This window comes from Lissotriton helveticus, chromosome 2_1, assembly GCF_964261635.1.
Source record: "Lissotriton helveticus chromosome 2_1, aLisHel1.1, whole genome shotgun sequence".
Lineage (NCBI taxonomy): Eukaryota > Metazoa > Chordata > Amphibia > Caudata > Salamandridae > Lissotriton > Lissotriton helveticus.
The window spans coordinates 1,518,387,089-1,519,540,521 of record NC_136059.1 but is presented as its reverse complement, the minus strand read 5'-3'; the positions used below and the strand labels follow the sequence as shown (position 1 = coordinate 1,519,540,521).

The 1,153,433-nt window shown below is 45.2% G+C and overlaps 4 protein-coding genes across 9 annotated transcripts; 2 read left to right on the top strand and 2 right to left on the bottom strand.

Annotated features, from left to right (window-relative positions):
* Window positions 1-94,572: 94,572 nt before the first annotated feature.
* On the bottom strand, window positions 94,573-384,483 carry LOC144818747 (uncharacterized). Of its 5 annotated transcripts, none has more exons than XM_078676453.1 (9): window positions 384,398-384,483; window positions 307,036-307,192; window positions 246,943-247,069; window positions 212,295-212,405; window positions 196,046-196,159; window positions 195,444-195,545; window positions 189,855-189,968; window positions 181,250-181,360; window positions 94,573-96,476 (listed from the first exon to the last, which is right to left on the bottom strand). In XM_078676453.1, the coding sequence occupies exons 3-9, from the start codon at window positions 246,974-246,976 to the stop codon at window positions 95,806-95,808; spliced, it is 1,257 nt and encodes a 418-aa protein (XP_078532579.1). In that variant the 5' UTR covers window positions 246,977-247,069; window positions 307,036-307,192; window positions 384,398-384,483; the 3' UTR covers window positions 94,573-95,805. The 5 variants fall into 5 exon arrangements, with proteins under 5 accessions (XP_078532579.1, XP_078532578.1, XP_078532581.1 ...); XM_078676452.1 differs by lacking the exon at window positions 384,398-384,483 and adding an exon at window positions 384,068-384,223; XM_078676455.1 differs by lacking the exon at window positions 384,398-384,483 and adding an exon at window positions 384,068-384,082 and having other exon boundaries at window positions 307,036-307,185.
* A 105,460-nt stretch (window positions 384,484-489,943) lies between these two features.
* LOC144818745 (uncharacterized) lies at window positions 489,944-710,056 on the top strand. The gene is made up of 11 exons (XM_078676449.1): window positions 489,944-490,148; window positions 511,328-511,454; window positions 520,599-520,709; window positions 571,306-571,416; window positions 621,989-622,102; window positions 623,784-623,897; window positions 633,480-633,587; window positions 662,759-662,857; window positions 687,963-688,055; window positions 702,763-703,395; window positions 709,151-710,056. Exons 1-11 carry the CDS (start codon window positions 490,125-490,127, stop codon window positions 709,207-709,209), a joined length of 1,593 nt encoding a protein of 530 aa, XP_078532575.1. The 5' UTR covers window positions 489,944-490,124; the 3' UTR covers window positions 709,210-710,056.
* Window positions 588,296-985,716, bottom strand: LOC144818744 (uncharacterized). Of its 2 annotated transcripts, XM_078676448.1 has the most exons (8): window positions 985,446-985,716; window positions 973,112-973,238; window positions 958,015-958,125; window positions 955,256-955,369; window positions 921,463-921,579; window positions 876,682-876,792; window positions 804,157-804,314; window positions 588,296-588,411 (listed from the first exon to the last, which is right to left on the bottom strand). In XM_078676448.1, the coding sequence occupies exons 1-7, from the start codon at window positions 985,467-985,469 to the stop codon at window positions 804,157-804,159; spliced, it is 762 nt and encodes a 253-aa protein (XP_078532574.1). In that variant the 5' UTR covers window positions 985,470-985,716; the 3' UTR covers window positions 588,296-588,411. The 2 variants fall into 2 exon arrangements, with proteins under 2 accessions (XP_078532574.1, XP_078532573.1); XM_078676447.1 differs by lacking the exons at window positions 588,296-588,411; window positions 804,157-804,314 and adding an exon at window positions 815,453-816,790.
* Window positions 985,717-1,032,833: 47,117 nt separating this feature from the next.
* LOC144818743 (uncharacterized) lies at window positions 1,032,834-1,140,647 on the top strand. The gene is made up of 8 exons (XM_078676446.1): window positions 1,032,834-1,033,303; window positions 1,033,723-1,033,849; window positions 1,037,954-1,038,064; window positions 1,051,838-1,051,933; window positions 1,053,892-1,054,002; window positions 1,079,014-1,079,124; window positions 1,103,291-1,103,404; window positions 1,139,246-1,140,647. Exons 1-8 carry the CDS (start codon window positions 1,033,262-1,033,264, stop codon window positions 1,140,106-1,140,108), a joined length of 1,575 nt encoding a protein of 524 aa, XP_078532572.1. The 5' UTR covers window positions 1,032,834-1,033,261; the 3' UTR covers window positions 1,140,109-1,140,647.
* The last annotated feature ends 12,786 nt before the right edge of the window (window positions 1,140,648-1,153,433 follow it).

Here is a 1,153,433-nt window from a genome sequence, read left to right as displayed (position 1 = left end):
ACGGACCTGCCTACATTAACCACCACCTGAACTTCCGCCAACCGTCAACAAGACTACGCTCTGCCCCCCTTTCACTTGCCCGTACTCTCTACATCTACCGAAGTAGAGAACGCTACTTCTCCCACATCGCAGCACAGAGCTGGAATAGCCTCCCCACGTCCCTTCGGACAATCACCTCACTTTCAGAATTTCAAATGGCTCTCAAGACCTGGCTGTTCGAATAAGCCTGTGGGGCCTGTCAGCCCATGAATACCCTATCAGGTGATTAGCCATGCTTTATAAATTGATTGAGTGACCATTTCCCTGAGCAAGCCTTGGTCTGCTCAATTTCTCTACCCTGAGGGCCTAGTGTTAAAAGGGTATACTTGCTGCTCAGTGTTTGGTTAATCAGTAATCTTAGCCCCAGGACGCCAATGGTGAAAGGCTCTCATTGTTATTAATGAAGACCAGTAACCATTTTCTGTCTTGGGCCTCCTAAAATTGATTCAACATGTCTTAATGTCTACCTAAGAGAAATCTAATTTTGCCCTGTAACAATTATAGTCAGTGGATTAATCGGGGTAGGAGTAACAAGTGAAGTGGGCCTGCTGCAGTCTCAGTTCATGTAATACATATTGTCTCGGCTGTCAGTAAACTTGTATAATCTCTTGTAGAATGCTTTTGCCATCCACTAATTACTGTTGGCCTCTTGGTAGGTGAGAGGTGTATTCCACTAATGCTGGCAATTGCTGACAGGTAACATTAATGGACTCGCACACCCTGCCTCCATGACGTGTGGTAACCCTCCTTGATATCACTTCATATGCTCTGAATATGGTAAGAGGAGCTCTTTGCATTGGTAATGATCATTTTGGGCTGGTATAATAGCAAGTAGTTTTTTTCATCATGTTTTACCATTGGCTGCACCTACAGGTACCCATTAATAATAGATTTAACGAGTGAACATGTCCCTGTAATGAATGCGAGTACTTCTTCCTCTCTATTACCTGCCAAGTAGGCTGTAACCACAGGATGCACTTTCTGTGGAGTATTTACTTCATCAGCCACAATTTAGTAACATTGAGGTTTCTTTTGTATCTGTTACACTTAACAAGCCATGATGGATAGGGGGCTTGTTTCCTGATTCTATTGAAGAATTATAGATACATATGTGTCTCCTAAACAATATCAGTATGTCACTCAAATGTGAAATTTGGAGCAACCAGGGAAATGGCCCAACTTTGGGAACCACTTTATCATATCACTTCTTTCTAAAAGCACTCCTGGTTAGGTTTTGCTAGCTTCCAGATCTGTAGGAATATGTGTGTGTTTCTGCAGGTAAAGGGAAAATACACAGATATCTCACACCCCTCCCTATGGGCCATATACAGTGGAAGAAAGACCATTTGTGACCAAACCTACCAGATAAATTGAGGGACTATGATGTTCCTACCATAATTGTGTCTGTTCAATTCATTATGCAGGCAATAGGTCATTAATATACTGGGGTTTAAAAAGCCCCATCCTCTAGTATCATCCAAAGATTAGAACAGTCATCCCAACAAAGCAGTACTAACAAAAGCACAATAAATTAGGGCTAAAAGTATGAAAAGCAAAATAGTATTTTTTATTAGTGGAATCCAAGCCTGCCATTGCTGTCAGATCTGATAAGCTATGTAACACCACCTGCACACCATTTTACGACCAACATGACTGGCCTCTACTTTATCAGCTGGAATGTCTTTTGGACAAGTAGTGCTCCCAGTTCTGTAGATAGTCTTTCCTCCTCTCCTTAGGAGAGACAGGGTTATATTGTATTTTAGCCTGGTTGTAGATGTTTCCTATTTAGAATTGCATGAAATCCCATTGTTTGGTAGTGTGCCTGTCAACCTGTTGTTGGGTGAAGCACTTTCCTTCCAGTTTGATATAGCGTGAGCTCCCCCATAAGGTATCAGAGCCCTGTACATGAGCATCTGTTGCATTATGGATGGACACCTTCATTTTTTTAGTTTTTTAGGCGGGGGAGATTAAGTGATTTACCCAGAATCACAGGATGTTTGAGCTTCCCCAACTCGAACATGGTTCCCCAGTTTCAAAGTCAGCCGTCCTAGCTGTTAAGCCACACCCTAGTGATCCATTACTAGGTCCAGTCTTTTAGCGATCTTTTGCTGGGCAAGACGGCATTACAACCATCATACTGGAGTGAGCTTATATGGAAACACAATGCAAAAGTCTTCAGTGAATAATTACCACTATTTGAGAACAGACCACAGGTTGTGTATAGAGTTTTCTGTAAAAAAAAATAATTAACACTATCATATTGTTATGACAATTTGCAAACAATCAAACCTCCTTAGGCCTTAAAGACTTGTACCCCAAAAGGCAGTTTGTATGGGACTTTAGTGAGGCACTATACCCAATAATATGAGTTTCCATACATCAAGTAAAGAAGAAGTAACACAGTGCATCACAAGAAAAGAAATCCGTCCAGAGAGTGCTGAATTAAGCCTGCCATAAAAAGCACCAAACACTCATCCTGCTCATTTGATTCCATCCCTCCCACTTTTACAAAACAACAAGCAAATTCTCTTTCACTAAGGACATTTTGAGACAGCCAGCCACTGGGGGTTGTTTACTAATTACCTTGCCTCTGACCAATGCCAGAGAAGCCATATGACCCTCAGTTACATCTCTACCTTCTTAGAATGAGTCAAGAGTAGAAAAAGTCATTTGAGGTCACTTTTAAAAAAAATGTCCTTTATTTATTTCCCCAAGAAAGATGTATGTGCCCATTACCCTGCTCAAGGACACTGCATAACAATTCAAAGAGTGAGATTCTTTTTGTCCCTTGAAACACCCCTAATTGTGATGAGGGTTGAAAATAGTTGGGAGACCATTCATAAAGGTGATCAACATTGATTGTTTTTATGGTAATTTGTGTAAATGTGATTTCCTAGGTTCTTCATGGCTTTTTAATTGCTGGCATAAGTGTTTACATAAACAAGGGACAAATTAGTAGGCCTGGGCGGAGTTCATGAAGTCACAAAATACTCCACCGTGCTCTACTGAGCTCCGCATGCGGCGGAGTGAGTTAAGTCATGCTGCAGATTTTTTGTACTGGGATTATTACAGCACAAACAGCACCACCTGCAGCACAAGAGGGTACAGCTTCCTTCTGCCCATTGAGCTGATGTTCTACTCGAGTGGCAGCTTCCTCAACGCAAGTGGCAGGTTTCTCAATGTGAGCGGTAATCATCTGTTGTGACCGCCTGTGTTGAGAAATCTCCCCGGGAGATATTCTAGCAGTGGATTTTGCTAGCTTGCGCTTGCCAAATTAACGTTGGCGACCCGTCAGAGAGGAAAAACTCAGCAGAATGGGGAAAACTCTGCAAGCTCCACGAGTGGAGCAGTTTTCTGCCCAGGCTAATGAAAGGAATTCTTTTTTTCATATTGTTTCCGTTGCACAGGACTGACTCAAGCGAATTAATAGACAAAGATCAGTGGGTCCCTGTGTTTCAAACTTTTGAATGTGATTGAAGAAACATGTTCCATCCAAAGCTTAAATTCTGCATAGAAAAACCTTGCTGAGAATGATTTTTCATGAGTGACGCATGGTGATGCAATGGGCCCCACACCTACTTAGTTTTGAAACTCGATCTTGAAGGATTACTGTGTAGCCAAGAATGTATGAGAGTTCTCATTAAAGGCAAGAGTGATTTATTATCTTTAAAAAAAAAAAACTGCCAAGGGCCCTAAAAATAGAATACATACAAAAAATGTACAATGTTCATATTCAGTGGGTCTGGGAAACAGCATTCACAATACAAATATTTTAAAGAGTAAGATCTACATTACAAATAGTAGGCAATTTAAAATTCACCATGGCTGTACAATAACTATTTACAACTGCTTAATATTGCTCAGGTTCTGATGAACCAACGTGTCATAGCCGATATCGGTTAATTATTTGATGTAGGAGTCCCAGACCAGAGGAAGCAATCCTTTGTTGTCTTTCAAGGTGATCCACAGCCGTACTCCTGAGATAGGGTCATCATCCTTCACCAAATCACAAAAGTTGAATCTTCGTGTTTCTCTAAAGCTGGTGAAGCATTGCTGTTCAATGATTTCTAATGGTTCTCTGCATGTCCTCTGGTGGGATATGGTGTTTCAGCACTGAATGCTTCTCAGAAAGGGAGATGGTGAGGGATCCTCAATAAATGCTGTCAGTCATATCAGCCACAGTGGTCCGAATCAAAGGCCAAAGAGAGGGCACTTAGACAGGAACCTGAAAATTGAAACGTACATGGTCAGATAGGTCAAGTAGGCAATTGTCCATCCTTACAGTGCAGCAAGCAATTGAGGCATCATGAGCTCATAAAATATATTTTGCCTTGTTTCCAACGTTGACTTGCAAAGAATTTGAATACATTTAACCAAGGTGATGGGGTAGTCAGCACTGAAGAGATTGTGCCTCTTCAAATATGACAAGAGGTAAGTTAGTTCACTGTGAGTAGCCCTGCTGGCGCAACAATTCTGGAGCAATTTTTAAAAATTGTGTATATTTTAATCTGTGTCAGTTTTAACCCACCTGCTGCTTTGCTCTTGTCTTGGGACCGACCCCGGTCCGCCGCGGCTGCTGTGCCTTTTGTGCGGAGGGCGGTTCCCACCATTCCCACACAATCCCTACTTCCGGCAGGACGCGGTCTAGTCGTCTGCCGGAAGGAAGGTATTTAGGCTGACATTCGGCGGACGCGCAGCGGACTGTGAGTAGCCCTGCTGGCGCTGCAATTCTGGAGCGATTCTAAAAATGGTGTATATTTTAATCTGTGTCAGTTTTAACCTACCTGCTGCTTTGCTCTTGTCTTGGGACCGACCCCAGTCCGCCGCGGCTGCTGTGCCGTTTGTGCGGAGAGCGGTTCCCACCATTGCCACACAATCCCTACTTCCGGCAGGACGCGGTCTAGTCGTCCGCAGCGGGCGCGCCTAAGGCAAGCCCGTCTGCGCCCGTCTGCGCCTGGCCTGCGCCGAGCGCACGGAATGCTGCCAGTTTTCACAAAAACAGGTTAACATATTCTAAGGAGGAACTCTACGCTCTCAATCAATTGATCGAGGGATGTGGTGTATGTCCTCTAAATGACAATGGTGGATGCCTTAGCTGCGGTTTTGCCTTCTCGACTACGAACACAATTAACGCAGCTACTTTGCCTACTGAAGTGCGCAACCTGCGGTCCGAGACTACACTGCAGGGAGGGCTTGTTAATGCCCGATCATTGGGGAAACACAGGTATGAAATAGCCCAAATAATAGAAAATATGAGGCTAGACATGCTTGTTATAACAGAAACATGGGCAGATGCTGCTTCGGACCCGGACTTTATCACTGCCACTCTAGATGGGTACAGTTTTGTAAAGATGGATAGGCCTATGTGTAAGAGAGGAGGAGGAGTAGCAATTATTTTCAGAGATAGCTTTGCTGTTACGGTCCATCCTTTTCCGTTCTCTGGCTGCAAAGCATTACATTTTACTGCCAAACTTAGCGCCAACCTTTCATTTAAGGGTATCCTTGTGTACCGTCCACCTGGGACCAAAACCATGTTTTTAAATAATATTGACGAAATGCTTGAAACAGTGTTAGCTAATAAGGAATTCACCATTCTGGGTGATTTTAACTTTTATCTAGAGGACCCTGCAAATAAAGTGACTGCTATGCTTCTGGACACCTTGGGTGCAGCAGGGCTATCTCAACTGGTTGGTGTTCCCACTCATGAAGCGGGGCACACGCTGGATGGGATCTTCTCTTCTTTTTACGGGCTTAAATTTAAAGAAGGGATTCCACTTCCCTGGTCGGATCACTCTCTCATTAGTTTTATCTTTCCAAAGAGTTTTTTCCGCCAGGATAGTAAGCTTATGATTCAGGCAGCCTCCTGCAGAGCCTGGAGTAAAGTGGACAAAACAGTTCTTCGAACTAGACTGGAGTGTTCCGTTCCTCTGGGCTGCGCTAATGTGGACAAAGCAGTCAATAATTACAATAGTTGGTTATCTGATGCCATTAGTGTAGCGGTTCCTACTAAAAACTTTTTGGGTAACAGGACGGCGCCATCAGCACCCTGGTTCTCTGATCTCCTTCGTAAGGAAAAACAGAAATGTCATTGTATGGAACGCCGTTGGCGTTTGAACTATCATGATTCCGACAAACAGGTTTTCAGGACAGCTTTCAGGTCCTATAAAGCTCTTGTGATTACAGAGAAAAGCAAATACTTTAAAGCTCAGATTGACTCTGCGAAATATTCTTCAAAAGAGCTGTTTGCAGTTATAAATAAACTTACGGTTCCCAAGGCACTGAATAAATTGGGAAGTCAACAGTTTGTTGATGATATGACTTCTAATTTTAAAAGCAAAGTGTTGGATATTGTCTGCAATTTTAAAGATGGCCCAGGTGCTCAGTCAGTACCTAAAACGCAGGCTCTAGATATCGGCATGAGCAAGTTTCTCGAGTTTTCCCCTGTGTCGGCTGATACGGTGAGCCACTATATTCTGGCCTCTAAAACAGGCTCTCCATTGGACCCGTGTTCGTCAGCCTTTTTGATAGAACTAGTGGACCTGGTGAGTCCTGTGTTGGCAGACATTTTCAACAGGATGTTTACTTCAGGCAGTTTCCCTATCAGTAGGAAGGACATCTCTGTTCTCCTGTTACTTAAGAAACCAACATTAGATACGTTCATTACATCGAATTATTGCCCCATTGCCCGCCTTCCTCTACCAGCCAAAATTGTGGACAAAATTATGAACGTCCAATTGACTCAGTTTATTGATGATAATGGGTTGTTGGACCATTCTCAGTTTGGTTTCCGTAAGGAACACAGCACCGAGACAGTACTCATTAAGGCAACCGAAGAAATTAGAGTGGTAATGGACGGTGGAGGTACTGCTGTACTAATCCTACTCGACCTCTCCGCCGCATTCAACACTGTTTATCATACTCTCCTGATTCACCGATTAAAAACCTTGGGTGTGGATGGCATGGCATTGGCCCTGCTAGCCTCCTTTTTGCAGGAGAGGAGATCAACAGTGTCGCTTGACGGGTTTAATTCGGAGCCTTACGTGCTGCCTTGTGGAGTTCCGCAGGGAAGCTCGTTGAGTCCACTGTTGTTTAATGTCTACATTACTGAACTCGCTCTGTTGGTCAGAGACTATGGCTTTTCATTAACATAGTATGCAGACGACTCTCAGATTGTGATTGCAGCTCATAAAAAACAGAGCTCACTTGCTGTGCAATTCCATAACTACATGGCCACAATTAACATCTGGATGAGCAGTCATTGCCTCAAATTAAACTCCGATAAGACGGAAGTGTTGATTTTTGGCAATCTACAACCTTCCTGGAGTAATCTCTGGTGGCCAGCAGAAATGGGCTTGCCGCCCATTCCAACAGCAAAGACTAGAAATGTAGGCATTCTGATTGACAACAGACTGACGTTCATTCAACAAACCAATGCCATCGTGTCTGCTTCCTATTTCCTGATAAAAAAAATCAGGACGGTACTTCCTTATATTCCTGTGGAAACTAAGAAAGTGGTCATCACTTCCCTCATACAGGCCAAGTTGGATTACTGCAACAGGCTTTATTTGAATACCGAGAAGCAGTGCCTGAGGAAACTTCAGGCAGTTCAGAACTAGGCGGCACGCCTTTTGCTGAGACTACCCCGGCATAAATCCATCTCAGAGGAAATTCGGAAGCTGCATTGGCTTCCAGTGGTGCAACGGATCAAATTTAAGGCGCTTTGCGTGGCCTTTAAAGCCTTGACACAGAAGGGTCCATTGTTTCTGCAGGAGCTCTTCGTGTGCTACCAGCCAGCCAGACCGCTCTGCTCTACAGGTGCAAAACTACTGACAGTGCTGAAAATCCGGACCTTGCATTGGGGAGGACGGAGTTTTCAGTATGGTACTTCGAAGCTGTGGAACCTGTTGCCACCTGAGATTAGGAAGGCCAGCTCTCTTCTGAGCTTTAGAAAAAACTTGAAAACTTGCTTGTTTCAGTGAGGGGTGTTAGGCGAGGTTTGCTCATGGTTCTAGTGCCGAGAAACCATCTTTGGTATTTGCGTGCTTTATAAATATCATTATCATTATCATCATTATCATTATCATAAAAATGTGCTGCCTTCAAATATTGTACTCCAGCAGCTGCCTCTTGTACCCTTCAGTGTCACACCCTCTACTACACAGGAGCTACTCCACAGAATTCAAGGCTCTGTGAAGTTCCTAAACAGGCAGTAGGTGTTTTGTAATCAGATGGATTATTTTTAACAATGTGATACCGACCTGATAAATGCCAGTCTTAGACTCTTGGGGGCAGATATGAATGCTTGTCATGGGCCCCCCTTGCATCTGAACCAGATTTTCAGAAATATTATGCTCTTCTTTGGAAATCACAAAGCATCCATAGTGGGATTACAGCCAAGCTCTTGGTGGCTGTATTCTCAGATGATGCATCTGTGAAATCATAAAAACAAAGGGCCTGATTCACAAAGGTAAAGTGAGATGAAACGCTAACTTTATGACTTTCGGTAGTCACAAAGGGCATTTACTACTCGTCAATGCCCTTTGTGAATACCGAAAGTTGTAAAGTTAGCCTTTCATCTAACTTTACCATTGTGAATCGAGTCCACTGTCTTTCTCTTCTAAAAGGTTTTGCACCCAATCTTTCCCAACATAGAGGTATTTTTTTGATGATAACTGCTTTGACAACCCTACTCCAGAATCGCTCCTTCTCCAGCACCAATGGGATGTGATCCCTCAGTCTCTCCATGTCCATTGTTGGTTACATATTTCTCTAGACTCTTGATAACCTATGTATTTCGTTCCTTTTCAACACATCCAACTGTAATGTAATTTAAAACATTAATCAAAGGCTTTCAGTCAGAAGTGCTTCTGGAATTATGAGACTATGAAGGGCCAATTGTACTCTTGAACGTCTGGTACAAGAATATTGTGGCGCACTAATGCCATGGACAAAATATCGAGGGACAAAATATTGAATGGTAAATGCAAAGAGGGGCAGATATGTGTACCATTCTTAACTCCACATAAATGAAGATATATGTATATATATTTTTGATACACATATGTGGAATTAGGTTTAGAAAATCTGTTCATATTTACCTTTTGATATTTTTTGCTCTCTTTTTTGTCAATTATATTAGTGTCAGACAATATCAATATTCAGGAGGCACATTTGGATGGCCAAACTATGGGACACAGTGAAAATTATGCAGCATACATTATTATAGTCTGTGAGAATACTGAGGCATATTACCAAGGGCCTTATCGCCGCTTTAGCGGGAATTTTTCCCGCTAAAGCGGCGATAATTGTATCGCCCTATTACCGAGCTGCCCCTAACACCAGTTAGCGACAGCTAGTAGGAGATAGCGGGCATTTAGGTGCCCACTTTGCATGTCAGCGATAATTATCGCTAATGACATGCAAAGTGGGCGTGCCAAGATGTTAGCGACTGGAAACAGTCGCTAACATCTCTATCTCCTATTACCAACTTTTGGAAATAATCGCGCTAAGCACGATTATCTCCAAAAGCTAACGCCTGCCCAGAGCTGTTCTTAGCCATGTTATCCAATGGTAGGTGGATAACATGGCTAAGAGCATTTGCTCGGTAATGCATGAATATTGCTGACTTTACAGCAATATTCATGCATTTCGGCCGATTTTTATCGCTTAGGAGATAAACCTTGATAATAGCAAGGCTCCTGAGCGATAAAAATCGGCGGAGCTCGGCGATATTAATATTGCCGGTAAACCAACATAGAGATAATCATCGCTAGTTGTTGGTAATATGCCTCTCTATTCTGCTATTTTATCACACATTAATGCTGTTCTCCCAAAAAGCTTTGCCTCTCTAATACCAGTATAGCACGTGGGTGAGGTAATCTGGTGAGTAGCTAATGTTTGCCATGGCGCAGCACCATGTGTTATTTTTGATTATTCTAAACTAGCAAAACATTTATTTGTGGAAATCTGCAATCTATGTAGCATAGGGTGGATTATATGATAAGTACAGCAAACCCAAAATTGTATGGAAGAAGCGCATGGCTACCCTCACGGGTGACAAGCAGCACTGTACAAATCCACCTTACATTTACATTCCATTCCAGTGACCCCATTGATTAGTGATGGTTTGTTGTGTAATACTTTTATTCTGATCGTACTCAGACTCTCACTCACATTGACAGAAAACAAAAGCATCAAAATCTTACCTCACCCTACTTAGAAAGTATGTAGTCGCACAACTTGAGTGTTTTTCATAATTTTAATCATGTCCTCGAGCTGGTAGATAGAGAGAATGGAAACGAGAAGGCTATTTAGATGTGACAACATGCATAACAGATTACTAATTTTTCTCAAAAATGGTAAACTGTGGGCATTGCCAGTAACTGGTTGATCCCAGGGAATAGGAGATTGTTTTCTCTGTTGCTTAATGCCAATGCCAGCTGAATCCTTTGCCTGGTTTAGAAGTCAGAATAGAAAAATCAAAATGTGCTCCTAAGGTGAAAGGGAATTTTTGATTCCATAGTTCCTTGCTCATCCACAAATATGATCAACCCCTGTGTGCTTTGTTCTCTTCTCTCACAGAAGAGGTTAGTCTTGTAGTCAGAAGGGTGATTGTTTTAATTAATTCCTGTTTCCAGAAAGAGATAGCTTCCACCTCTGTCCATTTACACTGTGCACTAAAACCAGCGTTGAAGTTACGAAATCGGTTTTAGCTCTCTAAGGGTACCACTGGATGAGAGACAGAGTGACTAACTATACCATTGACTCCTTGGTAATATTATAATAAATTCCTATTGTTTCTGAGAATGAAGGGCAGTTTCAATGGGCAGATATTTCTGTGATATCTTGTGGATTTTTTTGATTTGTGTAGATGGAATGGAAGCCACAAAGTTTGAGAAGGGGGCACATGAACTTGATGGTATAGAATTTTAAACAAGACTCACATATTTCTCAGCTGCAATCGTGGGCATGTCGAAAGCATCCCAGTGTTCCGGTGGTTATACTTCTTCAAGCAGAATAATTGGATCCTAAAAATATAATTAAAATATCAGCATTACCAAGACCGTTGTCAACCCATCTATACTCTCATGAGTCGCACAGAGACGGAAGTTACGAAAGGCTGCACACCTCAAGAAACTAACAATCTAAGAAAAACATTTGTATGAGAAATAGCATACTATGTTCACTTCCTATTTGGGCATTTCACGGCCTTAACACCTTGTGTTCATCACCTTTAAAAGCAGAATTATTACTTTTGTGAGTAATGGATCAAAGATGCGGAAACAGTGAATAATGATAAGCTGACAGTGTACATTGTGCTGCTACCAGAAGTAGTCAAGACTGGCCTGCTGCCAACGCACCCAACCTGGAGCTACAATCCCACAGCGGCGATAGATCTTTACCTCCGCATTGACTCTTGGGGCACAGAGGAAACAGCCACATGGGAGGGGAGTGGTAGGGACCGCATTTCACTTTTAGGTAACCACATTGGATTGTGACAGTTGAGCCAAATTGGTGGGTCAGAGTAGAAGAGATTGGATTGGCAGCATGAGCTTCCAGGACTAAGATTACAGCCCAGGTGGGCCGGGGCCCACACAAGATGTCTCGCCCCAAAGTTAGCGGACTGGACACAAGGCTTCAACCTCAGGAGGTGATCCCCCTCTGGGAGCCCAGAAGTCCTGGGAGACTGCTATGGCCAATGGGAGGCAGTGACGGTCACAGAAGCCCAGCCTTACTCCACCCCTGATCACCGTGGTGTCGCAAGAGGACATCTGGAGAGAAGAGGGGAGAGAGAGGGGGCCCCAACACTGAGCCAGTAAGACATGGCCTCATAGAGACATGCATGGGTAGATGTCCCCTGCATTGTGTGAAGGGAAGACCCTTCTGTCCCCTCCCAGTTGGTAGACCTGCCAGATGGCGTGGGGGACCAGCACCCAGGGAAATTCCTCACAGAATATTTCAGAACCAGAGTCCCAGATTGTGAGCTATTCCCCTACTTCGCTCTGGAAAGGGCACACAGAGCGCTGGCCCCATGCCCTCCGCCGGTCGCACAGCTAGAGCCATTATCATTAGGGTACTGAACATTGTAGGTAGAGACTCTATCCCGCGGCAGGCACGCCAACATCTAAACATCCTTTACACCGACTCCAAGTTTATGCTCTTCCCCGATTACACAGTTAAGTGCTGCTCCTTCATAAATATGTCTTAGAGGTTAAGTGGAAAGTCAGGGCTCTGTACATTGAATGTGCTGATGTACCCTGCCAAACTAAAAGTTATTGATCAGTAGGGAACCATTTTTATTTTAAAGCTCTTAAGAGGCCTGAATCTGAGTGGCGGAGATGAAACAACTGCCCATATCAACAAAGGAGCCAATGCCATCTCGGGAGACTGAAGGGGGTCAAGCATCCCACTCTAGGCTGAAATGCAGCAGTCTGATAGGAGGCCAAATCTGGTTATAACAGGAGGATAAACATAGGGCATCCTCCTCATAGAGCTCTGGTGATTACCGGGGAGGGGACCCTACTAGTGGATGATGAGACATTATTCAGCGGTATAGAGGAGGGGTTTGGTCCCCTTCTTTTCTATCCTCCATGTAGAGCCTCAAGTGTTTTCTCATTTGCTGAGAGAGAAGAGACACATTGCCTCTGGAGAGAGGGGCTGGTTAGAGGCAAAGCACTCCCAACTGCACAAGATCATTGTGGTTACTTTATTTTGATTTAGTATTACATTGTATTATATGTTGTTTCTATTTGGGTTGCTTGTTTTAGAGACTACAAATGCTTCCACTTTAGAGGTGTTGAGTAGAGGGTTGTTGGGGGAACAGTTGGGTACTTTAGGGTTGATTCTGGTCACAATACTACGTCTCATGCAAGACAGATTGCGGACCCCAGTCAAATGGGCGCAATGACCTGCCATGACCTCTGACAACAACACCATCCACTACAAGCAATTGTCTTGGAATTTCAGTGGGTTGCTGGATAAAATAAAATACATAACAATCCTTCGAGAGGCCCACAATCTGGTCCTAGTGGTTCCATTGTTGCAAAAGACACATTTTCTTGGGAATAGGGGTGCCTTTTTGGAACAGTATGTCTTTAATCATGCAGGATTCACTAGGGGTTCCAGAGGAGTTACTTTTCCCCTGAAGGTCGTGGACAATATCTGATATGCCATAGATATACATGTTGTGATTATGGGCTTCCTGTTTGGCATTCCATTGGCAATAGTGTCTGTGTATATTCCACCGACCCTGCAGGTGACTACGATGAAAAATCTGATGACAGTTATCACCTCAGGCCCGGATGAGGAGTTTATTGTAGGGGGGATTTCAATGATGTCATGTACCTACAACTTGATGTGAAAAGAGGGGCTAAACCATTGCACCATGGGCAGAGCCCCAGCGGCTTTGCAATCCGTGGAGAGCAAAGAACAAGTTGGAATGTGAGTTCACATATTATTCCCACTCCCATAGGTCACATACTAGACTACTTCTTCATCCCAGCTGCTGGACTCTGATAGTCGTCAGGAGCTACAATGCACGCAGGGGTACTGCTGCGCCAGCGGGGTCTGCTCTGCTCTTCGCTTCGGCAAGTATGGCTGCTCCGTCTCGTCACCACGCGTGTGTTTGCATAGGGCAATATCGGTAATATTTATACCTTTAAGGTGCCGAGATTGACGTAAGGATGGACATAGATACGTCAATAAGGATGTCATACGACTTGCTCGTTAGCACATTCTTTTACTGAAGTTTTCGGTGAAATCAAAACAATGGCCGCAGGGTTTTGCCCAGGTTGTCATAGGTTTGATTTGTTATGAGAACTCCGTATGCCTTATCAGGGGCTGGAGGAATATCGCTTGTCTAATTAGATCGCAAGCGTTATGACCTAATCAGATAACACGTTCCTGTGCCGTAGTGTGACTGCGTCAGATAACGGTATCTGCATCATGGGGATTTTCTGCCTCATGGGCTGATTACTAGTTAACTTGTTAGTTTACTAACCAGAATAGGGTCAGGAATAGGGGGATCGATTCAGGACCTATAGGAATACATCACACCCACTCCACGCTAACTATGGTCATATTTACTAATCTAGGCATAGTATAACATAGTACAACATACTACAGAGTATAGTGTATACCTTACCACCCCAAAATACATAAATGCATTTCGAAATTTTTCAAATATACGGAAAAAATTGCAGTCATATGTATTGTATGCACTCAAGCTGTATAATTATGCCAAAGTAATCGCATTTGTATACATTATTGCTATTTGGTATATGAGAATTACACATGAAATGGCTCTTAATACAGAAAAAAAGTTCGAGACCATTCCATCACATAATAAAGTATTTGTGAACATACCTGCGGGCAGCTAATGTCTATAAGCTATGTCTATAAGCTATCTAAAATTTAGAAACCTTAGTTCTCTAAGAATAGTTCTTACTTTAAGCAGAAGATAGTGTCCCGAAAAATATGAAAAAATATTTTGGGGCTGCTGAAAAATTGCTGTCCGTGAACTAGAGGAAAGATTGTTCATGTGACTTTATTTTTAAAGTTGAAGGCCGAATTCAGGGAACGCCGTGTGCGAGCTTGTTCAAAAGTCTCTATTTCTGCTCTGGTGAGAACATCATATCATTTAGGCTTTCGAAAAAACAGTCAACAGCTTCCTGGGAAAGTTCCACTAACTCGGAAATAGGTGTAATCATGCATTCGTGCGCATGATTGTCTCCATTGACATTCTGATTCGCATTGCTGACAGAAGGTCGTACCTGATCGATGCTGCTTTCATCTTGAACTTCACTACCCATCAATCGTAGTGGTTAAGCTTCCACGAATGCCGTCATCAGGATTGGTAGCCTTTGAGGGCAGCACAAAGCATGAACCTTGATCGGGCTCAACAATGTTTCTGCATCCATTGGCGCATCCGATTGTAGCGTCAGACAGGTGTCTAACACGCATTCTTCTCCGCATAGCAGACACCTTAATACAGGTAAAACACATCTTTGCCACATTGGTCGAAATAATAGAAACCAAGTCATATTTAGGTCTCTAAGCCGGGAGAGTCCCAGGATTTTTGATATCCGTTCCCGGTATCCAATGGCTAGGATTGTTTCTTCCCTTGTCGCAAGAGTTTTGTCTGTGACATGGGTTGCCATAACGAAAAATAAGGACTAAGAATAGGATTCCTGCAATTAGTCCCAGGATCAGGGGAAGTCCGCCAAAAATCGAATGGACGAAATCTGGAAAAATACCCAGTATGGCTTTGAATGGTGTTAATGCCATCGAAAATACTGTCTTAAATACCTTTGAGATCCCATTGGTATCAGAAATATTTAAGATTTCATTTAGAATTTCCGCGAAATGTATGGATAAGGAGTCCCGGGCATAAGACTACAACATCTGCGGTCTACAATTAGAATGTAACTCCCATTATAGAGTCTTTGAAAGAATGGTTCTATTTCTGTTGCAGGTGCGCCTTGCTGGTGACATGAAAGGTTGTATGAATTCCCTTCACAGGCTCCATGCAAACTAATTCCGTTACACAGAAGTGTGCCACTTAGTGACATCGCACAATTGTTGCCACTAAGAAACACTTTCTGTCCTTTATTACTGACACATGCATGTGAATAGGGCAGGTTCCATATTGTTTTAAGGTACCCCTTTCCCAATTTCTCGTACATGCCAGCCTGTATATATTTTTGGATGTATTGAAACCTGAAGGTTGAAATTGGAATATTAATTATCCCATGTATTATCCATTCACTGACAGGTCGTTCTGACATTGTCATTGGTAATCTCTCAAGTTTCTCAATGCTCAGGATTGTATAATCAGCACCCCTTTGCGCCATACTGATTTGTCTATCAGTAAGGTTAAAGATTTGGAATAGTGACGTTGTGTTGATTAAACGCCAAGGCAACATGTATAATGGGACCCCCTCAATTGAGCGAATTGTGGCCAAGGAACAGAGGGGAACAGAGACAAGCAAATGTGAACGGGGTTCCTTCAGTGGCCAAATACATCAATAATGTGTATACATCTATAAATGATTAAACGCCAAGGCACATAGCCTGAACGCAGATTTTGTAACGTCCAGCCAAGCTGTACAATAGAACGCAATTGTGACTGACCGTGTTGTAATAACAGTAAGTCCTGCGATAATATGTCGATTGCTGAAGACACAATGCTGTCCAAAGAAAAAATTCTGGAGGACAGAGTCATTAACCCATTGTCCACTACAGAAAGTGATTTTTCCAAATTAATACGGTCAATTTCCCATATTTTTTCTGCTGTTTCAATTTGAGTAACCTTCCAGGCCTCATTGTATGCTGCATATACAGAGGCTGCTATGAAACGTTTTTGACGCTGTTTGCGTGGTCCCATTATGAAATCACGCAAGTCAGCACCATCAGTAAGTAAAGTTAGGTGTTGTTTAATTTCTGCCAGTGTGGAAGTTTGCAGCCATTGAAGGCATAATTTGCCCACACTGTAGGTGGTTATTATCCCTGGGTGATGTCTTTGGGGATATCTAGGGTCTGGCCTGGTCATTTTGAACCCCTGTGTTTTATTCAGGAATCTGTCTTGACAGTTATTAGTATCTGTGGGCCAGATCAACCACTGTTTCCAATCAGGATGTGTTCTGTTTTGGTTTAATATATGGTTTACGTCTATCTCTTCATCTGTAGAAGTGTTGCTAAACATTGTTGGTTTTGGAATAGACGGTTTAATTAAATCTTTGATTTTGGCTAGGCCAAGACAGGTGGTTTGTTGAACAGTGTCATTTAAAAATATCATTTGTTCTGGGATCATGCAGGCTCTAAACAAAGCTTCTATACCCTGTACTTGCCAATCTTTTGTACCCCAAACACTTTTCAATTCAACATTTTTGTCCCAATGATCAAAACCAAAGGTATTCAATTTTTCAAAAAATGAGTCTGAATAAATCAATATTGTGTTGGTTATCATGGTCTTGGTTCCTGTCTTGTTAGACAATTTAAAATAGAATGCTTCAGCATTACTTGTGTTAAAACCTGAAAAGTATGAATATTTGTCATAGAAGGTTCTTGAGCTTCCTTTTGGAGGGGTTGCACAATGTTCCCATTGATTATAATTTAAAACATTTCTAGGCTGTGCAGATTTATGTAGAAAATGGTTACCATAATGGTTATAACAGTACATACTATCATAATTTGTAGAACCCTGCAAATAATCATGTTTGGTAAATTTAGCAGACATTACTAAGTCAGACATCATATTATTAATGCTTTCGAAGTCCCAATCATCAGCAAATGAGCTTGGTTTTGCAAAGTCACTCAATGAGATCTTAATTTGGTGTGGATATTTCAGGATTTCGACCGGACCATAAATTTCATAGTCAGTGTTGTCCCAGGCTACCCCACCAGGTATCGGATTGGCTGTGAAGTTGGCTGAAGAAAGTTCTCTTTTCTCGACGTGTGAAGATGTATGTGGTTTGAGGATCAAGTTGATTTTCTGACTTGCTGTGTCCATTTTAGCATATTTTCCCTCAATGAAGCGTCCCAAAGTTAGTACCATGATGAGCCAAAGTATGAGGATAAATGCACCAAAACCCACCCAAAATTCAATCCATGGAGAAATCAGATATGTTTCTTTCAGTTGTTTCAAAAGTTCTTTAGCTTTATCTTTAAAGGTTTTTGATGATGGCTGTGTTTTTGATTCACTGAAGCCTTCAGAGGAATCATCGAAGTTTATGAAGTAGCCGGATGCAGTTCTGTCAATTGTTCCAATTGGTTCAGGATTTCTTTTTCTTGCATTTTCACTTGGTACTTCATTATAGATTGGTGTGTCCCTGCTAAATGTTTTTATTTGGGTTTTCAGAGGTCTGAGTTCTATTGCATTGTTGCATAGTCCTTGTTGTTCTTCTGTAGGCGTTTCGAATGTGATGAGCCTTTTCGTTAGGACCTCTGTACTGGTAGCAAACCTAGGTGTTCTGCTACTTATTGGGAGTCCACTTGGCCTACTGTTTGTTATCGGCCACATGTTGTGGTTTTACCAGGTCGATTGATAAAACTCGGTTCTCCTTTTTTCCAGCAAGTGGCGGTAGTACAACTGATCTTGTCCCGTTGACAGACAAGACAGGAACTGCTTTTCTGTAAGAAGGCCCAAATTCCTTCTTTACCGCGATCTTCTCCCTGACTAGATCCCCGACTTTTGGAATCCAGACAGGTCTTGCTGGGACAGGTGGTGGTTCTTCAGTGGTTGTTGGCTGTTGTTTCAACTTTATGTTGCTCAGGTCTTTTCTTGTTTTTTTTAAGTCCTGCAAAATAGCCAAACGGTCTTTGATATCAAAGCTTTTTTCTTTCACCACTGAAGTCTGACTATCAATGTCAGAGATCATCATCCTAGTTCCAAATAATAATTCGTACGCACTGAATCCCTTCAGAGAATTTCTTGGCAAGTTATTTAGACTACGTTGGACACTTATTAGATGTTTGACCCACCCAGCTCCCGAACCTAATACCTTTGCCGTTATAGATTGCTTTATGTCACGGTTTTTTCTTTCAACAATTCCGTTCCCCTCAGGGTGAAATGGACAAGAGTACCGCAATGCCACGCCCATGCTGACCATGGCCTCCTTATAAGCTCTAGAGCTAAAAGCAGGACCATGGTCCGAATGTAGCATGCCAATTGCGTATGTGCCGATAAAGACTCGCAAATCTTTTATAACAGTTCTGGCGTCAGCCGTTCGCTGGGGCCACATCCATATGAATCTCGTGCATGAATCCACTGCGACCAAGATATATTTATAGTTACCGTCCCTTTGTAAGGGACCGCAGTGATCTAGATAAACACAGGCTAATGGTTTATCCGAGATTAGAAGGGGCGTCTGCGCTGGACGTCTCACCGTTGATACTTTAATTTTTTGACATATTTCACATTCTAGAACATAGTTCCTTGTTTGTCTTCTCATTTGTGGCCACCAGTATCTCTGTTTTAATAATGATACTGTGGCTGAGACGCCAGCATGAATAGAAGCAAGCCCTTCATGTGCCGCTATTATTAGTCCTAACCTATGTTCCATGTTTGGAATTGCCCTATCCCCCACTCCAGGGATTCGAGCAAAAGGAACATTGTTTGCATCAGTTATGTATGAGTATTTTACTGGAAAGCCTTTCGGGAGTGTTTCTATCGGATCCTTTTCTGAAGCGCTGACAGCTTGTAATATTTCGCTGTCTATTTTTGTTTTTGACCGGGTGATGGCAGCTACGGAAGCCGTTTGCACAGCTGCCTTCGCGGCCTCATCAGCCAATGAATTCCCTGCAACGTGAACGCCATCACGTTGATGACTCAGCGTATGTATCACGTGAGTCTTTGGTAGTTCTTTTTGTAAAAGAACTACTTGTTCCCAGAGCATTTTATGCTTGATTGTGCCACCTTTCGCATCCTTGAAACCATTTTGAAGCCAGATCTGCAAGTATTCATTGTAAGACTGAACGCAATAATACGAATCGCACACTATGAGTGTGGGGAATTCTCGATCGGTATTTTCAAGCGCCATCTTGAACGCCAGTAGTTCAGCTCGCTGAGCTGTACAATCTCCTAAAGATTGTGTTTTAGTGATTGCTTGTTTAAATTTTCCTTCGTGCCAGCGACCTTTAACGATCGCGCACGCAGCACTGTAAGCTTGCTTACCCCCCCTTGCGGGTTGTGCTGATCCGTCTGTATATATTATACAGCCGTAGTGGTCTAGAGGCAGAATTTCGGTCGGCGGAGGACATTCAAATTCATATTGGAGAAATTCTTGTGTTTTTAAGTAAGGATCAAATTCGTACGCCACGTCTATGGCAGCAAGAGAATTAGCCCATTGTATCCATCTCGGATGGAGTGCTTTAGCATTTGGAATGCTTGCCTTTGTTACCGCCTCTAGGGCTGGTATTGGGGTCACGATTATTATTCGTTTACCTTGTGCCAGGGCTCGTTCTTTTGCTATAGCTGTCTGTGTTGCTGTAAGAATTTTTTCCGTCGGGCTGAATTTCATTTCAGCCTTAGTGTACAAGTGTGATTTGAATGCAATTGGTACCTTTTCTCCCTCATTAGAGGTCAGGTATGTGAATCCGCATCTCCCTGGGATGACTCGAATCACAAGATTGCGTGTGTTATCACGTGTTTCTAATTTTGTTTTAATTAGCATGTCTGTTTGTAGAGATCTCAAAATTTCTGTGTGTATTTGAGTCCAATTGGTTCTTTTAAAATCTGGTTTTATCAGATCATAAAGGGGTTTCACCCTTTCTGCGTAATTTGCAATGTATGTTCTTCCGAAATTTAGGAAGCCTAGAATCGACTGTAGGTTTTTTAGTGTTCTAGGTGCTTGGATTACGGCACATTTCTCTAGGAAATTGTCAGCCAGGCTTTTGCCTTCACTTGATAACTCATATCCTAAGAACAGGACTGTCAGATGGGCAATTCTGGATTTTTTAAAGTTGAATTTGTAACCCTCTGCAGCGAACCCAAGTATTATGGTGTTCACTCTCTTCAAGTGAGTCTCCAAGTCATCATCTGTTAAGTAAATGTCATCGACATAAGATAATGCTTCATCGTCATATAGTTGTAGTAATTCTGTTACTCTCGCTGAGAATACTCCCGGGCTGTTCTTGTACCCCTGGGCTAACCGACAGAATTGTTTTTGAGTGCCATTTATTGAGAATGCAGTTAAATATCTGCTCTCTGGTGCTATGTTTTGACAAAAGAATCCATTAGAGATGTCCAAGGTTGTTTTGTATTTTTTGCGCACTATGTTATTCATTAGTGCAGCACTGTGTGAGTTTTGTACTGCAAAAGTTTTGCAACATGTGTTAAGGTGTCGGTAATCCAAAACTAGACGATATGAATTGTCTGGTTTGGAGACCGGAAACAAAGGGTTGTTCATTTGTGAGGTGCAAGTTTCAATCACCCCCTGGTATTCTAGCTGATCTAGTATTTCATTTACCTGTTTTTTAGCTTCTTGCTTAATTGGGTACTGCCTTTGTGCAGTTGGTTGTGATTTTAACTGGATTTTGTGAGGAGGAGAGTCCTCATCCCATCCCACGTGATTTTTATATAAAGCAGGAGCTAGAGCCACTGCCCATTTCCTGGCAAGTGTGTACTTTTTATGAATTGGAATATGATTTGAGAAGGCAGGCATAATTACTTCTTCGCCATGAGGGCACTCCCTTACAAACTCTGGTGGCCAGTCTTTTTCAGCTAGAAGGATATCATAGCCCTTAGAGAGATTATCCCAAAATAGTCCCCTTATTTTCCTAGTCTTATCTCCCTCTATATGCAATGTTATTTTGTATATTTTGTGAGGTTTGCTAACTCTGGTGTCCGCAGTTTCCACTTGAAGATATTCATTCGTGTCCACTGTCTCCAGATGATTCATAAGGACTTTGCGAGCTATGCTCACTTCTGCTGCGCTGTCTAGCATTGTCTGAGCCCATTCCCCGTTTTTCAGTTGTGTCCTCAGTATTCTCGGCATTGTTAACTACCTTGATACTGGCTACCTTCTTTTTTGGAAATTGTAATTTCTTTTTTAGCTGAGCAGGTTCCTTGTCTTTGGACTTGGTGTGCTCTTCTCTTTGTTCTGATCGTCCTCTTCTTTCCGATTTCTGCGAGGAAGTCTGAAAAGATTGAGAGGGACGTGTATCAATGTCTTGATATCTATCAGGCTTTTTTATATTATCCCTATTTCTAAGGTTATATCTATTCCCAGAGGGGTCACTTTGCGGTGACCTGTGTCTCTGGTTCGGAGATTTTTCTCTTCGCCTAGGAGACCTTCCTCTGGACTGGAATTTCTTTTCTTTAGTATTGGATTGTTTGTTTCCATCCCAGTTCTTTTTTGGTGATGTAGATTTATTGTTATAAAATATTTTTTCAGGACGTTCAATCAGTTGTGGTTTTACTGGTATCCCACCTAAACTATCTCTGCCTAGTTCCTCATAGGATTTTTCTATGATTCTGGCTATTTCAGCTGGTTGGTCTGCTATATCTGTCTCTTTTAACCTCTGGCGGATCGCCACGTTTGCTGCTTCTCCTTTTATGTTGGCTAATAGTATAGCCGAGACCTGCTTGAAGTCTTTCAGTAATTTCATACCAAGAGTTAAGGCGGGTTCTGGACCATATTCATCTTGAATTTGTTTTAGCACATCTGGTATTACCGAAATGGATGGAACACCGTGCGTTTTTGTGTAGATGGAAGCAAAGACTGTACCCCAAGTGTCACAGTCCTCTATGTGTGGTGCGATTCCCATTGGGAGACAGATAGTCAGAATCCTGTGTTTTTCTAATGGAGTGGTGTCAGGAAACACCGCCTCTATTTGGGTGATTTTCTGTGCCAACCAGAATGGTATTTGTTCCCGTTTAGCCGGTACCTTCCCTAGACAGGACTGGATGTTCTGTGGTGTAATTTTATTTGTGTTCCCCTGGTGAGGGGTCAGCTGTGGAAGTTTAATCGCTGGCTGAATTGTTGAAGTCCGCATCACATATTGGACTAATTGTCTATGTATTTTTATTAATTGTTTTAGCTGTGTTAACAGCTCTGCTGCAGACATCCCTTCGATGTCTGGATGTGGTGTGTATCCGGCTAGGACCGGCCACGTTGCTCCTGGTCTACCTAAAGGACCGAGCCTGGTGATGTGATTATTGTGTTTTAGGGCGCCATCAAATAAGAGCAAATGCTCTTGAAATTTGAGTGGTACTTCCACCTCCTCGAAAGGAGTGTACGTTTCAGGAGGTTCCTCTATTTTGTAATAGTGGAAGTACTTTGTTACAGCATTTGCTGCTGGAAAATGTATCCATGAATAGTATACCTCTGTCTGTCGATATTCGTGTGCCTCAATTACGAATATGACTGTGCCACCTCTAGGTGTCAGTCCATTTTCTATAAGTTTTAAAGTTATAGATCTCCTTTTGATGACCGGGATGAGTATTATATCCTCGTCTGCTGCCTGCATGGTAGCGTCAGCTGCTGCGAGTTCAGTTGCTAATCTAACTGCCTCTCTTTCATCCTCATTGTCTGACATTTTACTGTCCAAAAGGTTATTTTGTTTGTTTGCAGATCAGGTTTCTTGTGGAAACAAAGATTAGATGCACAATATTTTGGAACTGTGTATCCTTCAACGTTGACTATACCAAGAACCATACATAGGAGTTCCCTCCTGCGAGGTCTGGCGGATATTACCTTTCACCCACTCCAGACGTCTTTGGAGTATTTGGGAAAAGGGGTCTGAGTGAGAAAGCACGACTGAGTTACTCTAAATGTCTTACGTTAGTTTTATCGCCCTTTCCAAACGCGTTGGGCGCCATGTAGTGTACTTCCTATCATCCCAATAGGCTCTGCGCATTGGAATAATACCTACAATAGTAAAGGCCTAGACCAGACGTTAACTAGGTCTACTACTGTTGATACTAGACTTAAAGTTTTGGGTTTGCCAGCTTAGCTCAGAGTTCACTAGAAACTTTCTCGAATGTTCAGGAAAGAATTAACTCCCCTGATTAGACAAGAAGGGATTTAGTTTCTGACAACCATAAAACATGACAACTTTGCTCTCCCCTAATCAAGAGTATATCTCGAGAGTCGTGTGAACAAAAGGCAATTTATTTTACTCAGTCAGTACGTGCATTCTTAGTCTCATCAGAATGTAGAGAAAAGGAAGAGACGGGCGTGTTCAATAAAAAGGTGTTATTTATTGATCAGTCTCTTTTCTCATACAAGAGAAATGGATCGATAGTATTGCAATACTTATAGTTAAGTAAAGTGCATACATTAAAAGCAATAGTATAAAATAATACTGTAAAAACATTGATATGGTTTCTAAGCCATATGATGTTTTAAAATGAATAAAATATATTACATACACATATACATTTGACTAAACGTACTCAACTGGTGTTTCTAAATACGCCTACCCCGTGTACCTGACCTAAGCCTAATACGTGGGCGGGAATAGAAAGTTACAGTTTAAGTGAAGTTTGTTTTTGCCAAGTGAATAACTAAAGAATTCTCTGTGAGGGGTTATTCAGTTCTATACCTGGAAGTTAGGATGAATGAGGGATGGTATCTCGATCTCTGGTCTCGATATTCCAGGCTGCCTGCGAGGGCTGCCCAGAAACGCCGGGGCTGGAATTCTCGGCAGGAGAAAGCAGCTTCTCTCAGCGCGTCAGGAAGGCGGGGCTGCGCCAGCGGGGTCTGCTCTGCTCTTCGCTTCGGCAAGTATGGCTGCTCCGTCTCGTCACCACGCGTGTGTTTGCATAGGGCAATATCGGTAATATTTATACCTTTAAGGTGCCGAGATTGACGTAAGGATGGACATAGATACGTCAATAAGGATGTCATACGACTTGCTCGTTAGCACATTCTTTTACTGAAGTTCTCGGTGAAATCAAAACAATGGCCGCAGGGTTTTGCCCAGGTTGTCATAGGTTTGATTTGTTATGAGAACTCCGTATGCCTTATCAGGGGCTGGAGGAATATCGCTTGTCTAATTAGATCGCAAGCGTTATGACCTAATCAGATAACACGTTCCTGTGCCGTAGTGTGACTGCGTCAGATAACGGTATCTGCATCATGGGGATTTTCTGCCTCATGGGCTGATTACTAGTTAACTTGTTAGTTTACTAACCAGAATAGGGTCAGGAATAGGGGGATCGATTCAGGACCTATAGGAATACATCACAGCTGGGCCAATCACCGATTTAATTAACGATGGGGCTGGGGAGGTGTAGGTCTAACATGCACTGGAGCCTTTAGGTTGGGTGGCTGAAGAATGTTAGGTTTTAAGAACGCATGAAGAAAAAGATAGAACTCTACTTAAGAGCAAACTCCACAATAGAAGTCTCCCTAATCACATTGTGGGAGGCAATGAAAGCAGTTCTTTGGGGGTTAATAATAGCATACCCTGTGGGAGGAGAAAGAAAAGTACAGCACTGGAAAGGCAGATTGGGGAATTATTATATCGCCTTAACCAAATGCGAGATCATCAAACACTTTGTAGTCTAGAGGCTACTAAGGAGGCCCTTAAACAGAAACTGATGACTCATGCCAGGGCACCATTGTCTGATTTTTAAAAACCGAGAGTACGAATTTGAGGCAAGACAGGAAAATTGCTAAACAGGCTTGCAACCAACTCTGGAAGACAGTTTGTCCCATAGACATGGGCCCAACAGTGGGGTGACCCATTACAAATCACATATTACTATGAGGCACTTTACCAATCGAAGCCGCCGGGCAGGTTGGAGCAACAAAACCCCTTAGCTGCAACCCTGGTCATGCCGAGGCTCTCCAGCAGTGGAAGGGTGAATTTGGATGCTCACCTGTCAAAGGAGGAGTTATTTGCAGCCTTGTAGGAGATGCAATCTGAGAAGGTGTCTGGTTGAAATGGATTCCATGTGCAATTCTTGGAAAGGTTTGCATCAACACTACTCTCTCACTTACTCACGATGGTTGAAGCTGCAGAGACAGCTTTACTGCTTCCCTATGATATCTGGAGTGCCTCAGTGGTAGTCCTCCCCAAACCATATAGGCCACCTACAGACTGCGCATCTTAAAGTCTGATCACCCTAATACATATTTAAGTCAAAATTGTTGCAAAGGCCTCAACAACCAGGCTACTGAAACAGGTGAGACCCCTAGTGCATTGCGATCAAAATGGCTTTATGCCAGTCAGAGGCACAAAGCCTTGTCTGAGGAGGGTAAATATGTACTTGGACCACATACATTCTGTATCTGACCACAGAGCCATGATGCAACTTGACTTTGAGATAGTCTTTCTTCTACAATATCTTGCGAAATATTAATTTTGGTCCTAGATTCCTTTAGTATGTGAGGCTGTTATACATGATGCTATGGGCTGGGGTCAGAGTGAACAGGATTTACTCACAGCAGTTCCAGATAGGCAGAGGCCTGCTGTCTCCTCTCCTGCTCACTCTTGCTACTGAACCACAGGCCAAATAGATTGGCGGGATGTGCAGGTGTAGAGCTTGAGGTATTTCAGAAAATTAGAGAGCCGCATTTCTTTGTATGCAGACAATGTCCTCCTTTATATCCAGTACCTATACCAATCCATCCTAAAGCTAATTTATATTCTAAAAATCTACAAAGAAGTGTCAGGCCTGAGGGTGAACTGGGGGAAATCAGCCATAAACCCTATGGTGGGTTCTCCTCCAGATTTATTCCAAACTCCCCGGCGATCTGGAGCATTTAAATACTTGGTGTTAGACTTGTCAGTCTTATGGTGGTCTTACCCCAATCTTTTTGGCTGCACATTTTGCTGAATCTTTTGTTGACCGTAGGATTTTGAGCACATTACCCCTGCTAATCAGTGCTAAAGGGCAAGTGCTTCTTCCCTGAGCATTCGTGCAATTGGTGCATACTTAATTGGCCTATTTAATTTATTTGTAAGTCCCTTGTAAGGTGGTGTACCATATACATTGCCTCTGTAAATTTACTGCCGTTAGTGTGCTGCAGCCATGATTGTCCCACCAACAGAAGAAGCCTGTCAAACCCATCTCGGCCTGCCACTGCAGTGCCTTTGTGGGCAGTTTACTGCCACTTCAACTTGGCATTTTAAAATACTTTCCAAGCCTTAAACTCCAATTCTATTACATATAAATCACCCCTAAGGTATGCCTTAGGTAGGCCTTAGGGCAGGGTGGTATGTAAGTAAAAGGCAGGACATTTACTTTAAAGTTAGCACGTCCTGGTAGTGACAAACAACATATTTCATTTTCACTACTGTGAGGCCCACTCCTCTCATAGATTAGCCTCAGGAATCCCTTAATTCACTTTTTTAGCTATAATTCCTGATCAGAGAGGAGTAGCTGTTTGCTGTTTCATATGTTTGGAATGGTAGTGCTAACCCCTACTTACTGGTGACGTTGAATTTAACATTACTATTTTAGAAATGCCACTTTTAGAAAGTGGACCTTTCTCTGCACTTACTGCTTTGTGTGCCTGACAGCCCGTCTCCAATGCACGTCTGAGGTGGCGGACAACTATGCTTTGTGCATTTCCTCTAGACAGCCACAACACAGGAAGGATGAGTGTGTTTGAGTACCCAGCTATATACATCTGAATTATGATGGCCTTGCCTGGGCTGGATGGAATGGAGAGGTTAAGGGGGAACATGGCGGCCGGAAGATAACGGCCGCGGCGGAGCTCCCCCGATGTGCAGCGTTTGATCCTCCACCATAGCGGCTAGCGGTTTGCAAAGTACTTTTCTTCCTCTAATAATGCTCCCCTAAATACGTTTTTCTTGAAAAATATTTTTAAAATGCTCACCTCTGCTCTGTGAATATGCGTGGAGCAAAGTGGTGTTTTTTTGTTGCCCTCTGGAGCGTCCTGGTGAGGCGCTGATTCGATCGTGTGTGACGCGGAGGGAGGAGCGGTTTTGGAGCCTTCGTGGTTCCGTATTCTGGGGGCGGCAAGGGAATGGAGGCGGAGAACCTCCGGTTTGCAGTTCCGGCAGCCCTCCCTCGGGGGGTCTGTTTTCTATTACTTTGAAGGTAGTGCTGGGCCGGCACTTAGTCGAGAGAGCAGCGTGGAAAGAGCCCGGGAAGAGGATGAAGCACGGCGATTGGATAACGGTAAAGTTGGTGCTGCTGGAGTCTTTTGTTATAGAGGTCAAGGTGAGGTTTTGAAGCTTCCTGTGTGGGTCTTGCGGGGCTCGGCTGCCGCCCTGTTTCCTTCTCCCTTGGAGATCTGTGGTGGGGGTGCAGTGGCTCAGAAACAGGTTAAAATTGTAGAGGACGGAGTCTTTCCAGAGCTGCATGTTGATATAGCTGAGACTGTATACTCACGGCAAGAGCAAAAGAACTGCATGGAGAAGCGAGTGTGTTGTGTTTCCAGCAGTGATTCAAACTGTGCTACTGCAATACTGTAATCTGAACCTGTTGTCTACAGATATACCCTACGCAATAGGGTCCCTAATACTATCTCAGTCGTGCCTAAACCTCTGGTAATTTTGCCCCCTATTATAGAAGTTAAGGCTGTTACCAGACGGGGGAAGGGAAGCCATATTGTGGAAGGTACACCTCCTGGCAAGGGAAGAGGCAGGAAAAAAGTGAGAGGGAGGCCTTTTACTAATCCTAAAATTACACCATTATTGAAATCTTACTATAAGGTTCTTTCTACTACCACCTCCGACCGGGGGCAAGATAAAAACACCATTATGGCCACCATCTCTACCGCTTCTACTGCTGATTTAGTCGGCCCCGCTGTTGGGGTAAAAATTCCTCAGCCCTCCTCTAGTTTTTTTTCTAATATAACAGGGGAGGGGAGTGCGCTACAAGACCAGATGGTAATAGTGCATCCGTCAGTGGAACTATCAAACAGCTTTTCAGCATTAGATAATCAGAGTACTGACCAGGGAAATGACTGTAGAACTGCACTGGAGGAGGGGAAAGAGGTTCCATCTACTGTATCTGGGCCTCAATTGGCTGGGCCCTCCACCCCCCTTTTGCCCGTGACATCGACCGCGCCTGGAACATTGGCAGACATCTTGTTAAGTCTGAAAGAGGATATCAGTAGGAGATTCACAATCTCGGGGGCCAATCAAGTTGCTATTCAGGCCTCTTGTGAACTACTGGCACAGAAAGTTGAAGAGGTCTCACAGAGAACGGATGCCCTTGAGACAGAGATCTCCAAGATTAAGAAGACTTTATGATCTTCTTCTGCCACGATGGACAAGCTGGTTCAACAAAACATGGAATTGAAGGACGACATTGAGCGCTTTGAAAATCACTCCAGGAAAAATAATGTGAACATTTTAAATGTACCCGAAGATCTAGAAAGGAGGGGACATCAATAACTTAGTGGTTTCTCTCTTGAAAGTAACTATATTAAAAGATTCTCCAGATGTGGATTTGGATTTGATGGCCGATATTCAAAGGGTCCATTGCGATTCGTATAGGAGAAATCCTGTAAAAGAGCGCCCAAGGAAAATCCTGGTGAACTTTCTCACTTATGCTATTAAGGAGAGAATCTTGTCTTTGGCCTTGAAAGCTGGTTATCTTAAGTGCACTTCCTTCTCCAGCCCGTTTTAATTTTCTATTCATTACAATGTTTCCCACATCACTGCAACAAAGCAGTGGAAATTGCGCAAAAGGATGGCAATTTTGAATTCATTAGGGGCTAAGACCCAGTTAAGATTTCATGCATCCCTTTGGATCATGTGGAATAACCACATGTATAATCTGCGCCAAATAGAGGAAGTTGATACTCTAATAGATAAGATCAGAAATGGAAGTGAAAGTGGAAGCGGAGGTGTTAGTGAAGTATAACTATTAAGGGTGTGTATGGTATCTAAATGAACTAATAAGCTAAAAAATAAGGAAATAAAAAACAGAGGGAAAATGTACAGTATAGTGAAATGCAGCTGCAGTCCTGGTGGGATCAGTTTATATTTCCCTTTAATTGTGTGATTATTTTTCAGCCGCACATGGGGGGGCTCCTGACCAAAGGGCGTATGCTCAGAGGAGAAGGGAGGGTTCCCCAGGGTCGTGAGAGATTGATGGGGTCACTCGGGGGGGAGGGGGAGCACAGGTGGGGTTGCAGTGGGAGAATATATAAAAAACTAGCTTACCCGTCGCGCGTTGCTGCGATCTCAGAAGAAAGGAAATTCAAGGAAACTTGTTATGATAACATTCAATTTACATTGTGTAATTTTTATTGAAACGTATTCATTTTAATATGGAAAACATTTCAAAGTGTCATTTTAATTCTATTTATTTATTCGAGTGCTTGTGGATACACGATTTTTTGTTTTTCCATCTGGTGCGTACATCAGTATTCGAAAAAATATGAGGGCCCTGGGGGGCCGATATTTAAAAAACATTTTATGCCAGAAACCTTCGCGGGAGTGTACTCAACAACTTCCCAAAGTTTCCTGGCGATCGGATGAATGCTGTTCGAATTCTATTTATTTATTCGAGTGCTTGTGAATACACGATTTTTTGTTTTTCCGTCTTGTGCGTGCATCAGTATTCGAAAGATTATGGGGGCCCTGGGGGGCCGATATTTAAAAAATATTTATGCCAGAAACCTTTGCAAGAGTGTACTCAACAACTTCCCAAAGTTTCCTGGCGATCGAATGAATGCTGTTTTAATTCTATTTATTTATTCGAGTGCTTGTGGATACACGATTTGCTGTTTTTCCGTCTGGTGCGTAAATCAGTATTCAAAAGATTATGAGGGCCCTGGGGGACCGATAGTTAAAAAACTTTTATGCCAGAAACCTTCGCGGGAGTGTACTCAACAACTTCCCAAAGTTTCATGGCGATCGGATGAATGGTGTAGTATTGCATAAAGGACAAACAGACAGACAGACAGACAGACATACATTCGTTATTATATATATAGAAGATGTCCTCTTTTTCTACTTTTTTTTTATGAGTAAGTCGTCTTCAGGGTGTCTAGTTAAGGGGAGGGAGGTAGGAAGAACTTGAAAAGCATGACGACCACTAGGATAAGGTTTATCTCGTGGAATGTCAATGGGCTCCGATGCCCGTGAAGACAAAGGCTGATTATGAAATTTTTAAAACAATCTTCAGCCCAGGTGTGCCTCTTACAAGAAACTCACTTAAGTTATCTTGAGTGTAAGACTGTCTTCGGAAAATATAGATTGGTTGAACATTTTTGCTGCTCCGAACAGACAGTACATAATAAGGGGTTTGCGGTCCTATTAGATCTGGCGTTGGTGGTACCATTAAGTCCACGTTAACCGACCACGCTGGCAGATGGATTTTGGTACAGGTGGCCATTGAGGTGTCCTACTATGGTCCCAATGTCGATGACCCTGCCTGTCTACTCAAAGTACAGACCAAATTAGTAGATGTCACTATCCCGGTAGTAATCAGTGGGGATTTTAATGTTCTTCTCAATCCCCTTCAAGACAGGCCAAATTATAGTCAGTATGCTGCTGCCCTTCCGCACACGTCGGGCAATGATCAATATGACCCATGAGCTCGGACTGGTAGACGCTTGAAGGGCTAAGAAGGGCGTAAAACCAGGTTTCACGTTTTACAGGAAAAAGCACGGCCACTCCTTTAGAATTGATTATATTCCTACGGATAGATTGGGCCTAGAGAACCTAGAAGATATGTCTATTCTCCCAAGTATTCTATCTGACCACGCTCCTATCACCTTTTCATATTTAAGGAATACGTCTAAGTCTAACTCCACCCCTAGACTATGTCTGGGACGCATTTAAGGCCCATATTCGCGGCCTGATATGTTCATAGAATAAGGAAGAGGTGCTAGAATGCCAAAAACTGGAAAGAGAAATATCTAGGCTGGAAGGAGTTAGGCTGAGTTGTCAACCTGACAACTTGACACAAATTCTTAGCGACTTGGAGCTCCTGCGATTAGAGTACAGGGGGAAGCTAGACCAAAAAGTAAAAGCACAATGGTTAGCCCATAATATGGAAAACTATGAATATGGTGAAAAAGCAGGAGCCATTCTGGCATGTAAGGTAAAGGCGGACCGAGTAAAGAATAACATCAACAAATTGATCATAGACGAGACTGGTGCGACCTCTTGTAATCAAGAGGATATGTAAAGGTGCCTCCTTTCTATGTTTTCTAAGCTGTATAAAGAGGAGATAACTTCAAGCCCCGATAGTATTCAGAAGTGGCTGAAAAATTAAGCTTTACCAACATTGACATGAGATGGTCGGAACATGCTAGATGGCCCCATCACGGAAGAGGAAATTAAGCTCCACATAAAGAAGATCAAGAACAACAAAGCCGCAGGGATGGATGCTCTTGCGGGCAAAGTTTATGAGGCCCTTCAGGATATGATAGTTCCAAGATTATGTGAACTTTTTAATTACATTTACAGTTCTGAAGGTAGGGTCCCCCGTCATGGAAGGAGGCAACAATAGCGCTTATCTTGAAGCCGGGAAAGGACCCTCTTAAAGTGGACTCTTATAGACCAATCTCCCTGTTAAACGCGGATTATAATATCTTTACCAGCATTTTGGCAGGGAGGTTGGTCAAGATAGTTCCACAGTTGATCAGTGTTGATCAAAAGGGTTTCATCCCGGGAAGGTTCATACAGGAACAAACTTTACAGCTAATAGGCAGCATCGATTTGGCGTTGGCACGGTCGGAACCCTTGGCGGTGGCTGCATATGACGCAGCCAAGGCGTTTGATCGCGTCAATTGGGTCTTCCTTGGGAGACTCTAAAAATGAAGGGGTTTGGCTTAACATTCATACAAACCCTCATTAGATTCTACGAGGGCACCTCTGCAGTTATCCTTTTGAATGGCTCACCGACATCGAGCTTTAGTATAAAAAGGGGAACACGACAGGGGTGCCCTATCTTGCCCCTATTGTTCAACATTTATATCGAACTTCTTGCCCAAGCTCTGAGACTAGATGAACAAATTACTCCTTTACAAGTCTCAGAATACAGGTGCAAGTTAGGCCTATATGCGGACGATTTTCTGGTATATACTAACAACCCAGCGGAGTTGCTCCCTAAGGTAGAAACTACCCTGAAGGAATTTGGTCTGTATTCTGGGTACTTAGTTAACTCCTCCAAGACTGAGGTAATGTGCTGGGGCGTTGATAGCTGGTCTGGAAGCTGCAGCAAGGTGCTCAGGTACTTGGTGATAACTATAGTACAGGATTTAATTAATATTACCGTGATTAATTTGAGGAAAGTGGCTAAGGAAATTGACCATCTTTTTTCTAGATGGCAGAATTTACCCCTTACCATCTATGGCCGAGTAAATCTTTTCAAGATGGTTATTCTGCCTAAATTGACGTATTCATTTAGCACTATTCCCCTTGACTTCCCATAAGCTCGTGAGTAAAATCCAAAGTAAAATAAGCAGCTTCATATGGTCTAATAAAAACTCCAGGCTATCTTGGAAGAAGCTAAAACAAAGACTTTTAAAGGGCGGTTTAGCCCTTCCAGATGTACTCTGCTACTCTCTTGCCTTCCAGTTAAAAAAATACGCTGTTTACTTTCTAGTGCCGGTGAAACTAACTGGGGGAGGATTCTGAGGGTCATGGCCAGTTTCGAAGGAGGGGTATCGGATTTCTTTATAAGTTCGGGGCGCCAAGGTTTTTCAAGAAGGTTTGCCTAAAGGTATTAAAATCAGCACTTAATGTGCGGCATAAAGTTATGGTGAGATGGAGCATAGGATACTATTCAGACTTTGCTCCAATCTGGGATTCCCCGGTACTGCCTGTGTGTCTAGAAGACAATTTAGCCTCCCCTATTAAGAAGGCAGGAATCACGATCTGCTCTGACCTAATATCATCTGACGGAGTTCCTCCCTTGGAAGGTTTTAATATCTAAAATTGGTGACTCCTTCTCTAGATTTAAATATTTGCAATTATGCTCCTGGTTTTCAGCAGAGAAGGAACTTATAGGCGGAAATTGGGAGATCGAGTATAGACTTAAGAATGCAGATTTAAAAAAAAAAGGAGGTTGGATTCTGGTACAGGAGCCTATTAGACGCTGAGAATGTAGAGCTTCACCCCTCTCACTTAGTATGGAATTCATCTGTTTTGGGAGATACATCTGTTAATCTTTATGCTCTATCTCTTCAAACCTTATATAAGTTTGTTAAAACGTCTTCTCTTAAAAAGAATCATTTTTATTTTGATAATAGGCTGTATTATACGCCTATGAAAATTGCAAGGTTCGCCTCCTGCCCACCTCCCAAGTGTCCTAGATGTGATTTGGTTGAGGCGGACGATATACATATATTTTTTTAATGTGTTCATTTAAGAGACTTTTGGTATAATGTGGAGAGTGCCCTGGAAGGCATTTTTAAATTCAAGCTGAAGTTAAACCTAGCCCAAGTCATGTTTGGTCTGGACGATGACCCTACAAGCCAGCTTTCTGCCGTGCAAGTGGGCTTATTTCTTTGCTTTATTCTGATTGCCCTCAGGGAGATCTGTAAATTGTGGAAAGACCCTAGACCTCCGCTGTACGAGAATTGGTTGGGTGCGGCATTGGGCATGACGCGATTGGACCAGGGCCTGGTAGATAATAGTAATAAAAACATCTGGCCACCACTAATATCTTGGAGTACAGAAATGAGGCTGGTCTAAGGTCTCAATGGTCCAATGATTACACCAAGCCTCACACAAAAGAAGCTGGCCTGGTTGGCCTAAAGCAAATGCAATGACATAGGCCCTGGGCGCCCAGGTCGGAATGGGCTTTTATTGTTAATCTTGCAGACGCTTTTTTTTTTCTTTTTTCAAAAAAAGAAAAAAAAAGGAATGGAAAGGTTAACACATTACTTGAATAAGTAGTATCCTGTCCACACACAAAGGACTGATTACCCCCCACAGATGGCCTGGCAGACAGGTCTGGCCTGTAAGGGGAACATATGCATTTCAGATAGCTGCCTTGAAGTCACCCCACGCCACAACAAAGGCACTTTTGGGAATAAGTACTGGGTTTCTGGAAAAAAAAAATAGACACTTCTGGATCTTGAACTTGAATCTCTGTTACAAGGACTGCTGTACTGCTTAAATAACTAATCTTCAGACTGCATGCTTGAAAGTTTTGCTTTTCTCTTTTGTTACCCTGCTGTCTGATGCTCTTTGACTCTGCTGAAGGAGAGCTGGAATCTACCTTCCCTCCAAGTGATCTCCAAGGGCTTGTTGGCTTGCCTCCTCTTGCTTGAGGCTCAGGGAAATCAAAGTTTCTTTCCCTACTCCTGCGCCTGAACTCACAGGATGTGGCCCAGATACTTGGAATTTGACGCATCTTCTGTCTGTGTATAGCAGAACGAGTGCATCGATCCGGTTGCACAAGTAAAATGAGCACATCACATTGGAAGCAGCACTTTGCCTTCAGAGATCGATGCATCAGACAGCGTACAGCGCCACTGCTGCTTGGTGAGATTGATGCATCCCCTCGACTGCGTGGTAGAATCCGATACGACAAATTGTTCGACACCTCTTGACTCCAGCACCCGTCTTCGAAACAGACGCATCGCCTTCACTACATGGCACAGATCGACACATCTCACTGTTTGTGACCAGGAAAGATGCTTTGTTCACTGGGTCCTGCGTGGATCCTTTATCTGGCCTGCTTTTCCATGTGTTCAGCCTGATATTTGACTTTGACCTGGTCCAGCATGACTTAAAGTAACCTTTTTAGCAATACTAGCTTCTAAGCACTTTACTGCATTTATGCCTTTAAAATTCAATTTCTGAAAGTCTGTACATTTGATTTTTTCATTTTGGTCTTTTTTTGTTTAAAATATAATAACCTGCTTTTTCTCAACCTGTTTGGAAACTTTTTGTGGTGTATTCATTTTGTTACTGTGTGTGTGTTGCACAAATACTTTACACATTGCCTCTTTAGATAAGCCTCGCCCGAGGGTGAGCACAGGTTATCTTTAAGTGTGGATCTAGCTTAGCCTGACCAGGATTATGGCTTCTGCTTGGACTGGGTGCATATTTTTGCTAATCAGAAAACAAATGTCTAACATTAGAGCATGCGCATATCAAGAGACCCACAGGAAAGCTGGGAGAGGAAAATCACCCCTTTGACTCGCAAATTGAAGTGATATATGGCAACATGGAGCTCCCTCCCCGATCATTATGGGGCGTATAGCCCTCTTCAAAACGGTGGCCTTGCCATAGCTGTTACGAATTTTGCAATACTAGCCACAAAAAATCTGTACAAATTAATTTACAATCCTACTGGCCAACATCAATAGCTACAAGTAGGGAGGATCTGCGCTGTGAATCTCCAATAAGAACTGCATACAATCCCCTTATGATGGCAGACTAGGGGCAGTAGACATCAGACTGTATTACTAGTTAACGTTATCCTGTTCACTCATAAGAATTAAAGCAAGTAAATACACACACGTTAGAACGGGTGCCAACAGGATGCGTGATCGTTTATTTCTCTCTCAAAAAGACGTGGGGAACACACACACACACACACGTGTTCTGTCCATTTGTTTACTTCGCGCCGACCGTAGATTTCACTGCATTCCGGTGTGATATTGACCCCTTAGAACTTTAATGTATAACCATTTGGACTCTTACTTATCCCCTACTCGCGGCACCATTACTTTATGATATTATAAACCAAGCCAACCAATTCAGACCCCATCTTATCATTGATGAGATGTGCTGACTGCCAGTTTGGAATTATCACTGGTTTCCCGAATATCTCACACAAACAAGACTTCTTACAGACTTAATTTGCTGTCTTGCAAATATCTACGATCCAATTGTCCACCCAGCCGGGTTGGAATTATCACCGGCTTTGGGCTTTACTACGTTCACGCAACTTTCAACAGCCCTGAAGAGTGGGATTACTTTTCCCTGATGAAACACGTGTTGGCTGGTTGCTTTTCTCCAAAGAATAAAGAATATCCAGTATCACTGAAGAATTCTGCACATATTGCTTGCGTCGAATGTTGTATTTACTTGCTTTAATTTGTATGAGTGCACAGGATAACGTTGTACTGTTTTGCTGTTGGGTCTTCCCTACACACATTGAGGGGTTAAAAGGGCCTCCCCTTCCTGTTTAGCACCATACTCACTCGTTCATCCAAACACCCTATACGTATATTTGCTGAGCGCCATCACTTCCTATACACTAAAACCCTTAACACAGTTTGTTTACCCTGTATTACTAGTCAGGCCACCTGCTTTCAGTTAATGACTAGATCTCTGGGGATCAGGGGGACCCACCTACGAGATTCGAGCGGACCCTCTTAACCGGGCAGGACCCAGGGTTTTGGCTGTATGGGGAGTCCCCCCTGCCCACTCTTCCGGCTATTTCAGCCATTCCTGTGATTAGCTGGAAAGAGGCACTGCAGTGGTTTAGATATTGAAGGGTGCCCACTAGGAATAAGCCACTGTGGATGAGTACATGGATTTTAGAAACGGTAGGGATCCAGGGCACTGAGGTAAGTTGGGGATCCCTAAATTGGGAGATGTCTGGCAGACACACAATATGATGTTCTATGACCCAATCAAAGCTGAATACGATTTACACATATCCCAGTTCTTTCTTTTCTAACAGCGCTGACATGCAGCAGTTAGGCTTCTAGGCACACACCGACTAGAATCAGCAAAGGAATACAAATACTTGGGTGTTCTACTAGATAACAAAGGGTCCTTCAACCCTCATATGGAAACACTGAAACAAAAAGGTAATACATTATCATTCGCCAGGAAAACTTTTTAAAAAGTGATTGCCGGGCCATCTCAGAGCCCTCTATTAGAGGTTATCCAAGCCAAACTCCTTCCAACAATAACATACGGGAGCGAGGCAATGAGAGCAAGAGACACCACTACTGTGGAAAAATAATTACCAGGTTATTTAGAACAATCTTCAGCCTCCCAAAATACACCTCCCCTGCCCAAATAAGGATAGAGTTTGGGTTACAGAAGCATTTACTGGCCAGAAGAGGTGCATTTATAAAATGCTGGCACAAGATCACAGGGGCAGAGCAAGATACACTGAACTGGCAACTTTGGGTTGAACTATCACTAAGAAAGAACTTACCAGTGGGGACGTATCTTAGAGACTCCCTAATTCAACTTGGCCTGGAGAACCTATGGGCAAAGTCAGCGTCCCACACTAGCATCAAGAAAGTGGTTAACAAGACCATCAAAGCACTGTCATTGTAAGAAGATAAGCCTGCACTTGTGAAGAGAGTACATGTCTGGTACGTACTTAACAACTATGTAGCAGCCAAACTACCAAAATATTTAAGTTAGGGATTCAATATCCATATGAAAGAGAAACTTTTACAATACAGAAGAGACTGAAGTTAGAACCATTCTAGCCTGGCACATCGCACAACTCCAATAAGCATTACAATCAAACCAACACATAACAAAGGACTGCTTAGCAGAAAGACCATCATAGGAGACACTTGGTCCCACGAATCTCATAAGTCTAGTCTGCATAGCGGCACTTCGCACAAGACTTATTTATATGCAAATCTATGCAAGATTTCCTTTCAGGCAAAACAACATCGGCACCGGAAAGGACAAATGGAGCACAGAGCAGCATTCTTTCGATTTTAACCCAAATAATCACTAAATGGACATAATTGGACAAATAAAGCTCTTTTAACTTTCATTTTTACCTTGCTTTTTAACACAATCAATCCTATTTAATCACTTATGCTATGTGTATGCAACGGTTTTAATTAATTATTCATAATCGAAATTACCAATTGGCAGTCAGGCACAAGGCACACATATCAGCTCTCACAGAGTACAGCCCATAAGAAATCTGACTCATGATGTCAGCTATTGGTATGAAGGACAGATCTTGCTTATACAGAACTCTGGTGATAAACGTTCCAGCCCTGCTAAACAAATTGCAGGAAAGAAAGGAATCAGACCTCCGGCCCTTGGATGATAACAAATGGATTAAGGCAAGCAATGGCAACTGGAGAATTGGAAATATTGCCTCGCTTTAGATTAGACCAGGTTAAATACTTTCATAGAATGCATTACACCCCTGACAGGCTGTGGAGGATGGGGAGCGACAGCGGCCCTGAATGTCTCAGTTGCGGACAGGCCAGAGGTTCTCTTATGCATGTGGTATAGGAATGCCGGGTTATTCAGGTGTATTGGAACCTAATTTTCTCCAACCAAGAAATGGTATGACGATTTCTGATAGAACGCAACCCCATATTAGGAATCATGGAAGTATTCCATGGATGGGATGGGTAAGGGGACAAAACTTGATGGCTGGGATAGGTTGTGTTTTGGCTGAACGTCACGTAGTGGGCCATTGGAGATCCGTGGGGCCCCCCAATCTCAAAACGGCTAAGAGGGATGGGTTACTGGTCTTAAATTAAGGAAGCAGTGTATAGGTCCAGAGGATGCTCACAAAAGTATGATAGAGTCTGGGGACAGTGGCAAGAGCAGCAACAAATACCCATAGGAAGATCTTAGGGGAAAGCACACAGTTGTCTGGAGCACAGATCTATCCATAGTTTACCAGACTCAGACTGGTCGCAGTTGACTTAAGTGGGGTCTACTTCATGGTATTCTGGAACTCAATGGGTTGTTGTGCAAGGGGAGCATTGGGTGGATGACGATGCAGTGTTACAGTATTGTGATCTTAAAGCTGTTAAAAATGCAATCAAAAGATTTTTTTAAAGAAAGAACTTACTATCCAGCTACAGGACAAATCAACAAGAACTGCCTCTTGTGCAATAGCTGCACTCGAATCAGGGAGAAATGCATCAATGAAATACCACTAATCTGTTCACTTCACAGTCAAAGCCGACCCTGCAGTTGTGCAAGCTGGATTTTCCCACAACTTTTCATGTATTGACTCAAGTCCTACAAACTAGCATGGAATTTTCAGGCTGGCAGAAATCCCTCAGTATGGTGGGCTGTATGTCTGCCAGGTCAGTGGAGTACATGCCTCCACTGCCCTGTCCAAATGGAGTACATTATTTGATAGGCTGGCCCATCCATCAACACTCCAATATTTCTGATGTTCAGATTATAGAAATATCTATGCATACATACATGCAATACCAGTGCAGAGTGTTAGGGTACCTAGAAAGAGCTGGGACTGCTGTTGTGACTGACATATTCTTAGAGAATCGTATTACATGTTTCTGGATTGACAGCTATTGGTTAAGGTAGGCACCGCCTTTTTTGGTGCTGGTGCATTTTTCTAAACTATTCATCTGGTCTGAACATTTCATTGCCTTGCTTTTGTTAGCCACTGAGCATCTTCATCACCCGTAATACCCCTCAGTCAATAAGCAGAGACCTGCGTAGTTATTGGCTTGGATAATTTAACAAACATTTGAAATACAATAGGTCTTCATTTTGCAAGAGTTAGAGCTATTGACGTTGTAAATGACAAAGTCTTTAACCTGTGTGTCTTGGTTTTGAGTGTAGTGGATGTATGTGGTGTTGAGATGAATTATGTGCTTTGTATTGGAACTGTTAGTTGTAGAATTGTGTGGGATGGAATTGCATGGTGTATTTCTGTGGTGGAATTATGTGGCATGGTGAATAGAAAGGGGTGAGAGCTGCACAGAATAGATAGAAAGGAGGATACACAGGAATAGGTAGTTTGTGCACGAAGTGATCATTGTATTTGAGATAGAGGAGCAGAAAGAGTGTGTGAGAAAGAAGCGTAGAGCAAGCCACAGATGCAGAAAGAGGGAGCACATGTGTGGCAGAATACACCTGAAGAAGAGGAGGAGGGTGTGGGTTTGAGGAACGGAAATTTTTGAAAATGCCAGGAAAGGAACTGTGCTTGAAGACTTGAATGGAACCATATTAGAGAGGTGGGATCAGAGTGTGGGAGACCAAGAGAGAAAGGTGAGAGAAAGTCAGAGACAGAGAGAGATAGAGGTACGAGTAGAAGGGGCCCATATGGGGGCGGCGAGAGTTGGACCAGTGCAGAGCGTGAGGTGGTACAGGAAGGTAGCCTTTGTGAGCAGGCAGTATAGAGATGAGACAGGGAGTTTGAGGGAGAGATAAGAGGGGCAGTGGTATTGCGAGATGAGAGGGGTAGTGTGAGTGTGAGGGAGAGATGAGGGGCGCTGTTAGTGTGTAGGGGAGAGATGACAGGATTGGTGATAGTGCAAGTGAGAGTTGTGGTAGATTGGAATTCTTTGTTGTGGAATTGTGTGGCGTGGTGTGAAGCTGTGTAGTGGAAATATGTGGCATGGTGTGCTGTGGAATGAAGTGGATAAAATTGAAGAGTGACGATGGTGGCAGCAAATGGGAAGCTTATGGGCAGGCGAAGCCCATATACTAGATGCAGTATGTCTCAATTTGAGACAGCCAGAGACTTAAACAAGCATTGAAAATGCAATAGGTCTCGTCTTTCATTAAGTTAAAGCCATTTGCTTTGCTATACAACACAATTAGCAAAGTAAATGGCTTTAACTTAATGTAAGGCAAGATCTATTGCATTTTCAATGGTTGTTTTGCCTATCTGCTCCTCTCAAAAGTCCAGTGTGTCTGTGAGACAAGCGGTCATCTACAGGGGGGTGGGATTTGTTGTGTTTAGGTTTTTGTCCCTCGTTGGGCTCATCTTGTTCATTGAAACACGCCCCTTTACAGCACACCCACCCCAGTATTTTCTTTTCCTTCATCTGTGCCTTTTTCCTGAAATTCCTTTACGGAAGTGGATTTACTCATGTGTGTTGGCTGGGCTCGGAGTAAAGTGTGACTTATTGTTTACATATTTAGATACTCTTTGGAGAGGTCTAATCAAACAGACTCTTTAGAAGCATTTTAATCCAGAAAACGTCATAAGATGGAAGCACTGTTGGCCATTGAAGGGAAAATGGCAATCTCAAGTCTAGAGGTCTTCAAACTGGGGAGCCTTAATTGATTCTGTGGGGGGGGGGGGCAAGAAAGGCATCATTTGATCACAGTGTTTGTTTTAAGTGAAAAAAATGAGTGCCAGTAAGCCGCTATGTAATGGGCCATCACTAAAATATTTTGTCATTTATATAATAGCTGGGAATAGGTGTCAAATAGGAAGGGACTCCAAATACTCCTCAGACCACCCCCGCTTTTTTCTGATAATCCCACTGTGTGTACTTTTACACTTTAGTAAGACATGGTTACCAGAATAGTATGTTTGGCAATCATGTATTTGATTGCATTTTTAAAAGGGATAACAGAACTTAGGTGCAATGTTTAAATATGCTTAGACATTTTCAAGCATTGCCAAATTAACAGATAGATTGTGTGTGGCGGGTGATGATTTATTATTTTTTATTAGATGGGACGGGGGATGCAGCATAAAAAAGTTTGAAGACCACTGCTCTAGAGATACCGAGAGGTCACTGAGCAGGTCCACACATTGGACATGTAATTAGAGCATGGCAGCATCATTGGGTTACTTTTTATTGCACCAGATAAGTAATACCATGGGATACATTGTTTATTGGGCATGATAAATAGCACCTATTCTGAGTTTCCTAGAAGTAACATTCAGTTCTTGGTGCAAATCTGCATGGTTATGTACATACCATAGTTTTTTTTCCCCTGTTAAATTCTGACAGCTTTGACCTGCCAATATTTATTTAAAGAATAGAGATATATTTACTGTACCCGTAAGTACGGGATGCTGAAACTACCAGCTGACATGCAATTCCCAACCCTTTGCAAACTGGTGTTCACGTGGATGTCAGAAAATACCAACACACAGGTATTTGGGGACCAAGGTGTTTAGTGGCCATGCATGGGAAACCCTTCTGGAGATCTGCAACTCCAAGACAGTAAAAATAAACCCTTTCATACTGGCAGGAGAAAGTGTTCATCACCACTTTGTTTCACTGAGTATTTCAATGCATTAATATCAAGATGCTCCGTGTGAGCTTGCCGCAGTCATCTTGGATGAGCCGCTCACCATCATAATACAAAGCAAGGAAGCATCAATATATGTGGCTCCTAACCACTTGGGTTCTTTGTCGTGAAGATTATAGACATTTAGTTGGTGTCCATACTCTTAAGTACTCAAATCTGTTAGATGAAGTGCGAAGAAAAAATGTACAATTATATTTTGACAGAACCTTTGGACTTTTGCAGCAAATGTATTCTAGCTTCACTTTTAAATCCGTTTAAAAGTACAAATGTTGCAAATACGAAACTAGTAAGGATGTTCACCTATTTATTTTAAGGTATTACAAAATGAAGGATATTTGATTTTTTTATTCATTACCCTAATGTAAAAACGCACAACGTGGCTTTTTCAAAACTGTCATAAGTAAATTCCCTCAAAAAAAAGGAAAGCAGCATCAATATGAATAAAAACATATTCCGTTATCAGACAGAAGAACATGGAACAAATCCAGATATATTTTAGAGCACAGCCCAAACAGTCCTCGGAGAAGTGTGGGCTACGATGCAAATGGGGGATTTTTTTGCTGCGACACATGCCAGAGATGCTGTTCACCTGCAGGGGCTGGTAAGCATCGCAGGCAGCAGCAAACCATAGTTTCCAGCCCATCCTGGGGAGGCATTGACTGTCCCAGCAACGTCCTGAATCGCTGCCAGCGCGTTGCTTTGTTAGAGGGAACTGTTCTCCATATTCTTCCCAAAAATCTCTTTTACTTTAACAGCTTTTATTTATTTGTGTCTCCATTGACAGCCTAGAAAGCATTCATTTTCGCTAAACGCACTCTCAAAATGCTTTGAAGGCAGTACGAAATAGTTGTGTCTGCGCCCACTATATACAGTGACTGTAGGTAAGGTTACACATCCCTAAAGGAGCATGTCAGGCTTTCCGCTTAAAGAGGTGGACGCACGAGTAGCATGGGTTTGGCTCGATAATAATACTATAATGGCAAAGTGGGTAATCGTGATCCTTCTTTACGTGCTGAACATCCAAAATGCAGTTTATTTTAAGGGCCGAGTAATTTAGTAGTTTTAACCCACTCAACTGCACTGAGTTTTCACCGCATTCTCTTCCCTCGCGCTATCCCCAATGAAGGACCCGGAGGATGCAAACGAAAATGTCCCATTTTCAACTGTGCATAACAAATGATGTGCAAACTGTTCCGTCAAAGAAGAACAAGCTCTCGGCTTTGGCAAAGGCAGCCGCTTGTTTATAATTGCATCGCAATTCACTTTAAGTGAAAGTGCGATGCAAAAATAAAAACCTGCTGCCTTTCCCAAAGCCGAGGTATGTTATGTTATGTTACTGTAGTTTTATATAGCGCAAATCACCACTGGTCTCTAAGCGCTTATAAAGAAAGGAACACAACAAATAGCCACTGATTGTCCAACCGCGACCCAGCTGACAATTTAGTTTAGGGATGTTGTCTTTTTAAACAAATGGGTCTTTAACGCCTTTCTGAAGGGGAGCAACACTGGTTCCCCTTGCAGGGTTGCAGGTAGCTCGTTCCCGATTTGAGGGAGAAGGACCGACAGGGCTCTGCCACCCTTCGATTTAAGGTTGAATCTCAGTGGGGTTAGCTTACAAGCTTTAGAAGAGCGCAAGGTTCTGCCTGGGATGTACTTCCTCAGACGATCTTTAATATATTTGCGAGTGATAACAAAAAAGTGCGTGGCTGCTAATTAGGAGCCACTGTCTCACGCCGCCAGTAAAAGATGCAATCCTGGTGGGCGGGGCCAAAAGGAGAGAGAGGGTGGTAACCTGGTAACCAGGAGGGACTAAAACCCCTCCTGGGCAATCAGAACACCCGGTTTTGCATAATTGGTGACACAAAATGACATGCACCAATGCAAAACATGGGCAAAGCAGAAAGCAAGCTTCTGAATCGTATCGATTCCAAGAAGCCCTCGTATGACGAGGACAGCGCATGCGCTGCTTTCGTCAGGCCGAGATCTAAAAACATGACATCATCTAGCTGTGTAGTTTATCATCAGGGAGATACCTGAATAACTCTGCAATGCTTTCCCTGTGCCAGCGCACATGTGTTCTCTTCCGCATTCTCAGAGTGAGGCAGAGAGCAGGATAGAGTGACCAAGCAGATATTGTGGTTCATGAATCGGTGGTAGCAGTATGCCCGACAAAGAAAATGGCTGCGTGTGATTTGGCCACGATATATGGGCAGTTGACAAAATTGTAGATGCAGAAATTATGAGTGCTAATAAATATGCAACATGTCATCCTGCCCTAGGGAGAATGCCCACAAAAGCAGCACATGTGTACAAATGTAATCCTAGGAAAATCACCTGTACATGCAATTACAGTATAATCATATTTAAGAAAAGAAACATATGTAACTGGTTTCTTCAGATCAGAAAACGATTGCAAAACGACTTCCACTGTTGCTAAAATTTGTATAGTGTGGTACCGTACAGTTTGCCACTCATTTCCATACACATAAATGTAAATGTGGGATAATGGTAAAGCGCACTGTTACTCTACCCGAGTGTCCTGGCGCTGTAGACCGCTGGGGAACCCGTCCTGGTTTTCCCTGTGAGATAGTCCCTTTCTGGGTATCTCCAGGGTGAAACCAGGCATCCCCGGCGTCTGTGGGGGGCCATTGTAGAGATGAGGCAAGCTTAATGCCCAGAGTTAACGAGTGTGTTCCCTGGTTAGAGTAGGCACTGAGGTGAGAATTATCAAGTCCGTTGACCCTGGTCCAAGACTCTGCCGCGTTGGGAATTGAACCCTGGCTCCGGGCCGTTCTCTGCTTACAGGTCTGCTGCCTCTAACCAGTGAGCCACACCTCTCCACATGCCAACCTTTTCACCCACATTTACTTTCTAAGAAAAGTAGCCGATGTTCACATTTTATTGAACAGGCGGCACATGGAGTGAGAGGCTCTTTCGGTGTGCGCCACGCTATACACTGAAAGGCCCTACCTGCAGATAGCCCAGGTGGGCGGTGGCAAGGGACAATTAATCACCCGCACTTTCAGTTACACTGCAGTGTGGGGGGAGCAAGGCAACAGAAGTTAGCATCAGAGAACAATTAACAAGATTAGCCACAAAATCATTGAAACAAAGCCCCCAGCAATTTGCAACAACCCCAGCTGCCAGTGTACATTATGCAAATATCCAACACGATATCACTATGCTTCACCCAGCTGTGAATAATGCTGAATTACCGCGTGCATAAACGTTTATCACAGTTGCCAGTTCATCACGCTCAGAAAGAAAAAAAATGGAATGCAGCAAGTTACTGATTGGAGCGTGCTTTTTGAAATAAACCCTGGCCTGCAATGAAGGGTTTATGTGGGATGAAAACACTGGTGGGTCTCTCAAAGGGGCGAGGCAGATATAAATAAGCACGTGTCTTAAAAATACGTAAGCTAAAAATATGTTCTTTTGCATTGTGATCCACCCCTCTAATATTTTCATGCTTCTGTTACTGCATCCAGATATATAATGCAGCAAGTAGTATTACATATACAACAAGCCAGGGCTGTCTGCTTTGTCAATGGTATGTATTTCTGTTGGCTATATCTGAAGGTAATCATGCTCGGTGCTTTTCAAATAAATTGTTTCCTTTTAAGTCTTTTCTCTCTCAAAGGGTGGATTTGCAAAGGTTAGTTTAAATAGGCCCTCTTCTTTTTTTCCTGTGTTTAAAGAAGGATATTCAGGTAAAGCCCTTTCCTTTCTCTCTTAACAATTTTTTCAACAAAATACATGTTACTCTCTCCCCGCAGTCTGCCGGGGAGAGAGTCCAGAGTGATAGCACTCACACAAACTCCTCAGTCTGCATCCTGGACACTACATCATTTTCGCATAGACCCCTTCAAAATAGAAAGAAAATTGTGCACTATCACTCAAGTAGTATACTTGACTCATTCTTAATTCGGGGAAAAGAAGGCAATCTGGGGTTACCCCGGCATAATCTATGAAGCATTTGACTCGACTTGTCCCCTCATTAGTAGATACAGCTTTGGGATGCCTGCCAGGCCAGTCATGCTTTGCACACCAGGGCCTGGTGGTACTGCTACTGCACCAGGCCAAGCTACCTACGCGCATGCTGCCCATTGAGTTGGCTACCCTGCCTGTCCAGTTTTGCCATCATGGGCTCAAGGTCTATCAAATCTCGTAATTTGCATTGGTGCTTCCCTGTGCAGTAGCTGATGTCTGCCCCTCAGAGAGTGGGCTTCAGAGCCTCCCATAGTGCCTGAGGAGATGTCACTGTTCCTAAATTGGCCCAAAATAACGATCTATGGAGCACTCCATATATTTCGATAATCGGGGTTCTGAAGGTGCCAAGCTGATAGGTGCCAACAGAGAGCCTAGCGCTGGTGAACTACCTGCAGACCCAATGCACTGAGAGTGATCTGACAGTCTCCTGGGTAGCACTATGATATTTGTCACTCTGTGTAAGTAATTGTGGGGAACTAGGAAATAATCTAGTCAATAGGACGAGCCTCTGTCTGCCGAGAAGAAGGTGCAACCCCCAGGTGTAGGACGGTGTGCCTGCAATACATCTGCAAGACCTAAGGCTAAGATAAAGGAGAATAGGAGCTTTAAGCCCGTCCCAGGTGGTGATCCCTGTGGGCACCATCTATCCGATGTCATGGTGACAACTCCATCCCAATCCCCCCTAACACTACGAGTCCACCCAGCAAATACCCCTAGAGCTCCGTCAGTAACTCAACAAAGGAGTGTCCAAAGGGGATAGGGCATATGCACTCAACAGTGTGAGAGATTCTCCATAAAGCATCCCTTCTAACACGGTGTATCTACCATATTTTTATGTCCATGTTTTAATGTGTTGGAAGGGGACTATCTGCCTAATTAGTACACCTGTACCTGCCTAATTAGTACACCTGTACCCCTGCAACCCTGTGTGAACCTGAGTGATAAACCTGCGTGTTTTTCCATCTGGCTAGGCAGGGGACCTTGTTTCTGATGACATAGGTCTCTTACAGGAATAGGACCACTGTCCCTACCCATTTGGTCTACTTCAGGACCGCCCCTTTCTTCACCTTATAGAGCAGGCCACTTACATTCCATGACGCTATCCAATATGGACAGTGGGACTTTTCTGCAAAAGGACACTCATGTTTGGGTCATGCTACAGTGCATATGTGCCTCGGACTGTGAGGGAGCGAGCATCGGACAGGCATGGAAAAGTAATAACAATCAAAAATAATTCTACAAAACCCATACAACCATCCTGATGCAATAACCGCTATAGTTAAAACAAGCATTAATCACCCCCCTCTTCATACTTCGAGAACAGGAAGTATCTGTTTTGGGGCCAGCTGTCTAATAGACCTCAATGGTGAGCCAAAGCCAGCCTCAACAATCTACTTGGCGGAAGGAGAACACCCACTCCCTATCCTGCACGGCCACCTATAGAAATATACACTTTTTAGCTTGAACAAGGCCCAAATAGGGTTTAAGTACCCCAATATCATTTAGGAGAGGGTGTGCCAGATGTCTGAGAAGTCGAGGATCCTCCTCGCCTGCCAGAGTGTCAGCCACTCGCATAAAGCTCATCCAGGACGAACGGGACCTGTGGCGGAAATTAGCAGGAGAGTTTGCGGTCTTGTTCTGTTTGTCGTCCTGAGAGGAGTCTGAGTCCTTACATGGAAGAACTTGAGTCTTAAGATGGATCCTTTTGTCTGTCCACTGGAACACTTCCTCAGGGGAATAAAAGAAGTGTCTGCCATTGATAGATCAGTTTGAGTTTTGTGGGATACTGAAGCATATATCAGATGTATAACTCATAGAGGCACTGTTTGGTGGATTGGAAAGACTGATACTGTTGTTGCACCAGCCTGGTTTCATTCAGAAACATCAAAATAGTATGTGATTGGTACAACATTTTCTCCTGGAGCCGGGCATGTTTAAAGATGGTATCCCAGTCCATATATTTGAGGAGCTTAGCAATAGTCTAGACCTAGCATCCGGGGGGGGGGGGACAGCAAACCAGAGTCCAATGAACACACTCGCCTACAAATCAGGGGAAGAGGGCTCCTGACAGCAGCAACTCTCTGAGCCAGTGATCTAGAAACTGCTCCATCAAGGCACCTTTGCACCCCTGGAGAATCCGATGAAGCATAGGTTGTTACAGCGTGCCCTTCCCTTTGCGTCTTCCACTTGTGCCGCTGGTTCCCTGGTCATGGAAGTGAGCTTGGACACTGATTGCTGCAGGAATGTGACTGAATCCTCAAGCCCCGAGACCCAGGCCTCCACCTCAATGACCCCCTCCACTGCATTGCGTCGATCCTGACAGAGCACTGTGACTTCTGGGCCCACAGCAGCTATCTTAGCATCAAGGACATTTCAAAACTGTGTGATGGCGCCAACAAGGCAGAATTGTCCAGTATGAAAACCTTCATGGTTGCCTGCCCCAGCCAGTACTGAGGGCCCACCTGATAAAGTATATTTTTCATGGGTACTTTGTTTGGCATTGGGCAGCCCCTTGTCTTTAGTCATATTGTACAGTTGGCCCTGGGTGCGGTCTTAAGATCCCAGCAAGTCTGGCTCTACCACTGACCGATCCGACCCCCACTGCGTCCCCATGGGTGGCACGTGCAGTCAGATCCTCAGTTTGCTGGATTTTCATTACTGCATTGGCTTACAACCAAGGAGGCGAGAACAGGGTAAACCATGGGTATGGTAGGATGAAAGGGGTCCCACGCTGCTGCAAACTCACCGGAACTCGGTTCAGCCATCTAATGGGGTCTGATATTGAAGTGTTCTTGCTCTGAGGGGGAGGTTACAGCTTCCCCTTACTTCATGGAATGATGGCTCCCAGACTTATTTTGTCCGCTACAACTATGATTGGTGTGCCCCATGGGAACCCAGTCCCACTCGTGTGCCCCTCCACTGCTGTTGATGGGGATGCCGGGCTGTCCACATTGGCCACCAAGGACAAAGCCGGGAACACGGGGTAGATATTTGCATGTGGTGCACAAATAGTGCTATCTCAGATGCCACCCGTCTGAGTCTGGCCTTACTAGGGAATCTTGCCACCCTTTGAATGGGGCCAATGAATCTGGTGGGACTCCTTGGACTCATCCTAGCCTTGGGTCAGGCGCCTCCCATCAAAGTGCAGAGCTCCACTGCTAACGTCCCCTCCCACTCTGCTGTGAGCAACTTCCTCCACTGTAGGGCCTCACACAGCAGGGTCGAGGGTGGCTTCTCACACTAGCTGTCTCTGTGGGCGTCCGTGACTTTGAAGTTCTCCTGTAGTGCTGCTGGTACTTGTTGGACACTAGTTTTTAGGATGGCGACACTTCCTCAGTAGTGTAGCTGCAGGATGATGTTGGATGTTAGGTGGCAGCTCAGAGCTGTCCTAAATCGCTGACGCCATGATCGGTGCACAGGCCACGTCCCCCCAGTTCGACCTCAATCACCGGCTTCAGTGCTTCATTTCCACCAACCCACCAGAAAACCTCTCTCTGCACACACATCCAGCATCCACAGAAGCAAAACGGGATGTCAATCATTCTCCTACCAAGCTGCAAAATCGTGGAATGACCTCCTTCAACACATCAGGGCCTCCTCCTCACTTCTTAAATTCTGCAAGAAGCTGAAGACCTTGCTATTTAATTAATCTTCTTGCGGGGCATCAGACGGCCTGTATTTAGGCCCAGCTTTGCCACATGCCTACAGTCATCTACTCAGTGCCTGGAAACCTCACGGGTAACAAGAAGCGCTCTACAAATCCACATTACATTACAAAGTGTGGCTAGCCTTAAATCTGCTCCTTTCCATGTCGGTTGCCTTCCCAGTATTTGACGCCTGAAGATCCTAATCCAGGATGATGCTAACCCATTTACCTGTGATTTCATTTCCTGCTTGGACCATTTATAAGGAGGCTTTGCCTTGAGGTGTATGCCGCATGACACATTAATTCCACTATTTTTTGTCACATTCATCACTCACTTTGAATCCTTTTTGTCCCTGATATTTGCTTTATTTTTCTTCATCAGCGATGCTTCTTTGGATTCTCTAGTTCTGAAGATCCTACACTGGACTCCTTCTTCCTGGCTGAGGGTGGTCATTTATCATCTACAATCAAAAGTCTACAAGATTGGCAAGAAATAGGTCTTCCTTGGTGTTTTTTCCTCTTAACTGGGATCCTCTTAAGGAGACACTTGACTTCTTTAAGGTGAATACTTTAGCTTATTAGAAAGTGGGTGCTGGTATGAATGTATGGATTGATAAAAATTGGTAAATACATTTCAGAATAGATATAGTGTGAAGACTTATGTTAAGGCAGTCACCCCACCCCCCTTTGTCTTTTATCTGTTTAAGACTCGACCGGTACAGCAGGAAATTGGTTTTCAGAAATCTGTGTTATCTGATTTAGAGATCCAATTGGTTGTGTGTAGGTTCTAATATTTGCACTGGAGGGTGTTTTTTTATTTCCTTTATAAGTATTATTTGGTATTGAGGGGGAAAACATGGTGGCCGCTAGTTAGAGCGGCACGCTCGTCCCGACATACTTTCCCGGACCTAATGCCCTGACATGCTGAAGCTTCTACCTGGTCAGCCCATGGGGAAGAGGTGAAGGGAAGTGCCGCAGCGGGCGACGAGGTTTCTCTGGAGCTTTCTGTGCTGTATGTGGCGCGACGCGTCTCGGTTGAAGCAGCGTTCGAGATGACCGCGGTATCTCGGAGTCTCTGGGCCGGGCTTGTTGCTCCTGGAGCGGCTCATGTGTCTGGCGTTGGTTCCGCCCCCCGTGCTTTCTGCTGGCTGGAAGCAGCCGTGGAGCTGCGGAAGAGTCGAAGGGCGGCGGTCCCAGAGGAGGAGGCAGCGGAGGAGCAGCGGACACGCGGTGCGGTAAGGGGGCTGCATGGGGGTCTGATATCTTGAGGGTATCTGGAGTTGGGCAATCCATTGGCAGCAACGATAGGGCCGCAGAGCCTAACGCTGCAGATTTCGCTCAAATCACATCAGCAGAATCCAGACCCAGATCCAATCTAAGCCCTGATTTTACCCCAAAATTGAAAGTAATTAAGGACAAAATACGTGCCATTAATACTACTGTGAAAACACAGAGGAACACTAAGGTACAGAAGACGGGGGAACCCCGAGGGAAAAAAGAGCTTTCCAGAGGAACTCTGGGGAAGCAAAGGAGTAAAAACAGAAAGAGGGGGAAAAACCTGTTGGCAAACAAGGACCCCACAAAAAGCTCTGAGTCTGAATACGAGCCCGGGGGGGGGGGGGGCTGGAATCCGAATCTGAGCCGGGGGTGGACCCAGTATTGGCACAAGGAGATACTTGCAAGGCGGCGGTGGAAGCAATAAATCCCTTACCTCAGGCTGTTAGAGTAATAGCGGAGGAGACCGGGCAGAACATTACTACAAACGAGCTGCCACAGAAGCAGTCTTAAAAAAAAAGTAAACCGAAAAATATAGGCTCCAAAGCTACTCTAATCACCCCCTCTTTAAAGTCATATTTCAAGGTCCTGCCTCAGGTTTTGAATATTACCCAAGAACTGCAGGGATCAGTGGAGGTATATGATAAGGCTATAAGCACCCTTGCCACTGCTCCCACCGCTTCTTGTACCAGCGAAATGTGCGCAGCAGTAGAAATACTGGGTCAGACAAACATGGGGACTGCAGAAGGAATAGAACAAACAACAATTGCAGTGGGGTTAATGGACTCAGTGTCGGCAAATTTGGTGGGGCCGGAACCTGCAGACAATACCTGCGTGTCAGAGGAACCTTCCGGGAGTAACATTGAGGGGTCTCTCCAGGACATGCTAATCGCTATGAGGAGCGAAATTAAAAATGGCTTTGCGGAATCGAAAAAGAGTTTCGCAGAGTCAAGGCAAAACCAATCCGAGATTCGAGCTATGTGTGAGACCCTAGAGACAAAAGTAGATGGCCTCTTTGAGAGGACAGGGAGTCTTGAAGGAACCGTAAGTGAGCTCAAACTAAATTAGAGCATGCAGAAGTTAAAATTCAGTCACTACGGAGAGAAGGAGATGCCGTAAAAGACAGAGGTGAGTCCTTGGAGAACTATTCTAGGAGGAACAACCTTAGGCTTCTGAAAATTCCAGAAGGGAAAGAGGGGAGTGAATTTAAAAAATATGTTGTTACCCTTTTCAGAGATGCTCTTAACTTAGATGAGTCAGCAGCTGAGTTAGAGTTGGATATTCAGAGGATTCATCGGGATCCTTTCCGGCTTAATCCAGGGAGAACAAAGCCCAGGAAAATCCTTGTACATTTTCTAACTTATGCAATAAAGGAGAAGATCCTGAACCTAGCACTTAAAGCTAAGACCCTGAAGGCCCCAGACTTCACCTTTGAAGTTAGATCAGATCTGTCAAAAACCACATTGGAGAGGCAGTGGGAGCTTGGGCAGAGAATGGAGAGGTTTAGGGCCCTGGGGGCCACAGTGCAGATGAGGTTCCCCGCCTTTCTGAAGATAATGTTTAACAACAAGATGTACAACATCAGGACCCCTCTTGAGGCTGATGAATTGCTGGTCTCCATTAGTGAGTCTACACAAATAGGCTTTTAATATTCTGCTTTATGTAAGAGATGGGTCTCAGCTTCACACCTTGTTCCGGACTGTTTTCTCGTATAGCTTATATCAAAATGTCAGTATATATAATAGACAATAGCAGAGTTAAGAGATACGAGAATTGGATATACTGGATACAAGGTTAAGGAAAATAAATATGGTATAAAAAAAAAGGGGGCGATACACCGAAAAAAAAAAGTAGAAAATACATAAATAGGGGAGAAAGGGGAAAAAAAGTATTAATTAAACAGCTAGTGGGGAATAGAAGTGGTAAGAAAGGAACAGTGACCATAGAAGAATAAAAGAGAATATAATAGGAAAATATGAGCTAAAATCTCGAATCTATGTAGAAAATAAGTATCTAAAATATTTTTATAAGAATACACATCTCTGTACCACTACACAGTTAGATCAAAGGTTTTTTGCACTGCTCTCCACTCTGTTTTCTCTTTTTTTTCTCCGACCCTCGGCATATCGCTTATACAAATTTGATCTACACCCACTAGCTGGCCAAATCTGCCTTTCTAATGGATGGGGGTAAGGTTGGGGGTATGTCGGCGACGGAAAACTGGCAAGTCACCTAGCCAGAGTAAGCAAGGGGGGGGTTTCCAGGGGGAGGGGGGTGAGGGTGGGGGGGGAGAAAGCACTAAAAAGTCCTCATATGCAGCCTTTAGTTTTTTTAAACTTCGCAGATTCCAAGAACGATCCCAGACACCAATTGGATAATATAATCAAGATTAGACAGGGAATGGTAGGAAAAATGGCAGGAAAAAATATAAGATCCCCAGTAGAAGACACACTAGTGGGTGAGAGGACGGGTGATAAAGATAGATGAGGGAGATCAAGTTTCTATCCTGGAATGTTAATGGCCTGCGCGTGAGGGGAAGGAGACATAAAATCATGCAATACATCAGAGATTCCCCCGCGCAGGTCATAATACTCCAGGAAACGCATCTATTAAAACAAGAGATCACTGACATAATTAAGAAATTGAAATGGGTGGATAAATTTCTTAGTACGTACCACAATGCTAATATTCGCGGGATTGCCATTATTTTTAAAAAGGAAGCTAAGGCTCAGATTGCGGATTGTAGGGCGGATCCGAGTGGGAGATGGTTGATAGCCAACATCCAGCTGGATGGGAGGGGGTACACTCTGGTTGGGTACTATGGCCCCAACCAGGATGACCCTCACTATCTGGATACAATACAGAACCATTTGATCACAACTCAGAATCCCGTAATATGGATGGGAGATTTCAATCTGGTTCTAGATCCGAAACTGGATAAATCCCCTAGCTCTAGAGCTGCACCGCACAGCAAAGCGAGGGCAACTCTTTTGACGTGTATGTCAAATTTGGGGTTGGTGGATTTTTGGCGGGAGAGAGCAGGAAATAGCCTGGGGGTTTCATTTCATAACTACAAATATAAACATAAATCTCGCATTGACTATGCCTTATTCAGCTTCACCCTTAAAGACTCCATAAAAAACTTGGTCTACCTCCCCCCTCATTTGTCCGACCACTCGGCTATTCTTTTCTCCATAATAATAGGCCAGAATATCACTCATGCCTCGTGGTCCTTCGACCGCAGTATTCTTCTAGATGAAGAAGAGAGAGAAATTCTTAGATCTGAGTCCGCTGCCTTCCTGCAGTGCAACTTAAATTCTGCACCTCTGGCCTCTGTGTGGGACACTTGGAAGGCATATTTGAGAGGGTGCATTACCATTCGTGCCTCTTTTAGAAAAAAAAAATATAGAGAGGAGTTGTCAAAAATAGAACGAGACCTGGCGCTCATAGACTCGGACGATCCAATGTCTACGGCTAATTCGGAAAAAAGGTCAGAGTTAAAAAGCAAATTAGAGGGTATACTGCAGGAGAGAGTGAACAAAAGGTGGCAGGCTAGCAAGCTCTCCCACTTCGAATATGGCGAGGCGGCGGGAAAGCTGCTCGCCTGGAAAATTAAGACAGATCAAACTAGAAACTATATTAAAGAAGTAAGGGTAGAGGGCGAAACCAATAAGAGAAACTCAGACTTGGAAATAGGGGAAGCCTTTCGGACCTTTTTTCAAAATATATATACTGAAGGAATCAGAGCAGATGCGGAGGAGAGAGACACATGGTTGGAGAAGGTGAGACTCCCAAAATTGACTAAGTAACAGAGTGAACAACTAGACAAAGAAATAACAGAGGCAGAAATTATAAGAGCTATCAAACAACTGAAACAGGGGAAGGCTGCAGGGCCGGATGGCATACCCGGTGAACTGTATCGGGTATTAGACTCTACAATCACCCCAATTTTAACAGACCTGTTTAATAACATCTTAATTAGGGGCGAGACACCGCCTAGCTCATGGGGTGAGGCAAATATAGCCCTAGTCCCAAAACCAGGAAAAGATCCAGTGGAGTGCGGATCCTATCGGCCGATCTCGCTCCTGAACAATGATTATAAGATCTTTGCAGCAATTTTGGCCGCACGTTTGGGAAGCGAGATCGGCACGATTATCCATCAGGACCAAAAGGGTTTCATCAGAGGTCGCCAGTTGGCCGATCTAACTTATGACTTGGTCGGAGCAATAGATATTGCCTCAACTTTTGCTCTGCCTCTTGCGATTATGACACTAGACGCAACGAAGGCTTTTGATAAGGTTGACTGGCCTTATCTATGTGCGGTAATGAATAAATTTCAGTTTGGTCCTAAATTCTGTTGAGCAATTAGCTTGCTTTATAAAGATCCGAGAGCTAGCGTTTTGATTAATGGCACTCGCACAGAACCTTTACTAATCCGAAGGGGGACAAGGCAGGGATGTCCACTTTCCCCCCTCTTGTTTAACATTTATGTTGAACCCTTTGTCCAGACCCTCAGGGAGGATAGCAGCATTCTGCCCTTCTCTTTTTCTGGCTGGGAGAAAAAGGTTGGGTTGTATGCAGATGATATTCTCATATACACAACCGATCCCAACCAGGCTTTTCCTAGAGTCATAAAAAGGGCCGAGGAATTTGGAAAATTTTCGGGGTATGAGGTCAATGCTGGGAAAACCGATCTTATGACATGGAATATCGCAAACCTTCACCTCCCGGTGACATCTTCAATCCGATATCTGGGGCTTAGAATCACAAATGATATAAATATATTGGCCCAGACTAATTTAGATCGGATTTCCCGCGAATCTAAGGCATTGATGAAAGCATGGTCCTTTCTCCCTCTTACTATCTACGGGAGAACGAGTCTAGTGAAAATGTCTATTCTCCCTAAATATACATTTATATTCAACACCATTCCGCTAGCCTTTGATTCTAAGCAGCTGTTTAAATGCCAGCAAAATATTAACTCTTTCATTTGGAGCTTTAAAACTACCAGGTTGGCATGGAAGAAGTTAAGAAGAAGGAGAGAGAAGGGGGGACTTGCACTGCCAGACCTGGAATATTATGCTTGGGCTTTTCATCTGTCCCACTCTAGGATGCTATTAAAATCTTCTGAAGACAACTCAAACGGACGTATGTTCAAGGCAATGCTATCTGGCTCTAATCTCCCACTGGATGGCTTCTTGTTTAAATTTGGACATCAGAGATTTTCAAGAAAGTGAGACTAAAGATCCTACACTTGCTTATAAAAGAATGGACTCGAATTAAGACTAAGGTTGGGCTGACATACTTTTCTAATTTCTCCCCTATCTGGGATCTCCCAGGGCTCTCCCCGCACAATGGCGAAAGCGTTTTATCTCTGCTATTGGAGGCAGGAATATCAAGATGCGGAGAGTTGGTGGCAGGAGGGTCTTTACTAGAATGGGATGCTTTTTCCGAGAGGGTTAACTCACCTCTAGCTTGGTTCGCATATATACAACTATCAAGCTGGTTTCGAGAACAGACAAGGAAAAAGGTTAAATTCGGGGGATACAGTTCCTTAGAGAAGAATATAGTAGAGAAAGTTAGGGGGGGTAAGGAAGTTGCATATTTCTACTGGAATATCATGGAGGAAGCAGATGGAGACTTCAGCCTCCCGGCAGAGCTGTGGGGAGGCAATGGTGATCTCCAGGCGGAGGAATTATGGACGAGATATTTTAGTCTTTTGTATAAAATCATTAAACCTGCCTGGTTGAGGCGCAATCAATTATTTACTCTACATCACGCATATTATTCTCCCCAAAGATTGGCTAAGTTTCAACCAGGGAAGTGCTGTAACAAGTGCTTCCTTTCAGCAGCCTCAGATGTCCATATGTTTTGGGAATGCCCCAATATTTGTAGTTTTTGGCAGGAAGTTAAGGACACCCTGGAATCAATCCTAAAAATCTCGATTTCCTTTTCTTGGTCCCTAGTCATCTTTGGGATATGTGATAACATTGGGGGATTACGGAGGTAATTTTTGTTCTATGCCATATTGTTAGCAAGAAGGCAAATATGTAAAAACTGGGTCAGTGTCAATCCGCCGACTCATGCAGAGTGGCTGACAGCACTTTATGAAACTTCTAAAGTAGATATGGCAAGAGCCTGTAGTCCCCGTAGCTTGAGCTTCTGGAATTTCCTATTGGAGTGGAGATACATATGTTTGAGAACCCGGGGTTTTTTTTTGTTGTTTTTTTTTTTCTTTCCCCGGGTCCGATGATTAGGCCCAGCACTCCAGGTCCAACGGGAGGCTCCCCATGCCACTAAGAAAGTGGGCCGATAGCCTATTTTAGGCTTTGATGGAGTACGATCGTCCGGAAGTTTTCCCCTACCAGGATAACTGTCGGTCCCAGGGAAGAATGGAGCTATTTCCTGGCCACCTATCTTTCAGGGACTTTTTCTTGGAGGATGGTTAATTCTTGGAACGATAAAGTGGCTAATGAGGACAAAAAAAAAAAAAGAAGTATTTGGTATGTGTTAGAAATGGGGGTCTCTAGTTGGCAATGTTTGCACATTTGTCCAAGTAGGGACCCTCCTTCCTAGTCAGGATAAGGGGGATACAATACTAAAATAACCCCTGCTCACCCCCTTGGTAGCTTGGCGCGAGCACAGAGGGCTTATCTAAGAGGCAGTGTGTAAAGCATTTGCACATAACCAACAGTATTACAGGGAAAACACTACAAAAGAACACCACACCAGTTTAGAAAAATATCCAATACTTTATATAGTAACAACAATACCAAAATGATAAAAAAAAATCAACATACAGTACTTAAAAATATACGCTTTGCAAGACTGACCTTAAAATGTAGTTCCTTGAAGTTGGTAGCTCCGTCCGGTGCTTCTGTGGTGCTGAAAACAACAGAAACCAACAGTTCCATCCGACCGTGTCAGTCGGGTGTCGGCAGTCTCTTAAACAGTACCTTTTCGTTGCGGCCGATCACGTTGGTGCGGGCTGGTTGTGGCAACCGTCGCGGTTGCAATGTGAAGCATAGCCGTGCGGCTTGCGGTGCCCTTACGTCGTGGTACAGGTATTGGCTCAGTGACGGTTGTCCAACAGTGTCGGTGAGACCAGGGCTGTGGTTTGGAGTGAGGCGGTGCTCATAGCACTGCTGACAGATCACGGTGCAAGCGACAGTGCCAGTTGGTGGGAACTGGCATCGGTCGGCTCAGACGGCAGTGTGGGATGGGACGAAGCGCCATGTAACTTGCAAGTGGTGCCCCCAAACCATGGTGCAGTCACGGGTGTAACGGTCAGTGGGCAGCGACGTCGTCGTTGAGACCAGGGCGGCAGAGTGAAGCGAGGCAGTGCGCAGTGCGGTGCCCACAGGCCGTGTGCAAGCAGCAGCTCAGTGGCGGCAGCGGTTATCGTCGTATGTGAGACCACGATTGCGGTGCACAGTGCAGCGGTTCTCCCTGCAGTGCCTTCAGGACACCAAGTCTGTTGCTTTCTACTTCTGTGGCAACTGAAACAGCGGTTTCAGAGGCGGTACCCAGAGGTAAGTGAAGTCTTTGTTGTCCCTGAGACTTCGTGAACAGGAAGCAAGTTCAGTTTGAAGCCCTTGGAGATACTCAGCACAAGTTTTAGAAAGTTCAGTCCAGTCCTTTCACTGCCAAAGGCAGAAGCAGCAACTGAAGGCCAACCCAACAAAGCAACAAGATAGCAAAGGGGCAGTACTCCTCCTGGCTGTTCTTCCAGCTCTTCTTCTTGGCAGTTTCCTTCATTCCAGTGAGTTCTAAAATTCTGGGGTTTGGGCCTCAATATTTATACTGCATTTCTTGTTGTCCTCTGGGGCAGAGAGTGCCAGTGCCTCCCCCAAACCAGTTCTGTCCTCTCTGGCCCGGCTTCCAGGCAGGAGGTGGAGACAGCATTGTTCAAGGCTGACCAGGCCCATTGAGGTGCAAGGAAGTCTCCTCCCAATACTGGAAAGGCAGCTCAATTCTATTCAGCCCAGCCCTGATCCATCAGGAAAGGCAGGACACACGTCAACCCCCGCAGTGGCTGTCTGAAAAGAATGTACATCCCCAGCCCCTGTCACTCCAAAGCCAGACAGTCCCTCCACACTCTCAGCAGAGGCACACGGGATGGCTTAGCAAGAAAATAGTATAAACAAAAATGAGGGGAGATGGAGGTAGACGTTAGGTTCATCCTCCAGACTGTGTATAGTTATTAATGAATCTGTAAATGACAAATCAGAGAACTTAAATAAAGGGAAGGGCTTCAGCTAAATGCGCGAAACAGCGCCCCCAAAACGAAGAAGAGAAAATTCTCTTCTTGAGTCCCCTCACTCACCAAGGGTTGCCCCTAGTTGACATGCTTCATCATTGGGGCCATCACAGACAGCTACTGTCTGGGGCGTGCCGTAACTTGCGGAACTATGTAATAGCACTTTTTGTGAAAAATGTGTAGTGCAGTGTTTGGGGGAGTGGCGATGCTAAAAATACCTAGCTAGTGAGCGATTAATTTATTCCTGCTCCAAGTTGGTATGGATAAAAAGGGGTTAATAGTAGGGAGGATGTGTAACTGTTATGTGTATACTTTCCCTAGTATTTGGTTGACATGTTTCGAGGTGTCCTCTAAACCTCTTCTTCAGGACCACATGTGCTCTCAACCCCCTTTCTGTTTAAAAGGCTCCCTTGAGCCAGCAAGCTGATGAGCTTTGGAGATGCACCTGTGTGCCTGTGAGTGGTACTGAGACCTGAGAGGAACTTGGCAGCATTTCCAGCAACCCCAGATGATTTTTCCTTGATCTCTAATACTGCTGCTCTGTACTGGAGATGGGCTCAACCCAGAAACACGTGTCTAGAGATATACAGCAATGTCCGCACCAACTTTGGGGAAAAACTCCAGCTAATTTTGAAGTAAGTTTGAACTGTGTACTGTATTTACCAGGATGCAAAGGGGTGAACTGTGCTGGGACTGTGAGGCAGTGTGCTCCCAACCCCCTTTATGGTGCAATAGGTGCTCTGAAATAAATGTATTGTAAAAGGATTTGGAGTACATTGAAGAGATTAGGCCAATGTAACCTTGAGTTGTAGTGAACCTATGATATAACATAGAGTAACAGGTGCTTTATTTAGAAAAAATGTACTATGAAAAGGTTTTGAGTACATTTAGGTTTATTACTACAAAGTAGGGAATATAAGAGGAATGAAATTGTCCCTATAGCACCAGAGAAAGAGTTTATGTAGCACAAATAGAAACCCTCTTGTGGGTAGATATACTGGAATTGTTTGTGAATTACAAACTATCTGGATGGGAATTGCTGTTTCCTAAAGATAGTTTTGTTTTGTTTCTTAAATTTCAGCCCTGAAGAAGAGCTAAACACAGCGAAACACGTTTTTGCTTGAAATATTCTATATTAAAGAATTACACTTTTAAAATTAGGTTCCAGTTACAATTGTATTAATTCACACTGTTGTTCAAGAATAACTTGCCTACTATTTGATACTTTGTAACTGCATAACCACATGCTATTGAATAATCCTTATGAGATTTTGTATTGTACTGTTTGGGGTGACAATAAGTTGTGTGATACAGAATGTTTGAAATATCTATGATAATTCAGTGGTTAACATCTGGTACTAGTATCTCCATGTGAATAACATATATAACTTAATACATGATGAGATAGTGGCTTCTAGGAGAAGTCACCCTTTCCTTCAGACAATTCAGGAAAAAACAGACAAGAGACCTTTGGTGCATCCAGCCCTTGGCACCAGATTATCCATGCTTGTGTGGCATCAAAGAGTCAGATCCTGCTACAGTGCATCTCTCATTATTCCAGTTGCCAACAACCAATCATTGGTGCCAGCAGAGCCAATTCCAAAGCCCAGCCAACCACAGTAATCCTGTGATCCATGAGACCAAGACAGCCCTGAAGGATCAGGAATCTCTTACTCTACCACCAAAGCTGTGCACCCACAACATATTCAAGTGAGTTGGGAGTGAAAGAAAGAAAAGAGAGGGTCTTTAGATCCATGCAGATGCAAAGATAGTGACAGGCACCAGAGAGGCAGAAAACATATCAGTACTCTGCAATACATAGTATGCTCTTTGTTTCGCATGTGCTTTGTAGAGATTGATGTGTTATTGTTTTTGCTGCCTGGGAACTCTGCGCTTAACTTCCATTGTGCTTAGACTTTTTAACTCTAAGAAAAATGGAAGTTAAGCTAGAGCTCCCATGAAGAGCTTGAGTCGCAAGTGCGCAACTCCCCCGATCCATAAATGTTAGAATGTGATGGGATGTCAGTTGGATGACACTGTTTACAGGTCAGTGCATAAACAGTGTACTCTCTGAAGTAAAGCGTGCATGCAGAGGGTTTCTGTGACATAGAATGAGACCCATAGAGGCTCTTTGGTCTAGAGTGGATGCTTCTCCCTTCATTGAGTGTAACTACCTTAAATTCACAGGACTGTAGAAACTAACATTGGTGGCAGTAAAAGATTGTAGAGGCCTTTTTACAAGTTCTGTGCCAGAAAGAGTTTCCTGCTGGACTGTGGTCTGCATTTTTTCAGTTGGTCTGCCAGTCATTTGTTCCATCAATGTGGGACACGGATGATCCATGTGTGTGAGTGTGTGTGATTCATCTATGTGCAATAGGCTGTGCGTGGAGAGATGGATAGAGCTGTAAGCGGCAATGTGAATGGCAGGGCTATCTTCCAGCATTTCTTAGTTCCTTTGTAGTGAACCAGACTCCATAGTGTGGAGGATAGGACATAGAAGGACCCTTTATTGAAAGGGAAACCCGTTAACTTCTTGCTGCCTAATTCTTCGCTAGAAGTGTTACCCACAATAAGTTAAGAGGTGGTTAAGTGGCACTTCTGTGCCCTTGTTTTGGGTTTGCCTTAGTGAGAGGCTTCCAACCCTTACCCTCCTTTCTACTGACACAGTGCAACAAAGGGCCTGATTACAATATTGGCGGATGGGATACTCTATCACAAACGTGACGGATATCCCTTCCGCTGTATTGCAAGTTCCATAAGATGTAATGGAACTTGTAATGTGGTGTGCGGGATATCAGCCATTTTTGCGATGGAGTATTCCATCCGCCAAGATCATAATCAACCCCCCAGTCTGGGAGGAATACATGTAAGTCAGGAAATGCCTGAAACAAATACCCAAGTTAGACTCTGGAGTATGCACACTCTATCTGGAAACATGGTATACATGAGAGGCAGATACTACCAGGCAGTTTGTCTTGTTTTTTATTTATTTTTTATTTCTTTATTGCGGTTTCAAGGTACACTTCACATGTATAGACAATTACATCCCATAGACAACTCTTAGCAATGAGCATTACAGTTTCTTTTAAACAGCAAATTATCCAATCTAGGCTGCCCCGTAAAGGTGTTTACCGAACCGACAATCAGTGTGGTCATTTGCATTACCAATAAGATAAACTTGTAACTAAAACACCCCCCTCCCAACCCCTCCTCCCACCGGGCCCACCCACCTAGAGGTCCGTCTAACAGCAGCTCAATCAGGGGTACCTTCTTGTATCTCCCCATTGTCTGGGGGACTCATTTCCCAAATGACTACCATCATTCGACAATACCTGTGTAGAATTGGGGACCATTAGCCCCCATGCCTGCAATGCTTCTGGGAGTTTGACATCTCTTCTAGTACTACACATGTGCCCCTCCTCCGCCAGCGCCCATTCCCTCATGTCCGTTTTCCAGTTCTCTATCAGCAGTCCTTGTTGTGTCAGCCAGTGGATCGCTATTCTCCGCCTAGCAATTACAAGCCCCAAGACCAGGAACTTACTACTGGTTTTGCGTTTAGGGTCTATGGGAATTAAACCAAGGAGACAAGTCCGCACCTTTATGGCAACCCTCCATCCTGTTATTTGATGCAGGTCCTCCAAGACCCAAGACAGCCGTCCAGTATACCTGAATCATTGTACACAACCAAACCATATGTGGGAAATCTGCCTGTGCATAGTGACATCTGGGGCACCTTGGATCTCTCGAACCATCAATAGTAGGTGCTTGGGCGAGAGGTAGGTCATGTGGACCATGTTGTATTGTATCTGTTTAAACCTATTGCAGACCGCCACCTTGCGTGCACCATCATGGATTTTTTCCCTATCTCGTGCTGTAATCTCCTATGGGCTCACCTCCTGCCATCTTCCTTCCACTTTGAGAGGTGCACATTTTTTGTCGTACGTGAGCTCCCTGTACAGGTGAATGACAAGTTTCCACCCTACCGTCATGGCAATCATCGTGCCCAGGGTAAGCGTGTGTTCTGGGGCTTCCGGGAATGTAGACCATAGTTGTCATGCTGTTGCTACTATTTTGGCGTATTGCAGAAATTGCCCTGAGTTTACCGCTTCCTGATAGGTTATGAATCGTTCCTCCGGATAGAGATCCAACAGCATAAGACAACCTCCCGCCTTCCATTTTTCGATAGACATGACCCGCTCAATGAACGCGAAAGGTTGCATTGCATCAGCCAGAGGTCTGCCTCCGGGGCAAACGGTCGCCCCTGAATAAGTCTTCTAACCACCCTCACCCAGATGGCAGCTAGCAATTTGCCCAGTGCAGGACACTGGTTCTATTGCCCTTTTGGTTGCCAGAGGAGCGCGCCCAACTGTTGGTCCCCATATGTGTCCGCCAGAAGCGTTCTTTTCCAGGAAGGGTCTGTATCGAGCCAGGCCACCGCGTGCTGTAATTGGGAAGCAAAATACTAAAGTTCTAGGTCAGGGATTTCTAAACCGCCCCTACCCCAAGTGCGTTTCATGACTTCTAGGCTCACCCGACAGCGTTTTCCATTCCATAGCAATTGTATAAGCATTGTGTCAAGATCTTTGAATACCTGGTGTGGGAGTTCAAAGAAGGAACCCTGCATTGTGAAGAGACATTGCAGAAGCACCACCATTTTTATCAAGGCGATCTTCCCCATCAGAGAGAGTTTGAGCGTATTCCAGAAGGCATTACTGCCTCAGAGACCCCTAAGTATCCTCCCCATATTATGTTAATGAAAGACTTCCCTGTCCCTACTTATCCAGATCCCGAGATATCGCAACGTATCTGGCACCCACGGAAGTCCCTTCTCTGGGAGCTGGACTCCGCCCCTCTCAACCGCCGACCACACCGGATATAGTTGTGATTTAGTATTATTGACGCAGAGTCCAGAGACTACGGAAAACTGATCCAAAAAGCCGTCAGCAATATCGGAAGCGAGTGGGTCGGCTCTTGTAGATACACCAGCGCATCATCCGCCTACAAAGATACAATATGTTTCATGGCCCTGACTCGAACGCCCTGCCCCTGGAGGACCCTACCGAGATGACACACTAATGGCTCCATCGCCTGGGCGAACAACAAGGGGGAAAGTGTACACCCCTGTCGCATCCCCTTGGCTATTGACATTGCATCCGAGACATAGCAACCCTTGCCACCGGCTGAGTATAAAGGAGTCTCACCCAACTCACAAAGCCTTCGCCTATTCCCATTTTTAATAGCACCTGTCATAAATATTACCATCTGAGCGAGTCAAATGCCTTTTCGATAGCCAGGAATGCCAAGGTACTCTGTTGGGCCTTTCCCTCTAGTGATTGCATGACATGGGCAAGACGGCGGATATTCCGCAGCGCATTCCTTCCTGGTATAAAACTAATCTGGTCCTCATGCACCAGTTGCCTGAGATTCGGAAGTTTGCCAGTACCTGACTAATGATCTTAAGGTCGACATTCAACATAGAGATCGGCCTGTAGGAGGCGGGAAGTAAAGAGTCCTGCCCCGGTTTGGGGATCATCACAATCAGCGCTTCACACATGGAGGCTGGAAGTATGCCTGTCTCACCGGCAATGTTCAGGAGCTTAGGAACCAGGACTCCCCTAAATTCTGTATATACCTCTGCCGCCAGGCCATCCATCCCAGGGGATTTAGCTGTTTTCAGGTGAGCGATCGCCGCTCTTACCTCCTCCCCTCTAAAGGGCGCCCCCTCAAGACAAGGTAGGTCCTTCTCAGCAAGATAGGCTTCCAAAGCCTGGGGGGAAATATTGGGTTTAGATTCGGAATATATTTTTGGGAGGTGCGTGGTAAATACTGTATTAATCTCATGTTGCGTATAAACCAGCTGACCCTGATCGGATTTAAGAGCCAGTATCAGGAGAGGCTGAGTCTTCAACCTGATCAAATGCGCCAGTAGGCATCCGGCCTTATCACCCTCGGTATACCAACGACGTCTACTAGTGGTCCTATTATACTTGCCCAATGACTCCCATATGTCCCCTATCTTTCGTCGTTGCTCTGCCCATTTGGCCGGTCCCTCTGGGTCTGTGGGAAGTTCTGCTTTCAAGGCCGCTAAGCGTTCCTCCTGATGTTTTATGTCCCGCTCTAGCACTCTCCTTACCCCCACCTTAGTGGACATACATACCCCCCTCATCAATACTTTCATCGCCTCCCATTCGAGCACCCTTGAGTTGGCTGTGTTCCAGTTCACCTCAAAATAGCCTTCCAACCCTGCTGTGATCGTCTCTTTGTAGACCGAGTCTGTCAAAGCCTTGGTGTTAAGTCTCCACAGCGGTGTTTTGGAACGCGGGCGGCCCAAAGTGTAGGCCACCAGTAGGGGGGAATGATCAGACAGATATCGGGCCAGGTACTGTGTCTCTAGTATCCGACTGGCTGCTGTCACCTGTATAAAGCAATAGTCCAGCCTGCTGTATGTGTTAGCTGCCGGAGTATGACAAGAGTATACAAGACCCTCAGGGTAATGTGCCACCATATATCTAGTAAGTGATAGTTTCTAAGCATCTGGCTCATGGCTTCCCGTGTCTTGGGTTTGGCATCCACTTTCGGGGGGGTGCCTATCTCACTCGCCATCAAAGGCTCAGTTAAAGTCTCCTGCAATAATCAGTTCCACGTCCGGTGCCAAGTCTAATGTCCCCAGGACCTTACCCAAGAAGTCACCATCATTAGTACTCGGAGCATAAGCGTTCACTAGACACATGTGGCTCCCATCCAATGTCCCCTCCACTACCACATATCACCCATCTGGATCAGGACTACATTTTAAAACCTTAAAGGGGACTACAGGTGCCACCCATATAAGCGCCCCTCTGGCAAACCCCGAATAGGAAGTCGTGAAAAACTGGCCCCTTCACTGCCGTTGGACATATTTCAGGCAGTCCCCCCAGAGATGTGTCTCTTGTAAAAAGGCCATGCTTATCTTATACCGCCTAAGATAAGTAGCTACCCGAATCCGTTTTACCATGTTATTGAGCCCCCTAGCATTCCATGTTATAGGTTTATAGGTTTGTTGGTCACCTGCCATAAGTCAAAAATCCTACGTGACCACGATACCTGTTGTAGAAGTTGTATGGACCTCAAAGTGTAGTGTTGGGATCCACCGAAAGCTTTCAAGACCTCTAGCAAACCGGCATAAAACTTTCCCATCATAGAACAATAAAACAGAACAGTGGAACACCCCCCACCCCCCGCCCCCCACCCTCAGGCAGTAGAGCCTCATTCTCACAACCCAACCCTGGTCTGAGGACTCAGGACTCCGCCCCACAGCCGCCACCCTCCCCTCAAATCCCCCCGCAACATTGTAAGCATCAACAACAGTCAGCAAGAACCCTCAGTCCTCGTTATACAAGCAATCTGCCTCACACTGCGCAACCCCGCCTGACCAACGACCTAGCCAGGCTGCCACAGCGCACTACAGTTGGAGAGTCTAAACTGCAGTGTGGTGGAATAGCACCCCGCCCCAACAGCTGCGCTCCCACCCCCCCATAGTCCCTCAAGTTGAAGACTCCCCACAAGTGCTCCGCAACAGAGTCAAGTTTCATCATCGTTGAGGTCTGAGTTTACAGTGCCGCGTGCAGGTCCTCAGACCAGTACCCCCAGTATGGCAGTCCCCTTACTTGTTCACAGGTAGGTCAAGAGCCGTCAGCGACTGTGCCAACAGTGCCTTCCGGTTCCAATTAAGTTTCATGTACAAGGCACAGTGGGGAAAATTGGTTTTGCGTCAGTATGCCCCCAAACTCTTCTCTTAGGGTGCCGTCTGGCCCCACCATGATGCGACCTCCATCTGGTATCCCCTGTGGGCTGGACGGTTGTTCTCCAGTGCGGCGATACTGGTGTCGTCGACCACTCTGTCTTCTCTGTTCCTGCCATCCGTGATGTTGGTCCTGCCCCTCTAGGCCCATTGAATCCATCCAGTCCACAGCTTCTTGCGGAACATTGAAGAAGTGGACTATGTCAGCATATGGTACTAGGAGCCGTACCGGAAACATTAAGCTGCATTTTACATTAAGATCTCTCAGTCTCTGCTTGACCCTCAGGAAGTCGTTCCGCAAGTCTTGTACCTTTTTTGTGTAGTTTGCATAAATATGGAACTCTTGATTCTCAAACCTGGGGGGAACCATTCTTACGGACAAACTGCAGGATATTGTCGCAGTCCCTAAAATTAAACAAGCGAGCAGTCAGAGCTCTAGGTGGTGACCCCGGTTTTGGGGGGACCGAGGGAGCGGTGGGTCCTTTACACCGCAAACATCTTGGAGAGCCGAAGACCCGGAAGGGCGGAACCGATCCATTCCTCCAAAAATAAGTCCGCCGCTGGACCCTCCGCCATTTTCGGAAAGCCCAAAAAACAGAGGTTGTTCTTCCTCGACCGCCCCTCAGCATCCTCCGCCCTGTCTTCGAGATGAGAGGAGTGCTCTTTGAGTGCAGACACCGTCGCCTGCAAGTGCTGGACTTCTGTCCGCAGGGAGGCCCGGTGTCCCTCTGTGGTAGTAACTCGGTCCGCCACCTTTCGTAGGTCGAGGCGCAAATGATTTATATCCATGGCCATACCGTCCATTATTTATTCCAGTGCCGCTCGTGAGTCTCTAATGACCTCCAGAATGTCAGCCTTATCCTGGGCTGCTGATCCCTGCAGCGGTCCTTGCTCCGCATCCGGTCTAATACGCTTCTCCGACCTTGGGCCCGGCACCATGTACTGCATATTCTTGTTGGTTTGTGCTCCTCTAAGGGGCCTGTCTTTCCCCATCTCCAGTGTGGGCTTATCAAGGTTGTCTCTGTGACCCTTCGTTCCGTAACTCCAGGCGCAAGAATCTATCTCGGGCCTATCCGGGGCCAGGGTGTATAGGCAGGTCCCCCACAGCACTCTACTTCCAGAACCGCAGAACACCACTGGAATATGTGTCCCCTACTGCTCCTTGCGCCGGGCTCTAGGGCATCCGATGGCCGTCTCAGGAGTTATTGTCCAGCAAGGATACACTTGCGGCACTCCAGGTCTCCTCTCACAGGGAATACCGGGTGAAACCTCCACCAATCCGCGGATCACCCCCTCCGCTGATGACTGTCTCGGGAGGTATAGACTAAGTGCCTATGGTGGTGCACCCCCAAGTAGAAGTCCAGGCCCCACTATCCAGCAGTCCGCCCACATGGACTGCGCAGCATTGTCAGGGAGGAACACAGCCGGACCAGGCCCTCCTGGTGCCCCGGGCACATGTGAAGCACGCTCCTGGATGATGCCTGATGCAGCCGGCTAGCGAGTCCTCACGGCTTCACCCCTCCGGGTTTAATCACCCTGGGTCCCCCTCACAATGCTGCAGGAGTCCGGGCTCCAATCATCTCCCCTGTGCAGGCCTCCACCGCACGGCCATGCCCCTGCCGCCCACAGCCTTCTTTAAAGTTAAATCCCAGGGGTCTTCATTAATGGGCCCCCAGCAAGTGTCCAGGCCCCACTGGCCCACTGCCCGCATCCGTGGACCGTGCAGCGTCGTCCACCGCCCCTGCAGGAAGAATCACAGACCAGGCGGGCCTACCACGGCCTGCCAGAAGCCCCGGGGTCACACAGCTCACGTCCCCGGGTACAGCGCCCGGCAACAGCGGGCAAGATTTCACGGCTCCTCACCTCTAGGTCGGCACTCCCCCAGGATCCCTCTCAAAGCAGCAAGGATTTTGGGCTGCAATCAGCCCCTCAGCACAGGTCCCTGCACCAGGCAGTCAGACCCAGAGCAGACGCCAGGAGGCCGCCTAGCAGGTCGTCTGGGTCCGCCCCGCCATTTCGCGCGGAGGGGAACCGCAGCAGCTCTAGGGCTGAAAAGTTATTTTCCCGGTCCGCAGGCACGTAATACAGCACCCGGCTGGGATCCTCAGGACCAGGGGGGGTTCCGACCCCGGATTCAGCACAATGGGCACAATTCTGCCAGGATTACGAAATACAGGGCAGGAGCTACACTATTCTGCAGCTAGCCCTCCATGCTGCCAGTCCACGCACCCCCGTTGTGTCATGGTTTGTCTTGCAGAATCCAGGGTCCCACAGCAATGGGGACTCAGAAATTCTTTTTCGCTTGCGGGGTGGGGCTTCTGAATGCCAGCTACCCTCTGTCATGTGTGAGAATATGAACAATGACACACTGCAGTCTGCCAGGAAAAGATGCCTGCCTGGAGTCATGGTGCCCCAGTCATCCTCCCCCCTGTGGAAAATCCCCCCTCCTCTAAGGGGCATGTTGCACCAGATTCTCTTCCTCCCTCCTTGGATAACATGACGCAACGCCTCTTCCTACTGGAAACTCAGCTTGAAATCCTGACCCGAGGCCTGAACGAAACCCTATCCAATCTGGCCATGACTCGAAATCCCATCCAGACACCCACTGCCCCACCTATTCCCACCCAACCCAAACATGACAAGATACCACCCCTCAATGAGCCCAATGCCCCCCCCCAGATCCCAACCCTGGCCCAACAGAAAGGGTATTGATAATCAATACGAAAGACCGAGAAGAGCCACTACCTCACTTTCCTCTCAGGAAGTGGCACACCTAGCCTCATCCTACAATCCCCCTACGAATTCTTCCCCCAAATCTACGATCCATGTAATTACGTGATTTAGAAGAGAACATCTCCCTGTGCGGGATCCTAGACCCCCAGCCCACCTATCCGTCCCTACCTAGAGCCCAATCCTCAGAGAACAGGAGCAAAGTGGGAACCCCCATAAGCTGCATGCTCCTTAACTGCAGATCGGCCCATAAACATGCAACGAACTAGCAGAAACCATCCTCTCACAGGAGATACATAGCATTCATCCCGAAGACCTGGCTCAACAATCTCTCCTACCCCAGTATAGAGATGCTGGTGCCTCCCGGATTCTCAATGATAAACAAAGACAGACAAAGGAAAAGGGGCGGGGGTATAGCAATCATCCACAGGAACAACATCTGTATCACGGAAATTCCCTCCTGCTTGTACAGCTCCTTTGAATGTCTCTCAGTCAACATTAAAACCGATGACACCAGGCCTACACGTTGCCATCTTCTGTATCACCCCCCAGGCCACTCCACCGAATTCGGGGTTCACCTTTACGATTTAATTGCCCACTGTGTACTCGGTAACACCAACAATATAATCCTGGGCGACCTCAATCTAAGAAGGAACTAACCAAACAACCCTCTCATCCAAACCTTAAACAACCTACTACGAGAAAACAATCTGACACAACACTGCTCAGAAGAAACCCATCACAGAGGAGCAACCCTTGACGCTTTTAATTGTTTGTTCTCCTGAGGCACAGCCGGGAGCAGGGACACTCTGTATTTTAACTTGTGTATAACGTGTTTTTAGAACTAAACTTAAGGACTGATTCCCCGCACAGCGGTAGAACGCTGACGCGGGCGGGTGGTTCCTGAAGCCCGGACGTCATTGGCCGGTTCCGAAGGCACGCCCTCTGACACAAGACACGCCCCCTTCTGCTTAAAACGCGCGCTGACTGCGAGCGCGGCGCTTTTAATTGTTTGTTCTCCTGAGGCACAGCCGGGAGCAGGGACACTCTGTATTTTAACTTGTGTATAACGTGTTTTTAGAACTAAACTTAAGGACTGATTCCCCGCACAGCGGTAGAACGCTGACGCGGGCGGGTGGTTCCTGAAGCCCGGACGTCATTGGCCGGTTCCGAAGGCACGCCCTCTGACACAAGACACGCCCCCTTCAGCTTAAAACGCGCGCTGACTGCGAGCGCGGCGCTTTTAATTGTTTGTTCTCCTGAGGCACAGCCGGGAGCAGGGACACTCTGTATTTTAACTTGTGTATAACGTGTTTTTAGAACTAAACTTAAGGACTGATTCCCCGCACAGCGGTAGAACGCTGACGCGGGCGGGTGGTTCCTGAAGCCCGGACGTCATTGGCCGGTTCCGAAGGCACGCCCTCTGACACAAGACACGCCCCCTTCTGCTTAAAACGCGCGCTGACTGCGAGCGCGGCGCTTTTAATTGTTTGTTCTCCTGAGGCACAGCCGGGAGCAGGGACACTCTGTATTTTAACTTGTGTATAACGTGTTTTTAGAACTAAACTTAAGGACTGATTCCCCGCACAGCGGTAGAACGCTGACGCAGGCGGGTGGTTCCTGAAGCCCGGACGTCATTGGCCGGTTCCGAAGGCACGCCCTCTGACACAAGACACGCCCCCTTCTGCTTAAAACGCGCGCTGACTGCGAGCGCGGTGCTTTTAATTGTTTGTTCTCCTGAGGCACAGCCGGGAGCAGGGACACTCTGTATTTTAACTTGTGTATAACGTGTTTTTAGAACTAAACTTAAGGACTGATTCCCCGCACAGCGGTAGAACGCTGACGCAGGCGGGTGGTTCCTGAAGCCCGGACGTCATTGGCCGGTTCCAAAGGCACGCCCTCTGACACAAGACACGCCCCCTTTCATCACCTAAATCCTCACCCATAAAGGATATGTCAATACCGGAAGCGCAGCGGACGAGCGCAGCGGGCGCGACGATTGCGCGCCGAAGGCGCGCATAAGGCAAGCTCGTCTGCGCTCGTCCTCGCCGAGGTAGTGCCATGGGCCACCTACGCTGTCGGGCACGATCTCTCACATCAGGAGCTACGCCCTGCCGGGCCACCATACTCTAGAGAGATGCTCATTCGAATAGGTATGCAGCATTTGGATAAAGGAATTCTTTCCTTAGCACCTACGTCACATCCTCAAGCTGATGTATTATGTGATTCTTTTCTGAATTGCGGGCTGCTAAACGTCAGGTCCCTATCTAAACATTGTACTGAGATCCAACTGCTAATGGATTTTCACGAGTTAGATATTCTGTTTATGACAGAAACCTGGACTCGACCTGACTGCTTGGTCGACCCTGGTTTTGCCTGCCCAACCGGGTTCAAATTTCTCCACTCCCCTAGGCCCACTGGGAAAGGCGGAGGTGTGGGAGTGATCTTCAGAGCATCTTGCAGCATTACGGTCCTCACATTAGACCCTACTTTGGGCACTGAGATGCTGGGACTTTCAATCCAGACCCATTCTGGGACTACTGTCACAGGACTAGTTTGCTATCGCCCACCAGGACCGTTTAGCCTTCTACAGCAAGAAGGACTAACTACTACCCTGACCAATATCGCTTTATCTCACCAGAAGTTACTTATACTCGGTGATTTTAATCTTTGGCGTAATGGTACACTTAATTTAGCATTGGATAACCTTCTCTCAGCCTGTGATAGCTTTGGTCTCTCCCAACTGGTCTCTAAGGCCACTCACAAAGCTGGCCACCTTTTGGATCTGGTCTTCGCGATACCAGACCTGGTTGTAATGGGGATACCCTGCCAATGGACTGGACAGATCATTCATTAGTCAAATGTTTCCTTCTCAAAAATAAGGGTTCCAACAAACCCCCTGTCCGGACTAGAGAATTTGAGTGTAGGGACTGGAAGGCTCTCTCACGCTCACACTCTTCTGGTGATTTATTCCATCTGGATTCACTCTTTGAAGCGAATAACAGTACTGATGACAACTATAACTCCCTTTTCACCAGTATCTCCTCTGTTATTGATGCCCTAGCGCCTCTAAAAACTCGGACCTGTAGGGGTAAAGACTCTGCCCCATGGTTTAACGACGATTTAAAAACGTTAAAACTGGGATGCAAACAAGCAGAGAGAAGGTGGAGACGCGATTACAATGTAATCTCTAAAGAACTGTGGAAAACTAAGATCCTTGCCTATAAGAACCTCATCAAAAAATCCAAAGCTGACTATTACTCCTCCTTAATCTGTAACAACACTAATAACTCCAGGAGTATTTTCAACATCTTAAATAGCGTCAGCAACCCGGAGTCTTGCAAAACCGCGATTGTCCCGTCCCAAGATCTGTGCGACAATCTGGCCACTTTTTTTAAGGAGAAAATAGACTTGATCCTTAGAGACCTGGACACCCTTCCTGACATTGACACCCCTTCTATTCCAATCCCTGCCTCTTCTGGGTCCCAATTACCGGTTTCAGTTCTCTCTCCTGAAAATTCACTATGCAGGTTTCTGCCGCTCACTTTTGAAACCTTCTCCAAGCTAGCCAGGGGGATTGTCTCCGGGTCTCCTCTGGACCCGATGCCTCCTAAAATCTGGAAGGAATTTGAGGACGAACTTTTCCCCCCTCTCTTTTTAGTTTGTAACCAATCCCTAGTAACTGGCACCGTCCCAGCTCACTGGAAACGGATGTTAGTCTCCCCTTTGTTAAAAAAACCCTCCTTAGATCCTGACTGCTCCAAAAACTATCGGACCATCTCACTGCTGCCGTTCCCCGCCAAGATAGTTGAAAAGGTGGTTAGTAACATTCTTTCCACCCACCTGGAACATCATCTACTACTTGACGCGGTTCAATTTGGTTTTCGGCCTGCCCATGGGACTGAAACAGCCCTCATCACCGCCATGGACGAACTTCAAAGGCGTGCAGACAGAAGACAGGCTTCGTTTTTGATCCTGCTCGATATGTCTGTCGCCTTTGATACGGTGAACCATAAGATCTTGTTGAAGCGGCTGTCTGAGGCAGGAGTGAGAGACACGGCACTGCTCTGGTTCCATTCTTTTTTGCAGGGCAGGCAGCAGGCAGTATCTATGCCCCCCTTTCAATCATCTTTCTCCCTGGTACTGCACGGAGTCCCTCAGGGCTCCGCTATTAGCCCAATACTTTTTAATGTCTACCTCAGGCTGCTAATTTCACTTATTAAAGGCTTTGGTATTAGAATTGTCAATTACGCAGATGACACACAGCTGATCCTCTCCTTAGAAGGAGAGGATTCTATCTCTGTGGAGGTCCTACATAACTGTTTACGAAGCACGGCAAGGTGGCTGAAGGACAATTCGCTTCAGTTTAATGTCGGGAAAACCGAGGTGCTCTTTAGTGCCGGCTCGAGGACCCCTCGTCCTTTCCCTAATAACTTCTGGCCCCCGGAAACTGGCTCCAACGTACGACCTGCGGACGCGGTCCGCAACCTTGGGGTCATGCTGAACCATAAGCTCAGCATGGAGACCCATGTGCAAAAAACATCGGCCTGCTGCCTTGCCATCCTTCGCTCACTCAGGAAGGTTCTGACCCTCTTACCCACCTTTGCGCGGGCCCAAGTGGTCAGATGCACCATCCTGAGCAGGTTGGACTACTGCAATGCCCTCCTGCTTGGGTCCCCTGAGTTCCTGCTGGATAAGCTCCAAAGGGTCCAATCGGCGGCTGCGAAACTGGCACTGGGGTGGCCGAGAAGATCTCATGGACCATCGGCGCTGGCAAAATTACACTGGCTTCCTCTTAGACAGAGGATTCAATTCAAGGCCCTCTGCACAGTTTTTAGGGCCCTCCATGGTTGCGGCCCAGTCCCTCTAAAATCTAAATTCGTATGGTATGTCCCCACCAGACATCTTCGTTCCTCTGACGCTAAACTGGTAGTGGTTCCCAGATTTAAGAAGGTCAGAGCCGGAGGTAGATCTTTCGAGGTGGCGGCCGCCAGACTGTGGAACACTCTCCCCACTGAGATTAGGCACATTAATGAACTTCTGCAGTTTAGAAAAAAGTTGAAAACGTGGCTTTACCCTAGTTAGTATACTTCAACTGTCCCTACTTCTCGCCCTCCTCTGTTTTTGCTAGCGCCAGGATGCCTGCAATGGTGACAGTCTGCGCTTTACAAATTCCTAAATAATAATAATATATAATAATAATAATTGTTGCCGAAAGCAATGCTGTCTCCAACGACTACATCCTGCCGATAGACTGGTCCGATCACCACTTAGTTCTTTTTCACATCAACCATGCGGGCCTTGCTAAACACCCCAAGCAAGACCCCCCCCCAAATGGGTCAGGAACACAGCCCAGATCCCTCGAGCTGACCTAGAAGAAGGAATAAGCTTGCTACTTCCCAACATCTCTGATCATCTCTCAACCACCGATCTCATCTCTCTTTATACCTCAAATATGACGCTCACCCTGGACCACCTTGCCCCTTTGAAACGAAAGAAATCCAGGACCATTCCCTCCAGATCATGGTTCACCACCAACATCAATGAAGAAAGAAGACACCTTAGAGACACTAAAAGAATTTGGAGGAACAATCCCTCCGCCCTCCACCGAGATCAACTCCAAGCAGCTTGCAAGTCTTACAAGAAGCACATTAAGGACAAAAAGTCTGCTTTCTTCTGCGCTGCCCTAGACACTGCAAAAAACCGACCCGAGGAGCTTTTCAATATCATCAGGAATCAAACCTCCAAGCCCATGACATCATCAATACATGCATCCAAAGAACGATGTGACAACTTCGCCAGCTTTTTCGATGACAAAATCGCTAAGATAGATCTCTCCCTTGGTTCAAATCTCATCTCTGCTATCGAGAACAATCCACCTGAAACGCAGGATAACACTTCCTTAATCCCACCTAAACACTGGTCCTCCTTCATTCCCATCCAGGAGACAGAGATAATCAAATTAATCTCCATTGCCAAACCCTCATCACACGCCCTGGATCAGCTACCCCCGCACCCAACCAAAGACCTGAAGCTGGTCCTGGCCCCGCTATGGTGCAAGATCATTAATAGCTCACTGAGCTCTGGAATGGTACCGGACTGCCTCAAAGTAGGCCAAGCCACGCCTCTGCTAAAAAAGCCAGGGCTAGACACCAAGGATCTAAACAACTTCAGACCTGTATCAAACCTACCTTTTTTGTCCAAAATCCTGGAAAGATGTGTATTCCTTCAGCTGACCCAACACCTGGATAACATCAATCTCCAAGATCCCTATCAATCAGGTTTCAGAAAAGGCTGCAGTACCGAATCCGCAATCCTCAATGTCATTGATGACCTACTCAAGTCACTGGACTCGGATCAATGCTGCCTCCTCATCCTCCTAGACTTATTGGCTGCATTCGATACAGTTGACCGCAAATTGCTCATCAAGGTGCTACAAGAAAGGGCTGGTCTTCAAGAGACGGTGCCTCACTGGTTCCCCTCCTTTCTCCACAACCGCTCACAAAAAATTAAAATTAAAAACTTAGAGTCTGACCTTCACCCTATCATCAGGGGTGTTCCACAAGGATCAGTGCTTTCCCCTCAGCTTTTCAACATCTATATGGAACCCCTTACCTCTCTTCTCAGGAAATCCAACATCCCCTTTCACTTATATGCTGACGACACGCAGCTTTATCTAGAAACCACCTCCATTGATGACATCCAGAGACTTAACGCCACGCTCAAGGAGGTTCAACACTGGCTCGCAAGTAATCACCTGAAACAACCAAGAGAAAACGGAAATTCTCCTCATCTCCAACAAAACCGAAAACCCCCAAATTGAACAATGGCTTAAAGCCATTGATGCCCTCAACTGTAACCTCATCCTGGCAGATTCGGTAAAATCCCTAGGGTTCACCCTAGGCCCGAAATTGGATATGAAAAAACGCATCTCCTTATCCGCTACAAGCGTCTTTCTCAACCTGAAATTACTTTACAAAATAAAACCCTTCCTCCCAGTGAAAGACCTTCAACAAGCCACCCAGGCACTAGTGCTCTCCAGGATTGACTATGGGATTGCAGCCCTGGCTGGAAAAGCAAAATCACACCTCGCCCCCCTGAAGACAACCCTCAACGCAGCTGCCAGGATGGTCACTGGTACCAGGAAATTTGACCACATCTCTCCCGTGCTCAGAGAGCTTAAATGGCTCCCAGTCGAGCTGCGAGCCAGCTTCAGAACAGCCTGCCTCACACACATAGCCCTGCACACAGGTAAACCTGAATACTTGGCCAACAAACTCAAAAGGGCCGGCCAGGCCAGAAACCTCAGAAGCTCCAACACTCTGCTACTCATCCCGCTGAAAACTCATAAACAAAAAACAGCAGCCAAATTATTTGCTGGAAACGCCCCCAAAATCTGGAACACCATACCCCCCCACATAAGAATGACCCCCTCGTTTCCAAAATTCAAGAAGCTACTCAAAGCCCTCTTCTTCGACCGCTCGCGACTAATCCGATAAGAGATAAGGAAGTTCCGCAGCCAGTGCTCCCCTTACCTCTAACCGGGAGTCTGATGACATTAACTCGGAACTAGTTGGATCATCTCCTAGCCAGAATCCCCTTGTTTACCCCCCCTTGATTATTTGTTCATCCCCTAGCCAGAATCCCCTTGTTTTACCAACTACCTGAATCGCCTATCTGCACAGTATTATATATGTTATGAAGCTTGTTCTACCAACTACCTGTTTTGCCTACCTGCACATTATTGTATATGTTGTGAAGTGCTCTGATACCCTCAGGTCCAGCCTGCGCTATATAAAACTCCAAAAATAAATAAATAAAAAAGTATAACTCTATAGGTCAGTAAATGGAAGTGTGATTCATTCTTTGCATGACTGACTAGGTGTGTGAGAAACTTCATGAATGATTGGCGCTTTGTGAATGTCTGTGTAGGTGTATGAATGCATATGATAGTGTTGTATTGATGAGTGACTGTATGTATGAGTGATTGTATGAGTGGATGTGTGTGTAGACTTAGGAATCAGTGAGTGCGTAGGTAGTAACTGGTATTGGTGTGCCAATGGTTTCGAAAATGGTAGTCTGTATTTTACAGTGGGTGTGTCAGGTTATATTAGACTATGCGGCGGTGCATCAGAATTTCACGTGGATGATGTCATCAGGGATGTCATCAGTGATGTCTTTTGAGATGTCATCAGTGAGGTAACTGACCATGTCATGAATGATGTAATAGGTGATGTCATCAGCAGTGCATTGCGGGGGTACGAGTTATAGTTAGCTCAACTAACTTTAACAGCAGAATTTCTATGGTTTTGTACGAGTGAAATGTCCAACTAACTATAGCGTCCCTGAAACCTATGTTTTTTTTCAGTGAATTTCAAAGGTTTTTTAAATGCTAATTTATAACTATAAAGTCCTTAAAACCTATGTTTTTTTCAGTGAATTTCAAAGGTTTTTTTAAATGCTAATTTGTAACTATAACGTCCTTGAAACCTATGTTTTTTTCAGTAAATTTTAAAGGTTTTTTAAATGCTAATTTCTAACTATAATGTACCTGAAACCTATGGTTTTTTCAGTGAATTTCAATGGTTTTTTAAATGCTAATTTCTAACTATGCCTACAAAGGTAGGACATGTGAAGAAAGAGGAAGAAAAGCGCAGAAAGAAGCAAGACAAATGTTGAAAGAGTAAACAGAAGTCCAGAAAGATGAACAAAAGTGCAGGAAGAAGCAAGAGATGTGCAGAAAGAAGCAAGAGAGGAGCAAAAAGTCCTCCTGTGCCCCCAACTTTTCACTGATGGGTACTGGTGGTAACTGACTCTGACTAACTAGGACCGGAGCCAGTGCTATGCTAAAAGACACTTACAATACAGTGAAAACACCTACATATACTTGGGAACACTATGCGTTGGGGTAACCCTGTGATTAGCATACCCTCCTCTGTATTTGCCATGAGTTAGTGCCTGGGTCATTGCATGAGTACATGGGTAGTGACTGGATGATTAGAGTGCTGCAAGGACAGTGCATTGTGATTTTATAACTGCTTGAGTTTTGGCGGAGTGATTGGATAAGTACATGATGCTCGATGGCTGATTTGATAAGTGCATGGTTAGTGACAGAGGGATTTCTGGAGTGCATGGGTACAATCTGGATAATTGGAGGAGTGAATCACTACTGTGTAGGTGGTTAGGGGTCTGCATGGGTAGTGCACAGGGATTGTAGCAGTGCATGTGTTAGTGCCTAGGTCATTGCATAAGTACATGGGTACTGGATGATTAGAGTACTGCAAGGACAGTGCATGGTGAATTTATAAGTGCCTCGGTTTTGGCGGAGTGATTTGGATAAGTACATGGTGCTCGCTGGGTGATTGGAGGAGTGCATGGGTAGTGACAGGGCGATTGCTGGACTGCATGGGTACTGCTCAGGGTATTGCAGCAGTGCATGTGTTAGTGCCTAGGTCACTGCAAAAGTACATGGGTACTGATTGGATGATTAGAGTACTGCAAGGACAGTGCATGGTGAATTTATAAGTGCCTGGGTTTTGGCGGAGTGATTTGGAGAAGTACATGGTGCTCGCTGGGTGATTGGAGGAGTGCATGGGTAGTGACAGGGCGATTGCTGGACTGCATGGGTACTGCTCAGGGTATTCTAGCAGTGCATGAGTTAGTGCATGAGTCATTGCATGAGTGCATGGGTAGTGACTTGATGATTAGAGTGCTGCAAGGAGAGCGCATGGTGAATTTATAAGTGTTTAGGTTTTGGCGGAGTGATTACATAAGTACACACATGTCATATCAGGCCCGCCACTCCCTTCACCACTGTGTAAACGTGCCCCCTGGTGGGTTTTAATTTGGGGGAATAATTCCCTTTGAATCCTGAAGGTTCCTGGGGGCCAACTAGCCCACCAGGTACCTCCAGTAAGCGCCACAGAGCTGCGTTGCAGAGAGGTGGCCCAAGGCCATGCCTCTTTTTACACCTCTCTGCAACGCAACTCTGTGGTGCTTACTGGACGTACCTGGTGGGCTAGTTGGCCCCCAGGGACCCTCAGGATTCAAGGGGACTTAATCCCCCAACTTAAAATGCGTCACATGTTTGCATACTTGTCACATCAAGCCACGCGCCCTCCCTGCACCACTGTGCAAACACGCCCCCTGGAGCATTGTAAATTGGGGGATTAAATCCCCTTGAGTCCTGAGGGTCCCTGGGGGCCAACTAGCCCACCAGCTACCTCAAGTAAGTGCCATGTAATAATGAAGATGCAGGCGGTAGTAGAGAAAACAAGAAGTATTTATTTCAGGTTTCCATATAAGTAGACCTCATGCACAGGAGCACTCCACGAAGCAGCTGCTGAGATCACCGTCTTCAATTCAGTCTGCCTCAACCGCCCCAATCTCCAAGGTTACAGAACCACAGGAAGAGATGGTTCTATAACCTAGGATACCACATCACCTCCTTACTTATAATAAACAAACAACTAAAAACAGAAACTTATAAAACATTTAAGAAATAAAAAAATTAAAAAAAAATGCAAAAAGTATTAAACATAATCTTTAAAGCGAATAGGTTTACATTTTTCACTTTCAGGTCTGACCAGCACTCTATCAGACCCACCTTTCTCAGTCTTCTATGGAGCTGGACCAGAAGCTGGTCTAACATTGAAAGACAAAGAAACAGATTCCGGCTCATAAGAACATTTAGAAATTCTGTTCAAATTCCAAATCCTATTGTCATCAGTTTTGACAGCATTTTAAAATAATTTCTTAACCTGATAAGGCGTGCTAAATTTTGAACACTTTACACCCTTTCTTGGAGATTTGATTCTCACCCAATCCCCTATTTCAACCTTAGGTTCGTTAACAGCCTTTCTCTTGTCATACACTTTCTTGGACTTTAACTTTTTCTCTTCCTCTTTGGCTTCCCAACCTGCAGGAACACACATTTCCTTATCAATTTTTAACCTTTTCTCAATGAGCCAACCAGGACTGGCCTCGCAACAAGGTAGCCTCCCCTTAAACAAACAGAAAGGTGAGACCCCTGTACTAGAATAAGGAGTCAACCTGTACTCTCTCACAAACTAAAGACAACTGCAGACTTTCCTTTAAAACCTCGATAAAGCGTTCAACACCATTAGACTCTGGATGAATGAGTGAAGCCCTCTTATGCTTTACACCTCTCTCCTTAAGAAACACTTCGACTTGCCTAGAGTTAAATTGCACCCCATTGTCTGTAAGAAGACTGGACGGAAAACCTTCTCTCTCAAACAATTACTTTAAAAATGTTATCACATCACCAGACTCAATTAAATTCACAACATTTATTTCTGACCACCGCAAAAATATGTCCAAAAAAACAATCACATATCTGTCCTGTGAACTGACCCTCACATGCCCAAGAATATCCATTGAAATGTCAACCCACGGACCAGCCGCTCTCTCTCTAACAACCATGGGCTGCGTTCTACACTTTAACACCTTGTCACTCTTTGTACAATCCAAACACTCTCTAACCTCTCTTTCAATCATTAAATCCATCAATGCCCACCAGAAACTTTCTCTGACCCTCTATTTGGTTTTAGAAATCCCCATGACTGGAATGAGCCTGCTTTACCAAAACTAATCTCAAATCTCCAGAAGGAACAAGTTTACTCCCTCTCATAAGTAAACCATCGATAGAGAGTCATTCCGAACTTCCCAAAAACTAATTAAAACAACCTCACGCTTATTCCAACCCTCCAAAATCATTTTCATGACCTACTGCAAACAAGTATCCTTCTCCAAAGAAGCTTTCCACTCTGTCTCCTGTATTATCCCTATAGTAACAAAACACACCTTAAAATCCTCGTCAAAGTCTTCACCAGCAAACTTTCCTCCAAGGAGTCTAGGTCACATACAGATTTATTAACTAACCTTGAAAGACAATTTGCCTGTAAATTACTAGCACCAAGGATGTAGTTTATCTGAAAATCAAACTCTTGCAAAGCAATAACCCACCTACGTATGCGACCTGAGATCTGATCAACGCCTTTCTTTGAAAAAACCTCCTTAAGAGGTTTGTGAAACGTTTTTATTACAAATCTGCGCCCCAAAGACATTTTATTTAGTTTTCTCACTGCCCAGAAAACAGCTAGGACTTCTTTTTCGATAACTGAATAATTAATTTCAGCACCACGTAAACCTCTTAAATTAAAAACAATTGTTCTATACACACCTCCTGATCTTTGCAACAATACACCACCTAAACCTCTAGAACTAGCATCAGTCATCACAATCACATCATAACTAACATTGAAACTCCCAAGGTCAGACGCAGTCTTCACGCTGGATTTGATATCCAGGAATTCTTTTTCACGTGGATTGGACCGAACAAATTCTGTGTTTTTCTTTAACAAAGATCTGAAAGAGAACGACCTCTCAGCAAATTTGGGAATAAATTTGTTGTAAAATTCGGCCATTCCTAAGAATGTAACCAATTCCTCTCTATTCTTCTGAGAAGGCAAATTCTCTATTGTATCAACCAACAATTCTTTAGGTTCGATTCTTTGCTTGTGACAAGATGCCCCAAGTACTTAATCTCTTGAACTCAAAACTTGCACTTAGCCCTTTTCAGAGTCAAATCAGACTTCAATAAGGTATCTAAGATCTCACAAAGCCTTGAGTTGTGTTCTAATCCAGTTGAACCAGACACCAAGATGTCATCCTGATAGATTTCCACCCCCATCACACACTTTAATATTCTTTCCATGGCTCGCTGAAAAACTGAATCTGCCGAAATAACACCAAATGGCATCCTTAGAAATTTAGTGGTAACAAAGGGTGTGGTGAAAGTCGTCAATTCTTAGGACTTTTCAGTAAGTTTAATTTGGTGGTAGGCTGAACTGAGATCAAGGGAGGAAAAATATTTGGCACCATTTAGCATAGTCAGCATCTCACTAATATTGGGTGGGGGATAGTGTTCAACAACCACTGCTTTATTTAATTCCCTCAAATCTACACAAAGACGAGCCTCCCCATTGGCCTTACGAGCCATCACGACTGGGGAGACCCATAGAGAAGCTTCAACTTCTTCAATTATCCCACTGGCAACAAGCTTGTCTAATTCAACTTTCATGTTATCCCTAACAGCCATGGGAACATTTCTAACTTTGGCATCTTTTGGAATAGCATGCTCTTTCAATCTAATCTCATGAACATAATTCTTTAAGCACTCAAGTTCATTCTTAAAGACATCAGAAAACGTGTCTAGTAAGTTGTTACAATCAATTTCAACTGAATTGACAGAGGGTCAATCTCTTAAACAGACCATAGGTTTAGCATTAGGATCCAGAAAAAGAAAAAGATCACGTTGATGTATCCAGCTTATCAACAAGTCCCCTTTGATTGAAACATACATTTTTCCAGAGATGATCATGTCCTTAAATTCTGTAGACCCAAAAAATATTCAGCTAATTTTACTGGTTCACCACCATACCCTCTAGGCTTTATATCTGGCTTTAACAACTTCACATTATTCTTAAGTTTTGTTTCATAAAATGTAAATGGTATCAACGTGATCTTTGCCCCAGTCAAAAAGCATAAAACTTCTTTATCATTCACCAATACTTTTTCAAGTGGTCCATCAAGTTTCTCAACACAGTTTTCTAAAATAACTATTTCTTCCACATACTCTTCATCATTCCATTCGACCGCTCTAACTTTGCTCTTGCTTGATGTGCTTGATCTACAACACTTAAAAGCGTGTCCTTTCCTGCCACAAACCTTACACGTAGCTTTCCATCTGGGACATAATTTGTTATTGCCAAGTGTCCAGCATCTCCACACCGAAAACACTTTGCTACAAAGTTTTTATTTGTAAACCTGCTTTGTGTACTATACTTTGTGTTGGATGAATTAGATTTTTGAAACTTGTCCTTGTCTACAACTTTTACTCTAGCATCAGCAATTTTATTTGTGGCTAAGGCATCTTTCTTTATCACCTCCATACAAGCCTTTGAATGTTCAGAAGTTTTTGCCATAGTTAACACCTCATGTAAAGATGGATTATTCTTCTCCCACATAGACTCTTTGGCTTTTTCCTAACATGAACTAATCTCTAAGACGTTCATCAGAGGAAGATCCAAAACTGCATGTAGAATCCAATTTACGAAGAATAGTAATATATTGTTCAACAGTCTCACCTTCATGTTGCATCCTTCTTCCAAAGTGATACCTTTCCAAAACCATACTTAATTTTGGCAGATAATGAATATCAAGTTTTTTATAGCAATTTCATACTCATTTAAATATGCCACAATATCTTCTGTAAGTTCTGGGAGATGCTCATACACCTCTTGACCCTAGAACCCAAGGCAATGTAACAAAAGAGATGTTTTCCTCTCTGCACTTAAATTGGCACCACACACTTTCGCATAATGAGTAAACACTTTCTTCCATTTAGACCACTTTAACGGTGGATCCCCTGGTGAATTTAAGAAAAGAAAAATGGAAGGTGTAGGAAATTATTGCATAGCCATAGTGGTAAACACAACTAACGAAAATGAGAGAACACTAAATTAATAATAGAAGATAAGTCTTAAAAGCTGTGTGCACGTCACCGTGCTATAAACTAGATACAGGTTGCACTTTAAATGGTGTACGCAACAAAAAAAAGACATGAAATTGTTGTAGGCTGAATTAAAAAAAACAGGTGTGCGTATCACCGAAGACTTGAAACTGGATGACTCTTACTTGGTGTGTGCCAAGACATGAAATTGGTGCACGCTGAATATAAAACAGGTGTGCGTATTACCGAAAACTTGAAATTGGATGACTTTTACTTGGTGTGCGCATCACCGTGCTGTTACCTTGTCATGTCAAATGAAAGTGAATAGACGTGTGAGTACAAAGGGTTTAATTGGTGTGCGCGTCACCGCGCTGTCCTTTAAGTGATTTGCATGTCACTGCACTCTTTGTTAAGAGATGTGCGAGTCACAGCTCTGTAATCGTTCTTTGCAGATGAATTAATTGGTGTGTGCGTCACAGCGCTATCCTTTAATTTATCTGCACGTCAATGCACTCTCTGTTAATTGGTGTGTGCCTCACCGCGCTGTAAACGTTTGTTGCAATGAAGATGGAAAATAGAAGGAATTCCTTTCCTTCCTTTGGCAAAAGCGTGTAGATTTCCTCAACCAAGATGGCCGCAAACGTGATCACGCACGTTTCACTGACCATAAACCCGGAACCAAACACAGTGAGGCAAACGTGACCACGACGTCTCAGGGGGAATCACTTGAGTCGGAGTGAGGCTGTGCACGAGCAACCGGAGCGCGAGCTTAACAAAACGAGCAACCGGAGCGCAAGCTTAATAAAACGGAAGTATAGGTTTGACTGACGGAAATAATAATAATTTTTAAATAAATAAATAAAGTACTTGCTGTAAGAGTAACTGAGGCATCCGTGTTGAGGTCCTGTGTCCTTTTGTTGTGGAAACTCCGTCTTGATCCTCTCCTCGCTTTGACTGTCAAATTAGTTAAAACGTGGGTTGTTCCAAGTCGCCAGTGTAACAATGAAGATGCAGGCGGTAGTAGAGAAAACAAGAAGTATTTATTTCAGGTTTCCATATAAGTAGACCTCATCCACAGGAGCACTCCAAGAAGCAGCTGCTGAGATCACCATCTTCAGTTCAGTCTGCTTTAACCACCCCAATCTGCTAGGTTACAGAACCACAGGAAGAGATGATTCTATAACCTAGGCCACCACACGCCACAGAGCTACATTGCAGAAAGTTGTAAAAAGGGGCGTGGCCTCTCAACACCTCTCTGCAACGCAGCTCCCTGGCGCATACTGGAAGTACCTGGTGGGCTAGTTTGCCGCCATGTACCCTCAGGATTGAAGGGGCTTTAATCCCCCAATTTACAATGTGCCAGGGGGTGCGTTTGCACACTTGTAATGTCAGGCCCGGCCCCTCCCTTCACCACTGTGCATTAAATTGGGGGATTAATTCCTCTTGATTCCAGATGGTCCCTGGGGGCCAACTAGCCCACCAGGTACCTCCAGTAAGTGAAAAGAGGTGTCAAAAGGGGCATGGCCTCTGAACACCTCTCTGCAAATCAGCTCCCTGGCGCATACTGGAGGTACCTAGTGGGGTAGTTGGCACCCAGGAACCCTCAGGAGTCAAGGGGACTTAATCCCCCAACTTGAAACGCGCCATAGGGCGCGTTTGCACTTATCACATCAGGCCACGCCCCCTCCCTGCACCACTGTGCAAACGCACCCCCTGATGCGTTGTAAATTGGGGGATTAAGTCCCCTTGAGTCCTGAGGGTCCCTGAGGGCCAACTAGCCCACCAGCTACCTCCAGTAAATGCCACAGAGCTGCGTTGCAGAGTGGTGTAAAAAGGGGACATGGCCTTGGACCACCTCTGTGCAACGCAGCTCCCTGGCGCTTACTGGAGGTACCTGATGGTCTAGTTGGCCCCCAGGGACCCTCAGGATTCAAGGGGACTTAATCCCCCAACTTAAAATGCACCACAGGGCGCAATTGCACACTTGTCATGTCAGGCCACACCCCCTCCCTGCACCACTGTGCAAACGCACCCACTGGTGCGTTGTAAATTGGGGGATTAAGTCCCCTTGAGTCCTGAGGGTTCCTGGGGGCCAACTAGCCCACCAGCTACCTCCAGTAAGCGCCACAGAGCTGCATTGCGGAGATGTGTAAAAAGGGGCGTGGCCTCTCAACACCTCTCTGCAATGTAGCTCCCTGGCGTATACTGGAGGTACCTGGTGGGGTAGTTTGCCCTCAGGGACCCTCAGGATTGAAGGGGACTTAATCCCCTAATTTACAATGTGCCAGGGGGTGTATTTACACACTTGCTATGTCAGGCCCCGCCCCCTCCCTGCACCACTGTGCAAACGTGCCAAAATGCAAAAATTCAAAGAAATCTTGGTTTTGGCCCTGGGGGTCCTTCTTGGACCCCCTGAGCGGGCCTAGGGGGTCAGGGTGTTTCTACCCCTCCCTCTTCTCTTGATTTATACCTTTGTTTCTCTGTTTTATGGTGAATCAGGGAGGGGACGTGGTCTGATGTGAGAAGTGTGCAAACGCACGCTGTGGCACATTTTAAGTTGGGGGATTAATTCCTCTTGAGTCCTGATGGTCCCTGGGGGCCAACTAGCCCACCAGGTATCTCCAGTAAGCGCCACAGAGCTGTGTCGCAGAGCGGTGTAAAAAGGGGTGTGGCCTCTCAACACCTCTCCGCAAAGCAGCTCCCTGACGTATACTGGAGGTACCTGGTGGGGTAGTTCGCCCCCAGGGACCCTCAGGATTGAAGGGGAATGAATCCCTCTATGTACAATGTGGTAGGGGGTGCATTTGCACACCTGCTATGTCAGGCCCCGCCCCCTCCCTGCACCACTGTGCAAACGTGCCAAAATGTAAAAAATCTAAAAAATCTTGGTTTTGGCAGGCCTAGGAGGTCAGGGTGTTTCTACCACCCCCTCTTCTCTTGATTTATACCTTTGTTTCTCTGTTTTATGGTGACTCAGGGAGGGGACGTGGTCTGATGTGAAAAGTGTGCAAACGTGCCCTGTGGCACGTTTTAAGTTGGGGGATTAATTCCTCTTGAGTCCTGATGGTCCATGGGGGCCAACTAGCCCACCAGGTATCTCCAGTAAGCGCCACAGAGCTGTGTCACAGAGCGTTGTAAAAAGGGGTGTGGCCTCTCAACACCTCTCCGCAAAGCAGCTCCCTGACGTATACTGGAGGTACCTGGTGGGGTAGTTCACCCCAGGGACCCTCAGGATTGTAGGGGAATGAATCCCTCTATGTACAATGTGCCAGGGGGTGCATTTGCACACCTGCTATGTCAGGCCCCGCCCCCTCCCTGACCACTGTGCAAACGTGCCAATATGTAAAAAATCAAGAAAATCTTGGTTTTGGCCCTGGGGGTCCTTCTGGGACCCCCTGAGCGGGCCTAGGGGGTCAGGGTGTTTCTACCCCTCCCTCTTCTCTTGATTTATACCTTTGTTTCTCTGTTTTATGGTGACTCAGGGAGGGGACGTGGTCTGATGTGAGAAGTGTGCAAACGCGCCCTGTGGCACGTTTTAAGTTGGGGGATTAATTCCTCTTGAGTCCTGATGGTCCCTGGGGGCCAACTAGCCCACCAGGTATCTCCAGTAAGCGCCACAGAGCTGTGTCACAGAGCGTTGTAAAAAGGGGTGTGGCCTCTCAACACTTGTAAAAAGGGGTGTGGCCTCTCAACACCTCTCCGCAAAGCAGCTCCCTGACGTATACTGGAGGTACCTGGTGGGGTAGTTCGCCCCCAGGGACCCTCAGGATTGAAGGGGAATGAATCCCTCTATGTACAATGTGGTAGGGGGTGCATTTGCACACCTGCTATGTCAGGCCCCGCCCCCTCCCTGCACCACTGTGCAAACGTGCTAAAATGTAAAAAATCAAAAAAATCTTGGTTTTGGCCCTGGGGGTCCTTCTGGGACCCCCTGAGCAGGCCTAGGAGGTCAGGGTGTTTCTACCACCCCCTCTTCTCTTGATTTATACCTTTGTTTCTCTGTTTTATGGTGACTCAGGGAGGGGACGTGGTCTGATGTGAGAAGTGTGCAAACGCGCCCTGTGGCACGTTTTAAGTTGGGGGATTAATTCCTCTTGAGTCCTGATGGTCCCTGGGGGCCAACTAGCCCACCAGGTATCTCCAGTAAGCGCCACAGAGCTGTGTCACAGAGCGTTGTAAAAAGGGGTGTGGCCTCTCAACACTTGTAAAAAGGGGTGTGGCCTCTCAACACCTCTCCGCAAAGCAGCTCCCTGACGTATACTGGAGGTACCTGGTGGGGTAGTTCGCCCCCAGGGACCCTCAGGATTGAAGGGGAATGAATCCCTCTATGTACAATGTGCCAGGGGGTGCATTTGCACACCTGCTATGTCAGGGCCCACCCCCTCCCTGCACCACTGTGCAAACGTGCCGAAATAAAAAAAAAACGTATTTGGCCCTGGTGGGCCTTCTGGGACCCCCCTGAGCAGGCCTAGGGGGTCAGGATGTTTCTACCCTGTCCCCATCTCTTGTTTTATAGCTTTGTTTCTCTGTTTTCTGGCGACTCGCTTCTACCAAGCCACAAGATGGCTGCCAACACTTCTGGTTTGGAGTGTTGACAGCCAATCACAGTGAAGCTCGTACACGGGACTTAGGCTCCGCCCAGATATCAAACTTTTATTTTTCTAATTTCTCAGCAACTGCTGAACGGATTTACACCTTTTGCCTTTGTGCCAAATTTGGGGTAATTATGTTCAGTAGTTTCGGCTGTAGCCTTGCACAAAGTTTCCTATCGGAAAATTATTTTTTGACTCTTATTTTTTTAATTTCTCAAAAACTACTGAACGGATTTACACCATTTAAAAAATAGGTTGCTTTAAGAACCAAGCTCCACCTTTCTGCCAAATCTGAGGTAATTCAGTTCAGCATGTCGGGCTGTAGCTTGTCGCAAAATTTCATATGGAAATTAACATGGGGAAAACGCGTTTTGGGACTCCCCTTTTTTCTCAGCCCCCACTTGACGAATCACCCCCAAACTGTCAGGATAGAAGCTGACCTTTTTTTGGGGAGGAATTCAGAAAGATTCGTCAAACGACACCAAAGTTATTAGCAAATCAAAAAATGCTTTTCTTATGGAAACTAGGTTGTAACGATAACTACCTACTGGCGACCGCCAGTAGGTAATATATATGAAGATTCCAAGTATCCGCCAGAGGACGCCGTGCGCCTGCCTTTACGTGTTGGTGCCAGTACAGAAAAGGAAATTACAAAACAGTTATGGCTAGAATGAGGCAAGCACAAGCATTTTGGACTACCCGCTGTTCAATGAGCTCATATCTATAGCAGATATTAAAATTTAGGAAAAATCTGCTGGTGGAAGTTTTTCAACCAAATTGCACCTTTGCATGACTATATGTCATATTGTTTATAAATTTATAATTTGACATTTTTTAACGAGTATGGGCCCCACTAGTGGTGTTGGGACCGGCCAGCAGTGCAGTGGTCCCACACTGCAAATTAGGATGCGACTGCCACCGCGGCGATGGCAGTCCGTATCTTTGACATTGCGGTGATTGCTGCTGTAAGCAGCACCCGCCACACTGCCAAAGAGGCACATCGTGCATTACCATGCACAACATGGTAGGCACTGCGAGGTGCCTGCAACCTTGAGCTAGGCAATGTAGGGGGGTACCATAGATACCCCCAAGTGCAGCCCTCACCCCCCAGGAGGCTGCAACGGGCCCCCAAAGCAATTCCCGCCAGCCTTTCCACGGCGGCTTCGGTCCAGAAAAGCCGCCCATTTCCGACCGGCCGGCAATCGTAACGATTGCTGACCGGCTTAAAAGCGGCGGATGAACTTTCCGTCTGCCGCGGTACCCCCGCCATGGTAATTTGGCGGGGGGGGGGTAAATGATGTTGTGATGGCGGGCATATCGCCATCGCCGGCCGGGCGGTGGCGATCTGCCTGCCATCATAATGGGGCCCTCTGTATTTATGCCAGCATTGCAGTAATTAAATAGTGTATTGGTTTGGTACATTTTATATTCCCATTCAAGGAAGATTCCAATAATAAGGGAGATCGGGGTGGACATTTTCTCCTTAATTGGTACGTACACTTGCATGATAGTTATGTTTTTTTTTACAGATATGGAATTTGATAGTGTATGCAGATTTTTACCACCTGAAATATATATTTGCATGATTTTTATTGTTTGTGAATTTTAACGTGAAAGTTTTAAGATGCTAGCATTTGTATACACTTTTATGTTACTGAAGAGTAACAAATAAAGTTTTATTGATTGACCTCCAGAACTCTTTTAAAAGAAATTAAATTAATGGCCAGACAAAGGGCATTATACTAGTCCAGTCGAGATAAAATTAGTGCTGATACAACAGTTTTCCGAGAAGCCAAACATATGTAAGGAAACATTTTCCTGGGAATTTTCAGGATATGTGAACAAGATGACATAACAGAATTTACTTGTTTTGTAAAAGTAACAGAGTAGTCAAAGACTACACCCAGGTTTCTAGTGGATTTAACTGGAGCAGAAAGAGTACCTAATATCCAAGGACACCAAAAAGCATACCGGATTTTAGCTTTACCTCGGTCTTCTCAACATTCAGCTGCAGACAATTGTCAGCCATCCAAACACTGACTTTCCGCATACAGTTTTGCAGGGCAAAGAGAAGGGTTTGGAGCAATATGATTGCCAATCACTGTTGTTACCTACCTAATAAAAAAGATTGTAACAGCTGCAGAGCTTTCCTTTTGATCTCTAACTGGGCAATACTGGTCACTAACACTGAGTGACTCACAGTGTCAAACGCAGCAGAGAGATCTAATAATATAAGCACTGCTGAGCTGCCCTTATCCACAGTGCTTCTGTTATCATCGGTTACCGCTACAAGAGCGGACTCATGCTGTGACCACTTCTGAACCCAGTTTGTGACAGACCCAATAAACCATAACATTGCAGTTGACATTTCCACATTCAATGCCCTCTCTAAACGTGTTGCCAATAAAGGCAGTATAGAAATAGAGCAATACTTTTTTTTTAGCTCAATGGGATTGGCAGATGGTTTCTTAATAAGAGTAATTATCCTAGACTCCTGCCAAATACAAGGAAACAAGACAGACTCAAAAATCCATTAAATATCAGTGTAAAATTCTAAGTAATAATCTCAGAAAGTAGCAGTAGAATATGCAGCAGACAAGGGTCAGAAGACGAACAACATTTAGTCATCAGGCTGAACTGAATCATTTGTTGTTCTGTAAAGAGAGAACATTGTTCTAGCAATAAATTGCATTGATATCATGAGCATCTTTTACCTACCTGGGTGAATTCTTCATAGATTGTGCTGATCTTAGTTTGGCGGAAGCTTGCTAGTTCATCACAAAAAACCTGAGTGAATGTTTAGTAAAAGGAATTAGCCTGTCTCCAAAGAAACCTGACCACCGAATACAGCTCTTTAGCAGGATTTTTTTGCGTTACCTATTTTTAGCGTAAAGTATTTAGTTTTTTCTTCTATGATGGTATATGCATATTATGAAATCATTGGCGTATATTTCTCTTTCTGCCAAACTGTAAACTTTTCTTCAAATTTTTTCTTGTCGACGATATTTCAGTTTCAAGAGTCTGAGCGTGTCAGAAAACCAGGGACCCGCAAGAAACGTCTCCTAGTTCTAATCTCTCTAATTTGCGAGACAGAATTTAGTGCCTCAGTGACCCAACTCTTATAAGCCCTGCTTCCTCTACATCCAAATGCCAGTAAATAGGAACATTGACCAGCGCTGTACTAACAATTAAATTATTGAATTGATTCCATGCACGCATATGGCTGCCAGATGTGGTGGCTGTGAGAACATTACCTAATCTCAGAGTTTTGAGATAGATTAAAAGCAATAGTCATATGATCTGACCAAGTCAAAGGAAAAAATTCTTTAGGGCAAAGGTTTGAGAAATTTGTAAAAATGTCATCAAGTTGGTGCTCTGCTGAATGAGTCGAGGCATTTACCAATTGAGTAAAACCAAAACCTGACATGGTATCTATGACTGTAGCTGTATTTTTACTGTTAAAAAGTTCAAAACTGAAATTAAACTCTTCCAAATCAGTAAAATATAATTTGTCCAGTAATGTTCTAAAAGATGTCCTACATTAAATGCTAAGTCTGCTCGCCTCCCAGGAGGGCGACAAACTAAACCTTGTGACCTAGTAAAATCTGCATAGATAACAATTTTTGTTTTTTAACGGGCCTCAAAGCACCCTCAAGTAAGGGCCTCAACAGTGCAGCAAAATGTGTCACGAAAGCCCATGACAAGTCAGCCCTCTACTCTATTGATTTGGTCAAGTCTTTATATGATATGGCTTTTAGGAATCGATATGGCTGTTTCTGGACCAATTTTCAGTTACAAACATGATACCCAGACTGTGGGACAGAACACGCGTGAAATTCGAACATATTTCTTACTTCTCATCTGGCATTGATCAGACTAACTGACTGGCTTCCACTAACTTAGTATAAACCACAGAGGATACATCTAAAGAGGCAGAACTGATTAAATGTTCGAGCGACTTAAATCATCGTAGGAAAGAAGGGCCTAAAGAAATTACACTGAGGACAAGATTGCGAAAAGTGCAAAATGTAAAAGCATAAACTCAAAATTCATAAAATGATGACCTCATTAAGGGGTGACCACTTCAATATGGCCTCCAAAGTGGTATAAAGCAAGGCACCTCCAGAAATCGGCATTAAGTGCTTTACAAGGATACAAATAGCACAGCTGTACCCAGGAGCAGGTAACGGGAATAGACAATCACAATACAATGAGCCCTCTGAAGGACTTATGACTCAGCAAATACCCAGCACAGGGGGTGGCCTATGGCCATTATCTTAATCCCATTAAACTCTGGCAGATTATTTCCCTGAGCCTAGCTGGTATTGGATGCTGGGTGTAGCCTTTTACCTTGTCCTCAGTGCAGTCTACCCACTTGACATGGCCTCTGCCCATAACTTGTGGGGTTTAGGTAGAGGACATAGCCTTTGGCAATGCCCTGTACGTAGTATTCATGCTCTCAATGGAGGTATGATGCAGGCAATGGCTGGGCATTGGGAACAGAAGTAATCTTTGGCAAAATATCTTGCTCTGCCAGCTAATAACGGTTTGACTATCAGTGTGAAATTTGTTGTCAAGCTGACGAAAGCTTGAACATCCAAAGGTCTGTTCGCCTTGACAACATGGCTGCTTACCACTTGGGGTGCATGTACACATACTATACACATGCATGCACACTTACTATCTTCCTATGTATGATGGCAAGTGGCAATTTCCTTAGGAAATAATAGAAAAATGCATTTCCATAGTCCGCCAAAGATAGGTCCACCGTTTCTTTTGGAAAACGGCCTTATGTGTGGGTAACCCATACCTGATATAGTCATAATGATTCACTGTATCCAAATGAGCTCCTGCATTTGTATTGGTTTCTACACTGCTGCATGATTTGCAACACAGACTGCTTTGTAGTCCCATTTGTAGGGTGACCAATTTCTCCAGAGCAAATTTGTATTCAGTGGCAGAATGCACTCTGGTAGTTCTAATGTAGATGTTTCCATGTGCTCTACTGTAGTTGGGGAGAAAAGTACTGTTTATCTTTTTCACTTACGCAAAGGTCCTTGGACATACAATTCCACTTGTTCCTTCAAAAAACCTACACACACAATGAACAATGCACTTATTGCAATCCTGCAATGACCACACAACATCCATTTCTCCACCAACACGTTAAGCCATGCTTCCACAAGCAGACCCCTTTCAGCACCAATCTCAGAACAGTGCGACAAACCATAGTCCACAAAACGCACAACTCTAAACAGCTATGCCAATGACAGGTCAGGCTGTACTAATGCAGAGGTAAATGTGCTACTTTTAAATGTACGCATAACAATATGATGCACAATTGCTCTTTGACTTGCACTCTGCACATTTTGCCTTAATTATGAACACAAAATGAAATGTCATTGTACCTCTGGACTGCATTTATTAATGTATTCAATGTGAAAGCAGTAGATCAACCCACCATGTGTATTTAGCGTTTATTAGGGGATTGAAGGTAGTATGAAAGTTCTAGGTGGAGGAAGTTATTCCATTTAACAACTAAGTTAAATTGAATTTTGACACTGTACACGTGTTCACGTTTATAATGTCTTCATGGAGACATTTCAACTGGTTTAACCAGAAATTTGTGACAAGTTGGCTATTAAACTGCCAACTAGAGATATTTTGAAATTATCCTCCAATTTCCTTAGCAACAGCCATTTCTATACAATCGGATATGGACTGCTGCCCTGGTAACCTCAGAAGCGAGTTTACATCTTTGCAACATTCTGTTAAGTCTCATCTTTGTAACATTCTGTTAAGTCTCAACAGATCGTTCTCCAAAATGTTCCTACATATTGTCCTTTATTTTGGTAATTCAACATGATCACAGTGCATTTTTAAGAGGATATCCAATGTTTTAAGGCTGTCACATGATGCTACGCACTGTAGAAACGTTTGCAGTATTGCCCCTTTGGTATCGGATGGTCCGACTAATTTGAAATTCATTTTATTCATGGTGGAAGGATGCCTTCTTTCTGTGTCATCCTCCGACTCTGGGGTTAGCATTATGTGCCTGATATCCTTAACTACAACATATGTTCTATTATTTCCTTCTGGTTGTCAACTGAGCTTATTTTCACAATCTTAATACACACCTATGCATGTACATAAGCAATGAGTCCACAGAGTGTTCTTTCATATCTTCTGTCCTTGGTAATTTGTTGGCTGGTAAAGTAGCTTGCATAATGGATCTCGCTTTTTTTTAGCACTGCTACATCATTTGAAATGTTTAGTAGTTCATCTACTGAAGATGTAGATAATAGGGTCACATTATTTTTGACAGACTTTTTCTCCTCATCTTTTCAATGTTGAAATAGGACTTGCTTTTCATAAGAAAGCCCTTCATTGAGGTTGTTGTCAACCAGTTGGTACTTCTATCTTTAAATAGATAAGATCTGTGATACAAATGTTTCACATTCTTTTGCTGATCTGAACTCTTATTGTTAACTTCTCTAGTGCTATCTCCTACATGCTGTTATTCTAGCTCCTCAAGTTACAATTCATGTTTCGTAGTGCTGCTTGTAGTGTGATAACCATTATATTACTATTGTTTGATTGGTCATGTACTTTTCATGTAAAACTGTCCTCTCAAGTATGTTTTCTTCGATGTTGATTAAGGTCTCCTTTCCAAGTAAAGCTTCTTCCACATTCAGTGCATTTATATGGTCGTTCTCCAGTATGTATTCTTATATGTCCATTCAGATTATCTTTGCGACTGAATCTTTTGTTGCAGATATGACATGCATAAGGCTTTTCACCTGTATGTGTCCTAGAATGTGTCATAAGATTGGTCTTCCGAAAGAAGGTTTTATCACAGTCAGGACAAGCATATATCCTTTCACGTGAATGTGTTTCCATGTGTCGAAGAAGCTCTCTTTTCAACCGGCAGCTTTTATTACATTCAGGACATGTGTATTGTGACTGATTTTGCTGTGCGTTTGGCAGGAAACCAAGAAAACGTGTATTTCTCATATTACTTTCACATTCATTATATTTCTGAAATATCCCTATTTTAGGCCTTCGTTGCTGTAACCTGAAATGTTCAGACTTGCTGAAGTCACCCTTATATTGGGCAGCTTTTTCTTGTTTTAGTTGCACATAACTTTCTGACCATGGGTGGTTTTTAGTGTTGTTTCCCTTGTGGTAGTTCTGCAGAGTCTGAATGTTTGTCTTCCCAGATGAAGCTTTGCAGGGTTGGTTCTTGTTAGTAAACTGTACAGATGCAATACTTTTCCTTTGTCTGTTCATAACTTCATGGCCTGTTGGGTTGAAATAAAACGTGTTAATATTCAATTTATGAAAAATGCCTCTTGAAACAACAGTTTATTTCAAATTATTATTCTCAGGATTATTCACAGGGGTTGTATGAAAAACAACACCTTTGGTAAAACTGCTCAGTATGTCAATGCATATACGCATATATTGCAGAGATCTTTGTGCAACAAACATTTCTCTATTTTAGATTGTGGCAAGGATGACTTAGCTGTTCATCCCACAGTTAATACAATGTTTAACAATCAGCGGTTGCAATATCAAATCTCTTCTAAAATCTTTGAAACCTTGGTGATTTTGTAGCACTAAATATTAGGAACATGGAACGCCTAGTATGGGCAAACATCTGTTGTGCCAGATGACCTAGCCAGATGAGCCAATTACGTGGTAGTTATCAATTTCACAATGTTAGTAGCAACAATGCAACATTTGTGCTTCTACTGAATAGGCAAGGATGATTAAATAATTATAATAATGTACATTTGTGTACTTATTTTAGTATGAACATATTTGTACTTATAATTGTACTTAGGGTTTTAATTTGAATAAGCTAAATTTAATACCCATGGTAAAATGGCCTTTTGTTAAAGATGGTTTATGTAAATGTTCAATCTTGAGTTTGCTGATGTTTACATACTAGACAGTAAACAAACACAGAACACAGAAAAGGAGATAACAGAAGTGTGTTTGGCATGGAGTGTGGCATCGTGTTTTAAATAATCCTATTTGCCTGTTAAATAATTTCAAAATCCAGATTCCAGCAGCTCTGCACTTAGATAATAAGTAAAACGTTGAGGGTAATTGAGCTCAGTCTGTAGAGATCTTGTTAGCAGCTAATCCCTCGACAATGGTACTAAATAGCATATTTCTGTGCAATGGCCTACAAACTTTATACCATGGCTTTTCATGGGTATTTCTTTGAACAAAACACATTTCACTCAAAAGAGGATACAAGTAAATAATTTCTTGCTGGGAGGTAAAATCACATGCAAGGTGTCTCATGATTATTCAGGATTTGTCTTACCATGTAAATACATTGCAACATGAGATTTGAGGGGCAGCAAACTGTGTTTTTCTTGTCAATGTTGCTGCACTGTTGTTATAAATGGATAAAGGTGCATTTCTTTGAGCATTTACAGTTACTCAATACAGTGTGTTACTCTGCCCCATTTACTTTTACTGGTTGATCTATCTATCGATAGACATATATAGTTTATATGGGGATGTACAGAGCGATATGTAGTAATTACTACCATTGCTCAGTGTGAAAAAGGCCTCTTGTGAGTCATAATGCCCCTCCCTCAACATTTGTAATAAATAGCATATTATACTCTGCACATATGGTTTATGCCATGGTATCTTTTCCCAAACCAGCATTAAAAGGATTACATATGTGCAGTGTAGTAAACTCACATTGAAGAGGCCGTGTGACTATTAAGGGAGCTATTTTAGGCACTCTGGGAGGCAAAAAGTCAAAGTTGACTTCTAAACTACAGCAATATATGTGTAAATGTGCATTTATTAATGCAATTGCTCTAATTAATGTGTTATTTGGCCACGTCTATTTCCACTGCAATGATTATCTATATATTCACACACATACACATTCACTGAAAAAAACAAAAGGTTACAGGGGCGTTATAGTTAGAAAATATAATTTAAAAAACCTTAGAAATTCACTGAAAAAAAAGATTACAGGGATGTATAGTTATGCTCAGATTTCACTCATACAAAACCAGTGAAATTCAAACTCTACAGCTATAGAAATTACGCCCCACAATGCACTGCTTATGAACTCACATATTACATCATTAATGACATGGTCGGTGACATCACTGATTACATCTCAAATGCCATCACTGATGACATCATCCAGTGAGTGTAAGTCTTTTCTAAGAATTTATGATTGTTAAACATATAAACTTAAACTACTACAAAAGTTAAATTTGTATAGTAGGTGTGCTACTACTTTTAAGATCTATTATGTGAGTGGCTGAATCACTGTGTGTGTCGTTTGTGACTGGCTGTATGGGTTTGTAAGTGGGGGTGTGATTGGTTGTATGGGTGCAAGAGTGGTTGTGTGGGTGTGCGAGTAGTTGTACAGGTTTGTAAGTGGATGTGCAATTGGCTTTATGGGTGTGTGAGGGTCGTATGGATGTGTAACAGGGAATATGGGTGGTTGTGGGGGTGTGGGTGGCTGTGGGGGTGTGAGTCGTTGTAGGGGTGTGAGTGGTTGTAGGGGTGGGGGTGGTTGTAGGGGTGTGTGAGTAGTTGTATGGGTTTGTAAGTGGGTGTTTGAGTGGTTTAATTGGTGTGAGACTGGGTGTGTGAGTATCTGTGTAGGTGAGTGAGTGGGTGCCTGAGTTCCTGAATGGACGAGCGAGTGGGTAAATCAGTGTGTATGTGAGTGAGTGTGTGTGTGTGTAAGTGCCTGTATGGATGAGTGTCTGCATGTTGGGCAGTGAAAGAGATGAAACCTCTTTAACAGCTCCCACCTGCTGGAACCGGAGTGTATGTTTTTGCTTGATGGGAGCTGTCAGATCCTTCCAAGCAAAGCAAACAGCTATGTCCCAGGGGTGGGCATCCCGGGACATAAGAGAAGACAGCCCTGTGGGGTGGTGGTCCCCAGGGCAATATATGGCTCCAGGAGGGGGTAACGCAGCCCTCCGCCTTTTTTTTCACCGGCGGGCCCCAGGGAGGTTGTGGTCCCTAGGGCCATATATGGCCTAGGAGATGGAGACGCGCGGACGCTCTCCCACTTCAAAACCCTTTCTGGTTGAAGGGTTGGCAGCCAACCAGAGCTCTGCAAATCTATGCACGAGCACACCGTTATTTATGAAGTTGTGGCAATCAGATATACAGATTTGGATTTCCTTCAATATGTAGTAAACTACTAAACGGATTTACATCAAATTACTAAAAGCACAATCAGCGGACCAAAAGATAGCTTTCTTCCAAATTTGGTGTAATTTCGTCCATTGTTTGGGCTACAGTCGTGTCTAAAGATTCTACGGGAATTAACATGTGAAACACACTTTTTCTGACACCCCCCCTTTTATCTCAGCCCATGCTTGACAGATCACCCCGAAACTTTTCGTATGCAACGAGAATTACCGGAAGGCTTTTAAAACAAATTCATGGAGATTCATCAAATGGGGCCAAAGATATAGGCAAGTCAGAAACGATTTTCTTACGAAAACATGGTCCTAACTAGAAGTATCTACTGGCACCCGCCAGTAGGATGGAGATATATACCGTCTTAGCTCGCTCTGAAGCGGTCGCTCCCCACGCTCCCTGACCTCCAGAATTTACAGCGCTACACTCCTCCCTGCAGCTTGGTATCGTAGCGCTTGGTGCTAATTACTAGCTGAGCTTGCATTGCCTGAATTCATTCTCGTAGCGCCTGGCATCGTAGCGCTTGCTGCTTACTGTTAATTGTTGGTTATTGCTTATTGTACTTTGCTCAATAGCTTGTAATATTCATTGCTAGACTGCTCGCATCGCCTGCATTTGTGCCTGATTGTGCCGCTTCCACTGCCCAGATCATAGCGCTATCCCGGCTGTGCCCCTGTTTCGCTTTCTATTTGTGCTGCCATTTTGTTGTGGTGATTCCTGGCCAGTCTCTCCTCCCCGCTCCCACCTGACCCTCCCTCGCTCCGCCCCCCCTCCACTATCCACTTATGACAGATGCTTTTGCGCGCAGCGTTCACGAGCAGCGGACGCGCCCCATGCACGCCGAAGGTGCGCCAAAGGTAAGCCCGTCTACGCCCGTCCACGCCTGGACCGCGCCCAGTGCCAGACCCCCTGTTCCCTGCAATTCCCTTTCCACCCACATTACCTACGACTCCGCAACCCTCTCAGCACTCAACCCCGGCCGACTCCCAAACTGCTACCAAGCCGCCCCAGGACACACCCATGGACCCTTCACCTGCCACTCCTGCAAGTTCGACTGCATCAGAACCCACGCCAAACCCACAATCTCCAAACAGAGCTCCGACACTAACCACCTAAAGTGCATCCTGCTCAACACACGCTCAGTCCACAGACACTCCATCGAACTCTGGAACCTACTCGACACTACATCGCCCGACGTCGCCTTCCTTACAGAAACATGGATGAACGCCTCATTAGCCCCTGATATCGCCATAGCCATCCCGGACACCTACAAGATCATCCGAAAAGATCGCACCAACCAAACAGGAGGAGGCATCGCCATTGTCCATAAGAACACCATCCACATCACAACCAGTTCCGACGATAACCTCGCTACCGCCGAACACCTTCACTTCCAGATTCACACCGACCCCAAAACCACACTCAGAGGCACCCTCATCTACAGACCCCCAGGACCCCGCACACAATTCAGCGAAGACATCGCTGACTTCATCAGCCCTCTTGCCCTCCCATTCGAGAACTACATTCCACTGGGAGACCTCAACTTTCTCCTGGAAAAGAAAAACGACAACAACACCACCACCCTCCTGGTCAACCTGGCCAATCTCGGACTCAAACAACTTGTTGACACCCCCACCCACCTTGCCGGACACACGCTCGACCCTATCTTCACCTCCAGCAAGCACATCTCCTTCGATCACACCACAGCTCTCCATTGGACGGACCACAGGTGCGTTCACTTCAACTACATAAAGTCCATGACCCACAACCCCCCACAACCTATTCCCCGAAGAAATTGGAACAAAATCACCACCGACCAACTCTTCACATCGCTTCACCAAAACCCCCCTGCCATTTCAGCGGACCCTAACCAAGCAGCCACAAACCTCACTCAGTGGATCATCCAGAGCGCTGACGAACTAGCACCCTTGAAAAACCATCTAATCAAGCATGGTAGCAAAAAAGCCCCCTGGTTCAACGATGACCTTAAAAAATCCAAAAAGTTCTGTCGTACTCTCGAGAAAACCTGGAGAAAAAACCCAACCACTGACAACCTAGCCACCTTCAAGAACGCCACCCGCAAACACCATCAACTGATCCGATCCACCAAGAAATCAGCTTTCAAGGATCGACTTGACAACAATGCCCAAAATAGCAAGGAACTATTCAACATCGTCAAAGAATTCACTAACCCCTCCACCGGAACTAACGACATCACTCCCTCCCAAGACCTCTGCGACTCTCTAGCCTCGTTCTTCCACAACAAAATCGCCGAAATACATAACAGCTTTGAAAACCAGTCCGAACACCAGTCCACTCCACCCACCTCCGAACCAAAACCACACTCCAACAACCTCTGCGCCTGGAACCCTATCACCACCCAAGACACCATCCACCTGATGAACTCCATCCACTCAGGATCACCAATCGACCCATGTCCCCACCACATTTTCAACAAAGCAGACTCCATCATCGCACCCCATCTCCGCGATGTCATTAACTGCTCCCTCAACTCCGCCACCTTCCCGGAAAACTGGAAACATGCCGAACTCAGCGCCCTTCTGAAGAAACCCACGGCAGACCCAACCGAACTTAAGAACTACCGCCCCATCTCGCTCCTCCCATTCCCTGCCAAAGTCATCGAGAAAGCCGTCAACAGTCAGCTCGCCACCTTCCTCGAATCCAACAAATCCCTCGACCCTTCACAGTCCGGCTTCCGAGCCAAACACAGCACTGAGATCGCCATCATCGCAGCAACAGACGACATTCAAACTCTACTGGACAACGGAGAAACAGCTGCCCTCATCCTACTTGACCTCTCCGCAGCCTTCGACACAGTCTGTCATAGCACCCTCATTCAACGCCTCAGCAACGTCGGAATACAAGGAAAAGCACTGGACTGGATCATCTCGTTTCTCACCGGAAGAACACAGAGAGTCCGCCTCCCCCCTTTCAAATCTGAGGCCACCGAAGTCATCTGCGGCGTACCACAAGGATCATCACTCAGTCCCACCCTCTTCAACGTATACATGAGTCCCCTCGCCTCCATCGCACGCCAACACAACCTCTACATCATCTCATACGCAAACGACACTCAGCTGATCCTCTCCCTCACCAAAGACCCAAACACCGTCAAAACCAACTTACACGAAGGAATGAAAGAAGTAGCCGAGTGGATGAAGATCAGCCGTTTAAAACTAAATTAGGACAAAACAGAAGTCCTCATCCTAGGGCCATCCCCCTCTGCCTGGGACGACTCATGGTGGCCTCCAGCCCTCGGAACCGCACCCATACCTACTGACCATGCACGTAACCTGGGCTTCATCCTGGACTCCTCCCTCTCGATGACCAGACAAGTCAACGCCGTCTCATCATCCTGCTTCAACATCCTACGAATGCTCAAAAAAATCTTCTGTTGGATCCCCACCGAAACAAGAAAGACGATCACCCACGCACTGGTCACAAGCCGACTGGATTACGGAAACACCCTCTACGCCGGAACCACAGCCAAGTTACAGAAAAAACTCCAACGCATCCAAAACGCCTCAGCCAGACTCATTCTGGATATCCCTCGGCAAGCTCACATTTCCGGCCACCTGAAAGACCTCCATTGGCTCCCTGTCAACAAGAGAATAACGTTCCGTCTCCTCACCCACGCACACAAAGCCCTCTACGACCTAGGACCCGAATGCCTCAACACGCGTCTATCCTTCTACACCCCCTCCCGACAACTACGATCGTCCAATCAAGCCCTCGCCGCAATTCCGCGCATCCACAGATCCACCATGGGGGGAAGATCCTTCTCCTACTTAGCGGCCAAAACCTGGAACTCTCTCCCTACCCACCTCCGCCTTACACAGAACCACCTCTCCTTCAGAAAACAACTGAAAACTTGGTTATTCGACAAGTAAAAACACCTCCCTCCCCCAAGCGCCTTGAGACCCTCTGGGTGAGTAGTGCGCTATATAAATATTGGAACTTGAACTATATATATATATATATATATATATATATATATATATATATATATATATATATATATATATATATATATATATATATATATATATATATATATATATATATATATATTCACTGAAAAAACCATAGGTTATAGACCATATATAGTTAGGAATTAGCATTTACAAAACCTTGAAAATTCACTGAAAAAACCATAGGTTATAGACCATATATAGTTAGGAATTAGCATTTAAAAAACCTTATTTTACTCACACAAAACCATTGAAATTCCATATATAGTTAGTTGTACTAACTATATATCGCGCACCCGCAATCCACTGCTGATCATGTCACATATTACATCATTCATGACATGGTCAGTGACATCACTGATGACATCACTGATGACATCTCAAATGACATCACTGATGACATCACTGATGACTACATCCAGTGACTGTATAATTCTGTAAAGTTAAAATATGTCTTACATATTGAAGAATGAGTGGATGTATAAGTGTCTTGATGAAGGATTTAGTAGGGGCATGACTGACTGTATGAGTGACTGATTAAATGTGTCTCACTGAGTGCATGGGTTAGTGACTAAACTGTCTTAATTTGTGCATCATTATGTCTGTTGTTCTGTAAACTGCTGCATGTGTTGATCAGTAGCTATATGATTAACTATATGGGTTATTGATTGGTTGCCCAAGCATTTGTATGGGAGACTGAGTGTGTGTGTGGGTGGCTGGGAGGTGTATGACTCTCTGCATAGATGTGTGAGCAGTTGATTGACTAGATGTATGGGTTCAAAAGTGCATGTGGAAACAGCTGTATGGGCGGTTGACTGTGTGCATGAGTGTATTGGTGAGTGAATGGATATCTCAGTGCTATATGTCAAAGTAAGTACATATGTAAAATACAGTACATGTGAGCGTTGACATATATAAATAACTGTGCATAAGAGCCAGTGAATGTGTGAGTGGCTGTATGGATCATTGTGAACTTGTATCCAGGATTGTATAAGTGAGTAAATATGTTTTAGTATATGTTTGAATAAGTAAGGTGTGTATAACTGTATAGTTGAGGAAATGGAGGTGTGATTGATTCTTTGCATGACTGACTAAGTGTCTGAGTAACTCCATGGATGAGTGACAGTCTATGAGTGTCTGTTTACACTGAGTGTATCTAAGGTTATATTAGAGTCTGAAGAGGTTCATCGTATTATCACATGAATGATGTCATCAGTGATGTGATCAGTAATGTCAAATGAGATGTCATCAGTGATGTCATCAGTGATGTCATTTGAGATGTCATCAGTGATGTCATTTGAGATGTCATAAGTGATGTCATCAGTGATGTCATTTGAGATGTCATCAGTGATGTCATTTGAGATGTCATCAGTGATGTCATCAGTGATGTCACTGACCATGTCATGAATGATGTAATATGTGACATGATCAGCAGTGGATTTCGGGTGCGCGATATATAGTTAGTACAACTAACTATATATGGAATTTCAATGGTTTTGTGTGAGTAAAATAAGGTTTTTTAAATGCTAATTCCTAACTATATATGGTCTATAACCTATGGTTTTTTCAGTGAATTTTCAAGGTTTTGTAAATGCTAATTCCTAACTATATATGGTCTATAACCTATGGTTTTTTCAGTGAATTTCATTGGTTTTTTAAAAGCTAATATCTGTAGCTGTAAAATGTATTCTTCTTTAAATCCAAAAATTTATTTTATATGTTTATTAATAATTTTTTTTTTAAATATTTTTTTTGTTCGCTCCCGGTTCGCGAACCGGGAAGCTTCCCGTTAGCTCATCTTGATGCCGCGACCCAGTCCGCGAACCGGTAAACGTTCCGTTTGCGCAACTGCCGTGTTAGAAATCAACATCGTGACGCGTCGCGGAAGCGCGACGTATCACGTTGTCGCGTAATGCGTCTTATGACGCGCCGCGTTAATGCACCCGGAAGTGCTCCGGTACGCGAACTGAGACGCGAAGCGCAGCTCCCCGGAAGCGATCCGCGGCACGTCGCGAAAGCGCGACGTATCGCGTTGCCGCATAATGCATCTTATGATGCGCCGCGTTAGCGCACCCGGAAGTGCTCCGGAGCGCGAACCGAGGCGCGAAGCGCAGCGACCCGGAAGCGATCTGGGGCACGTTCCGCAGCGCGTAACTTAAGCGTAAGAGGTCATGTGACTTGTTAATAAAACTTTTCATTGGTTCATTTCACTTTTGGTTTCATAATGATGTAAGGTTAGGTCAGGTGACCTAAAAATAACACTTTTCATTGGTTTAGAACTATTGTTTTTCCCAAATGATGAAAACCCCTCCTTCTTTCCTCACTCTGACTTTCATCTTTGTGAGAGGAAGACCTTTTTTGAGAGTTGAGCAATGGCTTCATTAGTTGCTTCAGCTGGTGCACCCCCACCACCACCTCCACCTCCTCATGGGAAGAGAGGACCACCTCCCCAGTTCATCAGCAACACAGAGGAGGAAGAGGATGAACTAGAGGAAGAGGAGACAGAAGGACCACAGTTCTTACAAGAGGTGCCCCGGGTTTCCCATCGGAAAGCCAGTTTTATTTGGCAGTTTTTTTCACTCCCTCGAGGGCAGAAGAAAGTAAATGCTAGGTATGTCACCTGCCTCATTTGTAAAGACCGGTTATCTAGAGGCTTCAATAACTATACAATGCATCGTCACATGAACAGGTGGCATCCATTGAACTACAGCCAGGCAGAGATACGTGACATGCAGGATAACCCAACAACAACTCCTGTGGCCAGGTCAACATCACAGATATCGTTGACAGGAGCAGAGGCACGGGAAACCGTGCCAAACATTCAGGAGAACTTTGCTCATATCAAATTTACCTGTATGTATTGCGGTGCATTGCTGTCATGTGGTAACATGAGCATTACGTTAATCAACCTAGCTTATGTAAATCACAATTGCCCTAACCGCCCCAGACAGTAATTTTTTTTTTTGCTCCTGTTGAGCCCTTTTCAATGCCTGTTTTTTGTTGTTTCCTCTCCATCAAAAACAAAAAAAAACATAAAACTGTTCAAAAAATACAAAAAAAACAAAAAAAATAAAAAAAATAAAAAAATATATAAAACAACAAAAACATTTAAAAAAAAGTTCTTTTCAGAACTACCTCCCCTTTCAAAAAAAAATTGCTAGAATGTTTAGCACTCTGGCAAGCTCTATTTCTTTTAGTTCGCTTCCCCGTTCGCTTCCCGGTTCGCGAACCGGGAGCGAACCAAAAAAAATGTTTTTAAAAAAAAAAAGAAGAGTAAGTATAAGGGAAGTAAACAGAGAGTAATGTTAAAAGAAAGACAGCTATAGGGAGTAAACCAGAGATACTGTTTAATAGATCTATTTACCAAAGAAAAGATGGAAGAGGGTATAATTGTGAAAAACAAAATAGATAAGGAAGTGAAAGAAAAAAAAGAGAGTAGAACAATAACAAAGAAGAGTTTCTTGGAGAATGTGAGTGAATGTTCAAAATCAGATTAAAACATGTGGAATAACAGAGAGAAAAAACAGAAAACAGAAAAGAAAAAATAACAGAAAAAGATTAATTGAAACAGCAAAGAAATGTAAATAACATAGAGCCATATCATCAACATAGGCAATAAAAGTTTTGCAGCTTTTATCGGCAGAAATGTGTCGCTAAAGCCGCTTTTGCGGCGGAAAACTGCCTCTAAAACCACTTTTGCAACAGTTTTCTGCCAATAAAAACAGCAATAATTTTATTGGCTGTGTTCATAATATGCCCCTTAGTGTGCTTCAACTACACAGAAAAAGCATAATGAACAAGTAGTGAAAGAGTGATCAGTCAAAGACACTAAGAGTAATAGAGACGGAGTGAGTGAACAAGAGTGAGGAACTATGAGAAGAGAGGGACTGAGAAAAGGAGTGGAAGGAGTAGAGTAAGTAGGTAATAGAGAAAGGAATGAGGGAAGTAGCAAAGGCAGGAAACTGAGGGTTAAAGAAATGAAGCTGTCGAACTACTAGTAGGTGAATGTGATAGAAATGTAACGAAAAGAGTACAAAACATTTACCTTATAATTGTCGTTAACTTACTCACTTTTTGTTTTTATACTTTCAATCTGTGAAAGAGAGAACAAACATTTGAAAAATATTAAAACATGTATTTAAAAATTAGAAAAGACAAGGGAAAAGATTGAAGGACAAACAGTTTTTCAACAACTTTGACACTTACAGAAGCTTCTGCTTCTCCAGGCCCCCTACACAGTCCTAAAGATATACATTTTAAACTAACAGTATCTTGATGCAGATGAAGTGAGGCCTATCTTAAAACATGGTGCATCTTTTGCACTGCTGTTGTCTCACAAAAGTGTCGCAAGACACTAACATTTTAAATGATTGTTTCAGGATGCCAATAAGATGTGTCCTATCCAGAGGTTTGTTTGAGGTGAGGCCTACTCAGGGTTCCAAATGAAATTTCGAGTTGTTGAAGAGAACAGAGGACATAATACATGTGAAGGCCTACCAATGAAGTAAGTCATGTCCACTTCACTCTTGAACAAAGGCCAGACCTCTTCTGTGTCCGTGGACAGACCTAAACTTCATCTGCACAATGTCATTCGTAAACTTAGGAAACACAGGTGATGTAATTGAAAAATGTGGAGTTTCTTTTCCTCATTTCACAATCACATCACCTGTGTTGCCTTTGGTTAGGTATCTCATAGTGCAGATGGAGTCTAGCATATCAAAGAGTACATAGAAGTTGAGCAGTATATACAACAATTTTGACATTTACAGAAGACTTAGCTTCTTATCTTGTTGGAGATGAAATGAGGCCTGTCTTGCAACATGGTGCATCTTTTGCATCACTGCTGCATCGGTTTCATGTGGCACGGGTTTTTTACAGCATGACACATCTGCCTAGATGCATCAATTTGTAATTTTGTCGCCTCATAGCAAATCTTTTGCACCGCCGCTGCATCACAAAAGTGACGCACAGTGGCGCAAAAGAGACATACACCTATCATAAATCTGTCCCTAACATTTGAAATGATTGATTCAGGATGACGATAAGGTGTGGCCTCTCCAGAGGTTTGTTTAAGGTGAGGCCTACTCAGGATTGCATATCAAATTTATGCTTGTTGAAGAATACAGAGGAGATAATACATGTGAAGGCCTACCAATGAAGTAAGTCATGTCCACTTCACTCTTGAACAAAGGCCAGACCTCTTCTGTGTCCGTGGACAGACCTAAACTTCATCTGCACAATGTCATTCGTAAACTTAGGAAACACAGGTGATGTAATTGAAAAATGTGGAGTTTCTTTTCCTCATTTCACAATCACATCACCTGTGTTGCCTAGGCTTAGGTATCTCATAGTGCAGATGTAGTGCAGCATATTAAACAGTACCCAGAAGTGCAGCACTGCATGCAACAACTTTGACACTTACAAAAGCTTCAGCTTCTGCATGCCCCCTACACAGTGCTAATTATATACATTTTAAACTGATGGTATCTTGCTGGAGATGAACTGAAACCTATCTTGCAACATGGTGCATCTTTTACACAAAAGTGACCCACAATGGAGCAAAAGAGGCGCACGGCCACCATAAATCTGACCCTAACATTTTAAATGATTGTTTCAAGATGCCAATAAGGTGTAACCTATCCACAGATTTGTTTCAGGTAAGTCCTACTCAGGGTTGCAGATGGAATTTAGGTTTGTTGAAGAATACAGAGGAGATAATACATGTGGAGGCCTACCAACGAAGTGAGTCATGTCCACTGCACTCTTGAACAAATGTCAGACCTCCTCTGTCTCCAGGAACAGGCCTAAACCTCATCTACACAATGTGATGTGTAATGTTAGGAAACACAGGTAATATAATTGAAAAACGTGCAATTTTTTTTGCTCATTCCACAATCATATCACCTGTGTTTCCTTTGCTTAGGTATCTCATTGTGGAAATGTAGTCTATCATATGAAAGACTACGTAGAATATGAGCACTGTATGCAACAACTTTGACACTTACAGAAGCCTCTCCTTCTCCATGCCTCCTACACAGTTCTAAATGTACATCATAAATGCAAACAGTACAGAAATAATTATACATGTTAAATGGTTTATTTTTGCTGTTCTCAGAATGTATCAAATTTCACTAAAAACAGTGACTTGAAGGTATTCATCATATAACAGCGGGGAAAAAAAAACACAATCAAAATGATTGTGTTTAAAAAACCCATACAACATAACAAATCAGAATTCCGAACTCCTTAAAGTTAACTTACTTTCCATGACGTCGAAGGATGTCCTATGAACAGCTTACACTCTGTTGTGCTGTTATTACTTTCAGACCGCCACTTTCTGAAAGAAAACCTCCATCGTTTTGAAAAACATGTTACATACAATAAATGACTTCTTGCTCTCTACCACACGTTTCCACAAGGCCAAATCATGTCAGAGCCATTTATAACTCTTAGAATTCTTGTAAGCCAATCCCGTCATGTTGTATTTCCGCAACTTTCACAATTAAAATGTTGAAGATCATTTTCACAATCCTGGACTAGTAAGATCTTCCCCTTCTTGCTCAGTCATGTTCTACATTTCCTATGACACTGATACTGCTTACTATGAAGCAGACTTACACTATCTCTATGACTACTACAATTATTTAATTCTCTACATCACTTTTAATCACAAAGCAATATGAAACAGTAGACAGCATTGCAGACTTACATTCCCTCTACTCCATGTTTTGATTGGCTGCTTCAATTTGCTTATAAAAAGAAACAGTTTTTCTGAATTCATTCAAAGTGCAGTTATTTCTCCATGACGTCCAGTGTTATGGTAAGAAGTTATGTCTCTGTACTACACTTATCCTCAAGGCCAAATCGTGTAGGAGCCATTAGAACTTCTTGAAATTCCTCAGAGCACATCCCGAGATTCTTTCCCTAAAATTTTGGTTTTAAAAACACCAGGTAAGAGTTTTTAAGGTCATACGGCAATTTTTTTTTGAAAATTAAAACAGAATCATTGCAGAATGACCAGCGATTTCTAGACTTTAAATAAGCTGTGTAATGTCCTGATGTTATTGAAGGACCGTCATGATATATAATTGCTGCAGTTACAAAAGTCCTTCCTGATATTGACAACTGTGAAGCCACAAAATTTTTAATTAAAGTTGTCAATTTTGTTCCATCAGGCCTACATCGTTGGAACATTAAAATAACATACTGGCCATATGTTCGTATAAATAATGTGGACATCATTTCAGATTTACATTGGCTACACTCCATGTTGTGATCAGCTGCTTTTACTAGTTTATTAAAAGAGACTGATTTACTGTCTGGCAAAGTTAAATATATAAATCTTTCTGAGTCTACACTAGTAGTACTTGATACCCTACAGTTCTCACAGTCATGCTGCCATTGATAAGAAAGCCCAAACAGGTGATCTACATCTACACCTTCAGCATGCAATACATCAAGCATATACATTAAAAACTCCTGACAATCTTGCTGAATATTTTGAGAGAATTGTGTTTGGCCTGAACATCTGTCTAACAGATTTCGAATTTCAGACACACTTTCTATTTTTGTTCTATCAGTGCTACATTTCTCTAACACAGAATTTAACAAACTGCAAAATCTTTGATCAGAATTGACCACAATCTCTTCTTTTACATTTTCTAGAGAAAACAAAACATTAACCACTACATTAGCATAGCAGTTGACACCAGAACTGTTTTCAAATTGAAAACCAACAACATCTTCAACAGAATCCTTTTTGTTTCTGCTTATAATTTCAGGTTCATCGACTTTTCGTCTTTTTGCTACAACCTCCCCAGTATTGGTCCCATTTCTTCGTTTCCGGCCTACCACACGTTTCTCAAACAAAGGATATTGAGGCAAATGTGGCGCATACTCTCTTCTTAACCTATTGTATTCCTTAACACAATCTAGACCCGCACAAATGTTTGTGACATCACACTCAATCAAGTACAATCCCGATAAAGTTCTAACTCGTGACAATGCCACATATGCCATACCCTCCTTGAACACAGAACTGCCAATATTCACCAATGCACTGTCTACACTTAAACCTTGCGATTTATGGATTGTCATCGCATATGCTAAGCAAACAGGAAACTGCTTACGGCGAACATATAAGTCTTTTACAAGCAAAAATCTAGCAGAACAACGACCAATTAGCTGTACTTCCTCAATGCCATCAAATTTAATTTTTAAAAATTCAATTCCATCTCTATTTCTGTATTTTACAAAATCAACAACATTACCCATTGATCCATTTACCAGACCTCTTTCAACATGTAAATTCCTTCTTAAAATTATACGGCAGTTCAAGCACACATTCAGAGTCTTTTCAAAACCTGCAGTTTTAGATATAGTCTTCTCTAATTAATCCAATTTTGTTTTCAAATTCTCAGACAAAATAATTGTTGATCCCATATGCTCTACTCTGTCAATAGCTTCCAGTTTCACAATCTCTTGCTTTTCTAAATGCAACATTTTGTTGTTGAATTTGGCACATTCTGCAAGAGTTGGCATCAAACATATTCCAGATTTCTTCTCAGTAATTTTCTGAAAAATATTCTCAGGCACAACATCTTGTTCTGGATATAAATTTGACAGTAATCGTGTAAAGCTTCTTTCCCATGCTCGGTCACTTTTCCAATTCTAACATCTTGTAGAATAGTCTTGTAAACTTCATCCTTCGCCTGACGCATATTTTCATGCAGTTCAGCATAATTGAAGTTTAACCATATATTGACGTTGCCAATGCTCCCTAGGCACTTCCTGGTATCTTCATGCGTGAGCATTTTGAACACAGGTTGCCCTTTCACTGGTGTCAGCTGCAGAAGATCTCCGAAAACAATGATGTGTTTGCCACCAAATAACACATCATACTCTGTTTTGAGAACTTCTTGCATTCTCAAATGCACAAAGGCAAGCATGACATTGGAAACCATGCTTACTTCGTCAATGATAAGAAGTTTCATTTTCCTCAAGATTCTTGAAACTTCACAACAAGCATCTCCAGATAGCTTGTGATATTGTAATTTGTTGTCATGCTCCACTGGCAGCATCAGTAAAGGATGTAAAGTAATCCCTTTAATGTTATGTGCTGCCAGTCCAGTTGGAGCGGTGACAACACAAGACAGCGATGACTCTGTCCTTTCCTGCAAATAACATGAAATTGCTTTAATAAGGAAACTTTTTCCAGTTCCCGCTTCTCCACTCACGTACAGTCGGACAGGCTTCAACGACGTACATGAGCACTCTTTCTTCTCATGACTTAATCCATGATCAATTTGCATGGTAACTTCGTCATATATTTTCCTCTGCTCAACGTTGAGTTGTCTTTCCAACTCTTCTAAGTTAACCGCATCCTCCTGAGCATGTGCCATGGCTCTTTCCACTTCATTCATAGCAGTGGCAGCTTCATTTTCGATAACAGGTCCTCCTAGTGGATCCTGACTCAATGAAGCAGAACTCTGACTGTCCTGAGAACTGTCTCTGGCAATCTCGGCTGCAATCGTTGCTTCCTGCTCAATTTCCGCATTCAACATTTCTACATATTTGGGAAAAGCAGGACATTCTATGGTCTCCTTGGCAGCATTGAAAGAGTCTTCGTAACAGAGGAAATCTCCAAGCAGTTCCTCTTCTGCACGCCAAGGCTTGAAAAGTTGCAAAAGTGCTAAATAGAAAAACTCTTTTTTTTCAGGAGATTCGCCACTCAATTTTCGATGGTTTACCAAGTGGCATTTTCTTTGCTTGACCAGATATCCCTCACTTCCTATTACAGCATACACTCCTTTCTCAGTATCTTCTTTGATGTTCCTCTTGAATATGTAATTTTGAAGAACCTCATACAGACAAACATTCTCGAGGTGACTGCTTCGATTTGGATAATATGTATCCAACATGTTGGTCTTCAAAATGTCGGTACTGTTTGGCTCCTTTTCCGCCAAATACTCAATTTCCCGCACAGGTTTCAGAACTCGATTACGCGTTGCAGCAAGACCAAGACTCGCCCAAACGATACTCCTGGACTTGGCATAGAGACTTGCTGAAGACAACCGGTCAGAACATTCGTAAGCTCCGATTTCTCGATGCGACAACATCTTCAGACTGAAACTGTACAACTTCTTACTGAGGCTCTTTTCATGGGAAATGTCCTCCCACATATCCTTCAATTCTGTCTTCTCTTTTTTGGTGATGTAAGATGTCACATACCGAGCCACAGCCATACAGTTATCAGCCACAAACTGTATATCCATGTTAGCATTCCACATGGACAAAATCACCGGGTTGTAGTCGTTGATGTACTTGGACTCTTCGTTCCTCTTCAAATTGTATGTGTTTTTAGGTGATTTCTTCATCACATTATGTCGCAGCGAAGACATCAAACTGTTTACTCTTCCTTTAGAAATCACCGGTCGTGGAAAGCCGAAACGACATTTGGTGTAGAACTTGTCCTTGTTTCGGAATTTACGGCGACAGTACTTTCCACATCGATGGCTTTGGAAACGTAGAACTTTTTCTCTTAGGCTTTTCTTCTCCTTTGCGTTTGGAACAGCACACGTAGAATACTGTTGTATGAAACTCATCACTAAGTCTTCTGGACCCGTTCCAAATTTAGGTGCATCCTTGATCCACAGCAGCATATGTATATGAGGAGCACCTCTTGCTTGGTACTCCTTTCTCCAGAAGAAATCCAACACCTCTCCAAGAGGTGGATTCTTCTTATTCATGATGAAAGACATCATAGCTTCAAATCTATGATTGAAGTACCTGCATACATTGACTGGATCCAAAGAGCACAGTTCTCCGGGTGTCTTGAATTCGATGTTTTCGATGTTTCCATTTGCCTCTCGTAGAAATTCAAGTAAGTCTTCCCAGCCATACTCGGCACAGCTCAGAGTGAGGAACCATGTGGGAGTTCCTAAGTTCCTCAGCATACATTTTAAATCACCATGACGATGGTACCAGTACTCATTAGTACCACGCTGACACGCCATGAGATTAATCAGGTGAGAATCCAAAATACTGTCTTGGACATTGACTTTATCCATAAAGTCACTTGCAGAGATGTTTTGCATGTGTATACCACTTTTCAAGATGTGGTTCACTGCATATGACAGTCCAGACAGATCGCTTTCAAACAGGAGATGAAACAAATAGGGAATGCATTGTCGAAACTTAGCATCTCCTGCATACAATCGCAAAGTCCGGTATTCAGAAGCAGGAATTTGATGAGGTCGCTCATCATATCTTCCTCCCTGACCTGTTGGAAAAAGCTGTGGGAAACACCGAGCTTCCAAACTTTCCTCCCAAACACTAATGGGACTCCCTTTGGCTTGTTTCATTTGAAACAACTCAATAGCATTCCCCATGACTTCCTTGGAATGCAAAGGATGAACACTATAATGTTCATATATTTCTTCACTAGTACAGGGTTCTACTTTCTCAATTTGACCAGCACACAAATCGCTATCCTCTTCCTCACTTACTTCCTCTTCTGCAACATATACATTCTTATAGTATTTATTATTTTTTTTCAAATACAATGTTGCCTTTTTAACTTTCCTAACATCCACTAAATCTTGCCATATTTTCTTATTCTTTGTCGGAACCCCATTAACTAAGATAACCAGAGGTTCCTCTTCCACTTTTTCTACTCCAATTGTGTTAATGTTTTTCTTCAAATCTAGAGGCAAATAAACAACTCTTCCCTTTAATCCTCTCTGTAAATCTGATGGAGGCAATTTCCCTGTCTTTGGCTCCATTCTTACAATAGCCTGAAAGGGATGGATACTTTGAATCAAAATAGATTCATAAGTATTTAAATCCTTCAATTCAGAAGGAATCTCAACCAATTCCAGATTATTATGAACTGCTCTAGCAGGCATCTGGTTTTGATTTAATTTGTTACAACAATAAGTACACACACGTTGATCCAATCCCAAATCAAAACAATTTTCTACCATCAAGTATGTTGTGAAATCCTTCCATTCACTATTATTTTCCCTTTCACTTTTTGCATATAAATCCACTAACTTAGTCTGATTCTTATAATAAGTGCGTCGACAACACACACAAGTGAAATTTGGCCTCTCACTTGATTTCACCTCAAACGTCGCAATTTCCCTCTGGAAATTATCTGTACTGGAAACCTGTACACTATCTTCCACATTACCCTCTTCTTCTTGGTCAATTTCAACATTCTCCTCTTTACTTCCAAAGTAACAAAACTCAATTTCTTCACATATATTCTTCACATCTATTTCAGAACCATGCAAAAGAGCAGCGCATAATTGTTTAAGCATAATTGCTGGACTCTTAGCATAATACAACATTCTAACTAATTTCCTCACTTTATTATGATGCACTGCTAGCATCCTGAAATGATGAAAAACACTCTGGCATACTCTCCTGGAAAGACAAGCCAGTGAATGACCATGCAAACCTGTCACTTCTCTCACTCTGCAAGGATCTAATTCTTGCAACAACTTCATTTTCTGCTTCAAACTTTTCTTATTAAATGACCGTACAAAATCACAAAGCAAATTGATGGAATCCTGTCGCACACTGCAAATACTACTACACTTCCAGGTGTACACAGGACCCTTAGGACGTCTTCCTAAAACCTCATTACCTAACACCTCTTCTATCTCTGTTGTCACAAGTTTTTCTTTTTCAACTGGACAACCATCTTTCACTTCATAAGCTCGACCACTGGTGTCAACTGCATGCACCAAATCATTATCCTGGAAATAACTCTCCTCATTAAAAAATGCCTCACAGCTTGAACTATGCATCCATTCTCCAGAAAAAACTTCACAAAAATTACTACGATTAACTATTCTCTTCCATCTACTATTTCTTTTGAAATCATAAATTGCCTTGTTTAGCTTCCTAATTCTATTGATTATCAAAATAAATAACTTACGTTTAATTTCAAATGCCTGATCAATAACTTTCTCAACTATTTTTTTTCTCTTATAAAAAACCACTTTCTGTTGACCTTTCTTAATATTTTTTAACAAATTGCCAATTATCCTGTTGCGGAACATTCGTTTACGAATGTCCCTAAACTGTTGTTTCCTTCTACTATCATGCACAGAGTTATCTCTTGCTCTAGCAGTAACATTTTTCATTGGCCTTTCCTTTCCGTTTGAATTGCTTCTCTTTTTCTGGACTGAAACATTTTCTGTAGTAATATTTTTTTTACTACAGATATTTCTTATGAATGTTTTTGTACTCTTACCCGGTGCTTTCTTGGTGACTTGACAAATCTTTTTGTTAGAGGACTGCTGCTTTTTTTCATTGACCTGCTGTCTTTGACGTTTTGCAGCCTTTCTCAGTCTTTCTTTGGTTGGCATGCTGAAATCTTGAAATGATCTGCTGTTGAATCTGTGGTAAAATATAATAAAAAATGTTATTAACCACTATTACCCAACAGTAAATCAATAACAGTCATCAAAAACTTAACACACTACTTGACATTTTTACATAGAAGATTTTTTAGTGCTTGGCAAATTTAGAATACAGAAATAGCAGAAAAGAAATGGAATTTATATTCATTTGACCTGTGCTGTTTTATATGTGAATCTGATCTAATTTTATGAGCATATTTTAATATTTTATTGAAGACACTACACATAACCTGTTTTTGAAGGTGTCTTTATTTTTAAATGAAACGGTTTACATTTTTACTTTTCATTTATTATAAATTTTTAAAATAAATGTTTATAGTTCCATAGGCTCAAGCATGTCAGCTTCCCATCCTATGTCATACAATTCTGACAAATCTGCATCCTCATCACGTTCTTCTTCATCCTCAGGATTTAAATCATCCAAGGGATCAACATCCACTGATGTTTCAATTACGAGTTCAATGATGAGGTCGAAATCAACTGATTGCTGATTGTCGCTCATGTTGATATTGTCTTTATCTTTAAAGAAAGATAACAACAATGAGATGTTGCAGAGTACGAGACAAATCTCAGAGATTATAATAGTAAAATTGTTTAACAAGAGTAACATTTTGCAGCTATTATTTAGCCATGTCCAGCGATGCTGAGGAGGTGAAGCCTATGTCCAATTTTTCAGTGAACAGGACTCATCTCTTCTTAACCTTGGATAAGCCTCACCGACTCTGTGTCCCCTGCACATACTTAAATGTAAAGGGGCAGATTTATGTTAACTGGCACATCCCCAGGGATGCACCAGTTAACGTGCACCGCTGCTCTGCCACCCATGGTGTGCCGCATTTACAATCAGATAGGACAAAGCTGCGTCAAAACCCTGCGCCTGCTTGAAGCAGGCATAGGTCTTGACGCAGCATTGTGGAGATGGGGCACCCCTGAGCCTTGCTGGAGCTGCATCGCACTTGCGATACAACTCCAGCAATGCGCCACCTTTACGGCACAGATGCGTCACGCATCTGTGCCGTTTTTGCCCCATGGTGCGCCGCATTGTAAATGCAGCACACCATGGGTGGCGGAACAGCGGCGCAGGATGACTGGCACATCCCTGGTGATGCGCCAGTCATCATAAATCTATCCCTAAGCTTCTTATCTTGTTAGAGATGAACCACCATATGTATCATCAAACTATTTTGCATTTCCTAAATAGCGAATTTTAAGGAATAAATAGCGATTCTTTACCATTCCTAATTTGCGATGAGCAAATTGCTAATTGCAAATTACCCATTCATTTCCATGGGCCAGGAGGCCCATAGGAATGAAGGTGCAATTTGCGATTAGCAATTAGCTCATCGCAAATTAGGAATTTTTCCAAGGGTGCAGGGGTGTCTCAAGAACGCCCTGCTGCACTCCTGAAAAAGAAATTTGGGGGCATATGGCGCACATACATGCCCTAAGGGCATGTATGGGCGTCATATGGCACCTTTTGTTTTTTGGAAAAAAAGCTTTTTGAAAAGAATTTGCAAATTACCACCAACTAGAAGTTGGTGGTAATTTGCAAATCCTTAATGGCATTTTTTGCATATTTTTTGTTTGATACATTGCATTTAAGGAATCGCAAAATTTGCAAATCCTTAAGTGCAATCGCAAAATAAGGAATAGCAAATTTTGCTATTCCTTATTTTGCATCAAACTTGTTTGATACATACCATTTGTCTAATTAGCATTCGCAAAGGCCAAAATTCGCAGAATTTCGGCCTTTGCGAATGCTAATTAGCTTGATACATATGGCCCCAAGTGAGGCCTGTCTTGCAACATGGTGCATCTTTTGCATCACTGCTGCATCGGTTTCATGTGGCACGGTTTTTTTACAGCATGGCACATCTGCCTAAATGCATCAATTTGTAATTTTGTCGCCTCATAGCAAATCTTTTGCACCGCCGCTGCATCACAAAAGTGACGCACAGTGGCGCAAAAGAGGCATACACCTATCATAAATCTGTCCCTAGCATTTTAAATGATTAATTCAGGATAACGATAAGGTGTGGCCTATCCAGAGGTTTGTTTAAGGTGAGGCCTACTCAGGGTTGCAGATCAAAGTTACGCTTGTTGAAGAATACAGAGGAGATAATACATGTAAAGGCCTACCAATGAAGTAAGTGATGTCCACCTCAATGCGCCACCTTTACGGCACAGATGCGTCACGCATCTGTGCCGTTTTTGCCCCATGGTGCGCCGCATTGTAAATGCAGCACACCATGGGTGGCGGAACAGCGGCGCAGGATGACTGGCACATCCCTGGTGATGCGCCAGTCATCATAAATCTATCCCTAAGCTTCTTATCTTGTTAGAGATGAACCGCCATATGTATCATCAAACTATTTTGCATTTCCTAAATAGCGAATTTTAAGGAATAAATAGCGATTCTTTACCATTCCTAATTTGCGATGAGCAAATTGCTAATTGCAAATTACCCATTCATTTCCATGGGCCAAGAGGCCCATAGGAATGAAGGTGCAATTTGCGATTAGCAATTAGCTCATCGCAAATTAGGAATTTTTCCAAGGGTGCAGGGGTGTCTCAAGAACACCCTGCTGCACCCCTGAAAAAGAAATTTGGGGGCATATGGCGCACATACATGCCCTAAGGGCATGTATGGGCGTCATATGGCACCTTTTGTTTTTTGGAAAAAAAGCTTTTTGAAAAGAATTTGCAAATTACCACCAACTAGAAGTTGGTGGTAATTTGCAAATCCTTAATGGCATTTTTTGCATATTTTTTTTTGATACATTGCATTTAAGGAATCGCAAAATTTGCAAATCCTTAAGTGCAATCGCAAAATAAGGAATAGCAAATTTTGCTATTCCTTATTTTGCATCAAACTTGTTTGATACATACCATTTGTCTAATTTGCGAATGCTAATTAGACAAATGGTATGTATCAAACAAGTTTGATACAGTTTGATCGGCCTTTGCGAATGCTAATTAGCTTGATACATATTGCCCCAAGTGAGGCCTGTCTTACAACATGGTGCATCTTTTGCATCACTGCTGCATCGGTTTCATGTGGCACGGTTTATTTACAGCATGACACATCTGCCTAAATGCATCAATTTGTAATTTTGTCGCCTCATAGCAAATCTTTTGCACCGCCGCTGCATCACAAAAGTGACGCACAGTGGCGCAAAAGAGGCATACACCTATCATAAATCTGTCCCTAGCATTTTAAATGATTAATTCAGGATGACGATAAGGTGTGGCCTATCCAGAGGTTTGTTTAAGGTGAGGCCTACTCAGGGTTGCAGATCAAAGTTACGCTTGTTGAAGAATACAGAGGAGATAATACATGTAAAGGCCTACCAATGAAGTAAGTGATGTCCACCTCATTGCGCCAGTCATCATAAATCTATCCCTAAGCTTCTTATCTTGTTAGAGATGAACCGCCATATGTATCATCAAACTATTTTGCATTTCCTAAATAGCGAATTTTAAGGAATAAATAGCGATTCTTTACCATTCCTAATTTGCGATGAGCAAATTGCTAATTGCAAATTACCCATTCATTTCCATGGGCCAGGAGGCCCATAGGAATGAAGGTGCAATTTGCGATTAGCAATTAGCTCATCGCAAATTAGGAATTTTTCCAAGGGTGCAGGGGTGTCTCAAGAACACCCTGCTGCACCCCTGAAAAAGAAATTTGGGGGCATATGGCGCACATAAATTTTAAAAACATTCCTTTACCTCAAAAACGATTTTCAAGTCATAATTTGAAAACACTGCCCACGGGGAAATGACTTAAAATGTCCTTAAGACACATGAAAGTGTTTTTTTAAAGCCTTTGCAACTTTTTTGGGTCACTTTTAACATGGCTATGTAACTCAAACATTCAAAATCTAAATTTGCCATGCACAGGTGAGAGCATATTTACAAGGAATTTGCTCCACGGGGAAAGGTCTTTTAATTTAATATGGGAAAAATAACATCAGAGACACTGAAATGCCTTATAAAGAAGCATACACCATTATGTCCTTGTCATAAATTTTAAAACCATTCCTTTTCCCCAAAAACGATTTTCAAGTCATAATTTGAAAACACTGCACATGGGGAAATGACTTAAAATGTCCTTAAGACACATGAAAGCGTTTTTTGATTGCCTTTGCAGCATGTTTGGTCACTTTTAACATGGCTATGTAACGCAAACATTCAAAATCTAAATTTGCCATGCACAGGTGGGAGCATATTTACAAGCAATTTGCTCCACAGGGAAAGGTCTTACATTAAAATGGGAAAAATAACATCAGCGACACTCAAATGCCTTATAAAGAAGCATACACCATTATGTCCTTGTCATAAATTTTAAAACCATTCCTTTTCCTCAAAAACGATTTTCAAGTCATAATTTGAAAACACTCCACAGCTCCTATGCAAAAAAACACCCTGTCAGTACTAATACTTCACATTTTCTCCAATTACAATTTCTCAAAGAAACAAAATCTATTTGTAAAACACTTGAGACAAAGCAACATTTGAAAAACACAACTTTCTTCATAATTTTCTCCTTAAAGCACACTATTCTCTATCTAAATTAAATAAATCTTTTCTCACCTTAGCAAATACTTTATGAGTTTCAAAACAGTCTCAGAAACACACCAATTTGTCTTCAGCAGAGCAAAAGGTATGCACTCCAGAGTCTGCAGCTATCAAAAGCACAGAAATGCTGTAATTCTTCACACATATCTCTCATGTCACCCAATCAAAACTCTTCCCTCACTTTTTTCAAATCAAAACCCTTCCCCCCTCTGCCCTCTCTGCCTTTTTTGCATAGCAACCACCTCTTGGAAGACCTCTGGTGTTTGCAAGTTCACACAACAATGTTTCAATTGAACTCTGAACTCTCAGTGCACCTGCATATCCAGTGCAATCTTTCATTTAATGATTTTTTCTTGACCACTCAAAATACATCTTTCAAAGAACTCATCCATGCACCCTAACTTTCTGTTTTCAGCAATCAAAATCCACCAATCACTGTTACTGCTTCATTAACACAGAAACTCCACAGTTTTTTTCATTTTAAACTCTTATTTTTTCAACTGCCATTTCATTGCCACACTTCATCTGACTGCAGCAGAACCTTCTCTCACCATGTTTTCTGTCTGGATTGTTGGACATAGTTACATCTATTGGGCTCAGAGGTATGCTGAGAACAGAAATTTACCTAACCTCAATTTACAAGATGTGGAAATTAAGTGGTTTGGCCACAGAGGATTAAAATGTCACCAATTGATACCATTGGTGAAAACCTTTATGCATTTGCCAAAACCTGACCTGTTAATTGTGCACTGTGGAGGTAATGATTTGGGCACTTTGACTGGGGTAGGTCTGGAAATGCTTTTAAAGGACACCTTTGAGCAATTGATGGCACTTTTTCCTCAAACTGCCTTGGTATATTCAAATATATGCCAAAGACAGAAATGGAGGTGGTCAAACCAATTTTGTCCACAAATTGAGAAGTCGAGGAAGCATGTAAACAAATCTGTTTCAGCTTACATGAGAGACCATGGAATGGGCTCCATGTACAACAATAACTTGCGTTACTACATGCAAGATATCTACAGAGGAGATGGAGTTCACTTCTCAGATGAGGGCAACAGAATTTTCATTCTGAATTTAAGACTGTGCATTGGTACCTACTTATAAGTACCTAAATGTACCATAAACCCAAAAGCTCTTCTCAGAGCTACCCTACATCTGATCACTCACAATTATTATTTTTCTCTAACTTTTTTCACTAATTTTCAACAAAGTACGCTCCCCGGGGCGCTACCCGGTACGCGAACCGGAAGCTAACCTCGCGAAATTTTTTAAAAAAATGTTTTTTTTCGCACATATAAGCCTCCTCAGCCACCCTCAGAAAACCTAGGGGGTCAAGATAAGTCTACCATGCCCCCTTCTACCCATTCTGATCATTATTTGCCCTCCATCTTGTATCTTAAGTCGACCGAAACACAAAATGGTGGACTCCCGTAACGCTTCAGGTTCGCGTACCGGGGCGCTCGCCAGTTCGCGTACCGGGTCGCTCTCTGGGAAGCGCACCATCAAAAAAGGTGGGAAAGTAATTTACAGAAAAACGACTGGAGACACTCTCACCAAATATAGATTAGCTCATACTACATACCAATCCCTATCATTTTCACAAATTTGATTGAAATTCCATTTAGCCATTTAGCCTGTAGACCTCTCTAAATACCGTGAGGTAAATTACTTCTCAAAACACATCTGAAGTGTTGGAATTGACAACCAATGAAAATGTTACTTTCATTTTCTACTTTTATTACCTGACATTTGATTGGTTATATACCTGAATATATATAAAGGAAGAGAAGGAAACACAGCCATTTTGACTACTACTTCTTGTTGTACATTTCAATTGGATTTTCACTAATCACTTCAACTTCTTTGTAAAGGTAAGTTGTTATTTTTAAAACTGTAGTATATTGTGCACTATAAGTTAATATGGTAAACTTTTTCTGATAGTTATATACTATCCCTCTGTAGTAGTTATAGATTTAGATAGACTTCTCTGTTATAGTTATGGATGGAGTTAGGTTTCTCTTGTATAATTATGAAATTACTTACGTTAAATCACATACACTTTTTTATATTCCTACTTCCACTCTGATACTATACACTGCCCAAAGATAAATTCACTGATAAAAACTGCCTATCTAAAATTAATCCCAACAGTGCCCTATCTCTACTAATATATATTTTTTTTATCCAAATTTCAGGCAAAATGGAAGGCGAACACAAAGTTTCATTTCAAATTGTCCTGCAAGAGAGCAGCCAAGAAATAATTGATCCAAATTATATAGAATTTATGGATGAAACTTGGGACCAAGAACTACTGCAATGTGTGCAAGCAGTAGATGACCTCCTTCAAAATGAGGACATTTTACACCCTCAGAGATTACAAACTATGTTCAATGAAAATAATGACATTTCAGACAGTGAAATGTTAGAAAGTTTATTAAATTTTGAAACACAATCACAATAATAAATAATTGCTTAAAAAATAAAGAAATTAAAAAATAATCAACAAAACCAACAATCAATTAACATACAGTATTTGAAAAGTCTATCATTCTTTTTTCCTTATAGTACGCTCCCCAGAACGCTTCCCGGTTCGCGAACCGGGCGCTCCCCACGCAAAAAAAAAAAAAAAAATGGTTTTTTTTTTTGCCCTGCGGGGCCCTTTTAAAGCCTCCACATCAAACCTAGGGGGTCAGGGAGGATCTACTATGCCCCTTATGGTCATTTCCCCCTTTGTTTTGGCCTCCTCTTGTCTCTCGATCCTACCGAGAGACAAGATGGCGGCCGCTCCGGACTGTTTAGAATGTTGACAGACACCGGAGAGCCAATCAGCTTCGCTTCGCGAAGTTCTGTTACGCGTCAAGTACGCGAACCGGAGCGCTGCCCAGAGCGCGCTTACAGATATATATCTTTTTTTGAACGTTAATTTCTCAAAATCCACTGGAGCACATATATTGAGACCTAGCAAAGGCACATCGGGCTAACAGTCCCTACAATTTTGCCAAGTTTCGTGCAAATCCATTCAGCCGTTCGGGCTAAAAGTGAGGCCAACCGCCCTATGGAAATTAACATTGGAAAAACACGTTTTGGGACCCCCCTTTTTTCTCGGCCTCCCCTTGACGAACCCCCCCCAAATTTTCAGGGGCTGCTCAGAAACAAAATGTTCCATTTTCCTGAAAATTTCAGCCAATTCCGTCCACAAACGCCAAAGTTATTAGACATAGAATTTTCAAAAATCCCATAGGGAAAAAATCCTAACTATATATACCTACTGGCGACCGCCAGTAGGTAATATATATATATATATATATATATATATATCAATGCTCGAAGGTGTCCACCTTTGAGTAGCACGCGAACAGCAGCTTGGTTTGTGTATAGGTGAGGACGGGGATCCACTCGTAGACGCCGCTCCGTACGGGATCTGTCCGACGTGTTTCGAAGCTCCATATGCTTCTCTTCAGGGGCTTTAACGGAAGCGGTGTGCGCAACCGTCGACCCACTTCCCCATTTTATATATAACACACCCACCGATGGGAGGCTCAAATGAGACTGTGCATTCTGGGAAGTGTGGTCCGGGAAGCACACAATCAAGTCCTGTATGGACTCCACAAGTGGGCCCGTCCTCGATTCCAAGTACGACTGCTGCTTCACTTTCGTGACCCCCAGGGTACCGGGGTGGTGCATACTCCGCGGCTGGACGGCCGCGTATAAATCAATGCTCGAAGGTGTCCACCTTTGAGTAGCACGCGAACAGCAGCTTGGTTTGTGTATAGGTGAGGACGGGGATCCACTCGTAGACGCCGCTCCGTACGGGATCTGCCCGACGCGTTTCGAAGCTCCATATGATTCTCTTCAGGGGCTTTAACGGAAGCGGTGTGCGCAACCGTCGACCCACTTCCCCATTTTATATATAACACACCCACCGATGGGAGGCTCAAATGAGACTGTGCATTCTGGGAAGTGTGGTCCGGGAAGCACACAATCAAGTCCTGTATGGACTCCACAAGTGGGCCCGTCCTCGATTCCAAGTACGACTGCTGCTTCACTTTCGTGACCCCCAGGGTACCGGGGTGGTGCATACTCCGCGGCTGGACGGCCGCGTATAAATCAATGCTCGAAGGTGTCCACCTTTGAGTAGCACGCGAACAGCAGCTTGGTTTGTGTATAGGTGAGGACGGGGATCCACTCGTAGACGCCGCTCCGTACGGGATCTGCCCGACGCGTTTCGAAGCTCCATATGCTTCTCTTCAGGGGCTTTAACGGAACCTATGAGCATTGATATATATATATATATTTTATAAATTCTACTTTTTGTGACCCGCAAAACTTCCCTTTCACTACAGTGCATTTCAATGGGGTGAGATCAAGTATATTGGTCCCAAGATGGCTGCCAACACTTCCTGGTTGAAGCATTGGCAGCCAATCAAATTTCAGTAGCATTTCAGTAAGTTTTTGTGCTACCAAATGTCTATATTTTTTTTTACTTAAATGACTCTGAAACTACTGACCTGAATTACACCAAATCACAAAAAGCTAGCTTTCCTGACCAACATCTAGCTTTCTGCCAAATTTGGTGTAATTCTATTCAGCAGTTCCAGCTGTAATCATGTTAAAAATATAAAAAATTCCAATTGACCTAATATGGGGTAAAAGCATTTCGAGACCCCCCCTTTTTTCTCGGCACCCTCTTGACGGATCACCTTGAAACTTTCCACATAGCAGCTGAACGGAAAAGGGGCCGTTTTTTGAAAATTGGGTGAAGATTCATCAAGTGACGCCAAAGTTATTGGCAAAACAAAAAAAACTCTTAACATGGAAACTATGGTCCTAACTTTAACAATACTTAAATGACATGTCAGTGATTGCTTCTTTAGGTCTCGGCCTAGGGAAGCGCGAAGCGCGTTCTCGGCAGAGAACTATTGTAATCGTTTCAGTCTCCAAAGCCAACAAAAGGAGACACGAGCTGGGCACGCGCCCAGCATTCTCAATGGGAGAGGTGCGGCAAGTGCTGGCCACGCGCGGATTCAGTCGCGCGCACGCTCACGCCGCGCCCAGCAATCCTAATGGGAGAGGGAGTGGCAAGTGCTGGCCACGCGCGGATTCAGTCGCGTGCACGCTAACGGCGCCAGCGTCCCCGCCGCGCGCCGATCACTGCTCTCTTCCTGGCCGGCATCGGGAAGTTTCGCAACGCAGTGAGGGCACTGAGAGGTAGGTGCTTGTTCAGAATGTTATGTCCTCTAATTGCATGGACTTGCGGGAGTGTTACAGTGTAAAGTACCGGAATGGCGGGAGCAAAGAATGATGTCAGATGTGCTTTGAAGGATTCTGCTAATGTACACAGAACATTCAGTACAGTCTGCTCTCTGAGCGTGCATGTTACTGATCGCCTATTCTTTATTGGACACCAGGGTGCGCCATGTGTTTTTTTAAATTCAACCCACCAAGATAAACGTGTCTATTCTCTTCTAGAAAAGAGTGTTAACCGTGACCAGTGTAAAATTAATCAGTAGCCTTGCCTGCTTTCAGAGTAGTGAGTAGTGAGTGCAGAGTAGTGAGTGCAGAGTAGTGAGTAGTGAGTGCAGAGTAGTGAGTGCAGAGTAGTGAATGGTGAGTGCAGAGTGGCGAGTGCAGAGTAGTGAGTGCAGAGTAGTGAGTGCAGAGTGGTGAGTGCAGAGTGGTGAGTACAGAGTATTGAGTGCAGAGTGGTGAGTGCAGAGTGGTGAGTGCAGAGTAGTGAGTAGTGAGTGCAGAGTAGTGAGTGCAGAGTGGTGAGTAGTGAGTGCAGAGTAGTGAGTGCAGAGTGGTGAGTGCAGAGTGGTGAGTGCAGAGTGGTGAGTGCAGAGTGGTGAGTGCAGAGTGGTGAGTGCAGAGTGGTGAGTGCAGAGTAGTGAGTAGTGAGTGCAGAGTAGTGAGTGCAGAGTGGTGAGTGCAGATTGGTGAGTGCAGAGTAGTGAGTGCAGAGTAGTGAGTGCAGAGTAGTGAGTGCAGAGTAGTGAGTGCAGAGTAGTGAGTGCAGAGTAGTGAGTAGTGAGTGCAGAGTAGTGAGTAATGAGTGCAGAGTAGCGAGTAGTGAGTGCAGAGTAGTGAGTGCAGAGTAGTGAGTGCAGAGTGCAGAGTGGTGAGTGCAGAGTAGTGAGTGCAGAGTGCAGAGTGGTGAGTGCAGAGTAGTGAGTGCAGAGTAGTGAGTGCAGAGTAGTGAGTAGTGAGTGCAGAGTAGTGAGTAGTGAGTACAGAGTAGTGAGTGCAGAGTAGTGAGTGCAGAGTAGTGAGTGCAGAGTAGTGAGTGCAGAGTAGTGAGTAGTGAGTAGTGAGTGCAGAGTAGTGAGTGCAGAGTAGTGAGTGCAGAGTAGTGAGTGCAGAGTAGTGAGTGCAGAGTAGTGAGTGCAGAGCAGTGAGTGCAGAGTAGTGAGTGCAGAGTAGTGAGTGCAAAGTAGTGAGTGCAAAGTAGTGAGTGCAGAGTAGTGAGTAGTGCGTGCAGAGTAGTGAGTAGTGAGTGCGTGCAGAGTAGTGAGTGCAGAGTAGGGAGTGGTGAGTGCGAGTGGTGAGTGCAGAGTGGTGAGTGCAGAGTGGTGAGTCAGAGTGGTGAGTGCAGAGTGGTGAGTGCAGAGTAGTGAGTGCAGAGTAGTGAGTGCAGAGTAGTGAGTGCAGAGTAGTGAGTGCAGAGTAGTGAGTGCAGAGTAGTGAGTGCAGAGTGGTGAGTGCAGAGTGGTGAGTGCAGAGTGGTGAGTGCAGAGTGGTGAGTGCAGTGGTGAGTGCAGAGTAGTGAGTGCAAAGTAGTGAGTGCAAAGTAGTGAGTGCAGAGTAGTGAGTAGTGCGTGCAGAGTAGTGAGTGCGTGCAGAGTAGTGAGTGCAGAGTAGTGAGTGCAGAGTAGGGAGTGGTGAGTGCGAGTGGTGAAAGCAGAGTGGTGAGTCAGAGTGGTGAGTGCAGAGTGGTGAGTGCAGAGTGGTGAGTGCAGAGTAGTGAGTGCAGAGTAGTGAGTGCAGAGTAGTGAGTGCAGAGTGGTGAGTGCAGAGTGGTGAGTGCAGAGTGGTGAGTGCAGAGTGGTGAGTGCAGAGTGGTGAGTGCAGTGGTGAGTGCAGAGTAGTGAGTGCAGAGTAGTGAGTAGTGAGTGCAGAGTAGTGAGTGCAGAGTGGTGAGTGCAGAGTGGTGAGTGCAGAGTAGTGAGTAGTGAGTGCAGAGTAGTGAGTGCAGAGTAGTGAGTGCAGAGTAGTGAGTGCAGAGTAGTGAGTGCAGAGTAGTGAGTGGTGAGTGCAGAGTAGTGAGTGGTGAGTGCAGATTAGTGAGTGCAGAGTAGTGAGTGCAGAGTAGTGAGTGATGAGTGCAGAGTAGTGAGTGCAGAGTGGTGAGTGCAGAGTGGTGAGTGCAGAGTGGTGAGTGCAGAGTGGTGAGTGCAGAGTGGTGAGTGCAGAGTGAAATGAAATTAAATGAAAAATTATATTTATATAGCGCTGGACTACCCGGAGGCCTCGCAGCGCTTACATTGATTGCTAAGGCGGGCTACCAGGGAAGTTAGCGGATTTTTGTGTACAAATGTGTTTTCAGCGCTTTCCTGAAAGCCATCCTGTTTGGGTTCCCTCTCAGGGCAAGGGGAAGGGAGTTCCAGAGCCTAGCAGCCGTGTGCGAAAAAGAGCGACCGCCCCACCTTGCTTTGTTGATTTTTGTTGTGGTCGCGAGATGCAGTGATCCGGAGCGAAGGGCTCTGGAGGGGACATAAGGGACAACTAAGGGGAACAGGATGGCAGGGCCAGTTCGATGGAAGGATTTGTGCACAATGCACATGGCCTTGAACTGAACTCTGGCGGCAACCGGAAGCCAATGAAGATCTCTTAGAGCATGCTTAGCTGACTGCCAACAAGGAATGTTGTACAGTAGGCAAGCAGCACAATTTTGTGTGACCTGGAGCCTATGGGTCACTGCTACCGAAGCTCCCAGATATAGCGCGTTTCCATAATCCAGGCGAGAGAGGATCAGGGCCTGGACCATGATTCGCCTCGCCTGGAGAGGAAGCAAAGGGAGCACTTTGCGGAGCATCTTCATAAGCCCTACAGCTGTTTTGGTGGCTTGGACCGAGAAGTCGAGCACTTTGTCGAGCCAAATGCCCAGGCTCTTTATCTGGGGTTTAGGGGGGGTAGGGACACCGAGGCAGGTGGGCCAGATAGAGGCCAAAGGGGTCGGCGGAGAATTGCCCAACAGCATAATCTCCGTCTTCTCTCCGTTGAGTTTGAGACAGGAGAGTTGCATCCACTTAGCAACAGCCTCCAGACAGGGACCTAAGGTGTTGGATGATCCTTCTGTGTGGTCAAGAGAGACCACCAGTTGGGTATCATCTGCGTAGGTGACAATACGCACACCAAAGGGTTGGACTATCCCTGCTAGAGGTTGCATGTAAACGTTAAAAAGCGTGGGGCTCAGGGAGGAGCCCTGAGGCACCCCGCAGCTAAGAGGATGTTTAGGGGAGACTACCTCATCCTCAAACACCTGGAAGAAGCGCTCGTCCAGAAATGAGGACAGCCATTCCAGTGCCGCGCCCGACACACCCAAGCCCATTAAACGATGTAATAAGGTGGCATGGTTGACTGTGTCGAACGCGGCACTGAGGTCGAGTAGAATGATGGCTGCCTTTCCTCCCCGGTCCAGCACAGCTCGGGTTTCCTCCGTCACTGCAATAAGAGCAGTTTCGGTCCCGTGCTGGGGGCGAAACCCTGTCTGAGAGGTGCATAGCAGACCCGCTGATTCCAGGTAGTCTACTAGGATGGTATTAACGTGCCTCTCAAGCAGTTTACTCATCCAGGGGAGTAAGGAGATTGGGCGAAAGTTGGCCAAGTTGTTCTGATCCAGACAGGGTTTTTTTAATAGGGCCTTAACCATCGCACACTTCCAAGGGGCAGGGACAGAGTTAGTGATGATAGAGGCATTAAGAACGTCCAGGATAACCGGACGGATGACATCCAAGGCCTTGGTGAGAATCCGCGGAGGTGCTGGATCGTTAGGGGATCCCGAGATGACTTTGGGGATGATTTTATCAAGTGTAGTAGAGTCTCAAAGAGGAAATTTGTCCAGCGTGCACTGAGCTGTGGGAACGGTCTCAGTGGAGGTGGTAGGTGCCCCAACATCATTACTACAGATGAATGAAGAGTAAATGGTCTGGATCTTCTGAAAGAAGTAGGTGGCCAAATTATCACAGCGGGATTGGGCGCCCGCTGATGACAACCGCTCAGGGGCAGGAGAGATTAACGACTTGGCTATTTTGAAAATTTCTTTGGGAGAATTAACGGCCAGATTAATTTTAGAGTCGTAGAATGAGGCTTGTGCAGATTTCATTTCAAGTTTGTAGAGTTTTATTGCAGCTCTGTAGTCGGCTTTGTTTGAGGGTGAGCGATCACTTCTCCAGGCTCTCTCCAGTTTGCGGCAGGATTGCTTCATGAGCCTGAGAGCAGGGGAATACCAGGGAGCGACTTTAGATCTTTTTATCAGGTCGAGGGATTTCTTTGGGAGGACTTGGTCAAGGGTGCAGGTAATCCAGTTGTCAAAATTAGCAGTAGCCGTTTTAGGATTAGTCACCATTACAGGGGGATGTTCGTTAAGAGCCTGTATCCACTCAGGAGACGGGAGCAAAGCCCATTTCCTTCCCCACCGTTTGTTATGGCTCTGTAGGACGGGGCGAGTGCTTGGGGACCAAACAAAGGGTATTAGGAAATGATCGGTCCAGGGTAAGGGTATGGGTATCTCGACCGCAAGGTTATCTAGGTTACTGAAAATATGATCAAGAAGATGTCCCTTGATATGCGTCGAGTGGAACCCTTGCTGCCGTAGGCCAATAGCCAAGAGGTTTGAGCGAAGACTGTTGGCTACTGAATCAGATGGATCGTCCAAATGTAAATTTAGATCGCCCAGCACGGTGAAATTTGCCGAAGTAAGCACTAAACTGGCGGCTCTGTCTGTAATGTTGGTGATGAAATTACCAAGCGGCCCAGGTGGTCGGTAAGCTAAAATCCCCGAGAAGGTGGTAGTGGGGGAGAGTTCGAGAGTGAAGTGTAAACTCTCGCAACCCGATGTTGTGGAGGGGGTGATGCGACATCCATAGTTATCTCTATAAATGATAGCCAGCCCTCCACCTCTCCCTGTCTGGCAGTCCAGTCGCTTGATGGTGTAACCTGGAGGGGAGGCCCATACTGATGCAGGGTCAGTCTCAAGCTGGAGCCATGTCTCCGTTAAGAAGAGGGCCTCAGGTCTATGCTCCTCTATGAGCAGAGCCAACTCAGTGAAGTGCTTCGGCAAAGACCGGCAGTTGAGAAGTAACATCCTCCATTTATGCACGGAAGGAGATTTACCTGGCTCCAAGGGGCATATATCCCAGTTGCAATTGTCACATCGAGCTACTTTATTTGTGGGTACCATCGAATGTAAACATCGCAAATTGGAGGTGGGGCGCAGGGCATGCAAAAAGGAGGCACTGTAGGTCAGGCGGTTTCCTGCCATAGCGCCAGCACAGTCTGGGAGCGTCTGGACGCGGACTGGCGCAGACTGGCTTCTCTTTGGCGCCTCTTTGGCGCGTCTATGGCGCTCCCGCTGCGCGTCACCGCTGCGCGAAGCAACAGGAATTAAGTAGCTTGGGAGGGGGTGGGAGACTAGACCGTCACCCTGACAAGATGGCCGCCCGTTATGGAACGCCCAGGAAGTGCCAGCGCTAATCCTCTCTCCACATCAAACAGCATGGATAGCTGCGGTGGACCGGGGAGTCAGCGCGCCAAGTGGTGAGTTGCAAACAATTATAAAATTACACGTTTTAAAACTGACAGGTTAAAACCCCTTTCAGTGAAGCAATAGCACACAACACGCTCACGCCACGATATTTTCAATCAATATGAGGGTGCGCGAGGAAACGAAGCTCTTTAGTAGTCAGGGAGGGGTGGGAGACTAGACCATCACCCTGACAAGATGGCCGCCCGTTATGGAACGACCAGGAAGTGCCAGCGCTATTCCTCCCTCCACATCAAACAGCATGGATAGCTGCGGTGGACCGGAGAGTCAGCGCGCCAAGTGGTGAGTTGCAAACAATTATAAAATTACACGTTTTAAAACTGACAGGTTAAAAACCCCTTTCAGTGAAGCAATAGCACACAACACGCTCACGCCACGATATTTTCAATCAATATGAGGGTGCGTGAGGAAAGGAAGCTCTTTAGTAGTCAGGGAGGGGTGGGAGACTAGACTGTCACCCTGACAAGATGGCCGCCCGTTATGGAACGACCAGGAAGTGCCAGCGCTATTCCTCCCTCCACATCAAACAGCATGGATAGCTGCGGTGGACTGGGGAGTCAGCGCGCCAAGTGGTGAGTTGCAAACAATTATAAAATTACACGTTTTAAAACTGACAGGTTAAAAACCCCTTTCAGTGAAGCAATAGCACACAACACGCTCACGCCACGATATTTTCAATGAATATGAGGGTGCGCGAGGAAACGAAGCTCTTTAGTAGTCAGGGAGGGGTGGGAGACTAGACCATCACCCTGACAAGATGGCCGCCCGTTATTGAACGACCAGGAAGTGCCAGCGCTATTCCTCCCTCCACATCAAACAGCATGGATAGCTGCGGTGGACCGGGGAGTCAGCGCGCCAAGTGGTGAGTTGCAAACAATTATAAAATTACACGTTTTAAAACTGACAGGTTAAAAACCCCTTTCAGTGAAGCAATAGCACACAACACGCTCACGCCACGATATTTTCAATCAATATGAGGGTGCGCGAGGAAACAAAGCTCTTTAGCAGTCAGGGAGGGGTGGGAGACTAGACCGTCACGCTGACAAGATGGCCGCCCGTTATGGAACGACCAGGAAGTGCCAGCGCTATTCCTCCCTCCACATCAAACAGCATGGATAGCTGCGGTGGACCGGGGAGTCAGCGCGCCAAGTGGTGAGTTGCAAACAATTATAAAATTACACGTTTTAAAACTGACAGGTTAAAAACCCCTTTCAGTGAAGCAATAGCACACAACACGCTCACGCCACGATATTTTCAATCAATAGTGGTGAGTGCAGAGTGGTGAGTGTGTGAGCGTGCAGGGTGAACAGTGTGAGAGCGTGCAGGGTGAACAGTGTGTGAGCGTGCAGGGTGAACAGTGTGTGAGCGTGCAGGGCGAACAATTCCAATCCAAACCACATAATTCCATTACACACCACATGCATACACTCCATAATACATGGCTAAAAGACATTGCCATTTACAATGCCATTAGCTCTAACTCAAATAAATCCGAGACCTATTGTATTTCCAATGCTTGTTTTACATAGTTTTTATTATTACATTTTGGCGGTGAATAATGTTGAAATAAACAGCTACATATATTTTTTTCTGCAAGAAAAAAAAAAAAAACATTTCTCTAAGCCAACATTTAACCATTTTACACCCCAAAAAACGCAATCATCAAAACAACTGGAATAAAGCTTTGCATTTTATGTGATACTTCTTCCAGCCATATAAAATGATACTATTGTCCCTAAGTGGCACTGCAATTGCAGCTGTAGAACAAAAGCTCCAGCCTGGGAAATGCTTTTAAAGAATATGTTAAGTTCTCCTGGGGACATGATTTCATGACCCAGGAGACTTACATTTGTTTTGGCCAGTGTTGCTGGGGGGGATGCAGAACTCCCTCACCCCACAATATTAAAAAAAGAGTTTTGGTGATGTCCGTGCCTCTCTTTGAGGGTCATCACCAAAAACCAAATATAAGCAAATAGCCCTCTCAGGGCATTATGGGGTGCTCCTTGAAGGAGCAGTCAATAATAAATGAGCAGCTGTGGCCGTTCATTTAGCCTTCACTTTTTTTCCCCTTGGTGTCCCTGTCCCACCTTGGACACCCACTATTATTTTTGTACAGGGGGCTGTTGGGGAGCTCCTGGGCCCTGTGACCCCACTGGCTCCATGCAAGTGATGCAGGAGCCAGTGTTATGTTTTAGTTCAAGAGAAACACTGGTGCTCATCCAGGGCACTTCAGGGCATAATTATTTTTAGGGGCCGTGATGGGAGCTCCAGGGCCCACCTAGCATCGTTTTTTGTTTTCTTTTTAATAAAAAGTTGGCTCAACTAGTTCTGGAATGTTTTTTTTTAGTGGGTTGCCCTGGTGACCACTCTAGGCACCCACAGCTAGTCTCTCATTGGGGGTTGTCGAGGGGAGGCCCAGGGTCCCACAGCCATGCCGGATCATCTGCATGTACCCATCACGGGTGCAGCGGGAGCCGGCATTGTACCAACCCTGCAGGAGCAGTTCCGTGGGAGCAATTCACATAATTTCCCTGCACAAGAGCGCAGGCAGGCAGAGCTGCTCCCGCCCAGTGGGAGAACTTAGCATTGTCCCAACCCGTGCCGCAGCTGGGGACACCGGGACACAGTCACTGAGCGGGCCCCAGGGGATGCCCCCTTATGTCTTTTTTAAACTTTGTTTCTAAAGAATCGGGACAAAGTCCTGAGTCTGAAGATGGCTACCACCACTTCCTGGTAAGGTGGTGGCAGTAAATCAGATCTCAGGATGAGATCTGTCAGCTTCGCTGATCCTCTGCAGCGATATATAAAAACATATTTTAACCTTCATTTTTCATCAAAACACAAAAAGTACTTTTTCTGGACCAAGATCAAGCATTCTGCCAAATTTGGGGTAAATCCTTCCAGCAGTTTGGTTTGTAGCTATGTCTATATTTGCTGTGCAAAAATGAATGGGGAAAATGTGTTTTGAGACCCACCTTTTTCTCGGCCCCAGGAGGGTTCAAAGATCCAAAATCCCCTTGCATTTTCCATAGATTTTTCAGACACGCTACCGGATAAACTGCTAAACGGAATTATGCTAAATTTTTTAGGAATCTAGATCTTGGTCCAGAAATCATGATTTTTGAGATTTTATATAAATCCGTTCAGAAGTTTTGGAGATATTAAGCTCCAAAAATATTTGTATATTTGGATGGTTGGATTTGAAGGACTCTCGCAAGCCTTAGAAGACCATGGAGCCCCATCCCTGGGGCCAACTGGTGCAAACAAAAGGAAGTGGCCGTGTGCCCCCCCACTCCGTTAGCCTTAAAAGGCACCGGGGACCGCATCCTCCACGGCCGGAGTAAATACTCTGTCGTTGAGATTCCACCCCCTGGGACAGAGTAGTTTCTCTGCCCACACGAGCAGGGAAAGGAATATGCTACTTACCAGCATGCATCTGTTCTTGGCATGTAGGGCTGCTGACATTCATATCTGTGCATAGATCGCCGCCTAGTGTTGGGTCCGGATGATTGCACTTTGTTGTCCTGGAAGAGTCTTCGAAGTATCATGAGGTAGGTGACTCCTCCCCTGGACTACAGTGCGCATGGGCATCTTTTCCATGCTCAGATTGTTTTTCGCCATTGTGGCAGAGGTGGAGGTAGGAAAGTAAGAGATGTCCATGCTAGAGATAATGCTGCAGCTGCGACAGGCACCGGGGAGGAGGGCCGGCGATATGAATGTCAGCAGCCCTACATGCCAAGAACAGATGCATACTGGTAAGTAGCATATTCCGTTTGAGGCATGTGGGCTGCTGAATTCATATCTGTGCATAGACTGAATAGCAGTATCTCTTCTAGCGGTGGCCACCTGTGCCAGCTGCAGCAGTTTGGAAAAGAGTTTTGAGGACAGCCTGGCCTACAGCAGTTTGCTTATTTTGCTTGCACGTGTACACAGTAGTGTTTAGTAAAAGTGTGTATGGTGGACCATGTGGCTGCCTTACAGATGTCTTCGAGGGGAATATTTCCTAGGAAAACCATGGATGCCCCATTTTCCGTGTAGAGTGTTCTCTAGGGGGGACTGTTAAAGTGATTTTAGCTTTTAGATAACATATTTGAATGCACTTAACTATCCATCTGCCTATTCCTGACTTTGAAATAGGATTTCCCTTGTGTTGTGGTGCAAAAGCAACAAACAGTTGTTTTGTCTTCCTAAATGATTTAGTTCTGTCCACATAATATAGTAGAGCTCTCCGGACGTCTAGCGTGTGCAGGGCTCTTTCAGCTACTGATTGTGGATTGTGAAAGAATACTGGCAGTTCAATTGCTTGATTAATATGGAAGTTGGATACGATTTTAGGCATGAATTTAGGGTTTGTTCGAAGAACTACCCTGTTAGCATGTACCTGCATGAATGGCTCTTCGATTGTCAGTGCTTGCAATTCTTCTGAGTGAGGTGATGGCAACTAAGAATGCGACTTTCCACGTTAGGAATTGCAATTCGCATGAGTGTAGAGGTTCGAAAGGGGGTCCCATGAGTCTGGTAAGCACTATATTTAGGTTCCAGACTGGGGAAGGAGGGTGTGGTGCTCCGCTACGTCTGGCACTTTTGGAACCGTTTTACTTTGAACTCGGGGGGCGCATTTACCACGCCTTATATAGATTTACCTTGCATGCAGGGTTTTACTTTACCGCGCCTCCCGCACCCATCCCGCATCCCGGCCCCTGTCCCACCCACATTACTTCCATGACCCCAGAGCTTAAGCTAGAGCAGCAACGATACTCTCGCTAAGAGACAGGCGGCAGATTGCGTGGCATACTGACCATAGCCCCCTGGCAATGTATGCATAACTAAACACAACCCCGGACGAGGTTTGATCAGCTTATATAAATACATTTTCTGCGGCAGCGCCACTGACTGACCGCGGATATAATCAACGCACGCCACAAGTTTTTCAACTTGACATACGCTGAGCAGCACTTACCTGCTATCTACACCTACCTCAGCCAGGGTTTACAACGGAGGCGGTGTATTTCCTTAAGTACAATGGGCAATGGCTATTAGTTCGTTCGAGCAACGGGCAATGGGTCGTTGCTTGCCATCAATTAACTATACAATACCAGAGGCCGATTGTAATCAGGGGTACTTTACATCCTGGTATATGACCCTACATCTCACTCAGTGTCTACTATGCCAACCCAGGATTCACAACCCTTAGGAGCAAATATTCACACTCATAGTTACTACTCACATTTGAGCTAAACCTATATCCATGTATTGGACATCATCAAGTCCATTTTGATATAATGGGGCACACACATATCAATCCACCATATGAACCGCTCCTTTTATGTCATTGATCCTCATTGACTTTCCTCCCCAGCCCTAATACATTGGCTTCATGCCCGATGCCAGGTCCGCCGGGTACTGTTGACACCCCTTTATCCTAACCCCTAGGTGAGTGTTATATACATCATTTTAAGCCTATTGTGATGTTTATATGGTTATTGCTGCATTGCGTGTTTTTAATCTGGTTTTAATCACATACTAGTCACCTTTTCACTAGTATGTCACTTAAGCACAGTGTGTTCACAACCACGCACAGTGTTTTCACGGTCACGACAGCATCACTTGTTGTAACTTACCTGCCATAATACTTTATTTTTGTCTCCCACTACTTTAGGTAGGAACAGTGTCAGACAGGTAGTACAACAAATGTGTCTTGTTTAAACTGATACTTATGATTAGATCATGTTTAAGTAGATTGTAGGTTTTATATAGGTCCTGAAGAATCGCAGTTATTAAACTAGATGCGAGAAACATGTCGACCACATTTTTTGCACCTTTAGCCCTGGTTCACCCTGGGAAACTTTAGTTCCCATGAGTACCGGCTATCCTTGATTTTACTTGTGGCAGGGGACCACCAGAATAAAATTGTCTCCGGTACCTTGAGCCACATTTTACCCTCACCCACACGTTCTACTCTTTTCTGGCCCCTCACCCGCACTTCACCATAAGGCAGTTGGATAAAAGATCTCCGATAAAGAGCCCCTCTTTGAGGTGAGCCCGTTGGGCATTGCACCGCCTGCCCAACGAGGAGCATTGCCGATGATGAAGCATGACACTCGCAAGGGTGTGTGAGGCCATTACATCCAACAAATTGGATACCCTGGGGTGGTTGTCCACTTGAGCACCAGCCCCTCCCTCGTGACCGTCACTTCCCTTCCTTTTCTTCCCTTAATTTTTCTGCCCTTAATTCTTTTAGGAACAGCCCAGTCACCTCCTTGTTGTCTCCACATTTGGGGCTGAGACTGTGGCTGGACCTTCCATTCCTTTCCTTGTGAATGGTAATATCAGCCCGACTGGATCGCAACTGGTCCCATCCTCTCCCCTACTTGTTGCTACACTGGGGAAGGAGGGTGTCTTGGAGGGATCACTCTTTTCAAGCCCTCCATAAATGCTTTAATAGCTGGTACCCTGAAGAGTGAAAGGTGTTGCCTGTTCTGAAGGTACGCTGCTATAGCAGCGAGGTGTAGTCGTATGGAAGAGTATGCTAAGTTACATCTTTGTAAATGCAACAGGTAGCATATAATGTTTTGTATGGAAGCGTCTAATGGGTTGATTTGGTTATTGTTGCAGTAAATAACAAATCTTTTCCATTTGGCTGCATAGCACGCGCGCGTGGTAGGTTTCCTTGCCTCCCGAATGATGTTCATGCAGTCTGGGGGCAAGTTAAGGTATCCGAACTCTAGGACCTCAGGAGCCAGATCGCTAGGTTCATCTGATTGGGATCTGGGTGTCTTATTTCTCCATGGTTCGGAGTCAGAAGATGGGGTGCTAGGCACAGTCTTTGATGAGGAACTACTGAAAGTTCTAGTAACGTTGTGTACCATGGTTGTCTCGCCCATGTGGGAGCAACTAGGATTAGGGTGAGCGAGTGTTGCCGCAGTTTGCGTGCCACCAGCGGAATCAGCGGTGCTGGGGGAAAAGCGTACGCAAATCTGCCTGACCAGTTCATCCATATCGCATTGCCCAGTGACTGCGGATGTGGGAACCTGGCGGCAAAGTACTGGCATTTCGAGTTTTCTTTTGTGGCAAACAGGTCTACCTCTGGGTGACCCCATTCCTCGAAGAATGGCTGGAGAACCTGGGGGTGAATCTCCCATTCGTGTATTTGTTGGCTGTGCCTGCTGAGCAGGTCAGCAATCTGATTATCCTTCCCTGGAAGGTGTTCTGCTAGGAGAAAGATGTTCTTTGGGATCGCCCACTTCCATATGCTCTGCGCCAGCTGGGACAGCTGTGGAGAGTGCGTCCCCCCCTGTTTTTGGATATAGTACATTGCGGTCATGTTGTCCGTCCGGATCAACACCATCTTGTTGTACACATATTTTTGAAAGGCTTTTAGGGCTAGGAATATCGCTAGAAACTCTAGTTGGTTGATATGCCATTTTTTCTGTTTGGTTGTCCAGAGCCCTTGTACCGTGTATTGGAGGAGATGGGCTCCCCAGCCTGTCAGTGATGCGTCCGCTGTTAGTACTAGTTGTGGAACTGGCTCTTGGAACAGTCGGCCTTTGGAAAGGTTTTTTGGGTTCCACCACTGCAGAGAGTTGTGAGCTCGACTGTCCACCAACACTAGGGGCCCGATGTAGGTAATTCTTATTTACCACTTCTTAAATACCAATTTTTACCGATTCGGTATTTAAGAAGTGGTAAATATGAAGGGGGGAGATGTAGGTATTTCCAGATGTGTAAATATCGAATCTTTAAGATTCGGTATTTACCGAATCTGGAAATACCGAATCGGTATTTCCTATTGATTCCTATGGGCTGTGAAGCCCATAGGAATTAATGGGCAATACCGATTCTGTAATTACAGAATCGGTAAATACCGATTTTAGCAAGGGTGCAGGGGGTGTCACTTTGACACCCTCTGGCACCCCAAAAATAGGCATGTGCGCCATGTGGCACACAGACATGCCCTAAGGGCATGTCTGTCTGTCACATGGCTAGGTGTGCATGCACACATGTGCATGCACACCTGAATTCGGTATTTTAACACCCAATTGGATTGGGTGTTAAAATACCGAATTTGTAGGGCCTTTGGGACTCTGAAGAGTCCCACCTACATCTGAGATTTACCGAATTGGTAAAAATACCGATTCGGTATTTTACAGAATCGGTAAATTTACCGATTCTGTAAAATTGTGCTCCTACATGCCAAATCTGTAATACCGGTCGGTAACGGGCGAAAATACCGATTTTCGGCCGTTACCGACCGACCTACATCTGGCCCTAGGTCTTTTAGTTGTCCACGAGCCTGGTTCCATTGCCTTGCTAGGCATTCCTGTAATGGGCGTATCTGAAGTCTGGCATGGGGGACAATGAATATGCAGGAGGCCATCTTGCCTATGAGCTGCATGAAGACTTGAGCTGGCAGGGAGTGTTCTGGCTGGAATTTGCGAATGAGTGTATGCATGCTGGCTATCCTTGCTGTGTTTGGATATGCCTTTGCCACTGAGGTATTTATAGTGGCTCCCAGGTATTGCTGTACATGGGAAGGTTGCAGATGCAATTTTGTGTAGTTGACTGAAAAGCCTAGGCTGTGCAGCAACTGGATAGTTTGGGACGTGTGTGTTGCACACTCTTGGTACGACTTTGCTTGTATTAGCCAATCGTCCAGATAAGGGTACACATGGACGTGTTGCCTTCTGGGATGCGCTGCTACTGTGGCTAAGCATTTCGTAAAGACTCTTGGAGCCGTGGTAACCCCGAAGGGCAAAACCCTGAATTGGTAGCGTTACCCTTCTATTGTGAACCTGAGGTATTTTCTGTGGGCTGGATGGATGGGTATGTGGAAGTACGCATCCTTGAGGTCCAGTGTTGCTAGGAAGTCTTCTTGTTGTAGCAACGGGAGCACTTGTTGTAGTGTGATCATATGGAAGTGCTCCGACAGTATGTATTGATTTAGGGGTCTGAGGTCCAGTATTGGTCTGAGGGAACCGTCCTTCTTGGGAATAAGGAAGTATAGGGAGTATACTCCTGTCCCTTGCTGGTGGAAAGGGACTGGCTCTATGGCCCCCTTCTCCAGCATGCTTTTGACCTCCTGTTGAAGTAGGGTGATGTGTTCTATGGACATAGGACGATGTCTGGGTGGTATGTTTGGTGGCGTAGAAGTCACTTCTAGGCAATAGCCAGACTGGATAATTTCTCTCACCCACCTGTCTGTGGTGATAGTGTGCCAGACAGGTAGGAACTGTTGTAGTCTGCCTCCGACTGGTGTTAAGTGTTCCGGAGGCAGCGTAATGAAGTCACTGTTTTGTGGAGGCGGAGGCTCTGGTGTTATTGCCTCCCCGCCACTTCCCTTAGGATTGTTACCTCTGTAACCACCCCTGTTAGTGTTCTTTGTGAAGGAACCTTGTGTGTTATTTTTGTAGGAGGTAGATGTTTGTGAGGCATTTCCTCGTGTATTTGCTCTGTATGAGGAGTGCCGAAAGGAGCCCCTATGTTGCAGAAATTGCAGTGCACCCATGGATTTTGCTGTTTCTATGTCCTTTTTCATTTTGTCCAAGATGGTGTCTACCGCAGGACCAAATAAAAAGTCTGGGTTAACTGGTTGGTTTAGAATGGTGGACTGGACTTCATTTTTGAAGCCGGAAACCCTCAGCCATGCATGTCTGCGGAGGAGGACACTAGTATTAATGGACCTAGCTGCGGTGTCTGCAGCATCCAGTGCACATTTAATGGAGGCGTTGGAGATGAACTTTCCCTCCTGGATGAGATCATTTGCTTGTGCTTTAAACGGCTCGGGCAAATGTTGCATAAGGCTTTCGAGCTGATCGTAATGTGCTCTATCATAATGAGCCAGTAGTGCCTGTGTGTTAGCGATTCTCCAAGAATTGGATGCCTGTGCTGCTACCCTTTTGCCCGAAGCCTCTAGGATTTTGGACTCCTTATCAGGGGGAGGTGCTTCCCCTGTAATCTGGGAGTTGGCTCCTTTTCGTGCATTAGCAACCACTAGGGAGTCTAGTGGCAGCTGACCCTTGATATAGGTGGGGTCTGTAGAAACCGGTCTATACTTTTTTTCTATTCTGGGATTGATTACCCGTGCCCTGGCTGTGTCCTTAAATATGTCAGGTGCATGTTTTAGAACGCCCTTTAGCATTAGAAGTGTTTTTACACTCTTCTCTGCAGTTGTGAAGGTGTCAAAGAGGAAGTCCTCTTCTACAGGGTCACTGTGCATGTCCACGTTGTGGAACTGTGCTGCCCTGTCTATGAGTTGGTTAAATACTACTGTGTCATCAGTGGGTGATGGTTTCGTAGGGTAAGTGGGCACATAAGGGATAGGATGTGTATCATAAGGGTCTGTTGGCTCCTCCCAGGGTTCCTCTTGATCTGGATCTTGAGGAAAGTCATATAGGGGCTGTGGTTCATACCCTGTGTCCCCCTCATCGTCATCGTGGTTAGAAGGTGAGGTAGATGCAAGTGGTGTGGAGGGCATGATAGGTTGAAAAGGGAGTGAGGGCCTAGTGGGGGAAGTGCCAAAGTCCTTTTTCTTGAGTGGGATAGGTGATTCAGGTGCAAAGTCCAAAGGTCTCTTTTTTCTATGCAGGATGGTAACTTTACCAGTGTCTGGGTTAATGTAAATCTTTGCTTGGTCCTCGGATGGATCTGGGTGGAATAGTTCTTCCTCTACAGTCCTAGGCTTAGGCTTGGGCCTTTTCCGGTCGACAGACGCAGGTTTGTCGACGACCTTTGGTGTTTTGCTTGATTTTTTTGGCTTGGGCCCTGATTTGGGCTCGATTCATTGTTTCGGGTCGACAGGAACTTTCGGGTCGACACGTCGTTTGTGCTCCATAGGCTTTTTTGGGTGCGAGTCTTTCACCGGATCGACGGTCTTTTTCGGATCGACCGGTGTCTTCGGAGCTGTTACTTTTGGGTCGACAGGTTTGTCCGGCTTCGATGGCTTCGGTACGGCACCTGATGCCGGGTCGACAGTTTTTGGAACCGCAGGCTTGGTCGGGTCGGCGACCTTCCTCGGTTCGACGCCCTTTGGTTGCGTGCCCTTGTACTGGTCGACCGATCTTCTGGGGTCGACGGCTTTTGGCTGAGCGGCCTTTGCAGGGTCGACAGTCTTTTTTGGCTCGACAGTCTTTGCCTGTGCGGCCTTTTTTTGATCGACGCCCTTTGGGTCGGTAACCTTCTTTGGCTCTGGAACCTTCTTCGGGGTTATGGTACTGGGCCCTGGGGGTTCTGAAGGTTTCGGTTTTGGTTTCGTTTTCGGAGCCGAGCCGGAAGGCGGGGCTGTCGAAAGTCTTTTTTGATCTTGGCTAAGGCCTGTTGGCGATGCCTCGACCGGAGCCTTTGGCGAGGGGTCAATTGGTGTCGGGGGCAGTGTACTCACGATTTGGCCCGATGGTATTTCGTCTTCGGAGTCGGAGTAGTCCTCGACTGTGACGATCTCTAGGTCCGAGTCTTGAGCGTCCGGTAGATCCTGGTCATCATCGAAGATGTTGTCGGGTTCGGGTGCCTGTCGCTGCATTTCTTGCCTAGCGTCCCTTCGGATCCGTATAGTGTTTTTCGATCGGAACTGGGCGCAGGCCGGGCAGATTTCTTCCCTATGGTCTGGGGAAAGGCACTTGTTGCATACTGAGTGTCTGTCAGTATGGGGGAACTTTGAATTGCATTGTGGGCACCTTTTGAAGGGGCTTCTTTCCATCGACGGTCGGCTCACGTGGCGTCGAAAAGGCCTAACGGCCAGCGTCGACGACCGATTCGAGATGGAAGGTTGTATAGAGTAGAGAGGTACCGAATGGAACAATACCGACGAAGTCGAAGGCCTTTAGAAAAGTTTTGTTTCGATTCCGAGTTGGAGTATATGAGTTTGCATCCGAACCCAATGGCGGAAAAAACAATCTGAGCATGGAAAAGATGCCCATGCGCACTGTAGTCCAGGGGAGGAGTCACCTACCTCGTGATACTTCGAAGACTCTTCCAGGACAACAAAGTGCAATCATCCGGACCCAACACTAGCCGGCGATCTATGCACAGATATGAATTCAGCAGCCCACATGCCTCAAACCTTATGTTTGCTCCTACCTGGAGGGAGCATTTTTAATTCTCCCACCAAGCAGAAGCAAACATGTCTATCCTGACTGCAGCAGCAGGGGAAGTCTGCTCCCAGGCAGCAGGAGATTTAAAACTGCATCCATGCGTGATAGCAGACTTCTGTTTCCCCGCCTGCACTCTTGCAAGCAGTTAAACAGATCTTGGTCCCGCTAGTAGGAGAGTGCAAAGACAGCTGCACCCTCCTGGTTGCAGCAATGCCGGCTCCCATACCATGCAGGGAGCTGGCAGGCCACAGAGTCATGGGGTTCCCCCAGTGGCTCCCAACTAGTGGTTTGTCTAGGTGAGCACCGGAACACCCACCTTTGGTGGCAGGGGATGTGGTCCCCTAGCCAAGAAGGCACAGAGAAGGGGGACCCCCCTCCTCTTTTTTATTGCATTTGGCCATGGGGGATGGGGATTTTACTTTGCTGTTGCGCTCTCGGGCAGGGAGTTGGGGACTGCAGGACACTGTACCTGAGCTGGCTCGGGGGATGGTGTCCCCGGGGTCATTGTATGGCTCTGATAACATGTGCGCCACCCCCCTGGGCCCTGGCCCATCCCAGCGGTGGTATTTCTTAAAAACGTGCAGGAGCCCAAACATTGTTTTAAACAATTTTTGCACAACTGTGCGCATGATGTTTTTAATTCAAATTATGTTGTACTTATTCAGTTTTGGGGTTTTCAACTTTTTTATGGCAGTAGTTCCTTTATCCATTCCCATCTTTTTCTAAAATATTTTTGTCAATTTACTCCTGAAAATTTCAGGTCCACTCTGACTCTTTTTTCTTTGCCATCTCTAGAACAATATCCTCTTATACCCAGCACCCTCTATCATAGTTTAGTCAACAAAACATGTTTTTGCCTTGTTTTAACCTACTGGGTCAAAGTTTGTACAGTGTATCACTTGGAGGAGACAATTCCATCCAATACGGTCAAACACTTTCTCCATGTCCAATGAAATCTTGCCAAGTTCTTCATCGTTGCCCTCTATTTCCATCATTACATAAGATAGCTGTTGTAAGGTAAGAGTAATTCTTCTGTTTTGGCACGAGTCCATACTGATTCACATGGGCCACTTCTGTATCTTGGTGTATCGGTTTGTTTGCAAGTATCTTCCAGAGTACCTTATAGTCCATTGGACCACAGACGATATGCTTTGTAATCCGGTGGAGAGTCTTGCCTCCCATGTAGATTCCGGAAGTAGTTAATTGGCAAATACCTCCTCAAACAGCAACCACAGGCATGTTTTACCAGCAGAATCTCTTCAAGATGTCTTGATAATTCAACCAGTATGTCTTTGCTTCCCTGTGACTTCTCATTGTCTCTGGCCTGGACTACACTGAGTATTCCCTCCCTACACTCTTCAGCACCTCCTTCTGCTTATTTTACATGTTCTTTATAAAAAAACGTTCTTCATACCTTTTTGCATATGAAGTTATGTTAATCGATACCAGACTCCTTTATGAAGTAGCCTGCCCAAACTGGAGATGGGATGTCAATATTCCCCATCACATCTATACAGGAAGAGTGTATTTCCCATCATCCATCTGCACAGAAAGTGACATCGAAGGATTCCCCCTACAACCATCTTTAAAAGAAGAAGCCAAGCAGAGAACTTATTTTCCAATCATCTATCTGCACATAAAATCACACCACTGTATATTCCATCATCCATCTGCACAGGAAGTGACACCACTGCATTTCGTGACATCACTTTCTGCCTTCTCCCAACTTTAGTGAACTCTCCAGGGCGTCCTATCGCCCAGGTATTCCCAGAAAAAGGGCAGACACAGTCAATAGTTTAGCCTGTTCCACAAAAACTTACAAGGTAGGATAACATCATGCGCTTTACCCAGTACCCCATTCGACTTCTTCTCACAATCACACCCAGAGGTAGACGACCCAGACACTTACAATCAATTCGCACACAAAAAAGCCTAACCTTGTGCACATTCAACTAACTCCCACATACCCTCAAACTACAAAACACACATTCCCACTCATGCTCATCAACGCTTGATTATGCAATACTATTACTCACAGCACCAGACATAACAGATCTCATAACTTATCACAAGCTTGACAACCCTCTTCAGCACAGAAACATAGTTCACACTATATCTACGCACATCCTAGACATCCTTCTTCCCGCAAGCTACAACATCCATTGTGTGGACTGTGCACATAAGAAGGTAGGAGCCCTCTCTGTTATTCCTACCTACTCCTGGTCCGCCACCCAAGGCAAGCAAGTAACACTCAACTCCATGGATTGTCTGACATGCCATTTCTCACTCTTTGCTATGCAGACCTCCAACATCAATCTCATCTATAGGCCTCACGTACTAAACAATCACTCTCTGATGAATACTCAGTTTTTCTCCACCTCATTTATCTAACATGTATACACCACCCTCTTGGATTATTTCATCCCACAGGGAACACAAGCTAAAAAAACACACAAAAGACACCCTTCAACCTCATCTATACACTCACCTTGGTACAGCATGCCACACACCTACCAGACTCCACAGGACACATCTTCCACCTTTTCTTCTAAACATCCCCAACAAACCAATGCAAACCATTCATACCCCTGGAATGGACTGAGCACTTTGACGTCATACCAGAAAACCAAGCTCAACATAAAAGAGAAGACCAAACCCTGAAATCCTTCAAAGACTTCTCTATAGACAACCTAATCCTTGAACTCATCTCTCACCCTATCAACTTCGTGTCTGAGACCAACTTCTAAACAACTTTAACGTTGGTTTTGGAAAGCTATGCGAACATCCAAGGCTAGATCACAACAGTAAGTGCAAGCCAAAGCTGACCGTACCCTGATATTCTAAAGACCTTACTGACAATAAACAATCCATCTGCAGACCTGATAGAAAATAGAAGAATAACAGAACTCCAGACAACCTCTTGATAATGAAGTCCCTCCACTCAACACAGACAGCTCATCACATCAGCCAAAGCAAAGTACAATAGCAACATCATCAATTAAGCCATCAATTGAAGCTCAAGGCTGTCAAAGACAATCAAGCGCTGCATCAACACCCTGGTGGGCCCACCTAATCCTCTCTCCACAGAGAAGTGCAATGCAATAGACCACTTCTTCTATGAAAGAATGTAGAAGACCCGACAGCACATACCACTACTATGATCCACAAAATAGCCCTTTCTAGACTCCCCCCTACTCTGCCCCTCCTTGCACAATCTTACACCTCTTTTACTATACTGATCCTCCAAAACAAGCCTTTCTAAACTCTTCCCTTGGACTCTTTTCCTCCACATCCCTTTTTACTCATCCCAAGCCTCCCACTACTGCTATGACCTCCCAAACAAAAATAAGGGCTAGATGTAGGTAAACTACATTTACCGATTCTAAAATTAGAATCGGTAAATGCTATGTAGGTAATTACTCTGTAAGTATTACCGAATCGGTGCGATTCGGTATTTACCGAATCGGTAAATACCGATTCAGTAATTCCCATTCATTCGTATGGGCCTGTAGGCCCATAGGAATGAATGGGAATTACCAAATCGATATTTACCGATTCGGTAAAAGGGAGGAAACATTCAAGGGTGGCATGGGTGTCACTTTGACACCCTGTTGTACCCCTGAATTGTGCATGGGTGCACATGTGGCACACATACATGCCCTAAGGGCATGTATGTCTGCCACATGGCACTGTTATTAAATGCAAAAAATTGCTTTTTTTAGGGTTTTCCTAATTTACCACCAACTTGTAGTTGGTGGTAAATAACTAATCCTTACAGGTGAAAAGCACTCACTTGAGTGCTTCCTACATGGTATTTAAGAATTCAGTAATTTACTGAATTCTTAAATACCGATTCGGTAAATTACCGAATCTGAAATGTAGCCACCTACATCCCAAATGCCTAATACCGGTCGGTAACGGCCGAAATTCAGTAATTTCAGCCGTTACCGACCGGTATTAGGGTTCCTACATCTGTCCCTAAATCCTTCACTCTTCTATCCCTCCACTATCCTTTTCAATCAAAATAACAGACTAACATGTCCACTTTTCAAATATCATATTTCACTATACTAATTCACCACTAATCCTTATGGGTTACGGAGTAATGTGCTACTCGTCAAGAAAGTGCTTCAACACCCCGTGAGAGGTAAGAAGAGCTATATAAATCCAAACTTTTTTGGTGGGGTAGCAGATGAGGACAAGTAAGGAGGTGAAAACGTCCAAGACCCAGACCTTGATGCTGACCATGAGGATCAGAATGATTCTAACCTGGACATTCAAATTCTCCCTGTGGATGAAGAAGAGAACCCCAGTGGCCCTCTCTTCACCCCTCCAGGAAGAGTTAGCAGTGTACCTACAAGGTCTAGATCTCCTTCTCAGGAGTCTACTCATTCTGGTACATCTGTAGGGACATCTGTCTCTCATAGGTTTTCAGCCTCCTACAGGAGAGAGTCCTTCTATGATAAGAAGTGCAGACTGCTCAAGTTTGAAGAAGCTAAGCTTTGGGTCAAGAGAGAGCAGCTGGGTTTAGACAGGGAATCCCTGGAGCTCCAGAGAGCTTCTAGAAAAGAGGGGCTAGAGCCCTATAGTGGCAGCTATAGTGTCCCTAGATGTAGAGAACATACTCATGACCATAGGAACCTCAACAAGATTGTCCCTCCCTAGAGAGGGGATGACATCCACAGATGGATAACTGCACTTGAGAGGGCCTGTAAAGTACATATGGTCCCTCAGGAGCAGTGGGCAGCAATCTTGTGGCTTTCCTTTGCAGACAAAGGCAGAGACAAGCTCCTCATTGTAAGAGAAGAGGATGCTGATAATTACAGTGTCTTGAAGAGTGCTGTGATTGATGGGGTTGGCTTAACCACTGAACAATACATAATTAAGTTTAGAGACACTCAAAAGGCACAGACTCAAGACTGGGTTGACTTTGTAGATTGTGCTACTAAAGCTCTGGAGGGCTGGTTACTTGGCAGTAAGGTGTGTGATTTTAAAGGATTGTACAACTTAATTATGAGGGAGCAGGTCCTTAATATTTGTCAAAATCAGCTGTGGAACCACTCTAAAAACTCTGATAAAGGTGGGGGAAAGGGTAAATACCAGAAGTCTTCTCAAGGGCCCCAAAAATCTGCATCTGGTGAGGACTCACAATCCAACAAAGGAAAAGGCCAAAAGAAACCATGGTGTAAAATCTGTAAACAGAAAACCCATTGGACAAGTGATTGTACTAAGTTCAAGGACTCAACTCAAGCCACCATTGCCACTAAGGCAACTGTTCCCCCTAGTTCAGCTCCAAGTGGTGGTACTCAGAATAATGGTGTAGTAGGGTTAACCCTGGGTTCTGAGATGGACTCTGGACTAGTCAGACTTCCAACTCAGGCTGTACTGATCTGTGATGGAGGCATGGATATGTCCTCCTTTGGTCGTCCCAGTAATCTGGGCCAATACAGACAGAAGCCTTTGATAAATGGAAAAGAAGCTATGGCATTCAGGGACACAGGAGCAAGTGTCACAATGGTGACAAAAGATCTTGTGGCTCCTGAGCAAATCATACTTCGGAAGATGTACTAAGTGACCAATACTAGCAATGTCAGGACAGACCATTCCTTGGCAGTTGTTAATTTCACCTGGGGAGGGGTAACAGGCCCTAAGAAGGTTGTGGTAAGTGCAGACCTCCCTGTTGGATGCTTGTTGAGCAATGATTTAGAAACTTCAGCTTGGGCTGAAGTGGACCTCAGGACTAATGCATAATTGCTCGGCACCCCTGCAGATGTGTTAGCTATGACTAGGTCACAGGCAAAAATGTCATCCACTGAAAAGGTCCTGGATCCTGGAAAAATGGACCAGGCACCTTCCAAGAAAAGGAGCAGTTGGGGTAAGGCAGTGTCTTCCCCCCTGACTCAGAGTACAGATCAGTCTCTTGAAGGAGATGACACAGTCCCGAAGAAGGAACTATCCCAGAGGAGCTTGAGCCTGATCAGGCTGAGTTCTTGGGGACAGGGGGCCCTTCCAGGGCAGATCTGAGCCAGGAGCAGCTGAGCTGCCCTTTTCTTGAACCCCTCAGACAACAAGCTGTTGCGGAGTGCTTGTGGGTCCCATAGGATCTACTGAGATGATGGACTCCTTTACTCAGAGAGTAGAGACCCCACGTCTGGTGCAGTCAGGAGGTTGGTTATACCTCTGAAGTTTAGGGGCTTCCTATTGGCACTAGCACATGATATCCCTTTAGCAGGTCACTTAGGCCAAAACAAGACTTGGGACAGAATTATCCCTTACTTTCATTGAAGACACAAAGGAATTTTGTTGCTCCTGTGTGACCTGTCAAGCCAGAGATAAGGAAGATGGTACAACAAAGGCCCCCCTGATACCACTACCTGTGGTGGGGGTTCCCTTTGAAAGGGTAGGGATTGACATTGTTGGTCCCATGGATCCCCAAACTGCATTTGGGCACAGATTTATACTGGTGGTGGTGGACCATTACACTAGGTATCCAGAGGCAATCCCAATTAGGACCACCATAGCTCCTGTGGTGGCAAGGGCCCTTCAGGGAATCTTTTCCTGGGTGGGGTTTCCTAAGGAGGAAATATCAGACAGAGATACAAACTTCATGTCTAGTTACTTAACTGCTATGTGGAAGGAGTGTGGAGTAAATTATACATTTATCACCCCTTATCACCCACAATTCAATGATTTAGTTGAGAGATTCAACAAAACCCTAAAGGGCATGATTAAAGGTCTCCCAGAAAAGCTTAGGCGCAGATGGGACATACTTTTGCCCTGCCTTCTATTTGCCTACAGAGAGGTTCCACAGAAGGGGGTTGGGTACAGCCCATTTGAACTTCTGTTTGGACATCCAGTTTAGGACCCCCTATGCCTAGTGAAGGAGGGATGGGAGTTACCTCTCCAACCACCTAAACAGGATATTGTGGACTATGTACTTGTTCTCCGCTCCAGGATGGCTGAGTACATGAAGAAGGCAACTAAAAACTTGGAGGCTAGCCAGGAATTGCAAAAGGCCTGGCATTACCAAAAGGCCGTACTGACTGTTTACCAGCCAGGGCAGAAAGTATGGGAGTTGGAGCATGTGGCCCCAACAGCCCTCCAAGACAAGTGGAGTGGCCCTCATACCATAATTGAGCAGAAGGGAGAGGTTACCTATCTGGTGGACTTTGAAACTCCCAGGAGCCCCCATAGGGGACTCCATGTCAACAGGCTCAAACCATATGTTGACAGGGCAGACATGGCTTGCTCATGGCTACTGATGAGGTACAGGAGAAAGAGAGTGATCCACTCCCCGGCCTGCTCTCACAAAACCCTGATGATGGTTCAGTAGATGGTGTAACCTTGGCAGGCAGCCTCACTGACCAGCACCAAACTGATTGCAGAAAAGTTCTACAACAGTTTAAACATATGTTCTCACTGACTACAAGTCAGACTACCTGGTGCACTACCTGGTGCACACATGAAGTGGACACTGGGGACAGTCTGCCTGTTAAAAATAAGATTTACAGGCAACCTGATCGTGTCGGGGACTGTATCAGGACTGAAGTCCAGAAGATGTTAGAATTGGGAGTTAGTGAACCTTCAGATAGCCCTTGGGTTAGTCCAGTAGTCTTAGTCCCCAAACCTCACACCCTTGGTGGCAAGAGAGAAATTAGGTTTTGTGTTGACTACAGGGGTCTCAATGCGGTCACTAGGACAGATGCTCATCCAATTCCAAGGGCAGATGAGCTTATAGATACTTTGGCCTCAGCCAAGTTTCTGAGCACTTTTGACTTGACAACTGGCTACTGGCAGATCAGATTAGCTGATGATGCAAAGCCAAAAACAGCATTTACTACCCTTAGTGGGCACTATCAGTTTGTGGTGATGCCCTTTGGTTTGAAGAATTCACCAGCCACTTTTCAAAGGTTGGTGAACAAAGTTCTTTCAGACCTGGAAGAATATAGTGCAGCGTATCTAGATGATATTGCTGTCTTTAGCTCCACCTGGGAGGATCACCTGAGAAACGTTTTGGAAGCCCTGCAGAAAGCAGGCCTAACTATCAAGGCCACCAAGTGCCAGATAGGGCAGTCAGGTTGTGTACCTGGGCCACCTTGTGGGTGGAGGCCAGGTTCAACCACTGCAGAGCAAAATCCAGACAATCATGGACTGGGTTGCTCCAACCACCCAGACTCAGGTCAGAGCTTTCTTGGGCCCGACTGGGTACTATAGAAGATTTGTCAAAGGTTATGGATCCATAGTGAACCCTTTGAACGACTTAACTTCTAAAAGGATGCAAAAGAAAGTTCAGTGGACAGTTAGCTGTCGAAAGGCATTTGATGACATGAAGCAGGCCATGTGCACTGCTCCCTTTCTGCAAAGTATTAACTACTCCAAAGAATTCATTGTCCAAACAGAGGCATCTGAGTAGGAGCTGTGTTATCACAACTGAATGATGAAGGTCAGGATCAGCCAGTAGCTTTTATTAGCAAAAGGCTGCCCCCCAGAGAGAAACGTTCGTCAGCTATTGAGAGGGAGGCCTTTGCTGTGGTTTGGGCTCTGAAGAAGCTGAGGCCATACTTGTTTGCGACTCACTTCACTGTTCAGACAGACCATAAGCCCCTCTTATGGCTAAAACAGATGAAGGGTGAAAACCCCAAACTTTTAAGGTGGTCCATTTCCCTACAGGGGATGGACTATACAGTGGAGCATAGACCTGGGAGTAACCATGCCAATGCAGATGGACTCTCCACATATTTCCACTTAGAACATGAAGACTCAATTGGTCACGGTTAGTTTAATGTCCTTACGTTTAGGGGGTGGGGGGGTGTAGGAGAGTAGGATGGATAAGTTACTTACCTGTAATCCTAGTTCTCTTCCAGGGGTATCCTCATCAAAGTCATAAGCACTGAATATTCCCGCCCACGTGCGGGGACCCTGGAAATATTATAAAAATATATATGTATATTACATATAAATAGCTCCACAAATATGTATACACATATATCATTTTTTCTCACACCAATGCAGGCCCAAAAATGAGGCTAAACAATGTAAATAATCATACGTATATTGAAATAGCAATGAAACAAAAAACACATTAGGTCAAATAACCCGTGAACTCTGTGTTTTAATGAGCAAACGACTCATAAATCTTGTAAATTCCCAATAGACATACATTGTTAGCCATAGGCTGCATTGAACAGCATAGTATAGAAAATTAAACCATTTACAACAAAAACTGGCACCGTGCCTTTAAGGCAGCCATGTCCCCTGGCTTCCCATCATGCCTCAGGGGTGACAGTTAGGTCAGTTGTTCTTTGCATAACCCTGAAGTCAGGGCTCAACCACAAGTCATAGAACAGACCACTCACATTTACCTGGGGAGGTGGGTGGGTGTGCTTATGACTTTGATGAGGATACCCCTGGAAGAGAACTAGGATTACAGGTAAGTAACATCCTTGTCTTCCAGGGGATCCTCATCAATAGTCATTAGCACTGAATAGAATAGCAAGCCCAAACACCACCTGCAGGTAAATGAGGTAAACATGACCCGACCAAAAAAACATTTATAACAGCCGAGAAATTCAACTGCTAAATAGATTCCGCAAGGAAGCCTGGCCTACCTGGGTATCTGCTCTAGTGTCAGAATCAAGACAGTAATGTCTGGTAAATGTATGGACTGACCTCCAAGTCGCCGCCTTACAGATCTCAGACATGGGCACATTCTGGAGAAAAGCCGCAGTCGCAGCTCTACCCCTGGTGGAATGCGCCTTGGGAGAAAACTAGAGTGTTCTGCGCCAACTGGTAAGCAAGCATGATACACAAAATGATCCATCTCGAAATAGACCGTTGCGAGGCTGCATGACCTGTTCTGATCGATCCATAGTTAACAAACAGTTGATCAGAATGACGTATAGCCTTGGACCTATCCAGATAGAATTTTGAAACCCTTTTCAGGTCCAACGAGTGCAAAGCCCTCTCAGCTGGAGAAGAGGGATTGGGAAAGAAAGTGGGCAGAGAATTGGTCTGATTGACATGAAAATCTGACATCACTTTAGGAAGAAAGGACAGATGTGTGCTTAGTACCACTCTATTAAAATGAAACACAGTATAGGGTTCCTTGGAACAGAGAGCTTGGATCTCGCTCACCCTACGAGCTGACGTGATTGCTACCAAAAAAGCCGCCTTCCAGAAAAGGTGCTGCAAAGTAGCTTTATGAATGAGTTCAAAGGGTGGACCCATTAACTTCAATAGCACCAGGTTCAGCTCCCAGGGAGGAGAAGGCTGACGCACCGGAGGGTACACTTTTTTCAACCCTTGCAGGAAGTCCTTTACAGCCTGTAACTGGAAAAAAAAAGGTTGTGACGGTGACCGCCTATACGCTGTTATAGCGGCTAGATGCACCTTAATAGAATTAAACTTTAAACATGCTTTTGCCAGATATAACGAATAAGGAAGAACAACCTCTTCCTGACCCTTGATAGGATGATGACCATTTTGCATGCACCAGAGATAGAAGCGAATCCATTTACAGGCATAAGAATGTCTCGTGGAAGGTCGTCTCGCTTCCTTCAGGATGGACATGCAGTCCTGTGGCAATCTTAGATGGCAGTATTGTATGACCTCAGGAGCCATGCTGTCAAGCTCAGTGACGGAAGGTTGGGACGATGAATCCTCCCATTCATTTTGGATAACAGGTCCGGCCTGCATGGCAGTCTCTTGTGAGGAGTCACTGACAGATGAAGCAGGTCCGTGTACCACCATTGTCTCGGCCAGTCGGGGGCAATGAGGATCATTGTTGTGCACGAGTGTGTCAGCTTGCTCACCCCCTTCGGGATCAGCGGAAGTGGTGGAAAGGCGTACACAAATTCCCCTGACCAGTCTATCAAAAGGGCATTCCCTCTTGTTCCTTGACGCAAAAACCACGAGGTGAAGTCTTGGCATTTGATGTTTTCGTCGTCCGCAAACAGATCTAAGGCGGGACGACCCCAAGACTGGAAGAGTCCTTCGAGCACCTCGTCGTTTAGAACCCAGTCCTCTCTGCCTTCGAAATGCCGACTCAGCGCGTCCGCCCTCACATTCTGTTCTCCTGGGAGGTGGACCGCCGTGACCGACAATTTTCAAGGTAGAAGCCAATGCCAGATGCGCTGGGCTTCCAGTGACAGAGTTCGTGAGCGCGTTCCCCCCTGCTTGTTTAAGTAGTACATTGTGGTGGAGACCACAAACCTTGCACTTGGAGGTGACCCATGTGTGCCCCCCCAGCCTTGAAGAGAAGCATCGGTGATCAAGGTCTGTGCAGGAGGAGGCTGATGGAACAGAATTCCCACCTGCATGTTCCGTTTCTTTGTCCACCATGGAGTGGAAGCTCGAGCTGTTTCTGACAGAGTAATCCGATCGTCCCAGCGAGCTGACTGTTGGTCCCACTTGTCCTCCAGATCCTGCTGAAGAGGGCGCATCCGAAGCCTGGCATTCGGGACTAGAAAGATGCATGAAGCCATTGAACCTAGCAGGGGGGCAATCTTTCGCACTTTCTGAACCTTGTGGCGAAGTACCAGCTGACACTTTTGGGTTATAGAACACTGTCTCTCCTCCGAAGGAAACACTTTTCCTACCTCGGAGTCTAGAAGAGCTCCTAGGAAGTGAATCTTCTGGGTGGGTTGAGAGACTGACTTGCTGAAGTTGACATGCAAACCCAACCGGTGACAGAGCTGGATGCAAGTTTGGAATTGATTCCTTACAGCGTCTGGGGAAGGACCTTTCAGTAGCCAGTCGTCCAGATATGGGTACACGAAGACTCCCCTTCGGCGTAGAGCGGCCGCTACTACTGCAACACACTTTGTGAATACCCGGGGAGCTGACTTTAGCCCGAAGGGCAGGACCGTGAATTGGTAGTGCGAGGTCCCCACCTGGAACCGCAGGAATCTTCTGTGTTTGAGGGGCACCGGTACATGGAAGTAGGCATCTTGGAGGTCCATCGAACACATCCAATCTCCCTTCCTGAGATTCGGATATATTTGGTGAAGTGCCAACATGCGGAACTTCTGTTTTTTGATGTGCAGGTTGAGCGCTCTCAAGTCCAGAATGGGCCTGAATTCTGCCTTTTGTCCCTTTTTTCTGACCAAGAAATATCGGGAGTACACTCCCTTCCCCCTCTGAGCGATAGGAACCCTCTCTATAGCTGATTTTGCGAGAAGTATCGCTATTTCTTTTTTCAAAAGGATGAGTTGATGACTCAAGGTTGGCCTTGGGGGGACGAGTGGTGGCAGGCGTTTGAAACGAAGACAGTACCCATTCCGAAGTGTAGTCAACACCCATCTGTCCTGAGTAATGCTTTCCCACTCTGACATATGATGCGCAATGCTTCCCCCCACTGGAGTGGTCAACGGCGCTGGGGGAAGAAAGAACTCATTGCTTCTGCTGGAACTTGTTGGAATTATTGCCCTGGCGTTGATTTCCACCTCCTCTGGAATTTCGCTTGCCTATGAACTGGGAATTCTGTTGTCCCTGTTGGTCCTGATCCTTCTGCCATTGAGGGGTTTAAACCCTCTGTTTGGAAGGGCCCTTGTTGTAGGAGTGGTACTTTTTCCGAAATTCCTTCTTCTTTTCAAGCCCTACGGCCTTAAGAGTGTCCAACTCTGACTTCATGCGTTGCATTTCCTCATCCGTGCTTGCCCCAAACAATGATGTACCTGAAAAGGGCAAGTTCACTATCCTAGCCTTAGCCTCAGGTTTCAAGGCTGTCAGGCGCAACCATGAAGACTTCCTCGCTGTCACTCCATGCGCATAGCCATGCGCTGCAAGGGTAGCTCCATCCGCCGCGGTGCTTATGATCTGATTGGAGACCTGGCTGCCCTCCAACAGAATCTCCTCAAAATCTTTACGGTCCTCTTGAGGGAGCTTCTCAGTGAACCTTTGGAGAGAATCCCACAAGGATCTATCATACCTCCCCAGAAGGGCTTCCACATTAGAGACTTTGAGAAAAGAGGCTGAGGTGTTGCAGACTCTTCTCCCCCACGAATCCTGTATTTTGCTTTCCTTATCCGGAGGCACTGTAGATGAGGAAGCTACAGCACTGGATTTCTTCACCGCCGCAATGATCACAGAGTCTGGTGGTGGGTCAGACCTGAGGCAGAGTGGATCCTCCTCTGGCGAGTGATACTTTTTAAGAATCCTTGCTGGGGCGGCCTTTATAGTCGCTGGAGTAAGGAAGACCTCATTGACGGGATCTATGATTCCAGGTACCAACGGCAGCAGAGGCTTGGGTGCCGTTCTGTGATGCAAGGTTTCAAAGATCACAGAAGTCTTGACCTGTGGAGTAGTCATGGGCACTCCCAGTTTCAAAGCACCCCTGCCCACAATGTCTTGAAACGTGAAAATGTTGTCTGTAGGGGATACTCTCGATGGAGGACTGTCTGTCAGAGTCGGAGAATAATCACTGTGAGAACGGGTCGGAGATGAAGAAGTAGTCGGAGATCTGCGAGCCCGTCTCCTAGACCTCGTCTTCGCCTACTGGAGTGCCCTCGGGAGCGCGATCTCTCCCTGGGTCGGGAGACTTGATGGTCCCGATGAGCTTGCAACCTGGCCGCTGTCTCTTTGTCTGGAGCCCAGTGATGCAGAGGCCTACACCATCTTGGAGATAGCCTGATGGAAGGAGACTTCTGGGTGCGCTCTCTCACTGGTGAGCGTGCCGGAGGAGGCAAATCCGTTTGCCCATGCTGCGAACGAGCAGGATAATGTTTGGACCTCTCACTATCTGAGGAGTAGAGGACCACATCTGAAGATCGTCCACGGTGAGACCGGGAGCCCCCTCTGCGTCTGGAGGTAGACCGTGTGCGACTTCTGGAAGCACGTTAGTCCGATATTCTTTTCCTCTTGGCCGGAGGACTCCTATGCACTGAGGAATGTTCAACCTCTGCAGCTGAAGCCGATGTTGGGGACCTCTGCTGTGGTGTTAAGGCATGAGCCTGATCCGAGGACTGACTAGCTGTTCCCTGAGCAGTCTGCCCTGAAGGTGACCTCCCCTGAGATCTTGGAGGAGAGACTTGCCTCGAAGATATACCTTTTGACGTCGACCCACGCTGCTGCGACAACGACGGGGACCCTCTCGACGTCGAACACCGTTGACCAGGCGTGGACGGAGGCTGCTTCGACGTCAAACGTCGATGCTGCGACGTCAACGGGGATCTCCTCGACGTCGACCGCTGATGGTGTGACGGCGACGGAGGATGCCTCGACGTCCAGCGTCGCTGGCCAGACGCCGACGGAGGGTGCCTCGACGTCGTACGCCGATGACCGGGCGTCGACGTAGAATGCCTCGACGTCGAACGCCGATCACTAGGCGTCGACGGAGGATGCCTCGACGTTGAAGGCCGATGACTAGGCGTCGACAGAGAGTGCCTCGACGTCGAACGCCAATGACCTGGCGTCGACGGAGGAAGCCGCGACGTCGAAGATTGGTGATGATGCTTTGACGCCGGCTGTCTCGACGTCGAGCTCCTATTCTCCAACGGAGACATTTCTCTCGACGCTGCACGCCCCGTCGATGGCAGTGGAGGAACTTACTTCTCAACGATGAAGTCTTCATTGTCTTCGCCGTCGTCGACGGTCTCGTCGACGCCGATCCTGACGCCGAAAGAGAGCAAGTCGGGACTTCTCTCGACGTCGCTTGCGTCCTGCGCTTCTTCTGTTTCTTAGGAGACCTACCTCTCTCAGAGAGACCATAAATACGAATTCTCTCCCTATCCTTGAGAGTTCTATTTGATAACTTCTTGCAGTGTTCACAAGAACTCGCAGAATGAGAATCAGGGAGGCAGAGGATACACACAGGATGTGTGTCAGTCTTGGCCTTCTTCTTCCCACAGGAAGGGCAGTTGTCAAAGAGAGAAGGCATTTTTGACAGAAAAAATCCCTTTTTCAGATGTAAAAAAGGTAGCACTAACACTCTATGCTTAAAAGACGTCGAGTGAAAGTAAAAATTGTAGAAATTCTCTAGTATTTTTTGACAGAAAGTCAAAAAGAAAGGGAGCTGTTAAACCAGGGTCCTGACTGAAGGAGCCGGAAAGAACAACTGACCTAACTGTCACCCCTGATGCATGATGGGAAGCCAGGGGTCATGGCTGCCTTAAAGGCACGGTGCCAGTTTTTGTTGAAAATGGTTTCATTTTCTATGCTATTGCTGTTCAATGCAGCCTATGGCTAACAATGTATGTCTATTGGCAATTTACAAGATGTATGAGTCTTTTGCTCATTAAAACACAGAGTTCAAGGGTTATTTGACCTAATGTGTTTTTTGTTTCATTGCTATTTCAGTATATGTATGATTATTTACATTGTTTAGCCTCATTTTTGGGGCTGCATTGGTGGGCAGGAATATTCAGTGCTTATGACTATTGATGAGGATCCCCTGGAAGAGAACTGCATCTTATAGTTACCCCCACTTTTAGCTGATGTTGCCCTGTTTTTTTACTTTAGTCTGGCTGGGGCCCTGCTATCCAGGACCCCAGCCTAGCTGCTTCCCCTCTAAAATGATTACAGGTACTTTAGGTACACCACAGATTGGATTCTGGGGTACCATTATGAAGTCCCTAGTATATGGTGTCCCATATACCCAGGGCATAGGTACCCAGAGGCCTCTCAGGGGCTGCAGCATGTATTATGCCACCCCTGAAAGACCACTCAAAATGACACTACAGGTCTGCTACAGCAGCCTGTGTAAGGTGGTGTATGCACCCCTTACTTAGATATACGTTCCCTATATCTACCTTATATCAGTACACATATAAACCTATCAGTCACCCCTATGGCAGGCCTTATCAATCCTGAAGGCATGGTGCTGGGTTTTGTGTGAGAGTGTGCCGATGCATGAGCAGGGCCCCTCGGCAGTCTTCGGAATCTATTATCCGGGATTGTTCTGTGATGCAGCCAGATACTCTTAAGTGCATTATAACCTTGTGGTAAATGCTAACTTTGGAATGGCGGCAAGGAAACATGTTGAGTTTGCTGTCAAAGACCTTGGAATCATACCTCCCCGCCAGTCCTGGAGGCTGAGGTATAATTCCACCCTCCTAGAGGGAAAAACATGACTACACTGGAACACCCGGTACCAGCTTAACATAACCCTGGCATCACAAAATGGATGTTGCAGCCACAGACACGAGTCTGGCCTTCAGCTGCTCGACGAAACTCCGGCAGGGGAGAATGGACAATAGGTTTCCTGTCACAGGGAGGTGTAACCACCTCCCAGGCAGGCTTTAGTGTATTGGGGCTGGGTGGGTGCACTCCAAGAGTGCTTTGAATGTTTAAATATTGGACGGATTTGTTAGTATGAGCTGAAAGCCATTTTGTATTTCTGGCAGACATTTTGTTTGCCATGTGCTGCCACGTGCTCACCATGTGCTCTGTCCTCCCTCAGTGTTGACTGCTCTTGTAATCTGCCTAGAAACTAACTATATTTAGCATCTTCCACCTTCGCACATGCCCAGAAGGGCCTAGCTAGTAGAATGCACCTGCTTCGCTAGTATAACTGTCAGGCTATTTTTGCTGCTGTATGGAGAAGTAACTCTCCTCCCACTTTGTTGAGCAAGCAGATCTTGTATGCCCATCTTAGTCATTTTTGCATGCTTACATGTGCCAGGACTGCCCCTTGGTCTTATGACGACTATGTAACCCTAAGCATATATAAGGCCTCTGTTTTCCGTACTCCTCAGACTGCCTCATTCAGTTGCTAAGGCTTCTGTGTGACGTAGTCTCACTCATTTGAGGTTAATAAATATGTATTTTATACTTCAGCTTCTGTGCCAATCTCTTCTTTGTTGGTTTAAAAGGACCAAGTATCAGTGGGACCCCTAGGAAGGTTTCTTGATTTCATCATGAAGTCTGCACTGGGGGCACATTTGGTGTCCCTGTGCATAGCCCATAGCCCAGTTCAGACCGGTTGCAGGGGCTACCAGCCCCTGCTCTGGCGCGAAACTGGACAAAGGAAATGGGTGTAGCCACCCCTCTTTCCTGACCCTCCCATAGGTGGGTCCTTAGTTTGTCCCACCCCGTCCTTGGGTATAAAGTAGGAACCCCTGACTACAGGACTTTAGATTTACCTGGACGAAACTCTGCTACAGAATCCCAGAACTTCAACTATCTACACTTCGTTGGATGACCGAAGAATCTCCCTTGGAGTAAAGGAGTTACTCCCCTGCAAGGCAGGCACCAAAAACGCATCTGTCCGGTTTGCACCTATGCAGCTCCTGAAGGACTCTGAAGACTTTGCAACACAGGAGGTGGGTTTCCAAGCTTCCCCGAGGCCAATCCGTGCTCTCAGCAAACCTGAGATCCAAAGCCCTTTTGGGAACTGTGCAACCCCTGGACACCGCAACCCTTTGCAGCTGCATATTCTTCTTGGGGATCCCTGAGGCTGTGCATTGGGCTGCTTGTAGTCCAGACCCCGAGCAGTGATTCCACCGAAGATTACTGGCCTACACTCCACGAGTGACCCGTGGGCTGGTATTTAGTGATTCCTCTCGAGGTCCCTTCGCGATCCCTTGTCCGTCGACTTGTGGGTCCCAGAGAAGGGTACTGTAACTCTGAACGGGCTTACCTGGTTGCTCCAGACGTGCCCTGACTCTCCATCACTTGGGGAGTCACCTGGACCTTGCTGGTCCATCCCGAAGCCTTTTTATTCTCACCACGTGGGTTGCTGTTGTCAAGGCTTGTTGGTCTCCGATCTGGACACCAACCCCCCAGCACTCGACATCCTTCATGGGACAGCTTGCCTGTGGACTCTGGTCGTCGTCGACTTATCCTGGTCCCCATGGCAGCGGAGTCAAGCTTCACCTCTTTGCACCTGAGACACCCGACATCGGTGGGCATTCGTCTACCGAGCCCCTGGTCACTGGCAAGATCTGCAGAATAGGCCCAGAAAAGGCCTGGCCCACTACAGATTGTTGCTGTTCCACCATTGCAGAGAGCAATGAGTCCTGACCAATACAAACACTAGAGCCTCCATATCACCCTGCACTTATGATCATTGTGCTGGTAGACACTGTTTAAGTGGAAGCATGTGAAGCAGAGCATGGGGAACAAATGTGATACATGAAGCCTTCATGCCTTAAAAGATGCATTAAAGTTTTTACAGTAAAGTGGCGTTGTGGTTGACAACATGTAACGTTGCCAAAGGTTGCAACCCTTTGTGGCCTGGGATAAGCTCTGCTGGTGATTGAGTTTAGAACCTCTCCGAGAAAATGTTGGATCTGGAGTGGTTGTAAATGGGATTTGACTACATAAATGGTAAAGCCCAATCTGTGGAGAAGTGGTTGCCAGTGTGTCAGTGGCTAATTTGTAAACAAATATGTGCCAGGGCTCTAGTCAGGAGGCCACTGCAACTTGTGCCACACATTGACCCTGGCAGCGCTGCCAATGACAGTAGCAACACAACTACTAACCACCACACTGCTACAAGTGTGACAAATTAGGCTATTTCAGGCCCCCAAAGCTATAAGAATGGCTTGGGCGGCAGGCAATTTTCATGTTTAATGTATATTGAATTAATAATTACCTGTTGTGGTCATCTATAAATTAGCCAGACAGTGTCACTTTGTTGCAGAGTGTCACAAGCGTCAGTGTTGACAATTAAGTGCCGGTGGTGAACACCGGTAACCACCGTCTCAAATTAGACACTGCTGTGTGTGCTGTAGGTACAGTTGATAGCTTGAGTTATTGATCAGCCAGGCATCGAGGTAGGAAAAAAACACGAATCCTCCTACTCCTTAGGTGGGCTGCAACCACCATCAGGCAATTGGAGAAGACCCTTCGGACATTGGTGACACCGAAACGAAGTAGCTTGAATTGGTAATGCCTGCCACTTACCCCGCACCGCAGTTAGTGTTGGTGGGTGGGATGAATCAGGATATGGAAGTAGGTCCTTTAGATCTAACACTGCCATGCAGTCTCCTTGCTGGAGCAGCGGTATTACATCATGTAGCGTTACCATGTGAAAAAGTATTGAGAGGCTGTATCTGTTGAATGGCCAGAGTTTCATGATGGGTCTGAGTGAACAGTCCTTATTGGGGATGAGGATTTAAAGTGAGTAAACTGCCTTGTCTCACTGATCGTGGGGAAGGGGTGGGGGGGGTCAATTGTTCCCTTTCGTAGAAGCACTCAGAAATCTTGAAACCTGCCCCCAACAGGTGTTAGATGATTGGGGGAAGGCGAGGGGAGTCACTGTTTGTTAGTGGAGGCTCTTTTCACACAAGGCCTCCTTTGCCTCTGCCCCTGTTGCTGGTGTTTCTATAGGCCCGCTAGAGTATTACCGTGGAGACTGCTGATGGTAACTCTGTTGTTGCTTTTGGTATAATGATGGGGTGTCTGGGAAGGATTAGTTACTTACCTGTAATCCTAGTTCTCATCCAGGGGTAAACTCATCAAAGTCATAATCTATGAATAATCCCCGCCCATGTGCGGGATCCCGGAGTATACAGAAAATACATATATATATATACATATATATGCATATGTGAAAACATATAGCTGCAGCTTAAAATGTTTCCAACATGGCAAAAATGCTGAAATTACATAGGTTTGCATTGTAGTACCTATACCCTCCTTACACAAAAGGAAAATAGGAAGCAGTAAATAATTGTCTTACAACAATGCTTTATTGCCATAAAGAAAGCTTGTAATTGCAGGCAGTTGCCTGTAGGCTGCAGCAGAGTAACAAGAAACAAAGAAAACTGGCACCTTGCCTTTAAGGCATTAGTGTTAGGGTACCGTGCCTTTATGACCTGCAGGAGACCCCCTTCTCCCATGATCCGCCACAGGTGGCCATTAGATCAGTTCTTTTTGATGGTGTATAGACACCTGAGTAGACATGCAATCAATATACAATAATTACAAGAATGCTCGTCCGTGGAGGAGGGTGGGTCGCCTATGACTTTGATGAGTATACCCGTGGATGAGAACTAGGATTACAGGTAAGTAACTAATCCTTCTCATGCAGGGGATAATCATCAATAGTCATAATCTATGAATGGAGTAGCAAGCCCATACCCAAAGTCTCGCAAACGAGCAATAGAGTATATAGAACATGAAACGACATCACATTCAAAATGCAATTATGCAAACAAATTCCCTAAAGAAGCCTGCCCAACTTGGGCATCGGCTTGAGCATCAGAATCTAGACAGTAATGGCGTGTGAAAGTATGCACTGACCGCCATGTGGCTGCCTTGCATATTTCAGATTTTGAAACGTTGTCAAGGAGAGCTGTGGTAGAAGCTTTCCCTCTGGTAGAGTGTGCTTTTGGTCTGCCTTGTAAGGTCTTGTTAGCGAACTGATAGGATGAAGCTATACAAGAGACGATTCATCTAGAAATAGATCTTTTGGAAACAGCTAGACCGGTATTCGTGGGACATACTTAACAAAGAGCCTGTCAGACTTCTTAAGTGGAAGGGTTTTTGCTAGGTAAAACTTCAATACCCTCCGGAGATCTAAAGAATGTAAAGACCTCTCCGGGGAAGTGATTGGCTGAGGAAAGAAAGTGGGCAGTGTAATAACTTGATTGATGTGAAAATCCGAGACCACTTTAGGGAGGAAGCTCGGATGTGTACGTAGCACCACTCTATTGGCATGGAACACAGTGCAAGGCTCCTTGCAGCACAGCGCCTGAATCTCACTCACCCTGCGGGCTGAAGTGACTGCTACTAGGAAAGAAGCCTTCCAGGTTAAATGCTGCAAAGACGCCTTATGAATAGGCTCGGAAGGAGCACCCATCAGCTTGGTGAGTACAATATTAAGCTCCCAAGAAGAAGGAGATCTAACTGGTGGATAAACTTTCCTGAGCCCCTCTAGAAAATCCTTGACCACAGGCATTTGGAAGTATGAGCTCTGAGTAGGAGACTTTCTATAAGCTGTAATAGCAGCTAGATGGACCCTGATAGAGGGGTAATTCAGGCCTGACTTAGCTAAGTACAGTAAGTAGGGGAGAATCACATGCTCTTGATCTTTGATCGGATCAAAAGCGCTGTCCTTACACTACAGGTAGAATCTCTTCCACTTGAAAGCATAAGACTTTCTGGTGGAGGGTCTCTTTGCTTCCCTGAGAATGTGCATACAGTAGGCAGAGAGGTCTAGATGTCCGTACTGAATGACCTCAGGAGCCATGCAGTCAGTTGCAGAGATGGGAGATTGAGATGGAATACTCTCCCCTCGTCCTTGATCAGCAAGTCCGGCGGCAGGGCAGCCTCCGGTGTGGGTCTTCTGACAGCTGTAGGAGATCAGGGTATCACCACTGGCGTGGCCACTCCGGTGCTATCAGGATCATTCAGGTGTTGGTCCTGTAAAATTTCTGTATGACCGCCGGGATCAGAGGGAGTGGCGGAAAACCGTACAGCAATGTCTGCGACCGGTTGATCAAAAGTGCATTCCCCCGTGATCCTTGCTGGGGGAATCTGGACGCAAAGACGGGGCATTTCGTATTTGCTGCGTCTGCGAACAGGTCGATGTCTGGCACTCCCCTGTGCTGAAAAACGTCCTGAGCGACTTCGTCGTTCAGCACCCAGTCGTGCGCTTCTACGAAGTCTCTGCTGAGGCCATCTGCCTGCACGTTCAAGGTCCCTGGAAGATTAACGGCTACGATCGTGAGACCACTCGCCAGAAGCCACTTCCATATGGCCTGGGCCTCCAGAGATAGGACCTGTGACCTGGTGCCTCCCTGTTTGTTCAAATAGAACATTGTTGTTGTGTTGTCCGTCTGAATCTGAATGGAGCTGGACAGCAGGGACGGGTACAGAGACTTGAGAGCAAGATGGACCGCCCTTAGTTCCAAGAAGTTGATGTGATAACTTCTCTCTGTCTCGGACCAGAGACCTTGTACCTGAAGCTGGTCCATATGAGCTCCCCAACCCTGCAGTGAGGTATCTGATGTAAAGGGACCCCTCGCAGAAGGTGAGAGTGTTTCATCCACCATTTGATGGAGTCCCTGGCAGCTTGAGGGAGAGAGACAAGATCTTCCCAACGGCCTGACCTCTGTGTCCATTGATCTTCGAGAGATTGTTGCAGAGGCCGCATGTGAAGTCTGGCATTGGGCACAATGTATATACAAGAGGCCATCGACCCCAGCAGGGAAGACACTTGCCTGGCTGTGGGATGTGTAGAGCTGAGGAGTGTGTGGCACTTGAGCAGCATGGATGACAACCTCTCCTCCGAAGGACACACGCTTGCCTTTGCGGAGTCCAGAAAGGAGCCCAGATAATGTATCTGTTGTGTGGGGTTGAGGACTTCTTTGTACTTGACTTGCAACCCCAAGGAATGCATCAGAAGAGAGATGGCTCTGGAGCAGTGCAGGAGTGGAACTTTTTAGGAGCCAGTCGTCTAGGTAGGGATAGACGAAGGTCTTCTGCCTGCGGAGGAAGGCAGCCACCACCGCCATGCACTTGGACAATGTCCGAGTGGTGGATTTGAGCCCGAACGGAAGCACTCAGTACTGATAGTGCCGGCGAGAAACCTGAAACCTGAGACATTTTCGATGCTTCACCGACACGGGAATGTGAAAGTAGGCATCCTGCAGGTTGATGGCACACATCCAGTCTCCCTGGTAAAGATGTGGGAAGATTTGGTGCAAGGTTAGCATTCAAAATTTCTCTTTTCTGATTAACCTGTTCAGCAGGCGCAGGTCGAGGATAGGTCTGTACTCTTTGGCTACTCCTCGTTTTTGGACCAGAAAGTACCATGAGTATACCCCCTGGTTTCTCTGGAAAGGTGGAACCTCTTCTATCGCCCTCTTGGAGAGGAGGCCAGATACTTCGTACTGTAAAAGCCGATTTGGTGTTTGAGGCAGGAGCTTCAATTGTGGGGGCACTTGCAGGGGAAGACTTGAACCTCAGCAAGTAACCATGCTGCACAATATTCAGCACACATCTGTCTCTTGTTATGGTTTTCCACTCTTCCAGGTGAAAAACGATACGCCCTCCTACCGGATTGGCGAACGGGTGCGGAGGAAGCAATGGGTCACTGTTTGGGAGGCTGCTTGGAGGTGGACTGTTGCTGCTTGTTGTTCCCCCTTCCACTGCCAGGGCGCCTTTGCTGGAATTGGGACCTCTGCTGGTTCTGGGAGGACCATTGAGGGGTTTGAACCCTCTGTTGGAAGGAATGTTTGTTGCTCTGTTGAAAGCGTTTGCGGAACTCCTTCCGCTTCTCCAGACCAACAGCTTTGACCGCATCCAGCTCGGCCTTCATCTTATTCATCTCCTCATCGGCATGAGCCCCGAATAAGGAGGCGCCGTTAAACGGAAGGTTCAGGATTTTCTTCTGTGCATCGGGTTTGAGACCCGTGAGGGGCAACCATGCTGAGCGCCGCGAACAGATGCCATGGGAGTAGCCATGAGCGGCGAGATCTGAGGCGTCGGCTGCCGCGCTTATGACTTGATTGGCTACCAGACCACCCTCCTGTAGGATCTCGTGGAAGTCCTGCCGATCTTCCTTGGGGGAGCTTGTCGGTGACCTTGACAGGGAGTCCCAAAGAGATATATCATAATGCCCCAGGAGGGCTGAGGCACTTGCAATCTTCATTGATGACGCAGAAGTATTGCACATTTTCTGCCACAGGAGTGCATCTGTGTGCTGTCCTTTTCTGGAGGAACAGAAGATGAAGAGTATGCTGAGTGTGGGGAAACATCCTTTACAAAGCAACTTTTACCACGCAGTGCCTTTACGACGCAACTTTTACAACGCAAACCATTACAACGCATTGCGCTGGGGGGCGCTCTAGGATAGGGAATAGGTTTAATTTACTATCCAACACCTTCCCTACTATCCACGGGGACTGGAGTTGGAATAGTAAATTAAACTATTTACTATCCAGCGCCCCAAAGCACTATGCGTTGTAATGGTATGCGATGTAAAAACCGCGTTGTAAAAGCATGCGATGTAAAAGTATGCGTTGTAATGTCATACATCCCTGAGTGTGCCCTCATGGCGGCTGCCACAATGATGGAGTCCGCTGTGGAATCAGCTCTAAGTAACAAGGGGTCCTCGGCTGGAGCCTTATACTTCTTAGCAATCCTCGAGGGGACAGACCCCACGGTTGCAGGAGTAAGGAACGTGGCCATAGCTGGTTCCAAGAAACCTGGCACCAGAGGAAGCAGCGGTCTAGGAGCTGTACCATGGTGAAAAGTGTCAAAGATGATTGACGTGGGAACCACAGAAGTATGCAAAGTGATATTTAACTTCTGCGCTCCTCTACCAAGAGCCTCTGAGAAAGCTGCGATGTCATCGATGGAAGAGACCCTAGATGGAGGAGTCGATGAAAACGTCGGAGAATAGTCCCGGACAGAGGACCTCGTAAAAGAAAACCAGGTTGATGATCGTCTGCGTCTTCTCTTATGTGGACGTTCGTGAAGAGAGCTTTGACGACCCCTTGACCGTGATCGGTGTGAGGAAGGCGATCTTGGTCTTTTGGGGGGAAATCTGGAAGGTCTGGCAGGAGAACTTTTATCAGGAGATCCTGGATTGCGAGTATGTGCGGGAGTAGTCCGAGCCCAGACTTCTGCGGTCAGCTGTCCCGACACCCTGCAGCCATTGAGGTGAAAGACCGAAGGCCCTCTTCTCTGCAGGTCTAGGAGATTTCTCTGGTGAAATCTGCACGATATGAAGCCCTGGGGATGATGACTGGGCTCTAAAAGTCGATCTGGATCTAGACATTGACTTACGCAGGACCTCCTCCGAAACCTCTACAATTTTCTCCCTCAATGTCGAGTGCCTCGACGTCAATGAGGTCTGAGTCACAATCGGCGTTGATGTTCGTGGTGATCTGCTAGGGGATCGCCTTCCTGCCCTTGATGTTGGTCTCGACATTGACCTTCGACAGCGACATGGGGACCTCGACGTCGACTTCTCATGACGTCGGTGAGGGGTCGACCTTCTTGACGTCGTATCATGGGACCTTGGAGACGCTCTCGACGTCGACATGCCCACTTGCTGCGTGAATGTTCGCCATTGTGCCTCTCGACGCCGACCCCTTCGAGGGTGGCGGAGAGTGCCTCGACGTCAACGGAGTTTTCTCAGGTCTCTCAGGACCCACAGCCTTCGAGCCCGAGATGTTGTGCCTCAACGCCGACTTACTGGCATGCGGCGTAGGATCTTGACGTCGAGATGAGGATCTGTCCCTCGACGCTGAAGAGGGTCTCCGCCTCTTCGACGGCGACCTCGACGGCGAATCTCCTGTCACCTTCTTCTTTCTGGATTCAGGAGAGGTGGAACGTCGCAGTTTTCGGTGTTGCTTACTTGGAGAAGGTGCTCTGAAGTCTCCTGGGTCACCTCAATAGTGGCTTCTGTCCTTCTCCAGCTGGGCATGAAGCTTGATACGTTCCCTGTCACGCAGAGTCCGCCTGGAAAACTTCTGGCAATGATAGCAGTGGTCAGAATTGTGTGAAGATGGAAGACACACAATACACACTGAGTGTGGGTCTGCCAGTGCCATTTTCTTGCCAGAGGAAGGGCATTTCCTAAATAAAGCCGGCATTCTGACTGGAAATTTTTTGGGTAAAACCAAAAAACAGTAGAATATGCCTTTAGGAATAAGATAATGTCGTATTTTGTGAGAAAATTCTCAAGTAAAACACTTTCAGTCACAAAACTGAAGAGCTCAACCTCCAGGATCTTCACAGAAGGAGCCGGAAAAAAGAACTGACCTAACTGCCACCTGTGGTGCATCATGGGAGCAGGGGGTCTCCTACAGGTCTTAAAGGCACGGTACCCTAACTCTAATGCCTTAAAGGCAAGGTGTCAGTTTTCTTTGTTTCTTGTTACTCTGCTGCAGCCTACAGGCAACTGCCTGCAATTACAAGCTTTCTTTAGGGCAATAAAGCATTGTTGTATGACAATTATTTACTGCTTCCTCTTTTCCTTTTGGGTAAGGAGGGTATAGGTACTACAATGCAAACCTATGTAATTTTGGCATTTTTGCCATGTTGGAAACATTTTAGGCTGCAGCTATATGTTTTCACATATGCATATATATGTATATATATGTATTTTCTATATACACATGGGTATTATTCATAGATTATGACTATTAATGAGTATCCCCTGGATGAGAACTTTACTGCTTGCCCTGGTTTGATGTTTCTGAAAGGAGCCCACTGGAGTAGCTGTTTGCAGACCACATATGACCTTCGCAAGTCTGTATCTTTTTTACATCAACTTGGGGTCCAAAGAGATGTTCCCCATGAAACAGCAGGTTGACTAAATGTTGTTGAACGTCTGGGTTAAAGCCGGCACCACAATTCCAAGTTTGACTTCCAATTAGGACACTGGCATTAATACCCATTGGCATAGTGTCAGCAGCATCCAGGAAACAGCGGATAGTGGTGTTGGAAATTATTTTACCCTTTCTACAGTGTGTAGCTGCTTGTACAGTCATCCTCTTCCCGGTTTCATCTATCTTTTTGCTCTCTTTGTCTGGGGGGGGGGGGGATGCCTCCTGTACACCGGGCATTTGCATGCTTGTGCGGCTGGGCAACTAATGTGCCAAGTGGTAACTGTCCCTGAATGTACGTGGATAATTTGGGGAGTTAATATTTTTTGTCAAACTGTGATCTCTGCTGATTGTTTTTAGCATTTGCTTTAACATAACAAGGAACTGGACCGTGCTGTTTCCTACATAGAATCTCAACAAGGAAGTCTCTTCTTCCTCGATTACGTGCATGCCCGCCTTGGTCAGGTAGCTGCCCTCTGGATGACCTCATGGTTGGAAGCTGTGTCATAGCCAAGGGCCCTCTTCAAAGCCAGGATGAAGAGTCTAAAAGGTAACTCAGGACTCCTTCCCCATGTGAAGATCGAGGTGATCCCTCTAGAGAGCATGAAGAGGAGGTATCAAAAGATATGATGATGATGATGATGGAGGCAGAGAAGCAGGCAGAGGAGGTGGTGGAGGAGAAAGGAAACGTGGAGGAGAACATGAGGAGGAGATGGATTATGTGGGGGGGGGGGGCTGGTGCACCTGTCCTTGTACTTTTACTGCTTTTGGGTGTGGTGCAGAATCGAAATCAACCTCCTCTTCAAATGGCAGCCTTCTTTTCCTAAGCAGAGTGTGAGTTGACTTTGCTGGAGCCTTTGTTCCGGTTTTCCCTGTTTGGGGGATGAATAAACAAACGCTTTTACCCAGCATCAAGCTCATCCTGCAGGTGTTGAAGAATAGGTTGTTCGGAGTCATCCGATGCAGTGGACAAGCCTCTTTTTGGTGTTGATTGGGCTTTTGGAGTTGTTAGAGCGTTGATCTTGCTTTCGGCTTCAAGATCATTTTCAATGCTGGAATAGGTTTTGGCACTGCTGCGGAGTATGGTGTCTTAGCCGCCACTGGAAGGTCTTTAAGCCACGAAGGCCTGTGTGGAGTTTCAGACTAGAAGGCTGGCTCGGTTCCATGCCCGAAGGCAGAGACAGTCTCAGCTCTGACGTTTTTGCTCAGCGCCACCAATGGCCCAAAGACACTGGTGGTCCAGCTGAGTGTCACTGAGGCCCAAGGCTAGAGGCCTGGTCTTTACAATAGAGGTGGTCGCCCTCGAATCGAGGCTGCTGTGTGTGTTGAGGTGGTCCTCAGAGGAGACGGTGCTCAGTGTAACCTTTTGATTGCTGTGTAGCGTCTCAAGGGTCTTCCCTGCTATTCTTACTCAGACTCCGAGGCAAATTCCACCTCAAAATTCGAAGACAAATGGAGGAGCTCTGGCTCCGATGGCCCTGACTGTTCCTCCTCAACGTCCTACTTCCCAAAGATATCAGTAGTGTCTTAAGCCTGGTGCTGCATTCTCTGATGGCCCCACTTGTGCTCATGTTGGTGCCGAGGATCTTTTTGGACCTGAGAGTAAGGTAGGCCAAATACTTGATGTAGTCGTGCTCGGGGGAGACACACCGATTACAGACTTGGTGGTCATTAGTCCATTTGGAATGTCACAGTGGACAATACTAAAAAAGCCTCCTTTCAAACACTCTAGGTGTATTTTCATCTAGAAAGTTGGAGAGACAAGGCCAAATGCCCTAAAAAGGGCCTGAGGCACTAACTGGCGACCACCAAGGGCTTTAGATGCCTGATACGGAGAAGTGAGGTGAACTGGGTAATTCGTCATCTATGTGTTTTCTGATGCTACCGGGGTCGAAGAGATGAAAAGAAAAAGTCCAAAGAACTGTGCTGTCCGTGCTGAACACAGAGCCATGTCAATTCACATCCAGACCAGATGGCGGAAAAAAACAATCCAACAAAAGAGTTGATACCCAATGGCCAATTAAGGGAAGAGCCAGCATCAGTATACCTTATGATTCAAAAGACTTCTTTGAAGAAAAACAAGTTGCAGACGTCTGGGTCAACACTAGATGGCAGGAGTATGCAGAGCAGGTGTATCTACAGCAACACATGCTATGAGACGGTTGTTTCTCCTTCTTCCATCTCATAGCTGAATTCTGACTGACTGAAATCTGGATTTTTAAACTGGCTAAACAATTCTGATAAAGAATATTTGTCTTGCCCTATTATGAGGTATCAAAAGCTCAGCAAGTGATGAGAGTTCTTCAGGGAATTACTTTGAAGCATTAGAGAAGCTAAAACTTGAGTAGGTGATACGTATAACTATCAAACAACGGCCACCTCACATTGGGTGGGTGTATATCCGGATGTCATTGGAATACACCTTCTTTGTTAAAATACCCCTCACACACCAAAAGGGCCCTTGGTGTCGTGCTTCATCATCGGGGTCTTCCCGTCCCGCTGCGGGGCGGGGCAGTGCTGCGACAGGCGGATACGCCGGAGCACCTTCAGGTGGAAGTGCTATGTGTTGGGAGTGAGTGTCAGTGGGGTCAGGAGTGATATAATAGTGAGTTGTTAAAAAATACCTGGCCTAGTGGAAAAAGAAATTTTAATAAACACTGGCTGGTATTGTTAAAAGAAAAAGTGAAGCGGAGAGATGGAGCTAGTTAATGGGCTCTCTCTCTTTTTTCAAGACTCCACCAATGAAGGCACCGAGCAGTCAGATACAGGTTTGAAAAAACACTTTCACCCCGTTAGACTCCACCATTCCTGTAGAACTGCTGACCTTCGAGAAAGCAGTAATGGATGATCTTGAGAAGTTACCCACCGGTGATAAGATCGCCTTTCGGAACACTTCTAGGCAAGAACAAGCTGCACCGCAGGAACTTGCGAATAACCAAACTATAGTGATCAAGCCAGCCGACAAGGGTGGGGCCACGGTTGTACAATCCTACAGTAACTATGACAGGGAATGCAGGAAACTGCTGGATGATGAACGTAATTATCAGGAACTAAGAGACGATCCATCTGAGGAAGTGAGGATATCGACCAAGATCATGATCGAGGAAGCCAGAGCTAATGATTGGCTAACTAGAAAAGAGAGTGAGTTTCTAGTCCAAGATAAACCAAAAGTACCATACTTTTACACGATACCCAAGATTCACAAGGACGCCCCCTATCCACCTGGGCGTCCTATAGTGTCCGGTATCAACTCAATCTTAATAATAATATAATAATAAAAGAGCTTATAGAGCGCTCAGTAACGCCATCGCGGCGTGTCCCCGCGCTGAAGCTATCAGTGAAACAGCATGACATAAGAGCCTATGATCTACGCAGTGTATAGTAGTGTTTTAAGCATGGCCCTAAACCTCGCTTCACTGCTCTCTAGTCTCAGAGCAGGGGGAAGTTTATTCCATTGTTGAGCTGCTAGGAGCGCAAAGGATCGTCCACCTAATCTAGCCTTCCTTATCCTGGGGACTGTCAGCAGTCCGGCACCCTCCGAACGGAGGGTCCTAGTTGGTTCATATCGGCTGACTAAATCCTTTAGGTATGCGGGCGGCCTGTCCCAGACAATTCGGTGACAGAAGAGGAGGCACTTAAACAACACACGTTTCTTAACAGGCAGCCAATGAAGCGCATCCAGCGCCTTTTGCGAGTTAGCTCTCCTAGGTCTTCTTAACACCAGTCTGGCGGCGGAGTTCTGTATGACTTGTAGGCGGCCTAGGCTGCCCTCGGTTGCCCCTAGGAACAAAATGTTTCCATAGTCCAACCGCGAGGTCACCAGTGCCTGTGTTAGTGTCCTTCTGGCCGCTAAAGGTAGGAGGTCTAAGGTTTTATTTAGGGTCTTTAGTATTCCAAAACATTTGCCCACAAGACACCTTATGTGGCCATCATATGAGAGAGAGGGGTTCATCCAGATTCCTAAATTCTTAGCCTCCTCACACGGTATAGGAGTAGGGCCCAGGCATGAAGGCCACCACTCAGCTGACCAGTTTTCGCTTTTTCCCCCCACCACCAACACCTCTGTTTTAGAGCCATTGAGCTTTAAGCAATGGGAGTCCATCCACTCAGCTAATGCCTGCATACAGGATTTAAAGTTGGTGGGGGTGTTAGAGGTGTTCTGCGATAAGGAGATCAGCAGCTGGGTGTCGTCGGCGTACGACACCAATTCCACCCCAAATGATTGTACAACTTTCGCCAGGGAGGCCATATAAAGATTAAAAAGAGTGGGGCTCAGAGCTGAGCCCTGAGGCACTCCCTGATCTAATGGCATCTCAACTGAGCGACATGTCCCTTGCTGTACCTGGAAACATCTTTCCGTGAGGAATGACTGTAACCAGCACAGCGCAGGACCAACGACCCCGGCTTCGCTCAGACACCGTAGCAGGATGGAGTGCGCTACGGTGTCAAAAGCCGCGCTTAGGTCGAGCATGATCAGGGCCATTGTATGACCTGCATCTGCCCCTGCTCTTAAGGTCTCAGTGGCTCGAAGGAGAGCCGTCTCCGTAGAGTAGCCCGCCCTAAATCCTGATTGTGAGGGATGAAATAGATTCCATCTCTCCAGGTGCTCCGTAAGCTGAGCGTTGACCACCTTCTCAGCCACCTTCGCCACGTACGGCAATAAGGAAATAGGTCTGAGGTTTTCCAGCACCTCCACGCTTACATTCGGTTTTTTCCTTATTGGCAGTACTATGGCCTTCTTCCACTCCATAGGGACTTGTTGAGTGAAAAAGGAGGTTTGTAAGACGTGTCTGATGTGGGGTTCCAGGGCTGTCAGGCCTTCTGAGATGACCCAGGCCGGAGCCGGATCGTTGGGGGAACCGGACTTCACGCTTCGACAGATCTTTATTAGCTTGTCAGCTGCGGGAACCTCGAAGGTTAGTAATGAGGAATCAGGGGCTGCAGGTGAGCTACCTGCTATAAAATCTATGCCCTTATCTGGTTGTTGGGAGAAGGAGGCATAAATCGCTTTAACTTTGTTAGAGAAAAAGTCAGCGACTCTATTACATCCCTCCTTAGAGGCCTTTGTGGGGGTGTTAAAGCTAGAGACTGAAGATATTTCTTTGTATATTTTGAACAGTTCACGCGAGGAGCTCTCGGCAGCCTCAATGCGTGTGTGGAAGTATTTGGCTTTAGCTCTGCGCACCGCATACTGATAGCTTCGGTGAGCTGAGCTATAACTGTTTTTTGCTTGTTCACTCGGGTTCTTTCTCCAGCTCCTTTCAAGTTTTTTACAATTAGACTTGATTTGCTGGAGTTCAGGGGTGAACCAAGGGGCAGTACGTTGTCTGCCTTCTCTAGCTTTACCCTTGCTCATGGGAGCTATCTCATCCAAGGTGGCAGTCACAAGTAGATTAAATTCCTTGTTCGCCTGATCACTGTCCGTGGCACACAATGGTTGTGCTTTCTGGATGGCACCTATGAAGTTTTCCTGGGAGTACTGTCTCCATTTACGTCTCATAATATTTCCCATCCCATTCTCAATAGCCCTAACAGGCTGGTAAAAACATTGGAAAGGGACCAGGAAGTGGTCGGTCCAGGGGAGCTGACAAGGAGTAAGTACTTTTATCATGTCCCAACTAGCGAAAATAGGGTCCAAGCAGTGCCCCCTCTGATGTGTAGCTGCAACACTTAGCAGGTTAAGCTGTATTTCTTGTAGGACAAGACGAACATCCTCTGCCTCCTTCTGTGAGGGATCCTCTAGGTGTAGATTCAGGTCACCCAACACCAATACTTTATTGTGTTTAATCGCAGTCTGAGCAACCCCTTCTAGTAAACTACTACGGAAGTTGCCCAGAGAGCCAGGAGGTCTGTATATTAGGATGCCCGATATTGCCTGGTTTTGAGTCAATTTAATACTAAATTCACCTGCTTCGCTGTCATCAATTTTTACTGGTTTTAAAACACACTCAAAAGGGTATTTGACAATGATGGCGATGCCACCTCCCCTTCCTTTTTCTCTATCAAGTCTGTGGAGGGTGTAGCCTGGCGGATTAGTATCCCCTATATCTGGATCAGAGTGTTCTCCTAACCAGGTTTCAGTTAAAAATAATATATGCATGTCCTCATCCAATAAGAGATCCCACAGCTGGAGGGCATGTTTGCTGACGGATCTACAGTTTAAAAGACCCCCTTTTGCAATAATCGCTTCAGGGTCAGGGACATCGGGCGCTAAACATCTTCCTCTGAATGAACAGTGAGGACAAGGACCCAGGTCCAGTGGCTCCATCGCGTGGCGACATAGGGTAGATAAAACGGGGCAGAGGTCTCTCAGCCTCTTACTTGTGTAGGACTGACTGCGACACGCGCGAGATGTAGGGGTTTGGGCCCCTGGCCCCGGTCGGTCACGGACGGGCGCAGACGGGCTTGGCTTAGGCGCGGCTTCGGCGCGCGTCCGGCGCGCCCGCTGCGCCAGCCCGCTGCGCCGTCTGAACCCTACGCACATTTTATAGGTGATGAGGAGGGTGGGAGGCCGGCGCGACTAGAGCGCAGCCCCTGCCCACACCCAAGATGGCGCCCGCCGCCGCCTCAACCGGGAGTAAAAAACGGCTGGGCGAGGCTGTCAGCGACAAGAGTAGCGTGTGTAGGGGTGTCAGAGTGCCTCAAAAACAATTCCCACTTTATTCTAGGAATAAAAGCCCCCCTCAGATTAAAATTTGTAGCAGTCACAAAACACGATCTAAAATCACAATGCTATCGCTGGTACAGCAGAGGCTCGATGCTGCTCGTCTGATAGCTCGCAGCCCTAGTCCTCCCTCTAGGGAGAGCTCTAACAGGCTTGGAACCACTATCGAAGTTTGCTGACGCATTCCTCCGGCCAATTGTCCAAAACACTGATACCTATCTCAGGGACACCAAGGCAATCCTCCAATTGATAAAAGAAGTTCCTTTTGACCCAGATCATGATCTCCTGGTGGGTCTCGACGTGGAGAGCCTATATACAAGCCTCCCACATAACGTTGGAGATAATAGAGGAAGTACTTTTCTCCACACCATGGGATTACCACACCCTCAGACAAGTGGTCCTTGAGTGCATCTCTCTGTCCCTCACGAAAAATTTCTTCCAATATGAGGACACTTTCTACCTCCAAAGACATGGAACCAGCATGGGGAGCACCTGTGCTCCTAGTCTGGCGGGTCTATACGTGCACCACCTGGAATCCACAAAAATTCTGGAACAGAGCAATCCCTACAGACATCATGTACTTACATGGAAAAGGTACATAGATGACATTTTTGTCATCTGGAGGGGCGACCAAGACTCCGTTACCCGGTTCATGAGTTGGCTGAACCAACAGGATCAGTTCCTGAAATTTACACATACGGCTTCCAACAAAAATCTGGTGTTTCTAGACTTAAACATCTACCCCAAAGAAGGTAAACTTGCAACAAGTACTCACTTCAAACCAACAGCTAAGAACAGTCTACTCCTGTACAGTAGCTTCCATCCACGCCATTTACGGGAGAACCTCCCGTATGGACAGTTCCTCCGCCTACGGCGTAACTGTAGCAGTATTGATGACTTTAAAACACAAGCGGCGGATTTGGAGTGTAAACTCTTGAACAGGCAGTACCCCACAAACATTGTTCGTAAAGGCCTCAAACGTGCACGTAACAACAACAGGGAAGCACTTTTGGAGGATACCGAAGGGAAGGAACCAGATCCTCGCCCCATCTGCGTAACAACTTATAACACAAACTCCAACCAGATCACTAAGATCGTGAACAAACATTGGAGAGTGTTATCCTGTGGTAAATTGAATTTTCCCAAACCTATGTTTTCACATAGGAGGGGAATGAACCTGAAGGATCTTCTGGTTCATACCAGACCTAAAGCAACTGGTGCAATTGAACCCTCCAGAATAGCAGGTGTCAGTGGACACCACCCTTGTGGCACTTGTGTATCTTGCCAATACACGCAAAAGAGCAGAAGTATCACTTTTTCTAACAAATCTACATGGGAACAGCGAGTCTTCACTAATTGCAATAGCCGCAATGTGGTGTACCTAATCACATGTCCCTGCAACAAGGAGTACGTGGGCATGACCAGCAGACCCGTGAAGATTCGTATGGGTGAACATCGCAGCAATGTGCGCTGCAACAGGACTACCACGAAAATGTCAGCACACTTTGCTACTGTTGGACACAGTGTCCACGACCTGAAATGGACAGTCATCGAGGCCTTTCCCAATGATAGAGACCTTCTATCGAAAGAACAACGCTGGGTGTACCGTTTGGGGACACACCGCACAGGCCTGAATGACGACATTCCGTGGGCCCAACTGAATACCTAGGGTCTGCTGTGTGAGATACAGCCTCTGACACCAGAGCCCACATAAAAGTGTCCTGGATAACATTTTTGTCGCTATATTGCTTCCCCCCCCCCCCCCCCCCCCAGGTTCTACCTCTTCCAGTCTGTCCTATATTGGATTGCATTTGCAAATAATAACAACCACAAGCAATTAGCTTTTGACTACAAAACTCTCCATGGTTCTGCCTCTCCCTAGTCTTTAACTAACTGACAGTGTACATGTTTATAAGCTACCAAAGTATGGTTGTAACCCAACAAAACTGAAATCTATCCCTAACATTGTTACTCTATCCATGCCTGAATATGCCCCCGTTTTTTAGCCAGTTCCAATGCACGGAGTCGCGTGACTTCCATGAACACCATCATGGGGGTAGTTGTGCGCATGCGTTGGGCCACAGTGTTACCACGACGCGCATGCGCGCGGCGCCAGTGATCCGACGCATGCGCAGTGCACAATGCATTCGCGCCGTGTATCAATACGCGGCGCCGAGCTAGTCTTCACCTTTCCCGAGTATCCCAGGTTAGAAGCGGCAACGAACTTTAGTATAAAGTAAGGACCGGAGCTCTACATTTTAACGATCCTTAGATCTGAATTGCATACAAAGGGGCGGGGGGTGGACCTACCTACCAACCATTCAAGTATGGCCGCCCGCCTCACTGCCCTTCTGGACCTTTGCAAATTCGGCGGGCTTTTCCTAGCTAATTGACCAATTATCCAATTACTGGAGTATATAAAAACTCGCCGCTTCCATCCTCCCTCATAACCACGGAAGCAGCAGACGAAGGAGGAAGCACAAGCGTGCGAGGGGCACAGTAAGTACGGCATAGCCGTTCTCAATAGGACGAACTTTTGTATCCCAGCAATACACTTACCTGGTGATACAACTAATGGGACAGAATTACATTGTACCCTCTCTCTCATCCCCTTTGCAGTTGGGACCCCACTATACCCTTCTGTCTAAAGCTGGCTCATGAGGCATTGATTCCTCCATTGATAAGTATGTATTTGAATTCCTCCACCCCTGGCTATTCACATCCCTCATGTATTACTTACTCTGTGTGTGTGACTGTGTGTGTCTGAAGAAATGCTTCAAATTCCTTCACTATTCATGCTTGATCCCTTACTGCATACCGGTATATCTGTGTGTGTGTCTCTTTCCCCTTACAGGTGACCTAGAGTCAAGCGCATTCTGGGATCGGCGCAATTTTTAATCAGTTTTTCTTATCTTGCAGGCATACTACATTATTAGTGTGGTAGCATAAAAGTGTTGTAATTATTAATTGTAGTTACACACATAGTCTTTTTGCACTTTTTTGTATATACACCTTTTCTACCTCTGTGGAGAAAACACTAGTGAGTGACAGGGGGATCTCCCCAAGGTCCTGACGAAGAGGCCTTGCGCCTCAAAACATGTTGACCCACATAGGAGAGAGAGCCCATTAACTAGCTCCATCTCTCCGCTTCACTTTTTCTTTTAACAATACCAGCCAGTGTTTATTAAAATTTATTTTTCCACTAGGCCAGGTATTTTTTAACAACTCACTATTATATCACTCCTGACCCCACTGACACTCACTCCCAACACATAGCACTTCCACCTGAAGGTGCTCCGGCGTATCCGCCTGTCGCAGCACTGCCCCGCCCCGCAGCGGGACGGGAAGACCCCGATGATGAAGCACGACACCAAGGGCCCTTTTGGTGTGTGAGGGGTATTTTAACAAAGAAGGTGTATTCCAATGACATCCGGATATACACCCACCCAATGTGAGGTGGCCCTTGTTTGATTGACCTGAATCCCTGTTAAGAGGAGGACGTGCCCACCTCGGTGCCCATTGGCACCACCTCTTCACTCCCCCCTTTTGATTTCTTTGTTGTTTGATACGTATAACTAGTCTGTTAAAGTATTAATCAGAAAACCCACACTCCTTTAGCAAAGATCTTACACTGAGATGGTCACTGCCAATAGCGAACAACACTGTTACAGACATCAAGGTTTATCAAGTGCCCAGTACCAACATGACATGGTGGTTTAATTTGGAGGTGAGAACTTTATATGAGATAACCAAACAGTGTTACAGCATGTGCCCAAGTGGGTTACATATTGAAGTCCACAACAGAAAGAGAATTGCTGAGCCATGCTTTGTGTGTATGTATAAATGTGTGTGTGTGTGTGTGTGTGTGTGTGTGTGTGTGTGTGTGTGTGTGTGTGTGTGTGTGTGTGTGTGTGTGTGTGTGTGTGTGTGTGTGTGTGTGTGTGTGTGTATATATATATATATATATATATATATATATATATATATATATATATATATATATATATATATAGATACATACACACATATGTATATACACACATATATATATATACACACACACCCAACTGAAGCATAGCACTTTTTTAGATTTGATGGAGGTAAGCTCTATTAACTCACCTGCTGGCCTACTAGTGGACTCTATTATCTCTACATCGGGGGGACCTGAGGAACTGGTCTCTTCATCCTCGTCTATGCACACTACGACGGTTGCTGGACTAACGGCACGTCCTGTTAATTAGAATAAAAAACAAGTTAACCAAAAAAGTAAAGAAATGTAGTGATCAGGGGTTCTTAGCGGTATATTCACTATGACATTTTTGAGTATGAAAAGCAATACTCCTGTAGTACTATTTTATGTACTCTTACATACCTTTGTAAATTGGCCTCAAAAATATTAACTTGGAATAGAGAAGGAATAGTCATAAACAGCACAAACAGAAAGGACTGCGCCCTCAGCATTTATAGTAATAGAAAGTTGGACATTCCAGGGCCAACTCAGAAAGGCATATAATAGTACCTAAAATAGTATTCCGATAGTACTACTTGCCATACTCATCAATGTTTTTGTGAATAAACCCCATAATATAATAAGCCATCATTCTTACCAATTCCCTGGAGCCTACATTACCTAGTGTCTGGTCTAAAGTCTCCCTTTTATGGTACCAACTCTTACGGGCAGATTATCTAGATATCTCTCAAGGATCAGACCTAAGGTAAAAAGGCCATAAAGCCTCTATTAAATAACGTTACAAAAAAAGAGAACATGGTTATGAAATGCCTTTGCTCCTGTGGAGTGGCACCAATAAAATCGAGACTATAGGCACCCTAATGTCATACCAATAACTGATGTACGGCACAGCCCAATGGGAAATGGAGACTGGCAAAGCTTTTGCTAGAGGCAAATTTCTAAGAAAATTCACAGCCTAGAAATGTAGCTATGCTGATCAGTGTGGCCAGTGTAACTTCTCAAACCACATCCCACTTCGGTTGCCTTGCTGTTGCGATGGCGGTCTGAGCCCAACACTAATCTCAAATATCTCTAGTTTTGAAGAATGGAAGATTCCAGCCCATTAATGGATCTAGCAGAGTTCACTAACAGTACGAGCCAAGGAGGTGACTATCAAGATGAACATAGCTAAGGCAATAAATCTTCATCTTTTAAGGGAGCCATGGGTATCACTACCATCAGTAGGATAATGACCAGGTGCCATTCAAAATGATGCTGTTTTAAGAGACGACAGATGTTTAACTCACTTGAATTTAACTCTCAACAGTGTTGAAAATCAAAAACATATGGCTCTTTAGTAGAATTTCTATATTTCACTACAACTGACTCTCTTACTAGTTGTAATGTGAATGAGGTGAAAAGTCAATCTACCTGATCCTACACTCTCTTCCTAACCACTGTTAACCGTATCGCTTTGGAAATGTGTTTCTTCCCTGGGGTTTCTTGGGTATGTAAATCCTGTTATATATAAACTGGACATTAAACTTACCAAAGATAATGTGAAGAAGTAAGCCAGTGTCAAAACTAAAAGCAAGATTCTGCATTCCCTGAGCAAGTGGACAAGAATGAAACACAATGACAGACAAGGGTGGACAACTTAGCACATGTGTGTGTGGCAGCCCTCTGTTCTTGTAAATTGAAACAATTTAATACTCCTGAATACACTGCCTAAACAGAGTTCGGCTCCAGGTTATTTTCCCTTCTAACACTGTGCTCTACAACCAGATGTCTGTCACATTTTATTCTGTTAGATTAGACAACTTGGCCTGACAATCTCACCTCTCTCATTTCCTTCTTATCTGTACAAGGCAAAGCGTAAACAATTCTCAATCTATTGGAGGATTTACACCAAGTCAGCCTGGCTGTTAGGAAAAAATTTGGCTAGAACAGCAGATCACATCCATCCCCAGCTATAGTGCCAGGACTCTACTCAGAAGTTTATGCGCCACAGGAGGGGAAATTGGAGACAGAGAAAGAGGGAAGGCACATGGAAGCCTAAATCGATGGTATGGGGCAATCAATTTAACCCTTGCCTATCTAATACATAGAGACCACACATGCACACTGAATGGGAGGTGAAATATTCTAACCATCCTAGCAGGGGAACTAAGTCAACCATCATTTCACAACGGTTGCCTAGTAACTCTCATGAGGAAGCAGTGTAGCCACACCTCTGAATGTTATGTTATGTATATTTGTACAGCACACAACACGCTAGGGAGGGTATCCTGGCGTTGAAGGAGGAGCTGTATGGGCCGTGCTGGGTAAAGAGCCAGGTATTCAGTATCTTACAGATTTCAAGAACTGAGGATGCTGCTCTGATGTTCAGGGGAGGTACATTCCAGGGTTTAGGAGCGAGGTTGAGGAAGGCACGACAGCTGGATCTGGTGTTACATACCCGGGACGCGGAATATCTGTTTGCCATGGAACTTATTACTTTTGCAATACTGACCAGTGCAGAGAGTGTTGCCACACAGTGCAACTGGGCAATACAACTCGGAGAAGGTACGTTTTTAACAAGGGACCCTTCTTCATTTCCATTTCCATGCAAGTAAAGTTCAGAGCTAATTGTATGATTGAATCCAGAGTTCTCGTAAACACATTTATATTATTTTCAAGATCTCGGTGGAACATTTGGAGCCTTTTAATTAAGTACTATAATCTGGTGGAATCTTTCCTGCTAACATCAAGATTCACAGGGTTTTGGTGGTACTGGTTAAGGCAATTGAGAGCATGTTTTTCTTTCATGCTCTGAAATGAATAGGAGGAAGTGGCCTTTCCTGGTATCTCAACTTTAAAGTTGGTCTATTATGGAATTCCAGGATTCTGCTTTTTGCCATCTACAAGTACATCTAAATTAAATCTAACAGGTCCAATTGGCTGCTATTGTGACCAAATTTTAGATGACTTATTAAAGTATTCGATGAATGGGGAATGGGCGCAAGAACATTCCTGACCAGTGATAGTGGGATGAATAACCAAGGAACCCAACACTTGCCTATTCAGAGCTCACACTGCCAACATGTCTAAGAGGAAAACATTAAAAAGAACCCGAGTGCACATCTTCCACTGGTACACTACAGGGTTTGGTGCCAGTAATGTTGAGTTTATACTTTTTATTTATACAAGATAGAATGTGAAGAGGAAGTTGCTGCAATTTACAGCATGCTCCTAGAGCTCCACTGGCAGCAACCTGGTCTCAGCAGAGTCCACCATAACCGCCTTCCATCTGAGAGGCCTCCAACCCTTTGGGAAGGTTTCCTTTTTCTGCACATCAAGAAAGATGCAAGGGAAGAGCTATAGCTATTATTAGGTCCCCGGAATAAAGCTATTCTTCATCAAACCAAAGCTAGAGTGTCCTATCAATGTGCCCCATGCTAAAGTAAATAATCTCCGGATGGTTTGGAATGACCAGCCAGATACAGGTTTGCAAATATGGAGGCAAGACACTGTTTTCGAGAGGAATAAGAACATCTTGTGGGGAGGTAAAAAGCAGACCTAGGGCTCACTTCACTATGGTTAAAGGATAAAATGGTCTCAAGACAGTAATTAGTAAGGTTTGTGGAGAACTAAAGTCAAAGATTGGCTAGCTGAGCCTGTAACAGGACATGGACAGGGGAGCAAACACCCAAATCAGGCAGGAATTTACACAGACTTTCTGGGTGCACAATTGGTGATAAGGGTGTGTGAATAATGGTTAAGAAAATTGGTTGAGTCATTAACTGCTGCAGTTTTTGGAATAAGGGGGTAGGAATAATGAAATCCTTAAGATCTATTTTCTTTTTAACTACATATACAGGAAAAGTTATATTGTGATATTCCACTCAGAGTGCTGAAAAGTGCCACTTGCCACAGTTATGAGCAACAGAACAGGTGTATACTGAAGCTATGGTAAACTCAACAGTCCAAGGAATACTTAGTAATCAGGCTCCAGTCGCAAAAAACAGAGAGCACACTTCAAAACAGCAGCAACATGCTTAGTGATGAAATATGCATATGCATTCAACTCAATCAGGCAAGACTGACAGTGGTAATTGGCTTTCAAAGACCGATTTTGAATCAGGAGTAAGTCTTGTTATCCAGGGTAAAAAGGAAAACAATGCTGTGCACAAAAAGTGATTTGATCCACCTGTTTAATTGAAGTACATGTCGACCTAGACTGAGTGGTTTGCAACAATTTTGGGGCTGATTCTGTCACAAAAGTTCACTACATGAAGTCCACTTCCTCTGGACTGCTTAAAACAATGAATCAAAGGGGCCTTTGGGTGCATCCATTTTGGAGATCACATGTAGCATGTGATTGGATGTAGATGCCACGTTACCAAAGAAAAGTCTGTTCTCTCTTGCAGGGACACATTAAGGAAGCAAAACACACAGCTGCCCTCAATTCAGCTTGTGCCTTACTTACCTAAGGTAATTTATTTACACATGAGGACCACTTTGGGGGTATGAGATTTAAGAAAATAAATGCATGTTAAGCTGAAACTTTGTTTTGTCCTACACAGACCTGCATGTTTATTATGGCTGCATTTGAAATCTCGAAAAGTGGTTTGCTTTTGTGAGCTCATTTTACTATGGAATGCCATAGGATGCCCCAAGTCTTGTTTTAAAACTAACTATTAAAAGTCCCTTCTGTCAGGGGTGCGTCTACCTGGTCATTAGAGGATATTGTATCTACTTAAAACCTTTTATGATGGTAAAAAGTCGATCAACTTCCCACTAAAAAGTGTTGAAGAAGAAAGATTGCTAGCAAAGACAAGATACAAAATAGAAAGTAAAAGTCAATTCTAGGTCTCAGAGCTGAGAAGTTGGGAGTGTATGTTGCACAGAAACATAAATATGATGTGCTAGGTTGTGGTAGGAATTCCATTTAAGAAACTCAGATTATAAATTGCGCAAGCTTATTCCTTCAACGGCATAGCTGTCCTTTAGGGTTACTTATATCTTAAAGGTTGATATTTCTTAGGTCACAGCAGAGCTTACCCTTTGTTTACCTGACTTTCTCTGGCACACCAGACCTATCTCTCGAATTACACAGATATGAAATGTTCGGGACGCAGAGTGTAGAGCTAATCCTAACATAGGGAGCGCTTGGCAGCTCAGCCTTAAAACAGAAAAACTATCCTCCCTACTACATATTATTGGTTTAGCTCAGAGGAGGACTGGTGTATGGGAATAAAACAAGAGTGGCTGGTGTTTCGAAAATGTAGGTAAGGCAGAAGCAGATTTAGTCACATACCTGTCTTCATATGCCACGACTTTTCGGAGGTCAGTAATGCTATGTAAGTCAGTCACTTGGTAAAGTACTTGTTTCACAAATGATGACAGAATGACATGTATTTCCAAGAGATGTCAGTATTCTGACAACTATTCCCTCCAATCCAATTTTGTAGGTCTCGGCTTGAGATAGCACCGCACATGCGCTGCTTTCGGCATCCAAGAGCTTCTTGGAATCAATACAGATTCCGAAGCTCTCGAAGGTGGAGTTGAAGCCCTGCCCAGCTTTTATAATTGGTTTGCGTCATCTTGTATTTAAAACGCTGACTTCCGATTCTAAAGGAGGCTTATTAGTCCCTCCTTGCTGCCGCCTTGTCTCCTTTTAGTTATGCCCACCGGGATTTGATCTTTTACCGGCAGTTTGACACTCTTCCCTTCATTACTCCCAACGCAGTTTTTTCTTCACATTCGGCTTTCAGCTTTAGCAAAGTCAGCTGCGTGTTTATTTTCGCATCACGCTTTCACTTAAAGTGAAAGCGCGATGCGAAAATAAACACACAGCTGACTTTGCGGTACCGCGCTTGTTTTCATATCCTCTACCCTTTGCAGGACAAGACACCTATTGAGAATGAGAACCCATGCGTTCACGTCGTTCGCTGAATGCTAATCAGGAAGGCCCCGCCGTGGCTGGTGTTTAAAATGCTTTTGATACAAACTTGTTTGCCGCATCTTCTTTCCCCCATGCACGATGTTGCGATGGCAGAGCAGTGCAGAGGAGTGCTCGTCACAAGCCTGTCACATCTAGGTACAACGGTTCGATCGTGGCTTGAGTCTGTTACTCCACCGAGTGTTTGCAATTGTGTGTGTAGCGCTGCGTTTGGAGGTGCCTAGCTGCGCAGCAGGCCCAGAGGGTAGACTGGCAACTGCGGGTCGGCTGGAGCTGCCATGCGTTCAGCTAACGTGGCATTGCAGTGAAACGTGGGTCCCTGCTCCGCGTTGTGTGCGGTTGGCCCAGCGCCGGCTTCCTAGTCCGGGCACAATGGTTGTGGGGAGAGGGTGCATCCTCTCGGCCTCAGCTGCCGACTTGTTTATGGAGCCATCTTAATCGCATAAAGGAAAGAGCTGGGGCTTAATGTCTGCGCCTTAGGTATATACGCCCTGATATTTTCAAATCTACTGTGCTCCTCGTCTGGGCGTGCATCGCCGCAGGGTCCCTTCCCTCACAGAACTCCTCAGGATTGTGGGGCAACAATTGTGTTGACCAGGTCGGGTGAGGGATGTCCCACGCCGGGCACGAGCCCCCACTTGACACGCTGGCTGTCCTGCTGGGCAGTGGTCCTCACCGCCGTCGTAGTGGTAAGTCTGATTAGCACTGAGGAACCGGGTTCGTCAGACCGGTGATGATTAACAACCCAAAAGGACGGAGCCCCGCTTTACCCTCCCCACAGCCTTCCTTCCCACATCCCTGCCCAGGGTCTGCTTGTGGGTTGGGCAGAGAGGTTTTGCACTGCTGCTCACGGATGGCGTGGGTGCACTGGCTGGGGCCCACCCCCCCTTTTTTTGTCCTGCTAAGGGGGGGGGGGGGTGCTTGCCTTGCCCCCAGCGGTGGGAAGGGCATCGGCGGTTCCAGGGGGAGAGGGGGACAACGTTCGATGCGCCCTCCCCTGGCTCCTTGAGTTTACCGGGCCTTCCAGGGCACCCACCTCCATGCTGGCCCTGCATTCTAGTTGTCGTTGCGGTTTCGCCCGCGAAGGCCTGCTGCTGCAGGGGGGGAGGGGGAGACAGCGTGCGAAGCGCCCTACCCAATGTGTGGTGCGTTGCCCCCCCCCCCCGCCTTTTTTTTTTATGGTGGAACCGGAGTCCTAGGTGGAGATTGGTCCCCGCCGGAAAATATTTGAATTTGCCCGGCCCAGGGAGCTGATAGGTCGCTACGGGATATATGGCAAAGGCGTTACGTTTTGCTTTGTCATTTGGGGGTACCATGTGGATGAGTTCGTTCAGGGAATTCCTCGTGTTTTTTGTTTAAAGATGTCATGAGAAATGGAGGGGCCGTGCCTGTAGCTCAGTGCCAGAACTAAAGGCCCCCTAGTTTGCAGGCCAGCTGCGGTCACACAGCGTGTAGCGCGAGGGCAGCTGGCTGCACGTCATGGGATGTGCTTGAGCAAGGAATTCTGAGCGTGTGAAGAGAATACTTCCACAATCCCAAGGGGGGCTACGGGCAATGCTAATCAGGTAGGCCCCGCCGCGGCTGGTGTTTAAAATGCTCTTAATACAGACTTGTTCGCCACATCTTCTTCCGCATTCAGTGTAAAGTGAAGCAAGGGCATGAAGAGGTTTGCCGATGATCACACTCTGGTAAAGGTGGGGATGACAGGATAAGAATACAATACCCTGTGGTTCCTCAGCTGAACTGCTACGGCAGCTAGCTTTCCGCTGGACAACCTTCGTTTCCTGCTATGTAAGATTCAAACAAGTGTGTTCATCTCTATAATCGCAAAATTACTTAAGCGTAGTTTTGGTTTGAGCGTTTCAGCTGCCTTGAATGCTATTTGGGGACTTTAACTTTAAAACCGTTTGTTTTCCGTGTTTTTAGACTCACTTCCTCTGTATGTTTACACACTGTACCCCTAGAAGTCTGATTGAGTTTTTAGACGACTGTCTATTTTGTGTTCAATTCCTTCTCTCAGTACTTCCGTGTGTCTCCCATTGCCCGTGGGCAGATTGTCCTATTTTCCCAGATTGTGATTTGTGTCCTCAGAAACACTTTGTATTTTGCTGTTGGGTCTCGTGCATAGGACCGCCTCCGCTAGAGAGACCTGCAGAGAAGCTGGCTAAGGGTTGGTCTTTCAGTTAAAACCTCTTGGTAACGCGCAAGTTAACGAGGCTGCTGGCATCTCCTCTCGGGGGTCAGTTACACACTTATGTTAATTCGTGCTCCGCGAGCCGGCCACGCGCGGTACAGTATTTTTACCTGCATCCGCCAGACGAAGAAGCTTGATTTCCACAGAGGATATGAGTCTGACATAACCAGTTGTAAATATTAGCCTTTTTTTGATGTTAAGTCAAACCTAACTCGTTCAGGGATGATGGACGCACATTAGTGTGTCTGTTATATTAATTGCTGCTGATCCTTTGTCTCGCTCTTAATGGGGTCATTAAGTTAAAGCCATTTGCTTTGCTATACAATGCAAATGGCTTTAACTTAATCAAAGGCAAGACCTATTGCATTTTCAATGCTTGTTTATATGGTCTTATCCTACACTCATTTCAAAATGCATTATTTCAAAATGTGTCTGTGGGGAAATAGTTAATCCTACTCCCTACCCTGGATTCTGCATGGGTAAATCGGTCAAGAAGATGTGTTATTTCTACTACTCATTAAGTCTACATGTTCTGATTGTTGGGTGCCAAGTAGTGTCTGCGACTAGTGTCACAAAAACCCTTAAGATGTCCCAGGTCTATCATCGACCTAAGATGAATCAAGCAAGAATCACTTGCCTGAGCTGGAGGCAGCGACGCGGTCTCCTCCTCTAGGACCTGAATGATTTATCAAACGCATAGATGGCTCATCTTCATCTCTTGAGCAGAAGTTCGCCGGGAACAATGGAATTCCTGTGTAAAGACATAGAAGAATACCATACATCAACAATGGGTATCACAGTTGGATCCAACAATTTTCTACAGAAAAGATGTAAAAATGTGTAAATCTCACCCATTGTGCTATGATTTTTGTGTTCTCTGATCAGAGGGGGGAGGTGAAAAACTGATCCATTCAGTTTCCTGAGTAAATATACTAATCAAAAGGGGAAGGATCACTAGATGCACGTGATGGGTATACCGCTAAGTTACCACCATACCCATCACGTGCATGAGGGTCTTTTTAATTGGGACACCCCACGTTTCTCCTACATACCTAAGGTTGTGCAGGACTAGTGATCCTTCCCCTTTTAATTAGTATACTATGATTTTTGTGAACATGAAGTGATCCCAGTTTTTGACTTCTAAATCCTTTCTCTGTTAAGCTGAAGTGAAAGTGTATTGTTTTTTGCCCAGGTACTTACTTTTATGCTATTGTGCACTTAGGATGTCACTTTCCAAATTCCTACCTTGATGCAAGGTAAAACAAAGCAACATCAAAACTGGGCAAGATGATGTGTACACACCTCATCTTCCTCATGCCAAACCAAGGCAAAAACATTCCTGTCCATCCTTCAAGGTTTTGAGTTGTCATATAAAGCTATTCAACCCGACAAAAGAAGTTTGGAGCAGTGCTGGAATTAGAAAAACACTCCAAGAACCCATATATTGTGGGTCAGAGTGTGGCAGAGGAAAGGGCGTGAAATCACGACGGGTGAATAATGAAAAGCAGAGCCCAACACTCATTTTAAACATTTTAAAAAAATATATGCTGCAAAGAAATTGGCAACAAGGACAAATGATACAGTAAATATGATCTACCTTGACTGACTGACTGGTTCTACCTTACTCAACAGGTCACAAAAAGGCTGAATTTTACATATCTTAAAGACATTTTTCTCAAGCTGTAGGTCATCAGCCACATTTCAGGGGGTAGCAAAAAGAAATAAATAGAGAGGCCTTTACATTTTGTCACATTTGCTGTGCTTCAAAGACAGAGGTTAAATGTCAGGCTATATCTTTTAACATAAGGACTGTAGTTTATTGTTCTTATTCTGACTGCAAAGTAAAAGTACTTTGTGAAGTGAACTATGTGACAATCTTGCTGTGGTACAATGAGTGTCAAAAGAAAGTAGGATGTAATTTATTTGAAAGACTCAAACAAAACTAAATGAACTGTACCCGTATTTCAGAATATTTCAGTAGTTAGGAAAGCAAAAAGAAGCAGTGTGATGGAAACAAAGATTTTAAAAGCATCAAGACACTACTTGGTGAAGCGCAAATTGAAAATATTCATTAAAACCCGATTTGCACACATTTGTGTGCTGTATAGTTTTATCAGTCAAATTGTATGTCTGTGCAAAAAAATGTGCTGTCTGTCAATGACAATGTGCTAACATACAATGTTTTTTTAGTAATATATTTGCAACTGAGTGCTCCACAATGTACCACCGCCTACATACTACACCCATATCTCTTTCCAGTTGAATACATTTGTAACACTTAGGGGTCTATTAGGATGACGGGCGGATGTCCGCCACCGCTCCGGTGGTGGCATCGCCGGAGCCGCGGCACCCACCTGCCCGCGATCGCAACCCGGAAAACCGCCGGTCCGATTAGCATCGCAGTCGTGACAGTGGCAGTGTGATTTTCCGCCCGTCACTTTTCTGCCAGTTGCAGTCCGCCCGCTTGCCTGGCGGGCGGAGCTGGACCGCTACAATTGTGGTGGATCAGGGCCAAGCACGGCTAAGCATCGCCAGCACAATTATGATGCCGGCGGTAGCCAGCCTTTCTGCTGCGGTGGAACTGCTATGGAAAGGCATGCGGAGAATGTCTCCAGGGGCCCATTGCGGGCCCCTAATGTGTTGGGGGAGTGTGTGGGTGCACTGGGTACCCCCCTACATGTCCGTGTACGAGGCGGCAGGAACTGTGCAGTGCCTGTCACGCAGTGCAGGGAGATGCAGGACATGCTCCTTTTAACATCGCGGCTGTGCTGCTGACAGCAGCGACCGCCGCAATTTTAATCAGCAGAATTCGACCGCCGCAGTCCGATTTCGACTGCGGAGCATCCTAATTGGACCGGCGGTCATGCTGCGGTCCTTGCGGGCGGTCTTTTCCCGCTATCATGGCGGTCGGGTAGGTTTTCCGATCGCCATCCTAATAGACCCCTTAGTGTGAAAATAGGATTTTCCACAATCCCTATAACTTCAGTTAGTGTATAACATTGATGTCAGCGAAACTGGTCTTAAAAAGATGCTGAACTATGTCATAAACTCCAGTTTTATAATAAACCCTTAGAAGTATTCTGAAGTAAAACTACGTGTGAAACTCCCAGTATGCAGAAGGGGTATACACTAAAATTACTGGTGTCAACACCAAGATTTTTCAGAAGCTTTGTGATTTTAGTGAACAGATGCCGGCACCTTACTCTGAAAAGGGTCCCGACTCAGTGCAATTCATTATCGACACATCACTATCTTGGCCATAGTTCAATAGACATTTCGAAGGGTGTGGTTAAGATTGTGACATTTACATACAATTGCTGTTAGTGAAAAGTGCAAACAAATGTATAAAGTATGTTATTTTGGTAATTCACAGCATTTTGAAAGCATGTCCACTATTACATTAAAAATTGCCACAACCTTTTTGCTTGTAAAGCTAGGTGGGTACCAAATGTTTGTTGTTTAAACAACTGGGTCGTTATTCTAAAAGGTTTGGGAAGCAATGTCTTAAAGGGTGTAAACACCTGCTGCAGAGATCTTTGTGTGCTCAGCAATTCTCAAGAGTTTTATATAACTGTAAAATAACTCTAGTGGTTAGTACAGTTACGGGAGAGTACTGTGTATTGTCCATTCACAGTTTTGACTCCTACAGTAGCACAGAATTTTAATGTGCCTGCTCCAAAGCACATTGTGTAACATGCATATCACAGGTTTAATTTCTATGTAGATAAGTGGGTTTCTGCTTTGGACAAAGAGATGATTTTGTTATTTCCAGTTCGTAAGTTGCAATCCAACTAATATAGCACAATGAGCTATGAGCTAGAAACAAGGAGCTGCTTGCATACAGTAAGTAATATGTTTAGATCCTTAATGTTTTCTTCTCAATCTGTTCTTATTTCTAGGAACTTAAAATGAGAGCAGATTATAGAGACTTTATTAACCCCTACGGCGCTACCGCGTTTTCCCGCTGTGCGCTGAAAAAAAAATGGCTTGTTTATGACAAAGCCAGCTCGTCATCCGCGTAGCGCAGGTAACGCCCAAGACGAGCTGGCTTTGTCATCAGCACTGAAGGGGTTAATAGCCAACGGTACCCTTCTTCGTTATGTTATGTTATACTGCGTCATGCTACGTTATGTTATGTGCATTGTACAGTGCACAACTCACCTGGGATTGCTGCTTCCTCTTTTTTACTTCGTTTTTGTTGGCTTCAGGACTCTGAGCACTTTGCCACTGCTAACCACTGCTAAAGTAGTGTATGTGCTCTCCTCCCTAAACATGTTTGTGATTGGTGAATACCTGATTGGTATATTTAATTTACTTTTAAGTCACTGGTAAAGTGGTACCCCCTGTACACGGGGACTGAAAGTTAAATGCTACTAGTGGGCTGCAGCCGATTGTGCCACCCACAGAGGTAGCCTTTCAAATCTGTCTCAGGCCTGTCACTGCAGTGCCTGTGTGCGCATTTTACTTCCACTTCTACTTAGCATTTAAAACTACTTGCCAAGCTCTAAACTCTCTTTTTATTACATGTAGGTCAACCCTAAGGTAGGCCCTAGGTAGCCCTACGGGCAGGGTGCTATGTAAGTAAAAGGTAGAACATGTACCTTTATGTTTTGCATGTCCTGGTAGTGACAAAATGACTATTTTGTTTGTCACTACTGTGAGGCCTAGTCTTCTCCTAGGTTAGCATTGGGAATTCCTTAGTACAGTAGCATTTATCTATACTATTTTCTGAAATGCCACTTATAGAAAGTGGACATTTCTATGAACTTATTGCTCTGTGTGCCTGGCAGACTGTCTCTAATACATGTCCAGGCTGGGCTGGGTGACAGTTACATTTGTGCATTCTCTCTAGACAGCCACTACACAGGACACTCAGCCGCATCAGCATACTGATGGGTCTGCCTCAATCTAAGCACAAAGACCAGCACTTCCCACTTGCTGAGGATTCAGCGCTCTGCTTTTCTACAACCGGCGTTGTCCACGAGTCTCAAGTTGTTCCGGATGTGCTTTTGCCAATACGAGTCACCACCGTACTCCCAGCAGCTGCAGCGCGTTCCATCGCAGCTCTACTGCGACGCATAGCCCGGGTGACATGGGGCATGTGGAAGGACGCAAGTTTTGTCTACGCGCATGCTGTTGTGACCAATACCAGCCGACAACGCGGGCCCCGCTCTTGAGGCCCGCCAATAACTCGATTGAAGGGTACTGCCCTGAGGAGTCGGACTTCCTAAGTCCCAGTTACCGAACCACTAGCTCTCGTGCAGTTCGCCTTTTGTTGAATTTCCCCGGTTTCAAGGGACCCGTATAACAAGGAACCTCTTGTACCATTTTGCGCACCGCTTTGCCCTGCCATGGTGAGGAAGTAATACTTTTCAGTAACCACACGATTGTATGTGCTACTAGAATGGGGTTTATGTTAATGACTGCTGTTTTCTTAAGCACCGTCATTACCATGGGCATTAAATGTGATAACGTGAAAAGTATTCATTGTATGTTTGTTGTTGAAAACCCTAAATTCTTACCTCTGGGAAGACCCTGGATTTCCCTACCAGTGAGTATTTGAGAGGTTGTTAAACTGCACAGGGTAGTAAATGAAGACCAACAGCTCACTGGTTACCTAGATAAACTTAACTGAAGAGACACATTCTAATGTCTGCCCACAAATTGCTTTTTATGCTTTCTAATTTCAATAAACCGGTTATATTGTCTTTTTGTGGACCATATTTCGCCTTCATTTTATATCATCATCTTTCAAGTCTGCCTTCCCTTCTTTGATTGTCCCCACATGTACTTGCCCAATTTCCTGTCCTCCTAATGTAAACCTATCACCTCTCTAAGACTGCTTCTCCCCACGACTTCGTACCCCTTATTAAATGTAGACTGCCTCAAACATACTGAACACCCTCTGCAGTCCCCCCCCCCCAAAGCCTGGTCACCTAGCAGCCCTTGAGCATTCTCAGCATGCCCGTCCTTTACTATTTTACTCTCCCGTTTGTCTTCCTGTGCAACTGGCCAGAAGCCATGGTCAAGCTACAATGCCAAGGCCTGTCTGTAGAATCCATGGAGCCTCCAAGAAGGTGGTTCCTCCAGTTGCATGCCTCATGTGCAATATGGGAAACTGGTCCTTATCTCTCTGTACTCCACAAACGAAAGGCTTCCAGGGAAGATAACCCAAAATATATCTTGATCATAAGTGATCTCCTACCCATGCAACCTTCTCACTTACTTGAGGAATGATTAATACTCTCTCTTTTCCTCTGCAAGTTCATGTGACGCAGCTTTTTTTCTTCGGATGCTAGGGAGAAGACTGAACTCACAACAGGAAAACCTGTTTCAAAAAGTGAATAAATAGGATTTAAAAGATCCATAGTAAATATTTTGGATAATACTAATTATACATTCTAGAACAATTGCAAGCTCTGTGATACCATGTCAAGTAAAAACTGGACAACTCCCCAATTCTCACACACTATCCTCACCCTCCATGTCTAACCTCATGATTGAGGAGGATGAGATGTGGCCTAATGGCTAAAGATGCCAACTCTCAACATCCTGTGATTCGGAGCTGGGCAAATCACCTAAGCCTAAAAAAGCAGCCTGTAGTCTGACACTCTTATAAAATGTCTGGTTCTCATGTGAAGCATGCTTGTGAACCCTGGGTAATCTTTACACTTCAGGAAACTGCAAAAATGAATAATAATAAATAAAACTAAAGTTAACACAGCAGATTGTAGCTCTGAGTTTAATAGAGGGGAGTAGCTCATACAACTAATACACTTCTGCCATTCACCGTTCAATTTGTGGGTATTGCCCAATCATTAAACTCACATGCACTGGAACTTTTGAGGATTTCAGTTTCCACTGAGCTGCGCTCATCTCTGCAAAAAGAATCCTCTTGCGTGATCCTGAATAATACGTCAGGAAAGACTACTGGATGAGAAGCTGCACAAAGAAATAGAAAATAATATAAATTATTGAGTGTGCTAGAAATTACACATATGTGAGATCAGAAATAGAGAAGACATAAACTTGACTTTCAAGAAGGATCCTGATAAAACAATCTGATCATTTTTCTCCCTTTCTAGAAAGAGGCATGAAAAATGATCTGCAAATGTCACTATCAGATGTCCTGAGTTTCTTTATCAGAATCTGTAAGCGGTTCGGACATTCTCACAATCCTCCCTCAATCCTCCCTCTGCACCACTTCTCTTCCCACCCAAAGGCTTTTAGGCTAAGGTGGACAGTCAGATGGCTGTTCTGCCATCGGATTGGAGGGATATCTGTGAGGGTGGGATTAGTGGAAATCTTTCTTAGTAACGATCAGGTAGGCTTCCTCTTTCTGTTTTTTCTTGAACACCAATCAGTTAATCATGGAGCAGTAGTGTGTGTGCAGTAAGTCTTTATGTTATTTGAATTTCACTTAGTAGATCTGGTGTAGAGTGGTATAAATGTATGAGAAGCAAGCTAGTGTGTTTTGGAACAGGGTGAAATCTCAATCGAAGTACTAAGGGCCCTTCATGTGCTCCCGAGGCTTGTGCATGACAACCAGATAGCCCTAGAGTGGGGGGAGATGGGTTAGAGTACACATTTATCAGCTGACCAGGACGGTGGCCTCAGCGGGGGTGGTGACAGCAGTACTGACATGCTCTCCACCTTGCCACCCAGTAACAACCAGCTGGCAGAAATGCGAGTAAGGCTACTCCAGAGAAAAGAGTTAGCCTCAGGGGAGACTGGTGGCATCTCTCCGTCGCCCAAGAGGAAAAATGGAGGGAAAGGGGTTGACATGGACTAAACAAAATCAGACACACCGGGTCTTGTGGCTTAGTGGACTAATGCCACTGTAGGGGCATGTGTTCGACCTCATGGTCACAGGCTCAAATCCCGGCGGGTCCACTCAGCCTTTCATCCATATGAGGTCGATAAAATGAGTACCATTGAGTTGGTAACAATAAATATCCATTATTCCGCGCCAAGATGCCCTTGGGTGACTATACACTTTACAAATACATATGTTATGGAGAAGTCTCAAGTGCGCAGATGAAGGTGGTTCACGACACGAGTGCAGTGCCTACAATGCCAACAGAGGAGGTGATGCAGGCGCAGTGCAAAAACAAGGGAGAAGCAGATGCTGCATGAAGTGAAAGGGATACTATCCTTAAATGATTTGGTGGGAAGAAAATAAGGCCTGAGCAATAAAAGGAGATAGTAGACAGGAAGGGGGTCAAGCACAAGCAGGTAAGGACATAAGAAAGGTAGAGGGTGGTTGATACATGGAGAGCGTTATATATTTTGCCTTCCAGGTGCCTTAGGAGCTACCCTATATAGTGTATTTGTTCATTTGCTTATTGAGATCTTGGAGCCTACAAGTATTCATTTGTGTGCAATGACTGATGCATTTATGGTCATCAATGTGTGCTACATTTATCATACAGTTTGATAGTTCACATATTCATGTATTATTTTAAATGATTGAAAGTTATAATAGCTTTAGGCTATAACATGAATGTGTAAGTGAATTTGCATGTTATTTCTCCCACCTGACTTGGACTGTACAAATTAGATGCTCACAGCACTGCAGGCACAGAGGGAGAATTCATTTCCAGGATCAATAAAGAGCAGTGCAGTTTGTCATGTAACTGCACCAACGTTACTGTCAAATTCATTTAATAGATATATAACTCATGTTTGTCTTCATTACTGGGAGGCTGTGGATTGTGGAAAATAAATGGATTTCATGTGTGATGACTATATTTCAATACTGAATCATCACAATGACAAACGTCTGATGCTGCAATTAAACATTTAGCGATCTTCACAATGTACTATGTAATATGTTGTCCATTTTCATAATTTTCACATTATGTGGTGTTGCATTTGTTACAATTGTAGCAATTTCTGCAACAACACTTTTGCCTTGATTCTGCAGTAAAGTTGTTGAGAATAAAGCCTTAAAAATAACTGTGTAGATTTACCGTCTGTGTGCATTTGTGACGAAAGGTTGAAAATCTTGCAATAATAAATCAAAATGCCTGACACTCCCTGGCAAGTTCTGTTACATGCATAACACCCCCCCCCCTCTCTCTCTCTCTAGGTAATTTTAGAGAGATGCATGATCTATACTATTCCGTACACTCAAGTTGGCAAGTTGGTACATATGTTTGTTTGCCTAAAAGTCAAGGTGGATCTACTAGGTCATGCTCATCAAAGGTTCTCAATAACATAACAAAGGTATCTGCTTGGTGAAGTGAGAGGGCTAGATTCTGGTGCAGTAATGGTAAGATAGGTTGTAGTGTAGTTCCTATGTTCCCAATAGGCTCTGCGCATTGGAATAATATATCCTATAGATTTGACGTAGGACTTATGTCAATAGGTCTCTATCGAATATACTAAACTTAATTGTGAGTGCCAGCTAGCTCAGAGGTCACTAGAAACTTTCTCGAATTTACAAGAAGGGATTAGTTTCTGACAACTGCATAAACATGATAACTTTGTTTCCCTAGGACTGGAAAATATCTTCAGAGTCGTAGAAACAATAGATAACTATTTTACTCGGTCAATCGTGCATGCTTTGTTTCTACAGAGTTGCAGAGAAATGGTGAGACGGCCGTTTTCAATAAAAGGTTTATTGAACAGTCTTATTACTCATGCAAGAAAGGTGAACTGCTACAATCGTTAGACAGAATGCAAAGTATAATGCGTACAGAGAGAATAGTATTATAAAATAATACTGTAATAGCATAGTATGGTTTCTACGCCATATAAAATTACATACATAAATAGCATAGACTAAAATACTCAACTGGTGCTTCTAAAATATGCCTACCCCAATGTACCTAACCTAGGTCTAGTACGAGGGAAAAAGTAAGTATGGTCTTTAGCATAGGTTTAGCTTTTTGCCAAGAATCTACCAAAGGTTTCTCTAGGTTCTAATCAGCTCCATACCTGTAATGAAGGAGGTCTGGTATCTCTGTCTCAGGACTTGATTTCCCAACACCCCGCAAGGGGAATCAGAAACACTGGAGCTGGATTTCTCAGCAGAGGAGGGCAGCTTCCTGATCAGTGCGTCAGTTGGAGAATCGGCTTCCTTCGGCACTTGCTGTAGCGAGCTGAGTCGGCATGTAGGTCATCGAACTGCTCTGAACCACCGTGCTTTGCCATAGCAAGTGAAGGTATATTTATACCTTGAAGGTGTTTAGGAATGCCTTGTTTGATGTAAAGTTGGGCATATGAACATCATGAATGAACCCCTAAGGAATAGATGTTCATTGTAAAACTAACTGAGTTCTTGGAGAAATCAATATTCAAGCAAGGGGAAGTCCCTAACGGCTTAAGCTGGTTTTCCAAGAAATCGTTGTGACCTTTGGTGAACGGATGGAAGTAACCATGTCTGTATTTGGGTGGCATGGGCTATGCCTAAATAAGGGCTTGATTTCTAGCCTATATAAGGGCAACGTGAATTGTACCTATATAAGGACATGAATCGGGAAAATCCATTCAGAATCTAAAACGCCATACAACACCCACTCCACTTTCTTATGTGTGGCATTACTAAGTTCTAAACACATTAAACATATCTAAAACCCACCCAAAAACATAAATGCAGTGGTACTGGTTGTACACAAAAGCGCATTGGTGCTGTACGCATTCAAAGCAATGGTTCATTCTAAGCATATGGTTGTAATTTGTAAATGCTGACTGAATGAATCATTAAAATAAACATTTATGAAATGGCTCGTAAATACAGAAGAAAAAAGCCCGAAACCATTTCATGTCAGAATACATAAAACTGTTTGTGTATGTGGACAATGTCAGATATTGTCTCTGGAAGTTTTTCAAAGAATTCTAGTTCTCTATGAATAGTTCTACTTTAAGCAGATTACTTTGCGCCAAAAAAAATTAAAAATACAAATTTGGAAAAAGAAAAAAGGTTCATCATAGAAAAAAAAGAGTTCCAAAGTTAGAACTTTGTTTTGCAAAAATGAAGGTCGAATTCAGAGAACACTGTGTGCCAAATCAAAAGACAGTGTTATTGTTTGGAGAAAACATCAAATCTTCTAAATCTGTAAAAAAAGTAATCTACCATTGCAGGTGAAAGTTGGATTACCTCGTTAAGAAGATGAACCGCACATAGATGTGAAGCATCGCCGTCAGCATTGGTCGCATTAGCAATGTTCGAAGTGGATGATACCTCACCGTCAGCATTTTACATCTGTGAGATCTCAATGAATGCTGTCATCAGAATTGGTAGCCGCTGGGGACAACACAGTGCATTGGCCGTTACTGGTTCAAGCAAAGTATCAACATACGTTGGCATGACTGATGGGAGTGTGAGACATAAGTCTAACACGCATTCTTCTCCACATAGCAGGCAGCGTGGAACAGGTAAGATGCAATCAAATTGGTCTGAATGACAGAAACCATGTGGTATTTATTTATCTTAAACAAGTTAATCCCAAAATTTGGACGATGCCCTCACAACACTTCATCGCCAGTAGAGTGGTCTCCACGGTGAACTGGGTGTCGCTTGTGGATTGACTTGCCATATCGAAACAGTAGGAGCAAAAATAGTATCCCTGCAGCGAGTACCAAAATGAGAGGCAATCCGCCAAACACAGAGTGCACGAAGTTTGGAAATATTCCTATGCCTACTTCAAACGGTGCTAACAGGCCCGAAAAAACTGTTTAAATACATGTGCAATACCACTCGTATCAGACATGTTTAAGATGCGACTCTAGGGCAATTTGTAGTTAAGAGGGCATGTATATCTGCAGAAGTCCTTGCAACTTGCAGATCATAGGTCTCTTTGACCGAGGTCAGTGGCACAGTTTTCATACCGCTTTTGGCCGCCATAAGTGTGGCAGGGTATGCTCAGACATGAGTCCCTTGCTCACTTTGCCACTGGATTCAAGCAAGCCAGGCTGAAGACGGCTGGAATGCCAGAAACCGGTCCTCGGAAGCTTGTTTTCGGTCCAGGGAAGGCATGGCTTGGCAGTTCGGGCTGGACTGTTCCCATGAGGCACAGGGTCAGACTGATTTGCATATAGCCATGTCTGAACTGGGGTGGCAGAGTGGGCTAAAGAACGGTGATGGATTAAACCCAGATCTTTTGACTGGGTGTGAGTGTTTGATTGATTCAGATGCTCCGTCCATCACCACCCCCTTTTGTACCGCTTTTGGCCGCCATAAGTGTGGCAGGGTATGCTCAGACGCGAGTCCCTTGCTCACTTTGCCACTGGATTCAAGCAAGCCGGGCTGAAGACGGCTGTAATGCCAGAAACCAGTCCTCTGAAGCTTGTTTCCGGTCCAGGGAAGGCATGGCTTGGCAGTTCGGGCTGGACTGTTCCCATGAGGCACAGGGTCAGACTGATTTGCATATAGCCATGTCTGAACTGGGGTGGCAGAGTGGGCTAAAGAACGGTGATGGATCAAACCCAGATCTTTTGAATGGGTGTGAGTGTTTGATTGGTTCAGATGCTCCGTCCATCACCATCCCCTTTTGTACCGCTTTCATTCTGCTTAAAGCATCAGTTCGTATAGAAGAGATGTTCAGTGAAGTCCATAATGGCGACTCCCGGTCTGTCTTGGTTTTTGGAAACAATACTTGCATACAGCAAGTGACCCTGGCTGACACCGTTACTAGATAGGGTAAACCTGGCAACATGCCACAGCAGCTGTGATAGTTCAAGATGAGGTAACTTCCATTAGAAGGTTGTCCAAAAATTGGACCTTGCAGGTGGCAGGATAAGTTGTTAGAGGAACCATCGCAGGCCCCGTGTAAATTAATACCCTGACAAAGGAGAGAACCGCTTAGTGCGTTTTCAAAAATGTTATCACTAAGAAACACTTCTCTTCCCCCACTCCAACATCTGTGTGTGTACGGTAATTCCCAAGATGTCTTGATGTATTCTTTACCCAACCTTTCATATGTGCCTGTTGGTATGTGTTTTAGGCAATACTGAAAATGGAAAATTGTAACAGGCAGAGTGATTGTTTCATGTATAATCCATTCAGTGGCTGGCTTTTCAGCGACTGTAAATGGCAACCTTTCCAGTTTTTCAATGCTCAGCATCGTATAGTCTGCTCCCCTCTGTGCCAGTTTCATCAGTTTATCAGTGAGATTAAATTCTGAAAACAGTGATGTAGTATTGATTAAATGCCAAGGCACATAGCCTGACCGTAGATTTTGTAACGTCCAGCCTAATAGCATGATAGAACGTAATTGCGACTAACCATGTTGCAACATGACCAAGTCTTGTTCCATGATGTCTATGGCAGAGGATACTATGCTGTCCAAAGAATATATCATGGACAACAGAGTTGTTAACCCATTGTCAACTACAGAGAGAGTTTTCTCTAAATTAATTTGATCAATTTCTCGTATTCTTTCTGCAGTCTCTGCTTGCGTAATCTTCCATGCTTCATTATAAGCAGCATGGATACCGGCATATATAAAACGTTTATGACGCTGTGTTCTTGGTCCTACCAAGAATTCCCTAACATCAGCGCCATCCTTAAGTAAAGATAAGTGTTGTTTTACATCTTTAAGTGTAGATCTATGTAGCCATTCAAGGCACAGTTTCCATACACTGTATGTTGTTACTATTCCTGGATGCTGTCTCTGAACATATCTTGGATCTGGGCAAGTGAATGTGAACCCCCGTGTTTTATTCAGGAATCTATCTGACAGTTGTTTGTGTCTGTGGGCCAGATTAACCATTTTTTCCAATCTGGATCAGTTGTGTTGTGATGCAAAATAGTATGTACGTCGATCTCCCCCTCTGAAGTGTTATCACTAACAGGTGTAGGTGTAGGTATGGACGGATTGTTTAGGTATTTTGTCTTGGCTAACCCAAGACAAGATGTCTGTTGGACAGTGTCATTCAAAAACATAATTTACTCTTGGATGATGCAGACTCTAACTAAAGCTTCTATCCCCTGCACTTGCCAATCTTTTGGGCCCCAGACAGTTTTTGTCTCAATGTTGTCTTTCCAAAAGTCGAAACCTAGTGAAGACAGCTGAGCATAAAAGGCTACAGAATAAATTTGCTTGGTATTCATCAACATACTTTTCATTCCTGTCTTATTAACATTTTTAAAGTAAAATGATTCTGGATTGGATACATTAAAACCTGAAAAGTATGGAAATGTTCCCAAAAATGTTTTTGAGCTACCCTTTGGTGGTGTGTGACAATGCTCACATTGGTTATACATCAATACATTTCTAGGGTTTGCAGATTTGTGCAAGAAATTATGACCATAGTGATTATAACAATACATTTGTTCATAATCTGATGAACCTTCTAAGTATTAATGATTTGTAAATACAGCAGACATTTCTAAGTCTGACATCATATTAGTAACAGTCTCGAAGTCCCAATCATCAGAAAAGGTACTAGATGAAACAAAGTCATTCAAGGAAATCTTGAACTGGTGTAGAATCTTCAACAGCTCCGACGGGCCAAAAATGTCATAGTCAGTTCTGTCCCAAGCTATACCACCAGGTATAGGAACGGCTGTGATGTTCACTGATGACAAGTCTCTTTGTTCACGATGAGATGATTTGTGTGGCTTGAGTATTAAGTTGATGTTTTTACTTGCTGTGTCCTTTTTAACATATCTTTTATTTATCAGCATTCCCAAAGTTATTACCAGAGTTAACCAAAGTAGAAGAAAAAGCACACCCAACACAAACCAAAGTTCAATCCATGGTGAAAAAGGTCTGTTTGTTCTTTGAAAGTTCTTTTAGCTGGCGTAGTTTCAGGCTCGCTGGGATTCTCAGAAAACGTATCAAAGTTAATGAAATAGCCAGAGGCAGTTCTGTCAATTGTAGGGATTGCATCAGGATTCGTTGAAATCGCTGGAACCACTTGAGCATTTGATACACGTGTCTAGTCTGATGCTACTTCTTTGTAGACAGGTGTTTCTTGACGAACTGTTATTTGGGTTTCAAGAGGTACAAGTTCCATAGCTTTGTTGCATAGTCCTTCTTTTCACACTGCAGATTTGTCAAAGGTGCTGAGTTGCTCAGTTTGAACCTCTTGGATAGTAGCCAGATTAGGGCGTCTGCTACTTGATCGGAGTCCACTTGGCCTACTGCTTATGATCGGTCACATGATGTGGTTTGACCAGGTCGATGGACACAAACCTATTCTCCTTTTTATCAGCAAGTGGCGGCAGTAATAATGTTCTTGATCCGTGGATTGCTAGGACAGGTACTGGTTGTCTGTAAGAAGGCCCAAATTCCTTCTTGTCCACGATCTTTTCTCTGACTAGATCCCCAAGCTTAGGAATCCAGACAGGCCTTGCTGGGACGGTCGGTTTTTCTTCAGTGGTGGTTGGCTTCAGGAACACGTTACTTTGTTTCGTTCTTATTTCATTTAAGTCCTGTAAAACAGCCAAACGGTCTTTCATATCAAAGGGTTTTTGGTCTACCACTGAAGTCTGACAATTGAGGTCCGATACTAACACTCTGGTCCCAAAAAGGACTTCATATGTAGTGATACCCCCTAGAGAACTTCTTTGCAGATTGTTAAGACTACGTTGCACACTTATTAGATGTTTGACCCACCCGTCACCCGAGCCTAATACCCTACCTGTTATAGATTGCTTTATGTCCAGGTTTTTTCTCTCCACAACCGAATTTCCCTCAGGATGGAATGGACTAGAATACCGCAATGCAACGCCCAATTTGGCCATGGCCTCCTTGTAAGCTCGAAAGCTAAATGCAGGACCCTGGTCAGAATGTAGCGTGCCGACTGCATATGTGCCGATAAAGACTTGCAAATCTTTTATAACAGTTCGAGCGCTGAGGCCACATCCAAATGAACCTTAAACACGAATCCACTGCGAGCATGATATATTTATAGTTACCATCCCTCTGTAAGGCACTGCAGTGGTTCAGGTAAACGCAAGCTAATGGTTTATCTGAAATTAATAGGGACGTCTGCGCAGGACGTTTTATTGTAGAGACTTTCATCTTTTGGCATATTTCACATTCCAAAACATAGTTTCAAGTTGGTTTCCTCATGCGTGGCCACCAGTTTCGCTGTTTTACTAATGACACTGTGGCGTAAACACCTGCATGTGCAGAGACAAGCCCTTCATGTGCTGCTAAGATTAGTCCTAATCTATGTTCCATGTTTGGTATTACTCTATCCCCACTCCTAGGATTTGAGCAAACGGAGCATTATTTGCATCAGTTATTTATGAGTATTTGAGGGGAAAGCCTTTCGGTAATGTTTTACCACTGTCTTTGCTTGAAGCATTGACAGCTTGCATTATTTCGCAGTCTATTTTCGTTTTTGAACGAGTGATTGCAGCTACGGAAGCCGTTTGCAGTGCCTTTGCGGTTTCATCAGGCAGTGAATACCCTGCAACGTGAACGCCATCACGTTGATGACTCAGCGTATGTATCACGTGAGTGTTTTGTAGTCCTTGTCGTAACTGAACTACTTGTTCACAAAGCAATTTATGCTTGATTGTGCCACCTTTTGCATCTTTGTAACCGTTTTGAATCCAGTTCTGCAAGTATTCATTGAAAGATTGAATACAATAATACAAATCGCACACTATGAGTGTGGGGAATTCGCAGTCCGTCTTCTCAAGCGCCATCTTGAATGCTTGTAGTTCAGTTTGCTGAGCTGTACAATCTCCTAGAGATTGCGTTTTAGTGACCATTGGTCGGAATTTGCCATCGCGCCAACGACCTTTAACGATCGCGCATGCCACACTATAGGCTTGTTTACCCCCCCGTAGCAGGTTGAGCCGATCCGTCAGTATAAATTATACATTCATACTGCTCTAGAGGCAGAATTTCAGTAGGCAGAGGACATTCTTGTTCGTATTGTAGAAATGCTTGTTTGTTTTCAAATATGGGTCAAAAACGCATTCAACATCTTTTGCAGCAAGAGAATTAACCCATTACATCCATCTTGGATGTAAAGTTTTAGCATTTGGAATGCTCGCTTTTGTCACTGCCTCTAAGGCAGGTACAGGTACAGGTGTAACAACCATAATGAGTTTACCCTGTGCGAGGGCTCTTTCTTTTGCTACTGCAATTTGAACAGCTGTCAGATTTTTTTCTGTTGAAGTGAATTTCATTTCTGCTTGTGTGTACAAGTGTGATTTGTAAGCTATTGGTACTTTTTCACCTTCGTTCGTTAAAAGTTAAGTCTGTGAATCCGCATAGTCCTGGAATGATTCGGATCACTAAGTTGCGTATGTTTACGCGTGTTTGCAAATGTTTAGTTGCTAATATGTCTGTTCGTAGAGAGGTTTAACCCTTTCTGCATAGTTTAGAATGTAAGTTCTTCCAAAATTCAGGTAACCTAGAATTGACTAAGTTTTACAGCGTTTTTGGAGGTTGGAGCAGCCCACATTTCTCTAGAAAGTTGGCTGCCAGGCTTTTGCCTTCACTTGGAAGTTCATAACCTAGAAAGAGGACGTTTAAATGTGCAATTCTATATTTTTTTTAATTGAATTTGTACCCTTCTGATGCGAATCCAAGTATAATGGTGTTCACCCTGTTTAAGTGCCTATCCAAGTCATCGTCTGTTAGATAGATGTCATCCACATATGATAATGCTGCATCATCATAAGTTTGTAGTAACTTTGTTAGTCTCATTGAGAATAACCCAGGAATATTCTTTAATCCCTGAGGGAGACGACAGAAGTGACGCTGTGTCCCCATAATTTCTGGTGCAATGTTTTGACAGAAGAAACCATTCGAAATATCTAATGTGGTTTTATATTTTTTACGCACAAAGTTATTTCATTAACCGCATGCGTGCGGGCGGAATTCTGCCCGTACGCTGAGATTTGCGAAAGCGCACTATACGTGACGAGCTGGGCTCGTCATCAGCGTAGCAGGAGGCTACCTCATGACGAGCCCAGCTCGTCATCAGCGTCGAAGGGGTTAATGCTGCACTGTGTGCATTTTGTACTGCAAATGTTTTGCAACAAGAGTTTAAATGTCTGTAATCCAATACTAGACAATATGTATTGTCTGGTTTGGAGACAGGAAACAAAGGATTGTTCATTGACGAGCTGTTTCAATCACCCCTTGGTATTCAAGTTGATCTAATATCTCCCTGACCTGTTTTTCATTCACTTCTTGCTTAACTGGGTACTGCCTTTGTGCAGTTGGTTGATTTTTCAACTGGATTTTATGTTGAGGAGAATCCTCATTCTATCCTACATGATTTTTATATAATACAGCAAGAGCCTGGGCTACTGCCAATTTCCTGGCATAGGTATATTTTAAATGAATTGGAATGTGGTTGGAGAAGGCTGGCATAATGATGTATTCGCCATGTGGGCACTCCCTGACAAATTGTGGTGGCCAGTCTTGTTCAGCAAGAAGAATGTCATAACCCTTAGAGAGTCGCTCCCAAAACAGTGCTCTTATCTTTCTAGGTATGTCTCCCTCCATCAGGAGTGTTATTTCACATAACTTATGTGGAGAACTAACCCTGGTATTTGCAGTTTTAACGTGAATGAATTCATTCAAGCCCACTGTCTCCAGATGATCCTTGAAGTTCTTGCGAGCTATGGTGACTTCCGCTGCGCTGTCCAACATTGCCTGAGCCCATTCCCCGTTCTTGAGTTGTGTCCTCAAGATCCTCGGCATGTCTTATTTTTAGAACTACTACTTTCTTTTTGGTGAATTGAGGTTTCTTGTTTGTCTGAACGTGTTGATCATCTTTGGACTTCACTCGTTCTTCCTTGTGTTCTGGCTGTCCTCTTCTTTCGGATTTCTGTGACGAAGTCTGAAAGGTACGAGAGGAACGTGTATCAGTATCTTGATATCTATCAGGTTTTTTCAAATTATCCCTATTCCTGAGGATATACCTCTTTTCAGAGGGCTCCTTTTGAGGAGACCTACCTCGGGATTGAGAACGCCTCTCTTTAGAAGTTTGTTTGCTATTTTCCTAATTCTTTTTAATAGGAGTAGGAGTGTTTTTAGTAAAGACCTTTTCAGGACTTTCTGACAGTTGGGGTTTAACTGGTTTCCTTCCGAAGCTGTCTCTGCCTAATTCTTCATAGGATTTTTCAATTATTCTGGCCAGTTCTTGTGGTTGCTCAGTTACATCAAATTCCCTTAACTTTTGGAGGATCGCCACGGATGCTGCTTCACCTTTAATATTAGCTAATATTATTGTTGAGACTTGTTTGAAATCTTTCAGTAATTTCAAACCTAGATTTAAAGCAGGCTCTGCCCCGTATTTATTTAGAATTTGTTTCAGGACATCTGGTATTACCGCCATAGACGGAACACCATGTGTTTTAGTGTAAATTGCAGCAAAGACTGTACCCCAAGTGTCACAGTCCTCCAGATGTGGTGCGATCCCCATGGGTAAACAGATTGTTAACAAAACACTGTTTTTCATGAGGGGTAGTATTAGGAAATACTGCCTCGATTTGAGTAATTTTTTGAGCTATCCAGAATGGAATTTGTTTCCGTTTTGCGGGTAATTTACCGACGACCGAATGTAGAGTCTGTGGTGTAATCTTAATTGAGTTCCCCTGGTGGGGGGGATGTTGTGGAATCATTATTGCTGGTTGGACTGTAAGAGTCTGCATGACATATTGTACCAATTGTCTATAGATTTTGATTAGCTCTTTGAGTTGAGCTCGTAGTTCCACATCTGTCATTTCATTCATTTCAGGATGTGGAGTATAGCTGGCTAAAACCGGCCATATTGCTCCAGGTCTACCTAGTGGACCGAGCCTGGTAATGTGATTTATATGTTTTATGGCGCCTTTAAACCAGAGCGCATGCTCCTGGTAAGTTTGTGGAACTTCTATATCCTCTAAAGGAATGTATTTCGTTGGTGGTTCATCTTCTTTGTAGAAGTGAAACACATGTGTTACTGGATTTGCTTCAGGGAAGACTATCCATGAATAGAATACCTCTGTCTAATGATATTCATGTGCCTCTATCACAAAAACTACCCTACCACCTCTCGATGTTAGGCCATTTTTTATAAGTTTTATAGTGATGGTTTTCCCTAAATTTGTAGGAATGCTTATAGCATCATTGTCGATTTCTTGGAAACCTGTTGTGTCAAAAGCTGCTGGATCAGCCACAGCTCCACCGTTCTCAGTGTTGTTGCCGTTATCCGGCATTTTGTTGACTGAAAGTTTGCACAGCAAGTTTCAAGGAAACAAAGATAAGGTGCACAATATTTTGGAACACTGTGTCCTTCAACGCTGAACAAACCAAAAAGCTAATACATAGGATTTTCGTCCTACTCAGCTATGGCGGATATTATCCTTTTACCCACTCCAGACGTCTATTGGAGTATTACGGAAAAAGGAGTCTCTGAGAAAAGCACTACTGAGTTACTTTAGTATCTAGCGTTAAATTAGTGCCTTACCAAACGTTAGGCGCCATGTAGTGTAGTTCTTATATTCCCAATAGGCTCTACGCATTGGAATAATATATCCTATAGATTTGACGTGGGACTTATGTCAGTAGGTCTCTATGAAAAATATACTAAACCTAATTGTGAGTGCCAGCTAGCTCAGAGGTCACTTAAAACGTTCTCGAATTCACGAGAAGGGATTAGTGTCTGACAACCGCATAAACATGGCAACTTTGTTTCCCTAGGACTGGAAAATATCTTCACAGTCGTAAAAACAATAGATAACTATTTTACTCAGTCAATCGTGCATGCTTTGTTTCTACAGAGTTGCAGAGAAATGGTGAGACAGGCGTTTTCAATAAAAGGTTTATTGAACAGTCTTCTTTCTCATGCAAGAGAGGTGAACTGCTACAATCGCTAGACAGAATGCAAAGTATAATGCGTACAGCGAGAATAGTATTATAAAATAATACTGTAATAGCATTGTATGGTTTCTAAGCCATATAAAAATACATACATAAATAACAGACTAAAATACTCAACTGGTGCTTCTAAAATACGCCTACCCCAATGTACCGAACCTAGGTCTAGTACGAGGGAAGGAGTAAGTATGGTCTTTAGATAGGTTTAGTTTTTTGCCAAGAATCTACCAAAGGTTTCTCTAGGTTCTAATCAACTCCATACCCTAGAATGAAGGAGGTCTAGGAGGTCTGGTATCTCTGTCTCTGGACTGGATTTCCCAACACCCCGCAAGGGGAGTCAGAAACACTGGAGCTGGATTTCTAAGCAGAGGAGGGCAGCTTCCTGATCAGTGCGTCAGCTGGAGAGTCGGCTTCCTTCGGCACTTGCTGTAGCGAGCTGCGTCGGGCAAGTAGGTCATCGAACTGCTCCGAACCACTGTGCTTTGCCATAGCAAGTGAAGGAATGCCATGTTTGACGTAAAGTCGGGCATATGAACGTCATGAATGAACCCCATAGGAATCGATGTTCATTGTAAAACTAACTGAGTTCTTGGAGAAATCAATATTCAAGCAAGGGGAAGTCCCTAACGGCTTACGCTGGTTTTCCAAGAAATCGTTGTGACGTTTGGTGAAGGGATGGAAGTAGCCATGCCTGTATTTGGGTGGCAGGGCTATGCCTAAATAAGGGCTTGATTTCTATGCCTAAATAAGGGCAACGTGAATTGTACCTATATAAGGACGTGAATTGGGAAAATCCATTTGGGATCTTAATAGCACATTCAGATCAAGCTATTCTCACACATTACCCTACAATAACAGTAGTTAGTTAACAACCGGCCCCATCATTTGTACAACATAAACATAACAGGTAGGCCTCTGCCATCCCAATGGTGTATCAAAATCAAATTATTCACCCACCTCACCCTACACTAAAAGTAAACAATGAACACCAAAGCTGGCACCATCATGTGGTTAACACAGCACCAAGCTACACATGTACACTAAATATTTGCCAACTCAATAGCAGTTCAGGTTATACTAGCACATCTCGCTAAACCAATGGGACCAATCTAATCTTACCATGCTCACATACACCTAGAATGGCAACAAAGCCACTTTTTAGGATAAGATGCCACAATACACAAGTAATCTCAAACTGTGTATTGGACAATGCACACCCAAAAAGAACAAAACAAACAGCAATGTGCTGCTGTGCATGCATCCCTACACAATGCTCCACACCAATCAATAAAAAGAACTAGGTGGCAACTCTCTGATATATTTCATCACTGAACAATACATTAGTCTTCCTCAAACCAGTGCGAAAATCACAGGAAGACTTTGTTTCTGAACAAATTTAAAGTCTACCTCAGTCAAATTATCAGTACCCCAAGGCACTTCTCACTCACTCTCCATTATGTGAAAAGTAATATACAAAACCCCAACTGGAAACTGAATGCTTAAAGGCCCAAAGCTGTGGCTGACATCATGTATTTTAAATCAAGAAAGTCTAAATGAAGTACTTATAAAAGACACACTGCACCTCAAACCTTAAACTCATGGCATAACTTCTGGCAGGCACAATATAAAAATATCCTCTGTTTAGGGATAATGGTTACCAGAAGGAAAATTACCACACAATGTGGCATCTTTTTACATTCTATGCCTGACGAAGATTTTCTGGATGAAGACAGACCACACATAGAATCAATAACTTTTAAGAAAAAAGCTTTTCCAGGATACCAAATTATGGAAGGGACAAGAATCCTACGGGAGACTGAGTTTACATATTTTTTAAAGACTAACACATAAATTAGAGGAAATTATATTGGGGGGAAAAATCAATGCTGGCTTAGGTACAATTAATGATGGGAATGGAATAACCTGATTTGTAAGATGGATATAAAACTGTTCAACAGTTGGTGAAATATAGAAAAATGCTTTCTGCAAAGTTTCAAAGCACAGGGCATGTGGTGTTTCAAGGCGGCTATTGTAGGCACCAGCCTTGCAGCTTCACCCCAAATAACCACAATAGGAGGTTATATTAGGACAATGTCCTAAAAATGGTCATACTGCTAGGGAAAAGAGAGTGCACAAACTGTAAATTATCCTTTGCTGAAAGATCCAAAAATTGTTTGAATGCAAATGTGAAAGTTAGTTGCACTTAATTAAATAAAGAATAACAATCTAGTTCTATTATTGAGTAGCAAGCTTACAGGCATGCAAACAATTTTAAAAGTCCTACTTACACAGGATGGCATCGTTAATGTCTGTTCTCTCTGGATCAAGGGAATCTTCAACGCATGCCTCTTTCCCTTTATAAATCTTGAGCAAAGTATCCGGATTGACAATCTGATAACCTGTTATTTTAAAAGAGAGAACAGATGAGTATTAGACTTTTCATTCTCAAAGTCTCTGTATGAAAATGCGCCCTAGGTCCTGCAAACAGAAGGGCGGGGGAACTATCTGAGATAGGGGTAGGGTTCTGTCAAGGTGGAGGGCACCTGGTTTGTATTGTCATTGTAGAAGTAATGGCATGGACCGTTCTTAGGGGGCAGTGGGTTACCGTAGTCCCTTTTCCTGTTCTCATATGCAGAGATGCATTTATATGCCATTCATGGGCCATTTCACACGGGAACTATGGCCAAGGGTAAGTAGCCCAGCTGCCTTCGGGGAAGTGACAGAGCAGTTCAATAGTATTCTAACTTCTTCTGCAGAGACTGGTCAGGACCAACAAGAATCCACACGTTTGTGGGACCAAAGAGACATTAACTAAAAGAAGTGAAATGTGAAGTGAAAAGGCACTTATAGAGCGCACTACCACTCCAAGGAGTATCTTGGCGCTTAGATTCCTGGTAGTTAATTGGCAGCAGTGTATTTTGGCTAAACTACCTGTCTGCAGAGAGAATTAGAGAAGCGCCATGCATCCAGAGTCTGATTGGGAGTAGATCCATGTTTTTAATAAATTTCTGAATTTATGCTCTGTAACAGATTGACGCAGGGATGGAGGTAAGTTATTCCATGCTCTCGCGCCAATCACGGCTATGGATTTGCCACCTCTTATCGTCCTTTTAAACCTGGGGACATGGAGCAAGTTTGCAGTGGCAGATCTAAGAGCCCATGACGGATGATATTGTCTGAAGTACTTGCGCAAGTACAGTGGGCCTTGATGGTGGAAGGCTCTGTGTGTGATGGTGAGAACCTTAAACAGGATGCGCTTATGTACTGGAAGCCAATGCAGGGCATCCAGAGCTGCGGAAGCCGAGGATTTTCTAGGCAGTCCAAGGACCAGCCTAGCGGCTGCATGTTGGACCACTTGAAGTCTGTGCTGGGCTGCTTTATTTAGCCCTGCGTACAGACTGTTGCAATAATCCAACCTGGATGTTATTAAAGCTACCGCAACGGTACGTCTGGCACTCAGGGGGAGAAGATAAAAAAAAATTCTAAGACTCCTGATAATACCAAAGCATATCCCTGCTACTTCTTTGGCTTGCTGGTTGAATGACAAAGTATTGTCAAACTTAATGCCCAGGTTACGAGCTACATTGATAGTCTTAGGGGGAGCCTCTACCTTTTCAGGCCACCAGTCTTGTGGGGAAAAATCGTTGTTCGGACCAAACGGCACAATCTCTGTTTTTGCCGAATTACATTTCAGATGATTTTGTGTCATCCATTTAAAAGTTGCTGATAGGGATTCTTTCAGTGTCAGTTCTGCATTAGATTGATTCTTATCAAGGGTCAGAACAAGCTGAGTGTCATCAGCATAGGCGATAGTATTGATGTTAAAGGAAGAAATTAATTTTAGTAGGGGGACCATGTAAAGATTAAATAAAGTGGGGCTCAGACTGGAGCCCTGCGGCACCCCTGATTTTATAATTGTTTCTTCCGAACAAAAATCGCCCATCATAACGATCTGGCGCCTGTGCGCTAGATCGTTTTTAAACCATTCGAGCACGGTTCCTGCTATGCCTGCATTGGCAAGGCGATGTAAAAGGATAGCATGGGATACCGTGTCGAAAGCTGCAGAAAGATCTAATAGGATCAGGACAGCCAGCTTGCCCTGATCCAGTGCAGCACGAATGGTTTCAGCAGATGACAAGAGTGCAGTTTCGGTGGAATGATGGGTTCTGAAACCTGCTTGACAGGGATGCAGAATTTCGTTTTCTTCAAGGAATGTCATCAGTTGTGTGTTGACACAGGATTCTGTAATCTTGCAAATGGCAGGAAGAAGAGAGATAGGGCGTAAGTTGGACAAAGTTGTAAGGTCCTGTAGCATCTTTTTCTGTAATGGTCTAACTGCCGCCACCTTCTATTTTGGGGGAATCTCCCCTGATTGAAGGGACGAATTGATGATGGAATTAATGCACGGATTGACCTCCTGTATTATAGATTTAAGCAATGTAGGGGGACAGGGGTCAAAAGGGGATCCTGACTTAAGAGCAGCAATACCCTGCAAAGAATCTTCTAGACTGATATGACCAAAGCTTTCCCATCTGGGATGGAGAAGATTCATAACAGTTCCTTTCAGGACACTTCTTCCTCGACTTGGGGAAAATCTTTTGTAAGTGTATCTATTTTCTGGGTAAAATAGTTGGCAATGTCGTTACATAAGGTCTGAGACGGGGGAATCTCTTGGTTTAGGATTTTAGGCTTAGTGAAGCTGTTAACAATTTTAAAAACGTATTTTTGTTTGTTGTTGGATGCTTCGATGCGGGAAGTAAAATACTTGATGTGTGCCTCTTTAATGGAGGCATGGTATGATCTCCTAGCATTCTTAAATGTTTCCTTGGCATCATTCTCATAGCTTCGTCGCCATTTACGCTCTAAGAGTTTGACTTCAGTCAATTGTTCTTTTAATTTGTCCTGGAACCAAGGGGCGGAGGATCGCCTTTTTCTTATACAACCTCTAGCTCTATCCGGGTTTCTGATTTTATTGCCAATGTTTGTCATCCAACTTTCAAACCTCTGGTAGTCTAAGGTGGTGTTCCCTGAGAGAGCCAGTACGCTCTCCTTGGCCCAACTACGAAGATCTAGATGTTCCATAATTTTTCCCCAACTAGGGAGGGTTTTCCCTTTATTCGCTACTTCCTTTGCCATCATCTTGTTCCCTTTAATTTCAATGTTAAATTCAATGAAATAGTGGTCCGTCCAAGTCTATGGTAAAGGATCGTTTACCATCATCAACTTTAAATTGGAGCCAATACAATCCAGGGAATGCCCCGCCTTGTGAGTTGCTCCTGACGTCCTGAGCAATAGTCCCAGAACCTGCAGAGTTTCTTTGAAATTGGAAGCATAATAATCATTGGGGTCATCCAAATGAAGATTCAGATCTCCAATAATAGTAAAATTGGTGTATCTGAGAATCAAGTCACTTAGCACTTCCCCAACGCTGGCAAGAAACTGTGTAGGTTGGCCGGGAGGGCGATACAACAGTGCTCCTGGAAAAGTAAAGGTGTCATGTACTTGTATACAGAAGTTCAAGCTCTCAGCTCCTTTAATATCAGGGAGCTCCCTAATTGAACATTTAAAAATGTCCCTATAAATGATGGCTAAACCACCCCCCCCCCCCTGGCAGGAAAATGCTGCTTGCTTGGCATTTTTGCCCCCGAATAGATTTTCATGTGGTTTCTCACTGCTTTTTAAGACTTAACTTAGGATCAGCTGATTTCCAACTAGGGATGCACTAAACCTTCAAATATGGAACTTGGACATGCACCTGGAGAGGAGACAATGCAATAGAGATCCAGTCAGGTGCACACATGGATTCTCTCAAATCAAATTTCCCACCCTGACCTGAAAGTGGGGAACTTGAATGAGGGAAATGTGGAAAGTCTATTGTTATTGTGGCCCAAAATGGAGACACTGAAACTGAATTCCTTTTACAGTCCCGCCCAGCCACAGCGAAAAAGGGTCTGGAAAGAGAAGATGAAACTACGGCCAGTAGAGATACATAGAAAATGTATCCAACAAACAAACAAAGCTCCTAGACACAATTAAAGGGAATTCCAAAATTAAAGTGCTGTTAAGGGAATTCTATAAATTATGTGTACGAATACCACACTTCAGGCAGCAGTCAAGTCCCCTATGGCCACCAGCAGACAAAGGTGTGGGCACTGGCACCTTTATCTACATGAAAAAAATGTACTGATTTTATGGAGTACTGGCAAAATAAAATGAAATGATTTAGACAGGTGTGGAGGGACAGAGGGAGTTCTTACACTCTTCACTTCCTGCACAGGCACTTGTAACAGGCTGAACCTACTCGAAGTGAAACCTCCCCAACAATGAGCCTCAGAAAGTCCAAAAACATTGACTGCACCTTTGAACTACAGGCATGGACAGACTTCCCGTGATGTGCACTCTCTCTATCTCCTCATGTACATTAACCCCTTCAACCTAAGTATACAGTCAAGAAGTTAAAATGGTGACCACAAATATGTGGCACAAACTTGCCAAAGCCCTCAGCATTATAAAACATTCTGCTCTATTTTGTAGATATTCTCCATCTGAAATACAAATTTTTGCTGAAAGACTGGATGGCTGTGTACTTTGTAATTAATTTATAAAACAACTGCTTGCACTCTAGGTTCCGATTAGCAGCCTTCCTCGTGGCCCAGTAAGTTATAGTGGCTTATACTGGGCGCGGCTGGTGACTGCAGGTGCTGCTGTCGCTGTGGGTGTTGTGAGGCGTTGTGAGGCTGGGTCTCTCGGAGGGCCCGTGGAGCCTGTGAAGAGGGCGGTGGCAGTCCTGTAGAGTTCCAGTTTCCGTGTCTTTGTTTTTGCCATAGCAGCAGGGAGAAGACGTGAGGCGCTGCAGGAGCCTGTTGATCCTCTGCGCCTGCGGTAAGTGGCAGTAGCAAAAGGCGAGTGTGCCAGCAACAGGTGCAGCCAGCACAAAAACAGTCACACAGCTATTGCACTGTACTTTGGAGCCGCGACAGGCCCTGCGACCCGCTTCTCCGGTGATGCGATGGCGACTCGATGGCGTCACGCTTCTCTGGTGATGCGACAGCAGGCAGCTTTCACGAAGACACAGTTTCTGGGAGATGCGGTGGCGGCACGCTTCTCGGGCGGTGCGACGATTTCAGCTGCGGCAGCGACACGCTTCCTCTCGATGCGTCTCGCTTCCAGCTCCCAGCGACACGCAAATGTCTGTAGATGGAATTCCCAGCAAGGAAATTCAGAGGGGAGCTGGAGATGAAGTATTTTGTCCCTGAGACTTCAGCAGGAGGCAAGCACAGTTCAAGCCCTTGGAGAATATTCTGTAGATGATGAAAGTCCCTAAAAAGTTCCTTCTCCTTTCCTTGGCAATGAAGCAACCACTGCAGGCCAACCCAGCAAACAGCACACTGGCAGAGGGGCAGTAAGACTCCTGCAGCTTCCTTGGTTCTTCTCCTTGGCAAAAGGTTTCTTGTTCCAGAAGTGATCTAAAGTGCTTGGGACTGGGTCCCAATATGTATACCCCAAACTCCTTTGTTCTCTGAAGGCAGAGAGGCCTCTGCCTAGTACAAACCAGTTCCTGAGTATTTTGTTTACATGACTCCTTCCTTCCTTTCACTGTGTAGGGCAGAGACATCAGACAAGCCACAGGAGGTGGATCCAGCATTGTAGTGGGATGGCCCAGCCCTATTCGGGTCCCAGGTGCAACTCCTCCCTCCCACCTAGATGCAGATCTCTCTATTCACCACTGGGCTGCCCCAGCCTGTCTCTTGGAGTCCCCCAGCCCTGACACTCACAAACCCAGACAAGGAATACACAACCTAGCAGAGGCAGGTCTGGACAGTTAGGCAAGAAAATACCTACTTTCTAAAAGTGGTATTTTTAAACACAGAATATTAAAACCAACTTTACTAAAATATGTATTGTATCATTCTGAGTTCAGGCATATTAAATTCGAATTTCTACCATGTTCCCTGAGTCAGTTAGGATTATAAGAATGTAATAATCTGACTGCCCATTCTATCATATGGAGAACAGGTAGCCTTGCAATAGTGAAAAACGAAAATGGCAGTAATTCACTATTAGGACATGCTACACACATCAGCGTATGTCCTACCTTATACTTACAATGTACCTTGCCAATGGGCCTACCATAGGGGTGTCTAATATGAAGCAAAGGGAAGGTTTAGGGACTGACAACTGGGCGCCCTTGCCAAGTCGACATGGCAGTCACAGTCTGCACACAGGCCTTGCAATAGCAGGCCTGAGACACACTTTACAAGCTGCTTCTGTGGGTGGCACAACCAGTGCTGCAAGTCCACCAGCAGCATTTGATTTACAAGCCCTGGGCACACATGGTGCACTGTACTAGGGGCTGACAGGTAAATCAAATAACCCAATCATGGAATCACTAATTAGTACATTAATTTAACATAGGGAGCACTTGCACTGTGGCACCGAATAGCAGAATAGCAGTGGCACAGTGCCCAAAGCATATAACCAGCAAAAACATATCAAAACAGAGGAGGCAATCAGAAAAAATGGAAGGGAGACTCACACCAATGATGCCAGGTCTAACAGGCGCACCTCGCGGCTCGCTAGTGTGCCCTGCTCTTCCTCTCTTGGAGGTATAATCCTGGTTGAATCTACAGGGTAGCAGTTTCATCGCTATACAGTCCTACAGCTCCCAGTCGTAGAAGTCTCACCACTATACATCTCTACAGCCAACAGCTGTTACAAGTCGTTGCCATAGTGCCCTTAGACACTCGAAGCTGAAGTTTGTTGAAGCTTTACCCTTTTCCTAAGATTTAATTTGAGTTCTATCTAGAATTATGACCACAAAAAAACTACGATCAGGGAAATTGGTATTTATAAGAGCTTGTAAAAAAACAAAGCCAACCCTCTGAGGAATAAATCAGTTCAGATAAATACTCTAAAAGGATTTAATGCCATTTCCACCAATTTCTCAAAAAAAAGAGATAAACCAAAATAAGGAGGCAAATATGGAGTCTAAGTCTGAATCTCTACCCCAAAAGGTTGAAGGAACAGTGGAATCTACATCTCTATCTACAGTTTCTTCTCCTGGAAATAGAATGGTTGGGGTAAGAGATGCAGTAAGTCCTGAAATCAGAATGGAAGGCCCTTTGCGTGAAATCTTTACTATTCACTGTACTAAAAATAGCGTGTCTCCGTCCATTATTGATTTATGTTCTGAGTCTAGAGTGGATGACCTTATATTGGAGGATTTTACACTTCCTGACTTAAATATTAATTTAAATCACTCCTTGGGGGCTTCACAATTATCTAAGCCATGTACTTTTGATATCGCCCATCTTCCAAAAGCTCAAGTTCATCTTCCTGGTTCTCCCATTAAAATGCGACTTTTCAGTAGCACGCCTAGCGGAGCGGATTCAATAGACTCAATAGCTTCAAACACTCATGATTTGCATTTGGTTTCTGACCCCACAATTAAGGAGTTTGATGATAAAATATTGATGTCGTAATCCTTGTTTTGTCTGGATAGAGTTTTATCTTCTATCTTAGCTCTTATGGAAAGATCCGTGAACAATTCTGACTATATCTTGGACTCACTTTTGTCATTGACTAAATCCATATTTTCAGACCACATACAGCCAATCAGTAAGGCTTCCCTTCCTTCATCTGCTAAATCAACATTTTGTTCAAAGACCCCTTCTCTATATCCACAGGTATCTAATTTGAACCTAATGAAATCTACTCAAACAAGCTCTCCGAACTATTGAGACTTTGGTACTCAGGTGGACATGTCCCTTGGTTATTCAAAACAGAACGTTGAGGAAAGTGTGGACTTGTTTGATGATTCCCAGTTCTTTTCGCTACAACAATTTTTTTAGCCTGTGTCTTTTATGTCACCCCCTGTTAACGCACCTCTCCCGATTACAGGAAAGGACAAAGTTAACATAGAACGTAAAGTCTATCCAATTTTTTTTTTAAAACAGGGATAAATGAAAGTGATCAACTCACCACGAAGGAAACAAAATCTGATCATATTTCACCACAAGAGAAGACCTTAAAAAATTAAGGAAAATCCGCTAGTAGAAAAGGGCCAAACCAATCCGTTTGTACCTTAATATAAAGCTATCCTTGCCTCCGATCGCTGTTGTAAAAGATCAGAAGAGTGTAGAAGTTCAAGTGGAAATCTCACCAATGGACTATAACCCACTTCAGCAGAACTTCAGTACTGCAAAATTGGTCACAAGAAGCTACTTCCACAGATCAAAGTACTGCAGTGCAAAATGTAGTTTGAATCCTGACGATGTATTATTTTAATCCGCTATTGGCAGTGATGTGATTTATAATCCTAAAAAACTCTCTAAGGGAGATTATTATGTTAGCACTCAGCCTTCTGCCCCCTTTCGTTGGATTTTGTATTTATTTTTTACCATGAGCTATATATGAACAGGTCTTATTTATTGAGTTGTTTTGCTGAAATATTTGATTTAAAAATTATCCAGAGTAGTGATTTGGCTTTGGTTCAAGTTTTAAAATATGGCAATCTTGGGGGTGCCAGAGTGACATTTGAGTCTAAGGTGACGTCCCATTTAATTATCTCAAATTCTGATAAACTACGGTGCTGTGGTATCGATGTCCTGGTCCCCAATGAGGAGAAAGCCCTTGAAAAAGAGTCCATTATTAGACAGCTTCCCACCATAAAAGACCTCGTCTCTAGATGCTCACCATTTGGAAAGAGAAATGATATTGCAGATCTCACTGTAAGGATGGAAGGAGAGTTTCACTCCAACCAGAGGAAGAGATTGGTAGAGTACTATCTGTAGACGAAGAAAACAAGAAATGGAGTTGGGTGACTGGGGCCCTGAATACAAATAGTTCAGTAGGCCTAAGGTTTGGGAACTCTTCCTAGCAAGGGCCCTAAATTTGTCTCCTGGAACGCAGCCGGCTTAAGCATAAGTAAAAACAAATGGATGTTCTTGAAGGAACAGAACGCCGATATAATATGTATTCAAGAGTCCTGGATTATTATGTATTGGTACATGGAAGACTATCATCTGCTGAGCCGCCCTGCGTCTCTGGTGAGCAGGGAACATGCGAAAGGAGGCATCGCCATTTTGCTTAGATCAAGCCATAAATGGTCTTATAAAACAATCCCACACTCCTCTAATCTATTTCAGGCAATTATGCTTGAGACCATGGAATATTTTGTTAATTCTGAGTCCCTTTTAATCGTGAATGCATACATTCCACCAGGCTCATCTAATACACATTTATTAAAAGATTTCCTTGCCTTCGTCTCGTCTATCTTCGAAAACACAGAATGCAAGAACCTAACGTTGGTTGGAGACCTGAATACTAAAGTTTCTACCCAAATTCTGGGGCTTTTTGCTAATTCTGATAAGGATGAAGCATTAAATAAACCGCCTGCACAATTCCCAAATCATAGTCGAACTGATAAAGGAGGAACAATTTTATTAAAAGGCTTAAGAAATTTGGCAGTATTAGTAGTCAATGGGAGACTAGGAAAAGATATCCCAGCGAAAAATACACACACGGGTCCGAAGGGCGGCTCTATTACTGATTCTGTAATTTCCTCGGCTGATTTTTTTTATAGATTATCAAATATGGAAATTACAGAAAATCAATTTAGAGACCATACGGTGATTAGTTTAAAAACTGAGTTGTCCCGTGCTGGGATGAGCTCTTGGAATTTTAAGGATAAAGCGGTAGCTTCCAACAAATTAAAAGAGTCTTTAACCATTATAATAGGTGATAAGCAGCTTAGAGTAACAGAATATTTAGATCACCCCCAAAATAATTTGCTAGAATCTTATAGTCATAGTATAAACAGTATGGTTATGTCTTTTTAAATCTTTCTACCCAATAATTAAACAGAGATCAGGTCTTAACCCATTACTTCAAATACATAAGGATTTAAACAATTTAGTGAGTGCTCAATTTTTGAATTATTCCCCTGAACGAAATAGACTAATACGTTTATTAAAGAGGAAAAGACAACGGAAAAAACGCTCCTTAAAACAAAAAAGGAAGATTTTGAATGGTTTCAACTAAAAGAAGCTGCTTCCAAAAATAATTCAAAATGCTACTGGGAAATAATTGCGGAAAGTTGTGGTACTAGAATTAAATCTCTTCCCATTTCAATAAATGAAGAAGAATGGAAATCCCACTTAGTAGAACTTTATTCAGCGAATTCAAATTCCCTTTAGCCCGACCTCTTTCGAATAAACTCCCCAAAAATGCCAGTTTACAATAAGGTTCCTACTAAGGAGGAAGTTGTTAGTCTGATTAAGAAAATGAGAGCTTCAGGGGCCCAGATGAAATCCCCATGTCAATTATAAAAAAGAGCCAATATTATGGGCAACATATCTTACCCCTCTATTTGAATATTGCTATCGTTATGGGTGGACCCCCTTGTCATGGTCCAGTAGCATCTTAATTCCGCTATATACAAAGGGCGAAAGACATCTTCCAAGTAACTACCGACAAATAGCCTTATTGGACGCAGTTGGGAACATTTTTGCCCGCTGTACTCTTGAGAATCTCACTGATTGGGTAGTAGAGGAGAAAATCCTCCCCATTGAGCAAGCAGGGTTTAGCAAAAAACATTCTACCTTAGACAATATCTGTTTTTTTAAACAAATTGAAGAGAAATATACGGTCTTTCGCAGGACAAATATCTATGTAACATTTATAGACTTTTCTACTGCTTTCGATAAGGTAAAAAGTTATATAAAATGGGGGTGCCTTCAACTCTGTTATCCTTAGTTAATGTTCTATACTCACAAACATGGTGCCAAGTATTAATGGGGGGAACTCAGGGCCTATCTTCTGTAATCACTCCGGAAAACGGTTTGAAGCAAATTTGTCTATTAGCACCTCTACTGTTTTCTTTATATGTTAGAGATCTACCGGATTGTATTTCCTTACCGGAAAGGGACGCGCCACAGATAGGTGGCCGCTCTTTTCCTAGGCTTATGTACGCAGACGATATCGTAATTATGCACCTGACCCCTATCGGATTAAATATAAAATTGTTACGATTACAGCAGTATACATCTGCACAATTTTTGAAAATAAATGTTTCTAAAAGTAAGGTTTTGGTTATGAAACGAGGAAAAAATAGAACAGTTTGTAATTTTAATTGGAGTTTGGTCCCAAAAAATTGGAGATTGCAGATTCTTACCTTTATCTGGGGAAAGTTATTTGAAGTAGTACATGGATCAGTCCCCATATTGAACATAGCTCTTCTAAAGCAACAAGGCACGCAAAGGGCCCATGCCTATTTTATAGTGCTTTGGGTCGAAGACATTTCTTGCATTTGCTTTTAGTTTTTAAAACTAAAATTCCTCCTACCTTGTTATACGCAATTAAATCCATACCCGTAAGTGAATGGAGCTTCTTGGATAAGAACAAAAGCCAAATCTTTTGTAAACTATGTAACTTTAATACACTTGTCCCAATAGACCCCAGTAGGCTAGAATTTGGCTTGGTAATCTCTTTTTTATAAGGTTTAGCAAGGGTAATACCTTGGTGTTATCACCTAAAGAACAGTGAGACTTCTTTTTTGAGGAGTTTTATGCGACAGGAAATTTTTGCAGGACAAATGTATAAATACTCTTTTTTTAGCGATTTCTTCTTGGCACTGCAACATTTTAATGAGCAAGAGGATTTTGTGCTATCCTTATCTACCATGGAATTAAAACCTTTTTTAAAGATTTCAAGTGGCTTAATTAGCTATCAGAGAGATGTTAGCATTTGCAGAAAAAGGGCCAGACTGGAAACAATAGTCAAGAATGCTTCCCCGAGAGTTCCTCAGAAGTACCTCTCCTGGAACTTAAGCCACGGTATTCGCAGATGGACTACTCTTTGCCGTATGAACCTTTCACCATTAAATGATCGAACTGTAAATTGGTCACCTAATGGGGAAGGTGGAAAAAAACTGAAATTTTTGTAATCAGGATATTCAGAACCTCGATCATATCTTGTTTGTATGTCCGGCTTTGACTGCATCTCGATTTAAATGGCTTCGTCCCGACTGGCATCAAAAATGTTTCGTCTGCTAGAGAATTTTTGTTCTGTCCAAAAAATGAAACAGTATGCGCAAAACTTTTTTAATTTTTTAGGAATTTTATGAATATATTTAACATTTTCTTAATTAGACCCCTAGTATGGTTTGCTAAGCATTAAATTCGTTTTCTTATACTTTTTTTAAAGCTCCAAGTTCTTATGTCTTTTCTATCTTTGTATTTTTTTCACTTGCAGAAAATATATATGTACAATTGTTGTCAACTTTTCGCTGTTTGCACTAAACTAGTTTTTTTCCATTTTAAATAAGGTATAAGGGAAATATTTGTTGCTGCTCTATGATGCACTTTACATAAAATATATGGAGCTGCTATGATATGATATATTTGCAAATTTCATATTTAACAGGATCAGCAAGGATCAAATTCTCAAGGATTGGATCCTTTACTGTTTAGTATAGGAGGTATCTGTGAGAAGTTGGCCTGATATATGATGTTCACTAATTCTAGTGATCACCCTGTATCAGTCCAAACAACCCCTTATGGTGATTGGTTGTAAGTCAACCTTATAGACCAGCTATCCTAGTAGCGTGGACAAAAGCAGTCTTAGGCTAAACTCTTTTGGCATGTGAAGCCAGCTGTTTTACCACAATATAACCCCTTGAATACCAGATGAAAGGACACCACACAGGTTGTTATGAAAATAAAAGGATATTTATTAACTAACATACACCTCTGAACTCTTTATGAGGTCAGAGGGCTAAGCACATGACAATACTACAAAAGAAATACGAGTTCGCACAATATTTACACGAGTGCCTTAGGGGCACGACAAACCATATACTCAAAACAATGGAATGCGAGGAAGGAAAGTACTGTAAGGAGATCCAGAGGCTGGAGGATCGGTGGGACTACACTACGAACTAGGTAAGTACGGAGCAGGAGGCCCACAGGACTCACGTGCAGAGTGGGAACTCTCACGCGGGATGCGTACCAACGTCTATGGATCTTACAATTTAGAAAGTTACGGATTCCGGACGAACCCGGCTGGATGAAGGGAAAACAACAGTGGACCTGGACACTAGGATAGTGAACACTGACTTCAGCACCCAGAAGCTTTAGTTACCTAACCCACAGGCTGCGGGTGCATAGGGCTGAAGTGGTGTCAGGTTTGCTGCGTTGATCCCGGTGATGCCTGAAACAAAGAGTTGCTGGCAGGCAGCCAGATGGAGGAGTCTGGTGGTTCCAAGGATGGAACTGGGAAGAAGTAAGTCCTGAAAGGGAAGGGGACAGAGTCTTGGTCACTAGCCAGTGCCGGTGCTGGAACCAGGAGGGAACCAGATGCTGTCGCCGCGTTCAGGTGGAGGAAGGGTCGCTTCTCTCTGCAGCTGCGCGGACCAGGAGCTGTTCTTCACGACCAGGCTGGAGGCACGAGCTGTCCCACGTAGCCTGCTGCTGTTGGCGGTGTCGGATCGTCGATCTGGACAACAGGCCTTGGCTAATGCAAGCCACGCGGTGGAACAAAGATGGCGTCTGGTGTGGACCAGGAGGGTCCGGGGTGCTTCTCTTTTGCAAGGAAGCAAGGGCCAGTCTGGGGGACCCGACTAGCAGTGTTGAAATCTTCGGGTCGTCGTCTCAGAGGTCACGAGCCAGCCGGCAAGTGACCAGACAACAGGAAAGCAGCAACCAAGCAAAAGGGGCCCCACGCAGATCACGGGGATGCTGGGGGGCTGGTCTTTGGAGCAGGAGCTGCGTCGGTGTGGGGCTTCTCAGTCCCAAATGCACTCACTCGAGGAACTCTCTGGGTCGTGCTGGAAGCGCTGTGCAGGTTTCTTCAAGATGGCCGTCTCCACGTTGCTCGTTGCACCCACGGGTCCCAGCTGTGCTGTGGATGTGGGTAGAGGTCAGAGGGGTCTGGAGGTCCGGGTCTTGTCGAGCTGGATGGTCGGATTCCGGGCTGGAAGGACTTTACAGCAAACCGCACAGGAGCTTGATGGTGCCTGCGAAGCAGGATGGTCACTCCCTGACCATAGGGGAGATTCTTCAGTCTTCTGATGTTCAGGAGGTCGAAGGTCAAGAGTTTCTTCGTGGAAGTTGTCAAGATTAATCTAACTGAGGATGGGACCAGCTCCTACCGTTATTCAGCTAAAGGGGGCTGCACTACGACTAGGTCCCTCCCCTGGGTGGGACCAGGAAGGGGGGTGGCTACACCCCCTATCCTTTGTCCGGTTTCCCGCCAGAGCTGGGGCTGGAGTGCCCCAGCAACTGGTTGGAACCGGTGTATGCACAGGGCACCTTGTGTGCCCCAGGCATGTCTCATTCCTTTCAGCCTTGGCCTACCTAATACACAAAATCCTGTCTGGGGTGGTGCTAGCACCTCCCAAGGCAGGAAACCCTTTGTCTGAGCCTCTCTTGCTGGAAGGACTCCCAGCAGCAGGAGGTCAGACTTGTGTCTGTGGTGGCAGCATCCATTTTGTGATGCTGAGGCTCGAGTTAACTTTAACCGGGGTTCACAGTTACATACATGTCGTGCCCCTCTAGAAGGGTGGAATGCTAACCCCGTCGCCAGAATTGGCGAGGGGTTAGTATTCCAATTCGTATGACACCTTACTCGACATGTTTTGATAATGCTATGCCAAAGTTAGCATTTGACCGCGAGGTTCATAATGCACTTAAGAGTATATGGTATAGCTTTATCATGGAACAGCTATAAGGACTTGGTTCCGCAAGCTGCAAACGGGCTCAGCTCATGCTAGAGCACCATCTCACATAATTCCAAGCACTCTGCCTTCAGGATTGATAAGGCCTGCCATAGGAGTGACTGATAGGAATATATGTGTCCATTTTAGGGTTAGATATAGGAATACTATATCTACAGCAAAGGGTGATTACACCACCTTGCCCCAGCTGTCTTGCAGCCAGTTGTGTCAGATTTGGGTGGCCAGCCAGGGGTGGCATAATACATGCTGCAGCCCCTGGTAGGCCCTGGGTACACCTATGCCCTGGATACCTAAGGTATACTGTACAGGGACTGATAAGGTGGCCCAGTACCAATTGGTAAATGCACCTAAGGTACATGCTTGTCAATTTAGAGAGAGAACAGCTAGGCTGTGGGTCTGATTAGCAGGCCCACAGCCAGGGAAAGTCGTAAATCAGTGAAGCAAAAAGCAAAAATCTGGGGTGGCCATGGGATTGCAGACCCCACTCTCCTACATAACCCCCCCCCCCCCAAACTTAGGGACATTAAACTAACCTTGACCAGGTGAGTCTTCTTGTTCTAAGTGGAAGTACCTGGAGAGACCATCTGCATTACCATGGTCAGTTCCTGGGCGGTGCTCCACTGTAAAGTCCATCCCCTGTAGGGAAATGGACCACCTAAGAAGTTTGGGGCTTTCACCCTTCATTTGATTTAGCCATAAGAGGGGCTTATGGTCGGTCTGAATCTTGAAGTGAGTACCAAACAAGTATGGCCTCAACTTCTTCAGGGCCCAAACCACAGCAAAGGCCTCCCTCTCAATAGCTGACCAACGTTTCTCTCTAGGGGTCAGCCTTCTACTTATAAAAGCAATGGGCTGGTCATGACCATCAATATTCAGCTGAGATAGAACAGCTCCCACACCCAACTCAGAAGCATCTGTTTGGACAATGAAAGGCTTGGAGTAGTCTGGACTCTTGAGAATAGGTGCAGTGCACATGGCCTGCTGTAGGTCATCGAATGCCTTCTGACAGCTAACTGTCCACTGAACTTTCTTTGGCATTTTCTTACTTGTCAGGTCATTAAGTGGAGTGACAATGGTTCCATAATTTCTGACAAATATCCTATAATAACCAGACAGGCCCAAGAAAGCTCTGACCTGTGTCTGGGTGTTTGGAGGAGCCCAGTCCTTTATGGTCTGTATCTTGCTCTCCAGAGGTTGAACTTCACCTACAAGGTGGCCCTAGTATACAACTTGACTCTGCCCTATCTGGCACTTAGTAGCCTTGATAGTGAGGCCTGCCTTTTGCAGGGCCTCTAAAACTTTCCTTAGGTGGATCAGGTGATCCTCCCAGGTGGAGCTAAAGACAGCAATATCATCTAGATATGCTGCACAAAAGTCATCCAACCCAGTGAGAACTTGGTTCACCAACCTTTGAAAAGTGGCAGGGGCATTTTTCAAACCAAAGGGCATCACCGCAAATTGGTAATGACCTCCTGGGGTAGAAATTGCTGTCTTGCCTTGGCATCCTCAGCTAACCTGGTTTGTCAATAACCAGCTGTTAGGTCAAATGTACTTAAGAAAGTTGCAGAAGCCAACTTATCAATCAGTTCATCTGCCCTGGGTATTGGATGGGCATCTGTCTTAGTGACAGCATTGAGACCCCTGTAGTATACACAAAACCTCATCTCTCTCTTACCATCCTGGGTGTGAGGTTTAGGCACTAGAACTACAGGACTAGCCCAAGGGCTCTCTGAGGGTTCAATGACTCCCAATTCCAACATCTTTTGTACTTCAGTTTTTATGCAGTCCCTGACGTGGTCAGGTTGCCTGTAGATTTTACTCTTTATAGGCAGACTGTCTCCAGTGTCCACCTCATGTGTGCACCAGTTTGTCTGACTGGGGGTCAGAGAAAACATTTGTCTGAAGGATTGAAGGACTTGCTTACAATCCTTTTGTTGATGCTCAGAGAGGCTGTCAGAAAAGACTACACCATCTACTGACCCATCATCAGGGTTCTGAGTGAGCAGGTCTGGGAGAGGGTCACTCTCTTCCTCCTGTCCCTAATCTGTGGCCATGAGCAAGCCCATGTCCTCCCTGTCAACAAATGCTTTGAGCCTATTCACATGAAGTACTCTGTGAGGGCTCCTGGGAGTTCCCATGTCCACCAAGTAGGTGACTTCTCCCTTTTGCTCAATGATGATGTAGGGTCCAGGCCATTTGTCTTGGAGAGCTGTTGGGGCCACTGGCTCCAACACCCACACCTTCTGTCCTGCATGTTAAACAGTTAGGACAGCCTTTTGGTCATGCCAAGCTTTTTGAAGTTCATGGCTGGCCTCCAGGTTTTTAGATGCCTTCTCCATGTACTCTGCCATCCTGGAGCGGAGACCAAGTACATAGTCCACTATGTCAAGTTTAGGCTTTTTGAGAGGTAACTCCCATCCTTCCTTCACAAGACATAGGGGTCCTCTTACAGGATGTCCAAACAAAAGCTCAAAAGGGCTGTAACCAACCCCCTTCTGTGGGACCTCTCTGTAAGCAAACAGAAGGCAGGGTAAAAGGATGTCCCATCTTCGCCTAAGCTTCTCAGGTAACCCTTTTATCATCCCTTTGAGGGTCTTGTTGAATCTTTCAACAAGCCCATTGCATTGTGGGTGATAGGGTGTGGTGAATTTGTAATTTACACCACACTCCTTCCACATAGCAGTCAAGTATCCTGACATGAAGTTTGCACCTCTGTCAGAGACAACCTCCTTAGGAAACCCCACTCTGGAGAAAACTCCAACCAGGGCCCTAGCCACCACAGGAGCTGTAGTGGTCCTAAGGGGAATAGCTTCAGGATACCTGGTGGCATGATACACTACCACAAGTATAAATCTGTGCCCAGATGCTGTTGGGGGGTCCATTGGTCCAACAATGTCAATCCCCACTCTTTCAAAGGGAACGCCCACCACAGGTAGTGGTATAAGGGGGGCCTTTGTGGTGCCACCTGATTTGCCACTGGCTTGGCAGGTGACACATGAGCGACAAAACTCTTTAGTGTCCTCAGACATATGAGGCCAGTGAAAGTGTGGGGCAAGCCTGTCCCAAGTCTTGTTCTGGCCTAAGTGACCTGCAAGGGGAATTTCATGGGCTAAGGTGAGAAGGAAACCTCTCAGAGACAAGGGGATGACCAGCCTCCTGGTAGCACCAGGCTTTGGGTCTCTTGCCTTAGAGTATAGGAGTCCATCGTCCCAATATACCTTATGGGCACCTGTAGCATTCCCTGCAGCCTCAGCAGCAGCCTGCTGTCTGAGGGATTCAAGAGAGGAACAGTCTAACTGTGCCTGCCTCAAGTCTGCCCTGGAAGGTCCCCCTGTCCCAAGAAACTCAACCTGTTCAGGCTCAAGCTCTTCTAGGACAGTTCCTTCTGGGGTCTTGGGGTCAGTCTCCTGAGAGAGCTGATCCTCCACCTGAGGCAGGGGGGAAGGGTCAACCTTACCCCTACTGCTTTTTCTCTTGGGTAGTGTCTGGTCCATTCTTCCAGGATCCAGCACTAGTTCAGCTGGGCATTTCTTGGCCTGTGACCTAGTCACAGCAAGGACATGTGCTGATAAACCTAACATTTCCACATGAGTCCTATACTCCACATCTGACCATAAGGAGGATTCCAAATCATTGCCCAAAAGACAGTCCACTGGGAGGTCTGAACTAACAACAACCCTTTTGAGGCCATTTACCCCTCCCCAGGAGAAATTAACAAGTGCCATACTATGGGAGGTAGTGGCATTGCTAGCATTGGTCACCAGGTAGTCTGAACCTAGTATTACCTGGTCAGGGTCCACAAATATTGGTGTCACTATGGTGACACTGGCATAAGTGTCCCTGTAGGCCTGAGCCATTTTCCCATTGATTAAAGGCGTCTGCCTGTACTTGCCCAGAGTACTGGGACTTATTGTAGGGGTCATATCCATGTCCCCAGTACAAACAAGAACAGCCTGAGTAGGTATCCTGACTAAGTCAGAACCCGCCTCAGTTCCCAGGGTTAACCCCACTATAGCCTTGGGAGGATTACTACCACTACTAACTGTACTAGGGGGTGCAGATGCCTTAGGGGCAGTAGTGGTAGGAGTTGGGCCTTTCTTGGTGCACTCACTAAACCAGTGAGTATTACTTTTACAGTATTGGCACCATGGTTTCCTCTGACCATTCTTCTTCTTCTTTTGGGAATTCTGGGAATTCTGGGACCCACCCTCTTTAGATTGTTGGGGCCCTGTTGAAGACTTCTGGTCAGTCTGTTTGTTCTCATTACCCTTGGGGTCTGCTTTCTTTTGGCCACCACCCTGGTTCTGGTTCTGCTGCTTGACCCTTGTCCTGACCCATCTGTCTGCCTTCTTTCCCAATTCTTGGGGAGAGGTCAGATCTGAGTCAACAAGGTGCTGATGCAACAACTGATTTTGACAATTATTTAAGATTTGTTCCCTAATAATTAGATTATACAATCCTGTGTAATCAGTAACTTTACTTCCCAGTAACCAGCCTTCAAAAGCCTTAGTGGCACAATCAACAAAGTCAGCCCAATCCTGAGACTGAATTTTCTGGGTGTCTCTGAACAGCAACCTGTACTGTTCAGTTGTTAAGCCAAACCCATCAATCAGTGTATTCTTCAGGACTTGGTAATTGTTAGCATCCTCAGCTCTAGTAGTGAGGAGCTTATCTCTACCTTTACCTTCAAAGGAGAGCCACAATATAGCTGCCCACTGACTCTGGGGGATGCACTGGACAGTGCAGGCCCTCTCCAAAGCAGTCATCCATTTGTGGATGTCATCCCCTTGTTTAAAGGGGGGCACTATTTTACTCAGGTGTCTAGTATCAAAACTCCTGTCTTTATCCTTGGGGATATTGCTGCCACCAGTGGGGACTACCCCACTCAACTGTTGCTCTCTAGCAAAGGCAAGCTTCTCCTTGGCAAGGGCAAGTTCTTCCCTCTGGATCCTTAGATTAGCTTGTTTCATCCTTGCTTCATGTTCTCTCCTCTGAGGGGAAGTCATTCTCCTCTGGGGAGAGGCATGAGAGTGCACAGATCTATTGGAGTCCCTAGAATGAGACCTATCTCTTCTAATTCCAAAGTTAGGCCTGCTTAGGGTCAGTACTAGGGGTCCCCCAGATCCTTCCCTATGTAGGTCTACGTTGGCCCTAATAAGTCTGCTGACTAGCTCAGGATCATTGTCTGCCTCATCCTCAGAAAGAACCTCTTCATCCTCCTCTTCCTCTACTTCCTCAGTTTCAGAGAGGTCAGGATCACCAAGGGTACCTTCTAAGGCGGGCATGCTCCCATCTGTATGAGTAGCTTTTCTAGCATCATATGTCTCTAAGAGACCTAACAGAAAAGGAGTGGTAGGGTTAGAACCCTGTTTCAATTTCCTGGAGGTACACAATTGTCTCATCTCCTGGAAACTGAGAGCTGCATATCTGGAAAGGACCTGTGGAGGGTCACTAGCCACTAGGGGAGTCTCTGCAGACTCTCCATGGGTAGACATGCTTCTAGTGTGGTGTAAGTGATGCACCTACCTACACTATGGGTTTACCTACTGATCCCTTGCTAGAGTTGTAGTCAGGGTGTGCTAAGCCCTGTTACACTACAACAGCTGGTTCAGTAGAACTCAGAGTATTTCTAAGCGTGTTATATGTACCTAGGTACCTTATGTGATCTTTCAAATGATATTACAAGATTATATTTGGTAAAAGAACAGCAAGCTCAAATCCCAACCGCTGCACACCAATGTGAGAAGTTGGCCTGATATGTGATGTTCACTAATTCTAGTGATCACCCTGTATCAGTCCAAACAACCCCTTATGGTGATTGGTTGTAAGTCAACCTTATAGAACAGCTATCCTAGTAGCGTGGACAAAAGCAGTCTTAGGCTAAACTCTTTTGGCATGTGAAGCCAGCTGTTTTACCACAATATAACCCCTTGAATACCATATTGCTATCGTTATGGGTGGACCCCCTTGTCATGGTCCAGTAGCATCTTAATTCCGCTATATACAAAGGGCGAAAGACATCTTCCAAGTAACTACCGACAAATAGCCTTATTGGACGCAGTTGGGAACATTTTTGCCCGCTGTACTCTTGAGAATCTCACTGATTGGGTAGTAGAGGAGAAAATCCTCCCCATTGAGCAAGCAGGGTTTAGCAAAAAACATTCTACCTTAGACAATATCTGTTTTTTGAAACAAATTGAAGAGAAATATACGGTCTTTCGCAGGACAAATATCTATGTAGCATTTATAGACTTTTCTACTGCTTTCGATAAGGTAAAAAGTTATATAAAATGGGGGTACCTTCTACTCTGTTATCCTTAGTTATTGTTCTATACTCACAAACATGGTGCCAAGTATTAATGGGGGGAACTCAGGGCCTATCTTCTGTAATCACTACGGAAAACGGTTTGAAGCAAGGTTGTCTATTAGCACTCTACTGTTTTCTTTATATGTTAGAGATCTACCGGATTGTATTTCCTTACCGGAAGGGGACGCGCCACAGATAGATGGCCGCTCTTTTCCTTGGCTTATGTACGCAGACGATATCGTAATTATGGACCTGACCCCTATCGGATTAAATATAAAATTGTTACGATTACAGCAGTATACATCTGCACAATTTTTGAAAATAAATGTTTCTAAAAGTAAGGTTTTGGTTATGAAACGAGGAAAAAATAGAACAGTTTGTAATTTTAATTGGAGTTTGGTCCCAAAAAATTGGAGATTGTAGATTCTTACCTTTCTCTGGGGAAAGTTATTTCAAGTAGTACATGGATCAGTCCCCATATTGAACATAGCTCTTCTAAAGCAACATTGCACGCAAATGGCCCATGCCTATTTTATAGTGCTTTGGGTCGAAGACATTTCTCGCATTTGCTTTTAGTTTTTAAAACTAAAATTCCTCCTACCTTGTTATACGCAATTAAATCCATACCCGAGGTGAATGGAGCTTCTTGGATAAGAACAAAAGCCAAATCTTTTGTAAACTATGTAACTTTAATACACTTGTCCCAATAGACCCCAGTAGGCTAGAATTTGGCTTGGTAATCTCTTTTTTACAAGGTTTAGCAAGGGTAATATCTTGGTGTTATCACCTAAAGAACAGTGAGACTTCTTCTTTGAGGAGTTTTATGCGACAGGAAATTTTTGCAGGACAAATGTATAAATACTCTTTTTTTAGCGATTTCTTCTTGGCACTGCAACATTTTAATGAGCAAGAGGATTTTGTGCTATCCTTATCTACCATGGAATTAAAACCTTTTTTAAAGATTTCAAGTGGCTTAATTAGCTATCAGAGAGATGTTAGCATTTGCAGAAAAAGGGCCAGGCTGGAAACAATAGTCAAGAATGCTTCCCCGAGAGTTCCTCAGAAGTACCTCTCCTGGAACTTAAGCCACGGTATTCGCAGATGGACTACTCTTTGCCGTATGAACCTTTCACCATTAAATGATCTAACTGTAAATTGGTCACCTAATGGGGAAGGTGGAAAAAAACTGAAATTTTTGTAATCAGGATATTCAGAACCTCGATCATATCTTGTTTGTATGTCCGGCTTTGACTGCATCTCGATTTAAATGGCTTCGTCCCGACTGGCATCAAAAATGTTTCGTCTGCTAGAGAATTTTTGTTCTGTCCAAAAAATGAAACAGTATGCGCAAAACTTTTTTAATTTTTTAGGGATTTTATGAATATATTTAAAATGTTCTTAATTAGACCCCTAGTATGGTTGGCTAAGCATTAAATTAGTTTTCTTATACTTTCTTTAAAGCTCCAAATTCTTATGTCTTTTCTATCTTTGTATTTTTTTCACTTGCAGAAAATATATATATACAATTGTTGTCAACTTTTCGCTGTTTGCACTAAACTAGTTTTTTTCCATTTTAAATAAGTTATAAGGGAAATATTTGTTGCTGCTCTATGATGCACTTTACATAAAATATATGGAGCTGCTATATGATATATTTCCAAATTTCATATTTAACAGGATCAGCAAGGATCAAATTCTCAAGGATTGGATCCTTTACTGTTTAGTATAGGAGGTATCTGTGAGAAGTTGGCCTGATATATGATGTTCACTAATTCTAGTGATCACCCTGTATCAGTCCAAACAACCCCTTATGGTGATTGGTTGTAAGTCAACCTTATAGACCAGCTATCCTAGTAGCGTGGACAAAAGCAGTCTTAGGCTAAACTCTTTTGGCATGTGAAGCCAGCTGTTTTACCACAATATAACCCCTTGAATACCAGATGAAAGGACACCACACAGGTTGTTATGAAAATAAAAGGATATTTATTAACTAACATACACCTCTGAACTCTTTATGAGGTCAGAGGGCTAAGCACATGACAATACTACAAAAGAAATACGAGTTCGCACAATATTTACACGAGTGCCTTAGGGGCACGACAAACCATATACTCAAAACAATGGAATGCGAGGAAGGAAAGTACTGTAAGGAGATCCAGAGGCTGGAGGATCGGTGGGACTACACTACGAACTAGGTAAGTACGGAGCAGGAGGCCCACAGGACTCACGTGCAGAGTGGGAACTCTCACGCGGGATGCGTACCAACGTCTATGGATCTTACAATTTAGAAAGTTACGGATTCCGGACGAACCCGGCTGGATGGAGGGAAAACAACAGTGGACCTGGACACTAGGATAGTGAACACTGACTTCAGCACCCAGAAGCTTTAGTTACCTAACCCACAGACTGCGGGTGCATAGGGCTGAAGTGGTGTCGGGTTTGCTGCGTTGATCCCGGTGATGCCTGAAACAAAGAGTTGCTGGCAGGCAGCCAGATGGAGGAGTCCGGTGGTTCCAAGGATGGAACTGGGAAGAAGTAAGTCCTGAAAGGGAAGGGGACAGAGTCTTGGTCACTAGCCAGTGACGGTGCTGGAACCAGGAGGGAACCAGATGCTGTTGCCGCGTTCAGGTGGAGGAAGGGTCGCTTCTCTCTGTAGCTGCGCGGACCAGGAGCTGTTCTTCACGACCAGGCTGGAGGCACGAGCTGTCCCACGTAGTCTGCTGCTGTTGGCGGTGTCGGATCGTCGATCTGGACAACAGGCCTTGGCTAATGCAAGCCACGCGGTGGAACAAAGATGGCGTTTGGTGTGGACCAGGAGGGTCCGGGGTGCTTCTCTTTTGCAAGGAAGCAAGGGCCAGTCTGGGGGACCCGACTAGCAGTGTTGAAATCTTCGGGTCGTCGTCTCAGAGGTCACGAGCCAGCCGGCAAGTGACCAGACAACAGGAAAGCAGCAACCAAGCAAAAGGGGCCCCACGCAGATCACGGGGATGCTGGGGGGCTGGTCTTTGGAGCAGGAGCTGCGTCGGTGTGGGGCTTCTCAGTCCCCAATGCACTCACTCGAGGAACTCTCTGGGTCGTGCTGGAAGCGCTGTGCAGGTTTCTTCAAGATGGCCGTCTCCACGTTGCTCGTCGCACCCACGGGTCCCAGCTGTGCTGTGGATGTGGGTAGAGGTCAGAGGGGTCTGGAGGTCCGGGTCTTGTCGAGCTGGATGGTCGGATTCCGGGCTGGAAGGACTTTACAGCAAACCGCACAGGAGCTTGATGGTGCCTGCGAAGCAGGATGGTCACTCCCTGACCATAGGGAAGATTCTTCAGTCTTCTGATGTTCAGGAGGTCGAAGGTCAAGAGTTTCTTCGTGGAAGTTGTCAAGATTAATCTAACTGGGAATGGGACCAGCTCCTACCTTTATTCAGCTAAAGGGGGCTGCAGTACGACTAGGTCCCTCCCCTGGGTGGGACCAGGAAGGGGGTGGCTACACCCCCTATCCTTTGTCCGGTTTCCCGCCAGAGCTGGGGCTGGAGTGCCCCAGCAACTGGTTGGAACCGGTGTATGCACAGGGCACGTTGTGTGCCCCAGACATGTCTCATTCCTTTCAGCCTTGGCCTACCTAATACACAAAATCCTGTCTGGGGTGGTGCTAGCACCACCCAAGGCAGGAAACCCTTTGTCTGAGCCTCCCTTGCTGGAAGGACTCCCAGCAGCAAGAGGTCAGACTTGTGTCTGTGGTGGCAGCATCCATTTTGTGATGCTGAGGCTCGAGTTAACTTTAACCGGGGTTCACAGTTACATACATGTCGTGCCCCTCTAGAAGGGTGGACTGCTAACCCCGTCGCCAGAATTGGCGAGGGGTTAGTATTCCAATTCGTATGACACCTTACTCGACATGTTTTGATAATGCTATGCCAAAGTTAGCATTTGACCGCGAGGTTCATAATGCACTTAAGAGTATATGGTATAGCGTTATCATGGAACAGCTATAAGGACTTGGTTCCGCAAGCTGCAAACGGGCTCAGCTCATGCCAGAGCACTATCTCACATAATTCCAAGCACTCTGCCTTCAGGATTGATAAGGCCTGCCATAGGAGTGACTGATAGGAATATATGTGTCCATTTTAGGGTTAGATATAGGAATACTATATCTACAGCAAAGGGTGATTACACCACCTTGCCCCAGCTGTCGTGCAGCCAGTTGTGTCAGATTTGGGTGGCCAGCCAGGGGTGGCATAATACATGCTGCAGCCCCTGGTAGGCCCTGGGTACACCTATGCCCTGGATACCTAAGGTATACTGTACAGGGACTGATAAGGTGGCCCAGTACCAATTGGTAAATGCACCTAAGGTACATGCTTGTCAATTTAGAGAGAGAACAGCTAGGCTGTGGGTCTGATTAGCAGGCCCACAGCCAGGGAAAGTCGTAAATCAGTGAAGCAAAAAGCAAAAATCTGGGGTGGCCATGGGATTGCATACCCCACTCTCCTACAGTATCTTTTCGATTGCTGCTATGCCGTAGCTGGTGTATGATGTACTTTATTTAATGATTTGTCATTACTGTTGCTACATGATGCACTTTATTTAATAATCTGCCATTAGATGAAACTGCTTTCTTATGCTATTCTATTCAATTGCACATGTTCTAAAAATCTATATGGAGACATTATTTCGCTTTCTACAACTGGAGAGCCATATTGCTGCCTAAAATAATACAGCAGAGTCGATTTTGGAAACCTTTTATGGCTTTTTCTGATCTAACTTTGTATAAATTGATGTAGTCATGTAAATAGAATAGTTTTATTGAAGTGCTTTTATAATTATTGTTGGGTTTCTAACATGACTATTTATGTACGTTTTAAGTAAATGTAATGTAAATGTAGTATACTTGTAAAGCGCACAGCTGCCCCAGCAACGGGGCGTCCCGGCGCTGTATAACTCTGGGGAACCCGTCCTGGCTTTCCCTGTGGGATGGTCCCTTGCTGGGAGTCCCCAAGGTGGAGCCAGGCATCCCCGGAATTGGTGGGGCCGTTGTGGAGATTAGGCAAGCTAATGCCCAGAGTTGCCGAGTGGAACCCCTGATTAGAGTAAGCACCGAAGCAAGAATTATCGAGTCCGCTGACCAAGGTCCACGACCCTGCCGCGTCGGGAATTGAACCCTGGTCCCAGGCTGACTTCTGCTCTCAGGCCTGCCGCCTCTAACCAGTGAGCCACACTACTCCACAGTGGACCTCTTTGAGATCCAAATTCTTAATAAACGTATTGAATTGATGCAGTCTTTCCTGAGGTCAGGGGCTTTTCAAACATGAGTTGTGCAGAAGACATTTGTCAACTCCTGGAAAGCTTTCTGAGGTCTGAACCATAACGCTGGGTTGCTTCTTACACATTACCTAGAATTCTGGGTCATGAGTGGTTCGATAGCCCTTCACAAGATACACACAGAACCCTGTGACTCTTGAGGAGTGGAGAAGGGCGAAAATGAGGTGGACTTACTGGGTACTGATGCATCACATCACGGTGGTTGTGCTTTTCCTACTTCTAATACAAAGTAGGGTTGGAGACCAGGTCTAAAAGGAGACTGGCTCCAGCTCGTGGTGAGAACAACTGAATGATGGTGAAGGTGGATAAGTATCTGTCTTGCAATCCATAAGCAAGAGGTACTGTGAGGAGCAGCTGGGAACTGGAGAACGACATGATGGGGGCAGGGGGAAATGGATTCGAAGGGAGTGGGCGAATGAGCTACAGGGAAAAGTGCAGAGGCAAAGTGAGGGAGAGAATGAGGAAGGGGGAGGAGAAAGACAGCAGAAACTGAGATAAAGAGTGACAGGGAAGACAGGTCGGAGAGAAATGGAGAAGATAGAAAGAGGAGAGATGGACCGCTAGAAGAGAGAAGAAAGTAGAAAGGCAAATGATGCAAAGCTGAGGATGCAGGTTTTGTGGAGGGTAAGATAGGTTAGCAAAGAAGGAATAAAAGGAGAAATAAAAATGGAAGGTTAAAGCCGCGGGAGTAGGGAAGAGGCTGAAATATTTAGCACAACTGGGACAAAAGGGTAAGAAATGAAAGTAGGGTGTGGAGGGTGGCTAGGCAATTCGATGTAAAAGGAGAAGTAGAGAATAGGGTGGAGAATGGAGAGGTGAGCTGAGACGGGAGTGAAAAGCTCTGCTTGGAGGCAGGGTGTGGTTGCCTTGCTGGAGATAACACTGAGACAGCGACCAGACCTAAAGGCCCTTGCGATTGCAGAGTGTAGTGCAATTTCCCTTCGTATGACCCCTATGGGGGACCTCTTCCTATTTTCAGATAGGAATAACACCACCCCCCTTCAATGTTAGTTTGTTCCAAAAGTATTTGCTGTGCAAAAAGCATTCTATATTACATCTAATACCTATGAGACAAAAGTGATAACACACGAAGAGTATACTTATTTCAAATAAAGAGAGATAATAAAACAGTATTAAAAAAAATCCTTAAATACAACGGAAAAAATAAACATCATAAAATGTTTCTTTCAATAATAAACCTTTTTCTTTTTTTAACATTTTATTTATAAACTTGCATTGAGTTAGCACGGTACATCAGTGTCATAACAATCAGGCAGATTATATTATGGCAATAACATGAAAGCATATATAAACACCTTCCCGTAGCAGTCGAGCCGGATGTCCATTTTTGTGCAGTTTAACAAAATATAGAGAGAAAAAAAAAAGGCGAAAGAACATCTCTCAAATACAGCACTATGTATATGAACATTTGAAGGTGGTCAAGTTGCTTTAGCAGACATCGATATGCACTACATACATTAAAGTCCAAACTGGTATGCATAAGATGTAGGTGGCGTTCGGAATTTACAATGTGCAGGCGTATTCCTAAGGCATTCATGAATCAAAAGAGAGAGAACACATGATAAGAAAGGACGGGGGGCGAATGAGACCCATCAAGATCCATCATCGTGGAGAGGTTGCTGAACATGTCATTACAGATCTGGAGGTGCCTTACTATGGGTGTGTGGTGGCCCATCACGGTGTGTTGTTTACGTGTGTCCCTTGCTCCCCGTCTATCAGTGGTGGGTTAGAGTGCTCAGCCTCCTCCGCCGAGGCCGCTTCTAAGGCAAGGAGATAGGTTGTGAGTGGTCCCCATATGTCTTTCGGACGAGACGTGATAGGCATCATTTCTGCATAAAAGTGTGAGTATTCTTGCCATGTAGTCATGGTGTGCACCCAGTCTTTAAATTTAGGCGCCTTTCCACGTCCCCACCTGCATGCCACCTGACGCTTTGCTAGTAGCAGACCCATCGCTAAGAATTTCTTGTGTACAGTAGGTATGTCTTGAATCAAACCAAGTAAACCCACAAGTGGGCATGGTGTAATTTGGACCCCTATCATGTCAGACGCTCCCTTGAAAACTTGTGTCCAATAATCGGCCACTTGGGGGCAGTTCCACGCAAGGTGGTCAAAATCTGCTCCCTCTCTACCACATCTCTCACATCTGTCCGTGTCTCTAAGGTGAAATGTATGCAGTCGAACGGGTGTATGGTATAGGCGGTGTAGGAATTTATAGTGACTAAGCCATAATCTACTATTGCCGGTTATTGTGCCTGTTAGTGAGCAGCTGAGCTCCCACTGATCATCCGTGAGGGGCTCTGGAAGGTCCCTGTCCCAATTAGCACGAGATCGAGGGGCTAGAGGTGGTGTCGCAGCGTGAGCATGTTTGTACAATAGGGATACCACATGTCGAGGTGTTTCCTGGGAAAGCAATGCATGGAGTGGCGCTAGGATTTCGGGCTCATCAGGGAAGGCGGGCATGAGGGCTTTCAAATTTTGCCTGAGGCGGGTGTATAAGAAGATGTCCATCGTTGTGGGGGATTGCGCACCAAAAAACTGTTCTCTGGTCCGGAAACTACCTCCCAGGTAGAGGTCCCCCCAGGTATAATAACACAGGGTTCCCAACATTTTGCGGCCTATGCCTTTGCAGGCCACAGGTACGAGGGGATTGTGCCATAAAGGCATCTTGGGTGAGTACATCAGTTGGGTTCCCAGCTTACGGGCTATGTGTCGCCAGGCAATTATGGTGCAGTCAACGGTGGAAGGATCTCTCCCTTTTTCCTTCACCGCAGAAAAGAGGTAAGCATTCGGCGGTAAGGGTGCCATTTATCCGTCCTCCACCGTGAGTTGTGGCATGAAAGGCGGGGTGTGAAACCAGTAGGCGGCAAAGTGTGCTTGTGCGCAATGGTAATATATCTCAAAGTTGGGGACATCAAAGCCGCCCTGACTATAAGGAAGCATCATTGTGGATAATCCAAGTCGGGCCTGCCCGCCGTCCCATATCAGTCTGGTTAGTTGAGATCGAAGGGTGTCGGAAAAAAAAGCGCCCCGGGTTATAAGGAATATTAATGAAGAGGGAAAGGAGCTTGGGGAGTATGACCATCTTAATGAGCGAGATCCGCCCTGCCATAGACAGCGGAAGTCTCAGCCATTTGGTTATGTTATCAGATATTTTGTCGATGGCGGTGCCATAATTTATTCTCATGAGCGCGTCTTTATCACGAGTGATATGTATGTATGCCCAGGTATTTGAAGTCTTCCGTCTCCCATACCAGTGGATAGTCTAGGGGATGTTGTGTTGTGTGGTCTGTGAGTGGGAATGTGGCAGACTTCGACCAATTTATCTGTACTCCCGATATAGCCCCATACTTAGTTATTTCCCATAGCACTGGGTTAAGATTCTCGTCCGGTTTCTTAATATAAGCGTGATGTCATCCGCGTATAGAGATATGAGCAATTGCCTGGCGAGATATACCAAGGCTCTGTGGTTATGGTGCTGCCGGAGTTTGGCAGCGAGGGGTTCAATAGCGAGTGCAAATAATATAGGGGAAAGCAGGCAACCCTGCCGCGTGCCCCTTGAGATGGAGAAGGGGACTTGGCTCCGTTTAGCAGAACCGAGGCCGTCGGGCGACTGTACAAAAGACTCACCCAGCTGAGGAAGACAGGTGGTGTGCCCATGCGTTCCAGGGTGCCAAGCAGGATGTCCCATTCTAGGGAATCGAACGCCTTTGTGGCGTCTAGGAAGACGGCAACGGCCGAACAGTTGGGATCGATATCTTGTATCACCGCCGCCAACGTCCTAAGGTTGTGAGCCACGGCGCGATTCGGGATGAAGCCCGCCTAATCTGTTCATTATTAAGTTAAGGCGGGTCGCCAGGACTTTCGCCAGAATTTTAGTGTTGCAATTTAGGAGGGACAAGGGCCTATATGAGTCGCAATAAGCGGGAGGTTTCCCAGGTTTCAATAGAGATGTTATTAGAGCCTCTCGCATTGTTGCTGGAAGGCTGCCCTCCTCTAGAGCTGTGTAATATACTTCCTTTAGGATGGGAGCTAGTATTTTAGCGTACGTTTTATAAAATTCAATGGGCAGCCCGTCTGCTCCTGGGGCTTTGCCAGATTTGGTATGCATTATGGCGTCAGTGATTTCATCGAGCTCTAGATCGTGGCTTAGGAATTTACGTTGGACGTCTCCCATCCATGCTAGAGCAAAGTCTTCAAAATAGTGCGGCAGATCCAGCGGGATTCCCCTCTGAGAGGTGTAAAGCATGATATAATGGTCTTGAAACACCTTTAGTTGGTCGGGCAATGCCCTACAAACAGTACCCAGTGTGTCTTGTATTTCTGCCACATAATTTGAGAATCGGGGATTTCGGGTCGCACGTGCAAGGGCCTTCCCTGGTCGATCCCCTTTACCATACACTCTAGCCCTATAGGGCTTGCCGCTAAGCTTGCACTTCCGTTCTGCTAAGTCTTCATACTCTGTCATTTTGTCTCTAAAGTGAGCTCTTGTCGCATTTGAACCCGAGCCGGAGGAGAGGGTACCCTCTAGGGTCTTCAATTCTCCTTCCAATCTATTCAGGTCATCGCGTAGTGTTCTAAGTACCCCACCCTTGGAGATGCACCATTCATGCACGGTGACCTTAAAGGCCTCCCAGACTGTGGTGATACTAGACAAGGACCTTAGATTACGCTCGAAGAAGTCTTGTATGCCCTGTTCAAGCTGAGACTTGAATGCAGTGTCCTGTAGGTGTAATGGGTTGAGACGCCATCTGTTATATGGGGGCTGAGACAGGGGTGGGCATAGCTCAACCACAACTGGGGTGTGGTCAGAGTATGTACGGGGCAGGTGAGCAGCGTGGTGCAGCCAATGCGCCATACCCAAGGATATAAATATGTAATCTAGTTGCGCCCAAGTCGAGTGAACAGCAGAGTAATGTGTGCCTTCCCTCAATGCAGGGTTTGTGTGTCTCCAGGTGTCTAGTATATAGTTTGAGTCCACAATATCCTTCAGGGCCTTATGTGCATTCGTAAAGTGGATTGGGGAGCTATGAGATCGGTCCAGAGTGGGTTGTAGCGTTGTGTTTAAGTCTCCTCCCCAGATGATGTAGGTAGTGTCTATTTCTTGAATGCGGGACCACAGGGCAAGGAGCGGACGCGGTTCGTCGATATTAGGGCCATAGTGGTTGGCTATTGTGATATCATATGTGTGGTACCGTCCCCATACCAGGCAGTATCTTCCCTCTGCGTCTACCTCCTCTCCTAGCGGAATAAATTGAGTTCCCCTTATAAATAAGATGGCTGATCCTCGGGAATAGCTCGAATATGAAGAAAAGTAACTATGTGAGCCCAGCGAGAAGCGAATTGTGTTGTGTTACCTGGGCTAAGGTGTGTCTCTTGTAATACGTTTATGTGGTGTCTATCCATATATCCCAAGACCTGTCTCTTTTTCCTAGGGTTGTTAAGGCCCCGCACATTCGAAGAAGCCACCCTGAGACCGTTAAAATCCCTGGAGTTGCCTGCCATGTTGACCATCAGCAAAGTCTATACCTGACCATCTATCAAGAACCATTGCAACTTGTGTAAACAATCCCACAGTGCCTTTCAAACCCCCACCCCCCTCCCACACCGGCTGCCCCAACTCGCCGGGCATAAGACCCCCACGCACCTTGCCCCAACCTTCATTCAAACTAACATATCCCGTTCCCAATAACCACTTGGGGGTACGCCCGCGTGGGGTCATCACGAGGGGCTGACTACCTACCCACTCTCCTCCCTACTTGCGCCCGCCTGTCGCCCCATCGAGGGGCAGACAGCTCACGGGACAGAGGAGAGAAGCCGAGCGGGATATGGTAAACAGTATAAGTACGTTCAATACATCACCATCTGAGCGCCCACAGTTGCATCAATAAGTCCAGAGTGTTCAGTTCGCTGTGGTTCCACTGCTGGTATTTAGCCCACATCTGATAGGGGCGACATTGACCTGGAGCGCTCACGTGCCACCGCCTCTCTGGACGCCGCTCGACGTTGCCTCTTAAGGTAGTCCTCGGCTTGTTGTGGGTTTTGAAAGAAATGTTGTTTTCCCTGATGAGTGATTTTCAGCCTCGCTCGGTACAGCATCGCGTAGGGAATATTCTGAGTCTGGAACTTCTTTTTGACGGCAACGAATTTCCGTCTGACATCTTGTACAGCTGGCGTAAAGTCCGGGAAGAAGGAAAGTGGTATTTTCATAGCTGACCTGGCCTTTATCTCGAGCTAGTCGGAGGACCGTATCCCTGTCCCGATAGTTCAGGAAATGGGCTATAACTGGCCTCTGGGGCGCACCCGGGGGTGGGCGGGCCGCATGGGATCGGTGGGCTCATTCCACGGTCAAGTGGGGCGAGAATGATTCCCTTCCAAACAGATCCGACACCAACTTCTCAAAGAAGTCTTCCATGCGCCCCGTGTTGGTGGTTTCCGCCAGGCCAACGATACGAACATTGTTCCGAAGTGAGCGGGCTTCTAAGTCTTCATTTTTGTCGGCGATTACCTTTAGTAGCTTTTCCATCTGTGATAGTTGACCGCCACTCGCCGCGGCACCATCCTCAAGATCCGAGATCCTGTTTTCTGCTTCCTGGATGCGATGATCATGTTTCTCCAGTTTCGTAACTATAGAGTCCATCCTGGAGTTCATGCTGTCTATTTTGGCGTCAATGGAGGAGAGGCAAGTTTTCATGCTTAGTAGGAGTGTTTCCCAGTCTTCATCAGGTACGTCTGCGGTGTCTGGGTCCACCTGTACCGCCGGGCCCGTCTTGGACGACTTTCGCGCTTCGAAAGGGATCTTGGTTTGCTTAGCGTCTGATCGCCCCATGGTGCAGGCGGGTGGACACAGAGGAGTAGCATCACTGAGTGTGGATTCGTGTTGCCCCTCCGAGGCTGGTTGCTTCGCAGTATAACTGCCCTTTACAGGCCTTCCGACAGGTGGGTTCTGGCAGTAGCGTTGATCGTCTCGCCAGGCTTCTCTGCGCAAGGTGTGTCGTAAAAGGGCGCTATGAGCATCCACGTGGAGGCAGAGAAACAGGGGGAACTGAAGAGCAGCCGCTCCTATCAAGGTAGAGTCTCCCAGGGGCCCGGGCGTATGAAGTTTATTATGCAGCTGTATCTCCCACAGCTTCGTAGCAGGTGAGTGGCTTTATCTGGGGCCATCGATAATGCAGGCGCGTCAGGCCACGTTTCCCCCGTCACGCTCTCCAGCCATCCAAAATGGCGGCTCGCCGCAGTGCCATCAGGGAGCAAATGTTCTGCTTGTCGGTGCTAAGGAGGGTACACACTGGTGCATTTCTGCCTCATCAATAGCCCCCCGTGTTGTAATTGCTGTGTCGGTCGCTGCCCCATAGGAGTCTCGCCGCTGTCTTGGGAGGGGCGGGGGGTGGTCAGCAAACCCCACAGCACCAAGTCGTAATCCACCTCAATTGTTTTCCCCCCCGTGGTGCCTCTGATAGTGTTGGTGGCCCTGTAGTCTGTCGACCCCGCAGCCCCACAGCCTGAGCCACGTTATTTAGAGTTTGGGGCGCACTGCACACACCGGGTGGTAGACGCATGTGGTACTCACTGTGTCTTCCGAACTTGCAGCGAGCGTGTCTCCGTGGTGTCAGCTATCGTCGCGCCCAGCGTCCGGGCCGGGGGGGGGTGTCCGGTAAGCAGGCTTCAGCTACGCAGCGTGTAGTGAGATGGGGCCTAGTATGCCGCAGTGTTTCCCAAGCGCGGGCCAGGAGCTGTATGAAGGTCACAAATGAAGCAGTGGTGTCGTGAGCCTCCCGTGATGGGTTTCATGGCGCGATACTGGGCAGAAGGATAATATTAAGGATAATTCCCCGCTCAGCAGGGTCGGAGCCTCAACGGTGTGCGGCCATCTTGGTCGCACGCCACTAGGCGCCCCCCAATAATAAACCATAAGATGGATATCTATGTACTGATGTTATGAAGATCATAACAAATACATATGAAAGACAAATAGAACACAAGAGAGAACTAGCGATAAAGGACAATAAATGCTGTCCATTAATCCTACTCATATTTGTTCTGATAGCTATCGGGAAGGGCAACTTCAATACACGGATAATGTTTGGTACAGGTGGTGCAGTTCTTATCATGGTAGATGCATCTAATAGCACAGTGTCTCCATCTGAATGTGATTCCCGAGAAAAGTTCAGTTGTGCAACCTTGCTGTCTGCTACTGGCTCATCCAGGTCTCTGTGAGGGGGCTCTCGGATCTCACCCTCATAGAGAGTGAATTATGGAAAATTATTTTCCCCCTGAGGGTTTAGGTTAGATGTGCTAAAGCAAATACAGACTGTGTGGCCTCAGGACTTTTATCAGTCTCTGAACCTGGTATCCTTGGCCTGCCAATGACAGTGGGTAACTCTCACTCTGTGTTTTTTCAGAGACAGGAGATAAACTGTAGACCAAGTAAAATATGGCATGCAGCATGTGCTTCACCAAAGAGCAGAGGATGCTCCTATGTGTTTCTATGCACTAAGAGGTACCTGCCACTAAAGCCAATAAATAATACCACTCAGTGCAATGTAAAAGCAAGCGCCCATGAACTTACCCAAAGAAATTAGGGCTTGATGAATTTCTTTCATCACATTCTTGTAAAACTCCTTCTGCCACCTGTGCAAAAGCTTCCATTCCTCTTCAGTGAAAAATGCAGCAACATCACGGAATTTGACTTGTGCCTAGAACAACAGATCATGGTAAAGTCAGTCACTTCCCTCAGCTATAAACATAAATGAGACTACAAGGATTAGTAACATGGCATTTACTCCCATCTCGTCCCTCTTCTCTTAATGCATAGAAAACACAATACTGTTAAGTGCCCTCCAGCAGGAATTCAATAAAATTAGCTTCTTAATAGTTACATATCACAGATTGGTTAGCAGTACAGCCACAGTTTCCAACAGCTAACAAATGGAGGGGAAATAGAACATCCGATCACACAATAATTTACAGCCTGACAGCTTTCAATATCACTAACATCACTCAGACAAAAAATAAAGCAATAACAACTAGTTGGTGAGCTCACAGAAGATCTGTCACTAGAGCACCCAGTGCTTAGGAGTAGGAAGAGTAGAAAAATCATGTAACAACTGAAATGCAGCCTTAAAAAGTGTCCACCTCCCTGATTTCTGGGTTTGTATGCAACATGCTGAAATTTTACATGGGTAACTGATGGATTGAGGGATAGCTCTCATCTCCGAATGAGTTTCCACATTTCAATATGTAATGATAGTCAATATGGTAGACATGTGCAAACTGCAGTATTCTAACTGTGGGTCCTCTTTTACCCACGTAGGAAGAGAGGGTATGGTCAGAAAACTCACAATTAAAGGGTCGGCATGATCAACGTTTAGAAGAACGCTGGGCGTGTTGATACTAGCAATTTGTCTAAAAGAATATATGACTGACATTCCTCAGTGTAATTGTCATGATTACATCTGAGCCACCCTCCGAGTACATGCGGTCACCTCTTTCAAATGACTTGGGAGGTCAAAGGTCTGCCTGCTCAACATCCTCTGTGGGCTGGTCAAAAGCCAGGCAACATATTTGGGGGCGGAGCGGGAGAGACAAAGAGCAAGGGGTCATACCTTTAATGTTGAAGTCATCTCTTACCCTCCTTTCGTCAGTTATAGTCACTTTAAATGCTATGCCAAACTATGTGGGACCAGTGCAAATGAGGCAGGAAAAAACCCACTTCAGTATCATGAAGACCATCAGTAAGAGAACAAAAAAGTAAGTCTGACATGAGAAGGGCCGAGGGCTCTTCAAAGGGCACCGCTTCAGTCATGATGAAAGAAACACCAGTTAAAATCTAGAACTCACTAGTTTTTTATTTTCCCCCTTTCATCTGTATCGAATTGTATTCACTTTTTTACTCCCCCATTCCATTCACAGTAGATAATTTGTTTATCAGTGCTTCACCATTGTATTGAATTTTAGGATGAAATTATCCCATTGGCCTGTTTATTCTGCCATAAGGCCATTTGACATACTGTTCACCACTTGCCTATTACTTCAGTCTTTCATGCCAACATAAAAGTTTTCCAAGATGAGAAATATATTCTTGCCCACCTGCTTTGGCCAAGAGACTATTTACAATATTTAAGGGCATCCTCTATCCTGGGCATTAGGGCGCACTGATCAGAACCTTGGTCCTCGCCTCTAATGCAAGAATACAACAGACATACCTCCATAAACATCATGGAATATGGTAGATGAAAACCCCATAACATGACAAAACTCTGTAGAAACAATTAAGTACAATATCTTATTCATATTTAGGAAAAGAGTAAAATTACTTTAAAAAAGCAGTGCATTTGCTTAAAATACATCATTCACCTAATGTCATCAGTATAGTTAATCAGTTTCTGGGACAAACAAACTATGTTCATACAACAAGACCATAAGCAATACAAGTAATTATATTTCTTTAGTATGTCGACCATAACCAATCACGTCCCTGCGTGTATCCTTGGGAGTGTACAAACACACACCAAATAAATTGTTAAATACCAGTTAGCTACAAGTTGTAAATGAAGCTTAGCATCTCTGTTAATAGATATGAAAGGTAGAGTTTGAAACATAGTACCAAAATTAGCTAGGCGATGCAGAAGGCACATTTTTACACTAGGGGAGGGGTTGATTTGCAGTATCCCACTGTTTCCGCCCCCTGGCTAACTTTTCCAAAGACATTTTCCAGTTGTCTCAGAGCTCAAGAGCATGTGACATTGTCGTTATGTTTATCTCAGAATGAGTATATGCATCATCTTGCTCTGCCCTATGAATCACACTGTCTGCCGGGACCCGTGCGGGTCCTTCCTCGTGTATTGTTACTTACTTTTGAACATGCTAAGCAGAACAAAGGTTTGTATTCCTATTGGGCCTGCTCTGGTTGGTGATGCCACATTTCTAGTAAGCAAGTGATGAGGAATGAAGGAAAGACATGATGTGTAATAAATCTTTGACAGAAGTAAAATAAATATGTAGTAGTGGGCTTACCAATACCCGATTTACAAGTCTTTTGGTAAGTTCAGTAAGACATGTCTTCCCTAAAAATCACTTATCCTTCAAATGACATATGATCTCCAGTGAATTTAAGAAGCAAAATAGTTCAAGGAGAGTATTAAGTATATATCAAAGAAACCGCTTCTGCGAAATTGGGATGGATTACTGATTTGTGGCCGCATATGAACACCACAGATAAAATGCATTTAACTCATGGAGTGCTGTGCACTCCCATTACAACTTGTGCAGTTTCTAATGGTCCATAATACCATTTATCTACGAATTACTTGGGTCTCTTCAAAATGATCAATAGTAGCATGAAATACATTTTAGTGATTAATGATTATGTTTCAAAGTGGGTGGTCCTGAGGCTTGCGCTCCAGATTATGAGAGAAGTGTTTTACAGAGAAGGGTTGCTAGTATCTGTAACCATAGATAAGGGTATATAGATACAAGAATTTCTGAATAAAAGTGGAGTTATTTAAAAAAAGAACACAGCTGTATTTACTACAGCATAACAGCTTAATGGTGTGATTTTACAGAGTGGGATGTGAAGCAGTGCAAACGGCTCTAGTCAGTGGAAAGACTGCCAAGGACCATCTGGTGGAATTGCTGTGGGTTTATCCTAGAAACTAGTACCAGTTGCTTATTATTTGGAATTAATAAAAAACACATACCTAATGCTAACATTAATCTCACATGGTTGAGGAAATTTGATGAGAGAAATGAATGAAAATAGGAAAAATGCTAAAACTATGTTTAGAAGACAGCTTAAAACTAAGACACACTCAAGAAACCATCTGCAAGGACCTCCTGAGGTGGGACAGCAAACTTACCATTCAAACTCTCCACCGACTCCCAGTAGAGGCCAGAATCAAATGTAAAGTCTTATGTAGCATACATTTTTAGAAGTACCACGACAGGTACCTCTGCTTCCACTGGTGCTTCCACTTTTCACCAATATGTTTTTCACCAAGCCCACTAGGTGGAAGAGGGCTCAGACCTCCCTCACACACATACCTCTTCATTGGCTGAGTTGTGCATGTTGGCACGTAAACCTGGTTAGTGATTACAGACCTACATGCTAGCAACAACTATTGATCCTTCTTGCATCAGAAATGAGTCAAGCAGTGAATTGACCCCAATGGATGTCAATCGAAGATGGACTAAACATGGCTGTGCCCGCATGCTGAAAGAGAGGACAAGGCAGAGGGACCTGTAGAAGTGTGACACACATTCTAGTATGTCATTTGAAAGAGTTATTCTGTGGGTTTCATATCCACTGTGCTTTATTCACCATGTGCTCACTGACTAGAGTCCAAACTAGGCTGAGTTTTGATACACTTAATGTCAGTGTTTACTCAAGTTTGATCCTACTGACTAGTTTGGCACGTCAGAAAATACCAGCAAAAGGCTGGATTATTTGGATTACGCGCCCCCATTCCCAAGTACAGCTGGTATGATGGGGGGTGGAGACTCATTCCAGGATAGCATGGATACGTTGTGTGTGGCATTATTCCTACAAGGCTTTCAGAGCTGACATATTTACTTCATCTACAGTAAAGGTTAGTATAGGCTATACATGACCTTCAGTGTTCTCTTATATACTCTTACAGGATCATTATCTATTTTCTGGATGTTGATTGTGCAAGGCTGGAGAAGGTGGACAATGGATAGGGTGAGTTGTTCTTAGATATCATTTATTATAGATGGATGGTGCTTCCCTGCAAGGGTCACACAAGTAGAGAATGGCACAACTTTTATAACTTGCTTTTCAAATATCTACCACACTGTCACGGAGCCTCTTGTATCAGCGTGGAACGGGGCGGGGCCCTTAACTGTTGTTCCTTTCCACCCCGTCCTCAGGAACCCTACGGTCCCTTTAACGCAGCTTGGATCTCACCGGTGGAGGCGGACTCCGCTCCTCTGACGTCGGGCGATTCCGACCTATCAACACCCGGGGGGGCGGATAAAGAAGAGTTCCCGGAACAGCACAGCGCGAAAGCCGGAGAAGGGAGTCGGGAGCTGATCGCCGCTCAAGACGCGTTGCCAGGACGAGAAGCCGACGACTTGCGAGGACGAGAAGCAGACGTGTTGCCAGGACGAGAAGCAGACACATTGCCAGGACGAGAAGCAGACGCGTTGCCAGAACGAGAAGCCGACGACTTGCGAGGACGAGAAGCAGACGTGTTGCCAGGACGAGAAGCAGACGCATTGCCAGGACGAGAAGCAGACGCGTTGCCAGGACGAGAAGCCGACGACTTGCCAGGTCGAGAAGTAGACAAAGGGAATACGCCTGGAGGCCACCGTCACCACGAGCCGCCCTGCCGCACTTCTGGGGAAGTGTGGCTGGACAAGGTACGGGGCCGTTTGAGGGGATTGTTTGTCTCACACGGTGGGAACCGATAAGGGAGGACTGAGGGAGGACCCGGTACCCCCACTGTGGGTCTCACTCCCGGTAATGCTGTTTTCCTTGGGACAAAACGCAGTGAAAAACATTAATTACGTTTGGTGTCGGGCCCCGGTGACTCATCACTCCCCCTTTCCCACCCTCCATATCAACGAAGCACTCGGATGTGACAGTAATGGTCGGTTTGTGTTTTCCTTGTTTTTCATGACGCCGAGATGCAGACCCAAGTCAAGAAGTCCCGGACCAAGTGAAAAGAAACTTGAGGACCTCGCTTCTTGCTCTTCGTTGTGTAGTCAGAGACTGACCGAACTAGCTGTTTCTTTTGTTGATCGTGAAATAAATAACGATCCACTAACTACGAACGACTATTGGCCATTATTATCCTCATAAGACCCCCTCCCTTACACACACTTATTAACCGCATGCGTGCGGCGGTTATTTTTGCGCTGTGCGGATTTTTACTAAAAGCCGCGTTACATGACGAGCTGAGCTCGTCATGAGCATGCGAGTGGCGCAACTCATGACGAGCTCAGCTTGTCATGAGCACGGAAGTGGTTAATATAACCTTGCCCATAGCCTTCAGTTAATCATTGCAAAATAGGGCACAATATGAACTTCAATCTTGTGGGACCATGGATCTTAAAACAATGTGCAAGTTATTGGAGGGCAGAGATTTGAGATAGGTATGAAGATGGCACTCCTCCTACACTGCTAGAGTCTCAATGGTCAGCACTTTGATCACCTTCGAACTAAGCCATGTGTGATGCCAAAAGATCAAGGCAATGTCTATAAAGAACACGAAGGATCAATCCACGAACAAAACTACCATCTTGGTAAAGCAGCAAATACTATATTGAAAATGTTGAGTTCTATTGCAGACTGAAAATAGAAGGGGAACTCTAGAATGATACTTTAGTAATCTGAGGTTTCTAGAAGTCATGTACAGCTTCAATAGTATTACTAACGAACACTGTAAAACACAAAACAACCTACTACAAAGTACGCTTTGAAATAGAGAGATACTTTTTAGTCAAACCAAAAAAATGATGGAAGGCACTATATATGTCCTCTTATGTAGGCTTGCCAACAAAGACATTTTGATGTGTTGGGTTGATTGTTAAAACAAAGGAAGGGTGACATTAGCCAAACTATATATCTTAGATTTGGTAAAACCCATCTTAGGTTGAATGAAACAAAAAAAAGCACCAAAATGATGCTACACCTCTATGAAAACCAGCAGCTTATGCAGGTGGAGTCTGGAGTGGTTGAGTTATAAAGAAGAGAAAGGCTTCGGAATTTCACACAGAGAAATTGGGCAATTTAAAAGGGGTGGGCCCCTAGGTTATTACATCAATATCCCAATTAGGGCAAGAAATGGAAACTTTGTGCGCCGCTACCATCATAGATTGCAGTGGTGAATAAGAATGTTTGGCCTCTTTAGTAACTACAAAGAAATCATCTGTCTATCTTGACCATGCAATAAATACCAAAGGAGGGAGTGGAGAGAGGGTGTCCTACACGAACACCTAGGGTGGATTCGACCTCCCCAAACAATTATTTATAAACAAAAGGATCCACCCAAGGGAGATTGCGATGGATGATGATTGATCATGGGTCAGGTGTGTTTCCTACATTGGTGGGAAGCACATCATGTTTCTTAAATACCCCTCACACACCAAAAGGGCCCTTGGTCATGCATCATCATAGGGGTCTTCGCGTCCCTCTACGGAACGCGGCGTGCTACTACCAGCCTCGGTGCCGGTATTATTAAAAATGTGTGAGGCAGAGTCGTGAGGGGGACGATCATGCGAGGTAGTATCCTGGTATATAGTGCAATTAGCACGGGTCCCTATTGTTTTAAAGGCTCATGATGCCACTGGCGCCAGCACTGCAAATTGAAATTAAGGAATTACCTTTTTCACAAATCAGATTGAGACTATTGTGTCGCACTTTGTAGCTTTTATCAACTGTCTACACATGATAATTTTTTGTTGACATTGTCACACAATTCATGTGAGTGGGTAGGGATCTGTGTACCCGTCCTGAAGAAGCAGCAGCACGCTTCGAAACATGTTGACACACACAGGAGGTCTTGTACATTAATAGAACACACCTCTGCCTCACACATTTTTTATATTACCAGCACCGAGGCATATTAAAATGTTTCTACTCCACAAGTGCTAGGTATTTTTTAACATTCACTGATCATTCACTCCTGACCCTACCACTCACCCTCTCTCACACTACACATAGTGGCAACACCAGTGCTCCTGCGTATCCGATGGTAGTAGCACACTGCGTTCCATAGAGGGACGCGAAGACCGCTATGATGCAGCATGACACCAAAGGACCTTTCCCACCAATGTAGGAAACACACCTGACCCATGAACAATCATCATCTATCGCAATCTCCCTTGTGTACCTTGAGCATGCAGCCCAGGGAATCAATCCGAAGGCTCACGTATGAAATCTTGACCACATTAATAATTAAATAAATTCCATAAATTCATATTTCTCTTCCACCCATTACACTTGATGATGCTAATGAAGTTGAAAGAGGCAATCTGGCTTCAACTGGATTTCAGAGAGCAACGGCCAGAGGTGTTTGTGGAGGAGGGAAATTGAGTTGCTTTGCTTACTTGCTTATCATCATATATTTGAGGCAAAAAATTGAAGACTAGAACATGTGCTCAAGATTATGTGTCCGAAAGGATTAATGGTTAAAGTAAGCAAATTCAAGATGTGGGTAAACTCTAGGTGTTACATGGGCCATCTAATCAGAAGACGACGTTAGGTCAAAGTCAGGTTCTGTGAAAACAGATGTGTTTCTTCACCAGCAGAAAAGAAAACTGAAGACTGAAGTCTTTCAATCACTTGCGTTCTTTCCAAATTTATGTCAGCAAAATAGCATTTTAATCTGCTTCTTAATAAAGAATGTCTGGTATGAGTGACAAACATTCCAAAAATGATGACACAACATTGACAAACTGCCATGTCATGGGTGTCTGTGTTCAATATTTCCATAGGTTTTATAAGTATGCCTTATCATGATCCCTCACGTAAGGGTATGTGAACTTAAAAGGAACATCGTAATCGACACTGGATACACTGTGAATGCCCTAGCAGGGTGGTCAAGTCAAACTGTAGGGGCAGGCGAGTACAAAAGAATTTACATTGTGTTCCATGCATGAATCAGAGCACAATGAACTCTTTGCTAAGAAAATAAGCCTGCAGAAAGCTCACAGGCTGACAAACTGTTTTTTTCTGGACATTTTGTAGTATTGTTTACACATTAATAATGGAGAACAAACTTTTAAAAAGCCTGATGTACAGTAGAATCATAGTTCGCACCACTCCCTACCTGACTAGGTGAGCATGTCTACCAGGTCCCAGCGGCATGTCGGTCCACTGCCTGTCACACATTTCATTGTCAAATGAAGTACAGAAGGTGGAGGAAGAGATCAATGATGTGTACACCAACCCTTCTCGGAGTAGCTTGCCCAAAGTAGGACAGTGGGCAGGGCTCTGTTAGCATAACAGCAAAGGTGCCAAAACCCGCAAAGGAGCAGCCAATCATTATGCAAAGCAATAAAAATGCATGCATGACAGAAAAATACTATTCACACAGACCACATTACAAAGCCATACCCGTCCAACGATACCCAGCCCATGCCATATATCACTACCAGACTCATAAACTGCATTGGCACTTACCAGGGGCATGAAGCACTATGCAAATGCAACCATAACACTGTAGGGACACTGGGTAATGAACAGAGAAACATTAGTAGATGTTTATGTATCAAGACTTGGAGGCTGTAGATGAGGGATGTACTTATCAGGACAAGTTACTTCACATCTCACAGTAAATTCACAATCCCAGTGGATTAAGTGGGCCGTAGACCATTGATATCATATTGGGACAAGGAACAGAAAATGATATGGTGCTATCAGTCATCTCTACACAGAATAGCCAGAAGAGCAAAATGTCTGGTGTGGATCAAAATACCTTTGAAAGGGGCAAAGAGGGGGTACCCCACTGGTTTCAGCAAGATCACAAATGGCCTGAAAGAAGATACAGCACAAAAGAAATGGCTAGCTACATCTCCTCTACTTTCAACTGTAACAACAGGTTGTGTTCCCTACCCATTCATGCATCCTGCGTACAGCTCTCTCAAGAGAAGTGCAGCCCTTGCAATAGCTGCAGATCACTCTCTGCTAGCATTATGGGTTGTCTATCCTTATCAAAGAATCTGGAACCCTGCTAGAATGATGGGGAAATCGGTTACCGTGAGACTGCACTGGTCTTGTGAACCTGGTTCTCGGTTTACCTTTTTTTACCTGAAGTTGAAGCTCAAGCCAAACCTGGAGAGTAAAGACACGTCCGGGACAGGGTCCGGTTGGTGGCCTTCTTTAGGAGTCAGGCACACGGGATGCATGAGAAAGAAAGCCTACTGTTGCTCTGACCACAGAATGATTCAGACTGTTTAGTGGGTCGAGTTCCTCCCCTAAATAACCTCAAGAACGATCAGCAGCAGCTGCCCCGGCATTTAAACATACTGGGAGGGGATAGGCACAACATTGGAAGGGTTCAGCTGGAACTAAACATACTGGGAGGGGATAAGCACAACATTGGAAGGGTTCAGCTGGAACTGACGCCAAAGTTTGTAATCTTTGGGGTGTGGGCCCAACAGATCACACGAGATACCAAAAATTACTGATAAATATGGGATGCATGGGTGCAAAATGTGATATAGCACAAAGGTGGGGTTCTGGGACTCACAGACACAGGGTAATTAGGAAACAGTAATGGATTGTGTAAGGTTATGGGAAAAAATCTGTAAAGCACGAGGGTGTATGAAGCGGGAGGGAACTGAGGGGTGAGGGTGGCGGAATAGGTAGAGGGGGGCTTGAAGACGGCCGCTCCAGCCATCCTTGATATCAGACTAGGAGGCCATGCACATTGCTGATTGGCATGCGGACAAATAACGCATCCGGAACAGAGGAAACTATAGCGGAGATTGTATCTAATACTGTAGACCAAGCGCATAAAGGCTGTCATATTATGTATGTTTATTGCTGGTTGCTAGAGCATTTGAAACCAATAAAAATATTATTGGAAATAAAAGAAGGATCAGCATCTTGGAACCCTGCCATTAGTGCTGCTGACACCCAGTCGGACCTAAGAACCATCGCTGTGAGACAGAGGTCGTTTTTTATTGCCTCTTGCAATGTTTACTTTTAGAGAGAACCCCAGGGCTACTGCACCTGAGACAGTTACGAATTAAGACTAGAGCTCATGATGCTCTTGAATGAACATGTGTATGTCAATGGGCTGAACAGGTGCTCGGCCTTCCATTTGGCCTACTGGTCCCTTTTTTCCTCCAATACTCATGTGTTTGTGGGCCTTCTTGTGCTTTTCCCATTGCAGACTACTACCAACAACAGGACTGAGTGGTCACTTCACCTGCAGACCTTCTACAAAGACATTTTCCGTTTGTTGAGACCCAGACTAGCACCATACACTTCCACCACAGAAAGTATTGATTCCTTGAGACCGGGCATCTCTGCTTAAACCATCAAACATGTATGGGACACCCCCAACCGCTGCAGCAACCCCTTATTACCCAGAACTCTGCTCACCAGAGACTAACCTTGGAGTATCAAAAAACGGATGGTACTATTGTGCACCCACCAAATTCAAAGTACAACTAAACAGATAAACTCACAAAACATTCTGCAGTGAGTGTGCAGGCTAGCAAGGAGTGAACAAACGGCATTTCAAGATACTGAGCATGCAGAATTTCCTGTGTCCTCTTAGGCCCAGATGTAGGTGGCCTATTACCGGTCGGTAACGGCCGATTTCGGCCGTTACCAACCGGTATTTGTGATTTGGCATGTAGGGGGCATTTTATTTACAGAATCGGTATATTTCCCGATTCGGTAAATTTACCGAATCGGTAAAATTCGGTATTTACCATTCGGTAATTTGCTAATACCTACATCTGGGCCTTAGTGCCGACTCCGAGATGGAGCAGCAACTACTGCAGTTTATCCACAGTGTGTAGAAATGTATTTAACTAGCAAATTATCACATTTCACTTAGCTACTAAACCTTACTTGAATACAACTCCAACTCTTTTATATAGATGTAGCATCGACTAGATAACCAATTAATTGCATTTGTTCAGTGTTATTTGTACATGAGCTTTCAAACGTACATCATGGCAATCCAATAGTAAGTTTTGAATGTTTGGCCTTGTCACACCTTGAAATACAAAGCCTAAAAATGAGGCACCTGGGATTTTAGTAAGCTTACAAAAGTACCTAGTACAAGAGGATTCCGAATCAATAGACAGTACTTGTCACAACTACTGCCCACTTACCCGTGCCAAGAGGTCTATATGACCTTCAGACATGGCCTAACAGTCGTTTGCCAAAATGCTTGTACAAATCAAACTGATGTTTGCATGCCATGTTAAAATATATGTCAAGCGAAAATTATTTTCAGTCAATTCTTAAAGCCGTGAAAGTATGAGTGGATTACTCAAAACAAAAGAAATGAAGTTCGTCATAATTCCTTCCTAATATTTACTCTAGGAATATCTTTATGCAGCCAGAAAAACACGAGATCAGAAGTAAACCCAGTATCTATCTGAGATGGAATTTTACTTATCCCAAAATTATGTTTAAATAGAGGAGCCAAGGCTCTGTTAAAAAAGTGTCTTGCGGATGTATTTCACAGAGGTCATCTCAGGGTATATGCATTCACTGACCACACTCAAAATACTATCTTGTCAACATAAGATGGTGTTGAGACCAGGTTTTTAAACTACCTAAGAGACTCAATCAGCAGATGTAGCACTGAACATACATTAATTTTTAATGGAATCGCCCCAAAGATACGATGAAAGAGATAAAGTAATCACCTGTCCCATGCTCAAGTACTTAATAACTCAAGAGGGGGGCTTGACACCAAGCATTGGGGGGCTTGACACCAAGCATTAGCGAAACTCCACAATACCTTTCAGGCTGCCAGGCGTGGTGCTGCTGGAGGCGGAGCCCCTGTGGGTGTACCGCGCCGGTCTCCCTCCGCCGTTGTTCTCGGAGCAGCCGCTGAGAGGGGGGGACCGAGAGGGTTGAAAAAACTACCCTTCCCAGCTGCCCCGTGACCAGGAAGACACCGCGGGACCAGAGAGCGCGCCTGCCTGCCGGCGCATAAATCTGATCAGCCCTACCCGCGTCGCGGGAGCGCCGGGCGAAGCCCGGGCAAAGGGCGGGCCCTCTACGGCCCTCCGAGGCCAAACGAGGCCGGGCTGGGCCATACCATCAATCTCTGTCCTCCTGCCAGGATTCGTAACACTGAAGGTACTGTTTGGTTTACCATTAAGGCACGTGGGGAGACGGAAGTGGCATTTTCCCTCGCACCCGAACTTAACTGATATAAACCTATTGGTCATTACTAGGTTCACTTAGGAGAGGGGTGCGACCCGTGTGTATTGTCGTATTGTTGTAGTGCTGACCAACCGACTGTGAAAGCATGAGGAAGGGGACCAAAATAAACAGAATGCCTACCTTGAGATCCAACACTAGACAGAAAGTCGATCCACCACGACCAACTTTAACTGCGATATAGATAAAATGCTGCAACAGACTATCGGGGTCGTGGCAACCGCTATCCAAAACACCGAAAGGCGACTGTCGATAGCATCTACAGTGGCTATTCAGGACACAGAGGATGGTCCGGTGATAACTTTAATAGATGAACCGGATACAAGTTTTTCGTTAACATCCTCATTTGCAGACCTCCCATGTGCACAGCCAAACAAAGACACGCCCATAAACACAGCTAGAGAGGCAGATTCTGTAACTCGAGAGCAGACACCTCGAGCTGCCCCACAAACTAGAAACCCAGGTAAAACTGCCCAGAGGTCTAGGAAGAACAGTGCTGGCAAGCAGATTAGCAAAAAGGGGGGGATCGATCATTCAAAGCCCAATCACAATCTTAAACCCCAATGGCCAACACCTCACTTGGCATACCCTGTTGGGTAGCCAGTATGGTGTCAGATCTCAAGACGGAATTGGAGGAGACAATTAGCGCGCAGCTTAAGCCCCTAATGTAGAAATTGGACAGACTAACATCGGTAATAAACAACAGAGTGTTAGGTCCCACTAGACCGGTGACACAAGCATCAACTGTAATACCAGACAATCAGGATAAGGCTGGACGAGGGGCTGAAAAGTGTGACAATAACGGCAAGACAGCGCCTGATAAAAACTCTACTAAACAAAATAAAAGCGATGCCCTACTAAATAAAACGCCGGCAAAAACTCATGATCATCCACCCCCTAGCGCAAATGGCACAGCCCCGAAGGCAAGTAACAAGCAAGGTAAGAGCTCCCCATCACTAGGCAAGGATACCGAAAGTAACGCAAAAATAGGGAACTCCACTAAAGCGAAGACCCCTATACCGATACCTGCAGCAAGGGATAAAATGGGAGTGCGGTTCCTCTCGATTAATCTACCGCCGGAAGCACTACCATATGTAGTTGTGTTAACGGGTGTACCGCCCCTAAAGGAAGGAAAAAGAGAGAATGAAGTAGAGCTGAGGAACAAGTGCGTACAATGGTTAAGATCTAACCAGCCACTACCTTTGCATATGTCTGGGGAAATACTGTCCGTCAGAAGGGGGCAATGGATAGGAAATGGCGCGAAAACTATCACGGGGGATGTTATCACAATTAACTTCAGAGATACCTCTGTAGTCACCCATATTTGTAACTCTCCCTCGGTGGGATCACATACCAACATACACCCCTTACCTTTATCTTATTTCTATCCCTTGCCATCTTTACATAGACCTATTCAACCAAACAGGGCTCGAGCAAACATAACCCCACATTCCTCGGGGCCATATAGAGCAGACAACTGGCAGACTCCATGGCAGGCTTTCCCCCTTTACAATCCTCTAGCAGCAATGCATGCACACTGGAATAGGTACTCTGCCTTAGATAATCTCGATTGACTTGAATGGAATAGTAACTGCCAACTTCATTCGATCAAGGGTAGTTTAGTGGAAAGAACCCAAGATATAGAGCGCTCGCCACTTACTACCCCAGTAGAGATAGGCAGTGCCTTGAGGGTACCCACCGGTGAATCAAGAGTACTTGATACAAAGGACACATTAAGGTTTGGGCAGATAAGCGAGCCAAGGAATGGACTCTTGCCAGATAAGATGGACACCTCAGTGGCAGGGGGGAGGCACTAGCCAGCAGTAATAGGGTGGCTGGCTCAAACAAGGTTGAGTCCGACTCTGGCATAAGAGTTATATCCTGGAATATTGCAGGGGTGGCAGCCAAATATAATGTGAAGGAGTGGAGAGCTTTCATAACCAGTTTCAACATCATCTGCCTCCAGGAGACCTGGGCTGTTGAACCCAATCAGTTTTTATTGGAAGGGTTCAAAAGTTTTGAGGTCCCCGCAGTAAGGGCGCCTTCCGGAAGAGCTATTGGCGGCCTCATCACATATGTAGATCTTCGGATCCAGGGGGATTGGACGAATCTGAGCTGGGACTCCACAAACATGCAAGCGATTGGCTTCTCCCACAAGGGCCTAAAAATCACCCTGATAAATTGGTACAATGCAGTGGGACCAGGTGGCAGAAATAATACTATGAAAGAACTAGATGACCACCTCAAAAACATGCCCTCAACCAATTATGCTAAGGGGTCACCATATACCATTCTAGCAGGAGATTTTAACTGCCACCTTTGTGAAAAACTAAGACCAATAAACAAGGATTGGTCACGATGTATGAACTTAAAGGGGCCACATTTTGCTCACACCATTGAAGGCAAGGAGATGGAGAAATTTATAAAGAGGCATAACCTATCATTTATAATTAGGGCTCCCGGTTTTCCGTTTTTACGGATTTTTACATATAAATACAGACGGAAAACAAGTTTTCCTTTATCTGTATTTATATATAAAAAATGGGAAAATACTAGTATATTTTGCTGTGCTGCCGTCTGGTGTCTCCCCTACCTTAGAGGGTTAAGATGTGACAGCTTCCCATGCGCACACAGAGCTGCCAGCCGCACCCGAGTACTTCACAGGTCTTTGAAAGACCATTTATTTGTTAATGAGGCTGCTTTGTTATTTCACCCCTTTTACAGCCCCTGCCAGAGTCAGATTAGGACGGACTCCGCTCCCTGATGGAATTAGCAGGTCTGGAAAGCAGCTACCTCTGGGGATGCAGAGCCGGTGCTTGACACGTGGAAATAAAAAGTGCGCCCCCTCCCCCCTTTCTAGACGGCAAGCTACAACTGTTCTTCCCATCTTGTGGTCCCTCTACAGCTGATCACTTTCCCACTCGTGTGGGTACATCAGCTACCCTGTTCTGTGGTGTGCTATCCGTGAGAGCAGCAGTCACTGGCTTGTGTGTAATGCGACTGCAATCAATATGTGACTAGCTCTACTAGGACTCGTTTTGTGAGGTGCACGGATTAGCAATGTAAATATGACGGCCCGGTACTACACTACACACCTTGTGGAAAGCAGAAACCCTTTGTATAAGTAGGTGTGTGATTTGGGGGTGATGGCCTAGCTGGAAAGTGATCCACTGGGGAATCGACATCATAGACATTCCACAGGTTATGATGGGCACTGGGGAAAATGCTTTGTCGGCTGGTTCAACAGGATTGCCCAGTCAATATGATATGTGAGGGGAACCCCCGAGGGAGAATGGAAGTGGTGAAGCAAGGGGTGGTGGTTGAGGGAGCGTTGGAGGAGGTAGAAGAGGAGAGAGAAGTCGAGGCTCAATGTTTCTTGAGCTTGAGAACTGGGAGACACGATTTTGTTCTTAATGTTACATGACGTTCTGTATGTGGAAAATCACTTTTAAAAAGTGTGTATTTTACAATTAACTATGTACATCACACACCGTGCCATTTTATTTTTTAAACGCTTTCATAATATCTTAAAATGTTTGTTGCATTCCAACAGGCAGGCTGCATGAAGCGAAATTAAATGTTTCATTAAACAACACAGAGTGCATGTGCATTAAATAATTAAAAATTATTCTAAAGCGTGTCACACTTGACGTGCACTGTGTGCGCCAACCTGCAGTGCCAGGAGTGTATTAAACAAAAAACGAATTATCACACTGAACACAGCTCTGCACGTTTGTATCATGGGAATTCAAGCCAATAGGCTTAAATCTTTTAAACAGGAACAAAGAGTGGGGGTTAAGTTCTACCCAACAGCAATCATCTTCCTTTCTCCCCAAGCAGGAATCTAATGACCCAGCATGACCTGTGTCCTGCCTGCCTCTAGGCCTTCAACAGAGATCACAGATTGGGGCTTATTTACAAGCTCCTTGCTTTGCAGTGTCAATTTAAATAAATGTGGAAAAATACTAGCTGTAGCGTCATCTTTTGCTTGTGGCAAAAATAAATGTGGATAAATACAGAAAAAATGTTCGAAAAATAAATATGGATAAATACAGACGGAAATGGCAAAAAAATAAATACCATAAAACCGGGAGCCCTATTTATAATGGATTTAATAACGATAGGCATTACAAAGCAACCTAACCCAACTTATAAAGGTTGGGGTTGCCACTCCTACATAGATTTTGTCATGATGTCCCCAACACTCAAAAAATGGATTATAAATTTTGAAATCGTAACTAGCCCTTTTAGCGATCATAATCCACTGGTATTGGATCTCAAAGGTATGAACCTCAGAACGGCAGAGGGTGTACCCGAGGCCATAGAACAGACGACAGCTCAAGGAAGAAGGCTGAAGTGGGCTAAGATCAATGGAGAAACGTTTTATTTTAACCTTGTAACGAAGGGCCAAAAACAAATACAAGTATGCCTGGATGAAAATGTGGGTGGATTAACTGTGGTTAGGGCCTTTGAAGAAATCGCCCAACTCGTAGATACTTTACTGAAATCCTCCCCTCGAAAAGGAACTACAGGGTCCTTGACCCCACGTTGGTTTGATCACGACTGCACCAAGGCACTGAAAGATCTTAAGAAATGCCTCACTGACAAACCAAAGGACAAGGCCAAAATAGCAGGGAGCAGATCCAATTACAAAAAAGCCCTGAAAATGTGCAAAAAAAACCTACAAAACCAAGCATGGGAGGATTTAAGGGAAGCAGCAGAGAGGGGCGACATGACGGCTTTTTGGAGAGTTATAAATGACCCATGTTTTAAAGATCCAAGGGGGCCAGACATAGTGAATGCCATTCTCCCTAATCAATGGTATAATCACTATTGTGATCTTTATAACCACATTGGAATAGCATCACAAGAAGAAGGTGTAAAACCAGCAGTATCCATAAGTTTAGAATTCTCGCTGGGTGAAATAAAATCAGCTATCCAAGGACTCTCAAAAACCAAAGCACCAGGCCCCGACGGTATCCCCCCTGATCTCTACCTGAGCAACACTGACTTATGGGCACCTATACTTACTAGAGTTTTGAACAAGGCAGTAGTGGCAGGACTGCCCCGTTCTTGGTCCTCGGCAACCATCGTCCCAATTCACAAAAAGGGCAGCCGTGGCGACCCTCAATGTTACCGCCCCATCTCATTGATAGACGTCACGGCCAAAGTTCTGGGACGAGTGATTTTAAATCGTTTACAAGTCTGGGCAGAGGACAATCACATTTTAACAGATGTACAGTATGGGTTCAGAGAAGGGAGATCCACAACAGACCAATGTCTAAACCTGTATCTCCTCACCACCAAATACACCATTGCCGCCAAGGGGACCATTCACATGGGGTTTATGGATCTCTCGGCGGCCTTTGATCGTGTCAACAGACAGAAGTTATGGGTCCTGATGACCTCCCTGGGGGTGGATCATGGATTAGTGGACACCTTGAAGGCATTACACTGGGAGACCAGAGCTGCAGTTTGTTACAATAAAGAAGGAATGAAGACTGAGCCATTCCCCTGCACAAGTGGCGTGCGACAGGGCTGCATTTTAGCCCCTTTTTTATTTTCTTTATATATTAACAATTTGGATCAAGATCTTATAAAGTTGGGAGTGGATTCCCCCAAGATTGGCGAGCGCTCGGTGCCCGTCCTTTTGTACGCGGACGACGCGGTGCTGCTAGCCCGCACTCCATTGGGTCTGCAAAAGTTAATAGATGGTTTTGTTAATTTTATGAACTCATTGGACCTTTCAGCAAATCTGGACAAATCTTTTGTTATGTCTATAGGCCTAAACTCAAAAAAGCCCTTTTCGCATAGCATAGGGTCACACAGGTTAGGAAGAGTCAAGTCCTTCTCTTACCTAGGTGTTCTCTTTGACGAGAAATTGGAATTCAAGAACCTGGCGGAAAAACACGCAACCAAACTGGTGGCCTCAACGGGCGCCATAATGGCCTATGGAAGGAGGCTAGGAAGATGGTCACCAGAACAGATACTGAACGTCTATAGGGCGGTCTCCTGCGCTAAGGTGTCATATGGAGCAGAAGTCTGGGGTTGCAAAACTAATCAAGTTTACCAGATACAAGCTGAGGAAAATACATTTTTCAAAAAATTACTAAAGGTTCCTCAAAGCACCCCCTCACACATAACACATATGGAATTGGGCGAGCCATATATTGAGGACAAAATTATGGTTCGACCCATCCTGGCCTGGATTAAGATTTGGACAAACCCCGAGGCCAGCCTCAGCAGACAGATCATCCAGGATTGCTTGAGCCGGGATAGAGGGGGGCAGATTCCATGGCTCAAATATGTAAAGGACACCATGGAATGTATTGGCTGTAAGAACCTGTTCTTTGAGCCGGAGTTGATGACCGCCCAGAATAAAACTCTGGCCAAAAACTTATTCAGTACATGGGTAACAGCCAGAAGGGCCCACGCTGAAAATAGGAAAACATCCGTGGTGGCTCACGGCTTATTAACAAGCACAATATACAGAATGGAACCATACCTAGCGGTAATGTACAATGCGCAGGAAAGATTTTATATGACTAGGTTCCATCTGAATCTTCTTCACCATTTATTGGCCGTGCCTGCAGGATTTACACGTACGGTAGAGCTGAAGGGTACCTGCGGCTGCGACACTAGGTCTCCGCAGGATACCCTTCACTTTGTTTTATTATGGCCTTTTTATTCAGACCCTAGAAGAAAGTTTTTAGTTAGGATTCTGAAAAACCAAAGACTGAAACATGCTAAAGTAGCCCTTCTTTTTTTACAAAAAGCCCCAGATCCATATACTTTGTTATGTGTTATAAGCTTCATTAAGGTTGCCATAAGACTTAGGAATACCAGGGAAACAACTGTCCACTCCACCATTTCATAGACTGAACCAATGCCAGTATAAGACCTCTATTGATGAATGTTGAATGATGTATTGTTCTCCTTTTTTAAATCTATTTTTTAATCGGATTTTTTAAAACTGTTATTTAAAACGCTTTTAAACATTGTATGTATGTATTTTCATGCTCTTTAATGGTACTTTTTAAGTACCGAATAAAGAAATTTGATTTGATTTGAACTCAAGAGAGCTTAGCAGCCACGAGATGGTAACGTCTGATTGAACTGATAACTACTTTGTCCAATGTTTGGAAGTTTGTATTTATTTTCGAATAGTGAAAACTGAAAATTAAAATTGTATATTGCAGAATCAGTACTTTGGTTTATTATTGCTTTGTGGTAATGGATCACACTTTCACTGCTGATTTTTGGATGCTCAACTGTTTACACTTGTTCTACTTTTTATAGAATATCGCATGCTGATTACACAGTGCTTGAATGTCTATAAACGAATAAAGGATTGTTATCAAATGAAACAGAGCTTAAGGGAAATGCTCTTCTTTAAAAGAGGGCCACTGATTGTGGCTCAAGTTCCAGCACATCAACACACAGAGTTGTCGGCCAGACTCTCAAAAAACGTATTGACCCACAAGTAAACAATGTTTGCTGTCAAGAGTTGTGTTCCAGTGTGAAGTATTTCTTTTAATAATTATCTGCGATGTTTTTGTTGTGCATAGACCAGGAGGAGCAGGCGTCTTAGCCCTGACTATGAGTAGCTCTTCATCATCATCATCAACTAAAGCAATATATGGCAGCATCACCCCATCACTAAGTGGTGAAGGTGACATTGCACATATTAGGTCAACTGATTATGGTACATTAGCAGCACAAGTACTGCAACCGAAGCATGACTACATAGCTGTCCATCAACACTAAAGAGCGCAGCAAGATGTTAAAATGTGAGCTATAGAGCTCACCAAAGTGTGCACCTATTCTGTTTAACAGACAAAGCCAAAATATTCTGAATTTCTTGTCCTTGATTATCAGAAAGTAACCAAACTACGTTCTCCTTGGTAGATTAAACTTTATTTTGATTTAAATGGCTTCCAAATGTGTCTCTAGGACGTTGCAGCGATGTAAAGACGAGGCATGTTTATTCAAATTAGAACATATTACATTGCTACCAAGGTTTGAAGTGCGGCTGGTCCTGCCGGGTCCGGGTACTGGCCCTTCAAAAAACAGGTGCTGTAGCCTAAATACCTATTTTGAGACCTCCAATCAAAATAAAATTCGACTGACAGCTAGAAACCAAAGGTACGCGACCAGTGGAAAGCACGCTACAATCATATATATATATATGTGATGCACTGCCGAGGTTGTAACACAACGAGATGGGGCCATACGTATAAAAGTCTTTTTTTTTTTTTAAAGAGACGAAAATAGTTACATTTAGGATCGTTTTTTTCTGCTTTACAGCATTTTCGGCAGTAGTCTGGAAGGGGTTTTATTTGCTTGTTTTACGTTACAAAAATATCGACTCACTAGCCCATCGCCTGCCCCGGTGTTTTAAGAGTACACAGGACAGCGCTTGGCACGTCGTTTCTGAAGTTATTATGTTAAAGCTTCTACGCACATCAATCACACTTACCTCATCTGAATCTTGGCCGTTCATTTCTCTCTTGTTTATTGGAATTTTCAAGATGAATTTCAGAGCGTCCCCTGAACCGTATAACGGATTAGGAGGAGCACTCACCTAGTACGAACACGGAGAAAGTAAACAACTAGGCTAGGCAGACAAACTCGAAAAACTCCGCCTCTATAATTATCCGGAAAGTAACGGGCTCTTCCACCTGCCAGCTCCGACCTATTGTGCATCTCCTGCATCTCATTCAGTCAGGAATTAACCGGGCACTTTCGGAGCAGAGATGATGCTCTAGCGCGCATGCTCAGTGTAACACTTTCAACCTGAACATGCGTAGTGGCAATATGGTGCATCATTGCACTTATCGGCGAGAAGTTCGGTGTTCTCGTTTATTACAGCGACAGCACGCAATATTTAGCGTTGGTTGGCCTTAACTCCGTAGGAGACATCTGGATAGGGTCTTTTTCCCTGCATTAGTTAACTTAGTAGAGGCGATGCCGATGCAAGATTTCTGAAACTTTGAGCCAGAGTGACCAGGTTTTCCGAACAAAGAACCGTGACGGCCATTGCATTGAGATAGAGCTAAATGTTGATACTGCACTGACCAGTGCCAAAATTTAGCCCTATTTCTAGTTCAGTGACTTCTCCGATATATTATGTACTGTGTGTGGACAGCTTATGGAACTCCCACAGAATGCGGCCAAGGAACTCTCTATTTTCATGCAACTGAAGCATGAAATTAAAGATTTCCTTAGCCATGCTGCAGTGTGTTGTAAGGGGAGCTTTGTGATTCTGGACTCAAGTGTTAAGCTCTGCAGGGGGGGGGTTCACCCCCATTAAATCATGGTGTGTTGCCTGAAGTCACAGCAGGAGAGTCTTTTAAACAAAACTCTGTACACGGTGTCATAAGATGGCCGGTGTGAACGTGAGCCTACTGAGCAGTGATAAATGTGCACGCAGCACGCTCACTCGACCCTCTCTCAAACCCAGGAAATGTATCTGTTTTTGTAACAAATGTCGGGACATGGGGCAGTATTCGAAACACCGGGACTGTCTAGACAAATCCCGGACCTCTGGCCACCCTACCCCTAGGGCAGGCCCTGGACAGCATACAATGCATGTAGAAAGTAGGAATGTACTTTTAAGTTTGACTTATCCATAGCTGCCAAGGTTCCAGATTACTACGTGTGACATTTTCGTCATTTCAGTGTATTTATGAGTGCCATTCAACGACTATGAGTGACACATTCTCGCAAGCAAAATCAAGTAATGAAGACGAGGGGAACATATATGGAAGGATATATGGAAGGGCACTCATCTAGTATCCGTGTGAGCTGATCGTACAGTAAAATAATTGTGTAACAGAGCAGTATATTTTGTTTGATCTGGAGGGGCACAAACTGAGGATTGAAAACGTACTACAGCAGTTGGGGTTGGGTTTGCTAATAAGAATACATTTCTAACCAAATTAATCCCTTTTAGCAACATTAGGTTCTGTGATGTGCATGAAGCACGTTCTTTGCAGCAGGCACATTAACCCTTTACTCTACTGGTGAGTCAGTTTGCACTGGGCAAATCTCTGATCCCTCCCAGGAGGAACATTAAACCCCACGTTCTTTTTTGACTTACTGGAGTCGGTGCTGGGAAAATAATTTCTGCTGCTCGGCCTGTACACTGTAGCTGCAGCCTGTGGGGTCACTCTCACAGCAGACAGCTGCTTAGACTGTGGGCAGTGCTGTGATGTGCTAGAGACAGTAGCCAGTCCGAAGAGAGCAGGCCAGCACAGTGACCTAGATGATTCTGACGCTCTTCTCAGCATACCATAGAGTTCTGCGTTGCATCTAATCTGCAGCAGTAGTTTGTGATTTTTTTAAGGCAGGAACAGCATGCCTTTTTTCAGAGAAGGGTCTAAATTTTCTACATCCGTTTAAATGCGTAGTTCATTCATGGTTAAGCATTACTCTGCCTCTTCGGAACGGATTAATTAGGGAGAATGGTATCCTGCCTCAAAGCCTATTTTGCCCATGTCAGCTGTGTGTGTCTCTTCTACTGTTCAACATTTTTTTATATCTGCGTAACAGAACTACCTCGAATCCCAGTCAACCCGATTTCCTTTTGTAATAACTATAGTAGCTGATCCCAGCACCTTTAGGCTTCTGCAACAGTGGGAAAGAAAGTGTGAACAATGTACGTTATGATCCTTTACAAGAATCTCTTATTGATTGTTCTATGTTCCCCCTCCCCTCTTCCAGCAGGGGAAGGGGCACGTGTCAAGGAGGACTCCCTTGTCCTTCAATTTAATTCTGGTTGCAGAAATTCCTGGTGGCCCAGCTGGTTGCAATAAGATTTTGAAATTGAAAATATTCCGTCTGCGCCGACTGGAGCCTTTCAGTCCCTGACACAAGCAAAACGTCTTCCTTTAGCAGCACTACCACTATATGGACTGCCTGGCTCTAGCAAACTATGCTGTGTTCAGCAGGCCATACGGCGGCACGCACGTGCGTGCTATAAGGACCAATTAGTGCCGGGGGAGGTTGGCAGGTAAGCCTACCTACGAAGTAATACAAGCAAAACACCGTCCAATCAGGATGAACCATCCAAACATAGCAGAACTCGCATAGGGTTCTGTGCCCCGTCTGCTTTGTGTTTCTGAAACCTAACGAAATATCAGACTCTACGAACCTCAAATAACGGTCATACACTCAGTTTTTAAGTACGCTGATTTGCGTGACAATCATTTCACATGTGGTAATGCAGTAATTTATTTATTTATTTATTTTGAAAGTTTAATATAGCGCAAACATGACCACCGAGGGTATCAGAGCGCTTTACAGATTATGCATCACAATGGATATAATCAAACATACAGAATCAGCAAGGTAACAAAATCAGAGTCTAATTGAGAAACATTATCCTAAGGAAAAATAAACACAAAACAATTGTCAGCTCAACAAGGACCAAATCTAGAAAGGTCCAAGAAGAATTGTGAACCAAGTGGTTGGGCCGTAGTCAGCAGGTATGGACCAAAAACAAATAAAGGAGCCATGTTAAAGAAGAAATTTCTTCAACAGGAGTCCTTTAACTTCTTTTTTGAAGAAGACAGTGGAGGGGTTCACCCTGACTTCGGGTGGAAGGGAGTTCCAAATCCTCGGCGCCATCCCTGAGAAGGTTCAGTTGTAGGTCTTTTTTTTCTTGAATTTTTGTGGTTTTAGCAAAAGGGTGCTGGCACTTCTGGAGGCTCTGGAACCGCAGGAGAGCTCCAGTGTCCGAGCGAGGTACAGCGGGGTCATGAATGATACCCAGAGAAGATGCTGAGTCCACAAGGTGTGGTCTACAGTTAAGAGCAGTCAGCTGGTTCAGCCATTACTCCATGACAGGAGATTGTTTGTGGGGTGAGATCAATAAGAATTCCGTTTTAAGAGCATTTAACTTTAGGTGATTACTTGTCAACTAGCATTGTGTTTCCAGCACGACTGAGTTGAGGGTCTGAATGTCTTCGGGAGAGGCGATCTTCAGGTATAGTTGGGTATCATCCGCATACATATGATAATGAATGCTGGATGATTTTAGAATTTCGGTCAGAGGCTCCATGAACAGGTTAAAGAGGGTGGGGGACAGTGCTGAACCTTGGGGAACCCCCAAGGTGACCGGTGCAGGATGAGACACGGAGTGGTTCACCTTGAAGCTTCGGGTTCTGTTGTGAAGGAATAAAGAGAACCAGTTTAAAACCTGCCAAGAGGGGGCGTGGCCAAGTTGGCGGCGTGAGAGGATGCATTCTTCTGAGCTCCCGCCGTCGACCTTCCTCAGCACGGGCTCCGGCCTCACGGAGCCCCTTATCAGCGACCCCATCAGCCTGCCGGGTGTCCCCTGTGATACGGGTGACCGGCGGGGGCATTTCTTGAGTGCAGGGAGCGCCTATATTGCCAGTCGCCGACGTGCCTGTGGCGCGGCCTACGTTCGCGGCCGGCCCTGGGGGAGGAGCGGACGTTTGGAGAGGCAGCGGCCGAGCCGGAGGCTCGAGGTCTGGAGCAGCCCTCCACTGGGTCCGGTGAGTCCTCGGCGGGTCTGACCCGCGCCTATCTCAGCGCGAGGCATAGGCGGCCCCACCGCCCAATTGCTGCTGCGGACCCGCCACCCGGACGAGAGAGTGGTGGCTGGTTGTGGAGCCCGCCGGGCCAGAGAGGTGAGGAGGCAGGGACGGCGGCCGCATGCGGAGGCCCGCGCTGAACACAGAGGCCCACACGGAGGACAGTGAGATCCCCGGCGGGGTCCGGGAGTTGTCCGGGGGAGTCTTTCCAGGAGCACCGGGGCTGGGAGCCCGAGGCTTGAGACCTTTAAGAGCAGTCTGGGTCGGCTACGGCGGGCCCGGCCCACGCACGCCCATAATATCTACCACCGATTTGGCTGTGGACCCCGGACTGGGCCGCGCCTGAGGTGAAAGAGGGCCTGTGGTGGAGGCAGCAGAGTTGAGTAGCGAGCGGCGAAAGCACCTATGGGCGCCGTGGTCGGTACGACCCCAGGAGTGGAGTGAGGACTGGGCCGTGGTGGATGGTGGATGAGACACGGACCATACCCGGAGCGGACAGAGCCTTTTTGAACCTGGGGGAGTCTGGCTGACGGGGCTCACGGCCAAAGGAGGTGTAGATCTAGCGCGATCCTCTGGGACGAGGGTCCGGTTTGGCGCCATTTTCCTGAGCGGTGGGTGTCGGCTGTTGGTACGCGGCTTAGCAGCTGGTGCAGCCTACTCATAGAGCTTTCGGGTTGTCCACATGCCCGAAATCGGACTTGGTGACTTTCACGAAGGAGAGCCTGTTGCCACGTGGCGGCCATGTTGACGGGATCAAGGGTCTGTAAGGACAAGACGGTGAAAGAGATGTTCGCCAAGGCCCAATCGCCCTCAACGGCTAAGGACGCTTCGAGCACTGGCCCGCGACGGGGCGCGCCGGAGATGGAAGGCTCAGAACCCATCACGAAGGCCTTCCTTGAGTCCCTCTTTACGTCTTTAAGGGAGGACATCCACACCCTCAAAAAAGAATTCACAGATGAGATTCGAGCAGTGCGGTCGGATTTGGACGGCGTTGGGGAACGAGTGGCAGAGCTCGAGATGAAACAGGACAATCGCGATGTCGAATAGGAGGCGCTCCAGCTGGAAATTATACGATTGCACGACCAACTGGTGAATCTTCAGGCACACCTGGAAGTTTTAGAAAATCGCTCCAGGCGGCACAACATACGTATTCGGGGAGTGGCTCGCTCGGACGCAGACAAAGACCTTTTCAAATTCACCAGGGAGCTCTTCAACCATGTCATGGGCCGGCCGGAGGAAACAGCACTCCCGATCGACAGGGCGCACAGGGTTGGACCCCAGCGAACTGGGGCGGCCTTTCCCGCAGACATTCTGGTGTGCGTCCAGGACTTCCGCACTAAGGAGGATATCCTTCAGAAGGCGAGGCAGATGCACCCCATCTCCTTTCATGGCCACTCCCCAACACTATTCCAGGTTCTTTCGGCACTTACTTTGCAGAAACGCCGCTGCTTCAAACTGGTCACGAGCTATCTCCAGCAGCAAGCTATACCTTACAGTTGGGGGCACCCGTTCAGGATCGTGTTCAAACTGAACTACAAACCTTACCAACTCCGCTCTCTAAAAGAAGCCTGCCAGGTGCTGGGCATAGATCTGCCGAAAGAGGAGGATGAGCAGCCGCCATGCCAGGGAGGAGCGGGAGAATCCTTGTCTCAATGGCGCCAACAACGGAGTAGGCGCCGAGGCAAGAAACCCCCGAAGACGGAGATCGTAAATGGCCGCAGGGCGGCGGTGGAAGCAGTAGCTACAGACTTAACTTTGCAGCAGCCGGGCTGACTTTCCGTTCAGGACTTGCATTGCTGGGGGTCTACTGTGTTCTTTTGGAGGTCGACGGAGGGGGGGACGGGAGAGAGACTTGACTTCATATTCCCCGTAATACTTTGTGACCAGTCATCTGTGAGAGATGATGGACAATTGTGTTGTTCTATTTTTTTTTGTCCTCAAGTTGGTAGTTCAGGGGCATTGACGAGGGGGTGGGGATGGGAGGGAGGGGTGTTGGGGCCAGAAGGGGGGTAGAGACAGGTATGCATGACTTTGCAGGGGGAAGGGAGGGGTTCTAGGTCCTAGGGGGTCCACTGCGGAAGGACGACAAGAGTTTCCAGAGTATTAGGGCAGGTCGCACCAGGTTACGACTCGGGCCGATGGGTGAGCCATTCATGAGAGGCGGTACAGTTTCAATGGTTGGCCTCGGGAGTGTGGAGCGGTCAAGGGTGAGAATGAATCATGGCCCCTACTGAATTACGCATCCTCTCCCTGAATGTGAGAGGACTCAACAACCCGATCAAGCGGAGAGCTGTCCTCTCATGCCTCGAACACGCGCAGGCTGATATTTGTCTCCTACAAGAGACGCATTTACTACATAAGGACTGCTCGAGGATGAGGGTGCGTAGTTTCCCACAGCAATTTTTTTAGTCCGCTTCGAATAAAAAAGCCGGGGTCGCGATCTTAGTTGCGTAGCGGTTTAGAGGGCAAGTGCTACGGAAGGGAGCGGAGATAAAGGGGAGGTTGCTATCTTACCATTTTTCTTTGGGAGGGTCCGAATTCACGATCTGCTCGGTTTATGCCCCTAATGAGGGTCAGGAAAGGTTCTTTCACGAGGCGCTCAGCGTAGTTGCAGCTTCCGAAGATAGACACATCCTCATTGGCGGGGACCTCAACCTGGTACTAGACAACACTTTGGATAGATCAGCGCAGCACACCACACAGGATGGGACTCTCTCCGAAGGGGGACTGACGAGACTTGGGGAACTAGGTATGATAGACCTCTGGCGCAGCTTCCACCCAGGTACTAGAGCATACTCATATTTCTCGAGCGCACACCGCACATACGCAAGGTAGGATTACTTTTTAGCTTCTACCTCTTTCCAGGCTCTGACATCCACTGTGGATATAAGGGTTGCGTCCCTCTCTGATCATGCCCCTGTTTCCGCGACATTCCTTTTTCCCCCGGTGCTGCGACCTTCTCGCTGCTGGCGACTCCGCGACATGCTATTACACCGCAAAGACGTAATTGAGAAGATAATAGGCGCGATAAAAGACTACTTGCTCCATAACACCACCTCTGATACTTCCCCGGCGACACACTGGGCGGCTTTGAAGGCAGTGCTTAGGGGAGAGTTTATAGCTTTATCTGCGGCAGAGAACAGAGCGAGGGCAGAGAAAAGAGACAAGCTTACACAAAAGGTTAAGGAACTAGAATGCATGCACCAAAGGACATGTGCCCCTAGGATTTGGAGGCAACTGACAACGGTTAGGAAACAGCTGCGTGCGCTGGACCAAGATAGGGCGGAATTCGCTGCTTTGAGGGTGCGTCACATGTACTACACTGGGGGGGACAGATGCGGATGCTTACTGGGACGAGCGCTTCGAGAGACGCGGCAGCGTCACACGGTGAAGGAAATCAGGAAATCGGACGGACGTCTGGCAACAGGGGATGGTGAGATTGCAGCCGCTTTCAGTGACTTCTATACTTCCCTGTATGCGGGGTCCACGCTAGACCTGGCAGCGAGCGAGGCCTTCCTGGATTCTTCCCAACTCCCGGTGCTTACACCAGATCAAGCTGCGGCCTTGGAACGCAACATCAGGCCCGAGGAAGTTATCTCAGCCATCTCCAAGCTCAAGCTGGGAAAGGCCCCGGGGCCTGACGGCTTCACGGCCATTTTTTATAAAACATTTTGCGCACAGGTAGCGCCGTTGCTTACTACTCTCTTTAACTCCCTTTCGGAACCGGGCGCGATCTCGGAGGATCTTTTGGATGCCACCATTTCTGTGATCCCCAAACCCGGGAAGGATCACTCGACGTGCACAGCATATCGGCCCATTTCGCTGCTTAACATTGATCTGAAATTATATACGGGCATCCTTGCGGCGAGACTGGCCCCGCTTATGCCGAGACTGATTGTTCCGGACCAAGACGGATTCATCTCGGAGCGGCAAACCGTAGACAACACCAAGAGGGCACTACACTTAATTGAGAAAGCCACACGTACAAAAGGGGAATATATGATGCTCGCAATTGACGTGGAGAAGGCGTTCGATCGAGTCCACTGGCCGTATCTGGAGCAGGTCCTGGTGAGGGCCGGATTGGGAGACAGATTCCGCACTTGGATCTTGAATTGCTACTCGAGGCCATCGGCGACAGTCCGTGTAAACGGCAGCTCCTCGCCCCGCTTCCCCATCGAGCGGGGCACGAGACAGGGGTGCCCATTGTCGCCCTTGCTCTTTGCCCTCTATATGGAGCCGCTAGCACAAGCCGTGAGACTCGCCCCCGCGGTCCACGGGATCAAAATGGGAGCATTCGAAATACCATAAGTTTGTATGCTGACGATGTTCTGCTGTCGCTATCCTCCCCCAGAGAGTCGCTGCCGGCTTGTGTGGACATCTTTGACGCCTTCGCTGGGGTAGCAGGCTTTAAGGTCTATCCGAGCAAATCAGTGGCACTTGACCTCTCCCTGGAGGCGCCCACGCGGGCTTACTTGCAGGGGCTCTTTCCCTTTCCGTGGGCCTCGGAGGCTATCCCCTATTTAGGTATTCAGCTGGCGGCCACCCTATATGGCACGGTTTGCCTCAACTATGCCCGGCTCCGGCAGACGATCCGTTCAGAACTGGGTAGATGGAGACACCTTCCGCTATCCTGGCTGGGCAAAGTGGCGGCTATTAAAATGACGATCCTGCCCCAGGTCCTTTACTTGTTCCGAGCCATCCCTATGTGGCCCCCAGAGGGCTGGATCCGTCAGACCCAATCCGAATTAGCACAATTTATCTGGAACGGGCAACGGCCGCGGATGAAGCTTCGCTTGGCGATGCTGCCTCCTGAGAGTGGGGGACTGGGCCTGCCGGATTTGTTGTTATACTATCAAGCGGCGCAATTGCGAACATTGGTGGAATGGAGCAAATGGGAGTCTGAGAAGCACTGGCTCTTTCAGGACCAGGCGGTGGCGGGCCGCACACTACAGGAGGTTCCTTTCCTGAGGCGGCAACATCGGCCCCCTAACCTCTATGCCTCGTATATTACGAGGACACCTCTGGAGGTGTGGGACCTTTGTGGGTGTCGCGCATGAGCTGACATCCTTCCCATCCCCGCTGACACCCTTATTGAACAATCCAGACTTTGGCCCTGGTCAGGATACAGCGGCCTTCGCGCGATGGGGCCCGGCGGGATGCAGGGTGCTCTCGCACATGTACGCAGCGGAGGGGGTTATCCCCTTTGATGCCTTCCGGCGAGAGTATGATATGCCCGAGGAGGAGCGCCTCCGCTATCTCCAGGTGCGACACTGGGCACTCCATGCACGGATCTGGGGCGGAGCAAACCGCAGACTCAGTGAGTACGAGTACTGGCTGATCTCGAGGAAGTTTGATCGAAAGCTCATATCAGACCTATACCGCATGTTGTTAGGCAGATACACACACATCCACAACTCGGGGAGGGCGAGGTGGGAAAGGGACCTGGGACGCACACTCAGTAATAAGGAATGGGAAGGCATCTGTTACCGGGCCCGTCACTCCGCCTATCACATGGGCTTGACCGACACCCTCACTAAAATCGCTACGTATTGGTACTATACCCCAGAGAAGCTCAATGAGATGGATTGTACGCGCGATGCGTGCTGCTGGCGTGGCTGTGGCGAGAGAGGTACTTTGGTGCACCTATTGTGGGACTGTACTCACCTGCAGGGATATTGGAAACAGGTATTAGATGAGGTGGACTCACACTTTGACACGACAATCCAGAGATTTCCTGCTTATGTGCTGCTGGGCTTACCTAATCCCATTACCTATCCACTGCGCGCCCGTCGAGGTAGACTAATGGCCGTAGCCCTGGGCTCCGCGCTGCAGAATGTTCTCGCTTACTGGCGTACCACACCTTTCAGGGCTGGTTGCACCGTCTCTGGAATGTCTTGGGAATGGAGAAGCTGTCCCTGATTGCGAAGGGGGAGGGGGACAAGTACCCATATTTGTGGCAACCCTTCTTGACTCTTTTAGCCACGGAATTTAGGGAAGTGACCTGTCCCAGATATTTGCGACTTCTGCGACTATCGCAAGGAGAAGTATCGGAGTCATCCAGTTAGACGATAGGGCCCAAGTGGACGGAATTTGAACCTGGAACAGGGGTGGTGGGTGGGCGGCTCTGAGGGTTTTGGGGTTTTGGGTAAGGGGTTTGGTTGTTGTTTTCATTTATAGACACTGCTATGGTGCTTCAAGTGGATCTGGCATGCACGACAGCTGGCTCGCAATGATATTGTGTCCTTTCTGCATCACTGTCAGCTGTTTTCTTGAGTTCTTTTTTTCTCACATGGTATTATTGTCATGGTCCCGTAATGTACGAATAATTGCTTGTGTCTGTTCTTTAATGTGAATAAACAGATTTAATACTAAAACCTGCCCAGACAGCCCCATCCTATGTTCCAGTAGGTCAATTAAATGATCGTGTTTGGCAGTATCGAATGCTGATGAGAGGTCAAGAAGTATCAATAGACACGCTTCATTGTGATCCAGCATTCTAAGTGCATCATCCACAATGTGTGTTAGCGCCGACTCTGTACTATGACCTGGGCGGAAACCAGATTGGCATTGATACAGGAGCTGGAAGTGGTTGATATGATGACATAATTGGGCAAGCACACATTTCTCCAGGAGTTTTGCTGAGGTAGGGATGTTAGTGATTGAGCGAAAGTTAAGGAGGTCCGAGGGATCAGCATTTGGTTTCTTTATGATCGTGGTAACTTGACCTGATTTAAGGCATTCCGGAATAGCACCTTGCATAAGAGAAGCATTGACTATCGTCGTCCAGAGTTTTAGTAAGGAGGATCTCACTTCCGGGAACAGGTTCGATGGCAAAGGGTCGTTGTAGTGATTGGAAGATTTCAACATCAGCATTTTGCGTACAGTTGGTTCATCCAAGGTTTGGAACATACTTCCAAGATGCATTGTTTTTGGGTAGGAAGGGCTGTGAAGGGTCAGTGCTAGTTGACTCTGAAGGGCAATCGGTGTTCAAAGGACCACTCAGGAGGAGATCACGGGTCAAGCTTAATTCCATCTCAATCTTGTAATGTAACTTAAAATGTGTTATTGTCACACAAGATGTGTGACACTTGGCAGGGCTGCTTATCCATGTAGTAAAGAACTCTTAAATTCATTCTTCACTACTGGAAGGCCTATCGCTCCCATACAATAACATTATAGTTGCCTTGTTACATTTTATAAGAGTGATTTCCAAATAGGAACAGATGACCAGTTCATGTTTGATGTCTCTGTAACCATAATTTAAAATCCTTATTTAAAGTAAAGTCGGATTTTAAATTTCAATTCTGAAAATGCCCCTTTTAGAAAGCTGGCCTCTTCCTGCCTTATCCATTTAGTGCCTGTCGCCTATCTCTGGTAGCATGACTGTGTGGAGCTGACGTTTGAGCTTTGTGTATTCCTTCTAGAAAGCCACATACAATGGGGAACTTACGTCCCCCCTATCTCCCCTATTATTTGTCCTTGCTATGGAACTCCTGGCGGCATCGGTAAATCTGGATGATACTACAGAGGTTTGAGTGTTGGTGGACATAACCATCGTATAGCACTCTATGCAGATGACTTGCTCATCTTCCTGCACAATACATGAGAAGACCTGAAAAGGTGCTAGAACCGGAAAGAATCCCTGCTGGTGGGCAGCACTGTTCCTGTGGCAAATAATGCCAAAAGTATTCTAACAAATATGCAATTCAATCAAAAAAAACTTTATAAGAAAATTTTGACAAACAAATGTTTTTACTTTTGTCTGTGTTCACCTCACAGCATTTGTAATTATATTTATACATAGAATTATAATGCAAACCATATATAACCATATACTTTGGTGGATCATAGCTCCACCCGTTTTTTCAGAACACCATTTACGATTTGCAACATCTGTTGTAAACAAGAAAAATACAGAATATCATTTGCAGATTTTAGCAGACATGTAGAAAATTGGCCCAAAGCATTTCGGGACATAGGTGGTCCCTTCGTTAGGGGCACATCTGTGAACAAACAAATAAATATACTTTCGTTATATACAATTAAACAGAGGAAACAACTTCAACAACCGCAAATTTGGGCAGAAAATTATGATGGTGCCACATCCAACGTGTGACTAGGTCTTGTTCATACGTTCATGCGGCGTGAGAAACCATAAGTAAAGACCTTAATGCCAACACTTCACACGGAAAAAAAACGTTGTGTATAGTGAATATTGGAAGCCGTGAAACGGTGTACCAATCAGTGATGTTACAAAAATAAGATGCCGAAAGCTCTATTAGTGTAGAGCAATCTCGTTGTTCACCTGCTGTTGAATAAAATACTCCGTCCTAATCTGATCCACTGTTAAATGGCGGAAGTGATTGTTCTACGAGTGAAAACGTTACCTATTGTTTAAAATTCACGTGCAGCTTGGCTTACGTCGGGAAAACTGAATGCAAGTTCAAGATAAGAATGACAGAGCATAAAAGCACTATCCGTACTCATAATAAAACTTCCAGTATAGCTACACACTGGCACGATGCTAAGCACAGTATTTCCCAAATACGGAGTCAGATAGTTGAGGTAGTAAAACTTCTAGATGGGGTTGACAACCACAAGAGATTACCACAGAGGGAGGTTTATTGGCTAGAATTTCTTGGTACATCATTCCCCAAAGGGTTAAATGATCAAGTTGATTACAGTTTTTCAGTAATGTAACCGTTTGGGTATTCTAGAAGTCTGCATCTGTTCCATATGATATTCATCATGTAATTGTCATGCACGCACCTTATTGTCTCAGGAGTGTCGTGGAATCTCGATGCTAAACACTCTGCTTCACCCCTATGACCCCCGGGAGTCAGGATATAACACCAACACCCATGAGGTAACCAGAGGGAAAACAGGGGAAAAAAAACAAGGGTAGAAGGGAAAGTAAACAGTACTCTGCAATCTTCACCAGGGGTGGATTCAGGTCAGGCTTTTCTAGTCTGGAACTGTATGAAGACAAAGTAGAAATTAGTATAAAACCCCTCCCCACACTATTCGCAAATGACTTGTCTATGACCCAATGGTGTACCTTCCGATTGTAGGGTGTAATCAGGTTTCTGGGAGGTATATGTGCTGGAAGGATAAGCCGGGTTCCTGTAAGTAGGAAGAAACTATAAGAAAACAGCAAGCCTTCTATGTGAATGAACGACAAACTATCTGTCAAGAGCTCACCTATAACTACCAGGCTTGGAGACATAAAATAACGAAGGCCATACCAGAACTTGCCGATGCAAATACCTTGTTAATAGCCACAAGGTCGTGATATCGAAACACACAAAAATAGCAATGTGCAAACACTTTCACAGAAGGACTAAAGAGAAAAGCGGTGTGCACACCATGCAAGCGATAGACTTCTCACTTGCTATAAATGAGAAACAACGGAAAGCTAAGAAAACATAGATATGAAGCAAACGGCTTCTTTACTCACTAAGCGAATGCTTTTGGAAACGCCGGAAACAACGAGAACGGAGGGCTCACCACTAGCTCCTCGGACGAACCCCACACCGTGACCCGGAACGAATGCTCGGACACTAGCTAAACGCGAAGCGTTTCCGGGAGCTTGAGGTGGGTCTAAATGTCCTGATTCGTATGACTGCGCATGCGCGGCTCTCCGCGCATGCGTCCTAAGGTTGTTCTCCTGATTTGCCAACCGTTATGGATTGCCGACCCCGTACTTTGGACCGGCTGCTGTTTACCATACACCGGATCGGCGGAGGAGCATAGGCAGGCATGACAGAACACCCCCCCCCCACAACACCCCCCACTGGTTTGGGCTTGTGAGGGTATCTTCTGTGGAATGCTCAGACGAGGAGCATGTACCTGGCTCGCAGGCTCCCAAGAACGTTCTTCAATGCCATAACCTTTCCAATGTATGAGATATTGGAGTCGACGTCTTACACGTCTGGAATCAATAATAGCCCCAACCTCGTATTATTCACTATTATCAATCTGTGTAGGAACGGGGACTGTTGGAAGGCGAGTACCGGGTGCAACAAGTTTTAAAAGGGATACATGAAATACAGGGTGAATTTTCATGGATGGAGGTAAGTCCAATTTCATAGCCACAGGATTGATTACTTGTGCAATAAGAAAGGGACCAACAGACTTGGGCTTGAACTTGCAAGATCCTTTCAAGGCCAAATACTTGGTGGAAAGCCATACTTTGTCACCCCTTTTTGTGGTCTGAGGAAGCCGATAAAGCATTCAACATCCTGAAAACAGCATTCACTCAAGCCCCCATTCTGAAACATCCTGATCCTGGGAGTCCTTTTGTTGTGGAGGTAGATGCCTCACAAGTGGCAGTGGGGGGGTATCCTTTCTCAAGCTGATTTGGTTACAGGGGAGCTACATCCCGTTGCTTATTACTCACATAAACTCACACCTGCTGAAGTCAATTACGCAGTGGGGGAAAAGGAACTACTAGCGATCAAAAAAGTCTTTGAAGAATGGCTACAGTTAGGGAGACTAGAGTAATTGCTCTCTGCCTAGGAGACTTAGAAGTAGAACCAGAGTTGACTTGGTTGTCTGTATTTGTCTCCTTCTTGTGGGTTTTACATTCTTCTCTGAACTCAATATGGGTCTGTTGCCAATCAATTAGGGGATTATGTAGCCGCAACCACGGAAGTCCTAACACCACAGGGAACTGAGGAGAATCTATTAAATCAAACGCAAGTGTTTCCCAGTGTGTGATGGCGACATACAGCTCCAAAAAGATAGTAGAATGTGTAATCGGTCCCGATGTCAGAATATTCATATCGTCCCCTGTCTCTTCGCCTTTCTCCTAACCTATGTTCCAACTTTACGACCAGGTCTATTAATTCAGGGCATGTGGCAGGGTGATCTACTACGTCAGCCAAAGCGTCTTTTAGTTCATCAGGCAGGCCTTTGTAAAAAAGGGCACTGCGTTTTTCTGTAGGCCAATTGGCTTCCACCACTAGTCTATTGAATGCAGAAATGTATGTAATAAGGTCTTTTGACCCTTGCTTAAGATTCAATAACTCCGTGTCTGCCGCATGAGTGAATGTGTGTTTATCAAACATCTTTCGTAATTCACGCCTGAAAGCGTTATTATACAGCAAAAGAGGATCATCTTTATCAATCAAAGGGATGGTCCAATTGGCAGCGGAACCCCCCAAATAGGAAAGGACAAAAGCTACTTTAGCTTGGTCATTCGGAAAACAAGAGGCCTTACACAGGAAATGCAACTGACATTGTGTCAGAAAGGCGGCACATTTAGTGGGATCACCATAAAAACGCTCAGGGGGTGCTAAGGGAATGGTATGTGGTGTCACTACCTGCACTACTTGTGCATTGGTACTAGAGCCAGCTCCCTCTTCTCTTTGGATGCGCAAGGCCTCCACTCTATCTGAGAGAGCTTGGGTTTCTCTCTGGATGTTCCCCACCATATTAGCCACATCCTGTAATGAGAGATCCATGGCACTCGGAAGACAAATCTATTAGGCTTCGCGTTCTGTCATGCACCACCTTATTGTCTCAGGAGTGTCGTGGAATCTCGATGCTAAACACCCTGCTTCACCCCTATCACCCCCGGGAGTCAGGATATAACACCAACACCCATGAGGTAACCAGAGGGAAAACAGGGGAACAAAAACAAGGGTAGAAGGGAAAGTAAACAGCACTCTGCAATCTTCACCAGGGGTGGATTCAGGTCAGGCTTTTCTAGTCTGGAACTGTATGAAGACAAAGTAGAAATTAGTATAAAACCCCTCCCCACACTATTCGCAGATGACTTGTCTATGACCCAATGGTGTACCTTCAGATTGTATGGTGTAATCAGGTTTCTGGGAGGTATATGTGCTGGAAGGATAAGCCTGGTTCCTGTAAGTAGGAAGAAACTATAAGAAAACAGCAAGCCTTCTATGTGAATGAACGACAAACTATCTGTCAAGAGCTTACCTATAACTACCAGGCTTGAAGACATAAAATAACAAAGGCCATACCAGAACTTGCCGATGCAAATACCTTGTTAATAGCCACAAGGTCATGATATCGAAACACACGAAAATAGCAATGTGCAAACACTTTCACGGAAGGACTAAAGAGAAAAGCGGTGTGCACACCATGCAAGCGATAGACTTCTCACTTGCTATAAATGAGAAACAACGGAAAGCTAAGAAAACATAGATATGAAGCAAACGGCTTCTTTACTCACGAAGCGAATGCTTTTGGAAACGCTGGAAACAACGAGAACGGAGGGCTCACCACTAGCTCCTCGGACGAACCCCACACCGTGACCCGGAACGAATACTCGTACGCTAGCTTAACGTGAAGCGTTTCCTGGAGCGTGAGGTGGGTCTAAATGTCCTGATTCGTATTACTGCGCATGCGCGGCTCTCCGCGCATGCGTCCTAAGGTTGTTCTCCTGATTTGCCAACCGTTATGGATTGCCAACCCCGTACTTTGGATCGGCTGCTGTTTACCATACACCGGATCGGCGGAGGAGCATAGGCAGGCATGACAGTAATGAGACATAAGCTATGATGGTGCATTATTATAGTTCAATGCTATGTACTCCAATGGACATTGTACAGTACGGGAAAAACAACTGATGTATGAACTTGATGATTTAATTTAATGAGTCATTGTTGAATATGTTTTTTCTTTCCCTTTTTGAATTTTTTGTGGTCCACATTTCCGATGATTAGTACTATTATGGTACAGTGTGACACGTCTGCGGTTTTTAACAATTGCACATTATTGAAGTATTATTTGAGTGCAATCTATTACATACGCTCTTAGAATATTGATGAACGTTGGATATATTAATACCCTTCTCCATTACACTTTTTCATCAAATGTTTACACCCCACTAGGACGTTGTCATGGGTTCTCTTTTCTTGAACGGAATCACTAGTCCTATTTTTATTACTAACTTGCGCCGAGTACACACCTTAAGCTTCTAGTCCTTTTTTTGCATCGAGCATTACCAGTCCTATTTTTATTCCTAATTTACGTCGTGCTTTCACCCTAAACTCCTTAGCAGTATCACATCAAGTGCCACGATCCCATCGCGGAATTTCGGGTAAGCACAATATTCGATACACAGGTCGATTTAGACCCAATTACCGTTACGTGTAAATTGTTTTATAACTGTGTGCATTATTGCTTTCAAAGTTCATGGCCATATATCTACAAAGCAATATACTCGATATTTTCACAACATTAGTTAAGCAACGGTTTGGTCACAAGCACATACCACTTTGATGACACGCCGCATGTATTAAATAAGGTCGTTGCTCCTTTCACAGGAGTTCAGAAGAATCACTGGTCGATAAGAGAGGGGGACATCTCCCCTGGTAAGAGCTTTTTTTGATCTCTTCACTACGGGTTTCACTATTTCATCAATACACGCACAGGCTAAAAAAATAAAAAAGAATTCACTCATAGAACAATCACTTCCGCCATTTAACAGTGGATCCTATTAGGACGGAGTATTTTATTCAACAGCAGGTGAACAACGAGATTGCTCTACACTAATAGAACTTTTGGCATCTTATTTTTGTAAAATCACTGCATTTGTCACTCGATATTCATATGATTGGTACACCACGTGAACGCATGAACAAGACCAAGTCACACGTTGGATTTGGCACCATCATAATTTTCTGCTCAAATTTGCTGTTGTTGAAGTTGTTTCCTCCGTTTAATTGTATATAACGAAAGTATATTTATTTGTTTGTTCACAGATGTGCCCCTGACGAAGGGACCACCTATGTCCCGAAATGGACTCGGCCAAATTTCTACATGTCTGCTAAAATCTGCAAAGGATATTCTGTATTTTTCTTGTTTACAACAGATGTTGCAAATCGTAAATGGTGTTCTGAAAAAACGGGTGGAGCTGTGATCCACCAAAGTATATGGTTATATATGGTTTGCATTATAATTCTATGTATAAATATAATTACAAAGGCTGTGAGGTGAACACAGACAAAAGTAAAAACATTTGTTTGTAAACATTTTTCTTATAAAGGTTTTTTTGATTGAATTGCATATTTGTTAGAATACTTTTGGCATTATTTGCCACAGGAACAGTGCTGCCCACCAGCAGGGATTCTTTCCTGTTCTAGCACTATTGATTATAGCCTGCAGGGTCGTGACAGGCAGTGGGCACGCACCCCATGTCATATAATTTGACTAATAGATTAGAGAGAATAACCAGATTAACAAGCAGTGCATCCCCCACCCCTACACTTGACAAGACCTGAGAAGGGCCAGATCCATGTTGGAGGAGTTTGGGGCATTATCTAGCTTGAAAGTCAACCGGCAAAAGTCCAGGCTCATTCCTGGGTTGCAGGGTATTGATTCCCCACAGGAGCTGGCCCAGCTACAGTGGGAATCCTACTGTCTACTTTACCTTGGGGCAAGGATATATCCCGATCGAGCTGACCAGCTAGAGGGGAACGTGGGCGAGCTGTTCGAGACCTGAAGACTTCCGTTGATTTCTGGAAGACTCTACCACTTTCAGTGGCAGGCCAAATAGCGCTCCTAAAGATGGTGGCCTTACCCCGCATGTTATATTTCTTTGTCACTCTACCACTATGGAGCCTGAGGGCGCTCTTTAAGGAACTGAACTCATTAGTCATTGGATTCGTCTAGAGACAGGGCAGATGACGTATTGCATTGGTAACGATGCATCGAGCGGTGACCACTGGAGGATTGGTGGTTCCAGACTTTGAGACATACTATATTGTGGCCCAATTACAATGGTGACTCAGGAACTGGCACATCATTGAAATCCCGACTGAACCCCGGGTGGTGGTGGCTGGTGACAGCAAGACAACGGCAACCAGCAGACCAGGCAAGTGTAACTCTCTGGAGCTGTGGGAAGGCAGTGCGAGTCTTCAACCGCTGAGCGCCACTGTTGCAACAGAGAAATGAGGGGAGCACGGAGAGCGAGAGCAAATGCCGCAGAGAGCCGCCCCCACCCTGCCAGCTTGCCTTGCCGTGCCCTGTTGTCCTGCTGGCGGTTGGGCCACACGGGGGTGCCACCGCTACGGTTGCTGGAGGTGTTCCTGCTGGGAGCCAGCCCCTGCGCCTGCCGCCGCTGGAGGAGCCCTGCTCGGAGCCTGCCTCACCGCAAGGATCCCCACGGATTGAAGCCAGCGCTGTGTCCACGGCCCGCGCTCTACGGTGAGCTACCTCCGGTGAGCCGCAGGACAGTGCAGCTGGGCGTGGACGCGAGGGGGGAGAGTGGGAGAGCAGCGAGAGGCTCAAAGCAGATTAAAATACCGCCGCTACGTGGCCCCCGTTGCCTACAGTTACCAGAGACACTGCCTCAGTAAAGGGGCATTTTTATAGCAATTTTTGTCTCGGCACTTTTAGCAATCTCTAGTGAACTGCAGCACTGCGGTCTTTAAAGTACCCCCACCCTCCCCACCACCATTTGCCATTTTTTCACCATTACTTCACCATTAATTCACTATTATCTATCATCTTCTACTGCAGCACGGCAAAGCCACACAGATTGCCTGGCGAAGCAAGGCACAGCCACAGGTCGCCTGGGAGGCAACTCACAGCGCTAAAGCCTTGGTGGCCTATTGACCAGCCCTGCAGTGAACTTACAAAAGGCAATCACTAATGGTGGACGGATACAAGTACATGTTAACAGTTATAAGTACGAAGCAGCACCTGTAACAGCTTCAATAACGGTGCACAGATCAACAGACCAGCAGACTGGCATAAACCACGCTTCATTCCCCTATAAATTAGGATGCAGCTCCAGCCCCGCTTATCAGATTTAACCTGCACTACTGAGTTAATGCACCAGGTAGCACATGCTCACCAAGAGCAAGCGCAAACTGTGACTCGACACAGCCTTCTGAGGCAGCAGAAGACGAGAGAGTGGTTAAGAGCGTGGGAACGTGGGGTAAGGCTACAGCCCTCTTCTTTTCACGCTAACTGGAAGTATTCGCATAAAGTATTTGTGGCCCGAAGAAATAGTATTGCCGCAAGGAAAATGAGCAGCACCAATAAAAACCAAGTGGCCCGCAAACTTGTGGTAAATAAATAAATAATACCCTATTTTTGACTAGACATATATCATAACAGATAGCTCAATAAATAAGAGTCAAGATTCGAGGTAGTAGGAGTTTTTGCAGGTTTAATACAGCATAAGGACAGGAACAGGACAACCTGCATAGGAATAGGATGACAGGGCCCAGCAGCTGCTGGGGCTGGGTCTGGGATGAGCGCGCTCGCATTTAATAACAATACACGAGCATATATACATAGCGCAAACACATAGCATTACATTGCAGTAGGCGTAGCAGTGGGTGGAACAGAAGGCGTGACGCGTAGCAGTCGCGAAAGATAAGAGTAAAAAGAAGGTGTAACTCAGACATGTGATGCAAACGTAACAGAATATGTCATGAATGGGCGGAAACATAGGAGGGGGCTACCTAAGGAGCCGGGACCTCTAACCTGGTGGAGCGCGCAAACTGGCAATGACGTGTTACTAGGAGAAGCTGGGGGCTATGAACTCTGTGCTAGGAGCAGAGACTAAAGTCTGGAGGGTCGGAGCGACATGTACCTAAACCCTATCTAGTATCTGATGTTTAGGGAACATGTTGATATAAACTAGAAGTCATGAGGGGAAAAGCTAACTGACTCTAAGACTGGACCATGCATTTATTCTACATGTACTGCGTGATGAAGAATATTAAATGACCATTAAATACAGTATTTCTCTTAACATGGAGCCGCATAGGCTAGACAATGACGGAAACTATTGATGCAGTTCAGTAGCTTAGGAATGCAGAGAAGGAGGACTGAACTGATAACTGGAATCATAACATAGTCTTGGCAGATTCAGAGGCAGAGCCAAGCTGCACCGGGCACTGCGAGGCAGGAAGTAAGTGAAAGGTCGAAGATACAGGTGGGGGCTGGATCACTCCTCAGCGAGGCTTCAGGAGACAGGAGCTGAATCTGATGTCCAGGCCCTGTTGAGGCCTGGAAACGGGGACTTTATAATAGAATAACGTGCACACTGAGAAACGTGGCAACATTACTTCACATAGGCCTGATACTCATATTACTCATGGGGACTGGGAAATGACATACCAGAGGTGGACACAACTATAATTGCGTCTTTAATCGGACATGGGGAATACATATACATATTGATCATGCACACATAACATATGATGGATGGCACGTAGTGACACAGAACATGACAAAATTTACTTTTCCACATTCCCTCCTTGTCACTACGTTTCCATCAGGAAACATCAATATTCATGATACCATCTATCATTTCATACAGTACCATTTGTTCATCTCGAATTGTCTTGGAACGGGATTTAGAACGGGGCTTGGGACTAGGAATACAAGAGGTAGCACACATGCCGCAAATCGCAGGGCCACATTGTATACAGAGGCAGCAGCTGAATATGATCGCTACTGCGATACCTAGAAAGGACAGGACTTTCCATCCCCAGGCGGAAATTATATTCCAGAACCAACCGGACCATGTCCAGGTGCCTGGATCTTGGTGTAATAGATGGGCAATTTTATGAAGTCTGGTTATAGCTGAATAAACAGACGGCGCGTTATTTGGAATAAAAATGCAACAACTGGATCCGAGGACTCTACAGGCCCCGCCCCTATCGGCCAGTATGACGTCAAGGACGAGACGATTCTGGAGCACAACAATTCTCATAAAGGATTGCTCTTCGGTTAAGTTACCTAGAGCGGAGGCAGTCTCATCTACTACAGCTTCAAGGGTTCTTGTTAACCTACGAATTAGCTTACTATTTACAACTGTACCTAAATAAGGGAAAACACCTTTATCAATATCAATGAATTGTTCTGCAGCAGTTTCAGTATAATCGACAATCGGGAGGTTTCTCTTGTGTCTAGTATGTACTAGGTAGGAATTCCTATGGTAGTCAGGTGGGGCTAGGAAAACAGGTGGCAGTAGGAAGGCAATGTAACAGGTTCCCTCCCAATCGAGGGGCAGACGAACATATGCGGTCTGACCACAAACAAAATAAGAATGACGTGAAGCTTTAAAAATAGATTTCCCACTGTCACTATACTGGATAATAGTAGTACAATCACTATGTCCTACATGTACAGAACCATAATTACGAACACATAATTCGCCTTTGACTGGTAATACTGAAATAGCAGGTGAGTCTGGAGTAGTATCAGACTGAACATTCAGGACCATGAAATTCGACGAATAGTTACCTAAATTATACACTTCATTTTCTAGATCTAAACCTGTTCTGTGGGGGGAACCTTGCTTGTCTGGGAAACATGTGCTGTTAAGAAAAGACATATCTGTTGAGGATGACGTTAACGTGGACCATGCTCCACACGAACCATTATGTGAAAAAGGATAAGGAAAGAGTGGCAGAACTCCCTTCGGTGTCTGGAAAGGGGGGAGTCGACCACACACCCAACAATTAGTGGCATTGCTGGTCTGGTGTGAATAATATAACATGCGGATAAATGAGTTATTGCGCATAGCGAGGCGGTAAGACAGTTCATGAGGAGGCAGATCACTAAACGTGTGCTCTACTGTAACATTAGAAGGCTTATTTACATGAGGAACTGGAAAACACAGGAAAAATGCGTAACTGGTGCAGGAAATCATTATGCTGATGAATAATATGAAACTTAGAAAAACGATACATCGAATTGAGTTTTGACTAACTCTCTCACTATGGGGGTCTATTTTATACATGTCAGAAACAGTCTAACCGTTTCACCTAGGGGAGGACTTATACAATCAAACTGACTGACTTATTTTACTAGACCGTAGTTTTTGTTTATACTCCTGTTGCGGAGTTTTCTCTAACAGGGGAGGGGTTGTGTCAATGTCATTTGCGGGACAGTCCTTAGGAACAATGTTTTGACAAGTCTTGATATCCTGGGAAATGTTTTTAAAGACCGGCTTTAATCCGTAGAATTTCTTGACGTGCGAAAGGTGCACCCAGCCGCGGCGTCCTTCCAATTTCACAGCTGTACGGGTGGTGAGGAGGACCTGACGGGGCTCCTTCCAACGTGGCTCCAGTGGACTTGATCTGTCAAAGTTCCGGACGAGCACCATCGAACCTGGAACGATCTCATGCGGTGCCACCTCGGTATTGTCTGGAAATGCGGCGGCAACCTGTGAACGACAGGAGTTGAGGGCAGACATCAAGGAAGCTAGGTAATCTGTCAGCATATTACATGAAACATCAGTAATACTTCGGGGTCTAGGAGTACCCCACATGTTAGGGGGGCGGCCGAAAACGACCTCATACGGGGACAGACCTGATCTGGAATGTGCGACCATGCGCATATAAAATAAAGCGACTGGCAGAGCTACTAGCCAGTCCACACCTTTCTCTTTACACACTTTTGCAATACGGATTTTCAGAGTCTGGTTATGTCTCTCGACTAGACCGGCTGCTTCAGGATGGCGTACACAATGAAACTTCCACTGGTACCCTAACAACAGGGAAACGTGCTTCATCAGTTCAGATGAGAATGGCTGACCGTTATCAGAATATACGACTCTAGGGAGTCCATATCGAGGGAAGAATTCACGAACCAACTGCTTGGCAGTGGTCGCGGCTGTGTAATCTGGGACTGGATATGCTTCTGTCCATCTGGACAAAGCGCATACAACTACAAGAACATACTTGAAACCTCGACATCGCTCCATCTGAATATAATCCATCTGGAGGACCTCAAAAGGGTGGTCAGGAGGCTGGAAACCACCTTGTTCCACCGGGACACTTTTACCTGGATTAAACTGACAACATATCATACAGGTACGGACTTTCTGCTTTGCTGCAGCTCGTAAATGCTTGTTGAACCAAATGTTCTGGATACTGTCTAACATTGCTTTTTCTCCTAAATGTGCTGGACTATGTGCAGTATTAATGATGACTTGAACCATAGAGTCGGGGAGAAACCATGTGGTTCTACCCTTTGTTAACCATCCTTGATCTGTCTGGACCCCTCCTTGTTCAGACCACTTCTTGGTTTCATCGGGAGTAGCATGTAACTGGATATCTATGACATCTTGTGTAGGGTCCTTAACTGTCATGCATGTAGTCAGATCTGGAGTGTGTGTCATGTTAACTGGAATGTCTAGAGTCTGTGCTGTAAGCTTGGCTGTGCGATCTGCTAGATCATTACCTTGGGAAATAATGTCAGTGACTTTCGTATGTGCTTTGCATTTCATGATAGCAATAGATGTCGGTAAGTGTATGGCATCTAACAGAGCTTGAATAAGGAGACCATGCTGAATCTTGGTTCCATGAGAAGTCATGAAACCTCTCTCCTGCCAGAGCACTCCAAAGTCGTGTACAACTCCAAATGCGTAACGTGAATCTGTGTAAACATTAACTTTCAGGTTCTTGGCGTGTATACAGGCTTGTGTCAGAGCAACTAGCTCTGCTGCTTGAGCGGACAGGGTATCAATGCGGTGTGTCTCAATAACCTCAGTGTCAGTAGTCACTGCATACGCGGCGACTAGTTCTCCTGTACTAGTTCTCATACATGAACCATCCACATAAAGTGTCAGGTCAGGGTCTGGTAACGGAATATCTGTCAGATCTTGTCTTGGCTTTGTCGTAATGTTAACTACTTCCACGCAATCATGTGTGGCAGAATTTGAACTAGCTGATGGTAACAGTGTAGCAGGATTCAGGATGTTGCAGCGTCTAATATCTATGTGTGGCTGGAACAGTGTCAATTCATAACCTGTTAAACGTGCAATTGTCAAGTGCTGTGTTTGTGTTCGGTTTAAAAGAACTTCCACGGAGTGTGGGACTTGTACTGTCAAGGAGTGTCCTAAAACTATGGAATCACTTTGTCTGATAGCTAGGGCTGCGGCTGCAACTGACTTGAGGCACGCAGGCAGAGCCTGGGCTACAGGATCTAGTGTGCTCGAAAAATAAGCACAAGGCTTGTTTTGTCCTGCTTGATCTTGTGTGAGAACAGATAATGCTGTACCTTCGCGTTCAGTAACGAAAAGTGTAAAAGGCTTACTGTAGTTCGGTGTCGCTAGAACTGGAGCTTGACATAAAGCTTTCTTCAACTCGTTGAAACTAAGTGTATGTTCAGATGTCCAAGGGAGAACAGTCGATACGGCTGCCTCCTGTGTCGTTAACTGTATCAGTGGCTTGGCTAGAAATGCATACTGGGGAATCCATTGTCTGCAATAAGAAGTAAGGCCAACAAAGGCACGTACCTCCTTCTGGGTTCTGGGCTGGGGAAGACTCGCTATCAACTGGATACGGTCTGGTGTCAACTGCCTACCCCTCTTGGACAGTAAGTGTCCTAAGTAGACCACTTGCTGGACACAGAATTGAAGCTTCGAAGGGGACACCTTGTGCCCCATCTCGGCTAGGAAATACAGAACCGTCAGTGACGCTCGCTCGCAGTCACGTTCAGAACGGGCTGTGATCAGTAGGTCATCGACATACTGGAGCAGGGCAGTGTCAGTTGGCATGTGAATGTTGTCTAGTTGTCTCTTGAGTGCCTGACTGTAAATACTAGGACTTTCTGTGAAACCTTGAGGAGCGCGTGTGAACATATAGCTCCTTCCATTTAAACAGAATCCGAAAAGAAACTGGCTGTCTGGATGAATAGGAACACTAAAAAATGCGTTCTTGAGGTCTATGACAGTGAAGAACGTGGCTTCGGAATCAATAGCAGTTAACAGGGAAGAGATATCTGGGACAACTGGGTACTGCGGAATAATACATTTATTAAGCTCTCGTAGGTCGATCACTAATCGATATACTGGGGGTGCATTTGGATCAGTACGTTTCATGACTGGAATGATCGGAGAGTTACATACGTTGGAGTCAGTTTCTACAACTACTCCTTGAGCCATGAGCTCGTCAATAATTTTGGATAAGGCTGCTACAGCCTCGGGTGGCAATCTATACTGCCTGATTCGTGGTAACACTACACCTGGTTTGAGAGTCACACGATGGGGTGTGATTTGCATGTAACCTACATCAGTTGGACCTTGCGCCCATAAATGCTGCGGAACTTTAGACAGTCTGGAATCAAAATCTCGTAATACATAGTGACCCTTAAAGTCACGTAGGAACAATCGTATTCCCTCTGGGGAACAACATATAACTGCACCTAACTCTTTCAGTGTTTTAATGCCTAATAGATTTTCTGGACATGACTTAGTAAGTAACAGATCAGTAGTGCGGGACAATGGACCTACTTCTAGAGTGACTGGCTTTGAAATCTCATTAACGATAGGCTTTCCTGAAAATCCAAGGGAAACATTTCTTGAGCCTGAGAGCGGAGCCCCTGGAACTTCGGCATGACTAATTGTGGTCCTACTTGCCCCTGTATCAATCAAAAACTTTCTGTCTTTCCCTAATACTTGACTGTGAACATAGGGACCTTCTTGATCTACAGGTATCTCGATGAGAGGCAAGCCTACCTCCCTCTCTAGGCTGTTTCATGAATATGGCTGGTACTCTGGATACTCAGACTGTGCATACTGGTACATCTGCGATGTAACATGCTGTGTTGCCGCAATAGGCTGCGGTGCTGTAACTGTCTGTTGTGCATTCTGTGGCTGAGGAATCTGTGAAACTTGCTCCTGTCTAGGCGGACGTGGTCTTTCTTTAGTCTTACCAGTAGCTATGTTATGTTTCAGAACTGCACACTCATTTATGAAATGACCTGGCTGTTTACAATAATTGCAGTTCCCTTTAACGGGTGTTGCAGGATGACTGGCTTGATTCGGACCCCTCTTCCGACTGTCTTGAGGAACAGATTGTGCAACTAGTACTTTCATTTTCGTGTCTTTCATACGTTTTCTCTCGTGTTCTTGTTCTTCTCTGATTCTATTCTGGTGATACTGGAGCATCTGGAGCATCTGGGACGGAGTATTTGCTTGCCAGGTGCTTTCGACTTTCAAAACTCGGTTTCTAACTTGTGGGCTTGAATTCTCGACTAATTTAGTAACGAAAAGGTGAGGGTATGACTCACTACTTGTCTTGAGGCCACTGTTGATACTAAAGCACTTTTCAAACCTAGAATAAAAATCACTAATATCTTCATCTTGTTTCTGTTTACAGGCTGAGATTGCATCCCAGTCTTCTTTTCTCGTTGTTAATAATCTGGGTAAAACTTGAATTAATAATTCTGGTAATTCTTTACATTTCTCTCCAAGACCAGTACCTGGTACACGTATCTTATCTTCTGCTTCTAGGACTGCCCAATCTATCTTTTTCTCTCCCACCTCCCATTCTTTTTCCTTTAGCTTTTCATACACCACGGGCAGCAGAACCTTTAACATTTTAATGATATCTGGGTAAGTGTATTCTCCCATACGGAGCATGTCTTTTAATTCTCTATGGAACCCTGCTGGATCTTTATCATGACAGGGAATTAATTTCTTCATTTCGAGGAGTTCCATCTTTGTGATCGGAGTGTATACAAACACTCGCTGCATTTCGCCACCCGTTCCTCTGACTGGGTGGACTTCTCGTAACGGATTCTGTCTGTCTATGTGGAATGATTTACTTTCTGGGGGTGAGGCATGAACAAAATGCGGGTTCAAGAATGTTCTATATTTGTGACGCTGTTCTAGAATGACACTAATTAAATCGGTACCTAGACCTCTCCATCTATACTGGAGTAACTCGTTCAAGATATCATGTAACGGGCCTGGATCAGAATGTTGACCCTCATACAGAGTAATGAGGTGCTGAATCATATACATACCCACCAGTCGCTGCTCGGCTGGGGGCATTTTCAGGAACATTTGTGCCACTATTTCGTCTGGAAAAGTGGTAGAATCAGTAATCCATCTGACTGCTGATCGGACTAGTTCCTGTTCATGCATAGTACTTAACTCACTGTAACCGATTCGTGATTTCAGAATGTGATCGGTAGCTTGAAATACTTGTTCTAGGGAACCTTGTTCTGGTGCTGGATGATGGAAAATAGACTTGGGTTCTAGACGTAAATGGCGATCCGGAAATCTAGGTTTTCCTACATACGCTATTCTGGCGGTATTCTCGTCGTCTTCCTCTTCAGGATCAGAGGTACTTTCTTTCTCGCTTACTTGTGCTGCTTTACGCTGTTCGTGTATCTTTATTATCTCTCTACGGATTTTCTTGTACATACTTTCCATGGCACCAATGGTATTGTGCTTTCCTTCGGCTATATTATCACTCCACTTTGTTAGAGTTTTCATTTCTTCCGGGTCTTTAGACGGATAATCTTGTTCTCTTATTAGACAGTTAATTAAGAACTTTAATATCATGCGCTGAATCTCGGCTTTCCTTTGAGACATGGCATCACTAATACTTTGTGGGTCATCCCCTGTACGGATGAAACGATATATCCTGTCTAGATCTTCTTTCATATTCGGCAGGGTGACTAGATACTCGGTCACTCTCCTTACGCGTACGGAATATAAAACCATATTAAACTCGCCTGGAACTGGGTCATAAACACATTCACCAAGGGTTTGCCTGATTTCTGCAACAGACTTATTACTCTTGGGAGTACGCTGTGATGCTTGAGCATGTAATTCGAGTGCTGATAAACGCTTGTATGGCGGCGGAGTTTGAGGAAGACCTCCTCCTGCGGCCCCTAAACTAGAATCATCAACTGATGCTTTCCGTCCTGGCAGGGTCGGTAATTGTAACGTGGGCTGGACTTGTATGGCGGGCTGACCCGGGGGAGCTGTTAAGGGCACCCCGGTGTCTGGAGGAGCAGGAATTACCTGATTTACAGGGACTGGCGGAGTGCGAACAGGATTTGCATATTCGGGGACTGTGTCGTCCAAATAGGACGAGATGAAAATATCAGCTGCGGTCGGTTTGTGACGTAGCTTGGTCGGAACTAATGGTGGCGGGAAATTACTGGATGCCTCTGGGGTCGCTTTTGGCAAGCCCTCAGCAAGAAGAGGATACATACCCTTAATGAGGGCATTCCTCTGTCTGTCTGATTGCTCAGTTTTGACTCGTTCACCTATCTCGATTAATTCTCTTTCTTGGGCTCGTTCTTGGGATTCTCTACTTAGTTCTGTCTTTCTGATTTCTTTTTCGGTTCTTTTATGAGCTTCTTTGCGCCATAACTCGATGGCATCTTTCTGTGATTGTCTGGCTTTCTTTTTCCATAATGCCTCCTCTACTCGCATGATGCATTCGGCATCCCATGTACCCGATACGGGCCATCTATACTTTTCTTCTAACTGTTTGGTATATTCTACCCATAAATCTAGATACAATATGGCGCTTATGCCATGCTTCTGATACATAAAGTGACCTGGACTGTCCCTGGGCGGGACGGGAACTGCTGCTTCCAGCAGACCCTTTCTAGTTTTTAACTGACGTAATTTTGAGAAGAGCGGCATGACTGAACTGTAATCTAGACACAATACAATACACAATAAACACGATACTTATTTCCCATTCATACCACGACATTGGAATACATAAAAAAACATTTAAAACAACAGTTCAAACAGAATACTACCTGGAAATACTTGAAATTACTCGAGAACAGAACTGACTAGAACAGAAACTAGATGCACTGCTGAAACAGTACGAAACTTACCGGTCTCTTAAAGAGACACGTCAGGACCCGCATCCACCGAAGTGGACACTTCGTTTGTGGGACTGTGTACCACCAACCCACAGACCAGAGTCAATTAAATTGACCCTGTCTAGATACCACCCCAGTAACGGTACTCACCGGGCAGCAAGAACGGAAGGCCTCAGACTGGACTGGACTGCTACGACGACGAACTTCGGACTTCAGTTACGGGTGGACCTCCGGATACCTCGGACCTTGGACTCTTGGCTTGGGCTCTGGTCGGGACTCGCCGCGTTCCTCCACCGTCTCGTCTGGATGCTGGACCGCCTCCTCCGTCTCCTCCGTGGGCCTGAGGGATACTTGAGCAGAAATATCTGCCACTGCGCAGAAGAGTTCCGTCACGACTGCAGAGGGTCAGGGGGTCGGCGTGGCTTCACCGACGCGTGGGGAAAGGGCAAGTCCCTGTTCGGGCGCCATTATGTGGTAAATAAATAAATAATACCCTATTTTTGACTAGACATATATCATAACAGATAGCTCAATAAATAAGAGTCAAGATTCGAGGTAGTAGGAGTTTTTGCAGGTTTAATACAGCATAAGGACAGGAACAGGACAACCTGCATAGGAATAGGATGACAGGGCCCAGCAGCTGCTGGGGCTGGGTCTGGGATGAGCGCGCTCGCATTTAATAACAATACACGAGCATATATACATAGCGCAAACACATAGCATTACATTGCAGTAGGCGTAGCAGTGGGTGGAACAGAAGGCGTGACGCGTAGCAGTCGCGAAAGATAAGAGTAAAAAGAAGGTGTAACTCAGACATGTGATGCAAACGTAACAGAATATGTCATGAATGGGCGGAAACATAGGAGGGGGCTACCTAAGGAGCCGGGACCTCTAACCTGGTGGAGCGCGCAAACTGGCAATGACGTGTTACTAGGAGAAGCTGGGGGCTATGAACTCTGTGCTAGGAGCAGAGACTAAAGTCTGGAGGGTCGGAGCGACATGTACCTAAACCCTATCTAGTATCTGATGTTTAGGGAACATGTTGATATAAACTAGAAGTCATGAGGGGAAAAGCTAACTGACTCTAAGACTGGACCATGCATTTATTCTACATGTACTGCGTGATGAAGAATATTAAATGACCATTAAATACAGTATTTCTCTTAACATGGAGCCGCATAGGCTAGACAATGACGGAAACTATTGATGCAGTTCAGTAGCTTAGGAATGCAGAGAAGGAGGACTGAACTGATAACTGGAATCATAACATAGTCTTGGCAGATTCAGAGGCAGAGCCAAGCTGCACCGGGCACTGCGAGGCAGGAAGTAAGTGAAAGGTCGAAGATACAGGTGGGGGCTGGATCACTCCTCAGCGAGGCTTCAGGAGACAGGAGCTGAATCTGATGTCCAGGCCCTGTTGAGGCCTGGAAACGGGGACTTTATAATAGAATAACGTGCACACTGAGAAACGTGGCAACATTACTTCACATAGGCCTGATACTCATATTACTCATGGGGACTGGGAAATGACATACCAGAGGTGGACACAACTATAATTGCGTCTTTAATCGGACATGGGGAATACATATACATATTGATCATGCACACATAACATATGATGGATGGCACGTAGTGACACAGAACATGACAAAATTTACTTTTCCACAAACTAACAAAAGGGGGTCCTCAGATCCATCAATATTTCACAAGACAGAAAATGGAACCTCACTGCAATCACAAGACTTGCAAGATGAAAGAAGGGGGAACAATAGACAACAGCCCCAGCATGAGTTTATACAGCCAGGAGCTGGGAAGACTGGGCGAGGAAAACCCCCTCAACAACTTAAAAAGCACAGCCCATGACAGTCTGGAGGAGACATACATTTTAGAGATGGCGAGGCTCGCAGAAACGGTGGAGCAAGAAGACATGACTAACAATGACATCAAGGACACCACCGCTAAAGCTATTAACCATGAACTGGAGGAACAGGGGCTAGAGCATATTATTGAGATATCATCAACATTAAACGATGCTGAAACATCAAATATACCTCAGGGTCTTCAAATTAGCGAGTCAACTCGCAATAACAACATCTTTCGCATAGAGGCCTTCGTCCACCACCAATCAAACAGTCAGCCACAGGATCATTTGGAGGCTCTTATCAACCCCGGTGGACAGGGAAGCTCCCAGAGCTGCTCCACACCCAGCAATCAAGGCAGGGCACAAAGACAACATCAATAAGATACCACTAGCATTTTAGCTTTGGCATCCCCCGAATTAACAAAAATAACACATATAGCAGCCTCTAAACTGCAGCTAGTGGGCGAGGGCTCTGCAGGTGCCACCACTCTTAGACACCGCAGAACCCAGAGTGATGAACAAGAGTCAAACAAAAAGCATGGCCCTGAACACATCTTGAATACAATAAACTCGTCTCTACTTGAAGTCGTAAAGGCACCTTCCTGGCAATCACATAAAGCAGAGATCCAGGTGGATTTAACACATATGCTGGCTCAAACGGTCTTGATAATTAACGAAAAAGTGGACAAGATCAGTCACAATGTCGAACAGTTGGTCGCCAGTGTAAAGAGTGCGGGGAGCGCAACAAGCCCCACAAAAAACTTCAGTGACGCAATAGTGGAGAAAGTAACCACACTTCCAGACCTGTTGGCCATGTTAATTAAACAATGCAATGAGGCACGGACAATTCCCACATTTAGGGGCCGATTAGGATCGCGGTTTTTCCGCATCCTCGGGGCCGGCGGAAGGCACCGCCGGCCCAGAGGATGCGGAAAACCGCAGCGGACTGACCAAAGACCCACCGCCACATTAGGATGGCTGGTGGGTCCTGGTTTCCGTCCGCAGCTTTTCCGCCGCGGCTGGCTTACAACCGCGGCGGAAAAGCTCTAATATGGTGATGGTGTCTGTCAGACACCGTCCACCATATTAGGATGGCCCGTAAAGTATGCCTTTCCGCGGCGGGTTTTCCGCCGTGGAAAAACATACGGAACTTCACTGCGGGGGCCCGTTGCGGGCCCCCTAGGTGAAGGGGGGGTGGGGGGTGCACATGGGGGGTACCTATGGTACCCCCCTGCATTTGCATGCAGAAAGCGGCAGGCACCGCGCGGTGCCTGCCTCTTACTGCATGCAAATGCAATGCGTGCATTTTTAACATTGCGGCGGGTGCAGCTTGAAGCTCCACCCGCCGCAATGTTATAAATAGAGGATGTGACCGCAACCCTTGCGGTCACATCCTAATTGCACTGGAGGGAACTCCGCATGCCATGCGGAGGTTCCCTCCTGCTCTGGGGTCGCGGACGGACTCAAGTCCGTCCGCGATCCTAATGACCCCCTAAGTATGAAACATTGTAGCCCAGGAGCCATAAATACTCTTACAGCTACGGACTCAGAGGCTATAAAAGATAACATAGCCACAAATATCTGCAAATCCCCGGTAAAACGGGCCAACCCAGTACCCACTGTAGGGGAGGTTAATCAAACAGAGGACACAGGCCATAAGTCAACTGATGGACAGCTATCTAGACGACAAAAGAAAAAACTTTGGAAAGCGCTAAAAGCAAACAAACGGAAAGGTGGCATGCTAATGATGCAAAAAAAGCCTGAAACAACACACTCTTTAACTCAACCTGGCAATCAGCCTATTATTGGAAATGTCAGCATCAAAGACGGTCCAATGATCTGTCCAATATTCCAAATGAGAAACAGCGCCTCTTCCAAAGCTCCCAATGAGCACAATCGCCAGGATATCCTTAGGAAAACACATCTGACAATGCAGCATTCGGAAGATCTCCACAAGGAAAGTCCATTACCTTGCAATGAAGACACCCTTTTAAATCCACAAGTAAAAACATATGCGGAGATGTTGACCACAAATTTTGGCAACTCACCTAATGGATCAGAAATCAGTGAGCTTAGAGCAGAGACATTGAGAGGGAAAGAATATCAGGAACCAAGGCTGAGACTAGACACCAGAAACTATACGATTCTTCAATCAACAGGCCAGATGCTCAGAGAAAAGCCACCAGGAGAGAAAACTGAGCTAATGACATTTGCAATTAAGAAGGAAGCCGGTGTAGTAAAAACCCACCAATTTCATACGGAATGCCAGTGCAATGCTCAAAAAACAACAAGCCCTATCCACATGCAAACAGCAGATATAATACAGGCAAGAAAAACCTCTGTATCTGGACCAAAGTGTCAGATGCATGAGCAGCCATGCCTTCCTAATATTAACTTAGAAAAGGAAGCTAACGCTTCCCTCGGTCTGTATAATGGCCAAACAATGCCCATAGAACAAACGTCTCACAGGCCAAGACACGAGGGCAAGGAAAACATTGCAGCTTCAGACCCACGGGCAGAAATAGAGTCTATGCTGATATTTACCTCGGAATTTGAAACAAGGGGCCCAGGTGATATTCTAAATTGTTCCAATATCTTGTACCTTCTGACAAGCATACCCTCATTGGCTTACCTAACTTCTGCCCAACTCGCGGTCTACTTTAAAAAATACACCTGGGCTGGGAATAAGGAATCGACCCTAACAAAATGGCTCAATAAACAAGATATCCAAAATATAATGGCAGAAACTGACACACTTAAGGATTGGGGTATCCGAATAGATATTTGTCCAACGGAAAAGTACCCACAAGTGCTACTTCAGAGATAAAAAAATCAAGCAGTGCTCTGTGCACAATGTAGTACACTAAGGGGCACCAAGACAAAAACAAGTCCATCATTTAACAATGACCTTAAGATTGAGATACGCAAAGGTACCTGCATTAGACATTGTAAGGAAGTGCCCATCTCCCAGGTCGACAAACAGGAAGATTGGGCTTGGCTTAGCTCCGCATTGCAATCCAAGGATAGGGGTGATTCCTAATATAGGGAAAACACCAAACTTGCATGGAATACAACAACGTGGACCGGCAGGGAGACCTAAAACACACAATCACAGAGGCACTAACATGGAGATATTAAATCCCATGTTTAGGCTAATTAGCTGGAACGTGGCAGGGTTCAAGTTAATCACGACCAATAATGAAGCAATGAAATCATTGATGATTGGCGAAATCTTATGCCTGCAGGAAACTTGGATGGAATCAGCAAACTACATCAAAGGCTACCAGGTGATTCACACGATTGCGAATAGAAAATACATCTTCGGAAGACCAAGTGGTGGGATCATGATATTTGCAAAATTAAACTGGCAACTACATATGGAGGAGTGGCCCACGCATGCATCTGATGTCCAGATCATAACAATAAATGGGTTTAGAGCAGAGGGCACTCCGTTCAAACTTGGAATAATCAACCTATATGTCAATCCAAATAAAAAGATCAAAAATACAAACATCAGAAGGATCATAAGGATAATTAGAGATTACCTCCACGAGAACCCCGAACATGAATGTATCATAGTTGGGGACTTTAACATAATAGATTTATGTGGCCTGGAACAAAATCACGAGGCCGCAGTCGCACACTCATGGAAGCCTGTATTAACGAATTACATCTGGGGAATGCGAATCACGCATGCCAGCTGAAAATGACTCCACAACCTACATTTAAAAACATCTCCACGCTGGACTATATTTTCATGAGTAAGAACCTGCTGAGGAGATGTGTAGAGTACAAGGTACTGCCCACACCCGGCAGCGATCATCAACCAATCTCTGTTTTGATCAACACTAGTAGCATGATGCATGAGGAACATCGAACTGTAGGTAGCATGCTCAGCGTAGACAACAAACTAGCCTCAATTAAACACATCAAATGGGGGCCTACAAGGCGGGCCAAGTATATTAAATGAAAGCAGAACACAGGCATAAACGGCCCTCAGAGCAGCTGAGCTGAAATTATGACCTCGCTATTCAATGCTTTGATTCCAGGAAAGCAACCTAATTGTAACAACAAATACAGGCAAATGGGGCAACTTAATCATACGGACAACCAAATCCTTATTCAGAGTAAAAAGAGATGCCATTTGGCAGAATCAAAGCATAGGAAGGAAAAGTCCATTCAAACAGGAAAATATTTGAAGACAGCTAAGAAAACGCACAAAAAAATTGTGTGGCAACTGAAACAAACTAACATAGAGGAAAAATGGAGACACATCTATACATTGCTAGCTCCCAACAAATGCAAGGAATTCTGGAGCTATGTTAATGATCTAAATAGTGTCCATCATATCCACAATGCTGTCCCCGCCAACAAATGGGCTGCTCAGGTCACCAACCTATACTTCGATCATAAAGCACCCATGGCAAGCACTGCCAAAGACCTCCAACATGAAGAGAATGATGTGGACAATTTCAATCTAACAGAAAAGGAAACACTAACCATCCTCCAGGGCATCAGGAAGGATGGGGCCCAGGGTCCAATGGGTTGCCTGGTTATATCTTTAAGGAAGACTCTGAATACTGGGCACCCCACATTCAAACTTTATTTAGCCATTCCTATAACATTTCTACGGTTCCGGACTCTTGGAAAGGCTCCATCCTATATCCCATTCATAAAAAGGGGGATGCCACTGATCCAGGGAAGTATAGACTAATTGCATTACTGGACAGGGAAGGAAAGGCCTTTGCAAAAATCATCCTGAAAGAGCTAGAGTCCTGGATCTCGAAAAAGCAAGTAATCCCACATCATCAGACTGGCTTTCGGCCTAATTCTTCTACTATGGACAAAGCCATTGCACTTTCATACCTGGCAACGAAGGCAACTGGGCCCACCACCCCTCCATTATATGCTTGTTTTGTGGACTACAGCGCCGCTTTTTGATCGAAACATCCTGTGGGCAAAATTGGCCAAGTGGGGAATACCAGGGAAACTGCTGGCGGCGATTCTAGCACTCTACACTGGCACGTGGGTGCGAGTAAAGCTTACTAGCACACGCGCAACTCCCAAGATCCTCACAAACAGGGGGCTAAAACAGGGCTACGTGATTGCCCCTACCCTGTTTAATTTATATACTGCAAACTTGGGAGAAGCATTGCTAAAAACCAACATCTTCCCTCCAAAATTGGGTCACCTCAGACTGCCAATTATGCAGTACGCGGACAATCTCGTTTTGCTGGACCATACAAGAATTGGCATGAAAAGGGCTTTAGAGGTGCTACAAAAATACAACACTGAAAACAAGCTTGTAGCTAACGCATCAAAGACTAAAGTACTGATCTTTGGCCACAAGTCAAAAAAACATACTTTGGCATGGCAGCTGGGTCCTCTAAGGATAAACACGACCAATAAGTACACTTACTGCAATTTACAGATTCCTGCAGACCAGCACTGCAGGTCAAAGCACTGGAGACAAAAGCAGCTAAGCTAACATATGGCTTGTGCAAACTACACCACAAGCTTGTAAGCCACTCGACGGAGGGGATCCGACAAATTATCAAAGCCAAGCTAATGCCCACACTGAGCTGTGGCCACCTTGCCTTCCCTGGTTTGTTGACTAAAAAAATGGAAGGTCTATGTATAATGGCGTACAGAAATTCTTTTAAGCTTCCTCACACGACTAGGCGTTCACTGATACGTTTGGAGTTTAACATCACAGCAATGGATATCGAATGCAAAAAATATATGGTCAAACTCCAACATAATGTGAACAACGCTTGCCCGGGCACTATCAGGGCGGCACGACAGGTGATCTTCTCAGATAACAGTCGCTGGGCGAGGTATCTCTTGATCGCAAAACAAACAATGGGACTAAAATTCGAACTTTCCCCAGACACACCACTTACAAAGTACAGCGCAAAGATCCTGCTAAAAAAGTGTGGTAAGAGCATCTCGAGGCAACAAGATCTTGAACGGATCAGATAAGTCTTAGGTGCAGAAGGCCTAAGTACTTCACATGAAAGCACTACATGTCAGCCCTATTTAAAAGCAGGTCTCGGAAGGCAAGCCCTTCAAAATGTTATGAGAGATTTAGGCTCCTAACCTTGCCCATACAAGACTATGGAGCCCACTGGAACAACTGGTCACCTAGTGGCAACGGCTGTTGTCTGTGTCAACACCCCACAGAATCTGCGGAACCCGTTATTTGCTGTTGTCCAGCTTTGTTGACCCAAAGGCGCCTGTAGCTAAGAACTATTTTCAAACGCCATGGTGTTAGATCATGCAAGGAGGCTCTAAGGTACATCTATACCACCACTGTCCCAATGGAGCTGGCATTAATTGGGAAGTTTTACGCTGCTGCTTATATGCTCATACGTTTAGCCAGAGAAGTGACAGTAGTATGAATTAGGCTTCATGCACTATTGACAGTTGGTTCCATTTACACCTGTATTTTCAATCATACATATGTTAACACTCATTTTTGAAAAGAATATGATGCCTCAGAGCAGTTTTAGCACTTTCCTCGTTTGACAACCATTGCCTGTCCTGTGTTTTTTACCTTATCTCTGTATTTTAAACATGTCGTTTTATTTAGATTTTATGTATTTTATTATCATCTTTTCTAAACATGCACTTTCTGCTATTTTTGTAAAGATTTTAATTAATCATACAACATCGTCTGGGAATGACTTACCAGAACTGAGAGTGTTGGCAAAATGTTGGGGTAGAGGTCTTAAAAAAAAAGAACTAAAGCCCCTTATTGCCGTGACCTACCCTTAGATTTCCTGAGAGTATTACCACATGGTATTAACATGTGGATAGAGGCGGGTGAGACAAAGGTAGGAGACCTCTTTACAGATACAGACTGCACCCGTTTGAGGAGCACTGCTCAGAATTAGACTTACAGCAGGGGCATTTCTTATTGAACAGAGCACTCACGGCAGCAATGCACGTACATTGGAAAACAGGTAATACTGAACCTTCCACATCTCAAAGCAGCCAATATATAGTCCTCTCAGCGGGCAACATATATCAAGCAATATGGACAGAGCTGCAGCACCCATTAGAAAGACTGCACTCCAGATGGGAAAATGACTTGAGTATTCCTATCCCACTAAGGATTGGGTCTTCATCCTTGATAGAATACCCAAGGTTTCACGCAATTCACATTTCAAACTCATCAATTACTATGTTCTACACAGGTCATATCTAACCCCTGAACAAGTGAGCAGATACTTTCACTTAACAGATGCTGCATGCACTAGATGTGGGGAGGGCGGAGTTCATATCCTACACATGTTCTGGTCATGTCCCCTACTGGATACATACTAGGATGAGGTTATACACCGGGGCAAATGGCGAAGACAACTGATTAAATGGGCGGGCTGTGAGGGAAGGATACTGTTACGAGATGCCGAAAGAGGCTTAGGAAACATCAAAGTGGCCAGAGCTTGGGATGTCTTGGTGGATAGCATATCACCTCCTAGATCGCCCTGATTTATGCTACTTAATGACATGCCGTCCTTCCTACTGCACACAGAGTGCCCTTCTCATTAGATCTTTATTTATTATGTTTAGTTGTATATAATCTCCATATTATAACAGAAGCAATGGAAACTCTGTAGCACATGCCAGGCATCTTCTTTCTAAAAAGCTGTAATGTCAGGGGAGTTGAATGTTGAACTGTATGCATACAAAATCTAACTGAACTGTTCCTGATACTTGATGTATGAAAACTAATCATATTTGTTGACAAACAAATAAGGAGCTTACCTGTGCCTGGATGGGTCATCACTTGCAGGATGGGAGGGAGGAGGTGGGCACAGCCCCTCTTACAGCTTAACAGGCAGTGTCCTGCCTCCAAACAAAAAGCTGCGTACCGCCTATAGTTAGTCCGAAGCCAGAACAGGAAAGTCAGGATGCCTGCGAACTTTAAAAGGAAACACTTAGAAGCTTCTCCCCCACTTCAAAGACACAACTGGGTATAAATACTGGACCTCAGACACCACAACTTCAGTACACTTCTGGACAGTCACCAAGATAATTTAATTCAAGGCCCGCACGTCCGCATTTCATGCCTTGTTAGGACTCCTAACTTTAGGACTCCTAAACTGAGAAAAATCCTAACTTTAAGACATTCGGTATTCACAGAAGGCATTTAGGAGTCCTAAAGTTAGGACTCCAAACTTCTGTGAATACCGAAATGAGTAAGTGCCTTCTGTGAATACCAAATGGTAGTAAGTTTAGGATTTTGTCTTAAGTTAGTTCTGTGAATTGGGCCCGATAGGCTTGGACTTTCTAAAGAAGCTGCACGCTACCATTTATTGTTCGCCAGATGATGTTTATATTACCATGGGGCCTGACATGAGTAGTTGACAATGCCTTTCTAAAGATGTTCCCCTTCCACCTGAATTTGACCAAGTACCACCCACATTATGGGCCACTGGTGACACTGATGTAGGCTTATTGCATATACCCCCAGTTTCCATTAGAGTGAAGGACAATGCCATACTACCACACATTTCCCAGTATAAAATACCAAAGGCCGGAGTACAAGCCTTCCTTGATATTGTTCAGGACCTCATACATAAGGGAGTTGTCGAGGAGACCACCAGTAACGTTTGCAATAGTCCTATTCTTACGGTCCTAAAAAGGGCGCCTCTACACTCTCCCAACAGTGCTGGTGATGTATATCGTTTTGTGATTGATTTGCGCAAGGTCAATAAAATAGTGGTCCTGCAATTCCCAGTGGGTCCTGATATCACCACACTTTTAACAATGATTCCATCTACTCCTATGATTTTCTCTGTCATTGATTTTAAAAAAGCATTCTTTAGCATTCCCCTACACCCAGACAGCAGGTATTTGTTCGTCTTTTTTCTGGCTGGCAAATGTTTCCTATTCTGTAGAGCTCCTCAAGGCTATACTGAAAGTCTTAGCATTTATAGTAAAACATTGAAAGGTCACTCTAACTTTCTCCAGGTAATGCATTGATACAGTATTTTGATGATTCGTTAATTGCTTCTGATACTAAACAAGGTTGCAAAGATAGTACAGTGAAATTATTGTGACACCGGGCACACCATTATCACAAGGTTTCTCTTTCGAAGTTTCAGTATTGTCGATAGGAGGCCACCTACTTAGGTCAACTTCTATCGAAGGAGGGTAGAAGGTCAACCCCAGAACGTATCAGTACCATTAATAAAATGCCTTGTCCACAAACTCAAAAAGACGTGCGTGCTTTTATAGGCATCGCTTCCTACTGTCGACAGTGGATCCCTAACGATTCCTTACTAATCAAACCCCTGCTTGCATTAACAACAAAAGACGTCCTTAAGCTTTTACCTTGAAAGCCAGATTGTCAGCAATCCTTTGAAGAATTAAAAACTGTGCTTTGCTCAGCTCCTGTACTAGGTACGCCTGACTACAACAAGCCTTTTGTGCTATACTTCCACGGGATGGCTGGTTGTGCTCTCTCGGTCTTGACTAAAATAATGGGCGATAGACAGAGACCTTGCGCTTATTTCTCTACTTTGCTTGATCCTGTCGCAAGAGCCCTCCTGAGTTGTCTGCGAGCGGTCGCAACCGTGGCCACTTCCATCAGACAATCGGCTGAACTCGTACTCGATGCTGACCTCACAGTCATGGTACCTCATGCTGTCGGCATACTTTTGAATAAAACAAGGACACAGCACCTCACCAGTGCACGTCTTACCGGCTATGAATTGACATTGTTTGCCAAACATATTACGATCAAAAGATGTGCCAATCTGAATCCAGCCACGTTACTACCCTCCCTTCTGATAATGATGCAGTTGACAAACATGATTGCATTTTCCGAACAGAGGAAGAAACAAAAGGACAGGTAGACTTGACTGGTGTTCCCTTATCTTATCCCCAAGGAGAACTATATGTTGATGTCTCTTGTTTTAAATTATCAGATGTCATCACCACTGCAACCTACACTATCACTACATTGCTCACAGTCGTAGAGACATCACAAGTCCCCCATCAATCTGCCCAGGCAGAAGCCCTTGTTGCCCTTATACAAGCTTGTGAATTGAGTGATGGATTAATTGTCAATATTTGCACAGATAGCCAGTATGCATTTGGGGTTGCACACAATTTTGGGCCGACTGTGGACAGAGTGAGGGTTCCTTACTTTGCATAGGACTAAGATACAACATGGACAATTGATATTACGATTACTATCTGGACTAGCACTTCCTAGGAAGATGGCTATTGTGAAGAGTAGAGCCCACAAGAAAGTGGCAGATAACGTAGGCAGAGGGAATGCGTTCGCTGATCAGACAGCCAAAGAGACGGCTCAGAGTAGGATTACGAGAATGTTTGTTGCAGGTCCAGCTAGATGGGTTCCCGAGAACACTATGTTTGAAAACATAGTTGAGAGTGTGTAAGTGATACAAAGCGAGGCCACGATAGAAGAATCAGCTGTGTGGCAAGAGAGTACAGCACGTTTAGATGAAGAAGGGTGTTGGATTGATTTTTCAGCAAAGCAGAAATGGATGTTACCTGATGCATATGTACTCCCTGTGGTTACTATGGCTCCTGGCCCAGAACATATCAGTGCAAAGGTGTTTGTAAATTATTTGCCCCAGTCCCAGTTTGGTTTAATGACAATATTTCCAAAATAGCTGCACACTTGGTAACAAACTGTATGATTTATTTGATGCACAATCCTGGGAAAGGTACCCATACACCATCCGGTAAATTTGCACTACCTACATTCCCCTTTGAAGACCTTCAAATGGATTTCATTGAATTAGAACGTTGTAATAATCTCAAGTATGTTATAGTGGTAATATGTGCATTCAGTAAATGGGTGGAGGCTTACCCTACTAAAGACAATTTGGCTATCACAACATCAAAGGTACTTATTAAAGAGTATTTCTCTCGATTTGGAATGCCCAGAGTTATCTGGAGTGACAATGGCTCTCATTTTAATTGGAAAGTGATTAAGCTAATATGTGAAGGCTTGCATATTAAACAGAAATTCCATGCCGCCAGTCACCCGCAGTCAGTGAACCTTGTTGAGAAGTATAATGGGACACTGAAACTGAAATTGGCAAACATTCAGGAGACAACAGGGTTGCAATGGCCAGAGGCTCTTCCTTTGGCCCTATTGTCCAATAGGACTACTGCATATTCTAGAGTAGGCTTATCTCCCTACGAGATCATTTTCGGCTGCCCAGCAAATGTCTGGGGGGGCCCTAGGCCGAGAAAATTCTCTGATATTGAATATCCTGTATTTCTTGATTACCTTGAGCAATTGACAGAAAGTTTGCGTTCTATTCACCAAAAGGGTGCAAGATTCCTTACCTCCTAACCCAGTGGGTCCCGGCCATAGTATCCAGGCCGGAGATTACGTGCCTATTCGTAACTTTCAGAGGAAGAAGAATTTGGAGCCCTGAGCAAGTCCTTGGAGTCCAGAGCAAGTCCTTCTGGCTACACAGACAGCTGTAAAGGTTGCTGGTCTAAAGAATTGGGTTCACGGGACCCACTGCAAAAGAATACCTTTGCTGTTGCCTTACGACCAGTGGGTCAAGGAGGAAATAGGAGACGCTGAATGTGAGCATGCCCAGATTTGTGCTTTTCAGTTATGCAAAGTTGGTTTGGACCCAAACAGACAAAGAGAACAACAACGTTTTGAATGAGGCTGTCCCACCAGAAATACGAGCTATCCCGGAGCCTCTGTTCATTGATCATACAGTGCTTGGAGCTACCAGGTATGACTTATGTCCTCGGCTCACTGAGTCAAAGCAATAGAAAGACTAGGGATGGGCTGCACAAGGTAGGAAAGTGCTGAGCAGCAATACCAACGAGGGAGTGGATAAATGAAAGAATAACCTCTGTTTTGCTCTTGTTGTTTGAACATTAGTTAGGAAAGTATACTTTGAAAAGTATACCACCTTTATCAACGTGGGATAGATTAGGAAAGAGCTTAGGACGGAGCAAGCTTCACCGCCGGTGCTCAAGAGTGCCAACTGATGGACGATAGGAGCCTGCACCAGTGAGGCTCTGACGGACACTGGGTCCACTAGTATTTCTTATTATTTTTGTGCGTTTTCCTTCGTTCTATTATGCATCTTTTTTGTAGGCAGATTAATGAGGAGGATCAGCCAATAGCCCCTAGACAACGCAGTGTGATTTGGTCTATGAAAAGTAAGATTGTGTGTGTCACTGTTTTGGTAACTTTGGTAATAAGTGTATGTGGGGTAACATGGTTCCTGTAAGATACACATAATGTTCGTACACTCAACATAGGTGAACATTTTTCCCCGAGACGCGATAGGAGGGCTGCCACGAATAATGTGTTTGTGAAGAATCATAGGAGATTCTTTGGGAAAGGGACTGCCTGCTACCCTATTCAATCTGTCACTAGTATATGGACTGCATACCCATTGTCACTTGTTAACTACACATACACTCAGCCACCACAGTTTGTGGAGGTAAAGAGAGTGTTCCGATTTGGTTACCCTTGACCATGTCTATACCACCAAAAGCGAAAGGGTGAGAGTTACCCTGGCTGGGATAACAACACATTTTTTGATGATTTTTATATGGAAGAACAGAATATAACACTCGTGGGTTGGCATTATGAAGAATAAACAGTACCTCGAGAGGCTGGCTATTATGCTGCCTGTTGCCCCATAGTGAATTTTACAGATACTTCTTAGTACATTAATTGTTCAGGGACAATACTGTTCAGAAACACCCTTTCCTTAGTAAATAAATCAGATCCAAGTACTTCTGGAATGAATACTAGATATGCTGCCGTGAACTATAAGGGGCTGATATATGACCACCCAGGGTTTTTCTTTCTCTCCAATGGGACTTATTCAAATGTCTACAATGGTACTGATGATGTGGCTCTCAGGATGGTACTGCCTTTAGGTGTAACATGTAAAAATGTCTGACCTAAAATAAGATGGGTAAAAAGGACATTAACAAAGGAATTTTTTGAAGGGGTAACAGAATTGGAAGTGATTCGCTATAGCAGCGGTATTACATTTGGATACATCCTGTCCTCCATATTTACCATGGGTGTCACTGCTATAGCCAGTGGTGAGAAAGCTAGAGAGTATTTCGGGTGTAAATTGCAGATTCTATCCAACTCTACAGTGGAAGCCTTGATAGATATTACTACCCAGTTAAAAAGTATGCAGGTGTACTCAGAACAGACTAGATAGACGGTGGATTTTATGTTGGACAAGAGCGGAGGTGTTTGCGCGACAATTGACGACCAGTGTGTTATGGGTATAGAGAACTTGGAAAAGAACATTACACAGCACATTAAGGCTATAATTGATAATATCAAAGGCTTGGAAAGCAACATTGGAGCTTGTCTTTTTTAGGTAATTGGGGTTGGATCATGAAGGACATAGTTTATTTCCAAGCAGGTATAGATGGGGGGATATTCGAAGAGACAGCCCTACTCGCTGTCCCACTATCAGATGACAGCAGTAAACAGTGCCCATAGCTCCACCTTGATCACATATCTACCTATGATGCTGTATCAAGTCATGATGATGTCACAGTTAACCCCTGCATATGGGCCAGTCCTATCTACTTTTGGAAAAGGGGGGTGGTGATGGACAGAGTTTCTGAATGATGCAGAATACTCTTACCAAGTCAAGAGATCATGGTTTTAATCCATCACCGTTTTTTAGCTCAATGCACCATCCCAGCTCAGAACCTGGCTATATGCAAATTAGTCTGTTCCTGTCCCAGTGCATGATGGGAACAGGGCAAACCAAACTACCAAGCCAATTCTTATACTGGGAAGGAAACAAGCTTCCGGGGACCGGTTTCTGGCATCACAGCCTTCTTCGGCCCGGCTTGCTTGAATCCTGATGGTGCAATGAGCAAGGGACTTGTGGTAAATAAATAAATAATACCCTATTTTTGACTAGGCATATAGCATAACAGATAGCTCAATAAATAAGAGTCAAGATTCGAGGTAGTAGGAGTTTCTGCAGGTTTATTACAGCATAAGGACAGGATCAGGACAACCTGCATAGGAACAGGGGCCCAGCAGCTGCTGGGGCTAGGTCTGGGATGAGCGCGCTAACTTTTAATAACAATACACGGGCATATATACATAGCGCGAACACATAGCATTACATTGCAGTAGGCGTAGCAGTGGGTGGAGCAGAAGGCGTGACGCGTAGCAGTCACGAGAGATAAGAGTAAAAGTAGGTGTAACTGGGCGTATACATAGACATGTGATGCAAACGTAACAGAATATGTCATGAATGGGGCGGAAACATAGGAGGGGGCTACCTAAGGAGCCGGGACCTCTAACCTGGTGGTGCGCGAAAACTGGCAATGACGTATCACTAGGAGAAGCTGGGGGCTATGAACTCTGTGCTAGGAGCAGAGACTAAAGTCTGGAGGGTCGGAGCGACATGTACCTAAACCCTATCTGGTATCTGATGTTTTAGGGAACATGTTGATATAAACTAGAAGTCATGAGGGGAAAAGCTAACTTGATTCTAAGACTGGACCATGCATTATTCTACATGAAATGCGTGATGAGGAATATTAAATGACCAGTAAATGCAGTATTTCTCTAACATGGAGACGAGAAGGCTAGACAATGACGGAAACTATTGATACAGTTCAGTAGCTTAGGAATGCAGAGAAGGAGGACTGAACTGATAGCTGGAACTATAACATACTTTTGGCAGACTCAGAGGCAGAGCCAAGCTGCACCGGGCACTGCGAGGCAGGAAGTAAGTGAAGGGTCGAGGATACAGGTGGGGGCTGTATCGCTCCTTAGCGAGGCTTTTCAGGAGACAGGAGCTGAATCTGATGTCCGGGCCCTTTTGAGGCCTAGAAACGGGGACTTTATAATGGAATAACGTGCACACTGAGAAACGTGGCAACATAACTTACATAGGCCTGATATTCGTAGTATTCACGAGGACTGGAAACTGGCATACTAGAGGTGGACACAACTGTAATTGCGTCATTAATCGGACATGGGGAATAACATATGCATATTGGTCATGCACACATAACATATGATGGATGAGGCGTAGGGACACAGAACATGGCAAAATTTACTTTTCCACATTCCCTCCTTGTCACTACGTTTCCATCAGGAAACATCAATTTTCATGATACCATCTATCATTTCATACAGTACCATTTGCTCGTCTCGAATTGTCTTGGAACGGGATTTAGAACGGGGCTTAGGACTAGGAATACAAGAGGTAGCACAAATGCCGCAAATCGCAGGGCCACATTGTATACAGAGGCAGCAGCTAAATATGATCGCTACTGCAATACCTAGAAAGGACAGGACTTTCCATCCCCATGCGGAAATTATATTCCAGAACCAACCGGACCATGTCCAGGTGCCTGGATCTTGGTGTAACAGATGGGCAATTTTATGGAGTCTGGTTATAGCTGAATAAACAGACGGCGCGTTATTTGGAATGAAAATGCAGCAACTAGATCCGATGACTCTACAGGCCCCGCCCCTATCGGCCAGTATGACGTCAAGGACGAGACGATTTTGCAAAACGACAAATCTCATAGCAGATTGTTCTTCGGTTAAGTTACCTAGAGCAGAGGCAGTCTCATTTACTACAGCTTCTAGGGTTCTTGTTAACCTACGGATCAGTTTACTATTCTGGACAGGTCCTACGAAGAAGAAGAAACCTTTATTGAAGTCTGTATACTGTTCTAGAGTAGTTTCAGTATAATCGACAATTGGGGACTCCCTTCTATGTCTAATGTGTACTAGATGTGTGTTTCTGTGATAATCAGATGGGGCTAGAAAAACAGGTGGCAGTAGGAAGGCAATGTAACAGGTTCCCTCCCAATCGAGGGGCAGACGAACATAGGCAGTTTGACCACAAATAAAATAAGAATGACGTGAAGCTTTGAAAATAGATTTCCCACTGTCACTATACTTGACAATAGTAGTACATTCACTATGTCCTACGTGTACAGAACCATAATTACGGACACATAATTCACCTTTGACTGGTAGTACTGAAATAGCAGGTAAGTCTGGAGTAGTATCAGACTGAACATTCAGGACCATGAAATTCGAAGAATAGTTACCTAAATTATAAACTTCATTTTCTAGATCTAAACCTGTTCTGTGGGGGAGACCTTGCTTGTCTGGGAAACATGTACTGTTAAGAAAAGACATATCTGTTGAGGATGACGTTAACGTGGACCATGCTCCACACGAACCATTATGTGAAAATGGATAAGGAAAAAGTGGCAGAACTCCCTTCGGTGTCTGGAAAGGGGGGAGTCGACCACACACCCAACAATTAGTGGCATTGCTGGTCTGGTGTGAGTAATGTAACATACGGATGAAAGAATTGTTGCGCATAGCGAGGCGGTAAGAATATTCGTGAGGAGGCAGATCACTAAACGTGTGCTCTATTGTAGCATTAGCAGACTTATTTACATGAGGAACTGGAAAATACAGATAGAATGCATAGCTGGTGCAAGAAATCATTATGCTGATGAATAATATGAAACTCAGAAAAACGATACATCGGTTTGCGTTTAGACTGACTCTCTCACTATGGGGGTCTATTTTATACATGTCAGAAACAATCTAACCGTTTCACCTAGGGGAGGACTTATACAATCAAACTGACTGACTTATTTTACTAGACCTGAGCTTTAACTTATACTCCTGTTGCGGAGTTTTCTCTAACAGGGAAGGGGTTGTAACAATGTCTTTTGCGGGACAGTCCTTTAAAACAATGTCTTGGCAGTCTTTAAAATCCTGGGAATCCTTGGAAATGTTTTTAGAAACCGGTTTCAATCCATTGAAAAGTTTTACATGAGAAAGGTGGACCCACCCCTTCCTGCCTTCCAGCTTGACGGCAGTACGGGTGGTCAAGAGGACCTGACGTGGCTCTTTCCAACGAGGCTCCAGCGGACTTGATCTGTCAAAATTTCGGACCATCACAAGGGAACCTGGAACGATTTCATGCGGTGCCACCTCGGTGTTGTCTGGAAAGGCGGCAGCAACCTGTGAACGACATGAGTTGAGGGCAGACATCAAGGAAGCTAGGTAATCTGTCAGCATATTACATGAAACATCGGTAATACTTCGGGGTCTAGGAGTACCCCACATGTTAGGGGGGCGGCCGAATACGACCTCATACGGGGACAGACCTGATCTGGAATGTGCAACCATGCGCATATAAAACAAAGCGACTGGCAGAGCTACTAGCCAGTCCACACCTTTTTCTTTACAGACTTTTGCAATACGGATTTTCAGGGTCTGATTATGTCTCTCGACTAGACCGGCTGCTTCAGGATGGCGTACACAATGGAACTTCCACTGGTACCCTAACAACAGGGAAACGTGCTTCATTAACTCTGAGGAGAATGGCTGACCGTTATCAGAATATACGACTCTAGGGAGTCCATACCTAGGGAAAAATTCACGAACCAACTGCTTGGCAGTGGTCGCGGCTGTGTAATCTGGGACTGGATATGCTTCTGTCCATCTGGACAAAGCGCATACAACTACAAGGACATACTTGAAACCTCGACATCGCTCCATTTGAATATAATCCATCTGGAGGACCTCAAAAGGGTGGTCAGGGGGCTGGAAACCACCTTGTTCCACCGGGACACTTTTACCTGGATTAAACTGACAACATATCATACAGGTACGGACTTTCTGCTTGGCTGCAGCTCGTAAATGCTTGTTGAACCAAATGTTCTGGATACTGTCTAACATAGCTTTTTCTCCTAAATGTGCTGGACTATGTGCGGTATTGATAATGACTTGAACCATAGAGTCGGGGAGAAACCATGTGGCTCTACCCTTCGTTAACCATCCTTGATCTGTCTGGACCCCTCCTTGTTCAGACCATTTCTTGATTTCTTCGGAAGTAGCATGTAACTGTATATCTATGACGTCTTGTGTAGGGTCCTTAACTGTCATGCATGTAGTCGGATCTGGAGTATGTGTCAGGTTAACTGGACTGTCTGGAGTCTGTGCTGTAAGCTTGGCTGTGCGGTCTGCTAGATCATTACCTTGGGAAATAATGTCAGTAACTTTCGTATGTGCTTTACATTTCATGATAGCAACGGATGTCGGTAAATGTATGGCATCTAACAAAGCTTGAATAAGGAGACCATGCTGAATCTTGGTTCCATGAGAAGTCATGAAACCTCTCTCCTGCCAGAGCACTCCGAAGTCGTGTACAACTCCGAATGCGTAACGTGAATCTGTGTAAACATTAACTTTCAGGTTCTTGGCGTGTATACAGGCTTGTGTCAGAGCGACTAGCTCTGCTGCTTGAGCGGACAGGGTATCAATACGGTGTGTTTCAATAACTTCGGTGTCAGTAGTCACGGCATACGCGGCGACTAGTTCTCCTGTACTAGTTCTCATACATGAACCATCCACATAAAGTGTTAGGTCAGGATCTGGTAACGGAATGTCTGTCAGGTCTTGTCTTGGCTTTGTCGTAATGTTAACTACTTCCACACAGTCATGTGGGTCAGAATTTGAACTAACTGATGGTAACAGTGTAGCAGGATTTAAAACGTTGCAGCGTCTAATTTCTATGTGTGGCTGGAACAGTGTCAATTCATAACCTGTTAAACGTGCAATTGTCAAGTGCTGAGTTTGTGTTCGGTTTAAAAGAACTTCCACGGAATGTGGGACTTGTACTGTCAGGGAGTGTCCTAAAACTATGGAATCACTTTGTCTGATAGCTAGTGCTGTGGCTGCAACTGACTTGAGGCACGCAGGCAACGCCTGGGCGACTGGATCTAGTGTGCTCGAAAAATAAGCACAGGGCTTGTATTGTCCTGCTTGATCTTGTGTGAGAACAGATAATGCTGTACCTTCACGTTCAGTAACGAAAAGTGTAAAAGGCTTACTGTAGTTCGGTGTAGCTAGAACTGGAGCTTGGCATAGGGCTTTCTTTAACTCGTTGAAACTAAGTGTATGTTCAGATGTCCAAGGGAGGACAGTCGATACGGCTGCCTCCTGTGTCGTTAACTGTATCAGTGGCTTGGCTAGAAATGCATACTGGGGAATCCATTGCCTACAATAAGAAGTAAGGCCGATAAAGGCACGTACCTCCTTCTGGGTTCTGGGCTGGGGAAGACTCGCTATTAACTGGATACGGTCGGGTGTCAACTGCCTACCCCTCTTGGACAGCAAGTGTCCTAAGTATACCACTTGCTGGACACAGAATTGAAGCTTCGAAGGTGACACCTTGTGCCCCATCTCGGCTAGGAAATACAGAACTGTAAGGGATGCTCGCTCGCAGTCACGTTCAGAACGGGCTGTGATCAGTAGATCATCGACATACTGGAGCAGGGCAGTGTCAGTTGGCATGTGAATATTGTCTAGTTGTCTCTTAAGTGCTTGACTGTAAATACTAGGACTTTCTGTGAAACCTTGAGGAGCGCGTGTGAACATATAGCTCCTTCCATTTAAACAAAATCCGAAAAGAAACTGGCTATCTGGATGAATTGGAACACTAAAAAATGCATTCTTGAGGTCAATAACAGTGAAGAACATGGCTTCGGAATCAATGGCTGTTAATAGGGAAGAGATGTCTGGGACAACTGGGTACTGCGGAATAATACATTTATTAAGCTCTCGTAAATCAATCACTAATCGATATACTGGGGGTGCATTTGGATCAGTACGTTTCATGACTGGAATGATCGGAGAATTACATACATTGGAGTCAGTTTCTACAACTACTCCTTGAGCCATGAGCTCGTCAATAATTTTGGATAAGGCTGCTACAGCCTCAGGTGGCAATCTGTACTGTCTGATTCGTGGTAACACTACACCTGGCTTGAGAGTCACACGATAGGGTGTGATTTGCATATAACCTACATCAGTTGGACCTTGCGCCCATAAATGCTGCGGAACATTAGACAATCTGGAATCAAAATCTCGTAATACATAGTGACCCTTAAAGTCACGTAGGAACAGACGTATTCCCTCTGGGGAACAGCAAATAACTGCACCTAACTCTTTCAGTGTCTTAATGCCTAACAGATTTTCTGGACATGACTTAGTAAGTAACAGATCAGTAGTGCGGGACAATGGACCTACTTCTAGAGTAACTGGCTTTGATATCTCGTTAACTATTGGCTTTCCTGAAAATCCAAGGGAAACATTTCTTGAGCCTGAGAGCGGAGCCCCTGGAACTTCGGCGTGACTAATTGTGGTCCTACTTGCCCCTGTATCGATCAAAAACTTTCTGTCTTTCCCTAATACTTGACTGTGAACATAGGGACCTTCTTGATCTACAGGTATCTCGATGAGAGGCAAGCCTACCTCCCTCTCTAGGCTGTTTCATGAATATGGCTGATACTCTGGATACTCGGACTGTGCATACTGGTACATCTGTGATGTGACATGCTGTGTTGCAGCAATAGGCTGCGGTACTGTAACTGTCTGTTGTGCATTCTGTGACTGAGGAATCTGTGAAACTTGTTCTTGTCTAGGCGGACGTGGTCTTTCTTTAGTCTTACCAGTAGCTATGTTGTGTTTCAGAACTGCACACTCATTTATAAAATGACCTGGCTGTTTACAATAATTGCAGTTCCCTCTAACGGGAGCTGCAGGATGACTGGCTTGATTGGCTTGATTTGGACCCCTCTTCTGACTGTCTTGAGGAACAGATTGTGCAACTAGCACTTTCATTTTCGTGTCTTTCATACGTTTTCTCTCGTGTTCTTGCTCTTCCCTGATTCTATTCTGGTGGTACTGGAGCATCTGGAGCATCTGGGACGGAGTATTTGCTTGCCAGGTGCTTTCAACTTTTAAAACTCGATTTTTAATTTGTGGACTTGAATTCTCGACTAATTTAGTAACAAAAAGATGAGGGTATGACTCACTACTTGTCTTGAGACCACTGTTGATACTGAAACATTTTTCAAATCTAGAATAAAAATCACTAATATCTTCATCTTGTTTCTGTTTACAGGCTGAGATTGCATCCCAGTCTTCTTTTCTCGTTGTCAATAATCGGGGTAAAACTTGAATCAATAATTCTGGTAATTCTCTACATTTATCTCCAAGACCGGTACCTGGTACTCGTGCCTTGTCTTCAGCTTCTAGAGCTGCCCAATCGATCTTTTTCTCTCCCACCTCCCATTCTTTTTCCTTTAACTTTTCATACACCCCTGCGGGTAACAGGACCTTTAACATTTTAATGATATCTGGGTAAGTGTATTCTCCCATACGGAGCATGTCTTTTAATTCTCTATGGAACCCCGCTGGATCTTTGTCATGACAGGGAATTAATTTCTTCATTTCAAGGAGTTCCATCTTTGAAATCGGAGTGTATACAAACACTCGTTGCATTTCGCCACCCGCCCCTTGGACTGGGTGAACTTCTCGTAACGGGTTCTGTCTGTCTATGTAAAATAATTTACTTTCTGGGGGTGAGACATGAACAAAATGCGGGTTCAAGAACGTTCTATATTTGTGACGCTGTTCTAAAATGACACTAATTAAATCGGTACCTAGACCTCTCCATTTGTACTGGAGTAACTCGTTCAGGATATCATGTAACGGACCTGGATCAGAGTGTTGACCCTCATACAGAGTAATGAGGTGCTGGATCATATACATACCCACCAGTCGCTGCTCGGCTGGGGGCAATTTCAGAAACATTGGTGCCACTATTTCGTCTGGAAAAGTGGTAGAATCAGTAGTCCATCGGACTGCTGATCGGGCTAGTTCTTGTTCATGCATGGTACTTAATTCACTATAACCGATTCGTGATTTCAGAATGTGATCGGTAGCTTGAAATACTTGTTCTAGGGAACCTTGTTCTGGTGCTTGATGATGGAAAATAGACTTGCGTTCTAGGCGTAAATGGCGATCTGGAAATCTAGATTTTCCTACATACGCTATTCTGACGGGATTCTCGTCTTCCTCTTCAGGATCAGAGATACTTTCTTTCTCGCTTACTTGTGCTGCTTTACGCTGTTCGTGTATCTTTATTATCTCTTTACGGATTTTCTTGTACATACTTTCCATGGCACTAATGGTATTGTGCTTTCCTTCGGCTATATTATCACTCCATTTGGTTAGAGTTTCCATTTCTACTGGATCTGTAGACGGGGTATCTTGTTCTCTTATTAGACAATTAATTAAGAACTTTAATATCATACGCTGAATCTCAGCTTTCCTTTGAGACATGGCATCACTAATACTTCCTGGATCATCCCCTGTACGGATGAAACGATATATTCTGTCTAGATCTTCTTTCATATTCGGCAAGGTGACTAGATACTCGGTCACTCTCCTTACACGTAAGGAATATAAAACCATATTGTATTCGCCTGGAACTGGATCATAGACACATTCGGTAAGGGTTTGCCTGATTTCTGTAACAGACTGATGTTTGGGCGTACGCTGTAACGCTTGAGCATGTAATTCGAGTAATGTTAAACGCTTGTGTGGCGGCGGGGTTTGAGGAAGACCTCCTCCCGCGGCCCCTAAACCAGAATCATCAACTGATGCTTTTCGTGCTGGCAGGGTCGGTAATTGTAACGTGGGCTGGACTTGTATGGCGGGCTGACCCGGGGGAGCTGTTAAGGGCACCCCGGTGACTGGAGGAGCAGGAACTACCTGATTTACAGGCACTGGCGGAGCGCGAACAGGATTTGCTTATTCGGGGACTGTGTCGTCCAGATAGGACGAAATAAAAATATCAGCTGCGGTCGGTTTGTGACGTAGCTTGGTCGGAACTAATGGTGGCGGGAAATTACTGGATGCCTCTGGGGTCGCTTTTGGCAAGCCCTCGGCAAGAAGAGGATACATACCCCTAATAAGGGCATGCCTCTGCCTGTCTGACTGTTCGGCTTTGACTTGTTCACCTATCTCGATTAATTCTCTTTCTTGGGCTCGTTCTTGGGATTCTCTACTTAACTCTGACTTTCTGACTTCCTTTTCCGTTCTTCTATGAGCTTCCTTACGCCATAACTCGATGGCATCTTTCTGTGACTGTCTGGCTTTCTTTTTCCATAATGCTTCTTCTACTCGCATGATACATTCGGCATCCCATGTACCCGATACGGGCCATCTATACTTTTCTTCTAACTCTTTGGTATACTCTACCCATAAATCTAGATATAATATGGCGCTTATGCCATGTTTCTGATACATAAAGTGACCTGGACTGTCCCTAGGCGGAACAGGAACTGCTGCTTCCAGCAGACCCTTTCTAGTTTTTAACTGACGTAACTTGGAAAATATAGGCATGACTGAACTGTATTCTAGACATAATACAATACACAATGAAAACACGAATTCACGTCGCACTCATACCACAACATTAAAATACATGAAAAACATCATAAATAACAGTTCGAACAGAATATTACCTGGAATACTGAGAACAGAAACAGAACAGAATTTCTCGAGAACGGAACAGACTAGAATTACTGGATGCACTGCTGTAACAGTACGACATTTACCGGTCTCATAAAGAGACACGTCAGAACCCGCATCCACCGAAGTGGACACTTCGTTTGTGGGACTGTGTACCACCAACCCACAGACCAGAGTCAATTAAAGTGACCCTGTCTAGATACTACCCCAGCAACGGTACTCACCGGGCAGCAAGAGCGGAAGGCCTCGGACTGGACTGGACTGCTACGACGACGGACGACGAACTTCGGACTTCAGTTACGGGTGGGCCTCCGGATACCTCGGACCTTGGACTCTTGGCTTGGGCTCTGGTCGGGACTCGCCGCGTTCCTCCACCGTCTCGTTCGGATGCTGGACCGCCTCCTCCGTCTCCTCCGTGGGCCTGAGGGATACTTGAAGCAGAAATATCTGCACGTGGCCGGTATGGTTCCGTCACGGCTGCAGAGGGTCAGGGGGTCGGCGTGGCTTCACCGACGCGTGGGGAAAGGGCAAGTCCCTGTTCGGGCGCCATTATGTGGTAAATAAATAAATAATACCCTATTTTTGACTAGGCATATAGCATAACAGATAGCTCAATAAATAAGAGTCAAGATTCGAGGTAGTAGGAGTTTCTGCAGGTTTATTACAGCATAAGGACAGGATCAGGACAACCTGCATAGGAACAGGGGCCCAGCAGCTGCTGGGGCTAGGTCTGGGATGAGCGCGCTAACTTTTAATAACAATACACGGGCATATATACATAGCGCGAACACATAGCATTACATTGCAGTAGGCGTAGCAGTGGGTGGAGCAGAAGGCGTGACGCGTAGCAGTCACGAGAGATAAGAGTAAAAGTAGGTGTAACTGGGCGTATACATAGACATGTGATGCAAACGTAACAGAATATGTCATGAATGGGGCGGAAACATAGGAGGGGGCTACCTAAGGAGCCGGGACCTCTAACCTGGTGGTGCGCGAAAACTGGCAATGACGTATCACTAGGAGAAGCTGGGGGCTAAGAACTCTGTGCTAGGAGCAGAGACTAAAGTCTGGAGGGTCGGAGCGACATGTACCTAAACCCTATCTGGTATCTGATGTTTTAGGGAACATGTTGATATAAACTAGAAGTCATGAGGGGAAAAGCTAACTTGATTCTAAGACTGGACCATGCATTATTCTACATGAAATGCGTGATGAGGAATATTAAATGACCAGTAAATGCAGTATTTCTCTAACATGGAGACGAGAAGGCTAGACAATGACGGAAACTATTGATACAGTTCAGTAGCTTAGGAATGCAGAGAAGGAGGACTGAACTGATAGCTGGAACTATAACATACTTTTGGCAGACTCAGAGGCAGAGCCAAGCTGCACCGGGCACTGCGAGGCAGGAAGTAAGTGAAGGGTCGAGGATACAGGTGGGGGCTGTATCGCTCCTTAGCGAGGCTTTTCAGGAGACAGGAGCTGAATCTGATGTCCGGGCCCTTTTGAGGCCTAGAAACGGGGACTTTATAATGGAATAACGTGCACACTGAGAAACGTGGCAACATAACTTACATAGGCCTGATATTCGTAGTATTCACGAGGACTGGAAACTGGCATACTAGAGGTGGACACAACTGTAATTGCGTCATTAATCGGACATGGGGAATAACATATGCATATTGGTCATGCACACATAACATATGATGGATGAGGCGTAGGGACACAGAACATGGCAAAATTTACTTTTCCACATTCCCTCCTTGTCACTACGTTTCCATCAGGAAACATCAATTTTCATGATACCATCTATCATTTCATACAGTACCATTTGCTCGTCTCGAATTGTCTTGGAACGGGATTTAGAACGGGGCTTAGGACTAGGAATACAAGAGGTAGCACAAATGCCGCAAATCGCAGGGCCACATTGTATACAGAGGCAGCAGCTAAATATGATCGCTACTGCAATACCTAGAAAGGACAGGACTTTCCATCCCCATGCGGAAATTATATTCCAGAACCAACCGGACCATGTCCAGGTGCCTGGATCTTGGTGTAACAGATGGGCAATTTTATGGAGTCTGGTTATAGCTGAATAAACAGACGGCGCGTTATTTGGAATGAAAATGCAGCAACTAGATCCGATGACTCTACAGGCCCCGCCCCTATCGGCCAGTATGACGTCAAGGACGAGACGATTTTGCAAAACGACAAATCTCATAGCAGATTGTTCTTCGGTTAAGTTACCTAGAGCAGAGGCAGTCTCATTTACTACAGCTTCTAGGGTTCTTGTTAACCTACGGATCAGTTTACTATTCTGGACAGGTCCTACGAAGAAGAAGAAACCTTTATTGAAGTCTGTATACTGTTCTAGAGTAGTTTCAGTATAATCGACAATTGGGGACTCCCTTCTATGTCTAATGTGTACTAGATGTGTGTTTCTGTGATAATCAGATGGGGCTAGAAAAACAGGTGGCAGTAGGAAGGCAATGTAACAGGTTCCCTCCCAATCGAGGGGCAGACGAACATAGGCAGTTTGACCACAAATAAAATAAGAATGACGTGAAGCTTTGAAAATAGATTTCCCACTGTCACTATACTTGACAATAGTAGTACATTCACTATGTCCTACGTGTACAGAACCATAATTACGGACACATAATTCACCTTTGACTGGTAGTACTGAAATAGCAGGTAAGTCTGGAGTAGTATCAGACTGAACATTCAGGACCATGAAATTCGAAGAATAGTTACCTAAATTATAAACTTCATTTTCTAGATCTAAACCTGTTCTGTGGGGGAGACCTTGCTTGTCTGGGAAACATGTACTGTTAAGAAAAGACATATCTGTTGAGGATGACGTTAACGTGGACCATGCTCCACACGAACCATTATGTGAAAATGGATAAGGAAAAAGTGGCAGAACTCCCTTCGGTGTCTGGAAAGGGGGGAGTCGACCACACACCCAACAATTAGTGGCATTGCTGGTCTGGTGTGAGTAATGTAACATACGGATGAAAGAATTGTTGCGCATAGCGAGGCGGTAAGAATATTCGTGAGGAGGCAGATCACTAAACGTGTGCTCTATTGTAGCATTAGCAGACTTATTTACATGAGGAACTGGAAAATACAGATAGAATGCATAGCTGGTGCAAGAAATCATTATGCTGATGAATAATATGAAACTCAGAAAAACGATACATCGGTTTGCGTTTAGACTGACTCTCTCACTATGGGGGTCTATTTTATACATGTCAGAAACAATCTAACCGTTTCACCTAGGGGAGGACTTATACAATCAAACTGACTGACTTATTTTACTAGACCTGAGCTTTAACTTATACTCCTGTTGCGGAGTTTTCTCTAACAGGGAAGGGGTTGTAACAATGTCTTTTGCGGGACAGTCCTTTAAAACAATGTCTTGGCAGTCTTTAAAATCCTGGGAATCCTTGGAAATGTTTTTAGAAACCGGTTTCAATCCATTGAAAAGTTTTACATGAGAAAGGTGGACCCACCCCTTCCTGCCTTCCAGCTTGACGGCAGTACGGGTGGTCAAGAGGACCTGACGTGGCTCTTTCCAACGAGGCTCCAGCGGACTTGATCTGTCAAAATTTCGGACCATCACAAGGGAACCTGGAACGATTTCATGCGGTGCCACCTCGGTGTTGTCTGGAAAGGCGGCAGCAACCTGTGAACGACATGAGTTGAGGGCAGACATCAAGGAAGCTAGGTAATCTGTCAGCATATTACATGAAACATCGGTAATACTTCGGGGTCTAGGAGTACCCCACATGTTAGGGGGGCGGCCGAATACGACCTCATACGGGGACAGACCTGATCTGGAATGTGCAACCATGCGCATATAAAACAAAGCGACTGGCAGAGCTACTAGCCAGTCCACACCTTTTTCTTTACAGACTTTTGCAATACGGATTTTCAGGGTCTGATTATGTCTCTCGACTAGACCGGCTGCTTCAGGATGGCGTACACAATGGAACTTCCACTGGTACCCTAACAACAGGGAAACGTGCTTCATTAACTCTGAGGAGAATGGCTGACCGTTATCAGAATATACGACTCTAGGGAGTCCATACCTAGGGAAAAATTCACGAACCAACTGCTTGGCAGTGGTCGCGGCTGTGTAATCTGGGACTGGATATGCTTCTGTCCATCTGGACAAAGCGCATACAACTACAAGGACATACTTGAAACCTCGACATCGCTCCATTTGAATATAATCCATCTGGAGGACCTCAAAAGGGTGGTCAGGGGGCTGGAAACCACCTTGTTCCACCGGGACACTTTTACCTGGATTAAACTGACAACATATCATACAGGTACGGACTTTCTGCTTGGCTGCAGCTCGTAAATGCTTGTTGAACCAAATGTTCTGGATACTGTCTAACATAGCTTTTTCTCCTAAATGTGCTGGACTATGTGCGGTATTGATAATGACTTGAACCATAGAGTCGGGGAGAAACCATGTGGCTCTACCCTTCGTTAACCATCCTTGATCTGTCTGGACCCCTCCTTGTTCAGACCATTTCTTGATTTCTTCGGAAGTAGCATGTAACTGTATATCTATGACGTCTTGTGTAGGGTCCTTAACTGTCATGCATGTAGTCGGATCTGGAGTATGTGTCAGGTTAACTGGACTGTCTGGAGTCTGTGCTGTAAGCTTGGCTGTGCGGTCTGCTAGATCATTACCTTGGGAAATAATGTCAGTAACTTTCGTATGTGCTTTACATTTCATGATAGCAACGGATGTCGGTAAATGTATGGCATCTAACAAAGCTTGAATAAGGAGACCATGCTGAATCTTGGTTCCATGAGAAGTCATGAAACCTCTCTCCTGCCAGAGCACTCCGAAGTCGTGTACAACTCCGAATGCGTAACGTGAATCTGTGTAAACATTAACTTTCAGGTTCTTGGCGTGTATACAGGCTTGTGTCAGAGCGACTAGCTCTGCTGCTTGAGCGGACAGGGTATCAATACGGTGTGTTTCAATAACTTCGGTGTCAGTAGTCACGGCATACGCGGCGACTAGTTCTCCTGTACTAGTTCTCATACATGAACCATCCACATAAAGTGTTAGGTCAGGATCTGGTAACGGAATGTCTGTCAGGTCTTGTCTTGGCTTTGTCGTAATGTTAACTACTTCCACACAGTCATGTGGGTCAGAATTTGAACTAACTGATGGTAACAGTGTAGCAGGATTTAAAACGTTGCAGCGTCTAATTTCTATGTGTGGCTGGAACAGTGTCAATTCATAACCTGTTAAACGTGCAATTGTCAAGTGCTGAGTTTGTGTTCGGTTTAAAAGAACTTCCACGGAATGTGGGACTTGTACTGTCAGGGAGTGTCCTAAAACTATGGAATCACTTTGTCTGATAGCTAGTGCTGTGGCTGCAACTGACTTGAGGCACGCAGGCAACGCCTGGGCGACTGGATCTAGTGTGCTCGAAAAATAAGCACAGGGCTTGTATTGTCCTGCTTGATCTTGTGTGAGAACAGATAATGCTGTACCTTCACGTTCAGTAACGAAAAGTGTAAAAGGCTTACTGTAGTTCGGTGTAGCTAGAACTGGAGCTTGGCATAGGGCTTTCTTTAACTCGTTGAAACTAAGTGTATGTTCAGATGTCCAAGGGAGGACAGTCGATACGGCTGCCTCCTGTGTCGTTAACTGTATCAGTGGCTTGGCTAGAAATGCATACTGGGGAATCCATTGCCTACAATAAGAAGTAAGGCCGATAAAGGCACGTACCTCCTTCTGGGTTCTGGGCTGGGGAAGACTCGCTATTAACTGGATACGGTCGGGTGTCAACTGCCTACCCCTCTTGGACAGCAAGTGTCCTAAGTATACCACTTGCTGGACACAGAATTGAAGCTTCGAAGGTGACACCTTGTGCCCCATCTCGGCTAGGAAATACAGAACTGTAAGGGATGCTCGCTCGCAGTCACGTTCAGAACGGGCTGTGATCAGTAGATCATCGACATACTGGAGCAGGGCAGTGTCAGTTGGCATGTGAATATTGTCTAGTTGTCTCTTAAGTGCTTGACTGTAAATACTAGGACTTTCTGTGAAACCTTGAGGAGCGCGTGTGAACATATAGCTCCTTCCATTTAAACAAAATCCGAAAAGAAACTGGCTATCTGGATGAATTGGAACACTAAAAAATGCATTCTTGAGGTCAATAACAGTGAAGAACATGGCTTCGGAATCAATGGCTGTTAATAGGGAAGAGATGTCTGGGACAACTGGGTACTGCGGAATAATACATTTATTAAGCTCTCGTAAATCAATCACTAATCGATATACTGGGGGTGCATTTGGATCAGTACGTTTCATGACTGGAATGATCGGAGAATTACATACATTGGAGTCAGTTTCTACAACTACTCCTTGAGCCATGAGCTCGTCAATAATTTTGGATAAGGCTGCTACAGCCTCAGGTGGCAATCTGTACTGTCTGATTCGTGGTAACACTACACCTGGCTTGAGAGTCACACGATAGGGTGTGATTTGCATATAACCTACATCAGTTGGACCTTGCGCCCATAAATGCTGCGGAACATTAGACAATCTGGAATCAAAATCTCGTAATACATAGTGACCCTTAAAGTCACGTAGGAACAGACGTATTCCCTCTGGGGAACAGCAAATAACTGCACCTAACTCTTTCAGTGTCTTAATGCCTAACAGATTTTCTGGACATGACTTAGTAAGTAACAGATCAGTAGTGCGGGACAATGGACCTACTTCTAGAGTAACTGGCTTTGATATCTCGTTAACTATTGGCTTTCCTGAAAATCCAAGGGAAACATTTCTTGAGCCTGAGAGCGGAGCCCCTGGAACTTCGGCGTGACTAATTGTGGTCCTACTTGCCCCTGTATCGATCAAAAACTTTCTGTCTTTCCCTAATACTTGACTGTGAACATAGGGACCTTCTTGATCTACAGGTATCTCGATGAGAGGCAAGCCTACCTCCCTCTCTAGGCTGTTTCATGAATATGGCTGATACTCTGGATACTCGGACTGTGCATACTGGTACATCTGTGATGTGACATGCTGTGTTGCAGCAATAGGCTGCGGTACTGTAACTGTCTGTTGTGCATTCTGTGACTGAGGAATCTGTGAAACTTGTTCTTGTCTAGGCGGACGTGGTCTTTCTTTAGTCTTACCAGTAGCTATGTTGTGTTTCAGAACTGCACACTCATTTATAAAATGACCTGGCTGTTTACAATAATTGCAGTTCCCTCTAACGGGAGCTGCAGGATGACTGGCTTGATTGGCTTGATTTGGACCCCTCTTCTGACTGTCTTGAGGAACAGATTGTGCAACTAGCACTTTCATTTTCGTGTCTTTCATACGTTTTCTCTCGTGTTCTTGCTCTTCCCTGATTCTATTCTGGTGGTACTGGAGCATCTGGAGCATCTGGGACGGAGTATTTGCTTGCCAGGTGCTTTCAACTTTTAAAACTCGATTTTTAATTTGTGGACTTGAATTCTCGACTAATTTAGTAACAAAAAGATGAGGGTATGACTCACTACTTGTCTTGAGACCACTGTTGATACTGAAACATTTTTCAAATCTAGAATAAAAATCACTAATATCTTCATCTTGTTTCTGTTTACAGGCTGAGATTGCATCCCAGTCTTCTTTTCTCGTTGTCAATAATCGGGGTAAAACTTGAATCAATAATTCTGGTAATTCTCTACATTTATCTCCAAGACCGGTACCTGGTACTCGTGCCTTGTCTTCAGCTTCTAGAGCTGCCCAATCGATCTTTTTCTCTCCCACCTCCCATTCTTTTTCCTTTAACTTTTCATACACCCCTGCGGGTAACAGGACCTTTAACATTTTAATGATATCTGGGTAAGTGTATTCTCCCATACGGAGCATGTCTTTTAATTCTCTATGGAACCCCGCTGGATCTTTGTCATGACAGGGAATTAATTTCTTCATTTCAAGGAGTTCCATCTTTGAAATCGGAGTGTATACAAACACTCGTTGCATTTCGCCACCCGCCCCTTGGACTGGGTGAACTTCTCGTAACGGGTTCTGTCTGTCTATGTAAAATAATTTACTTTCTGGGGGTGAGACATGAACAAAATGCGGGTTCAAGAACGTTCTATATTTGTGACGCTGTTCTAAAATGACACTAATTAAATCGGTACCTAGACCTCTCCATTTGTACTGGAGTAACTCGTTCAGGATATCATGTAACGGACCTGGATCAGAGTGTTGACCCTCATACAGAGTAATGAGGTGCTGGATCATATACATACCCACCAGTCGCTGCTCGGCTGGGGGCAATTTCAGAAACATTGGTGCCACTATTTCGTCTGGAAAAGTGGTAGAATCAGTAGTCCATCGGACTGCTGATCGGGCTAGTTCTTGTTCATGCATGGTACTTAATTCACTATAACCGATTCGTGATTTCAGAATGTGATCGGTAGCTTGAAATACTTGTTCTAGGGAACCTTGTTCTGGTGCTTGATGATGGAAAATAGACTTGCGTTCTAGGCGTAAATGGCGATCTGGAAATCTAGATTTTCCTACATACGCTATTCTGACGGGATTCTCGTCTTCCTCTTCAGGATCAGAGATACTTTCTTTCTCGCTTACTTGTGCTGCTTTACGCTGTTCGTGTATCTTTATTATCTCTTTACGGATTTTCTTGTACATACTTTCCATGGCACTAATGGTATTGTGCTTTCCTTCGGCTATATTATCACTCCATTTGGTTAGAGTTTCCATTTCTACTGGATCTGTAGACGGGGTATCTTGTTCTCTTATTAGACAATTAATTAAGAACTTTAATATCATACGCTGAATCTCAGCTTTCCTTTGAGACATGGCATCACTAATACTTCCTGGATCATCCCCTGTACGGATGAAACGATATATTCTGTCTAGATCTTCTTTCATATTCGGCAAGGTGACTAGATACTCGGTCACTCTCCTTACACGTAAGGAATATAAAACCATATTGTATTCGCCTGGAACTGGATCATAGACACATTCGGTAAGGGTTTGCCTGATTTCTGTAACAGACTGATGTTTGGGCGTACGCTGTAACGCTTGAGCATGTAATTCGAGTAATGTTAAACGCTTGTGTGGCGGCGGGGTTTGAGGAAGACCTCCTCCCGCGGCCCCTAAACCAGAATCATCAACTGATGCTTTTCGTGCTGGCAGGGTCGGTAATTGTAACGTGGGCTGGACTTGTATGGCGGGCTGACCCGGGGGAGCTGTTAAGGGCACCCCGGTGACTGGAGGAGCAGGAACTACCTGATTTACAGGCACTGGCGGAGCGCGAACAGGATTTGCTTATTCGGGGACTGTGTCGTCCAGATAGGACGAAATAAAAATATCAGCTGCGGTCGGTTTGTGACGTAGCTTGGTCGGAACTAATGGTGGCGGGAAATTACTGGATGCCTCTGGGGTCGCTTTTGGCAAGCCCTCGGCAAGAAGAGGATACATACCCCTAATAAGGGCATGCCTCTGCCTGTCTGACTGTTCGGCTTTGACTTGTTCACCTATCTCGATTAATTCTCTTTCTTGGGCTCGTTCTTGGGATTCTCTACTTAACTCTGACTTTCTGACTTCCTTTTCCGTTCTTCTATGAGCTTCCTTACGCCATAACTCGATGGCATCTTTCTGTGACTGTCTGGCTTTCTTTTTCCATAATGCTTCTTCTACTCGCATGATACATTCGGCATCCCATGTACCCGATACGGGCCATCTATACTTTTCTTCTAACTCTTTGGTATACTCTACCCATAAATCTAGATATAATATGGCGCTTATGCCATGTTTCTGATACATAAAGTGACCTGGACTGTCCCTAGGCGGAACAGGAACTGCTGCTTCCAGCAGACCCTTTCTAGTTTTTAACTGACGTAACTTGGAAAATATAGGCATGACTGAACTGTATTCTAGACATAATACAATACACAATGAAAACACGAATTCACGTCGCACTCATACCACAACATTAAAATACATGAAAAACATCATAAATAACAGTTCGAACAGAATATTACCTGGAATACTGAGAACAGAAACAGAACAGAATTTCTCGAGAACGGAACAGACTAGAATTACTGGATGCACTGCTGTAACAGTACGACATTTACCGGTCTCATAAAGAGACACGTCAGAACCCGCATCCACCGAAGTGGACACTTCGTTTGTGGGACTGTGTACCACCAACCCACAGACCAGAGTCAATTAAAGTGACCCTGTCTAGATACTACCCCAGCAACGGTACTCACCGGGCAGCAAGAGCGGAAGGCCTCGGACTGGACTGGACTGCTACGACGACGGACGACGAACTTCGGACTTCAGTTACGGGTGGGCCTCCGGATACCTCGGACCTTGGACTCTTGGCTTGGGCTCTGGTCGGGACTCGCCGCGTTCCTCCACCGTCTCGTTCGGATGCTGGACCGCCTCCTCCGTCTCCTCCGTGGGCCTGAGGGATACTTGAAGCAGAAATATCTGCACGTGGCCGGTATGGTTCCGTCACGGCTGCAGAGGGTCAGGGGGTCGGCGTGGCTTCACCGACGCGTGGGGAAAGGGCAAGTCCCTGTTCGGGCGCCATTATGTGGTAAATAAATAAATAATACCCTATTTTTGACTAGGCATATAGCATAACAGATAGCTCAATAAATAAGAGTCAAGATTCGAGGTAGTAGGAGTTTCTGCAGGTTTATTACAGCATAAGGACAGGATCAGGACAACCTGCATAGGAACAGGGGCCCAGCAGCTGCTGGGGCTAGGTCTGGGATGAGCGCGCTAACTTTTAATAACAATACACGGGCATATATACATAGCGCGAACACATAGCATTACATTGCAGTAGGCGTAGCAGTGGGTGGAGCAGAAGGCGTGACGCGTAGCAGTCACGAGAGATAAGAGTAAAAGTAGGTGTAACTGGGCGTATACATAGACATGTGATGCAAACGTAACAGAATATGTCATGAATGGGGCGGAAACATAGGAGGGGGCTACCTAAGGAGCCGGGACCTCTAACCTGGTGGTGCGCGAAAACTGGCAATGACGTATCACTAGGAGAAGCTGGGGGCTATGAACTCTGTGCTAGGAGCAGAGACTAAAGTCTGGAGGGTCGGAGCGACATGTACCTAAACCCTATCTGGTATCTGATGTTTTAGGGAACATGTTGATATAAACTAGAAGTCATGAGGGGAAAAGCTAACTTGATTCTAAGACTGGACCATGCATTATTCTACATGAAATGCGTGATGAGGAATATTAAATGACCAGTAAATGCAGTATTTCTCTAACATGGAGACGAGAAGGCTAGACAATGACGGAAACTATTGATACAGTTCAGTAGCTTAGGAATGCAGAGAAGGAGGACTGAACTGATAGCTGGAACTATAACATACTTTTGGCAGACTCAGAGGCAGAGCCAAGCTGCACCGGGCACTGCGAGGCAGGAAGTAAGTGAAGGGTCGAGGATACAGGTGGGGGCTGTATCGCTCCTTAGCGAGGCTTTTCAGGAGACAGGAGCTGAATCTGATGTCCGGGCCCTTTTGAGGCCTAGAAACGGGGACTTTATAATGGAATAACGTGCACACTGAGAAACGTGGCAACATAACTTACATAGGCCTGATATTCGTAGTATTCACGAGGACTGGAAACTGGCATACTAGAGGTGGACACAACTGTAATTGCGTCATTAATCGGACATGGGGAATAACATATGCATATTGGTCATGCACACATAACATATGATGGATGAGGCGTAGGGACACAGAACATGGCAAAATTTACTTTTCCACAGACTCACGTCTGAGTATACCCTCCCACACATAGTCCTATCTACTTTCCCAATAGAAAATGTTTTTAGCTCATGTTAAAAGGAGGGTTTGTTAGATTATGCTCGCTGATGCTTTTTAATGCCATGTGTAAGTTAGCATTCGCTACACCATTTTCCTTTAGATGACATTTTCCTGCTGTCCAGAACTGATCCTACTGGATTCCGAGAAATGCTTCTTGCTAAGTTTTGATCCTGCAACAAAGAACTGTTAGTGCCAGTGCATAGCTTTCCCTCTGGGTAAAGGCCCTCTCCCACTGGTCTGGTAGTTTACTCGCAGCGCAGGGTGGAACGGCCTCGAAAATGTTCTGAGTTGTGCAACATACGAGACTAAAAGTAGTTTCGTCTTTACGCTGTCCGTCCACATCTGTTGGGAAAATTCCACTGCAGGCGTGTTATTAGTTTATCATGAAATGTATGTAATGTACCTTTATGCTTACAGTTTATCAGTGCCCTCTGTAACACTTTCTCGAGACTGTGCAGACGGGCCCCGCTCTGAGTGTGTACAATAAATGATAATTGGTGTATATTCTCCACTGTTTTCTCTCACTCTTCGTTTGGCATGGAAGGCTGAGAGGTGGTCAGTGGCGACCCGGGGATCACTGACAGAATATCGACAGTCAAAATATCGACTTGCCAAAATATCGAGGTAAAAATATAGAATGCCAGAATATCGACTTACTATCTACAAACAGGTAAGTTCAAAAATATTGACTCCAAAATATCGATAAGAAAAATATAGACAGTCAAAATATTGAATTTTTAAAATATCTTAAAAGTAATTTTAAAGTAATATAATAATACATATAATTAATTTAAACATACTTAAAATACTTAAATAAACTTAAAATTAATAAATAATTATTGTAACTTTAAAAAAAAAGAAAAATTTAATACACACATTTATTATATATATATATATATATATAAGAAAGGCGAGTTCAAGTTTCTCCCCGCGAGTGTGGTCGTGTCTTTACACGCGAGCGCATATATATATATATATATATATATATATATATATATATGCTTACTTCTCACGGCTCTTTCGCGGCGGAACCTCCCACAGTCCGGTGGCGCGTTCACGGCTGGCAGAGCCCCGCCAGTCACTTATTTACCATAAACTTCCAAGTTAGACGCGCACTCAGAGGTAAAGTGTACACAGTGTCGCTTTATTTGCTGTTACGCGTTTCGGAAGCCAAAACTCCCTTGCTCACACAGCAAGCCATTAGCTTTCCACCAGTTACATACACACAGCGTGATAGCCATAGAAACAGGACTGTACACATTTCAATTTGGCTGACATCTTTGAGTGTACTTGTTTTGCAATGTTCTTGTACACACAATGTCTCTTTTTACACAACCACTTATTCCTAAAAGTGATTAAGTACATTTCATCCTTACTTCTTATCTCACATTTTATTCGCCACAGTGGCTGATTGTGCAGTGACTGTTTCTAAACCCCTCTTCTTTCGCCTAGTGGCTTAATAAGGGTTCAATGTCTCTGGTTAAAGCTTTATCTTTAAAAACAAAGAAAAAAGTGCAAAAAACGTGAACTATAAGTGAAGAAATTTCTACTTAGTGAAGAAGTCTTCTACTCTATTTTCGTGAATCTTCTGGGTGACAGGCTCAATTCCTCGTGAAGTGCACGTGATCCCTAATATATCATCTTGATTCCGCCTGTTAGAATAAAACAAAAATTAAAATTACAATCTTATTCTCATTAAAACATATTACCAGCTTAGACATTTCAACCAACACTCCTTCATTGTGACAAACATGTATGGATTTACGTTTCATAGGTACAGGATTCTTACTTATTATCATGAGTCATATAGATGAACTACCAATTCCTCATGGTCATTGTGCCCATTCGGTTGTCTTGTTTCTAGTTCTAAAATCCATTTAGACTCTCTTTTCCTTAACTGCATCTCTCTGTTACCCCCCCTCTGATTTTGCCTCACCTGTTCGATTGCAAAGTATGTTAACAGATTGCAATTCGATTTGTGAAATTGCGCAAAGTGTCTTGCGACTGGGTATTGAGGGTCCTGATTTCTGATCGCTCTAAGATGTTGCATCACCCTATTTTTAGCCATTACTGTTGTGCTGCCCACATATCTTTTTTTACACGGACATTCAAGCACGTATACTACATGTGTGGAGCTGCACGTAAGGAATTGTGTTATCTTTCTTTTGATCTTACCATGAGGGAGATCGAAATCTTTTCTCATAGGGCTGTGCTTGCAGGCTTTACAATGCCCACACGGAAAGAAACCTGCCAGATTATATTGGTTCCTATCCCTGTAGTCTGTGATGTCTCCCTTCGTAAGTATGTCCCTCAGGCTGTGGCTTTTCCTGTAGGTGATGGCTGGTCTGGTACTTAATTCAGGGCCAATAACAGGATCACTTTTAAGGATGTTCCAATTTTTTGCAATTATTTTTCTTACTTTGTGAGACCCTCTGTTGAATGTTAAGATTACCCTGGTGGTGTCATTTCCTTGGGCTTCCCTCTCTTTTGTTATTAAAGTGCTTTCCCTTGTCACATTTTCCATCTTTGCCAGGGCTCTATCTAGAACCCATTTGGGGTAACCCCTCTCTTTAAATCTCTGTATCATTATTCCGCTTTCTCGTTTGTACTCCTCTGTGCTAGAACAATTTCTCCTTGCTCTCAGCAGTTCCCCATAGGGAATGCTCCATTTTAAGGTGTCAGGGTGACTGCTACGAGCATGGAGGACACTATTGCCTGCTGTCTCCTTCCTGAACAACTTAGTTTTTAAACGGTCACCTTCTGCTCTTACTTCTACGTCTAAATATTCAACCTTGTGTCTATCCTTTTGATGAGTAAGTTTTATGTTATACTCATTGGTATTCAAAAGTTTCACAAATTCATCAGCCTCTGCATCATTCCCACTCCACACTACAAAAAGGTCATCTATGTACCTAAGCCATACTATGACTCTTCCGAATGCCTGTCTGTACTGGGGGTCCTTCTGTATCTCTTCTTCCCATTTGCCCAAGAACAAATTCGCAAAGCTCGGCGCAAAGCTCGTACCCATGCAAGTACCAGTTGTTTGCTTGTACAGTTCACCATTAAACATAAATACATTATTTTCCAAACATATTCTTATCATTTCCTTTAGCATCCTTGTGTGCTCTAGGTACATTATATTCCGTTTTCTCAGATAATGCATGCATGCCTCTATACCATGTCCATGTTCAATGATTGTGTATAATGAGTTTACATCCATTGTTATTAGCATGTACTCAGCTTTCCAATTTATGGTGTCAATCTTTTTCAGAAAGTCTTGGGTATCCTTCACATAGGAAGGTAGCTCTTTCACATGTTCCTGGAGGAAGAATTCCACATATTTTGACACATTTTCATACACACTACCTATAGATGACACTATGGGTCTCCCTGGTGGTATAAGTGGGTTCTTGTGTATTTTGGGAAGAAAGTAGATTATTGGCAATTTGGGATAATCTTTTTTCAAGAAAGTAAACTCCTCCCAAGACAGGAGACCTTCCTCCTGCCACTTGCTTAGGTTAGACCACATAGTTAGGATGTTATTTTTGTATGTGCTGCCATTACTTTTACAGTAATAGTTTTCATTGTTTAGTTGTCTTACTGCCTCTGCTATGTATGCCTCCCGATCTTGTATCACCACATTACCCCCTTTATCTGCTGGGCGTATTATAATGGAGGAATCATTCGCTAGGGATTCAAGGGCTTTCTTTTGTTTAACATTTAGGTTGAAACCTCCTCCCTTTCCCCTTGGGCAGTGCTTGTATTCTATTAGCGCCTTGGTAGTTACATCATGAAAGGTGTCTACATTGTCGTGTGGGAGATTGGGGAAGAACACAGATTTGGGTTTAAAACTAGTCATGGCAGCTCTATCTGTAGTTAGGTTCAATGATTCTGCGCCCACCTCCCGGGTATATGTTCCTGTATTGTCTCCTTCATATAGTAGGTCCTGCGCTATTTGGATGGCATTAGCGTCTCCCACCTCTAATAAGGGCTGACTCGGGGGTATGGTTTCTTGTGTGTTCCAGTTACTAGTGTTGTTCTTGAGAGCATGCCATTTTTTTAGTTTTAATTTTCTTATGAATCGGAAAATATCAATTCTGGTCTCACTATAGTTGAAAATTTCTGTTGGACAAAATGAAAGACCCAAACTCAAAGTTTTCTTTTCCACATCCGTTAACTCCCTACTCGATAAATTTACTATAGTTTTGTTTACCATTTCATTGTTCTCCATTATTGGTTGCGTTTCTTGTAGCCCCCACGTCTGGTTCCCACTGGCTCGCGTTCCACTTCTTTTCCTCTTCCTTTGTTTCCTTCTTTTCCTGCGTTGTTTGCTTCGTCCGACCCTCTTCCGGCTCCTCTTGCTTTCCCCCGGGGCCTCCCTCTCATGCCTCTTCCTCTTTGTACTGGAGGGGGTGAGAATAATCCCGACTGCCGCCCCCTCTTCAGCGCTCGGAATTCGTCTAAATACGTCGGTTTAGATGTAATTATGTCCATCTCAGCGATAGTACTTGTACTGAGTATGGAGCCCTCAGTGTCTGATCCATCTGCGGTGCCTATGTCTGGTCCCGCTCCTTGGCTTTGGGGAGACTTGTTGGACGATGTAGGTTGTTGCATGTCATACAAATGGTCATACTTTTTGCTGTATGTTAAAATGCGCCCGGAGTCATAATCATTGCAATCTCTATGCAGTTTTCTTTGTTTTCTCAGTTTTATATCTTCTTCATACTGGACCAGTCTGGCTTTCATTTCCTCCTTGTATTTCTTTACACTTGTTTGGTCACTTTCATTACTGAGTTCTTCCTCTAGTTCCAGTATTTCTTTAAGAATTCGCTCTCTATCCTCCCAGGCGTATTTCACCAGTATACACAACATTGTTTTGGAACTGCTTGTAGAGTTTTCAAACCACTCTTCCAGCATGCGTGGGTTGGGAGACTCATGAGAGGGTGTTATGTATATTCTTAGTCCTCTTGGGATCATGTTTTTATCTACATAATCTTGTAGAGACACTGCCTCCCACCATTTGGATGTTTCATTCTTTTTAAGTTTTTCATATTTTCTTAATTTCCCTATTAATGAGGTTTCCACTTGCTTTTGGGCTCCCACTTGTTGTCCTTTTCCCGGTGCTCTAGCCAGTAGTGTCTGGGCCACGCGTCTGCGTTGCGCGTCTTCGTCCATTCTTTGTTCTGTCACGAGTGTTTTTAAAGTTTGTCACAACTTCGGTTTGTTGGGCTGGAAATTAACGTGATCAGACGCTAGGGTTGCTATCTCCTAGCTTCTTGATCGTGTGCTCACGTTTTACAGTCTTTATAGATCTTTTTCTTAAAGCGTTTCTGTGCCACTTAGCCTCCCTCCGTAATCCGGAGTTCCGGATGCCCTTTTTAAAGTTCTGTAGAGACTTTCGCAATTAATATTTCTTAACTGCGCGTTGCAAGCGTTTCTTTATTCTTTCGATCTTTGTGCCGTTTTTAGCCCTCCGGTACCCTTTCGCTCATCCCGTGCCTTTAACACCCGTCGGCTCCCCCGTCTTCTCGGCTTTTCCTTCAAAGAGCTTCGCGTCTCCACGCTAAGTCTTTCAAGTTCCAGCTTCGAAATCTGGGCTTACCTTCGGGATGTTCAATCAGGCTTCCAAGGGCTTCTCCGCTTGCTGTCTCCTACAGGCGTCGCTCACGCTTCTTTCCCGGCGACTCGATTCCCTCAATACGGGCCGGCAGTTCCACCAAGTTCAGCTGCTTACTTCTCACGGCTCTTTCGCGGCGGAACCTCCCACAGTCCGGTGGCGCGTTCACGGCTGGCAGAGCCCCGCCAGTCACTTATTTACCATAAACTTCCAAGTTAGACGCGCACTCAGAGGTAAAGTGTACACAGTGTCGCTTTATTTGCTGTTACGCGTTTCGGAAGCCAAAACTCCCTTGCTCACACAGCAAGCCATTAGCTTTCCACCAGTTACATACACACAGCGTGATAGCCATAGAAACAGGACTGTACACATTTCAATTTGGCTGACATCTTTGAGTGTACTTGTTTTGCAATGTTCTTGTACACACAATGTCTCTTTTTACACAACCACTTATTCCTAAAAGTGATTAAGTACATTTCATCCTTACTTCTTATCTCACATTTTATTCGCCACAGTGGCTGATTGTGAAGAGGGGTTTAGAAACAGTCACTGCACAATCAGCCACTGTGGCGAATAAAATGTGAGATAAGAAGTAAGGATGAAATGTACTTAATCACTTTTAGGAATAAGTGGTTGTGTAAAAAGAGACATTGTGTGTACAAGAACATTGCAAAACAAGTACACTCAAAGATGTCAGCCAAATTGAAATGTGTACAGTCCTGTTTCTATGGCTATCACGCTGTGTGTATGTAACTGGTGGAAAGCTAATGGCTTGCTGTGTGAGCAAGGGAGTTTTGGCTTCCGAAACGCGTAACAGCAAATAAAGCGACACTGTGTACACTTTACCTCTGAGTGCGCGTCTAACTTGGAAGTTTATGGTAAATAAGTGACTGGCGGGGCTCTGCCAGCCGTGAACGCGCCACCGGACTGTGGGAGGTTCCGCCGCGAAAGAGCCGTGAGAAGTAAGCAGCTGAACTTGGTGGAACTGCCGGCCCGTATTGAGGGAATCGAGTCGCCGGGAAAGAAGCGTGAGCGACGCCTGTAGGAGACAGCAAGCGGAGAAGCCCTTGGAAGCCTGATTGAACATCCCGAAGGTAAGCCCAGATTTCGAAGCTGGAACTTGAAAGACTTAGCGTGGAGACGCGAAGCTCTTTGAAGGAAAAGCCGAGAAGACGGGGGAGCCGACGGGTGTTAAAGGCACGGGATGAGCGAAAGGGTACCGGAGGGCTAAAAACGGCACAAAGATCGAAAGAATAAAGAAACGCTTGCAACGCGCAGTTAAGAAATATTAATTGCGAAAGTCTCTACAGAACTTTAAAAAGGGCATCCGGAACTCCGGATTACGGAGGGAGGCTAAGTGGCACAGAAACGCTTTAAGAAAAAGATCTATAAAGACTGTAAAACGTGAGCACACGATCAAGAAGCTAGGAGATAGCAACCCTAGCGTCTGATCACGTTAATTTCCAGCCCAACAAACCGAAGTTGTGACAAACTTTAAAAACACTCGTGACAGAACAAAGAATGGACGAAGACGCGCAACGCAGACGCGTGGCCCAGACACTACTGGCTAGAGCACCGGGAAAAGGACAACAAGTGGGAGCCCAAAAGCAAGTGGAAACCTCATTAATAGGGAAATTAAGAAAATATGAAAAACTTAAAAAGAATGAAACATCCAAATGGTGGGAGGCAGTGTCTCTACAAGATTATGTAGATAAAAACATGATCCCAAGAGGACTAAGAATATACATAACACCCTCTCATGAGTCTCCCAACCCACGCATGCTGGAAGAGTGGTTTGAAAACTCTACAAGCAGTTCCAAAACAATGTTGTGTATACTGGTGAAATACGCCTGGGAGGATAGAGAGCGAATTCTTAAAGAAATACTGGAACTAGAGGAAGAACTCAGTAATGAAAGTGACCAAACAAGTGTAAAGAAATACAAGGAGGAAATGAAAGCCAGACTGGTCCAGTATGAAGAAGATATAAAACTGAGAAAACAAAGAAAACTGCATAGAGATTGCAATGATTATGACTCCGGGCGCATTTTAACATACAGCAAAAAGTATGACCATTTGTATGACATGCAACAACCTACATCGTCCAACAAGTCTCCCCAAAGCCAAGGAGCGGGACCAGACATAGGCACCGCAGATGGATCAGACACTGAGGGCTCCATACTCAGTACAAGTACTATCGCTGAGATGGACATAATTACATCTAAACCGACGTATTTAGACGAATTCCGAGCGCTGAAGAGGGGGCGGCAGTCGGGATTATTCTCACCCCCTCCAGTACAAAGAGGAAGAGGCATGAGAGGGAGGCCCCGGGGGAAAGCAAGAGGAGCCGGAAGAGGGTCGGACGAAGCAAACAACGCAGGAAAAGAAGGAAACAAAGGAAGAGGAAAAGAAGTGGAACGCGAGCCAGTGGGAACCAGACGTGGGGGCTACAAGAAACGCAACCAATAATGGAGAACAATGAAATGGTAAACAAAACTATAGTAAATTTATCGAGTAGGGAGTTAACGGATGTGGAAAAGAAAACTTTGAGTTTGGGTCTTTCATTTTGTCCAACAGAAATTTTCAACTATAGTGAGACCAGAATTGATATTTTCCGATTCATAAGAAAATTAAAACTAAAAAAATGGCATGCTCTCAAGAACAACACTAGTAACTGGAACACACAAGAAACCATACCCCCGAGTCAGCCCTTATTAGAGGTGGGAGACGCTAATGCCATCCAAATAGCGCAGGACCTACTATATGAAGGAGACAATACAGGAACATATACCCGGGAGGTGGGCGCAGAATCATTGAACCTAACTACAGATAGAGCTGCCATGACTAGTTTTAAACCCAAATCTGTGTTCTTCCCCAATCTCCCACACGACAATGTAGACACCTTTCATGATGTAACTACCAAGGCGCTAATAGAATACAAGCACTGCCCAAGGGGAAAGGGAGGAGGTTTCAACCTAAATGTTAAACAAAAGAAAGCCCTTGAATCCCTAGCGAATGATTCCTCCATTATAATACGCCCAGCAGATAAAGGGGGCAATGTGGTGATACAAGATCGGGAGGCATACATAGCAGAGGCAGTAAGACAACTAAACAATGAAAACTATTACTGTAAAAGTAATGGCAGCACATACAAAAATAACATCCTAACTATGTGGTCTAACCTAAGCAAGTGGCAGGAGGAAGGTCTCCTGTCTTGGGAGGAGTTTACTTTCTTGAAAAAAGATTATCCCAAATTGCCAATAATCTACTTTCTTCCCAAAATACACAAGAACCCACTTATACCACCAGGGAGACCCATAGTGTCATCTATAGGTAGTGTGTATGAAAATGTGTCAAAATATGTGGAATTCTTCCTCCAGGAACATGTGAAAGAGCTACCTTCCTATGTGAAGGATACCCAAGACTTTCTGAAAAAGATTGACACCATAAATTGGAAAGCTGAGTACATGCTAATAACAATGGATGTAAACTCATTATACACAATCATTGAACATGGACATGGTATAGAGGCATGCATGCATTATCTGAGAAAACGGAATATAATGTACCTAGAGCACACAAGGATGCTAAAGGAAATGATAAGAATATGTTTGGAAAATAATGTATTTATGTTTAATGGTGAACTGTACAAGCAAACAACTGGTACTTGCATGGGTACGAGCTTTGCGCCGAGCTTTGCGAATTTGTTCTTGGGCAAATGGGAAGAAGAGATACAGAAGGACCCCCAGTACAGACAGGCATTCGGAAGAGTCATAGTATGGCTTAGGTACATAGATGACCTTTTTGTAGTGTGGAGTGGGAATGATGCAGAGGCTGATGAATTTGTGAAACTTTTGAATACCAATGAGTATAACATAAAACTTACTCATCAAAAGGATAGACACAAGGTTGAATATTTAGACGTAGAAGTAAGAGCAGAAGGTGACCGTTTAAAAACTAAGTTGTTCAGGAAGGAGACAGCAGGCAATAGTGTCCTCCATGCTCGTAGCAGTCACCCTGACACCTTAAAATGGAGCATTCCCTATGGGGAACTGCTGAGAGCAAGGAGAAATTGTTCTAGCACAGAGGAGTACAAACGAGAAAGCGGAATAATGATACAGAGATTTATAGAGAGGGGTTACCCCAAATGGGTTCTAGATAGAGCCCTGGCAAAGATGGAAAATGTGACAAGGGAAAGCACTTTAATAACAAAAGAGAGGGAAGCCCAAGGAAATGACACCACCAGGGTAATCTTAACATTCAACAGAGGGTCTCACAAAGTAAGAAAAATAATTGCAAAAAATTGGAACATCCTTAAAAGTGATCCTGTTATTGGCCCTGAATTAAGTACCAGACCAGCCATCACCTACAGGAAAAGCCACAGCCTGAGGGACATACTTACGAAGGGAGACATCACAGACTACAGGGATAGGAACCAATATAATCTGGCAGGTTTCTTTCCGTGTGGGCATTGTAAAGCCTGCAAGCACAGCCCTATGAGAAAAGATTTCGATCTCCCTCATGGTAAGATCAAAAGAAAGATAACACAATTCCTTACGTGCAGCTCCACACATGTAGTATACGTGCTTGAATGTCCGTGTAAAAAAAGATATGTGGGCAGCACAACAGTAATGGCTAAAAATAGGGTGATGCAACATCTTAGAGCGATCAGAAATCAGGACCCTCAATACCCAGTCGCAAGACACTTTGCGCAATTTCACAAATCGAATTGCAATCTGTTAACATACTTTGCAATCGAACAGGTGAGGCAAAATCAGAGGGGGGGTAACAGAGAGATGCAGTTAAGGAAAAGAGAGTCTAAATGGATTTTAGAACTAGAAACAAGACAACCGAATGGGCACAATGACCATGAGGAATTGGTAGTTCATCTATATGACTCATGATAATAAGTAAGAATCCTGTACCTATGAAACGTAAATCCATACATGTTTGTCACAATGAAGGAGTGTTGGTTGAAATGTCTAAGCTGGTAATATGTTTTAATGAGAATAAGATTGTAATTTTAATTTTTGTTTTATTCTAACAGGCGGAATCAAGATGATATATTAGGGATCACGTGCACTTCACGAGGAATTGAGCCTGTCACCCAGAAGATTCACGAAAATAGAGTAGAAGACTTCTTCACTAAGTAGAAATTTCTTCACTTATAGTTCACGTTTTTTGCACTTTTTTCTTTGTTTTTAAAGATAAAGCTTTAACCAGAGACATTGAACCCTTATTAAGCCACTAGGCGAAAGAAGAGGGGTTTAGAAACAGTCACTGCACAATCAGCCACTGTGGCGAATAAAATGTGAGATAAGAAGTAAGGATGAAATGTACTTAATCACTTTTAGGAATAAGTGGTTGTGTAAAAAGAGACATTGTGTGTACAAGAACATTGCAAAACAAGTACACTCAAAGATGTCAGCCAAATTGAAATGTGTACAGTCCTGTTTCTATGGCTATCACGCTGTGTGTATGTAACTGGTGGAAAGCTAATGGCTTGCTGTGTGAGCAAGGGAGTTTTGGCTTCCGAAACGCGTAACAGCAAATAAAGCGACACTGTGTACACTTTACCTCTGAGTGCGCGTCTAACTTGGAAGTTTATGGTATATATATATATATATATATATATATATATATATATATATATATATATATATATATATATATATATATATATATATATATATATATATATATATATATCAAGGCTCACTGGTCCGTCTGCTCTCCCTCACTCACGGCCGGGTGCTCTTGATGGCGGGTGACGGCACCACTCCGGTCACAATCAGACAAAGGCTCTGATGCAAAAAAGCTTGCAGCACTCTCGGGGACAATTCCAATATATATTTATTGGACAAACACTCTCACAAGACGCGTTTCGGCCACCGCCTTTCTCAATTAGAGACCGGCGCCCCCTTCAGGCAGAGTTTAAATATAGCCAATCAACAAAATAAAGAAAGGACTTATATTGTGCACTATCAGCCACCATTTCTAAGTGGTGTAGGTTCAGTTTCAATCACTGACATAATTGTGCCCTGGATGGGCATAACAAAGTACAAAACACACAAATGATATAATTATTATTCAAATTCAGCCCTGAATGGGCATATCCACAGAAATATATAAGTACATTATTATGAACATCTTACAGTTTTAAGTTTAAGAAAAAATCATCATCAATGCAGAAGAAAATAAATGTAAAACAGAATCATAAATGGACTGCTAGCTCCTCCCCAGCGTTCAGGCCACCTGGTTTCTTAGTCTGGTTCTCAATAATGTAACGAGACTCTAGCCTGCGTAGCTGAAGCAGCCTATTCCCTCCCCTTATGTCTGCTGGCACCTGATCCATGCAGTAAAAGCTGAGGAGTTCTTGGTTGCTTTGGTGAGACACTTCAAAGTGCCTCGCCACTGGGTATGTGGGATCCTTATTTTGTATAGCCCTCAGGTGTTCTAAGATCCTGTTCTTCGTTGGGTGAGTAGTGCTCCCGATGTAACGCAGGCCACACGGACATACAAGACAGTACACCGTATGGCTTGTGTTGCAATTCATTAAGCCAGTGATCTTTTTTGGCTCCTTCATCCCTGGTACTTGGTAACTAGCCACCTTTTTACTGTTCTTGCACGCCTTACATTTAAGGCAAGGATAGAATCCTGTCAGTTTCCCAAATGGTGGAGGTTTCTCCTCTTTCCTACAGTGGCTTTGTACAATGTTCGAAGCCAATGACCTTGCTCTCCTGAACGATATTAATGGGGACTTAGGTAAATCTTTACCGATGACCGGATTAGATTTCAGTATGTGTCAATTCTTCACACACTTTTTTCTGATATCCTGGGCATCAGTGGAATAGTTCATAATCCTCCTCATACTGTTCTGATTAATCTCCTGTCTCTTGGGTGCCTTTGTACTTTTCTTTGAGATTAAATCAGATCTCAATCTCTTGTCAGCTTTCAATTTTGCCTCCTGTAATACCTCCTTACTGTATCCTCTCACTCTGAACCTCAACATACTTTCACTGGCCGCCTCCTCAAAATCACCTTGTCGTGTACAATTTCTTTTGATTCTCAGTAGTTCGCCATAGGGTATACTAGATATGGTTTTCCCCGAATGGCAACTCTTCGCGTGGAGCACAGAATTACCAGCTGTCTGTTTCCTATGCAATGCTGTACAGATTTTCCTTTCAGCTATGAACAATTTAAGGTCCAAAAAATTAACGGTTTATGTGCTAATTTCCCCAGTGAATCTGAGATTTAAATCGTTCTTATTTAGTACCTCGACATATTCCTTAGCACATTCTATCGTACCTCTGAAGACGATGAACAGATCGTCTATGTATCTGTTCCAAGATACTACTCTATCTGTCCATGCGGCGTTATCAGCCGCCCAGGCCACCTGCTTCTCCCACCTGCCAACGAAGAGATTCGCATAGCTGGGGGCGAAGCAGGTGCCCATCGCGGTGCCACAGATCTGTTTATAACATTGATCCTGGAACAGAAAAATATTGTTACTTAAGCAAAATTATATAAACTCCAGTAACATTTCATTGTGTGCCGTCAAATTTATGGGCCGTGTCTCCAAGTACCATTTTACAGCTTCTGCCCCTTGGAGATGATTTATACTGGTGTAGAGGCTCGAGATATCAAGTGTCATCATTACCAAATCATTAGTCCAGTTCAAATTGTCAATTTTAAGGAGAAAGGCAGTTGTGTCCTTCAAATATGATCTTAACATTGTCACAAAATCGTAAAGAAAATAGTCCCTGAACCTCGACAAATGCTTCGTCAGGCTCCCCACAGACGAAACAATCAGACGTCCTGGTGGATATGTTGCATGCTTATGCAGCTTGGGCAGATGGTAAAAAGTCGGTACCTTCGGTTGCTTACATTCCAGGAAAGCAAATTCCTCTTTACTTAGCATCCCCTTATGATACCACTTATTGAGTAGGGAACGATAGGCGAGGACGCTCTCATCAAATGTCTTTTTTGTTACTTTGATGTAGTTTTATTGGTCCTCCAATTGGGATAGGGCTTCCTTGACATAGAAATCCCTGGTCATCAGAACGACATTTCCGCCTTTGTCGGACAGTTTGCACACAATTTTGTCATCCTTTCTCAAATCAATTATTGCTTTCCTTTGTTGTTGTGTTATATTCCCATTGCCAGATTTCTTCTTTCTTGTTTCGTTGCAATGGCTCCAAAGGTCTTTGATCATCACCTCTGAGAAAGTATCGATCGCATCAGCCGGCATCATAGGACAGAATATATATATATATATATATATATATATATATATATATATATATATATATATATATATATATATATATATACATATTATTAACAAAACATATACAATATTTTTTCCGTAGCATAGCGAGAGGTTTAAATTTACTATTCACACTCCAGAGAGTGCAACAGTAGGGAAAGCGTTGGATAGCATAGGGATAAAAATTACTATTCCCACTCCAGAGAGCGCAACAGTAGGGAAAGCGTTGGATAGCGTAAGGTTAAAAATTACTATTCCCACTCCAGTGAGTGCAATAGTAGGGGAAGCGTTGGATAGCGTAGGGGTAAAAAATAACTATTACCACTCCAGAGTGAGCAACAGTTGGGAAAGCATTGGATAGCGTAGGGGTAAAAATTACTATTCCCACTCCAGAGAGCACAACAGTAGGGAAAGCATTGGATAGCGTAGGGGTAAAAATAACTATTCCCACTCCAGAGAGTGCAACAGTAGGGAAAGTGTTGGATAGCGTAGGAGTAAAAATTACTATTCCCACTCCTGTGAGTGCAACAGTAGAGAAAGCGTTGGATAGCGTAGGGGTAAAAATTACTATTCCAACTCCAGAGAGTGCATCAGTAGGGAAAGCGTTGGGTAGCGTAGGGGTAAAAATTACTATTCCACTCCAGTGAGTGAAACAGCAGGGAAAGTGTTGGGTAGCGTAGGAGTAAAAATTACTATTCCCACTCCAGTGAGTGCAACAGTAGGGAAAACATTGGGTAGCGTAGGGATAAAAATTACTATTCCTACTCCAAAGAGTGCAACAGTAGGGAAAGCGTTGGATAGCGTAGAGATAAAAATTACTATTCCCACTCCAGTGTGTGCAACAGTAGGGAAAGCGTTGGATAGTGTAGGGGTAAAAATTACTATTCCAACTCCAGAGAGTGCAACAGTAGGGAAAGCATTGGATAGCGTAGGGGTGAAAATTACTATTCCCACTCCAGTGAGTGCAACAGTAGGGAAAGCGTTGGATACCGTAGGGGTAAAAATTGCTATTCCTACTCCAGAGAGTGCAACAGTAGGGAAAGCGTTGGATAGCGTAGGGGTAAAAATTACTATTCCAACTCCAGAGAGTGCAACAGTAGGGAAAACGTTGGATAGCGTAGGGGTAAAAATAACTATTCCCACTCCAGTGAGTGCAACAGTAGGGAAAACGTTGGATAGCGTAGGGGTAAAAATAACTATTCCCACTCCAGTGAGTGCAACAGTAGGGAAAGCGTTGGATAGCGTAGGGGTGAAAATTACTATTCCCACTCCAGTGAGTGCAACAGTAGGGAAAGCGTTGGATACCGTAGGGGTAAAAATTGCTATTCCTACTCCAGAGAGTGCAACAGTAGGGAAAACGTTGGATAGCGTAGGGGTAAAAATAACTATTCCCACTCCAGTGAGTGCAACAGTAGGGAAAACGTTGGATAGCGTAGGGGTAAAAATAACTATTCCCACTCCAGTGAGTGCAACAGTAGGGAAAGCGTTGGATAGCGTAGGGGTAAAAATTACTATTCCCACTCCAGAGAGCGCAACAGTAGGGAAAGCATTGGATAGCGTAGAGGTAAAAATAACTATTCCCACTCCAGAGAGCGCTACAGTAGGGAAAGCATTGGATAGCGTAGGGGTAAAAATTACTATTCCCATTCCAGAGAGTGCAACAGTAGGGAAAGTGTTGGATAGCGTAGGAGTAAAAATTACTATTCCCACTCCTGCACGATTATTTTGCACATGGTGTGTAAATAAATATACTTTTTTCAAAACTACTTGTTGCTGTGCCGTGACTTCAATTGCCGAGAAAAGAGGTGAGAAGAATCTAAGAAATATATATATATATATACATATTATTAACAAAACATATACAATATTTTTTCCGTAGCATAGCGAGAGGTTTAAATTTACTATTCACACTCCAGAGAGTGCAACAGTAGGGAAAGTGTTGGATAGCATAAGGATAAAAATTACTATTCCCACTCCAGAGAGCGCAACAGTAGGGAAAGCGTTGGATAGCGTAAGGTTAAAAATTACTATTCCCACTCCAGTGAGTGCAATAGTAGGGAAAGCGTTGGATAGCGTAGGGGTAAAAATAACTATTACCACTCCAGAGAGAGCAACAGTAGGGAAAGCATTGGATAGCGTAGGGGTAAAAATTACTATTCCCAATCCAGAGAGCGCAACAGTAGGGAAAGCATTGGATAGCGTAGGGGTGAAAATACCTATTCCCACTCCAGAGAGTGCAACAGTAGGGAAAGTGTTGGATAGCGTAGGAGTAAAAATGACTATTCCCACTCCTGTGAGTGCAACAGTAGAGAAAGCGTTGGATAGCGTAGGGATACAAATGACTATTCCTACTCCAGAGAGTGCAACAGTAGGGAAAGTGTTGGATAGTGTAAGGATAAAAATTACTATTCCCACTCCAGTGAGTGCAACAGTAGAGAAAGCGTTGGATAGCGTAGGGGTAAAAATTATTATTCCAACTCCAGAGAGTGCATCAGTAGGGAAAGCGTTGGGTAGCGTAGGGGTAAAAATTACTATTCCACTCCAGTGAGTGAAACAGTAGGGAAAGTGTTGGATAGCGTAGGAGTAAAAATTACTATTCCCACTCCAGTGAGTGCAACAGTAGGGAAAACGTTGGATAGCGTAGGGATAAAAAATACTATTCCTACTCCAAAGAGTGCAACAGTAGGGAAAGCGTTGGATAACGTAGGGGTAAAAATTGCTATTCCTACTCCAGAAAGTGCAACAGTAGGGAAAGCGTTGGATAGCTTAGGGGTAAAAATTACTATTCTAACTCCAGAGAGTGCAATAGTAGGGAAAACGTTGGATAGCGTAGGGGTAAAAATTACTATTCCCACTCCAGTGAGCCGCAACAGTAGGGAAAGCGTTGGATAGCGTAGGGGTAAAAATTACTATTCCCACTCCAGAGAGTGCAATAGTAGGGAAAGTAAATACTTCATATATAAATATAAATAACATAAATATTAATACCAATTACAAAATAATTAAAATATTTTAAAATTTTATAAAATATATTAATGAATCAATTAAAATTACAAATAAAAATTAACTAATAATAAAAATTACCTACTAATACTAATTATTTACCAATTACCAATAAATTAATTTACAATATAAAAATAAATAAAAAGTGGACACAAAAAAATATTTAAAAAATATAATTACTTACAATTAAATTACTTCCCAAGGTATTCCCCTATAAACACACAACCCACTACAGAAAATAATGTAATAAAAGTAACATATTTATCAATTAATCAATTACAATAAATTACAAATTATATTTTAATTCATTACCAATTAATAATTAATTAACAATTAATTCTAAATAAATAACAATAAATAAAATAACATATTTAATTAATTATAATTAAATTACTTCCCACCCTATTCCCCTATAAACCCACAACCCGCTCCAGAAAATAAATTACTAAAATTAACATATTTATCAATTAATCAATTAAAATTAATTACCAATTATATTTTAATTAATTAACAATTAATTCTAAATAAATACCAATAAATAAAATAACATATTTAATTAATTATAATTAAATTACTTCCCACCCTATTCCCCTATAAACCCACAAACAGCTACAGAAAATAAATTACAAAAATTAACATATTTATCAATTAATCAATTAAAATTAATTACCAATTATATTTTAATTAATTACCAATTAATACTTAATTAACAATTAATTCTAAATAAATAACAATAAATAAAATAACATATTTATTTAATTATAATTAAATTACTTCCCACCCTATTCCCCTATAACCCCACAACCCGCTACAGAAAATAAATTACTAAAATCAAAATATTTATCAATTAATCAATTACAATAAATTACAAATTATATTTTAATTCATTACCAATTAATAATTAATTAACAATTAATTCTAAATAAATAACAATAAATAAAATAACATATTTAATTAATTATAATTAAATTACTTCCCACCCTATTCCCCTATAAACTCACAACCCGCTCCAGAAAATAAATTACTAAAATTAACATATTTATCAATTAATCGATTAAAATTAATTACCAATTATATTTTAATTAATTAACAATTAATTCTAAATAAATACCAATAAATAAAATAACATATTTAATTAATTATAATTAAATTACTTCCCACCCTATTCCCCTATAAACCCACAAACAGCTACAGAAAATAAATTACAAAAATTAACATATTTATCAATTAATCAATTAAAATTAATTACCAATTATATTTTAATTAATTACCAATTAATACTTAATTAACAATTAATTCTAAATAAATAACAATAAATAAAATAACATATTTATTTAATTATAATTAAATTACTTCCCACCCTATTCCCCTATAACCCCACAACCCGCTACAGAAAATAAATTACTAAAATCAAAATATTTATCAATTAATCAATTAAAATTAATTACCAATTATATTTTAATTAATTACCGATTAATAATTAATTAACAATTAATTCTAAATAAATAACAATACATAAAATAACATATTTAATTAATTATAATTAAATTACTTCCCACCCTATTCCCCTATAAACCCACAACCCGCTACAGAATTATATTACACAAATAATATAAATTAATATTAACTTACCTTAAATTCGATATTTTTGTTGTCTATATTATGTCTAGTCGATATTATGTCAATTCTATATTTTTGATTTGATATTATGTCCATTCTATTCGATATTAAAAATTTTTAGTCGATATTTTGGTAGTCTATATTATGTCTAGTCGATATTATGTCCATTCTATATTTTATACTCGATATTATGTCTAGTCGATATTAAAAACTCGATATTTTGACTCTATACCGCGACCCGGGTGGCGCTAATTGGGTCGCTTCCTTCAGGCATACCCGATGCACTTAGGGCGAGAAGGCAAAAGACAAACAAATGATGGATGGAATGAGGAACAAATCAAACATCTGGGCATACCCGGCTCACCTAGTCTGAATTCCTGGCATGAGCAATCAAGGTAGAGAACAAACAATAGCTCTTGTGCATGTCATTTGATTTTTACTCTTTTTGAAAAAAAACTTCTGCTTTGAGAATTTATTTCAGAAAAACAATGAAAGGAATTTTGGGCACGCCAATCTAACAAGGTGGCAGGTTAGCACTCATCCGTACATCCAGTGCATATGCTACACGGGTAGAATCACTGAAAACACAGACATCCCCACTAGTAAGAAGGGATTCTCTACGTATGGCAAGTGATTCCTCTCCAGGAGAGAAAATGCCAGAGCCACTGCTGATTTTGTGGGCCAGTAGCAGTAGCATGATGAACGTATTATTGGTTCACTTATTTCTTCCAATTTTTCTTTAATTCATTGGTGCAGGTGGATACTTTTGGTGCCATTTGCCTTTGTAGCTGTCAGCTTTTTTCGAAAACCAGGGCTCACCATTGCAAATATGGTTTAGTAACATATGTGTTCTTACGTTTACTCTTAATTTATTTTTTGTTTTTAAAAAAAAATCAAATATTCCATCTCTGTTATCCATTTCCAAAGATGGTTGCTTGTAACACACATCAAGCAGTAATCAGCTCTTTAAACAACTTGCACCCCTTTTAAACATGGCTATTTGTTTCAGGTTACTGAAGTGATTGGCATGTGATTTATCAGAAATAAATTATCTGGGATTATGAGAGCGTGTTTAGTACAAACTTGAAGATGGATGAAAAATTTCAATCCAGGATAAATTAATTAATTACCAAAGGCTGCCAGCGGTTTAGCCATAAGTTATAGCACAAAGAAAAACAGTTGTGCGAGCTTTGAAATGGGGCGTGCACATTGTGAATACAAAGTAGAGCAAAAGAAACACATGGTGCACCCCGACATGGTTTTAGCTGTGACCAAGAAATATCCATAAGGCATTTTACTGGGTATTGTACTTACAAGGATAATGACTTTTATCCTTTCTGTCCCTGTAGATGTCTATGCCCTATTGCAGAGACTAAGAGCCTTGTTATGAGTCCAGTTTTAATCCTACTTGTATTCCCAATACCATGGACATATGATAACCCTGGTGTGAGTACTCTCAAGGCGGAGGGACTCAGGGAGGCCATAACCTTGTAGGAACTGAGGGAAGAGCTTTGTGTCATGGCAAGGGGGAAATGTCTGGGCCCGATGGACTTCCAGTTGAGTAGTACCAGGCCCATTCCGCCACCTTGCTCCCAGCACTTCTGGAAACTCTTTTGGAGGCACATGAGCTTGGCGAACTCCAGGTGCATATAAAGGAGGCAGTTCAACTTATGCTTCCAGGACCAGGCATGGACCCTGTGGAACCGGGTTCATACAGACCATTATCTATGCTGAATATAGATGTTAAATTGCTCGTAAAGGTTTTAGCTCTACGGCTGGGTCGGGCCATTACGCACTTAGTGCAGGAGGATCAGTGTGGCTTTGTGCTGGGGTGGGTCTCCCACATGAATCTGTGGCGACTGTCCCACATGATGCATGAAACCCAGGTGTCCACCTTTGGGGCAGATTTAGTAGCATTGCACATGTAGTAGGCTTTCGACACAGTGTCTTAGCCATACCTATGGGAAGTCCTACGTCGTATGAGGCTGGGGACTGGGTTCCTATCATGGGTACAACTTCTTGTATTGCTTCGCACTCCCAGATAATAGAGAATACCACCCTCCTACACGGAGGCTCAAACACGATGAAGCAATAAAAACAACACAACACCACCTGGAAAGGGATTTCACAATATAAAATGAAACACATCAAAGAATAAGGCATGGGGTTTTATTTATGCAAGGCTCTCTAACAGAAAGGCTTTCCCAGATGTCAAATGAACAACATTCAATGTATATATAGATATATATGTATATATGTAATGTATGGAATAAAATGCAAGCAGGTAACAATAATTAAATGAAACACAAGCAGATAATAATATGGAATGCAACACAAGCAGATTATGCTGGACGTCCTGCAAGAAATCAGAAAGATATGTATACTAAATACATCAGATGATTAACTTGGATGGGCACACAGACACTCACACATCACAAAGTCAATCACGGCTCGACAAATGTACTTGACCGCTCGCAAATGCGAGTGAATTTCTTCAAGGACGAGCCAGTTTTCAGGCCTACTAGACCGGCCTGGCGAGTGATATCTGCCGCTGCAGTGCCAGGTGCCAATTTGTGGATCGAGTGCAATTGATGTTAGGTCCAGTAGAAAAGTTTACTTACTCAACCTGCAGGTCAAGTAAGATTTTTTAGATTTGTCGAGCCTCAAAGAAAACACCTCAGATGATTATAGCCACTGGAAACTAGAAAGTGCACACAGACACTCATACATCACAATGGCAATAATCAAAAATAAAACACATCACCTGGTGCAAACTTCATCTTGGCCCACTCCAGACTGGGGGATTCACAGCTGGGGTCAAGAGACTCAGCTACCAGATTCCTGCACTGAAGACACATTGCCGTTCAGGCCCAAAATCCCAGTTTCTAAGTCAATAAATGCCAGCTTTATAGTCTCAAAACACTTACTGGAATCGGCCACTTTTGATGCAAGCATTCCAAAAGCAAAGGCGCATTCATGTTCCTTCTGCATTCTCACATGTTCCTGCCTTTATCTTAATGAAGCTTATGAAAGTCTCCAGCAGTACATTCAACAATCTCCAAAATCACAGAAAACAAGAAAATCTTGAACGTGAATAACCTGAACAACTTAAGTAATCTGGGGGCCTGCTTGTGGGCACAAAAAAGCTCAAGCAAGACAGTCAGAATTCAAGACGACATGAGGGCATGTCAAAGTCAACAGTAAGAACTACATAATACTTCCCAATGTACAACACAATGCACATTTGGGCACCACTGACTATAGCATCACACACTTCATCTCCTAATGTACAACCTGATGCACATTTGAGCAGCACTGCGTATAACGCTGCACTTTGAGACAAAGAAGTACATTCCACATCTCTCTCTCTCGAATGCTTTCAATTGGACATCCCACACGGTCTGTTCTTGGTAAGGCTCTTCTACTCTATGAAAGCTCTCTCACTTTAAAACTACGAGATCACACGAGAGACATCTGTAAGGAAAAAAGCACATGCAGGGAAAAATGATGTCGTACATTCAGGCTAGAGTAAAATAAAACACCAAAAGTCAATTAAAATAATGGTAGTCAAAGGTCATCACATGGTCCTAATACATGGGAGTGCCTCTGGCATTACATTACTGTATAGATGACCCACTGTGAGAGTGCGATTAGGTGCAGAAGTGTCCGATGCCTTTAGTGTCAAGTAGGTACCAGCAAGGCTTATGCATAAGGGTTTTGCTGGAGTAACATTTATGATAGAAAACTGTGCGCTACTGAGATGAAGTTTATAATGTTGAACTGGACTGCCCCTACTGGGAGAGATATGCTGGGTTGCTCTAGGAAGTCAATTAGATTTATGTATTACATGTCCTTTTCTGGTTGCTGGTGAGTCGTAACAGTAACTGTACATCTGGTGGCGGCCCCCTCCCTATTGCCAGGGAGAGAGATGCGAGTCACTACGATCCCCCTCTATGGGAATACCCCATCATGCCTTGGTTGTACGAGTTTTTTTGTTGGGTGGGGTAGTTAACAAAGGGAATGTCTTTGGTGTATTGGAGTTGCCAAAGTGGGTGGGGGGAGGGTTATTGCAAGATGTTGGGCATTTTAAGGTATTGAACAGATCGGAAACGGACACAGACCGAGATATGCTTGTTAGACTTGAGTGAATTACCACCTCACTATAGAATCACACATTGCAGCAGTAGGGATGGGTGAGCGGTACAACTGTATAACGTGGAACGTTTGTGGCCGCAATACACCTAAAAAAGTCAGGCAAATTTTAGCGTATTTGGATAGGCACAAAATCCAAATTGCTTTACTGCAGGAAACGCATTTATGCAAGCAAAGAGAGAACAATATTGCACACAAATGGTCGGGTTATAAGATAGCGTCCTCGTTCTCCACATACGCTAGAGGTGTTCTTATTTTAATAAAAAATGGTATAACGTTCCTCCCCATGTTATCACATGTGGACGACGAGGGTCGCTGGGCTCTAGTGCAGGGCAAGTTGGGCAACAAGTGGATCATACTCATTAATGTATGTGGCCCAGTAGTGGATGAGCCGCACACTTTTATACAATTGCTGGGAATACTACAATCAGAATTGCGCAGTGTGTGCATGATGCTATGTCGGAATTATGCCTGGTCGATGCCTGGCGACTGCGCAATGCCTCTTACAGGGTGGGAACGCATGTGGCTCCAGCGTATAATAGCTGGTCAAGATTAGACTATTGGCTATTAAATGAAGAAGCTAATGGATGGGTAACAAATGTGCATAATGTGCTGCGCACACTTTCCGATCATAATCCAATACTGCTGGAAATCCAACTACCAACTAACATGCACTTCCCTTTCACCTGGAGATTTAGAGCTGAGTCCCTACTTGATCCTGTGTATGAAGACACTATTAGACAGGCCATAACGCAATATTTCGAATTAAATGTGGGAACAGTAGACAGCCCGGCTGTCCTGTGGGAGGCATTTAAGGTCACGATCCGTGGGGTTTGTATTTGCACGACTTCAGGTATCTTGAGAGATCTCAGAGGTCAACTAACAAAACTTGAAAAACATTTGAGTGAGCTAGAAACACAATATATCACAGACCCGGCAGAAACTCCCCTCGACAGACTTCAAATTTTATTAAAGGAGTATGATGAGCTAGCGGACTCGGAGATACGATATAAGTCACGCTGTCACGTTGCCAAAGCTTATGGAGAGGCTGAACGCCCCGGTAAGAGGCTAGCTGAGACACTACGATTCAGAGCTGAACACCATCATATTAGTAAGATAGTAGACCGGGGAGGGGTGGAACACTATCGGCCTCACGACATAGTGGAGCAGTTCAGGGTCTTTTACAGTGAATGTACGCCACGCATGGCACATGCGACTAAGCTGCCCTGTCTGACTATCTTGGTGATGTCGCTTGTGTGTGGCTTGCGGACGGGCATCCTGAGAACCTTAGTCAGCCTATAGCGGAGTCTGTTATCAAGGAGGCAATTATGTTGTTACCTAATAATAAGGCCCCTGGCCCTGACGGGCTCACTTCTGAATTTTATAAACAATATGCAGACCTCATTGCCCCATACTTATTAGAGGTTTATGCGGAGGCTCATGACTCTGGGACCCTACCACCATCTCTTAGACATGCTCTCATCATCACTCTCCTCAAGTAGGATAAGGATCCAACATTGTGTGAATCATATCGCCCTTTGTCATTACTAAACCTGGATGCAAAAATATTGGCAAAGATATTGGCCACCAGACTGCAACCGTTGCTTCCCGTTATGGTTTTGCCTGACCAGCCCGGCTTTGTGCCAGGGCGCTTTACATCTAACAGCCTCCGCACAATATTTGCCATGCACCATATTTTAAATCGTGATCTCCAAGCGGCGGCGGTCATGCTTGATGCCGCAAAGGCATTTGACACCATTGAATGGGGCTATATGTTCATATCCTGAGGAGAATAGGATTTCCCAATGTTTTACTACGCTGGTTGCAAATACTCTACACTGATACATCGGCGAGAGTCAGAGTGGGTGGTCTCACTTCCGAACCACTCCGAGTAGACCGGGGCACTAGGCAGGGATGCCCGTTATCGCCTCTTTTGTTCGCCATTATGCTGGAACCGCTAGCCTGTATAATACGCCAACGCCACAGACAGACATCGCTTAGCTTCAATCATAGACCGGTCGGAATTTCTATGTACGCAGACGATATGGTTCTTTTCATAAGGGATCCGCGGATCCACCTTTCGTTAGTGCTGCGAGAATACATTAGATTTGGCCGTTTTTACGGCCTTACGATCAACTGGGAAAAGTCTGTGGTAATTCCATTAACGTTATGCACTCGACCTCCCCCATAGAATATCCTTTAGTTTGGACAACTGAGCCTGTTACATATTTGGGTGTTTGGTTGCACCGGGATCCAGAGATAGTTATAAAGGAAAACTACGGTAGAGCATTCAATCATTTGGAAATGCAGGTAGAAAGGTGGATACATCTTCCTTTATCTCTTGCAGACAGGGTTGCAGTGGTCAAAATGGTAGTTTTACCCCATTTTTTGTACCTCTTCTGTAACATTCCGATTTGGCTAACCAGACACTTCTTTGCCATGATTAAAACACAACTTTTAAAACTATTGTGGGGTGGAAAACAGGTGAGAATCAGCTGGGCCACGTTGACGCTCTAATATGCCATAGGGGGATTTGGGGTGCCAGATTTGTATCTTTATTATTTATGTGCACAGGCTCAATACGCCTATTATTGGTTCAAACCACATGACTTCACCCCGCACATAGCAGTGGAAGACGGTGATGCGCTTCCTATACCATTGTCAGGTATAATCACACATGTCAACAGAGGAACGCCTAAACAAGAGATTAATCCAATAGATGTAACGGTGGAGGCGTGGCAGGCCATTGGATAGATGGCCGGCAAGCTTCCTCTTTATGTGCCGGCGTTGCCGCTGTCTGGGCATGCAGCACTATCTGTAGCGCAGGAGGTTGGCCCAGTCAAGGCTTTGGAAGATGTAGGACTCACACACATGCAAGATCTATACCCAGTTAGTAAATACATGACAGACACTGATTTAGATTTTATCACGAATCCTACGCAGCTCTTTTTGTACACTATATATCACCTAAACCGTGCCTTGAGATGTCATTATCCAACATACCCCGTAGAACCGCCAACTCTCCTTTCTTTGCAGCTCCTTTCTTGGCAGCTATTGATTGTAGCTCCCACTAAAAAGAAGCTAATCACCAGGCACTGACGGGGGTGGATAAGATTCTTGAGCGCTGGAATTCCTCGTTAGAAGTCCCACTAACAGTGAATGAATGGGTACGAATATGCACTCTAACTGGGACACTTTCGCCCAACCAAAACTTACGCATTATTCATTTGAAGTTTCTTCATCAAGTGTATCATACTCCCCTCAAACTGCACAAGATGGGACTTCGCGATTCGGCGCAGTGTAGGAGGTCTGGGCAAGATGAAGCAGACTTTTGTTTTGTATGACTGAACTTCAGAGTCAATTTTCGAACGGCATGATTGTAGGTGGAGATGTACGACGTGCATTAGAGCGATTATTAGCCTTGCGGTGCACAGTGTTTTCTCGAGTGTCGTTTGATGACGATTCCGATACTCAGAGAACGAACTCTGGTCAGTATCCTATGAGAGAGGTTCCGCCAGTATACATGCCAGGTGACCCGCAAGCTAATCCTGTGATTCTGCCATACTTTCAGAGAGTTTGGATACACCTCCCATGGAAGCGATCAGAAGTTTTGCAGGTGAAACAATCTTTACCTGATCCACACAAGAATCCGGCAGGTTATTATAAGGAGTTGTCTCAACTGGTAGACGCTACTATTATGAATCTTGCGGACATCGACATGCTGTTTGGCAATGTCGTACCACAACCGATTTGGGCGAAAATTCGCCAAGAGATTCATTTAGTTGAGTTAGGTGGTGACTGGGCTACACTAGTAGCGGCAGATGGACGACAAGTTGGTGGGGCTAAGCCTGAGCAGTTAATTACGGATCTGCCTCAGAAAATTATTACACTTATGAAAACGCTCATGCCAGCGATGAAGGTAAATTGGGATAAATTAGCAGCTTGTAAGCAAAAGAAGGACGAGAGTGTCTCAGATTTCTTTACCAGATTCGAAGAGGCATTTGTCGATCATAGTGGTCAGGATATGGGCACCGAGGGAGGCCAACGGTTATTTGTTGATAAATTTGTATTGAATTTGTTGCCTGAACTATGCAACAAATTGAAAAATTCAGAAAGTGCTTGGGCGGTTTCAACTACTGCTCAAATATTAGCGACAGCTCAATACTATGAGAATAGGGAAAAGGAAGAAAGTGATCGTTCAGACAAGAAAACGAAGGAGCTTAAAACGAAGGTTTTGTTACAGCAAGCGACCACAATTACAATCTTCCAGGATGCAGTCACGATCTGACTTCTCCGACTTTAGATCTACGCTTGGGTATAATCAGTGTGCATATTGTAGAAGAGAGGGCCATATAAAATATGATTGTCCAGCTTTGCGTGACCGGCTTAACGGTGTGTCGTCACGAGGGGGTCGTGGTGGTCCTCAACAAGCACCCCGAGGTAGAGGCCTCGGTGCCCCTCAAAATCAAAATCATGAGCGCCCTCATACCCCATCAGACGCGAATAATTATTTTGACCAACGAAATGTGAGGTCCGATAAATCAGCACAGTATCATGTGGACGATTATTACGTCGAACATGAGATTGATGCAGGTAACCACTACTAGGACAGCCACCGACAGAGAGAGGGAGTAGTATCAGTTCCGGTTGATCAGAGTGGGCCTTACGTCGCAGTTGCTACATCTGGCGTAGTTGAGCCTTTTCTGTTAGACACTGGTGCGACGAAAAGTTCCATCATGCACTCGAAACTCCCTGGCGCACCTTTGTCCGGCTTAACAAATGTTTCCATTGGATTCTCTGGCGCCCCTGTTAGCAATCCTGTCTCTAGCCCTTTGTCCCTTACGATTGGTCCTCATGAGCTAGAGGCCCCATTGATTTTATCTACTGGTTGTGGTGAGAATCTTTTGGGCTTGGATGTGTTAAAACGGTTATATGCGACTTTGTACTGCTCTCCTGCGGGAGTGGAGCTTACATTAGGTCAGAGAGCGATCTCTCCTATGTACTTATCAATTGATAAGTTCCCACCGGAATTGAGTTCCCTTCCTGCGTCGTTATGGGCTACGGGTCCCAATGATGTAGGCTTATTGAACATCCCACCTTATGTGGTTCAGTTGAAATCGAACGTGCGTTTCCCACGTATACCACAGTATCGTATCTCTTTTGATGGTGAGCGAGCACTATTAGCGATCATTTATGACCTGATCGAAAAGGATGTCATTGAAGAAACTCGAGGCAATGTGTGTAATAGTCCTGTGTTACTGATTTTGAAACGCACAGATCCAACTAAACCTCCTGTGTACCGCTTTGTAATTGATTTACGAGAAGTAAATAAAATCGTGATTCCCCAGTTTCCTGTGGTGCCTGACATCACGGCTCTGTTGACCCTGATTCCGGCTTCTGCCTCCTGGTTCACGGTAATCGATCTAAAGAATGCTTTCTTTAGTATTCCGATCGCTGAGGAAAGCAGAGACCTATTCGGATTTTCACTGGGTGGTCGCAGTTTTAGATTTAAACGCGCACCACAGGGCTACTGTGAGAGTCCATCGATCTATAGCCAAGCACTTAAAAGTCAGCTTGATGCATTTGTGTTGCCGACAGGCGCAGCCTTAGTTCAATACGTTGACGACCTATTAGTGGCAGCTGATACAGAGGCTATTTGCCAAACCGCTACAGTATCATTGTTGCAGCACCTATGTGACTTACATCACAAGGTGTCACCTTCTAAGCTACAATATTGTTGTCAAGAAGTAACCTACTTAGGTCACTTACTGTCAAAGGATGGGAGAAGGTTGACCCCAGAGAGAATTGCAGCGATTGCTCGAATGACTGTGCCAAACGTGCCTTTCTAGGTATTACGTCATACTGCAGACAATGGATTCCAAATTTTTCATTGTCGGCGAAACCATTGATAGCCCTTACGTGCAAGGATGTTTCATCTCCTTTGCCATGGACTGAAGAGTGTCAGAAAAGTTTTTCTGAATTGCGTGATGCGTTGTGTTCGGCTCCTGTGTTTGGTACTCATGATTACAATAAGCCGTTCACACTTTATGTTCACGAGAGGGACGGTTGTGCGTTGAGTGTTCTGACAGAACAATTTGGTGACAAACAGCGTCCATGCGCATATTTTTCTTCGACCTTAGACCCAGTAGCTAGAGCCTTGCCGAGTTGTTTGAGAGCAACAGCGGCAGCTGCGGCGTCCATTCGACAGTCCGCAGGTCTGGTCATGGATAATATGCTCACGGTGATGGTCCCGCATGCAGTCGACACTCTCTTGAACCGAACGAAAACTCAACATTTGACGAGCGCAAGGTTGTCTGGATATGAGTTGACGTTATTGGCAAGTCACATACGGATAAAACGGTGTAATGTGTTGAATCCAGCAACGTTGTTGCCGATCGAAATGGAATTAAGTGATGTAACACCACATGATTGCTATTTGAGAACTGAAGAGGAGACGAAGGGTCGTATTGACCTGAAAAACACTCCATTGGTAGATCCCGATGGTACCTTGTATGTGGATGGTTCATGTTTTAAGTTACCAAATGGTGATGTGACGACTGCGTATGCTGTAGTAACATTGAGTACGGTTGTGGAATCTGCGAGATTGAGTCAGAATTCGGCCCAATCGGCTGAGTTGATCGCCTTGACGAGAGCGTGTGTGTTATCCAGAGGGAAGCGGGTGAATGTGTTTACAGACAGCCAGTATGCTTTTGGTGTGGCGCATAGTTTTGGTCGATTGTGGAGAGAAAGAGGATTTTTGACGTCGCATGGTACGAAGATTCAGCACGGACAGCTTGTGAATGACCTTTTGGACGCACTTACATTGCCTAAAGAGGTGGCAATAATCAAATGTAGTGCGCATCGGAAGGTGACAGATGATGTTGGTCGCGGTAATGCGTTTGCGGATGAGATTGCGAAGGAGACGGCTAGAGATCTGACAAATCGAATGTACGTTGCGAATTCAGTAAGATGGCCAGCGGAGACTAGTATGTGTGAGGACACAGTTGAGAGTGTGAAGAAGATACAGGATGAAGCTACTGAGATGGAAAAGACTCAGTGGAAAGAAAGTACGGGAAAGTTAGACGAGAATGGATGTTGGGTTGATTTGTCGGAAAAGCAGAGATGGATGTTACCAGATGCATACGTGCTTGCTGTTGTTACTATGGCTCATGGTACATCACACATTAATACGAAAGGCATATGTAAGTTGCTGTCGCCCGTATGGAAGAATGATGGAATTATTAAATGTGCGGAGAGAGTGGTTAAGAATTGCATGGTATGTTTGATGTATAATCCTGGCAAGGGCACCCCCACTCCACGTGGTCATTTTGCTTCTCCCACATGTCCCTTTGAAATTATTCAGTTAGACTTTATCCACATGGAGAGATGCAATAATTTAAAGTTCGTCTTGGTTGTAGTTTGTGCGTTCTCCAGATGGATTGAGGCTTACCCCCTAAAGGATAATACTGCCCTGTCCACAGCAAAGGTTCTACTCAAAGAGTATTTCCCCAGGTATGGAATGCCGCGGATTGTATGGTCAGATAACGGAAGTGAGTTTGTGGGAAGTGTAATGAAGAGTGTATGTCGTGGTCTTGGCCTAAATCAGAAGTTTCATAGTGCTAACCACCCTCAGTCTGCGGGTTTAGTGGAAAGATATAATGGCACTCTGAAACTGAAACTTGCCAAAATCCAGGCAACGACTGGTCTATCATGGCCCGACGCTTTACCTTTAGCTCTCTTATCGACCAGAGCGACTGTGCACTCTCGAGTAGGGCTCAGCCCATATGAGATTGTGTTCGGCCGTCCTGCGAACATTTGGGGAGTTCCGAGGCCTAAAGAATTTGACAGACTTGAATATCCAATGTTAATTGACTATCTCTATGATCTGACTGCTAAATTGAGTTTGATTCATCAACAGGTCTTTGAGGCTCTACCGACACAAACAGAGGGTCCTGGTCATCGGCTCCAACCAGGTGATTGGGTTCTTACCCGCAACTTTGGACGAAAACGAAATCTTGAGCCAAGGTTCGTGGGACCTTACCAGGTGTTGCTGGCAACGAGGACTGCGGTTCGGCTGGAAGGGAGAAAACACTGGGTGCATGCCACCCACACCAAGAAAATTCCGCTCCCATTGCCAGCAGATAGTTGGATCAGAAAAGGATTCGGCTCGTCTGAAACTTACGTCCCTCTAAATTACGTGCCGTTTAGTGACGCGCAGCTTGTAGGAGATAACACAGTAAGACCCGACACCCCTGTTGAACCATCCGAAGTTAACCCTCTTTCAGCAACATTGGAGAATTCAAGTTCTGAACAATTGCGTGGACAATCGAACACTCCTTTGCCGTCTGATCCACTGTTTGAAGAGCAGACTCGCCCCGGAAGAAGTCGATACTTTCTTCGACCGCGCTAACAGACTAATAATTTTTTTTATTTTTTTTTCCGAATCTACATCACCTCTATTGTTGCCATAAAAATTGTGGACATTACATATATATATATATATATATATATATATATATATATATATTGTGTACCTTTTTCCTTACAGCTAGGAGGCGTATATTGAATTCAATGAACTCTTGATTAAAAACCTTTTCATCTGGGTTAACCGTAGGGCCGTGCGGGTACTTCCTCCTGTTTAGCAGGTATCTGACACTAGGTCGATTACTTTTGTCGATTTCTGGGAACTCCTGGGGATTGATAATCGCTACTCAGAACGAAGTGCTTCAAGAACGTCACGGACGGTTTTTAGAAGATGGAGTCTTCTAAGCTGTTGGAAATTGAGAAAATGGTGGCGCAAAGATCCAAACTGCACAAGACATTTCGAAAAAAATGTTTTTTGTTACAGGTTTTTATGTTGTTCCTAACTGTTTCTATGCTGCTGGTGGGTGGAGTATATTTTGGTTTTCAATCATTGCTGCCTTCCACTTTACCTACTCCTCCTTCTCTTGATTTAAATTCTGTTTCCACTATGTCCCCACATTCCTTTCATCTTCTGCCCCAACATGAACAGGTCAGACGTGCGGAATTTATGAACAATTCTTTTGTTCAACTTCTACATCAGCATCAGTTGGTGATGAACACTACCAATTGTTGGGTATGTGGGTTAATGCCACATACCATGGATAAGGGTATCCCGTATTTTGTTCTTCCTTATAGCCCCCAGGGGTCAGCTCGAGCATTCCAGACCATGTTCCGTAGTGCACTAGATTCCTACCCCCATCGAGAGCCTCGCTCTGCAGACCATGGTCCTGGCCCGTACCACAAGTCTTTGGCAATAGCAATTGCAGATTTAAATAGAGATATTTTTGACGCAACACTTATCCCAGAGGAAGAGGTGCGAGCTTATAAGGATCTGAGTGAGGTCGAGTATAGTACATCAGTGAATGATAGGCAGTTTAAAAGCTCATCTCCAATCTGGATCGTACCTCATCTCGGTCATTTCTGTCTGCAAGGTCTTGGTCGAAATCTGAGAGCTCAGCTTGGGAAGAGTGCTTGTGTTGATACTTACGTTTTACCAATGCTCTCGTCCCCTGTCTTTCTGACTGCCAAGGGTACCTATTTTGTATGTTATGATCGCGCATTTACGTGGTTACCTCATGACTTCTCGGGTACCTGCTATATCGCGAATCTTTTGCCTCCAACTTTCACTGTTGCCTCAGATTATCACAAAACCAGAGTTGTGAGAGGTGTCATTAGTAAAGAAGATACTGCCGGTCAAGAAGCAGGAGATTTCTTTAAGGGTTTCCTACCGTTTTGGGGCCCTATGGTCAATAGCAGGAATCTGAGACAGTTAACTCGTGTAGTGGAAGCAACTGCTAACATAACTGCAAGCGCCCTTGGTAATCTGACAGCAGAGCTTCAAGCGGATAGGCTTATGACGCTACAGAACCGTATGGTTCTAGACGTAGTACTAGCAGACAGAGGTGGTGTGTGCAAGGTCATCCATTCGAGCTGCTGCATTTTCATACCTGATAACGCTCCAACGGTTTACCAAGCCATCTCGAAGTTGCATAAAATCTCAGAGTCCATACACGTGGATGAGGGAGATTGGACGCTTCTAGGATGGTTTTGGGGTCTGATGTCAACTTGGGGTTGGAAAATTCTGATGATTATAGGGGTTGTTGTGACGTTTCTGTTCATGTGTTGTCTTTGTGTGCAGTGTGGTCTTGCCTTATGTGGCCTTTGTGCTACAACGTGTATAAGAAGGCCATCTGTTACCGGCGAGACATTGATGAATACGATGATGTTCCAGCAACACTTGAATGATCTGATGAATATCGAAATTGATTATGATTCCGACTAGTGCTTGCCTACATGAGGGCAAAAGGAGCGTCTGAGGAGCAATGAGAACCGTTACGATGCTAGCGAGGGTGATATCTATGAACCGTAAATGACGAGATTAATAGGTGTACGCATTTTCGATACGCTACTTAGAAGGGTTCGTCTTATTTACAGGTTTCTTCATTTTTACCCTCGGGTTCCATTTTAGATACGGCATCCATTTTGTTTCTTGCCCTCACGTAGTCAGCGAACAGGCAAATGTCCGCCTCATGACCCTGTGATTCCCAAGACTGGGGGATGACACGGCAGAGACAGATGGCTCAGCAGCTGGGTAATCTTCCCACGTTGGCCTATTGTTTCAGCCTTGCATGCGCTCGGCTCGAATCCTTTGATCCTGGGATTGCGCTTCCGATATTACCTCCACACTCCTTCTTCTTCTGTTGTCTGACTTCCTTGCACCTGTTCCTGTCTCTTACTCTCGTCCTTTTACAACTAGAGTGGAATGTGCATAGCAGCAGGATAATGTGCTTTTACAGTTGGGAACCGACAAATGTTACTGTGATTATGTTCCGGGTTTCCGACACCATGAATGAAGCCCTTTTAAGTTTATTGTGGGAACTGAGTTGTAACCTTTTGTTCGTTACGTTATTGAATGCTGAAAATGTGTATAAAAGGAGCGATCCACATTTACAATTTGAAGCAGGCTCTTGGAACCTACACTCTGTTGTACTTCCCATGACTTTTGCATCCCTGCAGTAATAAACGATGATCTTTGACGCCGAAGGAAGTGTCCCGTGTCTCTGTCACTTGTGCGCCGAACAGGTATCCTACGAAGGTTTCAGGTGTTGTTCCCTGGCACCGCTGGTACTTAAAAGTCCAGTCCTTCACCCCGGCTCTCATCAAGTGGAAGACAGACCTTGTGGAGTGAACGGTGGTGGAGGAATGCAGGCTCCAGAGGGTGCGCACGAACATGCAGAAAGGTAACTTGAAATGTTGTCCGGCATGCTGAATGTACTGGGGTAACACAGCGGGGGCTGGGAGATGAAGAGGATTCAGTCATGGAGGGGGGGGAGGGTGACGCAGCTTCAGCAGTGGAACATGAATTTGGGGCTGCGCCAGATGCACACGAATCACTAGATAGTGAACATTCATTGGTCCTGTACGGCTCAACAATTCAACCTCTGAGTAGACAGTGTGCCGGTTTTTGCTCATAATGTTGAGGACCCACTCTGTTGGCAATATTTGAGATTCTGTATATTAGTAGCATGTATGATTGATGGCTCTGTCTCTTCCTCTTCCTATGCCTTATCTTGAGAACCTCCTGCTCTACCTTGACACGTATTGCACATTGACAAAACGAGTATGTATGTACATAAATGTGATAAGCTGAAATATTAACTGTTTTTTTCCTGACATAAAACAGAATAAACAAATTTACAACAAAATAACCTAGGGGGGGGATTTTTCTTGGGATAACAACTGGGTCACCAAGGTCCCCTCGGAAATTAGACTTTTCTGAAGAAATCTGGAGTACAACAACTGATTCTTTTGGTAGTTCCCAAATTCTCAGTAGAACTGATTTTCAAGAGGCCATTACCTGTACCCTTGGAATAAGAGGGCCATTTGTATTCAAGCCCCGAATAGTTATTGATATGATAAAGGATATGTTTCTTAGTCTATCCATGAACGTATTCACATTTGAATTCAGAGCGACTGTTTTACTAATAGCCCACTCCCTCTTGTATGTGGAATAGTAAGAATACTGTAAACTTATGTTTTGATCTGTCTCTGTTACACAGGATTTCAAATGGGTGCTGATTTCACTTGCAAAATGTTGAAAATTGAACCAACTGTTATGTGTGGCATAAACACTATTGCTATTGAAACAAAACAGCGATCAGTAATAAGGTTATACACTCTACCTGTTACTGGATACAGTGAAATGTTTATTGAAAATTATTTCCATTCGTGACAGGGAAATGCAATTCACATTCCATTGTTTCACAGCTTTGATCTTATCTCAGTAAAAATTCATATTGTCAAAATAATTCTACACATTTTTCACAAGTATTCATTGCCTTTTGAAAAACTCCGAACATTTTTATTTAGCTAAAATGTTTGCCTATGCACATTATTCAAGGTCCTAATTATGAACAAAAAGTGACTATTACACATAGCTTGTACTGCTGCATAATTCAGAATGCCAACTATATGCTATTAACCCCTTCGCTGCGGCGGCAATTCCGCCGCAGCGCTAGGGGGGAGGGGGGGCCGCGCGGCGCTCACATGCTCGTGACGGAACCGCTCCGTCACGAGCCTCGGCTGGGCTGTGCTTATGACGGAGCGGTTCCGTCACGGCCCCGCCCGCTCAATAGAATGCGCCGCGCAGGCGTGTAATCAGCGCCGGGCCGACACGCCGAGCGGGCCGTGATGGAACTGCTCCGTCACCAGCACTGCCCACCCGAGGTTTGTGACGGAGCGGTTCCGTCACGAGCATCGGAGGGGTTAAAAAAATGTTCAATACAGCACCCCTCTACACGCTCATACTTTGAGATTGCTCTAAGTGATTTCTTGTCTACACTTCGACATCCGCCCCTTACAATATCCACTTTCTGGATGTGGTTCAGTTTCCCCACACCACTATCTGATCAAGAAAATGCTCCATCTATTGTATTTCAATGTCTAGACATAATGTTTTCAGTAGTGCTTGTGAGAATTGTTGCAGGATTCTGCATGGATTATATACTGGGGTCATATTACAGCTTGTTAATACTGGGCACTGGTGTGGTTATCGAAAAACAGAAGCAAAGTCTGCAACCAGCACAACCTGTGAGGTTACTTCATCAAAGTTTAGTCTCTGACACATGAGTGTGTAGTGCCCTGAATTGTTGTTTAGGAAATATTTTTTGCTGGTGTGAAGTTGGACTTTATACTTGCAGACATCTCCAATAAAATGTCATAGTTTAAGGTTTTATACAGTTTGACAGATTTTTTAGATAGGGGTAGAACTTAACCAGAAGCTTGGGGTTGTCACATCAGCTGCCAGGCAAGATTCTGTGCTGTCATAATATAATCTTCAATGCTGGCTGGCAGTCCATGTGAGAAAATGGCAGTTACATTTTTTCAGTTACAATTTAGGTATATTTGAACAATTGTCCATAAAACAAATAAAAATCAGTGCCATATTTCCAATCAACTATAATAGAAAAACCCTATTACCTTTTGATAAATTATTCTACAATTGTCCATATGACATAAAACATTGTAAAACCCCCACGTCAACAGCACAGCATAAGGCTAATATTAAAATCACAAATCATGACAATCCAATTTTCTTCAAAGACAGTAAAAAAAACAAGCATTTACAATGCAACGGTTTCGCCTTTGGAGAAGTTAGAGCTATTGGCATTGTAAATGACAAAATGTGTATTTATGTGTTGGGTTTGAAAACAGATAAAAAATGGCATTCACACACGCACACACTCGGGATCCCTCATGTGTAGACAGCGGGTGAGATCGTTGGTGTTTTCAAATATAGAAGAAATGGGCAAAATGGAAGACTTTACTAAATGTGAATCTTTCCTAGTACTGATAAGATCCGTGAAATGTGTTTCCCTTTTGCGATACATAATATCCTCAAACAACGGAGCCTTCAAGGAAGCCTTAATTAATTTCATCCCAGAACCAACATAATATCCTCAAACAACGGAGCCTTCAAGGAAGCCTTAATTAATTTCATCCCAGAACCAACATAATATCCTCAAACAACGGAGCCTTCAAGGAAGCCTTAATTAATTTCATCCCAGAACCAACAATAAGCAACATCTGTCTCTGTCTTAGGCAACGAACATTTGGTATGACCATACTGACGTGGCAAGAAAATTTCTATGTGGCTTGACCCACACGTAATCTTTGGCATGCCGGGATTAATCACAACAAGAAGAAACATGAACTTAATCTGGTGTGACCATCACATCTTCTCTTTGCATAACAACTTTGCAACTTGAAAAGCCCCAGCAGAAGTGACACGAAACTATGTCACCTACAGGCACCTTAAGAAATTAAACCTTTCAGCCCTTGAACATATCTCACTGAGACCTCATCTAACAAGCAATTAACACAGATAGCTAATGTCTACAACTAGCCTTCTAATGGCTCCAGCAAATACCAAAGAGGGCGTTCACTGACACAAAACACAGAATAAGGACTCCTAAGATAAATGAAATGATAAAGAAGCAAAATAAACAAGAATGCCCCAATTGGTTCTTCACTGGTAGCTAGCTCCGCTTATGACTATTATGCTAGTCTGTAATATTCTATTATCTAGCAGGATGACTCAATGCGTTGAACATTCGACACAGACAAATGTAGCAATCTGAAGGTCATAAATTTGAATCCAAGGAAGACAGACTCGGTTTACCTACTATCTGGGGTTACTAAACAGGCAACAGTTAAATATGTTATTCACAACACTTACAAATGGCAAAAGTATGACAGTAAACACTATATAAACAAATTATTTTCTGAGCTGGAAAAAAATGTGATTGTGTCTTTCTGAAACCGGAGTTGGGACCATATAATAGAATCGCTCCCACTCTGCTTGCTCAATGTTGTTTGTTTGCAGAACATCCTGCATAACACTGCGCTGCTTGTTTAGCAAACACACCCAGCTTACCTGCAAACAGGTGCTAGATAGCTTTGCGTAGACAAAGCGTAAAGCTTTTTCAGAGTCTGGGCTGAGAACGCCAAACAAATTTACCACACACTTGATATCTGCTTCATCAGATGCACTGGTGTGTAAAATCCCTGTGCTTGTTTTCCATAACACCAATTCTGTACCTGACTACACCTACCCATAATGATATATCAGAGTGCATCAGTTACCTACGGATTCTATGACATGAAACAAGACAAGGTCTACAGCTTCATTTGTCAGAGAGCTCCTGGATGGCTTAATGCAACATAATACATCACCCAATATGCCATCATAGTAGTCATCAACAAAAAAACCTTAGTCGGCAGCAGGAAGAGATGGGAGCCAAAACGTGTGCTATATAAAAACCTCATAACATAACCTGAGCCTAACCACAAAGTTAACGAAGTAAAAGATTTCTTTCAATTGCACATACGACGGGGGACGAGATTTCTTCCCAGAACAGGCATGACCTAGCTAAATGGCCACACACCTCATACTCTCCCCATTGTAAAGGTGACAGCCACACTACCTAAAACGTGATTATATCTGACCAAGGGGCAATTACTTCACCACAAATGGACGTACCCCATTCTAAACAGAGATTCACGGGTTAAAGATGAACAAACCATCTATCACGCCTGGCGTGCAACTTATTGGGCAATCTATGACAACACCCCTGAACTACTTGTTGACAAAACAATCCTTTGACAGTTATGGATTTCAATGTAACACAAGCATTTACAATGCAATGGTTTTGCCTTTGTTAAAGTTAGAGCTATTGGCATTGCTCTTGACATTATTTTTATTTATGTTTTTTTTAACATAAATGGTATTGTCATTTACAATAGCAAATTCAACCACTCATCTAACCCATCTGAACACCCAGCCACTGATCCACCCGCTCATCTATCTACGCATGCGCTTGCCAATCTCTTCATTCACCCACCCAGCTGCCCACTTGACCATTCCGGTACCCACTCATCTATCAAAGCAGGCGCCCGCCGACCTCATCATACATCCACTCCCTCGTCCCTCCCTCCAGCTGCCCACCTACTCATCCATCCACTCATCCTTCCACCTATTCATCCATCCGCTCACACATCCATCCGCCCACTCATCAATCTGCACATCCTTCCACCCGCTCATCCATCCTCTCACTCATCCATCTGCTCATCCTTCCACCCGTTCATCCATCCTCTCACTCATCCATCTGCTCATCCTTCCACCTACTCATCCATCCACTCATCCTTCCACCTACTCATCCATCCATCCACCCACTCATCCATCCGCTCATCCTTCCACCTACTCATCCATCCGCCCACTCATCCATCCGCCCACTCATCCATCCGCCCACTCATCCATCCGCCCACTTCTAGGATGGTCAAACAGTTTGGAAAATGTTTGCAAAAACTCACACACTCCTGAGCTTGTATTTTCTCACTGCATGTTGCACGGACGGCCCTCGCAATGCTCCTTTCCTGCGGTGGTAAATGCGCCATTCTGGCAGATTTTCCACTATTGTAAGAGCAATTTATGATCGAGTTTTCTATTGCAATGGCATTTTTTGAGTGCCCACGGTCTGCTTGTTTGACTCTGGCCTTCTAGGTGCCTTCATAACCTGGTCACAACAGCATCTCTGGGTCTCAGCAGCCCTTTAATACTCTAGTGTGCAATGTATCGATGCAGCGCCTGCTCACGCCCTGTGCACTGACGATGATTCAATGCAGTGCCTGCCCACGTTGCTGTGCACATGCAGGGCCTGTCTAGCCCCTGACCTTACATGCCATTGTGTACAGCTTTACAATGTATCAATGCATTGCCTGCCCACACCCCTGTGCACTACCTTCGCATGCTATTGTGCTCTGCCTGACAATGTATCATTGCAGTGCCTCCTCACGGCCCTGTGCACTGCCAATGCAGTGCCTGACATGTATCAATGCAGTGCCTGTCTATCCCCCTGTACCCTGCCTTTACATGCCACTGTGCACTGCCTGATAATGAATCCATCCAGCGCCTGCCTACGCCCCTGTGCACTGTCTTTCTATGCCCCATGCTCTGCCAGTCCGTGCCTCCGTGCCGTACCTGGCCATGCCCCATGCTGTGCCAGTCTGTGCCCCCATGCTGTGCGTGTCCCGTGTTGTGCCAGTGCGTGGCCGAATCAGTGTCAGTCCGTGCCCCGCGCAGTATCCGGCCATGCCCCCATGCTGTGCCTGTCTGTGCTCCCATGCTGTACCGGTCTGTGCCCCGTGCAGTATCCGGTCATGCCCCTTGCTGTGCCTGTCCGTGCCCCCTGCGTGCCCCCATGCTGTACCGGTCCGTGCCCCCATGCTGTACCGGTCCGTGCCCCCTGCGGTGCCAGTCCGTGCCCCGTGTTGTGCCAGTCCGTGCCCCCATGCTGACAGTTCGTGCCCCGTGCAGTATCCGGTCATGCCCCCATGCCGTGCCTGTCTGTGCCCCCTGCGGTGCTCGGGCAGCAGGGCACAGTGTGAGGGGCAGGAACCGAGAACTAGGAAGAGAGTGAGGGACAGTGAGAAGGAGGTCGGTTGGGGCGAAGGAGGGGAGAGTGTGCAGAGCGCCAGGACTGACAGTGAGGAAGGGGCAGACAGGCGGCAGCGAGCAAGAAGGGAGAGCGAGCAACAAGAAGAGAAGGAAAACGACAGCGCAAGGGTGAGAGGGGCGGGCAGAGAGGGAGTGGCGGAGGGCGGGGAAAGAGAGAGAGGGGCACCGAGGGGAGAAAGAGACAGATAAGAAAAGCATTAAAAAAGAGGAGCGGGAGGGCCTTGGCGAAGGAGAGGAGCGGAGAGGGGCGGCCACAGAGAGACAGGGTGAGGGAAGGGTTAAGACTAAGAGAGTGCGAGGGGACGAGTGAGCCACGGAGAAACACCGAGGCAGACAGAGAAGACAGAGCACGGCGTGTGTATGAGAGAGACAGAGAGACTCGGAGAGCTGCTCTCAGACGGGGGAGTGCGGGGGTCCCACAGCCCCCATCCCTGCGGCCCGGGGCGGAGCTGAAGCCAGCGCCGGAGGAGGAGGACAGAGGGAGTAGTATTCCGAAATGTGCTGTTGATTTAAAGACTTCTCTGTTCCTATTCTCCGGCGAGCCCTGCCAATTACAGAAATCTAACTGGGCCAGAGCTCAACTCCAAAACAGTGCCCCGGAGGCACGGGCCAGGAATGCGCTTGGAGGAATGTGATGTCAGCACCACATCTGAGGCGCCGTGGCGGGGGTGAAGATCGGAGGTTGCGTGTAACTAAACAGCACTCATGTAAACAACTCTCAGTCACACCTCAATCCCGTTCCTCCGAACCACTGCCCATCTAACCCAAACCGCACTCATCGAAGCCACTCTCGGCCAAGTCACACTCATGTAAAGCACTCTCAGCTGAACCACAATCGCATTTATCCTTCTCCTGTAACCAGCACTTAATTAAATTACAAACATCTCCTTTGAATCGCTGCTACATTCTTAGCCATACCCCTGTCATCCATACCCCTCTCATTTGAGATACTTTCAATTCAGCCGCAGACCAGGCACTCGTCTAATCCAAACTGCACCAATCTAAATTACTGCCCATAAGGCCCCCTTGGATAGTCCTCAGCCAAGCCCCCTATTTACATTGCTGGAATCAAAGTGCGACCACGAGGGGGGAGAGCGGGAGGGGGGACGGCGGGAGGAGGGACACGGAGAACTTTAAAACTCACCGGACTGCTTAGGCTTTCATTACCAGGCTCCGGGAGGAAGACAAGACCACACGGAGAGCGGGAGGGGGGAGAGCGGGAGGGGGGACGGCGGGAGGAGGGACACGGAGAACTTTAAAACTCACCGGACTCATTTGAGATACTTTCAATTCAGCCGCAGACCAGGCACTGGTCTAATCCAAACTGCACCAATCTAAATTACTGCCCATAAGGCCCCCTTGGATAGTCCTCAGCCAAGCCCCCTATTTACATTGCTGGAATCAAAGTGCGACCACGAGGGGGGAGAGCGGGAGGGGGGACGGCGGGAGGAGGGACACGGGGAACTTTAAAACTCACCGGACTGCTCCCAGGAGGCGGACTTTACCCGAAGGCATCGAACACGGACAGTGGGCGGGCGGGGGAGAGACGGCTAAAAAAAATAAGTCAGGCCCCGGGCCGCGCTGTGATTGGCTGATGTCACGGGGGTGTCCCGGACCGGCAGCCAATCACAGCGCGGCCCGGGAATGACGTCACGGGGGTGTCCCGGGCCGGCAGCCAATCGCAGCGTGGCCCGGGACAAAGGGGCGGGGCTTAAAAAAAGCACCAGAAACGCCCGAATCGCGTTTTCAAGAGAAAGCGCGATTGACAGCCTCTGTCTCCCAATGGCTAGCCTCCATTTATGGAGCTAGCCAATGAGAGGCAGAGGCGGTGCCGACATCCATACTGAAGACAAAAGTTTTCGATCTGGGAGGGGCACTTCGTGCCCTCACCAGGTCGAAACCTAAAAACACAGCAATAGCTACATCAAGAACGTGCATACTCATTAGAACATCAATTGCAAAAAGAGTGAAACAATGTACCATATTAAAAAAAAATTAAGAACTTAAAAATTGCTGATGTTTAAATAAAAAATGAGGGCAAACAATTAAAACATGAATAATTGTGCATTTCTTTAGTAAAGTACATAAACAGTATCCCTTATTTTCCCTTATTTGTACAGCCAGAAAGGGAATAGCCATGAGAGGATTGTAATTTTTAAAGGGGATTCATCCTGTGGTTTATTAAGGATAGGATAAAGGGGTCACCGAACAGCATATTGGACCTGTAAATGACGCTATCTTCTCTCTCTTTTATTTCCTTCATTTCTTTATTTTTCATTTCTAATGCTTACGCATGAATACTTTTTCGTTGTTTCTTATCGATCAAGGCTTGCTCTCATTTCATTCTTTCACGCACTTCTCTCTCCCATATTCGTACACAGTCAAACATATCTTGCCTAGTCTTTCGCTTAAACATACATTGTTCTACATACTGAATCTTTCGTAAATCAAATGACCCATGCATAGGCCAACGCAACTCAGGATCCTTGCTAGTATATTTATTCCATAACGTGCTGTACATTATAGAAGAAATACCATGTTTAATATACATATCCCTATTAGGCGTCCCCTCCGGGGGGGCCGGTTGTGTCTCGTCTAGTCTCAAACTGGTACCACCACAAAAGCAACACATTCTACGAAGTGAGCTAGAAACAGGCATACCAAAAATAGTGCAATATATACAGTATTATACGCAAAGTAGCACTTAAATCATGTTGTGCCGTTCAAATCTTATACAAAGTAGATAAACTTCTCCTCATTACCTGCCTATATAAATTGCAATTTATATATGTCCAAATCCCAAATTCCAAATCATTGGCCAATGCAAATACAAATCCAAAAGCATAGCATCAAACGACCTTACCAATCCTAAGTCTCCAGATTCCAACTGCCAAGTTCTCAGCACTGAATACACCTTGCCTCTGAAGAGATGGGAGCCATCAAAGGGAATGTCCATAAGTGAAGCTTGGACAACCCCAGAAAAGCCAACCATCTCATGTAAGGGTGGCACTGTAAGGCTAGTTTTGATGAAACTGCTCGGCTCAGTGAGTCGGTCTCCCACCTACAGACTACTGTGGACTTCCTGCATTCGCTGGGCTTCACTATCAATGAGCCCAAATCACACCTGATTCTCTCTCAGACGCTCCCTTTCATTGGAGCTGTTCAGGACACAATGCGATTTCTAGCCTGTTCTCCCTAACAGCAAGTCTAGGATATTTGGCTATGATACCGATGTTTCAGACTCTATCCTGGATTTCAGAGAGACTGACTGAGTCTGCTGTGCCTCCTGGCCTCCTGCTTGCATATGTGGGCTTTGTTGTGGTACCCGAAGTTCCAGTGAGCGCAGCATCAGGAGAATCTCTCGGACATGGTCCAGATCTTGGACGGAACTGCAAAAGATCTGCAGTGGTGGTTAACGAACTACGATTTGGTCAGCAGCAACTCATCTCCCTTCCCCAACCAGATCTGACAGTAGTGACAGTTGTGTCATGCTTGGGATGGGGCAGCCATCTGGGAGAGGTGAGAATCAGAGGCCTCGTGTCTCCTGTGGAATCTAGACTCCACATCAACCTGTTGGAGCTCCGAGCAATCCGGATGGAATTGAAACCCTTTCTACACTCCATCAAGGAAAGGCTAGTACAGGTGTTCACAGACAACACTACCGCCATGTAATACTGCAACAAACAGGGAGAGGTGGGGTCATGTACCCTTTGTTAGGAGGCTGGGCATCCCTGTGCATGGCTGGAACATCAGTGCATATCCCTGGTGGTTCCACACCTGATGTTGAACGCCAGGGCGAACAAACTCATCTGAAGATACTTAGCAAATCATGAATGGTGTCTCCATCCGGAGTTGGTGCATGGTCTCTCAACATTGGGGAGAGCCTTGGCTAGATTTATTGCCACCGACAAGGAAGCACAATGTCATCAGTTCTGCGTGCCTTATTTTCCAAGGCGGCTCTCGCTCAGAGACACTTTTTGTCTCAAGTGGAACTCAGGCCTCCAGCACTCTTGTCCAGAGTTCTCAAGAAGATCAGGAACGACCGGCCTCAAGTCATCCTTGTGGCTCTGGAATGGGGGTGGAGAATCTGGTAACCCGAGTTATAGAACATGGCCTTCGGTCCTCTGATCAGTCTGCCCCGTCGGGGGAATCTTTTGTTGTAGCAGCAAGGAAGGGTCCTCTACCCAACACTGTCCACTCTCCGCCTTCTTGCCTGGAGATTGAGCAATGACAGTTGCCAGCTTTTGAAGCAAACACAAGGAGATGAAGGAGGGTACGCTGTAACTTTTCAGACTCTCACCCCCAGTCACAGACCTGGGTTGAATCCCTCATCGTTCTTTAGCTCACTTCGCCACCTCAGTCAGACCCTGCTATATGCAAATCAGTCTTGACACTGTGCCTAATGAGTATAGTCCGGCCCGAACTGCCAAGCCAGGGCTTTCCTGAACCAGAAACAAGAATCCTGGGACCGGTTTCAGGATAACACCCCTCATCAGCCAGGCTAGCTTGAATCCACTGCCAAAGTGAGCAAGGGACCCACGTCTGGGCATACCCTGCCAACTTAGGGCAAACAAAAGCAAACACAAGGAGATGATAGACGGAGCGCTGAAACTTTTCAGACGCTCACCCCGTCACAGATCTAGGGTTGAATCCATCATCGTTCTTTTGCTCACTTCGCCACCTCAGTTCAGACCCTGCTATATGCAAATCCGTCTTGACCCTGTGCCTCATGGGAACAGTCCAGCCCGAACTGCCAAGCCAGGTCTTCCCTGAACCAGAAACAAGCATCCTGGGACCGGGTTTGGAGTAACACTAAGTGCTGAAGCTTTTCGACCTTCCTTCTAAAGTCTGCAACGTTATCTTGCCAGCTAGGCATCCCTCTACCAAGACAATATACTCCTGCCATTGGGGGAAATGTAATTCAGGGTGTACAGAAAGACAGATCTATCCAAAATTGTAAATAGATTTTTGAAAGGTTTACATTTGTTCCCACTTTCCCCTTTCATTATGCTTCAGTTGGACCTCAATTTTGTCCTCACTTTTCTTATGTGTACTCCTTTTGAGCCTTTGCACAATTGTCCTCCCCTGGCTCCTTACCATCAAGACAGCCTTTCTTGTGGCTATCAGATCTGTCCAGAGGGTCAGCAAGCTTCAGGTTTTGTAATCCAAGTCTGCATACCTGAAAATCCACCCTGATAAACTGGTGCTTTGTAAGAGAGCTTCCTTTCTAGCGAAAGCGGTCACTCCCTTTCACGTAGGCCGGTCCTGCACTCTACCTTCTTTCTATGCCCTTCCAAATCCCTCCAAGGAAGAGGAACCACTTCACCGTCCGGAACTAAAAAGAGCATTCTCGTTCTACCTTGAACGCACACGAGAATTCCAGGGGGATGACCAATTCTGCTAGGGATATGTCGGAGCAAAGAAAGGACGGGTCAGGAAGAAGTGGACCAGCTCCCAATGGATCGGGCTATGTATTAATATCTGATACGCATTGGCTAAAAAGCAATGTCCTGAGGACTTGTGTGCTCATTCCACCAGAGTTAAAGCTATCACTACTGCATTAGCACATGGAGTTCAGGTCCTGGATATCTGCCTGGTTGCAACGTTGGCTACCTTACACACGTTAACAAATTACTACTGCTTGGCTAGTCAGGTCCATGGGGACAAGCACTTTATCTGTTCAGTCCTGCAGGACTTTCTTGCATTATATTGGTCCACAGACCCACTTCCGGGGAGGTATTGCTTGGGTATCTATTCAAAAGGTCAGCAATCTGTGGCTGGAAGTCTCTACCAGATACACAAGTTACTTACCTTTGGTAACACCTTATCTGGTAGTGATTCTATCTAGCCATAGAGTCCTTACTGACCCACCTATCCTCCATTCTCTGTAAACGGCTTTCTAGGGACAGGGCGCTAGTTTTCCACATCGGTGGTGAGTGTTCTACGTGGAACCGCACTCCTGGTGTGGAAAAAGAAACTGACGTCAGTGCGCTGGGGTGGCATCTATATAGGCACCACAAATGTGACTACCGGAATGGGTGACACCGATGACACCATGCAGAGCCAAGCAACGCCACCTGTCTGCTTGAGAAAAGTTTCTGGATCCAGTCTGATGCCTAGAGATAATTCAAAATGTAAGGAATCTGCGGCTAGACAGAGTCTCTACCAGATAAGGCGTTATCGAAAGTAAGTAAATTGATCTTTACTGCCGCCCCATCAAGCAGGCAAATCCCAGTACATGATTGCTCCACTGATAATCTGTATCCTATATTGTTCTAGTTATTACATCACATGACAGGATAACAGTTTTTTCCTTTCATTTTCTTCTCTTCCTTTGCTGTAATCCCATACGTTTTTCCTGCACTGACCTTCTAGGATAAATCAAACAATTTTGATGTATTCGTCTAATCACCATAGGCTGGTAAGGAATATATACAGAACCTTTCTCCTCTCCAGTAGAATCAGAAATTCCCTTTTGGGCTGTGTTAGCTTCTTCACTAACAGATAAACGACACTTCCACCTGTTTAGCCTCCGGTGATTCATTGACCAGCCTTATGAGAGTAGACAGACAAACATTCACTTTTATTTAATGCTCAGTTTATATTTTGCTATAAAGAGGCGTGGGATTGCTGATTTTTTTTTTATATATATTTTTTTATTTTAACAATAAGACAAGAGTAGGCAGTACAAATATCGGGTGTCAAACAATAAAATGCAGAGCAAGGACAGGCGGGGGGATACACATACAAAGAACCATCGTGAGAAACATACGGTAAATCGCTAGTACGCATATCAGGGAAAGAAGAATAAACAATCTAGTAGACGATCCAAAAACAATCCCACCCGCCAGGCCCCGCCATCAATAACACAGGATAATTAACGACAGTGTAGACACCCGGACAATAAAGGATCATTGGAGAATAAACAGCCCATCTCTCGTGGAAAGGAAAAAGGAAAGAAAAAAGGGGCCATAGAACAAAACAAAGGCAAAATAAAAAAAACTCCCCTAACCCCCCACCCTGCACCCCTGCAAGGGCTACGGCCTAACCCCACTAGCAGCGTGTCTGTCGCCCGAGAACTACCCTAAAAGAAGGGAAAAAGAGAGAAAGTGGAGGAGGAGAAAGCAAACACACTACCGGTCTCCCGTGCCCCCCGCCAGTAGCGACCACCCCAAAACGTAGTAAAACTAGTATGCAGCAAAATATAAAAACCAGTCGGGGGAGTATAATCAATTACCACCCAACTCCCGTCACATTGTAGGTACAACCCCGGCATTGCATAAAGTCATTGAAACAAACCCCAGCGATCAAATTCAGCCCTGGCCAGTACGGTCTTTCAGAAGAGTCTTTTTCACTCGAGCCGCCATCTTGAAGGAAAAGGCAAAGCGTTCATAAAAGTTCACGTCAGAGCAGCAGGATCGAAAACAGGATAAAAGTTCACAATGTTCACCAATCGAACCAGGAAAGATGTCCGAGAGCAGCAAGTATCTCCAACAGTCACAAAGGAACTTGTTACCACAAAGAAAGCCGACTATAGATGCAATAGGCGGCAGCAGAATCGAACAGGAGAAGATGGCGATATTCACGGGCTGGCTTGATGTTAATTGGGAATCGCCGAGGCTCATCAAATCCGGGATCAACACGGGGACCTCGATCTCAGATGTGCAGTGCACCGCCGGTACCACAGCTAGCTGGAAACTCAAAAAGGAATCGTCCTCCGGTCCCAGGATACCGTCCACTTTCACGATCAGTGTCCGGAACACAGCGATGGTATGCGAATGGAGCGCCCCGATGGCGGCCATGACGGCCTGCAGCGATGGCGTGCCTTCCGTCCGCACCATCCCCTCTCAATAGGCGACAGAGCAGGACTTGAACCCCGGAGGCCGGCCACTCCGGGGTAAGAGGCTACGCAAATCCGATGTCAAACAGTGGGCAGAACGTCTAGCAGAACACACCTTCGCCGTCAGCGAGGGCCCGGCCCGTCGACCCCGGAGGTTAGCAAGGTCTCCGGGCTCCAGACCCCGACCACGGCAGCCGGTGCGGCACGTTGGAGTGTCCTCGGTGTAGACCACTCACAGGATCGTACTAAAAATCAACAATTGCACGGCACACTTCGGAAGACCGGGCTCAGTCCAGGTCTCACGGCCGATGTTGATCACTTCCGACCCGGATAGGCTAGAAATCGAGGACCCGGCTTCCGCACGTTGTTAGGCCGAGAGTAGAAACACGGCGTATCATCGTCAATTGATGAGGTAGAAAACTCGGGATTGTACCATCAGAAGCAGAAAAACTTAATGAACACGGAAATCTGGCATGAGTTCAGGATTAGAAGCAGGATATTCGAGCTGCTGGCGAAGGTCGGCGGAGCCGGGAGCTTACGCGGCCATCTTGATTCCTAGCGTAGCTCCTCCGGGATTGCACATTTTTATCTAACACATCCCAGGGCTTCCAATATTCCTTTTAGGGTCCCTACATGAGCAGGATTACAGCCAAGAGGAAGTAGTTGGCTTTGTATTTTCACCTAGGGTCAGTAAAGATGGTACAGTGACTTCAGCATTGCTCCTCTTGTCCTGACGTAGCTCCATATCTAATACATTTTCTGGCAGCCCCATCCCTACCGAGGTTGTGCTCTCTGTATCAGAATTTGAATTTAGCAAGGACTGCATAACTATCTCTTGTAGATAAGGCAAAGAGAAAAGTCTCTGGTCCGGGGAGCCTTCGTATACACCAAATTATCCTGCTAGGTCCACGCTTTTATGGGCTCCCAGATCACTTCTTATATTAGACTGAGTTGTTTGTTGTCTTACATTACCTTCTTTTGTTGCAAAAAAGTGATTTGTTACAAACGTCTTTATTGATTCCGATAACAGAGATCTGGGCTCCTTGTCTTTTTGGGGTGAACCAGTCATACCTGTTTCTGTACTCTCCTTATTTTGTTGGCTTACATCAGAATCAGTCTTAGTTTAGAGTGGTTGCTTTTTCCCTTCACTTTGTAGTTTGGACGGATTTCATTAGACCTTAATATGGGTGGTAATTTCGAAATCCTCCATATTTTCCCCTCTGTTATGATTAAGGTCACTGTAGCCGGACACTTTACACAGGTGGCACTTGTACACCACATTGACATATGTCGTACCACTGTCTGTACAGTATATTCAATCTTCAGGACTTTGAAACTTACTGAATGATGAACACTTGACCAGAAATTCAGTCCGCAATTATCAATAAGGGTGTGAAAACAATATAAGAATGCAAACAATATGGGCCTTTGTGGGAGAATTCGGATGGGAACAGGGCAGCTTAAGAGCCAAATGCCAAAAGACCTAGAACCACAGCACTCACCTGGCTTCTACAGAATGGACGAAAATAGAGGCAATAACTGCTCTGATGGAAACCTGAAATATTAGCCTGCCACATGCTCCTCAGTCACTCCGCCCTCTAGTCCTCTGTTCCGTGCGCCATATTTCGACCTCCTTGCTCCTAGGCAATAACCGCAGAGATTTAACCCCCCGCCCCCACCCCCTCCGCCGCTTCCGTGCACTACGAGGCCTGCAGGTGCTTAGTGCCCGTTGCCAATTACTGGACGCACTCCTTCAGCAGGCCGCTTAGTCAGTAGGCCTGCGACCGTATTCTAACCACCCCTCAGGCCGCCAAGTACTCCGACCCCCAAACCTGCGCAGCCGCGGGACTCTTTTCTCGCTGCGTTTTTTTCTCCTCAAGCTGTGCGGCTCCCCAGGCGCGGACCTTCGACGTGCCAGTCTCCGTCGCTTGGCACGTGCACAGCTCCACGTAGCTCCTCCCACACTGTAGCAAATACCATATTTGACTCAGAAAGAGCAGGTAATGCAGGGCTGACACCTGAAATGGTCGAGGGATTTTACTTTTTTAGTGAAATAACACATTGAGAGACCGTCTGTGTAACAATAGACTTGCAGATTAACTGAATTCTTTTAGGAAGTACTAAAAATGCTAACAGACTGCTGACAGACTGAATGACAGGGTGAGTTGGGTGTTTGTGTGAGCCGAAAAAGACAATGAATGCCTTCAGAGGATCTGGCAGATTGGCATTCCCCCTAGGTGTAATTCTTGTTTCAATCCTAAAGGCCAATAGGCATCAGTATCCAAGTGGTGCATTTTATTGAAAAAGGAATAGGTTCCACTAAGCAAAGCCCCACGGGCTTCTGGAACTTCAGCCCAAACTGCTTATTCAAATATTGCTGTTATAACTTAGATGAGAAAGGGCTTGCCATTGAAGCAGTATAAATAAGATAAAGTGGCAGAGATTAATTAAGTATTCCATCCATCACTGTGTTGTTTGTGCAGTTGACGCCTTAAGTGCACCTGTTATTCCCAGACTTGGGTCCCGGGAACACTGAGTCACTGGAACCAAGCTGTACCTGATTGATGAGCCCATAACCAGAGCGAAACCGGTCCTGAGTTGCTTGTGTTCCAGTTCAGAGAGGACTTGGCTTAGCAGTTCGGACTGGACTGTTCCCATAAGGAGCAGGGTCAAGACTGATTTGCATATGAAGTGCCACCTTGGGCTATTTGCAGTGGTTAGAATTACTGCCGGCAGCCTCCTATCACCTTTTGTGTGTTTCACTGGTACTAACCAAGACATAACAGTAAAGTTGCATAGACGGCAGAGCTCTGGAATAATTATCACATTTCCCTTTATTTCGTCCCCAGGCATGTTTTGAGTGTTTAAAAGCATTGATTTGTTGTTTTCTTCATAACTTAAAAGGACAATTAAACGCAAATAAAAAAGGTAACCATCACAAAACCTCTGTGGTGAGCCAACACTATATGTACTTGGTCAATGCTCTCGGCTTTCCTGCATTTCTTTGATTATCGAAAGATTGGAAATTCTGAGTTTAGGAGGATCTTTCTCAGTGCTTGATTTGAGCCGGTGGTTTCTGGTACTTAATTGGTTTCCAGTGCTCCGCACCAGCACTTAATTTCCATCAGCATTCTTATGACACTCTGCCATATGATTGCACTGCTTATTTAATTTAGAGATTAGCAGAACAACAGTTCTTTATGAATACAATATACATGAAAAATACTAATACCAGCCATTCCTTTAGCTTTAGGGACATAGCATAATCAGAGCTGTTGCCCTTGCAGGCGACAGAGATGGTTAGTAGTTGTTTTGTACCACCATTGGCAGCGATGACGGGGCAATGAGTCATGCAAGCTGCCGTGACCTCCTGGTCAGGGACCTGGCACTTATTCATTTACAAACTAAGCACTGGTCCTCCTACGACCCAAAGGTATACCATATGCTGCGGTCCCTTATTCACCGCTATCAAATACCACTTGCCTATATAATATGTCCCTGAAAAACTTTTTTGTTGTGAATATTCAAACATCTAAATCATTTTAAGGACTTCTATATCATACATCACATCTCACCAATGATCTCAGCAGGAGGAATTGTGCCTGTCCAGTGGCGAATCAATGAAGCGCACCCACATCAAACTGTACGTTTTTTGGAGAAGGTCATCCATTCTCCTGACCTTCAAACAGCGCACATGTGGGAATGCATGGGCTGCTTTTAGTATGTCTCTGCTTTTGGAGTTAATAGATTCTTTGCTGTGTTTCTGATATTCTATCAAATCTAGGAAGCATGTAAGTGTGATCTATATGGCGGTCTGGTGGCCTGTATATGTAACCACTAGGACCTATATTCAAGGTCTTGGGCCAAGGCTTAGTTTGTAACGACATAAGTTAGGAGATCACTGCAGCTTGCACCACCCCATTGCGCTAGTAATGACATTACAGGCTCGTTGTACACAAAAAATTACTACTACCTGCCACCCAAGCTATTTTTATAGCTATCGGTGTGTCAGAAGTGTACCTGAATTTCCAAGTATTTCCGTAGAAGCAGACGACTTGAAGGAAGGCTCTCGAGGATAATTTCCAAATTCCCCCACTCCCCTGGACCCAGATCTCTCTAAGGCCAGGAGTGAAAGGGAAAGGGGAAGTGGAAGACAAGAGAGACTGCCACACAGGTGTCTTCTGAATCTTCAATTCAGGAAAGTTGCACCTAGAACATTAAGAACAAGATTAATACAGTTCCCCCCTGAATTCCTGGCTTCTCTTATTACTCTTTTTCTCTGACTCTTGTTATACCTTTTACTTGTGTGGATTTTGCTTCTCTCCAATGTAAATATCCAAGAATATAGACAGCTTCGCAAAATTATTGATATGCACCAAAGAAGTTGCTCCAGAAACCTTTAGATGATTGTTGGTAAACAGTTGTATTAATCATATGCATATAATCAAATACCCCCATCTACTATTTGTTGCTGAAGACAGTTTATGGTGCTAGCTGAAGCTCTTTGTTGCTAATACTGATAGTATTCCAGAAGTTGCGTCACTCCTTGTAAATACCGCTTGCTTGTACTGGTCAACACCAGGAACTGGCGTAGGGAATTGTAACTCGCTGAATGCCCAACAATAGTCTTTGAAATATTGTCTTTCAAGCTTCTTAACATTGACCAGATTACTGATAAGATAGGGCTACAGAATATAACTATAATACATTCACAGAGTCTTTTCTCATTACTAATATTCAGAAGCAGAGTTTTTTCAAAGAAATAACGTTTCAGAAATATCACAGAGACTCCAGAAAAGAAGTTGGTACAATCCTACTTGAAAGCCGCTGAAGGGATACAGGAACACCAGCCGGTAACTTTCTGCGTAGGACGTCATTCAGGAAAACATGACTGGACTCTGAGTGACAGGAACCAGACCTCGACGAAAAAATAAACGACCAGCCGATATTCCTTTTACCAAAATGAGGCTGCTGAATTCGAGCCCTACTGAACTAATTCTGAGGTTTTAATAACGAAAAAATGCGGTGTCACAGATGCGCACATCAAAAGCGCGTCTGCCCGCCGAAAATAATCAGTTGAAGTGCGCGATGCAAGACACACGCGCACATGAAATGGCCGCTGCCTGCTGGCCACTAGAACGAGAACTGACTCGCGGAATGGCGCAACCAGGAACCAACCTGGTCTGAGCCATACGCTGCCGTGCCACCAATTGACTCCAGTTCTGAACAGAATGACTCAATGCAGCTATTTTTACGGAAGTGCTTTTGACCCCAGGAGGCTGTATCTTGTAGTATGCAGATCGGAATCTGACAGTACCCCCCACCAAAGCCCCCTCTCTGGGATTTTGTGGATAAGTCTTGTGAAATTCTGCCACTAATCTTGGAGCATGCACGTTAGAACTAGGCTCCCAAGAACGATCCTCTGGACCAAAACCCTTCCAGTCTACCAGGTAGAACAGTCTATTCTTTCTCAATTTGGAGTCCAAAATTCTTTTCACCTCGAACTCTTCAGCCGATTCCACTTGCACTGCTGGAGGAGGGAACTGCCGTCTAAGATTTGGTGGATTAGACTTAATCAAAGAGACATGGAAGGTTGGATGAATTTTCATTGACTTTGGAAGGATTACCTTAACACTAACTGGATTGATCATGCGCTCCACTGGGAATGGACCTACAAATCTTGGCTGAAACTTACGATTTCCCACTAATCTCATATGACGAGTTGATATCCAAACCAAATCCCCAGCCTTGAAAACTGGACTCTCTCTTCTTTTCTTATCTGCTTGTTTCTTGTATCCCAATTTTGCTTTAGAAAGATTAAGAGCTGCTGACTGAAAAGTCTTCTGCAAGCTCCGAATCACCTCTTCAGCAGCGGGGACCTCCATCTCCTCCCTTCCCACTGACATGTTAGGATGTCGACCAGAATTTAAGAAAAAGGGGGAGAAACCTGTTGCAGAATGCCTAGAGTTGTTATAAGCAAACTCCGCTGTACTGAGTAAAGATGGCCATTCCCCTTCCTGATCCATCAAATACAAACGAAGGTACTGCTCTAAATCTTGGTTTACTCTCTCAGTCTGACCATCAGTCTCGGGATGAAAGCTGGTAGACAGAGGAGAATCCACTCCCAGACCCTTCAGGAAAGACCTCCAAAATCTAGAAACAAACTGTGATCCCCGGTCTGAAATTACCACCCTCGGGATTCCATGAAGCTCGACAATGTGCTGAATAAACAAGGTGGCCAATTATGGAGCTGTGGGTAATGATTTTAAAGGAATAAAGTGACTCATCTTTGAGAATTGATCAACTACTACCCAGATCACAGAAAACCCTTGACTGGATGGGAGATCTACAATAAAATCCATATAAATAGTGTGCCAAGGGGATGGGGCTGTGGGCAATGGCATGAGTAATCCCTGTGGAGTCTGTCTAGAGATTTTTCCCTTGATACACAGCTCACAAGTGGCTACGTGCTGTCTCACCTGAGTTTCCATTCCAGGCCAAAAATAAGTCCTCTTCACCAGTTCCAGGGTTTTGACTCCTCCCTTGTGTCCTGCCAAAGGATGATCATGAAACAGTCGTATGACCTCCTTCTGCAAATCCTCACTGGGAACAAACATCTTCCCTTGAACATATGGTGTTCCATCCTTGACTTCTCGATCCTGACCCTCAGTTAACCAATTTCGGAATTCTTCTCCTTGAAATTCTTCTTTGATTCGGTTTCCTAAATCATCCTCTGCCACAACTGCTGCGACTTTCTCTGGAGGAATGATAAAGCCTTCAGAGTCTTTTTCTTCGCCACCTTCAAAACTGAGACGAGATAAGGCATCAGCTTTACCATTAGCAGAACCTGGTTTGTAGGTCAAAACAAAATCATAATCTGCAAAAAACAGAGACCACCGCAATTGGCGAGGAGTAAGGGTCCGTGCTGATTTTAAGAATTGCAGATTGCGATAGTCAGTGAAAACCGTAATCACATGTCTAGCTCCGAGTAAATAATGTCTCCAGACCTGAAAGGCATCCTTTACCGCCAATAATTCCTTATCGGCAATGGAATAATTGATTTCTGCAGGAGACAATTTTCGTGTATGATAAGCGACTGGGTGCAACTGTCCTGTCTGCTTATGACGTTGGGAAAGGATTCCCCCGATGGCCAGATAGGATGCATCAGCTTCAATGTAGAAAGGCTCCTTTAAATCTGGATGTCGCAACACCGGAGCTGAAAGGAAGGCTTCTTTTAACGATTGAAAAGCTTCTTCCGAATCTTGGGCCCAGCCAAAACGCTCATTCTTCTTTAGCAATCGTGTGATAGGACTGACTTTCTCAGAGAAATTCTGGATGAACCTTCGATAAAAATTGGCAAATCCCAGAAAACTTTGTATTTCCTTCACGGATCTTGGAGCAGGCCAGGACCTAATTGCTTGCAACTTAGAATCATCCATATAAACTCCCCTTGGAGACAGAATAAATCCCAAGAATTCCACTTTTGAAGAATGAAAAACGCACTTTTCTAATTTCACAAACAGATGATTTTCCAACAGACGCTCCAATATGACTCGAACATGATCGATATGCTCCTCCAGGCTGTTGGAAAAGATCAGGATATCATCTATATACACAACAGCAAATCGATCCAAAAATTCTCGAAGTACATCGTTTACAAAATGTTGGAAGGCGGCTGGGGCATTGCATAATCCAAATGGCATTACTTGATATTCAAACAATCCCAGCCGCGTCCGAAAAGCTGTCTTCCATTCCTCCCCCTCAGCCATTCGCACCAGATGATATGCTCCTCTCAAATCCAGCTTGGGATAGATACGAGCATCTTTCACCTAATCTAGAAGTTCTGAAATGAGAGGTAAAGGGTAGCGATTCTTCTTGGTCACCAGATTCAAAGCCCTATAGTCAATACAGGTTCTCAAGGAGCCATCCTTCTTCGGAATTAAGAAAAGGGGAGAGGAAACAGGTGACTGTGAGGGTCGAATGAATCCGCAGGCTAGACTTTGCTCGATGTATTCTTTCAAATGCAAATTCTCTGGTTCGGACAGTGCATATATACGACTGCAAGGTAAAGTTGCCCCAGGTTCCAGTTCAATTCGACAGTCATAATCCCGATGAAGCGGTAATTTTCTAGCTTCTTGTTCATTGAACACCTCGGAAATATCCCGATATTCTTGTGGAATCTCCGGAACCTCAATGGCACAAATCATCTGTACATGATCTGCCAGACTGGATGACAAAGTAGTCTGAACTCTTTCTGTCCGATCATGAAAGCAATGCTCCTTACAGAAGGTTGAGTTCATCTCCACGGTGCGCATTGCCCAGTCAATATGCGGGTTGTGTTCTGTAAGCCAAGGTAATCCTAGAATCATCTGAAATTGAGGGGCATCTATTAGATTGAAACTTATTTCACTTTGATGTTCTCCTGGACCTTGTACCAGAATGGCCTCAGTATCAAAGGTAATGGGACCGGAGGATAAACTGGTACCATCCACTGCTCGAACTGGTTCCGGCCAGGGTTTCTTTTCGAATTGAATTTCCAAAGATTTAGCAAACTGGATATCGCAGAAATTCCCTGTAGCACCTGAATCCAACATGATGGCAAACTCTTCCTCTCGGTTTTTTCCGAAACAAATTTTACAAGATAGAATCAGATGGGGAGCGGCTAACTGGAGAGTGTTAGCAAGAGATTGAGGTTTGGGAGTTGACTTGAATGGAGCTCCCACCAGAGCAACTCCGTCTACTGGTGGAGCCTGTCTTTTACCCACTGCTTGCACTTTGGTTTCTTAGTACATTCTCGGACAAAATGACCAGGCTGTCCACAATACATACAAAGTCTTCCTACTTGATGCTTCTCTCTCTCTTCCTTAGAGAGGGGACCTCTGACAGTGCCTATCTGCATTGGTTCTTCTACCACACTTCCTTCCGAAGTCTTTACTGGTTCTGTTCTTACACGGTCTAAGCGAGGCGGGAAAGGCTTGAAATCTCTTCTCTTCTCACAACGACGTTCCGTTTGGCGTTGATCAATTTGCAGCACAAGATCAATGAGTTCTGACACATCTGTAGGTCTCTTTGGAATTTGTGATAACCCATCCTTTAACTCATCCTTAAGGCCCCTATAAAACATTGCGGCTCTTTTCTCCGATGGCCAGTTGGTTTCCACTATTAGTTTATTAAACTGCGCCAGATAGGCCACCAACTCCCTATTGCCCTGCTTCAGATCCAGCAACTCATTGTCGGTGGCTTGCGAAATTGTTCTGCGATCAAAAATCCGTAAGAATTCGGCCTTGAAATCTTCAAACTTATACAAAACCGGATCATTAGAGGATACCAATGGCATGGACCAAGCTGCGGCGTCTCCACTCAGGTAAGAGAGCACGAAAGCCACCTTAGACTGATCCTCCTTAAACAGTATGGGCTTACAAAGGAAATGCAAAGAGCACTGGGTCATAAAAATTTGGGCTTTATTGGGGTCACCTTGGAATCTTTCTGGGGCTGCTAAAGGAATAGTAGGGGACATGGCATGCACAACCTGAGTGGTAAGGGCTGAGGACGAAGTTGGAGAGGGATCAAAGACTGGCGCCCTTAGACCCCCAAAATTAGGACTAGGACTTACAGATATCTGGTCTAACCTCTGACGCAGGTAACTAGCTTCCTGATTTGATTTCCTAACCTCTTCCCTAGTTTCACTAAGTTGTTTCTGCAACCCTTCCAAGACAGAAGCTAACGCCTTAACATCGAAACCTTCAGCCATCTTGCTCGGACGGAAGACATTTTAGGGCACTTCAATCTGTCAGAAGTGTACCTGAATTTCCAAGTATTTCCATAGAAGCAGACGACTTGAAGGAAGGCTCTCGAGGATAATTTCCAAATTCCCCCACTCCCCTGGACCCAGATCTCTCTAAGGCCAGGAGTGAAAGGGAAAGGGGAAGTGGAAGACAAGAGAGACTGCCACACAGGTGTCTTCTGAATCTTCAATTCAGGAAAGTTGCACCTAGAACATTAAGAACAAGATTAATACAGTTCCCCCCTGAATTCCTGGCTTCTCTTATTACTCTTTTTTCCTGACTCTTGTTATACCTTTTACTTGTGTGGATTTTGCTTCTCTCCAATGTAAATATCCAAGAATATAGACAGCTTCGCAAAATTATTTCTATGCACCAAAGAAGTTGCTCCAGAAACCTTTAGATGATTGTTGGTAAACAGTTGTATTAATCATATGCATATAATCAAATACCCCCATCTACTATTTGCTGCTGAAGACAGTTTATGGTGCTAGCTGAAGCTCTTTGTTGCTAATACTGATAGTATTCCAGAAGTTGCGTCACTCCTTGTAAATACCGCTTGCTTGTACTGGTCAACACCAGGAACTGGCGTAGGGAATTGTAACTCGCTGAATGCCCAACAATAGTCTTTGAAATATTGTCTTTCAAGCTTCTTATCATTGACCAGATTACTGATAAGATAGGGCTACAGAATATAACTATAATACATTCACAGAGTCTTTTCTCATTACTAATATTCAGAAGCAGAGTTTTTTCAAAGAAATAACGTTTCAGAAATATCACAGAGACTCCAGAAAAGAAGTTGGTACAATCCTACTTGAAAGCCGCTGAAGGGATACAGGAACACCAGCCGGTAACTTTCTGCGTAGGACGTCATTCAGGAAAACATGACTGGACTCTGAGTGACAGGAACCAGACCTCGACGAAAAAATAAACGACCAGCCGATATTCCTTTTACCAAAATGAGGCTGCTGAATTCGAGCCCTACTGAACTAATTCTGAGGTTTTAATAACGAAAAAATGCGGTGTCACAGATGCGCACATCAAAAGCGCGTCTGCCCGCCGAAAATAATCAGTTGAAGTGCGCGGTGCAAGGCACACGCGCACATGAAATGGCCGCTGCCTGCTGGCCACTAGAACGAGAACTGACTCGCGGAATGGCGCAACCAGGAACCAACCTGGTCTGAGCCATACGCTGACGTGCCACCAATTGACTCCAGTTCTGAACAGAATGACTCAATGCAGCTATTCTCACGGAAGTGCTTTTGACCCCAGGAGGCTGTATCTTGTAGTATGCAGATCGGAATCTGACACGGTGGCAGGTATTATTCATTTTTAATGTATATAGAATTTTTATACAACTGTTGTGTTCATCACAAATTGAGACAAACAGTGCCACCATGTGGCAGGCTGTCATAAGTCCCGGTGTTAACAATAAAGTGCCGGTGCCAAGCACCAGAAACCACTGGGTCAAATTAAGCACTGGGGTGTAAGAAGAAAAGTAATAACTTTTTCATTGAGTCAATCCTGGTTGTACATACATTTCACCTCAATATAGACAGTTTAAACTAGTTTTGAGCAGTGTATTTTATAGCTCACACTCAGTGCTTAATTTGAGCAGGTGCTTTCAGGTGCTCAGCAACTGCCCTTCATTCACAGGACCTGGGTTACAATTTCTGAACCTGCAGATGGTGGTCTCAATATCAATTGTTCAATTCAAAATAAAAAGAATAACATACATTGCATGGTGACTGGCTGTTAAATGTTCATAGGCAGGCCGGCATACGCCTGATCAGGCAGGCATGATTGTGTATCACCACATTAGTGGTGATGTCATCACGCTGATCACATATCCAAGAAGTCATCAACAAACTATGGCTTGCATTCTATTCCCCTAGTCTGCTGCACCCTGCCACTGCCTGAGCCTAAACCTCTCATTGAATAATTGTAGCTGGGAGCTGGCTCATGACAGAGTTGAGGCAAGGAAGCTGCAAGAGCGCATTTGGAACTTGGGAGTGAGGGGTCTTGAAGAAGAATAAATTAAAGTAAGTGTGGACTTTCCACTTGTTCTGTAGCCAGAGTAACATATCCGGCAGCCCTGCAGTGCTGCTATCCTCAATGTGCTCGATGAGGCTGTGGCCCACCACAACTTTTGTGCGCCATGACATCACCAGTAGAATCGGTGCGCTGCTCCCCAGCATGGTAATTGCTGAGCGTGAGTGAGTCCAGTAGGCATCACAGCCATACTTACCGACATTGGTAGCATTACTGCTGGGGACAATGCCTGTGCTGTAGCAGGCAGGATCACAGCATGCTCAGCAGTGGATGCCGATGTTGTCGCCATCCCTGGACCTACTAATTGCAGGCAGCACTAGCAGTGACATGACCTGCTGTGCTCAAGCAGCCGCCTGTTCCGCAATAAACCGAGTCATACCACACTGATTGATATATGCAAAAAAGCATTTTCATTTGGTGTATATTTGGTTTTGCACTCAGTGTAGGTAAGAAAGTAAAACCCCTTCCGCTTCTTTAGGAATGACAACAGAAAAACGCAGAGTACGAAATAGCAGGGACATGTACAGGCTGACGACAGGGGTCACAGGCAGTAGCAGTGTTAGAGATGAGAAACAGCAAGAGTAAAGAGGAGAAGAAACAAAAAGAGAGGAGAGAGATAAAACGGAGCAAAGTAGAAGAAAAGGAGGAGAGCAAATCAGATACAAAGACAAAGCAGCCATGATGTGAAGAAGAGAGCATTAAGAAGAGAGAAGATAGAATGAAAGAATCTGGAGGACAGGACAGAGGAAAAAAGCAGACAAATTATAAAATAGAGACACAGCTAATCACTGCTAGAGAGTGATAGTAAAGAGCCAAGATCGAGGGGAGAGAGAGCAGAGCATGGATAAAAGTGCAGAGAAAATAGGGCAGGGCTAAAATGAATAGAGGGCAAATCAGAAATACAGGGTGTGACAAAGGTGATAGAAAACAATTGGAGAGGTGAAAGGATAGACTCTTAGAGCAATGACTTAGGGGACAGACAACAGATCAAGGTTAGAAGATAGAGACTGAGTCAGTGAGAGTGTTTAAAGTGGGGCTCACGAGAGGAAGACATGTGCGGTGGCCTCCTTGGCAACATTTTCAGCACCTGCACTTCTTTTTTTTACAAATTAAGCACTGCTCACACTCCTGTCTCATAGAGAAACCCACAAGGCGTTCACAAACTATAAAAGCACACCACACCTTGGTCCTCCCACTTCCCAAGCCTTGCATGGGTTTTACTGCTACACATGGTTTATTATACAAGTATGCCTAGTTACGCCTCCTACTGTAAATAGAGCCCTTTTTAGGTCTCGCCGAGCCAGCTCAGGTGCTGCTCTGCGAGAAATTAAGTTTGTGGGTTTTCAAAGTGGCCTAGTGCTTGCGTTCACGCGAGCGTGCTAGCGTGTAGCCCCCATCTCTCTTTGATCACGATCACTTTCGCGGGTCGCGCGGCCGTGTCACTTTCACAGCCGTGCGGCCAATGTTTTTTTACCTTTTGGGCCTGATATTCCCTCCAAAACGGGAGATTTTCGCAGCATATGGTTTCAGCAAGCCGTAAAGGTAAATTAGTCTGACCATGATAAATAACGTGCAGAGAATGGAATGTGTAATCAGGTCAAAGTTCAGGTGTCAGATGGTTTTCTAGCTGGTCCCTTGATCATTGTTCCAATTAGTGATAAAACATTAAAGGGCTCAGCCTCCGACACACAGATAAGTCTGTTTTGTGGCTTCTTTCCAACATGCAGCCATGCCCCCGCCTCTCCTGCACCCCCGACCGCCTGCCCGCGCCCCCTCCTCTGATTTGAGTCTTGCTCACAAAGGCTCCCATAACCACCACTCACTCTCCGACAAACCCACGCAGACTCTCACAAAGACAAAAGGCAGGCGTTTGTTTAACGCCAGATCAGCTTTCGCATTTACATTTGTTATCGATTTTTAATCAACATTCTATGCACATTTGAGGATTGCTCCTATTTACATAACATCAACAACATGTTAAAAAATTCCCCACGTCACTTATATTAAGGAAGCTAAAGTCACCCCTGTGAAAGTCCTTAGTTCACATATTTTTAGGTTTCATTTTAAAGTTTTTTTTCAGTATGAGTCAGCCTTTCATTGCATATTCCTCCTGTGAGGTAAAGACTTCCCAATATTTTTCACCGAATGTGTGATACTCTTGAACAACAGAAAAGTAAAAGCATGATCCTACTTCTAGCTTTCTAAGGCACCATGGCCTTCTTGTTTATTATGCGTGAATCAGTGGGTGAATGAATAAATGAAGGAATGCATGAATGAAAAAGACAAACTAACTCAAAGGTGGCGCTGAAAGTGCTCCAACCACCTTAACATGCAGCCAGCACCTCAAAATTGAAGGGAGGCTGGAGGTCTTACAAGCAAATAAAAATCAGATCATGGGATCTGGAAGGACCATTCAAAGCCTCAAAAGTGAGCACCTGAAGTAGAACATTGCTGACAACTGTCCCCATGTTATAAAGGTCACGGTATGAGTGCCAACCACACATCGGGTTCTGGGACTTGCAGTTTTGCTTCTCCTCTTGTAACAGAAGCACAGCATAAGACCCTGCAGTCCCTGTATTTCAGCTGTGTAGTTTAGTCACCCTTCAGAGGACCCCCTTCAGTATATAACCTACGTGTAGATGCAGGATGCTGGAATTTGATAGGCCCTCATGATATTTCACAAGGAGGGTGGAGGCCCATTATTTAGTGTTGCCATACTACTTTTCCAGTACAAGTCACTGTGCACGGACATAATTGGCAGCTAGGGAAAGAACAATTCAGATATTTGGTCACCATTCTTCCATCTCACAGTTTCACAAGTGATACAATAGTAACAATTGGCGCATGCATCCCTTTAGGGTATTCTTTTTTACAATTTCAAATTAATGAGGGTCCACAAGAGATTCTTCATCGTCTGCATGTAAATTTGGAAGAAGTAATCACAAGAACTTAATAAGAATGAAAGCCACGTGATGGAAGAAGTGATGTTCTTTCTGGGACATATGTTAACCACATCTGCCTGGTCAGCTCTTTTAAAAATATTGATCAATGCCATTCACTCAGTTGCCTCTTGAAGATAGCTGAGAAGGCAGTTCTCTCTCTGTGATTGGCTCGGCCATTTGGAACCCCTCCCAAAAAGTAGAAACGCATGGGAGAAATCCTAACACAGATTTTCTGAGCAGCAAATGGACTGGGAATGTCAAAATGGCCGTTGCACAGTCAGTTACTTGTCAGGAAACACAAGACTGTCTCCATTTCACCTGCTGCTGTGTCTACTCTGATTGGAGGCCAAAGGATACTAGATTGTGAATACAGAATTGACAATCTAGGGCCCGATGTAGGTAGCCCTTTACCGATCGGAATCGGCCGAAAATACCGATTTTCGGCCGTTTCCGATCGGTAAAGGGCTATGGAGATGTAGGGGCACATTTTCGGTAATTTTACCGATTCGTTATCATTACCGAATCGGTAAATTTACCGAGTCGGTAATATTTACCGATTCGGTAATGATAACGATTCGGTAAAATTACCGAAAATGCAATGTAGGTAGCCTATGTTCCATCAGCACATGGCTTACAGAATCGGTATTTTACCATGGAATACAAATCCATGGTAAAAAACCGATTCCTGTGTACATGCACATCTGTGCATGTACACATGTGCCATGTGACAGACAGACGTGCCCTTAGGGCATGTCTGTGTGCCACATTGCACACATGCCCGTTTTGGGGGTGCTAGAGGGTGTCAAAGTGACACCCCCTGCACCCTTGTGAATTCTTTAATTACCGATTCGGTAAATACCGAATCGGTAATGCCTAATCATTCCTATGGGCTTCAAAGCCCATAGGAAAGAATGGGCATTACCGATTCGGTATTTACCGAATCGGTAATTAAAGAATTGTTAAGGATTCGGTAACGAATCCAGATGTTGGGACCTACATCCCATTTACCGATTTTAAAATACCGAATCGGTAAGATTCGGTATTTCAAAATCGGTAAATGGGATTTACCTACATCGGGCCCCTGGTATCCTTTGGCCTCCAATCAGAGTCCCAAGAAAATCTACCTCAAATTCACCCTACAGTTCTTTGGGAATCATTGGGTGGATTATCCCCAAGCTAATAACACTGCTTTCAGGCGCGGTTCGTCCATTGGGGCGTGGTGGCGTAGCCCCCCCTGCCCGACGCCGCCCGCAGCTCCCTCATGACAATCATGTCAATGAATCAACATGACGTCACACCACCGGGCGGGCGTCATGTTGATTCATTGACATGATTGTACAGGCGGCAACACAAGTACGCATGCGTGGGGACGGAGGGTGAATTTTTACCCGTGCCCACGCATGCGCACTTGTGTTTTTGCGGCGTTGCGCATGCCCATCAGGAGCCCTAATGGGCGTGCTGCGGGCGAGAGGGTACCTGTGCCCCTGGCGCTAGGATTGGCCAGGGGCGCTGTGAGCCTGTGACGTGTGTGGAGCAGAGCCCAGAGGTGGCGCGGACCGGGACCGGCAGCAAGGTAAGAGTGTGTGTTTTTCGGTGTTCCAGTAAACTAGCTTGCACAAATGACTTGAGATAGTTCAGTGTGTTAAAGCATCAGCTGCAGAAATGTGTGCGTCTATTCCAGGTCACCCGTTTATTTCACGGCATGGGGTTTTGGAAATGTAAAAATTCTCAGAATTTCTATTTTGATAGTTGCAACAACAGCCTTCAACAGATTTCATTTTATAAACATTTTCCAGAAAATGAGTTAACAACTTTGTCACCACAAATATAATGTACTCTTTGAACTAAGGTTATAAAATTTCAAAATGTTAACAAACGGTAGAGGCGGAATAGCATGATATATGCATTTATTATTGCATGCATGTTGGTGTATGTTTGTATGTGAATTTGTATAGTACATACCTAGGGCTTACAGGATGGCAAATACATGGGCGGTAGAAGGTTTCCAGCATAAAAAGGTAGGGGTGATGTAATATGTAAACTGGCACATCCTTCAACATCGATCCTAAAGGCTTGTTAGAGTCCATAATTTATTTTTATCTGGTCATAAAAATACATGAATGATGGATGGATGCAGGGTGGGTGCATTAATGATTGTTCGGTGGATGGGTGGGTGGATGGGTGCATGGATGGATGCATGCATGATGGGTGGATGGATGCATGAATGATGGATGCAGGATGGATGGGTGGGTGGATGGGTGGGTGCATGAATTAATGATGTATGGATGCAGGATGGGTAGATGGAAGGGTGTATGCATGAATGTTGTATGGATGTATGGATGGATGCATGGATGCATGCATGATGGGTGGATGCATGATGGATGGATGGGTGCATGGATGGATGGATGCATGAATGATGTATGGATGGATGCATGCATGGATGCATGCATGATGGGTGGATGCATGATGGATGGATGGGTGGATGGATGGATTGGTGGGTGCATGAATGAATGATGTATGGATGCAGGATGGGTGGGTGGATGGATGGGTGGATGTATGAATGATGTATGGATGGATGCATGCATGATGGGTGGATGCATGATGGCTGGATGGGTGGATGCATGAATGAATGATGTATGGATGCAGGGTGGGTGGGTGGATAGATGGGTGGATGCATGAATGATGTATGGATGGATGCAAGGTGGTTCGGGCTCGCTCGCTGCGCTCGATCGCTGCGGTGCAATATGCAAATTAGTTTACGCCTCACCACTTTCAAATGTCACCAGCCGCCCCTGACTGCTTCTATGTACCACTGTGTACTAGCCTAAGATACCAAATTGTGCGTGTGTCTGAGGATGTTCTCCCTGCTTTTCATTTCCTCCTTCTTTTGTAAAGGTTATTCTAGCAATAAGATCTTTGCACGAGGGTACTGTAGGTGAAGCAAAAGAACAGCACAGCGTTAGAGGGTGCATTCCAAACAACTCGGTGCAAATTCCAGGCAGGGTAGGTCAAATTTTTAGCCTCCTTAATTTTCTTTTATTGTTGCATCACGATTAAAGGACAGTAGGTAGATGGGTCAGAGTTGAAATGGGTGAGTTTCAATTTTGAAACAAAAATAATGGAATTTTCTTTTCAAAACCCAACCCATGGATGTGAGTCCATTTTGTGTCATCCGATCTTGATTTGTAAAAACAAATTCTAACTTAAGTGGATTTTGTAACGATTGGTGGACGCAAAGCATCCTTCAACACGCATTGGCATAGCAATAGGTCTCGCCTTTGAGATCTTATAAGTGTTTAGCCATGCAACAGTTGATGTTGTTGCACCAAGGATATTGTGCTGCATAACTAAATACTTATAAGGTCCCAAAAGCGAGACCTATTGGCTATGCCAATGCTTGTTGACCTTAGACATAGGTTTAGGCCCCAAATGGCTTTGTGAATCTTTACAGTTTTGACTGACTGACACTTTAAGTTTTAATCGTAATCTAGTACAAATGTTTGTAAATGTCACTTAACTTAAGTTGTTTTTATAGGGATGCTATTGGATTTCCTAAACGGAGAACAAAATAAAACCACGTTACAAAAATGTCCACAGCACCAAAGTGCCGTTTGTATTTGCTTTTTACCCTCAGGCACATTGGTTTTACAAAAAGGGCTACAGCTATGGGGCTAATTTTCCTTTGGGACTGGCCCAAAGCATATAACAAAATCCATGTGCCCATGTATCTGTCCTATACCTACACTCACGAAAAGAAAATAGTCGAATGGTCAAAATTGTAGATTTATATCGTGCTCTAATCATGCAGATTCAGGAGCAAGTGAAAAACACTCTTTAGTCACTAAAAAATTAATGCTGGAAGTGACGTCAACTCAAATTATTCACAAACTCCCGGTCATAAGGTATATCATAGATGTCTGAAACTGTTTATTATAAAAAAAAATCCAATAACTCCAATTAGGGACTAGGTTGGGGGGACTTGGTGTACCGGACTTTAGGGGCTACTATTATGCCAGCCAACTTCAATGGCTTTCATATTGGACCGCAGGCAGGAACCTACATGAGATTGATTTTACGAAAGAACGTCTTGACCGCGGGGAACTCCATTCTTTATTAATACCGAAGGCCCGGATTCCCCTGAACTGCTCTCCCCTCCTGCACACAACATTAATATGCTGGAAGAAAGCCCTGTCGTATACGTCAGCAGTACCGCCATACATGGCGAATATTCCATTGATGGGCATTCTGACACCGGAGGGTAGATTTACACGACATGCGTTATGGCTCTGGACGGAAAACGGGACTGAAGAGGTAGGTGCTTTTTTTGGCGACGAGACGATGTTGGATCACGACTCCTTCATGCAGATCACGGGGGCTCCTCCAAGATTACACCTATTACACGCCACTGTGTCACACTACATTGGGAACACATGGGCACCATTACGACTCAAGCTTACACAACACGAATTGGTTTACTTGTTGTATTATATGGGGCAGGGGAGCACCTTGTACGCTGGTTATACACCGGGATTAGGGAACATGCAGCGATTCTGCTCACGACCCTTAGGATGACCTGGGCTCAGGATTCCGACTCGGAATTAACAGATAAGGCGTGGCAGCTTATACTAGAGCACCCAAAAAGAGTATCGCGTAATGCTAAATTTAGATTTATTCAGGCGATGGTGCTCCACAGGGCATACTTAACCCCCAAGCGGATACATCGTATGTTTCCAAACTCCCCACATTGCTGCCCCCGTTGTCAGGGAGATGAAGCTGATTTCATTCACATGCTGTGGTCCTGCCCACGTGCTCCATACTGTTACACAATTACCGGTTCCGGTGGAAGGCTTGTATTGTTTGATGGGGGTACGTAAAAGATCTAAGACATTGAAGGTTAAGTTAAAATTCCTAGACCTGGCCCTCATTCTGGCGATTAGGAACATAACGATGAGATGGATTCCCCCAGGCCCCCTAGGTTAACTGCATGGCAATCGGATCTAGGACAATGGGGTTGTGGGGAAGGAGCGGCCTTAAGGCGGGAGGAGGAAAGAGGTCATAGGAAACAACCCATAGCGATGGAGTGGGATGCGATGATACTGAAATTGGAGGGGCTTGACTTGATCACTCCTCAGGTGGCAGGGTCACAATAGTTAGCCCGAGGTGGAGGAATTCGGCTGGGAGGGTGCCCGTCCACAAGAAGGTGCACATGATAAGTACACCTTGACGCTGCAAATTGACAGTCTTTATTGCTAGGCCCGAGGGAGTCACCTAGATGATTCCGAAGCGACCGGGAGAGGGTTGGAATGGGGAGGGGGTGTGTGTTGGGGGAAGGATGTTCATTTGTTTTGATAATGATAATGATGTACATAAGTAAAACTTATGACACGTAGTCTGTATGAAACAGGCGTCTGATGATGGCGAAAATTACTCTGCTCTTCCTTGTTCAAGGAGTTTCTTCAAGAGACTGATACTTACCATATGTGATATAGGGGCGAAAATTGAAAAAACTGACTGTGATGTACACATTTCCTTGTGTAAGTGTAAGTGTTCACAGCAGTCACTAATGAAGAGTTAAACAAATAAAATAAACAATTTCCAATGAAGCACCAGGCAAGAATACAAGGCACAGACCCGCGGTACTCCCTTAGTACTGGTGCTCAAGCTTTACCTCCATAGTACTGCGGCACCATGCAAGCTTCCCTCGGAGGAGCTTGCTCTGTACTGCAGTACCATGGGGCCAGAGCTTGAGCGATGGCTTCCATGGACTATTATGGTACCTCATGGGAGAGTAGAGCAGCACGAAAAAAATATTTTTCTAGTTTTGAGCCTCTCTGGTGTCTCTCTGGTTTCCTCCTAAATTTGCCAGGAGGTCAGGTTGTTACAACCCCGCCCCATTATACTACTTTTTTGAAACACCTTCAAGACACATGGACCAAATACCAGTTCTTTAATCCTTTTTTCTGGATTGCAGCCAGCCAATCAGATCAGTTGGTACTGTGAGACTGGTAGTGATTCCACAATATCGAAAAGGCTGAGAGGAGAAAAAACTCCCACAGCCAATCAGAGTGTCCTATTTGTTTTATTTTCGATACTGTGGGACCAAAGGTCTAGACATGCCTAATTTTGTAACCATGTAACCAAAAGAGAGGCAGAGGGAAGTGTCCTGTCATAGACAGTCATCTCATCTTCCCATAGAAACAATTGACCACAAACAAAAGACAATAACCACTTTAGTACTAAAGTTAAAAACCTTTACTCAGAAAGCAATAATGGAATACCTTGGAACATATAAAGTCCCAAGAGGATCTTCTTCTTCCTCTAAGACGATGTCACTTTAAAAAAAGAATGGGCCCTGATCACATGCAGATGCACACACAACTGATTAGTTTTTATAACCAAACGGCCAAAAGTATGTCAGATGCAATGCCAATCAAAATACAAACCCGGAAGAGTAATTTGAAAACAAATGTACAAATCCCACTATATACAAAGAGATTAGATGAAATAAGTAAGGATTCATTAGATATGTTAAGAAGTTTGCCCACGAGAATGTATAAACTTATTCAGTAAATGTCTACACAATGAAGGCCGTAGGTGAGACGGGCAACAAAACCGATAAATCATCCATGGACAGTTGGTCTTCGGACTCAGAAGGTTGGAGTACTGGGAAGGATCAGAGGGGGAACGGAATAACCGATATAGGCACGCAAGATGAATACCCCTATCCCTCATTGGTCACATTCTATACTCCCTTTTTGAACTGGCAACTTTATCCATCATATTGTAACTCAGGCTTCCCGCAATCACAAACTAGATTTACTTTTTAGGGAGAGGCCAAGGAAAGGTAATAGTCTGATAGAAACTAGAGCAGAAGGCACAGTGGGAGGACACAACAGCCTGGATAAACAGCCGAAGTATGACGAGGCACATGACACCAGGGACAAGTTTTATGACCTAGAGGTCAACCTTTCTAAGAAGGAAGTAACAGAAGCCAAAACTCAGGTACTAAATAAGAAGTTACAATTTGTACTCACGAAAGATAAGTTCAGACTGAGGTGTGAACTCTCTGAGTTCTTCAGCAGGATAAAGCTGTAGGCATTTTTGTGGGATAAAACACAGCACGCTGATGAGAATAATACTGGAGTCTGGAAAAAATCAACTTTTACACCACCCGCAAGAATGGTCCCCATTGAAATCCAGACATTTGAACAGGCCGTGGTAAAGGAAATTGAGGCAACTGATATATCAAATATACAAACATTCCATAACATGAGCTGAGTGTAGTGGAGAGACTGGCTCTAGAATCTCTTTGCGCTGATGATCAAACCAATGGATAAGGGTGGTACTGTAGTGATGTAAGATATTCAGGAATTCTTTTGAATATTAGGGTTCCTTATTCTTTCAGATGCATGGGACATCAATGGGGAGTACTTTCACTCCAAGCATTGCATGTCTGTATGTACACCACTTTGAGGAGACTATAATACTTACAACAGAACATCTGTACAGGATTTGGAAATGACATATTGATGACGTCTTGGTAATCTGGAACGGAGATGCAGAGATCATGTCACAATTTATGGAATGGCAGAATTGAAGAAATGACTATCTGAAGTTCATACACTCAATGAACAGCGTAATGTTGGCGTTCTTGGACAATAGAATCTTCCAGGGAAATGGAAGCCTAATAGAAAAACTCACTACTAAATGACTGACTTTAAAATCTGTTACAGTTCAACAGCTTACACTCACCATCTATGAGAGAATCTATCACATGGGCAATTCTTGAGGCTTCACAGAAGTTGCAGCAATCTGACAGATTTCAGAGAATACTCAGAGTTACTGAGTGAGAGGTTGCGATGTTGCAGTTGACCGGAGAACGTTATAAAGAGTACCATGAAGAGAGCTCCTCATTTTAACTGGGAGGCACTCTTCGAACCTACAAACTCAAATTGAATATCAGATATTATGGTCTGTGAGACTATACATAATATAATATCAAATAGGGTAAAGCAACAATTGGAAGATCGTGATCACAGGAAAAGTCCAGCTGGAAAAAACTTCTTCTGGACACAGGAGGGAAAGGATTTTGAAATATACCCTGGTGCATAAGAGACCATGGTGAGGGGTCACATCAAGTTAGACAAGCATGCCAATGGATACTGAGGAAGAAAATGATGTAGCATGTCTAACACCTTCTCCTGCAACTACTGATTCAGCATTAACCCTAGCTGCTACTGTGAGAGTGAGAAGACACCTACATACACAGAAGATGCTTCTTTTTCTCTGGCACAACGTTGCATAATGCTGAAAGATGCAATGATTGCTGTACAAAAAAACAACGTAAAAGCAATATGTGATTTAATCCATAAAATGGGTGACTTGCAAAAAACTGCACTAAATGGATTTGAAAGCATTTCCTGTAGTATGATGGATATCTAGGAGTCTGCTGATTCACTTTACAAGGGAACATGGGAGACAGTAAAGGCACAGAGAGAACAACAGCACCGCGCAGACACTCACTTTTCGCCTTTGGTCACTCTCTAGAGCATTCAGCCAATGCCCACCAACTTGGTGGTAATGCTCTTTACATTATCAAACCGAGTTGACAAGGCAACATGTGGACATTCTTGGAAGAACAGACAGCTACAGTTGTACTTAGGCCTGCCTTATCTGTACCCGAGAAAGAGGAAGGCTCAAGTGTGGGTAGTGCATCAATCCAAGAAAGTAGTAGTGCTTTACATAACTGAAGCAAGAAAGGGAAAAGTACTACAAGGCATGTGCACATAGCCAAGATAAGTGGTGCTCGACAGAAAAATAAATAAGCTTTTTTCAACTGTAGGAAAAGTTTTGGTTTAAACAATGTGACATGTAATTAATATTTTATTTATAAATCTTATAACAAAACTAATTACTAGCGACATATAGAGGTTGTAAAGTGCATGTGAAGAAACAGAAGAACTTTTTGAAAATTAAAATAGTATTTAATTTTTTAGTGTTAAGCCTCAAACAAAATGTTGTACGTCAAACGTAAGCGTTTTGTGATTTTGTTTTGCATGCTCTTAACTCAGCAGATCATCCATTATCTAGTCCATATGTTTGATGACTTAATTGTGGTTCCTCATCGTCATCAGAATAATTTTCCATTGTTTGCTACGTTACGCACTATAGTGCATACACCTATAATTTTACAAGAAGACTCAGGGGAGTATTCTAATACTCCACCACTTTTGTGTAAACAACGAAATATTCCCTTTAAAAGGGAGATTTAGAATTTCCGTTTACAATTCCAAAAGTCCTTTTAATAGCTTCTCCAGTCTGCTTGTGTGCTGCATTGTAGCAGCAATATCTCTGAGCCTGAAGGTTAAGGTATTATGTGAGAGCCGTAAAAGTGAGTGAAAAGAGTAAAATAATGTACCTATCCCACTGGCTGCCCCCAAGCAATCACTGCGTCTCAAGCCTTGTGTAGAACTCTATCCATGTTCTTCCATGATACAAGCAGAAACATCTTAGCTGATTTTGCTATCTAATACCCTCTTAACTCTCTCCCTCACCTCCATAGGTCTCCCAATGCAAATTGTTCCCTGGCTAGGTTGCAGCAGTTTAGGATATTCCAATGTATGTGATAAGCTCATGATCCCCGACTACCCCTGCTCTCCACGTATAATTTCTGCTAAAAGCAGTGTGTTCAGTGCACCTCCGAAAGGTCTGTTTAATATGTCCCTTTCTGATGCAAACACGCTGCCAGCTTGTAAACAGGTTAAGGTTCTCCCCTTCCAGAAAAAAAACTGATGAGACTTCCATTCATTTTAACTACCAGCCCACATCACTCCTTTCCTATCTGGTTAAGTCATGGAAATCCAGTTGGCATCCTATCTAGAGTGTCCTAACCTTTTAGATCCCTCTCAGTCTGGCTTCGGAGCTTGCCACAGCACTGAAACTGCCTTGTCGGCAGCCACTGATGATGTCGAGCAAACCTTGGATGAGGGCAGACTGGTGGCTCTCATCATCCTAGACCTTTCCGCACCATTCGACACTGTGTCACACGTCATACTTATCCATCGCATGCATGAGATAGTTATCCGATCTAAGGCCCTGCAGTGATTCCAGGCTTCTCTTAAAGATATAATTAAATCCATCCACCTTACACCATTCAAATCAAAAGGGCTTTACATAAATCATGGAGTGGCCCAAGGACCATCCCTTAGTTCAACCCTCTTCAACGTCTACATGAAACCACTGGCTGCCTTTATAAGAAAACGTGACTTTGAAATTGGTGGCCAAGAGAGTGCAGCTCATTTCCTTCGCCCACTCACATGATTAGGAAACGGGGGATTATTGACAATTCCCTTTCCTTGAAAGAGCACAGTATCCGCAATGGCATCCTGTTCATATTGCACAAAATCCTTCAGTGGTTTTTAATGGCCTGTCACAAAGCTTTCATCCAAGCACTAACAACTATTCGGCTAAATTATGACAATGCACTTTACGTGGGCATTGCTGAATCCCTACTGAAAAGACTTCAAACCATTCACACTACCACAGCCCGTCTGGTACTTAACTTGCCCACACGCTGTAGGCTGGCCCTGACTCTCAATCCTTTACACTGGTTACCCACGTGTAAGCAATCAACATTTAATGTCCTATGCCACTCTACAGAGCTATCCGTGCTGCAGGTCCTTCGCATCTTCTTACTAGAATACCTTTTCATAAACCAGTTAGAGTCCTCAGATCCTCTATTTTGGCTCTGAACCACACCCCCTGTGTCTGTCTTTTCAAATCCGGTGGCTGTTGGTTTTCATATTTTGAAGCCCGCCACTGGAGCACCTTTCCTACGGACATACATTCTACAACGAACTTACTAAAGTTTTGGTAACTACTCAAAACATGCCTCTTTTGATCTCACCTCTTTCCTTTTTGTTCTAGGCTTTGGGCTACTAGTGTCTGTATCTGCTTTTTAGAAGCAATTAACACCTGGATTCCAACCTTTGAGGGTGAGTTTGGCGCTAGATAAAAACCTTTAACGTAACATAACAAAACATAACATGGGTGAAAAACATTAGGACTATCACCTATAACATACAAACGTACATATAAATAGGTTGTATGACGTTACAACGCATACTTTTACAACATATACCTTTACAACTCATTTTTTACAACGCAACATCCATTACAACGCATTCCATTACAACGCATGCCATTACAACGAATTTTTAAAAACTACCTTTAGAACGCATTCCATTACAACGCATACTACCTTTACAACGCATACCATTACAACGCATAACATTACATTGCATGTATGGTAAGTATTGGATAGTGAAGGGGTAACAATTACTATTCTAACTCCAGGGGGTGCAACAGTAGGGTAAGTGTAGGATAGTGTAGAGGTAAAACATTCTAATGAGTTGTATATATACAATATAACACAAATTTTGAGACACTCCCAAATTAATACTATGTCACCTACGTTTTCTCCTGTTTCCATAAGGAACAGGGTCAATAGTCATTTAAATAGGGCAGTCCGCTAGTGCTTAATTTGAGCTGGTGCTTGCCAGTGGGGGCCGTCGTCACTTGTTTTTGGGGACTAGAACTTATTCTTCCCATCAGATATTTACTGAGAACAGAAGAGGGGAAAAAACATAAATCAGAAAGAGAGGGAGGAAGAGAAATATGAAAAAACGTCACAAAAGGAGAATGCAGGAACCTGCAGGAGTCAGATAAAGGGGCAGGGAGTGTCTTGTATTGTATTAAACAGGGATGAGAAGAATGTAAGGCTTCTAGTCGCAATTTGGCACATCCACCTCTAATTGCACAGGCTGCGGGCTTCTGAGCACAGCTTCGGGAACTGGCACTCTTTCATTTACAAATTAAGCACTGCAGGCATCTTCTTGCTTAATCAGAATTTTGTCCAGAATGTATGAATATAACTATTGTGCTGCTTACATTCCAGGGTCTTGAAATGCCATTGCGGATTTTTTATTCAGATTACCTAATTTTGCAGTGGAAACTTATTCTGAAGTTATTGAAGAATGTCTGTGTGAGAAGGTGGGTTGGTATATGCTGTCTACTAATTAAAGTGGGCCCCTTGTACCAGGCCGCGCGACCCTTTTGATATATGAGGTCAAAGATAACCTTATTGAAAGCTATTCTAGTGGTAGCTATGGAGAGCAGCCTTCAGGCTTAATCTTGAAGGAATGTAAAGCAGCATGTTTTACCTGAAATCTTCGGAGTCCTCAGGAGCTCGGGAGAAGCAAACCGGGTAGATGCGTTTAGGTACCTGCTCTTGCAGGGGAGTAACTCCTTTACTCCAAGGGAGATTCTTCAGTCGTCCAACATCGTGCAGGCAGTCGAAGTACTTGGTTTTTTCTTAGCAAAATCTTGTCCAGGTAAAAATCTAAAGTCCTGTAGCCAGGTAACCCCCTTTATACCCATGGGAAGGGGTTGGATAGATTCTGTGGACCCTCCTAGGGGAGGACAGGACAGAAGGGTAGCTACACCCATGTCCTTTGTCCAGTTTCATGCCAGAGCAGGAGCAAATGGCTCCTGGAACTGGTTTGAGCTGGACTATGCACAGGGACACCAAATGTGCCCCCAGTGCAGACTTTCTGGCACTCTGAGAGTGCATTATGAATCAATGGGAGAGCGAGGTATAATTGGGGAATGTCCCTATCCCCAGTACTAGTACATCTGAAACAAAAGTAGAGGAACCCACTCACGAAGGAATGTGACTCACTATATTATAGTTAACAGCTATAAATACCCCTCACATACCAACCTGTTTGGTGTCATGCTTCATCATTAGGGTCCCAACCGGGTGGCCGAATGCCGCCCGGTTGTGCTACGACACCTGATTACAGCGGAGTTGGTGTGGTGAACTAGTGTGAGTTGGTGTTAACATTTTTAAGTATCTTTGGGAATCCTTGCCTAATGTATTTAATATTGGCGCTCCCAGGATACAGTTAAAAATAGATAGTGCAACTACTGGAGTCAATTGTACTCATGGTTGTCTAGAATGTGGTCTACATGTTTCAGCCCTAGGAAAATAGTGAGAGGGCTTTCGTCAGGACCTAGTGAAAAAGTCAGTGAGAGGCAAAAATCGTGCCACTTGACAAGTGAAATATACAACACACACTCTAAGGCGTGTTGTGGTGCTCAATGGTGTCAATATACTTACGGACGCACTGTACAAAATCTGTAAAGAATAAAAAGACAAGACAAGACACATAAAGAACAAGATAATGCAACATAAAATTCAACCGTTAGCATATATCTCAGTGCCTAGGTATCGCTTTCAGTTGAGTAGGCACGTAAAATAAGTCTATCTTGAGTCAGTGACATGAGGGAAGAGTGTGCTGATTTTCTACCAATCTCTCTCTGCTGATTAGCGGCTGTGACCCTGTTTTAGCATGCTCTTAATAATGCGTAGTGTGTCTCTCTCGCCAAATGCAAAATCGACTGACATGCAGCATACGTATATGGTGCTTAGAGTGTCCCTAGGTACTCCAGGGAGTTCTAAGGTGCCTGATGATCTGCATTTGCGTGGTCATGTGTGCCGGCGAATAACTGGGGCACGCATTGTGTGATTAAAAATAGGTTGCAAGCAGGTGTGGTATTTGGACAAAATCATTACACTCATGTAAAGTGTTAGGCAGCTAATCAGGGATCCGGGGGGTACTGTCTAATGTCAAACTTTGGAATGGGGGAAAAACAAGAGAGAAAGACGTAGTTAGCAGAAGGAGTCAAATCTATCCTCCGCTATGTTGGAATACCGTTATGGAGTAGAGAAGCCTGAGGGGCGTGGCTTGATCGCCGATGGCGGAGGTCGCCTAGCATCTCGGCTCCGCGGCCGAGCTCACATTAATCCTGTTCGGAGAGGGGTACTGAGGACACCTGCGCCCCACAACTGATCGCCCGGTGCCCTGGGCTCTCCCTCCTGCAAATCGAGATCGAAGGCGGCCTCGGGACTGTTGAAACCGGCAGAGAAGCGAGGTCCCGGGGGAAGAATCCAAGATGGCGCCTGCTCCTCCTCTAGGGCCCCGGAACTGAGGAGAACCGAGACCCAGGAGAGGCGGACGACCTAGAGCCCCCGGAGAACCAGGCGATTCCTCCCCTGCTGGGGCGGCTTCCGGCGACCCGACCCCTGTTGATCCCCGAGAGGGCCGCCGGCGGCCGGTGCCCGGGAGACCCTGATCGGTCCAGAGTGGGGGAGGGGCGGAGGAGCCTGCTCGCGGCCGTGAGAACAGCGAAGCGGAGGCCGCGACGGGGACCCTGACGCCCGGACTGGAGGTGAGCGTGCTGCACAGAGGGTGCGACCCCCCCCGCCGTGATTGTGATGAGGGGACTGGCGCCGGGATGAGGGAGTGAGGAGCACCCAAGAGGGAACCTGAGGCCCGACGGAGCCCCCTGCACTAAGACTCTCCATTACAAGAGGAGACTTGCTAGAGGAGGGGGGGCGGACAACGCGACCACTGCGGAGGGGTGCCTGGAGGAGGGACCCGCCGCTCCAACATTGATGAGATCTGGGGACTGACACCATCGTCACGTGGCTGTGGGGACTCTCGGGTGAGTCGGGTGGAGGAGGACGGACCCAGAGCGGAGTGGGGTCCCGCTGCCCTCGATACTTTCACCACGCTCAGCTGAGGAGGTGCTGTCAGTACTGCGGAGCCTGCGGAGCCTGGGAACACGCCTGTACACAGAGGTTTCTGGGTGTGGGGACCCTCTGGCCGCCATCTTGGCCCCGAGCGGGCCCTCGCTCGGACGGCCGACCTGGTCGACACTTAGAGGCCTGCTGGTCTTGGGGGGTGCCGGAGAGACACGGAGAAACGGATAACTGAGCAGCGTTGACTTTGACCGAGGGTGACCCCGACTCGACCGTCCCCGCCTGCTGAGGCGGTGCTGAGGCTGTGCAGCAAACCTTGCTCATCATGGGGAAAACGAGAGGGCCCAAGGGAGGCACACAGGCTACGTCTGACGCAGAACCGCCGGACAATGAGGAGCGACTTCACGCGGAGGGGCCGGGGAGCCCCCTTATCCAGGAACAACTCAATAAAATCCTACTGGCCATCACGGAGACCAGATCGGCCCTTCGGGAGGACATTGCTCAGGTGGCGACGGGCTTAGGCCTTCTCAGGGCGGATCATGGCAAGCTCTCCGACAGAGTGAAGGAGGTCGAAGGATCGGTGCGGCACCTGGAACCGGCGCAAAAGGCTTTGGACGCAACGATGAAAGACGCTCTGTCCCGTATAGAGGCGCTGGAGAAGCGGGCGGAGGATGCAGAAGGGCGCAACAGGAGAAATAACATTCGGATAGTTGGCCTTCCGGAAAAAATTGAAGGGGGGGACATGGTGACGTTCCTTGAAAACTGGCTACGGACAGCTGTGGCACAGGAGGGGTTGTCCCCCTTCTACACATTGGAACGGGCGCACAGAGTGCCGGCCAGGCCGCCACAACAGGGCCGCCCACCACGTCCAGTGGTGGCCCGACTGCTCCATTTTCGCGACAGAGACCTCGTCTTGCAGGCTGCCAGACAGAAGGGTCCTTATCAGGTGGACAACAGCCGCGTGAACATTTTCCCGGACTACACCTATGAGACGCAGAGGCGTCGCTCATCCTTCCTGGCCGTCAAGCGAGAACTGCGCGCCGAGGGCATCCAATACTCCCTACTATTCCCGGCACGACTCCGTGTCATTGTGGACGACTCCACCAAGTTCTTTGAAACCCCGGATGAGGTGTGCAGTTGGCTGGAATTATACAGGGCGGGCAAAGATGGCTTTGGTACTTCCTCTCAATCCACAATGGAGGGTATACCACAGAGGAAACCCAAGCGGTTCAGGCACCGAAGGGGCAGGACTGCTCGCCCCTCCACAATAGAAACTGCGGCGGAGCGGCGAGGAGCGCTGGAGATGGTCTCTAACATGTCTGGCCCTCAGAACGACCATGGAGCTGGGCTTTCGGAGCCCGGAGAGAGTGGAGGCCGCTCGGACACCGAGGGATCTGAATCGGACAGTGTGAAGCTCCCAGAGGCCACCCCTGGGACAGCTGAAGGTCTGCTAGACGAACAATGATGCCTTAGGGTGAGCCGGTTCTGATTGGGTTGATGGGAGGGGGGTCGGGCACATGTGGCTGATGGGACTTATGGGAGAGAATTGGTTACTGGCTGACGATGGGAGGGGTTGCAGGAATTCCTCTTGTAGACCCTGATGCCATCGAGCTCGGCCGCGTTGCGGCTAGCAGCGAGACCCCGTGTCGACGCTAGGCCCCCTAATTGCCCTTAAGGCACACCTACGGTGACCACCGGTAGGTTAGTAGAGTGGGAGGTTTTGGAGAGATTAGTTTGGATGGGGACTAGATGGCACTATTTGGTACCTGTTCTGGGGGGGATGGAAGGGGGTTCTTGTTTACAAGTTGATTTACTGTTGTTAAGGGGGGGACTCGTCATCGGTGTGGGTTTCAATGGGTACTTCTTCGTAGCTGCAATGTGTTCAGTATGGCGGGTGGACGTGACATGGGACTATGGCTGACTTGTCGAATCTGAAATGTATCACCTGGAATGTGAGGGGTCTGCACACTATGACTAGACGACACAAGGTCCACGCTTACCTAGTGCGTAGGGGAGTACAGATCGCGCTGCTACAGGAAACACATCTCAACAAAACTGAGAGACTTGCCCTGCAGCTAGATGGCGTGGGCAGGTATACTGCACTACCTATTCAGCTTACGCGAGAGGCGCGCTCATATGGATAAAGGCGGGGTTACCTCTGCAGGTTGATAGCCATACTGTAGATCCAGAGGGGAGGTACGTCGCGTTGGCAGGGAAATTAGGAGGAAGGGAGTTGAATATTTGCTGCATTTACGCGCCAAACACGGACCAGCTCGCCTTTCTAAATGGGCTGTCGGGCTCTTTGGCCCGGTACCTTTCGGGACCCATCCTATTAGGGGGTGACTTCAATGCGGTGCTCGACGTGGACTTAGATAGATCTCATCCGCCCCTCCCGGACTCCCCGGCGAACCGGGTTGCTACAGGTAGGGTAAACTGGCAGGCGAAATGGGGACTGTCGGACATTTGGCGAGCGCACCACCCACACACTCGAGATTACTCCCACTTTTCTGGCATGCACGAACTACATGTGAGACTGGACGGTTTATTGGGATCGGTAGAGGTAGCTTCCTCGGCTATGCGGTCGGAATATCTAGCAAGAACAATTTCCGACCACAATCCATTGTTGGTCACCATGTGCTGGCTTCGAGGCGTCCCTTGTGTGCCCACCTGGAAATTGAAGCCCGAGCTGCTAGAAGACCAAGTGTTTCGCGGGGACCTAGAGGACAAGATCTCGGGATACTTCGGGATAAATGAGGGCACGACTGCAGAGAGGGCCACGGAATGGGACGCCTTCAATGTAGTGGTTAGAGGCTATTGTATAACGCAAAAAGTTGGAGTACGCCGCATGCTTTTGGATGACTTGACCAGAGCTGACCGAGACCTCCGCGACTTGGAGATCGCCCGTCCTGGCCATCCAGAACTCCAACAGCGGGTCCTGGCGGCAAAAGAGGCGGTGGCTGTGGAGGTTGAACGATTGCGCAGTTATGACCACAAGATATACTTGACTAGATCGCTGGCGGAGGGTGACAAGTCGAGTGCATTACTGGCTTGGCTTGCTAACCCCACGAGACGTACCTCGCCCATTGTGGCGATGAAGAGTGGTGGGAATGAGGAAGTTTACACTCAACCTGAGATCCTTACATGCTTCTGGAGTTATTACAGGAAGTTGTATCGCAGTCGGCTACCGCCGGACACTTCCCCGACGGACTCCTTCTTGAAGGATCTGCCGATTCCCACCCTGGACTCGGAACAGGCGAAAGAACTAGGACGGGATGTGGAACTGGTTGAGATAAGATGCGCGATTAAGACCATGGCACGCAATAAAACGCCGGGCCTTGACGGCCTACCCGTGGAGTTTTATTCCACATACATAGATACTCTAGCCCCCAAACTCCTGCGGGTTTATAATGAGGCAAAGTCTATAGGACAGCTACCGGGTTTGATGCGAGAGGCCCTGGTGATACCTCTCCTTAAACCGGACCGGGAGGGATCGGAACCTGCATCTTACAGGCCGCTCTCAATGCTCACAGTCGATTATAAGATTTTGAGCAGCATACTGGCCGCCCGGCTGCTGGGTCACATGGAGTCCCTAATTCATTCTGACCAGGCGGGCTTTATCCCCAAGCGCAACACCACGATGAACATCCGTCGACTCTTCAGACTGTTGGAGGGAGATCATACGGACGCTTCCGATCCCATGATCCTCTCAGTTGACCTGGAGAAAGCCTTCGACAGTCTAGAGTGGATTTATCTCCATAGGGTCCTTGAACGATTCGGTCTAGGGGAGGGATTCCTGCAATGGACCGCAGTGTTGTACGCCTCGGCGGTGGCTAGGGTGAAATCGGGCCCGCTGATATCCCAACAATATCCGGTGGAACGGGGAACAAGACAGGGCTGTTCATTATCCCCGTTGCTATTTGCCCTTGCGGTGGAGCCGCTGGCTATCTCGATACGTACGGGATCCCACTACAGGGGGTTGCACTCTCCGATGGGCCACCAGTATATCTCCCTGTATGCTGATGACCTGCTGCTTTTTCTCGAGGACGCTGGAACAGCCCTGACTGGGGCAGATTCAGTGCTCACGACCTTTGGGGAGATATCGGGGCTCCGGGTGAATTGGGCTAAGACATGCTTGTTTCCGGTCCGCAGAAGTAGCCCTCAGCCGGACATACACAGAGAGATCAGATGGGAGCCGGCTTGTTTTAGATACCTGGGGGTGCATGTTTACCATCGCCCTGTGGACGTATTGGAAGGTAACATCTCCAGGGGCATCCGGGCGCTCAAGGGAAACATGGCCTTCTGGTCCACCCTGCCTCTCTCAGTGGCGGGGCGAATAGCACTGTTGAAGATGGTGGCGCTGCCCCGACTGTTGTACTACTTCAGGACACTACCGGTATGGATCCCCAGATCCATCTTTCGAGGCCTGGACTCCACAATAGTGACGTTCCTATGGGGCTCGGGCTGCCGCAGAGTGGCGCTTAGGACCTTGATGAGGCCGAGAGCAGAGGGAGGGTTGGCAGCACCTGATTTCGAGGCGTACTATTTGGCTGCCCAGCTGCAATGTTACACTCAGGAGGTGGCGCGTGAATTTCGCGGTCCGGAGGAAACAAGAGGCAGCGGCATACCCAGGCACGTCCTCTCGTATATTGCACTGCAACAGAAGCTAGAGCTGAAGGACCTCACGCAAGAGGAGCGCACCATAAGGTTATGCTGGAACCGACTGCACCGCAGTCCGGGCAGACCGCGTCCTTATGCCCCGGAAATCCCGCTGGGGATGCTTACAGCGTTGCCCCATGGCGGTGACTGGTCTCGACTGGGTGTTTGGGAGGAAGCGGGTGTGCAGGTTGTAGGCAACCTTTACGAAGATGGAGCATTGCTGCCCTTTCAGGCGCTTCTGGACCGTTATGACGTCCCCCGAGGCGACTTCTTACTTCATGCGGTGATCACTAGAGCACTCCAGGCACACTGGAGAACCGGACACGAAGAACCACAGCTGTCGATGGCATGTCAATATGTCATGATGTCCGCAGGGACAATTAAAGCGGTGTCCTGTTTATACTCCAGGATGGTGGATGAGAGGTTGACCCCCTTGGCGGTCCTCAAGGCCCGGTGGGAGGTTGGTATAGGGAAGGAGATCCCTGATTCCACGTGGTCCCAGCTACTGCAGCGGACCTGGAAGGGAACGCGGAGCGCCCGATTCCAATTGGTCCACTTCTATATCATACATAAAGCTTATCTAACCCCGGAGAAACTACAGAAATATTTCGGCCTGGAGACGGCAGCCTGTCCTAGATGTAGAACGGACGGAGCGGACCTTCTCCACATGCTGTGGTCCTGCCCTGTGCTGACGTCCTACTGGCTGATGGTAGGAGAAACGCTGACCGCAGTGTCGGGGAGAGCGTTGCAGATGGATGTGGCTGTGGGGATCCTGCATTGGTTTCCACACACCTCTAAAAATAAAATCACCAGTAATTTTATAGATTTAGGATTGCTTCTGGCCAAACGGGAACTGACTAGACATTGGAAGGCGCGGGCTGGCCCATCGGGCACTAAATGGCGCAATGAGCTTCTCAAGTGGGCAGGGAGTGAGAGCACATTAAGATTCCAGCAGGCGAGGCGGCGGCGGGATGAGCGGGCGCTAGAGGCGGCGCAGGCTTGGGAGACGATAGTGCAGGCTCTGCACGACCATACTACACATACTGACTCAGACAGTGCAGATGAGGAACAGCCTGGTCCCCACTGACAGATTATTCCTGGATTGTACCCAAGTTGGAGAATTGCAGCTTACGTTTCATGATAATTGACCACAAGACGACTTACCGATGACGAGAGGGGTGGAGGGGGGCTAGGGGAAGAGGGAGGGCAGTCGTTTCCACCAGCCGTTGGGATCATACAATGTGCTGAATGACACTTTAATCCTCTGGGGAGGGGAATTGACTGCAGGGAGGGTGGGGAACTTGTTGGGGGTGTTTAATAAAGCAGACGGAATGTCCTATTACCACCTATGTTACATGGCGAAAATGTAGAAACGAACACTGCAAAAATAATTGGGCACACGCCGCCCGACCCCTGGGTTGTGGGCTGAATGGCCGTGTATAGCACTCTGTTCAAAACTATTAATACTGCTTTATTTTCGTATCAGGTGCCAAAGATGTGATTATATTTGATTCCTTCAATAAAAACATATTTACAAAAAAAAAAAAAATGGAGTAGAGAAGCCTTACTTCGTCAAGATGTGTAGCCCGCCGTTAACCTACTGCAGTCTCCCTTGATCCTGGATGCTGGCGTGTCACGGCCGACGATTCAAAAAGGGGGGTGGTGATGGACAGAGCATCTGAATTAAGCAGAACACTCCTACCCAGTCAAAAATCAGGGCTTGATCCATCACCGTTTTTTAGCTCACTACACCATCCCAGTTCAGAACCTGGCTAAATGCAAATTAGTCTGGCCCTGGCCCAGTGCATCATGGGAACAGGGCAGGCCAAACTACCAAGCCAATTCTTTACTGGAAAGGAAACAAGCTTCCGGGGACCGGTTTCTGGCATTTCAGCCGTCTTCGGCCCGGCTTGAATCCTGATGGTTCAGTGAGCAAAGGAACTCATGTCTGAGCATACCCTTCCACACTTGTGGTGGCTAAAACGATTCAAAAAGGGGGGTGGTGATGGACAGAGCATCTGAATTAAGCAGAACACTCCTACCCAGTCAAAAGATCAGGGCTTGATCCATCACTGTTTTTTAGCTCACTACACCATCCCAGTTCAGAACTTGGCTAAATGCAAATTAGTCTGGCCCTGGCCCAGTGCATTATGGGAACAGGGCAGACCAAACTACCAAGCCAATTCTATACTGGAAAGGAAGCAAGCTTCCGGGGACCGGTTTCTGGCATTTCAGCCGTCTTCGGCCCGGCTTGCTTGAATCCTGATGGTGCAGTGAGCAAGGGACTCATGTCTGAGCATACCCTTCCACACTTGTGGTGGCTAAAACGATTCAAAAAGGGGGGTGGTGATGGACAGAGCATCTGAATTAAGCAGAACACTCCTACCCAGTCAAAAGATCAGGGCTTGATCCATCACCGTTTTTTAGCTCACTACACCATCCCAGTTCAGAACCTGGCTAAATGCAAATTAGTCTGGCCCTGGCCCAGTGCATCATGGGAACAGGGCAGACCAAACTACCAAGCCAATTCTTTACTGGAAAGGAAACAAGCGTCACGGCCGACAGCCGGTATTTATGGGAAGCAGGAAGCGGCTGTGGCGGGAGGACATGTGCGATTGCACGGAGCCTAGCGGGAGCAGATTAGGAGATACTAGACCCGGTGCTGCTACCGCGCATGCTAGTGCGCATGCGTGGCAGACATATTGGGTGTGAAAAAGTATCGTAAGGGCAGAGCTAATGCGTAGGCCTGGCGGCCATGTTAGGTGTGGGGAGAATTAGTTCTGAGGCAGAGCTGAGCCGATGGTATAGGAGTAGCGCTGTGTGGGCACCGTTTTGAAATGGAAGGTGCTTGTGTTGTATACATAGGTGGTAAGAGGGTCCATGATGGTATGTGGATCTCTGTGTATCAGTCACAATGTGAATAGATATTAAGTTGCTAAATGGAAGCAGAGTACTCAGTAATAAGCCAAAAAAGCATATGGGTCTGCCACAAGGGGGCTGCTCACCCAGGTGTCCTATTGTGTCAAGAATGCCAAGGTTAATGGATTTGTACACATTGGCGTGAGGGTTTTTAAGTGAGATACCAGTAGTCACAGGGGTGGCAAAAGTACGGAGTACAGTTAGGAGTGAGGTTCCGTGGTTCGGGCCTCAGAGTGATTTACTAAGGGCATTCCATGGGATATTATCATTGAGGCCCACCAGATGGGTAGACAGTCAATAAATCCACCTCTGTTCTTTTTCCAGGAGGTGGTTCTGGATGTTTTGGATCTTGGGGTCAATAGTTTCTATCACCACCCACCACATATCATTTGTGGTGTGACCTGCCCGAGGAAATGGTTGGTTTGTCGTGTGGTGTTTTTCTTGCTTCTGATGGTGCTGCAGTGCTCACATATCCTGGTTTTTACTTTGCGTCTAGTCATACCAATGTATGTGAGCCCCATGGGCATACAATGCGGTAAATGACATTCGCAGTGTTGCAATTTGTGTGTTGTCTAATGTGCCATGTTTTGCCTTGTTCAAGTTGTAGGCTTTTTGTGGTTTCTATAATGTGGCACACACTGCAATTCCTGTAAGGGAAGTGGCCTACTATGCTCGGGAGCCCCCAGGCATTGTGGATTGTGTTCGGAGGTTTGGATGGTTGGGTCGGGCGCGTAGATACCAGTGCATCTTTGATGAATCTGGCCCTTCGATATGACAGTAAGGGATTTTTCCATTTAACTTTCCCAGTATGTAGTATTTTCCAGGTTTTTTTTATGATGTGGGAAACCTCATTGGAGACCGAGGTAAAGGTAACTATGCAGGTTAGAGGGATGAGCGTGTCCCTGTGTTGTCTGGTTTCTAACAGGCCCTTCCAGTTCTGGTTGCGCGCACGTTTTCTCGCTTTTTTGGTTAGGTTTTTGGGGGTAGCCCCATTGTTGTAATTTGGTGCTTGGTGCACTTGCCTGGTCCTTGAAGTCTTGAACTACGCTGCAGTTTCCTCGCAGCCGGAGGAATTGTCTGAAGGAGAGGTTTTTGCGTAGTGTTCTCTGATGGAAACTTGTGTAGTGCAGTAGGGAGTAGCGGGATGTTGACTTGAAGTGAACTGAGAGTGCCCCCACCCCAATACACTAAATCTTGTCTGGGAGGTGGTTACACCTCCCTGTGACAGGATGCCTAATGTCATGCCTTCCTCTGCGCGAGCTTGGCTCAGCAGCAGGAGGGCAGACCTGTGTCTGTGGCTGGCAGCATCCATTTTGTGCTACCCAGGTTGAGAAAGCTGGTACCGGGTTGACCGGTGACCCACATATGTCCCTTCAGAAGGGTGGAATCATACCTCCCACGCCAGTTAGTGGCATGGAGGTATGATACCAAGGTGTTTGACACCAAACACGACATGTTTCTAAGCAGCCGTTTTAAAGTTAGCATTTACCGTTAGGTTATAATGCACCTAAACATATATGTCTGGCTGCATCACAGACAACCCCGGAGAATGGTCTCCGAAGGCTGCAGAGGAGCTCTGCCTTCAGGACTGATACAGCTTTCCATAAGGGTGACTGATAGGTATTTAAGTGTAGTGATTTAGATAGATATAGTGAACCTATATCTCAGTAAGTGGTGCAAGAACCATGTTACACAGTCTGTAGTAGCAGGCCTGTCGTTTCAATTTGGATGGCCTCTCATGGGGGGTATAATACATGCTTCAGCCCATGGGAGACCTCTGGGGTACCTATGCCCTGGGAACATGGGGTACCATATACTAAGAGCTGATAAGGGCACCCCAGAATCCAATCTGGAGTGTACCTAAAGTACATGTATTGTACTTAAAGGGAGAAAGCAGATAGACTGTGGTCGTGGATAGCAGGATCGCAGTCAGACTAGTCAAAAACCAGCAGAACAACAGGAAAAAAGTGGAGTTATCTATGTAGTCAGATCCTACTTTCCTACAGTGTGGTTCCATCTTTAGCTTTGAATGGGGGAAGTTTTCAAAAGAATGCTGGATGAAAGCTTCACGGCTAGTGAAGATTTGAAAAAAGTCGTAGAGTTCACTAATAAGGGGTGGCATTGTGAGACACTCCTGACACCACACATGCAAATTCTGTGGAAGATCAGAGATTCCATTTCTGCAACAGGAGATGTTGTCTTGAAAGAGGAGTGTGGCATTCCTCTAAAGGATATTCACCATACCATTATTAAGTTGGCCCATACAGGACATAAGGGTGAGACCCTTACCTAGAAGCAAATTAGAGAAGTATTTTGGTGGCCTTGTAGGGATTCTAAAAATTTCTGGAATTGCTAAGCAATGTTCCATCTGACTTAATTCTGACAAATCATTGGTTATCAAAGTGAGTCCATTCGATCTGATTTCCCTGGCAGGCCCTAGGATAAGTTATCTTTTGACATTTAGTGGCATTATTATAGGTTTTTACAGTCTTAGGTGTATGCTTTTGTTCTTATTGATTATTTCTCCAGACGGGCTGAGATCAAGTGGGTATCTAAGCCCACCACTGATACCACTATCCAGTTTCTAAAAGGATGCTTCTTCAGAGAAGCTCTGCCTTCTAGTATTGTTACTGATAAGAGTAAACCGATCACCTCCTTGAAGTTTCAGAAGTTTCTTAAGGACAGAGGGATTTTTCATTTGAAGATGATGCCTCTTTATTTGCCCAACATGAATAGTCTTGTTGAAATGTTTCATGAGTTATCGCTGAGGCCATGCCGGCGGCTTTTGATAATAAGGTTGAGGTCAAGGAAACTGTTTCTGAAAAAAATAGGCTCATCACTCCTCTTCCAATTTTATCAAAGGGTTTTTCCCTTTTTCCATGCAATAGGATAGGGTTCCCGCTCAAATCTTAATCCCTCATGGATTAAGCAAGAATTACCAGTACTGGATATTCAAGATATGTATCACAAAGCCAAAGATAGTTTTGGTATTAAATTGGTTGAGAACTTGTAAAGACCACTAATTTGCGGTTTGAGGTCCTCTAATTCCAATTTGCGGGTGGGTGATTGTGTCACAATTAAAAAAGGTGCCATGCTATAGGGGAGAGGGTTACCGGTCATTTCTTAATCCTTCATGGATTAAGCAAGAATTACCTGTACTGGATATTCAAGACATGTATCACAAAGCCAAAGATAATTTTGATATTAAATGGGTTCAGAACTTGTAAAGACCACTAATTTGAGTTTGAGGTCCTCTAATTCTAGCTTGCGGGTGGGGGATTGTGTCAACATTAAAATGGGTGAATCTAAGTTTTCAGGAGCATTTAAAATTGTTAGGTTGGGAAAGTCCTTTGTCAAATTTAACAGTGGCTCATGGTGGATTATGAGCAGATTAGCCAAAGTTGATTAATGTTCAACGGATAAAGAGTTGTATAACAATGATGATATAAGAGAATGTTAGAGATTATCTGATTTTGGTTCACAATTTCCTTCTTTTGCAGATACAATGCCAAATTATCCCCTGAAAGTTTATCTTCCGGTGCATGTTCTGGTGCATGTGAGCTCTCTCAACCTTTGGGTGATGAAGTGCCTAAACTGGAAGGCAATTAAAAAAGATTGGGGAGGCTGAACCAACTACATTGTCTGGCCAATGAGATGACTTCCATCAGGTTAACTGTTACGGATAGCCGTCCCAAGAGAGAGATCGAGGCAACCCAATAAATTGGCAGATTTTATCTTAGGTTATTATTATTTTGGAATTTTATAAAGCGCTTAGTTACGCTCTCCGGCGTGTCCCTGCGCTGAGAGTGAGCATGTGGGAGGGTGGAGAGTTTAAGGCAGTGCTAGGCGAAAAAGGTGTGTTTTGAGGGCTCTGCGGAATTTGGCCTCAGAGGTTTCAAGGCGTAGTTCAGCAGGTAGCAGGTTCCAACTCTTGGCTGCGAGGAGTCTGAACGATATGCCCCCCATACGAGCTCTACGGATTTTGGGGACAGCGGCCAGACCAGTGCCAGAGGATCTAAGCATCCTCTCTGATCTGTAGGGGATGATGAGACAGTTTAGGGGGGCGGGTGCTCTACCTCCCAAGATGCGATGGCATATGCAAAGAGCTTTGAATTTAATCCTTTCACGGATCGGCAGCCAGTGAAGGGACTTTAGAGCAGCTTTAGAGGACGTTCGCCTAGGGAGCCTTAGCACCAGCCGGGCTGTAGCATTCTGCAATACTTGGAGACGGTTGAGACTGCTGGCCGTAATGCCCAGGTAAAGGAGATTGGCATAATCGAGTCTCGATGTGACCAAGGCATGCACAAGGGTCTGTCTGTCTCCAACAGGGAGCTACTCAAGGACCTTACGTAAGGTCTTGAGTATCCCGAAGCACATTCCCACTACCCGATAAACCTGGGGAGCAAATGACAGATCGGAGTCAAATAGTACCCGAGGTTTTTGGCCTGTTGACATGACGCAGGAGTAGGGCCCAGACAGTCCGGCCACCATGCTGAGGACCACACAGACGGCCCCCCCCACCACGAGCACTTCAGTCTTGGAGCCATTCAACTTCAGGCAGTTGTTAGACATCCAGGAGGCCAGCTCTTGCATGCAAGCACTGAAGTTGGTGGCCGCAATTCCGGGTGCCCGTGACAGAGAGATGGCCAGCTGTGTGTCGTCAGCGTAAGATACAAGTTGGATATCATATCTTTCCACAATAGTGGCTACAGGGCAGGCGTAAAGGTTGAACAGGGTGGGACTTAGGGCAGAGCCCTGGGGACCCCCTTGATCGAGATTGAACATCCTGGAGTAGTGTTCACCCTGTCTAACCTGAAAGCCTCTCTCTGTCAAAAAGGACTGTATCCATCTGAGTGCCATCCCATTGATTCCACCCTTGTTGAGACACTGTAGCAAGATGGAATGTGCTACAGTGTCAAAGGCGGCACTTAGGTCGAGCAAGATGAGTGCCATAGTTTGTCCCTCATCTACTCCTTGCCTGATGGTCTCAGTGGCCAGGAGCAACGCAGACTCCGTGGAGTGGCGTGAGCGAAATCCAAACTGAGTGGGATGAAGAAGATTGGATTCATCCACAAAGGTCATAAGTTGAAGATTGACCACCTTTTCTGCCACTTTGGCCATGTAAGGGAGAAGGGAAATAGGTCTCAAGTTGTCCATCCTGTCCCAGCAGAGGTTCGATTTTTTTTGAAGCGGGAGCACAATTGCTTGCTTCCACTTTTTAGGTACAGTGCAGGTCTTAAAAGAGAGATCGAGAACATCTCTGATGTAAGGTATTAGGGTTTCAATACTTCCTCCAAGAAGTTTCGGTGATGCCGGATCACAGAGGGACCCAGATTTAATAGATCGACAAATCCGCTGAAGCTCATAAGAGGATGGAATGATAAAATTGCCTAACCTATTTGTGCCTTCGTCTAACTGAAGGTTTTCCCTGAACTCTGTTGCCTTTTCCTTACCCCCTGTAAAAGCGGAATAAATATTAGCCACTTTATCAGAGAAGTAGGTGGCAATGCGATTACAGGACTCAACTGAGATCGAGGAAGGGTCGACAGAGGAGCTGCAAATGAAGATTTCTTTATAGATTTTAAATAGCTCCTTGGTGGAGTTATGATGTGGAAAAGTAAATTTTGCCATGTTCTGTGTCCCTACGTGTTCCCCATCCTATGCTATATGTGCATGATTAATATGCATATGTATTCCCCATGATCGATTAAAGACGCAATTACAGTTGTGTCCACCTCTAGTATGCCAGTTTCCAGTTCTCGTGAAAGCTACGAGTATTAGGCCTATGTAAAGTTACGTTGCCACGTTTCTCAGTGTGCACGTTATTTCATTGTAAAGTCCCCGTTTCTAGGCCTCAAAAGGGCCCGGACTCAGATTCAGCTCCTGTCTCCTGAACCCTCTCCGAGGAGCGATACAGCCCCCACCTGTATCCCTGACCCTTCACTTACTTCCTGCCTCACAGTGCCCGGCTCGGCCTGGCTCTGCCTGCCAGTCTGCCAAGAGTATGTTATGATTCTAGTTATCAGTCCAGCTCTCCTTCTCTGCATTCCTAAGCTACTGAATCGCATCAATAGTTTCCGTCATGGTCTAGCCTTTACGTCTCCATGTAAGAGAAATACTGTATTAATGGTCATTTAATATTCCTCAACACGCACTACATGTAGAATAATGCATGCACCAGTCTTAGAGTCTGTTAGCCTTTACCCTGATAACTTTTGGATTCTATCAACATGTTCTCTAAACATCAGATACTAGATAGTGTTTAGGTACATGTCGCTCTGACTCTCCAGACTTCAGTCTCTTCTTCTAGCACAGAAGTCATAGCCCCCAGTTCCTCCTAGTAACACGTCATTGTCAGCTTGCGCGCACCACTAGGTTAGAGGTCCCGGCTCCTTGGGTAGCCCCCTCCATGTTTCCGCCCCATTTATGACATATTCTGTTACGTTTACATCACATGTCTATGTATACGCCCTGTTCACGCCTCTTGTTACACCCATTTCAGCCTTATCTTTCGCGACTGCTACAAGCCCCGCCCACTGCTACGCCTACTGTACTGAACGCTATGTATTTTGTTTAAGTATATATACTTGTGCACTGTTATTAAAAGTTAGCGCGCTCATCCCAGATCCTGCCCCGGCAGCTGCCGGGGCCTGCCATCCTATTCCCGTGCAGGTTGTCCTGTTCCTGTCCTTTATCCTGTATTAAACCCTGCAAACTCCAGCTACCTCGAATCTTGACTCTTATTTATTGAGCTATCTGTTATTGTATGTCTAGTCAAAAATAGAGGTATTATTTATTTATTTACCACATAATGGCGCCCGAATAGGGACATGCCCTTTCCCCACGCGCCCGTGAAGCCACGCAAGCCCCCTGATCCTCTGCAGCCGTGACGGAACCATACCGTGCACGTGCAGATATTTCTGCTTCAAGTATCCCTCAGGCCCACGGAGGAGACGGAGGTTGCGGTCCAGCATCCAGACGAGGCGGTGGAGGAACGCGGCGAGTCCCGACCAGAGCCCAAGCCGAGAGTCCAAGGTCCGAGGTATCCGGAGGCCCACCCGTAACAGAAGTCCGAAGTTCGTCCGTCCGTCGTCGTAGCAGTCCAGTCCAGTCCGAGGCCTTCCGTTCTTGCTGCCCGGTGAGTACCGTTGCTGGGGTAGTATCTAGACAGGGTCAATTGCATTGTCTCTGGTCCGTGGGTTTGGGTACACAGATCCAACACGAAGTATCCACTTAGGTGGATGCGGGTCCTGACGTGTCTCTTTATGAGACCGGTAAGTTTCGTACTGTTTTAGCAGTGCATCTAGTTTCTGTTCTAGTCTGTTCTATTCTCGAGAGATTCATGTATTCTGTTTTCAGTATTCCAGGTAGTATTTTGTCCGAACTATTATCTTAAATGTCATTCATGTATTTCAATGTCGTGGTATGAATGTGTTGTTCTTCAGTAATTATCGTGTTCATTGTGTATTGTATTGTGTCTAGACTCCAGCCCAGTCATGCCTCTATTCTCCAAATTACGTCAGTTAAAAACTAGAAAAGGTCTGTTAGAAGAAGCAGTTCCTGTCCCGCCTAGGGACAGTCCAGGTCATTTTATGTATCAAAAGCATGGCATAAGTGCCATATTATATCTAGATTTATGGGTGGAGTACACCAAACAGTTAGAAGAAAAGTATAGATGGCCCGTATCGGGTACATGGGATGCCGAGTGCATCATGCGAGTAGAGGAAGCATTATGGAAAAAGAAAGCCAGACAGTCACAGAAAGATGCCATCGAGTTATGGCGCAAAGAATCTCATAAAAGAACCGAAAAAGAAATCAGAAAGTCAGAATTAAGTAGAGAATCCTCAGAAAGAGCCCAAGAAAGGGAATTGATCGAAATAGGTGAACGAGTTAAAACCGAACAATCAGACAGACAGAGGAATGCCCTTATTAAGGGTATGTATCCTCTTCTTGCCGAGGGCTTGCCAAAAGCAACCCCGGAGGCATCCAGTAATTTTCCGCCACCCTTAGTTCCGACCAAGCTACGTCACAAACCGACCGCAGCTGATATTTTTCTCTCGTCCTATTTGGACGACACAGTCCCAGAATATGCAAATCCTGTTCCACCAGCTCCTGTAAATAATGTAATTCATGGTCCTCCAGCCACCGGGGCACCCGTTACAGCACCTGTTACGGTACCCCCGGTCCAGCCCGTAGTACAAATTCCCGCCACATCAGTCACTTTGCCAGCACGAAGAGTATCAGTCGACGATTCCAGTTTAGGGGCCGCGGGAGGAGGTCCTCCTGGTACCCCGCCGCCAAATAAACGTCTAGGGGTAGTCGAGTTACATGAACGTGCGTTACAGCGTACGCCCAAATATCAGTCCATTGCAGATATCAGGCGAGCTCTTACTGAATGCTGTTATGATCCAGTCCCAGGCGAGGATAGTATGGTTATATATTCCGTACGTATAAGGCAGGTGTCCGAGTATTTGGTCACCCTACCGAATATGAAAGAAGATCTAGACAGAATGTATCGTTTCATTCGTACAGGACAAGATCCAGAAAGTATTGGTGAAGTCATGTCTCTCAGGAAAGCTGAGATCCAGTTCATGTTATTAAAGTTTCTGATCAATTGTTTAATTAGGGAACAAGATTCCCCGACTAAAGATCCGAACGAAATGAAAATTCTGACAAGGTGGAGTGATAATATAGCCGAGGGTAAGCACAAGACACTCAATAGTATAGAGAGTATGTACAAGAAAATTCGTAAAGAAATAATAAGGTTATACGAACAACGCAAAGAAGCTCTAGGAAGCGAGAAAGAAAATGACTCTTCTACTGAAGAGGTAGACGACGAGAATCCCGCCAGAATAGCGTATGTAGGTAAATCCAGATTTCCAGACCGACATTTACGCCTAGAACACAAGAAAGTCTTTCATCTTCCAGCACCAGAACAAGGCTCTCTAGAACAAGTATTTCAAGCTACCGATCACATTCTGAAATCACGAATCGGTTATAGTGAGTTAAGTACCATGCATGAACAAGAACTAGCCCGATCAGCAGTCCGATGGATTACTGATTCTACCACTTTTCCAGACGAAATAGTGGCACAAATGTTTCTGAAACTGCCCCCAGCCGAGCAGCGACTGGTGGGTATGTATATGATCCAGCACCTCATTACACTGTATGAGGGTCAACATTCTGATCCAGGCCCGTTACATGATATCCTGAACGAGTTACTCCAGTATAGATGGAAAGGTTTAGGTACCGATTTAATTAGTGTCATTCTAGAACAGCGCCATAAATATAGAACGTTTCTGAATCCGCATTTTGTTCATGTCTCACCTCCAGAAAGTAAACCGTTTTACATAGACAGACAGCATCCGTTACGAGAAGTACACCCAGTTAGGACAGCGGGTGGTGAAATGCAACGAGTATTTGTTTACACCCCAGTTACCAAGATGGAACTCTTAGAAATGAAGAAGTTAATTCCCTGTCACGACAAAGATCCAGCAGGGTTCCACCGAGAATTAAAAGACATGCTCCGTATGGGAGAATACACGTATCCAGATATTATTAAAATGCTAAAAGTCCTGTTGCCTGCGGGCATATACGAAGAACTCAAGGAAAAAGATTGGGAGGTGGGAGAGAAAAAGATCGATTGGACAGCTCTAGAAGCTGAAGATAAGATACGAGTACCAGGTACCGGTCTTGGAGATAAATGTAAAGAATTACCAGAATTGTTGATACAGGTTTTGCCTAGGTTATTAGCCACTAAAAAGGAAGACTGGGATGCAATCTCAGCATGTAAACAGAAACAAGACGAAGACACTAGTGATTTTTATTCTAGATTTGAGAAATGTTTTATCATAAACAGTGGTTTAAAGACGAGTAGCGAGTCATACCCTCATCTTTTTGTTACTAAATTAGTCGAGAATTCAAGTCCACAAGTTAAGAATCGAGTTTTGAAAGTCGAAAGTACATGGCAAGCTAGTACTCCGTCCCAGATGTTGCAGATGCTCCAGTACCACCAGAATAGAATCAGAGAAGAGCAAGATCACGAGAGAAGACGTATGAAAGACACGAAAATGAAAGTATTAGTTGCACAATCTGTTCCTCAAGACAGTCAGAAGAGGGGTCCGAATCAAGCCAGTCATCCTGCAGTTCCCGTTAAAGGGACATGCAATTATTGTAAACAGCCAGGTCATTTTATAAACGAATGTGCAGTTCTGAAACACAATATAGCCACTGGTAAGACTAAAGAAAGACCACGTCCGCCTAGACAAGAACAAGTTTCACAGACTTCTCAGCCACAGAATGCACAACAGACAGTTACAGCACCGCAGCCTATTGCTGCAACACAGCATGTTACACAGCAGATGTACCAGTATGCACAGACAGAGTATCCAGAGTATCAAGCGTATTCATGAAACAGCCTAGAGAGGGAGGTAGGCTTGCCTCTCATCGAGATTCCTGTAGATCAAGAGGGTCCCTATGTTCACAGTCAAGTATTAGGGAAAGACAGAAAGTTTTTGATTGATACAGGGGCAAGTAGGACTACTATCAGTCATGACGAGGTTCCAGGGGCTCCGCTCTCAGGCTCTAGAAATGTTTCCCTTGGATTTTCAGGAAAGCCTATTGTAAACGAGATATCAAAGCCAGTTACTCTAGAAGTTGGTCCATTGTCCCGAACTACTGATCTATTGCTTACGAAGTCATGTCCAGAAAATTTGTTAGGTATTAAGACATTGAAAGAATTAGGTGCAGTCATATGTTGTTCCCCAGAGGGAATACGTTTGTTTTTGCGTGACTTTAAGGGTCACTATGTTTTACGAGATTTTGATCCGAGATTGTCTAATGTTCCGCAGCATCTATGGGCACACGGTCCAACTGATGTTGGTTTTATGCAGATCACACCCCATCGTGTGACTCTCAAACAAGGTATAGTCCTACCACGAATCAGACAGTACAGATTGCCACCTGAGGCTGTAGCAGCCTTATCCAAAATTATTGACGAGCTCATTGTTCAAGGAGTGGTTGTAGAAACTGACTCCAATGTATGTAATTCTCCTATCATTCCAGTCATGAAACGTACTGATCCAAATGCACCTCCAGTATATCGATTAGTGATTGACCTTCGAGAACTCAATAAATGTATCATTCCCCAGTATCCAGTTGTTCCAGATATCTCATCCCTATTGACAGCCATTGATTCTGAAGCCACGTTTTTCACTGTAATCGACCTCAAGAATGCATTTTTTAGTGTCCCCATTCATCCAGACAGCAAGTACCTTTTCGGATTCTGTTTAAATGGAAGGAGCTATAAATTCACACGAGCTCCTCAAGGTTTCACAGAGAGTCCTAGTATTTACAGTCAAGCACTTAAGAGACAACTAGACAACATTCACATGCCAACTGACACTGCCCTGCTCCAATATGTCGATGATCTACTGATCACAGCCCGTTCTGAACGTGACTGCGAGCGAGCATCACTTACAGTTCTGTATTTCCTAGCCGAGATGGGGCACAAGGTGTCCCCTTCAAATCTTCAATTCTGTGTCCAGCAAGTGATCTATTTAGGCCACTTACTGTCCAAGAGGGGTAGGCAGTTGACACCTGACCGTATCCAATTAATAGCGAGTCTTCCTCAGCCCAAGACCCAGAAGGAGGTACGTGCTTTTATCGGCCTCACTTCTTATTGCAGACAATGGATTCCTCAGTATGCATTCCTGGCCAAGCCACTGATACAGTTAACGACACAGGAGGCAGCCGTATCGACTGTTCTCCCTTGGACATCTGAACATACACTTAGTTTTAATGAGTTGAAGAAAGCTTTATGCCAAGCACCTGTTCTAGCAACACCGAACTACAGTAAGCCTTTTACACTTTTTGTCACGGAACGTGATGGTACTGCATTATCTGTTCTCACACAAGATCAAGCCGGACAATACAAGCCCTGTGCTTATTTTTCGAGCACATTAGATCCAGTAGCCCAGGCTTTGCCTGCGTGCCTCAAGTCAGTTGCAGCCACAGCACTAGCTATCAGACAAAGTGATTCCATAGTATTAGGACATTCCCTGACAGTACAAGTTCCACACTCCGTGGAAGTTCTTTTAAACCGAACACAGACTCAGCACTTGACAATTGCACGTTTAACAGGTTATGAACTGACACTGTTCCAGCCACACATAGAAATCAGACGCTGCAATGTTCTAAATCCTGCTACACTGTTACCGTCAGTTGCTTCAAATCCTGCCACACATGACTGTGTGGAAGTTGTTAACACTATGACTAAGCCAAGACAAGATCTGACAGATATTCCATTACCAGATCCAGACCTGACACTTTATGTGGATGGTTCATGTATGAGAACTAGTACAGGAGAACTAGTAGCCGCGTATGCAGTGACTACTGACACTGAAGTTATTGAAACACACCGTATTGACACCCTGTCTGCTCAAGCAGCAGAGCTAGTTGCTCTGACCCAAGCCTGCATACACGCCAAGAACCTGAAAGTTAACATTTACACAGATTCACGTTACGCATTCGGAGTTATACACGACTTTGGAGTGCTCTGGCAAGAAAGAGGTTTTATGACTTCTCATGGAACCAAGATTCAGCATGGTTTCCTCATTCAAGCCCTGTTAGATGCAATACATTTACCGACAGCTATCGCTATCATGAAGTGCAAAGCACATACGAAAGTCACAGACATTATTTCTCAAGGAAATGATCTAGCAGATCGAACAGCCAAGCTCACAGCTCAGACACCAGACATACCAGTTAACAAGACACCGACATCCACTCTAGAACAGACTACTTGTATGACAGTTAAGGACCCAACACAAGATGTCATAGATATCCAGTCACATGCTACTCCTGAAGAAATCAAGAAATGGTCCGAACAAGGAGGGGTCCAGACAGATCAGGGATGGTTGACGAAGGGAAAAGCCATATGGTTTCTCCCCGACTCTATGGTTCAAGTCATTATCAATACCGCACATAGTCCAGCACACTTAGGAGAAAAAGCCATGATAGACAGTATCCAGAACCTTTGGTTCAACAAGCATTTACGAGCTGCAGCCAAGCAGAAAGTCCGTACCTGTATGATATGTTGCCAGTTCAATCCAGGTAAAAGTGTCCCGGTGGAACAAGGTGGATTCCAGCCTCCTGACCACCCTTTTGAAGTCCTCCAGATGGATTATATTCAGATGGAGCGATGTCGAGGTTTCAAGTATGTCCTTGTAGTTGTATGCGCTTTGTCCAGGTGGACAGAAGCATATCCAGTCCCAGATTATACAGCCGCGACCACTGCCAAGCAGTTGGTTCGTGAATTTTTCCCCCGCTATGGACTCCCTAGGGTCGTGTATTCTGATAACGGCCAGCCATTCTCATCCGAACTTATGAAGCACGTTTCCCTTTTGTTAGGGTACCAGTGGAAGTTCCATTGTGTACGCCATCCAGAAGCAGCCGGTCTCGTAGAGAGACATAATCAAACCCTGAAAACCCGTATTGCCAAGATCTGTCAAGAAAAAGGTGTAGACTGGTTAGTTGCCCTGCCAGTTGCTTTGTTTTATATGCGCATGGTCGCACACTCCAGATCAGGTCTGTCCCCTTATGAGGTCGTATTCGGCCGCCCCCCGAACATGTGGGGTACACCTAGACCCCGAAGTATTACAGATGTTTCCAGTAATATGCTGACAGATTACCTAGCTTCCTTGATGTCTGCCCTACACTCATGTCGTTCACAGGTTGCCGCTGCATTTCCCGACAATACTGAAGTCAAGCCACACGAGGTCCTTCCTGGCACTTTGGTTTTAATCAGGAACTTTGATCGTTCAAGTCCGCTGGAGCCTCGCTGGAAGGAGCCGAAGCTAGTCCTTCTGACCACCCGCACGGCCGTGAAGTTGGAAGGCAGAAAAGGCTGGGTGCACCTGTCTCACGTCAAGAAATTTCATGGACTAAGAACTAAAACGTCCAATGATACTTCTACAGACACTTCCGAGTCTAAAAATTGCCCTATTCTCAAGGACTGTCCCGCTATTGACTTTGACTCAAAGCCCTCCCTGTTAGAGAAAACTCCGCAGCAGGAGTATAAAAGTAAGCTCCGGTCTAGTAAAATAAGTCAGCCAGTTTAATTGTCTAAGTCCCCCTCGGGTGAAACGGTTAGACAGGTATCTGACATGTATGAGATAGACCCCCATAGTGAGAGAGTTAGTCAAAGCTCTATCCGATGTATCGTTTTTCTAAGTTTTATATTGTTTCTGAGTTTGATGGTTACCTGCACAAGTTATGCATTTCATTTATGTTTTCCAATTTCTCATGTAAATATGTTTTCTAATGCTACAGTAGAGCACACGTTTAGTGATCTGCCTCCTCACGAACTATCCTATCGTCTTGCTATGCGCAACAATACATTTATCCGTATGTTACATTATTCACACCAGACCAGCAATGCCACTAATTGTTGGGTGTGTGGTCGACTCCCCCCTTTTCAGACACCGAAGGGAGTTCTGCCACTGTTTCCTTATCCGTTTTCACATAATGGTTCGTGTGGAGCCTGGTCCATGTTAACGTCATCCTCAACAGATATGTCCCTTCTGAATAGTACATGTTTTCCAGACAAGCAAGGTCTTCCCCACAGAACAGGGTTAGATCTAGAAAATGAAGTTTATAATTTGGGTAATTATTCTTCGAATTTTATGGTCCTGAATGTTCAGTCTGATCCTACTCCAGACTTACCTGCTATTTCAGTACTACCAGTCAAAGGCGAATTATGTGTCAGAAATAATGGTTCCGTACATGTAGGACATAGTGATTGTACTACTATTGTCGAGTATAGTGACAGTAGGAAATCTATTTTCAAAGCTTCACGTCATTCTTATTTTGTTTGTGGTCAGACCGCATATGTTCGTCTGCCCCTCGATTGGGATGGAACCTGTTATATTGCCTTCCTACTGCCACCAGTTTTCCTAGCTCCATCCGATTATCATAGAAACACACATCTAGTACACATCAGACATAGAAGGGAGATCGAGTCCCCGATTGTCGATCAATCTGAAACTGCTCTAGAACAGTATACAGATTTCAATAAAGGTTTCTTCTTCTTTATAGGCCCTATCCAGAATAGTAAGTTAATACGTAGATTGACTAGAACCCTTGAAGCAGTAGTGAATGAGACTGCCTCTGCTCTAGGTAACTTAACCGAAGAGCAATCTGCTATGAGATTTGTCGTGCTCCAAAATCGTCTCGTTCTTGACGTCATACTGGCCGATAGAGGAGGAGCATGTAGAGTCATCGGATCTAGTTGCTGCATTTTCATTCCTAATAACGCGCCGTCTGTTTATTCAGCTATAACCAGACTTCATAAAATTGCCCATCAGTTACACCAGAATCCAGGCACCTGGACATGGTCCGGTTGGTTTTGGAGTATAATTTCTGCCTGGGGATGGAAAGTATTGTCCTTTCTAGGTATTGCAGTAGCGATCATATTCAGTTGCTGCCTCTGTATACAATGTGGCCCTGCGATTTGCGGCATTTGTGCTACCTCTTGTATTCCTAGTCCTAAGTCCCGTTCCAGGAAAATTCGAGATGAGCAAATGATACTGTATGAAATGATAGATGGTATCATGAATATTGATGTTTCCTGATGGAAACGTAGTGACAAGGAGGGAATGTGGAAAAGTAAATTTTGCCATGTTCTGTGTCCCTACGTGTTCCCCATCCTATGCTATATGTGCATGATTAATATGCATATGTATTCCCCATGATCGATTAAAGACGCAATTACAGTTGTGTCCACCTCTAGTATGCCAGTTTCCAGTTCTCGTGAAAGCTACGAGTATTAGGCCTATGTAAAGTTACGTTGCCACGTTTCTCAGTGTGCACGTTATTTCATTGTAAAGTCCCCGTTTCTAGGCCTCAAAAGGGCCCGGACTCAGATTCAGCTCCTGTCTCCTGAACCCTCTCCGAGGAGCGATACAGCCCCCACCTGTATCCCTGACCCTTCACTTACTTCCTGCCTCACAGTGCCCGGCTCGGCCTGGCTCTGCCTGCCAGTCTGCCAAGAGTATGTTATGATTCTAGTTATCAGTCCAGCTCTCCTTCTCTGCATTCCTAAGCTACTGAATCGCATCAATAGTTTCCGTCATGGTCTAGCCTTTACGTCTCCATGTAAGAGAAATACTGTATTAATGGTCATTTAATATTCCTCAACACGCACTACATGTAGAATAATGCATGCACCAGTCTTAGAGTCTGTTAGCCTTTACCCTGATAACTTTTGGATTCTATCAACATGTTCTCTAAACATCAGATACTAGATAGTGTTTAGGTACATGTCGCTCTGACTCTCCAGACTTCAGTCTCTTCTTCTAGCACAGAAGTCATAGCCCCCAGTTCCTCCTAGTAACACGTCATTGTCAGCTTGCGCGCACCACTAGGTTAGAGGTCCCGGCTCCTTGGGTAGCCCCCTCCATGTTTCCGCCCCATTTATGACATATTCTGTTACGTTTACATCACATGTCTATGTATACGCCCTGTTCACGCCTCTTGTTACACCCATTTCAGCCTTATCTTTCGCGACTGCTACAAGCCCCGCCCACTGCTACGCCTACTGTACTGAACGCTATGTATTTTGTTTAAGTATATATACTTGTGCACTGTTATTAAAAGTTAGCGCGCTCATCCCAGATCCTGCCCCGGCAGCTGCCGGGGCCTGCCATCCTATTCCCGTGCAGGTTGTCCTGTTCCTGTCCTTTATCCTGTATTAAACCCTGCAAACTCCAGCTACCTCGAATCTTGACTCTTATTTATTGAGCTATCTGTTATTGTATGTCTAGTCAAAAATAGAGGTATTATTTATTTATTTACCACAATGAGCTTCTCCAATCCTACCTGAGAAGTAGTTAGTTTTAGCGCGCCTGATTAGGTTGTGATATTCCCTGCGTCTGCCTATATATCTCAGTTTGGCTTGATCTAGATACGCCACCCTCCATTGCCTTTCTAGTTTCTTACATTCCGCTTTGACTAGGCGAAGTTCTTCGCTAAACCAAGGGGCCGATTTATGAGGCCTACTATAGGGTTTTTTTGGCAGAGGGGGGCTGTGTCGTCCAGGGCAGTGGTAATGCGCTCATCAAGTCTGTCGGACGCTGTGACAGCATCTTCCCCACCTGGTCTACCACCTCTGGTGAGGGCAGAATCGAATTTGGCTTTAGAAAACGTAGTCCATTTACGACTCAGGTATTTAGCGTTATAAGGCTTTTGGGCATTTCTTGCAGGGACAGTTATTGTAAAAGGAACTACAAAGTGGTCGGACCATGGAACAGGAACTGGAGACTGGACTTTTACACCATCCCAGTTGGCAAATATAGGATCCAACAAATGGCCCTTTAGGTGGGTGGGGGCTTTAGATTCAATGGATAATTGGAGGGATAGAAGTTGCTGGTAGAAGTCAGTAACTGCTTTGTCTGCTAGATTATCTAAATGGATGTTAAGATCGCCTAGAAGCAGAAACTTATCCCTACGGAGGGCAGTCTCCGTGATGCCATCAGTCAAGCAGGTAATAAACTGGGTAGAGGGGCCCGGAGGACGATAAATCAATAGGCCATTCACCATATTCCCCGTGTTAACCTTGATGGAGAAGGTTCCTATCTCGCCGTCGGCGATGGAAAAAAGTTCAAGTTGGCAAGTCAATGGCTGTTTGAAAATTATCGCTATCCCCCCACCTCTGCCTCCAACCCTATCCAAATGAACCATAGTGTATTCCGCAGGAAGAGAAGCAACTATGTCCGGCCCAGAATTGGAATCAAGTCAGGTTTCTGTGAGAAACAATAGATCGAGTTTCATGTCTGATAGTAGATCATAAATATCAAGGCTATGTTTCCTCATGGATCTGGTGTTAAGTAACCCGCACGTAATCCTAGTGTGCTCCACCCTGGGAGGGGGTCTGGTCAGCCACGTATATTGACAGACTTTGCAGCTATTGGTATCCTCTGCATTAAGATTGTGGAGACAGTCTTTAGCGAGGTCGGGACACAGGTTCCGGAGTTGTTGTGCATTCCAACATATCCTAGACCCATTTTGGCCAGGGGTCATGGCCCCTGTCCCTGGACGGGCGCAGACGGGCTTGCCATTGGCGCGCCTTCGGCGCCCCGCCGGCGCCCCCGCTGCGCCCGTCCGCTGCGCTTCCTGTATAAGGGTGCCATTTTATCCACTCGAGGGCGGGAGTGCAGGCGGGGCTTAGCGCTATAATGCTAGCCCACAAACCTTCTCCTCACCCAAAATGGCGGCCCGAGTAGCCCCTACTCGGCTACAATCGGGTGAGTGACCAAGTGCAGATGCCTTAAAACCCTAATATCGGTTTTTAAAATTATCTCCCAAAGTTGAGGGCAGGTCCCGGCTTTCCGCCTCAGGACGCTGTGAAATTATGAAAACGGACAGTTTTTTAAAGTGAACCGGATTTCTGTGCAAATAACAAATTGGCAATACAAATGACAAAGTTTAAAAGCAGTTTAAAAAACAATGAAACGCCTTCAAGCGCTCGAAATCGCCATCCACTCACACTCGCAATCAGTGGGGAATGGTACTAGATTGTTTTTATCCACTCGAGGGCGGGAGTGCGGGCGGGGCTTAGCGCTAGAATGCTAGCCCACCAACCTTCTCCTCACCCAAAATGGCGGCCCTGCGTAGCCCTTACTCGGCTACAATCGGGTGAGTGACCAAGTGCAGATGCCTTAAAACCCTAATATCGGTTTTTAAAATTATCTCCCAAAGTTGAGGGCAGGTCCCGGCTTTCCGCCTCAGGACGCTGTGAAATTATGAAAACGGACAGTTTTTTAAAGTGCACCGGATTTCTGTGCAAATAACAATTTGGCAATACAAATGACAAAGTTTAAAAGCAGCTTAAAAAACAATGAAACGCCTTCAAGCGCTCAAAATCGCCATCCACTCACACTCACAATCAGTGGGGAATGGTACTAGATTGTTTTTATCCACTCGAGGGCGGGAGTGCGGGCGGGGCTTAGCGCTAGAATGCTAGCCCACAAACCTTCTCCTCACCCAAAATGGCGGCCCGAGTAGCCATTACTCGGCTACAATCGGGTGAGTGACCAAGTGCAGATGCCTTAAAACCCTAATATCGGTTTTTAAAATTATCTCCCAAAGTTGAGGGCAGGTCCCGGCTTTCCGCCTCAGAACGCTGTGAAATTATGAAAACGGACAGTTTTTTAAAGTGCACCGGATTTCTGTGCAAATAACAATTTGGCAATACAAATGACAAAGTTTAAAAGCAGTTTAAAAAACAATGAAACGCCTTCAAGCGCTCGAAATCGCCATCCACTCACACTCGCACTCACATTATAAGGAGAGGAAATGTCTTGTATTTGCATACCTTTGTTGTGTACTGTTTTTGATTTCCCTGTTATCAGCATGTTCCGCATGGTAATAAGTTGTTTCTAATTTCTAGCACTGCAGTGTTATTGTCCAAATCTCACTTTCCATTCTCCTGTTATCTCTCATGCTTGGTCATGAGATTAGTTTCTAGAATTGTTTTACCTGCTTACCAGCAGTTGGAAGTTACCCGCTCTGCTGAGTGGTCCTCCTTTTCTGCTGCAGGGACATTTTCTTCCCTTTCCTTTCCTTACTCCGCAACCCTTCCTTGCCCTACTTCAAGAGGTAGCTGGCCTTCTGAGCTGCTTTAAATAAATCTTTTATTCTAGACTACTGTAGTGTTATGTGATCATGTGCACAAGGACCCTTGTGGTCCACGGTGGACTCCTTACAAAATTACGTAATCAGTTGGGAGGTATCTGGGTGTGGTCAATAAAGTTTATTACATAGTGTGTTCGGTTAACAGTTGCATGCCGAAGAATCAAGACCTGTGTTACAGAGCTCTGTGTGTGGTGTGGTCATTTGCATGCTCCACAACTGGGTAGGACTCGACAACAGGCAATGAGGGTGTGATACATATGGGGGTGGGGTCGCACACTACTCACACACCGGCGGTGTCGCCCCTAAGGTCTCTGGTCAATGTAATAAAGTGTTCGCGATGCATCATCTTTCGATCTTCTGCTATCTTCGCTGTCTTTGCCATCCCTGGACACGTGTTTCGGGGTATCACCCCTCGTCAGCAGGGATAGGCCGTGTACTGGGGTTGCCGATGGCTGCCAATATCTGCCAGGTATAGTACCACTCAGGCGCGTAGGTGCGGGATCCCAGGCTCGTCAGCCCACTGCTCACGGGAGCTTTAAAGTTACAAATGGGGGTGGGGTCGCACACTACTCACACACCGGCGGTGTCGCCCCTAAGGACTCTGGTCAATGTAGTAAAGTGTTCGCGATGCATCATCTTTCGATCTTCTGCTATCTTCGCTGTCTTCGCCATCCCTGGACACGTGTTTCGGGGTATCACCCCTCGTCAGCAGGGATAGGCCGTGTGCTGGGGTTGCCGATGGCTGCCAATATCTGCCAGGTATAGTACCACTGAGGCGCGTAGGTGCGGGATCCCAGGCTCGTCAGCCCACTGCTCACGGGAGCTTTAAAGTTACAAATGGGGGTGGGGTCGCACACTACTCACACACCGGCGGTGTCGCCCCTAAGGACTCTGGTCAATGTAGTAAAGTGTTCGCGATGCATCATCTTTCGATCTTCTGCTATCTTCGCTGTCTTCGCCATCCCTGGACACGTGTTTCGGGGTATCACCCCTCGTCAGCAGGGATAGGCCGTGTACTGGGGTTGCCGATGGCTGCCAATATCTGCCAGGTATAGTACCACTCAGGCGCGTAGGTGCGGGATCCCAGGCTCGTCAGCCCACTGCTCACGGGAGCTTTAAAGTTACAAATGGGGGTGGGGTCGCACACTACTCACACACCGGCGGTGTCGCCCCTAAGGACTCTGGTCAATGTAGTAAAGTGTTCGCGATGCATCATCTTTCGATCTTCTGCTATCTTCGCTGTCTTCGCCATCCCTGGACACGTGTTTCGGGGTATCACCCCTCGTCAGCAGGGATAGGCCGTGTGCTGGGGTTGCCGATGGCTGCCAATATCTGCCAGGTATAGTACCACTCAGGCGCGTAGGTGCGGGATCCCAGGCTCGTCAGCCCACTGCTCACGGGAGCTTTAAAGTTACAAATGGGAGTGGGGTCGCACACTACTCACACACCGGCGGTGTCGCCCCTAAGGACTCTGGTCAATGTAGTAAAGTGTCCGCGATGCATCATCTTTCGATCTTCTGCTATCTTCGCTGTCTTCGCCATCCCTGGACACGTGTTTCGGGGTATCACCCCTCATCAGCAGGGATAGGCCGTGTACTGGGGTTGCCGATGGCTGCCAATATCTGCCAGGTATAGTACCACTGAGGCGCGTAGGTGCGGGATCCCAGGCTCGTCAGCCCACTGCTCACGGGAGCTTTAAAGTTACAAATGGGGGTGGGGTCGCACACTACTCACACACCGGCGGTGTCGCCCCTAAGGACTCTGGTCAATGTAGTAAAGTGTTCGCGATGCATCATCTTTCGATCTTCTGCTATCTTCGCTGTCTTCGCCATCCCTGGACACGTGTTTCGGGGTATCACCCCTCGTCAGCAGGGATAGGCCGTGTACTGGGGTTGCCGATGGCTGCCAATATCTGCCAGGTATAGTACCACTCAGGCGCGTAGGTGCGGGATCCCAGGCTCGTCAGCCCACTGCTCACGGGAGCTTTAAAGTTACAAATGGGGGTGGGGTCGCACACTACTCACACACCGGCGGTGTCGCCCCTAAGGACTCTGGTCAATGTAGTAAAGTGTTCGCGATGCATCATCTTTCGATCTTCTGCTATCTTCGCTGTCTTCGCCATCCCTGGACACGTGTTTCGGGGTATCACCCCTCGTCAGCAGGGATAGGCCGTGTGCTGGGGTTGCCGATGGCTGCCAATATCTGCCAGGTATAGTACCACTCAGGCGCGTAGGTGCGGGATCCCAGGCTCGTCAGCCCACTGCTCACGGGAGCTTTAAAGTTACAAATGGGAGTGGGGTCGCACACTACTCACACACCGGCGGTGTCGCCCCTAAGGACTCTGGTCAATGTAGTAAAGTGTCCGCGATGCATCATCTTTCGATCTTCTGCTATCTTCGCTGTCTTCGCCATCCCTGGACACGTGTTTCGGGGTATCACCCCTCATCAGCAGGGATAGGCCGTGTACTGGGGTTGCCGATGGCTGCCAATATCTGCCAGGTATAGTACCACTCAGGCGCGTAGGTGCGGGATCCCAGGCTCGTCAGCCCACTGCTCACGGGAGCTTTAAAGTTACAAATGGGGGTGGGGTCGCACACTACTCACACACCGGCGGTGTCGCCCCTAAGGACTCTGGTCAATGTAGTAAAGTGTTCGCGATGCATCATCTTTCGATCTTCTGCTATCTTCGCTGTCTTCGCCATCCCTGGACAAGTGTTTCGGGGTATCACCCCTCGTCAGCAGGGATAGGCCGTGTACTGGGGTTGCCGATGGCTGCCAATATCTGCCAGGTATAGTACCACTCAGGCGCGTAGGTGCGGGATCCCAGGCTTGTCATCCCACTGCTCACGGGAGCTTTAAAGTTACAAATTGGGGTGGAGTCGCACACTACTCACACACCGGCGGTGTCGCCCCTAAGGACTCTGGTCAATGTAGTAAAGTGTTCGCGATGCATCATCTTTCGATCTTCTGCTATCTTCGCTGTCTTCGCCATCCCTGGACACGTGTTTCGGGGTATCACCCCTCGTCAGCAGGGATAGGCCGTGTACTGGGGTTGCCGATGGCTGCCAATATCTGCCAGGTATAGTACCACTCAGGCGCATAGGTGCGGGATCCCAGGCTCGTCAGCCCACTGCTCACGGGAGCTTTAAAGTTACAAATGGGGGTGGGGTCGCACACTACTCACACACCGGCGGTGTCGCCCCTAAGGACTCTGGTCAATGTAGTAAAGTGTTCGCGATGCATCATCTTTCGATCTTCTGCTATCTTCGCTGTCTTCGCCATCCCTGGACACGTGTTTCGGGGTATCACCCCTCGTCAGCAGGGATAGGCCGTGTACTGGGGTTGCCGATGGCTGCCAATATCTGCCAGGTATAGTACCACTCAGGCGCGTAGGTGCGGTATCCCAGGCTCGTCAGCCCACTGCTCACGGGAGCTTTAAAGTTACAAATGGGGGTGGGGTCGCACACTACTTACTTACACCGGCGGTGTCGCCCCTAAGGACTCTGGTCAATGTAGTAAAGTGTTCGCGATGCATCATCTTTCGATCTTCTGCTATCTTCGCTGTCTTCGCCATCCCTGGACACGTGTTTCGGGGTATCACCCCTCGTCAGCAGGGATAGGCCGTGTACTGGGGTTGCCGATGGCTGCCAATATCTGCCAGGTATAGTACCACTCAGGCGCGTAGGTGCGGGATCCCAGGCTCGTCAGCCCACTGCTCACGGGAGCTTTAAAGTTACAAATGGGGGTGGGGTCGCACACTACTCACACACCGGCGGTGTCGCCCCTAAGGACTCTGGTCAATGTAGTAAAGTGTTCGCGATGCATCATCTTTCGATCTTCTGCTATCTTCGCTGTCTTCGCCATCCCTGGACACGTGTTTCGGGGTATCACCCCTCGTCAGCAGGGATAGGCCGTGTGCTGGGGTTGCCGATGGCTGCCAATATCTGCCAGGTATAGTACCACTCAGGCGCGTAGGTGCGGGATCCCAGGCTCGTCAGCCCACTGCTCACGGGAGCTTTAAAGTTACAAATGGGAGTGGGGTCGCACACTACTCACACACCGGCGGTGTCGCCCCTAAGGACTCTGGTCAATGTAGTAAAGTGTCCGCGATGCATCATCTTTCGATCTTCTGCTATCTTCGCTGTCTTCGCCATCCCTGGACACGTGTTTCGGGGTATCACCCCTCATCAGCAGGGATAGGCCGTGTACTGGGGTTGCCGATGGCTGCCAATATCTGCCAGGTATAGTACCACTCAGGCGCGTAGGTGCGGGATCCCAGGCTCGTCAGCCCACTGCTCACGGGAGCTTTAAAGTTACAAATGGGGGTGGGGTCGCACACTACTCACACACCGGCGGTGTCGCCCCTAAGGACTCTGGTCAATGTAGTAAAGTGTTCGCGATGCATCATCTTTCGATCTTCTGCTATCTTCGCTGTCTTCGCCATCCCTGGACAAGTGTTTCGGGGTATCACCCCTCGTCAGCAGGGATAGGCCGTGTACTGGGGTTGCCGATGGCTGCCAATATCTGCCAGGTATAGTACCACTCAGGCGCGTAGGTGCGGGATCCCAGGCTTGTCATCCCACTGCTCACGGGAGCTTTAAAGTTACAAATTGGGGTGGAGTCGCACACTACTCACACACCGGCGGTGTCGCCCCTAAGGACTCTGGTCAATGTAGTAAAGTGTTCGCGATGCATCATCTTTCGATCTTCTGCTATCTTCGCTGTCTTCGCCATCCCTGGACACGTGTTTCGGGGTATCACCCCTCGTCAGCAGGGATAGGCCGTGTACTGGGGTTGCCGATGGCTGCCAATATCTGCCAGGTATAGTACCACTCAGGCGCATAGGTGCGGGATCCCAGGCTCGTCAGCCCACTGCTCACGGGAGCTTTAAAGTTACAAATGGGGGTGGGGTCGCACACTACTCACACACCGGCGGTGTCGCCCCTAAGGACTCTGGTCAATGTAGTAAAGTGTTCGCGATGCATCATCTTTCGATCTTCTGCTATCTTCGCTGTCTTCGCCATCCCTGGACACGTGTTTCGGGGTATCACCCCTCGTCAGCAGGGATAGGCCGTGTACTGGGGTTGCCGATGGCTGCCAATATCTGCCAGGTATAGTACCACTCAGGCGCGTAGGTGCGGGATCCCAGGCTCGTCAGCCCACTGCTCACGGGAGCTTTAAAGTTACAAATGGGGGTGGGGTCGCACACTACTTACTTACACCGGCGGTGTCGCCCCTAAGGACTCTGGTCAATGTAGTAAAGTGTTCGCGATGCATCATCTTTCGATCTTCTGCTATCTTCGCTGTCTTCGCCATCCCTGGACACGTTTTTCGGGGTATCACCCCTCGTCAGCAGGGATAGGCCGTGTACTGGGGTTGCCGATGGCTGCCAATATCTGCCAGGTATAGTACCACTCAGGCGCGTAGGTGCGGGATCCCAGGCTCGTCAGCCCACTGCTCACAGGAGCTTTAAAGTTACAAATTTTGGTGGGGTCGCACACTACTCACACACCGGCGGTGTCGCCCCTAAGGACTCTGGTCAATGTAGTAAAGTGTTCGCGATGCATCATCTTTTGATCTTCTGCTATCTTCGCTGTCTTCGCCATCCCTGGACACGTGTTTCGGGGTATCACCCCTCGTCAGCAGGGATAGGCCGTGTACTGGGGTTGCCGATGGCTGCCAATATCTGCCAGGTATAGTACCACTCAGGCGCGTAGGTGCGGGATCCCAGGCTCGTCAGCCCACTGCTCACGGGAGCTTTAAAGTTACAAATGGGGGTGGGGTCGCACACTACTCACACACCGGCGGTGTCGCCCCTAAGGACTCTGGTCAATGTAGTAAAGTGTTCGCGATGCATCATCTTTCGATCTTCTGCTATCTTCGCTGTCTTCGCCATCCCTGGACACGCGTTATCCTTAGGGGCGACACCGCCGGTGTGTGAGTAGTGTGCGACCCCACTCCCATTTGTAAGGGTGTATTACATGCCCCGAAGAAACAATACTGCTCTCCCTGAGAGTTTGCCGAAGTCCACCAAACTGCTTGTGCGGGCCATGTGCACCCTAAGAAGCAGTCTATGTTTGGAGTGTATGGAGTCAAAGCGCTGCTCTAGCTCTTGCAAGGTCCTCGAAAAAAGTGAAGGCACAGAGGAGCACAGTCAGAAAGCCCACCAGAAGACCACTGGTAAGGCCAAAAGAAGAGCTACTGCTCCACATCGTAAAACAGAGCCATCATCCACACAAAGCAGAAGTGCTAAAGGCAACAATAACCAAGTACAATGCATAAAGTTGAGAGAAGTAACGAACATGTACGAGAGGCAAAACTGTTACTCACCGTTAAGAAAGAAGATGGCGCCATACAACATCAGCCTGGGAGCAACGTCCCAGATGTAAGGACACGGCTGATGCTTACAGAATGTGCAGGTCCAAGTGAGCAGCGACCGACTCGGGACAGCATATGCTCTCATTAAGTCCCAACACAAGTTATGATGCTGCTGTATTTCTCAATCCAGCACCACCATTCGACATCCCCAAGAAGCAGAATATTGGCACCAGATAGACTGCATGGATTGAAACATTCAATGATTTCCTAGATGCTCTAGAAGAAATCGATGACAAAAAGATCATTAAACTCTTAAAGAACCTTGCAGGTGATGGACTAAAAGAAGTGATAAAGAAAATACCACAAACGGATTAAGTATTGTATCATCAAATCAAAGTAATGTTGGAAGCCAAGTCTAATCCAATGCTGAATGTCAACTGTTAGACCTGGCACCATTGGCGTGAGTCTCCCTTCCATTTTTCGCTGTTGCCTCATGTGTTTTTCTGGTAATAGATGCTTTGGGCACTGTGCCACTGCTGTCCAGTGCACAGTGCGAGTGCTCCCTACTGTAAATTGATGTATTAATTAGTGGTTCCCTGATTGGATATTTGGTTTACTTGTCAGACCCTAGTACAGTGCACTAAGTGTGCCCAGGGCGTGTAAATCCAAATGCTGCTAGTGGGCTAGCAGCACTGGTTGTGCCACCCACAGAAGCAGCCTTGTAAAACGTGTCTAAGGTCTGCCATTGCAGAGCCTGCGTGCAGTCTGGTACTGTCATGCTGACTGGGCAAGGGCACCCACTTACCAGTCCCTAAACCTTCCCTTTTCTTCATATTAGTCACCCCTATGGTAGGCCCAAAGGCCGGATGCATTGTAAGTATAAGGTAGGACAAGCCCTGATGTGTGTGGCATGTCCTAATAGTGAATTACAGCCATTTTAGTTTTTCACTATTGCAATGCTACCTGTTCTCCATAGGCTAGAACGGGCTGCTGGATTGTTACATGTTTATAATCCTAGCAGACTTAGAGAACATGGTAGAAACTTGAGTTTAGTATGCCTGGACTCAGAGTAATAAAATACATATTTTAGTCAAGTTTATTTTAATATTCTGTGTTTGCAAATACCACTTTTAGTAGGTATTTGCTTGCCTAACCATTTAAGCCCGCTTCTGCTGGGTTGTGTATTCCTTGTCTGGGTTTGTGTGTGACAGGACTGGGGAATTCCAGGAGACAGGCTGGGGCAGCCCGGTGGTGATCTACAACCAGATGGGAGGGAGGAGTTGCACCTGGGACCGGAATAGGACTGTGCCCGCCCCCACAGTGCTGGCTCCACCCCCTGTGGTGCGTCTGATGTCTCTGCCCTGCACACTGAAAGAAGAGAATGAAGACTGTCAACAAAGTGCTCCTGGACTGTACTTGCCTTCCACAATGCTGGCTCCACCTCCTGTGAGGCCTCTGATGTGCTTGCCCTTTGCTGTGAAAGGAAAGGAGAAGTCTGGTAAACAGAGTGCTTCAGAACTGGCTTGAACTGGGCACAGGCCCCTCTCCCCTCAGAGAACAAAGGATTGTGGGGTATAAGTAGTGGGACCCTGAGCCCATGAAATTAGATTACTCCTGGAACTGACCAGACGAAACCTCTGCTGAGGAGAACGAACCTGAGGAAACTGAGGAGAGACTATTCCCAAGCTGAAGTGCTGCTTGGGGGATTGGCCTGCAGTGGTTGCCTGACTGCGAAAGAGAGGTCTCCAAGCCGCTGCCTGCACCGCAACCTGAGGACCCTGCATGTTACACGGCTCTGCTTCACACCACACCCTAGATGTCTGCAGAAGCCGACGCTCCTAACTTCAAACTCAAGGAGCTCAACCTACAAAGCGTGTGACTTCAAGGGCCTGAAGACTCCTGAACCAACTTCCAGAACTGACGCCTGCCGATGTCACTCCTTCGGAGCTCACCGCATAGTCCGACGCCCTGCATCTCCAAAGGTAATGTTCTACTGGTCTCTCTGGCACATTAGCTGGCCTGCAACGCCCGACCGGCCGGAACTGTTGGATTTGTTTGTTCACAACACCATGATAGCCCAGACTGTGCTATTGACTTCAAAGAACTGTATATAACATGTATTTTTCCATTATTTGCATGTTAATAACTATATATTGATTTTTTTCCATTTTGCTCTTGTTTTACACAGATAATTATTGGATATTTTTCGAAAACTGGTGTGGTGTCCTTTTGAAATGTCTGCACTGTATTACTGCTTGTTATGTACAAATGCTTCACAGATTGCCTCTGAGATAAGCCTGACTGCTTGTGCTAAGCTACCAAGAGGGTAAGCAGGGGTTATTTTAGAGGTGTAATCCCCTTATCATGACTCGAGTGGTGGATTCTGCCTGGCTTAGGTGCATACCCTAGCCAACCAGGGAACCCATTTCCAACAGTCATTCATAGTGACAATGAGGCATAAGAAAACAACAGTGCAAGAACCAAATCATGTCCTCCAAGGTACCTCGTCGAGTGCGTGTCTACTACGTTTCAGTACTGCTGCTGAATGGGATGGATATCCATAAACTACAACCTTAATGCACATTCTGACACAGTAAGTCAATTCCCGTAGTTGTTTTATGGACTAGGGAAACGTAAGACAATAAAAGTGCAACTTCCTTCACATTAATGAGGACATTCGCCCTGTATCTCAGAGACACCGGTGGATTGCTTTTCATTTACAGGAGGCTGTTAGGAAAGAACTAGAGACATTATTAAAGCACAACATCATCGATCGCTCCACTGGTTCAACGCCATGTGTTTCACCCATAGTGGTAGTGCCAAAAAAGGACAGTGGAGGTACAGTGTGCATTTGTGTTGATATTAGCCAGGCCAACAAAGCAATTGAGAGAGAAACAAATCCAGGTCCCCACATAACAGACATGATTACACAGCTGAATGGTGCCAAAGTCTTTTCCCGTCTTGATTTGAACAAAGGGTACCATCAACTCGAGCTGGAAGAGAACTGTAGGTACATTACTACTTTTTTAACTTGTGTTGGTTTGTTCAGATACAAAATAATCAGCTTTGATGTGTTGCTAACTGCAGAAATCTTTCAGGATGTTATTCGCTGAGTAATTTAATCTGTTATACATGCTTTTAACTACAGTGATGATATAATAGTGTTTGGGGACACACGAAAGGAGCATGACAGAGTTCCTACACAAGTATACCGTTTGGTCTCTGATGCAGGTCTCATTTTAAATGCAGAAAAGTGTGAGTTTCACAAAACCAAACTCACATTTTTTGGGTACTTTTTCTCTAAAAAGGGGTATGACTCCTGATCCTGAAAAGGTACAAGCATTGTCATCCACTTGTCCACCTCAAGATGTAACAAGGCTGCAATCCTTCTAAGGCATGGCCAGCTATTGCTCCAGATACATTTGTGATTTTGCCAGGATGCATGCCCCATTAAGAGAGTTGACAAAAAAGAACATTCCCTTCCAGTGGTCCTCTGAATGTGACCAAAGTTTCAAGAAAACCAAACACACAATTGAAAATGCAACTGCAATGGCCTATTTTGATAAAAAGTTACATTCTGGGAGCATAGCAGAAGCAAGCCTGGTGAGGTTGGGCATGCAGAAATCTGTCTCAGACTGAACGTGCCTATTCTCAGCCAGAAAAAAGAGCCTGGCTTTAGTGAGGGCTTGTGAACATTTTCATGTATTTCCCTCTTGTCACTGACCACCAGGTGAATCTCACATTTTTGGAAAATCTGAAAGCCAAGATGCCCCCTCGCATCGAGAGGTGGGGGTTGAGATTGCAAGTGTATGATTACACTATTGTGCATAAGCGGGGGAATGATCAAATCCTCACAGATTGTTTCTCACTAGTGCTCTTACAGTGTCACCAGGGGTGGCTCCTCTGTAATGGCGGAGGAGCTTTGCCCCCACTGCTGAAAGTCAGTAGAGGCAACTGACAAAAATAAAATGATAATAAAACATTTTTATTACCATTTTATTTTTAGCCCTTTAGGCTGCGAGCCGAGGGAGGGGCATGGCCTACCATACTCACACTGCAGCACCAGGGAGGAGGGGATAGTGGTGAGCACTGCCAAGTGGGCATGGCGGTTCGGCTGGCCCACTGGTCTCGGCCAAACCATCATGCGCACTCAACCTTTTCCTCCTAGCTGTGTTATACAACTGGGTGGGAAAAAACCCAACAAAGGCTCCCAGTCCATGTCTGAGCGCCAAACGGAGGCGCTCAGACCAATCCCAGTGCTGCTTACATGCTAGGAATAGTATTCCCAGCACGTGAGCAGCTGGGAGCCTGCGCATTGTGCAGCAGTTCTTGGACATCAGGGCGGCGAGGATAGGAAGAAGGCGGCAGCCGTCAAGCAGGCAAGTGCAATTTATATATGTTGATTAATTTTTTTTAAATTCCCCTCCCCCTCCTCACCACTTCCTAATTTGAGCGACCGCTACTGTCACAGTGCAAAGTCTAAAACAGCTGAAGAGTATATAAATTTCATAGTGAAGTCTAGTATCCTTGCAGCTCTATCCATTGAGCAGGTCATTGCTGCTACTAACACAGACAATGATATCATTGCAGTGCAATCATGGAGAAAACATACTTGACCTCTAACAGATGAAGTTGAGTATCAAAAATAAAAAAATGGGCAGGAAGAACTTTCCATCACTCAAGAAGGAATTGTACTGAAAGGTTTGAGAATTGTCATAGTTGAGAGCTTGAGGCAAAAATTCATTAAACTGGCACACGAAGGACATTGTGGCATTGTAGCCACTAATCGAGCCCTCAGAGACAGAGTGTGGTTTCCTCACCTTGATGAAGGAGTCGAGAAGGAACTGAAATCATGTCACCTGTGTGACAGCTTATCTCCCAAGACAACACAGCATCCACTAAATATGTCTGACTTTCCTAAACAAGCGTGGGATTAAAATTGCAGTTGATTTCTTTGGACCCTTAAATAATGGCCATCATCTCATGGTAGTTATTGATGAGTACTCATGTTTTCCCTTAGTGGAAGATTAATCATCAACCACCCATGACAAAGTCAGAGTCAGAGTCAAAAACACTTTATTCGATTAAGTTAAAATCACAAAAGTATGCTATACATTCATAGTTGATCATTGGAGTGTTTAAAAAACAAGATACATTATGTACAAATACAAATTCCATATTTACAAATTTCATATTTACAAAAGTTTTAGAAAAATTAAAATACTTATCGTCATACTTGCACTGTCTGTGTTTTCCTACCAAATTACATTTCATTTTTACTGTTTGTGATATGGGTTTGTTCAGTGATCTAATTACAATAATATTTACAAACCTATAATACAATCATTTAACAGTGATACCCCGACTGGGTGTACAATTTTTGACAAAGGCTAGGTCAATTAATCAGTGTCTAAGGTATATTTCGACGAGACCTAATGGACATTGTGAGAAAATTTGCTACCCCATACATAGTTAGAGGTGTTTCCATTAACTGTAAAAACAGAAAGGCCGGTTTGACTTGGGTAAACTTTAGATCTTTTAATATTGGCTTAATATATTTCTCTCTTGCAATTCTGAAAAAAGGACAAAAAAAGAAAAAGTGGGTAGAATCCTGGTCTGAGAAATCGTCACACTTGCAGGGGGCGTTCTCATGGGGTTTACACCATTTATTATATTCACCCAACAAGAAGTGAGACTGATTAAAGCGAAATTTAGTGAGAAGCCACCGATGGAAAGGTTTGTTTACTACCGCCAAGTATGGTTCAATGGCTAAAGATGTTATTGTCAAGAAATGTGACCTCACGGTCGGCTTCATGATTTCGCGTGTTTCTCTTTCGGCTTCTCTTTTCTTTATATATTCCCGTTTTGCCCAACTAATGTCATCTTTTTGTAGGCCTTCAGGGTTAGTATATAAATTAGGGCGGCCCAGGTATTGTGCTATTTTCTTGATGTATGAAAGCCACTCAATCTCTGCCACACGATCCCGCCCCATACAATCTTTAATAATCGTGTGATTTAATGTTAAATTGGGATTAAGCCAAGTTTTAATCCAAGCCCTTAGTGGTGCAAAAGACAACATGTCTTCAATATAACCTACCCCTAGTTCCATATGTACTGAGTGAGCAGGTGTAGATTTTGGTAAGCCCAGAACAGATCGCAGAAAAATATTCTCTGCCCTTTGGATATGGGTTGTGTTCTTATATCCCCAAATAGAGGCTCCATATCTGGCTATTGCCATGGTTTTGGCTTTGTATATGGATAATATAGCCTCTGGTGGTTTGCCGCCAAGACGTTTGGCGAACCCCAATATAGCAGCAGATGATCGTTTTACAGCAGCGGTCTTGTTCTGGATTTGTGGTGCCCATGTCCCTTTCTCGTCGAACACCACTCCTAGATATGTAAAGGTTTTAACCTTAGTAAGTACGGCATCATTACAGGTCAGGGTTCTAATGTTACTTTTAGAGTTACCCACAGCCATGACATGCGACTTTCCTACATTAATCACCAAATCCAGATCTTGCATAAAAGTCCCAAAAGTATTAAGTAAATGTTGAAGACCCCTCGGGGTCCTTGACATCAGTACCGTGTCGTCGGCATATAAAAGTACCGGCGTCACGGAACCACCCATGCAGGGCACATCTGCAGAGGCAGTTTTTAGGGACTCACCAAGGGAGTTAATATAAAGGGAGAAGAGCATAGGTGCCAAAATGCACCCTTGGCGCACTCCCCTTCCCGATTTAAAAAAAGAGGTACAGTTCCCTTCTTGGGTAATGCGGATAGTTGCCCTTAAATCACTGTGGAGTCGCGCCAAAAAATCCACAAGAGCACGATCCAGTCCCTTTTCGAGGAGTATTGTCCACAGCTTTGACCTGTTAACTAGGTCAAAAGCTGTGGACAAGTCCATGAAGGCCAAGTACATCTTCCCCCCTGAAGCTACAGTGTATTTGCTCAGTATAAGGTGCAAATTAAGGCATTGATCTTCTGTACCTCTGGCAGATCTAAACCCATACTGGGCTTCACACAAGATGTTTTTATCGGTGGTCCAAGCTGAGATTCTCTCTAGTATTATTTTGCCCAAGATTTTAAATGAGGAATCTAGCAGAGATATTGGTCTGTAGCATCTAGGGTCCCCCCTTTGACCCTTCTTAAATATGGGGATGATGACAGCCTGTGACCAGGTAGTTGGAGGTCTTATCTTGTCTATACCAACTACATTAAAAACATTAGTAAGTACAACTGACCACATTGCTGAGTTTGTTTTGTACATATCTGCGGGTACGCCATCTGGCCCAGGGGCCTTCTGTGATGACATGCCCTCGATAGCACTCAGTACCTCTTTAATAGTAAAACTTAGAAGGGGGGCTTGAATGTCGATCGGTGTTAAATTAGGAGGTCCTAGGTCGATGTTGCTGCCATAAATTTTTTGGAAGTGGTCCAACCAATCCTTCTCAGGAATATTTAACTCCAGTGGCGCATTTTCTTTCCCATTGAACAGAGGTGTATTGACAATGGCCCAGAACTTTGCGCTATCCCTTAGGGTAGCTTTTTCATACAAATTGTCCCACGCCTGTTTCTTAATTTCCTTTTTCCTTACTTGGATATCCTGATTGTACTGCTTCCTAAGCCTTGCCACCTCCACTCTATCACGAGGTACCTTTTTCAGTGCTTTATGGAGTACTCGATGTGATTTGGAGCATGCATTATTAAACCACCCCTCAACCTTTCTCTCTCTGTTTGTGGATTTACATTTTAGGTCATCTGCCACCTGGCGGCAGATGGCTTCAAAGGACCCAATTATATTCCCTTTGTGTCTCAATGGCTCCCTACAAACATTAATGTCGCTGCCCACTTTCTCGTTTAGGGAGTAAAGGAATTCCTCAGGTATAACTTTACTCCATTTCACCCGTCTCCCTTGATCCTTTGCAGTGATATCAACAGCGATATCTAATTCAGAGTTTTTATTAAACAAAAATAAAATATTATCCTCCATGTTCAACACAACCGGGTTGTGGTCACTATATGTGGAATGTATAGCATTATAAAAGATAACATTCTGCAACATAACTGGTGAAATAAATATATAATCAATGATAGTGTTGCAATCCCTAGCACTATAGGTTGAGACCCTTTCTTTACTATCAAAGAACTCTGGTTCGTAAAGTTCATTTTCAAGAAGCAGATCTTCTAGGGTCGACCCTTTAACAGAATGTTCAAAGTGTGGGGGTTGGAACATGTCTACATTCAGACTATCTATTAAATGACAGCTTTGTTGGCATAAATGTACATTAAAATCTCCCAACAATATAAAATATGTCGGGCGGTTTGACTCTCTTTAAAATTACACAAAAACATATTCAGAGAAATGAGATTTTCGATATCGCCAGAGCCTTGGGTAGCGTTATAAAAGTTAATGTAAACGCATTTAGAATTATTAGTCAATGTGACTTCCAAAGCTAGAAAATTGTGGGATAACGTGTTTATTGCTTTCGCAGTTCCATTCATTTTAACTGACAATAAAAATTGTAAACCTCCTTTATTGCGACCAGAGTTTGAGGGTTGTGCAGCAAGGAAGTAGGATGTATACCCATCTATCCAAAAATCACAGTCCATATCCCATGTCTCCTGCAGCGCTATCACATCATACTTTTTCAATATATTCAACCAATTTATATCTTCCCTTTTAGAGCGGAGTCCTGCAATATTCCAGCTCATTAGGTTAACAATAGAACCCCTCACGTTACTATTGATTATAGGCAATGGGTCAGTAATACTATCATAAGAAACTAGTCAATCAATTTCCTCCAGATTTGAAAGTGCTGAACACATATTTGATAACTCCAGACCATTACTTGATTCATAACCCTGGTTTCCATGGATTTTAGGTAACATACCAGTTGCTTGTGTTGCCCAAGGGCTAATACGGTGAGTTTTAGTTGGGAGAACATTGCAACTTGCCCTTTCAGGGGGATTTTTTGGTGATGCTGGTGGTGGGTAGAAGAATCCTAGGGGGACTGCTCTTATTCTATCCTCTCTAATCTCGGTTGCATCCCAAAATAAGCGGGATGCCTCATGGGGTCTGTTAAAGTTGACAATTAGACAATCCCCAGAGAATTTCTTCTTTGTATATCCCACCCAATCCACACGTCTACCTGTCTGGATGTATTCAGAGATATTGTTAGGGCCAGTACAGTTAGCATTGCACCATGTTTTTATATTGTCCAGCACTGAGGCATTTGACTCAAATTCCCCTGTTTTTAATACTGGAATATTCACCAAAATTGCAACAAACGGTGTAGCTTCTGGTGGGAGGTGAACTGGTGGTCTCGGGCGAGATCTTCTAGGCCCTGCTGGGTTAAACCCATCTTGGGTAGATGCCAGAGGCATTGTCTGTGGTAGGCAGGGTTTGGGTGCAGAGGGCTGTTTAGGGATAATTGTGCTGACCCCTTCCCCCGTTCCATGACCAGTTAACCCTAGTAGTGATGCAGGTGGAAGCTGGGGATTGGCTAGTACGGTACTTCCCTGTTCCATAGGGGATTGGGATTGCCTCTGAGGTTTAGAAGGGGATTGTAGGGTGATTTTGGGTGGTGGACACCGAGGATCTTTCTCGAGAGAAATTACAAATTTATTTATCCTATCACATTTCTTTAGAATATCGGAAACACAATCCCTTAAAGTATCAATAATGTCTGTGGAGATTTGTATGAGTACCCCTTCAAGTTTGTCAACCAGGACCTTCTCCACCATGTCCTTGATGGAGGATTCTAGGGCACTCAATGGGGAATTTTGTAGCTTACAACGCTGTGCACCATGTGTCCTTTGTGTATAAGTGCGCTTGCTAACCTGGGGTTCAGGCTCAGGTTCCTGGGTACAGTCATGAGAAGAGTGTTCACCTTGGCTATCGATCACTCTTCCATCCGCACCTTCTTGTACCAATATATTGTCTGTATCTGTATCTGGTAACCTAGTAATAGGTACCTTTTCAACCAGAATTACCGGGTCCAAAGGGATTGGTTGTCTAGACAATGTAAGCAAAGTTTGACTATCCGATGATATGGGGTCCAAGCCTAGTTCGCGTTCTTTATCAGCAATTTCCTGGTTTAGTTTACCGACAGCTGAGGTCAGGAACGACATAATGTTTGAAGATGCAGGGGTTTTTCGCGCAATTTTAGCCTTAGTTGTACCCCCATTAACAGAAGTTTGTAGTTTGCGCTTACCCATTGTCCGGTGTGCAAATCGAGGGGGGGATGCCCGTCCCGTCCCCTGTCGTCCCCGGACGGCCACAGACGGCCCGCCCTCTGCCCGGGCTCCGCCCGGCGCCGCCCACGCGCGTCCGCGAGGCGGAGGGGGCTGTTGCCTTTTGTTGCGCCTCCTGGCGCTTGAGCAGGAAGTGGGCGGTGGAAAACTGCTAGGCACACTGGGAGTTGTGGTCCGCTCCGCTCCGCGGCCGTGCGATGGCGCTGCACAGCGGCGGGGGCGGCCACAACGTCAGGAACCCAGTGGTGCTGTGCTGGTACAGAGTAACGACCCCTCCTGGAGCCGGTATGCCTCAAAATGATCCCCGCACCTCACCGGGTGCTGCTGCCTTTTGTTGCGCCTCCTGGCGCTTGAGCAGGAAGTGGGCGGTGGAAAACTGCTAGGCACGCTGGGAGTTGTGGTCCGCTCCGCTCCGCGGCCGTGCGATGGCGCTGCACAGCGGCGGGGGCGGCCACAACGTCAGGAACCCAGTGGTGCTGTGCTGGTACAGAGTAACGACCCCTCCTGGAGCCGGTATGCCTCAAAATGATCCCCCAAACAAAAGTCATTGAGAGGCTGGATAATATTTCTGCAGCATGGGGTGTTCCCTCCATTCTTAAATCTGACAACAGTCCACATTTGCAGAGTTTAAGGACGTTCTTAGTCATATCAGACTTCAAGCATCAGAAAAACACACCTCTCTGGCCACAGGCAAATGGCGCTCTTGAATGATTTATGAGCACCCTGAAGAAAGTGGTACAGCGCGCTGCACTTGAAGGAATCAGTCTCAGGTAAGCCTTATGTCCAGCCCTTGGTGCCTATCAGTCAACTCCCCATTCTACAACAGGTGAAAGCCCTGCCACCTAGCTGGTTGGTAGAGCCATTGGGACAAAGCTACCACAGTGGACCACGAGCCGAGTAATAGACACTGATGAGAGTCGTGTAACGGACACATCTTGCAAAAAGCAAGATCAAAGCCTATGTAGGTAAGTGCTGAGGCGCTTGAGACACAGTTTTCGAAGAAAGAGACTGGGTCCTAGTCAAACAAAAACGGAAAACCAAGACTGATGCTCCATTTCATGCTGATCCATTGAGAGTTTTGACAAGTAAAGGACATATGTTGACCGGTCAATGTCCCGGAAAGTCCATTACGAGAGACTTGCCAATTTCAAGCATCTGCCTTCATGTTTCTTTGGCTCCAGACATCACAAGTGAGACAAGTCCACTTCAGTGCCCAAGTGAAGCATCTGAGTCTACAGTCTACGGTTGCCAGATGGCATTGCAACTCCTGCACCTCTTACGAATTGATCTGGAAGATTGGTACGAGCACCTCAACAACTCTTTGTGGACCTTTAATGTATGTGTGCTGTCTGTATCTTTTATTTAAAAAGGAGAGGATGTAGTATCGTGTGACCATATGCAGAAGGACCTTTGTGGTCCTAGGCGGACTCCTTACAAAATTAAGTACTCAATTGGGAAGTGTGGTCAATAAATTTTAAGACATTTTGTGTTCAGTAAAAAGAAATCTAGCTAATGCGTCAAGAATTTTCAATTTTATTAAGGACAGGGAGGTGAGGATTATGCTTCTCTCTCTTTATTGAAGAAAATACAGCAGCCAATAAACTTTAAACAGCATAACCTGGAAGGACTGCCCCTTCCCTGTATACACCCATCACATTTTCCCATATGGGTATAAATGCTGTGAAACCAAAAGTCTGTCCTCTTTCCTTGCGAACCATTAATCACAGTCCATAAACTTGAACCATCGAACCAGAACTCAATTGATCTACTCAATCGACCTGAACCATAACTCCAACGAAGATAACTGCCTCGCTGAAGCTAATCAGTGATTCCTCAAGACCCTTCAAGTTCTCTTGTTCTGATCTCCTGAAAAGAAACATATGTCAATTTATTCCAATATCTGGACATACTTCAACCCCAACCGGCGGGAACCCATAGACAATTCTCTTAACATGTACTAATACAATATTTCAATCTTTTGTCAGAAAATATAACCATTAATCGCATGTTTTACATGCTTATCCAGGGTGGGATGATCCTCGGCTCTGTGTCCTTAATAGAATTGAAAATTCTTGACACGTCAGCTAGAATCCTTTTTATTCTATGTCAATACACAGAGGCTTCGTATTATATTAGTTTAAAGTTGAGCAACCACAGTAGATGCCTCATCCACAATTGGTTTATTATCAAATGTTTTAAATGTTGAATCAGAAACCAATCTGCCGCAGTCATGATGTCCTCCAAATGAGAACCTGTTAAAAGGGCTTTAAAAGCCATAGCTCCCCTTACAGAGTGAGCTCCAAATACAGAAGTATCGATACCAGCTTGAGTTAAGAACCAAATAACCCACCTGGCTAAGGTCGCTGAAGAGACTGGGCGAAAAGGTTTCTGCAATGAGATTAACAACTGTCTTGCTACATCATGTCTAAACTCACGAGTACACTTCAAGCATTGAACAACACATAACTTGCTGTGGTGTGGAAAGGCAGGATATGTCACACATCTGGAATTAGTCTTTGTTCTTTTTGAAATTGTAAATGAGACCCCCGAAGGAGTAAATACTCTATCTGCCAAATCCACTGCACGTACATCTGAGACTCGCTTGCATGCGATTAGACATAATAATAGCGTAAGTTTAGCTGACAGCTGTTTGCGAGATAGACCCTCATTCGCTGCCTAATTCCTAGGAAAACGAAGTACCACATCCATGTTCCACAAAGTGAAATATTTAGGTTTAGGTGATTTTGATAGAGCGCGCGAGGCCACCCGACCAATAAGTTTCGCCGTTTCCGGCTTCAGGGCCCATATATTTTCAAATCACCATATACATTGACCAGGTGACTTCACGAGCTCTACCAATTTGTGTGTGTTCCCTATTATGTTTTCTCAGTGCACCCGACTTACCATCCACCGATGCGGGTACCTAATGACCACAATGAATCAGGGAGCTAGCTGTAAAAGGAAAGGCAGCAAAATACAAACCCAACCAATAACATTCAAATACTGTTGAAATGACCACGGACAACTGGAAGTTTTAAAATGTTTATATAAAGTTCATTGCTTTCTTGCATCAAATACACGAGAATGAGACATTCAATGACTAGTAAAATGTAAATGATATAACTATAGAGAAATAAGGACAAGGCAATCATTGAAATATTGTTATGGAATATAAATGAAAAATACTACACAATCTCAAAATGTTCAAGCATGGACCGACTATGCATGGGTAACTATAGGAGGGCCTATAAAGAGTAACACGCTAAGCTTAAAGTGAATGGGCCTTTGAATAGTCTAGGTAAGGAGGTTCTAGACCATATCAAGAAATGACAAACTGCAATGCAAAATATAATTTCTAACAAGTGAGAAGACATAGGAACAAACTTATGGAAAAATGCAAATGACTTTCAATAGTTTGCGGAAAGACATGGAAAAATAACATATGCAAATGGGAAACTTTATTGAAGCAAAAGTTAGAAATTCAGAAGGTGCAAGATTTAAGAGTTTCAGGACAGTATTTACCTAGAATGGTGTGGAAACCAAACCCTGGCCACGGGTCAGTTAAGGACAGGAAACCCTCAAGGAAGGATATCCCTCAAAGGACAGCAGGTGCAGAATGGACACCCAAGACAGGACAGGATACCCTCGGAATAGGAATCAGGACAGGACCTCAGGACAGGACAGCAAACCCTCAGGACAGGACCGCTCAGGACAGGACCGGAACCCACAGTTCGGAAGCAACGCCTGCGCTCCACCCGCTCTGCAGCTATCGATCAAGACCCCGATTGGGTCAGCGAACTCCCAGCAAAGTGCTTCGCCAGCACTTTAAGGTTCAGTAGAACCTTAGTCTATGGTCAATTTCGGACAGAGTGCTCCGCAGCTCTCTGTATCTTCAGTCACCTATTGAGTGCGATGGGTCAGTGACAGGTCAGCTAAACCAGACAAGTCGGACGATTCCCTAGGTGAACCCAGGGTAGATATACGTTTTGGGGCAGTGTACCACCCCCCAATGTTGCAAAGTGTCAGAATCCTTCAATTCGGATTGGTCCTAAGGTAGGATTTGGGTAACACACCAATCACAATACAATATTTCAAGCCTGTATTTGCATACTTGGGTACCGCCTAGTAGGATTGGGGTTCCCATGAGAAGCTACACGGCAAACAGTAGCGCAACATTACATTGTATCATATAAGGAGCCACATTCGCTGTTCTCGCGGGGCAGAGGTGACTTTCTCAGGAGCATCTTGCCCATCACTGCCAACTGGCTGTTTTCCATCAGTCAAGGTCCACTGTGCCGCAGAGAGTTGCGCAGGCGCAGAAGGGACCTCCAATATGGCTCTCCTCTCTCTCAGACCCCCATTCCCCGCGGTACATGAAAAGTAAGCGAAAACAAATTAATACATAATAATGTCATCATGAAACCACATCACAGGGTTTGTACTTTCAACTTATCATCATAAAATATACTTATGCAGTTTAAATGTTAGCTACATGGATACAGGCACAAGAGCAGTGGCACGAGCAGTACCACATGATGGGCACAGCTATGTATTACGCATGCGCATAAATTTCCCTCCACTTCTGCAGACGCGTCAGGACACGTGAGTGTGGCTGACGCATGCGCAGTAACCAAAATACAAGCGGCGGCCATATTAAAGGACACGGATTAAATGCATTAGAAATACACATAGGCAAGCTTCGTAAACTTTGCCCAAACAAAAATAAACGTTAGTAAAACATACATTTGTTACCTTATTACACATACACGAGGTTCATGACTTCAGCAAGTCCGCAAAATATGCGAAGCTTTGCTTCATCAATCCCCTCTTTGATGATATTTACTATCATCACAAACTGAATGGAACCAGATGCCAACTTTCTTTCACACTTTATACAGCTCTATCTCTTCCAACAATCGTTCCAACTTCTCTCTTTCAGTTCTGGTAGGGTGAGAAGTCTTCACCTTCTTGTATATCTGATCATTCACTTCTTCTAATTCAATCTCATCCACACTCCGTTTCAACCCTCTTGCATTTACCTCGTGCTTTTTGGTGCGCTTGCGGCATTTACAACAGATAAAAATGAGAAATATGATAAGACCTATAATTCCAATTGGCATCAGTATCTTGAACAATAAGCTTTTACCTACGCTAGCAAGCCAATGACCTACATTTGAGAGACCATCTACCAGTCTCTTCCAGGCACTATCAACCTCGAGTGGTTTGAGTTCCTTTGTCAAATTAGTAATGTTTTTCACATATCTTTTGATCTGTACACTTTTGTCCGGAATATAAGTGCAACAATGTTGCGCCTTCAACATCCGGCAGACTCCGCCCTCTTTTGCTAATAAGGTGTCAAGAGCAAGTCGATTCTGCAAAACCATTGATCTGATCGCAACCATTTCGGTATTGACCAGCAGAAATCCATGAGCTGTTTCAGTAGACAGGACATCCACTATAGTAGATAATTTGCAAATTCTGTGAGTGTTCAGAACCACTCCCACTCCAGGTATCAGTGCACTGAAAATACTACCCATAATTTCACCTATACTTTCTCTTTTACTACGCACTAAGCCATTAGTATTTTCATTGCTTCCAGCTTTCCCATTCACATGGTATATTTTCGTGAAGACAATGCCAAAATAGCAGCTTCCATACCAGTGATCCGGCAATTTGAAATAAGCCTTGTCCCCACAAATATAATAAATTCCAGGAAACACAGGCTCTGACCCATTTTTGAAACCCCAACCTCCAATTACCTTGTAATTATGTTCGCATTCACTGGAACCAATGAAAACATTATTATAATAGCTAGTCTTCTCGCGGTGAAGACATAGCTTGCCTTTCTTTTCAAAATCCAGCAACAGAGCAGGTCCCGCCCCACCATTTGAGGTGCCTTCCATGTTCTCAGCCCACTTTGGCTTTTTCTGACTTTCGTCATTAGCCTTCTTTTGTATTTTAATTCTTCTTTTCTCTGCCATGTTCAGGAACATCTTTTCCTGCTCACGCAAAGAACAAGTCAAGTTATCTCTGTGTGCATCAGCTATGTCAATGTTACCTATAGTCAAGAAGTAGTCTCCCATATATCTTATGGTGTCGCTTTTGGTATGTACAGGATTCAAGTTCCCACGTATAGGAAGTTCAGAAAAGATCACGTAATTATTAGAGTAATAGTACTGTAACGGTCCTCTTTTGTAAAATAAACTAGCTAAAATGCTACAGGAGATTCCATATGTCAATGGCAAGTGATGGTATGTCACGCCTTCAGCTACAGAGGTAGGTAGCTTCATGCAGACATAACAATCTTCAATTTCCATAGTCTCTACATAGTGTATTAACAAGTTTGCAAAAACATTTAAGTGTGTCCTGTTCTTAATCCCATGATAATGTAGTCCTCCCTCATCTGATGCTTCTAAGTCTTGTTTTGTTTGTCTCAGTGCTCTCTCATGTCTCGCTACACTCTGTGTTGTCAACTCCTCACTGTCAGTATTTACAATTTCAGTAGGAACAATGTTAGTATCTTTACTTACAGTGAAGGGTATAAAGATTGTTAGTCCTATCCAAATTACTATCAGTACTACTATACTACATATACGCACCTTGCAGCACGTCTTGCAACGACTGCAACTAGGTCTACCATTCACAGTTGAATCAGACATTTCGGCTCAGAAGAAGTTTCTCGACCCCTCTTTGTGTCTTTACACAGCTAGCTTACTTTGTGCAAATTCACGGTGGTTCGTCTTCTTCTTCAGCAGAGTACTCAGGGACGGGCTCTCCGTCGCTTACGTCAGTTATATCAAGATCTTCAAGTTCTTCCAAAACGAGTGTCCATTCAGGAGACTTGTACTTTTTGTTTTGTCTTTTTATTCGTTCACTCCTTCTTTTGGAAGAGTTTTCTTCTTGCTCTGCTATCCGTGCACTTCTCCTTGCTTCTGCACGTTTTTCTTCCACCGTCTTTATCCTTAGCCTCAATTTCTTTACGAACCTAGGCTCAAGGTTGTTTCTTTTCTTTAGTCTCTTAGTTGGTACTTGGACTTCGCTTTCTTCTCTTATCCTCTTGTTCTCTTTAGCTTGTGGCAATTCTGCTTCACTTTCTTCTTCTTCTTCCCCTATCTGGCTAGTTCCAGGGCTAGCATCTAGTTCTTCTGCCTGGTTACTAATCTGGCCTTGTTCAGGAATATTTTGTTTTTGGCTTTCGATTGTCTCTGTTTCTGTTTCTGTTTCTGTTTCCTGAACCCGTTCTTCTAACTCTATCTGATCCTGTTCAAGCACTTCAATCTCTTGATTTTCTTCTGCTCGAACTATCACTCTATGTCTAAGCTGTCCCTTATCCACATCAGGAGTTAGTGGAGGTGTATCGAACACCTGTTCTGTCCCTGTCTGACCTTCTCCTTCCTCAGTTTTGATGTGAATCTCAAGAGGCTGAGGTTCTTCGCCTGTGCCTTGCTTTTCCTGACTAGTCCACTCTCTACCTTCACAAAGTCGCTCTCTTGTTCGGATGGGATCTTCGGTCAGATCAATCAATGGTATCCATTCTTCTGGCCATATGCTTGGCAGCTCGTCATCAGCTACTCCTGGCTCAGTTTCCTGGACCTCTTCAGCAGGCTGGATTCTTGGCAGTTCGTAGTCAACTACTCCTGGGCCAACGTCTGCTGTTCCTGCAGCTTGACTGGTGCTGGGCTGTTCGTTGTCAGCTGCTTCTGGTCTGGCTCCTGCAGAATCCTCTGCTGGATGCCCTTCTTCTTCAAGTTCCTTGTCTGGTAATACCTTCTGGGTGTGGCCAGCGTGGATCCACTGGGGAATACCTGCGACCTTCACTGCAGTGGTTGTTACCAGGATTACTTGGCGTTTCTTTCCCCACCTTGGTGCCAGACAGCTTGATCGAGTGTGCTTCTTTATTTTGACCCAGTCTCCTGGAACCAAGTTGTGGAGAGGAGTCGTTGGATTGAGGATGCCGTTGTCTCCAATCTGGCGAGAGATAGAACGCACTTGGTCACCCAATCTTCTGCAGTATTCAAGCACCAAATCATCAGTAATACTCAACAGTTTGCTTCCTGGCACCCATGCTTGTCTCATCACTCTTCCCATAATGATTTCATGGGGACTTAGGCCTGTCTTGCGGTCAGGAACACTTCTCAGTCCCATCAGGACCAGGGGCAGGGCCTTCACCCAGGTCATGCCAGTTGCATCAGTCAGCTTTGCTAGTCTGTTTTTGATAGTTCCATTTACTTGTTCCACTACTCCAGAAGCCTCTGGATGATATGCACAGTGAAGTTTCTGCCTTATTCCAAAGGCCTTACAGAGTTCAGCCAGTATTTCATTCTGGAAATGTCCACCCTTATCTGATTCAATAATGAATGGCACCCCGAATCTAGGTATCAGTTCTTTTAGTAAACACTTCGCTACTGTCAGTGCGTCACTTTGGGGAGTAGGGTAAGCTTCTACCCATTTTGAAAATACGCAAACAATGACAAGGACATATCGCTTCCCTTCACAACGGGGCATGGTGATGAAATCAATCTGTATCCTTACAAAGGGACCCCCTGATCTCCCAATTTTGCTCAGTTCAACCACTGTCCTCTTGCCTGGGTTCATCTGTTGACATGACAGGCACCTCTGGCAGAGGGACTCTGCTACTTTCCTGAACTTCTTACTGTACCAAGTCTGTTGAAATACCAGAATCATGGCATCCCTACCAATGTGTGATCCCTCGTGTATTAATCTTGCCATTGTGCCAAGCAAGTGTCGGGGTAACACAGGCATACCAGTTGGGCCCAAAATCACACCATCCACACGTCTCGGTCTACACCCATCCTCCTTCCATTTCTCTCTTTCTTGCTAAGGGGCCGACTCCTGCCACTCTCTCACTTCATCCCAAGTAGGCACTTCTTCAAACACTTGAAGTTGGCAGCTGGCTCCGATCCCCCCTCGTTTAGGATTAACGATATAGTGATCTCTGGCGCACCATTGGGCCACTCGATCAGCATAATCGTTTCCCAGTGATACTTTGTCCATGCTCTTCTTATGAGCAACGCATTTTACCACTGCCAGTTCCTTGGGTAACTGGATGGCCTCTAAAAGGTCATGAACAACTTTTCCATTTCGAATGGGAGTACCTGAGGAAGTCAGGAATTCCCTCTGTAGCCACAATTGGCCAAAGTCATGCACAACTCCATAACAGTACTGACTGTCAGTATACACTGTTATACGTAGGTTCTTCCCAATTTTGCAAGCTTTTATCATAGCAATCAATTCAGCTACTTGTGCAGACTTGATGTTATATAGGTAACCTGCTTCTTCAATTTTTGTTAAAGACACTACTGCATAGGCAGCACTCAGGCCTCCTAGTTCATGTCTTAGACAGGAACCATCTACAAACAATTCTTTATCATGCTCAGGCAATGGTGTTTCTTTTATGTCTGGGCGTGGTTTGGTGCTGAACTCTGTCAGGTCAATGCAGTCATGTTCATCATCATCCCCACCTTCCATTTCCAGGGGGTCGGGGAGTAAAGTGGCAGGGTTCAGAATACCGCACCTAACAATGCTTACGTTTGCTGCACCCACAAGAATCCTCTCGTATTTAGTCAGCCGACTAGGGGTGAGATACTGCGTTTTAGTTCTAGTCAATAAAATTACCACTCCATGTGAAACATACACAGTCACAGGATGTCCCATGACAATGGACTCACTCTGTTCCAAACTTGCGCAGGTAGCAGCTACTGCTTTCAGACAGCCTGGTAACCCAGCAGCTACTGGGTCCAAGGTGGCAGAGAAATAGGCCACAGGCCTTCTGGTCGTGCCATGTTCTTGAGTCAGGACTGACAAGGCGCAATTATCGCGAGTGTCACAGAATAGGGCAAACTCTTTGGAATAATCTGGCATTCCCAACGCAGGGGCTGTACACAGACAATTTTTCAGTCTGGTAAAGGCCATTAGGCTTTCATCGTCCCATTCTACAATATCTGGCATTCCTCTCGTGGTCATTTTTATCAAAGGCCTGGCTAAGACTGCAAATCCCAGAATCCATTGCCTGCAGTACCCTAGTACACCCAGGAACATTCTGATTTCTTTTTGAGTACGGGGCAACTGCATCTTTTGAATTATTCTCACTCTTTCTGATGTGACTTTTCTGACACCCTTTTCTATCTGGTGTCCTAGATATTTCACTAATTTGGCACAGAACTGTAGTTTGTCAGGGGCCACTTTATGCCCTTTCTCACACAGATGATTTAGTAGGGCAATGGTGTCAACTACACAGTCCCTATGACTTTTAGACGCCAGTAGAAGGTCGTCTATGTACTGTACTAAGACAGAGTTCCCAGGTAAGGTCAAAGTCTCTAGACATTTTTTCAAGATCTGATTAAAGATAGAGGGGCTCTCTGTATACCCCTGAGGGACCCGGTTCCAGCAATACACGTGACCCTCGAAGGCAAATGAGAAAAGAAATTTGCTGTCGGGGTGCAGGGGTATCGAGAAGAATGCATGACACAAATCAATCACAGTGAACCACTCAGCATCCCAAGGAATCTGGTACAATATTACTGCTGGGTTCGGGACAATAGGGCAGCAAGGAACTACAATTTTGTTTACCTTTCTCAGGTCTTGCACTACCCTGTACTTGCCACTAGGCTTCTTGATACCCATAATCGGTGAGTTGCATGGGCTACTCATCACTTCCTGTATGATGTTTCCTTCTAATAATTTTTGTATTTCCAGAGTGACACCGGCTTTCACTTCAGCATTCATTCGGTAGGGCTTAGTGTTAGGATATACTGCATTGTCCTTGATGGCTATCTGTATGGGGTCCACATCTTTCATTAATCCCACATCTTTTCCAGTGAAATCCCACACCTCTGGCTTTACTGCTTCCTGGAGTTCTTGGGGCAAGTCCTGCAGGGTCAATCTTTTAATTTCTGAGTCAGGTCTGAGTAACAATAATTTATAAATGCCATCTTCATCTGGGGTCTGAATTTCAACACCCTTTGGTGTGCAAAAGATGGTACAGTTCATTTTGCACAGCAAATCACGACCCAGTAGATTCACTGGACTGGTGTCACAGACAACAAACCTATGCATTTGTTTAAAATTTCCAATTGAAATCTCCATTGGTTCGGTAACAGGAGTACTAATCAATTGATTAGATACACCCACTACTTGGATATTTTCTCCCGAGAGGGGTAGGTTTGGAACGTCCACTGTTCTTACAGTAGAACGGGTAGCGCCAGTGTCCAACAGAAAGGTGACATCATTTCCGTCAACCTTTCCTTCAATGTATGGTCCAGACTGGTCTATCAGCAAGGAAGCGCCAAGTACGCACTCCTCGTCCTCCCCTCTCAGGCCCCGTCAGTACTGATCATTACAAAGGAAGGTATCATTCAGCAGATACTGCGAAGTTGCTGTATTTCTGTTCTCACCGCTTTCCCAAACTTCTATCTCCTCACCCTCTGCCTGTTTTCCCCTGTATACCTGCTTTGGCGCTCGAGGCACCTGAACTGTTTTTACCTGTGGTTGCGTTTTTCTTGGTCTTTCTTTCTGCGTCTGTGGAGTTAAATCAGGTGTTTTGGGGTTATCATCTGTCAAATAGGGACACTCGTTTCGCCAGTGTCCAATTTCGCCGCACTGATGGCAGGGAAATTTCTTCATAGCCTCTTCCCTGCTAAATTTGGGCCGGGGCTTTCCTCCACCCCCTCCCCCAGGACTTTTGTTTTCAGCATTTTTAACCATGTTACTCAACTGTTTTTCCTGCTGTTCTGCGAGCTTTACTTGAGCCCACATCACCTTTTCCTTAAGGGCCTTTTTCTTTTCTGCCTTCTCGTCCTCGCAGTACTTAGCGTACCGCAGGACCTCATCCATTTTTTTGTGTGCCAACAGATTTTATTATCTTTTATCCACTGACAAATTTCGGGTCTTAAACCATTTACAAACCTGTAAATAAAATGCGTCATGTCTTTCATCTCGATGTTATCAATACCACTGTATGTTTTGAACACCTGCAATAACCTCTCATAGAAGGAATGCACTGTCTCATCCCTTTCCTGTGTTGTCCTATCTATTTTGGTCCAATCAGTTTCCTTAGCTGGCACCTTTTCTTTCAAATGCTGAATTACCTGCTCATATTTTCGCATGACATCCTTCGATGGCTCCCCTGTTTCTTTATTCCTTGGGTACTCTTCACTAGGCCAGTCTATGGCTATTTTACACTGGGTCCATAAATCTACCGGAACCACAATGTCGAAAAACCCATCCAGGTCTTTCCACAGACACTTCTGTACTTTCACAAACCTTTCCACCTGCCTGTACCAGTCTACTGGTTTCTCTCGTAATTTTGGAAAATCGTTCGTAAAGGACACAATATCCTGTCTGGACCAGGGGACATGCACATATTTCCCTCCAGGTACTTCGCGCATGGGGCATAACTGCTCAGGTTTTTCTACCTCCCTTAAAGCAAACTCAGGAGTCACTTGTCGGGAGCGAGCCTCTTCTTTCTTTCTCGCCCACCTGCTTCTCCATCTTTCCACATCTCCCCATTTTTGCAGTACCCCTAATAATTCTTTAATCTGCAACTTTTTTCCCGCCACATTCAGATGCTCTATATCTTTGTCTGAGAAGTCTGCTCTGTACGGTTTCTGCAAGGGCTTGGATTTTGAAATATCTACCCCCATACTAGCTGCGGTGTCTGTCAGTTTTTCGTGGAGCACTCTGGTGTTCCTTGTAAGGCTTTTACACATAAACGACAATTCTTCTTCAGAGTAGGTATTCAATCGATCCAATCCCACATTTCCTGCCATTAATTATTCTATTTCTACCCTCAGCTTGTAGAGGTCTAAAGGTTTCGTTTGCGGAGTCTGTTTCTCTAGTTCGCGACTCCAACTTTCAATTTCATCCGGAGTTACCAAAGACACACTCCTAGTACCGGTTGCTGATTCTAATTTAATTTCTTTCGCATTAAAAGGGTTATGCCTCTGCTGCATTCCCTTCCCGGTCTGTTTATTTGGCAAGTCCAAGAACGCAACTTCAGACTCGCACTCACTGGACTGATCATCTATGATTATCGGTTCCTGTCTCGGGGGTGCCATGACTGGGGTCATAACTGGAGTAATCGGATTTCCCTGACCATTTCCGTATAACGGAACTTATTATTAAACACCAGTCGGATGCCTCTCACTATCTTGCATACTAAAGGGTGTTCCCCACTGGTTTACCATCCACTTGGGGATGACCAGCCAAAATCACAGAACGGAAATTATTAACCGTCTGGTAATCCATATCTTGATTAGCCATTTCAGATAAGAAATTAACAATCATATGTAGTCCGTATCCTACGGGATCACCATGTCAATCAGAACACCAACCAACCCATCTACCCCAAGCTGACTCATATCACTTGTGCGTAGAGGGGGCCCAAGACTGATACAGGAAAAAAATAGCCTCCTGCAAAACTCCTGGCATTTGCCATCGTCTCCTGAAAGTCTCCATGCCACGAGGGATAATTGATCCTGTATCACCAGTGGATGAGGAAGACCCAGCGGGTCCAGAGGTATCTCTTGGAATTAGAGCAAACATACTGGAGGAGCACACGTCAAAGACAATGCCACCAGAAACCATACTTGTGCTTTTCAACAAGGGGAGATCATTATTTTTTTTTTGATTTTTTTTTTTTACGAAATCTATTAGCTTGTATTGTTTACATTGATTAACTTATTCATTTCAAACAAATTACAGAATCAATTACTTTGGAAATATAATATGACACATATCAAGAGAAAAAATAATATCACAGCAAGTCAAATATTAACAGGCCAAAGTTGTTATACGTAGCTGATGAAGATGTCAACACGTGTTTCACTGTTACATTCCACTTCTTCAGGGCTGCAGGGAATTTAATAATACAACTTAATACTCTTGCTTGACAGATATTAGTAGCAACATATCACTGTATGCGCAACCTGAATTACAATACACAAAACGTGTTATCAAGAACTTAGCAAGAGAGGTGGAAAACAGAACCCGCTCAATGACCATCAGAAAACCTAAATAAAAGTGAAAAGAATAAAAGAAAAAGAATGCACTTGAAAGGAAAACAATACGTCTGAAAAGGAAAAGCAGCAAAGAGACAAAGAATAGTAGAATTAGGAAATGAAAATGAAAACTTTGTGGGTAAGTACACAGGGCCCTTTCCTTAGGTTGTCCATCGTTTCTTGTATATTGCTGCATAGCACCAGAACCACAAGTATAGGAAATAAAAACAGCAGCACCACAAACGTGGAATGAACACAGGGCACTGTCTAAAAGCATACAAAAAGAGGTTACAGAAAGCTGCATTGAAAATAAGCTTTGTGCATGGCTGTGTTTGTAGGTATTAGCAGATTAAAAGCAGATGTATTGGCTTCACCAGGCAATTCAGAGACTTCTCATTCCCCCCAAAATTATAATACATTTATACATATGTATTAATACTTAAATTAGGTTTCAGCCATTCCTCTTCATCCATTGCTCTTGTTGTGTCATTCAAATATGGCTTCCACCCACCACAACATGAGGCAATGAGTCAGCCCTGTTCAGCTTTTGGCTCGTCTTACTGGGAATTATAGCAATTTGCTTGCGGACAATGTACATATGTTTAAAAAACTAGTCTGCTCCAGGGATTGGTATGCCAAAATATCCGGTAAAAAATAAAAATAAAAAATATTCATGTCAGCTCCCCAACACCTTCAATGGGATGCATCCAATACAGACGCCTATGCTCACACACTGATGGCCCTGTTTTATTGGTTTTGTTTCGTTTTATTTAAAACCAATCAAAGCTGGCCACCCATACCTTGTGCTTGCATGAACGGGCAGCCCTCTTTGACTGTTTTTTGTAATACATTTCCAAAAATCAATTTATGCACGTCTGCGTACCTATCCTTTAAAGAATATTGTAATAGTTTAGCCAAACAACATTTAAGGAGAGCAACCTGTATTCATCCATGAACAAATGACCAGCCACCTTAAAATAATTTTTGAAAAAGTATAACAAATACCATTTCAAGATGTCTCTCTGTGTAACCACACATATGCATTGGTTGCCATCTATGACTGGCCTTTAATTTATTTAAATGAAAACCGTTCTAAGGAAATCAAAGCAATGAAGTCACAAGCTCATCACACAAAGCCGTTTTGGTGTTTAATGTGCACACATTTTCTGAGGGGCTGTACTTAGGGCCATATGTATCAAGCCCTTCGCGACTCGCAAAGGCCGAAACTCGCAGAATCTCGGCCCTTGCGAACCGCAAACGGCCTTTTTGCATGTTTTGGGATGTATGAAACATTCCCAAAATAAGGAATTGCAAAGTTGTTCGATTCCTCATTTTGCCATAGCATCCAGGGAACCGCAATTTTGCGATTCCCCAAATGCCATGTATGTAGCAATTTTGGCTAGCGAATTCTGGTTAAGAACTCGCAAATCACCACCAACTTGTAGTTGATGGCAACTCGCGAAATCCTCCAAAAATGCACAATTTGGCATTCTTGAAAGTGGCACGTGATGCACACACACGCCCATAGGGCATGTATGTGCGCCACACGCACACACATGTGCATTTCAGGGGTGCAGCAGGGTGTCTTTGAGACACCCCTGCACCCCTGGAAGAATTCTCAAATTGCGACTAGCAAATTGCGAATTCGCAACTTGAGAATTATTTTGCAATCACCCCTATGGGCCTCCTGGCCCATAGGAATGCATTGGAAATGATTCCTTAAATAAGGAAGAGTAAGGAATCGCTAAAAAAAAACGATTTTTTTCATACATACCACTCTGCAACTCCCAAACAGCGATTCCTTAAAAATTGCCACTTAGGAATCGCAAAATAGTTTCTTGACACATACAAGGGGAGATCATTATTAATCCCACACTCTGTCTGCGAACCTGTGCCAACACTCTCTGGATCATGACGAATGGGGGAAAGGCGTAATGTGTGCCCGTCGTCCATGATTGAAGGAATGTGCCCAAGTTGAGCACCTGAGGATCCAGTCGCCAACTGTAAAACTGGGAAAGCTGAGTGTTCAGCCTGGACGCAAAAGATCTATTGTGCATGGGCCCCACTTCTTGTTCATTTGCTGGAATACTCTGAGATGCAGTCTCTAATCGCTGGAGTCCCGTAGGAATCGCAGGTTTCAGTCTGCCACCACATTGGAGCTGCCCGGAATATATTCTGCTGTCACTGAGATGTGGTCTAGCAGGCCATAGTGCCAGGAATCTTTGGCTATTTCCACCAATAGCTGAGACTCGCCTTTTGTGGAGAAAGTGTTTGAATCGCAAAGGAGCCTTCCAACAGTTCCAGGCAATTTATGTGTAATTATAATTCCTCCGGGGACCATCTGCACTTCGTTTCCATTGAACCACACTGCCCTACCTAGCCCCATCGGCTGGCATCGGACTCTATTACCACCTCTGGGACTGACACGAAAATGGTCTTGCCATTCCACGCATCCATATGTTCCAACCACCAGGATATTTCTGTCCTGGCTTCAATGGATAGGAGAGTCTGTTCTGCATAGCTCAGACCCATGCACAAGTGCATGATCTTTAGTCTTTGAAGTGCCCAGTAATGGAGAGGACCCGTGAAAATTGCCTAAATAGAGAAAGCCAATAGGCCTACCAAGCGTGCCAGAATCCTCAAGGATATAGTCGGAGAGGCAAGCGCTCTTCTCTGCACTTTCTTGATCGAAATCCTCTTTTTCAGTAGGAGTAGCAATTGTAAACAAAAAAGATCATCACCCACTTTTTTTTGATTATCTCCAATAATACATCATAATTGCGGCAGATTATTTCAATATTGATTTGGAAGATTAGATTATGTCTCAAAAGGATTGAAGTTCCCATTAGGAAGATCCCAATCAAATATATGGAGCCGCATTTGCTGATTGTGAAATCCTTTATTTTTAATATTACAAAACATTGCTCATCCAAAAGTAGCCACACGTTTCGTCCCGTCTTGGCACTTCTTCAGGGCTACAAGACACAGATAATATATATACATTTAAAAAACATTATATTTACAAAGCACCATCAAAATACACAAACAAATATCCAAACATCCAAGTGCATGAATGAGCGTGCGCTAAACATCAGAATGTCAGGGATATGTCCTTTAATCAAACCCGCTGCAAACTGTTATGCTGTCTCAATCTCTTCAAGTGACGATTGATTGATCCTATGATCATTTACTGAAGAGAGAGAAATCATGTAGATTTGTTTTCATATACACACATAAGACTTACTGAATAGAGAAATCATGTCAGTTTTTTCTATACATAAATAGAGTAACAGTTTAAAATTAGGCCCCTTACCTCTTCCTACATTGTCTAATCAGGAAGTTTGTGAAGGAAGTAAAATGGGATAAGAGGGGACAACAAATGGATTTCCATAAGGCATCATGTTAACCGAGATAATGTCATCTCTAACACTGTTCACCACTTTCTATCTAGAGAGAGGGACAAGCGAAAGTGCACCACATTGTCCAAGTAATTTTATTACTATGGGGAGACTGAGAGTATGTCATATCATAGGTATCAGAAAATTGTTTACCTTAATTTCAGTTTACTAATTTCCTCATTTCAGACACATATTTCTAAGGTTCCAAAAATAGAAGTTGGCCTGTAATGAAAGGGCCATATTATTACTCTGTTTTTAATCTATTTATTGAAGCTGTTCCAAGGATACCCATAAATAACAATCTAAGTCCATTCAAACATACCTTTATAATTTAAGTGTTATTCACCGGTCCTGGGCTGCAGTCAAGTTCATCAAAGATGAGTTCTGGCCCATGTCAGTCACGGCACCTAGTTGACCATAATCAATCAATGAATATATCTTATTTGACAATTGTACATGATTAAATAATGCATATATGTATGTCTGATTATGTCACTGCTTATACTTAAGTTGTGTGTGGAATTAATATATTGTTTCAAAAGCAAACCTTTTAAAGGCACAATAATTATGTCTGAGACATGATGGAAGCAACCTTGTTCGAAAACAAAACAAGGTTTATATTTCAGAGGAAAGCCTATGTGGGGACATGAACAAAAACTTTATGACAGTCCGAAGACGGAACTGTACACTGTAACAGAGTCCTGTGCCTAGTGATGTATCATCACGATACATCTGCAGCTAATTGAATAGCAGCCAATCTGTGTTAGGCAAAATAAATAAAGTACGGCAAAACACAAAATGTGTCCTCCAATTTTTTAATATTTCAGCCGCCATATTTGCGTGAATTAGAAATGTGTTCAATGGCACAATTTCCAAGCTAATTCTTGGCTCCATGTAAATCCACCAAACTATAAAGTCATATTGATTATTTAACTTTTCTTTCTAAGTTCCGACCATAAGTGTGAATAACACAAGTCAGATATTGTTTCCCGCATAAAGTAACCAAACTCAGGAACCAATACTAGTACAATATTTATGTATTTTGGCCAGCATGTTTGTGTGCCTTAAATGGTATATTCGGCTACACGATTTATGAGATAATCATTGACTCAGTACAAATCACCCATGTTACAAAATCATAATTACAGTTGTATTTCTCTATGAGTTCCGACCATGAATTTGGATTATACAAGCCAGATTTTATTCCCCATATAGGGTGACCAAAATAGGGGACTGATATTAATCCCTTTTGTATTGTAACTATTGATTAAGGGAAAAATAGTAAACAAAGTTAATCCAGTCCATCCTTTTACCTGGTGGTTGATTAGCAAATGCACATAGTCAGTCTCCCAGCGCAATCTCCAGGTTCGGAATCAAACTCGACTCCATTTTTTAGCATGCCTTTATACAGGCTGAAATCGTATGTGTATGCACAAGTGTGCACGGATGTCCTTTCAACCTTGGTGGCCATCTTTGAATGGACTTTACATGTATGATAAATGTCATTCATTTTAACTTACATGACCAAGTTTATAGGTAGCTTTCTTCATCAGTGTTCTATTGGTTATGGACTTTTAACGTATTATGTTAATTATTCCTTTTGTCATTTATGAACATATTGCAAAGCAAAGATCTCTCCGGACATTATTCCAAGCACACTTTAGTTATACGCATGAACAGATGTTCACTGGCTGGCTGTTGTCTTTGGCAGCCATCTTGTATTAGGATTTACGTTTATAGCAATAATTGTTCATTACGATTTAAACAAATGGGTATATGGAGGGCCTACTCCAATGACAGTCATCTTAAAGTGTTCATAGGGGCTGCTTTAATCTTAGCCATCTTGCTTTAGGCTTATGTGCAAAACAACCATCGTTCATTTCGATTTAAACAAAAGGGTATATGTACGTCCTACTCCAATAAAAATCATCTTATAATGGACTTTAAGTGAACCAGTCATTGGAGTGAAGCATCTCCATACATCATTTACAATATGATATTTAATTTCTAATGTACCTACATATAATGTCAGACAGAATATACATAATGATCATGTTTCACATCAGCATCATAAACAACTTCCTATAGTAACAAAATTATGGACCAATATGCTATATGTTAGGCAACCAGGTGAGAAAGCAGAGTGGTGATAGCTATATTCAATTAAACACTAATCGGTCATATTGGCAATATAGTTGTTTATGTGCAGTAGCCATATTCATTTAGTGGATTGATAACAAACAAATGTAAAGTCAATTGAAATGAAAAGAACCTGGTACAGAGTGATAGCCTCATTTGGTATCCCATGTCTTTGTAGGGTATATGGAAGAACTTCTATTACACAAAACTGCCTATAGGGATGATATTAAACATGTTCTATATTTACCAAAAAATTATGAAGCTCCAAATTACTGTTAAGGCCCTGATGAACAGTTTTTAATTGTCATATCCATCTTGCCTCTGCTTGGCGTAAAGAAAGTTCGCTATTGCCACCTCTTTCGCATGTAGCAATCTGTTCAATTGCATTGAACCAAATATTTGTTTTGTACGGATGATCTTGTTGGATGTGTGTCGCAATGGGGTACCTCTTATCGTGGTGTTTAATCCCCCTTACATGTTCTTGTATTCTTATTTTTAGACACCATGTACTGTGCCCTACCTATATTTTATTGCAGGCAGATACAATCACATACACCGTGTGGGTGGTGTTATAGTTCATGAAGGACAAAACCTGGTAGTTAACATCAGTGCTATTTTTGAATTCCGCGACTTTGTTCTTACCTATCTGACAAATAGAGCAGTTTCCACACACATGAAAACCTTTAGGTTTTTCAGGTAACCAGCTTCTTAATCGATGTTCATCATCTTTTCCTTTCACATAACTTGGACATAGTTTCTGTTTGATGGTATTTCCCTTGCGATATAGTACTTTGAGTTTATGTGATATTGTACCCTCAGGTATTGTGCCTGATTCTAGAATATGCCATTACTTGCACAGTATATTGAAAATATGACTGCTATACAAATTGTATTGTGTAATGAATAGAACTTCTCCCTTTATTTTGGATTTATTCTTCTTCCTATTTTGCCCAGAAATTCCACCTCCTACCAGGGTTTGTTTTCTATCTAAGCATTTGGCTCTCATCTCAGCTTTCTCAAGGCAGTGGTTGTTATATCCGCATTCCTTGAAGTTCTCTTTAATGCCTTTTAGATTGCTGTAAAAGCATTAATCCTCACCACAGTTCCTACGTGCTCTTACCATCTCACCAAATGGCATTTATTCTTGATTGTGGATGCGCACTTGAAGCATGTAAGACACTGTTACAGGCTGTTTTTTTCTGAAGATGTCGCTGTGAATTACCCCCTGTTTGACGTATAGTTTAAGATCAAGAACCTCCACTTCTTTTTTGTCATATTTCATGGTAAGATTGACATTAAATTTGTTGGTGTTCAGATAAGCATAATATGCCTTTAGATCTTCCACAGTCCCATGCCAGGTCATCAAAATGTCGTCAATGTAACAACCGTAGAAAATAATCTTGTCAATCCAATTTTTGGACCCTGGTCCACAGTCATCCTCCACCTTATACAAACCCATGAACAGGTTTGCATAATATGGAGCAAACCTCTAGCCCATGGCTGTCCCTTGTTTTTGTAGGTACCATGTCCCATTGTGTAGTAAAACATTCCTTGTCAGCACAATTTCAGCCATCTTGAGTAACATAAATGTATGTTCCAAATGACTGGCACCTCGTTTGTAAAGAAAAAACTTAAGGGCTTCCAATCCATATTTCATGTGTATATATATATACAGGCTTTCTACATACCTCGTGAAGTCCTCCAACGTACACAGCACGTCCTTGCTTTCTTTCAAGTATGATGGCAGATTATTGACATGAGGATGCAAGAACCTGTCTATGTATTCAGATATGTGTCTTTACCTGAAATTATAGGTCTACCAGGGGGATTTGGTAGGGTCTTATGAATTTTCATTAGGACATAATACACGAGTATCTGGAGTGTTGTGCCTATAGATATCGATACTCTTGGTCTGAAATTAGACAGATTTCATGCTATTTTCTTAGGTGGGCATTGATACATTTTTCATTGTCAGGTATTGGGTTGCTTTTTAGTTTCTCATAACACGTCATGTCATTTCACTGTCCATTGATTTCGTCCAGGTAATCTTTTTTGTCCAGTATGAAGACATTACCTCCCTTGTCGGCCTCTCGTATTACTACGCTGTCATCCATCTTTAAATTTAGAATAACCTCTATGTCTGCTTTAGTGAGATTCTGATGATGTTTACAAAATCTGATGCTGGTATGGGTGTCCTCTAATTTATGTAACTCCAAAGTTACTTTTTTGTAAGACTTATCATTCAATGTGTCCTTCTGATTAAGTGGTATAAATGTGGATGACAATTTTAAGGCGCTATCAAGTGTGAGGTCTTCCTGAATGTTTAATTCACCAACAATTTCCCTAATGAAACCTCACTGTTCTTCATCATCTAGGGATGCAATGATGTATACGAGGTCTATGTCAGTAATAGAAAAGTTGATCTAGATACTCTATTAGGTAAGCCACTGGGAACAAGCGGGTGTTCATTGAAAAATTGTTTTAATTTCAATTTGCAAATGAATTTGAACACATCTACATGTACAGCAATGAAAATTACCTTTTTACAGATGGACAGTCATTTAAACCTTTGCATAGTACTTTAATTTCATTATCCATCAATTGCCTTGATGACAGGTTCACAATGGTTCACAATTTTCAATTCACTTTCCCCACCCATTGCTTGATCTACTTTCTGATCTGAGTGGTCTTGGCCTGTTGCCTGGTCTGGACCCCTGTTTTGGTGTTTTCGTCCCCCCCCCATCCTGATTCTGTACTTTTGATGTCAGCTTCTTTTTCTTGTTGCCCAGCCTGAATCTTTGAACTTCCCTTAAAAAAAGGTATGGAGACTTGTCCAATGATTAAATACTAGATGCCTCACCAGGTTCACATTTAGCAAAGGACAGAGAGACACTTCTAGATGATACACTAGTGTCTCTAGTTCTCTTTGTTCTGGTAGGTACGGGCCTAACAGTCACATGCCTAACAGTCACATCATCGTCCTTACTTGCAAAGGTGAATATTCTTCCCTTTTTATAATCACCTTCATCTCTCAAGATTTTCTTTTGCTTTTTGTCCGTCAAGGAAACTTGATAGTTGGCTAACTCGTCTTTCAAGATCTCATCGTTCTTTTTTATGCCATCATGCAAATTGATTTCTTTCATTTCTTTTTCCAATTTATCAATTTCTTCTCTTAATTTAGCCACCTTCCTTTTGGAGTTCCTCACTAGAATCCCCATCATTCTATAGGATGGATCATAGAGCCCTTCCTTCCATTCCTTGAGAAAATCCATATCTAAATCCTCAAAGTTAGGGAAGATCAGTATAAGTAGGTGTGGAGATATGGTAAGCTGACATCATGGAATGTCATGATGTCAGACTTGAAGGAATGTGGCAGTTGAATTGGAGAAGCTGTTGAGCATGGAGCTCAGCTGGGATGTCGCTAAGCAATAAAGTATCATGAAGAATATTGCTGTCTTTCAATCTTTACAGTAGGCCTCTGGGAATTCATTTGTTTTGAATGTATTTTCTCATTGTATTCCCATCCCACAATTTACTTAGCTCCTGTTTCTTCAATATTTCAAGTCTGATGAATTTATTCCTCAGACCATCATTTCTCACTACTTGCGACTCAAGATTATTTGAGCCCGTGATTTTTTATTGAACAGGTCACCGAGCATGGCCTTGAGATTATCCTCAAAATCCATAGTGTCCAATAGTTATCCCTGTAACAGTGCAGATCAGTCCAACCACAGCAAGCGATTTACAAAGAAGACCAAGACCTTAACTACTGCACCTGTCACACTGTGGGAATAGTATCAAAGGGGTGCTCTGATCAGGGGGGAAAAAGCCTCCTAATCCCCCCATCAGTGGAGAACGTCCACACATTTGGAAACAAAAATGATCAGCACCCACTATTTTTTGATTATCTCGAATAATACATCATGAGTGAGCCAGATTATTTTAATATTGATTTGGAAGAGTAGATTATTTGATGATATTTCCACAGTGTGACAGGTGCAGTATTTAAGTTATGGGTCTTCTTTGTAAATCGCTTGGAGTAGCAACTGTGCCAGAACCAAATCTACCTGAAACCCCAGAAACTCCATTGACTGTGCAGGGATCAGTTTGGACTTACCTGGATTGATGACGATGTCTAAGCCTTGCAGGAGTTGGGTCGTCCAAGTTAAGTGTAGTAAGACTATTTCCACATTCTGAGCAATAATGAGGATGTCGTCCAGATAAATTATAAGTCTCACCCCTCTCCCCCTCAGGTACTGCACCACCGGTTTGGGGAGCTTGGTGAAGCACCAAGGGCAGACGATAGCCCGAAGGGCTTGACAATAAATTCGAACCATCGGAGTCCCCATTGGAATTTCAGGAATCTCCGATGTGGAGGGAAAATTGGCACTGCCAAATAAGCGTCTTTCAGGTCGAGACACACGAGCCAATCCTTTTCTAACAACAGGTCCCTCAGTAGGTGTAAGCCCTCCATTTTAAAAAGGCGATACACCACCCAGGAATTGAATTCCTTGAGGTTTGAAATGAGTCAAAATCGGTGATCCTGATCTCTGGAGCCTCTGAAGGTGCCCCCATGGGCGATGCGCCCTCCGGTATTCATTAAGGGCTGCAGCAGTGGTTTCTGAGTTGCAGAACCCTGCCTCCATAGTGTGCTATCGTTACGGAGCCCTACGCCATAGATGTACATGTTTAAGATGATCATATCTGATGGGTGACGCTCGATTGCAGTAGAATTGACCGGGGGAGATACCTAAACATGCTATAGACGATGTCAGGGAGCGATGGATCCTCCTAATGCAAGATACAGTGTATTATGTTGGTGCTGGGGTTGGGGGGGTGGGGAGGGGGGGTGGTTGGGATTAGTTTATCTACTGTGAAGAAGATGATGATGTTACGTACCAATGTTGCGGCAGCCGCGAGATGGACACGATATGTATGTGGCCAGGGTGCCCCACAGGTGATATTGGAGGGTCCCATCCTAGTTTGGCGCTATGTATCTATGTGTGGGGACAGGAGCCGCCAGGCAATGTAAACTATGGCGCAACGCATCATGTTGTAATGTGACTTTTCTTTCCTTAATAAAATGTGTTTAAAAAAAAAATCCCTGATCCTTTTTTGGTACCAAAAATATAGTACTGGCGAAACTGTGAAGGTCGGGACTCATCTCTATGACCGCCCCTTTTTTCATTAATGACTTCACTTCCTCTTCTATGAAAGACTTCTCTGTTAGGGAAAAACGTAGAGGTTGAGGTCTGTGATTTTGTTGTGGTGAGGAATAGAACTCTATCCAAAAACCCTGTACTGTCAGCCTCTCCCACATGTGAAGGAATAACCCAATACGGCCTGCCACCTACACCTCCCCAGCTTGAATAAGGTTTGTCTGTATAGGAGGTGTATTCCGGGATTGTTTTGTCTGCGGTATTTAGCCAGGACGTGACCCTTGAGCACAAAAGGAACTGTCCACCAGAAGCACCATTGGGATGGGGCGGATGGGGAAAGCGTGGCAGAGGATAATTAGGACGGGCACCAAATTTAGTTTGACCAGGGGTGCCGTACGAGAAAAGGCAGCCCTCGTTAATCTTCTATCTCATTTCTCTATCCATTGAACATATAATCTGCGGTCTTTGAATTTCAGTATTCTCCTTTTGAATGTCAAATCGCTCTGCTTTTATGAATTTAGCCTGGGCATTTCTTTCAAGTTGGCATTTAACATCTGTAAATCTGGGGCCTTATCCGTATTTTTGTTAACTCTTTTTATTGAATATACGACTTGGAAACATCATCCAGCATACATTTAGGTACATGTGTACAATAATTCGACCTTTTGTGCCACTACCGTTTTATTTAGCATAGGTGAACATCTTCGAGGAAACTGCAATTGTTAATGTATTCCTTATTCAGTACAATGCATCATTCAGCTATCTTCCGGCAAGAATCCCCTTGGAGGTAATGTACAAATATTCCCCCTGAAGTTGTTTCACCCTCCCCACACCCCTTCCCACTTCTTGGGGCATCCTCTGTTCACACATACTGCTTTTTCAGCCACCTTGACCCAATCCAAGTCACTGCACCATTCTGAATATATTGGTGCATTTTGCACTCTCCAGCAATATGTGATATCGTCTATGCCCAGTGTTGCCCAATCTTGGGCTGTACAATTGAGATCTGTGGCTTCCCATATGTTTAGGAGGCATCGTTTGGGTTCTAGTGGTACTGGAACCCCACTGACCCATGTTATGTTCATGATTGCGTCCCAGTAATATTGGATGCTAGGGCACTCCCATATAGTATAGAAACATTTACCTGCGGCTCCACAGTGTCGCAAGCCAAGCTGGGGGTTTAGCTCTCTCCATTTTGGCTAATGTTGCCCTAGATACGTTTTTCCTGTGGAGCACCTTGAGCTGCACCAGTCGCAGTCTAGAGGGTATTGCCACTTACCGTGGGGACTCCAGCGCTTCTTGCCAGTCAGTGTCGTCTAATTCCCCAATGTTGGCCTGCCATTTCTCAAGGAGACTTAATGTGGGGTCTGTTTGATTGTTAGTTAATTTCTGGTAAGTTAGGGAGATGACCCTCCGATCGATACGTTCCATAAGCAACCTATCTTCCAGTGGCAAAGCCTCTGGGAGGGTAGTGTCTGGTTGAATGGTGGCCACGAGTGCATGTCTAATTTCGAGATAGCGGAACAGTTCCGTGGGTGCCATGTCATACTTTTCTTGAAGTTGCATAAAGCCTTATCCGTAATTAGCAGTTTTTTTTAATATAGCGTGAACTCGACCCAAAGGTATTGGAGCGCTTTACACGAGCACCCTGTTACCTTACACAAGTACACATTAATTTCTGGGAGGTACTGTGTTTTAGCCAGTGCTTTAAATGGACCGGTACTCACCGGTACTGAGTACCGGCACTTCTTATTTTTATACCTTCAAGTACCGGCACTTTTCCCCCGCCAAGCAGAGTACCAGTACTATTTTATGATATATAGTTCACTGCTGCCGCTATAATACTCAGACAGCCAAAATCCCCCTGTCTCCGCAGAATTAGAATCCCAGTGCTGAGCCCCTGTGGAACCGCAACCCTTCAACAGCAGCTCAGTTGCATTATGTCTTTGATGTGTAGGTGTTGAGAATTTTACCTTCACGCTGAGCTTGACAGAGTAGTGCCCATATCATTCAGACACTGCTCTGTCAATCACATTTACACTATGGTGTGCATTGTGCACACCCTTGAATCCAGGCGACTCAGTGAGTCTTTCAATTAAGGAAGCCGCAGGAGGTAAAAATGTCCTTTATCCTGCTTGAGTCTTTTGTGCGAGCGTTTGACTGCTTGTGAGTGTTTAACGGCTTGTGTGTACGTTGATGTGTAAGGGAAAGAGGAAGCTATAGAATCTGGATAGTCTAAGAAGGTGTTTTAAAGAACACGTGTGGACTGCTTTGTATGTGCATGTATGCTAGGGCCTGTGTGAGTGTGTGCACACAGGAGAATTTGAGTACTAAGCCCAATGCAAATAAATAATAATATTCAGAGCCACTGTAATTATGCGTCAGGATGGATAAAATTATTGCAGCAAGAAAAGGTAACTGATGCTGCGTAATGCAGAATAGTTCCTGATTGTATTACTTCATTATTTCGTCATTTGTATACTTGTTAACACTGTCTGGGCATAGGTTGTACTTCGGTTTAAACATGGCAATAAGCCTCAGGAAGATGAGAAGTCAACCTTTGGAAAGGGCCTTCCACTGCGCAGCAGCACGTGTTGGTACGATTTTACTAACTTTTGACCTGTTTGAGGTAGAAATATTTTTTTTTTGTTAAAAGCTGAAGATTATTTATCAGATGATGTAGCAAATGCGGCAGATCCATAATTTATGTGAAAAAGGAATCGCATAATTCCACTTTCATGACAATAACAGCGTGGCATCAAGAACCTGCACTAGATAAACAAGTTTTGGCAAAGTCATTAGGTGTGGCCTTGGTAAAGCTGGTGCAATTGTTAATTAAAAAAAGATTATTGCACTAATATGCCACAAAAAAAGAAAACATGCCTCCTATATGTGGTGAGCTTAAGCATCTAAAAATTAATTTAAATAAAAAAGGATTTACCATTGCATATAATTTATCAGTATCAGTGCGCACTATCAGGCATGTGACTTAGAATTTTTTTCGGTTGGAAGGGGTTTATACAGCACAAACTAGACTCCAAGGTATTAGAGCACTTTACATGAGCAACAGTTGCATTACAGATGGATACATTAATATTTTTGCGTGTCACAGGGAGATTCATATATTTGCCCAGAATCGCAGGATGTTGAGCATCCCTGTCGAGGCTCGAACCCGGTTCTCCAGCTTAAAGGTCAACTGCTCTAGTTGTTCTGCAACATCCTCTCCTCAACTGGTTTAGAACCCCATTTTAGTTTTAATACACATTACATGGAAGTATGATTCTTATTCGTGCAAGGAAAAGCTACATTGGCCCTTAATTACTGTAACCTGGAGACCTATTTTAAACAAACACAATGACTAAACAAGCATTTACAATGCAACGGTTTCGCCTTTGCAAAAGTTAGAGCTATTGGCATTGTAAATGACAACATTTTTATTTATGTGTTGGTTTTGAAAACAGATAAATAAATGGCATTGTCATTTACATTGCCAATAGCTTAATCTCTCGCAAATGTGAGACCTATTGTACCCTACTGGACGAGCTCAGCAGACAGCAATTACTACCACACACACACACCCAGAGCCACAGACACCCAAAGCCACACACACAGCCAGCCACACACACCCAGAGCCACACACACACACACCAGAGCCACACACACCCAGAGCCACACACACACGCACAGAGCCACACACACACACACCCAGAGCACACACACACACCCAGAGCCACACACACACACACACACACACCCAGAGCCACGGACACACACACCCAGAGCCACGGACACCCAGAGCCACGGACACCCAGAGCCACGGACACCCAGAGCCACAGTCTATGGGATTTTCAATTTTTTTTTTAAATGGACTTTTGATAAGTATTACTCAATTTGATGTTAACTGAATATGACTTGATTTATGGATTTCGATTCATCTGCTTGAAATTTCTGTTTTTTATAGTGTTGCCCCGACGAAGGGACATTGTCTACGTCCCGAAATGCATTGAGCCATCAACATCCACAGTTAAAAATGCTGTTGTATTTTATTTTGTTGCCATATATTGTACTAGAAATTTGATTTAGACCACATTACTGTGTAAACATGTGTTGGAATCAGAAAATTTGACTGATGAAACTTTTTTTGAGAATAAATTGCACGATAAAAAAGTGTTGAAAATATTGTTTAAAGTGTTGAAAAATATAAACGTATTAAAGTAGTGCGCAACTGAGTCTAGAAGGCAATCCTGCAAGCTAGCATTCCCTTACCTAATAGTCAGGAGTGTTTGGGTACGCTCTATCAGGCGCAGCACACAGATCGAAATAAAGGATTAAACCAGGTTAAAAATTAATTAAAAGGAGTGCTTGAATCACCCCACCTATCAGCAATACAACCAAGGGCATAGGAACTGGGGATGGGTATTTATGGCCCCCAGACTTTAGAGTGGGGGGTTCAGGGGACAAATCCTCCCACCCTGACTGACGTGGAAAATTAACATTAAACAGCACAAATCCCTTTTAAGTCATGATACACACAGCTAAAGTTTCCTTGAAGGGTTAAAACAGGAAGAACAAACCCTGTGAGGGTGGGGTTCTAAGGCCAGTTTGTTTTGTCAATTAGTTAATATCATGCATAGAGATACAAACAGGCATGGTCTGTCACTCAGTTTGATCTTCAATGTCTGTGGAAACATTCCAAATAGAAAAGAACACCTTTAAATCTTATGACTACACACATAGATATATATGTGTGTATAGATTCAGTTTAATTTAATATGTAGTAAGAATATTTATAGGTCTCCATACCCTAACACTAAGTGGATAACTAAACTCAAAGCACTGATCTTTGATGTTAAACGGAAGAGTAGAAGAATGTGACCCCCCACCCCCACCTCCCAGTCTTTGACCTGCTCAGCTTGTAACCAGGAATCCTGGGTTCAAAATTCGACTTCCCCTCTTAACCAAATTGTGTGTCTCACGATCCATCACTTCATAATAAATCATTTCCATTAGCCAGCTAGTCTGCGAACACATTTAAGTAATTCAGTACAGGACTTCCACTGTACAATAACCTTACGAAAGTATTATAAGTGCTACCTATGTACATTTACAATATGATTACTAATATTAAATACTCCTTCAAATGTATTAACAATATAGGCTACATAAATAGTGAACATTACAGACAATCACATTCTGGGTAACTTCTAGCAACGTCGGAAGGTATCGGGAGTATTTTAAAAGCTTTGTGTTAAACAAAATACTCTCAACAGCAAGAAAACACTACCCTTTCCCCGGAAATTCTGTGTCGCCCACGCTCTTGAATAAGTGCATGCCCAGTAGTGCTATATAACTCTGGCCTCTGCGGCATCGATATCTTTTTCCGTGTTTTGCGGCTCGAGCTCATCAAGCTCCCCATGATAACATTGTGGAGAAAACCTTTGACATGAACTCCCTGCTCAGGTGGAACACTCCCTTGACCAGCATTGAGAACAGTTCTCCCCACCCTGAGTACTTACCTCTCGCGCCCCACCTCCTCCGGCCCCCGTCGCACCCGCAGTACTGAACTTAGTGCAGAAACACAAGTCATGGGGGAGCCGCAGCTCACCGAAACTGTAACCGGCATCCCGGACTCCATCAGCAGTCAATGCGGAATCCGGAACTAGTAGCAGCGGCAACGGGTTTCGGGACGGACAAAACTCTTAGTGACACAGACCAGAAACACAACCCTGGTAGCGCAGAGCAGACGTCTAGGTCATTAATCCGTTTCGGAATAATTTCAGCGCCATCTTGTGCATGTACTGTTCTATTTAGATTGACGAGCAAAATTACTGAAAAATCCAAACTAATCCAATAAAAATTTTTAATTTTTCAAACTATGTCAAATTTGACTATCTTTCAGTTGTGGTTTCCTTTTTTTTGACATGGTGAAACTTTACATATAATAAGGAAATGTTGGGACAGACTGATACATTAGATATAAAGGTTCACTGCGAGAGATTTTCGTATCCGCCCCAAAAAACGACGGGTTCTGTGCGCTCCTGCTATATAAACAAGTCAGGTCCCGGGCCGTGCTGTGATTGGCTGACGTCACGGGGGTGTCCCGGGCCGGCAGACAATCACAGCGCGGCCCGGGAAATGACGTCACTGGGGTGTCCCGGGCAATGTGCGCTCATAAAATAAAGGAATCGGCCTAAATAACACCTAAAACATTGTACAGATAATACCTTATCAATGCCCATATATGTTGAGTCCGTCAGGTGCCCCCCTGTTCGTCTTAGCAGATAAACAAGGATCCAGCAAATCCTAATGAAACTGCGACTGAGGCAATGCATGTTTGACACTGTTTTGGTGAATCGCCCCCTCCCTTCCAAGCACAGGGGAACATTATGCAGTAACAGGGCCGACAATCCAGTGGCGCCTTCGGCCTCGTCGAAAAGGCAGCGAAGGCTTCCTTGCCGAGGCCGGGCTAACACGAACACACCCTGTCTGCAGCGACGCGGTAACTGGAAGCTCCTTACCCTTGAGATTCCGCCATGCACACAAAAGGCCCGACGCTGCCAAGTTTATTTCACAGTTTCAAGGGAGCTCAGATGGAAATAAAAAAATAAAAACAAACTCCGCAGGGGTCCGACAGAGGAGTAGGGGGGAGCGGAAGAGGAGGGAGGGCGAGTAGCTAGGGGACAGCCAGAGAGTCAGCCATATTGTGAACGGCTCCACCAGTATTTACAACAAGTCAGGTCCCGGGCCATGCTGTGATTGGCTGACGTCATGGGGGTGTCCCGGGCCGGCAGCCAATCACAGCGCGGCCCGGGAAATGACGTCACTGGGGTGTCCCGGGCCTGCAGCCAATCACAGCGTGGCCCGGGACACACGGCAACAAGGGGCGGGGCTTAAAAAAAGCCTCAGAAACGCCCCCCGAATCGCGTTTTCCCCGAGAAAGCGTGATTGACAGCCTCTGTCTCCCAATGGCTAGCCTCCATTTATGGAGCTAGCCAATGAGAGACAGAGGCGGGTCATCGATCACATATACAACTCAAGAGGTTTTTTAGCGCATGCGCACTACGTGCGCACTTGCAGGCAAAATCTAAAAATGGATAACAACTGGAAAGAAAAAAATAATTGCCAAAGTAAAGTACTGGCCCACCAGCCTGGCAGTGAAGTGCACTTTTTAAGGCAAATTTGCCCATGTGATTAGGAAAAATGTCGTTGCTCACAGTGCAAGGTGGTTAGTTGACTTCATGGGCTGCTGCTTTACCCCATGCTATTTTATGTGGTGAGTGGAAGCAGAATGTGAATGATAGCGGAACAGACCCAGGGATGAAGAAGGTTGAGTTAAATTCCCCTCTACATGTGTATTGTTTATTTATGGAAATTAATTTCATAAGGCTAATGAAAACCTTGCCAAACCTTAAAATGAAAAGGGGGTTAGCTGGGATTCATTTTCCTGCAGGATCTGAAGAAGGACAGATCTCTGGTGTTCTTTTGCTGTATTTATTGTTTCTACCGTCCCATGTTAAGATGAGAGAGATCTAGGGGCATGTGTGTGTGTGTGCGGGATGGTGGGGAAGGGACGGCAATTAATAGAATCTGCTATGGCTGCATAAAATGCATTAAAAGGGTTCAGTAGGTTGTAAGACAAGGATCCTCTGTTCTATATAATCATTGTACAAATCTTTAAAATGGGGAATGGATGAATTCCAAGACACCAGCAAGCAGAGAGACTTGCAGTTTATGTACGTTGTACTTAGTGAGTTCTTTTAGGCTGTCCTTTCACTGTAGGCAACAACATACCCCTGTTAAATAACGAAGCTGAAAAGGAAATATGGGTTGTGAGCTGAGATTCCTTCTGTGCTAGAAGACACCACAAGCCAGTAAGTCTTGTTTATTTGAGGCCTCAAACATATTGCCATGTGTTACGTAGGGTCCCGGGCTCACCGTGCCACTGGATTCAAGCTATCCTGCCTGAAGGGGGGTGAACCCCGAAACCGGTCCTAGGATGCTTGTTTCCGGTCCTTGGAGGACCTGGCTTAGCAGTTCAAGCTGGACTGTTCCAAAGTGACACAGGGTCAAGACTGATTTGCATATGGCCAGGTCTAAACTGGGGTGGCATGGTGAGCAAAGAATGATTGATTTAACCCAGATCTCTTGACTGTGGGTGAATGTTTTGATTTGTTCTGCATTCGGTCCATCAATTGTGTGTCTTTTGCTAAATCACAGCAACGGTTCATGATTAGACAAGGTAGGTTTAAAAATCACATAGTGTTGAGCAGTGTGAAAACATTTCTGGCCTAAGACCACACAGAATATGTCAAGATCACTTTAAGTGCAATTAAATTTGAGATTACTAACAAGGATATTGCGAGTACAAAATGAATACACATTAGATGGAAGAAGTGCCATTGTATCATACCCCACCCCTAGCCCCGCCCACAGGCCACACCCATAACTCAATTTGATGAGTACCTGCACTTATTTTTTTCAATTTAAAGCACTGGTTTTAGCAAGTAAAAGAGGGGCATCAGTGTCAGACCCAAAACATGCCGCTCTCTTGTTCTTGTGGTTTGAGTGGTGTTGAGTGGTCTGCCATTTATTGAAGTATTATCCTTCTACCTGTGTTTGGTACTCTTTTGTAACATGCACACGTCACTTTTCTCTTGTAACACACTGTTTGCTATCTCCTACATTTTGTTAGCTTTAGATATTTGCACAAGTGCCACCATTGCCTACGTAACGTTTGTTCTTGTGCGTGTCTGCCATTTATTGCAGTACTATACCTCTACTTATACTTTGTACGCTTTTGTAACTTGCACACGTCACTTTTTTTCCTCCTGTAATGCACCGTTTGATACCTCTTGTATTTTGTTTGCTCACAATTGTCACTTTTACCTCATGTAACTTAACGTTTGCTTTTGTAATTTGTTCACTTTTAATGTTCTCATGTATCAGTTCTGTTCCTATTATGAAGCGCTCTGACGTCCGCGCTATATAAAAACGCATACATTAATAAATAAAAGTGAAAGAAGAAACCAGACGTCAAAACACTTTTGTTGATGTTTGTTACTGGAACTGGTATCGTAATCACGCGTGTGTGAATTCCACTAAACCACTCCATGCCCTCGTAAGAGTATGTTCAATCTCAGCCGTCAGCCCTGTGTCCCGGGCTCAGCGGCAGCGCAAGAGTGGGAGCAGTGTTCATCCTTCGAGCGTGCTTCAACAAGAATAACAAATACACCCTTTGACCCTGTGCGGGAATTGAACGCTTCTTTTATGCGCATACAGTTCCAGAACATCTGTGCAGCATAGCTTTTGTGCTGTGTGACCTCTGTAGGGTTCTCTTAGACTCGGCGCAGGCGCGGAAGTAGTGTTCATCCTCCGAGCTTGCTTAACAAGAATACGAAATACACACTTTGACCCTGCGCTCCTGTTGGATACTTCCTTTTTGCGCATGCGTGTTCAGCTTCCGAGCATCTGTACAGCATAGCTTCTGAGCCGTATGACTTAAAGAGTTCTCTTAGTAACGGAAAGCTGGATTGACTCTCCCAAGACTATTGTCGAGCAGGGACACGTTGATAGGTGTTTGGTACTTTTCATTCCAGTTGGCAGCCTGAAATCGATTAAAGAAATGACCCAACAGGATTCAGAAAAGGTGAGTTGTGCCTTGTTAGAAAGTGACTCCAGTGAAACAATTGTAGTTAAATTGTTAGTATCACATACTGTAAATTGCAAGTCACTGAGGAATTCCATGTCCATATATAGAAGAAGAAAGCTAAGTTCCTTTGTAAAGTCATGGAACTCTGAGCTGACTTGCAGTATTCTTTTAATATACAATAGAGTATTCTGTTCCTTATGATATATGAGCACACTGTCACCCTTCCCATAAACTTCTTAGATCCTTGGTGTCTTGCTCTTTCATATCAAAAAGATAGAATGGTTGGAAACAAGAAAAACAGATTCTGTAGTAAAAAATTAAACACATCAAAAAGCAGCTGGTATTTTGTTGCAAAAAGATATTAGAATCAGTTTATAAGGAAAAGATGTTGTAGCTTAGAAGATAGAGAAACATGTAGATTTTCTATACTTTCTTAACTGACTTATAGCACGGCAGAAAATAAACCAGTTGCCATGAATGTCTCATTTCTGCTCAGCAGTGTTCATTTTAGATAAACAGACCAAAATAATAAAAGCCAGTCCTGCTTCTGCTTGCTCTGGCAGCAGGCCTTATAATGTCACAACTCTACTATAATAACTTATAACAGTTAGACAGCTCCAGTGGTTTCTTATTACAGGTGACTATAGATGTCATAACTTGACATTAAAGAAATAAGGGAGTTGCTTTTATGCAAGAATTACAGGCTCCCATGTATTCTGGTTATTGCTGTATCTTTTTGGAAGAGTGCGAGTTGTAAATGTGAGTGATGGGTAGACGATTGTTCCTACAATTGCTTAGCTGAGCGTAAGCTTTGGAGTGGAATGAAGAAGAGCGACAGATAGTTATGCATATGATCATGCTTACCATCATTGTGGAGAGAAGAGGTTTTGATTTTTGGGTCGGAGTTGTTAGGACCCACATTATAAATCAGGACCACTGTCCCTGTTTTCACCACTGTGCCCTTTAAATGGCTGTGCCGAGTGATGACTAGGACGACGTGCTCTGTGACAGTCCGCTGTCTAAAGTGCAGCTGCAAACTCGTGCCTGTCCTGGGGGAAGCGCATCAGTTAGAAGGCAGACCAGCTGCTTCAAGCCCTTTGCCCACTTTCACTGTGCAGGCAGCAAACCAGCCTCCACTTTAAAGGCACACAAACATTTCCCTTGCAAGCAGGCACAGTGAGTGACAGTAACCAGTGCTATAGTGGCACCCACATTACAAATGAGCCGGAAATAGTATGAAATTGACTGCAAAAGATCCAACATTTAATTGACAACATTGTTGTTGAATTGCTTAATCAGAACTGCATGAACAACTGACCATGATTGACAAGATGACTCCAACTATATGGGTAAGGAGCTGTACAGGTATCCCCTACCACTATATCTCACTTTGCCAATGGCAAATTGGGAAAGAAGCCTTTTAGTTCGATTAAGGTCGGGAACCGTAAGATGCCTATTGAGGTTCCCCTTGGGATATTGGCCAAACTTAGAATATGTACCATGCCCTTGTGATGGAGTGAGCGCTCAGAACGATTTGCACTTTCTCTTTTTCTGTAAATATTATTTAAAATATGTAAAATGGTTTTTAACTTTGTTTTTTAAAAAATATTGACCCCTTTCTTTGGGGGAATCTTATCAGATGCTGCTTTCCTTGGAGACTAAAGAAATAGTTTTCCGCACCAGCACTTTTTTGAGACTTGCTGTTCGAGCCCGTAAAATGATGGATAATCCTTGATTTTTCTGCTGTATATTGATTCTTATAACTGTCTGACGCCTATTTTGTAAAGTATTTATACGGATTTTAGATTGTATAAATGTGACATGCTTTTATGAATTCTTGGAATTCGAATAACGTTTTTGAAATGAAATGAATGACAAGATGACTCATGATGAAGTCCCAGCCCGCCTTGGTTCAAACATTTCAAACCATGTGCCGGAGGGTGTTTCTGAGAGGGAAGATTAGTTTTTATATGCGCCTAAGCCGCTGCTCGGTTATGCATAATTCTGAAGCTCAATGAAGAGAAGAGCTTCTAACTATACAACTGCTGCCTGAATTTGGAGCATTGAATCCTTAAGGAATTGCAGTTTGAAGTTGCTGTTCCTATCCAGCTGGGAGTGGTGCTGCAGAGCTGCTAGAGGTGATGAGCGGCTAGGCGAAGTTAGGTTTCTGCGGGTCCCATTGCAGCACTGTGGAGAAGATCAGCAGAAGGGAGTTCTGTTGACACAGATGGATAGGTTAGTGCTATCAGCTTAGCTTTCCCCTGATGAGAGGGTACCATTAGCGTGCCCCACTCTGATCCAAGAACTGTACATGCAGTGGGATTGAATGAGATTGGCATTGATGATTGCGACGAGTTCTAGGGCTAAGTGGTCCAAAGATGTAATGTTTTTGTGGGCGAGTCTGGTAAAAGAAAAATGCAGAATCTAGACAGCAATTCATAAACTTGAGACAGATTCATCATCTTATCACACCAAGCAAATGTAGCTGATATCTATCTTTGAATTGTGTGGTGGCATTGGTTTTGCTATATGTAGTTTGGTCAGTTAGACCAAACTACATATATAGCAAAACCAATGCAGGGCAATTTTACACAGAAGATCGACAGAGGTGTAAAACACAGTGCGCTCACTGATCTACCACAATAGCTTTGTTAGTGGGATAATAAAATTGCGGTGCAACACCAGTTTTCCACTTTGTTATATACACCACGGAGGAACTAATGGCAGTTTCCTCAGCTTAATAGAGAAATTATTGTCAGTCACACAAAAGGTGATTGGAGGAATGCTTGCAAATTGCATTACCACTGACAATTGCTTGGGGGAGCATTGCAACCTATTGTTTTCCATCGACAGACCTACTCTAGATAAAGACCCCTCCTTATGCTAATCAGTACTGTGCCTGCTTCTCCTAGACCCCATCCCTCCCGAACTGTTAGGTGAGGCCCCTTCAAGAAGTTAACATTAGCCGTCCCAGACCGGTTTCTGCCTTGCTAGGCCTCCTCAGTGAAGCATCGTTTGGCTCCTACTGCACTGTGAGGAAGGGATCCTTGCCTAGGCATACCCTCTACCACTTAGGGCATTACATCAGTCACATAAAATGTGATGGGAGGTTTGCGTGCAAAGTGTCTAACAGCTGGCAATCGCTCGGTTACCATTCTATCTCATTGTTTTTCACCCACTGTGTCAATCTAGACAAAGGTCCGCCTTATACAAATCAGTAATAACCCTGATCCTCTTGGGAACCACTCACCCTGAACTGCTAGATGACAACCCCTCCAGAAGGGAGCACTAGCTACCCGGACCAGTTCAGGTCTGGTTAGGCCTAGTGAGTGAGTTATAGCTTGGATGAGCAGGGAACCCATGGCCATTCAGGGCATTACATCAATGAAATAAAAATTAAAAGGAGGAATGCTTGTAATAGTCTAACCATTGACAATTGTTCGGGATAGTATTCAACCACTGTTCTCCTCCCACTGAGTCACTCTATATAAAGGTCTGCCTTATGCAAAGCAGTACTGACCCTGATACTCATGGGAACAGCTAATCAAAAAACGCCAGGCGAGGGCCCTTCCAGAAGGGAGCACAAGCAACCATAGACCGGTTTGACCTTGCTAGGCCTTGTTTGTGAGTTGTGTCACTTGGACCCTGTGATACAGTGAAGAGGGGATCCACATCTGACATACCCTTGCCCATTTCGGGTGTTACATCAATCACACAAAAGATGATGGGAGGAATGTTTGCAGTTAGCTTAAGCACTGGCAATACAAACCATCATTTTGATAGGCTGAAGAGTGAAGTAATCAAGAAGCTTTGTTTTTACTTTTCATTTGCACCAAAATGTAATTTTGCTCTTACGTGTGCTTGTGCTCCTATCTGTGACTTTGTCCCAGAACATGCATTTGTTCATACCTGTGTTTTGTCTGTTACTGGTGATAGAAGATACATCCAATCTGTAAGCCTGCTATTACTAAGTACTGTGTTTCAGTCCTTGTCTCATCCATAAGTATTCAGCTGCTATTCTCAAAACCCTCTTCTACAGAACCTGCACAAAGCTTTATGAAGTCATGTATGCCATTCTCCGTTTATCACTACAACTGTCAAGATTCACAAATCTGTAGAACTGTACACATTTGTGATTTCCTCCAGCATACATTTATATACACTCACACACCTCTTTCACATTAATGTTATATTCTTTCCCACTCACCAAATTGGCGATCATGCAAACCATCTTCTTTTCTCCATAATCATCTTCTCAAGTCTCAGTCTCCTTGTCTAAATTGTTCATAAACACTTGATTTACAGAGTACCACATCTCCTTTTGCTTATTAAATGCCCTTTCACAATGCCATAAACGACCAATGTCCCTGATGATGTTGAGGCGCTCATGCCACTATTACACTTGATAGCTATTGCTTGGATATGAATTGATTCAAAAGACTAAGACACACCATCAGCTCTCCACACAATACATCACTTTCTCTCATGCATGTCACAAAACTTACATATAGGTGGTAGTGATGTTGGCCTCCTCATCAGCAAATCTCTCATAACTATCCCTGCTTGAGCCTGCGCCATCTACTATTGAATCCAGATCCATCAAGGCCTACATGATGGAAATCTTTCACCCTACTAGCACTGTTGATTAATTTTCAATCATTTTAGACAGTCTATTAACAAAAACTGCCACCATAACTGTAGTTGATTTTCAATCTTTATTTCAACAATCTAACTTCTTTGACACGCTTTACTCAGTTTCTCTCCAACCATTTACATGTACTCACTCTCACCCCAGCCACACTCTTGGTAAACACTTGAAATTATCCTCATCCCAAATCCTAAGCGTGTGAGGTTGGGCACCCAAAATATCACGTAAGAGTGTGGGAAGTCTGCCGCTACTTCCATTGTTGTGAGTGTGGTTGGCCGTATTTTTGCGTAAGAATTTAGAATGGCACAATTCCACCCTCTTGAAACAGGTCTACCAAGTATTGTATTCAATTGTATCTCTACAGGGACCATTCTATTTCTACCCCTCCAATTTTGTGTGACTATATTTTTAGGTCTCGCGCAGCGAAGACCTTATGTCGCCCGTTTTCGGGAATGTGGACAGGAGAGGGTGCACGAGCGCAGAGCTGCTCAGTTTTGACCTCGTGAGCGCGCACGGCGCCGTGCCCCTCTCCTGCCTCATTCCCTTGCGCAAACACTCACTCACGCATGCGCACATACACACACTGCATACACACACACACGCGCACACGCGCACACGCACTTACACTTACACAGACACGCAGGCACCCAGACAGGCAACCCCCTCCTCCTCCCCCACAGTCACACACGCATACACACAGACTCCAAGACACACGCACGCTCACACACATACACAGCCCGCCGCCACGCGCGCGCCCACACATGCCCCCGCCCTCGCAGGCCAGCCACAAAGCGAAGCCCCACTCACCGGCAGCAGGACTCTTCCTCCATTCTTCGGCACCGGGGCGCAGGGTAGGCTCCTGCCTGCTCCGGTGCTGCAACCAATCGCGGCTCTTCCGTGGGAGGCGGGGTAGGCTCCCGCCCTCCTACTGCCTGTTTCCGGTTGTCGCGCCGGCCTGCCTGACTTCCTGGTCGCAGGCCGGCAGAGTGACGGCGGTGATTTGCGGTATTTATTTATTTAGTTATTTATGCATTTTTATATAGCGCGGACTTTACCCGAAGGCGGTATTTATTTATTTATGTATTTATGCATTTTTTTTGTTGGTGTAATTTTATATAGTGCAAACTTGACTCGCTGGTGCACTGCTTTTATTGGGGCAATTTTATATAGTACAAACTTGTTTGATCTTCCCGCCGGTAGGCTACAAAAATTACGGAGGCTAGGGAGAGGCAATAATTGCTAATATCCTGGGATTTAAGGACATTAACTGGTAGCCTCACCCTTCCAACATGGCGCCATCTGCAGCGTCTCACCGCGCCTCTACGACAGGCAGGAGGAGGTTGCTGGTAACTTGAGCATTTTAAACGTTAGTCTCCCCTCCAGTCTGCCTGTGTTATTGGGAGCAAATGCGTGTGGAGTGCCCCTTCTCTGCCACTCCTTGCGTCTCATGCCAGGAGCAGGGAGTCAGCGGCGCGTGCTGCAGGTGGTGCACTGTACACCCCAAGTCCTCTTCGGCTGCAGCATGGCTTGGTTTAGCTCCCCGCCTCTGCGGGCATCGCTCGTGCTGGCAGCCCTGATGGTGTTCATTCAAGTGCTGCAATCGCGACTCTGCCTAAAGACCAGAAGGATATCACAGAGCTGGCCCAGGAGCATGCATATGAGACCCCGGGACACTGCATAAACAAACAATGCTATCCGCTCTCTGTTTATTCACTTTTCAGGTATGGGAGATTAAGGGATTAGTCCTGGAATCCCGTCTCTCCATTCATATTCCTTTTTCTTTCCTCCTCAACAGCCATTGCTCAGTATTTCTTCCCTCCCACGCCCCACCCTCCCCTCTGGTTTCTCCCCTCTGGTTTCTCTCTTCTTGTTGCTCCTCTGAACCGCAGCACATTTGGCGAACTTTAACCCTTTCCCTCGGAGTGTCATGCTGAAGACCCTTGATGATAATATCTGGGTTGCTCAAGATGTTTACTTAAAAGTGAAAATGTGGCTCTTTTACTAAAGCTAAAAACACACAAAAACTCAGGTCAACGATGAGCAGCAGACGTTGACCGTTCCCGAGCAGGATGGAGAGCAGTGTGCCACTCCCCTGATTTCCATGGGACGAGATTTTATTTTTTAGGTGTGTTACCTACCCCCTAACTCCATGAAGTCAGGGCACCATGTTTCCAGGCCAGCCCATTCTCTTCAAATCATCGTCATTAGGTGAGTCAGCCCAATTGGTTTAGTCGAAGCAACTGGTGACTACAATTCCCATAATGCACCTTGACCAGCACATGAAATGAATGCCAAATTCTAGAAACCTGGTATCCTGATGATGATGATGTAGGGAGGCACCCTAGTTCCCTCCCAGTTACTCTACAGGCAATTTATTTGTTCAAGAGTGCTTGTTACCAGTCCTGGAATAATCCTGTGAAAGGAAAATTGGAATGCCCATGGTGGAATGTGTTCCTTATGTTCGCTAGTCGCTCTGTTTGCAATGCATTTAATTTTTGGCTCGCCTACCTAGACCAATGCTTAGAGAAATGAACTCGAAGAACGCGTGTGACTTTGACGACTGTATGTTGCCTGTTGTATCGATTCTTAAGCGAGCACATGATGCCCAAATGATTGCTAAGCGAGAAAATAAGGTGATAAAAATTATATTGATTATAATGAAGCTGGCGTGTGATAATGACTGTAAGATAATGGTCTTTTATGATGTACAGGGCCGAGGCGCAGCGAGCTGTTGCAGGAAACTAGTAAACGGGAGCTTATATGGAAACACAAAGACCCAGTCAGAGATTACTTCCGGTGTCCCAAAGATACTTGTGTCAGGATGAGGAGGAAGATTGTAATACCACTATATTTGATGCCTAATAAGACCATGGTGTTTGGGACAGTTAATACCCAACCTAACATAGCAGGCATAGTGTACACCCGGAGGGGCTCTCTTGGCGCTATTGACAAATAACAAATCTTTATTGGTACCCAACTCAGTCATGCTCAATTAACTCACCTCAGAAGGATGAATGACTCCGCCACCATTTGAACTTGTGACTTTTTTTGGACCCATCTTCATTAGTGTTACATCATAGGGGTGTTCGAAGTACAGTCATGTATTTGACATTATCTGGTACTGACAGTATTTGGTAAGGAGCAGTCGGTTCAGTATAAGATATTTAGAACATTAACAACCATCATATCACATCAGGGAGTTCCATACGTTGTCTGCACCAGTCAGCTGGTCTCTTATCTACATAATAATATCAGTAGTCATACCTCCACATTATTTCCCCTATGTGGAGCAGCAGGCAGTGTGCAGACCCACAGCCCCTCTCACCTTGCAGCACAACTCACAGTTACATTCTGACAGTAAGGTAGACTGACCCCCCTCCATCCCTTTGAGCAGAGAGTCTCAGGAGCACTATGTGAAGGACACCAGACACACCTTGTGTACCAGACACCAGTAGTATCATTGATCAGTAGCGGGAGGCTTCCCAACTAGGCCGCTAGGGAGTCTTTGAACAACTAGAGTTCATGCAATACTCTCTCCCAGAGTGCTGCAATGGGAGTACACCTCAATCCTCGCACTTCCTCATGCCGCAAAGTCGTTGCCTCGGCCCTGCTCAAATTGATGGTTGCCGCGCACCAATGTTTCATGTTTTAGAGAGTGTGCGTCTTCCAATGCATTGCTATGGACCTCCGGTTATCAGAAGGGCCAAATCTATGAATCTGTTGGTTACCATATGTACCTTTTTAGGTCAAGCCTGGGCAGTGCATGCACTGCTCTGCGAGGCATATTGTATTGAGGTAGGGACTTGACGCTCCGCCCACTCTCCGCACTCATTTTTCATTGGCTTGTGTCATTGTCCACTGTAAACTGTGGCTGTTCATTGGTCAAAAGGCTTAGTAGTCCCTCCTTAGTATCGCCTTGTCTCATTTTGCAACCTCGGTAGGCTTTAATTACAGCCTCGAGCACTATTTACTCCTATAGCGTTGTCATGCCTGCTGTTTCAGGCAGAACACACGCTCTTCTAACAGCTTTTTTTGAATTGTTATAGCACACATTTGCAATGCAATATGTCTTGTATTCGCTGAAGTTTACGCTATTGGTATTGTAAATGACAATGCCATTTATTTATCTGCTTTAAAAACAGCACATAAATAAAAGGCATTGTAATTTACAATGTCAAGAGCTCAAACTCTCATAAATGCGAGGCCTATTGCATTGCAAATGCTTGTTCTGTATGGGGTCCAGTAAATGGATGGTATCAGAGGACACTATTAGTTTGTGTTCTATCTTGCATGCAAAACGTGAGGCATGAATCATCAGATTATGAGTTAGTTGTGTTTGGAAGTGATTGGTGTAGAATAAGGTCAACTCGCCTGCAGCCCCAAGTACATTTTTTACACAGCGGTGTTTCTATGTGTGTCGTTAACATGTATACATCTTGGGCCAGCTGGGAAGCCCACCAGTATGACCCAGAACGTGGAATATGCAACCCTTCTACAGTCATTGCAGCATTCAGTTTGGATACTTTGAATATTTGCCTACTTCTGCCCCAAATAAACCTAACCCCCTAATAGTATTATCTATTTCCCGCAACCTGAGTAGTAGTATTCTCATACCTATTACCCCAACGATATGGTTAAAGCTTGGCGTCACTTTTTTTTTTTTGCAGAGTTTTACATATCGCGAACTTGACCCGCAACCAAATCGGGTATCAGAGCTCTTTACATAGAACCATTTACGTTACATGAGGGCACACGTTCATTTTTGTTAGGCACTGGGAGATTAAGGGATTTGCCCAGAATCACAGGATGTTCAGCGTCGTTACTGAGTCTCGAACCGAGTTCTCCAGGTCTGAGGTCGAATGCCCTAGCCGTTAGGCCAACTCCTCTTCTCATTGATTTTCACAATCTCAATTCTGCCTCACATGGACAATTGAAGTTAATAACAGTTGCCAAATTCAAGTTTAACCATATCTAGATTAGAAGTACATTATCTTTCACTATGTCATTAAGACCTCTATTTAAGTGAACACCAAAAACATTAAGGATTTCCTGCAGCAACTTAAATGTTGAGTCACCTGTAGATGCTTTAGTCATTCTTGAGGTCATTGATACTACCTCAGTTTGGACCAGTTCATCTTCTAGCCTAAGAATTCAGAGAAGGAATCAATCACTGACCATATGGAAAAATATGGGTTTGAGAGAGTTACTGGGATGTCATCTGCATACAAAATTGATTTATGTTTCCCTACCACTGTTCTCACATCTTGGATTCTTAGTCCTTATGAATGGTGATAGCCAAGGGTTCAGTTGTATTCAGGAGTAGCAAATGAGAGAGCTGGCAACCATGCCTAGTGAACCTTCTTATGTCAAAGTAGGGTAGTTCACTGAGACAATAGGGTTGGTATATAACCAACAGACATAGTCAATCAAAGAGTTTTCCTGACCCATTTTCACCATTACCCGAAACAGGTATGCCCATTCCACTCAGTTAAATGTCTTTTCGGCATCTAGCAATATAAATACTCTGTCATCCTTATTATCTTTTGTATGTCATGTTAAGTGGGAGAGTGTCCTTAAGTGATTCGCAATGTTCGTCTTGGAAAAAACCCTACTTGGGAAAGGTGAACCAATGACAGAATTACGTTTTTGACACTATTATGTAGACTCTTTGGCACTATCTTTATGTCTGTGTTGATGAGAGATATTGGCCTATAATTTGTACATTGCAACAAGTCTTTGCCGGGCTTTGGTATTAAAAAAATTCTGGCCCAATTGAATTCTTCTGGATGGCCTTGATTGCTAGAAGCTTACGGAAGCGTTTCCTAACAGTGTTACTAGCAGCAGTTTAGGTATTGTATAAACTCTTCTGGTATCCTATTGTACCTTGGTGCCTTGCAACTTGCCATATTATGCATTGGTTTTGATATCTCCTTATTCATGATATCACCCCTATTGAAGCAGCTTGGTCAGCTGAAAGATGTGGTATAACCAAGTTTCCTCTAAACTTGCTTTCCTCAAAGTGCCCATCTGCCTTATCCACTGTTCATAAACAATGATAGAATATAGTGAAATCCTTCAGGATATCTTGTGAGTCTGTTAATAGTAGGTTCTGTGTGTTCCTAAGAGCAGGGATGAATCTATGGGAGTCAGCCTGCTTCAGTTAGGCTGCACGTTTCCTTTCTCGCCTCTTTCATAATGGCGTTGTTTCAGCCGAAAAAGGGCTGATTTTGCCTTAGAGGTGTACAAAGAAATCAACTGATGTTTGGCCTTGACCAGTTCCCTCAGCAACTAATGTGTAATCCGTGAATTATAGCCTTCCCTTGGTAAGTTGTAGAGTAAGAACATCTAATCTGTGTTTTTTGTTTTTGTTCTTGGCATCTTTTAAAACTCAGAGTCTCTCATTAGGTCGTCTGTAGACATGCTTTCTCAGCAGCCCATAGGACTTAAACGGAGACTACCTTTCCTTTGTTTTCTTCTAAATAAATCTGCAAATAGGAATGTAGTCATGCTTTGTCTTTGGGGAGTCTGTATCGGGCAATATTCATGAAGCAGGAGAAAAAACGTTGTACGCTGTTCCCAGTTTGTGTTTAGTGAAACATTTGATCTGTGGAAATACTAAGTGCATGTGCCACAGGCCATAGACTCTAATTCCTGTGTCTAGAGAGTATTGTGCTAACCGGGTGACAAGTTGGTACAAAAGCTTGTTTCCGGTCTAGGGAAGAAATGGCTTGGCAGTTCTGGCTGGACTGTTCCTATGAGACACAGGGTCAGACTGATTTGCATATGGCCATGTCAGAACTGGGGTGGCAGAGTGGGCTAAAGAAAGGTGATGGATTAAACCCAGATCTGTTGACTGGGTGTGAGTGTTTGATTGGTTCAGATGCTCCGTCCATCACCACCCCCTTTTGTACCGCTTTGTTCGCCATAAGTTGGCAGGGTATGCTCAGACGTGAGTCCCTTGCTCACTTTGCCAGTGGATTCAAGCAAGCCTGGCTGAAGACGGCTGAAATGCCAGAAACCGGTCCTAGGAAGCTTGTTCCCGGTCCAGGGAAGGCATGGCTTGGCAGTTTGGGCTGTACTGTTCCCATGAGGCACAGGGTCAGACTGATTTGCATATGGCCATGTCTGAACTGGGGTGGCAGAGTGGGCTAAAGAACGGTGATGGATTAAACTCAGATCTGTTGACTGGGTGTGAGTGTTTGATTGGTTCAGATGCTCCGTCCATCACCACCCCCTTTTGTACCTCTTTGTTTGCCATAACTTGGGAGGGAATGCTCAGACGTGAGTCCCTTGCTCACTTTGCCACTGGATTCAAGCAAGCCTGGCTGAAGACTGCTGAAATGCCAGAAACCGGTCCTAGGAAGCTTGTTTCCGGTCCAGGGAAGGCATGGCTTGGCAGTTAGGGCTGGACTGTTTCCATGAGGCACAGGGTCAGACTGATTTGCATATGGCCATGTCAGAACTGGGGTGGCAGAGTGGGCTAAAGAACGGTTATGGATTAAACCCAGATCTGTTGACTGGGTGTGAGTGTTTGATTGGTTCAGGTGCTCCGTCCATCACCACCCCCTTTTGTACAACCGGGTGACAAGTGGCATACACTATTATTCATTTGTCTCTTGGCCAGTCGTATGATGACTCACAATCAGGAATCCAGTATAGAATATATGCTGGGGCTCAGCCCGGCCCGCTGAATATCGCACTTAAAGACACTTAAGAATAGTAAACAGCAATCTGGATGCTTTAAACTAGAAAACTAGTCAACAACTCTCTCTTCCCTCCCCACCAGTAGGTGGGATTGCCTTAACCTTTTAACACAGAAAGTAATATTAAGCAGGACCTTATAATGCAAATATGTAGCTATTTTAACATATTGTCTCACAAATATCGGTGGACCACTTCAACATTTCACAGTCAGATATTTGACAGAAAATAGTTCTCTGAGCCATGTGTGGCTTGGTGCGATGTATCAGTTTTTAAGCATTGACCTGGTTTTTCACCCTCATTTCTTGACCAGCTGAAGATTATCCTTGAAGCTCTGCTTCACTTAACCAAATCTGATGATAACATAGAACAGACTTTAGCAACCATTATCCTCCAAGAACCTTCACCCCCAACCCACTCCATCTTCTCAACCTTAGATGGATATTTTCTTCTATTTGCGCTGTGACAATAATTTGGGCACTCCTTCACAAAAGATGAAAATCAAAAGCGAATGAACATTTACGGACATCTCAGCTCATGCTGAGACACGGGCGTGCAGCTGACCTCAGCGGGTGGCTTTTCGAATCGTGCTTGCTCCTCGGCTCCTGCTGAGCTGTAGCTGATGTCCTGCCTACTCTGGCGGTCATTGAGCAGCAGACAAGGCTGTTGTCTGATATCTCCTTCGACACTTTGGGTGCTGCCGCCACGGCTGGAGGTGCGGCTATTCTGTCTCGTCACCAGGTGTGGCTGCGTCACTGGAAGGCGGATGTTGCACTGAAGGCCCTTCTTATGAAGATCCCTTTTTCGGGGACAAAACTGTTTGGTTCTTCTATGGAGGATATGGTAAAGAAATCAGCGGAGGGCAAGGAGCCGTTGGCACCGGTCCGTCCATCTTGTGGCCGTTTCTTTGGACCAAAGAGGGCCTTTGCTCCTACTTCTACTCCTGGAGGGGGCATGCCCTTTCGAGGTCGGGGTCGCGGCCGGGGCACCCTGTTCTTCATCAAATCCCTGTCTCAGCAGGCTACTTCTACCTCCCATCTAAATCCTGACTATCCTCTGGGCCCGGCTGTCGGGGCTCCGGTGGGGGGTGGGGGTGGGGGGGGCGGGGTTAGCGGGAGACGGGGGTGTGCTGTTGACTTTCGCCGCATCCTGGGAATGCTCATTGTTGGACCAATGAGCTCTGTGGATTGTGTGGGAAGGCTACTCGATTCTTTTCAACTTCCTGCCTCAGGACGCTTTCCTTCTTACTCCCCTGCCTTCGGCCACGCGAAAAAGGGAGGCACTGTTTGCAGGCGTTCAAGATCTTCTCACGAAACGGGCCATTCATCCAGTTCCGGCTTGTCAAAGGGGTCTTGGTGTTTATTCCATCCTGTTTCTGGTGAGAAAGGTTTCTGGGGACTGCCGTCCAGTGTTGGATTTGAAGAGGGTGAATTCTTTAATTAAATTTGAGATGCTCTCTTTGCAGGAAATCCTTCCATTACTGGTTCAGGGGGAAGTGGCAGCTTCCTTGGATATCCTGGATGCCCACCTCCATGTGCCCATCAACCCGTCTTCTCAGCGTTTCCTCCTATTTTGCATGGGGGGGTAAGCACTTCCAGTTCCAGGTACTCCCCTTTGGTTTGTCTTCTGCCCCAAGCGTTTTCACTAAGATTTTGGCCCCTTTGGTTGGGATCCTCCACAAGGAAGGGATTAGGGTATTCCCTGGCTGATCTTTGCCACTTCCTTTTCTAAGAGGGTCTGCTAGGTCCTGGCAGTTCGTGGGTTCCTGATCAACCACAAGAAGTCCCATCTGGACCCTACCCAGTACTTGGTGTTCATCAGGGGTCACCTGGACATGGTCAGGGGGATGGTTTTCTTGCCTGCGGAGTGGAAGGCTACCTTATGGAGGGACCTGGGTTGTCTCCTGGCTTTGGATTACACCCCTGTCCATCAGTGGTAGAGGATGCAGGGGTTGATTCTGGAGACTTATCAATGTGCTTACCTGGGCGTGCCTCCATCTGTACCCGTTGGTGAACCATCTTTTGTCCGGGTGGGCGCCCTGTTCGGCAGATTAAGATCTCCTGCTGGTTGTGTCCCTGCAGATTTGTTTCGATCTGGGTTGGTGGAGTTCCATCTCTCTAAGGGTTCTCTGTTTCTTGTGTCCCCTTCCCGGGTGGTTACGACTGATGGGAGGCTCCTGGGCTGGGGGGCGACATTAGAGTCCCAATCTGTGCAGGGTCAGTGGGATCCCCTCCTGGTGGGATGCTCGTCCAACTTCCGGAAAATGAAGGCCATCCATCTGGCTTGTCTGGAGTTTGTCTCAGTCCTCCAGGGACATCCTGTTCTGATCCGTACAGACAATCTGGTGGTGATAGGCTACCATAATCATCAGGGAGGTTGCAGGGTCCGCTCCCTTTGGCTCTTGGCTCAGGAGATCCTCTCTTGGGCGGAGACGAGGATCTTGTTCCTCAGGGCAGTTTATCTCCCCAGGAAAGGAGAATTGCGGGGCGGATCGCCTGAGCAGGATCTTTCCTCAGATGGCTTCCATCTCCCTGAGGGTGGCTGTGTTCGGTCTGCTGCAGGACCGGTTTGGGTGCCCGATGGTGGATTTGTGAGCGGACAAGTTTAATACTCACCTGCTTCGCTTCTGCTCACTCCCCCCGTGCTCAAGGGCGTGGCAGCTGTATCCATTGTCGTTCCGTTGGCCGGACTCCCTGCTTTATGCCTTACCCCTGATTCCCATGATTGCGTGGGTTCTGTGCAAAATTCGCCAGGGCGGGGCTTTTGTTCTGTTGGTGGTGCCCAGCTGGGTTCGCCACCCTTAGTTTCCTCGTCTGAGGGAGATGGTCACCCAGGAGTGCTGGCCGATTCTGACTCTTCCATACCCATTGAGGGCCCTCCACCTCCGGGAGGGGTGTTGCTTCTGCTTCATCTTCAGGCCTGGCTCTTGGAAGGATGAGCCTGTTGTCTCAGGGTTCCTCCCTGGAGGTGGTGGAGTTGCTTTAGGGCTCCTGCTGCCCGGCTACTCTTCTTTCTTTTTCACGCTAATGGGGGTATTTTTCTCGGTGGTGTGTTTCAGAGGGTTTTTACCCTGTGCCTGTGGACCCCTTGAGGGTGCTCAATTTCCTTTCCGATTTCTTTGCCTTGGGCCTGGCCCCTTCTTCTCTGTCGACTCAGTGGATGGCCTTGTGGGCATTTTGCAGTCCTCTGTTGGACCGGTTGGATCCTTTGGTGGCCCGTTTGCTTCGGAGTTGCTTTTGCAGCACCCTAGGGATAATTGCTTGGTGCCTTCCTGAGAGCTTCCATTGGTGTTACGGGCCCTTCAGAATGGTCCTTTTGAGCCCCTGGCACCCTTGGATGTGAAGTTCCTCATCATGAAAAATTAATTTTTGGTGGCTGATCTCTGCCACTTCCTTTTCTAAGAGGGTCTGCTAGGTCCTGGCAGTTCATGGGTTCCTGATCAACACCAGGACTTGGTGTTCATCGGGGGGTCACCTGGACATGGTCAGGGGGATGGTATTCTTATCTGCGGAGTGGAAGGCTACCTTATGGAGGGACCTGGGTTGTCTCCTGGCTTTGGAATACACCCCTGTCCATCAGTGGTTGAGGGTGCAGGGGTTGATTCTGGCGACTATCAATGTGCTTACCTGGGCAAGCCTCCATCTGTACCTGTTGGTGAACCATCTTTTGTCCGGGTGGGTGCCCTGTTCGCCAGATTAAGATCTCCCGCTGGTTGTGTCCCTGCAGATTCGTTCTGATCTGGGTTGGTGGTTGGTGTAGTCTCATCTCTCCAAGGGTTTTCTGTTTCTTGTGTCCTCTTCCCGGGTGGTTATGACTGATGGCAGACTCCTGGGCTGGGGGGTGACATTAGAGTCCCGATCTGTGCAGGGTCAGTGGGATACCCTGCAGGTGAACGCTCGTCCAACTTCCTGGAAATGAAGGCCGTCCATCTGGCTTGTCTGGAGTTTGTCCCAGTCCTCCGGGGACATCATGTTCTAAACCGTACAGACAATCAGGTGGTGATGGACTACCTCAATCATCAGGGAGGTTGCAGGGCCCGCTCCCTTTGGCTCCTGGCTCAGGAAATTCTGTCTTGGGGGGAGACAACGGTCTTGTCCCTCAGGGCAGTTTATCTCCACAGGGAAGGAGAATTGCGGGGCGGATCGCCTGAGCAGGATCTTTCCTCAGATGGCTTCCATCTCCCTGTGGGTGGCTGTGTTCTGTCTGCTGCAGGACCGGTTTGGGTGCCCGATGGTGGATTTGTTAACGGTCAAGTGTAATGCTTGCCTGATCGCTTCTGCTCACTCCCCCCGTACTCAAGGGTGTGGCAGCTGGATCCATTGTAGTTCCGTTGGCCGGACTCCCTGCTTTATGACTTACCCCTGATTCCCATGATTGCGTGGGTTCTGTGCAGAATTCGCCAGGGCGGGGCTTTTGTTCTGTTGGTGGTGCCCAGCTGGGTTCGCCACCCTTAGTTTCCTCGTCTGAGGGAGAGGGTCACCCAGGAGTGCAGTGCGATTCTGACTCTTCCATACCCATTGAGGGCCCTCCACCTCCGGTAGGGGTGTTGCTTCTGCTTCTTCTTCAGGCCTTGCTCTTGGAAGGATGAGCCTGCTGTCTCAGGGTTCCTCCCTGGAGGTGGTGGAGTTGCTTTAGGGCTCCTGCTGCCCGTCTACTCTTCTTTCTTATTCACGCTAATGGGGGTATTTTTCTCGGTGGTGTGTTTCAGAGGGTTTTTACCCTGTGCCTGTGGACCCGTTGAGGGTGCTCAATTTCCTTTCCGATTTCTTTGTCTTGGGCCTGGCCCCTTCTTCTCTGTCGACTCAGTGGATGTCCTTTTGGGCATTTTGCAGTCCTCTGTTGGACGGGTTGGATCCTTTGGTGGCCCGTTGGCTTCGGAGTTGCTTTTGCAGCACCTTAGGGATAATTGCTTGGTGCCTTCCTGAGAGCTTCCATTGGTGCTACGGGCCCTTCAGGATGGTCCTTTTGAGCCCCTGGGATCCCTGGATGTGAAGTTCCTCATCATGAAAAATTAATTTTTGGTGGCTGATCTCTACCACTTCCTTTTCTAAGAGGGTCTGCTAGGTCCTGGCAGTTCATGGGTTCCTGATCAACCACAAGAAGTCCCATCTGGACCCTACCCAGGACTTGGTGTTCATCGGTGGGTCACCTGGACATGGTCAGGGGGATGGTTTTCTTGCTTGCGGAGTGGAAGGCTACCTTATGGAGGGACCTGGGTTGTCTCCTGGCTTTGGATTACGCCCCTGTCCATCAGTGGTTGAGGGTGTAGGGGTTGATTCTGGCGACTATCAATGTGCTTACCTGGGCGTGCCTCCATCTGTACCCGTTGGTGAACCATCTTTTGTCCGGGTGGGTGCCCTGTTCAGCAGATTAAGATCTCCCGCTGGCTGTGACCCTGCAGATTCGTTCTGATCTGGGTTGGTGGTTGATGTAGTTCCATCTCTCCCAGGGTTTTCTGTTTCCTGTGTCCTCTTCGCGGGTGGTTATGACTGATGGCAGGCTTCTGGGCTGGGGGTGACATTAGAGTCCCGATCTGTGCAGGGTCAGTGGGATACCCTGCATGTGGGACGCTCGTCCAACTTCCTGGAAATGAAGGCCGTCCATCTGGCTTGTCAGGAGTTTGTCCCAGTCCTCCGGGGACATCATGTTCTAAACCGTACAGACAATCAGGTGGTGATGGACTACCTCAATCATCAGGGAGGTTGCAGGGTCCGCTCCCTTTGGCTCCTGGCTCAGGAGATTCTGTCTTGGGGGGAGACAACGGTCTTGTCCCTCAGGGCAGTTTATCTCCACAGGGAAGGAGAATTGCGGGGCGGATCGCCTGAGCAGGATCTTTCCTCAGATGGCTTCCATCTCCCTGAGGGTGGCTGTGTTCTGTCTGCTGCAGGACCGGTTTGGGTGCCCGATGGTGGATTTGTTAACGGTCAAGTGTAATGTTTACCTGATCGCTTCTGCTCACTCCCCCGTACTCAAGGGCGTGGCAGCTGGATGCATTATCGTTCCGTTGGCCAGACTCCCTGCTTTATGCCTTTCCACTGATTCCCTTGATTGCGTGGGTTCTGTGCAAAATTCGCCAGGACAGGGCTTTTGTTCTGTTGGTGGTGCCCGGCTGGGTTCGCCGTCCTTGGTATCCTCTTCTGAGGGAGATGGTCATCCAGGAGTGCTGGGCAATTCCGGCTCTTCCATACCCGTTGAGGGGCCCTCCACCTCCGGAGGGGGTGTTGCTTCTGCTTCATCTTCAGGCCTGGCTGTTGGAAGGATGAGCCTGCTGTCTCAGGGTTCCTCCCTGGAGATGGTGGAGTTGCTTTAGGGCTCCCGCTGCCCGGCTACTCTTCTTTCTTATTCTCGCTAATGGGGGTATTTTTCTCGGTGGTGTGTTTCAGAGGGCTTTGACCCTGTTAATGGGACCCCTTGAGGGTGCTCAATTTCCTTTCTGATGGCTTTGCCTTGGGCCTGGCCCCTTCTACTCTGCCGGCTCAGTGGAAGACCTTGCGGGCATTTCGCAGTCCTCTGTTGGACGGGTTGGATCCTTTGGTGGGCCATTTTCTTCGGAGTTGCTTTTTGCAGCGCCCTAGGGATAAGTGCCTAGCGCCTTCCTGGGATCTTCCATTGGTGTTACGGGCCCTTCATGACGGTCCTTTTGAGCCCCTGGGATCTGTGGATGTGAAGTTCCTCACCATGAAAAATTAATTTTTAGTGGCCATCGCCTCTGCTGGTCGGATAGGGGAGCTGGATTCCTTTCTGCGTTCTCCTCCATTCTTGCTGTTCCGCCAGACGTAATTGTGTTGCACCCAGATCCTCAATTCCTGCCCAAGGTCCCTTCGTTTGTCAACGCTCCCATGAGGTGGTGTTAACTTCTTTCCCTCCGGTCACGGGGTCTGAAGTGGATTCTGCCCTCTCGCTTTTCGATGTCCGTTGTGCTGTGTTGTAATTAGAGCGGACTGCGCCTTTATGCTGCTTTGACAGCTTGTTTGTCACTTTTGGTTCGGTTCGGTCCGGTCATAAGCCTTCTCTCTCCACCCTGAGTAGATGGATCAAGCAGGCTATCTTGCTGTCCTACGGTACTCAGGCATCTGAGGTGTTGGCCCGGGTGCAGGGTCGGTCTACCAGAAGTCTGTCTTTCTCCTGGGCCTCATTCAAGGGGGTGTCTACTGAGAATATCTGTTGGGCCGCAACCTGGTCCTCCCTACACATGTTCAAGGATCACTACCGGGTGGGGGTTTTGCTGAGGTGGTTCTCGGGGCTGGTTCTTCCGGCTCTTGATGTTTCCGTCTTCTGTGTTTCTACTTGGTTGTTTTCCAATTGTTTTTATATTTTTTGGATTAAACCTGTTCTTTTGCATCTTCTACTTGTAAGCGGTTTCTTGTGTGTTCCATGAAGCCGCTTTGCTTGGGTACGTGATCACTCTGTAACTCTGGTGGCGAGGAAGAATCCAAATCCAAGCTGATGGACAATTGAAAAAGCCAGCGTGAGGTAGAAATTACTGTCCTGGACCAACTCAATTGAATTTTGATCTCCATTCTTGGATTTTCTATTACAGTTGAAGATCTTATTGGGAGCCTCTTCCACCAGATTAATCTCATAAAGGGGAAGCGCTTGATAATCCAGTCCAATTCTTACATTAATCCCTCTTATATTATGTAAGTTGTTTTATCAAATGTCCATAATGTTGAGGCATAGTTATCCACCATGAAACGTCCAGTAGGGAGACTTAGATGCTGTTGATTAAAGAGACGTGATCAATCTTTAGTCTTCATTTCTTCCTATAAAAACAGACAATAGCAGCCCAGCCAACAGGTTTCATTCCCACATTGGGATTTATCTATAATAATAATACTTCTGTTAGTTCATAATAACTGTAAAAAATGGTTTCTTCTCAAATATTTCTTAAAACCAGAGAACATCCCTGCATTTCATTCGCATTCATAGGTCCAATGGCCTTCTATCTGGCAGCAAAGCCTTAATAAGAAGAAATAAAGTTTAAAGATTAAGCATGTATCAACGGCACCTAAGTCTCCTTATTGGACGTTTCATGGTGGATAACAAAGCCATTGGACATTTGAGAATGCGATTGATATATAGGTGATTGATTAATGTAAGAATTAGACTGGATTTTTGAGTCCGTCTCCTTTGTGAGATTATTCTTATGTGTGATTTAGGGGGTCGTTGCGCAGTTAGACCTTGGGGTCTAAACACCAAGTAGATTGACATTCCTTACTTTATACTTGTGCGATGGAGAGGAACTATTTCTACTATAAACATAGGGTTGTGAAACTTCCACCAGATGTTCATTTCCATATTGTTCTTGGCCTTAGGAAACCTAAGGAACCCAACTTCAGTATCATAAGTCATGTCTGCAAAAGCCTTGCCTCCACGGCAAGTTCCAGTTGCTGCAAATAAACACCACCAATGAGAAATACTCTTGCAACCTTTATCCCATCCCTCTTCTCTCTGACTAATCCCAAACCTTTCGGACTATTATGAACTCCCAAACATCCTTCCCAAAAGTCCCCCTTCTTTTTAGCTATTTCACCCAAATAACAGGCTCACACGACCACTGCTTACAAAAACAAGTTACTACTTCCCCTTTTCGAATCCATTCCAATGATTGTATACCTACTCAAACCACTTACACACACTTAAGAATCCAGAGTGTAAACCTAACACAACTTAGGCACAAGGAAATAAAACGAAATATTAATCTATTAACTATGATACTCTACTGTTGGGTTCCGGGGTAATGTGCTTCAACTCCTCATTAGAGGTAGTTAGTTCAATATATAACTACAATTTAGAATTGTAATTACAATTACATTTTTGCTTCCAGGATCCAGTTGCAATTTTTGATATTGCTGCCTATTTTTCTGAAGAGGAGTGGAAAATGTTACACGAATGGCAGAAGGAACTTTACAAGAATGTGATGAATGAAATACATAGAGCATTGATCTCGCTGGGTAAGTTCACACAACCTGCCTTGAAAGTGATGGTATACATTCTGGCTAGCACCTTACCTGCTCCTGAGAGTTCCAGTTTTAAAGTTCTCTGCTGATTTATAGTCTTTGTACCTTAAAGAATCTCCAAGGTAAGGTAATACCTATTCTCTCATAGTATGGGAAATCTTACTGTGGATGTGCACAAATTCAAATTAGGAAATTAAAAATAATAAAGATTGCAGGGTGGAATGCTCGCTCATGAGGCCACTCATCTCAAGACTTCTCCTTACTTCGGAGCAAGAATTATCTCATCTTGTAAACTGGCTTTGAACTCTTTCTCTAGTACTGTTGACCGCAACTCAACCTAATTTTTCCACATTTGGGAAATTTCTAAAAACTCCTTTCATCCAATGTTCACCTCAACTAACTCTTTCCCAAACTCCAGATGATCTCTTTTTGCCTCCTACTTGTTTCTATGTTATGATCCTCTTCTTCCTTCTGACATGGTATCTACTTGGTTACTTTAAAAGTGTAAGTTTACACCTTTCTGATATATCTGTGCTGTTAGAAGACCGTGAATTAATAAATAATATAACATATTTATTTGTAAAGCAGACCTTCAATCCCAAGTATCTTAGTGCTGATTAACAGATATTTATTGTTTCCTAACATAGCTGTATTCATATTATTGACCTCAAGTGAATGAAAGACCGAGTGGACCTAGATTTGAAACTTGTTGCCATTTGTTGAACACTGATCTCTGCAGTGGATGCTTTAGTCCACTGAGCCAGCTGACCGAGAAAGTCAAATGTTTATCAGTGACTAAAGGTGCAAATACAATGTTACAATTGTTTCAGTTGGGGTCTAACACACCTTTAATCCACAGTATTTCCAGAGGCCTACGTCAGAGACTGGTAGTTCAAACTGCTCAGGTAGTAGCCTGACCTTTCTTAGTCAACAAGATACCTCACTATGAAGCTAAGAAAAAAGGGAAATCCTTGTGTCCCCACAGAAATGGATATGTTGTCTCTCTAAATCCATGAGTGAGTAAGGAGCAGTGCAGGCTCACCACCAAGCACAGTCTTTCGATGGTCAAAGAGTTCTCATGAAACTATGAAGCTGCTCATAATGAATGTGTTTTGGGCTCAGTTCATTCAGGCCTTCAGGCATGCTTTTTCTATATTTTCCAAAAATTAGTGTTAAAGACATAGTCAGTTGCTTGAATTTGTATTTATAATGTGAAATTCGGAACTTCGTAGAGATCCACATACATTTAAAATATTTGATCCACTCAGAAATATACATACATAAGTAACATCACTTCAATGCAAACTTAAAAAAGCTGTGAAAAAATTAAAATATTTTATAACAAGACATTTCCTTTTCTAGGAACATTAAAAGCTGCTGAACGTCCTCTGCAGATCGTATTCCAAATCTAAGAAAAAGTAGTAACACAAATTGACAGCTTCTAAAGTGTACTGCAGGACAAATAAAAATAACATAATCAGAGTCTTGGACGCCATTATTAGACATATCACATATTCTATCTTCAGCAGCCAATTGTTGCCAAGCACCATTAACAATCCTTAATAGCAAAATAATAATTCATAACATTGAAAAGAAGTGTCAACTACTATGTTTCATATTGTAGGTCAGCTGAACTGTGGTTTTCCTTCATTACAAGAAGCGATAATAGTACTAAATGTATCCCTATGCAAACAGCACTCAATATCTAATTTTATACTTACTCTGTGAGTTTACGATTTCCGCTTGGAATTTCAGTTGATTCAGTGTCATAGGCTTCAAGTCATCCTGCCTGAGCTCGTACAGCTTTAATGCCTAGAGAAAAGTTTAGCGGAATATACTATTTGTAACTTTTGGTGAAGTATTCCAAGGCACAATAAATTGTGGAAAGAGTATTCTTCACAATGAAGTATCAGATACCACCATTGTAAAACTGATGATAGCCTTAGAACAAAGGTGCTTTTTGAACCAACCTCTAAACAAATTGCATCATGTATGGATGCCAAAGCATTCAAATGAAAAAGCTTACACTATTACTTGTCCGCCAAAGTATCCATACTTATAGAGCACATTAAACATGGGGGAATTTTTATACAAATTATGGCAACAACAAATAAGTAAAATGTCTATCCCCAAGATCATTATAAAAAGTTCTACGATTTTTTGCATAGGATGTTACTTTGCGAGTCAAGTATACATCTAGGGCCATATGTATGAAATTTACATTTTGCGATTCTCAATTCGCAATTAAGGAATACCTCTCCATTCATTCCTATGGGCCAAGAGGCCCATGGGAATGAACGGGCAGACATTCTCAATTTGGGATTCTCAATTAGAGAATCGCAAATTGAGAACACAATTTCAAGGGTGCCAGGGTGTCAAAAGGACACCCTGTTGCACCCCTGAAATGGGCATGTGTGCCCATGTGGTACACATACATGCCCTAAGGGCATGTATGTATGCCACATGGCACTTTGAAAAATGCAAAAAAGTGCATTTTTCAAAGAAATCGCAAATTACCGCCAACTTGAAGTTGGTGGTAATTTGCGATTCCTTATGGCCAAATTGCACTTTTTCTGGGCCTCATACATTGCATTTAAGGAATCGCAATTTGCGATTCCTTAAAACGCAATCGCAAAATATGGAATCCCAAATTTGTGATTCCTTATATTGCGAGGCTGTTTTGCTTACATACATACCACTTAGCTATTTTGCGATAGCATTGCAAAATTGCCTTCATACATATGGCTAAGGCGCTCGACTTAGGACCTGGGGATCTGGGTTCGAGTCTTGGTAACGACGCCAAACATCCTGTGATTCTGGGTAAGTCACTTAATCTCCCCGTGCCTAACAAAAATGAATGTGTGTCCTCATGTAACGTAACCGGTGCTATGTAAAGTGCTCTGATACCTGATTCAGTTTGGGTCAAGTTCGCTCTATATGAAACTCTGCAAAAAAAATAAAAAATTATAAGAACGGATTTTCCCTAAACAGTGGTACATTTTTACTGGTTTTATGTTTACTTTTCCAAGCACCATTTATACTGAATGATCTATGGTGTTTCGGTAAAGACTATATACGCATTTTTATAAGCCCTTAGGAGTTAGATCTAATATACCAGTATCATCTGCATAAAGCAGACAAGATAGATTTCGATCTCCTACCCTGTGGGCATCGACATTTAGTATAGATAAAACAGATGGTAAATCATACATATAAAGTGAAAATAAAGGTGTGAGTGAGCAACCTTTTTCTAAGCCATTTTCCGTTCTAATTCTTGAAGAAAGGTCTTGATTGCTGCCATTAAAACATGACACCAGGTTGTAGCATGCAAAGTTATTATTAAACATGATTTATGACATGAAATTCCTAATCTTTGTGACTTGTCTACTTGGTCAAAGCACTAGAAAAGTCTGTAAAGTCCACATAGACTAACTGCCCCCTGTTAAATACTTATTATTTCTGTAATTAATTGAAATTTGCAACATTATCTAAAGGGGAACTATTGACTCTGAAACCTACCTCTTCCTCTAGTAATATAGCATTATCTGTTACACAATTTTAGTTTTAAAATGTGTTTACCTAATGCATCTTATAGGGTTATCTGCCTGTAATAACTAGGGAGACTACAGGATCCCTTTTTAAATGGGGAACTGCAATTCTTCCAGTCCACAAGCTTGGGAATTTCCCCTGTTGATAGCAATAGTTAAATTTAGTGAGTAAAAAAGTAAATGGACCTTAGAGTTGCTTATCTTTTTATCTGTAATAGGGGTTTGATCTGGTCCCATAGCTCCTCAGGGTCTGGCTGTTAGAATATAATCTTTAAACTGTTCTAATGTAGGATATACGTATTCCCCAATGTAGATAGCGGAAGGACCTAAAAGCTCCAGGGTATCCACCTAATCCTTAGAATAAGATGCATATAATTCAGTGAAGTATTTGACACACTTAGTATCACTAATAAGGACTGGGTTTGACTCAGAAATGTTGCTGCTAGAATCAGCGATTAACTTCCCAAATTTCTTAATTTTGTTTACATTTACAGCCTCTTACAAGTTAATCCAGAGGCGGTCTGCACAGAGTTTGTTAATGAGGATTTGATGTCTAGTTCTCCTCCCTTTCATTAGGCTAAATATTTTACTCCACACTGGGGAGAAATTATAAGCTGATGTCTAATCTAAATGTATTTTCCTAGTGAAATTGTGCTTAAGCAACTATTGTCTCACAGTTAGTGTTACCTTAGATTCCTGTACTACCTGAGATCTCTTCCCCAAATCAGATTTCATATAAATATTATACTCTACAATCAGATTAGATTCTGGCTTTTTAGAAACATACCATATCCCCATGCATGTTTCAGGACTCTGTTTCCTCAAGTGGGAGGTAAAAGCGCAAATATATTATTTTATGGTCTGTCTAGATATTTCCATTGACTGTAATATTATGCAATAAATGAAAACTATTATCAAAGGTGACTATATAATCTGAAAGCAAATGACCCAGTGCTACAACAATGGTATAGTTAGCGGAAATATTCCTTCCCACCCTTCAATTTACAGTGAGACAATCATGTTCCCCTAGGAAATCTTAAGGTAGCAGTCCTCGTTTATCAAACTTAATACTTTCATAAAATATAGATAAAGAAATATCAAAAGCTTCCTCACTTTCTATATCAGCATAGATTTCTATTGCATGATTAGAGACTTTAGCATTAAAGTCGCTCGATGAAATTATTTGGCGACAATTGTTCTCTTTGATTATTTGAGATATGAACTACAATATAGATTCAGCCAAGGGGGCATTCCTTGTTCCCAATGGTATGTATCCATTGAAAATCAGTAAAGGAAGACTTGCAGGGTTTCTAGATATATTCCCATTATTTTTCATACAGATGTTACCTCATATGATAGAACCACCTATAATTCATATTTAGCAAGGTACTATACCCCCAATGGCATGTCCTCCCTTGGATTTCGTTACAAGATACCTAAGGACAAAGTAATTTTCAATCTCAATATCATTTACAGACTGCATTGAATGCAAATAATATCTGCTTTTAGACTATTTGAATATGCCAGCTTCTGATTGTCCGTACAACATCTTGACTTATTCCAGGAGAGGACCTTTATCCCATTGTTAAATTTGATGATGGATCATTTGTCCTTATGGATTTAATCCAGATCTCTTGACTGGGGGTGAATGTATGATTTACCCAGCATTCCATCCATCATTTGTTTGCGTAGCACTTTTCACCCTAAGTGGGATGGGTATGCCCAGACTTGGGTCTCTTCCTCACTGTGCCACTAGATTCAAGCTAGCCTGGCTGATGATGGGTAATACCCAGAAACAGGCCCCAAGATGCTTATTTCCAGTCCAGGGAGGACCTGGCCTGGCAGTTCGGGCTGGACTGTTCCCAGTGGGTGCAGGGTCAAGACTGATTTGCATATGGCTGGGTCCAAACTGGAATGGCATGGTGAGCTAAAAAAACAATGGATTTAGGCCCAGATCTCTGTACTGGGATGAATGTATGACATTGTTCTGCATTCTGTCCATCAATTGTTCTTTTTGCATTTGTCATCCCGGGTGGGACGGGTATGCCCAGACGTGGGTCTTGTGCTCTCCATGCCACTGGAATCAACCTATCCTGGCTGATGAGGACTTAAAGTCTGAAACCGGACCTAGGATGCTTGTTTCCAGTCCAGGGAGGACCTGGCCTGGCAGTTCGAGATGAACTGTTCCCATTGGGCTCAGGGTCAAGCCTGATTTGCATATGGCTGGGTCCAAACTGGAATGGCATGGTGAGCTAAAAAGCGAGGGTTTTAGGCCCAGATCTCTGTACTGGGGTGAATGTATGACATTGTGCTGCATTCGGTTCATCAATTGTTCTTTTTGCACATATCCTGATTAAAGCATATCTCGAAGAGACAGCACAAGCTCTGCCTAGGTGAGACCTAAAAAAGGAACAGAAATTCCAGTTTCTGTGGTATTCTATACTTGATCAAATAAATCTGCTCCAGAACTGCAATGAAAATGTAAGCCTTTGCTTAAAGGCGGGGACCTAGGGACCTATGGTGATGATGAGCTCAATCTGAGCAGCCGATTGTGTGGGCCCTCGAAGACTAAACGTGACTAAGAAAATTGCCTGCCGTGTTGATGATTGTAATAAAACAAACACTGGTGGTGGGGGCTGATTGCTGCAAGCTGCACTAACACGCCTGCTGCCAACCCCACCAGGATTACAAGGGGCGCTGGCTCCGCCTTACCGCTTGATTCCTGGCGGCCAATGGAGGAACAGGCGCCGAGTTTGTTGTGTCGCTCAATTCAGGGCAGAGCTGGAACTTCCTAGAACCTGGCCATGCCAGTGTTTTCTGGCTCCTGTCAAATTGACCCTGATACAGGTCAAAGCTCTTACAGCAGCTCTCTGTCTCACACTCAATAGAGAGAAGTTTGACAATGGCACAACACAGAACACTAATAAACAAGCACTTGAGAGGATCAACTCTCAAAGGTCGGCTGGGGGAGAATCATATAAGTCCTTTGTAAAAGCTGCCAGTGGTACCAAGGGTCTTGTGACCAGAGAGGGTCCCTTAGGGCTGCAGCATTTATTATGCCCCCCTAAAGGACCCTTACACCAAACACATATACTCTGCCATTGCAGGCTATGTTTTGTGGTGTAGCTTAAATAAAAGAGTCAACATTGCACACATTCCCTAGTGCCATCCCTACACACCACTGCCTGTGGCATAGGGATGCCACTCCTCTGGCAAGCCTTACAGCCCCAAGGCAGGGTGCACTATACCAGAGGTGAGGGCATAGCTGCATGAGGAATATGCTCAGACAGTGTCTGAGTCCATTCTTGGACACTCTTAGTGCAGCAAAGTTATTTTGAGTAAATGGGCTGGGAGTTTGTCAACACAAACTCCACAGCTCCATGATGGCATTACTGAAGATTGAGAAGTTTGGTGTCAAATGTCTCAGCATAATAAACCCACACTGATGCCAGTGTTGGATTTATTATAAAATACAGTCAGAGGGCATCTTAGTGATGCCCCCTGAAAAACTATCAGCTTCTCGTGTATTGGCTGACTGGTCTCTGCCAGCCAGCCAACACCAGACAGATTTCTGACCTCATGGAATGAGAGCCTTTGTGTTCTCAGAAGTCAGAAACAAAGCCTGTTCTGACTTCACACCTCCCCCTTGCAGTAACAGCAGCACTTAGCGGTGAGCCTCAAAGGCTCTCAACTTATGTTATGCTGACTTGGGCAGCTCCAACTAGTGGAGATACCTGTCTCCCTGTCCTAGCCCCACTTTTTGGCGACAGGACAGGCAGGAAAATTAGTAAACAGAGTAGGAGGGTCCACCTTGGCTTGGCACACCTGTAGGGTGGCCAGGAGCTGAGGTGAACCCCTCTCTCTTCAGAATTCTCTATCTTGGTTTGGAGAATTAGGACCAATAGGAATAGGGATGTGCCCCTCTCCCCAAAGAGAGGGCGCACCTAAAGGGTGTAATCACCTTAGGGTACAGTAGCCAGTGGCTATTGCCGTCCAACCTCAGTAGCACCTTTAAATTTAGTATTTAAGGGCTCCCCTGAACCATGTTCCTCAGATTCAATGACCTGAGAAGACGAAGGACCGAAGAGTCGTGCAGCAGTGGACAAGAAGATGACAGCTGACTTGGCCCCACCCCTATCTGCCTGTCTCCTCCTCCAGGGACCCTGCTCCAAGAAACCAGTGTGGCCCGCAGCCAGCTACCTCCAAGAAACCTGGGGACCTGTGCTGTCTTCAACAAAGACTTTTATCTCCTGTGGACACAGGATTTGTCCAGCCAAGACCTAACTTCAGAACTTCGGATCCAGGCGGATCCGCAAGCTTTGTACCACTCTGCACCCGACTCCCACGGCCAGAATTCAGGTGGCCCACAGTTCCAGTAAAGACCCCCCAGCGATCCTGACCTGGGATCCAGCATTGGACGACCTCTCCTGAATTTCCCCACAACACCTGCAGCCTCATCCTATAGGGGCCCCCGACCGTAGCCAGTGAGAAATCCTGGACACCTGAAGGCACCCCAGCACCCGGAGCCCCCAGGCATTAGTGTGCCCAACTGACGGTGTCCCGGCATCCCCCCACTATTCAACTTACGTCTCCAGTCATTGGGTTCCTTCAAGTAGTCCTCTAGTGGTGCAGTCTCAGTCCTCCTTTAGTGCTGATTTCAACCCCCAGGGCCTGTGCCCTTGAACTGCAGATTCTTACCTGTAACCGGTGCCTTTTCTCTATAGGATAACATTGGGCACAGTGACCTCTGCACCCAGCCGCCCCAGTGCGGCTGGTAGTGCTGTACATATCTTAGTCCGAGTCTTGCCCAGTGTTGACGAAGACCCCCAAAGACTGAATCTCAAAACCGTGTACTTACCTGTAAGTTACTCACCTGTCTTTTCTCCCATAGGATTGCCTTAGTTTCTCAACTGTTTTGTACTAAGTGTATACTTGTATACAAAGTATCTTCTTTGATATTGAAAAGTATTTCATGTACATTAAAAGTACTGCTTGATGCTCTATAAACCTTTTGCCAATAACATTGAAAGTATTCCATAATGGAAAAGTCTATTTACCTGAAACTGAGTTCAACTTGGTTCCAAAAATAAAAGTAACTAAAGTAAACTTTTTACAAATCATTGGCCTGGAGTTAGTCATTGAGTGTGTGTTCCTGCCTTGTACGAGTATGTACAACAAATGCAGTCACACTACCCTCTGAAAAGCCTAACTGCTAAGTCCAACTACCATGAAATTGAGAGTAAGGTATTATCTACTTGATCCCCTCCTATACCTTTGGGGACTCACTGGTCTCTGCACACTATACCTCTTTTTGGTATATACAGAGACAGCTTCCTAAACTAATAACTTTAAGTTACTTGACCTTACTTGTAGTCCAGTGATAATTTGCTGATTTTTCAAGCCAATATAGGAAAGACTTTCCATAACCTATCAGATACTGAACATGGTGGCAAAGGCTTGCCGTATAAATGATACCATACAATTGTTTCTCTAAATAAACCCAACTTGCAATGTTAACACTACTGCCTTATATTTTAATGAACCTCGGATATGTACATTATTAATACATTTCTTTATATTTGCAAAACAGGCCCTCTTATTGCTAATAGTTTGTGCTCAGTGAAAGACAAAGAAAAGGATGATTTGTGCCTTGGGGATCATCTGGACTTGAAGAAAAAGCAAAAAGATGGTCATTCTGCAGGTTAGTGATAAGTGCTTTAATACTTATCTAACATTTATGTTTGTTATCATTTTGCATTATTGGATATACCACTATCCATCTATTGGATTTAAATTTATTTTAACATTGGTTTACATTCGGTCACAGGGTTACTAGCAAATGGACTTGTTCAAGCATTAGCCCACATCAAAGACACATCACCTTCACAGAACTGAACAAAAAGAACAAGTTACTTACCTTTGGTAACACCTTATCTGGTAGAAACTATCTAGCTGCAGATTCCTTTCCTTAGAATTATCCCCCGGTGGGAGGAAAGCATTCTCCCTAGAAATCCGTTAGCAGAGCGGAGAGCATGGGTAGGTCGGTAAGGAATCTGCGGCTAGATAGGGTCGCTACTAGAGAAGGCATTACCGAAGTAAAGTAACTTGGACCTGGTGGAATGAGCCAGGAAGTCCTCAGGAGGTTGCTTCTTGACCAATGCATAGCAGATTTGAATGCAGAGCATCCTACACCTGGAGATGGTCCACTTCAGCATGGCCTTTCTTTTCTTCGCTCTGACATACCCCACAAAGAGTTGGTCATCCACTCAGAACTGTCCTGTGCGGTCAAGGTAGAACAACAGCACTCTTTTTAGTTCCAGTCGATAAAGTTGTTCCTCTTTTTTTAGAGGGATGTGGCAGAGTGTAAAAAGTAGGGAGGGTGATGAACTGGCCTACATGAAAGGCAGTAATGAGATTCGGCAGAAAGAAAGCTCTCGTTTGTAGAACCGATTCAGAAAAGGGGGTGGTGATGAACAGAGTGTCTGAATTAAGCAGACCACTCTTACCCAGTCCAAAGATCAGGGCTTGATCCATCACCGTTATTTAGCTCACTGCCCCATCCCAGCTCAGAACCTGGCTATATGCAAATTAGTCTGTCCCTGGCCCAGTGCATCATGGGAACAGGGCAGACCAAACTACCAAGCCAATTCTTCACCAGAAAGGAGACCAGCTATCGGGGACCGGTTTCTGGCATTTCAGCCTCGTCGGCCCGGCTTGCTTGAATCCTGATGGAGCAGTGAGCAAGGGGCATTATGTCTGAGTATACCCTGCCACACCTATAGTGGCCAAAAGCGATTCAGAAAAGGGGGTGGTGATGAACAGAGTGTCTGAATTAAGCAGACCACTCTTACCCAGTCCAAAGATCAGGGCTTGATCCATCACCGTTATTTAGCTCACTGCCCCATCCCAGCTCAGAACCTGGCTATATGCAAATTAGTCTGTCCCTGGCCCAGTGCATCATGGGAACAGGGCAGACCAAACTACCAAGCCAATTCTTCACCAGAAAGAAGACAAGCTACCGGGGACCGGTTTCTGGCATTTCAGCCTCGTCGGCCCGGCTTGCTTGAATCCTGATGGAGCAGTGAGCAAGGGACTCATGTCTGAGTATACCCTGCCACACCTATAGTGGCCAAAAGCGATTCAGAAAAGGGGGTGGTGATGAACAGAGTGTCTGAATTAAGCAGACCACTCTTACCCAGTCCAAAGATCAGGACTTGATCCATCACCGTTATTTAGCTCACTGCCCCATCCCAGCTCAGAACCTGGCTATATGCAAATTAGTCTGTCCCTGGCCCAGTGCATCATGGGAACAGGGCAGACCAAACTACCAAGCCAATTCTTCACCAGAAAGGAGACTAGGTACCAGGGACTGGTTTCTGGCATTTCAGCCTTGTCGGCCCGGCTTGCTTGAATCCTGATGGAGCAGTGAGCAAGGGACTCATGTCTGAGTATACCCTGCCACACCTATAGTGGCCAAAAGCGATTCAGAAAAGGGGGTGGTGATGAACAGAGTGTCTGAATTAAGCAGACCACTCTTACCCAGTCCAAAGATCAGGGCTTGATCCATCACCGTTATTTAGCTCACTGCCCCATCCCAGCTCAGAACCTGGCTATATACAAATTAGTCTGTCCCTGGCCCAGTGCATCATGGGAACAGGGCAGACCAAACTACCAAGCCAATTCTTCACCAGAAAGGAGACAAGCTACCGGGGACCGTTTTCTGGCATTTCAGCCTCGTCGGCCCGGCTTGCTTGAATCCTGATGGAGCAGTGAGCAAGGGACTCATGTCTGAGTATACCCTGCCACACCTATAGTGGCCAAAAGCGATTCAGAAAAGGGGGTGGTGATGAACAGAGTGTCTGAATTAAGCAGACCACTCTTACCCAGTCCAAAGATCAGGGCTTGATCCATCACCGTTATTTAGCTCACTGCCCCATCCCAGCTCAGAACCTGGCTATATGCAAATTAGTCTGTCCCTGTGCATCATGGGAACAGGGCAGACCAAACTACCAAGCCAATTCTTCACCAGAAAGGAGACAAGCTACCGGGGACCGGTTTCTGGCATTTCAGCCTCGTCGGCCCGGCTTGCTTGAATCCTGATGGAGCAGTGAGCAAGGGACTCATGTCTGAGTATACCCTGCCACACCTATAGTGGCCAAAAGCGATTCAGAAAAGGGGGTGGTGATGAACAGAGTGTCTGAATTAAGCAGACCACTCTTACCCAGTCCAAAGATCAGGGCTTGATCCATCACCGTTATTTAGCTCACTGCCCCATCCCAGCTCAGAACCTGGCTATATGCAAAATAGTCTGTCCCTGGCCCAGTGCATCATGGGAACAGGGCAGACCAAACTACCAAGCCAATTCTTCACCAGAAAGGAGACAAGCTACCGGGGACCGGTTTCTGGCATTTCAGCCTCGTCGGCCCGGCTTGCTTGAATCCTGATGGAGCAGTGAGCAAGGGACTCATGTCTGAGTATACCCTGCCACACCTATAGTGGCCAAAAGCGATTCAGAAAAGGGGGTGGTGATGAACAGAGTGTCTGAATTAAGCAGACCACTCTTACCCAGTCCAAAGATCAGGGCTTGATCCGTCACCGTTATTTAGCTCACTGCCCCATCCTAGCTCAGAACCTGGCTATATGCAAATTAGTCTGTCCCTGGCCCAGTGCATCATGGGAACAGGGCAGACCAAACTACCAAGCCAATTCTTCACCAGAAAGGAGACAAGCTACCGGGGACCGGTTTCTGGCATTTCAGCCTCGTCGGCCCTTGCTCATTGCACCATCAGGATTCAAGCAAGCCGGGCCGACGACGCCTGAAATGGCAGAAACCGGTCCCCGGAAGCTTGTTTCCTTCCCAGTATAAGAATTGGCTTGGTAGTTTGGTTTGCCCTGTTCCCATCATGCACTGGGACAGGAACAGACTAATTTGCATATAGCCAAGTTCTGAGCTGGGATGGTGCAGTGAGCTAAAAAACGGTGATGGATCAAGCCCTGATCTTTGGACTGGGTAAGAGTGGTCTGCTTAATTCAGGCACTCTGTTCATCACCACCCCCTTTTCTGAATCATTTTGTCCACCACAAGCGTGGAAGGGTATACTCAGATGTGAGTCCCTTGCTTATTGCACCATCAGGATTCAAGCAAGCCGGGCCGACGACGCCTGATATGGCAGAAACCGGTCCCCGGAAGCTTGTTTCCTTCCCAGTATAAGAATTGGCTTGGTAGTTTGGTTTGCCCTGTTCCCATCATGCACTGGGACAGGAACAGACTAATTTGCATATAGCCAAGTTCTGAGCTGGGATGGTGCAGTGAGCTAAAAAACGGTGATGGATCAAGCCCTGATCCTTGGACTGGGTAAGAGTGGTCTACTCAATTCAGGCACTCTGTTCATCACCACCCCCTTTTCTGAATCATTTTGTCCACCATAAGCGTGGAAGGGTATACTCAGATGTGAGTCCCTTGCTCATTGCACCATCAGGATTCAAGCAAGCCGGGCCGACGACGCCTGAAATGGCAGAAACCGGTCCCCCGAAGCTTGTTTCCTTCCCAGTATAAGAATTGGCTTGGTAGTTTGGTTTGCCCTGTTCCCATCATGCACTGGGACAGGAACAGACTAATTTGCATATAGCCAAGTTCTGAGCTGGGATGGTGCAGTGAGCTAAAAAACGGTGATGGATCAAGCCCTGATCTTTGGACTGGGTAAGAGTGGTCTGCTTAATTCAGGCACTCTGTTCATCACCACCCCCTTTTCTGGATCATTTTGTCCACCATAAGCGTGGAAGGGTATACTCAGATGTGAGTCCCTTGCTCATTGCACCATCAGGATTCAAGCAAGCCGGGCCGACGACGCCTGAAATGGCAGAAACCGGTCCCCGGAAGCTTGTTTCCTTCCCAGTATAAGAATTGGCTTGGTAGTTTGGTTTGCCCTGTTCCCATCATGCACTGGGACAGGAACAGACTAATTTGCATATAGCCAAGTTCTGAGCTGGGATGGTGCAGTGAGCTAAAAAACGGTGATGGATCAAGCCCTGATCTTTGGACTGGGTAAGAGTGGTCTGCTTAATTCAGGCACTCTGTTCATCACCACCCCCTTTTCTGACTCGTTTGTAGAACCAGCTTGTCTGGATAGAAGTTCAAGTATGGAGGCTTGGATGACAACGCCTGAAGCTCACTGACCCTCCGGGCAGATGTGATTGTCATCAGGAAGGCAGTGTTGATGATAAGGAGCCTGAGAGGACAGTTGTGTAAGGGCTCAAAGTGAGCACACATCAGGACCCTCTCGACCAGATTAAGGTCCCACTAAGACATAATGAAGGGAGAATGGGGGAAACATATGTTGCAGATATTTAAAGAACCTATTTACAATAGGGAATTGGAAGAAGGACAGTTGGTCAGGCAACCACAGAAAAGCTTATATAGCAGAAAGGTAACCCTTAACAATGCCCAGCGATACCAAAGGGGATGATGGACGGAGCGTTTGAGCAAATCAAACGCTCACCCCCAGTCAACTGATCTGGGTTTAATCCATCATCATTCTTTTTTTTAATATTTGTTTATTAAAAAAAGAAAACAGCAAAGGTATCAATAAATTACACAAAGCAAATAGACTGTACAAGGGCGGACCATCAGTACATAAACAACAGTATAAAAAGGATATGATGGGGGGAGGGGGAGAGGAAGAAGGAAAAGGAGGCCTCAAATATAATATTTAGTCAAGATTAGGGGGAAAGCGGGAGAGCAAGTACAACTGTTTCAGGTGGCAAACATATATCTCCTCTATAGCGATTCCAGGGGGCCCACATTTTATGCCACTTTCGGGGACGACCTCGAGCCACATATACAGTCTTTCCCCTGAACATACACCAAAACATGTCATCCATCCAACCCTCGATAGTAGGAGGCCGCTGGGATCCCAACAATTGTGCAATATTGCGTTTAGCAATCATTGTTCCCAAGGTCACCCATTGCGTTTGGGCTACATTATGATCAGTGGGCTCCCAAACATTCAACAGGAAACTCCTGGCTTCAGGCAAAAGTGCCACACCCGTAACTTCCGGAAGCACCTTGTGGACCCTGCACCAATAGTCAGCTACTTTCCCACACTCCCAGATGATGTGCATAAACGTGGCCAACTGGCCACAACCCCGCCTACACAAGCCCTCCTCCGAAAAACCCATCTGAACCAAGCGGGGACCCGTGACATACACTCTATGTAGTATTTTGAGTTGGACCAATCTCAGGCGAGCTAGAATCGCGACCTCCTTTGGGGAGGAGATCGCGGACTGCCAATCTTCATCATCAAGTTCAAGACCGTCACGGGTCCACTGATCTCGCAATTGCAACAGAAGGTCTGCTCTATGGTTAATCAGTTTTTTATACACTAGGGAGATGGTACTATCCGGTATATAACCATCCAGAACACGGTCCTCCAGCGGGGCAGATTCAGGCATCTCCACCCCCGAGGGAAGATCGAATCCAGCGCATGACGGATCTGTGCATAGCGGAAGTACTCCGTTCCTCCCAGCTTGAACTCGGCCTGCAGGGCCACAAAGGACTTCACTTGCCCCTTAACCCAGAGATCACCCACCCTGGAGATACCAATGAGGTCCCACTTGTCAAATCCTTTCGTGTTCCACAGTTTACCAAGCCGATCTGATCCAAAAAGCGGGGTCGCTAAGGTCAAATGATCTTTTCACCCCAACGCGCTGGTGGCGTCCTGCCAATCCCGCACAGCTGTCCGCGTCGGCCCCGTCAGAGACCTCACTACCGATTTGGAATATAATGCCCTATAGTAATTACTTCCAGGGAGCAACCACCTATCCATAGCAAAACCTGGGTTTGGCCCGGGGCAATACGTACCGTGGTTGATGGCCCCCAACTGCGACGCCCAATAGTGCCTTTTAATATCAGGAAGAGCAATACCCCCGTCATAACAGGGGAGCGTCAATTTGGCGAGTGCAATCCGGGGCCTACCATCCCACAGCAATTTTCTCTGTAGACCCTCAACTATACGGAAGTAGCTACCAGGAACAAAATCAAGGGTATTCTGCAGGGCGTACAAAAAACGAGGAAGGGACATCATCTTAAAAAGGGCCGCACGTCCGAGTAACGAAAGTGGAAGTTTCCGCCAATACACCACGTCTCTCCTCAACCGCGCCAAGGGGGGAAGGGGATTTTTCTCATATCGGATCGAGGGGTCCATTGAAATAAAAATACCAAGATATTTAAACCCCTGCTGTGCTATCTGGATAGGACAGCCACTTGGCAAAACCGGTACATCACCACTGAGTACATAAAGAGAATAGTTCGCCCAGTTTATAATCAGACCAGAATTCTTACCAAAGGGAATCAAAACATCGCATAACACTATCAGGGACTTCCTGGGGGAGGTCAGGTACAAAAGGATGTCATCCGCATACAAGGAGATACGATCTTCATGTTCCGGAGACCAATAAATACCCTTTATAGAGGGTTCCCAACGGAACCACGCAGCTAGGGGTTCAAGCGCCAGCGCAAACAGGAGGGGAGACAGCGGGCAACCCTGACGGGTACCTCGTCTAAGACTAAACGTTGCAGAAACGCGGCCATTTACCACTACCTGAGCGAGGGGATCCACGTAAAGAAGCCGCACCCAGCCAATAAACTCCGAGCCGAAACCAAATTTATTCAGCACTGCCCATAAATACGGCCATTCCACAGTATCAAACGCCATAGTGGCATCTAAAGACGCCAAAATGGCCGATTCGCGCAGCGTCGCCGACCTAGCAATAATACCATGCAGCCGCCGAAGATTCAATGCCGTATTCCGGTGCGGGATAAAACCAGATTGATCCGGATGAACTAGATCGCCGATGACCGTGATTAGTCTATTAGCTAACAACTTAGCAAGAATTTTTGGCTCGGCGTTTAACAATGAAATCGGCCCGTATGAAACACATTTATTCCGCGGCTTCCCCTCTTTATGTATAGCAACTATGGTAGCCAAACGCTGATCCCGGGGGAGAAACCCACCATTGCGGGACTCCATGAACATGTCCCTTAAATACGGGGCAATCCTGTCGGGCTGAAGCTTGTATAACTCAATTGGCAAACCATTGGGGCCCATTGCCTTACCCGAACGTAAGGAACGCATAGCTGACGCTATTTCATCCGCCGTGATCGCCGAGTCCATTAGATCCCTATCTTCCTCAGAAAGGGCTATATCCCGAAGTAGTAAACAAGAATCCTCCTCTGGTCTATCGGACACAGAGGAGTGAAACGGTGTGAAAATGATTGGCGAAGCACGTCACTATTTCCTGCGGGTCGGTAACTAGGGCCCCATCCTCCGTCTCAATCTCTGGCACCACACGGCTTGCTCTGTCTTTCCTATCCAACCAAGCTATCAATTTGCCAGCCTTATCTCCAACATCATAGATACGCCCCTGTTGATCCCGGCTAAGAGCCTTCGCCGCATCCGACACCAATGACTTATATTCAAGCTGCTTCAACTGCAGAACATGCAGTTTCGAGTGGGTCCACCTCCTGCTCCAAAGCCAATTCCAAATCTGTTATTTCCGTCTCTATCTTAACCACTTCCTCCTCTCTCTGCTTCTTAACTCCAGCGATCAATGACAGGGCCTGACCCCTCAGGATGGTCCTAAAAGCCTCCCATAGAGAGACCGCGGAAGAAACCGAGCCTTCTTTCTCTTGGAAATAATGATCCAGAGCCTTCATAAGCTCACTACGAATTTTAGGGTTACGAAGATACCAAGGGTTAATCGGGGCTACCCGACCCTCGGCACCCGGGACTAAGTCCAATCAGAGCCACAGTGGGGAGTGATCAGAAATCCCCCGAGCCATATGACGGACCTCTGCAACACCTAACGCCTCTACAGCCGGTACTAACACATAATCAATCCTGGAGAGACTACCATGGGCGCCCGAGTGAAAAGTATACTGCCGCTGAGTGGAATGAAGCAATCGCCAACAATCCACCAGACCCAGCGCATCAATAAAATCAGGCAGCCAGCTATGCGTCCCCTTGACGTCCCTGGGTGGATGTCTATCAAGCCTACCTGAAACCACCGCATTAAAGTCCCCACCTAAGATCAGGGACCCAGCCGGGAGATCAAGCAACACCCGCCCCAGATCAGCAAACGTAGTCGACTGTAAGCCTGGAGGAACATAAATAGAAACCATGGTAATAGTACGACCCTCCCAATGCCCCGAAATCGCCACATAGCGTCCCCTATCATCAATGACAGTGGATTCCACCTCAAGCGGGAGAGCAGTTTTAACAAGGATCCCAACTCCACGAGATCCAGAGGAGAACCCAGCATGGGCAACCAGACGATACCTCTTCCTGTTCATGGTGTGACACGTATGCCCCACCAAGTGAGTTTCCTGAAGGAGAACAATATCAGGGGATTGGCGTTTCAGGAGCTGTAGTACCACCCCACGCTTAATCTTGTCCCCCAATCCATTGACATTCCAGCTCATCAACCTCAATCCCCTACCCCCCATCATAAAAGAAAAAGACGATCCAGCCACGAGCTGGGTCCAATGCTTCGATGAAAATGTCCTGCAGTATAGCACCTTGCAAAAACAACAAACAAAACATCCACACACCCCATCCGCCCACCCCCAAACAACCCATTACAACACCCCCCACCCTGCACCCCTGCATACGACTAAAAAGCCACCCCAACTTGCAGTGTGCCTGTCGCCCCACACCCAACTAAACGACGAGAAGTAAGGCTGAGGAGGAATAAACCCCAACGATATCCCCGCAACCCCCCATGCAAAAGAAAACTGGCAGTAATAAGTCAAATCCAGAACCACCGTATTAAAAGTCCTTTCGTAGTCCCCGGAGACCTGGAAAATGGTGCTCATTCCTGCTCTTCACGTCCTCCCTCCGCTCCACCAGGCTGACTCTCAGGATCCTGTCGGGCCGGCAGGGTGTCCAACCAATCAGCCACCACTTCAGGCTTATCAAAAAAGTACACCCTGTCGTTATATTCAATCCTCAATTTGGCAGGAAAGAGCATGGCATACTTAAGGTCCATCTCGCAAAGTCTTCTTTTCACACCCAGAAAACTGGGCCGCTGTTTCTGGACCATCTGTGTGAAGTCCGGGTAAAAATTGATGGAGGAGTTTTCAAACTTCAGGGGACCACGCGCACGCGAGGCCTGAAGGGTAGCGTCTCTGTCCCGAAAGTTGAAAATCCGTGCTATCAGAGGCCGCGGCGGGGCTCCCACTTTCAGTTTTCCACCCGGGATTCTATGGGCCCGTTCCACCATGAAAAACTTGCTCAGTCCCTTGAGTGCTAAATGATTGATGACAAGGTCCTCAACAAAAAGGTCAGTAGCTTGCTCCTCTGCCTTTTCCGGAACGCCAATAATACAGATGTTGTTCCGCTGGGCCCGTCCTTCAAAATCCTCCAGGCGACGAACAACCATGTCATTAGAGGCCCCAAGAGTACGGACTTTGGTTTGTAACTCAACAACGTCATCCGTAAGGCTCAATGTTTTAATATCCAGGGATTTAACCCTTTCATTTGTTTTTGTGAGGTCCGTCTGGATCAAATTCACATCAATCGCCACCGTATCCAACTTATGTGCAAGAGTCTCCATTTGCTTCCCGAGGGAGGACTGGATACCATCTATGGCGGCCATCACATCCTGCAGCGTCGGCTCCACCACCGGGGTCGACAAACTCTTCACCTCCTCCAGCAACCTACCGGTTCTGCTGGGCGACCCCTGAACCTGAGCATAACGATCCATGATGTTGGTTTGGGTATAGCTGCCCCTTCTGGTATTCTTCACCCTCTGTTTGTCTCCCTCAGGTTTGCCCACCATGTCGGGACAGTGTCGAACAATGTCCCAGGTAAAGGCGAGAGGAGGGGAGACACAGCAGACCGAACAGGGAGAAAAGAACAAATTCCACACAGAGGGACTGCCAACCAGGGCGATAGAGCGGCAGGGGGGCCGAGAGAACAAAAGTCAGTGAGGCGTCGCATGTCCGGAGACCACAGCGATAACCAAAAACGAAAGTGAAACTGAGCTGGACCGGGGCTCTTCGCTGCCCCAAGCCGTTGTTGTTCAATTATGCCTCGGGCACCATATCTTCTCGGGCGCCGGGCATCCAGGAGACGAAGGCCTCAAACTTCTCAGTCCCACAACTCCGGCCCCCGGGGTCCGATCGGGACGGCGGAAACGATTTCAGGATCACCGGTGGTTCATCCGCACAAAGATGTCAACTGCAAACAGGATAAGTGACAGGATATATTCGGGAGGTTACGAGGGTCTCGGGAGCCACTTGCTCACGCGGCCATCTTGGTTGCGCGTGAAGCTCCTCCCATCATCATTCTTTAGGTCAATCCACCACCCCAGTTCAGACATGGCCATATGCAAATCAGTCTGACCCTGTGGCTCATGGGAACAGTCCGGCCCGAACAGCCAAGCCATGTCTTCTCTGGACCGGAAACAAGCATCCTGGGACCGGTTTCGGGTTCATAACCCTCATCAGCCAGGCTATCTTGAATCCAGTGGCAAAGTGAGCAAGCGACCCACGTCTGGGCATACCCTGCCAACTTAGGGCGAACAAAGCGATACCAAAGGGGATGATGGACGGAGCGTTTGAGCAAATAAAACACTCACCCCCAGTCAACTGATCTGGGTTTAATGCATCATAATTTTGAGCTCACTCCACCACCCCAGTTCAGACATGACCATATGCAGATCAGTCTGACCCTAAGCCTCATGGGAACAGTCCAGCCCGAACTGCCAAGCCATGTCTTCCCTGGACCGGAAACAAGCATCCTGGGACCGGTTTCGGGTTCATAACCCTCATCAGCCAGGCTATCTTGAATCCAGCTGCAAAGTGAGCAAGGGACCCACGTCTGGGCATGCCCTGCCAACTTAGGGCGAACAAAGCGATACCAAAGAGGATGATGGACGGAGCGTTTGAGCAAATCAAACACTCACCTCCAGTCAACTGATCTGGGTTTATTGCATCATCATTTATAGCTCACTCCACCACCCCAGTTCAGACATGGCCATATGCAGATCAGTCTGACCCTATGCCTCATGGGAACAGTCCAGCCCGAACTGCCAAGCCATGTCTTCCCTGGACCGGAAACAAGCATCCTGGGACCGGTTTCGGGTTCATAACCCTCATCAGCCAGGCTATCTTGAATCCAGTGCAAAGTGAGAAAGGGACCGACGTCTGGGCATACCCTGCCAACCTAGGGAGAACAAAGCGATACCAAAAGGGATGATGGACGGAGCGTTTGAGCAAATCAAACACTCACCCCATGTCAACTGATCTGGGTTTAATCCATCATCATTCTTTAGCTCACTCCACCACCCCAGTTCAGACATGGCCATATGCAAATCAGTCTGACCCTGTGCCTCATGGGAATAGTCCAGCCCGAACTGCCAAGCCATGTCTTCCCTGGACCGGAAACAAGCATCCTGAGACCGGTTTCGGGTTCATAACACTCATCAGCCAGGATATCTTGAATCCAGTGGCAAAGTGAGCAAGGGACCCACGTCTGCGCATACCGTGCCAACTTAGAGGGAAGAAAGCGATACCAAAGGGGATAATGGACAGAGCGTTTGAGCAAATCAAACACTCACCCCTAGTCAAGTGATCTGGGTTTAATCCATCATCATTCTTTAGCTCACTCCACCACCCCAGTTCAGACATGGCCATATGCAAATCAGTCTGACCCTATGCCTCATGGGAACAGTCCAGCCCGAACTGCTAAGCCATGTCTTCCCTGGACCGGAAACAAGCATCCTGGGACCAGTTTCGGGTTCATAACCCTCATCAGCCAGGCTATCTTGAATCCAGTGGCAAAGTGAGCAAGGGAACCACGTCTGGGCATACCCTGCCAACTTAGGGAGAACAAAGCTATTCCAAAGGGGATGATGGACGGAGCGTTTGAGCAAATAAAACACTCACCCCCAGTCAACTGATCTGGGTTTAATGCATCATCATTTTTAGCTCACTCCACCACCCCAGTTCAGACATGGCCATATGCAGATCAGTCTGACCCTATGCCTCAGTCGGACCCCAACGAAGCAGCCCGCAACTTCACGCAGTGGCTGACAGCCTGCACTGACGACCTCGCACCACTGAAGAACCCCCCCAGCAAACCCAGAAGCAAGAAGGCCCCCTGGTTCACCGACGAACTCAAGGACTCCAAGAAGACCTGCCGCACCCTCGAGAAAGCCTGGCTCCTCGACCAGACCACTGACAACATGACCGCCCTCAAACACGCGACCCGCAAGCACCACCAGCTCATCCGCACCACCAAGAAGAAATCACTGAAAGATCGACTGGACAACAACGCCCACGACAGCAAGGAACTCTTCAGCATCGTCAAGGAGTTCTCCAAACCCAGCACCGGCAACAACGACATCACCCCTTCACAAGATCTCTGCGACTCCCTCGCCTCGTTCTTCCACCGCAAGATTGCCGACATCCACAACAGCTTCGGCACACCATCCTCGCACCCTACCGTCGAACCAACGCACCCCGCCACGACCCTATACACCTGGACCGCAGTGACCACCGAAGACACAGCCCGCACGATGAACACCATCCACTCCGGATCTCTGACTGACCCCTGCCCCCACCACGTCTTCAACAAGGCCGACTCCACCATCGCAGCCCAACTCCGAGACGTCATCAACACCTCCTTCGATACCGCCACCTTCCCGGAGAGCTGGAAGCACGCCGAGCTCAGCGCCCTACTGAAGAAACCAACAGCGGACCCCACCGATCTCAAAAACTTCCGCCCCATCTCGCTCCTCCCTTTTCCTGCCAAAGTCATTGAGAAGATCGCCAACAGACAGCTTGCCGCCTTCCTCGAGACAAATGGATCCCTCGACCCCTCGCAGTCCGGCTTCAGAGCCAACCACAGCACCGAGACCACCCTCATCGCTGCCACCGACGACATCCGAGCCCTTCTCGACAACAGGGAAACAGCGGCACTCATTCTCCTGGACCTCTCCACCGCGTTCGACACTGTCTGCCACCGCACCCTAGTCCAACGCCTCAGCAACACCGGCATCCAAGAGAAGGCATTGAAGTGGATCATCTCGTTCCTCGCTGGAAGAACACAGAGAGTCCGCCTCCCCCCGTTTCGTTCCGAGGCCACCGAAGTCATCTGCGGCGTCCCGCAAGGATCATCACTCAGCCCCACCCTCTTCAACGACTACATGAGACCTCTCGCAGTCATCGCACGCCAACACAACCTCAACATCATCTCCTACGCCGACGACACCCAGCTGATCCTCTCCCTCACCAGAGACCCCGACACCGCCAGAACCAGCCTCCACGAAGGGATGAAAGACGTCGCCGAGTGGATGAAGAACAGCCGCCTGAAACTGAACTCAGACAAGACGGAAGTCCTCATCCTTGGACCTTCACCCTCCGCCTGGGACGACTCCTGGTGGCCCCCAGCCCTGGGCACCGCCCCCAAGCCGACAGACCACGCACGCAACCTGGGCTTCATCCTGGACTCCTCCCTCACGATGATCAGACAAGTCAACGCCGTCTCCTCTCCTTGCTTTCACACCCTCCGCATGCTCCGCAAGATCTTCCGATGGATCCCGACCAAAACCAGGAAGACGGTCACCCAGGCCCTCGTCACCAGCCGGCTGGACTACGGAAACACCCCCTACGCCGGAACCACAGCCAAACTACAGAAAAGACTACAACGCATCTAGAACGCCTCAGCCCGACTGATCCTGGACATCCCTCAACACAGCCACATCTCCAGCCACCTGAGGAACCTGCACTGGCTCCCAGTCAACAAGAGGATCACCTTCAGGCTCCTCACCCACGCACACAAGTCTCTCCACAACCTAGGCCCCAAGTACCTCAACGACCGCCTGACCTTCCACACGCCCACCCGCCAGCTAAGGTCCACCATCCTCGCCCTCGCCGCCGTACCACGCATCCGAAGAGCCACTGCCGGAGGCAGATCCTTCTCCTACCTGGCAGCCAAGACATGGAACTCCCTCCCCATCCACCTTCGGCTGACCCAGGACCACCTCGCCTTCAGGAGACAACTCAAGACCTGGCTGTTCGAGCAGTAGCGGCCCCCTTCCCCCTAGCGCCTTGACACCCTTCCGGGTGATTAGCGCGCTATACAAGTGTTGTGATTGATTGATTGATGGGAACAGTCCAGCCCGAACTGCCAAGCCATGTCTTCCCTGGACCGGAAACAAGCACCCTGGGACCGGTTTCGGGTTCATAACCCTCATCAGCCAGGCTATCTTGAATCCAGTGCAAAGTGAGAAAGGGACCGACGTCTGGGCATACCCTGCCAACTTAGGGAGAACAAAGCGATACCAAAAGGGATGATGGACAGAGCGTTTGAGCAAATCAAACACTCACCCCATGTCAACTGATCCGGGTTTAATCCATCATCATTCTTTAACTCACTCTACCACCCCAGTTCAGACATGCCCATATGCAAATCAGTCTGACCCTGTGCCTCATGGGAATAGTCCAGCCCGAACTGCCAAGCCATGTCTTCCCTCGACCGGAAACAAGCATCCTGGGACAGGTTTCGGGTTCATAACCCTCATCAGCCAGGATATCTTGAATCCAGTGGCAAAGTGAGCAAGGAACCCACGTCTGGGCATACCCTGCCAACTTAGGGAGAACAAAGCGATACCAAAGGGGATGATGGACGGAGCGTTTGAGCAAATCAAACACTCACCTCATGTCAATTGATCTGGGTTTATTCCATCATCATTCTTTAGCTCACTCCACCACCCCAGTTCAGACATGGCCATGTGTAAATCAGTCTGACCCTGTGCCTCATGAGAACAGTCCAGCCCGAACTGCCAAGCCATGTCTTCCCTAGACCGGAAACAAGTATACTGGAACCGGTTTCGGGTTCATCACCCTCATCAGCCAGGCTATCTTGGACCCAGTGGCAAAGTGAGCAAGGGACCCAGGTCTTGGCATACCCTGCCAACTTAGGGCGAACAAAGCGATACCAAAAGGGATGATGGACGGAGCGTTTGAGCAAATCAAACACTCACCCCCAGTGAACTGATCCGGGTTTAATCCATCATCATTCTTTAGCTCACTCCACCACCCCAGTTCAGACATGGCCATATGCAAATCAGTCTGACACTGTGCCTCATGGGAATAGTCCAGCCCGAACTGCCAAGCAATGTCTTCCCTGGACCGGAAACAAGCATCCTGGGACCGGTTTCGGGTTTATATCCCTCATCAGCCAGGCTATCTTGAATCCAGTGGCAAAGTGAGCAAGGGACCCACGTCTGGGCATACCGTGCCAACTTAGAGCGAAGAAAGCGATACCAAAGGGGATAATGGACGGAGCGTTTGAGCAAATCAAACACTCACCCCTAGTCAAGTGATCTGGGTTTAATCCATCATCATTCTTTAGCTCACTCCACCACCCCAGTTCAGACATGGCCATATGCAAATCAGTCTGACCCTGTGCCTCATGGGAACAGTCCAGACCGAACTGCCAAGCCATGTCTTCCCTGTACCAGAAACAAGCATCCTGGGACCGGTTTTGGGTTCATAACCCTCATCAGCCAGGCTATCTTTAATCCAGTGGCAAAGTGAGCAAGGGACCCATGTCTGGGCATACCGTGCCAACTTAAGGCGAACAAAGCAATACCAAAAGGGATGATGGACGGAGCGTTTGAGCAAATCAAACACTCACCCTCAGTCAACTGATCTGGGTTTAATCCATCATCATTCTTTAGCTCACTCCACCACCCCAGTTCAGACATGGCCATATGCAAATCAGTCTGACCCTACGTCTCTTGGGAACAATCCAGCCCGAACTGCCAAGCCATGTCTTCCCTGGACTGGAAACAAGCATCCTGGGACCGGTTTCGGGTTCATAACCCTCATCAGCCAGGCTACCTTGAATCCAATGGTAAAGTGAGCAAGGGACCCACATCTGGGCATACCCTGCCAACTTAGGGCGAACAAAGCGATACCAAAGGGGATGATGGACGGAGTGTTTCAGCAAATCAAACACTCACCCCTAGTCCACTGATCTGGGTTTAATCCATCATCATTCTTTATCTCACTCCACCAACCCAGTTCAGACATGGCCATATGCTTATCAGTCTGACCCTGTGCCTCATGGGAACAGTCCAGCCCAAACTGCTAAGCCATGTCTTCCCTGGACCGGAAACAAGCATTCTGGGACCGGTTTCGGGTTCATCACCCTCATCAGCCAGGCTATCTTGAATCCAGTGGCAAAGTGAGCAAGGGACCCACGTCTGGGCATACCCTGCCAACTTAGAGCGAAGAAAGCGATACCAAAGGGGATAATGGACGGAGCGTTTGAGCAAATCAAACACTCACCCCATGTCAAGTGATCTGGGTTTAATCCATCATCATTCTTTAGCTCACTCCACCACCCCAGTTCAGACATGGCCATATGCAAATCAGTCTGACCCTGTGCCTCATGGGAACAGTCCAGACCGAACTGCCAAGCCATGTCTTCCCTGTACCAGAAACAAGCATCCTGGGACCGATTTTGGGTTCATATCCCTCATCAGCCAGGCTATCTTGGATCCAGTGGCAAAGTGAACAAGGGACCCACGTCTGGTCATACCCTGCCAACTTAGGACGAACAAAGCGATACCAAAGGGGATGATGGACGGAGCGTTTGAGCAAATCAAACACTCACCCCAAGTCAACTGATATGGGTTTAAACCATCATCATTCTTTAGCTCACTCCACCACCCCAGTTCAGACATGGCCATATGCAAATCAGTCTGACCCTGTACCTCATGGGAACAGTCCAGCCCAAACTGCTAAGCCATGTCTTCCCTGGACAGGAAACAAGCAGCCTGGAACCGGTTTCGGGTTCATCACCCTCATCAGCCAGGCTATCTTGAATCCAGTAGCAAAGTGCGCAAGGGACCCACGTCTGGGCATACCCTGCCAATTTAGGGCGAACAAAGCGATACCAAAAGGGATCATGGACAGAGCGTTTGAGCAAATCAAACACTCACCCCCAGTCAACTGATCCGGGTTTAATCCATCATCATTCTTTAGCTCACTCCACCACCCCAGTTCAGACATGGCCATATGCAAATCAGTCTGGCCCTGTGCCTCATGGGAACAGTCCAGCCCGAACTGCCAAGCCATGTCTTCTCTGGACCGGAAACAAGCATCCTGGGACCGGTTTCGGGTTTATAACCCTCATCAGCCAGGCTATCTTGAATTCAGTGGCAACGTGAGCAAGGGACCCACGTCTGGGCATACCGTGCCAACTTAGGGCGAACAAAGCGATACCAAAGGGGATAATGGACGGACCGTTAGAGCAAATCAAACACTCACCCCTAGTCAAGTGATCTGGGTTTAATCCATCATCATTCTTTAGCTCACTCCACCACCCCAGTTCAGACATGGCCATATGCAAATCAGTCTGACCCTACGTCTCTTGGGAACAATCCAGCCCGAACTGCCAAGCCATGTCTTCCCTGGACCGGAAACAAGCATCCTGGGACCGGTTTTGGGTTCATAACCCTCATCAACCAGGCTATCTTGAATCTAGTGGCAAAGTGAGCAAGGGACCCATGTCTGGGCATACCGTGCCAACTTAAGGCGAACAAAGCAATACCAAAAGGGATGATGGACGGAGCGTTTGAGCAAATCAAACACTCACCCTCAGTCAACTGATCTGGGTTTAATCCATCATCATTCTTTAGCTCACTCCACCACCCCAGTTCAGACATGGCCATATGCAAATCAGTCTGACCCTACGTCTCTTGGGAACAATCCAGCCCGATCTGCCAAGCCATGTCTTCCCTGGACTGGAAACAAGCATCCTGGGACCGGTTTCGGGTTCATAACCCTCATCAGCCAGGCTACCTTGAATCCAATGGTAAAGTGAGCAAGGGACCCACATCTGGGCATACCCTGCCAACTTAGGGCGAACAAAGCGATACCAAAGGGGATGATGGACAGAGTGTTTGAGCAAATCAAACACTCACCCCTAGTCCACTGATCTGGGTTTAATCCATCATCATTCTTTAGCTCACTCCACCAACCCAGTTCAGACATGGCCATATGCTTATCAGTCTGACCCTGTGCCTCATGGGAACAGTCCAGCCCAAACTGCTAAGCCATGTCTTCCCTTGACCGGAAACAAGCATTCTGGGACCGGTTTCGGGTTCATCACCCTCATCAGCCAGGTTATCTTGAATCCAGTAGCAAAGTGAGCAAGTGTCCCACGGATGGGCATACCCTGCCAACTTAGGGCGAACAAAGTGATACCAAAAGGGATCATGGACGGACCGTTTGAGCAATTCAAACACTCACCCCTAGTCAAGTGATCTGGGTTTAATCCATCATCATTCTTTAGCTCACTCCACCACCCCAGTTCAGACATGGCCATATGCAAATCAGTCTGACCCTATGACTCATGGGAACAGTCCAGCCCGAACTGCCAAGCCATGTCTTCCCTGGATCGGAAACGAGCATCCTGGGACCGGTTTCGGGTTCATAACCGTCATCAGCCAGGCTGTCTTGAATCCAGTGGCAAAGTGAGCAAGGGACCCACGTCTGGGCATACCCTGCCAACTTAGGGCGAACAAAGCGATACCAAAGGGGATGATGGGCGGAGTGTTTGAGCAAATTAAACACTCACCCCTAGTCAACTGATCTGGGTTTAATCCATCATCATTCTTTAGCTCACTCCACCACCCCAGTTCAGACATGGCCATATGCAAATCAATCTGACCCTGTGCCTCATGGGAACAGTCCATGTTGATGAAACAGATCTGCCCAGCGAGTCGGTGGTATCCAGTCTACAACGCATGGTGAACTTGGCTGCATCTCTTATCAGCAATGACCTGGAAGAGAACGAGCCGGGCTTCCTCCGGGAACGTCACAACCACCTATGCAACCATGTCCCACAGAGCATGTGAGTAGTGGCCCAAAGGCATGCAGTGTTTACCGCCCGCAGTGCCAGGCTGGTCAAAGGAAACATCTTCCCTAAGAATTCCCAAGCGGGGTGCGGAAGGGAAGGCAAGATGACGAGGTGGAGGCTTGGACCCTCCAAGCTCTCCGGGGTAGGCTGTTGTGTGAGGAATAGAAGGGGGATGGGAGCACACTGATTCCCCTCCTAGCACAGTTCGACACGTGTTTCTGGATTATATTCTTCATCCGTAGAGATAAAATGAAATTCTTCTGGGGTTTGCTGAGAAAGTTGCCACAATCCTCTCAGGACTCTGTACCTCTCCCTGGCGCACAGGTGCATCTCCAAGAGCTCGTCAGCCCAGTGGCTCAAGGGAGTGATTTTAAACAGATGGGGGATGGGAGCACACTGCTTCACCTCCCAGCACAGTTCGCCCCTTTGCATCCTGGTAAATGCAGTTCAATTTAAATGCTTACTTGAAATTTTGCAGAGTGTGTCACCAAAGTTGGTGCAAGTTAGTGCTGTTAAACTCTAGACACATGTGTTTCTGGATTATATCCTTCATCAGTAGAGATAAAACAAACTTCTTCTGGGGTTTGCTGAAAAAGCTGCCAAAATCTTCTCAGGTCTCTGTACCTCTCCCTGGCGCACAAGTGCATCTCCAAGAGCTCATCAGCCCAGTGGCTCAAGGGAGCCTTTTTAAACAGAAGGGGGATGGGAGCACATTGCTTCACCTCCCAGCACAGTTCACCCCTTTGCATTCTGTAAATGCAGTTCAATTTACATGCTGCCTGGAGATGCACCTGTGCGCCTGTGAGAGGTACTGAGACCTGTAAGAATTGTGGCAGCCTGCTCAGCCACCCCAGATGAAAATCATTTTTTGTTTATCTCTACTGATGAAGGATAAAATCCAGAAACACATTGGTCTAGAGATGTACTGCACTAACCTGCACCAACTTTGGTGGAACACTCCAGCAAAATACCAAGTAAGTATGCACTACAAACTGCATTTACCATAATGCTAAGGGGCGAACTGTGCTGGGAGGTCAGCAGTGTGGTCCCACCCCTTCCTGTTTGAAAAGGCTCCCTTGAGCCATTGAGCTGACGTGCTTGTGGAGATGCACCTGTGCGCCTGTAAGAGGTACTGAGACCTCTAACAATTGTGGCAGCCTGCTCAGCCACCCCCGATGAAAATCGTTTTTTTTTGTTTATCTCTACTGATGAAGGATAAAATCCAGAAACACATGTTTCTAGAGTTGTACAGCACTAACCTGCACCAACTTTGGTGGAACACTCCAGCAAAATACCAAGTAAGCATGCACTACGAACTGCATTTGCCAAAATGCTAAGGGGCGAACTGTGCTGGGAGGTCAGCAGTGTGCTCCACCCCTTCCTGTTGTGTGAGGAAGTTGGGATGTCCTGGAGCAGGGTGGTGGCGGTGGACCGCCGTCCTGTTCATAGAAGCCCCTGTGCTTGGGACCTTCCACCAGGTGCCAAGCAAGATGTCAGCAAGCTCTTCATTAAACTGGAGAAGTGATCTAAGTGTAACACTCCTGGCTAAAGCACCTCCTTCTTGACGTTAGTCTAGTCTGCCTCGGAGGTCAGACTGAGGTCCAGGACTTCGGCTGCCCTCCTCACCACCATTGCAAAGGACGTTCCCACCTTTGTAGCCATGGTAGAGGGAGAAAGCATGCTAGTATCTGGAGAAGTGTCCAGTACGCTGGCTTCCGCAAAATCCTCATACCAGTCCACATTGTATTGTATTGTATTTATATTTGTAAAGCGCTCTGTAACCCTACGGGCATCCTGGCGCTAAGCCACAGTAGACTGAGAAAAGAATGCACTGCAGGAAATAACTGAACGGCTATTAAACTCTGGGAAAGAGCCAGGTCTTTACTTTCTTACAAAACAGCAGCAGATCCTGTATCTGCCGCAGCTCCGGGGGAAGGCTATTCCATAAGCGAGCGGCAGCTACGCCAAAAGCTCATCACCCCATTGTGGATCTTTTAATCCTTGGAACAATTGCCAAATTGGCTGCTGAGGAACGCAGACTGCATGCCGGTATATACCATCCAAACCTAGCCTGTAGGGGTTTGGGTGCAAGTCCGTAAAGCGCTCTAAAGGCAATACACAAGGACTTGAACAGTATCCTCTGTCTCACTGGAAGCCAGTGCAGGTCAGCCAAGACTTGAGAAGTAGAAGACCTGCACGTTCTCATCAGGACCAGTTTTGCTGCTGCCGCCTGGATACTCTGGAGCCGCGAGATCAAATAACACGGAGACTCCGGTAGCAGAGTGTTAGACCTGTCAGGCTTTTGGTAGTCCCTCCTATTAATTATTTATTTTGTCCCCTTTTTGCCCCTCATAACCTTTTAATCTTTTTGTGTCCACTGGATTTTTGTGGTGTTGACTAGGGGTTAGATGCTCTTTGGCCCTTATAGTCCTTTTTCCTGAGGCCTAGGTGCCTTTTCTGATTAGAAAGTGCGAAATGCACAAAATGGTGGCAATTAACTGCCACCTTAGGAGAAAGACGCATAGGGTAGAATAGGGACCTCCCAGAACCTTCTGGACCCTGCTGGACCCCTTGAGGTCAGCCTATATAAGGCGGAATGCAGGGCAGCCATTTTAGAGGTGACCAGTGAGTGCACAGGGTGGAACTGGTGAGGAGGGAGGCAACTCTGAGGAGGAGGATAGCGCTTACTAGGAGTGGAATTGACCTGTGGGCCGGCCGATCTCCAGTACTGACCTGTCCCCACCGGTGTTGACTAAACCCTGCCATGGTAGTCCACACACCAAATTTCCTAAACAACCCCCGAGATATTCCAAAGGCCCTGGGGACTCTGTGTCGAGTCGCTAATGAAAGGGTGAAGAAACCTAACTTTGAAGGATCACTACTAGAAACTGCGAAGCTTGACTCACCTCCTACGTTGCTTGTGAGAAGCTAGCCGATCCCTACATCAAGGTCTCACTGCGCGTGGATCTGGTGAGGCCAGCTGACATCCCTGTGGGGTGAAGGCGCCCTATCCGGCGCAGATACCCTCTGTGTGTTGACAGAGGGCGGAGCAGCGTCAGAGGAAGCTGGACGTGGAAGGCGGAACCGCCGGCGTGAGGAGACAGCGAGGAAGGAGCAGCCGGGGTGAGAACGCCGGGAGAAGTGCATCGGCGTCGATTACTGCGCAGGCCCAGCAGCCTGTTTGAGAGCGCCGGGAGCAGTGCAGCGGCGTCGATTACTGCGCAGGCCCAGTGGTGCGGGTCTCCGAGGAGTGCACTGGGCGGCAGTGTCGGCCTTCAACTCGGAAGGAGGAAGTGCGGGGTGATTCCGTCATCGACAGCCACTCAGAGCTGACAGCGCCAGGTCAGAGGGCTCCTCAGAACGACGTTGCTGGGGTGAGTGGAAAAAGCGGAGCTGTGGGACCGGACTGAGGCGAAACTCCCGGTAAGGCTGTGGGGAGGAAGCGCCGAGTCTGAGCGGGTGCCGCGAGTGCCTGACAGAGCTTCATAAAGGAGAGCCTGAGTCACCACCGGCTACCGGCGTGGAACAGAGAAAAGAGAAGAGCGCTGAGGTCGACTGTGAGCAAGTCTGGGGGTAAACTTTAGACAGTATTTTAACGAAGAGAGGAAGTGAAGTAGGGGTAAAAATTGCTAATTCCCCATCAGAATATGTGAACACCATCGAGACACTTACCTAGGCATCTTACTGAAGTTATTAGGAGTGTCATATGTAAAACTGATCAGGCATCTTACTGAAGTTATTAGGAGTGTCATGTGTAGAACTGAGCAGGCAGTTTACTGAAGCTATTTAAATGTAAGGACTGAACTACCTCATGCTGGATCACTACCAACAAAAGTGAATGTATAGCCCAATCTGGATGTAGGAGATATCTATGCTTGCTAACTTCCAAAATTTATGAGGCATATTTTATCTGTTTAAGGTGCAGGAGTTGATAGAGAACTCTTTTTTCAGGGTGAAGGAACACTAGGAAATGCCAGTAATGATTTTTCATTTATAAAACTTTCTAGTTGCTAATTTCTTCGATGCAAAACTAATTTATGTGCTGTAACTAAAAAGTGCTAAGTAACCACAGAGAAATAGAGAATTCTTTTCATAAAGCGAACCGTATTTTTCTAACTTTGGTGTAGCGTCCTTATTTTTGGAGTGGAGGGACGTTTTGTTACTGAAGGGTGTGACGCAGATTTAACACATGTACCCTGGAGTTAGGCCTTCCCACTTAGTGCCAAGCTACCCTAGGTGGCTTGGAGATCCCAGGTCCAACACAGAGCATTACAGTAATCCAGGCGGCTAAGGATAACACTCCTGACCACTAAGCCTCTGACCAGAGGCGGCAATAGTGGTAGTACCTTACGTAACCCTCTGATGAGCACATAGCAATGTCTAGCTACTTTGTTTACATGTGATTCCAAGTTAAGCTTCTCATTGGAGCTAACCCCCAGGTTACGCACCATGCTCACAGGAACCGGAGGTATATCTGTAGGAATGGGCCAGAAGTCAGAGGGCAAGACTGATGGCACTCTACCCACCTCGCAGTGCAAGATCTCCGTCTTCTCACTGTTGAATTGCAGAGCGTTGTTTCTCAACCAAGACGCCATTTCGTTCATACACTTATGGAAAGTGTCTTGGGAGTCTGCATAAACACCATCCAAGGACACAATCAGTTAAGTGTCGTCGGCATAGTTAACTACACTTATATTATTGGCTTTTATAACATCCAGTAATGGCCGCATGTAAACATTAAATAAAATGGGGCTGATTTAGGACCCCTGAGGGACCCCATGTTTACTGACACAGAAATCCGATTGGAAGGGGGGTAAAGCGACAGCCTGCCTTCTACCTATCAGATAAGACTGAAACCACCGCAGAGCCACGCCTGTCACCCCCACCTCCTCCAGTCTTGCCAGTAAGACAGCATGGTTCACAGTATCGAATGCGGCGGACAGGTCCAGCAGAATCAAAGTCGCCGATTTCCCCCTGTCCGCATGCATTCGAAGATTGTCCAACACCGTGACCGACGCTGTCTCAGTCCCATGCCCTGGCCGAAAATCAAATTGATCTTCCCCCAATTTGTTATTACCTTCCAAAAAGACAGAGAGAGTGCTCCAGCGCGGCTCCAGAAATCATTTCTAATCAATACTCACCATTTCCCTGAAACCTTAAACTCACAAATCATGCATCAGTGGGGCCCATAACACTGCGCATTTACCCTGTTCACTTACACTTGGCTTCAAGGCTCTGGTGAATCGCAATGGAGAAGTGCTGTAACATTTGGTGGAGCGTCTAAACCTATTAACTATTCATTATTTACACCTGCAGATTTAACATTTTTTACCATGGATTTTAATTATTCAGACACACCACCATAGTGGCAATGGATCTACTAGAATGAAAATTAGGCGTAGGAAGAATCAAAGACCAGCTTTCACTTCTTCATGTATCTAATTTTTATTCAAAGTAAAATTTTATCATGTCTGACATTTATGCATTAGTAAATCTTTATTCAGTAAAATCTTTACTTTATTTCAAAATGATCATTTTATTTAGAGCTCAAGAAAATCGCTTTATTTTAGAAGACAGTTAAAGATTAGCAAAGAACAGATAGTTCCAAATCATTCTCTCCTAACATCCCTACCTAACACCCTCATCTCATCCTTCTATTCTGCAAAGCAAACAAGGAGAAAAATCATAAGTATCTTACATCCAGGAATCGGTCAGCAATCGGGCAGCATCTCCGATGGAAATGGAAAAAGCGACCCCAACTAGACAAATCCAAGGTGTTTTATACCCTGATTTCCTAACTTAATCTATCTAAAAAGTATCTAACCTCTCTTATTCAAAATTTCATTGGACAATTTCGGGGTGGGTGAGCATCATCTCACCCTTACGACATCATTTTCTCGATGGTTATAAAGAGTCTTTGTTTAGGACAGTCTTTGGCCTAGCCATTTCCTTGAGTGGCAACATCAAGCAAAATTCTCATGATCTCAACGTTCATTCTTCCAGGTTTGGCACCCATCCTAGGTTCCGGGCCACATCAGCCTTGAACTTCCTTGAACACAAACAGTTCACTCTGACTTGCAGGTTTTGGCGCGCCTGCGCATTTCAGCTCTCGCTCACAGTTTACCCGAGAGGCCATCTTTGCACAGGCCTCAGAGGCCACTTTTGGAACTATCGTGAAAACAAACACAGGTTTATGTTATTTATTGAAATTCAAACCCATTCTGTTTACCTCCCACCTAACTAATGTTTCCCAGTTAGTTGTTACCTAGCAAAAAAGCCACATAAATGCATTTTATACTTACATTTCGACCTCTCCATCACATAAATGAATACAATAAGCACATTTAATTGCGTTTTGATTATTGTTTTCAAGGTGTGCATTAATTTACAACACAATAACAATACATAGTAGCTGGGCTTAATGCAACATGCAAGCTAAGTTAGTTTTCCCCGTGTATAATAATAAAAGTAATGTGTGCATTTTACTCTATGGTTGGTTATTTTTCGAAAAACATGCAATCAGTACTTATTACGTTATGGGACATTAACTTTGCAAGGGGTACACAAAATTTTGCGTTTGCCACCTCGCTCCATCAATTCCCTCATCTGGTGATTCTATCACCAAATAACCCTCAATATTTTGAAAAATTTAGCAGACCATGTTTCAATTCCCTTTCGTTAACATCATCTATACTTTTGTCTCCTTCTCTTTTGAATTTTTGAAAACCTTTTCTTTAATTTCTTCCATTTCTATCTCATTCTTTTCTCTCATTCTTGCCAATCGTTCTTCATTCCTTTTCTTCATTAAGTTTCTGAAATCTCTTCTACCTTTGTATATACAGCATAACCTTATAAAGAAGATCACTATCACTATAACTGTAACTGGAATTAGTATCTTACCTATAATTGAACTACCTATTTCTTGAAACCAATGTTTAATTGCTGAGTACTTTTATCCAGCCTTACAAGGACACCTTCAACCTCCAGTGGTTCAATTTCTTTATGCAAATCTGTAATATTTATAATATACCTTTCAATGTTTTGACTTTTATCTGGAATATAAGTACAACAATGTTGAACTTTCAATATTCCACAGACTCCTCCCTCTTTTGCTAAAATTATATCAAGGGCAAGTCGGTTTGCATAACCATAGCTCTCATGGCAACCATTTCAGTATCTACCATTAGGAATCCTCCTGCTGTATCTGTTGATAATTTATCAACAATTTTGGACAATTTTCTGATTCTATTTGCATTGAACGAAATTCCCACTGCTGGTATCAGTGCTCCAAATACATCACCTATTATTTCTAACACCGTTTCTCTTCTCTTTCGACTTAGAACTTTACCTATCTCATGCTTTCCATTAGTACCTCTATCTACATGGAAAATTTTAGGAAAGGCCAAACCCACATAGCATGTCCCATACCAATGGTCCGGCTTTCTATAATAAGCTTTATTCCCACATATGAAATAAATTCCAGGGAAAACAGGATCATTTCCTCCTTTAAATCCCCAACCCCCTATAATTCTATAGGTGTCTTCACATTGACTTGCACCCACAAAATAATTGTCATACATTGAATTATCTCTTCTGATACAAAATTTCCCCATCATTGGTGCATCTATATTTATTGCTACATTCACATTCTTGTCTTCAATATTCTCATCATCAAATGTATAATATTTAGATTTTGCATGTTTCATCTTTTCTTTTCTTTTATACGCAATTCTCCTTTCCTCAACCATGTTTAAGAATGCCTTTTCTTCAACTCTCATTTTACAGGTCAAATTATTATTAAATGCATACTCGTGTGTTAACTCATCTACTTCTAGAAAATATTCTCCCATCACCTCTGCATGTTTCCTTTTGTTTAGTGTGGCATCGATCTTCAACTTTGCAAATATCTCATCCACATTAGAATATTGATATTCCAGTTTCCCAGTTTTACAAAACAAACTTGAGATTACACTACAAGTAACTCCATAAGTAAGTGGAAGGTGATGATAGGTCACCCCTTCTGACACTGATGCTGGCAATTTTACACAAACATAACAGTCATCAACATTCATAGTTTTGATATACTCAAGCAATAATTTTGAAAAAGTATTTTGGGTGTAGTCACTAATAGACCTATCTTGATGCAACTCTGGCTTATACACATGAACCTCATGCACTTTTTCTTTATCAGTTCTCTTACTTGAACTCACATTTGGTTTTAATTTTGCTAAATTAGTTTGGAAAGGAATCACAATAGCTAAAATTATCCATAGTACAGTCAACAACCCCATACATATTGTACAACACCTGCACCATTTTCTAAAAATAGAACATTTCGTTTTATGGTTATTCATTGCCATTTTCTCTAACACTGTTTCTTCGACCTTATGTCACCTATGATTTTTCACACCACACAGTACTCTAACAAGTTTTCTTCGACCTTGTGTCAATTTCTATTCTAAATAATGCTATAATTAGATTTTCTAACAAGTTTTCTTCGACCTTGTGTCAACTCCGACCTCTTATATATTTACAAAAAACGTCTCACAGGACTTCGGACTTTTTACTTTGATATCATATACATTGAACACTTATCTTTTCTCTTAGATGACCTTTTTATCCACTTTTCCCAGTTGATTTTGGGTCATGCAGTTGTTCATGACTGCTATTTACTTCAACAATTGGTGGAAAAACAATATATGTCCACTCAGGTGACTTGTACCTTTGATTTGGACGTCTTACTCTTTTTGGCCTTTGAATAGTCTCTATTTTCTTTCCCAGTGTTTCTTTCTGACTGGTAATTTCGTTTACTTGCTCTTCTTGTTCTTCTGTCGTATTTACTATTTTGAATCTCAATCCTCCAGCCCCTTTAGGCCAATTGCCTCCTTTGCAGACTTTCTTAGTCTTTGGCTCTACAGTGTTACGCTCCACTCTCCAAGCTCTTTTTCTTGTGCTTTTTCTTAATGGAGTCTCATCTGTACTGTCATCAGTTTCACTTTCAGTATCTTCTACTGTATCATTGATTATGATTTTCACAATGTCTTTGTCTTCATCGGTCTTAGTTTTCTCTACTGTCACTCTGTCAGTAACTCTTTCATAACTGGTACTTGGAATCTCATCCTTATCGTGAGTTACTTTCTCTTCCCCAGTTTCAGGATTTCCGTTCCTATTTCCAGAGTTTTCAGTTTGCGTTTCAGTTTTCTCCTTTTCAACAGCTCTCTCTTCACTTTCTTTTGCGACTTTACTGGTGCTTATCTTTACTGATTTTCGATCTTCAGATTGATCTTCTGAATCTGGTATTTCAATAATCTCCCTTTCACCTTCACCTTCAGACGCAGAACTGGCTTCTGATACTTCCAGATATCGACGTTCTTGTCGATCTTCAGTATCTGGATCCTTCTCTGATTCACCCTCAGAATCAGAGTCAGTTGTACTTTCATCGCCGTATGGATATTCAGGTTCAGGCACACGGATGGTGTGACTAGCATGAACCCACCTCTTCAATCCAGCACACTTAACTGCAGTATTGCTGATCAAGATCACTTGACGTGGTCTTTGCCACCTTGGTACCAAACAATTCCTTCTGCGATAAACTTTCACTCTTACCCAGTCCCCAGGGACTAGATCATGAGCTGGAGTTTTCTCTTTGGTATTTGATTCAGTTCCCACCTGGTGGCGCACAGAAGTTACTACATCAGATACATTTTTGCAGTAATCCAGTAGGATGTCATCATTTATATTTAGCAACTTATTAACTGGTACATAGGCCTGTCCCATTACCCTGCCCATTAAAATTTCATGTGGGCTTAATCCAGTTTTTCTGTCAGGTATGCTTCTCGGAGTCATCAAAACAAGTGGCAAAGCATCAGGCCACTTCATTCCTGTTGCCAAACACATCTTTGCAATTCTGTTTTTAATTGTACCATTTACCTGTTCAACTACTCCTGAAGCCTCAGGTCTATATGCACAATGTAGCTTCTGGCGAATGTCCAGAGCTTCACAAATCATCTGCATTAACTCATTTTGAAAATGCGGGCCTCTGTCCGATTCAATCGTGACTGGAAACCCGAAACGCTGTATTATCTCACGCAAGAACAGTTTAGCAACAGTTATTCCATCATTCCTTCTCGTGGGGAAAGCTTCTACCCATCGAGAGAACAAGCAGATTATTACAAGAACGTATCTGAGCCTGTTGCATGGAGGTAATTCAACAAAATCCATCTGTACTCTTGTAAATGGCCACCCTCCCGTCCTATGGTTCCCAAACTTACAACAGTTTTTCTGTTTGGATTAAATTGTTGGCAGACTAAACATCTTTGACACAAACTTTCAGCAATCATTCTGAATTTAGGATTATACCAAGTCTGTCTAAAGAGACGAATCATAGCGTCTCTGCCAATATGTGCTTGACCATGGTACATTCGGGCCATGTCTGAAATCATGCTATCGAGCATTACTGGTCTTTCGTCTTTGTAAACCCAAATTTCATCTTCCTCCCTTTGTCTACAACCTGATTTTAGCCAAATATCTGTTTCCTCTGTTCCTGCCTCTTCCTGCATCTGCTTTACTTCCTGCCAAGTTTCCACTACAGTGGTTAGCATTAAAGGACTTGGAACATGTTCTTCAGTTTTCTCCCGATTTATTGAAATTTGATTCTTGGCGCAATGCTTTGCAATTGCATCAGCATAACTGTTTCCTCTGGTGATATAATCCTCACCTTTCTTGTGGGCAGAACATTTTACCACAGCCAATTTTTCAGGCAACTGTATCACATCAATCAATGTCTTTACAAACTCTGCATTCCGAATGGGTGTTCCTGCAGAGGTTAAATAACCTCTTTGGGACCAAAGTTGTCCATAATCATGAACAACCCCATAACCATATTGACTATTGGTCACTATGGTTACTTTCACCTCTTTTCCCAACTCCCATGCTCGTATCAAAGCAATCAATTCCGCTATCTGAGCAGAATGAATTCCTTTCAGACAAGATGCTCCCAATACCTCCGCCACTGTACAAACAGCATATGCAGCACTTAGAACTCCTCTCTGTGTTCTCAAACACGATCTATCCACAAACATTACAAATTCTGATTCGAGTAAAGGTTCATCTTTAATGTCTGGAGGAGGTTTTGTACAATACTCCAAAACATCCAAACACTGATGATCAAGCTCACCTTTCACTTCTGCTTCAACTGTATCAGGTAACAGTGTTGATGGGTTGACATTTACACATCTTGCAATTGTCACATTCTCAGCTCCTAAAATTATTTTCTCATAACGAGTCATTCTGCTGTTAGTTAGGTACTGAGTTTTTGCTCTTGTGAGAAGAATCTCCTCCAAATGAGGTACATAAACTCTCACAGGAAATCCCATCACAATTCCTTCACTTTGCTCCAAACTTACACTGGTTGCTGCTACTGCTTTAAGACAACCTGGCAAAGCCTTTGCAACGGGGTCCAAAACAGCTGAGAAATACGCAATTGGTTTTCTCATTCTTTTTCTGATGGTCCCATGGGTGTCTGTGTTAAATCTATTTTATCTGTACTTTTCTCTGGAGTAGCAGAGTCAGATTCTGCTCCTGTTGGGTATCCGCATGACAAATTTTGATTAAAAGTTAACTCTGGTGGATATACACTTATATTCTGCCTTATTTCTGATAGATCAGGACAAGTATTCTATTTTGTTTTTTGTAAACTTTGTTGTAATGGAATGGTTAATCTTGGCTCTTTTATTTCCTGGTCTTCAAATACCGGTATCACAGGTCCTATGGTTACTGGTACAGTTACAGCTTCCATATTCCTAGTAAGGTTTTGAATCAATTCATGTGTAGAACGCTCATAATCAGACATGATTGGCTGTTCATTACTTTGTCTTTCTGCACTTAACACAATTCTATGTGAATCATTACTTTGTACAGGAGTTCCTGTAATCCTAGCTTCTCCTATCGGTGTACTCGGGATATATCTTGTTTCTACTCTTTCAGGAAAATCTCTAAAATTTGATGGTTGTCTTGGCGATTCATTAACCCTTTCTTCTGTCATCGGGGCATTTGGGGTAGTCCATAAAGAACTTGGTTAATATGGAGGCGGTCTTCTATTTAATATTTCTTCTAAAACAGCATCTTCTGATTCGCTTTCACCATAGCTTTGATTTCCCAATTCTGTATTCTTTTTCTTTTCTGTTCTCTTTCGCCCCTCATATTCTTCTACCAATCTGACAGGATGCATGCCATTGCACATACTTCCATCCCTCCATCTTCGCATTCTACTCTCATATGTTTCTCCCCACAAATCTCTGCCTCTACCTCTCGGTATAAGATGCCTACTCAACCTCCCGCTCTCCATTTGATGCATCTCATCTTCCCATTCCACCAATGCTTCAAACTGAGTTGGTCTGGGTCTCGGGTCAAGTTTCATCATTTTATCTCTCAAATTTCTCAGAATAGCCACATCAAACGATCCTCCTTCTGGAAAAGCTAACACACCATCATCCTTGGTATAATGTACCCAATTTTCCAACCAAACACACGTATGGTAACCATATTTGCTCAACATATAAGAAGCAGGCGTTTTCGGTGAAGGAAGTATTTTTCCCTCTCTCGTAACTACCTCTTTGTCTTTTACGAACATGTTTTTCAGCTTTTTGAACCATGAAGATTTCTTCCTGTCATCATCATAATAGTAGTATGACATTTTCGGTAAACTTTCCTGCTTTCAAAAGATTGCGTACTATTCTGTTGTTGATTCCGTAACACCAACCTATCACAGCGTGGTTCGCACTAATGCACCAGTTAGAACACGATACGTCACTATAGTGCTTAACCAATAGCCTTTGCTGCATTCTGTGATGAACCAATCAACTCCTACTCTGTCTCGGTCACATGGACCAATCCCAGCGCGACACTTTTGACATCACCAGCGCTCCGGCTTCTGCAGCGCCAACTGACCAATCCTTTACAAGGTTTTTTCAAGAAGCCGTATTTACAAGATATTTTACAAAATCAGTTAGTCACTTTACACAAAACAAATCCACTAATCTGTTTCGCTAATAAAGTGACAGAATTTTAATCACACAAGTTTTCTGTAACTGGAGTAGACGACGCTTATCTCCTCAGAATTTTTAGACTCGCCGATAAAGCAACACTGCTGGCTTTACCCTTCTATCAGGCAATAACGATCTCGCTTCTTTAGGAAAGCACATACAGAGATCCTTTTCACCTCCTTAGAGACAGTCCCAGAGTTTCGCTTGAACGCGTATTGCAATATCATTCACACACGTTCATACGGAAAACCCTATTCATTTATACATGAACTCTGTGTTATCAATAGGCAGCGCGTCCACTAACCCACCACAGAATGCCTCTATTGTTAGCAAACGAGAGACGCCACTCTCTTTACCCTTCAATCTAGCTCGGGTTAAGACCTATTACTCTCCCAGCAGTAAGTTTTAGTCGGGAAGCACGGAATGATCCCTATACTTGAAGGCTGAAATTTCATAGACTGTCCTCACTATACATTTATCCTTTCACACTTAAGGTCCCTAAACAGTGATATACGACGATACCACCGCAGTATTCGGCGATGCTCCTTTTCTTTTTTTGAAACAGACTAATTCACTGTGCGACTACCTTGCCACACTTCCTCCACCTGCAGACGGAGGCACTGGCTTTACCCTACTCTATGAAGCCTTTCCAGGACTATATGTAAAGTAATACAAACTCAACAGATGTTAGTCATAATTCTTTACATCAAACTCTATATAGTACTTTACCATAACCCTAGCTAATTTCCTTAGTAACCACTACTCTGCTACCAAGTTATTACTGCTACAGCGCGGCTCCAGAAATCATTTCTAATCACCATTTCCCTGAAACCTTAAACTCACAAATCATGCATCAGTGGGGCCCATAACACTGCGCATTTACCCTGTTCACTTACACTTGGCTTCAAGGCTCTGGTGAATCGCAATGGAGAAGTGCTGTAACATTTGATGGAGCGTCTACACCTATTAAATATTCATTATTTACACCTGCAGATGTAACATTTTTTACCATGGATTTTAATTATTCAGACACACCACCATAGTGGCAATGGATCTACTAGAATGAAAATTAGGCGTAGGAAGAATCAAAGACCAGCTTTTACTTCTTCATTTATCTAATTTTTATTCAAAGTAAAATTTTATCATGTCTGACATTTATGCATTAGTAAATCTTTATTCAGTAAAATCTTTACTTTATTTCAAAATGATCATTTTATTTAGAGCTCAAGAAAATCGCTTTATTTTAGAAGACAGTTAAAGATTAGCAAAGAACAGATGGTTCCAAATCATTCTCTCCTAACATCCCTACCTAACACCCTCATCTTATCCTTCTATTCTGCAAAGCAAACAAGGAGAAAAATCATAAGTATCTTACATCCAGGAATCGGTCAGCAATCGGGCAGGATCTCCAATGGAAATGGAAAAAGCGACCCCAACTAGACAAATCCAGGGTTTTTTATACCCTACTTTCCTAACTTAATCTATCTAAAAAGTATCTAACCTCTCTTATTCAAAATTTCATTGGACAATTTCGGGGTGGGTGAGCATCATCTCACCCTTACGACATCATTTTCTCGATGGTTCAGTCAGAAATAAGGAGTCTTTGTTTAGGACAGTCTTTGGCCTAGCCATTTCCTTGAGTGGCAACATCAAGCAAAATTCTCATGATCTCAACGTTCATTCGTCCAGGTTTGGCACCCATCCTAGGTTCTGGGCCACATCAGCCTTGAACTTCCTTGAACACAAACAGTTCACTCTGGCTTGCAGGTTTTGCCGCGCCTGCGCATTTCAGCTCTTGCTCACAGTTTACCCGAGAGGCCATCTTTGCACAGGCCTCAGAGGCCACTTTTGGAACTATCGTGAAAACAAACACAGGTTTATGTTATTTATTGAAATTCAAACCCATTCTTTTTAACTCCCACCTAACTAATGTTTCCCAGTTAGTTGTACCTAGCAAAAAAGCCACATAAATGCATTTCGTACTTACATTTCGACCTCTCCATCACATAAATGAATACAATAAGCACATTTATGTTTATGTTTATGTTTATGCGATTTTTATAGCGCGCAAATACCCGGGGGGGTGTCAGCGCTCAGAGTACAGACCCATCGCTGTGGCAGAAAAAAAATTTATACTGAAAAAAAACATGTTTTTAGTTTTTTCTGAAACTGATGAGTGGGGGCGGTTTTGATGTAAAGGGGTAATGTGTTCCAAAGTTTGGCTGTGGAGATAGTGAAACATCTGTCACCCCAATTGACCCTTTTTGTACGTGGGACTTTCAGCAGATGAGCTGAAGATGAGCGTAGTGTTCTAGAATGTAGAAGCGGAGAAAGGGCATTTCTGAGAAACTGTGGGCCTGAGTTATTGATGGCTTTGTATGCAATGCACAATGCCTTAAATTTTGTCCGGCTCCTGATTGGGAGCCAGTGCAGCTGTCGAATGTAAGGGGAGATGGAAGTAAACTTGGGAATGCCCAGCAGAATTGTAGCTGAGGCATTCTGGACTAGCTGCAGTCTGTTAAGGACTTTTTCCTGGGCATTCAGAAGAAGGGCATTGCAATAATCTGTTTTGGAAAAGACCAAAGTACTGATTAGGGTTTTGCCAGCCGACGAGGGGAGGTATGGCATCAGTTTCTTGATTTTTCTCAGGATGTAGAAGGATGAGGAGACCACGGAGTTGACATGTTGATGGAAAGTCATTTTGTTGTCAAATATGACTCCCAGGTTGTGAACCCTGGTGACTGGTTGAGGTGGGGCACCCATCTCAGGTGGCCACCATTGGGGGGACCAGATTGGTTCCAGTTTCCCGAATGTCATCGCCTCTGTTTTGTCAGAGTTTAATTTAAGACAATTTGATGACATCCAGGAACTGATTGCCCGCATTCCCTCTTGGAAATTTGCCGCAACTGATGTACCATCGTTGTGTATCGACAACACCAACTGAGTGTCGTCAGCGTATGTTGTTAGGGCAATTCCGTATGATTTTATTACCCTCGCTAAGTCCGAAACATAAATATTGAATAGTGTCGGACTCAGCGAGGAGCCCTGTGGTACTCCGCAGGGAAGGGTAAAAGTGTGGGAGGTGAACTGGTCCATTTTTTTCAGCCAGGAATGAGGCGAGAAGTTCTTTAGCCTTATTCTGAATTCCTATCGATGAGACACGGTCGATCAAGGTGACATGATCGACCGTGTCGAAGGCTGCAGAAAGATCTAACAGTATTAGTACTGCCGCTCCTCCCTTATCCATTGTCTTTTTTTTTGTAAAATAATTTTTATTGGAGAGGTAATTCGGGTCACATCACACACATACCAGTTTGGTCTCAGGGTTGCAATCCACTTTCGTTTCTCCACCCACTATTTACACTGCCTTACAACCCACATCCCGGAGGCTGGGCGGCGTAGAGACATGTATCATGGTGTCCAACCTCTCGTCACAGATGTCACAGTGATCTAACCCCCTCCGCTTTTGTCCGGTGTTTGTGCGGTGTCCAACCCTGTCTCTTCTGGGGGCTCCCCGCGCCGCACCCTTATCCATTGTCATTCTTATTTCGTCAGCTGCTTTAAGTAATGCTGTCTCGGTCCCATGACCCTGTCTGAACCCAAATTGGGTATCATCCAGTAAGTTGTTATTAGCTATGAATGTAGATAGCTGTATGTTCATTATCTTTTCAAAGGTTTTTGCTGGGAATGGAAGACATGCGATGGGTCGATAACTGGCGGGAAGGAGGGGGTCGAGAGTAGTTTTTTTTAGGAGAGGTTTAATGATGGCTTCCTTCCAGACTGAAGGATATATGCCTGTTGCGAACATGGCATTGCATATGGTGGTGAGAGCAGGGGAAATAGCTTCTGGAATGAGATTGAGGATGGCGGGAGGACAGGGGTCTAGAGGTGATCCTGATTTTGTGCTGAAAGCAAGTCGTTGGATTTGTTCCTCCGTAGCAGCTTCGAAGATTAAGAAGCTCGGTGCGTTACTAGGAGGTGGAAAAAAGGTGGTGGTAGTGGGGGGAGGGTGGGTGAAGGCTGAGAAGATAGCAGTAACTTTGTCTTCGAAGAACTTGGCAAGAGAATTGCAGAGATCTTGTGATCCGTCAGAGCGAGGGACGGGAGGGTTAGAAAGGTGAGTAACCACCTGAAACAGTTCTCTTGCGGAATTCTTTGCCTGATTAATTTGATCGGTGTAGTAACGTGTCTTTTCCGAGGTAATGAGTATTTTATACTTAGAAAGGGCACTTTTGTAGGCAATTTTGTCCGTGGGATTGTAGTAGCGGCGCCAGTGTCTCTCCAAATTTCTGCAGTGTTGTCTCTGCAGTCGTAGGGATTCTGTGAACCACGGGGCCGCGGGGAGTTTTCTGCTGCGGTGGGAAATTTTAAGAGGAGCTAGGTTGTGACAAGCTTTGTTTAGGCTATTGAGATAATTAGTGGATGCTAGAGAGGGATCCTGTTCGTTGGTGATCAAGCTGTCAAGCAGCGTAGCCGCTAGCTGAGAGGGGTCGATGTTTTTCCAGTCTCTAAAAGAGATAGGAGACGATGATGTGGAAAAAGATGGAAGGGAGTTACGTTTTATTGCGAAACAAACGGCTGAGTGATCAGTCCAGATAAGAGGGATAACAGTCGTAATCACGATATGTGGATTACTGGTAAATAGACCATCTAATGTGTGTCCTGCTTTGTGTGTAGACTGTTTGACAATTTGCTGGAGACCGGCAGCTGCTAAGTCTTTTATAAGCGCCGAGGTGTCGGGGTCGTGAGTTGCTTCGAGGTGAAAATTAAAGTCTCCTAGAATGGTGTAGTGTGGCGTTCCTGCTGATAACTCGATTAGATTGTTAAGGAATTTCAATCTGGACCCGGGGGGGCGATAAAGTAACATGCCTGTAACTGATTGATTATCGGAGAGGCTGATGGTAAAGGAGAAAGCCTCACATTCATTGTATTTAGAGTTCGTGATTTTAACTTTGAGATGGTCCTTATATATGATGGCTAACCCTCCTCCCTTTCTTTTTATTCTGTCGAGTCTGCAGACGCAATAGTTAGGTGGAGTTGCTGCTTTAACATCTGGGCCAGAGGAGTCATCACCCCAGGTTTCTGTGATGAATAGTAGGTCTAGGTTATGTCATTCTATGAATTCTGAGATTTAAATTTTATGTTTGGGGACAGAGCGCACATTGATAAGTGCTGCTAGGACCTGGTGATTGGAAATCTTGGGGAGGGTAGGGGTCGTGCACATAGCACATTTGTGAGGACCTATGGTGGGATTGGTATAAAGCAGATGAGGTAAGGAATGTGGCAAGTCAGCTGAGGTCATGATTTCTCGTAGTTGCTCAGAAGTGTATATAAATGTGCTCGCTGTAGGCGAGGTGTGAGGCGGTACAGGGTCAGAGGGGGTAGCCCTAGGCCCGGCCTCGGCGCGGACGAGCGCAGACGAGCTTGCCTTAAGCGCGCCTTCGGCGCGCAATCGTCGCGCCCGCTGCGCTCGTCCGCTGCGCGTCCGATGAATGAACATGTTTTTATAGAGGTCGCGAGTGTGAGGAGAGGGGGCGTGGCCAGCGCGAGTGGGCGTGTTTGCTGGGCCAGGAATGGCGGCAAGCTTGAACTAACACTCACCTGCGGCAGCGCTCAATCGGCTGTGCAGGGTGTCTGTTTGACAAAGTGAAGAGTGCCCAGGGGGGTAAGTGAAGTTAAAAACACACAATTTCTGCTGTAATAATTCCTAGCAAGTATTAAAATCGTTAAAGTAGCTCAGGCTTTTCGCCTCAGGAGGGGTTTCTGCAATGGGACGCTATCGTCTCAGCGCGTATTAAGTATCAGGGAGAGGGGGCGTGGCCAGCGCAAGTGGGCATATTTGTTGGGCCAGGAATGGCGGCAAGCTTGAACTAACACTCACCTGCGGCAGCGCTCAATCGGCTGTGCAGGGTGTCAGTTTGACAAAGTGAAGAGTGCCCAGGGGGGTAAGTGAAGTTAAAAACACAAAATTTCTGCTGTAATAATTTCTAACAAGTATTAAAATCGTTAAAGTAGCTCCCGGCTTTTCGCCTCAGGAGGGGTTTCTGCAATGCGACGCTATCGTCTCAGCGCGCTTTAAGTATCAGGGAGAGGGGGCGTGGCCAGCGCGAGTGGCCGTGTTTGCTGGGCCAGGAATGGCGGCAAGCTTGAACTAACACTCACCTGCGGCAGCGCTCAATCGGCTGTGCAGGGTGTCGGTTTGACAAAGTGAAGAGTGCCCAGGGGGGTAAGTGAAGTTAAAAACACACAATTTCTGCTGTAATAATTCCTAGCAAGTATTAAAATCGTTAAAGTAGCTCCCGGCTTTTCGCCTCAGGAGGGGTTTCTGCAATGCGACGCTATCGTCTCAGCGCGCTTTAAGTATCAGGGAGAGGGAGCGTGGCCAGCGCAAGTGGGCTTGTTTGCTGGGCCAGGAATGGCGGCAAGCTTGAACTAACACTCACCTGCGGCAGCGCTCAATCAGCTGTGCAGGGTGTCGGTTTGACAAAGTGAAGAGTGCCCAGGGGGGTAAGTGAAGTTAAAAACACACAATTTCTGCTGTAATAATTTCTAACAAGTATTAACATCGTTAAAGTAGCTCCCGGCTTTTCGCCTCAGGAGGGGTTTCTGCAAATTGCGTTTTGATTATTTTTTTCAAGCTGTGCATTAATTCACAACACAATAACAATACATATTAGCTGGGCTTAATGCAACATGCAAGCAAAGTTAGTTTTCCCCGTGTATAATAATAAAAGTAATGTGCGCATTTTACTCTATGGTTGGTTATTTTTCGAAAAACATGCAATCAGTACTTATTACGTTATGGGACATTAACTTTGCAAGGGGTACACGAAATTTTGCGTTTGCCACCTCGATCCATCAAGAGCACGGCTAACCATGCGCTCCACAATCTTTACGGGGAACGGTAGAAGGGAGATAGGTCTGTAATTCCATTGGCAGCCAGGATCCAGTGAGGGTTTTTTTAGCAGGGGAGTTATTTTTGCCTCCTTCCAACACAATGGAACCACCCCGCTACTGAGTGATTGGTTACACAGCTGGTGAAGCAGTGGGAAAATCTCGAGGCCCAGCTCTTTCCACATTTTTTGGGGGATGGGATCCAGCAGAGATCCAGAAGAGATTCCCATTGCCACCCAGACAAACTCGTCCACTGTAGGCAGATCCCAATGGTCAAGGGCAGCCCCTTGCCTCCCTGGCTCTGGCCCCCCATACCCAGCAGCCAATTGGGTATCTATTCCAATTTCCCCCCCTTTCCAAGTGCCTAGTGGATTATCTGGTCTCAAACCCTCAATGATCCTGTTAATCTTATCCTGAAAGAAAGTTGCCAGGCCATTACAGAGCTCTTGTGACGGGGTGATCTTATTACTCGTACAGTCAGGATTTGTCATATCTCGCAATATAGTAAAAACACATTTGGCACTATTTGGAGATTTTAAAATGAGACCTGCAAAGTATGCTGCCTTAGTAGATACTATCTCTTTTTTATACTTTGTTAGGCATTCCTTCCAGATTACCTTATCACCGTCAGTATAGTACAATCTCCACTGTCTTTCGGCCCGTTTACAGAGTAGCTTATAGGCTCTCAATTCCTCCGTGTACCACGGGGCAGAGTGTTTCCCCGTTTCCTGATCTTCTTCTGGGGGCCCGGCTGATCAATTGTCCTAGTTATTTTCCCGCAGAGAGCTATATAATTCTCATCCACCCCCTTCCCCGGGTCAAACAGAGACTCCATATGTAAAAGCGGGGCCATTTTAGCTTTCCTCGCTAGGGCCTTCCAATCCCTACCCAGAGCACACCTTTCCTCCATAAGGGTAAGCCTGTTCCTGCTACCGGAATTCACTTGGAATTGGACCAGGCAATGATCAGACCAGCTGACTGGTAAAATATTACCCATCGTGACCAAGTCATCCTCAGAGAATACCAGATCCAAGACACGTCCTGCTTCGTGGGTAGCTTCTTTGACCCGTTGTACCAAGTTCAAATTAGCACAGGACTGGATAAAGTTGTTATAGATGAAATCCATCTTCCCATTAGGCCAAAGATTAAAGTCACCCAGTAGCAGCAGTCTACGATGGGTAAGCGTCAAGTTGCTAATCACCTCCATTAACTGTTGCTGCTGTTGAGCGTTCACTGCCCCCGGGGGTCTATAACAGACCATGCCCGTCAGGATAAGTCCAGTCCTATCCTTCAGCAAGAACCCTAAAATTTCCACATGTGCAACCTTGTCGATATCCAGAGGAGCGAAGTCCCAGGAATCTTTAAATAGGATCACGCCCCCCCCACCCCCCGGCCATTGGGTCTTGCTTATTGAAATGCTTTATACCCTGCAGGGCATGCTAACCCCACCTCAAGTTCTGACCCTACGTCCGTCCACGTCTCGGTCATGAACAGGACGTCCAACTTATGCAGTTCAATCAGGAGTTGAATTTCTGTGGGGTGTTTAGGGAGATACTTCACATTCAGAAGGCCACAATTCAGATTACCCGTTTGTAGCGAGTCCAAAACACTCCCCTCTAAATGATCCAGAGCAGAAACTCTGTGAACATTGCCCCGCTCACCTATATCATACAGCTGCTTTCTAGTGTAACGATAGCTGGGGATTGTTGTGGTCATTTGATTTATACCAGCATGGAGGCTTGCGCTGGGCGCTGCCGGTGCGCGGACAGGCGCAGATGGGCTTGACTTTGGCGCGCCGTCGGCGCTTCCGCTGCGCACGTCGGCTGCACGGTCGCTCCAGTGTGACGCTATATAGGCGCCGCTGGACTGTGACTGGAGCGCTAACCCCCCTCTGCACGGCGAAGCACTCCCAGGTGAGCGCATAAACGGTTTATTAAAAGGATTCAGAACATTTTCAGAGATTATTTAATACAATACAGTTGCCCCTGATACATGTGCAAAAACGCAGCAGTAAAGTGCACCACAAATTTTATAAAAAGTTCTACGATTTTAAAAGTCTTTCGTTTCCCGTTTTTCCGTTTTCTACGATTCCTAATCACAAGGTGCCACTAAACATATACAATATATGCCAATTATAGAAGCGCCACGAGCCAGTTTCTGCCGATACAACCCTCATTTGCACATTAGGGTCAAAGGGTGGTATTCTTTAGGGTCCAGCGATAGGGCATGGCTCTAGTTGGCGCCGAAGTTGGCGTCGGGCAACGCCCATTCACCTCCATGTCGTAGTGGGGTATTAGAATAGGGATGGTGCTGGCGGTGGACGCTGGGAGTGTCAGCATCGGGACCGGTATGGGGGAAGGTCGAGGTGGCATGACCGGCACTGGTCCCGGTCCAAGAGGTCCAGCTGTCACCAGCGCGGCATGGATCCAGCAGCGGCCCCTCCTGAACCCATGGGGCCCAAAGGCATACTGCGGGAGCAGGACACTTAAATATGAGGTGCACTGAACGACTGGTGCAGTGTACTTTGGCAAAGTATGACCTGTCTAAAATGGGAGATGTCTATCCGGGCGGACATATTTTCTCCACGTCTGAAGATGCACGCTTTAGCGCAGCGGACTTTATGGATAAATTCGTATTGTGCCGCGTCTTCTCCGCACTAAGCTCCATCTACCCAGCATTCCCATTAGAACCGGTCCCGTTCCTCCCTTTAACGATACTCATAGAGAAGGAGGATAACTCACATCCGATATCTAAGATCTACAGAGCTGTTTCCGCTCTGAAACCGGTACATGATAGTAAAATTTGCAAAGACTGGGGACAGGATCTGGGTATTACTATCCTAGATGACAAGTGGGCCCATTGCTGCTCGGTCACAAAAGACTTGTCACTAAACAGCAGACACAAACTCCTCCATTTCAAATTCTTGCGTCGCATCTATTTTACTCCGGCGCTTGTACGCAAAATAGATCCCACTAAACCTCACACATGTCGTAAATGTTCCGCACCTTACACTGATTTCGCACGCCTCACTTAGACATGCCCGAATTTGCACGAATTCTGGGAAGGAGTTCACAACACGCTGGGTTTGATATTGCATATTCCATGTTCCTGCCACACCAGGAGAAGATCTCAAAAAATACTTTGACAAAATTTGAAAAAGGTTTAGTCAAAAAATGACTATGGGGTAACTCTCTTCAGATCTGCGGTGATTGGCACGGAAAGAAAATAACGGAAGTCAGCTCGCTGTGGTGGTACCTATATAGGCACCATGCACGTCATATGCAGCTCAGAGGACGACCCAACGCGGACCCGATCAAAGTCAACAACCTGCTGTATTGCTCATGAAAATTTACCAGATCCAGTCTGATGCCTGGCTATAATTCCAAGGTTAGGAATATGCGGCTAGAAGGCTCTGTAAGGAAATGTTTACTTAAGTAGATCTTCCTCAGGCTCCTAATTCCAAGCAGCTGGAAACTGTTGACCAAGCATAAGAATGTTTTGGAATTATGGTTGTGGTACTGTGTTTGAAAGCCCCTGCGCACCCTCTCAGCAAATAGGTTGACAATAGGAGCAAGGATAAATTGAAGAGTCACTTTAGTGCATACATCCATAGAATACTGTTTGCAGAAGCAGGTGTATGCAAAGCTAAATTCCTGCCGATTTAAGAAAGAAAACAACTTTAATGTCAATCAAGGTTAGATTAAGACATTATTCACTTGTTGATGGAAATTATAAACAATCACAAGTGGAAAATAACAACCGAGTTTATCGGTACTTCATTTGGTGGTGACAGTACATATGCTCTGAAGTATACGTAAACATAATGGATGGAATGCTTTAATTAATATCAGCCACTGGTGCATCCCTTTCCATCATTATTTTTCACACTGTGCCAGCTTACTTTGGACCCAGCCATATGCAAATTAGTCTTGAACCTCCTCCAATGGGAGCAGTCCAGCTCGAAGTGCCAGGCCAGGTCCTTCCAGAACCGGATGACAGGCAACACAGGACAGCTTTTGCCCTCGTTAGGTCTCATCAGCCAGGTATAGCTTGGTTCCACTGACAGTGTGCACGGGACCCACGTCTTAGCATACCCATCTTACTTGGAGTAACACACTAATGTATACAAAAAAGTGATGGATGGAATACTAGAATTAATCCCAGTCACTAGCAATCACTCGAGCCACATCCCAGTCCATTATCAATTTGCACAAACATATATGGATAGGAGCAATATTTCAATAGAAGATGGGACAGCTTTCTTAGGACCTTGTTCGGCAATTTCATATCCCTAAGACACTTCATTTTGCAGAGAGGCATGAGCAGCACATTTGACAACAGCAATTTTTGGAAGACAACACATAGGGGGGCCAATAGATTTTGAACATATATGCCCCTTTTTATGGGATTTCCAGAAGAAGTGAGGAACCCTTCACTAAAGCCATATCAAGGTCATGGGTCACTCCAAATGCTTATGTGTATTCTGTAGACACAGCAACACGCGTTGGAGCAACATGCCACCTGGGTCGAGTACACTTGTGATAAATGTTGACTTACAACTTCATGTTGGCTACGTGTAACATTTCCAGCTACAAGAGTTCCAACATCATTTCGGAGACGCAAATCATCTACCAGATTAACAAGTTCACTGTCTGGTATTGCCACATCATACAGGTCCATGCAAAGTTTGGTCAGGTATTTGGTGGTAACAGGCAATCATGTAGTTCCCTCTCCTGAGAGCTGGGCATCAAAGAGGCTGGGTTCAAAGCTGGACACAAGCTGAAAACAAAAATTCTTGTATTGGTTCTGTCGGGCAGTTGAACAGTGTTGTGTTTTTGCGTTGAGCAGGAGGACAATTAAAGAATGGGGGTGCAGCCACAATGAGAAGGGAACCCAAGCCAGTGTTTTTTGATGTTTCTACAAGATGCGCTGGTGAAGCACAGAATGCCGGCAAGGCAGGAGTTCTACCTCCACTGGGTCAGGAGCAGAGGAATAATAAGTAAATGGCTTCTTCTGATCCACATGATCCTGCTCCAATACTCAAGAGTGAGCCCTCTTATCATTCATCACAGTATAATGTGAAGAGTTGAATGTCATCATGCAGCCTCAGTGCAGGTGTAGAAGTCAGTGTTTGCTTTGCCTTGTGACACTAAGCACCTCATTGCGATGGCAGTCCAACCACCATCGTATAGGGCAGGTGTCTGACCAACTACGGTAGTATTCCACCTGCTTGATTACAATGTGACCGCCATGCAGGCGGTCAGAAAACTGCTTTTTGCATTGTGGCTTGTGCTGCGGCCATAGAAAAGGTCCTCCGCACAAGCCACAATGCAAAAGAGCTGTTTTCAAACATCCATGCACATGGTGCCTGCCACATGGTTCATGGGTGTTTGGGGGGCACCGCATATGCCCCCTGAGCCCATTGTGGAGGCCCACAGGGAACGTGGCCCTGCTAGAGGCCCCCAAAGTCCAATTGCGTCTGCTTTACATGGTATTAGGAGGCAGTGGCGGTCTCTCCGTCCGCTGCAGTTGACCAACTGCATCGTAATGCGGCGGTCGGACCGCTATGCTGAATGTCGGTGTGCCAGCCACCAACGGGCTGTCAGTGGCGGGCCCCTCAACATCGTAATAAGACCCTAGGTTCTAGAGTCCATCCAGACACAGACTTTGTTGAAATGTAAAGCCAATGATGGAGTATGCCACATTATGAGTGAGGTCTATTTTGTTTTATAAAGTAACGAATCTCCTTTTTTCAAGGAATCTCACAAAAAACACACTGAAGGTAAATAATAGCTTACTATAATTGTTTTGTGTGATGCCTATTTCGTAGGGAGGATGTAATAGATTGAAATCCCTCTCTCCTTGCTTTTGTGTGTATATAGGTTTTCGATTGAACATCTTGGGATCTCTTCACTTACCCCTGCTCTTATTACTGAGTTGCTTTTGGCTCTGCAGACCTAGTCTCCCCTAACCAACATGTGGCGTACACAGGCCATAGATGTAAGTGATTTTAGAAGATAAGGTTGAGAAGGTTAACCTACGCTGATGATAATTAATCACTGCCATGCCTACCTTCAAAAACTGAAGTTATCCTATAATCACATTCCCCATCTCAAACTTAGGAAATCTTTGAACTTCTACTTACCTAGTCTTTTATAGGGTCTTGTCTCTTCTGATACATTTCCTAGGCTACTTATTTATTTAAATAGCACAAAGTAACAGCATTAATGTCTTGAGTTGCAGGAATGTACATGTGCTGACAGTTGAAAAAAATGCATATATTTTGCTCACATTCTAAAAAAACAATTGTAAGTGCAAATGTTTACCAAATACACCCCCTCTGCCCAGTTGGATTTCTCCCCTGCCTTCCGCGGGAGCTATATTAGAAGCCTGAATCTTTTTAAATATTTGCTTTGAAACAGCGCTCGCCAAGCGCTTTTTATCTTAACTCACCCTGCATTCAGGGACCTCTCCCTTACCTGACAGTTCCCGCGCAGTCCAGGCAGACGCTGCAGCGGCCCCAGGATCCCTCGCTCGCCGCCTTCTGCGAGCCGATCCCCCAGCCACGCCCACTTTTCCTGGCCACGCCCACTCTGGGCTTAAAAGAGGAGCTGACTACGAGCTCATTAGTTGGATTTCTCCCCTGCCTTCCGCGGGAGCTATATTAGAAGCCTGAATCTTTTTAAATATTTGCTTTGAAACAGCGCTCGCCTCGTGCTTTTTATCTTAACTCACCCTGCATTCAGGGACCTCTCCCTTACCTGACAGTTCCCGCGCAGCCCAGGCAGACGCTGCAGCGGCCCCAGGATCCCTCGCTCGCCGCCTTCTGCGAGCCGATCCCCCAGCCACGCCCACTTTTCCTGGCCACGCCCACTCTGGGCTTAAAAGAGGAGCTGACTACGAGCTCATTAGTTGGATTTCTCCCCTGCCTTCCGCGGGAGCTATATTAGAAGCCTGAATCTTTTTAAATATTTGCTTTGAAACAGCGCTCGCCTCGTGCTTTTTATCTTAACTCACCCTGCATTCAGGGACCTCTCCCTTACCTGACAGTTCCCGCGCAGCCCAGGCAGACGCTGCAGCGGCCCCAGGATCCCTCGCTCGCCGCCTTCTGCGAGCCGATCCCCCAGCCCCGCCCACTTTTCCTGGCCACGCCCACTCTGGGCTTAAAAGAGGAGCTGACTTCGAGCTCATTAGTTGGATTTCTCCCCTGCCTTCCGCGGGAGCTATATTAGAAGCCTGAATCTTCTTAAATATTTGCTTTGAAACAGCGCTCGCCTCGCGCTTTTTATCTTAACTCACCCTGCATTCAGGGACCTCTCCCTTACCTGACAGTTCCCGCGCAGCCCAGGCAGACGCTGCAGCGGCCCCAGGATCCCTCGCTCGCCGCCTTCTGCGAGCCGATCCCCCAGCCCCGCCCACTTTTCCTGGCCACGCCCACTCTGGGCTTAAAAGAGGAGCTGACTACGAGCTCATTAGTTGGATTTCTCCCCTGCCTTCCGCGGGAGCTATATTAGAAGCCTGAATCTTCTTAAATATTTGCTTTGAAACAGCGCTCGCCTCGCGCTTTTTATCTTAACTCACCCTGCATTCAGGGACCTCTCCCTTACCTGACAGTTCCCGCGCAGCCCAGGCAGACGCTGCAGCGGCCCCAGGATCCCTCGCTCGCCGCCTTCTGCGAGCCGATCCCCCAGCCACGCCCACTTTTCCTGGCCACGCCCACTCTGGGCTTAAAAGAGGAGCTGACTACGAGCTCATTAGTTGGATTTCTCCCCTGCCTTCCGCGGGAGCTATATTAGAAGCCTGAATCTTTTTAAATATTTGCTTTGAAACAGCGCTCGCCTCGCGCTTTTTATCTTAACTCACCCTGCATTCAGGGACCTCTCCCTTACCTGACAGTTCCCGCGCAGCCCAGGCAGACGCTGCAGCGGCCCCAGGATCCCTCGCTCGCCGCCTTCTGTGAGCCGATCCCCCAGCCACGCCCACTTTTCCTGGCTACGCCCTTAACGGCCCTTTAAATCATGTGCTTCCCCCGTACGCGCAGCGGACGGGCGCAGCGGGCGCGCCGTTTGCGCGCCGAAGGCGCGCCTAGGGCAAGCCCGTCTGCGCCCGTCCGCGACCTGCCGGGACCAGGGGCCACAGACCCTGCTCAAACTTGACTTATTCCCCTGCTCAATTATATGCACTTAAGACCCCCAGCCCTCTCTCCCCTTCACTGACACTTCGCTTCGACTCACTTGGTGTCCTCGCTGCTCATTGCCGTTCCTTACCTCCCTTCTTCCCCCCCTCCACCTCCTTGCCTCCTGCCCAACCGACTACACTCCCCCCGTCCCCCCCCCCCCCCCATCCGTTGCTTCTGCTCTTCTGCTCAATACTCGGTCGGCAGTCAAGCACCAAATCGAACTCTTTAATCTTCTATCCTCAGATTCCCCCGATTATCTTTTTCTTACTGAAACTTGGTTCACGACAGATTCACTCCCTGACCTTTTAGCTATTCTCCCAGACACCTACTATGCTCTCCGCATGGATCGCCCGGCGAGCAAAACCGGTGGCGGTGTGGCAATGATCATTCGCTCAACGCTCAGATTTCAGCTCCTTGACCACCCTTCCATACCTCACGTGGACTTTCTGGTTGCCCGGTCCACCAATCTCACTGACCCCCTCACTTTTGTGCTTGTTTATCGGCCTCCCCAGTCTATGCCTCAGTTTGTTCCCCTACAACAGGATCTACTGGCCACCCTGGCAGTAAACAATTCGTCTGTAATTCTGCTTGGGGAGTTCAATTACTGGCCCGACGATCCTAGAGAATGCTCAGCCTCCAAAGACTTCACTGCCACTCTTCAGTCACTGAACTTCTCTCCTCACATTAATCTCCCTACCCATGATAAGGGCCATATATTGGACCAAATCTGGTCATTGCGCCGCCAAATCTCCCTTCCCTCTATCCTTCCCTGTATCTGGTCGGATCACTTTATGATTTCTTTTAGTATTTTTTCCGTCTCCCCTGTTAAAACTCCTTTCACCAAGAATGTGTCAGTTCGTTGCTGGAGCAAGACGGACCTTGCTCTTCTTTCCTCTTCCCTGGCCTCCACAGCACCCGATTTGACGGATCTCCCTCTTGAATCCCAAGCGGATATTATCAGCTCTTGGCTTTCTTCTTCCTGTGACATCGCCGCTCCCCTAAAGAAAGTCAAATCTGTTCGGCCTCACGACGCTAACAGATGGTTCACGAGCGAACTTAAAGCCCTCAAACTCAGTCTCAGGCGCTCGGAGCGCCATTGGAGACGCAAATATTGTCCCTTGCTCTGCACCAAGTACAAACTTTTACTGAATAGCTACAAGAAAGCTATTGTGTCGGCCAAAATCAGCTTACTTTACAGAGAAGGTTGCTCTTTCCATCAACAAACCCCGTGAGATCTTCTCCTTGGTCAAGCAGCTTGCCACTTCTGACCGCACAAATATCAGTTCTGCCCCATCTCAGTCTTTTTGTCTCACTCTTAATAACTATTTTATTGACAAGATTACTGCTATCAAAAACAACATTTCCACAGTCTCTCAAATTTAAGTTATCTTTTCTCCCCCTCCGCCGCCTGTGCTGTTGGATTATTTTCCCCCTATCACCTTTGAACAATTTTTTCTTTTACTTGCTAAAGTTAAGTCCGGCTCCCCAGCTGACTGTGCCCCGGCTCGGATCCTTCAAACTCTCTTCACTTCCTGTCCCGGTCCTCCCCTCGCCTTGCTTAACTCTTCCCTGGCTCTTGGTTCCGTCCCTTCCCCCTTCAAAACTGCTATAGTTCTCCCTATCATAAAAAAACCGGGCTTGGATCCCTCCTCACCCCCTAATTTTAGGCCCATCTCCCTTCTCCCTTACTTGGGAAAGATCTTGGAAAGACATGTTACCTCTTGTCTGTACTCTCACATTGAGGAACACTGCCTCTTAGCTTCCCATCAGGCGGGTTTCCGCCCTGGCCATTCCACAGAGACTGTTGTCACCGCCGTTTTGGATGAGCTCAAGGGCAAGGCTGACCTTGGCCTCCCCCAGGCGTTGGTGCTCCTCGACCTGTCGGCTGCGTTTGATACGGTCGACCATGCCATTCTTCTCGACCGTGTCAGCGCAGCCGGCATTAGAGGTGTTGCACTCTCTTGGATATCATCCTTTCTCCAGGGCAGAACCCAGGCAGTCCACCTTGCTGGTTTCTCCGCTCCTCCCCGCCCTCTTGTATGTGGAGTTCCTCAAGGTTCCTCTCTTTCCCCTCTTCTCTTTAATCTTTATATCTACCCTCTTATTCTTTCTCTTCTGGAGCTGGGGGTCTCCGTGTATAATTACGCGGATGACCTTCAGCTCATCTTCGATCTGTCCACTCCTGACTCTCCCTCTTTTCTCAGTTCTACCCTAATATTCATCTCGGATTGGATGATCACGAATCATCTCAAATTGAATCCGGACAAGACGGAGCTTGTCCTCACGGGTGGTCCTTCTAATCCTTGGTCCCCCTCTCATAGGCCCTCATAGGCCCCCTTCCTTCGGCCCCCCTCCCTCACCTGCTCCCTCCGTTCGCACCCTGGGCATTAAGGTTACTAATGACCTTTCCATGCACGCCCAAGTCAGCTCCGTTGTTTCCTCTTGTTTCTTGTCCCTTCGTCTCATCCGAAAAATCTCCCTTTTCTTTTCTACCACTGCCCTTAAATCGATCATTATGGCTCTCATTACCTCCCGTCTTGATTACGGGAATTGCCTTTATGTTGGCATCCCGGGCCTTGAATCACGACGGCTACAGGCAATTCAAAATCAAGCAGCTCGCCTCATTTTCCATCTCCCCAAATTCTCCCACATTACGCCTGTCCTCAAGTCCCTTCACTGGCTCCCGGTGTATTTCTGCTCCTTTTTCAAACTAGCCTGTTTAGCCTTTCTAGCCTACACCCACTCTGCTCCTCTCTTTATTGTTTCTTTAGTTACTCCCTATACCCCGACTCGCACCCTTCGTTCCTCATCTCTTCTTCTCCTCCAAGTACCCCGTTTCCGCAAATCTCGAACTGGTGGCACCCGCTTTTCGGTTTTGGCCCCCCAGTTCTGGAACAGCCTTCCGTTGCCCATTCGGTCCATTCCCATCTATTCCTCTTTCCGTAAAGCCTTAAAAACCTTTCTTTTTTCCCAGGCCTTCCCAGCTTAGTTTCCTGGAAGCTCTGTAGTATCTGACTCCCCCCCAGCGCCAGGAAGCCGCATGGCCACAGTGCGCTTTAGCAAGCATCTTTTTCATTCATTCATTCTTTCATACATGGTCAATATTCACAATTCCACTGAGATTGTTCTAAACATTGTCTTTTGTTGAGATGAATGATGTTTTTTAATAATATTAATTTCCAATGTTTTAAATTTATTAAGGCTTTCTGTACTTTATAACAGTTTTTTTCTCTTGTTACAAAGGTTTGCCATTTCACACATCTGAGTTGGTTTCGAGAAAAGAAAAAACAGGAGCAATACTGCTTGATCAGTTTGGTGCACAAGTTGTTGAAAGCGGCCTTGACCCCCACTCAGGTACGTTTAAAGACCGATGGTACTATTACAGTGTTAGACTTGAATGACTGCTCCATGTTTCCTTCACACCACATTGCAGATATTTATTTGTTAGTGTTTTTTATATAGCGCAAACGAGACACAGGGGGTTGCTGAGCACTTCACAAATATGCAGTTTTTGTAAGTTCCAAGTGACAACAATCAGGCAAATATTCAATGTATCGAATGTTAATACATATTGGGCCATATGCATGAATACATTTTCCCATAGACACAGAATGGGCAAAACCCTTTGATGCATCTTGCCCATTGTCTGTTAAAGTGGTTGTTGGCAGTGATTAAAAAAGGGAGAGGAAAATATAACAAGAGAACATAAAATCAGGTTTCCGCAACGGTGAGAAGGAACATTCTTTTAAATGGTAAGCATAGACATTGGTGAAATTTGAAGGGGGTGGCCGTTGCTCATATGTAGTTGTATTTCTCGTATTGAGACTATGATGTTATTTTCATCTCAGGTAAATTGTACATCTTATCATCAGGTAGTCGCATGGTTGGGAATTTACTTTGTTCTATAAAGCAGTATCTTCTGCAGTGTCTCGCCATTATTTGTTTTGCCTATGCCAGGGAGCCAGGCTGCTTGTGCTCAGCTATAAGAATAGCAATCTGGTTTTGGGAACATGATTTCCCGTTGTAACAAACCTCTATGCAGTATTGCTATTGATTGTAATCGCTGGAAGGGTTGAAAGATGTGCTGTGATTTTGTCCTTCATTGAATATTATCCTAGCAGGAGGATATTCGATTTCGCTGGTCTATGGTGATCACTCAGTGGGTCCAATATCAAATATGGCCGACATTCAGTTTTACCATTTAAATCCGAAGAAATAAAAAGATGATGGCTCTACGTCCATGAACTATGAATCACTGCTAATATTACATTTCTTCCCAGTTATGTCTGATCCAGGCTACATTTCATGCAAAACACATATCATTGAGGATTGTAATATAAATCAGGAAGTTTGAAAGATGTCAAATGGTTGGTTTTCTTTATCCAAGGCACTATTAAAAGCCACTAGTGAGCTATGTCAATGTAAGATCTATTGCACCCTTTTAGGAAGTTCCATCCCTATTTCTAATACCTAAGGCAGCGTTTCTTAAACTGTGAGTCGCGATCACTAGTGGGTCACCAGTCGATTTCTGATGGGTCGTGAAAGAGCAATGAATAAAGATGACTTTACATTTTGTATTTATCTTGTCACATTCTCTGTGCTTCAAAGACAAAGGTCCGATGTCAAGCAGTGTCTGCTTATTCTTTTAATGTGCAGATTAGTGTTTACTTTTATTTCTTTGACTGCAAAGTGAGAGCAGTTTTTGTAGTGAACTATGTGACAATCTTTTAGGGGTACATGGAGTATCAAACTAAAGGCTTTAGTGAGTAGGTGTGTGAGTGGCTCTATGGGTGAGTTAGTGGTTGTGTTAGTACTTCTATGGGTCTGAGAATGTGTGTGCGAGTGTTTGTGCGGAAGTGTAAATGGTTGTATGAGAGGTTGTATAGGAGTGTGAGTGAGTGCCTGAGATACTCTGTTGATGATGTCATCAGTGATGTCACTGACCATGTGTGAGACGGCATCCCGACAAACCCAACCAGTACTCCGCCCTTTTCCGAACTTACCTCCTTCACCGCCCCCGGGCCTGTCTCCCCGGTCTCATTCTACCACCATACGGACTCGACCTGAGACGCCAGCAAACCGCCAGAGAGTCACTCGCTTCTTTTCCCCACAGGGACCAACCAGAACAACGGGCCAGAGCGCCTCAAATATCGCGGACTCCGGAAACCCCGCCCCTTTGGCAGCGACAGCACCGGATAAAAAGGAGAACCCGGAAATGCAAGCCGTCGGAGATTTGTGGCAGAAACCTCGGACTGGTGGACGCGAAGGAGAAGACGAAGGTGACGGAGAGCAGTCGGCTGAAGCAGACGTGTGGACCGAAGAGTGGTGGAGTCCACAGGAGGTGGCTGTAGAGCGGCCGTAACTCACCTGGAGAGTTACGGCGGACCGCGTGAGTGCCCTTAACCTCAGTTATTCTACTCACTAGGAGTCCCCTGTATAGTCCTTGTAAATTCCCCTTCTCTTTAGAAATTCACGTCCCCTGCACTGTAAAATAATTGTATAGCACTGCACTGTATTGAAATCCCCTTTTTTTTCACCTCCCGACCAAGCACCCTTTTCTTCCTCCAGCCCCGTATCCCTTCCTCCCGGGCCCTTCCTTTCCTCACTGACTCCGTTTTCCGATCCTTCCTCACACACCCGGGTGACGGTGGAGATAGCTGTGATCCTACAACTAGGATAGGACTAACGGTCCCTTTTGTTTCTCTTTTGCTCCCTGCCCTCCGTGGATCCTCCCCATCGCCGGACCCTCCGTTGGACCCGCCGAAGACCAAAAGCAGCAACATCGACCCGGAGTGGATCCAGCCCCGGACTTCCTCTTATTTTCCTTGTGTTCTACCTCTGTGACATTGCCAATAAAACCCCTACTATAGCACACTACATACGGCCTCCTCGCTTGCTTTTCCGGCCCGCTGTACACCCACCCTCACACCATGTCATGAGTGATTTAATATATGAAGTAATAAGCAGTGCATTGCAGGGGCGTAAGTTATAGTTAGCTCAGGTAACTCTAACTGCTGAATTTCTATGGCTTTGTACGTGTGAAATCTGAACCTAACTATCAAGTCCCCGTAACCTTTTTTTTTTTTAGTGAATTTTTAAGGTTTTTTTAAATTCTATTTCCTGACTATAATGTTCCTGTATCCTATGTTTTTTTCAGTGAATTTCTAAGTTTAAAAAAAAAATCTATTTCCAATCGATACCATCCCTGTAATCTTTGTTATTTTCTGTGAATTTCGAAGGTTTCTTTATAATTGTATTTTCTAAGTTTAGCATCTCTGTGAAGTTTAGTTTAAAAAAAAAATTCTCTGGTTTATTAGTGCGTTTGAGGTTTCTTCAATAATGTGTTACTTACTAAATATATATAAATATATATTTTTAATTTTGTGGACTTGCAGACCGATCGCAACTGTATCCGTGGAGGGGTTGTGATTCCTGCATGATTTTGTTGTAGCCTTATTGAAAGAGATATATAGAGTGTTTTAATGTTTTGTTTAAAGTAAGTGATCTGCTAATAAAGTAATAAAATTAGTATAAATATGGAGTTTTTTTTTTAAACATTTGGCGGAGTCACAATGCCTTTGCGACCAGTCCCTACATTTATTTCCGGAACCGCGATGTGGACGTAACTCTGGCATATTTTGGGCTGTAGTAAAGTCATAGTTACACACTTTTTAGGTTTTGTTCAAAGTAAGAGATTTACTAATAAAGTCACAAAAGTAGTATAATTATTGAGAAAAAACACATCTTAACTCATTTTGCGGAATCGTGATCTTTGTCAGCACGTATTCCTGGAGCCAGAGTGGGGACGTGACTCCAGCATATTTTTAGCTGTAGTAAAGACATCCTTACACACTTTAAAGATTTTGTCCAAAGTATGAGGTTTATTCAAAACAAAAAAGTAGTGTAGTTATTGAGGAAAGACATTTTAAGGGTGGTTTTAAAACATTTTGTGGATCTCCGACGTCATCGCGACATGAGCACGACGCCATCGCGACTCTGATGTGACACAGAAACAAATGGATTTGATTGGCTGAACACCCTTTTATCATTAATCGAGAAAGGCCCCACCAATTTTACGCTATCTTTTTGGTGTGTCTTTTTTGGTGTGGTGACATTGAGCTGTTCAAACTGAGTGCTGACCCAAGTGGAGCTGTTGGAACTGACTGTCTTCGGTGTGCGGATCCAGGTGAGCGCTGTTGAGGTGGTCTCCGATCTATAGAGACTTTCCAGTGTTTTGCTGTGGAGCGAAGCTCTGGCCTGGGTAGCCGTTGAGCTCTGTGTGGTCTATGCTATCAACCAAATGGCTGCGCAGTTGCCCTTGGCGGCTGAAATCAGTTGCGTACTGTCATCTTAGCCGGAGCTCAGAGGAACGTCGTGTCACCCTCTAGCTCCGGTTGCTTATTCCATTAGCCGTCCAACGAGAGAGCGCAGAGGAACGTCTTTTCACCTCTAGCTCCATTGGTTTTCCCGAGGGCCCTGTGCATGCGTCAGACATGGCGGGAGGCTGGTTTGCAATGCACCACTTTCAGGAAAGCTAGAGCCCGTTTCTCCGCCTAATCGCTTTGCCAGTTTCACAGATGTATGATTACAGGTGAAGGGAGCAGGGAGGAACGTCTTTTCGCCCTTCAGCTCTATTTTAGCTTCTAAAATTAAAGTGGCATGGCACAATATTGGAGTTGCTTCAAATAAACCAGCAGTTACTGTTTTGTCAAAACTGATTTGTCGAATTGAAGTATTGAATTGAGCATTGATGATTTGACTTTCACTTCTCACCAATACTTATTTTGTTTTGTTTTAATTTTACTTCCTAGAAACTGTATTTTGTAAACGTACTTATTCTTTTTCGCTGACCCACTCCGCTCCATTTGATCCCATGCAGCTTCCTTGTAAACTTAGACCAATCTGAACACCCTTTAGGTGCTCTAACTTTCACAAAATCACCCACACCAACATCCACATTCCTCACACTCTTACTAGTGTCAAAGTTTTCCTTCCTTTTATTTTGAGCAGTATTCTCTCTCTGCCTCAGATCTCTCTCTGTATTGTCAACACAGCCTTTGTTCCAGAACATTCAACCAGGAAACATGCTTGTTGAAGGAGATCTTCCCTTGAACAATTCAAAAGGGCATTTGCCTCTGGAGCCATGCAGGGAGAAACGATAGACAGCCAACCTTTTCGACAACTCTTTCTTCCAATCCAAACCATTCACTCTTGCCAGTTGCAAGACACATGATGGGCGCATATGGAACAAGAGCAGGGATGCTGTTCTTAGGCAGCCACATGATCTTCCCTTCTCCACATCCTCTACACCACAGCAGGTTGGAAGTGGGGTGGAGGATTTTGGCTTACAGGATTCTTACAGTTGTGCTCCAACATCTAACAGGAGTGTTAGGGAGACCAGGAGACCTGCTTATCTCAAGGATTTTGTCGTGTAAGATTTGTGGTAGGTTCATGTTTTATTTTTGTTTACCATGCAATTATTTTTATTGTCAAGGGTGAAAATACGATCACTTATCTTTTTTGTAATGTATCTGTTTGGGGTGTTTTTAGAGTGTTCAGGGGTGGGCATTGGGATATCGTTCATTTTGTATCATTGTACAATTTATATGAGAGGGAGAAGTGAGGCGTAGAACCTCATGTATGATGCGGTCAGTTATAGAATGTGGGCAGAGAACCCTGCCAACTGGAAGAACTCTGTGGTGTGGCAGTTGGTGGCCATCGCTGTTGGATTTGGTGATAAGTAATAAAGCTCTGCTTACCTCTGAACTTATGCTTTCTTCTGTTGTTGCAAAAGACACACAATTGATGGACGGAATGCAGAACAAATCAAAACACTCACCCCCAGTCAATAGATCTGGGTTAAATCCATCATTCTTTTGCTCACCATGCCACCCCAGTTTACACCTGGTCATATGCAAATCAGTCTTGACCCTGTGCCTCATGGAAACAGTCCGCCCGAACTGTCAAGCCAAGTCCACCCTGGACAGTAAAAAAGCATCCTAGGACTGGTTTTGGGGTTTCACCCCTCTTCAGCCAGGATAGCTTGATTCCATGACACACAATTGATGGATGGAATGCAGACCAAATCAAAACATTCACCCCCAGTCAAGAGATCTGGGTTACATCCATCATTCTTTTGCTCATCATGCCACCCCAGTTTAGACCTGGCCATATGCAAATCAGTCTTGACCCTGCGCCTCATGGGAACAGTCCATCCCGAACTGCCAAGCCAGGTCCACCCTGGACCGGAAACCAACATCCTAAGATCGGTTTCGGGGTTTCACCACTCTTCAGCCAGGATAGCTTGATTCCAGTGGCACAGTGAGCCCAGGACCCACGTCTGGGCATACCTGGCTGCATATTTCCCTTCCTCTATGTTTTCCCTTTTCTTTACTTTTATATCTGTAGTGTTGAAGTACTTCATAAAGGCATATGTCTTCTGAATGTGGACTCCTTCTTCAATAGTACATATCCAACAGAACATAATCTACAATGTATTTGTGCTGCAGCGTGATATGAAGGCAGGCTGGCAGTTGTGCAAGAAATGATCAGCATTCATGTGCATTTGGAGTTGAACAGGGTCTTTGTAGTAGGGCAGGGTGGATGTCGCAAAGCTGGTGTAATCTTCAGCAGGTGTCATGATATTGCCTCAAGAAAGTGTCCTTGAGCTTAGCTTGGAACGTTTTGCATAGGTAGTTTGAATGCAGGGGTTTGGCAGTAAAAGGTTTTTTGCAGAGCAGCAGGGTATAAAGATTTAATTCCAAGGGATCTGATTAAGTGTGCTTGGTTTGCCAGTGGATTGTCGTATTTGTTGTCCTGTCTGGAATGGTGTTGCACAGTTTAGGAGAGGGTCATCTGGGGCTGAGGTAAACTTTTGCTTTATGGGATACATGGGATGTATTCCCACAGTACCTTGAACTGGTGGTTAGAGGTGCCAATCATTGCATTTATTTACAGTTCCAGTGACTGGTCTCTGGTTCGTAGATACCCAAACCTTCACCATTATTTTGACACAGTGTCTCAATAATATTCTTAAAGCTAGGGTAGCTGTGGTGCACGGTGGGATGACAAGCTACGGTGTTTTATTGACCATTTAATTTTACATCATCAACGATAAGAGCTCTGAAATGTCTTTGTTTGATGTTGTATTGTGTTCTAAACCTACTGTGACCTAATTCTCCAGATGTCAACTTTAAGTTTTGAGGCTCCTTGTCTGCGATCATTGTATATCATCCAATTTTTGTGTTTACCTGACCTAAAAATAAATATGTAACGTGGAGGCCGTTTGTGCCCCATATCTTTTCTAAAGTCTTTCACTGCGTGGACAATCAAGGCACCGTGTTGAGGTTGAAGATTTTACAGTGGTCTCCGAATGTTCTTTTTAATTTGGAGGTACTGAGCCGGCTATGGTATGTCGGTCTAAGGCTGCAGTTTGTCCACTGTATGAAACAGAAGGACTGATATGTTGGTCATGAAGTGTGCCCATCCTTTGTTATGCATAGTCTGTGGGGGTCTCCCGGGATACTTTGGGTATCCTTGGTAGAAGACTGGAATCCCAGTTACGAGGTGCTTACCTTTTCCAGCATGGAACGCCTCCTCTACTTTGCTCTTTGATCCAGACCTGTCCTATCAACAAGGAAAGCTAGAAACAGAGGCTGTGCTTTGCTCTGTGCCTAGCTGCATTTTGCCGAACTACTTGTTCTAGTTTGAGCAAATGTCTCACATACTGAAGACATAGTCTTTTTGTACGCTTTATGAAACCAGCATTGGAAAAGTAAGTAGTTTGCACCCTTTTGAACTACTGGCTTTTCCAATACTATTTGTCAGTGTTGCACAGCATCAGCAAAAAAAAGTATGATGATGTGATTGCACACCTGCTGGAGTAAGTCAAGACACTGATGGTGGTGGCATCATTCAGTCTCGGTGTGCGTGTGTGATGATCTATGCGAATGAATGAGTAACCATTTGCGGATCTAAGGACTGAAGTGCGCGCTATTTTATTTATGATATTATGTAGAATTCCAAGATGGCTGACTGCACTGGCAATTTACTGTCCAAAACTGCTTTATGAAAAAAAGAGCAGCCCAGCAGTAAATGGTGGAAGGAAAATGTCTTCAGGATGGGAGGGCAGCAATAGCAGAGCCAGTGGGAAGTGACGGGGTGCAATGGGAAGTGGGCTGGGGTAGCATGGGAGGAACTTGATGTGAGGGCAGGGGGTAGAAAAAACAGAGCATGGAGGGAGACCAAAATCGGAAAGCCGGTCTACGCTGAGGAGGGAGCAACATAAATGTGCTGGAGGGAGCAGTACCTGATGGGAGGAAGCAGTATACAAAGAAAGAGCTAAAAGACAAATGAACTGTTATGGAGTGCTTGAAGGAAAAAAGTAATCCCATGAAAGAGAAGCGAAAGGATACAAGTCCTCCAATGAAAATTATGGGCAGGTGGGAGGTTTGAGTGGCTGGCGTTTGAGATGATTGAGGAGTGCACAAGCAAAGAAGGGACTGCTAATGGGGAGATACAAGAAAGTGGTGTGTGAAGGGAGAAAAGAGTGGATGCTGGAAGGAGAGAGGGGCAAGAGGAAACAAATATAGCAAGGCAAATGGGTGCCAAGGGGGTAGCCATTGTAATGGACCGAATCAGCACTAGTTCTACAGAACGCCGTCATACAGTTTAGTGCAAGCATGCGGATAGAGGTAGAAGGATACATCCAAACAGGCAGTAGGTGTCAGATGAGTCTTCCATTAGATTGAGCCTGAAAAAAGTCTCAAACCAATGGCTGAAAGATTTTGTTCGGTGAAATCCTATGGTTGAAAGTGACCACCTCAAATCCATCTCTGTATTGTAAGCAGTATGTTTGTTTGACAGCTGCGCTGTCAAAACCCAGGCATTGGAACAGGCTGAAAAATACCCTTGTATGTATTCTTGCATTTGTGCCTTGATCTAAATGGCCCCTGCTATTGACAAACTAAAGTGTGCATAATATGCAAGTGGCATTAAAATCCTTCTGTGGCATCAAGTCCATCTGCATGCAGACTTCCAAACTCCTCTTTCGGTACCTAGGGCAACATGAGGGTCTTTTTGTTTTGGGTTTCTTGCTGTAGTTCCTGCTAAGTGGTCAGGGATTGCTGCAAGGTACCTGAATATTTGATCACTGGTAGTCATTCTGGCCATGCAAACTGCGGCCAGTTAATGGCTTTTTCAACCGCACATAAAATAAAGGTCAAGCCATTTCTCTTGCTTGTAGTTCCCAGGGCACCCTTGCTGCAATACTTGGTTATGGATTTGAGGAGTAAATGTGGAGAGTCAGGAAATGCAAATCATGAACCACTTGTCATTTATTACCTCTAAACAGTGGGAACATACTCCATTCACCCTTATCAAGGAGATCCTGATAGAGGATCTTCACCCATTTTGTGTATTCAGAACCAAAATACATCCTTTCCACTACTTATAATAAACAGGGCCAATCAAGGTAGTCAAAGGCATTTGAAACATCAAGAGACACCACCATCGACTGATGTTTCAGAGTGTGGCATACAACTGTACAGACTTCATAAATTTAGTTGTGTACTCCTTCCTGGAACAAATCCAGATTGGTCTAGATGTACCAGGTTGGCCACCACTCGCATCAGTCTATTTGCCAAGACCACTGCAAGATTCTTAGTCTCAGCATTTAAGAGCGATATTGGCCTATATGATGCACAGGACTCAGCCGGCTTGCCGGGTTGGTGTATAACTTTATTTAATATTGAGTGGAGCTCTCTCGACTTGGAACCTTCATATGTCGGTACATTGTACCTGCACCTTTTTAGGATGATAACCTGCCGGCTAAATTTTTTCATACGTCTATTGGGAGACCATTAGGCCATTGGCCTCCAACATTTTAATTGCTTCTTCTATTTCTTCAATTATTATCTGCAAGTCTATAGCCACCTTGTCCACATCATCAATAAGCGATATTGATATGTTTACCAAGAAATCACCCACCTTCTCTTTTGAACACTCCAAGGCAGAAACATATAGACTCCATTAATGATCTGCAAATGCCCCAGCAATAGGTGGTAAATATGTCTTTCTTTACTATTCATTATAGAGTTAGAATGTGTGATGTCATTTTAGTATTGTCTCATCATTTTAGAATTGTTTGGTGTAATGTGGAACTTGCTGAGGTATGAGCTTGGATTTGAATGTCAGAGAAGCGGTTGAAGCTGACCTGACAGGACGCTTGAGCTTGTGCACCAGTGGGTCTATCTCTGGCACTAAAATAAATAAGTATTTTATTTATCTACGACTCCCTCGCTTCTTTACAATGGCGACGAGGTTCCTTTGAAGTTGTGCCGACCCACTGTGCCGAGTTTTGATATTTTTCTGCTGGTTGATGAAGGTCTAATTCCGTACTTGGATACTGCTGCGTGATTATCTTCAGTGTATCCATGTTTCTCCTGCAACAGTACTTTGATCCTGAGAAATTTGAGGTACTGTTATTTAAATTTTTTTGTACGGAGAGCTGTTCTCGCTCGTGAGTCTGCTTGCGCTTGATGTTGACTAAGCGCTTTGAGCTCCTTACGCGAGAGACCTTGTGACGTCTGCCTGACTACAGCTGTTAAGCGAGCGCTTGGTCTTTGTCGCTCTAGCTACTGCGACACGTCATTAGCGGCCATATTTGGAGGACGTTTTGACGCGCACATGCAATGTAGCGGCCATATTGGATCTGCCTTTCACCGAGTTAAACTATACGGAACATCTGCTGATTTACAAGCTGTTTTAATACTGCATATTTTTACAAGCTTCGTTTCTTTTTTAGCTTATTGGCAATTTTGCAGGTTCAGTGATTCACACACTTCTAATGATTTTTTTAAAAATGATTGAGAAGATTATTTAGCTGCAACAGATTACATCGATTTTACTACAATTTTGTACATTTTTTTTTTTTTTTTCAAAACCAATTTTATTGAGCAAGCAGGCAAGAAGGGGGTGGCACCCCACCAATCGGAGGTCACCACCAACATCACAGGTACAAGATATCAGATAAGAAGCAGGTATTCAAATATGCATTGAAAGTAAGCTCGACATTAATAAACTCCCAAGCCCACCCAATCCCACAACCCCCGGCCCTCCCCAACTCCCCGCAACCCCCCCCATGTACATTTTATTTTTAATTGTGCATACCTTCTCTGTATGGATTTCTACAACAGTGATATGCACACTTTTCTATTTTAAAGTGCATATTCATATAGGAATTATACAACAATGATATGCACACTATTCTACTTTTCAAGTGCATATTTATATAAGATCTCTACAACAGTGATATTTACACTTTTCTACTTGCCAAGTACATGTCTCTACCGTTATTTTTACTCTTTTATTATTTTATTGTATTCATTTATTTACATTTTCTCTTTCCAAATTTGATATGGCTTCTTCTAAAATTTGTAACCAACCCACAATAATTTTGCAAAAACCAAGAAAACCCAAATTGCGATGGAAGAAGTGGTTTGAAACTTTTGAAAACTGGCCATTGATGGTACAACATTTTCAGCTGAAAGAAAGAAAACCATTCTCCTTAGGTATCTTGGCCCAGCAGCCTTTGAGATTTTCAAAAACCTTGTACCCAGGTGACGAAGGAGATGGTTGGAATGTATTTAAGGAGGCAGAAGCAAGGCTTGAAAAACAATTTGAAGATGAACCTAATGTAATGATTGAGAGACATGCGTTTCATAAGAGGAAACAGCTATCTGATGAAACTGTTGAAGAATATGTGACAGCTTTGAGGGTTTTAGCTACAAACTGTGAATTTGGATCGAATGTTGATCTTTCCATTAGAGATCAATTTTTATTTAATTGTGAGTCAAAACAAACACAAGAAAGACTTCTTGCGTGTCATAATTCTACATTAGCTGAAGTCAAAGATTTAGCCAAAGGCATTGAAAGATCTATTGAATCTTCAAAAATTATTTCTGCTGAAGAAATGAAAAGCACTAATTCTTCTTCTGTTTGCACTGTTCAGCCTTATAATAAGGGTAATGTCAAAACAACTAGAGATTACAAACTGAGTTGTTACAGGTGTGGATCCAAATTACACTTGGCAAACTCTCCAAATTGCCCTGCTCTAAAAAAGAAATGTACTAAATGTGGTAAAATTGGACATTTTTCGTCTGTATGCAAAGCACCTAAGAGAAGTTCTAGTACTAGTGTGACTAATATTTCAAATGTCGAGCAGGATATGCAAAAGTTACTTCTTACTCTTTATGATGATTTATTCAATGATTCTATCAATAATCTTACTTTTCCTTTTAAGGCTCCTTTGGGAACTTTTTTGGTTGGCAACGTGGCTTTTGAGGCCATGGCCGATTCAGGGTCACCTGTGACCATTTTGTCTGATGTTTTCTTTAAAGAAAATTGGGTGGATGTCAAAGTCACTGTTTCTGATATTAATCCCAAAGCTTTTGGCAATTTTGATATTAAGATGTTAGGCTTCTTTGAAGATACTTTAGAATTTGAAAGTCGCAAGATATTCACTAAGATTTATGTAGCTATTTATGGTAAAATCATTGTTGGATGGTATGATTTAGGTAAGTTGGGGGTTAATTTATGTCCAGGGTCTGATCGTCCAATCCAGCTGAGAGCTATCTCCATCAATGATATCTCTTTAGAGAAACCTTCTTTGGATATAATTCTTAAGAAGTACAAAAATGTTTTTTTGAATGTGGTTGGTCAAGTAAAAGGTTACACACACAAAATAAAACTAAAAAAAGGAGCTGTACCCATACAACATAAAGTGCGCATGGTTCCTTTCGGTGTAAGGGATAAACTAAAATCACATTTAGACTATTTGTGTTCTGAGGGTATCATTGAATCCACTGACAGCTCTGAGTGGGTTTCTGAAGTTGTCATTGCTCTAAAAAAAAAAATCAAGTTCTGAGGTTATGTGTGGACCTTAGGTCACTTAATAAAAACATTGTAGTTGATACATATCCATTACCAAGAATTCAAGAAATGCTAGCTGCTGTAAATGATGCCATTTTTTCCGATCATTGATTTAAAATATGCTTATCACCAAGTGGCTCTTGACGAATCTTCAAAAGATCTCACGGCTTATATTACTCCATTTGGTCTTAATAGATTTTTGAGAATGCCATTTGGGCTGGCCTCAGCGGCCAGCGTTTTCCAGAAACTAATAGAACGTTTATTTCAAGGTTTGAAGGGGTTGCAGTCTTTCCAAGACAATATTTTAATTTTTGCTAAGACTAGTGAGCAGCACAATACCATATTAGAGAAAGTTTTACAAATTTTAGACAGCAAAGGTATGACTGTGAGCAGAGACAAATGTACATTTCTGGTTGATTAAATCAATTATTTGGCCCATAGAATCACTCCTTATGGTATATTTCCTAAAGATGATCTTATCAATACCTTGGAGAAAGCAAGTAAACCACAAGATAAAGATTCTTTATGTTCTTTTATTGGGTTGAGCGAGTATTATGCCAAGTTTGTTAAGGGATACGCTCTTGTTGTTGAGCCTCTTAGACAACTTCTCAAAAAAGGTTCTCAGTTCATTTGGACAGATGTCCATGATGAAGCTTTTAATAATGTGATAAAGCGTATTGCCAAAGCACCAGGTCTTAACACTTTTGATCCTCAAGGTAAATCTTATATTACTGTTGACGCTAGTGCTATAGGATTAGGTGCTGTTTTCACACAGATTGTTGATGGTAAGGAAAAAGTCATTTCATTCATTTCAAGAGGCATTAGAGGTGCAGAAGTACATTATAGCATAATTGAAAAGGAGGCTCTAGCCTGTGTGTTGGCTGTAGAGACATTTAAAAAAATTCTATGGGGAAGACCTTTTGTTCTTGTCACGGACCACAAACCACTTGCCTATATGATGGACGGGGTCAGGAGTGGAAAAGCTTCATCCAGGGTGGTTAGGCTGATTGCTAAATTACAGGAATTAATTTTGGTAGTCAACATGTTCCTGGTGGAAAAATCTTTACAGCTGACTGTCCATCTAGACTTCCACCTGTTATTGAATCAGGAGATGAGATTATTGATTAGCATGAATGTGTTGTTGCCTTAGTAGATGCCATTGATTCATGTAACCTGGCTGTTTCTGAAAAGGAGTGGAATGACTGTGCAACTATGGATACCATTTTGTCTAAAGTTAAGCATTTTGTGACGAATGGTTGGCCGTCATGCAAGAACTTAGTGATTCCTCTCCGGAGTTTTGCACAGGTTGCTAATGAACTTAGCATTGAAAATGATATATTATTGAGGCAGAATTTGTTTGTACCACCGGTTGGTGTTAGGAATAAACTCATCCAATTAGCCCATTCTGGACATCCTGGAATGTCTGGAACAAAAAAATTGCTAAAAATTCATTACTGGTGGCCTGGTATGGATGCATCTGTTGAAAGATTTGTGGACAACTGTTCGATTTGTGTTAAATCAGATAAACACTGGAAGGTTTCAACAGAACCTTTATCAATTCAAGATGCCCCTTTTGACCCTTGGGAAAACTCTCTATTGAATTTTCAGGGCCGTACAAATGTTTAGGCAAAGAAAAGAGATTTTTAATTGTACTTATTGATGATTTTTCTAAGTGGTTATATTACACCTTTGTGGAACATCCTGTAACTGATGACGTTATCTCATTTCTGAAATATGTTTTCAGGATTGAGGGTGCACCTGTTTCTATTATGTCAGATAATGGTGTGCAATTCATTTTGAGTAAAATGCAAATATTTTTGAGGAAGTTTGGGGTACGTGCTGAAAGGGCACCACTTTATAGTCCTCGTTCAAATGGCCAAATTGAGAGGGCTAACAGATTTATAAAAGAAGGAATTCAGACTGCTTTGGAAAGCAATCTTGATGTATTTGAGTTCCTTAAAGAGAACATTTTGAGTTATCATATAACTCCTAACACATGCACAGGAGTATCTCCATATTTTTTAATGAGAGGCGGACAAGCCAAATCTTTGATAATGCCTTTCTTTAAAAGGAATGTTGAGAGAGATACTTTTGAGTCTTCTATCATTAAAGCTAGAAAAAACATAACTGATTCTCACATCTAAGGGAAATCTTACCATGACAATTATCACAATTCTAGGAGCAAAAGTTTGGTGATTGTGTGCGGATCATTAAACCTACTTTGACATGCAAAGGGTCATCTAAATTTACTGTTCCTTTCAAGGTTGAAAGAGTCACTGACTCATTTGTTGAAGGACAAAGGGTGGTGGAGTAAAAGTTCCATTATTTCATTATTGTTCTCAAACCAGGTCAAGAATGTTTTTATGGAAAAATGGGGGATGGTGATGGTGGTAATGTCTGGTTTGATAAATCTTGCTCTGAAGAATCTTTTCATCAATCAATCAATCAGTCATTTGTTAAGCGCACTACATACCCGCGAGGGTCTCAAGGCGCTGGGGGGGCGCTACTGATCGAACAGCCAGGTCTTTAGTATCCTCCTGAAGGTCAGCAGGTCTTGGGTCTGTCGTAGGCTCAGTGGGAGGGTGTTCCATGTCTTGGCGGCGAGGTGGGAGAAGGATCTCCCGCCTGTGGTTGTTCTTCAGATGCGCGGGACAGTGGCGAGTGAGAGGTCGGCGGAGCGTAGCTGGCGGTTGGGTGTGTAGAAGGAGAGCCGTCTGTTGAGGTAGGCTGGGCTGGTCTTGTGGAGTGTCTTGTGTGCGTGGATGAGGAGCTTGAAGTATATCCTCTTGTTGACGGGGAACCAGTGTAGGTTTCTCAGGTGGGGGGTGATGTGGCCGTGTCGTGGTACATCGAGGATCAGTCACGCTGAGGCGTTTTGGATGCGTTGTAGTCGATTGATGAGCTTGGTCGGGGCTCTCGCATAGAGGGCGTTTCCGTAGTCGAGTCTGCTGCTGACGAGGGCCTAGGTGAATGTCTTTTTTGTATCTGTCGGGATCCATCTATAGATCTTGCGGAGCATGCAGAGGGTGTTGAAGTAGGAGGAGGAGACGGCGTTGACTTGCTTGGTCATTGAGAGCGTTGAGTCGAGGATGATTCCCAGGTTGCGTGCGTGGTCGGTGGGGGTCGGGGCTGCCCCAAGTGCCGTTGGCCACCAGGAGTCGTTCCAGGCTGACGGGTTGGAGCCGAGGATGAGGACCTCCGTCTTGTCCGAGTTCAGCTTCAGACGGCTGATCTTCATCCAGTCGGCAACGGCCTTCATTCCTTGGTCTCTTTTTGGATGTATTCAATTTTCCTCCTTAGAGCTCATTTGCTATGTGTTTGTGTAGCTTTCTCAACAATTGTTCTGGTGCTCGACTTGTTAGCTAAGCATTCCATATCAGGTAGCACCTGAAATCTATTATAGCAAACAACATTATTAAGTGCACATGGTCTAAACTAACCCCATCATCCTTTGTTGTGGTAACTTCATCTCTCACTCTATCTCTGGCAGTCTCAATCGATTATTGATATAGCCAGTTCATAGTGGGTCTTGACCCTGACAGCACATTGATACTTACAGTGCAGTCTTTTAGTCGTAAAAGATTTTTTTACACTGGTCGTATGGACCTTTGTTGGTTGACTTGAAGCGCTGTAAGGGAGAAGACATCAACTGTACATTTTAGGCTTGTAAAGCCAATTTGACTCAACAGTAAGGCTGAGGAATCACCAAATATGGTTAAATGGATTTTATTTTAGGATACTAATAAATCCAGTATATAAGCAGAATATAAATAAGTTCAAGAGATACAACAATGCAGTAGTTACACTGAAATATCTCAGTAAATTGAGCCGTAATAAAATGAGATACAGTATAGTGATAGCCACAACAATGATGAAACAAATCAAAGTAAATAGGTGTTCCATAAAGATACTTCCCTTTTCTGTTCTAAACATAGTACAACAATGGGGTTGGCTATTGAGGATTTCAATTTAGGGAGCATAGAAGGTGTCAACATACTGTATACTTCAGAAGAAGTCTTGGAAAAAGAGAATAATTGTTCAGCTCAAAGCGTCTCACTTGTAAGAATAAGGTAAGCAGAGAGTCTAAAGGGAATCTGCCTCACTAACTGTGGGAACACCAATTAACATAACAGGAATACCAAAAACACCCTTATCTCCTTTCACACCACCAGGACCCAACCAAATTGTTACTCTGGAGGAGCATTTGTAACCTCCCTTAAGTTTCCCATCGCATCTAAACTTGTACTGTAAATCGCAACCCTGATTATCCTGCCGCCCTGGTACATGATGAACAGAAAGCCTCTTCTGAACATTAATTCTCCACGTTCACTGCCAAGTTCCTATTTTCAAGCCTCCCTGCTGACTGTCTAATACAAACAATAAGTATTTCTCTAATTAACCAGAAGCATGATAATGTACCTGCAAAAAGAAAGAAAGAAGAATATACTGCCAAGGCTAAATACATTTCAATTGAGGACTAGAATCAGGCCAAGATAACACAGCAGTTAATATGAACTTCGAATGCAAGAGTATACATACAAAGGTATAACTTACAGAATAAATGCAAAACATAAGTAATAGAGTACATGATTACATGTTTTAACTTACATAAGTAATCTCATATATAAAGTTCTAATCCCAACGAGAATTACATTTTATTAATAAATACTAACACTTCACACACGTTAAGGAAGTTAAGGCATACAGTGAATATAATGTAGTACATAATTATAAAATTGTGACAAAGATGAAGCCTAAATTGCGCTGCTCCAGCCCTGAAAGGTAGAAGGTTTTGCACAGAAATTCCTTGATGTTTCTAGCTTTAGGCTTTCGATCTCCTCCATGAGGTTGTCTGGTTGAATTGACGTGCAGTTTTCAGCAGCAGCTTTCGCTGTTTATTTTTTGCTTTTCATTCCCCGGCCAGTTTATCAGTTGCCTTACATTTCCCCATAACTATTTCTGCAGCTTTAGCAACTTACAAATTACTGCCAAAATGTCTGCTCAACACAGAATATCAATAATACATATATTTCCGACTTCTGGCTCCAAAGCTAAAAGATCGAGATCAGGATAACACACTAAAAATGGAAAAAACTGGCTCAAAAGCACCCTCCCAGAAGTAACAAGCATTTACAATGCAATGGTTTTGCCTTTGTTAAAGTTAGAGCTATTGGCATTGCTCTTGACATTATTTTTATTTATGTTTTTTTTTAACATAAATAAATGGCATTCTCATTTACAATCCCACTAGCTTTATCTCTCGCAAATGACACACACAAACACACACAGAGCCCCCCACACACACAGCCACACAAAGCCCCCCACACACACAGCCACACAGAGCCCTCCACACACCCACACAGAGCCTTCCACACACACCCACACAGCACAAGCAGGCAACAGGGGCACACGGAGGCACCCTGCATAAAAATGTAAACTTGGCTGAAAACCTTCAACCACCCCCTTTTGGGGACTATATCCTGCACTCTTACAGTGCATAATCATCTCCATCCTATCTACTCATCCCACCAACCATATTCATGACCTTACACAACCCCCACTATTGATCACACCCAACGCCTATTAATCTAATCTACCACTAGGAAACAGGACCAAATGCATAAAAGTAATTCCTTGGGAGCACAATACTAATGCCAGTAACCAAAAATAAACACACCAAAGATGATGGGAGGAATGCTTGCATCCCAATCTATCGTTCCTTCTTTGCTCATCATGCCATTTCATTTTGGACTCAGCTATATGTAAATCAGTAAGAACAGTCCAGCCTGAACTGCCAGGACGGGTACTCCCCGAACTGGAAAAGAAGCAACGCAAGACCAGCTGTGCCCTGATTCGATCTGAAAAGGGACTCACTTCTTGTACAACAATGGTGGTGCAGCATCTCCTGTCTTTATACAATTAAATTCTCAATAGCCGCCTACGTGTTTACTAGTTGAAAGAGACTATGGCTCATGGTGGCAAACAAGCAGTGAAGGAGTACTAGGTGTTGTAAGACACCCTTGGTTGATCGGGTCTTGCGATTTGGGTATAACTTGGAGGATGCTGCAAATTGCTAATGAGACAAGTTGCTATTTTATGGCTCATCATCAAACATTGACCATCTTGTAAAAATATAATCATGAGAAGTTATTTCATGTTCTCTGCTCTGAATGGCCCACTCTGTCGAAGCAACATGATTGTACCTGGTACCCACTGGGATTGATTCCAGTTCGTGAAACTGAGGGTTCTGGGGTGGCTTTCAAGTATGAAAACTAGATGAGTAGGTTGTGTGACAGGAGATAGAATATGTACAATTTATTCTTTTTAGATGCCCAACGATCAAAGTTAATGTGACCAATCAGGAGAGAGGGATTTGCAGACACAGGAGAAAATACATAGTGTGATTACGAGGGTTGTTGACGACTAGATCTGTTATCGATTGATTATTTTAAATTTTAAATATTATTGTAGGTTTTCAAGTGTATATTTATGAAGAAATGTACAGTATGTTAACTAAAATAAAGAAGTAAATAAAGCACTCCCTGTACAAGAAACCTAAATCTTGAACTATGAGTCAACTTGATTCTGTTTCATCCATATATAGATCAAATCCCTTAAGCAGACCGACCGATTTCTCCACGCTCTTCTCATCTTGGTACATTTACCAGCAGAGCATTGATGCATCGGTGAAGAGTGCTGCAGGCTGGAGTGCAGAATGTCATTAAAACCTACCACAGAACCAAGCAGCCTTCAGCAAAATACAAATGCTTGTTGGGAGATTTCCAACTTCCTTCTTGCTCCTTTTCCTTGTCTTGTTCTCTGTGTCTATCTCGGTCTATTTTGCTCTCACTCTTTCTCTCTGAATTTTCCGCATTATCTATCTATCTATCTATCTATCTATCTATCTATCTATCTATCTATCTATCTATCTATCTATCTATCTTCCTATCTATCTTCCTATCTATCTTCCTATCTATCTATCGACCTATCTATTGATCGATCTAGCTACCTGACATTCATTCTTTCTCTTTTTCAGTCCGTCTCAGTCTGTCTCTCTTCCCCCTCCTTCTACCTGTCCCACCCATTCGCGTTTTCTTTTTGTTCCTTATACCTCTCTCTCTCTCTCTCCTTCTCATTCTTCTTCTCCCTTTCTCTCTCCTCCCTCTTTCTACCTCTCTCTGTGTTTCTCTTTAACAGGACCCTCTCTTGATCTGTATCTATCATTCTTCCTTTCTTTTTTCTATCTGACATTCTTTCTTTAACCCTGCTCTTACACTCCCTCACTCACCTACTCACCTCTTTGTCCCCTTCTCTCTTTTTTTGTTGCAGTTTTATATAGTGCGAACTCGACCAGAAGGTATTGGAGAGCTTTACATGAGCACCAGTTACCTTACACAAGGACGCATTCATTTTAGGTAGGCAAGTTGAGATTAAGTGATGTGCCCAGAATCACTGGAGGTTGAGCCGAAGCCGAGACACGAATCTGGTTTTCCGGCGCCAAAATCGCCAGGTCTGGCCATTAGGCCACATCCTCTCGATATTTATTTTCCCTTTCTGTCTCGTTTCTCTCCGCTCTCTTTCTTTCCCTCATTATTTCTCTCACATGCACCACTTATCTTGATCCCTCCTCTTGCTTCTTTTCTGTCCTCTCACTTACACACCCCTCCCTTTCACTTTATGTCTCGCCATCTTTGTCTTTCTTGTCTCTCACTCAATCTCTATCTCTCTCTGCCTTTCTCCTGCTGTCCCTCTTTTTTCTCTCTCCCTCCCTCGCCCTCACGCACACTCTCTCTCGTTGTGACGTGTCAGATACACTGCTCCCCAGGCGGGACCTCAGACACCCGTCTAAGGCTGTCAGATGCCACAGCTGTTATTCCTGACAGTGGCTTTTAGCAAACACAGCCAGGGACCTCAGCCCAGTCAGCGGAAAACAAGACAAACATTGTAAAGAAAACAATAATGACAACAATAGGGAATGCCCTGTCACATTGTCATGGTAACTGTTTGCATTCATTCTGCTGCTTAGCTCCTCGTGCACAGCCGGTGCATTGCTAATTGTGAGGAACGAGCCTAGGTCATTTGAGAGGAAATATGGCATTCCTTCGCCTTATCCCACTAATAGATTGTGCTAGATACACCAGGTGCTCTAATTCATGACAGACCACCAGGCCCTCTCACGTGTATGCTTATAAAGAGCCTAGTTTATAATAGGACGCCTCGCAGCGCTGTACATTGTATGCCTGGATCTAACTTGGCCTTCTTCACTGGATACAGAATGATTTAGGGGTTCTTTCTGTTATGCACTATGTAAAGCGTTTAGGATGACACCCGTGATTTACACCTGCCTCTCCCCTATCAGGCGTAGGCCCTACTAAGAGCCTCGTTAGATCTGCCTCGGTATTTTGGTGCGGTAATACCGCACCTGGTAAATACAGATATTATGGGTGTCCTATTACCCAGGGGTGGGTTTAACGTATTCTGGTTTCTGCGCCTCCTATTTAGGAATACTGCGGGAATACACTGTACTTTCGCTCTTACCAGGTGTGCTATCTCGGAATGTGAGTATTGTGCCCATACAAATGCTGTCAGTTTTTCCTGACGAAAAGTGTGAGAGCAAAAACACAGCGGTCTAGTAATTACCGTAAAACCCAGAGTCCTAACTCGGGTGCAAACTCTTGTGAAGCTGCTTACAACATCCGCGTGCCACTGTGCACAGCGTTTTATCTGAGGAGCAGCGCTGAGGTTAGAGCACGTATTAATCCCGCTTTTTACAGCACCGGAAGGCTCCTTGCAACGGGTTACTGCGTCCTTTCCTCACATAAAACTTCTTCTACGCTCTGCTTTGACCCACCGACCCCAACATTCGTCATGGGGCCAGAGTGCGAGAGACGGACCCTGTTTTTCGTTGCTTGACAGACAGTTCAAATATTCTTTTTGTTCACTTTCTTTGTCCAATAGCATAAATAGTTTAAAAAGAAAAGATTACAATATCATTTTCATTAATTGTCCCTCGTCGGTTTCCCCTTTTCTTTCTCCCTGAATGTCAAAGTGCCCTCTTCCTCTTTATCATTCACTCATGACTTGGCATAGACATTGTCCCAATAAAAACCCGTCTTCTATGACCAGTATGTCCATCTCAGCATTAACAGATGGTTTCACCCATGGAACCAGAGATTATATTTAGCCCTCAATTTTTACAAGAAGTTGGTAATTTGCATGTTATGATTTACCATTTTATCTATGTTCTTTAACATGGCTACTCTATGGTGTGGCCTATAGCGTAACGTCCTAATAAAGGGAAAAAGAAACAGGAAGCTCTGCAAATGCTGTCCGAGACTCAGAAAACTGTGCAAGCCATTTCTTCACTGGGTTACATAGTATTTATTTTCCCATGCTAATACTCTTTCAACACTTCAACCGCATGAAAGAAGCCATGCAAAGGAAAGGAATGTAAAAACATTCTAGAAAGAAAGAGAGCCGCGGAGGGCAAGGACCACAGCAAACCACTCTGCGAGAAGGAATTCCATGTTTACTATAAACTTTAGGGGTTTTCAGCCTTGCAAGCGACCCTTTCATTGCTGTGCTTGGATTCATGATGGTCCCCAAAGCATCTCTAATTGTGAGGCAAGTGATGACATAATCAGGAGCGTGAGCTCTTCTCCAGCGGCCTATGCTGATGGACCGGTCAAGAGGGATTCAGACGTGGGAAGGGGTGAAATGAGGAGGGGAAAGGTGCCAAACCTGCCCATGTCGCGGGTGCTCTCACGGGCGGCGGCGGGGCTCCTCTTCGACCATGGAGTCCTGCCGGTGGGCGCAGCTGCTTCTCCTTGTCCGCGCTGGGGGGGCGGGACCTACGCAACACAGGGCGGCCAGGGGCTGGAGGACTCCCGCTCCTCCATCGAGACTGGCCAGAACTCCGGGGCTCCCCCTTCACTTGGGAGCCCAGGGAAGGACACGGCAGGCTGCTTCTTCTCCTTGCGCTGGAGCTCTTCTTCTCCGGCACTTCCGCTTGTCCCGCCCCCGGCCTGCCTGACTTCCGGGTCGCGGCCAATCGCAGCGCGGCCCTGGGGTCGGGAGGCCGGACAGCGGCGGTGTAAACACGGGGCAATGCCGGGTGGGCACCGGCTTCAATTAAAATATAAATATAAAGCGAGATGGCACTCGCTCAGAGGCGGCAATGTCGCTGGCAGGGTGGGCACCTGCCAGGGGGCTCCAAAAAATCGGCAAGGGACGGTATTGAGGGCGGGTGCCGTCAATGCCGGACCAGATTCGGGGGCGTTCCCGGCTTTTGGCTGACGTCGCGTGACGTAGCCAAAAGGGAAATATTCTCGGGAACGCCCCCGAATCTGGTCTGGGATTGACAGACAGAGCCCTCTACCAATGGCTAGCCTCCATTTATGGAGCTAGCCAATGGGAGGAGGGGGCGGATACCCGACCCGACATAGAGATATCATTAGATTTTGCTAGCGCATGCGTACTTCGTACGCATTGCGTAGGCAAAACCTAAAAACGAGTGCTATTGGTGATATCCTGCAGGCTAATAACCTAGCACTATAACAGAGTTTAAGGGCATAGCCTTGTCCAGACCTGCCTTTTTCTGATGGGTACAGGTGGCCCATCCCTTGGCACAGGCATTGCCCGTTGCGTCTTGCGCAGCAGTGATGAGATGGCACGTTATAGCTCTTCACGTCGGTCAAAGAGGGCCCACCTCTTCCTGTAGTCGGCAAAGCGTCCCGGTACTCCTAGTTCCTAAAGGTCTACAAGGCGCGTCCCCAGCAAGTATGTTCGTCACCACCTCTGGTGGAAAGGAGGAGTAATCCCAACTATGGCATCAGAGTAAGTCTGGTTCTGTCTTCGCAGTGAGAAGTATGCCACTACGTCTCCTGCCGACTTCACTGTCTGGGCCCCGATTAATGGTGCTCTCCATTTGGAAGAGAGGCATCACTCTCCCCTTCCCAAGACTCAGCATCTAATAGTCTACTGTACCTGCACAAGTTAGGCTTCAGGGCAGTGGTCGAAGTGCATTAAAATATAATGATAACTGAAACACTGTGCGCGATGGGGACGAGGCGAGTGAGCATCAGGACAAGGTCAAACGCATGGCTAAAAAACTAAATATTCTGTAACTTTTTCAGTTTTTCACCCTCCGGTAACTACATATAAAATACCATGGGCCATTAGTAGGTAGCCCAATTGCGATCGCAAAAGTTTGCGATCGCAATTTGGGCAGTGTGCTATGTAGCACACAAAAAGCCATACGCAAAATAAGGAATCGCAAAATTTGCGATTCCTTATTTTGCGATTGCATTTAAGGAATTGCAAATTGCGATTCCTTAAATGCAATGTAGGAAGCACCCAAGTTGTGCGAATTGTGGCTTAAGGAATCGCAAAATACCACCAACTTCAGGTTTGTGGTAAATTGCGATTTCTTTGAGAAAGGCACTTTTTGGCATTTTTCAAAGTGCCATGTGGGTCACATGCATGCCCTTAGGGCATGTATGTGGGCCACATGTGCACACATGTTAATTTCAGGGGTGCAACAGGGTGTCCTATTAACACCTTTGAAACCCTGAAATTGCATTCTCAATTTGCGATTCTCTAATTGAGAATCACAAATTGAGAATGTCGTCCAATTCATTCCTATGGGCCTTCTAGCCCATACGAATGAATGAGAAGGTATTCCTTATTTGCGAATCTCAATTTGCAATTAGCAAACAAGGAATAATTTGGATTCGCCAAAAATGTGCTAATCCTACCTACATTTCGTTTTGCGATTCTCTAATTGCGATTCCCAAAAAATCACAATTTGAGAATCGCAAAACAAAAATTACCTACATATGCCTTAAATGAAAAATGCATGTTAAGTTAATCAGTGGGAAATGCACTATCGTACTTTATTAAACCTCTATTAGTTAATGCACTGCAGAGGTCTCACAGTGCCATAGAACCATAGAATTGAATCGTGTTTGGAGCAGTGGAGAATAGTAACTTGTGTATGTTTATTGCTAAGAGGTCCCAATCTGTGACAGAAAGCACTGTGAATATTTAAGTCATTGTTCTAAACTTGTATTACACAGTATAAGATAGGGTGCTACAAAATGTGCAAAAAGGTTTAAATTAACAAAGTGCTTCTTTTATAGCTGTCCTTTAAAAGCACAAACTTCACAACTCAGCTGGCGGTAACTCCCTTGCAGTACCACTGAAAAAGAATAAATCTGTATCATAAGGATGCTTCGGATGCTTAAAGTGAGTCCATCCATTAAAGTCAATACTGCCTTCTGAGCTGCTCTTATATCTGCAGATTGACTAGTTGTACATATTTCTTTCAGGCAAGCAGGCCTTCTAGAAGAAGGCTTGTTTAGTTGTCTGCCCCTCCTCCGGTTTCATAGCACAGGCGACTCCCTGCCTTACACTGCACCTGAAGCATTTCAACTGTCCAAATGTACTGTCCTGGAAGGGTTATCTTTTCGCAACAAGTAGGGAAACCGTTTTTATTGGAATACAAAAGTATGGGCATGTTGTGCCCCTCCGATCCTGCCCACTTAAAACATTGGTTCATGGGCACCGCTCTTCCCCTCTCTGGAGGATTAATCCAAGATTAGTCATATGTTTGGGTACCTAACATCAGATGGGTGGCAGGCGTGAGCCACTGGTTTAGGTAGGTGGATGTAATGGGTATTAAGTAGTGCCAGGTATTAGGATTTGGATGGGTTTTCAGTAGTGTATGGTGAAGGTGTCAGAGTTGTAGGGCAGAGTCAGCATTTGTTAAGATAGCACCCATGGGCGCCAATTCACCAAAATGCCAGGGGTACCATAAGTAATATCACACACCATTTGATCTTTACTCTGACTCACACACACATACTTAATCATACACACACATTCACTCGCTCTCTCTCAGGTAAATCTACTCTTCTACACGCATGCATTCAACATGCATTTAAAAACATTTTGTACTTACCGTAACTGTCGGATAGGGTCTTATTCTGGCTAATTATACTCCATTTTTTACACTAATAGTGAATAACATTACTTAAACAGAAAAGCAAGAAAATGGAGCACTAGACGACGTCCATTAGGTTGATCTGTCTACCAGGACTGATTTTGACACCTCTGAGGCCAGGGGTTAGCAATGTGCAAGCCAGGGGCTGGACCTGTGACCTCTGGTGACCCCTAAATGATGTCCATGATAGCACCCTGGGCGGAGAGAAATTTGGTGTCCTTGCTGATGCTAGCAAATTACATGAGGCAACAGGCAGAGTTCTCTGGTTAGTCCCTGGCTGAGCAGTGACTGGGCCCTGAACACAAAGGTCTGCTGACCTCCCCAGCTCACCCAAATCACCGAGTTGGTGTGTGGCAGCAGGGTTGAGATGGTGACTAGAGGGCAGAGAATGGGGTAATGGAGTGTTAAAAACACTGCCCTCGGTATGATAATGAAGGATAAGAATCACTTACTGACAAATCAGACAGAAACGTGCATGCAGGGACACGAACAAGGCTGGAGCAAGACGACAGGGATGCTGTTGTTGGCATTACCTTAATGCACACAGGTTCGTACGGTGCGCCCCTCAGAATATTGGTGGCCTGGGCCCAGCTCGCTCATGCTAAAGGCCAGCCATATAAAGCATAGTACGAGTTGGAAGATGGCTGGAAAGGGAGATGGGCATTATCTATTAATATAATTGATAGTAGTATGCTGGGCTTGTTGTATCGGGATATTTGATGAGTCGGAGTGAATAGAGCTTTTGTTGTTGGTACACCTTCACTGTGATAAAATTCACTGTTCACTAACATTTTGTAAATGTGCTTCATTATGAAATATTAAAGTGGTGTACAAGTGATCTCTAATTAATTGCATGTAGCAATCTCTATTTCAAACAGCACTGGTATCCTGCTGCTGTTTTCCTGGTTTACAAAAAATCCCCAAAATGATTTTTTTTCTTTCAGTAGTTGTGATTGGCTTTACCTTTGACTGCATCTTGGCTAGGGTATTGCATTTTGTACTGAAAGTTTGAAATTACTTTAGTGCTGATTTTGGTATGTCAAAATCAATCTGAACATACATTTGAAACAAAACATTGCTTACAAAAAAATGAAGAAGAGCTGTAAAACAACCCCATTAACTAGCAGAGGTAACTATGCTGCCTTTGTTTATAATGAGAAATACAATCCTGCTTATTCCCTGCAGCGAAGGAAATCTAATTTTCAACAAAACATTATTCAAAGCAAACTTCACAAGCATTGTGCTCTCGCGATAACACAACCTGTCCTGGTAACCTAGGCGCCTATTCTGTGTGTGTTTCTCGTAATGAAATAAAAAAAGGTAGAAACATAATTGAGGAGCAGTAGGAATCACTTAAAATATAAACAAATACAATGCAGGATGTTTCCAAGCTTTAGTAAAGATACACAAGCTTGTGTAAAGGAATGTGGCCAAGCTGCATTCACAAACAGATGCAGAAACAAAAGGAAGCCAGACAAACAAGCAGAGCCAGAGCATGCATGTCATGATTCCGAGGCGCTACTGGCGAAAGGAAGCATGCATGCGCACAGGTACATCTTAAGAACTTTCGGGGCCCTGCACCTAAAGTATTTTGGGGGCCCTTCGTTCTCACCCTCCCTGCCTCTCTCTCTCTTGCTCTTCTTTCTCCTGTGGTTTCTGCACCCTCTCCTTGAAGCCTGGAAGGTTGATCAAGGAATGCCTGACCTTCATACAGAAAACGCTGCTCTTGGAATGATGCTGGAACAGTCAGTATTGGACGTCAGTCATCATCTGTGGGCAGGAGGTAAACTACCGGGATCATTAAAGAAGAAAAGCAAAGACCGGTGAAGACTGAACGAGTTTAGCAAATGGGTATAGTGTTGAACGCAGCTCACTGCGGAAATCAGGAACCGGGACCCCAGCTGCGAATATTGACAGGAGCTGAGTCCAGTCAGCAGAGGGCTTGGGTGCTGTTGACCTCTTTTACTTCTGGAAGGATGCTGAGAGAAAAGAACATGGGACAGAAGCTGCTGGCAGATATCAGAGGCAGGTTGATCTGAAAGGGCTGGCAGCAGAAACCATTACCGTGGGTGGGTATGTAAGAGGAGATCTCTCTGCACAAAGAGCCACAGAAGCAGGAGTGATGGGAAATGGAATCTCACCCCGCCAGAAGTGGGGTGGAATAATGAAGGAGGGGATGGCATGGCGAAAAACGCATCAGTTAAAGTGCGTATTTCCCCCACCCCTAAAAATCAACAACAAGCCAAAGTAAGAAAATAGTCCTGCTACATTAACCTAAATTGCAGAGATAAGATGTAAGAGGGCTAGTCACCATGGGTGTGAACCAAATCAGGAAAGCAGGGACTAATGTGATTAGCCACACAAAAGAACCGTATTTAGAGAGGCACTCTAAAGAGCCAATGAATAGCCAGGGGCATGCAAGGGGTGGGATCAATGCCCCTAGAGGTGATACTGCATGCCTCACAGAGCAGCGCATGCGTCCTGCTAGGCTAGACCTAAAAAAGAGCCAGAGGGCTTTTTAGACATAAGAAACTAATATCGGGCATGCCGACAAGTTGCAAAAAATTGTGGTTTTGAGTATTAAAACTTTTGACACAAAAGGCGGTGGACTAGAAAGGAACTCTTGTGAGGAACTTTTGACGTAATTGCTGTGTGATACCTTTGACACGCTGGCATAAATATTTTAAGAGGGCTGGGGTTTGTTCCCTATTAGCTTTGTCAAGATATTTCTCAACATTGATTGTATCTATTCTGACAAAAGGACCAATTGAATCTCAAAGTACAATGCATGAAATAATAAATTGTGGATAAAATTGAGAATAATTTCATGCCTTTCCAATACAACAAGCTGTATTCGTCAATTCAGTCATAAAAGCATGGTACAAAATATTTCATTACAAACCATGCCAGGCTTGAATATAAAACTTGCTTGTGGAAATTACATCAAATCATTATGAAAAAACTGGGTTTCAATAAAAACTTTAAGAACATTACTTTATACTTAGTAACAAGGACATTTATGAGACACTCATCAAAAGGAACATAAAACTTTAGCCCTAAATCTAATAGCAGCTAAAAACAGAGTATGACTATAAAGCCCCTGGTACATGTGCAAAACGTGCAATGGCGGATACCCCCTTATTGTATGGATAGAAAATTCGTTCTTATGGCTCATGACCACCCTAGGAATTTTGCTACTGCTACAGTGATGGAAGTTGACGTATTAGTACATAAAATTCTTTCAGCTTCTTCACTCCTTCTAGTGCCCAACCTTTTGCAAATGGGCACCAGCCATGCGTGTCGTGGGGCAGTATGTGCTGGACAAGTAAACAGTAGATGTGCCACCGACTCCACATGTACCTGGCATATTGGACACTTATTATCGCCTGGATTAACCCATCTGGCAGTGAAAGATGTTAGAGGTAATCAGCCCACCTAAGCTAGAAATATAGCTTTCGATCATATGGTTTAGTTATTGTGTCCCAGTATCTATTTTAGTCTCAGGATGTATTATATTCCCAGAAAAATTCCTGTAAGCGATGATGAATCGTGAGTTATCAGGTTTTGTGCATTACCATCTCCCAATATTTTTCTTTTAAGAATTTTATGGGGGGGAAGCGAGCAGTGCCTGGATCATCCCATAGTGTTGTCAGGCCAATACTTATTAGGGTGTCTCGAACCTCTCGTAGCCGCTTTATTTGATGGAAGTTATCAGCCTTTATTATATCCATAAAACCTGCAGCATATGATATCAATTCAGGTGTTGTCCATAATCTGCGCCAGTATAGTAATGGACGTAATTTTGCAATGTCAGCCAGGGGCTTTCTCTCGAGATCGTAACTTAGGGGACACACTGGGGTACTTTGAGGGAGGTTTGTAATCTTATGTAGGAACTTATTTTCTACTATAGTAGGTTTTGTCAGGTTCTCACACCCCCATAGTTCTGCTCCATAGAGTGTTGAGCTAACCACTTTCACATTCAATACCTGGAGCACCGGGCTAATTGGTTTTGTGAGCCAGTTGTCGATGCTTTAGTGTTGCCAGGTCAATTTGTTGGTTCCACTTTAAATCACTCTGTATATTAACCCCCAGATAAGTAAACTCTTTAACTTGCTCCAAAGGACGATTGTTCACTAAAATAATACCTTTAAAAGTTCTGTGTGGCTTAAAAGACATACATTTCGTTTTTAACTCATTAACTTCCAGACCCCGCTCATACAATATTTCTCAAAATTAACAGGGCCCGCTAGAGGCCACTAAGTGGTCTTTGCAATAATCAATGTGTTGTCCACGAACATTAAAATAGGGATTTTTTCACCTGCTAGTGTCGGAGCATCAGTAGTAGTATATTCCATGCAGTTCACTATTCCATTGATAAATAAGGAGAATAGCGTGGGTGCCATTACGCAACCCTGGCGCACACCTCTCTCTACTGGGAAATTTCATGCTCTTATGAATGGACCATTAAACAATATATTCATCTAACTTTGAAAAAGCCAGGTGAGCAATCTCACTTCACCTTTCTACCAGAGAACGGAAACGTGCTAGGTTGTACCCAATATATCCCAACTATCTGCAGGTTCCTGGGATTAGGAAAAAACTTAAATTGACTACAACACATTACTTTAGTGAGAACACGGGCTCGGTCTCTTCACCCTCGGTGCTGTGGGAGGCGTATAAAACGGTCCTCCGAGGGGCATCCATATCGGCCATTACAGGGCATAAACGGGACTCTAGAGCTGAACTGGCTAATTTAGAGCTGGCACTGCACACGGCGAATAATGCTCACATGGCCGACCCCACCCCTACCACCGCACATGAGTTGCAACTACGACAGCAGCAGCACCTGGCACATCTCACTACAATCACTAAAGGGCACCTCGCGAACACCGCACACCGCATATATGATGTGGGTGATAAGGCAGGGAAGCTGTTAGCATGGCTAGACAAACGGGGCGGCAGCAACAGGGGGATACAACGATTATATGATGCTGGGGGCCAGCTGCAGACCCACCCGGAGCGGATAGTACAAGCCCTAGCGCACCACTTCAGGGAGATATACACGCCGACACGAACGGTCACAGAACAAGAGGCCTTGGCGTCACTCGACCACATTTCTGTCCCTGTGCTTGCTCCTGAAGCGCGGGAAGAGCTTGATACAGATTTGACGGAGGGGGAGATCCAGTTAGCAATACAGGCGTTGCAATCCGGTAAGGCTTTGGGCCCCAACGGTATTCCTGTGGAGTGGTATAAGGCGGTGGACTCGATACTGGCCAAGCCTCTCTTGGACATGTACATGGAAAGCGTGGAGGCGGCACTGCTTCCGCTCGATCAACGCACAGCCACTATTGTGGCCATTCCCAAACCCACCAAACCACCAACGGATTGCGCCTCGTACCGTCCCATTTCCTTGCTCAATACGGAAGCAAAGATCCTGGCGAAACTTCTGGCCGTTCGTCTGACCAAGCATTTGAGTGCCCTGATCCACCCCGACCAATCAGGCTTCATGCCTCACAGGAGCACAGCACTGAACTTAAGAAGGGTACACGGGGTGTTGGCGAGGGCACATCTTCTCACGGACCAGGCTGTGATACTCTCCCTAGACGCAAAAATGGCGTTTGACCTGGTGGAGTGGGAATACCTCTTTGCTGTTCTGACCCGAATGGGGTTTGGCCCCAAGTATCTTGCATGGGTCCGATTACTCTACGCCTTACCGATGGCGCAGGTGGCTGCAAACGGTCACATATCGTCGACCTTTCCACTGGGGCGGGGAACCAGACAAGGGTGCCCGCTATCGCCCCTTCTGTTTGCATTGGTACTGGAACCGTTGGCAATCCTGCTTAGAGCAACGCCGCTGTTCCGGGGAATCGCTTGGGAGGAGGGGTGGGAGGACAAAGTCTCCCTGTATGCGGACGACATGCTGATCTACATGACCAGACCGAATGAAGGGGTCCCTGCCCTGTTGACTCTTTGCGATGACCACGGTAAGGCATCGGGCTATACCCTGAACTGGTCTAAGTCCGTGCTCTATGTACTCAAGGGCCCGGATCCAGTGCTGCCGGCGACCTGTCCCCTTAGGATAACCACCACCTCCTTTAAATACCTGGGTATTTTTGTGTCTGCCGATGCTGCGCGGTTCTACACCGAAAATTTGCAGCCGCCTTTGCAACGCCTGCGAGCAGATGTCCGATACTGGGCTGCATTGCCGTTGACCCTCATAGGCCGAGCGGCACTGTATAAAATGATGGCTCTCCCAAGGTTTCTGTATGTGCTCGAGAACTCCCCTTATGTGGTAAACCCACGTTACTTCCGGCAGGTCGCGGCATTAGTTTCCAGTTTGCTGTGGAGTGGTGGCCCGGCACGGATAGCACAGAGTAAATTGGTAAGGAGCTGGTACGAGGGGGGAATCGCGCTGCCTGATCTACAATTGTATTACTGGGCGTCCCAGCTTAAGGTTATTAATTATTGGATACACGTCTCGCGGGAAGACCCCGCGTATAAGGCGGACTGGTCGCAACTGGGGACTGAAGGTATGCTTTCAGTGCTATACAACTACCCGCAAGTGAAGGCCCTGCTTGGCCCAACGCTTCACACGGCGACAATATGGCATGCGGCGCAGTCACGTCTGGGGTGGAAGGGTAAAATCACCAGGTTAACTCCGTTATGGGACACTAAAACACTGGGCGCCCTGCGGACATGTAAAGGGTTCGAGAGATGGGATGCCATAGGGATCTCGGTGGTGGGGGACCTCTGGGACAAAGGCACGGTGGTTCCTTTCCCACAGCTTCAACAGATGTACGGCATGGGTCCCTCTGAGACGTATCGCTATGTGCAGATCAGGCATGCTCTCTTGCAAGCAATCCCACCAGACACCACACTCCCAGAATCTTCACCACTGGAGGACAGGCTACTGACCGAATTTATGGAACAGAAAGCGACCTCACTACAAAAAACTGATTAATAACCTGCCAGATCCCACACAGAGACTTAAAGAAAAATGGGTGGATGAATTGGGTGAATTGGATGAAACGGAGTGGAACGAGGCACTTGCCTCGCCGCGAGAGGTGGGCATTTCGGCCAGATTCCGCCTAGTGCAACTCAAAATTTTACATCGCACCTACTATACCCGAACTCTACTACATAGAATACAAAGGGCACCACACCCATACTGCCTCAGGGGATGCGGGGAGGAGGGAACTCTCCTCCACACGATATGGGAATGTCCACAAATAAGGGAACTTTGGAGACAGGTTATGCGCACAGTCTCACAGGCCATCAATGTATCTGTCCTACCGAAACCCCGTAAGTGCCTGCTGAATGTCTGGGACCCTACGGACCTAAATAGGTATGGACGACTGTGGGTCACACTGGCGGTGACAGTGGCCAAGCGGGACATTGCGCAGAGATGGGGGACCCCAGAGTTGCCGACGGTAGCGGGATGGATACGAAACATGGACCTCCTCATGGTGAAGGAAAGAGCAGTATATGTGTTGAGGGCGTGCCCTCGCAAATGGAATGGGGTGTGGATGCCATGGAACAAATACAGGGGGGAACCATGCGAGGCCCTGCCAGAGGGTGAGGACTCGGAATCTGAGGAGGACGAGGACTAGTGGCAAAGGGTGTGCCAACATGATACTGGGGGGGGGCCGGGAGGAGGCGAGACCGCAGCGCTGCCTTGGGCGAAATGCTGAGTAACTGGACCTGTGAACAATTGTATGTGGCTAATCGCAATATTGTGCTCAATGATGACCTTAGTTGGATTTTTAAGTCTTAAAGTTTTATGGTTTATTTACAGTTACGTATTGTTGACCTCAAAAGGATATGTCAGCAGTGCGTTTTCAGGGAGTTACTTATGGTAAGATGCAACCTTGGGCCATGCTTTCAGTATGTTAGTCTTTCCTACATGTTCCAGTGCATGGCGATTTTAGTACATGTTAGGTGCTGACGCTCGATCTGTTAAGTTCCTTTCATTAGTTGACAATTGCTAAGGATGTATAATTGTGCTTAACGAATGCAAATGTCAATGTCTCCTTTTGTTTTCGTGCAAAATAAAGTTAAAAAAAAAAAAAAAGCCAGGTGAGCAGATTTATAAAATATTTTCACAAAAAAATATACCATTACCAGAAAGTGAATGACTTTTCACCAGATTGAGATAATTCCAGACCCCTTGCCATTGATGAACACCAGACATTCCACTGATATTATGTTTATGCAGGTGCCATTGTGGCAAGGGCTGACAGTCAGAGGAGGGCGGAGATGCTAGATATTTTGCTGTGCAAGTGCCTGAGGCTAAGAACATCTGTTTTTATGCTCATCTGTACATTAAATCAGGTGTACATGACACTATTAAAGATGTTGAACGTGGAGAGCGTGCATAGGGTTTTGACTGTGATGCCACCTGAGGGCCTTGCCTAGGGTATTCATAGCACAGATCTTCAAAAACAAAGATCGAGACTGCATTCTGAGTGCTGCTAGAGAGGATGGCACTGTACAGTTTAAAAATCATAGAATCGCCATATACCCAGACTATACCTGAAAATTTCAGTCTCTAAGAAAGTCATTGTTGGATGTGAAGCAAAAGCCCAGAGCGATGATCCTGACTTATGTGCCAATGTGCCTCCCACGGCTTAGGGTAATTGGCAATGGAAAAAACAACTACTTTGAAAAACATGAGAAAATCTGAACATCGTTGGAACAATGGGACAAGGGAGACAGGGGAATCTTAAACTCATCCGAGCAGGAGTGGTAACAGAGGGTGGCTGGACAGGCGACACAGGGCCCCAGAGAAATGTGGTCTGCTTGGGCAACAGACCCTGCGAGTGATGGTCCAGAGGATTGTACACTGAGGGGTGAGGAGGAGGTATCATTGATTGGGTCACAGACACCTATAGCCTCCACTGAGCGACTGGGGGAGTCGATGGAGATGCTTTCAGTGGCCACAACATGACCATTGTCCTAACGCATGTGCCTGCCACTTCATACACTGCAATTGCTCCCCCTGCATCAAGACTTGACTACAGTCACCCTTTTCCGCCTCCCTTTAGGAGCTGAGTTTCCTTTCCCTCCCCTTCTTCTTTACTCACGCCAACACCTGGCAAACCTTACCCTACACTGACTACGCTTTCACTGACAAACACCATGATAGTGCGCTACCCTACTCTCCTACCATCTCTGAATACCAGACTGGTTCAGTTAGAATTTTTTTAGGCACAGATCCACACTATCATATACCTGTGCTAATGAAGAGGCATGTCTACACTGTCAGCACTGCAAAATACATGCAAGAAACCGCTTCACGCTGAAGATGTGTATACTGCCTGTATTGTTTCAATGGAAAATGCTTAATAAAAATATTTGGAAAAAAACATGACCTATAGCTAACGAACTGGAACACATCTGCTGTAGGAGAGTGAGCGGAGAGCATGGGGTGTGCATATCTAGGAGATTTGTTCGGTCTGCAGGGTGAAGGAGGGTGCTGATTTGTCTGATGCGCTCCAAAGGCACAGGACACCGGGAGTTTTGTTGCCTTCAGAAAGTGTGCAGACATTTTGTGGTGTTAACACCTTGACTGTTTATATGTAATGGTAGGGCATTTATTAAAGGTTAGAGTAGGGCAACTAGAGGGGGATTTTCTGCTGTGCCATGACCTTTTTGGTTTGGAGGCCTGTGGATGTCTGTCTCTTCCCATGTATTGTAGATGCTAGTTAGTATTTAAGGTTCTCCAGGAAGGAGAATGAGTAGTTTGCAGTATATCTTGAGGTGGTCTTGTTTTTGGGGAACTGTTCTGAACACAATTTCTGTGCAGGTTTGTTGAGCAGGCGCGTTCTTACAATGATGAAATGTGGTTTCCAGGTTGGGGTGGGTGGGAGTTGGGATGCAATTTGTTGTTATATGATCATGACCTGACAGGGGAGCAGCTGGATGCTGGGAGGGTGTTCCCCAAGGAGACAGCCCATGGGGTGCTCGGTACCCTGGTGGGCAGCACATAAACACAACAGTGTCTGTGCAATATAAATTAATCCTATGGAATGTTATGTTAACAGATATGTAAAGCACACGTCTACCCTGGGGCGTCTTCTCACTGAATGCCCATGGACTTGGTGGCTTTGTAAAGCATTACAGGGTTTGTCCCTCAGGGGACACAAGGTGACCATTGCTTGCCGGCAGGAGACTCAAATGATAGATTTCAAAGAAGCGAAGCTGAAAAAAGTAGAGGGGCCAATTGTACTCGTCCATGTATTCAGCTTATACTTGGGCTGTGCCCATATGGGTTGCCCCAAGTTGCCTTTATGGCTCACGTGCTTTGAGGCAGACCTGGAGGAATGGTACTTCTCTTGCAGGGAACACTAGATGGGATGATCTCTGCATCCTTAATATCTATGCACCGAATAAGGATGATAAGAGTCCCTTTTACAAGATGCAGGACCTGCTAGCTGAGTGTGTTTTCATTCCAGTAGTGTGGGCAGGAGATTTTAATTGTGTAATAGATATGGAGTTGAATATTCATCCCCTCAAGCATCACACCAAAGCCCATATGGTCTCTGCGCTGATGCAGGTGATGCAAAACACAGGTAGTAATAATGTAGAGCGGGAAATGCACCCAACCAGTAAGGAATATTCTTGCAATTAACTAACACAGAACAACTTTAATCGGTTTGACTGAGTTTTGGGGACTTAGGCATTGGACTGGGTTGTCTCTCTCTCTGATCCTTGAAGCGAGATATCGCGGCAGGTTTTTATCAGATCACTTCCTGCTGTTGGTGAAATTTGAAGGAGGTAGAAAGAGTAATGAGACCTTCCCCTGGAGTTTACCTGCTAGAGTATTGTTGGACCTGGAATGTCAAGAGAGGATTTACAGGAACAGTTGTCTACTTACTTGGAGAACAGCTGGGGTTTCACAGCCACCAGAGTGAATGAATGGGAGGCACTGAAAGCGGTATTAAGGGGTGCATGCCTTTGTGAAGGTATATGGGGTCAAAAGACACCTTCAGGGGAACCCGTGCTAAAGGAGGAAAAACTGGCAGACATGCAGAGGAGGGAAAATTAACTGCAGGGAGTACAGTCAGACTTAGAGGAAGGTAGAAGAGCCCTGGAAAAACCATGAGACAGGGAGGACAACCTGACTCTAAGGGTGTACTGAGAGCATCTGCAATGGGAGGTAGACAGCCCAATAAATAATTAGCCTGGATATTGAAAAGAGAGATGGACGTACCTCCTGTCTTGCTTTTTCAGCACCTTGAGGCTGCAGTAGCAATCACGCAGGCAATGATCAGTCGCACATTCTAGGATAATTTACCGGACATGTATCAGAGTGCGGGCTGAGGCTGACTCAATAGAGTCATCTTTGGTTGGAGATAGAACTCCGGCAGGTCCCTGAAATGTTTACAGAGGTACTTCATGCAGAGATTACTCCAGAGGAATTCAGAGATGCTTTGGGAGTGATGGCAAGAGGTAAAATGCCAGGAAGCAATCAATCAATCAGCAAATTTGTATAGTGCGCTACTCACCCGCTAGGGTCTCAAGGCGCTGGGGGGAGGGGAGTTGCTACTGCTCGAACAGCCAGGTCTGGAGTTGTTTCCTGAAGGAGAGATGGTCCTGGGTCAGCCGTAGGTGGGTGGGGAGGGAGTTTCATGTCTTGGCCGCAAGGTAGGAGAAGGATCTTCCTCCGGCGGTGGTTCTGCGAATTCGTGGGACGGTGGTGAGGGCAAGGCTGGCGGATCGGAGCTGGCGGGTGGGTGTGTAGAATGTGAGGCGGCTGTTGAGGTATTTGGGACCCATGTCGTGGAGAGCCTTGTGTGCATGGGTGAGGAGTCTGAACGTGATCCTCTTGCTGACGGAGAGCCAGTGCAGGTCTCTCAGATGGGCAGAGATATGGCCGTGAAGGGGGATGTCCAGGATGAGTTGTGCAGAAGCGTTCTGTATGCGCTGGAGTCTTTTCTGGAGTTTGGCTGTGGTTCCAGCATAGAGGGTGTTCCCGTAGTCCAGTCGGCTGGTGACGAGGGCCTGGGTGACCGTCTTCCTGGTTTCGGTGGGGAAGCATGGTTTCCTGTTGGAATTGTATGAAACCTTGGCACACCAGCTGTCTGAAAAGCTATTCAAAGTTTTTATGAAGGCTAGACAGATGGGTACCCCTCCTCCAACGATTCAGGAGGGCGTTTTTTGTATGATGTCAGGTCGGGCAGGGACTTCTCAGATCCCTCCTCATATAGACCCAAAACCATGACCAACTCAGACACCAAGGTTCAAATCCCATCCGAGGGACTATGTTCAGTGGTGGGGTTGATGGCGCATAAAAACCAATGCAGCTTTATGCCTGCCCATAGCTCATCCATGAATATATGCAGAGTGTCCCTTATCCTGCACTCAGTGGACGATAAGGGGCGAAGGGATTAGCTTGGTGTTGGCATTTGATACTCTGGATTAGGCTTACTTGCTGAAGGTCCTGAGATGGATGGGGGTTTTCCCTGTCTCTTGTAGTTGGATAAACTTGCTAAATCCAGTTCCCAGGGTAAGAGTCAGGAGTGGGAAGCCCAAATATGGGGACTAGGGTGCGGAGTGGGACACCAGGCAAGGTTCCGCTTTCGTGCTGAAACAATTAACAATTAAGATTGGAGGGAGCTCAGAGGCATGGGCATTGGAGTGGGAGACTCCACTCATGTTATCTCCTTATACGCAAATGATGCTTTATTTTATCAGACGCAGCTGAGGTAGTCTGTACCGAGGCTGTTGGCCCACCTAGGTGAATTTGGTTACAAAGAAGGGCTTGTTGTTTCCTCTGGGGATGCTGGTGAGATGTCTTGAACACCGGCTCTCTGACCATGGCTTAAAATCATAGTTGGATATATTCAGGTTGACGCACAGAAATAGTGCTAGTACAGGAGTGAGGAGGATGAAGGAGGGGTTGCAGTCATTCATGTGGTTCTGGAATATGTTGCCCCTTTCTGTTATGGGTAGAGTTGCCATCGCAACGATGATTTCTTCTCCAAATGTCTCTACACTGTGAAAAATCTCTCTGTCCTCTGTCGTAGGAAACATTCAAAACATTGAATAGCCTCTTGATCTCATTGATTTGGGCTAGAAAGCAGAACACATTTGTTCTGGATAAATTTAAATTGTATCAGGAGGATGGGGGGGCCTGGGACTACCTGACAAAGAGCTATATTACTATGCAGCACGTATACAGCATGTGACTTTGACGGAACTGCTAATGAAGGGATCCGTGTGGTAAGGATTCCTCACAAATCCTCAATTTTCGAGAGAATTGGATATGTGGGTACTGCAGCCTTTCAAAAGCATAAGTATAGACTTGTTGATTGCACTGTGGCGGGAGGGAGGATGTCAACCATTGTTGAGTGACTGGTACCCAGGGGAAAGGTTTATCTCATGTCAGGAGGCACTGGAGACTTATGGTGGGGGTGGGCCAATTTCTGCAGTATTCAAAGATTATTTGGACAGCCAGGGACATTTGGACTGAGTTCCGCAAGGTACTTTCATGGACCAAGATCATTTAGGCGCTCCTTGGTATGGGTACAGCCAGACGTCTAGTGACTTTGTTGTATAAGGACTTAAAGGCAGACAGACATAAGGGGTGCTGAAAGCAAGGTTGGCGTGGGGAAAGTATCCAGGCGAGCAACTCATACTTAGAGATTGGAAGATGCTTGTGCATTGATAAAGGGAGTCTCTGGTAACATGAGATTTTAACTAAATCATTTTAACAATGTAAATCGTACCTAACCTTATCCCGATTAAGCTGAGTTGAATTTATTTAGGACGTTCGACGAACTGCCCACGTTCAGGATCAGGAGAACCTCTTTTATGCACCTTACATGGTCTTGTAACTGGCTGTCAGCCCACTGGTTGAAAGTGTTAACACGATTATGAGGAGCAAACTGAATCTTGCTGGTCTCTCACCTCAGCAATGCCTGTTGGGCATGACAGTGAAAAATGAAAGGAAAATGCAGCATAAGTTTCCGCACCTGCCACTGGTCCTGGCGATGAGGCGTAAAGCCATAGACGTGCTGGGGACTAGAGGTCCTGTTGCTTTGCTTTGGGCCAGGAATACAACTAAATGGGTACTGGTGGGAGATACACATGTTAGGATGTCCCAGAGGGATGACAGGGTAATGGAGGATTTAGCTATTAGGGCAGACACACTAAGACCATTTGAGGTGTCCAATATAACTTTGTACACCAGACATACCTCACCCCCAAAACACTTAGTAGAATGTTCCCGACCAGACCTGATAGCTGCCCTAGATGCGGGCTGCTGCCTCAGGCGTCCGCAGAAATGTTTCCAGGGGGGGGCAACATTTTTACTTCATCACCATCCTCCGACATGGTTGAACACAAGTATTAAATACATTTAAAAAATCTAATAAGACAAAGAGCTTAAATAAACAAAGAAACCCATAAGGGAAGGGGAAAATCGTGTGAGGCGCCACAGCAGACGACCTGGCAACTACAATAAAACAGAGGGAAAAACTATAAATGGCCGGAAAAAAACAAAAACATTCTAAATCAGGTTGATGTGGTTCTAGAGCATGGGTACTAACAAACTTTCTCTCAGGGGCCAAATTTACAGTGAGGTTTGTGGCCGAACGTCGCACCAGTGGGGGCGGGGTCAGTGGGGGAGGGGGGTGGGGCTAGCAACAAAAAAAACGATGACCATGAGGTTGAACACATACCCGGCAGCGGCCGTCTTCATCAACTGAGCCACCAGACCAGTCATACACACATCTATCTTTCTCTTTCTCTCTCTCTCTCTCTCTCTCTCTCTCTCTCTCTCTCTCTCTCTCTCTCTCTCTCTCTCTCTCCTCCTTCTCTCGCTGTCTCCCTCCCTCTCTCTATCTGTCTCCCTCCCTCTCTCTCTGTCCATCTCTCCCTCTCCATCTCTGTCTCCCTCTGTCTCACTCACTCTGTCTATCTCTCTCTCCCTCCATCTCCCTCCCTGTCTCCCTCCATCTCTCTCCCTGTCTCCCTCCCTCTCTCCTCCTTTGTCTACCTCTCCCTCTGTCTCCCTCCCTCTGTCTCCCTCCCTCTGTCTACCTCCCTCTGTCTACCTCCCTCTGTCTAGCTCCCTCTGTCTAGCTCCCTCTGTCTACCTCCCTCTGTTGCCCTCTTCCCTCTGTCTGTCTCCCTCTGTCTATATGTCTCCCTCTGTCTGTCGCCCTCTGTCTGTCACCCTCTGTCTGTCTCCCTCCCTCTGTCTCTCTCTCTTTGTCTCTGTCTCCCTCTCTCTCTCCCTCTCTCTCTCTCTGTCTCCCTCCCTCTGTCTCTCTCACTCTTTGTCTCCCTCTCTCCATTTGTCTCCCTCCCTTTGTCTCCCTCCCTCTGTCTGTCTCCCTCTGTCTGTCTCCCTGTCTGTTGCCCTCTCTCTGTCTCCCTCCCTCTGTCTCCCTCCCTCTGTCTCCCTCCCTATGTCTCCCTCCCTCTGTCTCCCTCCCTCTTGTCTCCCTTTCTCTCTCTGTCTCCCTCCCTTTCTCTCCCTCCCCCTGTCTGTCTCCCTCTGTTGCCCTCCCTCTGTCTGTCCCCCTCTGTCTGTCCCCCTCTGTCTGTCCCCATCTCTCTGTCTCCCTCTCGCTCTGTCTCCCTCTTTCTCTGTCTCCCTCTGTCTCCCTCTCTCGCTCTCTCTGTCTCCCACCCTCTGTCACCCTCTGTCTCCCTCCCTCTCTCTCTCTCGCTCCCTCTGTCTCCCTCTCTGTCTCTCTGCCAGTCTTAGTCTCTGCCTCTATTTGTCTGTCCCTGTTTCCCTCCCTCTGTCTCCCTCTCCGTCTCTCTGTCTGTCTTCCCCTGTCTTCCCCTGTCCCTGCCTCCATCTGTCTCTGTCTGTCTCTATCTCTTTCTGTCTCTGTCTCCCTCCCCCTCTCTCTGTCTCCCTCCCTGTCTCTCCCCCCTCTCTCTCCCCCCCCTCTCTCTCTCTCTCTCTCTCTCTCTCTCTCTCTCTCTCTCTCTGTCTCATTCACTCTGTTCGTCTCTCTCTCTCTCTCTCCCTCTCTCTGTCTCCCTCTCTCTGTCTCCCTCTCTCTGTCTCCCTCTCTCTGTCTCCCTCTCTCTGTCTCCCTCTCTCTGTGTCCCTCTCTCTGTCTCCCTCTCTCTGTCTCTCTGTCTCCCTCTCTCTGTCTCCCTCTCTCCGTCTCCCTCCCTCTGTCACCCTCCCTTTGTCACCCTCTCTCTGTCACCCTCTGTCTGTTACCCCCTGTCACTTCACCACAGCTTCCCAGGCACACACACAGCCGCACCCGAGTACTTCACAGGTCTTTAAAAGACCATTTACTTGTTAATGAGGCTTTGTTGTGAATCACCCAGCCCCCATAGAGCAGAGTGTCTCGGGGTCCGCGCTGCTGTGGTGGTGTTTGCTGACACTCTTTAATAAAAAATAAAAAACACAGGTAAGATGTCTGCAAGGCACGTTAAAGGAAGCTGGCCCATTGTCATTCTTTATGTGATGATCAGCAGCAGACAGAATGACAATGGGCCTAACCACAGTCTGCTCGAGGTCGGGAAGGGGCTGCTGCAGCCTCTAGAGTTCATAGAGAAGTGCGAGAGGCCCCATGTGAGAGAACGTTTAAACTCCTGGGGCTTCTCGCAGGGGAACAGCACAGCCGGCTGTAATTGTGAAAATTAAGGGGACCAAAGGCGTCCGTAAAAGGAATGTTGACGGCCTCCCTGCTCAGAACACATGGGCGTCTGCTACAGCAACGTGCGCTGCCTGAGTGTTAATACCACACTGTCACTGGGCCAGCACCGGACGGACCGGCGATCCAGGCAGACCCGGTTCTACGATTCTTGCTCAGGGAGGGCCACGAGCATCGATGGGTGGGCCACAAACATCGATGGGTGGCCCACAAACATGAACTGGGAATGGACAGGGTACAAAATATTGCAAAGATCTGATATTTTAGGTATTTACATTGTCAACTTTAGACATTTTAAACACCATAAGTACCAAACAACGAGGGACCTCCTTTATTTTCCCTGCTTTGCTTCTGGCTTTATGTTTCGGTTGCCACACATCTCTTTGCAGCTTTTCATATTTAAAAAAAAAATAAAAAATACTTTCCACTTTGCACTTGGCAAAGCATTGAAGTTTAAAAGTGTGGTGCTGTAAGCCCTCTGACAACTTTGCACAACCCTGCCTAATAAAATAATTCAGACTTTACAAATATTTATCCTCCCTTTCTATGTACATAGGCAATAAAAACACAGTTAAAAACTGAGCTATGGTTTTGCCAAATGTGCAAAACCAATGCAACTCACCAGTTGTGCTAACCAATGCACACATAATTCATGTTCCCCATCATGCTCAAACCCCTATCTTAACTGGGCCTGGGTCTTTCTCCCATCTCTTTTCAGGCCATCAAAGTTTTTACTGAGATATTGCTTTTTTCTCCCTTCCAGCCTCTGGCTGTCATCCCTGTAGAGGTGATACTCTCAGCATTCACCTCTCCCCCTTAATGGAAGAAGCAACAACGTGCTTGAAGTGCTAGTAGTGAGTTGTCTGCTTATTTAGGTAGGAGCGACCCTTTCTGGTAACCACAGTGCTGCTAACAAGTCAACGTCAGGGCAGACAGTGTCTTCTCAAAGGAGGCTCCGAGACTAAAAAAAAACACCCTGAAGGGAAAAACCTCTGATGGAAGAGGTGACTCCAGAATCCAGGCAAAAGGACACGAAAAGGAGGATAGTCAGCAAGGGGATGACAGACCTGCGAAGAAGAGGAGAGTTGCAGAAGAAGGAACCCACAGGACCAAAATACCAAACTGGAGAAAAGTGTCACCAACAGAAGGGAATAGACATCAACAGGAGAAAAGAGACACCAACAGGAGTGAAGAGTGTTGCAACACAAGAAAAATGAGAATTCCAGTCCCTTATATATACAAAAGGACAGCAAGGAAGTGACGCAACAGGAAAAGGAGAACCACCGTCTTGGTTTAGGAAGAAAAAGGAAGAAGGTTATAAAACCTCCATCTTGGAATGGTGAAGAAAAAACAGTACTCAAGGCACTCTGGGAACCAGACAGAGGAATTTTGGAAGGAAGGAACACGAAAAAATAGCCCCTAACCATGACTGCAGGCAACTCATATTAAGGTCACTCTAAGATTCAGATAAGTATACAGCACCTGGTTTTCCCAGGCAGTCTCCCATCCAGGTAGTAACCAGGCCCGACCCTGCTTAACTTCAGATGAGTTCAGGTGCTTTTAGGGTTGTATGGCCACTGCCCACAGTGGCGGCGTACCCCAAGAGAAAAGAGAAGTGCTTCATGGCGCGTCTTTGCACCCAGAAAAGAAACTGCAGGGCGCCACACTGAGCTGCGGCATGCCCAGCGTACAGAAATAGGTGCCACGGACCGAGTTACAGCCTGCAGCTGTGAGGCGGGAGGTGCGCAGGTCATGACCCAGTCCACCGCGTATCACCACATCTATTAGATTTTCAAAGATTCTGAATGTCTGACCATATATCATACCAACTTTTCATTCTGTCTCCCTCCCTCTGTCTTTCTCTCATTCTACCAACCCCACCTTTATCATACTCTATCCCATTATCCATCTCTTTCATTATCCATCCCACTTTTCCTCTCTCTTCCTGTTGTTACCCTGATTTTCCCATTTCAATTGCCCCTGCACTATTTCCCTCCCTCTCTCTTAGTCTATAATTTACCCCTCTTTCTCACTTGTCTCCCATATATACTCTATACTTCGTTCTATTTCTACCTCCTATGTCCTTAGTCCCCACTCTCCAAATTCCTATTGCTTCTTTGAGATTTACCTCAGTTCTTTTTCATGTATTAAAAATTCTCCTGTTCTTCAGTTATGTCTTCTTATGCCAACTACCTGCTTTATCAAACCTTGTCATTTGAAGAAGACGCTTCTCTGTAGACATTAAATAGATTCCTGTCCCTGTGAGTGCTTTCAGTTCTGCAGCTTCTAAAGGTTAGGAAAGTGGAAAGACCTTGTTCAACCTTCATTAGGCATTCGATCAAAAGAAAGTTTATTGTTGAGTGGTATTGTTAGCGCTGGGATGCTCTTCGAGTTACTACGCGCTTTATAAAACCATTAAATAATAATTAAATAATAAAGGAAAATCCACCTATTTCTGGAGGAGTTGTTGGATTCCGTGGAGACTCCACATGTGGCATTTCTTTTACCAATCTATCCTTTTCCTGAAGTGATAGTGCCATATTTCTTTGATTCTACTCCTGATTTGGCACTTCCTCAAGGTATCACCAAACTCTAAATCAAGCTGTAGGCTGCTGAAAGTTAGAACTAAGAAGTGTGTGTGAGGCCTTGATTAATCCTTTCCTTATTAATACTGACCAGAAAACTTCTAATATTCCTCTTCTGCATCCATCCTTTGCGTTGTCATTCACTATTCTTTTTACTCCCCTTGCCATCGCCCTTCTCCACTTTCGTTTCCTACCCTATCTTTACCAATCTCTTGCTCTATCCTTCTCTCCACTTAGTCTGTTCTCACTTCATCTTTTACTTGGCTGTTTCCCTCTTTCATTTCCCCCTCTCTCCTTGTACTTATCTATAATTATGTCCCTCCCCTCTTGCCTCTTTTCCTATCTTCTCTCGTCAATCATTTCTCCCTCTTCCTCTCCCCATCTCCGTTTGTCTCTACTCCCCACCCCGTCTCTTATTTTTCCTTTTGCTCTTAAGTCTCCCTTGGTCTCAACATGGAGGGTTAATAAGATTTTTCACTACAACATTGTCAAAATCGAGTTTTCATTTTTTTTCTTAATTTTTAGTCATATTGTTCTTTAAATGTAGTTATTTCAGTATTCAGTGTTTTTTTCCGGATTTTTTTCACTCTCAGCTGTGTACAGCACTCTCCCCATTGCTCAAACGGATTAAGTGCAACCTGTGTGGTCACGTTATTCCAATATCTTCATAACACTGAGACTTTCCAATACCTCCAAAAAGGAGCCAGAGATGAGTTACCAGAGATGAGCTGCACAAGTTGCCTCTCCTTCTAATGATCAAACGTAGCTGCTGCTTTGACTGGAGTAGAGTTTTCTTTTAAACTGGTAGACATTTCCAACATAGGTTTCATAGAGGAGGGGGGTAGTTATGGTTCAAGCAGTTATGTCTGTAACATATTTCATCTTATTATGCGAACAATAGAAATACTGGCACAGTTACTATACATTTTTATGTTAACTATGTCATTATCAGCGTCCTGCTTTGCATGTACTATATTCACCTCAAAAACTATAAAATAGATGCTGTGGTAGTTTCCTTTACTCCCACATAAGTATTTGTTGACATGAGAGTCAGTCTTGCGATCCTGGTATTTGAATTGTGACTTTCAAATAAAATTGATCTCCTTTCCCTTGGAAGGATTGGTTCCCTTTAAATCCGACTATTAGTAGTAATGTGCATTCCGTGATCTAACTCAAAGTGATGGGGCTCACTGCAGAATACAAAGTGGGCAGTGCTTAATATGAAAATAAATAAGAAATGCTAGGGATACACATTGCTCCTGCCAGCACTGCCAATGACAACCCCTATCTATCACACTGTTACCAATGTGACAATTCTGAATATTCCAGGCCCCGGCTCAAATCTGTAAGAATGGCTTGGGTTGCAGGTATGAGTCTTTCTAATGTAGGTAGAATTAATAAACAACTATTGTGCTCATATATTAGGCAGACAGCGCTACCCTGCAGCAGCCTTCCATAAGTTGCGGTGTTAACAATTGTGTGCAGTGTCGAGCACAGGAAACAATCGGCTCAAATTAAATACTAAAAGAGGGCCCACTGAATTTAAACATATTTCACAGATATTCATTAGACTTGGGGTGGTGGAAGGAACTAACGGGCTGTGGCCTACGAAGGGTAAGGGGCTCTACTGCACTGCATGACCGGCAGACTCCTACCTCCCTGTCCACACTGATCCTCCAGCTATAGCAATCACGAGCCACGTCAACAAAAAGAGTGTTGGAATTTCATAAGAATTACACTTTCAATTTCAATCTAGTCTGTCACTTCACAGTTTTTAAACTAATAATGTTGGCACTAGCCCCGCTCCCCAAACGCCCCCACCCGCTCCCCATACCTTTTTATCTGATCGTTGTTGCCTGCTGTGAGGGACTAAAGATCATGTCCCCTGTCTAAGACTTGTTAATTGTGCTGCTCGAAAGCATCAGTAAATCCACATTTGTAAAGCGCACAATCACCCGTAAGGGTCTCTAGGCGCTGGGGGCCGTCAGGAAGATTAGGCAAGCTATTGCCCAGAGTCACATGGTGCTGGGCTAATCTGCCGCCGGTGCTGGGGATCGAACCGTGATTCCCAGATTCCGGAGTCAGTCGCCCTGGCCGCGGCGCCACACCTCTTCCTATCAGCAGCACCCCAAGGACTCAACCTCTTCTCCTGAGGCGTGGGATGGGAGGAGATGCGCCATGCTGTGTCTCCTCTGCCGGCCCATTATCATTCTGACCATGACAATGCAATTGCTGACTCTGTGACCAGCTGAGAGTCACACTCGGGCTGTAGCAGCCTTTCAGGTGTTGCCCCAGCAGGAAAGTCGGCCCAGGTATGTAGGCCTGCTTTTCCACTTCTGAATCGCCTTGGGAATCAAGCCTAGATCCAGGGGGGGGCAAGCGCCCCCTCTTGCCCCCCCCTGCGGACGCCCATTCTGCCTCTGACTTTAATCACATGGTGTGGACATCCCCGATGTTGTCTCAGTACTGGACCTCGTTTCTGGAGAAAATACAGGAGGCGACAAGATGGTCTGTGCCCAAAGGTATATGGGAGGTGCTGCTGCTGGGTCCTTTGACCGCTCCAAAGCAAAAGAAAGTAAGCAGGAGGTTTGTGATGCTGGGGTTGGCATTGGCCAAGCAACGGATTGCTATATTTTGGATGGGTACTGCTCCTCCAAAGTTTGAACTGTGGTTGAAAGATGTGGGTGAGTGTGCGGCGGCAGAAGCAGTCAGAATGAAGAGAGTGCGACAAGATGAGAAATTGGAGGATGATCTGCGGGCATGGGAGACCATGCTTGCGGATATAAAAGACTTACAAGACCGACGTTAGCATCCCCTATACGCAATCCCCCACAAGACAGACATTGACACATTATACCTCACTAGACGCTGCGGTAGCCATATAGTGAGTGTCAAGACCTAAAGAACTTTGGGCAATGTATGCGGGAAAGCGACGCTGACAATTTGCTGACAGCTTGAGATTGGGTGGGGGTGGGTTTTGGGTAGTTGGGTTCTTATATAGTTATCCTTGCTGTAAAATACAAGGTGGCATAGTGGAACTGATATATGCCTACTGTACTGTTGTGTAACAAGTGCTTGTGATTTGTTCGAGAAAATTGCAATAATTGCATACAGATATAAGTTGTGTCTATATTACTGGACGTAAGTTCCATAAATGCCAATAAAGAAAAAAAAAAATTTTAAATTGAGGAGGCAGGGGCACGGGTGGATCGGACAGAGTCTCCGTCACAGGACTGGATGACAGTACATAAAGGTGGCAGATTGATTGGATGCAAACAGTAGGTCATGTGGGGAACTGGTACTGGAAAGAATTGTTCTATGTGTACAACGTAATATTTGAAAAAAGGAGGGACCGTTACCTGGCAGAGATAATCAGGAAATGTGAAGCATGGATCGTGTATAGGTGGGGAACATGTAACACTGCTGCTATTATTATGTTTCTTGTTTATGGACGTGCAACAAAGCAACAAAAAATATATATATATTATAAAGAAGAAGTGCAATATGTTTTACTGTTTCTCAGTGACTTGCCATGAGTTTCAAAGAAAACCATGTTAACCATTTTTCTTATTCGCTACCACTGAAAGCTTTAAGTCCCGTCTATATATATAAACATATCCTTTATCATACAAACAATGTCGCTGGAAAATTATGTAAACTTAAATCTGGGATGCCATGCCCCATTTTAATTTAGAAATATCTTAGTTTTTAACTTTTGTATCAATGGCTCATTTTTAATCTCTTTTTTACATCTGAAGCGTTTCCTAATTGTAAAGATTTTAAATAATCAAACAATACAGTTTAATACTATACTATATTTTCCTTTTGTTGTCTTCTTTGAATGTATTGTGGTGTTTGGCCTCGACCATACATTCTCCTTAAACTGCGTTGGATGTTTATTTGTTTATCCTTTAATCCCAGTCACCTTCACTCAGAGTAAGTTTTGGCCCACGCTAATATGGCTAAGATAAGGATACTTTTAAGGAGCTGCTGTTGTCACCCTGTAGGGATTACCTGACCAGGCTTTAGTTTGAACGTATCTCTCGCACCTATGAAGTTGTTTATCAACTCTTTGCCCCAACGGCCTGCTCTGCTGGCTGTGCTGTGCTTGTTAAGATAATTTATCACAGTAGTATACTCTAGAGCACTCTGGCCCTTAGATTTATGGGTGAGCTCCAGTCCAGTGTCGAATTATGTATTCGAAAACACCACTTTACTTATTTCCAGCTTCTGTCAGCAGTGGCATGGACACAGACACAGGGCACCAAGACATAGACTCGGACTCTAGGGCATCGATTCTCTGTCATGGCAATAAAAGAGGTGAGTGGGGCAAGGAAACGCAGACAATGGGGCTGGATGACATTGATATGCACTATGGACCAGGAAGAGACCAATAGAGCGGAATGTCAACACTGTGCTATCGAGTCATGACACAGAGCCCAAGACTCAAAGACTATAGAGGCCTTTGTCCTTGTGACGATAAATCAGTGCAGACCACCATACGTACTGTACTGTTTTGCAAATTTCATCATGATCATCGCAAAGTTTGGCTGCAATCATTGTTAAAATCGTGGGGTCTCAGACAGAGCCGTCCTGCCATGTTGCGCCTTCAGTTTTTAGAGTCTGAAACCATTTGTTATCACGTTGTTAACTTTTTGAAATTTATTTTTAAACACAGAAAAAACTTGTAAGTAACACGTCCAAAAACAAAGAACAATCAATTTAATGAAATGTGAAGTGATATTTTTTCTTTTTTATAACTGATCTTCTGCTTATTACTGTAATAATATGTACAATATTGCTTTTATGGATTTCTATTATGAACTACCGAATAAAGAAATGTAATAATAATATAGAGGCAGCACTACAAAGTACAGGCACTCAAATGGGACACTGGGTCAAGGACACACAGACCCTGGGGCAGAGAAAAACTGACATGAGTGTAAACCCATTTCGTAGCTTGAGAACAAGATCTGGGCATACTCCACTGTTGAAGGAAGACTCACCCAACCAGTGGTAATTTGGCATTTGGAGTCACTTGAATCAAGCTTACCTACTAGGAGCTCCTCTGGGCAACATTCCATAACTGCTTTAGCTTATCTGTGCCGCTAAAGAATGCAACCACGTTGGGTTCCGGGAATGCAGATATAGGTTGCACTACACTGTGTCACCCTACTGGGCATCTCAGTGTCACTCCCCCGAATCGAAGAGGAAACAATACTATTGGTATCATTTAGAAACCTCTGCACCACCGGTACTTCTGAGCAATATCTTTTTGTTACTGGCTGACTAGATGCCCAGTGCTGAGCTCCCACAACCTACATTTGACTCATCCGATTATGTACAAAAGGTTCAGCACAACATCCCTCTGTCTACAAAGGGATGCCTTTGACCCATCTACCTACTTCTGCCTAATGCCTCTCACCTACCTGACTGAAGCACTTCGTAGTGGTGGTGCACTGATACAAAACAAAACTTAAAAAATAGGATTGACACCCACCCCAAATACACTGAAGTGATTTGCCAGGGAAGATGGGGATGCCTTCATGACTTCTCACTACACAACCAATATATCTCCAGCGCTCACATTTAGAATGTTCTTAGTTTGCTTTATACTCACGTGTCCACCCCAAAAACTACTTCAAAGAATATATACATTTTGGTAAATGACTGCATAGATGCTCGTAATTTTGGTGAAATACATCTCTACCTAAAAAAGTAATTTTCCCGTCTTTAATACGTACATTACTTTTAACCTATTCCTTATTCCACAGAATTGTCATTTCACAACACTAGATTTGTTTTGAAGAAGGAAAAGACCTCTGAAAGTCTACATGATCTGTCGCCGGGTGTAGAAGAGGAAGATGGCAGAGCCCACCCCAACTTTGGTAAGTTTCACATGTTTTTGAAGGATTGCTGTGCTGCCATTGATGATGCGGTAACCCGTTTCAGCTACCTCAGCAGCAATGCATTTGTGGCACCGGGCGTAAACTCTGATGACCTTTTCTCTGTACTTTACAAAACCCTATAGGTTGTTGCTTTTTCCGTTTGGGCGATGACCCCTTTATCTTCTCTTAGATGTTAATCATGTGATCCTGGGCTGTCACGTGGTGAGATCCAAGAAGTGTGACCACACTTTTAAATGGTAAAGTGCAGATACAGTTTTTTGGCAAAAACATAACCCGTTCTTATCTATAAAATATTTGATATTCCTCAAATCAACACTTCTTCGCATGTATCTATGTATAATACTTTTGGAAATATGTTTTACTCAGATTCACCTCCGTTTTGTGAAGTTCTTTCAAGAATTGAAGTTGGAAGTGGCACGAGAGGCAGACGGGAAGTTCAGTGTTTAGAACTAATAAACCATCAACCAACAATGGAATTAAACTTTTACGTGTTTCCATTGCTCTTGCAATGAATTTATTGGCTGCGCACATACCCCTCCTCGGCAGTTTAAGACATTTCACAAAATGAAGCTCAGTCCAGGAAAGGCAAAAGGGTATACAGAGTGTCAACATAGCTAGATAAAAATACTTCTCGATTTGAAAGTGCTGCTGAAGCCATAGCGTGAGCATATGTACCCTTTAAGTACCTATATCAAGAGACTCTTCTCTTTTTATAATTCTCCTTTTTTTGTGTTTGTTGGCTGTGTTAGGTATCCTTAAACATGATCTATCACTACACAGTTAAACCTTTTCATTGATTTGACCGGGTGTTCATTAGACATGGAATTAATCTATTTTGCCATCTCATTCCAGTCTCTTGCCTTTTCATTAAATGTTAGGAATGACTCTGTCATGGGGAAGACTAAATGTAACCCATCACACTCCTCTCGACGTCTTTGGCTATTCCTCTGTCATTTCCCCTCCAAATCCTTTGTCTAGTCGCCATCTCGACGATCCCTCTTGTCCACTCGCCTTTCTCTTGTCACTGTACTGTGATAGTTGTATGACCTCTCCTTAGGGATTCCTTGATTTGTTGTCTTCTGCCTTCCATGTCTTTATGTCTCTTCTCTCTGGTTCTGGAAACCTCATTTCTTCCGCTTCCTGTCACATTCATCTGCTAATGTCCCCAGCTCTGTCTCTGCGGCCCTTCTCATCTCACAGCCCCTTCTCTCTGATCCTCACTATCCTGTCACTATCCGGCCTCCGCAAACATTTAAGGAACTTGATTGTCTCCTGTTAGATGCAGTGCATATATGCAAGAGATATGCCTTTCATCTTGAAATAATCGCCACATCTGTCGGTGAATGATATTTTTAAGATAGCAATTTAATCTTCTTACTATCATGAGCAACTTTTTGTTATCCCCTTTAATAAGCATGTTTTATGTGATCACATCTGCCATTTGCGCCTGTTGCCTGCTCGCTACCTTTGACCTATCAGTACAATGTGTGTGGATCTGTCCATACCTTCCCTCTCCACCCCTAACAGAATGCATTCAAGGATTTATGAATTTAAAAGGTGTGAGACAACACTTTACATTGACTCCTTCCCCCATATCTCATTGTTTCTACGTGTAATTCGTGGATATTATCAGCTTACGCATGTTATATTATTTTAATAGGGCATGTAGATCCTAAATCAATTGCGCCATTCTACATAAAAGACGAGGAAGGAACGCAGATGGAGGGCAGTCAACAGAGGATGAGGATGGACAGCAGACAAAGCAGTACAAAAGGTCAGCAACTAATGTGTGCTTAAGATTGAAGATATCAGACATCTGTATTTTTTTTAGAACACCTAGTAAAGCACACGATTTAGGTCCATTCTAAGATCGAAATGCTCTCTGATAAATCTAATTTGCCTAGACTGTATTGTATGCACCTTTCAAGTCTCGTTAGGCTTTCAGGTGTTTCCTTGGCCTTCTCCCCATATCCACCGGCACTGTTCTCAACATTGCTCCTTATTGGTCTAAATAGATTTCTAGATGAAACTTCAGCTCTTTCAACTCATATGCTTTGACCAGCACAAAGATGGAGGTTCTAGTAGCTTAGGATTCAGAGTTGACTACGTCAGGAAACAGCTGTTGCATAAGTTGCTGAACGAGTGACTAGTCTAGTCTATTGCAGAAAGTATCTCTGATATTAATTACATAACACATTTATCAATTTTCACGTGCACTTCACCCACTCAAATCCCAACGCTACAGGAGGCAAGTCCAATTATTTGTGCATCCACCTGAACAGATTCCTCTCACTGCTGTTACTGCCCATTAGGCTTACCAGGGGCACTCGTGATGAGGCCCTCAGTCCTCCCACTCCAATCAAAAAACGAAGGCAACGTAATATTTGCATAAAGCTCGAATAAGTGCCTTGTTCTCATTAGATTGCTTGTGGTGGCATTCAAATTATGGATGTCTTCTGGAGGAATGTTGACCAGAGAAAGAGGATTGCCCTAAAAAGGTGAAGGGTGGTACTTATTTGTATGCTATCTATTTAGGGAGGCCTTACCATGATTCTCTGAAATTAGATCCTCTTGCCCCCCTACTTTGCAGTTATAGCCATAATATTTGCCCCATGTGGAAAAACATTAGAATATGCAAGCTCTGCTTTCCAGAAAAATCAGTGGGGCCCCATATATTCAGAAGGCACAGTTTGATATTGTAATCAATGTCACAACCCATCACTTCTGCCATACATTTCGTAATCTCGGACCAATACACCTGTATATATGTACATTCCCAGAGTGTGTGTATAAATGTTCCCTCCTGTCCACAGTTCATCATTCATCCCGGTTCCATTCTGTAGCCCAGCTTCACCATTGCTGAGCCCACGAGATAGATTCTATCAAGCACTTTCAATTGTATCAGTCTCAACCTAGATTAGATAGCTACCTCTTTGGGGGAAGGAAGTGCCTCAAACCATTCTTCGTCTTCCAGCCCCGCCACGTCATGTTCCCATTTAGAGTGGAGCCGGAGAAGGAGATCAGACATATTATTAAGTAGTTTCTTATATGTTAGAGTAATGGCTTTCTCTGGCATGTATTCATTTAAGAGGTCTATCTTCTAGTGGAGATGATTCAGGTGGCGTCTCTCCCCGACTATTGTCGTCTGCATGTTTAATCTGCATGCACCTGAAATATTCGGTGTTGGCCAGGTCGTATTCCCTCTGTAATTGAGACAAGGTCACCACTTCTCCCGCCTTACAAAAATCCCCAACCTTAGAAATGCAGATTAGATCCAGCGGTCAAATCCCTTGGTTTTTCTGAGAGTGCCAAAAACCTCTGCGTCCCAGAGAGGAGTGGCGCATGTTATCTTACCCTCCCAGGCCAAGCTTTTCAATGCTGCCCGCAATATCTGTACCACATGTAGTGTGGGGCCAGTACGTTTCAATTTGGTGGGTTTGGTATATAAAACCCTCGTGAAATCCCCTCCTGGAAGCAGCCATCTGTCCATTTGACATCCGGGATCCCCCGGGGGCCTATAAGTGCACTGGTTGATTGCTGCTAGCTGAGCAGCCCAGTAGTATCGCTTTATATCGAGGAGTGCAATCCCTCCATTGTACCACTTACGAGTGAGTTTTTGAATGGATTTCATGGACGGTTTACCTCCCCACAGAAGCTTTCTCTGGGTGCTTTCTATGGATCTGAAATAGTCTGCCCCAACCTGGCAAGGCGAGTTTTGTAGTACATATAAGAAACGCGGCAGGGCCATCATCTTAAACAGTGCCGCACACCCCAGCAGGGACAACGGCGTTTCCCAGAGTTTAACATCAGATCTTAATCTTTGTAGCGGGGCAGGAGATATTGTTCACAGAAGAGGGTAAGAGCCTTCGAAACGTGGATCCCCACGTACTTAAAACTTGACTTGGCTTCAGTGATATTGACACCCTGTGGCAGTATAGGTGTTTTGCCACACAAAACATAAATGACCGATTTGCACCAATTTATCCTATAGCCAAAGCACTTCCCAAAAGCTATAAAGATATGCATTGCTCTATTCAGGGAGGCACTGGATGGCGCCAGATATAGCAGTATATCGTCTGCACACAACGAAATACGATCCTCCGACTCCTCAGCCCATTTGAGCCCTCATAACCGTATCCTTCCTTATCCACATTGCTAGCAGCTCCAAAATAAGGGCAAAAAGCAGTGGAGAAAGGAGGCAACCCTGTCTGGTTCTTCTCACGAGTGTGAACATTGGGGATCTTCGATTATTGACCACCTGAGCCATTAGGTTTTTGTACAGTAGATATATCCAGCTCAGAAAACTTGGTCCAAATCCCAATTTCTTTGGGACTGAAAACATATAGGGCCATTCAATCGTGTTGAATGACATGGCGGCATCCAAGGAAACCACAACCACGTCTTCTCGTATTTTATTAACTCGAGCTAGCACCTCATAAAGTTGTCGTAAATTAAGAGTAGTGTTTCTGGCTGGCATAAAGCCGGACTGATCCAGATTAACCAGTTTGGTGATAACTGGTAGCAATCGAGTGGCCAGTATTTTCGCTAGGATTTTGGCTTCCGTGTTGAGCAGTGATATCGGTATGTATGATGAGCTTTTGTTTTTAGGCGTACCATTTTTTTGAATAACTACTATGTTTGCTAGTCTCTGATCTAGAGGGAGAGTTCCCACATAGCTGCAGGGCAAGGTGCAAGTCTGCTGGGAGCAAGTTTGTATAGTTCAATGGTTAAACCATTTGGGCCCGTTGCTTTGCCCGAGTTCAAATCTTGTATTGCTCTTTCTACCGCTGTAGCGACCAGTTCCTGTTCTAATTTGTTTCGATCATCGTCAGAGAGTACTGGTAGGGAGATATCTTTCAGGAGGTATACTGCCTTTACAACAAAACTTTTACAACGAACTACCATTACAACGCAACTTTTACAACGCAAACCATTACAACGCATAGCGCTGGGGGGCGCTCTAGGATAGGGAATAGGTTTAATGTACTATCCAACACCTTCCCTACTATCCACGGGGACTGGAGTTGGAATAGTAAATTAAACTATTCACTATCCAGTGCCCAAAAGCATTATGCGTTGTAATGGTATGCGTTGTAAAACTTGCGATGTAAAGGTAGGCGTTGTAAAAGTATGCTTTGTATCGTCATACATCCCTTTCAGGAATGTGTCCGCATCTACCTCTGTATAAGCTGTTTGGGAACTATAAATTTGGGCATGGTAACTGCCAAATGTGTTTGCAATATCTTGCGACTCAGTGTATATATTGGTAAGTTAATCACTGAGTTCCACCACAACTCTACTGGCTTACTCTCTGCGGTCCAGCCATGCTAATAATTTACCGGCCTTATCCCCCACTTCGTAACTTCTACTAAGAGTTTCCCTGTATTGTACTTTAGCAGCATCTGTGGCGTGGGCCACATATTCTTTTGTTTTTAATTTCAAGGAGTGTCTGACTTCCTCTGCATTAGTTTATCTTAACTGACTTTTCCAATAACAGTATATCTGCTTCAAGCCATTACTGCCTGTTTTTCTTTCTTGGTGCCTGCAATCAAGGAGACAGCATAGCCTCTGATAACTGTTTTATAGGCGTCTGCGAGGACTCTACCGAATTTTCATTTCCACTGAAATAAAGATCAATTTCTTTTGCTAGCTTTTCTTTTATCAAGGGAACCTTGAGATACCATGGATTTATTGGGGCCACCCTTCCAATCTGCAGCTCCCCCACCTCTATCAGGGCCCAGATAGGCGAACGGTCTGAGATTCCCCTAGCTAGGTGGCTCATCTCTGTATCCTGTTCTAGTTGATCCGCTGTTGTGATAATATAGTCTATTCTGGACATTCTGCAGTGGGCACCTGAGTAAAATGTATATTGCTGCTCCATGGGATGGCGCGCCCTCCAAATATTGATGAGTCCCATTGCCTTCATGAAATTATGTATCTGTGTACGGGAAGGCGGCAGGTTTTTAGGGGGCCAACGATCGAGACTATCTGACACAATTGAATTAAAAGCTCTCCCCACAAGGAGACTCCCCTCCGGCAGATCGAGCAGTAAATCTCCCAGTTCACCAAAATCTGAGGCATGGAGGCCGGTAGGAATATACACGGACACTAGGTTAAATATGCGTCCTTCCCATCTCCCTGAGATCGCAACAAATCTCCCCAGGTTATCCGTCCAAGTGTGGTCAGTCGCCAACTGGAGGCTTTTACGCATCATTAAACCCACTCCCCGAGATCCAGTTCCAAACGCAGAATGCGCCACAAGCCGGAAGCCCCATCTGGTCAATGCCTTGCACGCATTTCCCAACATGTGTGTCTCCTGGAGTAAAACGACATCAGGCGAATGTCGCTTTATGTATTGCAACACAATGCCTCTCTTTATCTTATCACCAAGGCCGTTGACGTTCCAGGATAACAATTTAAGTCCCTGCTTTAATATTGGACCACTTCTAACTACAATAATAGTATGTGTCGTGCCCCAAGTCCGTTCAGGCCATTCACCATCAGAATATGGCGCAAGCAGATAACGAGCATTACTTTTCTTTTGTCTCTCAGTGCAAGGAGTGCGAGTCCCAAGTGGACCGAGTCTGTCATACCATGTCATCAGTATTTAAACTAAATAACAAACTTAACAACCTGCTCGTCTCCCCATTTCTGTCAGAGCTTATAGCTGAGTACGTCGTCCTATGTTTTCTGTCAACAGTGCCGGAGTTGCTAGCTGACAGTATTCCCACCTGCCCAATGACTTCCCTTACCCCTAACCCCCTCCTTGCATCCCTGCATGGCGGTATTTGAGCCTCCCGCCTCCCCCAATCTGCAGAGCGCCTATCGCCCACCCTGGAAACTAGTGGTGCGTGGATCAGCCACCCACCCGTTCGGCAACAACTGTCATAGAGAAAACCTTGCTTAATTAGAACTATGTTGGAGACCCGATCCGTCCCTCATTATTCCATTCCCCAGTCTCTACTAGGAATTAAATCATACATTATTCAAGACCTTACTTACATTACCATAAGGGAAGGCGAAGTCCACTTAGGCAGAGAGGGGCAGAGGAGGCTGCTTCTCAATTTGAATGAACAGCGGCCCAGAGTGTCGAGGAGTTCTCTTGGATTGTCGTCGACCAGTGGTGAGCAACCGGATTGCCTTCTTGCAGCATGCTCAGTGCGGGATTACTCCAGTCTGTCCCATTGACTTTGAGGATTCCTTTTCCCCCCACAGTTCGCCATCCAAAGAACCAGTCCCAAGCTTCATCAGGGGTAGCGAAGAACCATGTATTTCCTTCCACTTCCACATGCAATTTGGCTGGGAAGAGCATTGCGTATTTAAGTCCCCTTTTGCGCATGGCCTTCTTTATCTTGAGAAAACTACGATGTTGGCGCTGGACCTTGAGCAACAGGAGGCACAATCTGGGCCGTCTGTAAAATAATATCCCTGTCTCTGTAGTTGAAAATCCTTCCCACAATTGGTCTTGGAGGTGCTCCCGGTTTGAGTCTACCTCCCGTTCAACCGTGAAGAACTTTGATGGCTTGGCAGGCTGCAAGAGGGTAGTAAACAGTCCTTCAACAAACAGGTCCATCGCCGGCCCCTCTGCACTCTCTGGCACTCCGAGAATTCGTATGTTATTTCGTCTTGCCCTTCCTTCATAATCATCCAGTTGTTCGGCCATTTTCTCATTACAAGCTTACAAGTCAGCCATTTGCCTTTTTAGCGTCGTAGTGTCTTTGGCTAGGGAGCTGGGGGCAGATTCCACTTCTTTAATTCTAGTGTTCATGTTTCGCATATCGGCCTGAATTAGAGAAACCTCACTGGAAACTGCATCAATTTTACTTTCAATCGACGTTGTTACAATTGTGATGGCGGTCATTATATCTTGCAGGGTCAGGTCTGGCGAGCCCTCAGTCGCCTACGATTTATCTGGTAGGTCTTCCCAGGGTTTCTCTTTCAGGCCCGATTCCTTTTGCCAGGCATATTTCTCCAGCTTCTCCTGCAGGGCCGCTTTACCACTTCTCCCTCCAGCCATGTCGGGCCCTGGAATGGGTTTCGCGTCTGTAGTAGGGGAAACACACTGCACACTACCCTTGCAGTTCATCCAAAATATGTCAATTGTCTCTGCTACTGGGTTACTTCAGGTTTTTCGGTTGACCCACGGCCAGGCCGTTTTCACAGCTCCTATGTGGTGTTGTGGTTAGCACAGTTAATTTACAGCGTGTGCAGACCTCCGTTGACCCACCACCACCACTGGGCTTTGGTCGATTGCCCAGTACATCAGCCGTCTATCTCAGGATACTTTGCAGTATAGAGTGCGCCTACACAGCACCAAAATCCTACCCCCTCAATCCCCTGTGGTGATGTGCCAAGATAAAGTGTTGCAGAGATTTGGAAAATGAAGTCAGTCCCAACTGGCAATATGCTCCTGGGAGATATTAGGGGCAGTATGCCAGTGGTTGGTCGGTGGTCGCTTTGAGGATCAGGCTGGCATCCAAGTTGCGCTGGGCCACTGCTCTCCCCAGTCTTCACCCCGCACCGCTACCTTCATATGTAGGGACCACCAATGCACCCTCGCGGCTCAAGGTTCCTTCAGGGGGGTAGCTGCGCCCAACTATGGCTGCGGAGGACTCGGTCGCACAGGGCTCGTTACATGCAGATGTTCCAGGGAAGCGGTCGTTGAAGTATTTTTCACCTGCCGCAGCCGCGCCCTGGGGTCTCTGCACCACGCTGCGGTCACCTTTAGGACTTGTGTCCCCCTGCTGAATCTGAGCACGGTAGTCAGGTTACTACCTGGCTGTCCGGATCGCTCCAAGTCAGGTCGCAGCCGGGGCCGTCTCCAGGATGCAGGCCACGTCAATTGCAGCCGTCCGACACTGAACGTCGGCTCAATTAGCACGGCACCCCTCCTGGATCTGCGTACGGGTCAGGTTACTACCCGGTTGTCCGGATCGCTCCGAGACAGGTCGCAGCCGGGGCCGACTCCAGGATGCAGGCAACGTCAGTCGCTGCCATCCGGAACTCCACGCCGCCTCGATTACCACGATGCCCCTCCTCCTCTTGCAGGCAACGCAGCGAGGCCCGGGTTGTGTGAAGTCAGGCCGATCTCCGCTTCTCCTCCCCGTTACCTATGATTTTTAACATGGGTTACTCCTTTCATGTTCCGGTCTGGTTATTCAGCCATTTTCCGGTTCTCCATGCGGATTACTGTACGGATTTTAAGTTGAACGGGCGCTTCTGGCCGGAGCCGCTCTGCTACACAGGCATTTTGCTCGGCGGTTGGCCACGCCCCCCCATAAAATGGCACTGTTAATACCTCCCAATAATGTACACTTGAAGAATTCTCAAAGTTGACTAGTGCATTATGCTTTTGTGCATATGTTACATTGCACACAAGAACCTAGGTTGATATTGTTTACAAGTTATGTTTCATATCGTTGCATAGAAAAATTTAACTGTTTATTGGATATTAACTATACACTGATGTGAATCGGGCACTAAACACAGATATGCAGTCATGTTAGTACTGTTGTGCAAGGTTAGTGATTGATTGGATTTATATTTAACTGTCTTGAAAAATTTTAACTAAAGATTTATTTTTTTAAGTACTGGCCAAATTCAGATCTACTTCTGGAAGGCCAGATGTGGAATTCTCTTACAGAACAACTTGAAAAACTGAAACTCATCTTCTTCCCAGAAGGCTCATTCAATATTATTCACCTGAAATGGTGGGAAAGAATGATTTGTTATTTTCCTGAAGTTATTGAGTCGTGAGCTGGATTAAGCCTGAACTGTGAGCATGAATTATATCAAATCCACTCTATTTAATTTAAAAAATAGATACTTGCTGCTAGTTCTGGATGCCTATATTTGCTGGAATTATCTGTGCTCTGTGAACTTAATGAGTGCTGACTTTGATGTACCAAAGAATGGGTCCCCAGGTCTGAGTTTCCACATATAGTATTCTAATTAGCCAGAGCTATTCAGCAAAGTAAATGCAGCTATAGCAGCACATTTAATTGTGCACTGTACTATGTCATTTTCTATATTTAAGTTTAGTTATTCAAGTTTTAGTAAATGATTCTTCATCTTATTGTTCCTACAGTGGATTCTGATGGTGTTCTTTGAGCTTTGCTGCCCTGTCAAGCAGCAGTAATCATATAGTTGGCAGTCAGTGCTTCTACTGCATAGATGGCAACCTTTGGATGTTGTAGTCTTAATAAAGAACTCATTCTGCTGAATATCCATACCTACAATGCCTTGGAGCATGGAATGAGGACCAAATAGGTAATCCTGCTGCACTTTTCCCTTGAAGAACATGTGACAACAGGGAAGTGTCTCCTCTTCAAAACCAGGAAGAGATCCTAAAGCCAAGTTAGGTTGTATCAATTTTTACCAGTAAAAGAGGTACAAAAGCCAATGCCTCTGTGCCATATGTATGCACGACTTTGAGTGCATTGTAGGTAGGGACTTTTCCAGTCTTGGCAAAGGCCACTGCCCTAACTGGGTACCGAAAAAGGCTGAAACATGTAGGCAAAATAACAGTGGATGTTCGGCATTCTTTTTGAACGGCATCCCTTAACTATTTCTTAAAGATAACTAGGGTACCCACCAAATCAAAGAGATAACCTTTGGGTTCACCCTGAGGTATTTTTTGTGTATCTTGATCCCTGCAGTTATTCAGACAAGATTTATATTGAACTCCCATGAAAGGTTAAGTCCATCATCACAGTATTTACCAACTAAGATCAGAAAAGGATGTAGCCTTACGGCTAGAGCGGTCGACCTCGAAGCTGGGGAACCGGGTTCGAGTCTCGGCAACAACGCTCAACATCCTCTGATTCTGGGCAATCACTTAATCTCCCGGTGCCTACCAAAAGAAAATAATGTGTCCATCTGTAATGGAACTAGTGCTCATGTAAAGCGCTCTGATATCCGATGTGTTTTAGGTCGAGTTCATGCTATAAAATCTAAAAAAAAATAATAATAATAATAATTTTGTGGATTATGTATTTTTTCCAATATTTTTTAAAACCTTTGACTTTCTAGGGGGCCAGTAACTTTGTTCCCTAATAACTTTCACACTCAATGTGAGATAGGGTATAAATACGGAGGCTGTGCAACGGTTATCATATCCTCTCACTCTCTCATGTGCGAAACTTTGGATGAAAGGACACAGTGACAGCAACTGTTTTAACTGTTTGAGTGAGAACAGTGTGCTGGAGGGTGTATGTGCCACAATCTGTCCTCTTCCCTATGTTCATATGTCTATCCATGTAAACGAAGCGGGAAGCACTCGCAATCAAGCATGAGGATTTGAAATGTAATATGTGAGTGTACTATAAATATATAGATATGTGTCTCTATCTAACAGGTGATAACAGTGGAAGGCAGACTTTGGCATTTAGGATGAATACTAATGAAAACCAAAGACCAAAGAATCCTCATGCATATCCGAGAAGGGAAAGAAATGATTGCACAGGTGAGCACCTTTCTGATTCAGAGCAACTTACTAGCATTGCATGCATCCTTCCCTGCGGTTGTTTACCAAACCTTTCCTAAAGGGATTTGTGATTTGTATTAGCTAATCAAGGCATGGCCAATTCTGGTCTATCTCAGTAACTGAAATCAGCAACTTTGTGTTCGAGGCATATGAGCTGCAGATCTCACACTGAGCATTAGATCGCCACCTGGTGTTGGGCTCGGATGATTGCATGTTGTTGTCTTCTTTGAAGAAGTCTTTGTAGTCACGAGATAGGTGACTCCTCCCTTGAACAATAGTGCGCATGGGTATCGACTCCATCCTAAGATTGTTTTTTTCCGCCACTGCGTTCAGATTTAACTTTTCCGCTCCGGTTCGAACTCTACCTTAATAGTAGTTTTTTTTTAAAAACAGATTTTATTGACAGATTGCACACATGGCGCAGCACTCCGCATTCCGGAGAAAACTGCAGATCAAGTACACAGCATCAGATGATTGGCAATCTTAGACATCATTTTGAATCAACTAATAACATCACAACCTACCAGTCCTACACCCCCCACCCCTTATCCCACCCCATCCCCCAACTCCCTCCACCCGGATCCCACCCTTCCCAGCCGCACGATAACGTCTCATACTTCTCATAAGCCATTCTCTAGACTGACAGTGTACATACACTTTCCCTCCTGGCCCCTTTACGGCGTCACCGGGCACTCCTCCTGTTCCACCGGTGGTTCCAACCACACGCCCCGATAGTCCGCCCAGCGCCACCATATCGTATAATGTTTCCTTGGGCAGCCTCTGGCCTCAAAGATTGACCGCTCCAGCCCCATACAGAAGTCTAGCCCTTTCTTCCACACCAGCACCGAGGGAGCCCGGGGATCTTTCCTTGCTTTGGCCACATCTCTCTTGGCTATGGTTAGGCCTAGCAACAGTAGGTGCCTTTTATATGCGTTGCCCCCTACCCCTTCTAGCACATGTAATAGACCCAGTTGTGGAGTACGAGGAAGTTCCCATCCCAGGACCTCAGACATACAGTCCCACACCCCTTTCCAGGACCTAACCAAGGAACTACAACTCCATACTGTGTGGATCAATGTCCCCACCTCCCGGCCACAGCGGAGACAATCTGGGGACGCAATCAGGCCTGCCCACCACAGTCTCTCCCTTGTAAAGTAGACCCTATGTAGATATTTGAATTGAATGAGTCTCAAGCACATCGCTATGGCCGCACCTCTAGGGGCCTCAAGTGCCTCCCGCCAATCATCTTCCTCCAGTGTCCAAACATCCTTTTCCCAGGACTCCCTAAGTTTCTGCAATGATGTGGAGCAGTGTGTAACTAAGGTCTGATATATGCGAGATATCTTTTTATCCCCTAGGTCACCCATAAATACCTTGGCCTCTAGTGGGCTAAATTCGGGTAGGGAGTCAAGGCCCTCCAGGCTCGGTGTAATGGCGTGGCGGAATTGTAAGTTCTTAAAGAATTGAGACCAGGGCATGCCATATTCCTCGCTTATATCTTGGAAGGATTTAAGGGCCGTCCCTGATATCACGTCTCCCAGCGTGGAGATTCCTATATTGTCCCTGCCTCGAAAGCCCTGAAGGGACGCTAGTGCGGGCAGACGTCCATTGTGCCACAAGGGAGTCTCTTCAGTTAACGTGCCAAACCACCCCATACGACGTAGGGCCTGCCTCCAAATTTGGAACACTACCTGGGTGGCTGGTGGCAGCCTCTTCCGCAGTCGTGCCGAGTACAGGACTGTATGTAGAGTATCGGACCCCATAAGATGTCGCTCCAAGGCATACGCCCGGTCCCCCCTGTCTCCATACCACCATTCGTTCAAGACCAGAAGATGGGAAGCTTGATAATACGATTGGATGTCAGAGGTCGCAAACCTCCGCAGTATGTGGACAAAAAACAAGTGCGCAGCGCAACCCGCACCGCTCCTCCCGCCCAAAGAAAGTGCCCCAACGCCGAGTCAACCTGTCAGAACCAGTGAGGCGGAATCAGATAAGGGTGGTCCTTAATAGTAGTTTTGACGCGTAAAAAATTACTCAAACTTTTATAAACAACTTTCGATATCGAAAAACATCGACTCGGCATCACCAGCTCGATTCCGGTTGTCGACGCGGGCCGTTGAGGCCTATCGACTCCGTGAGGCCTACAACTCACGGAAAGGACGCCATTCAAAAGATGCACCAAGTGTGGAGCAAAATTTCCACACAGTGACCATCACGAGATCTGTAACCTGTGCTTATCGCCAGAACACGATGAGTCCAGTTGTACAACCTGCGCATCATTTTGATCCAAGAAGACCATTCGAGATCGGAGGGCCCTTCGACACGATTTGCAGAGATCGGCTCCGGAACCAGTGGATATCTTAGATGAAGAACCATGCGTCCCAGAGGAAGATTCAGACAATCTCCAAATCGTATCTGAGGCAGACGACTCCGATGACTCCATACCTTCGGGTCAATGTGTGAGTACCACTGCCCCTACCTCAGACCCAAATAGATCGAAGGCAAAGGTCAACACTCCGCCACCAGGGCCCAGTCGCGACCGAAAAAAATACTTTGAAAGCCCCACCATCGAGCCCGGCTCCGAAGAAAATCCTCAAGCGTTCCGGTAGCTCCATACCGAGCAAACCGCATGTGCCGACACCACCACCTCCCTCTGCACTGAAACCGAAAGAAGTCCTGGTTCCAAAACACAATCCGAAACCGTCGACTTCTAAAGACCATACGGCTCCGAAAGCAATTAAGCCTGCTTCCAACGCTTCGAAGCCGACGAAAACAGCTTTGACTCCAAAGCCGATATCTTCGGTACCGAAACCAACAAAACCTGATTCTGATGCTCACAAGCCCTCAGAACAGGTTTGGACCTCAAAAACAATACCTTCGGTGCCAAAAGCTATGCCAAAGGACCCTACAACAGCTCCTAAGGCTAAAGACAAGCAACAACCATGTCCGGAACCGCAAAAATCGGCGCCTAAAGTGGTTCCTCAAGGAGAGGAGCTTTTTCAACCAGATCTTCTACAAAAAAGGATCTACATTGATCCACAAACAGGCACGTTTCCACTACACCATACAGGAAGAGGAAAGCAGATTCAGCACCTGCACCTGCAGTGCCTGTCAAGAAGAAGGACTCTGCCAGATCTCCTCCTATGCACCCTTCTTCTCCTGTACCTTCTCCTTCACCTCCTCCTCTGTCAGACATTTCACCTCAAATTTCTCCTCTTCATTCTTCACCACATACACCTCCTCAGAATGATGATGAGTTTAGCAAAGGGGGAGGGGGAGACCCAGATGAGCCTTTTCCCTATGTACCGGACTGGGAGTATCCAAACCCACAGGATGTGCCAGATATTCCTCACCCACATACATATCCATCCAAACCTTCTCCTCCAGAAGACAAGATTGGTTTTGGATATCTAATCAATAGGGCTGCCATAAAATTAAAAATCATAAAGTCACAATGCACTCAGATGAGGCAGAAAAAAATGTTGTATTAGATACTTGTGAACAATCCCAAAAATCTGTTCAAATAATCCCCATGATTAAAGGGGTCATTAAGCATGCCCCAGAAGTGTTTAACGATCCAGTAGGAGCTAGAATCATAAATTCAAGGATAGAGGAAAAAGTACAGGCCTTCTCCAGCAGATCCTGCCTACATTAAGGGACAGCTATCCTTAGATTCCTTAGTCATTTCAAATGCTAGAAACAGGGCAAACTCCCAAACATCAGGTGAAGCACCACCCCCTGATAAGGAATCAAAAATAATAGATGCTTCAGGCAAAAGAATAGCTGCCCAAGCTAGCAATACATGGCGCATAGCTAATAGAACATCTTGGACCCATCCCAGTCCGGATTCAGAAGAAACCACAGCACCGAGACAGCCCTCATCGCCGCCACAGACGACATCAGGCGCCTACTAAACAACGGCGAAACATCAGCCCACCTCCTCCTGGACCTGTCAGCCGCCTTCGACACGGTCTTCCATCGCACTCTAAAGACACGCCTCCTAGAAGCTGGAATCCAAGAGAAGGCTCTTGACTAGACCACGTCCTCTCTCTCCGGCAGAACCCAGAGCGTCCGCCTCCCACCCTTCCGATCCGAAGCCAACGACATCATCTGCTGCGTCCCCCAGGGCTCATCCCTCAGCCCGACGCTGTTCAACGTCTACATGGCCCCCCTCGCACAAGTGGCCCGCCATCACGACCTCAACATCATCTCCTAAGCCGACGACACCCAGCTCAACCTCTCCCTCACCAAGAAGCCAAGCACCGCTAAAAACCAACCTCAACGAGGGAATGAAGGCCGTCGCCGACTGGATGAGGAGCAGCCGTCTGAAGCTGAACTTGGACAAGACGGAGGTCCTCATCCTCGGACCCACCCCCTCAGCCTGGGACAACTCCTGGTGGCCGACCACACTGGGAACAGCACCAAAACCCACCGACCATGCACGCAATCTAGTATTCATCCTCGACTCCTCCCTCTCCATGTCGAAGCAGGTCAGCGCCGTCTCCTCCTCCTGCTACAACACCCTCCGCATGCTCTGCAGGATCTACAAGTGGATCCCCACCGAAACAAGAAGAAATGTGACACAGGCCTTCGTCAGCAGCAGACTGGACTACGGCAACGCACTCTATGCAGGAATCCCAGCCAAACACCTACGACGACTACAACGCATCCAAAACGCCTCCGCCCGACTGATTGTCAACGTCCACCGCCGCAGCCACATCACCCCCCACCTGCAAGACATACACTGGCTCCCCGTCGACAAGAGGATCACCTTCAAGCTCCTCACCCACGCACACAAAGCACTCCACAACGCCGGGCCAGCCTACCTGAACAGCAGACTCAGATTCCACACCGCCAGCTCTGCTCCGCCAGCCTCGCCCTCGCAGCTGTCCCCCGCATCCAACGAACAACTTCCAGCAGCAGATCCTTCTCCTACCTCGCCGCCAAGACCTGGAACACCCTCCCTACCCACATACGGCAGACCCAAGACCTTCTCGCCTTCAGAAGGCTCCTCAAGACCTGGCTCTTCGAGCAGTAGCAGCATCTCTCCCCCCCCCCCCCCCCCCCCCCAGCACGTTGGGACCCCTACGGGTAAGTAGCGCGCTTTACAAGTACTCTGATTGATTTATTGAATACACAAGCCCTCCTTGCAAGATACGACAGGGCTCACTATGATCAGTTAGAGAAACTCTTACAACACCTCCTGACCAATATAAAGCACAGGCAGATGACCTTATTCAGGAAGGTAAACTAATTTCAAATGCCTCAATAAAATGTGCATTTGATGTTGCAAACACTGCATCTAGAGCAATAAACACTAGTGTCCTGCCTAGACGTCATGCGTGGCTACGCATTTCAGGATTTAAGCAACAAGTGCAAACTACTATCTTAAATCAGCCATTCAACCAACAACAACTGTTCGGACTAGAGGTAGATACAGCACTTGGAAAAATGAAAAAGGACACTGATTCAACCAAATCTATGGGAGCTCTGCAATCCACCCAAGCTAGAGGCTCTTTTTGTCGCTCCTCTTATAGAGGAGGCTCCAAACAAGCTGGAGCAGACAATTCAGCTTCCTTTAAAACTAACACACAAACATCTTCCAATAGAGGATATTTTCGAGGAGGCTATAGAGGCAACAACAATAAGGGGAGAGGTCGAGGAAATAACAATAGTCAAACCTCTCCCACCACAAACAGTGACTTTCTTCAGCTTCCCCAACAGCATTCCACTCCTGTAGGGGGAAGACTAACATAGTTCCTACCTGTCTGGAACTCCATCATGACAGACAAGTGGGTAAGACAAATTATCCAGTATGGCTACTGCCTAGAACTTTTAGCTACTCCTCCACACATACCACCCAGACAGCGTCCAATGTCTACAGAGCATCTTACGCTGCTCAAACAAGAAGTTCAATCATTACTTCAAAAAGACGCAATAGAACTAGTCCCTTTACAACAACAAGGTACAGAGGTTTACTCGCTGTATTTCCTAATACCCAAGAAGGACGGGACACTAAGACCGATTCTCGACCTCAGGCCTCCCAATCTGTATATACACTCAGATCATTTTCATATGATCACGTTACAACAAGTGCTCCCTTTTTTGCAATAAGGCGACTTCCTTACTACGCTAGATCTAAAGGACGTCCACTTCCACATTCCCAAACATCCTTCTCACAGGAAGTATCTAAGGTTTGTGCTACAAGGACAACACTATCAGTTCAAAGTCCTTCCATTCGGAGTCACAGCTGCACCAAGAGTGTTTACAAAGTGCCTAGCAGTAGTAGCGGCACATCTCAGGAGGCAACACGTCCATGTCTTTCCATATCTTGACGATTGGCTCATAAAAGCCAAGTCCTTCAATCAATGTGTCCAACACACATCACAAACAATTCAAATATTACATGACTTAGGGTTCACAATCAACTACACCAAGTCACATCTTCAGCCCTCTCATTACATCAATACCTAGGGGCTACAATAAACACGTCTACAGCTCTAGCGTATCCCAGTCCAAACAGGATACACAGCATTCAGGCGTTACTCACAAAGTTTCTGAACCAACACTCTCCCAGCCAGAGTGTTCATGCAACTAATAGGCATGATGCCATCTTGCATTTTTATTGTACCATATGCAAGACTGCAAATGCGCCCATTGCAGGAATGCCTAGCAAGTCAGTGGAACAGGCTCTAGGACAACTTACAGACCTGGTGTTGGTGGACAGCCGCACACATCGCTCTCTGCAGTGGTGGAACACCAAAAACGTTTCCATAGGGCAGCAGTTCCTCGAGCCTGTCCCACAAATAGTACTTACAACAGATGCATCCCTCACAGGATGGAGAGCCCATCTATTACACCATACAACTCAGGGAAAAGGGACCACTTAATAAAAACTGCTCCACATCAATCACCTAGAGCTGCTAGCAATATTCTTAGCGCTCAAGTCCTTCCAAATACATGTACAAAACAAGGCTGTCTTGATCCAGACGGACAACATGACAGCCATGTACTACATACCAAAACAGGGGGCAACACACAGAAGTGGGGTCATCCAGATATAGATCTGCTCGCCACACACGAAAACGCAAAATGCCCAACCTTCGCCGCCAGATTTCCACACCCATTGTCCAAGGGCAATGCGATATGGATGAACTGGTCAGGCAAATTTGCGTACGCTTTTCCGCCATTCCCACTGATACCACTAGTAGTGCGCAAGCTAAGACAACAGTCTCTCAAAATGATCTTGGTAGCTCCCACTTGGGCACGCCAACCGTGGTTCACAACACTGTTCGAACTCTCTCTAGTTCCACACCAAAGACTGTGTCTGGCGCCATCCATGTTAACGCAGAACCATGGAGAGATCAGACATCCAGATCCAAGTCAACTGAATCTAGCAATCTGGCTCCTGAAGTCTTGGTTACCTTAACCTACCACCAGACTGCATGAATATTATTAAGGAGACCTACTACTAGAGCGTGCTATGCAGCAAAATGGAAATGATTTGCCATTTACTGCACCAATAACCAAATTGATCCCCTGGATGCTTCCATCCAAAATATCATTTGCTATCTTCTACACTTACAAAGATGTAATCTAGCATATTCATCCATACGGCTTCATCTTGCCGCCATTGATGTGTACCTACAAAATAGACAGCATCTGTCCTTATTTAGAGTACCTGCAGTTAAAGCATTTATGGAAGGATTAAAAAGAATCATTCCTCCTAGGCTACCACCCTCTCCAGTGTGGAACCTAAACATTGTTCTTACAAGGCTCATGGGACGCCCTTTTGAACTTTTACACAAATGTGAACTGCAATTCCTCACATGGAAAACAGCCTTCCTTACTGCTATTACCTCTCTCAGGAGAGTTAGCGAAATTCAAGCATTCACTATATAAGAACCATTTTTACAATTACACCGTAACAAAGTGGTCCTAATAACAAATCCAAAATTCCTTCCTAAAGTCATCACACCTTTTCATCTAATCCAATCAGTAAAGTTGCCAGTGTTTTTTCAAAACCCAGACTCTGTTGCAGAAAGAGCTCTACACACCCTAGATGTAAAAAGAGCACTTCTCTATTACATTGACAGGACCAAAACCTTTCGTAAAACAAAACAATTGTTTGTAGCTTTTGCACCACCACATAAAGGCAACCCCATCTCCAAAGCTGGTATTGCTAGGTGGATTGTAAAATGCATACAAATATGCTATCAAAAAGCAAAACGCACATTAACAATTCCTCCTAGAGCGCACTCCACACGCAAACTAGGAGCCTCTATGTTTTTTTTTTAGGGAACATTCCCCTAGAAGACATAGGCAAAGCAGAAACATGGTCTACACCACATACCTTCACCAAACAATATTGTGTTGATGTGCAAGCAAAGCAGCAAGCTGCTCTAGGCCAAGCTGTCCTCAAAACTCTCTTTCAAACTACTGCAACAGATACAGACGACCACCGCTAGGGGAAATACTGCTGCATAGGCAATGCTCAGTGTGAGATCTGCAGCTCATATGCCTCGAACGGAAAATGCTACTTACCAGTATGCAGCTGTTCTTGGCATGTAGAGCTGCAGAGTCTCACATGCCCACCCGCCTCCCCGGGACCTGTATCTGTTCCAGTTCTATCTTAATTAGATAAACACACATGGACATCACTTTTTTCCTTTTCTACTAACTCCATCATTTCCCAGCATGGCGAAAAACAATCTGAAGATGGAGTTGATGCCCATGGAACTATTGTCCAAGGGAGGAGTCACCTATCTCGTGACTACAAAGACTTCTTCCAAAAAGACTACAACGTGCAATCATCCGAGCCCAACACCAGGTGGCGATCTAATGCTCAGTGTTAGACTCTGCAGCTCTACATGCCAAAAACAGATGCATACTGGTAAGTAGCATTTTCCTTTTGTTATTTGTTAGTTTCTTCAATATACTATTGTGATGATCGCAATGCCCGCTTGTCCCCGCGATCTGTTTAGTCCCAATCTCTCATCACCAGCCAGCTCCTGACTTGTAGAGTTGTGAAACTCTACCACAACTCTTTATTTTTTTGTTTAAATGTGTTTATTGATTATTTTGTTTTTGTAATTCACATCAGGGTATACAGTTGTATCACAGTTCAATTTTGACTCAATCATTTTCCCTGAGCAGGTTTGCAACGCAACGTGTCTCAATTAAACATCAGAATCTTATTTGATATTGCGATAATGGCTACGCTGACTTAACGAGTATATGATGAGAACATTTACAACATAACATTGGTATAACAAGGGAAATAACACATTGACCCCCATTCTCAAAGTTGAGACATTAAAACAGTGCAACACGGTGTACATCATATATCACCCTACTATAGGGCCTATCTAGTTGCCTACATGCAGCGCTTGGTTGTATGTTGACACCCTCTAGGCTCCTATTCCTCCATTAGTGCCTGCTGCTAGCTGTTTTGGTTGGCTTGGATAAATGTCAGTAAGGAACATTACACCCGTCACCCTCTACCACAACTCTTTATAATGATGGACATAAGAATCAAACACTCACACCCAGTCAACAGATCTGGGTTTAATCCATCACCGTTCTTTAGCCAGAAACCGGTCCTCGGAAGCTTGTTTCCGGTCCAGGGAAGGCATGGTTTGGCAGTTCGGGCTGGACTGTTCCCATGAGGCACTGGGTCAGACTGATTTGCATATGGCCATGTCTGAACTGGGGTGGCAGAGTGGGCTAAAGAACGGTGATGGATTAAACCCAGATCTGTTGACTGGGTGTGAGTGTTTGATTGGTTCAGATGCTCCGTCCATCACCACCCCCTTTTGTACCACTTTGTTCGCCATTAGTTGGCAGGGTATTCTCAGACGTGAGTCCCTTGCTCACTTTGCCACTGGATTCAAGCAAGCCGGGCTGAAGACGGCTGAAATGCCAGAAACCAGTCCTCGGAAGCTTGTTTCCGGTCCAGGGAAGGCATGGTTTGGCAGTTCGGGCTGGACTGTTCCCATGAGGCACAGGGTCGGACTGATTTGCATATGGCCATGTCTGAACTGGGGTGGCAGAGTGGGCTAAAGAACGGTGATGGATTAAACCCAGATCTGTTGACTGGGTGTGAGTGTTTGATTGGTTAAGATGCTCCGTCCATCACCACCCCCTTTTGTACCACTATGGTAAACTCTGCATCTCTGGGGTTCACAATTAGTCGACCACAGTCACACCAGACTCCTCCACAGAGACTACTCTTTTATATAAGCCATCTTCGATATGGTGCTGCTCTGGGCCTTCCCTTTGTTGCATTAAGTCCAAGACATACAGGCTTTGATCCCATTGTTTCAACCTTGGTCCTGGATCTCAGTGGGAGTGGCTCTGAGTCTTCTTGGCCTATTGGCCTCCTGAATCCTACTTGTCGTCAGTGCCAGGTGGCACATGTGGGCTCCACAGTGGGATCTGAAGTCTAAGTGGGCCCAGTACCTGAGGAACTGTTAGATTCCATCCAGGTTTAGGAGGAGACTGCAAAAGATCTGCAGTGGTGGCTGCTCGACCGCATTTCCAGCAACAGACCACTCTCCCTTTACCACCCAGAGTTGACGGTGGTAAGGGATTTGTGTCACTACTGGATTGAAAAGGTCACCTGGGAGAGGTGGCGATCAGAGGACTCTGGTCTCTAGTGGAATCCCGACTCCACATAAACCTGTTGTAGTTGCGAGTAATCCACCAGGTTTTGAAGGCCTTCCTGCCCTTCATAAAGGAAAGGCTGATGCAGGATTTCATGGGCAACACCACCGCTATGTGGAACGGCAACAAGCAGGGCAGGGTGGAGATCTGGGTCTGTGTCAAGAACCTTTTCACCTTTGGTGTGGGCTGGACCATCATTGCATAACCCTGGTCATGCACCACCAGGCTCGATCTTCGAATGCCAGAGTGGATGAACTTGGCAGATGGCGATTGGCAGATCACAAATGGCGACTACATTCCAATTTGCCACTGGGAATCTCCCAACAATGGGTAGAACCCTGTCTAGATCTTTTCGCCAAAGTCAAGAATGAGCAGCGTCAAAAAGTTTGCACCCTGGAGTTCCAGATAAGACTCTTACTAGAATATGCGTTCAGACTACTGTGGAGCATGGGATTCTCCTGCCCCGAGTCTTGAAGAAGATCAGGAAAAACTGGGTCCAAGTCATCCTACAGGAGCCAGATTGTGCCAGGAGAGTATGGTACCTGGAACCTTTGGGCATTAACATCTGTGCCCCAGTCAGGATTTTCTGTTGCAGCAGAAGGGCAGAGTTCTACACTGGGTGCCTGCGCAATCTACATCCCTGTGCATGGAGATTGAGCTGCTGCAGTTGTTTGCGTTTGATGTAGCTCCTGAGGTTGTTGATGTTATTTTTGCAGCACGGAGTCCTTCCACAAAACCCATTTATACAGGGTGCCTGGACAAGTTTCTGGGCTGGTGCAGAGCCCGCAACACGGCCTTGTTGCTGACTAAAGTTTCTGATGTTTTATTGTTTGGTTTGTCTTTGGCACAGCAAGGACTTACAATGGGCACCATTAAAAGTTATCTGTCAGGCCTTTTTTACGTTTTCCGGACCATCCCTTTTGTGATGCCACAGTGGATTTAAGTTTAACCTTTGTTCCTCGTGTGCTCTCTCTTTGAGCTGTTTGTTTAATTTTCTGACTCTGGAATATTTACTTCAGCCCACCTCATAAATGAGCTTCAGGCCCTGTCAGTGCATTCACCTTACACCACCTTTTTTCCAGACATACCTGTTACAGATCGAGGTGGGGTGGGGGCCTTTTGACTAAGATTGTGACTCTTTTTCATGTTGGGCTATCCATCACCTGCCCGACGTTCTTTGCTCCGCCTCACAACCCTAGAAAGAGGAAGAGAGACTTCATCTGTTGCACCCCAAGAGAGCTTTGAGCTTTTACACCGATTGCACTAAAGACCAACAGGTGTGCGATCTGCTGTATGTTGGGCTCCCTTAGCCAAAGAAAGGCAAGGCGGTGCAGAAAAGGACATTCTCCAAGAGAATAGCCCTCTGCATGGATAGTTCTCTACACCAAGACTTGCAATGCCTTAATTATCATGTAACCATTCTGTACGTCCTTCCCTGCCACACGGACTGAGACACAAGAAACCAGCTGGTGACTGTGGGGCCCACAAACATTTGTTAGGGGACGTACGGGGCTGGGTGCCTGTTCGGGTAGACACCCTTTCCCTCTGCCCCACAAGAATTACTGGGTGACAACCAAGCAGGGATCAGAGCACCCCGAGACCAGAAATGCTCTCCTCCCTCACCCCACACCACCCAGCGGGAAGGGGGCCTAACAATAATGAAAAAACTGCACAGTTCATGTCTCAGTGGCGGACCGACTGCCGTGCCCCTCCCACCCCCATAGGAACTGATCACTGAGTGCCAGTGCCCTAGGGATAGCAGAGAAAATAGGAGGTGGCTGTCTGCACTGAGTGGTGCCTGGGGATTAAGCCATATGAAGGGTCTCAGCGATGTCAAAACAGGGCAAGACGACACTTAATTTAACTGAATGCCTCAGCTGGTTAAAGACCCCTATCTTCTTGTGCTCATTAACTTAGTAAGAGGACTATGAGCTGGTATCCCTCCACAGTAACCCGACTGGTGGATGTGTGGCTCAGCCCCAGGAGGTAAAGTGACAGAGAAAATGCTGTTGCCTTGCTATATTGATTGATCATCGTAGGCCGTGCTGAGGACCTGCCGAAGACCACAGCGGCTCACATAGACATGAGGGCTACGAATATGGTGAAACCAAAGGGCTCCAAGGCAGAAAAAGGGTCGTAGCAGGCTGCTGTATTCATGACTGAGTGTAGCAGAGGTGATGTCGACTGTGGTGGAGAGGAACCTGCAGGAACACCTGCACTTATGACAGTTGCCACATGTTGGTGCTGTCTGTCTAATTTAGAGATGAGCAGAACAACTGATTATTAATAATATTATAAAAATGACTAATAGCTGCCTCCCAAACCCTTCCTATAGCTTTGGGGGCCTGGAATAGTCTGAATTGTTATTAGCAGCACTGGCAGGGGCAATGGGTGGAGCATGCTGCAGTAGCTCCTGACACGGGCTTTGGCACTTAACTTTTTACAAATTAAGCACTGCATAAAATCATCCATAGGCCCCAAGATTGATACGCTCATCATCAGCAGGGCTTCCTGCTCGAAGACCGCAAGTTGCGAGAAAGAGTAGACACTGCAGTCACCACTGACTGCATTGAGGCACATCCTCACTGAATCTCAGACACAGATTAAAGACCTGCAAAAAGAAGTCCAGCTGCTGAGACAAAAGGCGAATGACATGGAGGGCTGTACATACCGCAATAACATAAGGGTGGTTGGCCTACCAGAACATATTAAAGACCCAAGCATGGAACTTTACATATAAATTGGCTAGCCACAATGGTGCTGAGAGGCAAAACATCTACATTCTTTTCTGTGGAAAGGACACACAGAGTCCTGGGCACCCTTCACTCCCTCCGCCTCCGGTTCCCCTGCCGTGCTCAGTGGTCACACGCATGTCCAACTAGAGAACAAGGTATAATATATTTCATTTTGCTTGTGCTAAAGGTTCTGGCAGGTGGAGCACAGCAAAGTGACAATCTTCCCCAACTATGCAATTACAACTGACATCCAAAGGAAAGAGGAATCATTCACTGAGGTTAAACGGTGATTGAGACAGTTGAGGGTCAAATGCACACTGCTGTGCCCGGCCCAGCTCAAACTTTAAGATGGAAAGAAGACTGTGTTCTTGATGATGCCTTGGGAGGCCTGCGGCTACTTGGAAGCAAAGGGAGAGGTGCGGCCAGCAGGCGTTCGCTCCAATGATGTGGATGGATACCCGTGAAGAATAATCAGCGCACATCCAGGAAGCTGCTCATCAGACCCTTTAAAGAGCAAGAGAAAGGGCACAAGTAGTGGCAGAATTAGAGAGGGGCTGACCACCGATGACAGATGAGCTGGTATCAAGCTCTGAAGTGAACACGACTTCTGAGTGGGACTTGGTTGACGCAGGCCTGCGCACCAGGCCTGCTATCACCCCAGTGACTGCTGATATTACCATATGAATTTGACAATAATACTGATACCCCTTTAAACACTCCATGCAGAGCACTAGAAGCCTCCATAGGGTTAAGCATGCTTGTTGCTGATGATAAGGCACAGTTCCAGGTAAGGGAAATAGTACCGGAGCGAGGGAACACACATGACGCACGCACTGGCGACTGCCACAGTCCCCCACACTGAGAAGAGGAGAAGTTCACTCTCATGAGTTCCATGTGCAATACATTTGACTGAAAGAGTTTGGACACAGCCTGGGGAGGGGAGTTTAAGAAGTTAGATAAGAAACCAGTCATTTCATATAGGACAAATACACAAGGTCTCAGAAGTGACATAAGGGGGAGATGGCGGGACAATGATGGAGGCTACACAGGGACAAAGGAAGACCCACTGTGACTCCAGCATTTTATGGTTACATGGAACTTGACAAATATAATATCTTGGTGTGGAATGTGCAGGGCATGTCCGTGCACATGAAGCTCTACAAGATACACGGGTACTGGAGGTCTTGCAAGGGTATTTTGCATGTCTGCAAGAGACCCATCCATTAACTGGGAAGCTATAGAAACTGGCTAAAAGATGGAGGGGTAGAATACATGGAACCACTTACTAAGGATTTTCCAGGGGGATAATTATTTGGGGTGCACTGGAGTGCCGTGTGCCTCACGACACACTAGACTAGACCTGGAGGGCCGTTATGTGGTGGTAAAGAGTGAACAAGCTGGGGAGCCCCTAGCCCTGGTGGTGATTTATTTCCCGAATGCCAACAAGTTTTCATTTTATTCTGTACTCACACATGCACTCGTGCAAACTGTGCAGATACCAACTGTGTGTTGCGGAGACTTGCAATTCCATCCAAGCCTTGGACTTGGACCTACAAACCTACAAACGCTCCTTCTCAGGAATGGCACCCAGGATCTGGAATGCACTCCCTCCTGAAACGAGGATTATCTCCTCCACTGTACTCTTCAAGAAAGAAGTGAAAGCCATCCTTATGGCCAAGTTCACTTGATCCTTACTGTTGCTGCTCAGAGACTTTGCACCGATCTTGTAACGTTGGATACTTAATGATCCAATAACTGTTTATTCATGACCTCTTGACCTCTTTTGCAGTTGGATCAAAGACTCTGCACCGTCCTATAGTATTGTCTTTTTAGGGTTTACTGGTATCCACTGATCCCTATGGCAGCTGGATCAGAGTCTCTGCACCGCCTTATCCTAATGTCTATTTGAATGTTTATTGTTATCTCTAGACCTGTATTGTAGCTAGCTCAGACTCAGCACATTCTTATATTATTGTCTATTTGAGTGCTCTCTGCTATTTCATGATCTCTATTTTAGTTAGATCAAAGACGCTGCACCGCCTTATTTTACTGTCTATCTGAGTGTTTACCTGTATCTTATTAGCACATGACTGTTATCCTATTATGCTACCGTTCACTATACTGTACCCAATTATTATGTCTACTCACCCTCCTTTTGCCCACTCCCCCCCCTGTGAAGCGCTCTGATATCTGTTAAGATCTTGTTCGCGCTATATAAAACTTTGAATAAATAAATAAATAAATAAATACACCCACCAGTACCAGGCACCCACACATTTGCAAGTACCGGAATGCTATGATAATGGACACCACACACACAAATAATGGATGTGTGGAGAGCACTACATCCTGAGTCCAAGGAATACTCATACTACTCTGGTGTCCATGCGTTGCACACCAGAATTGATATGGCTTTTGGCACAGCAGAGTTGCATGCTTAAGTGGCAGCACAATATTTGATCACAACCCACTAAGGATCACATTAGAGGGGTATAGGACACCCCCTGCAACTATTTCACAGATATTACTGGGACGGCATCAGATGGCGTAGTAAAATGGGATGCATTTAAAGTGGTTCTGAGAGGAATATGCATGAAAGAGGTTGTTTGGAGCCAGGAGGGTGCTTCGTTGGGAGCTAGAGCTAGTACATAAGGGAAAACGCTATAGAGAACTAGAAACATGAAGTGTAATGGACAGCAAAGCACTGCTGACACTGGGAGAGATGAGGAAGGACTACAAAGAGATTTTCAAAAGGCTATGCACCTGGATTACAAAGAGTATATGACGTGTCAACGTGCTTCAAGTGACAAGGCAGGGGCCTTGCTTGCTTGGCTGCTTAGATAAGAGACGCCCAGAGTTCATGTAAGTGCTGTACACACCCGTAATAGGACACTGTCAACACGAAATGTATCAGTTGTTTCATGCTTATTTTAGAATTCTATATGAGGCCCACCCGGGAGTTTCTCGGAACACATTGAAAGAGTACCTGATGGGTTAGCTTTGCCAGACCTCACCATTGAACAGAGACAGGAACTGGAAGCCCCGATTACAATACAAGAGATCAGGTTGTGAATTAAACAGATGGCGAGAGGCAAAACAGCTTGTATGGATGGCCTTCCAGTTGAATTCTAAACCACACGCACCACGGGGTTGGCACAACGTCTGCTACATGTCTCCACAGCAGCCACAAACAAGTGTAGTCTCCTGAACTCAATGAGCAAAGCATTGAAAGTGTTCCTCCCAAAATCAGACAGCGATCCTTTGAATGTTGGATCATACTGAAGACTATTGCTCCTGAACCTAGACTACAAGATCTTAGATTAAGTATTGTCGACCCAACCAACCCACGTAGCACAAACGTTAATACACACTGACCAAATATACCAGGCAGGAACACATTTCTTAACTTGTGAAGCCTGTTTAGGATAATGGACTGGACCAAGTAAAACAATGGCCAATATTGGATAGCAGTGCTTGACATCAGAAAAGCATTTGATGTCCTGAGATGGCCATTTCTGTTTGCGATACTTGATAGACTGGAAGCGGGTCCAGAGTTCCAAAAGTGGGTTTCCTTATTGTATTCTGACCCAACGGCACATGTTTATACAGACACAGTGATTTCCAATCTAATAAAAATAATGGGAGGCACCATACAGGGGTGTCCACTGTCACCCATAGTCTTTGAATTGGCTATTGAGGCCCTGGCATGCTTACTGAAGTCTAAGGGCCCTGAATGGGGGAACACTATTGAACATAAAACTCACAACACATTGTTATATGCACACAATGCCCTAGTATATTAAGGTGCTGACAGCACTCATGTCAACCTGATGACAGATCTTTTGAATGACTTTAGTTGTCTTTCAGGTCTAAAGATTAATTGGGATAAATCCTCTTTATTCCCATTGCTTAAAATCCCAGATAATCAGATAATTACTCTGCCGATCACTCAACTTCCCTGGCGACTGGCCACAATAAAATATCTAAGAGTATATGTGCACCTTTTCAAGACTGACCTTGTTGAGGGGTACCTGTGGAGGGTTCTAGCCTTGACATGGCAGTCTCTACCAATTTGGACTCAACTACCTTTGTCTCTGCTGAGGAAGATTTTGATTTCTAAGATGCTCATTGCGCCCAGGTTATCTTATGTTCAAGGTATGTGAGCTGTAGATTACAAGCTTTGCATACTCCTGCCATCTAGTGTTGGGTCCGGATGTTTGCAAGTTGGTTTTCTTCGAAGAAGTCTTTCCAGTCACAAGGTAGGTGACTCCTCCTTTCTGTGATAGTGCGCATGGGCATCAACGCCATTGTTAGATTGTTTTTTTCTGCCATTGGCCTCGGACGTGTATTGCTGCGCTCCGGTTTAAAACCTTTCCTCGGGTTCCCCTCGGTGCGCAATCCACTTACCCTCAACAGTATGGTTTTCGATCGCGTATCCCATTTCTTCTCGTATTGTTTTGTATACATAAAAACTCTATTTCGATCGGGAAATTTGTGGAAGGCCGTCGGGCCTAACAGTATCGTCCACCTCGCATTCGATGGAACGGATTCCATTTAAACTCTGCTTCTGGTGCCACGCGAAGTTCCCGCCCACCGACTCACACGAAGTATGCAACTTGTGCTTATCTCCGGAGCAAAACGAACAGGACTGCGACACATGCAGATTTTTCCGGTTGAGGAAAACACTCCGCGACCGTCAGGCTCGACGTCACGAAATGCAGAGCCAAAACATCAGATCCATTCTGGACCTCTTTGGAGAAGATCCCGAGCAAGAGACCTACGATGCACTAGGAGCCGAAGAAGGATAACAGGAAGATCCTGTATTCGTCTCAGGATCCAGCTCTGAGATAGACGAAGATGTTCCACAAGATCAGTGTATCGTGAGTACTGAACCAGCCCTTTCCCCATATGTCCTACTCAGCCCAAGAAAAAGGCTCCGGTCCCACCTACGCCTTCGGGCCATGGCCTACACCAGGAAAATGTTTCCAACGCCCGCCTTCTGGCTCAGCTCAAACAAACACTAAAGCCTTCCGGCACGGGATCGAGTCGAGCACACTCTGGTATCGAGCTGAAACCTTCGCCCCCTAAACCGAAACAACTCTCGGAGCAGCGTCCTTCGACGCGAAACAAAAACCAACTTCAGATCTGAAATCTTCGGCACAGAAACACTTGCCACCTGAACACAAAAAAGTTCCGGTACCACAACAAGAGCCCCATTTCGACGTTCCGCCTTCAAAACCTGAACCGAAACAGAAAGAACTCTATATTAACCCTAAAACTGGACTTATTTGTACTAAATTGCCACATGAATGTAAACCTGAGTCAGATGACACTTATCACATTCCTTTAAAAAGAAAGCATGTTGGTACTAACCCTTCTCCTCCTCCTCCATCTCTTCTTTCCCCACAAAACCAGCATTTACTAATTACACCTACTAATTCGCAACAACCATAAACACCTGATGATCAGGATGATGGGGACGGGGGAGATGATCCTTTACCTGCAGACCCCTAGAAGAATTATAATACTGACTCACCCACAGATAATGATCCTGGCCTTTATCCTACAAAGCCTTCCCCTCAAGATGACAATGTAGTTTATATAGAGCTGTTAAGCAAAGCATCTGAATATCATGGGGTGCAATTACATAAGGAATCCCTAGAAGAGGATTTTCCCTTTGAGACCCGTAGTAGTTCACAAAGATCAACCTACACAGTCCCTATGCTCAACGGCATGTTGAGACATGTGGACGGCATATTTAAAGACCCTGTTCATGCACGCATTCTCACCCCAAGAATAGATAATAAATATAAGCCTGCACCATCAGATCCAGCTTTCATTAAAGGGCAGTTACCTTTAGACACTTTAGTAGTCTCTAATGCCCGTAAACGAGTCAATTCACAAACGTCAGGGGATGCACCCCTCCAGACAAAGAGTCAAAACTTATAAACTCCTCCTGGAAGAGAGTAGCCTCACAAGCAGCAAATCACTGGCGTTTTTCTAACACCCAGGCCCGTCTAGCCGGGTACGACAGAGCGCACTGAGATGAAATGGAGCAATTGCTCCAATTTCTGCCAGATGAGCATAAATCCAAAGCTCAAGACTTGATACAAGAAGGGAAGCTCATCTCTATTTCTTCAATGAGGTGTGCTTTAGATGTCGCCGACACTGCAGGGCAATCAATACCAGTGTTTTATTAAGATGACATGCATGGTTCAAGGATTTCCAGGTTTAAACCCGAAGTCCAGGCTTCCATTCTGAACACATCGTTCGACAAACAACATCTCTTTGGTCCTGTGGTAGACACGTCCTTAGAGAAAATGAAAAAAGACACAGACGCAGCAAAGTCTATGGGAGCCCTACAGTCCCCTTCCAACTGTGATTCCTTTTGCCGCTCCTTCTGTCCTGGGGGGTCCAAGAATATCTGTTCAGGCACTGCCTCTACACCATATAAAGGCAACAGTCCTCTTCCTCAGGGGGTTTCTTTAGAGGAGGGTACAGAGGCAACAACTGTAAAGGTAGAGGTAAAGGTTCCACAACACGCACCCCCCTCACCTAAAAAAGTGACTTGCCTACACTTCCCCCGATCATTCAACACCTGTCAGGGGACGTCTTTCTCAATTCCTCCCTGCCTGGCAATCAATAACTACAGACAAATGGGTGCTAGGAATTATCCAATCTGGTCATTGCCTGGAGCTTACCACCAATACTCCAATCATTCCCCCATGTTCACACAAAATGTCACCAGAGCATCTACACCTCCTCAAACAAGAGGTTCAGTCTCTCCTTTTAAAGGGAACCGTAGAGCCCGTACCAGTACAATATCAAGGGTCAGATGTATAATCCCTGTACTTTCTGATACCCAAAAAGGACGGCTCTCTCAGACCCATTCTAGCCCTCAGAGAGCTGAATCATTACATACATGGTGACACTTCAACAAGTGCTCCCAGTTCTACAGCAAGGCAACTTATGTCTACTCTAGACTTAAAGGACGCACATTTTCACATTCCAATACATCCCGCTTATTCCAAATATTTCAGATTTGTGATAGCGGGGCAACATAACCAGTTGAAAGTGCTTCCATTTGGAGTCACCACTGCTCCCAGAGTACTCACCAAATGCCTAGCAGTATTGCTGCTCACCTGCGAAGACAACACGTTCATGTCTTCCCATGCTTGGGGAACTGGTTCATCAAAGCCAGCACTCACCCAAAGTGTCTCCAGCACACTCACATCACACTACAATTACTTCACCAACTGGGGTTTAAAGTGAATGTGTTCAAGTCTCATCTCGAATCTTCCAACACACAAACCTATCCAGGAGCAACTTGGACTAGGAGCCACTTTAGATACTCAAGTAGCTCTAGCTTTTCCCTTAGCAGCCAGAATTTGCAATATTCAGGCTCTAATCGCTTTGTTTCAGCCCAACCACTCACTACCAGCTCAAGTATATATGCACCTGTTGGGAATGATGGCTTCTTGCATCATGATTGTTCCTCATGCAAGGCTTCACATACGTCCCCTTCAGGAATGCTTAACGAGTCAGTGGATCCAGTCGCAGGGTCATTTAACCGATCTAGTGTTGGTAAACAGCCACACTCCTCCCTCTCTGCAATGGTGGAACCCACAAAATCTATCCAAAGTGCAGCTCTTCATGGACCCTGTTCCACAGACTGTGCTAACAGCAGACGTGTCGCTCACTGGTTGGGGAGCTCATCACCGAAATCACACAATTCAAGGCTTGTGAAGTCAAAAGCAAAAGGATCTCCACATAAATCATATACAGCTGCTAGCATTGTTTCTAGCACTCAAAGCCTTTCAAATTCACCTCGTAGGCAAAGCTGTCCTAGTCTGCACCGACAACATGACAGCTATGTACTATATACAAAAACAAGGGGAGACACACTCTATCCAACTGTCACACCTAGCACAAGCCATTTGGAATGGGCCATACACCACAAAATGTATATCCTAGCAGAACACCTTCTAGGAGTAAACACTCAGATTGCCGACGTTCTCAGCAGATAAAGGGAGCAAATCCACAAGTAGGAACTTCACCCTCAAGTTCTCCTCCCATACTTTCAAAATTGGGGTTTTCCTCAAATAGATCTGTTCGCTACACATGAAAACGCAAAATGCCCAAGCTTTGCCTTCAGGTATCCACACAAGCTCTCCAAAGGCAATGCACTATGGATGAACTGGTCAGGGATATATGCCTACGCTTTTCCGTTTCTCCCATTCATTCCACTAGTGGTTCAGAAGCTCAGGCAAACATCCCTCAGATTAATCCTAATAGCTCCCACATGGGCTAGGCAACCTTGGTTCACAACCCTGCTGGAGCTGTCAGTAGTTCCAGATCAAAAGCTGCATCTCACATCCAGTCTCCTCACCCAGAACCGTGGAGAAATCAGACACCCAGATCCCAAGGAACTCAACCTAGCGATCTGGCTCATGAAGTCATAGAGTTTGGTTATCTGAATCTTCCACCAGACTGCATGAACATCATACAAGATGCCAGAAGGACTACTACAGGAGCTTGTTATACAGCTAAATGGAAACAATTTGTTATATATTGTAATAATAACAATATCAATCCTTTGGATGCTTCCATACAAAATATCATCTGTTATTTATTACTCTTGCAGCAGTCAGAATTAGCTTATACATCCATCCGCTTACATCTCGCTGCAATAGCTGCGTACCTACAAAATAGACAGCACTTGTCTCTGTTTAGAGTACCAGTTATCAAAGCCTTTGTGGAAGGATTAAAAAAAGGGTTATATCACCAAGACTTCCACCTGCCCCAGTTTGGAATCTTAACATAGTCCTTACATGATTAACAGGTCCACCTTTTGAACCAATGCACAAATGTGAACTGCAATTTCTTTCATGGAAAGTCGCTTTCCTCATTGCAATTACTTCACTGAGGAGAGTAGGTGAGGTTCAGGCACTAACTATAGAAGAACCTTTTTTCCAGCTTCACAAAGGCAAAGTAGTTCTTCGTACTAACCCTAAATTTCTACCTAAAGTAGTATCTGCCTTTTACATCAATAAATCGGTTGATTTACCCGTGGTTTTTCCTCAACCAGATTCAGTGGCAGAACGAGCTCTTCTCACCGTAGATGTTAAAAGAGCTTTGTTATGTTACATAGAAAGAACAAAACCAATTCGCAAGATAAAACAACTTTTTGTTTCTTTTACTCCACCTCACAAAGGCAATCCTATATCCAAATCAGGTATTGCTAGATGGATTGGTAATTGTATTGAAGCATGTTATGCGAAAGCAAAGAAAACTTTAACAATACCCCCTAGAGCGCATTCCACTCGCAAAACAGGGACTACGATGGCTTTCTTAGGAAACATTCCCATAGCTGACATCTGTAAAGCTGCAACATGGTCTACACCGCACACATTCACCAAGCACTATTGTGTAGATGTTTTAGCGAGGCAGCAAGATAATGTAGGCCTGGAAGTACTTAGAACACTCCTTCAGAAAACTGCAACAGCTACAGGTTAGCCACCGCTTTGGAAGAAAACTGCTGTATAGTCAATGCAAAGCATGTGATCTACAGCTCACATGCCTTGAACGGAAAATTTTACTTACCCAGTAAGCATCTGTTCTTGGCATGTAGAGCTGTAGATTCACATGTACCCACCCGCCTCACCGGGTACCTATAACTGTTGCAGTTCTTTCTTATCTTATATACATACACATGGACATCTCTATTCTACCTTTACTAACTCCATTCTCACCCTCTGCGGGAAAACAATCGAACAATTGTTTTTACTTTTATTTATTTTGAAGGTTTTATATAGCGCGAACAAGACCCTTGGGGTATTAGAGTGCTTTACAGGGTAAATATAAGAAACAAAACAGGCATAGAGTAATAAAATTATGTCCAAAGCAAATCAAGAATCGTATAACAAGTTATATATATGGATCATGTGAATTTAGACATGAGAAGATATTTCACTTCTTTTTTGAAAGATGCAGTAGAGGGATTCATTCTAGTTTCTGGGAGCAGTGCATTCCAAATCCTGGGCGCCATCCCTGAGAAGGCCCTGCTGTATGTTTTCTTCTTGACATATCGTGGTTTCAGTAGAAGGTTACTGGAGTTCCTGGAGAATCTGTTGCCACATGAAGACACCGGTTTCTGTGCCAGATAACTCGGAGTGTTGTGATGTATGGCTTTGTGCGCCATACATGCGATTTTTAGTTGAATTCTGGCTTCGAGAGGTAGCCAGTTAAGGCATCTGAGGTCAGGGGAGATGTGACAATTTCTTTTGGAGCCTGTGATGAGTCTAGTTGCTGCGTTGATTGAAGTTCTTAGAGGGTCCGCCAATGATCTCTGAAGACCACAAAGAGAGACACTCCCATATTCCACTCTTGGGATTACTAGTGCTTGAACTGCCAATTTGAAATGATTTGCGGGCAGGAAGGGTTTTAGTTTTCTCAGGGTGTTCATCTGAAAGTTTGCTCATTTTGATGTGGAGCTAATGTGTTTCTGCATATTTAGATTTTGGTCGAGAGTTACTCCCAGCGATTTTGCTGACTCGATAATAAGAGGTTGGCAGTTGAGTGCTATTAGGTGTTTCAGCCAATCTTGAATGATGGTTACTTGGATGGGAGGAGCGATTAGTAGGAATTCGGCTTTGAGGGTATTTAGTTTCAGATGGTTTGTGGCCAGCCAGGTCTGAGTTTTGTGTAGCGTTAAGTTGAGAGATTTGATGTCCTCTAGTGAGTGGATCTTTAAATATAGTTGTGTATCATCTGCGTACATGTGATAGTGTACAAAGTAGAGCTGTGAGTTTCGGTGAGCAGTTCCATGAATAAATTGAAATGTGTAGGAGAGAGGGATGATCCCTGCGGGACTCCTAAAGTGACTGGGACGGGCTTGGACAGGGATTAATTAACCTTGAATCTTTGCCATCTATTTTGAAGGAAAGAGGTGAACCAATTTAGAACTGATCCAGATAATCCCAATGTGTGTTTCAGGAGGCCTAGCAAGTTGTCTTGTTTAACGGTGTCAAAAGCCGAAGAAAGGTCAAGCAAGATTATCAAACAGGCTTCGTTTTGGTCAAGGATTTTTAGCATCTATTATGTGGGTCATGGCTGATTCACCACTGTGCCCTGCACGGAAGCCGGATTGGTATTGGTTGAGAAGGTTGAAATAGTCTATGTGGTTGCCAAGCTGAATCTGAACACATTTTTCTAAGAGTTTGTCCAGAGTAGGGATGTTGGATATTGGGCGGTAATTATTTAAGTCTGAGGGGCCAACTGTTGGCTTCTTTAGGATGGAGATACCTGCCCAGATTTAAGGATGGAGTAGATTTAACAATGGAGTTAAGGCCCACGTGCCGAAAGAAGGAGTCACCTACCTTGTGACTGAAGAGACATCTCCGAAGAAAAACAACTTGCAAACATCCGGACCCAACACTAGATGGCAGAAGTTTGCAAAGCATGTGAATCTACAGCCCTACATGCCAAGAACAGGTGCTTACTGGGTAAGTAACATTTTCCTTTTTTGCCTCCCTGCCCGTTGTGTGGGGGCCCTGCTTCTACCGGAAAGTACAGGGGATACTTGCATTCTTAATGTGGCAGAAGTAAACACGCTAGAGCGAGAAGATGTGATGACGCATCTAGATGGATGCAAAGTGCTTGATTACCTAATGGGCGTAACACCATGTATTAAAACAGACAACATGTTCATGAGAGTAGCTAGGTATTGCAGGAGGAAATATGTCTCTGTCAGTCATGGGTCAATACCATACGCTACGGACCTGCCTATCTGGTTCCTTCACCAAACCAAGAATCCGAAAACCTCTTTTCAGATCAATAGCTGGACGGAAGCAGGAGTGAAAGTGTGGGGAGACCTGGTAGAGAATGGACCGTTGTACACATTTGAGATCGGCTGGGCCCAGGACACTTCATGCTGCATGGGGCCTTGCCCAAAGTGACGTGACAGCTTTGGAGAGTGCTGCACGAAATGCCAACCCCTGCAATCACAGTATTATTGACCAATGGGCATACGAGGAAGGCTGTAATGTGTATCTACAGGGCTCTAATGAAGCAGAGGAAACACCCTATAGGGCAGCTCAATGAATGGTGGCAGTTACAAATGGGAGAGGAGCTTGTAGTTGCCACAAGGGGGAGATGTTTGGGATCAGTGAGCGGGTTGTTGATGAATGCCAGGTTTTGCTATACCCAGTTTAAATTAGACCACCATACTTACCTCACACCGAAGCGGGTGGGATGTATGTACCCTGGCGCATCAATCTCTTGCCCCTGCTGCCTTGAATCAGTAGCAGTCTCTTACCACTTGGTGTGCCAATGCCCAATGATATGGTAGTACTTGAAGAAGTACTTAGACACATGGGGAACCTAGTAAAGTACATCTTTTTTTCTCTGGCCCTGTTCACTGTATCTTAGATGTGTGACCCATATAAAAACACAACAAACACACATATAGATTTGTTAGTCTGGCCCTGGTATTGGTGAAACAGCAAACTGCAGTGGCTTGGAAAACTGAGCCTGACACTATTGTCAGTCTGGACCTGTGATTTATTGAAATGGTGAAAAGAGGAGGTTGCTCCAGATCAGGCAGCTAGGGGAACTGGGTAGAGGGTGAGGTGTACGTCAGATTGGCTGGGTGCATTGAAAAAATGGAAACTAGATTGAACAAAGGCCCACCTTAAAAAGGCAACTGATATAGCCAGACACCTTTGAGGTAACACATATACAGAGTAGGTGGATATTTATACTTGAGGGAGCACTGAAGGTGTCACACTTATGCTTAAGCAGGGACACCTGGGAATTGAGAAACATACCCCACCCACACCCTACCTTATTGGACTCACCACGGATATCTGCTTTACATATGCATTTTTCCTGTCACACTGAGTGAAACATTTATGGAACTCAGAAGTACTTGTTTGTTACTTATAGTTTGATTATGTTAATGTTTAACATGCTGTTGAGGGCACTGTAACATCCCACCCAGTGTTGAAGAAAATTTCGGATGAAAACACACTGTGCTACAAATACTCAAGACCAGCTTACAACCGGAATAGTATATTGAAACCCTATGCTGTAGGCAGAGCGATGTGTACACGTGTGATAAACTAACAATTGGATGAAGGATCCGAACACATCAACAAATTGTCTGTTATGTAAAATAATATTAAAAAATAAAAAAGATCTGCTCCTACTTACCCAAAAAGCAGTCCCCAGATAGATTGAGGGTTAGTTTCACCAGGGCTGAGGCGGCTACTTCTGCGTTGATACACATGTCTGTACTGGACATTTGTTATGTTGTGATGTTGACGTCAGTGCACTTGTCCACGAAGTACTACTGCCTTGACAGCATGGTCCAAGGGAAAGGGCATTTTGTATGTTGGGTCCTGCAGGACTTTTTGGTATGAACCCATTCCAGCTACCCTCCACCTTCGGGCGGTACAGATTTGTTATCTATTCTGAAGGTGAGAAATCCTTGGTTAAAAGTATCCATCAGAAGAATAAGTTACTTACCTTTGGTAACACTCTTTCCGGTGGCTTTCTTTCCCATGTCCTCATCATGCAGAAGGGTCTCTTTTCTCATCTAAAAAGGCACCAATATAAAGATCTACACACTGCTACCTCTGATTAAGCTTTGGACTGTACGTCTTAGGGCATTGACAGAGTTAAGAAAGAAACCGATTTCAACGTGCAGCGGTGGCATATATACGGCTCTGCTTCATCACTCCCAGGATGAAACTAAGTCAGCGTGGAGCCACACAACGCCACCTACTGCGATGCTGGAGTATTGCAGTGAAAAGCATCTGGATCCAGTTTTTTTACCGGAGGTTTGTTTTAAAGGTGAGGAATCTGCAGTTAGATCTCCCAGAAAGAATGTTACTGATGTTAAGTAACTTGTTTACCAGGCATGCATATGATAAACAAGGACGTGATTTGTGGGCTGAAGTCCATGTTGGCAAGAACAGCAACGACGTAACCCCATTCGACACAATCAAATGCCTTTCCAGAGTCCACAATATTGAAGGCCCCAAGAAATCTACAACAGAAGCAGAATTTATGGAGTACTCCAGTGCATAATAGTTCCCTTTGTGGGTTTTCTTTCCCTCATAGGTTTTCCCACCTGTAAATGTTTTTCTCCACATGTAAATATGTTTACAGGTAGAGAAAAAACTTTTCCTGAATCTCCATCTCCTTCTCCTTATTAAATATGTGTGTTTCCTCCATGTTCACACCATGGACAGTGACTTGCTGCTGCCTGTACCAGGAGCACATTTGCTGGGTTTTTGAATGTGAGATTCTATACAAGAGGAAAAGATATGGTTTAGTGGCTAAATTGCTGAATTTTAGCATTTGGGGTCATGGGTTTGAATCCTAGCCTCAGCATTTGGCTGAAAATTGTGTTATCCTGGGCAAAACCCCTAATCTTTATGTTCCTAAAATGTAAATATGTAAAATAGAATTTAAGCCATGTGGAATATAACGCAGTTCTGTAGTTCAAAGATGTAAATCCAACTTGATGTACACAATATTTTCTTGTCTTCCAAAACCCTCACTCCTTATGATGCACCCCATTGCAATGCAGCAAGATCTGCATCATATGAAAATCTATATACACACAGTCATTTGAATGTGCACACATTTCTGAGTTTATGCATTTGTATGTTGCCCCTATCAGAAGTGCCCAGAATCCCACCTCTAACCCTAAACTTGCAAATGCATTCCAATATTGCTGTGGACTTTTCACAGTAGTAAATGCTCATTATCAACATGAAACTCAAACCATCCTGGTTCTGCAGCCCAGAAGGGGCGTTGAGCATTAGTAATGTACTCATTTTGTGCTCCTAAACTGAACTTCGTAGAGAAAATACCTTGTGAATCAGTCCGGTCTCTATTTAACTTTCAGAGGGTACCAGTCTATAAAGGTTTTGTGCCCCTGTATTCAACTGGGGTGTGCTAAAACATTGCAAGGGTAAAGTCACATTTCTGGTTCCCATAGTCCGAAGGAAAGGCAGCATTTATCATCACAAATATAATTTACCAATAGAGGATTTTGCAAGGAAGTGGATTTTCTTTTTTCTCCAGTTCTGGATTAGATAAGTGTTTTGAATATTCCTATGGAGTTCCAGCTGGAAAAGTTAGTAAATAACCTTAAACACATAGTTTTGTGGGTAATGACCAATGACTTGAAGGTAGTTTCTCTCCTTTGAAATACACTCAGACTTACTACTGGCAAGGGCAGGAGTATGTGGTTTCCAGTGGCAAACAGGGCGTAAACACTTCCAAAATTGATAGTGATATAAGGAAAGTGGGGTTCTATAAAGGGGAATATACTTTCTCCATGAACAAAAAAAAAATGTATTCTGTGTAAATTACACATTTGTATTCCTTTTCCACATGCATAGTAGTGCAACTGTGACAATTCTGCTTGCAGAAATGTTTTTGCATTGGAGTACTTAAGGACATCTGAGACTGTCGTAGATTTCTTTACGTACTCCTGGAATTCTTTGACAATACCCAAAAGTTCAGAAATTGTTCCAAATGTGGGAGTAACCCCACATAAGCAAATTTCAAACTTTTGGGGGGAATACAGGTTTTGTGGATTAAACCTCAAGATTGTGTCACATTCTGGCATTTATTACAGAGAAGGATTGGTCCTAAAATAGGATTTTACCATGTTTAATACTTGTGATTATTTCTTTTAATTAAATGTGTAACAGTTTCTTCGCTTGATCTCAGGATTGCCATTTCACACTGATGACGTTGTTTTGAGAAAAGACAAGCAAGGCGTAATCCAGCTTGATCAGTATTGTGAAAGCAGCACCAACCTCAACTCAGGTAAATCTGAACAGTTTTCAAAGCAATACAGTCCTTCGAAGTATGATGAAAGTCCACTACACAGTAAACCCAAGTTTCTCCAGAGTACATACATTGACAGTGCTGTACAGCAAGTGGCCCTTTCTTGGCAAGAAACAAATGCAATGCATGGATTTGAACAGTGACCTACTTGACATATAAGATAAGATATCAATCTTATCTCAAATTATCACAATGAGTATTATTGATTCTTTTCAAGTAAGTTTTTATTCGAGGCTAGATTTATGAAATATTCTTTGGATTTAATTGGTGCAATTCCCAAGTCTTGAATTACAGAATCAGGATTTCCATGCCTTTTTTACCCTAAATCCCACTTTTGACCTTAATCCTACTTTTTGACCCCTGGCAATCCATCCATATGCAAGATTTTTCTCTGTTGAAAGTATATGGTTTAGGGGCGTGGTCTGGCCACGCAGGAAAATGGCCGCCTGAAGTGCGAGCTCCGCCGCGGGATGGACCCCGGACAACGACAACGTCTGAAGGGCTTCTTTTTCTCCCCCAAATGCAATTTGAAGACACACAGAGAACGTTGACAGGCTTTTCTGGAGGACAGCGGTGAAGAATTGACAGAGTTCAGCGTTAGCGAGGAGTCAGTGCTTGCCTCGATCTGCCTCCCACTCCTCGCATACTGCGTCTGCCAAGGCCGTGCCTCTTCTCACCACTAAGGCCTCACCCCTTGCACTACTGAGGCCGTGCCTCCTGTCATCGCCTGAGCTGCGCCTCTTCTTGCTGTCGAGGCCGCACCTCCTCCTAACTTCAAAGATGCAACTCTTGCCATTGCTGAGGCCGCGCCTCCCATTACCACCAAGGCCGCACCTCTTCTCTCTGCCGAGGCCGCACCTCCTGTCATCATTAAGACAGGACTTCTTGCAACTGCAGAGGCTGCGTCTCCTGTTACCTCTGAAGCTGAGCCTCTTGTTGACATGCAGCTGGGGAAGTGGAGTCCCAAGCTACCGCTTTCTCCACAGCATTGTTTTAAAAGCAGGAAATCTTCAACATATGCCAATTTTAAACTTGCCTCACTTCTTTGAAAGTCCCACACTTTTTCTCATACAGTGCACATGACGTAATATAACGTTTGGGACTGCAGGAGGAGGCAAGCAACGATGAATGTAATTAATAATCTTCCTTTTCCACTCTCACGCTCCCTCTGGAAATTGAAGCTTTGTATTGTCACCATTTCCACAGCACTCTCCCAGCGGCGATTAATTTACCACATGTGAGCACCTGATAGGAATATCTCCGACCTCTCATTCAGTTTCCTTACTTTGAACTTACCTCCTTCCCCTTAGTCAGTCCTACGTTTTTATTTAATTGATACCATGATTTAATCCAGCGCTTGGGACTTCAGGAAGAGGTAAGCAAAGCTTTACTTATTCATTTATTCATTCGCTCCTCAGCATATATACAATTCTTCTGACATGACTTATTTCTGAGGTGGGCAAACTTTAAAAGCCTGGCAGTTTCCCTCATGAAACCTTTTCTTCGTTTATACACCTGACTGTCAGGATGAATTGAGACTAGGCTATCAATGATAGTGGTGAACTACTAATCCACGCATACAATGGTTGTGTAGATACTTGCTGCACTGTCCTTACCAGGGCCTTCTTCACCTGCTCAGCTATCTTTTATAAACAGGACTTCCTAATTCTCTTCACATTTGTCTGCTACCAACAATCTTTACAGTGATTTGCGTCAGCCTTTTACAAACGTAAACTAAATCACTTTAATTAATTCAGTTAGAGAATCATTAGCAAATCCCTACAGTAAAGCCTTGCCTCGCTTTGGGCATCTATTTTATCACATCAACGTTAACATCAAGTCTACCAAATCTATCACAAGGGCATAAAAACAACTGTTTATAACCACTTTAAACCACGGAACATCACCTTTGCATTACCTCAGAGTGGAAATAAGCCCCTAAACAACTTCTCTTTACAGAAGTTCTCAAACACTCCAACACCATGCCCATGAAAGGCGGTACCTCCTCTGCAACTAGCTCGCCTCAGGTTTCACCTCCTACCACTGAACAGATACCAGTGAATGACCATGGAACGCACACTACATAAAATTTCTGGGGTTAGCCATCGATTGGAAGGTATGGATGCCACCATAACATCTTTGGCTGCAGAGATCAAGTCAATTAGGGCAGACATTGCAGGTTTTCTTACCAGAGTTGAAGGACTTGACTCTTGAATTCTGATGATGGAGAATCGCTTTGATTCATTCCAAAGTAGAGACCAAGATCTCCTATTTTTCATAGTAATATCGTTGATTTAGAAGACCGTAGCAGAAGAGACAACATCCGCTTCTTTGGGTTTCCGGAAAATATCAAAGGCCAAAATGCCAGACCATTACTTTGCGACATTCTCCAAAATTGACTGGCATTTCTTTTACTCCACCTTTAGAAATCCAACAAGCTCACTGAATCGGTCCCCCACATAAAGTCCCTGCAGCACGTCCGAGACCGCTTATTGCCTGTTTCTTCCAACACGAACAAACAAGACCATTACTGGCTGCAGCTCGTTCGCAAGGCTCCTTTTCATTTGATGGTCATCTCATCCACATGGCAGCTGATTTCTCTAAGGAAACAAATGAATGTCGAAAAGCATTTCTCTCCATGCACCTCAACTCCGACAACTAGATATCAAATATGGACTATTTGAACCTGCACGTTTTCGTATTATCACTAGAAACAGAGACTCTAAAGAATTCTATGACCCAAAGACCTACAGAAATTCCTAGACTGTATGAAACTCCGAGACAGGGAAGTACAGCACCCGCAACAAGATCAACTTCAATCAACCTCTCCCTTCTCTCAACAGTTACCGAATACCAGAAGACGAAATCCTAGCAACTCCAGACACCGTGGCAGAGACTTGGAAAGAACTAATCGTTCTCAAGAAGACAAAAGCTCAACTCTGCAGTCAGTTTCTACTTTTACAAAAGAGCCACAAAGAGACAAATCTAGGTCCCCTCTTAAATCCACCTCAGATGCAGACTCAAAATGTTGTTAATCAATCTGATGATCCTACTTGCAGCTACAACTAATATAAGGCCTCACACTAGTTTCTGGCTCTTCCTCATTAGTATAACTACTATGACCAACTTGCATGGTCTCCTATGAAATGATGTTCAAGTCCTGTTCGATAGGCCGTAGTAGATTATATCACTCTATTTTATATTGATGCAATTCTGTATTTATAATGTTTTCATGATTTCTGCCTGCTACTCTCAATATGTTATGCTACATTATATTATTCTAGGCTGCAGTTCTATATTATTCTAGTTAATATTTATAATGCTAGTTAACAGTAGGCCTCAGACAAGCTTTAGGGTCATTTTCATTCACATAAGTACTATGAACAAATTGCATGACACCACAGAAAACTGATGTTCAAGTTTTTTTCAGTATGCTCTAGTAGATTGTATGTTTCTATTTTACATTACTACTGTTTTATCTCCTTAAGACTTTCATCTGTTACTCTTAATATCATATGTTATATTATATCATTATAAGCCACCCTATGCTATATTTATTTAAATATTCGATTTTATATTTCTAATGTTTCACCTATAAAGACTGATATTCATCACTTTTAATCCGCTTCCTATATTATTTCATACTTATTTATGTGCATAATATATATTCCTTCAGTTTAGCTCATGAACATATTATCTCTCTTTCCTTAATGTGACATACCTAATGTATCTAATATTTTCTATTCTTATTTTCAATCACCTATATGTTATCTTTCTTTGTATTTCTAAATCTGACCAATGTGTTATCATAGACTTTTATCTTAACTCACTTCACGCCATTTTCTGTTTTTATTTTTCATTTAATCGTTAGTGCATACTCCCATTATTACCTTCTGGGACATATCTATTTCAGATTTTTTTTTTATTACATACCTGCCCTATTACTTCATTTTTCTGATGGGGTCCTCCCCCACGGTGGTGCTCCAGTGAGCCCAGACCCGTGGTCAACAGTTCTGAACCTCTAGTATTGTTCCATAAATACTCTCACCTTTCATTTTAACTTCATCTTATATTCTCACCTTCTCTCCTTCCTTTTTCTATCCTTTATTCCTTCCTTCTCAAATAACGTACTACATCGTTTACGTTATACTATTCACGTAGATTGCCTACATACCCAAACCTTGATGTTTGTGTGGTGAGCCAGGGTACCTCTCTTCTATTTCTCCCTTCCTCCTTATCTTCTTTCTAATCTCCTCTATGCACAGTTACATGGAATGTCCATGGTCTCACCCATTACATTAAAAGAAAAAAAGTGCTTTCTTATCTCTAATCCAAACACGTAGATGTGGCCTTTCTACAAGAAACCCATCTAGATATGCTAGAATCTGATAAACTATGCAGAGAATGGGTGGAGAAGGTCATTCATAGTAATATTCAGAAGGGTGAATCCACAGACGCTAGCCCTATTTGCAAATGTGTAGTTGCAATCTTTATTCGCAAGTCACTCCCAATCAAGGTCTCCAAAATATGATCTGATTCTGATAGACGTTAAGCGTTTGCTAAATTGCGTATTTGAGATGCTTACATTTGTGTGGGATCAGTTTACACTCCGACAGGGACCAAAAAATTATTCTTATTCCAGTTGAACTGTTTATTAACAGAGATAGATGCCTCACAGTACCTCATTGGTGGCGACTGGAATTTGGCACGAGATCCAGTTCTATTCAAAACAGGTCCATTAGACAAGGGGAGTGCTGCAGATAGAGCTCTATTAAATGACGTAATATCGGATAACGGATTAGTTGACCACTGGTGTCTTAGTCATCCAACAGACAAGCAATACACCTTCTTCTCTCCCACCCATGGCACATACTCCCGCTTGGACTACTTTTTGACATCACAGAAGTTGTTCAATTGGTCACGGAATCTCGCATTTTGGAAGCAGCTTTATCTAACCACTCCCCTGTCCTCTTATCCCTGGAACTAGGACTCTCTCGGCCAGGGCTTAAGCATGAACATACACCGACACAGGACCCCCCAAAGGTAAATCTCCGCTACAATCACATCTTCAAGAATATTTTTCCGCTAACCAGGTTTCTGTGATCTTCAACAGAACTATTTTAGCTGCAGCTAAAGCCACTATCAGGGGTCAGTTAATGCGTGATGCAGCACTTGTTAATAAACAGAATGCCGCACGGCAAAAAGAACTAGAACACAACATTCAATCCTACTCTCGCCTGTACACACTTACACCAACCTTGCAGAGTCGTAAATCACTAGAGCAAGCACGTATGGCATTAAATGGCCATTTCACATCTACAGCTGAATACGCTCTGCAGAGAATGAAGGGACGACATTGCGAGCAGGGGGAAAAGGCAGGGAGATTGTTGGCTGCACAATCACGCCAAAGAGAAGCAGCTATGGCATTCCGGCTATTCGAACAGCACAGGGTGATATGCTTGCGAGACCTCAAGATATTGTAAATTAATTTGCCTCTTTTTACCAATCTCTCTACACCCCAGATAGATTTGGTTAAGATGTCTACTTTTCTTACAAAGGTGGATCTTCCCCGTCTCTCTGATGATGGTAGAGAAATTAGTAAAGATGAGATTTCCCAAGCCATTGCTAACCAACCTTACCACAAAGCTCCTGGGGAAGATGGATTCCCTGCTGAATTCTATCGATGGGCAGGACACAATGTTATTGATATATTACATGCTGCATTCCAAGAAGCGGATAATGTATCTTCATTGGGGCCTCTTTCTAACTTAGCACTCAACGTTGTGCTACCCAAGCCTGGTAAAGATCCTTTGCTATGCAGTAGTTATCGTCCCATCTCGTTATTAAATTGTGATATTAAAATATTGGCCAGCATCCTGGCGTCTCGCCTTCGTAAAGTCTTACCTTCCCTGATACACCACACTCAAATAGGCTTTATCCCAGGACGCGCCTATCGGATTCAACTTCGTACGTTAGCCCATACACTATGGCCTGCTAAACATCTTCCAGATGATGCATTAGCTCTTTCACTTGACGCAGAAAAAGCGTTTGATCGCATTGAATGGGACTACCTTTTTACAGTAATGGAACGATTTGGGTTGGGTGAACATAACCAAGGTATGCTTATTATATGACAATCTATCCGCTCAAGTAAATTGTGGTGGTTTTTTATCTGACACATTTCTGATTCGGAGAGGAACACGTCAAGGATGCCCTACATCCCCCTTCTTTTCCTCTTAGCTAAGGAACCATTCGCTGCTACAATTCCCCAAGCCGATGAAATCGCAGGTATACCCCTCCCAATAGGAAATTCTAAAATGTACTTATATGCAGATGATATCCTACTCACCCTTACAAGCCTTCCCTGTTCTATTCCATCTCTCCTTCAAATTATCAATAACTTCTCTTCCTTTTCAGGTTATAAAATTAATTGGGACACGAGTGAGGCATTACCCATCTCTGATGGTACTACAAAAGCAGCTATATATGGTTTGCCTTTCCATTGGCAATCTTCACGCCTTAAGTACCTAGGAGTTCTAGTCAATAAAGGTTTGGAAGGCATGGTTATAAACAATTTAAATCCTCTGATTTCTCAAATGCAGCGAGATTTTGACAAATGGAAGGGTCTAGGGCTTTCTCTTTGGGGTAGAGTCCAAGCTATTAAAATGGTCATTCTTCCGCATTTCATATACATGTTGGGCATGCTTCCCCTCCAGATCCCTTTATCCACTCTTTGATTAATAGACTTCAAGATTAAAACCTTCATATGGGGTTCGACTAAGCCTTGCCTTACCATGACAAAACTTAAAGCTCACCAACTATACGGAGGAATGGGCCTCCCATCGATTGAAAATGTCTCAAATATCTTATTTGTTACCAGGGATCAAAGATACTCCGCAATGGATTCATATAGAACGCCACCTTTTAGCCACAGATTCCGGTCTTTCTCTTTTATACGGAAGCGGTGCTAGTCGTTCTGACCCCAAATACCTGATTTTATCAGCTATGCATAAATCCTGGCAAAGGGGACATCGTTTATTAGATTCAAACCTGCGTTTCCAAAGCAAGGCTCCCCTATGGAATAATTCAGGTATACGTATTAATGGTCAAACTCTGTCCTGGCATTTATGGAAAACAACTGGCATTCACTCTCCACTTCTTCATAATGGCGATTTCAAATCATTGTGTATAAACAAAGGGAACTAGCTATTTGAATAGTGTTTGCGTTCTATGTGTCTGCATGGGAAACGATTTGGTTTTGTATGAAGGCCCTCACCCACCAACCTAGTTGGTGGCATGCTTAATCATCGGGCCCCACCCAAGGCACTGCCGAGTGCGCCTAAGGTGTGCTGCGACGCCAGACTACTGCGGAGCGTTTTTTTTTTTAAAGTGAGTGTGCTGTGCTGGTGTTTTGCGTGAGGTTTGAAGTACTTTCCTTGGGGTCCCAAGGAGTGCTTTATTGGTGGGCCCCATGCAGTGATTAAAACGAAGGCTTGGGACGTGTGGGGGTAGACTTATGGTCTCCCACGTCCAGTGTGGTCGACTAGTTTCAGCCAGGCCTTTTTACTAAACTGGCTTTCATCAGGACCTATTATGTGTGGGGGGTGTAACAGGGATAAATGTGTTTGTCAGTGCCCTGTATGTGTAGCACACGCTAAGGTGCTTGTACATGTGAGAGGTATTTCCTCTCAGTTTGTACCTGTAGGGAAATAAAATAGAGACAAAACAGGACAAACAGAAGACACATATTGTTTAAAAACACTCAATAAACAACCTCATAAATTGTGGGTATGCGCCTGGTGCCTAAACGTGTGAACGGATAAGGCGGGAGTTTAGGCGCTAGTGGCGAAAAAGTGGCAATTGCTGGTTAAAATGTTTATGCGGTATTGGTGCTATTACCTATTTGCGGAAGTTCATTGCTGTGAAATAGCGGCGAGAAATATGCACACGTGGTATACGATTGTGTTGATTACTCCTATCTACAGAGGACAAACTCCAAGAATCTCCGCCGGAGGGTCGGGACTTAGTGCACTCTGAAAAAAGGTTGGGAGAAACGGTAGGTATCTGAGTGGGAGAGGCCAAGTGCTACTAGCGGTAAAACAATGCGCGCTCAATGATGGCCGGAGGCAGCAAAACTGGAGGCTGTCCCGCGAGCGGGGGCGGTCTTTGCACTTACTTGGCAGGGTCTCCAGACCCATTGATACACCTGTTGTCCGGCCGCGAGTTCCGTTGGAAATGATCTCTCGTGGCCGGCATCTTTAAATACCCACTATTTGCTGCCGGTGTTGCTCGTGGAAGGTGGGCGGGGCTTGTGAGAGTAGCGTTCGCGTATAGCGTTCGGCTGGGCTTGGCATGTTTCTCTCCTGGCACAAATCTGTGGGGAAAAGACAGCGAAGAAAGACAAACATGCGCTCGCATCCTAAGGGATTCACTAATAATATTTACTAGTAGTATTTGCGCCAAAGGGTTTAAAAAAATGAGAAAGAATTGTCAATTTGGGGTCTAAACTTAGTAAGAAAGAATAAATTAGAGGGGTGCTGGTCTCGAAACGGCTACCTGCGGTATGTTGGTCTGTGTAAGAGAGGCTGCGCCGCGCTGGGTTGTGGTTGTCAGAGTGGTTGCAGTATGCTAAAGTTTATCCTTATTCAGAAGAGGATTACGTTGCACCGACCAGACAGGACAGGTCATCTGACACCTTAGGGGACAACACCTCCATGTCAAGTGACTCGAGCACAGGCTCCTCAAAACAACAAAGGAATAGAGGCCGTGGACAACGATGGCAGCAACCATGGGGTGCACAACAACAGACAAACCAAACATTTGGACCCTCACCATTCAACCATCCCCACCAGAATCCATACTTTGGATGGCCGCCAATGTACCACCAGGTACTGCAAAATTTCTTCAGACAACCATACAGACCGCCTTTTTTAGGCCAGGGCAGACGATCAAGAGGCCGCAGGAGAAATACACCACAGGTACACTGGGCAGAAGAGGACGGACCAGTCAGTGCCAACACCAGGAACAAAACAAAGGAGATGCAACCAGGAACCAGCGGAAACCGCTGACCATTGAATATCAGGCGCCGTCCCTGGTCTTCAATTTATCTTCCCATCCACTAACTACAGTGGAAGAGAGAGTCTTAAACAAAGCTCTCTCTTTTCTACCCACCAAACGCATGGACAAATTCCATCTCCACATGGAGCTGGCTGAATTTTTTCGGAAATTGAAGCTCAAAGCTTTCTTTGAGAAACAACAGAATACAGATGCAACAGAGAATGCCAATGAAACTGGCGTACGACTCAAATCAACATTCACACCACCACCATCGAGTGTCCAGGTCAAAATCACGACGTTTGAACAGGCCACCTACAATGAAGTAGAAAAAATCGCTCAGACAGAGACCTTTAACAACCTATCGAGGGAAGAACGAGAAGCCCTAAAAACCCTCCGGGAGAACCGCAACATTATCATCAAACCCGCGGACAAAGGCGGAGGGATAGTGACTAAGGACACGCAGGCATACAGAGCTGAGTGCCAGAGACTACTGGATGACACATGCAATCACAAACGCCTCAATGGGGATCCAACTAACAACCTACAGGTCGCCATAACCAATCTAGTGACAGCAGCTGCAGACCGCAACCACGTCTCCAAACAAGACACAGCCTTTCTCTGCAAAACGAACCCTAAAATCCCGTACTTTTACACGGTCCCTAAAATTCACAAGGAAGCAAGACCACCCCCGGGACTTCCAATTGTGTCGGGCATCGACTCCCTACTGGAGCCCCTCTCCAGGTTCTGCAACTTCTTCCTGAATCCTCTTGTACAGGGAGCATCCACATATATTAAGGACACAAAACATCTCCTATCTCTCATCTCAGACATGGAGTTTGACCCCACCATACAATTACTGGTGGGATTAGACATTGAAAGCTTATATACAAGCTTACCCCAGGATTCCACCCTCAAAGTACTGGAAGAAATGTTGACCAAATCACCATGGGAACACTCAACGGCCAGGGAGTTCATCCTGGAATGTGCCAGACTGGCACTTAAGGAGAACTCTTTCGAATTTGAAGGCACGTACTACTTACAAACAAATGGTACATCGATGGGCAGCGTTTTTGCCCCAAGAGTGGCCGGACTCTACGTCTACCACTTTGAACTTACACACATTCTGTCACCACAAAACCCATTCAAAGACTCAATGGGATTCTGGTGTCGCTACATCGACGACGTCCTCATGATATGGACAGGCACAGAGGAGACACTACATCACTTCCTAACCTGGCTCAACACACAAGACCTATTTCTGCGCTTTACCAGCTCGAGCAACAGTAATCAATTACCATTCCTCGACCTAATGATCAATGCAAAAGATGGCAAACTAGCCACAACCACATATTACAAACCTATTTCTAGGAACTCACTACTCAAATTCAGTAGTTTTAACCCACGCCCCCTCAGGAAAAATCTCCCTTTCGGGCAATTTTTGCGCAACTGCAGCAGCAGTGAGGACTACAACAAACAGGCATCCGACCTAGCCCAGAAACTAAACCAAAGTGGTTACCCCAAAAGAATCAGTAACAACACTAAGAAGCATGCTAGGAACCAAAATCAGGATGCCCTTCTAGAAGTCCCAGAACGTACTGAGGACACCCCACCTCTTACCTGTGTCACAACTTACAACTGTATCTCAAACCAAGTGGCCAAAATAATAAATAAATAAATAAAAATTGGAGAATCATAAACACAGGTAACCGCGAATGGGCCCAGCCCCTATTTGCCTACAAAAAATCCAGCAGCCTGAAGGACCAACTAGTGTCGATGCGACCCAGGACCATCGAACCCACAGCAGGCAACACATTGCATACCGCATGGGGCCTGCCTAGAGTCACAGGACATTACCCTTGTGGTGACTGTAGCATTTGCCACCTCACACAAACCAGCAAGACCTTAGACCTGGAACCAGGGAAAACATGGCACCAACTGAAGCACTCTGATTGTGACTCCACAAACTTAATCTGATTAAATGCCCATGCAAACGCAGATATGTGGGGATGACCACAAGAAAAGTGCGCACACGGATCACAGAACACAGAAGCACGAGCCGTTGTAAAAAGACCAACATTAGACTCATGGACCACTTTCTCCAATCAGGCCCCACCCCTAATGACATATGGTGGACAGTAATTGAGCAAATCCCTGTCCACCTCACTGACGATGAGATCAGTCTCCTTACAAAAGAACAACACTGGATTTATAGACTGCCCACCCATATCCAGGGGCTAAACGACAGTATTCCGTGGAACAGCCTTAAGAGATAATCACATGCTCCCGTAGGGCTGGACACTATTTATTTATTTATTTATTTATGTTATTTGTAGAGCACAACACTCATCCCAGGGGATATCAAGGCGCTGAAACCAGTACTGATAAATCTGCAGACTGACGCTAGCACACAGATGCTTAAGATTTAAGGAATAGGTGTGTTTTCAGTTTTTTTCGGAACTGAAGGTAGTTGGTGATAAGTCTTAGGTCCTGAGGAAGCTCGTTCCACTTCTTAGCTGCTAGATAGGAAAAGGAGCGACCGCCTGTCCTTACTTTGTTAATGCGTCTTGTTCTAGCAAGAGCTGATTGGAGCGCTCGCAAGTTTCTCGTGGGTACATAGAATTCGATCTTCTCCTGAAGTAATTTTGGGCCTGTTTTATAGAGAGCTCTATGAGTATGACTGAGCAGTTTAAAAACTGCTCTCTGGCGCATCGGCAACCAGTGCAATTTCCTCAGACAATCTGAGGCGGAATCCAACTTTCCCTTATTACAGACAAGTTTTGCTGCTGCATTCTGCAGTACTTGTAGGCGTGTGAATAAATGCTCATTCATGCCTACAAACAGGGCATTGCCATAGTCCATGAGACTGACCAGCATAGCTTGAGTAACCGAGCGTCTGCAGTCCAGTGGTATCCAAGGGAACAGTCTGGCTAGGAGCTTTAGAATGGTGAAGCCCTTGCCACAGAGGGAACGCACGTCCTCCTTCATAGACAAGGCGTCGTCCATGATGATACCCAGATTTTTGGCATGTTGTTTTGGGACGGGGGCCTTGCCTAAGGTGGACGGCCACCAGGAGGCGTCCCACACTAGTTTAGCACCGCCGAACAATAAGATTTCAGATTTGCCGGCGTTCAACTTCAAGCAATGAGTGTGCATCCACTGGGTCATTTCAGAAAGACAATTGTGCAGTTTAGATTTGGTAGTGTCTGGTTTCTCATCCAGGGCCACCATCAGTTGTGTGTCGTCCACGTATGAGCAAATGCCAATGCCCCACTTCCCACCGATTTTAGCTAGGGCTGACATATAGGCATTAAAAAGGGTCGGGCTTAAGGAGGCCCCTTGGGGGACACCGCAACCTATGTGGCTGGGTTTGGAATGGAATTGGCCCATATGCACTGCTTGTGTGCGATTGCTCAGGAATGACTGTAGCCAGCTTAAGGCAGTGGAGTGAACACCTTTTTCATAGAGAATGTTCAGCAGGCAGTTGTGGGAGACCGTGTCGAATGCCGCTGACAGGTCCAACAGTATCAGGGCCACTGCCCCACCTTGGTCGGTGCGGGATCTGATACTGTCCGACACTGCCAGCAGCGTTGCTTCAGTACTGTTATTGGCTCTAAAGCCTGTCTGGGAGGGATCAAGAAGGTGATTTGTTTCCAGATACTTAGTCAGCTGCCTGTACCACAGTGCCACTCTACCACAGTGCCACCCCGACCTAGCACACAAACAGTGCCATACATCACACGTTAAATGCCATAATTTTTTGCCTTTTAACTTTACCCACCACGTGAGGCCTATTCTTGCAGTGATCGCGCATGCCTTCTCCCGGCCCCACTAGACAGCTACAGTTTAGCGCTACTGCAGCCACTCTGACAACCACAACCCAGCGCTGCGCAGCCTCTCTTACACAGACCAACATACCACAGGTAGCCGGTTCGAGACCAGCACCCCTCTCATTTTTTCTTTCTTACTAAGTTTAGACCCCAAATTGACAATTCTTTCTCATTTTATAAACCCTTTGGCGCAAACACTACTAGTAAATATTATTCGTGAATCCCTTAGGATGCGAGCACATGTTTGTCTTTCTTCGCTGTCTTTTCCCCACAGATTTGTGCCTGGAGAGAAACACGCCCAGTCGAACGCAATACGCGAACGCTACTCTCACAAGCCACGCCCACCTTCAACGAGCAACACCAGTGGCAAATAGTGGGTATTTAAAGACACCGGCCACAAGCGATCATTTCCAACGGAACTCGCGGCCGGACAACAGGTGTATCAATGGGTCTGGAAACCCTGCCAAGTAAGTGCAAAGACCAGCCCCCGCTCGCGGTACAGTTTTGCTGCCTCCGGCCATCACTAAGTGCTAATAGCACTTGGCCTCTCCCACTCAGATACCTACCTTTTCTCCCAACCTTTTTTCAGAGTGCACTAAGTCCTGACCCTCCTGCGGAGATGCTTGGAGTTTGTCCTCTGTAGATAGGAGTAAGCACCACAATCGTATACCACGTTTGCATATTTCTCGCTGCTATTTCACAGCAATGAACTACCGCAATTAGGTAATAGCACCAATACCGCATAAACCTTTTAACCGGCAATTGCCACTGACGGATCTTAACCTTAGGTCCAACTCCCTAGCTCTAGTGAAGATTCCACGTATTCGCCTTGTTCGCACCGGTGGCAGAGCATTTTCCTATGTTGTCCCGAAATACTGGAATCAGCTCCCTTTACCCCTGCGGAAATGTACTTCCTATCTGATTTTCAGAAACCACCTGAAAGCATTCTTGTTTTAACCCCTTTTTTTTCTTCATAGTTCCCCCTCCTGTCCTCAGTGTATTATGCTAGGCGAAACGCTGAGATGCCCCCGGTTGATTCGAGCGCTTTATAAAAAAACCCTAACATAACATAACACGTGTGCATATTTTTCGCTGCTATTTCACAGCAATGAACTACCGCAATTAGGTAATAGCACCAATACCACACAAACATTTTAACCGGCAATTGCCACTTTTTCGCCACTAGCGCCTAAACTCCCGCCTTATCCGTTCACACGTTTAGGCACCAGGCGCATACCCACAATTTATGAGGTTGTTTGTTGAGTGTTTTTAAACAATAAATGTGTCTTCTGTTTGTCCTGTTTTGTCTCTATTTTATTTCCCTACAGGTACAAACTGAGAGGAAATACCTCTCACATGTACAAGCACCTTAGTGTGTGCTACACATACAGGGCACTGACAAACACATTTATCCCTGTTACACCCCCCCACACATAATAGGTCCTGATGAAAGCCAGTTTAGTAAAAAGGCCTGGCTGAAACTGGTCGACCACACTGGACGTGGGAGACCATAAGTCTACCCCCACACGTCCCAAGCCTTCGTTTTAATCACTGCCTGGGGCCCACCAATAAAGCCCTCTTGGGACCCCAAGGACAGTATTTTAAACCTCACGCAAAACACCAGCACAGCACACTCACTTTAAAAAAAAAACGCTTCGCAGTAGTGTGGCGTCGCAGCACACCTGAGGCGCACTCGGTGCCTCGGGTGGGCCCGATGATGAAGCATGCCACCAACTAGGTTGGTGGGTGAGGGCATTCATACAAAACCAAATGGTTTTCCATGCAGACACATAGAACGCAAACACTATTCAAATAGCTAGTTCTCTTTGTTTATACATTATACTTTAGGGGAAGCGGACTAGCCATTCTAGTTCCTCTCTCTCTTTTTTTTGATTACGAGATTTCAAATCATTCTCATAACTAAGAGAGGAATTTATTCTTCCCACATAACACTCTTTGAAATATCTTCAACTCCAACAGTGTTTGAAGAAACATTTGGTTGCTTCAAATCTCACTAATATTATCCTATTTAAATACATGGGGGAAACATAAAGGAGTGACTTCTGGTCTTTATAAAAACCTTCACGTTTCACCTCTTTTCACAATCCCTCTCTCATAATCTTCACCTTAAATGTCAGTCCTGTTTATCAAACTCTTAAACAGCTAATGAGTGGGAACAGCTGTTGGAGAATCTGCATAAAGGGACCCATGAAGCAAGGCTTACATTTAGTTTATTTAAAATACTCCATGATTGGCAGTGGTCGCCAGTCAAGTTGCATAAAGGTGGCCTACTTTCACATACTAATTGTTGGAGATGCTCCAATTCTGGTTGTGACACAACTCATATTATCTGTGAATGCCCAAGTATACAACCTTTTTGGAACTATGTTGGTAAAATGTTGCACTCCACAATGTCCTTACATCTTCCACTCACACCTGCCAATATTCGTACATGATTTACGACATTCCCCAAAGCTCTCTAAACCACAACACCGTCTTTTTCACACTGCATTGGCTACAGCTGAAATATATGTTTAGGATATAAAAACGGGTGTTCCCATTGGAGTGGCAGTGGTGTGGCCATTGAGGTGGTGAAAACCCCCTACAGTTATTACTCTATATTCACAAATATTGGCAATAGGGTATACACATTCAATTTTTGCACTTAACCTTAGTAACAAAAGAATGTAGAAGTATGCACAGTGAAAAAGAGAGTGGCCTAAACAGCCTATATTTTCAGGGGTGAGAAGGCTTTCCTCCAGGGGTATAATATTAAATGCACAAATCTAATATTTACCTACGTAAATTGTCTCCACACTGACAGGAATATGTCTAGACTAGAGTCGGGAGTCCACCTGAAAAGCTATAGCTTTCTGTGGCATACCCTTTAGGGTTTGGTAAGTTGTGTGCAAGAAGGAAATTCTATTAAATCGTAGGCAGAAATGTGCAGTGCAATTATTGTGAATCAGTATGATATATTTTCATCATCTCTGTTCCATGTGCCCCCTGGCAAGGGGAATTAGTTTCATATCATTATACTTGAGCTCACAGTTCAAGGTAAAGCATGTTCATATATGTAGCAGAATTGTCTTACAGTGCGTAGATCACAGACATATAGTTGAAAGTAGGAATAAGATCCATTAATTTAGCCTGTTTCCTGGTTATCAAAGTCAATGAAATTATCCAATGGTGATTCATTGGAAAACTCAAAAAAACAAATTACAACCACTGCCAAAAAAAAGGGTGTAGCGTGGGGGTGTGAACAGGCTGGAGACTTTCTATCGGGGGATTATGAACAGGCTGGAGACTTGTTCTGCGTAATGAGGGTTTTATTCGGATAAAGGCTTTACGAGTCCTGAAAGTCAACCTTTCTCTTGCAAAATCTGCCCGGTCCGTGATGGCGTCCGTTCTTGCCGAGGATGACGAGGCCGACCTCTTTCAGTGGATGTTATGGTTTTTCTTCTAGAGTCAGCACTTCGGGTGACGTGTTTTTTTACTGCTCCTGGTCAGCTCCGCAAAGAGAAACCAACAGAGGGATACCGTCAGTTTTACTGTCTGATACCAGTTGCACCACGGGAACCGAGTGATTGTGAGGGAACACCAGTGCTAAACATGTATTGCCGATGCTCTGTGCTCTAGGAGTGAGTGAGGAACGAAAGGGAGGGACAGGAGGGTAGGGGGATGCGGGATGCAGGAAAGGAAAAACGGAAGGCAGGAATATGTACAATATTATACACGGGCCCCCTTACTCCCGACCCAGGCTGCCCAACGCCGCCGTACCTGTGACAGCCACACTCCTCCCTCGGGAGTGTGGCACGGCGGTTCACCGGGTCGTTGGCCTCCTGGCTCTCCACAGTCTTCCGCTCTCTCTCCTCCGTCCTTTCCTCATCCTTTCCAGCGCACGCCGTCTTCCTCGCTCCGATTCTCGTCTTCCGTCCTTCGCTCCGCTTCCTCCTGGGTGTCGACACACCCCGAATAGAGGGCTTCCGGGCATTTGTCCAGTCCGGGTCCTCTGACGTCATGAGGGGGCGTGACTTCATCACCGCTGAAGGCCCAGTTAAAGGCGCCCTCCTTCATTTAGTCTCCGGGGTCAGAAAGTAGCGGACTGGTGTCCCAATCAGACTGAGGGGAAGGAGGGGAGGCACAATCAGCGACCCACCAATCGACAGGGGTTACCGCTCCCACCCCGTTACAAAGGGGTACAATAATTTTTAATTTCCTACATTTTTAGGAACAATTTCATATCAGCCATCCTAATATTTCAAGACTTAATGTAAAACTAATCAGCACACTGCCGTGCTAACTATTCCGCCAACATGGACCAAACAAATATGAAGAAAGTTGAATGATTTTTCTCTGTAAAGTGCCCATTCAAATGTATTACTGCTTCCACTTTTTAAGATCCAGGTTTGGTGTGATCCCTCAGATGCAGTGAAAGTGGCTGTTCCAGTTGTTTGTATGCTCAAACAGTGTGTCTTGCACACAAGGAGGCTGCAAAATAGGAGCAGGGCATGCTTGTATAGACCTGTGTGTACACCTTCCAGGGGCGCGACAAGAAAGCTAGGGCAGGAATGCAGCACCGTTGCCTTCCAAAGGGGAGCTGCCCCAATGCAGTTGAGTGGTGCATACTCCCTGAGGTCTGTGGCAAGGCTGGCCAAGAGCCAGGTGTGGGAGATCTTTTGTATAGATTATGTTTTGTAAGTGGGTGAAATGTATTTATTGATACAGTTTTATTAAAACCATATGCAATTTTAATAAATGGTGATTATGATTGTTGTGGTCATTTCCCACAAGCTGGTAGGAAGAACTTTGAATGAAACAGTCTGAGTTTATCAAATGTCTCAAAACCTGCTTGCTACTGACAGTATCTATGCATAGATGCATACATTATCTCTGAGAAAAGACCATGGACTGTATCATGATGGGCTTTTCTGACACAGCACAGAGCAGAGGGCCTGTATTCTGGGCCTGCAGGGCATAAAACGAGTTCACATAACGCTATATTTCTCTGAGTTGGTGCTTTATTTTCACACAGCGCTGCTCAGAAACAGAAAGAGGTAAACCCTGTTCGCTGTTTCTGAGCTTTACTATCTGAAAATAAAGCACTAACTCAGAGAAATGTCAGGTTAAATGAATTCATTTTACGCACTACAGGTGGAGAGCTCTGCTCTGGGCTTCTCAAGCAAAGCCCATCATGATGCAGACCTGTTGTCAAACTGGGGTATCAGACACATTGCACACACTGTCATTGTGCTGTGAAGCATCACTTGTGCCCAATGTTGCAAGGCCAGACATGATAAGTTAGTGTATAATTAGCATTGCTGCTCTAGTGCACCTTTAGTCCCTCTTCTGCATTAATGAGTAAGTTAGACATGTCTTTATTCTTCAAGTTTTCATTAGTATCACTTTTCCTCAAAGGTTTTGTGAATAGCAATCCTCCATTTAACTCGAGGGCATTTCGATGAGATCTAAAAAGGTACTGGATCATCTGATGGTTTCTAATTTTGATCTGCTGTGTATCTAGGATTTGAAATGTCCATCTTTTAATGCAGTTTTTTGGTGCCAATAACTTTGGTAAGAAGGCAGATTGTGTAAACGGCTTGGTAAACTGACTTCCTCTGATTAATAATATCTTTCTACAGATTCCTCACTTTATGACTACTTCTTTCTGACTTCAGACTGGTCTGCCAAACGGTACTCCAGTAACGAAACTTCAGTTCCTGGTTTTTCGACCCTCATCAACATGGTCCCAAGCTCTCCCTCAGTATCTCACTGATAAATTCCTCAGCTATTCAACAGCAACTAGGTGAAATGGCTCCTCAAAGGAGTTCAGGCTTTAATCATTGCCGACAATGCAGCACGAAGATGTCTCTTTCGAACCCCCATGACGAATCTAGGGACAGGGCATAATGCTGCGGCCTATGACTCTTGTGCCTCTATGCACCTGAAGGCCATCATGGAGCAGGAAGCCAAGCTATTTTCAACTGTAGCCTGCACTGAGGCTCCCAAGTGAACTTCCTTTCATAAAGTTAGGTCACCTTTCTAAGGAGCATTTTCCTAAGAGATTCTCCATCAAAAACATAGAACGCATCATGGGAAGGGGAAGAATCTTTTTTCCTTAAGGAAGCAGGCACGTTTCCAGCACTATTCTGAGTCTCAACATAGTTCCCAAACCCTAGACTCTTCCTCGATGTGCTACAACCCCTGGGACCTGAAAAATGAGCAACTTGAGTTCCCTGCTCCTTCAGCCAACCCCATCCAGGTCGAGGCCTTCCAACAAGTAATGCTGAATGTTTTGAGTACTGCTCGGCAATCCTCTGGGCTCTTCCCAAGGGGGTCCACTTATGCGGGCTTGGTAACGGCAGTGACTCCAATCCCAACACCCGCCTCCCTGAGCTCTGCCCCCAGCAGCCTTTTAGAAAATGTTCCCTAAACTTTATCACAAGGCTATCTCTGTCTCGGGGGCTGAGATCTCCCTGTGGTAAAGTACAGGGAAAAGTAAAAGGGTTTATTAAACTTAAAACATATATATGTTTATGTTAGATATGAATGTAAATTAATGTTATATATTTATATTAAATGCAGAACAAAACAAAACAAATGGTACATCATTATCAACCTAATTTTTTTTTTAATGCAATTATTTTGAATACATGACATTAAAAGTGATGTATAAAGTTAATTAAAAGTAATTTACACATATTTTAATACAAACTAATGTTCCATGCATTTTTAAATTTAAAGAATGCTAATAAAAGTAAAAAAATAATATTTTACCATTTCTTTTACCCTCAAATTAAATGTATTAATATTGTTAGCCAGTTTAAATCATTGTATTTAATGTAGCATTTGTTTTTATTGAGTTTATTTTAAGTCTCTACCTCTATTATTGTCTATGGAAGACTGTTGCAGTACCAGTTGTTGGCCATGTGTGGTGCTGAACTTACTCCTGAGCTGGAGTACATTTCCTACTGTCTTGTGTGCTTTTGGGCTGTTGTAACTTTAGTAGTACAGTTTTTGAATAGGAATGGGCTTACTTTTTTGTGGGTGGGTGTGCTTCCTTCCGTAAACCCTCCTTAACCCCTTCCTAAATGCCTCCTTTCTCCTCCCTCCACCCCTCCAATTGAATAAGCAGTATGCCCCCTTTTTTACCCTTTCTGCTTGGTTCCTCCCACATTTACTACTAAGGGGCTGATTCGATCTCGCTAGGAAAGACCTCCGTACGACTCGGATCCGGAGGGCTTTCCTAGCGAATCACGTTGTGTGAGTCCAACCATCCGAGTACGATGCAGCTGTATGCTGACGGACTCGGTTCGCTCTGACTCCGATTGAACTCTATGGGAGCCTGTATACCAACGTGTACACAGGCTCCCATAGCAAAAAAGTGGTGGGTGGGAGGGGAAAAGCGAACACCCTGTTGCGGGCACCCCAAGCTGCCCGCCACACTGTGCCTGGTTGGATCGGGGGGACCCATGGGCATCCCCCACGACTGATCCGAAGGGCTCTGGGTAAAGGGGGGCCTGCCCTGGCCCCCCAAAGTCCGATTCCGACAGCTGTTTTGTCTCGATGAGACTGAGTCGATACAGCTGTCCGAATCGTGCATCATACTCACTTGTTCGAAATCCGGCTCCATTGCACAGCACGATTCGGCTCCGAACGAGTCGGACGGACAGGATCGAGTTTGGAAACAATTTGGTCGACGCAGACGAGATCTTTGCATCGTACTTGGTCATTCGGAACGGGGGACGATTCGGTTGGAAACATAAGCTCCGAATCGGATTTGCACGTTCCTGAACCTGTCTGGAGGCCTTCCCAACGAAATCGTAATCGACCCCTAAGTAGTAAACTTACATGTGTGAGGATTTCCCCATAGAAAAGATGAGAGAGGTGGATGTGGAGATTTACACTTGTATGTTTATGTATTGCATTTTGTAGTAAGTAAGTAGTACTACTGTAGTACTACTTTATGCACTACAAAATCCAGTTTGTATATCAGGTCCACAATCTGCGGATGAAGTACTATACAGATATACTGGACTGAAACTGTGGACACATATCCTCTGTTTTGGATGTCAGGTTCCCATTGTCAACATAATCGATTATTGTGGACATTAGGGGTGGGCAGAACTTAGGGAGTTTTACACTGCGGAATTCCGTGTAGTTACATAAAATCTCAGCGAGATTCTGCGGAGCTCCATCACTGGCGGAATTTCATCACATCACACTGCCCCAGCTAATTTTTTGTGCCGGGAGCTTGTTCCGTGCTGTAAATTCCGCACAAAACGGCATGACGTCCTGCGCCATAAGGCGCTGCTTCTTTCTGCTGCTCGAGTAGACTTTCTGCTGGAGTGGCAGCATTCTGAATGCGAACGGTAGCAACCACCTATATGGAAAAATTGCGCTGGTACTCATCCTAGCTCTCAATTTTTCTCACTCGTCAACCTAATTAATGTTGGCAAGCTGTATGTGTGAAAAACTTTGCCACGTAGCCGTTCGTGGAGTTTTTCTGGAACTCGGCGCTCCAGGTGAAGCGCAGGGTGGACAGAACTCCACTGGCAGAATGGAGTTTACCACCCACCCCTAGTGGACATCCACAATGATACTGTCCTAACTAGGAATATACTCATGCTCTGTTCCCGTTTTCCACAGTGGAGTATCGCAAAGGAATAGAGTAATTAGGTATATCACACAAAGTCTATGTGGAGTGCCCGAGTAGACCAATGTATGTTGGTGGAGACAATAGTTTATGAAAAGAAGAGATGCACTTGGAAGTTCCAGAAGGTATGGACTTGCAAATGTGTGTCAAAAATACTTTAGCCTACCTGAGGTCATAGTTAAAAGATGGTTTCCCGAGGACGTGATCAGTGTGAGATGGTGTAATGTCAGAATGTGTAGTGTATCAACTCAACAGTATATATATAATCCTGGAACCAGATGTCATAAGGTACTGTGATACTTTGCTGTGTTTGAGTATTTGTTTCCCTCACTTCACTTTATTGTTCCATGAAACAAATATAAAATAAAAAGCATTAAAAAAAAGATCCCATGGTATGCAAACCTTATGTGCTATATTTGTCGCTGCTGTGGCTCTCTCAGTTCCTCTGTATATGCCTGATGGAGTGTCGAATGAATATCAGGAGCTGACACCAACATGCTACTTGGCGCCTGATGTATTTTGGTGTCATCATGTCTGGAGGTTATGTCTGGAGTTATGGCTGAAGCCATGTGGAACCACTTGGAGGCACTGGAGATCCATTTCTGGGCCAATTTGTTTTGGACTAGTCTAAAGACTGGGATAGAGTTCTCATTAGGTGAAGAATCTGACGGAAAGTTGTGTGCTTACCAGGACTATCATTACTGAAGGTAAGTATGGACGACCTAGGCGGCCTGTACAGCGACGGGGAGCTGTTGCCCTTCGAGACCTTGACCCCGGACACAGAACTGCCGGTGGGTCAATTTCTGACACACGCCAGGCTCCTCCATGAGTTGACGAGGGCGTGGGGTGACCTCAGCCACGAACCGTCCACTCATCTACTCATCCAATATCTACATGTGATGGGAGATGGGTCCCACCTTGTGCACTGGCTTGCACAAGCCTTACACAGCCACACGCAATTTTCCTCTCAGAGGCTGAGGGAAAAGTGGATGGCCGACCGCAGCACAGACTGGACGGACAACCAATGGAACGCTATACTGGCAGGCGCCAGGGTCATCCCCCGCAACGCACGATTCAAGATTATCCAATACTACATCATCCACCGTGCATATCTGTCTCCGGACAAACTGAATCGCTACTTCGGACTCACTTCGTCGGCGTGTCCCAGATGCGGCCTCCAGGACTCGGACTTCCTGCATGCACTCTGGGGCTGCGCTCATCTTACCTCGTACTGGTCGGCGGTCGCGGACATGTTGACGGCAGCCACAGGCGAAACCCTTCCCAAGACGTGGGAGGTATGCCTACTGGGACTCTACAGGAGAACCAAGCAGACCAAGCTACGGGCGCGCTTTTGGGATTTAGGCCTCATTACGGCCAAACGTCTTATCACACGACGTTGGAAAAGTGCCGACCCACCGCGCCCTGCGGACTGGCGTCGCTCTTTTGCCAACTGGGCCTGTGCGGAGAGTGTGTCCCTCCACAGGGAAGAAACCGCTGGCCTACGTAAATTCCCGATCGCCCAGGACTGGGACGCTGCCCTGATTGCCTATCACCGCGCATGCACACAAGCCGGCATAGAGTACCGTCTCGACGCGACACAGGGGGGGCCCATTTAATAGCTGTCCTCGCATGGCACGGACTCTGCCGCCCCCTCTCCTCCCCCCCCTCACCCCCCCCTTCCCCCCCTTCCTGTCCTTCCCCCCCCGCTCCGCGCGTCCCCCCCCCCTCCTCCCATCCCCCCCTCCTCCCCCGAGAACTGAGGCCTTTCACGACGGCGACGTCCCCTGCCACACTCGCCTCCCTGCCGCTCGCTTCCCCCCCCCCCTCCCTTGCCTTACAGCCGCGGCGACACCGCCTCCTCATCTGTCCCCGCCCCTGCATGACCCACATCGGATGCACCACACACAGTTAGGGTCCTAGGGACACTGCCACACACGCGAATACTAGTCCAACAGTTGTTGAAATGTTTCTCCCCTCCCCTTGTACTAGACTACCCAGTTAACTCTTTTGGTTCACACAGAGGCCGTTCATACTGTGCCCTTGATCATGCCCGACCGCACTTCCTCATATGTATCTCACGTGACGCTGCTGCTTCAATGCGCCCAGGACCAGGAAGCGGACACTCAACGATCCATGCGACATCGGAGGGTATACTGTTGCCTTTAACCTCTGCTGCATTGCTTAGGGGACTCCATTTCCCACAATGACTGTTGACTTTTCTTTTTGAACACGCTGGTCCCTTTCTGCAGTGCTGCGCACTGTGGGCACCGCACCATGAGTCACTTCATAGCACAGTCATTTATGAACTAATGCACTTCCACCTGCAACTGTTTATTTTCACTCATGTATAACTGCTATGTTGATATGTGCTATTTGCTGTGTACTGTTTGTGGCAATAACCCGTTGTTATGACACTGTATGAATAACTACTGGCTTATCTCTGAAATTAAATAAAGTTTGAGACCGTTGGTCTTTAAAAAAAAAAATTACTGAAGGTAAGTAACTTTATTTTCCAAAAATGAGGTTGTGTAAATTGCGAGATTTTCAGTCATGTCTGAAGCTGTAACAGACTTTCTTCTAAATCAGCGCCTGCAGCTATCAGTTTTTTTCCAGCCACTTCATCTCTTTAAGGGGAAGGAATTTCTGTCTGGTTTCAAAGAGAACTTGTTAATGTTATATTTTGAGATGCGATGACTATGGAATTAGTAAAGAGCGGTTCATTGCATAGTGGAGGTATTCCATAGACAGAACTGACATACGTCAGTTGATCTTCAGTTGTATTACTGAGTGCTATGGGGCAGCTAAAACAACTACACCTGAAAGCATCATTATGTGTTTTTATTAGCGATCTGTCTTAACTGACTTTCTTCAGTGGTTTCCTTTACAAGAAAGAGAACTTTAAGTTGGTCACTTTATTTGCTCTGCATACGATTGTTAGTACCTATATTTGCATGCAAGGGAGAGAATTAGTTTGGAAAACCTATCGTCCAGCATATCTTGAAGTAGTGTGTTTCAGTATTATTAATCGATGTCCATGGAAATCTTTCAAAGGAAACTAATTTGCATATGAAAAACTATCCATTAGAAGAGAATGTTACAGCTCCTTGGTAATATTAGTTAAAATGGATTTGGTGGTTCCGCTGCACAAAAAAGAAAATCACCTGCTTCCCCTTTCCTGTTCTCTGGAATACCTGGAGGGATGGAAATGTTTAGCAACTGAAAGGCACATGTGCAGAATTACCATGTATTCTTTTGGGTGTTTTCACCCCTCAGCATGACATCAATGCAACATCAAGGGTGAAAAAAAATTGCTACTCTATGGCACTGTGAAAGCATGAAAGAACTTCTTAGAGAATTGTCTGACTCTTTTTGACTACAAAAGGAGGAAACAAAGTATCAACTGAAATAATTTTCAAAAGAACCTATTTCTCTTTTTCTCTTTGTGCCTGTTGCTTGCATTCTCGCATCTTCTGTGACAATTCTTGCTGTTTAATACTGTGGTTTTCTCTATTTTATATTATTTTATGACCTCTGATTACCACAGCAATTACTTCATTCTGCATTAAAGACGAATGCGAAACCTATTCAGTGGATCCTGGGGAGCGCTCCAGAATGGAATGCAGCAGCAGTCCCGCAGGTCAGTCAACATTGCATAGATGTGTAAATTAAAGGCATTCAACATTTACATGACCTTAATCCCTTAAACTAAGAAACAAAAATGTGAAAGCTTTTCTCAGCCATGGGTATGCTTTTCAGCAGTTTGGATGAAGGATGTGAAGCTTTTTGATGTATCACAAAGCGTCTCTGCATCCAAGAATAATACTTGAGCCCCCATAGTGGCTGAGTGGAAAGATGATTCATTACCTAAATGTACAGTAATTAGTATAATGGTTTGTCATCATCGAAGGCTCCCTACTGCAAAGAAATAAGGGTTGATAGTGGTCAGAGGGATGGCGAAAAATGGAACAATGTAGATGCCCCAGCATCGATCTGATACTTTGCCTAATATGAAGGCCCAAGGACAGGTACCTATTTACTCCTATTAATAATATATAGGCTTTGTTCTATTTCTTGCCCATATCGAATGTCAAAAAGTGGCCCAATATCTATATATATATATATATATAGTATACGGAGAAAAACCTAAGAAACTCTGCACTCTTCTCAGGCAAAACAAGAAACCTTAATTAACAGCAAGAAATAGAGATACACCTAGTAGTGAAGGATCATTCTCCTATTGTTACTATTTTCTCTTTGAATAGCACTTAATTTGATTGACATTTGATTACAACTCATGTACTAAACTAATAAAATATGATTAACATAGGTATTGTAAGGTCTGAAGCCCCGCAACTCCTGTGCCATCATGCTCCTGATTTCCTCATTTCCACCAAACTCCGTGTGTTCTCCTCCTTAAAGAAATACTGTCTCAAGCGCCCTGAGATCTATCATTACATATTCTTCTATGTCCCTCCATGGTAGAGAATGTTGCTGCTAGAGATGGTGGTTGCATGTCCTTTCAACATCAGTGACAACTGTCACAGTGTCCAGGCCATAATTAGACCTAGTAATTGGTGGAAGCTGTTTATTTATTTATGTATTTATTTTTAACATGTTGACATGTTTTCAAAGCCGCTTTGCGGAAAAGGTAGCAGTGGGGTGGAAATAGTTAATCATCAGGCACCAGGCAAGGGAGCATACGGTTGGAGCTTCCATTCAAAATTCGAATTATTGAGAATTTGGGGGGAGGGGGAGCTATATTGAATGGAAGGGCCAGTCCAAAATTCGTGGCTGCGGGTCCCGATAGTCTCTTTATGAGCCTCAGTTTTCCTTGAACAGATTTGTTTTCAGTGCTCTTGTGGAGGACGATTAGGTGAGAGCAGCTTGCAGGAGAGGGTCCTTTTCCTGTAACTTGTGTAGGTTGCTTACCTGCCCTCCCTCATAAAAATCATTGCGCTCTGTTTTGACTAGAGTGCCTTATTCATCTAAGAATCCAGGGAGCAAGTATTTGTGTTTATATAAAACGTTGTGGTGCAATACCTACTGGGCCACGTGTGTTTGTGTAGCTTCAAGAAGGTGTGAACCAGTTGTAGACTTTGGTGGTGAATCCCTCGCTTTGTTCCCTCTACCCCCCCCCCCCACCCCTTTCCAGCACAAGCCAATGTAGATCAAGCTATTCTGTGTTTGTGTTAGATTAACAAATTCTATGTAGGAGCAGAAAAAAGCTTGTTGAATACCTCAGCAGTCTGAGCAAGACTCAGCAAGTCAACCCCTGAGAAACGATTCTTAGAGAAAGGAAGAGGCTTTTTGCTCTCATTGGAGATAATGGGTAGTCTCCATACATTTACTGTGTATCCTTTGTTCATCTCAGCAAGGTGAGCTGCTGCCTTAGTAAACACCTCTAGTTAGCTGAGGCCTTCTTGAGCGAATTCATATCTACACATATTAAAGGATGTTTGATGTCACCACAGATTCAGAGGCACTGTATTATTGGATTCCAAATTACAATAGGACTGCAGTGTGGACAAAAGAATATGCACATGTACTTGATGGCTCACTATAAATTTAGAAATGCAACACAATGAGTGGGCAATTGGTCTGGCACCAACTAACTTACCTTCCGGATATGGGGTGGATCTTGAAGCCAATAATATAATATCAGTTTACCTTTAACTTCAGTAAAGCTGTGTGCACCTGCAGAGCTCTGTACACCACGGATATTGTTCTCCGGTTTACAGACGTGGATGGACCATGGACTAACGTTGGCCTCCCGGTTTAGGAACGAGTGTTGCAGCCTCGACCCTTGTTTTGGATCTGTAATTTAACTTTACTGACGCCCACTAACTTCTTGAGGGACATCGGCTTGTCCCGTAAAGTGCCCTCCGGGCGCTGTGGCCCAGTGGACCGATACCACCCTCTTTTCCCTGGGTGACCACTACATTGATGAGCGCTATTTTATGTCTTCAGTACCCTTGTCCTGATGAAGCCATAAAGATTCTACTGGCGGAAACGGGACCGCGACAGCGTCGACATCATTGTGATTAGGAGTCCCTTTTCAGTTTATCTATGTTTGTATATTCAGGCGCCTTATGCAAAAGAATGTTTTGAGAGAAGTTACATCTCAGGCGTATTTGGGATCTCCATTATAGATTTATATCACTCGAAGTTAGGAGTGTATATTGTGTGATAGGTCGACCACTGAGATCTGTCTATGGGTACACCTTTTGTACATGTATTGTATATATTGTATTTGTGATTTGTATATATTGCATTGTATTGTGTGTATATAGTGAATCTGTTTTCCTTATATAGTTGTTATGCGCCATCTCCTTTTTGTACATGTTTATATGTCCTCAGAATTTTGCAAATAACTCGTTATATATTTAGTTGTATAGAACAGGATAATTAATCTTTTCATGTTCTTAATTAAAAATTGAATTAATCCCTTAATACTATTTTTTTCTACTTTTTCATCTTTTTGATGCTCCTTGTCCAGGTATGGGAGGGTCATTTGGGCAGAACCCCTGTTATTGTTGCTGTACACCAGCACAGCACAGCACAAAGGGAAGAATTAGACTAGGAAAGGACTCTGTTGCTGATCTCTTTTAAGAGATGGCGATAGATTAAGGCCTGCTGTTGCTGTTATCTTAGGCGAAGGAGGGAGATGTGTGCTTAGAACCTGCCCAGACTCATCCCACAGACTGTTACGGCTTAGCTATTTTAAATAGTGCTCTGAAGACCGGCTGCTTGTGAAGAGGAGCTTGCCCAAAATTGGACAACTGATGCCAACCAGCCAAAAAGAAGCCAATGGGTGATGAAATTGTTTTTCAAATTTTCGCTGAGTCTCATCTGTGAGAGAGGTCTTTTCCTACTGCTGCAAATGAGGGACGAGCTCAAGAACCAATAAAGTGAGCCACTGACTTTGGTGAGTTACCGAAAGCGTTCTTCGCCCCTCGCAGTTGGATTCCCATTTTCAGCACAAGTGTGTGGACTGGTACCAAACCCTCTTTTGTTTCCTCCCTTCAGGCCACCTTTCCATAATCCGAATGCAATGTTTGCATCATTATGCAACAAAACTCAGATTTGGTTTCCCCCGAACTCATCTTCCTAGTTTGCTTCCACAGCTCCTGGAATATGTCCATTAATGCACCCCGAGTCTCTCGTTCCAACAACTACACCATCTCCACATACCACCTTCTGTGACACAGTTTATCTCTCACCTGTCGATTAGACTGTGACTCCAAAAAGTTCTGCTCTTTCTTTTCTATAAATAATAACACTGTCTCGATATTCCATTTGCTACATTTTTTAATTGTGCAGTTATATATTTGAAAACATTCATCATCGTTCAAGAACTTTGATTGGTTGAGATTGCATGTGAGATGTCCTCTGTAATGATGGTGGCCTTGGACCACACAAGTAGGGTCAGAGCACGTGTTGAATGCCTTGCAAAAGTAATCAACCAATAATCATTAATGGTTATTAACAAACGGAATATGAGTTTAGATGTAAGAAACAAGGCATGGTGGATGGTTCACGGGTCCTACAAAATTGGAGTATGCATCCATAAGATTGTAAAGTGAAATATTTATAGTATTTGTTTTGTCTAAGGTATGACAGCAGAACCTCAGTCAAGCGGTTTCTTCTACTGGGATTTACTCTACATTGAACTGATTCAGCTGTACTGATATTGAGAGTTAATATCACATTGCATTATCCATGGTGACCTTGGTATATAGTTGGAATGTACAAGTGAATAACAGCTGTTAAGCTTTTTATTGCTTTCTATGTTGTTCTGTTACTGTGTGAAGACTACTGGACAGCTGGAACACAGCCAATCCTGGAATGTTGAGGTTGACTGAGTTGTTTTCAGTCTGTTGAAGGGAGGGAGTTGAAAGAGAAGTGGGAAGAATGGGTGTGGTAATCTGCAGTTGCAGAACTTGTGGATCCAGTTTCATGCACTGCTGAGTTTGTGAGGTTGCTGGAGGACCCTTCAAGTTGGCACTTCTCAAAGCGTCCTTTTAAGGTACTCTCTGATGGAAGACCCTCAATCTGTCTCCCCACTCTGTACTGTCCTGGGCTATCCAAAGTGACTCCTTTCCCAAAGCCCTGGCTCATGTCAGCATAATTTTAGTCCTTAGGGTGCTGTAGCTGCATCCAGATGACTTGCCTACTGCCCTCCCTGTGTAAATGAGGTTCAGATGCTCAGGTGTATGGGGGGGCCCTCATGTTTATTATATGTGTTTGGGATGTTAGCAAACATTTGTGACCCTATCCCCAAAGGTACATTTCGGCTGAAACACAATGTTATTACAGAATGTATATAGTCCTGCTAGCACTTCCCAAATTGTGTTCGGGTGCAAACCTTTGCCTAAGCTGCATTGGTTGCGGATAGCGAAAATAATCCATTTCAAGTCTCTGGGTGTGGCCCATAAAATTTTGACACGACAAGGACCACCAATCTTAGCGAATCTGCTGTTCCAATATGTGCCAAATCGCCCTCTGTGATCGGCTAACTCTGGTTTGGTCTGCACTCCCTGTTTTTATAGAGCCAGAGTAGGTGGTCGCTCTTTCAAGGTTCAGGCGGCGCACCTCTGGAACTCTCTTCCGATCCCAATTAGAGGAGTTCAGAACCATCTGGCTTTTCGAAAGGCTATAAAGACTTTGCTTTTCCCTGCGTAGGTTGCTCTCCATCTTCTAGAGTGGTCTATAGGCCCTTGCTTAGGTAGCGCTGGGACGCCCCGTCACTGGGGCAGCTATGTGCTGTACAAATCTCAAAAATAGAATAAAAAGTAAATGTGTTACACCTTCCAGGATTTCATAAAGGGATTCCTGACAGGTGTAAACCAATTTACATTTGTGGAGATCTCTGCCACTAGTACAGAGTTCTCTGCACTCCTAACCCCTACTCAGGGTTCGAAAATGGGCCCCTCGACTGAACAAACACGTAGCTTTGTGTACATTCACAAACTCCTCTTATTCCTCCTTTCAATCTTGAAACAGTAGAATTTGTATTCCAGCCCAGGGCTGATATGAATCTCTTTCGAAGGTGGAACAGGAAATTGACCGTCCCAGATTTTGTTGGGGCGTGGGGGAAGGGCCCTTCTCCACAGAGAACAATATTTTCTCCATGGAGAAATGTGTTTCCACTGGGATCCTGATTTCTCTATGCTATGTAGAACTCTTCACAGTGGGAATAAAAGTCCAGCAGGAATATCACATGAACTTCTCAGAAGTACACCTGGAAACCCACACTTGGAGCAGTTTCCCATATATACTTCTGTGAACATATGTTACTTCCAGAAAGTAGGAAAAGTATGCACAAACTGAGATGGTGATCTCTGCTTATACTTTCCAAACTTTCTTTGTGAATCTGGCCCTTGGGCAATAACTACGACTGACAGTTGCAAGATGGATGATGGTCCCTGTCGACGGAAGATAGCTTCACTTATTTTTAATCTGCTGTTCTAAGTTTTTGTTGGTTTCAGAGAGGAAAACAGAAATGTCCCCACCAGAATAGCCCCCTGTAAGGAGTACCAGGTTATTTGTACATAGGTAATGACCACTTCATAGAATTCCAGTAAGAGGATCTTCCCAGACTCCTCTCTTAGAAGAGAAACTACTTACCAATATGATTCACTACACCATTAGAATATGGAGGCTACAATGACTGATTTGCAGTAGACATGGCCCAATTGCCTACATTTGGAAAATAAGTAGTAGCTTCCCTCCAGCTTGTTGATCACCATTGGACAAGTCCTGTCTGGTCGCATTGTTGATCTGGCCTGTCAGCAGTCTGATACTCACAGATTTGAAAGGGCCAGTGTCTGGAGTTTTTTTTTTATTCCATCACGGTCCACAGGATTACCAACTGTATCAATCTGGCCCACTTGGTAGTGCTAGAGTGCTCTGCAGGCCAGTCTAACATTGCCTGGCCACTTAGTGTTTATAGAATGTGGAGCTAAGTTGTGGACGCAGATATAATACCGTGAAGCCCTCCCTACCTTTCGCTAGACACCAGAGGAGAGCTGCTTAAGAAATGGACCTTTATAAATGTAGGGTAGCTGAGTGGGAATCTGACTCCTTCACTGCATCACCTTTTTATTATTTTGCTTTTCGTTTGAACCTGCTGCTATGTTGTGGTTCAGTACTCGGGTGACTTGCTAGATTGCATGATCGAAAGGGATCTTTGTGGCCTGAAAAAATGTCCTTTTTGCCTTTTGGGTTAGTGGTGTTTCTGTAGCTTAAACAGTGGTCTGCACTGATGACTATCCACATGTGTGTGGAGACACTGACCTGGAGCTTCTAAGGCCCTCAAGTAGCGAGGTATTCTCTTTTTGGGCAACTGACACCACTATAAGGAAATAGGGTTAATTTCATTTAACAGTTCACACATTTTCTGAACTCTGCAACACTGACACCCTCTTTTGTAGTTCAGCAGGTTTACTGTCTGCTTGCTATTTGATAGTATATTTGTTTGGTTTTTCTATTGATTTGGGTGTTCGCAAACATTAAGGTTGAGAACAATAAACATTTCAAACTTGTAACAAAGTAACTCCAGAGCATGGATAGCACCAGCTAGCGACCGCTAAGCATAATTTATATTTCGACAGACGACCAGTTGTTCCACTGGGGTAGAGAGTACATTTCTTGGCCCCCCATGGTGGAGTGACTCTGCTAAATTTATAAATGACCATCAAGCAGGCGGTCGTTAATAATTCGTTGACATTAACCCTCTTTATGTTGTTTCTGTCAATGCATTTCGAAACAGGATTTTCTTTTTGAAAATAAAAAGTAATGGTTCCCTCGACATGGGAGTCATACCACATGGCGAGGGGATATTATTTGCATTTTACTGTCCCTCGCCGCCAGAGTTTGCCTGGCGGTGATGGACAGTAAAACATGACTATATGTCTGCCTATTCTGATTGAGTGGATGGACATATAGCCATTTCTCTGAGAGCCCTTACTCATTCAGGCCATCAGAGAGGTTTGGGTATAGGTTGTGACGGAGTATTCACCGCTGGAGCCAATCCTATGGTCTATACACATCAAAATCTGGCGGGCGGATCATTATGCTGGCAAGTAAGGATACTCCTTCGCTGTTGCATTTTAAAATTTGCAGAGTTTTTTAAAGCGTGAACATAAACCCATCAGGGTATTAGAGCTCCGTACATATAGCAGTAAGGTTGTACATACAAGAAAATACAATTCAAGGGGGAAAATGCAGGGAGTAATGCAAATACAAACACAGATTGTTTTTTTTCTATTGCATGGGCATAGTCTGAAAGGACATCGCTTTAGCAACAATATAAGAAGGTTTACGGTGTTTAAACATCTAGAGTTGCAGTCGTTACTCTCAGCAGATGTTCATTTTATTACAGATGAGCATATTTAAAAAATACACCTTACAGAAGTAAAAAGAATACAATAGTTGCCTACACGTGATACAGGAGATTGTAATCAGTGTCTTAAATAGAGGCCTCTTATTCAGATTGTCCAGTAAACGGTCTAGCAATGTCTGTACAAATGGTGGCAGCTCCTGTCCCACATGAAACCATAAACCTGATGCACACATACTTTCGGGGCTGCAAATCTTGAAGGCCAGTGGCATATGACTTCCAACCAACTCCAAATGACTGTTTCAAATTATAGACTTTAAAATCAGTACTTCTTAAACCCGTCTTAAACCCGGGTGACCTTTTTGATGCCTTATCACTGAGCGTTTAGTAGGAAATGCTCTTTCACATTTATAATATTCAAATGGCTTCCCCCCAGTCTATAATTTCTGATCAAACGTTAGCTATTCCTTTGTAATGAATGTTCTTGTCATACTGAAGACAGATACAGTTTCTCTCTGGAATGCATGTTGACACATCATGCCCCTCCTGTGAGAAAACTCTTTGCAAGAAAAAGTTGTTTCTGCCAATGTGGACTATCTGAGCAGCACCTGTACACATTTGTTTATTTATTTTAATTTCATTTGTCCTCATTTGCCATTAGATAATTCAGAGCTGTTGAATTTACTCCTGTAGCCTCCCTGTCAAATAGCACCAACCGGAGAGTTCTGTATCTAGCTGGAAATGCTCTCCACAGAGCCTCTCTACATACTTGTTCTGTATTAGCCTGGGTGCCCTACAGAACTAGAGAGATAAAGTAAAACAAGGTTAAAGGCTTAATCATCAGACTGATTTCCCTATTGATCAAGAGTGCCCAACCATTCCTCACATGGACCCCAAAAATCTATTCTATTATCCCTATTATTTTTATATTTTTCTAATTTAACTCTATCCATCTTCATTGTATATTTGATGGAGATCACCCAGTCTAAAAAAGTTCGGGAAATATCCTTTATCCACTTTTTGCAAATTTCTCTTCTTGCAAGCAAAATCAAATATAAACATAACTTATTTTCCCACCTGGAAAATGACTTACAGTCTGAAAACAAGCCAAAGAAAACTAGAACTATGCTTACCTGGATATTTATGCCAAAAATATCTTCCATGCCTTTATTTACCTCTGCAATACAAAAAGGGGTGGTGATGGACGGAGCATCTGAACCGAAAAAAAACACTCACACCCAGTCAAAAGATCTGGGTTTAATCCATCACCGTTCTTTAGCCCACTCTGCCACCCCAGTTCAGACATGGCCATATGCAAATCAGTCTGACCCTGTGCCTCATGGGAACAGTCCAGCCTGAACTGCCAGGCCATGCCTTCCCTGGACCGGAAACAAGCTTCCTAGGACCGGTTTCTGGCATTTCAGACGTCTTCAGCCAGGCTTGCTTGAATCCAGTGGCAAAGTGAGCAAGGGACTCACGTCTGAGCATACCCTGCCAACTTACGGCGAACAAAGCGGTACAAAAAGGGGTGGTGATGGACGGAGCATCTGAACCAATCAAACACTCACACCCAGTCAACAGATCTGGGTTCAATCCATCACCGTTCTTTAGCCCACTGTGCCACCCCAGGGTCAGACTGATTTGCATATGGCCATGTCTGAACTGGGGTGGCAGAGTGGGCTAAAGAACGGTGTTGGATTAAACCCAGATCTGTTGACTGGGTGTGAGTGTTTGATTGGTTCAAATGCTCCGTCTATCACCACCCCCTTTTGTACCGCTTTATTTACCTCTGCCCTGAAATGCCGAAGCTTGGGACAAGTTAAAAATATGTGAACATCATCCCCATCAACCAGGAGACTCTTTGGGCACTTAGGCGCTGGACCTTTCAAAAATTTTGAGAGCTTAAGGGTAGACCAATACACCCTGTGAACACAAAAGATATGATTCCTTAAATTTGCTGGTTGCACTGTAGTGTACAAGATGTCATGAGATACGTGGTGGAAGAGGTGTGGCGCCGCGGCCAGGGCGACTGACGCAGGAATCTGGGGACCACGGTTCGATCCCCGGCTCCGGCGGCAGGTTAGCCCAGCACCATGTGACTCTGGGCAATAGCTCGCTTAATCTTCCCGACGGCCCCCAGCGCCTAGAGACCCTTACGGGTGATTGTGCGCTTTACAAATGTGGACTTTACTTTACTTTACTTTACTTGCCATATCTCTTCAAGATGACTGCCGGGCAAGCACTCTCCCTACAGCTCCGTCTGTAGTTTAAACTATCCTTCCTCCAGGTCCAGCATTAACCAGTAAAAAGTTGTTACCTCCTTCTTTTTTACAATTTTTCTCCAAAGTACATTTTCTAGTTCATTGGACGAGCCTAACTCAGGCCCGATAGTTTGATACCAACTTTTTATTTGCCAGTACTTACATTTGGAAAGACGGTTGTTTGTAAGTGAATTCAGCTCATCCCAGGATAGCAGGGACCCTTCCGATATTATCTGTTCCAAGCGCAGACCTGCCTCTATCAGATTCCATGCCATACATTCAGTTTTTGTAGCATTTATTTCATATCCCGAAACATTCCCAAACTTCTTTGCTTCAACATACTTCAACGGGATTGAGACATTCACGTCCGATGTATAAACCATTAAATCGTCGGCGTATAGTGCCACCTTCTTTTCCCAATCCTTAAATTTAAAAGATTGTATACTTGAGTGTTGTCTGATCTTTTCAGCCAGAGGCTCGATATATAGATTAAAAAACATTGGAGATAAAGGGCATGCCTGCCTAGTGCCTCTCTGGATTTTGACAGGGGCAGATAGATTACCATTTAATATAATACTCGCTATGGGGGCTTGATATATCAGAGAAACTGACCTGCAAAAGTTATTTCCTAGATTATATTCTTTTAGTATCTGTTTTAAGGGGGCCCAGTTTACTCTGTCGAAAGCCTTCGTAGCATCTATCGTTATTATAGCTAGCGGGATTTTGTATACGGTAGCTATATCAATCGCCCCTATCAAATTATAAGTGAGCTCTACTTATCCTCTCCCTCTAACAAATCCCTTTTGGTCCCTGTGGAGAAGGCACTCTGATACCCCATTCAACCTCTCTGCCAATATTTGTGCAAAGATCTTATAATCAGTATTAAGCAGAGAGATGGTCCAATACGAATCACAAGATCTTGGTGATTTAGAGGGTTTAAGGATTAGCGAAACAGTTGCTTCATTCCACAAGGGTGGGACATCTCCTCCCTCTTCAAAGATATGGGCAAATAATGTCATCAAAACTGGGATAAGAAAAGCCCTTAGAACTTTGTACACTTCCGCACATAACCCATCCGGGCCTGCAACTTTCCCAGATTTACCCAAACCAATGGCTTTTCCGATCTCAGTTCTAGAAATCGGCATATCCATATTATAAGATTAATCATTGGTGATTTTTTTAATAGGGGTCTGACCCAGCCACTCTGTTATTTCCCCTTCTTCAACATTTAAATCATCATAATAGACTTCCTCAAAGTATGACTGAAAGGCCTTTTCAATTTCATCTGTGGTCTTGTATACCCCCCGGGATAGCAGAATTAAGCTCATTAATGGTACCATGGTCTTCCATGCAAGAAGCTTCCCACAACTCTCCCCATACTCAAAGTGAGCTAGTTTACTGGCTTGTCATTTCTTTTTCAACCTTAAGTCAAGAACAGCTGCCAGATCTGATTTAAGAGATTCTAACCTTGCTGGCATGTTCGTTTCTGAGGGGTTACTGTGATCTGTAATGATGTGATTTTCTATTGTGTTTCTTTTTCTATTCCCTCGACTTCTGCTTTATACTTTTTGTGTTTGGCAAGTTGTAGGGCGGTTATTAAACCCCTTAAAAAAGCCTTAAATGCATCCCAAACCATATGTATCGGGGCAGTACCTAGGTTAATTTGAAAGAAGGCCTCTGTTTCTGATGTTAACTTCTCAATTATTTATTTTCCAAAAGGATGGCACGCTCCACAGCCCAACTCCTGATAATTGGTCTAACTGGTACCTTAAGAGTTAATGACACTGTTGAATGATCAGAAAGATGTTCCCCTACATGGTTGACATCCTGGACCCAGTTCTTTAAAACTGTACTCAAGAGAAAGTAGTCTATTCTAGACTTCTGATTGTATTTTTTATTATGGAAAGTATAACCTCTATTCTTGCCCATTTTACTCCTCCATACATCATGCCAAGCAAGCTGTTTTATTGTGTTTTTAATCAATGCAGCCATTTTATAGTTTAGAATAGCTTTACTTCTCTGTGATTGATCAATTACATGAACCAGGACCACATTAAAGTCTCCAGCCATTATTAATGGATCTGTGTAATTCAATAATTCAGACAATACATTTCTAAAAGGCCCTGGACTGGCCTGTCAGTGTTCGGGCCATAATATCCTGTACACATTTATTGCTTTGGTTACTTCCCAGTAGGGATTTTCAGATGTTGCATTGATAGTCCCTCCGTAATGATTGCTTTATCACGTTTTGTATCGCTCCTGTGTGGAGGACAGGTGTCCCACTAGTAATGACTTTCTGATATTGCATTAGCTTTGCCTTTGTAGAGGATACCTTGCAACACTGAGTGCAGTGATATGATTCTCCACTGTCATGACTTTCTCCTTTGTGTTAACTTACTGTTAGTGCAGTAGCTGTGCCCTGCCAATAAATTAATTGCCACATTCAGTACCTTGATACTGTTACTCTCCAGGGTGGACTTTTTGATGTTGTAGTCTGTCTTTCTTTTTGACAAAGGCCTGGACACATTTGTTGTGAAATGCTTTCTTAGCTTAATGACTTTTTTCCATGTGGACTTTGGTGGTACATTAGCTGTGCCTTTCTAATAAATGTGTTGTTGCATTCAGTACATTCATATAATTTCTCTCCTGCGTGAACTAACTAAAGCTGTTAGGTCGCTTTACTAACAAATGCCTTGTCACAGTAAGTGCACTGATATGCTTTTTTTCCCTGTGTGGACTTTCTGATGGAGCATTGGTTCTGCTGTGCCCATCTAATAGTCTAATAAATGCCTTGTCACTTTCTGTACATTCAAGCAGTTACTTCCAAGAACACTTTGTCACATTCTGTGCATTCATAGAAATTTTCCCCAGTCGGGATTTTTTGATGTTGTTTTAATTCTCCTTTGCTAATAAATGACTTGCTTCATTCAGTGCAGTCTTCAGTGTGGACTTTTGATGTTGCATTAGCACTCCATTTCTTATGAATATATTATCATGTTCAATACTTTTATATAGTTTCTCTCCTGTGTAAACCTTCTGATGTCATTAATTTTGTTTTTTTCATAAATCTCTTGTCACATTCTGTACATTAATATGGTTGTTCCCTAGTGTAGATTTGTTGATGCTGGGTTAACTTATTCTTCCTGCGTAAGACTTTATTACATTCTTAACATACATAGGATTTCTCTCCATTTGGATTTTCTCATGTCGCTTTGGCTCTCCAGTTGTTATGAATGCTTTGCCCCATTCAATATGTTGATATGGTTTCTCCCCCAGTGTGGATTTTCTGATGTTGTTTTTCTTCATTTGTTTTAAATGCTTTGGCACATTCTGTACATTGATATGGGTTCTCTTCTGTGTGAACTTTCTGACGTTGAATTACATTTTGCTTTCTGACAAATCCCATGTTACGTTCAGTGCATTCATATGGCTTCTCCCCATTGTGGAGTTTCCGATGTATTTTTAAACTTTGATTTGCAATAAAGGCTTGTCACATTCAGTACATTGATCTGGTTACCCCCCAGTGTGTATTTTCAGATGTTGCTCTCCATTTGTTATAAATGCCTAGTCATATGCTGTACATTGATATGGTTTCTCCCCAGTGTGGAATTTCTGATGTTGTTTTAGGTCTCCATTTGTTATAAATGCCTTGACACATGCTGAACATTGATATGGTTTCTACTCAGTGTGGATTTTCTGATGACATTTTAGATCTCCATTTGTTATAAATGCTTTGTTGCAATCTGTACATTCAGACAGTTTCTCCTCGGTGTGAATTTGTTGATGCCGCTTTAGATTCTTCTTCCATTTGAATACTTTTTACATTCTGTACATGTATTTGGTTTCTCTCCATTGTGGACTTTTTGATGTTGCATTAGGTATCCATTTGTTATAAATGCTTTGTCACATCCAGTGCTTTTATAGGGATTCTACCCAGTGTGGACTTTCTGATGTTGCTTTAACTTTTTATTTGCATTAAATGCTTTAAACGTTACTTAAGACATTTATCAGGTATACCTAGGGTTTTTCTGCACAACCTTTTAACCCAGAATAGTTAAATGAGGATGATCTGTATGTCCCTCCTTATTAAACTTTATTGGGATTCTCTATATATCTTACGTTCAGCATTGTCATATAATACCAGCATACAATAATTTGATACATCATAAATATATCCTAATCTGGTTATCTTAGTCCCTCCCTTTTACAAACTAAAATGCAGAGTTATCAAGGTCATGTGCTGCTGCAAAGCAATGCAAAGTGTTGATATGGTATTTACTTTCCAGCCCTGCTTCGTTCTACTTCGAGTCAAGGGGATGGTCCATTGTTGATACTTGAGTATTCCTGGGCAGCCACCCATGGTTTTTGATGTAAAGCTGTATCTACTACAATTGTTAGATTGAACTTTGCATGTCTCCTTGAGGCAGGCGCAAAGTTGGGGGAAAATCATTGCATTTCTCCTTATATTTCCTATATTTCATGTGTGCTGCACAGTATGTCATATATCTAAAGAGCGAAATGTTTAAAAAAATATCTACACATTGAATTTTGTTGTGCAAGTGAGCGCTAGGCAGTCTTTAACTATAGCACTGTACTGCTCTCTCCAACTACTGTGAAGCAGTGATGCAGGTTTGGCTGCTGCACTGCTTTGTAAATGTGCACCTAAATGTTAACAATAACATCTTGTACTTTTCCCTTGCATTTAAATGCTAATGATTTGACTCTGATGTTTCACCCAACAGGTGGTGCAGTCCGACACAGAATTGGAAAGCTAAGTGATTCTGAAACGTGTACTGCAAAAACACAATCATACAAAAAGTCATCAGAAAAAGACACATCGAAAGTGGTTCAGAGCCCTGGGAAGGAAGCACCCTATAACAGCCATCTATGGTCAGAAATCATCCGGGTACTGGGGGGTGACAAACCTGCATGTGAAAGCGCTGTGAATGATGCAGAACACTGTCCTGTATATCAGGAAACCCCCAGAATTCCAGGATCGGAGTATGATGATGCCTGGGAGAGTAATGTTAATCAATCAAATTCACTTACATATCCAACAGACCTGCAGCCAAAGCAGATGCTGTATACCTGTAGCGAATGTGACAAAAGCTTCAGTAGAAGAGAATACCTTCTTAGGCACTTGAGACTGCATACAGGAGAAAGGCCGTACCAATGCAATGAATGTAACAAGAGCTTCAGTTTGAAGGGAAATCTTATTGTGCACAAGAGAACACACACAGGAGAGAGACCCTATCATTGTGCTATATGTGGGAAAAACTTTAGCCAGATGGGAATTCTTGGTAGACACATGAAGACGCACATCGGAGAGAAACCTTATCAATGTACTGAATGTGGGAAAATGTACAGTCAGAAGAGAAATTGCGATTCTCCTATTAACATGACCAGAGAATCTGGATTTCATTAAAGACACGGAGGCTAACATTATGCATTAATCCTTTTAATGCAGCTCACACAGCCGCCTACATCACAAAGGTTTAGAATAATAACAAGGTGACATCACAGTATCTATAAAAGGCGTGTGCCAGGAGAGATCAGCCTCTTTTAAATGCCTTGAACGACAGAAGGAACGAAGAGTGCATCTCGGAACTTGAAGGAGGTAATGAAGAAACTTGGAAGATCCTTGGAGAGACCTGGAGAATCCTTGGAGATTCATCAATTAGAATTGTCTGAAAGAAAATAGAGGGAGTCAAAAAGGACACAAGGTAACCTTCAGAAGCAGTAACAAGGAAAGCATGAGGTTAGAAGGCATGAATCAATAAAGACAAAATAGAACAAGTCAATTCTCCATATCCCTCAAGGGAGGGACGGGAGGGATAATGTTAGCCTCCGTGTCTTTAATGAAATCCAGATTCTCTGGTCATGTTAATAGGAGAATCGCAATTTCATTACAAGACAGGAGGCTACATTATGCATGTTGGTAGCCCTGAAGAACAGCATCTGAGACGTGTTCTATGGGTTTGCAGTAATGGTGTGCAAAGGTAGAAGCATTAGACCAGTCAGCACAGTTTAGAATTACATTCAACTTACCACCAGACCAAAAGGACTTGCTGGACATAGCGCTCCTTAGGGAGTGAGCTTGGAATTTAGAAAGGTCAATACCAGCAAGGCTCATAGCCAACTTAACCCATCTAGCAATGGAGCAAGATGAAATGGGTTTAAAAGGTTTGACGTAGGAGATAAGGAGCTGGTTCGCATCAGGTGGGCGAAGGTCCTTCATTCTAGAATCATATTCTTTCATGCAATTAACAACACAAAGTTTTTGGCAGAAATCAAAGCGAGGGTAGGAAATGGAATCAGACATAGTCTTGGTTCTCCTATGAATCTCGAATTTAACACCAAACATGTCATAACATCTATAAGAAATATCCAAGGCTTTGACATCGGAAACCCTGCGACAAGAAATCAGGCACAGGAGAGTGGCAAGTTTAATAGAAAGACATTTCCTATTAAGAAAAGAGTTATCAGGCCAGGAGGAAAAAAGGTCAAGCAAAAGTTTGACATCCCAAACAGATTGATATTTAGGTCTAGGAGGTCTCTTAAGTCTGATACTTTTAAGAACTCTACAAATAATAACATTTTTACCTACCGTCTTATGATTGACAAGAGAGTGTCCAGCTGAAATTGCAGATCTAAAACAGTTAATAGATCTATAGGAGAGACCACTGTCGAAGAGTTCCACCAGAAAATTGACTATACTGGGGATAGGAGCTTCCACGGGATCCAAGTCCCTTTCCAAGCACCAACTAGACCATTTCTTCCAGATGTTATTATATCTGTAGTGTGTTCCAGGTGCCCAAGATTCTCCAAGGAGGGTGAGAGCCGAAGACGAAAGTCCAGACAATTGGTTAGATTGCCTGACACTTTCCAGGCAAGAAGGTTCAGGTTCCCTGAGAGAACCAGGTGGTGATCTTCTCCGCTTGCGTTTAGGAGGAGTCCCTGAGTAGCCGGAATCAGGAAGGGAACGTCGCAAGAAAGTTCCAGAGCAGTGGGGAACCATGCTTGAGACGGCCAGAAGGGGGTAATCAGGACCAAGGAGCATTGTTCCTGTCTCACCTTCTGCAGAACCCTTTGGATCATCGCAAAGGGGGGAAAGGCGTAAGGGCAGAGGGGAGCCCAAGGCTGGAGGAAAGCGTTCACAGCCAGAGCACCCGGGTCTGGCATCCAGCTGAAGTATTGGGGGAGTTGAAAGGTCAACCGGCTTGCGAAGAGGTCCACGTCGAAGGGACCCCAGAAGTGGAAAAGGGAGTTGAAAACGGAGGTATCGAGTTTCCAATCGCTGAAGTCTAGAAGGAATCTCGAGTTCCAGTCTGCTGAAATATTGGATTTCCCTGGGAGATATTCTGCCCTCAGGGAGATTTTGTGTTCTAGGCAGAACATCCAAAGTTTCTTGGCCAGGTCTGATAGGTCGGCAGACCTCGTGCCACCGAGACGATTGATATAAGAGACTGCAGAGATGTTGTCCATTTTCAGGAGAACGGATCTGCCCTGGAGAGAGTGTCTGAAACTCATCAGAGCGTAGAGTCCAGCTGTCAGCTCTAAGAAATTTATATGGTGAGAAGATTCTGAGGGGGTCCAGACACCACCGGTGTCCTGGTCGAGGAGGCGTGCTCCCCAGCCGTGAAGGCTGGCGTCTGACTCCAGAACGAAGTCCGGAGTTGAACCGAAGATAGCCCTTCCGTTCCACGCGTCCAAATTGTCCAGCCACCAAGAGAGTTCCAGTCTGGCTTGTTGGTCCAGGGAGACATGGTCTCCGTACCAGAGGCCGGATCTGAGAGCATTGGCTTTCACTCTCTGAAGGGCACGGTAGTTCAGCGGGCCTGGGAAGATAGCTTGGATCGAGGAAGAGAGGAGACCAAGAAGTCTGGCCAGTTCTCGGAGGGAGAGAGATTGTTGTCTCAGAACGAATCTGATTTCCTTGCGGATTTTGGCAATCTTCTTTTTTGGAAGTAGGAGGAGACAGCTGGAGGTGTCCACAGTGAAGCCTAGGAACTCCAGGGAAGTGGAGGGTGAAAGAATGGACTTTTCCCTGTTTATAATAAATCCGAGGTCCTCTATGAGATTCATGGAGGTCTGGAGATCTTTTAGTAACTGCGAATGGGATTGGGACATGATGAGGATGTCGTCTAAGTAAATAATGAGACGGATACCTCTGGTTCTCAGGGAGGAGACGATCGTTCTCATGACCTTGGTGAAACACCAAGGTGCGGATGAAAGGCCGAAAGGAAGGGCCTGAAACTGAAAAAGGCGATTGTCCCAGGTGAATTGGAGAAAGGGTTGATGTTCTGCAGCCATGGGTATGGTGAAATAGGCATCCTTTAAGTCCAATTTGACTAACCAGTCTCCTTGAAGGAGGAGATCCCTGAGAAGATGGATGCCCTCCATCTTGAAGTGCCGATAGACGAGGTATTTGTTTACCTCCCGAAGGTTTATCACTGGGCGCCAACCCTTGTCCTTCTTCTCGACGAGGAAGAGGGTGCTTACGAAGTTTTTCTGAGACCAAGGTACCTCTATTATGGCACCCTTCTTTAACATAGAAGAGACCTCTTCTTTGACGATTTGCAGGTGTTCTGGAGGAAGAACCAGAGGGTTCGGAGTGACGTATTGATATGGGATCTCTAGGAATTCTATTTTGAACCCTTGAACTGTTTCTAGAACCCAGGGGTCTTGCGTTAAGGACTCCCAAACGTGAAGGAAATGTCTGAGCCTGCCCCCGACCTTGGGAGGGGAAGAAGGAAGAGGAGCACTTACCTTGGGTAGCGTTGTTGGAGGCACCACGGGGGGGGAAGCCTCTTCCTCGGGAACCTCTTCCTCTAGGCGGGTAGTATTGCCTATTGTTGGAGGGGTAGAAGCCTCTGCCGCTCGAACCCCTTCCTCTTCCAGATGAGAAGGGCCGAAAATTTCCACGGCCGGAAGAGCGGCCCCTTCTTCCGGCCCGGCCAAAAAGGTTTGTAGGGAAAACCCTTTTCATATTAGATTGTGCTCTATCCAGAGCGGTAAAGGTCGCGACATATTTACCCAGCGTTTTAATCATATCCTCTCCAAAGAGGAGGCCATTAGGCTTAGAGGAAGGCTCCTTCTCTGCGAGATCGCCGAGTTTGGGGTTTATTCTATTGAGGACGGTCCTCCTTCTTTCGATGTTAAGTGAGGAATTTGCGTTACCAAGAAGTACAATTGCCCTTTGGCTCCATCCCCTGATTAGGTTAGTATCCAGGGGAGTGTTGGAGATGTGGGATTCTTCAGCTAGGTCGAGAATTTTAGTAAGGGGGGCCTAAAAGGTCGAGGAGGCGATCCTGGCAGGCTTTAAGAGCTCTTTCAAGCCCCCTCCTGGGGTCCTTCCCTAATTTGAATAGGAACTTTATAAGGTCAGGGTCTAGGTTGGGGGTTTGGCATACCTTATCCTCAATGTAAGGCCTGGGGCATTCAGACCTCATGGTATTGCGAGAGTGTAGCTCGAGAGAGTTTCTGAGCCATTTAGTTACGAACTTTGCGACATGGTCATGTGGATACCATCTAGAGCTGTTGGGGTGAGATATGTTGGTTGGGGAGAACATTTCTCCACCTAGGGGGTCAAGGACCGCGTCCTTTGAAGAGGGTGAGGAGTCTGCCTCTGAAAATGTGTTGAGATCCAAGTCGCCCAAGTCTCCCTCATCGAGGTCGAGCACGAACTCATCGTCTGGTTCGTTGAAGAACTCGTCTTCATCAGAACTAGGATCCACACGAGCACTGTCAGTATATGTGCCGCTTAGGACACCTGTCAAAGTTGTGCCGCTAGGGACACCCAACCCAAGTGTGCCGCGAGGGGCAACCTTGCCTTTTGAGGCGCTAGGGCCTCCCAAACCTTGTGAGGTGCTTGGACCTCCCATGATGTGCGAGGTGTCACGACCTCCATCAGTGCTAGGGCAGTGTCTGGATTTCTTTTGGGGCTTAGAGTAATTAGAATCACATGGAGGGTCAAGCAAAAGTGATCTTTTATTGGATATGACCTCCCTGAATGTATCCAGCATACAGGTCCTCATCTCCCTCTGTAGGAAGGTTTTAAAGGCGTCGCTATTGTGGTTAGGGGAGCTAGCCATAGCATCGTCTGATTCCAAATCAGACATGAGTAAATAAGGGTTGGTCAAATTAGAGTTAAATGTATAAGCCGGTTGGTTCTTAAGATAAAGTGTCTCTAATACTTTTTTTTTTTTTTTTTATGGTATTAGGCTTGTTTAGATTCTGTTTGCTGTATCACGTCTTTTTTTTTTTTTTTTTTGGGTCAGAACGAGGGTTAAATGACCTATTTTAGGGCCGGAGTTAATGCCAGGGTGAAGTTGCCGGTAATTGGTATTTCCGCTAGGTATGGGAAAGGGTTGCTGCGGGGAACAGCCGGTCGGTCAGTTGAAAGAGGCGCTTTCGGAGAGCAACGGGCGTGCTCGAGCCTCTCTAACTAACAGCGCGGAGGAATGGACCTTAGGGGGCGCCTCGCGGAACGTCGCGGTTGCCGAGGTCCATTCCTCTGCCCAGACGGAGAGCCGGTTTCGGGGGTGATTCGCGAGCCGCAGGGGGTCGGGGAAACAATGGGGAGCAGTCGGATAGGACCGGGGAGGACGGGAAGGACGCTGGAAGTGGGAGCGGCAAGGGAAAGGCGCCACGACGGGAAGGACGAGACTGGAGTGAGCGCCGGGTGAATGCGAGTGAGGCGCGCTGTAATTAAGCGCGAGGAGGTGAGGAGGGGTGAAGGCAAGGGGGTGGTGTAAAGCGCGACGACCATAGATTGGAAGTCGTGGGGGAGAGGAAATAGGAGCATTTCGAAACGGGGAACATTTCAAGTACCAAGTTAAACCATGCTAGTGTAAAGGCATAAGGTTTTCAATTACCAATAAGCATAGCAAAACAGAGAAAGCCTTCAATACAAATAAGCATATCATAAACAGTGAGATAGTGATAAGGTAAGAGAAAGAGAACTTATCTGTTGTGAGCCGCATTTAAAAGAGGCTGATCTCTCCTGGCACACGCCTTTTATAGATACTGTGATGTCACCTTGTTATTATTCTAAACCTTTGTGATGTAGGCGGCTGTGTGAGCTGCATTAAAAGGATTAATGCATAATGTAGCCTCCTGTCTTGTAATGAAATCTTATATCACACCAAAAAACACATACCCAGAACAGTGTACCACATCCTATGTAAGGCTGGATCTGGTGGCATAGTGGACTGATGCAGCCACTTCAGGAATCTATGTTTGATCTTCTATTCAGAGATTCAAATTCCAGCAGGTCCTCATCATGCCATCCTTTCAAGCTTGATAAAATGAGTACAGTTGAGAAAAGTAAACACCTTATTTCAGCACCAAAAGACTCAAGGGTGAATGTGTATTTTACAAATAGATGTTATTTTACCCTATTGAGGTTGTTTGTCACTCATTGGTGATTTCCGACATTATTTTAATCAGCATTCCTGAAAGATGGGCCAAATTTCACTTGTTTCTTGTGGATGGCTAATACTAATCATAGGTCAACACTTGAAGAAAAGCCTTTATGTAACAAAGCATCAAGTACAGACAAATGTACTGAAGCAAGTTTGTCAATAGGCAATCTCTCTATTTTAAAAACCTCTGCCTGGTTGAAGAAAGGAACATGAAAAAAGAAAAGCAAGACACAGTCTATGTTTGTGTGTAATAAATAAGCATGGCTGGGCCAATGGCAAATACATGAGAGAAACGGTGTGCGGTAATATACAAGACCACAAAGTATTTCCTAAAAACATAACATTTGGGAAAACAGTACATATTGTTGCTAAACTAGCTATTTAAATTTTACCCAACACATTTTTTAAGCACTTTATTTTATTCATGGACCTTTTGGATTTTAAAAAACAAGGACACATGGTGTAAGGAATTAGATATTTTATTCATAGTCCTGTAATATGATGATGTAAATGTGGTTGGTGACTTTTTCTTGATCCAGTGAATAGGCAATGATGATTTCTTGAAGGGTATTTTTGTGTTTAGCTAATTTGTTAAGGTTGATGATCTAAAATAAATATGAAAACTATTTATATGAAATGTGGTCTACATTGATCTTTTATTCCTCTTTGCCATTCCATTCACCTTTGACAGAAAAAGGCTCTGTGATGTTGTGTGACATCTATTATGGCAAAAGAAATTGTCTTTAAAATAAAAATGTATTCCATTGATGTTGAATATTCAACATTTACCGGTTGGAAGTTGCTTCCAAAAGAAGAGGTTGCATAGCCTGTTTTCACAATCTATAGCTGTAATGCATCTGCAGCACCATGCTCCTCTCCTCCATATACTTCACCATATGGATTACTTTAAAGTGGCATTCCTGCTGATCTCATGATCTATTTAGATCATCTAATTCAAAATTTGCTGAAGCCCAATTCATTACTTAAACCAGTCACATGCAGTTTATGTTTAGAAATGGCAAGAGAAACGTTTACAGATCAAACTTAATCATTATTACTACTTCTGTATGCATATTTTAAAAAACAGCCCTCACTTGATTGCCTACAGTTTTACAACTCAAGTAATAATCTTCATTGGATAATCTATTTAGTGTTCAAACCTTTTTTTTAGGATAATCAGACACGCAAGTAAAAAATAACACTTAATTATAACACACATACACAACCTAATCTCCTTTTAATATTTTAACCAGCATGTGGGCATAATACTTGCTATAATAACAAAAAAACGAATCTCTGTGTAGTAAAAAAGATGGGAGGAGAACAAAGGGAGGCATCTGAAGTGAAATCTGAAGCATCAGTGTGTACAGCACTAAAGAAATCTGTCGGATTCCATACAGGTTTCGGAGGAAACTGTAAGAGATCTGCAATGGTGGCTGCCCAGCCTCAATTGGATCAGCGGCAGACCCCTCTCCCTGCCCTTTCTAGAGCTGATGGGTATCTCACTTCTGGGTTGGGTAGGTCATCTATGGCTAGTGGAGACCGAGGACTCTGGTAGCTCCATATCAGTTTGTTTGAGTCGTGGGCAGTTCACCTGGTACTGACTTCCTTCTTAATGCACATGAAAAAAGCTGTTGCACACCCGTTTATCAATTTCCTCTTGGTTATCATTGTAATCCTTTTTTGCGTGCAGTCTGGGCCCACACCTCGCCTCATTGCGTGGATTAAGTTTAGAGTCAACAGCATGCAGCATGAATATGCTGCAAACCCATTCGCACTGCTTCAAAATGTTCTCAACATTTCAGAAATAAAACGAACTAAATATTGAAAAGTTTGTAACCCCTTTTTTGAAGCAGTGCGAATGGGTTTGCAGCATATATTCATGCTGCATGCTGTGGACTCTAAACTGACTTCCTTCTTGCCAGCCATCAAAGGGAGATGGTGCAGGCAGTCAATGACAATACCACTGCCATGTGGTACTGCAACAGCATGGAGGAGTGAGGTTATGGGTCCTGTGCCGAGAGGCTCTATGCCTCTGTTAGTTGGCTGGGACATCAGGGCATCTCCTTGATCGTGAACCACCTGATAAGATCTTTAAACTCCAGGATGGAAGAGCTAGTAGCACCTGGTGGATTTTAAATTGTGGTTGCACTGAGGTGGCACAAGGCTTCTTCCAGGAGTGGAAAGAACTCTTACCGGATCTTTTTCCCCCTTCAAGAATGTGCAGTGTCAAAACCTTTGAAATTCCCAAGAAAACACTCTCTTGGAGACAGAGTAAAGCATGGGACCCCTGTCCACCTTCCTGCCTCTTCCCCCTCGAGTTCTGATGAAGAATTGAACCTCACTCAAAACAATATAACTCACCGTCAATGAGACGGTCAAACAACTCCTGGCATGAAATATTGTTTTGAGCGACCCGGTCTGGTAGTGTCATGTCCTGACAAATGCGCCTGCCTGAACTACAGGGACCAGAAGGCTGAGCGAGTGGAAGGAGCCCGCAAAGCCATTATGGGAGGAACTGCCTGCACACTCGCTGTACGTGATTCTTGATTTTGAACCAGTGCCTGGATTACCTGTTATTTCCTGAATCTGCTGTTCTTGGATTTCTTACTTGGACAAGAGCTTCTAATGAAGCGTTCGGCGGCTGCTGCACGCATGTACTGCTGACTTTGTTCTTCGTGTTCAAGCGGATTCAATTAGTTTGTTGTGGTGTTTACATTGAACTTGTGCGTGAACGCCATAGCGGCTGCTGGCATTCAGGAATGCTAATTGCTGTTGCCCTGGAGCTCAGAAGGTGACGGACATTCTTTCCTGCTCGCGTTCTCGGCTGAGACGCGAGGCAGGATATCTGAGAACGGGCGCATTGAAAAAGTATTTGCGTTTGGTCTCCCATTACCTGAGTACATCAGTCAGCGGCTGTTACAGAGAACCGTATGCCAATGAGCGTGAGTACTAAAAGAATCTTAAAGCAGTACTGCTGGCTATGCTTTTGTGTACTTTGAACTGTTAGGGGACCTTGCTTGCTGGACTATTTACTTTTGCTTGTGGGGGTTTGAACAAGCAGGAAATGGAGTGAGTTCGAACTATTCTTGGAAAACCTTATTTTGGATTTGTTATCTTTGGAACTACTTTTGGATTTGGTTGAACTTTCGTTTATTCTTTGGAATCCTGTTCCTACGAGACTTACCTTCTACAAAAAATGTTTGTCCTTTTTCTAAAGCCTAATTTAGGAAGGAGATTCTTGATTATTGATTGTCCATGGGGAGGCTGGAAGGTATGAGTGAGTGTTGTGGCTAATGAGATTCATTACAGGAAGGTTGTTTGAAGGAGTAATAACTCTTTCTTTTTGTGTTGTAGGACAACCAGGTGTTTCTACAGAGAAAAGACTCCACTATTCTTTTTAGGCAAAGAGAACTAATTAAGTAAGCTTCCGGGTGGTTGTTCCTGTAGCGAGAATTAATGAGAGTAGTTAGTATGTAATGTACTTACCTTTGTGTTTTCTCTTTCTTCTCGTTTCAGCTTCCCTTTCCCGTTCCAGACCCTTCCCTACCTTTTCCCTCGCCTGATCCCCTCTATGCTCTGTGTATTTTATATCATTCAGAGTGTAGGGAAATCTGGAGGTGGACCCCTTTTTAGCAACGACGCTGATCCTGAGGAGGCGCAGCAAGTGACAGAAACACGTACCCAAGTATATACCTCCTCCCGGTCAGCGTTGTTCGAGGGATGGCCTCTCTGGATGATGTGCTGCAAGCCTTGGTGCTGGTGCAGCAAGAGCTAGAGACTTCACGAGCTGAAACAGCGGCCCTAAAGGAGAGGTTAGACAGGCGGGCTAGAAACCCTTTTGATGCTTCTGCGGGTGTTCCTCAGATTCAAGTGACAGTGCCTCCTCCCATACCTTTGGCTAGTCCCGAAAGTTATGCGGGCGACCCACTTAAGATCCAGACCTTCCTTACGCAAATAACGTTACATTTTTCTTGTAGGCCTGCTTCTTTTCCAACTAACTTATCGAGAGTGGCATTCCCTATTTCATATCTCACTGGTGATGCAGCGAATTGGGCAGTCCCATTAGTCCGCAACGATGACCCTCTGTTGGCGGATTGGGACGATTTCCGAAAGGAATTTGAAAGGGTGTTCGATCGGCGAGCAACAACTTTAAGTGCTGACCGTGAACTCTTAGGCTTGCGTCAGGGTGGGAAGGAATTAGTGTCTTACATGACTAATTTTAATAGATTAGTAGTGGAGACGTCTTGGCCGGAGGAAAAACAAATGGCTCTGTACTATCAGGGGCTGAACAATAACATAAAAGATGTGTTAGCACAGATCGATCCTCAGCCTAAGACCTGTACTGATCTAATTAACCTTACGTTAAGACTGGATCATCGCATGACAGAGAGGGGAGGTAATCACAAGAGAGGCGAGCGTTCAGGAGGAGTCGTGGAATCGACAGGTTCGATTCAGACCAAAGACACTGGACAAAGGCCTATGTAAATAGGAGCAGTTAGACCTCCTTTGACTAAGAGTGAGAGGGAGAGTAGACGTGCACAGGGACTGTGCATGTACTGTGGAAAAAAGGGACATTATGTTAGGGAATGTACATTGAAGCCTAAGAAGAGGACTCCTTATTTCCACAGTAAGCAGGTAGCAGTATCGCACGTAGTCTCTGTTCCTGAATCTTCTTGAACTCCGGAACACCACCCCAGCTCAGCGTCCTGCTCCGGAGTGGAAGATTCCTTCTTTGGAGGTGTCCACTATGACGAGCACAGAAACGCACATTGTTCTATCTATGTATCTTAGAGTTGACAGTCGCAAGTTCCAGGTGGCCACTATGATAGATTCAGGTGCAACCGGAAACTTTATTGATTATGGGTTGGTAGACCGCTTAGGTTTAACGAAGGTACCTACCTTGCAGCCTGAATCGGTGTTGGCTGTTGACGGTACACCATTGAAGTCAGGACCCATTACGGAACACACCGAAGTTCTTGATCTCATCATGCCGGGAGAAGTTATGGATCATTGTGAGGGCGTGGTGTTGAACATCATTGCAGCCCCGCAATATGAAATTATTTTGGGCATGCCATGGTTGTGTCGTCACAATCCCTCCATAGATTGGAAAGAGAAAACCTTATGTTTTGAGTCGGAAGTATGTGTCACGTAGTGTTTGAAGTTGCAGGAGACTCATGTGGTTGCTTTAACTCACGCTTTCAGAGTAGCCACCGCTGCTGAGAAGGATGTGGTGTTGCCTACTGAGTACATGGATTATATTGAGGTTTTTAGTGAAATTAAGGCTGAATCACTCCCGCCCCATCGGGCTTATGACTGCCGGATTGACTTGGTGGAGGGGGCTGTGGTGCCATCTTGCAGAGTTTACGCCCTATCAGAGTCAGAAACCAGACATATAAAGGAGTACCTGGAACATTTCTGTTCCATCGGTTTCATCCGACCTTCGAGGTCTCCGGCAGCATCTCCTCTTTTTTTTATTTCTAAAGCCAATGGGGAGTTGCGCATGTGCATCGATTTCAGACAGCTTAATAAGATCACGATAAGGAATAGGTATGCGCTTCCACTCATCCCAGTTCTGCTGGATCAGGTGCGAGAGGCCAAGATCTATACACAATTGGATTTGCGTGGGGCCTACCACTTGGTGCGCATTCAGGCTGGTGATGAGTGGAAGACCGCATTCAAGACCCGTTTTGGCCTGTATGAGTATTTGGTAATGCCGTTCGGGTTGTGCAACGCCCCGGCGGCATTCCAATACTTCCTGAATGACATTATGAAGGATTACTTAGATCAGTTTGTTGTTATTTACATCGACGACATCTTGATCTACTCAGATACTCCGGCACAACACATAGGACATGTTCTCCTGATTTTACAGCGATTGCAGGAGAATAGGTTATTTTGTAAACTCAGTAAATGTGAGTTCAATGTGCGAGAAATAGAGTTTTTGGGAGTGATCCTCAATCCAAGTGGTTTCCGAATGGCGGAGCGAAAGGTGGAAGCAGTGCGAATGTGGCCGGTCCCAAAGACTGTAAGGGAGGTGCAATGCTTCTTGGGTTTTTCAAACTATTATCGGAGATTTATAGCCCGTTTCTCTCAGTTAGCTTCTCCAATTACCCGCTTACTGAGAAAAGGTGTACCTTTCAAGTGGACTCCGGAAGCCTCGAGTTCCTTTGTGGCACTTAAGGAGGCTTTTAGCACGGCCCCTATATTAACACACCCTCAGATGGATGTCCCTTTCGTAGTGGAAGCTGATGCCTCGGATGTTGCAATTGGGGCTGTTCTGTCCCAAAGAAACAAACAAACAGGACAGCTGCACCCAGTGGCCTTTTTGTCCAAAAAGCTTAGCCCTACGGAAACGAATTACACAATAGCAGAAAAAGAACTATTGGCGGTGAAAAAAGCATTCCAAGAGTGGAGACACTATTTATGGGGCGGACAGCACCCCATAACAGTATATTCGGACCATCGCAATCTTCAATATATGAAGACAGCAAGGCATTTGTCACAAAGACAGATACGATGGATGCTGTTCTTTGCAGAATTCGAATTTACCATAACATACCGACCTGGAGCTGAAAACATAAAGGCTGATTCCTTGTCCAGACAGACGGAGACGGAAGGCCCCTTAAAGAACGAACCTAAGTCCATACTTTCACCGGAAGCGGTGCTGTGCACGGTTTCTGTTGAATGTTTCTTGGAAACAGTGTCAAGACATCATACGCCCGCACAATGGAAGGAGTGGGCTGAGAGACATGTGTGGCGATCTCTAAAGCATGGTCTGCCTATGTACCAAAATCGGTTGTTTCTTCCTGTTCGAGCACTGAGACTAATGGCGTTTAATTGGTGTCATAATGCAATGATGGCAGGAAATCCGGGACATCAAAAGACCATCCATGCCATGCAGAGACATTTCTGGTGGGAAGGTATGTCGAAAGACGTAAGGGAATGGATTGAACAATGCGAGACTTGTGCGAGAGCGAAGAGCGAACAAGCCAAAGCTAAAGGTCTGCTCATGCCTCTCCCTACACCATCCAGGCCATGGCAGGTGATTAGTGTAGATTTTGTGCTGGGACTTCCACTGGATAAAGGATGTAATGCTATCCTGGTGGTTGTGGATAGTTTCACGAAAATGGGACATTTTATTCCCTGTAAGAACCTTCCAACAGCCTCACAGACTGCACAACTGATGCTCACACATGTGATTCGTCTCCATGGTTTGCCCAAGGCTATAATATCGGATCGAGGACCGCAGTTCGTCGCCAGGTTTTGGCACATGTGGTGCAAGGCGCTTAACATCTCAGACGATTTATCAACCAGTTTCCATCCCCAGACTGACGGGCAAACCGAAAGGTTGAACCAGACACTTAGGAAATATTTGCGCTGCTATGCTGATGAAGCTGCGAACTCTTGGGTGTCATTGTTGTGGTTGGCTGAACTGTCATATAATAATGCCTGGCACTGTTCCACTGGTGAGACGCCTTTTAGGGCCAACTCGGGGTTTCATGCGGTAACTTTGCCTTTGACAATTCCGAGCGATGTGGTGAACCATCCCACGGTGGCCGGTCAGGTGAAGGCTCTTTTGACGATACACCGATGGGTCCAATGTCATCTGGATAGAGCCAAGTCGACCTACAAGAAATGGGAGGACAGACGCCGCCAGGAGGGCCCGGTGTATCAAGTGGGTGACATGGTGTGGCTCTCGACTAGGAACATTCGTTTTCGTTTCCACAGCGTGTTTCATCCTCGCTTCGTTGGGCCTTATGCGGTTGTCCGGCGCATTAACCCTGTGGCTTACAAGTTGAAGCTCCCAGCGTCGTTGAGGATCCATCCCGTCTTTCATTGCAGCTTGTTGAAGCCTTCTCGGGCAGCTCGGCGCAGGGTGGTGCCGCCTGTGCTGAAGGACGGGCAGTTGGAGTATGAGGTGCGCAGCATTCTGGATGCCAGGTATCGTCAGGGCAAGCTTTGGTACTTGGTGTCCTGGAAGGGTTACTCGGCTGAGGACGATTCCTAGGAACCTTGTTCTGGGGTCCACGCGCGCGGTGCGGCGTTTCTATGTTCGCCATCCGGAGAAGCCTGGTGCTAGGAGGCGCTTGGTGGGTGGGCATACTGTCATGTCCTGCCAAATGCGCCTGCCTGAACTGCAGGGACCAGAAGGCTGAGCGAGTGGGAGGAGCCCGCAAAGCCATTTAGGGAGGAACTGCCTACACACTCGCTGTACGTGATTCTTGATTTTGAACCAGTGCCTGGATTACCTGTTATTTCCTGAATCTGCTGTTCTTGGATTTCTTACTTGGACAAGAGCTTCTAATGAAGCGTTCGGCGGCTGCTGCACGCATGTCCTGCTGACTTTGTTCTTCATGTTCAAGCGGATTCAATTAGTTCTTCCGCTGGCGTTCTCGGCTGAGACGCGGAGTGTGTGGTGTTTACATTGAACTTGTGCGTGAACGCCATAGCGGCTGCTGGCGTTCAGGAATGCTAATTGCTGTTGCCCCGGAGCTCAGAAGGTGACGGACATTCTTTCCTGCTCGCGTTCTCGGCTGAGACGCGAGGCAGGATATCTGAGAACGGGCGCATTGAAAAAGTATTTGCGTTTGGTCTCCCATTACCTGAGTACATCAGTCAGCGGCTGTTACAGAGAACCGTATGCCAATGGGCGTGAGTACTAAAAGAATCTTAAAGCAGTACTGCTGGCTATGCTTTTGTGTACTTTGATCTGTTAGGGGACCTTGCTTGCTGGACTATTTACTTTTGCTTGTGGGGTTTTGAACAAGCAGGAAATGGAGTGATTTCGAACTATTCTTGGAAAACCTTTTTTTGGATTTGTTATCTTTGGAACTACTTTTGGATTTGGTTGAACTTTCGTTTATTCTTTGGAATCCTGTTCCTACGAGACTTACCTTCTACAAACATTTTTTGTCCTTTTTCTAAAGCCTAATTTAGGAAAGAGATTCTTGATTATTGATTGTCCATGGGGAGGCTGGAAGGTATGAGTGAGTGTTGTAGCTAATGAGATTCATTACAGGATGGTTGTTTGAAGGAGTAATAACTCGTTCTTTTTGTGTTGTAGGACAACCAGGTGTTTCTACAGAGAAAAGACTCTACTATTCTTTTTAGGGAAAGAGAACTAATTAAGTAAGCTTCCGGGTGGTTGTTCCTGTAGCGAGAATTAATGAGAGTAGTTAGTATGTAATGTACTTACCTTTGTGTTTTCTCTTTCTTCTCGTTTCAGCTTCCCTTTCCCGTTCCAGACCCTTCCCTACCTTTTCCCTCGCCTGATCCCCTCTATGCTCTGTGTATTTTATATCATTCAGAGTGTAGGGAGATCTGGAGGTGGACCCCTTTTTAGCAACGACGCTGATCCTGAGGAGGCGCAGCACGTGACAGGTAGAGCGCAAGGGTAGGGATAAGGAAGGTCCACAACCTCTTAACTGACACTACACTTTAGTGTCTGCCTCTACCAGCACACAATGTCGTTAGCCCATGACTCAAACAGGGTTGGGGTATAGATCTGCCAGTACCGCTTTTTAGGGTGCTGTACGGGTGGTCATGTATGTACTGCACTGAGGTCCTGACCATCTCCAAAAAGTGTAGGTAGATCCATTTCTGGTCCTGAGGAACTGCCATCAATATAACAGGCAAGAAACATGTTGACCTATTACACCAGCACATATTCCCACATACCTTAGAGTGGGAGTGTGCGTTCTTCTAGTTTTAACCAGGGTAGTGACCACAATTCATTAAAATTGTTCACTAATCCCTGTTTTAAATTCACACTTGTACACAGTATCACCACCTACACCCTAATCATACACTAGGGCCCTCACACGCACTGCACCCAACGGCTTAAGGAATAAAGATCTCCGCCAAGTAGGCCCGTCACGGGCGCCTGATCGTGTATTGCAACGCTGACCCGAGTAGGTGCAGACCCAATGATGAAGCAAGACACCTGCTTGTTGGGTGTGTGAGGGTCTCTTTCCGAAAGGAGGAATCCCTTCTCCTGTCCTTGTGAATATCCACACACTGGGGTTCACTTGTGAGATCACTTACCTCCTCCTGCATCACTTATTAGGAACTGCATACCTCTTTGGTTTACACATGAAACATTGTTTGTCAAGAACTCTATGAACTTGAACTGGGGAGCTCGACCGCATCTCAATCTCTTCTCCAGACGCCAGAGGGTTACAGACCATCTATCTGATGCTGACATTCTCTCCCTTCTGCTATCTTATTCCACTACTGATAACGTTGTGTCGCCTACGCTGGCCACTATCCAGAGTATTCCCTCCAACCCATCCAGAGAACCTAGTCTCCACTACAGTTCCATGAACAAATACAACCCACTACAAGTTCCTATACCAGACGAAAATGCATTAGTAACCAAATCTCATGACTATGCTTCTTAACTGCAGGTCGGCTGCAAGACACGCTGCTGACATCGCTGATCTCTTTCTCGCATTAGACCATGACCTCATAATTTTAACGGAAACATAGCTCAATGATACCTCATCACCCACCCTGGACATTCTAGTGTCACCCAACTATGGCATCATCAGATTAGATGGAACTGGAAAAACTGATGGTGGTTTAGCTTTCATTTACTGCTCCATGGTCACCTTGAAACAATCGCAGGTTGTGCCAATGCCCTCCAGTGAATACCTACGTATTGTAACACGGAGTAATGACAAGATAGTATGCAAAAGCCTCACGGTTCACCAATTTACCCCCCCCCCCCCGGAGAAATAGCCTTCCTTTCATCGAACAAATAATAGAGACCATCTCCGCTAACTCGGACACCATATTTTCCTCTGGGATTTCAACATACACTGGAATGACTCTAATGACCCCATAGTGAACACCTTCAAGGCCTTCATTAAGGAACGCAACCTTACACCGTCATGTAATGTCCCAACACATAATAGAGGCTCCAACTTTAATCTAAACATTGCTAAGGCCAATGCTATACAATGGAATCCATAACCCCAATGACTGGTCAGACCACTACCTAATCTCCTTCCTCTTCTTGGATAAGGTGTTGACTAGAAAGGGGCAACCTCTTAAACCCAGACAAATGGTACAGAGACTTGAGAAATATGAATCTAACCGATCTAACTTCTATTAGCATCAACATCCCTCCTTCACCCACAAACAAGATGAAGGTGAATGATCTCACGGAAAATGACATCCTATTCAAGTCAGACATTCTTGACACAATTGCTCCAAAGCAGCTCAAAATAATACAGAGTAGACACTCCAAACCCTGGTACAACGGCTGTCAAAGGGAGGAAAGGCACATCTTAAGGCTTGCGGAGAGATCATGGAGACTATCTCCCTCCACTGCACACCTCAAACACCTGAGCTCAACAAGAAGCTTCTACAACGAACACATCCAAAGTTCCAAAGCAGAATACTTTAGGGCACAACTAGACAATGCAATAAAGAGACCCAAAAAACTATTTGAAATTGTTAAACAACGAGCAGTCTACAAATCTAACCATCACTTGGTAGACATTGGGTCATTGCCTAGCGGTGATGAGTTTGCTGCATATTTCTTTCAAAAGACAAGAAAGATTGAACCAGAGGTGCAACTCGCCTCCCAGTTGCTGCTAACCCAGGTTCATCCCAGTCTCCTATCAGTACACCACCATGTTACATCCCCCATTGGCTATACTACAAAAAATAATGTTACTTGGAATGCCTTCACAATCCTGGATGAAGCTGATTTACTCAAAAAAGTTACATCAATAAAATCTTCTAACCACTTCAATGATCCTATGCCTGCCAAGCTCATCAAACAACTTAGATATTCTATACTCCCTCTTTGGGCTAGGATTTTCAATGCTTCTCTATCTCAGGGCAAGTCTCCTGATTGCTTAAAGATAGGACAGGTCACCCCAATTTTAGAAAAATGAATGCGTCCTGTACGAACTCAACAACTACTGCCTAATCACCAACATCCGGACACTTACTAAACTATTCGAGAAATGCGCACACCTGCAACTCAGCAACCACATTTTGAAGTTTCAACTCCTAGATCATTATCATTCTAGTGTCAGATCGGGTTATAGCACTGAAATGGCTCTGACACACATTGCCTATGATACCCTGAGAATGGTAGACCAGAACATACCCTGCCTGCTTATACTACTTGCTCTCCTCTGCTTTCGATACGGTCAACCATGACATTAGGATTGACCTTCTTGTGAAGAGGATGGGGCTAGCTGGTCCTGTTTTAAATTCATTTGTTTTATTGCTTCATAATAGAGCCCAAAGAACTAAAGTCAGTCAGACCCTATCCGGCAGTACACCGGTCACGATTGGCAATCCTCAAGCATTCACCTTTTCACCCATGTTATTCAGTTTGCTCATGGAACCTCATACTGAACTTCTGAAGCTCTCAAAATGTATTACCACATATACACTGATGACACACAATTGTATTTGAAAGTTTCCTTACCCAAAGACATCAAAGTGTTCTGTTTCAGAGGTAAGGTAACAATTCCATTGGGAACAAATGAAAACAGTGGCACAGTACTGCACATTCCAGACATGCAATGGGGCACCTCCACGCTGATGGATGCCCACTGGGAACTGCACCTTAATGAAAACCCGACAGTGGCTGATCCCCAATCACCCCACTTTCAAAGCAGAATTCCTTCTGATCGCCCCTCGAAATCACTCTGCCCCGTAGAAGAATGGCTCACACAACTCACTGCCCTCAACTGAGCCCCACATGTTGTTAACTCCACTAGATCATTAGGTATTACGTTAGACACATATCTGAATATTCAAGATCTTATCAGTGCAACAACAACGGTAGCTAACTACCATTTGAACACACTTGGGAAAATCAAACCCTTCTTGCCCCCGGTTGACTTTCAATTAGCTGTTCAAGGCCTAGTCATACCCGGACTAGATTACTGGAGTGCTACTGTAGCAGGCTTCCGCAAGGTAAATCTGGCTCCGCTAAAGGTAACATTGAACTCAGCTGCTAGGCTCATCACAGGATCCAGAAGATTCACCACATTACACCATATAAAATGGCTCCTGTTTGGAGTAAGAATCCAGTTGAAGTTAGTTTGCATGACACATAAGTCCCTTCACCACAACATCCCCATCTACCTGGCCAAAAAACCCAGACTATTTGGTGGGAGTCGGTCCTTGAGAGGCACTAACTCCCTATTGCGGAAACCACAGAAGTTCAACAAAAAGAAAACCTACAACTGCTACTCCTCCAGTTTAGCTCCAAGAATTTGAAACTCACTGCTGCGTGAAATTAGGACAAACCCCTATACTACCGCCTTCAATAACGAAATAAAAAATGTTCTGATGAATAGGCTCCTTCTAGAGCAGTCCTAAAGTAACTCAGCTTGACTATTTGCATGTGGTCTACTCCTGGTTCCTCGATCTACCAGGATGGTTGATATATTATATCTGTATTTTTATTGCCTCTTGCATATGCCTTCTTGCTTTTCTCTTGTATGTATGATCTGAACACTATATGTACAGCGCTCTGATACCCTGATGGGTCACTTTTGCGATATATGAAACTCAGTAAATAAAGTAATGAAATCAGGAACAACCGGCCAGGAGTGTGGTACCCAGAACTTTAGCATATGAGCATCTGTCCTCCTATCAGGCTACTGCTTCTAGAGGATGTTCTATCACAGCAGCAGGGCCCCCAAATCTGTGCAAGCTACACTTGCATGTATGGAAATTGAGTGGCAGCAGGTGACTGTGTTTGAATTACCAGCTGAGGCTGTGGATGTTGTCCTTGCTGCCAGGCATCCCTTAACAAAGTCCATTTACACTGGGTGCTGGGACAAATTTGTGGTTGGTTGTGGATTCTGCCACACAGACCGCTTGGAAGCCAAACTGTCAGATGTTTTATTGTTTGTTTTGTCTTCGGTCCTGCAGTGGGTACTATTAAAGGTTATTTGTCAGCCCTTTCAGGCTTTTTGAGTTTGCCGGACCAACCGTTCTTGTTTAATTCACCCATTCTGATGCAGTTTATTAAAGGCTTGGCACACATATTCCCTCCCAAACTGTTTATGAGGCTACTCTAAGACCTTAATTTGTTCCTGGCACTACTCTTGTGCATGCCCTTTGACCAAATTCACAGCTGTTCATTGCGTCTTTTCACTTTCAAAACTGTCTTCCTCATTGTGATCACTACAGCTTGTCACAAGAGTAAATGCCGGGCTTCTTCGGTACAGCCGCCCTACACAACCTTTTTTCTAGACACACTGGTGCTGAGGATCCGGGCGTCTTTCTTGACTTAAGTCACAACATATTTTCATTATGGAAAAACCATCATTCTTCCAGCGTTCTCTGGCCCTCCTCTCCCATTGACCGAGAAGAGAACTGATCCGCTAAACCCCTAAAGGTTTTAAGCTTCTACATCGATCACACCAAAGTCAATCAGGGTGTCGATCAGCTTTTTGGGGGTTCGCTGGGGCAAAGAATGGCAAGGCGATGCAGAAAAGGATCCTCTTGATGTAGATGATCCTTTGCATTAAGAGCTGCCACCACTGTGTTGCCGCATGGAGTGCCTATCCTAGACATATATCAGGCCATGGCGTTGGCGTCAGTGCATATTCTTGTAGCTACTGCCTTGACAGAAGGGCATTTTTCTTATTTTGTCCTGTAGGACCTTTTGGTCTGAGCCCTATCCAAAGAACCTCCACCTGTGGGAAATACTGCTTTGGCATCTATTCTAAAGGTGAGAAATGTGCACTGATAAGCATCCATCAGAAGTTACCCTTCGGTAACGCTCTTCCTGGTGGATAATCTAACGGCAGACTCCTCACTGCATCTGTGGAGTGGTCTCTTTTTGCTATCAAAAGGGGCCCAAATTACAGATCTGCATGCTGGTATCAACAGTCGTTTTCAGTTCCAAGGTGCAGAAGACTTAAACAAGAAACTAACTTTGGTGTACAGTGGTGGTGTAATATGAGGTATGTTTGAGGCATGTGTGCCTGTAGATACACACGCTGTGCATTCTTCTGCCAACTAGTATTAGGCCCAGATGTTCGTACGTTGTTTTTCTTTGAAGCACTCTTTCAAGTCACAAGGTATAGTGACTCTTCCTCTTACAGGTAATGTGCATGATCATTGGCTCCATTGTTAGATTGTTTACTTTCCACTGTCTGGTCCGGACTTGTGCTCTTGTGCTGTGGGTCAACGCCATTATGGCGCTCTTTTTCAGTTTATACGGCTTCCTTCGGTACTATATTTAGGTCGTGTCCCCCTTATTCTCTGTCTCGGCTTGATGTTTGGTTACTTCGCTTGAGTGGGATCCGGGTCGACTGCCGCCCCTCCTAGACCGTGTCCTTCGGTGCCTACTGCTGGTTGCATCTCTATGCCATGCCTTGATGGTGAATGAACGAACGCCATTCCTATATTGTCCTCTCTACCATGCAAAATATCCTCGGACCAACCTCCATTAGGTCTGCAATCTGTGCCTGTTGCCCGAACACAAAAAAGCTGTCAGTTATGCCTGCCGCTCCTTCTGTTCCAAGAAGACTTCACGACCGTCGTGAATGTCGACTTGAGATGTCGCACAAGAGCAGCAAAGACACCCCAGACCTCTTTGCCCTGAGGAAATCGAGGGGGAACATCATCCACAACCACTGGCTGCAGATGAAAATGCTTTCTCCCCTGAGGAAAGCTCAGGCTCGGATCTGGAGATCAAGGATCTTCCTCCAGCCCAGCAGTCTGTGAGTATGGCACCCCCACAACACTGTTCTCAATATTAGCATCTCTCTGCCAAAGGGCACACAGCCACTCTGGAGCACCAGAGACAGGCCTTCAGACCAACACTGCCTTCGGGCCATGGTTGTCACCGACAAACCACTTTGAACGCTCATCAAAGAAACCTTTGAGACTGGGCGCTTCAGTGCCAGCTACTCAGACCCCGGCACCGAGCCGACCCTCGGTACCAACCACATCTGCCTTGGCGCTAACCAAAACCAACTGAAGCCACCTTCGGAGCCGAATACTTTCAGCATCGACAAACGACGGCACCGGTACAGTCAAACCAATTCCCCACTAACTGCCGGAGAAGATCGATTCAGGACAGAAACTCCTAGTTATCCACCCCCAGACATGCTGGATCCTTGCCTGTCTTCCGGGGTCTGCTGTTGTTCCTACTCTGAAAATATCAGCAGTCCTTTGAGGAAGCCTTGAACATTCTGACTCCACCTAAGCAATACTAGAAGGACGATAAGGCTACCAGACCCCCACCCCACGCACAACCTGTGGTAGAGCGGGTCTTGTAGTCCGAGGCTCTTTGGAGTGAGTGTGTGTAAGGCATACTCAGGCACAAAATACAAAATACACACAGTAACCGCAATAACTGATTGTGCAGTCAAATTCTGGCTTTTGCGATAAAAGTAGCATTTAATGTAAACACACAAAGCATAAAAAACACATACTAAATAATATCTATAGTCTCGTAAGGTTGGCGCCCCAGCATTGTTCTGGGTGGTATACTCTAGTCCTTCTTTCCTTCTTGTGCAGCATGTTTTATTCTATTCGATAATGGAGTTGACTTTCAAGTGTAGCCCACGCTAGTCACCACTCAACAAAGACTGAGTTGGGCCTTAAGAGCCAACTTCAGCAGCATTATGCGCTTAGTTTGTGGTGGCCTGGAAGAGTCTTACACGACCCAATGGCAGCCGGCAAGCGCAGGTGGACAGGGGCATGTTCATCATGGATTCTGGCCCCTCGTTGCTGGAGGACTGCAATCTCTCGCTGTCTTTTCCTTTCATGCATCAAGGCCACCAAAGTCTCTAAATCTCCTGCGTCTGTCGGACATCTCTGCAGCACCCTCGACTGTTGGTAATTGTTACCACAGCAGTGGTCTCCTAGGGCAGGACACTATTGTCTCCCCCGGCCCCCAGCTTAGATCCCTCTTGAAAGAACGTTCCAGAGCAAAGGTCCTGACTTCACAGTCGCCCTCTCCAGGCATTCAACTTTACATTGCAAGGGTGGCCTTAACTCCATGGTGGCCCCCACCTGGCATCAGAGAGTTGCGACTTCCACAAGATGGGATGGATGGCCCGCAGACTTACAACGGTCGTGACTGGACCGGACGCCTCACACTTCACTCACCTGGATCCACCTGTCAGGTTCCCTGCTGGCCCTCGCTCTCTCTAGATGCTCTCCTCCTCACCGGGTACGTTGGTCTTGGCAGGCAGGCCTAATGCTTTTGTTCTAGGCTCAGGGCAAGTGGTCTTGCCTTCCTTAATGATGGTCCCTCAGCCAGCAGGGAGACTACCAGACCTTGGTCCCTAGTCCTGGTTTCAAGAGCTGGTATTGGTGATCTTCTTTCCACACTGGTGCTCTGCTCTGTTGAACAACTTCTGGGACTCGCTCTTCCTCCTTTATAGCCCATTTCTAGACATAAATGTGATTTAGGGGCATATTTATGGTAAAATCACGCAGCAAGTTACCTTCCTGTGCTGCACTGTATGACAGGGAAAGGGCAGGAATGTGCTGTATTTAAAAGAATATGGCACATTCCTGGCTTCGTCCCTGCGTTGGCGCAAAGGTGCCTCCATTGCATGCAGGATTGTTTTTGTGCTGGAAGAGCACCATCATGCACAAAAACAATCCTTAGAGGCAAATTCCTCTTTCTATACACGTAGAAAGACGGAGTAACGGGGAGAAATAAACATATTTCTCCTGATTACGCCTCCCCTCAGAAGGCATATCTTTTTGGTACATCCCCAGGTCTACCAGTTCTGGTAAATCTGAGAATGCGTAAAAAAAACATGGAAGTTGTGTGGGAACATCTACACAATGCCCACAGAACGCATTGATTTTTGCTGCATTGCGTTACTCCTGCTTTATGAAGCCACTCAGGGCTACGTTAAGTGGCCTTGCATGGCCTCATAAATAGCGTTTTGAAGTTGCGTTACTCATGCCACTGCACTACACATAGCTCCTCACTATATAGTGTTCCTACGTCTCATCGCAAGTCGTAGCACGCCTCAACCCGCAGCGGGTTGAGATGGCTCCAATCATGAAGCATGTCACCATGGGGTAACCCTGGTGAGTGAGGGGACTCAAGAAAGACAATCTTTCCTTTCTGATCGATTTTCCAACTCAGATTGAGTGAAAATCCTCCTTTCAACTAGGTCCCTATCCGATATGTTGGATTTTGTAGGTCTACTATTACATCTGGAGGGTGGACCTAGTGTTTCCCTCTTCCTCCCCCTGTTTTTTTTTTTTAATTTCTCTATTCTTGTTATACATGGAGCAAATATTTAGTCTAGTTAATAAAGAGGTTTTTTGTACAATGGAAATATTGAACTTGCATATTTGAAGGTGCTCTCTTAAGTGATAATAAAGAAAAAGGCAGCCCCATAAGACGAAATATTTGCCTAGGATCACACAATTTGAGACCAGTTTACAGTTAGGTCGAGTAGATTGTATCCCTCTCATTTATTCATTTGTCTAGGAATTAAGCGATTATTCATGTTGTGTATTCCTTCTTGAAGTCGATATTGGATCTATGCTCTTCTTGCCCGCATAGTTTACCCCCCTTCGGAGCCTGCTATATACCTATTTTTTGCACTTCTCTTCCTGATTCATTTGTCTGAAAATTATGTGATTAGTCCTGCTTTGTATTCTTACTTGATGTTCGATATTGGATTTATGTCATTCCTTCCATTCTTTGTAAAGCGCTTTGATATCCTTCGGGATCTTGTTTGCGCTTTATAAAACGTTATAAATAAATAAATGTATCACATTGCATAGTGCAAACACGACGCAATTGGGCTCATAAATGTGTCCCTTAGTGTGTGGTCTCTTGAGATTTGTGTTGTGAGTGCCAACTCTTCTGGAGTGCCCTGTCCTTTGTCAATGGGACCGTCTGCCACAGTAGGACTGAAATATGTCTCACAAAGGTCAAAAAGGCTTAAGCCCCCTTCTAATATGATTCCCTTGTTCTACAGGGCCAACCTTATCTGACCCACCATCTCACCAGACAATGAACCCAGGCCCCACGACCAGTAACTCTTTCTTGAATGAGTGAACTTTGATGTTCACAGAGGAAGCTGTGTTCCACTTCCTCGTGTGTGTGTGTGTGTTCCAAACCCAGCCCTCAGGAATGTCAGCAATCTACTTTTCCTGTCTGATGGGTTGGATTATTGGACTCCAACTAGCCTTTCGAGGCCCACGGCTTCCCAAATGGTGCTTGGTAGCTTCCATCCATCAGTGTACCATCCACAGGTACACATACATCCCAGCACACACAAGCATCACACACACAGTGCTAAATAAAGACATGCAGGCAAGGGTGAGTTAAGTACACTCGTGCTTGGGCTGGTAGGCACCATTCTCAGGACATAACAAAACAATGGGAGAGTAAGGGAAATATGGGGTGCATCCGTATCCCCGGTATAATGATAAGCTAAACAAAGAAGGACGAACCCTCTGTGTGGATGAGGTACAATCACTAGTCTGGTTAGTACAAGGACCCACTAGGTGTGTTTAAAAGACCCCTCACACAACAGTTGGTGTCATGCTTCATCATTGGGGTCCCAACCGGGTGGCCGAGTGCCAACCGGTTGTGCTACAATGCCTGATTACAGCGGAGCTGGTTTAGTGTGAGTGTGTGATGTGAATTTTGTTAAAAATACCTCTGAGAATCCTTGCCTGGAAACTTTAATAGTGGTGGCTCAGGATATAGTTAAAATAAGTGTAGTGCAACTGAACTGGGAGGATATTATCCCTTAGTTGACTATGTGAATGGTCTACATGTTTCAGCCCCAATATGGTTAGTAAGGGGCTTTCTTCAGGACCGTGTTGTGAAAAAGTGAGTGGCAAAGGAGTAGTGCCATGTGAAAAAACTAGGAAGTACCTACACACGCGCTAAGGTGTGTGGACTGAGTGTCAACGTACTTACGGACACCGTAAAAAGACCTGTGGGACAAAGACGACAGCACAAAACATATACATACATTATTATTAAGCAACATAAAATGCAATCTTACGTGAATGCTATGGTCTAGTACGATGACTGACCCTGTGATTGTACGCATTATATTGAGGAGGTGGGGCATGCTGCATGTGGAGGTGACAAGCACCCTATGTTGATTGCCCCTGTCTTATCGATGCTATGAAGCTTTGAAGCTTCAGGTGAGATGCACGTGGTTAATTTTTGCTTTTAAACACACCCTATGGGTCCTTGTACTAACCAGACTTGTGATTGTACCTCATCCACCATTCTCATGACAACAAAGGTGGGTCACACTACTCATTAGTAAGTAACACAAAACGGGTATGCTGTCACCACCGCACTCGTGTCACTTAACTTCTGGCAAGGGCGGTAGCATTCTACCACTTCAAAGGTAGAGCTTGGGGCCTCCCTCCCAGTATAACTAGACTGTAATACTATACGACAGGCCTTGCTCTTGGTGCACACACATGATCCATGTTTGCCCATCACCAAAAAGCAGTACCAGAGGTCCCGATATCTATGCCGCTAGGGCACTTGGGGCAGAGGTGCACATCTGTCATAATGCAGGAGACTTTTCTGCCCCACCAGTAGGTAACCTTTTCTTCTGATGGATACATCTTTCCCCAGATTCCTCAATCTGAAAGTAGTACATGTCTGGGAGAATGGGATGAGTATTACTGATTACCAAAGGAAATCATGAAACATATTTCGGGCTATGCACCATAAACTGTGTGTCTGGGACATGAGGTGGCACTGCTTTGTAAAGCAAACAAAATACCACTAGGTAGCTGCTTGCAGATGTTGACAACCGGAATGCCTCTGGAAGGAGCCGTGGAGGCAGCCATAGCCCAGGAGGAAGGAGCACTAGAGGGTTTAGTAGATCTTGATACAGAGATTGACCCAGCGTAAACTTGTATGTTTAGTCACTTAATAATAATAATAATAATCCACATTTGTAAAGCACGAACAATCACCCGGAAGGAGCTCTAGGCGCTGGGGGCCGTCGGGAAGATTAAGCAAGCTATTGCCCAGAGTCACATGGTGCTGGGCTAATCTGCCGCCGGCTCTGGGGATCGAACCGTGATCCGCAGATTCTGGAGTCAGTCACCCTGGCCGTGGCGCCACACCTCTTCCTCCCTTGCCTTTTTAGGTCGAGGGACCGTTTCACTGCGAAGCAGTGAGGGCGGAGTCCCGAAGAATTAATGTTTTGGAGTTAGGGGGCTTGGAACCCGCCTCTCTCCTCCATTCTCCTCCATTGGCTGGCTTCCTAAACGGAGGCCAGCCATTGGAGGAGAAGGAAGTCACTCCAATAAAGCCCGTCTCTTTCGGATTCGGGGGCATGTTTCTTTCCGTTCTTTTGACTGTGACGTCATCCGTCACTCAAAACGGCAAAACACGCCCCCGAATCCGAAATTTTTGGACGTTTGCGGCCGCCATTGTTGCCCGGAACAGCCTCGCTGCCACAGGTAAGTTTTCTTCTTCCCCCTGATTGCACTCATGTTTTTCTTGCCTTCTTCCCCCTGATTGCACTCGTGTTTTTCTTGCCTTCTGCCCCGCTGTCCGCCCCCCCTTCCCTCTGCCCGCAGCTCTCCTTTGTCTCTCCTCGCCCCCCTTCCCTGTGCCCGCAGCCCTCCTCCGTTCATGTAGGAGCATTACAACCAGAGCCCGCAGCTCTCCCTCGCCCCTCCTTCCCTGTGACCGCAGCCCTCCTCCATTCATGTAGGAGCATTACAACCAGAGCCCGCAGCTCTCCTTCGTCTCTCCTCGCCCCCCCCCCCCCCTTCCCTGTGCCCGCAGCTTTCCTTCGTCTCTCCTCGCCCCCCTTCCCTGTGCCCACAGCCCTCCTCCGTTCATGTAAAATGGAACTTGATAGCGTAAGACCTTGATAGCATGTTTTTATGGCCAGCCTTAAGTTCTGAGCCTTTTGTAGATCCATGCCATGCTCCATCCCATGTACACATCGGTTTACCTTGCGTGTGTCCCAGAGTATATCCTGAATTTCGTGTTCATGGTTCCTCGTTTGCGTATGTGTATACCGCGTTTCGTATGCAGGACTGTGCTTGCATTCTATGGGGCCACATGCAACCATTCCGGTACTTGGCTCTGCACAAGCTGCGTTTAATTTACATGACTTGTACCAGTCCATGAGTTGCTGAATCTCATGATCAGGGCTGTGAACGGGTCCACGGCGCTGTACATTTCACGTTCATGACTGGCCGTGTATAGCCCAGAACATGGTGCGACATCCCCATGTGTTAAAATGACGATTGTACTGGCCCGGGGAAGGATGCTTTTTTTATGTACAAGGTATTGAACGAATGAAGTGTGCGTGTGTCCCAGAGTATATCCTGAATTTCGTGTTCATGGTTCCTCGTTTGCGTATGTGCATACTGCGTTTCTTTTTACAGGACTGTGCTTGCATTCTTTGGGGCCACATGCAACCATTCCGGTACTTGGCTCTGCACAAGCTGCGTTTAATTTACATGACTTGTACCAGTCCATGATTTGCTGAATCTCATGACCAGGACTGTGAACGGGTCCACGGCGCTGTACATTTCACGTTCATGACTGACCGTGTATAGCCCAGAACATAGTGCGACATCCCCATGTGTTAAAATGTCGATTGTACTGGCCCAGGGAAGGATGCTTTTTTTATGTACAACGAATGAAGTGCCTCTTCAAATAGTCCCTCCCTGGGGAAAAATTACATTCCTATTTTTTTTATTAAAGTTTCCCTTGTTTGCATTTAAAGAAAATTAATTTCCCGGTATAATTACATATGTGGTTAGAGTTTGTTCCTTATGAGCCATGCCCTTCTTTCTAAGTTTTTGACGTATGTAGCTTAGGAGGACATAGTGGTTTGCTGAAAATGTGTGCAGAATGGGAGCCCGTGACATTGTACCGTCTGTACTGCAGTCAGACACTAGCGTGTTTTCAGCTCGTCTCTAGCCCACCGCATTGTCACGATGCCCGGGGCGACCAACAGCGGGGTACCGAGGAGGCCAAGCCGCAACTAACTTAACTAGATACATAAGAAGAGGAAAACATGTTAATTTGACATTTCTCTAATGTAAATCTGCTGCCATTTAAAATTGCCTCTGCTCCCCCGATTGTGACATTTTTCTTGCCTCTGCCCCCTTATTGTGCTCGTTTTCTTGCCTTCTGCCCCCTGATTGCACTCGTTTTTCTTGCCATCTGCCCCCTGATTGCACTCGTTTTTCTTGCCTCTGCTCCCCTGATTGTGCCATTTTTCTTGCCTCTGCTCCTCTGACTGTGCCAATATTTCTTGCCTCTGCTCCCCCGATTGTGACATTTTTCTTGCCTCTGCCCCCCTGATTGTACTCGTTTTCTTGCCTTCTGCCCCCTGATTGCACTCATTTTTCTTGCCTTCTGCCCCCTGATTGCACTAGTTTTTCTTGTTTTCTCTGTTACTCAGGAGTGTATCTTCTGTGGCCCTCCACGGCCCGAGAGCAGAGGGTAGGGGGGCAAGCCCGTGCCTTGGGCATCCATAGATACCCTGTGTGTGCTGACAGAGATGGGTGGTTGTCCTGCATAGAGGGGTTGTTTGAGAAACGTTGTGTTTACGTAAATTTAAAAGACTTGCCGGAAATAGGAATATTGATTTGGGGGAATAATGAGCATTGAGCAGGCCAGAGTTTAATACCTATTATTAAGCCCTACATTATTAGTTATATCACACAGAATGTTTTAGTAGATGTCTGACAGCCCGCGCGGGCCCATCAGACTTTTGTCATCCTGTTTCCTCTGCTCCGCAAGCCATGGTGGAGTTGGTAAACGACCTCCTGCAGCTGCAGGCCGTGGGTGCGTGGAGGGACCTGACGACCAGCGACCAGCTGCGGGCCGCCACCATGCTGCTCGACACTGTGGAGGAAGGGGCCTTCATGCTGGCGGAAATAGTCCCGGAGAACACCGACAACCACCGTGAGTACCACTTCCATCCCCTTTTAGAGTCACACAGCACGACGAAGGGCACAAGCACACTCCTGCCTGGCAAAAATAAAACTGCACATTTTCTGACGAACTGAAAACCAGCAGCTTTATAGTTTTTGTGAAAAATCTATATTGTGTAGGTAGCAATAGCGTTTATTGGTCCCACAAATGAAGCAAAACGTTTCTTTTGGGGGTCTAAAGAACGTTATCAAACCTCTTCCAAGTAGAATTCGTCCCTAAAGCACTACAGCTCAATGAGTTGATTAAGTGAAACCCTCAACACATTGTTTAACTCACTTATGCAGTGATCAGCTAACACATACACACTGCATTTATGTTGTTTGTGTGTGTGTGCGTGGCTCTGTCTGTGTGTGGCTCTGTCTGTGTGTGTGTGTGGCTCTGTGTGTGTGTGCGTGGCTCTGTGTGTGTGTGCGTGGCTCTGTGTGTGTGCATGGCTCTGTGTGTGTGTGTGTGTGGCTCTGTGTGCGTGGCTCTGTGTGTGTGAGTGGCTCTGTGTGCGTGTCTCTGTGTGTGTGGCTCTGTCTGTGTGTGTGTGGCTCTGTCTGTGTGTGTATGTGTGTGGCTCTGTGTGTGGTTGTGTGTGTGTGTGGCTCTGTGCGGATAGCTTTTTTTGTAGGTGGCTCTATGTGTGGGTGGCTCTGTCTGTGTGAGGGTGGCTCTGTGTAGGTGGCTCTATGTGAATGACTGTGTGGGTTGCTCTGTGTGGGTGGCTCTGTATGTGTGGGTGGGTGGCTTTGTGTTTGTGGCTCTATGTGGGTGTAAATGCAATAGGTCATGCATATGCGAGTGATTAAGCTATTGGCATTGTAAATGACAATACCATTTATTTAACGATTAAGCTATTGGCAATGTAAATGACAATGCCATTTATTAATGATTTAAAAAAAAAATGTCATGAGCAATGCCAATAGCTCTACCTTTAATAATGCCAAGACCATTGCATTGTAAATGCTTGTTTTGACCTCCAATGAAGCCGCCAAAGAGCTGTATTCAACCCTGTCCTAAAGCATGTGGTTGCTGTAGTACGACATCACAAACCTGGGATCCATCCTATGCATACGTTCCTTCCCCTGTGTTGAATGCAGAGAGAGGAGAAAGTTGGAAAGGGAATAGACAGATCTAATATGAAATGCAGATAGCATTCTTGGTAAGCAGGATGGGCAGGTGCAAAGAAACAACCCATCCCGGCAGAAAACCGTGAAGAGCGTACAAACTGAAAGGGTGTGAAGTTCTTTGACCCTACAAACAGCAGAAATAATCACCATCAACAGATTTTAGAGTAGGATATCGAACCGGACAACTCTGCATTGGCTTGAATGAAGATGCCTTCAAAAAAGTTAGAATGATTCAATTTGTGTATCAAGAGAGAGAGAGAGGACCAGATAGCTAGTCCATATCCCCCGGATTATATGTAGTAAATCAAAAATAGACTAGCTTGAAATAGGGAAATTCATTAAATTTAAGGACTCAAGTATGTTTTGTCACGGGTTAGTGGCACCTGGTAGGTGTGCTCATGAAGCCCTCACCCACCAACCTAGTTGGTGGCATGCTTCATCATCGGGCCCACCCAGTGACACCTAGCGTGTCCCGGGTGTGCTTCGACGCCTGATTACAGCGGAGCAGGTATGTCGCTGAGTGTGCGGTGAAGAATGTTATGGAAGGTGAGTTTTAAAACGGCTTGGCGGCGATCCCAGTGCCCGAAGGCAAATTATACTTTAATAGCTGGGTCACCGTCAGCGGTTAAAAATAAGGCTATTGGATGTTAGAGGCGAGTTACGACCTCCCACATCCTGGGGTATGTCAACATGTTTCAGCCAGTGCCTTATGACTATGCTGGCTTTCTTCAGGACAGATAAAATACGTGTGTGCCTCCAAATGTCTGAATACAACATGATATATTCTGAATTCCACCTTAATCCATGGCCCTAAGCGTGTGCCTCCATTGCATGAATATATATCATGATATGTATCAAAGTGGGACTCTTTAGCCCCTTTAAACGCCCGAATGCAGCACTTATTAGGTCACATTGATCGCGCATGCGCGCATATACAGCGCACATTCGCTCCATAGGCGCACATGCGCGGTGATAACCCCTTCCGCGCATGCGCGATGCTCGCGCATTGCACCACCCATGCGCGAAGCCACAGCACTGCTCCTCACGATGCTAGCGCATTGTACCACCCATGCGCGAAGCCACAGCACTGCTCCTCACACACCTGAGCGCTCTAGAGCGCGATGACTCGGCAGATCGAGTCTCTCTACCCTTTCTCCTACCTTGCAGGTGACAACAATCATGCAATCGTTAACAGTATAAAACCTCCCCCGCCATGACCACAACTCACCGGTTCTGCGAAGGAGGCACTACAGGTCCAAAGCAGGCTCTGGCCAGCAATTCTGTGAGTATCGTGACCGACCATCATCACGGTAAGCGTTTTTTCTCCCACAGGTTTCCTCTTTACCTAAGTGGCAAAACCCTTGTTTCTCCCCACAGGGTCAACCCTTGCCACTTCTCAACCTTGAAGTAGCACTTTCCTAAAACTAGCGTAAGAAAGAATTCTTGTGTTCTTTTCTAGCACTATGCACTATTGTTGTACATACCGTGTTTTAGCCACTTCACTTTCGAAATCCAGTGCGAACCCCACAATAATGGTACCACCAATACCATTACACCATAGCCGCTTATAGCCAGCACCAACAACGCTATAAAGTCGGCAACCAGATGTATATATTATTATACAGTCAAGTGACTCTATTTTCTCCTTGTATGTTTTGTCCTTGTTTCTATATGTTATATGTACAGGTGTTTTTTGAATTGGGAATCCCCCACTCACACATAGAAAAACACCTTAGGGCGTGTATACACATAGTCTGCAACATACACCCACTAGTTTTAACCGCACACACGTATTTTATCTGTCCTGAAGAAAGCCAGCATAGTCATAAGGCACTGGCTGAAACATGTTGACATACCCCAGGATGTGGGAGGTCGTAACTCGCCTCTAACATCCAATAGCCTTATTTTTAACCGCTGACGGTGACCCAGCTATTAAAGTATAATTTGCCTTCGGGCACTGGGATCGCCGCCAAGCCGTTTTAAAACTCACCTTCCATAACATTCTTCACCGCACACTCAGCGACATACCTGCTCCGCTGTAATCAGGCGTCGTAGCACACCCGGGACACGCTAGGTGTCACTGGGTGGGCCCGATGATGAAGCATGCCACCAACTAGGTTGGTGGGTGAGGGCTTCATGAGCACACCTACCAGATGCCACTAACCCGTGACAAAACATACTTGAGTCCTTAAATTTAATGAATTTCCCTATTTCAAGCTAGTCTATTTTTGATTTACTACAGAATGATTCAATTCCCACTGAGAAACAATAAACGGAGTGAGCTGAAGAAGTAAAGCAAACCTTCCAGAAAATGCACCACTAGTGGTGATATAAACAGGAACGTTTAATCAGGAAGAAACATACATGCAGACAGAGTTGCCAGGTATCCCTTAACTACCTTAAGGTGGGTGACAGGCGAGATGTAAAAGGAATAATACCTTGTGACTCGCATCACTGAACAACATTTTCCCGTGGCCTGCGTAGATGGATTTAGTGGCAATTCTTCCTTTCCAATGAAGTGGCATCTGTGACCTCATCAATAAGGCCGCCAAAGGATTCTAGCTATCACCCCTCAATCTCCATGCATGCAGCTGCAGCATCTGGAGATTGGGATGGAGGTCCTGACCATCCTTCTGTAAGAGCAGGTCCACTTTGTGTGGGAGGGAGAGGGAGGGGTGGATGAATGCGGAAAGCCAACAGATCAGCATACCAGATCCTAATTACTCAGCCTGGAACATTCAGATTGAGCTGCACTCGATCCTTCTGACTTTCCGCAGTAACTTGGGACAGACGCGTGATCAGTGGGAAAGCGTACAGCAGGCTGTGAGATTAGCTAAGCATGAAGGCATCTGGTGGGGAAAAGTAAAGCCCAAAATTAGGTACACTATATGTTCTGGCAGTCACAAAGACATCGACAAAAGGGAATTTCAGTATACAGATCTCCTCTGCCACCTTGGAGTGCGGCTCCCACTTGTGGTCCTCTAGAGTGAGACTGAAAGCATCCATTCTCACTCTAAGGGAGTCTGCGAGAACGGCTCCTTCTGTTAAGACTCCCTGTTGATGCGCCCATATCCACAGGTGAATCATCTCCTAAAATAGGAACAACAACCTCACACCACCCTGCTCATGATATCATGGATGGTAGTTGTGTTGTCAAAAGGAACCTGTATATTGCTGTTCAAGATGGAAGGGAGAAATACTTTCAGGGCAAGATAAACTTCCTGCAGCTCAAGCACATCTGTGCGTAGGTGCTGCTCTGACAAGGACAAGGTCCTGCGCATCGTGTCACCCAGAGGAGCACCTCAGCCCAGAGAGGAGGCATCCTTGACCACAGTAGCTTGAGCTTGAAGAGAATTGAATATGTGACCCTTGAGTAGGTTGGAGGGGCCCATCCATCAGTGCAGATCATTGTGCAGTGACTGGAAGATTTGCACCCGAGCCAGGTTATTATCTATCACTTGGCATGAAGAAGAACGGGATGCAAAAGGGCAGGAGGCCCAGGAGGCACAAGATCAGCAGAACCGGGATATTAGCTTGAGGCAGACACATTGGAATCCATGCCCAAATATCCACAATCCTCTGAGGAAAGAAGGCCATAAAGGTTGTATTGAGTACTGCCCAAATAAAAGTCGCTCTTTGTGTGGGAGTAAAGTAAGAACTCTAGAAATTGATGGTAAAAGCCAGATTGTGTAGAAGAGTTGTCTCCTTGGAGCTGTTCCTGGATCAGTGCCTGGGGCTCTGCTTTAGCAGTCGGTCGTCCAAGTATAAGAATACATGGACTCTTAACTGCTGCAATGTAGCAGCAACAACTGTCAGCACCTTTGTAAAGATGGAGTCTGACTGTCGTCAGCCTGAAATGGAGGATCGCAAACGGAAAGCGTTGGGACCCCACCTGAGCCTGAAGTAATAGCTGTGAAATAGGAGAATTGTAAGATGAAAGTAGGCATCCGGAAGGTCTACGGATACCTAACAATGTCCTCAGTGCAAGACCTGGCTTACAGACTATCTTCAAACAGACTATCTTGATCTTGACAGTGGACTGCTCCCTTCACTGCTCAGCCCTGTAGCTGCTGCTGACCCTCTGGTCAGTAGTTTGAGGCCCTCCTCCACCCGCAGGCTCCCGCCTGCCCCTCATCCCAGGTGGTCCAGTGGTAAAGGGTCTCTGCTTTGCTGTTGCACTGCCCTCTGTGTCTCTGCTCTGCCTTCTTTCTTTCTGTTTTTCTCTCTCTTCCTCTATTCCACTGTCCTTTGCCACTTTTTTGTCTTTTGACACTTTTTGTGCATTTTTCTTCTCTGCCTCTTTATTCCCCGCCGCTGCGATCCCCTGCAGGCCCACCCCCCTCCATTACCACTTTCTCGCTCCCTGTGTTTCCCGCCTCCCAGCTGTCCAGCCCTCCCCTGCACACTAAATGACGCCAAAGGCAAGCCCGTCTTAGCCTGTCTGCGTCTCAACTGCGCACAGCATCACAGACTCTGGTTCTTGGACCATCCACTGCTATGACGCCAGCACCCTCTGTGCCCTCAACACTGAACGCCACTCTGCCTGAAGCTGGACATGGCCGATGGAAACTTAAGGCCTGTTCACCTGCCGGAACTACAGTTGCACCTTCTCTTGCCACCGCACATCAGCTCCATCCCCCCTTCACGACTGACAAACACCGGCCGCCTCAGTTGCATCCTGCTGAACACACGTTCCCTCCACAAACATGCTGTGGAGATCTGAGGCCTGCTGGACTCCATCGACCACGACATTGCATTCCTCTCGGAAACCTGTATGAACTCCACCACCATCCTGGACAGCGCCACTGCCATCCCAGACATCTACAAGATCATCTACAAGGACTGCGTCAACAAACCGGGGGGAGGCATCGCCATTGTACACAAAAGCGCCCTACACCTCACCACCCACGTGGACAACCACTTGACCAACAAGGAGCACCTCCATTTATAGGTCCAAACCAACCCAGACACCACCCTCCACAGCACCTTCATCTACAGACCCCTCCAGACCTCGTCTAACCCTCAACAATTCCATCATCGATTTCATCGCATCCCACGCCATCACCACAGACTACATCCTCCTCAGCGACCTCAACTTTCACCTGGACAACTCCAACCACCCTCGCTACCATCAGACTCAAACAACTGGTCACCTCCCCAACCCACTCAGCAGGACATACGCTTGGCCCCATCTTCTCCGCTAGCGACATCACCTTCAGCCACACCACGAGCTCCACTGGTCCGACCACCGCTGCATCCACTTCTCCTTCACCAAACCCACTGTACAACACCACGCCCACTGTTACCCTTGCAGAAGTTGTAACAAGGTCCCCAAAGAACAGAGCCCCACCTTTATCAGCAAAACCCCTCCACCGATATCCACAGACGCCAACACCTCCGCGTGCAACATCCACCGATGGATCTCCGACTGCACCAACTCTCTGGCTCCCTTGAAGAAATCCTGAAGCAAGTAACGCTCCACGAAAACCAGCTGATTCTCTCCTGCCCTTAAATGAGTCCTGACGCACCTGTAGACTGCTCGAGAAGAGATGGAGGATCAGCAAGAGCCCGAATGACCAGTCAGCCTTCAAGACCGCTGTCACCACGCACCACCACCTCATCAGAACAACGAAGAAAGCGGCCCTGCAAGAAAGGATCAACGCCAACGCACTCAATAGTAAAGAACTTTTGCCGTGGTCAAAGAATTTGCCAGACCCAGCACAGAGACAGGTGACATCCCCCTTCACAAGACCTCTGCAATAACCTTGGCAGATACTTCCACTGCAAGATCAAGGATATATTCAACAGATTCAACAGCATCGTTACCAAAGACCCTCCTGCAACCACGGCACCCTGCGATGCCAGACCCCAACAGATCGTGCTGAACTGGACTTCCCTCTTCTTAGATGACACCCTTAAGATCATTAAGAGCACCCTTGGATCCCTGCCCGCACCACATCTTCAACAGAGCAGCCACCACTGTTGCCCCCGAACTCTGCCGCACCATCAACTGCTCCATTTACTTCGCTACCTTCCCGGAAGACTAAAAAACTGCAGAGATCAATCCCTGGTTGAAGAAACACTTTGCTGACCCGACGGACCTCAAGAACTTCAGAACCATCTCTCTTCTCCCCTTCCCAGCCAGGGTCATCAAGAAGGCCATCAACGCCCAACTTTCCAAGTTCATTGAAGTCAACCACATCTTGGACATCTCCCAATCCGGCTTCTGAAGTAATCACAGCACAGAGGCCGCCCTCCTTGACTGAGGCAAGACCACAGCCCTTATCCTCCTGGACCTCTTGGCCGCCTTCGATTCCGTCTCTCACCGCACCCTATGCACATGACCCGACGATGCCGGCATCCGCTTCAAAGCTGTGGAATGGATCTGCTCCTTCCTCACTGGCCAAACACAGAGAGTCAGACTACATCCGTTCCTCTCTGAATCCACAGAGATCAGTTGCAGAGTGCCTCAGGGCTCCGCCCTGAGACCCACTCTTTTCAACATCTACATGGCCCACTCTAAAACTTCATCAGGAACCACCCACTCAACATCATCACCTGTGCCGACGACACCCAGCTGATTTTCTCCCTCACCAATGAACCCTCAGTCACCAAGAGCAACTTTCACAATGGGATGAAGGCTGTCCCCACCTAGATAAAGAACAGCTGCCTCAAGCTCAATTCAGAGAAGACCGAAGTCCTCATCAAGGGCTCTACCCCCTCCACAGGGGACAACTCATGGGACTGGTGGCCCGCAGTGTTTGAACCCCCCCCCCCCACATCAACAGACCACGCACAAAACCTCTACATCATCATGGACTCCTCACTCACCATGAGCCGCCAGATCAGTGCTGTCTCATCATCCTGCATCCACGCACTGCGCCTGCTCCGAAGGATTTTCAAGTGGATCCCACAGAATCCAGAAAGACAGTCACCCACGCACTCATCAATAGCAGAATCAACTACGGCAACACACTCTGCGCCGGCATCACCCAGAAACTCCTCAAGAAACTGCATAACATTCAGAACGCGTCCGCCAGACTCATTCTCAACATCCTCCGCCACAGCCACATCACCAGACACCTGAGAGATCTCCACTGGCTCCTCACACATGCCTTCAGGCTCCTCACACACACCTACAAAGCTGTACATGACGCGGGACCTGCCTACCTTAACCTCCGCCTCGCATTCCACGCACCTACCAGAGACCTCTGCTCTGCCATTGGCCCTGGGTACTATCCCACATAAATCAACAAAAGTTGCCTGTGGGTCTATCTAATCCTATCTATGGCATGAGGTCAACAATTCTGAAACTATGACAGAGGAAGAAAAATTGTCCTACGTGAAAATGGCACAAAAAGATGTCTCTAGGGCATGAAGTATACCCATCAGTTACCGACCGATACCGCCCTTGTCATCATCTGGGTCTCCTCACACCAAGGAGAGTATGATTGTAGCCACTAGGTGTCGAAGTGGGTACCAATGGACCAGTGATATTATGTGGGTGTATCTGAACAGGTATGTAAAGGTAACTGATTTGCAGTGCATGAGGAAGTAGTGAAAAACAAGTGATGTGAATTAAATAATGTGAATAAAATTGGAGAGATAAAAGGGAGAAGTAATTTTAATGATGTCCCTTTATCTTCCAATATTAAAAACAGAGCAGATAAATAAGCAGGTTTAACAAATATCTGCTAATTAGAACTAGAGGTCGACATGTTTCAGCAGTAATAGGTCTGAGATTGTCCGCTGCTTTCTTCAGGACCAATTACTCGCTACTGCAATAAAGAATATTGTAAAGGTGCAAAGAAAATAAAAATAAATGTTACAACCATATCACCTGGAAACCCTAGGTGCATAGGGTATATCCTCCGTATTACTTGATTGTTTCCAGACGCAGAAGAAGTCATGCCAAAGTAAAAAGAGAAAATGTTGGTGTCATAATTTTTACAACATCAACAAACAGCACAAAAAAGGCTAAACATTCCATAATTGTTTGGGAAATATACGGACTGGCCTCATGTGTGCAGATATCTTATGTACTTGCTTACCTATTAGGTAGGAGGAATGGGTTTTGCCTCACCTGGCTACGGCTCAGGTAAATTGGGGCACCGCTCTGATAAAAACAATTGAAGAGGAAAGTAAAGGATCATGAAATCACCGCACAGATCCTCATCCATGCACCATACATCCACACACACGTATGTGATCTTTGCGCACAGAAAAGTAGACCAACTCGCAACAAACAACAGGCAAGCATTCCCTGAATGGTGTGCTTTTTACCAGTTTCTTTAGGGCTGATGAAATAATATGCACCATTGTGTTGTAGCACGAAAGGACCAAGGAGTTATTGATTCAAGATGTCCGCTGTATAGAATCAACAGACTGCAATGACCTGGAAGACACTACCTTTCCACCTCAGGTAATCACCGTCACTGCCTCACTTCAGGAACAACATCAAGACCTGGCTCTTCGACTGAACCATAGTGCCCTGTCAGACCAGCAGCTCCCTCCCCCCAGCGCCTTGAAACCCTTACAGATGATTAGTCTCACCTTACAAGACGATTGATTGATTGATTGATTGGTTTAATTTGTCCAGCTGGTTGACCAGGTTCAGAAGGCAGGGAATTATGATAAGCCCCAGGCCTCCATCCTTTCGGGTAAAGGGAGTAAAATCCTGTACCTTTTTCCAGAAGCACCACCTTTATGACACCTTGCCCTGCAAGGCAAGGACTTATACATATGGAATGGAGATATGAGTTGGCGATCATGCTACTAATGAAAGTGGTGGTTTGGAGGAGAGGTACAAAGGAAGAGCCTCATCCTTGTGGATCACCTGAATGACCTAACCATCTCTGTTGAAACTGCAGAGCTGTAGAATAACCACAAAACTTCCAACACTGTTGGTGAAATTGCTGTGCAGGTGAGGCCAGGACAAATGCACAAGTCGTAGCCACGTGTTTCTTGAAGGTCAAGTCCACACATTACAATCTGTTTTGAGGCATCCAGGCTATCACTCACCAGGTCAGAGAGTGGCTTTGTCTTAAGGTCTGGTAGGCAGATAATGAGTTTTACCAGTTCCCACAAAGCATAGATGTACTGGCCTGAAAGGTAGGTGGCATTAGCAATGTAAGGGCCAAACTGGCGGGCGCAAAAGGCGTCACATTTCCAAGGTTCTGTGTTTGGGAGAACTGTGGAAAAGGTGACAACATACTTTTTTGATGACAATGTTTGAACATCCACGCTGACAGGGAGGACAACAAAGCATGTGGGTCACCAGAAGCAGATCTATAGCATCTTTCAACCGCTACTCCTCCAGTCTAGCCCAAAGAATTTGGAACTCACTGCTGCCTGAAACTAGGATAAACCCCTCTACTACTGCCTTCAAGAAAGAAGTAAAAATGTTTCTGATGAATAGACTTCCTCTGGAGCGGTCCTAAAGTCACCAGGATCGTTAGTATATTGTATCTGTATTTTTATTGATTCTTGCTTGTGCCTTCTTGCTTTTCTTTTGTTCATATGACCTACACACTATATGTACAGAGCTCTGCTACCCTGACGGGTCACTTTCGCGCTATATAAAGCTCCATAAACAAATAAATCTGGCAATCAGCGAGTGGACTGTTGGGCCCAAAAAAAGGGGGTTCACCCATGCAGCAGTAATAGGTTCCAGGAGGTCCCCTTTAAATGGAAGCAAGGACTCTACTGTTACAATGGAAGGTTGCAAGATTTACTTTAAAATGTTAGAGTTTAATACCGTAGAAGGTAAGTCAAAGCAATTCTTCTTCCACCTTCTAAATGACTGTCATAAAAAATGCCAAAAACACACAAAAGGTGATGGAAGTATGCTTTCAATTAGTCTGACCACATTCAATCTCTCGAGGGAGCATTTCAGCCTATTGTTTTTTTGTGCACCATGCCAACTAAGTTTGAACCCAGCGATATGCAGATCAGTCTTTATCCTGCTCCAATAGGAACAGTCCATCCCAAACTGCATGGTCAGGTCGTCCCTGAACTGGAACAAAAACAACCCCAGACCGGTTTCCCCTTGACTGGGGCTCTTCTGTCTAGTGTAGCTTGCCATCACTGGCACATTGAGCACGGAACCCACATCTTGGCACACCCTTGGCTACTCAGGGGGTTACATGAAACACACAGAAGGTGATGAGAAGATTATTGCAATAAGTCTAAACTCTGTCAATTGCTCGGTGTAGCATTCCAGCCCATAGTTATTTTGCTCACCATGCCTCCTCAGTTTGGACCCAGGCATATGCAAATCAGTCTTGACTTTGCTTCAATAGAAACTGTCAATCAAGCCTGAAATGCCAGGCCAATTCCTCCCTAAACTGAAACACAAGCAACCCAAGCCTGGTGTAGCTTGGTTCCAGTGGCACAATGAGCACAGGACCTAAGTCTGGGCATCCCCTTGGGCATCACATAAAACACAAAAAGCTATTGGGAGGATGCTTGCAATAAGTCTAACCACTGGCAATCGCTTGGGGTAGCATTCCAGCCAAGCCTGGCACGTTGGGTTGGACTTTTCCCATATGAGCAGGGTCAAGACTAATTTGTTGACTAGGTCAAATTGGGGTGGCATGGTGAACCAAAAACAATGGATTAGGAAGTGGCCTGAGAAATTGCCAGTGGCTGAGATTAATTCAAGCATTCCATCCAGCACCTTGTTTTGATGCCCCAAGTTTGACAGGTAAGCCCAGATGTGGGTTGTGTGCTCACTGTGCAACAGGAACCAAGCTATACTTGGCTCATGAGGCCTAATAAGTGTGAAACAGTCTTGGGTTGCTTGTGTTCCGGTTCAGGGAGAACCTTGCCCAGAAGCTCAGACTCGCCTCTTCCCATTGGAGCAGGGTCAATACTGATTTGCACATGGCTGAGTCCAAACTGGGGTGACTTGGGGGGCACAAAAATATATTTGCTTGTGAAAATATTTTGCTGTGGTGAAACTCAATTTACAACCCCATAAAATGCATAGGTATTCTGTCCCCTTTTCCACCACCAAATGGATATTCATTTTATCCTGCTGAGTAGCCCTCACAGAAAGATTTGCATTTCTGCCCCTTCTCCTGTATTAATGTTTAAAATCCACCACACGTCGCATGGCTCTGCCCCGGAGTCCCTCTCATGGGCTTTTCTGGGGAACTGGGACCAGAGTTCAGAGAAGCAGCAGTATCTTTAGCCAATCTGTTGTGTCAAGTCCTTACTGTGGACATCTGGGGTGCAACCCTGTTCCTGGGCTTCTTCATCCCACTGCTTGCCTATAGCCTGCAACACACAATCCTTCACAATTTAGAGTATGCCTTATTGGCACTGTATACTGTTTGCAACCCAATTAATGGGATTTGATGGCATGACAGATGCTTCTGGGGTGAAAGTATGGGGTGGGGCGATGTAGGGGGCTGGGGAATTAATGTTTTGAATGTTCCATTTTTAACGTTACCCTTCCATTTTAGGTCATAAGTCAACTGCAATTGTATTCATGGGTCTCCTAACAAGGCACAGTGTTCATCAACTCTGATCCTACAGTGGTGGTGCATACCCTTGCAATGGGCTAATGCACCCCAGTGGCTTCTTTTAAGGTTATGTTATGGAATGTAAATGGTCTAAATGACAGGATCAAAATGGGTGGAGTTCCTTGGATTTGCTAAAAGGTACAATTCTGCAGTGCTCTTTCTGAAAGAAACACATCTTATGGACATATACTGGTCCTTTCTGATTCAGATATGATAGAGAACTCCATGCAGGCCATGTCAGGTATTTTAGTAGTGTACCTATACTACTACTCCAGTTGTATCCACTGCCTGTCTCTCAGACTACTGTTGATGTCCTTGACAGGTTTGTGGCCCTGGAGGGTAGAATGGATGGGATACCCTATAATTACATCACTGGTACATCCCCTCATGACACTCCACTCAAATTCTAGCGGCTCTGGAGAAGGTTTTAATGGCCCTGCTGCACAGTCCTATTATAGTAGGGGCTAATTTAATGTAATCATGCGCCCAGAGCTGGATGCAAATAAGAGCTCTGACTGCAAATCCCCAAAGGAACCACTCTGCTCACAAATTGGCCAAATTCCTGTGGGCTGCGCAACATGTGGAGATCATGGAACTCCTAGGTCAGAGAGTACATCCATATATCAGCTGTCCACAAAACAATGATCTGAATCAATATCCTCTTCCTCCCAGCTAATATGCACTTCTATGGCTCATACCCTTCCACGAGAGACCACCGATCATTCACCAGTGATGCTTTGGTTTGTGGCTGGGGTGGGACCAAGGTGGATGAATGTCCAATTTGGAATCTGAACGCATGGCATCTGATGGATACCAAATTCTTTCACTTTGTCCAGTAAGACATAGTGTCCTATTTTGACCTCAAGGGGGGCTTGATAAGTTGCCCAAGGAACAGGGTGTGCCGCAGGGACGGCTACCTTGCATGGCAAGCCCAAGGCCTATCTCAGGGGGTAAATAAGGGGAAAGAGGACAGGTTATTTCTGACCTGTAAACCAGAATAATCATAATAGAAAAAGAATCACTCACCAATCATAGTGAGGAAGTGCATCAACACATATTCGCTGACAAAGCCTCTCTGAGACAATTCTACCTTGCCGAAGCTAAGTTGAGCTGGCTCGCCTGCACTAGGTGGTTACTGATCTCCTTCTGGGGGCCCTTGAACCTCAAAATAAAGAGCTGAGGGAGCTACCCATTACTGTGGAAGAAGTTGAGGCCATAAGTAGGATGTCCATGGGCAAGACTTCCTATGGTTTCAGTAGGTGCTTTGCTGTCAGGAGTAAGCCTGGCAAAAATTGTCATGGTGTCAAAGCCTGTAGCACACACATAGTTTTGCTTCCCCTATCACCCAATATCCCTTGTAAACAACAAAACTAAAATATTAGCAACAATTTTAGCTGGGGCTGGGAGACTGGTCCAGATTATTACATTTTATACAGATCAAAGAGAGAGAGAGGACTAGGTATGCTAGCCCGTATCCCCTGTGTTTATATGTAAGTATCAATGAGGACTAGCTAAATTAAAGGGGAGGGGGGATAAAGGGTGACTCAGGTACGTCAGACAATAAAAGGAAAAAAGCAATGTTTTCCTTTGAAAGCCCTCACCCACCGACCTAGTCGGTGGCATGCTTCATTATCGGGCCCACCGCAGTGGCACCGAATGTGCCCCGGGTGTGCTGCAACGCCAGGTGACTGCGGAGCTGGTATATTGCTGCGTGTGCAGTGAAGGAGTGAGAAGTGAAAGTTTAAAAAGCTATACAGGCGGTCCCAGCACCCGAGGGTTAACAAGTGTTTAATAAACTGGGCCTCCGTTAGCTGTTTTAAAAGGCGAAAGGACAAAGTGGAGTGATTAATGATCTCCCATGTCCAGTGGACATGGGAGATCATTAATCACTCCACTTTGTCCTTTCGCCTTTTAAAACACGCAGCAATATACCAGCTCCGCAGTCACCTGGCGTTGCAGCACACCCGGGGCACATTCGGTGCCACTGCGGTGGGCCCGATGATGAAGCATGCCACCGACTAGGTCGGTGGGTGAGGGCTTTCAAAGGAAAACATTGCTTTTTTCCTTTTATTGTCTGACGTACCTGAGTCACCCTTTATCCCCAGATTATTACATGCCAGTGCCTTTGAGGTCAATGTGGCTTTATCCCCCAGCATGGCATTAAGTGCATCTTGCATGGGTGCAGGCCGGGCCTCCCATAAGCCTTGTGCCCGTATGCTCTTAGACTTCGAAAAAGCATTTATTAGCCTCGATTGGTCCTTTCTTTTTAGCGCAGAGAAGCTTGAAGTCAAAGGAGTCCTGTTGCCTTCATTTCCAAAATGGAAAGAGACTAGGAAGACCTGCCCCCTCTATGTCTGCTTTACTTTGGTGATGGAGCCTTTAGAAACATGGGTCAGAAGGGACTCCCAGGTGTGGAGCCACTGAAGGTTGTATTGCGCTCTATGCTGATGACATGCTCTTATTTATTTATTGACTGACCTAAGAAGGCCCCATTTGGAGTGGCCTCTAGCATACAAGTTAACTGGAGTAAATAGATCCTTGTTCCAATTAAAGGACTTTGTAGGCAACTAACTGGCAATCCAGCCGCTGCATACTCAAACTTAGCAGTAAATAACCATGTATACATATTTCACTGCTCCCTGACCTCACCTGGAGCCTAAATGTAGCCCCACTCAGAGGGATCTTGAGAGATGCGTGAAACTTCCACTGAATATTCTGGGGAGAATTACCATCTTTAAAATGGTTATTCTCCCAATATTTTTATCCACCTTTCAAAACTACTGTAGGAAAGTTGCCCTTTCTGCAGGGGTGTATCCCTGATTTTTTCACCTTTTGCTGGACCCTATATTTTTGCTAACTGTAGAACTCTGTGCACTTTATCCCTGCTAACCAGGAGTAAGTGCCCGTGCTCCTTCATTCTACATGGTGATATTGTCATAAACCTAATTGGCATATTTAAGTCCCTAGGATATGGTACAAAGTGTACCCATGGCCTGTGAGTTAAATGCCACTAGTAGACGGCAGCACCCATTGTGCCATACTCTAGAGTTACAGTGAAAATATGAATGCAGGCATACGATTTGTAGCCTGGTTGTAGTAGTTTTAAACTGCAAATAGGACCTGTCAAATAAGCCCTTTTGACAGGGCAAATCCTTCCTTTTAAATATTTATGTCACCCCTATGTAGGCCTTCTTACCCATAAGGCAGAGTGCATGGGATTTAAAAGTAGAAGATGTAGTAATTTAATGTTAAGCGTGCCTTAACCCCTTCCATGCTGATGACGAGCTCAGCTCGTCATAAGCGTAACCTGCCGTACGCTGATGACGAGCTGAGCTCGTCATGTAACGCGGTAATTTGAAAATTTCAGCACACAGCAGGAAAAGCCGCCGCAGCGATGCGGTTAAGAGTTAAAAGCCCCAAAAACTATTTTCATTTTAGCAAGCCTGGGTGTTCTATGGAAAAAAGACTGGGTTATATTACTACATTTAATAATGCTAATTTCGGTCATGAACCAGCTACAAAAATAATTACACAACTATTTTTAATAGTTATTAAAAATCCAATTGAATAGTGAATGCATATTTGATAAATATTTAGTAAAAGGTACTTTTAGATTTACCTTTTCCCTGCCTAAGTCCTCCAAGAATAGGCAGACCTGAATGGGCAGAGATGACCCCTCTGAAATTGACAGGCAAGGGCAAGGAGCATCCTTTTTGACATTAGAGTGTCAAATCCTGTATGACCGATCTACTGAGGTTTTACATAGAATACTGGGTGCACATTTCCAAGAAGTCTTGCCTGTCACAGGCGAATGTTAGCTGACAACTGGGCAAGGCCCTTCCTTTGTCACCCTAGCCAGGAAGTATCCAATCACTTTGTGCCTTATTTTGACATTACAGTGTCAAATCCTGCTTGACAAGTCTGCTCGGGTGTTACATATATATTTAGAAAACACAACAATGATGGACAGAATGTGGATCAATGTCACACATTCACCCCAGTCCAAAGATCTGGGCCCAAATCCATCGTTTTTCCACTCCACACCACCCTGGGTTAGACAATGGCGATATGCAAATAAGCGCTGACCCTGTGCCCCATGGGAACAGTCCAGTCCGAACTACAAAAGCCATGTCCTTCCCAGAACGGAAACAAGCATCCGAGGACCGGCCCGGTTTCGAGGTAACACCTCTCTTCAGCCCGGCTAGCTTGATTCCAGTGGTGTGGAGTGCCTGGGACTCATGTCTGAGCATCCCCAGTACACTTAGAGCGGTAACTGCAAACACAACAATGATGGACAGAATGTGGATCAATGTCACACATTCACCCCAGTCCAAAGATCTGGGCCCAAATCCATCGTTTTTCCACTCCACACCACCCTGGGTTAGACAATGGCGATATGCAAATCAGCGCTCACCCCGTGCCCCATGGGAACAGTCCAGTCCGAACTACAAAAGCCATGTCCTTCCCAGAACGGAAACAAGCATCCGAGGACCTGCCCGGTTTCGAGGTAACACCTCTCTTCAGCCCGGCTAGCTTGATTCCAGTAGTGTGGAGTGCCTGGGACTCACGTCTGAGCATCCCCAGTACACTTAGAGCGGTAACTGCAAACACAACAATGATGGACAGAATGTGGATCAATGTCACACATTCACCCCAGTCCAAAGATCTGGGCCCAAATCCATCGTTTTTCCACTCCACACCACCCTGGGTTAGACAATGGCGATATGCAAATCAGCGCTGACCCTGTGCCCCATGGGAACAGTCCAGTCCGAACTACAAAAGCCATGTCCTTCCCAGAACGGAAACAAGCATCCGAGGACCGGCCCGGTTTCGAGGTAACACCTCTCTTCAGCCCGGCTAGCTTGATTCCAGTGGTCTGGAGTGCCTGGGACTCACGTCTGAGCATCCCCAGTACACTTAGAGCGGTAACTGCAAACACAACAATGATGGACAGAATGTGGATCAATGTCACACATTCACCCCAGTCCAAAGATCTGGGCCCAAATCCATCGTTTTTCCACTCCACACCACCCTGGGTTAGACAATGGCGATATGCAAATCAGCGCTGACCCTGTGCCCCATGGGAACAGTCCAGTCCGAACTACAAAAGCCATGTCCTTCCCAGAACGGAAACAAGCATCCGAGGACCGGCCCGGTTTCGAGGTAACACCTCTCTTCAGCCCGGCTAGCTTGATTCCAGTGGTCTGGAGTGCCTGGGACTCACGTCTGAGCATCCCCAGTACACTTAGAGCGGTAACTGCAAACACAACAATGATGGACAGAATGTGGATCAATGTCACACATTCACCCCAGTCCAAAGATCTGGGCCCAAATCCATCGTTTTTCCACTCCACACCACCCTGGGTTAGACAATGGCGATATGCAAATCAGCGCTGACCCTGTGCCCCATGGGAACAGTCCAGTCCGAACTACAAAAGCCATGTCCTTCCCAGAACGGAAACAAGCATCCGAGGACCGGCCCGGTTTTGAGGTAACACCTCTCTTCAGCCCGGCTAGCTTGATTCCAGTGGTGTGGAGTGCCTGGGACTCACGTCTGAGCATCCCCAGTACACTTAGAGCGGTAACTGCAAACACAACAATGATGGACAGAATGTGGATCAATGTCACACATTCACCCCAGTCCAAAGATCTGGGCCCAAATCCATCGTTTTTCCACTCCACACCACCCTGGGTTAGACAATGGCGATATGCAAATCAGCGCTGACCCTGTGCCCCATGGGAACAGTCCAGTCCGAACTACAAAAGCCATGTCCTTCCCAGAACGGAAACAAGCATCCGAGGACCGGCCCGGTTTCGAGGTAACACCTCTCTTCAGCCCGGCTAGCTTGATTCCAGTGGTGTGGAGTGCCTGGGACTCACGTCTGAGCATCCCCAGTACACTTAGAGCGGTAACTGCAAACACAACAATGATGGACAGAATGTGGATCAATGTCACACATTCCCCCCAGTCCAAAGATCTGGGCCCAAATCCATCGTTTTTCCACTCCACACCACCCTGGGTTAGACAATGGCGATATGCAAATCAGCGCTGACCCTGTGCCCCATGGGAACAGTCCAGTCCGAACTACAAAAGCCATGTCCTTCCCAGAACGGAAACAAGCATCCGAGGACCGGCCCGGTTTCGAGGTAACACCTCTCTTCAGCCCGGCTAGCTTGATTCCAGTGGTGTGGAGTGCCTGGGACTCACGTCTGAGCATCCCCAGTACACTTAGAGCGGTAACTGCAAACACAACAATGATGGACAGAATGTGGATCAATGTCACACATTCACCCCAGTCCAAAGATCTGGGCCCAAATCCATCGTTTTTCCACTCCACACCACCCTGGGTTAGACAATGGCGATATGCAAATCAGCGCTGACCCTGTGCCCCATGGGAACAGTCCAGTCCGAACTACAAAAGCCATGTCCTTCCCAGAACGGAAACAAGCATCCGAGGACCGGCCCGGTTTCGAGGTAACACCTCTCTTCAGCCCGGCTAGCTTGATTCCAGTGGTGTGGAGTGCCTGGGACTCACGTCTGAGCATCCCCAGTACACTTAGAGCGGTAACTGCAAACACAACAATGATGGACAGAATGTGGATCAATGTCACACATTCACCCCAGTCCAAAGATCTGGGCCCAAATCCATCGTTTTTCCACTCCACACCACCCTGGGTTAGACAATGGCGATATGCAAATCAGCGCTGACCCTGTGCCCCATGGGAACAGTCCAGTCCGAACTACAAAAGCCATGTCCTTCCCAGAACGGAAACAAGCATCCGAGGACCGGCCCGGTTTCGAGGTAACACCTCTCTTCAGCCCGGCTAGCTTGATTCCAGTGGTGTGGAGTATATATTTAGGGCACCCTTCCAAGGGCAAAATCGGGATACCAAAACAATTATTTGTGTGTATCTACTGTCTGGTGGCTAGAATTCACTGGTATTGGCTACCAGCCTTCTGTCTCTGAGTTTATTGTGGGTACAATGGATGTGTTAGATGTGGGAGTAGACTAGGATTACCATTGTACGCTCTCCACACTCCCTCAGCCCTCAGAGCCCAGGTTTAGTGTGGGGTCGAAGACTTCCATCTTGAAAATGCCAAAGTGGGTAGGTTTCGCCCAGGGAACTTTTAACCCATTTGTCAGGATGTGCCCAGGAGTCATTCCCTCACACTAGCTCGTGCGAGGCATGAATCTGGAATCTCCAGTCAACCACTTCAGGAAATTCCTGGACCTTAGGAAGATCGGAAGAGGACTGAACATGCTGTCTGCAACCTGAGAAGAGCTGTGGAGGACTGGACCTTCTCTTGTACCCATAACAAAGAGGTGGACTCCAAAGGCAATAAGGTTAACCTGTTAAAGCTGCAGGGATACAACAATATACAAGAGACTTTTCCCCGCAACACCCAGGCTAACTAGTGGCAATTGGACCTGGACTAGACCCTGCTGTTTGGCCTATGCCTGACACCCTGTGAGTTTCTAACTGCCACCCACGGTCCTGTGGTGGATATAAAGGACTAAAGTCAGAAGGTAAAATCCTTGACCAGGATGAACCTGGTTGGTCCAGGTCTACCGCAACCACCGACTATCATTGGCACTTTGTGATTACTTGGCTATTTTTACTTAAAACATTAAAGATGTATATCTCTGGTTCCCCATGTTGGATTTTACTAATTCGATTTGAGATTGTTATTTGTTTGCATTCTGACTTTATTACTGTTTAGGTACAACATAAATGCATTGCCCCATGTCAAACCTGTCTGATCTATGCCCAAGTTACCAGGAGGCTGAACTCAGGTATTTTTTTTTACTTTGAGGGGTCACCCTGACAAAGGCAGGGAATGTTCCTTGTGGTGGGTAGTCACCCACCCCAAATAATAATCCAGTTTCCTACAATGACATGTTGTTGATCCTCCAGACTAAGAGGCATATTTCCCAATTTGTCAAGCAGCGCAGCAAGTCACCTTGCTGCGCTGTGTGATAGGGAAAGGGCAGGAATGTGCCATATTTTTTTTTTATTATTTGAAAAGGCTTTTATTGGCATCAGCAAGAATAAAAGAAACATACAAAAATATATATATAGGTGGAGTATACATTGGCGGTTTTTTATATCTACAGTCCATTTGTGGATGCGCGCTCTTTTCGTTTGTTTTCCCCCAGTTAAGAGGAGGGAAAGAAGAAAGGAGAGAAAGAAAGAAGAAGGGGGGGGGGGGTCTCACACTTGTTGTTGTCCTTTACTGGGTCTTCCTCAGGTGCTCGTCGAGTGGGCCCCACATGTGTACTTTGGCGTTGTGTTCTTTCGAGAAGTTGCCTGTGATGTTGTCTGCTCCTCTCAGGAAGGTGACCCAATTAATCCATGTTTTAAAAGTTGCTTTGGCTGTGTTCTTCCAGTTTGTCAGGATTATTTTTAGGGCCGCTGTGAGGAGCAGGTCTAGTAGTTCTCTCTCTTCTCTACTTTTTAAGTTCGCGGTCAGGTGTTCTGTTGCTAGGCTTACGAAGCTGATGGTTAGGTCAGCTTTGAGCATGTCGTTTATGAAGGTGTTGATCTGTGCCCAGAACCTCTTGACTTTCACGCAGTTGAAAATGAGGTGCTCGAGGGTGCCTTCTTCTTTCTGGCAGTTCCAGCAGTTGCCCGACTCTGCGATGCCGACCTTGTGGAGCTTGGACGGTGTCCAGTAGGCCCTGTGGAGGAGCCAAAACTTTGTTTGCGCTAGTTGGGGGGTAACTTTGTTTGTTGTCGCTGAGCTCCACATTTTTGCCCGTTCTTTTTCATTTAGTTGCCTGCCCAGGAGCGTTTCCCATGTGTTGGTTATTTTCTTGTTCTGCGCCAGTGTGGAGGGGCTCAGGAGCTTGTAGATCTTTGCAGTTTGGTGGCCTGCTGAGTTGAGGATCTGCATGTATTTGATGATGCTTGGTTCCTCTTTATGTAAGTTCGCTTTCGTTATAGCTGTCTTGATCTTGAGGAAGTTGTAGAGCTCTTGGTTCGGGAGGTCGTGTAGCTGCTGTAAGTTTTGGAACGTCAGCGGTCCTCGCTTGGTTTCCATCTGTTTGGGGAGGCTAATTCCTTTCTCGATCCATGTGTCGTTGTGCATTGTCGCTCCGTGATAAGTTACTTTTGTATTGAACCAGATAGATTCCCATGCTGTACATTTCAACTTCTGTGTCATGCGTCTGTCTATTTTCATCAGCGCTTCCCTCGTGTGTTTCAGTATGGGGTTGGTCCTTTGGGGGTGTCTGTTTGCTGTTAGAAGAGCTACTGGCTTGAGCCCTCCCAGGATGTCCTTCTCTACCTCTAGCCAGACTGGTTTGTATGTTTGTGTGTCGTCTATCCAGGCTATACCCTGTCTCGCCAGGCAGGCCGTTTGGTATGTTTTGAAGTTTGCCAGATTGAGGCCTCCAAGGTCCTTTGTTAGTCTCAGTTTATGTAGGCTTATTCTGGGTTATTTGTTTTTCCATAGGAAGACGTTGATAAGTTTGTCTAGTTTCTTGTGGAAGGCTTCTGTCATCGGGAGTGGTAGCATTGTTAGCGTGTAGTTTATCGCCGGCGTTATCATCATTTTGATGGTCTCTATCCTCCCCCACCAGCTTATGTATTTTGGCGACCATAGTTCTAGCCTTTCTTTTATTTTTTTCAGCGTGAGGTCCTCATTGTGCTGGAGCGTTGATGTGAGGTCCCTTCCAAAGTGCAGTCCTAAGTACTTTAGTGGTTTCGTCTGCCATGCCAGTCCGGAATCTCCTAGGACCTCTCTTGTGGTGTGGACATTCATTGGCTTGCACTCCGATTTATCTTTGTTGAGTTTGTAGCCTGAGGCTCCCGCGTACTCTCCTATTGTGACCATGAGCTCTTTTATTGACGGAGATGGGTTTGTTGTTGTGATTAGGATGTCATCTGCATACGCCGCTAGTTTGACTGTCTTCTCTTTGATCTTGACGCCTGTTATACCTGTGTTGTCTCTAATTCTGGCTAGAAGGGGTTCCAGAGCCAGCAGGAAGAGGCCGGGGGAGAGGGGACATCCTTGTCTGGTGCCTCTTCCCAGCGTGAGCGTTTCGGATGCACTTCCGTTCACCACTATTTTTGCTTTTGGTTTGTTGTAGAGGGCCATAACCATTGCTATGTATTTTTCCCCCAGTCCGAATCTTCCCATGCAGTTTCTTAGGAAGGGCCACGAGACTCTGTCAAAGGCTTTTTCCGCGTCCAGCGCTATCATGACTGCTTGTTCACTGCTCCGTGTTGTGTGATTGATCAGGTGGCACAGTAGCCTTGTGTTGTCCTGCGATAGCCTGCTTTTGATGTATCCCACTTGTGAGGTGTGGATGATGTCTGGGAGAACTCTGTTTAGTCTATTGGCCAGAATCTTTGCGTAGACTTTGCAGTCAACATTTATTAACGAGATGGGTCTGTAGTTCTGGGGATATTGTGGGTCTTTCCCCTCCTTGGGGATTATGGTGATGTTGGCTTCGCTCATGGACTCCGTCATCCTACCGTTCTGTATGCATGCCGAGTATGTTTGTGCCAGTAGCGTTTTTATGTGGTGGCCGAAAGTTTTGTAGAACGTGGTGGAGTATCCATCTGGCCCTGGCGCTTTGTTCTGTTTTAGCTGGCTTATTGCTGTTTCAATCTCTTTTTCTGTTATATCGGCTTCGAGCGACGCCCTCTCCTTGAGGTACTGGGTTTTTAGGAACCGGTACCGAACCGGTAACCCAGCGGTGCCAGGGGATCAACACACCAAAGACCTCGGGTTCTCCTGAGTCAGACCCACAGAAACTTCAGAGTCTTCTAGGTGAAGTCAAAGATTAGTTTATTGGCTGCAACCAAGGTGACAGGGTCCTAGAAGTACAATGCCAGTATATTCAGGAGACTGCACACTTTCACAAAGTTAGGCTTCTCTTCTTATACATAACATTTGCCCTTTGGCGAAACATTCCTTGGGTGAGCGGTATTTCATTTATGGTTACTGATTACAAAAGAAAGCAGAGTCATGATGACATGTACATATTTCACGTTGTGATGCCCATAACAAATCATCCGGCAAGGCCCAACATTTCATCAGATATCGCTGGACCCCTAATAAAAATGGTCACCTCCCCACCATAAAATAAATGAGGAAAAGGAAAGAAGAAAGATGTGAGCGAGATATGGCAGGTGTGCGTGCTGAAATGGCTTTATGGCCGGTTGGGCCTAGATACTATCTTGCTTGGTCACTGGGAGGGAACTGACCTAACGAGCTCGGCCTGGGGCAATGGTTCTAACTTGTACTGGGGTCAGGAAGAAGTCGATTAAGGAGTACGTGTCCTTGTGGAATCAAATTCGACTGGATTAAGGCCTATGAAAAGGGCAACATGCAATTAAGGGTTCAGAAGGTAAATGACGATTTCGAGGTGAAATTGTCACTCGAATATACTGAAAATACATGTGCTTGATGTACTCGTCATTTCCGGTCTTTTGATACCAAATTCGTCCTATTTCGACGAAGTTTTTATTCTCGAGTCCGGTACTGTTACGGATCCATATTTTTCAGAACCACAGACCCTCCTTTTGCCCTTACATAGGCAATTAATCTATCCTTATGTTAATCTGAGTCCAGATCTATATTCCTAAAGTCATTGAGGTGTTGCTGCAACATCATTCTAGTGCTGAGTTCGTGTCTTGACACAGGCTTCCTTACACATGATGTAGCACAGAGGCCACATATTGCAGGAGCACACTGTATGCATAGACAGAACAGGAAAAGAATGGCTAAGACCATCCCAATGACCATCAGAATTTTCCATCCCCAGGCAGATATCAGTCCCCAGAGCCATCCCATTAATGACCAATCTCCGTTATCCACATGAATAGATTCGGAAATCTTATGTAGTTTGGAGATGGCCCCGTACACTGTTGGAGCATTATCTGGAATGAAAATGCAACAACTGGACTGGATCAATTTGCATACTCCACCCCGGTCCGCAAGTATTACATCTAAAGCGACCCGGTTCTGACGGGTCATCAGTCAATCCGACTGGAGCTCAGCAGTCAGGTTACTAAGGGCACCGGCAGTCTCGATCACAGTGGATTCAACTACCCTTGTCAATTGCCTTATGTTTCTGCTGTTAACCATGGCTCCCCAGAACGGCAGAATACCCATTGCAAAGTCACCAAATTCTTGACCCGCAGTGTCTTCTTTACTCAAAACACCTCGGACTGTCCTTGTCCGATGGTAATCCGCCGCTGCTGTGTAGGTGGGAGGTAACAGGAATGAAACAAAACATGAGCCCGAGAAGTCAGGGGGCAACCATGTATAGGCTCTATCGTGACAGATGAAATAAGTACCCTTTGCGGCTAAAAAGGCGGGGGAAGTCTGAGATCCAAAAACATACGTTTCTGTGCAGACACTCTTCCCTAGCTGAGCTCTGGAATTCCTACCAATACCTTGCAGACACAGGTGCCCTTGATGGGGCACGATCCAGATAGGGGACGATCTCTTAGCTTGCTGTTTCTCACTTAGTGTAGTGCCATATCCGGTCACATTCCAACCTACATATGCAAGTATCTCATCGTCGGGGGTATCTTCGTAAGAAGTCACTTCCTTGATCATGTCAACTATACCCTTCACTAGGGCGCTAGTCTTGAGGTTGTCTTTTACAGAACGTAGGGGTTGGATTTCTCGTGCATATATGAACATTGTCCTATATGCCCATACTGACCCATTGTGACTAAATGGCAGGACCAAATAGGGGATACCTCTGTCCGTGGTGTGGGGCATGAGACCACACACCCAACAGTTGGTTGTGTTCATTACAAGTTGGTGTTGGTGTAATAGCTGAACGAAGGAGTTATTAATGAACTCTAATCTCCTATTTGATTCGTGGTCAGGCAAAGAGTGGAAAGAATGAGAGGAAACAGTAGGGGGAGGTATGGGTGATGTAGTAGGCGTGAATGTCATATGAGAAGAGAATAAAAAATAGCTTATCAAAAACACCATTACGCTAAATATCATAAAAATACACATCATTATAAAAATTTTCTTTCTCATTGTTTTCAAAAGTCTCTGCTTAAAGCTCATTTGTCTGGCAGTTCTCTCCACATCAGGAAACTCCATCCTCTCTAAAGTGCTGCCCGCGGCGGTAGGTTGTTTCTGCTAAGGGATGCTTCCGTCAGTCTAGGGTGGCTCCCTTCGACCAACTGGAACCAGCAACCTATTGTTGTCAGCTGCACCCAAAAGTCTTTAGTCAACCGCGACCCTAGCAGCGGAACCCGGATGGCGGTTAAAAAAAAACAAAAATAAGCAAGTTACCTAGATGGGAGAATCTGCATTTTCAAAATAGCATTTTGGAAGGAAAAAATTCATTATTTTATTAGTCCACAGGTTTTTCTCTCGGATCAAAAATAAATCACTTTCCTTTAGTCTGTTTTTCTCGGTCGGAAATTATAGCGTCTTTTCCCGGGTGCTGTCTGGTCCGGAAATAGTAGCTCAGGTTCCACAGAGTTCAATTGTTCTGATGGCGGCGTAGTTTCTTGAAAAATGTTCTTACTGTCACAATCACGTTTAGCTTCTTTTACGCGTTCATCAATTGTGCGCTTTGAGTCAGTGCCTCCTGTCCGGACCCATTGGTCATGTGGCAGAGGGAAAGGTATTTTCTTACAATGGATCCCGTGGACCCAATTGGCCTTCCCCTCCACCTTAATAGTTGACCTTGTAGACAGGAGGACGAGGTGAGGTCCGGTCCATCTGGGCTGGTCGTTTCTTGTTCTCTGGAAATTCTTGACCAACACCCAGGTGCCGGGGTCAATGGAGTGACCCGGTGTCTCGGAAACCGGAGGCAAGGTGTTGTGGACCTGTTGATATAAAACACGCAATTTAGCCGTCAATTCATACAGATAGTCGAGCAAAATTGGGTGTTGCAGCTCGCTAAACTTCGTGGGCCTAGGCACTCCCCATATGTTGGCTGGCCGACCAAAGACTATTTCATAGGGGCTGAGTTTCATTCGCGAATGCACAGTCATTCTGGTGGATAGGAGTGCTAAGGGTAGAGCGTCGGGCCATTTAAGACCCGTGCTCGCTTGGATTTTGGCCAATTTAAGTTTAAGCGTGCCATTGTAACATTCCACTAATCCAGCTGATTGGGGGTGATTTGCAGCGTGGAACTTCTGACTAATGCCTAGCCCTTCACACACTCGTTTCATCACACAACCCACAAATTCACTTCCGTTGTCCGACCAGACCATTCTAGGCATTCCGAACCTGGGGAAGAACTCTTTCACAAGGGCTTTCGCTGTGGACAAGGCAGTATTGTCCCTTAGGGGATAGGCTTCTACCCATCTTGAGAAGGCGCAAACAACCACGAGCACATATTTTAAGTTGTTGCACCTCTCCATGTGTATGAAATCTAGCTGCAAAACCTCGAACGGATACGTAGGAGGTGCGAAATGACCAGCTGGAGTTGGGGTTCCCCTACCAGGATTGTGTTTCAGACATACCATGCAATTCTTGACAACATTCTCTGCACACTTGGGGATCCCTGAATTCTTCCACACTGGGGCCAATAACTCGCAAATCCCTTTCGCGCTGATATGGGCCATCCCATGAGCCATTGTAACCACTGCAGGCACATACGCATCGGGTAACAACCATCTTTGTTGCTCTGTCGATTCAATCCAACAACCATTTACATCCATTCTCCCTGTACTTTCTTTCCACATGCTTAACTCTTTCTCCGTGGCCTCAGCTTGGATGGACTTCACACTCTCTATTGTGTCTTCACATATTCCAACATCGCCAGTCCATCTTTCTGGGCTCGCAACATACATTCGGCTCATCACATTCTTTGCCGTTTCTTTAGCAGTTTCATCAGCAAATGCATTTCCACGACCAACATCATCGATCACTTTCTTGTGTGCACTACATTTCACAACTGCTACTTTCAGGGGCAACGTCAGTGATTCAAGAAGCTCATTCACCAACTGACCGTGCTGAATCTTAGCTCCATGCGAAGTCAGGAACCCACGTTCTCTCCACAATCGTCCAAAACTGTGAGCCACTCCAAAAGCATACTGACTGTCGGTATAGACAGTCACTTTCATTCCTTTTGATAACACACATGCTCTCGTAAGTGCCACGAGTTCGGCGGCTTGAGCCGAACCATGTGGTATTAGCGCAGTTTCAACGATTGTGTGCAAAGTTGTGACAGCATACGCTGTAGTCACGTTACCGTTTGGGAGTTTAAAGCATGAACCATCCACCCATAATGTACCATCACATTCGGCGAGAGGAGTGTCGGATAGATCAACTCTCCCTTTGGTCTCCTCCTCCGTCCTGAGGAAACAATCGTGCTTTTCTGAAGCATCTGATTCCTCAGCAATTGGTAACAATGTGGCTATGTTCAGGGTACTGCATCTTTTGATGTGCACATGGCTTGCTAGTAGCGTCAATTCGTAACTGGACAGTCGAGCACTAGTTAGGTGCTGTGTCTTGGTCCTATTTAACAATGTGTCTACTGCATGCGGGACCATCACGATTAGTGTATTATTCATTACTAGGCCTGCAGACTGTCGAATAGAAACAGCTGCTGCTGCTGTGGCCCTTAGACAACTTGGCAAAGCTCGTGCTACCGGATCCAAAGTTGACGAAAAATAGGCGCATGGCCGTTGTCTATCTCCGTGTAACTGAGTCAGCACAGACAATGCACAGCCCTCCTTCTCGTGGACATATAATGTGAAGGGCTTACTGTAGTTGGGGTTACCTAACACAGGGGCCGAACATAATGCTGTGCGTAATTCGAGAAAACTTTTCTGACACTCGTCGGACCAAGGAATGGGATTGGGTGATATTTGTACACGTTAGTGCCAATAAGGGTTTGGCTAATAACGAAAAATTTGGAATCCACTGTCTACAGTACGATGTAATGCCCAAGAAAGCGCGTACTTCTCTCTGTGTTCTTGGCACATTCAATTTAGCTATTGCCTGAATTCTTTCTGGGGTCAGTTTCCTTCCCTCCTTCGATAAGAGATGACCTAAGTAGGTCACTTCTTGTCGGCAATATTGGAGCTTGGAAAGTGACACCTTGTGATGTAGATCACATAGATGACGCAGTAGTGCCAATGTGGCCAGTGTACATATTTTCTCAGTATCTGCGGCTATGAGCAAATCGTCCACATACTGTACGAGAGTGGAACCTTTGGGCAAAACCATTGCGTCAAGCTGACTTTTCAGAGCTTGACTGTATATTGAGGGGCTCTCACAGTAGCCTTGAGGAGCGCGTTTAAAGCGGAAACTGCGACCACCTAAACTAAAGGAAAAAATATCCCTGCTCTCCTCAGCAATCGGGATACTGAAGAAAGCATTCTTCAGGTCAATCACCGAAAACCATGATGCGGAGGCTGGAATCATAGTCAATAATGTTGTAATGTCGGGGACAACTGGGAATTGTGGCACCACTATCTTATTTACTTCCCTAAGATCAATCACGAATCTATACACAGGTGGCTGAGAAGGGTCAGTTCGTTTTAAAACAGGCAGAACAGGACTATTGCATACATTGCCTCGTGTTTCTTCAATTACGTCTTTCTCAATCAACTCGTAAACAATCGCTAGCAAAGCTTTTTCGCCCTCATTGGATATTCTGTATTGGGGAATTCGTGGCATTTTGACATTCGACTTCAATGTTACAACGTATGGTGGAATTTCTAAAAGACCCACATCATTCGGACCAGTAGCCCAAAGAATATCTGGAAGAAGTGTCAATTCTGTTGGAAGCGTATTTCTCGACAAATACATGGGAGAAACCACTTTCTTACCTAAAGTCAGTTGTACTCCTGAGGGAGAACAGTACAAAGTCGCATACAATCTTTTTAGCAAATCTAATCCTAGCAAATTTTCACCACAACCTGTTGTCAAAATAAGGGGTGCTTCGAATTCACAAGGACCAACAGAAAGAGATAAAGGGTCAGAAATCGGATTTCTAACCGGGGCGCCAGAAAAACCTACGGAAACGTTCATTTCGCCAGACAAAGGTGCGCCAGGGAGTTTGGAGTGCATAATAGAACTCTTTGTAGCACCAGTATCCAACAGAAAAGGTTCTGACACACCCGATGTAATCACCTCAACGTAAGGTCCACTCTGATCTACTGGAACTGAAACAACTCCCTCTCTTCGTCTAAGGCTGTCCTAGCAATCGTTATTCTCCCACTGCTCATTTTCTGTGTAATACTCATCGACGTAGTATTGAGCTGTCCTGTCAGATACGTTATTTTGCTGGTCAAACCTGTTCATAGAGTTTTGTGGTGGAAGGGGACGTGCGTCCTGAGGGGTGTTTCCACGCCCTCTACCTCTAGGCGCTTGCTGACTACCACGACCTCTTACGCCAGAAAATTCATTTGTACGTTGCGGCAGAGCAGGACAGTCATATTTGTAATGACCCTCTTGTTTGCAGTATAAACACTGGTTGGGACCTACGCGGTTTTCATTGTAATCGAATCTCTGCAAGTTTCTCTGCGGTTGCTGAAAAGTGGTCCGGTAGTGATTCGGACCATTATTATTTTTATTACCACCACCACGTGGAGGATATGCTTGCTGTAGCAAAACCTTTGTTTTGAGTTCTCTAGTTTTCTTCTCTACTTTATCTTTCTCATCCTTGTCTCTATTCTCATAGTATTGTGCGGTAGCTAATATCTGGGCTGAAGATGAGACTGCCCAAGAGCTTTCTGAATCTTTCAATTTTCTACACAAGTCTGGAAGCAGATTGTGCACAAATTTATCGACGAACAATCTCTGACCACCTTCTGTAGTCATATCTTGACCGCTGTGGTCAATGAATGTTTCTTCAAATCTGGTGAAGAAATCTGACACAGTTTCTTCTTTCTTTTGCTTGCATGCAGATAACTTATCCCAATTTACACGTATCGCAGGCATTATTGTCTTCATGTAATCTACTATCCTACCAGGTAATTCCGCTATCAGGGGCTCAGGCTTGGCACCACCAACTTGTCGTGCATCTGCAACAGTAATATTAGCCCACGTGTCACCTAATTCCTGGTCATGATCTTCATGACGAATTTTTCCCCATAAAGGCTGTGGAACGACGTTCCCGAATAACATATCGATATCGGCTAAATTCATAATGCATGATCCAGCAGTTTGCGACAATTCTTTATAGTACCCTGCAGGATTTTTACGCGGATCTGGTAGTGTTTGTTTGAGTGCTAAAACTTCAGCTCGCTTCCATGGAACATGTACCCATACTCGGTGAAAGTGGGGCAGGACAGGTGGGACAGCTGTCGCGTCACCCTCTCTCCATTGTGGGGGTACTTCTCTCATAGGGTATTGTCGTGCCTTTTTCCTACTAGATGCACTAGATTCTGGTGGTGACCCAGAACTACTCCCCTTACTTCGATGTGATAATAGCATTTCAACTGCTTCTTCCACATCGGGACCTACAATCATACCCAGACTAAAATGAAACCTTATACGACACATCTCTTGTGGGAGGCAATCCTGATCATTGTCTTCTAAATCTTCGCAAAGAAAAACACACATCTGTTCGAACACATATCTCTGTGTCGCTGTTTCCCATTGATGGAAAACTTCCATGACAGACTGTAAATCATATTTTGCAGTGTCCATGACCCATTTCCGAGCTAAATTATTCAGGGAATCTCTCTCTTGATAATCGGGCAGTTGACTTCGCAACTGTCTTTTTCCTATGTTAGGGGTCGTAGCAGGCGACCCGAAAAGTGGTAAAAGAAGATTAGTAACAGTACTGGCCATTTTCTGCCGAAAGGAAGGTGAAACGGAAGAACAAACAGATGAAAGAACGGGGTGAGGTAAAGCGGATGCAGAGATGACAGAAGAGGTATGAGGAATAATCATAGAAGGGGCATTTGTAGAAAGTACAGTAGGCAAGATCGTAGAAAACACAGGAGCAACAGAATTGGCCGGTGGGCCTAGAGGAGGCTGCACCGAAGAAGTAGGAGCCAGTTGAAGAACAGCTGGTGGGTGCTGTGGAAAAGCCAGAGGCGCAGCTTGTGCAACTAAAGGTTGCGGGGGTGCGGTAGCATTCTGCGCATAGGGCGGTGGCGAGGTTAACAATTGCGACATTAATTGGTCTTTTTCACGCTCTTTTACTGTCCCTTGCTGAAGAGACGGCAAAACTGGATAACATTTATCTATTGCCATTTTACGTTGCCTGTGCAATTGTTCATTTATCTGCTCTTCCTCATTATCTTTAAACTGCACGGCAGCTTGTATTACTGAAAGTCCCTCTTCTCTCTTATTTTTCTTAGCTAATTTAATCTCTTTTTGTTTGGCTTCTTTGCGCCATATGCGGAAAGAGTCAAACATCGCCGGCCGGGCTTTCTTTTTGAAGAGTTTAACTTCAAGGTTGTCTAAGATTTCAGAATCAAAGCTACCATATTGGGGCCATTTTAAAACACCGTCTTTCCTAGTGTATTTAATCCATACCTCGTTGTAAACGATGGGGCCTACCCCATGTTTAACGTATAGCTCGTAAGTCGGAGTTCCAACTGGAGGAACCGGACATGAGTCCTCCGATCGGGAGTCCCTATTATTATTACCAAGACAAAACAAATTCCCGAGTCTAAGACTAGGCATCCTTTCTCTCTAGTCTAGTTCCAAAACTTCAAAGGAGTTATCGATTACGATATTGCTCGTGAAAACACGAATCCTTCGGTTATGGTACTTGCAAGAACCAATAAAAACCTTTATGTATCTCTAAGATATCACAAAGTAAGTCCAACTAAGGACTAGGAGACGCTCCACTTATACTTAACTGAAAATTATCGATGGCTTCACCAGAAGACTCGTCTCAGCGTTTCGCTCTACCGAAAATGTCAAGGGTCCAACATCAGTGCGATAGCCAGGGCAGCAGTCCTTGTAGCCGTCGGGAAGCGGGGAACCTCGCAGTAAAGACCTTCGGACCACGTCGACATGCAGGGGTCGATGAGGTGGTGGGCCCTCCTCCGGAATTTTCACACGAAGCTCCTCACGATCTTCAGGCTGATTGGTACCACTGGAATCGCTCCAACGCTGGGCGCCAAATGAGGTACTGGGTTTTTAGGAACCGGTACCGAACCGGTAACCCAGCGGTGCCAGGGGATCAACACACCAAAGACCTCGGGTTCTCCTGAGTCAGACCCACAGAAACTTCAGAGTCTTCTAGGTGAAGTCAAAGATTAGTTTATTGGCTGCAACCAAGGTGACAGGGTCCTAGAAGTACAATGCCAGTATATTCAGGAGGCTGCACACTTTCACAAAGTTAGGCTTCTCTTCTTATACATAACATTTGCCCTTTGGCGAAACATTCCTTGGGTGAGCGGTATTTCATTTATGGTTACTGATTACAAAAGAAAGCAGAGTCATGATGACATGTACATATTTCACGTTGTGATGCCCATAACAAATCATCCGGCAAGGCCCAACATTTCATCAGATATCGCTGGACCCCTAATAAAAATGGTCACCTCCCCACCATAAAATAAATGAGGAAAAGGAAAGAAGAAAGATGTGAGCGAGATATGGCAGGTGTGCGTGCTGAAATGGCTTTATGGCCGGTTGGGCCTAGATACTATCTTGCTTGGTCACTGGGAGGGAACTGACCTAACGAGCTCGGCCTGGGGCAATGGTTCTAACTTGTACTGGGGTCAGGAAGAAGTCGATTAAGGAGTACGTGTCCTTGTGGAATCAAATTCGACTGGATTAAGGCCTATGAAAAGGGCAACATGCAATTAAGGGTTCAGAAGGTAAATGACGATTTCGAGGTGAAATTGTCACTCGAATATACTGAAAATACATGTGCTTGATGTACTCGTCATTTCCGGTCTTTTGATACCAAATTCGTCCTATTTCGACGAAGTTTTTATTCTCGAGTCCGGTACTGTTACGGATCCATATTTTTCAGAACCACATCCTCCTCTTTGAGTTCTGGCAGATTGGTGTCATTGAGCAGAGTTAGTCCTGCGTCTTTGCTCAGGTTCTTATCCTCGGCGTATAGTTCTTGGTAGAACTGTCTGAAGATTTCTAGTATTCCTTTGTTCGTTGTTTGGGACTTGTTCGATCGGTCTGTTATCGCTGCGATCGTGTGCTGCCTTTGTTTTGCCTTTAGGTAGGATGCTAGCTGTTTCCCTGCTTTGTTTGCTGCGCACAAGTTGACTGATTTGAATTTTGTTAACCAGGACCCTGCTCTCTCGCTTAAAATCTTATTCAGTTCGTATTTCTTTTTCGTGAGCAGGGTGAGTGTGTTCTTATCTGTTATGTTTGCGCAGTGACCTCTCTCCAGTGCTATTATCTCCTCCTCTATTTCGGAGATTTTCTTGTTTCTGCCTCTGTTCATCCTGGATTTGATGTTAATTGGTTTCCCCTTAGTGTCGCTTTGAGGGCATCCCATATGATGCCCTTCCCTACTTCACCATTGTCATTGTGCTTGAGGTAGTCTTTAATTGCGTCTTCAATTTCTTTCACGTTTCCTCTGTTCTGGAGGATGTCGTCGTTGAGTCTCCATCTTCTCGTTGGGTTTTCGTTGTGTTTGCCGCTTAGGGTGAGTGTTATGTGAGCGTGGTCCAAGATAGTTATTGGAGCTATCTCCGTTTCTTCTATAAGGTGCGTGTGGGTATTGGACATCAGTATGTAGTCAATCCTACTGTAGGAGTTGTGTGGGTGTGAGTAGAATGTGTACTCACGCGCCGTTGGGTGCTGTAGCCTCCATGGGTCTGCTAGATGCTGTTTGATGCACAGGTCTTTCAGGGTGTTGTTGTTGTTGTTGGAGTCATGGCTTGGTCTGTTTGGGTGTCTGTCTGTTGCCTGGTCCATCGTCTTGTTCATGTCCCCTGCTATGACCAGGAGGTCTTCTTGGGGTAAGCCGGATAGTTTGCTGTCCACTTCCTGCCAGAATCGTTTATTTTCAGAGTTTGGGCCGTATATGTTGACCACATGTATTCTGTCGCTCCCTCTCTGGACGCTTGTTATTAGCATGCGTCCATCCTCGTCCGCGTCTGTTTTTTGTGTTATTAGGTTGGCCCTCTTGCTCAGGATCGTTATTACTCCTCTTTTCTTCCCTTTTGCCGGTGAGCAGAGTACTTCCCCTATCCATCTTGCTTTGAGTTGCTTTGCTTCTTCCTCTGAGAGTTTGGTGTATACGTCCCCCTTTAGTTTGGCCAGGTGCTCTAATATTTTCCTACGTTTGACCGGATGGTTCAGTCCTTTAACGTTCATGGATACCACCTTCAGGTCAGTGGTCAGGCCAGCTTTTGTTGGGTCTGTCATGGTGGGGCGGTGTCATCGCTGATGCTTCTGTTTTCCGTACATTTTTGCGCTGGCCTGTATGTCCGTTCTCCGTGGTGCGTCTTGTGGCCCCCCCCAGGGGTTTGGAATGCACGGTGTGGGATGAGAAGTGAGAAATGAAAAAGGTAGGGGATGTGAAAAGAAAAATGAAAAAGGAAGGGGAATTTTTTTGTTACACAAATGATAGCTGTATCATCTACCGTCTTGTCCACCTGCCCCGCTTTCCCCCTCTGTCCGCCCCCCTCCCACCCAACCCCTCTCCCCCCGCCAGTAGAAAACCGGGTGTGCGACAGCAAGGGTCCTCACACTCCCCCCCCAAGTCCTTGCATAGTCTCTACTGTTGAGTTGAGCACATGCCATAAAGGTCCATCCGTAGAGATGGGAGAGGCCAGGGAATAAGACGTTAAAATAAAAGGATATGGCTGTTGTTGTTCTCCCTCTTCTTCCCGTAGTTGTGGTGGCATTGCTGAGGTAGCTGCGGTTGCTCTTGTGTGTGTTTGTCTGAGGTAGATTAGTTCGTTTAAGTTCGAGTTTTGTACGTGTATGTTAACGATTCCCCTTCCTATTCCTCCCCTTCGTTCGTTTCATCCGAGGATGCTCTTCGCTTTGCCCCCGGGCTTGGTAGCTCCATTTCTTCTGGGGCCGGGCCTTGTAGGTATCTGTGTAGGTCGTTGGGGTCGTCGAAGATTCTGCTTCCGTGCCTGTCTGTTACTCTCATTTTGGAAGGACCCGCAAAAGTGAAGGCAATGTTCTTTTTGCGCAGATGTTCTCTCTGGGCTAGGAAGCCTTTCCTCACCTCGACTGTTAGCCTGGAGAAGTCTTGGGTGATTGTTACCTTGCTCCCGTTTATCAGCATCGGGCGGCCCTTCCTGGCTACGGAGAAGATCGCGTTGGTGTGATTGTCTCTTAACGGTTTGCATATTATAGGTATGGGGGCGTTACTATTCGCTTGCTTTCTGGCAGGTATGCGATATGCTTTGGTGATTTCGAGCGGTTTGTCGAAGCTGAGTCCAGTAAGTTTGGGTATTAGAGTTTCCAGCATTAGGGCGCATGCCCCAGGTGTGTCTTCTTCCTCCTCTGGCACTCCCAAGAGTCTTATATTGCCTTTGCGGCTTCTGTCCTCCTGCTCCGCCATGGCTTTTTGTAGTGCTGTGGTTCTCTTTATCACCAACCCCAGGTCTTTGTGTGTTATATTTGCATTGTCCTCCAGCTGGCCTATCCTTTTCTCTGCCTCGTCAATTCTGCCATTGGCTTTGCTTTGCTCTGCTCTAATCGCTATTAGTTCCATCTGGATGCTGTCCACTGTTTTTTTCGTGGCTTTTGCTAGCTCATTTCCTTCCGTTATTTTCCTCAGGAGAGTGTCAAGTGTGATAGTCCCGTCACCTTGGCTGCTGCGCTCCTTGGCCGGTGAGGCAGGGGTGTCATTCTTGCTTTTTTTCAGGTCGTTTGTGCCTTGTTTGCCATCTCTCCCTGCCATGGCGTCGGAACCTCTTCTGACCTGGTGCGTCTGGGGTTTCCCTTCTATTAGCTGTTGTTTCGTGGCGGTCTTTTTTTGCCCCTTTTCTTCTTTGTTTCTCAGGGTGTTTATTGCCGTTAGGGGGCTGTCCCTGAACCTGGGTGGCCACTTGACCACTCTAGTTTTTGTCCTGTATTCCGCCAGCCTCTTGCGGTGCCCCCCCTGTGTCTTGCCTTTTTTTTTCCCACTCTTTCAGGCTCTGTTACTTGTCGCTCTGCTCCTTCTGCTGCTTCTGCTGGGGGTGTTGACTGGTTGGCCGGGGATGTGGGCCTTTGCTCTGGCTTGATGTTTCACGACTTGTGGCAGTTCTGCTTCTCTAAGGCACCTAAGTTCTTTCCACCCTGCCCGGGTCTGGCCTGCTGCTCTTTGTGCTTACGGCATGTGGTCATTCATTGCTATTCGTTTCATTCCTTGCTTATTTCGGCGTGCGTCTTGTTTGGCTGCCCCCTTTCGCACCTTGTTTCCGTGCTTGCTGCCTTTCGACTGCTGCCTGCACGCTTCCCCTGCCGTTTTGGGGTTGGCCACTCTCTGGGTAGCTCTGCGTTAAGTTGGTGCCCCCGCGCCGCTGCTTCCTCAAGATGGCAGCACGCTAGTCTAGTGCCTTCCCTGAGATGGCCGCCCCTTCCTTCTGTGCTTCCCAGGGTGGGTGCGTGGTGTTGCCGTCACTGCTTGCACACTTGGGTGTACACGCTGCCTCTGCTCGCTCAGGTTTGTTTACTCTCCGCTTCTCCTTCTCCAAAATGGCCGCTTGCTCGCCTCAGTACCTCTCCTAAGATGGCCGCCCCCTTCTGTGCCTCTCCCAGGTAGACGCCTCGTACTTCGAGTGAGCGTTTTTTGTTTTTCCTCTTCCTTTATTTATTTTATTTATTTTTCCCCTCCTGCTGCGCGTCGGCACTTGCCTTTCGCTGGCATGCCGTTTCAGCCTAGAGCGCTCTTACTTGCAGGCGACTTGGTGGTGAGCTCTGTGCTTCCCGGCTGCCGCTTCCTCTCGGACCTCTTGCGCCCCTCTGTCTTGTTTTGTACTTTGTCTCTGCCGACCGCGCTATCGCCTTGTAGTTCCCCTTTTGCGCCCTGGCGTCTGTGTTCCGCTCGGGTGTGCGAGCCCACCTTATGGTGTTACTAAGATGGCCGCCCCTCGCCTCTTTCCTCTCCCAAGATGGCCGCCTTGTCTGCCTCGTCGTCGGTCGGCGGGGGGGTGTGGGGGGGGTTACTCGCCGCTTCACATGCGGGTTCGAGAGGGGGATGCTTCTACCCCCTTCTATGGGCCTCTGGGGGGGTCTGCGCCTAAGTTCGGGTGCTCTTACTTGGTGGCTCGGTGGTCGCGTTTTCGTTTATCCCCTCTCGGGTCCCTCCGCCATCTTGTGCCTCCTCTTTCCTCCTTCACGGCTCGCTTCTTTCCTCTTTTTTCCGCTTCTTGGTGGACGCAGCTCGACTTGAATCAGCTCTGGTGATGCCCCTTGTGTTCATGCACCTCCTCTTTCGACTGTTGTCGCGTTTCTCCGCGTTTCGCCTCTCCTGCTCGCCGTTCTTTGACTTGGGGGTCGGGAGCTCCGGACTTAGGTCTGCTTCCTCCTTGCCATCCAAGCCACGCCCCCGGAATGTGCCATATTTATAATAATATGGCGCATTCCTGTTTTTTCCCAACGCTGATTCACAAAGTGTTGCATAGCGTCAACACAGGCACTCTTGCACCCTGGTGCAAGAGTGCCGGCGATATAAGCAGGATTGTTTTTGTGCAGGGAGGGCCACCTTCCTGCACAAAAACAATCCCCTGAGGCGTTTTCCTCTTTCTAAGTGTGCTGCAGAATGCACCACACATAGAAAGAAAAAAAAGGCTGAGAAATAGACATGTTTCTGCTCTTTATGCCTCCCCTCGGGAGGCATAGTAGATTTTTGTGCATTCCCAGGCCTACCATTTATAGTAAATCAGGGAATGTTCAAAATGCATGGGTGTTTTGCCTAGTAACACCCATGCACCACCCAGTGAACGCCTCCCTGGGGCAGAGTAAAGCAACGCATGATTTGCGCTGTGTTGCATTACTCTGGATTTATCAAGCCACTCAAGGCCATGCAAGGTGGCCTTTTATGGCTTTATAAATTGCATTTAGTAGTTGCATCACGCTTGTACTTGGCTGTGTGGTGCAAAAGCAACGCAACTACATGATAAATATGACCCTTGGTTTGCTACCTTGCACACCAGAATTCGAGCATTCCGATGGGTGGGTTGAGCCTAAGCAATTGGATATGAGTAAAGTATACAGCTGACTTATCACAGGGTCTTGACATGGCAGATCTTCAGCTCTACACAGGGCCTCACAAATTTTGGTTCAAAATAACAGGCTTTTGTAAAGGGTCTGACGACCCATCATTTCAATACAAAATATCCCTCATGAGTCGTAATATCATCACTGGGAAGTTGTATGGCAAGCTGGACCTTGGCTACCTTCTAGAGGTCACTAAAGTGACCATCCTTTGTTGGCAAACACGTCTGTGCTGCACCCGCCTGGATAAAAAACCCACGCGCAACACTCCTGAGTGCCATGGTATCTAGCTCCTGCACTTGCCAGGCTTTGAGAGGTGGCACCTGATTGGGATAGCCAAATTAAGAGATGTCTCACAGAGTTGCTATATGAAGCCTTTTCAAAATCTTCAGGAGGAATATGACTTACACACAACTCAATGTTATAAATATTTACAACTCCGGCATGCTGTTTCCTACCACCATGCCTCTTTTTACGACTCGCCAGAATTTAACCTGCTAGAAGCTAAGCTGACCTTTGGCCAATGGGCACGGTGTGGTCTCACAACTATACAAATTGGTCATCCTCTATGCCCCTGACTGTTTTGCAGGCCTTAGGTAGCAGTGGGATTGGTGGGTGAGACCCATAAAGAGACGCAAAAGTAGTTGGTGATATCCTCCAGCCTGCGTCTGATACAGTTCAACTATCTACACAAGCTGCCTTTATCCTCCTTTTGTCACACAGCAGCATTGACTTCTTCCATGTGGTCTGGAGCTACCCAGACATAACAAGGTTCTGAACCAGGATGCTCACCACCCTCTCCCAAATAATATGTAGGCCTCTGAATCATCCTTCTCGGTATTCTTGAGGAGTTGGGGTAAACTGGGAGTAAGTGTTACTGTAGGCACTAAAAGAGACAGCGTCTGACATTGGAACTTGTCAGAAGGCCCATCCCTGGCAGAATGGCGAGCCGGCATGGACTTCTGTGGAAAAATGGAAGAGACTATGCATAAGACTGCAGGGTGCCTTCATAAACACCACAAAATTTGGGGGCGATAGTGGGACTACTATAGAATTTACAGTTCATAACATGGTGTCACTATGCAATGGTGTTGGCAAATGTTACGACTGTGATGAATGTGCTACTACTGTTACTTGTTAAAACTAATTAAAAAAATGGCCTATAAAGAAAAGCACTACCTGTAGGAACTAGAGGATTTTCAGAAGTAAACAATCAATGTTCGAATTTTCAAAATCTATGTCTCTTTGTATGAATCTGTGGCAGTTTAATAGCAAAATGAAGCCTCCTGTGTCTGGTGCGCTAGAGTTAAAATTGGGTGCAGAAAAGCACTGCGGACGTATGCATGCCTAACAGCTTGGCAAAGATTTCCATTGTGGCTCCCGGCATCCATCCCGGTCATGGCTTCCTTTTGTGGTGGCCAAGGGAATTAAGCCATTTAGTACATCAAGTCAAGGTCCCGGTCTTATGGGTTAGTGGGCCCTGCAGGATCTGCCATGGTTGGGAGATTCCTTCCTCCGTTGTCCTGCCTTTGGTGCTTGGTCCTAGACCAATCAGATTGCCAAATGGATTGCCAGAGCTGAACTAAGCAAATGAGCACTGGATACATGGGTGAGCCACGGAAGCAGCCGGTACCCTTGTATCAGCGGGAAGAACACTACTACATCCTATTGGTATTGATTTGCACCCCTGTCCCATCTTATATCATGGCTTTCAGGTAGCTGGCTTTCAGGATTGGGTTCAGGTGGCAAGCAGCGACCTGGGTGGCAGCGGTTGGCGATCTTTGTAATAGGAGGCCCCGGTGCCAATCGCTGCTCTGCAAGAGCCCCTTTAGTGTCATTGAATAATTCATGCTACGTCTAGGCCGTGTTGAATACCCCAACACACTCGTGCCCTTTCCAAAAACAACATCCAAGTAATCCAGTGATCATGTAAGCAGAATCAACAAACTCGGTTATCCCGATTCTGTCACCGTTGGGAAGGTGTGAGGTTCTACCACAACCCAATATAACTCTACCCTTCATATCGCAAAAACAATGATTAATTTACAGCCCAACAACATTTTCAGCTTAATCACAACTACTTATTTCCAATGATTCTTCACTACTGACTTAAGCCATATAGACATGAACTAAGCATTCTCAAGTGCAAGTCAGTACCTCTGAAAATGTGTCAAACTTGAGCAAGAACTTGTCTCAGAAAGAGTCCGTCACAAGTATTGGGAAAATGCAGTAAACATGATAGTGTTACACATAATTCGACATTTAATTTGAACATAAGCCTGGGAGCATAGGGTACATAATACTATTTGACTTGGAGGGGACAAGGGAGAACTATTGGAACCCTAGGAGGGGCGAGGAGGATCAGCCTCTGATCAGACCAGATAAAATTACTATACTCCTCCTGGACAGCAGTTTTAGCATTGGTTCCCAAGAAACAAAGGCAGGTAATCGCTTGCCACAACTGTCCAAGGAGTTCTAATCGGAACATAATGCCTCTCATAGAAATCTGTTATCATCAACTAATTGGGCTGAAAAAGGTGAAAGGGGTAGCCTTAAACAATTTTGTATACAAAGGTCAATAAAGGCACCAGTCCACATAGAGTATACAGATATGGAGCTGCGACCCAGGAGCCAAACATTTGGCATCACCTGCAAAGCCAATCCTGGAACAAACAATGGTACAAATTTAGCTCCCATCTCATACTGCTGTATTCTCTAATCAGATATTAATATTGAAGATCAATCTATGGGTCAGTGCCCATCTAGCATTAACAATGCCTTGAGCAAAAATAACCAACTCACATTAATTAATAACTAATCCAATTCCCCCATTTGTCAGCCATTAGACACAAATGGATGTGTGAAACACAAACATTTCAGTAAATTTATCAAAGTTTTTCCATGGGATCAAAACGACTCAATAAAGAAATTAAAATTACTGGGCATGACAGCTCAAGTGGGAATCTGGTAAACCATGCCAGTAAGGGTCATTCTGGATTCCTATAATTCTGGACAAAGCTGCGATAGAAGAAACAAAATGGAGCATTGGAAAATCAGAAACCACTATATTTGACAGTCCTACCGAGGCTCTTATGGATTCATTGATAACAAATTTGCATAACAACTGAATTGTGTTTAGTTACCAGTTCTGGACCACTGGCAGTTACTATAAATTCAATGGCATCATTGTTGACCATCACAGTAGATGCTTAATACTTACAATTTCAAAGAATGAATACCCAGGTAGATATTCTTCTGAGAATAGCTCTTCAGCTTCAGGATCTAGATACAAAATTTCCCAACACATCCAATGGTTATAACACTTTGTCAAGAAATGCCATCAACTATTTCTGTGGTGACATAATTGATGGATTGTACAAGTTACTTACCTTCCGTAACATTGTATCTGGTAGAGAGATTCTAGTCGCAGATTTCTTAATGTAGAATTATCCTCAGGCGTGAGACTGGATCCGGAAACTTTTCTTTGCCACAGCATCTCTGCGCGCCGGGGGCGGTACCACATGACTCCGCCCTGACGTCGTCTGTGGGCGTGACGTCAGCGAGGTCACATAAGCCCCACCCCGGCATGCTGACATCAGTTTTCTTCGGGGAACTTTTCCACACCACAGCGCGTAGCCATCACAAATAAAACTGTGGAGAGAGTGGGAACAGTGTGCCAAAAAGCAGATGACACAGAAAAGGTAGGAACGAAAGGTGAGGAACAGCACCAGTTGGAAAAGTGCCAGGCACTAAGACACAGAAAGCCATAGCAGTGAAAGAGCAGAGTACTGCTCTGAGGAGCAACCTCGCAAAGCTAAGGCAACATCCACCCTGGAGGCAGAAAAAGCATGTGAAAAACGTCATAGCAGATGACAGAGAGTCTGCAATCACAATCCACAACAGTGAATGGCAACAAATCCGGAACAGATGAGTAACGCAAATTACCCCAAGACAACACAATCAAGGAGGGTCGTAGCCCCTGAAAGGAACTAAAGGCTGCGGTACAGCCAAAAGACCCCAACTGAGGTAACGGGTTTTTAGGAACCCGTTTGGTGCCAGGGGATAACACCCGAAGACCTCTGAGTTCTCCCTGTTCCGGACCACAGAAACACGGAGTCTTCTAGTCGAGTCAGAGATCGAGTTTTATTGATAGCTACCAAGTAACAGGTGTCCTAGAAGCACGACAAACACGGGTCATGTGTTCTCAGGAGACTGTTCGTTCTTACAGAACCAGCCTTCTCCTTATATACAGAAATAATAGCTGCAAGCAAGAATTCTTGAGTTTATGATATGGCTATACACATATTTCTACAATAATACGAAAGAGCGAAGTCATGTAGGCAAGCCCGTATTTTAGATGTCCAATGCGTGATAGATTACTCAGCCAAGCCCGGAACTCCCATCAGATATCGATGAAACCCCAATAAAGGAAGGCACCTTCTAGTCATAAAACTGGCCATAAACGGGGAACAGGACAGGTGTGTGTTTGTAGAAAGCATGGTTTGTATGTAGTGAATGGTTTGAGGAATGTTATGTATCGATGCTATCGCATTTGGCCACTGGGCGAGGGGCTGCCCAAACAGGTTTGGCTAAAGGCAATGGAGTCAGTTGGGACAGGTCAGGGGGAAGTCAGGGAAGGAGGACGTGTCCTTTTAGATCAAGCTCGACCTTTAATTGACTTATCATGAGGGCAAGACGTAAGATGGATGCCGTTCACAAAATGGAGTCTAAGGGGTAGGGACGGAAACTACGATTTGGGGGTATTGGCGACCCTCGATTATGAAGCAAATGCATGGGAATGATGCCCTAATCATTATCGGTTCGCTGACACCAAATTCGTCATGGTACGTTGATATTTTGTGACATGGGTATTGGACCTCGATATCGGGATGATAACAGGGTCCAGATTTTCAGAACCACAGCCCCTCCTTTTGCCCTTATGTAAGGCAATAATTCATATTAATCGGAGTCCAAATCTGTATGAAGGAATTCGTGGAGATGCTGCTGTAACATCATTCTGTTGCACAGTTCGTCTCCTGACACAGGCTTCCGTACACATGACGTAGCACAGAGGCCACATAGTGCAGGAGCGCACTGTATACACAGGCAGAACATAAACAGAAGTGCTAAGATCATCCCAATGAAGATCAGGGTTTTCCCTCCCCATGTAGCGATCAGTTCCCAGAACCACCCTAGTAAGGACCAATCTCCTTTTTCCACGTGGAGGGAATCAGATATTTCGTGTAGTTTAGAGATGGCTTGGTATACTGTCGGAGTGTTATCAGGGATGAAAATGCAACAACTGGATTGGATCACTCTACACACACCACCACGATCGGCGAGTATGATATCTAGGGCAACTCGGTTCTGAAGGGTCATAAGTCGATCTGACTGAAGTTCGGTCGTCAAATTTCCAAGGGCTCCGGCCGTTGTAGTCACGGCGGATTCAACTATCCTCGATAACTGGCGAATATTCCTGCTGTTTACCATAGGCCCCCAAAATGGCAGAAAACCCTTTGCGAAGTCAGCGAATTCCTGACCCGCGGTGTCGTCTTTACTCACGACCCCTCTAGCTGTCCTTGTCCGATGGTAATCTGCTCTGGCCGTGTAAGTGGGAGGCAGCAGAAATGCGATAAAGCATGTACCTGAGAAGTCAGGGGGCAACCACGTGTAAGCCTGGTCATGGCAGACGAAATACGTGCCTTTGGCTGCTAATAATATAGGGGAAGTTCGGGAAGCGAACACATATGTTTCCGCGCATATACTCTTCCCTAATTGAGCTTTGGGATCCCTGCCGATACCCTGTAAACATAAGTGACCTCGGTTGGGTACTATCCAAACTGGGCGGGATTTCTTTGCTGTCTGGCTCTTACTCAGGTAGACCCCATATTTGGTTACGTTCCAACGAGTGTACGGAGTGAATTCATCTTTGGGAATCGTAAGATAGGTGTCGAACTCTCTACTCATATTTCTTATCCCTGCTATTAGTGCCTTGTTACTGCAATCACTTTCAGTAGAACGTGTCGGGTATGGTTCTAGGGCGAATAGGAACATGGTCTGGAAAGCCCACAGAGAACCATAATAACTGAAAGGCAGGATGAAATATGGGATACCCTTATCCGTCGTGTGTGGCATGAGTCCACATATCCAACAGTTCGATGTGTTCATGATGGACTGGTGTTGGTGTAGGAGTTGAATAAATGAGTTATTTACAAATTCGAGTCTTCTGGCAGATTCGTGTTCAGGTAGAGGGTGAAAGTAGTGTGGAGAGATAGTAGGAGGAGGCTGTGGCTGGGTGACATTCGAAAACGTAACTTTAAACACGAATAGAGTATAACCAGTCAAAAACATCGTTATGCTACACAACATTAAAATACATGTTATCAGAAACTTTCTTTTGGCCAGTACAGTGCATAATTGTCTTTCAAAGTTTGGGAGTCTGGTAGGTCTCTTTACCCTAGGAAACTCCATCCTCTAGTTGCTGCCCGCGGCGGTAGATTGATTCTGCCAGGGAGCGCGCTCTGCTCAGTCCGGGGTAACTCCCGTGGACCAACCAGAACCGTGGACCTAAAACTTCCCAGTTGCACTCCCCAGACTTCAACCGCGACCCTAGCAGCAGAACCGGATGGCGGTTCAAAAATCAAAAATGAGCAAGTTTCCTGAGAGCGAGAGAGCCGAAAAATCAAAAATAGTTCTTGGGGGAAGGGAAAATCACATTCGTTTGTGTGTCTTTTTATTAGTCTCTTTGTCTTGACCTTAGATTATACTGTTCTTTCCCAGGTATGGTGTGGTCAAACAATGTCTCAGGTTCGGTAGTGTCCAACTGCATAGACTGTGGCACAAATCCTTGTAAAATATGATCACTCTCCTTTTCGGTACCAGTTTCTTTTAAACGTGCATCGCTGAAAGGGATGAAGCGAGGTATGGATTCTGTCTCGGAGTCGGCAATTCCTTCGTTGACCCACCGGTCGTATGGAAGGGGCAGAGGGACCCGTTTACAATGGGTCCCGTGCACCCAGTTCTTTTTGCCGTCCACCCGAACCGCTGACCTCGTGGAAAGACGTACCAGGTAAGGTCCGGTCCACCTCGGCTGTCCGTTGTTGGCGCGCTGGAAGTCCCGCACCAAAACCCACGTGCCGGGTGTGATGGAGTGACCTGGATCGTCAGAGGCTGGTGGAGAGGAACTGTGAACCTGTTGGTGTAAAACACGCAATTTAGTTGTCAATTCGCACAAATAGTCAAGCAGTACGGGGTGCTCTATTTCGCTAAGTTTCTTTGGTCTTGGCACGCCCCAGACGTTGGCTGGGCGGCCAAACACTATTTCATGGGGGCTAAGTCCTAATCTGGAATGGACTGTCATTCTCGTTGACAAGAGTGCTAGGGGCAAGGCGTCAGGCCATTTAAGACCTGTACTGGCTTGGATTTTGGCTAATTTGAGCTTTAAAGTGCCGTTGTAGCACTCTACCAATCCAGCTGATTGGGGGTGATTCGCAGAGTGGAATTTTTGCTGTATGCCTAAACATTCACACACTCTCTTCATCACGCGTCCTACGAATTCACTTCCATTATCACTCCAGACAATTCTAGGCATGCCAAACCTCGGGAAGAACTCTTTGACAAGGGCTTTGGCAGTTGACAAGGCAGTGTTGTCTTTAAGGGGGTACGCTTCCACCCACCTGGAGAAAGCGCAAACAACAACGAGCACATACTTCAGATTGTTGCATCTCTCCATGTGAATGAAATCGAGCTGCAAAACCTCGAACGGATACGTTGGAGGCGCAAAATGACCAGCTGGAGTTGGGGTTCCCCTACCGGGATTGTACTTCAAACACACCATACAGTTTCTGACCACATTCCCTGCATATTTCGGGATGTTGCTATTTTGCCATACTGGGGCCAATACTTTACAGATTCCTCTCGAACTGATGTGTGCAAATCCGTGAGCCATTGTTACTACTGCAAGTACATAGGCGTTAGGCAATAACCATCGCTGGTGTTCTGACAATTCGACCCAACAACCATTCGTGTCTAATCTACCCTTACTTTCTCTCCATTCATTCACCTCTTTCTCAGTTGCCTCGGCTTGTATAGATTTCATGCTTTCAATGGTGTCCTCACACATTCCTACATCAGTAATCCATCTAGCGGGACCTACAACATACATCCGACTCATTGTGTTCCTTGCAGTCTCTTTCGCAACCTCGTCTGCAAATGCATTCCCGCGGCCAACATCATCCTGAATCTTTTTGTGTGCACTACATTTTATAATGGCAACTTGTAGTGGCAAGGTCAGTGACTGGAGGAGCTCATTAACTAGCTGACCATGTTGTATCTTTGCACCATGTGACGTAAGAAACCCACGTTCACGCCACAATCTCCCAAAACTGTGAGCCACACCAAAGGCGTATTGGCTGTCAGTGTACACATTCACTCGCTTTCCTTTCGCTAACACACATGCTCTGGTAAGCGCAATTAGCTCTGCAGCTTGTGCAGAATTATGGGAAATGCGCGCAGTCTCTATAATGGTGTGTAATGTCGTTACGGCATATGCTGCAGTCGTATCACCATTCGGCAGCTTGAAACATGAACCATCAACCCATAAAGTATCATTGCATTCAGGAAGGGGAGTGTCCTGTAAGTCTACTCTCCCTTTTGTCTCTTCTTCTGTCCTGAAGCAGCAGTCATGTTTATCAATCTCGTCTGTTCCTGTCGGAATGGGTAATAACGTTGCGGGATTCAGTGTATCGCACCTCTTTATGTGGATGTGACTTGCTAGCAACGTAAGTTCGTAACTGGATAGTCAAGCGCTAGTAAGGTGTTGTGTCTTCGTCCTGTTTAGTAAAATGTCTACTGCATGCGGAACCATAACGATCAGAGTATTATTCATGACTAATCCAGCGGATTGTCGGATGCAGACAGCTGCTGCGGCGGTAGCCCTCAAACAACTTGGTAGGGCTTTAGCCACAGGGTCTAGAGTTGCCAAAAAATACGCGCATGGGCGCTGTCTGTCCCCAAAATGTTGTGTTAAAACTGATAATGCACAACCTTCCTTCTCGTGGACATATAATGTAAAAGGCTTACTGTAGTTGGGGTTTCCCAACACAGGAGCCGAACATAATGCATCACGCAACTTGTGAAAACTCGTCTGGCAATCTTCAGACCAAGGCATAGGATTTGGCGTGTCTTTACAGAGTAGTGCCAGCAAGGGTTTAGCTAGTAGTGAGAAATTCGGTATCCATTGTCTACAGTACGATGTAATGCCCAAGAAGGCTCGAACCTCTCTCTGTGTCCTTGGGGCACTTAGTTCTGCGATTGCCTGTATTCTTTCTGGTGTCAGTCTCCTTCCCTCCTTCGACAAGATGTGACCTAAGTAGGTTACTTCTTGTCGGCAAAATTGTAGTTTGGAAAGAGAGACTTTGTGCTTCATGTCACATAAGTGATGCAATAATGATAACGTAGCTTTCTTGCAAATCTCTTCAGTGTCTGCAGCGATCAGTAGATCGTCTACATACTGAATCAGAGTTGAACCATTTGGTAGAACAATCGTGTCTAGTTGTGTTTTCAGGGCCTGACTGAATATTGATGGGCTTTCGCAGTAGCCTTGAGGAGCGCACTTGAAGCGGAAACTTCGTCCTCCTAAATTAAATCCGAAAATATCTCTACTCTCCTCAGCAATCGGGATACTGAAGAAAGCGTTCTTCAGGTCAATCACCGAAAACCAATTTGCTGAAGCTGGAACCATCGTCAATAAAGCAGTAATGTCGGGGACAACTGGAAACTGTGGGATAACTATCTTGTTTACTTCTCTGAGGTCGATCACGAACCTATACACAGGGGGTTGTGAAGGATCAGTACGTTTTAAGACGGGCAAAACTGGACTGTTACAAACATTTCCTGTTGTTTCTTCGATGACGTCTTTATCAATCAGGTCATAAACAATCGTCAATAACGCCTTTTCACATTCGCTAGATATTTTGTATTGGGGAATACGTGGCAACCTAACGTTGGCTTTCAACGTTATGACATATGGTGCTATCTCCAAACGACCTACATCATTAGAACCATTTGCCCAGAGTGCATCAGGAAGACACGACAATTCAGTTGCAATATTTTCTTTCGACACATACATTGGAGAAATGACTTTCTTACCGATAGTAAGTTGTACTCCTAATGGTGAACAGTACAAAGTCGCATATAACCTTTTTAGCAAATCCAATCCCAACAAATTTTCACCACAACCTGTTGTAAGAATGAGGGGTGCCTCTAATTTGCATGGGCCAATAGAAAGAGATACAGGACTGGAGATCGGGTTTCTAACAGGGGCGCCAGAGAAACCTACTGAGACATTCATTTCGCCAAAGGTGCGCCAGGAAGTTTTGAGTGCATGATAGAACTTTTTGTAGCACCAGTATCCAGCAGAAATGGCTCTGACACTCCTGAGGCTATTACCTCGACATAAGGTCCATTCTGATCTACTGGAACTGAAACAACTCCCTCTCTTTGTCCATGGCTGTCCTAGCAATCGTTACCCTCGTATTCATGTTCGGTGTAATAGTCGTCAGCATAGTACTGAGCTGACCTGGTCGACGCATTATTCTGTTGGTCGAACCTGTTCATCGAATTCTGAGGCGTAAAAGAAGTTGTATTCTGCGTGGAATTTCCACGGCCCCTACCTCTAGGGGCATGTTGAACACCTCTTCCCCTTACACCCGAAGCACCGCTCAAACGTCGCGCAAGAGCCGGACAATTACTTTTAAAGTGACCCTCTTCCTTGCAATATGCACATTGATTCGGGCCATAAGCAATACGCTGGTGGGAAAACTCGTTTCCTTGCGCGTTTCTCGAATACTGATGTTGCGGTTGATAACTGGGCTGACTAGCCGTACGAGGCGGATAAGCTTGCTGGAGAAGAACTTTAGTTTTTAAATCTTTTGTCTTTCTGTCTACTTTATCTAGCTCGTCTTTGCGCCTATTTTCATAGTACTGGGCCGTAGCTAAAATTTGAGCTGACGTAGAGACAGCCCAAGCACTCTCTGAATCTTTCAATTTATTACATAGTTCAGGGATTAAATTATGTACGAACTTGTCTACAAACAATCTTTGGCCACCCTCGGTAGCCATATCCTGACCACTATGATCGGTGAAAGTCTCCTCGAATCTTGTGAAAAAGTCAGACACATTCTCATCTTTCTTCTGCTTGCATGCAGATAGCTTGTCCCAGTTTACGCGTACTTCAGGCATTATTGTTTTCATGTATGCAATAATTCTACCGGGAAGTTCAGCTATTAACGGCTCAGGTTTAGAACAACCAATTTGTCTAACATCTATAGCGGCAATGTTCGCCCATGAGTCACCTAGTTCTTGGGCATGGTTCGTATGGCGTATTTTGCTCCATAGAGGATGTGGGACAACGTTCCCAAACAGCATGTCTATGTCCGCTAAATTCATTATACATGAGCTTGCAGTTTGCGATAACTCCTTATAATACCCAGTCGGGTTTTTACGAGGATCAGGCAATGTCTGCTTGAGCGCCAAGACTTCGGATCGTTTCCAGGGGACATGTACCCATACACGCTGGAAATGAGGCAGAATTGGCGGTACTACATTTGCATCGCCTTCCCTCCAAACCGGAGGAACCTCTCTCATGGGGTACTGTCTCGCTCTTTTCCTATCTGATACGTCGTCTTCGTACAATGATCTAGAGACGTTTCCTTTACTCCTATAAGAGAGTAATAACTCTATCGCTTTCTCAACATCTCTGCCTGTAATCATACCTTCGTGGAACTTAAAGCGTGTACGCCATAGTTCGTTCATTGTGTATGTGGGATCATTTGTCTCCAAATCTTCGCCTAGATATACACACATTTCTTCGAATACGTATCTCTGAGTGGGTGCATTCCATTGACGGAAAACTTCCATAACAGACTGAACATCATATCTAACAGTATCCGTAATCCATTTACGGGCTAGTTCATCTAGCACTTTTCTTTCCTCATAATCAGGCAGTTGACTACGTAACTGTCTATTTTCTGTTTTAGGGGTCGTCTTAGGCGACCCGAAGAAAGGTGAAAGCAGACCAGTGACGGTACCTGTCACTCTTTGTCTAATAGAAGGAGAAGCTTGAGGAGGAGCAAGTGCATCGGAAAAAACAGGCTGAGGCAAAGAAGAAGTAGAGGCAATAGTAGAGGAAGTTGAAGTAGTAGCAGACGTGGTATCATAGACAATAGCTGGAGCTGTAGGCAAAGTCGTAGAAGTAGATGGGGTAGGTAGTAAAGATGGCGGCCCTTGAGAAGGCTGCGCCGGAGAAGTAGGAACCAGCTGAACAGTAGCTGGCGTGTGTGCAAAAGCTGTGTTTCGTGCGCCGGGGCGTGGTATAGAAAAACGCTTTGGCGTTGTAGTAGCGTCTAACGCATACGGTGGAGGTGAGCTTAATAAGTGGGACATTAATGGATCTTTCTCGGATCTTTCCTCTTGACCTTGTCCTTTATTTGGTAACATCGGGTAGCATTTATCTACTGCTAGTTTCTTGCTCCTAAGTATTTGTTCGCTTTCTTGCTCTTCCTCGTTATCCCTGTATGCAACGGCAGCTTGCACCATCGACATACCTCTTTTATTCTTTTTCGCTAACTTTATTTCTTTCTGTTTGGCTTCTTTGCGCCATAAGCGAAAAGAGTCAAACATCGCCGGCCGCGCTTTTCTCTTAAATAATTTGACCTCTAGGTTATCTAATATTTCTGAGTCGAAACTACCATATTGGGGCCATTTTAAAACACCATCCTTGCGGGTGTATTTTATCCACACTTCATTATACGTGATAGGGCCTACGCCGTGCTTTACGTAGAGCTCATATGTTGGAGTTCCAATCGGAGGAACCGGACAGGAATCCTCTAATCGGGAGTCCTTACTATAACCAAGACAAAACAAGTTTCCAAGTCTGCTAAAACCAGGCATCTTTGCACACTAGTCTAGCTTCAAACTTCAAAGGATTATCTGTTACGATATTTCTCGTGAATACACAAGTCCTTCGGCTTTGGGACTTGCAAGTACCAAATCAAGGCGTATCTCAAGGATACCAAAAACTAAGGACAAACTAAGGACTGGGAGACGCTCCACTTATACTTAACTGAAGTATTTGAAGATCGGTGACGTCGCTAGAAGACTCGTCTATCGTTTCGCTCTACCAAGGATCACTGGGTCCAAAACAAGGCGATAGTCAGGGCAGCAGTCCTTCGTAGCCGTCGGGACGCGGGGAACCTCGCAGCAAAGACCTTCGGAACCACGTCGACATACAGGGGTCGCTGAAGTGGCTGGCCGTCCTCCGGAATTTTCACACGAAGCTCCTCACGAACATCTGACTTGGACCGTCGCCGCTTGATACCGCCCCGAGTTGGGCGCCAACTGAGGTAACGGGTTTTTAGGAACCCGTTTGGTGCCAGGGGATAACACCCGAAGACCTCTGAGTTCTCCCTGTTCCCGGACCACAGAAACACGGAGTCTTCTAGTCGAGTCAGAGATCGAGTTTTATTGATAGCTACCAAGTAACAGGTGTCCTAGAAGCACGACAAACACGGGTCATGTGTTCTCAGGAGACTGTTCGTTCTTACAGAACCAGCCTTCTCCTTATATACAGAAATAATAGCTGCAAGCAAGAATTCTTGAGTTTATGATATGGCTATACACATATTTCTACAATAATACGAAAGAGCGAAGTCATGTAGGCAAGCCCGTATTTTAGATGTCCAATGCGTGATAGATTACTCAGCCAAGCCCGGAACTCCCATCAGATATCGATGAAACCCCAATAAAGGAAGGCACCTTCTAGTTATAAAACTGGCCATAAACGGGGAACAGGACAGGTGTGTGTTTGTAGAAAGCATGGTTTGTATGTAGTGAATGGTTTGAGGAATGTTATGTATCGATGCTATCGCATTTGGCCACTGGGCGAGGGGCTGCCCAAACAGGTTTGGCTAAAGGCAATGGAGTCAGTTGGGACAGGTCAGGGGGAAGTCAGGGAAGGAGGACGTGTCCTTTTAGATCAAGCTCGACCTTTAATTGACTTATCATGAGGGCAAGACGTAAGATGGATGCCGTTCACAAAATGGAGTCTAAGGGGTAGGGACGGAAACTACGATTTGGGGGTATTGGCGACCCTCGATTATGACGCAAATGCATGGGAATGATGCCCTAATCATTATCGGTTCGCTGACACCAAGTTCGTCATGGTACGTTGATATTTTGTGACACGGGTATTGGACCTCGATATCGGGATGATAACAGGGTCCAGATTTTCAGAACCACACAACTCAGAGGACTGCAGAGGAATCAGAAATCCTAAGCAATTTAAAGGGAAGAAGAGTAAAAGTAGAGCCCCACACTGGAAAAAAAAACCAGGGTGTAGGGATGCAGAAGTACACATGAACCAACCGACCTTGCACCAGCAAGGAAGGGGTGGAACAATTAAACAGAAGGAGGCATCCCATCAGGTAGGAAGTGAAGAGGACACTCGTAGATGACAAGCTACCCGGAGGGAGGCAAGTGCAGAAAACCAAACTGAAAGTCCTCGCAGAACGGGGAGGAAAGGCGGGTCGTGAAGGAATCTGCGGCTTGAATCGTCTGTACCACATACATCGTTACCGAAGGTAAGTAACTTGTACATCTGATAGAGACCACTAGCCGCAGAATCCTTAACGTAGAATAGATACCAATAGATACCCTAGCCATACCCATAGGGGAGGAGGGCCTGCGAGAGAACCTCCCTAGTAGGAGGAAACGCAGGGCCCCAGCAGGGGATGTGTAATGGGGACAAGAAGGGCGGCCTAGTCCCCACCAAGCAGAAGTAAGCAATAACAAGGCAAAGGGAGGCCAGGATACCCCAAGCCCAACTAAGGTACAAGGGACATCCGCCAGAAAACCCCGGAGAGACAGACAATGCCAGAGGAGTACCAAAGAAGAAAAGAACCACCCCAAACTCCAAGGAGAAAAGGTTGAAACAGAGGCAGAGCCCGCCGCAGGAGAACACTCACAGTGAAGGGGACAGCTGAACAGGCATCAGCCACGAGACAGCGGACAAGGCAGGAACGGCTCCACAGCCACGAAGAGCAGGCGTGAAAAGAAAGACACAGCTACAGCAGAACAAGAGGCAGGAGCACAAGGGTACACGCCAAGGCCCACGGTGGTGCACCAGAAAGAGCAGGTGTGCGCAGCAGGCAGCTGGCAAACACCATGACACAAACCGACCCAGGACAAGAAGTGGGACTAGCCAGAAGAGAAAGGGGAGAAATATGTAGGACGGACCTAAGCCGTCAACAAGAACACAGGAAAATACTAGGAAAATCCTAGCCCCCCTAGAACATAAAACAGAGGACCAGGCCGAAACACCGGACAAAAAGGGGGGGAAACACCACAACACAACGCCGTAGACGGCATGCCAAACCCGCTCCAGCGATGTAGCGGATACTGAGAATGACAGAACCTGGAGCAGCTCAAGCTGCGCCAAGACAAAGACCAAAGAGACCGCACCAGCGGTATACAGTGATGCCAGGAAAGGTGAGGAACCCGAAAAAGGGGGTCCACACCCTCCCATCGTAGGACAGAGCTATACAATAGCTACAAGTACCCCACTTAGGGTATGACATATCCCAAAGAAAACATGGGAACACCTCTTAGGGAAAGAATCCCGCAGCAGAGGACAAGAACATAAAGGACCTGCGGGTAGTACCACAGACGGCTTACCAATCAGCCAAAAAATACACAAATGCCAAAGGGGATGTACCAGCAGCCAACAGTACAGAGGGGCCAACCTAAGGACCCCAAAGGCACGTTAAATCACACAGAACACACAGACGGGCCACCCAAAACACTAGACTCCAGAAAAAAGGTGGGATAACGCATCCCATAAAGCACCGGAGGACCAACAAGCCAAGTTTACGGAGGGGGAGAAGGACGGAGCCCGCAAGGAGCCGTTGAATGGCGGAGTCCGCGTGGGTGTTAAATAAAAGAACCCCATCAAAAGGCAGGTCAACCAGATGCTCCCTAATATTCTCTGGAAAAACGCCATCCCGCAACCAAACATTGCGTCGGAGAGCCACAGAACTTACCATAGCGCGGCCGAGAGCATCAGCAACATCCAAGGCCGAACGGAGAATAAACGCGGCCAACTCCCGGCCATCCAACACATGGTGCCACAGATCAGCTCGGACACCTTCGTGGGAGACGCGAGACAGAAGGGACTCCACAGAATCCCAGAGGCTGGAGGTAGCCCTGGCCAACACACAAAGTGTGTTGAGCGCTCGCAAAGCAGCACTAGAGGTAGCGAAGATGTTACGCCCCCATGAATCGAACCACCGGGCCTCCCGTGACGGAGGAAACAACACTGAAGGCTAGGAAGGAAAAGCAGTCTGCAGGAGAGGGCCCTGGGTAGAAGGGTGGAAAGAAAGGCAGACCTGATCGTGCGGAGCAGGGCGGTGGCGGTGGAGGAATGGCACAGGCACCCGATCACCCGTGGCAGGACGCCCCCAGAAGAGAATTGTGGTGCGAAGCTTCAAATGGAAGAAGCAGCTCCACTTCACCAGAGCCCTGGTGGAGAACTTCTAACAAATGATCGGTAGGGAATGGGGTGACGGGGTTATCATTCGCAAAATGCCAGCGGCCATGGAAATGGCCCGGACCAAGGCTACACTCGCCTCCGTAGGGCCACGTGGGGGATAACGCAATTCCTCCGTGGCCTCCGGAGAAGGTGGAGAAGCCTGCTGAGCAACCAACAGCAAGTTGTGGAAGAGAGGGTCCGAGGGTTGAGGCCCCGGAGACGGCGAAGAGCCATACCTGGAAAACGCCGGGGAAAAAGCGACGGCGCGGCGTCCCGTCTCCGGAGAAGAGGAGACCAGGAGATGACAAACCTCTGGAGAGGGGGGGACCTCTGGAGACGAGTCGATGACCTGACCCGGCACGGCGCCATGGAGTCCGCTACAGGCGCCGGTGCAATGTCGCTGTGGGTCGAAGAGGGAAACCCCGTAGGGCCGCACCTCAACTACACCACACCCCCAACACCTGAAGCCGAACTCGTCGGCGCCGGGGTCGAAGCCGCCGGCGACTCTGCGGAAGGCCCCGCACATGGCAAGAAATCCGCGGACATCTCAGGAAGAGGAGGAGGGGCCAAAGAAGCCTGCAGAGCCATAGCGTAGGCCTCCATTTGGGCCTAGTCGCCCCAATGCCAGGAAACGGCGGGTAGTGTGGTGACGAGCTAGGCCGCATGTCCCAAGGGGAACCCGCGCCCTCTGCCGGACGGGGACCAGGCCTCGGTGACAAACTGTAAGACTTACCGGTGGTCGAGTGACGCCCATGGGGCCTCACCGAAGAATGATACCGTAGTCGTAATCGGCAGTTTCTGGACCCTTCCGAGGCAGGGGACGGACGCGGAGACGAGACCGTTTTGAACAAGCGGGCCGAAAGTAGTTTCACCCGGCGCTCCCACCAGGACTTCGGCTTCAGATGCTGGCAAGCGTTGCAGTCTATAGAATCATGATGTTCGCCCAAACACCACATACAAATAGGGTGAGGGTGACGCGAACAAGAAGTACACGTCTTGAAGCTTGAAGGCATTCGCACACTGTTCCTCAACGCAAAAGCATGAAAAGAAGGCCTGATAACAGGTCAGGGACACAATACGGATTTGCGTTGCATGCGGAAAAGAAGGAAACTGACGTCAGCGTGCTGGGGTGGGGCTTATGTGACCTCGCTGACGTCACACCCGTGGACGACATCAGGGCGTATTCACGTGGTACCACCCCCGGTGCGCAGAGATGCTGTGGCAAAGAAAATTTTCCGGATCCAGTCTCGTGCCTGGGGATAAATCTACAGTAAGGAATCTGCGGCTAGTAGTCTCTTGCAGGTAGGTATGTTGCCAAGAGTATTGTCAACAATGATCAGCTAATGGAAGCTGATTGACCATGAGATGTTGGACTTTAGGCCTACTGGAAGAGGTCTGGTCATTAATCATAACATCTTGGAATTAGTTCCAAGAAACCAGGTGCATTGTACCAGGAGCAAATAATAATGAATCCAACCAATCGTTGCTTTCCATCGGGACCTTTGAATTTCAGTAAACTTAATTAATTGTAGGCACACCCAGTGAGCTCTGCTCAAAATCAAGGAGTCAGCCCAGAAATAAATATTCATGAGAGGGCGCAGCATCAGCATAAAGTGGGTTACCTATGAGGTCCCAGTGGCCATCATGGCAGACATTCTATCAGCAGGACTATTGACGAAAAACAACAAAAAGGTTAAAACAACTTCTGAGCTCTGCTCAAAATCAAGGAGTCAGCCCAGAAATAAATATTCATGAGAGGGCACAGCGTCAGCATAAAGTGGGTTACCTATCAGGTCCCAGTGGCCATCATGGCAGACATTCTATCAGCAGGACTATTGAGGAAAAACAACAAAAAGGTTAAAACAAGTAATGCAGAAACGCAATTCCAAGGTCCAAGGCCTTGATGCTGGATACCGCTTTCAAAAGATGGCAAATACAAGCTCAGCAACGGTATACTTGTACAGCGAGGAAGGACGTATACAATCTTCTTCTTTCCCCATAAATAATGCAGAGCTGGTCTGTAATCCTCCAGAGCAAACTACCCTCTGAGCCCCAAGCAAGACGCTAAAAAAACATTCTAGCAAAAAACACAGCCAGAATACTTCTGATTTTTTGACATAAGTCAACTCTGACAAACTTAACAATTAATTAAATATACCAAAAAAAACACACCGACCACAAAGGATTTTTCAACCTAATGTAATCTACTGCTAATTTTACAAGCAGTAAAAATGATAAATCAGTCAAGACATTGTATTGCCTACAATCTAAATGGATTAAGACAGACTTAGTGGATAATAAAATACTTACAATGGTAGGTAGTGGACACAGATTAGTGGAAGAAATCTCACTAGCCCTGGCACACCACCTGGACATGGGTCTAACAAATGTGATACCCAATCTAAAATACACTTGACAAGGAGGCCCCAGCGTGGCCATGAGTCACTGGAATCTGGAAGGGTCCATCAGAGCGAGTCAGTTAATCAAATCACCTAACATTGAACAGATGGGATCCCACCGGACCTATATTTAAGTAAGATAGACCTTTGGGCCCCAATTTTAACAAGAATCTTAAATGCCGCCGTAGCCACAGGGCTTCCGCGCTCTAGGTCCACGGCCACAATAGTGCCCATCTTTAAGAAGGGCAATAGAGATAATCCCCAGTGTTATCGCCCAATCTCCCTCATAGATGTCACTGCCGAAGTTCTATGACGTGTAGTTCTTAACCGTCTTATGGACTGGGCGGAGGAAGAACATAACAGATCGACCACTGATCAATATTTAAACCTCTATTTATTGGTGGCCAAATACACTGTGGCCAGCACCGAAACTGTTTATTTAGCCTTTATGGATCTCACCGCAGCATTTGACTGCGTTAATAGGGAAAAGCTGTGGGATCTAATGAGTAGGCTGAGGGTAGATCAGGACCTTGTAAAGATTTTGAAGGCCCTACATTGGAATACGATGGCCAATGTAAGATATAACTTGGAGGGCGGATGCACAGATTCTTTTACTTGCTTAAGTGGCGTAAGACAAGGTTGCATCCTGGCACCATTTCTCTTTTCGTTATACATAAATGGCCTAGAACAAGCCCTATTAACCCTTAATGTGGATTCGCCAAGAGTAGACAGAAGAGCAATCCCAGTCTTACTTTACGCCGATGACGCGGTACTGTTGGAACGCACGCCACGAGGTCTGCAAACACTAATAGATGGCTTCGTGGGTTTTATGAATAATTTAGATCTATCTGCCAATTTGACCAAGTCATATGTCATGGAAGTAGGGTCAAAACCAAAAAAAAGTTTTATTATAGAATAGGAGATCACAAATTGGAGAAGGTAACAACCTTCTACCTAGGTATTTTATTGGATGGGCATTTGAATTTTAAAGCTCTACAAGAGGAGCGTAGTAATAGGATACTGTCCAGTACAGGGGCAATAATGAACTTTGGCCGCAGACTGGGAAGGTGGTCCTCGGAGAAAATGATGATTTTATATAACTCCATCTGCTACTCCAAGGTGGCATATGGAGCGGAACTCTGGGGGTTCACCAACCTAGACAAAGTGCAGGTGGAGGAGAATATTTACATGAGAAGACTGCTTAGGGTCCCAAAGGGTACCCCCGCCTATATTGTTCATGAAGAACTGGGCGGGGGGGGCATTCATTGAGGATAGAATTCAAATCAGACCCCTGTTAGCATGGATAAAGATCTGGGATAACCCGGAGGCTGAGCTAACAAGGCAAATAATTACTGACTGTCTCAGTAGGGATAAGGGAATGGAAATTCCATGGCTTAAGTCCATTAAGGCTGTTTGCGGAAACATTGGCTGTATGGAACTCTTCACAAACCCCACTGGGGGAGCAGTCTGGGATAAGACCACTGTAAAGAAGAGTTTCATCACACACAAAACAGCCCATAGAGAGGAAAAGGAATATGGCAAACAGTCGGTTAGAACTTATAATCTAGTGAGGACTAGCGAAGAAATGGAACCATACCTGGCCCTTACACACAATGCACAGGATAGATTTTTAATAACTCGTTTTAGGCTCAACATTTTACAATATTTATTAGCTGAACCAGCAGGTTTTAGTGTTGAGCCAAAGGTTCCCGGCGGCTGCGATCATCGATCCCGCCGTTTTGCATATACACTCCTGCAATACCTCAAGCGATGTCTCCTGTTTACCCTCTCGAGAGAAAATCAGTTGGGTATCATCCGCGTAGATTATCACGCTGATACCAAAGGACTTTATGATGGACAGTAGAGGTCTCAGATAAACATTAAACAAGATGGGACTGACTGATGATCCATGTGGAACTCCATAATGGACAGGAGAGACTTTTGAAGTAAACTGTGCTAAAGTCACTGTCTGTTGGCGACCCAGGAGGTAGGATTGCAACCACTCAAGAGCTCTTCCTCCCACCCCATTGTTCCACAGCCTTTGCATCAAAATGGCATGACTCTCAGTGTCGAAGGCCGCTGACATATCAAGAAGGACAAGGATCGAGGTGTCCCCTCTGTCGGCGCGCAGTCGAAAATTATCCATCACTGTGGTCAATGCCGTTTCAGTACCATGTGCTGGTCGAAAGCCAAACTGGAATTCGTCCAGCAACTGGTTTTCCTCCAGATGTTTAGACAGGATTCTGCTGACTGTCTTTTTCAAAATTTTTATTGGGAAAGGGAGAAGAGAGATTGGCCTAAAACTGGCCGGTAGTGTAGAGTCCAGCGATGGTTTCTTTAGCAGCGGAGAAACCGTTGCTTGCTTCCATACAGCTGGAACCACGCCTTCTTCCAAAGACTGGTTGCAGATTTTATGAAGCCATGGAAACAGTATTTGGCCAAATTGTTTCCAAATTCTGTGGGGAACAGGGTCTAACGGGGAGCCTGAGGAGATGCTGCGAGCTGTGCTTGCAAAAGAATCCTCTGTGAGTAATTGAAAAGAAGTTAGCAAAGAGTTATCACTAAGCTCAATTACTGGCTCATCCAGTTTAATATCTATAGACTGAATATTATGAGGGGATAAATTCCCAACAATGTTAATAATCTTCTCCTGAAAATAAAACGAAATATCATCACAAAGCTGTTGTGAAGCAGTTATCTTATTACATTGACTAATGGGCGAAGTAATGTCCTTGAAAATCTTAAAAAGAGTTTTTGTACTATTTGTGGAGTTCAGGATGGCAGTGGCATAAAAATTAGCTTTTGCTTTTGCAATGACTATTTTATAATTAAGCTGGACTAACTTAAAATATTTTTTATCTGATTCTTCATAATGTCTTCTCCAATTCCTTTCTGCCTTTTTACAGAGAAGTCGAAGTGCTTTTAAATCCTCATCATACTAGGGGGCTGAAGTCTTTTCCTTATTTTTGATTTTACATTGTGGTAATAAGCAATCTAAGTTCCTAACTATGGTGCTGCAGTACTTTTGATAATTTTCCTCCACCGAGTCAGTGGAGGTTGGATGGTCATGCTCTTTGACCAATGCTTGAGCCATATTGTTGTCCAGTCTGGCCCACTTCCTATCCAGTCTATATGTTGTCGTGACCCTTTTTTCTTCCTGTCGAACATATATACTAGTGTTAAAAAGGACCAGATAATGGTCTGTCCATGTTTGTGGTAGAATGTCTTGTACTGATGTCTCTACCTCATTAGCGAATATTAGGTCTAATATATGCCCCCCTTGATGGGTGGCCTGATGTACCAACTGTTGAAGATTCAAATTAGCACAAGTCAGAAAGGCTGTTCCTAGAATATGACTTTAAGCACCGCCCATCTTTTCAATTGGCTCCTCTTACTGTCCTTTATAAAGGCCAGCTTTTGATTGGTGAATAGTTTTACTAGTCCCTCCTTTTGGACTTTTGTAACCTCTCATAAGGACTGCCCGTTACATGTGCTCTTACTCTTTCTGTTATTTATGACTCTGGGAGCACTCTTTTTTTTAATTTAAGCAAGTTCTTCACATATGCGAATGCTTGCTCTCTACTCGGGTTGTAACTGCTACCTCCTCCCTGATGCTTGTCAGACTTTTTTCTCCCCTGCAGCCCAGCCCGCAAGGCGCTGCTGATCCCCCTCCCCAACCATAATGTACCTATTTGCACTTTTGACCTTATAATTCGCCATAGTTTGAATGTATTTGTTATTAGAGTTTAATTTTTATTTATTACGATTGGCATGTTTTTGTAGAGCCCACACCGAGACACAAACCCGGTTCCTGTTAGAAATGAGGGTTTCTGGTTGGCAGAGGCGGGTACCTTTGTCCTAATAGGGACCCTTGCTTCTAGTCAGGATAAGGGGGGTACACACTTTAAATAACTCCTGCTCACCCCTTGGGTGGCTTGGCACGAGCAAATAGATTTATCCCAAAGGCAATGTGTAAAGTATTTGTAATCAAAACACACAGTAATACAGTGATAATACCACGAAAGGACACCACACCAGGTTAGAAAAATTAAGTATCTTTATCTAAACTCAACAAGACCAAAACAACAAAAATCCAACAAACATATAATAAGAATATGACTTTTAAAGGTTCAAACAACTTAGTCCATAGAAAACTATGGATCGTGATTTCTCTCAAAGTGCCTATAGTTGCGACAAAATTCACAAGGCCAAACAGCCGCAGAGATGGGAAGCGCCAAAAAACAAAGTGAAACCCTGGGGAGGCAATGTAACAGTTCTGCTGCACGCAGTAGAAGTGATACTTCGAATCCTGTCTGCAGGAGAAGTTGATGCCTCAATACAGAGACAGTTCTGGTCCGCAGGTGATGCATCGGGAAAACTTGCAGCACAGGTACAATGCATGGAAATCCAGGATGCGGCGGCGGTGTTGAACGGGGACACGTAGGTTTCTTCAGCCGAGATTTCTCGATGCGTAGGTTCTTGCAGCAGTGACAGGCACTGCATCGGTTTTGGCAGCTGTGCGGACATGTGTGGAGATTCTTTTTGCATTGTGGTGCTGCGTCGGGAAAACTCTTGCAAGAAGAGCGATGCATTGATGTTTTTGTAGTTGTGTTGCTTTTCCAGCTCCCAACAGCAGAAAGAACCTCCAGAGGTCCAACACAGTCACAGGCACTTCTTGGCAGTCAGAACTCCCAGCAAGGAAGTTCAGGGGTGAAGTCTTTGTGTCCCTGAGACTTCAGAACAGGAGACAAGCTCTACTCAAGCCCTTGGAGATCTTCCTCAAGCAGGAGGACACAGCACACAGCAAAGTCCTTCTCCTTTCCTTGGCAGAAATAGCTACTGCAGGCCAACCCCAGACAGCACACACAAAGGGGCAGTACTTCTTAATTTTTCAGCTCTTCTCCTGGGCAAATGTTCCACTTGATTCCAGAACTTGTCTAAAGTTCGGGGGGTTTAGGTCAAATACTTATACCCCAAAATGTCTGTGTTCTCTTTGTGCAAGGGCTTCTGAGCCCAGTCCAAACCAGTTCTGTCCTCACTGGTGCAGTGTGACCACAGGGGGTGGAGACAGCATTGTGCAAGGGAGAGAGGCCCCATTGAGGTGCAAGGAAATCTCCTCCCACTATTCTAAATTGAGCCGAGCAATATTCAGCTCTGCTCTGAGCCATCCAGGAAGGGCCAGGCACAACTCAACTCCCCCCCACCCCAGTGGCTGTCTACAGTGAATGCACATCCCCATCCTCTGTCACTCCAAAAGCAGACAGTCAATACACAAACAGGCAGAGGCACACAGAATGGTTAAACAAGAAAATGTCTAGTTTCTAAAAGTATACAATGGGGGTTGGAAGCGCACTCCCGAAGTAATCAATTATTTACCAAAGGTTATATCACATTTAATACTAAGGTGCAGCAGTGGGACCCTCGCTGTCTTGTGAGAGCCGGCGAACAGAAGAGTTTAAATGCTACCAAGGCGGTCGCAACACTGCGCACTGTTCACAAATGGTCATTAAATGACCCTCAAGAAAATTGAACAAAATTATTTATAGTGAACCAAAAGTTTTCATAAAACACATTAACACATGTATACTTGTAAATGTAAATCTTTACATGTAATTTTGGGTCAAGGTTTCATTAACAACACATTTTCATGGTGTTGGCATATAAAGTAAAATACAATTCAAAGAACAATTATCCTCATGAAGTACGCATAAGTACAGATAATCGTATTTTAACAATAAATCTTGTAGTGGCCCGATGCATTTCGGGACAAAAAGTGTCCCTTCTTCAGGGGCCAAACTGTAAAGAAAAATAATGAGCATGTATCACTCAACTGAAATGCAAGGTAAAAACAGCAAGAGGTTACTTATCAAATGTGCATATTGCCATGTCCAAGAGATACCATAGCTTGGTGAAACAGCAAGCAAACAGTATAGAAATGACCACCACTTAATCCCTGTGTTCAAAAGACACAATAAACTCCTTGTGCATGAAATGGTAGTGTGAATGTTACAATAGAAAGAAAAAGCTATATCACCCTGTGTCTGAATGAATCCGAAGACAGAAGAAACGAAGAAAAGTAGTCTAAGAAACCAAACCATAGAAACATAAGGATTTCTCCCTGTCACAAAGAATACCTGAATATCACAATATGTCGATTTCTAAAACATAAACGAATAAAGAGAAAGAAACCCTGGTTATAAAGCCGTCTCAATTAACTGTGGGTTGTAAACTAGACAAACAAAGTGCCATATGTGCACGTAGTCGTAGGGACCCACCTAATCAAGATTCGAATTCCGTGTGGGTAGCCAGTCGAAACCTCTAAACCGATGTCGGCAGGTAAACGTTTGAGTGTTGTGCTAAGAAGGACATGAAAAGTGCAGTACAAGTTCAGATAAAAGTACTGCAGGCCAGGATATGTGGAGAAGTAATACCTCGTGAAAACAAGTAGAGTACTCACCAATATGTCAGTCCAATACTTCACGATGTCAGAATTCCTCACTAGCCCCCTGTAAAAGGGGAAATTAATATAAGTGTGGAGCCTACATGACAAGGCTGTCTGAAAACAATTCGGGGAAAACCGCAAACGTAGTGCAAAAATTACGCAAACTCACCCATGGGTAGCCGAAGGTGAAGGTAAACCGCCAGGTTGTGAGACGCTCCCGGACTGTCCGTGGCGTGGTAACAGCCCGACAGTCCCAGGGGGATGCGTCGACATAAACAAAGGCCTATGCCGCCGAGTGACGGCCGCCATCTTGGAATGGTGTTGAAGTAAGATAAAACAAGGCAATAAAGGATAAAATGAGAGAAAATGATCCCTCTATGACTGAGAGGATCGGAAAATCATAATGTTACTGTGTAAAAGCACTGATCATGCGGGAAACGGATGAACATTAGGTTAGTGTCTCAAATTTATTGGGATCTCAAGGGTGGGATCAAAAATGACGAAATGGCCATGAGCCAAGGGGAGGTAATAATGAAAGCAACGGTTCCACGTGTAACAACACGGGAACGTTACTTTAGTGATGGAAGGAAAAGTGCCATGCAATGGTAACTTTACATGTGAGTAATGGCTGATAGTCGATGGCAATCGATAGCTATTGGGGGGGAAGTATAGATTATAACAAGGTCGCTGGGGGTATAGGGCAAAAAGTGAACAAGAGAAAAAGAATAAAGCCCAGTGAGTGGAAAACATGGCAAGATAACACCATATATGGTAAAACAATGGTAAGGACAACATAACACATGTCAACAGTATACAATGTATATAACAATGTAAGTGGCATGCACAAGAAACTCCGTACAATGTACAACAAATACAATGAATGATAATACTGACAGAAGTCGCAATTGGAAAGGAACAGCCATGTGTACTGAACGGTACTGTGAGTCAGTCGTCTACACCTTCACGGGTGACTGAAAATGACGTGATGTTAGTGTTGTGTAAAAAATACAATTGCTGTTTCACCAAGCTATGGTATCTCTTGGACATGGCAATATGCACATTTGATAAGTAACCTCTTGCTGTTTTTACCTTGCATTTCAGTTGAGTGATACATGCTCATTATTTTTCTTTACAGTTTGGCCCCTGAAGAAGGGACACTTTTTGTCCCGAAATGCATCGGGCCACTACAAGATTTATTGTTAAAATACGATTATCTGTACTTATGCGTACTTCATGAGGATAATTGTTCTTTGAATTGTATTTTACTTTATATGCCAACACCATGAAAATGTGTTGTTAATGAAACCTTGACCCAAAATTACATGTAAAGATTTACATTTACAAGTATACATGTGTTAATGTGTTTTATGAAAACCTTTGGTTCACTATAAATAATTTTGTTCAATTTTCTTGAGGGTCATTTAATGACCATTTGTGAACAGTGCGCAGTATTGCGACCGCCTTGGTAGCATTTAAACTCTTAGTTTCTAAAAGTGGCATTTTTAAACACACACTTTAAAAACCATCTTTACTAAAAGAGGTGTTTTTAAATCCTGAGTTCAGAAAGCTTAAACTTTAGTTCTCTATCTTGTTCAAATGGGAAGTTATTTTATAAGATGTTATAAATAGACTCCCATTCTATCCTACAGGGCAAGATAGCCTTTTAATAGTGAAAAATGAAATTGGCAGTATTTCACTATCATGACATGTCACACACACCAGTACTTGTCCTACCTTTCACATACACCGCACCCTGCCCAGGGGGGTACCTGGGGCCTACCATATGAGAGCCTTACATGTACAAAAAGGTATGGTTAAGGCCTGGCAAGTGGGTGCACTTGCCAAGTCGACATGGCAGTTAACAACTGCGCACCGACACTGCAGTAGCAGGTCTGAATGACCTTTTCAGAGGTACTCTTGCGGGTGGAACAATCAGTGCTGCAGGCCCACTAGAAGCATTTGATTTACAGGCCAAGGCACACTCCATTGCACTTTACTAGGGGCTTACCAGTAAAGCAAATATGCCACTCAGGGAGACCCAATTGTAATAATAATGTACACAGGGAGTACTTGCACTTTGACACTGATCAGCAGTAGCAAGGTGTCCAAAGCATCTAAGCCAGCAAAAACGCAATCCAGCACAGCATCAAAAATACAGGAGGCAGAGGCAAAAAGTCAGGGGAAACCACACCAAAGATGCCAAGTTTAACAATTCCTCAGGTACAAAGTCGTCAACTCTGTTCTGTCATGCCACATCGCTCACTTGAACAGCAAACCTTTTTTTTCTTCAGTACGGCCCGGAATGTGGCGTTTCTGTGCTTTTTGAGATTCAGCTGGTAATAAGCACAGCATGGCAAATACTGTGTTGAACAAAGTAAAAATAGTGGCTGTGATGATGTACACGTTCTAGTAGTTGGGATGGGAGGAGTCCAGGGGTTGGAGGAAGAGGAGGAGCAGTGACAGGAAAGGGGCAGTTAGTGTAGGGACAGGGACGTGATAGGAAGCAGTCAGTAAAGCTCCTGTTAAGAATAGATATTTGTCTGTCGTTATTGCAGTGAAGACATGACAACTGGCGACGAGGGTGGGATGTGAAGATAATCACCCCAGAAACCCAGAAGAAGCGTTCTGTCCCTGAGCACCACGAAGTGAAGATTGTCTGCCAGACACGTGTGCCCTGACGAAGCCGCCGCCTGCAAATAAAGGCCAGCGGTGAGTGCCCTGCTCCGCGATTTATCGATCGCGTGGAGCCCTGCTGGAAAATGTGGCCGGGCGCTGTATAAAATTCAAATCGAGCGCGAGTTTGCGCCAAAAAAACAAACTGGGAGTGCATCCCTGGTGCGCACCGAGCTGTGTGCTGCAAAGGAGGAAGTCGGGAGCCAAGCCAATGGTGCCATTGAGAGGTTCATGGCCCCCCTGAAAAAGACTTTTCAACAGGCCATGTTGGAAAAGAAAGATTTGCAAACAGCTCTGAACGAAGTGCTCAGAGCGTATCGGACTACTCCTCATGCCACCACTGAAAAATGTCCTGCTACACTCATGCTAGGGCGACCCAACAGGACCAGGATCCCTAAGTGGGAAGGAGCTCTAGCACCGGTGCCCCCAACACGCACCCATCGAGAAACAGCAAGAGCTGACCGAGCAGGGAAGAGCAGGATGAAAGTATATGCTGACACCAGACGGCGCGCCAAGTCTCCCTCCCTTTGGACAGGAGACTGTGTAGTGGTCAAACAAGAGCAGATCAAGAAAACGGATTGTCGGTTCAAGGAAGAGCCATTGATCATCACTCAGCAAAAAGGCACCATGATCACTGCCAAAACTGAGCAAAGAAGAATTACCAGAAACGTGTCTCATTTTCAGAAATGTACCCCAGGCATGAGAGAGACACTTGATAGGGATACAGCCCAACGAGATGTTGAAGGACTGAGTCAACCGAGTCCAACCCTGAGACTTGACAGGCCACAGGAAGATGCGCCTACAGACGTTGAAACGCATCTCAGGCCACGAAGAGACATACTTAAGCCAAAGAGACTAATTGAAGAGATGGATTGAGAATGGTTAAAGTTCTTTTGTTAACAAAGGGGGAGATGTGATGATGTACACGTTCTAGTAGTTGGGATAGGAGGAGTCCAGGGGTTGGAGGAAGAGGAGGAGCAGTGACAGGAAAGGGGCAGTTAGTGTAGGGACAGGGACGTGATAGGAAGCAGTCAATAAAGCTCCTGTTAAGAATAGATATTTGTCTGTCGTTATTGCAGTGAAGACATGACAGTGGCCATGTTGAAGCTGTGCATTTATTTGTCGGTCGGAAAAGGGCAAGGAAGCATGTGTGCTCATTTGAAAACGTTTCCCCCACCTCCTCCCTCCCAGCTATACTTGTTTGCTATGTTCTCAGTGGAGTAATTTATTTTATGCCAAGACCTTGAAGTAGCACATAAGCTTGAAACACACAATGAATGCTTCTTTTATTGTATTACCTTGTTTCAATACAGAAGCAGTTGTTTCGTTTTCATCACCAACTTTGAGCCAAGTGGAGGAGGGCCCGACACTTCCCACCACTTCCCTCCCTAGTGGGTTTAGGCAGAATAAAGCGGTTGACCGTCCCCTCCTCCTAACCCGGAGGTATACTTCATTGTCCCTTACTAAATGCCATGGCAACCTCCAGGGCCAGGCAGCAGCAAGCGGCTCTCAGTCTACTCTCCTGCTTGGTCGTGCCGCTGCCTGCAGTGCTTGTGTCTGAGATACCTTGAGTACTGAATCATACTGCACTACTACTGCTGCATTCGCACCAGAATTGGCACACCTAATCCCCTCACCCAGACCAGCCTCCCTCCATTTTATCTTTGATCGATTAATATGCTCTGCTGGCCTGGGAAGTGCACTAGACCCGACCCGTGTCTGTGGATTTACCTTAGTCAAAAAGAGGTCAGCTGAATATACCACATCCGGGTCTATATTCAGCTCTCTTCGCCACTGTAGTTTACTTGTTCCAGAGGGCACCGGTACGGTATGTTTTCAGAGGCAAACAGCAGGTTTACAAGGCTGGGGAATACCTGCCAGGAAGAGTGATAGAAACACAAGCTACATGTCATTTCACCCATACACACCATGCCACCTTTACAGCACTGGCTGTGTGTCTACATTAAATGACACCAGCGTGGTAGAATGTGAACCGATTGAGGGTCAGAGCACAAGCACACTCTTTCTTTCAGTGTCATAGCATAGGTTCCACAGGTCCCAGGAAAAGCAAGACAAATGGACAACATGACTGGTATTTGGGTAGTGAAATACAATAGAGTATCTGGTTCTCATGTTCAGTCAACTCTCCTCATGTTAAAGTTGGCATTCTGCTCCTATGCTTGAAGTAGGATGTTGCCACATCTAGGGTTCAATGCTTCTCACTTTAATTAGTGCAGTTATCCTCTAATGCTTTAGTAAAGGCCTTCGGCGAGATTATTTGAGGTAGAGGATCTACTTTGTCACTTTAGGCTGTAATTGGTGCAGAGTTTGCATAACTGTATATTTTATCAGAAGGGAACCCCACATTTTTGAACCAGGGGTATTATACAGTTTAGAAGAAAAGAGTGGTTCTTATAAGGGCAATAAGTCCTGATAACAGTGTGTTATCCAACAAAGCACAGAGGGCAGACATTTCTATACCCCACAGTGTCACACAATTATTTTATGTAGGTATAGGGCTGGACACATAAGGACATTGTTCAGTAATAAATGTATTCCACAATATTCATATCAGGCTGTTCAAAAAGATAGATGCAGTGCTCACAAATAAGTGAAAAGAGAGGGGGTGCTGTGGTGAGTAAGAAAAACTTTAAAAACATTAATTGCATTGACAACATAAGAAAAACTCCTTCTAAACAATTTTTATATAATGAACAAGGAGTTTAGTTGTACTGGGGTCGACGACGTTTCGATCTCAATAATTCGAGATCATTATCAGTACTGGTTTAAAAAGGGAGTCAAGGGGTATATTAATCCTCAATAATTTCCAGAATGCACCGTTTAGTCGGTGAAAGTATAGCTACTTTCGCAGGGGATACCGCATAGTCCGTAGAGCCGCAGACAGGCAAGAAGCTCCATGGCCTGTTTGCATAACTAGCAGGGCCCAGGCTGTCAATAGACCTTATCGCAATTTTATGTAGAGGAGCATCTTTACAGGAGATTTATTGTGGCAGAGTGTATTAATTCAGATTGTCTTAATCCCAGAATTATTTTTACCTGCCTTTTATAATGGCTCAGGTAGTGTGAAATGCGGTTTCACAAGGTTGTGGCTTCAGAGCACTGTGCTTACAAGTGGATGACAAATTGAGCAGTAGTATGTGCTGTTGATTGTATTTCTATCCTACATCTTTAGGACTGGGAAAGGTTGTAGTTATCATCATTGTACTGTCCTAGTTCATTTTCGCCTAGGCGGCAGCTATAACACTAACACTCCTCTGTCCCTTCTTGCTTCGTCTGCCCCCTCTGCCCTGCTTGATTCCAGTGTGATTGCATGTATATCTCTGCTCCCCATCTCCCGCTCCTGTCCTTTTTTTTCTCCATTCTTCATTTGAATGCCACCCTTACAATTCCCTACTCTGTTCTCTCAAGCCTCAACTTACTCTCCCAACATCAACAAGCAACCATTGCCGTCTTTGCTTGCACTTTCTTGTCCTTACTTGCCGTCTCTGTCCCCAGATGCCTCCATACCTTTCTAATTCCTATTTCTTGCTCTCCCCTGCCCCTGCTTTCTCATCTCTGCTCTGCTCTCTCTTCCATTTCCGAGCGCCTCTGCTCTTTCCTTTGCTCTCCTTCTGTTCCTTCTCTCAATCTCCCAGCACATGTTGCCCTGCTTCTTCCTACCAGTACTTGCCCGTTTCTATTAACCCGCCCACTTCTTATCCCCGTAAAAATCTGATGCCAGCCAGCTGTATTATGGCACTCCTTTCAAACCATTTTTCTGTCTAAGTTCGACCAGTAACAGAGATGTGCTGGTAAACAAGGAGGGCCTGTTCTAGTTGTGCCTACTTTTTTTTTGTGCAGACTTTATATAGCGCAAACTCGACCCGAAGGTATTGGAGCTTTGTTTTGGTATTAGCGACCTGTGACCTCCTGTAGCTGATACAGTACCCTTGAAACATGTGAATGAAATGCAAAGATACCTAGTCCAGATTCCACCTTATCCCGCTTTCTTCGACCATCCTGCACTTCCTGCTTCTTGGTCTCATTTTTGTGAGTTCTTTTTCACCCCTGCTTTTCACTGTTTCCTCTCCATCCTCTTTCCTTCCTATCTCTTTAGGTAGGTCAAATGATCGCTCCACTGCAAACACAAAACACCTAATTAAAGAACATTGTCATTTACAACACCAATAGCTCTAACTTTTATAAATGCAAGACCGATTGCATTGCAAATGCTTGTTGTGATTTGGTGTAAACCTGTACAGTAGTTTTTAAGAAATGATGGTTAAAACGTATTTATATATCTGGACGGTTTGGCTTGAGGGACCCGGGCGAGAGTCCCATGAACCCAATTTTAAAAAATAGAGTGTTCTGATTGGCCCAAGGAAAGGTTTTCCCCCTGGGCCATGTCGCGCCTGCGGGAGCGAGCACTCTGACTGGATGGCAGCAACATGGGAAAAATGTTATTGACAGCCATTACAGGACTCGAGGACTTACAGCCTGATTCATGTACGGGCCGTTTTGCGTGGCCCTAATAGCGAATCATAGCGACTCGCTATTGAGGACACGCAAAACGGCATTCATGTAGGAATTGCTAAATCAATAGCGATTCCTACATGTTCTCTATTTGCGAGTAGCAATTTGCTACTCGCAAAAAAAGGAATAACTCCCCATTCATTCCTATGGGCCAAAAGGCCCATAGGAATGAATGGGGAGTATCCCTTATTTGCGAGTAGCAATTTGCTACTCGCAAATCAGATAGCGATTTTAAGGGTGCCAGGGGTGTCCAAAGGACACCCTGTAGCACCCCTAAAATGCACATTTGAACAGGTGTTGCGCACACACATGTCCAAAGGACATGTGTGTGTGCAACATGCAACTTAGAAAAATGCCTTTAAAAGCATTTTTCTATGTTTTTGCTATTTACCGAGAGGTCTGACCTCTCGGTAAATAGCGGCCCAATTTTGCTAAATCGCAATTTTTGCAAGTGTCATGAATAGCATTTAAGGAATCTCTAATAGAGATTCCTTAAATGCTAATCCTCGCATATTTGCTAATTCCTCATTAGCGATTTTTGCATTTGGGATTGTGAATCCCAAATGCCAAAATTGCACTCGCAAAAGGCAAGATTCTGAGAATCTTGCCCTTTGCGAGTGCAATTTTGCTTCATGAATCAGGCTGTTAGTCCCCTGTCCTGAACTTGTAAAAAATATATGAGAGGGCAGAGTAGGGATACCCTGGTCCCAATCCCCCAGGGCCTGATTTAAATAATTTGGGGTGCAAAGCCCCCTGCCAGAGCCGTATTAGGCTAGGGAAACCCCATTCCTCAGTGCCCAAAGCATTTAATAAGGGGATGGGGCCGCATGGCCCCCTCCCCAGCCTTTAAAAGGCCCTTGGGCCCTCACTTGAGATGTTTCCCTACCCACACTGATGTGGGCAGGGAAACAGATTAAGTTAATGCTCTGAAGAAATAGCTGCTCCCTGCGGGTGGGAACAATGCCGGCTCCCGCAGCATGTGGAGAGCCGACTAGGGCCGTGGGGACCTTGGACTCTTCCCTCAGTTCCCAACATTGTGCATGGTGGTTGCCCTTGGTATGCACTCACCTATTTTAAACGTAGGCCCCATGGGATAGGGTCCCCGGGACAATAATAGGCTCGAGAAAGGGGGTTGACACAGACGTCAAGTCACCTTTAAGCTGCGCCCATTTAGCCCCAACTCTTCCACGATATTAGTATACAGCAGTGTTCCCGCCATTTTCCAGGCTGATGGACAATGTGGTTTCTCTACAAACGCACACTGAAAAATGATCTGAAATCCTTGATGGAGGTGAACGCATTAATTTATTGGAGTGCAATCAATTCTTCAGTGACTGTCCAAGACGAGTGGGTCTTTTCTTGTCGTCTCCTGGTCTTACAGCAGATTCCATGGTTCTCCCTTTTAATTGCTGCGGAATATGCAAAGGTGGCAAACCATCTATAATTTTGGCCCAGTTAGCCCAGCCCCTTCTATGTTAGTAGTATGCAACTGTGTTCCCGCCTGATGGACAGCTCAACTTACAATCAGGTCCTGAGCCAGTTTTTCGCCGATTTTGATGTCATCAATGATGCCATTTGAGATGTCATCAGTGATGTCATAAATGATGTCATAGAAAATGGCATGATTGATGTAATACGTGGGGCCCTAAGCAGTGCATGGTAGGGGTGCAAGTTACAGTTAGCACTACTAGCTATCAATTTCTGAGTTCAAAACATTAATGTTGTCACTGACATTCACCTAACTATACGGATGGTCAAGGTACCCTCTTGAGAATAAAGGGAGCCAAGTGGGGGATAGAACTAGTCTTACCCACCTCGGGGTGCTCCCACGGTGGTTAGCCGTGCAATGGATATTTTACAACAAAGGGAGCGGTATTAAGATAAGGGCAATCACCACTCCTAATGAGTGATAGGTCCAGCCACAGCGGTTGCCCTCAACAGGAGAGTGAAAACAAGAATTGCTGGTCTGTTCCTAAATTTTAAGGAAAGTACGTGTCACTGCAGTGTGTCGGATGTTGTAAGGTCTCAAAGAGTCCTACCGTTGGGCATCCATTTTGTTGGATGTAATGCCCATACACACCCTTTTAGGTGTCATGCTTCATCATCTTGGCTGCTCCTCGTTGGGTCGTCGGTGCAATACCCAACGGGCAACACCTCAAAGAGGGGCTCTTTAGCGGAGATCTTCTATCCAACTGCCGTTTAGATGAAGTGCGGGTGTGGGGCCAGGAGAGCGTAGACGTGTAATTGTGGGTTAAAATAAAGCTAAGGGTGCCATGATACAATTTATTCTGGGGGTCCCCTGCTCTAATTAAAATAAGCCTGAAAGGTACTCGCTGGAATGTTATGCTTCCAGTTGCGAATTCCGTTCCAGTTGGTGCTCTTACTCGGTCGACATGTTTCTCGCTTGTGTCTATTAACTAGCGATTCTTCAGAACCAAAGAATATTAAGAATATATCTAAAGTATTGACTGTCTACGTAAAAGTGTTCTCACTAGTGTCAATGTCAAGTGTACAGTCTAGTAGAATTGCTAACAGAAAAAAGTATTTCCTGTAATTATACCTGCGTTGAGCTGCATCTACCTAATCAGTATAGTGTACAGGCAACAACAGTATCCAGCGGGTTAAGCATCAGGTAAAGTCATCCAACAAGTGGTTGTACGTTCCTGTGCTGCCTCCTACGGCACCTACCCCTCGCCGACGGATCCGGGTGGATGCCCAACGGTAGGAATCTTTGAGACCTTACAACATACGACACAGTGCAGTGACACGTTCTTTCCTTAAAATTTAGGAACAGCCCAGCAATTCTTGTTTTCATTCACCTAACTATAACATCGCTCTAGCCTTAGTTTCTTTCAGTGAATATATATATATTACGTACTGGCGGTCGCCAGTAGGTAGTTATAGTTAGGACCTAGCTACCATTGGAAATCCGCAACATTCTATTGGAAATAACTTTGGCGCCGGTTGAGGAATTTGCGTGTAATGTTCCAAAATTTAGGCCAGCTCCGCCCTGCTCCTTCCCTGAAAGTTTCGGGGGGATTCGTGAAGTGGGGGCCCGAGAAAAAGGGGGGTCCCAAAACGTGTTTTCCCCATGTTAATTTCCATAGGACGAATTGACAAGGCTACAGCCCGAACCGCTGAACGGAATTACAACAAACTTTGCAAGATTGTAGGGACTGGTACGCAGATGTGCCTTTGCTATATTTGGTGAAAATTGTTCCAGTGTTTTTTTTAAAAATAAACTTCAAATACACATATATATCTATAGGTGCGCTACGAGCGCTCACCGGTACGCGTACCGGGGAGCGCACCCGGCGAGCTACGGGAGTGGGCGAGCGGAAAACTGATTGGCTCTCGGATGTCTGTCAACATTCTAAACAGTCCGGAGAGTCCGCCATCTTGTGTCTCGGTAGAATCGAGACACAAGAGGTGAAAATAAAAAGGGGGAAATGATTAAAAGGGGGCAGGGTAGACACCCCCGACCCCCTAGGTTTTCTGAAGGGGGCGTAGAAGGACCCTGAAGGGCAAAAAAACTATTGATTTATTTTTAAAATTTTCGCGGGGTAAGCGCTGGGTGCGTTCCCATGTGCGCTCACCGGTACGCGCACCCTGAGTGCACCACGGGGAAAAACTGTGTAAAAAATTAGAGTAAAAAAATTATTTAGAGTGCTTAGAGGTAGGGTAGCTCTGAAAAGAGCTGTTGTGTTATGTGGGTGTTTTTTGCACCTACAAGTAGGTACCAATGCAGAGTCTCAAATTCAAGAGGAAGACTCTATTCACCTCATCTGTAAAATGTACACCATCTCTCCTATAGATGCCTTGCATGTTGTAACGCAAGTTGTTGTGGTATATGGAACCCATACCATAGTCTCTGAGGAAAGCAGAAACAGATTTATTCACATGTTTCCTTGCTTTCTCAATCTGTGGACAAAATTGGTTGGACCAGTTCCATTTTTGCCTTTGGCATATATTAGAAAATACCAAGGCAGTTTTGAGAAAAAGTGACATCAATTGCCCAAAGATGTCCTTTAAAAGCATTTCCAGAACTACCCCAGTCAAAGTGCCCAGGTCATTGCCACCACAGTGCACAATTATGAGGTCAGGCTGTGGTAGATGCATAAAGGATTTTACCAATGGTATCAATTGGTGACTTCTCAATCCTCTCTGTCCAATCCACACAATGTCCACATTTGGTAAATCAAGGTTGTAAATACCTCTGTTACTTGCAAATTTTTCACTCCAGTAGACAAAGCTATGACCCACAAACCAGACTTTTGCCATATTGAAGGTAGATGTGCTTGTATTCAGATGAGTTGTGGAAATGAAATGGCAGTTTGAAAGTAGGAGTTATGAAAAAAAGTGGTTGAGATTCAGTGCACTTGAAAAACAAGAAATGATTGGTGCTTTCTTAACATTCTCCACTGAAAATTAGGGTGCATGCTTTTTTTTAAAAAGAAGTCATTTTAATGGTTGAGAAAAAGTCATTTAAAGAAACATTGCACATGATTAGCTAGTACATTGAGAGGTCAAAAACCCTAGCTGGATTATTTTGCAACATAGTATGATGAACTTTTCAACTGTGTGCTGGGTTAGGTGGGAGTTACCATGGTAACAGGGTGAATGAGCACTGGGGGGATGGGTGAATATTATGTGAGTTTCAAAGTGTTAAAATGTACAACCAATTAAAATGTGCAGTTTGGTTTTGAATTATGAAAAAACCATAGGTTTCAGGGGAGTTATAGTTAGCTGGACATTTCTCACTCCCTATAACTCAGCCTCACTCCCACACTCACTTTCTTTCAGATCTCCTGTTTTACTTCCCTTCCTCTCTCTTCCCTTCCTTCGCTCCTTCACTCTTTTCCCTTCCCTTACTCTCCTTACTTCACTTCACTAACTCCTTCTCTTACTCCCTCTGTCCTCTTACTTCTACACTCCCCTTCCGTCATTCTCTCTCTGTTAGCCTCATTCTCTCCGTCCTCTTAGTCTCTCACTCCTCTTCTGTCACGCTCACTCCCTATAACTCAGCCACACTCCCACACTCACTTTCTTTCAGATCTCCTGTTTTACTTCCCTTCCTCTCTCTTCCCTTCTTTCGCTCCTTCACTCTTTTCCCTTCCCTTACTCTCCTTACTCCACTTCACTAACTCCTTCTCTTACTCCTTCTGTCCTCTTACTTCTACACTCCCCTTCCGTCATTCTCTCTCTGTTAGCCTCATTCTCTCCGTCCTCTTAGTCTCTCACTCCTCTTCTCTCACGCTCACTCCCTATAACTCAGCCACACTCCCACACTCACTTTCTTTCAGATCTCCTGTTTTACTTCCCTTCCTCTCTCTTCCCTTCCTCCGCTCCTTCACTCTTTTCCCTTCCCTTACTCTCCTTACTTCACTTCACTAACTCCTTCTCTTACTCCCTCTGTCCTCTTACTTTTACACTCCCCTTCCCTCATTCTCTCTGTTAGCCTTATTCTCTCCGTCCTTTTAGTCTCTCACTCCTCTTCTGTCACGCTCACTCCCTATAACTCAGCCACACTCCCACACTCCCACTCACTTTCTTTCAGATCTCCTGTTTTACTTGCCTTCCTCTCTCTTCCCTTCCTTCGCTCCTTCACTCTTTTCCCTTTCCTTACTCTACTTACTCCACTTCACTAACTCCTTCTCTTACTCCCTCTGTCCTCTTACTTCTACACTCCCCTTCCGTCATTCTTACTCGGTTAGCCTTATTCTCTCCGTCCTCTTAGACTTTTACTCCTCTTCTGTCACGCTCACTCCCTATAACTCAGCCACACTCCCACACTCACTTTTTTTCAGATCTCCTGTTTTACTTCCCTTCCTCTCTCTTCCCTTCCTTCGCTCCTTCACTCTTTTTCCTTCCCTTACTCTCCTTACTCCACTTTACTAACTCCTTCTCTTACTCCCTCTGTCCTCTTACTCACTCCCCTTCCCTCACTCTCTCTCTTACCCGCATTCTGTCCGTCCTCTTAGTCTGTCACTCCTCTTCTGTTACGCTCACTCCCTATAACTCAGCCACAATCCCTCACTTATCTTTCTTTGCTCCCTCACTCAGTCCCTTTCTGTCACTCTTTCCTTCAGTACCTCTATCCCCTCACTTCCTCACTCCCTTTGTCTTACCCTCACTCACTTTTATCCACCCTCTTTCATCCCTCTTTACTCATGCTCTCTGCCGTTCTTTCACTCTTGTTTTCTTAGTCTGGTTCCCTCACTACCCCTCATTCCATATCTTTCTCTCCTTTTCCCTTTACTTTCACCCCCACTGACCTTCTCTCAGTACCTATGCTTCACTCCTCTTCCCCTCTATTCCCTTCCTTTGCTCACTCACTCATTCCCCTTACCTTACTCACCTTACTCCACTTCACTCACTCTTTCTCTCACTACCTCTGTCCTGTCATATCCTCATTCTCCTTCCCTCACTCCCTCTCTCTTAGCTTCACTACCTCCGTCCCCTCACTCTCTCACTCCTCTTCCGTCACGCTTACTCCCTATAACTCACCTACACTCCCTCACTTATCTTTCTTTGCTCCCTCACTCAGTCCTCTTCTCTCACTCTTTCCTTCACTTCCTCTGTCTCCTCACTCCCTCACTCCCCTTGTCTCACGCTCAGTTGCCTTTATCCACTCTCTATCACCACTCTTTCCTCAACCTCACTGCTCTTCTCTTACCCTTCTTCACCCCCGTTCCCTTACTCCGCTTTCCTCACTTACCCTCATTCCTCATGTTCACTCCCCTTCCCCTCACTCACCTCCCACACTCACCTTCTTTCAGTCCCCCTACTTCACTTCCCTTCCCCTCTCGTCCCTTTCTTTGCTCCCTCACTCATTTTCTTTTCCTCTCTCACTGCACTCCACTTCACTCACTCCTTTTGAATTTGTAAAGAATATAGCTCTTTTTGGAGAATTGGAGGTAGTTCTAAAAAGAACTGTCTGTTTTTTTTCTTTTTTAGTTGTTTTTTTTTTTACTTTTTCCAAACGTTTTTAATTTTTTTTTTTTTTCAGAACAAAAACAAAAATAGGGAATGCCAAACTGCTCAACAGGAGCAAAAAAAAAAAAGGGGGAAAATTAGGGCTGGGGAGGGCAGCGGTGTTCTTCTCTCTTGCGAACTATTAGTAGGATACTCTGCTCCCCATAACAAAGCAGTTCGTCACACTGCTTACACCTAATGGTAATGTCAGTGAAAACAGGCTGAATGTTGGGTATCAGCTCCACTGCTCTTCCTCTCCCCGATGATGTTGCTCCTCCGGTGGAAGTCGAGGCGCCATCTCTAGGTGGATTCCGTGCCAGGTCCCTGACACTCTCCCGGGCATAGTTCTGGGGGTGCCTTCTCTGCGCATGCCTTATCATAGTAGAGTTCCCAAAACTATATGTTTTGGTGCGGTCACCACGAGAAAGAACAGTGTGGCAAATTTTGCACTCCACCTTAGGAGCATTTACCTTTTTCTCCCCTTCTGGAATTGTAAAAAATTTCCAAATAAAGTGCTCCTTCACTTTTGACTGAGGAGGGTCCTCCTGGAGAAACTCATCAGAGTCCTCACTGCTGCTTGGTGGTCTTGCAGCCATTCTTAAAACAAGAACTGAAGAGAAGAAGGGAATAGGTCTTGCTCTCTCAAAAGTGTAAGAGGTAGTGAAGGAAATGGGAGGGGTTTTCATTAGTTGTTAAAAAAACCTGTTAATAACCAATGAAAAGTGTTATTTTAAGGTCACATGACTTGACGCGCTTACGCTACGCGCACCGGAGCGCTTCCGGGGGCGCTTACGCGGCACGTACGTAGGCGCTTCTGGGGGCGCGCCTGAATGACGTTTTGTTAGATTTTAGGAAGTGCGTTTAAAGTTAAAATATGGTTATTTAAAATAAAAAATACTACTTTTATAAGTATGCCACTGAATGTCTTGCCTTATTATTTACTTTAAATACATACTTATATTTTTTTTCGCACGCCGATATAGCGCTCTTGCTACGTGCACGGGTGCGTTTACGTGTGCGCGCACCCTGAGCGCTCCGAGGTAAAATGGATTGGGGGAGCTTTACCACTCCCGCCAAGCCATAGCAAACTGTGCTCCGCTTCTACCAAGCAAGACCATAAATGCTTTTGCTTACTAGACGCGGATCAAATTTGCTTTCACACAGTGGGAGCGTAATGTTAGCAGCTCTCTCTCTGTGAAAGCAATGCTGGCTTCCGCATAAGGTGGGCAGCCAGCAGGCACCAAGGGGCCTTGAGGCTCCCCCCACAGTCCCTATCAGTGGTAAGTGGTTTCCTGGGTGGAACCAGGGCACCCACAATAGAGGCTGGGCCCCAGAGCCGAAATAGTCCCAAGAGGGGGCCAGGTGTCCACCCCCCTCCGCAAATCGTCCCAAGACCCCTGTTAAATGTTTTTTATTTTTATTTAAAAAAGCCCCACCTTCTTTCACCACCACTCTGCAAACGTGCCTCATGGCGCACTACTAGTTGGGGGATGAAGTTCCCTTGATTCCAGAGGGTCCTTGGGGGTCAACTACCCCTCCTGCTACCTCCAGTAGGTCCCACACAGCGGAAATGCTGAAAAGTCTTCAGAGGCCACTCCCTCGTTCTCCACCACTCTGAAAACACCCCTCCTGGTGCACAACTGGTTGGGGGATGAAGTCCCCTTGACTCTAGAGGTTCCTGTGCGCCAACTACCCCTCCTGTTACCTTCAGTAAGTCCCACACAGCGGGATTGCTGAGCGGTTTTTGGAGGCCACGTCCCTTTTCTCCACCACTCTGGAAAAGTGCTTCCTGGTACACTACTGGTTGGGGGATGAAATTCTCTTGGATGCTGAGGGACTTTGGGGGCCAAGAAGCTCTCCTGTTACCTCAGGTAAGTCCCTTACAACAGGAATCCTGAGGGCTGGATGGAAGCCCCACCCCCTTTCTCCACCACACTGCAAAGGTGACTACTAGTTAAAAAAAACATAGAAATTCAATTGAAAAAAACAAAGGTTCCAGGGACGTTATAGTAAGGAAATAGAATTTGAAAAACCTCAGAAATTTACTGAAAAAATAAAAGGTTACAGGGACATTATGTTTGATTCAGATTTCACGCCTACCAAACCAGTGAAACTCAGCAATTATAGTTACCTGAGCTAACTATAACTTATGCCTACCCCTGCAATGCACAGCGTATTACCTCAAATATTACATCACTCATGACATGGTCAGTAGCATCACTGATTATATCATAAACAACATCATCAAGTGATTGTAAGTGAGTTTATGGGTGTTTAAGCATATATACTAACCTACTACAAAAGTTAAATTAGTATACTAGGTGCACTACTACTGAGTGATACTCCTTCTAACATATATTAAGTGAGTAGCTGTGTGACTGCATGTATCCTTGAGTGTATGGGTGTGTAAGTGGCTATATGGGTGTATACGTAGGTGTGTGAGTAGCAGTGTGGCCAAGTGAGTTGCTGTGTGATTGACGGTATTGGTGTGTCAGTGGTTGTATGGGTGAATGAGTGGCAGTGTTAGTGGCTCTATGGCTGGGTAAGTGGGTGTGTAGTGACGTTATGGGTGAGTGGGTATCTTAATGGCTGTATGAGGGAGTGACTCAGTGTGTATGTGGCTGTATGGGTGAGAGAGTGGCTGTTTAGTTAAGTGAGTTGGTGCGTGAGGTCCTGTATTGGAAAGTAAGTGCTGTGTGAATGGCTGTACAGGAGTGAGCAGATGTGCGAGTGCTTGTATGGATGTGTAGATGGGTATGTAAGTGGTTGTGTGAGTAAGTGTGTGAGTTTTTGTATGGGTGAGTGAGTGGCTGTGTTGAGAGGCTGTATAGGTGATTGAGTGGGTGTGTGAGTGACTGTACAGGTGAGTGAATGGAAGCATTGCGAGCAACCCTGGAATGTATGAAGGGATGGCTGTGAGCCTGGAAGGTGGTGATATAGCGGCGGATGGAGCAGTATCCCGAGGCCCCGGCCTACAGTGGTTCTCGGATATTTTAATCCAGGCTCTGCATGGCTGGGTCCATGAATAGACAGGGTGTGTGTGGTCCTCTTTACCTCCCCCAACTCGTTATTTTCTTCCTGTTTAGACTTTTTGGGGCGATACCCTCACCTGGGACTCATTGTTTATTTGTTGCATTTTTATTTGTGTTATTTATGTATCTAATGCTGATTTCACCACACACATGGTTGCCCACTCTCCCTGTGTTTGCCTGAAAACTGTTTCGGGTAGAGGGAGAAGGTGGGTACTTAGTTATTCCGGCTGCTGAATTTCAACTCTTAGATATATTTGTGTCACTGAGCATGTTAACTTATTCCAACCAGGGAGTCATGGTTTCATTTACCTGCAGTATTTCTGTGTGTAATGTCCTTAAAAATGTGAATAAACACATTTAAAAATAAAAATGTCTTTTCAGATGTTGTAGTGATGTTATCAATGATAAGAACATGTCATGAGTGATGTAATATGTGAGATAATTAGCAGTGCATGGCAGGAATGTGAGTGGCATTTACTGCAGAGCACAAGTTATAGTTACTTGATGTTAGTTGTTTCTTTTCTTTCTTTTGCTCTCAATACTGTATACAGAAGCACTACAATTTCAATTAAAATTAATTAAACAAAATTAAAGTTCTAGTTAATTGAGAACGCCTGAGCATCGCCCACCACTGTACATTGGATACTTCCCAAATTCACTGTAAAGTCCCCCCCCGAAGATTTTCGTGCTCCCCTATATATTTTTTAATACTTTTTTTTGTGTGAAATGTCTATATTTTTTTAACCTTCATTTATTGAAACTACTAAACAGAATTACACCAAATCAATAAGCAATGGGCTTCCCAAAATGCACTCAAAGATTTAGTATTATGAAAAATGTGTCTTCTGTAGGCGAGAAGTAAAAGCAAATCACAGGGTAATACAGATATGATTTGTTTTACTGTTTCATTTGGCAGGAGTTTGAGTAATGTAACCATTTTCAAAGAGAAAGTAGGCTTTCAAGTATGGTTGCGATTGCCAGGCCCCAGTGCCTGTATCAGTAAATACATAATAACATCTCTTGTGAAAGAAGAAGCATAAGTACATTCCCATTTCTCTTCAGGCTCTGGTATCAGGCAATTAGAACATCATCATTTTATAGTATTCTATGGATAGTGGTCTCAGCGTTTCTCGTGTGCTGAGATGTTATAATCTTCACAAAGATCCAAGGAGCAGGCAAGCTATTTTGTTGTACCATTCTGTCTCTTTCCCATGGTTCAAGTCACCAACGTGGGTTATGTTTACAGCTTGCACAAGATAAGTTTAATGTCCAACTCAAGCCATGCTAGGATAATATTCTGCATACTGTCCAATATGTTTTCTTTTATGTTGATTAAGATTACATTTGCTACTGAAGCATTTCTGACAGTATGTACAAGTGTATGGATTTTTACCTGCATGTGTTCGCTGATGTATAGTAAGGTCTCCCTTTTGAGTAAAACTTTTGTCACATTCTGTACAGGCATATCGCACACCTGCATGGGCTTTCTGGTGTCTCAATAAACTTCCTTTGATGCTGAAAGTTTTGCCACATTGGGTACAAATATATGGTCCAGCCGTTGAATTTTTATCTTCTGAATGTGCTCGCTGATGCTCATGTTGACATTGCTTTAAGGCAAAGCTATTCTTATAGTCAGTGTGCACTTGTGGACGGTCAGTGGTTTGTGTTCTCTGAGTGCAACTTATGTTTCCTGTTCCACTGAAAGTTTCTTCGCAGTCCTCAAATGTATGCAGTCTCCAGTTTTGCACTACGTTTGGTTGAAACTTAGGATGGTCTACTTGGTTTACATTATAATTGTTGAGGTTAGATGTACCCTGCATTTCTATGTCAGTGGTTCCTGGATATAGATTATAATGTTTTAAATTACTGAAGTCTTCTTTGCACGGAGCATTTTCTATTCCTCGTACTTTGGTATTACTTTCAGAAGATAAAAGGGTTCTTGAGTCTGTTTCTAAGTCGGTGTTGAGAGGCAAATTTTCCTTTATTTTTCTTAATGAAGCCTTACATGGCGTTACTACTTCCGCATCTTTCACAGAATCTGCTTCTTTCATTCTTCTGGTAACGATGTTTGGACCTGTTGCATCAACACAAGAATTCAAGAGGCACAACATAATTATTATTAATGCAGAACATTCTCAAGCCCCAGTATTTAGGAGAGAAGCATCATAACAATCAATACATCTAGTCTCATTGTAAGATCACCATTATTCCCTCTGTATCTCTTCCCTCTGCCCCGCCCAATTTACTAATAGTGCCCCCCCCCCCCCAACTGACTGATACTTGGAGCATCAGTAAGTACAGTTACCTTGAATTACAACTGGGATTGTGAGGGTACCCTTACAAATGGGGAATTACCAAGGGGTTCAGTGATTCTGGTCCTGAATGCACTGTAGCTCTTAATTTTTCCTTGGCATTTCACTAGGATGAATCTGATTACCATGGACCTTGAATTGATGGCCATCGTAGGGTATCCTCGCAATCAGAATTTCCAGAGAAAACCCACATGTTTTATTCACTTGTCTGATATTTTCAATATTCATAAAACTGGCTATGCCACTAGTAACAATTAAACAGACTAGAAACAAGGGGCCACAAGCATCATTCAAAATACCGGTCGCAAAGGGGCAGATTCACAGAATCTGCCCCTTTGCGACCAGTATTTTTGCATTTGGGATGCATCATCCCAAATGCAAAAATCACAATTTAAGTAATCGCTAAATTTGTGATTACTTAAATTGCGATTGCATTTAGGGAAGCGCAAATTGCGATTCCCTAAATGCAATGCATTAACCCAAAGATTTGTGATATTGCAATTAAGAAACTCAAATTACCATCAATTCAAAGTTGATGGTAATTTGCGAGAACTTAGAAAAATGCACAAAAGTGCATTGTTTAAAGTTCCTTGTTACACACATGGGGCATGTATTTGCAACGTGGCTTTTGGCACCCTTGCACCCTTGAAAATGCATGCGCACTTTGCAAGTACCTATTTGGCACTCACAAATTGCGCATGCAATTCCCATTCATTCCTATGAGTCTCTAGGCCCAGAGGAATTAATGGGAAGCAATTGCTTAATTGCGATTCGCAATTTGCGAGTCGCAATTAAGGAATATGTAGGAATCGCAATTCTTTTTGCGATTCCTACATACATCAGCGATTGCAATTCCTAAATTGCAATTTCTTAAAAATCGCAATTTAGGAATCACAATTACAAAGTTTGATGCATGTGGCCCAAAGCTCTTCCTCATTAGCTATTGAAACAAGCAGCCTGATTCATGAAAACCGGAATCTGCGATTTCCCAATTGCGATTAACTGCGAATCGCAATTTAGAAATCGCAGATCGGCATTCATGATTTTTTCCGATTAAAAAAAGCGATTCGCACGCGGCCGCAAAAAGCGTTAGCGAGTGTCGAAAATCGCAGATTAATCGCTATTTTCGGCAACATGCGTGTAGGATTAGCGAAATCGCTAATAGCGAAATCGCTAATACACGTGATCGGGAAAACGGGAAGTCGCTTTTCGAGCACAGTGATGACATCACAACCAGGAAGCAGCCAGTTCCCACCCCCATTCACCACAGTGAGGCAGACCTCGAGGCAGCTCCTGCAAGGACACCTGCAAACTTGGAATACCACACCCAATCTCACTGCAGCAATGGCAGAGGAGGCTGTGCCAGGGCCCAGCAACACCGGGCGCAAGAGAAAACTGAAGTTCTCCGAACAGGAGTTGGAGCACCTCATCGAAGGGGTGGTAGAGAACCACTCCAAACTGTTTGGGAAAGAGACAAGGAGGGTGCCTGAGCAGGAGAAGCGGAGAATAGGGGTCGGGATAGCAGCCACAGTGAACTCCGTGGGCGTGGCAGACAGGTCAATGGATGAACTAAAGAAGAGGTGGTACGACCTCCGAGGTCGTGCCAAGGAGAGGGTTGCCGAGAGGCTGGGAGAGTCCCTAGCCACTGGAGGGGGAGGACCTACAGTCCCTCCAAACACCGCCATGGAGGACCGCGTCGAGGACACGTTGGAGTCCGAGGCGTGCATTGGGGTCATCAGATTGGACTCATCCCGCCCCACCCAAGAGAGCCAAGGTAAGTCGCATGCGACTGCGACCCTGTCCCCTATGAATGGCCATTACCCTATAGCCTCCCATAATGTTCCAAAGTCATGCCATCGGTGCACATTAGGTAATGCCCTAAAGCATTGTGGGACATGTAGTGTGGCCACAATGTACAAGTACCCCAATGCAGCCAGACAGGTTCCAAAGTACGCAATGCCACAGCCAGTCAGGGAATGTCATCCAGCATGCATGTAGCAACTGCACGTGTGACAGATACATGCAACTAATGGACGTCCACTTCCCCTCACAGGTGGCGCAGACAGCAGCGACAGTGACAGGCTGTTCATCGATGAGCAACCACAGGATGCGGTGGAGGTGCCGTCACAAACACATCCAGCACCAACAGGCGCTGCACCTACCCCTGCAGCCAGGCCCACAGCATCAGCGCCAACACCAACAGGCGCTGCACCAACCCCTGCAGCCAGGCCCACAGCATCAGCGCCAGCACCAACAGGCGCTGCACCAACCCCTGCAGCCAGGCCCACAGCATCAGCGCCAGCACCAACAGGCGCTGCACCAACCCCTGCAGCCAGGCCTGCAGCATCAGCGCCAGCACCAACAGGCGCTGCACCAACCCCTGCAGCCAGGCCCGCAGCATCAGCGCCAGCACCAACAGGCGCTGCACCAACCCCTGCAGCCAGGCCCACAGCATCAGCGCCAGCACCAACAGGCGCTGCACCAACCCCTGCAGCCAGGCCCGCAGCAGCTGGAGCCTCCACATCTGCTCCAGCGACAGCGGTGACACAGCGCCCACCCACTGTGGGCAGCCAGCAGAGCAGGCATGGCAGGGCTCGCCTGCAGAACAATGCATGCAGCGGCAGGAGGGGGATGGAAGTGCGATTGCCGAGCATGAGCATAGAGCGTAGAATGCTACGCATTCACCAGATGCAGGCACGCCGGCAAGGGGCCATACAGATGCAGCTGCATAATATTGGCCGCAATGTCGCAGGTGTGGGGGAGAGGATGGACCGCATGACGGCAGCCATGGCAGCTGTGGGGGAGAGGATGGACCGCATGACGGCAGCCATGGAGGCCAACACTGCTGCGCTAATATCACAGCGCAACACCGGGCGCCGCCACCACCGGCAGCTACTGTCGCGGCTGTCGTCATACACCAGGTCTAACTACGTGATCGGCAATGCGACATCCCAGCTATCGCGACGGTCCCTGGCGCAGCAGCAGCAGCTAATCCAATGCTGCGAGGATGTGGCCAGAGTATTAGAACACCTCACCACTGCCGTTATTGCACTCCACCCCCCTGTACCTGGCAATGTCGGGGGGGACGATGCCAGCGAGGGCACCTCAAGTGTGAGCAGCCAGTCTGCCTCACAGGTAGCGGTGTTACGACGTAGCACCAGGCCCACTGCAGGGTCACGTGCGGTGGCAGAGGAGGAGCCGGAGAGGCGCTTGGGTGATTCGCGCCGGAGGCGCACCTGACTAACATGTACTTTTACAGGCACAGGCTGACACTATAAGCCTGCCCTGTGTTTTGGACGCAGCAGTATGGGGCAATACTGATTGCATAGGAAGGATGGCAACTTGCACTATTATTGTGAATCAAACAATAATATTTATTCTTGCATCATACATTGGCGTCCTGTCATTATTTCCATTTGCATGCAATTGTGATTTGTTGGGTGAGGGGAGTGGGTGGACTAGAAACTGTTCATTGTGATGTGGTTGCGGCGTCTGTGGCCTTCAGCTGGGTTCTCCCCGCGTGCATGACGCCCATGTGCAGGTGGCCGGTCGTCCCCTTCCGACTCACTGCCAGAGATGTCTACAGGTATCCTGCGCTTGGTAGCAATGTTGTGTAGTATTGCGCAGACAGCCACAATGCGGCAGCACACATCAGGACTGTAGTACATGGCCCCACCTGTCTTGTGCAGTATGCGGAATCTGCTCTTCAGCAGCCCAAAAGTCCTTTCAATGCAATTCCTTGTCCGTATGTGTGCAACTATTGTAACGTCGTTGCTGTGGTGTAGCAGGGTTGCCACTGTCACCTGAATGAGAGGAGCAGAGGGTGAGTGCCTGTGCAGCGCAGCTACTTCATCGCAATGTGACATTGTGGACAAAGTGTACTTACCAAGTAGGTGTCCTTCCCCAAAGTCTCCCCTGGCCAGTCGTGTGTGGAGGCCGCTGTACCGGAATATGAATGAGTCATGGGTACTCCCTGGGTACTGTGCCACTATGTCCGTGATGTATGTCTTAGCATTGCAGACCATCTGGATGTTGAGGGAGTGGTAGGACTTGCGATTGCGGTACATGTACTCCGTTGCAGCTGGTGGGCAGATGGCGATGTGGGTACAGTCAATGCATCCTATCACATGTGGGAAATGGGCAACATTGTAGAATTGTAGCTTGGTCAAATCCAAATCCTGTTGGCTGGTGGGAAATTTGATGTGTTGGTGTAGCTGGTTCAGCATTGCGTCAAGGAAACTCCTTAGGCAGCGGGACATGGTAGGCTGGGATATCCCCCCAGCAACCGCTACTATCCCCTGGAAGCTCCCAGAGGCCAGGAGGTGCAGGCTACACAATACCTGGACATGCGTAGGCACGGCATTGTTCTGCCTTGTTGGGTGCTGCATCAGGGGGTCAAGGTCCTGTATTAGCTGGATTATCATTTCCCCATTCAGGCGGTACTTTGCATAAATTTGCTCTCTGGTTTGGCCCAGCAGGGTGACCCGCTGGCGGAATATCCTGTCCTGGATTCTGCGTCTCCTCCGTGCTGCTCGCTGTAGCCTTCGCCGCCTGACCACCATGTACATACCTGGCATTGTGAGACTCCAAATGCTGCTGCTGATTCTCCTTATGTGTGTTTGGTCAGGCCTGCACCTGTTACTGATTGGCCAACGGTTTTTCCCAAAAAAAATTCAATGGCTTTTATGGTTACCACCTGCTTTGGGTTGTCCTTAATTTGCGCCTCGCAAACAGCGATTTTGGGGTTTTTCGCTATTTGCGATTTTTCATGATTACCGATTGCGATTGTATAGCGAATTCGCTATTATTTTCGCAGTATCCGTGGTTTGTCGCATTTTCCGATTCGCTAATGCTCTCCTGCCGGGATTCTGCGAATCTATTTGCGGATTCGCTATTATGTGTTTGCGACTTCGCTATTGTCGTGATGAATGCCGATTGGGGAAATTGCGGCCGCAATAGCATTTTCGCAGCTATTGCGAGCGCAATTTTGTTTGATGAATCAGGTGGAAGGTTTCTAATAACAATCTAATGACCGTGTGGTTGACAGTTGTACATGATTTGTTTTACAGTTTAGTTTAATTTGGATGAGAAATTCAAACATTCCACAACTAATACGTCATTATTTTTTGCATCATTTCCATTACTAGAAACAATCTATATACCCTACAAAAATAAAATCAATTCACACAAATAATTTATAATATTTCAAAACGCAAATCAATTGATAGTAAAACTAGGTTATAACTCAGCATGCAACACTGCACAATGTATATAATAATTCTCACCAGCCATCGCATAGTCCCCAAAAACAAAGCATCTCTGACACTTAAAATCCTAGATGGTTATATCTCTTGTACAAAGAACCATCCTCCAGTAATACGTGTTGGTGACTTTAACATCACGTATGAACCCCTTGAATATATCTTAAATCTAACACAGTGGGAGGATGCAATTATAGGAGCTCCTGATTTGAAGGCTAAACCTAATAAATCTTGGTCTAGAGCTGCTTTGCTATTAGTACAATTAGTAACACTAACCTTGTCTCATGGCTTACTGGCATGCAATTGGAGATCTATTTCAGATAGGGCTAGAGCTTTCACATTTAGAAGCGGTAACTATAAGAGCAGAATCGATTACTATATAATGGACAGTAGGATTTGGGGGAAGCGTCTTGATTGTAAGATTATTTCCAGGTGGGGCAGTGATCATAATGCCCTTGATTTAGCTCATAACACTGGTATGTTCCAAGTTCTGGCTATCCTACATCCTTATATTCATTTAGGTGCACATGCATCAAGGTAGGCTTTTGCGATTCCTTAAATAAGATTATTAAGGAATCGCAATTATGGAATTGCAAAAGCCTATGCATGTAGGAATCACATGTGTGTGTGTAACATGGAACTATGAAAAATGCACTTTGGTGCATTTTTCAAAGTTTTTGTAAATTACCATCAAGTTCAATTTGATGGTGATTTGCGACCCCTAATAGCGAAATCGATATTTACGATTGCATCATGCATTGCATTTAGGGAATCATAATTTGCGATTCCCTAAATGCATTCGCAATTTAAGTAATCGCTATTTTAGCGATTACTTAAATTGCGATTTTTGCATTTGGGATGATGCTTCCCAAATGCAAAAATACCAGCCGTAATGGGGCAGATTCTGCGAAACCACACAGACGGGATACCACACACCGTACTCGGTCTGCTGCTTGGGAGCTTTTGCTGTACTCTGCTGCGCTAGGAAGATGTTGCTTTATCCTTGGAAGGAAACCAGATCACATTAATCAGAGGACCTTATTTTGGATTCATCAGTGATACTTAACAGAACCCCTGTGTGGGTCGGAATTAACACCACATTAAAAAAACGAGTACTTAGTATAGCCTTGAGAAAGTCGCGGGATCACACCCTGTAGCGACGAAACACGTGTTGGTTGTGGCCAAGAACACCAGAATAAAGCGTGAACAAGACAAAAGAAAGAAAGAATTGTGTATATTCTGTGTTTCAATTACTGTACTTGCCTTTTAACTTGGAGGGAAACCATATCTTACCTGATACGTGTGCTGGGGAGTTCAGTCGCGTTTAAGGCCTTGTGCTTAATTTGTGGAGTTTAGTGGATCTCCACGCCCTTTAGCACCGTAAGAATTAATTTTGAGAGAAAATACAATAAGTGTAACTCAATCCTGTGGCGCCATAATTCCCTATAAGCACAAACCACTTCTTCTATATCGCTACAGATTCTGCGAATCTGCCCGTTTGCGACCAGTTTTTTGGTTGATGCATGGGGCCCTTAGAGCCTACTGTCTCCAACAATAGAAGGGGAATAAAATGGCTAAGTATCAATGGGAATCCTGCTCTATTAGCCAACAATTTATGATTTTTTTTTATATCACTCTGGATTTTGTTCAAGATGTATCTAATCAGAATATATCAATAATTAACTCACATATCAAACTGTTTAAACTTCTTTAAAAGACCTGTTTTCTAAGACCAATATGCAAATTCCTAACTGCCATCGCAAAGTCATGCCTTGGTTCTGCAAAGAATGTCGTCAGGCCAAATCTCAACTTATTCTATACATTAAATCTACTAATCAAGCTGCCTTAAGAGAAGCTAGATCTTCTTTTAAGCATATTCTGTCTATCAGAAAACGAGACTGGGATGATGCCAATGGGCAGGACCTGCTAGAGGCTGACCTTAATAAAAGCTTTCTGGCAACTAGTAGCCCATGGCAGCTTAGCTGCTAGTACATCTAAAGATCACTTCTTGCAACCCAATGTTTGGTTCAAGCACTTCTCTAATCCCCTGATCTATATTCTGATTGGGATTCATCCACCAAATGTCATTAAGATACTGTTATCAAGTGAATCCTTTGAGGCTGATCGTATTGCCTTTTCATTATTAAACACAAGGAAGTTCACACCTAAGGAAAGCCCCAGGCCCGATTAATATTCCTGAGAACTTATATAAATCTGATACTGAAATGTGTGCCCCTTATTAATCAGCTTTCTAATGGGATACTCAGTGAAGCGGATACAACTGCTTCCTGGGATAGGATGTACATTATAATAAACTATACAAATTTGATGAGGTAACCCTATGAATTACAGACCTATAAGCCTTCTAGACAACATACAAAAATGTTTTTGTAAGCAGCTTCTGGATAAGTTGCAGGGGTGGACGGATGGTGCTCAAATTCTTCCCTGCCTCAGGCAGGATTTCGCACTAAGGTTAGTACCACTAACCAAATCTTTTTTCACTTATTACTTGGAAATACATCACCCTTTCTAAAGACCAAATCAATGAAGCCATCATGGAGCTAGCAAACTCGTGTTGACGAGTATCCAGCCCATGTGCTCTTTATGGCTTACCTGTTCGCTTACAACATCCCAGAATGGACTGGATATTGTAGGGGCATATTGCTCATCCTGATATGCCCAGACAAAGTATATAGTGACCTCTGCCTTAGGCCTGAAGACCTGCAGTAGGGGTGACTTACCTATATCTTATGCAGTGCATGAAAGGCATGGCACGGAAGGCTGTCTGTCATGTAAATTCTTTGAAATTTCCAGCACCAAGACATGCAGCATGCAATGGCAGAGTGCATAGCCTTGGTGAGGGGGCCCTGGGGTGGCACAACCAGTGCTAAAGCCCCAGAGGACCCTCTTCAGTTTCCATGCCCCAGGTACCAGGGGAACCACTTATTAGGGACTTTCAGGGGTAGCTGAAGTTGTGCCAACCGTGGTAGTGTTTTGGGAAAAATATCTGGTACTGGGGACCTGGTCCAGTGCCCTTACAGTACATCTGCAATGGCATGATCAGTCCCAGGTCTGTGAACCACTGTAAAGTTCATTCCCTGTATGGATATGAAGTTTTTTCCGTTTATCTGCATGAGCAATCTGAGAGGCCTGTGGTCAGTTTGGACAAGGAAGTGAGAACCAAACACGTACAAACCAGCTACTTCAGGGGCCAAACCACAGAAAAGACTTCCTTCTCTACGGAACTCCAACGCTGCTCTCTGGAGAGAACAGGTTGGTCATGGCCATCATCATTGGTCTGGGATAGGACCACTTCTATCCCATGTTCAGAGGCATTTGTCTGCACCATGAACTGCTTGGAGTAATCTAGAACTTTTAGAATGGGTGCTGATCACATTGCCTCTTTCAAGGTGTCAAAAGACTTTTGACAGCTCACTGTTCAGTTGACTTTTTTGGGCATTTTCTAAGAGGTCAATTCTGTGAGGGGGGCCACAAATGGCCCATATCCATGCATAACAGCCTGTAGTAGCAAGACAAGCCATGGAATGCCCTGACTTGGGTCTTGGTGGTAGGAGCTTCCAAATCTAGAATGGTCTGGATTTTGGGCTGTAGTGGCTGAACGTGGACTCCACCCACAAGGTAGCCCAAGTATACAACCTTGCCCTGCCCTATCTGGCACTTGCTTGCTTTAACAGTGAGGCCTGTTCTCTGCATAGCTCCCAGGACCTTCAGGAGGTGGATTAGGCGATCGTACTAGGTAAAGCTAAAGACAGCAATATCATCAAAATAGACTGCATAATAGGCTTCCAAGACTTTATTCACCAACCTCTGAATTGGCAGGGGCATTCTTCCAGTGAAAAATGAAGATTTTTCTTTTGCTCCGGGGTTCAGACCATTTTGCCAGTACCCTGATATGAGATCAAAGGTACCCAGATATGTACCTGTCCCTAACCTGTGAATTAGCTAATCAGCTCTTGGAATTAGCATTGAGGCCCCTGTAGTCCACACAACACCTCATGTTTTTCTTTTCACCCTGGGAATGAGGTTTGGGGACTAACACAACTGGGCTGGCCCAGGGGCCCTCTGAAAGTTCAATAACACCCAAGTCCAGCATCTTGCTTACTTCAGTTTTTATGCTTTACTTGACATTGTTGTGTTTCTATCTAGGACCCTAATTCGATATTCCCGATTTATGCCCTTATATGGTTATAATAAATAATAACAATCAATCAATGAGGGGAGGAAGAGTGCTGATCCATTCAGTCTCCTTAGGAATAATCAATAAATCACGGGGGGGAAGGATCACTTGTCCTGCATAACCAGGGTATGCAGGTTGATGTGGGGTGTCTCCCAAATAAAAGGCCCTCATGCACGTGTAATTTTCGGTTCTCGTATCGGTATATGTTGTCTCCCCGCTCCTATTGACACGTGTGTGCATAATCATTGGGTCAGTAGTTTATGCACCCTCTGCCAGGAGGTAATAACCCTTGGTTAAAACAGTAGTGATCGTGAATAGTGGGTGATAAGTGCTCAGGGAAGGTTCTTTAAAATACACGAATGAACAGACTGAATCTTTAATTGGTCTGGGTTCGGGTATACTCAATGAGTAGGTTTTCTGGTGTGCAGCTATGGAATGATTAGGAATTCAAGCGCACTGATTATGGTGAGGTTAAAACGGTCGACATGTTTCAGCCCTGTTCGCCTATGTAGGTCAGTGGGCTTTCTTCAGGACCAGAGGGAATGAGTGAATAAAGTGAAAAAAGAAAAGGTTTTGACCTGTTTCTTCAGTTGGTAATAGGTCGCATTGTACCTAAAGAAGTGACTGTTGACACTTCGTCGGGTTGGTGGCAAAAGTAGGGAATGCCTCACTTGGGCTCTTCTCCTCCTGCGCAGCTTGTGCTGTCTCTGCCTCTCTCAACCCAGCAAGTCAGAACATCAACTTGGTCCTAAAGCCTCACAAATCCTCTCACATCGAGAAAAGAGAACTGTCATCAGTGAACATCACAGCCAATCCAATACCCGGTGGGGTAGCATGGGACAAAACGGATTATGAGATTTATGGCCCGATTGAGCTCTTGAAATATCCACACCAGTTTTTAGGTTTCCTTAAGTGACTTTGTGACACCAAGTACTTTCTCTGATGACTGGGACTTTAAAAACATTAATAATATGATTTCAGATTTAGTAATGTCAGCAAAATTTACAGAACATGATTATTTACAGGGTTCATCAAAATATGAAGAGTTATATTGCTATAATCATTTTGGTCATCACTATTTGCATAAATCTGCACAGCCTAGAAATGTTTTTAATTATAACCAATGGGAACATTGTGCAACACCGCCTAAAGGCAGCTCGAAAACATTTTATGAGAAATTCCCATACTTCTCAGGGTTTAACACAAGTGATGTAGAAACGTTTTATTTTAAAATGTTAAATAAGACGGAATGAAAACAATGTTGACAAATACTAAATTGATTTTAAGCAGAATGAAGTCTATTATTTTACAGACAACTGTGCCTTTAACCTCGTCCAAAGAAACGTATGATCTGCAAGTTGCAAGGACAGCGGCAGAGATACATTCCCTATTATCAACAAATTGCCCCGTGCATTTCGTAGAAATGTTAGGTCAAATTTTAAACATGTCTGATACCATTGGCATTGCACATTTATTTAAGACAATTCTTAAGACATTCTGTCCATCACTGTTGTGTTTGCAGTTACCGCTCTAAGTGTACTGGGGATGCTCAGACGTGAGTCCCAGGCACTCCACACCACTGGAGTCAAGCTACCCGGGCTGATGAGAGGTGTTACCTCGAAACCGGGCCGGTCCTCGGATGCTTGATTCCGTTCTGGGAAGGACATGGCTTTTGTAGTTCGGACTGGACTGTTCCCATGGGGCACAGGGTCAGCGCTGATTTGCATATCGCCATTGTCTAACCCAGGGAGGTGTGGAGTGGAAAAACGATGGATTTGGGCCCAGATCTTTGGACTGGGGTGAATGTGTGACATTGATCCACATTCTGTCCATCACTGTTGTGTTTGCAGTTACCGCTCTAAGTGTACTGGGGATGCTCAGACGTGAGTCCCAGGCACTCCACACCACTGGAGCCAAGCTAGCCGGGCTGATGAGAGGTGTTACCTCGAAACCGGGCCGGTCCTCGGATGCTTGATTCCGTTCTGGGAAGGACATGGCTTTTGTAGTTCGGACTGGACTGTTCCCATGGGGCACAGGGTCAGCGCTGATTTGCATATCGCCATTGTCTAACCCAGGGTGGTGTGGAGTGGAAAAACGATGGATTTGGGCCCAGATCTTTGGACTGGGGTGAATGTGTGACATTGATCCACATTCTGTCCATCACTGTTGTGTTTGCAGTTACCGCTCTAAGTGTACTGGGGATGCTCAGACGTGAGTCCCAGGCACTCCACACCACTGGAGTCAAGCTAGCCGGGCTGATGAGAGGTGTTACCTCGAAACCGGGCCGGTCCTCGGATGCTTGATTCCGTTCTGGGAAGGACATGGCTTTTGTAGTTCGGACTGGACTGTTCCCATGGGGCACAGGGTCAGCGCTGATTTGCATATCGCCATTGTCTAACCCAGGGTGGTGTGGAGTGGAAAAACGATGGATTTGGGCCCAGATCTTTGGACTGAGGTGAATGTGTGACATTGATCCACATTCTGTGCATCACTGTTGTGTTTGCAGTTACCGCTCTAAGTGTACTGGGGATGCTCAGACGTGAGTCCCAGGCACTCCACACCACTGGAGTCAAGCTAGCCGGGCTGATGAGAGGTGTTACCTCGAAACCGGGCCGGTCCTCGGATGATTGATTCCATTCTGGGAAGGACATGGCTTTTGTAGTTCGGACTGGACTGTTCCCATGGGGCACAGGGTCAGCGCTGATTTGCATATCGCCATTGTCTAACCCAGGGTGGTGTGGAGTGGAAAAACGATGGATTTGGGCCCAGATCTTTGGACTGGGGTGAATGTGTGACATTGATCCACATTCTGTCCATCACTGTTGTGTTTGCAGTTACCGCTCTAAGTGTACTGGGGATGCTCAGACGTGAGTCCCAGGCACTCCACACCACTGGAGTCAAGCTAGCCGGGCTGATGAGAGGTGTTACCTCGAAACCGGGCCGGTCCTCGGATGCTTGATTCCGTTCTGGGAAGGACATGGCTTTTGTAGTTCGGACTGGACTGTTCCCATGGGGCACCGGGTCAGCGCTGATTTGCATATCGCCATTGTCTAACCCAGGGTGGTGTGGAGTGGAAAAACGATAGATTTGGGCCCAGATCTTTGGACTGGGGTGAATGTGTGACATTGATCCACATTCTGTCCATCACTGTTGTGTTTGCAGTTACTGCTCTAAGTGTACTGGGGATGCTCAGACGTGAGTCCCAGGCACTCCACACCACTGGAGTCAAGCTAGCCGGGCTGATGAGAGGTGTTACCTCGAAACCGGGCCGGTCCTCGGATGCTTGATTCCGTTCTGGGAAGGACATGGCTTTTGTAGTTCGGACTGGACTGTTCCCATGGGGCACAGGGTCAGCGCTGATTTGCATATCGCCATTGTCTAACCCAGGGTGGTGTGGAGTGGAAAAACGATGGATTTGGGCCCAGATCTTTGGACTGGGGTGAATGTGTGACATTGATCCACATTCTGTCCATCACTGTTGTGTTTGCAGTTACCGCTCTAAGTGTACTGGGGATGCTCAGACGTGAGTCCCAGGCACTCCACACCACTGGAGTCAAGCTAGCCGGGCTGATGAGAGGTGTTACCTCGAAACCGGGCCGTTCCTCGGATGCTTGATTCCGTTCTGGGAAGGACATGGCTTTTGTAGTTCGGACTGGACTGTTCCCATGGGGCACAGGGTCAGCGCTGATTTGCATATCGCCATTGTCTAACCCAGGGTGGTGTGGAGTGGAAAAACGATGGATTTGGGCCCAGATCTTTGGACTGGGGTGAATGTGTGACATTGATCCACATTCTGTCCATCACTGTTGTGTTTGCAGTTACCGCTCTAAGTGTACTGGGGATGCTCAGACGTGAGTCCCAGGCACTCCACACCACTGGAGTCAAGCTAGCCGGGCTGATGAGAGGTGTTACCTCGAAACCGGGCCGGTCCTCGGATGCTTGATTCCGTTCTGGGAAGGACATGGCTTTTGTAGTTCGGACTGGACTGTTCCCATGGGGCACAGGGTCAGCGCTGATTTGCATATCGCCATTGTCTAACCCAGGGTGGTGTGGAGAGGAAAAACGATGGATTTGGGCCCAGATCTTTGGACTGGGGTGAATGTGTGACATTGATCCACATTCTGTCCATCACTGTTGTGTTTGCAGTTACCGCTCTAAGTGTACTGGGGATGCTCAGACGTGAGTCCCAGGCACTCCACACCACTGGAGTCAAGCTAGCCGGGCTGATGAGAGGTGTTACCTCGAAACCGGGCCGGTCCTCGGATGCTTGATTCCGTTCTGGGAAGGACATGGCTTTTGTAGTTCGGACTGGACTGTTCCCATGGGGCACAGGGTCAGCGCTGATTTGCATATCGCCATTGTCTAACCCAGGGTGGTGTGGAGTGGAAAAACGATGGATTTGGGCCCAGATCTTTGGACTGGGGTGAATGTGTGACATTGATCCACATTCTGTCCATCACTGTTGTGTTTGCAGTTACCGCTCCAAATTTTAAACATGTCTGATACCATTGGCATCGCACATTTATTTAAGACAATTTTTTCGGGACTGTTAGCACCCTTTGAAACAGTTCTGGGCATTATCCCGAATTTTGTGTATTCCATTTTTGGCGGTCTGCCTCTTCTTTTGGGACTCGTAGCAGGAATTTTATTTTTGATCCTTCTGCTCCGATATGGCAAGCCAAGCCACAGACAAGACAAGACAAGACGATGGGAGTAACGATCCTAGCTATACGCTACTGGGACCGCATCACTAAAGTCCTCGGATTTGCCCGGCTAAGAGATCTAAGTACAACTTGGTTTCTTTCTTTCATTCAGACCAATCTGGCAGAATTGCATCTTACCTGTGCTTCGATGTCTGCTATGCGGAGAAGAATGCGTGTTGGACATCTGTCTTACACTACCATCAGCAGTACCAATGGATATCGATACTTTGCTAGGTCCGGTAACGACTCATGCATCGTGTTGTCCCCAGCGGCTACCTATTCTGATGACGGCATTCGTTGAGACTTCACCATCACACGTAGGTGGCGGTGAAGTACGAGAGGAAAGCAGCACCAAACAGGTACAACCTTCTGTGAGCATTGCTGATCCAGACATCGATGATAGCAATCATTCTCACATGTGCACAATTTCAACTTTTTTGAACTTGGTCGAACTTTCACCTGATGTCGTAGACCAATTTTTTGCAAGTCTGTCTGAAATGTTGTTCTCTCCTGAACAACGAGAATAACTTTTAAAACAACGAGCACAGAGCGTTCCCTGAACTCTGAATTCGGCCTTCAGTTTTTGATAAACAAAACTACTGAAAACATTTGGAACTATTTTTTTTTTCCTGAAAGCGAAATTATTTTTTTCACTTGCAAAATATTTACCCTTTTCTGGCACATGGTAATCTGCTTAAAGTAGAACTATTCTTAGAGAACAGAGCTTCTAATTTAGGAACTCGAGACAATATTTTACCTCAGCCTCTGGCACATGTACAGCATTTGTATAAATATGTGATGAAATGGTCTCGACCTTCTTTTCTGTATTTAGAGCCATTTCATGTGTAATTTTTTCAATTCATTCAGCTGATATATATATATATATGCATTTAACTGAATGATACCACTGCTTGAAAAACGTACAGTACCAATACTCATTTTCGCGTATTTACCATACACCATTTCAAATGCGATTTATGTATTTTGGGGTGGGTTGGAAAACACACATGCATCGTTATATGTTTAATATTGCTTAGTTTTTAGTAATGATGGACATTAATACGTGGAGTGGGTGTTGTGTTTCTATCTAGGACCCTAATTCGATATTCCCGATTTATGCCCTTATATGGTTATAATAAATAATATCCTTATAAAGGCATAAGAATCATATCCATATTTAGTAATAACCCATGCAGTCCAAATACGGCAAGGCTACTTCCCTAGACTCCTAGAAAGTACAACGCGTTCTTTAAACAAACCAAACCTCCAGCAACCTGGGAATTCCCCATGCTTTTGTTTTGATTTGTCCTAGAACTCCTGCGAGCACTGAAAGAACGGCCAGTTCTTAGTGACATCTTTTATTGACGTCTTATGTCCAACCTTACGTCAAACCAGGCACCTTCCAGGTATAAATATACCAACGTTGCCTTAAGCAAACACACAGTGGTTTGGAGCAGAGCGGCTATCTACTTGCCCGTAAGCCCAGCTGATGCGAGGAGCCGAAGGACGCCGCCCCTCCCTTTTGACGCACTGAGAAAGACGCTGTCTTTTTCTCCAGCCGAGAAAATCCAGCTCTGGTGTTTCCAGTCACCCTTGGGAGATCGAGTCCTGAGAGAGAGATACAAGCCCTCCTACATTCTATTACCAAGGTACGGAGCTGACTAAATCCTTAAGAGAATTCTTGATTCAGATTCCTTGGCAAAAACAAACTTAACTTAAAACTGCTACTTACTTACTCCTTCCCACGTATTAGGCTTAGGTCAGGTACACAGGGGTAGGCGTAGATTAGAAGCACCAGTTGAGTACGTTAGTTAATGTTTTTATGTATGTATATATTTTATCCATTTTAAAGTATCATATGGCTAAGAAACCATATCAATGCTTTTACAGTATTATTTCATAATACTCCTTTTACTGTACGCACTTTACTTTATGATAAGTATTGCAATTGTGGCAATTCATTTCTCTTGCATGAGAAAGAAGACTGCTCGATAAATAACACCTTTTATTGAAAACGCCCGTCTCTCTATTTCTCTGCACTCTGGTGAAACTAAGTATGCACGATTGACTGAGTGAAATAACCGTCTATTGTTTTCACACGACTCTAGAGATACACTCTTTATTCTGAGGGAGCAAAGTTGTCATGTTTATGCGGTTGTCAGAAGCTAATCCCTTCTTGTCTAAATCAGGAGAGTTAACTCTTTCCTGAACATTCGAGAAAGTTTCTAGTGACCTCTGAGCTAGCTGGCAAAACTAATTAAGTCTAATATAGTCAGTGGAGACCTAGTCGACCTCAGTCCTACATCTACACTGCTGTTTATATTATTCCAATGCGCAGAGCCTATTGGGAGTATAGGAACTACACTACAACATGATCAGACGGCCTGTATATTTTGACAGTTAGGCTGTTACCAGTGTCCACATCATGTGTACACCAGTAAGTCTGTCCAGGGGTCAAGGAAAAGAGCTCAGCAAACTGGTTTAGGACTTGTCTGCAATCAGTCTGCTGTTGGGCAGTGAGGGTTTCTGAAAAGAGCACTCCATCAACTAACCTATCTTTAGGGTTGTGAAAGAGGAGATCAGGGAGTGGCTTACTCTCTGCCTCCTATTCCTCATCTATAACCATAAGCATGGTCACATCAGCCCTGTCACTTTAGGGTTTAAGGTGATTTACATGTATCACCCTCTTGGGGGTTCTACATTCGCTAAAGTCCACTAAATAAGTGAACGCCCCTTTTCTCTTGAGGATAGGGTAGTGCTCAGTCCATTTGTCCATGAAGGCTTGAAGGTGTGGGTTTTGGAGCCTGTCCACAGGCTTCAAAACCCAAATCTCCTTTGTTGGTTGGAACTCCACCATGGCACTCTTTTGATCATACCTGAGGTTCTGGAGCTCTTGGCTGGCCTCAAGTTTATTGTTTTCTTTTTTCATGTATTCAGCCATCTTTGAACAAAGGCCAAGTACATGATCCACAATGTCTTGCTTTGGTTTTTGGATGAGTCTCTCCCATCCTTCCTTGACAAGACCAAGGGGTCTAAATATAATGTTTATTTACATAATTAAGTCCATTAAAAAATCCTAGTAAAAACCAAATAATACACAGACATAAAAAGATCAAACTTAAAATCTGCACAGATACACATCTCATTAAACAATTCAGTCAAATGCGATGTGAGATAAAACAAGAGCGACATATGCAATCTTAACTGGATTGGGATTAAAATCTGTGCATATGAGCATCTGAACCGAACTGTACATGTACAGCTCTTTACCGATAAGAAACATCTCGTTGTGCATTCAGTTCATATTATACAATAGGAAAGCAAGTGACCTCATATCGTACTATATTTAAAGTACAGTGAACTAGTAAAGTGTTTCACTTGCTTCTACGATCATAACAGGACCAGACTGTACATGTGCAAATCAGTTAAGTTAAAAATAAATAACACTGCATTTCAATTAATGCAAATGCAAAACGACCTTAACCCGTTTGCTTCTTCGAATGTTCAGCGCCAGTGCTGAACGTTCGAAGAAACGGGTGCGGCCGCGTCAGCCGTTGGACGTGCGCAGCACCAGGGAGGTAGGTCGCGTGCTGTCCAACGGCCGACGGCAGCAGCGAAGGGGTTAAAATATTAAAGTGCTAGACGTGTATAAGAATACAGCAGCCTTTATTCCAATGGCTAACTCTTGGTTTTGAATTTCAACTGTGGTAGGATAAGTAAAAGAAAGCTTTATCCGGGTCGACGGGGTCTGAGGATAGGGTTCAAGTTGGGCCGAGCAAGACTGACAGGCGGCACTCGTTGTTGCTGCGATCTCCGAAGGAAGTAAATTTAGGGAAACTCGTTATGATAACATTCAATTTACATTGTGTCATTTTTATTGAAACATATTAATTTTAATATGGAAAACATTTCAAAGTGTCGTTTTAATTCTATTTATTCATTCGACTGCTTGTGGATACATGATTTTTTGTTTTTCCGTCTTGTGCGTACATCAGTATTTGAAAGATTATGGTGGCCCCGGGGGGGCGATATTTAAAACAAGCACTGGCGTTGCCAATAGGTCTCGCAGTAGGAAAGTTGGAGCTATTGGTTTTGTAAATGACAAAGCCCTTTATGTTTTTAAAATGAAAACAAAAATAAAAGGCATTGTTATTTGCAATTGTAATAGCTCCAACTTTCCTACTGTGAGACGAATTTTTTTTATTTATGTGTTGTTTTAGAAAATAGATAAATTAATAGCAAAGGCATTTATAATGCCAATAGCTTAAACTTTAGCAAATGTGACAGGTATGTGGAGCGTATGTATGTTTTATAGAGTACAGTAAATGTGTGATGTGTAATTATGTGTACAGAGTGGCTTTATGTTGAGTGCATGTATGTTGCATTGAGTAGAGTGTAAATATGTGGAGTGTAATTTTGTGGTACCGAGTGGTATTTTTGTGGTAGTATTTATGTTGTATTGAGTAGAGTGTAATAATGTGGCTTGTAAGTGTGTGGCACTGAGTGGTATTAGGGGTGTATTTAAGTTTTATTGAGTAGAGTGTAAATATGTGGTATGTAATTATGTGGCACTGAGTGTTAATATGTGGAGTGCATTTCTGTTGCATTGATTGAAGTGTAATTATGTAGCATATAATTATGTGGCACTGGGTGGTATTGTGTGGAGTGTGTGTTGGATTCAGTAGAGTGTAATTATGTGGCACTGTGTGGTATGATGTGGAGTGTATTTATGTTGCAATGAGTTGTGTGTAAACATGAGGTGTGTAATTATGTGGCACTGAGTGGTATTATTTGTAGTGTATGTTGGATTGAGGCAGTGTAATTATGTATTATATCAGTATGTTGCATTGAGTGGTATTGTGTGGAGTGTATGTTGCATTCAGTATAGTAAATATGTGGTTTGTAATTATGTGGTACTGAGTGGTATTTGGAGTGCATGTTGCATTGAGATCACTGTAATTATGTAGCATATAATTATGTGGAACTGTATGTGATTATATGTTGTGTATTTATGTTGCATTGAGTAGAGTGTAAGTATGAGGCGTGTAATTGTATGGCACTGACTGTTATGGGTTTTCAAACCGTTATGTACATAAGATGCATATGTCTGCATATATGTATGCATGCATGTATATTTGTATTTATAGTGTTATGCAGATGTATGTATATATGTATGTACACAGCAGTGTGTGACTGCGCAGTGTGAGACATTGCTGTGTGTGTGTGTGACATTGCTGTGTGTGTGTGACAGCGTAGTGTGTGTGTGACAGCGCAGTGTGTGTGTGACAGCGCAGTGTGTGTGTGAGGCAGCGCAGTGTGTGTGAGGCAGCGCAGTGTGTGTGTGAGGCAGCGCAGTGTGTGTGTGAGGCAGCGCAGTGTGTGTGAGGCAGCGCAGTGTGTGTGAGGCAGCGCAGTGTGTGTGTGGCAGTGCAGTGTGTGTGTGTGAGGCAGCGCAGTGTGTGTGAGGCAGCGCAGTGTGTGTGAGGCAGCGCAGTGTTTGTGCGGCAGCGCAGTGTGTGTGAGGCAGCGCAGTGTGTGTGAGGCAGCGCAGTGTGTGTGAGGCAGCGCAGTGTGTGTGAGGCAGCGCAGTGTGTGTCTCACAGTGCAGTTTGTGTGTGATAGGACAGTGTGAGTGACACACAGCAGTGTGTGACTGCGCAGTGTGAGACATTGCTGTGTGTGTGTAACAGTGCAGTGTGTGTGTGAGGCAGCACAGTGTGTGTGTGAGGCAGAGCAGTGTGTGTGTGAGGCAGCGCAGTGTGTGTGTGAGGCAGCACAGTGTGTGTGTGTGAGACATTGCTGTGTATGTGATACATTGCAGTGTGTGTGTGAGGCAGCGCAGTGTGTGTGTGAGGCAGCGCAGTGTGTGTGTGAGGCAGCGCAGTGTGTGTGTGTGAGGCAGCGCAGTGTGTGTGTGTGAGGCAGCGCAGTGTGTGTGTGTGAGGCAGCGCAGTGTGTGTGTGTGAGGCAGCGCAGTGTGTGTGTGTGAGGCAGCGCAGTGTGTGTGTGTGAGGCAGCGCAGTGTGTGTGTCTGAGGCAGCGCAGTGTGTGTGTCTGAGGCAGCGCAGTGTGTGTGTCTGAGGCAGCGCAGTGTGTGTGTCTGAGGCAGCGCAGTGTGTGTGTCTGAGGCAGCGCAGTGTGTGTATGTGTGTGAGGCAGCATAGTGTGTGTGTGAGGCAGCGTAGTGTGTGTGAGGCAGCGCAGTGTGTGTGTGAGGCAGCGCAGTGTGTGTGTGTGAGGCAGCGCAGTGTGTGGGTGATGCAGGGCAGTGTGTGGATGATGCAGGGCAGTGTGTGTGAGATGCAACGCAGTGTGTTTGTGAGACAGCGCAGTGTGTGTGTGAGGCAGCGCAGTGTGTGTGAGGCAGCGCAGTGTGAGGCAGTGCAGTGTGTGTGAGGCAGCGCAGTGTATGTGAGGCAGCGCAGTGTGTGTGTGTGTGAGGCAGCGCAGTGTGTGTGCGGCAGCGCAGTGTGTGTGAGGCAGCGCAGTGTGTGTGAGGCAGCGCAGTGTGTGTGAGGCAGCGCAGTGTGTGTGAGGCAGTGTAGTGTGTCTCACAGTGCAGTGTGTGTGTGATAGGACAGTGTGAGTGACACACAGCAGTGTGTGACTGCGTAGTGTGAGACATTGCTGTGTGTGTGTAACAGCGCAGTGTGTGTGTGAGGCAGCACAGTGTGTGTGTGTGTGTGAGACATTGCTGTGTGTGAGACATTGCTGTGTGTGAGACATTGCTGTGTGTGTGAGGCAGCGCAGTGTGTGTGTGAGGCAGCGCAGTGTGTGTGTGAGGCAGCGCAGTGTGTGTGTGTGAGGCAGCGCAGTGTGTGTGTGTGAGGCAGCGCAGTGTGTGTGTGTGTGAGGCAGCGCAGTGTGTGTGTGTGAGGCAGCGCAGTGTGTGTGAGGCAGCGCAGTGTGTGTGAGGCAGTGTAGTGTGTGTCTCACAGTGCAGTTTGTGTGTGATAGGACAGTGTGAGTGACACACAGCAGTGTGTGACTGCGTAGTGTGAGACATTGCTGTGTGTGTGTAACAGCGCAGTGTGTGTGTGAGGCAGCGCAGTGTGTGTATGAAGCAGCGCAGTGTGTGTGTGAGGCAGCACAGTGTGTGTGTGTGTGTGAGACATTGCTGTGTGTGTGAGACATTGCTGTGTGTGTGAGGCAGCGCAGTGTGTGTGTGAGGCAGCGCAGTGTGTGTGTGAGGCAGCGCAGTGTGTGTGTGAGGCAGCGCAGTGTGTGTGTGTGAGGCAGCGCAGTGTGTGTGTGTGTGAGGCAGCGCAGTGTGTGTGTGTGAGGCAGCGCAGTGTGTGTGTGTGAGGCAGCGCAGTGTGTGTGTGTGAGGCAGCGCAGTGTGTGTGTGTGAGGCAGCGCAGTGTGTGTGTGTCTGAGGCAGCGCAGTGTGTGTGTGTCTGAGGCAGCGCAGTGTGTGTGTGTCTGAGGCAGCGCAGTGTGTGTCTGAGGCAGCGCAGTCTGTAAGTCTGAGGCAGCGCAGTGTGTGTGTGAGGCAGCGCAGTGTGTGTGTGAGGCAGCGCAGTGTGTGTGTGAGGCAGCGCAGTGTGTGTGTGTGAGGCAGCGCAGTGTGTGTGTGTGAGGCAGCGCAGTGTGTGTGTGTGAGGCAGCGCAGTGTGTGTGTGTGTGAGGCAGCGCAGTGTGTGTGTGTGAGGCAGCGCAGTGTGTGTGTGTGAGGCAGCGCAGTGTGTGTGTGTCTGAGGCAGTGCAGTGTGTGTCTGAGGCAGCGCAGTGTGTGTGTCTGAGGCAGCGCAGTGTGTGTGTCTGAGGCAGCGCAGTGTGTGTATGTGTGTGAGGCAGCGTAGTGTGTGTGTGAGGCAGCGTAGTGTGTGTGAGGCAGCGCAGTGTGTGTGAGGCAGCGCAGTGTGTGTGTGTGAGGCAGTGCAGTGTGTGTGTGTGAGGCAGCGCAGTGTGTGTGTGAGGAAGTGCAGTGTGTGTCTCAGTGCAGTTTGTAACAGCGCAGTGCGTGTGTGAGGCAGTGCAGTGTGTGTCTCCCAGTGCAGTTTGTGTGTGAGGCAGCGCAGTGTTTGTGTGACAGCGCAGTAGGAAACCTTTGAAATTGCATTGGAAAGGCTCTGTGTGAACGTAAAAGGTTTTTTAGCGTAATGCGTGCGAGCCAGGAAGTCTGTGGCTGAGATGCAAACACTTTGTGAGGCTCAGCAGGAGCAAGTGGGAGGAGGGAGTGGGAGAGGGGAGTGATATAGATCAAAGCACTTTTCTGCTGTCAGTGGCCGCAGGCTGCCAAACGGAGAGCGCGCCCGTCACAATTGAACTGTGTGTGATCCGAGACCTAAAAATAAGTCATGGAGTGTCAGGGAACTACTTTTACTTTATGGGGCCACGGTCCTTTTGGGCCCCTACTCACAATTTATGACACTTTTTAGCCCGCATCAAAGGGGGTACTTTGCAAAACAACACATTTTTTAATTAAATGAGTCTTGATAAAGTGGTTTCCGTATAAACTCTAACCTGGAAAACTTTAAGTGCTTAATTTGTAAAAGAGGAGGCCAAGAGCGGCGCTTTAAGTCTGATGAGGAAATATAAGTACCGGTCCCCAAAGTGAGTGCCGATGGCCCCACATGGAATCACCGCCTCAAATTAAGCACTGGCTATCTCTTACTTTACAGCGGGCGAAAATACTGTGCTCAACCTTTCAGTCGCTGTTTGTGCCTTTATTTGCTCTAAAACAATGCGCTCAGTGATAAAAAACGAACTGCTCAGTGACTTTCACTGTGGTTTTTAAAAAATATTTTTGTGTGCTGCTGATTTTGATTGTTTGCCTAGCCCTAGCCGTAAATTAATTAATTTGAAAGCACTCTTCGAGTAAGCCTAAAACAAGCAATGGGGGAAGAGGAGGCAGCTGAGAAATGAAGCAAAGGGCAGCTGACAAAGAGTGCCTTGGTGGAATTCAAGCGCACCCTAAAGACGTACACGAAGGCAGACTTTGGCACTAGGATGGGATGAACACATACATTTGTGCGCGTTAATGGAGGGATAATTAAGGAGAGTAAAGCATGTGAAACCTCAACGCACTCACACCGGCCGACAGTGCAAGAATCCAACGCTGATACATGGAAAGTCAAGCGTGATGGTCACTAATTTTCACTTAAGAATGTCTGCTGCTTCCAGCCTTTCCAGTCAGTCTTGTGAATTCTGTCATGTACTTAGCAGCCTTTGATGTGCGAGCGAGTGGGAGGGAACAGCAGGGGGCGGAGAAGCAGATTGCCTTCAAGGCAGGAGGCAGGCAGAAGGCTCGGGCAAGCTCGTGCACGAGAGCACATGCACTCGTGAAAAACCTCTTTTTTGGGCTCATGGTGAAACTCTTGGTTTCACTGCTATAGACTCGTCCTATTCCATTCCTGCGGAATGGAAACAGTCCGAGACCTAAAAATGGTATGCAAGAAACCTTCGCGGGAGTGTACTGAACAACTTCCCAAAGTTTCATGGCGATCCAATGAATAGTGTAGTAATGCCTATAGGACAAACAGACAGACATACATTTGTTTTTATATATATAGATTTAGATAGGGCGTACATAGTTTTTGCTGCTTTCCCTGCTAGTGCCTTCACCTGCAATATGTGTTTTCCTGTATCCATCAACTAGACTCCAAGGTAATTGTATTTGCTAGCTGTGTCTATTTTTAGTAGGCCTAGTTGCCATTTGAGTTGGCGTTTTTAACTGCTTTTGCCCTGGGGAGCATTACGTATATTGTCCCTCCTCATCCCAATGCGAGTCTGATCCTTCCGGACCATGCGTATTGTATTATTGGAAATTTCTTCTGGCCCAGTTTAGGAGGGAAAATTTTCCATCTCAGTAGTTCTTCCCCGAGATCTGCTGTGTACAGACTGAAGAGTGTGGGGGCAAGTATGCTGCTTGCTTAAGTCCTCTGTTGGTGAGGATCCGCGCCGTAGCGCTTGATTGTCTTATCATGGTCCTCACCCAAGAGTCCGTGTATATCGCTGTATTACCCCAGTATGCCCCATTCTGCCAGTTTTCCCCATAGGATATTACAGTCAATGCTGTCAAACGCTGCACTGTAGTCTATGAAACAAGCATATACACAAGGAGTATTTTTTTCACAGGCTCTGGAGCTCAGGTAAGTGAGGGCAATAACATTGTCCATAGTAGAGGCGTTGGTCCAAAACCCTGTCTGGTAGGTTGGAATTATTCTGTTATCGTTGATCCATTGTTCCAGGTCGTGTAGATGCACTTTAGCATAGGCCTTGCCATCAACATCCAGTAAAGCGATTAGCCTGTAAATTTCCAGTCTGTGGGATCTGTGGGATCCCCCTTTTTAAGTCTCAGCTAGAGGAGGCTGCGCACATGCGCAGTCTCGCTGGCAAGATTTAATGACTCGGAATAGCGAGGTTAAACCCCGCCCCTCTTCTCCATTGGCTGGCCTTCTAAACAGCGGCCAGCCATTGGAGAAGAGGTCTCAGTTACGTCATTCTTTCCATCTAAGCCCCGTCCTTTTGGGATTGGGGGGCGTGTTTTTTAGTTTTGTTCTACCCTCTTCTCCATTGGCTGGAATGTAAAAACAACAGTCAAAAACACGCCCGTTGTTTACATTCCAGCCAATGGAGAAGAGGGGAGAAAGAAAAACACGCCCCCCCAATCGCAAAAGGACGGGGCTTAAAGACAAAGCGAGCGCTTGTTTCTCTTTCATGGTTGTGGCTGCATTTCGTGGTCTGTTGATGTCGGCTGCAGGCGTCGTGGTGAGTATCCCCGCTCAAAAGCATGGCACGTGAAGTTAAAGCCAACTTTACATCTCTTTTGGAACTGCTGCTGTCTGGTGCCCTTTGCTTGCTCCTGCCACGGACTCGCTGCTGCTTTGAATCTTGGGCTGCCTAGGGGGAGCGGGACTGCGAGGACCAGAGGTATTTGCGCTGCGTGACCACGCGCACCTGGTGCCTCTTCCCGCCCCCTCCTCTCTGCTGACCTTTAAAACACGGATTGCGAGGTACGGATTGCGAGAAGGTAAAGCCCACCTTTACATCTCTTTTGGAACTGCTGCCGTCTGGTGCCCTTTGCTTGCTCCTGCCACGGACTCGCTGCTGCTTTGAATCTTGGGCTGCCTAGGGGGAGCGGGACTGCGAGGACCAGAGGTATTTGCGCTGCGTGACCACGCGCACCTGGTGCCTCTTCCCGCCCCCTCCTCTCTGCTGACCTTTAAAACACGGATTGCGAGGTACGGATTGCGAGAAGGTAAAGCCCACCGTTACATCTCTTTTGGAACTGCTGCCGTCTGGTGCCCTTTGCTTGCTCCTGCCACGGACTCGCTGCTGCTTTGAATCTTGGGCTGCCTAGGGGGAGCGGGACTGCGAGGACCAGAGGTATTTGCGCTGCGTGACCACGAGCACCTGCTGCCTCTTCCCGCCCCCTCCTCTCTGCTGACATTTAAAACACTGATTGTGAGGTACGGATTGCGAGAAGTTAAAGCCCACCTTTACATCTCTTTTGGAACTGCTGCCGTCTGGTGGAGAAGTGGAGAAGTGTGGCTCAGGGGTTAGAGGCAGCAGACCCGGAAGCTGAGATCGGTCCTGGACCAGGGTTCAATTCCCCGCCTCGGCGGGTCTTGGGCTAAAAATTCCACGGACTTGATAATTCTCGCTCCGGTGCCTCCTCGACTCACGGGTTCACACTCTGCGACTCTGGGCAATAGCTTGCTTAATCTCCACAACGGCCCCTCGCGGCGGGATGCCTGACTTTCACCTTGTGGATACCCTGCTATCTCACAGGGGAATACCAGGAAGGGTTCCCTAAGCAAGCGCCGGGACACCCACTGCGGGTAGCTGTGCGCTATATAAGCTCAACTACATTTACATTTGGTGCCCTTTGCTTGCTCCTGCCACGGACTCGCTGCTGCTTTGAATCTTGGGCTGCCTAGGGGGAGCGGGACTGCGAGGACCAGAGGTACTTGCGCTGCGTGACCACGCACACCTGGTGCCTCTTCCCGCCCCCTCCTCTCTGCTGACCTTTAAAACACGGATTGCGAGGTACGGATTGCGAGAAGTTAAAGCCCACCTTTACATCTCTTTTGGAACTGCTGCCGTCTGGTGCCCTTTGCTTGCTCCTGCCACGGACTCGCTGCTGCTTTGAATCGTGGGCTGCCTAGGGGCAGCGGGACTGCGAGGACCAGAGGTATTTGCGCTGAGTGACCACGCGCACCTGGTGCCTCTTCCCGCCCCCTCCTCTTCCCATTTAGTAACGCCCACAGAAGCGCACGCGGGACGCACGTGGGCGGGCGCCGGGCGAAGCCCAGGCAAAGGGCGGGCCGTCTAAGGCCGTCCAAGGTCGACTAAGGCTGGGCTGGGCCATCCCCCCTTATATTTGTTTGTTTTAATTTATTGCTTGATACCTGCTGTAACTTTAATGTCTGCAAAGCTTTGAAGGACCCAAGGTATAGGTGTGTATGTTATTCCAATTTGTGGGTTGGTAGTGGCTTGTACTATGTCTTTACGGTCTGAGGAGTAAGTAGGAAGTAGGAAACCTTTGAAATTGCATTGAAAAGGCTCTGTGTGAACGTAAAAGGTTTTTTAGCGTAATGCGTGCGAGCCAGGAAGTCTGTGGCTGAGATGCAAACACTTTGTGAGGCTCAGCAGGAGCAAGTGGGAGGAGGGAGTGGGAGAGGGGAGTGATATAGATCAAAGCTCTTTTCTGCTGTCAGTGGCCGCAGGCTGCCAAACGGAGAGCGCGCCCGTCACAATTGAACTGTGTGTGATCCGAGACCTAAAAATAAGTCATGGAGTGGCAGGGAACTACTTTTACTTTATGGGGCCACGGTCCTTTTGGGCCCCTACTCACAATTTATGACACTTTTTAGCCGCATCAAAGGGGGTACTTTGCAAAACAACACATTTTTTAATTAAATGAGTCTTGATAAAGTGGTTTCCGTATAAACTCTAACCTGGAAAACTTTAAGTGCTTAATTTGTAAAAGAGGAGGCCAAGAGTGGCGCTTTAAGTCTGATGAGGAAATATAAGTACCGGTCCCCAAAGTGAGTGCCGATGGCCCCACATGGAATCACCGCCTCAAATTAAGCACTGGCTATCTCTTACTTTACAGCGGGCGAAAATACTGTGCTCAACCTTTCAGTCGCTGTTTGTGCCTTTATTTGCTCTAAAACAATGCGCTCAGTGATAAAAAACGAACTGCTCAGTGACTTTCACTGTGGTTTTTTAAAAATATTTTTGTGTGCTGCTGATTTTGATTGTTTGTCTAGCCCTAGCCGTAAATTAATTAATTTGAAAGCACTCTTCGAGTAAGCCTAAAACAAGCAATGGGGGAAGAGGAGGCAGCTGAGAAATGAAGCAAAGGGCAGCTGACAAAGAGTGCCTTGGTGGAATTCAAGCGCACCCTAAAGACGTACACGAAGGCAGACTTTGGCACTAGGATGGGATGAACACATACATTTGTGCGCGTTAATGGAGGGATAATTAAGGAGAGTAAAGCATGTGAAACCTCAACGCACTCACACCGGCCGACAGTGCAAGAATCCAACGCTGATACATGGAAAGTCAAGCGTGATGGTCACTAATTTTCACTTAAGAATGTCTGCTGCTTCCAGCCTTTCCAGTCAGTCTTGTGAATTCTGTCATGTACTTAGCAGCCTTTGATGTGCGAGCGAGTGGGAGGGAACAGCAGGGGGCGGAGAAGCAGATTGCCTTCAAGGCAGGAGGCAGGCAGAAGGCTCGGGCAAGCTCGTGCACGAGAGCACATGCAATCGTGAAAAACCTCTTTTTTGGGCTCATGGTGAAACTCTTGGTTTCACTGCTATAGACTCGTCCTTATCCATTCCTGCGGAATGGAAACAGTCCGAGACCTAAAAATGGTATGCAAGAAACCTTCGCGGGAGTGTACTGAACAACTTCCCAAAGTTTCATGGCGATCCGATGAATAGTGTAGTAATGCCTATAGGACAAACAGACAGACATACATTTGTTTTTATATATATAGATTTAGATAGGGCGTACATAGTTTTTGCTGCTTTCCCTGCTAGTGCCTTCAACTGCAATATGTGTTTTCCTGTATCCATCAACTAGACTCCAAGGTAATTGTATTTGCTAGCTGTGTCTATTTTTAGTAGGCCTAGTTGCCATTTGAGTTGGCGTTTTTTACTGCTTTTGCCCTGGGGAGCATTACGTATATTGTCCCTCCTCATCCCAATACGAGTCTGATCCTTCCGGACCATGCGTATTGTATTATTGGAAATTTAGTTTAGGAGGGAAAATTTTCCATCTCAGTAGTTCTTCCCCGAGATCTGCTGTGTACAGACTGAAGAGTGTGGGGGCAAGTATGCAGCTTGCTTAAGTCCTCTGTTGGTGAGGATCCGCGCCGTAGCGCTTGATTGTCTTATCATGGTCCTCACCCAAGAGTCCGTGTATATCGCTGTATTACCCCAGTATGCCCCATTCTGCCAGTTTTCCCCATAGGATATTACAGTCAATGCTGTCAAACGCTGCACTGTAGTCTATGAAACAAGCATATACACGAGGAGTATTTTTTTCAAAGGCTCTGGAGCTCAGGTAAGTGAGGGCAATAACATTGTCCATAGTAGAGGCGTTGGTCCAAAACCCTGTCTGGTAGGTTGGAATTATTCTGTTATCGTTGATCCATTGTTCCAGGTCGTGTAGATGCACTTTAGCATAGGCCTTGCCATCAACATCCAGTAAAGCGATTAGCCTGTAAATTTCCAGTCTGTGGGATCTGTGGGATCCCCCTTTTTAAGTCTCAGCTAGAGGAGGCTGCGCACATGCGCAGTCTCGCTGGCAAGATTTAATGACTCGGAATAGCGAGGTTAAACCCCGCCCCTCTTCTCCATTGGCTGGCCTTCTAAACAGCGGCCAGCCATTGGAGAAGAGGTCTCAGTTACGTCATTCTTTCCATCTAAGCCCCGTCCTTTTGGGATTGGGGGGCGTGTTTTTTAGTTTTGTTCTACCCTCTTCTCCATTGGCTGGAATGTAAATACAACAGTCAAAAACACGCCCGTTGTTTACATTCCAGCCAATGGAGAAGAGGCGAGAAAGAAAAACACGCCCCCCCAATCGCAAAAGGGCGGGGCTTAAAGACAAAGCGAGCGCTTGTTTCTCTTTCATGGTTGTGGCTACATTTCGTGGTCTGTTGATGTCGGCTGCAGGCGGCGTGGTGAGTATCCCCGCTTAAAAGCATGGCACGTGAAGTTAAAGCCAACTTTACATCTCTTTTGGAACTGCTGCTGTCTGGTGCCCTTTGCTTGCTCCTGCCACGGACTCGCTGCTGCTTTGAATCTTGGGCTGCCTAGGGGGAGCGGGACTACGAGGACCAGAGGTATTTGCGCTGCGTGACCACGCGCACCTGGTGCCTCTTTCCGCCCCCTCCTCTCTGCTGACCTTTAAAACACGGATTGCGAGGTACGGATTGCGAGAAGGTAAAGCCCACCTTTACATCTCTTTTGGAACTGCTGCCGTCTGGTGCCCTTTGCTTGCTCCTGCCACGGACTCGCTGCTGCTTTGAATCTAGGGCTGCCTAGGGGGAGCGGGACTGCGAGGACCAGAGGTATTTGCGCTGCGTGACCACGAGCACCTGCTGCCTCTTCCCGCCCCCTCCTCTCTGCTGACATTTAAAACACTGATTGTGAGGTACGGATTGCGAGAAGTTAAAGCCCACCTTTACATCTCTTTTGGAACTGCTGCCGTCTGGTGCCCTTTGCTTGCTCCTGCCACGGACTCGCTGCTGCTTTGAATCTTGGGCTGCCTAGGGGGAGCGGGACTGCGAGGACCAGAGGTACTTGCGCTGCGTGATCACGCACACCTGGTGCCTCTTCCCGCCCCCTCCTCTCTGCTGACCTTTAAAACACGGATTGCGAGGTACGGATTGCGAGAAGTTAAAGCCCACCTTTACATCTCTTTTGGAACTGCTGCCGTCTGGTGCCCTTTGCTTGCTCCTGCCACGGACTCGCTGCTGCTTTGAATCTTGGGCTGCCTAGGGGGAGCGGGACTGCGAGGACCAGAGGTATTTGCGCTGCGTGACCACGCGCACCTGTTGCCTCTTCCCGCCCCCTCCTCTCTTCTGACCTTTAAAACACGGATTGCGAGGTACGGATTGCGAGAAGTTAAAGCCCACCTTTACATCTCTTTTGGAACTGCTGCCGCCTGGTGCCCTTTGCTTGCTCCTGCCACGGACTCGCTGCTGCTTTGAATCGTGGGCTGCCTAGGGGCAGCGGGACTGCGAGGACCAGAGGTATTTGCGCTGAGTGACCACGCGCACCTGGTGCCTCTTCCCGCCCCCTCCTCTTCCCATTTAGTAACGCCCACAGAAGCGCACGCGGGACGCACGTGGGCGGGCGCCGGGCGAAGCTCAGGCAAAGGGCGGGCCGTCTAAGGCCGTCCAAGGTCGACTAAGGCTGGGCTGGGCCATCCCCCCTTATATTTGTTTGTTTTAATTTATTGCTTGATACCTGCTGTAACTTTAATGTCTGCAAAGCTTTGAAGGACCCAAGGTATAGGTGTGTATGTTATTCCAATTTGTGGGTTGGTAGTCGCTTGTACTATGTCTTTACGGTCTGGTAAAAACCGCCACGTTGCAATCCCCACATCTAGTGGGGTGGTCACTGGCACTCTGGACCATTTCTTTAAAAGAGCCTCCACTATACTGGAAAAGGAGATAGCCTATGCTGAAAAACGACTCTCCCTGGATTTAATAACGGGAAAACGATCTTCTTTTGGTCGCATAGGTAAGACGGTTTCCCCCGCACCAACTTACACTCTAGGGAATGAAATAAGACTGGTAGATGTTGGGGATGTCTCAGACACTCTGAGCCTAAATCTATCATCTGTGAGCCTGCCCACCAGCAGTGATATTGCTGGCTCGCACTGCTCCCCAGGGCCTGTTACTCAATCCGCCCAGACTCTGTCTCTGGGCTCACCAGATAGGACGAAATAATTCAAGAGTAGGAAAAGAAGGGGTAGTTCTCTAACGGCCATCTTGCTAAACAACAAAAGAAGTCCCTAGATTTAGCTCCTACAGCTGTTCCCCAACCGCCCACCCCTCCTAGTTATATAATGGAAGGTATTAGTCATCCTGTCTCTCAATCTGTACCCGATGGTGATCTTTTGGGTAAAATTGAGTTTAAGATGAAATCCCTTATGTTGCCACTCTTAGAGAGAACCAGCATGATCAACTCCAAGCTAGATCAAATTGAAAAGCAGGTGGGAGATAATTCACTCCTACTAGCTGATCTGGTCAAGGGTAATTCTTCTATTAGATCAACAGGGATTACCACAAGGGATCTGGGCCCTAGCAATGTAATAGCGGGGGTGTCAGCTGGTGAACCCAATAATAAACCAGTTAAAAAAATAAATACACCCACCCCAAAAGCACACCCGAAGAAACAAGTAGGTATATCAAGGCAAGGTGGGAAAGCAATGGACCCGGTACGTGCAGCCCAGCCCTTATTTAATGGGATATGCACAGACAGAAAACTGAATACTCAAACTCAACAGGATAAAGGAGCTAGTAAAAAACAACTCTCTAGCATAAACCTTCCGCCAGAGGCGGCACCCTACACAATAGTTTTAGTGGGAGTGCGATCCTTGGGGCGGGAAACTCTGAATCATATAGGGAATTAAAGAACAAGGTTGTTTTTCGGTTAGATAGGAATAGGACCCTTCCCCCATCGTCGAGTACTGAAATTCTGGGAGTTAGAAGGGTACACTGGGTGGGCAATAACCCTAAAGACCTTGAAGGGGATTGTATCATAGTGAATTTTAGAGACTCCTGGGCTGTAGATCACATACGGAGAGAACCCAGATTTGGCCGAGAGGGCGATATTCAATCTCTCGGCCTTGAGTACTTCTACCCAGGGGTTATGAACACTGGTCCTCAAAATTTCTTTCCCACTTTCAGACAGAGAGGATTCCGCGGGGCAAACCCATCACTTAGGTTAGCGTACCCTCTACCACTTTATAACAGATTTGATCCTTTAAATGATCTGGAGGGTGTAGACTGACTCAATAAACTAGCTGTCGAGACTAATGAATCTGAAAGCCATTTAGCCCTAGATGACTCCCCCCCCAACTCAAGTAGCAAGGATATGACACACCAAAATGGTTCAAGTAGCCTAACTATAATGCAGGCTCTACCTTCCCCGGCTGTTAGTGGGGATACCAATCACAGAGTAAGAGCAGTCATGGAGCATGGTTCCCTGTCAATTGTCTCCTGGAATTTGGCAGGAATATCGAATAAACTTGATCTGCCGGATTGGAGGGTCATTTATTGACTCTCAAGATGTCTGCCTCTTCCAGGAGACGTGGGCTAGGGAACCCTACCACCGCACTGGTTTGGCCTCATTTTCTATCGAGGCAAAATTTGGTGGGAAGGGACGCCCGTCAGGTGGGCTTCTTATCTGGGTGGGTTCACACCTGGGCTGTTCAGTATCAAAATTGGAGTCAAATTCTCTGGATATCCAAAGTGTGGCACTGGAATGGCCCAATGCGGCTAAACTTATTTTAGTCAACGTATATTGAAGACCTACGGGCGTGACCAGTGCATCAGGCACAATTGAGGATTTATCTCAATTTTTGGATTCTATCCCCCAAGGCATCCCATATCTGGTAGGGGGTGATTTTAACTGTCAATTTGACCCTCTGCCAACTTTCCTGCAAGGTACCACACTGGAGGATGATGACCAATGGGATATTCCACCTGTAGGGGGTTCATCAGTTAAATCCTGGACTACGCTTGCTACACAAATCATGGCCCTGTCTCTTAATAAATCCATAAGGGCCTGTAACGGGCGGGTCACTGGTGATATTCCCCCTAAATCCACTTACAACAAACTAGGGTCTGAGTCACGTTTAGACTATATTTTTGTGGAAATTCGTAACTGGGCTATGGTGAGGAGCTTTCAAGTAATCCCACGGGACGAAAGCGACCACAATCCACTGACTCTGGATTTTCAGGTGCCTGGCTATACCAGTGAGAACCAGTCGCTTAAAATTCCCTCGGACAATAGTGCGATTCTAGTGATAGACGCAGAATAAGATAGGCAAAAGTCATAGGGAATCCGGAATCTATCTCTCGGCTATATGCCTTAATCCTACCGGTCTTCCAAAGTGTAGAAAAGCTTATTTTACTACGCCCAACTCCGGAAACACACAATGCACTTGGTGATCTTCACTCTGAGCTCACCAACGCTATAGCAGAGGTGCTGAATCCCCGAGTATCGAAAAAGCTTAGCAAATTAACGAAAGCCTCATGGTATAATTCAACTTGCAGGAGGGCCAAAGCCGAACTCCTCGAGGCTATCAAGCTAAGGGCCAGCTCCATGTTGGTTAGGGCAAAAAGGCTAGAGTACAGACATTAAATTCAGATCGCCAAGACCGAGTGGGACAATGAAAATTGGTCCGAAATGGTGGGTGCTCTTAACTCTAGAGACAGTCGGAAATTCTGGCAGATCGTTAAAAGTGGTACAGTGGACCCAACACCAGCAGTTGAAGCTAATATTGCTCCTAGTGTGTGGGAGGCCCATTTCCGTACTTTATATTCTCTGGACAACACAGATTGCTCAGAGGATATATGTAACCTGGCGAGGGGCTCTAGTTCTGAACTGGTCCAGGAGGAATTCACAGTTGGGGAGGTTGGCGCTGCAATTGATAAATTGAGAGCAGAGAAAGCTCCGGGCTTGGACAGGCCTCCTGGAGACTTGTTCAAGCACGAACCAATTGTATGGGCACCATATCTACAGGTCCTTTTTAATTCAATACTGGGGGGATGGCGGTACCTAGTACTTGGCTGGGAGCAGAGATTGTACCGATCTTTAAGAAGGGCTCTCCTCTGCTCCCAGTCAACTACAGGCCTATTAGCCTCATAGATGTCCCCCTAAAGATCTTCGCAAGGCTCATCTTGGATCGTTTATTGGAGTGGATGCATGAACACTCGGTTCTGAGCCCATTCCAAGCGGGGTTCAGAAAAAAAGTCTCCACTATAGACCAAATTTTTCGCTTGGTTCTTTTATATTGGAAAACGGTAAAAATGGAGGGTGGCAGCCTCTATACCGTTTTCGTAGATTTACGGGCGGCATTTGATCTAGTCCCCCGGAGTAAACTTTGGTCTGTTCTGTCCAATATGGGGGTACCTTGGTACCTGCTAGACATGATTATCCGCCTGCATACAAACAACTATGCGCAGGTCAGATGTGGCCGGGACAGCTCTCTATCCCACAGATTGTTGACAGGGGGGTAAGACAGGGTTGTGTGCTTGCACCGACCCTGTTCTGCCTTTACGTCAACGGTAACAAAACAACAAGTTTCCCTATATCTAGAGGCACACAAATGAGGAAGGTCGACCTAAGACCAAACTGTTAAGGGTACACAATGTCCTATGCCACCTAGGCATAGGACATTGTGTACCCTTAACAGTTTGGTGTCAGAGTGAACTTTCTGAGTTTTTTTTAGGTCTAGCCACTTAGTCTTAGGTCGACCTTCCTCATTTGTGTGCCTCTAGATATAGGGAAACTTTTTACAGGAATGGCATCATTTAAAAGGTCATAATCTACTGCTTTATTGTTCTATATTTCCGTCTTCTTCCCTATGTCTTTGTAGTGCGGGGCCTCTTATAACCTGAGCATGGTCCAGGTGAGGTGAGGTCCATTCCCCTACCATTAAGGGTGAGCAATTTATTCATTTACTTTTTCTTATATAATTATGTTGGGGTGATACACTATGCATGATTGACTGACACATCAAGTACAGCATTAATGATGTAACATTTTCCTCCACAGAATTCACGGTAGCTAAAGTGATATGGAGGGTTAATGTCCACGGTTGTTACAGGTTGTACCATATTCAACTAGTTTTATTATACTTTATTTCTTTGGTGATGGTGGTGATTGTTCTGTTTCACTATCAGGAGTGCAACTATTATAAGAGCAGAGGCCCTGAAGAATGCCAAGGGATTAAATACCCGTTAGGCAGAAACATGTTGGCCCATTTCTAGACAGATATTTGTTACTGTCTTTCTTGCACTGTTCTGGTTTTTAATTAGGAGGCGTGTCTTGTCCGCAGAATAAAGTTGTCAGAAGGTGGACATTCCATCCTATTTTAATTCACTATTTTTCTGTTGCACTCGTTATCTCTACCATCAAAAGATTAGTCGTCATGGACGGTTTGTACATTTTGGTGGACCAAATCCTAAAAACAGCAATAAGGTGCGGAGTTTGATGTCCCAATGATCAGGGGATCAGCCCATCATACACCCGGGTTTGGCCAAATGATATGACTGATCATTGAGTCATTTTGATGGAAAACCTTTTTCAAATTGCTTCGGACCAGTCAGCCGTGTACGAATAACCCATTGATGTGACGGTCTATTCGATGCATTTAGTGTTCACCCTTTTCTCTCTTCTTTCTGAAATACGCTGTCTTTATGTGATTTGTACACTACGAGATCCTGTGGACTCGGTGACAGTTCAGCTTTAGAATTTAGCTGGTAGACCCCCTGTGTTTCGTGTGTTATAAATTTACGTCAACGGTGTAATCTCTCATCTAAATAGGGTAGTGGACAGTGACGTCCCCAGACTGGCTGGAAGCAGGGTGCCGGCGACTATGTTCGCCGACGACACCCTGCTTTTGTCTAAGAGTCCTATGGGGATTCAACGAATCCTGAAGGGGTTTGAGTATTTTTGTGGAACCCATGGCCTTGAGATCAATGCTCTCAAGACCAAATACATGATTTTTAATCCTCCCTCTAAAACTCGCCCCAACCCTTCTATTGGTGGAAACAGGCTAGAGAGAGTCCGCACTTTTGAATATCTAGGGGTGACTTTAAATGAGCACATGTCCTGGCGCCATCATCAAACTAAAATCCAACTCAAATTGGCCCAAATGGCGGGAGGCGTAATTGCCCTTGTAAATAAAAATAAATCTACCGTCAAGGCTATCGGTCCCCCCCCTAGAAATATATAGAGTGCAGGCTAGGGAAGCGGTCATGTATGGTAGCGAACTCTGGGGCAATACGTGTAACCGCGAGTTAGTGGTAACCGAGAATAAATTCATCAGGCAGCTTTTACTTCTCCCCCCTAGTACACCCCTTTTGCCAATGAGGCTAGATTTGGGACTAAGGCCTCTTGATGAAGATTTGGGAGTTAGGCCTCTAACCTTTTGGCGCAGAGTTTGGACCACCCCAGAGTTGGCAAGTTATAGGTCTGAGCTTCAGGAAATGCTAAATTACCCGATTGTAGGGAACATTCCCTGGTTCCAACATATAAAAAGGGAGTTTGTGTGTCTTGGATTACCCGACCTGTGGACTATTCCCGCGACCGCCTGTTCCACGGTTTCAAGGAAACAGTTACTCTCACTCTATCGAGAAAGTAAAATTGTGGCACAGAGACAAACCACACAGTCGGGTACCCTGACTGACTCCTTTTCAAGGATCAAGGACATTTATAAGCTAGAGGGTATTTTAGATGTTGTACTCCAATCTAATACTAGGAAACTGTACCTACAGTGGAGGTACGGAGGTCTGCCAATCCGTGCCTTCACCAGCAAGTGGTCTGACCCCTCCCTGAGTCACTGCCCCGGGTGCAACCATGACCAAGAAACCGAGTTGCACATACTGTTCTTTTGTCAAACTTATGGGCAGGCGAGAAGGAAGTGGATAGTCCCTGCCTGCAGAAATCTAGCTTTTACCCACTGCCTGCAGGCATACAGGGTCCTTAAAACTGACCTTTCCAGTATGATAGTCTTTGCGGTAGCAAAATATCTGGAAACCTTCTGGCATAAGAGAAGACGCTTGCTACCCAGGACTGTAGACTAACTGTACAGTTTCATTACTATTACATTGTAATTAATCTTTTTCCTAACCACTTTTCTTCCTCACTGGACTGACTACAGTTTATGCCCTTTTGATTGTTGATTAGCTATATAATTTTTAAATATCATCAATTTCTAAGTATTTCCTAGTACTTTTTAAAGTTTTAATGAATCTATTTTTAGCTCTGTTGACTGATTGTTCAGGATGTAATTGCTTGTTTTATTTGTATCACCTTTGTGTGTTATCTTTTATGGCAATACAGCCGAAATAAAGATTTTTGATGATGATGTATGGCACGTCTGATTGCACACTGCACATGTCTCTTATTTAATCGGTTTGAGTTAATTTAGTCTGCACGGCTTCTAGCATGGCGGCAAGCGGGGTTTGTAAGTATAGCCGTCTTGCAGCAGAGGGCGCTTGCATGTTAGTTCTGCTTGCATGTGCGGACATGGGCGGCTGGTGGGGCGGTGAGTGTCCCCGCCGTGCACTTAGCAGCATGTGGCAGGTCCCTTGTTCTTTGTTGGGGGAATGGTGGTCGGCCGCCGAGGCTCCTTACCTGGCGACATGCACCGTCGTCGGTGGTTGGGACGAGATTTATTGGGAATGTCGTCCCAATGGACACACATGATCGGAGCGAAGGCTCTGTTACATCAAGGTTTCAGGCTAGGTTTGGGACACGTGGGGCACATGGCTAGTACCCGGGATCCGTAATACGGGTGTGGGTGTAGATTGGGGTAGCGGAGGCTCACTGTTTCCGGTTTTCGATCGCGGGCTGTTGATGCTGGTCAGCGTACGGTGCAAGGGGGAACTTGCACTTGGTAACAGCTACCTGCACCCGCCCCCCTCCATTGCTGTATTCCTTTTGTATGGCATATTAGAGGCTGTTAAGCGGCCGAGACACGTTATTATTATGCAGTGGGCTTGGGGGTCCATGGCATGGTGTGCACTGTTCACCAACGGGCGAAGAAGCAATACCACTATAGGAAAGAGAAAATAATCTGCTGAAAGGGGCACGTTGACCAGAATGGATGTAGGCGTACATCTAGTTGAAGTAGAGGAGTAACAAGGCCGGTAAAGAAGATTGAGCCAAGACCAAGAAGAAGAAAGAGGAGCTCGTACAGTAAAATAACTTTCATGCAGGCAAGGAGTCGGTCATGCAGCCAGCTAGGACGGGGGAGAAACTGCAGCTAATGGGTTTTTGTGGAAATTAGACATGGTAATAGGGTGGAAGCTGCAGCCAGAGAGGTGGAACCAACTTGCAATCGGGTTTGTACGCCTCTAGGGGCCCAGTCGTGAAGCTTGTTGCAGGACTCGTAGTGTATTTTCTTCGTTTGTTGGTCTGCACTGTCCTGGGGCTAGGGAGCGGCTTGGCCGCACCTTAGCCGGCGGTGGCTATTGTCTGAAGGAAACCGATTGCCGCACCACCTGCCACTGTTGGCCGGCCATGCCAGGGAGTGACGATTAGTACCTGTCAAGAAGGAAGGACCCAGAGTTTTTGTTGGCACCCTGCCAGAGAGCGGAAAGGTTGACACTGTCTCCTGGGCCTCCATAGTAAGGGGACCTGTGTGAGACTTGCACTCCATAACAAGACAAGCCTGTTAGTGACCAGAGCCCTTGAGAAACGGGTCCCCTCCAATATGGAACATCTACGGCGCATTACCCAGCCTTCATCACGTCAGTAAAGTGCTTCTCTTTCTTTTTCCCCTGCATTAGCGTCAAGGGATTATCAGTGCAAATGGTCAGCCCAATCCATTTCTCTCCGGACATGCTTTATGGTACCGCGGGAATATGTATGATTTTCATTCTTGTAGAATGCATTGCAACTGGTCATTTCTGAGTGAGATGTAGCTCCTTCCTAGAAGTCAGTGCCTGTAAATCTCTTTGCCAAGCAAAAGAAAACATTGGCAAAGCCAGTAGGCCTCACCGACATAAGATCTATTGGCTTTGTCAATGTGATTGTTTTAGCCATGTTGTACAGTGTGGCTCTGTATGTGTGGCTCTGTGTGTGTGTGTGGCTCTCTGTGTGTGGCTCTGCGAGTGTGTGTGTGGCTCTGTGTGTGTGAGTGTGTGGCTCTGTGTGTGTGAGTGTGTGGCTCTGTGTGTGTGTGTGTGTGTGGGTGTGGGTGTGTGGCTCTGTGTGTGTGTGTGTGGCTCTCTGTGTGTGGCTCTGTGTGTGTGTGCGTGTGGCTCTGTGTGTGTGGCTCTGTGTGTGTGTGTGTGGCTCTGTGTGTGTGTGTGGCTCTGTGTGTGTGTGGCTCTGTGTGTATGTGTGGCTCTGTGTGTATGTGTGGCTCTGTGTGTGTGTGTGTACGTGTGGCTCTGTGTGTGTGTGTGTGTGTGTGTGTGTGGCTGTGTGTGTGTGTCTCTATGTGTGTGTGGCTCTGTGTGTGTGGCCCTGTGTGTGTGTGTGTGGCTCTGTGTGTGTGTGTGGCTCTGTGTGTGTGTGTGGCTCTGTGTGTGTGTGGCTCTGTGTGTGGCTCTGTGTGTGTGTGGCTCTGTGTGTGTGTGTGTGTGTATGACTCTGTGTGTGTGTGTGTGCGGGTGCAAATGCAATAGGTCTTGCATTCGCGAGAGATTAAGCTATTGTAAATGACAATGCCATTGATTTATCTGTTTTCAAAACCAAAACATAAATACAAATTTTGTCATTTACAATGCCAATAGCTCTAACTTTTGTAAAGGCGAGACCGTTGCATTATAAATGCTTGTTCTGTATTGGAAGGAAGATCGAACCCTTCCAAGCTTCCGGAATGATTGATGTGGCAAAACATTCATTAAACAGATTAGGCATCAATGGAGCCCAAAAGGTTCGAACTTCTTTAAAAATTATCCCTGGTAGGCCATTAGATCCAGGGGCCCCGTCTCTCTGGGTGCTCTTCAAAATCTTCAGTAACTCCACCTTGGTAAGTGACATTTGACTATCCTTCAGGCCTTCTAAGGTGTTGTTCAACAACCTCCAACCAGTAGCTTGTGATCTACTGTAGCTCTCCAGCTACCTCTGAGTATCTCACCTGTGTGCAGCCCGGCTTATTAAATTAGAAAACCTTTGCTTGCTTGTATTAATGTACATATAACAAAATTGGAATTATACAACACTAATAATATTAGTAGCTCTCAATGCGTTTTATTGAACACCAGCAGCCCGTCCCGACGTTGTCCGGGTATGAAACAGAATGTGTGTAATGTGTGTATTTGGCAAGGGCAATTTATTTTAAAATCTTGCGGTAGACAACATTTTTTGTTTCATTAGAATAGGGACGGAGAAGGCCCAGCTGCAGCCCTGGTTGATGTTAGCAGGCGCGTGTAATTGGTGTAGTGATCCGCCGCCTGAGCCCGGCTACAGCCCTGGTTGATGTTAGCAGGCGCGTGTAATGTCGTTGAATGAGAGAGTTATCAGCCGCGGATAAATCCGTTTAATGAGAGAGTTGAGTGACCGCGAGTAGGAGAGGCTGCAGTAATTGTCCCCACAGACACGCTCATTTGCGTGTTCCCCCGCTTGAGGCCCAGATGCAGGCCTGTTTGCTGTTAGCAGGCGCGTGTTCCCCCGCTTGAGGCCCAGCTGCAGCCCTGGTTGATGTTATCAGGCGCGTGTAATTAGTGTACTGATCCGCCGCCTGAGCTCGGCTAGAGCCCTGGTTGATGGTAGCAGGCGCGTGTAATTTCGTTGAATGAGAGAGTTCAGTAACAGCGCGCAGAAGAGGCTGCAGTAACGTTACTTACCAGGCCTCCAGGTGAACGCGTTTGTCACGCCCCCAGCACACAGCCACAGCAGACGATCTTCTGATTAATGTACGACCCACATGGCATGAAGGGTGAAACGTAGCACACGCCCCCAGCGTGCCCCTTGATGTGGCGCAATTGCGTTCACATGGCATGAAGGTTGGACACACGCCCCCAGTGTGCCCCTTGATGCTGCGCAGCAACGTAATTGGCGCTTGTATGTACGACTCACATGTTCATGAAGGGTGGACACACGTCCCCAGCGTTTGCCCACAGCCCACGATCTGATGGCCGTACCACACGCCCCAGCGTTAGTCACGCCCCCAGCCCACGCCCACAGCACAACGCAGACACGCCCACAAGGGACTACTTTGCTGGCACGGTTCTTTTACCTTTTAAATGTATAGAGGAGTTGGCCTAACGGCTAAGGCGCTCGACCTCGGAATCTGGGTTTGAGTCTTGGTAACGACGCCAAACATCTTGTGATTCTGGGAAAATCACTTAATCTCCCCGTGCCTAACAAAAATGAATGTGTGTCCTCATGTAACATAACTGGTGCTATGTAAAGCGCTCTGATACCTGATTCAGTTCGGGTCAAGTTCGTGCTATATAAAACTCTGCAAAAATAAATATATATATATGGTGGCCGTCTGCATAGCCTATGTCCTTCTGCTGCAACTGCCCTTTCCAACGCGTTATTGGGTGTTGTGATTGGTGCTGTGGTTACTGAGATTACCCGCCTCAAACGTTTGTGCTCTCTCTTTATAATATTTGCATGGATATGGATAAGTAGCACTCAGTACTGAAAAGATTGGAGGCGCAGACTCTGTTTTGTCTGAGTCTACATATATTTTTTTCACTTGCGTCTCCCAAAGAAAGGCCGGAACAACATTCTCCTTGCTATACGTTGTATTTGTTTGGTCATTTACATATCCCCAAAATTCCCTGAACTTACAGGCGATAGCAAAGTGTAGATGTGTTTCGATTGTTCCTGAGTTTGTCGTTGCTTTAGGTTCCATGCAATTTTTAAAGTTGTTTTCTATCCTCTTTCAATTTACTTTCTGTGAGGGTGGTCCTTTTTTTTTTCTATGTTGTTGTTCTGTACGTCAACACATACGTTTGCTCTCCAGAAACTCCCAGGTCTCGGGCAGTCGAATCCACCAACCTCTTTTGGGCACTACTTGCCGTTTTCTAAGTTTTTGAGACATTAGTGCCGTGAGAAGCTTATCTAGAAATGAGGACCAATTCTGTTGTTATGTTATGTTATAGAAAATGTCTAAAGCGCAAGTACACCATCAGGTCTCTTGGCGCTGGGTTACGAAGTCATCGCTTGGGAAGGTCTGTGTTTAACTGTAAGCTTGGGTAAAAAGCAATGTTTTCAGCTTTTTCCTAAAGCACTTGTAGTCTGTTTCTTGTCCCATAGTGGTGAGCAGAGAGTTCCAGAATTGAGGTCCCTGGATTGAGAACGCGACCCTCTTGTCCGTTTGCATCTGAATCTAGGGACCACCACTAGTCAGTCAGTCAGTCAGTCAGTCAATTATCTTTATTCGATTATTAAAAATCATAAAAGAACGAGCATTAATACATAACAACATTTCATCAGAACACAAATTAGTGCAGTCAATATTTAAAACTCTAAAATCACAATGTACAAAATAAGTTATGCAAAAATGTTAAGAATATTAAAATCAGTAAGGTATAAAAAAGTAATCAATATTCAGGAATAAGATGCCTAGTTCTTGTACGGTGCTTATTTATGCGTGCTCCTGCAACTAAAAAACTAGCAACATGAAAAGCTACTTTTACATTAGGAAGGAGTTGCAGGAACATCAAGGCTGGTTTTACCTGAGTAAAACCCGAATTGCACAAAATAGGAAGCAGGTATTTTTTTCTAATCTCAGTATAATGGCCGCAGAACATGATAAAATGAATCGTATCCTGGGTGGAAAAGTGGTCACAATCACATGGTTCAGCATTATCGGGTCTATTCCATATTTTAAAATTGCCCAGATTGAAGTGAATCAGATCAAAACGAAATCTCGTTAGAAGGAAACGATGGTATGGTTTAGTTACCAGGAAAAGGTATGGTTCCATTCCTGGGACAGATGTCAACATACAGTGTTTCCTAACCATGGGTTTATTTAGCTCTGTGGCTTCCCTCTCCAAAACCTAAAAATTTGTCAGGGTATTTTTTACTGTTTTTAAATCTTCCTGCTTTATCAAATGTGGAGATGAGAAAAGTTCAGGTCGGCCGGCTAAAATTAGCTGCATATGAACGTATTTTGCCCACGGAATGTTATGGGCTCTATCCAGGGCTAAACAATCTTTTAAGATGATATGATTTAATGTTAGCTCCTGGTTGAGCCAAATTTTCAACCATCCAATAACTGGGGCTAGTTTTAAAATGTCGGTTATATAGCCCAAACCAAGCTCTGTATGTATTATATAGGTGGAAGTCGATTGAGGGACAGAAAGCAGGGTTCTCAGAAATTTATTTTCTACTTTCTGGATTTTATCATGACTAGTGTACCCCCAAATAACAGAACCGTATTGGGCAACCGACAAACATTTAGCTTTATAGACCTTTATAATGCTTTCCATGGGGAGGGCTCCAAGTTTTTTAGCAAAGCCAAGCAACCCAGCGGCCGCTCTTGCCACAGCGTTGCTTTTGACGGAATGCTGGGGGCCCCACGTGCCCTTTTCATCAAAGGTCACCCCTAAGTATGGAAAAGATGGAACTCTCCTGACCTCTTTCCCAGCACAAAAAATTTTTTTCGACTTTCTTTTCCTGCCTGCAGCTCCTGCAATCATTACATGAGATTTATCTGTGTTGGTTTTCATGTCCAACGAGGACATGAAATCCCCAAAGGATGAAAGGAGTTTATTTAGTGCCACTCCGGAGCGTGCCAAGAGGACTGCGTCGTCCGCGTACAGGAGGACAGGTATCTTTGTCTCACCTGCACGCGGAATGTCGGTGTGGGAAGCTGCCAGGACTGCCTCAAGATCGTTTATATAAAGAGTAAAGAGGAGGGGGGCAAGGATACACCCTTGCCTAACCCCCCTCTCTGACTTAAAGTGGCAAGTGCATCTCCCTTCCCTGGTCACTCTGACCGAGGTCATAAGATCCCTATGTAACTCGGCCAGGTACCCGACCAAAGGAGCGTCAATGCCCATGGTCAGAAGGACCCCCCACAGCTTAGCCCTGTTGACCAGGTCAAAAGCTGAGGAGAGGTCCATAAAGGCCATGTACAGAGAGCCCCCCTTGGCGATTGCGTATTTATTTATGGTCAGTTCTAGGTTTAGGCACTGATCTAAAGTTCCTCTTTTGGCTCTAAAACCATATTGTGCATTTGATAGGACACCCTTCCCTTCTAAAAGCTGAGTCAGTCTTCCTAAAAGGACTCTTCCCAGGATTTTGACACTGGAATCAATGAGAGAGATTGGCCTATAACAGGCCGGGTCTGTTCTCTGTCCTTTTTTAAAGATCGGTATTATCGTGGACTTTGCCCAACTAGTAGGAAAGATAAGATCCCTTGTAGCGTTAAAAATATTTGTGAGAATTTTGGCACTTAGTTCAGGGGCACTCTTAAAGAAATCTGCGGGAACCCCATCGGGCCCCGGTGCCTTTTTATAGAGTGTGTCACTAATTGCTTTTTTTACCTCCTCTAAACTAAAAGGAGAGATGGTAGTTACTGCTTGTGTGAATTGCATTTCACAGCCTGGAGTGATATCAGGACAGCTATAAATGTTACTGAAATGTGTGACCCACTGTTCGTCAGGTATGATGCAGTCTGCTCTCTGATTCTCTAGTCCCACGAAGTATGGATGGTTTATTATTGCCCAAAATCTAGCGCTATCTCTCTGTATATCAGGCGACAATAAGTCATTCCAGGCCTCCTTTTTAATCTCAGATTTCCTCATCTTGATAGCATAACTGTATTGTTTCCTCAGTGATGCTATCTGCTCTTTATCTCTTGGTTTATTTTTTAGGGCTTTCAGGAGGATTGAGTGAGCCTTGGAACAATTTGAGTCAAACCATTTGGGTCCCCTGAACATATTAGGCTTTTTCTTTACGGTCAGGTCTAAATTGACCTGACGGCAGATAACATTGAAAGCCTCTATCATGGTAGTAGCAGAGTTATTATTATCCAAGCAAATTGCAACCTCCCCCTCAACTTTAGCCAGAGTATCCTGTAAAAAGGTGATTGGGGTTACTTGATCCCATTTCAGTCTGCGATTCTGATCTCTCAGGACTAGATCTGTCACACATAAAGCTTCAATCACCCTCTTTCCCAAAACTCCCTGTGATACAATCTCTAAAATTACGGGATTATGATCGCTAAAAACGGAAGTTTCTACCTTATAATTGAACACTTCAGGCAGAATACTAGAAGATAAAAAAATATAATCTACAATTGTGCCTGTGTTGTTACCCACGTATGTTGGTAACCTCGAGCCTGTGTGGCAGCTATGTGATTCATAAAGATTAAAAGTTGCTAGGAGCGATTCCAAAGCCTCTCCACGTGATGAGTGTTCGAAATGCGGTGTAGAGGAATAGGGGGAAGAATCCTCGTGTTCCACATGGCAATCCACATGGCATGGATGGATGTTATAATCACCCATAAGGATCACCTCAAACCCATGGACACTATTCTCACTGTGGGTAGACAGGAATTCCTCTAGAGTTACCAAATGCTCGTTCGGGATTTGACTGACAGGAGAATTATAAAAATTAACAAATAATCTGGGCTGTGAATTTGGTGTAGTTAGTTCAACCGCTAAGATATTTATTGAATTAGTTTTAATCTGTCTTGGCATCCCTTGAATATCTAGGGAGATGTGTATAGCCAAGCCCCCCTTCGCCCTTCCTGTTTTACTAGGAACTGCCGGTACAGTGAAATGGGAAAAGCCGTCCAGAGCAAGTCTGTCTGACGTTTCCCAGGTTTCTTGAAAAGCAAGAATGTCGTTGGGTCTAATTATCTCCAGCCAGTTCTTATCATTGTATTTGGCTCTGAGGCCAGCGACATTCCAGCTCATGATTCTGCAGACCCTAATGCCTGTAGAGTTCCGATCTAGTGATCTGGAAGCAAGCGGAAGACCCTCACCATTACTGTCTTGTCTGGGAGAGAGTCAATCGTTTTGATCCATGAAGGATAATGGGGCATAGCGATTAAACAGTTGAAGAGGTTCTACAAAAGGATTGTGCTGTGCTAAATGGGAATGATGGACTGCTACGTTATACCTTGTGTCCTGCCCCCATCTGAGGTTTGAATCCCAATTTCTATCCCACCCTGGCGCAGGAGTCCTTGGGTGGGTAACATTCTGCTGTTCACCATAAAAAAACTTTAAGGTTAAGGGAACAACAGTACCCTGTCTGCGTTGGGGAGGGAATAAGTTAGCAAGAATGTTGGGAAGGGCGTCTTGATTTGAAAAGCTCACTGCCACACAGTCCCCTTTAAACTTTTTCGGCCGGTTTCCCAACCAGGGGACCCTAGTTGCTGACTTGATTACGCTTGCCAGATGGTACTTTCCCCCTGGAGCTAGCCGCATGTTACTGGTTAACCAGTGTAAGGCCTTGCTTGTAAGAGAAGTGGAGCTTTCCGCTGTTCCCCCTTCAAGAGGAGGGACATTCGCTAAAACTAAAACCACTGGTGTGGCTTCAACTATAAATTGTAGGGGGTCCGTTGAGTGAGCATTTACTGGGGGGATGCTGACAGAAGGGGTTCTATCTGTTGGAATGTTGACTAATAGAGAACCCTCGCTGTTAACAGTCGATGTTGGTGGATGAGGCGGTGAGTTCTCTTCTGGCAACTGGATCCCTGCGCCATCACTTACAGCCTCTCTGACAACATTTCCCCCTGTGTTATTACTCAAGTTTGTGACTAACATAGTTATATTTTCTACCCCACCTGCAACCGTAGTATGGAGTCCACCCAGTTTCTTAATCTCCGCTTGCAGTTTGTCCATTTTTGATATTAGGGGTTTAATAATAGCGTTGATTTTTAACTCAAGAAAATCAGCGATTCTTTCAAAAAAAGCGTCCTCAGATGTATGATTTAGTTTGTCCTCCACAGTGTTCACTTGCTTTGGCTTTGGGGTAATAGCCCTCTTCCTTCTTATCCCCGGTCGTGGTCCACCCTGCTTAGGTGGGTTTTTGGTACATAATCGTCTTGGCCTGGTGGCACGCCCTTTGGGTGTCTGCTCGTCAGATGAGACACGAGTCTGTTCCTCCTGATCGGAGTCAATGTCAATGTCACTCTCAGCCTCTACATTGGGAACCTCAGAGGCCGGGACTACGTTAGCAGGTGTGCCACTTGTTCCTTGAGAAATAGGGCCACTAGTTATGCCCTCATGATGAGCTTCCTGCAGAATGGTGTCATCAATCAGAATAGATGCAGAGGGGGACAGACATCGTAGGTCTGGGGATTGGCTCAACCCCAGAGAATTTCTCCTCTGCGTATTTATTTTTTTAACAGTTTGGACAAGGTAATTGTCAAGAGTGTTTTGCGGGGCTTCCTTAGATTTTGTAGACATGTTTACAATATACACACCAACTCACTTTTGTACGATTATAATATCAAGTAGGAGAATCTTAAAACCATAAGTCTTACTTGAGGTATTATTTCCTGCAGCGTTTCTGGCCCTGCCCCTGCCTCCTCCTGCCGATGAGGGCCGTAGAGGGCCCACCCTTTGCCCGGGCTTCGCCCCGGGCGTCCCGCGAAGCGGGTTCCTGTGGCGCTTATGTGCGCCTCCTGGCGCCCTCGCGGTGTCACAAGGCGCGCCACCGCGTAGGCTGCCGGGAATTGTGGTCCCGGAGCGGCGGCGCGTGTAGTCTGCTGCAAAGTGACTCTTGGCGGTGGCGGCGTGCTTCTAGGTGCCTGGCTGCCTTACAATGACTCCTGGCGGTGGCGGCGTCTGGCAGGTAAGTTTGATTTCGTCTTTCGGGACCACAACTAGATTCATATGCATAGATCTTAGGGTGCGCTGAGGGGAGGATATATACTTGGGGCCTGTGCCATGGATACCTTTGAACAGGATGCAGCCTATTTTAAACATGGATTGCTGCTCTAATGGAAACCAGTGGAGCTCCTTCAAAAAAGGCCTAACATGACATTGTCAGCATTGTTGGCAGATGATTCTAGCAGCTTGATTTTGTATCAGCTGCAGTCGGTATTTCTGATTGCATGGAACGCCTAGATAAATTGCATTCGCTGAGTCCATTTTTGACAGGATCATACCAATAATAATTTGAATGCTGGCCTCTCTGCTGAAAGACCTTCCAATTTTTCGAAATTTGGGCAATTTGAAAAAACAGGCGGCAGTGACGGACCTATCTGCGAGCTCATGGAAAGATCTGAGTCAATTTATATGCCTAGGCTCTTTATCTGGTTCTTAGGAATAGGTACAGGGCCTAGCTCCGTAGGCCAGCGGGCACAAGTCCAGTGCAGAAGTTTGTTGTTGGAGATTATGATCTCTGTTTTTTTGAAGTTTTGTTTGAGTTGATTTTGATTCTTCCAATTCCTGATAAACAACATGGTTTCCTTTGGAACTCCTCGGAGTTAGTTAAGTCATCAATGTAAAGATCAGCTGCATTGATATGCAGGTATAGATCTTTACTTTCTTTTGGTGAAGCGTGAGTATAAGGGGTTGAATAGATATTAAAAAGGTACGAAGACAAAGAGGATCCAGATTTGTGGGGCAAGAGGCATACTGATTGTGAGAAGTTGGCCTGATGCGCAGTGTTCACTATTCTAGTGATCACTATATATCAGTCCAAACAACCCTTATTGATGATTGGTTGTAAGTCAACCTTATAGACCAGCTATCCTAGTAGCATGGATACGAGCAGTCTAAGGCTAAGACTCTAGAGGGCGTGTTAAGCCAGCTGTTTTACCATCACATTACCCCTTGAACACCCAGTGAAAGGACACCACACAAGTGTTATGAAAATAAACAATGTATTTATTAGAATCACAACAACCCTGTACTCTTTATGAGGACAGGGTGCTAAGCACACAACAAAACTCTTATGAAAATACTTAAGTTAGCACGTTATACACAAATGCCCGAGGGGCACGAAAAACCATATACTCTAAAAGTGGAATGCGAATTACTAGCAGGTAAGTAACGATTCTCAGAGGCTTTGGGATCGCTAGGACTGGACTACTGAACCTTTAGATTACTAGCAGGAGGCCTAGGGAACTCGGGTGCAGAGTGTGCACTCTCACGCGGGATGCGGGACAAAGTCTATGGAAGCTAGAATTCACAAAGTTAGTGTTCACGGGCGAACCCGACCTGATAGGGAGAAAACGACAGTGGATCCTGACCCTTGGATAGTGAGGCTATGCTGGGGCACCGAAATGCCGAAGTTACCTAGCCCAGGGGCTGCAGCTGCATAGGTCTGAAAAGACGTCGGGAATCCTCGTGCCGGACCAGGAGCCTGGAAGAAGGAAGTTGCTGGCAGGCGACCAGTGAAGAAAAGTTCGATGGATCCAAGCCTGGATCAAGGAAGAAGAAAACCTGAAAGCAGAGGGGACCAAGTTCTTGAATCACTAGCCAGTGATTAAGTGGGCACCAGGATGGCACCGGGCGAAGTCACCGCAGTCAGGTGAGTGGGCGCTGCTGGGCTCTGCAGTCTCTCGGACCAGGAGGCGTTGTCGGCGACCAGGATGGAGGTGCGAGCTGTCCCACGAAGGTTCTTGCTGTCGACGTCGCTGGACCCAGGATTGGGCAACAAGTCTTGGCAAATGCAAGGCCCACGCGGTGGACCTAAAAATGGCGTCTCAGCCGGACCAGGAGGGTCCAGGGTACTTCTCCGATGGAGGGAAGCAAGGGCCAGTCTGGAGCAACCAGACTAGCAGCAGTATTGTCGTCGGGCGTCGTTCGGAAGGCCACAAGCCAGCGGGCTAGTAGCCAAACAACGCGGTGAGCAGCAAAAAGCAGAAGGGCCCCACGCCGATCGTGGAGATGCTGGGGGGCTGCTCTTCGGTGCTGGAGCTGCTCAGGGTGGGGGCTTCTCGGACCCCAAAGCACTCACCAGGAAATAACTCGGTGGGCTTGCTGTGCAGAAGTCGTGCAGTGTTGGCGATGGCCGGTCCCTCGAGGTCTCGTCGCACCCACGGTTCTCAGCTGTGCTGTAGAGGTGGGTAGAGGTCAGAGGTGCCAGGGAAGCCGGGTCTCGTCGAGCTGGGCAGTCGGATTCCGGAGGAAGGACGTGCAGCAGACCGCAGTGTTCTTGGATGGTGCCTGCGGATGCAGGGTGACTACTCCTTAGCCACAAGGGAGAATCTTGAGGAAGAAATCGTGAAGTCCTTTCGTGGAAAGTGGTATCTTGATTCCAAAGATGATCTGATTTGGAAGGGGGCCAGTCCCTACCTTTATCTGGGAAAAGGGGGCTGGTACGCGACTAGGTCCTGCCCTAGGGGTGGGACCAGGAGGGGGGTGGTTACACCCACTTCCTTGGCGGGCTTTTCCCCAGCACAGGGTCTGGAGTGTCCCTGGAACTGGTTCAAGCCAGCCTATGCACAGTGAGCACCGGGGTGCCACGTGCAGTCACCTTCCTCTGAAGCCCTGCCTACTTACAATACACAAAATCCTGTCTGGGACGGTGCTGGCACCGCCCCTGGCAGGAAACCCTTTGTCCTTATCTCCTGCTCTGGGAGGACTCCCCAGCAGCAGGAGGGCAGACTTGTGTCTCGGTGGCAGCATCCATTTTGTGGATGCTAAGGCTCTGTCTGACTTTAACCGGGGTTAGGGGTTACATACATGTCGTGTCCCTCTAGAAGGGTGGAATGCTAACCCCGTCGCCAGAATTGGCGAGGGGTTAGTATTCCAATTCGTATGACACCTTACTCTACATGTTTTGATAAAGCGATACCAGAGTTGGCATATAACCGCGAGGATTATAATGCACTTAAGAGTATATGGTATGCGATATCATGGAAACGGCTAAGGGATGGATCCCGAAAGCCGCAGACAGGCTCAGCTCATGCCAGAGCACCATCTCACACGATTCCAAGCACTCTGCCTTCAGGATTGTTAAGGCCTGCCATAGGAGTGACTGATAGGAGATCTGTGTGTCCATTTTAGGGTTAGATATAGGTATACTATATCTAAAGCAAAGGGTGAGTACACCACCTTGCCCCAGCTGTCGTGCAGCCAGTTGTGTCAGTTTAGTTAGTCAGCCCAGGGGTGGCATAATACATGCTTCAGCCCCTGGGAGACTTCTGGGTACACCTCAGCCCTGGGTACAGGGACTTGGAGAGGGCCCAGTGCCAATTCAGTACCTGAGTACAATTTGGATAGAGAGAACAGCTAGGCTGTGGGTCTGATTAGCAGGCCCACAGCCAGGGAAAGTCGTAAACCAGTGCAGCAAAAAGCAAAAATCTGGGTGATCATAGGATTGCAGACCCTACTCTCCTACACTGATTGCTTTCGATCCTGTTAAACGGATTTAAACCAATTTAGAGCAGCACCTCTAAGACCTGCTGCAGCAATATGTTCCATCAGAATGTCATGGTTGACGGTATCCAAAGCTGCAGAAAGATCTAAAAGCATCAAGGCTTGAGTGCAGCCCTCATCAGCCTTTTCTTTTAGGTCATCCATGACAGATAGTATAATGGATTCAGTGGGGTTGGATGGTTGAAAGCCTGCCTGATGGGGGTCTATTAAATTGTTTCCTTCTATGAAGGTGCTAAGAAGTTTGGCTACATGTGCCTCTAAAAGTTTAGCCAGGAAGAGGACAAGGGATATGGGCCTATAATTTTCCAGCTCTGAGGGTTTACACCTTGGTTTTTTTTTGTAGCCTGTTAATCACTGCTTCTTTGAAGGCTGACGGCACAGTCCCTTGGGTCAAGGATAGGTTCAGTAGGGAGAGGATAGTCTCTGGGAAGACTGTGAAATTTTGTTTTTGTATGAGGAGGACAGACATCTTTAGGGAAGCCCGATTTTACTTTGTTAAGAAGTTCTATGTATTGCTCTTTATTAAGACAGGAAAAAGTGGCCATGAAGTCAGGATTGTTGTTTCCTGATCAATTTTGCACATCCTTGTGACTGGACTCTAAGGATTCTTGAATTTTCTTGATTTTATCTAGAAAGAAAGAATTTAAATCATTGCATAATTTCTGTGTGGCGGGTCACCTCCCTTACTGTATTGAAGATGCCCTTTATTTTATTTTTTGAGTTTAATACTTTGTTGGTAGAAAACAGTTTTTGGGGCTTCCAAGATGGATTTTTTTGTAAGCCATCAGGCTAAGGTTGTATTGTTCTTTGGATTCTACTGAATAGGTTTTCCACCATTTCCTTTCGGCCTGACATGTTCTAAGTTTGGCAGATTGGAAAACCATTTAGATACTTTGTGATACCTGGTACAGGACGTTTGGGTCTCTGGCGGAGCATGAGTGCTTATAGCTTTCATTCGCCAGTTGGCGAATTCTCTCTCAAGGTTATCTACATTGGATGAGCAATTATTGGCCCGTAATGCCGGGCGGGTATTGCGCTCCCTTCAGCAATCTGTGTCGTTCTGGAACACACTTCCGCTTTCCCTCATGGGACGGTTGGCGGTGGCCAAAATGGTGATGCTGCCACGTCTGCTATACGTCCTACAGAACTCTTTGTGCCCGATCCCCCCTGGCCTATTCCGCACGCTTAACTCGTTACTTACATCATTGCTCTGGGCTGGTAAGCGAAGCAGGGTCGCTCTGCGCACCATGGTCCGGAGTTGAGAGGAGGGAGGTCTGGAAGCTCCGAGATTTGATCTGTATTATTATGTGGCGCAGCTTCAACCAGCTGCACGCTGGTTCGCCGGCACGGCGAATTGGGAACTGAGCCTTCTGGCGGGCAGAGCGGATGAGGGAACTCTCCAGGTGGCACTAATGAAAGGGAGGGGAGTGGATGAGTCCTTGCCTTACGTAGTGAGACATGCAGCGGGGATTTGACAGAGGTTCGTAGAGAGAATCTTGAGGCGGGCCCCTTTTCACAGGGAATTACTGGTGTGGATTCTGGCGCCTGTGATGCTTATGGAAGACCATATGTCCTTCCGGAATTGGAGGGAGGGTGGTTGCGAGTCCTTGGCGGACCTGTATCCGGACGACCCCTTTGTGTCCTTTGAACGGGCTACGGAGGCCTTTGGACTGACAGAGGAGCAATACCTCCATTATAGGGGACTCCAGGAGATGGCGCGGGCGACCTGGCCACAGTTCCCAGACGCGCCTTCGATGTCCCACACCCTCAACATCCTCCTTTCTTGTGGTAGAGGACGAGGGCTGATCACATTGTTGTATTCAGCCATGCGGCGGGACTCGGACCCACCGGTCTTTCCGGCTAGGCTGCCTGGGAGGCGGACCTCGGTGTTGCCCTGGAGTCTGGACAGCGCAAACGAATCGGTGCTTTGACCCGTAAGGTGTCGTGTAATGCGAGGTTCAAGCTCATTCATTTCAATTTTGTACATCGCACCTATATGACCCCGGCCTCCTTGCGCCGTATCTCTGACGACAGGCCCTAGGTGTGGACTGGATGGAGCGGGATTTCTACATTTGGCCTGGGAGTGCCCGCCAGTCGCAGACTTCTGGCAACAGGTGGTGGAGCGCATTCGGAATGTCACGGGTCTCCGGATCGACTTGGTCCCTCTTCATTGTTTGTTGGCCCTGGTCCCCAAGCCTAAAAAGAGAAACCTCTCCTAAAAGATGTTGCAGTTGCTCCTGGTGTTAGCAAGGCGCAGGGTGGCTATCACTTGGATGGGATGTAGAGCCCCTGAGATGTCGCAATGGCTTAGGGACGTCAGGGAATGGTCATTGGCGGAGGAAAAACATATGCAACACACACGCAGGGATGAGAAGCTGCAGGAGGACCTGCTTGCATGGAGGGTGATGTGTGCTGTGGGGACTTCAGGTAGCGACTCGGACGCCACCAGTGCTGAACTGTTTAGTCCGAGGGAGAGGGTGGAGGGAGCGGGGATGGGGGGACTGTACTGGAATAGTGTCCTGCTAGTAACGCACGTATAATCCCTGTAGTCATTGTAATTTGCTCTGTTTCCCAAACGGATCTGCTTCTGACTTTGATACCTGTGCCCGGATGGGTCCTGTTGAGATGAACGGACTATCTACGCCTGTGTTCTTATTGATGCCAAGTTTATGGGGGGACTGTTTTGCTGTTCTTATATTACATTGAAGTTTTCATTCGATACCAATGTCAAAACGTGATGATATAATTTCGCCTCGCTGTTAAAACGGGATACATGTCGCTTCACCATGACCACGGAGTCCATGCATCTGTTACCATGCTGCCACCCGGCCTCCGGGATGTGGGCTGAATGGCTGTGTTCTTTCTGAGTAATGTTCAGGTCCTTGAATCGAGGATGCATTGAGTTATGGTTTAATCCGATGTCTGTCTTGTCATCACAATAAAAACAAATTATACATAAAAAAAAGGTTATCTACATTGTCCAGTCTCGTTGGTATCTCAAGGTTCAGGGTGTCGTAAAGGGATTCCAAGTTTATACGACTTCAATTTTTGGATTAACCTTTTTGTTGGGCCGTGAATTTGGGCAGGGTAATGTCACTCAGAGTGAAACTGATTATATAATGATCTGACCATATGCAATTACTGAATTCTGAAGGGTGAGGTTAATAGACCGAACTTGGTCAAGTGTGTGTCCTTTAATATGCGTGCGTACATGAATATATTGTGTGATGTTCTGGTTTTGTAGGGACTCAGCCAATTCCTTAGCACCCTTACCCCCTTCCGCCTCGTATACCCAGTAGTTAATGTCTCCAATGACCAGGACTTTACATAGTCCACTGTCGGTAATGCTATTAGCAAGTACTTTGGTAAATTCCGGCATCGCTGTATGGTGGTCTGTAACTCAATACGCATACCAGAGTGCTGGTGGTCGAGTCCAGTTTGACTATTAAGCTATCAACTAGTGTTATCTCTAGTGGAAAGTTAGCGGTAAAGGACAAGCTCTTTTTAATGGAGACTCCCACCCCTCTTTCCCTTTTTCCCCATAGATCTGTTAGATTGTAAAAGATAATAATGATCTGGGAGTGTGGCTAGAATATCCGGGGTAGATTCTTCTGTCAGCCAAGTTTCTGTCATGAACAACATGTTGGGCAAATCAGTATTTAGTAGGTTGAACAATTCTAGTTGATGCTTGACCGCGGAGCGAGTATTTAAAAACATTATGTTCAATTCCTTTGCAGGATAGTTATTTGCGAAAGTGACATAGTTTTACGGCTCAAGGCCTGACAAGAGACGCTGCACTTGCGGAAATGTAATGCCTGACCTGGGCCAAGAGGCCGAGCTCATCACATTTATGCTTAAGAGGCAGGTCATGCAGTTGCCTGTCTTGTGGGGCCATATCTTTTAGCTCTGCCAGCGTGTAAATTTATTTTTGGCTATATAGCTTGACCCCTAGCCCCGCCCAGACGCGGACGGGCTTGCCTTTGGCGCACCAGCATCAATTTCGGGCCTTTGGAGTGTGACTAACTCCACCCCCTCCCTGCCTGATTGGCTGAATTTCCCCTACCCAATTACAATGTAGGCTGCTTCAATGTAGCTTCAGGGCGTGGGACTGGTAAAGATTAAAAGTGATACAGATTCAGATTCAAAACACAGTTTTAAGGTGCTGGCTAATTTAAAATAAAAACACAGTACAGAAGGATAAAAAGGGATTTAAAGCAAATTTCAGTTAAAGCACACATTCAGGAACAATGTCTCCATAACCATGTGCCATTTTCGCTTCATTTTCCCATGTCCGGGTCAGAAGTGTTTGTTTCCAGCCTTCATAGTTATCCATGTTGGCTTTGCCCCATTTAATTTTTTTTCTCAGAAGACCCACATTTGTTTCAAGCAAGCTACCAGCTGGGTTATGATTATTATGTACCATTGCACCTATGTTGACCTCTATGATGATGGGATGATGGTCACTTTCACTCTGTCCTGGTACTTGGTGAGGTTGTACACCTTTTTAATAACTCCTTACTTAAGAAGATATAATCCAAGGTTGATATGTCTTTATAAGTGTGGGTCAAGGTGCCCCCCTTGGACCCATCTGGAGCAGCCGATCCAAGATCACATTCATTGAGACAAGTTTGTAGAATTGTTCTTTGTTGGCCTCCATGTGTTACTTCGAATTAGCCCAGTTTTCGGGTATTGAAATCGCCATCCATTTAAACACGGATTCCCTGGATGCTCATATAGAAATGCTTTTATCCGTTCAATGATGTTCTTCACCTTAGCCGACTTTGCAGCTCTTTGGTGATTAACATACAGGTTTATAAGCGAAACTGAGGGGGTTCCAGTGCGAGTCCATTCATGCTAACTGCCTGTATGTCCCAGGAGTTGTTTGTCCATTTTCTGACTTTCACTTGCAGGTCTAGTTTCTCGTGTATTGCGAGGCCACCCATTGATCTTCCAAACAGATTTTTCATGTGTGCAGGCATATAAATAGTTTGAAACCGTGAAATTGGAATAGGGATAGTTGACCATGTTTCTTGCAGGCATAGAATATCACCTGTGTTAAAAAAAATTCCAATGTCTTATTTGTCATGAGGGAGTACAAGCCTGCCATGTTCCAACTAATTATCTTTAGTGCACTTTTTGTGGGGTTTGGTTTTTTTCCCATCTGCCCTAGGAGTTTGACCGCCCTGTAGTCGCGAGAGCTGTGGGGAGCCAAGCCCAATCCAACTGTTCTAGGCATGTATGTTTTGGTTGCTCATCTATGTTAAGATTTTCGCTCCTGCTATTAGACAGTTGAATTGTGATCTTCCTCCCCCCTAGTGAGGGAGTTATTCTTTGGGTTCCTCTTAAGATTGTACTTGCTTGTTTGTGGCACCCAATTGTATTCTGCCTCTCTAATAGCACATTCAGATATTTTCCTGTGGTTGGTTTGTTGATTAATATGCCCCACTCTTTGAATTGCTTACTTCCTAGAAGAATGTTCTGAAGTCGGTATTATCAGTCCACTCAGTCAGAGTTGATTCTTTTTGGCTGATTTAAGGGTAGCACTTAAATTTCACTGACGTTAGATGTGGCGGAGTAAGATAGGATAGAGAGGGCATGTAGTGTAATAGGTGTAAGATGTTGGACATGTTTAAAGGTCCCATGCCCCTTTCATTCTAACTCGGGGCTGAGTATTAAAACTGGCAATGTTGATGTCGATGGGTGTTCCTCATTTACTCCCTTCTCTTGGATAGTGTAGGGTTGGTGACTCTGCCTTTCATTTTTGTTAGCCTGTAAAGTATCAAATCTAGGTCCATGTTCATTTGGTGCAGTCCTGCATACAATGTCCTTGTGCTGGGTGTTTTTATCGGCTAAGTCTTGCATATTCTCTACCACCGTACGTTGTCTGTTTAATCTTTGTGTATGACCTATTTCAAGTTGTAGACCAACTGATGGAATTTTCCTTCCCTAGTTCCGCTCTTCTACCCAATCCAGATTGTTTTGCTGGTGTGCTTTCAATATTGTTGTTCTTATACATGTTCCTCTATGGTGCTATGTCGCTTGTGGAGTGGTTAGGCTCTCTGATGTACAGGATCATATTTGTTTGGGGCCTTGCCGTTAATATTACTATTCACTGCATGTAGAGTCTGAGTGTAGTTTTCCCTTTTCCCTGGTGGTTCTAGGTGTGTTTGTATTCCATTATTTGTTGGTGTGTTTGTTGTTTCCCTTTCTCCAGCACGTTCATATTGTGGCCCCTGTTAAGATGTCTTTGGAAAAAAAATGGAATAGATCTTCTATGCCTCTGGTCTTGTTTCTTCTATGTTATCCTATTGCTTTTCTGACTTGCTAGATGCTGATGGTTCTGCTTCTTTTTGTGCATTACTAAATGGTTTATTCTTCCTTTTATTGGCCTTATGTGCCTTACGTAATGTCTTTGCGTCAATTGTGTCGTCGTCACTGATGCCTCAGGTTCTGCCTCATTTGCCTGCTTGCCTCTCTCTGTCTTGCGGATACATTCTGTGGCACTGCAGTTATTGTTGGCCTGTACTAGATGCTGAATTCATTCAATCTCTTTGTCATGGTGTTGTGGTTGAGTTAGGGCTTTAGTGCATAGTATCCTCTTGTTTATATCGCAGGGCTTCTCACCACTAATTTCTTGTATTTTTGGGTCTGGTTGTGCACATCAATTTTCCTTCTCATTCGTAGTCCCAATCGCTTGTTGCGAGGTAGTCTTCTTGCTCTGCGACTTGCATTCATGGATACTTTACACTGTTTTATCAACGCTGTTAATCGATCTGGAGGAGAGGTTAGTTTCTCGATTATGGCCTCACTCGTGTTGCCAGCTGTTGCAGTGCTATTCTTACTCTTGTTTAGCCAGTGATCTATTTTCATGTTGAGTGCGTCAATCTTCTTATCAATCCATATCATGCTGTGTGAACATGTGTGTCAACTTCACTTGTATTTCCAGTTTGTGCAATTGCCATGCAAGTGCTTTTATTGCGGGGGCATCCTCACTTGACAAGATATGACTCTGCTCATGGCTTTCCACGTGTATGAGGACTGGGCCCACCCTAATTACTGTATATATATGTTTATCTTCACTGCCCATGTCGGCTAGACTTGATTGCGCTGATTTTTTACATTGCTCTGGCAATGATTACCTAGCTGGGTCGAGCAAATATGTTTGGGCCTCTTGGGTGCCAGGTTCTGTGGCATATCACACTGGTGGTTCTCTGGGTGAGAGATCATTGCTTTCACTACAAGTTGTTAACTGAACAGTATTATTGCATGGTTATTTCCTTCCTTCTGTGTAAGCTCGATGATGTTAATTAGGCCATGTGCCTCTTAGTCCACCTTTATGTTGGTATACCCGTTATTCATTGTAGAAGAAATCTCAATAACCTCTGTGACTCCAGAGGTCACTACCTCTATACCCAGCGTGTTTCCCAGGTCTGCCTCTCTGATGCCTCAAGCCACTTGAGACTCCATCACAGGCTCCCTTCTTTTACGTGGGCCAGGCATTCCCTAGGTGACAGGTTGACTCTCCGCTTTGAGGCTGACCCTGCCAGTACGTCTCAACTTTTGGTGTTTTGTGCCCCAATGTCACTGTGTGGTGCCACATGTCAGCTTCCCCAGAACTGGGCCTCTGATGCATGTCAGGACCCTTCTGCTGTGCTTCGTCTCGCTCTTGGTCTGTCCCGCGATCAACCAGAAGGACTTGCCTCCTTTGTCCCTACTGTGGTGGTCACCATCTTGAAAGATATTACCCCCCCATCTCCGACTTAGCTGGTGATGTCTTCAATCCCACATCATTTTTGCATCCAAATCACAGCGAGCCCGATAAAGAGAGCTTTGAAGCCAAAGCCCCCCCCTCCAGTTACTGTCTGGATTATTCAAGGAGTCTGTTACTTCAACGGGTCTGGGTGGAAGAGTACTTCCATATTCTACCTCACCACCAACTTGGCTCCTGCCACAGAACCACTGTTTTTTTTCTTTTTAAATAAAATTTAAACAAACGTAAAAATGAGAGAACCATTTAGTTTGGTCTCTCTGCCCATGTAAGACTGTGTGATACTCTGGCCTGAAGTAAGATTGAATGGGTGCAAGGTTCTCTGCATTTGAGACTTCTCACGTGAAGCCAAGCACTATTGTATTAGGATTAAAGAAATAGATACCTGTAGACCAGTACACCTGGCATGAGACTGTGGATGCTTATGTGGAAGGCCCATGAGAAAACAAAGGCCAGGACGGAAGCGGATGAGTTTGGCTTAAAGATTAAGGGGTTGATTCACAAAGAGACTTACGACTCGTAAAGTTGCGAGTGCAAAATCTCCGCACTCGGGCGGATTTTCCACACTGAGAACTGAAATACGGAGATTCCATCCCAAGTGCGGAGGTTCTGCACTGAGTGTGGAGTCTCTGCACTCACAATTTTAGTACATGCAGGTCCCTTTGGGAATTGGGCCCTTATTATAGAGAGAAAATACAAATAAAAGAAACTTTCCACTTATTCAAGTGTCAAAGAATGGCAAATGATTGTGCTCACCTGGGGACCTAGTAGTGTTTTTCCTCCTCTCAAGTTCATGAGCATCCATTAAATAATTCTCTTCCTCTTTAATGCTGCTGAATGAAACAACTGATGTGATAATGGAATGTCCTGTAATTGGAAGAAACATCTAAGTAAAGGTGTGTTTATTTGTATATCACCACAGAGAAATAGAGTAAAATTATAACCACGGACAAAGTCAAATTAAAACAACATTGTTAAATATTTGCAGCATGTGTGGCTCTAAATACACATGCTTAGCATGCTTCTGCAATCTAGTGTTTGGCTCAGACATGCGCAACCTCCTCAAGGAAATGTCTTTAAATCACTAGATGCAGTGAGACTCTTCTCAATGTACGTTGCGCATGGCCGGCAACTTCATGTAACCGATTGTTTTCCCGCCATCGTGTTCTGATGTGAACCTATAAGGCTCTGAGTTTCGGCATGGTCCTCATGTGTTTATCAGATATTACCAGTGTCCTTTCTTCATAATTCGTTCCTAGCTGCTACTATCTCATATTGAAGTCTTGCTCCTGGGTCGCGGTTGAGCGTTGTCTGGGCCTAGCCCCCTTTTAATGCTGAAGACTCACCTCTCCCTGGTGTCCCCTCCAAGAATGAGCACAAGTTATAGAAAGATCACAGCTTCAATACTGTCCCCAATGCCATGCTACTGACCGGTGGATGAGCACCAGGTCTGCAATCTGTGCTTACCATGACTACGCAAGCTGCCCAGTATGCCTAGCATTCAGGTCAAACAAATACAGCTGGAGCGTCAAGGGGCACATACCATGCAGCGAGAACATATCTCGGGAACCCCGGACATCTGAGGGACCCACAAAGAGGAAGAGGACAGACTATCAGACGTAATCCTTGCACAAAGTCCAGCTAGTTCACAGCCTCGCTGATCCAACGAAAACCAACAGGTGGCCCTGAGCTCAAGCCCAACTCTTGGGTGAAATCAACTCCACAAAATGTAAGTAAACTGCAGCAAAAGCACAAGATCACTCCCTGTGCTGAGGTAGAGCACCACTCCCAAGGAGGTAGGGCTTTGAGCCCAAAGCATATAGATAGAGATAAGTCTGTACAAGAGTCCCTGCCCTCTGAAATGCCTGGTCAGAACCGGCACAAACCAACAGAGGATGCCACCATACACCGAAGCCAGCCCCACCCAGACTTTGGCTCCCACAATGAAGCCGTTATTTAATATGAAATCATACAGGGCTAGTGCCGCTTATTTGGTGCTGAGATCCTTATCAGCTCCGAAGCCTCCCGCTCTGGCCGCCACTCCTTCGGCTTCCAAAGGTACATCTGCTCCAAAAAACACACCCATCGATGCTCAAACACCATCGATGTCGAAGACTCACTCTACACCAAAAACGAACTCTGCTCCCAAGCAGCATCATTCACAAGCACTAAAGTATACAGAGTCAAGCAAGTCTCCAGCGAAACCCTCAGAGGAGGATGCAGAGGCCCCCTTCCTTGAGTTGCTCCAGCCAGAACTGGACATTAGGCAGCAATGCCTCTTTAATGCTCAGTTCACAGGACAAAATTCAACCAGGGTTCTTCCACCACCAGACCCTATACCATGCAAAAGAAAACTGGCTTTGGAGGAAGTGACTGTTCCTAAGCCTTCCACATAAGAGCCACCGATTAAGAAACATAGGGACTAAGTGATCAGTCCTATACCACTGCCATAAACTCCACCACCACATCATCCTACCTGCTCTCTACCCTCCACTCCTCCACCATTGCCTCTGTCAGACTCCCCACCACAGTCAACTTGTTCTATCTTCCCGTAGAACAGCCCCTACGAACTATTTGACCCTTACCATCAACCAGAAGGAGCAGGACCAACAGATGATCAATGGGAGGATTATAATGTAGATCCACCAGGGTATCCAGAGCTAGATCATTAGCCTGTTAGGCCCTCCCTTATAGATTATACCACCATATTTGCCCCACAAAACTTTAAAACCCTTGTTTGAGCAAGGGAGGTCATCACGCAGGTGGAAAGAAAAGCTGAGAACGATTTCCTAATGACCCCACATACAACGAGACGCAAAATCCTCCAGACTTCCTTGTTCTACATGCCGCCCGCAAGCCCAGGCTACAGGTGATGCTTCTCCTCCAGACAAGAAAAGTAAAACGATAAATGCAGCGGGCAAGAGTGTTGCGGTGGGAGCAGTTACCATCGCCAAATTACCAACTTAAGCATCATCTTGTGCTGTCACGCCTGGCTTCGTATCGCAGGTTTTAAACCTGAGGTACAAAAACATCTCACCAACCTGCTATTTGACACTTCAGCCCGCTGATTGACCTTTGTTGCAAAAAATATAAACTACACAAAGAATGCAAACTTTTTGGGGTTCTTTCGCACCACCAATAAATAGGTGGGTCAAGGCATACAGACCCTGAACAAGGTCACTTGTATTAAAGGCAACAGCAGTCCTACCAACATCAGGCTGTCAGAGCGTAGAACAGAGGGACCTACAGAGGGAATCACAAAGAGTGAAAAAGAGGTGCTAGCCAGGGGTCTACCCATCCTAAACCGTGACAGTCCAGAAATCCCCGACCTCGACCACACGTCACTTGTCAGGGGGAGACTAAGCCATTTCCTCCACCAACAAATCACCTTAAACAAATTAGTGTGAGGCATTATAGGACATGGTTATTGTCTTGAACTACATGCCACCCCTCCCAACATTACCCCACACTCACAAGCTCAGTACCAAACATCCCCACCTCCTCCTTCAAGAAAAGGTTGTTCACTCTTACAAAAGAGGGCAATAGAACATGCACCTCTGCAACACCAGGAGACAGGACTATACCCGTATTTCCCTAAGAAGGATAAATCCCTAAGGTCAATCTTCAATCTCAGACCCCTCAACCATTACATCCTGTCAGAACACTTCAAAATGACCACGCTGCAAGAGGTCATTCCGCACCTTCATCAGGGAGACCTCATGATGGAGCTCGAACTCCAAGACGCCTATTTCCACATTCCAATCCACCGTGCACATCACAATTACCTGCACTTCATGGCAAGTGGACACTGTTTGCAGTTCAAGGTATTACCTTTTGAGGCACCACAGCCCCAAGGATGTTGACAAACTGTCTGGCAGTCGTTGCTGGACATCTCCGCCACCAAGAAACTCATGTATTGCCATACCTGGTTGATTGGTTAATCAACAGTAGCACACACACAGTTTCCCTGCTTCACCCACTGAGATTTACCATAAACATCACAAAATCCCATTTCCTGCATTTCTAGTTGCAGCTGTTCCTTGGCTCCATACTCCACACTCCACACTCTCACTTCCAAAGGGTATCACAACCAAAAAAGGGCTGCCAAACGAAAGCACCTGCTGCCCCTTTTTCATTCAAATACAAGGCTGCACATGAAGCCCTTGCAAGACTGTATGGCAGTCCAATGGTCACAATAACAGGGTCGGTGAGGAGAACCAGTGTTGGTTCAGGGAAAAGCACACCACTGCCTGCAATGGTCAATTCCCACCAACACGGTGCAAGGCAGACTTTTCACAGATCCAGTCCAGCAAATGACCATTACCACGGGCACCTCCATCCTACGATGGAGCGCTGACTTACAGCACCACACAATAAAGGGTCAAAGGCCCTCTAAATATTATGGTTTGTGTAGGAAAATAGGATCTGCTACTTATGGTTAACTCCACTTTTTGCATATTGTGATGCTGTTTTTGATTAGTCTGAATGGGATACTGCTAATCAGGACCCCAGTCTATCTGCTTTCTCCCTAAACTGTTATGGTATGTACTTCGGTACACTCCAGATTGGATACTGGGGTACCCTTGTCAGTCCCTAGTATATGGTACACATGTACCCAGGGCATAGGTATACCAGAGGTCTCCGATGGGCTGAAGCATGCATTATGCCACTCATGAGAGACCATGCAAAATGGAACTACAGGCCTGCCATAGCAGCCTGTGTAAGTTGGTGCATGCACAACTTATTAAAGATAAAGGTTTACTCTATCTAAGGGTCACTGCAGTTAAAACCTATGTCACACCTATAGCAGGCCTTTACGATCCTGAAGGCAGGGTGATTGGTTCTAAGTGAGAGGGAGCCCCTGCATGAGCAGGACACCCCTGCAGCCTACGGAGTCCATTCTCCCTGATTGTCAGTGAAGCAGCCATATACTACTATAGAGGAGCATTACGCGATCACGTGATGACCATCTCGAAAACGGCTGCAACAAAACCTATCGAGTTTGGTGTCAAACATGCTGAAATCATAGCCCTACACCGAGAAGGTTTGATTCCACCCATCGGGAGAGCCCTCCGTTAGGCTCTCAATGTTCCCAGTGCCAGCCTTCTTGACCCGGCCAGCACAAAATGGTTGCTGCCGACCAGAGACATATTTCTGCCCTCCTGCTGCTAAGCCAAGCTCGAGCAGGGGAAGGCAGAACAACAGGCCTCCTGTCACAGGGATGTGTGACCATCTCCCAGACAGGATTTTGTATATTAAGACTGGGTGGGTGCACTTGCACAGCACCTGAAAGTCTGCATGAGGGAGACATTTGGTGTCCCTGTGCATGGTCCAGTTCAAACCAGTCAAGGGAGCCGTTGGCTCCCGCTCTGGTGCGAAACTGGACAAAGGCCATGGGAGTAATCTCCCCCCTGTCCAGCCCTTCCCCTGGGAGTGTCCCCTGAATCTTCTTAACCCTCTCCTTAGGGTACTTAAGGGCTTACCTGGATGTAGGTTCCTAGATTCGTCAGGGACAAGATTCAGAACTGAAACCACTGCACTTCGACTGTCTGGGCATTCTGGACTTCGCGTGAATTCGTTTGGGCCTGACTTTGTCTCCCTCTCAGTCTGCTGTATTGTCTGTGCCTGTGCACCGTACAGGATCTGTGCAGGACCTGTGGAGCATCCAAGACACCTGAAGAAATCTCCCTTGCAGTGAAGGAGTCACTCCCCTACATTTGCAGGCACCTCAACACTCCTGACCGGTCTGCTGATCCCCAGCTCCCTATTGACTCTGAAGGGTCCAGCAACACAGGAGGAGGGTTTCTACGTCCCTCGAGGCCCGAGCTGCCCTCTCACCGAGTTTGAGGCCAGTATCCCTCGTGGGGGCTGTAATACCTGAACCCCTGGGCACCCGTATATTTGCAAGTGCATGTGCTTGTTGGCAATTCCTTGACAAGTGCATTGGGCTCCGAGCAGCCCCAAACTCTGGCAACTTTACCTACAAAGATCTTCAACCTCACACAGAGTGCTCCGTGGCCTGTTGTTTTGTGAAGCTGCTTGAGTTCGTCTCGGGACTCCTGTGCCTCCGGCCTGTGGGTCCAATTGAGGGTTAACTTTGCTTTTCTTGGGCTCCTCTGGTTGCTCTAGGCTGTGGTGAGTCTCCTGGACCTTGCTGGTCCGAATCGTACACTTTTTTGACCTCCTGCTTGGGTTGCTTTGGCCAAGGCTTGTTGGTGCTCCCGCCGGACACGACCTCTCAGCACTCAACATCTTTTGTGGGACAGCTCGGTTCCAGGTTGTCCTCAACGTCGAATGGTCCCTGCAGCTGAGGAGTCAAGGTTACCATCAACAATCCTGAAGCACCCGACATCGGTGGGCATTCGTCTACCGAGCCTCTGGTCACTCTCAAGTGACCTAGACTCTGTCTCCCCTGCTTTCAGGTACTCCTCAACAAGAATCCACGCTTGGATTCCAACTGACACTTTCTCCTCTTCCAGCAGCGGCACTTTCTCGAAGTCCTCCATTGGGTTAAACTGCGGTTTCCAACGCCACTTCACACCTATGCACCCGGCTTCCCTAGGTATCCACGGGTAGGGTGGCTTTCCAACCTTCTGTCTTCCACAGGGTTTCTTCTAATTCCACTGGGAAGGGTCCCTAATCTCTAAAATTCCGACTGCGACTTACACATAGATTTGTACAGAGCAGGTGGTCGTGTTTACACACTGCACACACTCCATAGGGTCCCTATCTACTCACCTTGGGTAGTTGCTTGAGGGCTCAGCAATTCTAGGTCCTCTCAAGATCGTCCTGACTCGAGTCTTGACTGTGTATTAGTGCTATTTATTGTCATTTCTTTGCTAAAGTATTGTGTGCTTTGTGTCTATCTACGTGTAGGAGATACTTTAATGTACTAGATAGTGTTATATAATAAATACATAATTTTATAACTACGGTGTGGTTCTCTTTTCATTTAATCTATACTATAAGATTGCATTCTGGTAAAACAAGCTGCTTTACACTCCTTCAAGACTAAGTCTGAAGGCTGCTCTCCACAGCTACCACTTGGATAGCTTTCTAAAGGTTGTCTGAGACCTCTTAATTCACCATAAGGGTTGTCTGGAGTGGTGCAAGGTGCCCACTTTAAATAGTGGACATCATATACCAGGCCAGCTTCTCACAGTTGCCACATCAACTTCCTACAGGGGTTTGCTATACAACTGATTCTCAAAGTTTTTCTCCAACTCATTAGGGGAAAAGTGTTTCTAATCAAATCAAACAATATAGCAGCAATGTACGGCATACAGAAGCAAGAGGCACACATTCACTGCAGGTCTCACACCTAGCACAGACCATCTGGCATTGGGCACTTCGCCATAAAGTTCACATAATGGCAGAACACCTTCTGTGAATAAATGACTTTGCAGACCTACACAGCAGGACACATCAACCAGGCCGCGAGTGGGAACCCCACCCTTAAAGTCCTTCACACATACTTCCAGTGGTAGGGCACTCCGCAATTAGACCCATTTGCAACAGTCGAAAACGCTAAATGCCCAAACTTTGCCACCAGATACCTACACCCACAGTACATGGAAAATGCACTGTGCATGAAATAATGAGGTATATTTGACTACACTTGTACATCTCTCCCTCTGCTTCCATTTGTCCTCAGGAAGCTCAGACAAACAACTTCCCCTCATTCTGGTGGCTCCCGCGCAGGCCAAGTAGCCCTGGTTCTCCACACTACTAGAATTTTCAGACCAGATCTGCTCACACAAAGACACGAATAGTCAGACACCCAGACCCAGCACAGCTCGATCTTGCGATTTGGCACCTGATTTCCTAGAGATTGGGTACCTGCACCTACCACAAGAATGCATGTTCATCCTTAAGGAGGCTAGGTGCCCCACAACTCACACTTGTTATGCATCAAAGTGGAAAAGATTTGTCCATTACTGTATCACCCAAAAATCTGACCCTTCAAAAATTCAACTATAAGAAGTAGTTACTTGCCTTCACCGCTTACAAAAGACAGTTGTAGCTTAAACATCTATCCGCCTTCATCTAACAGCAGTCACTGCTTACATGCAGAACAGACAACATACCTCTATGTTCAGGATACCAGCGATTAAAGCAGTTATGAAGACACTAAAGAGGATAATACCTCCAAGAACCCCTCCAGCCCCATCTGGAATCTCACTAAAGTCCTTACCAGACTTATGGTATCACCATTTGAATTTTACACTCATGCCCTCTTCAATTCCTTTCATGGAAAGTAGCCTTACTAGGCGCTATTATCTCCCTTAGGAGCATTAGCAAGATATAAGACTTTACCAACCAAGGCCCCCTTATACGGTTCCACAACCATAGGGTAGTTCTCAGAACAATCCTAAGCTTCTTCCAAAGTTAGTATTACCTTTCCATCTTAATCAAACTATTGAACTTCCAGTTTCCTTCCCACTGCCTGATTCTGTGGCTAAAAGGGCACTTCACACTTTAGACGTTAAAAAGGCCCCTTATGAATTACATAGATGAGACTAAGCTATTCAACAAATCAGACAAGCTATGTGTCTCATTTGCTGAACCTCACAAGGAACAAACCATTTCCAAAGCAGCCAAGGTAAGCTGGATCAACAAAAGTATTTAAAACTTCTGAACCTCAAGAATAAAAGAGTACTTCAAGCTCCTCCTAGTTAATACTCTACTCGCATAAAACAGCCACTATTGATTTCCACTGCAATATCCCCATAGCATTCGTAAGGCAGATACATGGTCAACACCACTGTGAGAAGTTGGCCTGATGTGCAGTGCTCACTATTCTAGTGATCACTATATATCAGTCCAAACAACCCTTATTGATGATTGGTTGTAAGTCAACCTTATAGACCAGCTATCCTAGTAGCATGGATACGAGCAGTCTAAGGCTAAGACTCTAGAGGGCGTGTTAAGCCAGCTGTTTTACCATCACATTACCCCTTGAACACCCAGTGAAAGGACACCACACAAGTGTTATGAAAATAAACAGTGTATTTATTAGAATCACAACAACCCTGTACTCTTTATGAGGACAGGGTGCTAGGCACACAACAAAACTCTTACGAAAATACTTAAGTTAGCACGTTATACACAAATGCCAGAGGGGCACGAAAAACCATATACTTAAAAAGTGGAATGCGAAATTACTAGCAGGTAAGTACAGTACTAATAGGCTTTGGAATCGCTAGGACTTGACTAGGGAATCGTTAGATTACTACTAGGAGGCCCAGGGGACTCGGGTGCAGAGTGTGCACTCTCACGCGGGATGCGGGACAAAGTCTATGGGAGCTAGTAAATGCAAAGTTAGTGTTCACGGGCGAACCCGACCTGGTAGGAAGAAAACGACAGTGGATCCTGACCCTAGGATAGTGAGGCTATGCTGGGACACCGAAGTGCCGAAGTTACCTAGCCCAGGGGCTGCAGCTGCATAGGTCTGAAAAGACGTCGGGGATCTCGTTGCCGGACCAGGAGCCTGGAAGGAAGAAGTTGCTGGCAGGCGACCAGTGAAGAAAAGTTCGATGGATCCAAGCCTGGATCAAGGAAGAAGGAAACCTGAAAGCAGAGGGGACCAAGTTCTTGAAGCACTAGCCAGTGATTAAGTGGGCACCAGGATGGCACCGGGCGAAGTCACCGCAGTCAGGTGAGTGGGCGCTGCTGGGCTCTGCAGTCTCTCGGACCAGGAGGCGTTGTCGGCGACCAGGATGGAGGTGCGAGCTGTCCCACGAAGGTTCTTGCTGTCGACGTCGCTGGACCCAGGATTGGGCAACAAGTCTTGGCAAATGCAAGGCCCACGCGGTGGACCTAAAATGGCGTCTTGGGCGGACCAGGAGGGTCCAGGGTACTTCTCCGATGGAGGGAAGCAAGGGCCAGTCTGGAGCAACCAGACCAGCAGCAGAAATGTCGTCGGGCGTCGTCAGGAAGGCCACAAGCCAGCGGGCTAGTAGCCAAACAACGCGGTGAGCAGCAAAAAGCAGAAGGGCCCCACGCAGATCGTGGAGATGCTGGAGGGCTGCACTTCGGTGCTGGGGCTGCTCAGGGTGGGGGCTTCTCGGACCCCAAAGCACTCACCAGGAATTCACTCGGCGGGCTTGCTGGAAAGAAGTCGTGCAGTCTTGAAGATGGCCGGTCCCTCGAGGTCTCGTCACACCCACGAATCTCAGCGTGACTGATGATGCAGGTAGAGGTCAGAGGTGCCAGGGAAGCCGGTTCTCGTCGAGCTGGGCAGTCTTGATCCGGAGGAGAGACTTACAGCAGACCGCAGTGTTCTTAAGATGGTGCCTGCGGATGCAGGGTGACTACTCCTTAGTCACAAGGGAGAAATCTTAGGAAGAAGTCTTGAGTTCCTTTCGTGGAAAGTAGTTTCAGGATTCAAAGATGATCTGATTTGGAAGGGGGCCAGTTCCTACCTTTATCCTGTAAAAAGGGGCTGGCACGCGACTAAGTCCTGCCCTATGGGTGGGACTAGGAGGGGGGTGGTTACACCCACTTCCTTGGCGGGCTTTTCCCCAGCACAGGGTCTGGAGTGACCCTGGAACTGGTTCCAGCCAGCCTATGCACAGTGAGCACCGGGGTGCCACGTGCAGTCACCTTCCTCTAAAGCCCTGCCTACTTACAATACACAAAATCCTGTCTGGGACGGTGCTGGCACCGCCCCTGGCAGGAAACCCTTTGTCCTTATCTCCTGCTCTGGGAGGACTCCCAGCAGCAGGAGGGCAGACTTGTGTCTCGGTGGCAGCATCCATTTTGTGGATGCTAAGGCTCTGTCTGACTTTTAACCGGGTTATAGGTTACATGCATGTCGTGTCCCTCTAGAAGGGTGGAATGCTAACCCCGTCGCCAGAATTGGCGAGGGGTTAGTATTCCAATTCGTATGACACCTTACTCGACATGTTTTGATAAAGCGATACCAGAGTTGGCACATAACCGCGAGGATTATAATGCATTTAAGAGTATATGGTATGCGATATCATGGAAACGGCTAAGGGATGGATCCCGAAAGCCGCAGACAGGCTCAGCTCATGCCAGAGCACCATCTCACACGATTCCAAGCACTCTGCCTTCAGGATTGTTAAGGCCTGCCATAGGAGTGACTGATAGGAGATCTGTGTGTCCATTTTAGGGTTAGATATAGGTATACTATATCTAAAGCAAAGGGTGAGTACACCACCTTGCCCCAGCTGTCGTGCAGCCAGTTGTGTCAGTTTTAGTTAGTCAATCCAGGGGTGGCACAATACATGCTTCAGCCCCTGGGAGACTTCTGGGTGCACCTCAGCCCTGAGTACAGGGACTTGGAGAGGGCCCAGTGCCAATTCAGTACCTGAGTACAATTTGGATAGAGAGAACAGCTAGGCTGTGGGTCTGATTAGCAGGCCCACAGCCAGGGAAAGTCGTAAACCAGTGCAGCAAAAAGCAAAAAATCTGGGTGATCATAGGATTGCAGACCCTACTCTCCTACATGACCCCCCCCCAAACTTTGGGACAATAAACTAACCTTGACCAGGTGAGTCTTCTTGCTCTAAGTGGAAATACCTGGAGAGCCCATCAGCATTGCTGTGATCAGTCCCAGGTCTATGCTCCACTGTAAAATCCATCCCCTGTAGGGAAATGGACCACCTAAGCAGTTTGGGGTTTTCACCCTTCATCTGATTTAGCCACAAGAGGGGCTTATGGTCTGTCTGAATGGTGAAGTGAGTGCCAAACAAGTAGGCCCTCAGCTTCTTCAGGGCCCAGACCACAGCAAAGGCCTCCCTCTCAATGGCTGACCAATTTTTCTCTCTGGGTGTCAACCTTCTACTAATGAAAGCAATAGGCTGATCATTACCATCAAAATTCAGTTGAGACAGAACAGCTCCCACACCCAACTCAGAAGCATCTGTTTGGACAATGAATGGCTTGGAGTAATCTGGACTCTTGAGGATAGGTGCTGTGCACATGGCCTGCTTTAGGTCATTGAATGCTTTCTGACAGCTTGCTGTCCACTGAACTTTCTTTGGCATCTTCTTGCTTGTCAGGTCATTAAGGGGGGTCACTATGGACCCATAATTTCTGACAAACTTCCTATAGTACCCAGTCAGGCCCAAGAAAGCTCAAACCTGAGTCTGGGTGATTGGAGGAGTCCAGTCCTTGATGGCCTGTATCTTACTCTCCAGTGGCTGAACCTGGCCTCCACCTACAAGGTGGCCCAGGTATACAACCTGTGTCTGCCCTATCTGGCACTTTGTGGCCTTGATAGTGAGGCCTGCCTTTTGCAGGGCCTCTAACACTTTCCTCAGGTGGACCAGGTGATCCTCCCAGGTGGAGCTAAAGACAGCAATATCGTCCAGATATGCTGCACAGAAGTCATCCAGCCCAGTGAGGACTTGATTCACCAACCTTTGGAAGGTGGCAGGTGCATTTTTCAGTCCAAAGGGCATTACCACAAATTGATAATGCCCTCCAGGGGTAGAAAATGCTGTCTTGGGTTTGGCTTCCTCAGCTAACCTGATTTGCCAATACCCAGCTGTCAAATCAAATGTGCTTAAGAAGTTGGCAGAAGCCAATCTATCTATAAGCTCATCTGCTCTTGGTATTGGGTGGGCATCAGTCTTAGTGACTGCATTGAGGCCTCTGTAGTCTACGCAAAACCTCATCTCTCTCTTACCACCCTGGGTGTGAGGCTTTGGCACTAGAACTACTGGGCTAGCCCAAGGGCTATCTGAGGGCTCAATGACTCCCAGCTCCAACATTTTCTGCACTTCAGTTTTGATGCAGTCTCTAACATGATCAGGCTGTCTGTAGATTTTACTCTTGACAGGCAGACTGTCTCCAGTGTCAACATCATGGGTACACCAATCAGTTTGGCTGGGTGTCAGAGAGAACATATGTCTGAAGGATTGCAAGACTTGCCTGCAATCCTGTTGCTGATGTTCAGTGAGGCTGCCACAAAAGACAACACCATCAACTGATCCATCATCAGGATTCTGAGTGAGCAGGTCTGGGAGAGGGTCACTCTCTTCCTCCTGTCCCTCATCTGTGGCCATGAGCAAGCTCATGTCCTTCCTGTCAACATATGCCTTGAGCCTGTTAACATGGAGCACTCTGAGAGGGCTCCTGGGAGTTCCAAGGTCCACCAAGTAGGTAACCTCTCCCTTTTGCTCAATGATGGTGTGGGGCCCAGACCATTTGTCTTTCAGAGCTGCTGGGGCCACTGGCTCCAGCACCCACACCTTCTGTCCTGGCTGGTATACAGTCAGTACAGCCTTTTGGTCATGCCAAGCTTTTTGAAGTTCCTGGCTGGCCTCAAGGTTTTTGGATGCCTTCTCCATATACTCAGCCATCCTGGAGCGGAGACCAAGTACATAGTCCACTATGTTGGTTGCAGGCTTTTTGAGAGGTCTCTCCCATCCTTCCTTCACCAAACACAGGGGTCCTCTTACAGGATGCCCATACAGAAGCTCAAAAGGGCTGTAGCCAACCCCCTTCTGTGGGACCTCTCTGTAAGCAAACAAGAGGCAGGGGATCAGGACATCCCATCTTCTCCTAAGAGGTTCAGGTAGTCCATGAATCATCCCTTTCAGGGTCCTGTTGAATCTCTCAACAAGCCCATTGCATTGTGGATGATAGGGTGTGGTGAACTTGTAGTTCACACCACACTCTTTCCACATGGCAGTCAGATATCCTGACATGAAGTTTGTACCTCTGTCAGAAACGACCTCCTTAGGGAAACCCACTCTGGAGAACACTCCAACTAGGGCTCTTGCCACTACAGGGGCTGTAGTGGTCCTAAGGGGAATAGCCTCAGGATACCTGGTGGCATGGTCCACCACCACCAGTATAAACTTGTGTCCTGATGCTGTCTGGGGTTCCATTGGACCAACAATGTCAATCCCCACTCTTTCAAAGGGGACCCCCACCACAGGTAGTGGTATGAGGGGGTGCCTTTGTTGTGCCACCTGACTTACCACTGGCTTGGCAAGTGACACATGAGCGACAAAACTCCTTGGTATTCTCATTCATATGGGGCCAGTGAAAGTGTGAGACAAGCCTGTCCCAAGTCTTTGTCTGACCTAAATGACCTGCAAGGGGAATCTCATGGGCCAAGGTGAGAAGGAAACCTCTCAGAGACAAGGGGATGACCAGCCTCCTGGTTGCACCAGGCTTGGGGTCTCTTGACTCAGAGTACAGGAGTCCATCTTCCCAGTATACCCTGTGGGCACCTGTGGCATTCCCTGCAGCCTCAGCAGCAGCCTGCTGTCTGAGGGGTTCAAGGGAAGGGCAGCTCAACTGTTCCTTCCCCAGGTCTGCTCTGGAGGGTCCCCCTGAGCCCAGAAACTCAACTTGATCAAGTTCAAGCTCTTTAGGCTCAGTTTCCCTCAGCTCTTCTAGATCAGCCTCCTCAGAGACTTGATCCTCAACCTGGGGCAAGGGGGAAGGCAAAGCCTTACCCTTACTGCTCTTCTTCTTGGAAGGTTTCTGGTCCATCATTTCAGGATCCAGCACCTGTTCAGTGGGGCATTTTCTGGCCTGTGACCTAGTCACAGCAAGCACATGTGCTGGCAAGCCTAACATCTCCATGTGAGTCCTCTGCTCCACTTCTGACCATTGTGATGACTCCAAATCATTGCCCAACAAACAATCAACTGGGAGGTCTGAACTGACAACAACTTTCTTTTGTCCCTTCACTCCACCCCAGGAGAAAGCCACAATTGCCACACTATGACTAGTAGTGACATTGCTGGCATTGGTCACCAGGAAATCAGTACCTGGCATGATCTGTCCAGGGTCCACAAAGTTAGGTGTCACCATGGTGACACTGGCACAAGTGTCCCTATAGGCCTGAGCCATTTTGCCATTTATCAAAGGTGTCTGCCTGTATTTGCCCAAAGTATTGGGACTTATTTCAGGGGACATATCCATATCCCCTGTACAGACAAGGACAGCCTGAGTGAGTGTGCCAACTAAGTTGTCAGACCCCTCAGTACCCAAGGTTAACCCAACTAATGCCTTGGGAGGGACACTACCACTACTGACTGTACTAGGGGGTGCAGTTGCCTTAGGGGCTGTAGTGGCAGGAGTTTGTCCTCCTCTTTTGGTGCACTCACTAAACCAGTGAGATTTACTTTTACAGTACTGGCACCACCTTTTTGACTGGCCTTCTTGAGTCTTCTTCTTCTGGGAAGCCTGACCCCCACCCTCTTTGGTTTGTTGGGGACCTGGTGAAGACTTCTGGTCATTTTGCTCATTCTTAACATTACCCTTCTGGTCTGCTTTCTTCTGACCACCCTGGTTCTGGTTCTGGTTCTGCTTGATCCTTGTCCTGACCCATTTGTCTGCCTTCTTTCCCAATTCTTGGGGAGAGGTCAGATCTGAATCAACAAGGTGCTGGTGCAACAACTGGTTCTGACAATTGTTTAAAATGTGTTCTCTCATCATTAGATTATACAATCCTGTGTAATCTGTAACCTTGCTACCCAGCAACCAGCCCTCCAAAGCCTTAGTGGCACAATCCACAAAATCAGACCAGTCCTGAGACTGAGTTTTCTGGGTGTCTCTGAACAGCAACCTGTACTGCTCAGTGGTTAAACCAAACCCATCAACCAGTGTATTCTTCAGGACCTGGTAATTGTTAGCATCCTCCACTCTTGTAGTGAGGAGCTTATCTCTACCTTTACCATCAAAGGAGAGCCACAGTATAGCTGCCCACTGACTCTGGGGAATGCCCTGCACAGTGCAGGCCCTCTCCAGAGCAGCCATCCATTTCTGGATATCATCCCCTTGCTTAAAGGGGGGCACTATCTTAGTCAGGTGTTTAGTATCTAAACCCTTCTCTCTATCTCTTGGGAGATTGCTGCCACCAGTGGGAGCTAGCCCACTCATCTGCTGCTCTCTAGCAAAGGCAAGCTTTTCTTTGGCCAGGGCAAGTTCTTCCCTTTCAATCCTCAGTTCAGCTTGTCTCATTCTAGCTTCATGCTCTTTTCTCTGAGGGGAAGTAAATCTCCTCTGTGGAGGATTCCTTCTCCCCTGAGAAGAGGCATTAGAGTGCAGAGATCTATTGGAGTCCCTAGAAAGAGATCTATCTCTCCTAACTCCAAGGTTAGGCCCACTTCGGGTTAGTACTGGGGGTCCCCCAGATCCTAGCCCAAGTAAGTCTAAGTTAGTCCTAGTTAGCCTTCTGACTACCTCAAGACCTTTGTCTACCTCATCCCCAGAGAGTTCCTCTTGATCCTCCTCCTCAACTGCTGAATCAGTGTTGGGGAGGTCTGGATCCCCAGAGGTTCCCTCTAAGGCTGGCATGTTCTCATGTAACTGAGAAAGCTTTCTGGCATCATATGTCTCTAAGAGACCTATCAGAAAGGGAATGGTGGGGTTAGACCCCTGCTTCAGTTTTCTGGAGACACAGATCTGTCTCATCTCCTGGAAACTGAGAGCTGCATATCTTGAAGTGACCTGTGGAGGGTCAACACTGACCAGGGGAGTCTCAGTAGATTCTCCCTGGGTAGACATGCTTTTCTAGTGAGGTGTAAGTGGTGCACTTACCTACACTATATGTTTGCCTACTGATCCCTTGCTAGAGTTGTAGTTTAGGGTGTGCTAGGCCCTAGGAGCTACAACAGCTGGTTCAGTAGAACTCAGAGTATTCTAAGCTAAGTTATATGTACCTTTAGTACTTATGTGATCTTTCACAAGATATTCTTAGGATATGTGTGGTAAAACAACAGCAAGCTCAAATCCCAACCGCTGCTCACCAATGTGAGAAGTTGGCCTGATGTGCAGTGCTCACTATTCTAGTGATCACTATATATCAGTCCAAACAACCCTTATTGATGATTGGTTGTAAGTCAACCTTATAGACCAGCTATCCTAGTAGCATGGATACGAGCAGTCTAAGGCTAAGACTCTAGAGGGCGTGTTAAGCCAGCTGTTTTACCATCACATTACCCCTTGAACACCCAGTGAAAGGACACCACACAAGTGTTATGAAAATAAACAGTGTATTTATTAGAATCACAACAACCCTGTACTCTTTATGAGGACAGGGTGCTAGGCACACAACAAAACTCTTACGAAAATACTTAAGTTAGCACGTTATACACAAATGCCCGAGGGGCACGAAAAACCATATACTTAAAAAGTGGAATGCGAAATTACTAGCAGGTAAGTACAGTACTAATAGGCTTTGGAATCGCTAGGACTTGACTAGGGAATCGTTAGATTACTACTAGGAGGCCCAGGGGACTCGGGTGCAGAGTGTGCACTCTCACGCGGGATGCGGGACAAAGTCTATGGGAGCTAGTAAATGCAAAGTTAGTGTTCACGGGCGAACCCGACCTGGTAGGAAGAAAACGACAGTGGATCCTGACCCTAGGATAGTGAGGCTATGCTGGGACACTGAAGTGCCGAAGTTACCTAGCCCAGGGGCTGCAGCTGCATAGGTCTGAAAAGACGTCGGGGGTCTCGTTGCCGGACCAGGAGCCTGGAAGGAAGAAGTTGCTGGCAGGCGACCAGTGAAGAAAAGTTCGATGGATCCAAGCCTGGATCAAGGAAGAAGGAAACCTGAAAGCAGAGGGGACCAAGTTCTTGAATCACTAGCCAGTGATTAAGTGGGCACCAGGATGGCACCGGGCGAAGTCACCGCAGTCAGGTGAGTGGGCGCTGCTGGGCTCTGCAGTCTCTCGGACCAGGAGGCGTTGTCGGCGACCAGGATGGAGGTGCGAGCTGTCCCACGAAGGTTCTTGCTGTCGACGTCGCTGGACCCAGGATTGGGCAACAAGTCTTGGCAAATGCAAGGCCCACGCGGTGGACCTAAAATGGCGTCTTGGGCGGACCAGGAGGGTCCAGGGTACTTCTCCGATGGAGGGAAGCAAGGGCCAGTCTGGAGCAACCAGACCAGCAGCAGAAATGTCGTCGGGCGTCGTCAGGAAGGCCACAAGCCAGCGGGCTAGTAGCCAAACAACGCGGTGAGCAGCAAAAAGCAGAAGGGCCCCACGCAGATCGTGGAGATGCTGGAGGGCTGCACTTCGGTGCTGGGGCTGCTCAGGGTGGGGGCTTCTCGGACCCCAAAGCACTCACCAGGAATTCACTCGGCGGGCTTGCTGGAAAGAAGTCGTGCAGTCTTGAAGATGGCCGGTCCCTCGAGGTCTCGTCACACCCACGAATCTCAGCGTGACTGATGATGCAGGTAGAGGTCAGAGGTGCCAGGGAAGCCGGTTCTCGTCGAGCTGGGCAGTCTTGATCCGGAGGAGAGACTTACAGCAGACCGCAGTGTTCTTAAGATGGTGCCTGCGGATGCAGGGTGACTACTCCTTAGTCACAAGGGAGAAATCTTAGGAAGAAGTCTTGAGTTCCTTTCGTGGAAAGTAGTTTCAGGATTCAAAGATGATCTGATTTGGAAGGGGGCCAGTTCCTACCTTTATCCTGTAAAAAGGGGCTGGCACGCGACTAAGTCCTGCCCTATGGGTGGGACTAGGAGGGGGGTGGTTACACCCACTTCCTTGGCGGGCTTTTCCCCAGCACAGGGTCTGGAGTGACCCTGGAACTGGTTCCAGCCAGCCTATGCACAGTGAGCACCGGGGTGCCACGTGCAGTCACCTTCCTCTAAAGCCCTGCCTACTTACAATACACAAAATCCTGTCTGGGACGGTGCTGGCACCGCCCCTGGCAGGAAACCCTTTGTCCTTATCTCCTGCTCTGGGAGGACTCCCAGCAGCAGGAGGGCAGACTTGTGTCTCGGTGGCAGCATCCATTTTGTGGATGCTAAGGCTCTGTCTGACTTTTAACCGGGTTATAGGTTACATGCATGTCGTGTCCCTCTAGAAGGGTGGAATGCTAACCCCGTCGCCAGAATTGGCGAGGGGTTAGTATTCCAATTCGTATGACACCTTACTCGACATGTTTTGATAAAGCGATACCAGAGTTGGCACATAACCGCGAGGATTATAATGCATTTAAGAGTATATGGTATGCGATATCATGGAAACGGCTAACGGATGGATCCCGAAAGCCGCAAACAGGCTCAGCTCATGCCAGAGCACCATCTCACACGATTCCAAGCACTCTGCCTTCAGGATTGTTAAGGCCTGCCATAGGAGTGACTGATAGGAGATCTGTGTGTCCATTTTAGGGTTAGATATAGGTATACTATATCTAAAGCAAAGGGTGAGTACACCACCTTGCCCCAGCTGTCGTGCAGCCAGTTGTGTCAGTTTTAGTTAGTCAATCCAGGGGTGGCACAATACATGCTTCAGCCCCTGGGAGACTTCTGGGTGCACCTCAGCCCTGAGTACAGGGACTTGGAGAGGGCCCAGTGCCAATTCAGTACCTGAGTACAATTTGGATAGAGAGAACAGCTAGGCTGTGGGTCTGATTAGCAGGCCCACAGCCAGGGAAAGTCGTAAACCAGTGCAGCAAAAAGCAAAAAATCTGGGTGATCATAGGATTGCAGACCCTACTCTCCTACAACCACACACATTTACTAAGCATTACTGTGTGGATATATTAGCCTGCCAAAAAGCTTTCGTTGGCGAGACGGTACTAAAAGCATTATTTGACATATTTGCATCATCTACGAGCCACCGCAGCTGGGAGGATACCGCTTTTCAGTCGGTTCTAAGCATGTGTATCTACAGTGACCCATGCTACGAAAGGAAAATGTTACTTAGCCTGTAAGCATCTGTGTATACTGCTGCAGAATCACATGCACACACACACACATACACCCCGCCCTAGATGTGCCTGCAATGAAGCCCATCTCTAAAATACATGCATTCTATCTATACCTTGAAATAATGCACCATCTCTTTTGTTCACACTCCATTCAGCCCTCCACCCACTGTGTTGAAAACAATCCAACATGGAGTCAGTGCCAATGGCTAATTTACATTAAAAGGAGTTACACTGCATCTCATGACAAGATATTTCTTAAAAGAAAAACAACTTGCAAATGTCCGAGCCCAAGACTAGACAGCAGGAGAATGCTAAGCATGTCAATCTACAGCACTACACGCTACAAACAAATTCTTTTGGGGCAAGTAGCATAATACAAATGATGTTTTAAATGTTCAGCCATTAACCTATGTAAGTTCTCCACAGAGGCTAAAAGAGGCTTTTGTTTCACAAATGAACCTTCTTTGGGAAGACAATAGTTTAATTTTGGCAAACATTCGGAGATGGCAGTGATAAGAGGCAGAACATGTTAAATTCTGTCTCTAATCTTAGGTTGAAGATGAGGGACTACCAAAAAGGAAGTTGACATATCCCACCGGCTTTCATCATACCCTGTCGAACACAAAGATCATAGACACATTATACAAGGAAGCAGTAGCCCCCGCCTGGCGGTAGGCTATGGCCGGCTGGAAGCAACTGTTCTTTAGGTAAACATGAATCATGATGTCTACGTGGATCTGGATTACAGAAATGAATCCCTACTTATTTGGCTGGCTCAGCTCAATTCTGTGGGACAGGTGGGTCACAATGTATCCCTCTCACCCCTTTCAGTGGGAGTCTATATGACACTAAAATGGCCTGCTTGTTAGCCATGAGTGATTTCTTCCAGTGTTGGCTCTATATGTACACTTTGACATTTGGGTGTGGCAGCGCACATGTTGCCCCAACCACATGCTGGCAATGGATACTGGCATTCCCTCCAGCACGAGAATTCAAGTCTGAATATCCCACCTATCACTGCGGTCGTTTATGTAATGAGCTGTAGCTTCTGGCCAGCGGCAGGTCATCACAATGGGCAAAAGCTACCGCACCCCTGCATAGTGCAGCCTTCGTGTTCGGCAGCGTACTATCCAAGTCATTTGCCCTTGCCAATTCCTTCTGCAGCACTCCAAAGAACTGTAGACAGATTGTAGCCCCTAAATTTTGCAGACCAAAATGATCTTCATAGGAGACAAAACAGAATCTTCCTTAGCAGTAAAATGACTTTGGTCCAAATATACAGTAGTATCATACAGAAAATTGAGGTTTCAATATGTGCACAACTGACAGATATTTTAAGATGATGTCTGGTTAGGAGTACAGATTAGAAGATTCTATGCCACAACATTGCTAAATGCCTCTGTTCTGATGCGCTTAAAAGGCAGCAGCATGTATTGCCTGTTGTAGGAAGAATGCCTTCAGTCCATCACAGCGTGCCTGAGGTTTGCAATCTGCCTGTGCTGGAAAAACCAAAAGATATTCTGCAAGATGAAGAGCAAGATGGGCATGAGCAACTTTAGTCTCATAGAGTATGTCCACAGGAAAATGTTCTTCAACATGGGAGAAGACAAAATGGAGGCCCAGTTTAATCCTGCTGTGAACGTCCATCGAATAGCCTTGTATAGAAGTAGCAAGTACAGCAATGTCTGCTCAAGCTGCACAACTCTATCAAATACCATTTTCAAAACACTACAATGTTTGAGGAAGATACACATAAGCATTGCAGTGCTGACGAAAAAACAAAGAGGTCAACGCATCGTATCACAAGATACATCAAAGGACGTAAATAAGGTGTTGGTAGATCACTTAATAGGAGAAGTTAGTCCTTAGCAGTGCCAAGAAACCAATTGAGCTGGGAATAAATCAGGTGCAGAAATATATTTTGGTAACAGACTTAATAGTTCTCTTTATGTTTCCTTCAAAAGCCTTTGTGACGTATCTGATATATACATATATTTGACAGCAATGTAAAAACAAGCATTGGCATAGCCAATAGGTCTCGCTTTTGAGACCGTATAAGCATTTAGTTATGCAGCACAATATCCTTGGTGCAACAACATTAACTGTTGCATGGTTAAACACTTATAAGGTCCCAAAGGCGAGACCTATTGGCTATGCCAATGTTTGTTAATTACTTCCGAGTTTAAGACCTGGAAGCAGTCGGCCCACTGAAAGCCACAAGGACAAGATAGATGAGGAAAGAGTAAAAGAACAATTAAGCTTCGAGAGACGGAGGAAATATCGGGTCAGGGAGGAAGTAAGCAGAGTGGTGGAAGGGGGCGTGGCTACGCAGGCGAACGAAATGGCCGCCTGACTGTAGAGCTCCGCCGGGCGAGAAATGAACGGGGCCGTTCGCAAGTGATCCGGCGCTGCGCTGGGGTCGGATTATGCCTGCAACTGATCCCTGAAGCCACCTGATGCAGCCTGCCTAGTCTGGAGGACGGGGGACGACGTGAAAGGTCGGAACAGCTGAGAGGTGCTGAGGCCGGCTGTGCCTCGCGGGCCGTTACATTGCAGCACCGGAGCGCCTGGTGAGTCTCCTGATTGCCCCCTTGCTGTCCCCCTCGGCCCTGGGGCCGCTGTTGTGCTCTCCCAGGTCCGCTGCTCGGCCCCGGTGGTGTCCGTGGGTGGAGGTGCGGCCCCTCGGTGCGCGACCGGCACTTGCGGCCTGGTCCGGCCTTGGGAGCCGGGGCCTCGATTTTCGGGGACTGACCGGGAAGTGCGGCGGCGAGCGGGGAGCGCGGGCGGCGGGCTCCGGGGTTGGGGGGTGATTGGCGAGGGGTGTGGCCGGCGGGCTATTGGGCGCTCTGCGGACGGCCTGGCATCGCTGCATTCGGTGGGGGCCTGCCACCTTTGCCCCCACCGCTACCGTGCACCCCAGACCTGCGCCTGTCCCCCTGCAGACCCAGGACTTACAAACTCTCCTGCACTCCTGCTGATGCGGTGGCCTTGATTATCGGACGCCTGTGCAACTCCTCGTGGCCGGCGCTGGCTGCATGACCTGCGGGACCTCGCCCATTTGTGCTGCTTTTGCCTCGAGGCCTTGCCTACCTGGTCCCCCCACTACACCACCATTGGCTGCCTGTCTTGGCGGGCCCCTTGATCCGCCGGCTGCTGCCGAGTGGTTGCCGCGGCCACCTGCTGACCCTACTTCTTGACCTCTGGCACATTACTCCAGCCGGATTCATACCCTGCCGTCCTGTGTGCAACTGCCTTGGCGACTCGTGGGCTCCTGCAGCGTGACTCAGCCCTGGGGCGGAGGAACAACGAGTACCCCTAATCCTCTGGTCCCGACCTGGCCGCCTTGCTGCTGGGGTACCCTGTCACTGTGCTTGACTCTCTGGGTGTGGCTGTAGTCGTAGAGTCCTGTGCCGCTGGTGATTTGTCCGACGTTGCTTCCAACATGGTGAAGAAGGATGTTACCCAGAAGAGACTTACCTTCAGTTCAGCGCCCGTCCGTGCTTCTGCGGTTTCGCCGGCAGCGGAGGCGGACACTGGGGGCCAGGTGGCGGCGAGAGACACTGCGGGTATGGTCGCTGAGATGATGGGTGAGATGCGGGCTGGATTCAAGGCCTTGGATTCTCGCTTTGATACCCTCGAAAAGAAAATGGCGGACATGGGCGCGACGATCCAACTGCACGATAGGCGCCTGGACCTGGCGGAATCCAGAGTTTCCGACATCGAGGATGGAGCTGCGTCGACGCTGAAAAGGTTGGAACGAGTGGAGAAGATCCTTAAAGACGTCGCAATTAAGAACGAGGATTTAGAAGCGCGCAGTAGGCGCAATAATATTCGAATAATTGGCGTGGCGGAGACGACAGCTACCGGACGCTTTGACACTTTTGTGGAACACCTCCTGATCGAACTTTTTGGCCGAGACACGTTTACCGCTGGCTTCGTGGTTGAACGCGCACACAGATCGCTGGGGCCCCGACCTAACCCGGGCCTGCCGCCCCGGCCCATTATTGCCAGGCTCATGAACTTCAGGGACAGAGATGCGGCGCTGAAGGCTGCCAGGGAGGCGGGCGAGGTTCGGTGGCAGGGAGATGTGCTCTCTTTCTACCCGGACTTCACCATCATGGTCCAAGATGCGCGCCGTAAGTACACTGGTGTTAAGGCTGCATTGCGCAAACTGGGGTTGCGCTATGGTATGCTGTATCCTGCCAGGCTCAGGGTGGACGTGGATGGCAGGTTTCGCATTTTTGACTCCCCTGCGGAGGCACAGGAATTTTGTCGAGCCTACAAAAACAGAGGGTCTCCTCGAAAATCAGATGATGCTCAACGGTCTCCGCCACGCACTGACTCGCAGGCTAGTGCTGACCTGTTTAATGAAACCGGACAGGGTTGACTTATCTCCTCCCCATCTTTTCGTGCCAGGCTGTTTGCCTCAGTATTCTGCATCTGACAATACTGTTATTTTTTTTTTGCAGTGCTTTTTCATAATTGCTGACAATTGAACGTTGCCCCGATTGTGGTTCTCGCATGGCGGAGCGTCGCCTACCCCCATGGCGCGAGCCGTATTGTACTTTTCTCTAACGTTGTCTTTATTTTACAGGTACATTAGTGGACAACTGTTGTTGTTTGTTGCTCTAGATTGTCTCCGGAGGGGTGGGATTAGCCTCCTTGGGCTTAAGGAGTGGCTGGGTGGTGGGTGGTTGGGATGGGTTTGTTTATGCTTTGGTTCTGTTGTTTGTGCATACGCACTGTTTTTCTATTTGAGTGATGCCTATTTTGCGGGAGGGAGCTGGCGGATCCGCACACACATGTTTTCTTACGATTCCACCGAGTTTGAATGGCTAAATTAGGGCAGCAGTCTGGCCCTTCCAGACTTACCTCCATGTCTTGGAATGTCCGGGGTTTAAATGACACGAGGAAAAGGCGACAAGTTCTAAACTATGCAGCGCGACATGGGGTGGATGTCTTATTTCTGCAGGAGACACACCTAGTGGGTGCTGACTCTTCCTCCTTTGCGAAAAGCTGGGGCACGCACAGATTTTTTTCTAGCTATAGCAGATATGCAAGGGGGGTTGCGATCTTGATACATCGACGCGTTCCATTCGTGCTCTCAGACAGTGTATTAGATGTAGATGGCAGGTATGTTGTGGTTACGGGGGTGCTTCAGGGCTTTAAGGTCACCTTTGTTGGAGTTTATGGCCCCAATTCGGACTCCCCTGCCTTCTTCCAGGGTCTCCAGGATGTTCTGCTGCGATTAGACACTGATATGATGATAATGGGGGGTGACTTTAACCTGCTCATGACCCCTGCCAGGGACAGGACCTCCTCTTCCCCGGATTGTAAGCCCCGCTCCCGTGCTGTGCTGGCGGATGTGTGCGCTCACTACTCACTGATTGACATTGAGGCCCGTTTACACTCCACCGCACCCATCTACACCCACCACTCGGGGTATCACAACACTAGTACCAGAATAGACTACTGGCTCCTTTCCCCAGGGGTGGCCGGTTGGGTGAGTGACCATTTGACACTCCCGCGCACTCTGTCTGATCACTCTCCCATAGTGCTGACCCTACTGATCCCCAGGTTGGGAGGGTATGAGAGACAATGGCGTTTTCCTGGCAAGGCGTTATCTGACCCGGTCTTCAAGGAAGACATTCGTATTGCCATAGAGGAGTATTTTGAGTTCAACGAGGGCACAGTGGACACTTGGGCTACATTGTGGGAGGGATTCAAGGCCACTATTAGGGGGGTTTGCATCAACAAACATGTAGGGGCTTTGCGCGACATCCGTGCCTCCCTGACCCGTATTGAGAAGGACATTGCTGCATTGGACACTAACACGCTCACTGACACGGATGGTGGGGTAGAGGCGAAAAGGTTGACACTACTGCAAGAATTCAGAGACACTGCAGACAGGGAACTGGCATATCTCTGCACACAACACTCGGCTAGGCAATATGGTGAAGGTGACAGGCCTGGCAAGCTCTTGGCCCATTTGCTTCGTCCCCCCCGCCAGGCTTCATTCATCTCTGACATGGTAGATGATCTAGGTGTTCGTCATCAGACCACCCCTGCCATTTGCGATGCCTTCCTATCCTACTACAAGGAATTGTACACCTCTGGTCTGTCGGCTGACTGTCGCGACCCTGGCCCCTATATTAACGAAATCTCTATGGTGTTCCTGGAAAAACATATGCAGGACTTTCTGGCGATGCCTATTGAACCGGACAGCGTTGTGGAAGCCATTGATGCGTTAAAGGGCTCCTCGGCGCCGGGTCTGGATGGCTTTTCGGCTGACTTTTATAAGGAGTACAAGGAGGAACTGGTACCTCGCCTGATCGAGGTGTATGCGGAGTCACTCGAGACGGGGATTCTGCCGCCCACATTGCGGGAGGCAGTTATCATCTTACTTCCCAAACCGGGTCGGGACCCCACTGGGTGCGGTTCCTACAGGCCCCTTTCCCTACTCAATCTTGACTATAAGATTTTGGCGAAAGTCCTTGCCACTCGACTATCTTTACTTATGGAATCTATCATTTCGCCAGCCCAGTCCGGATTCGTTCCCCATAGATCCACCTCCTTTAATCTGCGGACGCTGTTTTCTGTCCTTCACAAGATTGAGCCAGATACGCCGGCAGCTGCGGTGTTTCTAGACGCCGAGAAGGCATTTGACTCCTTAGAATGGTCGTTTTTTCTGTCTGTCATGCACCGCATGGGCATGCCGTCCTTGTTTGTCTCCACGGTCGAGCTGCTTTATACTGCCCCCAGAGCGAGGCTGCGCCTTAATGGCACGCTCTCTGATAGCTTCCCTCTTTTCCGGGGAACCAGACAGGGATGTCCCCTGTCCCCCCTGTTATATATCCTGGCCATGGACCCCTTGGTACGACACTTTCAGGAGCTCCACCTGCACCGCGGGCTCCATTTCGCCAGCCCAGTCCGGATTCGTTCCCCATAGATCCACCTCCTTTAATCTGCGGACGCTGTTTTCTGTCCTTCACAAGATTGAGCCAGATACGCCGGCAGCTGCGGTGTTTCTAGACGCCGAGAAGGCATTTGACTCCTTAGAATGGTCGTTTTTTCTGTCTGTCATGCACCGCATGGGCATGCCGTCCTTGTTTGTCTCCACGGTCGAGCTGCTTTATACTGCCCCCAGAGCGAGGCTGCGCCTTAATGGCACGCTCTCTGATAGCTTCCCTCTTTTCCGGGGAACCAGACAGGGATGTCCCCTGTCCCCCCTGTTATATATCCTGGCCATGGACCCCTTGGTACGACACTTTCAGGAGCTCCACCTGCACCGCGGGCTCCAGTTCCGGACGGGCCCGTTACTCATCTCCCTTTACGCTGATGATACCATTCTATATGTCAGGTCTCCGGAGACCAACCTGTCGCCTTTGCTGCTTGAGGTGGAACGCTTTGGGAGGTACTCCGGCCTTCGTATTAATTGACATAAATCTGAGATCTTTCCGCTCACCCCCTCCACTGCCCGCTGGGACTGCCCGTTCCCGCTGGAATGGAATACTGAATCGGTGAAATATCTGGGTATCCACATTCATCTAGACACGGTATCCATGATTCGTCTTAATTACGGACAGGCGTTAGACTTTCTGGAGGATAATATTACACGTTGGATTCGCCTCCCTATCTCGATGGCCGGCCGTATCGCCAAAATTAAAATGATTATACTTCCCCGTTTTCTGTATTTATTTAATAACATACCGATCCCGCTCACTCGAATCTTTTTCACCCAACTCCGCTCATTGTTGTTGCGTTTAGTGTGGGGGGATAAGAATCCGCGAGTTTCTTGGCGCATCTTAACGCTGCCTTATGAACGGGGTGGCTTTGGAGTGCCAGACTTTTATATTTACTACCTAGTCGCGCAGTGCGCCTATGCGCATCCTTGGTTCCATCCGGACGCTCGTATCCCGTATTTGAGACCTGAAGCGGACTTGGTACTACCACTTACCCTCAACTCGATCTTGCCCAGAGGCTTACCACGTGACCCACTTGACATACAAACTGTGTCCACTACATCATGGGCCTGGATGCAGTTGCGTAGACTGCTCCAGCTGGACGTACTGTACTCCCCGGCTCTTCCATTACCTAACCCTCACTGGCTCCCATCACTGCGGAGGCGGTGGTCTGCAGAACGCTGTCCAAATACCAGCTCACCACAATAGGGGATCTGTTCCCGGACGGACATGTTTTTTCTGTGTCCGAGGATCCACGGTTCACGGACCGGACGTTTATGGATTCCTTTGTCCTGACCAGGATGAGGTCCATGCTTAGAGCGCAGTTTCCATCGTTCCCATTGCCGCCGGATGAAATGGCAGCACTGACTTTCCTACTCCAGTCGCAAACGGGAGCCCATATGGTCTCCAGGTTGTATGGACTTTGTGTGGCGGCCCTCCCGGCTTCGGATGCGAAGGTTCGTGCGGCGTGGGAACTTGATTTGGGTGGCCCCATCACGGATGCCCAATGGGATGCCTGTTGCCGCTCCACTAAAGAGGTCTCTGTCAACAGTAGACATAAGCTAATTCATTTCAAATTTTTGAGGCGACTATACTTCACACCGGCGCTGGCCCACAGAATCGACCCAAACAGACCTCATCACTGCCCTAAATGCAAAGCTCCCCATGCCGATTTTGCACATCTCACATGGACCTGTCCGAAATTGCACACCTACTGGCTACAAGTACACCACATCTTGGGAGACATTCTAGAGTGCGAATTGCAACATAAGCCGGAGATTGCACTGCTTGGCTATGTCGCTGAGTTCCCCCGGACCACGCGTAAGCTTGCCGCCATAGGTTTCTTGCTGGCGAAAAGGGAAATTGCTTTACTTTGGGGGTCCAGGCGAATCCCTGATTCCACGACTTGGATGCGCAGCCTTGCCCAATGCAATACCAATAGTGTGGAATACTCCACCCAGATCCCTACAGCCTCACGCCCAATCGACATCTGGGGCCCATACCGACAGTATATTAGCAAGATTACACGGGATACACACTCCCAGGCTGCTAGCTCTATTGTCCCAGAAGGGGTGGGCTAGGTGATTTTAGCCGAACTGCCAGTGCGCTGCCTATTGAGGTATGCAGGGCTTAGCGTCCACACACTACTGAAGTGGGTTATGCGTGAGCTGCTGATTTTGGACTGTATGCTGGTTGGGTCCGGGACGTCTCCCTCTTCAGTTCCCTTACACACCTTGCCCCGGCTGGAGTGGTTGCTTCACCCTAGTCTTTACACTTGTCGTTTTACCTACCCTCGTCTGCCTATGCCTCTGGTTATGCCATCTTACTAGTCAATAGGTGTATTGCTTGCCGCTCTCTCTGTCACGAAGGCTCACTTGTTTTCGTTTTGTTTGTAGAAGGTTTTATCTCTTTGTGCCATCTTTCCGCGTGTGCAATTTTCCTTCAGATATGGAAAAGTGAAAATAAGATTTTAGAATGTGTTACACTGCTTGTAATGTCATTGGTCTAGTCATCCATTTACTTCCTTTGTATAATGAACGTTAACGTTTTCATTGTCAACAATTTACTGTGTACTTGTATGCTTGCACGGACCAATCTGATGCTAATAAAGAGATTTAAAAAAAAAAGAAAAAGCAGAGTGGTGGAAAACAGAAAGGAAGTGGAAACGGTAAAGAAGAAATATGGTGAAGGGGCGGGGGAGAGAAGCAACCATAACAAGAAAGAACGGCAGGGGAAGCAGGAAAGAGACGCCACCTCCTCTCGCCACTGCCGCCGCTTAGAAACCTCTACACGTCACGTGTATCCGTGGCCTGAGTTCACCTCGCTGCATGTTTGGTAACATGTATGAAAACCTGCCCACGGGGGCCCAGGGCCTCCGCGTACGGGTATAAATAGTAACATTCGAGGGCCTGGGGTTGCCCGGGGGACACAAGGCGCAGCTCGCTGAGCACCTTCCTCTCAGACACGGACTCACCTGCCCCTAGGACCCACCATGGGGTACTGGTGCACACCTGGGGGCCATAAACAAGGAGCCCGCTGGAGGTAAGCGAGGCGATAACAAGGCCCAGTCCCCTTATAATGAATGGATGGATGAATGTGTCACTTCTGAAATGCACTAGCCTTGCTTACAAACTGCTTCGGTGTTACGGGCTGGGGATACAACAACACCCCAAACTTCCCACAGAGGTCACGCTGTAAACCTACATCCAGTGCTTGAAATGGAAATAGAAAAGTGCAGGCACTCCCAACTCATGAGTACCTGTTTGCTACAGCACCTTTAAAAGTACAGCCCCACTGCAGAAAAGTGCAGGTACTCTCTCTTTAACAGTAAATAAGTGCAGGTAATGGTATCAGAGAGTACCTGCCCATTTAAAGCACGGCTTACATCCTTCAATCCATGCAGCCATGGGTCCTGGTTACAACTCGGCTGCTAAATATATCTGGGACCAAACTCCTGTTCGCACCCAACTCAAGATTCAGGGGGGGCAACTTTTTTCTTTTATAGGTCCGCGCAGTGCTCACATATGCAGCACTGTGATGTGCAAAGAGGAGGAAGCAGTACAGGGCCATATTTATAAAAATGCAGATTCCACACTCTGCGCTGGTAATACTGTTAAGTGAGAGCAGCACGCAGCATTAGTAGCCGCAGGCTCTTGTCAATGATACCACATGCAGGGAGTTATGGAGGCCCCGCCCCTCACGACCGTGGCGTGTAATTAGAAATCCAATTGAAACGTAATTGCCGTGGGTGCTGCAGTGATGTCTTTAAAGACTCTGCTCTAATTTGGCTGTTTTACAAAAATACGGTTCTGCGGAGTCAGATGCTGCACGTAAAAATCGATAGTACTCAGTAGTTTAAGGCTGATCACTCAGAGACAGGCCGGGCTGTGGCAAGAACAGGGCTCCTGGGTAAAAAATATAAAGCGCTTTGTTAACTTAAAAGCGCTTTGTTAAAGTTGTTGTCTGCCTACAATTAATAAGCAAAGGCTGAACACAGTTCTGGTTTCTTTCACCACCATTAAAGAAAACAAACGTGCGCGCGACTCGCGCTAAAGAAGGAGGCAACAGGGGGAGGGAAGACAGGGGGGGCCTGCGCCTGTTTCCCTTGCGGGAACGAGCAGGGGCACCATATGTTTGCAAGTTAATTACAAACATATGGTGTCCAAGCTCGCTCTCGCAAGGGAATCGCCAAACGTGCACGCGTTGTCATTGAAGGCAATGGAACGGGTACACGTTTTTGGCTGAAAAGGCGTATCGATGACTAAAGGTCTTTCTCCTATGTAGCGCATGCGCGCTGCGTAGGCGAGACCTAACTAGTAGGAATCTGTAAATAAAGTAAACAGCGTTTCAAAGTTACAAGCCCAGGAGTTGTAATTCACTCAAATTGAAGAAAGATGACTTTCAGCATCATTAGCGGAGATTGCCGATAACTACCAACCACCCCCTATTAAAAAAAACACAGGCACAGACCAAAAAAATCTACTACTGCTGTGCTTTCTCTGATATGTTTCTTGCCTAATCATGCGTGTGTGGCGTCTACTCACTGCTGAATGTCAGCCGGGGCAGGGTTAAGAAAAAAAAATCATATTTACTTTTTTTTTTTTGTTCAAAAGGAAAATTCGCCATGTGAAGGCTTACTCTAGCCAAAATATGCCTTGCTCAGGCCTGCCAATTACAAATTAATGCCACAGTGTGAGGAGGGGGTGGGACATTGAAGGAGGCGGGGCCTCATGCCGAGAGCTACCTAAGAGGCTCTCTGCCCCACACCGAGTCCCCAACCCCGGCACCACTCCCAGACAAATAAAAGTAAAGGGTCATTGAGGCTGAAGCTGATGCCCTGGGGTGTTTTCACACCTTTTAATGGACATGGGCTGCTTACAGCCTCCGAAAACGAGCTGAAAATCGACTGTTTACAGTGGTTTTAAGCTCGTTTTTCAGCAACCGTGGGTTTTCGGGTCCTTACCGGGTAACTGTGTGAAGAGAGCCGAAATCGTCTGACAGACAGTGGCACCGTGTGAGTTGGCAGGTATGCAGGAATAAGTATGGAAATGCGTGGAAGTTGTATGTCAAATGTGTGTGAGTTCCAGCAAAGTCATGACTGTGGGTTTTTCCCATCATTTTCACTAATCACTAGCTGACAACAAATTCGTCTGTCCATTTTCGTGCTGCATTCTGACAATGATTGCCAATCTACCATTGTCCTATGCTGCTGTTAATTCAGCAGTGACTTATTTGCATTTATTCAGAGCTGCTCTGGAGTTTGGAATGCGCCTGCGTCACATGGTGGTTCATGGCGATTCATGGCACTGGGTCCAATAAGACCCATTGGAGTCAATCACACGGTAGGGGGGTGACTGGGCTTGCAGATGGCCACATGTGGAGACAGGTGTAAAATGTAAGTGAAGACTACATGAAGGTGTAGCAGAGTAAGCCAGCGCTTGACAGGAGTTAGGATGAGGTAGAATGGGGCAACAGTGAGGCAGGGCGGATTGCAATCAAGGTGAATCAGAGCGAATATTAACGAGTAAGCATTTGTAAAAACAAATACATAGGATGTTGTGTGTGCATGCCTGAGAGCTTACATGTTACAGTGAGTGTGCCTGTATGCAAGAGTTTTGTGTGCAGTGTCCGGTTTACTGATGTTAAACAGATTAGCCTTTTTGTTAAATAAAGTGATATCATGCTGTTTAATTTTAAGGATTCTTAAAGAGCCCACACTATTTGCTATTAAAGTGCAAAATGTAAAATTATTAAATGTCTTTCATGTGCCGTGCACAGAAGTAATCTTTGCACATGTAAAATGTGAAATATAATATTAAATGTACCCTGCTGTTCATATAACAAAAAAATACTCCATAGATTCCAGAAATGCTTCTGTGACATCATGCAAAACTGCACACCAAGAAAATCTCGATCCCAATAAATGTGTTCGCCTAGCCCTGCCCCTAAGCATCACCTCTAACTCCGCCCCTAGTCCCACCCCAAACCCACCCATAGTCTGCAACTCGGTTTGGAGAGTAACTGCACTAATTTTTTCCTAGTTAAAGCACTGGACACCTTACTGGGAACACCCACACCTCCAATGGACATCACAAAAGGCTGTGGAAAAATCTGGACACTAAGTGACCCTCCACAGCTGGAAGGAAAATGCTACTTACCCAGTATGCATCTGTTCTTGGCATATAGAGCTGTAGAGTCATATGCTATGCATAGATCGTCTTCTAGTGTTGGGTCCGGATGTTTGCACTTCCTCGAAGAAATCTTTAGAGTCACGAGGTAAGTGACTCCTCCTTTCGGTGATAGTGCGCATGGGCATCAACTCCATTGTTAGATTGTTTTCCCTCAGAGGGCGATAATGGAGATAGTATGAGTAGTAAAAGGAGATGTCCATGAATGCATGTATCCAAGTAAGATGTTACTGCAACAGGAATAGGTACCTGGGGAGGTGGGTGGGTGCATATGACTCTACAGCTCTATATGCCAAGAACATATGCATACTGGGTAAGTAGCATTTTCCGTTTGAGGCATATGAGCTGTAGATCATATGCTATGCATAGACTATATAGCAGTTATTTCCAAAGTGGTGGCTAACCTGTATTTGTTGCAGAGGTCTGAAATACTGTACGTAAAACTAACTGACCTACCCTAGCTTGTTGTCTTGCTTACACATCTACACAGTAGTGTTTTGTAAATGTGTGAGGTGTAGACCATGTTGCAGCTTTGCATATGTCATTTATTGGTATATTTCCTAAGAATGCCATAGAAGCCCTAGAAGCCCCTAGTTTGCGTGTAGAGTGTGCTCTAGGGGGAACTGTTAATGTTCATTTTGCTTTTGCGTAGCAGATTTGAATGCACTTGACTATCCACCTTACAATTCCTGATTTTGATATGGGATTGCCTTTGTGTGGTGGAACAAAAGCGACAAAAAGTTGATTTGTGTTACGGAAAGGTTTTGTCCTTTCTATGTAATAAGTGTGTGTTGGGTACATTTTGCTACTGCATATGGTTGAGGGAAGAACAAGGGTAACTCAACAGATTGATTGATGTGAAAAGCAGAAATGACTTTAGGAAGGAATTTAGGATTAGTCCGAAGAACTACTTTATTTTGATGCATTTGTAAAAAAGGTTCTTCTATAGTTAATGTAAAGTTTACCCACTATTCTGAGTGATGTGATAGGCAGCCACCAGGAAAGCAGTTTTACATGTGAGAAATTGCAGTTCACATTTGTGCAATGGCTCAAAGGGTGGACCCATTAGTCTGGTGAGGACAATGTTGAGATTCCATATTGGAGCAGGTGGAAGTCTCAGGGGAATAACTCTTTTGAGTCCTTCCATAAATGCTTTTTAATGACAGGTACTGTAAAGAGAGATAGATGTTGTCTATTTTGCAGGTATGCCGCTATTGCAGCTAGATGTAAACGGGTGGACGTGTATGCTAAATTGGAACGTTGTAGATGTAACAAATAGCATATAATGTTTTGGACAGAAGGATCAAGAGGGTTGATATGGTTATTACAGTAAATCACAAACTGCTTCCACTTCGCTGAATAGCAGGCTCTTGTGGGAGGACGTCTAGCTTCCTTGATAATATTCATATAGTCTGGTGGTAGATTAAGACAGCCAAACTCTAGGACTACAGGGGCCAGGTCGCTAGATTGAGTTGGCTGGGGTCTGAGTGTCATATGTCTCCATGGCTCTGTGTGAGGAGATTGGGTGAAAGACTTAGTTTTTAATGAGGAACTACAGAGAGTTCCAATAGGGTTGTGAACCATGGTTGACATGCCCATGTGGGAGCAACTAGGATTAGTGTTAGGGACGCTAGTTTGAGTTTCAGAACCACTAATGGAATGAGTAGGAGAGGCGGAAAAGCGTAAGCAAATATCCCTGGCCAGTTCATCCATAGCGCATTGCCTTTGGACAATGGGTGTGGATATCTAGACGTGGAGTTTGGGCATTTTGCGTTTAGGTGCGTGGCGAACAGGTCTATGTCTGGAAAATCCCACATTTGAAAGAATGGGAGGAGAACTTGAGGGTGTAGTTCCCATTTGTGGACTTGCTGTGTCTGACAACTTAGCAGATTTGCCATCTGATTGTCTACCCCTGGGAGGTGTTCTGCTAGGATAGATTTTGGGATGAATGGCCCACCTCCAGATGTCCTCGGTTAGGTGGGACAGTTGGAGTGAGTGTGTTCTCCCCTGTTTTTGTATGTAATACATTGCTGTCATGTTGTCGGTACGAACCTGGACAGCTTTCCCAGCCAGATGGGTTTGAAAGGCTTTGAGGGCTAGAAATAAGGCCTAAATGGTTTGTGTGGAGCAACTTTTGTTGGTGACTCCACAGGCCTTGTATTGTGTGTTGCTATAAATGAGCACCCCAGGCAGTAAGTGATGTGTTCGCTGTTAGTACTGTCTGTGGAACCGGGTCTATGAAGGTCCGTCCTTTTGACAGATTTTGTGTGTTACACCACTGCAGAGAGCGATGTGTATTGCCACTTACCAACACTAGATCGGTTAATAGACTGTGGGGCTGGTTCCACTGACTGGCTAAGCATTCCTGGAACGGACGCATGTGGAGACTGGCAAGCGGGGCGATCATGATGCAAGATACCATCATCCATAGCAGTTGCATGTAAGCCAAAGCTGGAAGGGATTGATTGGGTTCATACTGGAGAACCAAAGCCTGAATGTTGCGAATTCTGGCTGCGTTGGGAAACGCCAGAGCCTTTTGAGTATCTAAAGTGACTCCTAGGTAGTTCTGAATATTGGCGAGCTGAAGATGTGACTTTGGCACATTGACTGTGAACCTTAGTCGATGCAGTAACTTGATGGTTATGGAAGTGTATTTAAGACACTGTTGGTACGTGCTGGCTTTGATGAGCCAGTCGTCTTAAGTACGGAAAGACAAGGATGCTCTGTCTCCTGAGATGAGCAGCTACTACCCCCAGACATTTTGTGAAGAATCTGAGGGCAGTGGTGACTCCGAATGGGAGTACCTTGAACTGGTAACACAAACCTGAGAAATTTGGGATGAGCAGGGATGATTGGAGTATTAAAGTAGGCGTTCTTTAAGTCTAGAGTAGACAGAAAGTCGCCCTTTTGCAAAGAGGTAGTACCTGTTGAAGTGTTTTCATGTGAAAGTGGTCTGACTGTATGTAAAAATTGAGTTCTCTGAGATCTAATATTGGTCTGAGAGACATATCCCTTTTTGGTATTAGGAAGTAAAAGGAGTACACGCCTGACCCTTGGTGTTGTAGTGGTATGGGCTCTATATCTCCATTTAAAAGTAGAGACTGTACCTCTTGTTTGAGGAGGTGTAGATGATCCGGTGAGAGTTTGTGTGACTTTAGGGGAATGTTTTGAGGAGAGTTGATGAACTCCAGGCAGTAACCAGAACGGATAATTTGCAGAACCCACTTGTCTGTTGTTTTGACTGTCATGCTGGTAAGAAATGTGACAGTCTTACGCAGACAGATGTTAGGTGGGCGGGGGAAGGAGAGGTGAGTCACTGTTTTGTATTCGAGGGGGAGGTGCGTGTGTTTGAACCTCTACCTCTTCCCTTACCGTTATTTCCTCTGTAACGCCCTCGGAAGTAGTTCTTAGAGCCAGAGTGTTAGTTATTACCCTTGCAGATGGAGGTATTTTCTGAGGAAGAATTCTTGGACCCTCTCGATAGAAAGAGCGCCGAAAGGAACCACAGCCTTGTGATGGCCGAAGCGCCCCCATAGATTTGGCCACTTCAATGTCTTTCTTCATCTTTTCCAGTGAAGAGTGTACCACTGGGCCAAAAAGGTGTTCCTTATCAAAAGGTGTGTTGAATAAAGAGGTTTGAAACTCAGGTTTGAATTCATAGATACGTAGCCAGCGCATGCCTTCTTAAAAGGACACTGGTATTTACTGCTCTAGCAGCTGTGTCTGCAGCATCGAGGGAGCACCTGATTTGATTGTTGGAAATAAGTTGTCCCTCCCTTATCAGTTCTTCAGCTTTAGATTTTTGTTCTTGAGGTAGATATTGGAGCAATTGTTCCATCTTGTCCCAATGCGCACGGTCGTATCTAGCTAGCAACGCGTGTATGTTGGATATGCGCCAGTAGTTTGCTGCCTGAGATGCGATTCTCTTCCCGAAGAATCAAGAAGCTAGATTCCTTTTCTGGGGGTGGAGCAACTCCTGTGGTTTGGGAGTTAGCCCTTTTGCATGCGTTAGACACTACTAGCGAGTCCAACAGTAATTGCCCCCTAATGGGGGCAATTACGCTGGGTTAGATGGTACTGACATTTTTTTTTGTCTAACCTAGGGGTAATGATACGTGGGGACTCTTTCCTTTTGGTGCTTGTTTGCCGTCCTGGGGCTGCTGTGTGCGTTTTCTCGCAACAATCTTTGGAACCAGCTAGGGGCCGGATTCGCACCCACGCCTCGCGGCTCCCGCTCCGCGGGACCCGCTTCGCCATCAGACCCCGAGGTCTGCACAGGACCAACTAGGGTGCAGCAAGGGCCGAGCAGGGCTGCGAGCGCGCAGGGACTCGGTGTTCCAGGAGTCCCTGCTGGCCGATAGAAGACACCTGGCCCGCTCTCCCTGCTAGCCCCGCCCCCCTGAGCACCGGGGGATTCAAAGCCTCACCTGATTCTTTGCTTTGCGGGACTCTTTCCTTTTGGTGCTTGTTTGCCGTCCTGGGGCTGCTGTGTGCGTTTTCTCGCACCAATCTTTGGAACCAGCTAGGGGCCGGATTTGCACCCACGCCTCGCGGCTCCCGCTCCGCGGGACCCGCTTCGCCATCAGACCCCGAGGTCTGCACAGGACCAACTAGGGTGCAGCAAGGGCCGAGCAGGGCTGCGAGCGCGCAGGGACTCGGTGTTCCAGGAGTCCCTGCTGGCCGATAGAAGACACCTGGCCCGCTCTCCCTGCTAGCCCCGCCCCCCTGAGCACCGGGGGATTCAAAGCCTCACCTGATTCTTTGCTTTGCGGGACTCTTTCCTTTTGGTGCTTGTTTGCCGTCCTGGGGCTGCTGTGTGCGTTTTCTCGCATCAATCTTTGGAACCAGCTAGGGGCCGGATTTGCACCCACGCCTCGCGGCTCCCGCTCCGCGGGACCCGCTTCGCCATCAGACCCCGAGGTCTGCACAGGACCAACTAGGGTGCAGCAAGGGCCGAGCAGGGCTGCGAGCGCGCAGGGACTCGGTGTTCCAGGAGTCCCTGCTGGCCGATAGAAGACACCTGGCCCGCTCTCCCTGCTAGCCCCGCCCCCCTGAGCACCGGGGGATTCAAAGCCTCATTCCTATTGGTCTAAACTATCTCCCTGCTAGCCCCGCCCCCCTGAGCACCGGGGGATTCAAAGCCTCATTCCTATTGGTCTAAACTATCTTTTAAGTGGATCAACACTCCGCTGCGCAGGAGCGCGCGGGAGAAGCCCGGGACAAGGGCGGGACCGTCTGTGGCCGTCAGGGGCCGAAGGAGGCTGGGCTGGGCCCACTTATTTTTTCCTGCACCCTCTTGATACTAACTGACCCTGGCCACGGCCATGCCCTCACCGGCTCCATGTGAAACCCCACTAAGGGTGGGCGGATCTAACACTGGGACCTTGGATAATTATTTTAAACCTGCAAAGGGCGAAGGGGGAAAAGAAAGCTCCTTAGAGAAGCGTAGGGCAGAGCGTCGCCGCTCTATTGAAACCATGAAATGTAGACCCCTGAGCGAGATAATCCCTTACCCCATCTCCCAAGAGGAAGGCACCCCCAATGATAGTCAGGATCCCTCAACCCAAGATGGCGTCCCCCTACTATTAAGAGATAGCATCACCACTCCTGGTACACTGTCCGGACAGATCACGGAGCCCATCCAACCCCCAATCTCTACCCATATGATGGTTGACTTGGTTACCCAAACCCTTCCTCCAGGCAAAATCAACAAAACTAAGCCCAAGCAAACTGTAGTGGCGGAGCTTCATGGCCCCCCACCAAGTAAGCGTAGAAGGAGGACGAGGGGGGGACAGGGGAAAACGAAAATACCTCACTCAGACTTCGGGAAAAAACATAAGTCTGCACCTACCCTAGGCAGGGTTAGAGAGAATGTGCACATTGAAACCCTTCCCAAAGATACAAGCACTATCTCTGTTGTTACCAACAGTGATTTAGGGGGTAATCCGTCCATTACAGCACTGGGGAGTATAGAATTTCTACTTCGTTCACTTTTGCTGCCCATCAGCGAAAGTTTGAAAAAAGTCGAAATTAGGCTTACTATCCTAGAGGCAACACTAACCACTCTGAACACCTCGGTTAGTAAGCAGACCAGAAACATGGGGTCTAATCCACCCTTGGGAAACCCCCCCAACATACAAAACCCTCCTTCTAACATAGGAGATTTACGGGGTTCCAATGTAGGAGCTCTGAATGGCACTGTCACTGCCCCCCCTTTGCAGCCACTTATGGCTATCCCTGTTCGGACCCCACGTAGCACTTTAAATACTATGCCTCCTCAGAAAATAAACCCTGCCCCCCATAGTCTAGAGCCAGGAACAAATCCTGGGCCACCTCCCACTGTTAATAATTCCTCTTCCCCTCTTGACCGGCCTGTTCAAAGACTACGGAGACCTGATCTGCCACCGGAGTCTAATAGCCTTATGGTGGTTTTAGCGGGAGCCCCCCCTTTACAAAGGGGTGAAAACGAAGATTTTCAATCTCTTAAAAAGAAAGTCATTAAATGGCTAAATTGGAATAGACCCCTACCACCACATTTTAACAATGAGATTATTATGGTCAGAAGGGTCCCTTGGTTGGGGAATACGAGGAAAACAATAATGGGGGACTGCATAATGGTGTCCTTCAGGGACCCTGGTACTGTTTTACACATCTGTGCAGGGTCAAACAGATCATTGGACTCTACTATACAGACTCTCCCAGTCTCTTTCTTTTTTCCACCCACTCGCAGGCAGTATGACCCACCGCAAGGCAATTGGACAAGGGTGGAACAGAGGCCTAGGCATAAAGAATATGTTCAGCGTTCTAATTACCAGCTACCTGAAACACCTTTTTTCCACTTTAATCGCTTTAACTGCCTGAGCGGGCTTGATGGGGTGGACTGACTGTCCTTCAATAATTCTGCGACCCTGGACAATGGTCCCTGTGATCCCGCTAAGCCATCTGGATTCACTGTTGACAACGTCCCCGATGTAACAACTGGTGCAACATCTGGAATTGCCCCCTCTCATGCTTCCATCACGGCAACTCCTGTCATTGAACACTTAAGACTAATCTGGTGGAACGTGGCCGGACTGGCCAACAAGCTGGCTGATCAAGACTGGGGATCTTATATTGAGACTGGCGATGTCTGTATGTTCCAGGAAACCTGGGCAAGGGAAGACTATGGGCACCAAGGCTACCAGTCATTTTATATCCCGGCCAGGTGGGAGGGTAAAGGTCGCCCTTCTGGTGGGCTCACGACCTGGGTGGCGTCCCACCTAGGCTGTGAGGCCACACGGTTATTGACCCCCTCCGACGATGTCCTTGTGGTTCTACTGTCCTGGCCAAACCAAGCGAAACTTGCCCTAATAAACATCTACTCTAGGCCGGTTGGAATTGCTAGGGAATCACCTACCTTAGCCGAACTCTCGGATTATCTGTCCGAAATACCAGGAGATCTACCCTATATAGTGGGAGGGGATTTAAACTCCCATTTTGAGCCACTGCCAGGCCTCTTAGAGGGCTTTCCAATAGAAGAAGAGCTCAGGTGGTCAGTGCCCTCGGTAGAAGCTCCCCCTCCGAAGGCATGGACTCCTGTAGCATTGCAGATTACAGCTCTTACTCTAAGGTTTGGAATCAGAGCCTGTAATGGGCGTATTGGATCCGACATACCAAGCAGAACCACCTATAATAGAGTGGGAAGAGAATCCCGCTTGGATTATGTCCTGGTACAGATAGCGAACTGGCCAGCTATACAGGATTTCAGGGTTATGGAAAGGCTAGACAGCGACCACAACGCCCTCGAACTTGACCTCATTCACCCCGGCTTTCAAACCAGCTTAATGCCCGGGGAGGGGAGCAAACCTGAACTCCTATTGGAAAACAACAGGAGAAGAGTCAGGTGGGAACAACTGGCCGCGAGCGAGGAGAAACTCCCGAGGCTCTACGCAGGGCTGATTTCCACTTTTGAAACTGTGGGAGATTTAGCCACCGGGGTGGGTAATAAAGATTCACAGGCCAAATTATATCAGGCACACGAGGACCTTGTTAAGGCTGCGGCCCCCATCCTCTTTAGCAATGCACAGAATCCAAGGAGGGGGCAGCCACACAAATTTTCATGGTATAATGCAGCCTGCAGAAAGGCAAAAGGGGAACTCCTTAGATCCATCAAGGAGGGTTTGGGTGGGGAGCAGTTAAGAGAAAGGAGATGGGCATATAAAAAACTAATTGCCCATGCTAAAACCGAATGGGAGGAGAACCAATGGGAAGAGCTCACTAGGTCCTTAGCAACCAAGGATCATCGAATGTTTTGGAGATTAGTAAACGGGGGGTCGGGGAATCTCCTTTCGGCAATTGAGCCAAGTATTGCACCAGAGGTGTGGCAGGCACACTTTCAATCCCTATATAGCTCTCAGCCGGGAGAACCTACCAACGACACTGGAGTTGGTTGGCCCGATTATGAGGGGGATCCAATAAGATTGGACGAGGTCAAGGTTGCAATAGCTGGACTAACCTCGGGAAAGGCACCAGGTTTGGATGGCCTACCCGGGGATTTGTTCAAGCAGGAGCCCACTATCTGGGCCCCCTACCTTGTTACCCTGTTCAATGGAGTTCTTAGTGGCATGGAAATCCCCAGTACTTGGCTGGGGGCGGAGGTCGTCCCTATATTTAAAAAGGGCTCGCCTCTTCTCCCAGCCAACTACAGACCAATCAGTCTAATTGATGTGTCGCAGAAGCTGTTTGGTAGGGTATTGTTGAACCGGCTTCAGGACTGGGCAGAAGAGCTGGGTGTCCTTAGCCCGTACCAGGCGGGATTTAGAAAGGGAGTCTCCACGGTGGACCAGGTCTTTCGATTGAATATGATCTATTGGAGGACTGCGATATTCGAGGGCGGCAGCCTATACACAATTTTTGTGGATCTCCGGGCCGCCTTCGACCTGGTGCCCAGAGGGAAACTTTGGAGCGTTTTGGCCGAGATGGGCGTACCACCGGACATCCTGATAATCTTGCAGAGATTACACCATAACAATTATGCCCGTGTGAGGTGCGGGAGGTCCGGGGCACTGACGGATAGATTCCCCGTTGACCGAGGGGTTAGGCAGGGCTGTGTGCGGGCACCGACCCTGTTTTGCCTCTTTGTCAACGGGGTAATCGCCCATCTAAATGCCACTGAAGATACTGACGCCCCTAAATTGAACGGCAGCAGGGTGCCTGCAATCATGTTTGCAGACGACACCCTGCTGCTGTCCAAAACCCCAATGGGGATACAGAGGATCCTCGATTCGTTTGTGTCCTTTTGCACTGACAGGGGCTTAGAAATTAATGTGGGCAAAACCAAGTTTATGGTCCTGAACCCAAGACAAAAACTGCGGCCGAATCCACTTTTGGGAGCCTCACGGCTCGAGAGAGTTTCCACCTTTGAATATCTTGGTGTAACTCTCAATGAAACCATGTCTTGGGGATCACATCAGAGCAGGGCCAACCTCAAATTGGTTCAGACCACAGGGGGTATCACGCGGATGATGAACCGCTCCACATACCGCCCGTTGGGGCCGCTCATCCAGATCTACAAAGCTCAGGCCAGGGGCGCTACTATGTACGGTGCGGAACTGTGGGGACATATACCTTGCCGCAGTCTGTCCTCAACTGAGAATAACTTCATCAGGCAGATGGTGGCGCTTCCGGCCAGCACCCCACTCCTCCCCCTGAGACTAGATCTGGGTTTGCGACCAATAGCTGACGAACTAGGGCTGAGACCCATAGCCTTCTGGCGAAGGTTGTGGAGTAGTGAAGATCTTCTTGCCTACAGGGCAAAACTGATGGAGCTGTTATCCCACCCGAAAGCCCTATTGATCCCCTGGATAAAGTATATCCAGAAATCCTGTATGATCCTGGGGTTTCCTGACCTTTGGTCCAACCCGGCTAACGCCTCATTAAACATCTCAAAGAGAGCTTTGACCATCGCCTATCATGAACAAAAATTAGCCATGGCCTTAGTTAGCCGGGGCGAAGGGTCACTTACCTCTGTTTTTGTGCAAAGCAAGGATTCGTACAGGTTGGAGAGAGTTCTAGACGCTATTTCCCCCGTGCTGACCAGGAAGTTGTTTCTCCAATGGAGATATGGCACACTGCCTTTACGATCTTTTATCAGCTCCTGGTCAACACCCCCTTCCACAAGGCAGTGCCCGGCCTGTGCAGGTGCGGAGGAAAGCGATCTACACGTGGTTCTGTTTTGTCCAGTGTATAAGGCAGCGAGGAAATACTGGCTCCTACCATTGATTAGAAACTTGGGTTGCAGGGAGTACCTTCCAATGTATAGAATTTTAAAAACTGATGTTTCCACACTAACTGTGTTTGCAATAGCGAAATTTCTCACCAATGTGTGGCACACTCGAACCCGTATTTTGAAGATGCAGGCCCTCTCTTGATGTTAAGGTTTACACTTTTAAATGTAATTCTTTTAGCATGTAATTTTAAGGTTTTTACTGTATAAGAATGCATCGATTGATTATGCATGTCGATTTCATGTTGATTTATATATGTTTTATTGTATATCTTTGGTGGCCAACGGCCGAAATAAAGATTGAATGATGATGATACGTGCTCTGACAGGATCACTAAAGATATCATCCACATGTCTGATCATACCATTGAGCATTGGTAAAATGTGTGATGACTTTTGAGTAGTGCTAAGGTTCTCGAAAAGGAAATCTTCTTTGAGGGAATCTTTGTGGAGCAGCACCCCATGGTAACTGGCAGCCCTACCAAGCAATTCAATGTAACCTACACTGTTGTCTGGGGGAGAGTGTCTAGTAGGATACAGGTCAGGATCATTGCCTGTGGGGCAGTTAATGTTGTAGTCATCACATGGGTCTGCAGGTATTGGCTAATCATCGTCATCCCCATTATCATCCCCATCATCCTGGTTGTCATGTGTATGTGGTGAATGCTGAGGTGAAGTATGCACAGGTACAGACTGTGGAAAAGGAGGAGATGAGATAGGAGGAGGCAGAGGAGGAGGGGAATGGTTAGTACCGACAGTTCTCTTCTTCAAAGGAATGTGATATTCCTCTTCAGCATCAGTCCTTCTCTTCAGAGTCACTGTGGTGGTGATATGCCCAGTTTTTGGATAAATGTACAACACTTTCTGTTTCGGGTCCGGTTTATTGAGCAGATAGTCGAAACTGTGTTTTTTGTGGTGACTTCGGTACCTGCGATTGTTTCGGCGCCGAAGGTTTCAGTGCCGATGGTTTAGGGGCTGGTGTTTTCGAATCCGAAGTGTGTTTCGGTGCCGATGGTTGAGGGTCGGAGCTGGACTTAAGAGTTCGATCCGGAAGGTTTCGGCTCGGTTCCAGTTTTGGATTGGGGCTTTTCGGAGCCGGAAGGCTTTTTTGTAGGCTACAGAGCCGAGCCCGAAGGCGGGGCGTCGAAAGCGTGATCTCGGGACTATCCAGGGCCTGAGGGCGCAGGTTGATCCTGAGCCTTCTTTTTGGGGTGAGGTGGATGTTGGGGCGAGGAAGTTTCTGTCACAGTACTTTGTCCCTGCGGGATGTCATCATTCTGTCTGGAGCCGTACTCGGAAACTGAGATCGGTTCCTGCTGTTCTTCGGCCCCAATAGCGTCCTCGGCTTCTTCATCTGATTGAGGTCCGGGAATGGAGGCTGTGCGTTGACTTTCCATGTCACGACATCGAGCCAGACGATCGGAAAGTGTCTTCTTGGAGTGGAACGCCTTGCAAGTGGCGCAGTCCTGTTCTCTGTGCTCAGGGGACAGGCACAGGTTATACACTCAGTGTGAGTCGGTGCACAGGTATTTTGCATGGCACCGAGGGCAGAATTTAAAGGGAGCTTGTTCCATCGACCGCTAGTTGAACCGACGCGGGTAGGCCCGACGGCCCACCACAAACTTTCCCAAATGAAAGAGAGTTTTAACCAGAAAATCAGACACAATCGAAGAATAGTATAGTCGATCGGAAGCAATACCGTCGAGGTTGAGTGTCTTGCGCACCGAGGGAAACAGAAGGAACAGTGTTGAACCGGAGCGCAGCGTGTAACATCCGAACCCGGTGGCGGAAAAAAACAATCTAACAATGGAGTCGATGCCCATGCTCACTATCACCGAAAGGAGGAGTCACCTACCTCGTGACTGGAAAGACTTCCTCGAAGAAAAAAAAAGTGCAAACATCCGGACCCAACACTGATGGCGACCTATGCAGAGCATATGATCTACAGCTCATATGCCTCGAACATTACATTTTTGCACAGAAAAGTCTGCATATCATTCTTTTATCTAAGGATAAGAATTTTTTATTCCACACTACAACTATTCTTAGAAGCCCACGGCTGGTAAAGCCCAATGCTGGGGTTGCTGTATGCAAAGGCTGCTTCATTTTGATTCCACCTCGTCTCTTTCTTCCTTGACCCTACACTTCCTGTCTCTTTATCTCACTCTTGCAAGTTCATTTTCATTCCTGCTTTCTGCATTTGCCATTTTTTCCTAACTTTCTCTCCCTCTTTCTCTCTCCCCTTTATCCCTTTCATTTCCTTGCTCTGGGACAAGGTGTGTTGATGAAGAGTAAGTCTCAGTCTCCAAAAAAGAGTGCGAGTGCCCACCACTTGGGGTCAGAGGCACAATTTATCCACTACTATCACACAAATTAATGATGCTCATAGAAAGGATGAATGGCCATGCCATATTTAATTGAGTAAGCTGCAGGAAGTAAAAAGATCTTAACTCCAACCACATACCTGAGCTCAGGTCAGTGCTGCTATCCTCTACATCAACACAATCATCAGAAGTGACCAGTCCTGTAGTTGATTGATCATCCTTTCGCAAACACACATTGGTATTGGAAAATGGAAATCCTGGTGGGAAAAAACAAAAAATATTTAATTACTTAGGGAGCACTGGAAGTACAACAGCAAAGGGCTGTTTATATGCAATGTGTGGATTTAAATCTATTATTTCCACAATGATTATGGTGAAAAGGAGAGAAACACATATCTAATCTTTTCTTACCATTTAATCAGCATGTTTTCCATTGCTGGAGAGAAAAGAGGTAAAATCTTTTCAGAATTCCCTTCATATAAATTCCACTATTCAAAAGGGATTTAAATCTGCCGTAAGGCATTAGTTGCATCACAGAAAGACGCAAAACCACAAACCTACCATGCGCACATGTCTGCTGCCACATTCATGCCCTTAGGGCCCCTACCACCGTTAGTAAAAAGTTGGTTTCATAAACAGACATTATTGAAAGATGATGTTATTGGAGCTGTACAGGAAGTGAGGTCATGGTTTACCCTTTAACACAGAGAACAGTAGTAGTGCATTTACTTGTGTTAAGTGCAAGGTTAACATATCTCCTTCCTACCTGCGGTCGAGTCGACAGTAGACGAGGTTAGACGCCTTCTACCCACTATTTTCAGAGGGTAGATGCTGTATCCCCTGCTGCAAAGCTGGCTGCTTTCAGCAGAGTGCCACGTTCCTTTCCTACTTCTCACGGAATTCACAGAAATATGCTGAAATCCTTCTGGTGTAATTTTCTGACACCGGGACACTTTCAGTACCTGTACGTTGTCTGCTTTTGTTCTGAGCAGCAACGTGCAGGCAGGGAAGGGGCTTATCACATTCCAGCTTGGTCCATAACAAAAGCTGGAGTCAAATTTGTTAAAGTATCCTGCCTGGGAGCTACCGGGAGCCTCATACCAAGATGCAATGGAGGGGAACCAAAGGCTCACATCTTATCATTTCACAGGTACTTAAGAGAGAAATGCTTTTGACTTTGTTCAGTCTCCGTATATAAGAGATATGTGTACACTGTAAGAATGTCAGATGTGTTGGTCGCCCCAGTATTTACACAAATAATTTAAATACCACTATTTTGTTTTATTTCTATTATAGCGCTTTAGCACTACTCATCCCAACTCACAGCGCTCTACATAACAGGTACAGATTATATATTGACAATAAATCATATTTGTGTACATCAATATAAAGGATGTGTTACATAAGACAATGCAGGTTGCAAGGTCTACGTAGGAGCCACATGTCCTTCATGCCTCACTGTGCTATATTAGAAAGATTACAATTTAGGAACTGTAAGTAACAAAAGGATCTCGGTCTTAAAAGCAGTAACCTACTTATCCATTTACACAAAATAAAAACCTGTCATCTGTGTGTTACATAATGTGCTTTGCAGGAGACAGTAACCCTCTATGCTTTGATTCAAAACTAGGACTAGGCAAAATACAGATCTCTCCAGCAAATACGTTATCCTCAATAGTTATCTTACTTTTATTATTATTCCCTGAGATTTAGCTGGCACACAAAGATCTCTGCAGCAGGTGCCTTACTAAACCCCATAAACAATTAGGCAGAAAAGATCTACTGCCACCTTTCTCCTTGTTGCCAATTTCTTTGTGGCAGGGTTTAAAAAACTGTATAAGATGAGGCCCATATTTTGCGTCAGGGTTGCATCAATATTTTGGCACAACCCTAATGCAAAATCTAACTTGTTAAATATTGTAATGAGCTCAAATGAACTCATGCTAGACCTGCTAAACATATGTGAGATCTTAAGATCTGATGTCACTTCCTGTGAGGTCATGGGTTGTGATGCTACTTCCTGTTATGTCACATTCAGTCACGTGCGGTGATGTCACACCCATTCTGCCTAACTTGATGAGCCCCCCATTTCTTTTTTTAGAACTTGAGCCCTGCTTCCTACCGTTCGTCAGATAGTTCCCTCTGCTTCAATAGAAAATAATATAAATACCTTAATTTCTTTCCACCACCACATTTCCCTTTCTCCTATCTCCCTCTCGTCCTTGCTCTTCTTCTGCCCTTGCACTTTTCTTTCATTCTTCTCATCCCTCTTCACGTCTCTCCTTCTTCTTCCCTTCTTCTTCTACTATTTTACCTGAATGATCACACTAAAATGTCTTTGAATTAACCTGAAACATCACAAATCCACCTCATCACACCTCTTAAACCCTCCTCCTACATCACAAGCCTCTTTTACAAGGAATTGTTGCTCATTCATTTTTAGTGGCTACTTAAATTCAATGTTGTTTTTATACTCTAGGACATTGGGCTAAGAGAAGTTATTTCCCATTTAACACCACTCTGACCCTCATGGATTTTCTGCACGCAACCCATTTACATCATCCCAGGGCCATCTCCCTGTGTGATGGCATTAGTGCATCTTGAGAGATGGGTTATTCTCAGTGAGAAGACCTTATGTATAAAAGGTATGCTGGGGGCGGAGCTAGCCACGCCTGGAGATGGCCGCTCTGTAAGCGAGCTCCTCTGGTCGTGTCCAAATCCTGCAATTATCCTGAGTACATAACCAGACAATCGTCCCAAAATCACAGATACCTGCACTGGAAGATGGCGGCGACCTGTGGACCCGTTTTCTGCTGCCGAAATCCACGTTGTAAGGGGTAAAAGCTGCAGCGCTCTCTGGGCTGAGACGCGGCCTGTGCTGTATGGGTGTGTGCGCCCCGGCAGGTCTGCTACGCAAGCCCCGCGGGCGGAGACGAGGAAGCACTGCGGGTGTGGTCATGACACTGTGCGGCTACACCTGGCCAGGACTGCCGCTGCAATCACTGATTTGCCTTGCCCTTTGCTGCCCACCGCCTTCTCATGTGTTATAGAGGGGCGGAGGAGGAGACCGCGAAGTCCAGACGCCATCGCTGCCATGAGCGACGGGCGGGTCTGAGCGTGGACCCAACGCTGAGCGCGCTCCCACCGAACAAGCGTGTCCGCTGCTGAGGCCGCCGCTCCGTCCTGCACTGCTCCTGACGGTCCTGCACACTGTGAAGTGCGGAAAAGAGGTTTGCGGAAACTTGATAGCGCCACCACCGCAGGTGAGAAAGACACCGAGTGCGGCCTTGTGACGCTGAATGCTCCATTATGGTGAGATGACGGTGGTGATATAGGGGAGGAAACGCCTGTACACACAACGATCTGCCTGCTGTCTATTTGCTGTGAGTGTGGCGATACCGCACCTAACGTACATGAAGGAGAGTAAGAGAATGCAATCCCTGCATTTGATTCACCTATGCTGGATGTTTGCATCTGCGATTGTTGTTGCAGCTGTCAAGGTCCGAGATTAGTGCACAGACACTCGGGGCTTAGATTGTGCATAGACCATACGCCCCACTGACCTTGGAGCGAGTACGTTGCCAGCCTGAGCGGGGGCCCCACTTTGGCGATTTGCACCCTGCAGGCGCTGTTCCCCTGCGAACGGTGTCTCCATTGTGTAGGATCCTGGGGGGGCTGGTTGGGTGGGCCGCGGCGCCGCTTCAACCTCACCTGCACATTGACTATATCTGGCACAGACATACTGCATTATCTACCAACCCCTTGTCTGGTGGTTGTTGGGGGTGGCACGTTGTGCCCATGAGGTGACCTGCTGTGTAATCCTACATCAGCGCACCCTGGAGTGCTGAGACCCCAGCTGCGGAGACTGGGCTCTTACCACGCCATAATTGAAGATCCCTGCTGCTCATGAGAACCGCAGACTCTATGTTCGAGATTACCTAAGGCAGTGCAAGAGGATTATCTGGGCTGAGACAGTGCAAACTCATTGGCCACAACTGTTTATTCCCATTCAACACACTAGCTGCAAGTGTGAACAATTGACCCCCGCGAGGCAGACTTTGGGCGCCAACTCCAGCACAACCTGCTGCTCTAAATATGGGGAATTTAGACAGCAACCAGCCCAAATTGCATTTTGAGCAGTTGACGAAGCCAGTTGAGAATAACAGAGACGACCTATCTGGCAACCAGGCAAATACGTCAGCAGCGGGCCCTGACGTGACCGTAGATTTCCATTCTATGTTTCCGACGATCCAATCAACACTGTCAAATATTGATGGGAAAATAGACTCCTTAACCTACTGAGTCGATCGCATGTCTGAACGTCTAGATAGACATACGGAGAGGATAGACATGGCAGAGCGTCGCATTTCAGATACAGAAGATGCACAGCACCAAATGGGGAGGAAACAAGTGAAAATTGATAAGACCTTCACGGCAATAATGGCGAAGACGGAGGATTTGGAAGCAAGGTCTCGCCGTAATAATCTGCGCTTCATGGGTGTTACAGAATCGACAAATACAGGCAACATGGAACGCTATATTGAGACCCTTCTGATCACTCTTCTTGGCAGGGACACCTTTTTGGATGAGTACATTGTAGAGAGAGTGCACAGATCTCTCGCACCACCACCTCCACCAGGGTCGAGGCTGCGCCCTATAATTGCGAAACTTTTGAATTATAGAGACCTCGATGCGGCACTCCGCAAGGCCAGAGAACTGGGTAGTCTAAACTACGACGGGATGGATATTTCCATCCATCCGGATTTCATCTTGCAAGTTCAGGAGGCACGAAAGAAATTCCTGGAAGTAAAAAAGAAACTGCGTGAGAACAACATCCCCTACGCAATGATCTACCCGGCTCGTTTGAGAGTAACAAATGGCAGCAAGAGTAAGGTCTACAATGAGCCCAAAGAGGTGCTTAAATATTTGCAAATAAAAAACTCACAACCTACACGTCGGAAATCTCCCGGGGGCGAACAAGGGAGTACCTCTGATGTTGAATAAAGTTCGGCCTCCTCTGAGCTACTTGTGATTTTGAGACGGAGATCAAGGGCTGTTCCATGCAACGCTTTATGTGGACTCAGATAAGTACTGAACATGAAAGTTTGGTTTAAAAACTATTATACAGAAAAGAGGGCAATAATGTACACATGCATAGCACAGGTGCATGTGACAAAATTGTAATTTGCATCCAACAATCCATGGTTATAGCCCTTGATGTTACTAGGTTATGTTGAATGTATTATCATTTTTCTTAATCTTATAGGATTGGACGAACGAACCCCGCGTGACGTTGTCACTGGGGCTCTCGTCTGGTAGCTCCCGCCACCTTATGTGCTCCACAACCTCCTTTTTTTCATTATGGGAATGTTTGGGGGTGGGGGACATTGTTATCAGCTTATTGGGTTTGTCTTCGCTATAATTAGCATGGCAAAGTGGGAGGGGGAGGTAGGGGCAGAAAGTTCAGAAACATGGTCAGAGCTAAGAAGTAAGTTGCCGCATACACTGTGATATACGCATCCACCCGACGTTACCTTGCAATTGCAGCCACTCTCACAGGGGATGGATAGCAGGTCCCGGGCCACGAGAAAGCTGACGTTCAAGACGTGGAATATACGAGGTCTAAAACACCCACAGAAAATTTGTAAAGACTTTGCATACTTAGGATGTCACACTTACACCGTCAGCAACACTATGGGGAGGAGATTTTAATACCTGTATTGATCCCCTTGTGGATAGGCCCACATGTAATGATAGGTATGGGAGCCAAATCTACAAAGATACTCAAGGAAGGTATGGACGACTATGTTATGAAAGATATATGACGATTACGTCATCCTCACCGCAGGGAGAGCACCTGCATCTCTACCACCCACAACACGTGGTCAAGAATCGACTTCTGGATAGCCACTGTGTAGGTAAGCGCTTGGACTACTGCAATAACACACATGCCAAAAACCCTTTCAGATCATGCATCAGTCTGGTGAGAACTTGCCATCCCCTCCCACACCCTGCGACAGTATACATGGCGCCTGCAACCCAGCGCAATGCAAGACCAAGTATTTAAAGCTGAATTTCGATGGGCTATGATTGACTACTTTGAGCACAATGTGGACTCAGTGGATAGTACCAAGGTGCTATGGGAGGCTTTTAAGGTAACGATCCGCGGATTCTTTATTGGCAAACATGCGGGTATCCTCAAAGATGTCAGAAGACAACTATCCATTGTTGAAGCGGACATTACACGACTGGAGACCGCATACACAAACACCCTTGACCCCAAGTTCCTGGCTGATATTAGGGGAAATATTGATACTTACTAAAAGTTTGCAGAGAGTGAACTCAAATATATCTCACGCAGGTACACAGCACGTGTCTATGGCGAGGGAGGTAGGCCAGGAAGAAAGCTTTCCAGTAAGATACGCCTCATGCACACAACATCTTATATAACTCAGATAGTGGACACACAGGCCATACCCAAATACGACACCCCCTCTATTATAAGCTGTTTCTCAGACTATTACGCTTGTTTATATACTGCAGGGACAACCACATCTACCACAGAGATAAGTCAATACCTAGATGACATAGCCCTGGCATGGCTGTCTGATGAACATTGAGAATACTTTATTATAGCGAGATACAAGAAGCTATAAACTCCCTCCCAAATAATAAAGCACCGGGCATGGATGGATTACCCGGGGAGTTTTATAAATAATAAAAAGACTTATTGATTCCTAACCTGGCTGCCATGTATGAGGAGGCGTACGAAGATGACATGTTGTCTCCTTCATTACGTGAGGCATTATTGATCACTCTACTTCAACCTGATAAAGACCTGATTAAATGCGAGTCATATCGCCCTCTATCATTAATCAACATGGACACCAAAATACTAGCCAAAATCATCACCCTTAGACTAAAGCCACGAATGCAGAAGCTGGTTTTGCCAGATCAGGCAGGTTTTATTCCGCCACGTTCAACGACAGAAAATTTAAGGACCATATTTGCTATGTTCCACCACTTAAACCCGGAACTGCTGGGTTAGACGCAGCGAAGGCTGGAATGGCCATATATGTTCAACGTCTTGCGACAAATGGGATTCCCAGAGTCGTTTTTGAGATGGATAACATTATTATATACAGAACCATGTGCACGGCTCAGAATAAATGCCAACACATCTGAACCCATTAACATATATCGAGGGACGAGACAGGGATGTCCACTGTCGCCGCTTTTATTTTTCGCTAGTACTAGAGCCGCTAGTGTGTAAGATACGACAAAGACATGCAGATACAGCACTACAATTCCAATTACGCCCTGTTAGTATATCGCTGTGCGCGAACGATATGGTCCTATACACCAGATACCTGGATATTTACTTAAATAAACTTATACGAGAATACATTAGGTTTGAATATTTTTCTGGCCTGAGTATTAATTGGGGCAAATCAGTGGTAATCCCGCTCACCCCGGCGACAACTAAACCAATACTTTTTTTTTGTTGAAAACTTTTTATTGAATTTAAAGAACAAGAAAACAGAAAAACAAAAGAAAACAAGGCAGTACGGTACAAACGTGTCACCACATGGTTCGTGGGGGGGTATACATGGAAGCAGACATCATTGCATTCGAAAAATACTGTGGGGGGGGGGGGGGAAGAGAAGGAGAACAGAAGCAGACAACACATCTATATTCCTGCGGAGGAAACATCAGGTTGGGAGGAAGACAGGTCGGTATCAAATCCTGAAATGGGGGGGGTACATATATCACCACGGTATGCGTTCCACTGAGTCCAAATTTTCCCCCATTTGCCAGGCCTGCCTCGGGAGACATACACAGTCTTTTCTCGAAACATGGACCAGTCCATGTTCTGTTGCCATGCCAGAACCGTCGGAGGCCTCTGAGCGCCCCACAGCTGGGCAATGTCACGCTTAGCTATCATGTTACCCAATGTCACCCATCGAAGCTGCGCCTGGGTACAATCATTCGGTTCCCAGACATTCAACAAGCATCTCCGCGCTTCAGGCATCAACCGCACACCCGTGACCTCACTCATAACTTCATGCACGCGAGCCCAATAGCTCAGTACTGCAGGACATTCCCAAATGATATGTAGAAACGTGGCCACCATACCGCAACCACGTCTGCATAATCCATCCGTCGAGAATCCCATGTGCACCAGACGCGGACCAGTTACATACACCCTATGAAGAATTTTGAGCTGGACAAAGCGAAGGCGCGCCGGAATAGCCACCTCCTTAGGAGAAGAGAGCGCCGCCTGCCAGTCCTCGTCATCTAGCTCCAAACCATCACTAGTCCACAACTCTCGAAGGCTATCCAATAGATCAATCCTGGTATTGATTAATTTTTTATAAATGAGTGAGATCGTGCTATCAGGGACATGCCCATCCAGTATCCGATCTTCAAGCGGGGACGCCTCCGGAACGTCCGAGCCCAAGGGAAAAACAGACAGGACCGCGTGTCGGACCTGCACATATCTAAAGGATTCCTTATCATTCAGCCCATATTCAACTTTCATTTCCTCAAACGACTTGACCCTTCCCTTGATCCACACATCATCAACCCTGCTGATCCCAATCATGTCCCACCGATCGAACCCCTTCGACTGCCAGAGGGAGCCGAGTCTATCTGAAGCATAAAGCGGCGTGGCACGGGTCGGCTTGTCAGCCCATCCTGTAGCAGCTGTGGCCCGATGCCACACCTGCACGGCTGTTTTAGTGGGCCCCGTAAGCGACCTGACGGTCGACTTCGCGTATAGAGCCCTGTTGTAGTCACCACCGGGCAGCAACCATTTATCCATCGCAAAGGCCGGGTTTGGCGAATGGGCGTAGGTGCCATGGTTGATGGCCCCCAGCTGAGAGGCCCAATAATAGCGACGGATGTCAGGGAGAGCGATGCCGCCATCGTACCACGGGAGCGTGAGCTTCGAAAGGGCAATACGAGAACGGCCCCCCCATAGCAATTGCCGCTGGAGGCTTTCAATCTCCCGAAAATAGCTGGCCGGTACAACATCAAGCGTGTTCTGAAGCGCATAAAGAAATCGGGGGAGTGACATCATCTTAAACAACGCCGCTCATCCCAGAGGAGAGAGAGGAAGCCTACTCCACGCTCCAACATCTGCACGGAGGCGTTGGAGAGGGGGCAGCAGATTGCGTTCATATCGAAGCACAGGGTCCAGGGTGATAAAGATTCCCAAATACCTAAAACCTTCCAGTACCACCGAGATGGGACATCCACGTGGCAGAAGGGGAGCATCACCGGAGAGAACATAAATACAGGATTTTGACCAGTTGATAACTAGACCGGAATTTTTATGAAAAGAAGTCAAAACGTCAAAAAGGACAATCAACGATTTACGAGGTGACGTAAGGTACAAAAGTATATCGTCTGCATACAGAGATACACGATCTTCAAATTCCGGGGACCATCTAATGCCCTTCAAGGACGGTTCCCATCTCAACCAAGCCGCCAGGGGCTCCTGAGCAAGGGCAAACAAGAGCGGGTATAGAGGACAACCCTGGTGTGTCCCCCTACCAAGAGCGAAGGAGGTCGAGGCACGCCCATTCACCACTACCCGGGCCAAAGGGTCAGCATAGAGCAATTGCACCCAGCGGATAAAGGCGGGTCCAAAACCGAATTTACTGAGGACTGCCCAAAGATAAGGCCACTCGAGCGTATCAAACGCCATGGTGGCGTCTAAAGACGCCAAGATGGCCGGTGCCCGCTCGCGCGAGGACTCCATGCAGTCGTCGAAGGTTAAGTGCCGTGTTTCGGTGTGGTATAAATCCGGACTGGTCCGGGTGAACAAGATCGCCTATAACACATACCAGACGATTGGCGAGGACTTTGGCCAGGATCTTAGGTTCAGCATTTATCAGGGAGATAGGTCTGAAGGATTCACAACGGTTACGTGGCTTACCCTACTTATGGATAACTACTATGGAGGCCAGTCTCTGGTCAGGAGGAAGAGACCCCTCCTCCAGTGATTCCAAGAACATCGATCGAGATACGGCGCCAGTACATCCGGACAGAGCTTATAAAGCTCAATGGGGAGTCCATTAGGGCCTGAGGCCCTCCCCGATCGAATCGAGCGGATAGCGGTCGCAATTTCATCCGCCGTGGGCGGAGCTTCCAACAGATCCCTCTCTGGATCAGACAGGCATGGGAGCGAGATATTACGTAGAAGCAAGTGGGAGTCCTGCTCCGGTCGGTCAGACACAGGGGAGTACACTACCTGAAAATAATCAGCAAAGCGCGTAACGATCCCAGCGGGGTCAGTGACATCTACACCATTCACATCAACCACAACAGGCACTACCCGACTCGCGCATTCTCTCCTATCCAACCAAGCCAGCAATTTCCCAGCCTTATCTCCCACATCATACAACCGCCCCTGCCGTTCACGACCCATCTCTTTCGCCGCTTCAGTCACCAGCGCTCTATATTCAAGCTGTTTCAGGTCCAGAAGGTGCAGCCTCTCAGGGGAGACCCCAGAGTCCAACTCCCCCTCAAGAGCGGAAAGTTCAGTCTCAAGACGGACAACCTCCTCCCGCCAACATCTCTTAACATTGCCAATCGATGAGAGGGCCTGGCCTCGAATTACAGTTTTGCACGCTTCCCATAGAGAAACAGAAGAGGACACTGAGCCTACATTTTCAGCAAAGTAGTGATTGATCGCAGCAAGGAGTTCCGTCCTGATCTTAGGATCGCGGAGGTACCAGGGGTTAATCGGGGCGATACGACCCTCCGAACCTAGGTGCGCGTTCACAACCAACCACAATGGGGAATGATCCGAGATACCCCTGGCTAGATGTTTGACCTGTGGTTAATCAAAAATGGACTAGCTCGAATAGACAGGATTTAACAAAAGTTAATTTTTACTTTTTGTTCAAGGACTCAAGTATGTTTCGTCACGGGGCACCTGGTAGGTGTGCTCATGAAGCCCTCACCCACCAACCTAGTTGGTGGCATGCTTCATCATCGGGCCCACCCAGTGACACCTAGCGTGTCCCGGGTGTGCTTCGACGCCTGATTACAGCGGAGCAGGTATGTCGCTGAGTGTGCGGTGAAGGGTGTTATGGAAAGTGAGTTAAAACGGCTTGGCGGGGATCCCAGTGCCCGGGGGCAAATTAGACTTTAATGGCTGGGTCACCGTCAGCGGTTAAAAATAAGGCTGTTGGATGTTAGAGGCGAGTTACGACCTCCCACATCCTGAAACGGGTCAACATGTTTCAGCCAGTGCCTTATGAGTAAGCTGGCTTTCGTCAGGACGGATAAAATATGTGTGTGTGTTTAAAACTAGTGGGTGTATACTTCAGACTATGTGTATACACGCCCTAAAGTGTTTTTCTATGTGTGAGAGGGGGATTCCCTTCTCAAAAACACCTGTACATATAACATATAAGGACAAGGACAAAACATACAAGGAAAGAAAGGAGTCACTTGGCTGTATTTCATTGTATACATCTGGCTGCCGACTTTATAGCGTGGTGGGTGCAGGCTATAAGCGGCTAGAGTGTAATGGTATTGGTGGTACCATTATAGTGGGGTTTGCACTAGAAGTTCGAGGTGAAGTGGCTAAAACACGGTATGTACATCAAGATGTTTGACCTCCCCTATAAGGGAAGCCTGAGAGGAGGGCATCAGCACATAATCAAGTCTCGAAAGGCTGCCGTGGGCCCCAGAGTGGAAGGTATATTGCCGTTGCCCAGGATGATGTAAGCGCCAGCAATCGGCTAACCCCAGCGCCTCCAGGAAGTCCCCCAGCCAGGATTGAGACTGTGCAATAACACGGGGAGGGTAACGATCAAGCAACCCAGATACTACCGAGTTAAAATCTCCCCCTACTACGAGCAGACCCTCGGGGACTCCCAGAACCACTCTACCCAGATCAGCATAGGTCGTAGTTTGGAGGCCTGGCGGTATATAGACCGAAAACAAAGTGATCACCCTCCCCTCCCAGCGCCCCACAATGGCGGCGTATCGCCCCCTATCATCAAGTATAATGTCGTCAACGGCAAGAGGGAGGGAGGTCCGAACCAGAATACCCACCCCCCTGGAGCCAGAAGTGAAACCTGAGTGTGCAATGAGACGATAGCCACGCCTATTCATTGCATGACACGTATTTCCAAGCAGATGCGTCTCCTGAAGCAAAACCACATCTGGTGATAGGCGTCGCAGCAACTGCAAAACCACCCCCCGCTTAATTCTATCACCCAACCCATTGACGTTCCAACACAGTATACGTAGTCCCCTATCCCCCATCCCACAGACCACCCCAAGGTCCCCCCCACTCCAAACGCGACACGTAAACACAGAAGACCATCAATACAATGCCTTGAAGAAAACAATGAAACACAAACCGAAACCCCTCAACCCCCCAAAACATTATCATACCCCCCACCCCGCACCCCTGCGTAAGACTCAAAAGCCACCCCAACTTGCAGTGTGCCTGTCGCCCCAGTATACAACTAATCTACGAAAAGAACCCCAGAGGAGGAAGATACACCCGACCCCCACCCACACCCCGTCCAGACAACACAGTAGCCAACAATAGTAGCATAGCATCAAACCACTGCCGAAAGTCAACACGTTGGTCCGGGAGCCGGTTTCGCTCCTCATTCCTGCTCCACCAGGCCGCCCCCCGCACCACCGGAGTGATCAGGACAGTCAAATTGTTCTCAAGGGGGCAGTGAGTCCAGCCAGTCGCTGGCCGCTCCAGGATGATCAAAGAAAAATGTTCTATCATTGTAGACCACACGCAGTCGAGCCGGGAAAAGCATGGCATATTTCATGTCCCTGTCCCGCAGTCTCCTCTTCACCCCCTGGAATCCAAGGCGCTGCTTCTGGACCTGCTGGGTGAAGTCCGGGTAGAAGTTAACCGCGGCGTTCTCATAAGCCGTAGGGCCCGACGTGCGGGAAGCCTGTAGGATCACGTCTCTGTCACGAAAGTTAAAGATCCGCGCAATGATGGGGCGCGGAGAAGCTCCAAGTTTAGGCGGGCCACCCGGGACACGGTGGGCCCGTTCCACTGCAAAAAACTTGCTGAGGCCCTTGGGCGCTAAGTGATTCAGGACAAGGTCCTCCACCAGTAGGTCCACCGATGACGATTCCGTCGTCTCCGGGACCCCGACCAGTCGGACGTTGTTCCGTCGAGCGCGGCCTTCAAAATCTTCCAGGCGTCGAGAGAGGTGGTCACAGGCGGACCTCAGGTTACCAACCTCAGTCTGTAATTCGGAGACGTCGGTAATAAGGCTAGATGTCTTCAGATCAAGGGATTTGACCTTCTTGTTAGTCTTCGCAAGGTCCGCCCTGATCAGGGTAACATCTATGGCAACTGTGTCCAATTTATGGGCCAGGGCCTCATATTGCTGTCCTAGCGTGGCCTTCATCCCAGTAATGGCGCCCATGATGTCTTTCAACGACAGATCTCCATCCAACAAGGAATCGTCCCCAAGGTTGGCCGGGGGTTTGGTCGGTCCGCCCGGAGAGCCCTTAGTGCGAGTATATCGATCCATGACGTTGGATTGCACAGAGCCTCCTCGAGCTGCCGGTCTGGTCTTACGTCTTTCTCCCTCAGGCTTGGTGGCCATTTTAGGTCGTGCGCCCCGGAGGGTATTCTGAGACCTAGTGAAAATGGCTACACTCGAAGCGCACCTCAGCAATTCGGAGAATAGTTAAAGGCCAGCCACCAGTCAAGAAGCAGTGAAGATCAGGATCGCCAAGCGAGGGCGCACAATGTAGAAAGGAGCAAACCACCAAGGCGACCAAGGCAGAGTCCAGGAGGTGGAGGCACAAGAATCGAAACCGAAAGTTGGAGACCGGGCAGGGGAGACTCACACGTGCCGTTGTTATTCAATTACCACCCGGCTGGCAGGGAAATCAAGCCCGGGGCAGTACCACGGAGCAGGCCGAAAATGTTCAAAGGTCCATATCTCCGGCTCCCTGAAGCCAAAGCGAAATGCGGAAACGGGGAAATGATCAGCAGGGTCACGACCACACAAGCCCGTCGTCCAAATCAGGATATGGTGCAGGATAGTCGGTGGAGGTGGCGAGGGTCCGGGAGCTCTGAGCTCACGCGACCATCTTGGGTGCGCGCTAAGCTCTTCCTCAACTAAACCAATACTTGACTATTCGCTGCAGTGGCAGACAGAACCAGTAAAATACTTAGGTGTCTGGATACACCGAGATCCAGAGCTAGTGCTACGTGAAAACTATGGCAAAGCAATAGCCAAGTTAGAAGATCAAACAGACAGATGGATCCGGATACCTCTGTCGCTCGCTGATAGAATTGCGCTACAGATAATGGTGGTACTGCCAAGGTTTCTTTATTTATTTATGAATATACCTATATGGATTCCACAAGCACTGTTCACCAAACTGCGCACGGCTATGCTTAGGCTGACATGGGCGGGAAAACATGCATGGGTAGGACAGATGGAACTGACTAAACCCTACATTCAAGGGGGCTTTGGGGCACCCGACCTCCAACTATACTATTACTGCGCATAGGCGCAACACGCCCACTGCTGGCTACACTTGCACAGGCACATACCGCATATACCAGTAGAATACGAGAGCATGCACCCTACTCCCTTACTTACAATTATATCATCACCTAGACAGTGCCTCAAGAGCATGGCTCACATTAGCGAAACGTGCGCACTAACTCCCAACATATGCACCGGCGCTACTTCTGCGTCATCACCCACAACTTACGATGCCACAGGAATGCAAAATGCTACATGTACTACATGAGATAGGACTCCACACTATGGGGGATGTTTTTCGGAATGGAAAGTATATATCACAAGATGACGCAGTATTAAGCACGCGTCATACCCCCTTAAAAATCTTTGCATATTTGCGACTGCGAATGGCAGTCAAAGCTTTATACACATCTTTCCCGGAAGAACCGCTGACACATAATACAGTGCAGGTCCTATTGAAATCCACAACGCTGCAATGCTTAGTTACAAAACTTTACACTACGGCTCAACGCGAACAGTTCCACGCCCTGGATAGACCCCTAACACGATGGGAAGCAACGTTAGGTGAAGCCATTGTCAAAGATGATTGGGACTATAGTTGCATACAGTTGCAATTGCTTACGCCAAATTGCAACCTGAAAATTATACATTTTAAGTTTCCACACCAGGTATATTATATGCCTATGCAGCTGCATAAATACGGATTAAGAGCGGATGACCGGTGCCACAGGTGTAGTGCCCCCAATGCGGACTTTTTACATATGGCCTGGTCATGCCCCTTAACTCCATCCTTACTGGCTGAAAGTAACCAACACTCTCACTTATATACTGTCTGAGCGGATCCCCAATGCTCCCTTGGTATGCCTTTTGGATATTTATAAGATCAAACTGGCACGCAGATGTAAATTCCTGGCGGTGGCGCTGCTGCTGGCTAAGAGACGAATAGCAATGAGATGGGGCAGCAAGCATGTACCGAAATGTAAAGATTGGATTATAGATATGACGTATTGTAAAGCACCTTTGGAAACATATGCGGAGAAACTACCACAGGCCTCTCGTCCACGAGATTTTTGGGATCTGCTGGTGCAATACCTCAGTTCCACACAAGTAGAGGACTGATTGTGTACATTAGTGAGTGCATATTTATCATACAATACTGACTGTTGCACCCCACTATGTTCTGATGGCTGAAGACTATGTAGATTCTGTGTATTGAATGTCAAAATCTGTTTCTACCTCTTACCTGTTTCATAATGCATTAAGTCAATCTTTTATTTTTGTTTTATAATGTGGTTATGTAAACTAATGGACAACGAAGGTGACGAAACATGCATATGTTAACACGTTGACCCTGTCATGTACAGAAATTTGGAATTATATATATCATAAAGTGAACAATGTACTCTTTGACTGACCAAGAAAATAAAATAATAATTTAAAGAAAAGGTATGCTAAGTCATGGGATTTCTACGGCTCAGGCTGATCCTCAGTGGTGAGAGCCAATAAGGAGGAAACCAGTTAAGAGCGGATTGTGTTCCTGTTCACAGGAGAAGTTGTCTCGCACTTTGGGGTGGGACTGTTCCTATTGAGACATATCAAGATGGATTTACATTTGATTAGTACTCGTCTGTAATGGCAAAATGAGCAAAACAACTACGGACAGGAAAGCAGTCCAAAGTAATTACAACCAACATTAATTCAAGCATTCTACCAATGACTTAATGGTTTTCTCAGTGTAATGCCCTAAGTGCGAATGGTAGACCCAAACATGGGTCTAATTCAAGCGTCCACCTTTTTGGTTTTCTTCATGAGATGCTCTAAGTACTATGTGCAGGCCCAGATGTGGGCCTCGTAGATAACTGTGCCCATGACTCAGGCAGTACCTAACTGTTGAGGCCTAGTAAGGTTGAAACCAGTCATGGGGTGTATGATTTCCCTTTCAAAGCGTAAGTGGCCTAACAGATCAAACTAATTGCACCTACTGGGGCATGACTACGACTGGTTTGGAAATCCTTGGTGTCAGCCTGTAATGGTACAGCAGACTGGAATGTGACCCAGAGTAATTATCGATGGCTGTGATAAATTCAAGCATTCCATTTGTAACCATTTTGTTTTTTTACATAGAGCTGGGATATTACTATAAGACATAAGCCTACAGTGTATTTATTTAGGTGTTTTGCAGAGCACAGGTTTTCGTATTATGATACTTCTGGAGATTAACACTGTTTTACTTGCCATTTTTACCATATACCACCTGATCGTCCCTACCTTTGACGTCTAAACTGAAAGACCATCAAAAAGTACAAGAAGCCTGAGCTCATAGGCCACAGGGCTGACAGGGTGGCTGCATAACCGCATGCTTTACCTGCAGCTGACAGTTATGATGAGGGCGGATGGGTGTCATTGGGTGGGACTAATGAGCAGTGTCAAACGGGTGCAAACAACAGTGGGGCAGGGAATGGGGTCTGAAAGGCAGTGATAAGGAAGGGGCAAGTGATGTGTAAAAAGTGGCAGGATTAAAAGGCTGCTGAGCAATCCTGTGATGGGGTGGGACGCTAGGCAGCCACAGGGGTTGGAAAGGGGTGGAGACAGGGGTGGGAAGGCCTAATCAGAGAGGGGTGAAAAGGAGAGGAGATGAGCGATTTGAAAATGAGCGAGGTCCACAATGGTCTAGTCAGTGCTTAATTTGGGTAAAAAAAAAGTGCCAGGGCCCTTGTCAGGGAGACACTCCAGCTTGTACCATCCATTGCCCCTGTCAGCGCTGCCAAATGACAGTATCAACACAACTAACTATCCTGCTCCTGCAAGTGTGATAATTCAGACTATTACAGGCTCCCACATCTATAAGAATAGCTTGGGTGGCAGGTATTAACGATTTTGAATGTAGATTGAATTTATGAACAACTGTTGTGCGTATCTCTAAATTGGACAAACAGCACCACCACTTGACAGACTGTCATAAGTGCCAGTGCCGAGCACAGGAAACCACCGGCTCAAATTAAGCACAGGGTCTACCCTTTAGTAAGGCGTTTTTATTCGGATCCATGTTATCATTAACGATGGGCTGAAGTGATGTTCATACAGTTGACAGAAGGACACAGTGAATAGGAAGTAACATAAGTGGGGTGTGAGATAGGAACAGAAGCATCTATTAAAGAAACCTGTTAATTTGTTGACAGACTGTTGAAGGGCTATGGGTTGAGAGAGGCAACGTGGTACCTTTGCTGGAATGCTTGATCCAGAAAATTCTCTGTAGAATGTTCACAATGCAGGTTATTTAACTAGACATTTGAGAAAATATTTTCTGTAATTAAAGCAATTCATTATCTTTGTACATCAGCTATTAATTTTCTCCAATTTATACTTTTCTTTTTTCCTACTGTTTAATTTGTATTTCTTCATATTTTTAATTATGTGATTTATATAGACGTTGTGTGCCCATTGATAATTTAGTTTTCCCAGTGCATTCATGAAAAAAGGCGGCGATTTGGTCATCACATATACCAGCAAACGTTCAGGGAGAGGACCACACACACCAACGAGAGAGTGAAAACTGGAGGAACATGACCATCGGGAAGATTCCGTCGTACAGCCTTGAAAAAATACTCCACCATCATTGTTAGTGGCAGTAGCAAGACATGATTAGCCGTACATGCCTTTTTACAGGGTCATCTGGAAATGGGAGATCACCAAGTAGGGCGCAGGTGATCGGGCAAGGTGGAGAAACAAAATTGTGTACACCCCTTGTGAAGTCACACTTCGATTAAATGTAATCTGAACTAATAGAGTGGTGCATGAGAATAACCAACCTAGAATAAAAACTTGGACATACACACACGTGGGAAACTAATCTCTGCCTATGTTGCAATTATAATTAACTAACTATGTAATTTTGTCGTGTCCTGTACTAATATGCTTCATTGATATAACAGAATGGAGCATAAATGTGCCCTTGTCTATGTACTTGTGGCCAGAAACGGGACCTAAAGTGAGTATACCACGCATAAGTGTCGCTTATTGGCTAGGTAACTACTAATAGGGAAAACCTTAGTAAGGGGGGAGGTAAACAGAAAGGCTATTTTTCTAAAATTAACCTTTATTTGTGTTTGTTTCTATGATAGTTCCCATTCTGACTCGAGAGGCCTGTGACACAATGGAGTCACTGGTTTACTGTGACAGCCAAAGGCAGAGCGGATGCACAGCCGAAGAGATGAGAATGAATGCAAGCTGCTTGGGCCTGTGCGGAAGGCAGTTCAAGGCCACTGTGGCCTGGAAGTCTAGAGCGCTGCCAAATGATGAGAGCAATGGTTCTGAACGTGATAATTTTACTTGCGAGTTAAGGAAACTCGACTAGGCCGTACTTTGAGAGACAATGGGGGCATTAAAAAACCCCTGACAGGAAGAAATTGTATAATGTGAAGATGAGGTTATGCTCATCCGCCCCCGAACTAACCAATGAGGACTCGACTTTTCTTTAAAAGTTATTCTTTTAGATAGATAGAGCTAGTGAAAAAGGTATAAAAAGTGCTGATTTTACCAAGTAAAAAATGTCTTCTTAATTTCCTCCAGAGATGCTGTCGGATTGCTGATGTTCCTGTGATGTAAGGCTCTTTTTCTCGACCTATGACTTTTTCTTTGCAGCAATGGCACTTTAGTGCGGGATTTTAGTTAGGGAGTTAGGAGAATGGACTTAGGGAACTATCTGTCTTTTGCTAATACTTGTGTTCTGAACCTAAATTGTTAACGTTATTTCAGAAATTTTCTAGAATAAATGAAATTAACTGTTTTGAACTAAACTTTCGTTTAAATGCCATTTGAAGATTAAATAAATAAAGAAAGAAAAGAAACTTTTAGACATGTTAAAATTGCTTTAATAAAATTAGATAAATGGGAAATTAAAGATGGTCTCGAGTTTTCCTACGCCTAATTTTCTTATTAGCAGACTCATCGACCCTTACGGCGATATGTCTAAATGTATATTTTCTGATGATAAAACCATGGTAAACTTGCAAAAACTGCAGATGTATATAATATAAACATTTAGTTAATTTACACATTTCGCTATGATACAGCAGCTCTCCATTGAGATTCACTGATCCCAAGAGTGAGATAGAAATTGTGTGTACGAAACTCACAGTGATATGGGCCCCACTGGTGAGTGAATGTATGTTCTGGTGTTTCAGGGATAAGTGATATGGTTTCAGAAATTATTTTTGGAGTAGCGCTGCATCAGTAATAAGCTTGGTCGCAGAGTAGTGGTTGCTATAGAAATTAGCTAGGATTATGTACAAAGTGCTATATAAGGGTTTTTGTATACAGAATTATGACTAACACCTGTTTAGTTTGTATTACGTTATATGTAGTCCTGAAAAGGCTTCCGAGGATTGCGTGAAGCTGGTCACTCTGTCTGCAGGCAGAGGAAGTGTGGCAATGAAGTCGCACATCGCATAGTCTGTTTCAAAGAAGTAGTATCATCGTATACTGCGGTGGTATCGTCGTATATCACTGTTTAGGGACACTACGTGTGAAAGGATAAATGTATAGTGAGGACAGTCTCTAAAATCTTAGCCTTCAAGTATAGGGATCATTGCGTATCCTGGTTTAAAACTTACTGCTGGGAGAGTAATAGAGCTTAACCCAAGCTTGGGAGAAGGGTAAAGTAGAGGAAGTGGTGCTACTTTATCGGCAAGTGCAAAATTCTGTGGTAGAGAAGAGGTAAGCGCTGTCTACTGGAAATACAGAATACTTGTGTGATTGAGAAAACTATCACTTTTGTTTATCGAAACAGACAAATGGAGTTGTTTTGTGTAAGTTACTAACCGATTTTGTAAAATATCTTGTAAATACGGCTTCTTGAAAAACCCTGTAAGGGAGGGTCAGTCGGCGCTGCAGAAGCCGGAGCGCTGGTGACATCAAAAGTGTCGCGCTGGGATTGGTCCGCGTTACCAAGACAAGGAAAAGGCTGATTGGTGCATCACAGAAAGCAGCGAAAGCTATTGGTTAAGCACTACATAGACGTATCTTGTTCTAATTGGTGCGTTAGTGTAAACCGCGCTGTGATAGGTTGGTGTTACAAAACAGCAACATTGAAGTACACGATCTTTTGAAAAGACAGGGAATTTACAGAAAAATGGATTACTATTACGAAGAGGAAAAGAAGAAACCTTCATGGTTTAAGAAATTGAAAAATGTGTTTGTGAAAGATAAGGCAATAGTCACAAGAGAGGGAAAATTGCTTCCTCCGCCGAAAACGCCTGCTTCATACATGTTGTCAAAATATGGTTACCATATGTGTGTTTGGTTAGAGAATTGGGTGAGATATACTAGAAATTATGGTGTGTTAGCTTTCCCAGAAGGAGGATCTTTTGATGGGGCAGATTTGAGAGAAAAAGTTATGAATCTTGACCCAAGACCCAGACCAACTCAGTCCGAAGCTTTAGTTGAATGGGAGGATGAGATGCATGAATTAGAAAGCGAAAGATTGAAAGGACATGTTAGACCAAGAGGTAGATTCCGAAAGTTATGGGGAGAGACACATGAGAGTAGAATGCGTAGATGGAGAAACGCTGACATGTGTGATGGTATGTTTCCAGTTAGATTGGTGGATGATTTTGAAGGACGAAAATGTACAGAAAAGAGGAAAAACATAGAGACAGGGAAACAAGGTTATGGTGACAGTGAATCAGAGGATGCTGTATTAGAATAAATATTAAATAGAAGACCGCCACCATATCAACCAGGTTCTTTATGGATTACACCCAATGGTCCATCGGCAGATGAGAGAAATAATGAAACTCAAAGGTAATTTTCAAATTTTAAAGATGTACCAGAAAGAGTAGAAGTGAGATACAACCCAAATACCTCAATAGTAGAGTCAAGACTTTTTGGTACCCCTAAACAGAGTCATGAACAAGAGAGTGTAAAAAGAGCAGAAAAACGAGTTGAGGAACAAGCCAGTACTGCAGAGTATATACAAACTACAAATGAATTAAATGAAAAGATACAAGAGCTTACGAAAAATATAGAAGCAGTTACAGTCCCAGTAACGATAGGACCTGTAATTCCAGTATTTGAAAACCAGAGAGTAAAGGAACCAAGTTTAACAATTCCGTTACAGCAGGGCTTACAAAAGTTGAACAGAAACATTTATCCAGATTTGTCAGCAGTTAAACGAGTAAACAATGTAAATCCGCCTGACTTAACTCTTAATCAGAGTTTACCTTATAAATATGCAACTGGAGCAGAATCTGACTCTGCTACACCAGAAAGGAGCGTAGAAAAAATAGATGTAACGCAAACCCCTGTAGGACCATCAGACCAGGTACTAAGTGATTGGATTAAAACTTAAAAATTAAAAGAGCTTGATTCTAAAGTATTGGATGTAGCCAGGTTAAAAGTAGACATGGAAGAATTAATTATTGGAACAATTGGAACCGATAAATTGAAAACGTATCAAGACGATGAACTTATGTTCATATATAAAAGCATAACGTGGAAGGCAAAGACAGTGCATGATCAATTGGAAGAATTGGCAAATGAATTTGGAGTGGAATTTACCAAAATTAAAGCATTGCAGAAATCCTATAGAGTACATTTTTCAGAAAAGGACATTGAAAACATGAATACTGCTGGAAGACTAACACAGATAAAAGAGTTAATTGTAATGTTGCGAAAATGGGGAGATGTGAGTAAATGAAGGCTTAAGTGGGCAAAGAAGAAAGAGGAGATTAGTGATAAATCTACACTAGCGTTTCCAGTCAGGGAAAAAGAGACAGTTGCAAATGAATTTCCCCTGAGAGAAATACCTGGAGGAGGATATGTACATGTTCCTTGGAGTATACAGGATATATTGTCGTTTACAAATGATTTTCCTAGATTGAGAGAAAAACCAGTGGAATAGTATCGATAGGTGGATCGATTTGTGAAAGTTTCAAAAGTATTATGGGTTGATTTGGATGTATTATTCGACATAGTTGTGCCAGCAGACCTATGGACTGAATGTAAAATATCTGTAGATTTGCCAAGAGAAGAGTATCCCCGAGACAAAGTGACAGGTGCCCCATCACCAGATGTAATGCGAAAATATGAACAAGTGATTGTGTTTTTGAAGAATAAAATTCCACAAAAGAGACAGATTGGGTTAAAATAGATAGGACAACCCAAGAGCCGAAAGAATCTGTACATGCATTTTATGAGAGATTATTATTGGTGTTCAAACAGTATAGTGGATATGAAGAATTGAGTGAGCAAGACATGAGTCATTTTGGATATAGATTTGTGTATGGATTGAGACCAGAGATAGGAGACATGGTCCAACACACTCTAATACGGTGGCATTCGAGCACAGTTGATTAAGTGTTGAGAAAGGCCAAATATTGAAGTGAAGAAATTGATGCCAAACAAAAGAAATTAAAAGAAAAGGCTATGTGGGCACAGGTAAAGGTTGCAGAGCAGGTAGCACAATTAGATAATAAGAGCTCTGATGCAAATCAGGGAAAACCAAAGGGTAATTTTACAAAACCAAAATTAGTAGGAAATATAGAAGAACTGAAAAAGAAATATCCCGGTCATCATTGCGGCAGAATAGGGCATTGGAGAAAAGAGTGTAAGTATCCACCAAGAGTTAATCCAGAAAACACATCATTGAATCCACAGGTGCAGTATGAGGTAAACCAGCAGCAACCGCAGAAACAGCAGATAGTAAATCAGCAAAGTCAGGTGCCACAACCGCCACTTCCACACAGTGTAAACCAATAGAGATACAGTGCAGAGACAGGATTCAGCAGAGGTGAGCAGGTAACAAGACCGCACAGAGTGAATGCGTGTCCCCAGTATTGGTTACAAGAGGAGGGTGGAAGTGAGTCGGATGAAAGTTTCTGACGGTGCCTGAGAGAGGGTGAAGAGTGTGTGCTTGGAGCCATTCTTGAGGTAGATCAGTCTGGTCCATATGTGAATGGAAAGGTGAATGATGTAGAAATAACTTTCCTAGTGGACACTGGTGCTACCCGTTCTACTGTTAGATCAGTGGAAGTCCAGAATCTTCCTCTCTCAGGAGAAAGCATCCAAGTTGTAGGAGTAGCTAACAGACAAATAAAAACCCCTTTGACTCAACCAGTTGAAATAGAGATTGGAAATTTCAAGGACATGCATCGATTTGTGGTGTGTGACAGTAGTCCTGTGAATCTGTTAGGACGAGATATTTTGTGTAAGATGAACTGTGCCATATACTGCTCACCAGATGGCATAGAATTGCAAAACCCAGATGAAGACAGCCTGTATAAAATGACTATGCTCATGATTGAGGCTGAGCAGAATAAATTGTTCCCTGTGTTTGACCGAGAAAAGATACCTGATGCATTGAAAGAGACAGTGAAAGAGGTGTGGGATTTCACAGGAGAAGATATTGGATTGATGAAAGATGTAGACCCTGTAAAAATCTCAGTAAAAGAAGGTGCGAATTACCCGAACATTCCCTAGTACAAAATGACTTCAGAAATAATTGAAGGAATAACCCCAGTGATTGACAAGATGATTGAGCAGGGAATATTGAGAGAAATAGAGTAGTTCTTGTATTCACCAATAATGGGATTGAAAAAGCCAAATGGAACCTTTAGAATTGTGCAAGATTTGAGAAAGGTTAATAAGATAGTTGTCCCATGTTGTCCGATTGTACCAAATCGAGCAGTGATTTTATATCAGATTCCTTATGATGCAGAGTGGTACACAGTCATAGATCTGTGTAATGCGTTCTTCACAGTTCCATTGCATCCAGAAAGCCAGCCAATATTTGCGTTCCGGTTCGGAGATCGTATTTTGGCATGGTGCCGAATTCCTCAAGGGTATACTGAAAGTCCATCAATCTTTAATCAATTGCTGAAGAAGTCATTAGAGAGTTTGAGAATGCCTGGAGAGTCCGTATTGGCTCAATATATTGATGACCTTTTGGTGGCATCAAAGACAAAAGATGCATGCATAATTGATACTGTTGCATTGCTGAATCATTTGGCTGAAGAGGGACATAAAGTGTCTCTATCAAAATTACAATTTTGTCAAAGAGAAGTGCAATACTTAGGTCATAAGATTACCAAGGGAGTCAGACATGTTACTGCGGAAAGAATAAACATGATACAGGGAATGAAACCACCAAAAACTCAAAGGCAAGTGAGAATGTTTCTGGGAATGGTAGGTTACTGTAGACAGTGGATTAGTGGATCCTTATTTATTGCAAAGCCATTGCAGAGGTTAACCAGAGCAGATATCCGAGACCCTATTGTTCTGACTAAAACTGAAATGGAAGCATTTGAGCAGCTAAATACGAGTCTCTGCGAAGCACCAGCTTTAGGGATGCCAAATTATGAAAAAGAGTTTGAACTGTATTGCAGTGAACGAGAGGGATGTGCATTGTCAGTACTGATTCAGAGACATGGAAAACTGAGAAAACCAATTGCATATTTCTCAGCTGTTTTATACCCTGTTGCAAAGGCATTGCCAGGTTGTCTGAAAGCAGTGGCAGCTACAAGTGTCAGTATAGAACAGAGTGAAGGGATGGTGATGGGATTTCCTGTGAGGGTGTATGTACCTCACTCAGTGGAGATTCTCCTCACTAGGACAAATACCCAATACTTGACCAACAGCAGGATCACCATGTATGAAAAGACAATTTTGGGAGCAGAAAATGTGACGATTTCTAGATGTGTAAATGTAAATCCTTCTCCACAATTACCTGATGTTCTGAAGTCGAGGTGAGAGGTGAGGTTGATCACAAATGTTTGGATGTTCTTGAATACTGTACAAAACCAAGACCAGATATCAGAGATGAGCCGTTACCCGAGTCTGATTATGTGATGTTTGTGGATGGATCATGTCTGAGAACGGATGAATGTGCTTTAAGTGCAGCCTATGCCGTGTGCACTGTAGCAAAAGTACTGGAAGCATCCTGTCTGAAAGGGATCCGTTCTGCTCAAATAGCGGAATTGATTGCTTTGATTCGAGCATGTGGGTTGGGAAAGGAGATCAAAGTCACCATAGTGACTGACAGTCAGTATGGCTTCGGAGTTGTCCATGATTATGGGCAACTGTGGTCCCAAAGAGGTTATTTGACTTCTGCAGGATCTCCCATACGGAATGCTGAGTTTGTACGAATGCTAATTGATGTGATTCAGCTACCAGACAAAATTGCTGTGATTAAATGTGCAGCAGACAAAAAGGGAGATGATTACATCACCCGAGGTAATCATTATGTTGATGCAATTGCAAAATACTGTGCAAAGAATTTGGCTTCAATTAATAAGGACAGAGAGAAAGAACATGTTCCAAGTCCTTTAATGCTAACCACAGTAGTAGAAACTTGGCAGGAAGTGAGGCACATGCAGGAAGAGGCAGATGAGGAAGAGAAAAATACTTGGTTAAAAGCAGGGTGCTGACAAAGAGAGGAAGATGAAATCTGGGTTTAGAAAGACGAAGACCAGTAATGCCTGATAGCATGATCTCAAATATGGCCCAAGCATACCATGGTCAAGCTCACATTGGAAGAGATGCTAAGTTGCGCCTGTTTAGACAAACGTGGTACAATCCTAAATTTAGGATGATTGCAGAGAGTTTGTGCCAGAGGTGTTTGTTGTGCCAATAGTTCAATCCAAACATGAAGACAATTGTGATTCTGGGAACCATAGGACGGGAGGGAGGTCCATTCACACGAATGCAGTTAGACTTCATCGAGTTACCACCGTGTAATCGACTCAGATATGTTCTGGTGATCGTCTGTTTGTTCTCAAGGTGGGTGGAGGCTTTCCCCACAAGGAGAAATGATGGAATAACTGTTGCCAAGTTACCTCTACGAGAGATTATACCTAGATTCGGCTTTCCAGTGACCATTGAAACGGACCGTGGTCCCCATTTCCAAAATGAGCTCATACAAATGGTATGTGAAGCACTAGATATACGCCAAAGACTACACTGTGCATACAGGCCTAAAGCTTCGGGAGTGGTTGAGCAGGTAAATGGGACAATTAAAAACAGGATTGCAAAAATGTGTTTGGCATCAGGATTGAAGTGGCCAGACGCCTTGCCCCTTGTTCTGATGACTTTGAGGAGCATTCCAGACAGAAAGACTGGACTGAGTCCACATGAGATTCTGATGGGAAGGGTAATGAGACAGGCATATGTACCAGTTGATAAGTTATTAACTATTAGTGATGACATCATACTGGATTACTGCAAAAATCTGTCTGATGTAGTGACTTCTGTGTTCCATCAGGTGGAAACTGATTCAGACACGAAAGAGAAAAAGCCAGCTCATGACCTAGTCCCTAGAGCCTGGGTCCGAATCAAGCACAACTGCAGTTAAATGTGCTGGAGTGAAAAGGTGGGTTCACGCGAGCCATACAATCCGTGTGCCTGAGCCTGAAAATCCAAACGAAGGTGAAAGTACCACTGATTCAGACTCTGAAGGTGAACCAGAAGAAGGTCCAGATTCTGAAGCTCGACAAGAACGTCGACATCTGGAGGTTTCGGAGGCTAGTTCTGCGTCTGAAGGAGAAGAGGAAATTGTTGAAGTACCAAATTCTGAAGATCAATCTGAAGATCGAGAATTGGTAGAGGAAAACATCAGTGAGGACATTGAGCAGACCAAAGAGGAAACTGGTGACCAGAGAAACTCTGAAGAACAGTCTGCAAACTCGGAAGATAGGAACGAAAATCCTGATTCTCGAAAAGCGGAAGTAACTCACGACAAGGATGAGATTCCAAGTACCAGTTGTGGAAATGTTCCTTACGGAGTGAAAGAACTGTCAGAAGAGAAAATGAACTCTGGAAAAGACAAAGACGTTGTGAAGTTTATCATAAACGAAACTGTCGAAGACACTGAAAGCGAAACAGACAACAGTGCAGATGAGACTTCTGTGAGAAGGAGTCCAAGAAAAAGGGCCTGGAGAGTGGATCACTACACCACAGAGCCTAGGACAAAAAGATTCTGTAAAGGAGATAATTGGCCTAAGAAAAATGACGAGCTGAAAATCAAACTGGTTAACAGAGAACGAAAGCAGGAAGAGCAAGTGCATGAGATAACCAATCAAAGAGAATCTTTGGGAAGAAAGATTGAAGTGGTACCCCAACCCAAAAGAGTGAGAAGACCAAATCAGAAGTACAAATCACCCGACTAGACATATATTGTCCTACCGTCAATTGAGGAGGTGAACAGTAGCCAAGAAGATTTGAGTTCCCCAAAGACAAATGGGAAAAGTGAGTAAAGAGGCGAATTATTGAAAAGGACAACGGTTGCTCAAAGTATAAGATAAAAAGAATAGATCCTGAAAAATCCTGATAAAGAAAAAGGTATTATAGAGGGAAGTAGAAATGTGTAAGTGACATAAGGTCGAAGAAAACTTGTTAGAGAAAAACAAAAATAATTGTGTAATTGACATAAGGTTGAAGAAAAATTGTTAGAGGTAACAAAACTAACTCTGTAGGTGCCACAAGGTCGAAGAAAATTTGTTAGAGAAAAATTGCTGTGTATACATTTTTTTTTTTTTTTAAATTGTGAATAATGAGCAAAAGACGAAATTTTCTATATTTAGGAAATGGTGTAGGTTATGCATGGTTTGCACTGGATTATTACCAATGATATGGATAATTTTGGCTATTGTAATTCCTTTCCAGGATAGCTCAGTGAAATTGAAAAAGAATGTAAGTTCAAGCGAACGGGAGACAGAGTCGAAATCTAACAAACAGCATGTATATAGGCCAGAAATACATCAGGATAGCTCAATAAGTGACTTTTCAAAGAATACTTTTCCAAAATTGTTATCAGAGTATGTCAGAACAATGGATGCAAGTGATTGTTATGTGTGTGTGAAATTGCCTGCATCTGTTTCTGAGGGGGTGACATACCATCACCTTCCACTTACATATGGGGTTACATGTAGTGTGATTGCAAGCCTGTTTTACCAAACAGGTAAATTGGAATACCATTATTCTAATTCAGATGAAGTATTTGCAAAGTTAAAAATTGATAAGAAACTGGATAAAAGAAAGCCTGCTACAGTTATGGGAGAATACTTTCTAGAAATGGATGAATTAAATCATGACTATGCTTTTAAAAATAATCTGACATGTAAAATGAGAGTGGAAGAGGAGGCATTTTTAGATATGGTTGAAGAGAGAAGAATAGCTTATAAACGCAAAGAAAGGGTGAAACATGAGAAATCAAAATATTGGACATTCAATGATGAAAATATTGATGAAAGAAATGTGAATGTAGCTATAAATATTGAAAGTCCATTGATGGGAAAATTCTGTATTAGGAGAGATAATACTGAGTATGATAATTACTTTGTAGGAGCAAGTCAATCTAAAGATACCTATAGAATAATAGGGGGTTGGGGATTTAAAGGAGAAGATGATCCAGTTTTTCCTGGTGTTTATTTTATCTGTGGGAACAAAGCTTTTTACAGGTTGCCTGACCATTTTTATGGGACATGCTATGTGGGTTTGGTCTTTCCCAACATTTTTCATGTAGATAGGGGACAAATGGCATACATGAGATAGGTAAACCGTTGAGTCGTAGAAAAAGAGAGAGTGTTATAGAAATAATAGGGGATGTTTTTGGAGCACTGATACCAGCAGTGGGAATATCTTTCAATGCAAATCGAATTCGAAGATTGTCAACAATAGTAGATTGTTTGTCAACAGATACATCAGGTGGATTCCTAATGGTAAACACCGAAATGATTGCTATGAGAACTATAGTAATGCAAAACCGTCTTGCTCTTGCTATTATATTGACAAAAGAAGGAGGAGTCTGTGGTATATTGAAGGTGCAGCATTGCTGTACCTATATTCCAGATAAAAGTCAGAACATTGAAAAGTACATAACAAACATTACAAAGTTGCATGGAAAATTGAACCACTGGAGGTTGATGGTATTCTTGATCGTCTTGGTAGAAGTTTTACAGCAGTTAAACATTGGTTTCAAGAAATAGGTAGTTCAATTATAGGTAAAATACTAAGTCCAGTAACAGTCATAGTATTAGCTATTTTAGTGATAAGATTATGCTGCATATACAGAAAAAGAAGGAATGTTAGAAAGTCATTCAAGAAGATAATTCAAGAAAAACGAGAAAGGGAGAGAGAAAAGGGTGACATAGAAATGGAGGAATTCTGAGAAAAGATTTTTAAAGAGACTAAAGAAAAAGTTACTAAAGTATAAAGGCTTATTAACCTGAAGAACCTGGAACATGTTTTGAATAAAATTTGCACATTTTGGGAGATATATGGTGATAAATCACCAAAGGGGGGAGTTGATGGAGCATGGTGGAGAAACAACATTTTGTACACCCCTTGTGAAGTCACACTTCAATAACATGTAATCTGAACTAATAGAGTGGTGCATGAGAATAACCAACCTAGAATAAAAACTTGGACATACACACACGTGGGAAACTGATCTCTGCTTATGTTGCAATTATAATTAACTAACTATGTAATTTTGTCGTGTCCTGTACTAATATGCTGCATTGATATAACGGAATAAAGCATAAATGTGCTTTTGTCTATGTATTGTGGCCAGAAACGGGACCTAAAGTGAGTATACCACACATAAGTGTCACTTATTTGCTAGGTAACTACTAATAGGGAAAACCTTAGTAAGGGGGGAGGTAAACAGAAAGGCAATTTTTCTAAAATTAACGTTTATTTGTGTTTGTTTCTATGATAGTGCCCCTTCTGACTCGAGAGGCCCGTGACAAAATGGAGTCACTGGTTTACTGTGACAGCCAAAGGCAGAGCGCATGCACAGCCGAAGAGATGAGAATGAATGCGAGCTGCTTGGGCCTGTGCGGAAGGCAGTTCAAGGCCGCTGTGGCCTGGAAGTCTAGGGGGGCATTAAAAAAACCCTGACAGGAAGAAATTGTATAATGTGGAGATGAGGTTATGCTCATCCACCCCCGAACTGCCCAATGAGGACTCGACTTTTCTTTAAAAGTTACTCTTTTAGATAGATAGAGCTAGTGAAAAAGGTATCAAAAGTGCTGATTTTACTGAGTAAAAAACTTCTTCTTAATTCCCTCCAGAGATGCTGTCGGATTGCTGATGTTCCTGTGATGTAAGACTCTTTTTCTCGACCTATGACTTTTTCTTTGCAGGAATGGCACATTAGTGAGGGATTTTAGTTAGGGAGTTAGGAGAATGGACTTTGGGAACTATCTGTCTTTTGCTAATACTTGTGTTCTGAACCTAAATTGTTAACGTTATTTCAGAAATTTTCTAAAATAAATGAAATTAACTGTTTTGAATTAAACTTTCGTTTAAATGCCATTTGTAGATTAAATAAATAAAGAAAGAAAGAAAAGAAATTTTTAGACATGTTAAAATTGCTTTAATAAAATTAGATAAATGGGAAATTAAAGATGGTCTCGAGTTTTCCTACGCCTAATTTTCTTACTAGCAGACTCATCGACCCTTATGGCGATATGTCTAAATGTATATTTTCTGATGATAAAACCATGGTAAACTTGCAAAACTGCAGATGTATATAATATAAACGTTTAGTTAATTTAGACATTTCGCTATGATACAGCAGCTCTTCATTGAGATTCACTGATCCCAAGAGTAAGATAGAAATTGTGTGTACGAAACTCACAGTGATATGGGCCCCACTGGTGAGTGAATGTATGTTCTGGTGTTTCAGGGATAAGTGATATGGTTTCAGAAGTTATTTTTGGAGTAGTGCTGCATCACAATATCTTGCTTGTGTCACTGGATAAATAAACCAGAAAAAAAGCTGATTAAGAGGATAGCCTTGGATTTAAACAAAAGGTAATCTACTTACTGCTCCAGCACAGACTGTATGATCACACAAATCTCAGCACCCCTTACGCAGTATGCCACTTTGTGCAAACCCACAATATGTATCTAGCTTTCCGCAAACATCTCCAATGTAGCCAGGAGGTCAAATTATTGCCAGTCACTGAGCCATACAAAAGCAGGAAACAATGTAGATTGACCTGAGCTGTGGTTTGAGTTGCTTCCTCCTTCTGAACCATGAAGTTCAGCCAAATTTGATTGTCTCCTTTTCTTTCCTCAAACAAATGAAATGTTAGCATTGAAATGATGAAATTCTGTTGAAAACTACTCTGAGTTGGTAAAAGTAAGTACTAATCAGTTTCAAACTCTGAAATGTTGTTTTTATACGATAACAATTTTGGTAAGCCTTTTCAACAGCAGAGGTTTTTACAGAGCTAGATACAATATCATGAGACGGGGCAGGCTGTTAAATCTCTTTAGTCTCATATGTGGGGAAACATAACTTCATTTCTCAGATGGAAGTAACATGCTGGAAAAGACACATTAGACGGGGAAACTGTCATGCCACCCTCTTGTCTAAACCTGCAGATCTCACATGGAATCCAAAAGAGAGAGGACTGATTGAGAGGAACCAACCACTCCTTTCAGGCTCATCAGTTGAGAGACATTACTATTTTCACCAGAAGATTTAGCGCTTAACAAAATAGAAGGTCCATTCTAGATTGAACAGTAGTTTGAGAATTAGAATTAGTAGAACAAGAGGTAAGGGCAATACTTCATTCAGAGAATCAATTCATATTTCCCAGGAGTTACTACAGGCACGTGTCTAAACATGCCAATGATTAAATCAAAAAGAGACTAGCTCAAGTTACTTTTAGGGGAGGGGGAAGACTCTGATATGTTTTGTCACGGAGTGTGAACACCCAGCAGGTGTGTTCAAAAAGCCCTCACCCACCAACCTAGTTGGTGGCATGCTTCATCATCGGGCCCACCTAGTGGCACCTAGCGTGCCCCGGGTGTGCTTCAACGCCTGACTACAGCGGAGCTGGTATTTTACTGAGTGTGCGGTGAAGATAGTTAAGGAAGTGATGTTAAAACGGCTGAACGGTGGTCCCAGTACCCGAAGGTAAAATTAGACTTTAATACCTGGGCCTCCGTCAGCGGTTAAAAATAAGGCAAGGGGATGTAAGAGGCGAGTTACGACCTCTCACATCCAATGGGTCAACATGTTTCAGCCAGTGCCTTATGACTAGACTGGCTTTCTTCAGGACCTAAAATAAGTGAGTGCAAATTACCTAGTGGGGGTGTAGGGGAGACTATGTGTCTACACGCCCTAAAGTGTATCTACGTGTGAGAGGGGGATTCCCTTCTCAAGACCACCTGTACACATAACATGGAAGGACAAAACAAAACACACAAGGAGAAGGTAGAGTCATTAGGATGTACAGTTTTACGCACATCTGATGCCGTCACTATAGCGAGTGCTGGTGGGCTATAGGCGGCTATGGTGTGATGGTATTGGTGGTACCATCACAGTGGGAATCGCACTGATAACTCGAAAGTGAGGTGTTTTAAGAGACGGAGTAAAACAGGGTGCATTAGTGAAAATGCGGCGCAGTTATCAGTGCGATTCCCACTGTGATGGTACCACCAATACCATCACACCATAGCCGCCTATAGCCCACCAGCACTCGCTATAGTGACGGCATCAGATGTGCGTAAAACTGTACATCCTAATGACTCTACCTTCTCCTTGTGTGTTTTGTTTTGTCCTTCCATGTTATGTGTACAGGTGGTCTTGAGAAGGGAATCCCCCTCTCACACGTAGATACACTTTAGGGCGTGTAGACACATAGTCTCCCCTACACCCCCACTAGGTAATTTGCACTCACTTATTTTAGGTCCTGAAGAAAGCCAGTCTAGTCATAAGGCACTGGCTGAAACATGTTGACCCATTGGATGTGAGAGGTCGTAACTCGCCTCTTACATCCCCTTGCCTTATTTTTAACCGCTGACGGAGGCCCAGGTATTAAAGTCTAATTTTACCTTCGGGTACTGGGACCACCGTTCAGCCGTTTTAACATCACTTCCTTAACTATCTTCACCGCACACTCAGTAAAATACCAGCTCCGCTGTAGTCAGGCGTTGAAGCACACCCGGGGCACGCTAGGTGCCACTAGGTGGGCCCGATGATGAAGCATGCCACCAACTAGGTTGGTGGGTGAGGGCTTTTTGAACACACCTGCTGGGTGTTCACACTCCGTGACAAAACATATCAGAGTCTTCCCCCTCCCCTAAAAGTAACTTGAGCTAGTCTCTTTTTGATTTAATCATATATTAACCGGGGACATGGACTAGCTTTCTGGTCCTACCTCTCTCTCTTGATTACGCATAAACATGCCAATGCACTGACGGTCCTCGTCTTCAGTTCCTTGCTCCAAGACAGCAAATCAGAGTCACTGCCACTCATTTACTAGGAGTCAGCTAGTCAGAACATAGTATAGGACTAGGAAGCCTGCGGGTGAATTATGAACCCTTTTGTCTCAACGAAGTGAGGGATAGCGGGAGGCGGTGGGGGTTTCAAGAGTGAATAACGGATTGATCTGGCAGCTACCTATACCTGTGCTAAGGCGGTCACTCTTTGCTCTTCCATCTGTGTCCTTGTGACTCTTCAGATGTAGGGTTTCTTGTCTGCTCACCCTGCATAACACTTCAGGATTGACATCCGCACCATCTGTAATAGGAAGACAGATAACTCTACTTTACTTTCTCACAAAAAACGTAACTTTAAGGATGTGTTTCAAAATCAAATTTAAACTCTTTGTTGTATGACTCAGGCTGGGTAAATCTTTCAAAATGCTTTTGTGATAGAGCCACCGATCACAAAACTTAAGCTTAGCTATTCACAAACAGAGGTAAGCCGGAGGCTAAAGCATCTTTGTCATTCCTTTTGGTAGACTTACGAAATCCAGGCTTAAATCTGCAACATATGACATGGGGTGCAAGAAAGAGCAAGCGGTGCTATGAAACAAGAATACAAAAAATCGAACTTTCAGACAAGGAATATTCATGTTATGATATACATTTATACAGTGTAAAGTATTTCAGTCTCTAAAGTACCAACTATTATACAGCCCTAAACTCGAACTGATTAAATGTGAGCATAAGGCAAGGTTACTTGCATTATTAAAAAAGTGACACATAAGATTAGCAGCGTAGTCTTACTGGGTGCCTAGCTGGACAAAGTTGGCTAAAGCACACTCGCATTTGTCTGGAAACGAACCGTGAGTGGGTCCCAAACAATCCCACTTTGCTTCACTTCCAGTTTCCTAATGACCAAGGAAGGAAATGCTCCACAAAGTACTTTAAAAACTACGAAGAGAGCCTTCATCCCCAGTCTCCCAGAGGCAAAGGGACATCACCTGAAATCTGCCCCATCTTGCTGGAGGAGCTGTGGGTATGTCGGAGATCCTGATTGGCCTGTTAAGAGAGGGGAAGAGGATATAGCCTGAAGAGGAGAAGCATGGAGTATCACAGAGGAGTGGACTAAATCAAGACAATGTAACCAGCATCGATATGAGTCTTAGAGTGGGAACCTCCCTGTAAGTTTCCTGACCTAGGGTTGTACTACTGCACAGCCTGACACCATGACAGTGATGTTATAGCATGTGAGCAGGAGCAGACTGACTTATGCAGACTCTGGTGGGTGCTAACAATGCAGTCGGAGGACCTGTGACTGCCAAAGGTGGGGGCAGAGGGGAATTTAGCTAGCCCTTGCTACCCTGAGATTCAAGTTCGGAAAAGGTTTTCTTGGCACCGTCTGCAGAACCTTAGTAGGGACAGTGGTTGAGGGTAAATAAGCACTGCTTTTCCATGCCCCCCCAAACAGGTTCTGACAAAAAAAGTCTATATTGAGTGCTTAACCCCTCGCCTCTCCAAAAAAGTGACCAGCCATATGGCACCTCTTCGTGATCCACCTCAGGCAGCTTCAGTTCTACTTTCTAACTTCCCATCTGGTCTTCTTGGCTTCCAGACATTTCTCTAGTACCTTGTATGACATTCAGATGCCCACAAGGGCCACGACCTCCTCGCTCTTTCCTTCCGTCCTTTATTGCCAATAGGTAATGCAGTCTTCGTTGAGTCAACATTCTACTTTATACATATAAGATGCATTGGATTCTACATCCCTGTATAAATGCCTGTCTCTAATTTCTTTATATTCGAAGACTTGTGACGCACCCAGTCGCCAATTATAAAGAAAAGACATCAGAAGTCAACTGCACTAATCTATTACAGTCGAGTTCTGACATCACAATGCCTGCAGTCAGAGCCATCAACTGAAGTGAAAGGCAGGTTGCGTCACAGAATAGCAGATTAAAACAACAAAAATGAAACATTGCTTTACTTTCTTTTGCTCGATTTTTCAACCTTACAGTGAAAAGCAGAAAGAAGTGTATTTTTTGCACTCATATCATTCTAGAAAATGTATAATCTTTCTGCATGTTTCTACATAATCTGAGCTACTGCAGCTTTTTCTTTTTTTTTTTTCTGACTAGTATTGAACTGTTCCTAATATTTGGATGGTTCTTCCGTGATGCAATGATACCATTAAACTGCCTGCACTCACCTGTCAACATGTGTTAATAATGATGTGTAACTATGTACCATTAAATGTAAAACTCCCAATAAAGAAATTTAAACAAAAAAAATGAACTGTTCCCAATATCTTTTTGCAGCAAAGATCTTACAGATTTTTGATGTGTTTAATTTTGCTCTAGAGGTTTTATTTTTATTCTTCATGTATGCAAATAGGCTCTCACTTTCATGTGAAGAGCTACCCACCAAGGTTTTAAGTGGTTTATGGGAAAGGTGATGTGTAATGTATTATATGGAGAAAGTAAAGTACCCCATGCCATACATGAAAAGGATATTGCAAGTCACCTCGGAGCACCACAACCTTATAAAGGAAGTCAGACTTTGGCCTTGTTCCTCTATATGGTTATGGAACGCCTCAGTAAAATGGTTGATAGGGCAAAAGTAAAATGCCTGGTTTCCAGCAAACTCTGTTCCTTGGCATTCCTGTGCCTCACATTTCAGCCTTTCCCCTCTCTGGCTTCACTCACTGATACCAATACCGCTGTAATTTCAAGATCTATTCAATCACAGTTCCCTCTTGACCTTACTGGGGATGATGCAGAAAGCTAAGAATCCAGGAAGTGAAAAAAGCGCGAGTGCTGGAAATAATTCAAATGGTTCTTCCACTATGCGGTCTTGAATATTCACGCACCAGTGTAAATGTATATGAGGGTGTTGTTGAGAGTGTGTGGACTGAAAACATTAATTGTATCCCCACCAAACTATTTTTCACTTTTCACTTACTTGTTAAATTATTAATACTGTTGCTTTTCTCCGGGTCCGGACTGTCCAAGGGACATACATCATCACTTTCTTGAACTCTTAATGAAAAGATTGAGGAGGCAATAAGAGGACCTGTTGTTGACATAAACAAAATATATTGATTAATATACAAATCATTATGCAGTATCATCATTCGTTGAGTAATGACTACAGACAACAAAATGTCTGACACGGTGCAAAATAGAGAGATAAAGAAAAGGATCCATGTACAGGTAGAGGTTCATCTTTGATTATTTACTATATTGTATTGCGGGTTATATTTGGAGACCTCAATAATTTAAGAGAACTCCCTGCAATGTATGCAGTTCCCTGCTTATTTGGAGGCTTATGTCACAATGTTGAAGAGGCTGCTTTTAGTCCCTGGACCCCGATGTTCCTGTCATTAACCCCTCCCATGCTGATGACGAGCTCAGCTCATCATCAGCCACGGTGCTCGTGTGCTGATGACGAGCTGAGCTCGTCATGGCCGTTAGAATGCTCACACGCGGGGATAATTCCCCTGCTGTGCTGAGCGTTCTAAGGAACGGGTGTGGCCGTGACGAGCTCAGCTCGTCATCAGCACACGAACACTGTGGCTGATGACGAGCTGAGCTCGTCATCAGCACCGGGGCGCTGTGCGCGCCCCCCGACCCGGCCCCCAGCACAGCGGGGGAATTACCCCCGCAGAGAAGGGGTTAAAGAGAGCAATGGGTGCAGAGCTGTATCTATGAATAATGCATCACATGTACTGGCTGGACCTGACCAGCTCTACAACCTACACACTGACATCAGTTTTAAATATGGATTTTAAGTTGTTTTCATATAATTTGCCCTGTGTGTACACTTTTTATTGTCCAGCCTGACAGCACTGCTGTCATCAGACAATTAAGTAAGGATCGCTGGAAAGGGGCTTTGATTCCGCCCACAGGTTGGGAGCCAGGTATACTTGTTTTGATTGGGCAGAAGTTGTGTGCTTCCACAAAAACGTGCTTTCCCTCCTCCACACCGCTGTGATAATTTTTAAATTTATTTATCCAGCAACCTGAGCTTGAACTTTTAGGCAACCACATATGGCATTGTAAAGCTATTAAAGTGCCTTAGATAACTAAGTAACGTATGGGCTTTTTTTCTCTCGAAGCAGCACGGGCGAGAGGAGGGCAGTCAATAACTTACACGGATTTTTAAATCTGGCTTGACAGTGCAACTGTCACCTGACCATTTAACCTACACCAATATTATTATATAGTTCTTTGCTTCCACAGAAATACATATGCATTCCCATATCTAGTCTCACGCTATCTGCCTGTAATTCTTTACATTAACATTCAACATTTCTTTAAAGATAGACTTATTGGCATTGCCAGTGCTTGTTACATCCATTGATTAGTCAAAAGAAATAATTGGCCAGTATCCCAGAATGAGTATCTTTATTAACAGGTTTGTAGGATGTACAATCAATGCTTTGCCTGAACAGCTGCAGCAAACCTTCAATGTTTTAATGTGTCGTTATTAAATCTGTCTTCGTACCTTCCAAACCCTTACTTCTATTCATAAAGGCAAACTTTGGGGTGAAAAGGTGTTCAATTACCACAAAAGCAAGAGAGTTAGGATATCTGTTAACTCATAGGATTCCCAACCTATGCAATAGGGTCAGCTTAGGTTAAAATGATGGTGTCTGTGTCACATGGAGACCCACTAGTTCTCAATCTTGCTGTAGAGTCAGGCTGTCTAACTGTCCGAAGCCACTGTTCCTATTTCTGGGAATCAGCACTGGAATGAGAAGTTGTGAGGTGGGTACTCCCATCTCTGGTCCATCTAACAGTACCTCCATCTATATACAGGAGAAGAGAGCTTCCTCTTTCCTTCCTATTCCAGTGATTAATAATTAACTATTGGGGGGAGGAGCAGCGCCAGCGACCAAGATGGCCGCTTGAGCATCAGCTCCGCCGGCCGCCACATCCTGACTTGCCATCCGGCACATCATCCTGAGCCCCGTCCCCACCATCGGGTGGGGGACCGGCGCCTGAGCCACTGGGCGAAATTTCGAACGATTTGGGCGCTCCGATGACTTAACGCCATTTTCTGAAACTTTTGGGCCTTTGGGGCACGTCACCGGGACCTTGCGTGTGGCACTGCCCGCTCTGGAGTTCAACAACAACGGCGAGTGGGACCGGAAGTGCATGGTGGCACTCGATCCACGGAAGTCGTGTTGCATCTGCGGGGCCTCCGGGTTCCCCTCTCAAACTAGTTCGCACAGTGCTCCCCTCTCTGTGCGGCGCAACCCGCAATTGTCTGGCATTGATTGACTTTGCGACATATTGGCTCGGCCTAGAGCGGTTTGCGGAGGTGGTGTCCGTACAGAATTTAATAATGGCAGCGAGGGGGGACCCCGAAAGGCCACCTCCGAAAACATCGAGGACTACCAGGCCGGTTCAGTCCAATAGACTGGAAAAGTATAGTTTCTCCAGGGGTTCCCCGGTGGACGAGAGACACGCTCAAGTGAGTGGCCAGGAGGATGGCCCCTCCGAGGCGGACCCGACACTGAAAGACCTGATGGCAGAGATCACCGGGATCCAGTCTTCCCTCGGTAGGATGGACTCCAAATTGGACACGGTAACCATCGAGGTGGGCTTAATCCAAGCTGACCTAACCAAAACTTCGGAGAAGGTCAAGTCACTTGAGATCAAAACATCGAGTCTCACCAATGATGTGTCGGAACTCCAGCGGGAGGTGAGAGATCTGAGGGTGTCTCGGACTCAATTTGCCCGCAAGCTGGATGAATATGAGGGACGAGCGAGGCGCAATAACGTCCGCATTCTTGGCGTACCGGAGAGGTCGGAGGGACAGTCCCCGGATCTGTTCGTGGAGGATCTTATCCTGAAACACCTAAAACCCAAGGGCCTCAGTAACTTTTTCACCGTGGAAAGAGCCCACAGAGTCCCCGGTGGACGCCCGAAGACAGGGGCGCCTCCTCGTCCTATGATTGTCCGAATACTGAACTTTCGAGACCGAGACACTATCCTGCAGGCTGCAAGATCTTCCAGACCTCTGGCCTATGAGAACGCGTCCTTGCTTTTCCTCCCTGACTTTACCCAGGCAGTCCAGAAACAACGGCAGGGATTTAAGGATATTAAAAGACGGTTGCGCGCCTCTGAAATCAAGTACTCTATGCTGTTCCCTGCCTGCGTCCGGATAGAGAACGACAGCAAAACTTGGTTTTTTGATCATCCCGATGCTGCAGCGGGCTGGCTGGATGGAGTCCAGGGGCCGGATACGGAGGGGGACACCACGATGGGCAACGAGGAACAATGATCCTTTTTGATCGTGTCAGTTGACTATGGTGGTGGGGGCGCTGGTTTGATCGGGGCGATCTCTTTTTCCCCATTGACATTGCTAACATTTTTTGGGTTTTTCTCATGGAACTTTGTTGATGGGGTTTGAATGTGGGTTGGGATGGTGGAGGTTGGTGGCCTGTTGTAAGGTCCTCCTCCGTTTTCTACATTTAGATTCCGTAGTTAGATCTGGGGAGACAGGCACACTGCTAGTTGGGGATGTGCATAAGTTGCATGCAGGGGTGCAGGGTGGGGGGTTTTTGTTGGTTGATTTGTGTTTTGTTTATGACCAATGTTTGCAATGGATGTCACGGAATGCTTCAGAATTCTCGGGGGATGAGTATGGCTTCAGCTAGATTGGGCTTGGAAGTGTCCGTTCTCAGTTGGAACGTGAATGGTTTGGGAGACAAGAACAAACGTGCCGTGGTGGGGCAGCTGATTAGGCGCCGTTTGCCAGATGTGGTTCTGCTCCAGGCGACTCATCTTATTGGAAAGAGATGTATGGCGCTGCACAGAGGAGGGTATAAACTGGTTGCGCACGCCGATTTTACCTCGGGTTCCAGAGGGGTGGGGATTATGGTTAAAAACTCCTTTCCGTTCACCATACAAGCTACCTGGTCTGATAATCGAGGCCGCTATGTCGGCATCTCTGGACTCTGGGAGGGTAGGACTATCACGTTCCTCTCTATATATGTTCCCCCCGCATTGCAGTCAGACACCTTTCGCGACCTGAGCAGGGTGTTTTTGTCATTGCCCATTGGTATCATGGTAATAGGGGGTGACTTTAATGCTGTTATGGATGGAGAGATGGATAGGTACCCCTCCCGTGTATTGTTGCCCTCTCGTAGATGGTTGTCAGATTTTGTCTCCGGAACGGGTATGGTTGATGGGTGGAGACTCCGGCACCCCGGTGACTTGGAGTATACGCATGTGTCAGCAGCGCACCACTCTCTCTCCAGAATCGATCACGTGTTAGTGCCTGCGTCGCAGGCGATGTTCATTCAGCAAGCAAGTCATTTGGCCAGAGGAGTATCTGATCACTCGCCGATTTGGCTACGACTGACAGTCGGACCAAGTAATGTGGCTAGGGTGGCCCCAATTAGCGCTTGGCGGTTGAGAGACCCCACTACCAAAAAAGAGCTGGTGCGTGCAACCGATAGCTACTTCCGAGAGAACGCAGGGATGGTTGACTCTGACTGCTCTCTCTGGGAGGCTTACAAAACTGTAGTCAGGGGGAGGCTCTTTCCCTAATCTCTGGGCAGAAGAAGAAGAGTAGGGCGGAAATCAACAGAATTGAGGCGGAGCTATCGGCCTTGGAAAGGGAGGTCTCCACTACTGGGGATCCGGGTGATATACACCGCCTCGGTCTCCTTAGAGATGAGTACAAACGCCTGGCGCGCGATGGGGCGAGAGAACAACACGCTAACACCCAAAGTAGAATTTATGAACACGGCGATAAGGCCGGGAAACTAATTGCTTGGTTGGAGAAGGGTGACTGGGGATCGCGTCTGGTACCGGAGCTGCAGACCACGGGCTCGGGAGTCACGACGGATCCACAGCTCATAGTGGACGAGTTTGCCCGTTATTACGAGGAGGTCTATACTTCGGTGGGGTTGTTCACGGTGGAAGAGAACGCGGAGGTCATTCAAGATATTCCAATGCCCGTTTTGTCAGCCGAGAATAGGGAGTTCTTGGATTCCGTCATAACAAATGACGAGGTTGCGATGGCTATCCGGGGGGTTCACTCCAGGAAGGCCTCGGGCCCGAACGGTATTCCCGTTGAACTTTATAAGCTACGCACAGACCGTCTGGCACCGTTCTTGAAGGATATGTATCTTGAGAGCAGAGAAAATGGTGTACTCCCTTATGACCAACGCATCGCTAATATTATTGTGATCTATATAGATGGCAAGCCTCGCTTGATTGCTCCTCCTACCGCCCAATTTCTCTTTTAAATGCGGAGCCTAAGGTCCTGGCTAAGCTGCTCGCGAATCGGCTGGTGAAGGTCATCTCTGAGCTGGTGCACCCGGACCAGTCCGGCTTCATGCCGCGCCGTAACACCGCTCTTAACCTTCGTAGACTCCATGGGGTGGTGGCGGGCGCCGCTCGCATCCATGAGCCAGCTGTGCTTTTGTCTCTGGACGCCACTAAGGCGTTTGACAGAGTGGAGTGTTTTTATCTGTTTGCGGTGTTGGAGAAGCTCGGGTTTGGGACGGAATTTATACGATGGATCCGTCTCTCGTACTCGGCTCCGTTGGCCCGGGTTGTGGTGAACAATCACAAGTCCCGTGATTTTCAGCTAGGGAGGGGCACCCGTCAGGGATGTCCCCTCTCACCACTCTTGTTTGCCCTGGCCTTGGAGCCGCTTGCGGCTTGGGTTCGATGGGATAGGTCAATTAAAGGGTTGCGTTGGACTCCGGAGTGGGAGGACAAAATTTTGCTCTACGCTGACGATATCCTCATGTATTTGACCTCCCCCCGGCAGTCCCTAATTGTTTTTCTGGATGTCTTGGCGATCTATGGGAGATACTCGGGTTTCGCTATTAATTGGAAGAAGTCGGTCCTCTTTGTGTTGAGCGGTGAACCCCCTAGAGTACCAGAGAACTGTCCGGTAAAAGTAGAACTGGTAGGTTTCCGCTACCTTGGAGTTCACATTTCTCGGGATCCTAAGGTACGCTTCGAGGCTAATTTGATTCCCCCCTTGGCCAGACTCCGTCGAGATATTGCAAAATGGAAAGAGCTGCCGCTTTCCCTATTGGGTCGGGCGGTTCTGTTTAAAATGATGGCGCAACCACGGTTTTTATACGCTTTGCAGAACTTTTTCGATCCCGTGCCCCCCTCTTATTTCACCGAGATAGAATCGCTGCAGCGCCAGCTTCTCTGGGCCGGGAAACCGCGGATCGCATTATCCAAACTAATGTTACCCTGGTATGACGGTGGGATTGGACTGCCCAACATTAGGAAATATTATTGGGCCTCTCAGCTAGCCCCTATCAATCACGCGGTCTCTGGCTCCCCGGCTGACACCGGGTTTGCCATGGATCGTGGCCAATTGCCGGGGGATGAGTACACCCGGATTTTGTATGCTAGACGAGGCAGATTTCCTCTGTTGGGTCCGACGTCGGCTTCGGCGCGGGTGTGGCACGAGGCCAAACGTGCTCTCAAATGTGAAGGTAAGATAACAATGGCAACACCATTGTGGAACTCGGAGGCTTTGGGTAGCCTGTGGAAGTCGAGGGGTTTCGATCGCTGGGACCTGATAGGTATCTCGCAGGTCCGAGATATGTGGGGTAAGAACGGGATTCTGACTTTTGAGGAATTGCAAGCCAGACACCGACTGAATGAGAGCGAGCGATACCGCTATTTGCAAATTAAACATGCACTGGCGGCGGCTATCCCTCGCGATGTGAAGCCGCTGGTGGCCTCTCCGCTGGAGGATCGAATCCTGGATGGGTATCTCCCCACCAAGGCGATTTCTCTGGTTTACAAGAAATTGGTCAACCACACTGAAGATCCTCTGGCGAAAGTACGGGAACAATGGATTGCAGATGGTTTGGTTTTGGATGATGAGGACTGGGGGGAGGCTGTGTCCTCCCCTCGGGAAGTGGCAATCTCCTTGAGACTTCGGCTGGTGCAGCTTAGGATCCTTCACCGGTCCTACACCACGGGTCCAGGGTTGTGTCGCATGGGGCTCGCTTCAAATGCAGATTGTCGAAGGGGCTGTGATGTGCCTGGTACCTTTATGCATATTTTGTGGGAGTGCCCAGAGATTCATAAATATTGGACCAAGATCCACGAGATAATGAGTGAGGTGTGGGGAGTACAGACTGCACTTGAGGCACGCCGTTGTTTGCTTAAGGTATGGGAGCCTTCCGACCTCACGGGTCATGGTAAGCTTTGGGTCACTCTCGCCTGCATGATCGCTAAGCGAAATATTGCCCAACTATGGGGCGCCTGCCGAGCTCCTCAGATTGGGAAGTGGATGGAAGACCTTGACTGGTGTATGTTTCGGGAGAGAGCTGTTTATGTGGCCAGAGGGAGACCCGTAAATGGGGGAAGATATGGGAGGTTTGGAATGCTTACCGAGGGGATATCTGTACACCGCCAGAAACAGATCCAATTTGTGAGGACATTGAGGCACCATGAGCCCGTTTTTACACTCCTTCATGATTCTGTAATGCTGGAACCTACACTCGCCGATACTGGTTTGCAGACGTCCACGGCATGATGGTCTTGTTATTTGTATTTGTTATTTATGTTTAATAAAAACAATTTAAAAAAAAATGTAACTATTAATTTGAAGAGCCATGGGGGATTTGGACGCTCCAATATTCCACGGATAATTCTTTTGAAAAATAAACAAACAAAATTGGAAAAGGTAGCAATTTTATTAACTTTCGTCCAATGCTTGGTACATGGATCCTCAAAGGATTCAAGGATTCAGGCGTTCTGATAGGCTGGGAGCAACTGAAAACATTTGTTGCAGCAGCCATTACAGGATTCCAGGCACTTAAGTCTGCACTCTGAAAAGAGTGGTAAAAGGGACCGGGGGAACACCTCCAACCACAAGGAGGATGTGAATTTTTACAAAAATGCACCATACATGGCCAAAAGGGTAAGCTATCACTAGTCGCTTTAATGAAACATGGCCAAAAGCCAAGCCCTGTGCCCACATCATGCTGTATAATAGCATAGCACTTACACAGGTGATTCAAAAGCCATGTAGCAGGTACAGAGCCTGATAAAAGGCTAAATGCAGACATATTTCTCAAAAAGCATAGTTGGGATTGAGTGCACAAGACTGGGTAGGAATGTTGTCAAGCAGCCCCCAGTTAACCAGTAGGTCTAGGGCCTGGCCAAAAAGAACCTACCTTCAGAAAGTCCCAGTGGTGCACAGAGAAAGGTCATGAGCAGTGGGAGAGTTGGGTGCACAGGAGGCTGTGTGCAGGGCATGGCTTAGAGAGCTTCGCCATTGGCCAGGCACTGTGGCTTAGTCCCACTGAATACAGCCAAAGGCAATGTAGAGCAACAGCATATGCCTCGTTAGAGTTTGAGCTCAGGCCATAAGGCTTAGGTCAGGCCCTATGGCCGATGTTCGCTGCCTCTGGTAGAAGTATGCTCACAGTGGCGGTTGGCTTCCCTGGATGTTGGGCAAAGGGCCTGGCTGACCCTATAGAACCAAACCCCATAAAGTCAGAGTTGGTTATATTGAAGGAGGATGTAGCATATAATGGAAGACTCCACCCACACACATAAATTCACTGAAACTTAGCTCAGGGTACGTTATGACTTCTGCTTATAATACATCAACACATGTTTAACTAAACCTCAGAAGTTCATTTAAAAACATTTTAAGTGAATGGTGAAATTGAGCCACTATGATGAATCTTCATATGCAATGGTCCTTATGGTCTGAAATTAACTAAAGAGATGTGATCTAGTCATTCTGCTCCAGAAATTGTTATGGCATTGCATAGTTAGTACATACAAGGCTCTTCAAAGCGAAATAGTTACGCAAACCCAAGCGGGATGGGATAAGAAACAAAAGCTACTTTTGTTGATTGATATAATATGAAGAAATCAGGTGGGATGAACAATATCGAATACCACCATTGAATAATAAACAAATTCAAGAGAACTTCGAATGATGATTTTTTTATTTAAATTCATGAACACAATTTACCCCTTGCCCGAGGGACACAGGCAGTGCTCAAGGGGACAACCCCCAATTGGGGAATGCTGCTTCTATTTTAGACTGTTCACACTCAAGTATCAGAGAGTGACACCCTTTATGAACGCTACAAATTGAGTACGATTCAACACCAGATTGGAATACAGGGAGGGCGCGATCCACTAAATATGTGGTTAGTACATGATCACCTCGAAGGCTGTTTGGTGTAGTCAGTTGAAAACAGGAACAAGCCAGGCAAAAAGTGCAAGAAATTCAGAGATGTCAACATAGCGTGGTTACAGACAACAGAACAATTTTAACACCTTCACTGCTGAGGTTGTCTTTCCATTCCTGTGGCACAGTGCTTAATTAAAAAAAAATGGCCAGGGCCAAAGTATTTCACGGCAGGCCAATGCAGCGTGTGCAACCTGCCAGTGCTGCCAAATGCCAGTACCAATGTTACCTTATTACCAAAACACTCCAATAAAAAAGTGACCATTTAGATTACTCTATGTCACTAAACCTGCAACAATGGCCTGGATAAGGTATTGTTATTTAAATTCAAATGAAAATTACATTGAATCTTTAAACAATCTGTGGATGAGCTCTGCTAAAAAATAGACTGACAGCACCACCATATGGTAGATTATCAGAAATAAGTGCCATGGCTGAAAAAAAGAATGCTGAGCACTAGAAAGCACTGGCATGATTTAAGCACTTCTGTGGCAGACACTTTCTTTAATGTTTACACTAACCATTTACAAATATTGCAGGTTCATACCCGTGACATTTGAGCCGCATGCCAATGAAATATATATATATATATATATATATATATATATATATATATACGCCTCTATGGCGCACTGTGCATGCTTTTCATAACATAGTCAAGGGGCTAACTATCTATGCTGTACCTTAAGGCTTATACGATGTTTACGTTGAGTTAATATTACATCACTTCCAATATTAGTTTATAAAAAAAGACTGTACATAATACACAAACGTTATAATCAAAACAGAAATAATCACTCAAGATACATTTACTAAGAAACTTGCCAACAGAAGTTCCAGCTCAAACGTAAATCATTATTTCCTTTACTACCAAGCAGCTTAGAGTGGGAGAACTGGAGCTGAGAGAGGGGCGTCGACACAGGGCCTAGGTCTATCTGTGTCAAACTGCCTAGGTCAGGCCACAATGGTCCGGCCCCATCAGGGGAAAACTTCAGCCCGAGAGCCTTGCATTAGCTCTGTAGGTCCAGCTGGGTTCAATGTCTCCCCTTTTTACAGGCTTCTGTGGGCATTTCCGGGCTGACTTAAACTCAAGGAGCTCAGGACGCTCGGTGTGCATTCTGTGGACCCCGCTGTGGATGGTGAATCCTGTAATGCCAGTGTTGCCTGTGATTTGGGGGACAGATTTAGCCGGGCGCTTGAGCTGCACTCACTAGCTGGTGTCCCGGTTGGAGGCTTGTGCTTGCCTAAGGTCCTGGTCGTTGCAGTGCCCCCTCTCTCAAAGAACTTTGGCCCCTAAAGCATATTCCTACATTCTGTGTCAAGCAGTCCTGCGGGTGCCGCTTTGGGAGGAAGGCTGCGCTTCACAGTGTTGAGCTGGGGGGTGCAGGCAGCGGAGGCGGGTCCCAGGCACACCCTGGTTGGCAGGCAGCTCGGAGTGGCTTGTGGCGGGAGCCTATGCGTTTAAATCACAGTGCTGGTCAATTCGTCTTGAAAGATACCGGCATTTGGCTGTTGATCAATTCATTCTAGATTATCGATAAGATTACTAGTGGGATTACCAGTTTTTCTGTATTATTCCTTGGACATTTCTGGGTAGTTTTTCTGTCAAGTTTTTTGCCAAATGTTATATGCTCATTCAGGGTCACTCAGAAACGTACAGTGTAGGAGTGAAGCGCAGCAGAGATATGGGCTGCAATATGGGCAAAAATACCTCTAAAGTGTGTGCTTCAAGCACAGACAGGAGAATAATTACAGCTCCTTTAGTTTCTGAATCACCCAATGAATAGTGTGAAAATTTGCTAAAATATTAAGAGCTCACTACAGATACTTTGAACTAGGGTAGTGAACCGAAAGGAGCTTATAAAAAAAGCGATGTGTCTTGAAGGTAACAAAAAATACGATAAAGATTATATGTTATCTATGATGCAATCTGGAGACACAGTAAGTGAGATGGTTCTCTAGTAGTCCGTAGACAATACGTAAGTCAAGAAATAAATGTGCGTTTGAAATTAGCAATTGGAAAAGAAGAATCGCCAGGTATTATGACAAGGTAACACTGACATGTATTTGACGGATATCCAAGTTCATACAAGTGGAATAACGATTTGCACGTACTCAGAAGGCAAATTGGGGATTCAATCTGTGGACCTATGCCCAAGTAAGAAGCGGGTTCACAAGTTTCAGGCAGATGTGCATACCAACAACAAAAGAGGGTTGTAGCTGGATTTTTGTGTCCCTCATGGTTTATCATGTGCAACTCATGAGCTTGTGTCTGGCACCACCAATAAGATAAGAAAATACATGGGTAAACTTAACAAACCTGAGAATAAATCAGAGCAGATGCCGGCAGTTATAACTGCTGGTTGTACATCTCATCAATATGCATAAAACAGATACATATAATGGAAGGGAATTTGAAACTGTCAGCACCAAGAACCATCTTGTGTATAATTTTGAGTGATACATCTTTTTTGGTGACCGTTGATAAATTCTCAGATATACATGATCAATCAGATATGCCATGATGCTCATAGATTTAATGGAAACTATGATATGGGATAAAAAAAGATCATCAAGCCCAAATGCTGCCACTGAAAATAAATTCCAAATGGATAATGTTGATATTCCACCAAAACAAAAAAGACTGTCCCATTCTTGATCGATCTGTCCTCTACACATGATGATATCAACCTTTTTGGCAACATTGGACAAATTGCAAACTTGGATGCAACTGAAGGAGTATTTTCAGGTTACAAAATTGAGGTCCTGTCCGGAGATGCTCAAATCAACTTAAATTGGATAACCCAGATGAATAACAATAGATTATGCTGTCAAAAAAGGGATAATTAGCCTTAGAGCATTCACCAATTCTTTATGATCATTTCAATTTCCTTTATTGATGAGACTAGGGCTTCCTGATCCTTCCTTTAACTGTCAAGCTGTTGGTCATTCAGTCTCATAGATGGATCCCAGTCGCATTCGTTGTCTTAACTATAGATGTCTAATATATATGCTGCCCAGTCCTCCTAATCAACTGGGCATGTTTCACATTTTTGCATCCACCCTAAGCTTTCACTGATCACTTCCTAGATCTCCCTCCTCGTAGAGAGGTTATTACCTCTGTCCATATGATTTCCTTCTCATTCTAATGAATCCTTCTGATCTCTTTTCCTAAGTTATTCCTATATAGGCTTCTCAAGAAATCCCTGGTAGCAAGGTTATCGTTAAAGGCATCCCTATTTTCCTATTCAGCTTTACTTTAGCTTTCTCTTTCTCCGACCATGATTTTACCATAGGCCTCTTTGTAATTTTTCTGGCCATGTATGCAAGGTTTCTAACATTGTCGATTAACTTTTCATATTCTTCCACTATCCCACAAAAGGTCATATCCTTATACGCTTTCAATAAGTCATGACATCTAACATTTTAATTTGAGGACCAGATAATCCTATGTGAATTCTGACAAGAGTGGATGGAGTTGTGGGGTGTTCCTATATAAAATGGAGGATAAATAATGTAAATAATGAAAAGGAATGCTTGGCCATGGCTATTTACCCCGCTTGTAAACAATGCATATCTTCATTTTATCATGTGTTTGTATTTTGCATTGCTTTAGGCCAAGCAATAAGGACACTTATTGCCGGTTTTCGAGGTCTTCTGGAACAATGCTTACAGGACTTAATTCCAACTGTATTGGCATGCAGTAATATTAGATAATGTTAAAGTGTGAGTAACTTTTGGGAAGTAATAATGAACGGCCTGGTCTGACTGGATAAGGCATTATGAAATGCACTATTAAATTAAATTGCTGCTAATTACCCACTTAGCACTTTAGTATATCATAGGATTATATATATCTGCATGTGCCGTGTCCCATCGACCAGGTTTCTGAAGATAATGGTTTGATGCCCATGATATAATCTGTGCACATCGTCACTTTACTATTTGTTTGCATTTTGCGCTGTTTTTGGCAACTGCGGAAGAATTCTTCAGGTAATGATCTTGAAATAAGAAAGCAGATGCTGTATAGACAGGCAGACTGAAAAATTCTTATTTGTTATAGATATGAACAGCAGTTTGCTAAAATGATATTAACAGACGATTGGTGTTTCTGTACTTCGTTGTTGTTCTTCTTTACCCTTTTCTACGTTCAGTAGGTACTGGTGGCATCGTTCACTTTAACAAATTTAGCACTTGGTTGCAAAACTTGAGAGAAGGTAACCACTGATTATTTATGAGCAGTGCTGAAGAATATGTTATGTTTTTACCTAAAATGATTTTTATTGGCTAACTGTGAACAAATAGTGTATTTATAGATGTTTCAGCTAAATTAATTAACTAAGGGCTAGGTGTAGGTAACTGGGAAATACCGATTCCTAAATACCGAATTTTACTGATTCGGTATTTAGGAATTGGTATTTCAGATGTAGGTAAGAATTCGGTAAAAAAGTACTGAATTCTTAATATTTGTTATTACCGAATCGGTAATAGAGATTCGGTAATAACGAATACCTACCCATTCATTCCTATGGGCTTGGAAGCCCATAGGAATGAATGTGAAGACATTCTGTATTACAGATTCGTTATTACCGAATCGGTAATACCAGGAGGTATTTCAAGGTTGCCAGGGTGTCCAAAGGACAACCTGTTGCACCCCTGAAATGTGCATGTGTGCACATGTGGCACACATGCATGCCCTAAGGGCATGGATGTGTGCCACATGGCACACTTCAAAAAGCAAAAAAGTGCTTTTTGAAAGGAAATCGCTATTTACCACCAACTTGGAGTTGGTGGTAAATAGCGATTCCTTAAGGCTGAGGTGCACTGTTTTAAGTGCTACCTACATTGCAGTGATTTATCTCCACTACCTGTGGATTAGTTACAATTGATGGCAACATTTTTGTGACTGTAAAAACAAAGTCCATCTTTTTCTTTTCTATTTTTGCTTACTTTTTATAACTTTCTGTCGTAAATTCCTATACATGTTTGATGACCTTATTGCAATTTGTAGTCACAAGTGCTTAGTTAAGTGCTCAAGACATGTTTGCCTGTGAAACCGTCAAGAGCAAATGCGGATATTGGGAGGTGGATCGGTATTTTCTGGTGAGAAATTCCCCCAGGACCTGGGGTGAAGTGCGCCAAATGAGGAATAATCTCAGAGATCACTATGCGTGCACTGATTTCTGCATATTTTTCATTAAGTCCCCTCACTTTTCCCAGACAAATTCTGCTAGGTTTATGCTAGCGGAAATTCAAAAATGTGTGGGGTTTTCTCCCGGATTTCCAATCCCGATTCAATTATAAACTCCTCATAAGAGCCTGATCAGGATTACACATGTATTGCGGGTCTGAGTGAACTACTAAAACTCAGGTGTTGCAGCAACATAGTATATGTGTAGACCCTTTCATAAAGTGCTGAATTTTAGATATGTGATGTGTTTTCTTGTTGTTTTTGACATTAATAACCTATGATGTTAAAGGTGTATTCTTTATAAAAATGGTTATTCCCAGTTTGAAATCTGGTCCTTTATTTCAACTCTTCCACTCAATCTTTCTCTTGTATTAACGGGATATTCTGGCGTCTTCAGTCCTGCTCTTTCTTTTAAGATTTAGATACAAATGTTTTTGTACCATGCGTAGGAATGCAGACTCGTTCTTTACTAATCATTTAAAAATAATTCGGCTGAGAAAAGTACTATGTATTTGAAGAGTTTGGAAAATCTACTGGATTCTATTAAAAACGATTGTGATCTATCCAAAAAATAGAACAAAGAAAAAATGAAAAGTGCTTCATATTTCATTGCATACATCGACTTGATACTAGGGAGCGCAATAATATTACCCAGCGAAGTCAAGGCCTGGTGGATTTCCATCATCACATTCCTGTAAAGTTCTTTCTGCCACTTATGTAGAAGCTTCCACTCATCGTCAGAGAAGCACGCAACAACATCATGGAATGTAACTGGTGCCTGAAATAGTAATACACAAACAATATATTATTATTTAAATTAAACTGTTCTATGAGTTAGTCTCCAGACGCAACGAAAAAAAACTGTTTTATGCTCAAATCCTTGTAAAAGTCAGTGAGTCTTACACCTCTCTGAGAGTGGCAAAAGTGGAGCCAGTTTGAATAAGAATACAATTTAAATACATATATGTCAAATCACATAAACAGGAAACTCTGCTGCAGTTCTTTATAACGCTCATCATTTTATTTATTTATTTTTATTTTATTTTGAAAGTTTTATATAGCGCGAACAAGATCTTTGCAGATATCAGAGCGCTTTACAGAGCAGGGAATACCAAACAAGAGAATGAATACGTGAGGGAGCATAATAGTACAGGTGAATCAATAATGCAAGTAAATAGTCAGGTAAGTGAAACAATAATAAGGTAAAACACATATTCGAAGGGATCTAGCAGAATAATACAGGAAAAACACATAGTCATCGGGATCGAGCTGGGTAATATAGATCGGTGCAGATACTTTACAGATCCAAGTTAAAAGCTCAAGTGTATTTGGCCATGAGAAGAGCTTTTACTTCTTTCTTAAAAAGTGTGGTTGAGGAGATGAGCCTTGTTTCAGGAGGGAGTGAGTTCCAGATCCTGGGAGCCATTCCTGAGAAAGAGCGCTTATACGTTTTTTCCTTCCTGAATCTTCGAGGTTTTAGCAGCAGATTGTTTGTGCCTCTAGTGTATCTAGAGCCGCCCGAGATTGACAGCTTCTGAGTGAGGTATCCGGGAGAGCTCAGGTGTAAAGCCTTGTGTGTCATGCAGCCGATTTTCAGATGTATTCTGGCTTCAAAAGGCAGCCAGTTCAGGGATTTCAAGTCAGGGGAGATATGCGAGTGTTTTTTTGACCCAGTGATGAGTCTTGCTGCAGTGTTTAGAGAGGCTCTTAGGGGTGCAGTAGTGGTTAACGGAAGACCGCAGAGGGCGATGCTGCCGTATTCAATACGCGGGATTACTAGTGCTTGTACTGCAGTTTGGAAGTCTTTGGCTGGTAGGAAGGGTTTAAGTTTCCTCAGGGTATTGATTTGGAAGTTCGCACCCTTAGTAGCCTTGCTGATATGATGCTGCATGTTGAGATTGGAGTTGAGGGTTATGCCTAGAGATTTTGCTGAGTCCACGATGGTGGGTAGGACATTGAGTGCAGTTAGCTGTTTAAGCCACGTTTGGGTGGTAGAGATCTTCGCGGGAGGTGAGATCAAAAGGAACTCTGTTTTCAGAGCATTGAGTTTGAGATGATTATTGGCAAGCCAAGATTGGGTGCTTCTGATCGTTGAGTTCAGGAGTAAAATGTCATTGGGAGATTGTAGTTTGAGATATAATTGAGTGTCATCTGCGTACATGTGAAAAAGTACATTGGATGCTTGTAGCAAGGTGGTGAGGGGTTCCATAACTAGGTTGAACAAAGTTGGTGAAAGGGAGGATCCTTGGGGGACACCTAACGAAACAGGTATTGGCGAGGACATCAGGTTGTTACTCTTGAATTTCTGCGACCTGTTGTGTAAGAAGGAGGTGAACCACTTGAGAACAGTCCTAGATAGACCCATTCTTGTGTTCAAAAGTTCGAGTAAGTTCTCATGTTTAACAGTGTCGAATGGTGATGAGAGATCAAGAAGGATGAGGAGGCAGGTATCATTTTGGTCTAGCATTTGTAGAGCGTCATCAATTATGTGGGTCATGGCAGTTTCAGTACTGTGTCCTGCTCGGAAGCCTGATTGATGAGCGTTGAGGAGATCAAACTGATCAATGTGTTTAGTCAGCTGCAGTTGTGCACATTTTTCCAATAGTTTGGCGAGAGTGGGAATATTGGTAATGGGACGGTAGTTGTTTAGGTCGGATGGGTCGGCGGTAGGTTTCTTTAGTAAAGGTGTGACTTGTCCAACTTTGAGGGAGTCAGGGATGGATCCTTGTTGGAGCGAGCTGTTGATAATTTTAGTCCACAGTGGAAGGAGCCATGGGGTGAAGTCTTTGACAGCGTTGGCAGGGAGGGGATCCGTGAGGTGATTGGACGGTTTCAAGGTGCTGAGCAGTTTGCCTATTTCTTCTTCGGAGTAGGTGTCAAAGGATGGCCATGTAGCATTGTTTTTTAGTTCAGTGGGTGTTATGCAGTTGGATGTGTTGTAGAGGCTTGCGTCAATGCTGAGATCACTCTTTATGTTGTAATTTTTTTGGGTAAAGAAAGCGGCGAAGTCTTCACAGGAAGGTGCTTTGTCAAAAGAGCTGATAGGTTGGGGTTGTTCCTTGGCTTGTGTTCTGATTAGCTCAAACAGTTTTCTTGGTCGGTTTTTTGCTTGGTCGAGCTGGAGGCTGAAGAAGTTTGCTTTTGAGCGCTTTATTTTCCTGAAGTAGGCGTTTCTCTTTTTCTTCAGGGTTTTCAGGTGCAGTGCAGAGGGAGCTGTTCTCCAGGTGTGCTCTGCCATTCGCATGGCTCGTCTATCTTCATTGAGACTCCCGTCGTACCACGGATTGGATATTTTAGCGGAGACTCTTTTTAGCTGCATGGGAGCAGCCTCATTAATTATTGACGTCATGGCATTGAGATAGTGGTCAGTCAAGGATTGGACATCTGTAGCGCCCGTAGGAGGGAGCAGTAGGTCGCGGCTGTTTGGGGGTAGGGAGTCTGGGTTGAGTTTTTCCAGGTCTCTTTTCCATATTTTAGGTCTGGAGGATTGAGTCGTGTTGAGTTTGATTTTTTTATTGATGAAGAATGTGATGATATGATGGTCTGACCAGTCACAGGGTTGGATAGATTCAAGTTGAATAGCGTCCTCCTTGGCGATGATGAGGTCGAGGATAGAACCTTTCTCATGGGTCGGGCTGTTGCATAATTGTGTGAGGTCCAGGGCTTTGAGGAAATTTTTTAGACTATTTACCACCGCATCATTGAGATCGTTCCAGTGGAGGTTGAAGTCACCAAGGTATATTTGGGTGAGCTGTCGTCCGGCGTTAGTTGAAATCATGTCCATGATTTGTTGGGCGAAGGTGAGGTTGTCTCTGGGTGGGTGGTAAATGCCGTGAAGAGAGCATATCGGTTTGTCTTCACTGATAATATTGAGGCAAATGTATTCGCATGAAGTTGAGGAGGGTAGGGAAGGTGCGGAGACTTTCAGAACAGAGAGGTTGTTCCTGTATATGCATGCAATTCCACCACCTATCTTGCCAGACCTGTCAAGCCTAATGATGTGGTAGTTGGGTGGAACCAGGATGTCCATTATAGGTGTGGAAAAGATCATGCCTTGAAAGCTTTGAAACATGAGCTTGTTTGTGTTTGAATACAAGACAACTACACAGTGGTTTGTCCCTAGATACAGCGATCTCACCTAAATCGTCACTTTGGACAGTAGTGGCACCTATACTGGGGAAATTAAATGCCACTGTTGGGTACCGGACCGCTTGAGGTCTTGAACTAAAGAAAGGGGTGATGACTTTGGCTCCCCATGTAGTAGTCTGGAAACAGAAATCTAAATAGATCTCGCCAGACAAAAAACAAGAAGATGCCTGAAAAACCTGTTAATCAAGCAGTGGAACATCTATGGAAGTACCAGCAAAATCCATGGATCTCAGAAAAGTAGCAGACAAGAACAACTTCCAGAGCATAGGTACTCATAGACATTTTCCCAGAGGTCAAAATATATGGTCTGTAGTGTGACCAAGGGCCGCATTTATGCCAACAGGGTGGTTTTTGAGTGGGGGGTTGGAAGGTGGGCATAGGGGGAGCAAAGTAGATAAACGTATTGTACACTGAGTCGTGGAGTTATTTTGAGGGTTTTATTCTATACTTCAGTCTAAATTAAGCCTCTAGTCTCTAGAAGAGACATAGATTTGACAATACTCTGTTATGCTGTATGTGAGTCACTATCCCTCTACTACACTCTCCGTAAGCCCTCTCTGCTTGCTTTTGCCAACTTGGGCGAGTCAACAGTAGAAAGGAAGTAACATGAATATTGATTTGGAATGAAACTGAATCTTAGTCATCACAATCTCCTTACCCCTTTAGTCTCTTATCTGCAAACATTAGGAGTGCTTAGAAACAGGCTCTGTTAAGCTAGTGAGTGTCATAAAAAAACCTTCACAAAGACTCACCACCAAGGTGTTTAATTCACTACGGTAGCAAACACAACCACCCAACCTACACCGCTAGACATGCGACAGTGGAAACGTATTAGCCATGATACTATGAGACTTGCGTTTAATTCTGGCTTCACCACTTTGTCAATGTATGTTGGTTTTGAATTTTGTATTTTGTATTTAAAGGCTGTGTAGGGTCCACAGCATACTGATATTTCTTTGATGAGAGTAGTCCCTGAGTCTCACCATCAGAACCATTCACACCTTAGTCGTTGTTGATTGAGCAAGTTGGAAACTATGCAGCCAGAAGGCAATATTTTTTTACTGATCTCGGACTCCACTTGTGACAAATTGTGCGCTCTTGAGCAATCACTTTCTAAGAATATTTCACTACTTTTGTTTTTTAACAGAGATAGGAAAACTTAAATCAAACTAAACACAGGTAGTAAGTATATAATAAGAAAACAGGAATGTACCCCAACACTCATTCTAGTTTACCCTCGGGTGAAAGCACACTCAGGGCTTGATTAAAATGTTAGTGGAAGGTGTTAGTACTCTCGCCATGGTGAAGTACCTCATTCCAGCCGTGGCAAGGGTACTCCACCAGCCAAATTTATAGATGTCCGCCAGCCTAGGCAAATTCTCTTGCATTTACGGGAACCGCCACCACAGCAGTTTCTGTAAATGTAATAAAAGAGTGCCTTGCTACTCCATCAACATGACAGTGCCAGTTTACTTTCATATTCTGTTTTTTATTTTCAATCCCAAAGAAAGATTTTTTTTAAAAAAATAAAGCAATCAATGACACCCTCACCATGGGAGGGATCTCCCATGGCATAGGGGGGTCATTGAAATGTTTGTACTTTTATATACATCTTCGTTTTAGGTGGCGGTTTGTAGAAGTAACTGGCTATGTGTCTGCCCACTCTAAATCAGGTGGGTGGACTCAAGGCCAAACCCTTAAAAGCTCTTACTTTGTCGGGCCGTCAGAGTGGTATATAGGTGGCAGCCATCTACATACTGAAGGTTCGCCTGTGTGTCTAAGTCAAGTGGGCAAACCTTCAGATTGACTGAAAGGTCACTCGATTGCCATTGCAACAGAGTATACTTTCTGCCTCCACCTAAACTAGGCCCCTAGTCTTATAGTCCAGTTACTAAAATATGGTGTAGTGAGAAAGTTCTGAACCTTGAAACAAGGAGTCCTGCAATGTGGAGCTGGTATTCATGCTCTACCAAATTGTTTGGTGTAGTGAAATCACATCCTACCTGTGCCTTTGCTCCATAAATTGCCCTTATTTGATAGAGGTGGCAAGCCACTGAAGCCTCAAGTCAAGCTTGAGCCAGATGCCTGGGTTTGGCTCAGCTCGAGGATCCCAGAGTCCAAAGCGAGCCAAGCCTTCATGCGGCTTCTACCACCCACACTCTAACCTCAAGCTCCAAGAATTAAAGGCAAAAAAATCACTTTTGAGCGGGGGAAACAGACACCTATCTAGTGGCTGAATTGCACAATGAAAATCCAGAAAACCTGGGATCAATCCCAGCTTCCCCACTTGTCCAAATTACATGATGCTGAGAAATCTTCATTATTATATCTGAGAGCACCCACAATACATGAATAATGTTGCTCCATGTATAACAACAACCCAGGCGAACCAGACAGTGTCCATGACAAATGACTTGCCTCTTGGTTTACTAACGTCATTGGGCTCAGAGATAGGAAGGAAGCATTAATATATTTATAAGTTCCTATTTAAAAACTGTCGCTTCTAATAAAAACAACTCAATACAGTGATATGATATCTGAAATAATAATAATGTGATGTACCAGGGTGAAACGCATCCACACATTAGATAAATACACCTTTTTTTTTACAATAATGAGAATACTTTTTCACATATTTTTAAAGTTTGTTGCACACTGTCTTTAAGATTGAAGGTGTTTCTAAAGATAAGCGATGCAGGACACCTTCTTTTCCTTTACGAAAGTAAACATGTCAATAACTTGCGTGTTTTTTTAATATCTTTTTGAATGTTAGTGCTTAGTCAGGTAAACAGCAGCTCAGTGATTCTGTTCACCAGACGGCTAAAAGTAAATGCCAAGAGGGCCACAAGCAGCTCACGGGCCGTCTTTTGAGAATCCCTGATCTAGAGCGACTATCAGCAAGCACACACTGATGAGACGCATTGAAGCTAGATTAGAAAAATATTTTTATACTGCTGCAGCCTAGGCTGGCCCGGAAGAGGAAGGAAGCCATACTAGATTGGGATATTCCATTTGAATAAAAAAAAGAGCAACATGATGATCACAGATCACATAAGAAATGTTCCTTTAAAAACCTGGAATGGAAAAAAATTACTTGCAGGGAATCTGCCACTAGGGATACAGGCTGAATACCAGGCTGCCCTGTGGAACATTCGGGGGAATGCGTAATGCAGTTGCATTGGTATAGCGATGGCTACTCATGACCATGCCATGACACCCATTTGTTTGATGGTTGTCAAGCTACTCCTTTGGTTGTGCTTGAACAGTGCGAGTGGCTTATGTGGGAAGAGTTTTGGTGTTGTGATGATGAAAGGGTGCCCTTACCAAGTCTAGTGTCCAGTGTAGCTGCACTTGAGTGTGATAAGGATTGAAGAGGAGTGATTGAATGAGCCTTTAACGCTTATGCAAACCTTTATATACATTCAGGTGGTGGGTTCACAGTGTGACCTAAGGGTTGTTTTGTGTTGTGCATGATAATCAGAGTAAGGGGAAAGTATGCATGCGCTTATACCTACCATCTTTGTGTGGATGCCCGATTCTAGTTCTTGGATGGTTTAGGTTTGGCGCTGCTTTGTGGTAGGTGGTGTCATCTGGTGGGGAGAAGCCATGTTGCATTGCTTTCTGAATTTATTATAATCTTGAATGTTTCTTATGGTTGCCTGCCTGAAAAGAGAAGAATATTCTACTGCTGGGTATTCTTGAACTGTAGGTTAATTACCAGTGCTGCATTTTTTGAATGCAGAATTCTATTCAGCATGTGTCCATGAAATTTGGCTTTGATAAAGGATGGCCCTGTGCCAAGAATGGCTCTATGGGCCATTCATGGTACCCCGAAAGAAGAGCGTCTGACCAGGAGTAGCCAGTGAAGTGATTGAAGGACTGAAGTGATGTGTAGGCACTGCTTGGCTGCTACATTTTGAAGGCTGTAGGTCACTATACTGAGTTCAAGATAAGGACCGGCAGATTTCTTGTGTCCATAATAATGACTGCCAAAATATCACCAGCATAAGTGTATAAATGAGTATTGTTGACTCTACTCTGACAATATTCTGGATACAATATTATTGTCATACTATATCTGCAGGTGGATATTTCAAATGCGATATCGTGGTTCAGCACCCATTGTGTATCCGTTGTAGTGTCTGCAAAAAGCACTCAGGTAAGGACCATTTGCATACTCAAGACAAAATAGCAAAATGGTGGCCTGGACCCTCAGGGCATAGGCTATCAGGTCTCCTATTTTTTGCAAGTGACGATTTTGGTTTTGAATGTGCCGAGTATCAGATGGTTGTTCAGCATTCAATGGTTCATGGTTTGAAGGCAGCAGTTTAAACCAGGGCAATAGAGGACTATCACGTTTTGCAGTTTGAGAACGTTTAAATTGATTAACTTGATGAGAGCTGATATTCAGATAAGGAAAGCATTTAACAGCAGTGGAGAGACATTAGAGACTTGGAACATCCTCAGGTAAGTTTAAAATGAAGATGACAGGGGGTGATGCTTGACCTGTCAATATGACACTAAATCATGTAATCCAACTTAGTTACTTGAATGCCAAGATCGTCTTGCACTAGTAATTGGCACTGTGATTGGCTGCATCAGAAGCGAGTGACAGGCCCAGACGCAACAAGGTGGCATCCCCATTTCTAATTGCAGTAGTCGTCTGCTTGTCCCAGCTAGAGATAGTGGCTGGTTCAGTTTCTCTGCCAAAGTGGAAGTAAATTTAGTGGTTGGCCTGCAGGTTGCTGTCTTTGAGGAAGCTGGAGATGTGAGTGAAGGTGTAACTTTAAATATCAAACTAGAAAACTCTTTAAGTGAGCAAGTTGTCAATCATGGTTCATGCCAGGATGGTGGCTTTCATGGTGAGAACAATGCCTTTGAAAGGTCCAACAAGGAAACAACTGGCCAGTTGGCCATCAGAAGGTCTTTGAATTTGGTGGGTGATATTCACAGGAGCTGCCAACTGCCTGTGGTCATTGACTTGCTCTTTGTTATCAGCGAAGGGATCTTGGATCTAGTCATATGCACATCAGTCTTAACCCTGCTCCAATAGCTTCAAATGGTTCTGGTTCAGACAGGACCCAGCCTAACAGTTTGGGCAGGGTTGTTCCTACTGGAGCAGCGTCAAGAAGTGTTTGCATACGGCTATGCTCAAACTGAGGTGGGATGGTGAGCAAAAGAACAATGAATTTAGTGTCATTTGTATTGTGTTTTTTATGCCCAGCTTAGGCCTTTATTCCAACTGACATGTTCTGTGGATCGATTTATTATATTTAATGGACGCTTTTATGGTTTTATAACATGAAACAGAATAAAGGTTATTTTGATTTGATATCACTGCACTCGCAGCATACATATCCACAGGTCGTAACGTCACTGCATTTCCAAGTGTTTATCTCTACAAAAAGTGATACCACTCCTTTCTTCCTCCCTATTTCATTCACCTCCTAAGTGCATCCTACTCTGTGGGCTCCAAACAGGACAAACAAAGTGATGGGTATTACCTGTTTGGGCATTTTAGTGCCAGGAAGGGAATAGTACTAGAAATCTTACTCCACTGCAACCTCAGCAAGCATCTACCAGGTAAGATGTAATCATGTACATAGACTTCCATCCCCACAATCATACCCAGATCCAGATAACACATACACCACATCCTCACAACACATATAACCAACAGCATACATATCCCACAAATACAGCCTCAAATGCCGAAAAACACACTCCAGCTTGTGTTCATTAGCACATGTTCTGCAGTATCCTACCCTGCACACATCAAAGACCTTATCACAATCATAAACTTGATGCACTCTTCATTCACTCATGATCAAGGACCTGCCTATTTGAAGAGAAGATTTGCTCTCTATGCTCCCACAAGAGCTCTTAGGTCGGCCTCTTTGTTTAGAATGATCCTTCCTCGCTTTAAGCGAACTAGATTAGGAGGCCAGTCTATTGCGGTAGTGGCAGCACGAGCTTGGAACGCTCTTCCTCTTCACTTGCGGTCCATCCAGTGTACTGCCCTTTTCAAAAAAAGTTTGAAAACTTTTCTTTTTAGAAGTGTGTCTTAAGTTGACTCTTGTTGTTTTCTTCTCTGCTTTCCCCTCGCGCCAGGATACTCCCAAGTAACAGAGCGCGCTATAAAATGATTTAAACATTATACATATACATTACAGAAACATTACTCATCCCACATACTTGCACATCCCATGAACTTTGTTCCCACTGGCTAAAACATCTAGCTTGCAGGCTGAGCTCATAAGAAGGGATTTGCTCTGCCGTCATTCTTTAGTCCTCATGGTCCTTCCCCACCAGCAAGCAAGTGGAATTCAAATCAATTGAGCTCCTCAAATGCCACCTCCCATTATCTGTAACTCAGTTTGTGGTCTTCTACCTGAACCACAGTCCTCCTAGACAGAATAAAGACTTAATACAGAAATTGCCAGCCCTCTTCACCACCTCATCTATCCAATACGCACTCACCACCATCCTTGGAGACTTCAATCTCCGAGACAAAAAAAGCATGAAAAAACAAGAGAGAGACACCATCCCCAACTTCACCAACAGCCTCAATGCTATACAGTCATGTCACTCAACCAACACACTCCAAAGACCACATCTTACTCTTCATCTTCTCGACATCACCAACCACCCAATGCAAACCTCCCATACCCATGGACTGAATCGACCACTTTGCTAACCCTGCCACCCGGCTCTGAATCCAACCAATACACAGATTTCAAACCAGAAAAGCACAACAAACCGTAAGAGCATTTGAAGACTTATCTATCTGTAATACAAAGCTTGAACTCATCGCTTGTCCTACCACCTCAACGTCAGATGTCAACCTACTTACACCCAGGTGTAAGCCAATCACTTCAGAACCCTGGTACCCTAAAGACCTATCAGACAACACATGCTCCTTCTGCAGTCAGGAGAGAAATTGGAAGAAAAAAAGAATCCTGTACGACCTCAAGCTACTGAAGTCTTTCCATGTAACACGCAGACAAATCATCATGCAGCCATAGCCAAGTACTATATCAACAGCATTCACCTCCCCATCCCCATCATGCACTGCCAACAAACACTTCTTCATTTAAAAATACAGAAGATGTGACAGTACACTGACAACACTCAGCTTGTTTCTGCCTCAAAGCCACCACCTATGAATATGATTTTCTACCCATGTCCATCATCAAAGATCTCTCCAGATAAACTCTCTCACCCCTACTCCCCCTTGGCTTGTCAAAGAATCCCTCATTCAAGTCATCGTACCAGACCGCTCAAAACAGGCCAGATCCTTCCACTCATGAGGAAACTAACACTGATGACCTCACCAAAGACTGGCCCATCTCTCAGCTATACTGCATTGGCAAGATGACAAACAAAAACAGTCTATGCATAGCTTCAAGATTTCATCGAAGCCAACCATCTCATGCACAACTACCAGTCCAGCTTCCGATCATACCTTAGAATGGAGACAGCAGCCTTTCAAATCACAAATGGCCACAGATAAGGATGAGCCTTGCCTCATGATACTGTTAGCCCTCTCAGTTGCCTTCGACACCACTGACCATCCCACCCTCAACCCACACTGAAGTCATGTATGGGATTCGCTGGTAACATCCTTCACTGGTTTTCCTCTATCTATTGACATACCAATTTGTTCATGAGTGGCTTCAGGTCACAGCAGATCGCCATCTCATGCAGAGTTCCTATGGATTCCATAACGTCCCATGTCATCTACAACCTCTTCTTGGAGCCCCTTTGCAATAGGCTGACACGGCACAACTATATTTGAAAATCTCATCTGTTCCAGACATTTAATTCTACAGTCACAGTTTTGATCTCGTCCACCACCTTCCTGAAGCCTTAACCAACTAAACAGAGGTTCTGCTTTTCTCCAAGAACACGCAACAACTAGCCTAAACCTCGATGAAGGAAATGAACCTGGAAGGATTAGAACTCCAACTTTCATGCAATGTTAAGTCACTTGAATTATTGCTTCGTTTTATAATTCACACTACAGCCAGAGGACCCATTTCCTTTTTGGCCATGGGACCCATGGCACACTGGCTACACAACTGTCTTGATGGTGGCAATGCCCTCCTAACCAGCCTCCCAGACTGCACCCTGGCCCCCTTAAGAGGATTCTGGGCGTAGCAGCATGCACCATCCAGGACCTAAAGAAGTATGACCTCATCAACGAAACCTTAAGTGGAATGGCTCATCTTGTACTCTGCACCATCTGCAAAACCAGCAGCATCACCTACAAAGCCGCAACGACTGAAAGACCTGCCTATCTGGCTAACAGGCTCACCGCTTATGGTGGCCTTTGGCACATTCATAGCCAGAACACCATCAGACTGCGACAAGGGGTTGCAAAAATGGAAAAAATAAGCAACAGAGGTTCTACTTCTATGCACCTGAGATCTGGAAATATATCCATGTATCCATCCATCCCTGCTCCAATTTAGGAGAGAGCTAAAGTCACTTCTTATAAAAAAAACCTGCACAACTGCCACTTCAGTTCTTATATCCCAGGTACTCTACAATCACACGCTGGCTCTATCTCTGCCTTTGCTCCAATAAAACGCCCCTCTGCCTTCCGGCTACGTTTGCACTATACTATGACCACATGCATGAGGATGATGGTGAAGGGCATCATAATTATGTCAATTTAGGCGTATAATGTATCGGGAGGTCGGGTAAAGTTTGAATGGCAGATTATTACATCAATGGAAGCTTCGTGGCCTTTTGAGAGGGTAAAGATGATTCCAAAAAGGGTTACCTCAAAATTAGTGCAAATTGAAAGGCATGATAAAAAAAACACTCCTACCTTATCGGAGTCCTGCCAGGACATTTCTCCCCGATTTCGTTTTTCCTATTTCACGGATTGAAAGACTGGTTTTTGAGAGAAGAAAAAAAAAGTTGCAAACGAGAAGGAACAATCCAGCAACACGCAGCTCCTTCCTAAAGAGCAGTCCAAGTACTTAGAACAATTAGCTGAAAAGTACACTAAAGCTCCTTTGTAAATATACACCGCACAGTAACGCAGCTTCCCAAACTCCAAGTATTTCTATGATCCTATCACGTCTGCATTTGAAATCCATGATTGCCCATGTGTAGAGCGAAAACAGACTCTACGGAGCATGCTCAGTCAGAGAGATCTATGTCGACGTGTGCCCGTCTTCTCTTTCCATTACCATAGCGCAAATGTGGGCTGTGGCGGTATGCAGTTCTTTCGCTTCTGTTTGGGCGTCAGGTCTAAAGCTTCCATGCGAGACAAGGAATAATAAATACGGACCTATATTCTATAGCAGCATATGGAGGCAACAAGTTTATTTTACAAGAACTATTGCGCTCAGTCAGAAGAAAACAGTTTGCAGTGGTGGAAGTACTTAAAAACAATATGGGAACAGTGTAGGGGCGGGCGGGGTCAGAGAAGTAGCTAAAATGATCACAGTATTCGGCAATTAAGTGGTCCTTTCACCTACATGTAACTGCACATAAAATAACGCAATCACCTTAAATGAAAAATAAGGGAAAGTTAGGTGGAGGGAAAGGTACTCTTTTATGAAACCACAATTGGTTAATTTGATCAGTGTGTGACCAGTCATAGAGGGAAATCCTGTTTGAGCAGTGGAGAATAATGACGTGTATTTATAGTGCTATAGTGCTCAGCCTTTGATAGAGAGCCCTGTGAATATGTAAGTTATCATTAAAAAGTGTACTACACGCAGTATAAGGCATCTAAACTGCTAAAATATTTAATGTTTAAGATAAAACAAATGCTTTCAAACTATATACGTTTGTAACATGCAATTAGACTGTCACTCCACACTCAGTCGGTAGCACCATTACATTATCTCTCAAAATGAATAAATCATTGAAACCATGAAGCCTCAAATGACTTCATCTGTTAAACCCTATACTTGCTCCATAGCAGCCTTTAGATCAGCTGATTAACCAATTGAATACATTTGTTTTGTGTGTGTTTTTGATGGAAGGCATCCTGGTGAGAAGGCGTGTTTCTTCTGTCTCTGTCCCTTCCTTGGCTTCACAGCATAGGAGACCCTATTCCCTGTGCTTTCCGCAGGGGCAATACAGGGAATGTTGTTTTTCAAGAAAAAGTATGGGCACTACTTATCAAAACATTTTAAAACGTATGGACATGTCGTTACCCATACATCCCACCAAATGTAACACCTGGCAATCTGCTGAGTTGGCACTGCAGGGGTATCGGCGTACCTATCAACTTCTCAAGACAAAAATCAAAGTGGTATTTGTGCAGGTCCCAAAGGTCTTTTGGTGCATTATAAAGATACAGACGGTTGGTCCCATAATGCCCCAGTTACTTACCAGTAATCTTCATTATCCTTAGTCCATATCCCTCGTCACAGTAAATTACTCATGAGATTGACAGGACCAAAACCACGAAGTAGGAGTGAACTTTCCTTAATCCTACTCACTTAGGGTGGCATAAGGAATAGCCTGTCCCATTCCTCTTCCTAGTTTTTTTCCTGTCTTGAGGAGTGAAACAGGGAGGCGGGACTGGGGTTTCAGTCACCTCGCACTGGTAGATGAGGGTTGCGCCCTACTGGGCTTTGGTGGGGTCCCTTTACCCACTGTGGGAGCAGCAGAGAAGTACGAAGAGGCTACAGCGCCATCAGCCCAAGCCTTATACACCAGGAGGCGTGACTGAGGCGCAAGGGTATTTTCTAGGCAGCACTCACCTGTACCTGTGCACTATTGCGTCTCTTCAGTGATCAGGGTAATTATGTGTGCAGCTGCATTATTTCAATAATTTGTAGAGTTTCTCCTCATTGCTCAGGAGCATGCGTAGAGGGAATCTTGACTTTGCTTTGAGCATAAGTGTGATTGGTTTAAAGCTTAGCGCATGGTTGAGCTTTCAGTCTGTCAACCCTTCTTGCCATGACATTGAAAGGAAGCGACGGCAGCAGGTAAGGTGCTATGTTACCTGGCATTTTCTGTGTGTAATATGGGGTTTTTAGTGTTGGTTCTTAGTGCCTGTGCTTTGCTTTCTGTCATTAAGGAGAAATATTCTAACAGCAGACACTTGGATTCCTATCCCAGCAGTGATTCCTCTTCTAGATCAAGATCTCCCCCCAGAAGCAATAGAGGAAGTGCAGGTCTCCTCCTCGGGAAGGTGAATTTGAGAAGTTTAAAAGAATACTGCTGCAAACCTTGGGAGAGCTGAAGGGTGACTTAAAGAAGGTGGATAAGTCTAGAACAGATTCATCTAGGTCTGGTTTATAGGATGGTGAGTAAGATGCTTCTGCTGTATCTGAAATTAAGCGGATACTCCTTGTCCTTTCCAATGGCTACCAAACTTGTATCCTTGGTTCCAGGGAGTATCTCCTCAGGCTTCAGGGACTTCCTCTCAACCATATTGTGGAAGGCTCCAGTATCCCCCATGAAAGGCATTTTCCTCCCATTGCTACTTTCTGCATAAATCCCATAGTATAAGGATGAATGTGCTTCAGAGTATCTTGGTCACTCTCCTAAATTTTCATAGTTACGAGGTTGAGTGTAAACAATCCCTCTCAGGTACCTTCACCCATCTGTAACTTGCTTGCTATCATGGGTGTCTATGGGTCAAGTTCCTTTTCTTGAAAATCTCTTATCTGAAAGAAACAGGTTTGTGTTAGATTCCTTACCTTAGAATATCCCCAGGCGTCAGACTGGATCTGGAAAGTTTTGCGCAGTAGTACCCCTGTGCGTCGGTAGGCGTCGTCTGCGGCTCCACGTCTGTCGTCGGCGTCGAGATCGCCGGGATGACGTCGTCGCAGTACTTAGACGCCGCCCTCGCGCGTTGATGTCAGTTCTTCTTTTTTCCGCGCCAGCAAGTGCAGATCAGGGAAGATCAGTACTCTTAGTCATTTTTTTACTAACTTTTTGGATCACTTTTGATCTCTTCTCAAATCGTCCTTCGACTCGCAGTGCCGGTATGGATGCTTGGTTTTAAACCTTGCGAGGACGGTCACCACTTGATGTCGGTGACTGACCCCCACCGTCGGTGCCTTTATTGTCTTGGGGCCGACCGCGATGACAAGTCGTGCCCCGAATGCCGGGCCTTGACTTCAAAGGCCAGACGGGAGCGGTCCCGTAAGCGACTCGAGCTCCGGCAGTCAGCTCCGCGCCGCTCGAGGTCCCGGTCGAGGAGGAAGTCGAGGTACCGGTCGCGGAGCCGCATTCATCACCGCTCGACGAGTCAACACCATTCGTCGGGGTACAAGTCTCCGGTTAGTCGAGGCACTCGAAAAAGAAGTCGAAGAGGCGTCATCGCTCTTCTGACTCCCCCGACGCTTGCACGACGCTGCCGGGGATTCGGGCGACACCACCCACGTGGCTCCGCCGGAGCCACAAGCGCCGCGTCCAGCTCCACACCCGCCGGTCCCTGGGCTGCACGCGATGCCGGAGGAGATACGTGATTTCCTCGTGGCCATGAAGACTCACTTCCCTCCATCGGACCATGTCGAGGTGCCTTTGGGCCCTGTGGGTCCGTCTGGGAGTCCTAGCGGGCCCGCGGCTTCAGCCCCGGCGTCGTGGGGTGCTTTGGCCCCGGCACCAACGTCGACTTCGGTCCCGACGCCGCAGGGCCCTGCAGGATCCGGGTCGTCGCCAGTCGACCTCACGACTCCTCCGCTGGCGCTGACCCAGAGGGTGTCGCCCACAACGCCGTCCCCTGACGACGTCGTCACCAGTCCCAGCCCCCGTCCAGGTCCGGCGTCAGACCGGCGCCGTCTCCGGCACCGACAGGTGAGCAATTCACCTACGACCCGACTCCATCATTTTTCCCTGACTATCAGGAGATGGATGCCGAAGGGGATTGGGAGGGGTCTGAGGACCCTCTGGCACTCCAGTGCATGTTGAGCCAGGACTGGGCAGACGAGCTAAGGGAGGCCAGTGGTCTGGACACTTCACCCAACACTGGATTTGTCTCCCCTCCTACCGTGGCTACGGAGGAGGGGGCTGCTTACAGCGTGGTGTTGACTAAGGCAGCCAAGGCCTTGGATCCGCAGGCAAGCTCCTCGGATCCTCTACTGCCGTTTAATGAAGCCCTCACTGACGTTCTGGTGGGCACCTGGTCCAAGCCCTCTACGGGTCTTCCTGAAGATCGGAATGTGGTCCTACGCCACCGCCCGGCTCCGGGCGACCCCAGCTTCCTGTCCGTTCACCCCACCCCGAGAGCCTGGTGATCTAGGCCTCTACATCCCAGACCGCGTTCCTGACCGCTCCTCCGGATCGGGAATCCAAAAGGTACGATCAGTTTGGGAAGAAACTGTTCTCCTCCCTGAGTTTGGGGTTGCGGTCTGTCAACACCGCCTGCCTTTTGGGCCGTTACACCCACTCTCTGTGGGATACGGTTGCGGAAGTGCTGCCGCAGTGCCCGGTGGAGGTCCAGGCAAAGCTTACCCAAGCCCTGGCGGAAGGGTGGGATGCAGCACACTATTCGATACGGTGTGGCCTCGATACCATGGACTCGCTGGGTAGGGCGATTGCAACGACAGTGGCGGTTCGCCGCCATGCCTGGCTGAGGTCCGCCAACTTTTCGGTGGATGTCCAGGCCACCCTCATGGACATGCCTTTTGATGGACGTTGCCTCTTTGATGACAAGGCGGACAGTGCGCTGGAGCGTTTCAAGGACTCCAGGGCTACGACCAAGTCCTTGGGCCTCGGCCAACGCCAGCAAACTTCCGCTTTTTGCCACTTTCGTGGCCAAAAAAGAGGCACCCCCACACGTCCAGCTAGCCACAGGCCGCAGAACCAAACTCATCGCGGACGTGGTAACCACGGTGGCGGTGCCGGGGGACAATGGCAAGGTCAGTCCACATCCGCCCCCGCAGCATCAGCCTCAAAGCCCTCCTAGTCCGAGCTTTCAGGCTCATTCGACGCCAGTGGGGGGCAGGGTTCGCTATCACCTCCTCCACTGGCGTACCATCACATCGGACAGGTGGGTGCTGCAAATCGTCCGAAGGGGCTACTCCCTCCCCTTCGAGGTGACCCCTCCAGCTATGCCACCGCAGTGCCACCGCATGTTGGGGGATCACTTGCAACTTCTACAGGAGGAAGTTATGGCCCTCTTGGCCAAGGGGGCCATCAAGCGCGTTTCTGGACCAGAATTAGGACGTGGTTGCTACACCCACTACTTTCTGGTTCCCAAGAAAGGCAAAGGAGGCCTAAGCCCTATCTTGCACCGCCGGAGCGTCAACGGCTTCCTCCGGAAGGAGAAGTTCAAGATGGTGACTTTAGCTCAGGTCCTAGCTACCCTGGAGACTGGATGGTAGCATTGGACTTGCAGGACGCATATTTCCATATCCCCGTCCTACCATCGTTACCTGCGGTTCACGGTAGGCCACGAGCACTTTCAGTTTACCGTGCTCCCCTTTGGCCTTACCAGCGCCCCTCGGGTGTTCTCGAAAGTGATGGCGGTGGTCGCAGCTCATCTGCGCAGATCAGGGGTCTCAGTCTTCCCCTATCTCAACGACTGGTTGTTGAAGGCGGGCTCGTCCCAGACAGTCGTCAGCCACCTCCAGACTACAGCCGACCTCCTGCACCTGCTGGGGTTCTCCATCAATGTGCCGAAGTGACACCTCTGCCTCTCTCCGAAGCTCCTCTTCATCGGAGCGGTTCTGGATACGGCGCAGTTTCGGGTTTATCCTCCCGAACAGCGGGTTCGGGATATTCAGGCTCTGATTCCGATCTTTCAGCCTTTATACCGAGTCTCAGTCAGGTTGACGCAGCGGCTTCTGGGGCTGATGGCCTCCTGCATCCTTCTGGTGCATCACGCCAGGTGGCGGATGCGGGCTCTGCAGTGGGACCTGAAGTTTCAGTGGGCCCAGCATCAAGGCAACCTGTTCGACCACGTCCGGATTTCGGAGGGCACTGCGAGACAGTTGCATTGGTGGCTCATGGACCACGATTGGGTCAGCGGCAGATCCCTCTCCCTACCCCAACCTGACCACGTAGTTGTGACGGATGCGTCCCTCCGGGGCTGAGGGGGGCACATGGGAGAGGCGGAGATCAGAGGCCTCTGGTGTCCAGCGGAGTCACGGCTCCACATCAACCTTCTGGAGCTGTGGGCGATCCGGCTTGCACTGTCCGTGGAAGTGTAATGCAGGTGTTCACGGACAACACCACGGCCATGTGGTACTGCAACATACAGGACGGGGTGGGGTCATGTACTCTTTGTCAGGAGGCTCTGCGCCTCTGGCAATGGCTGGAACACCAGGGCATCACCCTGGTGGTTCAACACCTGGCAGGTTCCCTGAACGCCAGAGCGGACAAAATCAGCCGCCGGTGCATGATGGATCACGAATGGCGTCTGAACTCGGACGTGGCGCAAGGCCTCTTTCAGCAGTGGGGAGAGCCTTGGTTAGATCTATTCGCCACAGAAGAGAACGCGCTATGTCATCAGTTCTGCATGTTGGAATTTTCAAGGCGGCACTCGCTCGGAGACGCTTTACGTCGCGAGTGGATCTGCGGTCTGTTGTATGCCTTTCCGCCTATACCACTTCTGCCCAGAGTGCTGAAGAAGATCCGGTGCGACCGGGCCCAAGTCATCCTTGTGGCTCCGAACTGGGCACGAAGATACTGGTATCCCAAGCTACTCAGCATGTCAGTCGATCCCCCGATTCGTCTGCCACTTCAGGAGGACCTTCTGTCGCAGCAGCAGGGGACCGTCCTCCACCTGAACCTGTCCAGTCTCCACCTACATGCGTGGAGATTGAACGGTGACAGTTGAGGCCATTTGACTTGCCTCCTGAAGTCTGTGAGGTGATTCTGGCAGCTAGGCGTCCCTCCACAAAATCGGTATACGCCTGCAGGTGGAACAAATTTGTGGCATGGTGCACAGTAAAGGCTGTGGATCCACTCTCGGCCCCCCCTTTCAGAGGTTCTCCTCTTCCTTCTTTCTCGTGCCAAGCAGGGCTCTGCTCTGGGCACTTTCAAGGGCTACCTCTCGGCCATTTCAGCCTTTTTAAGGCTTCCTGATCAGCCTTCTCTTTTCAAGTCCCCTGTTGTAAATAGATTCTTGAAAGGCATCATACACATGTTCCCTCCTGTTTCCTTCGTCATGCCTCAGTGGGACTTGAATCTTGTTCTAACGTATCTGATGTGCGCTCCTTTTGAGCCACTTCATAACTGTCCTCTTCGTCTTCTGACTCTTAAGACTGCATTCCTGGTTGCCATCACCTCTGCCAGGAGAGTAAGTGAGCTCCAGGCTCTATCTTCTAAACCTCCTTTCCTCTCTGTCCATCCAGACAAGGTTGTTCTAAGGGCTCGTCCTTCTTTCCTGCCCAAGGTGGTCACAGCCTTTCATATCGGGCAGTCCATCACCTTGCCCACCTTCTATCCGCCTCCGCATCCCTTGAAAGAGGAAGAGAGGCTCCACCGTCTGGTCAAAACGTGCGCTCTCATTCTATCTGGACCGCACATGCCAGTTCCGGGTGGACGACCAGCTCTTCGTTGGTTATGTGGGCGCAAAGAAGGGACGGGCGATGCACAAGCGGACCATCTCTCGGTGGGTCATCTTGTGCATCAAGGTTTGCTACTCCTTGGCGAAAAAGGTGCCTCCAGTTGGGCTGCGCGCCCATTCCACTCGGGCCACGGCAGCTACTACTGCCCTGGGTCGGGGAGTCCCCTTGCAGGACATCTGCCAGGCAGCTACGTGGGCTTCGCTGCACACGTTTGCTAGACACTACTACCTGGACAGCCAAGTCCAGAGAGATGGCTTTTTCGACCGTTCCGTTCTCCAGGACTTTCCGGTGAGATCTTGGTTCGCAGACCTACCACCGGGGTTGGTATTGCTGGGTTATCTATTCTAAGGTAAAGAATCTAACACTAACCTGTTTCTTTCAGATGCACAAGTTACTTACCTTCGGTAACGATATATCTGTAAGAAACAGTAGTTAGTGTTAGATTCCTTACCGCCCCACCCATCCTCCCCGTTCTGCGAACCGATATCTAGGCTTAAGGTATCTCCCTTTGAGGGCCCTAGTTTCATGGCACCAGTGTCGGTCTCTGGCATGGCTCTGCGTGGAACTGACATCAGCGCGCGAGGGCGGCGTCTGAGTACTCCGATGACGTCATCCCGGCGATCATGATGCCGACGACGGACGCGGAGCCGCAGACGACGCCTCCTGACACGCAGGGGTACTGCTACGCAAAACTTTCCGGATCCAGTCTGACACCTGGGGATATTTTAAGGTAAGGAATCTAACACTAACTACTGTTTCTTACAGATATATCGTTACCGAAGGTAAGTAACTTGTGCGACAATCTTGTAGTATCATGCTCATGTGAATGTCCTGCCATCATCTCTCTCCCTGCTCAGCCAGTGTGAATGTGCTGTGTGCTGCATGGCATGTTGGAATGATGATGCATATTGGAATGTTGGGTGACAGTTGGAGAATGGGCTAAGCAGCAAACAGGCTGCTCCTGGTGGGGCTGCTACACTAGAACTCTTCTACCTGTAACTTACTTCAATAAATCTACTTAATCTACATCATACCTGCCTGGACCACATTACTACAAATCTCTTTTGCAATGTCCCACCTTGTTGCATTTAAAACAAGTCACCACCTTGGACTTGGAAGGTCTTTCATTCACTCCCTTCTCATGATGCTCCTTCCCAGATACACCAATACCATTCCCATGTTTCTTGGGCCCTCCTCGAGTCCCATGAGAATTACCCTGGCCCTAGAGCCAGTTTTTGGTGAGTTCCTTCTTTAACTGTGGCTTAGAATTGTGCTGCTCTAGTCCTCTTTGTACCCTGTTAGCCAACCACCTATCAGCTAACACTGCAAGTTTTGTTGGATTGCTCTCTGTCACGTCAGGCAGGTGTTGACTAAGTAGGGTAGAACATTCCTCATTGAGTCACTCTGTCAACATCAATTGGTTAAGGGACTGAAATTCCTTGGCTTACAACCCTCCCAGCCACTCATTCCAATCATGCAATACACCACGAATCCAAGTCACAAATGGAACACCATCCACTCTCTTGCAGTCACTGAATCTCTGCAGCTACTTGAACTGGCTTCATCCCGAACTGCCTTAGAGCTTCCTTAATTCGCTCATAGACCACCTGGTCTGCCACAGGTATCCTATTAATTATGACTGTCCATCACCACCCCCTTTTGTACCACTTTGGCCGCCATAGGTGTGGCAGGGTATGCTCAGACGTGAGTCCCTTGCTCACTTTGCCACTGGATTCAAGCAAGCCGGGCTGAAGACGGCTGGAATGCCAGAAACCGGTCCTCGGAAGCTTGTTTCCGGTCCAGGGAAGGCATGGCTTGGCAGTTCGGGCTGGACTGTTCCCATGAGGCACAGGGTCAGACTGATTTGCATATAGCCATGTCTGAACTGGGGTGGCAGAGTGGGCTAAAGAACAGTGATGGATCAAACCTAGATCTTTTGACTGGGTGTGAGTGTTTGATTGGTTCAGATGCTCCGTCCATCACCACCCCCTTTTGTACCCCCCTTTTTTTTCCCTTCAAATGGCATGTGGCCCATTAAGGCAGCCGTTTTATACACCTCATTTAAGGCCTGCGCCTTACAAGTAACCAAAAGCTCACAAATCATCGACACTCACAAGTCCTTAGCCTGTTCAGAGAAGTCGGGCTACTCCCAGTACATGTGACAGCACCCGGAAGGTGCAGGCTCTCTCCCTCAAGCAGCGCTGCCGGCTTTTCCCAGCGATTGGGGCTGCACATAATTCACAAAGATGCGGTAAGTCACTTTTCCCCACACTGGGAGGTTAGGGGGGAACAGGAGGGATAATTCGATCATCCAGCTCCTGGCCAGAGCCTAGCAAGGGTGACAATTCTCTTGTAGCATATTTCACGTTCCTTGGGAGGGGTTGGATCAGTCAGGGGCAGGTCTTGATGTACTTGACGGTCCTTGGGTGATCAGTAAGGGGCAGGGCTTGGTGTGCGTGCTCACCCGCCAGTATTAGTAAGCAACTTCTTTACTCAAACTTCTAGTTATGTTGGTACCGATAGCCCCTTCTAACATACAGGGCTGCTGTTGTACTTTCCTACGGTGCAACCCCCCCATACCATCGCAGCCCCTCCTGGCTTACGGGGTTGTCGATTAAGGCAGACACAATTCTCGATGCTCTGGCAACAATATATTCAACGGTCGCCCCCTCTGGCATACTGGGTCATTATAACGAGGAGGTGCGGGCCTGGCACCTCCAGAACGGGGCTCACTACATGGCGCAGATCACTACTTCCTAGCATACGGGGGTCCCTGGCATGCTCCTGTAAACGGGCAATAACCCATTTGGTGCATAGCTGTTTTCTCACACCTCACTCGGGGAGCCCTCTCAGTAGGGCTCCCCACTGGACCTCGCTCCCTCCAAAGCTCTTCACTTCCTCACAGGGCACACTGGTCATGGCAAGCAGACAAAGGCAAGTGCTAGTGCTCCAGGCTCCAGGGCAGGTGATCTCGGTTTCCCTGGGTGATGTCCCCTCACCCAGCAGGGAGACTAACAGGGCTTTGCCCCTAGCCCTGGTCACAGCCAGAAATGTTGCAGAGCTTCCCCTTCTCATACATCCGTCTGGCTGCTTAGCAGAGGACAAAGTTTGGAGTCTCAACCTCCCACTATTTTTTTTAAATTATATTGTTTACATATAATATATGCAGTAGCAGGTGAGACATATCACAGTCGAAATATTAAACATTTTGTGCACTGCATATGTACAGAGTAGATAGAAAGAGGTCTCATCTTTCACATACAGTATTCAAGTGCATGTCATATTCTATCAGAATGGATCAATCAATCAATCTATCAGGGGTTTATAAAGCGCACTACTCACCTGCAAGGGTCTCAAGGTGCTAGGGGGCGGGGGCAGCTCCGGATCAGTTGAAGAGCCTGGCCTTGAGGTCCTTTCTGAACGTATGCAGAGTAGGGGAGCGTCTGATGTTAAAGGGGAGCTCGCTCCAGGTCTTGGCTGCGATGAAGGATAAGGCTCTCCCGTCTGTTCTATTTCTGCGGATACGGGGGACTTCTGCCAGGGCGAGGTCGGCGGAGTGGAGGTTCCTCTTGGCTACGTGGAAGGATACTCTCTCGTTGAGGTATTTGGCTCCACTTCCACTAACATTGAACAAACTGCCAAACCCCCACCCTCCTCTGCCTCTTGCCCTGTGCCATGCTGTTGCATATAAGTTCCACCACTGGGTAACACATTTTAAGCGCATCCCCTGCATGTCCAGCTCTCTAATCCTGCAGCCCCACTTAAGATGCAAAGATGGTCAGGCGCCGTCACCCCTCGAGTCCAACCCTGTCAACAGAGAGCTGTGCAGTGTGTTGGTGTCTGCTCCTGGGGCAATAAGAAAATTCATCAGGTGTTCCCATGCCCTAGCCGTATCAATTGTTCCCTGTCCCCTCTTTAGCTCCATGAACAGTACTGTACTTTCAAGTCCTGCCCATTTGGTGAGTTCTTCTTGCCATTTAGCTAGTCTCTGTCCCCCTGGAGCCCTCCTGTGCATAATGAGTTCCCATTTCGCCAGAATCAGTGCCAGATCAGTGACAACCTCCCCTTCTTATAGTCCATTTCCAGACACCAAATGTGATTTAGAATCTGAGTCTTTGAAGTTTTATGTTGAAGTTCTGCTTCTTTTGAAGTGCACTGTTTTCTTTCTCTTCTTTCCTCTAGAAAGGCTGTCTGTTCCAGCAGAAAGTACTCTGAAGCTGATTGTCCCACAACACAGGCCAGGGAAGTGACTAGACTTCATACTTGAATGTCAGCCACAGTGATATGTGCATCAAAAGGTAAATCCAGGGCGCCCAGCTCCACTCTTTATGATTCCCTTATCAGCCCCAACTCCTTTCTGAGATGTGTCCATGCCCCTTCACTATGATCTATCACTGAATCAAAGAGCAGCCTTTGGAAGTGTAAAGGGGGAGTCTCTTTATCCCTTCCTCACGCATGTATCCCAGACATCTCACAGGAATACAGAAATCCACGTATAGCTTTCTCTACTCCTTATGTCTTCACCAGGCAAGCCTGAGTTTCCAAAATGCAACCCAGACTCAGCCATGTAAGGTATCATTGAAGGCACACTTGCACTCAGTGTACTTTCAGAGCACACGTTTTCTCCAGTATTGTTATCTCCAGATATTGTGCCACTACAGACACACATACATCCAGCACACACATTGAGTCCAAGCGCACTGTTCAGTACTATAGCTTTTCTGCATTGTACCAAGGAGTACTATTTGCAAGCACACACTGCCAGCACACTCGCCATGTGCATGCTGCACAACACAATACCGTTAATGTATTGTATTTTTCAGAAGCACACATACACCCAGCACATGCTTTTATGCGCATGCACTGCACAGCACTACATATCTCATGTAATATATTCCTCACAGGCATACATACACTCAGTACATGCACTAACCATTCATATTCTACACAGTACTTATCTACCCCTCTACTGTACCCTTGCCAAGCAAACACACCACATCTAGCGCTCAGTCACTACTCCTGCGCTATACAGCACTCTACATCTAACTGATGTAGGTAGACCAAGGTTGATTTAAGAACACAGCAGTAGATTTTTAAAAAGGTGAGTGAGCCTGTAGGCCTCACTCCAGTGACGCAGGGTGAAAAAGACCTATTCACTCCTACTGATCACTGCACAATATGCTGCCACCGCTTTGCTCGTGCTGCATAACTTCAGGTGTACAAATTCTTAAAAAACTGGGGTTAACCCTGTGTCCCTCAGAACCTGGGTAAATTATGATTAAAGAAAAATTGGTTCTGTCGGGTAGTGAAACAACTAATTTGTAAATTCTATCTACATTCGAAATTACCTCCTCACTCTGACAGAAATTCACAACAGGTTCTTACAATAAATGAAAAAAGAAGCCTGTATAGAACTATTTGAATCTTTATATTTTTCAAAATGCGTTCAAAATAATTCATAAATGACTGTCAATATCATTATAAAAGTGCAGCATGTGACAATAGTGAATAGTGCTCATGTGACACACACAATATGTACAATAATGATTTCCAATATAGACAGTTTATACACATATATACAGGTTCAACTTTCAAAAGAGGCCATCCATTAATACAAATTTACAGAATCCCATTTGCTACTTGTCAATTCTATTGGGTTTCTGAGGTATTGGGGCCAATCGGAAAGATGTCGACGTTTCGACCCTTCGCGTGCCAAAGTTAATGTGGTCGCAGCGGGTCTTTCTCAAGACAGATGTAGTGAGCACGACCGTCCTGGAGTTCAGGTGGTGATCGGTCACCTGGACTGGATTGAGGTCCTTAAATCCGAAATAGTGGTAGAAAGTGTCCCTATGATACACGGCTGGGCTCAGGAACGCTGCGATTAATCAGCTTCTTAATCGCAGTGACCGATCACCACCTAAACTCCAGGACTGTTGTGCTCACTACATCTGTCTTGAGAAAGACCTGCTGCGACCACATTCACCTTGGCACGCGAAGGGTCGAAACGTCGACATCTTTCCGTTTGGCCCCAATACCTCAGAAACCCAATAGAATTGACAAGTAGCAAATGGGATTCTGTAAATTTGTATTAATGGATGGCCTCTTTTGAAAGTTGAACCTGTATATATGTGTATAAACTGTCTATATTGGAAATCATTATTGTACATATTGTGTGTGTCACATGAGAACTATTCACTATTGTCACATGCTGCACTTTTATAATGATTTAGACAGTCATTTATGAATTATTTTGAACGCATTTTGAAAAATATAAAGATACAAATAGTTCTATACAGGCTTCTTTTTTCATTTATTGAAAGAACCTGTTGTGAATTTCTGTCAGAGTGAGGAGGTAATTTCGAATGTAGATAGAATTTACAAATTAGTTGTTTCACTACCCGACAGAACCAATTTTTCTTTAATCATAACTTCGGGTGTAGGCAGTAGCCTTCACCACTATGAGGGTAGCGCTTTGGGTGCCCCTCCCAGTCCAACACGACCACAATCTGTGAGACATGGCTATGTCATGGCGCACACAGATGATATGTGTTTGTCTATGGCAAAAGAAATCAGCAGTAGGGAACCAGACAACAGTACACTCGGGTACTCAGGGCAGGGGTTCACGTCTCTTGCCATGCAGAGGACTTTTCTGTCCCAAAGCTCTTTTAATTATGTAGTCACCGTTTTGTTTTCTTGTTGATCTGTGATACATTGTCACATACTTGTAGTGAGAGTATGTACACCCAACTCCCTTTTATTCTCTTTCACCTCGCTAGTGAAGCCTTTGAGTGAGAGGTATGCATGAAGTGTAGGGGCCATCCCTCATGGAGAAAGGGCTGTACTGTGAAGTGTGTACATCGGCCCCAGACAGACCCGAACTGGCTAAACTGGGCAGTGACTGTTTTCTGAGGAAGCTGGACAGGTGGGGACTGGTTTTGGTGTTGGCAGACGGTTTCTGATCATATAGGCATTCAGGATGCTGTGGCTGCGAGCAGGAGCCAGCTGGGCATTTCCAATACCGCCCATGGTGGGCTATGGCACCAAGCAGATTCCTGGCTTGGGCTGCTTTTAGGGCTTGGCTGGGTGAAGGAAGGCCTGTTTGCCAATGCCTGGACATTGGAGTGAAGCTGGAGAGACTGATGCACCTGACAGTGACTCTGCCATCTGCTCTACCACGCTAGGGTCCATCATGTATTGTACCATCCAGAGGCACACATCCACTCAGTGTAGCCATAGACACAGTCCACAGTACTGTATCTTCCATGTATTGTACCACACATAGGCACTCATACATCCAGCATCTGCTTGTAACATACATGCGTTGCCCAGCACTGTATCCTTTAGGAATTGCACCACTCATAGGCGCACATACATCCAGCATGTACATTTATCATGCACGCACTGTACCCTTTCTGTATCGTACCACTCATATGTACACATACATCCAGCATATGCATGTAACATGCACCTTTCATGTACTGTACCACCCCCAGATACACAGACATCCAGCACCTGCATTTGTCCTCCATGCACTGCAAAGCACTACATCCTTCAGGTACTGTACTACTCAGACATGTACATCTAGCACATGCATTCACCATGCACGCAGTGCCCAGCACTGCATTATCCCTGTATTGTACCCATCTCAGGCACTTACACCCGGCGCACATATACCCAGTGGCGTAAGAAAACTTGAGGGGGCCCCCTTGCAAGGTACATGGTGTAGCCCCCCTCTGGTCTTAATCGGGAGCTCTCAGATCAGGGTACTAAGCTGAGGGGAGGCCCTGGAACTTGGGTGCCCTCGAACCGCAAGAGCTGTGGGGGCTGATGTTACACTACTGCATACACCTCCTCTGCGCAGCACTTCACACAACTCTGATGTAGGCCAAGGGCACATTAAGCACATAGCAGAAAAACTTTAAAATTGAGTGAGCCTTAGGCCTCAATCCAGTGATACAGGTTACAAAAGAACCTACTAACTCCTACTGGTCACTACAAGGTATGCTGCCACCACTGCGCATGCGCTGCTTAATTCCTGGTGAAAGCAGTAGCCTTCCACTTCTATGAGGGCATCGCTTTGGGTGCCCCTCCCAGGCCAACAAGACTGCAATCTGTGAGACAGGCCTATGTCATGGCACATGTGAATGATCCATGTTTGCCTATAGCAATAAAAATCAGCATTATGGATCCAGACATGAGTACAATTGGGTACTCAGGGCAGGGGTTCACACCCATTGCCATGCTAAGGAATCTTCCCTCCCAACACCTAGAATCCTGAAACTTTTTGTCTTACATAGCCCAGTAAAAAACAAGAACTATATGTTCAAGAATTCTGCTAAACAAACTTGGACAAGGTTTACTAGTCGCACATACACCTGGGATTCTTGGCAGCTATGATCGCGGGCTGCTGCTGGAGGGTCTTGCCTGTGCTGCATGCCATCATAGGTCATAATTGTCTGTCATGGGCACCCTACATTAAACCTCAAAACCTGAGCTTTTTTTCAGAAGGGCTGACGTACTGCCCATCTGTGTAGGTAACAACTGCGATATTGTTTTGGATGCTAACAAGAGTACCGCAAGCTGCCTAGCTGTGAGTGGATTGAGAAGACCAGCAAATCACTAAAACTATCAAATCAAGCACAACAGTGGAGAGCAGAAGAAGTGGCCCCAATGCAGGGCCCGGAATTAATTGGACAGAACTGTGACAGAAGTTTCTCATCACCAAAAGGTCACAGAGGAGAGTGAAATTGGAGACCACACCAAACAAGAGGTCACTACTCCATTGATTTTAAGGGCGCAGCGCTGCTTTCTGGTTATCTGCTAGGCCTGCCACCCTTACCTTACCTGAGCTCTTCCGAGGAAAGGAGGGAGACATGCAGGCTGCAAGTGGCAATACCACCACACACTGGCTCCCCCTCAGCCCCTCAGTCAGGCTACAGAGGGTCTGCCAAACTCCTGAAGAAGACTGACTTTCTTCTCGCGTTGCTAGGTGCTGCAGGATACAGAATTATTCAGTATATATGTACGTATGTGTATGGGTTAGGGGGTGCTTATTGTTAGCTAATGTGGCAATTCAAATTCTCTACACCTATTTATACCCAAATATACCACACAGCTCAAGTGTTTCACATTCCATTTGTGCTTAGCTCATCCGTTTTTCTTTGAATACTGAGATTTGAAGTTCGAATTTTACAATCCCAGAAAGCTAGGAACAAACCTAGTCTGAACAAACAACTCACACATTGAACCGGATAACTTAAGAGCTGTTGTACCAAATCACCAACCTTAGCCACTTAAAGGGAACATGCAAGCAGCAAAGAGGCCATGCAGTGTACAGAGAAGGACACAGGAATCCAATCCAATTTAGACTGTCGTGCCTACCTCCCACGTTTGCACAGCAGAGATGAAACTAAATGTATATCACAGACATAATTACAAATACTCCCAAAATTGCAAACACAGACAGATGTTCTTATCATGAGATTTTTTTTCGTTAAATATTTTGTATTGAAAGTTAAAGGTAGTAAACAGTACAATAGCTAAGAAAAGTATAATGAGTTAAACAAATTACAAAATTAATAAACTCATTTGGATTATCATGAGATTTTTAAACAGAGATTCTTCCTTATGGGGGCTTGCTGATGTTGAGAACAGAAGCTCTCGTCATAGGTTTTGCTTCTGTCTTGATGGGACAGACTGCAACCGGGAGGATGTGTTTCTATCAATTATGTATTTCCCCCTCTCCTGTCCTTGCTGCTGCGCCCCCTTCCCACTCTCATATTGTCTGGAGGAGCACAAATATGAGTAGTTAATGTGTCATTATTATCTGTTATTATAACTTACCAGTAAACATGTTACAGAGCTAGGAAGGATGAAAGCCAGGGCATTGAGCGATCCGTCCAACCTAACCTTCAGTTTAGACGCAGACTTCTTTTTAAAGTAAAGCAGCTTTATTAGGCAGAATAATGACATGACCAAAATAATTACAAAATGTAGGTAAACAGTATACTAACAATCATAAAAGCATGAAGAATTGAAGCTGTTTAACAATTTTGGTACTATACTGGGACAGGGAGGAAGGGGAAGGAAATATATAACGAAAAGAGCAAGTTAACAGCAGTTAAAAAATTATCAGAAAAAGGGAGATAATACTATTATGCAATGTAATCTGAACAAGGAGTAACAACATTTAGAGATCATGGCGGAGATAAAGAAAATCACAGTAGTTTAAAGTTTTCAGATGAAGTACAACTGGGGGATTGATAGGTAACCTCATCTAGATAAGATGCCAAAGGTAACCAATATAAAAGTCTATTAGCAGTAGGAAAATACATAGAGCAGAAGGCAGTATCTAATCTGTGATAATGACAAACATTATTCCACCAGGCTACATAAGAAATATTTGAAGCACATTTCAAATTGATAGCAATCTGTTGAAAGGCAAGAGCTAGCATAAGGTCTAACAAGGCAAATTACTGCCTGGTGAGTGGATATCATCAGACGGGCTGCCCAAAAAGAGAGTCAAGGGGGAAAGAGGATGATTTAGATGAAATAATAGAGATATATGAGACCAAACATTTTCTCAGAATGAAGCGATAGGGGGACAATGGAACAACATATGCATAAGGTCTCTAAATTGGTGATCACAGGACCAACATTTGGGAGAGCAACCCATGGAGAATCTTGCTAGCATAGACGGAGTGAAGTATGGTTGATGATAGAGGAAAAACAAAGATTGGGAAGTTGAGGCAGTTTGTGAAGTTTAAAAAGTTTGTCCCAAAGTTTATTCCAGAGCAGGAGGGCCCAAGTACATTCCAAATCCATTTCCCATTGCAATTCTAGCTTAGATTTGGATCTGGCATATGATAGAAAGCGGAGAGGTTTATAAACAGAAGAAGCATTAGGAACAGAAGTGAAAACTTAACCAAGAGATGATTGAGAAGAGGCGGAAGGGAGAGTGTCAGGTAAAGAATAAAGGACATCGAGAAGTGTATTCATAAGAAGAAGGGCTTTAGGTAAAAAGGAGTAGGGATATTTGAATAGGAGTTGAAATTGTGAAAAGGATAGAAGATTGTTATTAGCGAATAGATCTTTGACCCAAACAATACCTCTTTGTCTCCAAGATTTCCAAAAGATTGGTATGTTATTAACAAGGATAAGATTGTTGTACCAGAGAGGGGAATGATAAAATGAATCGGGAGTTGTGGGCTGTGACAGGCAAATTGGTTTTAGTATATTGCAAGTATGTTTGAAAAGGGAAGAGGAGGTTATGGAGGTCATAGCTGAGAAGGCTATAACTTCATAAGGGAGAAAAGGAGAAAGAAGAGAGCATTCAATGTCGAACCATAAGGGGGTAAACGGGGATTGCATCAAAAAAAGCCATCTAGATGCTTGACGGAGACAGAAAGCTCTATGGTTTAACCAGAAGTTGGGAAAATTAACTCCACCTACTTGTTTAGCCCTCTTAAGAGAGGCTAGGGAAATCCTGGCGTTTTTGTTATTCCAAAGGAAACTAGAAAGTTTAGAATCCAATTTCTTGAAGAACGAAGCAGGCATATTAACTGGGATCATTAAAAGATTAATAAAATTATGGGTGATACCATCAGGTTTATAAAGTACAAATGAACCCACCAGGAGAGGAATAGGGGATTCCAGGAAGAGGAAAGTTTGTCAACTTTATCAATCAATCAATCAATCATTAACATTTGTAGAGCGCGCTACATACCCGTGAGGGTCTCAAGGCGCTGGGGGGGGGAGGGGGTAGCTACTGTTTAAAAAGCCAGGTCTTGAGAAGTCTTCTGAAGGCCAGCAGGTCCTGGGTCTGACGTAGGTTGGTAGGGAGAGTGTTCCAGGTCTTGGCGGCAAGGTAGGAGAAGGACCTGCCCCCGGCGGTGGTTTTCCGGACGCGTGGAACAGTGGCGAGGGCGAGGTTGGCAGAGCGGAGGCTGCGGGTGGTTGTGTGGAATCTGAGACGGTTGTTGAGGTATGATGATCCGGCGTTGTGTAGGGCTTTGTGTGCGTGGATGAGGAGTTTGAAGGTGATCCTGTTGTTGACGGTGAGCCAATGCATGCCTCTCAGGTAGGGTGTGATGTGGCTTCGTCGGGGAACATCGAGGATCAGTCGTGCTGAGGCGTTCTGGATGCGTTGCAGCCGTCTCAGGAGCTTGGTTGTTGTTCCTGCGTAGAGGGTGTTCCCGTAGTCCAGTCTCCTGATTACCAGGGCCTGGGTGACGGTTTTCCTTGTGTCGGGGGGGATCCATTTGAAAATCCTGTGGATCATTCGGAGGGTGTTGAAGCAGGAGGCGGAGATGGCGTTGACCTGCTTGGTCAAGGAGAGGGTGGAGTCGAGGATGACCCCCAGGTTGCGTGCGTGGTCGGTTGGTTCTGGGGCCGTTCCTAGTGCTGTTGGCCACCAGGAGTTGTCCCAGGCTGAGGGGGTGGGGCCGAGGATGAGGACCTCCGTCTTGTCTGAGTTCAGCTTCAGCCTGCTGTCCTTCATCCATTCGGCGACGGCCTTCATTCCTCTGTGGAGGTTGGCTTTGGCGGTGTGGGGGTCTTTGGTGAGGGATATGATCAGCTGGGTGTTGTCGGCGTAGGAGATGATGTTGAGGTTATGTTGTCGTGCGACGTGGGCGAGTGGCGCCATGTAGATATTGAACAGCGTCGGGCTGAGGGATGAACCCTGTGGAACGCCGCAGATGATCTCGGTGGTCTTGGAGCGGAAGGGTGGGAGGCGGACGCTCTGGGTTCTGCCGGAGAGGAAGGACGTGGTCCAGGCCAGGGCTTTCTCTTGGATTCTGGCGTCATGGAGTCGTGCTGTTAGGGTGCGGTGGCAGACCGTGTCGAAGGCTGCTGATAGTTCCAGAAGGATTAGGGCAGTTGTTTCTCCTTTGTCCATAAGGATTCTGATGTCGTCGGTGGCGGCGATGAGGGCGGCCTCGGTGCTGTGGTTGCTGCGGAAGCCGGACTGGGATGGGTCCAGGATGTTGTTGTCTTCGAGGTAGCATGTCAGCTGTCTGTTGACGATCTTCTCCGTGACTTTCGCCGGGAAGCGGAGCAGGGAGATGGGCCGAAAGTTCTTGAGGTCGTTGGGGTCTGCCTGGGGTTTCTTTAGTAGGGCGTTGATCTAGGCGTGCTTCCAGCTCTTTGGGAAGGTTGCTGTCTCGAAGGAGATGTTGATTGTTTTCCGGAGATGGGGTGCGATGGCTGTGCTGGCTTTGTTGAAAACGTGGTGAGGGCATGGGTCAGTTGGAGATCCGGAGTGGATGGAGTTCATGGTCTTGACGGTGTCTTCGTCGCTGATGTTGGACCAGGCGGTCAGGCGACTGGTGCGGGTGGTGGTCGCGGGGATGGTGGTCTCGGCGGTGGATGTGGGGGTGGTGGTGTTGAAGCTGTCATGGATGTCGGTGATCTTGCGGGGAAAAAAGGTGGCCAGTGAGTCGCAGAGGTCTTGTGATAGTGGAATGTTGTTGGTGTTGGAGCTGGGGTTGGAGAGTTCTTTCACGATGTTGAAGAGCTCTTTGCTGTTGTGTGGGTTTCTGTCTTGGCGGTCCTCTTGGCGGTCCTCTTGGTGGTCCTGATGAGTTGCTTCTTTCCCCCTGAGAGAGGACGCCGCCCCGCGGTCTGTGCTAAATCCCGACGAGCCAGGACCATCCAGTGCTTCCCCCCACGATCCAGCCTGTACCTTACTCCGGACGGGAAACATTGCGACGCTGCATCCTGTTAGGTTTGCCCCACCAGAGACGCCATCCTCTCCATTGTCCTGAGGGCTATTCCTGGTGTCACTTCCTGACCATACATATAACCCGCTGCACAGTGAAGGAATTCGGCGCTGAATCTCCTAAAATTCGATCCTGTGGAGGCCCTCTCATTCCTGAATTTTCGGGATTGAAGATCTCTCTTATCCAGACCCTATGAGCCCTATGACCGCTGATCCACTGATTTCGGAGCTCGTCGTGTATGCCCAAAAGACTCCATCAGACTAGTCGAGCACCCTACCTCTAAGAAGGACCTCGATACAGCCCTATCTTTGAGACTTCGCCTTTTATGTTCTATCAGGACTATACATCGCACCCTTGACTACTGAAGCCTGAGCATTTAGAAACTCAGAAGCCGGACTCGCGAAAATCCACATCATCCTTTTTAGGAATCCCTGACTCATCTGACGCAGGAAACCCCCATTCATGCTGATCAAGCTCTTACCTCGCCCCCTATTTATAGAGTGCAAAGTGTGTGTGTGTCACAGCCCCGTGGTCCTCCTCGCCCTGATGAAGGTGCAGCCTAAATAGGCCCTGCATCGAAACGCGCGTTGGCGTGACCCACATGGATGGCCCCAGTGTAGTCTCTGTTAAATTACCCCATCCACATTGTTTTGCCTCCATGTTGTAATTTCAGCCCTAGCAGCCATAAGATATGTCCCTTGCAGGCCTCAATGTAACCTTATAATTTCATATGTGTGATTGTATTACTTTGTATTGAGTGAGGTTAAGAGTGAGTGCATTTTTAGTGGATGATTGTGGGAGTGTGAGGGACCTGAATGAATGCATTTTGCTTAATTTTAACTTTGATACATATAAGAATGCTAACCAATGTGTATATATATTCCTTCTAAGCACTTATATGGACTTTCTATATAAACTTAAATCCAACAAATAATCAATAAATTATATATATTTTCATAAAAAAGGCATATTGATGTTGATTTTGTATGATATATGATGTATTGTTAGCTCTGATACGTATCCTTTGTCACCTCCCTTTTGACTGTAAGGATCTCCTTGTGGGACCTTGAAATTAAACCCTGGCAGGGTAGTTCTTGTTTCTATTTAGCTGATGAGTTGGTGGTGTCTGCGGGTGGCGTTCTTTAGGGCTGTGTGGCTGTCCGGTGTTTGGTTGCGAAGCCAGCTCTTCTCCAGCTTCCGACAGGTGCGCTTGGAGGTCCGGAGGTCTTCGGTGAACCATGCGGCTTTCTTGTTTGTGTGATCGGTGGTGGAGGTCTTGAGAGGGGCGAGGGTGTCGGCGCAGTCGTTGATCCACTGTTTGAGGTTGATGGCGGCGGTGTCAGGGTCGGTGGGGTCGGCGGGTGGTTCCAGGGCAAGGGTGGCGGTCAGTTGGTCCTTGGTGACCTTGCCCCAGTAGCGGCGTGGCATCTGTTGGGTGCGGTGGTGTGTGGTGGGTTTCTTGAAGGTGAAGTGTACGCATCTGTGGTCTGTCAAGTGGTGTTCGGTGGTGTGGTTGAAGGAGACATGGGGACTTGCAGAGAAGATGGGGTCCAGTGTGTGTCCAGCGGCGTGGGTGGGTGTCGTTACAAGCTGTTTGAGTCCGAGGTTTGCGAGGTTGTCGATCAGGGCGGTGGAGTTGGCGTCGTTGTTGTTCTCGAGGTGAAAGTTCAAGTCCCCGAGGAGGATGTAGTCCGTGGAGGCGAGGGCGTGGGTGCTGATGAGGTCAGCGATGGAGTCGCTGAACTGTGGTCGGGGTCTGGGTGGTCTGTAGACGAGTGTTCCTCTGAGGGTGGTGTTGGGGTCGGTGCGGATCTGGAAGTGCATGTGCTCGGCGGTGGTGAGGGTGTCGTCGGTGGAGGTCGAGACTCTGAGGGTGTCCTTGTGGATGACAAACATTAACATTAGCTGATACCGAACCATTAACGGAAGATGTAAGCCAGATGCCCAAATATTTAGTTTTGAAAGTATTCCAATGAACCAACAGAATGACTAAAAGTAAACTAATTAAGGGGCATAACTCCGGTATTGTCAGAATTAATCCTGTATCCTGAGACCGAGGAGAAAGTAGCAATTTCCTGAAGAAGAGCTGAAACGGATTGCTCAAGTGTGGAAATGAAAAGAAGAATGCCGTCAGAATAAGCAGAACATTTTAGATGATCAGTTCCATACTGAAATCCACAAGTGTCAGTATTATTTCTTATACATGATAGGAAAGGTTCCAAGGCCAATCTAAATAATAAAGGGAACAAGGGGCATCCCTGACGGACCCCATGACCCAGCGGCAAATAGTTCGAAATGTTCCCATTAACCAAGACAGAAGCCATGAGAGATTGATAGAGTAAGGAAACATACGAAATGAAGTGAGGACCTAACCCATGCCAAGCTAGGGATTTCAGCATGAAGGCCCAATCTAATCTATCAAATGCTTTCTCAGCATCAATAGAGATGGATGCTAAGGCGTACGTAAGGGAAGAGACCTTATTTAAAACATTAAAGAATAATCTAGAATTTTTCGAGGTGATTCTTTCCTTAATGAATCCTGCCTGCGCCTTCCCAATCATTAGAGGAAGGAAGGCATCAAGACAGAAAGCGAGCAATTTGGCAAACATTTTCTAATCTACATTGATTAAAGAGATAGGCCTGTAATTTTTGCAGAGAGTTGGGTCCTTCCCATCTTTATAAATGAGACAAATAGTAGCCTCTTGGAAGGAGCCTCCAGTAGAGCGTGAAGCTGAGAAAAATCAATAAAAATGTAACAACTTGGTGAGGAGAAGATTAGAAAATGGAAAAAGAATTCAACCGTGAAACCGTCTGGACCAGGGGATTTATTTTTCTTAAGAGATTGAAGGGCCTCAAGAATCTCTTATATAGAAATATCAGCCTCCAAGGTTAAAAGATCACCATGAGTATCAGGGGAAGACTTAGAATTTTGTTAATAATTGATAATACTTAACAAATTCTGCCAGTATTTCAGAGTCCTTAAAAACAGGAAGACCTTTATCGTTTTTTAAAGAATCTAAATTATGAGACTGTTTACAGATTTTCAAATAATTAGCTAGGACCTTACCCATTTTATTACGGCCACCTTAATAGTGGGTGCTACTCACAGTAAAATTGAAGAAGCTTTGTCTGTGGAAATTTCGTTAAACTTTAATTTTGCACTAACAAGTTCTTTTAAATTAGTCGGAGAAGAAGAAGAATATTGATATTCCAATCATTAGTAAGAGGGATTGATGATGTTTGGGAAGAGATCTCTTTCTCTGAGAAACTAAGTCAATGATATAACCTCGAGCAGAGGGTTTGAAAGTGTACCAAAGTAAATGTAGAGAAATAGAAGGGTATGCATGAATGTCAAAGAATTCCTCTGGGAAAGTAAAAAAGGAAGAGGTAAAGTCAGGATTGAGCAGGAGAGAATTATTAAATCTCCATCTATCGGATTTGGAGTGCACCGGGAGAAGATCGAAGTCAGTAATGACAGGGGCATGGTCAGAGATTACAATTGGTTTGATAGAAGACGCAATAAGATTTTGGGAAAGTGATATAGAAACAAAGACATGATCGAGTCTAGAGAGAGAGACATGTGGAGGGGAAAAGAAAGTGAATCCTCTATTAGAGGGACTGCATCTTCTCCATGAGTCCACCAGAAGGCTTTAGAAAATGAAGGAAAGTAATTGTTTATTCATTTTCTGGGGAATAAATTTAACTGGAGATTGGCGATCAATGAAGGGGTCCATTATTTGATTACAATCACCACCTAAGATAACAAGCATTAAAAATGCAATAGGTCTCGCCTTTGATTAAGTTAAAGCCATTTGCTTTGCTATACAATACCATTAGCAAAGCAAATGGCTTTAACTTAATCAAAGGCGAGACTTATTGCATTTTCAATGGTTGTACAGGGCATACTGTGCACGGAGTTCCTTCTCTGGGTCTGGGTGTGCTCAACTGTCTCACGGTGCATGTCTGTAGGTCACATGACCTGATCATCCAATCCTTGGCCTCTCTGTGCACGGAGTGGCTTCTCGGGGTCTGGGTGTGCAACTGCGGATGGATGTCCATAACCGGGCACAACTGAGATCTCTACCTTCTACTACTATTCTTGTAAAGCACTCTGTCACCTGAAAGGGTTTTGATCGCGCTACATAAAATGCCAAATAAATAAATACATTAAAAAAATCTTAAACCAATCCTGCTATTTTATGCAACAGGTGTACTGCATTTGGGGATTTGTAGTTTCGTATTTAAACATTTTAAGAACAGGCTCAAATATTCCTGCACGCAAAGTGAGTTTGGACGAAATGCCAGGACTAGATGGAAGGGCCACACATTACATGAGGATATTAACCACCTGGGTACAATAATGTAACACAACAAAATGCAACGATGAACATAAATGTTTGTCAAAATTTCTTTTCACCCTTTACTCGTTTAGATCCTCTGATCACAATGGTTTTTCAACATTATGTATAGGATTTTTTCCGAGACAGAAGCATGACAGAATATAGCTTTGGATAATTCTCACTTGAAACGTGTGGCTTGCTAGGTTTTACCCTTCACATATCTAGCACGCAAAGTTGAAACGCACCACTGCAAACCAGCTTTGTCTACAATTGTTACAAAGCGTGCACTCAATTGAGGGACCCAGTGAAATTATTTTACACAAGTCGGGCCGCGGGCGGCTATAAAACGTTCTAAAACCATTACACCGGGGCGGAGGGGCGGGGTAGGACACTTCCACGTGTCATCCGATGGCGGACATCATTTAATCACGCCCATGATAAATCAAAAAAAAAAGTGTGATTGACCTTTCCTTGTGGGTGCCACCGACACCCCAGAAGTACACCCTGTTTTAGATGACTTCACCTAACCACAACCCAGGGTTTCCAAGAGTTTCCCAGAACGGAGGTCTGTAGTAAACTCAAATGCTCAGGTCAAAGATAAAAAACAGTGTAGTTGTTTATGACAACCACTTTCCCAACCTCCAAATAATAAACAATATGTCTTCAAAACTTGTTTGTTTTATAAAATCCATCATGCTTGCTCATGCGATAATCACTCTCAGTTATTTGGCTGAACGGGAGAGAACACGGTAGGTGTTTTGAAGTGACATATAATCTCCCTCTTATTTCTGAGTTTTGTTTTTAGTATTTTCTCTGAATCTGATTTTCTAATTTTTGAAGCTCTATCCCTCCACACGACGCTTCCCTTGTGTGCGCGAAGGGGCAACCGAGGTCTCCACACCATAGGGTAGGACGGAGGACAAGGCGGGACGTGCACTGAGGCAGCATACAGGAATGTCCCGACTGAAACGGGAGTGGAGGCGGCGTGCGGCGTCGCGTCTCAAGGACTCCTGGGTGCAGCTGGGACGGGCAGCAGGGACCACTCCAAGCCAAGGCACGAGGGCAGATGCGGCGGCATTCTTAGTTCGCCACTGAGATTCCAACGTGAACAAATGACCACATTATGCATAGGCAGCGCTTTAAGTGGGCGGGGTCCCTAACGGACTGTTCATTTTTGCCCTCAACCTCGGGGTGAAAAAAAGAAAAATCTTAACTCTGCAGCCGTACCGCCCTTCACTGCCTTTGAGGTAACTTTAAAGAGACTTGTTATAGTTCTTTCAGTCTTGTCATTTCATTACAGAAGCATTTTCAATGTTATATCCAACAACGCCATAGTTGTTGCTTATTTATCTTATACAACTAACGGCCATTGACTTAGCCAATAACCCTGGCTTGTTGTAGGAGTAATATTACTTGTTGTATTATATACCTGGATGCAATCACAGAAGCAGCAAAATACCAGTTGAGCGGTATACTATGCCTAACACAGATTTTAATTTTACACGTTTTAAGCCATGCCCTTAATTCCATCATCCACGTCTCTTTGAGAGACACTCCAGTGTTTTTATCCAACTTAAAAGCTTGGGCATAGGCTTGTGGTCCCCACGGTAAGGCTCTGTCAGCACCAGGTGGAGGCCTTGCATCTTACCTTCTGAACGGATGTCACGTCAGCAACCTGCCCCATGCAGAGAGGCCTTTTCGGCATGCTGACCTACGCAGAAAGGCCCTGTCTTGTCCCTGTGTTAAGCAAAGAGACAACTGCAGCATCTTCAAATGGGCAGTGGGGCCGACAGGTACCATATGAGTCAGCGCTTTTACCGACAACCAGTATAACACACGGATGCAGCTATCACCACGCAGAGCCCCTGCTACCACCATGCCCTGTATAGAGCGGCCTAGCAGGTGCCTCCCCTTTGCAGACGGTTTCTACCAGCAAACACTGGCTCAGTAGCAGAAACATTCCCAGAACCGGCTCCTTAGCAGACATGCATGGGGCCCTGTACTTCGAAATCCTCAAATTGGGTGTGTGCGTCACTCGCAGATGAAGGGCTGGACAATGTTCATTTCTATTTTATATTGTTTCTGTGTGCTGTGAGCTTTCAGAAGTTTTCAGCATAGCAACAAACTTCCCCAACACTCACAAAATTGACACAGCAGTGCGCGTCGTTCTGGGCCGAAAAAACAAGTGTTGCACAGGCACTGGTCGTGCACGCATTCGAGACAAGCCCTCCTCCGCTGCTAGGCAACCTGCAACGCTGGGCCAATTCCAGCGCGGCTCGCGGTAACGTAAGAGCCCACAGCCGATGAAGCTCCCGGCGGTGATCTCGTCTTTATGGGGCCATATGTTTGAAACACATGGCCCCATGAAGATAAGAAACCTTTTGCAATGCACGGAGGGCAGACGAGCGCGTCCAAGTGGGCTGGCCGAAAAAGCCTAAAGTATACTTCATAAAGAGCTCTTTTCCAATGGCTGGCCACCGTTTAACATAAATGGTGACGCCGGCTAATGGAAAAGAGGGGCGGGGCTTAAAGCCCTTTACTGAAACTACTCAAAATCAGTAAATCTCGCAGAGCGAGCTACACATGTGCGCAGCAATGCTAGCCGAGACCTAAAAAATCATCAGCATATTGAGTACATATTTTAGAAATATTCGGCCAAAAAGAATGGTCAGCCTGGGTAGGTCCATAGATATTACAAACTGTTGAGGGAACATCATTAATGATTAATTTTACAAAAAGCCATCTGCCTTCAGGATCGACGTCTTCAGAAACAGTTACCAAATTAAATTTCTTGTGACAAAGAAGAATAACACAATTTTTCTTATTTGAAGAGGGAGAAACAAAAACAGAACCCACTCAACCTCATTTAAATTTCAAGGCCTGTGGCTCAGAAAGGTGAGTTACTCAAAGAAGAATGAGGTCAGGGGAATATTTATCTAAATGAGATCAAATTCTCTGCCGCTTTATAAGGTTAATTACTCCTTTAACGTTCCAAGAAACAATTCGGAATAAAGCAACACATATAAATATATAAACAGTAATGGTCTTGTTGGAGAAAATAGTACAATAAACATGAAAATATCAAAGGAGGTAACAGGAAGAAAAGGAAGAAAAAGAAGGGTATAGGAGAGAAAAATGAGGGATAAAATAGAGAAAAGGAGAGAAAGAGAGACAGTACATGTCAACAATGACGACTGCAAACACATACCTGATGAAGATGAACAGTTAGGGAAGAGTCGACGACAGCACCAGGCAAGACGGCACAGCAAGGGAGATGAGCCAACAGACAAACGAAGCATAACAAGGAAAATTACTAGGGTGAGGAACAACGAGGAACGTGAAAAGAAGAGGGTTATTCAATCATCGCAAAGAACATTAAGTTCATAAAGAAATATAAAGACTGATCCTATTAATACATAAGAGAAACAGCATCTAAAATCTAGGAAACTATGCAGAAGCAGAATTCTTCAACACAAAGAAATCAGTCATTTTGGCCATGAAGCTGAAGTCTCCATAGGAGAATGTAAATGAATGAATTGTCGTAGTTTTGCAGGCGCAGTGAAGGAGGAAGTTTTATTTTGAAAAGTTACTTTAAGGAGGCACGGATGAGACAAACCAAAGCGAGCTCCCAAAGAACGTAGTTGTGGACGAAGATCTAGAAACTCCTTTCGCCTGGCAGCTGTGGCTCTTGAAACATCCTGTGAAATAAAGATTTTACAACCTTGCCAAATAAGTTGTTTATAGCCTTCGCAGCATTGAGAACTTTCAATAGACCAGTAAACTCCAGAAAAAACATAATGACACCTCTAGGTTTAGAAGACGAGGAGAATGAGATAGGGTGAGGACCTGGACGATGAGCTCTCTGAATATTCAAGTGTGTTGAGAGAGGCAGGTTCACTAGGGGTGCCGTTCGCTGTGTGATTCCTGCCATTTGACCCTTGGCTCGTGCTGGGACACCTTTGTTTGCACTGTTGGAGGTGTGTGACTGTACTTTTGGACTACTCCAGCGCGGACACGGGCTCAAGGGACTGCGAGGACCAGCATCCTCTGTTCGTTGCCAGCTGGTGCCTCTTCCCCTGATTGTCCGCCGCCTGGCTGCAAGTACAAAACTCCTTACGGCCCCTGCTCCGCGGGAGCCGTTCGCTGTGTGATTCCTGCCATTTGACACTTGGCTCGTGCTGGGACACCTTTGTTTGCACTGTTGGAGGAGTGTGACTGTACTTTTGGACTACTCCAACGCGGACACGGACTCAGGGACTGCGAGGACCAGCATCCTCTGTTCGTTGCCAGCTGGTGCCTCTTCCCCTGATTGCCGGCCGCCTGATTTATATAATCAAGCCTCTCGCGTGCGTCGCGGGACGCGCGTGGGTCGAGCCCGGGAGAAGCCCGGGACAAGGGCGGGACCGTTTGTGACCGTTAGTGGCCGGGTGAGGCTGGGCTGGGCCACCTCTCTTGGTCTTGTGCATTTGTGCTCTTGTAGCCTGTTATTTACTAAGTTTTAAAGCACATAGCACTTGTGCGATTAGCGCTATTCTCTAGTGTCTCACACTGTGGTATAGTTTGCGTGGTATTTGTTAGTGTCAACTGATTGTATAGCATTTGTATTTATACTATCTATCCCCGCACCCATAGTGATAAAGAATGGTGAAGCACAACCTTATCACACTTGTTCCTGCCCCAAAGAAGGCGGTTGCGAATCTCCAGCTTCCTAGCCTGACAGCAATAGATCGCATGCTGCAGAAAACCATCGGGGTGGTGGCTAATGCCATAGAAAGCACGGAACGCCGCCTTTCGCTCCCTGCTGGTTCCCTTCCCCCCTTGCCCTCTACTAATATTTCGATGTTCACTATTAATTCCCAGGACTCAATCTTAGCACCATCTTTTGCTGCTCTCCCAGGGGTCGGCCATATCCCAATATCTCAGGATATAGCTCCTATGGTGGACAACGCATCCCCTGAGATTCTCCCTCCATCTGTAAGGTTAGCATTGTCCCCCTCTATTTTCCAAAACGAGGCCGCTGACGATTTTCATTCCCAGATAGCGGCATCTAACGATAATGGGTGCTGCGATATGTCACTAAATTCCAACTCGGCTTCTGACTCGCAGCTAAGTATAAGTGGCAATGGACCACGTGTAACAACCAGAGGGCAGTTGACCAGGTGTAATTCTAAACACGCTATTATGGAATGTCCAACTGTAAAAAGTTGTAAGGGGAATGTAGGTGGCACCAAACAAAAGAAAATGACTGCTAAACAGAATACAATAAAGGGGAGGAATACTAATAGTGACCCAGCTGATGTCGTAATTACTCAAACAAATAGTACAGGTCCATCACCTGATGCATGCTTTTGGGAAAGGATGGAGACTCTTTTAGAGAAATCCTATAATATTCCAGTAAGCAGTGGATTAGCCAGTGATAATATTGCCCCGTCACTCCATACCATCCCAAATATAGTGTGCTCTCCAAACCCTGTAAAAGAAATCCCTCTCATTGCTCACATTGAGCAAATTGTGAGGTCTCTCGTACTCCCGGGACTTGAGAGGGTAAAAGTCTTAGCAGAAAGACTCGATCGCTTTGAACAAGGGACCCTTGATAACTTCTTTTCTGTAAAGGCTTTAATTAAGTTACACTCCAAAAATAGCCTTGATCCAGTTGCACAGAAGCAAACTCCATCAGTTGATCCCTTAAAAACGGGTAAACATGCTTCTCCAAATCAACAAGGCGTCTTAGGGCCCTCGAGTGGAACTAATCCCCTAGTGACAGTTGTTACAACTAATAAGACCAGTAAACCACTAAACAAAACATCGACCAAAGGGGATAAGAGAACTTGTAACAGTGTATCCACACAGAGCCAGAAAGGTGAACACATTCGTAGCAATGTAGTGAGGCAGACAAAAGACCTATCTTTAAAGCCTGATTCGGTTGATACCACTGAAACTAGTCTTCCTCATATTGATTTGCCTCCAGCTTGTTTGCCCTATGTAGTTGTTCTGGCGGGAGTTCCACAGCTAACGCCGGGCAAACCAGAATCATATACTGAACTTAAAAACAAAACTACATTCTGGCTGAATAACAACAGGACTCTCGCGAGGCATCTTGATGGCCAGGTCCTTTTTGTTAGAAGAGTTAGCTGGGTGGGAAGCAGGTCTAAAAATATCCCAGGTGACTGCATCCTAGTTAACTTTAGGGACGTGCGAGTTGCAAGGACCATTTGCAACCAGCAGAACGGGCATGATGATTCTGGAATTAGCACACATGATCTGGGATACTTCTACTCAAGGCCAGCATGTTGGTACCAGGGACAGAGCAATGGAAATCAATCATGGGAAGGGTTCGCGGGCGATTGCCATGCTTATCATAACTCTGTTTTCCATAGAGGTTCCGATTATTACAAAACCAATATTGGTTATTGACATGGCGACCATCCGCTTACTTATATCTTGCTTGCCCCTGTTGACAACAAAAAGCCCTATGGGTGTAGGTCTCCAACTATACTCTTCGGTATTTCTCTTACCTCCCCTAATTTAACCCCCCAGGAAGTTATGCACCCGGGGGAAAGGTATGGGTCGGTATCCCAAGTTGAGGAGGTTAACTGTCGGAGTACCGATGTGGAGGATCCAGTTAAAAATCCTAAGTCTGGGCTCGGTTTGTACAATGGCCAGATATACATGTTGTCCTTAATGGCACCTGCATGACCCCAACAGCTCTACCTATTGACCAGAGTAATGCTTCTTCGCTGCATGTTCTTTTGCCTTTGTGCCTGCCAATTGAGAATGCAGGGGAGCAATCGATCCTATCTAGTGTACGATCAAATTGTTCTCAGGATCAAGTAGTGTTAGACAGTCCGATGATGAAGATTGCTAGTTGGAATATAGCAGGTATTGCCAGAAAGCTAGACCTCCCAGATTGGAATACTCTGGTAGAGTCATATCAGATTTGTATTTTTCAGGAGGCCTGGAACCTAATCATAGAGTGGGCTACACTACATATTTCTTACCTGCAGTACTCCCAACATCTGGAAGGGGTCGACCCTCGGGTGGGCTTCTTATTTGGGTGAGCATTTGTTTGGGCTGTAGTATTACACAAAAGCAATGCAATTCGCTAGATATCCTTAGGATTTCATTAAGAGGCCCAAGTAGGGGGAGAACTCTCGACATATTTAATATATATGCCAGGGGTACTAAAGGTGGTTCCATATCTCCTACAGTAGCATTGCTAGAAGGAGCACTGAGAGATTGTCGTGGTGACACGCAAGTACTGATCGCGGGGGACTTTAATTGTACATTTGAGCCCCTTGCGACAGAGGACATCCTAGACCTTACTGAGGATGATACAAGGAGGGGTATACCCACGTTAGCAATCCAACCAATAAAAAGATGGTCACAAAGGGCGATCCAGCTGAATGCTCTGACTTTGGAGTTTGGCCTAAGAGCAACAAATGGTAGAACTGTTTCAGACCCTTTAGGTGCTCATACGTATAATAGGGCCAACCACACGTCAAGGATTGATTATATTCTCCTTGACATAACGCTTTGGCAATCTGTCCAGGATATGATAATAATACCCACTGTAGACAGTGACCAGAATTTGCTTTCTTTAAGTTTAAAACATCTGTGGCCAAGCCAAAATGGCGCAGTGGTTCCAAGTAAGATAAAGTCCACTTCAAAAGTTCTTCCATCTAACTGTGGAAGGCGCCTTAAGTGGTGCAAAGTCGCCCTGGATGAGGAGAAAGTTCAGATCATAGGAACGCTATTGGTAGCCTCACAAAGCGAGCTAGATATGACCCTTTTAAAACACTCTGACCCTTCTAGAGCAACTGTGGTATTTCAGGACACCACCAAGTCGGTAGGAAACTTATTCCTGATACCAACACGAGGGGCCAGGGAAAAAGGTCACCAGAGGCTTAAGGGCAAGCAGGGGTGGTATACACCTAAATGCAGGCAAATGAAGTCTGCTTTAATCAAGGCAGTTAAGTTGAAATCACAATCTCTGATTCAGCACGCCAGGAAAGAGTATAAATTAGTGACAGCAAATGCTAAAAAGGAGTTGGAGGACCTGTATTAGCAAACACTAAAAAAGACAAGCTCTGGGAGGGATGCGGGTCGCTTTTGGAACACTATAAGAGCTAGGAATAGGCCTGTTAGCGACCTTATTAAATGTAATATTACTGGTCAGGCATGGTTCGACCACTTTTCTAAGTTGTACACCTGCCAGCAAGGAGCTGCTAGCGATCCTGCTCCATGCAGTCCCCATATAACCTTTATAACCTTAGGAGAAAACACATTGTCCCCGTTTACAATTAAGGAAGTTGAATATGAGATTAGCTGTATTGTGCCTCAAAAGGCAGCTGGCCCGGATGGCATCCCCGGGGATCTGCTTCGTTTCGATTCGTCGAAATGGGGGAAGCTTATCCATACTCTACTTATTGCTATTGATAAAGGTGCCGCCATCCCCGTATCGTGGAAGGGGGCAGAGGTCGTCCCTATTTTTAAAAAGGGGCATAGGGACGACCCCTCTAATTACCGCCCAATAAGCCTAATAGATTCCACACAGAAGGTTGTCGGAAGGTGGTACTTGAGAGAATCCTACAACGGGCTAAAGATAACCAGATTCTCTCTGATTATCAAGCGGGTTTCAGGACTGGTACCGGGACAATAGAGCATGCTTTTAGATTATTGTTAATTTATTGGAAAGTGGTCGTCATAGGCAAAGGCAGTCTTTATTTGGCGTTCATTGATCTAAAGACTGCCTTTGACCTCGTGCCTAGAGAACGCCGTTGGAGTGTGTTGTCCGATATGGGGATCCCTCCCAATATTTTGTCCATTCTAGTGAGGCTTCATAAAGGAAACTTTGTGCAAGTGAGGTGGGGCACCGAGGGCCAGAAAACCAATAGAATTCCGGTGGAGAGAGGGGTCCGCCAGGGATGTGTTCTCGCTCCCACACTTTTTTCACTATATGTGAATGGTGTGGTTGAGCACCTGCTAGAGAAACCATCAGATGCCCCATCTCTGGCGGGGGAGCGAATTCCCACACTCTTATTTGCCGATGATACGCTTATAATATCTAAGACCCCAGTGGGCCTCCAAAGCCTCCTAGATAACTTTCCCGCTTTCTGTATTCAACGAGGCCTAGTAATAAATACAGATAAGACAAAGTACTTGGTGTTGAACCCCCCGAAAAAACTTGGGCGACCCCCGGTATTAAATCATGTATCCCTGGAAAGAGTTACTGTATTTGATTACTTAGGTATTCGTATCTCTGATACCATGCAGTGGACCCCACATCTTTGCAAAATGTTGTTAAGCCATAAGAGGGTTACAAGGGCGCTCCTTAAGGAACAGCGCTCCTCTTTGATCAGACCGATTGCTCCCGTCATTGACATTTATAAAGGGGGTCAGTTCTGCCCTTTATGGGGCAGAGTTGTGGGGCACTTCCAACATAGACCAATTGACGAGGTCCAAAAATAAATTCTCAAGGGACCTCATGTCACTCCCGCAGAGTACCCCAATGATACCCTTGTTGCTTGACCTAGGATGTCATTCTATCAATGATCTGGCAAGAGTCCGGCCGTTGCTCTTATGGGCCCAGCTGTGGTGAGTACCAGAACTTGCCAAGTATGCGAAGGGGTTAGCCGAAGTAATGTCAATGGCGGGATGGTATAAAATAAAACGGCTAAAAGATGTAAAATCTCTACTTGGCGAGTTAGGCCTTAAAGAAGCCTGGGATAGTAGGTCCTCCCCTCCGAAGGCAACTCTAAAGACCCTTTATTGGAAATGGGTCGCCTCTAGAATTAATATTGACTCAACTCTTGGTAGATTAACAGAAGATTTCCTAAGGTATAAGCATGTGCCATTTCGGGAACCATACCTAGACATTGTTTGGAAATCTGCTGATAGGGCTTTGTGCTTTAGATTCAGGGTCGGGGCTCTCCCAGTGCGCGCCTTAACTGCTCGCTGGAAACCCCCGTCCCAAACAACACCTTTCTGCCCCATCTGCCAATCCAGAATGGAATCTGTGGCCCATATTTTATTTGCCTGCCCGGCATATGCGCAGCCGAGGAAAAGGTGGCTCAAACCTATATGTCGGTTGTTGGGCACTAGGTAATCTAATGAGGCACTCCGTATTTTTTTTTTTTTTCACAACAAGTTTATTGACAAAGATGAGCATATGTAACAAGACGGACCCCCACAATCGGGAAGGCACCATCAGACATTCCGATACAATCAAGAAAATAGAATTGAGTATTAGGCACTCCGTATTTTAATGTCCGACACACGGACATTGTACGTCTGTGGTCTTTCAAAGTTTTTATCATGGGCATGGTCCATTAGAGCAAAAAGGCTTATAAAAATTGTTTAATTTGTATCTTAAAGAATATGGTCAAATCACAATTTTTAATTCTAATTGTGGTTATATCTTTTATCGTTTTTAAATTTAAAATTTGGTGTAAATGGACTATCAAATTTTCTTCTTATGTGTAAATGTGTCTTATAAAATGTGATGCTTTTTATGATATGTTTTTATCGAAATAAAGCCTACCACTACTACTACTACTACTAGTACTACTACTACTACTACTACACTAGTTGAGGCAAAAAGGAAGTGAAAAAGGATACAGGGTCTGCTCCCTCCAAACCCTCTTGAAGACCATAAAGGCAAAGGTTATTCCTTCTATTCCTGTTTTCCAAGTCTTCAGAGTGAGCCTGTATTACCACCACCTCCTTCTCTAGTATTGCAATTTTCAAAGTTTCATCCTGCACATCACTGACACCTTGTTCTAAAACGGACTCTGGATTCCTATGAGACCAGTTGCTGTCTAGATTTTGGATGCGTCTATTGGTTTCCTCGACAAAGGGACAAAGTGCTCGAATTTCTTCAAGAACCATGGCTAGAGAAATAGGTGAAGAGGGCTTCTCAGGAGATGGGGGTCCTGCTTAACTCTCTTGTGAGCAGATGAAGGCGCTATTGAAGCGCTTTCTGTTGATGAAGAGGAGGAGGACAATATGCTGATTGTAGGTAAAGTACCCTCAAAGTAAAGCTCGCGGATTTTAAAAACAAGGATAATTTCTGTGAGGAGGAGGTAGCGTGTAGAGAGGACACCTTAAATTTCTGTAATCTGCCCAGAAAGCATAGGAGGAGGTGCATTCCAAAGAGATAGTTAGTAAAAACTTGGTCGGATGCGAACTGACTACAGCTTCCAATCTCAAATGATACCCCTCACACAGGTTAAGTATAACGTAGTAGGAAAGTCACAGGTGTGTGCAACATCCTAGGAGATTCATAAGGACAGTGAAAAAGAGATAATATGTCTTCACCGTCAATAAGTAGGAAGGCAGGAAGATTAAAAAGATTACCTCAGAGGATCGATTGCAACCAAAATGGCTGCTGCACTGAGGAAAACAAAGAGGACCTGTAAAAAGGTCTTAAAAATCAACAAAATGCCATGTCAGTTAGCATGCAGGTTCACCCTGCCTTCCGACGCTTAGGACCTCCGTTTCTGATGCAGACCAGGGAAGAGAAACAGCTTCAAATTGCTCCGTCTCTTCGTCGACGAGAGGAGCTCCAGAGTCAGGCGGCCATCTGGTTGGCGGTCGCGCGCGCCTCTCCTAGACGCAGAGTTCTGATCTGCTTCTGGTGCATTATTATGCTGCGCTGAGATATCTTAGTGGATATAATATATAATCAGAGAAATATGAGGCAGACACATTTTAAATAGAAGTTTTCTGTGATTTGTGCAGGTGAGCTAGAGAGAAATAGTTGGATAGATTTATCCCAAAGAATACATGATGGAGCACCAGAGACACTGTAGAGGGTTATTCATCCGGCCGATAAGGAAGTTCCTTCAAAGGATTCCGGTCAGTGTGGATGGTCTGTTGCGGTTTCACTGGAAGGAGTACTTAGTGTATTTTAAACAAAACAAAATGTGTACTGGTGTAATTTCCTAACTCCAGGACTGCATGGCGAGTGACTGGACGAGACTGGAGACCCGGTATCCTCAGCTCCATTTATAACTGCACCTGGTAAGTGTGTAAAGGTGCCCGTGCCAAGTCTGCAGCATGATGGTGGGTGCTGGTGCTGTGCCCCCTGTCTGCAGGCCGAGAGAGAGGCCTCTTTACCAGGGCCTTGGAGAATTTAATGGGTTTGGCTCCTTGTCTGCACACTGTGAGGAGTTGGTATTGCAGTGCAAGGAGCCTCAATGTGATGAAGTTAACCAGTGGTGGCCCACCTGCTCCTCTCATCAGTGCAGAGGCATTCCTCACCTGCACCCCAGGTGCAAGTATGATTACCTCATCCAGTCCTGCAGTCCATAAAACATATCTGCCGTGCACTGCTTGTTCCCACCAAGATTGAACATCATGGCGCGCTGTGAGGTCATCATTCCTTATGCTTTAAAAGTGAAGTGATTTATTTATATAAGGTTCCCCCTTTTTAATTTTAACAAATACATACTGGCAGAAAACCATCGGTTTCCCAGTCTGCATTTATTTATAAGTACGGATAAAAATTGTAATTACGTTGTCATTTGAATCATTTATTACGTTGTTAGTCATGCTTGCGAGGCAGACAGCTGTGTGGATCGACACGTAAGGGATTTATAAAAAGATAACGTTTCTTGCTGAGGCTTATACTGCTGTAAATATGCAGATGGTTGATCACACAATAAAGACACTCCACACATTTCTGTTCATAGCATAAAAGGTCACTTTATTACTAGGACAGCCAAAGACAGACTCCGCACCTTACATTTATTAAAACACCAACTTTGTACTTTTTTTCCCAAAACCTTTTCCACAACTGTTTTTTCATCACCATTCCCCAATGATTTCCTAATTTTTCCAAAACTCCAAAACTGTATATATATATCTCAACCAAAGTTTTCTTCTAATTTTCTTTTCCCATAACCACCTACCCTCCCCCCACCCCACAGAGAGAAAGGATATGTCCGCTCTAGACTCTCCTATCCCCCAAAACACGCCATCCAGGAAAACCTCCAGTGTTTTCCTGCCCCACCCAAAAACCCGCCATTATAGAACAACCACAAAATGTTTTATCTTTTTTTTTTTTAAACTTCTTTGTGAGAACACCATAGATCAACTCCCCACAGTTTTGCCAGCACATCCCGCAGTTCCATTAGTTAATAACTTTGACCCATCTGCAACAGGTGTACCCCATCACACCTGAATAAATGGAGCATCTCGCTCGAAAAATGCTTGTGTACCAATACCGTGACACCCATTGCCTTGCAGAAAACTGACATTGCTCTGTTCAATTTTCGACGGGCTTTTTCCACCGCTGAGTGTAGCCTCGCCCCTCTCCATTGGTGCCTGTAAACAAAACCAGTCCACGCAACCCTTGTTCCAACCCAATTTTGTTTCAGCACTGCCAGGTCCAACTTCATTTGTTTTATCAAGGTGAGGCCTGACAATTCCACCAAATCGTTCTCTCCCAGGTGTATAATGAGAAGATCCGGAATTCCCCACTCAGCAGCCAATTTTGACAGTAACGGGAAAAGGTCTTTCCACCTCATACCACCCACACCCTTCCACAAAACTTCGTGATCTTTTCCATACAAACCCAAACCCCTTCCACAGATTTGCTGTTCTGCAAAAACTGATGCCCATTTAATCAATGAATGGCCCACAATCCATGTCCGTTTTTTCCGCGGAAATTCCAAAACTCGACCTATGATGAAAAAAGCCCACAATTAACTAACATACTAGACAGAACTACATGTTATAAATGACCATATCTGTAACAACAATTTGACTTCCACCTCCCAATGCGCTGTATCTCCTCTCTCCCCCAGCCCAATCTGACCGCTTCCGTAGCCGAACCTATCCTGAAGGAATCTGTCCCAAAAAGTTGAGGATTAACTCCCACCAATGAAAGCCCTTTTCTTAGTACTAATAAAAACTGAAAACCAGACAACTGTCCCCCTTGTTCGTGGCAAAAGATAACCCCAGCACGGAACACTCCAGACTTAGAAAAGGAATCCCACTCCCCCACAGGGCAACAACCCGCAACCCCGCTTGTTTTCAAATTGATCCAAGTTCCCACCCCTCTTAGGTCTGTCTGTGACTGTCTCAACCTGATCTATAAAACTTCCCCAGTCCCCACCCGAATGTCCGATGTCTGAATCCCAAGTTGTTTCTGAAATCCAGAAAGCCCCGAAGAACATCCAGATCATACACAACTTGAACCTAGCTAGTTCCCATTCATTATAGCAGCAGCTAGGCAAAACACGTAAGATCCGTCGTAACAAATCAAAAGTAATAGGTTCTCTCAAAGAATTAACAACACCCCTAGTACGCCCAAACCCCTTCAGCATCCTCCTCAACAAAAACCCAACCTGAACTTCCTTACCCAGCAATAATTGACTATAAAGGAAATTCCAGCCAACTTGCCAGAAATCGTGGTATGCGACAAACCTTTATCGTACAAATGCAATGCAAATTTTAACAGAAACTGTTCATTTTCAACTGCCGAGCCATCCTGTTTGTGCGCCAAAGCATAATTGACAAATTCCGACCACGCTTGCTGGTAACTCCTGCGCGTGGATTTAGCAATAGACTGCTCCACCAGTGTCAAAATCCTCACTCCCCAGGTCCCAGATGGTCGGAGGAATCGCCGTCTTGCTTCTGTCCGCTTTTGGCGCCAAAGACCGGAACTTCTGCCAATTGCAACGAGACAGAGCCTCGGCGATTGAGTTGTTCACCCCAGGGATATACCTGGCTCTAAAAACAATATTCAGCTTGAGGATTTGCAACATAAAAGCTCTCAGTAATTGAAGCACTCGCACATCTCTTGCTTTCTGCCCATTGACCAAACTTACCACTGCCATGTTGTCGATGTGAAACAACACGCAACGGTCCTTGAATTCCTCTCCCCACACCTGCAACGCCACTAGTAGCGGAAAGAATTCCAAGGAGGCGATACTGCGTCCTTGTTCTAACCAATGTTGTGTCCAACTCTCAGCGCACCAACGCCCTTCCCAAAACAGCCCAAAGCCTTGAGCCCGTGCCGCGTCCGAAAAAATCTGGACTTGCCACACCGTGTCGTCTTCCACAAAATTAATTGACACACCATTGAATTCGTCCAAGAACCTCAGCCAAATGATCAAATCCTCTTTCACCTTGTTGGACAATCTTACGTGATGATGCGGCAAAGAAGCCCTAGACATAGCAAGACCAAGACGTCTGCAAAAGGTTCTCCCTGCTCTCACCACCCTGCATGCAAAATTGAGGTACCCCAAAAGCCGCTGAACCTGTATGAGTTGCAACTTCTTTTCACCGAGAACTTCTCTCAAAAACAACCTGATCTCCTGCACCTTAGCCAAGGGCAGCCTAGCCACCATAGCCTCCGTATCAATCTCGATGCCTAAGTAGACTAACTGTGACACAGGGCCTTCCGTTTTGTCTGGGGCCAAAGGCACACCAAAATCGCCTGTCATTTCTTGAAAACATGCCAACACTCTAGCGCATTGCCCACTCCCAGCTTGACCAATAAACAGAAAATCATCCAGGTAGTGGCAAATAGCTTCATGCCCAGACTTGCGTCTCACACACCATTCCAGAAAGGTACTGAACATCTCAAAAAGAGAACAAGAGATGGAACATCCCATGGGCAATACACAATCCACATAAAACTTCTCCTCAAAATACATGCCCAGCAGCTCAAAGTCCAACGGGTGTATGGGCAACAACCTAAAAGCCGCCTGAATGTCACACTTGGCCAGTTGGGCCCCCACACCAGCCAGACGTACCAAACGCAAGGCGTCATCTACTGAAGCATATGACACCGCCGTGTCATCCGCGGGGATGAAATCATTTACAGAATGTCCTTCAGGCCAGGAGAGATGGTGAATGAGACGAAACTCACCCTGGGCTTTCTTTGGTATGACTCCCAAAGGGGAGACCATCAGGTTGGACAATGGACAGCTACTAAAGGAAGCTGCTATTCTGCCCAGCTCCAACTCCTTAACCAGTTTAGCTCTAACTACCTGAGGTAATTCTTTTGCAGATTTTAGATTATCGGCCCAACGCTGCAACCGAGGACCTTGGTATCCAATCCTGAAACCCACCCGAAATCCCCAAAGTAGTTTAACTGCTGCTGGCCTATCCGGGTATTCCTCCAACCAATCCCTCATAGCCTGAAGTTTAACTGGAGTATGCGCCTTTTGGTATAAGAGGTGGAATTGATCCCCTGCCTCTCTGCCTTGATCCCCCTGGTGGGTGGTTTGGAAAACACTGGAAAATGGCATGACGACCCCCACACTGGGCACACTCGTGTTTGAATCTGCAATACTGACGGACACAGGTACACCTGTTAAATCCCCAACACGCTCCTGTGGCAGGCAACTGTCCCCTTCCCGACCCCACCGCCCCCAATGGAGTGGGACGCTGGAGAAAGGGACGATATTGAATGGGCAGACCACTAGCTGTATGTATTGTAGCCGATACCTGATGTCCCGACATCCATTGGAGCCACAGCTCCTGATCCACCTCACCCCATGGTTTATCGTTGAACAAGCTCACTTTGGCCCTGAACTCTTCATCGTAGTTCAACCAGGCATAGCCTCCCGCCTGCAAATGTGCCCTCCTGATGATATCAATGTACTTAAATATTGCCACCGCCCGCTCTGGATACCGCTCACAATAAACACTTGCATAGATGATAAAAGCGGCTGTTCAATTTTCAATGGTCTTCGGTACTTTGGGGCGGCGAGACAACTCTAATTCCTCCTCCTTCGATCCCTCCCTAGCCTGCAAGTCCCTATGCAATAGACGGAAAACGTCTATGTAGTCGTGACTCCAAATTCTCTGTCTTGTCCTTTGCGACAAATGCATGCCCAGAGGCATGGCCGCCCCATATAAGGTAACTTGGTGCGACCACACCCCTAAACCTCACCCGACACAGAGGTACCTATGGACGAAGCAGGACTTGCTTCACCAACCCTCTCCAATTGACCCTCTGTATTGGACTGTGATGTTTCTTGTGAGGTTGTACCCCCAACACCTTGCACCGACACCCTCCCTTCAGGCCCACACTCCCTTGGCTCCACACTTGAGCCGCCCACCACAGGCCGCGTCCACGCAGACCACCAGTCTTCCTTACCTGATGGCAGCTGTGAAGCCCTTTGCTGAAACGCCTTCAGACCATCACGCTGATGATGACCGCCACGTCGACCCCGATCAGCAGAGAAAACCGCACCAGTTCTCTGAAACACACTAGAAGATGTGAGATGACCCCCCCCTGACTCCCAACTCATGCCCGCCCCACTCCGAAGCCGCCCCTGACACCCATTCCCTGGAGTTATCCACATTTTCTTTGTCATTTTCATCAAATTCACCAATATAATCATCCTGAACCATATTTAAATCACCACTTGTGCTAGGCATTGCGCCATCGCCAATGCCGCCATCATAACTTACCCAATTGGACACAGGCCTCTGACGTGTACGCCCGGCCGATGATGCCCCAAAATCTGCACCAGATTCGCTACGGAGCTGATGTACAGTATCCAAAGCCGCACTGTGCTTCGCCAACCCAGTAACTGAACCCTGACCAACAGACCTGTGATCAGAGTCCGCTGACAAGTTCCCGCCGCTCCAGCGAGGAACCGCCTTTAACTTACCATGTACCTGGGACCCTTGGGCTCTGGATAAAAACTTCTTGTACAAGTCTACATGTTTGACCCACACCCATTGCTCTTGATGAGGACCCTTATCTGAATCAAACTGCACCTGAGGGCGACGCGGAGGTGGCCTGGACTCCGGATAAACCACCACCACATCACTGTCCTTGAGCACAGCAACCTTTTCCCTCAGCCCCTCGCCCCAATAAGAACTGGCACCAGCCCTACTGCCCTTCGGGCCCCATCCAACCTGTTGATCCTCATCGTGCTGAGAGTCCACCATGTCCTCCTCATGCCAGGGGTCCATGCCCCCGATTACTTTTGGAGGCCCTCTAGCTTGAGGCAGCAATGCCCTTTGGAATCCTGATCTCTCCTGTGTTTGACCGCTGATTGCAGGTGTCGCTGTCTCACACCCTTCAGCACCTGCATCCCTCAACGAGACCTCCTGACAACTGCCCTCGTCGCTGTCACTGGAGTAGTCCACCAGCGCAGTAGCCGGCTCCCCCACCCAGACATCAGGCGTGATATCCACATTACTGTCAATAGCACCCACAGAATATGTCACTGTGGTAATTCTTTCAGGGCAAACCGCTTCCTGCCTTAAAGTAACACCTGACACCTGTGGAGACACACTGTCCTCCGAGCAAAATTCGCCGCTCATGGGATCCACCAACAATGCCATATGCTGCTGCCTGTTTACCAATGGCATGCCGGCCCTTCCACCACGCTTTCCTGCTCTCTTTCTGCTCTGAGGTTCAGAAACCAATTGAGTCTGCCTCACAAAAACCGGGGCTGAGGAAGAGCGAAGAGTCGCTCTCTTCCCCCTAGAATTTCTGCCTGTAGAGCGTGCTCTGCGTGGTCTAAAGAGGGCCACAGGAGCCTCATAATCATTGTCTGAGGGGTGGCTCGCCCCTGTCATGCATGCCGCCACCGCACGACTCACCCCCTCGGCCGCCAAGCGTCGCGGCCGTTTCTCCGGAAAAACTCCATCCGCCAGAGCTCCAGGGCGTAATAGGTCGGTGCGCACCACCGCCACCAAAGCTCGTATTGCCTCCTTGGCAATTTCGTCCGCCGACATCCTCGAGCTTCTCCACAGGAAAATTTTCGTTCCTCACAAAATGTCAGAATGTACACCACACTGACTTGAGAAGACACTCCAGCCGACCTAACGACTTCCGCCACTTTTTTTTTTTTTTTAATGTCCAGCTGATTCCAGTCAAATTCTGACAGGAGTTCGCCAGCTGACACAAAAAACGACACGCCGCCCTCCTCACTCGCAGCGAGTGACGTTGTGTTCCCGCTCCCACCCCGAGCGCGGCTAGGCCCCTCCCACAACCCAAACCGACCAATCACCTCCAGTGGGAGGTCGCATTGTGCGAACCATCCCAGGGGGACATCGGCGCATGCCAAGTCCCCCCCCGGGACCCATTCTTAAATGTATACATGTTGATGTGTATTGATTTATCCTTTAGTGTTCCTACAGTTGAAATCTGTCTGGAAATCAAGTATGAATGTACATGTGTCAGTTGAATAAGTGTGGAAGTATACTCATTTCAGCTTAATTGTTCTACAAATCCAAACATAAATATAGATAAATACAGATAAAGTTAGCAAAACATAAATATGAATGAGAAACAGACTTTTTTTTTTTTGAAAACCTTTATTATATCGTTCAACACAAAATACAGAAGTAGCCCTGCATCGACAGGGGCCGGTCACCACATGTATGCAGAACGTATCAGGAAATCCAATAACACAGCTCTTCAGCCGACAACCCATGGGTCCGGCAGCGGTAGAGGATAGACGATGTATTGAAAACATTTCGAGATCAAGGATATGCCTAAGGTTTCATTTTACATTGAACCCCCCCCCCCAAAAAAACAAGATAAAGAAGAAGATACAGGATATCCGGAGCTACACACTGGAGGTATAAAAATGCGGGAAGGCATTAAAAGGCAGTCATAAAGCAAGATAGACCAACAATAAAAATGCAAGCGCCAGTATGGTCACTAAGGGAGAAGAACAAAGCTACCTATCTATCATCATAACCACCCACCCCAAACCCCGCCTACTCATATGCAGCAGGATGAGATCGAAAGTATCGCTACCGGACCCTGCGAGAAAAAGAAAAGGGGCCATAGAACACAACAAAGGCAAAATAACAAACCCCCCCGCACCCCCCACCCTGCACCCCTGCAATGGCTCCGGCCTACCCCACTAGCAGCGTGCCTGTCGCCCAGAGGAATACCTAAAGAGAGAGAAAGAGAAGAGAGAAGGGGCCATAGAACAAAACAAAGGCAAAATAACAAACCCCCCACCACCCTGCACCCCTGCAATGGCTACGGCCTAACCCACTAGCAGCGTGCCTGTCGCCCAGAAACGTCCCTAAAAGAGAGAAGGAAAGAAGCGGAGGAGGAGAGACAAAAAAACACACTCCCGGACTCCCTTACCCTCCACCAGACGCAACCACCCGGAAACAAGTGCAAAATAAATGTAACGAGATGCACAATCAATCCGGGAAGTACGAAACATACCACCGACTCCCGCATTTCACAGGTCACAATCCCAGCAGCAGATTAAATTATTTTCACGTATCCTAAAAAGTCCCACAAGTTAACCCTGGCCAGTACGAATGTCCACTGGAGCACTTACAACCCAGGCCACTGCAACAATGAGAGAGGTAAAGTTTCCATGAAAGTTCAAGTCAGTATGAGCAAGCCAAATAAAGGATAAAAGTTCACGATCTCCACAGAGCAAGCGAGGAAAAGCGTGGAAGGATGATGAAACTTTCCAATAGTCACAGGTGATCTTGTTAAGGCAGTCAAAGTTGTCCATAGTGATAGTCGGCGAGATAGGGTTCAAGCAAGGGACGCTACCAATGTCCACGGGCGCGCGATCTGTCTCATAGGAATCAGCAGCGCGAAAGGGATCCGGCGTCTGCACAGGGACCTCGAAGTTGGATACACGATGTTTCACTGGTGGCACCGCTGGCTGCGATGATGGCAAAAAGCCGCTGTCCGGTCTCCGGCAAAGAACATCCATTGTTACCGACAGTGCCTGGTAGTGGACGATGATCTGTGAGTGGAGCGCTCTAATGGCCGCCATTACGGCGCGCAACGGTGGTGTGCCTTCCGTCCCCTCCATCTCCTCTCGTAAGCAACAGATCAGGTTGCAGACCCCGGAGGCCGGCTACTCCGGGGAAGCAGGCAAATCTGGAGCGGACAGCAACCACGGGCGCTCTCACCTCACAATTTTGCACCTTCGCCGCTGGTCGGGGCTCCCGTCCGCACCCCCCCGACAAGCTTACTATGTCTCCGGGCGTCGGATACAGGGCCGCAGCAAACGATGTGTCACGCCGTAGCGTGTGCGTTGCAGGCAGGACACAAAATCGCCGTTTAAAACAGGTAGATTATGTCCCCGTTCGGGAGACCGGACAAAGCCCAAGGTTCACAGCCGATGTTGTTCAATTCCAGCCTGGATGGGTTAGAAATCGAGGCCCCGGCTTCCACTCCCAGGTAGGCCGAAAATGAAACACGGCGTATCTCCGTCATCCGGTGTGATAAAAAGTTCGGGATTGCGCCTTCAGAGTCAGTCACTCCTCATATATACGGGAGTCTGGTTGGAAAACAGGATAACTTGCAGGATATACGAGCTGCTGGCGGAGGTCTGCGGAGCCGGGAGCTTATGCGGCCATCTTGCTTGCTAGCGTAGCTCCTCCCCCCGAGAAGAAGAAACAGACTTAAATGGCAAAAATACGTTTAAAAAACAAATGCTCTGTTTATAGATAGTGAAAATGTTTTTAAGAAAGCATCATATTCTTCCCCCCCTCCCCGCCCCCCCCAAACAAAATACAACGAGGATGAGGCCTTCTCCCTAATTCCCAGTCCGTCCCCAATAGCATCAAACAATAATGCGGAAGTAAGCATCCTAATCCATCATAAAACTCCTTTCGATTTGACGAGGTCCACTGAGATGGGGCGAAGGTGGGAGGCGTGATTCATTTACTGCGCATGCGTTGAATATTAGACACTAATACATATAAACAGCGCCGTAGTATCACTAAATAACATGCGCAAAATTGAAAATACGAATTCACATGAACTTTGCATTGAAAAAAAAAGCTAGAGAAATACGAAGATTAAAAAAAGTGAGCTCCGCCTCGAGGACATTAGCAAATCTTTAAAAATAGTTTGGACTGAGCATGCGTCAATTAGCAGTGTCTCTTCTGTGAGCATGCATAGTAATATTGCGGAACAAAATCGGATTGAATTGCCTTGCTTGCCCAGAACTATGATATAAAGTAGTTTATTATTAAAGAGTGTAGGCGGGCCTAGAAATTGTTTCTTTCCCTTGTTTTACCTGGCCCATGGGAGAGTCTGACCAGCGTCTCTCCGACGGTGCTTCATCAGCCGCAAACCAGTGACTGGTTAGACAGGTTTTTCATGTAGAGGATTTTATGAAAATCTTAAGAGAAATGTCCCACACGATTTCACATGAGGTGAGTGGATTGGGATGTGTGGGCCTGACGTTTAATTATATCACTTAATAACATCGATGTGTAATGTTTACATCTCTTTGGTGTTTTACTAACCTGTACTGTAACCTCCCCATGCTGGTTTTAAAGCGTGATCTTTTACGATTGTGGGTTAAGACCACTTAATGACCAGGAGAAAGCATGACACTGTAATAGGCAAGTCTAAATGCTCACAATAATAGATCATACAAACATTTTTACACTAAAGTAGCCATTTTGTCCTATTACAGGTGAGTAGTGCTGTAATCTTCATGTCACAAGCGAGACTTGATGTCAGAATTAATTTAATGAGAAAATTATGCATCTGCGAATGTATAAGTATTGTAGGCTTTGCATGTGTTTATGAAGTTTCTAAGTGTTTTTGTTAAAATTGACTGTTCCAGGTGACGCTCACGTTCCAGGATGTTGCTGCTTGTTTCTCTGAAGAGGAGTGGAAACTTTTACACAAATGGCAGAAAGAACTTTACATGAATGTGATGAAAGAAATTCACCACGCCTTGAACTCGCTGGGTTAAGTTATATTTTGGTTCAGTAATGTGAATTGATTTAATGATTTGTTGTTATTCTGTAGCTCTTTACTCTGAGACTTTCAGTACGAGTGGCCTGAAAAATCAGATGTGTCTAGTTACCTAACCCATTAAAATTATGAGTTGGGGATTTTCGCATGGACATTTTTTCTGCTGAAACCATGTGAAATCTCATTGTGGAATACCATGGGAAATAATGCAGCAATCTGCACGAAAACAGCGATTCCTACATATTCTTCCCCTACAACACCCAATTCCCGTTATTAATGTACCTGTAGAATTTCCGGGACCTGTAGTTCCAGGGCAGGAAAATAACAGGGACATTGACGGTGTGAGGACTCAGTGGATACCACTGATAGCTTAATGGAAGCAATTCCTTCCATTCTATTTTCTGAAGTGTTTAATTTTAACCTTGATTAAAAAGTGAATAAAGTAAAGGTTTATTTAAAGACTAATTCCCTAGTACCCAGGTTGAATACTGTTCTGCTTGAGAGAGGGATCTGCAATATCTGTAGGAGTTTTTGTGTTTCTAAGTTTTCCCCAATATGGCATGAGCCCTACTTTGGTACTGGTAAAATGACTCCCTCCAAATTGAACTGGGTGTAATACATTTTATAGCAAGTTGCTCTATGGAATCGAAGCAAATTTCTCAGCACTCTGGAGGTGCTCTATGCTTTGGTTGTTGACTTTGCTATCTGCTCTCTGTCTTGGGGCCTTATGTTGAGATTGGCGGATGGGATGTTTTGTCACAAGGGTGCCATTTACCATATTACAAGTGCATTGTAGACTGTGGCATGTGTAAAACGGGAAACACTGATCTGTCATACTTTGATGGAGGACCACATCCGTCAAACTCTAAATAACTCTTTCTACATGTTGTTTTATCTAGTTTCTAGTCCTTTAATTGTAATACTATGGTTTTCACCAAGAAGGTTGATGGTGAAAATGTCCATATCAGGCAGTGCTCCACATGTAGCATGAACAATGTGATTTAGACCTCTAAGGCATTTTCTAAATTATGTAAAGTTGCCAAATCCCTACCCAGAACAATTTTTGGAATGTGTGGGTCTGAGCGATTAACAAACATGGGAGTTCTAGTAATGGCTAAGGAGACTTTGAGAAGAGGCTGAGGAAGGAGAGTGGGTGGGAGCTTTATTTTTTCGTATCATGTTTGGCTTAAATGAACTCAGTATTGCGGGCTGACAACCATGAAAGAATATTAGAGGAACAGAACCTTTTACAGAATCAAAACGAAAGGGCAAGGAATACTCCTCCAATAGAAAAAATGCAGGTGTCTGACGGAGACACTATTGTATGCTCTTGGGCAGTGACCTGCTGTGATATTTCCTTTGAATGTTGTAGCGCATACAATTTGGAATCCCTGTTGGATAACTTGAAGCAGTTCAGGAGATTAGGATCATGTCATACACTGGAAAGTGGCAACCAAGTAGAGCGAGTGGTTGTTGTGTAAAGTGACATCGTATTATGGTGATCTAATGTGAGAGTTCAACATATTGCTCTTTTACCAAAAGGCCTTGCTGCTTATATACCTTTGTCCTATACGTCCATTTGGCCTTCATTTATCTTGGCACTGCATATAATTTAGTGTGAATTATTTGAACATATGGGGGACTATTACTTGTTTACCGCATAGACCTAGAAGAAAGACTGGCATCACTTGCCTTGTATGCTAAAAAGAGGCTACAACAGTATCTATTAGCATCTACCAGTGCAAAACAAATTGCTGCTTTCCCTCCCTATGCTAATTGGGGATAGCTTTGATCACTGTTTGGTAGGATTGTGAGGTGAGAAATTAAAATTCTTTGGAGGCACTTTTTGGAAGTACTCTTATGTTTTGATGTGGCAGATCTCACACAAAATAAAAGCAAATATTATTGTTCATCCACAGGAGACCCTCCTCACCATGAATGAACAATAGCCATTTCTTATTTTATAGGAGAAATGTTACTTTAAAATAAGAGTATTTTGGAAACACACCTCCCCACAATAGACATTGGGCAACTTTTTTGTTCAGGAAAGGTACCCATTTTCTTTTTACTTTTCTATATTGACTCAGATCAGTCAATACACCATCCCATTCTCAATGACCCTAATTTGGATTCCTTGGTCGGGACTGGTTATAAAACATGCTTATGTGTGAGAATTCTGGAAGTAGATCTTTTAACTATTGATTGCATTTCATTCCATAACCAAATCTTTAGATTATTAGATACATTGTTTGTTTTCTTTCAATCCAATAAAGACCAATAAAGGGAGGATCTCTGCCTGATTTACAAGACAATAGTTAACATCTTTGTCTGTACATTCTTTCTTTTTAGATTCACAGGGACCAATTGATTAAGAAGTAGTAAACCTGCACATGTAAAAGTACACCTTTTGTACAGGTGCAGATTTGCTATTTTTTTGAATATAACACATTCACAGGGGTACGCCTGGAATGCTGCATTATGTTTCCAGGCACAATACTCCATGTCATGTGACACTTCCCGGGAACTACTATTTTATCTGTCTGTAAATTTAAATTTCGTACAATTATGCTCACGGGGGGGGGGGGGGCGTTGGGGGCGTTCGGAGCCCCTCCTGGACCTACATTGGATTAAAAGAAAACAAACAATGTATCAAATAGTCCAAAGTTCTTGTTATTGGATGAAATGCCCCCAATTTAGGGTTATAAAGCAGTAGGTGGGGTCTTGCTGGTCTGAGTCAATGTAGAAAAGTAGGAAGAAAATCGGTTCCTTTCCTGAATAAAAAAAGTCGCCCATGTCTATGTGTATTTTTCAGCAGGAGCAATGTTTTTTCCCTTGAAGACAGCTCTTCCCCTATTCACTCACCACATTTTGTGATGATCCCTTCCCCTTCCAGTTCTGGGCTGGAGCAAATCTCTGGCCATTTCCAGGGTGGGAGAGAGTCTGATTTCATTTTGAGAATTTTCACAAACCTTGAAGGCTAATCACATCTCCTCATGCCCACCTCTTGTGAGAGATTTACTAATGTGAATTTCTCCACAGTAGGAGTGAGAAATCTGCAGCGGTAAATACATTTATGCCTGTCAGGAATTATTTTCTGAATTCCTGACAGGTGTAAGTAAATGCAGGCATTCTGAGTAATACATGTAAGTAATCCCTGTATGATGTGGGTCCACTAAATATAAATATGTTATATCAACTTGAATATCTAGAGTGGATCATATCCTGAACCCATGTGGAATACTGCCAATTTAGTCTGCCATTTTAGTATGCATAATGTTGATCCTGTTATGTCTGTATACTGTTAATTTCTAGTTCTATGCAGAACATGTATAGATCACTTGGGGCTTTGGTGCATTTGAGCTCTTTGCATACAGCTGAATCGAGTGTCATAGAACTTTACATAAGGACGTGAAGACATACTACTCTGTACGTTACTTTAACCCCTTCGATGCTTGTGACGGAACCGTTCCGTCATCAGTCACGGCTGAGCTGTGCTGATGACGGAACAGTTCCGTCACGACCGCACCCTGTTCTGGAATGTCCAGCACAGGGGCGGAATCTGCGCCGCACGGAAGCGGTTAAGATCAGTCACTAAAGTAATTCATTTTTAATACATCAAACACAGCCAAACTGTATCGCTACTTTTATTACAACCTTTTGTGAAGTTCAGTTCAGCAATACTGTTTGTTTCTGCTTGATAAAACATGTGGTGTTTGTGTTTATTAGAAAAAAAGGTTTTACGCTAATTATAATTTTGTCATTAATTTTAACAGGTACTGTGACGGAACCGTTCCGTCATCAGTCACGGCTGAGCTGTGCTGATGACGGAACAGTTCCGTCACGACCGCACCCTGTTCTGGAATGTCCAGCACAGGGGCGGAATCTGCGCCGCACGGAAGAGGTTAAGATCAGTCACTAAAGTAATTCATTTTTAATACATCAAACACAGCCAAACTGTATCGCTACTTTTATTACAACCTTTTGTGAAGTTCAGTTCAGCAATACTGTTTGTTTCTGCTTGATAAAACATGTGGTGTTTGTGTTTATTAGAAAAAAAGGTTTTACGCTAATTATAATTTTGTCATTAATTTTAACAGGTACTGTTATTGCCACGTCAGTCTTTTCATTAGGCTCTAAAGAAAATGAAGAGATGTGCATCCCGGCCAATCAGAGCTCAGAGAGTATATGCAGTAAAAATTCTAGCATAAGTAAGTAAGAAACATGTCTTTACCTGGGTTTTGTCTGTGAATTAGTCATATCTTATCCACAACCACCATTCACAAATACTATGTTGCATAGTGGCTGACACAGGTTGACTCGTAGGTTAGAGCACCCAGAAAAGCGTTTCTGTTTCAGCCCCATATAGCACAAGCGAGAAAGGACATCCTTCCCTCTTCTGGGTGCTTTGTCCTTGGCTCCTCCCCAGGAGTTTTGTTTAGTGGACCCAATAAATTATTTTACAGTAAACTGTTTCAGATATGTTATGTTTCTCAGTACCAGGAAGCATTATTCATCTTCAGGAGTAAATCATGCATCTAAAATTGTGTGACAATCGCTGAAATGCTTTTAAGGCTGGATTGGCTGAGGTTCACCCTTACCACACAGCCCTGAAAGTGGATCCTGTCCCCCCCCAAACCATTGACTTTCTTTCCTTGATTCTGTATGGGCAGTCTGGTTGTGAGACTCATAGTAAAGTATGATCACTGATGTACACAACCTTTGGAGCCATAGCAACATAGATGTCTTTCATCATCCCTTAAAACAAAAGACACACCAGGAAATTATTTTTTTGTCTTTTCGGTCAGGTAATGCATTGATTGCTGTTAAAGGTGTTATGATGTGAATTTCCATTTAGAATGAGACAAGACATTCTTCATATAGATTAAATTAATTTTAAGTATATATTTATGTTCATATCTAACAATAGATTAAGAGGGAGAAAGTCCCTTTCAGGATAAAAGATGAGTTATTTTTATGCATGATCATATTTAGCATCAAAATTGCTGGTCTTGGGCGCAAGATAGGCAAGTGTAAACAAAGTTGAAGATACTAGAAGATGGTGTCTAAAGAAAATGAGGTACAGTCATCTTTGAGGAACAATTAGATGGTATATCACTAAGCCAGATTATGAACATTATCTAGAGAAACAAGGCAAATGACATAGGCTGGATGTTAGGAGTAATAGATCTTGCCAGATAAACTGAGCGATTTTCAAATGCAGTTCTTACAGCACAGTGTAAAAGATTTATTTAATTAAATTTAAATTAGAGCTATGGCTCAAAAATATGTTGGGTTTCAGAAGGCAAACAATTAATCAAATTCTAAACTGTGGGAAGAGTGTGCTTGAGCTAGGAGCGTTCTTACTAGTTTCAATAACAGTAGCCTAGTACACAGGCACATGTTTGCATGAGTTCACGTCGCATTCTAACACCCCCCCCCCCCTTTCTAACCTAAACTACCTAAATTGGTTCTTAATAGTTTCTAGTACATTTATTCTGAATTAGTTTTCCTATATTATTGTTTTATATTATGATCTGCACCTGTATGTGATTTGTGATGAAGAGAGTGACATCTTGTTGGCCATTGAAAAGACCTAGACTAGTTGTATTAATGTCCTTCAATATAAACGAGTTGCTAGGTGATAAAAGGAAGTTTGCTTTCTAATTTTATGCGGAAAAGATAACTGTAAGAATATTTTCTTTTACTGGTGTCCACATTCTGAATTGTGAATATCAATTATCTAAATCCTGCTCTGTTGGAATAGAGAGCATGTGATTATTGCTTGATCGTTATTGTACCCTCCTCTTTTATTAGGTGACATCACCCTAGAAATATATGTATTCTTTTTGTCCGGGCTATCACTGAATAACAAGTTTTTATACATTCTCTTATATTTTCCTTGTCTAATGTAGGTTCAGATAGCTTCCGCTTATAAATTCTTCACATTTAGATTACATGTATATCTATCTTGGGTGACTATGTTGCAATGCATGATAAAGTTGCATGTCACATATGCCTCTCACTATTATCAAGCGCAGAAGTAAGATCAAGCACACTGGCTCCGCATGCAAGTTAGATGAGCCGCGGTTCACAGCACATAATATTTATAGGTCTCGCCTAGTGAAGCAGCGCCATGCGCTGCTCGCCTAGCCGAGATCTATTGTTACCGACTTGGGCTCGGAAGGGGGACGGGAGATGTGCACTTTCCCCCGGACAGGCCATGTGCACGCTCACGCCGTCTGTTCTCTGCCAATGCGTGCTCCCATCGCGCTCGCCTGGACACCAGACAGGAGATGTGCACTTTCCCCCCCGACAGCCCATGTGCACGCTCACGCCGTCTGTTCTCTGCCAATGCGCGCTCGCCTACACAGCCCGACGCCACACGGACACGCTCGCACCACTAGCGGAACTCTGCATTTGGTTTGCTTTAACATGATCATGCCATTCTAGCGGTCCAGACACTACCGCTCAACAACCGTTCAAATGGCCTCACACACAGTCTCAACCACGTCACCAATCTTAACGCACCCCATCTAATGGGCTCAAACGCCAACTCCTTCCTTCAACGTCTTCACTACCCACGTTGACCCCTGGCCCTTTACCACCGCCCAGCTTCCCCAGAGCGCGTTTGAGTGGTTACAAAGGATTGTTCCAATACTCAACTATTTTCTTTCTCCCCCGTGCGATACTCAGTACGTCGCTCTAAAGCCTACCTGGGAGAGTCGCATAGGAAGGTAAGAACACGTGCTAGTGCTCCCAAATCATGGGGGATTGAGGACATCCTGAGCTGAGCGAGCATGTTCATCAGAACAGGACCCCCACCCCACACCAACTAGCCAGCCACCATTACCGTGCTAGGCTGATCTTCACATCTGCCCGGCACGCACACACAGAATCACTCACCTGCCAGTCTCACCCAACTGCTCCAGCTGTATCTGGGTGAAATTTTGCGCAAGCCAGTCACTGCCCGGATAAAAGCATTTAACTTTCAGTTATCACTTGTGCGTAGTGATAGACGTCACGTACGTAAGTAAATTCTACAGAAAAATGCACAGGCACATTGAGAAAGTGAAACTGCATGAGGCTTAAAATGGCTGACGTGCGTGCGCAGTGCAGGGAACAAAGTCTCACTCTGCACGTCTAGCGCATAGCAGTTTCCATTTGGTTCGCAGTACTTCTAATTCAGTGGTTCCCAAACCAATGCTGTGCGCATGTTATACTGCGCTGAATTGACATGGTGTGGAAGAGGATTTCGAGACCCCAGTGTATGGTAGGTTGGTGTGTCTCGAGGGGTCTGTGATAGGTGGGTAAGTCTGTGGCATGCCGGTGCAAGTCTCTGGTAGGTCGGTGTGTCTGGATGCGGCTTGTTTTAGTTTTGATTGAACCAACATGATAGGGTTTCCTCAAAAGCACCACCACCCTACTTTGCCTTGGGACAAAAGTTAGCGGACATACGTGCCCTTTTTTTTTTGGTTTGCAGTTTTACATAGCGCAAACACGACCCGAAGGTACTGGGGTGCTTTACATGATGAGCACCAGTTACATCACACGTTGACACGTTCATTGTTTGAAGGCACAGGAAGAATAAGTGATCTGCCCAGAATCACAGGATGAGTCGACACCGAGATTCGAAGCTGCTCAACATCTTGTCAGGTCAGACTTCTTCAGCCAATATCGGATTCCTAGTCAACTGTTCATTCGTTGCATGTAGGGACTTATAGACTCATACAAAACACAGGGAAGCTAAAATACAAAATAATCGGCATCTAAAGCCCAGATCTGAACTGACGGAAGGTGTGGTGTCTCCTGGCAGCACGTTCCCAATCTCTAGATGGCTCTTCCCACCCGCAGGGACTCCGCTTAGAGCACCGATGACCTCCCCTCAGCAGGGGACCCCTGTTTTCACTCCACTGCTGCCCCGTACAGGTCTCCTCGCAGTCTCTCCCTACTCCTTCACAGTCTTTTTTAGGAACTCCCTGACATCGGGACTGTTCCCTCTCCGGTGTCTTCAGACCTCCACCACAGGGATAGCTCTCCTCCGCTTTTGGTCCTCTTCCATCAGATACCTCTCCAGATTAAACACCTCTCCTCCAGTGCAAATGGGTTTATTCTGTCGTGGCACGAGGTAACCCCACTATCTCCCTAAATCTCACCCTCTTACCCCAGGTATGCCCCCTCCACCCTCCATTTCTATTCCGTAAACATCACGTCTTCATGTAGGGCCCCCTCGGGACTGCCTGTCTCCTTACCTTTCAGCCCTACGAGCCCCCACCCCAACCCCCCAAGTACTAGTGGATCCCCTTTCATACCTTAGGTCTGTTCAACCACTTCCTCACCAGTGCAGGCAGCAGGTCTTGGCATTCAGAGTCTAGCTTCAGGGAGGTACAGCGCCCCTCCACCCCTGTCCTCTGCCCCTCGACTGTCTCCTAACTCCTCTCTGCTCAGCCTGTCCTCGGTATGTGGCTTTCACCATGCCCCTCCCCCTAAACTGTTTTCTCTCTGTTTGTTTTCTATCAACACTCTTCTCTTCATACGTTTTTTCTTCTACATTCTGCCCCTCTTTACCCCACTCACTTTTCGCCCCACTCGCCTACTACAATCTGTGTTTTCTACTCCCGTACCTACTGAAAGTTGTTCCTGGTTTCCTCTTTTTCTCCGCCCGAAAATGTTATGGCCGCCTCGCATGTACAGCCAAGCCCGCTAGACACCCTGGGCGCTCCTGCTGCACACGTCCGGTGTGAATGCCTCACCAGCAGAGCGATCTCATGTCCGTGCAGGTCAGGGTAACTTTCCACCGCCCTTGGGGCATGAAATAGCCCACCAAAATAAAAGCGGGCCCCATTAGTGAATCGCATACGGCCAGATTCATCAATGTCCCGTTTTGCGAGTCCTTAATAGCGATTATTAAGGAATCGCTATTAAAGACTCGCAAAACGGGATTCATGTAGAAATCTCAAAAAAAATTGCGATTCCTACAGCGTCCTTATTTGCGATTAGCAAATTGCTAATCGCAAATAAGGAATAACTCCCCATTCATTCCTATGGGCCTAAAGGCCCATAGGAATGAATGGGGAGTCATTCCATATTTGCGATTAGCAATCTGCTAATCGCAAATAAGGATGCGATTTCAAGGGTGCCAGGGGTGTCCAAAGGACACCCTGTAGCACCCCTGAAATGCAAATGTACACAGGTCATTTCTTCTAAACCTGTCATGTGTTGTGATATGATAATTTGAATACATATCCAAGCCGTTATATATTTACACTGTACATGTTGGAAACTAGTTCCGCTTTTCGCAACTTTCTACCTTTTCCTCCAATGCATATTTCTGGGGTCTCTTTTGACCATTATTACCAGGCTGGCACTATGGTGGGACTGCGGAGTGAAATGCTGGTGCCACCACTCACTGGTAGACAGAAATAATATTAAGACAAGGATATTATTTCAACTCGAGTCAGGATAATAAACATAGGAACTTGAGACCACTCCAAGATGGCGACTGATAATACTATTGAGAATTTGAGTAGGAGTTATAAGTTTACGATCAGAGGAATAACCAAGGCTTTATATTGTAGAGCGAGCATGTATTATAAAACGGGCAACTACATATACTTTTAAATTCGATTCAATAATTTCATGACAAGAACTTGAGACCTTTCCAAGATGGCGACTGTGAACACCACTGAAATTCGAGTAGTAATAAGAAGCTTCGTAATATACAGAATAGTTAGGGCAATATATTACACGCTCTGTAACAATTGGAAAAATACGTTAATATGCCAAATATTTATGCATGAGTTGCTATTTTCTCGCCGAAAATCTCTTTCGTAAAAATTCACGTAAATACTTCAAAGTGAGGGTAATATTTCTAATACGTGAGAATTAAGATATATGCAGTATACGATATCGTTATAAATAGGTAAACTTTGTGTTTTGAAGCTCAGTATAAGACGCACTAAAACTTTACTAAAATGGCGCCTAAAAAACCACTTTTTTGCTATAAAGTAGACTAATCAAGATGGCGCCTGAGTAGGACGCTGACACGATGAGACGCGATCCGAGGTGCCCAGTGACTCTGTAATCGGTGAGTGTACTATTAGCACACAGATGCCTGTAATCTTAGAATATTACTATCAGTTAGAACTTCTACTGGGCTTATACTAGACAACTCGCTATATATTTATTTATCCGTTTACAGATACTCGTGATACTGGTACTGAGCTACTTTCCGGCGAGAATTTGAGGATCACCTCTAGATATTCAGAGGTATGGTTGTCTCCATTATAATATTGTAGGCAACCGTAGTGCATTATTTAAGGTAATGCCTAACAGAAATACTAAATAACGGTCTGTAAATAATTATTTTACAGATATTGTTACTGAATATGGAAATTGAAATGTAAAAACATATAACGAAGCTTATATATGGAAACCTGAGCCACATAATATATCGTTTTATAATCTTGGACGCTACTTTTATAGGATAAGGTAAGAAAGTCCTGATCATTATGAGTTGAGTACACGCTGGTAATAAGTACTGAATTATATGAGACTGAATACGTATGCACTGATTTTTTCAGATACGTTAATATTAATGACTGCACTATACTTGAGAAGTGGATAAATTGATGCTACCGATGAGGGAAGGCATAGGTATGTAGCCTCGCGGTCTAGCCATGACGCCAAACTGGAATTGTTACTACAATCTCAATGTTCTTTCTCTTTTACTCTTCATTTGGAACTAATAAACTAAGAACCCTCCATTTATATGTTTAAAATTATACACACGTGGTGCTTTCAGCTTATAAACTTGGTGGTGAGTAAACAATTCTATATAAATAACTCTTTTTAGACACAACTATAATAATTAGTTATTTAACCCTTATGAAGATGAATGTGAATATGTCATATTCAGACATTAATTGGTTTACTTATTATTATTATAATTTGTTTGGGTTGCAGCCCTGAGGAAGTCGTAGGTCTGATCAGACCAGACGAAACGTGCGTTGGCTGCTGTTTTGTTGAAAATAATACGAGGAGTTTCAATGAAGATTTAATTGTGACAAGAATCAAGAAACCAATAAATGGAACACTAATACTGGACCTTTTTGAGTGCTCGATGATTATAGTATCCTTGTTGAGCCCTTTTGAGCTTATTGATCTAGTCGTGGTAACCGATTAGTTATCATTTTGGAGCACCGTTGTTACTTTGTATCATCACCTTTTACTTAGCTGTGCGCTCAATGGTAAACAGTTACCTATTAGTCAAATGTACACAGGTGTTGCGCACACACATGTCCAAAGGACATGTGTGTGTGTAACATGCAACTTAGAAAAATGCACCAAAGTGCATTTTTCTAAGTTTTCGCTATTTACCGCGAAGTTACACTTCGCCGTAAATAGCGGCCCCATATTGCGAATTCGCAATTTTTAAAAGGTTCATGAATAGCATTTAAGGAATCGCTAATTGAGATTCCTTAAATGCGATTCTTCGCAATTTTGCGCTTTCTGTAATTGCGATTTTTGCATTTGGGATGATGAATCTTTATGGATGATAAATCTTTATTTACTTAAAGCATCAAGACTGTAATTTGCTTTCAAAACACTAAGTGCTATATGATTATGTGGGATATTACGGAAGAAATGGATCTTCTGAAATAGTGCAACTTTTGATGGTTACTTCTAACCGCAGATTCCTCAACTTCAAAATATCCCCAGAGGCTAGACTGAATCAGGAAGATTTTTTTCAGTTTCCTCCTGCACACCTGTAGGTGACGTTGTACGGCTCTGCGTTGACTCCACTCTGCCCCAGAAGTGATGACATATAGGCAACACCCAAGTTTACTGATGTCAGTTCCTTTCTTTCTGTGCCTTCTTATGCGGACGCAGAGCTACCTCCTAGCCTTTTCTTATCAGCTGACAAGCATTTTTCACAAAAAGTTCTTTCCAGTGTGCAAGGGAATACACCCCTCTTAAAATCATAAGGGTGAAGCCTTGTAGGAACTCTTGCAAACAAATATCTGCAACAGATCCCAATGAGGTGTGCCTCTGGTGTTTGGAGTGGGGACACGAATCCAAGCCATGTGAGGATTGTGCCCTAATGCAGGTAAATGTATTACGTGACTAAGAAACCAAGCTCTACGTTGCAGAGCACCAAAGGAAGTCATGAAATGGCCTCTCCCTCTTAAAGTCATGGACGCGGACCCATTCCTGCTCTTGTGGCGGTATCCTAACAGGTGGTCATCATGATCCAAGTTTTCAGATAAGTCAAAATCCCAGAAGAAACACAAGGAAGTCCAAGCGGGTCATGTCCCTGCCTCACCACTTTCCATCTGGGAAGTCTCACGGGCATCAAGGCGCCTATGGTCTTGCTCCTGGTCCCCTACTGAGAAGCTGACTCCCAAGCTGGTTCCTATGCATCCCAAATTTCTGGGTCCGTCGGGAGTACCACAACAGATTGAAGTGTTTAAGGAAGCTACTCGCCGCATCTTCAGCATCTTACCAGCTTCCTTTTGACATACCTTCTGACCCCATGGATCTGGAGAGGCCTCTAAATGGGTTACCAAAGGCAGGTCCACCCTAGGCACCATTTGTGCCTCCTGAAACTCTTCAGGTTCAGCTCTGACTCCAGAGCAGACTCCATGCCCTGTACCACACTTCATGCTGGTTCCTGCTGTATTGATGCTGCACATGCCGGAGGAGGACATCGAATAGATACTTCAGTTCGACTCACACTGAATCCCTCTTGAGCTCAGCCCTTACTCACACATCCCCCTATACATTTTAACACTGGTAAAACATCACTTTTGCCTAGGAGCTACCTGCCAGCACTCACACACACACACACAAGTTTTCACATTGAACTATGACCAGAGCCAACCAGTTTTTGATGATGATGGTGATGAATGGGACACATTTTCCCCACAATATGGTGATGACAATTTTTCTATGGAACTACAAGAGGCCAGTGGACTGGACACTTACCCTGGCATAGGGTTGGTCTCCCTACCTCGCCCTTTCTCAGAAGAGTCTGCCTCATTTGGGGTGGTCATTAGAAAGGTGGACAAAGGCTTAGATCTCCAGTTGCCTTCCAGAAGTGTTAAAACCTGGAGAATCCTAATCTGGACGTCTACTACTGTTCAGTGAGGCACAGAATGACACCCTCATGGGCGCTTGGACCAAACCCTGCTTTTGTCCACTTGTAAACAGACCGGTGATACATCGCCACAGGCTCGCTCTGGATGACCCTGCTCCTTAGTCTGGTAATACAGGCCTCCTCTAACAGGGTTAACCCTAATTCTTATGCCATTATTTCCCATCCCCTGGAAAGAGAGTTGAAAAGAATTGAGACATTCGGGAAGAGGATATTTTCTTATGCCAAACTCACCCTCAGGTTGGCCACATCAGCTGTTTGCTGGGAAGGTACTCCTATAAATAATGGGACTAGATTGCTGAGATCTTACCAGCAGTCCAAAGGAGTTCCCCACCAGTTTGGCATAGACAATTTAAGAAGACCAGGATGTGGCCTAGTATGTCATCCAGTCAGACCTGGATACAACAGACTGCTTTGGCAGAGTAGTCAGCACTAGCATGGTGCTTCCGCATAATGTGTGGATGAGGTCCATGACCTTCTCGGGTAACTTTCCAGTGTCAAGCATGGATATGCTTTTTGTTGGGTCCCACCTCTTTCGCATGAAGAAATAATCTCCCTCAAGCACTTTAACGAGAGTAGATCTACTACCTGCTCCCTTGGTCTTTTCACACCTGTAAGGCAGTATCGCTAACAATTTTGCCACTTTTGAGGCATTGCTAGGGGTTTCGCCTTTAGACAGCATCCAGGCCCTAAAACAGATACCCTAGTGCTTTCAGGGTCGGTGACCCATCAAGCAACATCTAGGCCAGCACTGGTAGCAATCTACCCAGTCCCCAGACCCTCTGGCACCAGCCTCCAAGCCGTTTTAGTTTGTCCTTATTGGCTCCCAACCACCCTGTGGAAGGCAGGATCACACATTTTTTCCACAGCTGGGAAGCCATAACATCTGGCAGGCAATTGGACCAGCAACCCCTCCCTACCCCACCTAAAGTTGATGTTGGTGACCAATGCATCACTTCTGGGTTGGGAAGGTCATGTAGGAGAGCTGTTGATGAGAGCCTCATCTTCACCTCAACCTGCTAGTCGTTGTGTAGAATCCCTTATTGCTATCCATCAAGGGAAGGTTGACGTCATTCAGGGACAACACTACTGGCATGTGTAGGAAGCAGATTTCTGATGCACTTTGACTTGATGTTCCCAGGGTCCCTACCAATCCTGTTCCCAGGGCCGGTGTTCTTTCCCAAAACTGTACATTGATGCTCACAATTGGCACCTCTCTGGCCAAATGTAAGTCCCTTATAAAAGGTACCATTGGTACCAAGCGCACTGTGACCAGGGAAGGCCTCCAAGCATGTATTGTGCCACCCTTAGAGGTCCTGTACCTTAATACACACACACACTGCCATTGCAGGCTGTGTGTTTTGGTGAAGAGAAAAGTGAAGAGTTGACATGGCACACATACTTGTGTGCCTTGCCTGAAACCCACTGCCTAAGGTAAATCCAAGGCACCCCTCTAGCTGGGTGCACTATACCACTGGTGAGGGTACAGTTGCGTTAGCACTGTACCCCTACAGTGTCTAAGTCCATTCTTAGACATTGAAAGTGCAGTAAAGTCATAAAGAGTATATGGTCTGGGGCTTTGTCATTACTAGTCCACAAAACCATAATGGCGCTACTAAATTCTGGGAAGTTTGGTAGCAAACCTCTCATCATAATAAACACACACTGATGCCAGTGTGGGATTTATTATACAATGCCATCAGAGGGCATCTTAGAGATGCCCACTGAAAAAAGACCAGCATCTGGAGGGTTCCCTGGCTGGTAAACACCAGCCTGCCACCACAGGACATGTTTCTGGATCCCTGGGGTGGGGGCCTCCGCTCCCTGGGCCCAGAAACAAAGCCTTTCCTGGGCAAAGGAGTTCACACCTCCCCCAGGTTAGGAAGAGCCATCTGTGGCATGGTAGTTTCAAAGGCCTAAGTAAAGTTTTGGGGACCCCCTCTAGAACAGTCACTTTTAGGCCAGGGAGCAGAGGGGAATAACAGTCAAACACGCAAAAGCAGCTCCCCCACGGCCTTTTATTTTTTTCGGGGTTTCCCTCCAATTAAATGGGCATAACCAGACAATAATAATACATCATTTTCACTTTCTCATTTCTTTTTATTGAAATTATTTTTTCTCTTTTTTTTTTAAATATAAGATAGTTAATTTCATATCATTTTTTCAGTTATTAAAAAAAGTTCATTTCTTTACACACTACATTATGATCAAAGAGATATCATAATTCAAAAAACATTTTTCAATATTCATACGAAAAAACACACCTCTAACCAGGTAGAGAACAATACTCGCATTCCACACTTTCTCTCATTCACACACAGTCATAACCTCATACATCTGCACACGTTAACATTCCTATTGTTGTTATCTCTATTGTCCAATATGTATCCACTCTAATCAGTGAGATTTTAAAAGGACTTTGGTCAATGCGTTTCGGTGGAAGGTAATGGCGATAGAAACCACCTTCATCAGGACCCGCCAGATTTACCAATCTACGCTCTCTCTACCCTGGTTTGAATCTTCAAATCTACGATGTATGTTTTTCATTCAATGTTCACTTCTACGGACGCACAATTTTCTGCCAGACGGGTTTCAACAATTTCGTACTTTCCACACGCCATCTCCGTCCTACATCTCGCGCAGTCAGCAATTTTCAAAGGCCTTGCTGCCTTTTTAACACTACCCCCAGCCTCTCCTGCTATCAGGAGCAGTCAGGCCCCTTTCCTGTCATACCCCCTTTTCGGCGGGAAGACAGACGGTAAAAATTAGAACAGCCCAGAAGTTGTGCCTGTAGTATCTTAATGTTGTTATAATGTTGTCTGCTATCTTGTTCCTAGCTGCTCAGCCAGTGTGAGTGTTCTGTGTGGAATGTTGGTGTGTGGGCCATGAGTGGAATGCTTGGATGACTGGTGTGAGTGGTTACAGTTGGTGGATGGGCTGAGCAGCTAGCAGGTTGCTCCTGGTGGGGCTGCTGTATTGGATCTACTCTACATTATGATCTACTTCAATAAACCTACTTAATCAACATCTACCAGCATGGACTATGTTACTACATTATTTTTGGTGATGAGGGGGAGACTTTCTCTCGCACAAAAGTTAGTCTGAAGGAAGCTTAAGATGACATCTACAAATAGTCTACATGTTGGAAAGAAACGTCATGATCTTCAAGCGCAGGCATCCTACGGGAAAAATTGCAACATGTCTGGGTCACAAGAGGCCATACATTCAGCGCAAGTTGACTTACAAGAAGTTGGTTTGAAACCTAAGAAGCCACAAAGGAAACATAGGAAATTGGTACAGAACGCCTTGCAGCCCCACCAGTGTCCATTACATCGGACAGCCCCAGCCCAAGCGTGCTGTACTTTGTTTCATCTGGACACATTTAAAAGAACTGAGCCTTTAAGGAAAGTAAGCAACATAATTTTAGACTTTCTTTCTGCCATATCAAACATGAACGCTGCACAAGGACATGTGATTGGAGTGTTTTGTTGTACATTCACAGTAACCATTACAACATTTCAGCAAAAAGTGAGATTTTGAGAACTGCACGAAGCCCTGCTGTGTTTTGGTGTTCATATAAGACCCATCCATTGAAGAGCATCGGAGTTTCTGAGTTTAAAAGGTCAGAGACTTCCTAACTGAATGCGGAATCATCAGATTTCAAAGGTCAGTTACTCTATTTTTGAATGCGTGTTCACTGAATCGTGATATTGTCGGATGTATTACTGGCACAGAGAGCCTCGTTCAAAAGTGCCCCACAGACTTTCATCCGTTTTTGTCTCTTACACAGGGAGCTCAAGTGTGGAGTGAAGTCTTTTTCGTGGTGAATTTGGTGTTCTGAATTCACACTATGTACCAGCGACTGGATGGGGCCTTCAGAATTGAAAAAATAACATTTCACTAGACTTTTATTGATCCTTGCAGGCAAACTGTCACTGTCTACTTTAAAATTCTTAGCACAAGACTTTCCATGCGCTTGCAGCTTACCGGGAGTTTGGAATCGCATGCTGCTCTCGAGGCATCTTCTGTGACGACGCTGTGTTCTCCCTGTTACCAGCTGTTGTCAGACGTTTCTTTAAGCAGAGACGTGCCATGAGCCATCAGGCTCAGCATCACGTAAGTGCCACCATCTTGAGGTTAAATGGTGCATACTTCAATCTCAGCAGCTCTTTGCCCACAGTGTGCCTGGCTGGACCAGAGATTTGCCCCGTGCGTGCGTTTATGTCCAGCATGTCCGGATGTCTTGAAGGCTGCGTGAGTTGAAGAGGACTGGTTGCGGAGCCTGCTTTCACCAGTTTACCCAATTGGAGGTACTGAGAGTTGACGGTGAAATAGCATTACAGCCTGACGGAGAACATGCCCAAGCTCCCCCATTCCCTGGTTGAGTGTCAAACCGGGACGCTAAAAACCAATCACAACGCTGCATTGCAGTGTTGTGATTGGTCTGGGGAGCCTGGCGGTTCTTCCTGGCCTCCTGTTCCTCGAGTCCCATGAGGAGAGCAGAAGCAGAGACACGGGACACGGCGGCAAGGTACGTTTTATATATATATATATATATATATTTTGCATTGTGCAGCCCTGCCCCCCCCCCCCCATTCCTCTCTGCCAACGCCACCCGCGCGTCATACCTGCTGCCACTGTCTGTTACTTGCCCTGAGATGTATAACCAAGCTTACTCTTTTGGTTTTTCCGCAGAACAAAATTGGTTGTAGATGTTTAGGCAGGGTCTATTATTTGGAAATGTAACTTTAGGAAGGAAGATTGTGGTATTAAAAATGGGAAATTGTATGCTTTGAAGTAATAAATGATTTTTGCTTTTATGTCACAGGCGATGCTATTACCAGTCCAGATGTGGTTTTCAGGGTAAGCGGAGAAGAAAACCAATGTTTGAAGATTACTTCGGACTCCAAAAGAAAAGAAACAGGTTATTGTGGAAACGAGGGCAAGGGGGTGAATTACGTGTACAATTCTTCCTGCTTCATTAACTCTATACACATTATTAGTTTATATGCTTAAAATGTATCATAGTGCCCACAGATCTTCAGAACAAATTATGCTAATACTAGGCCTTTATTGTAGGAATAGGAAATTATGAACATGAAGCTAAGTTACCCTGCTACTGTGCCACATAACCTGTGTCTATTATATGGATTTGTAGAACTAGGTTTGTGTTTTTTAAGCGCTTTAAAAAACATTAACTAACAATGTGGCTTAACGGAAAAAAACAGAAAAGGAGACGGGAAGGATATGAGATTTCATTGCCATCTCTTCTGTATTCTCCCAATAAGCCACACAAGCTGATAAAGAAAATTGTAAAAGTGTGTGTGTATATATATATGCAGAACAGAGTACGTGGTTTATGTTCTGACATGCACCTATGCCTTAAGATATGTTGGGAGTACTAAGCTACAGGTGCATGTCAGTATATTGCAGCACTTGCGAGCTATCGTAAAGCTATTGTAAAGCTATCGTAAACAATGACACCGCACACCCTGTCGCACGTCACTTTAGGAGTGACCACAACAATGAATTCAAATGTCTTAAAATATTACGTTGTTGATGCTAGCCCTAACCCCCGTAGAGGAGGAAACGGGGAAAAACTACTGAGACACCTGAAAACACGCATGATTCTTGAACTGGACTGCAAAGCACCCAACGGGTTAAACAATACAGAGGACATGTATAATTTCCTGTAACACGTTTGATAAGTTACATAGCTCCATAACCACTTGACCTGTCACTGTAGACAAACTAGTAGGGCTTTATCACTACGAGATTTCAAATAACCGCTGCAACCCAAATGAAATTAAAAACAATCTTAACCCGAGGGGTTCTTATGAGGTATAGGGTTTTTTATTACGTTTTTTATTAAGTTATCACTAGCACGTCATATTACAGAGAATTAGTATTGTATTTGTAAGCACTCTGCACTTTCATCATGCAATTCTGCATAATATTCTGAAAATGCTAGGCATAGAAGCACTGCATATGAGTTATAATACTCTCAATGAATAAAATACATAATAAAATATGTAAAGAAAAAATTATAAAAATAATTAAGCGAGATGACTCCCCAGTATTAAATCGCAACTATATGAGACTATGTTTACAGATGGTGACCACATCTGTGGAGTAGGGTACTGATATTCAAACATTGATGCCGTTAAAGATCTATGACAATGGTAGTACATAGCAACATGTGGGCAAAAAATCTTTAGATAAGAGTATATACATGATTTTATAAAATGCGATCTTTTGCACATGATCAGTTTACATAAAGGTAATGATGTAGACTGTGGTAATGAAGAAACACATGTATTTAACTATCTATTTATTTGCATCTTTACTGATTGTTGCATATTTATGCATATTTATTTATTTATTCATATACAAATAATGCCCAGAGAACACCCACAATCATGATCGATCTTACAACATTAATATGGATAACATAGTCCGTTTCAAAGTATCTGATTGAGACAATGGAGAGTCAAAGATGTAGTGTTTCTTTCACATTTGGTATCACGGGACACTGAAGGGGTGTGTAAGAAAAAGAAATATATAAAAATCTTGGCGGACTGCGCTCCGTATGTGATCAAGGGCACTTGTGGCTCGATACGCGTCAGATTACGGAGAAGTGTGAAGAATAAAAAACTTGCCATTCTACCTATTGGAGTCCGTTACTCTCATCTTGCTTTGTGGAGGTTTGGAGACTCTTTTTGATATTGATATATATATATTTTATTTCAGGTCCTAACAAAATTAAGCACCTCAGAACGTTAAATAGAAGATTTCTGACATTCATGTTTTGAACCACGTTGTAAATAATATTGGGTTAAAATAATATTTAACAATGCTCTTTTCCATGCTCTTCTTGACCAGGGTTATCCGGTTTCAAGTCTAGTGCTTCTCGTAGCAAGGAAGAAGGTTCTTCATCACATGTGGTAAATCATCTTGGTGCAGAAGGAGACTTTAACACCAGCCCCAGTTTTGGTAATTACTCTCATTTCTGTAATTTCTACAATCGAGGTTTGGTCCATTGATTAACCGTCACTTGAGGAACAAGAAGTACTCCTCAGTTGGTGTAAAAATTTCCTGCGAAATGCCAGTAATCCCTTAATTCATTGACTTTTCCAAACATACATGTGATTGACTTTTACTAGAAACATATCTTAATTATGTTTGTTGCTTATTACGGTGATTAAAAAAAGCTGCAGCACTCATTGACTGTTGGAACCCATTAGATTGAAATGTAGGTCCCTGGTGAGACTGAGGTCTGTTGTAGGCCCTTCTCTGATGCATGTTTCTACAAAATTACACATTTGCTTTGCTAATTTGTTTTTTTGTTTTGGTTGAATATAAACATCTATTATTATGATGTTGGTGTCCGTTACGTGTGTTGATGTTGGGGAGAATACGTTTACAGCTAAGGTTGCTGGTGCTGTAGGACCAAATTCACGGGTTATGAGCTTGATTGTACTTGCAACATGTATGACCAACTTCTCTGCATGTGTCCATACTTTGCCCCTGTAAGTGCACTTGTGAAAAAACGCAGGAAACCCTGCAAATGAGGAGGATCAATCAGCCAAGTCTCTTGTGAAGCCACAATATCAAACGCCCTAATATGGGTGATAAAGTCCAGATCTGATCATTTGTTTGCCAGTCCATTCACATCCATGAGCATATCCATATAGACCCTTTCGTGCCGGACCTTTGCAGTGGACAGGGAAGTTGTCAATCTTTTGTATCATTATTTATTGTTCTCGAGATCCATCTTATGTCAGAATCCCAATTCTGCAGCATAATAGGATCATGACTGGTTTCAGGTTCCGCTGGAGGGTGCTCCCAATTCGTTTTACAGTGCCCCATAGCCCCTTTCAGCACCAATGTAGTAGACCTAATTTTCCCTTGTGTGCTTTGGCATTAACAGGTCAGGTTATCCTGGCTTGATGTATGGGGTAATAGTTCTACCCCAGGTCTTAAAAATGTCGCTTTTTAAGAATATACTTTGTGCAATTGTAGATGAGCTCCATGTTGCTCTAATTTTTTCTCCCACCATGGAGTCCTTGCATTTGATCAATTCTATTGAATCTAGGTCTGTTGTCTTTATCTCTGTCAAGGATGGAATATGGGATAGCAGACTCGATATATTACCTCGATTCATAATATCCTGCCTTCCTTTAGAGGTATATCTGGCCTAAACCATAAGGTGCTTGTTTCCTTCCCACTTATCCCTTTAGGGTCAGATTTTTGCTTTGTATATGGAAGGGCAGCATTATTTTGACATCCTACTATTTCCAGCAGGTTCCCTTCAGCTCTTTTCAGTTGTGCCTTTTGTTCGACTTCTGTCAGTCGTCCTGCAGATTCTTTCCGATTTGATCCCCAACTAATTTGGTTATGATCTGGGAGTGCCTCAAAATAATTGCTGTCCCAGGTGATGCTCTGTGTTTATACAGGAAGATGTTTGTGTGTCAATCATGTCCTTATGGAGAAAATGGCTGGTCCTTGTGTTCTCTGCTTCCCTATGAACCATGACCTTATTGAGAAAATGGTTCGTCCTTGTGTTCTCCGCTTCCACATGAACCATAGATTTGATTTCCAGATTTGCCAAATTTCCCATGTTTACCTTGCTTCCCTCAGTGACTTGACCATTTATTTTTAATTGATGTTTGAGGAAATCCAGATAGCATATGATCTTGATTCAAGTCTGGCAGTTGGATTCCCATCATAGTTTCCACTTCAGTATTTTTAAATCAAATTGTAGTGCTGTTTCTTTCCGTTTGGAGCTGTGTAGACTCTGTCCGCTGCCTCCCCAGACTGCTCTGTCTTCTTTGCTTCTAGGATCCTGATTGGGGACTTTTGACTTAATCCTACCTTTATGTCTGTGCTCTTTATGTTTGTTTTTTCTGGTGTGGATGTGTTTTGTTGATATATTTTTTTTTTTTGGGTTGATGTTGACCCAAAGAGGCGCAAAAATCAGTTCTTATTGCAAATTTGTTTTTGATTTTGATATTTCCGTTTTTGTGCGTCTTTGTTTTGCATTCATTTTGCTTTCCCCTTTATCCTCTCCTGGAGTATCCGGCACTTGGCTCAGTACGTATGTTTTTTGCTGTTCTCATTTTTTCCGTTGTTTTGTGTTGGTCTGGTCACGGTCGATAGGTACTCTTCCATAGCGATTTCATTTGGATGAATTGTCATAACTTTGTTGTTTCCATTTAAGGATTATTTCACTAATAGCTCAGTGTAGCCAGTGTTTGAAGACTTTTTGATTTGTGAGCATAAGTCACTCAACATTGTCGGACGAATAGCTAGTTTATCGACAATCGGGCTGCATCCACAGGTTCGACTGTTCGCTAGGGCATAATCCTGTATGCTTTGCAGAGAGGTGTTCAATATGCCTAGCTTGCTGTCAATTGCAACCACAAAGACTGCCAAAGTATTCATTAAGGTTAGTTGTGTGTCCATTTTAATGGGATGTGTGTACATTTTATCGGATTGATATTGGAGGGTCTTTACCAGGAATTGCACTGTTTTTAGCAGGCTTTCCCATTATCTGATTGATGTGTGTCTTCATGTTGATCTCCGGATGCACCCCTTTTGCATTTGGGTAGATTTGCTTTTACTTGCATCCCCTCCCCTGCATTGTGAACCGCGTTTCCTGTGTTTCCCGAAGGCACCTCTCTTTTTATATCTACCACGGTGTCGTTCCTGCAGTTATCCTGCGATTAGGTTTCGAGGAGTCCCTCCCATTCCTCCTTATCGAGATATGAGAATTGGTCCAGGTCTTCACTATCTTCCATTTCACTAAGATGGGGTGTCACAGACTTACTTTGTGTTGGTGATGTTGCGAGCAGTACTTTATACTCTGAGCCCAGATTTTTGTTTAGGAGTACAGATTCACCTGCTGTTGTTTTTGTTTCTTCCATTTCATCTGCAGGTATGTATGTTCTTTTCCTCGTCTGCGGGTTTTCTTTGGGGCTGTCAAAACAGTTAATGCCTCTGTTATAACACAATTGCCTCCTTCGGTTTTGTTTCGTGATATACTTCTGGGCGATGGGACATTTGAGATGTCTATTGCATCAAGACTGTAAGCGCCTATTCCTTCTGTGGTGGCCTCCCACTGTTCCTTAGTCCCATTCTTTGAGTTTGACTCCTGAATTATCTCCTATCTACTCCATTTGGTTTTGTTGCCAAGGTCTGGGACGTCTAGGAGGCGGAGATAGTTTGACACTGTAGGATTGTTGTTAGACTGACTAGACTGGCTGGACTTACTGACCTAGAGTTCTCTGCCCTGCTGCTTTGATCTTTGTTTCCTTCTCTCTCCCCACTTTCCGTTTGGTATTGGGGGCCTGGAGGGGAGTCCGAAGGCCTGTTGTTGGTGTAGGACCTGAGAGAAGAGTGTCTCCTGTGTTTTTTAGGAAGCAACATTTTGCATCTATTTTGGGCTGGAAAAGGCGATGTTTTAAAGGTTTGTTTTCTGAAGTTATATTGCTTGTCTGCTTGGTATCTGGAGTTATTTCAATTATAGTGTCAGTTTTCTGCATACCAGGTCTAGTCTTTGCCTGCGGTTTGCTCACTGTGCCAGCAGATGTTTTCAGCTTCCTTTTACGCTTACTGATGTTGTTTGAAAGTATAGTCCCTCTACGTACACGTCCTGACCTCATAAATTGCAGTGCTGTGACTGGCTTTTTATGGTCTTATGGCTTTTGTACCCTTGCATTTCTCTTACAACCTCTTTTGTATATTAGTATATTTATTTATTATTAACCTATCAAAATGTGATTCTTTAAGTGGACACTGAGAAAGATTTTGTCCTTGGGTCGTCCTTAAAGGGGGAGGGGGCAATAACCCTAATGTTCCAAGTGGTTCTCCAGTGTCCAACAGCCAGTGTTCAAAACTACAGGCCACGTGCTGCAGCAGGCAAGCAGGCTCCACCAACTAATACCTTGCCGCCTGTCTACCTTATGCCCTCCACACGTCATTCTACTTCTCTACTTCCCTGTCCTCTAGGAGTAGTTACAGGAGCCAGAATATTACTGCAGTGAACCCCCTACTTTGCTAGTCTGGGCGGAGCCCTAGAACTATCAGTCACTGGCACGCCTTACCGCATGCTTGCTTCTGCTGCAGTTCCCAATTCCTGGTTCTGGCTGGGCTGGGGGTCGTGGATGAGTCCGGCTCCACTCTGCCCTACTCAGACTTCCGCTCAGAGCTGGTTCCACTTGTCTGTGCTGTTCTCCGTGTGCTGCTCACCGCTGCTGGACAAAAAGTATTTTGTGGTTCTTCTTGGCCCCCAGATCCTCGAGGGGCCAGCAGACCCAGCAGACTCTGCAGAGCAAGGCAGGGGTCCGCATGGCCGCAAGGCCTGCGATGGCCGTGGGGGCCTCAACAGAGCTCAACGGAGCCTCGGAGGGCCCTGCAAGGTGAAGGCAGCGAGGAGCAGCACAGCGTCTTGCACCTCCTCTCTCTCCCTCACTCCCTCCCTCACTCATAGTGCGGTGGCTGGCGGTGGCTGGCTGCGGCGGCGCAATGCCGAAGACACAAACTGAACTCATTGCCTCATGGAGGACAGGTTCTTGACCGCTAGCTCATGCATAAGATTGATAATAGTAGAAAACTGGTGGATTTAAAGAACACAGAATACTTGGCATGGAGAAGCGAGTGGTTAAAAGGAAAAGTGACACTGGTATCTGGAGGATTGTGTAGGGAGCGGGTATATGAAGAAGGTGAGATTTATTCAAAGGTTTGGCAAAAGATGATCTGAATATGCAGCTAGAACGAAGATAGCGGGATGGGAAAGTTAGCAGTTATTCACTGTGAAAGGTTAATTGTTTTGTGGGAGACGTCCGGTTATTGTGTGAGTGTTGCTTTGGTGGGTTTAGAGGAAGGTGATCAAATCCTGGGAATTTTTCATTTTGCCAGTATTTGGGCCCGGTGTAACTAGCTGTCTGTAATTAAGTGCTTCAAAGCCTAATATCTGAATAGAAAAAAAACCAAAATAAAAACACTGTGAAAAAATACAGATTATAAGTTATCATCCAATTTCATGGTAATTGGGTAGGATCTCAAGATGGCGGATTGACACCGCCAGCAGTGGAAGGGCGCTGAGTCGGGTCCAGGTCCAGGTCTGAAGCGACGCTATGCTTCGACACAGGGCACAGCATTGATATGCGCAGATCTAATACATGATTAAGCTACACGACGGAGCAGAATAATTGGACATAACAGGCTCACCTCGAGTGATGAGAAGCGCTGCAGTACCGATGGTCACAGAGACGGAGACGGAGACAAAGGCTGATGTGGAAAATACGGCTGATTAAGTGCTCTCTCCGATGCCTTTTCTCCGTCGGTGCTAGGAGTACTGAGACACCGCAACAAGCACAAGCTTCAGCAGAGTTTCGGCAGAGTTGGAGTAGCCTGCTGGAGTGGTTCAGGTTGAGATCTGCATCTGCGACAGCAGCGATCCGCTGGCCAGGTCTGCGTTCCGCCGTAGCCCCGGCAGTAGCTGGGCCGGAGAGAGCGAGCGTCTGCAGCGGGATGGCGCCGAAACCTCCGACGCGGACAACGCGCAACACAACTGTGAGCGGGAGGGCAGGCGTTTCTGCAGCTTCATTGTCGGTGACTGCAGTCAGTGAGTTACTGGCAGGAAAGAAACCCAGCGAGACACCGGTAGGCAAGAAAATCACTGTGGACACAGCCCGGGGGTTAGCTCAGAGCGCTGAGCGGGAGATACAGCCTGGTGTAAGCGGGGAGGTAGGAGCTGCAATGGCGCCAGAAACAGCAGGAACAGAGAGCACTGCTGAAACGCGGCAGAAGGGCTGCAAAGGCTATGCAGCAGATAAGGATGCTATTGCTGATATTATAGCCCCAACAGGGCAGGCTTCAATAGCTCAGGCAAATACTCAGGCTAATACTGTGGTACAGACTTTAGCTTCACTGAGAAACGGAGGGGTGGCAGCGGGGGCAGTAGAGGCTACTCCCGACCAAATTCTTATGAACAGCGTTTCCATGGTTAATGACATAAGTAGCACTCGTGTCCATCATTCTGGCTCTCTGGCTCCACAGTCTCCAACATTGAATTTACCAAGCACTGTCATCGATGCTAAAGCTTCCTCCTCCTCTTGCACTACTACTAATGCTACGATTGTCATTAGTCCCTCTCCCGATAAAGGCTGTGCTGCTGCTGAGATGACAGAAACTGAGGGAACTGCAAGGGATGCTAACATAGACTTAGGTGAAACAGATGAAGATTATGTGGATGTTAATGAGCAGGGGAGTAACACACCCCTATGTATGATCAAAGACAAAAATAAAATGGCACCTAAAAAGCTGAAGGGGAAAAGTAAGAGCAAGATGGTTAAATTGGCGGGTAAAACGAAGAAGACAAACACCTTGACAACTTTTGCTGAGAACAGCCCTATCAGACAATGGGTACAGGCTAAGGGCGGGGTGAAAACCATGGCATTGCGATTATCTGGTAATAGCCCTATTGATGTAATCTCAGCACCCATCGTAACCACTGTGCCCACTGTACACATCGACAAAACAAAAGCTGGTGCTCCATCTGGTCTTACCCAACCTTTTCTTGCTGAGAAATTAAAGGCAAACGGGGCTAGCAATGGAGGTAGCACGTCCGATCAACCACAACCTCATTTTTTTGCGCCTACTGCGATATCTCCCGGGGACAACCCCGCTTCAACCTCCGTGGTAATGGACTGTAGCAGTACCAGCAGTAACAGTGGGAACAATGGGAACAATGGCAATATTGCGAGTGACAGCATGGTCGTTGATGATATGGGGGATATGCTCAAAGTTACCACCCCGGAGGCTCTTAGATCCCCACTAAATGTATCCGCACAAGCAACGCTCATGGGTGACAATACATCATCCTCATCTACTGGGGCAACAGAGTGGATACCGCAGGGGGAAGTGACCGCCTCCTTTCAGACAATCTTACACCTCCTAAATGAGCAGAAACAAGAGGCCAAAACTCACTATCAGCAAATGAGGGAAGACAACAACAGAACTCAGATTTCTTTACAAGAAATGGCATGCAAACTGGGAGCGGTATCGCAAGACATAGAAGAATTGCAGCAGAGAGTGGCTGTTACGGAAGAGAAATCGGAAAGCTCTGTGGCAGGTCTGAACAGGCATGATCTACAAATAGCCCAGATGCAGGCCAAATTGGAAGATTTGGAGAATAGGAACAGAAGGCAGAACCTACGTGTCTTTGGTATTGCGGAAGGAGCAGAGGGGGCAGATCCAAGGGCATTCATTACTCACCTGTTTCAAAAGGCTTTTCCTGATCTCTCAGACTGGGACTGGGACTCACAGATCCAACGTGCGCATCGATTACCCTTATTCCAGAGAGACAATAGCAGGAAATTCCCTAGACCCATCTTGATCTACATAGGCAACTATCTGCTTCGTCAAGCCATTTCTTTAAAAGCGCGCCCCAATACCCCGGTTAATATTGAGTCAATCACCTTTTTTGTTAGATCGGATCTAAGCAAACAATCGTTAGAGAAAAGATGGAAGCTAAAACAGTTTATAGATCCGATTAAAGAACTTGGATTTCAAGCTTATTTGCAAGAACCTGCAAAGCTAAAAGTGATAAAAAATGGTCGTTCATATCTTTTTATGGATACTGATGAGGTCGAAAAAGCAATTTCTTCCTGGAAGACTGGGTAATGTCTGAGTTCAGGCTTAATGCTTAATTAAATACTGGCGTAAGAGGGGTGTGATAGTCTCTTGTCAAACACAAATTCCCGTGGGATATTAGATGTGTGCTTATATGACAATGAAGAGGTTAAATCTAAGACAGTGAAATGTGAATGGGGCAATACTGTGACTGTGTCGTGTGGACTAATTATAAATACCTGGACTCGATTGGCGCTCCATTCACACACCGACTGCCAGGTGAACGGCAGTCAACAGGAAGGGGGGATCCACAGGTAAACACGGGGTGGGGGGAGGTAGTATTAGAGTGTGGGGTGGGTTAAGGGAAGTAATGGTTTGGGGTAAAAATTGCATCAAAGGACAAAAAAATGACAAAGAAAAAATTAAGACGTTCTACAAAATACTGATGGTGATTATTTTTGGCTACGTAGGTAAGGAAATACATAATTTAAAATGCATTTAATAAAATGTTTAACCTGGAATGTGTCAGGACTAAACAACAAAATTAAGCGCCGGCTTGTCTATGAGGAACTTAAGATGTATAGCCCGCAAATAGTAGTCCTAACCGAGACACATATTGCCTATAAAGACAAACAGCTGATCAAACAACTAGGATTTGATCCAATAGTTTGCACGGATTTTCATGCTTCAATTAGGGGTGTAGCGATTTTAAAGCATAAAAGACTGAAATGTGAAATAATCAAGACAACAACCGATAAGGCTGGCAGATGGGCGATAGCGCAGATAAAGCTAGGAGATTTCAATCTTACAATATGTGGAGTTTATGCTTCTAATCAAGATGAGCCTATAATCTTTGACCAAATTAATATGGAACTTTTGGGATGGGGGGGGGAGATTATTGTATTAGGAGATTTTAATTGCATAATGAATTATAAATTGGATATCACAAGAAAAAACGCTTTTCAAAGAATGAGAAAAACTAGAGCTGCTATTGTGGATTTGGCAGCAACTCACCTTTTGAAAGATGTATGGAGATCTCTAAATCCCGAGATAGCTGGATATACTTTTTATTCTGCTGCGCACAGGGTATGCTCGCGTATTGATATGATTTGGGGCTCAGGCTTGATTCTTGATAAATGTAGCTGTTCAATGGATATATATCCAAGGGTTACATCTGACCACAACCCGATTTCTATAACGTTTACACTTATAACTGAGGAAAAAACTACTCGCTCTTTCTCCTTTCCACGTTATTTATTTTCTGACGCCATGTTTATAAATCAGCTCAAAGAGCATATAAAAGAATTCATTGACATTAACAGAGAATCGAGCTTACCATGGATCGTTTGGGATTCATGTAAAGCTAGTGTACGGGGGTTTACCCAACAATATATTTGGCGACAAAACAAAGAACTTCGAACTTTAAATCAACAAAAGTTAAATGAAATTAGGGATATTGAACTCCAGATATCTGATGCTATCTGTAATAATGTTCTTAACTTAGAAGAGTTAAACTTCAAATTAATCGGGCTTAAAACTACAATTAAGAATCTTCTGAGGGATAAGAGCATTAATAAATTAAAAAAATACCATTTAGAACAGTATGAAAGTGGAGATAAAAGCGGGAAATTACTAGCTTATAAAGTTGCGGAAGATCGCTCCATTAATATGGTTAAAGAAATCAAGGGGGACAACAATCAATTATTCTGTGACCCAAAATCAATTTTACAGCAGTTTGCTTCTTTCTACCAGACTCTTTATACACCGGAAAATATTATCTTAGAGGACTGTATTAATAATTATATTGATGATAATAAAGTCAATAACTTAAGTCCAGACCAATCGGCTCAATTGGAAGCCGAGATCACGCCTTTAGAAATTAGGGGAGCAATTAAATCCCTTGCAATGGGCAAAGCTGTCGGGGAAGATCTTATTCCTTTGGAAATGTACAAATATTGTACTGAAGAATTATTACCATTATTTGCTGATGTAGTTAGTGCTATTGGTAAAGGGCAACAAGCACCTAGGTCATGGAACCTAACTCAAATTATTTTCTTTTTGAAAAAAGGTAAAGCACCACAAGAGAGGGGATCGTACAGGCCCATCTCTCTTATTAATAGTGATGCAAAAATCTTTGCCAAAATACTGGCTACTAGATTAGCCCCGTTTATGTCCCAACTCGTCTCACCTCAACAACACGGATTCATCCCTAAACGTGACACCACAGCACATATTAACATGGCTATATCAGCTTTCGATGCGGCACAGGTTAAACACACCCCACTCGGTATGATTTTATTAGATGCCGAAAAAGCACTTGACCGGGTGGGGTGGGGTTTTTTGTGGGCCACATTGCAGTCATTTGGTATTAAAGGAAAACATCTGCGATGGATCCAATCTCTATATGATAATCCGATGGGTAAGATTTCATATATGGGAAAATGCTCTTCTATGTTTCCCATTAAAAGAGGGACTAGGCAAGGGTGCCCTTTATCACCACTACTTTTTGCTCTTGCGATAGAGCCTTTCCTGATTGCTTTACAACGTCAAACACTAATCAGTCCTTTTTTTAATGGATTAAACAAGTTAGATATAACCGTATATGCTGACGATATCGCAGTTTTTTCCCCAGACGCCGCTAGAACTATGAAAGGTATTTTAATAGAGGCTGACATCTATGGCTCAGTTTCTGGCTACAAACTTAACACCACCAAAACCCAAGTCGTCATGAATTACCAACCTAGCACTTCTGTCCCTGGAATTAGTAGCGTAGCTACGTACTTGGGTGTTAAAATATGCTCAGATATTGATTCTATTGTAGGACTAAATTATGAACCTTTATTAAAAGAAACTGCCATGCAACTTAAAAAATGGCATAAACTTCCTATTAATATGATTGGCCGAATAAATTTAATAAAAATGAAAATCTTGCCAAAATTTCTGTATCTGTTCCGAACAATTCCTTTGCGGGTCAATAATTCCTTCTTTACTAGACTAGAAGGTATTATTGGAAGCTTTGTATGGGGATATAAAAAAGCTCGGCGGGCTGTATCATTGCTTAAACTTCCTTTTAGCCAAGGAGGACTGCTCTTTCCAGACTTTAAACTTTACTACTGGTCAGCATTTATGACCCGGATTTGCAGCCTGGCAGTTTTAGATAAATGCTTATACTTTCACAAATTTTTACTAGGATTAGATGTCAATATGTTTCTGTATAGGATGAATGACCCCAACTATTTTAAAAGGGTTAAATTTAAGACCATAAGGGATACTGTAAGTATCTGGCGATCTATTATGGCTAAATGCAACACATCTCTTTTTCACAGTCAAACACCTTTATGGGGCAATCCCGGCTTCCCTACTATTTTTCATGAGGCACCGTGTCAAATGTTTTTGAACTCTGGTATTTGTCTTTTGGGGGATTTATTCGATCACCTCGGCTTTATGGCATTTGATAAGATGAAACTTTGCTACAACCTATCAGAAACAGCTAGGTTTAAATACTATCAGGTCAGAGATTACTTAGTAAAAAAAATAGAACTCTCCAAAATCTCAGAATCGGAGATATGGGACTGTATTTATGGGGATACTGATAAATCTATTATAAGTATCAGCTATAAGCTTTTCTCTGATCTCAAGACCGGTGATGCAACTATTTTAACGGAGAAGTGGAATAGGAAATTGGCAATGAGTATTCCCACAGAACTAATTACCACATCATTTAAAAGCCTGAATACATCAGTTCAATCTTCTAGTTTAAAATTGCAGATGTTTAAAACAATCTGTCAATTATATTACACTCCTGAAAGGATACTTAAATGGGCAACGAACAACACTCATTCAGATAAAACGAAATGCCCGAAATGTGATTTGAGTGGTGCGGACATTGTTCATATGTTTTTTATCTGTCCTTACCTTAAGGAATATTGGGAAGGAATAACTAAGGTTATCACTGAGAGGTTGGAACAACCCTTTCTTCTCTCAAACATCGATGTTTGTGTAGGCATCAATGGGGATGAACTGTCTAAAGATCTGCTGAATATTCTAATTACATGTGGAAGGTTAATTATTGCCAGAGCATGGATCCAAAAGAACCCTCCAACAGTTTTAGAATGGTGGAGTTTAGTAAAGGAGATCCATAATATGGAAGCCGCTATTGCAGAATCTAGGGGAATGCAGGCCAGACGAAAAATTGACAGAATATGGGGGCTATTCATGTCTTAGTAAATATTTCTCAAAAATCTTGGTTACTGATTATTAAATTCTTTGTTTTGCATTGTATAAACTTTACTACAGTAATTATTGAATTATGTTATATACTTGGTTCTCCTGTAATTTTTGAAAAAATGAATTGTTTACTGACTTTGTGATCCTTTGATGCAAATAAAAATTACTTTAAAAAAAAAAAAAACAATTTCATGGTAATTGTTTTTGGCTTATCTCGAGTGTCAGGACTTGGCGCACTGAGACAGCCTGACAGCAGATCTTCAAATAAATTTGAATAGGCATCTGGACACTGGCAAAGTCCCAAAGCTCTCTGGGGCAGGCAGCTAATATGGAGGCATGTAGGACCCTTGTGAGGTTTACAGCACATATCTTGCAACTTCAAGGTGTCCATGCTCTTGAGAGGGTTGTCACTCTGTTATGTCCCCTCCTTTTGTAACTTTCCCTGAACCCACTCTCCCATGAAAAGATGACAAGAGCAACATACGTATTCCCGCTATGCAATCCTTTGCCCATTTATCAGCCAAGCACACTGCACTGAGTGACAGCTGCCAGTGCAAAACAAGGTGAAGTGTTCAAGAAACCATGAAAAGGACCATGAAGCACTCATACACCATGTGCTGCACTCCGAATCAGTCTTTGTGCTGCACAAACTGGTGGAGGCAAAACTCTAGCTCCCTTAGGAAGTAGCAGTTCCCACTCATGGCTCAAAGTTATGTTTTTATTAACCTGTTCATAGTTCAGTGGGAGCAAAGTCTTTAACTGTGACTGGTTCACTTTTTGAAAATATTTTATTGTTTTTATTAGTTTTGTTGCGTGCACGTTTGGGCTCATTAGATTAATTCTCTTATGGGCTATATATACTCTATGCTGCAAGTAATACTGTATTAATTTGAATCTGCCCTTTCTGGTCATACAGGGAGTGTGTTTTAGGATTTTGTCCCAATCCCTCATGTCCTCAGCCCAGCAATCCTGCAGACCCTGGACTCTCAGTTCACTTACAACAGAATACAGCTAATGCACATCCGCCAAAGAGAGCAGTCGTGGATCTGTGAGAAAACCAGACTGAGCATTTGGAAATGTTCCAACATAAAGCAGGGGAGTGTGGGGGACAGGATGCTAAAGCAGGAAAAGGTCCACAGAAATGGAAGGGAAGTATGCAGAAGATCCAGGGCTGTGATTTGGTACTCATTTTTTCCAAATGTTTCAATCATGGGTCCAATTAAGATTGCCCTCTGGAGCTTGCTCCCGACTTTATATAATATTGAAGGCAAAACCCTCCCATCCACACATTTTCAGGCAAGGTCAGAGATAAAAGGGAGAACTATCTTTAGTATCAGGAATCCCTGTAGGTGGGTAGAAAAGCATGTAGTAGTTAAGCTGTGGAGAATCATGGGTGACATCATACGTCAATAGACCGGGAATAAGGACCTCCGATCACCTGCTAATTATGCAACATTTCTTAATTACAATTTGAAAACTGTTTTGAAATTATAGTTTATTTCAGGTTTTTTATCTATGATTATGTAGAAAAATAGTAATTACAAAAATGGATACAAATAACTGACGCTCCTTCTTAGGATCCCATTATGAGATGCTGTTTACAGATAAGATACTGGACCAACTCAATCGCCAAATCATCTTGACACATTTCTGCCAATAAAATCATTGCAGCTGGCCGAGTCATAGTTCCATACATAAACAATAAAGTTTTTTTTAAATGTGGGACACAAAGATAAGAACTATAAACATTGAGCAGCATATGTACAATTGTACATTCAAAATATAGGGTGCATGGGCATTTCCCTTCTTAACCTTTCAACCATTAAGCAGTAGTGGCAGTCAAAAATAAGGTATCAAGCAAATAGCCTATCTTTCATGATCTCATCCCTCATTCTGTGATCTGGTAAATTGTTTATATACAGAAACTTCACACGATAAATTTTATGATCTGTTGAGTTGAAAAGGATCCTAATTTTGAACCCCACGGTATACAGTATGCTGATATCCAGTTGATTTAGCCTAGCCTCTGCCAGAATTTTGTACTTCCTCCCAGCACCTTCCAGAATCATAGCATTCAGTAGAAGATTCAGTGTTATATTACAAGAATGCCCCTGAATAGAATCCCCTGAAACTCAGTTGCATGACCATAATTCAGCACAATATATAGGGCCATTGGATATTTTTCTTTTGTCTACCCTGCTACAAATAATCCTCTATTTTCAAAATTCAAATCCGTTTAAACTGCAACAAGTTAGCAAGCCTTTGTTGAAACTAATTAAAGTCATTCTGATGAATTGAAAGCCAAGATGAACGTTAGGTCTGAATATTTATCAGAGTTTACTTTCTCCACAGTATCTCTTGCAAAGACACATTTTTATGTCTTCCCCAAACGTCAGTAACTTTGTTTTCTCTACATTTACTGTTTAAGATTTTGATTACAGTAAAAACGTACGGCACTCTATTTCCTATAGAGGCCTATTGATGTTTAATCCATTAAAACTATGCCAGCAGTACAGAGTATGCACAGATCTTGGCTCTAATCTATTTTTGGTGAAACTAGTTGCATGGTATCTGGTGCACCACCAGATACAAACAAAATAAACTTGGGCAAGGGCTCAGCAATGTTTGAAGCCATTTCTGATCTCAATCTTCTGCAATGGATGACCTGAAATGATATAATCTGTTAATTTCCTCCTGAAGAATTATAGGTCCACCAAATGAAAATTGCACATCTGAGAAGTGACTTTCATTTAAAGCTGGAAGGCAGTTGGGCCAGAGAACTGTTATTTACTCCTAATAAATCTAATGGTGTGAAGTCCACGGCTAAATTTCAATTTAAATCCTGTCAACAATTATTAGTTAAGAATTGCATGAAAATTTGAGTTAAGTACATTGTGGTATGTTTCTTTATACCTGAGAGGTTAAGAACTAGCGAAGAGTTTTTAAATCCAAAGTAAAGCAACTTAAAATTAAATATGTTCAACATGCCTTTAAGCCACACATAAAGCTGTATGGGGGCAGAAATGCAATTACGAGTGACATTACTCACACAATCAAATCTCCTATAACTTCATAGATCGAGGGGAAGCAATACAATTTCATTGATTACTTTTTCAATTCCCCTTTAAGACAGTCACTAAAGTTGCAGGATTGTTCTTTATTTTCTGTCTCCTTCATCAGTAGATTAACTCTTTTGCTTGGTAAATCAGTTATAAGTTATTCACCATTATTCTGTCAAATCTCCTCCTGATGGACAAACAGTCCACAAGTGAAAAAGTTGGCATCCAGCTTTTAAACGGATAGAATACTGCAAAGCTGAAAAGGGATTCCTGGTGGAACTCTAGAATCACCATTTTATTGTTGGTGTTCAGTGTTCTCGGGCATATAGCCAATATAGGTTGAGATTTTTTTTTTGTTTGGAGGCAAAATTAGATTATGTATAGCCTTTTTTGTGATTGGGAATAAATCATTTTTGGGTTGAAGAGGTTGCTTTTCTGTGTAACAGAAGATTGAAAGGGTGTTTACCCTCCACCTCTTCCTGCAGTGACTAATTGTAGGTGCCACATTGATAGTCACAAGAATTTGATAATCCTTCTGCTCCTAATTAAATTTCCTATGTCTTCCCTTTTTGAGTCTTTCTGTTTACAACATTTAAGGTGATAACATCTAAATGTGTTCACACTTGAAACAGATTCTGCTGGGGGGAGAATGAATACTTGGGTTCTTTGCTGTGACTTTTTAATTGTTGTTGAAACATTCTTTTGCCTCCGTTTTTCGATAGGCCATCCTTGATAAATTTGTTGAATTGAATTATGATGTGCTGACAAGAGACATAGCCCATACTCTTTCCATTCCTTAACTGTGCGCCAGCGGGAAAAGTTCACTTAAAATTTTGACCCTGAGAGAGTTCTAACTTATCTACCATATCCTGAGCCCAAAGAATTGTCAGAGTGGTCAGCAAGGTCGAAAACCAACTGCAACATAGACTGCAGTGATTAATCAACATGTTTTAATTCAGAAAGTATTACCTTTACTGAGTCCATCTGTAAGGTTTGATTCTTATTTACTGACAGCAGAACTTCCAACATTCCTTGAAAAGTACCTTGCCCAGTGGCAAAATATTTAGCATAGGTATTGCTGGTGAAGAGGTAATGGTCAAGTCTGTTTTAGAAAATGTATCTGGTCCTTTTGTAATTGCACCCTCATGCAAGATTGACACTTCTGCCCAAGTTTGAGAGTTTGGGGCCTGAAGAGGGGCATTATCCATTCCATTAAGCAAGTTAGACTTCATCCCACTTGACAGATTGTTGAAACATGGAGAGATGGAAAGAGGACCATTTCCCAAGTCTGTCAGTGTCTGGTTGTCCTCTCAGTATAATTCTGCACCCATTTGAGTAGATGACTATCCCAGAAAATTCTGTTCTTACAGAATAATTGAGTGATCTTCATAATTTCTCCATGATTTGCTGCTTTAGCCTTGACTGAGGAATTTCTGTTGCATGGCTTTACTCCATCTTAGGTAGTGGCTGAAGCCTTTGGTTTGGCTGTTGAAATGAGTCCTAACGCCCCAATACACTTTTAAACAACATCGCTAATAAAAATAGTCCATCAACGATCAAAAATAAGAGCAATAAAAATAGTTCTCTTCAGTAACTCCTTTTGAATGAAGGGCATTACTGTGCAGGTCCTCGGTAAAACATTGTGTAGATCATACTGTCTTCGGGGAGATGTTCTGTAACAGATGAGGATGGCTAAATAAGATTCCAGTTAGATTCCAGTAGAGTCCATTAAAGCTAGTTTGAAGGGCTTACCATGTTCCGGCTTCTGCCGTCTTGAGGGTCAGATGCCAGGGACAATAGGCTTGGGCCACAATGTATTGTATAATACACAAAGGAGCCAAGAGGGAATATGGATACCACTGGGAAAGCCCTCCACTCAACTAGATTCAATACACAACTCCCAGTCCATAAATGATGGATCAGTATTAATCTGAATAGGCATGAGAATCTACTTAATTGGAAATATATTCTTAACATCCAAAATAACCCCCTCTATATCCGTAGTGAGGTGTAGTATCTCTAATGCCAGTCCATCTACATCACAACTCTTTTTGTGAACTTCAAAATTAGGTGGTTCCGGGCACAGTTCAACTCGACACAACCAATGATGTCTGCCTACTCAGACAATACATCCACCCACACACAAATGAAACTTAATTAGACGAAAAATGTGTGGTGAAAAGGAAGGCACCTCACGGGCGAACCACCCTCGGGGAACTTGGCCGATGTTACCAATTCTATGCCCCTTTCTCATCATCGGTTGCCATTCCTTTTCGAAAAGAAAAACAATAGTGTCCCAAAGCAAAAAGGTGCAAAACAAGGTGCTGAACAGGAAGTAATAACTCCTTAGTTGTGACCAAACACAGTGATTAAAATCAACAGCCACACCAATTGTACATCTTTATTCATAAATCTGGTGTATGCTGGTGAAGTAAAAAGGCTGGTAGCTTACTGTCGCATACCACTACCTGTAACCAACATGTTTCACTGCCTTAACTGTTTTCTGGCAGATTCATCAGGGTTCTCTAATCGATCACCGTACCAGTTGAGGACATCTTTATTTAGGAAACTGTCGAGTTGAAACAAAGCCCCAATTAAAAACACTCACTACAGCCTGCTCCTCGCATATATCATAATCTTTTTCTTTTTAAATAATGGAATGTGCAACCATTGCGCCCTTACCCTCAACCACCCACATCATCTCATACCAGCTGGCGGGGGTTAACTCAGCCCTAATGTCGATTGTTGTATCAATCTGTAAAACATTTCAACATTTAAACTATAATTAGGCACATATCTGTGTTGAGCATCACAACTTATAAACACTCGTCCCCTCAAGAGATGTTGAACAAAGTTATTATACACTGACTGAGTCTATGCACATGTGTTTAAATTTCCCAGTCGGGTGTTACTTAACATGGTGTTTGTCAAATAAAAAGATTTCCAAACACAGGTTTATTTGGCCGCTTTCGTCATTTTACAAAGATATTCCAAAGGACAACGTTTTCAACCTCTGATATGATTTGAGCCGCCAGGCGTTCTAACTTGCATGCCGGTATACCCTCGGAGGGAAAGCACAAATCCTATTACCCGCCCCCGACTCCTCACCGTACACTCGATCAACCGGGACGTCAAATCATCCCAGAAACAACGCGGCGGTGGAGCGCACCATATTTAAACGGCCCTCCTTCACTGAACCCGGAAGTACATTCTCACGTGATAGTGGAAAGCACCCAGTTCGAACCCGTTGTACGGGCGCCATCTTTGAATGGGGTTCTCTGAGTTGTTCTATGTAGATAGATCGGACACCTCAAATGTATTACGGCCGATAGGAACTGGTTTTGTATTTGTCAACAACAAACAATCCTCATTTGTGTGCTAAAATTAGCAAATGCATTTATCATTGTAAATAGGATGCTATAGAATTTATTGTGGATATTTGTACTGAATTTGATGGATATGTATAAAATGTATATGAGTTTAAAAAAAAGAGGGAAAAAAAGAAAAAAATTCATCAAATATTTATGAAAAAGATAATAAAATAGATTTTCATACATTTCTTCACCGAGTTGTCAATCAATCTATAAAACAATTTGTGACGCATTTTAGATAAAACACACACATAACCCGGTGTATAGATTTCTTTTTCAAAAAAATTACGGCCCTCCTCTACATTCCTGATTTTAACTACTGCATTACACTCCTAATTACAACACTTGTGGCGCGCCGTGTCCAAAGATACACATATTGTGGTGTTTGAGTAAAGCCAAAATTACGGGCGCCATCTTTAATGATCACCCCGTTTGCTCTATGTGTTCTTTGTGAATAACTCAAAAGGCATATCGATTATCTTTTATATTGCTGGTTCTCCAACATGCATCTCTCAATTTCCATTTCCAAAATTTTTATGGCACCACGTGTGCACAGATACAGATGTTCACAGATACAATGTTATGTTGTTAAACATATGCCCGTGTGTAATCTGATTCAGGCATGTAACTTTAACCCCATGACATCAACAGCCAGACCCACTATAGGCCACAGCTGAGACACCTTCTAATGTTTACCAAATTGCCCTCTTCAACTACCAGGGAAAGTTATTTTAGTTTACATCATCCAAAAAGATTAAGTGCTGGGTACTTGGCAAATGAAACGCTCAATGTTTATGACATGGCAGCATAGTAACTTACTCCAAAAAGGGACACTGAGTGCGCCTGTCCAGTTCAACCCAGAACCACCCGAGGGTAAACATATAAGTAAAATGTCCACCCAAGTCTGTTGATAGTTCTACTTTACTCTGTTCCACTCAATTATCTCGTTCAGGCCTTGTGTGTCACTCTTTTCTCTGAAGATCCATCTTGCTTCCTTACTCAGTAGTACTGCCTCAATGTTGTTGGGGTTACCCTTTACCGTCTCCAAGACAGTCCATGTAAAACCGTGTTTCTCCTGATGGCAATGTTGAACCAGTTTTGTTGTTAACTTTCAAACTTTTATGGTACTCAGATGTTCCTGTACACTGACTTTTATTTTTCTCGTAGTGAGTCCAATATACTGTAAACCACAGCTGCATAATAGTCTGTACACCACGTTCATGGTGTTACAGTTGCTAAACTGATTTAAAAACCATTCCTTTCCAGATGACAGAGTGACACTGATACACTTCTTAGTAAGTGAGCACACCGAGCATGTCCCACAGGGATAATGCTCATTGGGGATGGTTGTTGTTTCAGTTCTGGGAAGCACCCGATCCCGGGTGTGGACAAGCCTGTCCTTTAGATTGCCAGAGCGTTTGAAGGCGAATCTCGGAGGTGGCATAGAGAACTCATTGCTAGATAGTAAATTCCAATGTTTCCGAATGGACTGCCTTATCTTAGTAGCCATAGGATCAAAGGTCATCACAACGGGCAAGCAGTCTTGTTTTTCTTTGCACGTCTTTTCCAGTAGGTCGCTGCGCGGAGTGTTCAATGCTCTTTTTCTCGCATTCCTGACCACCTTACGGGGGTAATTATGCTGTTCGAGTTTCCTGGTCAGGTCGCAAGACTGATCTAGAAACACTTCCGTCTCTGAACAATTCCTCCGGTATCTAAGAAATTGGCCCACCGGGAGATTATCCCGGAGGGCTCTCGGATGGTACGAGTTATACATAAGGAGCGAGTTTCTGTTCGTTCGTTTTTGGTGGACACGGGTACTCAGACCCCCCTCTCTCCTTGCCTCAATATCCAAATCCAAGTATGTAGCGTTGGTGTGGCTATAGGTCCAGGTGAATTTTAGACTATGGTCCTGTGAGTTTAACCATCCTACCTGCAGACCTCTGGCACGTCCATGGGGGCCACCATGGCCCCCAGTCTGGCCTGTATATACGTTGGCCAGTTTGAGGAGCATATCGTCTATCCTGACACCAATCCCTTCCAGAGGCAGATCTGCCTTTGGAAGAGATATATAGACGATGTGCTCTGTATATGGTCTGGCAGTGAGGATTCTCTGCTGGATTTCCTAAGATGGTTAAACTCACAGGACCATAGTCTAAAATTCACCTGGACCTATAGCCACACCAACGCTTCATACTTGGATTTGGATATTGAGGCAAGGAGAGAGGGGGGTCTGAGTACCCGTGTCCACCAAAAACTAACGGACAGAAACTCGCTCCTTATGTATAACTTGTACCATCCGAGAGCCCTCCGGGATAATCTCCCGGTGGGCCAATTTCTTAGATACCGGAGGAATTGTTCAGAGATGGAAGTGTTTCTAGAACAGTCTTGCGACCTGACCAGGAAACTCGAACAGCGTGATTACCCCTGTAAGGTGGTCAGGAATGCGAGAAAAAGAGCATTGAACACTCCGCGCAGCGTCCTACTGGAAAAGACGTGCAAAGAAAAACAAGACTGCTTGCCCGCTGTGATGACCTTTGATCCTATGGCTACTAAGATAAGGCAGTCCATTCGGAAACATTGGAATTTACTATCTAGCAATGAGTTCTCTATGCCACCTCCGAGATTCGCCTTCAAACGTTCTGGCAATCTAAAGGACAGGCTTGTCCACACCCGGGACCGGGTGCTTCCCAGAACTGAAACAACAACCATCCCCAATGGGCATTATCCCTGTGGGACATGCTCGGTGTGCTCACTTACTAAGAAGTGTATCAGTGTCACTCTGTCATCTGGAAAGGAATGGTTTTTAAATCAGTTTAGCAACTGTAACACCATGAACGTGGTGTACAGACTATTATGCAGCTGTGGTTTACAGTATATTGGACTCACTACGAGAAAAATAAGTCTGTGTACAGGAACATCTGAGTACCATAAAAGCTGGAAAGTTAACAACAAAACTGGTTCAGCATTGCCATCAGGAGAAACACGGTTTTACATGGACTGTCTTGGAGACGGTAAAGGGTAACCCCAACAACATTGAGGCAGTACTACTGAGTAAGGAAGCAAGATGGATCTTCAGAGAAAAGAGTGACACGCAAGGCCTGAACGAGATAATTGAGTGGAACAGAGTAAAGTAGAACTATCAACAGACTTGGGTGGACATTTTACTTATATGTTTACCCTCGGGTGGTTCTGGGTTGAACTGGACAGGCGCACTCCGTGTCCCTTTTTGGAGTAAGTTACTATGCTGCCATATCATAAACATTGAGCGTATCATTTGCCAAGTACCCAGCACTTAATCCTTTTGGATGATGTGAACTAAAAATTTTTTTCCCCTGGTAGTTGAAGAGGGCAATTTGGTAAACATTAGAAGGTGTCTCAGCTGTGGCCTATAGTGGGTCTGGCTGTTGATGTCATGGGGTTAAAGTTACATACCTGAATCAGATTACACACGGGCATGTGTTTAACAACATAACATTGTATCTGTGAACATCTGTATCTGTGCACACGTGGTGCCATAAAAATTTTGGAAATGGAAATTGAGAGATGCATCTTGGAGAATCAGCAATATAAAAGTTAATCGATATGCCTTTTGAGTTATTTACAAAGAACACATAGAGCAAACAGGGTGATCATTCCCATTTAAAGATGGTGCCCGTTATTTTGGCTTCACTCAAACCTATGTCTAACACCACAATATGTGTATCTTTGGACACGGCGCGCCACAAGTGTTGTAATTGGGAGTGTAATGCAGTAGTTAAAATCAGGAATGTAGAGGACGGCCGTAATACATTTGAGGTGTCCGATCTATCTACATAGAACAACTCAGAGAACCCCATTCAAAGATGGCGCCCGTACAACGGGTTCGAACTGGGTGCTTTCCACTATCACGTGAGAATGTACTTCCGGGTTCAGTGAAGGAGGGCCGTTTAAATATGGTGCGCTCCACCGCCGCGTTGTTCCTGGGATGATTTGACGTCCCGGTTGATCGAGTGTACGGTGAGGAGTCGGGGGCGGGTAATAGGATTTGTGCTTTCCTTCCGAGGGTATACCGGCATGCAAGTTAGAACGCCTGGCGGCTCAAATCATATCAGAGGTTGAAAACGTTGTCCTTTGGAATATCTTTGTAAAATGACGAAAGCGGCTAAATAAACCCGTGTTTGGAAATCTTTTTATTTGACAAACACCATGTTAAGTAACACCCGACTGGGAAATTTAAACACATGTGCATAGACTCAGTCAGTGTATAATAACTTTGTTCAACATCTCTTGAGGGGACGAGTGTTTATAAGTTGTGATGCTCAACACAGATATGTGCCTAATTATAGTTTAAATGTTGAAATGTTTTACAGATTGATACAACAATCGACATTAGGGCTGAGTTACCCCCCGCCAGCTGGTATGAGATGATGTGGCTGGTTGAGGGTAAGGGCGCAATGGTTGCACATTCCATTATTTAAAAAGAAAAAGATTAGGATATATGCGAGGAGGAGGCAGTTGTGAGTGTTTTTAATTGGGGCTTTGTTTCAACTCGACAGTTTCCTAAATAAAGATGTCCTAAACTGGTGCGGTGACCGATTAGAGAACCCTGATGAATCTGCCAGAAAACAGTTAAGGCAGTAAAACATGTCGGTTACAGGTAGTGGTATGCGACAGTAAGCTACCAGCCTTTTTACTTCACCAGCATACACCAGATTTATGAATAAAGAAGTACAATTGGTGTGGCTGTTGATTTTAATCACTGTGTTTGGTCACAACTAAGGAGTTATTACTTCCTGTTCAGCACCTTGTTTTGCACCTTTTTGCTTTGGGACACTATTGTTTTTCTTTTCGAAAAGGAATGGCAACCGATGATGAGAAAGGGGCATAGAATTGGTAACATCGGCCAAGTTCCCCGAGGATGGTTCGCCCGTGAGGGGCCTTCCTTTTCATCACACATTTTTCGTCTAATTAAGTTTCATTTGTGTGTGGGTGGATGTATTGTCTGAGTAGGCAGACATCATTGGTTGTGTTGAGTTGAACTGTGCCCGGAACCTCCTAATTTTACAGTTCACAAAAAGAGTTGTGATGTAGATGGACTGGCATTAGAGATACTACACCTCACTACGGATATAGAGGGGGTTATTTTGGATGTTAAGAATATATTTCCAATTAAGTAGATTCTCATGCCCATTCAGATTAATACTAATCCCTCATTTATGGACTGGGAGTTGTGTATTGAACCACAATGTATTGTGCCAGAGCACACATATACACTCAAACACGGCCTCCCAGAAGTGACGAGCTTTGTATATAGGTCATCAAATCTTCCAAGATCACTGGTGTGTGCTGAAGATTTGCATGCTGTACACAAGGAGGTATCATGGTGTGACTCTTACCAACTGCGCAATAAGCGTCTGGTTTAAGATGAAATTATATTTCTTCGCTCCCTTTTATAACCCCTACTTATTTCTTTCATTACTAAGCTGTGACCTTTATATTCCAAATAAAGGATGTCTCCGGTGAAGTTATTCAAGAAGTGTCAGGGACTAGTAACATGGGTTTTTGGGTTATAAAGCAGTACCTCGTTTTACGACCTAAGTTTTCTCAGCTCAGAATACAACCATGTTGCTTTAAGAAATGGTGATCTATCTCGGCCATAAGATATTCTTATTGACACTTGAAGCACTGTGTTCCATCTCCTCACCAAATATGTACTATCATCTCAATGCCAGATGTACTGTTATTGCAGCAATTATTTAAAAGTACGCACCGATTAAGGAGGCAGCGTGTCTTACAGTTGTTGTTCCTCCATGGTTTATCTTGCTGAGTGAAACATCACATTTGGGCTGTGATTTTCTGTTTTCTTTCCACTGTGAAAGCATGTTTCAATCATGGCCGAGAGTCTTGTAAACTGTCCATCTTTTTTGCTAGGCTTGTAATGGCTTCAGAAGGATTAACTGCTGTGGACAATTACATGACCTTATTAAATTGACTCGGTACTGCAGTGTTTAGAGATCAGACAACTGTATGTTGTTTAAACATAATAATAGTGCTCGGGTGCCCAGGATTCCCATCGAGAGGTACTGCCTTTTTGATGGTTGAACTACGAGACCACACAACAGGAGTTGTTACCTATGGGGCAACATAAAGAAAAGAAGTTGTGAATTTAATGGTATTACAATGTATTAACTTAATATAATGAGCATATTATCTGTGGGGCCAATTTACAAAGGTAATTATGCTACTACGTTTCGCGTATGTATGCAAATACCATACTTTACGAGTATAAATCTGTGTCCGAATGAAAAATTCCAGCAGTGTGCTTGAATTTTTGTGTGAACAGATCTCACAAGGGTAGGTTTGTGGATGCTCTAGGATTGGAAGCAAGTGCAAAAGGCAGCGAATACCAACTAACTTGTGTATTTGTAGTTTGTAGAACATTTGCCATTATAAAATTACTTTTATCAAAGGCATGAAAAATGCCCACATTGATGAGGACGTGAGGGAGGGGTTTGTTTACTTGTACACTGTTTGCAAGAATATTAACACTTGTGAGTACCCCAACAGAAAAGTCAGATATGTACTCAAAACACGTTGGCCTACACAAGTGAGTAAAAGTTTTTTTTTGTGACTGTATGTCTCGGTATGTGAAATATATTGATGGTTTCCAATTCTACTTTAATGGGTGTACAGTTGTTTTGTAAAATACACTTACATTTTCATTTTAACAGGACTTCCAAATGTCAAAAGAGACATTTGTTTACGGAATGACGTACCAGCGATGGGTTTGGTGGATGTACCCAGTGCACAAGGGGGACAACATAGCTGTGTTCCACACTCAGGTGAGTTACTAAAGCTGGGTTTGTTATTTGCTTGTATACTACAGCGGGTGACCCTGCACTTTGAGGTTTCCAAATAATGCCTGAAGTTGATTCACTTTACACAAAATGTTCAGTTATTGAAAGATCTGGAGAAGTAGAACTCTTTTTATATGTTTTCGGAGATGTAACGGCCATGATCAGCATTTATGAAACCCAGTGGAAGATGAATTTCTGAAGCAGCAAATGGGTACAGTAGATGAACATTACCATTAGCCTCTGAAGATATGGGCCCAAATTTAGAATTTGGCGGAAGAGATACTTTGTCACAACCATGGCGAATATCCCATCTGCCATATTGCTAGTGCATTATAGCCTAATCCACTTGTAATGTGGTGGACATGATATCTGACCCCTTTGGACTCTACCCGCCAAACTCAAAAGAAGGCACATAGATGTTAACAGTGCTACTACTAGTCATCACAATTAGATACATTCAAAAATAGGTATTAAAGGAAACAATACTCAACACTTTTTGAGAAGAGTACTTTTAATTACCTTCTCAATACAACCTCGTTTGTTCAGAACTAATCAATATTTCGCACACACAGGACGGAGGCACCTATTCAAAGTGCAACATAAAGCAAAAATGACCTAATATTGTACAATACAAAATTCAACAATATGACCTCAGACCCTAAAAAATAATAATACAAGAATGAAAAATGCAAATGATAACCCTACAAAAATATATATACACTAGTGTCTCCCTCTAATTATAGGAGAACCACTAAGAGGAAATCTTCACAGTGTCACAATCAATGGCTATAAATTCGCCAAACTCAAGTGTAACGTAACACAGATCTAAAAAATTGCAGCTATTACGAGATTCCTCCACTGATGTGTCGACGTGACCACGTTTCAGCCAGATCTTTTTGGCTGCTTCAGAGCAGGGTTAAATGTATTATTGTCACGCACAGAGTATGTCATGTGCACGTTGGTATAAATTACAGCAGCCTCAATGCTGAATCTCCTCAGAGTCGGAGATACCATCAGCTTCTAAGCTCTCTCCATGCCGGGGTCAATATCCAAATGCAAAAGAAGGCACATAGATGTTAACAGTGCTACTACTAGTCATCACAATTAGATCAAAGGATAGACATAGACTGCTATATCACTGCCCCTTGCATTTAAGTGTGGCATTTGCCACAGTTATGCAGAAAATGCCAATGAACTGGGTACAGCATCTTTTGATGTGATCTAAGTATGGAAACCTGGTTCCAGAACTGACTGCGCAATGCATAACCAAGGTTCTTTATATGGCTGTTCATTGCGAGTTGATGTGGTTGGTCACTGGCGTGCCACAAACTTCAGCCCTGTTGATTTTCAGTATATCCATCCGTCGCATTGTACAGAATCTTTAGGAGATGCCATGCTTCTATGTATATGAAAGTAACTAAGTGATACCCATAAAGAAGTGCAGAATTTAGGATTAATAAGTTGAAGAGTTATCAGTGACATTGGGCGTAACGGAACCAACGCAAGATCACACATCTGAGGCATTATACGTTTTTCACAAGGTACCAGCAGTGCTGTTGCAGTACATGACAATAATGCTGATGTTTACTCTTCTAGTTGTTGCTGATGCTGCTTTGCTTTTAAAGTTGGTTGTAAATGAACCTGATTCTTAGGGCGAATTTCTTTCATGAAATGATCTTCCCAAACCCAGAGTATTTGTTCTTCCCTAAACTGTTTAGTTGATTTCGTGCCCCAAATCAGCCCAAGAACCTAAAAACTGCTGTCTTGTAACCTCCCAGTTGAAATGGCAAGTTGTCTCTATATACTCATTCTGTAGTTCTCAGGTGCCCATCGATAGGCAGTGCAGTTCACAAAAATATAGAATCACTGGTAATCTCAAGAACAGGATACCATTACTGTGTTTTTTGTTACTGCTACTATTACTACTTGTTTAGTGCCTTATACCCAAGAGACTCCAGGCACTGGGCAGCAATCTCTCACTCTCTCTCCTCTGAAACCCTCTGCGCTGGTCAGGAATACAGCAAGGACAGGGCCAGCGAAAATAACCAGACTTGGCCGTTTCTTTAAAAGAATTGTTTATACTGGCGCAATCTTAGATATGTGCACGATTGTTCCAGGCGTAGTCAGTGATGACCAAAAGTGATATCATACTGCAGCCCTCAAACAACTATATGGTAAGCAAAAATGTTTTATCTCCTCATACAAAGAGCTGGAGAGTAGGACTCAGATGTGTTTTTCTGTGACGTGGTGACCATCTTTTAGATGCACTTACAAGAGAGACAGCAGAGTTTAACAATAATTCTCTGAGGGACCCACAAACAAAGTATGGCCCTATGTTTTCTGTTAATTTTGTGCTCAGGACCTACAATAAGTGATACCGTCATTTTGTGCCAACCTGTAACCATTATGTTGGAGGCCCGTATACAAAGCATTGAACGTAATAATTCTTGAAATATCGGCTGCACCAACCACAATGGCATGGTGTGGTTTGAATGTGCCGAGGGGAGATGCTGTATAATCCTCAATGCGCTGTGTCTGTGCACCTTTGTTTTTACTGACCCTTTTTAGTGAACCGGAAATCTGTTTAATTTTTCCAGAGGAGTTTGTGTCTTAAGTTGGCTTTGTCTTTGGCTTTGCCCCTTACACTAGCTGAGAATCATTTCTGTTTGGATTTTGTTAATGATTGACATATTGTGACTTGTACATACTAGCTGACTATTGTTAATTCTTGTGTTGTCATCTAATCTGTTGAGGGTGGTAATCAGGGTTCCTGACCACCACCTTTCTAACTGCGTGAGTGTGTTGAATAACATGATTTCCATTTTTTTAAACCCCATCAGCCGATTTACCGGTTTAACCACGTACCATTCCAGACTGGTGCTTCTTGGGTCACTCAGTGATTCAGCCCATCCACTGAAGGATCATGTACCATCAGTCTCTGACTACCTTGGTGACCCGAACTGTGGTAGTCAGTGTTTGGCCTCTGGAAAGGGTATGGAGCAGCACTGTCTTCTAAGCCAGCTCTGGTCTAATGGCTGGGTCATTTCGTGGTTAGAAAAACCAGCCTTAATTACCATCTGTTCTGCCCACACCTAAATGCTAATGTCCTACCATGGATCACCATTTATAACAAGCTTTTTAATGTGATAGGCACTATTTTTCATTACCTTCCTATTGTGTGGGGCCAGCATTACTATTATTTAATAGTCCCGCTACTTTTATTTACATTTGTTGGCAAGTTGAAGCATTTCCCGCAAAAAGGAGTAAAACAATTAAATGCTTGAGTGCTGCCTTCTGACAGGTTCCAAAATGAATAATCTTGGTCTTTTTCAGTTGGAGTCGGTTAAATCTGTTTAGACCTGGACTTCTCAAGGTCTTTTTTTTGTAGCTCTTTGAGGATTCCAAATTTATCTGCGATAGTGATATAAATTTCGATGTCAACAGTTTATGAATGAGCCATACATTTTAGAAGGAGATAGATGTCCAAGAGAATGTATACAATAGGAACCCCTTGAGACACCCCAGAGTGGACATTTCTGACACGAGTGCCCAAGTTTTACCACCTGGTGCTGGCTTGATCAAAATTAAGTGCACAAAGCCATTGATCAGGTTAAAGCACTTAACACCATGGTAGACCTGTCTAGAAGAACCTGGATCACTAAGATGTCAAAAGCAGCAGAAAAGTATCAAAGGGTCACCAGGGGATGGGGTCACCAGTGGATGGTGCCCCCCCCCGCCACCTATCTCAAAATGATGTCGCTTTATCATTCATGGATGCTCACAAGGATTGCAGGCCTCTGGTAGATTAAAACTTTAGTTGTGGTTGTACGTTCATTCATATTGAACTGAAATAGTTTGGCTTGTGTTTCCTTTTTCTTTCTGATCTTTTTTTTCTTTGATTTTTTTTTCTTCCTTTATTGTTTGCTTAACACATGGCTCCTACCATTCTTTATGTATCTGGGGAACAATTAGATATACAACGCAACTGAACACCTTGGGTATATGTACAACTACGAAGGACAATGATGTGTATTGACCCAGCTATTCCTCATTGTTGTCTAAAAAACCATGGTGGGAGATTGTGTTGTTGTCGAAATGTGGACCTATCCTGGTGATAACTAAACATAGACAAGAGTCAACAATAACATTACAATATCCGATTTTACGAATTGATCATTATTATAATGAGGTAACTGTTGGCTAAATGTATTAACTCCAAGACACTCTTGTAGCGGGAACATGCATATGTTAAATATATTTTTGTCATAAATCTAAACGCCAATAAAAAAGAATTTTTAAAAAAGGGGGGCACCAGTGGATGTTTTTCCTCATCCCCCATCCTATGGTTTTATTCCTGAAAGGGCAGTTTCGATGCCATGATTAGCTTGAAAATCCTAACTCGGCAGAGAATAGACAATTTTGTTGGACAATAAAAGCTTTTTTTTGACCAACTACCAGGTTTTTGAGGTGTTTAGAGATGCCTTTAATTACTCTGTTCAGGTAGGTCTTGTAAACATCTAAGGTAGAATATATTAACATTGCCTGAACTAAACGCGAATTGAGTGCTTGTTAATAAAACCAAGAAAGAATGTCATTAAGAAGTACATACATTTAAGGGCCTAAGTTGAGCATGAAGAGTGCAGGCCTCTTAAAATGAGACTGAGGTGAATTGGAATAATGGAACTGTGGGTGTTGGGACAGACTCGGTGCGCAATGCTATTGACAACATTTGACAAGGGCTTCCATTAGCACTCTAAAACCGGCCTTTTGTCTGTATGCTGGAATGGAGTCACCTCAGTTTTAAAGCATAAAATGTGCTAATTTATGCAGTATAGATGACAACAAGATAGTCTTCATGTATAAATAAGATTACATTCACACTTATGTGATGCATTTAGTACTTATTGATTTCTCTTAAGTTTTCTTTGTTCTCCAGTTTCTTAATCCTGTTTAAACTTCTCAAAAACATTGAGAAGTATACAACCAACACGAGTTTCGCCCTTCAGTGGCACACAGTCCTGGGGCTTTGTCTTGGCTGTGAATAGTTTATTATAATGAAGTCTAAAATCTGTTAAAAATATTTACAGTTGGAAATACAGAATTGAGTGAGAGATGTACTGGTTACTGGTGTAACACTGCACTCCAGTTGAAATCCTACTTGCGTCAGTGCACTAGTGAAGCATTCATATTTTATGTGGAAGCACACTTGAGACGTTACGTATTCCATCAATATACAGATATAACTAGTAGTATTCACCTGTATTTGAAGGCACTTGAGAGGGAGTATGTTTTGTTGGTTAAATTGGAGGGTAGAGGGTAGCCCAGGTACAGGTCATTTATATTACCATGGCACCATCATTTGGGTTATGGGATAGTTTTTAAAGGAAGTACGTAATCAAGTCTATGGAAAGGACGGAGTTCAGTATCATGGATGGAAAAGGCTTGAATGGGTTGCAAAGGCAAAAGCCATGATAGTTGAATTGTAGCCCACAAACTGAGTTTGGCATTGTTTTTATGGAAAGGTGATATATTTGATTGTGTTAATTGGGAAGGTGATGAAGGTGTAGTTTGTGTTTGAAAAGGCCTATGGTATGGTCAAGAAATATCAAGCACAGCAGTCTGTGGGAGTTGCATTATAACAAAATCTGTAATCAGGATGGCTAGTAGGCAAGATAAAAAATAAAGAACATTTTAAGTCAAATATGTATTGCAGAGGGAGTGTAATTACCAGAAAGTGTGCCAAGGTCTGTCTTTAATAGGTACTGGTGAACATTTGGATGTGTAGATCTGCTTAGGGAAGACAACGGTCACTAAAGTGCCTTTCGTAAGAGGAGGGATTTCTACCAGATCAGAAATGTAATAATAAAGGTATCTTCTTCTTAGTGCTAAGAATTAGACAAGAAACCAAGCTTACAGGTGCTTTAAGCAATGACATGCATGTGCCCTTTGTGCATTTGGGGTCTCCTGATGAACCAGCAATAAAGTGTTGATGAAGTTACACATGAGTATATGAAGCCATATCTAACCTGTGCCACCACATGTTTTAATAGCCATTTGTTACCATAGGCTTACAGTTTCATAGTACTGTAATGTACCCCAAAGAATGCACCTGTCTATGGTTAGATGGCTAGCCAAGCTCCATGGTAACATTACCAGTGCAACATCAAAGATAAGCCTACCCTTGGTCTAGAATGTGGCACCACTAGCATTGCCTACACTTTGCTGTTCAGTGATTGTAGTTCAAGTTTTTAGTCATGTCATTTGACCTCTCCACCATCGCTCAACGTGTTGAGTGACAGTGTTGTCCTCTTCATGACATACAAATTCTTGTTCTGTCCTCTCCTAAAGTGAACTAAAGGTACTATGGGCCTTCAGTTGGATGAACATTGATTGGAAATAGCATCTGGTACCTTCTCCAGCTCCGACTTTCATCATAGTTGAGCCTGATGCATCTGATTCTCTCCCCAGACTGAGAGCTCAAATTTCAGTCAAAATATATAACCTTTCTAGGTCACCTTCTAGGTTTGGGTTTGGGAAGAAATGTAGGCATCTAGAGCAATATGTCCTAGCCAACGGGATACAATTCACCCTGTTCTATGAGCTCCTTATGCCGGTGTCTCAGAGTATCATGTAGTCCTTGTGGCCAAACATGGGTGGGCTACTTCTGAAGCTTCAATTATGCATGACCCTCACTACAGATTGCAGTTGAAGGTGATGGAGGGTGAGACTCAGCCAGCAGAGGATACCTGTATGATGGTACCTGGGTGAATCGGACCATGGGTGAAATTGCTGGGAGCTCCTGGTGAGTTAACATTTCCTTCTGAGATTCACTTCTCTTGTAATTCGACATCTGGTATTTTTCCAGTCCTTGCAGGCAACCAGTTGTCAAAGAGCATTATCAGACTTCTAGGAGGTGTTTGTGCTCAGACCATTTCCAATCGGGGTCAGTTTGTTGTTACCTAATTTTAGGATAAGCTCCTCATTCCGAGGGCTACCAAAAGTGTAGGGAAAAGGTTGTGAAAAAGAAGTGATGCTCATTTTTTTATTAAGTCAAGTTGTCTTTCAAAAGGAGAATGTTGCCTTCTCCGAAAGGTCTTCCAGTTTATCATGCAGCAGCTGCATCTCCCGTGGATTGATCGGCTTATATCAAAGGAGAACACTCTCATCTTCTACATATATGGTCTGTTCTTGGGGTGAATGTGCACTCATTCCCATGGTTGATTGAACGTCTCTTTACTTCTCCCTAGATTACCTTATTTAAGACCCAGAGGGTAAGGGTGAATGTCAAATGGATCAAGTTAGTTGTGAATCTCCTCCTTGTTGCAGCGGACTATAGCTTCTCTTTTGATTATACCAATGTTTTACTTCTGCTTGCCAGACTTCCCCTAACAGTTCTCTATCCGACCATAACATAGCAACTTACTACATGACTAGGACTTCAGTACAAGGAATGCTGCAGTCCACTGTAAAGTACACCGGCGAAAGATTGTATCCCAGTGCTGTGAGTATCCTGCGAAATGGAATGCACATTTGTACATGCTCCCATACTCACCATATAGGCCTTCATAGACTGTTTCCTTTTTGGCCTGTTTTGTTATTTCCCTTCAGGCAGAGATGGGGTATTATTAGGTATCAAAACACCTCGCAATTAAGTCCTTTGGTGGGACGGCTGCTGATCAGTTTTGATGATAAAAGGCTGATGGGCCATACCCTTGGTACTGCTGGCCTATCAGGCTAGCCTCTTTGAGCATCTTGCAGTGATGCCATTATTTTTTCTCTCCAGATTATTTTCCTTGGAAGTGACCTCAGCTCAGGTCTAACTTTTGCAATTTTCCTGAAAAGGGTAGTTCTTTGCCTGGGTCTGACTTTTCATACAAATATGCCTTCTGTGATTCATAGTGGGTAGGGTTTCATCATGTCTACCTTATAACCTGATCTTTTTCCCCAGGAGGAGTCATGGTGGAATTCTGTAAACAATAATCGGGTCCTACAAAACGTCTGCTGAATAACAGTGATATTTTTCACATTTGATCTGGCCTCTCTGGGAGAAGCAATCTTCTCAACCTTCAGCCACTGTGTTCACGAAGCATACGAGAAAGCATACAAGTAGTTGAGGATAAGGCGTAGGAGGCCTACATAACTCTGTTCGGCCAGCATTCACTCAGGGTTGCTCCAAAATGATATCCACTAAAGAGCCCTACTGCCATTCTATTGTGTTTTACTCCTTTGACACAAGAACAGATGGAATATTACCTCCTTAGTGTCTAATCAAGCTCCCCACTTCGACCTTGCACTCTCAAAGTTTTGCAATTAGTAGATCAGATTAAAGTGTCCCATCTCACTGAAACTTCAAACTAAGTCATTATATCTGGGTACTTTTCTCGATCCAGTATCCAGGTGGTTAATCATCTGCTTAAAAAGCCTAATTTGGACACTTCAGAACTTAAAAACTATTAGCCCATCCCCCTGTTGCCTGTACCCACCAAAATCCTGGAGAAACATCTTAATGTCCAGGTGATGAACAATCTAGAATAATTTCAACTGCTGGATGTATCTCAGTTTGGATTCAGGAGCAACCATGGGACTGAGTCTGCACTAGTATCTGCAGTCAATAACATCCATTCCATGGTGGATGCTAAAGAGGCTGCAGCGCTGGCCCTTTTGGACCTATCTGCAGTCTTCGATACTATCTCCCCGACCCGGCTTGTTGAGCGACTCCAGGAACTGGGGGGTTACAGCCTTGGCACTCTAACGTCTGGCATCTTTTCTGATTGACAGGTCACAGATGGTTATGGTGGATCAATTCCTCTTGGACTCCATAACGTTGCTACATGGGGAGCCTCAGGGTTCTTCCCTGAGCCCTACATTATTCAACTTGTATGTCTCCCTGCTGAAGAAAGCAAACGCATAAGATATTTTGGACTCCAAGCATTGTCCTATGCTGATGACACCCAGATCATCAAGTCTATCTCTAGGGTAATGGATGCGACTGCCACCAACGTTTGAAAATGTATGCAGGCTGTGGCCGCATGGAAGGAAGAAACTACTTAAGACTCAGTGGGGACAAGACGGAGGTATAGATCCTTCGTAGTCAACCATCCATGTGGTCCAATCTGTGGTGGCCAGATAGGCTGGGGGCCTTACCTATTCCAACTGACTTCGCTAAGAATGCAGGAGCACTGGTCGATAAATATCTATTGTTCAACCTGCAGGTCTACAGGACGGTTTCGACTTGTTTTTGTATTATTAAATCCCTTAGGAAAGTGTTTCCTTTTATTCCTTTTCCTGCATGTAAGCAAGTGGCTCTGGCACTTATTATATCCAGGTTGGATTACTGTAATGCTCTTTACCTGGATATTAATAAGGCTGTATTTACCAAATTGCAGCTGGTTCAGAATGCGGCAGCCAGAATGAGTCTTGATGTCTCCAAATTTCAATCAGTTTCTGAGGGGATTCAGAAACTGCACTGGTTACCTGTAAATACACAAATTATCTTCAAGGCTCTTTGTATTGTTCATAAGGTTCTGCATAACTTTAATCCAGTAGAACTCTGGAACCTGTTCCAACGATACACTACACCTAGACCACTGTGATCCTCAGGCACAAATCTCTTAACTGTTCCAAAGCATCAAAAATCGAGATGGGGAAGTAGAGCTTTTTCGGGGGCCACACACAAGTTGTTTAATTCGCTCCCTCACTCTGTTTCCAGTCTCCAATCTTATTTTCCTTTTTGCAAACATGAAAACATGACTTTTTACTTTTTAACTCTTAAATCTTAAACAGAAAGCTAGGGGATAAACTTGTTGCTCCTTCTTCCCCCTCCCAAGACTAACTGCTACAGGCGCCTCAACGCCCTTCAGGCAACTGTTGCGCTCTATAAGTCTTTTTAATTTAATTTCTGCTCCGGCAGCAGTAGCATTGTTGACTAAGTCTCTGGGAGTTTCATTGCGTGATATCAGCAATAAGCTTCTTTCTAGATTTACCTCCCACACTGTACTTTGTATTGATGGACATAGTGCTGAGTTCTGTATGACACAGAGCTGTGTCTTCTGAGGGAATAAACCTAGATGGTATACTACAATGGTATCTATATGTTTATTTGGTCTTGTCGCCTTAGCCACAGCTACGAAACCTTTTAGTATACTTCCCAAGAAGAGTAAGGACAGTGACGAAGAGGTACAGCATGTTAATAATGCCATTTCTACTTGTAATGTTTATTACTTTAATACTATTTCTCCTCACAGGGCTGTATCAAGGTATCTTGGCACCTCCGGTGAGGTGCATTTTATTTCTTTGTTTTTGTCCACTTTGCTTTTTTCTTGCAGTGTGACGGAAATGTTGCTTACTACTCCCCTTGTCCTCAGACTGCTGTCATTCGCCATCCTTCCCTTTTCTGATTAATGGAGGAGAAACTGGATCACTATAAGTGCTTTATAGTAAAGAGGACCTCACTTAAAAATAAACGTCTGGAATGGTCATGCCACATTCTGTTCTGTACGAGAAGTCCTCAGGGTGGGGAGTGATGGCTTAATTTTCTGGAGGGTGTATAAAATGTTCCAAGTGTTCAGTGCCAAGATAATTTAACCCCTTGCATGCTGGTGACGAACCCCAGCCGTCACGCTCCACGGTGCTCGTGTGCTGATGACGGCTGTGGTTCGTCACGGCCCCACCCTGTTCTTTTGTTTACCGCACAGCGGCGGAAACGGCCCAGCAGCGAAGGGGTTAACTTACAAATTAGAACAAGCTCAAAAACATTGCAGGTTCTTGATTTTTTTTTGTTTGAATATATTTTTATTGTTATTTACCATACAACATAGAGTTCCATCTCTGTACCTTGCACTGCGAGGAAGCATTGGTCTGTGCCACAGTGATTTCGCATCAAGACTTAAACATTACAGTCATATTTTGCGTTTCAACCAATCATGGATTACATTGTAAAGACTATCTGGGCAACCAACAATATGTAAGGTTTAGTATTCCCTCGCAGCACATCATTGCCGGGAGTGTATCCCATCTCCCTAGAGTCCCGGAGCTCGCTCTGGCTCAGGGCGCCCTTTAGGGGCCTCCTACGAGGTTTTGCGCTCTATCCGAGCTCTGCGGTGTAGCTGAACGCGCGTATTTTTGGATGCCTTCCAAGCGGGTCAGCCCCTTGTCGTGATGCAGTGCCCGTGTGGCGTCGTGGTGTGGTCGGCTTGCCGCCCCATTTCAGCAGTGTGTGGCGATGAGCTTTCCCCTCTGTCTTGACCTAGATGTGCAACTCTTGTGTCTCGGAACTGTAGCTCTATCAACTAGGGGGAAACCAGTTGTCCAAACTCAACTGTTGAACATGGGGGAAAATTCGGTTAATGGGGAAGTAATGAACCAAACAATAAGCGAAAGAAAAGAAAAAGAAAAAGAAGCTCTGCTCTTCATAATTTGGTCTGTCAGAAACGATGGCCAGGTGTCGCGTCTGTGTGTCTCCGGGGGCAGTTGCTCGTGTCGTCCTTCATTTGTGGCGCGGCGTGTGAGGGGGTGGTGTGGATGTCTCTCTGGTTAGTCTCGCCTCTGTGCCTACTAATTACACAGTCGTTGTACCTATGAACACATCGGCGTGTGGGGGGAGGGAGGGGAGGGGAAGGGGGGGGGCGGGGGCCCAGCGGGCAGACCGGCCTCTCGTCCACTCGCGGCCATTGGTGTCTTTCACTCGGCGTTCCCTACGGGACGCCGCCTGGTGGTTCCCCTTCTCATCCCATGTGTGAGCCTACCTGCTGCGGCCCTGCCGTGTGTGCGCAGTCTGCCTGGCCCGCCATCTACACGTCTACCCTTTCCCGGTACGCCCGGTTAAAAGACCGAAGGATATCGTCCCATGTCTGCGCTATCGTATGGCCCGCAAGCCCGCCGTCTCCTCTCTATGGAGTATCGTTCCCTCAGCTATTGCCCAGTAGTTGAGTGAGGTGTGCCAGTGCTGCACCTGCGGAGGGTGTTTATCTTTCCAGTGTCTTGTTATGAGCCTTTTCACAGTCACCAAGCCCAAATCCCAGAACCTGGCCTGGGGTTTGTTGTATTGCAGGTTCTTGATATGCTAAATTACATACGTTGCAGACTCTACACTCTAAAACTTTGTCTCTTATCTTGACTTGGGCATTTGATTAATAGGATCTTGTGATTCTCCGCAAATTACATTATCTTCCTGAGTCTTGTGTTTTAAATATCTATACATTTGCATGATGTATTGTAAATATCAACTTTTCTGTCTTATATTGTCTCAATCATATGATGCCCTAGCTAACACACCCTAGTTTCTGAAAATAATCTGACGCTTTTAGGGTCAGTATAGCATTGTTCAGGAAAATGAACATGTTGGGGCTGAGCCAAAATGAGTAGTGCAGTCTGTGTAATATATAACCTGGTTTACACCATACTTCCTGAGTGGGCGTGTTCTTCCTACACACTTTGGGGATATTTCTCTATTTCAATTGACCGGGTCCACTACCGGTGACCGCCCTACACCACCGGCAGAGTCAGGCATCTCATACAGTGGTGTCTGGTCTGATTTATATATAGATTCACTGCAAAAAACAAAGGTTACAGGGACGTTATAGATGGGCTCAGATTTCAGTCGTACAAAATCATAGAAATCCAGTATTTATAGTTACCTGAGCAAACTATAACTTACACCCCGCAATGCACTACTTACGACCTCACATATTACAACACTCATGGCATGGTCAATGACATCACTGATAACATCAAGTGAGTAAAAGTATTTTTACAAAGTAAGTCGTTGTAAAGACTTGCGATGTAAAGGTATTGCGTCCTAACAACGCGGTCGTTGTAATGACCGTGTTGTAATAGCATGCGATGTAATCGCATGAGTTGTGGCATGATATATTCTATTGGTGTATAAGTGGGCCTCTGACCAGCTCTAAGCAATCCTGCTGTGTGGGACTTTCTGGAGTTAACAGAAGTGCTTGTTTGCCCGCAAAGACCCTCAGCAGCCAAGGGGGCTTCATTCCCCAACCAGTAGTGCACCAGGAGGCGCGTTTGCAGAGTGATGGAGAAAGAGGGCAGGCCTCCGATGACCTCTCAGCAATCTCGCTGTGTGGGACGTACGCCAGGAGGCGTGTTTGCAAAGTGGTGGTGAAAGGGGACAGGGACCCAGGTGACTTGCCAGGATGGCTTTTTTGTCTTTTTCTATTAGGGTAGGGTGCCACGTTGCCCAATTTCTCCTGGCCGATTTCAGCCCTGGGGATCCCATCCCCCATGGCCAGACTTTTTTTTAAATTGGGAGGAGGGCCGTGCAGCCCCCCCCCCCCACCCATACCGATTTCGGCCCTGGGGACCCCATTACCTGGGGCACACCTTACCTGTAATAGGGGAGAGGGGCCCTACGCCCCCCCTCCCTGGGCCGAGTCCAGCCCCAGGGACACCATCGGCCAGAGACCTTACTTTAAAATAAAAAATTAATACTTTTTGGGGAGGTAGGGGGCACGTAGCCGCCCTCCCTGGGCCAAAGTCGGCCCTGGGGACTCTATCCCCCGGGGCCCAGCCTTTCTCAAATGGTGGAGGGGGCCATCTAGCCCACTCTCCATCGGCCGATTTAGGCCTGAAGACCACATTCCCTGGGGCACGGCCTGTCTACTGGGTGCCCCCAGGGCACCCAGTCTCTACTGGGACCGTGGGGGAGCCTGAAGGCCCCGCGGTCCCTGCAGGTTCCCTGCCTCCTGCAGGAGACAATATTGCTTTTAGACATAGGGAGCTGCTTGAAAGGCAGCTCCCTGTGCCTAAAAGCAATTCTGCTCCACTTTCAGCAAGTAAGAGCATTTTTAATCCTCTCGCTTGCTGGAAGCGAAGTGTTTGCTGTGACTTGGCAGGAGTCGTCAAGCTCCATTTCCAGTTCCATTTAGCAATTAGTATTTACTAATACCACAGAGTGCTCATTAAGATGTGGTGCTGGTGTGATGTGTGGGTGATATCTATCTATCTATCTATCTATCTATCTATATATATATATATATATATATATATATATTACCTACTGGCGGTCGCCAGTAGGTAGTTATAGTTAGGACCTAGTTTCCATAGGAAATCGTCAACATTCTATTTGGATTAACTTTGGCCCTGGTGGATGAATCTTTGCGAATTTCTCAAAGAAGATGGCTCGGTCCGCTGCGCTCCTTCCCTGAAAATGTGGGGGGGATTGGTGAAGTGGGGGCTGAGATAAAAGGGGGGTCCCAAAACGTGTTTTCTCCATGTTATTTTCCATAGGACGTTTAGACACGGCTACAAGTCGAACGGCTGAATGGATTTATAAGAAATTTGGCAAAACTGTAGAGTCCGGCTCGCAGATTACGCTTTTTGTGGAATGGTGTAAATCCGTTCAGTAGTTGTTGAGAAAATTAAAGTCAAAGTCAATTATATATCTATAAGCGCGGACGGGTGCGCGCACTCAAGCGGCTGCGCGCAAGCGGAATTTTTTTTGCTGCGTGACGTCTGTTAACGTTCGATTCGAAGGAAATCAGGAAGTGTTGACCGCCATTTTGTCACTGCGAGTAAATATATTGTCATTTCAAAGCGTTGGAACATGGAAAGGGGAGAAGGTAGAGATTGTTTTGCTGCGTAGGTTTTCTCAGGGTGTGCAGTAAGGTCCTTAAAGGCGAAAATATATATATTTTTTTTTTGGGAAAAAAGTTGCGGGGTGCGCGCACTCGGGCGCGCACACATATTTACAAGAGTGTGAAAATGGAGATAAATCAGAAGTTTGAGTGCTTTGATATAAGGTGGCTCTGAAAAGAGCCCTTGTGTTAATTGAGTTGTTTCTGCATTTATAAGTATGTACCGATGCAGAGTCTGATGTTGCAGAGGAAGATTCTGTTTCCCTCATCCGTGAAATGAACACCATCTGTCCTATAGATGTCTTGCATGTGGTAACGCAAGTTGTTGTGGTAAATAGAACCCATGCTATTACCTCTGAGGAAAGCAGAAACAGATTTATTTTCATGTCTCCTTGCTTTCTCAATTTGTGCACAATGTTGATTGGACCAATTCTATTTCTGTCTTTGGCATATATTGGAATATACCAAGGCAGTTCGAGGAAAAAGTGTCATCAATTGTCGAAAGGTGTCTTTTAGAAGCATTTCCAGACCTACCCCAGTCAATGTGCCTAGATCGTTCCCACCACAGTGCACAATTATAAGGTCTGGGTGTGGGAGATGCATAAAAGTTTTCACCAATGGTATTAATTGGTGACATCTTAATCCTCTTTGCCCAATCCACGTTATCTGCACATTTGCTAAATCAAGGTTGGAAATTCGTCTGCTTGCTGCATATTTTCCACTCCAGTGAATATAGCTGTGTCCTAAAAGCCAAACCTTCATTTTCAAGGCAGATGCACTCGTACTCCGATGGGTTCTGGAAGTGGAATGGCAGTTAGAAGCTGAAAGTCAGGATAAAAAAATGGATGAGGCTTGGTGTGGTTGAAAAACAAAAGATGATTGGTTGATTCTAATACGTGAAGATTGAAGACTACGTTGCATGTTAATGTTATGTAAAAGAAAAAGTAGTATTGGGTGTGAAAAAAATGACATGTAACAGAGCTGTGGATAGGCAGGTGTTTCTGGAGGGAAAACAGTGTTGTTAGTTTGCTGTAGAACGTTGAGATATGAACTTTTGACCTGTGCCTTCAGCCAGGTGCAGAATGAGGTGTTACCATGGAAACAGTCAGAGATGGCAGTGGGTGATGGGTGACTTTTATGTGACATTGAAAATATTGTGAGGGACAACGAACTGAAATGTATATTTGAATACAAAATTTTGCGGGAGGAAATATGATTGGCTGAAGAGACATATATGAGTCTGTATTGACTGGATATCTGTGCCATTGAATTTTGGTTGCAGTGATAGCAGCATAATTGAGACTTCCGTCAAACGAATATCTATTTTGTGACTGTCACTGTTGTACATCGTACAAAGCATTGGTAAAGGTAAGTCTGTAATTGTTTGTTTTGTCATGTACTGTAAAAGAAAGGGTTCACGGGCTGTTATAGGCCTGTGGGTTCTAGTATGAGTAAATCAGGTCGACAAAAGAAAATATTAAGTTAGTACAGCTGAAGTTACGTGGAACACATAAATACTGTTTCAATATACAATCATTTTAGTTGAGATTATGGATTAAAAGAGAGAACGTGTATATTTGAAATGTTTATTCAGAAATGCACTGTTTTCAAGGCAAGTTTCTTATCTAATACGAGTGCAGACATTGCAAAAAAAAAAAAACTATTCGCGTAATGGTTCTCCATAGTTGTTTTAATATATTTTTGTTCAAGAATAAAAATGTTTTAACCTGTTATTTTGTTTTTATTATATTATATAATATTATATATAAAATTATATATTATATAATATATTTATTTTGCTGTTGTGTGGTATTATAGTCTCTGAGATTTGTCTCTTACTCTGCAACATCTCATTGTTGTTCTCTTTCTTTAAAGATAACGACAACATTAACCATGAGTGATAATAAGCAATCCGTTGATCTCGATCTTATCGTTGAACTTGTCATTGAAACATCAGTGGAAGTGGATCCCTTAGATGATTTAAATCCTGAGGATGATGAAGAACATGATGAGGATGCCGATTTGTCAGAATTGTATGACATAGGGTGGGAAGCTGACGTGCTTCAGCATATGGAACTATAAACATTTATTTTTAAAATTTACTGGAAATAAAAAGTGAAAATGTAAACCGTTTCATTTAAAATTAAACATAACTTGAAAAACAGGTTATGTGTAGTGTCTTTAATGAAATAGTCAAATATGCTCATAAAAATATTTCTAAACCAATGAAAAGCTTTATTAACAAGTCACATGACCTGTTATGCTTACGTTACGCGCTCCGCGCCCCGGATTGCTTCCGGGAAGCTGCGCTTCGCGCCTCGCGCACCGGAGGACTTCCGGGTGCTCTAACGCGGCGTGTCATATGACGCATTATGCAACAACGCGATACGTCGTTAGGGCTCCACCGGAACTGATTGAATTGGTAGTCTACAGTGTTTCTGGAAGTTTCAGACTGAAGCTGGCGTTAGCATGAGAGCACCCCGTGGCTACGTCGTGGCCATTCTGCGAGCAATCATGGCAGAAGCTCCCCACCGGAACTCTGCGGGAGTCGGGCGCCCCGGTGACTCTTGTAGAATCTTCAAGGCTGATGGAACGCTTTGGGGAATGGGGCCCATGCCGTAGCAGTGAAGCGTCCGAGTTCCAGGGTTGTCCAGAGCCATCCTTGCAGGCCAGGCCCAAGTCTGTGGAGCCGACCGCCATTTCCTGAGCTCTGTGGCAGCCGCCTGTCGCTGTACCGCAAGAGTGGGTGCAATTCAGCCGGATGGCGGGTGAGACGCTGTAATAGCAAGAGCAGGCGTAATTGAGCTGGCCGAGCGAGGCAATGTGCTGCAGGAGCGGGCGTAACTCAGCTTGTCGAGTGAAGCGCTGGGGTGCAGCTGATAAACCTCCACCTGGGGAGGCTCGTTCGCGCCGCCTCTCCCTTCCAGTGCACCCCACGCCGTCTCCTGGCGGAGGTATATGTGATGGTTGGACTAGGGCACCGCAGGACGTGTCTTTAGGTCAAACCTTCAAGTATGGCACCGAACATCCAGGACTTATGCCATTTGTGGAAGGCAGTTACTTCGAAGAATCTCTGGGATCAAGCATATCCGGAGTCCTCCCCGGGGTATTTGCACAACGGTCCTCCACCCCTAGGCCTCCAGCTATGCTACCTTGACCGGAACAGTGTCATGCATTTGGATCGATGTTGCAGCAGGCTGACATGTAAATAGTTATTTAATGAAACGTTTTACCCTGTTACTTTGTTGGTGTGTTGTATATATTTTTAATATTTGCATAGGGTTTGTGGTTATTTTGGGCGGGGTGGCTGGCGGAGCAAATTCACTGAAAAAACCATAAGTTATAGACCATATATAGTTAAATATCTCAAGTCCTTCTGTGCACTCGATGGAGATACAGGTCGTCGATCAGAAAATGTGCTGGCCACCTCTAATGGTAATAGCGTGGCCAGGGCTTTTGTCGATGCCTCTGCAAATTGCACAGGGTGCATTTGTTTGACATGGCGCACCATGGTATGCATGGAAAAGGAATATTTTTTTGTTGGATTTCTTCTTGAGAGAAACGAGTCACATATCGTGCAGGTTACTTTTGATGCATTTACTTTCTTTTGATCTTCAGGATAAGTGAAAAATTGCCAGATGAAAGATTCTTTTTTTCTTCTTAAAGGTAGTCGATCATTTTGGAAGTGTTGTTTTCATATTGCAGCAGGCTGGCATGTAAATAGTTATTTAATAAAACGTTTTACTCTGTTACTTTGCTGGTGTGTTCTATTTATTTATAATATTTGCATAGGGTTTGTCGTTATTTTTGGCGGGGTGGGCGGCGGCGCCGAGCTATGTTGCAGCCATCATGGCGTCGAGCTCGGTTTCTCTCACTAGTTTCATATTTCTCATGAGGGGTTGTTCCTAATGTTTCTATTTTAGCGAGGTCAAAAAGAGATCCTATCAGTGGCCTACTGATTTTGCTCGATTCTTTTTGTTTTCTCTAACGATTTTTAAGTTAAACTTTGCTAGTACGATACAGCGGCTAGTCCGCATTTTATATATATGTCTTTTTTATTAGGGGTGTCCTCCGGTGGAGTCGGACGATCTACCTCTAATAAACGGTAAGTGTTCCTCTGAACATACAACCTGGGCCTGAAAGTCACTGAGTGAAATATCATACATTACAGTCAGCCACTTTCAAGACGCATTCCTTCAGTATCTGGTCACGTACGCCATTTGGAAGTAGCGGTCTAATTCAGCGAAGTTTCAAAACGTGAAAAGGAGTAAAATATTAACATATGTGCTTTAGGCTGTACAAAAAATGAAAAACACATACAACAAAAACCTGGACCGTTCATATTTGCAATATTTCTGCGTACTATACCTTTTAACCCTTAACTAATAAAGCTGAGCCATTTCACCTGTATTTTAGTTATATCGGAAATAGTGGTCTTTTATTCGAAACTTACCAATCTACACGTGACAACTACGTTTGCTTTCAAAAATCTTTAATAAGAATGTCGGTGCACAAATACGGGCCTACAACCCCGTGGGCCGGCCACGGAGCAGGCTGGAACTGTACATGTGGGGATACTTATTAGTGGAAAACCTAATGGAGTCGGTGGTCGTTGATTTCATAATAAAAAGTGCGACAAGTGCAATAAAATCATATCGAAACTTCAGTGTGAGCGAGTATCATAAGTGTTGAAATTCGAACTTTGAATAATCATGATGCGCCAAAACTTAACAACAATTCATTGTCCGAATGTTCAATCAGTACCCATCTCATGTCAATTCATTGTCCGAACACATAATCAGTACCCATCCCATATCAATTCATTGTGTTTAAAAAAAAAACTGCATGCATATCTCATGACACCAAGGTTGAGCAATCGGGGTACAACAAGGAGTTGAAAGTTTCATTTGTACCAGCGCCATTTTGGGTGTAGCCAGGCAGATCCAGGCATAGTCAAAATCTCCACCAACTCGTGGTTGGCCCAGAGCCTCTTTCGGCAGTCCAAAAGTTCCGTTAAAGGGCAACAGAAAGGATCGGCGGTATGAACCATCAGTCAAAGGGGGAGGGAGGCAACAATTTTTTTCTACCGGGTCATACTGGGTTTTCACCGGAACTGATCCGAACTGTAGTCTGCAGGATTTTAGTCATTCAAACTGAGGCTGGCGCCAGCATGGGAGCGCCGACGTCTCGCGGCTACATTTTCATCGTTCCGCGGGCAATCATGGCAGTCATTCCCCATCAGGGGTGCCTGCGGGGGTCGGGGGCCCCCGTGGCTCTTATAGAATCTTCAAAGTCGAGGAGAACACTTCTGATTGTGGGACTCATTTCTTAACTAACAAGCAACCGGGCCATCCCTTCACGCCGGGCCCGCTCCTGCAGGGTTGACCGCCATTTTACGAGTTCCAGCAGTCACTGCATCACAAGAGTAGACGAACCCTTGTCGGGTGAGTGGAGCGTCGGGGGTGCCACTGGGGGGCCTCCACCTGGGGAGGTGGGAGAGGCTCGTTCGCGCCGCCTCTCCCTCCCAGCACACCCCATGCCGTTTTTCTCGGCGTTAATATTCATGATGGCCGGTCCAGGCGATGAGAGAGGGGGGGGGGTCGGAGGCATAGGCAAGACATCCCCCCAGTGGCCTGCAAAGGCGCCGCTTCAGGGCCGAACGGGGAGCTCATACCAAGCCGGGGCTGGACCAGGAGATACGGGGGGGGGGTCGATGGCATGAGCAAGACATCCCCCCCCCGTGTTGTCGCAGCCATTATTGAAGAAAGAAGAGGAGGGGACGCCCGGATCCCGTCGCCCTCGGCTCCTCTTCTGGCCCACCTTATGCGACGACCTCCCCGGCCGACGGCTGGCAGCAGGACCCGCCCTACACGTGCCGAAGATCTCGTCTTCCGGATGGGCGTAGCCGCGGACCTGTTGCACTTCGGGAGTTTCCAGAATGGGGGTAGGTATCTGCGGTGTGTATCTTTCTCATGTTACCGTTATTGGGGCGTGGCAGGCGGTGGGACAGACATGTTTGGAGCAGTGAGGGGTGGCGAAGCCTAGTTGCCTCGTGGCCGTCGCGATGTCAAGCTTGGCTTCTCTCACCATTTTCATGTTTCTTATTACGGGCTTATTTCTAACGTTTCTTATTTCTACCGAAATCATGTGTTTTATCGTGAGCTATTTCTAGCGTTTTCCTATTTGTAGCGAAATGAAAAACTCATCAGTGGCCTACTGATTTTGCTTTCTTATTTCTTTCTCTTTTTTTTTTTTTTTTTTTCCTTTCTAGCGGATTTCATGCTAAAGTTTCTGTTAACAGGATACGGTGATTACTTCGTTATTGTTGCATATGTCCTTTTTATTAGGGGTGCCCTCAGGTCGAGCCAGATGACCTACCTCTAATAAATGGTCCGGGTGGAAATAGTTTACCAATCAGTGGGGAGTAGATAGGCACGAGAGATTACAACGGGGGACAAAGGTCCACATTACCTACCCTTCACTACTTGCAAAGATTAGACAGAATATTTCTTTTCTGCGTTATTTGCAAACAGGGAATGCCTCGAACGAACTATTCCTTGAACAATAAAATGTCCAAGTAATTAATCAATCAGTGGGGAGAAAAAATGGGCATGACGGATTACAATAGGGGACAAAAATCTGCATTACCTATCCTTCACTATCTGCAAAGGGGGGCAGAATATTTCTATTCTTCTCTGTTTGTAGACAGGGAATATCTCAAAGAGCAATAATCGATAAAAATCGATAACAAACAATCAGTGGGGAGAAAGATAGGCATGACGGATTACAATGGGGGACAAACGTCTGCATTACCTATCCTTCACTATTTGCAAAGAGAGAGGAACGTTCCTATTCATCGCTGTTTGCAAATAGAAAATGTCTCAAAGAGAACCAATACATCAAGTACAATCAATCAATCAATCAATCAATCAGATGGATAAAACCATCCTACCAATCGGACGTAAAGACGTCCTACTTAACCTTACCCGGACCGGACCGTGTGGGCAATTCTTCGCCTTCCCTTTTCCAGCGCCCAATCGTTCTCTTTCTTTTCAGTGATACAGTTTTTCAGGGTACAGTGAACACAAATGAACGCCGCTTATGTGCATATACATTGCCATTTTCAACAAGCGAAGTTTCAAAACGTGAAAAGAAGTAAATTCAAACATATTCGGATTTAATATATCTTTTGAGCTCGATTCAAGCATACAATTGTTAAAGTATAAAACCTTTTATATATTTTTTTAAATACCAAGGTGTGTACATTCGGTCACGCACAAAAGTTTAAAAAGACATTCGGCTCCATTTAATGAAAATTTTCATAATATTAAAAAAGAAGCCTAGGTTTAGTCTCTTTGACGTATTATAAGTTCTTTGATGGGTCTATGAAGAAATTCAATAAGTTCAGATTGCAAAGTTTTCACGAAATATATAGGTGGGTGCGCGCAGTCGGTCGCGCACGAAAGCTTGGAAATGCGCTATCCATTTTATTGAGAACTGTTGCCGAGAGTGCGCACACCGGGTCGCGCACGAAAGTTTAGAAAGGCTATTTTTATTTACAGACAAATTTTAATGCGTTGAAAAAAAGGCAAGGTACAGACTTTCTAATTCTGTATCGCTTTACAAGGAGTCTCTATGCAACTTGAACAGTGAAGAAAACGGCTTGTTTCCGAAAAAAATATTGCCAGAACTTTATTGACAAAAGTATAGGTTGTATACACGAGATATTTCTGAATTAGCATTTTAAAAACCAATGAAATTCACAGAAAAAACCATAGGTTTTACACACGTTATAGTTAGGAACTAGCATTTACAAAACCTATGAAATTCACTGAAAAAACCATAGGTTTGACACCAGTTATAGTTAGCTGGAAATTTTATTGATATAAAACCAATGAAATTCCACGTTATAGTTAGTTGGACTCACTATAACTTGCGCGTGTAATGCACTGCTGATGACGTCACATATTACATCACTCATGACATCACTGATGACACCATCCTTGTGACACAGTGACAGACCTCCTTTCACTGTAATCTAACCCTTGAAACGCATATTCAAAAATGGAAACTAAAATGTTCAAAAAAATGGAGATACCCATACCAGTTACAACAACCAATTCAATAATTCCACCATCTATATACACATGCACTAATTCACCAACAGTTCTGTATATTCACTCATACATATATTCAGTAATCATATGTAGTGATACACCTACACATCCTGTTACACACCGAAAGTCATCCAAAAATTATTCACACACATACTCACACATGCAAATAAACTATTGAAAATAAACAGCTATACACACACACTATTACTTTACTTCTAAGGAAACTTACACATACTTACTCTCTTAAAAAATCACTTATAGAAACACATACTAATTTAAAGAGGAACTCTCACATATAGTCACTTATATACATCAATATTCACATATACTACATTAAATCAAATGTAGTTACTGATAAAAACACTAAAAAGACAGACATTCACTCACTAACACAGACATATGCACACTAATCCACTCATACAGTCCTGCACATATCCTGTCTTCAAAACACATACAGAGACTCAGTCATTCTTGCATCTATGTAGTAAGTAATGCCTCCACCAAAGCATGCAAACACTCATACTGATACTAAGAAAAACATCTAATAACCTATATACATACACATGTATTTACTCATCAACCCATGCAGCCACTTATACACAAAGTGAAACACTAATACATATATTTAAATATTTAAGCATTACTCAGTAATATATGTATTCACTAAGATATTCAATAATATATACATATATAACACATATTTATTTTTCAGAAAGACACACATTCACTGGATGGTGTCATCAGTGATGTCATGAGTGATGTAATATGTGACGTCATCAGCAGTGCATTACACGCGCAAGTTATAGTGAGTCCAACTAACTATAACGTGGAATTTCATTGGTTTTATATCAATAAAATTTCCAGCTAACTATAACTGGTGTCAAACCTATGGTTTTTTCAGTGAATATATATATATATATATATATATATATATATATATATATACGCTCCACTTACACCTGCCTGTCGCACTCCTAGGCTGGTGCCTGCTCGCCGGGGGTGCACCCGACCATCATATCAGCTCAACAGTCCCTCCCCGTCAATTCCGGGAATCAGGTAGCAGCACTCAGGGGTAAATACACAGTTAGGTTTTTATTCGTTCAATAACGAATAAAAACCTAACTGTGTATTTACCCCTGAGTGCTGCTACCTGATTCCCGGAATTGACGGGGAGGGACTGTTGAGCTGATATATATATATATACTTACTAATTGGAAAAAAGGAAGGCAATATAAATAAGGTGTTGAAGTATTGATGCATTAATGCGATTGAAATGTCATTCTGTTTGTGGGAGCTTCTGGTGCTCATGGATTTATTTGACTGGCAGTCATTACTTAATTAGAGCATTTTGCCCAGTAACATGTCATTTGGATTTTATAGGGTGCCGTGAGATGTATTGTGATTCTTATTTGGACTTATTTTCCCTTCTTTTTATTGCAGGAAACCAAAGTATTTATTCTGACCTATTAATCTTGGATATCAAAGGAGAGGAGGAGAGCGTCTGTTATTCTCCGGAACATGAGCTGAGATCTGACATTAATGATCCAAACTTAAGTAAGTAGAAACTATGGTTCAGAAGACATCGCAACAATGTGGAGAAAATATATTGTATCTGCTATAAATAATTGCATACTGATTAGCCATGCTTGTGTAGATCTACCATTTTATGACTTTTTATACTGATGGTTACCGTGTAGGTTTAGTGTTAGCATTGGACTGGCCATACGGGACATGGGGAAATCTTCCCATTGCTCCGGGGCGGTATAGTTACTGATTATCGAGTAGGTATATCAAGATACTTTGATATTGTAGTTGTAAATATCGAAGACCAAATACTGACAGGTACATGTGTATAATATTTCCAAACCTAACGCCACATGTAAGGAACAACAATATATATATCTTCAAGGTAAAACCTACTTACCTTTATATACTTCCCTCCTTGTTATTTTAGTCCTCGATTTTTTTGGGGTGATTTCAGAGCTGGATGTGGAGAAGGATCCTTTGCCCATCCTGCCCTGAAGGAGCACACACTTTTCTTATTAACACATAAATCATTTGAAGTTATGGAGAAAATTGCCCATCAGGTGGCATGTCAGACCTTCAGGTATTGGGATAGTTTACGATCTTCTCTTTGCAGCTGTTGTGTAAAATAAATCATATAGCCTTATTTAAAAATAATAATTAGGTGCAGAACCTTCCTAAAAACGTCCATGTATGAGGTTGGATTTGTTCACTATGATCACTCTGTTTATTCTGAGGCTGTGTTAAAACATGCTTATGGTGCCAAGTTCAACCTTATGTAAGGCGCCATGATCTGGCATGGGATATTTTCTAGTTTCCCCGGCACGATCATGTCTACCATAAGTGGGCATAACTCAGAATGTGCACATGTTTCTCCATTTACCACACAAGATGAAGTACCAGATCAAATGAAAGTTTTTCTGGTAGACGCAATGTGATGAATACATTCTGGTACACCTAGCATGTGGTGCCATTTTATGACAGCCCACTATAGGATGTCCTAAACGAAAGTTCAAATATATATCACATTGTCATTTGCAGAACAACAAAAGGTTGACATAAACTAAATAGAAATTTCAAATAGTACTAATGTCCCATTGTAATTAATTGGTTGAACGGTGACTGCATTTTAACAGTTAGTCCGGTATTAGGATTTTCCAGTAACAGCTTTCAAAGAGAAAACAATTCTTAAAATCAGCTATTCCAGCCCTGAAATGAGCCCTTTGCAAGTGGCTCAAAAACTTTTTCTTATAGGCATATATTTAATGAGCTGCCGCTGAGAAATAAACGAATAGATTCTGTACCAGACCCTGAAAGTTTGTAATATTTCATAAATACCGGGTAAGTGCAATGCTGTTTAGAAAACTATGCTGTAAAGGGCAGAATTTAAAAACCAGTTAGGGCGTGACCTGCAGATGTCGCAGATTAGATGTTTCAGTGCTATGAAATCCTGCTTGGCAACTGACTATCTACTGGGTGATCATGTCATGAAGTAATAATGTTATGGGGTTGCGTGCGCTACTGGGGTGTAAGCGCATCCCTGTGGTGGGCACTCTTGTGTGGACCAGTGTGTAACAACACGGAGGTTCCAGGGAAATTAAAGTTCCAAACTTGTAGAAAGTTCTCAGGATTTTAATTCAAATTTGCATAAGTATGTTTCATATTAACTTCATATGAAAAGATTGACAGTTGTTGATGTCATCATAAAGCGTTAAAGAAGCTCCAAAAAGCTCCAATGCATTTCGGACGAAATGTCCTTTCTCAAGGAGCTCTGCAAACAAAGGATATACCAAAACCATGATAAATATTGTATCAAATAACCATAATGGAACAATGAAATAACTGCACTTAACATATAAATGAATCTGTGAGAACGACCACATGCGCCCATAGTTGTGAACAGTGAAAGAAAAGGTTAAAAGAAAGTGTCTGCGGGCAAGTTCAAACGTGAAATGACATGACCCTAAACGGTCGGTAACATGCGGATAGTGAGCGTTTATGAGACCATTAACGGCAGCAGGTCGGCATGCCTGTGAGGTAACGTGGTTACCAGGCGAAAAAACGGGTGCTTTACAAAGTGTGCGAGTGAATCTAATTAAAGTCAAAAGGCGGCTCCCAAGAGCATGCATAGTTAAAAGATGAGGAAAAAGACGAGTGAAAGCGCGGTTACGCGGGGAAAATACCCAGGTGCTGCTTACTTCAGAAACGTGGATTAGAGCATGTACTGCTCCTGTTCAAACGGCTGTCTGCGTGAAGGGTGCGCGAGGTTTAGGCGAGTGGATATTAGAATGGTAGACACAGAAAAGGGTGAGATGAAGAAGGTGCATAGCGTGGGCCATCTTGGAATGGTATTTAGATGGATTCAGGGTGAGGGAAAAGTTGGAAAAAATGAAACTATAAGCGTGCAGTTTATCACAAGCATGCAGCAAAAACAGGATGAGGTGCATCAAAAGGTGCCCAGATGGGCATTTATAAGTAACAACTCAGTTCGGTACGGTCATTAAGACCAAACGGTTTTTGGGATTGCAATCTGTACATCCATGATGTTTCTCGCTGCAGAAGTGTTTTGTTATTGTCTCTCCCTTCTGTCTTGGGGACGATTTCCAACACTAGATATTTAAGTTGTGCCACGCTGTGGTTGGCTTCGTTGAAATGGATAGCAATGTTAGATTTGATGTTCTTTGTTCGAATGTTGGACTTATGTTCATTGAGTCTGGTTTTGATTTTTCGACTGGTTTTACCCACATAGGTTTTGCCGCAAGGGCACTTTAGCAGGTAGATCAGATTGGTGGAATCACAAGTCGCATCAACATTAAGCCTAATCTTGAAGCCTCTCATAGGGTGGTTAAGAAAGTTGCCTCTGATCACATTGTTGCAGTTGCTGCAATGGTGGCATGGTCGTGTACCAGTGTGTTGACTTGTAGTGCGTTCACTGTCACATTTAGAAAGTCGTTCTTTTAGGTTCATTGGTCTGGTGTAGGCAAAAATCGGGGGATCTTTGAATAATTCACCGAAATCTGGTTCAGACGACAATATGCGCCAATGTTTCAAAATGATCTTCTTATATTTGTTACTAGAGGTGGAATACCTCGAGACTAGTACCATTCTTTCATTCTGGGCTTTCGGTTTACTTTGTAAGGCTACCTTACGTGAAATGATTGCGGTGCGATCAATTGCTTCCTTTAAGATGGTTTCTGGGTAATCTCTCTCTCGAAATCTCGATGCCATTGCTAGAATCTGGTTGGTTCTGGTGTCGGGATCTGACACGATCCTGGTAATCCTCAACATCTGACTGTAAGGAAGATGCCTTTTAAGAGAGTTCTGGTGGAAACTGCTGAAAAGCAGAGAGTTATTACGATCAGTGCTCTTGCGAAAGAGGTCTGTCTGTATACCCTGGGGGGTGATTTTAATGAGAACATCCAGGAATGCAATTTCGTTGTGGTTTAGATTCCAAATAAAGTCAATCCGATCATCTTTGAAATTAAGTTCAGTTAGAGCTGATTTCAGACTCTCTTCAGTGTCTTTCCAAATGAAAAGTAAATCGTCAATATAACGAACATACAATTTCAAATTGTCCGTCCATGTGTTGTTTTTATGAATGTAGTTGTGCTCGAAATTCTCCATGTACAGGTTAGCGTAGGTCGGCGCTGCGCAGTTGCCCATGGCCATCCCGGACAGTTGCAGGTACCATTTCTCTTCAAATTTAAAATAACTATGATATAAAGTATATATCATTAGTTCCAGAATGAAAGGTTTCAGAGTGTCATCTATGTTGGATTGGAGTAAAGCTTGCTCTACGGCATCAATCCCACCGTCATGGGGGATGGAGGTGTATAGACTCCTTACATCCGCTGTGCACAAAATGAGTTTTTCATTTTCAAGAAAGTGAATGCTAGACAGTTTATTCAGTAGTTCCGTAGTGTCCTTGATGTAGCTGGGTAAGTTCGAGACCATGGGTTGGAGGTAACGGTCAATGAATTTGCCAGTTGGTTCATGTATGGAACCTCTGGTGGATACGATGGGACGGACCGGAGGGTCCGTCAGATTTTTATGGATTTTAGGTAGCATGGTAATTGATGGGCTGCGAGGGTGTTCTGTGATGAGATATTTCTTTGTCCTTTTGTCGATTATTCCATCGGTGGTGGCCTTTTCAATGATAAGGAGAAGCTCCCTTTTAAACTCACTGGTTGGGTTTCCATCAAGAATTAGATACACATCAGGGTCCATAACATGCTCCCTGGTGCGTTGGTTGTATAGTTCAGTGTTCAAAATGACAAGGGCGCCTCCTTTGTCGGCTTTTAAGCATTTAATGGCCGGGTTCCTGGCGATGTTTTTTAAAGTATCCATGTCTTTGTTCGTAATGTTCTTCTGGGTTTTCTTTCGGAAATTCAGTTTAGAAATGTCCTGTTTGACCAAAGTCTCGAATGTATCAATGCTCTTATGGCTGACAGGTGGTATGAACGTACTTGAGGGTCGTAGCCCCTTAAGTTGGTCAGGTTTGGGATCAATGGCCGGTTCTACGATGTTCTCAAAGAAATGTCTCAGTCTCAACTTTCTCGTGAGTTTGAAAGTGCTTACATCCAGTTCCAACAGGTTGGTATTGCTGGTGGGTACGAATGATAATCCTTTTTGTAAGATTCTTGTTTCGTGGTTCGTCAGATGTACATCAGAAATGTTGATGACTAACGATTTCTCCTGGTTTTCTTGGTGTCCTTCTGTGGTTGTTGGGTACCTGAGCTGTTTTTTGCCTGCCCTTTTGCCCCGTCTGGGTCTGCGGTTTTGTCTGGGCCTATCTCTAAAAAAGGCTCCGAGGTGGTTAAATCAACTTGACTGGTTGTAGGAGTACCTTTAGATGGAGGTGCTGAAGATGGTGTTTCAGTAGAGGTTCTCCTTGGTGGGTGTCTGGTGCTGTCGCTCTCAGAGGAGGAGGTATCAGTGTTCGGGTTATAAGGTTTGTTTCTACGACGCTGGGCGTAAATGACCGCCCATGTATAAACTTCTCCCAGTTTATAGTCCAGGGTGTCCCGGCGAAATTTTCGTAATTTACGTTCATTAATTTCTCTCGTGTGTTTGTCTAATTGGACTTGGATGTCAGCAAGTGTCACACTGAGTTCCTCCGGTGTAACTAGATCCTCCAGTTCCTTTTTAATGGTGGTGATTTCGTGCGAAAGCTCAGTTAGGATCCCTGATAGTTCCTCCACTATTAGTAGAATGAGGTCCAGACTACACTTATTTAAGATGGCATTCCATCGTTCAATGAATGTTTTCGAATTTTTGCAAAGTGACGGTTTTAACGCAATCCGTAGGCCACGGGGGATGCGGAGCACCTTGTGATATTTTATTAAGGTGTTGGCGTGTAGTTTCTGGTTAACTCGGCGTCTTGACAAATAAAGAAGTTGTTTGATGCACTGTTCCTTTGTTTTGTTGGATGCAGTTTGAGTGAGATCCTCATTAATAAGCGCGTATATCCTCTCTGTTGCAATTGGGTACGTGCTGCCCGCTCAGAAAACAGTGTTCTCTGAGCGGGCAGCACGTACCCAATTGAAATGCAGTATGAAGAAATTTCAAAGTCAACTGAAGCTCGAGCTGAAACCTTAGCTTTCGATACCGATGCAACAGAGAGGATATACGCGCTTATTAATGAGGATCTCACTCAAACTGCATCCAACAAAACAAAGGAACAGTGCATCAAACAACTTCTTTATTTGTCAAGACGCCGAGTTAACCAGAAACTACACGCCAACACCTTAATAAAATATCACAGGGGAGGAGCCTAGCCTGCAACCGAGATGGCCGCCTAGACCCTCGGCTCCGCCGACCCTCCTGCCTTCCCCTATCATCCTGCTCTTTATCCTGAATTTTCCCGTAGCGACTACAATGGGGAAACGATCCTGATCATGCTGATGTGTCTCTCTGTGCATTTCATGCGCTATCGGTGCTGAACCGTCCTCGCTCCCTTCCCGGCCCGGCGCGGCAGTGGGGCCGGGTCTTTGTTTGCGGAGTCGGCCGGACGTGACCACGACAGCAGCGGCCACCGCGGAGGAGGAGGAGCCGGTCGGCTGGTGAGAGGCTGCCGCGTTGTGCTGGTCGCTGCGGCGCCTCGTCCCGCCCCGTGCTTTAAAACGCCTGGTTACATTGTGTCTGCTGGAACCACTTTGTAGCATCGCCCGGCTTGGATGTGGTCCGGCCCGTTTCTTTGTTACCCCGGCCCGAGACGGACGCCATTTTCTGCAGTGCATCTCAGCGCCTGATAGTGGAATCCTTGGAGCTTGCTCGTGGGTCCAGATACGGATTGAAAGCGAATCCGCCTATACTGCGATGTCATCAGTCGCCCCCGAGTCTCTGGCCCAGTGGTCCTTTGCGGAGTGTTGGCGGAATGATCTGTGGGTGACGAGTGCCAATGGCGAACGGCTTCCTATGCTGCCACACGTTCTTGAACCTGGGTTGGAGACCACTGCTGTGCTCTTTCTCCCTGACGGTGCAAAAAACACGCACTTTTTTCCTGAGGCACCGCCAGGGACGGGTGCTGTCCTGTTTGCCCTGGAGACTGTTAGAGTTGCCCTTCGTGTTTACACCCGAGATCTGGAGTGCCGTCTTGCTGCTATATCTTCTGTGGGCTGTGGTTGCCCCCCAGTGCTACTTATTAAGCCACACTCTGCACCGGTCCACATTGCTCTCCTTCCCGAGGGGCCTATGGTGATGCTGGCGGATCGCGATGCCGACCCTGCTGAAGTGCCGACCGTGAGGGTCCGGGGGAGGTCTGGAGTTCGTGGTTCCATGCACTTGCTGGTAAATCGTCCCCGGGCGCCATGTTTTTCATCTCCTTTGTGTGCTGGTGGCGAGACTTTCCATCCTCTCCTGGAACTGTTGTGGTCGCTCAGGCCGGCTGTTTCTGACGAACTCTTGCGCTGCCTTGCTCATGTTTGTCTCGCTGTCGGACTCGCAATGGTGGTTAGCGTGGACTTTTGTGGGCGACCCCCCATTCTGTGCTGCCTGTCCCGAGGGCCTCCTTCATCTATGGCGCCGGCTGGATTGTTGGACTCCATCGACCACCTTGATCGCAGGGGGCAAGGTTGAGACAGTTTATTTGGGTCGCTATTCCTTACATTGCTGGGACTCTGTGGTATGAGCGAGACATTGATTGCATTGACCATCGGTATCGTATCGGATGCGGGGGCCGGGAGCGGGCGGCCGGGAATGTATCTGTTGGTTGTTTTTCTCCTCCACTGATCCTGGATGCCTTCGTTGTTTCTTTCTCTCCTCCTCCACTTCTTGTACTTATTGTACTTTTTTCCCTTCTTTGGGGCAGTTTCGGGGCGACAGGCACGCTGTTTATGGGTTAGGCCGTAGCCATTACAGGGGTGCAGGGTGGCGGGTATGGGGGGGGTTTGTTATTTTAGTTTATTTTGTTCTATGGTCCCTTTTGCTCTTTTCTGGCTTTTGGAGGGTTCTTCCTCTTTCGTAGGGCTGGCTGTCCCTCGGTCTTGCACCTTATTTCTTTTTCGGGCGGCTTCCTACGCCCTGTCTCTTCCTTCTCTGGGGTGGGATTTAGGGGGTGATATTTAGGAATGTTGTTTACTTACTGTGGCCTGTTGTCTCGTATTATCGTCTCGGTGGCCTCGCTCACTTAATCGCTATAGTCATTGCCTGCCTCAGTTTACCATTGGGGTATGTCCCCCTTGTCTCTTATGGTTTTTGGTGAGGTGCTATATTCCTGTGGTGGCAGCCCCTACTTCTCTTTAAAATTTGAAAATGAAACCCTTATATCCTTTGTGACAGTCCCCACAACCGTGTCTGGTGTATTTCAACATATCCTGTTTGCCGATTGGTGTGCATTTCTCCTGTTATTGACTGCCTGTTTTTGCGGCCGGCCATGATGGTTGTGGGCCTGCGCATGTATCTCCTTGTTTTTCTGAATAAAGGTTTTAAAAAAAAAAAAAAAAAAAAATAATAAAATATCACAAGGTGCTCCGCATCCCCCGTGGCCTACGGATTGCGTTAAAACCGTCACTTTGCAAAAATTCGAAAACATTCATTGAACGATGGAATGCCATCTTAAATAAGTGTAGTCTGGACCTCATTCTACTAATAGTGGAGGAACTATCAGGGATCCTAACTGAGCTTTCGCACGAAATCACCACCATTGAAAAGGAACTGGAGGATCTAGTTACACCGGAGGAACTCAGTGCGACACTTGCTGACATCCAAGTCCAATTAGACAAACACACGAGAGAAATTAATGAACGTAAATTACGAAAATTTCGCCAGGACACCCTGGACTATAAACTGGGAGAAGTTTATACATGGGCGGACATTTACGCCCTGCGTCGTAGAAACAAACCTTATAACCCGAACACTGATACCTCCTCCTCTGAGAGCGACAGCACCAGACACCCACCAAGGAGAACCTCTACTGAAACACCATCTTCAGCACCTCCATCTAAAGGTACTCCTACAACCAGTCAAGTTGATTTAACCACCTCGGAGCCTTTTTTAGAGATAGGCCCAGACAAAACCGCAGACCCAGACGGGGCAAAAGGGCAGGCAAAAAACAGCTCAGGTACCCAACAACCACAGAAGGACACCAAGAAAACCAGGAGAAATCGTTAGTCATCAACATTTCTGATGTACATCTGACGAACCACGAAACAAGAATCTTACAAAAAGGATTATCATTCGTACCCACCAGCAATACCAACCTGTTGGAACTGGATGTAAGCACTTTCAAACTCACGAGAAAGTTGAGACTGAGACATTTCTTTGAGAACATCGTAGAACCGGCCATTGATCCCAAACCTGACCAACTTAAGGGGCTACGACCCTCAAGTACGTTCATACCACCTGTCAGCCATAAGAGCATTGATACATTCGAGACTTTGGTCAAACAGGACATTTCTAAACTGAATTTCCGAAAGAAAACCCAGAAGAACATTACGAACAAAGACATGGATACTTTAAAAAACATCGCCAGGAACCCGGCCATTAAATGCTTAAAAGCCGACAAAGGAGGCGCCCTTGTCATTTTGAACACTGAACTATACAACCAACGCACCAGGGAGCATGTTATGGACCCTGATGTGTATCTAATTCTTGATGGAAACCCAACCAGTGAGTTTAAAAGGGAGCTTCTCCTTATCATTGAAAAGGCCACCACCGATGGAATAATCGACAAAAGGACAAAGAAATATCTCATCACAGAACACCCTCGCAGCCCATCAATTACCATGCTACCTAAAATCCATAAAAATCTGACGGACCCTCCGGTCCGTCCCATCGTATCCACCAGAGGTTCCATACATGAACCAACTGGCAAATTCATTGACCGTTACCTCCAACCCATGGTCTCGAACTTACCCAGCTACATCAAGGACACTACGGAACTACTGAATAAACTGTCTAGCATTCACTTTCTTGAAAATGAAAAACTCATTTTGTGCACAGCGGATGTAAGGAGTCTATACACCTCCATCCCCCATGACGGTGGGATTGATGCCGTAGAGCAAGCTTTACTCCAATCCAACATAGATGACACTCTGAAACCTTTCATTCTGGAACTAATGATATATACTTTATATCATAGTTATTTTAAATTTGAAGAGAAATGGTACCTGCAACTGTCCGGGATGGCCATGGGCAACTGCGCAGCGCCGACCTACGCTAACCTGTACATGGGGAATTTCGAGCACAACTACATTCATAAAAACAACACATGGACGGACAATTTGAAATTGTATGTTCGTTATATTGACGATTTACTTTTCATTTGGAAAGACACTGAAGAGAGTCTGAAATCAGCTCTAACTGAACTTAATTTCAAAGATGATCGGATTGACTTTACTTGGAATCTAAACCACAACGAAATTGCATTCCTGGATGTTCTCATTAAAATCACCCCCCAGGGTATACAGACAGACCTCTTTCGCAAGAGCACTGATCGTAATAACTCTCTGCTTTTCAGCAGTTTCCACCAGAACTCTCTTAAAAGGCATCTTCCTTACAGTCAGATGTTGAGGATTACCAGGATCGTGTCAGATCCCGACACCAGAACCAACCAGATTCTAGCAATGGCATCGAGATTTCGAGAGAGAGATTACCCAGAAACCATCTTAAAGGAAGCAATTGATCGCACCGCAATCATTTCACGTAAGGTAGCCTTACAAAGTAAACCGAAAGCCCAGAATGAAAGAATGGTACTAGTCTCGAGGTATTCCACCTCTAGTAACAAATATAAGAAGATCATTTTGAAACATTGGCGCATATTGTTGTCTGAACCAGATTTCGGTGAATTATTCAAAGATCCCCCGATTTTTGCCTACACCAGACCAATGAACCTAAAAGAACTACTTTCTAAATGTGACAGTGAACGCACTACAAGTCAACACACTGGTACACGACCATGCCACCATTGCAGCAACTGCAACAATGTGATCAGAGGCAACTTTCTTAACCACCCTATGAGAGGCTTCAAGATTAGGCTTAATGTTGATGCGACTTGTGATTCCACCAATCTGATCTACCTGCTAAAGTGCCCTTGCGGCAAAACCTATGTGGGTAAAACCAGTCGAAAAATCAAAACCAGACTCAATGAACATAAGTCCAACATTCGAACAAAGAACATCAAATCTAACATTGCTATCCATTTCAACGAAGCCAACCACAGCGTGGCACAACTTAAATATCTAGTGTTGGAAATCGTCCCCAAGACAGAAGGGAGAGACAATAACAAAACACTTCTGCAGCGAGAAACATCATGGATGTACAGATTGCAATCCCAAAAACCGTTTGGTCTTAATGACCGTACCGAACTGAGTTGTTACTTATAAATGCCCATCTGGGCACCTTTTGATGCACCTCATCCTGTTTTTGCTGCATGCTTGTGATAAACTGCACGCTTATAGTTTCATTTTTTCCAACTTTTCCCTCACCCTGAATCCATCTAAATACCATTCCAAGATGGCCCACGCTCTGCACCTTCTTCATCTCACCCTTTTCTGTGTCTACCATTCTAATATCCACTCGCCTAAACCTCGCGCACCCTTCACGCAGACAGCCGTTTGAACAGGAGCAGTACATGCTCTAATCCACGTTTCTGAAGTAAGCAGCACCTGGGTATTTTCCCCGCGTAACCGCGCTTTCACTCGTCTTTTTCCTCATCTTTTAACTATGCATGCTCTTGGGAGCCGCCTTTTGACTTTAATTAGATTCACTCGCACACTTTGTAAAGCACCCGTTTTTTCGCCTGGTAACCACGTTACCTCACAGGCATGCCGACCTGCTGCCGTTAATGGTCTCATAAACGCTCACTATCCGCATGTTACCGACCGTTTAGGGTCATGTCATTTCACGTTTGAACTTGCCCGCAGACACTTTCTTTTAACCTTTTCTTTCACTGTTCACAACTATGGGCGCATGTGGTCGTTCTCACAGATTCATTTATATGTTAAGTGCAGTTATTTCATTGTTCCATTATGGTTATTTGATACAATATTTATCATGGTTTTGGTATATCCTTTGTTTGCAGAGCTCCTTGAGAAAGGACATTTCGTCCGAAATGCATTGGAGCTTTTTGGAGCTTCTTTAACGCTTTATGATGACATCAACAACTGTCAATCTTTTCATATGAAGTTAATATGAAACATACTTATGCAAATTTGAATTAAAATCCTGAGAATTTTCTACAAGTTTGGAACTTTAATTTCCCTGGAACCTCCGTGTTGTTACACACTGGTCCACACAAGAGTGCCCACCACAGGGATGCGCTTACACCCCAGTAGCGCACGCAACCCCATAATCCTCTAGGACGCACCTGAACAGTTGCGCCACCTGTAAGGAGCACCTTAAATTGATTAACTTTTGCTTCACTTTTTAAACCTTCATTCTCAACCTACAACTGTGCGCCACGTTCACATTACCTCCATGAAGTAATAATGTAACACAACAGTGTTTTGATCAAGAGACAACAATCAAACATATTAACTAGCAGTAATGTTGGCTTCAATATAAAAATGTGTAGATTGTTTACTCTCATTGTCCTTCGGTCTGAAACCAAACCTATGGTATCTCTATTCGGATACTGTAATATGTTCTGACTCCATGGATGTTGGCCAGATTAACCTTGTGGAGAACTCCCATTCTCCTCCCTCCTGTTCTCCCTTCAGCAGGGGCATAACGCAGGCTCCTGCAGCTGAGAAGGATACCAACCCTTCAAGGGGCCGACCACTGAACCCACAGCTTATGAATATCTGCGAGATATGAGAATATCAGGGGTCACTCATAACTATCTGTATGAGGAGACCACAATAGAGGCAGACTCCTGGCCCATATGCTCCGAGCCATGCATTCGGTTGAACGGGTTAGTGAACTCTTGAACACATCGAGATAGACAGTTACGGGAGACATACCCATTGAGAACGCATATCGAGACTTCTATATGGTTCTGTATGAGGCTTACAACTTACAAATCTCTGACACCCTGGCATATCTATAGGGGGTCCAAACTCCTTGACTAACCCCACATCATGAAGATTCCCTTGGCAAACCTGTAAGAATAGAAGAGGTCATTTCTGCAATAGTGTGTTTGAAGTTGCTAAAATCCCTGGTACCCTATTGCTTCTCTGCCCTTTTTTACAAGACTTATTGCCATGTCCTTGCTTCCCTACTCACTTAACTCTTTAACTCATTCACTGACTTGGGTACATTACCCAATTCCATGCTGCAGGCCTCAATATCTGTGATCTTCAAGCCTGATAACGACTTGCATTACTGTGGTTCCTGTCGCCCTATTTCACTTAATAACATGAATGCTACAGGCAGCACAACTTAACCCCCTCATGCCAGGTTTGAAAGACCCTGGCCAGTCAGGGTTTATCCCTCACAGACAGTGTGGGGATAATACTAAACTGATTTTACATCTCATTGACAAAGCCAAATGTTTTTGTCGGGAGATAATACTCTTGTCTATCAATGCTGAGAATGCGTTTAGTTGGCTGTTTAGCCGTACTTAGATGAGACCCTGAGCCACTTCGGCTTTGGGACTAGGCTCCGCTCCTGTGTCATAAGCATTAATAGCAATCCCAAAGCCACTGTAAGAGTCAATAGAATGCTCTGGTCCACCTTTCCGATCGGTAGAAGCACAAGGCAGGGGTGTCCACTGTCTTCTGTGTTGTCACAGTCTACTTGGAGCACATGGCCCAGCAAGTATGTGATGATCTGCAGATCACAGGGGTACAATTCAGAGGAGGTGACCATGTTATCAGTTTATATGCGAATTACGTGTTGGTGGCACTTGAGGACTCGCTACACTCTTTACCGTCTTTTTGGGCGAGCTTGAGGTATTCGGTAAAGCTTCGGGCCACAGGTCCTTCATTTGTCGGCTACACTACACACTGAAATTCTCCTGGGTCTCTGCACTCCCTACCGTGAACCGATTTCCCTGTTTCTTATCTGGGGATACAGATTGCCCAAAATCGCAGACACAGACACCATAAATTACCACTCCTTGCTATTCCAGATCAGGGCGGACTTGGCCCATAGTGGCACTACTGCATCTCCTGGCATGAAAGAATAGCGACTCTGAAAATGGCTGTGCTTCCCAGAGCCCCTTTCCTGCTCGAAGCATTGCCTTTGGCCCCATGTGCTGGAGTCCTTAAATCATTTCAAGAGCTGTCCAACTGTTTTGGTCGGGGTGGATTCATCCCCATATGCACCGAAACCAAACGTACCGCCCAGCTCACAAGGATGGATCTAGGTGTTCCAACCTTATCCGTTACTACCAGGCAACATAACTACTTTTCTTGATTGAGTGGAACCGTCCGGAATTTAAGAAACATTGGTGCTTCATGGACCAAGCGATCACCTGTGGAAGGTTCCTTGGCTGCAGTGCAGACACAGGGCATGGAGCCCTCCACTCCTAGCTTGTCACCAGGGCCACTCTGGCAGTATGGGATTCTGCGCTGCTCAGACGGAGTGGATGTTCTTTCTCTCACAGCTATATTGGGGATACTGGAGTTCACCCCGGGTCTCCAAGCAACAGCATTTGCGGCGTGGCAGCACTCCGGATGCAAGTCAGTGGGCTATCCTTTCGAAGTTGAGGGACCGTTCTCATTCGAGCACCTAAGAGATGAGTATTGCCTTCCGGAACAAGAATGCCATCATTATCTCCAGGTCCGACATTGGGTGACTCATCCTCATATGGCTGCAGGGGCACAAAGACCACTTACCACATAAGAAAAATGGATCCTGAAGAAGCACAGCGATAGGCGCCTTATAACAGAACTGTATGCCCTAATGACACATTCACTGGATAAAACTCCGGGGTCCGAGGCGATGGGAGTATGAGCTGACGTTCCCCTTGAAATGCCTCTGGGGCCACCTTATTGGGTTGGTGCTTGGGGCTGCACTTCAGGGAATACATTCCCACTAGGAAACGGAGAAGAGCCCTACCTACTCAACATGGTTACACAGGATCGGACATAACTTGGGCATGGAGAAACTGACCATGGCAATGACAAACCACACTGCAGTGTTCCAGGACACATGGACGCCGCTCATAACGCTCTTCTCCCCGAATCTAATGAGCTGACCTTTGGTAGATACTTACTTTTGAGGATGACAGACAAAGGAGAAAATACATCCCCGGCGGAGAGCACCCGTTGGGACGAGAAGTAGGGGTTTTGGGGGAGAGGCTTATCGGGCACACACTTTCCCAGGGTGAGTACCTAGGGGGAGGGGGGAGGGGCTGAGGGGGAGTTGGTTGGGATTCTGTTGACTCCACTGTCCCCTAAGGAGTTGCTGAGCACAGATGGTCCTCTTGGATACGGCCCCTAATGATAGTGGCTGTTTGTATTGCTGTTTACTTCTGAAATATTAAAACAGATTTAAACCATAACTATCTGTAGAGGCACCCCATCATTTTGCCTTATGCCACTGCTCTCCAGACCCTTCTCTCCTTCCCCAATTTGCATTTTTATTTGTGTAATCGCAGCACTTAGCAAAGAGCTTTGCATCGTGTAGCATTGTATGTCGGGCTTACACCTCTATTTGCCTATAAAGGGCTCTTGGGCCGCTCATCTATGTCATAGTATCACTCCCAATAACATACAATAAAAGTACCAAGGAAACCAGTGTTTTTTCAGGATTTCTGATGCCAAAGTCTATTTGAATAGCTGTTTCAAGACAACATTAATGGTGATAGTGATACCCTAAATAAAGATTTCCCTTGAGGCTATCATGCTTTGACCATTGATCTTAGTTCACAGTAGGTTTGGCATGTCCTACAACATATGCTAACAACAAGTGTTCTTTATAATTGTCAAATTTTTATTTTCTTTTTTCATAGAGATTGTATATATACACAAAAGCTTTTTTTGTATATATTTTTTTCTTTTTTATATATCATCATTTCTTTGTTCTTCAATTCATTATACTTTTTTCTAAACAATTAGAACAAATATAAAACCAATTATTTCATCGTCATGATACATATGTGCTATTTTATACTATACAAAAAATTAAATAAGAAACCTAGATATCCACACCTAAATCACATTCACCACTCACTCATTCATACCCTTACATACAAAACATTTAATCAACCAGCTACTCCTTCTGTACTGGAAGGTTGACAGAGAAAAACTCTGACTGAGTAACCACAGAATATTATATGGGATCACACGCCAGGTCGACGCGCGTTTCGGTGGGCTTGTACCACCTTCCTCAGGACCTCCACAGAATCCCTTTCTGTTTATTAGGTGAAAACAGGATATTCCTCAGTTAGTGTGACTAGGGGAGGCGCCGGGAGGCGTCACCAGGCGCTTTATAAACCCCTTTATTATTATTATTATTAGAAGTCACGTTGTTTATCTCAGGGGCTTTATTTTGCGTTAGGCTCCATATATCATGCATGTAATCTTATAATCAGGGCTATTCTTGAGGTAACTCAAATGTTCCAGTTTCTGAGCAGATTTCATCAACCACCATTATTTCTTTTGCTTACTGTTCTTTTTAACTCTGCTTTTCTTTCTTTCTTCGTAAAGTTGTTTTAGCAAGGTTAGGGAAGATTTCGCCTTTTTACAAGTTGCCTTGCATACTTCGTAGTCGGTTGTATCCTCACATCCGCTCGAGAACCGCCAGTACTTTCACCCCGATGCCGATCGGCATTGTGATACCAAAAGCTATAATAATCATTTGTCTTTCTAGCCTTTGCGTTCCTAGCCTTGCTGCTGTGGTACCATAAGACTACAGGTGCTACTACCAAACATATGTGTGATGAGGCACTGCACACTCCAAAAATAAACCATTGTTTTTCAGGCTTCACAGTTTATAACATAACATAATGTGTATTTGTAAAGCGCACGTTCACCCAAGGGTATCTTGGCGCTGAACAACAGATGTTTATTGTTATCCAACTCAATGGTACTCATATTAACAACCTCAGAAGGCTGAAAGGCTGAGTGGACCTTCTGGGATTTGAACCTGTGACCATGAGGTCGAACACAGGCCCCTACAGTGAATGCATTCGTCCATTCGTCCACTAAGGCACTAGACCCGGATTATCAATGTTTTTTCGTTATGTAAGATCACAGAACAGTGTGAGTTTTCTGGAATAACGTAAATAAATGTGTCTCAGAATACTTTAAGTTAGAGCTTAACCGCTTCACTGCGGCGGCTATTCCGCCGCAGTGCTGACGAATTTTCGCGGCCGCATGCTCGTGACGGAGCCGCTCCGTCACGAGCGTCGGTTGAGCTGTGCTTGTGACGGAGCGGTTCCGTCACGGCCCGCCCCGCTCAATAGAATGCTCAGCGCAGGCGCGGAATTCGTGCCGCGCATGAGCGTTCTATCGAGCTGGGCGGGCCATGACGGAACCGCTCCGTCACCAGCACAGCTCAACCGACGCTGGTGACGGAGCGGTTCCGTCACCAGCACCGAAGGGGTTAACCGACCTCATCCACCATCACCCTCCATTAAGTGCCAGTACAAACGTTTGCGGTGGTTACTGGAACCTTTGTTTCAGAGAATTCAAATACATTACACTTCTCCCTTTTCACATTATGAGAATCTTTTTTTTTTTTTAAACAAAAATAATACTTCCTACACCCAAGATGAACAAAGTGATCAAATGAACTTGACTATAAATCAACTAAAGTATAACAGATGTGTAATCTTTATACATCATCATTTCATAAATCGAAACTAAGACTTAATTAGGAAATCAACTAACAAGAGGACTTAATACCGAGGGAAAACAATATTTTACAAATACATTTTGACACGCTTATCACCCAGAAACCCAAATTTAAAAGTGGACGCCAATTTTTGTAGAGCCTTAACTTATATTGCTCAACACTCTCCTCTTCGGGGAAACTGTTGCCAAAGTGAAACCTCTCCGAAATTATACTTATTTTAGGCAAATGATGAATGTCAAGTTTCTTAATGCAAAGCTCAAGATTGTTCAAATTGTGTGCCACATCCACTTCTAGTTCAGGCAGACTCTCATAAACTTCTTTTCTTGACCTTCTACTCTCTTACCAGGGCAACCTTTTTGTCCATAGACATACTACTAGGACAAACTTTAACATAGTTAAGGAAACATTTTTCCATTTATACCACAACATTAGTGGTTCACCTGGTGATTGTAGAAAAAATGGAGGAGCAGTAGTATTTTGAACTGTTTAACTTTAAAATGTATTGTTCTTTCTTTTCAACTAGTCGTAGAAGTCCTTGATGCACTTGCTTCTGCCATTTTGATGTCTACCATGTCTTCACAAATTTACAGTTCAACTGCGGGTCGTTGGCATTAAAACACGCAGTCACTGCTTGCTGTCGTGTCTGAATCCTGCAGATGTTGAATTGTGATTTAAATAGCCTAGCCCTTTCTTGCTTTAGATGCAAGGAGGTGCATATCAGGTGGGCCATGTCCTCCGTTCCATTCCTGCATAGACGACAGTCAGTTGAAGGTGCCCCCATGGTAGAAGGTGCAGGATAGATGGCAGCTTCCCTAGCCAGTGTTTGAGAAATCTTTCTTTTATGCACCTTGCATACCCCAGACCGAAGTATGTTTGAGGACCGAGTGTTTTATAGCTATTGATGGTCATCCATGCATGGCTCCGTTTTGCAAATGCAGCTTTATCCTCAACTAGTGAAAGGGTCCTGATTGTCTTTCGTACTGCTTTCTTAAAAAGTGTATACAAAATCGGTGTCTCCCAGAGTGCGGAGAGCCCTGTGGACTATATAGGGTGTCCGGCTGCAAACGTGCTAGTTGAGGAAATAGAGATTCTTCCGCTCACTCAGTGCGTCTTTGCCCCTACGGCTAGATTGGGACACATGCTGGACCCAGTGTTCACTAATATGGCCTGTACTAAAACTCTGCCTCCCTTTCCCTGATTTGGTCAGATCATTTGGCTATTCCCATTAAGATATCCTGCATTAGGGCATCTGGGAACTGCAGTCCATCTTCCATTTGGGTACGGAGTTGGTCAAAAGTGACTTCTAATAGACTCAATCGGGCTCTCAGCAACAACTATCGGGTCTTTGAAAACTGTGCTGACAAAGACAGCAGGCAATTTGATGACTGGCTTAAGGGCGCATTACATCAGATTGCCACCATTCCAAAACGAGTTGTCCATGGAAGTAAACCATCTGCTTCATGGTTCTCTGCTAAACTTCTGGCTCTTAAAAAGGAATCTAAGATGCTGGAACATCTCTGACACAGAACCCAAAATGAAGGTAGCAGAGACATATATAAGACTTCAATTCACTTGGAGCACAGGGGGAAGGAAGGAGGAGGCTGTCCCCCACTCAAAGCCTATTTATACACAAAGAAGACTTCTCCAACCGGACACATAATCTTGTGAAAAAGTGACTCATGGGAAAATCTATTTTTCTTACTTCCCTTTTATAAGAATTTTATTTATTCATATACGTCACTGTGTCCAATTTATAAAAAACACACCGACTGCCCATCAACTGCCACCATCACACCCCACATTCCGTCAAGTGAAAAAATGTGAGAAGCGGGAGAGAGCACCTCACGGAAGAACCGCCACAAGGGGTTACTGGCTGTTGATTACCAGTTTACCCACTTATCATCATCGGTAGCTCTCTCTCACCCGTGAAAAGAAGAGGAAAGGAAAGAAACAAATAGTGAAATCAACACATCATTTCACTAATTAGGACACATAAATAATAGCTCCCATCTGTGCACATATCCACACAAACATACACCCCAAGTGAAAAAAACACAAAAATGTGATTCTCATCGATAAAATTGAGAGGTTTGCATAGCCACTCTGACCTTTATTCTGGTCCGCAAGCCTATCAAACTAAAATTGGTTTCAGTTGTAACCAACCTATTGTTCAATTGCCAACATGTTTCGTTGCTATATAATTGCGCAACTTCATCAGGGCTTACAAGGGGTCGTCCTTTCACTCATTCCTTGGTGTTTTTCATTTGAACACCTACAGTGGTAGACAATGATAGACAGACAAATTTTAAATTAAAACAATGCTTGGGTGTGATGGTGGCAGTTGATGGGCAGTCGGTGTGTTTTTTATAAATTGGACATAGTGACGTATATGAATAAATAAAATTCTTATAAAAGGGAAGTAAGAAAAATTGATTTTCCCATGAGTCACTTTTTCACAAGATTATGTGTCCGGTTGGAGGAGTTTTCTTTGTGTATAAATAGACATATATAAGACTGCCTTGAAAATATATCATATTCACCTTAAACAGTCACCCAGAGAGTAGTTACTTTAAGGAAATCTCTTCCTCTAACAATTCCTCACGTGCCATCTGTCAGAGCATCAAATCCCTCACATCCTTAACAGCTGTTGTACCTTCTTATTGTCCTTCAGTTGAGAGCTGTGATGCTTTATCATCCTTCTCTGAAAATGTTGGAAATATCAACACCTCCTTTTCTGCAGAAGCCAGAAAACATCACCTATTAAAGACTTGGTTTGATCCAAATGGCGACAGTCTTAAGTTTCAGAATATTTGTCCCATTCAAATTGAGAAACTTGCGTCTCTTTGCTCCATCATTCAATCGGGGTCTCCAGACGGCCTCATCTTTCATGCCATTTTGGAGCAGGGAAGTAAAACAATTTACCCGGCTCTTTGGCAACTTATTAATCTATCCCTGGCTTCCGGCAATGGAAGCATGCCATGGTGGTACATCATCTTAAAAAAAACACTACTGGATCCATCTAAAGTGGAGCATATCAGCCCATGTCATTGCTACCTCAATGTGCAAAAATTGCAGAGAAGTATATGAGTAGGCAGTTGTCTGACTTTCTGGAGGCCAAAAAACCTATTGCATGGGACCCAATCAGGTTTTCGTCCTCTACATAGCAGCAAGTCCGCCCTTTTATCGGTTTCTTAATCAGCCCAGCTAATTATTGATGAGAAGAATACTGTGACTATTCTGATGCTGGATCTCAGTGCCGCCTTTGATACAGTTCATAAAGGGGGTGGTGATGGACAGAGTATCTGAATTAAGCAGAACACTCCTACCCAGTCAAAAGATCAGGGCTTGATCCATCACCGTTTTTTAGCTCACTGCACCATCCCAGCTCAAAACCTGGCTACATGCAAATTAGTCTGACCCTGGCCCAGTGCATCATGGGAACAGGGCAGACCAAACTACCAAGCCAATTCTTTACTGGAAAGGAAACAAGCTTCCGGGGACCGGTTTCTGGCATTACAGCCGTCTTCGGCCCGGCTTGCTTGAATCCTGATGGTGCAGTGAGCAAGGGACTCACATCTGAGTATACCCTTCCACACTTGTGGTGGCCAAAACGATTCATAAAGGGGGTGGTGATGGACAGAGTATTTGAATTAAGCAGAACACTCCTACCCAGTCAAAAGATCAGGGCTTGATCCATCACCGTTTTTTCTGAGCTGGGATGGTGCAGTGAGCTAAAAAACGGTGATGGCTCAAGCCCTGATCTTTTGACATGGGTAGGAGTGTTCTGCTTAATTCAGATACTCTGTCCATCACCACCCCATTTTATGAATCGTTTTGGCCACTACAGGTGTGGCAGGGTATGCTCAGACATGAGTCCCTTGCTCACTGCACAATTAGGATTCAAGCAAGCCTGGCCGACGACGGCTGCAATGCCAGAAACCGGTCCCCGGAAGCTTGTTTCCTTTCCAGTAAAGAATTGGCTGGGTAGTTTGGTCTGCCCTGTTCCCATGATGCACTGGGCCAGGGTCAGACTAATTTGCATGTAGCCAGGTTCTGAGCTGGGATGGTGCAGTGAGCTAAAAAACGGTGATGGATCAAGCCCTGATCTTTTGACATGGGTAGGAGTGTTCTGCTGAATTCAGATACTCTGTCCATCACCACCCCCTTTTATGAAGCCTTTGATACAGTGTCACATAATATTCTGTTGCAAAGGCTCAGGAATTGTGGAATCAGTGGCACTGCGTTGTGTTGGCTATCTTCATTCCTTTCAGGACGCACCTTTCAGGTCTCTCAGAAACCAACCATATCCAAGGTGCTCCCTCTGCAGCAGGGAGTCCCACAGGACTCATCACTTATCTCAACACATTTTAATGTGCATGTCCGGCATTTAGCAGAGTTCATCGAGTGGTATGGGTTTTCTATTATTTCATACACCACTCAAGGATAAGGTAAAAAACCTAGGCATCTGGTTTGATGCCAAGTTATCCTTTGATGCTAAGATCACAGCCCTTGCTGGAACATGTTTAGGGATATTGAGATCCCTGAGGGAAATCCTCCATTTCCTTCCAGAGGCAGCCCAGAAGGTTGTGGTCCAAGCACTGGTGATATCCAGACTGGATCATTGCAATATTTTATATCTGGACGTGGCCAAGACCCACCTTAATAGTTTGCAACAGGTCCAGAATGCAGCGGCTTGGGCAGTGTTACAGCTCCCTAGGCTTGCTCCCACGAGACCTGCGTTGTGGACATTTCACCTGCTCCCGATAAGGCATAGAGTCTGTTTTAAAGCTCTTTGCTATTGCTTTAATGCTCTTTCCTCCCATTGTCCTCACTACCTTCAGCCGATGATGAATTCTTATGTGCCCACTAGAAACCTGAGCGCAGCATTTGCCAAACTGGCTATTGTTCCAAAATGTAAACTGGCAAAGGTGGGAGGCATTTCTTTTGGTCATTTAGCTCCTAAAGCATTTAATTCCCTCCCTGCAGTCATTCGACAAGCGCCTTCTATTCTGAAAGAAATTAAAGAGATGGCTTTTTTGTTTACAGTGAGCTCCCCTTCAGTCTGGTTGACGTAGTGTTCACAGTTTCAGCACCCTAGTGCTATTATTATCCTATTATTATTAATATTATATTTGATTCACAACTTTAATTTACAATTCGCCAAGATAAGTCATCCAGCACCTGTTTCTTTATGCTGCATGTTTTCATACCATAGGAAGATTGGTATGCAATCACTAATTTGTTCTTTATTGGATTATTTTATCTTTCTCTATCTCAGTTTGCCCAACTAGCTTATGAACAGTTTCCAGCGTATACAGAATGTGTCTGCATGTTTTACTCTTAGCTTGAGCAAGAAAACTCCCACATCATCCCACTTAGCATCCGTACACTACCTACCTCTATGAACAAGCATTGGCATAGCCAAAAGGTCTCGCCTTTGGCGCGTTATAAGTGTTTAAATAGAACTATTTGCTTTGTTAACTATTATGAGATGTCTGCTGAATAACATACCTATGTTGGTGCCTATGGACCAAAAATCTGGATTGTACAGTAAATAACGTACACTTTCCCCTGCTAAATTTCGTTAGGTTTGACCTGCCAATATTTAATGATGTGTGAGGTTTTTTGATGCACCTACTAACTACCAGGTGTGGTCAACAGGACCCATCTCAGAATTCTGACCTGTGCGCAAACTGGTTTGTGGAGAGGTTGGAAATCTCCGAACCCTCAGAATCAAATGTTACTCAGGATGGTTCAAATTTTTGGACAGTATTGTTGAGTTGTACCTCAACATCTGGAGTGCAAGACTGTCAGGGTGTCTTTTTGCAACTGTTGTAGCCTGGACCCAAGCAACCTCACCTCATATTAAAAACGTTGTCCCTCCTTCAAAGAGCTGCAGAATCCCAAGTGAGGTGTAGACGGTGTGTGCCCGCGTGAGGATTCCAAGATCAGTGGGGGTTTGCACACATGTTTTTCACGAGGTAGAACTGGGTAAAGTCTTGGTTGAATTTGCACATGGAAAAACACTATATTGTTATCCTTTCTTTTAAGATGCGGAGCTCTAAGTTATGTGGTAATACTCCATGCAGCACCTACTGCACTCAGCAGCATCAATATTTATAGGGCGTGGTATCACCACAGCAACATACAGCAGCACTTTGTGTTGTTTGTGGTAACCTGAACTATAGGGGAGCCAAAGACCTCTATCACTATAGCACTCTTGTGAAATTTATATCAATGCAATGAATGGCGGGAGAGTGGTGGATGGACAGGGGATGTGAATGTGCAGGAGAGCGGTAAATGGGCAAGAGAACGTGACTGGGCAGGAGAGAGGTGTATGGGCGGGAGAGAGGTGAGTGGGCTGGAGTGGCATGAATGGGCTGGAGTGGCGTGAATGGGCTGGAGTGGCGTGAATGGGCTGGAGTGGCGTGAATGGGCTGGAGTGGCGTGAATGGGCTGGAGTGGCGTGAATGGGCTGGAGTGGCGTGAATGGGCTGGAGTGGCGTGAATGGGCTGGAGAGGCGTGAATGGGCAGGAGAGGCATGAATGGGCTGGAGAGGCGTGAATGGGCAGGAGAGGCGTGAATGGGCAGGAGAGGCGTGAATGGGCAGGAGAGGCGTGAATGGGCAGGAGAGGCGTGAATGGGCAGGAGAGGCGTGAATGGGCAGGAGAGGCGTAATGGGCGGGAATGCGGTGAGTGGGCGGGAGTGCGGTGAGTGGGAGGGAGTGCGGTGAGTGGGAGGGAGTGCGGTGAGTGGGCGGGAGTGCGGTGAGTGGGCGGGAGTGCGGTGAGTGGGCGGGAGTGCGGTGAGTGGGCGGGAGTGCGGTGAGTGGGCGGGAGTGCGGTGAGTGGGCGGGAGTGCGGTGAGTGGGCGGGAGTGCGGTGAGTGGGCGGGAGTGCGGTGAGTGGGCGGGAGAGAGGCGAGTGGGCGGGAGAGAGGCGAGTGGGCGGGAGAGAGGCGTGAGTGGGCGGGAGAGGCGTGAGTGGGCGGGAGAGGCGTGAGTGGGCGGGAGTGCGGTGAGTGGGCGGGAGTGCGGTGAGTGGGCGGGAGAGAGGTGAGTGAGTGGGCGGGAGTGCGGTGAGTGGGCGGGAGTGCGGTGAGTGGGCGGGAGTGCGGTGAGTGGGTGGGAGTGCGGTGAGTGGGCGGGAGTGCGGTGAGTGGGCGGGAGTGCGGTGAGTGGGCGGGAGTGCGGTGAGTGGGCGGGAGTGCGGTGAGTGGGCGGGAGTGCGGTGAGTGGGCGGGAGTGCGGTGAGTGGGCGGGAGAGGCGTGAGTGGGCGGGAGAGGCGGGAGAGGCGTGAGTGGGCGGGAGAGGCGTGAGTGGGCGGGAGTGCGGTGAGTGGGCGGGAGTGCGGTGAGTGGGCGGGAGTGCGGTGAGTGGGCGGGAGAGAGGTGAGTGAGTGGGCGGGAGTGCGGTGAGTGGGCAGGAGTGCGGTGAGTGGGCGAGTGGGCGGGAGTGCGGTGAGTGGGCGGGAGTGCGGTGAGTGGGCGGGAGTGCGGTGAGTGGTCGGGAGTGCGGTGAGTGGTCGGGAGAGCAGTGAATGGGCAGGAGAGCAGTGAATGGGCAGGAGAGCAGTGAATAGGCAGGAGAGAGGTGGGGGGCAGAAGAGGGGTGACATGGCAGAAGAGCAGTAAATGAGCAGGAGAGGGGTAAACGGGCAAGAGAGGTGAATGGGCAGGAAATGGGTGAATGGGCAGGAAATGGGTGAATGGGCAGGAGAGGGGTGACTGGGCAGGAGAGGGGTGACTGGGCAGGAGAGGGGTGAATGGTCAAGAGAGTTTGTGAATGAGCAGGAGAGGGTTGAATGGGCAGGAGAGGCGGTGATGGGAAGGAGAGCGGTGAATGGGCGGGGGGGGTGACTGGGCAGGAGAGCGGTGCTGGGCAGGAGAGCGGTGCTGGGCAGGAGAGCGGTGCTGGGCAGGAGAGCGGTGCTGGGCAGGAGAGCGGTGCTGGGCAGGAGAGCGGTGCTGGGCAGGAGAGAGGTGATGGGCAGGAGAGGGTTTACTGGTGGGAGAGAGGTGAATGGGCAGGAGAGGGATGAATGGGGCGGTGAATGAGCAGGAGAGGGTTTACTGGTTTGAGAGGGGTGGATGGGCAGGAAAGCGGTGTTGGGCAGGAAAGCGTTTACTGGTAGGAGGGGCGCGAATGAGCAGGAAAGCAGTGAATGGGCAGGGGTGGAGTGAATGAGCAGGAGAGAGGTGAGTGGGTAAGAGAGGCGTGAATGGGCAGGAGAGGCGTGAATGGGCAGGAGAGGCGTGAATGGGCAGGAGAGGCGTGAATGGGCAGGAGAGGCGTGAATGGGCAGGAGAGGCGTGAATGGGCAGGAGAGGCGTGAATGGGCAGGAGAGGCGTGAATGGGCAGGAGAGGCGTGAATGGGCAGGAGAGTAGTGAATAGGCAGGAGAGTAGTGAATAGGCAGGAGAGAGGTGGGGGTGGGCAGGAGAGGGGTGGGGGTGGGCAGGAGAGGGGTGACATGGCAGGAGAGAAGTAAATGAGCAGGAGAGGGGTAAATGGGCAGGGGGGTGGTGAATGGGCAGGAGAGCAGTGAATGGCATGAGAGAGGTAAATGGGCAGGTGAGTGGCGAATGGGCAGGTGAGTGGCGAATGGGCAAGAGAGGTGAATGGGCAGGAGGGGGTGAATGGGCAAGAGTGCAGTGAATGGGCAGGAAATGGGGGACTGGGCAGGAGACGGGTGACTGGGCAGGAGAGGGGTGACTGGGCAGGAAAGGGGTGACTGGGCAGGAGAGGGGTGAATGGTCAAGAGAGTTTGTGAGTCGGCAGGAGAGGGTTTACTGGCTGGAGAGGGTTGAATGGGCAGGAGAAGGTTGAATGGGCAGGAGAAGGTTGAATGGGCAGGAGAAGGTTGAATGGGCAGGAGAAGGTTGAATGGGCAGGAGAGGGTTGAATGGGCAGGAGAGCAGTGAATGGGCAGGAGTGGGTGACTGAGTAGGAGAGCAGTGAATGGGCAGGAGAGCAGTGAATGGGCAGGAGAAAGTTTACTGGTGGGAGAGAGGTGAATGGGCAGGAGAGGGATGAATGGGGCGGAGGGTGGTGAATGAGCAGGAGAGGGTTTACTGGTTTGAGAGGGGTGGATGGGCAGGAGAGCGGTGCTGGGCAGGAGAGCGGTGCTGGGCAGGAGAGCGGTGCTGGGCAGGAGAGCGGTGATGGGCAGGAGAGCAGTGATGGGCAGGAGAGCAGTGAATGGGCAGGAGAGGGTTTACTGGTGGGAGAGGGGTGAATCGGCAGGAGAGGGATGAATTGGGCGGAGGGCGGTGAATGAGCAGGAGAGGGTTTACTGGTTTGAGAGGGGTGGATGGGCAGGAAAGCGGTGTTGGGCAGGAAAGCGTTTACTGGTTGGAGGGGCAGGAGAGTAGTGAATAGGCAGGAGAGAGGTGGGTGGGCAGGAGAGGGGTGACATGGCAGGAGAGAAGTAAATGAGCAGGAGAGAGGTAAATGGGCAGGGGGGTGGTGAATGGGCAGGAGAGCAGTGAATGGCATGAGAGAGGTAAATGGGCAGGTGAGTGGCGAATGGGCAGGTGAGTGGCGAATGGGCAAAAGAGGTGAATGGGTAGGAAGGGGTGAATGGGCAGGAGGGGGTGAATGGGCAAGAGTGCAGTGACTGGGCAGGAGAGGGGTGACTGGGCAGGAGAGGGGTGACTGGGCAGGAGAGGGATGACTGGGCAGGAAAGGGGTGACTGGGCAGGAGAGGGGTGAATGGTCAAGAGAGTTTGTGAGTGGGCAGGAGAGGGTTTACTGGCAGGAGAGGGTTTACTGGCAGGAGAGGGTTGAATGGGCAGGAGAGGGTTGAATGGGCAGGAGAAGGTTGAATGGGCAGGAGAGCAGTGAATGGGCAGGAGGGAGTGAATGGGCAGGAGTGGGTGACTGAGTAGGAGAGCAGTGAATGGGCAGGAGAGCGGTGATGGCCAGGGGAGCAGTGAATGGGCAGGAGAAAGTTTACTGGTGGGAGAGAGGTGAATGGGCAGGAGTGGGATGAATGGGGCGGAGGGCAGTGAATGAGCAGGAGAGGGTTTACTGGTTTGAGAGGGGTGGATGGGCAGGAGACCGGTGTTGGGCAGGGGTGTGATGAATGGGCAGGAAAGTGTTTACTGGCAGGAGAGGGGTGAACGGGCAAGAGAGAAGTGAATGGGCAGGAGAGCAGTGATGGGCAGGAGAGGGGTGAATGGGCAGGAGAGCGGTGAATGGGCAGGCGGTGGTGAATGAGCAAGAGAGCAGAGAATGGACAGGAGCACTGAAATGGACAGGAAAGGAGTGAATGTGGATGAGCGGGGTGAATGGGGGAGAGGGGTGACTCTGCAGGACAGCGGTGCATGGGCAGGAGGGCGGTGAATGGGCAGGAAAGGGGTGAATGGCGGGTGAGTGGATAAGCGGTGGGAAGACGGTGAATAAGGAGTTACTGGAATATGGGCGATGGTAAAAATAAGTTTGTTGAACGTGGATCCGGGGTGTGCAGCGCCCTCTGATGAGAGGGGGAGGTGTGGAGGCGGGGAAGGGACACCTAGGCCTGAAGAGGCAGCCGAGGCGCTGCAGGTAGGAGAGCACGTATCAGCGGGTGTTAAGGTCGGCAGAGGGGGAAGAGTTCGAGGAGAGGTGAGAGTGGAGGAGGGGCTGTGAACAGGCTAGTAACCGAGGGCAGGAGGGGGGCTGCGAGAACATAGGGTGAATAAAGCTAAGGGCGGACAGACGAGAACCGCACCTCATGGAAGGTGAGGGACAGCCACGGCTTGGTGCTGCCAGAAAGGGGGCAGTAGGGGGACACGGCAGGTGAAGTTGCTGACCTGGTACCTGTGGCCCCTGGGGGCCATGACATCTCTTGGCCACTTCAGACCACCCTGACCTCTGTGTGGGCCACCTGGGACTCCCCTAGGCACTGATTGGGGCACAGCTCTCTGTAACTGGAGAGCCCGGCAGCAGTGCCAGGCACCGTATGCGCAGGAGGCCGACAAGGCACCTGGGAGAGCAGAGAGAGTGCAACACATCCAAGGCACTGTGTAAAGCGCACTGACTGACAAGGCCTAATTTATTAGACACCGATACCCCTGAGTTTCTGTTTCTCACAGAGACTTGGTTCTCGGTTGACTCCCTCCCTGATCTTCTGTCCGCCCTCCCCGACTCTTACTACGCCCTTCGGGCGGACCGACCAGCTGGTAAAGCCGGTGGGGGTGTGGCGATGATCACTTGTTCTAATCTTCAGTTTCAGCTTCTTTCCTACCCTCCCATACTTGGCGTCGACTTTTTAGTTGCCCGCTCCATTAACCTTTTGGCCCCCCCTTACAATAGTCCTTATGTATCGTCCCCCTCAGAACATGCCCTTCTTTGTACCCACCTTGCAAGAACTACTGGCTACGCTTGTGGTCAATAATTCTTCTGTGCTCCTTTTGGGAGACTTTAACTATTGGCCAGGCGACCCCAGGGAGGACTTGTCCTCCAAGGACTTCACGGCCACTCTTCAGTGTCTTAATTTTCTTCCTCACCTTCACTCCCCCACCCACATTCATGGCCATATTTTAGATCAAATATGGTCAGCTAGTTGTACTATCCTCCCCCCCCCCCCCACAGTCCTTCCTTGCACCTGGTCTGATCACTTTTTGATTTAATTCCCTATTGAGCTCGGAGCACAAGAGAAACCCCCCTGCCCAAGAATGTTACAGCTCGTAATTGGAATCGGGTTGACCTCAACTCCCTCTGTGTCTCTCTCACTACTTCTTCCCCCGACCTATGTACTCTTTCCCTTGATCACTGGCTGTCAACCTCCTGCGACCGGATGGCCCCCCTTAGGAAAGTCAAGACCTGCCGCCCCATGACGCCCAAAAATGGTTCACAGACGAGCTGAAAATTCTTAAATTGGATCTTAGGCGTTCCGAACGCCACTGGAGACGCAACTATTGCCCCTTCTTGCAAACCAAATACAAGCTTCTTCTGGCTAATTATAAGAAGGCCATCCTGTTAGCCAAAACCACCTACTTCTCGGAGAGAATATCTTTGTCAGCCAATAAGCCCAAAGAGATTTTCTCCATAGTTCGCAACTTAGTTGCTTCGGATAGGGTCAACCCTAATCTTATCCCTTCCCATGCTCTCTGTCTGTCTCTGAACGACTTCTTTCTAGAGAAGATCGCGAAGATTAAATCCGATATTCCGTTAGCACCCTCGCCACCTCTTTCTCCTCCTGTGACCCCTCCTCTGTCTTTCCCTTCTCTCGATCAGTTTCCACCTATCCCTCTGAACTCTTTTCTGGCTCTACTTCAGAAAGTGAAGTCAGGCTCTCCGGCTGACTGTGCTCCAGCTTGCATTCTGAGAGAACTTTTCACTCACTGCCCCCACCCCCCTCTTTCCCTCCTTAACGCCTCTATCTCCTCAGGTTTAGTTCCAAAATTCTTTAAATCAGCTATAGTTCGCCCCATCTTAAAAAAGCCTGGTTCAGACCACTCTCTTCCTCCAACTTCAGACCCATTTCCCTTCTCCCTTACCTGGGGAAGATCTTGGAGAGCTATATTACATCCTGTCTCTCTTCCTTCATTGAGGATAATCATCTCTTGGCCTCCCACCAAGTGGGTTTTCGCCCCGCCCATTCTACCGAGTCAGTGGTCCTGTCTGTTCTAGACGAGCTAAAGAGTAAGGCAGACTCCAACTTACCTCAAGCCTTGGTGCTCCTTGATCTGTCCGCTGCGTTTGACACGGTCGACCATTCCATCCTCCTCGGCCATGTCTGCGCGGCGGGCGTTCGGGGCACCGCCCTCTCTTGGCTCGCCTCTTTTCTCAAAGAACGGACTCAGGCGGTCCATCTCTCTGGCTATACCGCCCCAACCCGCTTGGTTCCTTGCGGGGTCCCCCAAGGTTCCTCCCTGTCGCCTCTTCTTTTCAATCTTTATATCCGTCCCCTTATTCTTTCTCTCCTTCACATGGGGGTCTCCGTATATAACTATGCAGATGACCTCCAGTTAGTTTTTGATCTCTCTTCTCCTCTGCACTCCCTTCCTAAATTCCACTCCATTTTAGTTTTCATCTCGGAGTGGATGAACCGTAACCAACTCAAGCTTAATCTGGACAAGACAGAGTTGGTCCTGACTGGCCCTACCATCTCCCCGTGGTCGGCCGCCTTTTGGCCTTCCATCTTCAGCCTCCCGCCCGTACCGGCTGCCTCCACAAAGACCTTGGGTATTAAAGTCAGTCGGGACCTCTCCATGCATGCCCAGATTAGCTCAGTTGTTTCTTCCTGTTCCTCTCTCTCCGGATTATCCGGAAAGTGTCCCGCTTCTTTTCCTCTGATGCCCTCAAACTTATTATTTTGGCAATGATTCTTTCCCGTCTTGATTACGGGAATAGCCTGTATGTGGGCATCCCGGCCTACGAACTACGTCGCCTGCAGGCTATACAGAATCAGGCCGCCCGTCTAATTTATCACCTTCCCAAGTCCTCCCACATCACTCCTATTTTGAAATCCCTCCACTGGCTTCCCATCTGCCAGAGATCCCTCTTTAAGATGGGCTGCCTGGCCTTCATGGCTCGTACCTGCACTGACCCGGCCTTCATCAATTCTCGTATTATCCCCTATACTCCTAAACGTGCCCTTCGTTCCTCCAATCAATCTCTCCTCACTGTTCCACGGTTCCGTAGATCTAAAACTGGAGGCACTAGATTCTCTGTACTAGCTCCCCGTTTTTGGAACACCCTCCCTCTGTCGATCAGATCTATACCAGTCTACTCCCAATTCAGCAAAGCTCTCAAGACTCATTTGTTTTTCATAGCGTACTCTAGCTGATCTCCTTCGGCAATACCTACTCTTTAGCTCTTTACCTTCAGCGCCAGGAAGCCGCTCGGTCGCAGTGCGCTTTATTAAGAACTTTCTTCATTTCATTTCATTTCTATGTCTCTCTCTGAGCTGCACCTCGCCTCAAGCCTCTCTCTGTCCTGAATGCTTGCATCTGGGGCACAAGAATAAACAACTGGACAGCACGGGATAAGTCAATGGATGAATGGATACATGAATGGGTACATGTATGGATGAATGGACAGCGAGCTGTGCTGGAGACCGAATCAAAGCGAAGAAGGAGGCCACGATTCCTCAATTATCCCCACGACATGTGGGGCTTCGATATAAAGAATCTGGAAAGATGAAGTGAACGAACCCTGGAACGCAAGTGCTTCAAGGCGCACTGGACAGGTTCAGGGATTAACACACACTAGTGCAAGCCGTGCCTGCAGCTGCCCCTGTGACCTCTTCAGCACAGCCCTGTGGTATATGCCTGATACAGTGTGTGGTAGTGTGAGGAGCTGTGAAGTACAAGTTAAGTCTGTTTCTCGCACACCCACAGGGTACAAATGGAGCGCAAACTGCCCCTCAGTTGAGGTTTAAGGCACGAGCGCTCACAATATACTGACCTTTGTCAGGGCCAAGCTATAGACGCGTGTTTCATGTTATGAAAATGCATCGTTTGTGAAGGGGGCAGAGTGGTACATGCCTCGCGGACTGGCATTGAAAGGGCAGTTGTGCCCGCTGTTTGCACCAGCATTTGTTGTGTTCAGGACAGGATGCGTTTTCACGTTTAGGTACGTGTGCTGGATGTTCACGCAGAGCACTGTCAAAGTCCGTGCAAGGGAACTTCTTGGTGGAACTACTAATAGCGCTTTGTACAGTCCTGCAGTTTCTAAGCGCTTTAAAAAATTAAAATACATTGAGTGAGGACAGGAATTTTTAAAAAAAGCTTAACATTTTGAAAGAATGCTTCCGTAGTTGGTCCGACTTAATGAGATGAACGTACCAGAAAAGTAGAAGCTGCATGCTGTGCTGAAGTTAGCCCCTCCCTGTAGCATTAAGGCGGCTTCTCAGTTACCCTTCTGTGCACAGACTTCCAATCTTCCAGTACATTACTGCTGTGAGGGAAGGAGGAGGGGTGTAAAAAAAAAACAGGGAGCAGGAGTGAGATGAAGGGGGAGACCCGAGAAGGAAGGAAAGGAACGGAAATAACTGAGCGGGGATGAATGTGAGGAGGTAAAGAGAGGTGAAAAGATGAGTAAAGGGGGGTCTGGGGAGCTGAGGGTCATTCGATAATGCGCGCGCGCTACGGCCTGCTGCAGTATAGAGAGGCGGGGGGGGGGGGAGTGGAGGCCAGCAGAGTGACGCGATCTGGGGAGGGAGAGGGAATTGAAGCGCGGAGAGAGGCACGCAAGGCTTAATGAGCCTTGACAGAAACCCCTGTGCACACAAGCTTGAGGCCAGGAAAAACCTCTGGTAGCACTTTTAAAAGCCTGTTTACTAAATTTCTCGCAGAGCAGCGCATGCGCTGGCTCAACGAGAGCTAAAAAGGTGCCTATTGAAAGCCCTTTATCTTTGTCACAAAGCATGTATGGGTCCTCTCCATCTTGCCTAGGCTAGAACTGTACTGTCTACACTCTTCTGAACCATCTTTCTTAAACTATTACTGGGAACTCCTGGGAGGTAAATGCCTCCCAGTGATTACAGTTAATGCTTTGATCTCCCCTGTCCTCTCCTTTTTTGGGCCGTGACTCTGCTCAGTTTTACTAAAACGCTGAAAACCCACCTCTCCCACCAACTAGGCTATTCCCTCCTTTTATGGTTTTGCATCTCAGTAGCTTCTTTAGTGCCAGAACACTAGTCAAGTCAAGTCAAAAGGTACTTTATTCGGTAACTAAGAGCCATAAAAGCAAGCCATTTTAAAAAGGACACATTTCATCAGGGTACATTCTGTAAGTAAAACTTAAGTCCTGTAAATAAATAGATTAAAAAACAGCTTTACAGGTCAATAAAAAACGACCAGCTTTATTGTTTCTGGGATCATGTTTTATGCCACGAGGTATTCATCATGTAAAGTGCAACAGTACTAAGCATCAAACCAGGTGCTATAGATATTATATCATAAAGTGCGCATAATGTCGTGTAATAAGGCCCTTAGCACAACCTTGAGAGGCAGGCTGGCTACGGCAACAACAACTTTTTCCTGTGCCTAATGACCCCTGTTAGGAATCCCGCCACCCAAAAGCAGACCACGGGAGAAGATAACATTTGCAGATATAAGAGTGCCGGGCCGATTTGGGCAAATTGACAATCTCTGAGCAGCGGAAGTATGTACTTTCTACGCAAGGGGTCATAGTAGTCACAAAAAAAGACTAAATGTAGGGTGTCTTGCACTGAGAAATTGTCACATGGGCAGGGTTTTAGTGTCCCAGGTTTCGCAAATCCTTGAGGAAATGTCAATAGCCAGGAGACCAAATTCAAACGGAATTTGAGTCAGCACAAAGCGTTGATATGCTTTGCTAAGAGAAAGTAGATACGGTTGTAACTGTTGGCTCAGGCTCAGTGTGGCAAACCTTCAGACTGAGGGCTTGGCTAACTACTTCTCTTCCCCGAGCCCACTGTCGTTTGTCCAGAAACTGGTGTTTAATATCTCTGATGGCAACTTGGCCCAGGGCTCAGGTACAGGTCGGGACAGCAAGCCATTTTGTCTGTTCCATTATATATTTTAGCCAAGGAATGTGTAGAGTCCTCTCAAGTGCGGTGCAGTCCCTGATTATGAGATGGTATAATTTGGGATCTGACAGGCCCAGATTCTAATCCAGCGCAACAGTGGGGCTACTGCTTTCTGGTCCAAGATATACCCCACCCGCAGTTCCTTGCGTAAAATAAATTCCGGAGTTGCTGGCGGGACTTATAGTTGTTTACGCATAAATTTGTTCTCAGCCCCCTGAATACCATTCACGTCCTTGTAGACCCAGACGTCACACCCATATGTGGCCATGGGGATACATTTTTCTTTGTAGATCTTTAGCAGGGCAGGGAGGAGTTTTGACCCTAATCTTTTTGCGAAGTGCAAAGTTGCCCCTGCCGCTCTTGCTTAGACATTCTTTTTGTGTGTTCTTTGCACACACCAGGACCCTTATTCATCAAATAGTAACTCTAGATATGGAAAAGTGGGCCCTTTGTTAACTCGGCCCCCTTGCAGAAAAACTTAACTTTGGCAGCCTTTCAGGAGCCTATAGACATAGTGTGTGATTTAGTAAAATTTGTAGTTGGGCCTAATGAGTCCATAAAAACTATAAATTCATTTAAATGTTGTTGGAGGCCCACGGCGGTTCTAGCTAGTAGGACCGTGTCATCTGCATACAGGAGTGCAAGGATCAGCTTGGTGCCAGACCTAGGGATGTCTTTGCAGCTGTGATGAGAAAATCTCCTTACTTGTTAATATAAAGCGTAAACTGCAAGGGGGCCAGCATGCACCCCTGCCGGACCCCTCTCCTGACTGCCAGAACACTATAAATAAATAAATAACTAGGGAGTAACACATGCCAATTCTTCTGATCAAGGCACCAAGTACCTAAATGATGATCCCCAAAATTATCTGGATCACAGCTGTCACTGATGTAGACCCATATCCTTAATCAATTGCAGAGGTCACAAATTTATGCCAGCAGGTTCAACAAAATGGTCTTCTGAATAGCAAATAAGTCACAGGGAGGTATGTAAAAAGTAGACGGAGCTTATATAGGTTTAAGCAATGTATTAATGTCTTAGGTTTGTTTTTGCCTCAGTTCTGCTAATTTAATTTCAGGATTATATATTGGTAGAGATACCCTTATTAGAAATAATGAAGTTATTACAAATCAAACAAAAATTGTGACTTTTTGCCATGTGTCTTAATTTTATAAGCTGAACCCCAACTTTTCAATCAAAATGTCACTGCAAGCACATTTATATATACAACATATAAACACCTCATACATGTGGTATCATGTTTTCATTAGCAAACATTTCATACCATCTGTCCCGTACTAGAATCCATACAATTAAGTCTGTTAGGTGAATGTAAGTTGAGCCTAGTTATAGCTTTGATTTTTCTTATCTTTGTTGCCAAGCAGAAGCAAAACCTTGACAAACTGCCCTCTTAAATGTGATTTAGTAGCTTTAGTACACTTCAGTATAACTTATAATGTGAATGAACTTAAAACTCTTCTACAGAAAACCAAAAAGGCTCAGCAATCAGTGAATTGTGGCCTAATCCTGAAAGGGTAATAATGTCAGTGCAATGAAAATTAGTGTTCGCCCTAAAATTCTCAAAAAATATTTAATTTCTTAAGCATAAACATGTAGGTATTCTATAATGTAACTCATAAGATTTTACGTTGAAGGAGAAATGGAAGGAAAATTTGCATTGCAATAGAAACTGTTATTATCTGTGTTCTCATGGCACATTTTGTTGACTGTGTGGCACTCAACAGAAGATTTTATGAAGGGATTACTAGAATTTCTAATTTGAAACCTAGAGGTTTGCTACACTACTAGTATCTCTTCTCCCTATTACATCAATACTCTTAGCTGACGTGTATGTTCGGTTTGATTAGTGCACATCTCAACTTCAGTGCAACACTTTAAAGATCAAACCAATAAATACTTGTTATACACTGTGTAACATCTTTAAAATTGATCTGTTGCTGCTTGCTACAGTATCAATTGAGTCGGAAGTAAACACTAATGAAAGTTAACAAATAAATGTGTTTTGAGTTTAATGTCGGAATTATTCAATATTGATTTACAGGACAACTAATGGCATTTACTGGATTGAAAGTGCTTAAGAGTCATGATTGTGGCTGATGCTTTTGAAAACCAATAAAATCTGGTTGTAAAAAAAGACAACTAATGACATTTTGTTTTTCAGGTAGTACAAACCTGCAGAGGAAAGCAAAAGATGAAGAAATAAAATGCAATGAAACAAGTGAATCAATAGCAGCGTCATCAAATGAAGTCAAATTAAATACATTCATGAACCCTGAATATCAACCATATTCTAGGAGGCCGCGATGGTCAAATATCAACCAGGAACTTGAAGTGGGAAATTTGACACAGTGTGGAAATGGGTCTAGGAATTCAACACATTCTGATTCATATCATTGCAATCCAAAAGAAAGAACAGCTGTTACATTCTATGAAAGTGAGACCGATCAGTTGAATAAACATTGTACTTTTCAGCAGTACCCCCTGGAAAACATCAACCAATATCAGGAAACCAATAAAGGTTTCATGTCGAAAACATGCGCTGTTAGACAACAGAAAATACATAAGGGAATGAAGCAATGCCAATCTACAGAATTTGACAAAACTTTAATTCAGAAGGAAAATCCTGCATATCTGGAAACACATGTGAAGGAGAGGCCATTTCAGTGTACTAGATGCAAGAAAAGTTTCAGTCGAAAGGGAAGTCTTTTTGCCCACCAGAGAACACACACTGGACAAAGACCATATCGATGCTCTCAATGTGACAAAGGCTTCATTTATAAAGCATCTCTCATTTATCATCAAAGAACACATAGTGGAGAGAGACCTTACCATTGCACTGAATGCGGGAAAAGTTTTAATCAGAGAAGCGATCTTGTCAATCATCAGAGAACACACACAGGAGAGAGACCATATCAGTGTACTGAATGCGGGAAAACGTTCAATCAAAAGAGAAATCTTACAACACACAGAAAAACACATTGGCGAATATTGTCAAATATAAACCACAATAACATGAGACCATAAAAATATGGATTATGGGAACTAGGGTGTGAATTACACTTTCGCTCTGGGTACTTGAACCCAAGTCCCCACAAGGCAATGTCTTCCACATGATTGAAAATGACTTCAGAAACATCTGTGACAATGTTTACAACTTTTTTTAAATGGACCTTCTGTGGACCTGTGTTTCATTATGTGTGTTTATGGTACAGATAGTGCTTAGATGTGTGCAGATACTTCTACACAATTCAGCCAGCTTTACAACCTAATGCTATTCTTTCACTTTTTAGTAAACCAATAGTTCTGTCAAATGAAGTGACTACATTTGCACATTTTAGACTGCTCAATTTTAATTGTGTAAAAGCATATCTATAAACTATCTCATCCAGTTACCTATTTGTGTAATACTTGAGAGACTCAATATTTCATGTTCATCTTGTTTTTGAACATTTGGCTTCATCTATGTTGTAATTATGAGCATCATGAAACACCCGATGTAACCGTTCTCTAACAATGTAATTTAAACTTGCTCCCTCTTACAATAAATTTAACTCATTATTTACTAATGTGTTTCCGATTCTGCATGTGCAGATGTGAGAAAGGGATGTTTATACAAAACCTAATTTCTGTGTTTTTTTTTTGTAATCAACTCTGTACACTCCATCAAAACATTTACTTCCTTCATTTCACACAATTGATTTAACACCACTCCAGATGTTTCTCAAATCAAAAGCGGTTACGCAGAACCCAGTGCATAATAGCCCAACCATTTGGCCCAAATCTTGGCATGTTTCTGGAGGCAGCCTCTAACTTTGTAAATGGTCTCCTCCAGTTTTGCACACAAGATCAGTTCCGTTCGCCACTTTGCCAGTGTGGGGGCTTCGGGGATTTTCATTTACGGGCAATGTCTCTTCACAATCACTCTTGCCATACCCACCATGTATTGTTTTCCTTGGGTGCCACCATGATCATCTAATATTTTGAACAGGACCTGTTCCGCAACGGTTCTATCGACCAGCCCAAAACCTGGGTCCAGACCCCCTCCGTTTGGTGCCAATATCCTGCAAGTTAAGGGTTTTTCCAGGTCATGTGGAAGAAATCTGCATATAGATAGGCACAGCGGAAGCATTTCAAGTGAGGGATTTAGCCTTATTGCCATAAGTGATGGGTGTTGGGGAGGGGAGGTAAGGTAGCTCATATGTAGATTGTTGGGTTCATCCTGAAATGTGAGGATATGTCACTCTTTCAGGGGGGGGCATCCAGGTTATTCACCAGTCTTAAGTCGTTACGAGGGCCCTCTCATTCCTTCCATTTCTGCTTTAGGGTTGTGAATCTATCAGCATTATATTTGGGATATACCTCCTTTTCCTAGTCAGCCTATAAGTAGGTTTACCTTGAGTGGACTATGTTTGTGTAATTTTATGAGCTCAGTTTTATAACTGGCCAGAGTGTGTTAGAGCTGCAGGGGTTCATGGGACTAGGTCGGCAACCGGCTAAATTGAGTTTGCAACTCTTGAAATGATCATATGTGGTCTCTCTGCCAGACGTCTCCTAAGTTTGTGATGCCTATTTTATCCCACTTAGCGAAACCTGTTAGCTGTGTAGTGTGGTAGAGCCATCTACCCTGCTTAAGAGGGCTTTGTTAGGTCAGTATGCTATTTCAGCCCAACAAAAACCTAATTTCCTTAACACAATGAGGTTTTATTGCCATCTTCATGGTCACCCTACTTTTGCATGAACTGTTGATGTTCTGTAGAAAGCCGTACATTTCACATAGCAGAATACAAAGAACAGGGAACTTCTCCCATAGTCTGCTGTATATTAGAAGTGGTTTTTAGTTGGTAGTAGAGGAGAGCAATAACAACCAGTGAAATTTAAGGCACTAGAGCATAAATATCTGACCGGAATGACAGATGGAGCAAGACCCGCTTCTGCTGGAGAAATCGTAAAAATGTATAAAGGACCTTTTTCTGCAATCCAAATTTTTTATTTGTGTGTTCTGCTACATGTAAACTGATTTTAAAAAAAGCTAAGTACATCAATCGACCTGCTGCAGAGATAGGTTTGTTCCTTGCACATCACAGGTTCAATGCTGGTTAAGATAGTGCAGTGTGTTAATGCACCTGCAACAACGATATGTGAGAAATCTGCGTGTCACAGGTTCTACGATGATAGCTAGTGAGTTAGTGGCCCAAGAAGTAGAGATCGGTTTCCACACCATTCAAGCTGGTAGGATAGTTCAATGGATGAATGCTTTTGCGGTACATACCTGCAATATTTCTGCATGGCATTGGGTGAAGCTATGGAATATCCCTTTAGCCTTTCACCCACAGAAGCTTAAAAAAACTAACAACATTCAATTCCATAGCCACCTCAACTTTCCTTTGCTGACCTCAAAAGTACAAATAATGTTACAGAAAAACCTACATTAAAACAATAAACTGTTTGTGATTATTATTTAATGTTTTCTCAATTTCAGTTTTGTTGATACAGGCTGTGTACGCATTCACACAGCTCCGTTTTAGAAGTGCAATTTTTGAAACCTTTATATATATATATATATATATATATATATATATATATATATATATTTCATGTGATCAAGGCCGCCTGGATGGCCGAAACACATCGTCACTACATGCTGAAATAAAATAATGCTGGTACACTGAGAAGGTCTTCGCTTGTTAATCTGCGTGTAAGCAAGTTTGAGTAATATATATATATATTTTTTTTTTTGTACAAAGGACGCCGCACACAGCAACTTCTTTTTACAGGTTTATTTCAGTGCCCAGTCTAACACCAACGCGTTTCAGCCTGACGGCCTTGCTCACGGTAAGTGCAAATACTCTCTTGCAACTGTTATACTTTCTTTGATTTCTACTATTCCCTTAGACTTCTGGGATATGTAGTCCTTGTTTGCATACAAGAATCCACTTCTGTTAGACAGTGTTCTCAAATGTTTCTTGGGATACATTTTATCTTTTATCGCAATGTATATCAAAGGTGTGCATTTGGTCAGACATGTTTGCATGTTTATAAAAATTCGATATTTAAATGCTATTAGTGACATTTACATTGAATATAGCAATGTTGCATTTATACATTTTCAAACATTTTTATGTATATGAGGCAAACTCATTGCACCTTGCATTCGTATATATGTCCTGCGTATTGGTATAGTACCCATGTCAGATTAGTTTTACATGATAATTCCATGCTGCATATTCTTATCCCTTGTGAGGGCAGATATTGTTAAGGCCTTATGTCTCTACTTGTTACTCCAAATGCACATAAAGCTCCTCGTCGAAGTTCATGCCTCTCGGAATTTTGGTTCTTAGTCTTATAATGTACCTTGATTCCAGCTGTCGGAGTTTCTTTTTTCGATCTCCCATCCTCTCATGTTCTTCCACACAGTCAATTGCAAAATAAGTCATTTTTCTCCAGTCTCCCCCTTGGCAAGTTGAAAGATGTTTCGCTGTTGCATATGCCATATCTTTATTTTTGACTGCCCTGATGTGCTCCAGGATTCGTTTTTTCAAATTGCAGATTGTACTGCCTATATAAAGCATTCCGCAGTTGCACTGGATGGCATATACCACAAATTGCGTCGAACACGTGATCTTTTTCTGAATTTCGATTAATCTTCCTTCTGGGTCTCTGATGTTTTTCTTATTAATGCCAATTTTACATGCTTTGCAGACTTGACATTTGGTAAAGCCATTTTGTTGTTTCTCCAGCCAGTTTGAATTTTTATTATTTTGTTGTTTTCTTTGGCTAAAGTGGCTCTGAACAATTGTGTCTTTTATAGATGGTGCCTTTCTGAACGTAATCAGAGGATTGGGACCCATTAGGTTAGCCATGTCTTTATCTTGTTTGAGGATGGGCCAGTATTTTTGTACTGCTTGACGTATTTTGTGAGACTCCTTACTGTATGCCAGTATTAATCTTGGAATTTGTTGGGTTTTTTCCTCTTCTTTTTGTTTCCTGGTTTTATTTACTTGGATTTCTGTTCGTGATATTCTCTCGATCTTGTTTGCACATTTTTTTAGGTCACGTTCTCGATATCCTCTTCCTCTTAATCTTTTAGTGCTTGTTGCAATTTCTTTTTTCACGTTCTCATCATCTGAACAGTTTCGTTTCATCCTCACGAACTCCCCATAAGGAATGTTCCGAATTACTGATTGGGGGTGAAAGCTTTTAGCATGTAAGATGCTGTTCGTTGCAGTTTTTTTCCTATATAAGGTTGTTTGGATTTGATCTTGTTCTATATATACGCAGATGTCCAGGAAGTCAAATTTTTGGCGACTCATTTTGTAGGTGAAAGACAACCCAATGTCATTGCTGTTTAGCTGATCAAAGTATTTGACAAAGTCTTCCTTGGTTCCATTCCAGATTAGGAAAAGATAGTCTATGTATCTGGTCCATAGTACGATTTTTTTCTAAAGCGTCGCTGTGCTCTGTGTTCCAGGCTATCTCCTTCTCCCACCAACCCATGGTTAAATTGGCGTAGTTGGGGGGGGAAAAGCCATCCCCATGGCACATCCGCATATTTGATGGTAAATTTCATGGTTAAAGAAAAAGATGTTATTGTTTAGGCACATTTTTATCATAGTCAGCAACATCGCAGAATGTTCCAATTCAGTAATGCTCCTCTGTTTTAAAAAATACGCACGAGCATTTAAACCGATTGAATGTTCAATAGACGTATATAGAGAAATAACGTCAATTATGACCATTAAATACGATGGATTCCATGATGCATTTGAGAGAGTTCGTAGGAAGTCCCCCGTGTCTTGAATGTACGAGCTAAGTGTCGCTACCATGGGAGCTAGGTAGTGATCCACGTAGGATGCGATGTTTTCATATGCAGAATCGCATGAAGACAAGATTGGTCTGCCCGGTGGGTTTATCATAGTCTTATGAATTTTAGGCAAGAAGTAGATGGTTGGAAGGGTAGGATTCTCCTTGAGTAAAAATTTATATTCGTCTGTATTGAGCAGTTTGTGATTGTGCCATTCATCAAGAATTTTCCGAATGTCAAATAACATCTTTTGTATTGGATTAGACGTCATTTTTCTGTATTTTGTTTCATCCTGAAGTTGACGATAGGCCTCTTTTTTGTAATTTTCCGTGTTCTGTATCACAATATTGCCGCCTTTGTCCGCGGGCTTTATTATTATTTTGGTGTTATTTGCAAGATCTTGAAGTGCTTTATTCTCACAGGTCGACAGATTTTCTCTTTTTTTACACGAGTTTCTTACTTTTTCCATTTTGCTTATTTCATCCATGATGGCGTCGGAGAAGGAGTCAATTTTATTTCCAGGGTTTAGTTGTGGACAGTATTTAGATTTCTTTTTGTATCCGCTGCTTGTGTGTTTTTTGGTGTTTATGCCTTCATCTTCCAATATAGAGATTGCTGTGCTTTCATCATCTGATATATCATTTGCTAAGTCATACAAATTCTTCAAGTGTGGTATCATTTCTATTGTTAGACCTTCATTTTCATTTGTTGATGTTCCTTCAGTTGTGCCAGCTTCTGTGCTTGGTGTTTTTTTGTTTTGATTGGCAAAAACCTTAGCAAGCTTTAGTTTGCGAACATATTTGTAAATATCAATTTTGGTGTCCACATAATTGAAATGTTTTTGTGGGCAGAAGCAGAGGCCCTTATTTAGTACTTGATGTTCTGTTGTTGTTAACATATGGTCTGATAAGTTTATTACCAGGTCCTCAACCATTATGTCCTCTTGGTGCGGTTTCTCAGAGGGTAAAATCTTTTTGCGCTTTGATCGTCTGGTTTTCCGGTGGCTTCTAAAGATTTTGTAACGTTTGTTCCAAACCCTCTGCCTCGGCCCCTGTTTTGTCCCCGGTTCCGTGACTTACTCTGGTCCAAATTGACCAGTTCCATCTCCTCTAAAAAAGAAAGAGAAAAAGTAGATGCTGAGGTTGATGTTCCTCCCCTTTGGCTTTTGCTGGTATCGCCCTCTGTTACGCTTACATCAGATTCACTCCCAGATTCCGGTTGGCACATTCCCATTGCATAGTTTCTTTTTAGAGCATCGAATCTCCTCGCAAAAGTTAAGATTTGACCATTTTTATAGTCTGATTCGTCTCTTAAGGAATTTTCGCTGTTTTCGCTGTTGAATTTCATCCTCATATTTTTCCAACCGCTCTTCCATTTCCTTACGTAGCTTATCTGAATCATTTTTTTCTTTTTTTGATGTTATTTTCTCTTCTATTTCCTTTATTAGGGTATGTATTTCTTCTAAATCCTTCTCAGCGTGTTTTATCAAAATGCGCATCATGTTCTTGCTGCATTCCATGTTGTTTATTCCCCATTCCTCCAGTAGATCCCTTCTTGTGTCTGGGTGTGTTGGCATTATGAATATTCGTAGCCCTCGTGGGACTCTATCCACTTCTAAATACTTTTGTAATGTCAGGATTTCCCAGCTTTTATTTATTTCCCTTTTGTATTGTTTCTCTGCTAGCTCCCATGGTAGCGACACTTAGCTCGTACATTCAAGACACGGGGGACTTCCTACGAACTCTCTCAAATGCATCATGGAATCCATCGTATTTAATGGTCACAATTTACGTTATTTCTCTATATACGTCTATTGAACATTCAATCGGTTTAAATGCTTGTGCGTATTTTTTAAAACAGAGGAGCATTACTGAATTGGAACATTCTGCGATGTTGCTAACTATGATAAAAATGTGCCTAAACAATAACATCTTTTTCTTTAACCATGAAATTTACCATCAAATATGCGGATGTGCCATGGGGATGGCTTTTTCCCCCAACTACGCCAATTTAACCATGGGTTGGTGGGAGAAGGAGATAGCCTGGAACACAGAGCACAGCGACGCTTTAGAAAAAATCGTACTATGGACCAGATACATAGACGATCTTTTCCTAATCTGGAATGGAACCAAGGAAGACTTTGTCAAATACTTTGATCAGCTAAACAGCAATGACATTGGGTTGTCTTTCACATACAAAATGAGTCGCCAAAAAATTTACTTCCTGGACATCTGCGTATATATAGAACAAGATCAAATCCAAACAACCTTGTATAGGAAAAAAACTGCAACGAACAGCATCTTACATGCTAAAAGCTTTCACCCCCAATCAGTAATTCGGAACATTCCTTATGGGGAGTTCGTGAGGATGAAACGAAACTGTTCAGATGATGAGAACGTGAAAAAAGAAATTGCAGCAAGCACCAAAAGATTAAGAGGAAGAGGATATCGAGAACGTGACCTAAAAAAATTTGCAAACAAGATCGAGAGAATATCACGAACAGAAATCCTAGTAAATAAAACCAGGAAACAAAAAGAAGAGGAAAAAACCCAACAAATTCCAAGATTAATACTGGCATACAGTAAGGAGTCTCACAAAATACGTCAAGCAGTACAAAAATACTGGCCCATCCTCAAACAAAGTAAAGACATGGCTAACCTAATGGGTCCCAATCCTCTGATTACGTTCAGAAAGGCACCATCTATAAAAGACACAATTGTTTAGAGCCACTTTAGCCAAAGAAAACAACAAAAGAATAAAAATTCAAACTGGCTGGAGAAACAACAAAATGGCTTTACCAAATGTCAAGTCTGCAAAGCATGTAAAATTGGCATTAATAAGAAAAACATCAGAGACCCAGAAGGAAGATTAATCGAAATTCAGAAAAAGATCACATGTTCGACGCAATTTGTGGTATATGCCATCCAGTGCAACTGCGGAATGCTTTATATAGGCAGTACAATCTGCAATTTGAAAAAACGAATCCTGAAGCACATCAGGCAGTCAAAAATAAAGATATGGCATATGCAACAGCGAAACATCTTTCAACTTGCCAAGGGGGAGACTGGAGAAAAATGACTTTTTTTGCAATTGACTGTGTGGAAGAACATGAGAGGATGGGAGATCGAAAAAAGAAACTCCGACAGCTGGAATCAAGGTACATTATAAGACTAAGAACCAAAATTCCGAGAGGCATGAACTTCGACGAGGAGCTTTATGTGCATTTGGAGTAACAAGTAGAGACATAAGGCCTTAACAATATCTGCCCTCACAAGGGATAAGAATATGCAGCATGGAATTATCATGTAAAACTAATCTGACATGGGTACTATACCAATACGCAGGACATATATACGAATGCAAGGTGCAATGAGTTTTGCCTCATATACATAAAAATGTTTGAAAATGTATAAATGCAACATTGCTATATTCAATGTAAATGTCACTAATAGCATTTAAATATCGAATTTTTATAAACATGCAAACATGTCTGACCAAATGCACACCTTTGATATACATTGCGATAAAAGATAAAATGTATCCCAAGAAACATTTGAGAACACTGTCTAACAGAAAGTGGATTCTTGCATGCAAACAAGGACTACATATCCCAGAAGTCTATGGCAATAGTAGAAATCAAAGAAAGTATAAACAGTTGCAAGAGAGTAATTGCACTTACCGTGAGCAAGGCCGTCAGGCTGAAACGCGTTGGTGTTAGACTGGGCACTGAAATAAACCTGTAAAAAGAAGTTGCTGTGTGCGGCGTCCTTTGTACAAAAAATTGTCTTTTTGGCCATTGGTCTGGCCCAACGCCAGCACCCGCTGTGGAGCGATCCTGTGAGCAGACCACATTGAATGAATATATATATATATATATATATATATATATATATATATATATATATATATATATTCAACAAAGGCTCCACAACACCTCAGGCAAGCTGTCCAGCAAAACCAGCGAGAAAGGAGACGGACCACAGGATCAGGTGCAAGGATTTTATTCGGCACAGAAAAACAGAAAACAGCTTAGCGTTTCAGGCTACACGAGCCCTTGTTCACGCTGTAAGTCATTAAAGTTTTTGTTGCTTTTTTATGTGTGTGTGTGCAAGTGCACGCCCTAAACAGTGACATCACATATCGCATGGTCATGAAGAGAGAAAACATACTAAACATACTATGTTTGTACATATATTGATTGTTGGTCATCGTAAGATTATAGCAGCATAAATGCGCACTTCGATTTGTGTATATAAATTATTCATAGTGCGATATAACTGGTTAAATCCAAATATGCACATATAAAAATATATACAATTTATCCAGTTCCAACGTATTTAGCTGGTGGTGTGATATTAATGGATTAATCCAAAACATACAAATGACACATCATCACAATATATCAATATAAATACAACACATATTTCTTCAAACTCTGTCTGCTCAAGATCATGACTGATAACATCTATTATTTACATGACCACGATAAAGTGTAAACATTCATAGTGCAAAGCAGCAAGAATTTTAAAGTGCAAAAAGTTGTGCAAAGTTAAAGTGCAAAGAAGGCATTTTGAATATAAGGTGAAAAATATCTGATTGATATAAGCGTATCAATAATATTAACACAAATCTGTTACAGAGCCCTGTAACATATGTTAAAATCATATAAATTATCTTCTAAAATTCATCAATGCAGAAAAAATCATACTTGAGGAAAAAAATAAGAAATTCAGCCAAGAAAGACTGAAAAAAACAAAAGAAGGGGAATGTAACAACCTTAAATGCATATAAGCATATGTACATTATAATTGATTTTTCAGATTATATAAAAATTATTTCATAAAAATATATTTCTTCTTTCACATGACAATACGAACATACTTTTTCAAATTGATGCTATATACACATTGATAGATATCAAAGAATATACCAAAGAAAAGCCAGAGTTATCAGAAATAGTATAAACATGACCTCCAAATATCAAGTTCATAATCAGCAATATAAATACATAGATAAATATAAAAAGGATGTATATTATGCTTGTGTGTTATCCTGCACAGTCTGCCCATTCAAATTTTTTCAATATTAGGGAACCTATATATTGGAAATTATTAATATAGTGATATATGAATGGGGGATACATTAACTGACCTACTATGTAAAACTGCTAAAATTCAACCTACTGGTATAGCTCAAAAATTTATATAAAGCTGTGCATTTCCTCAATGTTGTTCAATCCATTGGGCTACTTACTATCGAACTCTAAAATCATCTTAGTTTCTAATTGTCTCAGTAAGCGGTCCCGATTGTCTCCTCTTTTAAGTTTTGGAATTGCTCCCACCACATAATACCTAAAACAGTCCAAATCCTGATTATGGACATCTTTAAAGTGGCGCGCCACCGGGTAGGTCTGGTCATTATGGAGTATTGCCCTCAGGTGTTGCAGTATTCTCACGTGCACCTGTAGCTTTGTAGTTCCGACATAATTTAAGCCACAGGTGCACGTGAGAACATATACTGCAAATTCCGTTTTGCAACTGAAATTACCTCTGATGGGTGTTTCATTTGCACCAAATGGAGAGGAATAGGTAGCTTTATTCATGCCAAACTTACACGCACGACAGCTAGTGCATTTCCTAAAGCCCTTATTGGATTGTAGCCAGGACACTTTTTGTTTTGTTTCCGGTGCTGCCTTGTCCAAGGTAGACCGCATGTTTCTGGCTCGTCTGAAAGTAATATTCGGGGTATCGGGAAGTTTGCCATTAAGAACTGTGTCTGTCAACACGATCGGCCAGTTTTTATTAATTATGGCTCTTAGTTTTCTATCCTCACTGCTGAAAGTAGTGATAAGTCATGGACATGTGTTGGTATTGGCTGTTGTTAGTCTTGCTGCTGGGGTCACGTTACTAAGTTGTGTATTCGCACTATTTGAAGTTTTTTTTTAAAATAAACATTCCCTGGGTCTTAATCTAGCTTTTTGAATGGCTTTTTGCAGAATAGAATCAGTGTAACAACATATTTTGAAACGTTTGATCATTTCTTCCACATATCGATGAAAATCATCAGGTGAACTACAAATTCTTTTCAGTCTCAAAATTTCACTATAAGGAATGCTAGATATTCGGTGTCTCGGGTGCATGCTGGAGGCATGCAACTTAGCATTCCCGGCGATAGACTTTCTGTGTAGGGTCGATTTAATGGTCTCATTCTCTATGTATATTTCAACATCAAAAAATTCTATTTTAGTCTTATTTATATGGGATGTGAAATGTAAGTTTAAGGAGTTTAGGTTAATGTCTTCTACAAACTTGGTAGCCTGCTGTTCATCACCTTTCCACAGGATAAAAACATCATCTATATAACGTAAATAACAGCAGATATGATTGTCAACCCAATGTTTGTGTTCCGTCAACAGGACCTGTTTCTCCCACCAGCCGACGTGTAAACACGCATAGCTGGGGGAGAAACAGGACCCCATTGCTACTCCTCTGAGTTGTCTAAATAAATCAGAACCAAAAGCAAAGAAATGATTGTTCAGGCACCAGTCAATTGGAAGAATAATCATTTTGTTGTGCTCATAATATTCAATACTCCTGCTAGATAGGTAATATTTAATAGCTTCTAGTCCTTGTGAGTGATTGATGCTCGTATAGAGTGATTCCAGGTCTAACGTTATTAGCAACATGTCAGCACTCCACGTTAAATTTTGAATTTTGCATAGGAAATCACTCGTATCGCGAACATAGCTAGGCAGCTCTTTGACAAAATCCTGTAAGAAATAGTCTATGTATTGTCCTACATGCTCTCCCATGCTGTTAATGGCGGAGATGATTGGTCTGCCTGGGAAGGGATTTGTGAGCTTATGAACCTTAGGAATTAGGTATAGGGAAGGCAGAACTGGGAATTCGATATTCATAAATGTATACTCTTCCAGAGAGATAAGTCCCTCCCTACGCCATTTCCCCCTGCATTTTCTGCAGTTTTTCTTTGGCTCTTGTCTTTTCCTTTTGGTTGGTCTTTTCATAGCAGTTAGTATCTCTCAATTGTCTATTGGCTTCCAAAATGTAATCTTTTTATGGCCAAATGACCAGGTTGCCGCCTTTATCTGAATTTTTGATTACAATTTCACTGTTTTCTGCAAGTCTCTTCATCAATTTGTCATATGCTCTTGTCATGTGTAAATCTTTCTTTCTCTTTTTGTTATTTATCGATTGATACAGTTTCTTAATATCATTAGTAACGCAATCATGAAATACATCTATGCAGTCTTTGTGCATCATAGGCATGAAATTCGATTTGGATTTGAATGGACTTAAGCCAGCTCCTTTTTGAAAGATATCAATCTTATTTAATCTCACTTTTGTTGCTTGATCAATGTCAGAGTTTGAAGGTTCTGAATTATCTTTTAAATCCTGCATTGTGAGAACAATTTCCACATCGGAGGATTGAAAAGGAGCTGTAGTAGCTTGCTCACAATTGTCTTTATCCATTTGTGTTGCGATTCTGGCATCTTTTGAGGCAAAATGTTTCTTTAACTTGAGTTTGCGGATGAAACAGAACACATCCACTCGAGTCATCGTGTAATTGAGGCTTTGTATGGGACAGTAGTTAAGGCCAAGTGACAGGAGCTGTTCTTCTGCCTTGGTCAAAGTTATTGTTGATAGGTTGATTATAGTCTTATCTTCTACCGTCTGTTGCTCCAATTGCTTTTTTTCTTCTTTTTTGGTTGATTTTTGTTTACATCTGCGTCTCCTTTCTTTTCGCCTTTTGTTTCTTCTTTTCTTGTTTGCTGCCGCGTCAACATCGGTCGTGACGTTTGGAGTCTTTCTTCGACTAAAAAATCCAATTCTTCGGCTAAATCTAATCTGGTTACTGGAAACTGATTAGAAGAGATTGATTCACAGCTTGAACCACTTGTTAGTGAAATCGTATCAGGGCTGGTTATGTCTTCATTATCCTCATTTTCCACACTGATTGTGTTGAGTATTCCACTTGTAGAAGCGTTTCCTGGTGGTGCATTGAATTTACTTTTACTCTTTTTATTGCTGTATTCTTGTCTTTTTTGTGCATTATATTTCCGAGAGAAAGTAAAAATTCGACCGTTATTATAGTCATCCTCATCGCGAGCAAATTTATGTGCTTTCCTAATCTTTATTTTTTCCTCGTGTTTTTCCAATCTAACATTCATGGCATCCCACATTTTCTTGATTTCATCATTAGTTCCCTTGTTGTTGATTTCATTTGTTAAGCTCTCAATTTCTTCCAAGATTATATCCCGGTCAATGGTTGTGTATTTGATTAAAATGTGAACCAAATTCATTGAGGCTGCCAAATTATTTTCTCCCCACTCTTTCAACATGGCAGGGTTGGGTTTATCAAAGCTGGGAGCAAGAATTCTTAAACCCCGAGGTACTCTTCCAACTTCGGCATATTTGCTCAACGATTTATGCTCCCACCATTTAGTTATTTCCGTTTTTTAATTCTTTTCCAGATTTTTAAATAGCGTTTTAATATTTGTAGTTGCTGCATCTTGTAAATTTTCATTGGG

Coding starts and splice junctions, on each gene's coding strand:
- LOC144818744 (XM_078676447.1), bottom strand. CDS start 985,469: ATGTCCTGGCAGGACTCCGATAAG. Junction 955,370..958,014: donor CAGTATTAATAATTTAACAA/GTAAGTGAAAAG, acceptor TTCCTATTACAG/ATGGTGCGGATGTCAATCCT. Junction 816,791..876,681: donor AAACACTACTAGGTCCCCAG/GTGAGCACAATC, acceptor TTGATGCAACAG/GTCCAAACATCGTTACCAGA.
- LOC144818745 (XM_078676449.1), top strand. CDS start 490,125: ATGACCCAACAGGATTCAGAAAAG. Junction 511,455..520,598: donor TAGAGCATTGATCTCGCTGG/GTAAGTTCACAC, acceptor TTTGCAAAACAG/GCCCTCTTATTGCTAATAGT. Junction 623,898..633,479: donor CAGACAAAGCAGTACAAAAG/GTCAGCAACTAA, acceptor TCTATCTAACAG/GTGATAACAGTGGAAGGCAG.
- LOC144818747 (XM_078676450.1), bottom strand. CDS start 384,142: ATGTGGCAGGCTAATATTTCAGGTTTCCATCAGAGCAGTTATTGCCTC. Junction 196,160..212,294: donor CATTAACGATGCCATCCTGT/GTAAGTAGGACT, acceptor TTCTTTGTGCAG/CTTCTCATCCAGTAGTCTTT. Junction 181,361..189,854: donor CGTCGCTGCCTCCAGCTCAG/GCAAGTGATTCT, acceptor TCTAATTAACAG/GACGTGCCGTTAGTCCAGCA.
- LOC144818743 (XM_078676446.1), top strand. CDS start 1,033,262: ATGAAAATCTTAAGAGAAATGTCCCACACGATTTCACATGAG. Junction 1,038,065..1,051,837: donor CAGTAAAAATTCTAGCATAA/GTAAGTAAGAAA, acceptor TTTATGTCACAG/GCGATGCTATTACCAGTCCA. Junction 1,054,003..1,079,013: donor TAACACCAGCCCCAGTTTTG/GTAATTACTCTC, acceptor TCATTTTAACAG/GACTTCCAAATGTCAAAAGA.